This window comes from Somniosus microcephalus, chromosome 2, assembly GCF_052327205.1.
Source record: "Somniosus microcephalus isolate GS21.2 chromosome 2, FLI_Smic_1.0, whole genome shotgun sequence".
Lineage (NCBI taxonomy): Eukaryota > Metazoa > Chordata > Chondrichthyes > Squaliformes > Somniosidae > Somniosus > Somniosus microcephalus.
In genome coordinates, this window is record NC_140988.1 from 15,546,649 (window position 1) to 16,532,424 (window position 985,776).

At 47.7% G+C, this 985,776-nt stretch overlaps 5 protein-coding genes and 1 long non-coding RNA gene across 16 annotated transcripts; 3 read left to right on the top strand and 3 right to left on the bottom strand.

Annotated features, from left to right (window-relative positions):
- Positions 1-227,768: 227,768 nt before the first annotated feature.
- On the bottom strand, positions 227,769-239,046 carry LOC147122555 (uncharacterized). Of its 2 annotated transcripts, none has more exons than XM_086006629.1 (2): positions 238,585-239,046; positions 227,769-236,593 (listed from the first exon to the last, which is right to left on the bottom strand). In XM_086006629.1, exon 2 carries the CDS (start codon positions 236,478-236,480, stop codon positions 232,227-232,229), a length of 4,254 nt encoding a protein of 1,417 aa, XP_085862755.1. In that variant the 5' UTR covers positions 236,481-236,593; positions 238,585-239,046; the 3' UTR covers positions 227,769-232,226. The 2 variants fall into 2 exon arrangements, with proteins under 2 accessions (XP_085862755.1, XP_085862745.1); XM_086006619.1 differs by having other exon boundaries at positions 238,292-239,046.
- Positions 239,047-449,895: 210,849 nt separating this feature from the next.
- fam13a (family with sequence similarity 13 member A) lies at positions 449,896-705,883 on the top strand. 6 transcript variants are annotated; one of them, XM_086006641.1, is made up of 25 exons: positions 449,899-450,215; positions 462,035-462,224; positions 488,143-488,352; positions 506,935-507,106; positions 522,517-522,664; positions 526,349-526,432; positions 552,334-552,432; positions 586,710-586,885; positions 632,121-632,162; positions 641,631-641,672; positions 643,592-643,771; positions 647,665-647,893; positions 651,166-651,284; positions 660,840-660,900; positions 670,183-670,333; positions 671,726-671,939; positions 674,503-674,641; positions 677,167-677,248; positions 678,038-678,270; positions 679,231-679,314; positions 680,543-680,638; positions 686,179-686,262; positions 694,924-695,120; positions 696,164-696,265; positions 700,418-705,883. In XM_086006641.1, the coding sequence occupies exons 1-25, from the start codon at positions 450,189-450,191 to the stop codon at positions 700,539-700,541; spliced, it is 3,285 nt and encodes a 1,094-aa protein (XP_085862767.1). In that variant the 5' UTR covers positions 449,899-450,188; the 3' UTR covers positions 700,542-705,883. The 6 variants fall into 6 exon arrangements, with proteins under 6 accessions (XP_085862793.1, XP_085862804.1, XP_085862767.1 ...); XM_086006657.1 differs by lacking the exon at positions 686,179-686,262 and having other exon boundaries at positions 449,901-450,215; XM_086006667.1 differs by lacking the exons at positions 694,924-695,120; positions 696,164-696,265; positions 700,418-705,883 and adding an exon at positions 694,594-694,838 and having other exon boundaries at positions 449,896-450,215.
- LOC147122557 (uncharacterized) lies at positions 603,870-613,867 on the bottom strand. The gene is made up of 3 exons (XR_015080833.1): positions 613,218-613,867; positions 609,891-610,018; positions 603,870-604,229 (listed from the first exon to the last, which is right to left on the bottom strand). It is a non-coding gene; the product is annotated as an uncharacterized LOC147122557 (long non-coding RNA).
- A 2,215-nt stretch (positions 705,884-708,098) lies between the features above and the next one.
- Positions 708,099-814,282, bottom strand: LOC147122558 (putative E3 ubiquitin-protein ligase HERC3). Of its 4 annotated transcripts, XM_086006726.1 has the most exons (25): positions 814,026-814,282; positions 801,216-801,475; positions 779,232-779,391; positions 777,239-777,315; positions 774,301-774,522; positions 772,778-772,869; positions 769,577-769,707; positions 761,973-762,130; positions 755,071-755,147; positions 753,413-753,525; positions 743,854-743,913; positions 738,201-738,312; positions 735,821-736,010; positions 733,775-733,938; positions 730,131-730,244; positions 729,992-730,015; positions 728,952-729,041; positions 723,279-723,449; positions 722,238-722,381; positions 721,205-721,371; positions 719,966-720,032; positions 717,679-717,761; positions 715,046-715,229; positions 711,978-712,080; positions 708,099-710,165 (listed from the first exon to the last, which is right to left on the bottom strand). In XM_086006726.1, the coding sequence occupies exons 2-25, from the start codon at positions 801,457-801,459 to the stop codon at positions 709,957-709,959; spliced, it is 3,156 nt and encodes a 1,051-aa protein (XP_085862852.1). In that variant the 5' UTR covers positions 801,460-801,475; positions 814,026-814,282; the 3' UTR covers positions 708,099-709,956. The 4 variants fall into 4 exon arrangements, 3 of the variants coding, with proteins under 3 accessions (XP_085862852.1, XP_085862833.1, XP_085862843.1); XM_086006707.1 differs by lacking the exon at positions 814,026-814,282 and having other exon boundaries at positions 801,216-802,442; XM_086006717.1 differs by lacking the exons at positions 729,992-730,015; positions 814,026-814,282 and having other exon boundaries at positions 801,216-802,443.
- Positions 814,283-830,536: 16,254 nt separating this feature from the next.
- LOC147122559 (putative E3 ubiquitin-protein ligase HERC4) lies at positions 830,537-894,434 on the top strand. Its single transcript, XM_086006743.1, has 23 exons — positions 830,537-830,929; positions 836,510-836,669; positions 843,461-843,534; positions 843,622-843,843; positions 845,044-845,135; positions 846,940-847,067; positions 849,158-849,264; positions 850,742-850,806; positions 855,700-855,827; positions 856,676-856,735; positions 858,111-858,216; positions 860,530-860,719; positions 861,730-861,920; positions 862,035-862,148; positions 864,644-864,757; positions 865,687-865,857; positions 867,632-867,775; positions 868,191-868,351; positions 871,711-871,768; positions 881,248-881,318; positions 882,174-882,357; positions 883,889-883,991; positions 885,436-894,434. Exons 1-23 carry the CDS (start codon positions 830,701-830,703, stop codon positions 885,642-885,644), a joined length of 3,081 nt encoding a protein of 1,026 aa, XP_085862869.1. The 5' UTR covers positions 830,537-830,700; the 3' UTR covers positions 885,645-894,434.
- A 16,079-nt stretch (positions 894,435-910,513) lies between these two features.
- LOC147122560 (putative E3 ubiquitin-protein ligase HERC4) lies at positions 910,514-957,331 on the top strand. 2 transcript variants are annotated; one of them, XM_086006755.1, is made up of 25 exons: positions 910,514-910,845; positions 913,850-914,006; positions 914,628-914,704; positions 916,121-916,342; positions 918,252-918,343; positions 919,191-919,321; positions 920,175-920,329; positions 920,941-921,017; positions 922,556-922,656; positions 924,526-924,585; positions 927,618-927,723; positions 931,088-931,280; positions 932,198-932,355; positions 933,456-933,536; positions 934,781-934,843; positions 935,475-935,549; positions 939,108-939,197; positions 941,400-941,516; positions 943,375-943,509; positions 945,329-945,495; positions 946,066-946,132; positions 949,175-949,260; positions 952,272-952,455; positions 953,561-953,660; positions 955,618-957,331. In XM_086006755.1, exons 1-25 carry the CDS (start codon positions 910,698-910,700, stop codon positions 955,836-955,838), a joined length of 3,063 nt encoding a protein of 1,020 aa, XP_085862881.1. In that variant the 5' UTR covers positions 910,514-910,697; the 3' UTR covers positions 955,839-957,331. The 2 variants fall into 2 exon arrangements, with proteins under 2 accessions (XP_085862881.1, XP_085862889.1); XM_086006763.1 differs by having other exon boundaries at positions 941,403-941,516.
- Positions 957,332-985,776: the final 28,445 nt, after the last annotated feature.

Consider the following 985,776-nt stretch of genomic DNA (forward strand, 5'->3'; position numbering starts at 1 on the left):
TGGGCTCTTTTACGTCCACCTGAGAGTACAGATGGGGCCTCGGTTTAGTGCTTCATTCGAAAGACGGCACCTCCGACAGTGCAGCACTCCCTCAGCACTGCACTGGAGTGTCAGCCTAGATTTTTATGCTCAAGTCTCTGGAGTGGGACTACGAACCCACAACTTTCTGACTCGGAGGCGAGGGTGCTACCAGCTGAGTGAGGGCTGACACGAGACCAGAACTACAGGCAGAAAACAAATCAAAACCAGGCTGCCTGAGAGGGAACAAAGGGCAAGCATGAGGCTGGCAAAAAAGAATACCAGTTCCATTGTGAGGTAGGCACTGCAAGAGGCAGGCAGAGATATGAGAACTGGAGGCTGAGAAGAGACAGGTGGTTAGAAATTTGTTATAGCCCAGGAATGGGTGGTGTCAGTAGAAAAGTTGGAGAATTAGCGCCAGGCGCAAATTCTTTAGACTGCACGCAGAATTCGTCCTCACTGCTCAATAAAATGATTGCAGTTTTAAATCGGGTCTTAAAACCCAAGCTCATTGGCATTAATGGTGGACCAATATCGGTTGCAGTCTAATTGCAACTCATCATTGCCACAGGTTTTTTCACTACTTAAAGGGGAGGTTCATTGATTCTGCAGCACCTCATTCTCAGCATTGCTGGCTGTGCAGCTGCCTCAGCAAGGAGAAGCAGAACAAGGAGAAGCAGCCGGAGGACTGAACCAGGTGTGCTCATGGCTGCCCCAGGGAGAGAGCCCGCAGATTCTCCAATGAAGCATTGGAGGCAATGGCCTAGAAATTCATTAAGGCGCTGCCAGCTTTGCGCCCAGTTAACGCCTAAAGAGTGATTTTGCGCCAGAAATGAGTTTGCGCAGATATTCAGCGCAGCGGTATTGGCGGCGGTAGCCGTTAGCGCTGCGCCGGCACCGATGACATCATCGGTGTGCGCAGTGCCCCGGTTCCGCCCCGAAACCGGCCCGATCCCCATATTTAGTTGCGGCCGCCTCCTCCGAAGCGGCCGCAAACAGCGACCAGAGAACGGGGCCGTCCTGCTGCCTTAGTGGGGCGCTTTAAAGCGGAAGGTGCGGCCGGCTGCTTTTTCGGCGGCCGCCTGCCCGCACCTCCTTCCCCGGCCTCCTCCACCGCCCCCCCCCCCCCCCGCGGCATTGCTGGCTGCTTTCCGCGAGCCCGGCACTTCTCCGTGGTGCCGGGCTCATTTGCCGGCACTATCCAGCGGCGATCTCCCCGTTGCAGGCAGCTCCCCCTTAAGAGAAGGAGGAGGCCTGCAGTACCGCAGCCTGCCGCTCCGCAGCGGCTGGCGCAGCAGCGCCAAGAGCGCTGATATTCAGTGTCAGCGCCCCAAGCAGAGGCGGGCACACCCTGGTATAGCGCCCGGTTCCAAATTGGGGCGCTAACAATGAATATCTGACGATCGCTATAGGCTTCCCGCCCAGCGCTAACTTTTGGGCGCTAGCCAGCTGGCGGGGCCATAGTGAATTTCTAGGCCTATGGTTTTTGCTGTGGAGAGACGGAGGGTGGTGCTCTACCTGACATGTAACAGGAGGCCCTCGCTACATGTCTTCCACACTATGTGGATGAAGGTAGCACAGCACCTCTTGGGCAGCACTGTGGTCCCCAGGGCCCAAACACAGTGCAGGAAGAAATTTAACGACCTCACTCGGGTGGTCAGGGTAAGTGAATGCTTCAACAAATGCTACATACCACCACCTGAACCATAATCTTCACACACTGCCCAAAGCACTTCACCCCCAGCACTCACCCACCAACAATCTCTACCTAGCAACACTCACACCCACATCTCTCAACTTGCACACAATGACAGCTATTCAACTATGGCAGGCACAAGGGTCATTAGTTATTAGAATTCATGTGACATGTTTACAGATAAATTTATTAATGGTCTTTGGAATATTTTGCGGTCTCATTTCACCTTTGCGCCCAGGAGGATGCTGTGATATGCCATGAGACAGGGATGGTATGATGGGGATGTGGTAAGCTATGAGGATTTGGGGTTTCATTCATGTGAATCGGAGTCAGATGAGCTGGCCACGGACAGCCCGACCAGAAGGCCGACTGTCTCGCTGCCTCCACCCTCCCTCCTGTTCCTCCTCATCCTCGTCATCCTCAACCTCCTCTGCTTCGTTCTCCTCCTGAGGTGGGCCCACAATCCCTGCTGCCAAGGGCTGCACCCTCATGATGGCCAAGTTGTGGAGCATAAGAAATAGGAGCAGGAGTCGGCCATTTGGCCCCTCGAGCCTGCTCTGCCATTCAATAAGACCATGGCTGATCATCTACCTCATCTCCACTTTCCTGCACTATCCCCATATCCCTTGAGTCCCTTAATATCCAAAAATCTATCAATCTCTGCCTTGACTATACTCGATGACTGAGCTTCCACAACCGTCTGGGGTAGAGAATTACAAAGCTTCACCCTTTGAGTGAAGAAATTTCTTCTTATCTCAGTCCTAAATGGCCGACCCCTTATTCTGATGTCAGGTTAACTGGTCTGTAGTTCCCCATTTTCTCTCTCCCTCCTTTCTTAAATAGTGGGGTTACATTTGCTACCTTCCAATGCATGGGAACAGTTCTAGAATCTATGGAATTTTGGAAAATGACAACCAATGTATCCACTATCTCTATCACCATCTCTTTTAAAATGCGAGGATGTACGCCATCAGGTCCAGGGGATTTATTGGCTTTCAGTCCCATTAACTTCCCCAGTACTATTTTTTTTACTAATTTCTTTCAGTTCCTTATTCTCGCTAGACCCTTGGTTCTCCATTATTTCCGGGAAGTTTTTTGCGTCTTCTTCCGTGAAGACAGACACAGAGGCCGCAAATTTAATTGAGGAGGCGGGATGGGGCGGGTCAGCTGGTTTCCGGGTTCCAGTCCCGCTCTCAGCTCCATCCGCTCTGCAGATGTGATTTTACCTTGATTGGCCTTGTTGCACCCGCCCTGCGGACTTACCGGCCAATCAACAGGAAGCGGGTCTGATGGCATCATTTGATGATGTCATCAGCCGGATTCCTTAAAGGGAACACGTCCACATGGAGTTTGACAGCATTGAGGTGCTGCAAACACTGACAATCACTGCACATAGGTGAACACTTGCACCTAGGCTCTCCAATGACTCCCTCCATATGCTTATGGAGGGAGTCACAGCATGCAGGGAGGTTCTCTTCCCTTCCCATGGGCAGAAGAGACCTCTCCAGGACACCAACTTAACTTGCACCTCCACACAACCCTTTGTATCTACTTTATCACTTCCCCATCTCACTACCCACTCCTCACACTCCCCCTCATCCTACTGCAAGCATACCAATTAACAACACACCAGGGTAGGCACTTGAGAGGTTTAGCCAATGTCCATGTGAAGTTACTGGTAATGTGTTGTCATACAGTGAAATATCTTTTAACAAAAAGTGCTCCTTATTGGACAGATCTGAGCGAACCTTAATAAGTGTCTTGCTGAGTTCCAGTGATTTTTCAGTCATAACTTTCCCCCCACTGCTATAGTGATGAGTGTGCATGGAATGGCTTGGATATTAAAGGAATGCTTCATGGTGCTGGTGTGGGATGTTGTAAACCTGGCGCTTTATGTAGCAGCCAGGGTTTACAGCATCAAGTGAAGAAAATCTGGCCATGGTGATGCCATCGCTGGCCTCCCGGGCAGCAATGTTGTCAGGGGATGATGCCCTGTGTCCAGTACAGCATCAGGTGATGGTGGCGAAGGTTGGTGATGTTGGTGTTGGGGCTGATCATGGAAGGATTCGGAGGACCAAGATCTGATTGTTTCATTGGCACTGCTGTTGCTGGAGTAGATGGCAGCTGCAGGTGAGATGACAGAAGTGATCTGTCACTGGTGAGAGAGGTTCTCCCAATGAGGTGGCACTGGCCATACAGATGGATCTAAAAACTTGCAAGCTAAAGAAATCTCTATATGTATTAAAAATGCAGTCACCATCATTTTCTGTGCTGTGAAACTCACCATCTGCAACATAGCATCCTTGACACCGCTTCTGCAGCTGTCAGCTTTTCACAAACATCAGAGCAGACTCGCAACACACCAGGTTGAGCTGACGTGTTCCCTAAACAGTGGGTAACCAGTGGGAGAGAAGGTAAAATTAGAAGTAAACCTCAAAATACTCTTAAACTGGCTATTAACAAACCATTTAAGTAACTGAATTGTATCCCCCGCCACTTGGTGTCGGGTCAGTTCTGCGCTAACAGACCCGACATCTGGGAGACTCGCGTGGAGGTGGGTTGACGGCGGGTTTCCTACCCGCTGTCAATCTTTGCAATTTTGACAGTGGACGTGCCTCCAAACCCACCCCCTCAGCGTGATTAAATCCGCGGCCAGAGTATTTGCTTAATTTCTCTGCCACTTCTTTATTCCCCATTATCATTTCTTCTGTCTCAGCCTGTAAGGGACCCACATTTACTTTCGCTAATCTTTCCCTTTTTACATACCTATAGAAGCTTTTACAGTCTGTTTTTGTGTCTCTCGCTAGTTTACTCTTGTATTCTATTTCCCTTTCTTTATCAATTTCTTGGTCCTCCTTTGCTGAATTCTAAAAATCCTCCCAATCCTCAGGCTGAATGCTCTTTTTGGCAACATTATAAGCTTCTTTCTTTGATCTAATACTATCTTTAATTTTTCTTGTTAGCCACGGTTGGACCACTCTTTCTGTGGGGATTTTGTGCCTTAAAGGAATATATGCAGCAGACCACCAAGAAATGGGACACCCGCTCTGGCGAGTATTTGAGGGCTCCTCCCGAGCGGTCAAGGCAGCAGAGCCGTTGCTTCAATAAGCTGATTGTCTGCTTGATGATGTTCCTGGTGGCAGCATAGCTCTTATTATATGAGTGCTGAGCAGGAGTGCTGGGGTTATGGACAGTAGTCATGAGTCATGTGGAGAGCAGATAGCCCTTGTCTGCGAGCAGCCACCCTTGAGCTTGGCATGGTGGCTGGAAGAGTGCTGGCACACCAGTCTGGCACAGGATGAAGGCATCATGGCTGCTGCCAGGATAATGTGCATTGACATTAAGGATTCGCTGTGTGTGGTCGCACACCAACTGCACATTAAGTGAGTGGTAGCCTTTGCAGTTACAGCAGATCTCAGGATTGTTATGCGGTGCCTGCAAAGCCACGTAGGTGCAGTCGATGAACCCCTGCACCATGGGGAAGCCCGCTATGCTGGCAAAGCCACATGCATGCGTTGGTGATCGGGAAGCCAATGTAGTCCCTTCTCCTGCTGTAGAGAGCTTCAGTGACCTCCCGGATGCAGCAATGGACAGCGAACTGTGAGATGTTAGCTATGTCTCCTGTTGCAGACTGGAAGGATCTGCTGGCGAAGAAATTGAGGGCCACAGTGATCTTGACTGTCACTGGGAGAGTCATAGTCACCCTGGTCTGAGGCTGGAGGTCCGGTTACAGGAGGTGGCAGGGTTCTGTGACGCTTGGTGAAGCAAAGCCTTCTAATACACTGCTCCTTGCTTAACTGAAGGTAGGAGAAGTGTTCTTGGAATACCCTCAGAGGGTAAGGCCTCCTGGTGAGAGCCCTGATGGCCCTCCTCCTCCCTCTGCACACATGTTCCCATATTTCTCGCTGCCTACACTGTAGATCCTGGAGGGCGAGGCGGCCAGTACAGCCCCCACTAATGTTACCAAGTGTAACAGTTTGAATCTTTGAAGAATAAATGTAGCTACTCTTTAGTTGCCAGAAGACTCCTGATACAAAAAGAATCTTGAAATTACTGGCCCAGAACTTGGTGTCGGGGGCTTGCCGCGCGTGCAAGCCCCCGATCTGCACTCACCCTGCGCGCTGACATCTGAAGCCCGGGCCTGCTTGCATTTCCTGTCACAGGCCCGGTTCAGATGTCAGCGCGCAGTGCTTACCTGATCCAGCGGCGTAGTTAGTGCGATGTGCCGGCTGGGATCAGGTGAGCACTGTACAACCAATCAGGGGAGGGGAAGGTTCATTCATGAGTTTGAGAGTAAGAACTGTCAAACTCATGAAAACTACGGGGGCCCAAAACACTATTTAAACTTTAAATAAAAATTGAAAAAACATCCCAATCATTAAATTAAGTATAAATAAGTTTAAAAAAATAATTTAAACAATTTTTTTTTGTTGAAAAAATAAATTTTTAATAAAAAGGGTCTAAAACTAAACTTACCTTATTGTAGATTCTTTAAAATAATAAACCTGTGGAAAAAAAATTCTAAATTACACTAAAACACCACTTACCTGTAAAAATAAATACTTACGTGTGCTTTTTACAAGCGTAAAGACCGGAGGCCTTTACACATGCGCAAATCCCCCAAAACGGAGGAAATCCAAGATGCACGCGCTGCCCCCTACAGCGCACGCGCTAGCCTCTTCACCTCTTGGGTTAGAGGAGAGGAAATGCCGGTTTTCAGCGCATGCGCTGTGCATGCTGAAAACCGGCATTTCCTCCGACCAGACGCGTGAGTACCCCTTCCGTACTCACGCGTTTGGGGAGGAATTACTGCCCCATTGTTGCAGTGGGTGAAACTAACAAACAACCACTGAAACTGCATGAACCTGACAGCTGCGAGTGACTACTCATGATTCTTTTAAATAACATCCTTGGATCCGGCTTCCTGGTGCTGCATGCCAACTCTCCCTGTTGGTTTTTACTCCAGGCGGTGAGGTAAGTGGCGAGAATCAGTTTTGCAAATTGGGCGGTCATTGAGCATTCCACACTCACTGATGTCACAGTCTACCTGCCGTTGACGTTCCCGGCGATACCTCTTACCGGCGGCACTACAGGGGGGCCGGATTTGGCATGCGGCGCTGGATTTGCCTCGCCCCAGCAATACTGGTCTAGCACCCCATTAGCACCATCTATTGGCACTAATGGGAGGCGATGAGGGGACCAATTTTTCCCCCAGGGTGTCTGTTGGCACCACTGTGTCAGCCAATGAGTAGGAGGCAGGGTGGGACTTATGGCAGGACTCACAGCAAACAGATATATTTTACAGCAAACAAAGTCTATTTAAGCAGTGCGCTACAGCAAACAGTCTACAGAGTCTAGTTAAAAAGAATCTCTATGAACTACAGCAAACAGAACTCATGGCCGAAACTGTAGCAACTTCTCCCGATAAAAGCAGGGTGATTTCTCTAGCAAAATGCAGCGAGTGGAGGATAGTTAGATACAAATTATGTGCGTAAAATCAACCCCAGTCACTTACAGCAGTGCGTGATTGACGGGGGAATTACCCAATCATCTCCATTCTGGCCAGGAATAATGGTATCACTATATGCAGAGAAGAGAAGCGGTGGTACATCAGGTTTCAACAACTGCAAATCGTTTACTGAGGTTCCAGAGGAACGGTATGCATCAAGTTTATTAAATCTAACCTCATTCTAAATTATTAGGATGGGGATAATGTTGAAAGTTTCTAAAGGTCATTTCAGTTGTTGGCGGGACAAAGTTATATGGGCAGAGAAGCTGGTACTGTCACTGAACACTAAAGCACTTGTTGCATTTTCCAGTGCAGATCCTTATTCGTGTATGAACTATGGTGCAGAGAATTGAGCAGAAATGAATTCCGAGGGAGTTGAACAGGGAGGCTAGCGAGAGAGACGAGTAGTTTGGTGACGACAAAGCATTTGAGGACCTTGGCGAGAAAGGGCAGGTTGGAGATGTTTTGAAAAATAAAGGGATCAAAGTGGGCTTTCGAGGATAGGGGATCTTGAAAGAGGTGTGGGTGATGGCAAAGAGTGCAAAGGTGGACTCAGTATCCACCCCCTCCAACACCGGTGCACTGTGGCTGCAGTTTGTACAATCTACAGGATGCGCTGCAGCAACTCACCAAGGTTACTCTGACAGGACCTCCCTTCCCTGAGGCCAATACTGCTGAGAAGGACAAGGGCAGCAACATCACAGGGAACACCGTTCTGACTTGGGACCTAACATCACTTTTCTTCCATTGTCGCTGGAATTCCCCATCTAGCAATATGGTGGGAGCACCATTAACCACAAGGACTTTAGAGGTTTACAGAGAAGGCCCATCAGCACCTTCTCATGACAAGTAGGGATGGGCAATAAATGCATTCTAGCCAGCAGTGCCCACGTCCTGAGAACAAAAAATACTTTGGTCACTCTGATCAAAGAAATGAAAGACATCTTCTGTAACTGACGGGCTCCTTGACCCTTCAGACACTGTCAATGACTTTATTCCCTCTCCCCCACTGCATATCCCCCACAGCCATCTCCACAGCATAGTGCTCTTAAGGTTGTTACATTACATCTCAAATATTTTCTCCTGCTGTGCTCATGTGTCTCATGTCTCTATCTGTAGCCCCTCCTATTCATCATTCACATACTATACCTTGCTGGCTTAATAGGTAAGCACAATGTCAGCTTCCAGATGTAGAATGGTACCAGGGATGAGGGACTTCAGTTATGCGGAGAGACTAGAGAAGCTGGGTTTGTTCTCCCTAGAGCAGAGAAGGTTAAGGGGAGATTTAATAGAGGCGTTCAAAATGATGAAGGATTTTGATAGAGTAAATAAGCAGAAACTGTTTCCACTGGCAGGGGTCAGCTGGTAACCAGAGGACACAGAATTAAGGTAGTTGGTAAAAGAACCAGAGGGGGGATGAGGAGAATTTTTTTATGCAGCAAGTTGTTATGATCTGGAATGCACTGCCTGAAAGAGTGCTGGAAGCGGATTCAATAGTAACTTTCAAAAGGGAATTGGATATATACTTGAAAAGGAAACTTTTACAGGGCTATGGGGAAAGAGCAGGGGAGTGGGACTAATTGGATCGCTCTTTCCAAGAGTCAGCACAGGCACGATGGGCCGAATGGCCACCTTCTGTGTTGTAAGATTCGATGTACCTCTTCACATTCAGCATTGTTACTGTTACTGTCATTTGCAACAGCATGTCTGACATCAAGTCCTGAGGGAATTTAAATCTCCTTCAGCTCGTTCATTACAAAAATGAAAGCCAATCACTTCGGCTTGAGCCAGCATCTAAGTGCCTTTACACCTGACTCTATCAACCTTCCCAGCTAACCATTGGCTGAGTCTGGTAGTGCGCAATCACAAAGTCCTATCCAATCTGAACTTTTAAACGCTCACCAATACTGCATTTGGCTACCTCTAGAATATTTCTCCTACCTCACCCCCACTCAGTGTCAAAAATCGAATTCCCACCTGCAGCATATTGAGGATTGATATCTCAAACGTTCTCCTTGCCTCCACCCCTCGGAAGCCTCAGCTAATCCACAGCACGTCTTCTTACCCCTGTTGTAATGTAGGAAACGCGGCAGCCAATCTCCGCACGGCGAGGTCCCACAAACAGCAATGTGATGATGACCAGATAATCTGTTTTTGTGATGTTGATTGAGGGATAAATATTGGCCCCAGGACACCGGGGATAACTCCCCCTGCTCTTCTTCGGAATAGTGGCTGTGGGATCTTTTACGTCCACCTGAAAGAGCAGACGGGGGCCTCGGTTTAACATAGTGCAACACTGGTGACCATCCATGGTTGTGTAGTTCTTTTGGCCAACCCTGTAGCTTGCCACCGACCTTCCATGTCTACCAGTCAATGAATTTGGATATGAAAATAATAAAAACCGTTGCAGCTTGTTTTGAAAAAATAAACAGAGATCAGTATAATTTTGCCATGGCTGGCCACTTCTCTGTGGACTGAACCTAAGCAGATTGTGTGCCTAGCAGTATAACTTATCCCACGTCATAAAAGAAACATAATGGGATTGTCACGCACAAGCTCGCTCAGAAGAGATTGCAGTTGGATTTTCATTCACTTAAATGTCAAACATTTTCCCAGAAGTATGTTAAGAATATATTTCAAAATTTATTATTTCTGTGTCTCTTTTTTGTGTATTTACACTGCCTGCAAAGACTGTTTCCTCGGGTGTTGAAATGCCCAGTGAGCCTATCGAATGTTTCATAGTTACTCTTCTTTTCCCCTTCATGAATGGCTGATAAGAGTGTTCCTCCAGAGCAGTGTTGAAACTCATCCATTGAGAACCGTTACACTCGAATACTTGCCAAGCCTGGAATCTGAATTCCAATCCGCAATTTCAAGAATTACCAACCAACGCTTCATCTCTCCCATTCAGCCCTGTAACCATTTACAGGAAACTCTTTCTTAACCGGCACCGACGTGGCGCTGGTTGATCAAAAAGTCCGGATTACAGAGAGGTATACTTACTAAGGTACAAGAACCCCGTACACGGCCACAGATCCAGGCGTCCCTGTTGCATGGCAACAGGTGCAGGAACCCCGGTTACACGGCCACAGATCCAGGGACCCCAGTTACACGGCCACAAATATGAAGTAAAACTTACCTGAACCTACTCCTGAATTTTGCTGGTTAAGAGAGACTTACGGTTAATTAGGTGCCGGTAAAAGAGAGTTTCCTGTATAGGAAACTTTGGTTTATCCGGAGGTTGTATGTCCGGAATACTCGATCTAACGGCAAAAATCAGGAGCCGTTTTCTATAAGTTTTTTTAGTTCTCATTCTTTTTTTTCCCCAGTCAGGCACTGCAAGGTCTGTAGCTATAGCAACAGCTTCAGCTAGAGATGCTTGCAGCTGCAGCCGACTCTTTAGAAGCTGTTGCTAAGCAACAGTGTTTGTTGTCAGATACGGAGATGAAAACCTCCGTATGTTTCAACATTAACTTTGTAAGAACATAAGAACATAAGAAATAGGAGCAGGAGTAGGCCAATCGGCCCCTCGAGCCTGCTCCGCCATTTAATAAGATCATGGCTGATCTGATCCTAACCGCCAATCTACTATCACAGAACCATCTCCTGAATCTAACAGAATTAGACACACGAAATAGGAGCATGATCAGGCTACACGGCCACTGGGCCCGCTCCGCTACCCACAGAGCCATGTCCGATCCGAACCTAGACTCATGTCCAAATTCCTGCCCGCTCCCCGTAACCCTTAATTCCCTTTACTTCTAGGAAACTGTCTATTTCTGTTTTAAATTTATGTAATGATGTAGCTTCTACAGTTTTTTGGGGCAGCATATTCCATGGACCTACCACCCTCTGAGTGAAGTAGTTCCTCCTCATCTCAGTTTTGAAAGAGCAGCCCCTTATTCTAAGACTATGCCCCCTAGTTCTAGTTTCACCCATCATCGGGAACATCCTCCCCACATCCACCCGATCCAACCCCTTCACAATCTTATATGTTTCAATAAGATCGCCTCTCATTCTTCTGAACTCCAATGAGTAGAGTCCCAATCTACTTAACCTCTCCTCATATGTCCATCCCCTCATCCCCGGGATTAACCGAGTGAACCTTCTTTGTACTGACTCGAGAGCAAGTATGTCTTTTCTTAAGTATGGACACCAAAACTGTATGCAGTATTCCAGGTGCGGTCTCACCAATACCTTGTACAACTGAAGCAATACCTCCCTATTTTTATATTCTATCCCCCTAGCAATGAAAGCCAACATTCCATTGGCCTTCTTAATCACTTGCTGCACCTGCATACTAACCTTTTGAGTTTCGTGCACCAGGACCCCCAGATGCCTTTGTACTTCAGTACTTTCCATTTTCTTGCCATTAAGATAATAACTTGCTCTACGATTTTTCCTGCCAAAGTGCATAACCTCACACTTTCCAGTATTGTATTCCATCTGCCAAATCTCTGCCCACTTACTTAGCCTGTCTATGTCCCCTTGCAGGTTTTTTATGTCCTCCTCACTCACTACTTTCCCTCCCATCTTAGTATCATCTGCAAAGTTTGATATTTTACACTCGGTCCCCTCCTCCAAATCGTTAATATAGATTGTAAAGAGTTGGGGACCCAGCACTGACCCCTGTGGAACACCACTAGTTACTGATTGCCAGTCTGAGAATGAACCATTTATCCCAACTCTCTGCCTTCTGTTAGATAGCCAATCCTCTATCCATGCCAGAATATTACCCCCAATCTCGTGATTTTTTATCTTAAGCAATAATCTTTTGTGTGGCACCTTGTCAAATGCCTTTTGGAAGTCTAAATACACTACGTCCACTGGTTCCCCTTTATCCACCCTATATGTTACTTCCTCAAAGAACTCCAGCAAATTTGTCAAACATGACTTCCCCTTCATAAAACCATGCTGACTTTGTCCTATTAAATTATGATTATCCAAATGTCCTGTTACTGCCTCCTTACTAATGGACTCCAAAATTTTACCTACCACAGATGTTAGGCTAACCGGTCTATAGTTTCCAGCCTTCTGTCTACTGCCCTTTTTAAATAAGGGTGTTACATTAGCAGTTTTCCAATCTGCCGGGACCATTGCCGAGTCCAGGGAGTTTGGGAAAATTATTACCAATGCATCCACAATCCCTACCGCCACTTCCCTCAACACCCTAGGATGTAAGCCATCAGGTCCAGGTGATTTATCCGCCTTGAGTCCCATTATTTTACCGAGTACCACTTCCTTAGTGATTTTGATCGTGTTTAGCTCCTCCCCCACTTTAGCCCCCTGTTTGTCCAGTGTTGGGATATTCTTAGTGTCTTCTACTGTAAAGACTGATAAAATATTCATTCAGTGTTTTTGCCATCTCCATATTTCCCACCATTAATTTCCCGGTCTCATCCTCTAAGGGACCAACATTTACTTTAGCCACCCTTTTTCTTTTTATGTAACTATAAAAACTCTTACTATCTGTTTTTATATTTTTTGCTAATTTACTTTCATAATCTATCTTCCCTTTCTTAATCAATCTTTTTGTTATTTTTTGCTGTCTTTTAAAGTTTTCCCAATCCTCTATCCTCCCACTAGATTTGGCTACCTTATATGCCCTTGTTTTTAGTCAAATACTATCCTTAATTTCTTTACTTAGCCACGGATGGCTGTCTTTTCTTTTACACCCTTTTCTTCTCAGTGGAATATATATTTTTTTGAAGTTGTAAAATAACTCCTTAAATGTACACCACTGATCATGTATCGTCTTACCCTTTAATCTATTTTCCCAATCCACTCTACTCAATTCCGCTCTCATACCTTCATAGTCTCCTTTATTCAAGCTTAGCACGCTTGTTTGAGATCCAACCTTCTCACCCTCTAATTGAATATGGAATTCAACCATGTTATGGTCACTCATTCCAAGGGGATCCTTTACTAGGACATTTTTAATTAATCCTGTCTCGTTACACAGTTTTGATAGATCGGCAACACGCCAGTCCCGTCGGTGCCGGATATCACAAAGTTTCCTGTATAATCAATTAACCATGGTGGTTTATTTATCGAAAAGCAAAATGCTGCCTATGATGGAAATCCGAAATAACAACAGAAAAAATGGGGGCAGAGGTTATTGTCTGAACTTGTTGAACTCAGTGTTGAGTCCGGAAGTGCCTAATCGAAAGACGAGGCGCTGTTCCTCAAGCTCCCGTTGAGCTTCATCAGAACAGTGTAGGAGGCCGAGGTCAGAGTGGGAGTGGTCCGAACAATTAAAATGGCAGGCGACCGGAAGCTTGGGGTCACGCTTGCAGTCCTCCATTCATTCTCTGGCTTATTTCTAAGCGGTTTCACATTCGCACTGGTGTTCTAAGTGACCTAGATCCTGTGCAGGTGAAGCTGCACTCCGGGGAGGTCATAGGGAGTTCGGACTGCCTGACATGAGTACACCAAAACGCTGAACCCAAGAGAATTAACTTGCCCCTTCCAGAGATTTTTAACCCTTTGTGAACTGTTTGGTTTTGTGCTGGTGTATTTTAAAGTTAGCCACTTAACCTGTTCAAGATCACCGAGAAGCAGCAGTAAGCTCCCTGTTGGATATGTGGGGAAAGGCGCTGCCTGGTGCAACACGGAGTCATGCACACCGGAATGGTCCCAGATTCCCTGCTCTGTGCTGAGTTGGTTGCAGGAATAGGGTGCTGCAGTTTGCCCTGACCGCCCCCTGGAGTAGGGAGGGAAAATGTAAGCCAAGTTTCCCATGCCTGATTGGTGTTCATTGATAGAAAGTAAGGATGTTGGACAAGGATAAGATTGGGCTCAGCTGTCTTGCCGTCCACAGTGCAATAACCTGTCAAAACCCACCCACAAAAGAAAAAGAGTAAGAACTTGTATTTATATTGCGGCTTTCACGACCTCAGGACCTCCCAAAATGCTTTACAGCCAATGAAGTACTTTAGAAGCGTACTGTTGTAATGGAGGTTAAACGTAGCAGCCAATTTGCGCACAGCAAGCTCTTTCGGATGAGACTTTAAACTGAGGCCCCGTCTGCCCTCTCAGGTGGACGTAAGAGATCCCATGGCACTATTTCAAAGAAGAGCAGGGGAGTTCTCCCTGGTGTCCTGGACCAATATTTATCCCTCAATCAATATCTAAATCAGATTATCTGGTCATTATCACATTGCTGTTTGTGGGAGCTTGCTGTGTGCAAATTGGCTGCCACATTTTCTACATTACAACAGTGACTACACTCCAAAAAGTACTTCATTGGCTGTAAAGCACTTTGGGATGTCCGGTGGTCGTGAAAGGTGATATGGAAATGCAAGTCTTTCTTTTCTTTTTGCTCCAATTAAATACCTCAGACACTATTTTCCCTTCAGCCAATTTCTCATCCGTTCCCAAGATTTACTTAAGTCACTGCCTCAGAAAGAATGAAGAGAACATTGAGGCAAAAGCCTGATCAAATAGACTAACAAATCTCTCATTATTCTGTCTGACACAAGGAGAGCCTGGAAGGAATTCACTTCAGAAAGGAAATGGCAACATCGGTCCCCTTGAGTAACACGCTACTGTTCAAACTCGAGTAATACGGCAATAAATGTTTGATCAACAACAAATTAATCCAGAAAACAGGTTGGGGCTGCTGAGTGACCCTGCAGAGCTGATCAATAAATGAATCAATTAATTAAGTGACAAAACTAGATGATGATTCACAAAGAATTATGAGCACAAGAATTAAATGGTGAAATTCCGTCTGCCAAAAATTCTTACTGAAAGTAAAGTCAGCGCGCAACACCATCTTGGACTCACAGCAATTTTTTTCCCCCACTAAAACTATGGGTGGACATTTATCCCTTAAATCTCAAAGGTAGAAAAATCACCACAAATTAGATGCCTAACCACACTACACTAGTACCATCCGAGCTCGTTCTAGCAATAGTCTATCACTTTGTAATTTAATTTTATCGTTGCAGTTCTGGCAATTGCTATGTCAATTTGTTTGCTAATTGGTTCTGTAGTTTGGTCCTTACAGCTCTTGTCATTGTGTTAGTCCATTAGTTGTGTTGTGTCAATCATTCTGAAGAGGTTAATGACATTCCTGTTGTGAATTGGCATCAGCTGTCTCTCTCACTGATCATTTACTGTTTAATAAAACCTGTTTTGGCAATTTAAAGCCTGATTCATGGTCAAGTGAAGTCTTTATGCTATCCCACTCCTAAAGTTCATGCAAAAGCACATGATATACCTCAACCAAAATACAGTGAAAATGTTTTCTGTTCAATCCCTGGGCACGACACATGTTACCGAGACAATTACCAGATAAAGATGCACTCCAGGTCATAGGGAGTGGGCCAAAACACTGAACCCAGGAAAAATATCTGAAGTAAAACCCCCAAAACGCACCACCCTGCTGCTTATTGCTTCATTCAGGCTTGAAACTGGAATTTCATTCTGACCCTGTGGTGTATCATGGAGATTAACCTATATTCTGGATTTCCTGGACAATTATGGATTTGGGCCGTTACACATGAACTTTTTCTGTGCCTTGTTCGTACCTTTTGCTTTTTCTCTTCTCTATTTTGGGGGGATTAAACTCTGCGTTCATCAAGGTGAGGGATGTCAGTGCCGGGGGAGGGAACACTTTTTTCTACTTGTCACAGCCAGAATCAGCTTCCAGCAGTTCAAATCAGGCAGAGTGCAGGATAGATTGTTGAATAGAGTTCTGATGACCCAGATTATTAACTCCAGGTGGATTCCCCGCTCGGGCCTGAGTTAAAATTACAGTCGGGTCTCAATGATGCCAACATGCAGATGTAAAGAAGAACCCTGTTGGCTCTGGGCGTGCCTGTCATAGAAACATAGAAACGTAGAAGATAGGAGCAGGAGTAGGCCATTCGGCCCCTCGAGCCTGCTCCGCCATTCAATGCGATCATGGCTGATCATCTAAATTCAGTACCCGGTCCCTGCTTTCTCCCCATACCCCTTGATCCCTTTAACCTTAAGAAATATATCCAACTCCTTTTTGAATATATTTAATGAACTGGCCTCCACCGCCTTCTGTGGTAGAGAGTTCCACAGGTTCACCACTCTCTGGGTGAAGAAATTCCTCCTCATTTCTGTCCTAAATGGCCTACCCTTTATCCTTAGACTGTGTCCCCTGGTTCTGGGCTCCCTGACCACCAGGAACATCCTTCCTGCATCTAGTCTGTCCAGTCCTGTTAGAATTTTATAAGTTTCAATGAGATCACCTCTCATTCTTCTAAACTCCAGCGAGTATAAGCCCAATCGACCCAATCTCTCCTCATACGTCATTCCTGCCATCCCAGGTATCAGCCTGGTGAATCTTCGCTGAACTCCTTCCATGGCAAGAACATCCTTCCTCAGATAAGGCGACCAAAACTGCACACAATACTCAAGATGTGGTCTCACCAAGGCCCTGTACAACTGCAGCAAGACATCCTTGTTCCTGTACTCAAACCCTCTCGCTACGAAGGCCAACATACCATTTGCCTTCTTAACCGCCTGCTGCACCTGCATGCTTACCTTCAGTGACTGGTGCACAAGGACACCCAGATCTTGTTGCACTTCCCCTTCTCCCAATCTATTGCCATTCAGATAATAATCTGCCTTCCTGTTTTTGCCATCAAAGTGGATAACCTCACATTTATCCACGTTATATTGCATCTGCCATGTGTCTGCCCAATCACCCAACATGTCCAAATCATCCTGGAGTTTCTCAACATCCTCCTCACAGCACACACGCCCACCCAGCTTTGTGTCATCTGCAAATTTGGAGATATTACATTTAGTTCCCTTGTCTAGATCATTAATATATATTGTGAATAGCTGGGGTCCAAGGACCGATCCCTGCAGTACCCCACTAGTCACTGCCTGCCACTCGGAAAAAGACCTTTGCTGCCTGGCTCAGGAGAGCAGGTTAAAATTGCAGACGTTGCGATCATGGCGGCTTTCAGACAGGTAAGAGCCAGCGAGATTTTAACTGCCCACCCGCCAGGTTTCTGCTGAGCGAGGAGAGTTAAAATCGCCCCCCATAGAGTGTCGGAATCTGAGAAAAACAGCAAGAAAATGCCAGAATTTAATGAAAAGCTCGGATTGTCCGCATCTAAAAGCACATGGCTGGTGAAATAGAACATCCTCTGCCCGCTGGGAAACAAGCTTGAGACTGGCAGACTCGCTGTGCATATGACTCTGGATTTGGACACGAGGTGAAGGAACAAACTATTCTGCCTTTAGCGGCAACGCAAATCAATGTGATCCACTCACACCCAGACGTCTCATTCCGTAACCAGCCTTCTGTGTGAAGAGACTTCTCCTGAGCCCTCTGCCTCACTCTCTTAGTGCTAATATTACATTGAAAACCCCTTAGCATTGTCTCCCCAACTAGAGGGAATAATCTTTCCCTATTCATTCCATCAAAAGCTTTCATAATTAAAAAAAAACCTCCTTGTCACTCTCTCTGCTCCAGTGGAAATAGTTCCAGTATCTCAAGTCTCCTCGTAATCATAGTATCTCGTCCCTTGTGTCGTCCTGGTGAATCTGTCCTGTAGAAACATAGAAGATAGGAGCAGGAGTAGGCCATTCGGCCCCTCGAGCCTGTTCCGCCATTTAATGAGATCATGGCTGATCATCCAATTTCAGTACCCTGTCCCTGCTTTCTCCCCATATCCCTTGATCCCTTTAGCCTCATGAAATATATCCAGCTCCTTCTTGAATATATTTAATGAATTGGCCTCAACTGCCTTGTGTGGTAGAGAATTCCACAGGTTCATCACTCTCTGGGTGAAGAAATTCCTCCTCATCTCAGTCCTAAATGGCTTACCCCTTATCCTTAGACTGTGACCCGTGGTTCTGGACTCCCCCGCCATCGGGAACATCCTTCCTGCATCTAGTCTGTCTAGTCCTGTTAGAATTTTATAAGTTTCAATGAGATCCCCTCTCATTCTTCTAAACTCTAGCAAATATAAGCCTAATCGACCCAATCTCTCTTCATACGTCATTCCTACCATCCCAGGTATCAATCTGGTGAATCTTCGCTGCACTCTCTACATGGCAAGAACATCCTTCCTCAGATAAGGTGACCAAAACTGCACACAATACTCAAGGTGTGGTCTCACCAAGGCCCTGTACAACTGCAGCAAGACATCCTTGTTCCTATACTCAAATCCTGTCGCGATGAAGGCCAACATACCATTTGCCTTCTTAACCGCCTGCTGCACCTGCATGCTTACCTTCAGCGACTGGTGCACAAGGACACCCAGGTCTCGCTGCACTTCCCCTTCTCCCAATCTATTGCCGTTCAGATAATAATCTGTCTTCCTGCTGTTGCCAGTGAAGTGGATAACCTCGCATTTATCCACATTATAGTGCATTTGCCATGCATCTGCCCAATCACCGAACCTGTCCAAATCATACTGGAGTTTCTCTGCATTCTCCAACTATAACTCTAATGTTCTTTCTATGGTGGGGGGCACAAAACTGCACCCAGTGCTCTAACTGTGGTCGAGCCAATGTTTTGTACAGAGTAATCATTATCTCTTTGCTCCTGTACTCAATACCTCTATTCATAAATACCCATCTTGTATGGCATCATTACCGACATAGGTTCAAACACATCATGGAGGACTGTAAATCAGTGCGCTTAGTAAACTGCATGTTGACAAATAGAACAGATCAATCAAAGCACTTAATTACAACCAGTTTTATTGAACGCAGACTCCCACGGTGACATGGTTGGGCGATGGAAGTAATTATTGATGTGTAATGGATCAAACCAAGGTAAGTCTTTAGCCACCAATTCTTGTTTGCTAATGATAATGCCTTTGGAAGGTGACCGAGGGGATTCAGCTAATGAAACTGCCACACAGCAACTCTCGTGCATATCAGTGATGATGCAAGTCGATAATTAAGGTCGATCAAATGAAAGTAATGGCAGCCAGACCGCCAATATAATTGTGAATGCACAAATTCACGTAAAGATAATACACAATAAAATAGTCATGAAACTTGTAATACATTCTGTAAATTGGTATTAAAAGAAGTTTTACAAGCTTTTATATAAACAAGGGCCATTATAGACCGGTAAGCCTGACATAGGTAGTGGGGAAACTGCTAGAGTCTATTATAAAAGATGGAGTAGCAGAGCACTTGGAAAGCAGTGACAGGATCGGACAAAGTCAACATGGATTTACAAAAGGTAAATCATGCTTGACTAATCTACTGGAATTTTTTGAGGATGTAACTGGTAAAATAGATAAGGGGGAACCAGTGGATGTGGTGTATTTGGACTTTCAGAAGGCTTTCGATAAGGTCCCACATAAGAGATTAGCGTGCAAAATTAAGGCACATGGGATTGGGGGCAAGGTATTGACTTGGATAGAGAACTGGTTGGCGGACAGAAAGCAAAGAGTTGGAATAAACGGGTCATTTTCCGAGTGGCAGGCAGTGACTAGTGGGGTACCGCAAGGATCGGTCCTAGGACCCCAGCTGTTCACAATATATATTAATGATCTGGACAAGGGAATTGGATGTAATATCTCCAAATTTGCAGATGACACAAAGCTGGGTGGGAGGGTAAACTGTGAGGAGGATGTCATGAAACTCCAGTACGATTTGGACAGGTTGGGTGATTGGGCAGAAATATGGCAAATGCACTATAATGTGGATAAATGTGAGGTTATCCACTTTGGTGGCAAAAACAGGAAGGCAGATTATTATTTGAATGGCAATAGATTGAGAGAAGTGGAAGTGCAAAGAGACCTGGGTGTCCTTGTGCACCAGTCGCTGAAGGTAAGCATGCAGGTGCAGCAGGCGGTTAAGAAGGCAAATGGTATGTTGGCCTTCGTGGCAAGAGGGTTGGAGCACAGGAACAAGGATGTCTTGCTACAGTTGTACAGGGCCTTGGTGAGACCGCACCTTGAGTATTGTGTGCAGTTTTGGTCACCTTACCTGAGGAAGGACGTTCTTGCCATGGAGGGAGTGCAGCGAAGATTCACCAGGCTGATACCTGGGATGGCAGGAATGACGTATGAGGAGAGATTGTGTCGATTGGGCTTATACTCACTGGAGTTTAGAAGATTGAGAGGGGATCTCATCGAAACCTATAAAATTCTGTCAGGTCTGGACAGACTAGATGCAGGAAGGATGTTTCTAATGGCTGGGGAGTCCAGAACCAGGGGTCATAGTCTAAGGATAAGGGGTAAGCCATTTAGGACTGAAATGAGAAGGAATTTCTTCACCCAGAGAGTGGTGAACCTGTGGAATTCTCTGCCACAGAGGGCGGTGGAGGCCAGTTCATTAAATATACTCTTGAGGCTAAAGGGATCAAGGGATATGGGGAGAAGGCAGGGACAGGGTACTGAAATTGGATGATCAGCCATGATCTCATTGAATGGCGGAGCAGGCTCGAAGGGCCGAATGGCCTACTCCTGCTCCTACCTTCTACGTTTCTATGTTCAACCTGGGTCAGGGCATTGTGGGGATTTTCCCTTCATTTTCTCTTTTAAACACATGATTAATATCTGGATGAATTTCTCCACATGAAGACAAACCAACACTTGTGATTGAGTTCCCAGGATAGGTCTGTAGAGGTAAAACCTAGTCAGTCAATAGTCTGTTGGTGCTGTGAGGTAGGGCTGTAAGCTATTGGATACTGTGAGGCAGGGCTGTAGGTGATTGGATGTTATTTTTTAATTAGTTCCTGGGATGTGGGCGTCGCTGGCAAGGCCAGCATTTATTGCCCATCCCTAATTGCCCTTGAGAAGGGGTGGTGGTGAGCTGCCTCCTTGAACCGCTGCAGTCCGTGTGGTGAAGATACTCCCACAGTGCTGTTAGGGAGGGAGTTCCAGGATTTTGACCCAGCAATGATGTAGGAACAATGATATATTTCCAAGTCAGGATGGTGTGTAACTTGGAGGGGAACCTGCAGGTGATGGTGTTCCCATGCGCCTGCTGCCCTTGTCCTTCTAGGTGGTTGAGTTTGCAGGTTTGGGAGGTGCTACCGAAGAAGCCTTGGCGAGTTGCTGCAGTGCATCTTGTAGATGGTGCACACTGCAGCCACAGTGCGCCGGTGGTGGAGGGAGTGAATGTTTAAGGTGGTGGCTGGGGTGCCAATCAAGCAGTCTGCTTTGTCCTGGATGGTGTCGAGCTTCTTGAGTATTGTTGGAGCTGCACTCATCCAGGCAAGTGGAGAGTATTTCATCACACTCCTGACTTGTGCCTTGTAGATGGTGGAAAGGCTTTGGAGAGTCAGGAGGTGAGACACTCGCCACAGAATACCCAGCCTCTGACCTGCTCCTATAGCCACAGTATTTATGTGGCTGGTCCAGTTAAGCTCCTGGTCAATGGTGACCCCCAGGATGTTGATGGTGGGGGATTCGGTGATGGTAATGTCGTTGAATGTCAAGGGACGGTAATTAGACTCTCGCTTGTTGTAGATAGTCATTGCCTGGCAATTGTGTGGCGCGAATGTTAATTGCCACTTACCAGCCCAAGCCTGAACGTCGTCCAGGTCTTGCAGCATTCAGAGATGGACTGCTTCATTATCTGAGGAGTTGCAAATAGGACTGAACACTGTGCAGTCATCAGCAAACATCCCCATTTCTGACCTTATGATTGATGGAAAGTCATTGATGAAGCAGCTGAAGATGGTTGGGCCTAGGACACTGCCCTGAGGAACCCCTGCAGAGCGATGTCCTGGGGCTGTGATGATTAATATCCAACAACCACAACCATCTTCCTTTGTGCTAGGTATGACTCCAACCAGTGGAAAGTTTTCCCCCTGATTACCTCTAACTTCAGTTTTACTAGAGCTCCTTGATGCCACACTCGGTCAAATGCTGCCTTGATATCAAGGACAGTCACTCTCACCTCACCTCTGGAATTCAGCTCTTTTGTTTGGACCAAGACTGTAATGAGGTCTGGAGCAGAGTGGTCCTGGTGAAACCAAAACTGAGCATCGGTGAGCAGGTTATTGGTCAGTAAGTGCCGCTTGATAGCACTGTTGACGACACCTTCCATCACTTTGCTGATGATTGAGAGTAGACTGATGGGGTGGTAATTGGCCGGATTGGATTTGTCCTGCTTTTTGTGGACAGGACATACCTGGGCAGTTTTCCACATTGTCGGGTAGATGCCCATGTTGTAGCTGTACTGGAACAGCTTGGCTAGAGGCGCGGCTAGTTCTGGAGCACAAGTCTTCAGCACGACAGCCTCCCAGGCCCAGATGTCAGGGCCCAGAGCCTTTGCTGTATCCAGTGCACTCAGCCGTTTCTTGATATCACGTGGAGTGAATTGAATTGGCTGAAGACTAGCCTCTGTGATGGTGGGGACCTCAGGAGGAGGCCAATATGGATCATCCACTCGGCACTTCTGGCTGAAGATGGTTGCAAATGCTTCAGCCTTGTCTTTTGCCCTCGCATGCTGGGCTCCGTCATCATTGAGGATGGGGATATTCCTGATGCCTCCAGTCCCATTAGTTGTTTAATGGTCCACCACCATTCATGACTGGATGTGGCAGGACTGCAGAATTTTGATCTGATCCATTGATTGTGGGATCGCTTAGCTCTGTCTATAGCATGTTGCTTCCACTGTTAAGCCTGCATGTCATCCTGTGTTGCCACTTCCCCAGGTTGGCACCTCATCTTTAGGTACGCCCTGGTGCCTGGGTTGGAGTATAAGAGTAAGGAAGTCTTGCTACAATTGTACAGGACCTTGGTGAGACCACACCTGGAGTACTGTGTGTCATGAATCAGTCATTCATGAAAGAAAGACATGAAATAATACTGAGCGGCCTACGGGTGGCGCTGTCCAGGGAGAGTATAAATGCACGGGCACGGGCCCAGCTTGCACAGGACATTCTTAACAGGAACTAGTGAAGGACACAACTAGACCTCCATGTTGTAAAACAGTTGATTAAAGCTTTGTTTAACGCTTAGACCAAGTGCCTAGTAGTTTTCTTACGTCACTGTGCACAGTTTTGGTCTCCTTATCTAAGGAAGGATATACTTGCCTTGGAGGTGGTGCAACGAAGGTTCACTAGATGATTCCTGGGATGAGAGGGCTGTCCTATGATGAGAGATTGTGTAGAATGGGCCTATACTCTCTGGAGTTTAACAGAATGAGAGGTGATCTCATTGATACATACAAGATTCTGAAGGGGATTGACAGGGTAGATTCTGAGAGGCTGTTTCCCCCTGGCTGGAGTGTCTAGAACTAGGGGGCCTAGTCTCAGGATAAGGGGTAAGAGGATGAGGAAGAATTTCTTCACTCAGAGGGTTGTGAATCTTTGGAATTCCATGCTCCAGAGGACTGTGCATGTTGAGTCGTTGAGTATATTCAAGGCTGAGATTGATAGATTTTTGGACTCTAGGGGAATGGGAAAGTGGAGTTGAGGTCGATGATCAGCCATGATCTTATTGTATGGCAGAGCAGGCTCAAGGGGCCGTATGGCCTACTCCTGCTCTTACTTCTTATGTTGTTATGCTCCTGGCATGCTCTTCTTCACTCCTCATTGAACCAGGGTTCGTCCCCTGGCTTGATGGTAATGGTAGAGTGAGGGATATGCCGGGCCATGAGTTTACAGATTGTGGTGGAATACAATTCTACTGCTGCTACTGATGCCCACAGCGCCTCATAGATGCCCAGTTTTGAGCTGCTAGATCTGTTCTGAATCTATCCCATTTAGCATGGTGGTAATGCCACACAACACGATGGAGGGTGTCCTCAGTGTGAAGTCAAGATTTCGTCTCCACAAGGACTATGCGGTGGTCACTGCTATCAATACTGTCATGGACCGATGCATCTGCGACAGGTAGATTGGTGAGGACGAGGTCAAGTAGGTTTTTCCCTCGTGTTGGTTTTCTCACCACCTGCCGCTGTCCTAGTCTGGCAGCTGTGTCCTTAGGACTCGGCCAGCTCGATCAATAGTGGTGCTACCAAGCCACTCTTGGTGATGGACATTGAAGTCTCCCACCCAGAGTACATTCTGTGCCCTTGCTACCCTCAGTGCTTCTTCCAAGTGATGTTCAACATGGAGCAGTACTGATTCATCAGCTGAGGGTAGGTGGTAATCAGCAGGAGGTTTCCTTGCCCATGCTTGACCCGAAGCCATGAGACTTCATGGGGTCCAGAGCTAATGTTGAGGACTCCTAGGGCCACTCCTTCCCAACTGTATACCACAGTATAACACTGTGCTGCCACCCCTGGTGGGTCTGTCCTGCCGATGGGACAGGACATACCAGGGCTGGTGATGGAGGAATCTGGGACATTGCCTAAAAGGTATGATCCTGTGAGTATGACAATGTCAGGCTGTTGCTTGACTAGTCTGTGGGACAGCTCTCCCAATTTTGGCACAAGTTCCCAGATGTTCCTGAGGAGGACTTTACAGGGCCGACTGGGCTGGGTGTGCCGTTGTCATGTCCGAAGTAAGTGCCAAGGTCGATACCGAGTGGTCTGTCCCGTTTTATTCTTATTATTGTTTTTCATAGCGGTTGTGTACAACTGAGTGGCTTGCTAGGCCATTTCAGAGGGCTTGATAAGAGTCAACCACATTGCTGTGGGTCTGGAGTCACATATAGGCCAGACCAGGTAAGGACAGCAGATTTCCTTCCCTAAAGGACATTCGTTAACCAGAAGGGTTTTTACGATAATCTGATAGTTTCATGGTCACCATTATTGGTACTAGCTTTTTGTTCCAGATTTATTTAACTACAGTAACTGAATTTAAATTCCCCAGCTGCACCCGTGGCGGAATTTGAACTCACGTCTCTGGATCATTAGTCCAGGCTTCTGGATTACTCGTCCAGTAAGCTAATCACTATGCTACCATTCCCGGTGTTCCCATTGTTGAGGTAGGGCTGTAAGCGATTGGGCGCTGTGAGGTAGGGCTGTAGGTGATTGGGCGCTGCGAGGTAGGGCTGTAGGTGATTGGATGCTGTGAGGTAGGGCTCTAGGTGATTGGGTGCTGTGAGGTAGGGCTGTAGGTGATTGGATGCTGTGAGGTAGGGCTGTAGGTGATTGGATGCTGTGAGGCAGGGCTGCAGGTGATTGGACGCTGTGAGGTAGGGCTGTAGGTGATTGGATGCTGTGAGGTAGGGCTGTAGATGATTGGATGCTGCGAGGTATGGCTGTAGGTGATTGGACGCTGCGAGGTAGGGCTGTAGGTGATTGGGCGCTGTGAGGTAGGGCTGTAGGTGATTGGACGCTGTGCGGTAGGGCTGTAGGTGATTGGGCGCTGCGAGGTAGGGCTGTAGGTGATTGGGCGCTGTGAGGTAGGGCTGTAGGTGATTGGACGCTGTGAGGTAGGGCGGTAGGTGATTGGGTGCTGTGAGGTAGGGCTGTAGGTGATTGGATGATGTGAGGTAGGGCTGTAGGTGATTGGACGCTGTGAGGTAGGGCTGTAGGTGATTGGATGCTGTGAGTTAGGGCTGTAGGTGATTGGGTGCTGTGAGGTAGGGCTGTAGGTGATTGGACGCTGTGAGGTAGGGCTGTAGGTGATTGGGCGCTGTGAGTTAGGGCTGTAGGTGATTGGATGCTGTGAAGTAGGGCTGTAGGTGATTAGGCGCTGTGAGGTAGGGCTGTAGGTGATTGGATGCTGTGAGGTAGGGCTGTAGGTGATTGGGCGCTGTGAGTTAGGGCTGTAGGTGATTGGATGCTGTGAGGTAGGGTGGTAGGCTATTGGATGCTGTGAGGTAGGGCTGTAGGTGATTGGATGCTGTGAGGTAGGGCTATAGGTGATTGGACGCTGTGAGGTAGGGCTGTAGGTGATTGGATGATGTGAGGTAGGGCTGTAGGTGATTGGACGCTGTGAGGTAGGGCTGTAGGTGATTGCATGCTGTGAGGTAGGGCTGTAGGTGATTGGGCGCTATGAGGTAGGGCTGTAGGTGATTGGAATCTGTGAGGTAGGGCTGTAGGTGATTGGATGCTGTGAGGTAGGGTTGTAGGTGATTGGACGCTGTGAGGTAGGGTTGTAGGTGATTGGATGCTGTGAGATAGGGCTGTAGGTGATTGGATGCTGTGAGGTAGGGCTTTAGGTGATTGGACGCTGTGAGGTAGGGTTGTAGGTGATTGGATGCTGTGAGGTAGGGGGATAGGCGATTGGATGCTGTGAGGTAGGGCTGTAGGTGATTGGACGCTGTGAGGTAGGGCTGTAGGTGATTGGATGCTGTGAGGTAGGGCGGTAGGTGATTGGACGCTGTGAGGTAGGGTTGTAGGTGATTGGACGCTGTGAGGTAGGGCTGTAGGTGATTGGATGCTGTGAGGTAGGGCTGTAGGTGATTGGACGCTGTGAGGTAGGGCTGTAGGTGATTGGACGCTGTGAGGTAGGGCTGTAGGTGATTGGATGCTGTGAGGTAGGGCAGTAGTGAAGGGATAATTACAAGTCCTAGCCCTTTTCGGGCTACCCCAGATCAGGCGTACTCCCCAGACGTTCACCTTCAACTAAAGTTAGAGATAGCCAAATTCTATAAGATATTTAATTGGGTCTAAAGGTCCAGACTATCTCGCCCTAAAGGAAAGGAATGACGTGAAGATATTACCATTCTCCAGATAGCACTTTTAATAAGTTTAACTAGGCTGTAACCTTCTGGATATTATGAGGGTCCGGAATACCCCCCAGAACTCTACAACTCTTCACCAAAGAATGTACAGAGATTTGAGTTTGCGAGTTTGATACAGAAATACTAATTTGAGACAATTCTAAAAATATATAAATTTATTAAAGAACTGACATGTAGTTAACAGCTGGTGAGTCCATCGCAACATTACAGTTCAAAAACAAATAGCTTACATTTCTTATTTCTCAGAGATCCTTATTTTCAAATCTTAACTTTGTTACATTTCTGCATTTCTTACTTATTTCTAAATCCAGAACATCCGCCAAAATCAAATACCTTGATTACCCGAGACTCAAAGTTAAAAACTTACAGCGCGTGCCTGTGAAGTTGAGAAATGCTTGCCCGTTCAGCGATTTCTGACTTTTTATCTGAAAAGCTCTATTTTTTATACTCTTTTTTTAGTGGTTTATTCTTTGAAGTTTCCTGCTGATGTAAGCTAATTGTCTTATTCATTCTCTCTGTTGAATTCTTACTGATCCTATTGTCAATTTAGCTGCTGCATGCATAATTATGTCTCTACCTTTAGGTGTTCAATAGTTATCATAAAAACAATATGACAGCAATGGTTTCTGTTTGATGCCATTTTTACAAAATTCTTTCATTCAATTCTTAATATTGGCTTAACTGGTTTTTAGCAGACGTTGTGACTCCGTGGTGTTCCAAGTTCAATACAAAAACAATGTAATTGCTTGGTGCATCTATTGAAGTCATATCTTCAAAGTGTTCTGCAGGTATCATATTTACAATATGTAAATCAAAACCAAGCTTTTACTTGTATTCTAGCTATCTCAATTGGTTGCATATTTAATCGTGTGTTTCCTGTCTTCCAAGTTTAACATAAAAACTATTTGACCAGCAGGTATTTCTTTTACTTGATGTCATCTTTTCAAAGGCACATGGTTTTTTAACATTCTGTTTCTGTTTCACCTGATAGTTTCTAACACTTTACTTGGGTCATTTCATTGTGTTGGTTCCAAACCGCAGACCTTTCGGAAGCGCCAAACTGCTATTTCAATAGGGCCTTTGTATTAGCATTAACAATCAATTCCCATTTCAAAGCTTGTGGTATTTACAACTTTGTTATCAACTGATCTTTATCTCAGAAGCCTGTATTTCTGTTTACAGCTTGTGTCTCTGAGGTTTTTTAGATTTTTAAACCCAGTTTCATGTATTAATAATGTCAGAAATCATAGGATGGTGTATTTTTCTGAAATATGGCTTATTCCATCACAGTAGGTGATTGGATTCTGTGAGGTAGGGCAGTAGGCTATTGGAATCTGTAAGGTAGGGCTGCAGGTGATTGGACGCTGTGAGGTAGGGTGTAGCCTGTTGGATGCCATGGTTGCCTTGTGATTGCTGTGCAATGGCTCTCGGGGCTTCCTCTGCTAAAGAAAATCACCGGTGGTTTCTGGGGGGTGTAGTCCTGCAGGTACACTGATGGGTAAATGGAAGTGTTCCAAGAAATTGAAGAAAAACTCATTATCTTTTTAATGCCCCTAGTGATTTTTCTCCCGCGTTGCTTGCAGCAGTGTCCAGGAGAATAAGGGCAGGGTTTTCATTGGGCCGTGGAGGCGGGATTGGAGGCGTGTGGGGGGTTAAAATCACGAAATCGGGGGGCACGAACCCATCCCGCCCCCAACCCGCCTCCATGCCAGTTTCAAAGGAGGCGGATACTTGACCTGTGCTGGGAGCCGCATCCCCGAGGCGGGAAGGGGATTAGTGCCAATTAACTGCCTGTTAACAGGCAGTTTTTAGCCTAATCCCTATTTTTATTCCTGAAGCGTGGGATTCCCGATGGCTCCAAACCACGCCAAGTTAGCGAGGCGGACCGTCGGGCTGAAGGGCTTGGCGGGTTCGAGATGTCTGGTGTTCAGGTGAGTGATGGGTGCATGAGTGCAAAGGTAAGTGTGTTTGGTGTGTGTAAAATGTTTAAAGAAGTTTTACTAACCTTTACTTACCTTTACAGCCTTCCTTCCTTCAAGTCTCGGGAGTCCCTCATCTCACCGGCACAGAAAGCAGAATGGTCGCGAGATGTCAAAAATTGCAGCATTCAGCTTTCTGTTCTGGAGAGATCTCTAAATCATCCTGAGAGGAAGGAATTAACTTAGAGTACAGATTGTCAGTGTTTGACTGCTTCAAAGAGCTGTCAAACGCTGATATTTCATCTGTCAAAAGCTCTTGACAGATGAAATGTCAATCTGTGACATCACCTGTTGCCGGGTGGCCCTTAATTGGCCTGCTGATCCCGTTGAGCGGGCTCAACAAGGTCAATCAAGTGAAAATTGAGTGGGTTGGCCACAACTCGATGGAGGCGGGACTACAACCCCAAAAGTTGTAGTCCTGCCTCCTACACGCCTCCAGTATCAAAATCCAGACCCAAATCTTCAAATCCTGGCGACTCCAGGGCAAGCCTGGAGGGTTGGCAACCCGAAATAACTCAAGCCGCAAAAATCACTGCTGCAGTAGTTTGCCCTCGCAGAACAGCTAACAAGAGGAAGGACAATTGAGCTGCACTTATCGATTTTTACACAGGTTTGGGAACATAATCTGACTGTCAAATTCACAGACAGCAGCGACTGATGCCAAGCCGTCTGCAGCATTGAGTAGTGACTGCTATTGAATTGCATCCAATTATCACTCGTTTCCTTTCCACCTCTTCTCGGTTACATTTTGTTCCTTCTCACCAGCAGCGTGAATTGCTTCTAAGAAAGTTAAAAATGATCTAAATTTACCAAATGCCAACATCCCCCTTTCTGGCTGAGGAGGAGTTTTAGTAGAGTCTGTCAATAGGTTCAATGCACTGTGATTGCACTGGAGAGGGGACAGAGGAGATTTACGAGGATGTTGCCAGTACTGGGGAATTTTAGCTATGAGGAAAGATTAGATAGGCCGGTGTTGTTTTCTATGTAACAGAGGAGGCTGAGGGGAGACTTAATTGAGGTGTATAAAATTATGAGGGGCCTGGATAGAGTGGATAGTAAGGACCTATTTCCCTTAGCAGAGAGGCCAATAACCAGGGGGCATAGCTTTAAAGTAATTGGTGGAAGGATTAGAGGGGAGTTGAGAACTTTTTTCACCCAGAGGGCGGTGGGGGCCTGGAACTCACTGCTTGAAAGGGTGGTAGAGGCAGAAACCCTCATCACATTTAAAAAGTGCTTGGATATGCACTTGAAGTGCCGTTACCTACAGGGCTACGGACCAAGAGCTGGAAATTTTTGCCGGCACAAACGCGATGGGCCGAATGGCCTCCTTCTGTGCTGTAAATTTCTATGATTCTATGATTCAAAAAGTGTGTTCATCTATTCGCTAGCAAAAGTGCCTTTTGAATGCCCCTTTATCCAGCACTCTTATATAAAGTGCTCGCAATCTTTGTCATCAGAGAGATCTTTGGGTAGGGATTTTGATGGCAAATCAAAGCAATTCTTATTGGCACCACTTGGGACTGGTTTCACCATCTTGAGTTTGGCCGTGGGCGGGCTCCCCCTCAGCCTACCTCTGGAGGCCAGTAATGCACCTTCGCCATTGCCAACTAGAGGAACAAAGTTGGAACTGTGACCTTGAAGTAACTGCAATACTTGTCCATCCGCAGCTTTTACTCTTCCCGCACATCCACCACCTGCCACCCCCACCCCATTCCTAGTTGATCACTCCCCCGGTACGGCCCCCATCTTCAATCCCTCAAGTCCAGGGAGCGCAGTTAAAGTTCAGACAATTCAACGTAGATATTTTTTGAAGATTCTTCTCGGTCATGAGTGGCACGTTCACTTTTTTTACATCTCATCTCTACCGCAGGGAATATTAATACATTTATCTCAATTTCAAGGCACAATACTAGGCTAGATTGTAATTCAAAATGACCCCTTTGTAAAATTCTGGGGCACGTTTGCGGTGAGCATTCTGCTGTGTGTGTGTGGATACACCATGCATTTTGGGAGAGACTACAGGACAGGCAGGGCAGCACCACTATAGAGTGACCTATATTGTGGGCATTTCCCTGAAGGAAGAGAGCTGTACTGCTGACTCCTGCAGGTTGATGTGGGTAGAACAGCATTGGGGCAAGTTGGGTTTTTTAGGGAGGTGAGGAGAGAGCTGTGTGAATCAGAGCACTCCTTCAGAGCTTTGAATAGTAGTCCATATCAGCTGAAATGGGGTGCAATTCGTGAATTCATGTGATTTGCCCCAACCCACTGCACTGATTTCTCGGCTCGGTGCTTTGCCACCACATGATCAGTGGTATTGTTGGGGGTTTTTCCTGCTCTCTTGCCCGTTCTGGCCTCCTGCCAGGCTTCGTGCAAGAATTACCCTTGAGTGGTTCGACCCACTCCCCCTACGGTTCTAGACCTTGGACTTAGATGCAGAGAACAGTAGTGCAGAGAAAAGAACTCAATAGACCAGGCTGAATAGCACGAAATGGATGCTTTTATTTTTAAACCGTTTGAAGCATTACAAAATACATGTCATAGGCACAGATTAAAGTAACTACAATCATGCACAAATTTATGAACTTGACTCTATGGAAATGGGGAACACACGGCACGTCGTAAAAGGGGAAACACATTACGATTTCCCTTAACTCCCTCCCCTATACCTAAACTAAGTTTCGACCTGGGGAACCTGGGATCATGCTCACCACTCTCGAAATCGCGAGAAAGGGGGTTCGCAGCCTTTTTGGCACCGCTTTCCGTCGTCACGTGGATTTGGAAACTTCTGGCGCAGTCGATATTCTCTCTCTCTCGAAGCGGTGGGGTAGACACAGCCTCGATGAGCGCTCGTTAAGGTTGAGATCCACTAAGTCGATTTGGGTTCATGGAGCAGACCCAGATGCAGGCTATGCACATGGGAGAATCTTGTGGCCTAGATCGCCAGTCCTCCAGAGGGTTTCTTCTCCGTCGGCCTGGGTCGTCGATGATCTCCCGACCCCAGTACCCGGGCCACCCTCGTCGTCTTCTCGTTGTGGCCGAGCCTTGTTTGGCTGAACACCGACCACGTTGTCCTTTTACTGAAACCGTCCGTCTTTAAAAAGACGAAAACGTTTTCATCGATTCTGCATCTGCCGAAGTGGAAGAGGCGCCGATCCTGGCCCCGTCCGAAGAAGTTGAAGTCGTCCAAGAAGAAGAAGCAGCCGCCGTCCAGTCAAGTGAAGTTGTTCAAGTAACCCGAAGTCCGAAGTAACTTAGATGGACTTTCAATCCATAGTTATACTCTTTTGGGACAGTCTTATCTCCCGCCAAATCATAGTCCTGTCTTTGTATTAATTTTGGCGGGCAGAAATCTCTGCAGGGGCGCTTTGTCTTGTAACGGAGCCGGTGATAACTTAAACTGGCCTTCCTGGCCGATAATGTCTTTTAATGTCTTCTGCATTGTCACCGCGGCTCGGTTCGCATATTGATCGGTCCGGAGATTTTCCTTGATGGCTGCTAAACGGTTTTTCCTTTGTACAATAAATGGGTATGAGTGATTTTGCATTGTCCGCCCATATCTTGATGGGCCCCATCCTGTACTTGTAATCCATTGAATATGTATGCTGTTCCTCTGAGTTTCGGTTCCCAGATACTGGCTTTCGCGGGCTCACTGTCTTCAATCCACAAGCCTGTCTGGCTTGCAGTAACAGAAATAAAATGGTTCAGAAACTGATCACGGGGCCTGGCGGCCATTTTGTATGCCCTTTTATCAAAGGTTTTTCTGTGCAAGCTTACTTTGGTCAATAAACAGTCTTATTTTATCCAGTTTTCTTGCGTGATTTTTGCTGAAAATTGCGAATCTTACAGTATCTAGTAACCTGGCCAGCAATTGGCACAAACGAGCACCCACTGTTAACCAGGATTGTGATTTGACCCCGAGTTCTGCTGCACAGAATATCTCCGCCCATACTGTACGGTACCACATGTGTCAGCCAGTGGCTCAGTGGGCAGCACCCTCGCCACTGAGTCACAAGGTTGTGCGTCCAAGTCCCACTCCAGAGACTTGAGCACAAAATCTAGGCTGACACTCCCAGTGCAGTGCTGAGGGAATGCCGCACTGTCGGAGGTGCTGTCTTTCGAATGAGATGTTAAAGATCCCATGGCATTATTTCGAAGAAGAGCTGGGGAATTCTCCCCGGTGTCCTGGCCAATATTTATCGCTCAAGAGGGTCCTTACTCAGTTTTAATTACGTGTCTGTTTTAAAGAGCGAGAAGCAAGAACTGTAAATGAGACTGCAGCATATTACAGCATTGCAATCACAGCCTAATAATAGGATTTTATTATATCCTGTCACCATGTTGTGCTGTCAGGAAAGAAATTAGGACCCTGAAATTATGGGATAGTTAACATGTTCATCCGAAGTTCTGTCCTCTGCTAATCTAATGGAGGTGTTAACCAATTTATTTTAAGCTCCAAGGCCCAGGTTATTCTGTTAAACTTGACTATAGTTCTGAATTTTTCCATCCGGACCCCAGTCTGATGCTGAATCCAATGTAAAATAGCTCACCATAGATTCAGAGTCACGTTTGTTATGAAAAATAAGTCCGTTGTTCTTTTACTGTGTGCTGTGAGTAATGATGATGTAAAGCTTGAAAACATACTTTTTGATTTTGTCGGCTTCGTAGAATCATAGAAACTTGCAGCACAGAAGGAGGCCATTCGGCCCGTCATGCCTGTGCCGGCTCTTTGAAGGAGCGGGTCATGCTTAATCCCACACCCCTGCTTTTTGTCCCTAACCCTGTAAATTCCTCATCCTCGAGTACCTGTCCAACTCCCTTTTCAAATTATTTATGGAATCAGCTTCCATCACCTTTTCAGTTGGAGCGTTCCAGATCCCAACTACTTTCTAAGTGAAAATATTCCTCCTCATCTTCCCTCTAGATCTTTTGCCACTGATTTTAAATCTATGACCTCTGGTTATTGACCCACTTGCCAGAGGGAATAGTTTTTGTCTCTCTACTCTATCACAGCCTCTTATCACCTTAGAAAACCTCTATTAGGTCACCTCTTAACCTTCTCTGTTCCAAGGAGAACAGTCCTAACGTTTCCGACCTCTCCTCATAACTGAAGTCCCTCATCCCTGGTAACATCCTGGTACACCTCCTCTGTAACCTTTATAATGCCTTTACATCTTTCCTGAAGCGTGGGGCCCAGAATTGTCCACAATACTCCAGCTGAGGCCTAACCAGTGATTTATAAAGTTTCAATTTCTGTTGAAAGCTGAGAGCATTACTGGGATGATTGTCGCATTTCTTGCTATAACCAGAAAATGCTGGAAACACAAAGCAGCGTCTGCAGGGAGAAACGGAAGGATTGGCTTTTGGGAACATAGGAACAGGCCATTCAAACCCTCAAGCCTGTTCCTCCATTCATAGAAACATAGAAACATAGAAGATAGGAGCAGGAGTAGGCCATTTGGCCCCTCGAGCCTGCTCCGCCATTCAATGAGTTCATGGCTAATCATCCAAATTCAGTACCCTGTCCCTGCTTTCTCCCCATACCCCTTGATCCCTTTAGCCTTAAGAAATATATCTAACTCCTTCTTGAATATATTTAATGAATTGGCCTCAACTGCCTTCTTTGGTAGAGAATTCCACAGGTTCACCACTCTCTGGGTGAAGATATTCCTCCTCATCTCTGTCCGAAATGGCTTACCCCTTATCCTTAGACTGTGACCCCTGGTTCTGGACTCCCCGACCATCGGGAACATCCTTCCTGCATCTAGTCTGTCTAGTCCTGTTAGAATTTTATAAGTTTCAATGAGATCCCCTCTCATTCTTCTAAACTCCAGCGAGTATAATCCCAATCGACCCAACCTCTCCTCATACGTCATTCCTGCCATCCCAGGTATCAGTCTGGTGAATCTTCAATTAGATCATGGCTGATCTGCACCTTAACTCCATCTACCCGCCTTGGTTCCATAACCCTTAATACCCTTGCCTAACGAAAATCTATCAATCTCTGTTTTAAAATCTTCAATTGGCCCCCAGCCTCAACAGCTTTTTGGGAGAGAGAGTTCTGATTTCCACTTCCCTTTGTGTGAAGAAGTGCTTCCCGGCATCACCCCTGAACGGCCTGGCTCTAATTTTAAGGTTTTGTCCCCTTGTTCTGAACTCCCCCCACCAGAGGAAATAGTTTCTCCCTATCCACTCTATCAACTCCTTCAATCGTCTTAAACACCGCGATTAGATCGCCCCTTAGTCTTCTATATTCAAGGGACTACAAGCCTAGTCTATGCAACCTGTCCTCATAGCTTAACCCTCTCAGCCCCGGTATCATTCTGGTGAATCTGCGCTGCACCCCCTCCAGGGCCAACACATTCTATCCTTCCTGAGGGGCGGTGCCCAGATCTGAACACAGTGCTCCAGATGGGGTCTCACCAGAGCTCTGTACAGCTGTAACGTAACTTCCACCCCCTTCTATTCCAGCCTCCTCGAGATAAAGGTCAACATTCCACTAAATGTTTTAATTATTTTGTGTAATTTGTTCTGATGAAGGGTTCTAGGTGCAAACCCTTCATCAGAACCCCAGTTAATAACCTGTCCTTTCTGCTCCCAGACACTGACTGCGCTGCTGTGGATTTCCAGCTGATGTAAGCCCCCAAAGTGTGGACTAAGTGATATACAAAGTCGACAACACTGGCTTGTTATAAGAAAGACAGACCCAATAATTGAAGTAAAAACGGTTTATTCAGGCCTGGGGAGCTGTGGCTCTTGCGTCCCAACACAAGGCTCCGACTCCACCGAATCTCTTGAGGTTCACACAGTTATACAAAAATTAAGGCCCTGCCCTAAAGGCGGGGATAAGCTTATTAACATATACAGAATTATAGTTAAATTGTAATTATAAAACCGTGACATTCCATTCTTCCAGTCGCTTACAAATCTCACATTTTGTTATCAGTTGGTCCTGTTACTTTCTCATGACCCGGGCCTCAACTTTATTACTTTATGATCGCCCATTTGCTGTTGTCAGATGGCTTGGTCTTTTTAAGTATTTCTCTAAGATAGTAGATCTTTCCAAAGTGGGCAATCCGCAGACTTTCTGTCTCTCTCTCTTGAATTATTTCTACAGAGCAAAAACACTTTAGTTAGTTAAAAGAATAGAACCCTGTTGAGCTTCACACTTAACAAACCCTTAAGTGCAAAGGTGTCGACTCGCGTGGCCGAACCCATATATCTCTCCCTCTTTCTAAGGGGTTGTTTTGACAGTTTTAATCTCTCAGCAGTTAACCCGTAGTCCTGTTTAAACCTTATCTGGGTTTATACAACTTTTACAGACTTCTATTGTTCAACTCAGAGCACGAATTAACCTATTCCCTCCATTTTGTATATTGGTGTTACAGATGAATCCTGTTTTGTTTTACCTTATTAAATCCAATTTTTAATATCTTACTTCACAGCATTTCCTGGTTTTATTTCAGATTCCCAGCATTCGCAATTTTGTTCTCTTTTTATTTATACAATGACTCCAACGCTTTGTTTATTTCGACTCTTCAACTTCCTCATTTTGGACCACAGCGGTGGGTGCAGTGGGTTTATTTTGTTTTTACTGCCCATCCCTAGTTTTCCGGAGGATCTTGCGCACGAGTACTCCCTCAATCTCCCTGATGGCAGCCTGAGTTAACAGTGGATGAGGGGATGTTTGATTAAAATCCTAAGCTGCCTTATTCCACGGTAAGGTAAAACATACAGAGCCACAGGCATGATCGCAGACACTTGGTTCAATCAGTGCAATTTATATTCATGTAATGATACAAAACAAAGAACACGCAACCCTACCCCAACTCTGGTGAGTTGGCTTATTTAACCTAAACAAGTCAACATCTTCATACGATAGCAAAATACTGCGGATGCTGGAAATCCGAAATAACAACAGAAAACGCTGGAAAAACTCAGCAGGCCAGGGCAGCATCCATGGAGAGAGAAACAGAGTTAACGATTCAGGCCGATGACCTTTCGTCAGAACTGGAAAAAAGCAGGAAAAGGAACAGATTGTGAAGCAGGTTTAGGGGCTGGGAAAAAGGGGAGGGGATGAAAGAACAAAAGGGAAGGTCAGTGATAGGATAGAAAGCAGGAGAGATTAAGAGACATTGAGAGACATTAAGAGATATTCAAGGTGAGAGGAGGTGGTAATGGGACAGGCTAAGGAACAAAGGGTGGCTCTAGATGAGGTGTGAATTGCGCTGGCAGAATGAAGGGCAGCTGCCATGTGGGAGGGAAAAAGAAAGGCCAAGACGAAAAACGTCTCCATACCTGTCCTACAGCCTCAGGCAAAACTTTTCTCCCTTTATGTTTTTTTATTTTGTCTCATTACATGAATATAAATTCAATTGATTGAACTAAGTGACTAGGATTATTTTAGGAACTAATCTAAATGACTCTAGAAGTTCTAGAAAAGAGAAGGCTGATGTGTGACCTAATAGATGTCTTTAGAATTATGAAGTGGTTCAATAGGATAGACGTACAGAAAGAAAGACTTGGTGTGTGGGCGGGGGGGGAATTCTGTCGCGCCCCCTTAGGGGTGCTACTTTTAGCGCCCCAAAAAAGTTAGCACCCCTGCGCCGTAAATTGAGTGGTAGCGCCCAAGCTGGAGGCCGGGCGCTACTGGAAGCGCTCCCCTTCCTTCCTGGGCGCTACCATTCAATATCGCAGCGCTACGCGCAACAGCGCTACGCGCAACAGCGCCACACTCATCAGCACGTAGCGCCGCGGTACTACAGGCCACCCTCCCCTGATTAAAGGGGAGGGGCCTAGCGCAGCCCACTGGGGAACAGGGAGCGGGGTGCCGGGAAAACAACCTGGCACTCAAGAGGAGTGCCGGGCTGACTGATCGTGGCCGGCACCCAGATGAAGAAGCGGGAGGGGGCAGGTGCTGGCAGGCGGCCCAAAGAAAATGGCCGCCTGGCACCTGCCCTTTAATTTGCGCCACCGCGGCTGTAAAAACGCCACCCTGACCCTGTTGGACATATCATCTGGCGGTAGGTCAGGGAGCGCGACCGAAGTTTGCAGCCAGGGCACAAGCAGGGCGCTGACGTCATCGCCGCAGGTGCAGCGCCGCGGGGTGCCACCGGCTACCGCTGCCACTAACCTCCCACTAAGTTTCACGGGAGGCATTAGCAGCGCCATGTCCAGGCGCTTGGAGATTTGCGCCCCGTTAGCATCCCCCCCCCAGGGGTGCTAATGGGAGACGCAAAGCAACCCAATTTTTCCCACTTGGATTTTATATATTGCCTTTCACGACCTCAGGATGCCCCAAAGCGCCTTACAACCAATGAAGTATATTCTTATATTTAGGTGTAGCCACTGTTGTAATGTAGGAAACGCAGCAGCCTATTTGCGCACAGCAAGGTCCCACTAACAGCAATGAGATCATGACCAGATAATCTCTTTTTAACAATGTTGGTTGAGGGATAAATATTGGCTAGGACACCGGGGAGAACTCCCCTGCTCTTCTTCAAAATAGTCCCATAGGATCTTTTACTGAGAGAGCAGATGGGGTTTCAGTTTAACGTCTTATCTGAAAGACAGCACCTCCGACAGTGCAGCACTCCCCCAGCACTGCACTGGAGTGTCAGCCTAGATTGTTGTGCTCACGTCACTAGTGGGACTTGAACCCACAACCTTCTGATACAGAAGTAAGTGGGCTACCAACTGAGCCATGGCTATTTCCATTTATGGAGGCGTCATAAATATAAGATTGTCACCAATAAGCCCAATAAGGAATTCAGGGAAAACTTCTTTACCCAGAGATTAGTGAGAATGTGGAACTCGCTACCACATGGAGTGGTTTAGGCAAATTTCAGAGATGTATTTAAGGGGAAGCTAGATAATTACATGAGTGAGAAAGGAATAAAAGGATATGTTGACCGAGTTAGATAAAGTAAGGTGGGAGGAGGCTCGTGTGGAGCATAAAGACCGGCATAGGCCGGTTGAGCCAAAACTCTATGTAACCTTAGGGCCTAGAAATTCAGTTTGCACAGTTTTGGGGCGCTAAAGTCGGGCGTTCGGTAAATTTAGCGCCCGCCGGAAACTGCAGGCAACCGCGCCGAAATTCAGTGGATTTGGCCAAAAGTTTTGGCGAGCGCTGAAACCGGCGTTGCAATGCTCGGTTCCGGCGCTAAACCGGCGCTGCGGCCTGATAACGCCGATGCCGGGCGCAGCGCAGGTGCGGTCATGTGTTGCTTGACAGCAGACACCCTGACGCCGGCCTGCCCTTAAAGGGGGAAGGGTCAACTTTGACTGCTGCCACGCCCTGCACACTGGAGCCCTGCTGCTAGGCCTCAACAGTGCTGGTGGGACAAAATAGCGCCAGAACAGATGGAGATGGCCCGTGAAAGAGCCCAGCGCTTCTCAGACCATGCACTGAGGGTGCTGATTGATGCTGTCCAGGAGAGAAGACCCATCTTGTGCCCGGACAATGGCAGAAAGGCTCCCAGGAGAGAGCTCAGGAAAGCCTGGAGGAGCATCGCACGCAGGGTCTCCTCAAACTCAGATGTGCCCAGGACTGCGGACCAGTGCCGCAAAAAGTTCAATGACCTCTGTCGGCTGGTGAAGGTGAGTACCCTTTCCACTGTCCTCCTCATCCTTGCATGTGAGCCTCACACTATGGGCAAAGGGACCTCAAAGGCATAATGGGCAGCCCTCCTCACGCAGCAATGCCACTGGCATGATCATCAGCAGCACTTTCTGCACTGACCACACTGGCCAGGCTATTCCACCATGGGAGGCAGTACACACAGCAACAGGGCACCACACTGTACTTAGAGTCCGTCCTTTCTCTTGCAGGCCAAGCTGGCAAGAAATGCGCGCAGCCGGCTGGAGACCGGTGGTGGACGGCCCCACTACCAGGCTCTAAGTGCTCTGGAGGAGAGCGTCGCTGGACTCCTGCGTCCCCGGGTGACTGGCCCTGTAGCCATCGGGGATGCGGACCCTGTGCTGGAAGCCACTGGTAAGGAGATGACCGCTTGCAGCTCTCTCGTTGCCCTAGTGCTTCCGATCTAAATCCTTTCCCACTGACGGACAAATGCGCATAATGCCACCGCTCAGGCGTCCCTCGCTGACGCCCTGTCCTCACTTTAAAGCTACTCTTGTGCCTTCCTGCTTTCAGCTGCTGAGGAGGAGGTGGTCCCTGAGGCGCCGGGTGCCAGGCCCTTGGAGGAGGAGGACGTCCAGGACGAGGAGGAAGCCGGGCCATCGGGCGAGCCCTCAGCCGTGCCAGGGGATGGCAATGAAGGGGGGACGTCTGGCATGCAGGAGAGCCAGGGGGAGGTGTTGCAGGGGAGGGCAGATCCTGCTTGCAGTGGGGTCCAGGCAGGCGGCAGGGGTCGGCCAGCTCGGCCGGCTTCTCCCCAGCTGCAGAGTCCTCTCTCCAGTCCGGAGAGTGCCTCGGCCAGGAGGTGCGCCTCCTGCAAGAGATCGCGGTGGCGTCTGACCGGCGCCACCATGAGTTCATGGGGGTTGTGCAGCAGATGCCGCACGCCATCGAGTCCCTGGCTCAGAGTGTGGCAGCATTCGGCCAATCACAGGCCAGGGGGGTGGAGCAACTGGCCGCAGCGCACGCCAGGGGGGTCGAACTACTCGCGGCACTGCAGGAGGAGAGTCGCCAGAGAGGTGGTTCCTTTGACACACTGTCACAGCAGCTGGAGGCACATACCCGGGCAGTGCGGTCACTGACTTCTGCCACACTCGCTTTGACGCAGAGACGTCGCACCCGCACCCGCCGCCCTGCTGCAACACAGCGGGCTGGCCTCCAGCACATAGCTGCGCCAGCTGAACTGCCAGGCCGGATGACTGCCACTGTGTCTGCTGAGCCTCGCGCGCCTGGCAGCAGCCAGCTTGCCCCCCTTGGAGCATCCGACACTGCCACTCCCCCAGCCAGGGTGCGAGGAGCTGCTGCTGCCACTGATGCTGGCCAGCCACAGCCGAAGCAGTCAGCAGCCGGCCCCTCCCGGGACGTGCGTCATGTTGGCCGACCCCCAAGGGCATCTGTCGCGATGCATGGGGGCCCTCATGAGCCTTCCCCCAGCCTTGAGGCCGCCACAGGGCCCACGTTGAGGCAGAGCAGCAGGCCGGGCAGGGGCCGGGGAAGGCTCTCTAAGGACTCGCCCTCTCGGCACAGCCGCTAGAGTGTGGTCTCTGCGGCATTGTATATATGGGGGGGATTGTGTTTTGGGGGCTGATTTTTGTGGATGGCCGAAATTGAAGGCATTTTTTGTTTTTATGGGGGTCTTTCTGTTGGCGAGGGGGGCCCTTTTTTTGTTACGGCCAATGTTGAAGGCCATGTGGATGGCCAACTTTTGTTAGTCCTCCCCAGGTTGGGGGAGTGACATATGTTTGTGACTGTTTTTTGGGTGTGTTCTGTGTTTTTGAGTTTCATGTGGGAAGGGGCCTCAGTTTGTTAAATAAAGGTTTTTATTTATTCAGCTTGTCCAGGTGTCATGTTTCAAGTGTTTGCTGCGTTAACCGGCTGACGGCTTCCGGAGCGGCTCCCTTCAGGTGCGCTCATTCCCACAGGCCATTCCCTCACAGCGGGCCTAGAAGTGTCGAGCAATAAGCCCCCGGCGTACGGCCCTTGGGCCTTCTGGCCCCCTCCTGGCCTGCTCCTCCTCCTCCTCCCCCTCCTCCTCCTGATGGTCCTCCTGCTCGTCCTCCTCAGGTGGTGGTGCAATGTCAGGTGGCAGTGCCTGCGTCCGGCAGATAGCCAGGTTGTGCAGCATGCAGCACACGACGACGAACTGGGACACTCTATCCGGCGAATACTGTAGAGAGCCGCCGGAGCGATCCAGGCAGCGGAAGCGTTGCTTGAGGACGCCTATGGTTTGCTCTATGACGTTCCTTGTTGCTTGATGGCTTTCGTTGTATGAGTCCTCCGCTGGGGTCCTGGGCGCGCGGAGCGGGGTCATGAGCCATGTGCACAAAGGGTAGCCCTTGTCCCCGATAAGCCATCCCCTTGGTGGAGGCTGTGCCTGGAACATGTCAGCCACAGTAGTCTGGCGCAGGATAAAAGCATCGTGGCTGCTTCCTGGGAAGCGGGCATTTACAGCTAGGATGCGCTGCCTGTGGTCACACACCAGCTGCACATTGAGGGAATGGTAGCCCTTGCGGTTGCGGTAAACCTCAGGATTATCTATAGGTACCCGCATAGCCACATGCGTGCAGTCAATGGCGCCCTGCACCATGGGGAAGCCCGCGATCCTGCCAAATCCCACTGCATGCTGCTGCTGCCTCTGTTGGGTCATGGGGAAGGAGATGAACTGGTGTCTCCTCGCGAACAGTGCATCGGTGACCTGCCGGATGCAGCGATGTACGGCGAACTGGGAGATTTTCGCGATGTCCCCAGCAGCGGCTTGGAACGAGCCGCTTGCATAAAAGCTGAGAGCCACCGTGACCTTCACTTCCACCGAGAGAGACGTCCTGGGCATGAGCTGTGGCTGCAAATCTGCGTGAAGCAGCTGGCAGATCTCTCCAACCACCTCCCTTCTGAAGCGCAGCCTCTTTACACAAAGTGCCGCAGACATGGTGACATAGGACACCTGCTGCCGGTATTGCCTGGGTGCGTAAGGCCTATGTTGGCGATGTCTGATGGCCCTTCTGTGTCTACGCATGGCTGCCCGTCTCTCACAGCGTCTGCGAGCCCTCCGCACATAATGCTGCAACTCAATGTTGGCCCCCCATGCAGCCCCCATAATCAAGGTCGCAACAGTGAAATCAGCAAGAGTCAAATGTCAAAGCACTGGCCAGAAGCCAGAAAGACCTCTCCTATCTTGTCCCAAATCTGGAATCTCTGTCCCTTGGTCTCTGTGTAGAAATCCAAAGCAGTGAAGTCATTGCAGCAAAATGGCTGGGCTTTATTGGTCAGTGGAGGTGCCCTTTAATTTGCGCTCCCCGAGGCCCACGGGGCCTCTGCAACGTTCCATTTTACAATTCCTAATAGCGCCACGCCCACATTGGGCGGGCGCCACTCAATTTCCGGGTTGGGGCGCTAAAACAGCGTTGCACGAGGATATGACGTCATAAGCTGCGCGCGCACCCGAGCGGGCGCTAACACTTTGCGCCGGCGCTAAATCTCAAATGAATTTGGGCGTCGGCGCAGATCGGTCTGAAGGCTTTATCGACGGAAATATAGCCCTTTTTTGGCGTTAGCGCCTGGCGCAGCCAACTGAATTTCTAGGCCTAGGATTTGAACCAAACTTTGCTTCATTCAGTGTTAACTCGGTCTGACTTTGGAGACATTGAAGGAGTGCACAATGAGATCCAGTCCAAATCACACTGGACTTACATTGTTACGTTCCTGGGTCCTTCTACAGTGCAATTTTATGCCATTGTACCCAAGAAGGCATCAGAGCCAGACTCAAGTAATCGTAAAAGTGGAACCATTCATTCATAAAATGAATGGATGGAAAATCATGGCAGGTGCGCTCCCGGTATCTGGATCCATCAAACAAAGCCCTGTGTAGGAGCACTAATGTTACATTGCCCAATAAAATATTCAGTAAAAAAATCACAAGGTGGGAATGGGAGCAGCTTAAAGCTTTCTCTCTGGAGGGAGTGAGGTAAGTGTGATCTGTTTTATGTGTTGGCTGTGGCAGAGACGCTGACTGTCAATGTGTTAGTGCAAGATATAGAACAATGTTTGTATAAGAGGATTAGTGAGCATTACGTCATTACTGCAGGTTTATCAGGAAACAATCTGCAGGTGATTAGAGGCCAATTTATGGCAAGTGGAGAAAGTGTTGATAAGGTGCTTGTAGCTCATTTAGTGGTTGGTGTATTCTCATTGGTTGACCATATCTGGGTTGCCAACTCTGGTTGGACGTATTCCCGGAGGTCTCATCACACGATCTCCTTCCTCCAACTGCCCCGCCCTCACGCTCCTGCCAGTAGTCGCCCGACACGCCCATCCTTGTCGCACACCGCCTTCCCACGCCAATTGGCAAGCAAACGGGCTCTTCATTATCCGATTGGATGACGCTTGACTGACAGTCAAACAGCCTTTTTATCCCGTCACCAAGATTTTTATAATTAATAAATGCTCAGGTTTTGTGTCTGGAAAATGCAAAAACATCACACAATCTTCTTTAATGTCCCTATGACTGATCGCCCTTGGTTCCTGGAGACTCCAGGATGACCCTGGAGGGTTTGAAACATAGAAACATAGAAGATAGGAGCAGGAGTAGGCCATTTGGCCTCTCGAGCCTGCTCCGCCATTTAATGCGATCATGGCTGATCATCCAAATTCAGTACCCTGTCCCTGCCTTCTCCCCATATCCATTGATCCCTTTAGCCTTAAGAAATATATCTAACTCCTTCTTGAATATATTTAATGAATTGGCCTCAACTGCCTTCTGTGGTAGAGAATTCCACAGGTTCACCACTCTCTGGGTGAAGAAATTCCTCCTCATCTCAGTCCTAAATGGCTTACCCCTTATCCTTAGGCTGTGACCCCTGGTTCTGGACTCCCCGACCATCGGGAACATCCTTCCTGCATCTAGTCTGTCTAGTCCTGTTAGAATTTTATAAGTTTCAATGAGATCCCCTCTCATTCTTCTAAACTCCAGCGAGTATAATCCCAATCGTAACCTTATCAGTGGAAGAGCTGCTCTTCTATCCTGATAACCCACGTCCAAAGTTTTTAAAGCCTGTCGGTGATGAAATGAAGATTAATCAAGGCTGGTTGCCTATAGATACAACTGATGGTTGGGGGGAGAGGAGAGCTTTCACTGTCACTGTTACAGTGTTTTCAGTGGCTTCGGTAAAAAGATAGCTCCTTCTTCTTAGGCATTTCCTCGGAACCGAGGATGACTTGCTTCCACATTAAAAATGAGTTCACAGGTGACCGATGAGTCCAATGCGGGACCTACAGTCTCTGTTACAGGTGGGGCAGATTGTGGTTGAAGGGGCGGGTGGGTGGGGTGCTTGGGTTGACGTGCGCTGCCTGCGCTTGGCTTCCGCTTGCTCCCAGCGAAGAGACTCGAGGTGTTCGGCGCTTTCCCGGATGCTTCTCCTCCACTTTGTACGGTCTTGGGCCAGGGATACCCAGGTGTCAGTGGGGATGTTATACTTTTTCAAGGAGGCTTTGAGGGTGTCCTTGAAGCGTTTCCTCTGCCCACCTGGGGCTCTCTTGCCGTGCCGGAGCTCCGAGTAGAGCGCTTGTTTTGGGAATCTCGTATCGGGCATGCGGACAATGTGACCTGTCCATCGGAGCTGATCAAGCGTGGTCAAAGCTTCGATGCTGGGTATGTTGACCTGAGCGAGAACACTGACGTTGGTGTACCTATCCTGCCAATGGATTTGCAGGATCTTACGGAGGCAGCGTTGGTGGTACCTCTCCGGTGCTTTGAGGTGCCTGCTGTACATGGTCCATGTCTCTGAGACATACAGCAGGGCGGGTATCACTGCTGCTCTGTAGACCATGAGCTTAGTGCCGGGTTTGAGGTCCTGGTCTTCAAACACTCTCTTTCTCAGGTGACCAAAGGCTGCACTGGCACACTGAAGGCGGTGTTGGACTTCATCGTCGACATCTGCCCTTGTTGACAGTAGGCTCCCAAAGTATGGAAAGTGGTCCACGTTGTCCAAGGCCTTGTCGTAGATTTTGATAATCGGGGGGCAGTACTGTGTAGCGGGGGCAGGTTGGTAGAGGACCTTTGTCTTACGGATGTTTAGTGTAAGGCCCATGCTCTCGTACGCTTCGGTGAGGGTGTTGATGATGGTTTGGAGTTTCACCTCCGAGTGAGCGCAGACGCAAGCGTCGTCTGCATACTGTAATTCGACGACAGAGGATGGGACGACCTTGGATCTAGGCTGGAGGCGATGGAGGTTGCACAGTTTCCCGTTTGTTCTGTAAATTAGCTCCACTCCAGTGGGGAGCTTACTGAGGGTGAGATGGAGCATTGCAGCAAGGAAGATCGAGAAGAGCATTGGTGCAATGACACAGCCTTGCTTGACCCCAGTTCGTACATGAATTGGGTCTGTGGTGGAACCGTTGGTCAGGATCACGGCTTGCATGTCGTCGTGAAGCAGGCAGAGGATGGTGACAAACTTTTGAGGGCAGCCGAATTTGAGGAGGACACTCCATAATCCCTCACGGTTGACAGTGTCGAAGGCCTTTGTGAGATCAAAGAAGGCCATGTACAGCGGTTGGTGCTGTTACCTGCATTTCTCTTGTAATTGGCGTGCAGTGAAGCTCATGTCCATTGTGCCCCTTAGTGGGCAGAATCCGCATTGTGACTCTGGGAGGAGCTCTTCGGCCACTGGGAGAAGGCGATTGAGGAGGATTCTTGCAATGATTTTCCCTGTGGCAGACAGCAGGGAAACTCCTCTGTAAAAAGATAGCTACAACATTTCTGACTGCAGAGGTCCATTTTATTATTTGTTTATGCCTTGGGCTACGTGAATAATAATGACCCACAAAAGCAGGCTGAAGAGAAGGCAGACTAAACTACAGCTGTTTAATGTGCTTAAATGGGTCACAGAATTCGAGGGGAAGGTACTGTCGGTGATACATTTTTGACCTATCATATGCTCCATATTAGTTTTTTATCGTAAGAATCTTACAGCACAGAAGGAGGCCATTCGGCCCATTGTGCCTGTGCCGGCTCTTTGAAAGAGCGATCCAATTAGTCGCACTCCCTCGCTCTTTCCCCATAGCCCTGCAAATGTTTCCTCCTATCAGTTTTTTCTGTATTGTTGCAACAATTAGTTTTGAAAACATTCCCATTTAAGTAGAGCCCAGTGTATCAATAACCAGGGGGGCATAGATTTAAAGTAATTGGTAGAAGGATTAGAGGGGAGTTGAGGAGAACTTTTTTCACCCAGAGGGTGGTGGGGGTCTTGAACTCACTGCCTGAAAGGGTGGTAGAGGCAGAAACCCTCATCTCATTTAAAAAGTGCTTGGATAGGCACTTGAAGTGCTGAGGCCCACAGGGCTACGGACCAAGAGCTGGAAAGTGGGATTAGGCTGGATGGCTTGTTTTCGGCCGGCACAGACATGATGGGCCAAATGGCCTCCTTCTGTACTATAAATTTCTATGATTCCATACTTCATTTTTAACAGCTAGACTACCAAGCAGCTATGAGTTGATCTAACCCGAAGAAGCTCCCCTTGTTAAAGGTCTGCTTGTTCACACAGCTTTGAGTGATCAGTCTGATTGCCAGACCATCTGGGGGCTGTTTTTGTTCTTTTTCACTTCAACATTCGATACGTTTGACCCAAAACCTGAGTGCGGACTGAGGAGAAAACTGTAATCGGTATGCAAACAATTTGATCACGCACTTTTGGGAAGTCGAGACAAATCAACCATTCTGTTCTACCAATAATAAATAAAAATAAGAACAGAACATGCTGGAAATACTCAGCAGGTCAGGCAGCATCTGTGGAGAGAGAAACAGAGTTAACGCTTCAGGTCATTGACCCTCTACTACTTCTGAGTCAGAAGGCTGTGGGTTCAAGTCCCACTCCAGAGACTTGAGCACAGAAAGCCAGGCTGACACTCCAGTGCAGTGCTGAGGGAGTGCTGCACTGTCGGAGGTGCCATCTTTCAGATGAGAGGTTAAACCGGCTCTCTCAGGTGGGCGTAAAAGAGCCCGTGACACTATTTCGAAGAAGAGCAGGGGAGTTAACCCCGGTGTCCTGGCCAATATTTATCCCTCAATCGATATCTAAAACAGATTATCTGGTCATTATCACGTTGCTGTTTGTGGGACCTTGCTGTGTGCAAATTGGCTGCCACATTTCCTACATTACAACAGTGACTACACTTCAAACAGTACTTCATTGGCTGTAAAGCGCTTTGGGACGTCCTGAGGTCGTGAAAGGCGCTATATAAATTCAAGTCTTTCTTTTCTTTTTGCTACAATTTAATAGCGCAGACACTATTTTCCCTTCCGCCAATTTCTCATCCGTTCCCAAGACTTATCTTGCGTTCCTGTAGATTTCAGTTTAACTAATAGCCTTTTATGTTGAACTCGGTCAAAATCTATTTGCCACCAAATGGAACAGGCAGGTGACCTAATGCCATTGTAGCTGTATATCTATCCATAGAAACATAGAAACATAGAAGATAGGAGCAGGAGTAGGCCATTCGGCCCCTCGAGCCTGCTCCGCCATTCAATGAGATCATGGCTGATCATCCAAATTCAGTACCCTGTCCCTGCTTTCTCTCCATATACCTTGATCCCTTTAGCCTTAAGAAATATATCTAACTCCTTCTTGAATATATTTAATGAAATGGCCTCTACTGCCTTCTGTGGTAGAACTCAAAAACTAGCTGAGGATTTTGCCTCCCTTCCCCTCACAGCCTAGTTAAGATAGAGCCGGATGCATTTTGCATTACAAACGTGGAACTGCATTGGGATAAAATAATTTATTTCAGTCATTTTACCCCAAAGCACTATTTTGTTGTTGAAGATCTCCCTCTCTCTGCTCCCTCTCTCCTTCCTCCCTCTGCTACAATTAAATATTGTTTAAGCTATTTACTGACGGCACCATTTCTGTGTCAGCCTATGAATTAAGCATTACAGCTGGTGTTTCATTTTTGCAGTTTACCTCAGATTAGCTTGTTGCATCAAACAGGGAAGAAATCCAAAATAAACAAATTATTTTTTTTTAAATTGCGATCGCACATTGTGTCTACGTTGCTTCCTGTAACCGCAAGTCTGCTGATGAATTTGTAGCTTTAAAATAAATGCCTCAAACCCTGTTACTGGTCCAAAATATTTACGTCAAAGCCAGCTGCTGCTGTGGATTTTAAACAGAGCTTCTCTTCATTCATCAACAGCCAGCTTTAGCCACAGAAAGAGAGATACCTCTTTCCCCCACACACTGATTGACACCGTGTGTCTCTGGGGGAAATGTGGGGTGGGTAGGACGATGATGACTTCATTAACATGCCGTATCTAATTAAATAATGAAAGGTCAACTTGTGCGGTGAGTCAGTTTGCCTCTGATTTGCCAATAAAGTATTAAAGCGCTCAGCGCCACTAATGACAATCCACAGGAATATTACACTAAGGCGGCGGTAATTTCTTGACACTTGTCAATGTCGGTCAAAGTGGTGTGTTATATTGTATTATGTCACATAGACATATGTGCAAATATGGTATTGCAGTGGGGAAAGAGTTAAACTGACCTCGCTGGCAGTTTCACTGAAAAGTGTAAGGAAGACAGGGACTAACATGAAAGGTCACATCCATAAAGATGCAGTCAAAGATAGCTGGCCTTTGGAGAGACATAAAACAATTAAATGGAGACAGGATGTCCAGCATTTCAACTGCCCGTAAGAACTTTATTACCTAGGTTACATTCCAAGGTATCTTTTAATTAGCATTCAGCAGTTTGAGTGATTGATTGAAGAGGCAGCTTACACATGTTTATATTAAGATTCGTAACCAATCCGTGAAGGTGCATGTGGGCCAAGATCCAATCAGGTGGCAGGAATGAATTTAACATGAGGTGGCCATGCTTATTTTTAATGTATAAAAATGTAGTGTTTGCTGTACCAATTTGGAAAGGCCTGGCTAAGACAGAGCAGACTGTTGCCCCACCGGTGCAATAAAGACGACTTGACTATCGATCTAAAACCTTGTGTCGAGTGTTGGTTTAAAATACTCCACAACAGTACTAAATACTAAATCATCGGCCTGAAATTATGGTGCTTCCGACAGCGTATGCACAGCGTACTCTGTCGGAAGCCTTCAGAATGGCCCCGCAGGTTCCAGGTTTCTGCGTGCGCTGCGCATGCGCGAAAACCCGGAACTTGCGATGTCAAGTTTCACTTGGAGAGATCCGCCACATCCGCTACTAAATCACCTTCGCTGGCACCGAGTTGGGCTCCCAACAATTGCCCAGCGAATGCCCACGGAACCCTTGCACCTTTTTGCCAGCGTAAGGGTTAAAATAAATGTTAACATAATTTTTTTTCAATGATTTAACCATATACATACATTTAAAATTAGTTTAGGTAAATTTTGGCCCCTTTTAAAAATGTTTAAATCTATTTTTCCAAACATTACATTTTTATTTTAAATGCTTAATTCAAGGGTATTTTAATTAATTTTGAACATGTAATCATTTACTTTTATTTAAGTGGTGTCAATCGTTACTTATTGGGTGATTTCTATCCTGCTTATGGGGAGTCCGTACGTAAATGGAATCCCCATACGCATCGTAGGAATCCCCCTTTTTGATTGGTTGTCCGGGTCCAGGACCCGAAGAGTCCGGAGCTCCGGAGACGCCAGGTAAGTTCGGATTTTGTTTTCGGTTCAGAGGTGTATTCTTCTGGTGCGCCTCCGACTGCAAATCCAGGGCCCATTTCTTTGACCATTCTGTGATGACATACATTGGTTCTTGACCTTACAGAGGCACAGATCTTAACTGACTTCACCACATTCTGAGGATGAATCATTTAGGTGTCAGAAGATGTTCATAAATACTTCTGTACATAAATTTAAGTGTGTCCAGAGTGTTACAGGCAGCCTTTGAAATGTTTCAAGTGTTAGTCCCATATACCCTCCATCACCAAGATCACCTACTTCCACCTCTGTAACATCACCCGTCTCCGCCCCACCACAGCTCATCCGCTGCTGAAACCCTCATCCACGCCTTTGTTGTCTCCAGATCCGATGATCCCAATTCTCTCCTGGCCGGCCGCCCATCTTCCACCCTCCGTGAACTTGATCTCATCCTAAAATCTGCTGCCTGTATCCTAACTCGCACCCAGTCCTGTTCACCCATCACCCCTGTGCTCCCTGACCTACATCCAGCGACACTATTTACTTGATTTTAAAATGCTCATCCTTGTGTTCAAATCCCTCCATGGCCTCGCCCCTCCTTATCTCTGTAACCTCCTCCAGCCCTACAACCCTCCGAGATCTCAGCCTCTTGCGCATCTCCAATTTCCTTCGCCCCGCCATTGGAGGCCGTGCCTTGGCTGTCTATGTCCTAACCTTTGGCATTGCCTCCCTGAACCTCTTTGCCTCTCTACCTCTCTCTCTCTCTTCTCCTTTAAGATGCTCCTTAAAACCTACCTACATGTCCTAATACAGGAAACTCTCTTTTTACCGGCACCTAAATAACCGGAAATCTCTCTTAACCGGCAAAATTCAGGAGTAGGTTCAGGTAAGTTTTACTTCATATTAGTGGCCGTGTAACCGGGGTTCCTGGATCTGTGCCCGTGTAACCGGGGTTCCTGCATCTGTTGCCATGCAACAGGGACGCCTGGATCTGTGGCCGTGTAACCGGGGTTCCTGCATCTGTTGCCATGCAACAGGGACGCCTGGATCTGTGGCCGTGTAACTGGGGTTCCTGCATCTGTTGCCATGCAACAGGGACGCCTGGGTCTGTGGCCGTGTAACCGGGGTTCCTGCACCTGTAACAGGGACGCCTGGATCTGTGGCCGTGTACGGGGCTCTCGTACCTTAGTAAGTATACCTCTCAGTAATCCGGACTTTTTGATCAACCGGCACCACGCCGGTCCCGTCGGTGCCGGATAAAAAAGAGTTTCCTGTATCTTCTTCTGTGGCTCGGTGTCAAAACTTGTATAATAACGCTCCTGTGAAGCGCCTTGGGATGTTTTACTACTTTAAAGGCACTATATAAATGCAAGTTGTTGTTGTTAATTCAAAGTTGCTTAATTAAAATTATCTGATAACGCAAAACTCTTTGTAAGCATTAACTTCTCATAGTGCTGTGTTTTATGTTGCTGAATTCAACATCTTTTAGTACAAAAGCACAATTCCGAATTATTAGTAGAGTGTATATTGTGATGTTTAAGTTAACACCACTGCTGCTCTTGAATCTTTCGTCAGCTTTCTCCCCTCCTTTCCTGCTCTTCCCGGCTCCACATTCAGGTAAGTGTGGGGGGGGGGGGGGGGCCTACCTGCCAGCTAGCACCACATTGCGCGGTATGAGTTCAGCGCGGGGCTAGTGAAGCGCTGGGGCTTCCGAAAAATGAGAAACGGCTCTGAAAGAAGCGCCGGACTGTGGTGGAACCACCAGAGGATTACGGACAATTGTATATAATTCCTTTTACAGCAGTGTAGTACAGCTGGGGGCTGCACCTTTAATGTATCTGTTAACTGTACTAGGGCTTCTTTCCTGTACTCCGCGTGATGACGTCATGCCGTCCGTCACGTGATCTCTCAACGGCGGGAAGAACGTGATGACGTCATGACGTCAGAGCTCGGAACCTTCTAGCAGTAGAGCTCGGAACCTGCTAGCAGTAGAGCTCGGAACCTGCTAGCAGTTGAACTCGGAACCTGCTAGCAGTAGAGCTCGGAACCTGCTAGCAGTTGAACTCGGAACCTGCTAGCAGTAGAGCTCGGAACCTGCTAGCAGTTGAGCTCGGAACCTGCTAGCAGTAGAGCTCGGAACCTGCTAGCAGTTGAGCTCGGAACCTGCTAGCAGTAGAGCTCAGAACCTGCTAGCAGTTGAGCTCGGAACCTTCTAGCAGTAGAGCTCGGAACCTGCTAGCAGTTGAGCTCGGAACCTGCTAGCAGTAGAGCTCGGAACCTGCTAGCAGTTGAGCTCGGAACCTTCTAGCAGTTCCAGAGAGGCTTTCAAGCAGACCAGACCTATTTGCATTGTATCCTACAGTTTCCTGTACAGCTTCGTTTGTTCATTAAATTTTATTGTTTTTGATTTTCTGAGTCGATCTCAATTCTTCGGCTAGGAACCCCAGTTCCTACATTGGTGACCCCGATTTCTTCGAACAATTTTCGTTGAAGTTACATCATGGACACGAACGCTGTCACCCTCAAACTCCCGCAATTTTGGGAGCAACAACCGGCCGCGTGGTTTTTCCAGGCGGAAGCCCAATTTGCAATCCAGGGAGTAGCAGCGGATTCGACCCGTTATTATTACATGGTCTCCGCCATCGACAGCGCCACGGCCTCGCGGGTTGTCAGCCTCCTCGAGAGTCCACCGAACGATGGCAAGTACAAAGCTTTAAAAGCACGTTTACTGCAGATTTTCAGTCTGTCCAAGTCGGAGCGCGCTCACAGACTTATCTCCATGCCCGGCCTCGGGGACTCAAAACCCTCAGAGCTCATGAGCCAAATGCTCACGCTTTTAGGCTCGGAATCGCAATGTTTTCTGTTCCGCGAACTGTTTCTCTGTCAACTACCAGAACCAGTACAGACGGCCTTGGCCAATTCAGCGATCACGGATTGTGCTGAACTCACCGCGGAAGCGGATAAAATATTCACCGTCTCACAACAATCTTGTACAGCCACAAGGCGCCAAAACTATGCTGAACTCGCAGCAGAGGCGGATAAAATATGCTCCTGCACACAGCCATGTTGTGCAACCACGAGGCGCCCATCCCCCACAAGAGCGAATCCAACTCCTCCTCCTGCAGGCTGGTGTGCATACCACAATTGTTTTGGCGCGAAGGCCAGAAATTGCCGTCCGCCCTGCAGTTTCTCACCAAAAAAAAAAACTACCTCAAACCAGCGGTTTCTGAGAAGATCAATAAGGCCTAAGGGACGCGCCGGAGTTGCGATGGCCATCGGGTCCGCAGGGAAACTCCTATACATTACAGACTCCCTGTCAGGGCGACGTTTTCTCTGTGATACTGGCTCCCAGTGCAGTATCCTACCAGCATCGAAGCTAGATCTTCAATCCGGCGGTCAAGTTCCCCCCCTCGAGGCAGCCAATGGTGCGGCCATTCGCACGTTCGGAAAGCGTAGGGTCCAGTTGAGTTTTAGCGGCCAACGTTTTGTTTGGGAGTTCATCACGGCGAAAGTCTCACAGGCCATCCTGGGGGCAGATTTCTTCTGCGCAAACAGGTTTCTCGTCGACGTCCGACACTGCCGGCTAATCAGTGCCCCCACTTTTCACTCGGTCCCCTGCCACCGAAGCACCGCGATGTCTTGGTCAGTTGCCTGTGCAGTCCCATCTCCAAATGAGTTCTCTCGTCTTCTCAGTGAGTTCCCTGAGCTCACCAGGCCCACATTTTCTTCTTCAGTCGCGAGGCACGGTGTGGCGCACCACATTACCACGACAGGATCCCCCGTTTATGCGAGAGCTCGAAGGCTGGAACCCGGTAAACTCGCGGCCACCAAGGCGGCGTTCCATACAATGGAACGCCTGGGTATTATTCGACATTCGAATAGTCCTTAGTCCTCGCCATTACACATTGTTCCTAAGCCGGGCGGCGGATGGCAACCATGCGGCGACTACAGACGCCCGAATGAGGCTACCACACCGGATCGGTACCCAATTCCTCACATTCAGGATTTTTCGGCCCATCTGGCAGGGAATTCCATCTTTTCCAAAGTAGACCTTGTCCGAGGCTATCATCAAGTGCCCGTGCATCCTCAGGACGTCCCCAAAGCTGCCGTCATCACACCTTTCGGGCTCTTTGAGTTCCTTCGTATGCCGTTTGGGCTGAAGAATGCAGTACAAGCCTTCCAACGTCTCATGGATTCCGTGTTGCGCGATCTGCCGTTCATGTTCGTCTACCTTGACGACATCCTTATTGCCAGTAACAGCACGAAAGAACACATTACGCACTTGCGTACCCTTTTTTCTCGTCTCAGCCAATATGGCCTTATTATCAACCCGGCCAAGTGCCAGTTTGGGTTGCACAGCATTGATTTCCTGGGACACAGAATCACCTCAGAAGGTGCCATCCCGCTGGCCACGAAGGTGGAAGCAGTCACCTCGTTCCCTCTTCCTCAGACCGTCAGGGCCCTCCAGGAATTTCTGGGAATGGTCAATTTTTATCATTGGTTCGTCCCCAAGGCGGCATTGTTGATGCAACCTTTGTACGAGGCCCTCAGAGGTAAATCGGGCAAAGACCCAATCGATTGGACACCCCAGATGGACCAGGCTTTCCTCGACACTAAGAACGCTTTGGCTGCTGCGACCATGTTGGCACATCCCCTTCCGGGCGCAACCATTGCCCTTACCACCGACGCATCTGATTATGCCATCGGGGCAGTACATGAGCAGTGGGTCGACGGCACATGGCAACCACTGGCTTTCTTCAGCCGCCAATTGCGGAAGAACGAACGCAAGTATAGTACTTTTGATAGGGAGTTGTTGGCATTGTTTCTGGCCATCCGCCATTTTCGCTTCCTACTGGAAGGACGCCCATTCATGGCTTTTGTAGACCACAAGCCACTTACTTTTGCGATGGCCAACACAGCGGAACCATGGTCAGCACGGCAACAACGTCATCTTACGTACATATCTGAATTTACAACCGACATACAACATGTCTCAGGCAAAGACAACCTGGTGGCGGATTGTCTCTCCCGTGCCCAGCTCCACGCAGTACACCTGGGAGTCAACTATGTTGGTTTGGCAAAAGAACAGAAGGCAGACCCTGAAGTGCAGGCATACCTGACCGCACCTTCCAGCTTACAAGTGGCTGATGTCAGTTTCCAGGCCACAGGGACCACACGCCTGTGTGACATCTCGATGGGCGTCCCACGTCCAATCATTTCCATTGAATGGCGCAAGAGAATTTTCGACACTATCCACGGGTTGTCACACCCTGGCATGAGAGCAGCACAACGACTCATGGCAAAGAAATTCGTCTGGAAGGGCAAGCATCTCGATGTCCGTGACTGGACCAATACCTGCGTGAGTTGCCAGAAGTCCAAGATACAACGCCATGTTAAGGCCCCAGTCCCCACTTTTCCAGTTCCGGAGCGTCGATTCGACCATGTGCACGTGGACCTGGTTGGTCCTCTCCCTTCCTCTCGCGGGTACACTCACCTCCTCACCGTGGTAGACCGCACCACCAGGTGGCCAGAGGCAATTCCTTTGGTTGCCACCACAGCGGCAGACGTCTCCAGAGCTTTCATCTCATCGTGGGTAGCTCGGCTCGAGGTACCGGCTGACATCTCCTCCGACCGGGGGCCTCAATTTACCTCTGAGCTTTGGAACGCCACAGGATTAATTAAAAATGTCCTAGTAAAGGATCCCCTTGGAATGAGTGACCATAACATGGTTGAATTCCATATTCAATTAGAGGGTGAGAAGGTTGGATCTCAAACAAGCGTGCTAAGCTTGAACAAAGGAGATTATGAAGGTATGAGAGCAGAAGTGAGTAGAGTGGATTGGGAAAATAGATTAAAGGGTAAGACGATACATGATCAGTGGTGTACATTTAGGGAGTTATTTTACAACTTCCAAAATATATATATTCCACTGAGAAGAAAAGGGTGTAACAGAAAAGACAGCCATCCGTGGCTAAGTAAAGAAATTAAGGATAGTATTCGACTAAAAACAAGGGCATATAAGGTAGCCAAATCTAGTGGGAGGATAGAGGATTGGGAAAACTTTAAAAGACAGCAAAAAATAACAAAAAGATTGATTAAGAAAGGGAAGATAGATTATGAAAGTAAATTAGCAAAAAATATAAAAACAGATAGTAAGAGTTTTTATAGTTATATAAAAAGAAAAAGGGTGGCTAAAGTTAATGTTGGTCCCTTAGAGGGTGGGACCAGGAAATTAATGGTGGGAAATATGGAGATGGCAAAAACACTGAATGAATATTTTGTATCAGTCTTTACAGTAGAAGACACTAAGAATATCCCAACACTGGACAAACAGGGGGCTATAGGAGTGGAGGAACTAAACACGATCAAAATCACGAAGGAAGTGGTACTCGGTAAAATAATGGGACTCAAGGCGGATAAATCACCTGGACCTGATGGCTTACATCCTAGGGTCTTGAGGGAAGTGGCGGTAGGGATTGTGGATGCATTGGTAATAATTTTCCAAAACTCCCTGGACTCAGCAAAGGTCCCGGCAGACTGGAAAACTGCTAATGTAACACCCTTATTTTAAAAGGGCAGTAGACAGAAGGCTGGAAATTTTGGAGTCCATTATTAAGGAGACAGTAACAGGACATTTGGATAATCATAATTTAATAGGACAAAGTCAGCATGGTTTTATGAAGGGGAAGTCATGTTTGACAAATTTGCTGGAGTTCTTTGAGGAAGTAATATATAGGGTGGATAAAGGGGAACCAGTGGACGTAGTGTATTTAGACTTCCAAAAGGCATTTGACAAGGTGCCACACAAAAGATTATTGCTTAAGATAAAAAATCACGGGATTGGGGGTAATATTCTGGCATGGATAGAGGATTGGCTATCTAACAGAAGGCAGAGAGTTGGGATAAATGGTTCATTCTCAGACTGGCAATCAGTAACTAGTGGTGTTCCGCAGGGGTCAGTGCTGGGTCCCCAACTCTTTACAATCAATATTAACGATTTGGAGGAGGGGACCGAGTGTAACATATCAAAGTTTGCAGATGATACTAAGATGGGAGGGAAAGTAGTGAGTGAGGAGGACATAAAAAACCTGCAAGGGGACATAGACAGGCTAAGTAAGTGGGCAGAGATTTGGCAGATGGAATACAATACTGGAAAGTGTGAGGTTATGCACTTTGGCAGGAAAAATCGTAGAGCAAGTTATTATCTTAATGGCAAGAAACTGGAAAGTACTGAAGTACAAAGGGATCTGGGGGTCCTGGTGCACGGAACTCAAAAGGTTAGTATGCAGGGGCAGCAAGTGATTAAGAAGGCCAATGGAATGTTGGCTTTCATTGCTAGGGGGATAGAATATAAAAATAGGGAGGTATTGCTTGTAGGATTCGCAAAATCCAGAAAATACAGTCTAGATTGGTAAAACCCCTGAAATGGCCACATTGTGAGAACACAAGATGGAGTTGGCAGTTCTCATGGCTCAGTTCAAAAGGACACACCAGCAGTATCTTACAGCAGCCTGAGTCATCACCGATTAGAAGATTCCAGAACTTACTGCTATTGATATGATAATATGGTTACAGTAGTAACGAAGTCAAAACAAAAGTATTTACACCTCAAGGTGTGTTAATTGCTAGCAAAACGCAAACCCATCTCTGAAATCACAGAGCAAAGACAAAACCTATTATCTGTACCAAACTCAGAGGGACACAGGACTGATCCCATTAGTTTCATTTACAAGACATTAAAATAAAGTGAGTTTTGAAGAAGGGTCAAACCCGAAACGTCAACTCAAATTTCTCTCCACGGATGTTGCCTGACCTGCTGAGTTTTTCCAGCATTTTCTGTTGTTATTTAAAATAAAGTACTTGCTTTTGTCAAAGCAGCCTGTCCATTACCTTGACAAAAGAAAACCCCTGATTTGGCACCGAGATAAGTGCAAGGGAACAGTATAACTGTGGAGGGAAATTCGACAGCAGGGCTTCCTCTTTTTCATTCAGTGAGATTCAGACAGATCCATCACAGATTCACACAGACACGAGGTCAAGGACAGAGCGGGGAGGACCCACAAGATTGTGCAGGAGAGGAGATTCAGAAGTTCAGTCCAGATCCAAGACCATCAGGAGTTTGAAGGCCGAGTGGAGAGGAGACGGTTCGAGGAGTTCGGAGGACTTTCAAGATTGTGCAGGAGAGAGATTCAGCCAGACTCAGCCAGATCCACAAGATTCACCAGAAGCAGTGAAGTCCAAGTCCAGATACCATCAGGAGTTCGAAGACCGTGCGGAAGAGGAGACGGCTCAAGGAGTTCGGAGGACTTCCAAGTTTGTGCAGGAGAGCGGGTCCAGGAGCCAGTCCCATAAGGAAGATTGGAGATCCCAGACGTAACAAGGAGTACCAAGGTCCAGGAGGGTTTTAAAATTCTGGTGAGCATAAAGGCCCAACTCTACCTAACTGACATAGTTGAGGTATATTTTAGCAATGGGAGGGTTTGTAACATTAAGGGTTTTGTAATTCAGGAGTGTGATTTATCCCTCGATGTGTTCGTGCGCTTCCCTCACCCCCGCTTTTAGCTTATCGCTATTTTAGAACTGTTTATATGCTTTAAAGTTATTTTTCTCAGTGTATAATTTAGTCCTCTGTGAGAAACGTTATTTTTCGTCTGCATTTGTTCTTGCCATTTTCTCTGTGTACATTCTCTTTCAAAAAATAAAGATCGTTTTGATTTAAAACTCAATCTGTCTCATCTGACCATTTGTCTTCTGAGTCACGAGTTGGGCCAACACACAAAGGTTGTCTGGCAATAAGCCCAGTGTCTAGAACCGTGAGGGGGGAGCGCTTCGAAACTGCTCACGAGTAGTGCGAAAATCAAAACCGATTTAGCACACCATAAGCTCGTTAAAACGACCCCTTACATGCTTCAGTTGTACAAGGAATTGGTGAGACCGCACCTGGAATACTGCATACAGTTTTGGTGTCCATACTTAAGAAAAGACATACTTGCTCTCGAGTCAGTACAAAGAAGGTTCACTCAGTTAATCCCGGGGATGAGGGGATGGACATATGAGGAGAGGTTGAGTAGATTGGGACTCTACTCATTGGAGTTCAGAAGAATGAGAGGCGATCTTATTGAAACATATAAGATTGTGAATGGGTTGGATCGGGTGGATGCGGGGAGGATGTTCCCGATGATGGGTGAAACTAGAACTAGGGGGCATAGTCTTAGAATAAGGGGCTGCTCTTTCAAAACTGAGATGAGGAGGAACTACTTCACTCAGAGGGTGGTAGGTCCATGGAATATGCTGCCCCAAAAAGCTGTAGAAGCTACATCATTACATAAATTTAAAACAGAAATAGACAGTTTCCTAGAAGTAAAGGGAATTAAGGGTTACGGGGAGCGGGCAGGAATTTGGACATGAGTCCAGGTTCGGATCGGACATGGCCCTGTGGGTAGCGGAGTGGGCCCAGGGGCCGTGTAGCCTGATCCTGCTGCTATTTCGTGTGTCTAATTCTGTTAGATTCAGGAGATGGTTCTGTGATAGTAGATTGGCGGTTAGGATCAGATCAGCCATGATCTTATTGAATGGCGGAGCAGGCTCGAGGGGCCGATTGGCCTACTCCTGCTCCTACTTCTTATGTTCTTATGTTTTTATAGCTCAAGGTTTGGGCACCAAGCTTCATCGTACCACTGCCCACCATCCACAGGCGAACGGTCTGTGTGAAAGGTTCCACAGGTCCCTTAAAGCCGCACTGCATGCTAGTCTCCGTGGGCCTAGTTGGGTGTACAGGCTCCCTTGGGTGCTGCTAGGTCTTCGCACGGCGCCTAAGGACGACCTGCATTCTTCTTCAGCAGAGCTGGTTTACGGCCAACCACTCAGAGTGCCTGCCGATTTTCTTCCTCCTCACACGGAACCCTGGTCCCCAGCTCAGCAGCTCGTCAGCCACCAGGAAGCGGCAAGAAATTTCATCCCAGTGCCTACATCGCATCATGACCTGCAGCGCTCCCATGTCCCGGTGGATCTTAAGAGCGCAGAATACATGTTAATTCGGCAGGATGCTCGCAAAAACCCGCTCAAACCGCCTTACACCGGTCCGTTCCGCGTCATCTCGTCAGGTGGCAAGTCCTTCACAGTCGACGTCGGCGGTAAGCCTGACCACATCTCCATCGACCGTTTGAAACCGGTGCATCTGGATCTGAGCAAACCAGTCGTCACCGCTCAGCCATCTCGTTGTGGTCATCCACCGTCGACTGCCGGTCCAGTACAGCCACAGTCATCCGCCGAGTCACCAGTTCCCGCCTCACCGGGTCGACCACAGCCGGCCTCTTCTTCTCCTCCACCTGCGGCGTCATCCCAACCACAGCCAACGGCCAGTTCGTCTTCTAGCGCTCCGTTCCAGCTGCCGGGGTTTCGTAGTCGGTCTGACAGACTCGTCAGACCCCCTTCTCGCCTTACCTTCTCTGTTAAAAGCAATTTTGGGGGGGCGCATGTGGCGGAACTACCAGAGGATTACGGACAATTGTATATAATTCCTTTTACAGCAATGTAGTACAGCTGGGGGCTGCACCTTTAATGTATCTGTTAACTGTACTAGGGCTTCTTTCCTGTACTCCACGTGATGACGTCATGCCGTCCGTCACGTGATCTCTCAACGGCGGGAAGAACGTGATGACGTCATGATGTCAGAGCTCGGAACCTTCTAGCAGTAGAGCTCGGAACCTGCTAGCAGTTGAGCTCGGAACCTGCTAGCAGTTGAGCTCGGAACCTTCTAGCAGTTCCAGAGAGGCTTTCAAGCAGACCAGACCTATTTGCATTGTATCCTACAGTTTCCTGTACAGCTTCGTTTGTTCATTAAATTTTATTGTTTTTGATTTTCTGAATCAATCTCAATTCTTCGGCTAGGAACCCCAGTTCCTACAGGACCCTCATTTTAAATGAACGATTTCCCCCGTTGAATGTTCCTGACATGCACTCCTGACACCTTATCCAATATGGCGGGTTGGCGCGCTTTTGGCCGGACATGTGCAAGCACACCCTTCCTGCCTGTCATATTGGCGCCTGAAAAATGGGTGCTGCCCTGCTGAATTTCTAGGCCAATGTGTTGTGATTTTTATTGTCATTTCCTCCCCTTTTATCCTTCCTCATTCTGGTACAGTTCCACAGGGTCCAGCAATCCTCTGCACGTTACCTTAAATGGGCATTCTTTGTATGCGAGCTTGGAAAATGGCTGTTGGCACTACAGCCACACCTTGCCCTATCCTTGACTCCGTACACATTACCTTCCCTGCCGGTGTCATTGAATAGTGATCAGGGTCATGACTGATTCCCCCTCCTCCCACCTGTCCCCACCCCCCTCACCCCTCCCCCCAGCGTCGATGTAAAGTCCTGCCACCTTTCTGCAAAGTCTTTTCGAATCCAATTCCTGGTCTGTGAACTGATGAAAATTATCCCCCCCAAAAAAGCTCTTGTGGGCACAACAGGACCTGTTGAATAGGATGCGTCAGTGGAGAGATCCTAATTTCACCAACCTACAGAGTTTGCATATCCCCATTACTTTCTTGCTCTGTTAATCGCGTTTTATAATTATTTAAATCAGTGCAAATGAGGACCAATGGGTTCCTTTGGGAAAGTAAACCCAAATTATTCTAAAACTTTCAGTACTTGTGGTCTAACTTCCAGTACTTGTGCTGCACCTATCAGTGGAGCTACTGTTGATGGAGAAGTTACCATGCGGGGGATCATCTCAAGTTCTCCTTGATAAACCAAGGTTAAAGGCAAAGGACTGTAGTGTAGTTCACCACCGTGAGTGTAAAAGAGAAGGCCAGGTAAATCAAGTACTGTACTTGGGTGATGCTAAGCTGGGCTTTTAAAAGAATGCAGGTTAGAGAAAGGAGGAATGACTCAACGAGGCATGAGGTTCCACAGTTTATAGGTCCTGAGGGGGAAAACTGAATTGGTGTAAGAAACTGCGATAAGTTTTCATTTCTACACGTGTAAGATGGGTGTATTTGGAGCCATGAGGGAAAATTAAAAGGAACATTGACTGACCAGAGTATCAATCAAATTGATCAGCGAGAGATGAAAAAGGTTGCAACAGAGAAAGTGGTTGGAAGTTAATTCAGGTGTGTCCTGAGGCATTGGTGCTTGTTGTGAATGGTTACCGCTAAATCATTCTCGTGGTTTAAAAATATTCGTGCTAAGCTGCCCTGCTGGGAAAGTGATTTGCTGGTTTTATTTGCATTTGCTATCGTTTTTCATTCCTGTACTTTTGGCCACTAAGGGAATCAAGGGATCGGGCAGGAAAGTGGAGATGAGGTAGAAGATCAGCCAAGATCTTATTGAATGGCAGAGCAGGCTCGAAGGGCCGTATGGCCTACTCCTGCTCCTATTTCTTATGTTCTTATGAGCCCTTCGCACAGTTGAAATAAAATTTAAAACCAAAAGATTTTTTGCCTTTCGAGGACGGCTGGCATTCAGGGAGCTTCCGGCAGAATCTATTGCCAACATTCTGGAATTCTCGGCTTCGGGAGACGCTTGTCCTCGCACGCGGTACACAAATGCTTGCCTAAGCACCAATGTGACATCTAGACTCATCAGGCAGAATGTGGCCATTTACAGCAACGCTAAATGTGTTCCGACACGGTACAAATAAACTGGAGGGGACAATTTGCTTTGCTCATCAACCCAGTGAAGCTTTCTGATCGCAGCTAGCTCTTGGGCTCAATTAGTTGTACGCCAATTATATTAATAGTTTTCCACTTCCTCTTCTATTATTAGCTACGCCTGCCTGTTTAGTCGATACTACAGTGTTTGCTTTATTATAATCATCTGTTCTGGCGTCAACCATTGTTTTAACCCACCCTCCCCTCGGCGAAACTTTGCTTTTAGGTTTTTATATCAAAGACTCAATTGTTAAGTACAAAACCAAAATGAAGCAAACAGTAAACTTCACTTGGTCTGCCAAACATCCGCCAAAGCATCCTCAATAACCTTTAAACTCAAGTTCCTTCCATGAACAACACCCAGTTGGGGAAGTGGGCACTGTCTTGTGAGAAAGTACTGTTGTGCTGCCCTTGTTGGTCTGAATTAAAATGGGCATAAAAAGCAGGACCTCCAAAGGTTGTAATCTCTGGATTACTCCTGGTGCCATGTGCTAATGAATATAGGAATAGGAGGATAGAGCAGATACAAAGAATGTTCACTCGGTTAATCCTGGAGATGAGGGGATGGACATATGAGGAGAGGTTGAGTAGATTGGGACTCTACTCATTGGAGTTCAGAAGAATGAGAGGCGATCTTATTGAAACATATAAGATTGTGAAGGGGTTGGATCAGGTGGATGCGGGGAGGATGTTCCCGATGATGGGTGAAACTAGAACTAGGGGGCATAGTCTTAGAATAAGGGGCTGCTCTTTCAAAACTGAGATGAGGAGGAACTACTTCACTCAGAGGGTGGTAGGTCCATGGAATATGCTGCCCCAAAAAGCTGTAGAAGCTACATCATTACATAAATTTAAAACAGAAATAGACAGTTTCCTAGAAGTAAAGGGAATTAAGGGTTACGGGGAGCGGGCAGGAATTTGGACATGAGTCCAGGTTCGGATCGGACATGGCCCTGTGGGTAGCGGAGCGGGCCCAGGGGCCGTGTAGCCTGATCCTGCTGCTATTTCGTGTGTCTAATTCTGTTAGATTCAGGAGATGGTTCTGTGATAGTAGATTGGCGGTTAGGATCAGATCAGCCATGATCTTATTGAATGGCGGAGCAGGCTCGAGGGGCCGATTGGCCTACTCCTGCTCCTATTTCTTATGTTCTTATGTTCTTATGAATGTGTGGCTAAAGAGTTGGTGCAGGAGGGAGGGCTTTAGTTTCCTGGATCACTGGGTCTGCTTCTGGGGAAGGTGGGACCTGTACAAGTCGGACAGGTTGCACCTGAACCGGAACGGGACCAACTTCCTTGCGGGGAGGTTTGCTTGTACTGTTGCGGGGAGTTTAAAGTAACTTGGCAGGGGGATGGGATACGGAGTGGAGCTATAGTAGGGGGTGATGAACAGCCAAATATAGAGGAAAAAGTCAGCCTGGAAGGCAGAGCAAATATGTAACGGCACAAGGGAGTATGGCAAGGCTAGATGGCATTTATTTTAATGCAAGGAGTCTTGCGAGTAAGGCAGATGAATTGAAGGTGTTGATGAACACATGGGAGTATGATATTGTTGCTATCACAGGGACATGGTTGAGGGAGGGGCAGGACTAGCAGCTCAATATTCCGGCATATAGAATCTTCAGGTGAGACAAAGAGGGGTGTAAAAGAGGAGGGGGTGTCGCAATATTAATCAATGTAAGGAGGGATGATATCTTAGCAGGTTCCTCTAATGAGGCCATATGGGTAGAACTTAAAAACAAAAAGGGGGCAAGCACTTTGCTGGGAGAGTACTATAGGCCCCCAAACAGTCAGGGGGAGATAGAGGAACAAATATGTAGCAAATCTCAGAGAAGTATAGAAATAAGAGGGTAATAATAGTAGGGGATTTCAACTTCCCCAATATTAACTGGGATAGTCAGAGTGTGAAAGGCTTAGAGGGTGCGGAATTCTTAAAGTGCATCCAGGAGAGCTTTTTGAACCAGCATGTAGAAAGTCCTACAAGAGAGGTGGCGGTACTGGACCTAATTCTAGGGAATGTAACCAGGCAAGTGGTGGAAGTGTCAGTAGGAGAGCATTTTGGTGACAGTGACCATAATTCGGTGAGAATTAAGGTAGTCATGGAAAAGGACAAAGATGGACCGGAAATAATGGTTCTAAATTGGGGGAAGGCCGATTTTAATATGAGAAGGCAGGATCTGGCCAAAGTGGAGTGGGATCAGCTACTTGTAGGAAAATCCACATCAGAGCAGTGGGAGTCTTTCAGAAAGGAAATAGAGAGAGTACAACGCGAACATATTCCCGTAAAGGTCAAGGGTGGGACCAACAAGCCCAGGGAACCCTGGGTGTCAAGGGATATACAAGAATGGATTAGGAAAAAAAAGGAGGCTTTTGGCAGATACAAAGGACTAAAAACAATGGAAGCCCTGGAGGAGTATAGAAAGTGCAGTGGGGTACTTAAAAAAGAAATTAGGAGAGCGAAGAGAGGGCATGAAAAAACACTGGCGGGCAAAATAAAGGAAAATCCCAAGGTGTTTTATAAGTATATTAAGGGCAATAGGATAACCAGGGAAAGAGTAGGGCCCATTAGGGACCAAAGCCATCTTTGTGTAGAGCCGAAAGATGTGGGTGAGGTTTTGAATGAATATTTTGCATCTGTGTTCACTATGGAGAAGGACGATGTAGGCATAGAAATCAGGCAGGGGGATACACTTGAACAAATTAGCATTGAGAGGGAGGAGGTACTGGCGGTTTTAGCAGGCGTAAAAGTGGATAAATCCCCAGGCCCAGACGAGATGTATCCCAGGCTGCTGTGTGAGGCAAGGGAGGAGATTGCAGGGGCTCTGACACAAATTTTCAGAACCTCTCTGGCCACAGGGGGGGTGCTACTTGTAGGAAAATCCACATCAGAGCAGTGGGAGTCTTTCAGAAAGGAAATAGAGAGAGAGTACAACGCCAACATGTTCCCGTAAAGGTCAAGGGTGGGACCAACAAACCCAGGGACTGGAGAACAGCTAATGTAGTACCATTATTCAAGAAGGGTAGTAGGGTAAACCAGGGAATTACAGGCCAGTGAGCCTAACATCAGTGGTAGGGAAATTATTGGAAAAAATTCTGAGGGACAGAAATAGTCTCTACTTGGAGAGGCAAGGATTAATCAAGAATAGTCAGCATAGCTTTGTCAGGGGGAGATCATGCCTAACCAATTTGATTGAATTTTTCGAGGGGGTGACTAGGTGTGTGGATGAGGGTAGTGCAGTTGATGTAGTCCACATGGACTTTAGTAAGGCTTTTGACAAAGTCCCACATGGGAGACTGATCAAGGTGGTAAGAGCCCATGGGATCCAGGGCAATTTGGCACATTGGATCCAAAATTGGCTTAGTGGCAGGAGGCAGAGGGTGATGGTCGAAGGTTGTTTTTGTGACTGGAAGCCTGTGTCCAGTGGTGTACCGCAGGCATCGGTGCTGGGACCTTTGCTGTTTGTAGTGTACATTAACAATTTAGATATGAATGTAGGAGGTATGAGCAGTAAGTATGAGCAGAAAATTGGTGGAGTGGTAAATAGCGAGGAGGGAAGCCTCAGGCTACAGGACGATATAGACGGGTTGGTTAGATGGGCAGAACAGTGGTAAATGGAATTTAACCCTGAAAAGTGTGAGGTGATGCATTTTGGGAGGACTAACAAGGCCAGGGAATACACGATGAATGGTAGGCCCCTAGGAAGGACGGAGGATCAGAGGGACCTTGGTGTGCATGTACATAGATCCCTGAAGGCAGCAGGACAGGTAGATAAGGTGGTTAAAAAGGCATATGGGATACTTGCCTTCATTAGCCAAGGCATAGAATATAAGAGCAGGGAGGTTATGAAGGAGCTGTACAAAACGCTAGTTAGGCCACAGCTGGAATACTGTGTGCAGTTCTGGTCGCCACACTATGGGAAGGATGTGATTACATTGGAGAGGGTGCAGAGGAGATTCACCAGGATGTTACCTGGGCTGAAGCGCTTCAGCTATGAAGAGAGACTGGACAGGCTGGAGTTGTTTTCCTTAGAGCAGAGAAGGCTGAGGGGGGACCTGATTGAGGTGTACAAAATTATGAGGGGCATAGATAGGGTTGATAGAGGGGAACTTTTCCCCTTGGTGGAGGGGTCAATAACCAGGGGGATAATTTCAAGGGGCAGGAGGTTTAGAGGGGATTTGAGGAAAAACTTTTTCACCCAGAGGGTGGTTGGAATCTGGAACTCTCTGCCTGAAAGGGTGGTAGAGGCAGGAACCCTCACAACATTCAAGAAGCATTTAGATGAGCACTTGAAACGCCATAGCATACAAGGCTACGGACCAAGTGCTGGAAAATGGGATTAGAATAGACAGGGCTTGATGGCTGCCGCGGACATGATGGGCCAAAGGGCCTCTTTCTGTGCTGTATAACTCTATGACTATGACTATGACTCTAAGTTACAGACTGTCAGTGGCTCCACTGGTAATGTACAGCCGAATTGACACGGTCATTAGAAAGGATATAGAACGAGGGATGTTAAGCTGGGAATTTGGACTGGTATTGTGGGAAATATGGAATTAGTGCAGGGTACAAGCCCATCTTCCTCCAGGTTCAGAGTAACATAGCAACATTCGGAGGAGGCCATTCAGCCCCTCGAGCCTGCCCCACTATTCAATTAGATCATGGATGGTCGGCACTTTAATCCCATTTGCTCCAAATCCCTTGATTCCCTTACCCAGCAAAATTCTATCCCTCTCATTCTTAAAAGCTCCAATTGTCCCAGCATCCACAACCTTTTGGTAGAGAGAGATCCAAATTTCTACTATCCTTTGTGTGAAAAAGTGCTTCCTGATTTTGCACCTGAATTTAAGATTGTGCCCCCTTGTTCTTGATTCCCCCACCGGAGGAAATGGTTTTTCCGTATCTACTCTATGAAAACCTTTTAACATTTTAAACACCTCAATTAGATCACCCATCAATCTTCTATACTCAAGGGAAGAGTCTAGACTTTTCAGGGTTGGCTCAGTAATGACACTCACCTGGCGGAGGCCGTAACCTGTTCAAAGTAAATGGGTGAACCGGCCGCTAAAATGTAACCTGCACGCATTCAGGTTCCCTAAGCTTGGTTTTGCTGATTTGCACACACCTGGACTTAATTAACAACAACTTGTAAAGCACCCCTCACCTCAGAGTACTTTGCAATAAGGGATATAGCGGAAGCATGGGGGAAAAGGGGAGGCAGTAGAGAGGCTTGGGTGGGAAACCGACGGTCGGCTTTTACATTAGATCTTTGTCATAAATCTCATCCTCATAAAGAAACTACTCATGAAATAACGCTGGACGGCCAGCTGGTGGCGTTGTCCAAGGAGTATAAATACTCGGGCGTGGGCCCAGCTTGCCCGGGGACATTTTGTAAGACAGGAACTAGTGAAGTACAACTAGACCTCCATGTTCTGAAACAAGTTGATTAAAGCCTTGCTTTATACTCAAACCAAGTGCGTAGTGAGTTTTATTACGTCAATCTTCTCTTGGGTTCGGCGTCACTTCCGTAAGCAGACCTCAAGTCCCTTAAGATCCAGAGTGCACCTTTACTGTCCAATATCTAGTTGAATGACAGCATGACTGGGAGATTGTAACAAGGAACCCTGGTTGCATTTACTGATGACTGTAATCTTGCACGTGCCACCAGATGTGTCCTCCTGTCTTTAAGGATGGTAGACTGAAAAGCATTCATGAGGTAAGGTGCAATTGGAAATTAACAAACTAGTTCACTTCATACGATGGGTATGAATGAATAAAATATAGTTTTCACATTGAGATTCATCAACTTCTCATCATTTCTGGTTCCATGAAAAGCAGCAAAATGTACCTCTGTCATCATTCCAGGTATGAACTTACTTTTCAAGCTAGCTAATCTCAAGCTGACTAATACTGCCTTTATGTTACAAACAGTATGCGGTTGCCTGTCTCAGTCTGGTGTCTCTGTCCCCAACCTTCCCTTAATTATTTGTGCAGGAGATTTCCCCGCTGAGCTGTCATCCAAAGTTATCAGCTTACATTAAATACTTCCCGTATGATGTAGGAGCTTGCGGCACCTGTGTGTCTGTTCAGCTAAGCCCCCTGCTGGGTGCATCGAATGAAAATCACAATTTGGTGAAAATTGCTTACGAACCTCAAAGGTAAAATGACATGCAAAAGTCTTATGGTTGTCTTGTCTCTCTTTGGATGGATCAACACTTCAAAATCGCACTAGTTCCGTATCTGCTAGATAATGTCAAGTCAAAAAATGTTGCATTTAAGAAAATAAATATTATAAATTGAAAAAATGATGTTTCAGCAATGCTACTAATACTTCAAACTGCTAAAATACCTCAGTTATTTCTAGTCTCAAATTCGCTGAAACTGTCCTTGTTGGCCTTCCAAGTTCCATCCCATACAAACTGCACCTAATCTAGTCCTCCAGTGCCCAGATCCCATCCATACAATATTCTGCTTGTCGATCGCCCCATATCCTCTGTTACTTCACTAGCTTCCCATCCTCCAATGTATTGGTTTCAAAATCCTTGCCCTCATTAATAAATCTCTTCAAGGCTTTGCTCCAAAGTATCACTGCAACCTTTCCCAACGCAGACGCCTAGCTCAAACTTTGTACTCTTCTCACTCCGGTCTACTGTGCGTCTCTCCTTCCCGCCCTTTCATTCCACTATCAATGGTAAAGTCTTCAGTTATCGCGCCCCAGCGCTCTAGGATCCTCTTCCTAAATCCCTCTGTCTCGTTATATCTCTGCCCAACTTCAAAAGCCTCCCCAAAACCTACTTCTTAGACTACCTTCCATAATTCTTCTCCCAAGTGGTACTCAGTCCTTGTTCCCTCTGTGAAGCCGTCGATGTAAGTGTAAGTTGTTCATTTGAGCCAGGGAGTAGCTGATTTTTACAGGCCTGGTAGCTCCCAGCTTCGATCCTCAGTCTGTGGTCAGTTTGCTCAACTCCGTCAGAATGAGAGGCTGTCCCTTTTAATTGGTACTTGGGCTCGAGGATAGGGAAAACTAACCAGAGGACCTGCCCATGAGCGACATCTAGTGACCCGTGCTCGAAATGCAAGTGTGTGGATGTCAAGTGAGGACCGGATCAGGCTTACTTGTGATATCCTTCCGTGGTCGAATGGCCTGCTACCACTCGCTGTCTAGGCTCACAGAAGGACTACGGTGAGGTGCTAAGGAGTGTTTGGTGTCTGGAAAACTGTATCCCAGTAAGGAATGATTAATTCAGAAAAGGATGAACTGAGAAGCATTAAAAAAAATCTGAACTTTATTAATATTATGGTGGCTTTCCTGTACATTTATAACAATTGCATTTTACTCATTTCAAAATGAAGGTGTCATGCTTTAAATGGCCGTTATTAAGTCAAAGGTGCTTCTGCAATCCAACGTGCTTTAAGGTGTTGAATTTAAAATGACATACTCCGACTATAAACCGCATTTATCAACAAGGCACACAGTTTCAATCAATATGGCACCGTCCCTCAGATTCAGGAACTGCATTCTTCTTAAAACATGCTAATTGTGTGGGAGTGTGGGAAATGGAGTGAGCTGAGCTGTAAGGGATATGCAGCAGAGAGCAAGCGTGAAGCACTGCGATAGCGATGAAATGTTAACATCTTCAGACAGTTTGAAGCCTCCAGAAATTGGAGGACCGTAAATGTGTCTGAAGGACCGTTTTTTTTTACAACCGATTTTAATCATTTGTAGATACTTAGCACTAACCGACCTGATCAAGTCTAAAGTAGAATAATTGCTATAATGATCTGCTTTAATGAAAACTGGAATGCATTGGATGTGAGGCTAAAGTTGTGGTAAGTTGTTCAATCTTAATGTGCATTGTACATCCCAAGGTGCTTTTGCCTACAGGCATATGTTTAAATATTTTAAACAATTAAAAAATTTAATCCGTGTTTACAAATCCCTCCGTTGCCTTGCCCCTCCCTATCTCTGTAACCTCCTCCAGTCCTACAGCCCTCCGAGATATCTTCTCTGCTCCAATTCTGGCCTGGTTTTAATCGCTCCACCATTGGTGGCCGTGCCTTCAGCTGCCCAGGCCCTAAGCCCTGGAACTCCCTCCCTAATCCTCTCCGCCTCTCTACCGCTCTCTCCTTCTTTAAGATGCTCCTTAAAACCCACCTCTTTGACCATCTATCCTGATAACTCCTTATGTGCCTGGGTGTCAGATTTTGTTTGATAATCGCTCCTGTGAAGCGCCTTGGGACGTTTTACTATGTTCAAGGCGCTACATAAACACAAGTTGTTGTTGATAGCAGATTTATTTTTGGACACTGTAAGGGAATCAAGGGATATGAGGATAGTGCGGGAATGTGGAGTTGAGGTAGAAGATCAACTATGATCTTATTGAATGGCAGAGCAGGCCCGAGGGACCATATGGCCTACTCCTGCTCCTATTTCTTATGGTTCTTATGAATCGCCAGCCCATTTTACAACCCACACAATTTTCTATTCCATTGACTTCCGATTGGCTGCCATTTTTGCACGACAGTCAAAGACCAATTTCACCCCCTGACAAGTTTATCCCGTAACAGCTGAGCCACTTGGACCAGCAAGGCTCCAGGTTCAATCCCTGATCTCTGCTGAGTTAATCGGTCTCGACCAAAGTGTGACGATTGGTGCCTGTGCTCCTGGTCTAATGGAGAACAAAGCTCTTTATCACTAGCCAGTGGCTTTCGCTGGAGAGTATGCATGTGCCGACAGGGACCAGGGTCAGCTGTGATGCTTCCACAGTTGAATAGTATGCTTGTGTGTGAAACATGACGTGGTCGCCTGGGGTGGAGTAGCACAGAGCAACCAGCATGATTAATGTCTTCGGGAAAGGAAGGGAGGAAACTGACGGAAAAGTCGAGAACAGCAGTGATGTTAACCTGAGCATCACGCTCTATTTAGACTAATAATTATTCGGAGTTATATTTTTGTACTAAAAAAATTTAATTAAGCAACATAAAGGAAAAACTTGCATTTATATAGCGCCTTTCATGACCGCAGGCCACCCTAAAGTGCTTTACAGCCAATGAAATATTTTTGACATGTAGCCACTGTTGTAGTGTAGAAAACGCGGCAAAGTGAGAATTTAATGCTTCCGAAAAGGTTGGAATTATCAGCTCCATCTTTTTGAATTAAGCAACTTTGAATTAAGTGAAAAAGACGGTTGCTATGCAGAGTACGGCAACCACCATGCATTTTTACAAAGTAGAGGTGAGGCTGAAGCTGATGCTGCCTTTGTTGAGCCGGGCTGTGAAAATTCATTTTTGACGTGATTCAGAGCCAATAGAATCGCAGAAACTGACAGCACAGAAGGAGGCCACTCGGCCCGTTGGGCCCGTGCTGGCTCTTTGAAAGAGCGGTCGTGTTTAGTCCCACATCCCCCTGCTTTTTTGTCCGTAACCCTGTAAGTTCCTCATCCTCCAGTACCTGTCCAGCTCCCGTTTTTAAAACTCAGCTTCCATCACCTTTTCAGGCAGAGCGTTTCCCGATCCCGGCCACTCTCTGGAGCGTTTCCCGATCCCGGCCACTCTCTGGAGCGTTTCCCGATCCCGGCCACTCTCTGAGTGATGACATTTCTCCTCATCTCCCCTCTAGATCTTTTGCCAATGGGTTTAAATCGATGACCTCTGGTTATTGACCCGCTCGCCAGTGGGGAATAGTTTTACTCCATCTATTCTATCACAACCTTTCATTACAGGAAACTCTCATTTAAACGGCACCTAAATATTCGGAATTCTCTATTAACCGGCAAAATTCATACTCCGAAAACACCTCAATAACCGGAAATGTTGCCGAGTCCGAGTCTCCCGCGGTGGCCGAGTTAGTCAGTGGGGGTAGTTCTCCAAGCTGCCACTACTCGGCTTCTTGGCACTGTCGGAGGTCCGAACACCTCAATAACAGGAGTCTGACTCTCCCGCGCTGTAGGTGAGTAACCCAATTACTGTATACTGCACATTTCTTGATTTTTAAATTTTTGTTTGTTAAAAATAGCCTCGGTAGATAACCCTCTCCGTCATCCGGAATTTTTAATCAACCGGCACCATCCCGGTCCCATCGGTGCCGGTTACCAAAGAGTTTCCTGTATATTGAAAAACCTCTATTAAGTCACCTGTTAACCTTCGCTGTACCTGCCCATATCAGGAAGTGTGAGCGTCTAACAGAATGCAACAGGCAAGCCACCAGGTCCAATTTTAGTTACAGCAACCTGTCAGCTCAGCTGAAAATCGCTATGTTTGTGACAGCAGCTCAAAGAGCCGTTCAAGGCGTCTAGTCCACGGCCTGCAATCTCCATTTCTTTCGAGGATGAAAACTGACTGAAACTGATGCTGCACTTGGTGATCTTGAGGCTTGGTCCAGTGTCGGAACTGGATTGCAGTCGTGTGTAATTGAGGGTCAGTCGGTCAGTTCGATAGCCTGCCAGTTCGGGCTGCCTCGGCCCTCCCCCAATGAAAAACAGGTCACTCCGAAGCTGCTGGGACTAAGGAGCGTCGCTGCTTTCAAGGGGGTGAAGGAGAAAAAAAAATCAAGGGAGAAAACTGAGGGCAAGGAACACTGGTCCCAGGTGTGGAACATTGGCACCTTGAGCATGATCTGAAGATAAGGGGAAGAAGGAAAACACAGTGGGGGGGGGGGGGTTATATGTTAATGTATCAGGTCGGTGACCTTTCATCAGACCTTTCATTTCATCATCGACCTGAAACGCTGACTCTGTTTGTCTCTCAACAGATGCTGCCTGACCTGCTGAGTGTTTCCAGCATTTTCTGTTTATATTTCAGATTTCCAGCATCCGCAGTATTTTGCCTTTTGTATGGGGTTTATATGCATTCTGAATCAATCATTATTTATTTTTTCTGCAATTCTCTTCCCCTCATCCTCCATTCCTCTTCCCCTCGGCCTCCATTCCTCTTCCCCTCATCCTCCACTCCTCTTCCCCTCATCCTCCACTCCTCTTCCCCTCATCCTCCATTCCTCTTCCCCTCATCCTCCACTCCTCTTCCCCTCATCCTCCACTCCTCTTCCCCTCATCTTCCACTCCTCTTCCCCTCATCCTCCATTCCTCTTCCCCTCATCCTCCACTCCTCTTCCCCTCATCCTCCACTCCTCTTCCTCTCATCCTCCACTCCTCTTCCCCTCAACCACCACTCCTCTTCCCCTCATCCTCCATTCCTCTTCCCCTCGGCCTCCATTCCTCTTCCCCTCATCCTCCACTCCTCTTCCCCTCATCCTCCACTCCTCTTCCCCTCATCCTCCACTCGTCTTCCCCTCATCCTCCATTCCTCTTCCTCTCATCCTTCATTCCTCTTCCCCTCATCCTCCATTCCTCTTCCCCTCATCCGCCATTCCTCTTCCCCTCATCCTCCATTCCTCTTCCTCTCATCCTCCATTCCTCTTCCTCTCATCCTCCATTCCTCTTCCCCTCATCCTCCATTCCTCTTCCCCTCATCCTCCATTCCTCTTCCTCTCATCCTCCATTCCTCTTCCTCTCATCCTCCATTCCTCTTCCCCTCATCCTCCACTCCTCTTCCCCTCATCCTCCATTCCTCTTCCCCTCATCCGCCATTCCTCTTCCCCTCATCCTTCACTCCTCTTCCCCTCATCCTCCACTCCTCTTCCCCTCATCCTCCACTCCTCTTCCCCTCAACCTCCACTCCTCTTCCCCTCATCTTCCACTCCTCTTCCCCTCATCCTCCACTCCTCTTCCCCTCATCCTCCACTCCTCTTCCCCTCATCCTCCATTCCTCTTCCCCTCGGCCTCCATTCCTCTTCCCCTCATCCTCCACTCCTCTTCCCCTCATCCTCCATTCCTCTTCCCCTCGGCCTCCACTCCTCTTCCCCTCACCCTCCACTCCTCTTCCCCTCATCTTCCACTCCTCTTCCCCTCATCCTCCATTCCTCTTCCTCTCATCCTCCACTCCTCTTCCCCTCATCCTCCATTCCTCTTCCCCTCATCCTCCATTCCTCTTCCCCTCATCTTCCACTCCTCTTCCCCTCATCCTCCATTCCTCTTCCCCTCATCCTCCATTCCTCTTCCCCTCATCCTCCATTCCTCTTCCTCTCATCCTCCATTCCTCTTCCTCTCAACCTTCATTCCTCTTCCCCTCATCCTCCACTCCTCTTCCCCTCATCCTCCATTCCTCTTCCCCTCATCCGCCATTCCTCTTCCTCTCATCCTCCATTCCTCTTCCCCTCATCCTCCACTCCTCTTCCCCTCATCCTCCACGCCTCTTCCCCTCATCCTCCACTCCTCTTCCCCTCATCCTCCACTCCTCTTCCGCTCATCCTCCATTCCTCTTCCCCTCAGCCTCCACTCCTCTTCCCCTCATCCTCCATTCCTCTTCCCCTCGGCCTCCACTCCTCTTCCCCTCATCTTCCACTCCTCTTCCCCTCATCCTCCATTCCTCTTCCTCTCATCCTCCATTCCTCTTCCCCTCATCCTCCACTCCTCTTCCCCTCATCTTCCACTCCTCTTCCCCTCATCTTTCACTCCTCTTCCCCTCATCTTCCACTCCTCTTCCCCTCATCCTCCATTCCTCTTCCCCTCATCCTCCATTCCTCTTCCTCTCATCCTCCATTCCTCTTCCTCTCATCCTCCATTCCTCTTCCCCTTATCCTCCATTCCTCTTCCCCTCATCCTCCATTCCTCTTCCCTTCATCCTCCATTCCTCTTCCTCTCATCCTCCACTCCTCTTCCCCTCATCCTCCATTCCTCTTCCCCTCATCCTCCATTCCTCTTCCCCTCATCCTCCACTCCTCTTCCCCTCATCCTCCATTCCTCTTCCTCTCATCCTCCACTCCTCTTCCCCTCATCCTCCACTCCTCTTCCCCTTATCCTCCATTCCTCTTCCCCTCATCCTCCATTCTTCTTCCCCTCATCCTCCATTCCTCTTCCCCTCATCCTCCACTCCTCTTCACCTCATCCTCCATTCCTCTTCCCCTCATCCTCCATTCCCCTTCCCCTCATCCTCCATTCCTCTTCCTCTCATCCTCCACTCCTCTTCCCCTCATCCTCCATTCCTCTTCCCCTCATCCTCCACTCCTCTTCCCCTCATCCTCCATTCCTCTTCCCCTCATCCTCCATTCCTCTTCCCCTCATCCTTCATTCCTCTTCCCCTCATCTTCCACTCCTCTTCCCCTCATCCTCCATTCCTCTTCCCCTCATCCTCCATTCCTCTTCCCCTCATCCTCCACTCCTCTTCCCCTCATCCTCCATTCCTCTTCCCCTCATCCTCCATTCCTCTTCCTCTCATCCTCCATTCCTCTTCCCCTCATCCTCCATTCCTCTTCCCCTCATCCTCCACTCCTCTTCCCCTCATCCTCCATTCCTCTTCCCCTCATCCTCCATTCCTCTTCCCCTCAGCCTCCACTCCTCTTCCCCTTGGCCTCCACTCCTCCTCCCCTCACCCTCCATTCCTCTTCCCCTCGGCCTCCATTCATCTTCCCCTCATCCTCCACTCCTCTTCCCCTCATCCTCCATTCCTCTTCCCCTTGGCCTCCATTCCTCTTCCCCTCATCCTCCACTCCTCTTCCCCTCATCCTCCACTCCTCTTCCCCTCGACCTCCATTCCTCTTCCCCGCATCCTCCACTCCTCTTCCCCTCATCCTCCATTCCTCTTCACCGCATCCTCCACTCCTCTTCCCCTCATCCTCCATTCCTCTTCCCCTCATCCTCCATTCCTCTTCCCCTCATCCTCCATTCCTCTTCCCCTCATCCTCCATTCCTCTTCCCCTCGGCCTCCACTCCTCTCCTGAGGGCACTGGTGCTTGCTGGGAGATTGGTTCCAAGGGCATCCTCAGCTCTCTGGTACCTCAGCCAAGTGGCCATTCTCAAAGCGTGTGTGCGAGGTTTTTGACCGCGGAAATCGCCCCTCGCCCCGTCAAACAGTTTGTAGAGTTAGACCCGTGGAACAGACAACTCGAGACAAAGATTTCAGGGTAAAATATTCTTTACTTAAAATCAGCAAGAGGTTACAAGTAAGTACCAAATACAAACCGTACTCAATTCATTTACTTATTACAAGTAAGCACGCACGAATCTAAATTATTTACTTTATGCTCAAGTGATCATAAGCAACCACATAGGTGCGAACACCAGTGAGAGGTCAATTCAGCGATGACTAGATGTATGACTTTGACTGGCAACTGACTAAATTGCCCTCGACTGCAGCCACGAGTGTCAGTCGACAGCATCTTTATACCCCAAAACTTGACAACTCGCCCACAGCATTCACTGTCTGAATAGGGTTGTTTGCTCTCTCACTTTCTCTCCTTTCTGTTTTGATGCTTAGTTAACGAAGGCCAGAAGTTCAGGGGTTGAAGAAAGTCATTGTTTTTACATCTGAAGGTTGTTGACTCCTGGTTCTCACAGAATTTTCAAGGTTGTGGGGGGAAAATTGAGTCGCGCCCCCTTTAGGACACTAACTTCGCCGGGGCACTACTCCCGAAAAAACTAGTGCCAAAATTGAGTGGTAGCGCCCCAAGAGGGAAGTGGGGCGCTACTGGAAATGCCCCGCCTCCCTCTTGGGTCACTGCAAGGGAATATCATGGCGCTACATTGTGCCGCAGTATTGCAAGCCTTCCTCCCCTTCTTAAAGGGGAGGGCCCATGTGCAGCGCGACCCGGGGCCCAGCTGGGCCACCGGGATTGGAATGCCGACAAAAGTGGCTCAAGAGAAGTGCCGGGCTCATGGAGCGCAGCCAGCAGTCCCGGGGTGGGGGGTGTGTGCTCTGGAGGCCAGAGACAGCAGCGGAGTCAGGTGCTGGCAGGCGGCCAGCAACAAAAATGGCCGCCCGGCACCTCACCTTTAATTAGCATCCGGCGGTAATTCAGGGGGCGCTCCCGAAGATCACAGCTGGGGTGCGAGCGGGGTGCTGCACACGTCGATGTTATCATTGCCGGCGGCGCAGCACCGTGGGGTGCTAATGGTTACCACCGCCACTTGACATAAGAAAACTACTAGGCACTTGGTCAGAGTATTAAACAAGGCTTTAATCGACTGTTTCACAACATGGAAGTCTAGTTGTCCTTCACTAGTTCCTGTTTACAAAATGTCCTGAGCAAGCTGGGCCCGTGCCCGAGTATTTATACTCTCCCTGGACAGCGCCACCAGCAGGCCGCCCAGTATATTTCATAAGTCATTTCTACATGAATGTCACCGCTAACCTCCCGCTGAATTTCGCGGGAGGCATTGGCGGTGCTGCACCTGGGCGCTAGTTGTTTTGCGCCTCAATGGGAGGCGCAAAGCAACCGAATTTTTCCCCCTTATCTTTTGGAGGAAAAAACCAGCACCTCATTTATTTTACAAATGTTTTATTCAAACGGTCTCCTGCCCTCAAAGCTTGTCAGTACATTTGGTCACTTTAGATTCAGTCAAACGGTATATTCTTACAGCTCTCTGCTACCTCAGCCAATTGGCCATTCTTGAAGCGTGTGTTCAAGGTTTTTGACCGTAACAGATGTCACAACCAAGCCTCAGCCTGGCTTCCTCTGACATCTATTATAGAAATTCTTGGGTCATTTTTCCTCCTCCCAGCTCAGAGGTGTGGAGGCAGTTGTAGCACCCTGGCTGAGATCTGCTAACTCAGCAACAGACTAGGATTCGAACCCAAGACGTTCCTGCCCTACATGTCTTCGGTAAAATGCAGTGCCTTTCACCGCTGGCAAAGATCATACAGTTCCCAGTAAAACCATCTCCGAATTAAGGTGCAAGCCTGAGCACTCTGACAGGGATGCTGTTTATAAACAAAGAGAGAGGAGAAATCTGTAGGTGCGTGAATGCAGAGGTGAACAGAAACCGTCGAAACCAGCAGACATCTGCTGCTGTATCTCCATGTGGCTCCTCCATCTGGTCCCTTGTCATTTTTAATTTGCACTTGCTCCATCAAGTCACTCCAAATATGACCACAGTGATTCTCTGAAGGTCTATCAGACCTGGGGATTTCACGGGCACTGAAAAGCAGCAGTTTCCCATTAATTGTCTTTTAACACTGTACTGATGGTGAGGCTCCCTCTTCGATCATCCTCACCATCGCAGTGAAGACCTTCGAATCAATTCAAGGTTGGTTGCTGTGACAAAGTCTATCATTCCAATATGTTACCGATGTGAATTGCCTTTGCTTATCCTCAAAGCTTAGCTTTAAGACCATAGAAAATAACAAGGGCTAAGTGATAGGGGGCATAAACACTGAGGCCGCGATTTTTCCTATCGATGCGGCTTGGGGGCGGGACAGCTGCCTTCTGGGTTCCAGTCCCGCCCCAACGACCTCAGATGCACAGACGCGATTTTGAATCAATTGGCCTTGTTAAGCCCGCCCTGCGGGTTTGCCGGCCAATTAAGAGGAAGCTGGTTGGATGATGCGTCATCTGCCGGTTTTCTTAAAGGGACCACACACTTTTTTTTTTGACAGCTGATTTTTCAGTGTTTGACGGCATTGAGGTGCTGCAAACACTGACAATCACTGTACAAAGGTGAGCCCTTGCCCCCAGGCTCTCCAGTGACTTCCTCTTTAGGCTAGAGCAGATGGCAGCTGCAGGTGAGGTTACAGAAGCGACCTGTCACTGGTGAGAGAGGTTCTCCCAATGAGGTGGGACTTGTCACCTACAGAAAAGTGCAAATGCATTGAAAATGATTTTCCCAACATTATCTTACCTCTGAAACTCACCAGTGCACCATTGGATCCTTCACACCACTCCTGCAGCTGTCATCAATGCAGAAACATTACAGTAGACCCACAGCATGCCACACTTACCTGGCGTGGTGTCCGGACATCGGGAAGCCCGCAGTAGACCTGTCAAAATTTCAAAAAGCCTCTTAACTGCCTGTTAACAACTTCTTCCCACCGTTAGGTGTCGGGTCCATGCGTAAATCAGGTCCCGCAACCTGGGAAGATTATTTGGAGTTGGGTTGACAGCGGGTTTCTTGCCCGCTATCAATCTTTGCGATTTTGCCAGATGTCCCGCCTCCAAACTCACCCCCTGAGGACCGGCAAAATTCTGGCCTGAAAATTTTACTGCCTTACCGATTTTTAATTTACTTCATTTTAAGTGGTAATGAGGAGGAACTATTTAATTATTGGTGGGCTGCTTTGAACAGTTAATAGTTAATTAATTGGTTATTTAAGTAGTGTGATAGGCTGTTTGTTGGCTGTATTTTTTCCCCTGTGGAAGCTGGGCTACTGTATACATTTGAGTTTGCAGGAGAAGTTAGACTTGAGCAGCAAGAGATGGGTGAAGTGTGAAAGGCCAGAAACGTGCGGAGTTTAGCTGTAGAAAGAGATTAGCCTTGAGGTGCAGTTGGCCTAAAATTATACCTGACAGCTGAAACCGCTTAAGTTACTGAAAACAGTTTAGTTTAGTATGCGGGGTGGAAGGGGAAAGTGCTGGAGTCTGCAATGTGTAGTACTTGTGTGACGTGGCTGGCCCGGAATGCTATGTGTGCCTGGGATGACCAAGTGTGTGGAGGTCCTACCTCTTAGACTGGAGCTCAGGATTTCTGAGCGTGAGAAGCTGGTGGCACTCCGTCACATCACAGAGGCTGAAGGATCTCCTGCAACACACATTCCAGGAGATGGTCACCTTGCAGGCACAGCGAGTTAGTAAAGAAGGGACCTGCTTGACTATTCGTAGGGGCATGAAGAGGAGGCTGAAGTCAATGCAGGGATCCCTTGAGAGTGTTCAATTGGTAAACAGATGTTCAACACTGAATGCATCTGATGAGGACAAAATCTCGGAGGAGAGCAAACCACAAGCAACAACATGGCACCATGGAGAAAATGAATTCCTCCCACCAGATCCCTTGTTAAATAAGGGCAGCGTGTCTGCCAATTTCCCTTCCTCTGGTTCTAGTCCTTATCTAAGGAATCTCTAAATATTTCTTCCAGTACCACATGCTTGAGTTCTCCAGGACCCTGGAATGAATCCCATTCGGCCCAACTGCTTTATTGACTTCAACTTATTCCAGTATGCATTCCCAAACTATACAATAATGCTAATTGTATTACACCCCACATTCTGACAGCTTTCACAACACAAAATTTGCCACCGTCCCTGTATTACAATCCTGTTCCCATATATGTGCAGAACTAAGAACTCATTCAATTTTTCAGCAGTGTCCATCTTTTGAGAAGCTCACGGTCTTATTCTCTCCTGTATTTCTCTCCTCTACCCCCTGATTTATTTGAAAATTTATTTGAATGGGTAACAATATGACAATCAATTTTTGGTGCCAAAGAATGAACAGGCTGGGATTCTATTTTCCAGAAAAGAGAAGACTGAGGGGGTGACCTGACAGAGGTCTGTAAGATTACGAAAGGGTTTGATAGGTTAGATGTAGATGTAGAGATGTTTCCACTCATGGGGAGACCAAAACTAGGGGCATAAATATAAGATAGTCATTAATAAATCCAGTAGGAAATTCAGGAGAAACGTCTTTACCCAGAGTGTGGTGAGAATGTGGAACTCGCTACCACAGGGAGTAGTTGAGGTGAATAGCGTAGATGCATTTAAGGGGAAGCTAAATAAACAGATGAGGGAGAAAGGAATAGAAGGTTGTGTTGATCGGATTAGATGAAGGGGGGTGGAAGGAGGTTCATGTGGAGCATAAACTGGCATAGACCAGTTGGGCCGAATGGCCTGTTTCTGTGCAATGTCGCAGGTACTAAAGTATCAAACTTAATCTTTCATTGTCCCACCTTTTAGTTTCTCACCATCATGTCAGCTGCTACGAGTGATTGGAGCAACAGGTAGGAGTTTTGCCGTTCGTTTATTTATTCACTAATCATAAAACTGATCAACTGGGCACAACTCAAAGCCTCAGCCTAGCTCCTTTTATGCAATGAGATGAGAAAGAAGCACTTGCATTTCTATAGCGCCTTTCACAATCACTGGACGTCCTAAAGCGCTTTACAGCCAATGAGGTACTTTTTGAAGTGTAGTCACTGTTGTAATGTAGGAAATGCGGCAGCCAATTTGCGCACAGCAAGCTCCCACAAACAGCAATGTGATAATGACCAGATCATCTGTTTTAGTGATGTTGATTGAGCGATAAATATTGGCCCCAGGACACCGGGGAGAACTCCCCTGCTCTTCTTCGAAATAGTGCCATGGGATCTTTTACGTTCACCTGAGAGAGCGGACGAGGCCTTAGTTTAATGTCTCATCCGAAAGATGGCGCCTCAGACAGTGCAGCGCTCCCTCAGCATTGCACTGGAGTGTCATCCTAGATTTTTGTGCTCAAGTCTCTGGAGTGGGGACTGGAACCCAGCAGGTTCATAAGTATGGTTTTCTTGTCCAGTCAAACTCCATGTTTCATCATCGATTATGCAGGGACTTAATTTGTTCGAATACATTGCGGATCTCAAACGAGGCTGATCGAATGTTTGAAAATGCTGTGTTGTCTCAGCCAATGAAGTTTAAAGTAGTGACACTTACATTGGGGAGTTATTGCCAAACGTGGTGCGTGGAAACAGCCAAGGAGACCCTGCTCTGAAAATTCCATTGGAAACCAACAAGCTTTCTAACACCTCAGGCCTCACACCGCGGGAGATACTGGGCTGGATTTTCATTGAGGAGGCGGGTAGGAGGCGGGACTACAAATTTCGGGGTTGTAGTCCCGCCTCCATCGAGTTGTGGCCAACCACGCGATTTTCACTTGATTGACCTTGTTGAGCCCACCCAGCGGGCTCAGCAGGCCAATTAAGGGCCACCCGGCAACAGGTGACGTCACAGATTGACATTTCATCTGTCAAGAGCTTGTGACAGATGAAATATCAGAGTTTGACAGCTCTTTGAAGCTGTCAAAAACTGACAATCTGTACTCTAAGTTAACTCCTTCCTCTCAGGCTGATTTAGAGATCTCTCCAGAACAGAAAGCTGAATACTGCAACTTTTGACATTACGCTTTCTGTGCCGGTGAGATGAGGGACTCCCGAGACCTGAAGGAAGGAAGGCTGTAAAGGTAAGTAAATGTAAGTAAAACTTCTTTAAACACTTTACACACACCAAACACACTTACCTCTGAACTTATGCACCCATCACTCACCTGAACACCGGACATCTCGACCCCTGCAAGCCCTTCAGCCCGACAGCCCGCCTCCTCTAACTTGGCGTGGTTTGGAGCTGTCGGGAATCCCACACTTCAGCAATAAAAATAGGGATTAGGCTAAAAACTGCCTGTTAACTACCTGTTAACAGGCAGTTAATTGGCACTAATCCCCTTCCTGACTCGGGGAGGCGGGTCCCAGTGCAGGTCAGGTATCCGCCTCCTTTGAAACTGGCATGGAGGCGGGTTGGGGGCGGGATGGGTTCGTGACCCCCGATTTTGAGATTTTAACCCCCCACACACCTCCAATCCCGCCTCCACGGCCCAATGAAATCCTACCCACTGTATCTACTGCAGTGCGATCATTTGCAACGCAGTTTTAAATTTTTTATACTGATCTTTTTATCAGAACCATAAGAAAATCGTGAATCTCTATAGACACGCTTGCTCGATGAGGCAGTGATATCTTTGAGGATCTGGTGCTGTCAAGTTGCAGCATAACATCTGCCAAAAGGACTCAAGCGTTCAGTTTGTGTCACTGAATGAATGTCTGAATTAAATGATTGAACAATTAACTGTGCACAGTTCTGGTCTCCGCGTTATAAAATGGATAGAGAGGCACTGGAGAAGGTGCAAAAAAGATTTACAGGTATGATACCAGAACTTAGAGCTTCTACCTATCAGGAAAGATTGAACAAGCTTGGGGCTCTTTTCCTGAGGGGCGAACTGATAGAAGTCGTCAAGATTATGAAAGGGTTCGATAAGGTAGACCTGGAGCAGATGTCTCCACTTAGGGGGGAGACTAGAACTAGGGGCCATAATTATAAGATAGTCACTAATAAATCCAATCGGGAATTCAGGAGAAACTTCTTTACCCAGAGAGTGGTGAGGATGTGGAACTCGCTACCACAGGGAGTATTTGAGGGCAATAGCATAGATGCATTTAAGGTGAGGCTAGATAAGTACATGAGGGAGAAATTAATAGAAGGATATGCTGATAGGGTGAGATGAAGAAGAGTGGGAGGAGGCTCGTGTGGAGCATGAACACCGACATAGACCAGTTGGGCCAAATGGTCTGTTTCTGTGCTGTACAGTCTATATAATTCTATGTCACAGGTGAAGTTTTTGTTTAATGTCTGATTAAAATTTATACGCCTTTTGTGTGAAAAATCTTGCAACATTACCATGGAACCGTGCATGTGTTGTATTACGTATCCAAACTGAGACTGCTGTTGATGCTTGATAGTGATTTTGTTTCTATTTATTCATTCACCGGATGTGGGCATCACTGGCAAAGCCAGCATTTATTGCCCCATCCCTAATTGCCCTCGGGAAGGTGGGGGTGAGCCGCCTTATGCAACTGAATGGCTTGCTAGGCCATTTCAGAGGTTTGAAAAAACATTTTCTCCCTATGTCCCAGCACCTGTAGAGCACAGCAGCTGGGATGCAGACTTGCTATTGGACTGTGGTATACAAATATGTTCCCTATAGCTCAATCAGACCGCCCCTGCACCCCACCCCACCCCTCCCCCGGCACGTAGCATTTGTGGGACAGAATCAACATCAACTTGAATTTATATAGCGCCTTTAACATAGTAAAACATCCCAAGGGGCTGCACAGGAGTATTTTAAGACCAAATATTTGACACCAAGCCACATAAGGATAAATTAGGGCAGGTGGCCAAAAGCTTGGTCACAGAGGTAGGTTTTAAGGAGCGTCTTAAAGAAGGAAAGAGAGGTAGCGAAGCGGAGAGGTTTAGGCAGGGAATTCCAGAGCTTAGGGCCTAGGCAACAGAAGGCACGGCCGCCAATGGTTGAGCGATTATAATCAGGGATCCTCAAGAGGGCAGAATTAGAGGAGTGCAGATATCTTGGGGGGCGGTTGTAGGGCTGGAGGAGATTACAGAGATAGGGAGGGGCGAGGCCAAGGAGGGATTTGAAAACAAGGATGAGAATTTTGAAATCGAGGCGCTGCTTAACCGGGAGCCAATGTCGGTCAGCGAGTGCAGGGGTGATGGGTGAACGGGACTTGGTGCGAGTTAGGACACGATTCAAACCCTGCTACTGGACTATTAAATCTTACGAACTGCCTCGCCCCTGCCCACCCCCGGCCCTCCCCCAACCCCATGCTAAATGGCAGTGCTTGATAATGTCTTGACTAGATCACTTAGAATTAATGGACACCAACTCTGGACACTCAGAGGCTGATGCCAAATCATGATTTGGCGGGTTTATCATCACTGATGAAACTCCTCATGAGTAGGCACTGAAGGACATGTTGTCACTCTGCATGTGCCTGGTACCGTTTTTGTAAAGGAACAAGGCGTTTGAATTCGAATGGGTACAAACTTGGGTAATCACAGATTAACCCAAAGCGATCTAATTTGAGTTCTTTAAGCTGGTTTGCTGTTTGTCACCAGTGACTCTGTTTGACAAAGCGGACACCAATTTCTGTGCTCCTCCTCACAGTGCCAGGGTATAAGATGAATATTACACACTGGAGATGTGTGAATTGTTATAAACTAAAATCACCACTCCGTATGTCGGAACTTGGAGTCAATTTGGTTGCCGTTGTCAAAACTGGTGGTGCGTTGGTGCTGGTAATGGTCTCCGGGTTTGTGACATAATTTATTTAAAAAATATTGGCCAAAAGTTTACACTTTGGACGTAATCGGCGATCCGGATGCTAATTGCGCTCAAAATTGATCTAGTTTTAAGAAGTGGGGTTTTTTTTGCTCAAGTTTCCGCTCGAACTCATTTGTATATCGCAGAATGTAAACTCTTCCCGAACCAGTGCAATCTGGCAGCGTTTTCGAATGTGATTTTCTTCTTTAAAAATTTTCACGTTTAAAAATTATTGCTTGATGCATTTAAGAGTGGTGATTTGGTGCAGCTTTCTTAATACAAATACAAATTTGCTTTATCACAAAAAAATAAGCATTTTTAATCCGAGTGTCTAGTCCAGCACCCGTGGGTGGGGCCAGGCTTCCAGCGCAAGGTTTTTTTAAACTAGCGCTAAAGATCGCGGAAACTCGGTTTGCGCTGGACGTAATTTGCGCTTGAAATTCCTCGGTCATTTGCGCTGGTTTGGCCGATTTCGGGCGAGTTGCGCAACCGAGCGGGAACTCCGAGGCCACTAGTAGCAGGAGTTTGATCTGGAGGGAGCAAGAGAACAGACACGCGAATTGTTCAATGACACCGACTTTGCTGCTGCAGTTGTCGCACTGTATCGGACTTCAAGGAATTGAAAGAAAGGCACCAGACACGCACTTCTTCATTGGAGATGACAGCGCACAAAGACACAGTTCACATTTATTATATTAACTGACAGAAAGAAAAGGATTGACTTGGCGCGGCTGCTGCAAAGAAAGATCCGGTTGCTAAGGCAACTGTCCCAATCATGACATTACTTCCCATTTCTCAGCCCGCAGGGTCGTCGCCTGGTCTCGGCAACCATTCCAGCTTGGCAGTAACTGCACATGTTCTTCTAGTATCTGTTTGCTGGTCAGATGTTCCGATGGTGTTAGATGTTGGCCTGCCCCACCTTGTTCCGCCGAGAGGTGATCGCAGTAATACTAATACGTGGCCACGCAGCTTAAAGGAAACATTGCCCCTGCCCGCATTTTCCATTTTACTTAGTAAATCGTCAAGATATTAACACAGGAACAGGAGTAGGCCATTCGGGAGTAGGCCGTTCAGCCCCTCGGGCCTGTTCCACCATTCAATTAGATCATGGTGGATCTGCACCTCGACTCCATTCGTCCGCCTTAGCTCCATATCCTTACCTAACAAAAATCTATCAATCTCAGTCTTGAAAATTGCTATCATTTTCCTTCTGCACTACACGTCCAAAAGGACTTTCATCTTGTTGACCAATATCGGTTGAAATTTAATGCAATTTTTTTTTGTTTTGTTTCCAATTTCGTGGCACCTTTTTTGTTGTAAAAGATTGAGAACCAAGATGAAGAGCCGAGGGCTTTGGTTCAGGGTGCCACCCGGTTTGAAAAGGGGGACAGGGAAATTGTGTGAGGCGAGGCTCCTGGGTGGACCTTCTCTCGCCGAGAAGCGTGGAGCGGACAGTCTGGCGAGGAGGTCAGCATGGCCTCGATTGCCTGGTGGGTTAAGGTTGGTGTGCGAGACAGGCCCGAGCGGGTCCTGCCAAGACGTGGACACTGTGGGGTACAATTCTGTCTTCACAAGCCTGGTGTTAAGCATCACCTAGGCGGAGAGCAACAAGGGAAATGTGGCCGTGAGGTTTTGCAAGCTGGTACATAGGAACAGGAGGAGGCCAGTCAGCCCCTCCAGCCTTTTTATTATTATTCATTCACAGGATGAGGGCGTCACTGGCAAGGCCAGCATTTATTGCCCATCCCTAATTGCCATTAACTGAGTGGCTTGCTAGGCCATTTCAGAGGGGCTGTTAAGAGTCAACCACATTGCTGTGGGTTTGGAGTCACATATAGGCCAGCCCGGGTAAGGGTGGCAGATTTCCTTCCCTGAAGGAGCTTAGTGAACCAGATGGGTTTTTATGACAAGCTGGTAGTTTCACGGTCACCATTACTGATACTAGCTTTTTATCCCAGAGTTATTGATTAACTGAATTTAAGTTCCCCATGGATGGGATTTGAACTATATGTCCCTGGATCATTAATCCAGGCCTCTGGATTACTAGTCTAGTAACATAACCACTATGTTTCCCTTCCCTGCAAAACCCGCCTGATTTTTCCTTCCGTTCAAATTGATGGAAAGAGACATTCAAAGGGGCAGAAGAACCTCAAAGGTGAAGAAACCTCCGAGCTTTGTAAGCCTTGGCAGAGGCTGCGGCCTACAAGGGTGAGCGTGTGGGGGGCCCATGGAGGGAGAGGTGGCCTCCAGCAGGCCTTCTCTCTGCAAGATTTGAAGCAATCCTGCTGCCACCACTTGGTCAAGGGGAGCTGGCCTACGCCTTCGCTTTCCACCACCGCCCCCACCCCCAGCTGGTATTTGCAACTGGTGAGCAGGGAAGGGAGGAGATGGCAGCAGTGAAGATGGAGGGAAAGGGAATGAAGCGCAGAGTGGGTAGGCAGCGATAGGCCCCGTCCCCACCCCCCAAGCTTTGTCTCGTTGTCCGATTTTGGTCTGGATCACAGAGGGAAACCTAGCCTTTTTAAGGGCAAGTTCACGAATACTACCATCCTCGTGTAGAGCCTCGCTCAGTAAGAGCACTGATCAGAGTGATAGCCACAAACGTTAGCCCGCCTGAATTTCTGGTCACTTCATTTGAAGGACCAGGATGTTGGGAGCGCTGTGGGTCGGGGCAACTGATCCCTGACCCCGATTCTTCAATCCAACGCTCCCTCAAGCAAGATTGCACGGCCTGCAGGCTGACTCACTGGAATTTACCTTACAGCATCTCTCCACAGGGAGAGCAAATCAATCTCTGAAAGAATCCTAGCAACAAGTTACAGAGCACCAAATTACAAAGGGAAAGACATGTGCAAAATCTTCTTTTGATTTTTCACATAAAGCACATAGCTGCTCTGATATGAAATGTAAAACTTCCAAGGGTTTTTTTTTTACAGTGCATTCATTCCACGCAATTCATACAATTTCCAGAAAGTAGATGAGCTACGTCCCTACAGGGGCCTTCAACTCAGTTGGCCTTGATCGGGATCCATTTGAATGCCTTTAGTTTTGATTGTGCAACATTAATTCTAGCTTGTTGAGGCAAAGGCTGAAAACTAATCCCGACACACTGATGCAACAAAGTCACTTTCATGTGGGTGGATATGAATCCACTTGCATTCAATTTTATTCTAACGATTCTGATGTTCTTAATTCAGCCTCACTGTTATAAGCTGCTAGCTTGCGCAAGGTTACAATCACCATCAGCCCCGGAGTATAGTCACGGCAGTATGGAAAGCCCAGGTGTGATTTGGCCTTTGGAACTGGCAGGGCAGCCACGCAGTGAGTCGGCACGCGAGGATTAAATCTTCTGGTCACCCCTCCTGCCAACACTGCTCCAGGCCTGGGAACCATTTCCAGATTGCCAGCATTCCACCAATGCCACCTCCAAGAGGTTACTCTTTACGTGTGAGCCTGTCCAGTGAGTGGAGGTAGACTTTTTAGGGGTGAAGTCATCACAGCCCAAACAAAGTCTTGTCCTTACCCAGTATCCACACACACACGCACTTTCCAGCACTAGTCTCCGGGTAGTGATCAGGAGCAGGGACCCTGGCTGATATGCTTCCCCCTCTATAGTAATCTGGGATGTTATGATTAAGGTTATCCACCAGGTGGTGCTGTAGCCAATGCCGCTGCTAAGGTCAGAGGTTTGCTTCCTGTTAAGGTCAGAGGTTTGCTTCCTGTCAAGGTCAGCAAAGGTGAAATGCCAGGATGCAGGCATGATGTTTGTTACTCTGTTTGTTAATAAAGTACTCGTGCTAATTCTACGATATCGCCTCTTCGAGTCCTTGTCTCACTACATGGATTTATCACACCCTCCCTCACCCAAAGGCAAAGAAGCCAATTGCTGCATTCAATTTTCCTCAATGGCTGAGATCAGCAAATGTCACGGATGAAACATAGAAGATAGGAGCAGGAGTCGGCCATTCGGCCCCTCGAGCCTGCTCCGCCATTCAATGAGATCATGGCTGATCATCCAAATTCAGTACCCTGTCCCTGCTTTCTCCCCATATCCCTTGATCCCTTTAGCCTTAAGAAATATTTCTAACTCCTTCTTGAATATATTTAATGAATTGGCCTCAACTGCCTTCTGTGGTAGAGAATTCCACAGGTTCACCACTCTCTGGGTGAAGAAATTCCTCCTCATCTCTGTCCTAAATGGCTTACCCCTTGTCCTTAGACTGTGACCCCTGGTTCTGGACTCCCCCGCCATCGGGAACAGCCTTCCTGCATCTAGTCTGTCTAGTCCTGTTAGAATTTTATAAGTTTCAATGAGATCCCCTCTCATTCTTCTAAACTCTAGCGAACATAAGCCGAATCGACCCAATCTCTGTTCATACGTCATTCCTGCCATCCCAGGTATCAGCCTGGTGAATCTTCGCTGCACTCCCTCTATGGCAAGAACATCCTTCCTCAGATAAGGAGACCTAGGACCTTCCTGGTCAGTGGTAAGGCTCAGTCCCACACACACTGGTGCAGTTAGCACAGGTCCATCCGGGATAACACAATGGCTCAGAATTAACTGGGAAAATAATGGTGCGTTCACAGCACTCGCGTTATTAAAATAAAAAGTAATTTGTGGCGAGGAAGAGATATGGCGTGAGTTGTGAATCACCACAAATTGCTGGACGATTTGCTTTAGCCTCGCAAAAGACAAGAGCTCATTGTCAACCGCCCCGTGAGTGTCAAGAAATAGTTGGATTTGTGCCATAAATGTGAATTAAACTCAGCACAGAAAGTTATGGCTGGTATTTCACGGTGTAAGGATCCTGTTAATGGGGCGATTAATAGTCGTGACATAAAACTCAACCTCGGAGACCCAGAAATAGAATAGTTGAAACTGTGGAGTCTCCCTCCTGCAGGTAGTAAATTGTTCCTAGAGGTTTTTTTTTAATTAAATGTTTGCCAGACTTCACGCAGACGACATCAGGCAGGCTTGTTGCCCAACTGGCCTCCCACGCACAGGATTCGTGCCCACCCCGCCACCACCCCAAGTTAAAATCGGGGCTTAAGAAACACCATAAGCAAAATTTTCATGCTTTTTGCAACAGCTTTTCTCAAACCTCTACTGAGAGACATGGGTAGTGTGTGTGTGTGTGTGAGGAAATCGTGGCTGTTTGAAGCTTAACCTTGGAAAGCTGGCAGTTCAAACTTCCTGCAGTCAGCTTGAATGCAGCCTTGGGGAATGCATTGGAAATGAGATTTTGCACTAAGGAAAATTAGTGAACAACAACGATTCATTTGATCACTTCCCACATGAAAGCGGCGAATACCTTTCAGGCCCTGTCACATTATCTCGGATGATGTTCCACGGAAGGTGGTTTTAAGGACACAGCTTCAAAAAAGCATCACCTAAACCAATTTCAAAGTCATGCCGTATTTACTACGACAACAGCTTGCATTTATATAGCGCCCTTAACGTAGTAAAAACATCCCAAGGCGCATCACAGAAGCGATTATCAGACAAAATTTGGCATCGAGCTACATAAGAAGCTTGGTCAAAAGAGGTAGATTTCAAGGAAGGAAGAAAGAAAGAAAGAGATTAGCGTGTAAAGTTAAGGCACATGGGATTGGGGGCAAGGGATTGACTTGGATAGAGAACTGGTTGGCAGACAGGAAGCAAAGAGTTGGAATAAACGGGTCTTTTTCCGAGTGGCAGGCAGTGACTAGTGGGGTACCGCAGGGATCGGTCCTTGGGCCCCAGCTATTCACAATATATATTAATGATCTAGACAAGGGAACTAGATGTAATATCTCCAAATTTGCAGATGACACAAAGCTGGGTGGGCGTGTGTGCTGTGAGGAGGATGCCGAGAAACCCCAGGATGATTTGGACAGGTTGGGTGATTGGGCAAAAGCATGGCAGATGCAATATAATGTGGATAAATGAGAGGTTATCCACTTTGGTGGCAAAAACAGGAAGGCAGATTATTATCTGAATGGCAATAGATTGGGAGAAGGGGAAGTGCAATGAGACCTGGGTGTCCTTGTGCACCAGTCACTGAAGGTAAGCATGCAGGTGCAGCAGACGGTTAAGAAGACAAATGGCATGTTGGCCTTCGTAGCGAGAGAGTTTGAGTACAGGAACAAGGATGTCTTGCTGCAGTTATACAGGGCCTTGGTGAGACCACATCTTGAGTATTGTGTGCAGTTTTGGTCGCCTTATCTGAGGAAGGATGTTCTTGCCATGGAAGGAGTTCAGCAAAGATTCACCAGGCTGATACCTGGAATGGCAGGAATGACGTATGAGGAAAGATTGGGTCGATTGGGTTTGTACTCGCTGGAGTTTAGAAGAATGAGAGGGGATCTCATTGAAACTTATAAAATTCTGACAGGACTGGATAGACTAGATGCAGGAAGGATGTTCCCGAGGGGAGTCCAGAACCAGGGGTTACAGTCTAAGGATAAGGGGTAGGCCATTTAGGACAGAAATGAGGAGGAATTTCTTCACCCAGAGAGTGGTGAACCTGTGGAATTCTCTACCACAGAAGGCAGTAGAGGCCAATTCATTAAATATATTCAAGAAGGAGTTGGATATATTTCTTAAGGCTAAAGGGATCAAGGGATATGGGGAGAAAGCAGGGACCGGGTACTGAATTTGGATGATCAGCCATGATCGCATTGAATGGCGGAGCAGGCTCGAGGGGCCGAATGGCCTACTCCTGCTCCTATCTTCTATGTTTCTATAGCGCCTTTCACGACCACCGGACGTCCCAAAGTGCTTTACAGCCAATGAAGTACTTTTTGGAGTGCAATCACTGTTGTAATGTAGGAAACGCGGCAGCCAATGTGCGCACAGCAAGCTCCCACAAACAGCAATGTGATAATGACCAGATAATCTGTTTTAGTGATGTTGATTGAGGGATAAATATTGGCCAGGATACCAGGGATAACTCCCCCTGCTCGTCTTCGAAATAGTGCCATGGGATCTCTTACCTCCACCTGTGAGAACAGACGGGGACTCGGTTTAACGTCCCATCTGAAAGACAGCACCTCCAAAAGTGCAGCACTCCCTCTAGTTCAAAATATTTAGACAAAATCAGAGAACAAGAGTTGTCTTGATTGCTAGACGTAGCAGCATCTTCAAGATTTCCAATTAATGATTCTAAGGAAATCAATCTTTTCAAAATCACTTACCATTTCACCAGATATTTTGACTACTGGAAATCACCCAGAATGCCGTTACAAGGTGGGAAAAATGTTGTCATCTGCAGTCTTAAAGGCCGAGCTTTGTCTGCCAGGAGCACACGCGGAGAATTTGAGCATGCGCGTTTTCTACACATTAAAATGAATGAATAGAAAATCGCGGGGCAGGGTGGGGTTCAGTGTTCCCTCTAATTTTTTTGGGGGGGTGCGCGGCCCCTTTAACAGGCTGCGTGGCCCATTCAAATTCCCCGCGCATGAGCGTTTTTTCTGTTTAAAAGCCGGTGAGCGGGCTACGCGGGACCTCCAGACCGCTGCGCAGCCCCGCAGCTCAACGGGAACGTTGATAGGGGTCGCACCCCAAAATCTCCATTATGCTTTCCCGAATCACGCACTTCTGGGGCAGGAGCTGCGAGGGTGAAAACTACCCCAATGGTGCTATAGGGGCACAGTAGCGTAGTGGGTATGTTACTGGAACTGGTAATCCAGACCTGGATGGCCCCTGGGCTAAATCTTGGATGAAGTGCAGGGAGAGTGTAAAGATTTGTGTGTAACTCTCTGCCACCCCTGAAATCTTCAGCGCCCCCTGACATGAATCAGTCATTCATGAAAGAGAGACTTATGAAATAATACTAAGCGGCCTACGGGTGTCGCTGTCCAGGGAGAGTATAAATACTCGGGCACGGGCCCAGCTTGCGCAGGACAGTCTTAACAGGAACGAGTGAAGGACACAACTAGACCTCCATGTTTTAAAACAGTTGATTAAAGCTTTGTTTAACGATTAGACCAAGTGCAGAGTAGTTTTCTTATGTCCCCCTCCATTTTTTTTTGTTATTTTGTCCTCATGATTCAATGATTTATCATGTTAGTGCTGTTTCCTCTCTGCATAGTTGCAGTTTTCTCACGTGCTTCTTCTAATATTAGGGATGGGGAAAAAAGCCTGTTTGAGTGGACGGGGTGGTTGGAGCCGGGAGGTCATGTGATGAAACCGCCAGGAATATGTCTGACCAGAGTTGGCAACACTCGTGTTAATATGTATTTGGGGATGAGCAAAACTAAAGGCCACCAATACAAGATAGGCACCAAGAAATCCAATAAGGAATTCAGGAGAAACTTCTTTACCCGGAGAGTGGCGAGAATGTGGAACTCGCTACCACAGGGAGTGGTTGAAGTGAATAGCATAGATGCATTTAAGTGGAGCTTAGATAAGCATATGAGGGAGAAGGGAATAGAGGGTTATGCTGATAGAGTTAGATGAGGAAAGACGGGAGGAGGCTCGAGTGGAGCAATAACACCGGCATGGACTGGTTGGGCCGAATGGCCTGTTTCTGTGCCGCATAGCCTATGTCATTCTTGTAAATTCTCCCTGTACTTTTTGCTTCACCGAAAAGGGAGCGGACATCTACGAGGGGCCTTTTTATGTTCCCCACTTTAAGAGATGCTTAATTTTTTTTTTTTATGTAAGTATGTGGCGAACATCCCACGGACTCTCCAGTAAGTAGTTCACCACAATTCATAAGGGATTGAGTTATACTGATGGAAGCTGCCCTCCTGTTGTGAACATGAGAGTAACTGTTGGGGGGAGAAAAGCCCGCTCTGTAACAGCACCTTAATGTTGACCATGGAGCTGTTCCACTACACACTGGGGAGCCAATAGAATCTTGTAAAATATCTGTTTTGAAGCAAATCTATTGCTGGCTTATGGAGAACTCACCCCATGGGCTTTTTACCACCTTAATCACCTGTACTAATCTGGTCTTATTGGCGATCAGCTTTTCTGACATCCTCAGTTTCATGCAGGGTCTAATAGGTCTGTTCATGAGCGGGGAGAGGAATGCTTTTGTTGGTTTTTTTAAGGCCATAGAGGATTCCAGATAACTATCTTCTTAGATTACTGGGTAAATGCATTGGTAGCAGTGCACTGGAACGTATAAACCAGGAATATCCAAGATTCATGTTCTGGTGTGTGTGGAATTGGCCAATGTTACTTATATTGGGGGTTCTGCAATTGGTCTTGGTGTGCCTCGACTAGGGAGAAGAAGATCTATGAGGGTGCCGACAGTGTCAGCTGTTGCTCAGTTGTTAGCACCCTTGCCTGTGTGTCAGAAGATCGTGGGTTCAAGTCCCCACTCCAGAGACTTGAGCACAAAAATCTAGCCTGACACTCCAGTGCAGTGCTGAGGGAGTGCTGCACTGTCGGAGGTGCCGTCTTTTGGAGAAGATGTTAAACCGAGGCCCCGTCTGCTCTCTCAGGTGGATGTAAAAGTTCCCACGGCACCATTTCGAGGAAGAGCAGGGGAGTTATCCCCAGTGTCTTGGCCAATACTTATCCCTCAATCAACATCACTAAAAAACTGATTATCTGGTCATTATCACATTGCTGTTTGTAGGAGCTTGCTGCGCGCAAATTGGCTGCCGTGTTTCCTACATTACAACAGTGACTACACTCCAAAAAAAGTACTTCATTGGCTGTAAAGCACTTTGGGACGTCCGGTGGTCATGAATGGTGCTATAGAAATGCAAGTCTTTTTTCTTTTCTCCACATTGCAGTCTTCACAAGTAAATGTTCTTCGACAGGTGCTCCTGAAGCAAAATCTTAATTCGATCTTATCCAACATTGTAGCATGTACCTTTCAGTAGCGGTACCATGAATGCTTGTACTTGGTATGACTAGCTCTCCAAAACTGAAGAGCACCTTGTAACTTTAGTGATCTTCCTACATATCAGCAATACCCTGTACAGCTCATCTAAAGTGAGAAAAGCTGCTCTCTCGCCATTACAAATTCTGTGAGTAGTTCCGAAGCAAACAAAGTTAGGACATAAAGTCCTTTTGTTGACGTGACTCTGTAGGCACTTGCTAATTAGTTACACTTTGGCCATCTGGCCTTCACAGGAGGAGACAAATCAAGGCTATACGTTTGTCGTTCAGCCACTGATGTTAAGAATACTCAATTATCTTCTTGGAATATAGGAGCAGATGTCAAAGAAAAGAAAAGGCCAGTTGGCCCTTTTAAACTTGTCCCTCTAATTCATTCTTAGGATGTGGGTGTCGCTGGCAAAGCCAGCATTTATTGCCCATCCCTAATCGCCCTTGAGAAGGTGGTGCTGAGCCGCCGCCTTGAGCCACTGCAGTCCGTGTGGTGAAGGTACTCCCACAGTGCTGTTAGGGAGAGAGTTCCAGGATTTTGACCCAGCGATGATGAAGGAATGCCAATATATTTCCAAGTAAGGATGGTGTGTAACTTGGAGGGGAACTTGGAGGTGATGGTGTTCCCATTGGGGTGGGGGGAGGATAGAAAACTGGTAACATCTAACTTCAAATACATTGTGGCAGAGCCACCAAGGGGACTCTGATCTTATGTACATAATTATCTTTAACTAATTGTTAGCTACAGAATGAATCTGTATCTCCGTTCATATTATCGCATGTACATAGCGTGGTCCCTTTAAGATTGAGACCCAACGCGATGACGTCATCACGTTGATCACGTGATCCTCCAGCGGCGGGAAAACGTGATGACGTCATGACGTCCGACCAGGGAGGAGCCCTGGTCAGTCCTCGTGGAGCTAGCAACCAGTACAGACCTGTTATCCAGCTTTCCTATGTTTTAGTGTTAAACTCTGTTTATTAGTATTAAACATCGTTTGTTTAATAGACTGACTCGATCTCAGTCCTTTAGTTAGGAATCTAGCCGTTCCTACAACATCACGTTAATTTGTGAACTGAAATCTTTTGCAACATAGCCCTACAATAATCCCACTGCATTCCGAGTGCACAAAACAAAATAGTTTTACATGACTTAAGAATTTGTTTCAAATTAACAACTTTTATTTTTAAGTAGCTTCACGGGGATAGAGGTATCAATTTAACCGGAATGCAAAGCTCTGATGCAGAGTTCGCACCTTAATATTAATAGTAACCTGCTTTTTCTTCTTTTAGAAGTGTTGATCAACCTGCTCTGTAGTTCAAACACTTTCTCATACACGAGGTTAGAAATCACTGTGCTTAACACGCTCCGATGATATTCCTTTGTGTTATTTTAACAGGGGTTAACCAATTAAAAAAAAAAATGGTTTCACACCTTCCATTGAAAATAGTGGGCCGTGTTCTTTGTCTGTGCCCCTGAATCTTTGAATAATGTTTGAAATGAATTCCTGTGCAGGCTTTACTGTTGGTAGTGTGGTGGTTAGTGTACTGGACAAGTGTACTGGGAAAACCCAAGCTGGTTCACTAATGTCCTTCAAGGAAGGGGACCTGCCAACGCTACCCAGCCTGACTCCAGTCCTACACTATGTGACGGACTCTTAATGCTCTCTCAATTGGTCTATCTGCTCGCAGCCATTAGGGATGGGCAATTATAACAGCCTTGCCGGTGTTGGCCATGTCTTAAGAATAAAAAGGTTTTTAAAAGCTGCACAAGGCAGATGCAAACCATATTGACAGTATTGGTGTTAATTGATCAATATGCAGAGTCAATATTTTCCTCAATCATTACAGTTGTATCATCCAAGGAGAGCAACTAGATGGATACATTGTAACATCGGTTTCTGAGGTGCTCAGGAGGAAATCGGGTGAAATTTCCTTGCCCCCCAGAACACACGTTTCAATGACTGACATTGCTTTTTCCCCAGTTGCTTCAAAGAATCGAACCATTACCACAGCGAGCTTTCATCGTCTATCTCAGTGCTTTGTTCCACTGAATGGGAGCTGACAGAACTGGGAATTGCTTTGCTTTTGTGTTGGAGTCTCAAAAGATTTCTGGCAACGTATCTTCCTTTGGTGGATCCAGACGTCATGTTTTTACATTCGAGACTTCTTTGATAAAGGGACTGACGTGACTCCCGGACAAAAATGACAACTCCTATCCCACTAGCATATCTACAAAAGCTATTTCTGTTTCAGTGGCCTTGATGGCAGGTTGAGGAATTGGAGTAGGTTCGGTGATGTGGAAGAGCAGAGTGATCTGAAGTTCGGGTCCACAGAAAGAAAAAAGAAAGACTTGCATTTATATAGCGCCTTACACGACCACCGGGCGTCTCAAAGTGCTTTACAGCCAATGAAGTACTTTTTTTGAAGTGGAGTCACTGTTGTAATGTGGGAAACGCGGCAGCCAATTTGTGCACAGCAAGATCCCACAAACAGCAATGTGATAATGACCAGATAATCTGTTTTTGTTATGTTGATTGAGGGATAAATATTGGCCAGGACACCGGGGAGAACTCCCCTGCTCTTCTTCGAAATAGTGGCCGTGGGATCTTTTACGTCCACTTGAGAGAGCTTTTTCCAGCTCTGATGAAGGGTCCCAGACCTGAAACGTTAACTCTGTTTCTCTCTCCACGGATGCTGCCTGGCCTGCTGAGTTTCTCCAGCATTTTCTGTTGTTATATAAGAGAGAGAGCAGACGGGGCCTCGGTTTAACATCTCATCCGCAAGACGGCACCTCCGACAGTGCAGCACAGGGCATTAAAGGCAGCATCTCAAGTTGATGAGGCTGTTTCAAAAAAGAAAAGCAAATGGCATTCTGGGTTTTAACACAAGAGTTATACAAACCAAGAGGTAATGATGTATCTATATAAATCCTTAAGACCTCATATAGAACAGCGTGTGCAGTATTGGGCTCCCCACTATAGGCTTTAGTGAGAGTACAATTCAAATTCACTAGGATGCTGCCTGGTATGAGGTAATATAAATGAAGGAGGAAAGAATTTGCATTTATATAGCACCCTTCATGATTTCGGGACGTCCCAAAGTGCTTTACAGCCAGTGATGTACTTTTTGAAGTGTAGTCACTGTTGTAATGTAGGAAGCACAGAAGCCAATTTGCGCACAGCAAGCTCTCGCAAACAGCAATGTGATAATGACCAGATAATCTGTTTTTAGTGATGTTGATTGAGGGATAAATATTGGCCCCAGGACACCGGGGAGAACTCCCCCTGCTCTTCTTCAAAATAGTGCCGTGGGATCTTTTACATTCACCTGAGAGAGCAGACAATGCCTCAGTTTAATAACTCGTTTGAAGGACGGCACCTGCTGACAGTACAGCACTCCTAGATTTTTGTGCTTAAGTCTCCAGAGTAGGATGTTGAACCCACAAACCTTCTGCCTCAGAGGTGAGGGTGCTACCAAGTCAGCCACAGCTGACAGTGTGTATTTTTTTCATTCGATTATGGGTGATATGATCGATGTGGGAGGAGGTGTTTAGTCACGATGCTCTGGCCATCATGAGTGTGGAGCAGGCTTGATGGGCCAGCTGGACTATTCCTGCCCACCAATTTTGTATGTTCGTAAAAAAGGTTTTAATTTGAGAAATTATAAGTTAAAAAAATACTCAATTTTTGCCATCCCAAAAATAAAACTGCAATGATTTGCTCAGTTTGCCTTCGCTGTCAATTTGTAACAATGATGCCTTTTAAAATCCTGTACTTGAGACAATCATACCACCGGAGAAACTGCATGAGTGACAACTCCTCGTATTTCAGAATGACTGCTTTGAAATCCATGTGCCAACTTTGCGAGAAGCACCGTCATGTTTCTTCCCCTCCCGCCCCGCCCCCCCCCCCATGGGATTGGAGGTTATCTGTATGAACCAATCATAAGTCAAATCAGGTGGAGGCTGGGTGCGAAGCATGGCAGAACCAATCCAACACAACTCTCTCCCGCTATTGGCTGCACACCTACTTGAGTCAGGAATCTTTCACGATAGAAGCTATAAGTTTATTTATTGCTACGTGCAACAAATAAACGCAGCGTTTATAATACTTCCAGTTTCTTCAAAGGAATGTTCTGCAGCCTGTTCTCTTATTTAATGGTTTGTTTTCTTCAAGAATAATTGCAGCTATGTGTTTTAGAGGAGAAGAATGGGGCTCCTGTTCTCAATGTGTAAGCCGGTTTATTTGAACCCTTCCAGTGGGTGTCAGCCTTGGCTCAGTGGTGGAATTTTTTCCAGAGTTCAAGCCCCACTCCAGCGCACGTAATACAGACTGACACTCCAGTGCGATACCAAGGATATGCTGCATTGTCAGAGGTACGGTCTTTCGGTTAAACCGAGGCCCCGTCTGCCCTCTCAGGTGGACGTAAAAGATCCGGTGGCACTTTTCGAAGAAGAGCAGGGGAGCTCTGCCGCCCTGTCCAACATTTATCCCTCGACCAGCACTTAATTAACAAATAATTTGGTTATGTATCTCATTGCTGTTTGTGGGAGCTTGCTGTGCGCAAATTGGCTGCCACGTTTCCTACATTGCAACAGTGACTAGACTTCAAAACTACTTCATTAAAAATAGAAAATGCTGGAAATACTCAGCAGGCCAGGCAGCATCTGTGGAGAGAGAAACAGAGCTAACGTTTCAGGTCGATGACCCTTCGTCAGAACTGGAAAAAGTTAGAGATGTAACAGGTTTTAAGCAGATGCAGAGGCAGGGAAAGTGGGGGGAGGGGAGGAAAGAACCAAAGGGAAGGTCTGTGATAGGGTGGAAGGCAGGAGAGATTAAATGACAAAAGGTATGATTGCACAAAGCAAAAGTACTTCATTGGCTGTAAAGCTTTTTGGGACATCCTGAGGTTGTGAAAGGTGCTATATAAATGGAAGTCCTTTCCTTCCTTTAAGTTTCCAATTGCTTTGTCTGAGCCTTGAAAGTGAGTGCGAGTGGTGAAGGATGAATCCAATACACGCACTTTCAGCAATGTTCACTGGCTTGCTGTCAGGAACAGGAATTCAGCCTAATTTTCTATTTCCCCAATCCAGATCTGCTACTGCTACTCGGATCAGTTAACTCAGCAGAGACTTGAGATCAAATCTGGGATCTTTCTGATCTGCATGGCCCAGTAACTCGCTGGATAAACTGGCTGGGCGATCACGAGCTGATGTTTTCAGGAAACTTGGCCAATACTACCATGGGGAGGCTGGAAAGAAACTTGTTCATAAATCCATCACATTTAACTCCGTTCTGACTTTCATTGATTTATTGATTTTAAAATTCTCATCTTTGTTTTCAAAACCCTCCATGGCCACGCCCCCTCCCTATGTCTGTAATCTCCTCCAGCCCTACCGCCCTCCGGGATCGCTGCGCTCCTCCAATTCTGGCCCCTTAAGCATCCCTGATTATAATCGTTCCACCATTGGTGGCCGTGCCTTCAGCTGCCTGGGCCCTAAGCTCTGGAATTCCCTCCCTAAACCTCTCCGCCTCTCTACTCCTCCTTTAAGACGCTCCTTAAAACCTACCTCTTTGACCGAGGTTTTGGTCACCTGTCCCTAATATCTTCTTATGTGGCTCGGTGTCAAATTTTGTTTGATAATCGCTCCTGCGAAGCACCTCTTGGGCTGTTTTACTGCGTTCAAGGTGCTATATAAATGCAAAATGTTGTTGTTGCCTGATCTAAGCTAACATTTACAGAATCATAGGCCTAGAAATTCGGTGGCGCCCCAAACAGGGCACCAAGCTCGCCTGGGCGCCAGAATTACCGCTGCGATCAGAGCCGTTGCGGCCGCCGTAAATTCAGTTTGAGCGCCCCAAGAGGGATGCAGGGCGCTGCTCGAGGCACCCCGCGTCCCTCTTGGGGCACTGAAACTGAATATCGCAGCGCAACGTGCCGCAGCGCCACATGCTGCGGCACGGTGCGCTGCGGTACTGCAGGCCTTCCTCCCCTTCTTAAGGGGGAGGGGCCTGCACCAGCGCGATGACCGATCGCAAGTGCCGGCAAAAGAGCCCAGCACCGAGGAGAAGTGCCGGGCTCTCGGGACACAGCTGGCACTGCCCGGGGGGGGGATCAGGAGGCCGGGGACGGAGGTGCTGGCAGGCGGCCACCGAAAAAAATGGCCGACCCGCACCTCCACCTTAATTTGCGCCACTACCGCCACAGGTAGGCCCCGTGAAGCGGGCGCGATTTGCGACCGGCGTTACAGAGGCGGGCGTGACCAAATATCGCGATCGGGGCAGTAGCGGGGTGCTGCGCATACCGATGATGTCATCAGTGGCGGCGCAGCGCTACAGGCTAACGCCGCCATTAGCGCCCCGCTAAATATCGCGGGAGGCGTGGCCAGTGGTGCTAAAGCCACTGAGTGCCCTCTTTAGGCGCTAACTGGTGGTTGAGCCCACCGAATTTCTAGGCCATAGAATCTTACACAGAAGGAGGTCATTCGGCCCATCGTGCCTGTGTGCGGACTCTTTGAAAGAGCTCTCCAATTAGTCCCACTCCCCCACTGCTCTTTCCCCATAGCCCTGCAATTTTCTCCCCTTTCAAGTATTTATCCAATTCTCTTTTCAAAGTTCCTATTGAATCTGCTTCCACCACCCTTTCAAGCACAGCATTCCCGATCCTAATAACTCGCCAGTTCACGCGAAACCTGCGGAACATTTTGCCGGTTATTAACGGACAGGCAGAGCTGACTACACAAAGAAGAAAGCCAGAGTGCAGCCTATTGATTGGCTGGTGGCATATTCCATTGTAAACCTCAGAGACATGTTGCCCTTGGAGCAGCTGCGACCCTCGTGTTTGTCGGATATAAATATAACCTCTGAAAGGTGTCCTGTGGAATCAGTCAGCCAAAAACAAAAAAAAACCCCAAAGCCTGCAATTGTGTTCAAAAATGTGGGCTCTTGAACTCTGCATTCCCAAGAGGAGACACGTTCTGAAGCAAATGTGTACTCGCCAGAACGTACGAACAGTACTGTGTGCCTTTTACGCAAGTGGGACCTGATGTCATTGTCGCTAGACAAACGGCCTGTGTTGTAATATGTGCAGTATCAGCAAGGTCACCTCCAAGATGTTCCGTGGCTCGGAAAGTATTTCAAGAGACTTCCCAAAGGGATAGATATTGATCTGAGAACAATTACTGTCCCCCACCCTCTCCTCGAACAGGAAGCAGGTGTGAGCGCTGAGATTTTTTTTTTCAACACGGCTATTTCTGATGTTACAACAGGATTAAGGACGAGTGGTGTTCTGGGGAAGAAAAGTATCAGTTTGGTTCTGGTGCTAGTGACACACTAAGGGATCAGATAAAATGTGTCAGCGTAGTGTTGAAACTCGCATCCTTAATTTCATCGAATCATACAGCACAGCAGGAGGCCATTCGGCCCATCATGCCTGTGCCGGCTCTTTGAGAGAGCTATCCAATTAGTCCCACTCCCCTGCTCTTTCACCATAGCCCTGCAAATTTTTTACCCAAATATCAAGTGTAGAGTTCAATAGTACCTTCCTGCCACCCTTTGTGGTGCAGCTAAGATCTAATAAATGGGTAACCAACAACAACTGGAATTTATATAATGCCTGTAACATAGAGAAATGCCCAAAGTGCTTCACAGAAGCTTAGCAAAAAAATTAATGCCAAGCCAAAGGAGCAGATATTTGGAGTGGAGACCAAAGGAACAATCAAAGAGGTGTTTTTTTAAGGAAGACCTTAAAATAGGGGAGGGGGAGTTGGAGAGTTTTAGGGAGGGGATTCCAGAATGTTGGGCTTAGGTGGCTGAAGACATGGCCGCCAAAGATGGGCGAAGGTGAAGGAATTATTACTAGTCCGAGCCCCTTCGGGCTACCCCAGATCTGGCGTATTCCCTAGATGTTCACTCTCAACTAAAGTTAGAGGTAGCCGAATCCTAAAGACGCTTAATTGGGTCTAAATGTCCAGACTATCTCTCCCTAAAGAAAAGGAATGACCTGAAGATGTTACCGTCCTCCAGATAGCACTTTTAATAAGTTTAGCCAGACTGTAACCTTCCGGATATTATGAGGGTCCGGAAAACTCCCCCAGAATTCTGCAACTCCTCACCAAAGAGTGTACAGAGATTGAGTTTGCGAGTTTGATACAGAAGTACTATATGAGACAATTCTAAAAAAAATATAGATTTATTAAAGAACAGACATGTAACTTACAGCTGGTGATTCAATCGCAACATTAACAGTTCCAAATACAGAAAACTTACAATTCTATTTCCAGAGATCCTTATTCTCAAATCGTAACTTCGTTACATTTTTACATTTCTTAGTCTTATTCCAAGATATCCACCAAAACCAAATACCTTTGATACCCGAGACTCAAAGAGTTGAAGACTTATTGAGCCTGCCTCTGAAGTCTGAGAATCGCTTTGCCCCTTCCAGCGAATCTATCTTCCTATTTGAAAGCTCTATTTTTATACCCTTTCTCAGTGGTATATCCGTTGAAGTTTTCTGTTGATGTAAGCTAATTATCTCTAGTCATTCTTCTGCTGACCCCTGCTATTCTTACAGTCAGTTCAGCTGTAGCAAGCAGATTTGTGTCTCTACCTTTAGGTGTTCAAAACTTATCATAAAAACAATGTGATGGCTATGCATCTATTTGATGTCATTCTTATCAAAGTCTCCTGTTTGCATCTTTTGCATTTAGAACACCTCAACTGGTTGTACCACAGACTCATGTCTCCGTATTTCATTTGATGTCATTTTTACAAAGGCACATGTTTCTTTAATGTTCTGTGTTTCTTTCTGAAGTGTTGGTTTATAACACCTAAACTGGGTATGGTTGTTGTGTCCTTTCCAAGGCTTCAGACTTAGAGGAACCTCCAACCTTCTGTTTCATTAAGGCTATTGTCTCAGTGTCAACAACTTATCTTATCTCAAAAGCCTATATGCTGTTTACATCTTTTGATTGTTAAGGCTTCCAGACTTCCAAACCCAGTATGTCATGTTTTAATAAGGCTTTTCCTTTCAATAGGATGGTGTATTTTCGGGGGTTGTCGGGCTGGAGAAGGCTACAGAGGTGGGGGGGGAGGGGGAGGGGGGTGGGGGGTACAAGGCCATGAAGGAATTTTAAACATGTAGATAAGATTTTAAATTCGAGGCTTTGGGGGACTGGGAGCCAATGTAGGTCAGTAAGCACAAGGGTGATGGATGAGGGTGATTTGGTGTGGGATAGGATACCAGCACTAGAATTTGGGATGAGCTGAGGTTTATGGAGAAAGGATGCAGAGAAGCAGGCCAGGAGAGCACATGTTAAGGTACTTAAAGGCTCGAGCAATAGTTGAGTTTGGAGGCAACGAAGGCATGGGTGAGAAGTTTCAGCAGCAGATGGGCTGAGGTTTAATCAGGAAATTATTCCCTCAATGAAGATTATCTTTGTTGCAGGTCATTTAACCCTGAAAAAAGTCACAACGTGTGCCTTCAGTGGCGAATGACCGTTGACAGATGCATATCTAATTCCTAAAGTTTGGTAGCACTCTTGTCTTGGAAGATGTGGGTTCAAGCCCCACTCCAGAATTTTAGGTTATAATATAGGCAAACACTTCAGTGCAGCACTGAAGGAAGGGTATTGTCTTTCAGATGAGATGTTAGATTAAGGTCCTACCTGTTCATGTTGGATATAGATTATCCTGTGGCATTATTTGAAGAGGGACAAAAAGTTCTCTTTCCTGGCCAATGTTAACCCTCAACTAACACCACCAAACAAAACAGATTACTTGGTCATTTATCACATCACTATTTGTGGGACCATGCTGTGCACAAAATGGCTGCTTCATTTACCTCAATAACAAGTGATTACACTTCAAATGTAATTCACTCATCATGCAGTGCTTCGAGAGGACCTGAGGATGTGATCAGATGCAATACAAATACAAGTGTTTAGTTTCTTATACTCCAAGTACACTTTAATGTGTTTGGATCAAGTACCAGGCCAATTTGTATCTCATGCTATTGAATCACTCGAGATCTCCAATCTAAATTAAAACATCTCATTAAGCAACTAATGGCCGGCAAAATTCAATGAGCTGGATCGTGAAAATGTGAGTTGAACGCTTTTTTGCATGGATTAAAGTGTTATACAAAGAAATATTATGGGTGGATTAGGAGTCACTGTATAACAAGGCTGCGTGGCAGGAGTGAGCTGCTGATATTATTTTTTTTGAGTTTAGTTTCCAATTTAAACCTTCCGCAATAAAGAAGGTCAGAATACAAAAAAAAGTGGTGTTCAAGTGCAGACTGGAAGAACATCCCACAGTCTATAGGCGACACAGTTTCAATGCAGAGTCTCTCAGCGCATCACATGGACCTCTCAGGTAGCAAGATCAGCCCTAACATCAAAAAGCTACCAGACAAACAGCTGCATTTATATAGCACCTTTCACATCCCCAGGACATCCCAATACGCTTCACAGTCACTGAAGTACTTTTGAAGTGTAGTCATTCTTGTTTTGTCGGCACACGTAGCCACCAATTTGCCCAATTTATACAACAGGAATTGGTAGATAGATTAGTCCCACAAAAATAGCACTGAGATATTTTTCCAAATGCTGGTTGCGAGGCATATGTTCTAAATCTTCTAAATTAAGATGGATTTCAGATTATTTTCAGTATAATGTTGAATTTTAGATCTACTTGAAGCTGCAGTGAGTGAAGACTCAGGAAACACATCACGGTCCAGCACAGTTCAAACCACTCCACCCACTGTGTGTAGGAAGCAGTTCCTGCAGCTCACTCTTGCTACTGATGTTCAGACTGTGCTCACACCAGACACAAAAACACGGAATGGATTGATACACGACAGAAACCCATCCCTGAGGAATGAATGAGTTTTGGTGCAATGCAACCTTGCTTTGGAATTGTTGTTGCTGTTTCGTTTGACGGGGAAAAGCTTATAATGGGGATGTCTAGTTCGTCTCTCCGTTCAAAGGCCTCCTGAGATGCCGAGTGGAGAAATGAGGTGCCTCCCGCAACAGATATTAGTGGGCAGGTTGATGTGATGTGTTCTATGGTCTGGGACTCATGGCCACAGTCGTCGTCCCTCATCTTCCACTTGTGCAGCAGGTGGCCGCATCGTCCGTGCCCTGTGCGGATTGGGTTGAGCGCCGCCCACTGTCTGCGAGGGAGGTCGGAGCCAGGGACCTCTGCTGTTGGGTCAGTGATGAGGTATTGGTTCTTTATGTTGCATGCGTCCCACGATTCTGTCCATCTGGATAGTAGGTCAATACCAGCTATGGAATGGTTGGCTCTGGTGCAAATTTAACACTAACAAATAATGTTTGACGTAATAAAACTCACTATGCACTTGGTTTGAGTATAAAGCAAGGCTTTAATCAACTTGTTTCAGAACATGGAGGTCTAGTTGTACTTCACTAGTTCCTTGTCTTACAAAATGTCCCTGGCAAGCTGGGCCCACGCCTGAGTATTTATACACCTTGGATGGCGCCACCAGCTGGCCGTCCAGCGTTATTTCATGAGTAGTTCCTTGATGATGATGAGATTTATAACAATGTTTCTATGATCAAAGGGAATGCTAGAAGATAGATCTATTCCCCTTGTATTTCCAATGGTTCTCAGAGCAATGCATGTTGGGAAATGTGTCATTACTACTTTAATCCCACTTCAATTTCATTCAGAAACCTCCAGGGAAACTACTAGATCTGCTACATATGCAGGTCAAAGACTGGGTATTCTGTGGCGAGAGTCTCCCCTCCTGGCTCTCCAAAGCCTTTCCACCATCTACAAGGAACAAGTAAAGAATGTGATGGAATACTGTCCACTTGCCTGGATGAGTGCAGCTCCAACAACACTCAAGAAGCTCGACACCATCCAGGACAAAGCAGCCCGCTTGATTGGCACCCCATCCAGCACCTTAAACATTCACTCCCTCCACCACCGGCGCACCGTGCCTGCAGTGTGCATCATCTACAAGATGCACTGCAGCAACTCACCAAGGCTTCTTTGGCAGCACCTCCCAAACCCGCGACCTCTACCACCCAGAAGGACAAGGGCAGCAGGCGCATGGGAACACCACCACCTCCAAGTTCCCCTCCAAGTCACACACCATCCTGACTTGGAAATATATCACTGTTCCTTCATCGTCGCTGGGTCAAAATCCTGGCACTCCCTCCCTAACAGCACAGCGGGAGTACCTTCACCACACGGACTGCAGCGGTTCGAGAAGGCGGCTCACCACCACCTTTTCAAGGGCAATTAGGGATGGGCAACAAATGCTGGCCTTGCCAGCAATGCCTACATAGGAACAGGAGTAGGCCATTTAGCCCCTCGAGCCTGTTCTGCCATTCAATGAGATCATGGCTGATCTGCGACCTAACTCCATATACCCACCGTTGGCCCATATCCCTTAATACCTTTGGTTAACAAAAATCTATCAATCTCAGATTTAAAAATAACAATTGATCTAGCATCAATTGCCATTTGCGGAAGAGAGTTCCAAACTTCTACCACCCTTTGTGTGTAGAAGTGTTTCCTAATTTCACTCCTGAAAGACCTGGCTCTAATTTTTTAGACTATGCCTCCTAGTCCTAGACTCCCCAACCAGCAGAAATAGTTTCTCTCTATCTACCCTATCTGTTCCCCTTAATATCTTGAAAACTTCAATCAAATCACCTCTTAACCGTCTAAATTCTAGGGAATACAACCCTAATTTGTGTAATCGCTCCTCGTAACTTAACCCTTGAAGTCCGGGTATCATTCTGGTAAACCTACGCTGCACTCCCTCCACGGTCAATCCTTCCTAAGGTGTGGTGCCCAGAACTGCTCACAGTGCTCCAGGTGTGGTCTAACCAGGGCTTTGTATCGCTGCAGCATAACTTCTACCCCATTGTATTCTAGTCCTCTAGATATAAAGGCCAGCATTCCAAGAGCCTTTTTGATTATTTTCTGTACATCCCAGGAACGAATAAAAAAAAATTCAGAAATCCTCACCCTCCTTGTGTTTTAGTTAAATCTCATTGTTGACTTGCAACAATGTCATAATTTAGTCTCTTGTACAAGAAAACATACAGCCTTTCCAAGATTTGTCTCGTGCGACTGATTTAATCGCTGGCAGCAACGTGATGAATCAAAATAATTTGTCTGCGTGTAGTCTTTGGACTTGTGTGACCTTCTTTATACATTAATTCAGCTGATTTGTGTGTAATGCCTCTAAGTCATCATAGCAAGAGTGGAAAGATTATCATTGATCTTTTATTATAATCACTTAGATTTTGACATTATTCCAGTGTGTGTGTATAGATTTGCTCCACGCCAGGCATATTATTTGGCTTGTTTTCAACAGCAATAACATACATGACCAGATAATCTATTTTTTTTAGTGTTGGCCAGGTCACCGAGAGAACTCCCCTGCTCTTCTTCAAATTGTGTCTTTTGCACCATCTGAGAGGGAAGATGGGGCTTCGGTTTAACGTCTCATCCGAAAGATGGCACCTCCGACAGTGCAGCGCTCTCTCAGTACAGGAAACTCTTTTTTATCCGGCACCGACGGGACCGGCGTGGTGCCGGTTGATCAAAAAGTCTGGATTACAGAGAGTTATACTTACTAAGGTACGAGAGCCCCGTACACAGCCACAGATCCAGGCGTCCCTGTTGCATGGCAACAGGTGCAGAAACCCTGTTGACTCGAGCCCACAACCTTCTGATTCAAGAGTGCTACTCACTGAGCCACAAATAACACCTAATAATAATTAATCCTCTTATCAAATATTTTTAAATTACCTATTGAAAACAAGCCTTTTCACAGTTGTGCATGTGCGGATTTAACACCAGATTCAGCGGATAGCGCTTAGTGTAAGGGCCCCAAGCCAAACCTTTGCACAGGCCTCCGCAAGACAAAGACCACTCATGCTTTCAGGTGTTGAATGCTTCCCCGAGGACCACCAACAAGAAGCCCTCCTGAAGATGGCCATATAGCATTGCTCTTATTTTAAAACTCACTGTGACTCCAGGCACAGACAACAGCCGCTGGCCTGATGTGACAGGAGAGAAAGAAAAGTGGAAGTGTCAGCCAATGGCTCGGTGGGTAGCGCCCTCACCTCTGAGTCAGACGGTTGTGGGTTCAAGTCCCACTCCAGAGACTTGAGCACAAAAATCTGAACTGACTCGCCAGTGCAGTGCTGAGGGAGTGCTGCACTGTCGGAGGTGCCGACTTCTGGATGAGACGTTAAACCTGTTCTCTTAGGTGAGCGCAAAAGATTCCATGGCACTATTTCGAAGAAGAGCAGGGGAGTTATCCCCGGTGTCCTGGCCGATATTTATCACTCAATCAACATAACAAAAACAGATTATCTGGTCATTATCACATTGCTGTTTGTGGGAGCTTGCTGTGTGCAAATTGGCTGCCGTGTTTCCTACATTACAACAGTGACTGCACTTCGAAAGTACTTCATTGGCTGTAAAGCGCTTTGAGATGTCCTGAGGTCTTGAAAGGCGCTATACAAATGCAAGTCCTTCTTTCTGAAGTGACAGGTGCCAGCATTGCCAGTGTGCTAGCTGCGGCTGTTCTGGTGCCTATTATCTTCTAGCATTGCCTGAAGGCCAAGCTCAGGACAAGGAGATGTCTGTTTGCATGGCTTTACCTTCTAACTTGTTTAGTGTTTTTTCATACTTGTTCCGTCTGTGTTCTCAAGGGGAGGACTCTATGTCTGAATCGGTCAACAAATAGTATGAAGAACTGTAAGGTTTTGCCTCTGTAAAACCTTGTTCCAATGCTGTGAGTCCAGCATTTCAAGTCTTTTCTTTGGTAAACGCAGATTCCGCTCCAGGTTGAGGACGCTTGAGTAGAAGGGACTAGGTGCAATACTGAAAATAAAGTACCTCAGCCAAGTGGTCATCTTCCATGTGTGCCATCTAGACAGCTCTTTGGCCATGTAGGGCATCACCGAAGCAATGGCTTGTCCTTACACGCACGTTTTCCAGCCGAATTCTTTGGGATTCAGGAATGGGAGCCTTGGCAGGATTTTCCCCTCTAAAGTCCACAGTCAATGAAGTCAATGGAACTGAATATCGGACGGGACTTATAAGGGGCAGCAGCTACGGTACCACCTGTTAAGTCTGTGTGTTCTAGTTGTATTTAAGATTAATTACTGACACAGACTACAAGAATAACGTTTCAACAGGTCTTTACTAGTTGGAGGTCAGGGCTATACTAACAGCAATATCACTACACGGTACTTATATACCGGTGGTCACCACCGGTATTACGTATACAGCAGCCAGAGAAAGTAGTACATCTCTTAAGGTGGAACAGGCTTAAGTTCTCTTAAGGTGGAACAGGTTACATACACCACAATCCTCCCTTTTTAGCTTAACAGTCATATCCCCATTTAACATAACATAATAACATATATACATATATAACTTCAGGTATAAACAGTTCAAAGGTTCAGTCTCTCAGGAGGCCTTCTGATTCGGGTTGGATAACGCCTTTCAGTGGTCTCTGATTCTTGTTGCTGAGGTGACTCCTCTAGTTGGTTTCCTATGTATTGGACGTCATCATCAGGTACATTCCCTGCTGAGGTAGATGCTTCAGGTTCATTAACGTCTTCCACAGTTGTCTCTGTCGCAACCATGGGTTCGACCCTTGCTCTCGATTCTACCAGTTGATCCGCATGACACCTTATCACATTGTTACCAATATCTACTGTGTACATCAGAGGTCCTTGTCTGGCCCGAATTGTTCCGGACTGCCATTTTTCGTTTCCATAGTCCCTTGCCAACACTGGTTGTCCTACGTCGAAACTTCGAGTGGTCTTGTTATTAATATGCCGGAACTGTTTCTTTTCCACTTCCCTCCACACATTTGGTTTTAACAAGTCCAACCTGGACCGCAACCTCCTGTTATAAAACATCATGGCAGGACTTTGGTTAGTCACTGCACGAGCGGCGTTTCGATATGCCATTAGGAAATTGTCCACCTTGTGTTGTAGCGGAATCTGATCATCGTTCATGGCCTTTATTGCCTTTTTGAATGTTTGGACAAATCTCTCGGCCAACCCGTTTGTCGCCGGATGATGTGGGGCAGAGGTATAATGTTTCACCCCATTCTTCTTTAAGAATTTTTGGAATTCTTCCGACACGAACTGTGGTCCGTTGTCCGAACATATCTGTTCTGGCAATCCGTTCCTTGCGAATATTGTTCTTAACACCGCAATTGTCTTTTCTGAAGTAGTGGTATTCATCTTGATCACTTCTGGCCATTTGGAATGTGCATCCACCGCAATTAGGAACATGGAGTCCATGAATGGACCAGCAAAGTCAATATGTACGTGTTGCCATGGGGCTGAAGGCCATTCCCATGGGTGTAGCGGTGCGAGCGGAGGTGCATTTTGCACTTTTTGGCACCCAGCGCAGCTTTTCGTCAACTCCTCTATCTGTTGGTCAATACCCGGCCACCATACATAAGCCCTAGCAAGACTTTTCATCTTAACTCCCCCCAGATGACCTTCATGCAGTTCCTTTAGAACTCTTTCCCTTAACTTGGGAGGAATAATCACTCTTGTCCCGTACATCAAAGTACCATGGCAGACGGACAGCTGGTCTCGCCTTGCCGAGAATGCCGGTAACAGAGGATCACCATGTGTTGGCCATCCCTTCACTGTCACCTCGTAGACTCGGGACAGTGTCGGGTCGTTCCTGGTTTCTCTTTCAATACTTGCATTGGTGACTGGTAAACACTCGATGATGGTCGAATGAAATAACTCAACAGGGTCAACTTTCGTCGTCTCTTCTTCTTCAGGTAGTGGCAGGCGCGACAGCCCATCAGCATTGCCATGCTGCTTTGTACCTTTGAATTCTATTTGATATTGATGTGCCCCTAGGAAAAGGGACCATCTCTGGAGTCTCTGTGCTGTCATCACCGAAACACCCTTCTTAGGGTCAAAAATGGATACCAACGGCTGATGGTCTGTCAGAAGTGTGAATTTTTGGCCCTGCAGGTAATGATTAAACTTCTTCACTCCCCATACAAGGCTGAGAGCCTCCCTATCGATCTGCGCATAGTTGCGCTCAGCGGAGGCCAATGATCTGGATGCAAACGCGACTGGCCTTTCCGTGCCATTTGGCAACTTGTGTGAGAGTACTGCCCCAATACCACATGGAGAAGCATCACAAGCCAACCGAATAGGCAGTGTCGGGTTGAAGTGAGCCAACACTTCCTCTGAGGTGATCAATTCTTTGCTTTTGCGAAATGCCTTCTTACAGTTTTCGCTCCATTCCCATGGTACCCCCTTCTGTAAAAGAGCGTTCAGCGGGTGCAGTACCGTGGATAGATTCGGTGGAAACTTATGGTAATAGTTAATCAATCCTAGAAACGACCTCAACTGAGAGACATTATCCGGAGCGGGAGCCTTTACAACTGCCTCTATCTTGTCAGGAGACTTATGAAGCCCCTCCCGGTCAATGACATGACCACAGTACGAGATCCGCTTCTGAAAGAACTCACATTTCTGCCGATTAACTCGAAGTCCATACTCTTTCAGTCTGTTGAGCACCAGTTCCAAGTTTGCGAGGTGTTCTTCATCACCATCTCCTGTAATCAGAATATCGTCCAGGTAACATTGTGTGCCTGGAATTCCCTGTAATACCTGCTCCATGGCCCTCTGCCAAATTGCTGGAGCCGATGCCACTCCAAAAACCAGCCTATTATACCGGTACAAACCTCTATGCGTGTTGATCGTGAGGTACTGGCGTGACTCTTCTTCAACCTCCATCTGCAAGTACGCCTGCGCCAGGTCTATCTTGGTGAAGTGTTTCCCGCCAGACAACGAAGCAAAAATATCCTCAATCCGCGGAAGCGGATACTGCACCGTGTGAAGCACCGGATTAACGGTGATCTTGAAGTCTCCACAGATGCGAACCTTCCCTGGTTCTCCTGGCTTGTTGCTCGAAGGACGTTTCATAACGGGAACAATGGGCGTAGCCCACTCACTCCAATCTACCTTAGACAGTACACCTGAACGTTCTAGCGCTTCCAGTTCCGCTTCTACAGCAGGTCGTATTGCATAGGGTACCGGTCTGGCTTTGAAAAATTTTGGGTGTGCATGTTCATCAATCTTGATGTTTGCCGTAATTCCTCTCAGTGTTCCCAGTCCCTGCTGGAACACCTCTTTAGCATCATCCAATATTCTGGACAATTGTTTAGGTTTGACACCTGTTTCCCCGGAATCTACCGTTAGTGCCTTTAAGGAGTGCCAGTCCATATTCATTTTCCTAATCCACTCCCGTCCCAGTAGTGGTGGACCTCCTTCAGGTAGCACATATAAGTCCATTACTTGGCTTTCTTTGCCCTTGTGGACCACTTTTACCTCTATCTTTCCGATGGGGTACACTCTTTGCCCCGTGTATGCTTTCAATATAATCTTCGTATCCCATAGGGGAATATGTTGGAATAACCTTTTGTAATCTTTCTTATTCATGACCGTCAATGCCGATCCAGTGTCCAATTCCATCTTTACTTGGACTCCTGCTATCTGAAGAGTGACCCAAATTGTCTGGAGAGCTGCATCCTTACCAACGTTGTGTACTCTTAAGCTACCCAGTTCATTACTGCTGGCGTCTGAATCTGACTTCTGTTCGTTCGAACTGTTCTTTGTCACCTTGTGTACCTTTATGTATTTTCCTTGCGGTGACTTTTTGTTGCTGGTCTTCTTTCCTGACCGGCATACTTTAGCTATGTGGCCAAGCCTGCCACATGTTCTGCATTCTTGGTTTTTAAACCAACACTGGTTCTGATCGTGCGTTGTCTTTCCACAATGATAACATTTTACAGTACTCAAAACCAATTGATTTGTACTGAGTTCCGGTGACCGTAGCTGCATTACTGCCGTGCCTCTCACTGCGGCTTCGTGTGATGCTGCCATAGTGACCGCTTTCTCAAGCGTCAGCTCATTCTCCTCGAGCAGTCGCTTTTGTGTATCTTCTTTTAATAATCCACACACAAATTTATCTCTTAGCGCATCTGTTAGTCCCGTTCCAAACTGACAGTACTTTGCTAGCTTACGCAATTCCATTAAATATTCAGCATTGCTTTCATCTTTCAGCTGCTTTCTGCTGTAAAATTTAAATCGTTCCGCTAGCATCAGCGGCGTGGGGTTTAGATGATTTCTCAGGACAGTAACAATCTCCTCGAACGTCTTCTCCGCCGGTTCATCTGGTGATAAAAGGTGTTTCAATTGCCCGTATGTCTTCGCACCCATTAAGTTTAATAAAGTTAGTGCTTTCTCATCATCTGGGATTTTATTTGCTTTACAATAATTTTGTATGCGTTCTACATACGTGGCCCAATCTTCGATGTCGCTATCAAAGGTATTAATGTTCCCATGTTTAGGCATCGTTGCAATTTTTTTTTTTAGTGATTTCCCTTTTTCCAAGATGGCGGCTTCCCGCTCTTGTCTTCGTCCTCCGCCTACAAAATGGCGGTTTCCCGCGCTTGGCGGTCTTTCCCGCGCTCGCCTTCTTCACCCGCTGGCTGCAATGGCGTTTGGCGTGCCGCTGCTGCTCCCCTTTCCCAGCGGTTAGTAACTCCCCCGACGCTGTCTCCGCTTCACCGCGGCTCCCTCGGGCATTCGCGCTTCCCTGATGTCGCGCCTCGCAGCCCTTCTTGCAGCCTGGTTATTAGCACCGGCTGCGTTCGCCTTCACTACGGCTCTCGCGCCTTCAGTCACCCCAGACGCTGCGCCTTTTTGGCCCGAATGCGGCCCGGCCCTTATCACCAGCCGCGATCGATGTCCCCGCGCTGCGCCTTTTGGTCCGAATGCGGCCCGGCCCTTATCTCTGGTCGCGATCGATCTCACCGCCCTTATTCCTCCGTCTTCCCTCCCCGTCTGTACAGCCAACGCGGCCGACTTTCTGCTCACGTCGCTGACCGGCTTACCCACCACCGAGGTAGAAGAAAGATAGCTGACTGCCGTTGATGGAGGCTTCGAGTTCAGGATATCTTCTGCACTCCGGGTTCTCGATGCCTGCCGCGCGACGTGTCTTCCAGCAGGGTGATGAGGGTGGATGCCTCTCTTCGACGCCCGTTCTGTGGACGAAGCCGCCGTGGATATAAACTGCCGCAGGGTAAGAATCGGACTCGTCGCCACTGTTAAGTCTGTGTGTTCTAGTTGTATTTAAAATTAATTACTGACACAGACTACAAGAATAACGTTTCAACAGGTCTTTACTAGTTGGAGGTCAGGGCTATACTAACAGCAATATCACTACACGGTATTTATATACCGGTGGTCACCACCGGTATTACGTATACAGCAGCCAGAGAAAGTAGTACATCTCTTAAGGTGGAACAGGCTTAAGTTCTCTTAAGGTGGAACAGGTTACATACACCACACCACCTATTTTGCGTCCCCACCCAAGTCGAATTTCATCACCGTTAGCTCAAAACTAGCTATAATTCTTTCACAACCCCTTTGAAGCATCTTAAATTGCATTAGCCCGACATCTCCTGCTTACCTGGCATTCCCCTGCGCAATCCGAACGACCAAGTTGTTGTTGGAATCTATCGCACAGTATACATTCTGATAATACCACGATATTAATACTGACTTCTGTATTATTAAGCTATTTTTCCCATTATATTGTACACTACCCTACAGCGTGTTCACAAGGGGCAACAAACTTCTCAATTGAGCCATCCGAAGAGGTTTATTTCTCCAATCTCCTTAGGATAACGTGGATTCTGAGACAGAGTAGCCTGGGTGAGCAGTATGGGAGTGACGCCACTGTGGGGAGAGAGACTGAGATGGATTGGATGCATGGCTTGAAAGACAAGAGAGTCCAAGACAGAGTATATGAGAGTGGAGTGCCTGCATCAATAAAGCTATGGGTGGGGACTATAGTCATTGGATGAGTGGAGACCCTGCAGTTAAATCCAAGAGGCGGATGGCTAGAGGCAGAGAAACAAAGACAAACAGAAGTGTGTTTTAGGCGGGAGAGGAGAAGACATAATTACAGCGATCTCGACCACGGAGTAAAAAGAGTCAAGATTATAGAGAGGCGAAAAAACACGTCCATGACTGAGATACAGGGGAACGTATCCAGGGAGAAATAAGGAAGGGTCAAATGAGGCTAGGATCGTGTAGTGGTTATATCACTGGACGAGTAATCCAGAGGTCAAGAGTTCAAATGCTACTGTGGCAGTTTGAGAATTGGAAATCAGTTTTTCTCTTAAATCTAACTCGTATTGACCGGTGATCTAACCAGGGCATGTTGTGGTCTGTATGGCTCCATTCCATGCTGGAATGTAGACATGTTGAGAGTGAAATTCATCTTGGGGGCGGGGACACAAAACGGGCAGTGTCGCATCTGCTGCCAGTTACACGCCCCGCCCAATATTCAGTTCCGTTCAAGTCAATGTACAGTAATAGGTTGACAGTATGTTCCATTGCAGTTTCGTACAATCAGATTTAAACCAAATTGTTGAAATTTTTAAGACATGCTAATGAAATTGTGATAAACATTGAACTCAATAGTTTCTTGATATCTCCTTCCACTTATGTTCAGCGCAGGTCACGATTCATGTTAGGATCACTTCAATTGATGCAGCTCTGCATTTGATTTTCGGGTGGAGGTGAGATTTTGCCGTGTGGAGCAGTGAGATACCGGTTTTTTTTTAAGGCAACAAACCTGAATTCTGTCCAACCGGGCATGAAAACCAATTTAAAGGAGTACACTCAGACTAATGTGTATATACTCGTAGGAAAATAGTTTTCTGAAGCGGAACATAGGCAATATAAAAAAAAATGAGCAACAGATGGGAATTTCCTTTCAAGGGGCAGAAACAGCTTGCACTTACATCGCACCTGGAACATTGGAAAACACCCAAAGGCACTTCACGGAGGTGTAGCCAAAAAATACGGACGTCGAGCCAAAGAAGGAGATGTCAGGTGGGATGACCGAAAGTTTGGTCAACAAGGTGAGATTTCATAGAATCATAGAATGATACAGCACAGAAGGAGGCCATTCGGCCCATCGTGCCTCTGCCGGCTCTTTGGTAGAGCTGTCCGATTAGTCCCACTCCCCCGCTCTTTCCCCATAGCCCTGCAATTATTTTCCCTTCAATATTCGTCCAATTCTTGTTTGAATGTTACTATTGAATCTGCTTCCACCGCCCTTTCAAGCAGCGCATTCCAGATCACAACAACTCGCTGCATAAAAAGAAGTGTTTCCTCATGTCGCCTCTGGTTCTTTTGCCAATTACTTTAAATCTGTGTCCTCTGGCTACCGACCCTTCTGCCACTGGAAACAGTTTCTCCTTATTTACTCTGTCTAAACCCTCCATGATTTTGAACACCTCTGTCAAATCTCCTCTTAACCTTCTCAGCTGTAAGGAAAACAACCCCGACTTCTCCAGGCTCTCCACATAACTGAAGTCCCTCATCCCTGGTGCCATTCTAGTAAATCATTTCTGCACCCTCTCTAAGGCCTTGACATCCTTCCTAAAGTATGATGCCCAGAATTGAATGCAATACTCCAGCTGAGGCCTAACCATTGTTTTATAAAGGTTCAGCATAACCTCCTTACTTTTGTACTCTATCGATTTAAGGAGGGTCTTACAGGAGGAGAACGGGAGGGAGAGGTTTAGGGAGGGAGAGGTTTAGGGAGGAATTTACACACATGGAGCCTAGGCCACTCACGGCACGGCTGTCTACGGAGGGGTGAAGGAGCCGTGGCATGGCTCTGGCCAGTGCTGGGCTGCGGCACCACGCCGCCCTGGTGGCCTAGTGTGGGCCATCAGAGGCCCTGCAGAGGGCACAGCGGCCCTCCCCTTTAACTGAAGGGGCGGGGCACTGAAACGCGGCCGCGCCCCACGGAGCCTCTGCTGCCGATCGCGCCCTGACATCGCCTCGGTTACCGTCCGACCAGGAAGTGGCGCGCCCGAGATTGCGCTGCACCTCCTGTGTGGGGCGATAAGGCGAATTTAACGACCGGGACGGTACCTTCCTGCCGGTCGCTAAATGTCAGGCCTTAACTCGGTTACCGCCCCTGACATGAATCAGAAAGAAAGACTTATGAAATATTACTGAATGGCCTACGGGTGGCACTGTCCAGGGAGAGTATAAATACTCGGGCACGGGCCCAGCTTGCGCAGGACATTCTTAACAGGAACTAGTGAAGGACACAACTAGACCTCCATGTTGTAAAACAGTTGATTAAAGCTTTGTTTAATGCTTAGACCAGGTGCCTAGTAGTTTTCTTACGTCAGCCCCCAAACGGGGCGTAACCGAATTTTGCGTCATTAGTGTCCTTACATTTTGAAACCCTGGTTAAAGAAACGATCAACAAATGTTACATGAGGATGGAAATGAGCTATGCAACCTTCACACTTTAGAACAGGGAATCTCAGAACTTACAAAAGCTTTATTGCTCTGTATCATTATAACCCTCGACTTCCTGTGGCAGTGCAAGGTTGTTGTTTTGAAAAAAAATTCAATCCTCCACAGATATTGTCAGATGCCCTGTTCAAGACTAAGGGCTCCATTTGCCCCTCTTGCACTGGCAGTCTCCACGACGGACCTGTGAGAAAATGGAATTACCCTGGCCAAGTGCAGCAGAGGTACTACTTGAGCCTGTGGGGAATGAGGCTGTGAAACCCTGCGAGCAGCCTTTAGGGCAATCTCTCCAAGTCTCACAATTGCAAATCAGCTCCTGTATCTGTGTGCAGATCAGGTCGGCCTGAAGCAGATGTTGACCTATGTGTGTTCTCATGGGGCACCCGGCTGTGGGCGGTGGCTCAGCCCCGTGTTATAGGGAGCAGAATTAAAATTAGCACCGCCTTTAATCAAGGTAGATCTGTGATCTTGTTATTTCAACTCTCCATGTTTGTCATGCTGCCAGGCTCAGAAACTCCACTAAACCAGGTCTGTTCATGTCATTAACACACAAATAAAAATTAAAGGATATTAGTTCATGCTTTTTAACTGATTTTTCATTGTGGTTCTGCAGGTGAGATTCACAATTTTAAAGCTAGCTAAAACTTCCTCAAATTTAAGAGTTTCATTTAGATTTTTTTTAGTAACTTTAGATTGTGTTCTCCCTCCCTCCCCCCACCTACCCCAGGAATCCATCCCAGTACAGTGTCTCCCTTCCACACACCTTCCCCCGGGAATCCATCCCAGTACAGTGTCTCCCTTAAAACTCCTCCCCCGGGAATCCATCCCAGTCCAGTGTCTCCCTTCCTCTCCCCACCTCCCCCGGGAATCCATCCCAATACAGTGACTCCCTTCCACACATCTTCCCCCGGGAATCCATCCCAGTCCAGTGTCTCCCTTCCACACACCTTCCCCCGGGAATCCATCCCAGTACAGTGTCTCCCTTCCACACACCTTCCCCCGGGAATCCATCCCAGTACAGTGTCTCCCTTAAAACTCCTCCCCCGGGAATCCATCCCAGTCCAGTGTCTCCCTTCCTCTCCCTACCTCCCCCAGGAATCCATCCCAGTACAGTGACTCCCTTCCACACATCTTCCCCCAGGAATCCATCCCAGTCCAGTGTCTCCCTTCCACACACCTTCCCCCGGGAATCCATCCCAGTACAGTGTCTCCCTTCCACACACCTTCCCCCGGGAATCCATCCCAGTACAGTGTCTCCCTTCCACACACCTTCCCCCGGGAATCCATCCCGGTACAGTGTCTCCCTTAAAACTCCTCCCCCGGGAATCCATCCCAGTCCAGTGTCTCCCTTCCACACACCTTCCCCCGGGAATCCATCCCAGTACAGTGTCTCCCTTACTCTCCCCACCTCCCCCGGGAATCCATCCCAGTACAGTGTCTCCCTTCCACACACCTTCCCCCGGGAATCCATCCCAGTACAGTGACTCCCTTCCACACCCACTCCGCCGGGAATCCATCCCAGTACAGTGTCTCCCTTAAAACCTCCACCCCCGGGAATCCATCCCAGTCTAGTGTCTCCCTTCCTCTCCCCACCTCCACCGGGAATCCATCCCAGTACAGTGACTCCCTTCCACACATCTTCCCCCGGGAATCCATCCCAGTCCAGTGACTCCTTTCCACACCCCGCCCCCCCCCCCCGGGAATCCATCCCAGTACAGTGTCTCCCTTCCACACCCCCTCCCCAGGGGAATCCATCCTAATACAGTGACTCCCTTCCACACCCCGTCCCCCAGGAATCCATCCCAGTACAGTGACTCCCTTCCACACCCCCTCCCCAGGGGAATCCATCCCAGTACAGTGACTCCCTTCCACACCCCCTCCCCCCGGGAATCCATCCCAGTACAGTGTCTCCCTTCCACACCTCCTCCCCCGGGAATCCATCCCAGTCCAGTGTCTCCCTTCCACACCTCCTCCCCCGGGAATCCATCCCAGTACAGTGTCTCCCTTCCACACCTCCTCCCCCGGGAATCCATCCCAGTCCAGTGTCTCCCTTCCACACCTCCTCCCCCGGGAATCCATCCCAGTACAGTGTCTCCCTTCCACACCTCCTCCCCCGGGAATCCATCCCAGTACAGTGTCTCCCTTCCACACCTCCTCCCCCGTGAATCCATCCCAGTACAGTGTCTCCCTTCCACATCCACCTCCCCCGGGAATTCATCCCAGTACAGTGTCTCCCTTCCACACCTCCTCCCCCGTGAATCCATCCCAGTACAGTGTCTCCCTTCCACACCTCCTCCCCCGGGAATCCATCCCAGTACAGTGTCTCCCTTCCACATCCACCTCCCCCGGGAATTCATCCCAGTGCAGTGTCTCCCTTCCACACCTCCTCCCCCGTGAATCCATCCCAGTACAGTGTCTCCCTTCCACACCTCCTCCCCCGGGAATCCATCCCAATACAGTGTCTCCCTTCCACACCTCCTCCCCGAAATTCCATCCCAGTACAAAGTGTCCCCTGGTGAAACCATCCCATTACAGAGTCTTCCCTTGGAAAATCTGTCCCCTTACAGAGCACCCCCGACCCCCACACCCCCGACCCCCACACCCCCGACCCCCACACCCCCGACCCCCACACCTCCGACTCCCCCCACCCCCGACTCCCACAACCCCGACCCCCACACCCCCGACCCCCACACCTCCGACCCCCACACCCCCGACCCCCACACCCCCGACCCCCACACCCCCGACCCCCACACCTCCGACTCCCACACCCCCGACCCCCACATCCCCGACCCCCACACCCCCGACCCCCACACCCCCGACCCCCACACCCCCACACCCCCGACCCCCACACCTCCGACTCCCCCCACCTCCGACTCCCCCCACCTCCGACTCCCCCCACCCCCGACTCCCCCCACCTCCGACTCCCCCCACCCCCGACTCCCCCCACCTCCGACTCCCCCCACCTCCGATTCCCCCCACCCCCGACCCCCGACTCCCCCCACCCCCGACTCCCCCCACCCCCGACTCCCCCCACCCCCGACCCCCACACCCCGACCCCCACACCCCCGACCCCCCCACCCCCGACTCCCCCCACCCCCGACCCCCACACCTCCGACTCCCCCCCACCCCCGACTCCCCCCACCCCCGACCCCCACACCCCCGACCCCCCCCACCCCCGACTCCCCCCACCTCCGACTCCCCCCACCCCGACCCCCCCACCCCCGACCCCCGACCCCCACACCCCCGACCCCCACACCTCCGACTCCCCCCGCCCCCGACCCCCACGCCCCCGACCCCCACACCCCCGACCCCCCACCCCCGACCCCTACACCTCCGACTCCCCCCACCCCCGACCCCCCACCCCCCACCCCCGACCCCCACACCCCCGACCCCCCCACCTCCGACCCCCCCACCCCCGACCCCCCGACCCCCACACCTCCGACCCCCACACCCCCGACCCCCCACCCCCGACCCCCACCCCCGACCCCCCCACCTCCGACCCCCCCACCCCCGACCCCCCAACCCCCAACCCCCACACCTCCGACCCCCCCACCCCCGACCACCGACCCCCACACCTCCGACCCCCACACCTCCGACCCCCCGACCCCCGACCCCCCCACCCCCGACTCCCCCCACCCCCGACCCCCGACTCCCCCACCCACCCCCACCGCAAACCTATCATGGTGCATTGACTCCCCTCACTTACTTACTCCTTCAATAAAAATAAAATTTTTGCCACAAATTGTCACCTTATCCGTAAGCCTAAATCTAATCATGGGGAATTTTGGTCTGAAACGGGCAGTGGATCTTTTTTTGACACCACATTGCCCCAAATGCGTCACAATGTCACCGCAAACATTCAAACGAATACCTCGGCTGGGAAGCTCACACCGGTTTGTACGTCGAAGTGTGAGCCAGCGAGGTACAGGCTATCCAGCGTGCAGCAGTTGCACCACTGTGTACGTGCTCAGGCACATATGCTTCTGCATGCGTGGTGATACTCCACGTTTTGGAGAAAATTGGAGCTTTGTCGGTCTCAATCAACATAACCCGGTTGGCACAAGTGAGCTGGCATCAATCGCACCAGACTCCCCAGAGCTAACAACCCCGTAAGGTTCCAAAGCCCTCCAGGCCAAGATTCCATGTTGTGAGGGAGTGTAACAATGGCAATGAGCACACACATTCATCATGTATATTTTGTACAGCCTTCCTGAGGCAAATTAAGACAGTTTTTTAAATGTATTTCCGTTCTGAATGTCAGCTGTGGCTCATTTAACAGCACCCTCACCTTTGAGTGAGAAGGTTTGTGTCTCCAAGCCGTGACAATGTACCGCAGGCTGACATTTTGGTGCAGTGCTGTTGGAGGTGGTGTCTTTTGGATGAGACCAGGACCCTGTCAGTCTCTTCAGATGCACATGAAGAATTCCCATTCAAAGAAGAGCCAAAAGGTCCTCGTGGTGTCCTGGTCAACAACCCTCCCTCAGCCACCAATAACAGATCGGCTGGTCATTCATTTACATTTGCTGTTAATGGGATCTTCCTGCACACAAATTGGTCACCACAGTTGCCAAAATGGCTATAGTGACTACAGTTCAAAAGCAATTCATAGGATATGAAGCACTCTGGGACACCCTGAGTATAAGATAGCTGTATAAAAGCAAGTTCTTTTCTGAATAATAATAAACTGAGCATTGCAGACTGATACCTGGGATGGCAGGAATGACGTATGAGGAGAGATTGGGTCAATTGGGCTTATACTCGCTGGAGTTTAGAAAAATGAGAGGGGATCTCGTTGAAACTTATAAAATTCTAACAGGACTAGACAGACTAGATGCAGGAAGGATGTTCCTGATGGCGGGGGAGTCCCGAACCAGGGGCCACAGTCCAAAGATAAGGGGTAAGCCATTTAAGACTGAGATGAGGAGGAATTTCTTCACCCAGAGAGTGGTGAACCTGTGGAATTCTCTACCACAGAAGGCAGTTGAGACCAATTCATTAAATATATTCAAGAAGGAGTTAGATATATTTCTTAAGGCTAAAGGGATCAAGGGATATGGGGAGAAAGCAGGGACAGGGTACTGAATTTGGATGATCAGCCATGATCTCATTGAATGGCGGAGCAGGCTCGAGGGGCCGAATGGCCTACTCCTGCTCCTATCTTCTATGTTTCTATGCAGACAATGCCTGTGCCATTTTATGTGTGACTCCTTAACCCATGCAAGGATATTGCTCTGCACCTGGGTCGCATTGAGTTCAGCATTTATTTGAATTGAATGTCATGCAGAGGGGGGAATGATGTAACATGGGTTGCTTTGCCCTATCCCCAGCAAATTCAGCTCCAGTCCTTCTTCGACGGCACCCCCCAAACCCACGAGCTCTACCGCCTAGGACATCAAGGGCAGCAGACGCATGGGAGCACCATCACCTCCAAGTTCCCCTCCAATTCACACACCATCCTGACTTGGAAGTATATCGGTCGGCCCTTCATCGTCGCTGGGTCAAAATCCTGGAATTCCCTCCCTAACAGTACTGTAGGAGCGCCCTCACCACGCGGACTGCAGCGGCTCAAGAAGGCAGCTCACCACCACCTCCTCAAGGGCAATTAGGGATGGACAATAAATGCTGGCCTTGCCAGCATCCCAGGAACAAATAAAAAAAATGTCCACTAAACTCATAAAACTGTGCGACAGCAAGCAATAATGGGAGGGAAACATAGGAGAAAAAACTGTGGAAGGGCCTGGAGCATTAAATCCAATCCGGAATCGATGTGATCAAATCGTGTCAGCGTCTGCAGCTGGAGGGTTGCTGCACAATGCTGTCACTGGTAAAACAAACTGCTTTCAGCCTTACTCCTCTTCCTAATGAGCAGGAAACCATAACAATAAAATGTCCTGGTCCAGTGACCTCAGGGTTGAGTGGAAGAATGGAAAACCTTCGCCATTTGTTACAAGGGAATACTTTTGGTTTGAGATACAGAAAATTGCTGTTATGAGCACAAAAATAACCACAAGCAGCGAATGGTGGAATTTTTATTATTACTGTTGCCGCCTCTGCCACAAACTGAAGGGATTTATACCCCACGTAAAGAAGTCACGTTCTTTGTGATAGATTTTAGTTTCAGTCATCCCTTCATGATGTTTACTATTCATTTACTGACACAGGTTTAAAGAAAGACTTGCATTTCTATAGCACCTTTCACGACCTCAGGATGCCCCAGAGCGCTTTACAGCCAATGAAGTACTTTTGAAGTGTGGTCTCTGTTGTAATGTAGGGAAACGCGGCAGCCAATTTGCGCACAGCAAGATCCCACAAACCGCAATGTGATAGTGGCCAGGTAATCTGTTTTAGTCATCTTGGTTGAAGGATAAATATTGGCCAGAAAAACAGGGATAACCCCCCTGCACTTCTCCAGATAGTGGCATAGGAAACTTTACAACCATCTAAGAGGGCAAACATACAGGCCTTGGTTTAATGGCCCGTAATTTCCGATAGGAGGCTTCCTGCGTGCGGAGGCCTCCTATCAAAAAAAATCTACGAGCTTATCTGAGGGCTCCCGAGGTCCGGACAATTCCGCTCCTGGGCCTCTCCACAGTCGGAATGCGCAGGGCCCACGTATCCCAGGGGCGCAGGCGGTTCGCAAGCCAATGAAAGAAGGGAATCCCCCTTCGTACTTTTGACAGATAGACCTGTCAAAAGTATGAATGGGGATCACTGAAAAAAGACACTAAAACATTAAATAATTTTTTTAAAAACCATCACATTTTTAAAATGAGTTAAAATGACATTAAATTAAATATTTTAAACAAAAATTTAATTGTTTGAAAAAAATCATTAAAGTTTTTTTACGGGGCTAAAAATAAACTTACCTTTTTTAAAAGTATTTTAAAACTTTAAATGAGTGAAAAAAACATTAAAAAAAAACTCTAATGCTGGTAAAAGCATGCCTTATGCCTGCTTTTACCAGGTGTAAGATTTTTAAGGGTTTTCAGCGGGCGGAGGTTCTGCAGAAAGCGGAACACTCCCCCCGTAGAGGCCCTTCTCCTTGTTCCGTCAGAGAGACAAGTACAAGGCTTCATGGCAGCACCCACACTCCAAGCACTGGCATCTGCTGGACTACATCATCATCCGAGCGAGGGACCGCAAGGACGTCCGCATCACCCGCGCCATGACAGGAGCTGACGACTGCTGGACAGACCACCGCCTAATCCGCTCTGTCATCCCCATCAATGTAGCCCCAAAACAACGGCAGCAACAGAAACAATGCCGCAAGAAAATCAATGCTGGAGCACTCAAAGACCCCGTTAAGAAAGCTCTATTCAGCCTGCGCCTCACAAACAACCTGATGACTCCCAGTGATGCAGAGACACAGAGTGCCCACAGCGCCTGGTCTGCACTCAAGGCCTCCATAATCAGCACCTGTGAAGAGACACTCGGTCACTCGACCAGGAAACAACAAGACTGGTTCGACCAGGAGATCCAGGAGCTAATAAGCCGCAAGCACAAGGCATTCCTGATCTGGAAACAGCAACAGAACTTGAGAGCAAGAAAGCAGCTCTACAGACACCTGAAGGCCGAGGTCCAACAAATAACTTACCTAAAGAACAGATGGCGGATGGAGAAAGCGCAGGAGATCCAGCAGCTAGCCGACAGCCATGACGTGCGTGAATTCTTTAGCGCAGCCAAGATCACCTACGGCCCAAGCACCCAAGGTCCTACCCCACTGCGGGCCAAGAATGGAGAGGTACTCATCAAGGACAGAGAGGTAGCCAGTGCCCGCTGGAAGGAGCACTTCGAAGATCTCCTTAACCAAGACTCTGTCTTCGACACGAGTGTCCTCAACTCCATCCCGCAGCATGCTACCCGCCCCCACCTCAGCACAACCCCAGCCCAGCATGACTGAAGAACAACAAGGCCTCAGGAACAGATGGAATCCTCGCCGAGGCGCTAAAACATGGCGGAGAAGCACTATTGGTGCGAATACATGGACTCATTTCTCTTATTTGGAAGGAGGAGAGCATGCCAGGGGATCTCAGAGACACCGTAATCGTGACCATCTTCAAGAAAGGTGACAAGTCCGATTGCGGTAATTACAGAGAAGTTTCCCTGCTGTCTGCCACAGGGAAGGTCATTGCAAGATTCCTCCTCATTCACCTTCTCCCAGTGGCTGAAGAGCTCCCCCCAGAGTCGCAATGCAGATTCCGCCCACTAAGGGGCACAATGGACATGATCTTCACCGCGCGTCAACTACAAAAGAAATGCAGGGAACAGCATCAACCGCTGTACATGGCCTTCTTTGACCTCACAAAGGCCTTCGACACTGTCAACCTGTCAGGGATTATGGAGTGTCCTCCTCAAATTCGGCTGCCCTCAAACGTTTGTCACCATCCCCCGCCGCTTCACGACGACATGCAAGCCGTGATCCTGACCAATGGATCCACCACAGACCCAATTCACATACGGACCGGGGTCAAGCAAGGCTGTGTCATCGCACCAATACTCTTCTCAATCTTCCTGGCTGCAAAGCTCCATCTCACCCTCAGTAAGCTCCCCGCTGGAGTGGAGCTAATCTACAGAACAAACGGGAAACTGTTCAACATCCGCCACCTCCAGTCCAGATCCAAGGTTGTCCCATCCTCTGTCATCGAATTACAGTATGCAGATGACGCTTGCTTTTGCGCACACTCTGAGGTTAAACTCCAAACCATCGTCAACACCTTCACCGAAGCATACGAGAGCATGGGCCTTGAAGGGATATTTACTAGTCCAAGCCCCTTTAGGGCTACCCCGGATCAGGCGTATTTCTCAGACGTTCATTTTCAACTAAAGTTTGAGGTAGCCAAATCCTAAAGATGCTTAATTGGGTCTAAAGGTCCGGGCTATCTCTCCCTAAAGGAAAGAAACAACCCGAGAATGTTACCATCCTCCAGATAACGCTTTTATTAAGTTTAGCTAGACTGTAACGTTCCAGATATTATGAGAGTCCGGAAAACTCCCTCAGAATTCTGCAACTCCTCACCAAAGAGTGTACAGAGATTGAGTTTGCAAGTTTTTGATGCAGAAGTCTTATGTGAGACAATTCTAAAAATATATAGATTTATTAATGAACCAACATGCAATTTACAGTTGGTGAATCAGTCAATCGCAACATTAACAATTCTAAAAAGAGAAAAAATGCTATCTTATTATTAACAGAGAATCTTACTTTTAAATCTTAACTCCACTACAGTATTACAGTTCTTAAAGTTCTTATACAGGATATCCATCAATATCAAATACCTTTGATCCCCGAGGTACAAAGAGTTGGGGACTACAGAGCCACCTCTGAAGCCAAGAATCACTTTGCCCGATTAAAGCGAGTCTGTTATCCCATTTGAGAGTTCAATATTTATACCCTTTTCCAGTGGTATTTCCTTTAAGGTTTTCTGCTGATGCAAGCTAATTATCTCTAGTCATTTTTCTGCCGACCTCTACAACTCTTACAGCCACCTCAGCCAGAATCTTGTCTCATCTCTAGGTGTTCTAAGTTTACCATATGAAAACGGTATGATGGCAGGTGTTCCTTACTTTATGTCACCTTTACGAGGGCAGATGTTCCTTATCTTATGTGCTTCTTTATGAAGTGTAAATTAGAACACCTTATCCAGGGTGAACCATTGTTTTTTTCCCAAAAGGTCAGCCTGTCAGAGCCCTTCACCTTCTGTTTCAATAAGGTTATTTATTCAGGGTCAACAACTATCTTATCTCAATAGCCAAAATGCTTTCATAGCTATTGCATAGTTAGCTTTCTAAATTTCCAAACCCAGTTTGTCATGTTTTAATAAGACCAGACTTCTTTCATAAGATAGTGTATTTTTCTGAATAGGTTATGACATAAGAAAACTCACTAAGCACTTGGTTGAGTATAAAACAAGGCTTTAATCAACTGTTTCACAACCATGAGATTCTAGTTACATCACTAGTTCCTGGTTACAAAAACGTCCTGGGCATGCTGGGCCCACGCCCGAGTATTTATACTCCTTGAACGGTGCCACCAGCTGGCCGCCCAGTGTTATTTCATGAGTCACTTCTTCATGAATGATAAGATTCATGACAGGTTATATAGCTTATTCCTTCACAGCCTTACACTAAACATCCGTAGGACAAAGGTCCTCTGCCAACCTGCCCCCGCCACACAGTACTGCTCCCCGATTATCAAAATCCATGACGAGGCCTTGGATAATGTGGACCACTTTCCATACCTCAGGAGCCTACTGTCAACAAGGGCAGACGTCGATGATGAAGTCCAACACCGCCTTCAGTGTGCCAGTGCAGCCTTCAGTCGCCTGAGGAAGAAAGTGTTTGAAGACCAGGGCCTCAAACCCAGCACCAAGTTCATGGTCTACAGAGCAGTAGTAATACACGCCCTCCTGTATGCTTCAGAGACATGGACCATGTACAGCAGGCACCTCAAAGCACTGGAGAGGTACCACCAACACTGCCTCCGCAAGATCCTGCAAATCCATTGGCAGGATAGGCGCACGAACGTCCGTGTTCTTGCTCAGGCCAACATCCCCAGCATCGAAGCTTTGACCACACTCGATCAGCTCTGATGGCCGGGCCACATCGTCTGCATTCCCGATACGAGACTCCCAAAACAAGCGCTCTACTCGGAGCTCCGACATGGCAAGAGAGCCCCAGGTGGGCAGAGGAAACGCTTCAAGGACATCCTCAAAGCTTCCTTGAAAAAGTGCAACATCCCCACCGACACCTGGGAATCCCTGGCCCAAGACCGCACAAAGTGGGGGAGAAACATTCGGGAAGGCGCCGAACACCTCGAGTCTCTTCGCCGGGAGCAAGCGGAAGCCAAGCGCAAGCAGCGCATGGAGCGCACATCAACCCAAGCACCCCACCCACCCGCCCCTTCAACCACCGTCTGCCCCACCTGTGACAGAGACTGTAGGTCCCGCATTGGACTCATCAGTCACCTGCCAACTCATTTTTAGTGTGGAAGCAAGTCATCCTCAGTTCCGAGGGACTGCCTAAGAAGAAGACCAGGCATAAGATTTCTAAGGGTTTGCAGCGGGCAGAGGTTCTGTAGAAAGCCGTACTCTCCACCCGCAGAGGCCCTTCCCTAGGGAAGGCGTCCGATCTGTCAAGAGGATTCTTGACAGATCGGAAATGCCGGTTTTCAGTGCATGCGTACCCACCCGTAGGGATCGGAAAATACGAACCAATGTCTCACCCCAAAGTCAGCCTAGATGATGTACTTAGGTCTCTGGAGTGAGATTTGAACCCACAACCTTCTGACTCAGAGGTGAGTGTGCTACCCACTGAGTCACAGCTGACACTCAGTAACATTTTGTCAGGGGCAATAATCGTAATATCTATCTCGCTCTCAATATTTTATTTATATAATATAATAAACCAGAGATGGCATGTCATGGAGTGAGGCCCAGAGAAGACTTGGAGCAGCCTTTCTGCTGAGGCCCACAGATAGGTGAAGGCCAGGCTGCAAGTAACCCTTAGGCCATATTATGAGTATCAGTGACATAGCAGCTCAGTTGAATATTTCCTCAGTGACTTCCTCACATACCACTTCATCTACATTCGCTTCCAATCCTTATTGTTGTCTCTCTTGGGCTTTTTAATTTCTCTACCTGCTGATATTAACTCGTGTCAACATTGGCTCGGTGGTAGCACTCTTGCCTCTGAGTCAGAAGGTTGTAGATTTAAATCCCAATTAAGAAGTTTGAGCCCACAATCCAGGCTGACACTTCAGTGCAGTACTGAAGGAGTGCTGCATTGTCAGAGGTGCCGTCTATTCAGCTGTGTCTGCCTGTTTAGGTGAATGTAAAAGATCCCATGGCACTATTCGAAGAAGAGCAGAGGAGTTCTCCCAAGTCTTGGCCAACACCTATCCCTCAATCAACACCTCCAAAAAGAGATTAACTAGCCATTTATCTCATTGCTGTGTGTGGGACCTTTCTGTGTGCAAATTGGCTGCCATTTTTGACTACAAAACAATGACCACACTTCAAAAGCTATTCATTTGGTGCAAAGAACTTTGGGAGATCCTGAGGTTGTGAAAGGCGCTATATGAATGCAAGTTTTTGTTGTTGAAATGTGATGTTTACTGCCACTAATGGAAAGACTGATCGGGGAGATGCCTCTGAAGCTGGTTGGGGTGGAAAGGGACAACAGGGGCCACTGAACGATTGGGAGAGAGTTAGAACCAACTAGAAGAGCAAGAGTGAGATACTGTAGCAAGAACAAGTGAGAAAGGCCGAGATAGCAACCAATAAGAAAAAAATAATTTGCATTTATGTAACCCCTTCACGGTTCTTTAGATATATGTGAGATGTGGTCTCTGTTGTAGACAGTATTCTATAGTCCAGTAAGGAGATCACTACTACAATGGCTTAATTCTAATTATCTTACTTTATAGTTTTAACATCAAACAGTATAAGAAGATTACGGGTCAATGACCTAAATTAGACATTTGCATACATTAGAATGAATCTAGACATAATAAACATACATTCTCCATTTATATGGATTCAAAGGAGAATCTGTCCCTGTGTCCAAATTCGAGTGCACTCTTTCGTTGGCGCGCTTAAGTTGGAGCTCATGGTATGTATAATGTCTGCAAGACTTACGACTCCGAACCCCTTCGTTGAATTCTCTTCACGATCACTGAATCCCACTTTGAGTTCTGGATGCAGAGCTACTAATACGAAGGGCGGCAGCCGAGTTTGGAAGCCTGGGACGGGATGTGGCAGCCATTTGCCTCCTGAGCCCTCTTTTCAGAGCTCCTGCCCTCTTCTCTTCCAGTCGCTCCTGTCTTCCCGCTCAAAAAACCCGACTCCACCCCTTCCTCCTGGGGTTTCTGCCTGGAGACTGCGCAGCCTCACTGTCTGCAACAGTTGATACTGGTGCAGAATTATGGAAAGTCTGCTCTTAGTCACATTGTGTCCTTAAAAGTTCTTGCCGTACCTTCACATGGGCAACTTTAACCCAGGGATTTATAACAATGATAATACAGTGTCTAAGTTAAAGATTGATAACCATACTTAGCGTACATATCATTTCCAGTGGGTATTACACTCCCCCCCTACCAAATATAGGCATGTCCCCATGACTAATGAACTTTACACATAAGGGGTTGCATGCTTCCCAACCATGTATAAAGGGAGGTAACATATCGAACCGTAGGGGCTATCATTACACTTGGCACTCCTAGTGTACTGTATGTCAATCTTTCAGGAACCTTCTTAACTCGCTGTGAGCTCCTTATTTCGGATACCCGGTCTTCAGTTCCTTCAACTACGTTGGAGGCGTTGGTTCCTTTGTTATCATGCCTTTCAGTCTCTTTTATCTCCTTCTCGGAAGCATCTGGTTCTTACCAGACCATGTCCAAGTCTGAGCTAAATGGTTCAGACAATTCATCCAGATTCTGTCTTATGCGTCTTTCTGGGAGGTCGTACCATAGATCCCATTCTTCATCTTCCGACTCATCAGGTTCCTCATGATCCACACACTGTGTCATGGGTTTTCTGTCTTCTGGAACAAAGTTTTCCTGGTTTCTCGTTCTTTTCCTTCTTCTTCTCTGCAGGGTTCTCCTACTAGGTGTCGGCTCATTATCCGCTGGCGGATCCAGACGCACTTGCTGTCCCAATGGCAGGATATGATTCCGGTGCAGTATTTTTATGGGTCCTTTCCCACCTGCAGGTTTTAGCCGAAACACAGGTAGTTGTGACATTTGACTTTCAACAATGTAAGGTGTAGAAGCCCAGCGGTCTGCTAGCTTATGTTTCCCTTGAAGTCCTAGGTTCCGTATGAGAACTCGGTCACCAGGCATGAGTTGGGAAAAACGGATCTTCTGGTCATACCTCTGCTTATTTCCTTTATTCTGTTTGGCAGAAACAGACTCAGCAAGTTCATAAGCAGCTTGCAATTCCTTTCTCATGTCAGATACATACTTGAGGTAAGTTCTCTGTGATGTGCCATCACTGGATACTCCGAAACACAAACCCACTGGCATCCTCGCTTCACGTCCAAACATGAGGTAGTACGGTGAAAAACCAGTAGCGTCATTTCGGGTACAATTATAAGAATGAACAAGATGTCCAATGTGCCGACTCCACTTGTTCTTTCGCTTTGAATCCAGCGTTCCAAGCATGTCTAACAAAGTACGGTTAAACCGCTCAGGTTGAGGATCTCCCTGAGGATGGTATGGAGTTGTTCTTGACTTCTCAATCCTGAGCATGGACAACAACTCATGTATAAGTCTACTTTCAAAGTCTCTACCTTGATCACTGTGTATTCGCTTTGGCAGTCCATAGTGGATGAAGTATTTCTCCCACAACACTTTGGCAACGGTGGATGCTTTCTGATCCTTTGTGGGAAAAGCTTGGGCATAGCGAGTATAATGATCTGTAATGACCAAGACATTTGCAGTATTGCTGGAATCGGGTTCGATGGACAGAAAATCCATACAGACAGGGTCTAGAGGTCCATCACTTTGCATGTGAAACAGAGGAGCAACTCTTTTAGGTAAAGTCTTTCTCTGGACACAACGTGCACAGGACTTGCAGAACTCCTCAACCGCAGACTTCATACGCGGCCAATAGAACCTGTCCTTGACCAACCCATAGGTCTTATCTACTCCCAGATGACCTGCGTCATCATGCAAAGACTTCATCACTATTTCCCTGTACTTTTCAGGCAGGACCAACTGTGAATGACATGGTTTAGTGGGTGGGTGAGTGATTCTACACAACACTCCCTCTTTAATTTCCAAGTGGTCCCATCCTCTTAGGAGCAGACGACAGTCAGGATGTTTTGATTTGTCGACCTGTGTAATATCACCCAGACGGAGAGCTGAAAACACCTCATGAATACAGGGATCCTCCTGTTGTGCTTTGGATATTTCAGATGAACACAACATGGGTAAGTTTTGTACATCCAAACTGGAAAGGTTGCAAAATGCCTGGGGAACAGCATGCATTGACGCTCCCAAGTGGTCAATCTCTCGGGCATGAAATGAATTCTTTGGTCCAGATACCACGGACATCTGACACATTACTTTCACATCTGCTGAAGCAACATCTTTCCACTCTGGTTTCTGGTAGTGCGGGCGACGAGACAGAGCATCTGCGTCAATGTTCTGGTTCCCAGGTCTGTACCTGAGACTAAAGTCGTAAGCAGATAGTGCAGCAAGCCAGCGGTGGCCGGTGGCATCAAGTTTTGCCGAAGTCAACACATAGGTTAATGGATTATTGTCTGTCCTCACTTCAAACTTCGCTCCATACAGATAATCCTGCAGCTTATCCACCACCCCCCACTTCAACGCCAAGAATTCTAGCTTATGAGCTGGGTAGTTACGCTCTGATGGCGTAAGACTGCGACTGATGAACGCTACGGGTCTCAGCCCTGCTCCTTGGTCCTGATACAACACACCACCCAATCCTTCTTGACTGGCATCCACGTGTAGCACATATGGCAGCTGTGGGTTTGCAAAAGCCAACACGGGGGCTTGAGTAAGACTTTGCTTTAAGGTGTGGAAGGCCGCTTTGCATTTCTCATCCCATCTAACACCAAAAGGCTCAGAGGGTTTGAAGTAGTCCTTGTTCTCTTTACCTTTAGCCTTTTCCTTCCTCTCGGCTGATGGGAGGTAACCAGCCAGCAGCTGATTCAGAGGATGGGCCACTTTGGAGTAATTCTGCACAAAGCGCCTGTAATATCCGCAGAACCCAAGAAATGACCACAAGGCAGTCACTGTGTTCGGTTTGGGCCATGTGGTAACAGCTTCGATCTTGGATGGATCTGTGGCTACTCCATCCTGTGATACAATATGCCCCACATAGGACACGGATGTTTGGCAAAACTGACACTTGTCCAATGATAGCTTGAGACCTTCATCCTCCAGGCGACCAAGCACTTTCAGCAACCGAGCTTCGTGTTCTTCAAGGGTTGCCCCAAACACAATGATATCATTCAAGTACACCAATACTTCGAGCAAGTTCATGTCCCCAACTGTTTGTTCCATTATTCTTTGAAAAGTTGCTGGAGCGCCTGAAACTCCCTGTGGCATCCTTTCAAATTGGTAGAACCCAACTGGACATATAAAGGCTGTCTTTTCTTTGTCCGATTCACTCATCGGTATTTGGTAGTATCCACTTCTGAGATCCAACACACTGAACCACTTGCTTCCATTAAGACAAGCCAGTGCATCCTCAATTCTTGGAACGGTGTATTGGTCGGGAATAGTACATCTGTTAAGCGTCCTAAAGTCCACACACATCCGAATCTTTCCGTTCTTTTTCCTCACCACCACTATAGGAGATGCATAAGGACTCCTGGACTCGGTAATGATCTCAGCTTCTTTTAACTGCAACAGGTGCTGTCTCACTGCTTCGATGTCAGCTGGTGCCAGCCGTCGAGACCTCTCCCGGAAGGGTTTATCCTCGGTAATTCTGATAGAATGGCGAGTACTCTTACTACAACCAACATCAAACTCATGAGTAGAGAAAACTCCTCTCCGCTCCATCATCTTCCTGACTAATCGGTCCTTCCATTCTTTAGGAATGAATGAATCTCCAAAGTTGAAGGAGGAGGGTGTCAGATCTCCAGTTGAGTTAACTTTGGACTCTTCCTTCACATGTAACGACAGTACATTTACAAGAAACAGATGCGCAATCGGCATTCCTTTCCTCAATGTGATTCCTTTGCCTGACATATTCCTCACGGTCACTGTAACTCTCCTTGACATCACAGCTGTCGGGGTCTGCAACTCTGGTCTCACCAGAAGCTCATTTGGAAACCGTGACTCTTCTGCAGGATCATCAGGTGACTCTATCAGAATGGCTTCAGTACCTGGCGTTCCAGGGAATTTTGGTATCCCAGGGATTCTAGCCACTCCTCCAGGACGCAGGGTGATAGGTTTGGCTCGAACGTACCACACAGTTCCTCTTTTGCTATCATCTACGTCGGAAGAAAGTTCAGGCAGTGTCTCAAAAGCCTTTTTGAAAACAGGGTGAATGTGCCTGGTGCTCAAGAAGTTTTCACCTCCCTGCTCTTTGCAGCTTGTCAGGAGTCGTCTCACTATGGGTGTATTACTGCCAACCAGTATGGAAACCTCACCTTTCACCATGGGCTCAGGGCAAACCAACACAAGTGCATCAATGGTCTCAGTGGTCCCTACATCAGCTTCCAAGAACTCCAACCTCAACGACAAATAGCCATCATATGGGTAATCAGCAGGACTAAGGCCCCAGATCTGCAGAAGACTGATTGGGGTTAACGGCAAATGCGTCAGGTATCGGTCATAGAAGGATCTGTACAGTATGGTAACCTGAGAACCCGTGTCGAGGATAGCTTTAGTATAAATGCCTTCAATCTGTATTGATACAGCAGAACTCGGCCCTACTAAACCTTCAGGTATGATGTCTTTCATATCCCCTCGTCTATTATTGCACTTAGCGGAACGTGTCTTAACTACAGGGACAGCAGGCCGTTCCGTTACTGTGCCCCTTTGTAGTTTCCCGACTTCTTGGTAAGTTTTATGAGACGGTCATTTACTTTTTTTAGATTTTCCTCACCTCTACATTCTCGCTTGAAATGTCCATCTTTTCCACAGTTATAACAAAAGACTCCAGGTCTATCTCCTTCATGGGGATATCCTTTAGAGGAATCATTCATTTTGCTGTTAGACTTCGCAGGGTGTTCAACCTTTTGCACCCGTGCGTCATCCCTTTCTGTGTTGGGCTTAGACCGAAAATATGCCATCTCGGCTCTCATGACATTTATTTCCTTCTTCAGCTGTTCCATCTCAGGGTTGACATCACCCTTAGGAGTAGGAACTGTAACAGGAGTCACAAGCTTGGACATCACAGCACTCTTTGCTACATTCCGGGCCTAAAGCATATCCTCCTCCTCTCTGACTTCCCTTAGCAGCTCAGTGAAGGTAGGTGGATCTCGCAACTTATGGGTCATGCGTATGCGAAGAGCAGTCGCGTCTTCGAGCAATGCACCTCGCACAACCTGTTCAATGCAGAACCGATTCATTTCAGGCAACTCAATCCCTCTTTTCCGTAACATACAATGCAGCAGTTTGTCTATTCTCAGCAGATAACTGGACAGCTTCTCTCCCTCACACTGGAATGTGCTTCTGAATCTGACCATCAAATCTGAAATGGTTTCAGTAGTTCCAAAGGCAGTTTCTAGAGCCTGCATGTAATCAAAGGAAGTAGCAGAGGTGTTCTGCGCCTTTAAGAATCTTACAATGTCAGCAGCAGGACCCTTAAGGCTTTCTACTATTCTCTGCCTCTTCACATTGTCACTGCACTGCCATTCCTCTAGCAGAGGCAGGGTCTGCTCAGCCCAGGCATCGTACTCCTCTTCCCCACTGGGAGTTGGTCTCACTCCTGAGAACATACGGAGCTTACGGTATCCCTGAGCCTCGAAGGGCAGATTGGTGCATTTATCCACCAGAGAACTAATGGCACTGACCAACTGAGTGTTCATATCCAGGGCCGAAGGACCTATCAGACCTTTGACATCAGCAACAGTCTTTCCTTCTTCTCTCAAGAATGACAACAACTTGGTCTGAAACCCTTCTTCTTCCTTAGTAGTAATAGGGACAAACTGAACTGGCCAGGGACCAGCCTCTTCAGAAAGCCCAACTGCCTCAGGTAAACCATGACCTCTCAGGTTCTCTGATGTCTGGATCAACACAAACTGCTTCTTGGTAGCTGTATCCAAGCAGCGCTCAACTATCCTAACCTTTCCAAAGGCTTTGACACAATTCAGAGCCCTTAGCAAGACATCATCAGGGTCATTGTTAGCAACACCATTCAGCACAGTGGCATGGGTAGTAGCTATCTGCTTCCGTTTACACCAAGCTTCAACCTCAATAACATCCATCTTTTATGCTCAAACAGCCCAGTAGAAACCACAAACCACTCTCTTAGCAATGAGCATTCAATACTGTTAGTTTACTGAAATAAATAGACCACAATCCCGGACGAGCCCCCAAAATGTAACCCCTTCACGGTTCTTTAGATATATGTGAGATGTGGTCTCTGTTGTAGACAGTATTCTATAGTCCAGTAAGGAGATCACTACTACAATGGCTTAATTCTAATTATCTTACTTTATAGTTTTAACGTCAAACAGTATAAGAAGATTACGGGTCAATGACCTAAATTAGACATTTGCATACATTAGAATGAATCTAGACATAATAAACATACATTCTCCATTTATATGGATTCAAAGGAGAATCTGTCCCTGTGTCCAAATTCGAGTGCACTCTTTCGTTGGCGCGCTTAAGTTGGAGCTCATGGTATGTATAATGTCTGCAAGACTTACGACTCCGAACCCCTTCGTTGAATTCTCTTCACGATCACTGAATCCCACTTTGAGTTCTGGATGCAGAGCTACTAGTACGAAGGGCGGCGGCCGAGTTTGGAAGCCTGGGACGGGATGCGGCAGCCATTTGCCTCCTGAGCCCTCTTTTCAGAGCTCCTGCCCTCTTCTCTTCCAGTCGCTCCTGTCTTCCCGCTCAAAAAACCTGACTCCACCCCTTCCTCCTGGGGTTTCTGCCTGGAGACTGCGCAGCCTCACTGTCTGCAACAGTTGATACTGGTGCAGAATTATGGAAAGTCTGCTCTTAGTCACATTGTGTCCTTAAAAGTTCTTGCCGTACCTTCACATGGGCAACTTTAACCCAGGGATTTATAACAATGATAATACAGTGTCTAAGTTAAAGATTGATAACCATACTTAGCGTACATAACATTTCCAGTGGGTATTACATTTATAAAAGAAAGACTTGCATTTATATAGCACCTTTCACGACCACTGGACGTCCCAAAGCCAGGACACCGGGGATAACTCCCCTACAGCCTTCTGACTTAGAAGTGAATGTGCTACCCACTGAGCCACAGCTGAAACCGAAAGCGCTTTTAACAGAATAAAACGTCCCAAGGTGCTTCACAGGAGCATTACCAAACAAAATTTGATACTAAGCTGCATAAGGAGATATTAGGACAGGTGATCAAAAGCTGGATCAAAGCAGTAGGTTTTAAGGAGCGTCTTAAAGGAGGAGAAAGAGATGGAGAGGCGGAGAGGTTTAAAGGAGGGAATTCCAGAACTTTCTGCTGATATTCGCAAAGGACCTCTTTAAATATCCGCAGATACATTCTCTGTGCATCGTTTTCTTATTCCAGTTTCTATATGTGCAAAAGCGTAAAAATGTCAACAATTAGTTAAAAACAAAGTAGCATTATCCTGCAGTTGTTATGTGCATGTATCACAAATGAGGAAAAAAAGCATGTAATGTCCTGCAGGTTGAGAATAAATGAGGTGATTGACAGGTCCTTCCTCTGGTCTGTCCTTTGGTTGTCCAATTTCTCAGTGTGGAAGATGCCAGGCATCCTTCCAGCTTATGGTATCAGTGGATTGTCCACCTCTTCAATCAGGTCTCAATAGGGAGGACATTGCCCTCTTGTGGCACGTGCCGGATTTTCAGTCAAGTTGCTGCAAACAGGGCCAAGCATCTTCCGTCATAGAATCATAGAAATTTACGACACAGAAGGAGGCCATTCGGCCCATCGTGTCTGTGCCGGCTGAAAAAGACCCATCCGGCCTAATCCCACACTCCAGCTCCTGGTCGTAGCCTTGTAGGTTACGGCACTTCAAGTGCATATCCAAGTGTTTTTGTGATGAGGGTTTCTGCCTCTACCACCCTTTCAGGCAGTGAGTTCCAGACCTCCACCACTGTCTGGGTGAAAAATGTTCTCCTCAACTCCCCTCTAATCCTTCTACCAATTACTTTAAATCTATGCTCCCTGGTTAATGACCTCTCTGCTAAGGGAAACAGGTCCTTCCTATCCACTCTATCTCGACCCCTCATAATTTTATACACCTCAATTAAATCTCCCCTCAGGCTCCTCTGTTCCAAAGAAAACAACCCCAGCCTATCCAATCTTTCCTCATAGCTAAAATTCTCCAGTCCCGGCAACATCCTCGTAAATCTCCTCTGTACCCTCTCCAGTGCAATCACATCTTTCCTGATGACCTGAAGGTAAGCATGCAGGTGCAGCAGGTGGTTAAGAAGGCAAATGGTATGTTGGCCTTTGTAGCGAGAGGGTTTGAGTACAAGAACAAGGATGTCTTGCTGCAGTTGTACAGGGCCTTGGTGAGACCACATCTTGAGTATTGTGTGCAGTTTTGGTCGCCTTATCTGAGGAAGGATATTCTTGCCATGGAGGGAGTGCAGCGAAGATTCACCAGGCTGATACCTGGGATGGCAGGAATGACGTATGAGGAGAGATTGGGTCGATTGGGCTTATAATCGCTGGAGTTTAGAAGAATGAGAGGGGATCTCATTGAAACTTATAAAATTCTGACAGGACTAGACAGACTAGATGCAGGAAGGATGTTCCCGATGGCCGGGGAGTCCAGAACCAGGGGTCACAGTCTAAGGATAAGGGGTAAGCCATTTAGGACTGAGATGAGGAGGAATTTCTTCACCCAGAGAGTGGTGAACCTGTGGAATTCTCTACCACAGAAGGCAGTAGAGGCCAATTCATTAAATATATTCAAGAAGGAGTTGGATATATTTCTTAAGGCTAAAGGGATCAAGGGATATGGGGAGAAGGCAGGGACCGGGTACTGAATTTGGATGATCAGCCATGATCTCATTGAATGGCGGAGCAGGCTCGAGGGGGTGAATGGCCTACTCCTGCTCCTATCTTCTATGTTTCTATGTTTCTATGACCAGAACTGTACACAGTGCTCTAGCTGTGGCCCAACTAGTGTCTTAGCAGATGGTGAGGGACACTCCCCTTTACTTACTGTGTAGTACACAGCTACCTTTTTAAGTGGAATTGTGCTGTGTGACATTGCCTTATGTGGCTTGTTTCTGCTGCCTTCTGGATGGATGTTGCAAAACCGATGTTCTCAGATGAGAAATTCTCTCCATCCCCCACTTATTTTACTGGTCCTGCAAATAGGAACATAGGAACAGGAGTGGGCCATTCAGCCCCTTGAGCCAGCTCCGCCATTTAATGAGATCATGGCTGATCTGCGACCTAACTCCATATACCCACCTTTGGCCCATATCCCTTAATACCTTTGGTTAATAAAAATCTATCAATCTCTGATTTAAAATTAACAATTGATCTAGCATCAACTGCCATTTGTGGAAGAGAGTTCCAAACTTCTACCATCCTTTGTGTGTAGAAGTGTTTCCTAATTTCATTCCTAAAAGGTCTGGCTCTAATTTTTAGACTCTGCCCCCTAGTCCAAGAACTCCCAACCAGCGGAAATAGTTTCTCTCTATCTACCCTATCTGTTCCCCTTAATATCTTGAAAACTTCGCTCAAATCACCCCTTAACCTTCTAAATTCTAGGGAATACAACCCTAATTTGTGTAATCGCTCCTCGTAACTTAACCCTTGAAGTCCGGGTTTCATTCTGGTAAACCTACGCTGCACTCCCTCCAAGGCCAATATATCCTTCCTAAGGTGTGGTGCCCAGAACTGCTCCCAGTGCTCCAGGTGTGGTCTAACCAGGGCTTTGTATAGCTGCAGCATAACTTCTACCCCCTTGTATTCTAGTCCTCTAGATATAAAGGCCAGCATTCCATTAGCCTTTTTGATTATTTTCTGTACCTGTTCATGACATTTTAATGATCTATGTACCTGAACCCCCAAGTCTCTTTGGACCTTCACTGTTTTTAGCCTTTCACCATTTAGAAAGTATCCGGTTCTATCCTATTTAGGTCCAAAGTGGATGACCTCACATTTTCCTACATTGAAATCCATTTGCCACAGTTTTGTCCATTCACTTAATCTGTCGATATCCCTCTGTAATTTTATGCTTCCATCTACACTGCCTACAATGCCGCCTATCTTTGTGTCATCGGCAAATTTGGATATATGACTTTCTATGCCTTCATCTAAGTCGTTAATAAACACTGTGAATAGTTGAGGCCCCAACACAGATCCCTGCGGGACACCACGAGTCACCTCCTACCAATTTGAGTACCTGCCCATTATCCCTACTGCCCACCTCCTGACGCTCAGCCAATTTCCTAACCAGGTCAATAATTTGCCCTCAATTCTGTGGGCTTCTACCTTAGTTAACAGTCTCGTATGAGGGACTTTATCAAATACCTTCTGGAAGTCCATATAAATAACATCCATAGACATTCCCCTGTCCACTACTTTAGTCACCTCTTCAAAAAATGCAATCAGGTTTGTCAGGCATGACCTACCTTTCACAAACCCATGCTGGCTCTCTCTGATCAACTGAAAAATTTTGAGGTGTTCAGTCACCCTATCCTTAATTATGGACTCTAGCAATTTCCTGACAACAAATGTTAGGCTAACTGGTCTATAATTCCCTGGTTTCCCTCTCTCACCATTTTTAAATAACGGAGTGACATGCGCAATTTTCCAATCTATACAAATGGTTCACATGGGGGGGGGGGGGGCGGGGAAAAGCACAGTTATTGAATGTACAGTGCATGCCAACTTACCATTGATGTGAGCAATTGTTTAAAGGAATGGTTTGGTGAGGGGCCAGCTAATCTTCCCCATTTTCTGCTCCACATTAATTATTACAAGCGACTGGGTGAAGGAACTATACTGACAGACATCATGGGAGTACCTTCACCACACGGACTGCAGCGGTTCAAGAAGGCGGCTCAGCACCACCTTCTCGAGGGCAACTAGGGATGGGCAATAAATGCCGGCCTTGCCAGCGACGCCCACATCCCATGAACAAATTTTTAAAAAGTTCCTATCAAAATAAATTTCTGTTGCATTAATAAGATTTGGTTATGGATCACCTCAGCGATGGGTTTCTAAACACGCGCCATTTTCAGAGCTCATGAGAATGTTCCAGAAAGCAGCACAGGGACGGAGCGACCTCATAACCATGTGGGAACACATCATCTTTTTCCAATCAATCATCATCCATTCTAGCTGAGGTTGCTGAATTATTGATAAAGGTGATGAGGTCGAGTTTTATCTATAATTAACAAGCTGAGGCTGGATCCCATTGCTTACTCCACCATCATGTCCGGCAAGCCATTTGAGATTTAGTGTATACAATTGCCCAATGAAGTCATAGCATATCACCCCTCTCCCATTCCAGACAAAATACTGAGGGGCCGACTTTAATAAACCAGTTGCATCCTGGGACCTATCCTATCAGTGACATTTAGTTGCAAAGGGCAATGAACTTGCATCTACATTATTGCAATGATACCAGAAGAACGAAAGACTTGCATTTATATAGAGCATTTCACGACCTCAGGACATCCCAACAGCCAATGAAGTACTTTTGAAGTGTAGTCACTGTTGTAATGTAGAAAACATGGCAGCCAATTGAGCACAGCAAGCTCCCACAAACAGCAATGTGATAATGGCCAGATAATCTGTTTTAGTGATAGTGATTGAGGGATAAATATTGGCCAGGACACCGGGGACAACTCCCCTGTTCTTCGAAACAGTGCCATGGGATCTTTTACGTCCACCTGAGAGGGCAGACGGGGCCTCGATTTAACGTCTCATCCGAAAGCTCTATGCTATTGATCACATACCAAACAGATTCTCCAACACGTTCCAAAGCCTCCCATCAATCACCAGAGGATTTGGCCTTCAGCCCACTTTCCAAACACATCTTGAAAGTTAAATGGATCTTTCCCTCTGTATTAGCTTGTAAAATTACCTCTGTCACGTAATCTGTTTCATTTAGTCCAATTGTCATCCTATCATAGTCACCTCATTGTGTAAATAAAATCGATATTGAAAAATATTAATATCTATATTATTCGCCCCATCATCATCACTCAAAGGATGTTCATTCGCGTTTGAAGCATTTTGAAAGTGGCCTGTTAACATTTATGTAGCTGTGCTTCCAGAGTTGATGCAATCCGAGCCTTTGGCTGAAGAAATGGTATTGTTCGAATGTCCTCTGCATATTGCGATGTGGGAAAAGACTGAAGGAAAATGTAATACAGTACAGGATGTTCTGGAGAGACTGTAAAAAAATAAACAAGTAGTTAATATCAGAACCAATGGTTAAGTAAGGAAGCCGAAATTAGCGGAAAGGAAAATCCAAACTGTTCCTAAGGAAACTGAACAGGGAAAATAAGCGTAAAAGATTCATAAAAATCATCTGGGAATAAAAACGACCAGCAAATAAACAAAGTGTATTTTCTCATTTGGAGAAATGAAAGGCAATTCTTAGCATGCAAAGCACAAGTGGGGTCCCTTGGAAAAAGAGACAATGGGCAGGATTTTCATTGAGCCGTGGAGGCGGGATTGGAGGCGTGTGGGGGGTTAAAACCTTGAAATCGGGGGGCACGAACCCATCCCGCCCCCAACCTGCCTCCATGCCAGTTTCAAAGGAGGCGGGTACCCGACCTGTGCTGGGACCCGCCTCCCCGAGGCGGGAAGGGGATTAGTGCCAATTAATTGCCTGTTAACAGGTAGTTAACAGGCAGTTTTTAGCCTAATCCCTATTTTCAATGGTGAAGTGTGGGATTCCCGATGGCTCCAAACCACGGCAAGTTAGCGAGGCGGGCCGTCGGGCTGAAGGGCTTGGAGGGGTCGAGATGTCCAGTGTTCAGGTGAGTGATGGGTGCATGAGTGCAAAGGTAAGTATGTCTGGTGTGTTTAAAGAAGTTTTACGTACATTTACTTACCTTTACAGCCTTCCTTCCTTCAGGTCTCGGGAGTCCCTCATCTCACCGGCACAGAAAGCAGAATGGCTGCGATCTGTCAAAAATTGCAGCATTTAGCTTTCTGTTCCGGGGAGATCTCTAAATCATCCTGAGAGGAAGGAATTAACTTAGAGTACAGATTGTCAGTGTTTGACAGCTTCAAACAGCTGTCAAACACTGATATTTCATCTGTCAAAAGGTCTTGACAGATGAAATGTCAATCTGTGACGTCACCTGTTGTCGAGTGGCCCTTAATTGGCCTGCTGAGCTCGCTGTGAGTTGGCTAGAACTCGATGGAGGCGGGACTACAACCCCGAAAGTTGTAGTCCCGCCTCCTACCCACCTCTTCAATGAAAATCCAGCCCATTTAATCTTAATATTCTCTTATTTTTCTTTTGTAGCAATTACGCAGAAGGAGGCCATTCGGCCCATCACACTGATGCTGGTGCTAGCTTTACAACTGGGAGCTATCTACAGATCGCTTCACACTCGTCCGAACCAAAGACCATCCAATCCCCTTTTAAATGATGTTATTGGGGTTGAATTTCTGTGGGGGTGGTGTTCTTTCCAATATTTATGCTGGGATTTCTCAAGAATCTTCTGCCAAAGTTACGGTGGATGATCGGAAGCGTCCCTGCGGAAATTACTGGTAACAGTCTCTGCCTCAATAGCCACTTGTGATGAAGCATTCCATGTTCTAATAACCTTCTACATTACAGCAGTGACTACACTTCCAAAGTACTTCATTGGCTGTAAGGCGCTTTGGTCCCAAGGTCGTGAAAGGTGCTATAGAAATGCAAGTCTTTCTTCTGTGTGTAAAAAAAATTAACCTAACTTCCCCCTTATTTCTTCTGGTGAGAACCCTCAGCCTATGATCTCATGGTCACAGAACCAGTGGCAATAATCTTTCACTATTTACTTTCTCAAAACCCTTCCTAATTTTGCAAACCTCAGTTTGGGACCTCAGTTATGTGGAGAGACCAGAGAAGCTGGGATTGTCCTCCTTCGATCAGAGAAGGTTAAGGAGAGATTTGATAGAGGCGTTCAAAATTATAAAAGGTTTTTTGACAGAGTAGTGTAAGATTTGGATCACAGGTCACACACAGATTACCCCAAAGGGTCTTAGGAGTTGTAAGGCATTTTATTCAGGAGCGGCAGTTTAAGTTAAGTACAACACGCAATCAAGATAGACGCATTAGACACACGACTGTGACAAGCAGCAGGTATCGGTCCCGATCAGACAGACGGCTGACGTGCACGAACAGCTCTTCCCTTCACCGTCTGTGCTAAAAGCTCTCTTGACATCTCTTTCACTCTCTTTTTAGGGGTGGGCCGAGGGTAGATTATCAAAGATACAGTCAGCAACCTTTCTAGCACACAAACAGCAGACAGCGAGTCTGGAAACAAGGTCACCGCCACGGTGCAGAATGTTAGAACATCCGCAGGGAACCAAGAACATCAGCAAATTCTAAGCGTCTATCCAGTTATTCCAACACCAGCCTGAAGAGACTGTTTTGTCTCAAGTTATTTCTTCCAATTCACGATTTCTTACAGTAGATAAGGAGAAGCTGTTTCCACTGGCGGGCGGGTCAGTAACCAGAGGACACAGATTTAAGATGATTGGCGAAATAGCCACGAAAAATTTGATTTTTTTTATGCAGCGAGTTGTTATGATGTGGAATTTACTACCTGAATAGGTGGTGGAAGCAGATTCAATAGTAACTTTCAAAAGATAATTGGACAAATACTTGAAAAAGAGCATTTTGCAGCGCTTTGGGGAAAGAGCAGGGGAGTGGGACTAATTGGGTAGCTCCACCACAGGTGGAAACATGCACGATGGGCCAAATGGCCTCGTTGTGTGCTGTATGATTCTATGATCGAAAAGGTTCCCGCTTGACATTTTGTTTTCCGTGAGAAAGCCAAGATTTTCTTCATAAGTTTCACTACAGAAAATTACTGTAATATTCCCAATCTAAATTGAAAAGTTGTGGGAGTTTATTTAAAGGGCACAGATTAGGGTAAGTGATTTAAGTTTTTTTGTTGCTTATTCTGTTCTGTTTCCTGCTGCCATGTCAACACAATTCTATTCACAACCACCCTTTACTTTTTTTGCTTTCAATCCACTCCAGATACTTGTCCCCTCTCTCGTGGTCTCCTTCCTTGTGAACTACTCACTTAGATCACGACCTCAACCCTGCTCCAACGTGTCCACTATTGGGTTTAACGGAGGTGCGTTTGGATGCCTGCGAGTAACCTATTAGCCGCAGTCAGGACTTTAATTATCGCAGCAATTAACGACCTTAGGAGACATTAATGAGGTCTTTTTGCCTTGCATTTTACTAACCTTTAAATTTAACGTCTCCAGCATGTGTTTCCCGGGGCTTGGGCAACCCAGGCAGCTAAAGGGAGGCGAGAAGTGCCGGTCCCAGCAGGTAACTGCTTGTGGGCCAGGAGGAGCAGAAGTGCTTCCCCATGGTCCCCCAAGCTAACCTGCTTTCCTCTCCGCGATCGGCCTTCCTTTTCCACCATCCCCGCGATATGATCTCCCCCCAACACCTCCACGATCTCCACCCCAAACTACCATCCACGATCTCTCCAGATCTTCCATCCACGATCTCTCCTGACCTTCCATCCACGATCTCTCCCGACCTTCCATCCACGATCTCTCCTGACCTTCCATCCACGATCTCTCCCGACCTTCCATCCACGATCTCTCCCGACCTTCCATCCACGATCTCTCCTGACCTTCCATCCACGATCTCTCCAGATCTTCCATCCACGATCTCTCCCGACCTTCCATCCACGATCTCTCCTGACCTTCCATCCATGATCTCTCCCGACCTTCCATCCACGATCTCTCCTGACCTTCCATCCACGATTTCTCCTGACCTTCCATCCATGATCTCTCCCGACCTTCCATCCACGATCTCTCCTGGCCTTCCATCCACGATCTCTCCCGACCTTCCATCCACGATCTCTCCTGACCTTCCATCCACGATCTCTCCCGACTTTCCATCCACGATCTCTCCCGACCTTCCATCCACGATTTCTCCTGACCTTCCATCCATGATCTCTCCCGACCTTCCATCCACGATCTCTCCTGGCCTTCCATCCACGATCTCTCCCGACCTTCCATCCACGATCTCTCCTGACCTTCCATCCACGATCTCTCCTGACCTTCCATCCACGATCTCTCCCGATCTTCCATCCACGATTTCTCCTGACCTTCCATCCATGATCTCTCCCGACCTTCCATCCACGATCTCTCCTGGCCTTCCATCCACGATCTCTCCCGACCTTCCATCCACGATCTCTCCTGACCTTCCATCCACGATCTCTCCTGACCTGCCATCCACGATCTCTCCTGACCTTCCATCCACAATCTCTCCTGACCTTCCATCCACGATCTCTCCCGACTTTCCATCCACGATCTCTCCCGACCTTCCATCCACGATCTTTCCTGACCTTCCATCCATGATCTCTCCTGACCTTCCATCCACGATCTCTCCCGACCTTCCATCCACGATCTCTCCTGACCTTCCATCCATGATCTCTCCCGACCTTCCATCCACGATCTCTCCTGACCTTCCATCCACGATCTCTCCCGACCTTCCATCCACGATCTCTCCTGACCTTCCATCCACGATCTCTCCCGACCATCCATCCACGATCTCTCCCGACCTTCCATCCACGATCTCTCCCGACCTTCCATCCACGATCTCTCCTGACCTTCCATCCATGATCTCTCCCGACCTTCCATCCACAATCTCTCCTGACCTTCCATCCACGATCTCTCCTGACCTTCCATCCGCGATCTCTCCCGAGCTTCCATCCACGATCTCCCCTGACCTTCCATCCATGATCTCTCCCGATCTCTCCCGACCTTCCATCCATGATCTCTCCCGACCATCCATCCACGATCTCTCCCGACCTTCCATCCACGATCTCTCCCGACCTTCCATCCACGATCTCTCCCGACCTTCCATCCATGATCTCTCCCGACCTTCCATCCACAATCTCTCCTGACCTTCCATCCACGATCTCTCCTGACCTTCCATCCATGATCTCTCCCGACCTTCCATCCACGATCTCTCCTGACCTTCCATCCACGATCTCTCCTGACCTTCCATCCACGATCTCTCCCGACCTTCCATCCACGATCTCTCCCGACCTTCCATCCACGATCTCTCCCGACCTTCCATCCATGATCTCTCCCGACCTTCCATCCACGATCTCTCCCGACCTTCCATCCACAATCTCTCCTGACCTTCCATCCACGATCTCTCCCGACCTTCCATCCACGATCTTTCCCGGCCTTCCATCCATGATCTCTCCTGACCTTCCATCCATGATCTCTCCCGACCTTCCATCCACGATCTCTCCTGACCTTCCATCCACGATCTCTCCCGACCTTCCATCCACGATCTCTCCTGACCTTCCATCCACGATCTCTCCCGACCTTCCATCCACGATCTCTCCTGACCTTCCATCCACGATCTCTCCCGACCATCCATCCACGATCTCTCCCGACCTTCCATCCACGATCTCTCCCGACCTTCCATCCACGATCTCTCCTGACCTTCCATCCATGATCTCTCCCGACCTTCCATCCACAATCTCTCCTGACCTTCCATCCACGATCTCTCCTGACCTTCCATCCACGATCTCTCCCGACCTTCCATCCACGATCTCCCCTGACCTTCCATCCATGATCTCTCCCGATCTCTCCCGACCTTCCATCCACGATCTCTCCCGACCATCCATCCACGATCTCTCCCGACCTTCCATCCACGATCTCTCCCGACCTTCCATCCACGATCTCTCCTGACCTTCCATCCACGATCTCTCCTGACCTTCCATCCACGATCTCTCCTGACCTTCCATCCACGATCTCTCCTGACCTTCCATCCACGATCTCTCCTGACTTTCCATCCACGATCTCTCCTGACCTTCCATCCACGATCTCTCCTGACCTTCCATTCACAATCTCTCCCGACTTTCAGGCTGGCTGCCGGCCAGAAAACGGAGAAAAAAAATTTAAATGAGGTCCTGCCGTTAAATTCAACAGGACCTCCATGTTACCCACTTTCCCAGGTTCCCCGGCTGCTCCTACCAATCCCCCGTTCCCCAGCACGCTCCCTCCCTGTAAATATCAGGGCCAATACTCCAGCTGAGGCCTAAGCAGTGCTTTATAAATTTTTTGCATTACTTCCTTGCTTTTGTACTCCATGCCTCTATTTATAAAGCCATATGCTTTTTTAACAGCTTTATCAAATTGTCCTGCCACCTTCAAAGATTTGTATATGTGTTACCTTATCATTCATTCCCTACATTACAACAGTGACTACACTTCAAAGGTACTTCATTGGCTGTAAAGGACTTTGGGATGCTCTGAGGTCATGAAAAGGTGCTATATAAATGCAAGTCTTTCTTTCTTTTTCTTTCTACCTGTCTCGCTGTTCAGCTTCCCTGGTTAGTTTTGTAACCTCCTTTACTTCGTTTTTGTTGAGTTTGATTTTTTTTTTTACCCCTTCCTTAACCCAGGGCAATACAGCCAGTTATAGCATTCACGCTAATCACAGCTCCAGCACAGACCATAATCGAATCTAGGATCTTCCTGGTCAATGCAGTTTAAGTATCTCACCGGGCCGGTGGGAGCGCGCCCTCACATTGCTATTCATTCCTTGGCCCGTCATTTGGGGTCAGCGGCGAAGCAAGGGCGCTCGCCCACTGGCCCCGAAGAAAGCTGCCCGTGGAAATCTCGCCATCTCTCTGGGCAGAGGTTTGCCTTCTTCCGACGCGTAATTGATTTCAGCACAGTGTAGTGGGGAATCCCGAGCGCGATCTGCTGTGACGTCAGCAAGCTGTCTGAGCAGCCAATCACACTGAAGAATTCTCACAGGCAGCAAAGCAGGAAATGAGAACCTGCTTTTATCCCCATTTTTAAAAAAATGTTACAGAGAGCAAAATAAAGATTGGGCTCTCACAAGGTAGGAGCCGAAATATCGTGAACAAACTTTTAAAAAAAAATTGTTTTAAAAGTTTTTTTAAATAGTAATTTTTATCATAATGGAGAACTTTGACACTCCACAAATTAAAAAAAATTTGTTTTTCAGGGCCGTAACATTTGTTTAGCAGTCAATGCACTGTTAAAATCCCAGTTACGACTATTCCATCAAGGCTTAACATTTAACAGGGTATTTAACAGCGATATTGGCCCAGAAATTCAGGTCGGCGGCTTCCCGCGGGTGCAAGCCCCCGACCTGCACTTACCTAGCACGCCGGCCATTGAGCTGTGGGCCCGCGAGGGACTCCGATCCTGGGCCTGCTCCAACTGCCGGCGCGCAGTGCTTGCGTATCCCAGGGGCGCAGTTAGTTCAATGCGTTCCCTGGGATCACATGGGCCATGGCGAGCCAATGGTAGCAGGGAATGCTTCATTCATAAGTTTGACAGGAAGAGCTGTCAAACCTATAAATACTATAAGCCCCAAAACATCACTAAAACTTCAAATAAATTTTTTAAAAACCATCACATTTTTTAAATAACTATACATTACATGAAATAACTATTCTAAACAATAATTTAAATTTTTGAAAAAATTAATTACATTTTCTAACGGGGCTAAAAATAAACTTACCTTTCTTTAAAGTATTTAAAAATAATAAACCTGTGGAAAAAATGTTTTAATTTTAATTAATTCACCACTTACCTTGTTAAAAGCAGGCCCTGCGCCTGCTTTTTAAAAGTGTAACTGCTGGAGACTTACCCTCCCGGAGAACCCTGCAAAAAAAACGTAAGTTCGATGCGCACGCGCTGCCTCTCCGGCGCACACGTTCCACCTGTCAACCCCTTCTTTCAGGGGAACGGAAGTGCCGGTTTCCCGCGCATGCGCAGTGCATGCACGAAACCGGCACTTTCGTTGGGCCTACGCGTGAGCACCCCGTGCGTACTCACCCGTGGGGACCCAAATTTCTGTGCCATTACCGCGGAAAAGCCCAAGTTTCAGTTTCACTGATTTCATGATATCCGGCTATGGGGTGGGGGGGGCGGGGGTTTTAGATGCGCACGTGCTACATCCTGAAATTGCGGTCAGTTTCAAAGGGGTAATAACAGCGAACGCTGACAATTCACCGTTATTACCCACCGCGAATTCCGGCCCCTTATATCTGCCAACTTATAACAGAGGGTTACTGATTTTATTCTCAGTAATCTGACAGTGGGAAATGAATGTTTAGGATTGATTTGACACTGCCCTGATTTTATTTGTTTATTGCACCAGTCAGACTCTAGTTTCCTGCGAAGCGAATGTTTATCAGCAGATAACATCGGACGTCGGAGGATGTCGCACCAGCAGTGATTGCAGAGCTCAGGACCGTGAACCCGTTTCCTGAGGTTTGAATGCCCAGATACCACCTGATTCCTCTTGTGTTGCGAAAAGAATTCCTGGCTGGAAAAAAAATAAGTTTGCTGGCAAAAGCGGAAACAAAATAGGAGTCAGGAAATTAGGTCAGAAAAACACTTTCGTGCATACATTATTTTTTTATTGACATTTGGTCTAACAAGAAGGTTTAAACTACAATCGGACATTGCGCTTGACTTCAGTGATACTGGGTTTGTGGGACAAAAGAAAATAAAGACTTGCATTTCTATAGCGCCTTTCAAGACCTCCGGACATCCCAATGTGCTTTACAGCCAATGAAGTACTTTTGAAGTGGAGTCACTGTTGTAATGTAGGAAACACGGCAGCCAATTGCACACAGCAAGCTCCCACAAACAGTAATGTGATAATTGACCAGATAACCTGGTTTAGTGATGGTGACTGAGGGATAAATATTGGTAGGCTCCCTCCCCTGCTCTTCTTCAAAATCGTGCTATGGGATGTTTTATGTTTTATGTCCACCTTGGTTTAACGTCCCATCTGAAAGACGGCGCCTCCGACAGTGCAGTACTCCCTCAGTACTTCACTGGGAGTGTGAAGCTTTGTTTATGTGCTGAAGTCCCGTGGAGTGGGACTGTGAGCCCACAACCTTCTTGACTTAAAGGCAAGAGTGCTACCCACTGAGCCACAGCTGACACAGACAAGGAGAGATCAGCTAGGCGTCGTGATGCACTGATCCCTGTTAGATAGAGGTGTGTAGGGACACCAGGAGGGGGAAGAATTCCGTTGCACGCTGCTTGTAGCAAAGTAATAAACCCATTCTTTATGAGTGGGTTTACAATTTTGTTACACTTAACATACTGAGGAAGTCTTCACCTTTGAGTCAGAAGATTCAACTTGTTTCATTGGCATCTGCAATCCAACAGCCTGTTGACTCGCAAGCCCGGATTTTAACTCGGGGCGCGTTTGGGGCATGCGGGGTGCATTGCTCGTAGGAAACACCTACAACACCAACTTGCATTTATGTAGCACCTTTAACATAGTAAAACATCCCAAGGCCCTTCAGAGGAGCGTAATCAAAACAAAATTTGACACCGAGCCATATAAGGAGGTACTCGGGCAGGTGTCCAAAAGCTTGGGTCAAAGGGGTAGGTTTTAAGGAGCGTCTTAAAGGAGGAGAGAGAGTGAGAGAGGCGGAGAGGTTTAGGGGGAGAATTCCAGAGCTTTGGACCACGTGGGTGGAGGCACGGCCACCAATGGTGGAGCGATGAAAATCGGGGATGCGCAAGAGGACAGAATTGGAGGAGCGCAGAGATCACATAGGGGTGTAGGGCTGGAGGAGGTACTTAGAGTCAAGTGTGAGGCTCGGCCATTTTAATTCCTGGGCTTCATTAAACATCTCTCAGACGTCTACATCCCGAAGCCGACAGGAATTACCGAAGAGCCGACGAACAGGAGCCGGGAAAACCGATGGGGGGCTGACACCACTGGAGATCCAAGGGATCGGACCCAGGCAAGGAAACTGAGGGTTGGAGGCAGTTCTGAGGAAGCATAAAAAGCAAAATATCCCACACGAGAACACTGCTCCCGATAAGTAATGAGAATGAGAAAGCAGGAAAATTGTTAACATTTCAATTAAGTTTCCTAGAGAAAAGGCCAAGGGTTGGGGATAAATCTATTGAAAGATTTGGCCAACACCCTGAAGTTTCTAGTTTATGTGTAGCATGAGGGAGCATGACTGAGATAATCTGTAATGTTCCTTCAAAGTTAATATAATTCAAGAATATAAATTACTCTAAACTATCAAAGTACCCCACAGCAAGAGGCTAAGAAGAGATTTATTAAAAATTGTATTGAAATTCTGAAGGGTTTTGATAGTGTAAAGGGAAAGAATGTTTCCTCTGGTTTCCAAGTGGTTCACAAGCATCCCTGGGATCACGTGGGCCAGGACAACCAATGACAAAGGGCGATTCCTAATATGCTTACGGGGATTCCATTTATGTATGGAATCCACTAATAAACACAATTTCACACCTGAACTAAAAAAAAATGATCCCAGGCTCAAAATTAATTAAAATACCTCTTTAATTAAACATTTAAAATAAAAATTTAATTTTTTGAAATATAAATTTAAACATTTTTAACCGGGACAAAATTGACCTAAACTAATTTTAAATGTAAGTGAATGTTTAAATCATTTAAAAAAAAATTATTTTAATGTTTATTTAAACCCTTACGCTGGTAAGAGAAGGCTTTATGCCTGCTTTTACCAGACGTAAGGGTTTCATGGGTATTCGTTGGGCAGATAGCCCAACCTTACGCCAGCGAAAGTGAGTTTACAGCGGATGAGTACGATCTGACAAGGAGAAACTTGACGGATCGCAAGTTCCGGGTTTTCGCGCATGCGCATCGCATGGAGAAAGCCTGAACTTGCAGGGCGCTTACGACGGCGTACACTGTGCGTACGCTGTCATAAACCCCGTAAAAATCAGGGCCATAAGATTCTGAAGGGGATTGACAGGGTCAATGCTGAGAGGTTGTTTCCCCTGACTGGAGCATTAGAACGAGGGGGCATAGTCTCAGGATAAGGGGTCGGCCATTCAAGACTGAGATAAGGAGAAATTTCTTAGTGAATCTTTGGAATTCTCTACCCCAAAGGGCTGTGGATGCTGAGTCATTGAGTATATTCTAGGCTGAGATAGATAGAGGGGATTGGGTGAGAAAGTAGAGTTGAGGTCAAAGATCAGCCATGATCTTATTGAGGAGCCACATGGCCTACTCCTACTCCTAATTCTTATGTTCTTAAGAAGGTTCAGGACCATGGGGAGAGAGTGGGGCAATGGGATTAGTTTGGGAATTAACAGACATTTGGTTCGAATGACTTATTTCTGTATTGTAAACAGCAGAAACTGGTTATGTGGCAGGAACTTTTTTTTATTCATTCCTGGGATTTGGGCATCACTGGCAAAACCAGCATTTATTGCCCATCCGTAATTGCCCTTGAGAAATGTGAGAAGTCACACAACACCAGGTTATAGTCCAACAGCTTTATTTGAAATCACAAGCTTTCGGAGCGCTGCTCCTTCACCTGACAAACAGGCACCGGCATCTCCACATCATGCCCTTGAGAAGGTGGTGGTGAGCCGCCTTCTTGAACCGCTGCAGTCCGTGTGGTGCAGGTACTCCCACAGTGCTGTTAGGGAGGGAGTCCCAGGATTTTGACCCAGCGACGATGAAGGAACGGCCGATATATTTCCAAGTCAGGATGGTGTGTGACTTGGAGGGGAACTTGGAGGTGGTGGTGTTCCCATGTACCTGCTGCTCTTGTCCTTCTAGGCGGTAGAGGTTGCGGGTTTGGGAGGTGCTGCCAAAGAAGCCTTGGCAAGTTGCTGCAGTGCATCTTGTAGATGGTACACACTGCAGCCACAGAGTGAATGTTTAAGGTGGTGGATGGGGTGCTAATCAAGTGGGCTGCTTTGTCCTGGATGGTGTTGAGCTTCTTGAGTGTTGTTGGAGCTGCACTCATCCAGGCAAGTGGAGAGTATTCCATCACACTCCTGACTTGTGCCTTGTAGATGGTGGAAAGGCTTTGGGGAGTCAGGAGGTGAGACACTCGCTGCAGAATTCCCAGCCTCTGGCCTGCTCTTGTAGCCACAGTATTTATATGGCTGGTCCAGTTAAGTTTCTGGTCAATGCTGACCCCCAGGATGTTGATGGTGGGGGATTTGGCGATGGTAATGCCGTTGAATGTCAAGGGGTGGTGGTTAGACTCTCGCTTGTTGGAGAAGTCAAAGATCCCTATAGTAAAGTGTCAAAGTCCTGATTGCTCAATCTGCTGCAGGGAGCACTCTGTTTCTATTGGCTGTGATATGTTTTTTGCCCCATGGGTTCGCCTGTTTGAACTTGCAGAGAGCCAGTTCTCAGCACTGCTCATTCCTTGGTGGATTTAGAGTCTATATTGTGTCTCTGTGGCTCGTTTAATCTTGATCACTTGCTAGACCTTTCATTCTTCATCATTCATTAGTCTTCACACACCACAACATCTGTCCGTTGTTCTATTGGTCTTGAAGGGTCATGTGCTTGACATTGCAGCAGGTGATGTCCTGAGAGTGATTGTCAAGATTTGATTGGCTGTTGTTCCCTCCATAAAAGGCAGTTAGTGCATCTGTCATCAGTTCATTTGCCCAATAGCTATAGCACCTAACTAAGTAGCCCACCTTAACTAGCAGATGGAAATTCCTATCTGAGCCAGAGGAAAGGAGTGTAGCACATGGAGAATGTTGTGTCTTTCATATCCTCAGTACGTCCCAAAGCGCTTTACAGCCAATGAAGTACTCTTGAAGTGTAGTCACTGTTGTAATGAAGGCAAACGCGGCAGCCAATTTGCGCACAGCAAGGTCCCACAAACAACAGTGAGTTAAATGACCAGTTAATGTGGTGTTGGTTGAGGGATAAATATTGGTCAGGACACTGGGGAGAACTCCCCTGCTCTTCTTCAAATAGTGCCAGGGATCTTTTACGTCCACCTGAGAGAGCAAGTGGAAGTTCAGTATAATGTCTCACCTGAAAGACGGCACCTCCGACCCTTAGTATTGCACTGGATTGTCAGCCTGGATTATGTGCTGAATTCTCTGAAGTATTTCCAAATTTTTATAAAACTGAACTCAAATTCTCAAAATAGAGGGTCTTGAACTCACCTTCACTGGATTATAAGAACAGGCCTCCGTATTAACCACTACATTACCGTAACCCTAGAAAGAAAGAAGGAAAGACGTGCATTTATACAGCGCATTTTACGAACACCGAACGTCCCAAATCGCTTTACAGTCAATGAAGTACTTTTGAAGTGTAGGCACTGTTGTAATATGGGAAACGCGGCAGCCAATTTGCGCACAGCAAGCTCCCACAAACAACAATGTGATAACGACCAGATAACCTGTTTTTGTGATGATGGTTGAGGGATAAATATTGGCCAGGACTCCGGGGATAACTCCCCTGCTCTTCTTCGAAATAGTGCCATGGGATCTTTTACATCCACCTGAGGGAGCAGACAGGGCCTCGGTTTAACGTCTCATCCGAAAGACGGCACCTCCGACAGTGCAGCACTCCCTCAGTATGGCGCTGGAGTATCAGCCTAGCTTTATGTGCTCAAGTCCCTGGAGTGAGACTGTGATCCCACAACCTTCTGACTCAGAGGCGAGTGTGCTGCCCACTGAGCCACAGCTGACACAATAATTGCGTAAAGAAGAGGAAAAATGCATAAGTGGGGTTTCCACTACACTTCCAGCGGAGAAGCAAGAGGAGCTCCGAGGAAATTCCCGGCCTTTGTTTTTAATTTTAGGAGGAGCATGAGAGGAGTGTTCAGCAGGGGACGTTGACCAAAGCCATGTAGATTAATACAGAGGCAAGGAAGGAAGCAGAGGGTCTCGGGGGCCAAGGGAGGGATCGCCTATCAGTGGCAGAGGGACTCGGGGGCTAAGGGAGGGATCGCCTATCAGTTCACAAACTTTTATAGCCTTATATCAGGGGTAGAAGACAGGAAAATGGCAGAGATGGCCCTTGCAAACACATTTCAGGTAGTATAAGAAGGTCATTACATGAGGGACTTCTTCAAAGAGCGAAACGTGCCTGGGAGGAGCAATAGTGAAATCCCTGCCAACGTGACTTGTGCTACAAATCTAAACACATTAAAGTGTTGCATTTAATTTTTTTCATTTGTTCTCCGGATGTGGGCGCCACTGGCAAGGCCAGCATTTATTGCCCATCCCTAATTGCCCTCGAGAAGGTGGTAGTGAGCTGCCTTCTTTGACAACTAAGTGGCTTGCTGGGTCATTTCAGAGGGCAGTTAAGAGTCAAACCACAATGTTGTGGGACTGGAGTCACATATAGGCCAGACCGGGTAAGGATGGCAGATTTCCTTCCCCAAAGAACATTAGTGAACCAGTTGGGTTTTTACAACACTCTAGTAGTTTCATGATCACCATTACTGACACTAGCTTTTTATTCAAGATTTATTTAATTAACTGAATTTAAATTCCCCAGCTGCCGCGGTGCAATTATGAACTCTTGTCTCTCCTGGATCATTAGTCCAGGCCTCTGGATTACTAGTCCAGTAACATAACCACTATGCTACCGTACCCTACAGTAAGCTAAGGAGTTTACTACTAGTTTGCTGTTAGCTTCGCCAGTGTACAATGTACCGTGTACAATGTTTCCATCCCCGCGTTTTATTTTTAAGTTCTCTTCCAATCCTTTCATACTTTCCATCGTCCTTGCCCAGTCCTGATTGCATGTTCCTTATCGACCTTTATTCTCCGGTTTCTTCTCCTCTCAACTCCTTTCTTCTTCTGCTGATTCAGCCTTGTGTTATTTCCCCTTTCGAGTTTCAGCGGGATAGTGTCTTGAGCAGCTGGACCCTGTTAATTGCATCTTCGCTAAGTGCATCGAGTGGAAGCTCCAGCCATTATGGAGCCACGGTGATGAGCTGTCAGCAGCTCTGATGGCTTTCTCCGCTGCAGGTGGTGAACTGAAGATCTGTCAACACCAGATGTATTCACTCTGCTGCCCTGAGCAGTTCAGAAAAGCAAAAAAAAAGAATCATAAGAACATAAGAGCATAAGAAATAGGAGCAGGAGTAGGCCAATCGGCCCCTCGAGCCTGCTCCGCCATTCAATAAGATCATGGCTGATCTGATCCTAACCGCCAATCTACTATCACAGAACCATCTCCTGAATCTAACGGAATTAGACACACGAAATAGGAGCAGGATCAGGCTACACGGCCCCTGGGCCCGCTCCGCTACCCACAGGGCCATGACCGATCCGAACCTAGACTCATGTCCAAATTCCTGCCCGCTCCCCGTAACCCTTAATTCCCTTTACTTCTAGGAAACTGTCTATTTCTGTTTTAAATTTATGTAATGATGTAGCTTCTACAGCTTTTTGGGGCAGCATATTCCATGGACCTACCACCCTCTGAGTGAAGTAGTTCCTCCTCATCTCAGTTTTGAAAGAGCAGCCCCTTATTCTAAGACTATGCCCCCTAGTTCTAGTTTCACCCATCATCGGGAACATGCTCCCTGCATCCACCCGATCCAACCCCTTCACAATCTTATATGTTTCAATAAGATCGCCTCTCATTCTTCTGAACTCCAATGAGTAGAGTCCCAATCTACTCAACCTCTCCTCATATGTCCATCCCCTCATCCCCGGGATTAATCGAGTGAACCTTCTTTGTACTGACTCGAGAGCAAGTATGTCTTTTCTTAAGTATGGACACCAAAACTGTATGCAGTACTCCAGGTGCGGTCTCACCAATACCTTGTACAACTGAAGCAATACCTCCCTATTTTTATATTCTATCCCCCTAGCAATGAAAGCCAACATTCCATTGGCCTTCTTAATCACTTGCTGCACCTGCATACTAACCTTTTGAGTTTCGTGCACCAGGACCCCCAGATCCCTTTGTACTTCAGTACTTTCCAGTTTCTTGCCATTAAGATAATAACTTGCTCTACGATTTTTCCTGCCAAAGTGCATAACCTCACACTTTCCAGTATTGTATTCCATCTGCCAAATCTCTGCCCACTTACTTAGCCTGTTTATGTCCCCTTGCAGGTTTTTTATGTCCTCCTCACTCACTACTTTCCCTCCCATCTTAGTATCATCTGCAAACTTTGATATGTTACACTCGGTCCCCTCCTCCAAATCGTTAATATAGATTGTAAAGAGTTGGGGACCCAGCACTGACCCCTGTGGAACACCACTAGTTACTGATTGCCAGTCCAAGAATGAACCATTTATCCCAACTCTCTGCCTTCTGTTAGATAGCCAATCCTCTATCCATGCCAGAATATTACACCCAATCCCGTGATTTTTTATCTTAAGCAATAATCTTTTGTGTGGCACCTTGTCAAATGCCTTTTGGAAGTCTAAATACACTACGTCCACTGGTTCCCCTTTATCCACCCTGTATGTTACTTCCTCAAAGAACTCCAACAAATTTGTCAAACATGACTTCCCCTTCATAAAACCATGCTGACTTTATCCTATTAAATTATGATTATCCAAATGTCCTGTTACTGTCTCCTTAATAATGGACTCCAATATTTTACCTACCACAGATGTTAGGCTAACCGGTCTATAGTTTCCAGCCTTCTGCCTACTGCCCTTTTTAAATAAGGGCGTTACATTAGCAGTTTTCCAGTCTGCCGGGACCTTTGCTGAGTCCAGGGGGTTTTGGAAAATTATTACCAATGCATCCACAATCTCTACCGCCACTTCCCTCAAGACCCTAGGATGTAAGCCATCAGGTCCAGGTGATTTATCCGCCTTGAGTCCCATTATTTTACCGAGTACCACTTCCTTAGTGATTTTGATCATGTTTAGCTCCTCCCCCCCTATAGCCCCCTGTTTGTCCAGTGTTGGGATATTCTTAGTGTCTTCTACTGTAAAGACTGATACAAAATATTCATTCAGTGTTTTTGCCATCTCCATATTTCCCACCATTAATTTCCCGGTCTCATCCTCTAAGGGACCAACATTTACTTTAGCCACCCTTTTTCTTTTTATATAACTATAAAAACTCTTACTATCTGTTTTTATATTTTTTGCTAATTTACTTTCATAATCTATCTTCCCTTTCTTAATCAATCTTTTTGTTATTTTTTGCTGTCTTTTATAGTTTTCCCAATCCTCTATCCTCCCACTAGATTTGGCTACCTTATATGCCCTTGTTTTTAGTCGAATACTATCCTTAATTTCTTTACTTAGCCTTAGAAAAGGCTGTCTTTTCTTTTACACCCTTTTCTTCTCAGTGGAATATATATTTTTTGGAAGTTGTAAAATAACTCCTTAAATGTACACCACTGATCATGTATCGTCTTACCCTTTAATCTATTTTCCCAATCCACCCTACTCAATTCCGCTCTCATACCTTCATAGTCTCCTTTATTCAAGCTTAGCACGCTGGTTTGAGATCCAACCTTCTCACCCTCTAATTGAATATGGAATTCAACCATGTTATGGTCACTCATTCCAAGGGGACCCTTTACTAGGACATTTTTAATTAATCCTGTCTCGTTACACAGGACCAGACCTAAGGTTGCTTGCCCCCTGGTCGGTTCAGTTACATACTGCTCAAGAAACCCATCCCTAATACACTCAATGAACTCATCCTCAAGGCAGCCCTGCCCAATTTGATTTGTCCAATTAATATGATAGTTAAAATCCCCCATAATTATAGATGCTCCCTTATTACAAGCCTCAACTATTTCCTGATTGATACTCCATCCAACAGAGTTGCAACTGTTCGGAGGCCTATAGACTACGCCCACTAGTGTTTTTTTCCCCTTATTATTCCTTACCTCCACCCAAACTGTTTCATTATCCTGATCTTTTGACCCAATATCATTTCTCTGTATTACAGTGATTCCTTCCTTTATTAACATAGCCACCCCACCTCCCCTTCCTTCCTGCCTGTCCTTCCTGATCGTTAAATAACCTGGTATGTTTAATTCCCAGGCATTGTCACCCTGCAGCCATGTTTCTGTAATGGCCACAAGATCATACCCATATGTAGTTATTTGTGCCATTAACTCGTCTATTTTGTTACGAATGCTACGTGCATTCAGATAGAGAACTTTCAAATATGTTTTGTGACACTTAGTTCCTGCTTTTGCCCTTTTTATTACTTTACCTTTCACTCCATACCTTCTGCCCCTTCCTGACATGCTCTGGTTTTTAATTTCCCCACTGCTACCTAAGTCTATGACCTTCTCTGTTGTCATTTTTATTATTTGCTCTCTAGGAACCTCCCCCCCCACTAGTTAGTTTAAAGCCCTCTCTACAGCCCTAGTTATATGAACCGCCAGGACTCTAGTCCCAGCACTGGCCAAGTGAAGCCCGTCCCAACGGAACAGCTCCCTCCTGCCCCAGTACTGGTGCCAGTGTCCCAGGAAGCAAAACCCATTTCTCCCACAACTGTCTTTGAGCCACGCATTTAACTCTCTAATTTTATTTGTCCTAGCCAAATTCGCTCGTGGCTCAGGTAATAATCCAGAGATTATTACCCTTGAGGTTCTGTTTTTTAATTTCACCCCTAGCTGCTCATACTCCTTTAACAGAACCGGCTTCCTAGTCCTATGTCTCAAGAATATGTCTGGAGTGCGTCGCAGGTCGAGTGGGCTGCGGGTTAGGATTCTAGGGTCACGTCGAGGGGATTCACAGGTGAGTTTGGATTCATTCATATCATCTGATGTGGATCAGAAACACTCTGGCTGTTAATAATCGGGGCTGCCCTATTCACACTGCTCTTTGTGACTTGGCGGTTATACCATCTACTTCATGCGCAGGCCCAGAGCAGAAGTCTAGCAATAAATATCCATAAGCGCCAGCCTTTAGGTTGCAAAACTCAACTGTTTAATACTGGACCTTTTCACACAAGTGTGAGCTGGAATGAAATCGGATGAGATTGGTGCAAGAACATGCCTACTGTCACGAAACTACCTCTTCCTCTTTGCCTAGCTGTCTTTACCTCCTATATCTCTCTCTCACTCACTCTCTCTCTCTCTCTCATCATAGCCACCACTTTCAGCCCCCCACAAAACAAAATGTCAGTGCTGCCTCCAACAAAGCACCGCCTCTGGAAACAACAGCACTGCCGTTGGCTACCAGAAACACCACAGGCGGCAGTGCAAGTCACCCATTTTTTTCTGGCCCTGGCTGGGCACTCAGCCATCCTACACACGCCAGTCATCTAGTTGTTTGCTGCACAGACCGTCTATAGCCGCTTGGCGACGTTCCCGGCCGGAAAGGGATTTTCTGGCCAGTGATGGAGCTGAGCCATACAGACCAGGAAAGTCCCAAGTTCAGTCCCTTCTCTGACCTACATTGGCTCCCGATCCAGCAATGTCCCAGTTTTAAAATTTTCATCCTTGTTTTTAAATTTCCTCCATGGCCTCACCCCTCCTTTTCTCTGTAACCCCCCCCCCCCCAAGATATCTGCGCTCCTCGAATTCTGACCTCTTGCGCATCACCGATGTTCACCGCTCCACCAGTGGCGGCCGTGCCTTCAGCTGCCTGGGCCCTAAGCTCTGGAATTCCCTGCCTAAACCTCTCCGCTTCTCCACCTCTCTCGCCTCCTTTAAGGCGCTCCCTAAAACCTACCACTTTGACCAAGCCTTTCCTAATATCTCCTTATGCGACTCGGTGTCAAATTTTGTTTGATGACGCTCCTGTGAAGCATCTTGGGATGTTTTACTACGTTAAAGGCGCTATATAAATACAAGTTGTTGTTATTGTTGAGTTTGCTGATTTTAGCCTGGGTGGTGATACGGGCACAACAATTGGTTTCAAGAGGAGTAAAGCGAACCAGGGTCACAGCTCATGACCTCCGACTTCTGTCGCCCATCTGGCAGAGATGCTGCCCATGTTTGAATCTCAGAAACTCGGCCCCTACACGCAGAAGGACCAGTCAGGTGAGGCAGCATGGGGCTGGCAGCATATGTGGTGCTGTACCAGAGCATGAGTTGGCTCATGTATGAGAAATGGGGGCAAGGTTGGAAGGGAGGCAAAAAACATTGACTGCTGAAAGTGGGACTTGAATTTCTTTTTGACTTTTGGCTCTTGTCAAACATAAAAGTCTTTGAAAACGAGATATTTTCAGCAAGATTTCCCCTTAAAAAGTCTCCATAAATAATATCGAAGGCGCAACAGCTCCTATTTCTGTAGTGCTCCTCACATACAGGGTGTATTACAGAGCTGCGGGTACCATGGTCAGCAGGGAAGGTGGGAAAAGATGGGTTAGTGTTTTGGAAGGAAGAATGAGGAGAGGCAATATAAACTAAATGGTACAATTTTAAGCTGGGTGCAGGGAAAAGAGAGACCTGTGGGTTCACATATACAAATCTTTGAAGGTGGCGGGACAAGTTGATACGGCTGTTTAAATAGCGTACAGGATCCTAGTCTTTATAAATAGCGGCACAGGGTACAAAAGCAAATGTTATGCTAAATCTTTAGGCCTCAGCTGGAGTGTTGTGTCTGAGGCACCAGACTATAGGAAAGACTTGGGCCGTGATTTTTCCTAACTCGGCGGGTCTGTGGTGGGCGATGTCGGTGGCGGGTTCCGACCCCGCTCCTGGCTCCAGCCTGCTCTGTAGAATGAATTTCCCTTGATTGGGCTTGTTAAGCCCGCCCAGTGCGTTTCCCGGTCCAATTGAAGGAAGCGGGTCTGATGATGTCATTTCATGACACGTCATCAGCCGGTTTCCTTAAAGGGACCGTGCGCAAATTTACTTTGACATTTGTGCTTTCGGTGTTCTACAGCATTGAGGTGCTGCAAACACTGACAAGCACTGCGCAGAGGTGCACGGCTGCACCCAGGTTCTCCCATGATTCCCTTCTTTTGCTTATGGAGGGAGTCACAGCACACAGGGAGGTCCTCTTCCTTCCCATGGGTGGAAGAGACCGCCCCAGGAGACCAACGCAGCCTGGTTGCACATTGCACAGGAGGGCACAAGCAGGGATGTCATCAGGAGGACCAGGCTGCAGTGGCACAAACCTTTCAATGATCTCAATAGATCACAAAACGTTACTGCAAAGCCACACTCAACCTCATCCTGCTGTGCCACTCATCACATCCCCATCACTCTGCCTTCCTACCCTACTCCTGCACATCCTTACTCACATCAACTTACCTTGCACCTCCACCCATCCCTCTCTATCTACATCATCACTTCCCCATCTCACTAACCACCCCTCACACTCACCCTCATCCTAGTCAATCATACGAATTAACAACACACAAGGGTAGGCACTTGTGTGTTTTAGCCAATGTTCATGTAAAGTTTCTGTTAATGTGCTGTCAAACATTTGAAATCTTTATTTTCAACACTTTGCATTGTTGGTCAGATTTGTGTGCACCTTTGGAAGTGGCTTAGTGAGTTGCAGTGAATGGTGAGACATAACGGTACCCCCCGCAATGGTGATGCGTGTGAAAGGAATGGCTTGGGCATTGTAGGGATGCTTTATGTTGTTGGTGTGGGGTGGTGCCAACCTGGCGCATCATGTGGCAGCCAGGGTGTACAGCATCAAGTGAAGTAAATCTGGCCATGGTGATGCCATCGCTGGCCTCCCGGGCAGCAATGTGGTCGGGTGCTGATGCCCTCTGTCCTGTGCAGCATCAGGTGATTGCGGAGAAGGTTGGTATGGCTGTTGGTGCTGCTGGTGTGCCTGGTGATGCTGGTGTTGGGGCTGATCATGGTGGGATTCTGAGGACCAAGGTGAGATGGAATAGATGGCAGGTGAACTTGAGATGACAGAAGCAATCTGTCAATGGTGAGAGAGGTTGTTCCAATGAGGTGACACTGGATAGAGTTTGCTCCAAACACTTGCAACCTGCATAAAGCTCAATCTGTCTTCCAAATGCAGTAAGCAACAGCTTCTGAGCTTGGAAAGTGAACAGCTGTGAGATTGGAGTTTTTATAGCACATTTCAAGTTGTCAAGTAATGAGGTGATTCCATGACCATTCAACTCCCGCCCAGCTTCACAGACATGATCCCCGAGTAGCGTGGACCCCGTTGGCGAGCTGGCAAATTCTAAAACTCAAAATTGTTGTTAATCCTCTGTTAACAAGGTCATAATGACCTGAATTGCCTCCCCAGCACTGACAGACCCAACATTTGGTAAAGGCGCATGGCGGTGGGTTGACAGCAGGGTCCCAACCCGCTGTCCAAAAAAAAAACACTTTCCCACTTGACCCGCCACCGATCGTGCCCGCTGACCCCCCGGAAAATTTCCCCCTTGGAGAGGGTGCAGAGAATGGTATCAGGGATGAGGGAGTTCAGTTATGTGGAGAGACTAGAGAAGCTGAGATTGTTCTCCTTAGAATAAAAGTAAGGGGAGATTTAATGGTGGAGGGGGTTAAATATGGTCAAATATGAGGGTATTTGTCAGTAGGGGGAAAGTGACGAGGTGGAATTGTTGAAGGGAGGGATTACCAACTCCCTGTGTCTTTGAGAATCTCCTTCACTAGCCTTGTTATCTAGGTAAGCAGGAAACAGGCTATTCTGGACCTGGTACTGTGTAATGAGAAAGGGCTAATCAATAATCTTGTGGTAAAGGGGCCTTTAGGGACAAGTGACCATAATATGATTGAATTTTACATTAAGTTTGAGAGTGATGTAGTCCAATCTGAAACTAAGGTCTTCAATCTAAACAGAGGAAATAACAAGGGTACGAGGGACAAGTTGGCCATGGTAGATTGGGAGACTACACTAAAAGGTATGAAGGTGGACATACAATGGCTAACATTCAAGGAAATAATGCATAATTTGCAACAAACATATATTCCTCTAGGGCATAAAAACCCAAAAGGAAAAGTGATCCAACCACGGCTAACAAAAGAAATTAAAGCTAGTATTAAGTCAAAGGAGGAAGCTTATAAAGTTGCCAGAAAAAGCAGTCAGCCTGAGGATTGGGATCTTTTTAGAAATCAGCAAAGGGGGACCAAGAAATTGATAAAGAAAGGGAAAATGGAATATGAGCACAAACTAGCGAAAAATATAAAAACGGATTGTAAAAGCTTCTATAGGTATGTGCAAAGGAAAAGACTGGCAAAGGTAAATGTAGGTCCTTTACAGTCAGAGACAGGAGAATTTATAATGGGGAATGAGGAAATGGCAGAGAAATTAAATAAATACTTTATTTCTGTCTTCACGGAGGAAGACACAAAAAACCTCCCAGAAATACGAGAAAACCAAGGGTGTGGCGAGAATGAGGAACTTAAAGAAATTATTATTAGTGAAAAAACAGTACTAGCAAAATTAATGGGACTAAAAGTCGATAAATCCCAAGGACTGGATGACCTACATCCTAGGGTTTTGAAAGAGGTGGCCATTGGAATAGTGGACGCATTGGTTGTCATCTTCCAAAATTCTATAGATTCTGGAACGGATCCTGCAAATTGGAGGATAGCAAATGTAACCCCTCTATTTAAGAAAGGAGAGAGAGAGAGAAAACAGGGAACTACTGTAAGATTCGCAAAATTTGTGCATTTCCCCGAAGGTTATTATCGATAAAAGGGACACTGTGTGGACATTTCTTTGAAATTAAAAAGGATGCCCAAAATGGCATCCGTGCCTCGTGGCAGAAAGCCTGCGGGTCTCCAAAATGGATTCTGCAACCCAGGCTGTTTGAGGTAAATCGAAACTAAGGCTGCAGGTTTCCTGTGAACAGCACTTTGTGATTTGGGACACAGACAAACTGTGAATTATGTATTAGGCTGAATCAGAGGCAGATCTGAATTCAATGAGGCCTACAGTTAAAGCCATCAAACAGTCTGCATACATAATCGGAAACAGATTAAACACATCCATCGAGGCTGGACAAGCCCATCAAGGACTTTCAGGACAATACGAGTCCATTATCGGGCCGGTAGAAGCAATTACCGGCCATCTAAAAACCCGTCAGTATAGATTGCTACCATTATTTTAACTAGCCCGCCAAAAATAAAACAAAGAACTAACCTGATTTGGCAGGCAGATAAGGTTTTTCGATGAAGGTATAATTGAAGGCCCCCAGGTAGCAACTGGGGGTAGTCGTTGGACGAAGAAGAAGAAGACTGCTGCTCGACTGCTGTCGGTATCACTGCTCCAGGTCCTTCGACCCCTCGCCCTCGTGGCTGCTGCCCTTTCCCCCGTCCCGCGCTTACCCCCTGGCCTTTGCCCGTGCCCTCTCCAACTCCATCTAGACTCGCCCCGACACCGGGTTGGGCGAACATGGGCAATTCAGGCCAGGCGATGTGGGACGTGACGAGGGGAGGAGGAGGAAGACCACCCGGGGAAGGCCAACTGAGGGTAAGCTTCGAATTATCGGGCCTTCAGCCTCAGCCGACCTGCGAGTATCTTCATGCAAACTCAAGCTGTCGGCGAAGAATCATCCCTGCAAAGTAAAGTACCCAAGCAGAGACTGTAACTTTGGGGTACTTGAACCTGGACAATGCTCTTGCAGCACCCGGAGCCCATGTGACGACGGCAGGCTCCAGAGAGCACCAAGAGTGAACCCCGAACCCAACCGCTGTTTTGAGTCTAGCAAACCCATTTATTGGTGAGCATGAATTCTGACCCCTCATAGATTAACCTAGTTAAGTATAGGGGGTGGGATAAGGATAAGGGGATTGTTAAGATAGTTGTTTTCCATCGATGTGCCGTGTGTTCCCCATTCCCTGTATAAGTATAGTATTATTATGACTCTCTTGTAATTTTTGCCTGTAGAAGTGTACACCAATGATTTTCCATAAGATTGTTTCAAGTTTTCCTCTTCAATAAAATCTTGGTTTTGTTTGCATCCAACCACCTGTCTACTTGAGTCTTCTCTGTATCACTGCCTGTGTCTAAGTCCGGTGTCTAGAACCCAGGGGGTGAGCTATTCGAACCGCTCAAGGAAGGTAGTCAGAGGCAAAGCTGACTGACCCGAACACGCCTGTGCAAAACCCCCTACACTACAGACCTGTTAGCCTCACATCAGTAGTTGGGAAAATGCTGGAATCTATTATAAAGGATGCAATAACTGGGCACTTAGAAACTAATACTGTAGTAAGATTGGGCAGGGTCAACATGGATTTATGAAAGGGAAATCCTGTTTAACAAACCTATTGGAGTTCTTTGAGGATGTAACAAGTGGAGTAGACAAAGGGGAACCTGTAGATGTGGTATATTTGGATTTTCAGAAGGCCTTCGATAAGGTCCCACACAAGAGGTTGGTGAACAAAATTAGGGCACATGGAATTGGGGGTAATATACTAGCATGGATTGCGAATTGGTTAACAGACAGAAAACAAGAGTAGGGATAAACGGGTCTTTTTTAGGATGGCAGGCTGTGACTAGTGGGGTACCGCAAGGATCGGTGCTTGGACCCCAGCTATTCACAATCTATATCAATGATTTGGATGAGGGGACTAAATGTAACATTTCCAAATTTGCTGCTGATACAAAGCTAGGTGGCAGTGTCAGTTGTGAAGAGGATGTGAAGAGGCTTCAAGGGGATCTCGACAGGCTCAGTGAGTGGGCGAGTACATGGCAGATGGAATATAATGTGGATAAATGTGAAGTTATCCACTCTGGTAGAAAAAACGGAAAGGCAGAGTGTTTCCTAAATGGTGAAAGATTGGGGAATGCAGATGCTCAAAGGGACCCGGGTGTCCTTGTACATGAGTCACTGAAAATGAATGTGCAGGTGCAGCAAGCCATTAGGAAGGTAAATGGTATGCTGGCCTTCATTACAAGAGGATTTGAGCACAGAAGTAAAGAAGTCTTACTCCAATTATATAGGGCCTTGGTGAGGCCACACCTGGAGTACTGTGTACAATTTTGGTCTACTTACCTAAGGAAGGATATACTTGCCTTGGAGGGAGTGCAACGAAGGTTCACAAGATTGATTCCTGGGATGGCGGGACTGTCGTATGAGAGATTGAGTAAACTAGGCCTGTATTCTCTTGAATTCAGAAGAATGAGAGAGGATCTCATTGAAGCATACAAAATTATTACAGGGCTTGATAGAGTGGATGCTGGGAGAATGTTTCCCTTGGCTGGGGAGTCTAGAACCAGGGGCCACAGCCTCATGATAAGGGGTCGGCCATTCAAGACTGAGATGAGAAGAAATTTCTTCCCACAGAGGGTGGTGAATCTTTGGAATTCTCTACCCCAGAGGGCTGTGGAGGCTCAGTCATTGGGGTATATTCAAAGCAGAAGTTGATAGATTTCTGACTAGTAAGGGCATCAAGGGATATGGCGATAGGGCCGGTGAATGGAGTTGAGGCAGAAGATCAGCCATGATCTCATTGAATGGCGGGGCAGGCTCGAAGGGCCGAATGGCCTACTCCTGCTCCTATTTCTTGTGTTCTTATGTAAATCTTTGATAACGATCCCAGGGTAACAAACAGAACAACCTTTCTGTTAATTGCTTTAGCTCCTGGGAATTATCTTGTGGCTCCCCACAGTATTCTTACCTCACCTTCAAAAGCGGTAGAACAGCACCACAGATCTGATATTAGGTTTAAATGATGAAGCAAGTTCATTGTGTCAGCTGTGGCTCAGTTGGTAGCGCACTCTTGTCCCTGAGTCAGAAGGTTGTGCGGTTCGATAATCCCACTCCAGAGACTTGACCACAAAAATCTAGCCTGACACTCCAGTGCAGTACTGAGGGAGTGCTGCACTGTTGGAGGTGCCGTCTTTTGGATGAAACCGAGGCCCTGTCTGTCCTCTCAGGTGGACGTAAAAGATCCCACTATTTCAAAGAAGAGCAGGGGAGTTCTCCCCGGTGTCCTGGCCAATATTTATCCCTCAAACAACATCACTAAAACAGATTATCTGGTCGTTATCACATTGCTCTTTGTGGGAGCTTGCTGTGCGCAAATTGGCTGCCGCGTTTCCTACATTACAACAGTGACTACACTTCGAAAAGTACTTCATTGGCTCTAAAGCGCTTTGGGACGTCCTGAAAAGGTGCTATATAAATGCAAGTCTTTCTTTTTATTAAATGGACAATAAACAACAATATAAAACAAAAAGAAAGAAAGGCTTGCATTTATATAGTGCCTTTCATGACCACCGGACGTCTCAAAACGCTTAAACAATATAATATATCAGAAATTCTATTAAAAACAATAGAAGATCGGCATCAAGTATAGATAACTTTTATATACGTTGTTCTTTTCTTCTTTGTAATCGTCATAGAATCTTACTGCACAGAAGGACGCCATTCGGCCCATCGTGCCTGTGCCGGCTCATTGAAAGAGCGATCCAATTAGTCCCACTCCCCCTGCTCTTTCACCATCGCCCTGCAAATTTCTCCTTTTCAAGCATATCTCCAATTCCCTTTTGAAAGTTACTATTGAATCTGCTTCCACCGCCATTTCAGGCAGCGCATTCCAGATCACAACAACTTGTTAAATAAATAAAATTCTCCTGATCTCCCGCCTGGTTCTTTTACCAATTATCTTAGCTCTGTGTCGTCTAGTTACCGACCCTCCTGCCAGTGGAAACAGTTTCTCCTCATTTACCCTATCAAAACCCCTCATAATTTTGAACACCTCTATTAAATCTCCCCTTAACCCTCTCTATTGTAAGGAGAACAATCTCAGCTTCTCCAGTCTCTCCACATAAATGAACGCCCTCAGCACTGGTACCATTCTCTTCACCCTCTCCAAGTCCTGAACATCTTTCCTGTAGTGTGGTGCCTTGGACACAATACTCCAGTTGAGGCCTAAAGGTTTAGCGTAGCATTTGCTTTTGTACTCTATGGGCTGGATTTTCATTGAGGAGTTGGGTAGGAGGCGGGGCTACAACTTTCGAGGTTGTAGTCCCGCCTCCATTGAGTTCTAGCCAATCCTCGCTATTTAGACTTGATTGACCTTGTTGAGCCCACCCAGCGGGCTCAGCAGGCCAATTAAGGGCCACCCGGCAACAGGTGACGTCACAGATTGATATTTCATCTGTCAAGACCTTTTGACAGATGAAATATCAGCGTTTCACAGCTGTTTCTGACAATCTGTACTACAAGTTAATTCCTTCCTCTCAGGATGAATTAGAGATGTCCCCGGAACAGAAAGCTGAATCCTGCAATTTTTGACAGCTCGCAGCCATTCTGCTTTCTGTGCCGGTGAGATGAGGGACTCCCGAGGCCTGAAGGAAGGAAGGCTGTAAAGGTAAGTAAAACTTCTTTAAACACTTTGCACACAGCAAACATACTTACCTTTGCACTCATGCACCCATCACTCACCTGAACACCGGACATCTCGACCCCTCCAAGCCCTTCATCCCTGTACTGGCCGCGCTAGACGTGTTCCTATCTAGTTATCCAGCAAGTTAAACACTCATTCAAAATAATTCTTCTGAAGCCGGTTGCTGTTTTGAAGCTTTACTTGAACAAATTTGTGAAACTGTAAACAAAGACAAAGTATGTTTTGTACATAAACTGAGTACTATACATTCGATATTACATAAGATATAAACATATTTACAACAGTAGAGTGGACTAATTGTATAACTAACTAACATTTGAACTAATTTCTGTAACTATTAAATACTAACCTTTTATAAACATAGTATTATCAGAATATTACTCTGACAATGTTGCTATTATGCTAAGGAACAAAGATACTCACAGATATTGCGCTTGGCCTAACATATGAAATCAGATTACATTAGATTGTAAATGGAACCTCTCATGGCAGATTCTCCATTACTCGAGTCAGGTTCTTCCTGGCAAAACTGCTTCCTGGGGTCAACAGGAAGAAAGGTAGGAAGGTCAAATGACCTCTCACAGGAAGAAAGGAACAAAGGTCAAATGACCTCACACAGGAAGAAAGATCAGATGATCTTTCCAGCATACAAACTGTTAACACAATAACCACCACCAGAGGGTGCTATTGCATGTAAAAATGTCCAGAATGTCACATAATGTCCATCGGTCCAGAACACTCCCCGTCTGGGGTCGTTAACGACTCCACATAGTCCGAACTCTACTTGTCACTGGAGTCCTCTGGCGACAAAAGAAGAACCACCTCAGAGACGGTCCGTTGATGTCGATGATAGGATGCAGCTTCCGTAGACTGCTGTGAGGGGGTAGGTTGCGTTCTGCTACGCACAGTTCCAATCTGGGTATGGTGAGGTCTGGCTGGGGCGCCAACTTGCCTCTATCAAAAACAAAGCCGATTTTGCTTTGTCCTTCTTGAGTGGTGACCTTCAGATAGGCCACACTTGCAATGGCCTTAGCGGATGCGTCTGCAAAGACACAAAGCTCTTTGAATTGGGCATTTAAGGGAGAGAAAGACGAATAGCAGCGAGGTATTCGGATCTCCTGTAAGTCTTGGAGTGAGTCTCTCCATCTGTCCCACTCTGCTTCCATCTCTTCAGGGAGAGGTGAATCCCACTCTTCAGCGCGTGTGGAGAGTTCCCTGAGGAGCAGCCTGCCTTGTATGGTGACAGGGGCTAAGAAGCCGAGAGGGTCGTATAGGCTGTTGACTGTAGAGAGCACTCCTCTATGTGTGAAGGGTTTCTTGGCGTCTAGGACTTGGAACGTGAACGTGTCTGTTGCTATGTTCCACGACACCCCTAGGCTACGCTGTAGGGGGAGGTCATCAGTGAAGAGGTCTAGGTCCTTGACGTCCTTAGCACGATCTTCAGGGGGGAATGCCTCCATCACTGCTGGTCTGTTAGAGGCTATCTTATGCAGCCTGAGGTTGGATAGTGCAAGTAGTTCCTGGGCTCGTCCGAGGGTACTGATGGCCTCTGCTTCGGTCGGGAATGACTTCAGTGCGTCGTCGACGTAGAACTCTCGTTCGATGAACCCTCTCACATCACTGCCAAAGTCGTCGTCTTCTTCCTGGGCAGCCCTCCTTAGTCCGTATATGGCGACAGCAGGGGATGGGCTATTCCCAAAGACATGGACACGCATTCTGTAGTCCACAATGTCTCTATTAGGGTCATTGTCCCGATACCACAGGAAGCGGAGAAAGTCTCTGTGGTCTTCTCTCACCACGAAGCAATGAAACATGTGCTGGATATCGGCAGTGATGGCGACGGGCTCTTTCCTGAATCTCATGAGCACTCCCAAGAGGCTGTTGTTAAGATCGGGCCCTGTGAGGAGTACGTCGTTGAGAGAGACGCCCTGATATGGTGCACTGGAGTCAAACACCACGTGGATCTGTCTACTGCATGGGGTAAGGTAGCTTGGACGACCATTCTCCAAGATGGAAGTCTTGAGTGTGCTCACCTGAGATGGCTTGTTCTCTAGTGTGCGACGTCCTACAGGGTACACATTAACGAGGCATATCTTGGAGCATGCTCTTGCGCTCACTCCTTCTCCACCCACCTCGGTGCATCTGGATGTAGTCTCTGGACCAGCAGCTCCCTCTCTCTCCCCGCCGTGCTCTGATGCGGGAGGAGGCGTCTCTGACTTCCAAGGAGCTGGGCCTGGGTGTAGTGCTGAAACGTGCCGATCACTTTCACATTCAGCGCATTTTGCATCCACCTTGCAGTTCTTGGCGAGATGGCTCGTGGACGAGCAGCACCTGAAACATATAGAGTTCTCTTTAAGATAATGTTTCCGATCTTCCAGGGACATCTCCCTGAAGCCTCTGTACTTCTTTAAAGGATGGGGCTTGTTGTGCATAGGGCACTGTTTGCTCATATCCTCAGGTTTCTTCTGAATCTTTGTGTGCTCAGTTGAGGACACTTGCATTTTGTGGACAGATATTGGTGCCTTTCCATGTCTGTCGAACTTGTCTCTTCTGGCAAGTGCTGGGTGGGAGGAGAAGAAGTTGAAGCTGGGGTCGTTCCTGGCTTTGGCTTCTTTATGGATGAATTTAACGAACGCAGAGAATGGTGGGAACGCCACGTTGTGCTTTAGCTTGAACTTTGATCCAAACGTTATCCACTTCTCCTGCAGGTTAAATGGAAGCTTCTCAATGATGGGACTTACCCCTCTGGAAGTGTCTAAGTACGATAGACCGGGTAGGTAGCCGTCCTGCTTTGCGGCTTCGAGTTCCAACAGCAGATCTCCAAGGTCGCGGAGCTTCTGGGGTTCCTTACTCGTCAACCTCGGAAAGTTCGCCAACCTGTCAAAGAGAGCCCTTTCAATGGCTTCGGGCGAGCCGTAGCTATCTTCCAGCCTCACCCAAGCCTTCTTCAACCCCTCTGGCAGCTGCCCCACATTGGCCGCTTTTATCCTGCAGGCCTGTCCGGCGGACTCTGGGTCGAGCCATTTGATAAGGAGGCCGAGCTCTTCTCCTGCCGACAGGTCTAAGCCCGATATGGCATCGTGGAAGCAGGACTTCCAAGCCCGATAATTCTCCGGCCTGTCATCAAACTTGATTAACCCCGAAGTCAGCAGCTGGGTGCGTGCAAGGTATTTGGCGAGGTCGTAGGTGCTGGGACCTGGGCCAGGGTTGCCTTGGCTGGGGGCTCTGTTGGGGGTCTCAAGGAACCGAGAGGGGATTTGCCTCTGACTTCCTCTATTCGGCGTCCTATTCCTTTGCACCGTGTCTTCAGTTCTGCTGGCGGAGACTCTGCGGCTTGAGGCACGCCGTCTGCTTTGACATTGGTTGGCAACTTGTGGCATGTTATACGAAGTGTTTGCGTCTGTAGAGATGTGCGGGCCTCCATCCCTTTCTCCTGTAAACTGTATGTCGGCATGGTCGCTCACGTAATCTATGGTGCGCTGTCGTGGACTCTGCCACGGAACGGGAATTAAAGGTTTGTAAGCTGTCTCGGGATCAGCTCCCTCCAAAATTGCCTCGAATACTTGTGTCTCAGCTAATGCAGCATCTATCTCTTTTTGTTGCTGCAGAGCATCTAATGTGGCTTGGAGACGGGCCTGTTCAGCCTGGCGTTCAACCTGGTGACGGGCCTGTTCAGCTTGGAGTCGGGCCTGGTCAGCTTGGAGTTCAGCTTGGAGACGGGCCTGTCTTACTTTTATTTCTATTTCACTGTCCGTATGCGCAGCTCTGGCTTGAGCTGCTACTAGCTTAGCCCGTGCTTTGGCGATGGCTATGCTTACTCTAGAACCACCCGATGACCGTGAACCAACTTGTGATCTGTAGTAACCGGAGCTTATAGACCGATTGTCACGTTCTACAGTTTCGTCTGCCTGTTTAAGGTCTTCTATTTGCTGCAAAGCATTTTCGTTATTATCTTCTGACATGTTGATGTGAGGTAGATGTGCTCTACGAGGTTAAAGCTTACTCTGGGTTCCTCCTGCTCCGCTCTTCACAGCTAGCCGTATTGCTATCTTTTCACTGATACCTTTTCACTGATATCTTTTCACTGATATCTTTTCACTGCTAGCCGTATTGCTATCTTTTCACTGTACTGGCCGCGCTAGACGTGTTCCTATCTAGTTATCCAGCAAGTTAAACACTCATTCAAAATAATTCTTCTGAAGCCGGTTGCTGTTTTGAAGCTTTACTTGAACAAATTTGTGAAACTGTAAACAAAGACAAAGTATGTTTTGTACATAAACTGAGTACTATACATTCGATATTACATAAGATATAAACATATTTACAACAGTAGAATGGACTAATTGTATAACTAACTAACATTTGAACTAACTTCTGTAACTATAAAATATTAACCTTTTATAAACATAGTATTATCAAAATATTACTCTGACAACATTGCTATTATGCTAAGGAACAAAGATACTCACAGATATTGCGCTTGGCCTAACATATGAAATCAGATTACATTAGATTGTAAATGGAACCTCTCATGGCAGATTCTCCATTACTCGAGTCAGGTTCTTCCTGGCAAAACTGCTTCCTGGGGTCAACAGGAAGAAAGGTAGGAAGGTCAAATGACCTCTCACAGGAAGAAAGGAACAAAGGTCAAATGACCTCACACAGGAAGAAAGATCAGATGACCTTTCCAGCATACAAACTGTTAACACAATAACCGCCACCAGAGGGTGCTATTGCATGTAAAAATGTCCAGAATGTCACATAATGTCCATCGGTCCAGAACAATCCCGATGGTCCACCTCCTTTAACTTGGCGTGGTTTGGAGCCATCGGGAATCCCACACTTCAACATTAAAAATAGGGATTAGGCTAAAAACTGCCTGTTAACTACCTGTTAACAGACAGTTAATTGGCACTAATCCCCTTCCTGCCTCGGGAAGGCGGGTCCCAGTGCGGGGCGGGTACCCACCTCCTTTGAAACTGGCATGGAGGCGGGTTGGGTGCGGGATGGGGTCGGGACCCCCGATTTCAGGATTTTAACCCCCCAATCCCGCCTCCACGGCCCAATGAAAATCCTACCCTATGCCTCTATTTATAAAGACTAGGATCCTGTATGCTTTTTAAACAGTCGTATCAACTTGTCCGGCCACCTTCAAAGATTTGCGTCTGTGAACCCTCAGGTCTCTCTTTTCCTGCACCCAGCTTAAAATTGTACCATTTCGTTTATATTGCCTCTCCTCATTCTTCCTTCCAAAATACCTCACTTCACATTTCTCTGCATTAAAATGCCGTGTGACTGCCCACTTCACCCATCTGTCTATGGCCTCCTGAAGTCTGCTACTGTCCTCCTTTCTGTTTGCTACATTTCCAAGTTTTGTGTCAGCTGCAATTTTGAAATTTTGCCTCCTTCAGCCAAGTCCAGGTCATTAATATATATCAAAAAGAGCTGTGGCCCTAACATCGTCCCCTGGTGACACCGCTGTACACTTCCCTCCATTCTGATAAACAACCGTTCACCACTACACTCTGCTTTCTGTCTCTTAGCCGATTTTGTATCCACGCTGCCACTGCCCCTTATTCCCATGGGCTTCAATTTTGCTAAAGTCTATTATGTGGCACTTTATCGAACGCCTTTTGAAAGCCCATATACACAACATCAACAGTACTACCCTCATCAGCCTCTCCGTTATTTCTCCAAGAACTCAATTAAGTTCGTCATACATGTTTTGCCTTTAACAAATCCGTATTGGCTGTCATTTATTAACCAATGTTCTTCCAAGTGACAATTAATTTTGTCCCGGATTATGGTCTCTAAAAGAGTTGCCTACCTTTGACGTTAGGCTGAATGGCCTATCATTATCGGGTTTAACTGGTAAGGGTCCTTAAACAGGCATTAGACGCCTCATTAGCACATGGGGGCCTAACACCTGATTTAAAATGGCCTGACCCAATTTTAGGTAGCCTGCAGGACGTTGCGCCCCGAAATTGATCCTTTTTGCGCCTGTAAAACGGGTACAACGAGGACCAATTTCTATCCCTATATGCTTCTTATCTGCCAGCAAAAAAAAGGATATTTGGGGCCACTCTCAAAGTTTCCCTGGAACTATCCCCAAATTTCCCTGATTAATTAGCAGCAATCAGAACCTGCAAAACCCCATTTCGGAGTAGTGTGTGAGAGAGTGTGTGTGTGAATGTGTTTGTGAGAGTGTGAGAGAGAGTGTGTGTGTGAGAGTGTGTGTGAATGCATGTGTAAGTGTGAATGTGTGTGTGTTTGTGTGAAAGAGTGTGAATGGTGTGTGTAAGTGTGAATGTGTGTGTGTTTGTGTGTGAGTGCATGTGTGTAAGTGTGAATGTGTGTGTGTTTGTGTGAGAGAGTGTGTGAATGCATGTGTGAATGTGTTTGTGAGAGTGTGTGTAAGTGTGAATATGTGTGTGTTTGTGTGGGAGAGTGTGTGAATGCGTGTGTGTAAGTGAGAATGTGTGTGTGTTTGTGTGACAGGCTGTTTGTGTGAGAGAGTGCGTGTAAGTGTGAATGAATGCAAGTGTGAATGTGTGTGTGTTTGTGTGAGAGAGTGTGTGACTGCGTGTGTAAGTGTGAATGTGTGTGTTTGTGTGAGAGAGTGTGTGACTGCGTGTGTGAATGTGTTTGTGAGAGTGTGTGTATGTGTTTGTATTTGTGTGAGAGTGTGTGTGTGACTGTGTGTGTGAGTGTGTGTGTGAGTGCGTGTGTGAGTGTGTGTGTAACTGCATGTGAGTGTGTGTGTGACTGCGTGTGAGTGTGTGTGTGACTGCGTGTATGAGTGCGTGTGTGAGTGTGTGTGAGTGTGTGTGTGTGAGAGTGTGTGTGAGAGTGTGTGTGAGTGCGTGTGTGAGTGCGAGTGTGAGTGCGTGTGTGAGTGTGTGAGTGTGTGAGTGCGTGTGTGAGTGCATGTGTGAGTGCATGTGTGAGTGTGTGTGTGAGTGCGTGTGTGAGAGTGTGTGTGCGTTTGTGCACGTGCATTAATTTTTGACATCAGACTGAATTGGGGGTAAAAGTGTGCATTCATTGCAGCGAACCCTGGGCAGCTTCAGCTGAGTTCAGACTGGGCCAGTTCGGGATGCAGGACAATTGCAGAAATTCAGCAACTGTTGGGGATTTCCGTGTGGTCTTTCTTCTAAGCGGAAATGCCGGAAGGTGTTGCTGCTTTTGGAGTGGGTGTCACTGGGTGACCTGACCTTTAACCTTTGCAGTGCCAAGGACACAATCCAATTTCCATGTCAGTGTTAAGATGCAGCCAATTTAGACAGAGCTCATTTCCATTCCCCTTTTTCCGAATGAAATAGATTTGTTTTGGGCCAGACTTCTATGGAAAGTTCCACACCTGCCCTTATATGTAAGGTTCCCTCCCTTTGCAAATTCTATTTTTTATGTTTTTTTGGCTACAGCAGTTCCCACTGGAGCACAATTTTAGCCGTGATACTCTTGACCTCTACTTGTCCAACCCGCACTGTCACTGAGAGGGGAAAGCAAGAGGCAGATTAGTGGTTTTCGTGCCCTTTTCCTGAGTCTTACTGGAACAACAGCTTGTATTTATACAGCACCTTTAACATAGTAAAACATCCCAAAGCGCTTCACAGGAGCGTTATCAAACAAAATTTGAGAGAGACACAATGAAGAGGCAGGGAATTAGAGTTAGGGTTCATCTCCAACACTAAGTCATGGTTTATTTATAGAAAATAAATAATCTATGGTTCGCAAGCAGTGAAGCATTTACAATGATGACACACAAAGGCCAAACTGAGCAATTTGCAAAACAAGCAAAGGAGCCTAGACAGGTCCACCTCTAACCGTCATATAAACAGACCGAGGTCGCAATAAGCAGATAATAATCAACCAGTGCTAAAGGTTCTGCTACAACTGGATGGATGAATCATCATTGAGCTAAAGGGTGGTCTCGCTCTGCTTTGGATATCTTGGCCTAGTGCAGGCCTCCTCTCTGCCCGGCTGCTCGCCTGAAGTCTTAGCTGCTTGGCCCTGTGGTGGGCCCCACAGGCTCAGAAACCTAAAACGGCCTCCGGCCGGGCTGGGTGGGGTTTTAATATACGTGTGTGCAACCAGCTCCCTGACCCGGCCTAGGAGACCCTCACAGTTCGTAAAAGTCACTGCAAATTATATCAGCGTTCAGAGACAGGTCCAACTTAACTGAAAGCTGTTCCGCCAATAGGTGGGACTCCTTTCCCCCTATATCGCCCCCCTCCCCCACCCCCACCCACGAAAAGATATGCCACCTAACTGGAAATGTTTTCCTGTCTCATTGCTAATTGTACCTTATTTACATAGAATTACATCGAATTTACAGCACAGAAACAGGCCATTCAGCTCAACTGGTCGGTGTTTATGCTCCACACGAGCCTCCTCCCACCTTACTTCATCTCACCCTATTAGCATATCCTTCTATTTCTTTCTCCCTCATCTGTTTATCCAGCTTCCTCTTAAATGCATCCATACTATTCGCCTCAACCACTCCTTGTGGTAGCGAGTTCCACATTCTCACCACTCTCTGAGTAGAGAATTTTCCCCTAAATTCCTTACAGTGTCAGCTATAGCTCAGTGGGTAGCACACTTGCCTCTGAGTCAGAAGGTTGTGGGTTCATAGTCCCACTCCATGGAACTTGAGAACATACATCCAGGCTGACACTCCAGTGCAGTACTGAGGGAGTGCTACACTGTCAGAGGTGCCGTCTTTCAGATGAGACATTAAACCGAGGTCCTGTCTGCTCTCTCAGGTGGACGTAAAAGATTCCATGGCACTATTTTGAAGAAGAGCAGGGGAGTTCTTCCCGGTGTCCTGCCCAATATTTATCCCTCAATCAACGCCACTAAAAAACAGATTATCTGGTCATCATCACATTGCTGTTTGTGGGATCTTGCTGTGTGCAAATTGGCTGCTGCATTTCCCACGTTACAACAGTGACAATACTTTAAAAGTACAGTACTTCTTAAGATATAAGAGAGGTTTTTCTCTCTCTTTTTGCCCGTCCTTCCTGATTCTGCCAGTGTCCTCCTCTGTTTCTCTCTTTCGGGGTTTTCTGATTCATCCAGATCTTTGCAGGTGTTTCCCGGTGACCTGTCTTGTGTGCTGTTGGTGTTCTGTGGGCTCTGACACAAAGGGGACAATTGATGGCGTCACTGAGCGGGCTGTTTTAGCACTAGGTGTCAGTGTTCCCTTGCACTGTATCTGTTGCCTGTTACAGAACTGATGGCAAAGAGAAAGAGCTTTTACTTGCATTTCACTGCATTTTTGTTCTTGCTATGTAAACTATTCTGAAAAGTCTACATGTGTTCCTTAATCCAGGGCTTTGGCACACCTAAAATTGTGAAGGCAACTTTTTCCCCGATTTCCAAATACTATATTAAATGCATTTGTTATCAAATAACAACAGAAAGTGCTGGAAACACTCAGCAGGTCAGGCAGCATCGAGGAGAGAGAAACAGAGTCAAATTGGACTCGAATTTCATCGGGCCGTTGAGGCGGGATTGGAGGCATGTGGGGGGTTAAAATCGCGAAATCGGGGGGCACGAACCCACCCCGCCCCAACCCGCCTCCATGCCCGTTTCCCAGGAGGCGGGTATCCAACCTGTGCTGGGAGCCACCTCCCCGAGGCGGGAAGGGGATTAGTGCCAATTAACTGCCTGTTAACAGGTAGTTAACATGCAGTTTTTAGCCTAATCCCTATTTTTATCCCTGAAGTGTGGGCTTCCCGACGGCTCCAAACCACGCCAAGTTAGCGAGGCGGGCCGTCGGGCTGAAGGGCTTGGAGGGTTCGAGATGTCCGGTGTTCAGGTGAGTGATGGGTGCATGAGTGCAGAGGTAAGTGTGTTTGGTGTGTGTAAAGTGTTTAAAGAAGTTTTACTTACCTTTACTTAATAATGCAGCCTTCCTTCCTTTAGGTCTCGGGAGTCCCTCATCTCACCAGCACAGAAAGCAGAATGCTGTCAAAATCTGCAGCATTCTGCTTTCAGTTCTGGAGAGATCTCTAAATCAGCCTGAGAGGAAGGAATTAACTTGGAGTACAGATTGTCAGTGTTTGACAGCTTCAAAGAGCTGTCAAAAGCTCTTGACAGATGAAATTTCAGTCTGTGACGTCACCTGTTGCCGGTTGGCCCTTAATTGGCCTGCTGAGCTCGCTGGGCGGGCTCAACAAGGTCAATCAAGTGAAAATCGAGTGGGTTGGTCACAACTCGATGGAGGCGGGACTACAACCCCGGAAGTGGGAGTCCCGCCTCCTACATGCCTCCATTGATAAAATCCAGCCTGTCGGGTCAAACCCTTCGTCAGAACTGGAAAAGGTTAGGGAGGAGAGATTTTTAAGCAGGGGCAGGGAGGAGGGGAGGAAAGGGAAGGTCTGTGATAGGATGGAAGAAATCTCTCCTCCCTAACCTTTTCCAGTTCTGACGAAAGGTTCGATGCTGCCTGACCTGCTGAGTGTTTCCGTTGCTATTTCAGATTTCCAGTATCCGCAGTATTTTGCTATTACATTTGTTATAAAGATGGGCATATGAGGTGTGGTGGAATATAACTGAATCATTTCCCTCCTCTGCGCCCCTCAATTATGCTGCAGTCCTTTAATCACTTTCACTCCCAGGTATTCATTACTATCTAGCCTAAGAGCTTAGTCTTGGCCTTGGTTCAAGGGGTGACACTGAAAGTGGGTAGGATAGTGTAGTGGTTATGTTACTGGACTAGTCATTCTAGAGGCCTGGACTAATAATCCAGCTTAGAACATGAGTTGAATCCCGCCATGGCAGTTTGAGAATTAGAATTCAATTTGAAAATAAAAAGCTGGGGCTGGATTTTCATTCAGAAGTCGGGAAGGAGGCGGGACTACAACTTTCAGGTTTTAGACCCGCCTACTTCGACGTCCGGCCAATCCACGCGATTTTCCCTTGATTGACCTTGTTGAGCCCGCCCAGCGGGCTCAGCAGGCCAATTAAGGGCCACCCAGCAACAGGTGACGTCACAGACTGAAATTTAATCTGTCAAGACGTGTTGACAGATGAAATATCAGTGTTTCACAGCTGTTTGAAGCTGTCAAACACTGACAGTCTGACTTCTAACCTGAGTCCTTCTACGCAGACTCAGTTAGAACTCTCGCTGGCACTGAAAGCTGAAGGCTGTCACTTTTGACAGCTCGCGGCCATTCTGCTTTCAGTGCCGGCTGAGTGATGGACTCCCGAAGCCTAGAGGAAGAAAGGCTGTAAAAATAAGTACAGGTAATTTAAACTTCTTTACACACTTTAGACACACCAAACACACTTACCTTTGCACTCATGTACACATCACTCACCTGAACACCGACATCTCGACCCCTCCAAGTCCTTCAACCCGACGGCCCGACTCCTCTAACCTGGCGTGGTTTGGAGCCGTCGGGAATCCCACACGACACCCCTCAAAATAGGGATTAGGCTAAAAACTGCCTGTTAACTACCTGTTAACAGGCAGTTAATTGGCACTAATCCCTTCCCGCCTCGGGTCGGTGGGTCCCAGTGTGGGGCGGGTACCCGCCTCCTTTGAGACTTACGTGGAGGCGGGTTTTGGGCGGGATGGTGTCGGGACCCCCGAATTCTGGATTTTTGCCCCCTGCACGCCTAAAAGCCCGCCTCACAGCACACTGAAAATCGACCCCCTGGTATCAGTAAGAGTGACCATGAAGCTGTCGAATTGACATAAAAACCCATCTGGTTCACTAATGCGTTTCAGGTAAGGAAGCCTTCCATCCTTACCTGGTCTGGCTTATACGTGAGTCCAGACCCACACCAAAGTGGTTGACTCTTAACTGCCCTCTGAAGTGACCTAGCAAGCTACTCAGTTGTATCATACAGCTAGAAGGCCCACCACCACCTTCTCATGGGCAATGAACTACGGATGGGCAATGAATGCTGGCCTTGCCGGCAATGCCCACACCCCGAGAATGCATAGAAATCTGGCCTCTGGGTCAGAAGATCGTAGGTTGAAGCCCCGCGCCAGAGACTTGAGCTGACACTTCAGTGCAGTACTGAGGGAGCGCTGCACTGCTGGAGGGTCCGACTAATAGATGAGATATCTGGGACCACTACTGGCACCGGCAGCTCACCGCAGTAGAACCAATGAGGCCGGCGGACCAATTTCTCGTGGTCCTACCACCGGCCTCATTGGGCGCGTGCAGCGTGCGCAACACCGTGACCGCGCTTCAATTGGGGCACGATCCAGTTTCTGGGCCCTATGGTCCATTTTTCACAACTGAGGCCCATTTCCCACTCACTGTGCCTTATGTGTTATTATTATTAAGGCTGGTCTGCTTTTCAATGAACTTCCATCAGCAGCAAAACCAACAGTAGAATTCAAAGCATAATCCCTCCCTCTGCCCTGCCCATGTCCTGCCCCTCTGTACTCCCGGCAGATGGTGCCAGCCTTACCAACATTTGCCTTACCAAGCTTTTTAACTGGAAGGTCCTTACACCATTAGAGATTGGGCACTGACACCTAGTGAAGGCAAAAGAAAACAGCAGCAGTAACAGAAGCAAAAGTGAAGAGTTTTCCTTTGTGCATTCATAATACGTAACAAAATATCAACTATTTATAAAGAACACACAATTAAAGAAAGAAAGACTTGCATTTATATAGCGCCTTTCATGACCACCAGACGTCTCAAATCGCTTTACAGCCAATGAAGTACTTTTTGAAGTGTAGTCACTGTTGTATTGTGGCAAGCAGGCAGCCAATTTACACACAGCAAGCTCCCACAAACAGCAATATGGGCCCAGAAATTCGGGTCGGGGGCTTGCCGTGCGTGCAAGCCCCCGATATGCACTTACCCGACACGCCGGCCGTTGAGCTTCAGGGACGCCTGGAATTGCTGTTTTAAAATGTTGACTCCCGGGCAGCGTCTGACGTCACGCCGCCCAGGAGTGCAGCCAGCGCGAAGCCTGTAGCGCGCTGTGCAACTGAGACACGCCCCTTGAGGTCTCAGTTTAATAGGACACGCCCCCAATGTTTCTCACAAGCTGCTAAGCATTTTTACATGCAAAGCAGCATTTTAAATAGGTTTTTGGTATTTTTATGAAGCTTTTGGTAACTTTTATAAACTTTTAAAAACGTTTACATTATTTTGAAGAATCTGAAGTAGTTTTAAACAGAATTAAAGCAATTTAAAGACTTTTAAAAGCCCTAAAAGAATTTTTTTTATTCAATTTATTTATTTAGCAATGTCGTCGTCATACGTGTCTTCACACTGTTCCCTTTGGGGAACTGTATGAAGTGGTGGAAGGATTTATGGCCGTGATTAACGCTCATTCCGTGACCGTAACCATCTTTGAACCAGCCATTAGGGTGGTTAGTCCTATGGCGGGAGGGTTTTACGGGCTCCCACAAGCTATACAAGGAGGGGGGGCCACCCACACCCACGGATGCAAATATCCCACTGGATGTCAACCCAGAATTTAGAGCCGGAGCTCTGACTCCACTTGCCGGGACTGTCTGGAGCGGGGTTCGAAACCCTACCCCGTCTGGCCCAGCGGCGGGGATCCTACCGCTACGCCAAAGGCCCAATCCGATTAGCAACGTGAAATGGCTGGAATGAGCACAATTCACGGCATTAAAAGAACTCACAATTGAACTGATGATGACCTCAGCAATCTCCTCAACGAGGTGGAGGCGCAGCGCCTGCTCATCATTGGTAATGAGAAGTCAAAGGCGCCGCAAAAAGGACAGATGATAGCTTGGTCTTTCAAGTGGCAGCATAGGGCTCCAGTCACGGGGAGGGAAAAGGCGCAGGAAACGTATGGGTGTCACCTTGTGCGCGGAGTGGGCCTTTTGCGTAGCGGTAAGCATCCCCGCCGCTGGCCCAGAAGGAGTAGGGTTTCGAACCCCGCTCCAGACAGTCCCGGCAAGTGGAGTCGGAGCTCCAACTATAAATTCTGGGTGGACATCCAGCGGGATACTTGCGTCCGCGGATGTGGGTGGCCCCCCCCCCTCAGATGGGTTGTGGGAGCCCGTAAAACCCTCACGCCATAGGACTAACCACCCTAATGGCTGGTATGAAGATGGTTATGGTCACGGAAGGAGTGTTAACGTGGCCAGAAATCCTTCCACCACTTCATACAGTTCCTGAAAGGGAACAGTGTGAGGATACGTACGACGATGACCTCTTGCGCAATGCACCTCCTTGGACCCTCAGTCGCAGATGCAAGGGGGCAAATCGTGCAATTGTTAAATTTTTCATTTTATTGACATGTAAAATGTTGGCCCAGTAATTCCCTTCCAAACGCGCGAGTACGGTCGGGGTACTTACGCGTCTGGCTGGAGGAAATGCCGGTTTTCAGCATGCACAGCGCATGCAGGGAAAACCGGCATTTCCTGTCCTCTGAACGAAGGGGTTCAGAGGCAGAACGCGTGCGACTGTACAGGCAGCGCGTGCGCAGTAAAATTCGCCACTTTCATTCATGCTTTCAGTGAGGTCAAGTCCTTACAACTTACACATGAAAAAAGCATGAGTACAGTTGCTCCAGAGGCTGCAGAGGAAGATATTTCTTATCGTGAAGCTTCTGAAAGGCAATATTTTTGTTTGGGAAAGGGAGGAAAGTTATTTTAAGAAATGCTGAGGTAAGTTTTAAAGTTTATTTTTGTTTTATAAAACGGGTTTTCAGTACTGTAGGTAGAAGAATCAATTGTGGCTATGTGAATTGAATTTGCTGTGTTTATTAAATGTGAAAATGACTCCAACATTTTTAAGAAAGAAACTTTTCATCAGTAATATATTCTTTTAAGTAATTATGTATGTATGTCTGTATATATTCCTTTGCGTGTATGTATATATTCCTTTACTTATGTGTATGAATGTATGTATTTAATTATGACTTTCAGAGAAAGTAACTTATTGGAAAATCATAATTAAACACATACATTCATACACATAAGTAAAGGAATATAAAACATACATACATATACGTAAAGGAATATATGCGGACATACATACATAATTACTTATTACTGATGAAAAGTTTCTTTCTTAAAAGTGTTGGAAATGTTACATTACTCATTTTAGAACACTCATTCTCACATTCAATTCACACAGCCACAATTGCTCCTTCTACCTACCGTACTGAAAACCCGTTTACAAAAAAAAAATTTTAACTTTAAAACTTACCTCAGCATTTCTTAAAATAACTTTCCTCCCTTTCCCAAACAAAAATATTGCCTTTCAGAAGCTCCACGATAAAATATATCTTCCTCCGCAGCCTTGGAGCAACTTTACACATGCTTTTTTCAAGTGTAACTTGTAAGGACTTACCCTCACTGAATCCATGAATGAAATCGACGAAGTTCACTGCGCAAGCGCTGCCTGTGCAGTCACACGCGCTGTGCCTCTGAACCCCTTCATTCAGAGGACTGGAAATGCCGGTTTTCCCCGTATGCGCTGTGCATGCTGAACACGGGCATTTCCTCCGGCCAGACGCGTGAGTACCCCGACCATACTCACGCGTTCAGAGAGGAATTACTGGGCCATGATAATGACCAGATAAGCTGTTTCTGTTATGTTGATTGAGGGATAAATATTGGCCCCAGGATACCGGGGATAACTCCCCCTGCTCTTCTTGGAAATAGCGCCGTGGGATCTTTTACCCCCACCTGAGAGAGCAGACGGGGCCTCGGTTTGACGTCTCATCTGAAAGACGGCACCTCCGACAGTGCAGCGCTCCCTCAGTACCGCACTGGAGTGTCAGCCTGGATTTTGTGCTCAAGTATCTGGAGTGGGACTTGAAATTGACAGAGGGAACCTTCCCCCAAAGAATGTGTGACGAGGCAACCATTTGACTTTAATCTGGGAAGGAGGGGAGAGAAAAAAGCAGTGACTTGAAAAATTGGTTGTTGTTTTTGGATCAACAGATAACGAACACTTGGTCCGTGTGATATTCTGGACCAGTTTTGCCTGAGGGGGGTCAGAGAGGAATTTTCCAGAGGTTTTTTTTCCCTTATTGTCCCTGGGGTTTTTTTCCTGTTTTTTTTTTTGCCTCTCCCAGGAGATTACATGGCTGCGAGGATGTAGGAAGTGTTTAGTCATAATGCTCCAGGCATTGTGACCAATGTTCCCTCTTGGCCGCGCAGTAACGGGAAAGGTCGCGCACAGGCCGCTCACCGGCTTCTCCGCTGTAAACACCGCGCACGAGCATAAATTTAACGGGACCGCGCACTAAAAGAAGCAGGCCGCGCATCACAAAGCGCCGCTCACAGGGAACATTGATAGTGACGGTGGGGCTGGCTCGATGGAATGGTGATGCTACAATTGCTCTCGGTGACTAGTAATTAAGAAGAGACAAATCAACCAGGGTTCTCGTTACTGATCTCCGCCTTGTAACTTGGTCTTCTCCTGCCCATTACTTGAATACATTCATATGTAACAAGAATTGTATAAATGGCTGCAGAGCACAGCTACTGCAGAAAGTGTGTAGGAAAGCTGCCATCAGTATTTCTGTGTGTCTTTATCTAGATGCACCAGATCACTCACTGTTTTAATTCCATCACGTTTGGTGCCGTTTCACCGCCATTATTTTGGATTGTTACTCATGCTTGAAAATAATCGACAAATAAACCACAGGAACATAGATCAACATCCGAGCTATTAAAATTTTTTTTTTATCTCCTACAGTTTCCTCCTGTGCTCCCCAGAGAGCACTGACCCGTGTTTCTGATGCCATTTAACGGCATAGATTTGACTTTACGACCATCACACCTCTCCATCCCCCATAGTGCAATCTCCAGCTGATCAATGCGTAGCTCACTGTGGTACTGAGCCGCGGAGAGCTGGACGCTCCCGGGTTCAATCCTTTGTCTGTGGTGAGTTTGCCGACCTCAGTCGGAGCAGCAGTGGTGATGCTACAATTGATGCTCTCGGCGACACTTAACTGAAGAAGAGACAAATCAACCAGGGTTCTCGTTACAGATCTCCGCCTTGTAACTTGCGCTGAAAAGTTTATGTTTGTGTTTATGTGTGCATATGTATCTGTTTGCGAGTGTGCATGTGTGTGTATTATGCATGTGTCTGTGTGTATGTATCTGTGTCTGTGTATGTATCTGTGTTTGTCTGTGTGTATGTATCAGTTTGTCTGTGTGTATGTATCAGTTTGTCTGTGTATATGTATCAGTTTGTCTGTGTGTATGTATCAGTGTGTCTGTATGTATGTATCAGTTTGTCTGTGTGTATGTATCAGTTTGTCTGTGTGTATGTATCAGTTTGTCTGTGTGTGTGTATCAGTTTCTCTGTGTGTATGTATCAGTTTGTCTGTGTGTATGTATCAGTTTGCCTGTGTGTATGTATCAGTTTGTCTGTGTGTGTATCAGTTTGTCTGTGTGTATGTATCAGTTTGTCTGTGTGTATGTATCAGGTTGTCTGTGTGTGTGTATCAGTTTGTCTGTGTGTATGTATCAGTTTGTCTGTGTGTATGTATCAATTTGTCTGTGTGTATGTATCAGTTTGTCTGTGTATATGTATCAGTTTGTCTGTGTATATGTATCAGTTTGTCTGTGTGTGTGTATCAGTTTGTCTGTGTGTATGTATCAGTTTGTCTGTGTGTATGTATCAGTTTGTCTGTGTGTATGTATCAGTTTGTCTGTGTGCATGTACCTGTGTTTGTCTGTGTGTGTGTATCAGTTTCTCTGTATGTATGTATCAGTTTGTCTGTGTGTATGTATCAGATTGTCTGTGTATATGTATCAGTTTCTCTGTGTGTATGTATCAGTTTGTCTGTGTGTATGTATCAGTTTGTCTGTGTGCATGTATCTGTGTTTATCTGTATGTATGTATCAGTTTGTCTGTGTATATGTATCAGTTTGTCTGTGTATATGTATCAGTTTGTCTGTGTGTGTGTATCAGTTTGTCTGTGTGTATGTATCAGTTTGTCTGTGTGTATGTATCAGTTTGTCTGTGTGTATGTATCAGTTTGTCTGTGTGCATGTACCTGTGTTTGTCTGTGTGTGTGTATCAGTTTCTCTGTACGTATGTATCAGTTTGTCTGTGTGTATGTATCAGTTTGTCTGTGTATATGTATCAGTTTCTCTGTATGTATGTATCAGTTTGTCTGTGTGTGTGTATCAGTTTGTCTGTGTGTATGTATCAGTTTGTCTGTGTGTGTATCAGTTTGTCTGTGTGTGTGTATCAGTTTGTCTGTGTGTGTGTATCTGTGTTTGTCTGTGTGAATGTATCAGTTTGTCTGTGTGTATGTATCAGTTTGTCTGTGTGTATGTATCAGTTTGTCTGTGTGTGTGTATCTGTTTGTCTGTGTGTATGTATCAGTTTGTCTGTGTGTATGTATCAGTTTGTCTGTGTGTGTGTATCAGTTTGTCTGTGCGTATGTATCAGTTTGTCTGTGTGTGTATCAGTTTGTCTGTGTGTGTGTATCAGTTTGTCTGTGTGTGTGTATCTGTGTTTGTCTGTGTGTATGTATCAGTTTGTCTGTGTGTATGTATCAGTTTGTCTGTGTGTATGTATCAGTTTGTCTGTGTGTGTGTATCAGTTTGTCTGTGTGTATGTATCTGTGTTTGTCTGTGTGTATGTATCAGTTTGTCTGTGTGTGTGTGTATCAGTTGGTCTGTGTGTATGTATCAGTTTGTCTGTGTGTATGTATCAGTTTGTCTGTGTGTATGTATCAGTTTGTCTGTGTGTATGTATCAGTTTGTCTGTGTGTATGTATCAGTTTGTCTGCGTGCATGTATCAGTTTGTCTGTGTTTGTGTATCAGTTTGTCTGTGTGTATGTATCAGTTTGTCTGTGTGTATATAGCAGTTTGTCTGGGTTTGTCATAGAGTCATAGAGTCATAGAGTCATACAGCACGGATAGAGGCCCTTCGTCCCATCGTGTCCGAGCCGGCCATCAAGCCCTGTCTAATCTAATCCCATATTCCAGCATTTGGTCCGTAGCCTTGTCTGCTATGGCATTTCAAGTGCTCATCCAAATGCTTCTTGAATGTTGTGAGGGTTCCAGCCTCCACAACCCTTTCAGGCAGTGAGTTCCAGACTCCAACCACCCTCTGGGTGAAAAAGTTCTTTCTCAAATCCCCTCTAAACCTCCCGCCCTTTACCTTGAATCTATGCCCCCTAGTTATTGACCCTTCTACTAAGGGAAAAAGCTCCTTAGTATCCATCCTATCTATGCCCCTCATAATTTTGTACACCTCAATCATGTCCCCCCTCAGCCTCCTCTGCGCCAAGGAAAACAAACCCAATCTGCCCAGTCTCTCTTCATAGCTGAAGCGCTCCAGCCCTGGTAACATCCTGGTGAATCTCCTCTGCACCCTCTCCAAAGCTATCACATCCTTCCTGTAGTGTGGCGACCAGAACTGCACACAGTCTGTGGCCTAACCAATGTTTTATACAGCTCCATCATAACCTCCTTGCTCTTATATTCTATGCCTCGGCTAATGAAGGCAAGTATCCCATATGCCTTTTTTACCACCTTATCCACCTGTTCCGCCGCCTTCAGGGATCTGTGTACTTGCACACCCAGATCCCTCTGACCCTCCGTCTTGCCTAGGGTCTTACCATTCATTGTGTATTCCCTTGCCTTGTTAGTCCCCCCAAAGTGCATCACCTCGCACTTTTCCAGGTTAAATTCCATTTGCCACTGTTCCGCCCATCTGACCAACCCATCTATATCGTCCTGCAGACTGAGACTACCCTCCTCGCTATTTACCACCCTACCAATTTTTGTATCATCCGCGAACTTACTGATCATACCTTTTACATTCATATCCAAGTCATTAATGTAGACCACAAACAGCAAGGGACCCAGCACCGATCCCTGTGGTACCCCACTGGCCACAGGCTTCCAGTCACAAAAACAACCTTCGACCATCACCCTCTGCCTTCTGCCACTAAGCCAGTTTTGTATCCAATGTGCCAAGGCACCCTGGATTCCATGGGCTCTTACCTTCTTGACCAGTCTCCTGTGCGGGACTTTATCGAAGGCCTTACTGAAATCCATGTATACCACATCCACTGCGTTACCCTCATCCACACACCTAGTCACCCCCTCAAAAAATTCAATCAAATTAGTCAGACATGATCTTCCCTTGACAAAGCCATGTTGACTATCCCTGATTAATCCTTGCCTCTCCAATTGGAGACTAATTTTGTCCCTCAGAATTTTTTCCAATAATTTTCCTACCACTGATGCTGGCTCACTGGCCTGTAGTTCCCCGGTTTTTCCCTACTCCCATTCTTGAATAATGGTACTACATTAGCGGTTCTCCAGTCCTCTGGCACATCCCCTGTGGCCAGAGAGGTTCTGAATATATGTGTTAGAGCCCCCGCAATCTCTTCCTTTGCCTCACACAGCAGCCTGGGATACATTTCGTCCGGGCCTGGGGATTTATCCATTTTTAGGCCTGCTAAAACCGCCAATACCTCCTCCCTCTCGATGTTAATATGTTCGAGCATATCACAGTCCCCCCGCCCTATTTCTATGTCTACATCGTCCCTCTCCATAGTGAAAACAGATGCAAAAAATTCATTTAGAACCCCTCCTACATCTTCCGGCTCCACACACAGATTGCCACTTTTGTCCCTAATGGGCCCTATTTTTTCCCTAGTTATCCTCCTACCCTTAATATACTTATAAAACATCTTAGGATTTTCCTTTATTTTGCTCGCCAGTGTTATTTCATGGCCCCTCCTTGATCTCCTAATTTCTTTTTTAAGTATCCCCCTGCACTTTTTGTACTCCTCTAGGGCTTCCTCCATCTTTAGCCTTTTGTATCTGCCAAAAGCCCTCCTTTTTTTTCTAATCCATTCTCGTATATCCCCTGACATCCAAGGTTCCCTGTGGTTTTTGGAACCACCCTTGACCTTTACGGGAACATGTTGTCATTGTATGATCTCAATCTCCCTTCTGAAAGCCTCCCATTGCTCCGATGCGGATTTTCCTACAAGTAGCTGATCCCAGTCCATTTTGGCCAGATCCTGCCTTATCCTATTAAAATCGGCCTTCCCCCAATTTAGAACCTTTATTTCCGGCCCATCCCTGTCCTTTTCCATGACCACCTTAAATCTCACCATATTATGGTCACTGTCACCAAAGTGCTCACCTACTAGCACTTCTTCCACTTGGCCGGCCACATTCCCTAGAATTAGGTCCAGTACCGCCCCCTCTCTTGTAGGACCTTCTACATGCTGGCTCAAAAAGCTCTCCTGGATGCACTTTAAGAATTCTACACCCTCTGTGCCTTTCACACTCTGACTATCCCAGTTAATATTGGGGAAGTTGAAATCCCCCATTATTATTACCCTATTATATGCACATTTCTCTGAGATTTGCCTACATATCTGTTCCTCTATCTCCCCCTGACTGTTTGGAGGCCTATAGTACACTCCCAGCAAAGCGCTTGCCCCCTTTTTGTTTTTAAGCTCCACCCATATGGCCTCATTAGAGGAACCTGCTAATATGTCATCCCTCCTTACTGCAGTAACTGACTCCTTAATTAATATTGCGACACCCCCTCCTCTTATACCTCCCCCTCTGTCTCGCCTGAAGATTCTGTACCCCGGAATATTGAGCTGCCAGTCTTGCCCCTCCCTCAACCATGTCTCCGTGATAGCAACAATATCATACTCCCATGTGTTTATCAATACCTTCAGTTCATCCACCTTATTTGCAAGACTCCTTGCATTAAAATAGATGCCATCCAGCCTTGCCCTTGTATATTTGCCCTGTCTACCAAGCTGACTTGCTTTTTTCTCTATAATTGGCAGCACATCACCCCCTATTTCAGCTCCCCTCTGTATCCCATCCCCCTGCCAAGTTAGTTTAAACGCCCCCCAACAGTGCTAGCAAACCTCCCCGCAAGGATATTTGTCCCGCTCTGGTTCAGGTGCAACCCATCCGACTTGTACAAGTCCCACCTTTCCCAGAAGCAGGCCCAGTGATCCAGGAAACTAAAACCCTCCCTCCTGCACCAACTCTTTAGCCACGCATTCATCTGTTCTATCCTCCTATTCCTATACTCACTAGCACGTGGCACTGGGAGTAATCCAGAGATTACAACCTTTGAGGTCCTGTTTTTTAATCTGCTACCTAGCTCCCTAAATTCTTGATGCAGGACCTCATCCCCCTTCCTACCTATGTCGTTGGTCCCAATGTGGACCACGACCTCTGCCTGCTCACCCTCCCCCTTGAGAATGCCCTGTAGCCGCTCAGTGACATCCATGACCCTGGCCCCAGGGAGGCAACAAACCATCCTGGAGTCACGTTTGCGGCCACAGAAACGCCTATCTGTTCCCCTTATGATAGAATCCCCTACCACTATTGCTCTCCCACTCTTTTTCCTCCCTTTCTGAGCAGCAGAAGCGTCCCTGGTGCCAGGAAGCTGGCTGCTGCTGCCTTCCCCTGGTGAGTCATCCCCCTCAACAGTATCCAACTTGGTATACCTGTTTGAAAGGGGGATGTTCGCAGGGGGCCCCTGCACTTCCTGCCTGCCTCTGTTGCTCCGCCTGATGGTCACCCAAGTTCTTTCTGCCTGTGCAGCCCTACCCTGCGGCGTGAACAACTCGCTAAACGTGCTATCCATGACCCTCTCAGCATCGCGCATGCTCGAAAACTCATCCACCCGCAGCTCGAGCGCCGCAATGTGGTCTACAAGTAGCTGCAGCTGGATGCATTTCCCGCACACATGTGTATCAGTTTGTCTGTGTGTATGTATCAGTTTGTCTGTGTGTGTGTATCAGTTTGTCTGTGTGTGTGTATCAGTTTGTCTGTGTGTATGTATCAGTTTGTCTGTGTGTATGTATCAGTTTGTCTGTGTGTGTGTATCAGTTTGTGTGTATGTATCAGTGTTTGTCTGTGTGTGTGTATCTGTTTGTCTGTGTGTATGTATCAGTTTGTCTGTGTGTATGTATCAGTTTGTCTATGTGTGTGTATCAGTTTGTGTGTGTGTATGTATCAGTTTGTCTGTGTGTATGTATCAGTTTGTCTGTGTGTGTGTATCAGTTTGTCTGTGTGTATGTATCAGTTTGTCTGTGTGTATGTATCTGTTTGTCTGTGTGTGTGTATCAGTTTGTCTGTGTGTATGTATGTTTGTCTGTGTCTATGTATCAGTTTGTCTATGTGTATGTATCAGTTTGTCTGTGTGTATGTATCAGTTTGTCTGTGTGTGTGTATCAGTTTGTCTGTGTGTATGTATCAGTTTGTCTGTGTGTGTGTATCAGTTTGTCTGTGTGTATGTATCAGTTTTTCTGTGTGTGTATATCAGTTTGTCTGTGTGTATGTATCAGTTTGTCTGTGTGTATGTATCAGTTTGTCTGTGTGTGTGTATCAGTTTGTCTGTGTGTATGTATCTGTGGTTGCGAACATACGAACAACATACGAACAATGGCAGACAGGTAAAGACCCTCTTGCCCATCGAGCCTGTCTGACACAATTGCGATACCTTGTGTATCACGACATACACACTCCACCCCACCCAAAAACCATGGGATCTCCTGTGAGAGGCAAAAATACAGCTTAAAAACCCAGGCCAGTTTGGGGATAAAAATCTGGGAAATTCCTCTCCGACCCATCTAGGCAATCGAAACTAGTCCAGGAGATCACTCTGGTCCTGAATTCCCTGAAGTACCCACCTTCTGTGAGAGGCAATCTCCGCCCCAGCCGGAAACAGGTCCAGCTCTCGCTAGAAGGAATTCAGCGAATCAGCATCCACCGCACCAGCCGGCAGCCTGTTCCAGAGGCCCACTATTCTCTGGGAAAAGAAACACCTCCTGACATCTAACCTACACCTGGCCTTATACAACTTAAAATTGTGACCCCTGGTCCTTTCTAACCTATTTAATTGAAGCAAACTGTAAACTGGAACACAACCTAATCCCTTCATAGAAACATAGAAACATAGAAGATAGGAGCAGGAGTAGGCTATTCGGCCCCTCGTGCCTGTTCCGCGATTTAATGAGATCATGGCTGATCATCCAAATTCAGTACCCGGTCCTTGCCTTCTCCCCATATCCCTTGATCCCTTTAGCCTTAAGAAATATATCTAACTCCTTCTTGAATATATTTAACGAATTGGCCTCAACTGCCTTCTGTGGTAGAGAATTCCACAGGTTCATTACTCTCTGGGTGAAGAAATTCCCCCTCATCTCTGTCCTAAATGGCTTACCCCTTATCCTTAGACTGTGACCCCTGGTTCTGGACTCCCCGGCCATCGGGAACATCCTTCCTGCATCTAGTCTGTCTAGTCCTGTTAGAATTTTATACGTTTCAATGAGATCCCCTCTCATTCTTCTAAACTCTAGCGAATACAAGCCCAATCGACCCAATCTCTCTTCATACATCATTCCTGTAGTGTATGTACCTTTAAGAGAGAACTACTTTTACAGCTCCTGTATAATGTAGTACCGGCAGTGACCACACCTGTATATAAGTCTTGAGCATGCCGCTGTACCCCAGTCTTGAGATTACCCTACTCCAGTAAATGCCTGTTGATTGTTCAGTTACAGCATCCATGTGGTTATTGAAAAACAGAATACTCTCAGAATCACGGATCTAACAGTGGCGACGAGTGTCGATTCGAATCTATCTGCAACTCTGCATTTCCCTTCGAGGATTCGCTCCGGGAGGGCGGTGGAAGAAAGTCGAGGCCAGAAGCACGGGCGTCGACCACGAGCAACCGCCCAGTCGTCCGGCAGAGAGTGAACATCGCAGGGGAGGCTGCGGAGAGCCGGGCTTGGTTCCCCAGCCACGACGATCAGCAATAGACTGACGACAGGTACAGCGCAGACCCTTCCCGGACAGCGGCGGCTGGAGCCGACCGACGGCGGAGAGAAAGCCGAGCAGCGTCGACGGGGTAAGACAGAGGGTGAAGCGCACAGGGCGCAGCCGGGGGTTGAAAACCGAGTGGCATCGAGGAAAAACAAAACAGAGAGAGAGAGGGTAAAGCAACAGCCGGGTTCAGGAGCGAGCGGCGGAAACGGGAAAGGCGCACAAAAAAAAAGAACGCGCAGAGCACAGCCAGAGCTCAAGGGCTGAACAGTGTCTGCGGGGAGAAGAAGGGAGAGCGCGGGAGACGCCATTGAGCTGCGGAGAAGAAGGAAGAGCGCGGGAGATGCCATTTTTAGAAGCCGCAGCGGAGAAGAAGGGAGAGCGCGGGAAGAAAGGAAAGCGCGGGAGACGCCATTTTGTGCCAGCGGAGAAGAAGGGGAAGCACGGGAGACGCCATTTTTGACAGTTAAATCACACCCAGAGATGCCGAAGAGTGGCAGTATCTCTACATTCGACAATGAAGTCGAAGATTGGGTGACATATGTAGAACGTATTGAGGTGTACTGCAGGGCAAATGAAGTGCCAGATGTTAGGAAAGCACCGGTTTTGTTAAATTCCATGGGTGCAAAAACTTATGGGTTACTGCGAAACCTAATAACCCCAGAGAAGCCTGTGAACAAGAATTTCGAAAGCATAGTAGAAATCCTACAGAACCACTTAAACACCACACCGCTGCTGATAGCAGAACGATTTAAGTTCCATAAAAGGAACCAACACAAAGACAAAAGCAATGCTGAGTACCTAACGGAACTGCGCAAGCTATTGAAACACTGCCAGTTTGGAGCGGGACTAGCAGATACGTTAAGGGACAAGTTTGTGTGTGGGCTGCAAAGTGAAGGAATCCAGAAACGGCTTCTATCAGAAAAGGATCTTACGCTGGACAAGGCTTTCAGCATGGCAGTATCACACGAAGCAGCCGCAAGGGGCGCTGCAGAGATACAATGGAGACCGCAAGAATATGGCACTAATGAAATGTCCTATGGAACAGGGAAGTGCTAGCGCTGCGGCAGAACAACACATGACCAGAAGGATTGTTGGTTCAAGGACCAAGTGTGCAGACAGTGTGGAAAAGCAGGACAGATAGCAAGAGTCTGCAGGTCTGGGAAGAAAACCAACAGTAAGAAATCTCCACAGGAGAAGTACAAAAAGGTACACAAGGTGATGGACAGTAGTTCAGACGAACAGAAAAGTGACACAGACTCCGGAAGCAAGGAGCTGGGTTGTCTGAAACTACATAAGGTAACCAAAATGGAGGATCACCAGACTATCTGGGTTACACTCAAGATAGACAGAGTCCAAGTGAAAATGGAATTGGACACAGGATCAGCCTTAACAATCATAAACCAAAGGGACTACAAGCGGCTATTTTCACATATACCCTTGAAAGCTACAGAGATTGTCTTGAAGACGTACACGGGGCAAAAAGTCTACCCCAAAGGAAAAATAAGGGTGAAAGTGATATATAAAGGCCAGGAAATACCTAAAATGGATATATATGTATTGCCAGATGGAGGACCACCACTGCTAGGACGTGAATGGATCCGGAAGATACAATTAGATTGGCATTCCATACAGGAACTGAAGGTTGAGGCCAAAAAGGATGACGACGTCACACCTGGACGACTGTCAAAAATGCTAACTGATGCAAAAGAAGTGTTCCAGGAGGGACTCGGAACACTAAAAGGCATAACAGCAACGATTAAAATAGAGGAAAATGCAAGCCCAAAGTTTCTTAAGGCCAGACCAGTGCCTTATGCGATCAGACCAGCTGTCGAAGCAGAGCTGGAAGGGTTGGAACGTTCAGGAGTACTGTCCAAAGTAGACTGGAGCGAGTGGGCTACACCCATCGTTCCTGTAATGAAGAGGTCGTTGAGTAATACGCCTGGGGAACCAAAGAAGGTCCGCATCTGTGGGGATTTTAAGGTGACAGTGAACCCAGTCCTTCACACGGTACAATATCCACTTCCACGAATTGAGGATATTTTCGCCTCGCTATCTGGAGGTAAATGCTTCACCAAAATTGATCTAGCCCAGGCGTACTTGCAAATGGAGGTAGAAGAAGCCTCGAAACAATACCGTACGATTAACACTCATAAAGGTCTTTATCAATACAACCGGCTGGTGTTCGGGGTAGCATCAGCTCCGGCTATTTGGCAAAGGGCGATGGATCAAGTCCTGCAAGGGATTCCAGGGACCCAGTGTTAATTGGACGACATCCTGGTCACGGGCGAAAATGACAGTGATCACCTCGCCAACTTGGAGAAGGTGCTCACCAGATTAAAGGAATATGGGCTACGAGCTAATCGCCACAAGTGCGAGTTTTTCCGGAAGCAGATCTCGTATTGTGGCCACGTCATCGATGAAGAGGGGTTACATAAGTCCCCTGAAAAGATTGAGGCAGTAGTCAAGGCTCCAGCACCGGAAAATGTGTCACAACTGAGGTCGTTCCTCGGGCTGGTAAACTACTACCATAAGTTCTTACCAAATTTGTCCACACCCACTGAACACCCTAATGCAAACAGGGGTACCATGGAAGTGGAATGACGAACGTAGATGAGCTTTCCAGAAGTGTAAAGAATTGATCACATCAAAAGAGGTGTTGGCCCATTTCAACCCAGCACTACCAATTCGTTTGGCATGTGATGCATCGCCCTATGGTATTGGAGCGGTGCTGTCGCACAAATTCCCAGACGGGTTGGAGAGGCCAGTAGCCTTTGCGTCTCGGTCACTAACCTCAGCCGAGCGCAACTACGCCCAGATTGACAGGGAGGCCCTCAGCCTAGTATGGGGAGTAAAAAAAATTCAACCACTATCTGCATGGGCAGAAGTTCATCTTGCTGACTGACCACCAACCACTTGTCTCCATCTTTAATCCTAAGAAGGGCGTTCCAGTGATGACTGCACAATGGTTACAAAGATGGTCCCTGTTTCTAGGGGCGAATCAATATGAAATAGAATATAAAGGCACGAAACAGCATGGAAACACTGATGGGCTATCGCGCCTGCCACTGCCTACTGTGGAGGAAGCACCAGCAGTGGACCCTATCGAGATATTTTATTCGTCAATAATTGAACGATTGCCAGTAACGAACGCGGATATAGAGAAAGAGACCCGCAATGATCCGACGCTGTCTCGGGTATATGATTTGACGGTGAGGGGATGGCCAACACATGGCGACTCACTGTTGCCAGCATTCTCATCCAGAATAGAACAGCTGTCAGTATGCCAGGGGACAGTGATGTGTGGATCCAGAGTGGTGATTCCACCCAAGTTAAGGGAGAGAGTGCTAAATGAGCTACATGAAGGTCATCTGGGGGGAGTGAAAATGAAAAGCCTTGCTAGGGCTTATGTGTGGTGGCCGGGAATCGATCAACAAATCGAAGACCTAACCAAGAGCTGCTCAGGATGCCAGAAGGTCCAAAATGCACCACCACATGCCCCTCTACACCCATGGGAGTGGCCCTCCTCTCCATGGCAACGGGTGCATATTGATTTTGCTGGTCCATTCATGGACTCAATGTTCTTAATAGCAGTGGATGCTCATTCGAAGTGGCCTGAGGTGATAAAAATGTCCTCAACCACTACAGAGAAAACGATTGCAGTCCTACGGACCATATTTGCCAGGAACGGCTTGCCAGAGCAGATTTGCTCTGATAATGGACCACAGTTTGCGTCCGAAGAGTTTCGAAAATTTATGAGAAGGAATGGGGTAAGGCATTACACATCCGCCCCGTATCATCCAGCCACAAATGGATTGGCTGAGAGGTTCGTACAAACCTTTAAGAAGGCGATAAAGGCCATGTGCGATGATGAAATTCCATGACAGCATAAGGTGGACAATTTCTTATTAGCCTACCGAAACGCGACACATGCAGTTACCAACCAAACCCCGGCCATGATGTTCTTTAACCGAAGGTTGCGATCTCGTCTGGACTTGCTTAGACCAAATGTGCGAAGAAATGTTGAGGATAAACAATTCCAGCACATCAATGAGAAGCCGACAAGGAGCTTCAATGTAGGACAACCAGTCTTGGCCCGTGACTACCGAACAGAGAAATGGCAACGATATGCACACGGCAGGGGCCATTAATGTACACAGTGGATGTCGGGGAGAACATTGTGAGACGCCACGTTGATCAGATCTTAGCGTCACAGGAACGACTCAACCCCATGTCTTGCGTACCTGGGGATGAACCCGACATATCGGTAGCATCTATCTCCGAACCAGTAGCAGTGGAACCCGATGAACTAACCGATGAAAAGGGGCCAGAATCGCCTCCGCACCAAGAACAAGAACCTCAGGAAAGGCGCTATCCCGAAAGGATCAGGAAGCCGCCCCAAAGACTGAATCTATAAATGGACTATTGTTGTTTAATGTACATGTTAAAGTGTTAATTGTTATTTGAATATTATGGGTACTACTAATCTAAAAGGGGAGGAATTGTAGTGTATGTACCTTTAAGAGAGGACTACTTTTACAGCTCCTGTATACTGTAGTACCGGCAGTGACCACACCTGTATATAAGCCTTGAGCATGCCGCTGTACCCCAGTCTTGAGATTACCCTACTCCAGTAAATACCTGTTGATTGTTCAGTTACAGCATCCGTGTGGTTATTGAAAAACATCATACTCTCAGAATCACGGATCTAACAATTCCTGCCATCCCAGGTATCAGTCTGGTGAATCTTCACTGCACTCCCTCCGTGGCATGAACATCCTTCCTCAGATAAGGCAACCAAAACTGCACACAATACTCAAGGTGTGGTCTCACCAAGGCCCTGTACAACTGCAGCAAGACATCCTTGCTCCTGTACTCGAATCCTCTCGCTATGAAGGCCAACATACCATTTGCCTTCTCAATCGCCTGCTGCACCTGCATGCTTACCTTCAGCGACTGGTGCACAAGGACACCAGGTCTCGTTGCACTTCCCCTTCTCCCAATCTATTGCCGTTCAGATAATAATCTGCCTTCCTGTTTTTGCCACCAAAGTGAATAACCTCGCATTCATCCACGTTATACTGCATCTGCCATGCATCTGCCCAATCACTCAACCTGTACAAATCATACTGGAGTTTCTCTGCATCCTCCTCACAGCACACACGCCCACCCAGCTTTGTGTCGTCTGCAAACTTGGAGATATTACATCTAGTTCCCTCGTCCAGATTATTAATATATATATTGTGAATAACTGGGGTCCAAGGACCGATCCCTGCGGTACCCCACTAGTCATTGCCCGCCACTCGGAAAAAGACCCGTTTATTCCAACTCTTTGCTTCCTGTCTGCCAACCAGTTCTCTATCCAAGTCAGTACCTTATCCCCAATCCCATGTGCTTTAACTTTGCATGCTAATCTCTTATGCGGGACCTTATCAAAACCTTCTGAAAGTCCAAATACACCACATCCACTGGTTCTCCCTTATCTATTCTACCAGTTACATCCTCAAAAATTTCCAGTAGATTAGTCAAGCATGATTTACCTTTTGTAAATCCATGTTGACTTTGTCCGATCCTGTCACTGTTTTCCAAGTGCTCTGCTATTACATTTTTTATAATGGACTCTAGCATTTCCCTCACTACCGATGTCAGGCTTACTGGTCTATAATTCCCCGTTTTCTCTCTACCACCTTTTTTTAATAGTGGGGTTACATTAGCTACCATCCAATCCAAGGGAACTGTTCCAGGGTCTATAGAGTTTTGGAAGATGACCAGCAATGCATCTACTATTTCTAGAGCCACTTCCTTAAGTACCCTAGGATGTAAATGATCAGGCCCTGGGGATTTATCGGCCTTCAATCCCGTCAATTTCCCTAACACCATTTTCCTACAAGTACTGATTTCATTTAGTTCCTCCCTCTCATTAGACCCTATATTCCCCGACATCTCTGGGAGGTTATTTGTGTCCTCCTTTGTGAAGACAGAACCAAAGTATGTATTTAATTGGTCTGCCATTTCTTTGTTCCCCATTATAAATTCCTCTGATTCTGACTGCAAGGGCCATGCTTGACTTCACCAATCTTTTTCTCTTCACATATCTATAGAAGCTTTTACAGTCAGTTTTTATGTTCCCTGCAAACTTACTCTCATACTCTATTTTCCCATTCTTAATTAATCCCTTTGTCCTCCTTTGCTGAATCCTAAACTGCTCCCAATCCTCAGGTTTGCTGCTTTTTCTGGCCAATTTATATGTCCTCTCCTTAGATCTTATGCTATCCCTAATTTCCCTCGTTAGCCACGGTTGAGTCACCTTTTTTGTTTTATTTTTATGCCAAACAGGGATGAACAAATTCTGTAGTTCATCCATGCAATCTTTAAATGTTTGCCACTGCCTATCCACCATCAACCCTTTAAGTAACGATCCCTAATCCATCCTAGCCAACTCGCGCCTCATACCATCATAGTTTCCTTTATTTAAATTCAGGACCCTAGTCTCTGAGTCAACTACTTCACTCTCTATCGTAATGAAGAATTCTATCATATTATGATTGCTCCTCCCCAAGGGGCCTCGCACAACAAGATTGCTAATTAATCCTTTCTCATTACATAATACCCAGTCTAAGATGGCCTGATCTCTAGTTGGTTGCTCGACATATTGGTCCAGGAAACCATCCCGTATACACTCTAGGAATTCCTCCTCCACAGTATTGTTACTAATTTGGTTAGCCCAATCTATATGTAGATTAAAGTCACCCATGATAACTGCTGTGCCCTTATTGCACGTGCCTCTTATTTCCCTTTTAATGCCATCCCCAACCTCAACATTACTGTTTGGGAGTCTGTATACAACGCCCACTAACGTTATCTGCCCCTTGGTATTTCTCAGCTCTACCCATACAGATTCCACATCATCAGAGCTAATATCCTTCCTTACTATTGTGTTAACCTCCTCTTTAAGCAGCAATGCTACCACACCTCCTTTTCCTTTTTCTTTCATTATCTTATAAACCTCAATCAGATCACCTCTAAGTCTATACATCTCTAAAGTGTAGAGTCCCAACTCTTTTAGCCTATCTTGATAATTAAGGTACTTTAAACTGGGATTTAGTCTAGTGGTTGTGTGTGTATGTATCTGATGTGTGTGTATGTGTTTTTGTGTGTGAGCGTGGGTGCATGTTCATTTTTTAAATGTGTCTGCTGTTCATTACTGTTACATTCAGCTAATTACCCTCCTTTTTTTAAAAAAGCACATAAATTGACAGCACTTCAGAGGAAAATTTGCTTTTACCACCCTATCTCCACAGGACCATTAACCCACCAATTCAACGTCACCTTGGGCAGCATTAGGATTCAAATGGGCATGATTACCTCAATCTCTAGTCTAACATCAAAAACTCTACTCCCCCCCCACCAATCTTTATGTCCCCACTCCCCAGTCCTCCCCAGAGAGCCTCCGAATTGGTGCCTGCACTGGAACTTGATAGCTCTTGGGTGGGTTCAGAGTGACTGCTTCCTCTTCCAGACCCTTTCATATGATTGAATACAGTGAGCCCTGATAGCACAATCGAGCAGTCAGAATGTGGGGAAAAAAGGGCAGCAAAAGATCTAAGGACCAATCAGCAGGTGCACCCCAGGGCACCTTTTGGCTGGTCTTTCTAATTGGGCATTTCCCACCAAGTTTCTAAAAGTTGATTATCCTTTGCAGGAAATGCTGGTTGAGAAAGCCTCGACCATTTCAGCACAGGAGGCGGTCATTCAGCCCATTATGCCTGTTCCAGCTCTTTGCAAGAACAATCCAAAACTAATCCCAGTACCCCACTCTCTCCCCATAGCCCTGTATCTTCCTCTACTTCAAATACGAATCCAATTTTCCCTTAAAAGATGCAATGGCCTTTGCCTCAACCGCTCCCAACAAACCTCTGCATAAAAAAATTCTCCTAAACTCTTTTCCCACTCCCTGAAGGATTGTTTTAAATTGGCGGCCTCTTGTCACTCACTCCCCAAATAGACTTTCCCTAGTCATTCTCTCCAAGAGGGAACATAGAAACAGAGAAGATAGGAGCAGGAGTAGGCCATTCGGCCCCTTGAGCCTGCTCCACCGCTCAACGAGATCGTGGCTGATCATCCAAACTCCGTACCCTGTCCCTGCCCTCTCCCCATATCCCTTTAGCCTTAAGAAATATATCCAACTCCTTCTTGAATATATTTAATGAATTGGCCGCCACTGCCTTCTGTGGTAGAGAATTCCACAGGTTCAACGGTAGCATAGTGGTGATGTTATGGTAATGGATTAGTAAGGCAGTGGCCTAGACTATTCATCTTGGAGGAGAAGAGTTCAAATCCCACCATAGCAGCGCAGAAATTTAAATTCAATGAAAGCTAATATCAATAATGGTGATTATAGAAGCTACCAGATTGTCATAAAAACACCAGCTGGTTCACTAATGTCCTTTAGGGAAGACAATCTGTTGGTCTGGCCTGAACAGAATTCCAGACTCACAGCAATGTGGTTGACACTGAAAAGCCTCGCCAGCTACTCAGCAATTAGGGGTGGGCAATGAATGTTGGCTTTGCCAGTGACGCCCACATCCTGCAAGCAAGTTTATTTTAAAAATTCTATCTAAACCCTTTATCATTTTAAAAACCTCTATTAAATATCCTCTTACTTCGCCTTTTCTGTTCCATTGGAAATAGTCCTACAGGAAACTCTCAATTTACCGGCACCTAAATAACCGGAAATCTCTGTTAACCGGCAAAATTCAGGAGTAGGTTCAGGTAAGTTTTACTTCATATTAGTGGCCGTTCCTGGATCTGTGGCTGTGTGTAATCGGGGTTCCTGCACTTGTTGCTAAGCAACAGGGACGCTTGGTCCGTGGCCGGGGTTCCTGCACTTGTTGCTAAGCAACAGGGAAGCCTGGATTTGTTGCTGTGTACGGAGCTCTCGTACCTTTTAACTATACCTCTCTGTAATCCGGACTTTTTGATAAACCGGCACCACGCCGGTCCCGTCGGTGCCGGATAATAAAGAGTTTCCTGTAGTATCTTAAGTCTCTCCCATCCCTGGTGTCATCCCAGTGAATCTGTGCCACACGCTCTCTGTGGTTTTAATGTTCTTTCTGTAATGGGGCGCCCGGAACTGCACCCAGCACTCTAACTGTAGCCTAGCCAATATTTTGTCCAAATTTCTCATTATAAGTGGTGGTTGTGCCATTCCATTGGCTTCAATGGAAATACAAATGGGGAAGGATGTAGAACAGGCTGCAAATTCTCCATCACCTGTTTTACACTGTCGCACAAAGTCAAGAGCGACTCAACAAAATAAGGAGCTTCTTCAGTGGTGATAGCTTTAATCCTTTTCTGGAAAAAGAGGTGATCGCATCATAAGAAAGGTGGAAGTAAATCGTTCTGGTTAATAATTAATGAGTTTGCGGCCTGCAGTACTGAAGGAGTGCTGCACTGTCGGAGGTGCCGTCTTTCAGATGAGATGTTAAACTGAGGCCCTGTCTGTCCCCTCAGGTGGACGTGAACGATCCCACGGGCACTATTTCAAAGAAGAGCAGGAGAGTTCTCCCCGGTGTCCTGCCCAACATTTATCCCTCTGCTAACATCACTGAAACAGATTATCTGCTCATTATCACATTGCTGTTTGTGAGAGCTGGCTGCGTGCAAATTGCCTGCCGCATTTCTTACATTACAACAGTGACTACACTTCAAAAGTACATAATTGGCTACAAAGCGCTTTGGGAAATCCTGAGGTCATGAAAGGCGCTATATATCAAAGCAAGTTCCCTCTTGCTTCTTTGATATGCCTTAAAGAATAGGACCCTTGTGCTGGAACACCGGAGAATGTTTAGAGAAAGACACTGCAACAACAAATATACAGAAATATCACAGAGTACTGATGCAGTTGAAATTGAAAGTCTATTTTTGTAACATACTGTTTGCCTGGTGCTTTAATAGCAGACAGTGCCTGTGATTAATCTATAGTGTTCACAATAAGCATTCCCTTAGTAATTCTCGCTGTGCTGCCACTTCATTTTCCTGCTGTCAGTCATAGAGCCGCAAGCTCCATTTTTCAAGGCTCCATCTTTCATTCATTTCAGTGAGGGATTAATTCATCGGGTTTCAAATGCAAACCCCAGAGGCTTCAGCATGCTTTCACTTTGCTTTTTGTTAAGAGACATCGATTGTTGCATAATTTTAGAAGAATTCTCATTTCTATTCAAAAATAAATAAATAAGAGGGCCTGGTAGAAAGACATTCACAGTACACCCTCAGCCGGTCACAGTGGGACTTGTCTGAACTAACTCCTGCTATGATTCTAGTGTTGCGTTCTTCTCCAAAAAGCACTTCCTCTTGCAAGCTGTACAGTCAGTGTATCTTGGTGCATGCTTGCACAGGTTTCATCTCCTTCATACCAGCTAGTACTGAGGTGCTGTTTGCTTGGGAAATCTGAGGGAAACTATCTGTTAGCCTAAGTGAATTTTCTTTATTCTTATGGCAAAGCATGATGATCTTTAATAAGAGATGGGCCTAGAAATTTGGCCGCTCATCGCCTGTTTTTCGGGTGCTACATGGCCTCCTAAGCCTCCAATATGGCAGGCAAGTAGTGCACGTTCGTTACAAGCCGGAAGTGCACCACCCGTCATATTGGTAAAGGCCAAAAATATCGCATGCAGCGCCAATGCCTGAAACATATGCAAATAAGGCACCTACCGCCTGTTAGAGGCCCCCTCTGCCCCAAGGCAGCTGGCACCAGAAAACCAGGTCAACGTGCGGCCCAGCAGGCAGTTCTTAAACGCCGCAACCAACAAGATAAGTTTTTAAATAAACTTACCTGAATGTGGAGCCGGGAGGAGCAGGAACTATTCTCCCAACCACCCCCTGCCCCCAACTCAAAGCACGCGGGCCGCTACCAGACACTGATCCCCCCGATCACCTGTCCCCCCCAACAGACAAACCCCCCGATCAACACCCCCCTCGGTTGACACCGATCCTGCCCCGATCAAAACCCCCCCATCGATCAACTCTCCCCTACCCCGATCGACACCCCATGATCGATCCCCCTGATTACTGATCCCCCCCAATAGACAAACACCCTGATCTACACCCCACCCCCGGTCTACACTGATTTCCCACTCCCCAATCGATCGACCCCCTCCCCAATGGACACCCCATGATCGATCACCCCAAATCGGGACCCCCTCCAATCGATCGACTCTCTCCCCAATGGACACTCCATCATCGATCACCCCAAGTTGGCACCCCTCCAATCGATCGACTTCCCCTCCCTGTTCCGGACCACTGCCAATACCCACCGACCCAACCCGACTCCCCAGCCGCCACTACCTCCCGACCCAATCACCGCCTCTTCCTCACTTACCAGAGGGTAGCTGCAATTCCAGCAGTGGCCCGATCTTCCATCGCGCTTCACCAGCGAGCTGCCCGTTGGCCTTATTAAAACATGACAAACTGGGTTTGGAAATTTAGAAACCTAACTATGAAATAGCTATGAAAGCATTCTGGCTATTGAGATAAGACAGTTGTTGACCCTGAATAAATAACCTTATTGAAACAGAAGGTAAATGGCTCCGACAAGCTGAACTTTTGGGAAAAAAACAATGGTTCACCCTGGATAAGGTGTTCTAATTTACACTTCGTAAAGAAGCACATAAGATAAGGAACATCTGCCCTCATAAAGATGACATGAAGTAAGGAACACCTGCCGTCACACAATTTTTTATATGGTAAACTTAGGACACATAGAGATGAGACATGATTCTGGCTGATGTGGCAGTAAGAGTTGCAGAGGTTGGCAGAAAAATGAGTAGAGATAATTAGCTTGCATCAGCAGAAAGCCTTAAAGGAAATACCACTGGAAAAGGGTATAAATATTGAACTCTCAAATGGGATAATAGGTTTGCTTTAATTGGGCAAAACGATTCTCGGCTTCAGAGGCAGCTCTGTAGTCTCCAACTCTTTGTACCTCGGGGATCAAAGGTATTTGATATTGATGGATATCCTGAATAGAAACCTTTAAGAACTGTAATACTGTAGTGAAGTTAAGATTTAAAGGTAAGATTTTCTGTTAATAATAAGATAGCATTTTTTCTCTTTTTAGAATGGTTAATGTTGCGATTGATTGATTCACCAACTGTAAATTGCATGTCGGTTCTTTAATAAATCTATGGGGGAAAAATTCAGTTGGTTGCGCCACCCATTAGCGCCTAAAGAGGTTGAGAAGTGGGGTGCTAACCAACTAGCGCCCGGGCGCAGCGAACCCTGCGCCTCTTCCCAAATTGAGCAGACATTTAGCGCCGGTGCTAAACCGTTGCGCCCACTCACCGGCGCACGCAGATCATGACGTCATTTCAGTGTGCAACGCCCTTGGGGCGCCCCGGACCGGAAATTCAGTGGCGTCCCCCTCCGTTCCGTCTGGCGCTACCAAGGACAGGTTACCTTGAACGTTTCCCAGTCGCTGTCAGGCTTGGGGGGCGCTATTTAATGGGGACTCTTCCTGGATTATTAGTGGTAGCCATTTTTGGACCACACCTTCTTTGAGAGAGAGAGAGAGTTGCTCAGAGACAAACGGAGAGCCATTTCTGCAGTGAGCCAGCGCTGGCTGAGGAACTTTAGTCTTCTGAACATAACTTTGCAGTTGGTAAGTGTAGTGTCCGCGCATTAATAACACACGGACTGCAGGAGAACGATAATAAGAGATGTTTACTGCACAGAGAGTATGCTGGAACTGAAAGTACAGAAGCCTGCTACTGCTTTATATACAGGTGTGGTCACTGCCGGTACTACAGCATAAAAGCAGTTCTCTCTTAAAGGTACATACACAACAATTCCTCCCCGTTTAGATAACCAGTACATAACATTCATTTAACAATTGAATAATAACTAATTACAATTACAATTTTCTTTGTACTATATACATCAGCTGAAAGTAAACATTTATAAATTCAGTCTTTGAGGAGGCTTCCTGATCCTGTCTGGATAGCGCCTTTCTCAAGTATCCTGTTCTTGCAGCGGAGTCAATTCTGGCTCATTGTCATTGGTTGGTTCGTCAGCTTCCAATACCACTGATTCTGAGGTAGGCGCAAGCTGTGCTTTGGGTTCATCACCAGGTGTGCATGCTCGTGGTATGGGTTTGACTTGTTCCTGTGACTCTAGAATCTGGTCAGCATGGCATCTCACGATGCTCTCTCCAACGTCCACTGTGTACATTAGTGGTCCCTGCCGTGTGCATCTCGTTCCTGGCTGCCATTCCTGGCAAAGATGGTCCGTAGGACTGCAATAGTTTTCTCCGTGGTGGTGGAGGACATTTTGATGACCTCTGGCCATTTCGAATGTGCATCCACGGCGATTAAAAACATTGAGTCCATAAGTGGACCAGCAAAATCAATGTGTACCCATTGCCATGGAGATGAAGGCCACTCCCATGGGTGTAGCGGGGCCTGTGGTAGAGCGTTTTGGACTTTCTGGCATCCTGTGCATCTCTTGGTCATTTCCTCGATTTCTTTATCGATTCCCGGCCACCACACAAACGCCCTGGCTAGGCTCTTCATTTTTACCCCTCCCAGATGACCCTCATGAACCTCATTGAGCACTCTATCTCTCAACTTGGGTGGAATTACCACTCGGGATCCACACATCAAGGCCCCCCGGCACACTGACAGCTGTTCTCTCCTTGGTGAGAATGCTGGCAACAGTGAGTCACCATGTGCTGGCCATCCCTTCACCGTCAAATCATAGACCCGAGAGAGTGTCGGGTCATTTCGGGTTTCCTTCTCTACTCTTGAGTTAGTAACAGGTAGACATTCGACTATGGTCGAATGGAATATCTCAACAGGGTCCACTGCAGGTGCTTCCTCCACCATAGGCAGCGGCAGGCGCGACAGCCCATCAGCATTTCCATGCTGTTTCGTGCCCTTATACTCTATGTCGTATTGATGTGCTCCTAGAAAAAGGGACCATCTTTGCAGCCGTTGCGCCGTCATCACCGGAACGCCCTTCTTTGGGTTAAAAATGTTGACAAGAGGCTGGTGATCAGTCAGTAAGGTGAATTTCTGCCCGTGCAGGTAGTGATTGAACTTCTTCAACCCCCACACCAGGCTGAGGGCCTCCCTGTCAATCTGGGCGTAGTTACGCTTGGCTGATGTTAACGAGCGTGACGCAAAGGCTATTGGCCTCTCTGAACCGTCAAGGAATTTGTGCGACAGCACAGCTCCAATGCCGTAGGGAGACGCATCACATGCCAACCGAATCGGTAGTGATGGATTGTAGTGAGCCAATACTTCTTTTGAAGTGATTAGGCATTTACATTTCCGAAAGGCACGCTTACACTCATCACTCCACTTCCATGCTACTCCAGTTTGCAGCAGGGCGTTCAGCGGGTGCAGAATTGTAGACAAATTTGGCAAGAACTTATGGTAGTAGTTCACCAACCCGAGGAACGACCTCAGTTGTGACACATTTTCCGGTGCTGGAGCCTTGACTACTGCCTCAATCTTGTCTGGGGACTTATGCAACCCCTCTTCATCAATCACGTGGCCACAATACGAGATTTGTTTCCTGAAAAACTCGCATTTGGGGCGGTTGGCTCGTAGTCCATATTCTTGTAATCTAGTGAGCACCTGCTCCAGGTTGGCATGGTGTTCACTGTCATTTCCGCCCGTAACCAGGATGTCGTCCAAATAACACTGGGTCCCCGAGATCCCTTGCAGGACTTGTTCCATCGCCCTCTGCCAAATAGCCGGAGCTGATGCTACCCCGAATACCAGTCGATTGTACTGATAAAGACCTTTGTGAGTGTTTATCGTGAGGTATTTTCTAGATGATTCATCTACCTCCATTTGTAGATACGCTTGGGCCAGATCAATCTTCGTAAAGCGTTTCCCCCCAGATAGTGAGGCGAAAATATCTTCTATCCGCGGAAGTGGATATTGTACCATGTGAAGGATTGGGTTCACAGTAACCTTAAAGTCCCCACAGATGCGAACCTTCTTCGGTTCCCCAGGCATGCTGCTCAATGATTTCTTCATTACAGGGACGATGGGTGTGGCCCACTCGCTCCAGTCCACCTTGGGCAGCACACCCGAACGCTCCAGACTCTCCAGCTCTGCTTCAACGGCTGGGCGGATCGCATACGGTACCAGTCTGGCCTTAAAAAATTTTGGGTTTGCGTTATCTTCAATTTTTATCATTGCCGTTATGCCTTTTAGAGTCCCAAGTCCTTGCTGGAACACCTCTTTCGTGTCAGTTAGAATTTTTGACAGTCGTCCAGGTGTGGCGTCGTCATCTTTTTTGTCAGCCACAGTTAGTGCCTGAATGGAATGCCAATCCAATTGCATTTTTCGGATCCATTCACGTCCCAATAATGGTGGTCCTCCATCTTGCAGTATATATAGATACAGTTCCTGTGTTTCCTTGCCGTTGTATTTAACGGGCACCCTTATTTTTCCTCTGAGGTAGACTTTTTGCCCCGTATATGTCTTCAAGACAATGGACGTATCCTTCAAAGGAATGTGTGAGAATAGCCGCTCGTAGTCTCATCGATTCATGACTGTTAGGGCTGATCCTGTGTCCAATTCCATCTTTACTTGGGACCCTGCTATCACGAGGATGACCCAAATGGTTCGGTAATCCTCCTTTGCGATCACGTTGTGTAGCTTTAGACAACTTAATCCCCTGCTCCCGGAGTCATTGTCACTACTCTGGTCTTCTGAACTACTGTCCGTCATCTTTTTTACTTTCTTGTACTTTTCCTTAGTAGTTCTTTTAGTGTTGGTTTTCTTTCCCAACCTGCAGACTCGTGCTATGTGTCCCATTTTTCCACATTGCCTGCATACTTTGTCCTTAGCCCAGCAATCCTTCTGGTCATGGGTTGTTCTGCCGCAGCGATAGCACTTTTCTGCTCCATATGCCATTTCATTAGTGCTATATTCTTGCGGTTTCTGTTGTATTTCCGCAGCTCCCCATGCTGCTACTTCGTAGGATACTGCAACGCTGAAAGCCTTTTCTAGCGTAAGTTCCTTTTCCGAAAGTAGTCGTTTCTGGGTTCCTTCACTCTGGAGCCCGCAGACAAACTTATCCCTTAAGGTATCTGCCAGTCCTGTTCCGAACTGGCAGTGTGCCGATAACTTGCGTAGTTCCGTAAGATAGTCAGCATTACTCTCGTCTTTGTGCTGGTTTCGTTTATGGAACTTGAATCTTTCTGCTATCAGCAGCGGTGTAGGGTTTCGGTGTTCCTGTAAGATATTGACAATCTCTTCAAAATTTTTCTCCATTGGTTTAGCAGGGGTAATTAAATTTCGCAATAGGCCGTGCGTTCTCGCGCCCATCAAATTTAATAATATCGACGCCTTCTTTTCAGCGGCCACCTCATTTGCCCTGCAGTACACTTCAACTCTTTCCACATACGTGGTCCAGTCTTCTATTTCGTTATTGAAAACAGTGATGCTGCCACTCTTCGGCATCTTGGGTGGTTTAAAATGGCGCCTCCTGCGCTTTTCCTTCTTCCCCAATGGATTAAAATGGCACCTCCCGCGCTTTTCCTTCTTCCCCAAAGGATTAAAATGGCGCCTCCCGCGCTTTTCCTTCTTCCCCTTGCTGCCAATGCTGCTCCTCGCGTTCTAACAGGTAATGGCGGCGCCCCGCGGCTTTCTGCGCGTCTCTTTTTCAACGCTGCCCGACTCTTGAACACTGGCCGCGCCCTGTGCGCTCCACCCTCTCTCTCTCTTTGTCTTCCCGACGACGCTGCTCGGCCCCCTTACAGAGCCGCTTGCCCGAGCTCTAGCCCGCCGCAGTCCAGGGAGGGTCAGCGCACTACCTGCTACCAGCCCGATTTGCTGGGACACCTTGATTGGAGAACCAGGCCCAGCTCTCCACAGCTTCCCCTGCAACTCTCTGGACTCCGATGGATCACTGGGCGGTTGCCCCCGGTCGATGCCCGTTGCTCTGGCTTCGACCTCCAAGAAGCTTCTTCCCAGGGATGGATCCCCATGAGGTGATGCAGTACTGCAGGTGAGTTCGAACCTGCTCGTCACCACTGTAGTGTCCGCGCATTAATAACACACGGACTACAGGAGAACGATAATAAGAGATGTTTACTGCACAGAGAGTATGCTGGAACTGAAAGTACAGAAGCCTGCTACTGCTTTATATACAGGTGTGGTCACTGCCGGTACTACAGCATAAAAGCAGTTCTCTCTTAAAGGTACATACACAACAGTAAGCTTCTCAACCGGCATAACTTTCAGTGCGCACTTACTATGGGGGCTGCATTGGATGGGAACGTCGTCCTTCTCAATCATATTGACAGGGCACAGAGACGCAGGGATAGAGTGGCAGGCATGGCCAGACGGAGGAGGGCCAACAGATGTTGGCACATGAGACCTTACGCTGCCAGGGTTTTTCGCCAACAGTTTTCGTATATCAACAGGTCGGAGGAGCAGTGTTTCTGAAGGTTGCGCTTCAGCAAGGAGGTGGTCACTGAGCTCTGCCACCTGCTTCAGCCAGATCTGCAGCCTCAACTAAGGTGCAGGACATCTCTGTCGGTGGCTGTGAACATCACTGTGGCTCTAAACTTCTATGCCAGCGGCTCCTTTCAGGCCGCTGCTGGGGACATTGCCAACATCTCACAGCTCGCGGTGCATTGCTGCATCCGTCAAGTGACTAATGCCCTCTTTAAAAGGAGACGGCAGTACATCTCCTTCCCAATGACCCCGGACAAGCAGCGAGAGCGTGCAGAGGGCTTCGCAAGGATAGTGGGCTTCCCCATGGTGCAGGGCGCCATTGACTGCATGCATGTGGCTTTGCAGGCGCCTCTAGAGAATGCGGAGGATTTCCGCAACCGAAAGGGGTTCCATTCTTTGAATGTGCAGCTGGTCTGTGACCACCGACAGCTGATACTCGCTGTCAATGCCCACTTTCCAGGCAGCAGCCACGACGCCTTCATCCTGCGCCAGACTTCTGTGGCAGACCTTTTCGAAGCCCCGGCTCACCCAGGAGGCAGGCTTCTCGGGGACAAGGGCTATCCTCTGTGCCCCTGGCTGATGACCCCGCTCCGTTCGCCCAGCACCCCTGCTGAAGAACGATACAATGAGAGTCATCAAGCGACCAGGAACATCATTGAGCACACAATCGGCGTGCTGAAGCAACGGTTCCGCTGTCTGGACCATTCCGGAGGAGCCCTTCAGTACTCACCTGAGCGAGTCTCCCACTTCGTGGTTGTGTGTTGCATGCTGCATAACCTGGCAATCCTCAGGACCCAGCCAATGCCACCAGACATTGAAGCACCAGCAGAGGAGGAGGAGGAGGAGCAGCACCAAGATGGGAGGGAGGCACAAACTGCAAGGGCCTTCCGTCAGAGGCTTATAGCAAGTCGCTTCTAGGCCCCTCTGAGGGAATGCTTTTTGCCATTCCAAGAACATGAATGGAACCGTTCTGCTACCCCTAAGCCGGTCAAGGCAACAATTTGTGCAAAGAACAGACATGGACATTGTCAATAAATAAACTTCTTTATTTAACAAAATGTGTATCCTTCCCGCATGACAAAGCAATGGAAACAAACACCAAAACAAACAGACTGCCACATAACTGGCTCTCACACCCTGGAGACAATGTCCAAAACATAATTGGCTCTCACACCCTGGAGACAATGCCCAAAACATAACTGTCTCTCACACCCTGGAGACAATGTCCAAAACATAACCAACATTCAGATCAGCATCCTCAGCCTTGAATGAAAGAAATAACATAATTTAGCAGCACCTCCTACTTTTTGCCTCTCGATGGTGATCTGCTTCCCTTGCGGAATTGCCCCCTTCCCGCCCTGCAGCTCCTCCGTAATGGGACCCCAGTGGCTGCAGCAAGGCTGGGAGAGGCCTGCTGACTGTCCGAAACTGAGACCGCAGATGCCCTTGAGGTATGGCCTGGACCAGCTCTGGGCCAGGAGGGCCCGGCTGCTGACTGCTCCAACTCCGCATGGGCGGAAGCAGTCTGTCCTACAGGTGGTGGCAGCTGCAGTGGAGAAGTGCCAGTGGTGGCATCAGGAATGCTGTCATCCTGAGAGCGGACAGCAGCTCCCTGGTCGGCCGACACACTGGCACTCTGACGGGGCAGCACCGCAGCATGCGCAGCAATCGGCTGGTGCACAGATTGCTGGCCTGCTGTGGCGCGGCGAGGGCCCCGGGGAATCCTGCCCAATCCAGCGAGGGTGGCAGCAGTCAGTGCTCGCGTGGCCTCAATCTGCGTCTGCATGAGACCAGCCACTGACTGCGTGGCAGCACTCAACACTTGCGTGGCAGGTGCCAGTGCTTCGCCGAAGTCCTGGAGAATCCTTGCCAGTTCTGTGCCGAAGTCCTGCACATTCCTTGCCTGTGCTGCACCGAAGTCCTGGACACTCCTTGCCAGTGTCTCAATGGAATCGGGCATCCTTGCCACTGCAGCCATGAGCTCAGTGTGCCTCAGCCCAGCCTGGGTGCTCATTTCTGCGAGGGCACGCACCTCTTCTGCGCTCTGTGTAGCAGCACTCGCGGCCTGACTCGCCCTCCGGGGAGACGCGTGCCCCCGAGCTTCCCTACCCCCCTCACGTTGCTGCAGGCCGCTGGGTTCTGGAGCTGCATCCTCCTCAGACCATTCCCCCCCGCTCCCCTCCAGGGAAGGCGTCTCCCCAGTCTGGACATGGGCTGGCTCGGCTGAGGGTGGTACGGATGGTCCGGCTTCCTCCTCCTCATCGCCTCCAGAGTCACTCGCACTGGCAGCTTGAGGGCCCACCTCCCGAGCTGGTGATGCAGCATCTGAAAGCAGGGAGGTTCAAGAGTGGCTTTAGCGAAAGGACAGGGTGGCAGCAAGGGATGCATGAGTGCTGCAATGCTCTGAGTTGGCTCGAGAGTGAAAAAGCATGCTGGTGTGGGGAACAAGTGGAAGGAGAGAGGTCAAAAAGGTCATGAGCTTACCATTGCTGTCCACAATGGGGTCGGCATCTCCAGAGGCGACGGGGCCAATCATCCGGCTTGCCACAATCCCCTCCAGGTCTGTGAGGGTCTGCAGGTGAGGCCGGCCTCCTCCGGTCCAATGCTGTTGCCTTCTATTATGGGCCCGCTTGGCCTGCAAGAGAAAGGACGTGGTGTGATGAAACCTGCAGCCCTGATCTGGGATGACATGCCGCCCATGGTCGATTAGCCCTTACATTATGCTGCCCTGATCTGGGATGACATGCCTCCCATGGTCGATTAGCCCTTACATTATGCTGCCCTGATCTGGGATGACATGCCTCCCATGGTCGATTAGCCCTTACATTATGCACAGAGCTGAATGTGCGTGTGTGTTTCCAGAAAGGGCCATGGGTGCTGGATGACAGCTGGCCATTGGGGCTTTGCACACCCTCTGGCCATAAAGTGAGGTCCAGATGGAGGGATGAAGATGATTCTGAAAAAGGCACTCACCCTGACGACCCGAGTGAGGTCGTTGAACTTCTTCCTGCATTGCACAGGAGTCCTGGGAACCATGCTGCTGGAGGTGACTCTGTTGGAAACCTCCCTCCAAGCTCTGCGATAGTCGCTGTGTTGAGGCCTCCTGCCATTCTCTGAGTAGAATACAGATCGCCTGCACTCCACCGCACCAACCAAAGCATCCAATGACCCCTCGCTGAAGCGCTGCGCTCTCTCCCTGGCCCTCTCCATATTCAGGCAGTTGTCGACGCCACAGGTAGGTTACCGCTGAGTTTGAGGCCTACGATGCGCAGGGTATGGCTGGAGACGATGATGGAACCACCCCTTTAAGAGCTGGCCGGCGCCAGAGTGTCTGGCTGAACTCGATAATTGACAGCACCTGTGCTGCGCCTGCCCGCGGAGATATTGCGTCGCGCCGCCTTGTTAGCGCCTTAAGACTGTCGGGCAGCGCTTGATTTAGCGCCGCAATCACCTTCAGGGGCGCAGCTACCCAATATTGCTCAAGGTGGCGATAATTTGCGCCTGCCACTAAACTTTGCGCACCGCCAGTACTAGCGCCCCAAACGGGGCGATACCGAATTTCTTTCCCTATATATTTTTAGAATTGTCTCACAAGACTTTTGTATCAAAAACTCACAAACTCAATGGCCTAGAAATTCAGTATAGCCACTTTTGGGGCGGTAAAGTCGGGCGGGCGCTAAAGTTTGCGCCCGCCGGAAAGTGGAGGCCACTTCGCCGATATTCAGTAGCTTTGGCCAAGGAGTTTGGCCGAGCACTAAAACTGGCGTTGCACCCCTATCTTTAGGCGCTAAGCCGGCGGTGCAGACTGATAGCGCCGAGGCCGGGCGCAGCGCAGGTGCGGTCATGTTTTGATTGACAGCAGACACCCTGGCGCCGGCCAGCTCTTAAAGGGGGAAGGGGCGACTTGGTCTGCTGCCACGCCCTGGATACTGCAGCCCTCCAGCTAGGCCTAAACACTGCTGCTGGAGAGAAATAGCGCCAGCAACAATGCAGAGGGCCCGTGAGCGAGCGCAGCGCTTCTCTGCCCATGCTTTGAAGGTGCTGCTTAGGAGTTTGGAGAAGAGAAGAGATATCTTGTGCCCGGACAGTGGCAAGAAGGCTCCCAAGAGGCTGTACAGGAGAGCCTGGAGGGAAATCGCCCAGAGGGTCATAGCCAACAGCGATGTCCCCAGGACTGGTGACCAATGCCGGAAGAAGTTTAACGACCTCACTCGGTTGGTCAGGGTGAGTACCCTTTCCAGTGTCCTCCTCATCCTTGCATGTGCACCTCACATTATGGGCAAAGGGACCTCAAAGGCCTAATGGCCAGCCCTCCTCCAGCAGCTATGGCACTGGCATGAACATCAATAGCACTTTCTGCACTTGACTCACTGGCCAAGCTATTCCACCATGGGAGGCAGTGCACACAACAACAGGGCACCACACTGGCCAAGCTATTCCACCATGGGAGGCAGTGCACACAACAACAGGGCACCGCACTGTACTTAGAGGCCGTCCTTTCTCTTGCAGGCCAAGATGGCCCAGAATCTGAAGAGCCGGACTGTCACCGGGGGAGGCCATGCCCAGTTCCAGGAGCTCAGTGACCTGGAGGAGCGCGTGGGTCGACTCATGGGTGCCCGGGTGATTGGCCCCGTTGCAATTGGAGATGCCGACCCTGTGTTGGGCCCCAATGGTAAGGACATGACCGTTTGGAGCTCTCTCGTTTCCCTTGCGCTTCAGAGCTACATCCTTTGCCAGTGTCCGACCAATGCGCATAATGCCACCACTCATGCCTCCCTCGCTGATGCCCTGTCCTCACTCTAAAGCTACTCTTGTGCCTTCCTGCTTTCAGCTGGTGAGGAGGAGGTCCCTGAAGCTGCGAGTGTCAGTCCCTCGGAAGAGGAGGACGAGGAGGAGCAAGAGGAAGGCGGCACATCGGGGGAACCCTCATCCGCGCCAGGGGATGGCAATGGAGGGGACACATCTTTCCTGGAGGAGAGCCAGGGGGAAGTGTTGCAGGGGGGTGTAGCTACTGTGCCCAGTGGCGTCCAGCCACACGGGAAGGGTCGGGCAGCACGGCTGCCTTCTCCCCAGAGGGGGGAAGTGTTGCAGGGGAGTGTAGCTCCTGTGCCCAGTGGCATCCTGCCACGCGGGAAGGGTCGGGCAGCTCGGCGGCCTTCTCCCCAGAGGGGGGAAGTGTTGCAGGGGAGTGCAGTTGCTGGGCCCAGTGGCGTCCAGCCACGCGGGAAGGGTCGGCCAGCTCGGCGGCCTTCTCCCCAGAGGGAGAGTCCGGCCTCCAGTCCGGAGACGGTCCTCGCCCAGGAGGTGCGCCTCCTTGATCAAATGTCCGCGGACTCGGATCGTCGGCACACCGAGTTCATGGGGGTTGTGGGACGGTTGCCTGAGGCCATTGAGTCCCTGGCTCATAGTGTGGCCGATTTCGGGGCCTCACAGGCCAGGGGTTTAGAACAACTCGCGGCAGCACAGGCCAGGGGTCACGAACAATTCGGGGCAGCACAGGCCAGGGGTCACGAAGAATTCAGGGCATCACAGGAAGCGAGTCGGGCCGATTTCAGGGCAGCACAGGCAGCGAGTGCAGAGTTGATGAGTGGTGCCGTGCAGTCACTGGCTGGTCTGATGCGGGCACAGACCAGGGCAGTACGGGCACTCACTGCTGCCACACTCGCTGTGTCACGCTCGCATCGCCAGGGCACCCGCCGCGCTGCTGCAGCACAGCGGTCTGGGCTTCACCAGATTGCTGCGCTTGCTGCAGTGCCAGCCCAGCCGAGTGCCAGTGTCTCTGGCGACCAGCCAGCGCCTGGCATCAGCCAGCTTGCCCCCATTGCTGCAGCCGCCACTGCCACTCCCCCAGCAAAGCTGCGACGAGCTGCTGGAGAGACTGATGCTGCCCAGCCACAGCTGCAGCAGTCAGCAGCCGGCCCCTCCAGGGCCGGAGCTCGTCTAGGCCGACCCCCAAGGGCATCTGCCGTCACGCATTGTGCCCCTCAGGAGCCTTCCCCCAGCCTTGCAACACCCACAGGGCCCAGGTTGAGGCGGAGCAGCAGGTCGGCCAGGGGCCGGAAAAGCCTGCACAAGGACTCGCCCTCTCGGCAGACAAAGTAGAGTGTGTTGCCAAATGTTTCTTTATATGGGGGTGTTTGTGTTCTGTATGGGGGGGTTTATTTTGGTAAGGCCGAGGATGAAGGCCATTGTTTCTTTATATGGGGGTGTTTGTGTTCTGTATAGGGGGGTTTGTCTTGGTAAGGCCGAGGATGAAGGCCATTTGGATGGGCAAGTTTTGTTATTCCTCCCCAGGTTGTGGGAGTGAGATATGTTTTTGACTGTTTTTTGGGGGTCTTGTCTGTTTTTGGGTTTCATGTGGGAAGGGCCCTGAGTTTGTTCAATAAAGCTTTTTATTTATTCAGCTTGTCCATGTGTGATGTTTCAAGTGGTTGTTGCGTTAACCGGCTGAGGGCTTGCGGAGCGGCTGCATTCAGGTGCGTTCATTGCCACAAGCCATTCCCTGACAGGGGGCCTAGAAGTGTCGTTCAATAAGCCGCCGACGGACGGCCCTTGGACCTTGTGGCTCCCTCCTGGGCTGGTACTCCTCCTCCTCCTCCTCCTCCTCATGGTCCTCCTGCTCATCCTCCTGAGGTGGTGGTCCAACGTGAGGTGGCAGTGCCTGAGTCCTGCGGATAGCCAGGTTGTGCAGCATGCAGCAAACGACGACGAACTGGGAGACTCTATCCGGCGAATACTGTAGAGATCCGCCGGAACGATCCAGGCAGCGGAACCGTTGCTTGAGGACACCAATCGTTTGCTCTATGATGTTCCTTGTGGCTTGATGGCTTTCGTTGTATGCCTCTTCAGCAGGGGTCCTGGGCACGCGGAGCGGGGTCATGAGCCATGTGCACAAAGGATAGCCTTTGTCCCCGATAAGCCATCCTCTTGCGGGAGGCTGTGCCTGGAACATGTCAGCCACAGTAGTCTGGCGCAGGATAAATGCATCGTGGCTGCTGCCTGGAAAGCGGGCATTGACAGCTAGGATGCGCTGCCTGTGGTCACACACCAGCTGTACATTGAGGGAATGGTAGCCCTTACGGTTGCGGTAATCCTCGGCATTGTCGATAGGTGCCCGCATAGCCACATGCGTGCAGTCAATGGCGCCCTGCACCATGGGGAAGTCGGCGATCCTCGCAAATCCGACTGCACGCTGCTCCTGCCTCTCTAGGGTCATGGAGAAGGAGATGAATTGGTGTCTCCTTGCGAAAAGGGCATCGGTGACCTGCCGGATGCAGCGATGCACGGCGAACTGGGAGATGTTCGCTATGTCCCCAGCAGCGGCTTGGAAGGAGCCGCTTGCATAAAAGTTCAGAGCTACCGTGACCTTCACTTCCACCGACAGAGACGTCCTGCACATCAGCTGTGGACGCAGATCTCTGTGAAGCAGCTGGCAGATCTCTGCAACCACCTCCCTTCTGAAGCGCAGCCTCTTAACACAATGCGCGGCAGTCATGGTGAGATAGGACACCTGCTGGCGGTATTCCATGACTGGGTAAGGCCTACGTTGCCGACGCCTGATGGCCCCTCTGCATCTAGGCATGGCTGCCCCTCTCACACAGCGTCTGCGAGCCCTTCGCACATAATGCTGGAACTGAGGGTTGGAACCCCATGCAGCCCCCATAATATACTTTCAAACAGTGAAATCACAAAGAGTCAAATTTCCAAGCTCTGGCCAGAAGCCAAAAATACCTCTCCTATGTTGTCCCAAATCAGTAAGGTCTCTTCCTTGGTCTCTGTCCAGAAATCCAAAGCACTAAAGTCATTGCAGCAAAATGGCTGCCCTTTATAGTTCAGTCTAAGTGCCCTTTAATTAGCGCTCCCCGAGGCCCGCAGGGCCTCTGCTGCGTTCCACTTCACAGTTCTTAACAGCGCCACACCCACATTGGGCGGGCGCCACTGAAGTTCCGGTTTGGGGCGCACAAACGGCGTTGCATGACGAAATGACGTCATAAGGTGCGCGCGCAGCTGAGCGCGCGCAAACACTTTGCGCCAGCGCTAAATGTCAACTGAAGTTGGGCGTAGGCACAGATCGCTCTGCGCCCGGGCGCTAAGTGCCTAGCGCTCGAGATCTACTCCTCTTATGGCGAACGCAACTGAATTTCTAGGCCAATCCCTGTACACTCTTTGGTGAGGAGTTGCAGAATTCTGAGGGAATTTTCCGAACCCTCATAATATCCAGAACGTTACAGTCTAACTAAACTTATTAAAAGCGCTATCTGGAGGATGGTAACATTCTCGGGTTGTTCCTTTCCTTTAGGGAGAGATAGTCCGGACCTTTAGACCCAATTAAGCGTCTTTAGGATTCGGCTACCTCAAACTTTAGTTGAAAGTGAACATCTGAGAAATACGCCTGATCCGGGGCAGCCCTAAAAGGGGCTAGGATGAGTAAATATCCTTTCATGAGGACGTGAAAGACGCTATATAAATGCAAGTCTTTCTTCTTTCTTTATTCTAGGTGACCCACTAGTAAGTACACTAATTTGACAGTCCCAATAAATATGTAGTAAAGACGGATTTGATTCATTCAACTATCAAGGCAGCTATAACCTCACTTTTTATGCACTGAATCATGAGATAATAAAGTCATAAACAGGCTCTGTGAAATCTGTGTGTGTGTCATTTTTGTCAATTCTGTGTAATTTTGGCATTTTAATAGAAAGAAAGACATGCATTTATATAGCGCCTTTCACAACCTCAGGAGATCCCAAAATACTTTACAGGCAATGAAGTACTTTTTGAAGTGCAGTCACTGTTGTAATGTAGGATACACGGCAGCCAATTTGCGCACAACAAGCTCCCACAAACAGCAATGTGATAAGAACATAAGAATTAGGAGCAGGAGTCGGCCATTCGGCCCCTCGAGCCGGCTCCGCCATTCAATAAGATCATGGCTGATCTCCTCCCTCAACTCCACTTTCCTGCACTATCCCCATATCCCTTGATTCCCTTAATATTCAAAAATCTAGTGATCTCTGTCTTGAATATACTCAACGACTGAGCCTCCACAGCCCTCTGGGGTAGAGAATTCCAAAGATTCACCACCCTCTGAGTGAAGAAATTTCTCCTCATCTCAGTCCTAAATGGCCGACCCCTTATTCTGAGACTGTGACCCCTGGTTCTAGACTCCCCAGCCAGGGGAAACATCCTCCCTGCATCTACCCTGTCAAGCGCTGTAAGAATTTTGTATGTTTCAATGAGATCACCTCTCATTCTTCTAAACTCTAGAGAATATAGGCCTAGTCTACTCAATCTCTCCTCATAGGACAATCCCCCCATCCCAGGAACCGGTCTGGTGAACCGTTGTTGCACTCCCTCTATGGCAAGTATATTCTTCCTTAGGTAAGGAGACCAAAACTGTACACAATACTCCAGGTGTGGTCTCACCAGGGCCCTATATAATTGCAGTAAGACGGCCCGAATTTTCCAATCAGAGGCTTCCTGCGTGCGGAGGCCTCCGATCTGGAAAAAATCTACGCTCTTACCTGAGGGTTCCGGATGTCCGGACATTTCTGCTCCTGGGCCTCTGCTCTACGAAATGCGCAGAGGGCCCAGGTATCCCAGGGGTGCAGGCGGTTCGCAAGCGTCCCTGGGATCACGTGGGCCATGGGGAACCAATGAAAGAAGGGAATCTCCCTTCATACTTTTGACAGCTTAGACCTGTCAAAAGTATGAATGGAGATCACTCCAAAAACACATCAAAACATTAATTTTTTTTTAAATCACGTTTTTAAAATTAGTTAAAATTACATTAAATTAAATATTTTAAACAAAAATTTAATTTTTTGAAAAAAGTTTTTTATGGGGCTAAAAATAAACTTACCTTTTTTAAAAGTATTTTTAAATTATAAATGTGTGAAATTTTACTTTTTTAAACTCTTACAGGCGTAAGATTTTTAAGGGATTTCAGCGGGCGGAGGTTGTGCAGAAAGCGGACAAGCGGAGGATCTGTCAGGAGGATGCTTGACAGATCGGAAGTGCCGGTTTTCAGCGCATGCTCTTCGCGCGCCTGAAACCGGCACTTGCGAGGTCCCTACGGGCGTGTACACAGCTCGTACACACCCGTAGGGATCGGAAAATACAGGCTAACGTCTTTACTCTTATACAGGAAACTCTTTGGTATCCGGCACTAACGGGACCGGCGTGTTGCCGGTGGATTAAAAATTCCGGATGACGGAGAGGGTTATCTACCGAGGCTATTTTTAACAAACAAAAATTTAAAAAATCAAGAAATGTGCAGTATACAGTAATTGGGTACTCACCTACAGAATGTTGTGTTAAATGGATGGTGGAAGATGCTTGATTAAGTACAGTACAATTGAGGGTAATCCATAACTCTTTAATCGGAAGAGACTACCGGCAGCGCGGGAGACACACAGAAAAATGGCGGATCGGAAGAGACTACCGGCAGCGCGGGGGAGTCAGACTCCTGTTATTGAGGTGTTCGGACTTCCGACAGCGCCAAGAAGCCGAGTAGTGGCAATTTGGAGAACTACCCCCACTGACTAACTCAGCCACCGCGGGAGACTTGGACTCGGACTCGGCAACATTTCCGGTTATTGAGGTGTTGTTTTCGGAGTATGAATTTTGCCGGTTAATAGAGAATTCCGGATATTTAGCTGCCGTTTAAACGAGAGTTTCCTTTACTCAAATCCTCTTGTAATAAAGGCCAACATGCCATTTGCTTTCCTAATTGCTTGCTGTCCCTCCTAATTGCTTGATAGTGACCAAATAATCTGTTTTTTTATGTGTTGGCTGAGGAACAAATATGGTTGAGAACGCCGCTGCTGTACTTCGGAATAGTGCCGTGGGATCTTTCGCGTCCACCTGAGAGGGCAGGTGGGGCCTTGGTCTAACGTCTCATCCGAAAGACAGCTGCTGGGGAAAGAGACACACAAGAACCAGGTAAAGTGAGCTTTTGCTGGGATACCAATTAAGACAAACAGTAGGCCACTGCTAGTGCTGATTTCATGCTGCAACACCGTCAGTAGCCTTGCCAGAAAACTAACCCTGCAGTTCCCAAAGGACTAATGATTCCAATGGAAAGCTGAGATCAGGTACTCAGAACATTGTGCAATAGGGGATTTTAAAGAGCGAGGAGGATAACAAATCACTTCGCTGTATATAGGCAGACAATAAACTATTTGTTTTAGCAAGGAACCAAAACCCAGAGAAAGAAATGTGAGCGTGATGACATTAAAAGGAAAATATGACAGAGTGCTTTGTGGCGGAGTGGGAATATCCATGTTTTACAGTGTTGACTTATTGGAAAAGCTTAGATTACCACAAGAAAACTACAATGAAAGCTATTGTTCAACTGGGGAGTTGCTCAAAGAACACACTGAATTAGGTGAGACACTTGAACACAAAGTTAATTTGATTATACCGGCACTGTAGAATGTAATTACTCCTGTCACTCATGAAATGAAAGTTGCTGTGCTGAAGGGTCGACCTCATTGCGTGGCTCACACCAACTAAAGCAATCAAGCCGAGTTACTTTTAGCGAACTGGTGTAATTTAAAAGAAAGTGATTATCATACTGAGGGCCCGAAGGAGATTATACACCAGGGGTTGTAAACTAAAATAGATTGTGCTTTCTGTCTCAGCCACTGAACTTTCCAACTGAGTAACCAGGAGAAAATCCCACCTTTAAGCAACTTGCATTGATACAGGGCCTTTGATGTAGAAAAACAGCCCAAGGCACCGCACGGAGGGGTAACAACAACAACAACTTGTATTTATATAGCGCCTTTAACGTAGAAAAACATCCCAAGGCGCTTCGCAGGAGTGTTAGATAACAACATTTGGCACCGAGCCACATAAGGAGAAATTCGGACTGATGACCAAAAGCTTGGTCAAAGAGGTAGGTTTTAAGGAGCGTCTTAAAGGAGGAAAGAGAGGTAGAGAGGCGGAGAGGTTTAGGCAGGAAATTCCAGAGCTTAGGGCCGAGGCAACAGAAGGCACGGCCACCAATGGTTGAGTGATTATAATCAGGGATGCTCAAGAGGCCAGAATTAGAGGAGCGCAGATATCTCGGGGGGATTGTGGGGGCTGGAGGAGATTACAGAGATAGGGAGGGGGCGAGGCCATGGAAGGGATTTGAAAACAAGGATGAGAATTTTGAAATCGAGGCGCTGCTTAACCGGGAGCCAATGCAGGCCAGCGAGCACAGGGGTGATGGGTGAACAGGACTTGGTGTGAGTTGGGACACGGGCAGCCGAGTTTTGGATGACCTCAAGTTTACGTGGGGTAGAACGTGGGAGGCCAGCCAGGAGTGCGTTGGAATAGTCAAGTCTGGAGGTAACAAAGGCATGGATGAGGCAAAAAAAATGAATGCCGAGCCAAAGGAGAGAATACGGAGAGGCGACCAAGGTTGGTCAGAGAGGTGTGTTTGGGAACCAGTGTAGATCGGCAAGGACAGGTGTAATGGATACGTCATAGTCATAGAGTTATACAGCACAGAAAGAGGCCCTTCGGCCCATCATGTCCGTGCTGGCCGTCAAGCCCTGTCTAATCTAATCCCATTTTCCAGCACTTGGTCCGTAGCCTTGTATGCTATAGCATTTCAAGTGCTCATCTAAATGCTTCTTGAATGTTGTGAGGGTTCCTGCCTCTACCACCCTTTCAGGCAGTGAGTTCCAGATTCCAACCACCCTCTGGGTGAAAAAGTTTTTCCTCAAATCCCCTCTAAACCTCCTGCCCCTTATCTTGAAAATATGACCTAGGTTATTGACCCCTCTACTAAGGGGAAAATTTCCTTTCTATCTACCCTATCTATGCCCCTCATAATTTTGTACACCTCAATCAGGTCCCCCCTCAGCCTTCTCTGCTCCAAGGAAAACAACCCCAGCCTGTCCAGTCTCTCTTCATAGCTGAAGCGCTCCAGCCCAGGTAACATCCTGGTGAATCTCCTCTGCACCCTCTCCAATACACTCACATCCCTCCTGTAGTGTGGTGACCAGAACTGCACACAGTATTCCAGCTGTGGCCTAACTAGCGTTTTGTACTTGTGTAAGATTTGGGTACAAGCAGCTGGTGTTTTGGATAAGTTTATAGGGTGTTTAGGACGAGCGGCCGGCGAGGAGAGCATTGGAATGGCCGATTCTGGAGGTGATCTTCTGGCCTCTGGATCATGAACATCTTGTAGACGTGAGCCCAGCCAGATTGTGGGTGGAGTCCAGCAGCAGCCAGCCGCAGAGGCCTACCATGGCATAGCAGCCCCTGAGCTGCCAGCAAAGGCTGAACACTGTTTCACTTACCCCCTGCCCCTGGCGTGTGCACTCGATTGCTTTATGCTCCATTGGCCAGGCTTTCATCTGCTGTCCCTGGTGAGCAGTGTTGTTATGGCTTCAATAACAGGAAATAAGCATCATTGATATTTTATAATCCCTTACAATATGCCGACGCAAATATGGTTGGGTGTGTTGTATACTGGCGAGCCCATCCTGAAATTGGCACCATTTTCCACCCCAGTTCTCAATGGAGACAGGGTCTGGGCACAATGGTAACACTCTTAACTCTGAGCCAGAAGGTCATGGGTTCAAGCCCCACTCCAGAGACCGGAGTGCTTCACGGTCGGCAGCTGCCATCTTTCACGAGACGTTTAACCAAGGCCCAGTCTGCTCTCTCTGGGGTGGTTGTAAAATCTCCCACGGCACTTTTGGAAGAAGAGCAGGGAAGTTCGCAAGGTGGCCCGGCCAACATTTATCCCTCAAGCAACACCTAAACGAGATAATCTAATCATTCATCTCAATCTCTTTTGTGCAAATTGGCTGCTGCGTTTCCATTACAACGGAGACTAGACTTCAAAAAGTACTTCATTGGCTGTAAAGCCCTTTAGGAGGTCCTGAGGTCATGAAAGGAGCCCCATAAATGCACCTTCTTTCTTTTTCTTTTTAGTCTAAGTGTCTCGGGTCACCTCATAAAACTGGCCACCCCCGCAAGGAATCAAAGGATGTCCGGTCCTTATTAAAGCGCATCACCGTGATGTAAGCCCCCAAAGTGTGGACTGAGTGATATACACAGTCGACAACACTGGCTTGTTGTAAGAAAGACAGACCCAATAATTGAAGTAAAAACAGTTTATTCAGGCCTGGGGAGCTATGGCTCTTGCGTCCCAACACAAGGCTCCAACTCCACCGAATCTCTTGAGGTTTACACAGTTATACACATATTCCGAGACCTCCTACTCCAGAGGTCCAATCGATTTAAAAGTCTATACATTAATCACTAATTAGGTGTGCCTGACTTCTACAAGGTAACCAATAACATAAGTTTCACTTTTCACTGTATGGGCCTGTGGCCCCTCTGATTTCTTGGAAATGAGTCATCAGGTCATGTGATTTCTGAGAAGCGAGACCCTCTCTCTCTTGACCACTACTAAGTTTCGTTTTTCCAGAAAAGGGTTATGTCATTGTCTCTTTTTGTAAGTTTCATCTCTTTAAACTGGTATGGTCATTTCTGCAATTAAACATACGAGTAATTAGTACATTTCATCTTTAAACATTTTACTGCGCAATTGCGTTCTACTAAACGTGCCCTTGTTACGCTCATTTTTAAATCTTACTTCAACCGCATAATTCAAGGCCTTTGGGAGAAAATTGAAAACAGAAATTCTTCCCGTATATCTTTTGTGTTTATTACATTTTTAACAGAAGATAGAAATGTAAAAATACAATGCATAATAATTATAAACAATGGAATAATTCTTTCAAAACAAACAAAAATGAACAAGTTTGCTGTGGTACATTTGTATTGAGTATCCTCAACTTAAATATCTGCAGTGCCAATAAAAGATAGGAAATTCTTGTTTAGCTAAATATGGAAATATGATTCATACATCAGTACATCTGCGTAAGTCAAGCAGAACAGATAAAACCCAAGAGAATGGCCAGTATGGCCCTCAAGGCCCTTATTGTGTATTATACAATGAGAACATTCTGGCCCCGATTTTAACTGCCCCTGCCTGGCAGAAACTGGTAAGTGGGTGGGGGGCAATTAAAATTAGGTCAGTCACTTACCCCACGCTGCCTTCCCACTGTGTGCTGATCTTAACCTGCTCTTTTGAGCAGGCGAGCGGGACAACTGCAGGAAGGAAGGGGAGGTCTGTCTTTAAATATGCAGATCGTGGCTGATGGTGTCCTCGGGACCTGATCTGCAATTTTAGTCAAGGGCCCGAGTGGGGGGATGGTGTGGGCGGAGGGGGTGGCATTGGAGGCAGTGAGGGCTTCCCTGTCAGTTCAAACCTACCGGGAGGTGGACCGTGGACCAGAAGAGATCCAACAGGCAAATGTGAAAATGTAATTTTAAGTTTCCTTGTGGGTCCCGGAGGAGCAGGTATGCACCTCCAGACCCCACAAGGAAGCCTTGGACCTCCCTTGCCCTTTACCTCGGGTCCTCGGCTACGACCTCCTGCCACCAACCTCCCACTCCCGCCCACCAGCCTGGTAGTGGATCTGGCTGGGACTCCGGGGATATTGATATAAATGACACCCAGCAATTAAGATCCATGTTCCTGGACTCCCCGGGTGCGCAGCCCGCTTCAGGGCTCATGTGCAACACACCCACCCCCCTTAAAAAATTGGGGCCCCAAGTTTCAGAGTAGACCACAGGACTTCCGTTATGGCTATCTCAGAGAGATCTTAGAACCATGGATTCAAGTTAATTTCTTCTTCGATTTTCCAATTGAACAGAAACGTTTTCTGAGGCAGAAGAGAGACCAAGTCTGTCGAGACTTTACTTTTGTGTCTTTCCAAGGGATGAGACTTGACTATTCCAATGCTCTTCCAGCCGGCTTCCCATCTTCCACCCTCCATAAACCTGAGCTCATCCAAAACTCTGCTGCTCGTATCCTAACTCGTACCAAATCCCGTTCACTCATCATCCTTGTGTTCACTGAACTACGTTGGTCCCGGTCAGGCAACACCTCAATTTTAAAATGCTCATCCTTGTTTGCAAATCCCTCCATGGCCTCGCCCTGCCCTATCTCTGTAACCTCCTCCAGCCCCACAACCCTCCGAGATCTCTGCGCTGCTCCAATTCTGGCCTCTTGCGCATCTCCGATTTTACTCGCTCCACCACTGGCGGCCATGCCTTCATCTGCCTAGGCCCTAAGCTCTGGAATTTCCTCCCTAAAAATCTCCACCTCTCTACTTCTCTCTTCCTTTAAGACGCTCCTTAAAACTTACCGCTTTCACCAAGCGTTTGGTCATCTGTCCTAAAATCTCATGTGGCTCGGTGTCGAATGTTGCTTGGTATCGCTTCTGTGAAGCACCTTGGGATGTTTTACTACGTTAAAGGCGCTATATAAATGCAAGTAGTTGTTGTTTGAGAAGAATACATGTGATTGGGAATTAATAAAGTCAACTATTTTGTCCCAGCAAATGGACACTTGTCTACCAGACCATCTGGGATGGTCCACTTCCATTCTACATCTTCAAAAAAGTGGGATCAAACGTAATTTTATTGGTGTTAAATGAGCTGTAACTGATAGGGATTTGATGCTTTTCCATACGTCAGCTGATTTTATTTGCAAGAATGTTGAGGCCTCATGGCCAAATCTGCATTGAACTTTGAACAGCGAATTATTTTGTGTTATGCCTCTTAGAACCTTTATGTTGAGTTTTTGTGCTCACCAAGGTGAAGGATAGGAGTGCTGGGAATGGACCAGTTCCAATTTTTGTCACTCGGTGTCAGCATTAATCACGTTCAGATCAGCGCCAGTGAAGCCCTCTTTTCTGTTCCAACCTCCTACTGCGCCCATGTGAATTGTTTTTTTTTTCATTTCCGACACCGTCTGTTTTTGTGCCTGAGCAATATTTGCCAGTTTGTGTTGAGTTGTTTGAAAGGCTTGTGTCATTGGTTCCTCACAAAGAGCTGAATTCAGACAACACACCTTACCTTACAGCAAACAGAGAGAGAGCTCCAACCTATTAATATGACTGGAATTCAAGTCCAGGCCTCACTGAAAGGACAATGTGTACTGAGGGAGTGCTGCGCTGTCGGAGGTGCCGTCTGTCAGATGAGGCGTTAAACTGAGGCACCGTCTGCCCTCTCAGTTGGACGTAAAAGATCCCACAGCGCTATTTCGAAGAATGGCAGGGGTGTTCTCCCCGGTGTCCTGGCTAATATTTATCCCTCAACCAACATCAATACAAAAGATTATCTGGTTATCATCGCATTCCTGTTTGTGGGAGCTTGCTGTGCGCAAATTGGCTGCCGCATTTCTGACATTACAACAGTGACTGCACTTCAAAAAGTACCTCATCGGCTGTAAAGCGCTTTGGGACATCAACAGGCTGTGAAAGGCGCTATAGAAATGCAAGTCTGTTAACTCTGAAGGAGGTGGGGTGGAGCAACAATGTAGCGGGGGGGGCGGCGGGGAGAAAGCGATTTGGGATACTGTGGAGTCGAGGGAGCATTCTTGCTGCTCCTGGCTACACAGCAGCGATTTTTTTTATTTTAAAAACTTAGCGGCACCTGCTCTGCTCGTCGCTATCCAATTCGACAAGGGGACCGAAAACAGGCGTTAGCCCCCTCATTTACATATATACGGGGCCAAACAGCTGTTTTAAGCGGCTAGCAGGAACTAGTCATTCAGTACCTCTAGTCACTCACTATATTTAGGGGAATGGATATAGCGAGGGTTTTTAATAGGAAACAGTGTCCTGGTTCAGTAAAAGACAAACAGCAAACAGTTGACATCAATAACACAATACAAAAAATGGCAGAAAACCTGACAGCTCTCGATACTGTCATCCAAAATACGGTACAACTAGTTATATATTTCACCAAGAGAGTAAGCTAAAACGTATAATATTGATATTTCTCATCATATATTGATACAATAAAAAGTTTACTAAATACAATATATTAATCCACGTATTTCATTTTATATGAAACTTATGCATCTGTGACAAGTGTTGCGCTCCTTCCCTTAATGAATTCAGAAAGCTGTTTAATACCTTGTACTTCTATGACTATACACTAGATGACTGCAACGTTGGCTCTACTTCAAAATGTTGCAATACTTAGCTGATTTTCAGAGGACATTGTACAGGCAACACAAAACTGTAATTGTCATGGGCTACATATGTAACCTTTCTCCCTCAAAGCATTAACAAACATTAAAATATATCAATTGTTTTCATGCATTGTAGGCCATCTTCTGTTAGTCGTGGACGTCAAGATGACGGCTACATATTCTTAAGTCCAAGAGTTTCCAGAATAAAATCTTCACAGACCAGTTACCTCTATAGTATTAATTTACTCATTACGAAATAAAATCTAACCACTCATTTTGACCACAAATGGTGGTCATTATTGTCAAATAGTCAACCTGCATGGTTCTTATTTTGCCTCAAGCAGACAGATGTACCACAGAACGGCCATGGAGAATAACGACACCCACTGTATGTATTTTAGGAAAAGAATCTGTAATATCGGTTCCACCTGTCCATGAACGACAAGTCCAGAAAAAGGTCACATGAAGTAGTCCGTCGCAAACAATAGTGCTACAATTCACATCAGTCAATCACAGAGGAAGGCTGTGGACGGACACAACACTGTGGGGACCTCATATTCTGTAGAACTGTCCTGAATATATTTTGCTGCCTCCTTTTGTTGGCTTTATTACCCCCGGGCATTGCATCCATAGACATTGATCTTTTGCTATGATTATTTACTTTGATTTGCTTCTCGTACTCTACGATCTGTCTCTGTAAGTGACACTGAATGGCAAATCCCAATGATTCAGGGTCAAGGGAGGCACCATAAACTTCCCAGGTCATGCCTTGCTCATCCCAGACCACATCCCGGACATTCTTTGACTGCGCTTTCTCTTTACTTGAATCGCTGGCCAACTGCTTTTGTTCAATTTTCACATCAATGCTATGTTTTGATTTCCCAGTCTTAAAAAAGTGAGAATGCTTACTAATATGGTGAGTAGTTTTTGATTGGCCAGATTGCTCATGAGTGGCATGACCAGCTTTTGATTGGGCAAATTTCTTACTGTTGTCATGTGACATTATTAATTGACCAGATTTTTTGCTGATGTTAGAATTCGTTTTTGATTGGCCAGATTCTTTACTGATGCCACAAAGAGCTTGTGGTTGGGCCGATTTCTTATTGATATGTACACCTTTTGATTGGCTAGATACGATGCTGGTGCCCTGGTCAGTTTCTGACTGAACAGATTCTTTCATGACATTGTAAGGGCCTTGCAGTTGGCCAGATCCTTTACTGATGTCACAAACAGCTTGTGGTTGGACAGATATCTTATTGATGTTCTGCGCATCTACAGATTGGCTAGTTTCCTTTTTGGTGTCATGCTTTGACTGAACATGTTCCTTTTTGACCGTGTAAACACCTTGTGGTTGGCCACACTTTTTAATCATGTCACCAGCAGCCTGTGATTGGCCAGATCCCTTATTGGCGTTATCTGCAATTTTTGACCGACCGGATACTTTTTGGATGTCTTCAGCAGTTTTTGAGCATATGGATGGCTTACTAATGTCAGGGACTATTTTTGATTGGTCAGGTTCATTACTGATGTCCTGTAGTTGGCCAGATTGCTTACTAATTCCAGGTCCCTTTTTTGATTGGTCAGATTCATTACTACTGCTCTGTAGTTGGTCATCTTTTTTATTGATGTCAGCGGCAATGTTTGACTGGCCAGATTTAGCAACGTTGGCTTGTGATTGGTCAGATCTGTTATCGAAGTTGGCAGCAATGCCCGATTTCTCATTAATGTCATGAGCACATTGGCCAGATTCCTTAGCAACACTGTATGAAACGGTGGGATGGCCAGATTCTCGGTCGATGCTGTCATTAATATTTGGCTGGTCTGATTCCTCACGGTTATCACAAGGCATGCTTGACTGTTTGGATCCCTTGTGTAACTTAGAAGTAGCCTTCGAGTGGTCAGATTGTGTTTTGAGCTTCAGGTGGTCACATGCTCCAGTTGCACCAGGTTCTGATTCATTAGCAATAGGGACAGATGGTGCCTGTCCATATTCTGGATCTTCTCTAGTATTTGGTAGCTCACTCCTGCTGTCGCAGCTAAATTTTAGATGATAATCAGGCTCTTTAGGGGGTTCCTGCTCATTTTCCTTTTTATCTCTAAAAGTAGCCTCTGATAAGAAAGATTCCACCTTGATTCCCTCCGCTGATTCCTCGCCGATTTCACAGATGATACTCGATTGTTCAGATCCTTCCATAAATGTACACGTTATCTTCAGTTGCTCTGACCCCCGGTAGATATCACTGCCACACACTGACTGACCATTGGCCAAAGTGAGTTTGGAGTTGCTGCTTTCTGAATGGACCTTCTGAGCAGCCTGGCAGTCACTCAGTGAGTTCCCCGCCAAGCCAGGCGCTGGACTCTTAGGGCTGGTCGCAGTGGATTTACACTGAAAACTTTGTAGGACAGCCTGGACCTCAACGTCCCGACAAGACTTGCTCCAATTGGAAGTGAAGGAGCTGCCTGGAGACTGGCTCGTCATTGTCTCTGCGTCTTTAAACTTGGACTCTTGTTGTTGAACTTTCCCCCTTTGGTTTGGCCCTGTATCTAATGGTTGCTTTGTTGGCTGGTACTCTCTGGGACTATCATGGGCAGACCCCGGCGTCCCCTTCGGCACAATCTGTTGCCCATGAGTTTCCAGAGGTAAGGCAGAGTCAGTTTTTGGAGGGGCTTCTCGGGCCTTTGTAAATCCCAATTGCTGCTCTTGGTTTTCAGGTTTAGTTTTAGAGGCCGCTTCTCCTTTCACAGTTGTTGGTTGGAGTCCATCCTTTATTGCAGGGTCTGGCTGCTCCCAGTCATTCTCACTCCCAACCTTCCCTTCCCCTCCCCTTTCAATGCCATACCATTCGGTTTGCTGGTTCTGGGCAGCTTTCAGGGGGGTTAAGTCCACTACTGATGGTGTGTTTCTCCCTCCCACCTCTTCACCTGAGGACTCTGGACCCTTCTCATTTCCTATTAGATCCTGGCTGTTGGTCTGCTGACTGCAGGTCTCAGAAAGTCCAGGATCACTACCCTTGGTCTGCTGACTGTCGGTCCCAGAAGGTCCAAGGTCACCACCCCTGGTCTGCTGCCTATCAGTCCTAGAAGGTCGAAGGTCACCACCCTTGGTCTGCTGATGGGCAGTCCCCGATGATCCAAGGTCACCACGCTTGGTCTGCTGACTGCCAGTCCCAGGAGGTCCAAGGTCACCACCCCTGGTCTGCTGCCTATCGGTCCCAGAAGGTCCAAGTTCACTACCCTTGGTCTGCTGCCTATCGGTCCCAGAAGGTCCAAGTTCACTACCCTTGGTCTGCTGCCTATCGGTCCCAGAAGGTCCAAGGTCACCACCCATGGTCTGCTGATGGACAGTCCCCGATGGTCCAAGGTCAACCTCTCTGGTCTGCTGACTGTCAGTCCCAGAAGGTCCAAGGTCACCACGCTTGGTCTGCTGACTGTCAGTCCCAGAAGGTCCAAGGTCAACATCTCTGGTCTGCTGACTGTCAGTCCCAGAAGGTTTAGGGTCAGCACCTTTGGTCTGCTGACTGTCAGTCCCAGAAGGTTTAGGGTCAGCTCCTCTGGTCTGCTGACTGTCAGTCCCAGAAGGTCCAAGGTCAACATCTCTGGTCTGCTGACTGTCAGTCCCAGAAGGTTTAGGGTCAGCTCCTTTGGTCTGCTGACTGTCAGTCCCAGAAGGTTTAGGGTCAGCTCCTTTGGTCTGCTGACTGTCAGTACCAGAAGGTCCACGGTCAACATCTCTAGTCTGCTGACTGTCAGTCCCAGAAGGTTTAGGGTCAGCTCCTTTGGTCTGCTGACTGTCAGTACCAGAAGGTCCACGGTCAACATCTCTAGTCTGCTGACTGTCAGTCCCAGAAGGTTTAGGGTCAGCACCTTTGGTCTGCTGACTGTCAGTCCCAGAAGGTTTAGGGTCAGCACCTTTGGTCTGCTGACTGTCAGTCCCAGAAGGTTTAGGGTCAGCACCTTTGGTCTGCTGACTGTCGGTCCCAGAAGATTTAGGGTCAGCACCTTTGGTCTGCTGACTGCCAGTCCCAGAAGGTTTAGGGTCAGCTCCTTTGGTCTGCTGACTGCCAGTCCCAGAAGGTTTAGGGTCACCACCTTTAGTCTGCTGACTGTCAGTCCCAGATGGGCCAGGGTCAGCACCCTTGGTCTGCTGATGGTCAGTCCCAGATGGTCCAGGGTCAGCACCCTTGGTCTGCTGATGGTCAGTCCCAGATGGTCCAGGGTCAGCACCCTTGGTCTGCTGATGGTCAGTCCCAGATGGTCCAGGGTCAGCACCCTTGGTCTGCTGATGGTCAGTCCCAGAAGGTCCAGGGTCAGCACCCTTGGTCTGCTGATGGTCAGTCCCAGATGATCCAGGGTCAGCACCCTTGGTCTGCTTTGCTTTTACTACACTTTCTGTCTGCTTGCCTGGGACTACTTCTGATGGGTTTGGAGCCACGGTGTCTTCCTCTGCACCATCCCGACTGCTGTTCCCTGCGCCTGGCTCCCTCTGCTGTCCCAGTTCTCCTCCACCGTCGCACTTGTCTCGATCTCCATTGGAAGATTTGCTGGGCATATCGCCTTCAGCTTGGCTGACTTCAAATGTAGAAGGGGCCGAGCTGATGACGCTCTCTTTGTGCCTGGGGGAGGAGCTCAGCGCCTTCTGTTGGTCTGGAGAGGTTGGTTTCTGTTGGTTGTGGTTACAAGTGCTTCCTCCAAGGCCCAGTGCAGCTGTTAACCTCTGCACCGCCTGAGTGTTCTGGGCGCCTGGTACAGTCCCCATCCAGCCCTGCAATCTCCAGTGCTCCTGTTCTCACTCGGGGTCCCACAAACCGCAGCGTGAGCCTTTTATTATTCTTTTCTCGTGTGATTTTCCTCAGGAGCCCATGCACTTCCCTGAAACGACAAGGAATCATGAGAGAAAAATCCAGGATGTGAATTATACCATATGGGGGAGGGGAATTAAAGTGCCCCCCACCCCCAGTCAAAAATAATTAACTTTACTAAAGCTTTCTGAAATATCTGACACACCTATTATATGATCCTGTATTGGAGAATTTCAAGGACTCATTGTCATATTTTGTCAATAGTTGTAATGGAAATTTGATCAAGCGTCAAATATAATTTTAACCATTGCGATATTGCATCATTCTTAATTAATAGCATTTTAAATCCAGTTTTAAATGTGTGAAATGCAGTCCGCCAGTTGTCACTGAGCTGCCACATTCTATGTCACGATTGTTTATTTCAGAGATTACATGCTTGAAAAGTACATTCTGTCTAAGGTGCTCTCAGTCGCACAAAATAATAAGCGTGCTATCTAAAAGATCTTTCCCCGTTCAGTATAAATTACCCAGTAGAACCTACCTATTTCACAGCGAATGATGTGGCTTCCATGAATCACACGCATGCTCAGACACATAAGCAAAGACACACACACATGGACACACACACAGACACACATACAGACACACGCGCACGTACAGACACACAAGCACAGACACACACACACGGACACACACACACAGACACACACACACAGACACACACACACACACGCGCACGTACAGACACACACACATAGACACACGCGCACGCTCAGACACACAAGCACAGACACACACACACGGACACACACACACAGACACACACACACACAGACACACGCGCACGTACAGACACACACACACAGACACACACATATACAGACACGCGCACGCACAGACACACACACATAGACACACGCGCACGCTCAGACACACAAGCACAGACACACACACACACAGACACACACACACAGACACACACACACAGACACACGCGCACGTACAGACACACACACACAGACACACACATATACAGACACGCGCACGCACAGACACGCGCACGCACAGACACACACACACACGGACACACACACATACAGACAGACACACGCGCACGCGCAGACACATACACACATGCACAGACACACGCCGACACACACACACATACAGGCACACGCGCACGTACAGACACACACACTCACAGACACACACACGCACATACAGACACAGACAGGCACAGACACACACATACACATATAGACAGGCACACACGCAGACACACATGCAGACACAGACACACACATACACAGAGACACAGACACACACAGAGACACACACAGAGACACAAACAGACAGACACACACACATAGACCCCCCCCCACACACACACACACACACACACAGACTCCATGTCGTGGCTCCTCATTTGTATTTAAAATAATGTTCACTATTTCCTTTAATAGCCGAGTATCCCCTGAATAATCAATACATTAGTTTAGTAAAACCGAGGGGGGGCGCGGGGCGGTTTAATTCCTATATTTATTTCCCCAGACACAGCATCGACCTATTTATAAAGCAAAAGTATTTTGAACTGAAAGCTGGAGTGCTGGCGAGCTCCCAGCAAGGAGAGCACAGCGCTGAGAGCAAACATGCGTGACATTGGAAACAGAAATCCGGCGAGCTCGTTATATCCAGCCAGCCACACATGAGAGCAAGGTTACGGTAAAGGTTCTCGGTGCATTCCCCGCCCCCACACACATACACACACCTTGCATTGAGGAAGCGAAGAGTTTTTTTTTTGCAATTGCGAGTTCAGACAGCACCGGGTCCGCTGCTCTGTCCGGTGGCCCCCGGGGGCTGGTCTGCCGGAGCGCTTTGTCCCTCTCCCTCTCCCTCTCCCTTGCACCTTTGCAGAAGCGGGGGAAGCCACTCGTTCACCGGTGCCTGTGCGAACCAGGCAGGACGGCAGCGCTCGAACGGGACATGCTGGAGGAGACACCACTGCAGCGCACACTGCGGCTGTGAGTCTCGCAATCCAAGGTCTCCTGAAAACGCACTCACCTCCTCTCCCCCGGGCTCCCTCGCTCTCCTGCTTGTCTTCCTCCCAAGGAGATCAGACCCTGACCTTGCAACAACAACAACAAAAAATCCAATAATCTTTATAAACAGCAATCCAACTCCAAAGGTGCTCAAGTGAAGAGCCAGAGAAGACCTTCCAAAGGGCAACTGACAGATTTTTGCAGTTCTTTCCAAACGCAGGGCAAAACTGGTCTTTGCAATGTAAAGGGCTCCATGTAGCTCAGAGGAATCCTCAGAAAAGCGGCACCGAACCTGCAGTCGGCGTAACCACGTCAGGCTAAACCCACCCACTGCTTCTCGCTGACTTCATTCATTTCCAATTTGTTTCGACGCGGAGCCCTGCTTGGGGCTGACAGCATCTCGCCCCTATTATTTCTTTCTTCTTTGCAGCACATCTGAATCTAGGCTAGTGTCAGCCCGGGCTCAGTGGGGAGCAAGCTCGCCCCCCTGATGTCAGAAGCTTGTGGGCTCAAGTCCCACTCCAGAGACTTGACCACAAACATCTAGGCTGACACTCCCAGTGCAGCGCTGAGGGGAGGCTGCTCTGTCGGAGGTGCCGTCTTTCAGGTGAGATGTTAAACCGAGGGCCCCCGCCCTGTCTGCTCTCTCAGGTGGATGTAAAAGATCCCACGCACTATTTCAAAGAGCAGGGGAGTTCTCCCTGGTGTCCTGGCCAATATTCATCCCTCAACCAATATCACTAAAACAGATTATCTGGTCATGATCACATTGCTGTTTGTGGTAGTTTGCTGTGCGCAAATTGGCTACCGCGTTTCCTACATTACAACAGTGACTGCACTTCAAAAAGTACTCAATTGGCTGTAAAGTGCTTTGGGACATCCAGTGGTCTTGAAAGGTGCTATATAAATTGGGGGTTACCATTGATCAGAAACTGAACTGGACCAGCCATATAAATACTGTGGCTACAAGAGCGGGTCAGAGGCTGGGAATTCTGCGGCGAGTGTCTCACCTCCTGACTCCCCAAAGCCTTTCCACCAGTTGTACAGGGCCTTGGTGAGACCGCACCTTGAGTATTGTGTGCAGTTTTGGTCACCTTACCTGAGGAAGGACGTTCTTGCCATGGAGGGAGTGCAGCGAAGATTCACGAGGCTGATACCTGGGATGGCAGGAATGACGTATGAGGAGAGATTGTGTCGATTGGGCTTATACTCACTGGAGTTTAGAAAATTGAGAGGGGATCTCATCGAAACCTATAAAATTCTGTCAGGTCTGGACAGACTAGATGCAGGAAGGATGTTTCTGATGGCCGGGGAGTCCAGAACCAGGGGTCATAGTCTAAGGATAAGGGGTAAGCCATTTAGGACTGAAATGAGGAGGAATTTCTTCACCCAGAGAGTGGTGAACCTGTGGAATTCTCTGCCACAGAGGGCGGTGGAGGCCAATTCATTAAATATATTCAAGAAAGAGTTGGATATATTTCTTGAGGCTAAAGGGATCAAGGGATATGGGGAAAAGGCAGGGACAGGGTACTGAATTTGGATGATCAGCCATGATCACATTGAATGGCGGCGCAGGCTCGAAGGGCCGAATGGCCTACTCCTGCTCCTATCTTCTATGTTTCTATCTACAAGGCACAAGTCAGGAGTGTGATGGAACACTCTCCACTTGCCTGGATGAATGCAGCTCCAACAACACTCAAGAAGCTCGACACCATTCAGGATAAAGCAGCCCGCTTGATTGGTACTCCATCCACCACCTTCAACATTCACTCCCTCCACCACCGGCGCACTGTGGCTGCAGTGTGTACCATCTACAAGATGCACTGCAGCAACTCACCAAAGCTCCTTCAACAGCACCTTCCAAACCCGCGACCTCTACCACTTAGAAGGACAAGGGCAGCAGACGCATGGGAACATCACCACCTACAAGTTCCCCTCCAAGCCACACACCATCCTGACTTGGACCTGTATCGCCGTTCCTTCACTGTCGCTGGGCCAAAATCCTGGAACTCCCTTCCTAACAGCATTGTAGGTGTACCTACACCATATGGACTGCAGCGGTTCAAGAAGGCGGCTCACCACCATCTTCTCAAGGGCAATTAGGGATGGGCACTAAATGCAGGCCTAGCCAGCGACGCCCACATCCCATCAATGAATTTTTTTTTAAATTAACAAGATCTACCCGCCACGTTTAGTAGTGAACAAGATTGAACTAGAAATAGAAACAGAAAAGGCTGGAAGCACTCAGCAGGTCAGGAAGCATCTGTGGAGAGAGAAACAGAGTTAACGTTTCAGGTCGATGACCTTTCATTAGAACTAATACACTTACCAGCTGCACATGCACAGCTCAAATTTGTCAATTGCTTCGATTGCTCTGGCTAGCTGTTGTCTCTTGTGACATTTAGAGTACTTAATGACTCATATCTTTCATAGAAACATAGAAGATAGGAGCAGGAGTAGGCCATTCGGCCCTTCGAGCCTGCTCCGCCATTCAATGAGATCATGGCTGATCATCCAAATTCAGTACCCTGTCCCTGCCTTCTCCCCATATCCCTTGATCCCTTTAGCCTTAAGAAATATATCCAACTCTTTCTTGAATATATTTAATGAACTGGCCTCCACCGCCCTCTGTGGCAGAGAATTCCACAGGTTCACCACTCTCTGGGTGAAGAAATTCCTCCTCATTTCAGTCCTAAATGGCTTACCCCTTATCCTTAGACTATGACCCCTGTTTCTGGACTCCCCGGCCACCAGAAACATCCTTCCTGCATCTAGTCTGTCCAGGCCTGACAGAATTTTATAGGTTTCGATGAGATCCCCTCTCAATCTTCTAAACTCCAGTGAGTATAAGCCCAATCGACACAATCTCTCCTCATACGTCATACTAACATTTTATCTTCTCTTATCAAGGTGTCAACCTTGACCCAGTGGTAGCACTCATGCCTCTGAGTCAGAGGTCATAGGTCATAGCCCTACTCCAGAGAATTAAACACATAATTTAGGTTAACACTCCCAGTGCTAGTACTTAGGGAGTTGCTGTGTCAGAAGGTTGTGGGTTCAAGTCCCACTCCAAAGACTTGAGCACAAAAATCTAGGCTGACACTGTCGGAGTTGCCGTCTTTCAGATGAAACTTTAAACTGAGGCCCCGCCTGCTCTCTCAGGTGAATGTAAAAGATCCCACTGCACTATTTAGAAGAAGAGCAGGGGAGTTCTCCCCGGTGTCCTGGCCAATATTTATCCCTCAATCAACATCACTAAAACAGATTATCTGGTCATTATCACATTGCTTTTTGTGGGAGCTTGCTGTGCGCACATTGGCTGCCGTGTTTCCTACATTACAGCAGTGACGACCCTTCAAAAATACTTCATTGGCTATAAAGCGCTTTGGGTTGTCGTGAAAAGTGCTGTATAAATTCAAGTCTTTCTTTCTTTTTAAAAGTGACCACACTGCAAAAGTGCTTCATTTGTTGTAAAGCATGCAGAGATCGTGAAAGGCGCTTATATAAATTCAGGTTCTTTCCTTTATCTTTTATTCTAAAATTTGAGATAGGTTGTAAGTAAGTCTTTCAACGCTGAGAGAAAATTTACAAAGATAGTGACAAGAAGGCTATGGCTGCCCTTGTCCTACCTGCTTGCTCCAATTTGGCAGCAGTGAGCTAATAAAAAGGGACAACTAGATTGCAGAAATAATGAGATTAAGATTTGAGGACTGGATTTCAGCAGAAGGAAAATAAACGTATCTAAAATGGTGGCGATTGGAGCGTTTGAGTGGAGGCAGTCGACAGCTATTGGGCTTTTCACCTCAATCCAGACCGGTCCCGGCCAGAATGCCCATTAGAATTTCAAAACTCATCTCATGGCAGCAAGCAAACATAGAACCATATTTTACATGGAGAAGTTACCCGTGTTTTAGACATACATGTTTGTTTTCCTTCCCCTAAAATTCAGCGCTCAAGTCTTAGTCTTGTTGTTTATGTAATTCTGCGCTTCACATTGTAAGCTCGACTTATAAGTTAATTATGTGAAATTTTGGAATGAAAGATAAAATGCTAGTTAGCACTGGAGAGAAAAGGTGAGATGGTGACACGATATTCTAACAGCTCCCCAAATGGTGGATGTCATTAAGAACCCAGATAGGGATTGAGATTCACCAGATCACTCTCATTGTAACTTTACATCTGTCTCTGATCGGAAACATATTTCTTAAATAAGAGGTTACCATAGGAACCATTGTGCTAGCTATTGATAAGATGACTATTATATACACGCATTTCACAAAGGTACCATGATTTTATTGGAATCTCAAATGAACCCAGTTTACAAAGATTTTTTTTGTACTTTAGGAAGTCAAATTACAGAGAGAACTGCACCGAGGATGGTGATTCTGGTTCTTGTGAACACAAAACTGAAAAATCGTACTGAGGTATCAATGAGTAACTTGTACATTTGCTACTCCACTCACTTGCTTTCTCCAATACCCTGGATTTTTGAAGGCAAGGCACAGAATTCTAGGTGATAACTCTGTTTATTAACACTGTTATAACACGCTCCTGAAGTACATCCACTTAATTTGGCCCGTGTCCCTTTCAATGGTAGAGTTTTATTTGCGCACCTTGGCATGACCAACAAAGCCTACTGTTTCACCAGAAATAGCCTGCTCCATTTTGCTTATGAGCAGTGTAAAACATCAGGGATTCAGAATGGACATCTGCCAGACTCTTCCAATCAAGGCACTCCCCCAGCCCTCGCCACTGATACTGCCTTGCCCATTTATCATCCCTGGCTTCCTCTTGCGTTCTACAGGCTGGGAAGCTGCAACCTGAATTCCCCGAACACTCTTCTATGTAGCTTGTTAACTGAAGGTGTATTCAGTGTACGTGAGCGATGCCTGATTATGGTAACTAGATACTTACTTACACAACAGTACGACTTCTCAGGATAGATTCTGATCAGGAAGGCAATTTGATTCATCTTGGCTCATCCATCTGGAAATACTCTAGAGTGCCCCACCCCCCCCCCCCCCCCCCCGGCCACCAATCACAGCATCCACTTCTTTCTTAAAGTGGTCCCAAAGCTTTTGTCTTCGGTAAAGTTAAAAAGACTTGCATTTCTATAGCGCCTTTCATGACCTCAGGACATCCCAAAGCACTTTACAGCCAATGAAGTACTTTTGAAGTGTAGTCACTGTTGTTGTAATGTGGGAAACGCGGCAGCCAATTTGCGCCCAGCAAGCTCCCACAAACAGCAATGTGATAATGACCAGAAAATCTGTTTTAGTGATGTTGATTGAGGGATAAATATTGGCCAGGACACCGGGGAGAACTCCCCTGCTCTTCTGTCAAAACAGTGCCATGGGATCTTTTGTGTCCACCTGAGGGGGCAGACAGGGCCTCGGTTTAACGCCTCATCCAAAAGACAGCACCTCCGACAGTGCAGCGCTCCCTCAGCACTGCACTGGAGTGTCAGCCTGGATTTTTGTGCTCAAGTCTCTGAAGTGGGACTTGAACCCACAACCTTCTGACTCGGAGGTGAGAGTGCCACCCACTGAGCCATGACTGGCACCTATATGGGCAACTATACCCTATACAGAAGTCTGTTCCATTTTTTTGTGCAACAAGGAACTTGTGACATCAATCCTGAATTTGCTTTTATCTAGTTTGAATCTGTGACCAATTATCCTACTCTCGTGGTTTAGTTTAAAGTCATATTCTGGAATTAACTTTCTATATTGTTTACTATTTTATACACCTCTAAAAGAACAAGAGCAAAAATGATTGCATTTATCATCATGCCTTTAACATAGAAAAATGGCCCTAGGGATTTCACAGAAGCATTTAAAATCCACTCAATTACCTCTTTACAAGGCTGAAAAGCACAAGTTTCAACAGTCTCTCCTCACAACTTAACCCCATGATGTTCGGGATCAGACTTGTGGCTTCTTTTAATTGCCTCCATCAGACCTTCAATCCACAAAGACAGAGGATCGTCACTTCTTAAAGACACGCTGTTGTGACGAGCATTGTACTTTCCCAAACCTCAGCATGGTTTTCTCTCCGCAGCGGACATGCGGTCAGTGGGGAAACGAAGGCACTCGTCGCTGACCACGAAGAAATCTTGCGATCTCTGTGATGAAAACTTAAGCTCTCTCGACGTTTAAATTGACGGTAGCGCTGTACAGAGGGCGTCCCCAGCGCGATGCAGCAGTGAATGAATGACTGCAACTCCAGCATATCTGCGTTTACCTGCGCGTTCGCTAAATCCTGAAGTTACGGTCAGTTTCAGAGGGGTAATGACAGCCCAGCGCTGACAGTTCGCCATCATTACCCACCGCAAAATCCGGGCCAATGTATTTAATTAGAGTAGACTGTTTCAGTTCTTTTCTCTTCATCCATTTTTCAGTGTCCTCGAAATCACATTCGGTTGCAACCAATGCATCGGTTTTGTTGTGTTGTGTGACTGGATCTTTAGGATGGATCAAACAGATTTTTGATCTTAAGTAATGCTGATAAATAGCAAGCACCTCATTGGTGTTTTAGCAAGATTTGTTGGGTCATTAATTCGTTTTTTCAGCATCAAAGTAGCTAGTCGCCTGTTTTCATTTTACTCTGTATGAAGGAATTTGTAGCATCTAAGTATTGTTAGAAGCAGGAATAAGCAATTAGGCCCAAAAACATCTCTTTGATGAGTGTCAAATCCATCGACGTATTCTCTCACCATATCCCTCAGTCCTTTCCCTTTCAAGAAAGACAGCGAATTATCTCTTGAACCACTGTGTACTGACCATTCCAATGGCTTTCCTTGGTAACATATTCAATAAGCACATTACCCTTTGTCTTCCATCCATCATTCCCTTCTTAACTTCCTAATATTGGACTTGTGTCTTCAGGTATTGGACGTGTGTCTTCAGGTATTGAACACTTTGTCACACTCAAAAAATTGCCTGGATCTACTTCATCAATCCCCTTCACAATCCTTGGCATAAATGTCAGCCATGGCTCACTGGGCAGCACTCTCTAGATGGGAGGTGCTAGGAGTGAGCAGTGCTTGATTACTGCAGGGAGTTGGAGTGAGTTTGTAAACATAGAAACATAGAAGATAGGAGCAGGAGTAGGCCATTCGGCCCCTCGAGCCTGCTCCACCATTCAATGAGATCATGGTTGATCATCCAAACTCAGTACCCTGTCCCTGCCTTCTCCCCATATCCCTTGATCCCTTTAGCCTTAAGAAATATATCTAACTCCTTCTTGAATATATTTAATGAATTGGCCTCCACTGCCTTCTGTGGTAGAGAATTCCACAGGTTCACCACTCTCTGGGTGAAGAAATTCCTCCTCATCTCTGTCCTAAATGGCTTACCCCTTATCCTTAGACTGTGACCCCTGGTTCTGGACTCCCCCGCCATCGGGAACATCCTTCCTGCATCTAGTCTGTCTAGTCCTGTTAGAATTTTATAAGTTTCAATGAGATCCCCTTTCATTCTTCTAAACTCCAGCGAGTATAAGCCCAATCGACCCAATCTCTCCTCATACGTCATTCCTGCCATCCCAGGTATCAGTCTGGTGAATCTTCGCTGCACTCCCTTCATGGCAAGAACATCTTTCCTCAGATAAGGCGACCAAAACTGCACACAATACTCAAGATGTGGTCTCACCAAGGCCCTGTACAACTGCAGCAAGACATCCTTGTTCCTGTACTCGAATCCTCTCGCTACAAGGCCAACATACCATTTGCCTTCTTAACTGCCTGCTGCACCTGCATGCTTACCTTCAGTGACTGGTGCACAAGGACACCCAGGTCTCGTTGCACTCCCCCTTCTCCCAATCTATTGCCGATCAGATAATAATCTGTCTTCCTGTTTTTGCCACCAAAGTGGATATCCTCGCCTTTATCCACATTATACTGCATCTGCCATGCATCTGCCCAATCACCCAACCTGTCCTGATTGGTTTTTTTTCAGGTTTTAGGGCCTTTTTGGTCCTTAAACAGCAGCTGGGCCCCTCAGAGGACAATGTTACCAGGATGAATTTAATCAGGGGAGAAAATGTTGGGGGAAGGGGGAAAAAAAGCCCAAAGATTTGACTGGGACCCCAGGAGGTTTGGAAAAGAAAACACGGTGGTTGTTCAGTGCGAGAATAAGGAGATACGAGTTTGGGATATTATCCAGGTGGTAAAAGAGGACTGTGACGAGGGAAGCTGCTTTGCCTGCCCACCAAAGCCGAATGTTGGGTTCGAGGTGACGGTCAGTGGCCAAGAGGAGGTGGAAAGACTTTTACTGAGTTTGAAGGTTGGAGATAAGTTCTTGGAGGTATCTCTGCTATATTCTGAAGAGGTGGTGGTCTCATTCTTAAACTTGCCAGTTTATATTGAGGACAATATGCTAATAAAAAAGTTGGAGTCGTGGGACATTAAAATATGCTTGGTAATAAAGAGGAGATACTGTCCAGGAACGCGGGTAGCAGATGGAACCTGTTATGTAAAGGTGCGGTTCTCAGAGGGGGTGAAGTCATTGCTGTACAGCATGAAATTTGAGACAATGGAAGGAGTGCAGTACTTCCAGGTGCTGCATGATAACCAGGTGAAGGTTTGTTATTATTGTCTTGGACATGACCATCTTGTAAGAAACGATCCAGACTTGTACTGTTATAACCGGTGAGTCTGGACACATCATTCGGAGCTGTAAGGCAGAGAGCTGTGGGGTGTGTCACAAAGGCCCCACCCACAGTGAGTGTGAGGCAGAAGGAAGCTTTACGAGTGACGAAGAGATGGAAGAAGGAGAAGGAGCAGGAGGTGTGAGTGGAGCGGCTGGAGGAGCGGAGCAGGCGGAGGACACAGCTGGTGAATGGAAGGAGAAAAGAGCGCAGGAAGAGGCAGAACATTGCAGAGCAGAGAACAGGATGGAGATGGTGGAAAATACACTAAATATGGTGGAAAAGGACAAAGACAGCAGCAGGCAGCACGGGTCGAGGACAGAATCGAGCCATAATACGGCTCAGCTCTCCTTAAAGAATCTGGTGTCCACAGGGGGAGAGAAGGCAGGAGCGGGGTGTGGGGTAAATGTAAGTACTCCAAAAAAAGATGGGGAGTCGGACATCTTGAGGAGCAGGAAGGGGCAAGACAAGAAGAGGGTGCAAGAGGCAGGAGCCTTAAAGGGGCAGCAGGATGGGAGTGGGGAGACAATGACGCCAGAAGGGAGCAAGATAGGTGCAGATGCGCCATTGTCCCAGAGAGAGAAGAAACGGGGAGCAAGGGTCAGCAGTGGAGATGAGGCCGAAAGGAGTGGCACTGTTGGAGAAACCGTGATAGCAGGAAGATTCTCTAAGGGAGATTATGGGCAGGATTTTCATTGGGCCGTGGAGGCGGGATTGGAGGCATGTGGGGGGTTAAAATCCCGAAATTGGGGGGCACAAATCCATCCCGCACCCAACCCACCTCCATGCCAGTTTCAAAGGAGGCGGGTACCCGCCCTGCACTGGGACCCGCCTCCCCGAGGCGGGAAGGGGATTTGTGCCAATTAACTGCCTGTTAACAGGTAGTTAACAGGCAGTTTTTAGCCTAATCCCTATTTTTAATGTTGAAGTGTGGGATTCCCGACGGCTCCAAACCACACCAAGTTAGAGGAGGCGGACCATCGGGATGAAGGGCTTGTGTAGGGGGTGGCGTGTGTGCCCAGTCAGCTTCACCTCTGACTGTCCTCTGAGCGGTTCGAATCGCTCCCACACCCCTGGGTTCTAAACACTGGACTTAGGTACAGGCGGCGATACAGAAAATCGAGTAGACAAGTGGTTTGGTGTAAGAAAACCAAAATTTTTTTTAAAGCAGAATACAACAATCTTATGAAAATTACTGGTGTGAAAATACAGGCATAAAACAATGACACTTATATGGGAATGGGGAACACACGGCACATCGAGGGAAAACAAGTACATTAACAATCCCTTTCCTTATCCCACCCCCTATACCTAACTAGATTAAGCTATGAGGGGCCAGAAATTCATGCTCACCAATCCAAAACCTGTTCCTTTAATTGGGCGGGTTTTGAGATCTGCTCTTGTTGTCCTTTAGGGTATCCCATCACCACATGGTCTCAGGGCGCAGCACTGAAGTAGTTGATGCGAAGCACCCTCCTTTTCCTCAGCTACCGTCGTCGTCTCGTCGCAATGGGTTTTCTTCTTCTTCTCCCTCGGGCGGTCATCGGCGGTAATGTTACGGTCGGGGGGGTCGATTGGCGGTCTTTATCGTCTAGATGATTTTACTAGCCATGCTTCGAATGCCAGTTTATTCTTTAACCGGGCTACTATTGTCCATGTGACAAACGCCAGCTTATAACTAGGCTGTATGTCTCGATTCTTCTACCCATCCTTCGAATGCCAGCATATTCTTAAATTGGGGTTACACTATACGTCAATCTTATTCACAAAACACCAGCATATAACTGGGCGTTGGTCCCCAAATGCGTCTTCCCGCTGCCCTTCTCTGCCTTTACTGGTTTACCTTCTTCTTCGTCTCGTCTCGTCTGCCCGTTTGTGGCCTGTGTGTCCTGTGTGGTTTTGAACTCGGGTCTCGTTCTCCTCCCACGTTTGGTCCCGGTGTAATGGGCGTCCTTGGTTGAGCGGTGCGGGGAGCGAGAAGAGAGCCCGCCACAAGGCCAGGGTGCGTGTATGAGAGGCAGCAGGCCAAGGCCACAGGAAAGAGGTCAGAGCCAAGAGCCAAGAGAGCGATTGCCACTGATGGGCCTACAATTATACCCGTTCTTCAACTCCTTATCTGCGCGCCAAATCAGGTCAGTCCATTGTTTAACTTTTGGCGGGCTTGTTTAAATGATTACAGCCATTTATTTTAACGACTTGTGGGGTGGTTGTCTCCGGGTCTAATGGCCCCGATGTCCTGGTTGTTTGTCATGGATAAGACTTAATTGTCCCCATCCTGACTTGATGGCTACTGTGAGGTGTTACCGATTAAATATGCAGAAACCTAATGGCCTCGATTCTAGGCCCATTCTGGCTTGATCTATTTCAAGTCGAATGAATGCGTATTCTGTGTTTACTTTGTCTGGCTGGCTCCAGAGAGTCCTTTTCACAGATTCCTGCATTTTAAGTTTCGTCTCCGGGCCTGCCTGTCTGCAGAGCCTTGCTTTAAAATCCTGTCGGTTTTGGTCACAAGGTTACAGAAGCCATTTTGGGTACCCTGGTTTTAATAACTTGTCCAATAACAGGGTCCCTTGATCCATACGATAGCAAAATACTGCAGATGTTGGAAATCCGAAATAACAACAGAAAATGCTGGAAAAACTCAGCAGGTCAGGCAACATCCGTGGAGAGAAATTTGAGTTGACGTTTCGGGTCAAACCCTTCTTCAAAACTGGAAAGAAAAGAAAATAGATCGAAGGCAGGGCTGCGATCGGACAAAAGAAGTGAAAGAGACAAAAGAAGTAGAAGAGACAATAAAAGGTATTCGAAGCCAGACGAGATGGTAATAGGCTGAGATTAGGTGTGAAGTGTACTGGCAGGGCAAGAGATAGCTGCCAGGTGTGAGAGTGAAACAAAAGGAAAGGGGGGGGGGGAAAGGAGTGGAAAAATTACAAGTAAAAATGTAATAGGGGCCGAGGTTATGATCTGAAATTGTTGAACTCGATATTGAGTCCGGAAGGCTGCAAAGTGCCTAATCGGAAGATGAGGTGCTGTTCCTCGAGTTTGAGTTGAGCTTCCGTGGAACAATACAAGAGGCCAAGGACAGTGAGGCCCGAGTGGGAATGGAGCGGTGAATTAAAATGACAGGCGACCGGAAGCTCAGGGTCACCCTTACAGACTGAACGGAGGTGTTCCGCAAAGCGGTCACCCAATTTGGGGAGTGCGGGAATTTTGAGAACCCTGCACTTGCACTTGGAGGGGTCGAGATGTCCGGTGTTCAGGTGAGTGATGGATGCATGAGTGCAAAGGTAAGTGTGTTTGGTGTGTGTAAAGTGTTTAAAGAAGTTCTACTAACCTTTACTTACCTTTACAGCCTTCCTTCCTTCAGGTCTCGGGAGTCCCTCATCTCACCGGCACAGAAAGCAGAATGGCTGCGAGCTATCAAAAATTGCAACATTCAGTTTTCTGTTCCGGGGAGATCTCTAAATCAGCCTGAGAGGAAGGAATTAACTTAGAGTACAGATTGTCAGTGTTTGACATAGAAACATAGAAGATAGGAGCAGGAGTAGGCCATTCGGCCCCTCGAGCCTGCTCCGCCATTCAATGCGATCATGGCTGATCATCCAAATTCAGTACCCTGTCCCTGCCTTCTCCCCATCCCCCTTGATCCCTTTAGCCTTAAGAAATATATCCAACTCCTTCTTGAATATATATAATGTATTGGCCTCTACTGCCTTCTGTGTTAGAGAATTCCACGGGTTCACCACTCTCTGGGTGAAGAAATTCCTCCTCATTTCTGTCCTAAATGGCTTACCCCTTATCCTTAGACTGTGACCCCTGGTTCTGGACTCCCCGACCATCGGGAACATCCTTCCTGCACCTAGTCTGTCCAGTCCTGTCAGAATTTTATAAGTTTCAATGAGATCCCCTCTCATTCTTCTAAACTCCAGCGAGTACAAGCCCAATCGACCCAATCTCTCCTCATACGTCATTCCTGCCATCCCAGGTATCAGCCTGGTGAATCTTCGCTGAACTCCTTCCATGGCAAGAACATCCTTCCTCAGATAAGGCGACCAAAACTGCACACAATACTCAAGATGTGGTCTCACCAAGGCCCTGTACAACTGCAGCAAGACATCCTTGTTCCTGTACTCAAACCCTCTCGCTACGAAGGCCAACATACCATTTGCCTTCTTAACCGCCTGCTGCACCTGCATGCTTACCTTCAGCGACTGGTGCACAAGGACACCCAGGTCTCGTTGCACTTCCCCTTCTCCCAATCTACTGCCATTCAGATAATAAATTGCTTTCCTGTTTTTGCCACCAAAGTGGATAACCTCACATTTATCCACGTTATATTGCATCTGCCATGCTTCTGCCCAATCACCCAACCTGTCCAAATCATCCTGTAGTTTCTCGGCATCCTCCTCACAGCACACATGCCCACTCAGCTTTGTGTCGTCTGCAAATTTGGAGATATTACATCTAGTTTCCTTGTCTAGATCATTAATATATAGCTTCAAACAGCTGTGAAACGCTGATATTTCATCTGTCAAAAGGTCTTGACAGATGAAATATCAATCTGTGACATCACCTGTTGCCGGGTGGCCCTTAATTGGCCTGCTGAGCCCGCTGGGCGGGCTCAACAAGGTCAATCAAGTCTAAATCATGTGGGTTGGCTAGAACTCAATGGAGGCGGGACTACAACCCCGAAAGTTATAGTCCCGCCTCCTCAATGAAAATCCAGCCCTCTGTATCTGACGGGGAGCAGGGACGGGAGGTTACAGAAGAACTCGAGAGTGAGGAGTCAGAGGGCGACAGAGACATGGAAGTGGGGGGTGGGGTGGCTTCGTGTGGAAAGGGAAAGGTTAGTGAGGGGCAGAAGGAGGGAGAAGGGGCAGCTCCTCGGCCCAAACCTAATGTAAAGAAGAGGCTGAAACTGCAGGGAAGGTTCAAACAGGAGGTGAACAAGAGCCGGAGGCTGCAGGAGAAAGCAACAGCTGCCTGAAAAGTTGGGAAGGAGCATGAGAGGTGGGAACGGCCGGAGATTAAATGATGGGGGATTATCAGGCACACTTCCCTTATTCGGAGCCATGATTACTGATCAACTTTTAAAGTACAATAGATTAGTATATGTTAGGAGAGACAAATTAAGCTTCAGGTTTTGATAATATGTGGTGGTGGAATCGCTGTGCAGAGTGGCAAAATGGATTTGTATAATACAATGGAATGATCGCGATGTTGTAAATGTTTTTAATGTTCAAAATAATAATATATATTTTTAAAAAGTGGGCAGCACCCTCGCCTCTGAGTCAGAAGATCGTGGGTTCAGGTTCCACTCCAGAGACTTGAGTTCAAAAATCCAGGCTGACAATCCAGTGCAGTACTGAGGGAGTGCTGCCCTGTCGGAGGTGCTGTCTTTCGGATGAGATGTTAAACTGAGGCCCCGTCTGCTCTCTCAGGTGGATGTGAAAGATCCCATGGCTCTATTTCGAAGAAGAGCAGGGGAGTTATCCCCAGTGTCCAGGCTAATTTTTATCCCTCAACCAACATCACTGAAACAGATTATCTGCCTCATTATCACATTGCTGTTTGTGGGACCTTGCTGTTTTCAGATTGGCTGCCGCGTTTCCAACGTAGTGACTACACTTCAAAAAGTACTTAATTGACTGTAAAGCGCTCCGGGACATCCTGAGGTCATGAAAGATGCTATATAAATGCAAGTTCTTTCTTTACTGAATATGATAGGAAGAAATAGCTTTAAAAGAACATTTGTTCCATCAAATGATATGATGCAGGTGAACACCCCTTCGAAATCAAGAGTCAAAATGATGCTGACCTACTTTCTGTAGCCTGTGCAAACTCCTTGTAGCATCGCAATGACAACAGCTTTGCTCTGTTGGTGAAAAAAAAAGCAAGCAAGCCTCAAGTTTATCTATAAATATGCATAGAAGAAGAGAATTTCTGAAATCAATATAGTACAGAAAAAATAAAATGTAGGAGCAAAAAACCAAATTGGTATTAAGTAAATGGAAAGAGGTTTGAGATAAATTAAGTTGATGGAAATGGCTAGGGACTGTGAGTGACAGGAAAATATGGCATTTATGCAGCTCCCTATCAAGGGCTAATTTATTCACTTATTTTTGGCCAACTGCCCATTGTCATAGATGCTAAACCCAATGGAAAAAGATCAAGGACTGAGGCAGCAGCAATAATGATTACAGACGCGAGTTGGATTTCTTCTGTCAGCTCTAAGTTGGAGTCAAAATCTGTAGTGGGATATTATTTGCAAAGCACTTTGGGCCATCCTGTGAAATGCAAGTCTTTCTTTCATTTCTGATGCTGCCTTTCAGTTTAGAGGAAAGGTATGGTCCTTTACTGGAGCTGTCAGGCAGTTCCCAGATATCAAAGGCAATATTTTGGCCCAGAAATTCGGGTCTCCACGGGTGAGTACGCACGGGGTACTCACCCGTAAGCCCAATGGAAGTGCCGGTTTCCTGCATGCACTGCGCATGCGTGGGAAACCGGCACTTCCAATCCCCTGAACGAAGGGGTTCAGAGGTCGAACGCGTGCGCAGGAGAGGCTGCGCGTGCGCATCGAATTTCGTTTTTTTTTGCAGGTTTTCCCATGAGGGTAAGTCTGCAGAAGTTAGACATGTAAAAAGCAGGCATAAGGCTTGCTTTTTACAAGGTAAGTGGTGAATTAATTAAAATTAAATCATTTTTTCCACAGGATTATTATTTTTAAATACTTTAAAGCGAGGTAAGTTTATTTTTAGCCCCGTTAGAAAATAAAGTTATTTTTTTCAAAAATTTAAATTATTGTTTAAAATAGTTATTTCGTGCAATTTATAGTTTATTTAAAAAATGTGATTTAAAAAAAAAATTATTTGAAGATTTAGTGCTGTTTTGGGGCCGTAGTATTTATAAGTCTTGACAGCTCTTCCTGTCAATCTTATGAATGGAGCATTCCCTGCTCCGATTGGCTCCCCATGGCCCACGTGATCCCAGGGGATGCATCGAACTAACTGCGCCCCTGGGATACGCAAGCACTGCGCGCCGGCAGCTGGAACAGGCCCCGGATCGGAATTCCACGGGCGCCCACAGCTCAACGGCTGGCGCGCAAGGTAAGTGCAGGTCGGGGGCTTGCACCCGCAGGAAGCCCCCGACCCGAATTTCTGGGCCAATATTCCTATTGAATAGACACCAACCCCATCTTCTGGTTGCTTGCAACAGGCTAGCCATCCTGGTGTCTGTAAGGGTCAACACATAGCTTCCTTTAGTGCCCATGTATACACCTGGTGTATTATACATGTTGGCGATAGAGGAGTGCAGAAGGTAATGTTTGATAAGCACCAAGTGTTTCATGTACAATGGTCGAGAAATTTGATGGCACTGCGCCCGTTTTCCAGGCGCCAAACGAGCGCCTAGGCATGCAATATGGTGGCCGGGACGCGAGTACTCGTTACATAGAAACATAGAGCAGGAGTAGGCTATTCGGCCCCTCGAGCCTGCTCCGCCATTCAATGAGATCATGGCTGATCATCCAAATTCAGTACCCTGTTCCTGCCTTCTCCCCATATCCCTTGATCCCTTTAGCCTTAAAAAATATATCTAACTCCTTCTTGAATATATTTAATGAATTGGCCTCAACTGCCTTCTGTGGTAGAGAATTCCACAGGTTCACCACTCTCTGGGTGAAGAAATTCCTCCTCATCTCTGTCCATAATGGTTACATGCCGGAAGTGCGCCACCCGCCAAGACAGAAAAAGAGGCGTCCAGGGCCCGTGTCTGAAACAGTCGATAGACCCTTGCATATCTAAATAGTGGGCCTAACCCTTGTTTGAGGCCTCCCTTGTAAAATTGGGCTGTTCTGAATGCAGCCGGCCCTTTTTAAAAAGAAATAAAACAAAGAAAAAGACAGAAATTGCATTTATATAGCACCTTGCACGATCTCAGGATGCCCCAAAGCACTTTACAGCCAATTAGGTACTTTTGGTGTAGTCCCTGTTGTAATGTAGGGAAACATGGCAGCCAATTTGTGCACAGCAAGATCCCACAAACAGCAATGAGATAAATGATCAGGTAATCAGTTTTGGGTATTGGTGAGGGATAAATATTGGCCAGGACACCGAGGAAAACCCCCCTGCTTTTCTTTGAAATAGTGCCATGGGATCTTTTACGTCCACCTGAGAGCGCAGACGGGGCCTCGGTTTAACGTCTCAACCGAAAGACAGCACCTCCGACGGTGCAGCACTCCCTCAGTACTGGGTTGTGCGCTTTAGTCTCTGGAGTGGGACTTGAACCCACAACCTTCACCAGGCAAGAGTGCAACCCACTGGCACCTTGGCAAAAAGCAAAAACATCTTTTTACTCTGTTCGTGTTTATTACCCTTATTTAATCAAGCTGCCGATTCTCAATTATCCACAAGTTACAAGAGAACCCGTTGGCATATAATTGATGCAAAAGAGCTTCGAGTCTTAAGGTTTAATGTAGGACTTTGGCTCTGCAAAATAATTTGATTTATGGAAGTTGTTTCACATGCCTACAGGTCCCCAGTCATTGTGTCCTATTTTTGCATTTCAGTGCCGTTGGGTGGCATGGAAACAGGCTTGTGATTGGTCTCTCTGGGCACCCTTCCTGTGGTGTCTGAATGTGGCTATGTGATGTTAACCTGGATATGTCACTTGTTCCAATTGATGATCTGAGGAAGATTGTCACGCAACACTTTCAGTCTCTCGCTTCCTTTTTTTGTGTAATCTCTTGCGCCCGTTGAGCTAGTGGACCATTGCTGCTAGTGAGCATTTTGACCTGACACTAGCATGTCTGATTTTAACCCAACCTTGCCCAGTGGGAACAGTTTGCAGGTTGCGGGGTGGGGGAGTGCCTTTAAAATGAAGCATTAATCCTTACCGCCAGCCACTATTTTAACAGCTCGCTGGCAGTTCAGTGGCTGAGGGGCCTGCTGGGAGCGGACGGGTTTCTCGTGAATTGGCGCACATTACGTCAGTGATGACCTCCCCACCGATTGGATTTTAACCCGCGCCTGAGTGGGGGAGGCTGCCGCGGCATTTTCCCGCCAAGTGACGGCAGGTCGGGAAGCTGCCGGGAAGGGCGAGGTGTCAATCCTCCAGGGTAAGTGGGAAACTTTCCTTCCGCGGGGGCCCCAAGAAGAGCAGAAGCGCTTCTCCCTGGCCCCATAAGGAAAGACTCGGCTTCCTGCCCCGGCCTCCCAGGGGACTCCGCTCCTTCTTTCCCCCTCGAGCCCCTTCCCCCACCATCCCTCGCTTGCCGCGAGTCCTTCTTTGGTGCCAGCTGCCCAGGCTCGCTCTCCCCGCCTGCCATCTCGGACGGGTAGATTGACTGGTGGCATTCGGACGATGCCCCGAGGTTAAAAATTAAAATACAGTGTTGTTTGGACAGGCGGGCTATTGGTGAACAAAATACTGAGCTCCTATCCATTGTTTTTCCCCAATTCAGTGCATCCATTGGATTTTTTCCCAGCTTTATTCTCACTGGTAGAGGCACAAACCTGAATCAGAAAAAATAACGATTAGGAGATTCGAGTCCTAGATTGCTCCCCAGTTACTGAGTCAGGTATAGGCTTTTTAAAATTGATTTTATGCAGAAGCAGCCATTGAAAATTGGGAATAAAATAGCACAGTTTGAGCTGTTGTGCTTGCTGGGACTAGACACAGCATCTTGAGAGACAAATAAAACACAATTGGTTATTCTTCATGCTGAGCATCTTTCCATTGGCAGCACATTTGGCAAAAGATTCATAGGCGGAATGACATGAGAAAAGTGGAGACACTGCATTAAATATTGAATTAAAAGCCGCGTTTAAATCAATGGGGGAGAAATTCGGTCGGTTAGCACCTCCCATTAGCGCCTGACGGGGGCGCTAACGGGACGCTAATGAAGTAGCGCCGGGACGAGGCGAATCCAGCGCCGTACGCCAGGTCCAGTCACCCCTTAGCGCCACCGCTAACAGCGCCAGGCAGGTCGTGACGTCAGTGAATGTGCAACGCTCACTGAGCGCCCGATCTGTCAAGTTGATTATCGCCCCCTGCCTTAGCGCCTCGCCCCGACAACAACAGGAAGAGGAGGAGTGAAGCAGGCAGATGGCCACTCCAGGGGCAATATTTAAAGGGATCAGTCGCAGCTCTCAGGTTAGTGCTGTTTCACTGCTTCCTTCTCAGTTTGCAATTGTGCAAGAGTTTAATTCAGTCATTTAAAGGTTCTTTAGTAGCAGGAGTGTTGTGGCTACAAAAAATTTGTTACATTTATTCTGATGAAATTTCAAAGCGCTACACTTCCTTACATTAATGGGGGCTATACTGGCTGTCGACCTCACCCTCCAGGATCTATGGCGGAGGGAGCGCAGGCAGCGAGAAAGATTGCAAGATGTGGCCAGATGGAGGAGGAGGGCCATCAGGGTTCTCAACAGGAGGCCTTACCCTCTGAGGGTATTCCGAGAGCACTTCTCCTACCTCCAATTAAGCGAGGAGCAGTGTATTAGAAGGCTCCGCTTCAGCAAGGATGTGGTCACCGGAATCTGCCACCTCCTGCAACCAGACCTCGAGCCTCAGATCAGGTCGACCACGGCGCTCTCAGTGGCAGTCAAGGTCATCGTCGTGCTCAATTACTTCACCAGCGATTCCTTCCAGTCTGCAATAGGAGATATAGTGAACATCTCGCAGTTCGCCGTCCATCGCTGCATCCGAGAGGTCACGGAGGCTCTCTGCAGTAGGAGAAGGAACTACATTTCTTTCCCCATCACCAGAGAGAAGCAGGACAAGCATGCATGTAGCTTTGCCAGGATAGCGGGCTTCCCCATGGTGCAGGGCGCCATTGACTGCACCCACGTGGCTTTGCAGGCACCGCATAACAATCCTGAGGTCTTCCGTAACCGCAAAGGCTACCACTCACTTAATATGCAGTTGGTGTGCGACCACAGACAGCGAATCCTCAATGTGGATGCCCGCTATCCTAGCAGCAGCCACGATGCCTTCATCCTGTGCCAGACCAGTGTGCCAGCACTCTTCCAGCCACCATATCAAGCTCGCAGCTGGCTGGTCGGAGACAAGGGCTATCCATTCTCCACCTGGCTCATGACTCCTCACTCAACCCCAGCACTCCTGCCCAGCACTCATATAATGAGAGCCATGCCACCACCAGGAACATCATCGAGCAGACCATCGCGGTGCTCAAGCAATGATTCTGCTGCCTTGACCGCTCGGGAGGAGCCCTCCAGTACTCAGCTGAGTGGGTCTCCCATTTCGTGGTGGTCTACTGCATGCTCCACAACTTGGCCATCATGAGGGCCCAGCCCTTGCCACCAGGGATTGCGGGACCACCTCAGGAGGAGGAAGAGGGAGAGGAGGAGGAGGAAGAACAGGAGCGAGGGAGGAGGCAGCCACTCAGTCGGCCTTCCGGAAGGGCGGTCCATGACCACCTCATCAAACTGCAATTCCAATAAATTAAACCCCAGATCCCCGTTGCTCACCACATCCCCATCATTCCATCCCTGTCACACGACATATCACAGCGCAAAGCTGAAATGAGAGGCAACACAAAATCACCCAAAGCCAATTAATAAATATATCAATAATCACTGAACACACATTATCCAAAAACAATATTAGCTGTTCACCCTTGTGCAATCCCTTAGTGCCCCTCGTTACAGTGCTGTTGCCTACTCTAATGCTCCTACGAAGTGTTGGCCTAGTGGCTGTAGCAGGGCGGGTGGAAGGCTGCTGAATGTCTGTGCGGAAAACTTCAGATGGCCTTGCAGGACACCCTCGACCAGCTCAGAACCTGGAAGGCCCGGCTGTAGACTGCACCACCTCAGCCTGGGCGGCAGCAGTCTGGGCTGACTGGATGACAGGCAGCGACAGGGACAATGGCAGAGTGGCAGTGGTGGGAGCAGGAATGCTGTCATCCTGAGAGAGGACAGCAGCTTCCTGCTCCACTGACCCACTGCCACTCCCCCGGGGCAGCACCTCAGCATCACCACCAATCTGTTGGAGCACAGATTGCTGGCCTGCTGCGACACTGTGTAAGCCTCGGTGGACGGTGGTCGACCCAGCTACGATGGCAGCAGTCAGATCTTGCGTGGCATCAAGCTGAGACTGCATGAGAGCAGTCTGAGAATCGATGGCACCAACCATAGACTGCATTACAGCACTAAGACGTTGCATGGCTTCCGCCTGTGCTGCAATGGAAGCTGTGACATCGCCCATCACATGCTGCATGAGGTCTGGGTCGCCATGGTCTCTCTGGGAGTCCACCATCCTTTGCAGACTGGAAATGATGGACTCCATGGTGTGCACAGAACCTTGTGCAATGTTGGAGGCGGACTCCTCCACGCTCCTTACCATTGCCGAGAGGCTTTCAGGCACCCTTGCCATTGCACCTGTCATCTTGGTGTGCAAGCCTGTGATATCCGAGTGGTAAGGTCAGAAACTGAGAGAAGCAAGGTATTAGGAACAAAACCCAACTGTTTATTTACCTGGTGTAGCAGAGAAACATCTCTTACAGGCTGCAAGCAAAGCACACAATTCTTACTGCACGATGGCAAGATGGAGGATTCACCTCTGAGTCATACCCATAATGCAATGCCACATTACCATATAAACTGGTGTACCAGGACATTGAATACATGACCCATTACCTTAAAAACTGGTGAATGTGAACCCTTAATATTTGGCTCCATCTGGTGGATAACTTAAACATTACATCCCAGATTACTATAAAGCCCTTCTTCTAAAGGCCTCCCTATCGAGGTCCTCATCTGAGTCCTGTGCAGCAGAACTCGTGCGCGAACTTGCCCTCCGGGGAGCTGATTTCCGAGCTACCCTTTCCCCCTGGCCTTGCTGCAGCCCGCTCGCCCCCGGTGCATCACCCTGTGCAGATCCCGCTACTATGCCAGCCTCTAAAGGACTCGTAGGGCCAGTATCTGAGCTGGTGCCTGCGGGTGAGACATGCAGTGACGCGGTGTGTTCTTCCTCCTCCTCTTCTTCCGCCTCGTTCTCTACGGTACCCTCAGAGACAGGCTGCTCAGCTGCTTGCTCATTCTCTGAAAGCATAAAGACACAAGAGTCGGGTTAAGGTGAGGGGAGGGGAGAAAGGCATGCATACAGCATGATTAGCTGGAAAGTGTGAAATGCTTGTGGGGCGAGGGAGAAGTGGGATGTGCGAAGAAGGAGTAGGGATGAACATACCATTGTTGTCCCCAAGGGGGTCAACGTCGCCGGTGGCCACAGCGCCCACCACCTGGCACCCAATAATTTGCAGCACTCTTTCCTCCAGCTCAGAAAGTGGTTGGGTGTCAGGTTGTCCCCCACCTGTGCGCTCCTGCTCCCTCCTGTTGTGAGCGACTTTTGCCTTCAAGAGAGAGGAAAGTGTGTGAGTGAGTGTGGAGCAATGTGTTTGGGAGATGTGCCTGCCATAGTTGAATAGCTGTGCAAGGTGTGAGATGTGGGTGTGAGTGTTGGTCGGTAGAGTTTGTTGGTGGGTGAGTGCTGGGGGTGTGGTGCTTTGGGCAGTGTGTGCAGACTGAGGTTCAGACGGTGGTATGTAGCATTTGTTGAATAATTGACTCACCCTGACCACCCGAGTGAGGTCATTAAATTTCTTCCTGCACTGTGTGTGGGTCCTGGGGACCACAGTGCTGCCCGAGACCTGCCGGGCTACCTCCCTCCGCATGGCGCGGAAGACTTGCGGCGAGGGCCTCCTGCCACTTGCCGGGTAGAGCACCGTTCTCCGTCTCTCCACAGCGAAGACCAACGCCTCCAATGCTTGGTCGCAGAATCTGCGAGCTCTCTCCCTGGGCCGTTGATCTGCCATAATGACACCTCCTTCCATGGTCCGTTTCCTTCTCCTTGGCCTTCTACTGCTTGCTGAGACAGCTGCGGAACCAGCAATGCTGAGAATGAGGTTCTGCAGCATGAAGGAACCTCCCCTTTAAGAACGGGAAAGAGCCTGTGGCAGTGGTGACTAGTGATTAGACTGCACCTGAAATTGCTTAGCGCTTTGAGCCTAACGCCACTGTGCCAGGTTGTTAGCACTTGATTTAGCGCTCCCATTCTTTCTTTGAGCGATGACATTGAATTTTACATGCAGCGAGATTCATTAGCGCCTGGCGCTAAATCTCAAACTTTTCCGAAGTAAGCGCCCATTCCTGGGCGATAATGAATTTCGCCCCGATTGTCTCTAGCAAGTTGTGGCTAAGAGCAGCTATGTCGTGGGAGCACCATCACCTCCAAGTCAGGACATACGTGCCATGGACATACATTGCCGTTCCTTCATGGTCACTGGGCCAATATCCTGGAATTCCCTACCCAACATCATTGTGGGAGCACCACCACCATCAGAGACTGCAATGGCTCAAAAGCGAAAGCTCACCACCACCATCTCAGGGCAACTAGGGATGGGCAATAAGTGCGGCCTTGTCAGCGACACCCCCATTCTTAGAACAATTTTTTTTTAATTGCCAGACCGTGGGGCAACTGCACATTGTATGTGGGGGGAGGGGGCTCAGCACAATATAATGTCTAATTAAAAACACAGCTCAGCAAATTTATAGAACCTTAGAAATTTATGGCACAGAAGGAGGCCATCTTGGCTGTGCCGTTTATCTGGTAGGTGACGTAAGAAAACTACTAGGCACTTGGTCTGAGTATTAAACAAGGCTTTAATCAACTGTTTTTCAACATGGAGATCCAGTTGTGTCCTTCACTAGTTCCTGTTAAAGAATGTCCTGAGCAAGCTGGGCCCATGCCCGAGTACAGTATTTATACTCTCCCTGGACAGCGCCACCAGCAGGCCGCCCAGTATCATTTCATAAGTCATTTCCACATGAATGACAAGATTCATGTCACTGGGTAACTGAGTTATTCAAATCAGGGAGATGCAAACAATTCAGGGTATTGACCCAGCGATGATGAAGGAACAGAGATATATGTCCAAGTCAGGACGGTACGTGACATGGAGGTGATGGTGTTCCCAAGGCATTATTGCTCTTGTCCATAGACGGTGATTTGAACGTGGATTCCTGGCCTGTGCTGGAGTCCGCTGATTTCAGCTGGGGCTGCTATTTGAGACTTTACAATTGGCCTTGGAGGCTTTGGATTAGAGAAGGATCGAGCAGGGTTCCTGCTCCTGATTGCTACCCAGTGACTCCCTGCCCCTTGTGTGTGGACGTTAATTAAGGGCAGGATTGAGCTCAGTTGTGATGCCCCATCAGGTCAGCTGGGTGAGGCACTGAAGGTTGCCTGATGACGAGGGAACTGTCTCCCAGCAAGAAGTCAGTGCCTGCAGGAGAAGAGGAAACAGGAGCAAATAGTCAAGAAACAAAAGTGAACAGTGAAATCTGAGCAGGGTAAAGATTTTCTTATGTAATACAGAAAAAGTATATGGAAAATAAACTCATTCCCCCTCCTCAGACTGTGCCCTATATATTTTTTATAAATCGTTCACATTTTATAGAAAGCCAACAAAGGCAAAGTCCAACAATCTAAATGGCCCAGAAATTCGGGTCGGGGGCTTCCCGCGGGTGCAAGCCTCCGACCTGCACTTACCTAGCGTGCCAACCGTTGTGCTGTGGGCCCGCGTGGGATTCCGATCCTGGGCCTCCTCCAACTGCCGACTCGCAGTGCTTGCGTATCCCAGGGGCGCAGTTAGTTCGATGCGTGTCCTGGGATCACGTGGGCCATGGAGAGCCAATGGTAGCAGGGAATGCTTCATTCATAAGTTTGACAGGAAGAGCTGTCAAACCTATAAATACTATAAGCCCCAAAACATCACTAAATCTTCAAATAAATTTTTTAAAAATCACATTTTTAAAATAACTATAAATTACATGAAATAACTATTTTAAACAATAATTAAATTTTTGAAAAAATTAATTACATTTTCTAACGGGACTAAAAATAAACTTACCATTCTTTAAAGTATTTAAAAATAATAAACCTGTGGAAAAAATGTTTTAATTTTAATTCATTCACCACTTACCTTGTTAAAAGCAGGCCTTGCGCCTGCTTTTTAAAAGTCTAACTGCTGGAGACTTACCCTCCCGGAGAACCCTGCAAAAAAAACGTAAGTTCTAAGTGCACGCGCTGCCTCTCCGGCGCATGCGTTCGACCTCTGAACCCCTGCTTTCAGGGGAACGGAAGTGCCGGTTTCCCGCGCATGCGCAGTGCATGCACGAAACTGGCAGTTCCATTGGGCTTATGGGTGAGTACCCCGTGTGTACTCACCCATGGAGACCCGAATTTCTGGGCCATTGGCCCAGAAATTCGGGTCGGGGGCTTCTCGCGGGTGCAAGCCCCCGACCTGCACTTACCTTGCGCGCCGGCCGTTGAGCTCTGGGCCCGCGTGGAATTCCGATCTGGGGCCTGGTCCAGCTGCCGGTGCGCAGTACTTGCGTATCCCAGGGGCGCAGTTAGTTCGATGCGTCCCCTGGGATCACGTGGGCCATGGAGAGCCAATCGGAGCAGGGAATGCTCCATTCATAAGTCTGACAGGAAGTGCTGTCAAGACTTATAAATACTACGGCCCCAAAATAGCGCTAAATCTTCAACGAAATTTTTTTTAAATCACATTTTTTAAATAAACTATAAATAACATGAAATAACTATTTTAAACAATAATTTAAATCTTTGAAAAAAATAATTTTATTTTCTAACGGGGCTAAAAATAAACTTACCTTGCTTTAAAGTATTTAAAAATAATAAACCTGTGGAAAAAATGTTTTAATTTTAATTAATTCGCCACTTACCTTGTAAAAAGCAGGCCTTACGCCTGCTTTTTATATTTCTAACTTCTGCAGGCTTACCCTCGCGGGAATGTTCAATGCGCACGCGCAGCCTCCCCCGCACACGCGTTCAACCTCTGAACCTCTTCATTCAGGGGAACGGAAGTGCCGGTTTCCCACGCATGCACAGTGCACGCAGGAAGCCGGCACTTCCATTGGGCCTACGGGTGAGTAACCAGTGCGTACTCACCCGTGGAGACCCGAATTTCTGGGCCGATATCATTCCAAGCTCCGGGTGCGAGAGCGGCATCTTGAAATAGTCGCTCTGTGAATTAACTAAATGGCCAATTTTGTTTTGTGAGTGACGCTATTGAAGATTCATAGTATAGAGAATCTTACAGCACTGAAGGAGGCCGTTCAGCCCATTGTGCCCCTGCCGGCTCTTTGATAGAGCTACCCGATTAGTCCCGCTCCCCCTGCTCTTTCCCAACAGCCCTGCACTGTGCTGGCTTTTTCCACTTCTCGTGGAAGGAAGAAATCAGCACGGTCGAAGGGAATGTTTGTGTGGGCTCGCAGGGAAACTCAGTGCACGGACAGTGTCGGATCAAGTGCCTACAGCTCGGCCTCTGTAAACATTGTGCAGCCGTCTGACACAATCGTCCAGCTGCAATAGCTCCAAGTTACTTTAAAATATGCACGATAGGAGGAAAGCATAAATTATTTTGTGTTTTAAAAAAAAAAGACAGTTCTGTGTTCAAAGACTAAAACTAGGTCAGTTTCCTTGTGGATGCCATGTTAAATAACCATAACCTGCAGTGTTTATACAGCAGCTGTCTCTGCCTGGAGAAAGGAAAGATTCCTAGGCCTGCTGAAGAAAATAATTTGTTTCACGCTGTGCATCGGTGCTTTCACCTTGAAGATGCAGCATTAGAATATTATCGAGCATCACCCATTGAGGCTGTTGTGAGTCGTGGCTCAGTGGGCAGCACTCTTGCCTCTGAGTCAGAAGGTTGTGGGTTCAAGGTCCCACTCCAGAGACTTGAGCACCAAAGCCTAGGCTGACACTCCAGTGCTGGAACTGAGGGAATGCTGCACTGTTGGAGGTGCCGTCTTTCAGATGAGACGTTAAACCGAGGCCCCGCCTGCTCTCTCAGGTGGATGTAAAAGATCCCACGGCACTATTTTGAACAAGAGCAGGGGAATTATCCCCGGTGTCCTGGGCCAATATTTATCCCTCAATCAACATCACAAAAACAGATTATCTGGTCATTATCACATTGCAGTTTGTGGGAGCTTGCTGTGCGCAAATTGTCTGCCGCGTTTCCTACAATGACTACACTTCAAAAGTACTTCATTGGCTGTAAAGTGATTTGGGATGTTCTGAGGTCATGAAAGCTGTTATATAAATGCAAATCTTTCTTTTGTGTTTAGTATCTTCACGCTCTTCCGTTTTGAAATAGTGAAAGGGTTTGCAAGCTGATTAATAGGTTTGACAGGCGGCGATGTGAACGCTCCTTCCATTGGCCATAACCATCTTTATACCAGACGATAGCCGATACCAAACTCTTTGAATAAGTTTTTCCAGTTCTCAGCTGGCCACTAGTTAGTACCATGCTTGGCGGAGGGCTGTTATCTCTTGGATCAGAGGATGGCGGAATAGGAGAAAAAACTGGCAGGACCAGTTCCATGCTAATCACAGAGCTGTACTGATGGTATCTATGAAGGAGGTCATGAAGCCCTTGAATTGAAAGAGAAATATAATTCATAGAATCATAGAATAGTACAGCACAGAAGGAGGCCATTTGGCCCATCGAGCCTGCGCCAGCTCCTTCGAAGAGCAATCCAGTTAGTCCCACTCCCCCGCTCTTTCCCCATATTCTGCAATTTTTTCTCCTTCAAGTATTTATCCAATTCCTTTTTGAAGGCTACTATTGAATCTGTACCCACCACCCTATCAGGCAGTGCATTCCAAATCCTAACCACTCGTGTAAAAACGTTTTTCCTCATGTCATCTCTGGTTCTTTTGCTAATCACGTTAAATCTCTGCCTTCTCGTTATCGACCCTTCAGCCATTGGAAACAGTTTCTCTTTATTTACTCAATCCTTCATGATTTTAAACACCTCTATCCAATCTCCTCTTAACCTTCTCTGCTCCAAGGAGAACAACCCCAGCTTCTTCAGTCTATCCACGTAACTGTAATCCCTCATCCCTGGAACCATTCTAGTAAATCTCCTCTGCACCCTCTCCAAAGCCTTCACGTCCTTCCTAAAGTGCGGTACCCAGAATTGGACACAATACTCCAGCTGGGGCCGAACTAGTGTTTTATACAGGTTTAGCATAACTTCCTGGCTTTTGTGCTCTATGGCCTAGAAATTCAGTTGTTTGCGCCAGCCGCTAGCGCCTTAGGAGGAGTAGAAGTGGGGCGCTAAGCGGCTAGCGCCCGGGCGCGGCGCGATCTGTGCCTCTCGCGAACTTCAGTTAAGATTTAGCGGCGGCGCAAAACCTTTGTGCGCGCTCAGCTGCGCGCACAGATCCTGACGTCATTTCATGGTGCAACGCCCTTTGTGCGCCCCGAACCGGAAATTCAGTGGCGCCAGCCTATTGTGCGCCTGGCGCCCCTAGCGACTGGTAGAGGGGAACAGTTCCCAGTCGCTGCGGGGCGCGGGGGGCACTAATTAAAGGGGACTCCTCCTGCAGTATAAATGGCAGCCATTTTGCACCACACCTTCTTTGTGAGAGACAGATCTTTGGAGAGAGACAAAGGTAGAGAGCTTTCTGGTTTGGCTCAACACTTGCACAGGTACTTGTGGCTTCAGGCCACAGCTTTGCACTTGTCTTTAACTTCAGTGTCATAGCATTGATTGGAAACATATAATGGGGGCTGCAATGGGTGGAAACGTTGGGCTTCTCCATTGCATTCAAAGAGCTCAGAGACGCCGTGAGAGAGTGCCAGTCATGGCCAGACGGAGAAGGGCCAACAGGCATCGGCAAAGGAGGCCTTACCCACCCAGGGTATACCGCTAGCAGTTCTCATATCTGAACATGTCTGAGGAGCAGTGTGTTCGGAGGCTGCGATTCAGAAGGGCGGTGGTCACTGAGATCTGCCACCTGCTTCGCGGAGATCTGCAGCCACAGCTGAGGAGCAGGACGTCTCTGTCGGTGGCAGTGAAGGTGACGGTGGCTCTCAACTTCTATGCCACCGGCTCCTTTCAATCCGCTACTGGGAACATTTCCAACATCTCCCAGTTCGCGGTACATTGCTGCATCCACCAGGTGACCAATGCCCTTTTCAGAAGGAGACGTCAGTTCATCTCTTTCCCCATGACCGTTGACAAGCAGCAAGAGCGTGCAATGGGCTTTGCAGCATTAGCGGGCTTCCCCATGGTGCAGGGCGCCATTGACTGCATGCATATGGCTTTGCGGGCACCTCTAGAGAATGCCGAGGATTACCACAACCGGAAGGGCTACCATTCGCTCAACGTGCAGTTGGTGTGTGACCACAGGCAGCTCATCCTAGCTGTCAATGCCTGCTTTCTAGGCAGCAGCCACGATGCCTTCATCCTGCGCCAGACTTCTGTGGCAGACATGTTCGAGGCCCAGCCTCACCCACGAGGATGGCTTCTCGGGGACAAAGGCTATCCTTTGTGCACCTGGCTGATGACCCCGCTCCGTGCGCCCAGCACCCCTGCTGAAGAGGGATACAATGACAGCCATCAAGCAACCAGGAACATCATTGAGCAAACAATCAGCATGCTGAAGCAACGGTTCCGCTGTCTGGATCATTCCGGGGGAGCCCTACAGTACTCGCCTGAGCGAGTCTCCCATTTCGTTGTCGTGTGCTGCATGCTGCACAACCTGGCAATCCACAGGACTCAGCCACTGCCAGCAGACATTGGAGGACCACCAGAGGAGGAGGAGGAGGAGGAGGAGGAGGACCAGCACAGGAGGGAGGCAGAAAGTGCAAGGGCCGCCCGTCGGCGGCTTATTGCAAGTCGGTTCTAGGCCCCCTCTCAGGGAATGGCTTGTGCCAATGGCAGATGAATGTAGCCGCTCCACAAGCCCTCAGCCAAGCAGGGCAACCAGGACTTCCAAAAGAAAGCATGGACAGTGCGATTTAAGAAAATTTTTTACTGTGATACCTCTGTGCCCTTCCCACATGACAAACTAATGGAGAGAAACCACCCCCCAAAAACACAAATATACCAGTCTCGGCCTTTATAAGTAAAACAAATATACCAGTCTCGGCCTTTAAATATAAAACAAATACAGCAGTCTCGGCCTTTATAAGTAAAACAAATATACCAGTCTCGGCCTTTATAAGTAAAACAAATATACCAGTCTCGGCCTTTATATATGAAACAAATACACCAGCCTCGGCCTTTAAATATGAAACAAATACACCAGTCTCGGCCTTTATATATAAAACAAAACATTTGGCCACACCTTCTACTTTTTCCCCTGCGAGGGTGATCCGTTTCGCTTCCGTGACTGGCCCCTACCCGCCCTGCAGCTCCTCCTCAATGGGACCCCAGTGGCTGCAGCAAGGCTGGGGGAAGGCTGCTGAGGGTCAGATGGTGAGACAGCAGATGCCCTTGGGGGTCGGCCTGAACCAGCTCTGGGCCTGGAGGGGCCGGCTGCTGACTGCTCCAACTCTGCTTGGGCGGCAGCAGTCTGTCCAACAGCTGGTGGCAGCTGCAATGGAGGAGTGACAGTGTTGGCTGCAGGAATGCTGCCAACCTGACAGATCACAGGCACTCCCTGGTCGGCTGATACATTGGCACGTGCACGGGCCAGCACTACAGCATGCGCAGCAATCTGCTGAGGCAGAGACTGCTGGGCTGCTGCCCCGGCGATGCCTGGCCGATCCAGCGAGTGTGGCAGCAGTTAGTGCCCGTGTGGCCCTGGTCTGTGTCTGCATGACAGCAGCCAGTGAATGCACGGCACGACTGAGCACTTGGCTAGAAGCCGCCTGTGAAGCAGCGAAGTCCTGCTGACTCCTAGCCTGTGCTGCCGCGACGTCCTGCAGACTCCTGGCCTGTGCTGCACTGAATTGTTGCAGACTCCTGGCTTGTGCTGCCCCAAATTCCTACACACTCCTTGCCAGTGACTCTATGGAGTCAGACATCCTTGCCACTGCAGCCATGAGCTCAGTGTGCCTGCGCTCAGCCTGGGTGCCCATTTCCGCTAGGAGCCGCAACTCCTCTGCGCTCACCGTAGCAGGACTGGAGGCTGCACTCACCCTCCGGGGAGAAGGCCGCCGAGCTTCCCCACCCCTCCCGCGTTGCTGCAGCCCGCTGGGCCCCGGAGCTTCACTCTCCTCAGACCCTTCCCTCCTGCCCCCCTCCAGGGAAGACGTGTCACCATCATGGCCATGGGCTGCCTCGGCTGAGGGTGTCCCTGATGGGCTGGCTTCCTCTTCCTCCTCCTCTATGTCTGACTCAGACACAGTGCCAGCTTGAGGGGCCGCCTCCTCACCTGGCGAGTCACCATCTGAAAGCAGGGAGGCACAAGAGTTGCTTTAGAGTGAGGACAGGGCAGCAGCGAGGGAGGCATGAGTGCTGCTGTGTACTGCATTGGTTCGATAGTGGCAAAGGATGCTGGTGTGAGGCGCAAGTGGAAAGGGAGAGGTCAAAAAGGTGATGACCTTACCATTGGTGCCCAGAACAGGGTCAGCATCTCCAGTGGCGACGGGGCCACTCAGCCGGCCTGCCATGATCCGCTCCACTCGCTGCTCGAGGTCGCTCAGCTGTTTCAGGTCAGGACGGCCTCCCCCGGTCTGTCGCTGCTGTCTTCTGTTATGCGCCAGCTTGGCCTGCAAGAGAAAGGACAGCCTCTAAGTACAGTGTCAAGCCCTGATCTTGCCCGCACTGCCTCCCATGGTCAATTAGCCCTGACAGTGTCAAGCCCTGATCTTGCCCGCACTCCCTCACATGGTCGAATAGCCCTGACAGTGTCTAAAGTCCTGAATGCGCAAGTGCTTTTCATGACAGTCCCATAGCTGCTGGATGAGGGCTGGCCATTAGGGCTTTCAGGCCCCTTTGGCCATAAAGTGAGGTGCACATGCAGGGATGAGGAGGATACTGGAAAGGGTACTCACCCTGACAACCCGAGTGAGGTCGTTGAATTTTTTCCGGCACTGGGTTGGTGTCCTGCCAACCACGCTGTTGGACGTGACCCTGTTTGCCACATCCCTCCATGCTTTCCGATATTCGGCGGGCAGCAGCCTCCTGCCACCCTCAGGGAAGAGGATATGGCGCCTGCACTCAACTGCGCCAACCAGCACCCTCAGGTCACCCTCGCCGAAGCGCTGCGCTCTCTCCCTGGCCTTCTCCATTCTCCTGGGCGTGGAGCTGTTCCAGAAGCAGTGTTCAGGCCTTGCCTTAGGGCTGCAGTGTGCAGGGCGTGGCAGCCAAACAATTCCACCCTCCCCCTTTAAGTGCTGACCGGCGCCCTCAATGAGCAACTCGCCGCACCTGCGCTGCGCACGCCTTCGGTGTTTGCGCCCCGGATCGCCGGTTTAGCGCCTAATGATAGTCGTGCATCGCCTGCTTTAGCGCAGCAGCAACCTCTTGGGGCGATGCAACTGAATATCGGCGAAGGTGGCGCTAAGTTGCGCCGGGTGCAAAAGTTAGCGAACGCCATGCTGTAGCGCCCCAAACGTGGCTATACTGAATTTCTAGGCCTATGTCTCTATTTATAAAGCCCAGGATCCCATACGCTTTATTAACTGCACTTGTTAACCTGTCCTGCCACCTTCAAAGATTTGTGCACAAGCATCCCCCCACCCCCACCCCCCCCTGCCCCCAGGTCTCTCTGTTCTTGCACCCCCTTTAAAATTGTACCATTCAGTGTGGATGGCCTCTCCTCATTCTTCCTACCAAAATGTATCACCTCGCCTAATTGCTTCAGGTAGCTCTGGAGAACCATTGGGGTTTATTTCTGGGAGGGGATCGGTGCTTCTGCCTTTTCTAGAGACCCCCTGGGCCATGGCACTGGCTGTTGAGCTGGGAGGGTGGACAACCTCCTCTCGAGCATAGACCACTGCCAGTCTGAGTGGACCAATAGGGAGCATGTGACAGCATCATAGGGTATGCCTTACTTCTGTTTGTCCAGACTCAGTCCTGTTTAGCACTTGTAGCAATGGAGAACACAAAAGGCGGAGGTGAGAAAGCGGACTGTGAGATTGTAAGAAGAAAGAAAGAAAGAACTTGCATTTCTATAGCGCCTTTCACAACCTCAAGACATCACAAAGCACTTCACAGCTAATAAAGCACCTTTGGAGCATAGTCACTGTTGTGATGTAAGGAAATGCATCAGCCAATTTGTGCACAGCAAGCTCCCACAAACAGCAGTGTGATAATGAGCAGATAATCTGGTTTAGTGATGTTGATTGAGGGATAAATCTTGACCAGGTCACTGGGGAGAACTCCCCTGCTCTGCTTTGAAATAGTGCCATGGGATCTTTTGCAGCCCCCGGAGAGAGCAGACGGGGTCTCAGTTTAACGTCTCATCTGAAAGACGGAATCACAAAATAGATAACATTCCCAGTGTCCATATAGAAAGAAAGAACAAACTTGCACTTACATAGTGATTTCCACATCCTCAGGCAGTTCATAACTACATTTGAAATGTATAACGGGGGTAATTTTAACCTAACCTGTCTGCTGGGAAACTGACTGGATTGGATTGTTGACTTCAATGGAAAGTGAAATCGGACAGAGTGTAAAAATGGCGGTCGATCGATCCCGTCAGTTTCCCGACGAGGGGGGCGGGGGGTGGGGCGTGGGATAAGTTAAAGATATGGCAGGAGATCGGAGAATCTCTGCGGAAATCTAACCCGAAACGTTTCAGAGCATTTATTTACCTGTAGGCACTGCTACTTTCAGCTAAATGATCAGTCATTAACTTACTCATTCACGGGATGTGGACATTGCTGGCAAGGCCAGCATTTATTGCCCTTGAGAAGGTGGTGGTGAGCCGCCTTCTTGAATCGCTGCAGTCCGTGTGGTAAAGATACTCCCACAGTGCTGTTAGGGAGGGAGTTCCAGGATTTTGACCCAGCGACGATGAAGGACCGGCGATATATTTCCAAGTCAGGATGGTGTGCGAAGTGGAGGGGAACTTGGAGATGGTGGTGTTCCCATGCGCCTGCTGCGCTTGTCCTTCTAGGTGGAAGAGGTCGCGGGTTTGGGAGGTGCAAAGATTTGCCTTGAAATAATCCCTACAGATTAGACGCAGTTTCCAATGAATAGATGTATATTGTGACTGTGTACCGCTGTTGGAACTTCCACCAAAGTGTAAGGAGAGAGCAGCATTTGAGTAACATGGATCAAAGATGAAAAACCCCACTAGGATTGTAGTGCTCAATATCACAATGATAAATTGAAAGTGACCGAAGAAAATTAGCCGGAATGAACACTTAAGCATTCTGCTGTTAAGAGGGGGTTGGCTGCAATAATTCTTGTACTGCAATCTAAAAGCTAATTTTATCAAAATAATAAGACAAAAAAAAAGGAACAGGGTCTGATCGCTCTGATGGCTTGGTGATGTACTGAGCCATATGGGCCAGGGAAGTCTCAGACTTAATCTCCGGCCTGTTTGAGTGAGCTGATCTCAGTGCTGTAACTGACCGCGCGGTGTGCCTGGGCTATGGAAGGATAAACAAATCACCCTCCCCACTCCCGCAATCTAATAATCTCTGCTGGAATGTATGGACACGGGTTAAGGACTTGGTCGGCCTCAGGTGGGACATCAGATTGGCCGAATGCTACTCGTTGTCCAGCCTAACGTGAAGAATGGCTCCCTGAGGGAGGCACTGGAGGTCTCCAGTACCTCTAAAGCAGCATAAGCATCCTTGCTGTGGCTCTCCCCACCTTCAGAAGTGTCCTTAAAACCTACTACATTGACCAAACCTCTGCCCACCTCCCCTAATTCCTTCCGACTCCTGCCCATATCTGACATCCCCCTTACCCCAATTGTGAAGCGACCTTGGGATACTTGGCTACTTTAAATGCAAGTTCTCGTTTTTATCGTCACCACCTTCAAGAGAGGAGGGCAAAGAATGGAACAGCCCTCCCTATCTGCTCGCTAAGCCATACGCCACCTTCTACAAATGCCTCCGTAACAGCAGCCAGCAAGTCCTGGGAGACTACCAGTTGCAATGATAGGTTTGCAAGTTCACTTTAGAAAGAAAAGAAAGCCTTGCATTTACATAGCACCTTTCACAACCTCAGGACATTCAAAATAGCGCTTTACAGCAAATGGGGTGCTTTTGGAGTGTAGCCACTGTTGTAATGTAGCTGTGGAAGCTACATCATTAAATAAATTTAAAACAGAAATAGATAGTTTCCTGGAAGTAAAGGGAATTAAGGGTTACGGGGAGCGGGCAGGAAATTGGACATGAGTCTAGGTTCGGAATGGTCATGGCCCTGTGGGTAGTGGAGTAGTGGAGTGGGCCCAGGGGCCGTGTATGCTGGTTCTGCTCCTACTGTGTTCTAATTCTGTGTTAGATTTCAGGAGATGGTTTTATTCCTGTTCCTGGCTGGGGTGGAGATCACCTTTACAGAAGGTAAGTACTGTAGAAAATATAGGGACAGCGTGATCTCCTGGAAGAATTTCGATCGCCTAGATGGGTCGGAGAGGAATTTCCCAGATTTTTTTCTCCCAAATTGGCCATTAGGTCTTTATCTGGTTTTTCGCCTCTCCCGGGAGATCACATGGGTTCGGGTGGATGCACAGTGATAGAAGATTTGAGGTTAGGATCAGATCAGCCATGATCTTATTGAATGGTGGAGCAGGCTCGAGGGGCCGATTGGCCTACTCCTGCTCCTATTTCTTATGTTCTTATGTTCTTAAATGCGGCAGCCCATTTGCGCACAGCAAGCTCCCACAAACAGCAATGTGATAATGACCCAATCTGTTTTTGTTATGTTGGTTGAGGGATAAATATTGGCCATATACTGGGGAGAACTCCCCTGTTCTTCTTCGAAATAGTGCCATGGGATCTTTTACGTCCACCTGAGAGGGCAGACGGGGTCTCGGTTTAACGTCTCATCCGAAAGACGGCACCTCCGACAGTGCAGCACTCCCTCAGCACTGCACTGGAGTGTCAGCCTAGATTTTGTGCTCAAGTCCCTAGTGTGGGGCTTGAACCTTGATGTGCACAAATTGGCTACCCCGTTTACCAACGTTACAACAGTGACTACACTTCAAAAGCACTTAATTGGCTGTAAATGCTTTGGGACATCCTGAGGTCATTAAAGGTGCTAAATAAATGCAAGTTCTTTCATTTAATATACATTCTACTTATATTAAATGTGTTGCTTTGACCTATCAGATTAAATGTATACTCACATTTTGTTAGTTCTCAGATGGAGACCTAGGTAATTATTGTAAGAAATAGAAAACCTTTTGTTGGCCTCATCCTACAGCAAGCTCATCTTCTCTTAGCTGGCCACATTTGTGGACAGCAGACATCAATGCCTTTGTGACTGGTTGATGGGAGGTGTATTTACAGTCAGCTGGGTTGAACTTGTCAACTATTTCACTGCATCCAAGATTGGAAAATACTTCCTGTCAAAGGGTACTTTATCTCAAAAACCCAGGTAATACAAACCTCAGTCCCAAGCACTGGCTTGCAATCTGGACTGAGACAAGGCTGGGACTCGAACCTGTGGCCAGCTCAGTATGAAGCAGTCACTGTGCCACCCAGCCAAAGCTAATAATGCCAAGCTACGCCAAACTGATTTTGATGATGTGAGCAAGTGATGGCATTCTGGTCAACATGTCCCTTCAAACTTTATTAGCTCAACCTAAAGGTACTCTGAAAGTAGCACGACAGATAGATATGGTGGTTAAGAAGGCATACGGGATACTTGCCTATTAGCCGAGGCATAGAATAGAAGACCAGGGAAGTTATGCTTGAACTGTATAAAACATTAGTTAGGCCACAGCTAGAGTACTGCATGCAGTTCTGGTCACCACATTACAGGAAAGATGTGATTGCACTAGAGAGGGTACAGAGGAGATTTACGAGGACGTTGCCAGGACTGGAGAATTTTAGCTATGAGGAAAGATTGGATAGGCTGGGGTTGTTTTCTTTGGAACAGAGGAGGCTGAGGGGAGACTAAATTGAAGTGTATAAAATTATGAGGGGCTAGATAGTGTGGATAGGAAGGACCTATTTCCCTTAGCAGAGAGGTCAAAAACCAGGGGACATAGGTTTAAAGTAATTGGTAAAAGGATTAGAGGGGAGTTGAGGACAACTTTTTCCATCCAGAGGGTGGTGGAGGTCTGGAACTCACTGCCTGAAAGGGTGGTAGAGGCAGAAACCCTCATCACATTTGAAAAGTACTTGGATATGCACTTGAAGTGCCGTAACCTACGAGGCTATGGACCAAGAGCTGGAAAGTGGGATTAAGCTGGATGGGTACTTTTCGGCTGGCGTGGACACGATGGGCCGAATGGCCCCCTTCAGTGTCATAAATTTCTATGATTCTATGATTCTAAAATGCAATGCCATGTGGCCAGTGAGCCCCAGTCTGCCTTCTACGACATTGCTGTAATGTATATACCTTTAAGGGGGGAACTATCTTTTACAGCTCATGTATACTGCAGTACCGGCAGTGACCACACCTGTATATAACACTGAGCAGTAATCTGTACAGATCAGTTCCAGTGTGAGCCACGTTGAGTAAACACCTGTTGTACCGTTCTCCTGCAGTCTGTGTCTTATTATACACAGACACAACATTGGCGACAAGGCAAGTTCAAACCTACCTGCAACTCTGCATCACCTCCCGGGGATTCGTTCCTGGAGATCAGTGGATTGGAGGTCAAGGCCAGAGACTCGGGCGTCGACCACGGGCAACCGCCCAGTCATCCAGCAGAGACTCGAGAATTGCGGGGGAGGCTGTCGAGAGCCAGGCTTGGCTTTCCAGTCGAGGTGGTCCAGTGAAACGGGCTGGCAACAGGTAGTGCGCAGACCCTTCCCGGACAGCGGCGGGCTAGAGCCCAACCGAGCGGCACAGCAAAGGGCCGAGCAGCGTCGACGGGGGAGAGAGAGAGAGGGCAGAGCGCACAGGGCGCAGCCGGTGTTCAGGGGCCGAGCAGCGTTGAAGAGAGGGAGAGAGAGACGCGCAGAAACCAGCGAGGCGCCACCATTGCCATGAGGACCGCCGAGAGCGGCGTTGGCAGCAGCGCAGGAGAAGCGCGCGAAACCTGAAGGGCGCCGCCATTGCCACGAGAACCGCCGGGAGCGGCGTTGGCAGCAGCGGGGGAGGAAGGAAAGCGCGGGAGACGCCATTTTAAGCCATTGGGAGACGCCATTTTAAACCACACCCAAAATGCCGAAGAGTGGCAGTATCACCGCATTTGACAATGAAGTCGAAGATTGGACTACATATGTCGAACGAATAGAGGTATACTGCAAGGCAAATGAGGTGTCAGATGACAAGAAAGCGTCGGTGTTGTTAAATTTAATGGGTGCAAAGACGTATGGTTTATTACAAAATCTAGTAACCCCAACGAAGCCAATGGAAAAGAGTTTTGAAGACATAGTAACGATCCTACAGGAACATTTAAACCCCACACCACTGCTGATAGCAGAAAGATTCAAATTTCACAAACGGAACCAGCATAAGGATGAAAGCAATGCTGATTATTTAACAGAACTGCGCAAACTATCGAAACACTGCCAGTTTGGAGCGGGACTGGCAGATACCTTAAGGGACAAGTTTGTGTGTGGGCTTCAAAGTGAAGGAACCCAGAAACGGCTTTTAGCTGAAAAGGACCTTACGCTGGAAAAGGCTTTCAGCATTGCGGTATCATATGAAGCAGCAGCACGGGGCCCTGCAGAGATACAACAGAGACCGCAAGAATATGGCACAAACGAAATGTCATATAGAACAGAGAAGTGCTATCGCTGCAGCAGAACAACACACGACCAGAATGATTGCTGGTTCAAAGACAAAGTGTGCAGACAGTGTGGAAAAGTAGGACACATAGCACGAGTCTGCAGGTCGGGAAAGAAAACCAGCAATAAGAAACCTACCAGAAAAGTATAAGAAGGTACATAAGATGACGGAGAATAGTTCAGACGAACAAAAGAGTGATAACGACTCCGAAAGCAGGGAACTGAGTTGTCTGAAACTACATAATGTGATCACAACGGAGGATCACCGAACCATTTGGGTCACTCTCAAGATAGCAGGAGTCCAGGTAAAGATGGAATTGGACACAGGATCAGCCCTAACAGTCATAAACCGATGGGACTACGAGCGGCTAGTCTCACACATACCCTTGAGAGACACAAAAATTATTTTGAAGACGTACACAAGGCAAAAAGTCTACCCCAAAGGAAAAATAAGGGTGACCGTTATATATAACGGTAAGGAAACACCAAAACTAGACCTGTATGTATTGCAAGATGGAGGACCACCATTACTGGGATGTGAATGGATCCGGAAAATACAACTGGATTGGCATTCCATACAGGCACTGACTGTGGCTGACAAAAAGGATGACGACGTCACACCTGGGCGACTGTCAAAGATCCTAACTGACGTGAAAGAAGTGTTCCAGCAAGGACTCGGAACACTAAAAGGCATGACAGCGACGATTAAAATTGAAGAAAACGCAAGCCCAAAATTTTTTAAGGCCAGACCGGTACCTTATGCGATCCGCCCAGCCGTCGAAGCAGAGCTGGAGAGTCTGGAACGTTCCGGTGTACTGTCCAAGGTAGACTGGAGCGAGTGGGCTACACCCAGCGTCCCTGTGATGAAAAAGTCATTGAGCAGCACGCCTGGGGAACCAAGGAAGGTTCGCATCTGTGGTGACTTTAAGGTAACAGTGAACCCGATCCTTCACACCGTACAATATCCACTTCCGCGGATTGAAGATATTTTCACCTCGCTATCTGGAGGGAAACGCTTCACTAAGATTGATCTGGCCCAGGCGTATCTGCAAATGGAGGTAGAAGAAGCATCAAAAAAATACCTCACAATCAACACCCATAAAGGTCTCTACCAATACAACCGGCTGGTATTCGGGGTAGCATCAGCTCCGGCTATTTGGCAGAGGGCAATGGAACAAGTCCTGCAAGGGATCCCAGGGACCCAGTGTTATTTGGACGACATCCTGGTCATGGGCGAAAATGACAGTGATCACCTTGCCAACCTGGAGCAGGTGCTCACTAGATTGCAGGAATATGGGCTCCGAGCTAACCGCCCCAAATGCGAGTTTTTTAGAAAACAGATCTCGTATTGTGGCCACGTTATCGATAAAGAGGGGTTACATAAGTCCCCAGAGAAGATTGAGGCAGTAGTCAAGGCTCCAGCACCGGAAAATGTGTCACAACTGAGGTCGTTCCTCGGGCTGGTAAACTACTACCATAAGTTCTTGCCAAATTTGTCTACAATACTACACCCACTGAACACCCTACTGCAAACTGGGGTGCCATGGAAGTGGAGTGACGAATGTAGACGAGCTTTCCAGAAGAGCAAAACACTAATCACATCGAAAGAGGTATTGGCCCATTATAACCCGGCATTACCAATTCGGTTGGCATGTGATGCGTCACCCTACGGCATTGGAGCGGTGCTGTCGCACAAATTCTCGGACGGCTCAGAGAGGCCAATAGCCTTTGCGTCACGATCACTAACCTCAGCCGAGCGTAACTACGCCCAGATTGACAGGGAAGCCCTCAGCCTAGTGTGGGGAGTGAAAAAGTTCAATCACTATCTGCACGGGCAGAAATTCACCTTGCTGACTGATCACCAGCCTCTTGTTTCCATTTTTAATCCGAAGAAGGGCGTTCCGGTGATGACTGCGCAACGACTACAAAGATGGTCACTTTTTCCAGGAGCCCACCACTATGAGATTGAATATAAGGGCACGAAACAGCATGGAAATGCTGATGGGCTATCACGCCTGCCACTGCCTACTGCAGAGGAAGCACCAGCAGTGGATCCTGTCGAAATATTCCATTCGACTATAGTTGAATACCTACCGGTAACTAACGCTTGTATCGAAAAGGAAACCCGAAATGACCCGACACTGTCTCGGGTATATGATTTGACGGTGAAGGGATGGCCAGCACATGGCGACTCACTGTTGCCAGCATTCTCGACAAGGAGAGAACAGCTGTCAGTGTGCCGGGGGGCCTTGATGTGTGGATCCCGAGTGGTAATTCCACCCAAGTTAAGGGATAGAGTGCTCAATGAGCTTCATGAGGGTCATCTGGGAGGGGTAAAAATGAAAAGCCTAGCCAGGGCTTATGTGTGGTGGCCGGGAATCGATAAACAAATCGAGGACCTGACCAAGAGCTGCTCAGGATGCCAGAAAGTCCAAAATGCACCACCACATGCCCCTCTACACCCATGGGAGTGGCCCTCATCTCCATGGCAACGGGTGCATATTGATTTTGCTGGTCCATTCATGGACTCCATGTTTTAATAGCCGTGGATGCGCACTCGAAATGGCCTGAGGTCATCAAAATGTCCTCCACCACCACGGAGAAAACTATTGCAGTCCTACGGACCATTTTTGTCAGGAATGGCTTGCCAGAACAGATTTGCTCCGACAACGGACCACAGTTTGTGTTCGAAGAGTTCCGGAGGTTCTTGAAAAAGAATGGGGTAAGGCATTACACATTCGCCCCGTATCATCCAGCCACAAATGGATTGGCTGAGAGGTTTGTACAAACCTTTAAGAAGGCAATGAAGGCTATGTACAATGACAACATTCCGCTGCAGCACAAGGTGGACAATTTCCTGTTCGCCTACCGGAATGCGACACATGCAGTCACCAACCAGGCCCCAGCCATGATGTTCTTTAACCGAAGGTTAAGATCTCGCCTGGATTTGCTCAGACCAAACGTACGAAGAGATGTTGAGAGTAAGCAATTCCAGCACATCCATGAGAAGCCAACAAGGAGCTTCAATGTAGGGCAACCAGTCTTGGCCCGCGACTACCGAACAGAAAAACGGCAGCCAGGAACGATATGCACACGGCAGGGCCCACTAATGTACACAGTCGACATTGGGGAGAGCATCGTGAGACGCCATGCTGACCAGATCCTAGAGTCACAGGAATAAGTCAACCCCATGCCTCGCCCATACGTACCTGGTGATGAACCCGACGTACAGGTCGCATCTACCCCAGAAACAGTAGCATCGGAAGCTGATGAACCAACCGACGACAGGGGGCCAGAATCGCCTCCGCACCAAGAGCAAGACACTCGGGAAAGGCGCTATCCAGAAAGGATCAGGAAGCCTCCCCAAAGACTGAATATATAAATAGACTATTTTCAGCTAATGTTGCATGTTATAAGTGTTAATTGTAATTAGTTTGATATTTAAATGTTAAATGAGTGTTATGGTACTGTTAATCTAAAAGGGGAGGAATTGTAATGTATATACCTTTAAGGGGGGAACTATCTTTTACAGCTCATGTATACTGCAGTACTGGCAGTGACCACACCTTTATATAGCACTGAGTAGTAATCTGTACAGATCAGTTCCAGTGTGAGCCACGTTGAGTAAACACCTGTTGTACCGTTCTCCGCTGTCTGTGTCTTATTATACACAGACACAACAATTTCTATACCATATGGTGCTGTACTAATCCCAACGGTGTAGAGACAAGGGACATCCTCAAGTAGGGTGGCCAACCCTCCAGGATTGCCCTGGAGTTTCCAGGAATCAAAGACTAATCTCCAGAGCACTACTGCAAACAACCCAGGAGAAAAATCATTTAATTTGCTAAGTCTCAGTTGTTGTATTTTTGGTTAAGTTAGTTTTTTTTAGTTGATGCACCAAAACAGAATTATGGCAGGTTCCTCTTCACGTAAAAAAATTGTGGTCTTAAATGTTCTTTTCTTTGAACACTTTTGTTTCCTAGTTATAAAAATATTGGACATGGGGGAGCGGGGAAAGGCTCGTTGACTGACAGTCAAGAATCATCCACTCAGGGAATAAAGATTCTGCTCGCTTTCCAATTGGTGTGAGAAAGCGGTGCGCCGCGAATATGGACGTGTCGGGCGACCAATGACGGGAGCGTGGGGGCGGGGCAGTTGGAGGCAAGAGGTCATGTGATGACACCTCCAGGAATACGTCCAACCAGAGATGGCGGCCCTATCGTGTTCCGAAACTGTATTGGCGCCAATATATCTCATTTGAATACACGATCTGGCAGCGTGATCCCGTCTTCAAGAAAGCTAGGATGCCGCCAGTAAAGTTTCTGATCCAGCTTGTGCCTGTACAGTTGAATTAGTGAAGCAACATTGCACTGGGGTGACCTTGTCTTTCTTTAAAGGTTTAGAGTTATTGCACTGCTCTGAGGGGAAGGAAGAGGCTAGCACTGAAATGACACTTAGTCTGGAATATGCATTGTTTCTCAAGGGCGTTAACGCTGTTCTCATTTCAATCGCCTTTGTTCATTCCGCTCGGCGAATTTAACTAAAAGTAGTGGGGACAATGGGGTCGGGGGGGGGGGGTGGTCACAGAGGCCAAGGGCAGCCTTCGAGACATGACAGGCATTTGGCAACGGGCCTGGGGTTTCTGTCAGTGGGACCTGTACCCGAATCAAATGGGTGGTGACCTTGTTCACCTGTCACCGTGCTGCTTTGAGCTGGAGCCAGCATTGATCAGTCCTGATGATCTTATTTGAACCTATTCTTCAGTTTGTGATTAAACCTCATGCTTATTGCTCCACAGTTAAGATCTGTGCTTCTGGATCTGATGGTCAAGTCTGATTAGCTTCAGGTTTTTAAAAAAGCCGCTTCATCCAATTTTCTGCAGATAAATACCACTGAGCTGAGCGCCACTGGTGATAGCAACTCTTTCTTGCTGATAGTTACCCTAGTAACACCATTCTGGTTTGTAATGCAAAAGCCGGACATTTGTGGAGCGCCTCCCTACAGACCTGAGCAGTGAGAAGGCAGAGGGAAAGAAAGAGGACAAGCTGGGGAGCAGACGTGCTCTGACACAGACTGTGTCCTGCTGCACGAGTGAAAGCGAGGCCTGCCATCCAATCAGAGGTAACGTTTGTCTGCCGGCTGACCTTCAAACCACCTAGGCGCCATCTGGGAGAAGATAAATTAACATTTGCTGCTATAGTTGTTGAAACCAAGTCAATGTCAGTTATCGTGAGTGCTTCTCTCCGACTTTAAACAGCAAATTGTTTGAGGACAGGGATCAGTAAAGCTCCGCGACCCCTTATATAAAAATAATAAAGTAACTTTGCATTTATATAGCGCCTTTCACCAGCTCAGGATGTCCCAAAGCGCTTTGCAGCCAATTAAGTATTTCCGACATGTAGTCACTGTTGTACTGTAGGGAAATGCGGCGGCTAGTTTGCACACAGCAAGCTCCCACAAACAGCAATATGATCATGATTTGATAATCTGCTTTTTTAGCGATGTTGGTTGAGGGATAAATATTGGCCAGGACACCGGGGATAACTCCGCTGCGCTTCTTCGGAATAGCGTGGCGGGATCTTTTACGTCCACCTGAGAGAGAGTAGACGGGGTCTCGGTTTAACGTCTCATCTGAAAGACGGCACCTCCGACAGTGCGGTACTGCCTCAACACTGCACTGGGAGTGCCAGCCTCGATTATGTCTCTGGAGTGGGATTTGAACCCACAACCTTCTGCCTCAGAGGTGAGACAGCTGCCACTGAGCCAAGGAAGTAATCTGATAGGTCAAAGCAACACATTTTATATATGTAGAATGTATGGTAAGTAGCTGTAGTGTATGTACTTTGCAGAAGGAACTATATTCTGCAGCCCCTGTATACTGCAGTACCAGTAGTGACCACCCCTGTATATAAGCCTGTGTAGTAACTTTGCATAGTAGTTCCAGTTTTGTCTCCACTCAGTAAACACCTGTTGTAACCAACTCCTGCAGTCCGTGTCTCAATTACACACGGACATAATACTGGCGACGAGCAGATCCGAAGTTACCTACAGTCTGCACCACCTCATGGGGATCCATCCCTGAAGCGAAGTTGTCAGAGGTCGAGGCCAGAAGGAAGAAGGAACGAAAGAAAAAAAAAAAAACGAACAGAAGAAACGAGCGTCGACCGTGGGCAACCGCCTCTGATTCATCGGATTTGAAGATTGCAGGAGAGGCTGTCGAGAGCGGGGCTTGGTTATCCTGTCTATGGTGTTCCAGCTAATCGGGCTGGTGGCAGGTAGTACACTGATCCTTCCTGGGCTGCGGCGGGCTAGAGCTCGATCGGGTGGCTTTTCAACGGGGCCGAGCAGCGTTGTCGGGAAGAGGAGAGAGAGAGAGAGGGTGGAGCACACAGGGCGCGGCTGGTGCTACGAAGCCGGGCAGCGTACAGACCCGAGAAGAGGGAGGAAAGTGTCCCATAGGGTTTGCTCTGACGACAGGAAAATAAAAGAAATTAGAAGCGCAGAAAGCCGCGAGGAGCTGCAGTTTGCCACGGGGACCGCGGAGAGCGGCGGTAGCAGCAGCGCGGGGGGGAAGTGCGCGAAGACCATAGGGCGTCGCCATCAAGGCATAAAAATGCCAGCAACAGCACTAGCAGCAGCGGAGAAGACAGAAAGCGCGGGAGGCACCATCTTAATCCAGCGGGGAAGAAGGCAAAGCGCGGGAGGCGCCATTTTGTTAAATCGGGGAAGAAGGCAAAGCGCGGGAGGCGCCATCTTAAATTTCCAAGATGCCGAAGACTGGCAATATCACTGCCTTCGATAATGCAATAGAAGACTGGACCACGTATGTGGAAAGAGTCGAAGTATATTGCAAGGCAAACGAAGTAGCCGATGAGAAAAAGGCATCGGTACTACTAAACTTAATGGGCGCAAGAACGTACGGCCTATTGCGGAACCTGATCACTACAGCCAAACCGATGGCGAAGAGTTTTAACAAAATTGTTGATATCCTACAGGAACACCTAAATCCTACACCGCTGCTGATAGCAGAAAGATTTAAATTCCACAGGAGAAATCAGCATAAAGATGAGAGCAATGCTGATTACCTTACGGAACTACGCAAGCTATCAAAGCACTGCCAGTTCGGAGCAGGACTGACAGACACTCTACGGGACAAATTTGTCTGTGGACTCCTGAGTGAAGGAACCCAGAAGATGTTACTCTCAGAGAAAGAGCTGACGCTGGATAAGGCTTTCAGCTTGGCAGTATCGTACGAAGCAGCAGCAAGGGGAGCTGCAGAAATACAGCAAAAGCCACAGGAATACGGCTCCCATGAAATGACACGGGGATTTGAAAAATGTTATCGCTGCGGCAGAACAACCCATGACCAGAAGGACTGCTGGTCCAAGGACAAAATATGCAGGCAATGCGGAAAGATGGGACACGTTGCACGAGTTTGCAGGTCTGGAAAGAAGACTAACGACAACAAAAAGGCTACTAAGGAACCGTACAGGAAAGTATAAAAGATGACGGACAGTAGTTCCGAAAACCAGAAGAGCGATAGTGAATCCTGGAACAAGAGACTAAGCTGTCTCAAACTTCACAACGTAATCGCGAAAGAGGATCACCGAACCATTTGGGTCACCCTCATGATAGCAGGGTCCCAAGTCAAAATGGAATTGGATACAGGATCAGCCCTGACCGTCATGAATCGACGAGACTACGAGCGGCTATTCTCACACATACCCTTGAAAGAGACATCCATTGTCTTGAAGACGTATACGGGGCAGAAAGTATACCCCAGAGGGAAAATAAGGGGGCCTGTTGAACACAAATGCAAAGAAATACAGAAATTGTATCTGTACATTGATGTGCCTCAATAATTCCGAGACTCGAAGTTAGCAGAACAAAAACAAGGCTTTTATTAACTTAGAAAGTAACACGTAAGAGAGAGAGATGTCTTCCTTCTGGAGACTGAGGCCAGACTGAAGCTAGCTTTTAAACGGGGCCAGGTATGGGCAGAGCCCTACACACAGCACATTCCAGCACATTCCAGTATACAATACAGCACATTCCAGTACACAATACAATGAGGTCTGGGGGAAGGGAAATGACACTGAAACCGATCTCAGTCACAGGCAGTGGTGAATGGAATATTTCATCACATTCACCCCTTCTATAGATTTAGTCTGTTCGGGGGTTTGATAGTCCTCTGCGACCGATGTGGCTGTTGCGGTGCCGCGGGTGTCGGCTGGGTGTCCCCGGTAGCCTCCTGGGTCTCTGCCGGGGGTGCCGCCAGGGTTGTTGGAGGGGTAGTTGGTGGGGGTGCCGTTGGTCGGTGTTCTTCCGGGGGTGATGAAAGAGTAGTGGGTGGGTAAGAGTTGCTGTGATCGTCGTTGCCGCTATTGCCGTGGTTGTTGTCGATGCCGGCTGGGGCGACGTCTTTTATGGACACGGTGTCCTCCCTTCCGTCGGCGTGCCGGACATATGCGTATTGGGGGTTGGCGTGGAGTAGGTGTACTGGCTCCACGAGAGGGTCCGTCTTGTGGCCCCTCACATGCCTTCGCACGAGTACCGGACCTGGGGTGGAGAGCCATGACAGCATGGATAAGCCTGGGGTGGATTTCCGAGGAAAGACAAACATTCATTCATGAGGCGTGGTATTAGTGGCCGTACACAATAGCGACCGTATCGAATGGAGCACATCCGAGAGGACTTCCTGCCAGCAGGAGATAGGGAGGCCCTTGGTCCTTAGAGCTAGAGTGACTGCTTTCCATACTGTCCCGTTCTCTCGCTCCACTTGGCCGTTACCCCGGGGGTTGTAGCTGGTGGTACGGCTCGTGGCGATCCCCTTGGACAGCATGTACTGGCGTAGCTCTTCACTCATGAAGGACGCCCCCCTATCCGTATGGATGTAGCTCGGCATACCGAACAGGCAGAACAGGCTGTTGAGGCATTTAATGACCGTGGCGCTGGTCATGTCTGGGCAGGGGAAGGCGAATGGGAACCGGGAGTATTCGTCCACAATGTTCAGGAAGTAAACATTGCGGTCGACGGACGGGAGGGGGCCCTTGAAATCTAAGCTGAGCCACTCAAAGGGCCGTGTAGCTTTGATTAAGTGGGCTCTATCTGGGCGGTAGAACCGAGGCTTGCACTCAGCGCAAGTGCGGCAGTTCCTGGTCAGGGACCGAACTTCCTCAATCGAGTAGGGTAAGCTACGGGACTTTATGAAGTGGAACAGCCGCGTGACCCCTGGGTGGCAGAGGTCGTTGTGGAGGGTCTGTAGCCGATCCCCGGTGGCGCTGGCACACATCCCTCGTGAGAGGGCGTCAGGGGATTCGTTAAGGGCCCCTGGCCGGTAAATGATGTCGTACTCGAAGGTGGAGAGCTCGATCCGCCACCTAAGAATCTTATCATTTTTAATCTTCCCCCTCTGTTTATTATTGAACATAAACGCTACCGACCGCTGGTCGGTAAGTAGGGTGAAGCGTTTGCCGGCTAGGTAGTGGCGCCAGTGGCGCACTGCCTCCACGTTGGCTTGGGCCTCCTTTTCCACGGAGGAGTGTCTGATCTCGGGCCCTTGGAGGGTCCTCGAGAAGAAAGCTACGGGCCGCAGAGAGCAGGAAAGAGGATGCTTTCAAGAGGGGGCGGGCTTTGTCGGAGTAGTTGGGGACCCATTGGGAATAATAAGAAAATAACCCCAGGCACCTTTTCAGGGCTTTGGGAGTGTTGGGCAGGGGCAGCTCCCGTAGGGGGCGCAATCGGTCGGGGTCTGGCCCGATTTCCCCATTCTCCACCACGCTGCCTAGTATGCAGAGGCGCGTGGTGTTGTAAACGCACTTGTCCTCGTTGTAGGTGAGGTTGAGTTTTTGTGCAGTTTTCAGGAACCTCTCGAGGTTCGAGTCGTGATCCTGCTGGTTGTGACCGCAGATGGTGACGTTGTCGAGGTAGGGGAAGGTTGCCTGCAAGTGGTGGTCATCGACCATGCGGTCCATCTCCCTCTGGAAGACCGAGACCCCATTCGTCACCCCAAAGGGGACTCTGAGGAATTGGTAGAGGCGTCCGTTCGCCTCGAAGGCGGTGTACGGGCGGTCCTCTGGTCTGATAGGGAGCTGGTGGTACGCTGACTTGAGGTCGATGGTGGAGAACACCCGGTATTGGGCGATTTGGTTCACCATTTCTGATATGCGGGGTAGTGGGTAGGCGTCTAGTAGGGTGTACCTGTTGATCGTTTGACTATAGTCGATCACCATCCATTTCTTCTCGCTACCCCTTACCACTACCACTTGGGCGCGCCACGGGCTGTTGCTGCGTTCAATAATGCGCTCTTTCAGGAGCCTGTCTACCTCGGTCGCGATAAACCGCCTGTCCTCCCAGCTGTACCTCCTGCTTTTGGTCGCTATTGGCCGGCAGTTAGGGGTAAGGTTCGCGAATAGCGAAGGCGGCTTTACCTTCAGGGTAGCCAGACCGCACACTGTGAGGGGCGGCTGGGACCCACCGTACTTGAGCATGATGCTTTGGTGGTTGCACTGGAAATCCAGGCCCAAGATCACGCTTGCACATAGGTTCTTCATGATTAATACTTTAAAATTATCATATACAGTTCCGTTAACGCACAATTGTACCATGCAGTAACCCAGAATGGTCGATGTCTGGGTTTTATCAGCCATAGAGATGGTACCCTGAGTAGGGACCACCTTTAGGGAGAGTTGTTGTGCCAGTTCTGGGTGGATAAAGCTCTCCGTGCTTCCACTGTCAATTAAGCATTTAACCCGGCACCCGTTTACCTCGATGTCCACCATTGATCTGGATAGCGGGTGCGGCCTGGTCTGGTCCACTGTGACCGATGCCACTGTAGGGCCCTGATCGATACAAGATGGCGTCCACGCTGTCTGCTCACAAGATGGCGGACCCCACGAGGTCAGGCAAGATGGCTGCTCCCACGGCGCACACGCGGCGGTGGCGGGTTTTCCGGCGGTTGGTTTTCCGGCGGGGTTCCCTCTGCACACCTTCCCGAAGTGCCCCTTCTTACCGCACTTAAAGCAGGTGGTGCCTTTCGCCGGGCACAGGTTTCTGGTGTGCTTTGGCTGCCCGCAGAAGTAGCAGTTGGGTCCCTGACGCGTCGCGGCTGTCGTAGGGCTTCTAGGGGGAGAGCGGGGCCCAGCCGGTGTCGGGCTGTCGGGCGGGGAAGATGCCTTCCAAGATGGTGGCGCCCTCGGTGCACACGTGGCGGCGTGGACGGCGCGGGCTGAAGAGTAGGCGTCCGAGTTTCTCTGGGCCACATCCAGGGATCGCGCGGTGTCCGCAGCCTGTTTCAGGTCCAACCCCGTTTTTTCCAGCAGTCTTTGCCGGATGTAAGTGGAGCTGAGGCCCGTGATGAAGGCATCGCGAACAAGCTCGTCAGTGTACACTGCGGCTTTTACATCTCAGCACTTGCAGTCTTTGCCAAGCATTTTCAGGGTGCTTAGGAACTCCTCCACCGATTCCCCAGGTCGCTGTGCGCGGGTAGCGAGCAGGTGCCTAGCATACACCTCATTCGTAGGCTGCTGGTAATGCACCTTTAAGATGTCGCAGGCGGCCAGGTACGTCTCGGCGTCTTGGATGAGGGGGTAAACCCGGTGGCTTACCCAATTCCGCAGAATTCCGAGTCTCATCCTCGCAGCGTCCGTAGCATCTTTGACGGCTGCGGAATTGTCCAGGAAGAATTCCATACACTCAAACCAGTGTCCGAAGCGTGCTGATGCGTCCGGAGCATGTTGATCCAAATCCAAACGTTCGGGTTTCAGGAGTTGATCCATAGTGTTGAATAATAAGTTAATAAAATTGATGTGCCTCAATAATTCCGAGACTCGAAGTTAGCAGAACAAAAACAAGGCTTTTATTAACTTAGAAAGTAACACGTAAGAGAGAGAGATGTCTTCCTTCTGGAGACTGAGGCCAGACTGAAGCTAGCTTACAAACGGGGCCAGGTATGGGCGGAGCCCTACACACAGCACATTCCAGCACATTCCAGTATACAATACAGCACATTCCAGTACACAATACAATGAGGTCTGGGGGAAGGGAAATGACACTGAAACCGATCTCAGTCACAGGCAGTGGTGAATGGAATATTTCATCACATACATACTGCAAGATGGTGGACCACCGTTATTGGGATGTGAATGGATCAGAAAGATAAGTCTAGACTGGCACTCCATTCAGGCACTGACTGTGGCTGGTAAAAAGGATGACGACGTCACACCTGGACGATTGTCAAAAATCTTAGCTAACGCTAAAGAGGTATTTCATCAAGAACTGGGAACTCTTAAAGGCATAACCGCCTCGATAAAAATAGAAGAGAATGCAATCCCCAAGTTTTTCAAAGCAAGACCGGTACCGTATGCAATTCGCCCAGCTGTCGAGGCAGAGCTGGAGAATCTGGAGAATGCAGGCATGTTATCTAAGGTAGACTGGAGCGAGTGGGCAACACCCATCGTTCCTGTCATGAAAGAAACGTTAAACAATAAGTCTGAGGAGCCAAGGAAGGTTCGCATCTGTGGGGACTTCAAGGTGACGGTGAACCCAGTCCTTCACACAGTACAGTATCCTCTTCCGAGGATAGAAGATATTTTCGCCTCACTATCTGGAGGGAAGCGTTGTACAAAAATTGACCTAGCACAAGCATATTTGCAGATGGAGGTTGAAGAATCCTCTAGGAAGTATCTCACGATAAACACTCACAAAGGTCTTTACCAGTATAATCGACTGGTATTCGGAGTAGCATCAGCTCCGGCGATATGGCAAAGAGCGATGGAACAAGTCCTGCAAGGGATTCCGGGGACCCAGTGTTACTTGGACGACATCCTAGTGACAGGTGAAAATGACAGTGAACACCTTGCCAACCTAGAGCAGGTGCTCACTAGACTAAGAGAACACGGGCTACGAGCCAATCGCCCCAAGTGCGAGTTTTTTAAGAAACAGATATCGTATTGTGGCCACGTGATTGACGAAGAGGGGTTACATAAGTCCCCTGACAAAATTGAAGCGGTAGTTAAGGCTCCAGCGCCTGAAAATGTGTTGCAACTGAGGTCATTCCTAGGATTGGTGAATTACTACCATAAGTTTTTGCCGAATTTGTCCACAATTCTGCACCCACTGAACGCCCTACTACAAACTGGAGTAGCTTGGAAATGGAGCGATGAATGTAAGCGGGCTTTTTAGAAGAGTAAAGACCTAATCACTTCAAGAGAAGTATTGGCTCACTACAACCCATCACTACCGATAAGACTGGCGTGTGATGCGTCTCCCTACGGCATTGGAGCGGTACTGTCACATAAACTCCTTGATGGTTCAGAGAGGCCGATAGCTTTTGCGTCACGCTCATTAACTTCAGCCGAGCGTAACTACGCCCAGATTGACAGAGAGGCCCTCAGCCTGGTGTGGGGGGTGAAGAAGTTCAATCACTACCTGCACAGTCAGAAATTTACTCTACTAACTGATCATCAACCTCTTGTCTCCATTTTCAACCCTCAGAAGGGCGTCCCGATAATGACAGCACAACGGCTACAGAGGTGGTCCCTTTTCCTAGGGGCACACCAATATGACATCGAGTACAAAGGAACTAAACAGCATGGGAATGCTGATGGATTGTCGCGCCTACCGTTGCTGATGGTGGAAGAAGCACCTGCAGTGGATCCTGTGGAGATATTCCACTCGACCATAGTCGAATGTCATCCTGTGACAAATGCAAACATAGAAAAGGAAACACGAAATGACCCGACACTCTCCTGGGTCTATGATTTAACGGTGAAGGGATGGCCAGCACATGGCGAACCACTGTTGCCAGCATTCTCGCCGAGAAGAGAACAGCTGTTAGTGTGCAGAGGAACCTTGATGTGTGGATCCAGAGTAGTAATTCCAACCAAATTGAAGGATAGAGTGCTCAATGAGCTTCATGAGGGTCATCTGGGAGGGGTAAAAATGAAGAACTTAGCCAGAGCATTTGTGTGGTGGCCGGGAATCGATAGAGAAATCGAAGAGATGACCAAGAGCTGTACAGGATGCCAGAAGGTCCAAAACGCCCCACCACAAGCCCCTCTACATCCATGGGAGTGGCCCTCATCTCCATGGCAAAGGGTGCACATTGATTTTGCTGGTCCATTTATGGACTCGATGTTTTTAATTGCGGTGGATGCACATTCAAAGCGGCCAGAGGTAATAAGAATGTCCTCAACCACCACAGAAAAAACTATCACAGTCTTACGAACCATATTCGCCAGAAATGGGCTGCCTGAACAGATTTGCTCCGACAATGGACCACAGTTTGCGTCTGAAGAGTTCCGGAGGTTCTTAAAGAACAATGGTGTTAAGCATTACACATCCGCCCCATATCATCCAGCCACCAATGGATTGGCTGAGAGGTTCGTTCAAACATTCAAGAAGGCTATCAAGGCAATGTGTAATGAAGACATACCCCTACAACACAAGGTGGATAACTTCTTGTTTGCCTACCGGAATGCGACACATGTGGTTACCAACCAAACTCCAGCCATGATGTTCTTCAATCAAAGACTAAGGTGCCGCTTGGATTTGGTTAAGCCAAACATCAGAAGAGATGTGGAGAACAGGCAGTTTCAGAATATGAATGAAAGGCCAACCAGGAGTTTCAAGATAGGTCAACCAGTTTTGGCCCGGGACTACCGCACAGAGAAATGGCAGCCAGGAACGATCTGCACACGGCAAGGACCTCTAATGTATACCGTGGACGTTGGAGAGAGCATTGTAAGACGCCATGCTGACCAGATTCTAGAGTCACTGGAAAACGTCAATTCCACACCACGATCCGATACACCTGGTGATGAAACCGAAGTACCAATTGCATCTACCTCAGAATCGGTGATATTGGAAGCAGACGAACTAAACAACGACGTTGATCCCAAATCAACTTTGCCAGAAGAACCTGCTACCCCAAAGAGGCGTTATCCGGACAGAATCAGGAAGCCTCCTCAAAGACTGAACTTATAATTGCTTAACTTCAGCTAATGTATCTAGCAACTGTAATTGTAAATATGTTATTTACTTATTAATCGAATGTTATGTACTGTTTAGCTAAAAGGGGAGGAATTGTCGTGTATGTACTTTGCAGAAGGAACTATATTCTGCAGCCCCTGTATACTGCAGTACCAGTAGTGACCACCCCTGTATATAAGCCTGTGTAGTAACTTTGCATAGTAGTTCCAGTTTTGTCTCCACTCAGTAAACACCTGTTGTAACCAGCTCCTGCAGTCCGTGTCTCAATTACACACGGACATAACAGTAGTGAATATCCCAACACCACACTTCAAAAATACTTAGTGGGTGACGTATTGCTGGAGTGTGTTACAAGACAGAGACACAGTAAGGTTTTAGATGATGCCACAGAATGTGCAAGCAAAGCTCAGTCTATTATTCTTTACCGTGGAGTTTGTGGGACTGGTTTTATTCCATTTTTATTGGCGAGCATTAATAAATGGCATTTTGAACAACATGCTTCTGTGATTGAATTGCAGACGTTGGGTTTTATGTAGGGGAGGATAGCATATTTTGTCGGTATAAAACCCCTGCAAAAACGCTCTTTACTTTAATGTGAAGCGGTATCTTTGGGATGACCTTTACCACAAGGATTTGTCTAACACTTCTTCCCATCCTGTGACAAGAAAATGTGGCGGATTCCACAGGCAAGGAGGGAAAGCGATAGGCTAGCGGTCCGTTTATGCGGCCTAACAGTAGAGCAACATTCACCTTGGCTTGATCTCCTCGGTGGCTTCTCTCAGGTGCACCCTTTGAGCTGGAGGGTCTGGATCAACAGGTCTGGGTGCCTGGCCGCCACATGAGACAGATGTTGGCACCGCCACACCTCGTCATCACCTCCTGAAGGAAGTATTTGTCTTGCATGCCAGGACATTTTTATATTAAAGAATGAAACACCATTGATTGCACAGAATATATGGCTGATGGGCACGTTAGAAATTAAGCATGGTCTGACATCATTAAGAAACTGCTTCAGTCTTGTTCTTGCATGAACATCAAAGCTCCTCTACTTCCCAACACTCACCCTAGTGTCTGTTATACAATATTCACCATTGTGATTGAGATGTACTTTTCTTATGGCCTGGTACTAAGGCCTGAATGGAAAAAGGAGAAGAAAGGAATCACATAGAGTCATCATAGGGGGAGAAATTCAGTAGGTTGCGCCACCCGTTAGTGCCTTAAGAGGGCGCTAAGTGGGTTGCAAGCCAACTGGCGCCCGGGCACGGCACTGCCCACGCCTCCCGCTAAATTCCACGGGACGTTAGTGGTGGCGCTAGCCGTTAGCGTTGCGCCACTGCCGATGATGTCATCGGTGTGCGCAGCGCCCCGCTGACGCCCCGGCCGCGATATTTGGTAGCGCCCCCGATTTACCGCCGGACGCTATGTCCGACCGGTTCAGGGGGGCCTACCTGCGGCCGGGGAGGCGCAAATTAAAGGCGAGGTGCGGGGCGGCCATTTTTGTTGTTGGCCGCCTGCCAGCACCTGCCTGCGCTCCTGTCCCCAGCCTCCTGAACCACCCCCCCCCCCCCACGGAGTGCCGGCTGCGCTCCAAGAGCCCGGCACTTCTCTTCGGTGCCGGGCTCTTTTGCCTGCACTCCCGATCCTCGGGGGCCCAGCTGGGCCCCAGCTCGCGCTGCACAAGGCCCCTCCCCTTTAAGAAGAGGCGGAAGGCCTTCAATACCACAGCGTGACGTGCTGCAGCGTGTGGCGCTGCGGCACATAGCGCCACGATATTCACTCGCAGCGCCCCAAGAGGGATGCGGGGCGCCTCCAGTAGTGCCGCGCTTCCCTTTGGGGCGCAACCACTGAATTTCCGGTGCGGGGACAAGAATGTTTCCGGGGCGCTACTTTTAGCGCCCTGGCGAGGCTGGCGCCCCAAACGGGGCTATACTTAATTTCTCCCCCATAAAGTCATAACGGCACAGAAGGAGGCCATTCGGCCCATCGAGTCCATGCCGGCTCTCTGCAGAGCAATCCAGTCAGTCCCATTCCCCCGCTCTATCCCCGTAGTCCTGCAAGTTTATTTCCCTCAATTGCCTATCCAGTCTCCCCTTGAAAACATTGAGTGTCTCCGTTTCCACCACTCCCGTCGGCAGCGAGTTCCAGGTCCTCACCACTCGCTGCAATAAAACGTTTTTCCTCACATCCCCCTTGCATCTCTTGCCCAAAACCTTAAATCTGTGTCCCCTAGTCCTTGTACCATCAACTAGTTGGAACAGCCTTTCCCTGTCTAGCCTATCCAAACCCGTCATAATCTTGTACACCTCTATCAAATCACCCCTCAACCTCCTTTGCTCTAATGAAAACAAATCCAGCTTCTCCAACCTGTCCTTGTAGCCAAGATCCCCCATCCCTGGAACCATTCTGGTAAATCTCCTCTGCACCCTCTCAAGTGCCTTCACATCCTTCCTAAAGTGTGGTGACCAGAACTGGACGCAATACTCCAGTTGTGGCCTAACCAGCGCTTTATAAAGGTTCAGCATAGCTTACTACTTTTGTACTCAATACCTCTATTTATGAAGCCCAAGATCCCATATGCTTTGTTAACTACTCAATATATTCCGCCACCTTCAGGGACCTATGCACATTAACTCCCAGGTCCCTCTGTCCCCTCACACTCTTTAAAACTGTGCCATTAAGTGTATATTGCCTCTCCCTGTTCCTTCTGCCGAAATGCATCAACACACACTTCTCTGTATTAAATTCCATCCGCCACTTGTCTGCCCATTCTGCTAGCCTTTCTATGTCCTGTTGCAGTCGATTGATATCAGCATCACTGTTTGCCACACCCCCAAGTTTGGTGTCATTGGCAAATTTAAAAATTCTACTCTGTATTCCAATATCCAGGTCATTTATATATAACAAAAAAAGCAGTGGCCCCAGCACTGACCCTTGGGGAACACCACTGTCTTCCATCCTCCAGTCTGAAAAACAGCCATTTACCACAACTCGGGGTTTTCTGTCCTTAAGCCAGTTCCTTATCCAAGCTGCCACTGACCCATCTATTCCACGAGCCTCAATTTTGTTAACCAGCTACAAGAACAGCTATTAAACTAGCATTTAAATGTAGTCTGGTTTGAACAGCAGTTCATAAATAGCTGCAAGACTGGTTTAACATAGCAACATCATATAATCTTATCAGCAGAATATAAAAAAGATAAGTCTCTCTAGTTAAACATCTTTGCTCGGCACACCATCTCATGATCAAAATAATCTTTAAAATTTATGTAAGCACGTCAAGCACAGAAGGTTGGGCCACACCTGACTAAAAATCAGGGGACTGCTATTTTTGAATTCTTTGGGTATGAAGGCACTTTAGGCAACTAGCTGCATGGCAGTGTTAAATCAAAACATTCAATCAGTGAGGAAGTTGTCCTCTGTAAATGCATTCTTTTCAAATTTGTTTAACATAGGAAATCTTCTTGCTATATTTATGATGTCACCATAAGTATTTATGATGTCACGACACATATTTATGATGTCACTGAATGTATTTATGATGTCACTACACCTATTTATGACATCACTACACATATTTACGATGTCACTACACATATCTATGTCACTACATATATTTATGATGTCACTACATGTGTTTATGATGTCACAACCAATGTTCCCTGTAATTTTGGGGGGGGCCGTTAAAGGGGCCGCGTGGCCGATTCAAAATTCCACACATGCGCGTTTTTTTTCAATTTAAAAGCCAGCTCACCGGCTGTGCGGGACCCCTGAAGCATTGCACGGCCACGTGGCTGCGGAGCTTAAAGGGAACATTGGTCACAACATATGTTTATGATATCACTGCACGTATTTCTGTAGTCATTACACCCATTTATAACATCATTGCACCTATTTATGATGTCATTACACCTATTTTTGACATCATTACATGTATTTATGATGTCATTACTCCTATTTATGACATCATTACATGTATTTATGATGTCATTACACCTATTTATGACATCATTACACATATTTATGATGGCATTACACCTATTTATGACACCATTACACGTATTTATGATGTCATTACACCTATTTATGACATCATTACATGTATTTATGATGTCACTACACCTATTTATGACATCACTACACATATGTATGATGTCACTACACATAGAAACCAGTGGGAATCTTCGCCACCGCTACTAATTAAAGTTATTGAAATTCACCACCTCAATAAACACGAATAAATAAATATATTAGACACTGGTGATGAAAAAGCAGAAATGGAGACCAGATACCCAAAAGCACTGTCCATAGCATTTTTCTTAATCATATCAATTTGTAAAGCCATGAAGAAAGTTCCTTTGCCAATGCATCGGAATTGAGTAAACTATTTCGTGCTCGTCTGACATCCACGTCTGAAATAATGGCCCAGATTCTGAATGAAAGTTAATAATGAGTTGAAGAATTTGTTGTCTGATGTTATAATGACAATTGGTGACTGATGGCTGAATTATTGCCTTGGGGTAAGATGCTGCCCGCGCTGGTACAGAGTGTAGATTGGTTCAGAATAGCCAAGGATCTCACCACTTTTATGATGTTGCCAGCACAGTTCTTGTATATGCTGTGGAAATGTGTGTGCACACAAGGCAATGAGCTGACGTCAAAGTGCAAGGAGACCCCTATGTCCAGGTGTTTACCAGTATTATTTTCTGGTTGCGAGGCAGGATAATAGGGCAATCCACGTATGTCACGCCCCACTGAAGAAACACAGTTTAATAATGCCCAGCGCAAAACATGCAGCTATCGAACAACTCAGGGTTCTGAAAAAATGAGAGCAAAATTATTGAATGGGTTAAATTTCTCCTCAAAGCAGAGTATAAAAACACTTGTCTTTGTTAATCCCTGTGTAAGGGGTTTTCAGATTGCAGAGGTTTCTCTCTCTGGAGGCATCTCTCTCTTGCACAGTAAAAACCTTGAGTGGTTCGACCCACTCGCCCCTTAGGTTCTATACACTGGACTTTGAGGCAGGAACGACAATGCAGAGAATACTCTATAGACCAGGTTTAATGAAAACGAAATGAAATTTTATTGCATAAAGGAACAAAATTGAATGTAAGCCAATAAGGTACATGGGAGGGAAAAACAAATCATAATACAGTACTAAACAACATATATACAGGCATGTTATACTTTACAAAAGTCATCTCGAAATGGGGAAACACACGGAACATCGAGGGATAACAACTCATAATTAATTATACCCAAAATGCCCACCCCCTAAGCCGAGCTAGATCAGATTATGAGGGGCCAGAAACATGCTCACCAATCCAATGAGAAAATATAAGATTTTGAAAGGTCTGCGTTTTGATCCTCTCAGGCGTCCTGTCTCCACGTGGTCAACGCTGCGGGCTGCGACTCTCTCTCTTCTTCCTCGAGGTGAAGGTCATGGACAGGCTGGATGCTGGCGGGCCTGGACGGCGGCGTGGACGGAGACCACCTATTTGATCATGATCAAATAGGTTTCTTCGCAGAGCCCAGCTGGTTTACCATTTTCAGATAGGTTTCTTCTGAAGGGCTGCTGTCCTTCGTCTCGTCAACGGCCTGGGGTTTGTCGATGATCTCCCGATGGTTACCCCGGGGCGGGACGCAGACTCGAATCACCTTCCTGGCTGGTCTCCGGATCGACGTTCCTCCACGGCTCTCGAAAAAGCAAGCTAGCTCAAAAGCTACCAGCTACAAGCTCCAGGCTGCAGAAGCTGCAAAAGCTACCGATGGCTAACCCGGGACTCCAGTTATACTTTTCCGTGGAGGCCCTTATCTCCTGCCAAATCAAGGTTAGTCTTTGTTTAACTTTTGGCAGGCTTGTAGCACAGCGGGGTAGTCTTTGTTTTTTAAAATATCTTCGAATGGCCGGTAACGGCCATCTCTGGTCTGGAACGACCCGGTATTGTCTTTAATGTCCTTCTGATGTCTTAAACGGTTCTTGATGTTCCCCCTATGAATATGAAACTGTTTCCCTTTGTCTGGGTAAACATATAGATGGCCTTTATCTACAGGCCGATCTGATCGGATCTGCATCCAATCTATATGTATGGGGCTCTGTCTGGTTTCGTTTTCCCTGAAACTGCCTTCCAGAACCTACTGTGGGCTGAATCCACAAAAACTGTCTGAGGACTGCAGGAACCATTTTAAAGTGTCCCAAAAGCTGGTCACGGGGTCTGGTGGCCATTTTGTGTGTCCCTTTTTCTGGGCTTCTTTTAAAACAGTCTTTAAAAGTTAAGGCCTTTTCTGCCAATAGACCCTTATAGGACAATGTTCAATTTTGCAAATTCTACACCTGCTCCATATCCACAATGATGTCTGACCTTGCCTGTGCCCCCGCCCCCGCCCCCAACAGATTGCCCAGGCTCTCAAAATGCTGATTCTTCCCCTAGACTGATACAAGGCCCACAGTGAAGCCACCTGCAGTTAAACCACTCTATTGTTTCTGGTGGTTTAACTTTAGTGACTTCATCCTGTCACCGGCATTTTCTCATGAGGTAAGATCACTTTGTAATCTCCTGGGACTTGACCTTAAAGGGCCAGCACAAAGCTTTCAAAGTCGGTGTTCACTTGTGGCTTAGTCTAGTCTGACCCTCATACAGATTGGGTGGCCTGTTGGTCCTGAATCCACGTTGAGTCCTAACAATGGAAATCCTGCTTGTGAACTGATGTTTAACAAAACAAAACCATCTTTTAATAATTACAGCCAAGGCAAGCAAACTGCAACAACAGCAACACCAGTTGTTGTGACTTGTAGTTTTTTAGTGTTTGTTTCAGTTGCTTTGGAGGAAGTACCAACGTTTAGACTCTCAAATTGATAATTATATTAACAATTAACAAGAGGACCATAATAGAACTGATACATGCAAGTCTACAACATTTACCTTGAGTGAAGGTAAAAGTAATTCATTGCTGTCTTTTTGGTCAATGTATCACAATAAGACCTCAACATCAGCAGAATAAAGATCAGGAGCAGAAAGGTGTTAATAGTTTTAAAAATAAATCTAGCCAGCTGTCATTGAATCACTTCTGCCACAAAGCCTGAAATTATCTGAAATTTCCACCCAGTTCTTTCAAGGCTTCAGAAGCAATTTGTGCAGTGAAAATAAAAGATAGCAGAAGTCCATCGAGTCTGTCACACACTGTCCTGGTGCGAGTTAGGTTGATTGGCTATGATAAATTGACCCTTAGTGTTAGGGGGATTAAATACGTGGGGTTACGGGGATAGGGTGGGATATGTGTTGGTGTAGGGGTTACGGGGATCGGGTGGGATGTGTGTCGGTACAGGCTCGATGGGCCGAAATGGCCTCTATCTGCATTGTGGGGTTTCTGTGATTCTGTGTTGTGATTCTGTGACTTCTACACACCATCAACCTCCATCTGCCCCTTCCCCACGCCTCTCCCCCTCTGCCAGCCACTAAATCTCCTGGGGGGGGGGGGGCAGGGGGTCAAAAAACAGAAAAGACCCGAGGCCAATTTAGGGAAAAAACCTCTGGGAAATTCCTCTCCAATCCCTGAAGTCGCTCAAATCCTTTCATTATTTTAAATATCTCAATCCGACCTCTGAGGAGTCTGTGCTTTTCATAGAGTGAACAACCCCAAGCTCTCCGAACCTATCATGCTAACTCAGGGCCTTTAAACTTGGTATTTAATCCAGTGGCAATTCTCTGAACTGTTTCTATATCACCTACCACCATGTGAGGGGCCAAGACCGGACAGGGCATATGTTGGGACCTCAGGTGAGGATAGCATCTCAGTCAACCGTGATGGCCTCAGCGGTTGTCTACGCTCCATCACCAAAACTGCCTACTTCCACCTCTGTAACATCGCCCGTCGCCGACCCTGCCTCAGTTCAGCTGTAGCTGAAGCCCTCATTCATGCCTTTGTTACCTCTAGACTGGGCTGCTCCAATGCTCTCCTGGCCGGCCCCCCATAAGCATGAGTTTCTCCGAAACTCGGCTGCCCATGTCCTAACTCGCACCAAGTCCTGTTCACCCATCACCCCTGTGCTCGCTGACCTACATTGGCACTTGGCCCGGCAACACCTCGATTTCAAAATTCTTCGTCCTTGTTTTCAAATCCCTCCATGGCCTCGTCCCGCCCTATCTCTGTAGCCTCCTCCTGCCCTACAACCCTCCGAGATCTCTGCACTCCTCCAATTCTGGCCTTTTAATATCAGGGAATCATAGAACGGATTCAAATAGTAATGCAGGCAGAGAACTATACTGTATTATCCATTATACCTTGCACTGCAAAAGCCTTGTCCAGGGAGTTTATTTAGCAATTCCCAGTGCACAAAGGATGCAAGAACATTTCTGCTTCATTTTTTTTGCTGTCAGTTATCATTGGTAGTGACTAAAAGAAATAGGTCAGACAATGTTTTAGCCAGGAATCCTTCCTAAGGGAGAATGTGCAGGGAAAGAAAAGACAGTTAGATGGAGAATGAAGTGGCAGGTGATTGATAGGACTGAAAAAATACTTGGAAATATTTGACAGATTCACACTCGTGGCCTGGAGCTTTGCTCACAAGGCTTTCGTATCGGGAATTCAGGCGTAGAGGTCGACAACAACAATTGCATTTATATAGCACCTTTAATGTAGTAAAATGTCCCAAGGCTCTTCACAGCAGCGTAATCAGACAGAATTTGGCACCGAGTCATGTAAGGAGATATTAGAGCAGATGACCATAGAAACATAGAAACATAGAAGATAGGAGCAGGAGTAGGCCATTCGGCCCCTCAAGCCTACTCCACCATTCAATGAGATCATGGCTGATCATCCAAACTCAGTACCCTGTCCCTGCCTTCTCCCCATATCCCTTGATCCCTTTAGCCTTAAGAAATATATCTAACTCCTTCTTGAATATATTTAATGAATTGGCCTCAACTGCCATCTGTGGTAGAGAATTCCACAGGTTCACAACTCTCTGGGTGAAGAAATTCCTCCTCATCTCTGTCCTAAATGGCTTACTCCTTATATTTAGACTGTGACCCCTGGTTCTGGACTCCCCCGCCATCGGGAACATCCTTCCTGCATCTAGTCTGTCTAGTTCTGTTAGAATTTTATAAGTTTCAATGAGATCCCCTCATTCTTCTAAACTCCAGCGAGTATAAGCCCAATCAACCCAATCTCTCCTCATACGTCATTCCTGCCATCCTAGGTATCAGTCTGGTGAATCTTTGCTGCACTCCCTCCATGGCAATAACATCCTTCCTCAGATAAGGATCTGGTCAAAGAGGTAGGTTTTAAGGAGCGTCTTAAAGGAGGAAAGAGAGGTAGAGAGGCTCAAAGGTTTAGGGAGGGAATTCCAGAGCTTAGAGCCTAGGCACGGCCTAGCTGAAGGCACGGCCACCAATGGTGGAGTGAGAAAATCGGGCATACGCTGTAGGTCAGTGGGCTCATAGGATTATCCATCTGGGGCCCTCAGGCCCTGCACCAAATTCCTGATGACTCTTGGTGGGTAAAACTCTCTGTGGAAAGTGCCAATTGCTAATTGGTGGAACATCCTGCTGGGATCAGCGGATCTTCATGGTTCCTGATTCCTGATAACGGCTCTCTGAGAGTAAAGCTGCACTCTGGGAGTGCGAATTTGTAAAACATATACCCCACTATGTTATAGAGAGACAGCCTGTACTTAAAAGGGGGGTAAATTCAAAATAAATCTGCAGAAGCAATACTTCAGTGAGCGAGTGGTCAATCTATGGATCTGTAGGCTCCATAGGAAGAAGGTGGAAGCAGCAAATGTTGATTCATTCAAATGCAAATTAGATAAGATTTTTTCCAGAAAATAACATTTTGGGATACAGTATATGAGTAATTTGAGGCATGATGTGTGGTAAGTGTAGCATGCTTGGGAGGAACAGGTGACTTTGGACCTATGGTTCCCAAAGCTCTCCACCACTAGGGTTTTCCTCACCTCATATCTGGGTCTGTTGTGGACTATCTGATAGAGATTGATTGCTATGATTAGTCAATGACTCCATTATCATTGTACTAGCAGAGGGTGCCCGGCGTTGCCAGGGCAATTTTGGGCCGCGCGGTCTGCCTGCCGGTGTCTGTCCCCTCTCTCTCTCCCTCCCTCTCCCTGAGCTGAGCTTCCCAGGGGATGGTGCGGTTCGGCCGGCAGCTGCAGCTCGCCCGTCCGTTGCGTGTCTCAGGCCTAGCGCTTGAGGCCCGGCCGGGCTCTCGGGGCGAGACGGACCCGAGCTGAGCTCCCCCGCGGATCGCGCGGTTGACGGTCGGCCGCTGCCGATGACCCGCCCGCTGTGTGGAAACTGACCTGCAGCTCCCGGAGTCGCAATGTGGGGGTCTGTTTGGTTGGTGGTGTCCCTGTGGGGATGAAAAAAATGGCAGCGAAGTTTAGGGAGACTGGAGGATTAGGACCCACCCGTGATGCACTGATTGGTCAACCATCAGGTGAGTGAACTGTAGGATTGGTCAAGCAGCACGTCAGTCAACGCTAATGACAGGTAGGATTTTTGAACTTTTTTTGTATACTGTCCTAACAATTTTTGTCTGACGAAAAAGTAAATACACCTACGAGAGTCCCCTAATGATAAGCTTTCTTTTGATATAACATATGTGTAGGTACGCTCTATAACTTTTGATTGTATAGCCGGACAGACAGAAAGACAGAGAGACAGACAGAGAGACAGAGAGACAGACAGAGAGACAGACAGAGAGACAGACAGAGAGACATACCGGTTTATATATATAGAAGATTATTATTATGCGACAACCAGGATGATAGAAGCTGAACTAGATGGTCTTTCTTCATCTAGCAATTCCTATGTTCCTGTGGATGAAATTTCTATTGAGACAGGGGCTTTATTACAATCACACACAAAGTAGCTGTATTCTAAACTGGGAATAAATTCAGACAACAAGAGGAAAAATGGAAGAATGATGGTACATGGAATCAGGGGGGCGGATGAGGAGATTTTCTTTTATGCGAGTTGTTATGGTCTGGGATGCGCTGCCTGAAAGGATGATGGAGGCAGATTCAATAGTAACTTTAAAAAGGAATTGGATAAATACTTGAAGGGGAAAAATTGCAGGCCTATGAGGAAAGAGTTGGGGAAGTGGGAGTCATTGGATAGATCATTCAAAGAACTGGCACAGGCACGTTATATATCCAAGTTTACAGATGACACTAAATTAGGAGGGACGGTAAGTAGTGCAGATGGGAGCAGGAAGGTGAGTGGGAAAAACTATGGCAGATGGACTTTAATGTGGGCAAGTGTGAGGTCATTCCCTTTAAAGCTAAGAAAGCTAAATCGGATTATTTACTAAACGGTGAGAAACTGGGAACTGAAGAGGAGCAAAGAGATTTGGGAGTCCGAGTACACAAATCATATAAAGCTAGTTGGCAGGTACAAAAAACAATCAAAAAGGCTAAGGGAACATTGGCCTTTCTCTCAAGGGGGCTGTCGTAAGTGGGACCCACGTTGGAGGAAATGCCATCGAAAAACGGATGAGCTAATCCTTGAATTGGCCAATGGTGTCCACAACCTGCAACCCGCGACACAGCCGCCGTACGTAGCAAGTCAATGAAAGAGAGACCGTGGACAGCCCAACACACAACACCAGGACTCAGGTCCCCTGCCTTAAAGTGGAGGACAGTCACAGGAGCTCTGACGATAGTCCACTGATGACAACGATGAGGATGATGAACATGATGACGGTACCCTATCGTTTTCTTTGGGAGCGAAAGATACATTTTACAGAACATTCCCTCAGGAAATTAAATAAGTGGAGGGTAAGTCCATGGAGATGCAAATTGTACATGGTTATCTGGAATTTCCGTGGGAGTCCTCCTGATCTTCCATCATAACTTATTTTCACATAAGTAGGCATTTAGAAACATTATGAGGAGTTTCTGAAAGTATGAATTTCCATAGCTGCATTGGGCACTGTGTTTAAGGAGCTTGTTAATAGATAATGGTGTGACATTGTTGTCATGTCAGATTGCTGTGAACTTCAGATCTATTCTCTCCTAGCCTAGCAAATGCAATTAAATGTTACTGTGCACTTGCACTAAAGCATGCATCACACTGTAGTACCCAAAATGCTTGGTTGCAGAGGACTATGTATGTAATGTAGGTGGGGTCTACTTTAAGCCTTCATGTAATCACTGCCTACTCAAACTTCTGACAGGTACAATAGCTGCAATATGATTTGTGACCATTATATTTTGTCTTAGCTCTTATCAGAACTCTGCGTTCCTCCAACTCTGGCCTCACATCCATCCCCCACTTCCTTCGCCCCACCATTGGCAGCCGTGCCTTCAGCCGCCTAGGCCCCAAGCTCTGGAATTCCCTCCCTACACCTCTCCGCCTCTCCACCTCTTTCTCCTCCTTTAAGACACTCCTTTTGGTCGCCTGTCCTATTATCTCCTCTTTGGCTCGGTGTCAATTTTTTGACTGATTACGCTTCTGTGGGGCCAGGGGCCATTTTACTGTGTTAAAGATGCTATATAAGTTATTGTTATAGTAATCAAAGTAGGAGAGTTTATGTTAGCAATTGTGAGCGTGACATTTCCCCACCCTCGTGGGCATGGAGTGTGTTTATGCAGGGCGCGATAACGATTTTAAACCCCACCAAACAGTTCTCCCTTAGACAGGAGTGCAATCCGTTGAACACTTGCAGCACACGGCCCTTTGTACGTGTATTTATTAAACAACAGCGCGGCATTTGCAGGACAAGGGATGCCCTGCTCGCAATTCACCTCGCAATGAGTTTTGGATCTCAGCCGAGCTCTCTGGGAGAAGTTCCAAACAGAGGCAGCGTACTTTGCAAGAGGTCAGGAGGGAAATATCAGAGTGGGCAAGTCATCCTGGAGTGTGGTTGGATATCTTATAGCAGCCTGTTCATAGAGTGGCAGAGGTCTGAGGCCAACTCAAATGCCGCCCACCATGACCAGGACATCATTATATGTGGCACTTTTATAAAGGAATAGAAAAGAAAAGAAAACCTTGCATTTATATAGCGCCTTTCACGACCACCGGATGTCTCAAAGTGCTTTACAGCCAATTAAGTACTTTTGGAGTGGAGTCACTGTTGTAATGTGGGAAACACGGCAGCCAATTTACGCACAGCAAGCTCCCATTAACAGCAATGTGATAATGACCAGATGATCTGTTTTTAGTGATGTTGGTTGAGGGATAAATATTGGCCAGGACACCGGGGATAACTCCACTGCTTTTCTTCGGGATCTTTTACATCCACCTGGGAGAGCAGACGGGGCCTCGGTTTAACGTCTCATCCGAAAGACGGCACCTCCGGCAGTGCAGCGCTCCCGCAGCACTGCACTGGAGTGTCAGCCCAGCTTTATGTGCTCAAGTCCCTGGGAAAATATTATACATTAACCATTGAGGATACCATATGAGGCAACCTCCTCACTATAATTCTTGTATTGCTCCTGAAAGCCTGCGATATTAATAGCTGCTGTTGTATTTGCTATTTTTTTCTGTACAATTTTCTGTTGCAAGGAGTCAATTACTCGAACAATGCCCCTCTTCTTTGCTGGAAAAGTATTGTGAGTAAACAAGAACAAAGCCCTTGGTCACTGTGGGGAACATATTTATTGTCTCCTTCTTAAGCAATGGGAAAGTGACTGTAATAAGGTCTTGAAACTGTGTATCAAGCTGTGGATCCAAGTAAAATACCTGTTAAGAAAATCTCAGCCAAGTTCGCCAGCTGGGCCTTAAAAATAACGACATGAAATATGAACCTTACACAGTTGGAGTATAACCCGGAGAACAATGGGTTGAAACGACCTATTGCACTGTTATGTGGCCCTTCAGTATATCTTTGCCAAATCTGTCCTCATTTTTCTGGTTCTGCATCCTGTTGGGTTGAATTTCTATTTAGCTGGAGAATTGTGCTCAGCGGGAAACGTGGCCTCAAACAAAGGAGGGAATGTAACAAACATAGGCACGTAGGAATTGCTGGACAACAAAAGACCACGGTCCCTCGAGTTCACCTCCTCCCATCCTGGTAGTCGCATGATCCAACGATAATGGAGTTGTTGACTAATCACAGCGATCAATCTCTGTCAAGGAGTCTACAACAGACCCAGGTATAACATGAGGAAAACCCCCAGTGGTGGAAAGCTTCAGGAACCATCACCTCTTCCTCCCAAGCTCGCTACACTTACCACACATCATGTCTCAAATTACTCGTACACTGTTTCACAGAATGTTAATTTATGAAAGAAATCTATCTAATGTGTATTTGAATAAATCAATACTAACTGCTTCCACCATCTCCCAAGGGAGCCTGTTCCATAGGTTGGCCACTCGCTCACTGAAATATTGTTCTGGCAGATTCGTCTTGAATTTACCCCCCTTCAAGCACGGGATCTGTCCTCTGGTTGGACTGTTCTGGATAAAGTGAAATAGTTTGTCACAGTCAACATTATCTAGTCCCTTTAGAATCATAAAAATAGAAAACTTATCACCTCGCAACCTTCTCTTTTCCAGTGAGAACATGCCCAATTTACGTAATCACTCCTCACAGTCCAGTCCTCCCATCCCCTCAATCAAATTAGGGAAAGCAAAATGAAACAACCGCAAACATCTTAGTGGCAATGGCAATTAATTGTCCCTCCAGCCCCCTTCCCAAGTAGCTGCTGGCTTAATCTTTGCAATCATGATTTTGTTAAGTGTTTTTGATGTCACTTTGTGTCAGTCTGGGTTGAGATAAACTGGAACAAATGATTGGTTCCGCCAGTCACTGTTTAATCGACCAGCGTGGCTCAACGTGATTTTTCTTCTCACTTGCTCCAAGTAAGTTGCAGTAAGAGCTATTTGAAATGTGATGGAGGCAAACTGTGCAATACACTAGAAAATAACAAATGACCCACCACGTCAGTTTCTGGTGTGCATCAGGCTCTTAATGAACATCATGTTCGTAATACCTCAAAGTACAGTAACTCCCTTACAATATGTGCTGATCGTATTAGTTCCTCATTAACTCTCAATAGACTTGCAGTCATAACATTCCATTGGCAACCCTCCAGGAATTGCCCCAGAGTCTCCAGGAATTGAAGGTTAATCTCCAGGACACTGCTGTGAGCAACACCCGGGAGAAACGTCATAGGGGGCGTTCCAAAAGAATGACATTTTCTTTGAACACGTTTGTTTATTAGTTATAAAAAAATATTGGAGATGAGGATGCATGACTGGTTGGGGTGGTTGGAGGCAGGAGGTCAAGTGATGAAACGTCCAGGAATACGCCCAACCCCAAGGGTAACCAACCCTATGTTGCAAACATTGATCTGTCGGGAGTGGATGTCATGATTCATGAATCACAGGAGGCTCTGCATTGACATGTGCTCACACAACAAAAGCTCAAAAGTGAATGAACCCATCCCGTGGAGTCACCCTGTGTCCGACTTTAAAAAGAAAGAAAGACTTGCATTTATATGGCGCCTTTCACGGCCACCGGATGTCACAAAGCGCGTCACAGCCAATGAAGTACTTTTGAAGTGCAGTCACTGTTGTAATGCGGGAAACACGGCAGCCAATTTGCGCACAGCAAGCTCCCACAAACAGCAATGTGATAATGACCAGATAATCTGTTTTTTTTTGTTGTGTTGATTGAGGGACAAATATTGGCCAGGACACCGGGGATAACTCCTCTGCCCTTCTTCAAAATAGCGCCATGGGATCTTTTACGTCCCCCTGAGAAAGTAGACGGGGCCTCGGTTTAACGTCTCATCCGAAAGGTGGCACCTCCGACAGCGCAGCACTCCCTCAGCGCTGCACTGGGAGTGTCAACCTAGCTTTATGTGCTCAAGTCCCTGGAGTGGGGACTTGAACCCACAAACTTCTGACTCAGAGGCGAGGGTGCCACCCACTGAGCCACGGCTGACACTATCTGCTAACTCTAGTAGGGAGGCCGACTTGGAAAGGAGACTGGGACCCAAATATGCCAGGTCCTGACCTCAGTTGGGAAATCCTGCTCGTTAAGGCCGGAGCCTCCAACCCACACTGTAAGAGAGAGGGCCCCGGGACTCTCTGCGCTCGGAGCTCCCACTTGCCCTCCCCATATGCGACCCGGCGTAACACTGGAGCCAGTACGCTGACGCAGGTGAGGCGCACCAGCCTCTAGTCCCCACTGTGGGGAGCCCACGCCAGGGAAGGGGCCTGGATCCCAAAGTCCAAAGGGTTCTTTTCATTTTTTTTTTAGCATTAGTCCCCTTGGTAAGGGGGCACCTACCAAGTTTCTCTGGAGGGGAGCCCACCCACCCCCGCATCCCCCCTCCCTCCACCCCCAGAGTTTCCTGTAGCATGAGGTTGGCGGCACCCAAGCTGCACCCTTAGTGGCATGTAGATGAGGTGACCTCTCACTGACCCCACAATCTCCGGCTGGAGGGCACAGTCGACGTGATCCCAACGTGACTGCTGGAATTGGAGCTGGAAGATTTACGGGCCCACTCTGTATTCTAAAAAAATATTTACCCTGCAGAGATTTCAATATAACCTCAAGATGCCAATTAATGGTGTCCTCCAAACCACTCCCACCCCCCGACTATAATATTAAAAAAAAACATGTTTTTATTCATTGATGGGATGTGGGCGTCGCTGGCTAGGCCTGCATTTAGTGCCCATCCCTAATTGCCCTTGAGAAGATGGTGGTGAGCTGCCTTCTTGAACCGCTGCAGTCCATATGGTGTAGGTACACCCACAATGCTGTTAGGAAAGGAGTTCCAGGATTTTGGCCCAGCGACAGTGAAGGAACAGCGATACAGGTCCAAGTCAGGATGGTGTGTGGCTTGGAGGGGAACTTGTAGGTGGTGATGTTCCCATGCGTCTGCTGCCCTTGTCCTTCTAAGTGGTAGAGGTCGCGGGTTTGTGATAGTAGATTGGCGGTTAGGATCAGATCAGCCATGATCTTATTGAATGGCGGAGCAGGCTCGAGGGGCCGATTGGCCTACTCCTGCTCCTATTTCTTATGTTCTTATGTTTGGAAGGTGCTGTTGAAGGAGCCTTGGCGAGTTGCTGCAGTGCATCTTGTAGATGGTACACACTGCAGCCACAGTGCGCCGGTGGTGGAGGGAGTGAATGTTGAAGGTGGTGGATGGAGTGCCAATCAAGCGGGCTGCTTTATCCTGAATGGTGTCGAGCTTCTTGAGTGTTGTTGGAGCTGCACTCATCCAGGCAAGTGGAGAGTATTCCATCACACTCCTGACTTGTGCCTTGTAGATGGTGGAAAGGCTTTGGGGAGTCAGGAGGTGAGACACTCACCGCAGAATTCCCAGCCTCTGGCCTGCTCTTGTAGCCACAGTATTTATATGGCTGGTCCAGTTCAGTTTCTGATCAATGGTAACCCCCAGGATGTTGATAGTGGGGGATTCAGTGATGGTAATGCCAATGAATGTCAAGGGGAAATGGTTAGTCTCGCTTGTTGGAGATGGTCATTGCCTGGCACTTGTGTGGTGCGAATGTTACTTGCCACTTGTCAGCCCAAGTCTGAATGTTGTCCAGGTCTTGTTGCATATGGACACGGATTGCGTCAGTATCTGACGAGTCTCAAATGGTGCTGAACAGTGTGCAATCATCAGCGAACATCCCCACTTCTGACCTTATGATGGAGGGAAGGTCATTGATGAAACAGCTGAAGATGGTTGGGCCTAGGACACTGCCCTGAGGAACTCCTGCAGTGATGTCATGTGATTGAGATGAATGACCTCCAACAACCACAGCCAACTTCCTTTGTGCTAGGTATGATTCCAACCAATGGAGAGTTTTCCCCTTGATTCCCATTGACTTCAGTTTTGCTAGGGCTCCTTGATGCCACACTCGATCAAATGCTGCCTTGATGTCAAGGGCAGTCATTCTCACCTCACCTCTTGAGTTCAGCTCTTTTGCCCATGTTTGGACCAAGGCTGTAATGAGGTCAGGAGCTGAGTGGCCCTGGCGGAACCCAAACTGGGCGTCAGTTAGCAGGTTATTGCTGAGTAAGTGCCGCTTGATAGCACTGTCGACGACACCTTCCATCACTTTGCTGATGATTGAGAGTAGACTGATGGGACGGTAATTGGCCGGGTCGGATTTGTCCTGCTTTTTGTAGACAGGACATACTTGGGCAATTTTCCACATTGCCGGGTAGATGCCAGCGTTGTAGCTGTACTGGAACAGCTTGGCTAGGGGCGCAGCTAGTTCTGGAGCACAAGTTGTGGTAAACCACTTTTATCGTTCACTATCGTTACACTATAGTTATCACTGTTATATCGTTACTCTATGGTTATCACTGTTCACACTGTTGTATCACTATACGAGGTCGCCTCTTGTCACGCTGCTATACCTGGGCTGACCACTGCTGACTCCGCCCATGAATCCACCTACCTGCCCAGGTATAAAGGTAGTCGACTGGCTGGCATTCCTCCTTGTTGTATCCGATCACCCACGAGGGTGGGCTCTGTTATTTAGCCAATAAAAACCTATAGTTACTTTCTTAACTCGTCGCTTTTCATTGGATGAATTGATAGGTATATCAATTTTATTGGCTAAATTTTAAAATGTCGACAACTGAGCAGTCAAACGACCAGCCAAGCGACCAGCCAGACGCCCAGCTACAACAGCCACAGCAGCCGGCCTGGCTGCGAGCCCTCAGACCACCGTACCTGGATCTAAACCCACAGGCAGCAAACTCAGCCCTCGACTTCGAACACTGGCTGAGCTGCTTCGAAGCCTACCTGGGAGAATCCGGCGTGCCTCAGAAATCCATGCTAAGAGTTCTGAACGCCCAAGTGAGCCCTAAAGCATTCGCACTCATCCGGGACCTTAAAACATACGAGGACGCCATCAACCGGCTGAAAAGACAGTACCAAACCCCGGTAAATTCCATGTATGCCAGACACCTCCTAAGATCCCGCCCGCAACAGCCAGGAGAGCCTGTGGAGGAATTTTTACGGGTGCTACAAGCACTCGGCAGAGACTGTGGCCTAGAAATTGAGTGGGCTTTGCGCCCATTTTGCGGCGCTAGAGGTCATTGCGCTGGACTTACAGCCGGTTCAGAAATTCCCTGGGGCCCTACCATCGGCGGTAGACCGGTTGCGCTGCGCCGGCACCAATGACGTCATCGGTGTGCGCAGCGTCCCGGTTGCCGTGGTGACGGGCCCCAGCGCCGAAATTGAGTTGCGGCCGCCTCGCCCGTGGCAGCCGCAACTAAGACTCTGGCAACCGAGTCTTACAGGAGTTTGCGCCGGCGCATTAAGGTCGCGCGGCAGCCGGCCGCTTTCCCGCCGGCCGCCTGCCCGCACCTCCCTCCCCGGACTCCTCCACCCCCCCCCCGCGGAACAGATGCTTCTGGGCTGCGAGCCCGGCACTTCCCCGAGGTGCCGGGCTCATTTTTGTGAAGATTTGGCCGGCCAGCGGGCGGGTGCAGGCAGCTCCTCCTTAACTGAAGGAGGAGGCCTGCACTTCCCAAGCCTGCCGCACCACATCGGGCGCCGCAGCACCGGAATAGCGCCGCAATGCGGCAGGTAGCGCCCATTTTCAGGCGCAAACACCCTTCAGTAGCGCCGGCAGCCGTTTGGGCGCGGCGCTACTGAATTTTTGGCGCGCGCAGGGGGACTTAGCGCCGGCGCTAACTTTCCGGCGCTAAAGCCCTGGTGCGGCGCCAACTGAATTTCTAGGCCTGTAACTTTAAAGCGGTAACGGCGGCAGAAAATACTGAAGACAACGTCCGTGATGCCTTCATGAAAGGCCTGCGGTCCGACTACTCATGGCAAAGACTACTGGAAGCAAGGGACCTCGACCTGGACAAAGCTGCAGCCCTCGCTCTCTCTCTAGAGGTGGCCCATCGGGACCTCGAGGCATACTCAAGGTACTGTAACTCGCGACCCTGGGACTTGGGACCGACCCCGACCGCGATACCCCCCGCAGCAACCCCCCTGGGACCTACCTCAGCGTCGGCGTCCCGGACCCGATCGAGACCGCCACCCCCGGTACCGGCTCCGACATCGGACCCCCGCGATCGGGCCGCCGGCTGCTTCTTCTGCGGCCAGGCGAAACACCCGAGGTCGCGCTGCCCAGCCAGGAACTCTACCTGCTCAACCTGCATGAAGAAAGGCCACTTCGCTAAGGCCTGCAGAGGTGGATCATCAGAGGCCAGCAGTGCCTCATGCGAGCTGTGGGGGCGGCCATCTTCCTTCAAGGCAACAGAGGCCAGCATCCCCACATGTGAGTCATGGGGGCGGCCATCTTTGATACAGGCAACCGACACCAGCAGTGCCTCATGTGAGTTATGGGGGCAGCCATCTTCTCCGCCATTTTGTCCAACCTCGTGGGAGACGCCATTTTACCCACCACGCCCGACCGCCACCGTGCCTCTAGACCCGACTACCGCCTCAACCGCAGACTACAACAACTCGCTCAGCTATACACGAGCCTCCGTCACACTGGACCAGGCCCGCCCGCATCACCTGTCCAAGTCGATGATGGACATCAAAGTAAACGGCCACGCCACGACCTGCCTGTTCGACAGCGGAAGCACGGAGAGCTTTATCCACCCAGACACGGTGAGCCACTACTCCCTCCCTGTCCTGCCAACGCGCAACCGGATCTCGATGGCATCGAGGTCACACGCCACAGACATCAGCGGCTACTGTGTTGTGACCCTGTCGGTTAAGGGTATGGAGTATAAAAATTTTAAACTCCTCGTCCTGCCCCAGCTATGCGCTGCCGTCCTACTAGGCCTAGACTTCCAATCCCACCTCCAAAGCGTCACGCTAGCATACGGCGGACCCCTCCCCCCACTCACAGTCGACAACCAGCAGATTTTAAACCGCCCACCGCGTAACACCTGCGGCCTATCCACCCTCAAGGTCCCACCACCTTCCCTGTTCGCTAACCTCACCCCCGACTGCAAACCCGTCGCTACCAAGAGCAGACGGTACAGCGCCGGGGACAGAGCTTTCATTAGCTCTGAGGTGCAGCGTCTCCTGAAGGAGGGCATCATCGAGGGGAGCACCAGCCCCTGGCGTGCCCAGGTCGTGGTCGTTAAGACCGGCAATAAAAACCGCCTGGTCATCGACTACAGCCAGACCATAAACAGGTACACCCAGCTGGACGCATACCCCCTTCCCCGCATATCTGATATGGTCAATCAGATTGCGCAGTACCGGGTATTCTCCACCATCGACCTTAAGTCGGCCTATCACCAACTCCCTATCCGCCCTGAGGACCACCAGTATACAGCCTTTGAGGCGAACGGCCGCCTCTACCACTTCCTTAGGGTTCCCTTCGGCGTCACCAACGGGGTTTCGGTCTTCCAAAGGGAGATGGACCGGATGGTTGACCAGAACGGGCTGCACGCCACGTTCCCCTATCTAGATAACGTCACCATCTGCGGCCGCGACCGGCAGGACCACGATGTTAATCTGGAGAGATTCCTCCGTACGGCCCAACGGCTGAACCTCACCTACAATAAGGATAAATGTGTGTTTAACACCTCGCGCCTTGCCATCCTCGGCTGTGTAGTAGAGAACGGAGTCATCGGCCCCGACCCCGAAAGAATGCGCCCCCTCATGGAGCTACCCCTCCCCCACTGTCCAAAGGCACTGAAGAGAACCCTGGGGCTCTTCGCCTACTATGCCCAATGGGTGCCCAATTATGCGGACAAAGCCAGACCCCTCATGAAGTCCACATCCTTCCCCCTTACGGAGGAAGCGTGCGCAGCCTTCTCCCTCATTAAGGGAGACATTGCCAAGGCCACTATGCACGCAGTGGATGAGTCCATCCCCTTCCAAGTCGAGAGCGATGCATCCGACTTCGCCCTAGCCGCCACCCTTAACCAGGAGGGGAGACCGGTGGCCTTCTTCTCAAGGACCTTACAGGGCCCTGAGATCCGACACTCGCCGGTCGAGAAGGAGGCCCAGGCGATTGTGGAGGCGGTACGACGCTGGAGGCACTACCTGGCAGGCAAACGCTTTACCCTCCTTACCGACCAACGTTCAGTCGCTTTTATGTTTAATAACAAGCTGAGGGGCAAAATCAAGAATGACAAGATCTTGAGGTGGAGAATCGAGCTCTCCACCTACGAATATGATATCTTGTACCGGCCAGGTAAGCTGAACGAACCCCCTGATGCTCTGTCACGAATTACATGCGCCAGCGCGCAAAGTGATAGACTTCAGACCCTCCACAACGACCTCTGCCACCCCGGGGTCACCAGACTTTACCACTTCATTAAGGCCCGCAACCTGCCCTACTCCATCGAGGAGGTCAGGACCATGACCAGGAACTGCCAGACCTGTGCCGAGTGCAAACCGCACTTCTTTAGGCCGGACAGAACAAGCCTGATCAAGGCCACCCGCCCCTTCGAGCGCCTGAGCATCGACTTTAAGGGCCCCTCCCGTCCTCTGACCGTAATGTGTACTTCCTCAACATTGTTGATGAGTACTCCCGTTTCCCCTTTGCCTTCCCCTGCCCAGACATGACCAGTACCACGGTCATTAAATGCCTGAACGACCTCTTCGCCTTGTTCGGGTTCCCAAACTATATACATAGTGACCGGGGCTCCTCCTTCATGAGCGAGGAACTCCGTCAGTTCCTACTAGCGAGAGGTATTGCTGCAAGCAGGACCACCAGCTACAACCCCCGAGGGAACGGCCAGGTAGAAAGAGAAAACGCGACGGTATGGAAGGCCGTCCTCTTAGCCTTAAAGTCTAAGGGCCTCCCAACCTCCCGCTGGCAGGAAGTCCTCCCGGCAGCGCTGCATTCCACCCGGTCACTACTTTGCACTGCCATCAACGCCACCCCCCATGAACGAATGTTTGCTTTCCCCAGGAAGTCGACTACGGGAACCACGCTACCAACCTGGCTGACCTCTCCGGGGCCCGTCTTGCTGCGAAAGCACGTGAGGGCCCATAAAACGGACCCCCTGGTCGAGAGGGTGGACCTCCTGCACGCCAACCCCCAGTACGCCTATGTGGCATACCCAGACGGGCGGGAGGACACAGTTTCCTTACGAGACCTCGCACCCTCGGGCACACCGGAGACACCACCTTCACCCCCCCCCCACCACCCCCCCAATTCCAGACCAGGTAGACGGCATGCCGGAACCCCACGAGCCTTCGCCGACCACGCAGACACCAGCATTAACACCGGATAATGCAACACCGCCGCTGCGACGATCAGGAAGGCTTACGAGGCCTCCGGACAGACTGACATACCAGAACTGGTAGTACACTTCACCCCGCCGGACTCAAATCTAAACAAGGGGTGAATGTGGTAAACCACTTTTATCGTTCACTATCGTTACACTATAGTTATCACTGTTATATCGTTACTCTATGGTTATCACTGTTCACACTGTTGTATCACTATACGAGGTCGCCTCTTGTCACGCTGCTATACCTGGGCTGACCACTGCTGACTCCGCCCATGACTCCACCTACCTGCCCAGGTATAAAGGTAGTCGACTGGCTGGCATTCCTCCTTGTTGTATCCGATCACCCACGAGGGTGGGCTCTGTTATTTAGCCAATAAAAACCTATAGTTACTTTCTTAACTCGTCGCTTTTCATTGGATGAATTGATAGGTATATCACAAGTCTTCAGTACTATTGCCGGAATGTTGTCAGGGCCCATAGCCTTTGCAGTATCCAGTGTCTTCAGCTGTTTCTTGACATCACGTGGAGTGAATTGAATGGGCTGAAGACTGGCATCTGTGATGCTGGGGACCTCAAGAGGAGGCCGAGATGGATCATCCACTTGGCACTTCTGGCTGAAGATAGTTGCAAATGCTTCAGCCTTGTCTTTTGCACTCACATGCTGGGCTCCACCATCATTGAGGATGGGGATATTTTTGGAGCCTCCTCCTCCTGTTAACTGTTTAATTGTCCACCACCACTCACGACTCGATGTGGCAGGACTGCAGAGCTTTGATTTGATCCGATGGTTGTGAGATCGCTTAGCTCTGTCTATCGCATGTTGCTTCTGTTGTTTGGCATGCAAGTAGTCCTGTGTTGTAGCCTCACCAGGTTGACACCTCGTTTTTCGGTATGCCTGGTGCCGTTCCCGGCATGCTCTCCTGCACTCTTCGTTAAACCAGGGTTGATCTCCTGGCTTGATGGTAATGGTAGAGTGAGGGATATGCCGGGCCATGAGGTTACAGATTGTGGTTGAATACAATTCTGCTGCTGCTGATGGCCCACAGCGCCTCATGGATGCCCAGTTTTTAGTTGCCAGATCTGTTTGAAATTTGTCCCATTTAGCACGGTGGTAGTGCCACATAACACTGTGGAGGGTATCCTCAACATGAAGACAGGACTTCGTCTCCACAAGGACTGTGCGGTGGTCACTTCCACCAATGCTGTCATGGACAGATGCATCTGCAACAGGTAGATTGGTGAGGATGAGATCAAGTGGGTTTTTCCCTCTTGTTGGTTCCCTCACCGCCTGTCGCAGACCCAGTCTGGCAGCTATGTCCTTTAGGACTCGGCCAGCTCGGTCAGTTGTGGTGCTACCGAGCCACTCTTGGTGATGGACATTGAAATCCCCCACCCAGAGGACATTTTGTGCCCTTGCTACTCTCAGTGCTTCTTCCAATTGGTGTTCAACATGAAGGAGTACTGATTCATCAGCTGAGGGAGGGCGGTAGGTGGTAATTAGCAGGAGGTTTCCTTGCCCATGTTTGACTTGATGCCATGAGACCTCATGGGGTCCTGAGTCAATGTTGAGGACTCCCAGGGCTACTCCCTCCCGACTGTATACCACGGTGCCACCACCTCTGGTGGGTCTGTCCTGCTGGTGGGACAGTACATACCCAGGGATGGTGATGGTGGTGTCTGGGACATTGGTTGTAAGGTATGATTCGGTAATTATGACTATGTCAGGCTGTTGCTTGACTAGTCTGTGGGACAGCTCTCCCAATTTTGGCACAAGCCCCCAGATGTTGGTAAGAAGGACTTTGCAGGGTCGACAGGGCTGGGTTTGCCGTTGTCGTTGTTGTTTCCGGTGCCGAGGTCGATGTCGGGTGGTCCGTCCGGTTTTATTCTTATTTTGTAGTCTCTGCCGATTATATGTTGTTTCTTATTTTATATCCTCTTGTCAATCGTGTGCAAGTATTCTGCAGTGGTGACACAACAATAGCCTCTTCTTAATCTTCAATCAATGCCATTTCAACTCTTCTTCTAACTGACTTTGGACTATACTGCATATATTCCAGAAAAAATGCCAGGTACCACCCAGACGGTTTATGTATAAATGCATCATGCAGTCCAGAACTTGGCTATACAATAACGCCCATTTCTATAGCTCCTATCACATAAGAACATAAGAAGTAGGAGCAGGAGTAGGCCATACGGCCCCTCGGGCCTGCTCCGCCATTCAATAGGATCATGGCTGATCCGAACTTAGACTCACGTCCACTTCCCTGTGCTCTCCCCATAACCCCTTATTCCCTTATCAGCTAGGAAACTGTCTATCTCCGTTTTAAATGTATTTAATGTCGCAGCTTCCACAGCTCTCTGAGGTAGCAAATTCCAAAGATTTACTACCCTCTGAGTGAAGAAGTTTCTCCTCATCTCAGTTTTGAAAGGGCAGCCCCTTATTCTAAGACTATGCCCCCTAGTTCTAGTCTCACCCATCAGTGGAAACATCCTCACCGCATCCACCCGATCAAGCCCCCTCACAATCTTATATGTTTCGATAAGATCGCCTATCATTCTTCTGAATTCCAACGAGTAGAGGCCCAACCTACTCAACCTTTCCTCATACGTCAACCCCCTCATCTCCGGAATCAACCGAGTGAACCTTCTCTGAACCGCCTCGAGAGCAAGTATATCTTTTCTTCAATATGGAAACCAAAACTGTACGCAGTATTCCAGGTGTGGCCTCACCAGTACCCTGTATAACTGCAGCAAGACTTCCCTGTTTTTATACTCCATCCCCCTTGCAATAAAAGCCAAGATTCCATTGGCCTTCCTGATCACCTGCTGTACCTGCATACTAACCTTCTGTGTTTCATGCACCAGGACCCCCAGATCCCTTTGTACTGTTGTAGGATTCGCAAAATTGGACTTTATATTAATAAGGGTCAAATGGCAGAAGAGGCCGTGATTTTAAAGACTGTTTTAAAAGAAACCCAGAAAAAGGGGCATACAAAATGGCTGCCATACCATGTGACCAGCTTATTGGGACACTTTAAAATGGTTCCTGCGCAACCTCAGACAGCTTTGTGGATTCAACCCACAGCAAGTTCTGGAAGCCGTTTCTGAGAGAACGAAACCAGACCCACACATATGCATATGGATTAGATGCAGATCCAGTCAAGATCGGCCTGGAGACAGAGGCCATCAAAATGTTGACCCAGACAAAAGGGGACAATTTCATATTCATGAGAACAGCACCCAGGACTAGATAACGGGATCAGCAGGACATTAAAAACAATGGAGGTCATTCCAGACCAGAGATGGGCCTTTACCAGCCGTTTAAGACATTTTAAAATATAATAACTACCCCGCTGTGCTCCCAGCCCGCCAAAAGTAAAACAAAGACTAACCTGATTTTGGGCGGGAGATGGAAGTTTCTGGAAGAAAGGTATATCTGGAGAGACTTTTCGGCAGTTGGGGCAAGCTTGGAGAGTTACTGAGTTGAAAAGAAGCTTGGAGACAGAGAGAGCTGGAGAGCTGGAGAGTTTGAATCACAGCCAGAAGAAGAAGCAGGCACTCGCAGGAGGAAGAAGAAAGCCAACATTGAGAAGGCCGTCTCGAAGCCGGCGTCCTGCCCCGGGGAAACACATCGGGAGATCATCGACCATCCCCGGGCCGTTGCCGGAACGAGAGGCCATCGACCCAACTTGGGAGAAGAGACAAAAAAAATTAAAAACCCCAAGAGAAGAAACCTTCCAGCCACCCCAGCTCGGGAGAAGAGATAAAAGGAAACTGAAGAAGCGATGGGAACCAGCTCAAGGCTCCTCTAACCAGGGTCGAGCCGACGATCCTCGACCCCGCCGACATCCAGGCCCGCCGGTGTCCAGCTGCCCCCGACCCCCACCTCAGGAGAGAGGTGTGGCGCAGCTCGCAGGGGCTCCACGATCCACGTGGAGACGAAACGCTTGAAAGGACCAAACACAGACTCGATTTCAAAACCTTGCACTTCCTAGTGGGATTGGTGAACATGTTTCTGGCCCTTCACAATCAGATCTAGATAGGTTTAATAAGGGGGTGGATTTAAGGGTACAATTAACATGAGTTGTTGTCCCTCGATGTTCCGTGTGTTTCCTTATTTCATGATGATCTGTGTAGAGTATAAGATGCCCGTATTTGCTTTAGTTAGTACTGTGTCGTTATGATTTGTTTTGTGTTTTCCCTCCCATGTACTCCCTTATCTGCTTGCATTTGATTTGATATTTTTCCTTATGCAATAAAATTTCATTTTGTTTCATCAAACGTGGTCTACAAGAGTTTTCTCTACATTGTAGTTCCTGCCCCTAAGTCCAGAGTACAGAATCTAAGGGCCGAGTGGGTCGAACCACTCAAGGTTTTACTGCGCAAGAGAGAGAGGCCTCTAGAGAGAGAAACCTCAGGGACATCGCTCAAGGAAAACCCCTTACACTGTAGCACTTTGCAGTTTCTCTCCATTTAGATAATAACTTGCTCTTTGATTTTTTCTGCCAAAGTGCATAACCTCACATTTTCCAACATTATATTCCATCTGCCAAATTTTTGCCCACTCACTTAGCCTGTCTATGTCCTTTTGCAGGTTTTTTATGTCCTCCTCACTCACTGCTTTCCCTCCCATCTTTGTATCGTCGGCAAACTTGGATACGTTGTACTCGGTCCCTTCCTCCAAATCGTTAATATAGATTGTAAAGAGTTGGGGTCCCAGCACTGACCCCTGTGGAACACCACTAGTTACTGATTGCCAACCCGAGAATGAACCATTTATCCCAACTCTCTGTTTTCTGTTAGATAGCCAATCTTCCACCCATGCCAGTATATTGCCCCCAATCCTGTGATTTTTTATCTTGTGCAGTAATCTTTTGTATGGCACCTTGTCAAATGCCTTTTGGAAGTCCAAATACACCACATCCACTGGTCCCCCTTTATCCACCCTGTTTGTTACGTCCTCAAAGAATTCGAGCAAATTTGTCAAACCTGACTTCCCCTTCGTAAAACCATGCTGACTCCGTCTGATTAAATAATGCTTGTCCAAATGTCCTGTTACTGCTTCCTTAATAATGGACTCCAACATTTTACCAACCACAGATGTTAGGCTAACTGGTCTATAGTTTCCAGCCTTTTGTCTGCCTCCCTTTTTAAATAAGGGCGTTGCATTAGCAGTTTTCCAATCTGCTGGGACCTTTCCTGAATCCAGGGAGTTTTGGAAAATTACCACCAATGCATCCACAATCCCTACCACTACTTCTCTCAAGACCCTAGGATGTAAGCCATCACGTAGAAAAACAGTCTGCAGGTGCTTCACAGAGGTGCAAGGGAAAGAAAATGGACCAAAGAAGGAGATATTAGATGGGGTGACCAAAAGCTGGGTTGAAGAGGTGGATTTTAAGGAGGGTCTGAAAGGAGGAGAGAGAGGTGGAGGGGTTTAGGGAGGATATTCCAGAGCATGGGGCCAAGTTGGTTGAAGGTACAGCTGTCAATGGTGGGGCCAGGAGAAGATGGAATGCACAAGAGGCCAGAGTTAGAGGAGCAGAGAATTTCAGGGACCTTGTAGGGCTGGAGGAAGTTGTAGGCACAGTGAGAGATGAGGCTCTGAAGGAACTTAAAGACAAGGATGAGCATTTCAAATGGGAGGCACTGGGGTGCTGGGAGCCAATGTAGGTTAGTGAGGACGGAAGTGATGGATGAGCGAGAGCTGGTGCAGGATAGGACACGGGCAGCAGAGTTCCCTGTAAGCTGCACTTTGTTCTGCGCGGCCTGTTTCTTTCCATGGGTGGTCCTTTTAAACTTCTGCACACGTGCGGTATTTCCAGTGTAAGAGCTTGTGAGCGGCCTGCGCGGGACCCCGCCGATTACTGCGCGGCCATACACGCGCGGTATTTCCGGTGTAAGAGCTTGCGAGCAGCCTGCGCGGGACCGCGCCGATTACTGCGCGGCCGTGCACGCGCGGTATTTCCGGTGTAAGAGCTTGCGAGCGGCCCGCGCGGGACTTCGCCGATTACTGCGCGGCCGTGCACGCGTGGTATTTCCGGTGTAAGAGCTTGTGAGCGGCCCGCGCGGGACCGTGCCGATTACTGCGCGGCCGTGCACGCGCGGTATTTCCGGTGTAAGAGCTTGTGAGCAGCCTGCGCGGGACCGTGCCGATTACTGCGCGGCCGTGCACACGCGGTATTTCCAGTGTAAGAGCTTGTGAGCGGCCCGCGCGGGACCGTGCCGATTACTGTATGGCCGTGCACGCGCGCAGTTTAGAGGGAACATTAATGGGCAGCAGAGTTTTGGATGAGCTGAAGTTTTCGGAGGGTGGAGGATGGGAGGATGGAGGATGGGAGGCTGTTGGTGCCAGGAGAGCATTGGTGTAACAAGTTAAAAAAAAGAATATGCAGGAGGTTAACACAAGGAGACAGAATGGCCCAGAAATTCGGGTCTCCACGGGTGAGTATGCACGGGGTACTCACCCATAGACCCAATGGAAGTACCGGTTTCCTACATGCACTGCGCATGCGCAGGAAACTGGCACTTCCATTCCCCTGAAAGAAGGGGTTCAGAGTTCGAACGCGTGCGCAGGAGAGGCAGCGCGTGCACATCGAACTTACGATTTTTTTGCAGGTTTTCCCGGGAGGGTAAGTCTCCAGAAGTTAGACATGTAAAAAGCAGTCGCAGGGCCTGCTTTTTATAAGGTAAGTGGTGAATTAATTAAAATTAAAACATTTTTTCCACAGGTTTATTATTTTTAAATACTTTAAAGAAAGGTAAGTTTATTTTTAGCCCCGTTAGAAAATAAAATTATTTTTTCCAAAGATTTAAATTATTGTTTAAAATAGTTATTTCATGTAATTTATAGTTTATTTTAAAAATGTGATTTAAAAAAAAATGTATTTGGAGATTTAGTGATGTTTTGGGGCCCGTAGTATTTATAAGTTTGACAGCCCTTCCTGTCAAACTTATGAATGAAGCATTCCCTGCTCCGATTGGCTCCCCATAGCCCACGTGATCCCAGGGGACGCATCGAACTAACTGCGCCCCTGGGATATGCAAGCACTGCGTGCCGGCAGTTGGAGGAGGCCCAGGATTGGAATTCCACGCGGGTCCACAGCTCAACGGCCGGCGCGCTAGGTAAGTGCAGGTCGGGGGCTTACACCCGCGGGAAGCCCCTGGCCCGAATTTCTAGGCCATTATATTACTGCTTATTTCTAAACCCCAGCAGGTAAACTAGTATGGTGCAGGGGCCTTACCTAAGTATCTAGAGGGGGAAAAAAATCTGAATTCACCATATGACTTGACAAGCATATCCTTAGAGCACATTTGGCCATTTTGGGTGAAAGGCTGAGCATGCTCAGTGAAGTCCAAGGAGCACTGAACACACATTGCTGGCCAGGATAGCTCTCCATCCCTGAATTGAGAAGCAGTCAATACAAAGATACCTTCTTCTTCTTGAATTTCCTCCTGAAGCCAAATCTGGGCTTCACAATACATAATGTTAGAGTTGATTCATTTTATTTTATGGTTTTTTTCCCCATCAAACACCAGGAAGATCACAGTTACTACTGGTGCACAAGGTAGAAACTGTATTCTTTGAGTTGAAAGTTTCAGCAATCTAGCTAAATTGGTAATTTTTGATGGTGCACTTGGTGGACCAGCTATCTCCTCCTTTAAGACGCTCCTTAAAACCTATCTCATTGGCCAAGCTTTTGATCACCTGTCCTAATATCTCCGTATGTGGCTCGCTGTCAAATTTTGTTTGATAACGCTCCTGCGAACACAGCGTCAGTTTCCACATGTACGCTGACAACACCCAGCTCTACCTCACCACCGCCTCTCGCGACCCCTCCACTATCTTGACATCCAGTACTGGATGAGCAGAAATTTCCTCCAACTAAATATTGGGAAGATCAAAGCCAATGTCTTTGGTCCCCGCCACAAACTCCATTCCCTAGCCACCGACTCCATCCCTCTCCCTGGCAACTGTCTGAGGGTGAACCAGACTGTTCGCAATCTTGGTGTCGTATTTGACCCCGAGATGAGCTACCGACCACATATCCACACCATCACTAAGACCGCCTGACATGAATCTTGTCTTTCATGTGGAAATGACTTATGAAGTAATACTGGGCGGCCTGCTGGTGGCGCTGTCCAGGGAGAGTATAAATACTCGGGCATGGGCCCAGCTTGCTCAGGACATTCATTAACAGGAACTAGTGAAGGACACAACTAGATCTCCGTTAAAAAACAGTTGATTAAAGCCTTGTTTAATACTCAGACCAAGTGCCTAGTAGTTTTCTTACGTCACCGCCTACTTCCACCTCCGTAACATGGCCGACTCCACCCTGCCACAGCTCATCTGCTGCTGAAACCCTCGTCCATGCCTTTGTTACTGCTAGACTTTACTATTCCAACACACTCCTGGCCAGCCTCTCATCTTCCACCCTCCATAAACTTAAGCTAATCCAAAACTCGGCTGCCCGAGTCCTAACTCGCACCAAGTCCCGTTCACCCATCACCCCTGTGCTCACTGACCTACATTGGCTCCCGGTTGAGCAATGCTTCTATTTAAAAACTCTCATTCTTGTTTTCAAATCCCTTCATGGCCTCGCCTCTTCCTATCTCTACAGCCTCCTCCACCCCCAAAACCCTCCGAGATAGCTGCACTCCTCCAATTCTGGCCTCTTGCGCATCCCTGATTATAATCGCTCCGCCATTGGCGGCTGTGCCTTCAGCTGCTGAGGTCCTAAGCCCTGGAATTCCCTGCCTAAACCTCTCCGCCTCTCTACCTCTCTCTCCACCTTTAAGACGCTCCTTAAAACCTACCTCTTTGACCAAGCTTTTGGCCATCTGCCCTAATATCTCTTTATGTGGCTCAGTGTCAAATTATGTTTGAAAACTCTCCTGTGAAGCACCTTGGAACGTTTTACTACATTAAAGGTGGTATATAAATACAATTTGTTATTGTTGTTATTAAAAGATCAAAGGCTTTCAACAACAATTTATGTTTGCCACCATACAACAGTGTACATCAAGAAGTTTTCATAGTCTAAAAGTTCACATTGTACCTGGCAGCTGACCTTGAATATTTTTAAGAGTCTAAATCCATTAATTTTATGGACATCTCTGAAACTTGGCCAATTAACCACATGTGAGAGTATAAATTGATGTAGGTTTGGGCATGCAGATCCGGCAGTCATGAAATATGTGGAGTAAAAAATATATCTAGGTTTACATTTACATTATCTGCAGGTGGTTCAACTGAGTATGTAAAATTTACGAGCTGTTCTGACCAAAACAGTAAACTCACCAGCTGAACAGACCAGTGAACGGGAAAACCAACAACACTCAACAACAACTTGCTTTTTTATAGCCCCGTTAACGTAGTACAACGTCCCAAGGCGTTTCACAGGAGAGTTGCCAAAATTTGACACCGAACCACATCAGGAGATATCTCAGCGGTTTGTAGGTCTGGAGGAGGTTACAGAGCTAGGGAGGGTCGAGGCACTCTCTCGCCTCAGTCAGAAGGTTGTGGGTTCAAATCTCAGCCCAGAGGCTTGAGCACAGAAATCTAGGCTAACACCCCAGTGCAGTGCTGAGGGAGTGCTGCACTGTTGGAGGTGCCGTCTTTCGGATGAGCCATTAAACCGAGGCCTTGCCTACCCTCTCAGTTGGACGTAAAAGATCCCATGGCATTCTTTCGAAGAGGAACATGGGAGTTATCCCGGTGTCCTGGCTAATATTTATCCCTCAACCAGCATCACTAAAACAGATAATCTGATCATTATCCCATTGCTGTTCGTGGGACTTTGCTGTGTGCAAATTGGCTACTACATTACAACAGCGACTACACTTCAAAGTATTTAATTCAATGTGAAGCGCTTTGGGGCATCCTGAAGTCATAAAAAGTGCTACCTAAATGCAAGTCCCTTCTTTACTCTTTTACTTCCTGGACGCCATAGGGCATTAAAAGAAGTGGAAGGGATGCTTTAAGCGGGCTCTTCAGCAGCTAAGGAACCGCTGAGATTGCTTGAGTTCGGCCCTGTAACTTGGGGGCTGAGAGTGACAACAGCTGTAAATGTTAGGACAGCTGTGAAAATGAATTACATTTAGGATTGAGGTTTTGTTTGGTCTGTTGTCACGAGTCTGTGCCCAAAATATTTCATGCTCCAATCTGCTGTTGAAATCTGAACTTACGGCGCTAAGACAGAGGAGTCGGGAGCAAAGAGCTGCCACCTGCCACGCTCATACTAATGTGTTTGGACTGCCCGTTGGCGACCTGATCTGGGTTGCAATTATATCCTATATGGCTCCCGTGAAAATATCTGACTCCCGTTGCGATAGACACAGAGCTTTAAAGCAGTAAAGAGCTCCGTAATGTTGAAGCATCTGACAGCTCCATTTAAGAGTGCGGCAATTATTTACTTTTTGACAACCTCAGCTCCATATTTATTTGAATGCTCTCCCCTCGTATCTGACCCTCCGGGCTGGATTTTGCCAGCCCTGGGGAGGGGGGTTTGGAGGTGGGACTGCTGGGAAAATGGCAGAATTTGGGGGAGAGTGCCCAACCCGCCTCCATGCCATCTTGCCAAGAGACAGGTAGCCGACCCGCGCCAGGTCCCACGGGAAGGGGATTAATGCCAATTAACTGCCTGTTAACAGGTAGTTAACAGGCTGTTTTGTGGCTAATCCCTATTTTGAGCCCTGAAGTGTGGGCTTCCCGACGGCTCCGAACCTCACCAGGGTCAGCGAGGCGGTCCGTCGGTCTGCGGGGGTCGGAGGGGCCGAGATGTCCGTTGTGCAGGTGAGTAATGGGCGCATGTGTGCAGAGGTAAGTGTGTGAGGTGTGTATAAAGTGTTTTAATAAGTTTTACTTACCTTTACTTCTTCCTGCAGGCTTCCTCCCTTTAGGTCTCGGGAGTCCCTCAGCTCACTGGCACAGAAAGCAGAATGGCCGCTGAACTGTCAAAAGCTGCAGCCTTCTGCTTTCTGGTCAGGAAGGCTTTCTAATTGAGTCTTGAGTAAAGACATAATTTAGAAGACAGATTGTCAGTGTTTGACGGCTTCACAGAGCTGTCAAACGATGACATTTCATCTGTCAAAAGCTCTTGACAGATGAAACGGCACTCGCTGACATCACCTGCAACTGGCTTTCCCTTAATTGGCCTGCTGAGCCCGCTGGGCGGGCTTAACAAGGTCAATCAAGGGAAAATAGCGTGGGGTGGCCACAAGTCAATGGAGGCGGGACTAAAACCCAACAAGTGGGAGTCCCGCCTCCAAAAGCTCCCCATTGACAAAATCCAGCCCATAGAGTCTCATTATTTCAGTGTTTGCCGCTGTGAATGAATCGCAGTGATAACAAGACTGGAAATCCATCGGGCCGATGCCGATAAGAAGGCAGGGACATTCGGCAGTGGGAAGAAGCTGAATAATGTCTTGTAGCTCAGCCCAGTGATCTCAACCGCTTTTCAGGCTGATTTCTTTAAGTGTCTTGGACTGAGCCTGTTTGCATTTTCCTTAGCTCAATGAGCACGAGGCCACATCTAGGAATTTCCTAACGTGTTCACTGTCAAGGCAGAACCCTTGAACGTTCAACATGATTCCATATGGCAACTGATGTGAACTGATGTGAATCGTTAAGGTGCCTGCACAATGGGTCATGTCACTGATGTGATTGCTGAGTGAATATACAGCATTTATTGGAATGTAGGAACAGGAGTATAGACCACACAGCCTGTTCCCCTATTCAATTAGATCATGGCTGGTCTGTTTTTTCCCGCCTTTGTTCCACGCCCCTCCATAACCTTACCTAACAAAAATCTATCGATCTCAATCTTGAAAGCTCCAATTGACCCAGCATCCGCAGCCTTTTGAGAGAGAGTTCCAGATTTCTACTAACCTTTGTGTGAACACTGCTTCCTGATTTCACTCCTGAATGCCCTGGCTCTAAGTTTAACATTATGCCCCCCTTTTTCTGGATTCCCCCCACCAGAGGAAATTGTTTCTCTGTATCTAGCCATCCCTCTAATATTACAAAAAAAAGGGTAGGTATGTGATGCGCTATCAATTACTCATAAAAGACTGAGAGTTAAGAGAGTAACTAAAGGCTTTTATTAACAAAGGAATGAAGGTCTGCCTCGAGTGGTCGACCGGTCCAGAATACAAAGGGGCTGGGGAGCAGTCACCTTTATACTAGGACTTGTGGGAGGAGTCAGCCGAGGCATGTCCAGGCATGTACACAGTGGAATACAAACAGTGGTTTACCATATTCACCCCTTGTTTAAAATTGAGTCCGGCGGGGTGAAGTGTATTAAAAGTTAGTGTATTGGAGTCTCTCCGGAGGTCTTGTCTGCCGCTGTGATCGGCGTGGCGACAGCAGGGGTAGTGGAGCTTCCGGCGTCGAGTCCCGCGTAGGCTGTGGCACAGGCGTGTCGTCCTCGTAGATGTCGAGCGGGTCGCTGGGCCCAGGCCTGCCGTCTGCTGGGGCTGGATATCGGATCGTGGGGGGGGGTGGTAGTGAGTAGTGGGTTACTGCGGCCCCCGAGGGTGCAAGGTCTCTTATGGAGACTGTGTCCTCCCGCCCGTCCGGGTATGCAATGTAAGCATACTGGGGGTTGGCGTGGAGGAGGTCGACCCTCTCGACCAGGGGGTCCGTTTTATGGGTCCTCACGTGCCTTCTCAGTAGGACCGGCCCTGGGGACGTCAGCCATGGCGGTAGCGATGTCCCCGATGTGGACTTCCTTGGGAAGACAAACATTTTCTCATGAGGGGTGGCGTTAGTGTCAGTGCAGAGCAGTGACCGAATAGAGTGGAGCGCATCGGGTAGCACATCCTGCCAGCGGGAGGTTGGAAGGCCCCTAGACTTTAAGGCTAGCAGGGCGGCCTTCCAAACTGTCGCATTTTCTCTTTCCACCTGTCCGTTCCCCCGGGGGTTGTAACTGGTGGTCCTGCTTGTGGCAATACCCCTAGTTAGCAGGTACTGACGGAGTTCGTCGCTCATAAACGATGAGCCCCGGTCGCTATGGATATAGCTGGGGAAACCGAACAGGGTGAAGAGGTCGTTCAGACATTTAATGACCGTGGCACTGGTCATGTCCGGGCAGGGGATGGCGAACGGGAAACGGGAGTACTCATCAATAATATTGAGGAAGTACACATTGCGGTCGGAGGAGGGGAGAGGCCCTTTAAAATCAACGCTCAGGCGCTCGAAGGGGCGAGTGGCTTTTATCAGGTGGGCCCTGTCTGGTCTATAAAAGTGCGGTTTGCACTCAGCGCAGATTTGGCAGTTCCTGGTCATGGTCCTGACCTCCTCAATAGAGTAAGGCAGGTTGCGGGCCTTGATGAAGTGGAAGAACCTGGTGACCCCCGGGCGGCAGAGGTCATTGTGGAGGGCCCGCAGTCTATCGATCTGCGCGCTGGCGCAGGTGCCACGCGATAGCGCATCCGGGGGTTCATTGAGCTTCCCGGGCCGGTACAAGATCTCGTAATTGTAGGTGGAAAGTTCGATTCTCCACCTCAAGATCTTGTCATTTTTGATTTTGCCCCTCTGCTTGTTGTTAAACATGAAAGCAACTGAACGTTGGTCAGTGAGCAGGGTAAATCGTTTTCCGGCCAGGTAGTGCCTCCAATGACGCACAGCCTCCACAATCGCCTGGGCCTCCTTCTCAACAACGGAGTGTCTGGTCTCCGGGCCTTGGAGGGTTCGTGAAAAGAAGGCCACGGGTCTCCCCGCCTGATTGAGGGTAGCGGCCAGGGCAAAGTCGGACGCGTCGCTTTCCACCTGGAAGGGGATGGATTCGTCCACTGCGTGCATGGTGGCTTTGGCAATGTCTTCCTTGATACGGTGGAAGGCTAAGCGGGCCTCTGCCGTCAAGGGAAAAGAGGTGGACTTGATCAGCGGATGGGCCTTGTCCGCATAGTAGGGGACCCACTGGGCATAATCGGAGAAAAACCCTAGGCACCTCTTCAGGGCCTTGAGGCAGTGGGGCAGTGGGAGTTCCATAAGGGGACGCATCCGGTCGGGGTCGGGGCCGGGGCCGATGACTCCATGTTCCACAACACAGCCAAGGATGGCGAGGCGGTTTGTGCGGAATATGCACTTCTCCTTGTTATATGTCAGGTTCAGGAGTTGGGCGGTGCGGAGGAATTTTTCGAGGTTTGCGTCATGGTCCTGCAAGTCACGGCCGCAGATGGTCACATTGTCCAGATATGGGAAAGTGGCCTGCAACGCATTTTGATCTACCATCCGGTCCATCTCCCTTTGGAAGACGGAGACCCCGTTGGTGACGCCAAAGGGAACCCTAAGGAAGTGATAGAGGCGGCCGTTTGCCTCAAAGGCCGTATACTGGCGGTCCTCAGGGCGGATAGGGAGCTGGTGGTACGCTGATTTCAGGTCAATGGTCGAGAAGACGCAGTACTGCGCGATCTGGTTGACCATATCAGCTATGCGGGGGAGTGGGTAGGCGTCCAGCAGGGTGTAGCGATTTATTGTCTGGCTGTAGTCGATGACCAGGCGCTGCTTCTCGCCGGTCTTAACGACCACAACCTGGGCTCGCCAGGGGCTGGTGCTGCCCTCAATAATCCCTTCCTTCAGGAGCCGCTCCACTTCGGTTTTAATGAAAACCCTGTCCCCGACACTGTATCGCCTGCTCTTTGTGGCGATGGGCTTACAGTCGGGGGTGAGGTTAGCAAACAGTGGGGGGGGGGTGACTCTGAGTGTGGAGAGGTTGCACCTGGTGCGCGGCGGGCAATTTGGGAGCTGCTGGCTGCGGACTGTGAGTGGGGGTAGGGGTCCACCGTACGCCATCGTAACACTTTTAAGGTGGCACTGAAAATCTAACCCCAGCAGGACGGCAGCGCAGAGGTCGGGCAGGACCAGAAGTTTAAAATGATCGTACACGGTCCCGTCTACTACGAGTGTCACTACGCAGTAGCCGCCGATGTCCGCCGACTGGGACTCGGAGGCCATAGAAATCCGCTGGTGCGCAGGCAGGACTGGGAGAGAGCAACGCCGCACCGTGTCGGGGTGGATGAAGCTCTCCGTGCTCCCAGAGTCAAAAAGGCAGATTGTATCGTGGCCATTTACCTTAATGTCCATTGTGGAACTGGCCAGCTGGTGCGGTCTCGCTTGGTCCAGTGTAACGGATGCCAGCGTAGGGGTCGGTGTGTCGCTGCGGGTATCCGATGAGGCGGTGTTGAGGGCCTGCTGCATTCCGGCTGTCGTCCAAGATGGCGGCGTCCATGATCCCCATGTGGCTGGAGGCGTCCAAAATGGCTGCTGTACCGGTGGTTCGCACATGGCCGGGGAGGCCCAAGATGGCGGCCCGCATGGCCCACACGCGGCGCTGCTGGGGTTTGGGGTGGCTTTGGCCCTGCAGACGTTAGCGTAGTGTCCCTTCTTCCCGCAGCCCGAGCAGACCGCGTTTTTCGCCGGGCAGCGCGCTCTGGGGTGTTTTGCCTGGCCACAGAAGTAGCATTTCTGGCCTTGGGGCACTGCTGTCTGGCCTTGGGACACTGCTGCAGTAGTTGGGCCATTGCTGGGGTGTGGCTGGGGTGGCACGGCGCTATGAGGCGGTCCTACCGTGTCCCAGGCTGTCATTCCCCGCGGCATCCACGGTGCAGAGGAGTAGGCATCCATGCCCCGGTAGGCTGCATCCAATGATAGTGCGAGTTCAGAGGCCTTGTTGAGGTCGAGGTCACTCTGCTCCAACAGTCGCTGTCGGGTGTAATTGGATCTGTGGCCCGCTACAAAAGCGTCCCGGATAAGTTCCTCTGTGTACACGGCGGCCTTTACATCCTTACAACCACAGGCCCGGCCAAGCACAGACAGTGCCTGAAGGTATTCCACGGTCGATTCCCCAGGTTGTTGTTTACGACTCCCCAGAAGGTGCCTGGCGTACACTTCGTTCACTGGGCGCGTGTACTGGTCCTTGAGGAGCTTGATAGCGTCCGCGTACGAGGTCGCGTCTTGGATGACCGAGTACACTCGGTGGTTCACTTTGGAGGTCAGGACATCCAGTTTGTCCTCGTCCGATTTGATTGCTGCGGAGGCGGTCAGGAATTTTTCGAAACACTTAAGCCAGTGAGTAAACTTGGTGGATGAGTCCGCCTCCCGATGATCTAAGTCCAGGCATGCTGGTGTGAGGATCTTCTCCATTATAAAAACTTTGTTAATAAAATTGATGCGCTATCAATTACTCATAAAAGACTGAGAGTTAAGAGAGTAACTAAAGGCTTTTATTAACAAAGGAATGAAGGTCTGCCTCGAGTGGTCGACCGGTCCAGAATACAAAGGGGCTGGGGAGCAGTCACCTTTATACTAGGACTTGTGGGAGGAGTCAGCTGAGGCATGTCCAGGCATGTACGCAGTGGAATATAAACAGTGGTTTACCACAGTATGTTCACTCTCCTGTTTGTCCATCACATTTATGATATGCAGAAATCCGTATAACACTTTCACCTGGTTGGCTCAAACTTTGTTTCGTAAGTCAGGGACAAATCACAATTGAATAGGTCGGCATTATATTAACTGAACGTGAGAAAGGCAAATAACTGAACTTCCAATCAAACTGACTAAGGATCTTAGCTTTCCCGGACTGCAGCTAAGGATCCGTTTAAATAGCATTATAAATGGCCACCTCCCGACCTGTACCGCCCGTGGTGTGTGGGTGGGTTGAAGAAGTAGCCTTAGCAGCGTTGGTTGAGACAAAAGTGGCGTTGGGGGGGTCCTGACTACATCAGTTGACCCCTGTTTGCATATATGTGAGGTCCTCGCCTGTTCCCAGCAGGATCGCTAGCCGGGTCATTCTACAGAAACGGTGGCATTCCTGTCTCTCACCTTTGCAGCAAGCAAAATACTTTAAATGAACTTAATGATCACATGTAATATATATTTTTGATAAATATACACTGTTCTTTTAATAATAAAACATATTTGAGTCGTCTAATGAGCAATGCTTGTTTTTTATAATTTATATAAAATACCAAGTGCAAGCAATTTGCTTGTCACTCAGATCATGTATGGAAGTTTAGAGACATATTCTGAGTTTAAAAATATATTTTTCTCCTACTTTAAATGTCATTAAGTAAACACAAATGTCACATTTATGGAATGGAAACCTAAAAAAATTAAAATACCAACTAAACATTATAAATAATATAACGGTAATTGCGGTAACCCCATGTTATGTCATTGGTGTTACTGCTTCACAAAACACACTATTTTGAAAAAATGCAATGACTTTTGGAAGTACTTCCTGGTTCAAGGGGTCATTGGAGAAAGTGCGATCAACAGAGGCACATGGTGAGTCTGCTGTCTCTCTTCATTTGTTATAAATTTGATGATTTATTTGATAATTTTATGCGAGGCTTTTAAGTATGTCATTGGTGTTAGTCATTTCATAGGAAGGGAAATGAGAAATTGATCATAGAAATTGATTAAATTCAATATTTGAATGATTTTAATATGATTGAAGACATGTGGTCTGAGGTACTGTGGCATCCATTTTGTAAAAAACATTTTTTCTGCAAATTGTCATTGGTGTTACCGTCATTGGTGTTACTACTCCTCCTGGTAAGACCAATGACAATCAGTAATACCAGTGCCGTTTTTGTGTAAATGAGCTTTTATAAAAGCTTCAACAAAAGTTATTAGGGCAAAATAGCACATATTGTTTCATTTTCATAACTTCCTATTGTTATTGTTATTGTTCCTTTTGTCAGGTATGGCGAAATTGAGTGCAGTTGAGAAGCAGAGGCTTCACAGACAGCGCAGGGATACAGACCCTACACGTAGAGCAGAGTACTTAGAAAAAAGGCGTCGGGGTTATGCCAATGATATAGCAACAAAAAAAAGAAAGAAAATAAATGATCTCAGTGAAAGGGCAAAGAGAGGTCAGCGCAAGGCATGGCGAGTCAACCAGGCAAGACACAAGCAAGATATGAGAGCAGGAGAGACAGTCTTGACCCCCCCATCATCTCCAGAGAGTTCACCCAGCATCTCAAGGTAGAACTGAAGACATTGGTGTTAGTCATTTCATAGGAAGAGAAATGAGAAATTGATCATAGAAATTGATTAAATTAGATATTTGAATGATTTTAATATAATTGAAGACATGATTGGATTACTATTCTGACATATTACACCAATATATTTGACAGACAACTACGACAAGGGAGGAGAGCGCGCCGGAGAGATGCACAAAGGAGCCAGAGGAAAATTCAGAAGTTGGAAGATAAGCTTGAGGAAAGCGATCGACAATGCAACATGTACAAGAAACGTTATTTTCGTTTGCGGGGTAGAGTTGAAAATTCCGAAAGCCCAGGAACGAAGACGAAAGAGATCCTCCAAGGTTACACAGTCCACTCTCCAGTCAAGAAAGCTCTGAAATTCCACTTTGCTCTTGTGGGAGATTTAAAGGAAAAGTACAATGCAGCCAAAGAAACAAAATCCAAACAGGTTTTTGCAAACATACTGACGGGAAAGCTGATCAGATAATACAAATTCCAGCTGCTGTGCTAGAAGAGCATTGGCTTCTCATACAAAGCTTGGAGAAAACCAAAGATCAGCTCTCGAGAAACCACCACAAACAAGAGGAAGACTGTGAGACAGTTCTACCTAAGAAATGGGGCCAGAAATTGGTGAACGGGGCTTGCCGCGCGTGCAAGCCCCATATATGCACTTACCCCGCGCTACTGCCGATCAGCTCCAGGGACGCCTGGACTTGGTGTTTGAAAAAGAAGAATCCCGGGCAGCGTATGACGTCACGCCGCCCAGGAGTGCAGCCAGCGCGAAGCCAGGAGCGTGCAGTGTAAGTGAGACACGCCCCTTGAGGTCTCAGTTTCACTGGACACGCCCCCAATGTTTCTGTCAAGCTGCTAAGCATTTTTACATGCAAAGCAGCAGTTTAAATAGGTTTTTGGAAGTTTTTTGAAGATTTTGGTAACTTTTATAAACTTTTTAAAATGTTTACATTATTTTGAGTAATCTGAAGTAGTTTTAAAGAGAATTAAAGCAATTTAAAGACTTTTAAAAGCCCTAAAAGAATTTTTTAAATTCCATTTATTTATTTAGCAATGTCGTCGTCATACGTGTCTTCACACTGTTCCCTTTGGGGAACTGTATGAAGTGGTGGAAGGATTTATGGCCATGATTAACGCTCATTCCGTGACCGTAACCATCTTTGAACCAGCCATTAGGGCGGTTAGTCCTATGGCGGGAGGGTTTTACGGGCTCCCACAAGCTATACAAGGAGGGGGGGCCACCCACACCCACGGACGCAAATATCCCACTGGATGTCAACCCAGAATTTAGAGCCGGAGCTCCGACTCCACTTGCCGGGACTGTCTGGAGCGGGGTTTGAAACCCTACCCTGATCTGGCCCAGCGGCAGGGATCCTACCGCTATGACAAAGGCCCAATCCGATTAGCAACGTGAAATGGCAGCATAGGGCTCCAGTCACGGGGAGGGAAAAGGCGCAGGAAACGTATGGGTGTCACCTTTTGTGTGGAGTGGGCCTTTTGCGTAGCAGTAAGCATCCCCGCCGCTGGGCCAGAAGGAGTAGGGTTTTGAACCCCACTCCAGACAGTCCCGGCAAGTGGAGTCGGAGCTCCAACTTTAAATTCTGGGTGGACATCCAGCGGGATACTTGCGTCCGTGGGTGTTGGTGGCCCCCCCCCCCTCAGATGGGTTGTGGGAGCCCGTAAAACCCTCCCGCCATAGGACTAACCACCCTAATGGCTGGTTCAAAGATGGTTACGGTCACGGAATGAGCGTTAATCACGGCCATAAATCCTTCCACCACTTCATACAGTTCCCCAAAGGGAACAGTGTGAGGATACGTACGATGATGACCTCTTGCGCAATGCACCTCCTTGGACCCTCAGTCGCAGATGCGAGGGGGCAAGTCGTGCAATTGTTAAATTTTTCATTTTATTGACATGTAAAATGTTGGCCCAGTAATTCCCTTCCAAATGCGCGAGTACGGTCGGGGTACTTACGCATCTGGCCGGATGAAATGCCGGTTTTCAGCATGCACAGTGCATGTGGGGAAAACCGGCATTTCCTGTCCTCTGAACGAAGGGGTTCAGAGGCAGAACGCGTGCGACTGCACAGGCAGCGCGTGCGCAGTATAATTCGCCGCTTTCATTAATGCTTTCAGTGAGGTCAAGTCATTACAACTTACACATGAAAAAAGCATGGGTACAGTTGCTCCAGAGGCTGCGGAGGAAGATATTTCTTATCGTGGAGCTTCTGAAAGTATGTATGTCTGTATATATTCCTTTGCGTGTTATGTATATATTCCTTTACTTATGTGTATGAATGTATTATTTAATTATGACTTTCAGAGAAAGTAACTTATTGGAAAATCATAATTAAAAACATACATTCATACACATTAGTAAAGGAATATAAAACATACATACATATACGTAAAGGAATATATGTGGACATACATACATAACTCATTCTCACATTCCAGTCACACAGCCACAATTGCTCCTTCTACCTACCGTTCTGAAAACCCTTAAAAAAAAAAATTTAAACTTTAAAACTTACTTAAAATTTCTTAAAATAACTTCCCTCCCTTTCCCAAACAAAAATATTGCATTTCAGAAGCTCCACGATAAACTATATCTTCCTCCGCAGCCAATGAACAACTTTACACTTGCTTTTTTCAAGTGTAACTTCTAAGGACTTACCCTCACTGAATCCATCATTGAAATCCACAAAGTTCACTGCGCAAGCACTGCCTGTGCAGTCGCACACGCTGTGAATAGACCTCGGGTCTGGAAATGCCGGCGTTCCCCGCATGCGCTGTTCCTGCTGAACGCCGGCATTTCCAACGGCCAGATGCGTGAGTACCCCGACCGTACTCACGCTTCTGGCCGCGAATTTCTGGCCCATGATGTCAGCAGACTGACCACAGGAAAGAAAAACACAGTCGCTCTCCAGAAGGTGAAGAAACAGAGGAGGTTACTCTGTGACTCCCTGCTCAACCTCCACAAGAGATTGGTTGCTGAGCATGGGGAACAGATTTCTTATGCCTTCTTCTGCAGGCAGAGGCCCTTTCAGGTTGTGACACCAAATGAGCGGGACAGAGAAACATGTCAGTGCAAGACTCATGAAAATCTTCAGTTTATGGCAGATACACTGTACAAACTTGGGCTCTCAGAGTATAAAAACCTGGATGAAATGGCTGACAGCACCGTCTGCAACAACTCAAAGCCATGTGCCTATGGTGAATGCCAAGAATGTGAACGCACCACATATCCCCCTCACCGAATCAACATCAAATACACTGGTAACTTTAACCCAGTGGTGTCTGGAGAAGATTGACCATTCCAAACCAGGTGAAGAGTCTGAGAAGAGAAGAACAATCACTGTCAAGAAAGATGTGCCAATAACAGAGGATGAGCTTGCTACCCATTTTCAAGATAGGCTCTTTAAGTTCCGCAGACACATCTTCAACATCCGTTGGCAGTACAATGCTTACAGAAATCTAAGAGAGAACCTGACCTCCAAGGACTGCCTTATACACATAGATTTTAGTGAAAACTACACTTGCAAGTATGCAAATGAAATCCAGTCTGCGCACTTTGGGGGGTCACATCAACAAGTGACCCTCTACACTGGTGTTCTCTATGTGCAGGACCAGCCCCCCATGCCCTTAAGTACGATCTCCCCAAGTAGAAGGCACGACCCAGTGGCTATATGGGCTCATCTTGACCCCATCCTGGAGATGGTGAAAAATCAGTGCCCTGAAGTCCAGAACCTTCATTTCTTCAGCGATGGCCCTGCCACCCAATACAAGCAGAAGGGCAATTTCTACATGATTTGCTCAGAACCTCACCAGAAGAGCTTCCCCAGAACCACTTGGAATGTCTTCGAGGCAAGCCATGGGAAGGGTGCTCCGGATGGGGTGGGGGGTGCATTACAGAGGTCAGCCGACATCTTGGTCCATCAGGGAAGGGATATCGCAGATGCACTCTCTTTCATCCAGGAGTTAAAGGACTCTGGAACGCAGGTGAAACTGTTCTATGTAAGCGAGGAAGATGTGGAGACTAAGGCACAGAAAATGCTGGAGGTGCCTCTTGTGGCAATAAAGGGGACCATGAAAATGCATCAACTTTTGAGCATCACACCTGGCATCCTCAAATACAGAGACATCAGTTGTTTCTGCCACGCAGCAGAGGGCATGTGGGATTGTCCATGTTACAGTCTCCAAGAAATCATTGTAGGAGCTGTGCCGCCTACAGAACGTGACCACTCTGCTCCACAACAACCACACCGACCTGATGTCATTGAGACTCACCATAGCGGGCAGTGGTGTATTGTGAGGTATGATGACCAGCCATACCCTGGCATTATACTGGAGGTGGAAGAGCACAACATAAAAGTCAAGTGCATGCACAGGAATGGCGTGAATAGGTTTTTCTGGCCAAGCCCAAGAGATGACGTAAACTGGTATGGGGACGACCAGATAATGGCCTAGAAATTCGGTTGGGTTAGCGCCCAATTAGGGGCGTTGGAGTGGCTTGCGCCGGCGGTATCGCTGCGCCTGAAATTGCGATGGGCCCTAACATCGGCGTTACCCGGTAGCGCTGCGCCGGCACCGATGACGTCATCGGTGTGCGCAGCGCCCCGGTTGCAGTGGTAATCCGGCCCGATGGCCAAATTCAGTTGCGGCCGCCTCGCCCGTGGCAGCCGCAAACAACGATTGTGGAACGGGATGTTGCAGCACCGTAAGGCCGGCGCATAAAGGTGGAGCGGCGGCCGGCCGCTTTCCCGGCGGCTGCCTGCCCGCACCTCCCTCCCCGGACTCCTGCACCACCCCCCCGCGGCACTGATGTGTGTGTCCCGCGAGCCCGGCACTTCTACGAGGTGCCGGGCTCATTTGTCGGGGGAATCCACCGGTCAGCTGTCGGCTGCACGCAGCTCCTCCTTAAGCGAAGGAGGAGGCCTGCAGTACCCCAGCCTGCCGCACCGCATCGGGTGCCGCAGCGGGGGATTAGCGCCTGAAACCTGCATTCAACGCCCATAGCGAGGCGCTGAAACCCTCCATTAGCGCCCGCCGCCGTCTGGGCCCGGGGCAACTGAATTTTAGGCGGGCGCAGCGACAATTATGGCGGGCGCAAAATTTCGGGCGCTAAAGCCCTGGCGGACTCAAACCGAATTTCTAGGCCAATGTGTTTCATGCCAGAGCCAGTTCCTGTGAACAAACGATCAGTTCAGGTTGACCAGAAGATCTGGACATATTTGAAGGGGCAGCTGGATGTGTGACCACAAGTCAAAAACCAGTTGCTGGAAGCCTAAAGTTGATGTAAAAACAGATTACTTTTTTTTACTTGTGTTCTAATGAGTATGTTTTATATCTGGCTCAATCAGGATAGAACTAGGCTGCATGTTTTATGAGTTTCTATGAAAATGGTGATGTTGACTACGATGTTGATGACAATGTTCAGACACAATCATTCTTGGTCTTGGTCTTAATGTGCTCTCTTTAATGTGCTCCTCTTTGGTCTTAAAGTGCTTTGGCTAAGTTTTTTTATGTTATTACTCAAATTATATGAATCTCTCAGTGCTGTAAATGAGTTAACTGAAAAAAATGGCACATTAGTTAGATGAAATGTAATAAATTCATTGAGTTGTTTGAAATAGTCTGGGGTCAAGTCATTGGTGTTGTATTGTGTCACTGGTGTTACTGCATGTTTTTTTTCAGTGATATAATATCAAAGGTGTCATTTTTGACTTTATAATAATGTTGTGTTTGTTGCTTTATTCATGAGTTAGCAGTTTAAGGATAGTATCATTCAATTTTGATGACTGTCCTTCAGTTATTGTTGATATTATAGCAGAAACATGATGGCGCAAATGAAAAAATGTCACACAATGTAACTTTACACATACCTGATTATAATAAATAAATAAATAATCAAAACTTTTTCTTTAAATTATTATCAACCTACTCTGTCTTTCAGTATATGTGCAGATTGAATTGAGAAATAGCATTCTGATAAGCCTTTAATTTTGTTTAAGGTATAAGTAACACCAATGACAAAAAGACGGCACAAGCATTCTTTGAGTGAATGTATAAAAATAATTTAAATACATTAAGCTTTCATTTTTGTGGATTGATAAAGTTAAGAGGTTAATTAATATTGTACAATAAGTTTTGATTATGTAAAATGAAATACATTCCAAGACATCTTGCAATTCCAAATGCCACCGTTTCTGTAGAACGACCCAGCTGCGTAAATCGAGGGCCGTCCGAAAATCAGAACGAGCAGTGGTAAAGAAAGAATTTATGTAGCGCCTTTCACAACCTCAATACATCTCAAAGTGCTACAAGTACATTTTGAAGTGTCGTCACTGTTGTAATGTAGGAAACGCAGCAGCCAATTTGCGCACAGCAAGCTCCCACAAACAACAGTAAGACAATGACCAGATAATCTGTTTTAGTGTTGTTGGATATATATTGGCCAGGACACCAGTAGATCTCCATAACTCTTCTTCAAATAGCGCCATGGTATCTTTTACTTCCACCTGAGAGGACAGACAGAGCCTCGGTTTAATGTCTCATCCAAAAGACGGCACCGCCGACAGTGCAGCACTCCCTCAGTACTGCACTGGAGTTAGCCTAGATTTTTGTGCTCAAGTCTCTGGTGTGGTACTTGAACCCACAACCTTCTAACATCAGAGGCGAGAGTGCTACCCACTGGGCCACGGCTGAGACCTAAGTAAGTCAGCCCACCACTGCATCATTTTCAGGCATAAACAGGGTGGTAGAGAGGTGAAAATTAGCCCTCATAAGTCAGCTAGCCACAGAGAGTGATCCATGCACTGAGAGACAGAGACAGACAGGAATAGCACAAAGTGCGCTTTAAGAGCTGACTACAGGCCAGCAGCCAGGCTGACAACCTGAGAACACTGCTGTGGGGGTGGTCATTCTCTTAGGCACCTCCCCGCCGCCCCAATGCTGGCAGACCCCCTTTGCTCCCAGATCCCTGGATTATTAATAATAATAATAATAATAATCAACTTTATTGTCATTGTTAGTGCACAAGTGCAGTACAACGAAATGTAGGCTTGCGGCTCCCGAGAGTGTACATTTAGATTAAGACATTTAAACATTCAACATTCATTTGGCTTGTAATACATTAACATAAACATAAACATAATAAAGTGCATTGGCAGATGTGCAGGCTTTAGAGTTTATTTGTGGAGTTCAGTAGGATGACAACCCTGGGAAAGAAGCTGTTCCTAAATCTGGTCGTTCGGGTGCGAATGCATCTGTAGCGTCTCCCAGATGGCAGGGGGGGCGAACAGACTGTGGCTGGGGTGGGTAGGGTCTTTGATGATGGTCAGTGACCTCCGTAAACAGCGTTTCTGGTATATGTGCTCTATGGTCAGTAGCCGGGTGCCGGTAATGCGTTGGGCAATTTTGACTACCCGCTGCAGGGCTTTCCGGTCATAGGAGCTACAGCTGCCATACCATACTGTGATACAGTTCGTCAGGATGCTCTCTATTGTGCAGCGGTAAAAGTTAGAGAGGATCAGGGGTGGCAGGTTACATCCCTTCAGCCTCCTTAGGAAATATAGGCGCTGCTGGGCCTTCTTCACCAGAGAGGAGGTATTGAGGGACCAGGAGAGGTCTTCCGTGATGTGGACTCCGAGGATCTTAAAGCTGTCCACCCTTTATCTGGTGCCCTCAAATCCTGGGACCTCCACGGTGTTGCCGGAACCCTAAGTTCCCAGAACTTGTGTTGCCAAACACTGGTACTCCCTCCTAATGCTCCCGGACCCCCTTCTGAGTGCTCCAAGACCACAGCACCCCTTCTTGGTACTGAAGTAAGCTTCCAGCTGCTTCCTAATAACAGTTGGTCAAGCAGTTGCCAAGTGTTCATTCACTGGCACAACTTAAAATGCTAGATTTAGTAAGTTGCTGGTAAGAGAAGCATGTGGAAAACTGGATTAGTAAGTGTTACACTAAGTAAAATGCCCTTTACTGTCAGGTAGGTTGAGAGAGGCAAGAATTGCATTGATATAGTAACCCTAACATAGAAAAAGGTCCCAAAGGCGCTTGGCAGAAGTGTAATCACACAAAACACCAGGGCCATGAATTCATGTGGGGATTGTTTCTGATCTCCTGGTGTAACACCAGTGGAGATTGGTGTAAACCCCAAGAAAACCAACTAGATGGCCATTTTTAGCCATTAGTGCCGTTTTTGCACGGATTCTGCCAGCCTCCTGTTGATGAAACCCCCAGGGAATTTCCAGGCCTGGCAAAGCAAGCTGCTGATTAAAATTCAGCTTTCATAGCTAATATATTTGAGTCTCTTTTCGCGCCTCTTGTCGAAGATATTATGGACTGGAAATTCGGTGCCTTGGCACCTCCCGTTAGCGCCTCCGGGGGGGGAGGGGGCGATAACGGAGCACTAAGGACTTACCGTCCGGGCACGGCGATGTTACCGCCGCCCGCAAAATTCACCTGGCGGTTTGCGGCGGTGGTAATCCCTAGCGCCACGCTCTCCTGCGCCCGGAGATCATGACGTCATCTGGCTGCGCATCGCCCCGGTAGCGCCCCGGACCCAAAATTCATTTGCGCCCCCCCTGCAGCATTGTCGGGCGATGACACCGACAGCTGCAGGAGGTGTTGATCGGGAGGCCGGGCGCTTCGGTGGCGATACTTAAAGGCGAGGTGGCCGAGGTAGGTTAAAAAAAAATCTGAAATGCTCTTTTCATTTTTTTTTTGTTTCGTTGCCAGCCATCGATCAGCCTGGCTCTCTGCTGCAATGCATCGGGTTGAGCGGGCCGCATCGCGGCTGCCATCGGGGACCAGGTAAGTTTTGCCCTTGCAGAGCCTGCAGCGATGGCCCTTCCCTTTAAGGGAGGGAAGGGGCCTTTGAACACGGCGGCAGCGCTGCACGGCCCAGTGAGCAGCGTTGCTCACCTACCGCCTCGCCTGCTGCCTGTTGCGCTCCAGGAATGAAGTGGACACTTGATTTAGTGCTCCACTTCCTTCCTGGAGCGCTAAACCGAATATTTTTAAAGTTGAGAAATATTAGTTCCTGGTGCTAATTTTCTCAATTTTTAAAAGTTACCACCCCAAACGGGACTTTAATGAATTTCTCCCCCTTTGACTTCTGTGTTTGAGATTAATCACACAGCTAGCTCTTAACTCCCTACGGCCTTGAAAATATCTTCGCTAGTGTGGATGTCTCGGTAAGTTGCTGATAGTGAACCCAGGATAACTAACAGAAAACCTTTCTGTAAATCACTTTAGCTCCCAGATTTATCCCGTGCCTCCATTGGGCCTCTCTTGTATATTCGAAGAGCGATAGGACATCACATCAGACTTTGTCTGAGACTTCAAAGATCAAGTGAAGTGACTAAACAAAAGATAAACAAATATTTAACAGTAATGTAATACATAAATATATTTAGAATATAGATTCTACTAACCTAATCCTCAAACAAAAAGCAATTTAATGGTCGTAATCTTAATACTAAACTATTATTTTTAGTTAACTTTTGTATATCCAGTATTCTTACTTCTTGTAGTCCGAGTTAATTGGCTTGACCAGTCTCTCTGAAGATTCCAACTGACTTGATTCAGATTGCTTAGCTGCTTTAGTTCATTAAACCTCCCCCAAAAACAGTTGTTGGAGAGTCCATAGAAACATAGAAGATAGGAGCAGGAGTAGGCCATTCGGCCCCTCGAGCCTGCTCCGCCATTCAATGTGATCATGTCTGATCATCCAAATTCAGTACCCTGTCCCTGCTTTCTCCCCATATCCCTTGATCCCTTTAGCCTTAAGAAATATATCCAACTTCTTCTTGAATATATTTAATGAATTGGCCTCTACTGCCTTCTGTGGTAGAGAATTCCACAGGTTCACCACTCTCTGGGTGAAGAAATTCCTCCTCATTTCTGTCCTAAATGGCTTACCCCTTATCCTTAGACTGTGGCCCCTGGTTCTGGACTCCCCGACCATCGGGAACATCCTTCCTGCATCTAGTCTGTCCAGTCCTGTCAGAATAACAGTGAACTACATTCAGAAGTAACTGTCAGTCATGCAAGGTAGATGCAGAGAGGATGTTTCCTCTCGGGGGGAAATCTAGAACTCCGGGGCATAGTTTCAGAATAAAGGGTCGCCCTTTTAGAACTGAGATGAGGAGGAATTTCTTCTCTCAGAGGGTCGTAAATCTGTGGAATTCTCTGCCCCAGAGAGCCGTGGAGGCTGGGTCATTAAATACATTTAAAGTGGAGATAGACAGATTTTTGCAAGATGAGGGAGTGAAGGGTTATGGGGAGCGGGCGGAGAAGTGGCTTTGAGTCCAAGATCAGCCATGATCTTATTGAATGGCGGAGCAGGCTCAAGGGGCCAAGTGGCCTGTTCCTGCTCCTATTTCTTATGTTATGTTCTTATGCACATAACTGAGCAAATCATGCATTATGGGGTGGAAATTCCCTTAGGCCTGTTTTTCAGCCTAAAATGGGTGCCCTGCCCCAACTGGGAGACACGCGGCTGACCCGTAATTCGGTTTCGGGCCTCATTAACATTATTTGGGGCGAGCTGCCAGTGCCTATTGTTAGCAGTGGCACAAAGGTAAGTCCCGGGGGTGGGGGCAGGGGAAGTAGAAGAGAACAGGGAAGGGCTAAGCACGGGCTGGCAATGGCCCTTGGGAGTGCTGTGGAGTCAGGAGTGACTAGGCCGCATCCACGCCCTTGAAAACCTGAGCGGATCAGGCCTGACGCAGGGCAGCTCGATTTCCCTGAGGGTCCCTAAAACAGGCCCTTCATTAGAATATGGAAAGGGCCTGATGCCTGTTTTAGGCGGCCGCCTCGTGGGAACCGTTTGGGAGACATCTGGCTCGCATTGCTCTGTTTGTTTTAGCGACCTTTAAACAAAAAAAGAGGGGCAGAAATTGGACATTTTTGTATCGCAAGAAGATTTCATAGCAACTCGTGGACAAATCCAATTTCGTGCCAGCACGTTCATCAACTACCATCCACAATTACATGTGGGTTCATGCCTGGTAACTAAACTCTGCTCCTGAAATCAGCTGAGTTGTCTTTGGAAAGCACTGAATCGAGGTGAGGATGAGAGGGAAAATTCAAGGAAGCTCTCGCATGCCTTCTAGTGGTCACTTACAGAATAGTACAGACAAAGGCTTGGGAACATGTCACTTTGCCTCTGTGGAATGGTGTGAGATACTTCACGCCACAAAACCAAAATATCAGCAAAAAAAAAGGGAAAATAGAATAAAGTGTCTGTAATGTGTCGGCTTCCAATTGTTCTATTTTAGTGGCAATTGTTTATACAATGTTTCTGTACTTCATTGTCCATTTAAGTTGTACAGTCAATTTTAATTTGGATGGTAACGTGGGTGAGTGGATTGCCTGTCTGTTGTAGATCACACCCGATTTACATTTCCATCAATTTGGACGGGATGTAATTCGGGCGGGTTCTATAATGGGTGAACAATCTGCTCCCCCACTTCACCACCCAAGCAGTGAGGGTGAAAATTACCCTCATTGTTTCTACATAGGCTGGTATAGTGGATTTACCGGGGTTGAAGGAGGGGGTCAATTTTCAACTTCGCCCCTTGGGGTTAGTAAGCTGATCCCCTGGCCTAACAAAAATCTATCGATCTCGGTCCTGAGTATTTCAATTGACCCAGCACCCACAGCCTCCTGGGGAGGAGAGTTCCAGGTTGTAATACCGGCCCAACCTTTCTTCCATTGATTTCAATGGAATACGAATGACCGAGTCCTGCAACGGGCGGGCGAAATTCTCCGCCAGGTTACTGCCCAGGTGTCAGCGTTGAAAATTGCCCCCATTGTACCTTCAGCAACTCCAAGCTCCAGTGATCAAACGTTCCTCAGGTTTGCGCGCAACTCATGCCTATTTGACCGTGGATTTCCCTCTACATGGAAAGATGTTGGGGGAAAAATTGGGTTGCTTTGCGCCTTCGGTTAGCGCTTCTCTTGAGTGCCGGACTCTATTGCCAGCACTCCCGATCACCGGGGGCCCAGCTGCGCAAGGCCCCTCCCCTTTAAGAAGGGGAGGAAGGCCTGCAATACCGTGGCATGACGTGCCACGATATTCCCTCGCAGCGGCCCAAGAGGGTAACGGGGCACTTCCAGTAGTGCCCTGCTACCCTCTTGGGGCGCTACCACTCAATTTCCGTTGCGGGGACGCTAATTTTTCCGGGGCGCTAAAGGTAGCGCTACTCAAAGGGGGCGCTACTCAATTTTTAACCCGTTAACTTTATGACCCGCCAGGAGTGGGGGCGGGGGGGTTGCGGGGTGGGGGGCCTGATAGCATGCAGGAAATTCCCTAAGCCCGGGTTTCCCCGTACGCTGTGAAGATTTAACTCTAGAGCGTGCGTCTGCCTGGAAGACTGATTGACAAGCTTGGCTTCCAGTCGGGCGGGAAACGCTGAAGAAGAGGCCACAGGGCGAGGTAGGTCCAATCCCGGAGGAGGAGGGGGGCGTGGTCCGATCCCAGGCGGATCCGATCCCGGGGGGGTGGTGGCGAGCGGGTTCTCGTGTCGGGGGAGCTTGAGGGGCCAGGTTAAATCCGAGGCTTCCAGCTTCATTAACACATTTAAAATACCAACCCGCCTCCTGGGTTGGCTGCCCGCCCCTTGTCCCGCCTGAGGAAAAGTTGGAAATCGGTGGGTTGGAGCCCGCTACCCAACACACTTGCATTCTTTGGCCATTTAACCCCCCCCCCACCGCCACATGCACCCAATCCCACCACCTGCTCCCCTATGTTAAAATTCCACCAATTTGTTACCTTCCACAGGTCTCCCTAGTCCATATCATGGAGGGCATCGTGTGGTCTACAATGCCATGAAGATTAATGTACATACAGCTCGATTATGAACCATTCTCATTGATCTGTTGCACCGTGTCCTAATCCCTGCTGTATGAAAGGTTTCCTCATGTCCCGTCATTTGCAGTAATCTGGACACACCTTCCGTATGTTTAAGTCTGATTCTGGGCAACCGTTTTTTTGACCAGCCTAAATGTCCCATATAACCGCGCTCCACTCACTAAAGAACTGAATTTAATTACAATGAAATCAGGGATTGAATTTATTTAATTGGGAAAAAAATTATTAGATATTAGATATTTGGGGGTTCAGAAAACTTTACTGACAGTCCCCTCTCCACATACACACACACTTACACACATACACACACACTCAAACATGCGTACACACACGCACTCACACACATGCACTCTCACACACACACATACGCACACTCACATGCGTACACACACACACTCTTGCACGCACACGTGCATACACACTCTCGCATACACATGTACACACACACACATGCACACCCACGTACACAAACACACGTACACACTCACAAACACACTCACACACACGCACACACACATACACACACTCACATGCATACACGAGCACTCTCACATATACACGTACATACACTCTCACATACACATGTACACACACACGTACACTCACGCGCACACTCACACACACACACACACACACACACACACACACTCACATGCGTACACACGCACTCTCACACACACACGTACATACACACTCTCGCATACACATGTACACACACACACATATGCACACACACATACACAAACTCACATACACACTCACACACACTCACACACTCACACATACACACACTCACACACACAGACACACTCACATGCACACTCACACTCACACATACACACACTCACACACACACACTCACATGCACACTCACACATACACACACACTCACATACACACACACTCACTCACACTCACACACACACTCACAAGCACACTCACACTCACACACACACTCACACATACACACACTCACACACTCACACATACACACACACTCACACACACGCACACTCACACTCACACTCACACACACACTCACACATACACTCACACTCACACATACACACACACTCACTCACACACACACACACCCACTCACATGCACACTCACACTCACACATACACACACACACACACACACTCACACGCACACTAACACTCACACACACACACACACTCACACATACACACACACTCACACACACATGTTTACCACCTTCTCACAGTCACTAGGAAATGGGCAATAAATGCCCGAGGACAGATTTTTAAAACTTAAACAGAATTTTCCAGTAACACCATGAAAAGAAAAGCTGGTGTGGATGTTGCAGCAGCTTAGTGGTACAAGTAATGGATAATACCCTTGACCGGAACCCTGAGTCTTCAAGTCCAGGCTCTACGACAAGTCAAATCCCTTTGCCCCAGTGATTTTGGTCACTTTTCGGCTCCAAATTAAGCGGAATATGGAAATAAGGCAATCCAGCTCAGGAGGGTGAATAGAAACAGTGTCAAGTTGTTCCTGTGGCAAAGGATACGATGATTTCATGACATGGGAAAGTGTGTCTTTCCTCTGCCGTTCGCCACATGGTGAGTTCATCAGCACAACCACGATGCTGAGAAAGGTGCTGAGTGGGTCCAGATGGTTCTCCACAAGGAGCATGACAATGCTGACAAGTCAATCTGGAAGATACTCACACACTCGCTGGATGACAGAGGCCAAGAAATAGGCCACCAGCTCATTCTCACAGGCAAGGAGTGAAGGAGGAAGCCCGAGAGATAATTCAAATGAATGTACATCATCCAGCAACTACCGCCCTCCCTCTTCTTGGATTTCACCCCTAACATTGAAACATAGAAGATAGGAGCAGGAGTAGGCCATTCGGCCCCTCGAGCATGCTCCACCATTCAATGAGATCATGGCTGATCATCCAAATTCAGTACCCTGTCCCTGCCTTCTCCCCATATCCCTTGATTCCTTTAACCTTAAGAAATATATCTAACTCCTTCTTGAATATATTTAATGAATTGGCCTCAACTGCCTTCTGTGGTAGAGAATTCCACAGGTTCACCACTCTCTGGGTGAAGAAATTCCTCCTCATCTCAGTCCTAAATGGCTTACCCCTTATCCTTAGTCTGTGACCCCTGGTTCTGGACTCTCCCGCCATTGGGAACATCCTTCCTGCATCTAGTCTGTCTAGTCCTGTTAGAATTTTATAAGTTTCAATGAGATCCCCTCTCATTCTTCAAAACCCCAGCGAATATAAGCCCAATCGACCCAATCTCTCCTCATACGTCATTCCTGCCATCCCAGGTATCAGTCTGGTGAATCTTTGCTGCACTCCCTCCATGGCAAGAACATCCTTCCTCAGATAAGGCGACTAAAATTGCACACAATACTCAAGGTGTGGTCTCACCAAGGACCTGGACAACTGCAGCAAGACATCCTTGCTCCTGTACTCGAATTCTCTCGCTATGAAGGCCAACATACCATTTGCCTTCTTAACCGCATGCTGCACCTGCATGCTTACCTTCAGCGACTGGTGCACAAGGACACTCAGGTCTCGTTGCACTTCCCCTTCTCCCAATCTATTGCCATTCAGATAATAATCTGCCTTCCTGTTTTTGCCACCAAAGTGGATAACCTCGCATTTATCCACATTATACTGTATCTGCCATGCATCTGCCCAATCACCCAACCTGTCCAAATCATACTGGTGTTTCTCGGCATCCTCCTCACAGCACACACGCCCACCCAGCTTTGTGTCATCTGCAAACTTGGAGATATTACATCGAGTTCCCTCGTCTAGATCATTAATATATATTGTGAATAGCTGGGGTCCTAGCACCGATCCCTGCGGTACCCCACTAGTCACTGCCTTCCACTCAGAAAAAGACCAGTTTATTCCAACTCTTTGCTTCCTGTCCGCCAACCAGTTCTCTATCCAAGTCAGTACCCTACCCCCAATCCCATGTGCTTTAACTTTACACGCTAATCTCTTATGCAGGACCTTAACGAAAGCCTTCTGAAAGTCCAAATACACCACATCCACTGGTTCTCCCTTATCTATTCTACCAGTTACATCCTCAAAAAAATTCCAGTAGATTAGTCAAGCACGATTTACCTTTTGTAAATCCATGTTGACTTTGTCCGATCCTGTCACTGTTTTCCAAGTGCTCTGCTATTACATCTTTTATAATGGACTCTAGCATTTTCCCCACTACCGATGTCAGGCTTACCGGTCTATAATTCCCTGTTTTCTTTCTACCACCTTTTTTGAATAGTGGAGTTACATTAGCTACTCTCCAATCCATGGGAACTGTTCCAGAGTCTATAGAATTTTGGAAGATGACCAGCAATGCATCTACTATTTCTAGGGCCACTTCCTTAAGTATCCTAGGATGTAGATTATCAGGCCCTGGGGATTTATCGGCCTTCAATCCCGTCAATTTCCCGAACACTATTTCGCTACAAATACTGATTTAATTCAGTTCCTCCATCTCATTAGATCCTATGTTCCCTGACATCTCTGGGAGGTTATTTGTAACCTCCTTTGTGAAGACAGAACCAAAGTATGTATTTAATTGGTCTGCCATTTCTTTGTTCCCCATTATAAATTCCCCTGATTCTGACTGCAAGGGACCTACGCTTGACTTCACCAATCTTTTTCTCTTCACGTAAGAAGTAGGAGCAGGAGTAGGCCATACGGCCCCTCGGGCCTGCTCCGCCATTCAATAGGATCATGGCTGATCCGAACCGAGACTCACGTCCACTTCCCAGCCTGCTCCCCGTAACCCCTAATTCCCTTATCAGCTTGGAAACTGTCTATCTCCGTTTTAAATTTATTTAGTGTCGCCGCTTCCACAGCTCTCTGAGGTAGCAAATTCCATAGATTTACTACTCTCTGAGTGAAGAAGTTTCTCCTCATCTCAGTTTTGAAAGGGCAGCCCCTTATTCTAAGACTATGCCCCCTAGTTCTAGTCTCACCCATCAGTGGAAACATCCTCACCGCATCCACCCGATCAAGCCCCCTCACAATCTTATATGTTTTGATAAGATCGCCTCTCATTCTTCTGAATTCCAATGAGTAGAGTCCCAACCTACTCAACCTTTCCTCATAAGTCAACCCCCTCATCTCCGGAATCAACCGAGTGAACCTTCTCTGAACTGCCTCGAGAGCAAGTATATCTTTTCTTAAATATGGAAACCAAAACTGTACGCAATATTCCAGGTGTGGCCTCACCAGTACCCTGTATAACTGCAGCAAAACTTCCCTGCTTTTATACTCCATCCCCCTTGCAATAAAAGCCAAGATTCCATTGGCCTTCCTGATCACCTGCTGTACCTGCATACTAACCTTCTGTGTTTCGTGCACCAGGACCCCCGGATCCCTTTGTACTGTAGCACTTTCCAGTTTCTTTCCATTTAGATAATAACTTGCTCTTTGATTTTTTCTGCCAAAGTGCATAACCTCACACTTTCCAACATTATATTCCATCTGCCAAATTTCTGCCCACTCACTTAGCCTGTCTATGTCCTTTTGCAGGTTTTTTATGTCCTCCTCACTTACTGCTTTCCCTCCCATCTTTGTATCGTCGGCAAACTTGGATACGTTGCACTCGGTCCCTTCCTCCAAATCGTTAATATAGATTGTAAAGAGTTGGGGTCCCAGCACTGACCCCTGCGGAACACCACTAGTCGCTGATTGCCAACCCGAGAATTAACCATTTATCCCAACTCTCTGTTTTCTGTTAGATAGCCAATCTTCCACCCATGCCAGTATATTACCCCCAATCCCGTGATTTTTTTATCTTGTGCAGTAATCTTTTGTGTGGCACCTTGTCAAATGCCTTTTGGAAGTCCATATACACCACATCCACTGGTTCCCCTTTATCCACCCTGTTTGTTACGTCCTCAAAGAATTCGAGCAAATTTGTCAAACATGACTTCCCCTTCATAAAACCATGCTGACTCTGTCCGATTAAATTATGCTTGTCCAAATGTCCTGTTACTGCTTCCTTAATGATGGACTCCAACATTTTACCAACCACAGATGTTAGGCTAACTGGTCTATAGTTTCCAGCCTTTTGTCTACTTCCCTTTTTAAATAATGGTGTTACATTAGCAGTTTTCCAATCTGCTGGGACCTTTCCTGAATCCAGGGAGTTTTGGAAAATTACCACTAATGCATCCACAATCCCTACCGTCACTTCTCTCAAGACCCTAGGATGTAAGTGTGGTAAACCACTGTTATACCTGTCTGTATGTGTATGTGTATTCCACTAGGTACAGGTCTGGACATGCCTCGGCTGACTCCTCCCACTATTCCAGGTATATAAGTGACTACCTCCCAGTCCCTTAGTATTCTGGATGGGTCGACCACACGAGACTAGACCTTCATTCTTTAGTTAATAAAAGCCTGGTTGTTACTCGCTTAACCTCAGTCTTTTGAGTAATTGATGGTGCATCAATTTTATTAACTAAATTTTTTATAATGGAGAAGATCCTCACACCAGCATGCCTGGACCTGGACAGTCGGGAAGCGGACGCTTCCACCAAGTTTGCTCACTGGCTCATGTGCTTCGAGGCATTCCTGACTGCCTCCACTGCGGTCGTAACGGATGCGAACAAACTGTCTGTCCTGATCTCCAAGGTGAACCACCGAGTGTACTCAGTCATCCGGGACGCGACCTCGTACACAGCCGCCCTCCAGCTCCTCAAGACCCAGTACACGCGCCATGTGAACGAAGTTTATGCCAGGCACCTCCTGGGGAGTCGCAAGCAACAACCTGGGGAATCGACTGAGGAATACCTCCAAGCACTGTCCGTGCTTGGCCGGGCCTGTGGGTGTAAGGCGGTAACGCCCACTAAGTACACGGAGGAACTGATCCGGGATGCCTTCGTAGCGGGCCACAGGTCCAACTACACCCGACAGCGACTGCTGGAGCAGAGTGACCTCACCCTCGACAAAGCCTCCGAAATCGCACTAACGTTGGGCGCAGCCTACCGGGGCATGGATGCCTACTCCTCCGCACCATGGACGCCGCGGGGAACGACAACCTGGGACACGGTAGGACAGCCCCATAGCACCGTGCCACCCCAGCCACAGCCCAACAACGGCCCAACCACCGCAGCAGTGTCCCAAAGCCAGACAGCAGTATCCCAAGGCCAGAAATGCTACTTCTGTGGCCAGGCCAAACACCCCAGAGCGCGCTGCCCGGCGAAGAATGCGACCTGCTCGGGCTGCGGGAAAAAGGGACACTACGCTAGCGTCTGCAAGGCCAAAGCCACCCCGAACGCCAGCAGCGCCGCGTGTGCGCCGTGCGAGCCGCCATCTTGGGCCCCCAACAGCGCCGCGTGTGGGCCGTGCGGGCCGCCATCTTGGGCCTCCCCAGCCATGTGCGAACCACCGCAGCAGCAGCCATCTTGGACGACTCCAGCCACATGGGAATCATGGACGCCGCCATCTTGGACACCAGCCGGGACGCAGCAGGCCGCCAACCCCCCCCCCATCTGATACCCGCAGCGACACACCGACCCCTACGCTGGCCTCTGTTACGCTGGATCAAACGAGACCGCACCAACTAGCTCGGTCCAAAATGGGCGTTAAGGTAAACGGCCATGCAATGAACTGCCTTTTTGACTCCGGGAGCACAGAGAGCTTCATCCACCCCGACACGGTGCGGCGTTGCTCTCTCCCAGTCCTGCCTGCGCACCAGCGGATTTCTATGGCCGCCGAGTCCCAGTCAGCGGACATTGGCGGCTACTGCGTGGTGACACTAGTAGTAGATGGGACTGTGTTCAATAATTTTAAACTCCTGGTCCTGCCCCAACTTTGCGCTGCCGTTCTACTGGGGTTGGATTTCCAGTGCCACCTCAAAAGCGTTACGATGGCGTACGGTGGCCCCCTCCCCCCACTCACAGTCCGCAGCCAGCAGCCTCCAAATTGCCCGCCGCGCACCAGATGCAACCTCTCCACACTCAGAGTCCCACCCCCCCCACTGTTTGCTAACCTCACCCCCGACTGTAAGCCCATCGCCACAAAGAGCAGGCGATACAGTGCCGGGGACAGGGTTTTCATCAAAACCGAAGTGGAGCGGCTCCTGAAGGAGGGGATTATTGAGGGCAGCTCCAGCCCCTGGCGAGCCCAGGTTGTGGTCATTAAGACCGGCGAGAAACAACGCCTGGTCATCGACTACAGCCAAACAATAAACCGCTACACCCTGCTGGACGCCTACCCACTCCCCCGCATAGCTGACATGGTCAACCAGATTGCGCAGTACCGCGTCTTTTCGACCATTGACCTGAAATCAGCGTACCACCAGCTCCCCATCCGCCCCGAAGACCGCCAGTATACTGCTTTTGAGGCAAACGGCCGCCTCTATCACTTCCTTAGGGTTCCCTTTGGCGTTACCAACGGGGTCTCCGTCTTCCAAAACGCGCTGCAGGCCACTTTCCCTTACCTAGACAATGTGACCATCTGCGGCCATGACTTGCAGGACCATGACGCAAACCTCGAGAAATTCCTCCGCAGCGCCCAACTCCTGAACCTGACATATAACAAGGAGAAGTGCATATTCCGCACAGACCGCCTCGCCATCCTTGGCTGTGTTGTGGAACACGGGGTCATCGGTCCCGACCCGGACTGGATGCGTCCCCTTATGGAACTCCCACTGCCCCACTGCCTAAAAGCTCTGAAGAGGTGCCTAGGGTTTTTTTCCTACTACGCCCAGTGGGTCCCCTACTATGCAGACAAAGCCAGTCCGCTGATCAAATCCACCTCTTTTCCCCTGATGGCAGAGGCCCGCTCGGCCTTCCACCGTATCAAGGAGGACATTGCCAAAGCCACCATGCACGCAGTGGACGAATCCATCCCCTTCCAGGTGGAAAGCGATGCGTCTGACTTCGCTCTGGCCGCCACCCTTAATCAGGCGGGGAGACCTGTGGCATTCTTCTCACGAACCCTCCAGGGCCCGGAGACCAGACACTCCGCGGTCGAGAAGGAGGCCCAGGCCATTGTGGAGGCTGTGCGTCATTGGAGGCACTACCTGGCCGGAAAACGATTTACCCTGCTCACTGACCAGCGTTCAGTTGCTTTTATGTTCAACAACAAGCAGAGGGGCAAAATCAAAAATGACAAGATCTTGAGGTGGAGAATCGGACTTTCCACCTACAATTACGAGATCTTGTACCAGCCTGGGAAGCTCAATGAACCCCCAGATGCCCTATCGCGTGGCACCTGCGCCAGCGCGCAGATCGATAGGCTGAGGGCCCTCCACAATGACCTCTGCCACCCGGGGGTCACCAGGTTTTTCCACTTCATCAAGGCCCGCAACCTGCCTTACTCCATTGAGGAGGTCAGGACCATGACCAAGAACTGCCAAGTCTGCGCTGAGTGCAAACCGCACTTTTATAGACCAGACAGAGCCCAGCTGATAAAAGCCACTCGCCCTTTCGAACGCCTGAGCGTCGATTTTAAAGGGCCTCTCCCCTCCTCCGACCGCAATGTGTACTTCCTCAACATCATTGACGAGTACTCCCGTTTCCCGTTCGCTATCCCCTGCCCGGACATGACCAGTGCCACGGTCATTAAATGTCTGAACAGCCTCTTCACCCTGTTCGGTTTCCCCAGCTATATCCATAGCGACCGGAGCTCATCGTTTATGAGCGACGAACTCCGCCAGTACCTGCTCGCTAGGGGTATAGCCACAAGCAGGACCACCAGTTACAACCCCCGGGGGAACGGACAGGTGGAAAGAGCGAATGCAACAGTTTGGAAGGCCGCCCTACTAGCCTTAAAGTCTAGGGGCCTTCCGACCTCCCGCTGGCAGGAGGTGCTCCCCGATGCGCTCCACTCGATTCGGTCACTGCTCTGCCCTGCCACCAATGCCACCCCTCACGAGAAAATGTTTGTCTTCCCAAGGAAGTCCACATCGGGGACAGCGTTACTGCCATGGCTGACATCCCCAGGGCCGGTACTACTGAGAAGACACGTGAGGACCAATAAAACGGACCCCCGGTCGAGAGGGTCGACCTCCTCCATGCCAACCCCCAGTACGCTTACATTGCGTACCCGGGCGGGCGGGAGGACACAGTCTCCATACGAGACCTCGCACCCTCGGGGACCGCTGTAACCCACTACCCATTACCACCCCCCCCCCACAACACCCTCGGGGACCGCTGTAACCCACTACCCATTACCACCCCCCCCACGACCCGATATCCAACCCCAGCAGCCGGCTCGCCTTGGACCGTCACCCACGAGGACTACACTCCAGTGCCCCAGCCTACACGGGACGCGACGCCGGAAGCTCCACCACCCCTGCCGTCGCCACGTCGATCACAGCGGCAGACAAGACCTCCGGAGAGACTCCAATACACAAACTTTTAAATACACTTCACCCCGCCGGACTCATTTTTAAACAAGGGGTGAATGTGGTAAACCACTGTTATACCTGTCTGTATGTGTGTGTGTACTCCACTAGGTACAGGTCTGGACATGCCTCGGCTGACTCCTCCCACTATTCCAGGTATATAAGTGACTACCTCCCAGTCCCTTAGTATTCTGGACGGGTCGACCACTCGAGACAAGACCTTCATTCTTTAGTTAATAAAAGCCTGGTTGTTACTCGCTTAACCTCAGTCTTTTGAGTAATTGATGGCGCATCAGTAAGCCATCAGGTCCAGGGGATTTATTGGCTTTTAGTCCCATTATCTTACCGAGTACCACCTCCTTAGTGATTTTAATCGTGTTTAACTCCTCTCCCCCTATAGCCCCCTGTCCAGTGTTGGGATATTTTTAGTGTGCTCTACTGTAAAGACTGATACAAAATATTTGTTCAGCGTTTTTGCCATCTCCATGTTCCCCACCACTAATTTCCTGGTCTCGTCCTCTAAGGGACCAACATTCGCTTTAGCCACCCTTTTTCTTTTTATATAACTGTAGAAACTCTTGCTATCTGTTTTTATATTTTTTGCTAGTTTACTTTCATAATCTATCTTCCCTTTCTTTATTAATCTTTTAGTTATTCTTTGCTGGCTTTTAAATGCTTCCCAATCTTCTATCCTCCCACTAGATTTGGCTACTTTATATGCCCTTGTTTTCAGTCAGATACTATCCTTTATTACTTTACTTAGCCACGGATGGCTGTCTTTTCTTTTACGCCCCTTTTTCCTCAGTGGAATATATTTTTCTTGAAAGTTGTGAAATATCTCCTTGAATGTACACCACTGCTCATGTACCGTCTTACACTTTAATCTATTTTCCCAGTCCACTTTAGTCAACTCTGCTCTCATATCTATAGAAGCTTTTACAGTCAGTTTTTATGTTCCCTGCAAGCTTCCTCTCATACTCTATTTTCCCCCCTCTTAATTAATCCCTTTGTCCTCCTTCGCTCAATCCTAAACTGCTCCCAATCCTCAGGTTTGCTGCTTTTTCTGGCCAATTTATATGTCCTCTCCTTGGATCTTATGCTATCCCTAATTTCCCTTGTTAGCCACGGTTGAGTCACCTTTTTTGTTTTATTTTTATGCCAAACAGGGATGAACAAATTTTGTAGTTCATCCATGCGATCTTTAAATGTTTGCCATTGCCTATCCACCGTCAACCCTTTAAGTAACATTCTCCAATCCATCCTAGCCAACTCGTGCCTCATACCATCATAGTTTCCTTTATTTAAATTCAGGACCCCAGTCTCTGAGTCAAATACTTCACTCTCCATCTTAATGAAGAATTCTATCATATTATGATCACTCCGCCCTAAGGGGCCTCGCACAACAAGATTGCTAATTAATCCTTTCTCATTACATAATACCCAGTCTAAGATGGCCTGATCTCTAGTTGGTTCCTCGACAGATTGGTCCAGGAAACCATCCCGTATACACTCCAGGAATTCCTCCTCCACAGTATTGTTACTAATTTGGTTAGCCCAATCTATATGTAGATTAAAGTCACCCATGATAACTGCTGTGCCCTTATTGCACGCGTCTCTAATTTCCCATTTAATGCCATCCCCAACCTCAGCATTACTGTTTGGGGGTCTCTATACAACTCCCACTAATGTTTTCTGCCCCTTGGTATTTCTCAGCTCTACCCATACAGATTCCACATCATCGGAGCTAATATCCTTCCTTACCATTGTGTTAATCTCCTCTTTAACCAGCAATGCTAACCCACCTCCTTTTCCTTTTTGCCTGTCTTTCCTGAATATTGAATACCCCTGGATGTTGAGTTCCCAGCCTTGGTCACCCTGGAGCCATGTCTCTGTAATCCCAATTCTTTCATATCCGTTTACATCTATTTGTGCAGCTAATTCATCCACCTTATTACGAATGCTCCTCACATTAAGACACAAAGCCTTCAGGCTTGTTTTTTTAACACTCTTAGACCTTTTAGAATAATTATTTACTTTGGCCCTGTTTGATTTAAACCCTTGATTTCTCTGACTGTCACTTTTGCTTTTCTCCTTCCTGTCTTTTGCTTCTATCCTTGCTTCCCTTTCCTCTGTCTCTCTGCACAGGTTCCCAACCCCCTGCCATTTTAGTTTAAACCCTCCCCAACAGCACTAGCAAACACTCTCCCTAGGATATCGGTCCCGGTCCTGCCCAAGTGCAAACCGTCCAGAACCGGTTCCAATGCCCCAGAAATTTGAATCCCTCCCCCTTGCACCATTCCTCTAGCCACGTAGTCATCTGAAGTATCCTTCTATTTCTACTCTGAGTAGCACGTGGCACTGGTAGCAATCCTGAGATTACTACCTTTGAGGTTCTATTTTTTAATTTACCTCCTAACTCCCTATATTCAGCTTTTAGGACCTCATCCCGGTTTTTCCCTATATTGTTGGTACCTATATGCACCACGACAACTGGCTGTTCACCCTCCCCCTCCAGAATGCCCTGCAGCCGCTCCGAGACATCCTTGACCCTTGCACCAGGGAGGCAACATACCATCCTGGAGTCTCGTTTGCGGCCGCAGAAATGCCTATCTATTCCCCTTACAATAGAATCCCCTATTACCATAGCTCTCCCCCTCTTTTTCCTCCCGTCCTGTGCAGCAGAGCCATCCCTAGTGCCAGGAAGTTGGCTGCTGCTGCCTTCCCCCGATAAGCCATCTCCCTCAACAATATCCAAATTGGTATGGCCACAGGGGACCCCTGCACTACCAGCCTGCACCTACTATTCTGCCTGACGGTCACTCATTCCCTTCCTGCCCGTGCAGCCTTTACCTGCGGTGTGACCAACTGATTAAACGTGATATCCACGACGTCCTCAGCATCACGAATGCTCCAATATGTATCCATTCGCAGTTCCAGTGCCACAATGCGGTCTGCCAGTAGCTGCAGCTGGATACACTTCCCGCACACATGGTCGTCAGGGACACAGGAAGTGTTCCTGATTTCCCACATAGTGCAGGAGGAGAATGCCACAGGGCCGAGCTGTGCTGTCATGACTTACCCTTCAATTAATTTAAATTAACTTAAATCAAATCAATACCACCAATGATATACTCAAGGGCCCTTGGTTACTAGCACTCCCCGATACACAACAGAGACCTTAGAAACCAGAACCACAAAAATTAAGACCTTCTTAACTTTATAAACTATTCACCTTAACTGTCAAGCTATAAAGTGGTATAAATACTTACCTGGCCGTACTCACCCAATCAGCTGCTTCCTCTTGCCCGCGTCACTTTTGGAATCGTGGCGTGGCTCTGGAACGCTGCCGCCGGTCTGCGAGATTGACCGACCTTTGAGAAATAGCCCGTGAAAGTGAGTTTAAATACTCACTACTCTCCTGCTGCTCCCGACACCAGCCTCTTCCTACAGGGTGAAAAGTTAGGAAAAACAACGGCGAAGCAAGGGAGCTCCTCCTTCCACTCCTCACCTAACCCTGACTCACCCAACTCTGTTGAAACTGCACACAGTGCAAAATCGCACGTCAAAGCCTGTTTTATAGGCCCTGAAGCAAGGGAGACTTGCTGAGACTTGTTGAGCCCAGCTACAGGAGAAGCAGCTTAATCTAGTGGAATCGTTGGCTCCCACACAGGTTTCCATAGCCCAGGAGTGTGTGTGTGTGTGTTTGTGTGTGTGTGTGTGTAATGTGTGCACGTGCGTGTGTGCACGTATGTGTTATGCATACATGTATACATGTGTATGCGTGCAGGTGTGTGTTATGTGTGAATCCGCACACACATGTATGCATGTGTGCATGCGCATGCGCGCGTGTGTGTGTCTGTACGTGTGTGCATGTGCATGCATGCGTGTGTGTGTGGGGGGGGGTGAACAGCATTGGACAATCAATAAATTGGAGAAAAGGGAAGAAAAATAGGCCTAGAAATTCAGTTAAGGCCCGCCAGCAGGCTAACGCCCAAAAGTTAGCGCTGCGCGCGGAGCCAGTTGCGCCCGCCAGAAATTCACTTTTAGCGCCCCAAGTCGGAACCGGGCGCTGTTCCAGGGTGTGCCCGCCTCCGCTTGGGGCGCTGAAAGTGAATTTCAGCGCTCCAGCTACCGCTGCGCCACCCGATGCGGTGCGGCAGGCTGGGGTACTGCAGGCCTCCTCCTTCTCTTAAGGAGGAGCTGCCTGCAGCCGTGAGATCGCCGCTGGATTCTGCCGGCAAATGAGGCCGGCACCACGGAGAAGTGCCGGGCTCGCGGGAATCAGCCACCAATGCCGCGGGGGGGGGGTGGTGTAGGAGGCCGGGGAGGGAGGTGTGGGCAGGCGGCCGCCGAAAAAGCGGCCGGCCGCACCTCCACCTTAAAGCGCCCCAGTTGCGCAGCAGTACGGCCCCGTTTTTCCAGCGCTGTTTGCGGCCGCTGCAGAAGAGGCGGCCGCAACTAAATATGGGGTTTGGGCCGGAAGCGGGGCGGAACCGGGGCACTGCGCACACCGATGACGTCATCAGTGTCGGCGCAGCGCTACCGGCTACCGCCGCCATTACTGCAGCGCTGAATATCAGCGCACCCTCTTACACTGGCGCAGAAACCCTCTTTGGGCGAAAAGTGGGCGCAAAGCCTACTGAATTTCTAGGCCATAGTCTTTTAATAATAAAATCTGTTCTACCGAAGTACAGAAGATTCTTAACTTTGTTACCTGGGCTGTAACCTGGCAGAGACGATAATCAAATCAATGGGATGAAAATCAGGCAGGGTCCGAATGAGCTGACAATCTGCTCTGCCAGGTTACTGCCCAGGCAGTGACGTTGATAATTACCCCTGAGCTAACAGTAGTCTGATGTTTTTTTTCCTTCAAAAGCCAACAGTTAGCTGCAAAAGACAAAACCTACCCTTTAGCCAAAGCTGGGAAATTGTCCTTCACCTAGTTCTTTAACTGATATTTGTATTTATACAAATCAGGAAAGAGCGGGCATTTGAATAGCGCTTATCATGTCCCAAAACACTTTGCCACCAATGAATTATTTCTGAACTGCAAGTTACAAATGTAGCAGCCAATCTGCGCACAGCAAGGCCCCACCAACAGCGAATAAGTTCAATAAGCAGATCATCTGTTTTTGGTGATGTCGTTTTGAGGGAGGACTGTTTGGCATGAGAACCACATGCCCTTTATCAAATAGTACCACAAGAACACCTTTCGCATTCACCAGAACAGGCTGAAAGACGGCACCTCCGACACTGCAGCACTCTCTCAGTACTGCACCGAAATGTCATCTTGGACTGTGTGCTCAAATACTGGAGTGAGGATTGAACCCACAACCTTCTAATGCAGAGGGGAGAGGGCTAAAAACCAACAAATGCCTAAGTTAATTATTGAGCTATAGAAAGGCACTGTAGCAGTGTAGTATGGAGAGGATAATGGATGGTGGCAGGTGTAATAGGGATTTTTGTATCATGCATTGGACTATATATATCAGCCTAACCCATATATATCAGAATAAGATCATAGAATCATAGAATGGTTACAGCACAGAAGGAGGCCATTCGGCCCGTCAAGCCCGTGCCGGCTCTCTACAAGAGCATTTCAGCCAGTCCCACTCCCCCGCCCTTTCCCCGTAGCCCTGCAAATTTTTTTCCTTCAGGTACTTATCCGATTCCCTTTTGAAAGCCTCGATTGAATCTGCCTCCACCACCCTTTCAGTCAGTGCATTCCAGATCCAAACCACTTCGCTGCGTAAAGAAGTTTTCCCTCCTGTCGCCTTTGGTTCTTCTTCCATTGGTATTTCTCAAAAGTGAGGTAAAAATCAATATTGCAGTTGTGAACTTCAATTGCTCTAGTTATTGCATCTGTTACTCTGAGAAAAAAATTATTTAAGGTTTTAGTATGTTTTCTCTCAGGGCTGTAATTTGACAATTTGTTGCTACTTTAGGATCAATCACTTTCTTACCCTGTTTATATGTGGGTGATGGCTTTTCTCAAAATATATTGAGATATAAGAGATTCTTGTATTTATATAGCGCCTTTCACAACCTCAGGACATCCCAAAGCGCTTTACAGCCAATGAAGTACTATTTAAGGTGTAGTCACTGTTGTAATGTGAGAAACGCGGCAGCCAATTTGTGCACAGCAAGCTCCCACAAACAGCAATCTGCTTTAGTGGTGTTGGTTGAGGGATAAATAATTGGTCAGGGAGAACTGCCCTGCTCTTCTTTGAAATGGTGCCACAGTGACCTTTTACATCCATCTGAGAGAGCAGGCGGAGCCTCGGTTTAACATCTCAAAAGACGGCACCTCCTGACAGTGCAGCACTCCCTCAGCACTGCACTGGGAGTGTCAGACCTAGAGTTTTTGTGCTCCAGTTGTTGGAGTGGGTCTTGAACCCACAACCTTCACACCCCCGAGGCAACGGGTGCTTCCAACTGCGCCACAACTGACACCGTCGATGCGCTGGTATTCTCCACAATCTGTCCTGTGAAAGGTATTTATGTGAAGGATGGCGAACATGTCACAGTGATTCTGGTGGAAATGGTTGAATCATGTGTAAGAATTCACTGTTGACCTCAAGGCCGGTGACCCCTTCAGTTGACGTATCACCACCGCAGGCAATATTTCCCTCCTGTTGAAATATATTTCAAATTGATAACATTTTTCACCCTTCATTTGAGAATTATTCAGTGTGGTTCAGTTGGGAGCTCTCTCTCCTCTGAATCGGAAGGCTGTGGGTGGGCTGTAGCTCCACTCCAGAGACTTGAGCCACATAGTCTAGGCTGACACTTCAGTGCAATACTGAGGGAGGGTGGCCTTGCCCGAGGAGCTGCTGTCTTTCAGCCTGTTGTGGTGGATGTAAAAGATGTTCTTGTGGTACTATTTGAAAAAGGGCATGTGGTTCTCAGTCCTCCAAAACAGATTATCTGGTCATTGAACTCATTTGTTGTTTATGGGACCTTGCTGTGCACAAACTGGCTGCTACGTTTGTAACTGCAGTTTAGGAATAATTTATTGTGATCTGCAGCTTTTGCGACACGGTTTTGCTCATCTAGCTATTTTAATCTAATTTAAAATTGCGTCTAGCATGCATCTGTCACATTACGTCTTTCAAAGCTGTCACGCCTGAAAGTGTCACACATCAGAGCGGCACGGCACGGTAGGGCAAGAGTTAATGATTGGTTCAAATGAGGGCTTCGCTATTAAATCACCAATCAAATATCCATCCAACTAAATGTGTACAAATCAGTCAATAAGTGTCAATGAGGAATAACAGCACAAAACAGAGCAATGCCATCGCTCTTTTCTAAAGTGACCAACCCATTGCTCTAAATATCAACCAATGACAAAGTACGCTGCTCCCATGCACCATTTTCCCTTCAAAGGGTTGCTTCAATGACATCACCCTTTTAATGGTGCCATCTAATGATAGTAAGTCATACTTGAGGTTAAGAAGCACTTCCAGTCACTACAATTGTTAGCAGAGGACTTGCCGTAGCGCATGGGGAACGTCTGTACAAGCCACCAATAGCAGAACAGCATTGCTGGCCGGAACAGGCCGGCCTGTGGGCTCAGCTTGTGAGGTGTTGCTAAAAGGGTTCAGATGCGAGGAGAAAAGTTACTTCCGGCCCAGACTGCCCCATTCCCTTCCGCTGCCATTTTTGCCAGGGTTTGCCGCGAGGGGGGGTCCCCAGGCGCCCATCTGTTTCAGGTAGAAGCCTAATTCTAAAATGCAATTTTGAGGTGCCAATGGACAGAGTGTGCACTACACACACCCTGCCTATTGGTACCAGGTGTTGAGTGACCTAACCAGCGGTTCTTAAAGGAACCACTGCCGGACGCTCCAAAAACCGGGCGAGTTTCTGCTTTCTCCATGCTCCTCCTGATCCCACAAAATTGACACCAAATGACAACCCCCAACCATTCCCCTCCACCCTGGAAGATAACATTTCCAGCTCAGCTCCGCAGGGAAGCTGCCAGATTTTGCAGTATGCCGATCAAGCATAAAAACAACAACAACTTGTATTTATATAGCGCCTTTAATGTAGTGAAACATCCCAAGGCGCTTCACTGGAGCGTTATTATTATGTCCGTGTATAATTGAGACACGGACTGCAGGAGTTGATTATAACAAGTCTTTACTGAATGGAGACAACCTGGAAACTGAAACTACAGAAGCCTGCTAGGGCCTTTTATACAGGGGTGGTCACTGCCGGTACTGCAGTCTGAGACCAGTTATTCCCTTAAAGGTACATACACAACAGTTATCAAACAAAATTTGACACTGAGCCACATAAAGAGATATTAGGGGTGACCAAAAGCTGGGTCAAAGGGGTAGGTTTTAAAGAGCGTCCTATAGAGGAGAGAGAGGTGGAGAGGTTTAGGGAGGAAATTTTAGAGCTTGGGGCCTCAAAATGGCTTGGGCCTCACACTGAGGACCTTGAACCGGCAGCGTCGTAACATCGCCCACCTGAGGTCCGTCCAGAGTTAAAATTGACCCTGTTCTTCCTAATATATCTGTTTTAAGTTTACTGTTCAGTCTCGTGAAGCTATGTCCTCGATTCGACTCCCCTAGCTAGCTTTAAAGTAATACTCTGGGTCGAGTTTGTCCAGCTATTCTTGATGAGGTGCAGAGCTTTAACCACCTTCTGTCTAGGCAGTACAGCTGAAGTTTCTTTAACACTAGCCCATCGCTCATCGCCGTTACACTTGGGACGAGTCCTGCAGCAATTCTGTGTATCCTTTCCAATGTGTAATAAATCTACATATTCAGGCCTAGCAAATATCTTCCACTCTGTTACTTATCAACAAGCTTCAAGTTTAATTTGTGCAACATTCTTCAGTGTTGTGGTATATATTGAGCACATTTATGATAGACTGCTTGAAAAAGAATTGTGCTATTGGTTTACTTATTTAGCTATGTAAAAGTCTGTCGTACCTGAAAATGTTGCATTTAAAAACGGTTCACAGCAGAACCTTTTTAACTTCCCTCAGCAACAGCCTCGATTGGGCCTCTGCATGTACCAGCAAAGACATTCAAAGTTCTCCCAGTGTCCTGGCCAACCAACATTTATCCCTCAACCAGCATCACTGAAACAGATTAACGGGACATTTATCACAATGCTGTTTGTGGGATCTTGCTGTATGCAAATTGGCTGCCACGTTAGGCTAAAAAACAAGTGGCTACACTTCCAAAGTAATTAATTGGTTGTAAATCTTTGATTGTATTATATTATTGTTAGATTACTTGACGTAATAAAGACTCACTACGCACTTGGTTGAACATAAAGCAAGGCTTTAATCGACTTGTAACAAAACATGGAGGTCTAGTTAGTAGTCACTAGCTTCCTGTTTCCAGATTGTCTCTGGCCAAGTTGGGCCCACGCCCAAGTATTTATACTCCCCAGACGGCGCCCTCAGCTGGCCGTCCAGTAGTACTTCCTGAGTTACTTCTTGTAGAAGTTGCGATTTATGACATTACTCACTTGTTAATTGTTAAAATACAATTATATATTTACAGTAAAATGTCTATTAACGAACACCTCAAGTGGACAAAATAATAATTAAAAAAAAGAAAGAATTGTATTTCTATAGCACCTTTCACAACCTCAAGATGTCCCAAAGCACTTTACAGCCAATGAAGTACTTTTGAAGTGTAGTCACTGTTGTTGTAATGTAGGAGACGCAGCAGCCAATTTGCACGCAGCAAGCTCCCACAAACAGCAATGAGATAATGACCAGATAATCTGTTTTAATGATGTCGATTGAGAGATACATATTGGCCAGGACACCGGGGATAACTCCCCTGCTCTCCTTCAAAATGGTGCCAGGGGATCTTTTACGGCCACCTGAGAGAACAGACGGGGCCTGGGTTTAACGTCTCATCCGAAAGACGGCACCTCCGACAGTGCAGCACTCCCTCAGCACTGCACTGGAGTGTCAGCCTAGATTTTTGTGCTCAAGTCTCATGGAGTGGGATTTGAACCCACAACCTTCTGACTCAGATGCGAGTGTGCTACGATAATAAACACACTGTAACTCCAGGAAAGAAAGAGCTTGCATTTATAGTGTCTTTCACATCCTCAGGATGTCCCGAAGTGCTTTACAAGCAATTAATTACTTTTGAAGTGTAGCCTAAAACGTAACACTCATGTGGTTGAAATGATGAATTATTTTGTATGTTTAGCTATCAAGCAGAAATGAGCCCCAGTGGGGAAAAAAATGGGTTTTCACAGCTTCATTAAGCAAAAAAAGCTTTAATTGAAATTTAAAGCTATAATCCTTGAAGAGCAGTGTGGCACCATTTTCAGTTCAATTACTTATATTAAAAAATGAAAGTCTCCATCCTATCTCCTATACTTACCTGCAGCTTCTTAGTATTCACAGGACGTGTCATTATCAGTGGTGTGAAATTATAAATTTTCCACCTGCGGCAGAGTGACAGGTAAATGATGCTCAGACTTGTGAGTGGAGATCTTTATCATAACACTCCTGTGGCGTATCAGCCACAATAGGATGAATTTTAATGAGTGATTTTATTAATAGATTTTGCAGGCCCAAAAGCCTTACTTGTAGCTGATTTGGCCTGTTAAAGGTGTCAGCCGTGGCTCAGTGGGTAGCACTCTTGCATCTGAGTTTAGAAGGTTGTGGTTTCAAGTCCTGCTCCAGGGACTTAAGCACAAAAATTCTAGGCTGATACTCCAGGGCAGTACTGAGGGAGTACAGCTGAGATGTTTAAACTGAGGCCCAGTCTGCCCTCTCAGTATTGGATGTAAAAGATCCTAAGGCACTCTTTGAAGAAAAGCAGGGGAATTCTCCTGGTGTCCTGGCCAACATTTATCCCTCAACTAACAGATGAACTGATCATTTATTTCACTGCTGTTTGTGAGAGCTTGCTGTGCGCATTGGGATGTCGTGAGAGGAGCTATAATGCAAGTTCTTTCGTTTAATGTTACTGTTGAACAATAATATCTGACAAGAATTATTTCTGGACATGTGCCCCCCACATAAATGGAACATTAATGCTCTAAATTTCCCATTTAAACCTATTGACAAAGTATACAAATGGATATATTACTCCAAGAAATGCATCTTTTTGTGATCCTTTTTTACCCATTCTCCCCACAACATGCCCCGTCCTCATTGTAAAACAAGCCGACAGGAGCAGACGGCATTCCCGCCCGTGAGTCGGTGGTTTTAACTGCTGGGTCACATTCAGTGGATCAGCTGGACGTCTGCATTTTAGTAGAAAGCGTCGTACGCACAATCCAGGTAAATGGACTTCATTTGTGCCCATTTACTTAACCAACATCCACCGCCATTCAGGAACCAAGGAAGTAAAGCACTCGCAACCTTTGACCTCAGTGGAAATAAAAGCGGGGAAAGATGTAAAACGGGCGGCCGATTCACTGTCACCCATTTTACACTGTTGTACAAAGTCAAAAATACCCCCATTGTGTGGGAAACTTTACACATCTGACATTTTACACTTTCCCTGATTGATAAGTGATTGATTCTGTGGGCGTTCCAGAACTATTTGGAATTCACCAAATGCCTACCAGGCAGATTAAAAAAAAATCTCTTTCAACTTGGCTCCCCATCCACCATCTTAAACATTCACTCCCTCCACCACCGGCACACCGTGGCTGCAGTGTGTACCATCTACAAGGTGCACCACAGCAACTCACCAAGGCTTCTTCGGCAGCACCTCCCAAACCCGCGACCTCTACCACCTAGAAGGACAAGGAGGCAGGCGCATGGGAACACCACCACCTCCAGGTTCCCCTCCAAGTCACACACCATCCTGATTTGGAAATATATCAGCCCTTCCTTCATCGTCGCTGGGTCAAAATCCTGGAACTCCCTCCCTGACAGCACTGTGGGAGCACCTTCACCACACGGACTGTAGCGGTTCAGGAAGACGGCCACCTTCTCGAGGGCAATTAGAGACGGGCAATAAATGCTGGCCTTGCCAGCGACGCCCGCATCTGATGAACAAATTTTAAAAAGTCAGCGGCCAGCATTTCTGCCGAAGACCCTTGCTCAGTCTGAATGGCCTCTGCCTGAAACCATTTCAGCTGCCGAAGGACTTGCTTGTCTATTTCCAGCATTTTCTGTTTTTATTTCAGATTTCCTGCATTTGTAGGAATTTTTTTCCTTCTATCTTTTCATTACGCAAATCTTCCTTCAGATCCGCCCTTTTCCTCACGTGTATACTAGTAGAACCTGGTGTACAGCCATATAGAGAATGTCATGGTATTCTTTAACACCCTGAGAGAAAGGAGCCACACTGTAACCCTTACCCTGCTGAACTAGCACATTTATTGGGCCTCATTTCCACTCCTTGGGGGAGAAATTCGGTATTGCCCCGTTTCAGGCACTAAAACTTAAAAAGTTGAAGAGAAATCATTGTCGACTCCCGTGAAATTCATTGTTAGCGCTCCAAGAGGGAAGTGGAGCGCTATATCAAGCGCTACACCCCTAACCTAGGGCGCTAACCTCTGAGGGCGGTGCGCTACCGGCAGAGCGATAATGGCAGTCATGCGCAGTCAAACGGCATTCTTTAATCACACAGGCTGCTTCCATCTCTTAAAGGGAAGGGCCAATCACGCTGTATAATCTCATAGTCATCAGTGGTGTTTTTCAACGCGACCTGGGCGACGGCCATTGCCGCCCCCATCACTTTCAGAAAGTGCAGCATTTGGAGATGTTTGAGGAAAAGGTGTAAAAATTTTTGCGCAGGCAGAAGACTGGTGCCAGTAATAAACGGTGTGATCACAGAAAGCGCCTTTTTCACGATGTTCAAGCGTCATGGAAGCATTCCCTTTAATTACCGCTCCTGCAGCGCACTTCCGAGTGCACAGCGCCTCCTCTTACTGGCGTTGCCGGCGCGAGGCGCTAAAGTAGGGGGGCGAAAGGCAATTTTGCATCTGGGCCGTTAACGGGGCGTTGCACACGCATTGACGTCACCATGGGAGAGGCGCTAGAGGCCTAGGCACGGACAGTTAGCGCCAGCACTAATTCGTCACTGAAGGTCACGTGCGGCGTTGGATTCGCCGCGGCCGGACGCTAACTCCTTAGCACCCGCTTAGCGCCCCTGCCAGATGCCAACGGGAGGCGCTAACCTACCGAATTTTGCGGCGTATGTAGGGGACAGTAAAGTACACCTGGTGTGTCCCGGTATGCAAACGTCCTATTTCTGCTAGAACACAACTGCCAGCCCTACACAAAAGCAGAATACTGCGGATGCTGGAAGTCTGAAATAAAAACAGAAAATGCTGGAAATACTCAGCAGGTCAGGCAGCATCTGTGGACAGAGGAACAGAGTTAACGGTCGGAATTTTGCCGGCGCTCAGCGGACGGAATCGGTGGCGGGTCAGCAGTTAAATGTGAATTGATTGACAGTGGGTCGGGAATCTGGTGTCAAATCGCACACACTTGACTTTCCCGATGTTGGGTCTGCCAGCGTTGAGCAGACCCGACAGGCAGCGGCGGGGGAGCCAATTTAAATGATTAGTGGCCTGTTTACAGCGACTTAACAATGGTTTAAAACTTACCTTTTGAATTTGACAGCTCGCCCATGGATTTCACACTGTTGCTAGACCACGTCTGTGAAGCTGAGGCGAGAGTTCAGTGGCCATTGAATCAGCTGTTGAGTTGAAAGCTTCAAATGTCAAGTAAAAGCTCCCACCCTACAGAGATATCGTCCCTCAGCCACAAGCTCTTCCTCACAGCATTTCCACAACAGATTCGCCATGCTGCAAGTCTTTACATAAGTCTCCATCCAGTCTGACCTCATTACCTCTCTCACCATTGACAGATCGCTTCTGTCACCTCTACTTCACCTGCCATCCTTCCATCAGCATGGGTGCCCTTTATACTCTCTCACCTTAGTCCTCAGAATCCCACCATGATCAGCCCCAACACCAGCAGCACCAGACACACCAGCAGCACCAACCACAACACCAACCTTCTCTGCAATCACCTGATGCTGCACAGGACAGAGGGCATCAGCACCCGACCACATTGCTGCCTGGGAGGTCAGGGATGGCCTCACCATGGCCAGATTTACTTCACTTGACACTGTACACCCTGGCTGCCACATGATGCACCAGGTTGGCACCACCCCATACCAACAACATAAAGCATCCCTACAATGCCCAAGCCATTCCTTTCACACTCATCACCATTGCGGGGAGTACCGTTATGTCTCACCATTCACTGCAACTCACTAAGCCACTTCCAAAGGTGCACACAAATCTGTCCAAGATCGCAAAGTGTTGAAAATAAAGGTTTCAATGTTTGACACCACATTAACAGAAACTTTACATGAACATTGCATAAAACACCCAACTGTCTACCCTTGTGTGTTGGTAGTTGGTATGATTGGACTAGGATGAGGGTGAGTGTGAGTGATGGCTAGTGAGATGGGGAAGTAATAATGTAGACAGAGAGGGATGAGTGGAGGTGCAAGGTACATTGGTGTGAGGAAGGATGTGCAGGAGTAGGGTAGGGAAGGCAGAGTGATGGGGATGTGAAGAGTGGCACAGCAGGATGAGGTTGAGTGTGGCTTTGCAGTAACATTTCGTGATCTACTGAGATCATTGAAAGGTTTTCGCCACTGCAGCCTGGTCCTCCTGACGACATCCCTGCTTGTGCCCTCCTGTGCAATGTGCATCCAGGCTGTGTTGATCTCCTGGGGAGGTCTCCTCCCTGCATGCTGTGACTCCCTCCATAAGCAAATGAAGGGAGTCATAGGAGAGCCTGGGTGCAGTCGTGCACCTTTGTCCAGTGCTTGTCAGTGTTTGCAGCACCTCAATGCTGTAGAGCACTGACAGCACAAATGTCAAAATAAAGTTGGCGATGGTCCCTTTAAGGAAACTGGCTGATGATATGTCATCAAATGACGTCACCAGACCCACTTCCTCTAATTGGCCGGGAAACGCGCTGGGCGGGCTTAACAAGCCCAATCTGGGGAAATTCATTTCAGAGGCCGGGATGGAGCCAGCAGCGGGGTCGGGACCCGCCACCGACATCACCTGCCACGGACCCGCCGAAGTTAGCAAAATCGCGGCCAACGTTTCAGGTTGATAACCTTTCGTCAGAACTGGAAAAAGTTAGAGATGTAACAGATTTTAAGCAAGTGTTTTGCCTTGTTCATCTTCATTGCTTTCTGTTTCCCTTCTCGTGTTTGATCAGGTATCTGCCAAAACTCGCTTTCACAGCCACATCGCTTTCCTCAGCAACTGTCTCCGGCTCTTGTTGTGTATGTACCTTTAAGAGAATAACTGGTCTCAGACTGCAGTACCGGCAGTGACCACCCCTGTATAAAAGGCGCTAGAGAGCCTCTGTTGTATAGATTCATTATGGACTTCCACCAGTAAACATCTGTTTGTTTTCACTCCTGCTAGTCCGTGTCTAAATCATTCACGGACTTAACACTGGCGACGAGTAAAGAAATGAACTTACCTGCAACTCAGCAGCAGCTCCGACGACGTTGTTGAAGGTCGGAGCCAGAAGAAAGAAGAAAAAAAAATAGAGGCCATTGAAACTCGAGAAACGGGCGTCGACCGTCAATCATCGGGTTCAAGGCTTTGCAGGAGCGACTTTCCAGAGCCAGGCTGGGTTCCTCGGTCCGTGGTTTCCCAGCTAATTGGGCTGGTGGCAGGTAGTGCTCTGATCCTTCCTGGGCTGCGGCGGGCTGAAGCTCGATCAGGTGGCCTTTCAACGGGGCCGGGCAGCGAGTCGGGAAGCAAGGAGAGAGAGAGAGGGTGGAGCATACAGGGCGCGGCCGGTGTTTCGAAGCGTTCGGACCTCAGAAGAGGGAGGGAAGTGTTCCAGAGGGTCCGCTCCACGACGGGAAAATAATAAAAGAAAAAGAATACGCGCAAGAAACCGTGGAAAGCAGCGTTAACAACAGCGGGGAAGAAGACAAAGCGCGGGAGGCGCCATTTTGTTAAATCAGAGAAGAAGGCAAAGCGCGGGAGGCGCCATTTTAGATTTGCAAGATGCCGAAGACTGGCTGTATCACTGCTTTTGATAATACATTAGAGGACTGGACCACGTATGTGGAAAGAGTAGAGGTATATTTCGAGGCAAACGATATAGCGGAGGGGAAAAAGGCATCGATATTGTTAAACTTAATGGGCGCTAGAACGTACGGCCTATTGCGGGATCTGATTACTCCAGCCAAACCGAAGGCGAAGAGTTTTAACGAAATTGTTGCTGTTCTACAGGAGCACTTAAACCCTGCACCGCTGTTGATAGCAGAAAGATTTAAATTCCACAGGAGAACTCAGCACAAAGATGAGAGCAATGCTGGGTATCTTACGGAACTGCGCAAGCTATCAAAGCACTGCCAGTTCGGAGCAGGACTGGCAGATACCCTACGGGACAAATTTGTCTGTGGACTCCTGAGTGAAGGAACACAGAAGAAGTTACTCGCAGAAAAAGAGCTGACGCTAGATCAGGCTTTCAGCGTGGCAGTATCGTATGAAACAGCAGCCAGGGAAGCTGCAGAAATTCAACAAAAACCACAGGAATACGGCACCCACGAAATGACACGGGGATTTGCAAAATGTTATCGCTGCGGCAGAACTAACCATGACCAGAAGGACTGCTGGTCCAAAGACAAAATATGCAGACAATGCGGGAAGATTGGACACATTGCACGAGTTTGTAGGTCTGGGAAGAAGACCAGCGACAACAAAAAGGCTACTAAGGAGCCGTACAAGAAAGTACAAAAGATGACAGACAGTAGTTCCAAAGACTAGATGAGCGATAGTGAATCCGGAAACAGGAGAATAAGCTGTCTCAAACTTCACAATGTAATCGCAAAAGAGGATCACCGAACCATTTGGGTCACTCTCACGATAGCAGGGTCCCAAGTTAAAATGGAATTGGATACAGGATCAGCGCTAACCGTCATGAATCGACGAGACTACGAGCGGCTATTTTCACACATACCCTTGAGAGAGACATCCATCGTCTTGACGACGTATACGGGGCAAAAAGTATACCCCAGAGGAAAAATAAGGGTGCCTGTCGAATACAATGGCAAGAAAATACGGAAATTGTATCTCTACATACTGCCAAATGGTGGACCACCGTTATTGGGACAGGAATGGATCAGGAAGATAAACTTGGATTGGCATTCCATTCATGCAATGACGGTGGACGGTAAAAAGATGACGACATCACTCCTGGACGATTGTCAACAATCTTAGCTAACGCCAAAGAGGTATTTCAACAAGAACTGGGCACGCTTAAAGGCGTAACCGCCTCGTTAAAAATAGAAGAGAATGCAGTTCCCAAGTTTTTCAAAGCGAGACCGGTACCATATGCAATTCGCCCAGCCGTCGAGGCAGAGCTGGAGAATCTGGAGAAGGCGGGCGTGTTGTCTAAGGTCGACTGGAGCGAGTGGGTGACACCCATCGTTCCTGTCATGAAGAAAACGTTAAGCAATAAGTCCGGAGAGCCAAGGAAGATTCGCATCTGTGGGGATTTCAAGGTGACGGTGAACCCAGTCCTTCACACAGTACAATATCCTCTTCCAAGGATAGAAGACATCTTCGCCTCACTGTCTGGAGGGAAGCGTTTTACAAAAATTGACCTAGCACAAGCATATTTGCAGATGGAGGTTGAAGAGTCCTCTAGGAAGTATCTCACGATAAACACTCACAAAGGTCTTTACCAGTATCATCGATTGGTATTCGGAGTAGCATCGGCTCCGGCGATATGGCAAAGAGCGATGGAACAAGTCCTGCAAGGGATTCCGGGGACTCAGTGTTACTTGGACGACATCCTTGTAACAGGTGAAGATGACAGTGAACACCTTAACAATCTAGAACAGGTGCTCACTAGACTACGGGAACATGGGTTGCGAGCCAACTGCCCCAAGTGCGAATTTTTTAAGAAACAGATATCGTATTGTGGCCACGTGATTGATGAAGAGGGGTTACATAAGTCCCCTGACAAAATTGAAGCAGTTGTTAAGGCCCCAGCGCCTGAAAATGTGTCGCAACTGAGGTCATTCCTCGGGTTGGTGAATTACTATCATAAGTTTTTGCCGAATTTGTCGACAATTCTGCATCCACTGAACGCCCTGCTACGAACGGGGGTAGCATGGAAATGGAGCGATGATTGTAAACGTGCTTTTCAGAAGAGTAAGGACTTAATCACTTCGAAGGAAGTATTGGCTCACTACAACCCAGCACTGCCAATCAGGCTGGCGTGTGATGCGTCTCCCTACGGCATTGGGGCGGTACTGTCACATAAATTCCTTAATGGTTTGGAGAGGCCGATAGCTTTTGCGTCACGCTCGTTAACTTCTGCCAAGCGTAACTACGCCCAGATTGACAGAGAGGCCCTCAGCCTAGTGTGGGGGGTGAAGAAGTTCAATCATTATCTGCACGGTCAAAAATTTACTCTACTAACCGATCATCAACCTCTTGTCTCCATTTTCAACCCTCAGAAGGGCGTACCGATAATGACAGTACAACGGCTGCAGAGATGGTCCCTTTTCCTAGGGGCACACCAATATGACATCGAGTACAGGGGAACTAAACAGCATGGAAATGCTGATGGATTGTCACGTCTACCGTTGCCGACGGTGGAAGAAGAAGACCTTGCAGTGGATCCAATGGAGTTATTCCACTCGACCATAGTCGAATGTCTCCCTGTGACGAATGCAAACATAGAAAAGGAAACACGGAATGACCCGACACTATCACGGGTCTATGATTTAACGGTGAAAGGATGGCCAGCACATGGCGAACCACTGCTGCCAGCATTTTCGTCAAGAAGAGAACAGCTGTCAGTGTGCAGAGGAACCTTGATGTGTGGATCCAGAGTAGTAATTCCATCTAAGTTGACGGATAGAGTGCTCAATGAGCTTCATGAGGGTCATCTGGGTGGGGTAAAAATGAAGAGCTTAGCCAGAGCGTTTGTGTGGTGGCCGGGAATCGATAGAGAAATCGAAGAGATGACCAAGAGCTGTGCAGGATACCAGAAGGTCCAAAACGCCCCACCACAAGCTCCTCTGCATCCATGGGAGTGGCCCTCATCTCCATGGCAAAGGGTGCACATTGATTTTGCTGGTCCCTTCATGGACTCGATGTTTTTAATTGCGGTGGATGCACATTCAAAGTGGCCAGAGGTAATAAAAATGTCCTCAGCCACCACGGAAAAATCTATCGCAGTTTTACGAACCATATTCGCCAGGAATGGGCTGCCTGAACAGATTTGCTCTGACAATGGACCACAGTTTGTGTCTGAAGAGTTCCGAAGGTTCTTAAAGAACAATGGTGTTAAGCATTACACATCTGCCCCATATCATCCAGCCACTAATGGATTGGCCGAGAGGTTTGTCCAAACATTCAAGAAGGCTATCAAGGCAATGTGTAATGAAGATATACCCCTACAACACAAGGTGGACAACTTCTTGTTTGCCTACCGGAATGCGACACATGCAGTTACCAACCAAACTCCAGCCATGATGTTCTTCAATCGAAGACTACGATGCCGCTTGGATTTGGTTAAGCCAAACGTCTGAAGAGATGTGGAGAACAGGCAGTTTCAGAATATGAATGAAAGGCCGACCAGGAGTTTTAAGATAGGTCAACCAGTTTTGGCCCGGGACTACCGCACTGAGAAATGGCAGCCAGGAACGATTTGTACACGACAAGGACCTCTCATGTATACCGTGGACGTTGGGGAGAGCATTGTAAGACGCCATGCTGACCAGATTCTAGAGTCACTGGAAAACGTCAACTCCACACCACAATCTGATACACCTGGTAATGAAATCGACGTTCCAATTGCAGCTACCGCAGAACCGGTAATATTGGAAGCAGATGAACCAAACAACGACATTGATTCCGACTCAACATTGCCAGAAGAACCTGATACTCCAAAGAGGCGTTATCCAGACAGAATTAGGAAGCCTCCTCAAAGACTGAACTTATAATTGCTTAAACTTAACCAATGTATCTAGCAACAGTAATTGTGATTGTAATTCGTTATCATTAGTTGTTAAATGAATGTTATGTACTGTTTATCTAAAAGGGGAGGAATTGTTGTGTATGTACCTTTAAGAGAATAACTGGTCTCAGACTGCAGTACCGGCAGTGACCACCCCTGTATAAAAGGCGCTAGAGAGCCTCTGTTGTTTAGATTCGTTATGGACTTCCACCAGTAAACATCTGTTTGTTTTCACTCCTGCTAGTCCGTGTCTAAATCATTCACGGACTTAACAGCTCTGACTTATTCCATTTGTTTCCAACTGAAATTCCACCCCTCAATATTTGGATCCACCCAGGATTACAGGTTTCTCCGAGATATTCAGCGTTCCTTGAACCACTGCTCTCACCGTATCCTGAGACCCACGCTCAACGTCATGCACCGCGACATGCACGCTCTCGACCTCTCTCTTCAGCAGCACCGACTCACTCTCTCAAAGCTGTCCTGGTCCGCAGCTCCATTTTATCCTTCGCCTCATCCGGCGCTTTAACAAGAAACCTTTTTTCTTCCTTTCAGGTGTCAAGGATCGCAAGCTCCAACAACTCATGAACACCAATGCCCCTACCGAACCTTCTTCCCCTTCACTTTCGTCTGACCCCATCCCTTCTTCTAATCTCACCCCCTGCCGTGATTTCACTATCCCATTTGACCTCCCTCTCTCTGACCCCGAATGATCAGTCCTCAGCAAAGGCCTGAGCTTTATCCCCTTACGCCCCCCACCTCAATGAATTTTGAGCTCGGCACAAAGCTGAGCTATTTTTTCATCGCCTTCATCTCCATGCCCACTTCTTTGGCCAGGGGTCTTCCCCCCACACAGCTGACCCTTTCTCCCGTGTTCAGAGTTCTCATCCGACCTGGACCCCTCCCTCTGGCCTCTTACCCTCTCTGAATCTTTTCATTGCTAGCTGCCAGCGTGACATCAGCCATCTCCATTTCTCTGCTCCCCTCATTCACTCCAACCTACCTCCCTCTGAACTTGCAGCGCTCCGTTCTCTCAGATCCAACCCCAACATTGTAAGGGGTTTTACTGTGTGGGTGTCTTGGGTTCGTCAGTTATGCCTCTGACTACCCCCCTTTAAGCGGTTCGAATCGCTCGCCCCTTTTGAGTTCTGACCACCGGATTTATTTGCAGGTAGCAATATAGAAAACGAGCAGACCAGTGGTTTGGTGCAAAGAAAAACCAAGATTTTATTACCAGAGAACGATTCTATACAAAGGATAACATGGATGCAACACACTTACACTTAACAGGGATGGGAAATAAATGGCACATCGAGACTAAAATGACAATTTTAGCAATCCTCTTAACGCCCACCCTCTAAACCTCGCTAGGCTATCTTATGAGGGGTCAGAATTCCATGCTCACCAGTCCGAGTCGTTTAAACAGATGAGAATCTTGCTTCTTTGCCCTGCTGCCTTTCGATGCCACGTGGTTTCAATGCTGCACAGGGTACCGTCCAGGTGAAAATACCCCAGTAATAAAATAGTCTCTGGCAGGGTATTTCACCTCTCGGGACGGGCTCTTCTTCATAGGTCCTCTTCCTGGGGTGGTGGCAGGCAGGGCGCGGGAGGCGAGGAGAGAGAGAGAGCATGGCTTCCTGAGGGGCTATAGTTATACTCCTCTCGGGAGCCCTTATCTCACGCGCTAAATCAGCTCATCCTTTGTCTGATTTGAGCGGGTTGGAATTGAACAAAAGGTGCCGATCTTGGCCCATCGACTTAGATGGCCAGTAATAGCTTCTAACGGTCCCATAACTGCTCTCCTTTGTTCAACAGATTCCTAGATGGGGCCAGCCTAACCTGGATGGCTCCACTGATTGTTTGGATCATTTGAGTAAACAAGCTTGATGGCCTGTAAACGGGGGCCTGAATGCAACTGAGTTTGCTCCCAATACATAAATTTAAAAGTTCTGTCTGGTTTCCTGATCTTGCAGACATCAAAAATACCCAAGCTGTTAGCTTGTCACAGAGTCCACAATTGGAACTTACAGGTTTTTGGTCACGAAGTTAACCGCAGCCACCTTGTGTGCCCCTGGATTTTTAAAATCAGTCCAACCAGGGTCTCTTTTAATTAAATAATCTTCGGGGGGGAGGGGGGGAACTGCCTGAATTTTGCGAAACTTACAACATCATCATTAAACCTGCTGACAAGGGTGGTGCTGTTGTTGTTTGACGAACTGGCTGCTACCTTGCGGAGGCTGAACGCCAACTCTCCGACACCTCCTCCTATGTCCCCCTGGAACATGACCCCACTACCGAACATCAAGCCATCGTTTCCAAGACTGTCACTGACCTCATCTCCTCTGGCAGTCTTCCCTCCACAGCCACCAACCTCATAGTCCTCCAACCCCGCACAGACCGCTTCTACCTCCTTCCCAAGATCCACAAACATAACTGCCCTGGTAGACCCACCATTTCAGCCTGTTCTTGCCCCACAGAACTTATCTCTTCCTATCTCGACTCTATTTTTTCTCCCCTTGTCCAGTCTCTTCCCACCTACGTCCACGACTCTTCCAATGCCCTCCACCACTTTAACAGTTTCCAGTTTCCTGGCCCCCAACTGTCTCTTTTTCACTATGGACGTACATTCCCTCTACACCTCCATCCCCCACCGGGACGGCCTGAGGGCACTCCACTTCTTCCTTGAACAGAGGCCCAACCAATCCCCATCCACCACCACCCTCCTCCGCCTGGCTGAACTTGTTCTCACACTGACCAACTTCTCCTTTGACTCCACTCACTTCCTCCAAATCAAAGGTGTTGCTATGCGAACCCGCATGGGTCCTAGTTATAGCAAAATACTGCGGATGCTGGAAATCTGAAATAACAACAGAAAATGCTGGAAACACTCAGCAGGTCAGGCAGCATCCGTGGAGAGAGAAACAGAGTTAACGTTTCAGATCTGGTACCCTTCATCAGAACTGGAAAAAGCTGGAGATGTAACAGATCTTAAGCAGGTGCAGAGACAGGGAGGGGGGGAGGGGAGGAAGGAATTGAAGGAACATACTGTGCTAAGGTAAGAGCCAGGAAAGATAAAATGTTGCAAATGGGGATGGCAAAATCATACAGCATGAAAAATGGGAGCAGGGGTTATGGTCTGAAATTGTTGAACTCAATGTTGAGTCCAGAAGGCTGTAAAGTGCCTAATCGAAAGATGAGGTGCTGTTCCTCGAGCTTACGTTGAGCTTCATTGGAACAATGTAAGAGGGATCAGAGTGGGAGTGACGCGGAGAATTAAAGTGACAGGCGACCGGAAGCTCAGGGTCACCCTTACGGACTAAAACCCTGTTTCTCTCTCCACGGATGCTGCCTGGCCTGCTGAGTGTTTCCAACATTTTCTGTTGTTATTTTGGGTCCTAGCTATGCCTGCCTTTTTGTGAGATATGTGGAACATTCTTTGTTCCAGTCCTACTCAGGTCCCCTCCCTCAGCTCTTTTTCCGGTACACTGATGACTATCGGTGCCATTTCCTGCTCTTGCCCTGAACTGGAAAATTTCATTCACTTTGCTTCCAATTTCCACTCTTCCTTCACCTTCAAATGGTCCATCTTCGACTCTTCCCTTCCCTTCCTCGACTTCTCTGTCTCCATTTCTGGGGATAGGCTATTGACAAACATCCACTATAAGCCCACTGACTCCCACAGTGACCTGGACTAGACTTCCTCCCACCCCACTTCCTGTAAGGACTCTATTCCATTCTCCCAGTTTCTCTGTCTCTATCGCATCTGTTCTGACGATGCCACCTTCCATACTAGTGCTTCCGATATGTCTTCCTTTATCCTCAACTGAGATTCCCTCTAACATGGTTGACTTGGCCCTCGACCGTGTCCGTTCCATTTCCCGCACTTCTGCTCTCACCCCTTCCCCTCCCTCCCAGAACAACAATAGGGTTCCCCTTGTCCTCACCTTTCACCCCACCAGCTTCCACATTCAATGGATCAGGCTCTATCATTTCCGCCATTTCCGCCACCTTCAGCGTGATCCCACCACCAAACACATCTTCCCCTCCCCTCCCCTTTCAGCATTCCAAAGGGACCGTTCCCTCTGCAATACCCTGGTCCACTCCTCAATCACCCCCAACACCCCTTCCCCTTCCCCTTCCCACGGCACCTTCCCGTGCAAGCGCAGGAGATGCAACACCTGCCCTTTTACCTCCTCCCTTCCCACTGTCCAGGGCCCCAAACGCTCCTTTCAGGTGAAACAGCGATTTACTTGTAATTCTTGCAGTTTAGTATACTGTATTCGCTGCTCACGATGCGGTCTCCTCAAACGCAGATTGGGTGACCGCTTTGCGGAACATTCGTTCAGTTCGTAAGTGGAACCCCGAGCTTCTGGTCGCCTGTCACTTTAATTCTCCTCTCCACTTCCACTCTGATCTCTCTGTCCTCGGCCTCTTACACTGTTCCAACAAAGCACAACGTAAGCTCGAGGAACAGCACCTCATCTTTCGATTAGGCACTTTACAGCCTTCCGGACTCAACATCGAGCTCAACAATTTCAGACCATAACCACTGCCCCCAATTTTTCACATGGCAGCTGTTGATGATTCTGTCAGTCCCATTTACACCTCTTCTAGACTCATCTTTTGTTTCTTTACTTGTCCCATTACCATCTCCTTTTGCCTTGCAACGTCATACCTTTTGTCATTTAATCACTCCTGCCCTCCGCCCTATCACAGACCTTTCCTTTTGTTCTTTCCTCCCCTCCCCCCTTTCCCAGCCTCTGTACTTGCTTTAAATCTGTTCTATCTCTAACTTTTTCCAGTTCTGACGAAAGGTCATCGACCTGAAACGTTTACTCTGTTTTTCTCTCTCCACAGATGCTGCCTGACCTGCTGAGCGTTTCCAGCATTTTCTGTTTTTATGCCAGCCCTACAGTCTTCTGAGATCCTTCAATTCTGGCCTCTTGCGCATCCCTGATTTTCATCGCCCCATCATTGGCGGCCGTGCCTTCTGCTGACTCGGCCCGAAGCTTTGCAACTCCTTTAAGGCAATCCTTAAAACCTACGTTCTCTGACCAAGTTTTTGGTCACCTGTCCTATTTCCTCCTTGCGTGGCTCGGTGTCCAACTTTGTTTGGTAACGCTCCTGCGAAGCGCCCTGGGTCGTTTTATTACGTTAAAGGCGCTGTATCGATGCAAGCTGTTGCTGTTGCTAAACATTTAATTGAAGCCTGCCCACTTCATCAGTTTCTGTCCAAACTCCGAGTATTTTTTTCTTTCTCAGTTATTTAGGTAACAGGATCATTTACTGGGAGCTGCCCCCGCTTGCGACGGGAATTCTATTTCAGGCACGTGAGTAGGGTTGCCGCCGCACCTCCGGTGAACTGATGGCAGCAAAACGGGAAGAGCTCCGAGGAAATTCCCCGCCGCTATTGTGGATGGGTCAACACAAAGAAAGGCAGGGCAAGGTGCGTCCCCCGCTGTGGAAGGGTGCAGGACCTTCTGGCAGGTGGTCCTTCTCGCCTGCTCATGGCATGGTGGCAGCGGGATCAGAGGGGCCTTATTTTAGTTGCCGGCTCCGCCCGGTTTCTGCCAGGCAGGGGGGACTTAAAATCGAGCCCTAGGTACCTGCAACATAGAAGGGAATCCGACCATAGAAGCTTGCCATAGAAAGTGATACTTCCCCTCCACTCCCACTGTCCAAACAGGCAGCAATGGCAAAACATTAAAATGGCACTATGAACGAACAGACTGTTTTAAAGGGACTAAATCAATCAAGCCTGAAGTGCGCCAAAGATAGGCATTCAGTAATAAATCATAAACACCCCACCCACCCCCGCCCCCGTCGCCTCACTTCATCTCTTGAAAAAGAGAAGAAAGACTTGCATTTATATAGCGCCTTTCGCGACCACCGGACGTCCCAAAGCGCTTTACAGCCAATGAAGTACTTTTTGAAGTGTAGTCACTGTTGTAATGTAGGAAACGCAGCAGCCAATTTGCCCACAGCAAGCTCCCACAAACAGCAATGTGATAATGACCAGATAATCTGTTTTTAGTGATGTTGATTGAGGGATAAATATTGGCCAGGACACCAGGGATAACTCCCCTGCTCTTCTTCGAAATAGTGCCATGGGATCTTTTACATTCACCTGAGAAAGTAGACCTTGGTTTAACATTTCATCCGAAAAATGGCACCTCCGACAGTGCAGCACTCCCTCAGCACTGCACTGAAGTATCAGCCTAGATTGTTGTGCTCAAGTCCCTGGAGTGGGACTTGAACCCACAACCTTCTGACTCAAAGGCGAGAGTGCTACCCACTGAGCCACGGCCGACAGATTGATCCCTTGCTGGGGTGTAGTCCCTTGGGCCCTCTGGAAGCCCATCTGTGAGCCGTAGCAGTAAGTGTTTGTCAGCTATTCTACCAAATGGGTATATCACAGTCATCAACAACAAAACATGGGAGCCAAGCCAAAGAAGGATGTATTAGGAGGGGTGGTCAAAGAGGTGAGTTTTAAGGAGGGTCTTAAAGTGAGGTGAAGAGATGGAGGGGTTTAGGGAGGGAATTCCGAAGTGTGGGGCCTAGGCGGCTGGTGGCCAGGCCCCAGATGGTGAAGCAAAGGGAGGGAGGTGATGCGCAGGAGGCCAGAGTCAGTGGGATGAAGAGTTTCAGGGGAGGGGCGAGGCCATGAAAGGATTGCTAATCTTCTTTCTCATTCTTATTTTTGGGGAAGATAATTACAATTTATGCAATACTAAAAAGAAAAAAGATTTCAAGAGCTTAAATAGCCTGTCAGCGTAGCAAATTTATTAAAGTGCATGTTAGGTCACTAGAATCCCACACAAACTTTTCCCACAATCACCAGTCATTCTTTCTGTCTGCTTTTTTTGAAAGAAATAGGCAGCCGTTCCCTTTTAAATAAATCTTTTTTGACCGTGCTGTGATCCAGTTAAGATTGTTATGGCAGTGTTTGTGAAAATTGCGACAAATTGTTTTATTTCCCGCAAATAATCATACATTTCGACAAGCATTACTAAACCTGATCACATTCCTGGATATTTCTCTGCCAGCCATGCAAAGAGTTTGCTGCCAACCACACCATCTGAGGGACTCATTTTGTATTTTGGAAGCTGTCCTGGGATACAAGTTAAAGGTCCAAGTTAAATTGTGTTGCCAAACATAATAGACTGTCTGAACAGCTGCCATCTCCTGAATCCCTCACGACATATCAGAGGCACATCTTATTTTCTGGAGCTTAACGACTTATATTTCTGTTTTTTTCTTTGCTATTTTATATAAAGTGTTAAAACTATTTCAAATAACAACAACTTGCAGTTATAAGGTGCCTTTAGCGTAGTAAAATATCCCAAGGTATAATATACGCTGGTAGAACAAATGAAGGACAGAGATTGGTGTTGTTGAGCCTTCTGGACTCAACATAGAGTTCAACAATTTCAGATCATAACCTCGGCCCCTATCATATATATTGGGCTAGAAATTCAGTAAGGCCCCGCCAGCTTTGTGCCCAGTTACCGCCCAAAGAGGGCTTCTGCGCCAATAGAGGAGTTTGCGCAGATATTCAGCGCAGCGGTAATGGCGGCGGTAGCCGGTAGCGCTGCGCCGGCACCGATGACGTCATCGGTGTGCGCAGTGCCCCGGTTCCGCCCCGATACCGGCCCGACCCCCATATTTAGTTGCGGCCGCCTCTTCCGCAGCGGCCGCAAACAACGTTCTGCAACCGTGGCCGTCCTGCAGCCTTAGTGGTGCTAGTTAAGGCGGAGGTGCGGCCGGCCGCTTTTTCGGCGGCCGCCTGCCCGCACCTCCTTCCCCGGCCTCCTCCACCCCCCCCCCCCCCCGTGGCATTGCCGGCTGCTTTCCGCGAGCCCGGCACTTCTCCGTGGTGCCGGGCTCATTTGCCGGCACTATCAAGCGGCGATCTCCCCGTTGCAGGCACCTCCCCCTTAAGAGAAGGAGGAGGCCTGCAGTACCGCAGCCTGCCGCTCCGCAGCGGGTGGCGCAGCGGCACCTACAGCGCTGAAATTCAGTTTCAGCGCCCCAAGCGGGGGCGGGCACACCCTGGAATAGCGCCCGGTTCCGACTTGGGGCGCAAAAACTGAATTTCTGACGGTCGCAACTGGCTCCGCGCGCAGCGCTAACTTTTGGGCGCAAGCGAGCTGACGGGACCTTACTGAATTTCTAGGCCATTATTTTTCCACACTTTTTTTGTTTATTTGTGTTTTCTTTTCTTCTCTCCCACATGGCAGCTGTCTCTCATTCTGCCAGCGCATTTCACACTTCATCTCGAGCCATCCTTTGTTTCTTAACCTGTCCCATTACCATCTCGTCTCGCCTTGAATATCTCTTAATGTCTCTTAACCTCTTCCGCCTTCTATCCTATCACAGACCTTCCCTTTTGTACTTTCATCCCCTCCCACCTTTTCCAACTCCTACACTTGCTTAAAAATCTGTTCCGTTTCCTGCTTTTTTCCAGTTCTGACAAAAGGTTATCTATTGCATCTTGACCGAACAGTAATGAATAGAGGAGACGGAATGTACCTTTTACTATTTATTGAGTAAATGGGTGGACATTACAGCACATTGTCTGCAAGGCAGAACCCAAAAGTGAAAGTGAAAGACAAAGTAAAACCGAGCCCCCCAGCACCCCCTTCAGGTAACACCCGGGAACTGGGACAAACTTAATTGAAGCAAAGCTCAAAACACAACACTCCTTTCCCCCAGATAAAACCCCTTAGTCCTCCAGGCGTATGGGACGGAATCTAACCCGACTTGAGCGCCGCTGGACAGGCATAGTCGGGGTGCCACTGCTAGCCGCAGGAAAACCTTCCTCCGTGGCTGATGACTCCGTGACACCTTCTGTCGATGTGGCTTCCGTCGTTGTTGCAGGAAGCAGGCCGTCACTGCCTGACAGAGGTGGCGGAGACAATGGCCTAGCCTGTGACGTCTCTGTTACTCTCACCGGAGTACGACCCCGTAGCTGGTCTACGTGGTGTCTGTGTAGCTGGCCATTAGGTGTACGGACGCTGTACGACAGGGGACCCGTGGCCTGCTCCACCACGGCAGGCATCCATTTGTCTCCTCCTGCATAGCAACGGGCAAACACAGTCTCTGACGGCTCGAACTGCCTGGCGGGGCCCTGGTGCTTCTTAGCCAGCTCCTCTTGCTTTGTGTGCATCTCATCCCTGTAGTCCGGGTGTAGCTGGTCCAGTGCAGTTGCCAGCCGGCGACCCATCAGCATCTCGGCAGGACTCTTCCCCATTGCTGAGTTTGGTGTGGTATGTTGTGATAACAGGAACCTGGCCAATCTGGTTTGCCAGTCCCCCACCGATATCCTCACCAGTGCCTCTTTTGTGATTTGCACCATCCTCTCTGCCTGCCCGTTAGAGGAGGGGTGATAGGGCGCTGTGGTCACGTGGCGGATCCAATTTCTGCCTGCAAAAGCCTTGAACTCCGCTGACGTGAAGGCTGCTCCATTGTCCGAAACCAGCACGTCGGGGACCCCATGTGTGGCAAACAGCAAACGCAACGCGTTGATCACTGCACTGGATGTCATGGAGCTCATGATAGCCACCTCCAGCCATTTCGAATGAGAATCCACCACTATCAAAAAGACCTTCCCCTGAAATGGCCCGGCAAAGTCAATGTGGAGTCTTGACCATTTACGAGTGGTCCACTCCCAGGGGTGAAGGGGAGCCTTGGATGGGCTATGGCGAGTCAGCTAACATGTCTCACAGCTCTTTACCACCTCCTCCACGTCTCGGTCCAACCCCGGCCACCAGACGTAGCTTCTCGCCAACGCCTTCATGTGCACAATCCCAGGGTGTGAGTCATGCAGCATTTTCAGCACCTCCTCTCTTGCGGCGGCAGGAGCCACCACACGGCTTCCCCAGAGCATGCAGTTCTTGTGTGCAGACATTTCATGGTGCCTCTGAACGAAGGGCTTGAAATGCTCCTCCTGGACCTGGGAGGGCCAGCCATGCAGCAGCCAGCGTAGCACCCATGATAAGACTGGATCTTTCTGTGTGAGGCTGCCAATCCGCTGGGCATGGAGTGGGGCCTCCGGAACCTCTTCCAGTAGCAGCACCTCCAGGGGTTGTGGCGTCTCAGCCATCGGCCGGTTCAAAGGCAAGCAACTCAGAGCATCAGCATTAGCCAGCATCTTCCCAGGCCTGTAGCAAAGTTCATAACTGTAGGCCCTCAACATCAGACTCCACCGAAGCATACGCGGTGATATGATCTGGGGCATGGGCTTGGAGTGATGCAGGAGCCCCAAGAGTGGCTTGTGGTCTGTGTAGATGATGAACTGTCTCCCTAACAGGTACTGGCTGAACTTCTTTACCCCAAATATGATGGCTAGGGCCTCCTTGTCAATCTGGGCGTAATTACGTTCTGTTGTTGAGAGTGTTCTTGAGGCAAAACTGATAGGCGCTTCCCGGCCATCTGGCTCTATGTGACCCAACAGAGCTCCCAGCCCGTATGGTGAGGCATCACACACCAACACCAATGACTTGTTTTCATCATAGTGTGCCAGAACCTTATCTGCTTGTAGCAGTTCCTTTGCCTGTCTGTAGGCTGTTTCATGAGCTGAGGTCTGTAGTGTATGTACTTCGCAGAAGGAACTATATTCTGCAGCCCCTGTATACTGCAGTACCAGTAGTGACCACCCCTGTATATAAGCCTGTGCAGTAACATTTGCATAGTAGTTCCAGGTTGCCTCCATTCAGTAAAGACCTATTATAACCAACTCCTGCAGTCCATGCCTCAATTATACACGGACATAATACTGGCGACGAGCAGATACGAACTTACCTACAGTCTGCACCACCTCATGGGGATCCATCCCTGAAGCGAAGTTATCAGAGGTCAAGGCCAGAAGGAAGAAAGAAACAGAAGAAGCGGGCGTCGACCGTGGGCATCCGCCTCTGAGTCAGCAGAGTTGAAGATTTGCAGGAGAGGCTGTCGAGAGCAGGGCTTGGTTTTCCTGTCGATGGTGCTTCAGCTAATCGGGCTGGTGGCAGGTAGTACACTGATCCTTCCTGGGCTGCGGCGGTCTAGAGCTCGAGCGGGTGGCTTGCAACGGGGCCGAGCAGCGTTGTCGGGAAGAGGAGAGAGAGAGAGGGTGGAGCACACAGGGCGCGGCCGGTGCTACGAAGCCGGGCAGCGTACAGACCCGAGAAGAGGGAGGCAAGTGTCCCGCAGGGTTGTTCCGATGACGGGGAAATAATAAAAATTAAACACGCAGAAAGCCGCGAGGAGCTGCAGTTTGCCACGGGAACCGTGGAGAGCGGCGTTAGCAGCAGCGCGGGGGGAAGTGCGCGAAGACCATAGGGCGTCGCCATCAAGGCATAAAACGCCAGCAACAGCGCTAGCCACAGCGGAGAAGACAGAAAGCGCGGGAGGCGCCATCTTAATCCAGCGGGGAAGAAGGCAAAGCGCGGGAGGCGCCATTTTGTTAAATCGTGGAAGAAGGCAAAGCGCGGGAGGCGCCATCTTAGATTTCCAAGATGCCGAAGACTGGATATATCACTGCCTTCAATAATGCAATAGAAGACTGGACCACGTATGTGGAAAGGGTCGAGGTATATTGCGAGGCAAACGAAGTAGCCGATGAGAAAAAGGCATCGGTACTGCTAATCTTAATGGGCGCAAGAGCGTATGGCCTATTGCGGGACCTGATTACTCCAGCCAAACCGAAGGCGAAGAGTTTTAACGAAATTGTTGCTATCCTACAGGAACACCTAAATCCTACACCGCTGCTGATAGCAGAAAGATTTAAATTCCACAGGAGAAATCAGCATAAAGATGAGAGCAATGCTGATTACCTTACGGAACTACGCAAGCTATCAAAGCACTGCCAGTTCAGAGCAGGACTAGCAGATACCTTACGGGACAAATTTGTCTGTGGACTCCTGAGTGAAGGAACCCAGAAGAGGTTACTCTCAGAGAAAGAACTGACGCTAGATAAGGCTTTCAGCGTGGCAGTATCGTATGAAGCAGCAGCAAGGGGAGCTGCTGAAATACAGCAAAAGCCACAGGAATACGGCACCCACGAAATGACACGGGGATTTGCAAAATGTTATCGCTGCGGCAGAGCAACCCATGACCAGAAGGACTGCTGGTCCAAGGACAAAATATGCAGGCAATGCGGAAAGATGGGACACATTGCACGAGTTTGCAGGTCTGGGAAGAAGACCAACGACAACAAAAAGACTACTAAGGAACCGTACAGGAAAGTACAAAAGATGACGGACAGTAGTTCCGAAGACCAGATGAGCGATAGTGAATCCGGGAACAAGAGACTAAGCTGTCTCAAACTTCACAACGTAATCGCAAAAGAGGATCACCGAACCATTTGGGTCACCCTCATGATAGCAGGGTCCCAAGTCAAAATGGAATTGGATACAGGATCAGCTCTAACTGTCATGAATCGACGAGACTACGAGCGGCTATTCTCACACATACCCTTGAAAGAGACATCCATTGTCTTGAAGACGTATACGGGGCAAAAAGTATACCCCAGAGGAAAAATAAGGGTGCCTGTCGAATACAACGGCAAGGAAATACAGAAATTGTATCTGTACATACTGCAAGATGGTGGACCACCATTATTGGGACGTGAATGGATCAGAAAGATAAGTTTAGACTGGCACTCCATTCAGGCACTGACGGTGGCTGGTAAAAAGGATGACGACGTCACTCCTGGACGATTGTCAACAATCTTAGCTAACGCCAAAGAGGTATTTCAACAAGAACTGGGAACTCTTAAAGGCGTAACCGCCTCAATAAAAATAGAAGAGAATGCAATTCCCAAGTTTTTCAAAGCAAGACCGTTACCATATGCAATTCGCCCAGCCGTCGAGGCAGAGCTGGAGAATCTGGAGAAGGCAGTCGTGTTATCTAAGGTAGACTGGAGCGAGTGGGCGACACCCATCGTTCCTGTCATGAAGAAAACATTAAACAATAAGTCTGAGGAGCCAAGGAAGGTTCGCATCTGTGGGGACTTCAAGGTGACGGTGAACCCAGTCCTTCACACAGTACAATATCCTCTTCCAAGGATAGAAGATATCTTCGCCTCACTATCTGGAGGGAAGCGTTTTACAAAAATTGACCTAGCACAAGCATATTTGCAGATGAAGGTTGAAGAATCCTCTAGGAAGTATCTCACGATAAACACTCACAAAGGTCTTTACCAGTATAATCGACTGATATTCGGAGTAGCATCATCTCCGGCGATCTGGCAAAGAGCGATGGGACAAGTCCTGCAAGGAATTCCGGGGACTCAGTGTTACTTGGACGACATCCTAGTGACAGGTGAAGATGACAGTGAACACCTTGCCAACCTAGAGCAGGTGCTCACTAGGCTACATGAACATGGGCTACGGGCCAATCGCCCCAAGTGCGAGTTTTTTAAGAAACAGATATCGTATTGTGGACACGTGATTGATGAAGAGGGGTTACATAAGTCCCCTGACAAAATTGAAGCGGTAGTTAAGGCTCCAGTGCCTGAAAATGTGTCGCAACTGAGGTCATTCCTCGGATTGGTGAATTACTACCATAAGTTTTTGCCGAATTTGTCCACAATTCTGCACCCACTGAACGCCCTACTACAAACGGGAGTAGCATGGAAATGGAGCGATGAATGTAAGCGGGCCTTTCAGAAGAGTAAGGACCTAATCACTTCAAGAGAAGTATTGTCTCACTACAACCCATCACTACCGATAAGACTGGCGTGTGATGCGTCTCCCTACGGCATTGGGGCGGTACTGTCACATAAATTCCTTGATGGTTCAGAGAGGCCGATAGCTTTTGCGTCATGCTCGTTAACTTCAGCCGAGCGCAACTACGCCCAGATTGACAGAGAGGCCCTCAGCCTGGTGTGGGGGGTGAAGAAGTTCAATCACTACCTGCACGGTCAGAAATTTACTCTACTTACTGATCATCAACCTCTTGTCTCCATTTTCAACCCTCAGAAGGGCGTACCGATAATGACAGCACAACGGCTACAGAGGTGGTCCCTTTTCCTAGGGGCACACCAATATGACATCGAGTACAAAGGAACTAAACAGCATGGGAATGCTGATGGATTGTCGCGCCTACCGTTGCCGACGGTGGAAGAAGAACTTGCAGTGGATCCAGTGGAGATATTCCACTCGACCATAGTCGAATGTCTACCTGTGACGAATGCAAACATAGAAAAGGAAACACGAAATGACCCGACACTCTCCTGGGTCTATGATTTAACGGTGAAGGGATGGCCAGCACATGGCGAACCACTGCTGCCAGCATTCTCGCCGAGAAGAGAACAGCTGTCAGTGTGCAGAGGAACCTTGATGTGTGGATCCAGAGTAGTAATTCCACCCAAATTGAAGGATAGAGTGCTCAATGAGCTTCATGAGGGTCATCTGGGAGGGGTAAAAATGAAGAACTTAGCCAGAGCGTTTGTGTGGTGGCCGGGAATCGATAGAGAAATCGAAGAGATGACCAAGAGCTGTACAGGATGCCAGAAGGTCCAAAACGCCCCACCACAAGCCCCTCTACATCCATGGGAGTGGCCCTCATCTCCATGGCAAAGGGTGCACATTGATTTTGCTGGTCCATTTATGGACTCGATGTTTTTAATTGCGGTGGATGCATATTCAAAGTGGCCAGAGGTAATAAAAATGTCCTCAACCACCACAGAAAAAACTATCACAGTCTTACGAACCATATTCGCCAGGAATGGGCTGCCTGAACAGATTTGCTCCGACAATGGGCCACAGTTTGTGTCTGAAGAGTTCCGGAGGTTCTTAAAGAACAATGGTGTTAAGCATTACACATCCGCCCCATATCATCCAGCCACTAATGGATTGGCCGAGAGGTTCGTTCAAACATTCAAGAAGGCTATCAAGGCAATGTGTAATGAAGACATACCCCTACAGCACAAGGTGGATAACTTCTTGTTTGCCTACCGGAATGCAACACATGCGGTTACCAACCAAACTCCAGCCATGATGTTCTTCAATCGAAGACTACGATGCCGCTTGGATTTGGTTAAGCCAAACATCAGAAGAGATGTGGAGAGCAGGCAGTTCCAGAATATGAATGAAAGGCCGACCAGGAATTTTAAGATAGGTCAACCAGTTTTGACCCGGGACTACCGCACAGAGAAATGGCAGCCAGGAACGATCTGTACACGGCAAGGACCTCTAATGTATACCGTGGACGTTGGAGAGAGCATTGTAAGACGCCATGCTGACCAGATTCTAGAGTCACTGGGAAACATCAACTCCACACCACGATCTGATACACCTGGCGATGAAACCGAAGTACCAATGGCATCTACCTCAGAACCGGTGATATTGGAAGCAGACGAACCAAACAACGACATTGATCCCGACTCAACTTTGCCAGAAGAACCTGGTACCCCAAAGAGGCGTTATCCAGACAGAATCAGGAAGCCTCCTCAAAGACTGAACTTATAATTGCTTAACTTCAACTAATGTATCTAGCAACTGTAATTGTAAATATGTTATTTCATTGTTAATCGAATGTTATGTACTGTTTAGCTAAAAGGGGGGGAATTGTAGTGTATGTACTTTGCAGAAGGAACTATATTCTGCAGCCCCTGTATACTGCAGTACCAGTAGTGACCACCCCTGTATATAAGCCTGTGTAGTAACATTTGCATAGTAGTTCCAGGTTGCCTCCATTCAGTAAAGACCTGTTATAACCAACTCCTGCAGTCCATGTCTCAATTATACACGGACATATTAAGGTCCAGTTCCACACTGTTGCTTGGTCTAACAGCCTGTGCAGTGGCTCTAAGATTGTGGCTTTGCCCTTGTGAAAACAACTGTAGAAGTTTAACAGTCCGAGGAATGCCTGCAGTTCGGTCTTGTTCTTGGGGGTGGGAGCACTCCTGATAGCCTCCACCTTCTCCGTAGTCGGATGCACACCGTCTTTGTCCACTCGGAATCCCAAAAACTCCACCCCATTGGCAGTGAACACACATTTCTCCTTCTGAAGGCGTAGTCCTACCTCAGCCAGCCGGCGTAGTACTTCCTGCAGCCGCTCATCATGGGCTTCCTTTGTCTTGCCTGTAATCAGTATGTCATCCAAGTAAGGCTGAACTCCCGGAACACCAGCCAACAGGGTGTCCATGAACCTCTGAAAGATTGCCACAGCCGTAGACACCCCAAACTGCAGCCTTGTGGCTCGGAAAAGTCCTCTGTGGGTGTTGATTGTCAACAGCTCGGCTGACTCTTCATCCAGGACCAGTTGCTGGTATGCTTGCTTGAGATCCAGCTTGGTGAACAGAGTGCCTCCAGCCAGTGTTGAAAACAGCTCTGTAACTGTTGGTAAGAGATACACATCTGGTAACACAGCAGTATTAACCGTACATCTGTAATCTCCACAGATTCGCAGGCCCCCATCCTTCTTTGCAATGGGCACGATAGGGGTGGCCCAACGGGAGTTCTTCACTGGCAAGAGAACCCCTGGGTTCACCAGCTTATCCAGGGCCTCATCCACCTTCTTGCGCAACGCAAAAGGCACTGGACGCGCCTTGAAGAACTTAGGCGCTACCCCGGGTCCACTTCGATTGAGACTGGCGGTCCCCGACAGGCCCCGAACTCACCAAAAACCTCGTCATAGTTCTCCAACATAGGCATTATGGGTTGTCGCTGTACCGTGTGTACTCCTGTCACTTCAATACCTAGGGGCTCAAACCAACCTCTGCCCAGCAGGCTTGTGCCCTGCCCCGCCACCACATAAAGTGGAAGTGTGTCCTTGACTGCCTGATACTTAACTTCCACACGAATCATACCCAGCACCTGGAGTTGAGCTTGGGACCACTGCCGTAGCACGCCACTGACCTGAGCCATCGCCGAGGGTTCACTTGGCCACAGCCTATTGTAAGTCTCTTCACTTATCAACGAACACGCTGAGCCTGAATCCACCTCCATGCAGAGTGGTGCCCCATTCATGATCACATTTGCCGTGTATCCCCACCGTCTGTGGGGTAGCTGCTCAGCTTCCGTGGTATACACTGTGTACTCATCGTTGTCCTCCAATGTCAGGGTGTGTGTCTGCAATGCTTGTGTTGGCTCTGCTGCAGCAGCCTGAGCTTTCTTCATGCAAACACGAGCTATGTGTCCTCTTTTCTTACAGAAATGACATACCGCTGACACAAATTTGCATGTAGTGGAACCATGGAGAGCCCCACAGCGGAAACATTTTCTTCCTGTCTCTTTAGTTGCTTCCATGTCTCTCGCAGCAGCAGCTGCGTGTGTGGTCTTGTGCACCTCCTCGGCGGCCTGAGATGGTGCTGCCTCTGTACGGAGCATACGTGTGTTCATCGATGCAGCCTCTGCTGCTAAAGCCTTCTCCTCGGCCAGTCGGAACGTCAGGGCCTTCTCCGCTAACAGCTGTCTCTGCAATGCCGAGTCCAGCACTCCACACACAATCCGATCACGGAGCATATTGTCGAACTGGTCACCAAAATTACAATGTAATGAGTGTTTCCTCAACTCAGCAATGTAACTTGAAATAGATTGTCCAGGCTGTTGTTTACAATTGTGAAAATGGAAACGCTGCACAATCTCTGAGGGTTTTGGGTTAAAATGTTTCTGCAGCTTCTCAATCAAATCAGCATAATCCACCTCACTAGGTTTACGAGGAGCCACCAATGAATGCAGGACGGGGTAAGTAGCAGCTCCGCATACACTTAGCAACATTGAGCGCTTCTTCTCTTTGTCAATATTATTGGCCTCAAGGAAACACCCCAGTCTTTCTGCGTATTCCGCCCATGAACTGTGCTTATCCCCAGAGAACTCTTCAATACGTCCCAAGGTCGTCATAGTTTTAATGTGCACTGTCCCTTTAAGATCCACGGACTTTTTCTTTTTTTTTTAAAAATTCTTTTTCTCCTCCGGCCAGAGTTATGGTAGCTACACTCACGGTAGTTGCCTGGCCCGCACAATACTCTGTCCGCCGTCTACGTCGCAGCTAGCCAACTATCAAAATGCCGTTGATGTTGCTAGCTGAGTGGCCCGCTCGTCGCAATTTCCAATATCACGGCTGTAGGTTCGCATGTCTATCTCCGTCCTTCTAGAGAGTTCAACAGCCGCCTCGTCGCCAGTATTGCATCTTGACCGAACAGTAATGAATAGAGGAGACGGAATGTACCTTTTACTATTTATTGAGTAAATGGGTGGATATTACAGCACATTGTCTGCAAGGCAGAACCCAAAAGTGAAAGTGAAAGACAAAGTAAAACCGAGCCCCCCAGCACCCCCTTCAGGTAACACCCGGGAACTGGGACAAACTTAATTGAAGCAAAACTCAAAACACAACATCATCGACCTGAAATGTTAACTTTGTTTCTCTCTTCACAGATTCTGCCTGACCTGCTGATTATCTCCAGCATTTTCTGTTTTTATTTAAGGACAGAGACACGCTCAGTTGCTAGTCCATGTGCTTGCTTTATTATGCCAGAGTGAACTGAGCATGCTCATACCAAACCATGTGATAATACATTACACAAGGCGCTTCACAGGAGCGTTATCAAACAAAATTTGGCACCGAGTCACATAAGGATAAATTAGGGCAGATGACCAAAAGCTTGGTCAAAGAGGTAGGTTTTAAGGAGCATCTTAAAGGAGGAAAGAGAGGTAGAGAGGCAGAGAGTTTTAGGGAGGGAATTTCAGAGATAAGGGCCTAAGCAGCTGAAGGCACAGCCACCAATAGTTGAGCGATTGAAATTGGGGATGCTCAAGAGGGGAGAATTAGAGGAGCACAGATATCTCGGGGTGAGGGGATGGGTGGTGGTTGTGGGGCTGGAGGAGACTACAAAGATAGGAAGGGGCAAGGCCATGAAGGGATTTGAAAACAAGGATGAGAATTCTAAAATATAACATCGGGAGTAATATGCTGCTTTTTAAAAATTTGTTCCTGGTATGTGGATGTCGCTGGCAAGGCCAGCATTTATTGCCCATTCCTAAATGCCCTTGAGAAGGTGGTGGTGAGCTGCCTTCTTAAACCGCTGCAGTCCTTGTGGTGAAGGTACTCCCACTGTGCTGTTAGGGAGGGAGTCCCGGGATTTTGACCCAGCGACAATGAAGGAACAGCGATATATTTCCAAGTCAGGATGGTGTATGACTTGGAGGGGAACTTGCAGGTGATGGTGTTCCCATGTGCCTGCTGCCCTTGTGCTTCTAGATGGTTGAGGTCGTGGGTTTGGGAGGTGGTGCCGAAGAAGCCTTGGCGAGTTGCTGCAGTGCATCCTGTAGATGGTACACGCGGCAGCCACGGTGCACTGGTGGTGGAGGGAGTGAATGTTTAAGGTGGTGGATGGGGTGCCAATCAAGTGGGCTGCATTGTCCTGGATGGTGTCAAGCTTCTTGAGTGTTGTTGGAGCTGCACTCATCCAGGCAAGTGGAGAATATTCCATCACACTCCTGACTTGTGCCTTGCAGATGGTGGAAAGGCTTTGGGGAGTCAGGAGGTGACACACTTGCCACAGAATACCCAGCCTCTGACCTGCTCTTGTAGCCACAGTATTTATGTGGCTGGTCTAGTTAAGTTTCTGGTCAATGGTGACCCCCAGGATGTTGATGGTGGGGGATTCAGCGATGGTAATCCCGTTGAATGTCAAGGGGCAGTGGTTAGACTCTCTCTTGTTGGAGATAGTCATTGCCTGGCACTTTTGCGGCGCGAATGTTACTTGCCATTTGATGAAGCAGTTGAAGATGGTTGGGCCTAGGACACTGCCCTGCAGAACTCCTGCAGCGATGTCCTGGGGCTGAGATGATTGACCTCCAACAACTACAATCACCTTCCTTTGTGCTAGGTATGACTTCAGCCAGTGGAGAGTGATGTAAGAAAAAGGAGACTTACCATCAAGTAACTTTAAAGTAAGCTTTAAGTAACTTATAAACACACTATATACACAAGAGAGGTCTTTACCATGCCTCTGGTAGAAGCCTCTTACAATACTGAACAGACCAGTATTTATACCAGTCCAACAGGAAGTGACATATGACAGGAAGTGAGGTATGTACACAGTTCATAGTTCATAGTTCACAGGAAGTGATGACATAACTTCCCGGAAGTTATCATTTTTATCACAGAGAGTTTCCCCCCCTGATTCCTATTGACTTCAATTTTACTCGGGCTCCTTGATGCCACACTCGGTCAAATGCTGCCTTGATGTCAAGGGCAGTCACTCTCACCTCACCTCTGGAATTCAGCTCCTTTGTCCATGTTTGGACCAAGGCTGTAATGAGGTCTGGAGCCGAGTGGTCCTGGTGGAACCCAAACTGGGCATGAGTGAGTTGGTTATTGGTGAGTAAATGTCACTTGATAGCACTGTCGATGATACCTTCCATCACTTTGCTGATGATTGAGAGTAGGCTGCTGGGGCGGTAATTGGCCGGATTGGCTTTGTCCTGCTTTTTGTGGACAGGACATACCTGGGCAGTTTCAGCTATCAGAAAGGAAAAGGAACAGTGGACAATGGGAGAAGGCAGCTCCTGGAAAACTGCATCAAATACTACTGCCTGAAAACAGGGATCTTTCTAGCTAGAGGAAATCTGATAAATATAACGATATTCTGGTGATTTTTTTTTTAACAAAGTAACACTTGAGTGAAACCAGTTCTGATTCATGGTGCATGACCATTCTTCATTTCATAGCCCACAGACCAATCAGCAACAATCAGCCTTCCAATAACACGGATGGTTTAAGTTTAAACTACGTACCATCCGGGCTGCCAATCTGTTGAACCATCAAAATTAAGTATGCGCCAGACAGACAACCCCTGATTCTTTTTTATTTTATTTTCTAAACTGAAACCCTTACAGGTGCTCAGGTCTGTTTTGTTCTCTCCCCCGTTAACGTGGTTTGATTTTCCCGTTTGCTTTGAGCATCTTTTCACAGTGCACACTGACGCCTTTGGCCCTTTGCGGTCTACCGGTTTTCAGCTTTGCTGGTCGCTGGCTTGTGGTTTTACTTTTTCTCCGCCACTTTGATCTATGGTGACCTCCAACCGGCATCAATTTCGCCATCATCTTCCTGCACCGCTCCCGACTCTCATTCCTACGGCAACAACCTCCATCCTCGAACTCTCTGCCCTTCAAATAGCTTCTGGACTTCACTCGCCTGCTTTGGACAGCGGTTTGTCTGTGCTCCGTGCCGGCCCCATCCTGCTTACCTCGGCTTTGTCCCTCCATGGGACCTCTGACATTAACCCTGGTCTCCCTACTATTGTCTCCAACCTATTCCCTGCTACTAGGATATAAGTATCCCATTAATTACTACATTTAACCAAGCCTATGTAACCTGAGCTTTTCCCCTGTATCCATTCATGTGCGCACTTTGGTTGCCACTCCGGACCTGAGCTATTCAACACTTTTCCACTTTTTCTCTCCCCTTTCCTTTTCTCTCTATCCCTCCCAGACAGCTCTTATCTGTCGTCATGCCTCCTTTCATCTCTCCTCTCTCGGATACTCTGTCCTCCCAAATCCCTACCCCAACCCTTCATTACTCTTCGACCTTCCTACTCTCGTGCCATCATCCAAGGCGTGACTCCCTCTTAGATAAGCCTACAGCTTCTCTCTGTGCCTCTCTTGGCATCCTACAAAGGGCCCATCGAGGCACTCATCGCTGCCTCCTTACGAGCAGCAACCCCAACTGTCCCATCCTACTCTCTCGCCGACCTTCCCGCCCAGCGCGCCCACTGGGGGCTAATCCTGCCAACCTCCTCCCCATCCAACTCCTCCCCCACAGTACTGACCCTGTGGACACTGGCAGTGGGGCAGCCATCACCGACCGTCTCCGCATCTCCCTCCAGAATGTCCGTTCACTTGCAAACAAGGCCCTTGCCATCCATGAGCTTATTGTGGATAATTGCATTGACATCATGGCCCTGACAGAAACTTGGTTGAGGGGTGATGACACCTTACCCTCAAATGAAGCCTCCCCACCTGGCTATTCCTTCCACCACTTGCCCCGCTCAGACCGCCATGGTGGCGGTGTGGCTTTCATCACCAAATCACACCTTGGTCTGTCCCCTTACTCCTCCGGCACTTTCTCCTCCTTTGAACATCTCACCTTATTCCACCCCTCTCACCTCTCATTTAAAATTCACATTCTCTAACGCCCACCTAAGTACCATAAAAACTTTATTACCAAGATATCTTCACTGCTTTCTTCGCTCAGCTTCTGCACCGAACGACTTCTCATCCTCGGTGATTTCAACCTCCATCTCAATTCATCGTGCTCTCTCTCCTCTTAGTTCACCAGCCTCCTATCCTCCCTTAATCTCTCCCTCCATGTAAACTCCCCAACCCATATTCACAGCAAACCCCTCGACCTTGCCATCTCTCGTGGCCTCACTACTCCCATTGTGTCAATCGCAGATAAGGCCATCTCTGACCACTTCCTTGTATCGCTCTCCACCCACATCCCACTTCCAGCCCCTCACAACCCTACTTCCTTCTGTGTCCGCCCCTGAAAAAAACTCTCTCCCAACTCTCTTACAACTGTACTTATGAAATCATAACTGTCCAGCCTTTGGCCCTCCATTCACCGTGACATTTCTGCAGCTTTTGTTCTGCTCAACCACACCCTCACCACCACCTTTGATGCCCTCGTCCCTATTAAAAAAATTACTCTCTCTCACCCTGGCCATTCCCCTTGATACTGCCCTCTTCTTCGCTCCCTTAAGTCCAAGGGATGCAGACTTGAAAGGATATGGCGGACAACTGGTTTAGCCATTCACCGCTAGATCTAGCTGGACCACATAAAGCATTATCAGGCCCTGCTCTCGTCTGCCAAAATTGCTCAGTATTCCAGAATCATTCTGGAATGCAAAGATAAACCCCAGCTTCTGTTCTCCACTGCACACCATCTTCTTAAATCCCTCCCCCCTGTCTCCTCCACCCTCACCTCCGACAACAAGTGTAATGAGCTCATGGACATTTTTGTCTCTAAGATTGAGACCATCCGTTCAGCTGCCTCTGCCACTTCCCTTCCTTCCCCTAGCCTACCGGGCCAAACTTCCTCTGAGGTTCCCCCCCTCCCCCCCCCCCACCCTAACCCTGAACTCACATCTTTCTCCAGTTTCTTTCTGATCTCCCCTCATGACCTCTCCATGCTCATCTTGTCCATGAGACCCATTTCCTGCTCCCTTGACCCTATTCCCACCAAACTGCTGACCGCCCAACTTCCTTTTCTCCCATGTTAGCTGACATTGTTAATGGTTCTCTCTCCTCAAGTACTGTCCCCCTCTCCCTCAAATCTGCCGTCATCACCCCTCTCCTCAAAAAAACAACCCTTGACCCTGAAGGGATAAGTACAAGTCCTAGCCCTTTTGGGCTACCCCAGATCAGGCGTATTTCCCAGACGTTCACCTTCAACTTAAGTTAGAGATAGCCGAATTCCATAAGACGCTTAAATGGGTCTAAAGGTTCAGGCTATCTCTCCCTAAAGGAAATGCTATCCTCCAGATAGCATTTTTAATAAGTTTAACTAGACTGTATCCTTCTGGATATTATGAGGGTCTGGAATACCCTCCAGAATTCTGCAACTCCTTACAAAAGAGTGTACAGAAATTGGGTTCGCGAGTTTATACAGAATTACTCTTTGAGACAATTCTAAAAATATAGGCCTAGAAATTCGGTAGGCTTAGCGCCGCATTTGAGGCGCTAGAGGGCCTAGCGCCGGAGTTATGGCCAGTTGAGAAATTCCCTGGGGCCCTAAATCGGCGTTGCACCGGTAGCGCTGCGCCGGCACCGATGACGTCATCGGTGTGCGCAGCGTCCCGGTTGCCGTGGTAACCCGGCCCCAAGCCGACATTCAGTTGCGCCCGCCTCGCCCGTGGCAGGCGCAACTAAGACTCTGGCAACAGAGTCTTCCCCCAGTGTGCGCCGGCGCATAAAGGTGGAGCGGCGGCCGGCCGCGTTCCCGGCGGCCGCCTGCCCGCACCTCCCTTCCCGGACTCCTGCATTCCCCCCCCCGCGGCCCTGATCAGTGTCTCATGCGAGCCCGGCACTTCCCCGAGGTGCTGGGCTCAGATGTCGGGTCAATCCGCCGGACAGTTGTCGGCTGCAGGCAGCTCCTCCTTAACAGGAGGAGGAGGCCTGCAGTTCCCCCGCCTGCTGCACCGCATCGGGTGCCGCAGCGGGGGATTAGCGCCGGGAAACCCAAGTTCACGCCCGTTTTGAGGCGCTAAAGGAGGGTTTTAGCGCCCGCCGCCGTCTGGGCCCGGCGCACCCGAATTTTCGGCGGGCACTGCCGCATTACCGCTGGCGCAAACTTTCTGGCGCTACAGCCCTGGCAAGACCAGAACCCAATTTCTAGGCCATATAGTTTTATTTAAGAGCCGACATTCATTTAACAACTGTTGAATCAGTTGCAACATTAACAATTCAAAATACAGATAGCTTACATTTCTTATTTCTCAGAGATCCTTATTTTCAAATCTTTACTTCGTTACATTTCTACATTTCTTACTTATCTCTAAATTCCAGGACATCCACCAAAATCAATTACTTTGATTACCCGAGACTCAGTTAAAAACTTACAGAGCATGCCTGTGAAGTTGAGAAGCACTTGCCCCGTTCAGCGAGTTCTGACTTTCTGTTTGAAAAGCTCTTATTTTTATACCCTTTTTGCAGTGGTTTCTTCTTTGAAGTTCTCTGCTGATGTCAGCTAATTGTCTTATTCATTCTCTCTGTTTGAATGCTTTCTATCTTACTATCAATTCAACGATTGCATGCATAATTATGTCTCTACCTTTAGGTGTTTCAAAAACCGTCATAAAAACAAAATGACAGCTATGGTTTCTGTTTGATGCCATTCTTACAAAATTCTTTCATTCAATTCTTAATATTGGCTTTACTGGTTTTAGCAGACGTTGAGTCTCCTTACTGCACTAAGTTCAATACAAACACAATGTAATTGCTTGGTGCATCTACTGAAGTCATATCTTCAAAGTGTTCTTGTTGGTATCATATTTACTATGTATATATTAAAGACACTTCAACTAGGGTGGTTCATGCATTTCTAGCTATCTCAATTGGTTGCAATCGTGTTTCCTGTCTTCCAAGTTTAACATAAAAACTATTTGACCAGCAGGTGTTTCTTTTACTTGATGTCATCTGTTCAAAGGCACTTGCCTCTTTTAATGTTTGTGTTTCTGTTCAATGTGTTAGCTGGTAGCACCTTAAACTGGGCATTTTCATTGTGTTCCCTCCAAACTCTAGACCTTTCGGAAGCACCAAACTGCCATTTCAATGGGGTAATTGTTTTAGTATATTTAACTAATTCCCATTTCAAAGCTTGTTTGGTTTTTACAACTTTGTTTAACAACTGATCTTTATCTCAGAAGCCTGTATTTCTGTTTGCAGCCTATGTCTCCAAGGCTTTAGATGTTTAAACCCAGTATATCATGTATTAATAATATCAGTATTCTGTTCATATTATGGTGTATCTTTTTGAAATATGGCATATTCCCTCACACCCCCTTCTTGACCAACAGATGAGCTCATAACATCAGGGCAGAGTTTAGTCAATGATACTCATGAGGTTACAATAGCATATTAAGTTCACGAGATGTACAATCATGTGCTACATGAAAATTCCTTTGAAGTCATCCTAGGACAATGTTTTGTCTTATTTTAAATTGTACACAATTTAAAAGGATGTTAAGTACATAGTCATGCTATTAGCGAAACAACAATGTTCTTAGAATGTCCAATCGGCAGATGTACGTTCTGCAGAGGTGAGTTATTCATACAAGTCAAGAAAACGTCAGTTGAAACTAGTTGAAGCTTTACACGCTGTTTCTTCGATCCGGCGTGTGTACAGATGCATGTTGTGGTAAAGGCCTTGCCATGCACTCAGTTGATTCCTTCATTTATCTGTGGTGTCTTCCTCCTTCGCTGAAGTAACTCGTTGATCTTTCCTTGTTTCAGTTGTTTCATTTCGCAAATCCAATTCCTGATGCGTTGCCAGGCAACGTGTGGAAGTGTCGGCGACACCTTCTGACTTCCCATCGTCAGTAATTCGATCGCATCCATTTCCTGTGTCGTGCTCCAAGCTGGGTCTTTAAAGACAGTGTACGACTGCACCTTATATTGTTCCTCCTTTTCAGTATCCTTCAGGACATCTTTTGATATTGTCTATGGAGACAGTTTTCAGAATATGCTTGCCATTCGGCTGGTTAATATGTATTTGAACTGTTCTTTCATTAGTAACAGACTGTATTTGAACAGGATTTTTCCACTTCAGTCTTAAACCAGGTTTCTGCTCGAACTTCTTTTCCTGTACCCATTCTCCTACTATGGGTTGCCATACTTTATTTGTAAATTTTTTCTGCCTATTTGCTTCCCTTATCCTCTGGTCAATTCGATGAATCTCCTTTGTTACCTTTTTTTAAAAATCGAACTGTCGCTGTCGGGTCAAGGACTCAGAGTGTGTAGAGGCAATAAAAAAACTATGGGTAAGCAGTGTATGCATCTCAACCCCATACATCAGATAAAATGGAGTTTCTTAGGGGACACTGTCCCTGATGCAGATGTGGGCACATTATTGAGTGATAGCTGTACTTCCGGAATGCTGGCAGTCCACTTATTCCCCTGATACTCAACAATTTGACCAATAACTTTATTACTTCCCAATTTTTTACATTCCACCAGCCCCGCTGATTGCGGATGACGTGGCGTGCTGTGCTCTAACCCAAACCCACTTTGTTCGCAATAGTCTTTGACGACCTTAGTTACAAAGGCTCCACCTTAATTAGAGTGTAAGATTTTGGGTGCACCAGCTACAGTAATTATATCAGAAATAGCCCTGGCGAGTGCGTTTTCCGAAACAGTTTTTGTGGGGACCAGCCAGCAGAAGGAAGTGCATCCATCCACACAAATGAGAACATGTCTATATCCCAAAAATGGGGGAAGTGGTCAAATAAAGTCAATAAAGAATTTTCCCATTTGCTCATCAGCTTTCACAGGAGCCAATGGTGGTGGCTTAATTTAGTGATGACTTATTGGGTGAATAGTGTGATAAAAATGATAACATCCGGGAAGTTATGTCATCACTTCCTGTGAACTATGAACTATGAACTGTGTACATACCTCACTTCCTGTCATATGTCACTTCCTGTTGGACTGGTATAAATACTGGTCTGTTCAGTATTGTAAGAGGCTTCTACCAGAGGCATGGTAAAGACCTCTCTTGTATATAGTGTGTTTATAAGTTACTTAAAGCTTACTTTAAAGTTACTTGATGGTAAGTCTCCTTTTTCTTACATCAATTTAAGTAACTTAATATTTACACTGAAATACTAGACCTTCAGACAAACTCGGAAGTTAAGGATCCAGGGAACCACCCATCATGGAGAAAATCCTTAGACCTATTCGTCTGGACTTGGACCCGAATACACCAGCAGCTGGCAGGGTATGGAAGCATTGGTATCGTACTTTTGAGAATTTTCTGGATGAATGTAAAGTGGATGCTCCTGCTAAATTGAAGATACTTGTCAATTATGTGACCCCAAAAGTGTTCGAATATGTTGATGACTGGGATAGTTACGAAGAGGTGATTCGGGCACTTAAGAAACTGTATGCGAAGACCCCAAATGAGGTCTATGCTAGACATCTACTGGCCACAGCCCGACAAGGGCCAGGGGAATCAATTGACGAATTCCTGCAAGAACTTCGCAGGCTCAGCGTAGATTGTAACTTTCAGGCAGCCTCAGCTGAGCTGTACCGCCAAGAAATGATTCGTGATGCTTTCATCTGCGGGATTGCCTCTCCATTTATACGCCAGCGTCTACTAGAAAGTAAAACACTTGAGCTACAAAAAGCTTTTGACCTAGCTTGTTCACTGGATTTGGCAAAGAGAAATGCAGACCTCTATCAGCTGCCCAGATCTCGATCTGCTGCTGTAGCTGCAACCAGACAATTCAAGCGGTCTCAGGTGAACCCTATCATGGGGGAATCTAATTCTGATAATTCTGATGAAGAAGAGGAGGACGACCCCACTTTAGCAGCCTCTTGGCAATCTAGGAAGGAATGCTTCTTTTGTGGAGATGCTTTTCACCCTAGGAAAACTTGCCCTGCTCGCAATGCAATCTGCAGTTATTGCGGGAAAAAAGGACACTTTGCTAAAGTTTGCCTATCAAGGGCCTCTACGAGGGCCAATCCAGCTAAGGCCTACCGAACTGCCCCAATTAGGGCCTATCAAGATGCTCCAGCTAGGACCTATCAAGCTTCCTCTCGAGCTCTCTCCCGAAGAAGCACACCGAGAGTTTTAGCCACTCTCTGTGCAACGACACCAATTACAGCTGCTTGCCCACAGAACCTGTCTCAGGCAGCCACAAAAATTTCAATTAAAGGGCATACCTTAGATGCCTTAATTGACTCAGGAAGTACTGATAGTTTCATTAAGGAACAGATTGTTGCAAAATTGAAACTACATGTCTTCCCATCGGACCAGGCAATTGCGATGGCCCAGTCATCACTTAATACCAGAATCTCCGGCTTTTGTGTTGTTGATATGACACTTCATGGTCGTATGTATCCCTCCACCCGACTTTCGGTGCTCAAAGACTTATGTAGTGATCTCCTCTTAGGGCTGGACTTCCAAAAACAGCATAAGAAACTCACCATTGAGTTTGGTGGATCCAAACCCGGACTTACTATTTCTAATATACCATCTAAATTACCATTTTGTGCATTATCAGCAGCTTCACTTAATGAACCCTCATTATTTGCCAGTATTCCGCCTCAATGCCAACCGATAATAACGAAATCGCAGCGCTTTAATCAGGAAGACCAATCTTTTATTGCGGCTAAAATCTCTCGACTTCTAGCAGAGGATATCATTGAACCATGTTCGTCGCCCTGGCGGGCTCAAGTCGTCATTGTCAAGAACCCTCTAAAACCTCACAAACAGCGACTATGCATCGATTATTCGCAAACCATCAATCAATATACCGACTTGGACGCCTACCCATTGCCACGCATTGATGATATGGTTAATAAACTGGCCGAATACAAAGTGTTCTCAACTTACGATTTAAAAAGTGCCTATCATCAGTTACCCTTGAAGGTCTCAGATAAGCAGTACACAGCCTTTGAGGCTAATGGACGGCTGTACCAATTTCGTCGCCTCCCATTCGGGGTTACTAATGGAGTGGCTGTCTTTCAACGGGCAATGGATGGCCTGGTTAAGCGGGAAAACCTAAGGGACACTTTTCCCTATCTTGATAACATTACCATTGCAGGTCACGATCAACAGGAACACGACTCCAACCTCCAAAAATTTCGGGATGCCCTCCATCGCCGTAATTTGACCCTGAATGAATCCAAATCTGTTGAGTCGCAACCGACCATCAACATCCTTGGCTACTGCGTAGGCAATGGTATCATTAAGCCAGACCCAGAAAGACTTCGCCCGCTCCAAGAGCTCCCGTCACCTAAGAATCCGGCTTCTTTACGTCGGGCTCTCGGTCTGTTTGCATACTACGCTAAATGGATTCCTCATTTTTCGGACGAAATCCAACCCTTGCTGCATGCTAGATCATTTCCACTGGGAACAGCGGCTGTTGCAGCCTTTAACCTTCTCAAAAAACAGTTGGAGAAAGCGGCTCTTCACTCCATTGATGAGAATCTCCCTTTCGTGGTTGAATGTGATGCCTCGGAGGTGGCGATCTCGGCTACTCTGAATCAGGAAGGTCGTCCTGTAGCATTTATGTCCAGGACCTTACAAGGTGCCGAGCTACATTATCCTCCGGTTGAGAAAGAAGCCACAGCCATCATAGAGGCAGTACGGAAGTGGAACCATTTTCTAGCTCGCCAGCACTTTACATTGATCACGGACCAACGATCAGTCGCCTTCATGCTCGATAATCGAAAACGAACCAAAATTAAGAATAATAAAATACAACTTTGGAGGATGGAACTGGCCTCTTTTGGTTATACCATTCTCTATCGGCCTGGCAAGGAGAATGTGGCCCCGGACACCCTCACACGGGCATTCTGCTCCACTATGTCATCCTCCACTCTCATGGATGTCCACAATGGTTTGTGTCATCCTGGCGTTACGCGCATGCTACATTTCGTACGATCACGGAATCTCCCTTTTTCCACTGGAGATGTAAAGAAAATATGCTCAGAATGCCGGCTTTGTGCGGAATTAAAACCTCAGTTCTTCCGCCCCTCAGATGGTATACTCATACATGCAACCCAACCGATGCAACGACTTAGCATCGATTTTAAGGGCCCAGTGCCCTCTTCAACTCGGAACACATATTTGCTCACCATGATCGACGAATATTCACGTTTTCCGTTTGCCTTCCCCTGCTCCAATATGCTGGCGTCCACAGTAATCTGCTGCCTTGAGCAGGTATTTTCTCTCTGTGGCATGCCGGCTTATATTCACTCAGATCGGGGTCCATCCTTTATGTCAAGGGAACTCAAGGACTACCTCTCAGAACGGGGAATTGCTACAAGCAAAACAACACCATACCATCCCATCGGAAATGGGCAGGTAGAGAGGTATAACGGTATCATCTGGAATTCCGTACGTCTCGCTTTAAGATCTCGGGGCCTACCAGACCAGCAATGGGAAACAGTGCTTCCGGATGCATTGCACTCTATACGGTCCCTGCTTTCTACAGCCACAAATACTACACCTCATGAGCGGTTCTTTGGATTCCAGCGTCGCTCATCTCATAGGACATCACTCCCGTCATGGCTAACTACTCCTGGACCTGTATTACTCCGAAGATACGTTCGGACGTCTAAAAATGACCCTCTTGTAGATGAGGTCGAACTAACCGATGCCAACCCCACCTATGCAAACATACGATATTCCGACGGCCGAGAATCTACCGTATCATTACGGGATCTGGCTCCCTGCCCACCAGGACCTAGTGGGACATCGGGTGATGGCATTTCACCAGGAAACTCTTGGGACCTATCGGGTACCCCTCTCCAGGATCCTGATCGGACACCAACTAGCTTGGTGCCGGTAGAACCCCGTGCTCAAGGTTGCGACCCTCCCAGTACCGCGCATGAAAGTACTGATCCGCCACAGACCAGCTCTGCACCTCCCTCTGAACAGAGGCAGTCCGACTTTGAACCTATTGGGGCTCGTACTCGAAGCCATGATCTCCCCGACCCTTCACAGGGCAATCCAGGCCACACAGACTCTGACCAATGGCCAACCGCATGTAAGCGGACCAGCGACCCTCTACGACGGGAATCCAAACGGGTGCGACTCTTCCTTGTTCGGCGGCTGCGGACCAAAAGGTAGACCACAGCCTCCTAATCCTGCAGGAGGGAAGAATGTGATAAAAATGATAACATCCGGGAAGTTATGTCATCACTTCCTGTGAACTATGAACTATGAACTATGAACTGTGTACATACCTCACTTCCTGTCATATGTCACTTCCTGTTGGACTGGTATAAATACTGGTCTGTTCAGTATTGTAAGAGGCTTCTACCAGAGGCATGGTAAAAACCTCTCTTGTATATAGTGTGTTTATAAGTTACTTAAAGCTTACTTTAAAGTTACTTGATGGTAAGTCTCCTTTTTCTTACATCAAATAGCATGGCTCACAATTTGCCACCTATGTTTTACAGGCTTTAAGCATGCCTGGCCACCAATATAAGGGTCAATTTGCAGAATGTTATTCTGGCACTACAATATGATTGACTTATGCCCTTGTGAGCTTCTTTTACAAGCTGTTCTCGTTTGTGGCTCGGGGGTACTTCTCGGTTTCCTTTGGGCAACTTAACTAGTACAATACCTGTAGGGGTTTCCGAGTAAAAGTACCTTGGTGGACAGTCTGGTGGATTCTCTGTTATTGGGTCTAATAGCTGAATCAGTTCCTCATCCTGATTAGCTGCCCGTTCTGCCCTAGTGATTACACTAACATTGGCAGGCCCCTCTCGAGGGGGTGTCATGCAGACCGAACATTTTGCTTGTTCGTCTGTATGGCTGTTTCCTTTTGAGTGTACTATTCCAGTGGTATGCCTGTTTATATGAATCACCTGACACTTCTTTCTCTCCATTCTTGAATGGAGATTATCTTCTCACAGTGTGGGTTTAATATCGTCTGCTTTCTTTAAAACATACCGTAATGCTGCGGCTTCAGCATATTGCGCTGTCTTATGGCCAAGGGCTTTAAACAGTCATTCTTTTGGATATAAAGAATAGGAATCTCGAAAAGTCCCTACTACTATCCCCATCCTAGCTGAGGATTGTTGGGATGTCTCTTTTTTAATCGTCATTGATGATCCATCACAGTAAATAACTTGATGGTATTCTGTAAGCGGTCTCATAAGTATTTGTCTGATTCTCTCCTCCGTATTATCATCCTCCATGATGGAGAGATACTCTATCTTTCCACATTAATTTTGGATGACTTTGTAGATAAAGATAGTATTTATTAATGAGTTGCTCGAGGAGGTCTTTGCCTCCCCCTTCTCGACAAGTTTAATCAAGCTGTGTTCGTTTGTGGGCAAGGTTGCCAAGGTATAGGGGAATTCAAAAGGTCCTGGCTGGGTGCCAGGCCTTCAATGCTGGGATTGATCATCCTCAAGATGCTGAGGTTCATTTGCTGCTTTATCTTTAATTATTTTAACTGATTTTTGTTCCTCCCTCTTGGGGATTTCATGTTTTCCAGATCCCTGATGGGGTTTATCGGACCATTTACTTTCTTGATGATCCTCCTGTTGAGGTGGACGCTGGTTCTGCCGGGAATCTTTTTGATCCCAATTTCGTTTTTCTCGGTACCCTCCCATGGCTCTTTGATAACTTTGGCCAGTGTAAAAGCTGCCCCCACAGTACCGATACTACTCTCATCAAAGTCACAAGTGACATCCTTTGTGGCAGTGACAAAGGTAAACTATCCCTCCTCGTCCTTCTTGACTTGTCTGCAGCCTTTGACACGGTTGACCACTCCATCCTTCTCCAACGCCTCTCCGCCGTCGTCCAGCTGGGTGGGACTGCACTCGCCTGGTTTCATTCTTATCTATCTAATCGTAGCCAGAGAATCACCTGCAATGGCTTCTCTTCCCGCTCCCGCATCGTTACCTCTGGTGTCCCCCAAGGATCTATCCTTGGCCCCCTCCTATTTCTCAGCTACCTGTTGCCCCTTGGCAACATCATCCGAAAACACAGCATCAGTTTCCATATTTACACTGACAACACCCAGCTCTACCTCACCACCGCTTCTCTTGACCCCTCCATGGTCTCTAAATTGTCAGACATCCAGTTCTGGATGAGCAGAAATTTTCTCCAATTAAATATTGGGAAGACCGAAGCCATTGTTTTCGGCCCCTGCCACAAACTCCGTTCCCTAGCCACTGACTCTAGCGCTCTCCCTAACATCTGTCTGAGGCTGAACCACACTGTTCGCAACCTTGGTGTCATATTTGACCCTGAAATGAGCTTCCAACCGCATCTCCATGGCATAACTAAGATTGCCTATTTCCACCTTCGTAACATCGCACTCCTCTAATTCTGCCTTCTTGAGCATCCCTAATTATAATCACTCAACTATTGGTGGCCATGCCTTCTGTTGCCGAGGCCCTAAGCTCTGGAATTCCCTGCCTAAACCTCTCCGCCTCTCTACCTCTCTTTCTTTCTTTAAGACGCTCCTTAAAACCTACCTCTTTGACCAAGCTTTTGGTCACCTGCCCTAATTTCTTCTTATGTGGCTTGGTGTCAATTTTTTTGTCTTTTAATACTCCTGTGAAGCGCCTTGGGACGTTTTACTATGTTAAAGGCGCTATATAAATACAAGTTGTTGTTGTTGTTGTTCCCCTTCCGTATTGTTAATTTTGTATTTGTATGAAAAGAAAAACTTGCATTTATATAGCGCCTTTCACGAACCCATGATGTCCCAAAGTGCTTTACAACCAATGAAGTACTTTTTGAAGTGTAGTCACTGTTGTAATGCAGGAAACGCCCAATCGCCCAAGCTCCCACAAACAGCAATATGATAATGACCAGATTATCTGTTTCAGTGTAATATCTCCAAGTTTGCAGACGACACAAAACTGGGTGGGCGTGTGTGCTGTGAGGAGAATGCAGAGAAACTCCAGTACGATTTGGGCAGGTTGGGTGATTGGGCAGATGCATGACAGATGCAGTATAATAATGTGGATAAATGCGAGGTTATCCACTTTGGTGGCAAAAACAGGAAGGCAGATTATTATCTGAACGGCAATAGATTGGGAAAAGGGGAAGTGCAACGAGACCTGGGTGTCCTTGTGCACTAGTCACTGAAGGTAAGCATGCAGGTGCAGCAGGCGGTTAAGAAGGCAAATGGTATGCTGGCCTTCATAGCGAGAGGATTCGAGTATAGGAGCAAGGATGTCTTGCTGCAGTTGTACAGGGTCTTGGTGAGACCACACCTTGAGTATTGTGTGCAGTTTTGATCGCCTTATCTGAGGAAGGATGTTCTTGCCATGGAGGGAGTGCAGCGAAGATTCACCAGACTGATACCTGGGATGGCAGGAATGACGTATGAAGAGAGATTGGGTCGATTAGGCTTATATTCGCTGGAGTTTAGAAGAATGAGAGGGGATCTCATTGAAACTTATAAAATTCTAACAGGACTAGACAGACTAGATGCAGGAAGGATGTTCCCGATGGCGGGGGAGTCACAGTCTAAGGATAAGGGGTAAGCCATTTAGGACTGAGATGAGGAGGAATTTCTTCACCCAGAGACCTGTGGAATTATCTACCACAGAAGACAGTTGAGGCCAATTCATTAAATATATTCAAGAAGGAGTTGGATATATTTCTTAAGGCTAAAGGGATCAAGGGATGTGAGGAGAAAGCAGGGACAGGGTACTGAATTTGGATGATCAGCCATAACCGCATTGAATGGCGGAGCAGGCTCGAGGGGCCGAATGGCCCACTCCTGCTCCTATCTTCTGTGTTTCGATGTTTCTATGTTCTTCTTCAAAATAGTGCCGCGGGATCTTTTACGTCCACCTGGAGAAGGCAGACGCCCCCTCCGACAGCGCAGCGCTCCCTCAGCACTGCACTGGTGTCAGCCTAGGCTATGTGCTCAAGTCTCTGGAGTGGGACTATGAACCCACAACTTTCTGACTCAGAGGCGTGACAGTGCTGCCCACTGAGCCACGGCTGACACCTTGTGCCCAGACCCAATGGATCCCTTACATATTTTTAGAAACATAATTTTCAATCTTTTTTAATGTGAAAAAAAAAGCAACACTTCAGTTTATGCTCCTAAGATTCGAATAAGCTAGCCAGGTACAAGAGCTCTTTTGTCTGTTGTACTGCAGCGACTTGTCTCCTGTCAGCTGCACCTGGCACTGAGCTCAGTGACAAAACATCATACAAAAATATAATAACATGCAAATATGATGCCAAAAGAGCCCTGCTCCATTACTAGCTAATTCTAAGCATAAACAGCAACGTCTCATTTTTCTTAATCAACAACAACAACAACTTGTATTTATATAGTGCCTTTAATGTAGTAAAACGTCCCAGAGTGCTGCACAGGAGCGTTACAAGACAAAAAATAAAAAGTTGACACCGAGCCACATAAAAATTAGGGCCGATGACCTTGGGCTTGGCCAAAGAGGTAGGTTTTAAGGAGCGTCTTAAAGGAGGAAAGAGAGGTAGAGAGGCGGAGAGGTTTAGGCAGGGAATTCCAGAGCTTAGGGCCGAGGCAACAGAAGGCACGGCCACCAATGGTTGAGCGATTATAATCAGGGATGCTCAAGAGGGCAGAATTAGAGGACCGCAGATATCTCGGGGGGATGTGGGGCTGGAGGAGATTACAGAGATAGGGAGGGGTGAGGCCATGGAGGGATTTGAAAACAAGGATGAGAATTTTAAAATCTCAGCGTTGCTTAACCGGGAGCCAATGTAGGTCAGCGAGCACAGGGGTGATGGGTGAACGGGACTTGGTGCGAGTTAGGACACGGGCAGCCGAGTCTTGGATGACCTCAAGTTTACGGTAAGGGTAGAGAATGTGGGAGGCCGGCCAGGAGTGTGTTGGAATAGTCCAGTCCAGAGATAACAAAGGCACGGATCACATTCAAAAAGATTGAAAAATAAGTTTATTAAAAACAAATGGGTGGGGGGGGGGGGTTCGAGTGGGCTTGAGCACGTGTCTTTGCATTGGGCTGAGTATTATTTTGTTGTCTCTGAGCTCAGTGCAATTGACAGACGGGAGAGCCGGCTGCAGTATAACTGCAGCCCGGAGAACTGTGACAAGAGCTCGGTGAACTGTCGCAGCAGGTGGCGCTTCTCTCTCTCTCTCCTTAATCCTCACTGACCATATGCAGCGCTGTAGCGCTCCTCCTGTTTGCCCGAACGGCTTCTGCCAGGCTCGCAGCGGGCAATGGCCAACCCTCCAGTAAGAGCCTGATACCTCACTCTTGGTTTTTTTTTTAATTGATTTCTAGGGAGGTGGGAGAGAGAGAGAGAAATTCGGACGTATTTACGTTGCACAGCGAGGCTTGCAAGAGCAACGCGCCGAGCAAGTTTGCAAACAAGAACGCCGGGGAAATGGAATTTGGAATTTAGAATGTAGAATTTGGAACCTGGAACCGCAACAATGGGCAGAAATGGAACGTTGAAACAATGGTCGAATCCGAGGTAACCATTTCCTTCCCCAGAGTAGCGAGAGCATGTCTGTCAAGCTGCTGCTCGTCCATCCTGAACTTCGTGTCTGCCTGTAATCCAGGGATGCAGCTCTCTCTCCCTCTCTATATTTTTTGCACTACTAGTATCTTGTTCAACCAGGGAAAATATCAGCTCTTTTTTTATGTTGCATATTTACGTCCAGTGATATTGGAGTGGGACTAATTGGGGCTAAAAGAGGCAGGATGGGCCGAATGGCCTCCTATTATTGTATGGATAAGGTATTTTAAAAAATCTTGCCATTTTGACTGCGAGAACCCTACTTCTCGTTGTCAGGCTTTGGTGTCAACTTCTTCCATTAAAACCTGCCACTTTATCCACTTTATCCAAGCTTTTGGTCACCGGCCCGACTATCTCCTTATGTGGCCAAATTTTGTTTGATTACGCTCCTCTGAAGCGCCTTGGGATGTTTTACTACGTTAAAGGTGCTATATCAATGCAAGTTGTTGTTGTCTGCAGTTAAATATTGGGAAGACTGAAGCCATTGTTTCCGGTCCCCGCCACAAACTCCGTTCCCTAGCCACCGACTCCATCCCTCTCCCCAACATCTGTCTGAGGCTGAACCACACTGTTCGCAACCTTGGTGTCAGATTTGACCCTGAAATGAGCTTCCGACCACATATCCATGGCATAACTAAGACCGCCTATTTCCACCTCAGTAACATCGCCCGTCTCCGCTCTTGCCTCAGCTATTCCGCTGCTGAAACCCTCATCCTCACCTTTGTTACCTCTAGACTTGACTATTCCAACGCACTCCTGGCTGGCCTCCCACATTCCACCCTACGTAAACGTGAGGTCATCCAAAACTCGGCTGCCCGTGTCCTAACTCGCTCCAAGTCCCGTTCGCCCATCACCCCTGTGCTCGCTGACCGACGTTGTCTCCCGGTTAAGCAGAGCCTCGATTTCAAAATTCTCATCCTTGTTTTCAAATCCCTCCATGGCCTCGCCCCTCCCTATCTCTGTAATCTCCTGCAGCCCCACAATCCCCCGAGATATCTGCGCTCCTCTAATTCTGCCCTCTTGAGCATCCCTGATTATAATCGCTCAACCGTTGGTGGCCGTGCCTTCTGTTGCCTGGGCCCTAATCCCTGGAATTCCCTGCCTAAACCTCTCCGTCTCGCTACCTCTCTCTCCTCCTTTAAGATGCTCCTTAAAACCTACCTCTTCGACCAAGCTTTTGGTCACCTGTCCTAATTTATCCTTATGTGGATCGGTGTCAAAAAATTTTGTCTTAAAATACTCCTGTGCAGCGCCTTGAGATGTTTAGCCACGTTAAAGGCGCTACATAAATACAAGTTGTTGTTGTTGTAAAATGGGACTGAATTATATCTTGGCACCCTGGTCGATTTATTTGTCCCAACCCCACTTCACCTGACGACCACACTCGGTCTTAAACTCCCGAGTTGCAATGCCATGGGAGATGGACTGGCAATCGTTGATTTTTGCAACACAGTTATGTTGGAATACAAACTCAATGCTGGGTTACTTGCTGAACATTTATGGAAAGCAGAAACTGGTATCGATGGCAATTGTATGTTAAATTCAGATTACATTGCACTTTTCAGAATCGCCTTTTCTATTCCGAATCAGCCCTTAAATAGTTCTACTGAGTCAGAAGGTTGTGGGTTCAAGTCCCACTCCAGAGACTTGAGCACAGAAATCTAGGCTGACAGCGCTTTGGGACGTCCTGAGGTCGTTAAAGTCGCTATATAAATGCAAGTCTTTCTTTACATGTGTTATTAGGACATTATGACTTACTTTCACCCTATTGCCCGATATGAGACTCCCAAAACAAGCGCTCTACTCGGAGCTCCGGCATGCAAGAGAGCCCCAGGTGGGAAGAGGAAACGCTTCAAGGACACCCTCAAAGCCTCCTTGAAAAAGTGCAACATCCCCACCGACACCTGGGAATCCCTGGCCCAAGACCGCACAAAGTGGAGGAGAAGCATCCGGGAAGGCGCCAAATACCTCGAGTCTCTTCGCCGGGAGCAAGCGGAAGCCAAGCGCAAGGAGCGCAAGGAGCGCACGTCGACCCAAGCACCCCACCCACCTGCCCCTTCAACCACTGTCTGCCCCACCTGTGACAGAGACTGTCGGTCCCGCATTGGACTCATCAGTCACCTGAGAACTCATTTTTAATGTGGAAGCAAGTCATCCTCGGTTCCGAGGGACTGCCCAAGAAGAAGAAGATTGCCATCGGTGATTAGCTTTCACTGCAAGAGTCCAGTCTTCTCCAATCTGTTTTTGTTTTTATGTTTTTTTGAAGTTGGAAATCCTTATATAAGATGTTTTTATAATTTGAATGTATATATGAATATTGGACTAAATTAATTCTGATGAAAGGATTAGAAACTCTGGCCTAGAAATTCAGTATAGCCACTTTTGGGGCGGTAAAGTTGGGCGGCCGCTAAAGTTTGCGCCCGGCGCAAAGTCGAGGCCACTTCGCCGATATTCAGTAGCTTCGCCCTAAGAGTTTGCTCAAGCGCTAAAACTGGCGATGCACGACTATCTTTAGGCGCTAAGCCGGCGGTGCTGAGCGATACCGCCGAGGCCGGGCGCAGCGCAGGTGCGTTCATTTCTTGATTGACAGCAGACACCCTGGCGCCGGCCAGCTCTTAAGGGGGAAGGGTCGAGTTGGTCTGCTGCCACGCCCTGGACACTGCAGCCCTCCAGCTAGGCCTGAACACTGCTGCTGGACCCAAATAGCGCCTGAAAGGATGGAGAAGGCCCGTGAACGAGCGCAGCGCTTCTCAGAGCATGATCTGAGGGTGCTGGTTGGCGCTGTGGAGAAGAGACGCCATATCTTGTTTCCGGACAATGGGAAGAAGCCGGCGGCCCGCGTCTACCGGAAAGCCTGGAGGGATGTCGCCACCAGGGTGACATCCAACAGTGAGGTCCCCAGGAGCTCTGTACAATGCCGCAAAAAGCTAAATGACCTCGCCAGGATTGTCAGGGTGAGTACCCTTTCCAGTGTCCTCCTCATCCTTGCATGTGCACCTCACATTATGGGCAAAGGGACCTGAAAGCCCTAATGGCCAGCCCTCATGCAGCAGCTATGGGACAGTCATGAACATCAATTGCACATTCTGCACTTAACACACTGGCCAAGCTATTCGACCATGGGAGGCAGTGCACACAAGATCAGGGCTACACACTGGCCAGGCTATTCGACCATGGGAGGCAGTGCACATAAGATCAGGGCTACACACTGGCCAGGCTATTCGACCATGGGAGGCAGTGCACACAAGATCAGGGCTACACACTGGCCAGGCTATTCGACCATGGGAGGCAGTGCACACAAGATCAGGGCTACACACTGGCCAGGCTATTCGACCATGGGAGGCAGTGCACACAAGATCAGGGCTACACACTGGCCAGGCTATTCGACCATGGGAGGCAGTGCATACAAGATCAGGGCTACACACTGTACTTAGAGGCCATCCTTTCTCTTGCAGGCCAAGCTGGCCAATAATAAGAGGAGCCGGACTGAGACCGGCGGAGGCGGACCCCAGATCCAGCAGCTCACCGAGCTGCAACAGCGCGTGGAGCGCATCATGGGTGCCCGGGTGATTGGCCCCGTTGCATCTGGAGATGCCGACCCTGTTCTGGGCACCAATGGTAAGGACATCACCTTTTGGACCTCTCTCGTCCCACTTGCGCATCAGATCTACATCCTTTGCCACTGTCCGACCAATGCGCTGAATGCCACCACCCATGCATCCCTCGCTGACGCCCTCTCCTCACTCTAAAGCTACTCTTGTGCCTTCCTGCTTTCAGATGGTGAGGAGGAGGTCCCTGAAGTTGCCAGTGACAGCCCCTCGGAAGAGGAGGAGGAAGAGGAAGGCGGCCCATCAGGGGAACCCTCAGCCGCGGCAAGCCATGCCAATGTAGGGGACACGTCTTCCCTGGAGGGGAGCCTGGGGGAAGTGTCGGAGGGGAGTGTAGCTCCTGGGACCAGCGGCCTGCAGCAACGCGGGAGGGGGGTGGAAGCTCAGCGGCCTTCTACCCAGAGGGGGGAAGGGTCGGAGGGGAGTCCAATTGCTGGGCCCAGCGGCGTCCAGCAACGCAGGAAGGGTCGGGCAGCTCGGCGGCCTTCTCCCCAGAGGGAGAGTCCGGCCTCCAGTCCGGAGACGGTCACCGCCGAGGAGCTGCGCCTCCTCGAGGACATGTCCGCGGACTCGGAGCACCGGCACACGGAGCTCATGGGGGTAGTGGCACGGATGCCTGAGGCCATCGAGTTCCTGTCTCGGAGTGTGACCGAATTCGGGGCCTCACAGGCCACGAGTTTGGCGGAATTCGGGGCAGATCAGGCAGCGAGTCGGGCGGAATTCGGGGCAGCTCAGGCAGCGAGTGGCCAGGCGATCAGTGGTGCCGTGCAGTCACTGGCTGTTCTGATGCGGTCACAGAACAGGGCAACACGGGCACTCACTGCTGCCACACTCGCTGCGTCAGCCAGGCATCGCCAGGGCACCCGCCGCGCTGCAGCAGCACAGCGGTCTGTCCCTCGGCAGATTGCTGCGCATGCTGCAGTGCTGGCCCGGGCGAGTGCCAGTGTCTCAGGCGACCAGCGAGCGCCTGCCATCCGCCAGCTTGCCCCCATTCCGCCAGCCGCCACTGCCACTCCCCCAGTGGAGCTGCCACGAGCTGCTGCAGCGACTGATGCTGCCCAGCCACAGCTGCAGCATTCACCAGCCGGCCCCTCAAGGGCCAGACCTCGTCTAGGCCGACCCCCAAGGGCATCTGCCGTCACGACATGTGCCCCTCGGGAGCCTTCCCCCAGCCTTGCAGCAGCCACTGGGCTCACTTTGAGGAGGAGCAGCAGGGCGTGCAGGGGCCGCAAAAGTTTGCAGAAGGCATCGCCCTCGCGGGCCGCAAAGTAGAGGGTGTGCCCAAATGTTTTGTTTTTTGGAATGGGTGTTTTGTGAAGGCCGAGGATGAAGGCCATTTTTGTTTACATCTTTTGTTAATCCTCCCCAGGTTGTGGGAGTGAGTCATGTGTGTGAGTGTTTTTTGGGGGTTTCGTCTGTTTTTGGTTTTCATGTGGGAAGGGCCCTGAGTTTGTACAATAAACCATTTTCTTTATTCAGATTGTCCATGTTTGATCTTTGAAGTGTTTGTTGCCTTAACCGGCTGAGGGCTTGCGGAGCGGCTGCAATCATGTTCTTTCATTGGCACAAGCCATTCCCTGACAGGGGGCCTAGAAGTGACGTTCAATAAGCCGCCGACGGGCGGCCCTTGGACCTTCTGCCTCCCTCTTGGGCTGGTACTCCTCCTCATGCTCCTCCTGCTCCTCCTCCTGAGGTGGTGGTCCAACATGAGGTGGCAGTGCCTGAGTCCTGCGGATAGCCAGGTTGTGCAGCATGCAGCAAACGACGACGAATTGGGAGACTCGCTCCTGCGAATACTGGAGGGCTCCACCGGAGCGATCCAGACAGCGGAACCGTTGCTTCAGGATGCCGATTGTTTGTTCGATGATGTTCCTGGTCGCTTGATGGCTCTCGTTGTATGCCTCTTCAGCAGGGGTCCTGGGCGCGCGGAGCGGGGTCATGAGCCAGGTACACAAAGGATAGCCTTTGTCCCCGATAAGCCATCCTCTTGGGGGAGGCTGTGCCTGGAACATGTCAGCCACAGTTGTCTGTCGCAGGATAAAGGCATCGTGGCTGCTGCCTGGAAAGCGGGCATTGACAGCTAGGATGCGCTGCCTGTGGTCACACACCAGCTGTACGTTGAGGGAATGGTAGCCCTTCCGGTTGCGGTAATCCTCGGCATGCTCCAGAGGTGCCCGCAAAGCCACATGCGTGCAGTCAATGGCGCCCTGCACCATGGGGAAGCCCGCTATTCTTGCAAATCCCACTGCATGCTGCTGCTGCTTGTCCAGGGTCATGGGGAAGGAGATGAATTGACGTCTCCTTCTGAAAAGGGCATTGGTCACCTGGCGGATGCAGCAATGCACGGCGAACTGGGAGATGTTAGCGATGTCCCCAGCAGCGGATTGGAAGGAGCCGGTGGCATAGAAGTTGAGAGCCACTGTCACCTTCACTGCCACCGACAGAGACGTCCTGCGCCTCAGCTGTGGACGCAGATCTCTGTGAAGCAGCTGGCAGATCTCTGCAACCACCTCCCTTCTGAATCGCAGCCTCCTAACACACTGCGCAGCAGACATGTTGAGATAGGAGAACTGCTGGCGGTATTCCCTGAGTGGGTAAGGCCTCCGTTGCCGACGCCTGTTGCCCCCTCTGCGTCTAGCCAGGGCTGCCACTCTCTCACGGCGTCTGTAAGCCCTTCGGACATAATGCTGAAACTCAGCGTTGGCACCCAATGCAGCCCCCATAATATGCTGGCAAACACTGTGATCTCAATGAAGGCAAAGAGAATTGCAAAGCTCTGGCCTGAAGCCAAAAATACCTGTCCTAGTGTTGGGCCAAAGCAGTAAGCTCTCTTCCTTGGTCTCTCTCCAAAAATCCGTTGCACAAGAGTGAGTGCTGCAAAATGGCTGCCCTTTATAGTGCAGGGTAAGTGCCCTTAATTTGCGCTCCCCGCGGCCCGCCTCGGCTGTGTACCATTCCACTTCACAGTCGTTCGGGCCGCCAGGTGCACAATGGGCGGTGCGAGTGAAGTTCCGGTTCCAGGCGCACAAAGGGCGTTGCACGACGAAATGACGTTATGATCTGCACGCGCAGATGAGCGCGCGCAATGACTTTGCGCCGGCGCTAAATGTCTACTGAAGTTGGGGCGAGGCGCAGATCGCGCTGCGCCCGGGCGCTAAGCGCCTAGCGCTCGAGATCTACTCCTAAGGCGCTAACGGCTGGCGCAGCCAACTGAATTTCTAGGCCGTGATGCCCCCAACACCACATAATGGGGCAGTAATTCCTCCCGAAACGCGTGAGTACGGAAGGGGTACTCACGCGTCTGGCCGGAGGAAATGCCGGTTTTCAGCATGCACAGCGCATGCGCTGAAAACCGGCATTTCCTCTCCTCTAACCCAAGAGTTGAAGAGGCTAGCGCTTGCACTGTAGGGGGCAGCACGTGTGTCTTGGATTTCCTCTGTTTTGGGGGATTTGCGCATGTGTAAAGGCTTCCGGTCTTTACGCTTGTAAAAAGCACACGTAAGTATTTATTTTTACAGGTAAGTGGTGTTTTAGTGCAATTTAGAATTTTTTTTCGACAGGTTTATTATTTTAAAGAATCTACAATAAGGTAAGTTTAGTTTTAGACCCTTTTTATTAAAAATTTATTTTTTTCAAAAAAAAATTATTGTTTAAATTATTTTTTTAAACTTATTTATACTTAATTTAATGATTAGGATGTTTTTTTTAATTTTATTTAAAGTTTAAGTAGTGTTTTGGGGTGCAGTACTTCTCATGAGTTTGACAGTTCTTACTCTCAAACTTATGAATGAAGTTTCCCCTCCCCTGATTGGCTGAACAGTGCTCACCTGATCCCAGCCGGCACATCGCACTAACTACGCCGCTGGGTCAGGTTAGCACAGCGCGCCGACATCAGAACCTGGCCGCTGAAAGGAAATCCACTGCGGGCCAGGTTTCAGATGTCGGCGCGCCGGGTGAGTGCACATCGGGGACTTGCACGCGCGGCAAGCCCCCGACACCAAGTTCTGGGCCAATGTCCCAACATGATTACACGGCAGCGCCTGCTGAAATGTTTAAGACCCGCTATCCTGCAGCCCTACAACCAATGTTCCCTGTCATTTTTTTTCCCCGTGCGTGGCCCCTTTACTTGGCTGCGCGGCCCATTCACACTCTCGCACATGCGCGCTTTGGTTTCTCCCATGTAAAAGCCGGTGAGCGGCCTGTGCGGGGCACCCTGACCGCGGCGCGGCTTAACGGGAACATGGCCAACGACCCTCCGAGAACTCTGTGTTCCACTAACTCTAGCCTCTTGTGCATCCCCAACTTCCTTGGCCTCGCCGGTGGCGGCCATACCTTTAGCCGTCTAGGCCCGAAGCTCTGGAATTCCCTCCTGAAACCTCTCCGCCTCGCTCTCCTCCTTTAAGACCCTCCTTAAAACCTACCTCCTTGACCATGTCCTAATGTCAACTTCTTTGGCTCGGTGTCAGTTTTTTGTCTGACTACGCTTCTGTGAAGCGCCTTGGGACTTTCTGCTGCATTGAAGGCGCTATATAAATGCAAATTGCTGTTGTGCTAGTTTGAGGAATGTGTAGATGCTAAGCTGGTGCTGCTATTGTTGCGAAGAGGATGCCAAAAGATTTTTAATTTTCGTCCTTGTTTCATTTGAAGCTCTGGCCGTTCCTACTTCTGCAGCTTCCTCCAACTCTGTAACCCAGCTCGCCTCTTCCAATCTGCTAACTGTGTTCTATTGTGCGTCCTCTCTCTCTCTCTCTCTCTCTCACCTGCACTATTGGTGACAGAACCCTCAGCTATCGAGCCCCAGCACTCTTGAATTCTCTTATCCAGTGTCAGCTTGGCTCAGAAGGTCGTAGGTTCAAGCCCCGCTACAGACTTGAGCGCGCCAGTGTAGCACAGCGGGGGTGCTGCACTGTCGGAGATGCCGTCTTTCTCGTGGCACTATTTGATGAAGGGCAGGGAGTTCTTCTATCGTCCTGACCAACATTTCTCCCATAACCTGGCTATGGCGGCGTTGGTTATCTGGCCACTCCTTCCTTTGATGTTTGTGGGAGCTTGCTATGCACAAATGTGTTTGCCTACAGAACAACAGTGACAAAAGTAATTCACTGGTTAGCGTGTGCTTCGTGACATGATAAGGCACTGTTTAAGAAAAAAATATGCAGGTTATTTTTTTTTTCTCTTTCTCAAACCCTTGCCACATTTCTCTCGTTTAAAGCCCTGCTTAAAACCTACACCTTGACTGTGCCTTCCGTCACCTCCCTAGCTCTCCTCCCACACTGCTGTTTGGGGTTTGTAGAGTGCCTCGGAATGTGTTGCTACATTTAAAGGGCACCACGATCGTGAAAATGGCGGCAGAAGAGCCCAAATCATCCAGGAGGGGGTTTTCAGATCTGCTGATTTCCCCTTTTTTTTGTGTGAAGTCTCTGGCTGATCTGCGCTCTGCAGTGGGTATTAATGAGACAGTCCACAGAACAGGAAATGCCAACTTTGGCACAACGCCTTGATTATGGCTTCAGAGCTCAGGATAAGCGCCGGTCGGGTTTGACCTGAACTCCGGTCTTTCTTGGAATTACTACAAAGTGAATGCTTATCAGTTGAGCCAACAGTATGCTTGGAGGTAGGAGAGGTTACTGATACTGAAATGGAACTGGAGATCTGGCTGTGGCTGCACCAGCTTGGACATGCCTGATCTTGTCTAACTCCAACATTAGACAAGGTTACGCCCAGTTAGTCGCTGGGTGGAGTCCAGTGAACCAACAGTGTAACCAGTGTAAGAGCTGCTGCTTCTACATATTGTGCTTTATATAGCACTTGCTGGGTTGCAAAAGCAGAGCTTTCATTTTCTGCCAAATAAGGAAGGTTGTGGTTTCAAGTCCTACTCCAGAGACTTGAGCACGAAAATCTGGGCTGATGCTCCAGTGCAGTGCTGAGGGAGTGGTGCAAGTACGGAGGTGCCGTCTTTTGGATGAGACACTAAACTGAGGCCCTGTCTTCCCTCTTGGGTGGACGTAAAACATCGCAGGGCACTATTGGAAGAGGAGCAGTGGAGTTCTCCTGGTGTCCTGGCCGATATTTATCCCTCAACCAACAGCTAACACAGATGATCTGGTTACTTATTTTATTGCTGTTTGTGGGAGCTTGCTGTACGCAAATTGGTTGTTACGCTTCCTACATTACAACAGTGACTACACTTCAAAAGTACTTCATTGGCTGTAAAGTGCTTTGGGATGTCCTGAGGTCGTAAATGCAATTTGTTTCTTTTCCGATCACTCCCTGTGTCTTTTGGGAGTGTCTTCACTGGCTTTACTATTGAAGTAAATGTTCGGTACTGCACGTGGGATAACAAACAGAAAACCCTGCCTGTTCATTATTTTTATGCTGTTGGAATTATCCCGCAGCCTCCACTGGATCTCTCTCTTCGGTCCTCAATAAGCGATAGAGCGCCATGTTCTAGATGTAAACTATTAAACAAAAGTTTATTAAACAACCGATAGAACTGACAACAACAACAACGTGCATTTATACAGCGCCTTTCATGTGGTAAAACATCCCAAGGCGCTTCACAGGAGCGATTATCAAACAAAATTATGACACCGAACAACCTAAGGAGATATTAGGGCAGATGACCAAAAGCTTGGTCAAAGAGGAAGGTTTAAAGGAGCGTCTTAAAGGAGGAAAGAGAGGTAGAGAGGCGGAGAGGTTTAAGAAGGTAATTCCAGAGGTTCGGTTTTGGCAGCTGAAGGCACGGCCGCCAGTGGTGGAGCGACTAAAATCGGGTATGCTTAAGAGGCCAGAATTGGAGGAGTGTAGAGATCGCGGAGGGTTTTAGGGCTGGAGGACGATCGATTGGAGTTCTTCCTGGTCGGTTCAGCTCGGAGCCATGGCTGGGCTTGTTTCGTTATCTGTGTGGCTTGTCGCATAATTGCTTGCCAAGATCAACCTCACTTCAGATGTGCTGTTTGCCTTTGTCTCGGTAATCTATTTCAGATTATAACCAAATTAGCAGCCTCATGTCATAAGAACATAAGAACATAAGAAATAGGAGCAGGAGTAGGCCAATCGGCCCCTCGAGCCTGCTCCGCCATTCAATAAGATCATGGCTGATCTGATCCTAACCGCCAATCCATGATCACAGAACCATCTCCTGAATCTAACAGAATTAGACACACGAAATAGGAGCAGGATCAGGCTACACAGCCCCTGGGCCCGCTCCGCTACCCACAAGGCCATGACCGATCCGAACCTAGACTCATGTCCAAATTCCTGCCTGCTCCCCATAACCCTTTATTCCCTTTACTTCTAGGAAACTGTCTATTTCTGTTTTAAATTTATGTAATGATGTAGCTTCTACAGCTTTTTGGGGCAGCATATTCCATGGACCTACCACCCTCTGAGTGAAGTAGTTCCTCCTCATCTCAGTTTTGAAAGAGCAGCCCCTTATTCTAAGACTATGCCCCCTAGTTCTAGTTTCACCCATCATTGGGAACATCCTCCCCGCATCCACCCGATCCAACCCCTTCACAATCTTATATGTTTCAATAAGATCGCCTCTCATTCGTCTGAACTCCAATGAGTAGAGTCCCAATCTACTCAACCTCTCCTCATATGTCCATCCCCTCATCCCCAGGATTAATCGAGTGAACCTTTGTACTGACTCGAGAGCAAGTATGTCTTTTCTTAAGTATGGACACCAAAACTGTATGCAGTATTCCAGGTGCGATCTCACCAATACCTTGTACAACTGAAGCAATACCTCCCTATTTTTATATTCTATCCCCCTAGCAATGAAAGCCAACATTCCATTGGCCTTCTTAATCACTTGCTGCACCTGCATACAAACTTTTGAGTTTCGTGCACCAGGACCCCCAGATCCCTTTGTACTTCAGTACTTTCCAGTTTCTTAACATTAAGATAATAACTTGCTCTACGATTTTCCTGCCAAAGTGCATAACCTCACACTTTCCAGTATTGTATTCCATCTGCCAAATCTCTGCCCACTTACTTAGCCTGTCTATGTCCCCTTGCAGGTTTTTTATGTCCTCCTCACTCACTACTTTCCCTCCCATCTTAGTATCATCTGCAAACTTTGATATGTTACACTCAGTCCCCTCCTCCAAATCGTTAATATAGATTGTAAAGAGTTGGGGACCCAGCACTGACCCCTGTGGAACACCACTAGTTACTGATTGCCAGTCCGAGAATGAACCATTTATCCCAACTCTCTGCCTTCTGTTAGATAGCCAATCCTCTATCCATGCCAGAATATTACCCACAATCCCGTGATTTTTTATCTTAAGCAATAATCTTTTGTGTGGCACCTTGTCAAATGCCTTTTGGAAGTCTAAATACACTACGTCCACTGGTTCCCCTTTATCCACCCTATATGTTACTTCCTCAAAGAACTCCAGCAAATTTGTCAAACATGACTTCCCCTTCATAAAACCATGCTGACTTTGTCCTATTAAATTATGATTATCCAAATGTCCTGTTACTGTCTCCTTACTAATGGACTCCAAAATTTTACCTACCACAGATGTTAGGCTAACCGGTCTATAGTTTCCAGCCTTCTGTCTACTGCCCTTTTTAAATAAGGGCGTTACATTAGCAGTTTTCCAGTCTGCCGGGACCTTTGCTGAGTCCAGGGAGTTTTGGAAAATTATTACCAATGCATCCACAATCCCTACCGCCACTTCCCTCAAGACCCTAGGATGTAAGCCATCAGGTCCAGGTGATTTATCCGCCTTGAGTCCCATTATTTTACCGAGTACCACTTCCTTAGTGATTTTGATCGTGTTTAGCTCCTCCCCCCCTATAGCCCCCTGTTTGTCCAGTGTTGGGATATTCTTAGTGTCTTCTACTGTAAAGACTGATACAAAATATTCATTCAGTGTTTTTGCCATCTCCATATTTCCCACCATTAATTTCCCGGTCTCATCCTCTAAGGGACCAACATTTACTTTAGCCACCCTTTTTCTTTTTATATAACTATAAAAACTCTTACTATCTGTTTTTATATTTTTTGCTAATTTACTTTCATAATCTATCTTCCCTTTCTTAATCAATCTTTTTGTTATTTTTTGCTGTCTTTTAAAGTTTTCCCAATCCTCTATCCTCCCACTAGATTTGGCTGCCTTATATGCCCTTGTTTTTAGTCGAATACTATCCTTAATTTCTTTACTTAGCCACGGATGGCTGTCTTTTCTTTTACACCCTTTTCTTCTCAGTGGAATATATATTTTTTGGAAGTTGTAAAATAACTCCTTAAATGTACACCACTGATCATGTATCGTCTTACCCTTTAATCTATTTTCCCAATCCACTCTACTCAATTCCGCTCTCATACCTTCATAGTCTCCTTTATTCAAGCTTAGCACGCTTGTTTGAGATCCAACCTTCTCGCCCTCTAATTGAATATGGAATTCAACCATGTTATGGTCACTCATTCCAAGGGGATCCTTTACTAGGACATTTTTAATTAATCCTGTCTCGTTACACAAGACCAGATCTAAGGTTGCTTGCCCCCTGGTCGGTTCAGTTACATACTGCTCAAGAAACCCATCCCTAATACACTCAATGAACTCATCCTCAAGGCAGCCCTGCCCAATTTGAATTGTCCAATTAATATGATAGTTAAAATCCCCCGTAATTATAGATGCTCCCTTATTACAAGCCTCAACTATTTCCTGATTGATACTCCGTCCAACAGAGTTGCAACTGTTCGGAGGCCTATAGACTACGCCCACTAGTGTTTTTTTCCCCTTATTATTCCTTACCTCCACCCAAACTGTTTCGTTATCCTGATCTTTTGACCCAATATCATTTCTCTGTATTACAGTGATTCCTTCCTTTATTAACATAGCCACCCCACCTCCCCTTCCTTCCTGCCTGTCCTTCCTGATCGTTAAATAACCTGGTATGTTTAATTCCCAGGCATTGTCACCCTGCAGCCATGTTTCTGTAATGGCCACAAGATCATACCCATATGTAGTTATTTGTGCCATTAACTCGTCTATTTTGTTACGAATGCTACGTGCATTCAGATAGAGAACTTTCAAATATGTTTTGTGACACTTAGTTCCTGCTTTTGCCCTTTCCATTACTTTACCTTTTACTCCATACCTCCTGTCCCTTCCTGACACGCTCTGGTTTTTAACTTCCCCACTGCTACCTAAATCTATGACCTTCTCTGTTGTCATTTTTATTATTTGCTCTCTAGGAACCTCCCCCCCACTAGTTAGTTTAAAGCCCTCTCTACAGCCCTAGTTATATGATCTGCCAGGACTCTAGTCCCAGCACTGGCCAAGTGAAGCCTGTCCCAACAGAACAGCTCCCTCCTGCCTGTGTCAGTGTCCCAGGAAGCAAAACCCATTGCTCCCACACCAGTATTTGAGCCACGCATTTAACTCTCTAATTTTAATGGTCCTAGCCAAATTCGCTCGTGGCTCAGGTAATCAGAGATTATTACCCTTGAGGTTCTGTTTTTTAATTTGACCCCTAGCTGCTCATACTCCTTTAACAGAACCGGCTTCCTAGTCCTATCTACGTCGTTTGTACCAACATGGACCATGACAACTGGATCCACCCCCTCCCACTGCAAGTTTCTTTCCAGCCCAGAGGAGATGTCCTTAACCCTGGCAAAGGGTAGGCAACACAGCCTTTGGGACTCTCGCTCTCGGCTGCAGAGAACTCTATCTATCCCCCTAATAATACTATCCCCTACCACTACAACATTTCTATTTACTCCCCCCTCTTGAATGGCCCCCCGTTCCACGGTGCTGTGGCCAGGTTGCTCATCCTCCCTGCAGTCCCTGCTCCTGCCCCACAGGGAGTAAGAACCTCGAACCTGTTGGTCAAGAGCAAGGGCTGCGGCTCCTCCAGCTCAACCTCCTGGATCCCCGTACCTGCCTCACTCGTAGTCACACCGTCCTGTCCCTGACCATGGGCTACATCTGAATTACTTAACTTCATAGGTGTGACCACCTCCTGATACACAGAGTCCAGGTACTTCTCCCCCTCCCTGATGTGTCGCAGTGTCTGAAGCTCAGACTCCAGCTCATCAACACGGAGCTGGAGTTCCTGTAGCAGCAGACACTTGTCACAGACGTAATCACCGTGAGCCTCAATGGGGTTCACCGGCTCCCACATCTCGCAACAGTCACACATCACCTGCTCCATTCTATGTAATTAATTAAATTTTTTATTGTTAGTTATGGACACCCTCTGCCTGATTTTAGATGCTAGTATCCCCTTTAATTAATTGGATTTAAATTAAATCAATCCCTCTAGTTACACCAGTTAAATGTCAAACAGCATTTAAATTCCTGCGGGTCACCGCGTGGGAATCTGCTGTACAGAAACACTGCTGCATGTCTCGTGGGATCTTATCAATGAGGCTGATCTGTTTTCAACTATTGAAACTGAGGATGCCTCTTTAAATAGCCATCATATGTGAATTTATGAGCTTATTCAAAGTGACTTGTGATACAACAAGGTTTTTTTAGCACGTTTTTTTCCAGTTATATTAATACGGTTTGATGCCCGGGTCATTCCAAACAAGGATGGTCTTTGATGAGATTGTGCTTAGTTTTTCTGAAGAATCAGTTTGTTTTCCCTCTCCTCCTCCTTTTAAGACCCTCCTTAAAGCTTTACATAGGATATACGGCACAGAATCAGGATATTCGGCCAACCAGTCCATGCCGGCGTTTATGCTCCACTCGAGCCTCCTCATACTCAACCTCATCTAATTCTAAAATAACAACAGAAAATGCTGGAAAAACTCAGCAGGCCAGGCAACATCTGTGGAGAGAGAAATAGAGTTAATGTTTCAGGTCAAAACCCTTCGTCAGGACTGAGAAAACACAGGAAATGAAACAGATTAAAAGGCCAGTTTGGGGGCTGGGAAATGGGGATGAAAGAACAAAAGAGAAGTGAAGAGACATTAAGAGGTATTCAAAACCAGACGAGATGGTGATAGGACAAGTGGAGAGACAAAAGACGGCTCTAGATTAGATGTGAAATGCGCTGGCAGAATGGGAGACAGCTGCCATGTGGGAGAGAAAATGTACAAAACAAAGGTGTGGATAAAAAGTATATATAAAAATGTAATCGGGGCCGAGGTTATGATCTGAAATTGTTGAAATCGATAAGGCTGTAAAGTGCCTAATCGGAAGATGAGGTGCTGTTCCTCGAGCTTACGCTGGGTTTCCTCATCTAATTCTATCCGCAAAGCCCTCTATTCCCTTCTCCCTCATCTTATCTAGCTTCCCCTTAAACGCATCTATATTATTCGTCTCAACTACTCCCTGTCAGTTCCACATTCTCACCACTCTCTGGGTAAAGAAGTTTCACCTGACTGAATTCCCGATTGGATTTCTTGGTGACTATCTTATATTGATGGCCTCTGGTTTTGCTCTTCCCCACAAGTGGAAACATTCTCTCTCTGCCTACTCTATCAAAAACCAAGCTCCCTTTTTAACATCTCCTTCTCTGGCTTGGCGTCCATTTTCTCCTTTTACCTCTCTGAAGCGCCTTGGGACATTTTTGCACGGTAAAGCCGGTGCAATACAATTGCAAGTTGTTGTTGCAGAATCACCTACATCCTTACAAAACGGGTACCTCCATACCAGTGAATGGAGCCGTCCCGCAGTGCATATTTGATTCTGTATCCTAAGTAACCACACTCACCAAATCTTTTTCTTTGAAAGAAAGACTTGGATTTATATAGCATCTTTCACGACCTCATGAGGTCCCAAAGCGCCTTACAGCCAAGGAAGTACCTTTGAAGTGTGGTCATTGTTGGGCAGCAAGTTTGGCAATAAAGAGGGGAAACCTGATAGAATCTTGAGTCAACTAACTCAGCATAGAAATGGGATCAAACCTGGAGCCTTCCTGTACCAGATAGCTCAGTACCACATTGGGATGTGCATTTACTGAGTCCCTCTTGCTCAGCTGCAGACGCCCACTAAGCGAGGCTACAATCGCGCCTCTTCCTCCCTCCCCTCTCCTCTCTGGGTCAGGTGCCTTTTCCATGATACTCGATCTTTCTCTGGGCTTTGCATGGCTGCAATTAGCAGCCGATGCGCATCGGAAATTTTTTTTCTTTCTCGTTCTACATCTGACCTCGCAGAATATCTACCCAGCACTGAGGTGGAGTGTTAACACGTGGTGTGTATTTATTTAATATTTAATAGCCGAATTGTGGGTGGCTCTAAAGTTTATGAATTTATCAATAAATCAGAAATAGATGAGGCAGCACTTTACCTGCACAATGTTGCACAATATCCATTGAACAGCAGGTGAGAATGTTACCGTTCCCACCTCGAGTGGTTTGTGTAATGGGAAGCGAATTTGAGATAATAGTAACATGTAATGCTTTATCACAATGAAAGCTACTTTACCCCCAAAAGGATAATGTTTCAATAATTCGAAAATACATTTCTGTATCATTTCCTCGATTTAGTCCTTCCCCACCCCCCCGCCCAGTTTCTCCTCCCGCCTCCTTTTCCTCTCCAAATAGCAATGACTCGCGCTCAGTGCCCCTCGTTGCTAAGATGCTGCATGTGTGCTTTAAAGCACTGGGCTGCTTGTGTTTGCTACCAACTGCCAGCCTGCCTCTGGTCTATCTTTCTTGTGTGTTGTTTCATCTGCTGTAGCGTTGTGACCTAGAATACGCTCACGCCTGCTAGTCGAGGTGTGGTTTTGGAATATGATCGAGCGGCAGGGTTAACGAGGGAGGGGAGAATTTGCACGTCCCATCTTTTTGCACCTTTCACAGCCGCAGGGCGCCCCAAAGCACTTCGCAGCCGGCGGAACACTTTTGGTACACTGAAGGCAATTGGCAAAAGAACCGGAGGGGCGAAATGCTTTTACGCCGTGAGCTGTGATGATCTGGAATCCGCTGCCTGAAAGGGCGGTGGAAGCAGAGTCAATAGTAACTTTCAAAAGGGGAATTGGATCAATACTTGAAGGGGAGAAATTTGCAGGGCTGTGGGGAAAGAGCAGAGGAGTGGGACTAAATGCATAGCTCGACCAAAGAGCCGGCACAGGCACGATGGGCCAAATGGCCTCCTTCTGTGCTGTGTGATTCTAAGAAGTGTAGTCACTGTTGTAATATAGGGAAATGCCACAGCCAGTTTGTGCACAGCAAGGTTCCGCAAACAGCAATGAAGTAGATAACAAGATCACCTGTTTCAGGTGTTGGTTGAGGGATGAATATTGGCTCAAGATCTGGGGAGAACTCCCCTGCTCTTCTTTGTAATAGTGGTCGTGGGATCTTTTACATCCACCTGAGAGGGCAGGTGGGGCCTCGGTTTAAGGTCTCATCCGAAAAATGGCACCTCCGACAGTGCAGCACTCCCTCAGAACTGGAGTGCACTGGCGTGTCAGCCTGGATTATGTGCTCAAATCTCTGGAATGGGACTTGAACCCACGATCTTCTGACTCCAACTAGCCAATCTGTTGTGCTATTGCAAACAGGGAGTCAAGACAAAAGTGTAGTGCTCAGATGAAATGGGGTTAGAGGATGGTACATAACTGGACCAGGGTGTGAACATGTCATTCAGCCCATATTTTAAAGTCATACTTTCTGTTCTTATTTTTGAGAATTCTCCATTTGAACCTCCTATGTCCATGTTTATTGTTGTGTCTGTGTGTTGATAGAGACACTGAAGACAGGAGTTGGTTTCATAGGTGTTTACTAAACAAAGTCTGGAGGGGAACGAACTGATACAACACAATATACAGGCTTATATAGCCCGAGTGGCCATTACCGGCATTACAGTACACATGGGGCTCTTAAAGGCACATACACTACAATTCCTCCCCTTTTAGCCAACCAGCACATAATATTTTAAGTAATTATTAATTACATGTTACAAGAAAAATAATCTACACATTGCTGCAGTTAATTAATTATAAGTCAGTCTCTCTGGAGGCTTCCTGACTCGGTCCGGATAACGCCTCGGTGGTGTAGTAGTTTCTGGTGGTGTAGTAGGTTCTTTTGGCAAGGCTGATTCGGCTTGAATGCCAGTGTCGGGTTCATCGGGTTCCAGTATCACCGGATCAGAGGTAGATATGGGTATCTCTACTTCATTGTTAGGCGTATAGAGTTATGGTGTAGGTTGTCCCTTTTCGGATGACTCTATGATTTGGTCAGCATGGCGCCTTATTATGCTTTCTCCGATGTCCACGGTATACATCAGCGGTCCTAGTCGTGTGCAGATAGTTCCAGGCTGCCATTTCTCGGTACGGTAGTCCCGGGCCAAAACTTGTTGACCTATCTGGAAGGTTCTAGTTGGCCTTTCATTCATGCCTTGAAATTGCCGGTTCTCCACGTCCCTTCTGATGTTGGGCTTGATCAAATCCAGCCGGCATCTTAGGCTTCTATTGAAGAACATCATGGCGGGAGTTTGGTTTGTAACCATATGTGTTGCATTCCTGTATGCGAACAAGAAGTTATCCACCTTGTGCTGAAGTTTTATGTCTTCATTACCCATGGCCTTCTTGAAGGTCTGGACAAACCTTTCAGCCAATCCATTGGTGGCGGGATGGTATGGGGCGGACGTGTAGTGCTTAACCCCATTGTTTTTTAAGAACTTCCTGAATTCTTCGGACACAAATTGCGGTCCATTATCAGAACAGATCTTTTCCGGCAGCCCATTCCTGGCAAATATGGTCCTTAATACTGTGATGGTTTTTTCCGTGGTGGTGGAGGACATCTTTATTACCTCCGGCCACTTGGAGTGTGCATCAACCGCGATTAAGAACATTGAGTCCATAAATGGACCAGCAAAGTCGATGTGTACCCTTTGCCAGGGAGATGAGGGCCACTCCCATGGATGTAGAGGGGCTTGTGGTGGAGCGTTTTGGACCTTCTGGCATCCTAGGCAGCTCTTGGTCATTTCTTCGATGTCTCCATCGATACCTGGCCACCATACAAACGCCCTGGCTAGGTTCTTCATTTTCACTCCACATAGATGCCCCTCGTGAAGCTCCTTTAGAACTTTATCCTGGAGTTTGGGTGGAATCACCACTCTGGATCCACACATCAAGGTCCCTCGGCACACTGACAGCTGTTCTCTTCTTTGCGAGAATGCTGGCAACAGTGGTTCGCCATGTGCTGGCCATCCCTTCACTGTTAAATCGTAGACTCGTGAGAGAGTCGGGTCATTTCTAGTTTCCCTTTCAATGGCAGAATTTGTTACTGGTAGACATTCGACTATGGTAGAGTGGAAAATCTCCACTGAGTCTACGGTAGGTGCTTCTTCTACCGTTGGCAACGGTAGGCGCGATAACCCATCAGCATTCCCATGCTGTTTTGATCCTTTGTATTCTATGTTGTATTGGTGTGCCCCTAGAAAAAGGGACCACCTCTGTAGCCTTTGCGCTGTCATAATGGGAACACCCTTTTTAGGGTTGAATATGGAGATGAGGGGCCGATGGTCAGTCAACAAGGTAAATTTTTGTCCGTGTAGGTAATGGTTGAATTTCTTCACTCCCCATACCAGGCTGAGTGCTTCCCTGTCGATTTGGGCATAGTTACGCTCAGCTGAGTTCAATGAGCGTGACACAAAAGCTATCGGCCGTTCCGAGCCATCAGGGAATTTATGCGATAATACTGTTCCTACGCTGTAAGGGGATGCATCGCACGCCAGTCTGATTGGCAGTGATGGGTTGTAATGAGCCAAAACTTCTTTGGACGTGATTAAGTCTTTGCATTTATGGAAGGCACGTTTACAGTCTTCGCTCCATTTCCAAATTACTCCTGTTTGTAGCAGTTCATTAAGAGGGTGTAGAAGAGTTGATAAGTTCGGTAAAAATTTATGATAGTAATTTATTAATCCCAGGAACGACCTTAATTGTGAAACATTTTCAGGTGCTGGGGCTTTTATGACTGCTTCAATTTTTTCAGGTGACTTATGCAACCCTTCCTTATTAATTATGTGGCCACAATATGATATTTGATTTTGGAAAAATTCACACTTGGGGCGATTTGCTCGTAGGCCCCGTTCTCTCAGCCTAGTGAGCACCTGCCCCAAATTGGCAAGGTGCTCGTTGTCGTTTTCTCCTGTTACAAGGATGTCGTCTAGGTAGCATTGAGTTCCCGGAATCCCTTGGAGGACTTGCTCCATAGCTCTTTGCCAGATAGCTGGAGCGGATGCTACTCCGAAAACCAGTCGATTGTACTGGTACAGACCTTTGTGTGTATTTATCGTGAGATTTTTTAGAGGCCTCTTCAACCTCCATCTGTAGATATGCCTGTGCCAAGTCAATTTTGGTGAAATGTTTCCCTCCGGATAGTGAGGCGAAAATATCTTCCATCCTCGGAAGAGGATACTGTACCATGTGAAGTACCGGGTTTACAGTCACCTTGAAGTCTCCACAGATGCGAATTTTTCTCTGTTCTTCAGATTGATCATTATTCAATGCTTTCTTCATGACTGGAACGATGGGTGTTGCCCACTCGCTCCAATCTATTTTGGATAATACGCCTGCCTTTTCCAAATTCTCCAGCTCTGCCTCGACTGCTGGACGAATTGCGTATGGCACCGGTCTTGCCTTAAAAAAACTTGGGAATTGCTGCATCTTCCACTTTTATTGAGGCGGTGATGCCTTTTAAGGTTCCTAGTTTCTCTTGAAACACTTCTTTGGTGTTGGCCAAGATGTCTTTTAATCGTTCAGGTATGACGTCATCATCGTTTTTTTCTTACTGGTCACCGTCAGTGCTTGAATGGAGTGCCAGTCTAAACGTATTTTCCTGATCCATTCGCGTCCCAACAGCGGTGGACCACCATCTTGTAGAATGTATAAATACAACTTTTGTATTTCCTTGCCGTTGTATACAACAGGCACCCTTATTTTTCCTTTGGGGTATACTTTCTGCCCCGTATATGTTTTCAAGATAATGGATGTGTCTTTTAAAGGTATATGCGGAAATAGCCGCTCGTAATCCCGTCGATTTATGACGGTCAGAGCTGATCCTGTATCTAGCTCCATTTTAACTGGGGACCCTGCTATCGTGAGGGTAACCCAAATGGTCTGGTAATCATCTTTGGCAATTACATTATGTAATTTGAGACAGCTTAGTCTCTTGTTTTCGGAGTCGCTATCGCTCTTCTGGTCTTCGGAGCTACTGTCCGTCATCATTTGTACCTTTCTGTACTTTTCTTTATTGATTTTTTTTTTCCTGTCTCTGGATTTTTTTTGTCCAGATCGTCATACCCGTGCAATGTGTCCAATCTTTCCGCATTGCCTGCATGCTTTGTCCTTGAACCAGCAGTCCCTCTGGTCATGGGTGGATCTGCCACAGCGATAACATCTCTCGAAACCCTGTGTCATTTCATGGGTGCCGAAGTCCTGTGTCTTTTGTTGTATCTCTGCAGCTCCTCTTGCGGCTGCTTCGTATGATACAACCATACTGAAAGCCTTGTCCAGTGTTAAATCTTTTTCAGAAAGCAGCCTTTTCTGTGTTCCTTCACTTAAGAGACCGCAGACGAATTTGTCTCGAAGATAATCTGCTAGTCCTGCCCCGAATTGGCAGTGTTTTGATAGCTTTCTTAATTCGGTGAGGTAATCAGCGTTACTTTCATTCTTGTGTTGATTTCTCTTGAAGAATTTGAATCGTTCCGCTATCAGCAGCGGTGTTGGGTTTAAGTGCTCCTGTAGGGTATCAACAATTTCTTTAAAATTCTTGTCCTTTGGTTTGGCTGGAGTGATTACATTTCGTAACAGCCCGTATGTCTTTGCGCCCATTAGATTTAGCAGTACTGAAGCTTTTTTTTCATCTTCTATTCCATTTGCGGTGCAATATACCTCCACTCTTTCCACATATGTGGTCCAATCCTCTATCTCGTTATCAAAAGCATCAATATTGCCAGACTTAGGCATCCTAGAAAAAAAATGGCGCTTCCCGTGCTTTTCTTTCTTTTCTGCAGAAAAGATATGGCGCTTCCCGCGCTTCCCCGCCGCTGCTGCCGATGACAACGCTGTTTCCCGCGGTTTCCGTTCTTTTTATTTATTTATTTACAGTTGGAGACTCGTTCCCGCCGGACTCTCTCTCTAGGTCTGAACGCCGACCTGCTCGCAGCGCCGGCCGTCTCCCGAGTGCTCCCTCCCCGTCTGTTACTGCTTGCCTCCGCTTTCGCTGCTTGGCCCAGCTGTAGAGCCAGCCGCTGGAGCCCCAGCCCGACGCCCAGGAACGATTATTGCAGTACCTGCCACCAGCTTGGCTAGCTGGTGAAACTACAGCTTTTTCTTTTTCTTGATTTTTCTTCAACTTTGGACGCCAGAGGAATCGATGTCCTTGAGGTGCTGCCGAATTGCAGGTAAGTCCGTTTCCAATTCGTCGCCACTGTTGTGTCCGTGTGTTAATAGAGACACTGAAGACAGGAGTTGGTTTCATAGGTGTTTACTAAACAAAGTCTGGAGGGGAACTAACTGATACAACACAATATACAGGCTTATATAGCCCGAGTGGCCATTACCGGCATTACAGTACACATGGGGCTCTTAAAGGCACATACACTACATTTATAATGTAAACATAGGATTACATTGAAATTACCACACTGAAATAGACCATTTGGCCCAACCAGTTGGTGACAGTCCTTCACACAAAACTGCCTCTGTAAACTTTGCCACACTATAATCACACCCTCTCACCAGTAGTGGCACTGCAGGACCTCTACTGGTGGGAAGGTGTAATTGCAGCATGACAAGTTTACATAGGCAGTTCCCATTAAATGTGGACGTGGGAAGTTATAATGGACACATTTGACCAGAAGTGCGTGCAGATATAAGATTTTTAATATAAGTAGATCATCCAAACTAACACAGTATCGATGCAGTGGATTACAGATCATAATTGAAATTTAGAGTTCACTTGACTAACTTGAGTTTACTCTCGTGATTTACAGCAATATTTCACCCTCCCCATTAGATTCCTCCAGCAGTTCACTCAGTCACTCAGTGTTTTCCGTTTTCTGGTCACAAATGTGCTTTGCTAAAGGTAGGCAGAAATAATGTGCACATGACCATTCTTTGATTGTCACTTAGTCTTTTGGGGACTGGGCTCAGCCAACATCTGTGACTTGGGAGGAGACAAATCGCCCAGGGTTACTACTCCTGACTGCGATCCAGTGATAGGCTGAGGGGAGGGGAGGGAATCTAGTGATGAACGTAATGCAGTTCTTTTGTGGTTTGAATATAATATTTCCTCTATTTTTGTTTAAAAGAAAACCCCTTCTTTGCTCAAAAACAAATCTGGACCAACTGAGTCACGGAGACATACCGAGGTTCAGAAGGGCATGGTATTGGCTTGTTAGTGGGTGTTGCACAAGGGGCCTTGTTTTCTATGAACTACTGGAAAACCAGGCGTGGACTGCCATCACCCCCTCTCCAGCCTGCTTGGGTTTGGTCTTTCTATGAGCAGCACTTCTGACCGATTAGTGCTATAGCAAAACGATGTCCTGAATGCACTCCTGCTCCCACCTTGCACCCTCCGTAAACTTTAGCTCATCCAAAACTCTGCTGTCCGTGTCCTAATTTGCATCAATTCCCGGTCACCCATCACCCCTGTGCACGCTGGCCGACATCGGTTCCTGGTCCGGCAAGGCCTCAATTTTAAAATTCTCATCCTTTTGTTCAAATCCCTCCACGGCCTCGCCCCACCCTATCTCTGTAACCTCCTCCAACCCAACAACCCTCCAAGATCTCTGCGCTCCTCCAATTCTGGCCTCTTGAACACCTCCAGTTTTCATCGCTCTACCATCGGCGGCCGTGCCTTCAGCTGCCTGGGCCCTAAGCCCTGGAATTCCCTGCCTAAACCTCTCCGCCTCACTACCTCTCTCTCCTTTAAGACGCTCCTTAAAACCTACCTCTTTGACCAAGCTTTTGGTCACCTGTCCTAATATCTCCTTATGTGGCTCGGTGTCAAATTTTGATAACGCTCCTGTGAAGCGCCTTGGGACATTTTACTATGTTAAAGACGCTAAATACAAGTTGTTGTTGAATGTTTGGGATCTCTAGGGGAATATCACTTGCCATTTTGTCGAAAATCGAAACTGAAGCGACAGCGATTAGGGGTGAGCAGATTCCTTGTCCTGTGCACTTGCCCTAATATTGTATCAGCGGTGGTACGTTGCTGGGTTTATTTCAAGGGCATGAACGATGGCCTATTTATGTGACTGCAAATTAGTTAGGCAAGTGTGTCCCGATACGTGAGCCACGAGCCACATCTGGCTCATTGGGAATCCAGATGTGGCTAATTGTATTTCTGATTCTTAAATAAAAAATGAGTAATCGACACTGTCGTTGGGCTTGTGACCTCAATGCTCATAATCGCAAGGCGTATGAATGTGAAATGTAACCTTTCCGTGCGTTTGTTGGTAAAATGGTAAGAGGAAAAGCAGAGTGTGCGAGTGCTTTTGTGAGTGTTTTACTTCCTTGGTTACTGAAAGGTTGTAGATGTTTGTTAAGTAAATGCACACTGAAGTACATTTACCTGCATTGTGTGTAAGGTTTTTTTTTTACTAGAATTAATGCATGTAGCTAAAGTCACGTTGCTTCACCTGTAAGCGATTTCTATTAGGCGATGATTGAACTATATCTGGCAAGGACCCAGATGGACTGTCACTCTCTGCCCCTGTCTCTGGTGGTTGCCCCATTGCTGTAAAACAAGAAGTTTTAGGAAAACTCCAGTGTGTGACCAACTCCCCCCCACCTCCTTTCTCCCCACCCACCTGCTCACCGGGGGAGGGAGGGAGTCTGACTGCGCTCAGCTTTGGCCCGCCATTGAGTGTCAGATCTAGTTTAAAAACATACTCCAGGGGTCCCCCAAGCCTCAGTGAGCAGGTTCCACACTTAAGGCAGAGTTACATACATAGCATGTACAGCACAGGAACAGGCCATTCAGCCCAACTGATCCTTGCTCTACACGAGCCTCCTCCCACCCCTATCTCAAGTGAGCATCTCCAGAATGTAATGTCAGATATACTCATCCTGCAAACTGAGGCACAATGAATTAGCTACCCCTGATGTTCAGGGTTTAAATGCACAAGCTACTGTCAAAACTGAGTGATACAGAGCAGAGGTCACTCAGCCAGTGTGGATGTCGGCAGTGCTAACACTGGCTTGCCTGTCTCTGAAGCTAAGGAAAGGCTAGAGTTGCTTCCGATTGTCGTGAGTGGGCCCGCGCGCTCGGGGAAAACGCTTGGGATTCACCGTCTACGGGTGGAGTTCCATGCCCCATAGGCACCAGCCGCGTAGAACTCCCCGCCCCGCCACCCGTGGGAGCTCAGTACTGCCAGGCTGGGACCAATTTCTAGGGTCGCCATCTCGGGCTGGACGGGTGCCTGGAGGTTTCATCACATGACCTCCCGCCTCCACCATTGGTCCATCCTTGTGCCGCGCGGCCTTCCCCGCGGCCAATCGGAAAGTGAGCAGACTCTTTGTTGCCCGATTGAATGATTCTTGACCTTCAGTTAAGCAGCCATTTTTCCGCATCTCCAATATTTATTTGACTAATAAATAAAAAGCGTTCAAAGAAATTTTTTTTAAAAACACACTTGATTTTTCTCCTGGAGTGTCCAGGAGATTAATCTTATCATTCCTGGAGACTCCAGGGCAATCCTGGAGGGTTGGCACCCCTACTGTGACCATGATCCCCACTACCTTCTCCTTGCTGCCCTGAACTTGTAGAATTGTCCTTACTTGAATATACTTTGAAAAGGGAAAAAATTTGCAGAGCTATGGGGAAAGAGCAGGAGAGTGGAACTAATTAGACAGCTCTTTCAAAGAGCCAGCACAAGCATGGCCCAGAAATTCGAGTTGGGGGCTTCCCGCGGGTGTAAGCCCCCCGACCTGCACTTACCTTGCGCGCCGGCCGTTGTGCTGTGAGCCCCCGTGGAATTCCGATCCTGGGCCTCCTCCAACTGCCGGCGCGCAGTGCTTGCGTATCCCAGGGGCGCAGTTAGTTCGATGCGTCCCCTGGGATCACGTGGGCCATGGGGAGCCAATCGGAGCAGAGAATGCTTCATTCATAAGTTTGACAGGAAGTGCTGTCAAACTTAGAAATACTACGAGCCCCAAAACATCACTAAATCTTCAAATAAATTTTTTAAAAACCATCACATTTTTTAAATAAACTATAAATTACATGAAATAACTTTTAAACAATAATTTAAATTTTTGAAAAAAATAATTTTATTTTCTAATGGGGCTAAAAATAATCTTTAAAGTATTTAAAAATAATAAACCTGTGGAAAAAATGTTTTAATTTTAATTAATTCACCACTTACCTTGTAAAAAGCAGGCCTTACGACTGCTTTTTAAATGTGTAAATTCTGGAGACTTACCCTCCCGGGAAAACCTGCAAAAAAAACGCAAGTTCGATGCGCACGCGCAGCCTCTCCCGCGCATGCGTTCGAACTCTGAACCCCTTCTTTCAGGGGAACGGAAGTGCCGGTTTCCTACGCATGCGCAGTGCATGCAGGAAACCGGCACTTCCATTAGGCTTACAGGTGAATACCCCATGCGTACTCACCCGTGGAGACCCGAATTTCTGGGCCAATGTTGCTGAGTGGCCTTCTCCTGTGCTGTAAGATTCTATGATTCTAATTCTGTAGGCCCTGGTCTCCAGACTTTGCCGGTTACCAGGGTTACGAACAGACTCCACCACAGCACTGCGAGTGCAACAGCCAACCTTGCATCTGTTGGCAGGTCGAGATACCGGGAACTATTTTGTAGCCTCCATTTGAACTAGTTGTGTTGTGCAGGATGACCCACTAATGCTCGTGGCCTCGTGGTAATGAAGCTTCGGGACCTGTACCCCTTGGTGAGAGGACAACTTCTTAACATCCGCAGTGACTTGGGGTGTAGCAGGTAGCTTGCGGTGGTTATAAAACCATCATCCAGCTTTGTGGGTGGGAGTTCTGCGTGGAGGTTTCGATATATCCTCGGCATTAATCTGCAGGAGAGATCCTGTTGTGTTGTTTCGATAGGGGGAGACAAGTGGTGTAAATTAAGTGATATTCTCAAATCTGTTGAAACTGTTTTGAAACTATGTTGTGGAACTTCAAATGCTTGGCAACTGCAGGAAATATTTTCTCAACAGCGTTTGAACAAACCAGGAAGCAAGTGTGTTTGTAGTTTTATTTTTTTTTAAATTTGGTTTACTTTTCAGATATTGGCCCTGAATTCGCGGTCGGCGGCGTAGCTAAGGAGCACGCCGCCGACATCCGAAGGAAATCCGCACTTGCCTCGTACAAAACCCCCCTTCAAAAAGTTGCTTTCAAACGCGACAGGTGCACAGCGTAGTGGCCCTCAGGTCCCAGGGACGCAACCGTTGTGCTCTTTTCACTTTCTGACTCTTAGCCAATTAGGAAACGGAGGAGGTTGCTAAAACAGGATTGTAAATATATGTCAAAAGAAGACAGAAATCTTCTACTGGCATATATTTACAATCTACATAGCGTCTACTAGCCAATCAATTGGAAATGTTGGTTGAAGGGATTTAAACAGGTAGGTATATACAGGTGCACGATCCCTTATCCGAAACCCTTGGGGCCAGCTGTGTTTCGGAATTCGGAATTTTTCGGATTTCAGAACGGATATAATGCTTATAAATGGACAAGAGGCAGCCGTCGGGTTTACCCTACAACTACACCACTAGTGATGGATGCAAAACTGGCTAGGTAACCAGATTACTATAAAGAAATAGTTAACAGCAATGTTTCCTCAAAGTTGCACACGGCCACGCAGTAATCTGCAAACTCCTGTGCAAGCTGCTCAAGCTTTTACACTGGAAATACCAAGAGACGCTCCACGAAAAAACTTTCGGTTTTCAGAGCTTTTCGAATTTCGGAATTGCGGACAAGGGATAGTTGACCTGTATATTATAGTTACGCCAGATATACATTTGATCAAACATCTTTCATAACTGTGTAAATAATAATACTGCATTTGTTAGATATACGGTTCTTACCTACTCGGTATTAGATTAGATGCTCCATTATTTCAATTGTTCCCATAAAGTAGCAAACCCCAGCACAAAATGTTTCTATAAATCAGTAAGTTTTTTGTTGAGAAATAATCGGCGGACAAAAACTTTGCCCTTAAACCAGTATATCCAATCTATTGCTGGTGTTTACCGTGCTTAATTTCTGGGTTCAAAAACTCCTCGGGAAAGATTTTCAACTTGCCACCAGGACCTAAAGCTGGTGGTGTGGGTCGTCTGTTATAGAAACTGTTGTGTCTGTGTATAATAAGACACAGACTGCAGGAGAACGGTACAACAGGTGTTTACTCAACGTGGCTCACACTGGAACTGATCTGTACAGATTACTACTCAGTGCTATATACAGGTGTGGTCACTGCCGGTACTGCATATACAGGAGCTGTAAAAGATAGTTCCCCCCTTAAAGGTATATACATTACAATTCCTCCCCTTTTAGATTAACAGTACCATAACACTCATTTAACAATTAAATATCAAACTAATTACAATTAACACTTTTAACATGCAACATTAGCTGAAAATAGTCTATTTATATATTCAGTCTTTGGGGATGCTTCCTGATCCTTTCTGGATAGCGCCTTTCCCGAGTGTCTTGCTCTTGGTGCGGAGGCGATTCTGGCCCCCTGTCGTCGGTTGGTTCATCAGCTTCCGATGCTACTGTTTCTGGGGTAGATGCGACCTGTACGTCGGGTTCATCACCAGGTACGTATGGGCGAGGCATGGGGTTGACTTGTTCCTGTGACTCTAGGATCTGGTCAGCATGGCGTCTCACGATGCTCTCCCCAACGTCCACTGTGTACATTAGTGGGCCCTGCCGTGTGCATATCGTTCCTGGCTGCCATTTTTCTGTTCGGTAGTCGCGGGCCAAGACTGGTTGCCCTACATTGAAGCTCCTTGTTGGCTTCTCATGGATGTGCTGGAATTGCTTACTCTCAACATCTCTTCGTACGTTTGGTCTGAGCAAATCCAGGCGAGATCTTAACCTTCGGTTAAAGAACATCATGGCTGGGGCCTGGTTGTGTCGCATTCCGGTAGGCAAACAGGAAATTGTCCACCTTGTGCTGCAGCGGAATGTTGTCATTGTACATAGCCTTTATTGCCTTCTTAAAGGTTTGTACGAACCTCTCAGCCAATCCATTTGTGGCTGGATGATACGGGGCGGATGTGTAATGCCTTACCCCATTCTTTTTCAAGAACCCCCAGAACTCTTCGGACACAAACTGTGGTCCGTTGTCGGAGCAAATCTGTTCTGGCAAGCCATTCCTGGCAAAAATGGTCCGTAGGACTGCAATAGTTTTCTCCGTGGTGGTGGAGGACATTTTGATGACCTCAGGCCATTTCGAGTGCGCATCCACAGCTATTAAAAACATTGAGTCCATGAATGGACCAGCAAAATCAATATGCACCCGATGCCATGGAGATGAGGGCCACTCCCATGGGTGTAGAGGGGCCTGTGGTGGTGCATTTTGGACTTTCTGGCATCCTGAGCAGCTCTTGGTCAGGTCCTCGATTTGTTTATCGATTCCCGGCCACCACACATAAGCCCTGGCTAGGCTTTTCATTTTTACCCCTCCCAGATGACCCTCATGAAGCTCATTGAGCACTCTATCCCTTAACTTGGGTGGAATTACCACTCGGGATCCACACATCAAGGTCCCCCGGCACACTGACAGCTGTTCTCTCCTTGTCGAGAATGCTGGCAACAGTGAGTCGCCATGTGCTGGCCATCCCTTCACCGTCAAATCATATACCCGAGACAGAGTCGGGTCATTTCGGGTTTCCTTTTCGATACAAGCGTTAGTTACCGGTAGGTATTCAACTATAGTCGAATGGAATATTTCGACAGGATCCACTGCTGGTGCTTCCTCCGCAGTAGGCAGTGGCAGGCGTGATAGCCCATCAGCATTTCCATGCTGTTTCATGCCCTTATATTCAATCTCATAGTGGTGCGCTCCTAGAAAAAGTGACCATCTTTGTAGTCGTTGCGCAGTCATCACCGGAACGCCCTTCTTCGGATTAAAAATGGAGACAAGAGGCTGGTGATCAGTCAGCAAGGTGAATTTCTGCCCGTGCAGATAGTGATTGAACTTTTTCACTCCCCACACTAGGCTGAGGGCCTCCCTGTCAATCTGGGCATAGTTACGCTCGGCTGAGGTTAGTGATCGTGACGCAAAGGCTATTGTCCTCTCTGAGCCGTCCGAGAATTTGTGCGACAGCACCGCTCCAATGCCGTAGGGTGACGCATCACATGCCAACCGAATTGGTAATGCCGGGTTGTAATGGGCCAATACCTCTTTCGATGTGATTAGTGTTTTGCTCTTCTGGAAAGCTCGTCTACATTCGTCACTCCACTTCCATGGCACTCCAGTTTGCAGTAGGGTGTTCAGTGGGTGTAGTATTGTAGACAAATTTGGCAAGAACTTATGGTAGTAGTTTACCAGCCCGAGGAATGACCTCAGTTGTGAAACATTTTCCGGTGCTGGAGCCTTGACTACTGCCTCAATCTTCTCTGGGGACTTATGTAACCCCTCTTTATCGATAACGTGGCCACAATACGAGATCTGTTTTCTAAAAAACTCGCATTTGGGGCGGTTAGCTCAGAGCCCATATTCCTGCAATCTAGTGAGCACCTGCTCCAGGTTGGCAAGGTGATCACTGTCATTTTCGCCCGTGACCAGGATATCATCCAAATAACACTGGGTCCCTGGGATCCCTTGCAGGACTTGTTCCATTGCCCTCTGCCAAATAGCCGGAGCTGATGCTACCCCGAATACCAGCCGGTTGTATTGGTAGAGACCTTTATGGGTGTTGATTGTGAGGTATTTTTTTGATGCTTCTTCTACCTCCATTTGCAGATACGCCTGGGCCAGATCAATCTTAGTGAAGCGTTTCCCTCCAGATAGCGAGGCGAAAATATCTTCAATCCGCGGAAGTGGATATTGTACGGTGTGAAGGACCGGGTTCACTGTTACCTTAAAGTCCCCACAGATGCGAACCTTCCTTGGTTCCCCAGGCGTGCTGCTCAACGACTTTTTCATCACAGGGACGATGGGTGTAGCCCACTCGCTCCAGTCTACCTTGGACAGTACACCTGAACTTTCCAGACTCTCCAGCTCTGCTTAAAAAATTTTGGGCTTGCGTTTTCTTCAATTTTAATCGTCGCTGTCATGCCTTTTAGTGTTCCGAGTCCTTGCTGGAACACTTCTTTCGCGTCAGTTAGGATCTTTGACAGTCGCCCAGGTGTGACGTCGTCATCCTTTTTGTCAGCCACAGTCAGTGCCTGTATGGAATGCCAATCCAGTTGTATTTTCCGGATCCATTCACGTCCCAGTAATGGTGGTCCTCCATCTTGCAATACATACAGGTCTAGTTTTGGTGTTTCCTTACCGTTATATATAACGGTCACCCTTATTTTTCCTTTGAGGTAGACTTTTTGCCCCGTGTACGTCTTCAAAATAATTTTTGTGTCTCTCAAGGGTATGTGTGAGAATAGCCGCTCGTAGTCCCGTCGGTTTATGACTGTTAGGGCTGATCCTGTGTCCAATTCCATCTTTACCTGGACTCCTGCTATCTTGAGAGTGACCCAAATGGTTCGGTGATCCTCCGTTGTGATCACATTATGTAGTTTCAGACAACTCAGTTCCTTGCTTTCGGAGTCGTTATCACTCTTTTGTTCATCTGAACTATTCTCCGTCATCTTATGTACCTTCTTGTACTTTTCTTTGGTAGGTTTCTTATTGCTGGTTTTTTTTCCCGACCTGCAGACTCATGCTATGTGTCCTACTTTTCCACACTGTCTGCACACTTTGTCTTTGAACCAGCAATCATTCTGGTCGTGTGTTGTTCTGCCGCAGCGATAGCACTTCTCTGTTCTATATGACATTTCATTTGTGCCATATTCTTGCGGTCTCTGTTGTATCTCTGCAGCGCGCCGTGCTGCTGCTTCATATGATACCGCAATGCTGAAAGCCTTTTCCAGCGTAAGGTCCTTTTCAGATAAAAGCCATTTCTGGGTTCCTTCACTTTGAAGCCCACACACAAACTTGTCCCTTAAGGTATCTGCCAGTCCCGCTCCAAACTGGCAGTGTTTCGATAGTTTGCGCAGTTCTGTTAAACAATCAGCATTGCTTTCATCCTTATGCTGGTTCCGTTTGTGAAACTTGAATCTTTCTGCTATCAGCAGCGGTGTGGGGTTTAAATGTTCCTGTAGTATCGTTACTATGTCTTCAAAACTCTTTTCCATTGGCTTCGTTGGGGTTACTAGATTTCTTAATAAACCATATGTCTTTGCACCCATTAAATTTAACAATACCGACGTTTTCTTGTCATCTGACACCTCATTTGCCTTGCAGTATACCTCTATTCGTTCGACATATGTAGTCCAATCTTCGACTTCATTGTCAAATGCGGTGATACTGCCACTCTTCGGCATTTTGGGTGTGGTTTAAAATGGCGTCTCCCAATGGCTTAAAATGGCGTCTCCTGCGCTTTCCTTCCTCCCCCGCTGCTGCCAACGCCGCTCCCGGTGGTTCTCGTGGCAATGGTGGTGCCCTGTAGGTTTCGCACGCTTCTCCTGCGCTGCTGCCAACGCCGCTCTCGGCGGTCCTCGTGGCAATGGCAGCGCCTCGCGGGTTTCTGCGCGTCTCTCTTTCCCTCTCTTCGACGCTGCTCGGCCCCTGAACACCAGCTGCGCCCTGTACGCTCTGCCCTCTCTCTCTCTCTCCCCCGTCGACGCTGCTCGGCCCTTTGCTGTGCCGCTCGGTCGGGCTCTAGCCCGCCGCTGTCCGGGAAGGGTCTGCGCACTACCTGTTGCCAGCCCGTTTCGCTGGACCACCTCGACTGGAAAGCCAAGCCTGGCTCTCGACAGCCTCCCCGCAATTCTCGAGTCTCTGCTGGATGACTGGGCGGTTGCCCGTGGTCGACGCCCGAGTCTCTGGCCTTGACCTCCAATCCACTGATCTCCAGGAACGAATCCCCGGGAGGTGATGCAGAGTTGCAGGTAGGTTCGAACTTGCCTCGTCGCCAATGTTGTGTCTGTGTATAATAAGACACAGACTGCAGGAGAACGGTACAACAGGTGTTTACTCAACTTGGCTCACACTGGAACTGATCTGTTCAGATTACTACTCAGTACTATATACAGGTGTGGTCACTGCCGGTACTGCAGTATAAATGAGCTGTAAAAGATAGTTCCCCCCCTTAAAGGTATATACATTACAGAAACCACCCGATTTTCATCTCCGACCAGTGACAAATAACCAACTACAAATTTCAACCGAAACAACAGCAGAAAACGCTGGAAAAACTCAGCAGGCCAGGGTAGCATCCATGGAGAGAGAAACAGAGTTAACGTATCAGGTCAGGAACCTTTCATCAGAACTGGAAAAAAGCAGGAAAAGGAATAGATTTTAAAGCAAGTTAGGGGCTGGGAAAAGGGGAGAGGGGATGAAAGAACAAAAGGGAAGATCAGAGATAGGATAGAAAGCAGGAGATTTTGCTATCGTACAAATATCAACCCCCTGTTACTGGTAACCTTGACTCAAGGGATTTTTCGCAAGAGAGCGGTCTGAGCAAAACATTGGTGTGGTTTTAGTTTCATGCCTCGCCGCCTTTGACCTCGGCTGTTATGCCCCACAAGACATATTTTTTGTGACAAAAGAGCCGTTGTAAAATCCGCAAAGGTAAAGCCCATAAGAATATTTCCTGATTTAGGTTGCATAATTTCCACTGACCGTCAGCTAGATTCTCTTCGTCTTCTCCCTGGTTTCCCCACGTCCCAGTGCTGCAGCGATACCTTTGAAACAATTTCTGGAGCTGTGCTTGTAAGGCGGATTGCTGCAAGATGCTTTTCATTGCCAACATCCATATTTTGCTGCAGGTTGCACACTATGTGGCTAGACACATGAAAAGAGCTTTGTGTCTGGCCAATAAATCTTTAATCAGAAAATGCTGGAAACACTCAACGGGCCAGTCAGCAGCCGCCAACGAATACAATTTTCTCATCTCCTTCCCCCACCGCCCCCCGCTTACGCTGTGCAACAGGCTCCTGCGCCTGTTTGCACCAGACCTAAAAAAATTCAGGATAATTAATGCGCAGTAGGTGGAGACTCCCAAAACAAGCGCTCTACTCGGAACTCCGACACGGCAAGAGAGCCCAGGTGGGCAGAGGAAACGTATCAAGGACACCCTCAAAGCCTCCTTGAACAAGTGCAACGTCCTCACCGACATCTGGGAATACCTGGCCCAAGACCGCACAAAGTGGAGGAGAAGCATCCGGGAAGGCGCCGAGCACCTCGAGTCTCTTCGCCGGGAGCAAGCGGAAGCCAAGCGCAGGCAGTGGAAGGAGCGCACGTCAACCCAAGCACCCCATCCACCTGCCCCTTCAACCACCGTCTGCCCCACCTGTGACAGAGACTGTAGGTCCCGCATTGGACTCATTAGTCACCTGCAAGCTCATTTTTAATGTGGAAGCAAGTCATCCTCGGTTCCGAGGGACTGCCTAAGAAGGAAGAAGAAGAAGGAGGTGGGTTAATTAGCCCAACTTATCGGCAGCACGTTGACTTGAACGGGTAGGTGAAACGTGCAGCAAAGCCGATGCACAGTCTGAGCTTGACAGATTGCGAGTTTGGGATTAAGCGCATGCACAAGCGGAAATCCTGAACTTGCATTCAATTTCAAAGGCGGTATGACGGCGTGCTCTGAGAGTACGCCATCATACCGACCGTGAATTCAGGGCCAATGACTTTAAATTCTTTGAGTCGCTGAATTCTCTTTGCATTGAGAGTTATGAGGAACTCTCTCGAGGTAGAGATTACGAGCAGAGCCGGAGTGGTGATAGTCGGGTTGTGCCGTTAACGGTTATAAAACAGCTCGTGCCAGGGGCTCGGCTTTCTCCAGTGCCAGCTGTGGCTCAGTGGGCAGCACACTCGGCTTTGAGTCAGAAGGTTCGAGTCCCACTCCGGGGACTTGAGCACATAAATCTAGGCTGACTCTCCAGTGCAGTACTGAGGGAGTGCTGCAATGTCAGAGGTGCCGTCTTTCGGATGAGACGTTAAACCGAGGCCCCGTCTGCCCTCTCAGGTGAATGTAAAAAATCCCACGGCACTATTTTGAAGAAGAGCAGGGGAGTTATCCCCGGTGTCCTGGCCAATATTTATCCCTCAATCAACATAGCAGACACAGATTATCTGGTCATTATCACATTGCTGTTTATGGGAGCTTGCTTTGCGCAAATTGGCTGCTGCGTTTCCCACATTACAACAGTGACTACATTCCAAATAGTACTTCATTGGCTGTAAAGCGCTTTGAGACGTCCTGTGGTCATGAAAGGCGCTATATGAATGTAAGTCTTTTTCAAGTCCCACTCCAGAGAATGGAGCCCTATAATGCAAGCTGACTCTTCAGTGTAGTAGTGAGGCAGTGCTGAACTATCGGGAGTGCTGTCTTTCGGATGAGATGTTAAATCGAGGCCCCATCTGCTCCCTCAGGTGGAGGTAAAAGACCCCGCAGTACTTTTCGAAGAAGAACAGGGGAGTTCTCCCCAATGACCTGGCCAATATTTATTCCCAAACTAACACCACCAAAACAGACCATCTGGTCATTTATGTAATTGCTGTTTGTGTGAGTTTGCAGTGCGCAAATTAGCTCCCCACATTAAGTGACTACACTTCAAAAGTATTTAATTGGCTGTAATGCGCTGTGGGACGTCCTGATGTTGTGAAAGGTGTTATTATAAATCCAAGTCTTTCTTTCTTTCACTGCTGCCAATACCATTATCCCCGTGTTTATTTCTTACTTGGTTGTGAAGAGCCTTGGGATGTTTTTATACGTTAAAGGTGATGTATAAATGGTGGTTTTTGTCTGGAGATTGTCTGTTGGCTGTTTCACTGTGGTGGGACATAACAGCTGATCCCAATCCTGTCTTCGCCTTGAGAGCCATACCAGCGGTTTCCAGCTGGGAATGGGACACCTGTCTAAATGGTGTCGGCTGTGGCTCAGTGGGTAGCACTCTCGTCTCTGAGTCAGAAGGTTGTGGGTTCAGAGTCCCACTCCAGAGATTTAAATGCAAAAATCTGGGCTGACACTCCAGTGCGGTGCTGAGGGAGCGTTGCACTGTCTGACGTGCCGTCTTTCGGATGAGACGTTAAACCGAGGCCCCGTCTGCCCTCTCAGGTGGACATAAAGGATCCCACGGCACCATTTCGAAGAAGAGCAGGGGAGTTCTCCCCAGTGTCCTCTCCAAGACTTATCCCTCAATCGACATCACTAAAAAAACAGATTGTCTGGTCATTATCACATTGCTGTTTGTTGGAGCTTGCTGTGCACAAATTGGCTGCCGCGTTTCTTACATTACAACAGTGACTACACTTCAAAAAGTACTCCATTCTCTGTAAAGGGCTTTGGGACGTCCTGAGGTCGTGAAGAGCGCTATATAACTGCAAGTCTTTTGTTTTTTTTTCAAATCTTCTCCCATTTCCTGGTCTGGACAGAACACTGATTCCGACATTCCAATATATTTTTATCCACACTGTAGTGGTTGGGAGAGAGCTGAAATTTTGTAAGCAAGTTGAAGAGAAGTGCATTTTTCATGGATCCTATCCCGCACCAAGTCCCACTCACCCATCACCCCTGTCCTCAGTCACCTACATTGATTTCCAATATTCCCAATACCTACAAATCAAAATCTTATCCTTCATTGTCCTCAACCCTTCCTATCTCTGTATCTTTCTCCAGCCCAAGAACTTTTTCCGTTCCTCTGACTATGACCTCTCGTGCGTCCCCCACTGTCTTCACCCCACCATTGGCAGCCGTGCCTTCATCTGCCTTGGGCCCCATGCTCTGGAATTCCTGTCCTAAACCACTCCGCCTCTTGTGGACTTTCCAGGGTTGCGTTTTCTTTTTGGCCGTGATCTGGCTAGAAATTCCAATCCCACTTGGATGAGGATCGTCCGTTATTGGCCCCGGGGATCCAGGGAGGGGTTATTTTTGTTCAGCAAGGGTATTAAGGGTTAGGGAACCAAGCCAGCATTATGGAGTTGAGATAGGGAGCAGCCACGATCTAGTTGAATGGCGGAAGAGGCTCGAGGGGGCTGAATGGCCTACTCCTATGTTCCTGTGAGGCCGCAGAAGCATCTGTCGTTGATGCTGCCCGCCTGCCGCATTGGCAACGCAAAAGCGCTGTGAAGGAAATGTCGAGCGTGCCCCTCGGGAGAACCTTAACAGTTTCAGGCTGTCTTTACTGTCCGCTGGGCCAGTTCAGGATTTTGTTGTTGTAAAAAACTGGCTTGATCACATGATCTGATGTCAGGCTGCCAGCAGCTAAGTGCGGATCAAATTTCCACCGAGGAGCTGGAATCCTAGCTCTGTGTGCCTGTGTTCTTTGGGTACAGTTTGCTGCTGTTAACAGCACATCGAGGGAAAGGATTTTACTCACATAAGAAGTTCAGCGAGCTTCTCAGAAGCGCGGCGAGTTATTTTTTGGGCAGCAGTTGTGGGGGGGACGGACGCACCATCGCTGCAACCGATCTGCACGTTCGGCCTGGTTCCTTAACTCCTGCTGGTCCTGCTGCATGGGTTTTTTCCGTCTCCAGTTGATCAGGTTCTCCTTGGATGCATTTCCTGGAAAATGGGAGCAGGAGCGATCACTGTCTGTGTGAGTACAGGCGGCTCATTGTGTTAAAGACTCGATACCGTGTGTGAGAGCTCGCTAACTGCTGTAGTCTTTCTCCCCCCCCCTCCCCAAAGTCTCGGTCCTTTTCTCCCAGGTTTCTAAGTCAGTGCTGGGTGTAAATCCGTGGATTTCATTAACTGTTGAGGGAACTTCAGAAGGGGTTTGCAGCAAAAATAGTACGGAAAGCGATTTATTTTAGTGCTGTAATAAAATAGTTTGTCTCTGTGATTACAGGAAATCTGTGCTAAAGTAACAACCACTTGCATTTATATAGCGCCTTTAACGCACTAAAACATCCCAACGCAGGAGCGATTATCAAACAAGATTTGACACCGAGCCAATGAAGGAGATATCGGGACAGGCGGCCAAAGACTTGGTCAAAGAAGTAGGTTTTGAGGTGCGTGGTAAAGGAGGAGGAGAGAGGCGGAGAGGTTCAGGGAGGGAATTCCAGAGCTTAGGGCATCGGGCGGCTGAAGGCACGGCCGCCAATGGTGGCGCGATGAAAATCGGTGATGTGCAGGAGGCCAGAATTGGAGGAGCGCAGAGATCTCGGAGGGTTTTAGAACTGGAAGAGATTAGGGAGGGGCGAGACCATGGAGGGGCTTGAACACAAGGATGAGAATTTTAAAATCGAGGCATTGCCGGACTGGGAGTCATTGTAGGTCAGTGAGCACAGGGGGTGATGGGTGAGCGGGACTCGGTGTGAGTTAAGATATATGCACGGTGTAAGAGGTCCAAGGCTGAGTTCCTTGTTGTAGCTGATTCTGGCAGATGGATTGAGGATGTTCTTCTCCCCCCGCCCCCCCCATTCAGATCACTGCCCAGTATTCCTTCTGTGGAAGTTGAGAGCTCGTGGGCGGCGGGTGAGAGCAGGATCAGGCACAGCTGTGATGCCCTCCAAGGTCGAGTAGCCCGCACTTGCTCACAGCCTAGCCTGGCGATTGAATGGCTTGTTGCCAAAGGGTCAGAGTAGTGTTGGTGCACCATGGAACTGCAACTCAATAAGAGGCATCACCCTTAGGAGAGGAGAGGAGATGCGGGTATTCTGCTAGCTGCTGCCAGGACTAGTTACATAGAAACATAGAAGATAGGAGCAGGAGTAGGCTATTCGGCCCCTCGAGCCTGTTCCGCCATTCAGTGAGATCATGGCTGATCATCCAAATTCAATACCCTGTTCCTGCCTTCTCCCCATATCCCTTGATCCCTTTAGCCTTAAGAAATATATCCAACTCCTTCTTGAATATATTTAATGAATTGGCCTCTACTGCCTTCTGTGGTAGAGAATTCCACAGGTTCACCACTCTCTACCTTTAAAAAAAAATCAGGAACTTTTTTTCCCTCCACCTGTCTCCTAAAGACTGTGGATGCTGGATCAGGGAGTGGTTGAAGTGAATAATATAGATGCATTTAAGAGAGGCTGGACAAGCATATGAGGGAGAAGGGACTAGAGGGTTATGCTGATAGATTTAGATGAGGAAAGACGGGAGGAGGCTCGTGACATGAATCAGTCATTCATGAAAGAAAGACTTATGAAATGATACTGAGCGGCCTGCGGGTGGCGCTGTCCAGGGAGAGTATAAATACTCGGGCACGGGCCCAGCTTGCGCAGGACATTCTTAACAGGAACTAGTGAAGGACACAACTAGACCTCCATGTTGTAGAACAGTTGATTAAAGCTTTGTTTAACGCTTAGACCAAGCTCCTAGTAGTTTTCTTACGTCAGCTCGTGTGGAGCATGGACTGGTTGAGCCAAATGGCCTGTTTCTGTGCCGTATATCCTATGTAATCCTGTGTAACTGGAGCTTTCAAGAATGAGATAGGTCAATTTTTGTTGGGTAATTTTGTTTGTCTTGCAACGCTCCTGTGAAGCGCCTTGGGATGTTTTACTGCGTTAAGGGGTGCTATATAAATGCAAGTTGTTGTTGTTGTTGTCAGGGTGTCGAGGGATATGGAGCTGAGGCGGGTTTTTTTTATCCGGCACGGACGGGACCGACGTGGTGCCGGTTCATCAAAAATTCCGGATAACCGAAAGCTATATCACAGAATCACAGAAACCCCACAGTGCAGATAGAGGCCATTTCAGCCCATCGAGCCTGCACCGCCACATATCCCACCCGATCCCTGTAACCCCCCGTATTTAATCCCCCTAACACTAAGGGTCAATTTATCATAGCCAATCAACCTAACCTGCACATCTTTGGACTGTGGGAGGAAACCGGAGCACCCGGAGAAAACCCACGCAAACACGAGTAAAAGATACGGAGCTGAGAGCTCCATATAAAGCAACAAACCCTGTTGCTTAGCAACAGCTTCAGAACAATGGCCACAAGTTGCAAGCATCTCTGTAGCTTAGCAACAGCTGCAGCCACACCTTTGCACAGCAACAAATGGAGGAAGGCAAGTAATAAAAGTTACCTGAACCTACTCCTGAATTTTGCCGGTTAACCGAGATTTCCGGTTATTTAGGTGCCGGTAAATCGAAAGTTTCCTGTAAATGGAGTTGAGGCTGAGATAAGCCGGGATCTAATTGAACGGCGGGCCGACTGCAGTCAGCCGCTTTCAAAATGTCATCGGCATTAAAGGGGCCGCTGCGACTACCGTTACCGCCCTGTTAACGCCGGGCAATATGAGGCGCACCAAGGGAGTCGGTGTTGCCCTGCTCCTGGCCAGCGACTTAATGCTGCCAGCGGGGCCCAGTTTCACTGCAAATGCAAAGAGATCAAAAAAAGCTGGAAATGCTCCACGGGCCGGCGGGAACCCGTGGAGAAACGGGAGTCGGCTAAAGACGCCGGCGCGGCACATTTGTCCTTCCGACGAGATGCAGCCTCACGAGTGGCCGCAAAGGGGTTGCGCCACAGCTGCCTGTGTGGCTAAACCCATCCGCGCGTTCCTCTTACATCTCCCATCTGTCGCTCGGGAAAGAAGGGTCCAAACGCTTCACTGCAAAGTTCGAACTGGGAATGACGGTTGGAGAAAAAAATTTGGGCAGTGTTTTTCTTTTTCGAGCGGGCTTTCTGGAAAATCTCTGCAATCTAAACCAGACGCCAGAAATCTGGCTTTGAAAGGGAAATATTTTTCTTTTTTTTCATCCCCCACCTCCGCACTCCACATCTGTGGAGTTGGCGCGTGGAGTCAGACTAGCGCCTGGCAGATGAAGAAGCTTCCGGATCTCCCGGCTGCCTCGCGACGGCGGCCTACGATCGGCTCCACCCCGATATTTGAGACCCGCCAGCCAATGTTCCCTTTCAGCTGCGTGGCTGCACAGCGCTGTCGGGATCCTCTTTTGATGTTTCTCCCGGGGTTCCTCGCAGCAGTGTCCTGGAGATTAACCTTCAATTCCCGGAGACTCCATGATGATCCGGGACGGTTGGCAACCCTGTAGCCGGTTGGGAATTACGGATTGCTGGTGGGTTTTTTTGTACATCGAAGTTTCAACACGGAATCCGGCCATTCGGCCCAACCAGTCCGTGACTGCATGTACTCACCCCTCCACACACGCCCGAATAGGTCGCATTTACCCGTCCTGTTCCCACATCCCTTCATCTCCCTATTCCTGTATCCACCTGCCCAATCTAGCCTCGAGCATTGATACAGTTTCTACCTCGACCGCTAACCCTGGGAGTGAATTCCACAGCCTCGCCACGCACTGTGTGACGAAGTTCTGGAACGCACTGCCTGAAAGGGCGGTGGAAGCAGATTCAGTAGTAACTTTCAAAAAGGGGGATTAGATATGTAGTTGAAAAGGAAACATTTGCAGGGCTATGGGGAAAGAACAAGGAGAGTGGGATGAATTGGACAGATCTTTCGAAGAGCCGGCACAGGCACGATGGGCCGAATGGCCTCCTTCAATGCTGAATCATTTTCTGATTCCATGTATTTATCTGGCTTCTCCTTAAATGCATCTTTGCGATTTGCCTCAACCACTCCATGTGGCGGTGCGTTCTACATTCTTGCCACTTTCTTGAATTCCTCATTGGATTTATTATTGAATATCTAATATTCATGGCCACAAGTGGAAACATCTTCTCTATGTCTACCTTATCGAACCCCTTCATAATTTTAACAACCTCTATCAGGTCACCCCTCAGCCTTCTCTTGTAGAAAAAAGAGCCCCAGTTGTACCTGCGCAGTTCTGGTATCATCCTTGTAAATCTTTTTTTCACCTTCTCAAGTGCTTCTATATCCTTTTTACAATATAAGAACATAAGACCATAAGAAATAGGAGTAGGCCATTTGAGCCTGCTCCGCCATTCAATAAGATCATGGCTGATCTTCTACCTCAAATCCTTCCCGCACTATCCCCATATCCCCTGATTCCCTTAGTATCGAAAAATCTACCGATCTCTGTCTTGAATATGCTCAACGACTGAGCCTCCACAGCCCTCTGGGGTAGAGAATTCCAAAGATTCACCACCCTCTAAGTGAAGAAATTTCTCCTCATCTCAGTCCTAAATGGCCGACCCCTTATTCTGAGACTGTGACCCCTGGTTGTAGACTCCCCAGCCAGGGGAAGCATCTACCCTGTCGAGCCCCTTAAGAATTTTATATGTTTCAATGAAATCACCTCCCATTCTTCTAAACTCTAGGGAATATAGGCCTAGTCTACGCAACATGGAGACCAGAACTGTGCCCAGTATTCTAAGTGTGGTCTAGCCATGATTCTATACAAGTTTAACACAACATCTCTGCTTTAGCAATTCTATTTTGGCAAAAGGTTTGGGTATGGTAGCCTAGTGGTTATGGCACTGGACAAAGCAAAGCCAGAGGTTGTGAGTTTAAATCCCACTATGGCTGATTAAATTAATTAAATCTTTGTGATTTGTAGGCTGGCACCAGATAAAATAACCATGAAATTAATTGTGGTTTTTAAAAAAAAACAATTCTCCTTCAGGAAAGGGAACCTGACATCTCCTTACCTGGCCTGGCCTGGCCTACATCTGGCCCCAATGCCTCCCTTCACGGCTGGCTCTTAATGCCCTCAAGGCCACTAGGGAGCTGGGCACTAAACGGGGCTTTGCCAGCGCCGCCCACTTGGGCTATAAACGCCAGCCTTACCAGTGACATTCTGAGAATTAATAATATTTTTTTTTTTAAACGGCAAACCCTATTGCTCGAAGACAGTTAAAATTCCAAGTTCGAGTAGGAATGCCAAGTGTTTGTCTTGTCCTGTGTTGGCAAGTCCCTGGAGATTTAATGAGGGGTGCAGCATATAGGAAACATTGCCGTCGCTCCCGTTCTTAATCACTAGCCTCTCACCTGCAACGCAGTCCATATATTAATGTGATTCTTTGATGTGGTAACGTTTTCAGATGCTGCTTGCATTTCTGAGGTACTTTGACCAACCGATACTCTGTTCTATTTTCTTATCACCTGGGTTTTTTTTTTCTCCCACCCATAATCTTTGAAGAAATTTTATTCTACAAAGCAGAGGAGCACTGAGTAAATAAAATAGCGTGGCTGTACTTAAAAGGTTTCACTTTATTTTTAAACTAATCCCCAATGTACGACACCATCTGTAACCCTCTTGCCAGCCAGCTGTGCTGGCACAGACAGTGGTGCAGTGGCTATTTTTAATGTCTTGTTAAATACCGCTGCACCCTTCTCATTTTCAATGATGCAGTGAATTATTTTGTCATTTTTTTTTGTATTTCACACAGTTGCAGAAATTTTGATAAAATAATCTCGCCTCTGAAGCAGCAGGATGGGGGTTCTAGTCGCGCTCCAGAGACTTGAACCCGTAATCCAGGCTGACTCTCCCAGTGCAGTGCTGAGGGAGTGCTGCACTGTCGGAGGTGCCATCTTTCAGGTGAGACGTTAAACTGACTCCTCGTCTGCCCTCTCAGATGGAGGTAAAAAATCCCACGGCACTTTTGGAAGAGCATAGGAGTTATCCCCGGTGTCCCGGCCAACATTTACCCCTTGACCAACATTACTAAAAACAGATTATCTGGTCATTTATCTCATAGCTGCTTGTGGGAGCTTGCTGTGCGCAGATTGGCTGCCGCGTTTCCTACATTACAACAGTGACTACGCTTCAAAAAGTACTTCATTGGCTGTAAAGCGCTTTGGGATGACCTGAGGTTGTAAAAGATGTTAAATAAATGCATGTCTTTCCCTCTGTAAATGTATCCAGAAAAATTGCTGGAGCATGCTTTAAGCTATGAGAAATCTGAAATACACAGTTGCTATCTCTTGATGCATTTAAACTTCCCGACACAACCGTGTTGTTTTTATGTTGTCAGCGCTCTGGAACCTGTCCGGCATTGTGTTGAGGATTGGCAGTTCCAGAGCGCTGGGAGCAACAGGCACAGAGAACTGCTTTGCTCGAAGCAGCTCTGTACAGTACGCACCGTCCAGCAAGTGTCTCCTTTGTACCGTGCTGGCGTTGGTCCCCACACCGACTCCAGTGGTGCAGTATAAAACGGGAGAATGTGCATTGGTGTCACATTACCAAGACCACCTGGTGACAAGGGGTGCTTAAACACCAGCATGGACTGGCTGGGCTGAACGGCCTGTTTCTATGGGTTGTAATTTCTATGTGACTCATAGGATCAGGAGTACAGGAAACTTTTTTTTATCCGGCACCGACGGGACCGATGTGGTGCCGGTTCATCAAAAATTCCGGATAACCGAAAGCTATAGTAAAAGATACGGAGCTGAGAGCTCCGTATAAAGCAACAAACCCTGTTGCTTAGCAACAGGTTCAGAACAATGGCCACAGGTTCCAAGCGTCTCTGTAGCTTAGCAACAGCTGCAGCCACACCCTTGCACAGCAACAGATAGAGGAAGGCAAGTAATAAAACTTACCTGAACCTCCTCCTGAATTTTGCCGGTTAACCGAGATTTCCGATTATTTAGGTGCCGGTAAATCGAAAGTTTCCTGTAAAAAGAAATAAATAAAGACTTGCATTTCTATAGCCCCTTTCACGACCACTGGATGTCTCAAAGCGCTTTACAGCCAATAAGTACTATTTGGAGTGTAGTCACTGTTGTAATGTGTAGGATATTCAGCCCATCGAGCCTATTCTGCCATTCAGTTAGATCCTGGCTGATCTGTACCTCAACTCCATTTATCCGTCTTTGCTTCATATCCTTGATACCTTGTAGAGGGTGCAGAGCAGATTTGCTGGAATGGTGCCAAGGATGAAGGACTTTAGTTATGTGGAGAGACTAGAGAAGCTGGGGTTGTTCTCCTTAGAGAAGAGAAGATTAAGGGGAGATTTAGTAGAGTTGTTCAAAATTATGAAGGGTTTTGATAGAGTAGATAGGGAGAAACTGTTTCCACTGGCAGGAGGGTCGGTAACCGGGGGGAGATGAGGAGAGTTTTTTTTTTAACATGGCGAGCTGTTGTTATCTGGAATGCACTGTTGAACCCTGAAAGGGCGGTGGAAGCAGATTCAGTAGTAATTTTGGATAAATACTTGAAAAGGAAAAATTTGCAGGGCTATGGGGAAAGAGTAGGGGGAGTGGGACTAATTGGATAGTTCTTTCAAAGAGCCGGCACAGGCACGATGGGCCGAATGGCCTCCTTCTGTGCTGTAAGATTAAATGAAACGATCAGATTTATTGAATTCAGTTTGACCGGATGGATCAGTTTTGAGCTCGCAAGCTTTGGGTTGTCCAGGACCATAACCACTAGGATTCCGAGCTCCCAGCGGGTGTCATTGGATGGTGGCCCGGAGTGGGAACGTTGGGCGATTCTTGTCCGCCCAGGACCCCCGGACACCGAGACCAGTTGTAACAGCCCTACCGCCAGCTCACTTGAGATCGGCACAGATGGATCCCGAGGCCGCCTCCGACTGCCTGGTTCAGTTGCTCACCGGATGAACTGTCGCCAACAACTGCTTAGGGTCATGCTTCCTTCATTCACTGTGAGCACCGTCTCACGGCCGTTTCCTCAGCTGTTGGGCGGAGCAAAGGCACTTTCTGTGGATGCACCACCCACTGAGAATGGAAAATTGGCCGGCGTTGGCGAGGGTTTTAGTAAGTCCTGGCCTCCTCCTCCGCCTTTCATTGCATCTGGGAGACTAAATACTGTGCTGCATTGAGGCTGAGACTTTACATTTCAGGGCTGACTTGAGTGTTGTCGAGTGGAAAAGCGACATTCTTTTTAGAGTGCAACTTGGTGAATAACCTTTTTTATATGGTTTACTTAAATAACAGTGCTAGGAGCACAGCGCAGACTTGGCTGTGTTTCTTACTCTGGGACAGACTAGTGCCAAACCTTTTGAGCCATTGCCTCTTTTCTGCTCCTCCAGCCTTACAACCCTCCGAGATCTCTGCTTTCCTCCAATTCTGGCCTCTTGCACATCCCTGATTTTAATCGCTCCACCATTGGCGGCCGTGCCTTCAGCTGCCGAGGCCCCAAGCTCTGGAATTCCCTCCCTAAACCTCTCCGCCTCTCTACCTCTCTTTCCTCCTTTAAGATGCTCCTTAAAACCTACCTCCTTGGCCAAGTTTATGGTCATCTGCCCTACTATCTCCTTATGTGGCTCGGTGTCAAATTTTGTTCGCTAACGCTCCTGTACAGAGCCTTGGGACGTTTTACTACGTTAAAGGCGCTATATAAATGCAAGTTTTGTTGTTGTACTGATGATTCCGGGTATGCGATTATACTGTGTTAATAGTTATTGATGGGAGCCTTTTGCAGAGTTGTCATACTGGTAATTAGTGCTGTAACAGATACCTGATCTATAAGATGTGAATGCTGCAGTGAGACCAGCATCGAGTGACGGAAGTTAGAACTCGCAAATTGCATGAGGTTTCAATTTACTAACGTACTGGGAAGCACCCAGGAGGGAGCAGGGTGGCTGTTTGATCCCTCGTCGAGGTACTCAGGGTGGAACATTCCCCCATGATGGGTTGATGGCACGGCCATTCGAGCTTGGCACGGTGATGAAAGTTTTGTTTCTTATTCGTTCCCGAGATGTGAATGCCGCTGGTGGTGGGCCTTCCTCTTGAACCACCCGCCATGGCGATGGTGCTCCCACCATGGTGTTAGTTTTTAAGATCTTTTAAGATTCTGAAAGGGTCTGATAGGGTAGACGTGGAGAAGGTGTTTCTACTTGTGGGGGAGGCCGAAACTAGTTGGCCGTAAGCAATGTTCCCTGTGTTCCGCGCAGCCTGTTTCTTTTAACGCGCGGTCCCTTTAAATTTCTGCGCCTGCGCGGTATCTACAGTGTAAAAGCCAGTGAGCGGCCTGCGCGGGACCTTTCAGATCACTGCACAGCCACGCAAGTGCGCACACCTTAGCAGAAACATTGGCCGTAAATTTAAGGTAGTCGCTAATAAATCCAATAAGGAATTCAGGAGCAGCTTCTTTACCCAGAGAGTGGTGAGAATGTGGAACTCGCTACCACAGGGGGTGGTTGAGGCAAATAGCACAGATGCATTTAAGTGGAAGCGAGATAAACACCTGAGGGAGAAAGGAATAGAGGGTTATACTGATAGGCTGAGATGAAGTAGGATGGGAGGAGGCTGGTGTGGAGCATAAACACCGGCATGGACCAGTTGGGCCAAATGGCCTGTATCTGGGCTGCACCTTCTGTGTAATTCTATGAATCCCCAGGCAGTCATGTACCCATCAGGGCTTTATCGGGGGGTTGGGGGGATATATTTGACCTCACAGGAACCTTTTCCCCCCCCCCCACTGGTTTTATTTTGCCGTTGATGCAAACGTTGATGTGTGACGAGGGTGAAGCGGCCAAACTGAGGGCTCGTTGAATGTTGGCGTAAGATCACTTTGGCTCGGAGTCGGCGGCAGCGTAACTGAAGTGAAGCACCCGAGGCCTCTTTCAAGCCTCATTTGTAAGCTGTTTGGTGTTGGCAAAGAGCCGACTGTTCCGTTGGCCTTTACACCGACGAGTGGAGCTTTGCCCTTGCTTATTGAAGAGCAGCGGGAGTGTTGGTGCGGCAGGGCTAGACAGATCGGATGCAGGGAGGATGTTTCCCCTGGCTGGGGGGGTCTAGAACGAGGGGTCACAGTCTCAGGATACAGGGTAGGACATTTAGGACTGAGATGAGGAGAAATTTCTGCACTCAGTGGATGGTGAACCTGTGGAATTCTCTACCACAGAAGGCTGTGGAGGCCAAGTCACTGAATATATTTAAGAAGGAGATAGATAGATTTCTAGACACAAAAGGCATCAAGGAGTATGGGGAGAGAGCGGGAATATGGTATTGAGATAGAGGATCAGCCATGATCATATTGAATGGCGGAGCAGGCTCGAAGGGCCGAATGGCCTCCTCCTGCTCCTATTTTTCTATGTTCTATGTTTCCATCAGCTCTCCATTGCTGTGGAGCCGAGATCTGGCTGTCCCCATAGCAATGTTCTATTTTTTTTTTTTGCATGCGCGGTCCCTTTAAATTTGCTGTGGGGTATCTCTTCCAGCTCATCTGCGCAGCCTAGGGGGAACGTTGCCCCATAGTATGCTGGCGTCTTTACAGGCACGACTGGAACATGGAAACGGGAGGCGGCCATTCAGCCCCTCCAGCCTGCTCCGCCATTCGATCAGACTGCGGCCATCCCTGCACCTCCATTTCATTCACCCCGCCTTTGCCGCACGATACCCTTACCTAACAAAAATCTATCAGCCTTGAAAGCTCCAGTTGTCCCACCCCAGCATCCACAGCCTTTTGCGGGGAGCGAGGTCCCGATTTCCACTCTCCTTTGTGTGGGGGGAAAAAGTGCTCCCTGGGTCAGCAACAGCGGCAGAAGTTGCTGTTTGAATCCCGACCCGTTAAGACTTGATAGACTCTGGGAAATGTGGCTTATTATTTTTCTTTGCAAAGTGAATGCTAAACCGTCTCGCCAACCATTTCCAAAAAGGACGCTTTTCATTCGTAGACTCGGGTTGCCAACTCTGGTTGGATATATTCCTGGCAGTTTCATCACATGACCTCCTGCCTGCCGCTCCGCCCTCCCCCCACCCTTGGTTAAGCTGCCACTTTTTAAAATCCTTCTGCAGTATTTTAATAACAAATAAATGAAAATGAAAAAATGTACACAATTGTGATTTCCCCCCCACCCCGGGATTCTCCCAGCTGCATCCCGGAGATTGATCTTTAAGCCTGGAGACTCCAGGGCAATCCTGGAGAGTTGGCAACCCTTGCTGTCAATTTTGGAAATAATTGGCCCCTCGACTGTCTTGACAAGAAATCAAACTCAGTTGGGAGGCCGAAGGGCCTTCTGTGCCCCGCTGGTGTCTCCCTCCGGCTTAAGCAGCGTTTTCCTGTTGCTACTTTGAGCGATTCACAGCTAGATGGAGCAGTTAACTTCCTGCGGGACTCGGAGGAGCTGCAGGTCTTAAAAACCACTTTCCCTATCCTTTGAGCGCCCAACCCCATCGCGTTTCCATCCGTACTCCGTGATGCTGTGATTTCTGATTTATTCTGTTTCAACGGTTAATGCCACGAGCCCCCGCCGGGGCTAGTCAACAAGCCTTTTTAAGTTGAGCCGCCTTTAACTTTCACCCTTGTAGCCTGGCAGTAACAAACATAACTCCCGAGATTGGTTGTGTGACTATGAAGGTCCTGCCCACCTGTTCCAATAAAGGGGCGTGATTGTTTACCTTTTTTTGTTGCCCGTGGCTACGGGCAAACCTTCTCTCTTTCATTAATGGGACTGAGAAGCCTTTCAAGTCGTCCGATTCCCTGAGCCTTCGAGATTGTCATTTTTATGTTTTATGTTTGCCGCCCAATCCGTGTCACTGCTGGGATCGCGATAAGTGCTCGCTTCTGTCCGATGGAGGTGCCTGCTGTAGCCGTGGTTGATTGTTCCCCGCTCCTCTGTTCTTTCCAGCAAAACAAGGCCGCAGTCAGGTTGAGGGAGGACGTGAAGAAGATTATGGCTCAGCCGCTCAGCATGCAGAGGGCCTACAGCGTCGGGAAGGTTTTCGGCGTCTCGCTTTGTGAACTCCAGCAACGAGGGCAGACGATCGATGGGATTCCATTTGTCGTACAACACATGGTGGAATATTTGCAAGAATATGGTGAGCAGCGTTGCTATACAGTAATGTATGAAAGACCGCGTGAATGGTTTCCCGCATTACAGCAGTGACTGCCCTTCAAAAAAAGTACTTCATTGGCTGTAAACCGCTTTGAGATATCCTGAGGTCGTACAAGGCGCTATATAAATGCAAGTTATTTCTCTTCTCGTTCTCTTTACCGTCTCATTCTCTTTCTCTTCTCGCTTTTTCTCACTCCTTTCTCTTTTTCATCACCTCTTTCTCCTCTTTCACTTTCTTTTCTCTTTCTATCTCTTTTCACTTTCCTCTTCTCTTTTTTTCTATTTCTCTTCTCTTTCTCCTTCTCTTTCTCTTTCTCTTCATTTTCTCTTTCTCCTCTTTCTCTTCTTTCTCTTTCTCTTTTTCTCTATCATCTCTTTTTTTCTCTTTTTTCTTTTCTCTTTTTTTTTCTTTTTCTCTTTCTCTTCATTTTCTTCTTTTTCTCTTTCTCTCTTTCTTTTTCTTTCTCTTCTCTTTCTCTTCATTTTCTCCTCTTTCTCTTCATTTTCTCCTCTTTCTCTTCATTTTCTCCTTCTCTTTCTCTCTTTATCTTTCTCTTTCTCCTCTCTGCTCTCTTTCTCTTTATCTTTCTCCTTCTCCTTCTTTTCTCTCTCTTCTCTTTTCCACTTTTTCACTTTTTTCTTTTTATCCTTTTTCTTCTTTTTTCTTTTTCTTTTCTTCCTTCCGTCCTTCCCTCCTCTTAACCCTGTCATCTTCCGGTCGATAATGACACAGAAGCTATGCCGCTAGTTTTGGGTCCTGAGTCTTACTCCAGGACTTGAGCACGTTAACCTAGACCGACGCTTCAGAGCATCACGCAGGGAGTGCTGTCCGCTGTGCCGCCTTTCGGATGAGACGTTAAACCGAGGTCCTGTTTGCCTGTTCGGGTAAAAGATCCCGTGACGCTATTCAAACAAGGGCAGGTGAGTTTCCCCGCCACCTTCTTTCCCCCCCCCCCCAGTGCCCTGGGCCAACATTAATCCCTCAACCAACATCACCACAACAGATCAACTGGTCATTTATCTTGATGTGCCTCAATAATTCCGAGACTCGATGTTAGCGAAACAAAACAAGGCTTTTATTAACTTAGAAAGTAACACGTAAGAGAGAGAGGTATCTTCCTTCTGGAGACTGAGGCTAGACTGAGCTAGCTTACAAAAGGGGCCAGGTATGGGCGGAGCCCTACACACAGCACATTCCAATAAACAATACAATGAGGACTGGGGGAAGGGAAATGACACTGAAACCGACCACAGTCACAGGCAGTGATGAATGGAATATTTCATCACATATCTCACTGCTGTTTGTGACATCTTGCTGTGCGCAAATAATTAGCTGCCGCATTTGCTTACATCACAACAGTGAATAGAATTCCAGGAGTAATTCATAGGCTGTGAAGCGCTTTGGGACGTCCTGGGGTCGTGAAAAAGTGGTTGATAAATGCAAGCGCCTTATTTCTTTTAAGGTGTGTTTTTTTTAAATCATTGATTTTCCTGCTCCTCGGTACGCCCCCTCACATTATCCCCTTCAGTCTGAGAACTAGCAGCCAATCCCAGCTTTGCCATCGGTGCGGTAATGGCCGGAGGCAAGGATGGTGAGCAACTGGAATCGGGGCCGGCTCCAGTTCACTTCTGCCCCTTGCTGGCCAGCTCCAGAATGGCGGGGGCGGGCGGGGGCGATTGTGGGAGAGCCCAGCAGGAGGTCCATGGTCACCGACCCATCTCCTCGGCTGCTGGCCAGTCTGAGTGGTTATGAGGGGAACTTAACTCCAATCAGAATATTGTTTTAAAAAAGCATTCATTTCTTTCGGATAGGTTACTTTTTGAAGTTTGGAAAATTTCTCATGAACTATTGTTTTTAAGTTTGTTTAATTGCAGAAAAACTAGTGGAGGGGTGGCGGGGGTGGTAAAGTGCAAAATGGGAGGCCGAGCCGCTATTGGTCAATCTGTACCCCGCTGAAGTTGAACTTTACCCGCTAGGTGTCACGGGATGACCTTGAGTTATATTGTATGTGGAAGCTTTCAGATTTGAAATTTGGGATTTTGTATGGGGCAAGGAGAGACTTCTCCAGCAGCACTTTCCAATGTTCTACGGTGTTGTACCTGTGGGCCTTTTGTACAGTAATTGTCACTGGCCAAAGAGCGCCACATTGTACGCACGAGGTCGATTTTCCATCTGCCCCATTAATTGACGATATCTACGGGCAGTGGGACGGACTCCATTGTCATCACCGCGCACTAACTATCGCCTGTGCAAAGAGGGCGAGCATGGGCCCCGCACGAGGTGGGAGTGGCTGCACTTTGACCTTGGTGGGGTGGGGGGTGCACGACCTTGCCGTTGATTGGATGCTGGGGATCCAAGGGGGTAGAAATCCCTCTTGGGCGCCGGTACAAGACGGATTTCTGCCCCGGTCTTTCTTACAATCTCCGATGTCGTTCTCAGCTCTTGTTCTCCAGATTACCCTGTGTACGAATGCCCAAAGTCAAAGGATGTAAACGCAACAAAAGTTGACCGTAACAGTTTTCAGGGTACAGAATAATAAAAATGTTGCTGTTGGCGTTCCGCCTGCACTACAATAATAGCCTCTCTGTCCCTTTGTTAATCGTTTACCATAACTGCCAGCTCCTGTCAATATTTGAACATGCTCAGTGATACAATTCTAATGTCCTGCTAGCATGAAAGCACAGAGCGATTGGTTTTCTATCACACTGACCAATCCAGCGGACCACCAGCATTGTTCTTTAGTGCTCTCGTTGGACTGCACGTCAGAGCTATCGAACAGTGGGGCTCCCCCTTTCACTATCCAGTGAGGATTTCAGATTCAGACCGGGAAGCTCCTATGTTCGATCCAGGGCAGCACAGACTTTCCTGATCTCGGCCCTGCTGGTCGTAGGGGTGTTCCAATCAGCCTCAGCACCCTGGGGAAAATCAACCAGTGTTATAAGTGTGAGCTTGGCTCAGTGACGAGCACTTGTTGCCTCTGAGTCAGAAGGTTTGTGGGTTGGAGCCCCACTCCAGGACTTGAGCACAAACTCTAGGCTCGCTGTAACGAGGGAGTGCTGCATTGTCAGAGGTGCCCAGGTTTTTTTTTTAGCTAAGAAATAAGCCCCACCAACCTATTTAGATCCCGTGACACTGTTCGAAGAGGAGTGCAGAGTTCTCCTGGTGTGCTGGCCAAGATTCATTAATGCAATCATTTACTTCATTGCTGCTGTTGGGACCTTTCCTGCAACACAACAGTGTCTACACTTCAAAAGTAATTCATTGGCTGTGGTTTGCTTTGGGGCGTGCTGAGAATGTGAAAGATGCTGTACAAGATCTTCCTTTCCTGCCCCGATTCCTATCCTGTTGAAAGTGCATGTGTGTGGAGATCAGTTGGGTCAGGACCTGGCACAGAAAATATTTATTTTTAAGGAGCTTTAAGGGCTGCAACATAATTTACAGATTACAAAGTATTTACAGCACAGAAACAGACTTCTCTTTTCTAGAGAAAAGAGCCCCAGCCTGTTCAGCCTCTCCTGATAGTTATACACTCTCAGTTCTGGCATCCACTAGGAAATACTTTTTGCACCTTCTCCAGTGCCTCTATATCCTTTTGATTTAAGAAATTAAATTTATTTTTGGAAAGGGGTAGATTTTCATTAAGCTGTCGGTAAGGAGGCGGGACTACAACTTTCAGGTTTTAATCCCGCCTACATCGACATTCGGCCAATCCACGCGACTTTCCCTTGATTGACCTTGTTAAGCCCGCCCAGTGGGCTCAGCAGGCCAATTAAGGGCCACCCGGCAACAGGTGACGTCACAGACTGAAATCTCATCTGTCAAGAGGTCTTGACAGATGAAATATCAGTGTTTCACAGCTGTTTGAAGCTGTCAAACACTGACAGTCTTACTTCTAACCTGAGTCCTTCTACACAGACTCAGTTAGAAGTCTCACCGACAATGAAAGCTGAAGGCTGTCACTTTTGACCGCTCGCAGCCATTTTGCTTTCAGTGCCGGCTGAGTGATGGGCTCCCGAAATCTAGAGGAGGAAAGGCTGTTAAGTTAAGTACAGGTAATTTAAACTTCTTTACACACTTTAGACACACCAAACACACTTACCTTTGCACTCATGCACCCATCACTCACCTGAACACCGACATCGCGACCCCTCCAAGTCCTTCAACCCGACAGCCCGCCTGCTCTAACTTGGCGTGGTTTGGAGCCGTCGGGAATCCCACACGACACCCCTCAAAATAGGGATTAGGCTAAAAATTGGCACTAATCCCTTCCCACCTCGGGTCGGCGGGTCCCAGTGCGGGGCGGGTACCCGCCTCCTTTGAAACTTGCGTGGAGGCGGGTTTTGGGCAGGATGGTGTTGGGACCCCCGAAATCGTGATTTTAGCCCCCCGCACGCCTGAAACCCCGCCTGACGGCTCCAGGAAAATCAACCCCTAAGTGTCTAAATGGGGTAGAGAAACCGAGGGATCTGGGGGTACAGATACACAGATCACTGAAAGTGGCGACGCAGGTTAATATGGCCTTAAAAAAAGGCAAAGCAAGCGCTGTAGTTTATTTCCAAAGGGATACAATTGTAAAGCAGAGAAGTTATGTTAAACTTGTATCGAACCTTGGTTAGAACACACTTGGAGCACTGCGCACAGTTCTGGTCTCCATATTATAAAAAGGATATAGAGGCACTGGAGAAGGTGCAAAAAAGCTTGACTAGAATGATGCCAGAACTGAGAGGTTATACCCATCAGGAAAGACGGAACAGGCTGGGGCTCTTTTCTCATGAACAGAGAAGGCTGAGGGTTGACCTAATAGAGGACTTTAAAATTATGAAGGGGTTTGATAGGGTAGTTGCCACTTGGGAGCGAGTCTAAAGCTAGGGGTCATAAATATAAGATGGTCACTAATAAATCCAATAAGGAATTCAGGAGAAACTTCTTTACCCAGAGAGTGGTGAGAATGTGGAACTCGCTGCCACATGGAGTGGTTGAGATGACTAGTGTAGATGCCTTTAAAGGGAAGCTAGATAAGCACATGAGGGAGAAAGGAAGAGAAAGATATGCTGATAGGGTTAGATAGAAAAATAGGAGCAGGAGTAGGCCATTCGGCCCTTCGAGCCTGCTCCGCCATTCAATATGATCATGGCTGATCCTCTATCTCAATACCATATTCCCCCTCTCTCCCCATACCCCTTGATACCTTTTGTGTCTAGAAATCTATCTATCTCCTTTTTAAATATATTCAGTGACTTGATCTCCACAGCCTTCTGTGGTAGAGAATTCCACAGGTTCACCACCCTCTGAGTGAAGACATTTCTCCTCATCTCAGTCCTAAATGTCCTACCCCGTATCCTGAGACTGTGACCCCTCGTTCTAGACCCCCCAGCCAGGGGAAACATCCTCCCTGCATCCAGTCTGTAGGGTGGGAGGAGGCTCCTGTGGAGCATTGACACCGGCATGGACCAGTTGGGCCGAATGACCTGTTTCTATGTAGAAACATAGAAGATAGGAGCAGGAGTCGGCCATTCGGCCCCTCGAGCCTGCTCCGCCATTCAGTGAGATCATGGCTGATCATCCAAATTCAGTACCCTGTCCCTGCCTTCTCCCCATAGCCCTTGATCCCTTTAGCTTTAAGAAATATATCCAACTCCTTCTTGAATATATTTAATGAATTGGCCTCAACTGCCTTCTGTGGTAGAGAATTCCACAGGTTCACCACTCTCTGGGTGAAGAAATTCCTCCTCATCTCAGTCCTAAATGGCCTACCCCTTATCCTTAGACTGTGACCCCTGGTTCTGGACTCCCCGGCCATCGGGAACATCCTTCCTGCATCTAGTCTGTCCAGTCCTGTTAGAATTTTATAAGTTTCAATGAGATCCTCTCTCATTCTTCTAAACTCCAGCGAGTACAAGCCCAATCGACCCAATCTCTCCTCATACGTCATTCCTGCCATCCCATGTAAAAACAAAAATAACGTGAGTGTGCTTTGCATATAATGGACAATGCTCCAACATAGCGTTTTGCTTTAATTGTTCCTAAATTGGTCTGCAGTATTTTTCATTTTCTTGCCTGTCCTGGGAGATTGTGTGACTGGTTGTGGGTCAATGGTGCATGTCGTTTGCACCATATCCAAACACAACAGACTGGTCTTTTGCTGCCGTACGTTTGTAATGCCCAATCACACGCACTTTCCATCAGGGTTCACCGAACAACAGCCAGGAGTGGGAACCCCCTTGCTGACCTCTCCCGTTTCTAACCCGGGGGTGGGGTAGATATGCATCCTCCCCCTCTCTCCGTCCCAGCATAGGAGCAGCTGCAGGCCATTCAGCCCCTCGAGCCTGTTCCGTCATTCAATTAGATCGTGGTTGATCTGTACCTCAACTCCGTTTACCCGCCTTTAATACCCTTGCTTAACAAAAATTTATCGGTCTCAGATTTTGAATTTTCCAATTGACCTCCAGCCTCAACAGCTTTTTGGGGGGAGAGAGTTCCAGATTTCCACCACCCTTTTGTGTAAAGAAGTGCTTCCCAACATCACCCCTGAACAGCCTAGCTCTAATTTTAAGGTTACGCCCCCTTGTTCTGGATCAAATTCAAATTAAATTTAAGATCAAACCTAAGCCTTTCTGGTACAAAAGCAAAATACTGCGGATGCTGGAAATCTGGAATAAAAACAGAAAATGCTGGAAATCTTCTTAGGCAGTACCTCGGAACCGAAGATGACTTGCTTCCACATTAAAAATGAGCTCGCAGGTGACTGATGAGTCCAATGCGGGACCTACAGTCTCTGTCACAGGTGGGGCAGACGGTGGTTGAAGGGGCGGGTGGGTGGGTGGGGTGTTTGGGTTGACGTGCGCTCCTTGCGCTGCCTGCGCTTGGCTTCCGCTTGCTCCCGGCGAAGAGACTCGAGATGTTCGGCGCCTTCCCGGATGCTTCTCCTCCACTTTGTGCGGTCTTGGGCCAGGGATTCCCAGGTGTCGGTGGGGGATGTTACACTTTTTCAAGGAGACTTTGAGGGTGTCCTTGAAACGTTTCCTCTGCCCACCTGGGGCTCTCTTGCCGTGCTGGAGCGCCGAGTAGAGCGCTTGTTTTGGGAGTCTCGTATCGGGCATGCGGACAATGTGACCCGTCCATCGGAGCAGCAGGTCAGGCAGCATCTGTGGAGAGAGAAACAGAGTTAACGTTTCAGGTTGATGACCCTTCGTCAGAACTGGAAAAAGTTGGAGATGGAACAGGTGTTTAAGCAAGTGTAGGGGCAGGGAGAGGGGGGAGGGGAGGAAAGAACAAAAAGGAAGGTCTGTGATAGGGTGGAAGGCAGGAGAGATTAAGAGACAAAAGGGATGATGGTGCAAGGCAAAAGGAGATGGTAATGGGACAAGTTAACAAACAAAAGATGGCTCTAGATGAAGTGTAAATGGCAGAATGATCGACAGCTGCCATGTGGGAGAGAGAAAAAAAAAGTGGAAAAAAAAGATAGGGGCAGAGGTTATGGTCTGAAATTGTTGAACTCGATGTTGAGTCCAGAAGTTCCTAATCGAAATATTTCCAGCATTTTCTGTTTTTATTTCTAAGCCTTTCTGGCTTAGTGCTACACCGTGTTCCCAATACCACGGGTAATTAATCGGAGGAGAGAGGAAACAGACTTGTTTTGTTCTGGGGAGGAGGGAAGACGTGTCTCGGATGTAATGTTCTGGCATTGTTACTGAGTTGCAAGTTTCTAGCTGGGCCAGTCGGAGTTCCATGTGAAGATGGGAGGTTGCGGAGCAAAAGGCAATGCTCTTGCACCCTCAAACCTCGAAGCTTTATCACTCCTGTCAAGACTGCTTAATAAGATTAGAATGTGGCATTGAGATTGGCCTGACTCCAATAGATCACTGAATGACATTTGAAACAACCTGCCAAGATCAGATAAGCATGTTCACCGGTTAGCCTTTGCCAAGAAGTAAACAAGTACAGTCCCTGCCGCGGAGAGTGGGCGTGCTGGTGTTAACCCGATTCGCTCGCTCTACGCGCTGGGGCCGGTAAAAGCAAAGTAACAAACATCTTTTAAAAAGCAACACAAGAAATCTTCCACTTAGCAGTTGTGTCTCCCAATTGTTAGCAATTACATCCAGAATCTCATCACTGAGGGAGTTGCACTTTTATCGAGGTGATTGGAACTGCTTGAAAACCCGACTTTGGGTAAAATCAGCGGCGCTTTTTAAGTCGATAAGTACAGGGTCAGTAATTACTGAACAGCTCGAAATAGTCACCGCAATTAATATGTTATAAGTGGTGCCTTTGTAATTGATGCCTATGGCAAATGGTTGGTGCCATTTGCCCGATATTGGCGGGCGCCCATGACAAGCAGGGACGGTGTGACTGGTGGGGGCTGTACCATTAAACAACTTCTGTAGTGCATATCACCTCCATAACTAGACTCGAATGAAAACGACTCCATAACAGATGGTACGGTGGTGTGGAGCATTGAAGTACCACAAGGTGGGTCCATTGACCAGCTATCTAATCCCCTCCCACGCCCCTCCCTATCTCTGTAATTTCCTTCAGCCCCACAACCCCCCCCCCCCCCGAGATATCTGCGCTCTTCTAATTCTGCCCTCTTGAGCATCCCTGATTATAATCACTCAACCTTTGGTGGCCGTGCCTTCTGTTGCCTGGGCCCTAAGCTCTGGAATTCCCTGCCTAAACCTCTCCGCTTCTCTTTCCTCCTTTAAGACGCTCCTTTAAAACCTACCTCTTTGACCAAGCTTTTGGTCATCTGCCCTAATATCTCCTTATGTGGCTCAGTGTCAAATTTTTTGTCTTGCAATACTCCTGTGCAGCGCCTTGGGACGTTTTACTACGTTAAAGGCGCTATAGAAGTACAAGTTGTTGTTGTTGTTGTTCCCAATCTCAGCCGCACTGTAAAGCCTGCTGCCCCAGTGCTTGTGGGACAGGGAAGAGGAAAGTCCGCTGACGGAGCCACCAGATCGCTCTTCCCCACTTCCTGGTGATTAGCCGAGCAACCGACAAATAAATGAAGCCGCTTTGTCTTGTTTTGGTCTGGTAGCTGTCCCTTTAAGCAGTGGAGTGGGGTGGGAGGGGGTGCAGTCAGTGCCTTGAGTTTAAAAAGCCAACTCCACTATCCTGACTTCACTGGAAGTCAGGTACACCGGTAATGAATACGAGAGAAAAAAGAAATTCTCTGTAAATATGTTATACATTGTCACCTGTTTGTTTGTTTTGCTTGATAAACTTGTTTAATAATTTAACCGTGGAACAAGGTCTTCTCACTTGTTGAGGACTGGAGGTAGATTCTGTGGAGGAATGGAAATATTTCAAGTAGCTTAAAAATAATTGACAGGATTTTTTTTTGTTGCTTATCCTGGACATGTTACAACTACCTTAGAAACATAGAAGATAGGAACAGGAGTAGGCCATTCGGCCCGTCGAGCCCGCTCCGCCATTTAATGAGATCATGGCTGATCATCCAAATTCAGTACCCTGTCCCTGCCTTCTCCCCATATCCCTTGATCCCTTTAGCCTTCAGAAATATATCCAACTCCTTCTTGAATATATTTAATGAATTGGCCTCAACTGCCCTGTGTGGCAGAGAATTCCACAGGTTCATCACTCTCTGGGTGAAGAAATTCCTCCTCATCTCAGTCCTAAATGGCTTACCCCTTATTCTTAGACTGTGACCCCTGGTTCTGGACTCCCCCGCCATCAGGAACATCCTTCCTGCATCTAGTCTGTCTAGTCCTGTTAGAATTTTATAAGTTTCAATGAGATCCCCTCTCATTCTTCTAAACTCCAGCGAATACAAGCCCAATCGACCCAATCTCTCCTCATTTGTCATTCCTGCCATCCCAGGTATCAGTCTGGTGAATCTTTGCTGCACTCCCTCCATGGCAAGAACATCCTTCCTCAGATAAGGCGACCAAAACTGCACACAATACTCAAGGTGTGGTCTCACCAAGGCCCTGTACAACTGCAGCAAGATATCCTTGCTCCTGTACTCGAATCCTCTCGCTATGAAGGCCAACATACCATTTGCCTTCTTAACCGCCTGCTGCACCTGCATGCTTACCTTCAGCGACTGGTGCACAAGGACACCCAGGTCTCGTTGCACTTCCCCTTTTCCTAATCTATTGCCGTTCAGATAATAATCTGTCTTCCTGTTTTTGCTACTGAAGTGGATAACCTCGCATTTATCCACATTATACTGCATTTGCCATGCATCTGACCAATCACCCAACCTGTCCAAATCATACTGGAGTTTCTCTGCATCCTCCTCACAGCACTCACGCCCACCCAGCTTTGTGTCATCTGCAAACTTGGAGATATTACATCTAGTTCCCTCGTCCTAATGTTAAGGCCAGTGAAGCTACTCCCAAAGACTTGGGGAGCTGGGACTCGAGATGAATTTCTACCCCCCTTGGATCCCCAGCATCAGTGAATGGCAAGGATATGCAACCCCCTCTTCCCAGGTCAAAGTGCAGCCACTCCCACCTCGTGCGGGGCCCATGCTCACACTCTTTGCGCAGGTGATAGTTAGTGCTCGGAGATATAGTCAATTAATGGGGAAGATGGCAAATGGATCTCGTGCCTACAATGTGGCTCGTTGGCCAATGACAATTACTGTATAAAAGGCCCACCGATACAATACTGTAGAACAACCGAGTGCTCTAACGTCCAAGAGATGATGTAAGGGCAGGGAAAACTCAAAGACGTAAAGACTAGCTGGTTGGGGAGGTAGGGGCAAGTAATAGAGAGAATAAGGGGGGAAAATTCAGTGGCGTCCCCTTTGGGTTAGCGCCCCTGTGCCGTAAATTCAGTAGTAGCGCCCCAAGCAGGAGACGGGACGCTACTGGAAGCACTCCCCCTCCTTCCTAGGGCGCTACCAGTGAATTTCACGGTGCTATGTGCAACAGCACTGACATGAATCAGTCATTCATGAAAGAAAGACTTATGAAATAATACTGAGCGTCCTGTGGGTGGCGCTGTCCAGGGAGAGTATAAATACTCGGGCACGGGACCAGCTTGCGCAGGACATTCTTAACGGGAACTAGTGAAGGACACAACTAAACCTCCATGTTGTAAAACAGTTGATTAAAGCTTTGTTTAACGCTTAGACCAAGTGCCTAGTAGTTTTCTTACGTCAAACACCGCGCGCGTCAGCACGTAGCGCCGCGTCATTGCAGGCCTCCCTCCCCTGATTAAAGGGGAGGGGCCTAGCGCTGCGCACACCGGGGCCCAGCCGGACCACCGGGGAGCGGGGTGCCAGGAAAACAGCCCGGCACTCAGGAGGAGCGCCGGGCTGAGCGGTCGCGGCCGGCACCCCAAAGGAAAAAGGGGAAGGGGGCAGGTGCTGGCAGTCAGCCAAAAAAAGTTGTCCGTCCGACACCTGCCCTTTAAGTAGCACCGCCCCCGCTGCAAAAACGCCCCCCCCCCGACCCTGTCGGACATATCGTCCGCCGATAGGTCAAGGGGCGCAACCCAAGGTTGCGGCCGGGGCGCTGCGCACGGCGATGAAGTAATCGCCGGCAGCCCAGCACCGCGGGGCGCTACCGGCTACTGCCACCACTAACCTCCTGCTGAATTTTGCGGGATGCATTAGCGGCGCCGCGCCCAGGCGTTAGGGGCTTTGCGCGCCCTGGGGGAGCTAATGGGAGGTGCAAAGCAACCCAATTTTTCCCCCTAAGAGGGTAACATTACACTCAAACACAAAAAGTAATCCTACTGACAGTTGGCAGCTTTTACAAATAGCCAGTGCTGACACTAAGGGTGTGGGATTTTCCTGACATCATCACGTAAATGGCAGGGCTGGACTTGGCTCAGTTGGCAGCACTCTCGCCTCTCTGTCAGAAGGTTGTGGGTTCAAGTCCCACTACGGGGACTTGAGCATAAAAATCTAGGCTGACACTCCAGTGCAGTGCTGAGGGAGTGCTGCACTGTCGGAGGTGCTGTCTTTTGGATGAGACGTTAAACGGAGGCCCCACCTGCTCTCTCGGGTGGATGTAGAAGATCCCATGGCACTATTTCGAAGAAGAGCAGGGGAGTTATCCCCGGTGTCCTGGCCAGTATTTATCCCTCAATCAACATCACAGATTATCTGGTCATAATCACATTGCTGTTTGTGGGAGCTTGCTGTACAAAAATTGGCTGCCGCGTTTCCTATATTACAACAGTGACTACACTTCAAAAAGTCCTTCATTGGCTGTAAAGCGCTTTGGAATGTCCGGTGGTCATGAAAGGTGCTGTATAAACACAAGTCCCACAAAGTGCCTTTGAATGCTCAGCAAATGCGGCTTCCAAGTTGTGGAAAGAACGCTCAGCCGAAACAGCGTTGCAGAACCACACGGCTGTTTGATCTTTCACCCTCCCCGTCCGTTCCCACCTGTGGGCCACCGTACAGGTTCAGTACGGTTGCCGTTACAGTGGCGCTGATTTTCAGAGGTGCAGGGCAGGTGGACATTTTTCCTTTATTCATTTTCGGCATGTGGCCGTCGCTGGCAAGGCCAGCATTTACTGCCCATCCCTAATTCCCCTTGAGAAGGTGGTGGTAGGCCGCCTTCTTGAACCGCTGCAGTCCGTGTGGTGAAGGTGCTCCCACAGCGCTGTTAGGGAGGGAGTTCCAGGATTTTGACCCAGCGACGATGAAGGAACGGACGACGTACTTCCAAGTCAGGATGGTGTGGGACTTGGGCATGCCGTGCACCTGCTGCCATTCTCCTACTGCAACAAGAACAACAACAACTTGCATTTATGTAGCGCCTTCAACGTGGTAAAACCTCCCAAGGCGCTTCAGAGGAGCGTAATCAGACAAGAATTGACACCACGCCAAAGGAGGAGACATTAGGACAGGCGACCAAAGGCTTGGTCAACGAGGTAGGTTTTATGGAGCGTCTTAAAGGAGGTGAGAGAGCCGGAGAGGCGGAGCGTTACAAGGAGGGAGTTCCAGAGCTTGGGGCCCAGGCAGCTGAAGGCACGGCCGCCAGTGCTGGAGCGATTATAATGGAGGACGTGCAAGAGGTTGCGGGCTTGGGAGGCACTGCCGAATAAACCTTGGCGACTCGTTGCAGTGCCTCCTGCAGACAGTGCATGCTGCAGCCACGGGAAATGCAAGGACTCTAAGGCAGCAATTGGCTATAGCCACACCCCACCCCACCCCCACCCCACTGCTCCCTCCACATCCTCCAATTTAACGCCTCCGCTTCCATTGGGCGGATCAGGGTCACGGCGGGGTCGCGAGAGGCAAATCACGGCAGCCATTTTTTGAGGCAGAGTTTTCGGCAGAAGCCTCTCCGTCCCATTGTACTTGCCAGACCGCCTCAACACCATTCAAAAATGGGCTGTGACATAAGAAAACTACTAGGCACTTGGTCTGAGCGTTAAAGCTTTAATCAACTGTTTTACCACATGGAGGTCTAGTTGTGTCCTTCACTAGTTCCTGTTAAGAATATCCTGCGCAAGCTGGGCCCGTGCCTGAGTACTTATACTCTCCCTGGACAGCGCTACCCGTAGGCCGCTCAGTATTATTTCATAAGTCTTTCTTTCATGAATGACTGATTCATGTCAGGCTGTTTACTCGAGGAAAATCCAGGCCTGAATCAAATTTAGTATCCTCCCAGTAATAATAAAGCATGCCACTCAAGAGTTTTCAACGCTGTAATCTAATCTTGGGATTTAGGTTGTAAAGTACTTGAACTTTGTTCTTAGTTTGATGTCACTCGATCTCTTACTGCTCGCCTGCTGCCCATACTACTCCCGAGTCTGTTGTTCTCGGTGTATTCCATGTATTAGTTTGCTTCCACACATTTTGTTTCCGTAAATGTGCACCTAGCAAATTCTACTTTATTGTGGTGTTAACACGCCACGTTACATGTTCCTCGTTACCAATGGCTCCCTTGACAGTCAAATCTCAGATTAAAGATTAGGGGCATAATTTCTTTCTAGGTAGTGTCGGAGGAGAAAAGAAACGTTTTCGCCATTGAAAGCGCTTGCTTACCGTTTCCTGTTGAAATTGGCCCTTTGTTTGCGCTACAAGTAACAGTAACAACAGCTTGCATTTATATAGCGCCCTTAACATAGTAAAATGTCCCAAGGCGCTTCACAGGAGCGTTAATCAGAGAAAGGTTGACATTGAGCCAAAGAAGGAGATATTGGGCCGGATGCTCAACGGCTTGGTCAAAGAGGTAGGGCTGGATTTTCATTGAGGAGTCGGGTAGGAGGCGGGACTACAACTTTCGGGGTTGTAGTCCCGCCTCCATCGAGTTGTGGCCAACCCACGCGATTTTCACTTGATTGACCTTGTTGAGCCCACCCAGCGGGCTCAGCAGGCCAATTAAGAGCCACCCGGCAACAGGTGACGTCACAGATTGACATTTCATCTGTCAAGAGCTTTTGACAGATGGAATATCAGTGTTTGACAGCAGTTTGAAGCTGTCAAACACTGACAATCTGTATTCTAAGTTAATTCCTTCCTCTCAGGATGATTTAGAGATCTCTCCAGAACAGAAAGCTGAATGCTGCAATTTTTGACAGATCGCAGCCATTCTGCTTTCTGTGCCGGTGAGATGAGGGACTCCCGAGACCTGAAGGAAGGAAGGAAGGCTGTAAAGGTAAGTAAAGGTTAGTAAAACTTATTTAAACACTTTACACACACCAAACACACTTCCCTTTGCACTCATGCACCCATCACTCACCTGAACACCGGACACCTCGACCCCTCCAAGCCCTTCATCCCGACGGTCCGCCTCCACTAACTTGGCGTGGTTTGGAGCCGTCGGGAATCCCACACTTCAACATTAAAAGTAGGGATTAGGCTAAAAACTGCCTGTTAACTACCTGTTAACAGGCAGTTAATTGGCATTAATCCCCTTCCCGCCTCGGGGAGGCGGGTCTCAGTGCGGGGCGGGTACCCGCCTCCTTTGAAACTGGCATGGAGGCGGGTTGGGTGTGGGATGGGGTCGGGACCCCCGATTTCAGGATTTTAACCCCTCACGCCTCCAATCCTGCCTCCACGGCCCAATGAAAATCCTGCCCATAGGCTTTAAGGAGCATATAAAGAAGGAGAGAGAGCCGGAGAGGTTTAGGGAGGGAAATTCCAGAGCTGGCCAGCTGAATGCACGGCCGCCAATGGTGGGGCAAAGGAAATGAGGTGCACACAAGAGGAGGAACGCAGACTTCTAGGAGAGTTGTAGGGCTGGAGGAGGTGACCGAGATCGGGAGGGGCGATGGAGGGATTGGAACACGAGTGTGAGAGTTTTAAAATCGAAGCGTTGCCGGACCGGGAGCCAATGGCAATCAGCGAGCACAGGGGTGATGGGTGAACGGGATTGTACACAATCGTAAATCTTTTCCCCTGCTGAGTTGCAGGAACTACCGCTTGGCCATCTCGATTCATGTCTCATAGAATCGTGGCAGACAAAACCGCGAATGTTTCTGTGGCTTCTTGTGTCATTTCGTGAAGTACAATGACCAGGCGCTAGATGGCGGCCATTACATGGGCAACCCCCCGTATCGGCAGCCATTGTTAGTGAAGAGCTTTCGAGGAGGGCGGTGGGGTTGGCGGGGGGGTGCAGGGGCTGGTGAGTAATTGCCTTATTTGGAGCTTATATTGTTTTGGGGTTTTTCGGGTCTTGGCCATTTCATTTGTGCAACATTGGGAACGAGAAACTTGTCTCCACGCACCTGTACCAATATCTCCGACCTTCTCCAAGGAAGGGACTGCTGCAGTGCCACTTGGTGGACACATTTAGGAATTGCACGGCGATTTTGCAGAAGTGATTTAAGACGAATTGTTTGACTGTCATTTAACATTGGGTAGGGTGCTACTTAATGAGTCACATAACGTTACTCTGACAGTCACCTGCAGGTGCAACACCATTAGAATATTGCAACCACACATCATTTTTTATATATATATATATATATTATATAAAGTGCAGAGGAGATTTATCAGAATGGTACCAGGGATGAGGTACTTCAGTTATGAGGAGAGACTAGAGAAGCTGGGATTGTTCCGCCTTGGAGCAGAGAACGTTAAGGAGAAATTTAATTGAAGTGTTCAAAGTTGAGGGGTTTTGATAGAGTAAACAAGGAGAAATTGTTTCCATCTGCGGGTGGGTCGGTAACCATGATCCCATGGCATTATTTCGAGGAGGAGCAGGGATTTTTCCCGGTTTCCTGGCCAACTTGTATCCGTCCACCAACACCACCAAATACATTTTAATTTCTCATTTATCTCATTGCTCTTTGTGGGAGCTTGCTGTGTGTAGATTGGCTGCTGCGTTTCCTACTTTACAACAGTGACTACACTTCAAAAAGTACTTCATTGGCTGTAAAGCACTTTGGGAACATCCTGAGGCCTTGAATCGCACCTTTTATAAATGCAGGTTCTACCTTGCTTATGTAGCTAGAACAAGGTGTACTTAATAATAACCGGTAACACTGATATAAGATAGTAAACTGCAACTACACTTTATCTTCCATTTCTCTCTGTCTCTGTCTGTCTCTCTCTGTGACTGTGTCTCTCCCTCTGTCTCCGCCTGTCTGTCTCCATCTGTGTCTCTGCCTGTCTGTCTGTTTCTGCCTGTCTGTCTGTTTGTCTCCGTCTGTGTCTCTGCCTGTCTGTCTATTTCTGCCTGTCTGTCTGTCTGTCTCCATCTGTGTCTCTTTCTGTGTCTCTGCCTGTCTGTCTGTTTCTGCCTGTCTGTCTGTTTCTGCCTGTCTGTCTGTCTGTCTCTCTCTCTCACTGTCTCACTGTTCCTCTCTCTGACTGTCTCTCACTGTCTCACGCTCTCTGACTTTCTGTTGCTCGCTCTGTCTCTCTCTCTCCATCTCTCTCTCTCTCCATCTCTCTGTTTCTCTCTCTCTCTCTGCCTGTCTATCTCTCTCTCTCTCTCTTTCTCTCACTGACTGTGTCTCTCTCAACAGAACCATCTTGGGATTTACTCAACACACCCAACTTCCCCCTCCCTTTCCCTAGGGATGGGAGGAGCTAAAACTCTTGCCTTCCCGCAATCTAGTCCCTCAGGATAGTTGTAATTCCTACAGAGCAGCACTGGTTAGCAAATCTCTATGTTCAGTTTTACATATAATTTATAAAAATATACAATATATTAACAACAATGTGTTTTAAAAACCATTTGCTAATTTGTTTGAACAGTTTATTTTACCCGTGCCGAGTTACATTTTTCTGAAGTATCTATTGTGGTCCTTGGCTTCCTTTTTAAAAATGTTCTCGCTTATTTTTGATTTACTATATTTATTATTTCACCTTCATTGTATTGATATCTTCTTCCATTTTCTAGCCTTGTAATTTGCAATTAGTGTTTCTCTTTTTTTCTTTCTTGTAGCGGCTCCAACATTCACAACCCCTCATCCCCTTCCGACACGCACAGACACTGCCGCACACGCATGCACTGGCTAACACGCACAGACACTGACGCACACGCAGGCACAGACACGCACAGACACTGACGCACACGCATGCACTGGCTAACACACACAGACACTGACGCACACGCATGCACTGACTAACACGCACATGCATGCACTGACTCTTCACACGCAGACACTGACACACACACCTGCACAGACTCTAACACGCACAGACACTGACGCACACGCATGCACTGGCTAACACGCACAGACACTGACGCACACGCATGCACTGGCTAACACACACAGACACTGACGCACACACATGCACTGACTAACACGCACATGCATGCACTGACTCTTCACACGCAGACACTGACGCACACACCTGCACAGACTCTAACACGCACAGACACTGACGCACACGCATGCACTGGCTAACACGCACAGACACTGACGCACACGCAGGCACAGACACGCACAGACACTGACGCACACGCATGCACTGGCTAACACACACAGACACTGACGCACACGCGTGCACTGACTAACACGCACATGCATGCACTGACTCTTCACACGCAGACACTGACGCACACACCTGCACAGACTCTAACACGCACAGACACTGACGCACACGCATGCACTGGCTAACACGCACAGACACTGACGCACACGCATGCACTGGCTAACACACACAGACACTGACGCACACGCAGGCACAGACACGCACAGACACTGACGCACACACCTGCACAGACTCTAACACGCACAGACACTGACGCACACGCATGCACTGGCTAACACGCACAGACACTGACGCACACGCATGCACTGGCTAACACACACAGACACTGACGCACATGCAAGCACAGACACGCACAGGCACTGACACGCGCAGGCGCACATCACTGCTTAGGTTTTGTACAATGCAGCTAGATTGAAGTAAATGAGGTGATTTAGTATCTCTTGTGGCTTTTTTAGCACACGGGAAGGTGGTAGGGAAGGAAGGTTTAACGGCCACACAGGATAAAGGTGAAGATCTTCTATCCCCTGTCTTGGCAGCCCCTGTGCTGCCAGGTCTGAGCCCCAGCTGAGAGCGCGGTAGACTCGACATCTCTGCTCTCTGTGAGTGTCAGACCGTGGCCCGCCAGCAGAGGGTGGTGCAGTGCAAGGCGGAGGGGATCGCTGCCCATTTCTCTTGGTCAAGTACAGCCCCACACCGCGATTTCAAACTTCTCATCCTTGTTTTCAAATCCCTCCATGGCCTCGCCCCTCCTTATCTCTGTAATCTCCTCCAGCCCCACAATCCCCCCGAGATAGCTGCGCTCCTCTAATTCTGCCCTCTTGAGCATCACTGATTATAATCGCTCAACCATTGGTGGCCGTGCCTTCTGTTGCCTAGGCCCCAAGCTCTGGAATTCCCTGCCTAAACCTCTCCACCTCTCCTCCTTTTAAGACGCTCCTTAAAACCCACCTCTGTGACCAAGCTTTTGGTCACCTGCCCTAATTTCTCCTTATGTGGCTCGGTGTCAAATTTTGTTCACTAACGCTCCTGGGATGGTACGAGGACCCGCGCTCCCAGGAATGTACGAGGACCCGGGCTCCTGGGATGGTACGAGGACCCGCGCTCCCAGGAATGTACGCGGACCCGGGCTCCCGGGACGGTACGAGGACCCGCACTCCCGGGACGGTACAAGGACCCGGGCTCCCGGGACGGTACGAGGACCCGGGCTCCCGGGACGGTACAAGCACCCGGGCTCCCGGGACGGTACGAGGACCCGCGCTCCCGGGAATGTACGAGGACCTGGGGTCCCGGGACGGTACGAGGACCCGCGCTCCCGGGACAGTACAAGGACCTGGGCTCCCGGGACGGTACGAGGACCCCCGCTCCCGGGACGGTACGAGGACCCGCGCTCCCGGGACGGTACGAGGACCCGTGCTCCCGGGAATGTACGAGGACCCGGGCTCCCGGGACGGTGCGAGGACCCGCGCTCCCAGGAATGTACGAGGTCCCGGGACGGTACGAGGACCCGGGCTGCCGGGACGATACGAGGACCCTCGCTCCTGGGACGGTACGAGGACCCGGGCTGCCGGGACGATACGAGGACCCTCGCTCCTGGGACGGTACGAGGACCCTCGCTCCCGGGACGGTACGAGGACTCGCGCTCCCGGGACGGTACGAGGACTCGCGCTCCCGGGACGGTACGATGACCCGGGCTCCCGGGACGGTACGAGGACCCCCGCTCCCGGGACGGTACGAGGACCCCCGCTCCCGGGACGGTACGAGGACCCCCACTCCCGGGACGGTACGAGAACCCGGGCTCTCGGGACGGTACGAGGACCCGGGCTCCCGGGACGATTGTGCCCCAGGTTGGGGAGCGGGCAGATCTGCAGCGAGGTGCCAGTGTTTGTGGTGAAGTTTGGCTTGCACCAGCCCCCCGGCTACATTCGGGCGTTGGGGGAGAGGGGCTTGGAGAGTGGAGAAGGTTTTGCCCGCCACCCATGTTAAGGGGAGGCGTGTCTCGGGGGATTTCCAGAGCTACCCCAGAAATGCTGCAGAGTGCTGATAGCCAAGAGCTACCGCCAGTCCCCTGAGTGCCTCACGATGGCCCCAACACCTAACCAGGGAAAGTTAGATTGGGATCTCAGCCATGGACAGTTGCAAGGACCAAGTGTCCTAGCCCTGCTCAGCACAGGGTGTTGAGTCTCTAACGCGTTGTGCCGCCCCCCCAACCAGTGGTGTTACTGCAGCGCCTCCACTGGCAGATGGGTGCAATTACAGCGTGACAAGTTTACTTAGGCATTTTCCATTCTAAATGTGGACATAGGAATTTATAATGGGAAATATAAATGTGTGATTTTAAAATGGGGACTGTATTATATCTGTGTGCAACCTGGTCCAACACCTGGAGACCACACCTGGAGGCCACACCTGGAGACCTCACCTGGAGGCCACACCTGGAGGCCACACCTGGAGACCTCACCTGGAGACCACACCTGGGGACCTCACCTGGAGACCTCACCTGGAGATCTCACCTGGCGACCACACCTGGGGACCTCACCTGGAGACCACACCTGGGGACCTCACCTGGAGACCACACCTGGGGACCTCACCTGGAGACCACACCTGGAGACCTCACCTGGAGACCACACCTGGGGACCTCACCTGGAGACCACACCTGGGGACCTCACCTGGAGACCACACCTGGGGACCTCACCTGGAGACCACACCTGGAGACCACACCTGGGGACCTCACCTGGGGACCTCACCAGGAGACCTCACCTGGGGACCACACCTGGGGACCACACCTGGAGACCTCACCTGGGGACCACACCTGGAGACCTCACCTGGGGACCTCACCTGGGGACCTCACCTGGAGACCACACCTGGAGATCTCACCTGGGGACCTCACCTGGAGACCACACCTGGGGACCTCACCTGGAGACCACACCTGGGGACCTCACCTGGGGACCTCACCAGGAGACCTCACCTGGGGACCTCACCTGGAGACCTCACCAGGAGACCTCACCTGGGGACCACACCTGGGGACCACACCTGGAGACCTCACCTGGGGACCACACCTGGAGACCTCACCTGGAGACCTCACCTGGGGACCTCACCTGGAGACCACACCTGGAGATCTCACCTGGGGACCACACCTGGGGCTCTCACCTGGGGACCACACCTGATCTTGACTCTACGTGTGCAATGGCACGGGAGATCGACTAGCAAATAATAATTGTTTCGGTGTTCAGACTTGTAGCTCACCATCTGGGGTACGAGTTCTTCCATGCAGTACCTTTAAGACATTGGTATTTGGGGTGGAATTGCTATGTTTTGGTATTTTAATAACGCTGTATAACCATTTATTTTTTTTAAAGATGGGTTAGCATGCATCATTAAAATGGTGAATGAGGGACTGCACTGAAACACAACAATCATCTCATTCAAAATAGCTGACAGAGGAATTTTTAGCCCTCTCGGTGTGTGTAATAATATTTATAAGTGGCACTTATAGTTCTATTGCCCTTGAGCAGATTACAACTATCAGCTGTTCTATATTCTCGCACTCCTATTGATAATTGGTAGGACCATTAGATGGCCGGAAGAATTCACCTTGCAGCAGGGTAAGTTTTTTAATGTGTGACCTCTTTGCTCTCAGTAGGTGAAGCGAGAACAGCCTAAATAATACTTTCACTTGGAAAAAGCTTTGAACCAGACTAGCAGATCTCCCGTGTTGTTACTCATAGTGAGTCCCAGCTCCACCTCTCCACCGCCTCCGTGTTGTCAGACTGCTTGTCTGACATCCGGTCTTGGGTGAGCCGCAATTTCCTCCACTTAAACCCTCGAAAAGGCCCAAGCCATCGTCCTTGGCCCCCGCCACAAACTCCGTACTCTCGCCACCGATTCCATCGCCCCCCCTCTCCACCCCCGGCCACTGTCCCAGGCTGCTCGCAACCTCGGCATGCTAGTCAGCCCCGAGCTGAGCTTCCGATCCCATAGCCTCTCCCATCACAAAGACCGCCTACTTCCACCTCGGTATAGTCCCCTGCCTCAGCCCACCTGCTGCTGAAACTCTCGTCTGCGGTTGGGTGGAGGAAGAGGAATTGGGGCTCAGAAGCAGCAAGTATTGACATGCTGTCTGAAGGGCCAGTCTGGCTGGCAATCATTAAAAACAAATTCCAAGAGTTTTACGCACAGATCCGTGCTGAAAATTAACAGATCTGGAAAGCCCAATGACATCCAGCCCTAGACATGTCATAAAGGCACAGATCTCTGATGGAAAATAACATTAGGCCCGTTTTAAAGACATGTTCAAAATGATGAGTGGTTTTGATTGAGTAAATTGGGAGAAACTGTTGCCCCTGGCAGGAGAGTCGGTAACCAGAGGCGAGATAATGAGAATTTTTTTTTACACACCAAGTTATTATGATCTGGAATGCGCTGCCTGAAAGGGCGGTGGAAACAGATTCAATAATAACTTTCAAAAGAGAATTGAATAAATACTTGAAAAGGAAACATTTGCAGGGCTATGGGGAAAGAGCAGGGGGAGTGGGACTAATTGGATCGCTCTTTCAAAGAGCCGGCACAGGCACGATGGGCCGAATGGCCTCCTTCTGTGCTGTAAGATTAAATGAAACGATCAGATTTGTTGAATTCAGTTTGACCGGTTGGATCAGTTTTGAACTCGCAGGGCAGAATTTTCATTGGGCCGTGGAGGCGGGATTAGAGGCGTGTGGGGGGTTAAAATCCCGAAATTGGGGGGCACGAACCCATCCCGCCCCCAACCCGCCTCCATGCCAGTTTCAAAGGAGGCGGATACCTGACCCGCGCTGGGACCCACCTCCCCGAGTCAGGAAGGGGATTAGTGCCAATTAACTGCCTGTTAACAGGCAGTTTTTAGCCTAATCCCTATTTTCATTGGCGAAGTGTGGGATTCCCGACGGCTCCAAACCACGCCAAGTTAGCGAGGCGGGCCGTCGGGCTGAAGGGCTTGGAGGGGTCGAGATGTAAGAGAGGTAAGTGTGTTTGGTGTGTGTAAAGTGTTTAAATAAGTTTTACTTACCTTTACAGCCTTCCTTCCTTCAGGTCTCGGGAGTCCCTCATCTCACCGGCACAGAAAGCAGAATGGCCGCGATCTGTCAAAAGTTGCAGCATTCAGCTTTCTGTTCTGGGGAGATCTCTAAATCAGCCTGAGAGGAAGGAATTAACTTAGTGTACAGATTGTCAGTGTTTGACAGCTTCAAACAGCTGGCAAATGCTGATATTTCATCTGTCAAAAGGTCTTGACAGATGAAATATCAACCTGTGACGTCACCTGTTGCCGGGTGGCCCTTAATTGGCCTGCTGTGCCCGCTGGGCGGCTCAACAAGGTCAATCAAGTCAAAATCGCGTGGGTTGGCTGCAACTCGATGGAGGTGGGACTACAACCCCGAAGGTTGTAGTCCCGCCTCCTACCCGGCTTCTCAATGAAAATCCAGCCCGCAAGCTCTGGGTTGTCCAGGACCATAACCACTAGGATTTTGTGCTCCCAGCGGGCATCATTGGATGGTTTTCCGGAGTGGGAACGTTGAGCGATTCTTTTCCGCCCAGGACCCCCGGACACCGAGGCCAGTTGTAACGTCCCTACCGCCAGCTCACTTGAGATCGGCACAGATGGATCCTGAGGCCGCCTCCGACTGCCTGGTTCAGCTGCTCACTGGATGAACTGTCGCCAACAACTGCTTAGGGTCATGCTTCCTTCATTCACTGTGAGCACCGTCTCACGGCCGTTTCCTCAGCTGTTGGGTGGAGCAAAGGCACTTTCTGTGGATGCACCACCCACGAGAATGGAAAATTGGCCGGCGTTGGCGAGGGTTTTAGTAAGTCCTGGCCTCCTCCTCGGTAACCAGAAGACATAGAATTAAGATAATTGGCAGAGAAAACAGAGGGGTCATGAGAATTATTTTAAGCAGTGAGTTGTTGTGACCTGGAATGCACTGCCTGAAAGGGCGGTGGAAGCAGATTCAACAGTAACTTTCAAAAAGGGAATTGGATAAATACTTGAAAAGGAAAAAAAAATTGCAGGGCTGTGAGGAAAGGGCAGGGGGAGTGAGACTAATTGAATAGCTCTTTCAAAGAGCCGGCACAGACACGATGGGCCGAATGGCCTCCTGTGCTGTATGGATAAGCTCACTCATTGTCTTACGAATTTGTTTGTTTTTGTTAGGCCTTATTTACAGTATTAAGTTTCTCAGCTTGTGAGAATCAAAGCTTGGCAGGTGAAAAGATTTTCAAGAAATAGCAGAGCGACTTAATCGAGCCATCTATTTATTTCTTTAATTGGTACGTTTCGCTGACGTCTCGTGTTGTGATTCTTTGCTCACATGCGTCCTCAGAAGTTCCTCCTTTTCCAGCCACTTGCCTCGTTTTTTTGTTTTGATTTTTATTTCCCCGCCTCCTCGGCTGTGATTCGCTGACGCTTTTTAATGGGTCTGAACTTTGAGCCAATCAGTTGCTGGGAATGTGCCTGTAGACAAGCACGATGTCGGAAGCCTGCTACACAGGTATGATGCCTAAGAACCTAAGAAATAGGAGCAGGAGTAGGCCTTAGAGCAGAGAAGGCTGAGGGGGGACCTGATTGAGGTGTACAAAATTATGAGGGGCATAGATAGAGTAGATAGAAAGGAAGGACAGAGGATCAGAGGGTCCTTGGTGTGCATGTACAGGAAACTCTTTTTTATCCGGCACCGACGGGACCGGCGTGGTGCCGGTTTATCAAAAAGTCCGGATTACAGAGAGGTATAGTAAAAGGTATGAGAGCCCCGTACACAGCAACAAATCCAGGCTTCCCTGTTGCATAGCAACAGGTGCAGGAACCCCGGTTACACGGCCACAGATCCAGGAACGGCCACTAATATGAAGTAAAACTTACCTGAACCTACTCCTGAATTTTGCCGGTTAACAGAGATTTCCGGTTATTTAGGTGCCGGTAAATCGAGAGTTTCCTGTACATAGATCCCTGAAGGCAGCAGGACAGGTGGATAAGGTGGTTAAAAATGCATATGGGATACTTGCCTTCATTAGCCGAGGCATAGAATACAAGAGCAGGGAGGTTATGATGGAGCTGTACAAAGTGCTAGTTAGGCCACAGCTGGAATACTGTGTGCAGTTCTGGTCGCCACACTATAGGAGGGATGTGATTGCATTGGAGAGGGTGCAGAGGAGATTCACCTGGGCTGGATCGCTTCAGCTATGAAGAGTGACTGGACAAGCTGGGGTTGTTTTCCTTAGAGCAGAGAAGGCTGAGGGGGGACCTGATTGAGGTGTACAAAATTATGAGGGGCATAGATAGGGTAGATAGAAAGGAACTTTTCCCCTTAGTAGAGGGGTCAATAACTAGGGGGCATAGTTTCAAGGTAAGGGGCAGGAGGTTTAGAGGGGATTTGAGGAAAAACTTTTTCACCCAGAGGGTAGTTGGAATCTGGAACTCACTGCCTGAAAGGGTGGTAGAGGCAGGAACCCTCACAACATTCAAGAAGCATTTTAGATGAGCACTTGAAACGCCATAGCATACAAGGCTACGGACCAAGTGCTGGAAAATGGGATTAGAATAGACAGGGCTTGATGGCTGGCGTGGACACGATAGGCCGAAGGGCCTCTTTCTGTGCTGTATAACTCTATGACCACTCTATGACTAAGCCATTGGGCCCTTGGAGCCTGCTCCGCCATTCAATAAGATCATGGCAAGAGTGAGATGATGAAGTGTGGGACAGAGACCCCACACCAGACACACAAGACATTTATACCAGCAGATCTTCTGGGGTGTGGCTCACAGGGAGTCAGAAAGAGAAAGAAAGAATTTGCATTTATGTAGCACCTTTCATGATGTCCCAAAGCACTTTACAGCCAATGAAGTGTAGTCATTGTTGTAATGTAGGGAACACGCTTCAGTTTACAGAAGATAGTTGATGCGTAGTCTTTGTGTAGAATTGACGGGCGCGACTCAAAAGAGGCATCGCACGTTTTAACTCCGAACCTGTGGTGGCTTTTCCCTGGTAGGACTGGACCAAGAAGGGCTTTTCCGAGTGAACGGGAACGTGAGGGTGGTGGAGCGACTGCGGCAGAGGTACGACCGCGGGGGGAAGCCGGACCTCGCCCGGGAGGCGGACGTCTGCTCGGTCGCCAGTCTCCTCAAGCTGTTCCTGCGGGAGCTCCCGGACGCCCTGATCGTCTCCAGGCTGCACGCGCAGTTTATGCAGCTGTATCAGGGTAAGTGGTCCTCGCCCCCGCGTCATGGGCAGGGGGGAAGAACGAGAGAACGGGCAACGCAGGTGTTTGGCACCCGTAATGGGCGCGGCATTGGTGGTGCTCATAATGGAGGAGTGGATCCCGCACAAGGATCAATCCTGATTCACTCCAGGGTGGAGCGAAGACGGGGGGTGTGAGAATTAACAATATTGACATAGCGGGTAAAATCAAATTTTGGATAGTTACAGGGAAATAAAATGGACCCCTTGCACAGATTTTATGACTTTGGAGCTCCCGGCTGGACGGGATTGTGGATCAGATATCCTGGCATGGAGGGCAGCGCGTCCCAATCCTGGCACTCCCAGCTGCTCCTGTGATAGTTTTAATGGTGGAAGGTGGGGGGTGGGGTGGATGTGAATCTGGTCCGTACCCCGCCACCCCCCCCGACCCCCTCACAAAAATTGACTCTTATAACCATAGAGCTCCCATGGCGCTGCTCCCCGGCGTGTGACGCACCGGCGCCATGTTTATTGCTGACCCGGCCTGCCCCTTTAAGGCAGCTTCTCCCAGTGGTGGCGGGAAACCAGGGCTGCAGAGAAACCGATGGGCGGAGGTGGAGTCCAGGCAGCCCTTGGCGGGGGAGTGGGCACCTGTAAAAACCCAATGTGGAGCTGGTTGAGCTGAGACTGAGGACATGAACTCTTCCGCGCTACGCTGCTCCACAGTGCCATTCGGTGGCCAGAGCCTGCAACTACATGCATAGGAAGAGGAGCGGGCCATTCAGCCCCTCGAGCCTGTTCCACCATTCAATTAAATCTGTATCTTAACTCCATCTTACCCACCTTGGTTCCGTAACCCTTAATAACCTTGCCTAACAAAAATCTATCAATCTCAGTTTTGAAATTTTCAATTGACCCCCAGCTGCAACAGCTTTTTGGGGGAGAGTGTTCCAGATTTCCACTACATGTAGGAACAGGAGGTCATTCAGCCCCTCGAGCCTGTTCCGCCATTCAGTGAGATCATGGCTGATCTGTGACCTAACTCCATATACTCGCCTTTGCCCCATATCCCTTAATACTTTTGGTTAACAAAAAGCTATCAATCTCCAATTTAAAATTAACAATGGATCTAGCATCAATTGCCATTTGCAGAAGAGAGTTCCAAACTTCTACCACCCTTTGTGTGAAGAAATGTTTCCTAACTTCACTCCTGAAAGGTCTGGCTCTAATTTTAAGACTCTGCCCCCTAGTCCTAGACTCCCTAACCAGTGGAAATAGTTTCTCTCGATCTACCATATTTGTTCCCTTTAATGGCCCAGAAATTCGGGTCGGGGGCTTCCCGCGGGTGCAAGCCTCCGACCTGCACTTACCTAGCGCGCCGGCCCGTTGTGCTGTGGGCCCGCGTGGAATTCCGATCCTGGGCCTCCTCCAACTGCCGGCGCGCAGTGCTTGCGTATCCCAGGGGCGCAGTTAGTTCGATGCGTCCCCTGGGATCACGTGGGCCATGGAGAGCCAATGGTAGCAGGGAATGCTCCATTCATAAGTTTGACAGGAAGGGCTGTCAAACTTATAAATACTATAAGCCCCAAAACATCACTAAATCTTCAAATAATTTTTTTTTTAAATCACATTTTTTAAATAAACTATAAATTACATGAAATAACTATTAAACAATTTAAATTTTTGAAAAAAATAATTTTATTTTCTAACGGGGCTAACAATAAACTTATCTTTCTTTAAAATATTTAAAAATAATAAACCTGTGGAAAAAATGTTTTAGTTTTAATTAATTCACCACTTACCTTGTAAAAAGCGACTGCTTTTTATATGTCTAACTTCTGGAGACTTAACCTCCCGGGAAAACCTGCAAAAAAAACGTAAGTTCAATGCACACGCGCAGCCTCTCCTGCGCGCGCGTTCGAACTCTGAACCCCTTCGTTCAGGGGAACGGAAGTGCCGGTTTCCCGTGCATGCGCAGTGCATGTAGGAAACCGGCACTTCCATTGGGCCTACGGGTGAGTACCCCGTGCGTACTCACCCGTGGAGACCCGAATTTCTGGGCCAATATCTTTGTGTGAAGTGCTTCCTGACATCACCCCTTGAACGGCCTGGCTCTAATTTTCAGGTTATGCCCCTTTGTTCGGGACTCCCCCATCAGAGGAAATAGTTTCTCTCGATCTACCTTATCAACTCTTTTAATCACCTTAAACACCCCAATTCGATCACCTCTTAATCTTCTCGACTCAAGGGAATCCAAGCCCAGTCTATGCAACCTGTCCTCATACTTAACCCTTTCAGCCCCTGTAAAAATGCTCCATTGCTCCACGGTGTCATCTGGTGGCCAGAAGCTGCAACTACACGCAGCTCTTAAAGTTTCCCTGTGTCGGAGACTGTCACACTACAAGAAAGACTTGCATTTATAGAGCGCCGTTCACGACCACCGGACGTCTCAGAGCGCTTGACAACCAATGAAGTACTTTTGGAGTGTAGTCACTGCTGTAATGCGGGAAACTCCGACTTCAAACATGACGGGGCAGGTGCTGCCAGATCGGGACAGAATTAACACTGAAAATCTCATTGGCGCTGTTGACATTTCTTGGAAAGCTGGGAGGACACGCCGATTTTTAATGAGGGAATAGAGGTGGGGGGTTTATCTGAAATGCGCCGCACAGACGTCAAGCAACTGCATGTATGGTCCATTAACTTTTTTTTACAGGATCTATCAGCAATGCCTGTGGATTGCTCCTAACAACTTAAGCGATTTTAAACGTTGAACAAGCGGGGGGGGGGGGGTGGTGGTCCACACTATTGATTGGGCCAGTGTTTTTGTTGACTGGGGTTTGAAGCTATAAAGAACTCTGGTTTCAAAAATGCCAAGCAGATTTAACATTCTGCACTAGGGGTTCTGAGGTAGTCAGATGGCGTCTGGAGCGACTGCATTCGGTTCTGGGCACCGCACCTCAGGAAGGACACTTTGGCCTCGGAAAGGGGTACAGCGCAGATTCACCGGGAATGACAACGGGGATTAAGGGGTTAAACTACGAGGACAGGTTTCATAAACTTGGGGTCGTATTCCCCTGAGTTTCGAGGGTTGAGGGGAGAGGTGTTTAAAACGATAAAGGGGCTTCGACAGGGTAGAGGCGGAGAAATTATTTCCTCTTGTGAGGGAATTCCAGAATGGGGGGGCGGGGGGCGCACACAATCTTAAAGTTAGAGCGAGGCCATTAAGGAGTGAAACCAGAGCGCACGTTTTCAGACAGAGGGTAGTGGAAATCTGGAACACGCCCTCCCAAAAGACAGTAGGAATTTTCAAGGCGAAAGCACAACGTTCCCCGGCTGCGCATCGATCGGGAGGACCCGAGCAAGCCGCTCGCCAGCTGTGGCCGCTGGAAAAGGTACGGCAAATTCAAAGAGACCGTGCACGAAAAGAAATCAGAGGGAACATCGCTGAGCAAGTGTCCCAGTAGGTTACAGCCGCACAAAAATCACCAAACACCAAACGAGCCTATTAAGTGCTTCTGCAGTAAGCTACGTGCAGTGTCCCCGTGTTGGACAATTCCTGGAAAGCTAGCAATACATGAGCGAGACCCAAGGAGGACATGTTGATAGCAGCGGCTTCACAACTCCTTGTCAAAGCAGTCCAAATGTTATGGCAACATAATAGCGGTGGAAAAAATGCATTACTCCTCAGACGTGCAACACTCCTCTTTTAACACAGGAGGATGTCCTCCCCGTCCTTGGGCGACGGTCCAAAACAAGTGGGACCCACAGCGGGAGGTTCTCATGAGGTCGGTCCCTCCAAGAGCACACCTTGACCTTCCTTTCCCGCGGGTCACCCGCTACCCGCAGGCCACCCCCCCCCCCCCCCTCGGTTCTTCTTGAGCGACCGGGCTGATTCATCACATTAGTCCCTTGTATTCAACGCAGGTTTATTCAGCATCTCGGCCAATCATAACAAATATTGGCAAATTGACCATTCCCTCAACTATTTCTGTTCCTTTTGCTGGCCAAGTGTTTAAATACTAACAACTGTTTCCAGAAACTCATAATTAAATGACAACTGCTCCCCTAGCAACCACAGTATTGGGCAAGACAATATTTAGTGCTCTATGCAGGCACGGCTTAATCTTTTGCAAGTCACTACATTACATCAGCTTATCTCTACCTCGCTTTTGTTTCTATCTTCCAACCTGTTCTAAGCCTTAAAACTAATTGGGGCCAGCACAATCCAGCCGTTGCTAAGGGCCGCAAACTAGGCCGAGACCTTGTGCGGGATTTTCCTTCGGACTATGTTTTGTGACCGAGCCCCAACAAGGCCACTGATTTGGAGCGAGCAGGCTCGGGGTTTGGGGGAAGGATTCTGCAGGGACAGGGGGGCCCCCCCAAAAAAAAACCTACTCCCTCCCCTAGCCCAGCTGAGCCGAGCCCGGCCTGGCCTGGCCATCGATAACACAATTTGCAGCCTCCTGGGGCAGGTGAGTGTCCTCTAGTGGTGAGGATGCCCAACACCTGTATTCAAGATTGAGTGGCGTTCCCCTGACTCCACATACTCTGCTGGGCTCAGCATCAAGTGGTCAGAAAAATGATTTGTCTGGTCCCTTGCTTTAGTTTTTTTTCTAAGTTACTCCCCCACAGTGGGGCCCACTTGATCCATCCAGCAGCTTTGGTGCAACAGCCTTCGCACTCACCCAAAGTCCCACTGAGGCCTAGGAAGTAGGAACTCGCAGCATTGGGAGTCCCCGCACTGTCGGACACGGGGAACCGTGCTTGGAGTGGACAGATGTTCCGCCACTGTGGGGGAGCCCCCGAAGATAAGGTAACTTAGAAAAATAATTCAAGGAAGGAACCTGCAAATCATTTTTCTGAGCCCAGCAGAGTATCTGTGTCAGCTGTGGCTCAGTTGGCAGCATCCTCACCTCTGAGTCAGAAGGTCGTGGGTTCAAGTCCCACTCCAGAGACTTGAGCACAAAAATCTAGGCTGACACTCCAGTGCAGTGCTGAGGGAGTGCTGCACTGTCAGAGGTGCCGTCTTTCGGATGAGACGTTAAACCGAGTCCCCGTCTGCCCTCTCAGGTGGACGTAAAGGATCCCACGGCACTATTTATAAGAAGAGCAGGGGAGTTATCCCTGGTGTCCTGGGCCAATGTTTATCCCTCAATCAACATCACTAAAACAGATTATCTGGTCATTATCACATTGCTGTTTGTGGGAGCTTGCTGTGCGCAAATTGGCTGCCGCGTTTCCCACATTACAACAGTTACTACACTTCAAAAAGTACCTCATTGGCTGTAAAGCGCTTTGAGACGTCCGGTGATTGTGAAAGGCGCTACAGAAATGCAAGTCTTTCTTTCTTTAAAAGGTTCCACCCTCATGAAAAGACTCGGGCTTGGCACATCCGGGTTTCATCTACTTCGCAGGCTTTTCCCAATCACATCCATGTCTACAAATGCCATAATGCAGCACATGGGATGATTCCTCCCTCCTGTTGAGTTGCTGGGCTCAAAACACGTGTCAGGGAGCAGGTTCTTGGTCTTTGCCTCGCTGTGGGAGAGAAACGAACACTGGGTGGGGAAGAGAAACCTGAAGGGGGTGAGCTCCATCCTTCCGGCCGCAAGGTGGACAGGCCGGTGACCCCTGTAAGAGGGATAGAAGCAAGAAAGAAGTCTCATTAAAAATAGGGGCCGAAAACGTGCCGGCCTTTGACCCTGATGTAAGTGCCAGGATTGGCTCACTGGGAACTGCTCCCATTATGCCCGTCAAACTCTCTGAAGTCAGGGGGCGGGGAGGTCCCCTCATTTAAATAATCCTGGTGGGCATGTACGCCAACAAAAAAAAATCAGCTTCTTCATCAATGTTCTTCAGAGGGGGGGAACCTGTCACCCCCTGGTTTGGCCCACACATGACTCATGTCCTACACTACGTCTAAGGATAAGGGGTAAGCCATTTAGGACAGAAATTAGGAGGAATTTCTTCACCCAGAGAGTGGTGAACCTGTGGAATTCTCTACCACAGAAGGCAGTAGAGGCCAATTCATTAAATATATTCAAGAAGGAGTTGGATATATTTCTTAAGGCTAAATGGATCAAGGGGTATGGGGAGAAAGCAGGGACCGGGTACTGAAGTTGGATGATCAGCCATGATCGCATTGAATGGCGGAGCAGGCTCGAGGGGCCGAATGGCCTACTCCTGCTCCTATCTTCTATGTCCTTGACTATTGGTGCAAGTCATGGAGTTGCACAAGCAATCTCCTGAAGAAGGTCCACTAGGAATGTGCAATGAATGTAGCTTTGCCCACATCTTGGGAACAAAGACAGCGCCCCTTTGAGGGCCTGGCTCTTGAAGATGGTGAGTTGGCCAAGAAAGGCTTGTGGCTACCTTGGTGCCTGCTTGGATAGTAGCCAGATTGAGTTGATAATGAGATAGGCCATCTTCAGACCCCATCCAAAAATTATGCCCAAGGTTATGTCAGAGTTTCTTTTCTCAGGAAGTAAGAATACATGAAAATTTACCTGTCCCAACATTCTTCCCTGTTGAAATGAAAGTATCTTTCTGATGATATTTATAGGGACCTTGGTGTTGGATACAGAGAATGGAAGGCACTGCATATTTTAGCAGTTGTTTGTTTTGTCGCTAAACAAATCTCTGACTTAGGTCAAGTTGACTCTGACTTGCTCAGGAATAAATGGGTGGCGAAATAAATTCCACAACACAATACTCTTGGGTTTGCCTGAGATTTGGTTAGCAACAAGACAAACAACCGTGAGTTATCAAGTGTCTTCCAAGAGTATTGTGTTGTGGGATGTATTTCACCACCCATTTATTCCTGAGCAAGTCAGGGTCAACTTTTATTTAATTTATTTATTCATTCATGGGATGTGGGCGTCACTGGCAAGGCCAGCATTTATTGCCCATCCCTAATTGCCCTTGAGAGGGTTGGTGGTGAGCCACCTTCTTGAACCGCTGCAGTCTGTGTGGTGAAGGTACTGTGCGGTTTGCTTGGCCATTTCAGAGGGGCAGTTAAATCACTTTGCTGTGGGTCTGGAGTCACATACAGGCCAGACCAGGTAAGGACAGCAGATTTCCTTCCCTAAAGGACAGTAGTGAACCAGTTGGATGTTTCCAACAATCCGGTAGTCTTCATGGTCACCATTACTGACACTAGCTTTTTAATTCCAAATTTATTTAATTAACTGAATTTAAATTCCCCAGCTACTGTGGTGGGATTTGAACTCACGTCTCCGGATCATTAGTCCAGGCCTCTGGATTACCAGTCCAGTAACAACCACTATGCTACCGTACCGTAACTTGAAATAAGTCAAAGTTAATTCTGCTCATACTCTGGTCCCATCCTAAGCCATTGTGCAGAGATCTTGGTGTATGCCCACACTGGCCTTGGGAAAGTCTCCTTTGGAAATTAGGGGATCTGGGATACAGTATGACCCCCCCGACTGTTCCAATTTGGAGACAAATCAGTGTTGTGAAAGAAAGAAACATAGAAGATAGGAGCAGGAGTAGGCCATTCGGCCCCTCGAGCCTGCTCCGCCATTCAATGAGATCATGGCTGATCATCCAAACTCAGTACCCTGTACCTGCCTTCTCCCCATATCCCTTGATCCCTTTAGCCTTAAGAAATATATCTAACTCCTTTTTGAATATATATAAAGAAATACTTGCATTTATATATCGCCTTTCACAACCTCAGGACGTCCCAAAGCGCTTTACAGCCAATGAAGTACTTTTGAAGTGTAGTCACTGTAGGAAACACGGCTGCTAATTGGCACACAGGCAGGTCCCACAAACAGCAATGAGATAATGGCCAATTAATCTCTTTTTACATGTTGGTTGAGGGATAAATGTTGGCCACAACACCAGGGAGCTCTCCCCTGCTCTTCTTCGAATAGTGTCGTAGAAACATAGAAGATAGGAGCAGGAGTAGGCCATTCGGCCCCTCGAGCCTGTTCTGCCATTTATTGAGATCATGGCTGATCATCCAAATTCAGTACCCTGTCCCTGCTTTCTCCCCATATCCCTTGATCCCTTTAGCCTTAAGAAATATATCCAACTCCTTCTTGAATATATTTAATGAATTGGCCTCTACTGCCTTCTGTGGTAGAGAATTCCACAGGTTCACCACTCTCTGGGTGAAGAAATTCCTCCTCATCTCTGTCCTAAATGGCTTACTCCTTAGACTGTGACCCCTGGTTCAGGACTCCCCCGCCATCAGGAACACCCTTCCTGCATCTAGTCTGTCTAGTCCTGTTAGAATTTTATAAGTTTCAATGAAATCCCCTCTCATTCTTCTAAACTCCAGCGAATACAAGCCCAATCGACCCAATCTCTCCTCATACGTCATTCCTGCCATCCCAGGTATCAGTCTGGTGAATCTTCGCTGCACTCCCTCCGTGGCAAGAACATCCTTCCTCAGATAAGGCGACCAAAACTGCACACAATACTCAAGGTGTGGTCTGACCAAGGCCCTGTACAACTGCAGCAAGACATCCTTGCTCCTGTACACGAATCCTCTCGCTACGAAGGCCAACATACCATTTGCCTACTTAACCGCCTGCTGCACCTGCATGCTTACCTTCAGCAACTGGTGCACAAGGACACCCAGGTCTCGTTGCACTTCCCCTTCTCCCAATCTTTTACGTTCAAAGATGGGGCCTCGGTTTAACGTCTCATCCGAAAGATGGCACCTCCGATAGTGCAGCGCTCCCTCAGTACTGCACTGGGATTGTCAGCCTAGATTATGGGGCTCATTTCTCTGTAGTGCGTCTTGAACCCTCAACCTTCTGACTCAGAGGCAAGGGTGCTACTGACTGAACCAAACTGACCAACACAGCAACATGCATTGGATTATTTAACCAAAATTTTCACAGTGTAAAATACAAAAAAAGGTTAATTGCAACATTATAAAATAACTCACTGCATCATTGAAAATAATAAGAGGGCAGCGATGTTTAACAGCCATAACGATAGCGCTCCCTCAGCCCTGCAGTGAAGGGTCAGCCGGGATTATGCGCTCAAGTCTCTGGAGTGGGGTTGAACCCCCAACCCTCTGACTCCGAGGCGAAGGTTCCAACACTGGGCCCAGGCTGCCACCTGTTGCTCCAAATGGCCGTCTCCTGCCTCACACTACCCGTGGCGGGCGGGGGGAAAGCAGGAAGCGGCGGTGGTCAGGCGGGGGGGGGCGATAAGATGACAATGACCCCGGGCTCCGAGTGCCATCACTCGACCCTTGCACGCGCGAGGCTCCGGCGGGAGCCCGGCCCTCCGGATTCATGCCCGCTCGCAAATCGGAATGGAAATTGGTGGGATCGGCCTCTGCAATCTGGGTCCCCAGCCGGCGCCTCTCCCTTTGCAGCCGTTTTTTGAAGCGTCTTTGAGCTCCAGCGAGGCAGCAGCGAGACAAAAAAATGACCCCCCTCGCGCAGTCAGTGCTTCACTCCACTGTGTTTGTAACTTTGGAGCATTTTGTTCAAGTTGAAGTCAGTGGTACCGTAAGGGTTAATTCCAAGTTTGGTTAACGAAGTATCATTTGGAGGGGGCGGGGTGGGGTGGGGGGGGGGTGGAATCTGCTTTGAATTGTTTACACTCAATCATTTCATTTTTTTTGGTGACAATATTGCTTTGTCTTCTGCCCTCTATCACTGTGCTAACGTCAACCAAAGCATCATCGTGTTGTTATGTAGAGAAGCCTCGGTTGGGTGCCAGATATTAAACCGGTGACCTTGTGCAAGACGGAACAAAACAACTGATCAGCGTCGCCAACATAAATTGACTTGAGCCAAAATTAAAATAAAATAAAAAATCTCTAATCTTTAAAGTCCTCGACTGCTAGTCTCCACAGGTTTTTTTGTTGGTGGTGGGATGAGGGGTTGTCTGTATTTATATATCAGGGATACCAAAATCATATCTTCAGTTTGAAGTCGGCCCATTGTTTTTGTCTGGTTGGAGTTTGGACGGGAAAGAGGTTTTGGAGGACAGGATCAGTGTCTGACGAATTTGGATTGATTTAAACAATAAAGAACTTCTGGAGTGATTTAGATAACGGAATTATCTTAATTTTACTGTCCAGCGTTGTAATGTTAAATTGCACAGCCATAATGCATATAATTTAAAATGTTATCAAGTCTTGCTATCATCTAGTCTTTTTGTAAATTGATTCCTTGTTCGGGCTAAGTCACTTCAGTTATTTTATTGTAGAGTAAACACTCAATTGCATTCCACATCCCATGGCTAAAGCAAGATATGTATTCAATAAAATTGAGAGTCTAGAACTAGAGCATCCCTGATTTTAATCGCTCAACCATCCCTGCCTAAACCTCTCCGCCTCTCTACCTCTCTTTCCTCCTTTAAGACGCTCCTTAAAACCTACCTCTTTCATCTGCCCTAATTTCTCCTTATGTGGCTCGGTGTCAAATTTTGTTTTATAATGCTCCTGTGTTGTGAAGCGCCTTGGGATGTTTTACTACGTTAAAGGCGCTATATAAATACAATTTGTTGTTGTTGTTGTCATAGTCTCAGGATAAGGAGTTGGCCATTTAGGACTGAGATGAGGAGAAATTTCTTCATTCAAAATGTTGTGAATCTTTGGAATTCTGTACCCCAGAGGGCTGTTGATGCTCAGTCGTTGAGTATATTCAAGACTGGGATCGATAGAATGTTGGACTCTCGAGGAATCGAGGGATATGGGGATCAGGCGGGAAAGTGGAGTTGAGGTCGAAGATCAACCATGATCTTATTGAATGGCGGAGCAGGCTCGAGGGACCGGATGGCCGACTCCTGCTCCTATTTCTTATGTCCTTATGTTCTTAAAATCAAGGAGGCACCTTGCAGCCGCCCCTTAATGAATCCATTATACTGCCCCTTTCCCATCTCGTCGTTAGGGTCAATTGCCATTGGCGTTAGCCATGACATGAGCTGGGTGAGTTGAGCTGCGGAGAGACTGCCCATTTGGTACCATCGAGGTTTCCGCCGATTTCTGCTTTGGGATCACTTTTGCAAGGCGTGCAGATTGGCCGGGGATTTTCCGACCAAACAAACAACAACAACAAAAATCTCCCGGCGGTCCTTTTCCCCTATCCGGCTCCCGGAGGCATTCATCCCCAGGCAGGCTCCGGACCTGGCACGGGGAAGAAAGGCATCACCGGGGCCAGGCTCACTCCTCGACTGATGCCCGTCCAAAATTAGCTGAGAAAATCTGACCTCACCCAGCATGAATTACTCAACAACTTCCAGCTTAAACATTCTCCTCGGGACCCAACTACACTCGAAACACGAGCTGCCCCCGGAACTGTAGCTCCTAAAAGAAAGACTCGCATTTATCTCACACTTTTCACGATGTCCCAAAGCGCTTTACAGCCAATGAAGTACTTTTGAAGCGCAGTCACTGTTGTAACGTGGGAAACGCGGCAGCCAATTTGCGCACAGCAAGCTCCCACAAACAGCAATGTGATAATGACCAGATAATCTGTTTTTAGTGATGTTGGTTGAAGGATAATACAAGAGCTGTCCCATTAGTCCCACTCTTATCTTTACAGTTCAGTTACCAGCTTGTCTTCTCTCACTACTTCAAGTGCCTCCCAGCTGCCTGGCAGTAGTTGTGAGGACTGAGTGGAACAGTGTTCATGTTTACAATGAACACGGCACCATCGGTATCTTCCCACTTCGTCGCTGTGCCTTGTCTAAACCTTGTGCACATTCTTGCCCAGTCGGGAGAAGCTATTTTGACTAAGGCTTACAAGTTTTGGGAGCTATAAAATGTGGTCATATGGAGTTTGAAATGGGGCCATTGCACCAGCTGACCTTCCAGGGTCTGGGCGGTTTCAAAGCCAGGCGCGATTAGCATCAAGTCAGATGATAACTGTGTCTCTTAAGGCAGTGGGAAAATAATAAATACTTGATCGCATATTTAGTGGCTCCTTTGTAGTGTTCTAGGTTTAGTCTATTGCGTTTGAATGTTACTACAATACGCAGACGATGCTGACAGACTGCGAAGCCGCAGTATTGCCATGGAACAAAATACACTGGAGATGATGTGTCTTGTTCTGAATAAAAATGTCTGCTTGTCTTTCAGTGGCTCAAACAGACCTCCTTTTAAATGTGATCGTATACAAACTCTGCTGGTTCCCCTGTTATTTTCTCGCTATTTTCTTCCTGTAAACTCTGCATTCTGAGTTAGAAGGTTGTGGGTTCAAGTCCCACTCCAGAGACTTGAGCCTAAAATTCTAGGCTGACACTCCAGTGCAGTGCTGAGGGAGCGCTGCACTGTCGGAGGTGCCGTCTTTCGGATGAGACGTTAAACCGAGGCCCTGTCTGCCCTCTCAGGTGGACCAAAGATCCCATGGCACTATTTTGAAGAAGAGCAGGGGAAGTTATCCCCAGTGTCTTGGCCAATATTTATCCCTCAATCAACATAACAAAAACAGATTATCTGGTCATTATCACATTGCTGTTGGTTGGAGCTTGCTGAGCACAAATCGGCTGCTGCGTTTCCTACATTACAACAGCGACTACACTTCAAAATGACTTCATTGGCTGTAAAGCGCTTTGGGAAGTCCGCTGGGCGTGAAAGGCGCTATATAAATGCAAGTCTTTCTTTAACTGCACTCCTGAAAGACCTGGCTCTAATTTTTACGCTATGTCGCCTAGTCCTAGATTCCCAAACCAGGCGGAAACAGTTTCTCCCTATCTATCCTATCAGTTCTCCTTAATATCCAGACAACTTTGATCAAATCACCCCTTAACTGTCTAAATGTCATCTTCCTGCAGTGTTTGCACCTCTGACGTTCCAGTGTTGCTCTCTGTTGCCTCTTCTACCTCAAGCAGCAGGCTGCTTTACACCAAAAGAGAGAAAAAAATAGATCTTGTATATATTACAAGGCAACCAAGGCTTGAATGATGACGAGCTGATGATTATTGAGTGCTTTTTGGTTTCGGTGTGTGTGCGCGTGCGTGCACAAATTTGTATCTTTTTTCAAATGTTTGTCCCTTATGCTGATACAACAAAGAAAGAAAAGAAAGACTTGCATTTATATGGCGCCCTTCCAAACCTCAGGACGTCCCAAAGTACTTTACAGCCACTTTTTGAAGTGTGGGAAAGGCGGCAGCCAATTTGCGCACAGCAAGCTCCCACAAACAGCAATGTGATAATGATGAGATAATCTGTTTTAGTGATGCTGGTTGAGGGATAAATATTGGCCCAGGACACCGGGGATAACTCCCCCGGCTCGTCTTCGAAGTAGTGCCGCGGGCTCTTTTATGTCTACCCGCGAGGGAAGACGGGGCCTCGGTTTAACATCTTGTCCGCAAGACGGCAGCTCCGTAAGTGCAGCGCTCCCTCAGCACTGCACTAGGAGTGTCAGCCCAGACGATCTGCTCAAGTCTCTGGAATGGGGCTTGAACCCATAACCTTCTGACTCGGTGGTGAGTGTACTTCCACTATCTAGTCATTATCACATAGCTCTTTCCTCCCCTCCCCCCCCCCCCCCCTTTCCCTGCCTCTGCACCTGGTTAAAATCTGTTGCGTCTCTAACTTTTTCTCCGTTCTGACGAAGGGTCACAGACCTGAAACGTTAACTCTGTTTCTCTCTCCACAGCTGCTGCTTGACATAAGAACATAAGAAATAGGAGCAGGAGTAGGCCAATCGGCCCCTCGAGCCTGCTCCGCCATTCAATAAGATCATGGCTGATCTGATCCTAACCGCCAATCCACTATCACAGAACCATCTCCTGAATCTAACAGAATTAGACACACGAAATAGGAGCAGGATCAGGCTACACGGCCCCCGGGCCCGCTCCGCTACCCACAGGGCCATGACCGATCCAAACTTAGACTCATGTCCAAATTCCTGCCCGCTCCCCATAACCCTTTATTCCCTTTACTTCTAGGAAACTGTCTATTTCTGTTTTAAATTTATGTAATGATGTAGCTTCTACAGCTTTTTGGGGCAGCATATTCCATGGACCTACCACCCTCTGAGTGAAGTAGTTCCTCCTCATCTCAGTTTTGAAAGAGCAGCCCCTTATTCTAAGACTATGCCCCCTAGTTCTAGTTTCACCCATCATCGGGAACATCCTCCCCGCATCCACCCGATCCAACCCCTTCACAATCTTATATGTTTCAATAAGATCGCCTCTCATTCTTCTGAACTCCAATGAGTAGAGTCCCAATCTACTCAACCTCTCCTCATATGTCCATCCCCTCATCCCCGGGATTAACCGAGTGAACCTTCTTTGTACTGACTCGAGAGCAAGTATGTCTTTTCTTAAGTATGGACACCAAAACTGTATGCAGTATTCCAGGTGCGGTCTCACCAATACCTTGTACAACTGAAGCAATACCTCCCTATTTTTATATTCTATCCCCCTAGCAATGAAAGCCAACATTCCTTTGGCCGCCTTAAGCACTTGCTGCACCTGCATACTAACCTTTTGAGTTTCGTGCACCAGGACCCCCAGATCCCTTTGTACTTCAGTACTTTCCAGTTTCTTACCATTAAGATAATAACTTGCTCTACGATTTTTCCTGCCAAAGTGCATAACCTCACATTTTCCAGTATGAATATTTCCAGCATTTTCTGTTTTTACTTCAGATTCCAACATCCGCAGTATTTCACTATTGTAGCTGTCGGTGGGAGCTTGCTGTGCGCAAATTGGCTGCCACATTTCTTACGCTACAACAGTGACTACTCTTCAAAAAGTACTTCATTGGCTGCAAAGCGCTTTGGGACGTTCGGAGGTCAGGAAAAGGATATAAAGTTCTTTCTTTCGAGATGAAAATGCAGTGGAGCGCTTGAAGCACAAAGAATCATTGTGACATGGAACTGGGAGTTCATCTCCTTCAGCTGGAGGCTGGTTGGATCAGTTGGCTGATAAGAGATGAACAGGGTCGGCTGTGAGGAGACAGTCATTGAATGGAGAAGGGACGTGCTGCACAGAGAACACTGAGGGGGCAATGTGTGTAAATATGCTCAATTAACTGAGTCACAGTTGCACAGGAAGTTGAGAAGAAAATTGACCCTTCCGCTTTGGTAAATTAGCAGGTTATGCAGATGTGCACTTAACCGTTTGAGTGCTGGAACGTCCTTTGCAGCTTTCAAAATGGACCTCTGGGACTTTTTTGTTTAACAAGACAGAAGTTATTGGGGATAAGAACAGAAAACGCAGGAAAAACTCAGCAGGCCAGGGCAGCATCCGTGGAGAGAGAAACAGAGTCAACGTCTCAGGTCGAAGACCTTTCGTCAGAAAATGAGAGGGGATCTCATTGAAACGTATAAAATCCTGACAGGGCTAGACAGGCTGGATGCAGGGAGGATATTCCCCCTGGCTGTGGGGGGGGGGGCGGGGGTCGAGAACGAGGGGTCACAGTCTCAAGATACAGGGTAGGACATTTAGGACTGAGATGAGGAGAAATTTCTTCACTCAGAGGGTGGTGAACCTGTGGAATTCTCTACCACAGAAGGCTGTGGAGGCCAAGTCACTGAATATATTTAAGAAGGAGATAGATAGATTTCCAGACACAAAAGGCGTCAAGGGGTATGGGGAGAGAGCATGAATATGGTATTGAGATAGAGGATCAGCCATGGTCATATTGAATGGAGGAGCAGGCTCGAAGGGCCGAATGGCCTACTCCTGCTCCTATTTTTCTATGTTTCTATGAATGTGACAGAAAACTGCAAATGACTAGAATGGACAATTGCGATCATTTGGGGGGGGGGGGGAAAAAAATCCCAACCTCATCTAGGAACATGGTTCTGTCTGTTGAAAGATTTCCACTTGATGGTCTTACTGCTTCCGGTCTCACTTTCTACGTAATGCTAAACTAGAGGGATTTGTTGAAGTTGTTCTCCGGCCAGAGCTATTCCTGGGGTTTTAAGGGAAAAGTTGGGAACATTTCTTATAGGGGGGGAGAGGGTGGGGGAGAAGGGGTTGCTACCCAATATAGGGAAAGACTGGAGCAACTGGGATTAAGGCCAGTACTGGGCAAATCCGGTGAGTGTTGGAAGGTGGCATCTTTAGGAAGCCGGTGTCTAACCTGGACTGTAAGCAGATGACCGTGGCAGGAAAAATATTTGCCCATTATAGAAGAGGCCATTCATGGCAAAAATATCCTCCGGGATCCTTTCAAAGAAAATGGACAATGTTTGTTTTATTTTGGGGAAAACAAAGGTCACTGTGCATTGCCAAGCCTTTTGTTTGGGACCGATCTGTCTGTGTGCGTCCTTTTCCAAGACTGAAAGCAGTGGGCATTGGGGGCTGGAGAGGGTGAGGGGTGCTGGAAGCGGCGTACCGTGGCTACAGTGTGTACCATCTACAAGATGCACTGCAGCAGCTCGCCAAGGCTTCTTCGGCAGCACCTCCCAAACCCGCGACCTCTTCCACCTAGAAGGACAAGGGCAGCAGGCGCATGGGAACACCACCACCTCCAAGTTCTCCTCCAAGTCACACAGCACCCTGACTTAGAAGTATATTGGCCGATCCTTCATCGTCGCTGGGTCAAAATCCTGGAATTCCCTCCCTAACAGCACTGTGGGAGCACCTTCACCACACGGACTGCAGTGGTTCAAGAAGGTGGCTCACCACCACCTTCTCAAGGGCAATTAGGGATGGGCAATAAATGTTGGCCTTGCCAGCAACACCCAGATCCCACAAACGAATAAAAAAAAAGGCCAGAAAACATCACAAGGATACAAACCCGCAGCCGACTGGGGGAAACAGTATTGGCTCCGTTGGTGCGATTCCAGCAGCTCAGATCAGGCTCCAATCCAGTTCTGACCAAGGGTCGACACCTGAAATGTCAACTTTTCTGTTCCCCTCTCCACGGATGCTGCCTGACCTGCTGAGTCTTTCCGGCATTTTCTGTTTTATTTTTGTTTCTCCGATTCATAGTTCTCGGGATTCTCTCAGGTGGAACAGTCTTGCTGTTGGTCACTTAGCCACGCCACGGATCATGTGTTTATTTTCCCTTTTTAGACATCTGTCAAACTGACAAAAGCAGGAATGTTACCCGGTCCCCGTCACATTGCTGCTTTGTGGGATCTTGCTGTGCGCACATCGGCGGCCGCCGTGTTTCCTTACAATACGACAGCGACTGCGCTTCAAAAGTATTTTATTAGCTGTAAAATGCTTCGGAGTTGTCCTGTGGTCGTGCAAAGGCGCTACATAGGGTTAGATAAAGTACGGTGGGAGGCAATGTTCCCTCTAAATTTTTTCGGCACCGCGCAGCCCCTTTAAGGGCACGCGCGGGGCCGTTCAAACTATTGCGCATGCGCATTTTTTACGTTGAAAAGCCGGCTGCGCGGGATCCCCGGAGCGCTGTGCAGCCGCGCAGCTTGAAGGGAACATTGGTGGGAGGAGGCTCATGTGGAGCATACACACCGGCACAGACCTGTTGGGCCGAATGGCCTGTTTCTCTGCTGTAAATTCCGTGTAATATAAATGCAAATCTTTCTTTTAATTAGCAACAGGGGGTCCCAGTAAATTTACTGGAAAATTGAAATACAGGACAACATTAATAAAAACATAAGAAATAGGAGCAGGAGTAGGCCATTCGGCCCCTCGAGCCTGCGCCGCCATTTAATGAGATCATGGCTGATCATCCAAATTCAGTACCCTGTCCCTGCCTTCTCCCCATATCCCTTGATCCCTTTAGCCTTAAGAAATATATCTAACTCCTTCTTGAATGTATTTAATGAATTGGCCTCCACTGCCTTCTGTGGTAGAGAATTCCACAGGTTCACCACTCTCTGGGTGAAGAAATTCCTCCTCATCAGGAGTAGGCCATACGGCCTCTCTAGCCTGCTCCGCCATTCAGTAAGATCATGGCTGACCTTCGACCTCAACTCCCCTTTCCCACCCGATCCCCATATCCCTTGACTCCCTAAGAGTCCAAAAATCTATCGATCTCTGTCTTGAATATACTCAACGACTGAGCCTCCACAGCCCTCTCTGGTGTGCCAGCTGTGGCTCAGTGGGTAGCACACTCGCCTCTGAGTCAGAAGGTTGTGGGTTCAAGTCCCACTCCAGAGACTTGAGCACATAAAGCTAGGCTGACACTCCATTGCAGTGCCGAGGGAGTGCCGCACTGTCGGAGGTGCCGTCTTTCAGATGAGACGTCAAACCGAGGCCCCCATCTGCTCTCTCAGGTGGATGTAAAAGATCCCATGGCCACTATTTCGAAGAAGAGCAGGGGGAGTTATCCCCGGTGTCCTGCCCAATGCTTATCCCTCAACCAACATAACAAGAACAGATTATCTGGTCATTATCACATTGCTGTTTGTGGGAGCTTGCTGTGCACAAATTGGCTGCCGCGTTTCCCACATTACAACAGTGACTACACTTCAAAAAAAGTACTTAATTGGCCTTTAAAGCGCTTTGAGATGTCCGGTGGTCGTGAAAGGCACTATATAAATGCAAGTCTTTCATTTTTTAGAGATTTCCAAAGATTCACAGACCTCTGAGTGAAGAAATTTCTCCTCATTTCGGTCCTAAACTGCTTTGCATTTGCACGGAGAGGCCAGTAAAAGGGCAGCAGTGGTGCATATATATTTTTTTATTCCCTCGAGCACAAAAACAGTACGCTTTTTCATTTTCATTCCAGACCACAGCGGGAGTCAAGAAGAGCTGCAATGGCTTCTAAATCAACTTCCAGATGTTAACTATTGCCTGCTGAAGTTTCTGTGCCATTTTCTGATGCAAGTAGCTGCAGACCACAGGACCAATCGAATGACCGTGTACAACCTCGCCACAGTATTTGGCCCCAATGTGTTTCAGTAAGTCTGGTGGAAAACTGTCCATGTCCAAAGATCTGTGCCGTTGTTTGATTTGGTTCGATCGCAGAGAGAATAGGCTTGCGGTCTAAATGCAGCTTATTGTAAACTGTAAGGACTATAGGGGTTAATTTTTACCTTTCACTGCCCGGGCGGTAACCTTAACAGAGCCCACACAATTTTTATTCCCTTGATTTCAAATTTCTAAATCGGGGCCTGACGTAAGATAACTACTAGGCGTTTGGTCTAAGCGTTAAACAAAGCTTTAATCAACTGTTTTACAACATGGAGGTCTAGTTGTGTCCTTCACTAGCTCCTGTTAAGAATGTCCTGCGCAAGCTGGGCCCGTGCCCGAGTATTTATACTCTCCCTGGACAGTGCCACCCCCAGGCCGCTCAGTATTATTTCATAAGTCTTTCTTTCATGAGTGACTGATTCATGTCAGGGCCCGTGCTACAAGGGGCAGCGGGCAGCCTGCTCCCCTGGGTTACCCTCCAAGATCCCAGGTTGAACGTTCCCCCCATCTTGCGTAGTTAACAGTATTTGTATTTTAGAACTGAGGCTCGAGGCGCGGGAAACAAGAAAAATGAGCAAACCACAGGCCCTTATTTTTTCTCGTATATCGTTGCAGATGAAGTCACACAGCGCAGAGGAGGCCATTCGGCCCATTGTGCCCATGCCGGCTCTTTGAAAGAGCCACCGATTATGTCCCACTCCGCCCCTCTCTTTCCCCCTTAACCCTGCAATTTATTTTCCTTTTCAAGTCTATATCCCTTTTGAAAGTTACTATTGAATCTGCTTCCACCGCCCTTTTAGGCAGCGCGTTCCAGATCATAACAACTCGCTGCCTAAAAAAAAAATCTCCTCATCTCTTGTTGCTCTGCCAATTATATTAAATCTGTGTCCTCTGGTTACCGACCCTCCTGCCAATGGAAACAGATTGTCCTTATTTACTCTATCAAAATCCCTCATACTTTTGAACTCCTCTATTAAATCTCCCCTTAACCTTGATCTCACACTGCACGTGTTTGTAAATTAGTTGGGGGGTGCACAGCGGGGCTTGGATTTGGAACAAACCCGTGTGATGCACGGTTTAAGTGGATGGTGTAGAAAATGCCTGAGCGTTTTACTGAGTGCTGTCAGTGTTCATCCAACGATCACAGGAGCCCCCAGAAGCAGTCAGCGTGGTTTTAGAGCAACTCATCCCTCATGAATCTTCTGCAATTCTCTTGAGGGAGGAACTACAGTTAGTGCCTGTCCAGTAGAATGAAACTCTTGAATTTTAAGAAGACATTTGATTAAAAAGTTCCAATTGTAGGATGTCACATGTCAGGATGTTTTGACCATTTTTCCACAGAAAGGATTTGGAAAACTTTAAATGTTGTGGGCTAGAAATTCGGTGCATTTGCGCCCCCCATTAGCGGCCCCGGGGGGGGGAGGCGCGCAAACGACTTCTCGCCCGGGCGCGGTGCCGCTAACAACTCCCGCTAAATTCAGCAGGAGTTTAGCGCCGGCGGTAACCGGTAGCACCCCGCTCCGCTGCGCAGGCAATGACGACGTCATCACCGTGCGCAGCGCCCCGTTTTCGCCGCCCTGCAAAATTGGCCCGCGCCCCCCTGAATCTGCGCCGGGCGACGCCAGCGACCAAGTCAGGGGGCGGGAACGGAGCGGCAGGTGGCTCGCAGGGCGATAAGTAAAGGGGAAGTGGCGGGCGGGGGAAAAAAATCATCCGACTTACTTGGCGCAGCCTGTTGCCTCTTTGAACGCGGGGTCCGTGCCGCAATCTGGCAGCCCGGCACTCCTCTTGTGTGCCGGGCTGCTGGCACGGCACCCCGCTCCCCGGTGGTCCAGGTAGGGTCCCGCAGAGCTGTGGGCTTGGACCCTCCCCTTTAATGAGGGGAAGAGCCCTTCCATGCGGCAGCGCTACGTGGCCCAGTGCGTAGCGCTACAGAACGCACCGCCCCGATATTCGGGGTTAGCGCTCTAAGAAGGAAGTGGAGCACTTGAATTAGCGCTCCACCTCGCCCTTGGGGCGCTAAAACTGAAGTTACCGATTGCCGGCGCTATTTTTCGCCGGGTGCTTAGTGTCCAAGTGATGTTGGGTCGCTAACTAATTTTTCCCCCTGTAGCTTTAAATGTTGTGTTTTAAGTCACAGTGGGAGGGAAATTTCCACTGGGATTCTCCCGTTTGTCTGCTGTTTACTCCACTTTTCCAGGGTTTCCGCGGCTCCTCTGCCAAGAGCGGACACGTGGGAGAAGCCCAGCAGAAATTCACCCCTAGTATACGCGTGCAAGTTTTTAAAAAAACGGCCTGAGACATTAGTAATTAAGATGTTAATGAGTAATTGTTTCCTTATAGACTTAAAATAGTAATCAATTTGTTAGCTTGTCTTGGCAATTAAGAAATACCTTGCACCCATTGTGTTGGGAAGTCCTTGTTTTCCTGAACAGCGAGAGATATCACACACACGCACACACACACACAAACCCCAACACTTTCAAAAGGGAAGTGGATATATACTTAAAAAGGAAAAAATTGCAAGGCTACGGGGAAAGATCAGGGGAGTGGGATGAATTGGATAGTTCTTTCAAAGAGCCAGCACAGGCATGATGGGCCGAATAGCCTCCTTCTGTGCTGTAAGATTCTATGTGAAGATCAGTTGTGCTTATGGAAATGGGTGAACCTGATTATAACGGTTGCACTGTATGTTCACTTGCTTTGACATCTAGCAGCTTAACGATTTTGTACCAAGCCTTATCTCGCCAAGTGTCCACTCGGTCCGCCTTCACGTGTGCAAGAGACACAAGAATTCAGTTAAGGTCACAAGAGGACACGATTGTTACACCCTTGGGTTACAGTATTGCACTAGTAGATGTAGGGCAGTCAACTCCTACAAAATTAAGCCACTAGGACCGCTTATGGGAGCGACTGATACCACGTACGCTACAAAGGTTTCTACGGCTGACCTAATATTTGTAACATGGGGCTTTCAAAGAGCATTAAGGCTAGTAGAATGAGTGTCTAGTTCGCCAACTATATTGAAAATTGGCTTGGAAGTGGTGATAAATGAACAAGAAGCTCCCTGGAAGCCAATGCAGGCATCTGTCCTGGGTCTTCCCCTGCCTATATTATTCATAAACATATGGAAAAGTTTACTTTTTTTTATTATACTGTAAACTTTCCTGATGATGCCATTCTGTGTAGGACAGATTGGAGTGTTACATAAGAAGTAGGAGCAGGAGTAGGCCATACGGCCCCTCGGGCCTGCTCCGCCATTCAATAGGATCATGGCTGATCCGAATCTAGACTCACGTCCACTTCCCTGCCCTCTCCCCGTAACCCCTAATTCCCTTATCTGCTAGGAAACTGTCTATCTCCATTTTAAATTTATTTAATGTTGCAGCTTCCACAGCTCTCTGGGGTAGCAAATTCCATAGATTTACTACCCTCTGAGTGAAGAAGTTTCTCCTCATCTCAGTTTTGAAAGGGCAGCCCCTTATTCTAAGATTATGCCCCCTAGTTCTAGTCTCACCCATCAGTGGAAACATCCTCCCCGCATCCACCCAATCAATCCCCCTCACAATCTTATATGTTTTGATAAGATCGCCTCTCATTCTTCTGAACTCCAATGAGTAGAGTCCCAACCTACTCAACCTTTCCTCATACGTCAACCCCCTCATCTCCGGAATCAACCGAGTGAACCTTCTCTGAACCGCCTCGAGAGCAAGTATATCTTTTCTTAAATATGGAAACCAAAACTGCACACAGTATTCCAGGTGTGGCCTCACCAATACCCTGTATAACTGAAACAAAACTTCCCTGTTTTTATACTCCATCCCCCTTGCAATAAAAGCCAAGATTCCATTGGCCTTCCTGATCACCTGCTGCACCTGCACACTAACCTTCTGTGTTTCATGCACCAGGACCCCCAGATCCCTTTGTACTGTAGCACTTTGCAGTTTCTCTCCATTTAGATAATAACTTGCTCTTTGATTTTTTCTGCTAAAGTGCATAACCTCACACTTTCCAACATTATATTGCATCTGCCAAATCTCTGCCCACTCACTTAGCCTGTCTATGTCCTTTTGCAGGTTTTTTATGTCCTCCTCACTCACTGCTTTCCCTCCCATCTTTGTATTGTCGGCAAACTTGGATATGTTGCACTCGATCCCTTCCTCCAAATCGTTAATATAGATTGTAAAGAGTTGGGGTCCCAGCACTGACCCCTGCGGAACACCACTGGTTACTGATTGCCAGCCCGAGAACGAACCATTTATCCCAACTCTTTGTTTTCTGTTTGATAGCCAATCTTCCACCCATGCCAGTATATTACCCCCAATCCAGTGATTTTTTTATCTTGATCAGTAATCTTTTGTGTGGAACCTTGTCAAATGCCTTTTGGAAGTCCAAATACACTACATCCACTGGTTCCCCTTTATCCACCCTGTATGTTACGTTCTCAAAGAATTTGAGCAAATTTGTCAAACATGACTTCCCCTTCATAAAACCATGCTGACTCTGTCCTATTAAATTATGTTTATCCAAATGCTCTGTTACTGTTTCCTTAATAATGGACTCCAACATTTTGCCAACCACAGATGTTAGGCTAACTGGTCTATAGTTTCCGGCTTTTTGTCTACTTCCCTTCTTAAATAAGGGTGTTACATTAGGAGTTTTCCAATCTGCCGGGACCTTTCCTGAGTCCAGGGAGTTCTGGAAAATAATCACCAATGCATCCACAATCCCTACTGCCACTTCTCTCAAGACCCTAGGATGTAGGCCATCAGGTCGGGGGGATTTATCCGCCTTAAGTCCCATTATTTTACTGAGTACCATCTCCTTAGTGATTTTAATCGTGTTTAGCTCCTCCCCCCATTGCCCCCTGTTTGTCCAGTGTTGGGATATTTTTAGTGTCCTCTACTGTAAAGACTGATACAAAATATTTGTTCAGCGTCTTTGCCATCTCCATGTTCCCCACCACTAGTTTCCCGGTCCCATCCTCTAAGGGACCAACGTTCACTTTAGCCACCCTTTTTCTTTTTATATAGCTGTAGAAACTCTTGCTATCTGTTTTTATATTTTTTGCTAGTTTACTTTCATAATCTATCTTCCCTTTCTTAATTAATCTTTTAGTTATTGTTTGCTGGCTTTTAAATGCTTCCCAATCTTCTGTCCTCCCACTAGATTTGGCTACTTTATATGCCCTTGTTTTCAGTCGGATACCATCCTTTATTACTTTACTAAGCCACGGATAGCTGTATTTTCTTTTACGCCCCTTTTTCCTCAGTGGAATATATTTATCTTGAAAGATGTGAAATATCTCCTTGAATGTAGACCACTGCTCTTGTACCGTCTTACACTTTAATCTGTTTTCCAAGTCCACTTTAGTCAATTCTACTCTCATACCTTCATAGTCTCCTTTATTTAAGCTCAGTACGCTGGTTTGAGATCCAACTCTCTCACCCTCCAACTGAATTTGGAATTCAACCATATTATGTTCCCAGGCATCTGGGCAGAATAAGCAGGTGGGCTCAGGAATGGCGAATGGATTTTTAATAGGAATACAATGAAGGTACTGCATTTGGAATCGAAACCACAAGTGTTGTACGCAATGGAGGGGGAGACCGTCAGCAAAAGGTGGCAAACTAGGGGGACTTGGATCTGATTATCAACCATTCATTGAACGTATTCAGTTCACCTAAACTAGCTATCGAGGCTAATCATACCTTGGAATGCAACTGCAGGGCATTTGATTACAAGTTGAAGTTGTAATCGTGTATAACTCATTGGTGAGGCCACATCTGAAATACTGTTGCAGCTTCAGGCACCCTCTTCTTCAAAGGGGCATTCATGAATTGGGAGAGATATGAGGGGCAAGGATGATTCTAGTAGTTGGGACCCGAAGAAGAGCGATTCAGCAAAGCTGGACTTTGGAAGGATCAAAGATTAGGCATTGTTAACGTAAATGTAAGCAGGCTATTCGCGTATAACTGTTATCAAGATAACCAGCGCATATAGTACAGAATTAACAAGTGGGAGATAAAAAAGATTCCCCTCTTTCAGATTAGTTTATATGGGGAATGAGGTAGATAAGTGTCTTGTTAAGAAGGGAATTAAAGGTTATAATAATAAGTACAGGAGAGTTGATCAAATGCTGTGCAGAACACAATTGTTTTTGGGATGTTGCAACCATGAAGCAACATGGCCCTGAAATTCAGGAGGCGGGTGGTTGAGGTGTCTCCCGGTCTCCTGCTGGATGCTGTCGGGTCTCCCAATGGGTTCTGACGGTCACGACTGCGAGATAAGAAAACGGGAAAAAACCCCTACAGAATTTATGGGCCCGAATTTTTTTTTTAATCGCTCATGGGATGTGGACGTCGCTGGCAAGGCCCAGCATTTATTGCCCATCCCTAGTTGCCCTTGAGAAGGTGGTGGTGAGCCGCCTTCTTGAACCACTGCAGTCCGTGTGGTGAAGGTACTCCCACAGTGCTGTTAGGGAGGGAGTTCCAGGATTTTGACCCAGCGATGATGAAGGAACGGCCGATATATTTCCAAGTCAGGATGGTGTGTGAGTTGGAGGGGAAGTTGGAGGTGGTGGTGTTCCCATGCGAATGTGGAAATGAAATTGAGGACAATCTAATTGTGTACTTTTTAACCTTAAAACGATATCCTGGAGTTTCACATGACTACTTTAGCGAGGCAGAGAGAAATTGTGTATTGAACCTTCTACCTGTGCTAGACATTTTCCTCATGACAGTAAATAAAGAGCCAGAGTCCATGATACAGGAACTGATACTTAATCAGCTGGAAGAGCAGACTGGATAAGGCGATTGGCTTCATCTTATTCCATCTTTCTTATTTTCTAACCGGTGGTATAAAGATTAGTTCAATAGTTAGGAATAAAGAGCAAAGTTTTACTTTACAAGGTATTACAAAGTGACAATATTGCTATCTAGTGGCTCACAAGCCGCTGATATAATCTCCCCCCATCAACAATAGTGCAAGGGTTCTGACCCGCTGTGAAGGGGGTCGGAACAGGGAAATATGGCTTTAATGCAAAAGGGAAAAGAAAGAAAGACTTGCATTTATATAGCACCTTTCACGACCACCGGACGTCCCAAAGCGCTTTACAGCCAATGAAGTACTTTTTGAAGTGTAGCCACTGTTGTAATGTGGGAAACGCAGCAGCCAATTAGCGCACAGCAACCTCCCACAAACAGCAGTGTGATAATGACCAGATAATTCTGTTTTAGTGATGTTGATTGAGGGATAAATATTAGCCAGGACACCGGGGCTAACTCCCCTGCTCTTCTTCGAAATAGCGCCGTGGGATCTTTTACGTCCACCTGAGAGAGCAGACGGGGCCTCGGTTTAACACCTCATCTGAAAGACGGCACCTCCAACAGTGTAGCACTCCCTCACTGGAGTGCTGCACTGTCAGAGGTGTCGAGATTTTTGTGTTATAGTCTCTGGAGTGGGACTATGAACCTACAACCTTCTCAGGGTGTTACCAACTGAGCTTAAACACAGTGTAAAACAAAAAAAAATTGGCAGGAATATAATTTTGGATGGATTATTAACATGTGAAATGTGTACATTGGCTTAAAGGAAATGTTTAATGCTGAGAATTCCTTGAACTGGAACTTCCAGTAATGGTAATGAGTCTAGTGGATCGTTCGGAGGGTTACTTTTCTCTTGGCTGGATAAAAAAAAACTCTGCTAAGTTCACCAAGTAAGGAGTGGATATTGGGAAACTGTGCGCCCCGGACATGATTGGCGCTTTGAGACGTCCTGAGGTTGTGAAAGACGCTATATAAATGCAAGTTCACTATTTGCTTTCTTGCCAATGGCTGTTAACAGAGGAGCCAAACTATGGACAAACACCGCCGAACGGAACTACTCAGTTTTGATTGGCCTTCCCATCGCCTGCGCTGAGTTACTGACCTCAGCATCACTATGGAGAGCCACCTGACCTCCACTCATGATAATGGGGACAGCCAGTAGTCAAACCGTGTTAAAGCTGAAGGCTCACTGCGTTTTGAGACAGTACAATGCACTAAGCTTAGACTGCACTTGAGCACTGTGCACACTTCTGGTCTTCCATGTTGTAAAAAGGATATAGAGGCACTGGAGAGGTGCAAAAAAGATTCACAAGGATGATGCCAGATCTGAGAGAACATCCTTATCATGAAAGGCTGAACATTCTGGGTCTCTTTTCTCCAGAAAGGAGAAGGCTGAGGGGTGACCTAATAGAGGTCTTCAAGATTATGAAAGAGTTTGATAGGAGTGGAGGTCAGGTGGCTCGCCATAGTGATGCTGAGGTCAGTAACTCAGTGCAGGCGATGGGAAGGCCAATTAAAACTGTGTCGTTCCGTTCGGCGGTGTTTGTCCATAGTTTGGCTCCTCTGTTAACACATATATTTACATTTTTTATTATTTTTTTATCCACACTTTTGTTTGGCCTTTTTTCTTCCCTCCCACATGGCAGCTGTCTTTCATTCTGCCAGCGCAATTCACACTCCATCTAGAGCCATCCTCTGTTCCTTAACCTGTCCCATTACCACCTCCTCTCGCCTTGAATGTCTCTCAACGTCTCTTAACCTCTCCTGCTTTCTATCCTATCACTGACCTTCCCTTTTGTTCTTTCATCCCCTCCCCCTTTTCCCAGCCCCTAACTTGCTTCACAATCTATTCCTTTTCCTGCTTTTTCCCAGTTCTGACGAAGGGTCTTCGACCTGGAACGTTAACTCTTGTTTCTCTCTCCACGGTGTGCTGCCCTGGCCTGCTGAGTTTGTCCAGCGTTTTCTGTTGTTGTTTCGGATTTTCAGCATCCGCAGTATTTTGCTATTGTAGACGTAGAGAAGATGTCTCCACTTGTGGGGGAATCTAAAACTAGGGGTCGTGAATATAAGATAGTCACAAATAAATCCAATAGGGAATTCAGGAGAAACTTCTTCACCCAAAGAGTGGTAGGAATGTGGAACTCGCTACCGCAGGGAGTAGTTGAGGCAACTAGCATAGATACATTTAAGGGGAAGCTAGATAAACACATGAGGGAGAAAGGAATAGAAGGATATGCTGATAGGTTAGATGAAGAGGGGTGGGTGGTGGCTCGTGTGGAGCATAAATGCTGGCATAGTTGGGCTGAATGGCCTTTTTTGTGCTGTACATTATGTAATTCTAGGTAATTACTGTTCTTCACTGATGGTTCCAAAGTCTGTCAAATCAACATTTGTCATTTAAATGTTTGAAAAGAGGGATTGAACCAACATTATTACTTAATCTCATATGTGAGCACCTATTATTGAAGTGTTTAGTAATGATCTTCAAATGCCTCACTAGTATACTGAAACCAATGATGCTGAGAGAAACTGATGAATAACTCTGAAATTTCAGCCTCTGGTGATGCCTTCTAAATCGGAAACATGCCAAGGAGAATGTGTAGACTTTCAAAAATGCTTGCGGCAATTATTTTCTAATTGTTTTGTTGGCTCACGCTTGCATTCTGAGTCAGAAGGTCGTGGGGTCAAGTGCCACTCCAGGGACTTGAGCATACAATCTAGGCCGACGCTCCCAGTGCAGTGCTGAGGGAGTGCTGCACTGTCGGAGGTGCCGTCTTTCGGATGAGACGTTAAACCGAGGCCCCGTCTGCCCTCTCGGGTGGGCGTAAAAGATCTCGTGCCACTACTCGAAGAAGAGCTGGGGAGCTCTCCCCGGTATCCTGGCCAATCTCTATCCATCAACCGACATCACTAAAAATGGATTATTTGGTTATGTAACTCATTGCTGTTTGTGGGAGCTTGCTTTGCGTAAATTGGCTGCCTCGTTTCCTACATTACAATAGTGACTACACTTCAAAAAGTACTTCATTGGCTGTGAAACGCTTTGGGACATCCGGTGGTCGTGAAAGGCGCTATATAAATGCAAGTCTTTCTTTCTATGCAATGGACTTTTCAAGAATAATTATTTTAATCAGAGACATATTTAAAATTCAAATAAAAGATTAATGGGAGTTTGTACAACAAAGTATTTACAGCACAGAAACAGGCCATTCGGCCCAACAGGCCCATGCTGGTGTTTATGCTCCATATACAGGAAACTTTGTGCTATCCGGCACCGACGGGACCGAGCTGCTGCCGTTCCCTCAAAACTGCCTTACACTCCAGAGCTAATGTTGAAACATATGGAAATTTTCATCTCCGTATGAATCAACAAACCCTGTTGCTTAGCAACAGCCTCTAAACAGTCGGCAAGCGTCTCTGTAGTGTCTCTAGCTGAAGCTGTTGCTTAGCTACAGACGTTGCAGAGCTTGACTGTTCAAAAAAAGCAAAGAACAGAAACGAAAAGAACAAAAAACGGCTCCTGATTTTTGCCGGTGGCTCGAGCTTGCCGGACGGTTCGCCTCCGGATAACACAAAGTTTCCTGTACTATGTATTTGCCTAAAACAGTGTCTAATGGTTAAAATTCTGCTAGACCCAGCTGCTGCCAAACACGACCTTGGCACAATAGCTCATAGAACCAATAGAAATTTACCAAAATGAATTGTAAAGATCCAATACGATCAACAATATATTGGAGGTTGCCAAAAGGCTTGATGAACAACCACAGAACGCGTGCATTAGCTTTCCAGTTTACCTTCCGGCTCAGGGCTGTGTCACTTGTATCATTAACAAAAGTGAAATACTGCGGATGCTGGAAATCTGAAATAGAAAACATGGCAGCTGTCTTTCACTCTGCCAGCGCATTTCACACTTCATCTAGAGCCATTGTCTGTTTCTTTACCTGTCCTATTACTATCTCGTCTCACCTTGAATATCTCTTAATGTCTCGTCTTTCATCCCCTCCCCCATTTCCTAGCCCCCAAACTGCCTTTTGTTTCATTTCCTGCCTTTTCTCTCAGTTCTGTAGAAGGGTTTCGACCCGAAATGTTGAATCTCTTTCTCTCTCCACGGATGTTGCCTGGCCTGCTGAGTTTTTCCAGCATTTTCTGTTGTTATTTCGGATTTCCAGCATCCGCAGTATTTTGCTAATTCATCGACTCCATCTACAGTATAGATCAAATTAACTTGCCGCACAGATTGACTTAACCTGAGGCATGATCGATTTAACTTGAGGCATGAGTGACATAACCTGCTGATGAAAGAAAGACTTGCATTTATATAGCGTCTTTCATGACCTCAGGACGTCCCAAAGCGCTTTACAGCCAATGAAGTGTAGTCACTGTTGTAGTGTAGGTAACGCGGCAGCCAATTTGCGCACAGCAAGCTCCCACAAACAGCAATGTGGTAATGACCAGATAAGTCTGTTTTTAGTGATGTTGATTGAGGGATAAATATTGGCCAGGACACCGGGGAGAACTCCCCTGCTCTTCCATGAAATAGTGGCCATGGGATCTTTTGCATCCACCTGAGAGGGTAGACGGAGCCTCGTTTTAACATCTCATCCAAAAGACGGCACCTCCAACAGTGCAGCGCTCCCTCAGTACTGCACTGGGGTGTGTGGGCCTAGATATTTGTGCTCAAGTCTCTGGAGTCGATGAATCGACTCGACCTTTGGTTTCACCTCTCTCTCTCCCTACAGGGAAGTGACTCACCTCTGCTCAGATTTTTTCCCCGCTCCTCCCCCAGCTCCAGAACCTCCTAGCCGGGGTGCACGTTGTCATGGTGACAAAGCGCAAAACAAGTTCCAGTTCTGAAAATGTCATGGATCATTTCAGTAATTGAAAGAATAATCTATTACATTTAGTACACAAATAGGGTCTGTGACCTTCTCTCCCTATTTAATTCTGAATTCCATAATTAGTATGTTCCACTCCTCTAATATCATGCTTGCCTTTGTCTGTAAGAGTTCAATATTTTTTGCTGTTGTTCCGTACACTCCATGGGAGAAAAATAATTCATTGTAAGGGAGTTTTTGATTAGCATTTTAATTTGATATTGCTTACTTTTCATTTCAGCCATTCAAATATGGTCTGAGGGATTAATGCAGGCCTCCTCAACCAGGCTGACCTGACTTGTTCCGTTCAACTTATTTTCGGTCCCTCAGAATGAGAGACTGTCGGTGAGCACCTGCCAAAATAAAACACACCCGTGCGGACATTTATCAGGTTTTTTTTTCAATCGGCCATCCGAATTACTTCCAATATAGATGTTCACTTGTAAGTTATGAATGCGCAAAACATAGTTTGCTGGCTGATTAGGAACTCAGAATCTATCAGCCGTAAAGTGCAGCATTTCGTTCGCAAGCAACAAAGAACTTGCATTTATATAGCGCCTTTTACGACCTCAGGACGCCCCAAAGCGCTTTACAGCCAATTAAGTATTTTTTGGAGTGTAGTCACTGTTGTAATGCGGGAAATGCGGCAGCCAAACTGCGCACAGCAAGCTCCCACAAACAACAATGTGATAATGACCAGATAATCTTTTTTTTTTTAGTGATGTTGATTGAGGGATAAATATTGGTCAGGACTGTGGGATAACTCCCCTGCTCTTCTTCGAAATATTGCCATGGGATCTTTTACGTCCATTTGAGAGGGCAGAAGGAGCCTCGGTTTAACGTCTCATCTGAAAGACGGCACCTCCGACAGTGCAGCACTCCCTCAGCACTGCACTGGAGTGTCAGATTTTTGTGCTCCAGACTCTGGAGTCGATGAATCGGCTCAACCTTTGGTTACACCTCTCTCTCTCCCTTCGGGGAAGTGACTCAAAATAGTGCCGTGGGATCTTTTGCGTCCAGCTGCGAGGGTTGACGTCTCATCCGAAAGATGGCACCTCAGATGGTGCAGCGCTCCCTCAGCACCGCACTGGGAGTGTCGGCCTGGATTATATGCTCAAGTCTCTGGAGTCAGAAGGATGTTGATTCAAGCCCCATTTCAGAGGCGAGAGTGCTACCTCTGAGCCACGGCTGACCCCTTATTGATTGCTCTTTAAGTGTGCGTACGCACTACCTGAGCTGCTTCACCCATCTGATTCTGGTGTTATTGGTACTGTTGGGAGTGGAGATGGCATGTTGCTAGAATGAAGGTTACCTGTTTAATTATGTGTCCTGCTGTCACCTGGCGATACCTGGTTATTTGGTTGTGAAGCAGAGGAAATCTACTAGAGATAAAGACCCACCATTAATATCCGTGTAAGCTGTAGCCAACTTGTAAATATTACGATGATAAAGGGACTCAATGGGATCGCCACAGAGAAACTATGTCCTCTGGTGGGGTAATCAAGAACAAGGGGACATAATCTTAAAATTAGAGCGAGGCCACTCAGGAGTGAAATCAAAAAGCAGTTTTTCCCCACAATAGGTCGTGGAAATCTGGAACTCTCGTCCCCCAATAGGCTGTGGATTCTGGGTCAATTGAAGCTTTCGAGACTGAGGTCGATAGATTTTTATTAGGTAAGGGTATCAAGGGTAAATGGAGCAAAGGCAGGTAAATGGAGTTCAGGTACAGATCAGCCGTGATCTAATTGAAAGGAACAAGACATGCCCACGATTTTCCGACCATTAAAATTAAAATTGTAAGAGAATCGTGGGGACCCTGTGCCCAGATTTCCAATCTGTGACAGAGAGCATCTTAGAAAATCATCCCTGAAATGCCCTGCACGGCTTAGTAAATGGAGAGCAACTTCACCCAGCTACCTACACAGTGACGATCTACACTGTAATATATTAAATATCGTACATCCACACGTACTTCCTGCCACCTTTTCCCATTGTAAATTCCTGTATCCACAATTATAAACTCTCTGTAAACTTGTCACATTGTAATTACACCTTCCCTCCCCACTGGAGGTGCTGCAGCGCCACCACGGGCAGGAGGATACAATTACAGCGTGGCAAGTTTACATAGGCACTTTCCATTATAAATTGGACATAGCAATTTTGTAATGGACAGAATGTATGGGCCTGAATTTCCATGGAGTTCTCCCGATCCCCCGCCATGATTGCGGCAGGCGATTGGTGGAAACCCTTGGAGATAAGGCGGAAATTACCTTAAAATGGGGGACGGAATTTTGTCTGCGTGCACTGGTCTGATTATCCCCCCCACCGGTCTCTCACCCCACTCCACCTGAAGACAACACCTAGTCTTCACTATGCAACATCGTGGCAGATCGATTAGTTACCTACAACAGCACAGGACCTACTGCAACAGAATTAATTATTTTATTAATGCAGCTCGATATTACTGAGTGTGAGATAGCAGAGTAATACAGGGAAAGCAGTGTACTGGCCTGAAGCCTAACGATTGCAAATAAGGGACTGCGCAAATGTTAAGTTAGGTTTAGGATAAGCCTATTACTGACCTTATCCTGGTCTATCCAGACTTGTCTATTCTGGCCGGCCCCCCACCTTCCACCCTCCATAAACGTAAGCTCATCCAGAAGTCAGCTGCTTGTATCCTAACTCGCACCAAGCCCCATTCATCGTCACCTCTGTGCTTGCTGACCTACATTGGCTCCCGGTCCAGTAGTGCCTCGATTTTTTTAAATTCTCAAATCCCTCCATGACCTCACTCCACCCCATCTCTGCATCCTCCTCCAACCCTCCGAGAACTCTGCATTCCTCCAATTCTAGCCTCTTGTGCATCTTCCACACCCTTTGCTCCACCATTGGCGGCCGTGACTTCAGCCATCTAGCCCCTAGGCTCTGGAATTCCCTCCCTAAACCTCTCCGCCTCTCTCCCTCTCTCTCCTCCTTTAAGACGCTCCTTAAAAGCTACCTCTTTGACTAAACTTCTGGTCACCTGTCCTTATTTCTCCTTCCTTGGATTGGTGTCAATTTTTGTCTGATAACGCTCCTGTGAAGCGCTTTGGGATGATTTACTACGTTAAAGACACTGTATAAACGCAAGTTGTTGTATTCCTTTAAAATGAATCTGTTGTATACAGTTGTCGTAGCTCTATTATCAGTACACAGTCGTACAAGCAGAAAAGGCTTTACACAGATGAGTTTGTGGGAACAGTTTATTCTGGGTCTTTTTTTTGGCGGATAGTCTTTTGCTGACAACAGTTGTCATGGCGATGGCAGGGTCTTGTGATCAAAACACATAATTTAAACTGGAGTGTTATTGTACTGTGATCGAACTGCAGCGAGATAGGCATTCACTTCACTGCTTGCTTCAGTGAGATGGCATACCTTGCATAGAGGGAGATACCATTACTGCAGCCGCTTAAGAAACATGACCCTTTCCGATAAACAAATAATCGAATGAACTGTTTGTGTTTTAACTTCAAATGTCACGTTGCGATAAACAATATTAATTCAGCCGACAGCCTGATATGCAGTGTGACGACGGTGATAATTATACACAAAGGGAGTATCCTGCCAGCTCGGTTACTGGGCTAGTCTGAAGAAGGGTTGCACAGATAACCGGAGTTCCGTTCCCGAGGGTAACTTTTTTCTTTTTCAACCTGGCAGCGTTTCCCCCGGTTTTGAAGGAATAAAGGAACAGAATATTTCCAACAAGCTCATGACCACGCTGCTGCAGAACTATAGCGTCTTCTTCGAGAATGGAGACAAGATGGACGCTCCACCTGATGTCCAAGCCCGAGCGATAACTGTGCAAGTAAGTACAGTTGATTTTGCAAGAGCGCCCAGCAATGCTCCCGCTAATGCGCGCGGCCGCGCAGTAGTCTCAAAGGGCCCCGCGCAGGCCGCTCACCGGCTGTAAATACCCTGCCTGGGCAGAAATGTAAAAGAGACCGCGCATTAAAAGAAGCAGGCTGCGGGGAACAAAGCACAGCCCACTGGGAACACTGGGCTCAGATAAAGACGGGCTTGATGGAAGGTTCTGCTGACAGGGTTAGATGAGGTCTGGCGGGAGGAGGCTCGTGTGGAGCATAAACACCCCCGGCATTAGCTTCGTGTAGAAACCAAACAATGTAAACCAATGATCAGTAGCTTTCCTCGCTCGCGAAACTGAGCAGAGCACGCTCAGCTCTGCTCCAACAACGTGTCTTAACCGCAATGTCACCTTACTTACAATGGTGTAGTATTTCGACCTGCATCACCCACGTTATGACCCTTTGCAGTGAGATTTCCCAAATGGCGTGGGCTATGCTATGGAATTGCCTTCGCTACCACACCTGGTGTACTGTGCACAGTTTTGGTCTCCTTATCTGAGGAAGGACATACTTGCCTTAGAGGAAGGTGCAAGGAAGGTTCACCAGACTAATCCCTGAGATGAGAGGGTTGTCCTATGAGGAGAGATTGAGTAGCTTGGGCCTATACTCTCTGGAGTTTAGAAGAATGAGAGGTGATCTCACTGAAACATACAGGATTCTGAGCGAGATCGACAGGGTAGATGCTGAGAGGTTGTTTCCCCTGGCTGGAGAGTCTAGAAGTAGAGGGCATAGTCTCAGGATAAGGGATTGGCCATTTAAAACTGAGATGAGGAGCAATTTCTTCACTCAGAGGGTTGTGAACCTTTGGAATTCTCTACTTCAAAGGACTGTGGATGCCGAGTCATTGATTATATTTAAGACAGAGACTGATAGATTTTTGGACTCTGGGGGAATTGAGGGATTTGGGGATCGGACGGGAAAGTGGAGTTGAGGTTGAAGATCTTATTGAATGGCGGAGCAGGCTCGAAGGGCCATATGGCCTACTCCTGCTCCTATTTCTTATGTTGTTTTCACTTGGCAAAGATCACTTATATTTGATAGTCATTAGTGGAGGAGACTTTTGTTCGATTTACCTGGGCAAGCTTTGGATCCAGATCTTGAGCCGTCACTAAGTCATCTACTTCCCCAAGTCTTTATTGGAAAAGGACATGGTCAGGAGAGTTAGGTTGATATATTAATCTGTGCTAATAGACAAGGTTATTTGGCATTACCAGGTTGCTTTCAAGGAAGCAAAACCTAAGTCAATCTTTCAAGCCTTGTAATTAAGTTATGCTCACAACTCATGTCACAGCCGGGGTCACCTGTCATGTGCGAATTCAAGTAAAACTTTGAAATCTCCAGAGCACAGCTTCAATCAGTAACTAGCTAATTAGGAGTCATTGCAACATGCTGACCTTTTACATCCTGTAAACAAGGCTCCGTAAAAGGGAGAGAAAGAAGAAAAACTTGATTGGAACAGGAGGAGGCCATTCAACCTCTCGAACCCATTTCACCTTTCAGATAGATCATGGCTGACCTGTTCCTCAACTCCATTTACCCGCCTTTGTTCCATATATCCCTCGATAGCCTCGCCAAACAAAAATCTATCAATCCCAGTGTTGCGAATTTCTGGCAGTCCCCTGCAGCCAGCCCTTGAAACCACGTCAACAACAACAACAGCTTATATTTATACAGCGCCTCTAATGCAGTAAAATGTCCCAAGGCGCTGCACAGGAGCGATTATCAAACAAAATTTGACACTGAGCCACATAAGGAGATATTAGGGCAGATGACCAAAAGCTTGGTCAAAGAGGTAGGTTTTAAGGAGCATCTTAAAGGAGGAAAGAGGTAGAGAGGCGGAGGGAATTCCAGCCTTGGGGCCCAGGCAGCTGAAGGCACGGCCGCCAATGGTGGAACGATTAAAATTGCTCAAGAGGCCAGAATTGGAGGAGCGCAGAGATCTCAGAGGGTTATTGGGTGGGAGGAGATTGCAGAGACGGGGAGGGGTGAATACCATGGAGGGATAAGGATAAGGACAGCGCTGTCATTGGCTGTCCAGGCGAGTGCAGCCCTGAAATGTTGTGTCGCTGGGTCACACCACACGACAGCAGGAGGTAATGTCAGGGGCTGCAGTCCGCGGTTGCCTCATGCAGGTAGCACGCGGCACGTTGGCCTGATTTCAATACTTTCCTCTCAGATTTGCTGTTAGGGGGCAAAGCCTCTTCACTGGACCCCTGGTTCACGACCCCTTTGATAAATCCAGGAGCTGGACCTGAGGCAGAAATATAATGAGGCACACAGAGCAGCCAGAGCCTTCGTGTGGTGAACAGCCTGTTAAAAAAAAGAAAGACTTGCATTTATATAGCGCCTTTCACAACCTTAGGACGTCCCAAAGCGCTTTAAAGCCAATTAAGTACTTTTGAAGTATAGTCACTGTTGTAGGAAATTGGGACGGAGGTCTCGATTGAACGTCTCATCCAAAGGACAGCACTCAGACAGTGCAGCACTCCCTCAGTACTTTTGGTCTCCTTACCTCAGGAGGTTCACCAGACTGGTTCCTGGGATGGGGGGATTGTCCTATGAGGAGAGATTGAGACTAGGCCTATATTCCCTAGAATTTAGAAGAATGAAGGGTGATCTCATTGAAACATACAAAATTCTTACAGGGCTTGACACTGGGAGGATGTTTCCCCTGGCTGGGGAGTCTAGAACCAGGGGTCACAGTCTCAGAATAAGGGGTCGGCCATTTAGGACTGAGATGAGGAGAAATTTCTTCACTCAGAGGGTGGTGAATCTTTGGAATTCTCCACCCCAGAGGGCCGTGGAGGCTCAGTCGTTGAGTATATTCAAGGCAGAGAGCGATAGATTTTTGGATATTAAGGGAATCAAGGGATGTGGAGATAGTGCAGGAAAGTGGAGTTGATGTAGAAGTTCAGCCATGATCATTGAATGGCGGAGCAGGCTCGAAGGGCTGAATGGCCTACTCCTGCTCCTATTGCTTATGTTCTTACTGCACTGAAGTCTCAGCCTAGATTTTGTGCTTAAGTCTCTGGAGCGGAACTTGAACCCAGGACCTTCAGACTCGGAGGCAAGTGTGCGAGCACTGAGCCACAGCTGACACCTTGTGCTGGATTTTATGAATGGAGACGTGTTGGAGGCGGGACTGCTGCTTGCCGGGTCTCAGTCCCGCCTCCATCAGCTTCTGGCCAACCAGCGGGATCTTCCCCTGATTGATCTTGTTAAGCCCGCCCAGCGGGCTCAGCAGGCCAATTAGGGGGAAGTCACTGACAGAGCACGTCAACCTCTGACGTGCCATCTGTCAAGATTTCTTGAAAGAAGAAATGTCAGCGTTTGACAGCTCCGTGAAGCTGTCAAACACTGACATTCTGCGTAGTTTGATGAGTCCTTATGTTCAGGACACATCAAACCTTTCAACTTTGCAGAAATCACCTGGCTGTTGGTTCGGAGGATACAACAGCCAGTCTGTGAAATCTACAATGGAGATGTCGGGGTCTCCGGTTCCACAGCGTCTGAAGGCTGTAGGCAGGAACAAAGGTAAGTGAACATTTTATAACACTTAACACTCACCTCATATACTTACCACTCCACACTTGCACCCATCACTCACCTCTACATCTCATTTTCAGACCCCTCCGACCCCCGCAGACCTCCTACTTGTCTCTTACACCCTGGTGGGGTTCGCCGAGGTCGGGAAGCCTGCACTTGGAAAGGTAAAATGAGACTAACCCTTTTTTCTGCCTGTTAACTACCTGTCTCGCCTCGAGGAGACGGGACCCGGGGCGGGACAGCTTCCCGCCTCCTGGCAAAAGGGCACGGAGGCGGGATGGGCGCAGGTGTGCCACCCGCCCCCAAATTCTGCAACTTTACCGGCAGTCCCGCCTCCATACCCGCCTCCTCACAGCTGGCAAAATCCAGCCCCATGTGCTTTGTGGTAGGTTGCATAACATTGCTCTGCAACAGGGACCACACAGGAAGCCGCCATTGGACAGGGATCTTCAACATGATGAGAATACAAGAGCAGGGAGGTTATGATGGAGCTGTACAAAACACAAGTTAGGCCACAGCTGGAATACTGTGTGCTGTTCTGGTCGCCACACTATAGGAAGGATGTGATTGCATTGGAGAGGGTGCAGAGAAGATTCACCAGGATGGAGCGCTTCAGCTATGAAGAGAGACTGGACAGGCTGGGGTTGTTTTCGTTAGAGCAGAGAAGGCTGAGGGGGGACCTGATTGAGGTGTACATAATTATGAGGGGCATAGATAGGGTAGATAGAAAGGAGCTTTTCCCCTTAGTAGAGGGGTCAATAACCAGGGGGCATAGTTTCAAGTTAAGGGGCAGGAGGTTTAGAGGGGATTTGAGGAAAAACTTTTTCACCCAGAGGGTGGTTGGAATCTGGACCTCACTGCCTGAAAGGGTGGTAGAGGCAGGAACCCTCACAACATTCAAGAAGCATTTAGATGAGCACTTGAAACGCCATAGCATACAAGGCTACGGACCAAGTGCTGGAAAATGGGATTAGAATAGATAGGGCTTGATGGCCGGCGTGGACACGATGGGCCGAAGGGCCTCTTTCTGTGCTGTATAAATCTATGACGCTATGGGGAAAAAATTCTGTATCTCCCCATTTGGGGCGCCATTATCGGCCGTGTGCAAAGTTTAGTGCCTGGCACTAATTATCACCTCCGACAGCAAACTTGGCTTTTATCGCCCCTGGAGGTGATTGGTGCGCTAAATCAGGCGCTTCACACTTGTCTTAAGGCGCAAAGGCCGAGGAGCGAGGCGCTACCTCAGAGCGCTGGCGAAGCAAGGAAGGGCAAATCAAAATAAACCTGCAAAGTGCTGCTCAGTACTCAAAACTCCTTCACACAGCGTTGAATCTCTCCAGAAGTCTCTCTCTCTCTCTCTCTCTCAGAATGCGTGGTGTAAAAATGTCACTGACAAAAAAAGGCAGGAAGCGGTCGCCTTTAAATAGCGCTCCCCCAGTCCCTTTCTGACAGCATAACGCTCCCCTCAACTTGTCGTTGCTAGCGGCAGGCGGTAAGGCAGGGGGCGCCACTCAATATCCGGTCCGGGGTGCTAACGGGGTGTTGCACACTCGACTGACGTCACAATCTGCCGGCGCAGGAGATCATGGCGGTAGTGTTTAGTGCCGCCGCAAAATGTCTAGTTAATTTCGCAAGCGGTGCAAACATCGCCGCGCCCGAGCGCTAGTTGCTTTGTGCCCCATTAGCGCCCTCTTAAGGCGCTAACGGGAGGCGCAAACAACTGAATTTTTCACCCTATGGCCCCGATTTTCGGCTTGTGTGGGAAATGGTCGGGTTTCCCTGAATGTGGGGTTTCTGACACACATAAAAAAGTGTCAGCCAGCTCCATGCAATTTTCCCTCAAGTGGCCAATTAATTCCCAGCATTAGCCTTGCTAATTGTCCAATTCGAGTCAGAAAGCCCCACAGTATGATGTCGCCATTCGTGGTGCTTTCAAGGTCCATAGCAAGAACTGCATCCTCTGAAGGCTTCCAAACGAACCATACAGGATGGCAGAGGAGCCTGCAGCAGCTGTGGCCTGTGCCAGACCCCGAGCTGCCTTCAAATTCGACGAGGCTTCACTGCAGGCATTATTGGATGGGGTTAGGGCCCACAGGGAGGTCCTCTTCCCTAGGCGAGGGAGGAAGAGGCCTCCCACTGAGACCAATGCTGCATGGATGCAGGTGTCAGCAGATGCCAACTCGCTGGGAGTCACCAGAAGAACCTTGGCATTACATCTCTAACTCCTTCCTTAACTCCCCCACAGTACCATCCAGAGCCCCCGTCCTCACTGTGGAGGAGGAAGAGGCTGTGCAGCCAGACTCCTCAGAGGAAGCTCCAACCTCTGAGGGCGCAGCGTCAGCAGATGTAAGCGCACCCAGCACCAGCGCAGACACTCACACCTCGGGGGGACCTTCGGGACATAGAGTAGTGTTGTCACCTGGTGTTTCACAGCTCACAAGTGAGCCTCAGCAGATTCTGGAGACAGGGACATCAGTGGAGAGTCCTCGTCGGAGGGCGCAGGACTCTGCCAGCTCAGCTCAGCTGCACTGCATGTCGACCCTCTGCCTCTGGGTCCATCCGCAAGAGAAGAGGTGATGGATCTCCATGCACAGATGCAGGAGTCTCTGGCAGGTTTTGTCTCCAGGGTCGCTGCGAGTGTGGAGCGAATGGAGGAGTCCATAGCGACCATGAGCAGAGCCTTTGTGGAGTCATTGGCGCATGAACGCATCACCATGGAAAGGTTGGCAACCTCCATGGAGGAGATAAGTCGCCAGGGTACGGAAAACATGGTGAGTGCTCATAAGAGAATGACATCTCTTGAGGAGCGTTGGCCATCTGCTGAACAGAGAAACCAGATCTTCATGGAAGTCCTTCTGAGTAGGACTGCCAGTGCAGATACAGGTCCCCATGGCCCCCTAAAGCGCAGCAAGGTGCTCTCAAGCCACTTCCAAGCGCTGGCCCCTTCTGGCCTGTGCAGCTTCAGGTGAGTGAGCAGCAGCCTGGTGCTCCTGTTGCTGTTCCTGGTTCTGCTGTTGCCGCCTCTGCTGCTGGAGATCCTCTAATGGCAAGAAGGGAAGGAAAAAAAGGCGTCCCATGCTTCTCGTAGATGCCTCCGCTGAGGAAGCGCTGAGTGAGGGTGGCGAGAGGGGCTTCCCAGGAGATCACATTGGAGAAGTGTGGGAGGCTCCAACCTTCCACAGCTGTGCCCAAGCCTTGAAGAAGTAGCCCCAAACCTGCAACAACAAGGTCCTTCAACATACAAATGCTGTCCCTTTAAATCGCAGCTTTCCTGAATGAGCTGCAGCTGACAGCTAGCAAGCCGGCAAGCTTCACGCCAGGTTTCATCAGCGGGGTTCCCCGCAGGCGTGTTTTGTGTGGGGAACCCCTGAAAGTCACAAGGGCAGCCTAAAATCGGCTTAAACAAGGTGATAATTGATCATTACTGTTCCGACGGCCAGTCCCGCCAGCGGCGGGCGGGACTGAAGCGGGTCGGAGAGAAACGGCGGTCCGAAAGTCGGACGGGGTGGGGAATCAGGCGGGGGGGGTCGCGACCCGCTTTTTCGGCGATTTTCAGCCCCCGGCCGTCTGAAAAGCCGCCCGACGGTTGCCAGAAAATCGACCCCTATGACTCTATGATGGGGAGCACACTGATGCCAAAAAGGATTAAGAGGAGGTGACAGGGCTTCAACGGTTGCCTGTAGTCCCAGCTGTTCAGCCATAGCTCACTGAAGAGCACTTCAACTGAACAATCCGTGCTCTCCCCTATTCACAGTAATGTCCAACATCTCTACCAGTCCTTCTACCTTCAAACAAACTGCATCAAAAGAACAACCTTGCTGTTCAGCTTAACTAAAAGTTCAGGGTCACCGGATCCTACAGAAACCATATCTGTTCAGTAAAATTTCAAAAAGGATAAAAGTGATCGAACGTACGATATTCCAGGGTAAGAAAGGGTAGAAAAAACCCAGAAATGTAGTGCTAATTTTGTTAAATTATTCGTTCATGGGATGTGGGTGTCGCCGGCAAGGCCAGCATTTATTGCCCATCCCTAATTGCCCTCGAGAAGGTGGTGGTGAGCCGCCTTCTTGACTACGACTGAGTGGCTTGCTCGGCCATTTCAGAGGGCAGCAGTTTAGAGCCAACCACATTACTGTGGGTCTGGAGTCACATATAGGCCGGACCAGGTAAGGGCAGCATATTGACCAGACTGATACCTGGGGTGGCAGGAATGACGTATGAGGAGAGATTGGGTCGATTGGGCTTATACTCGCTGGAGTTTAGAAGAATGAGAGGGGAATCTCAAAAATTCTAACAGGACTAGACAGACTGGATGCAGGAAGGATGTTCCCGATGGCGGGGGAGTCCAGAACCAGGGGTCACAGTCTAAGGATAAGGGGTAAGCCATTTAGGACAGAGATGAGGAGGAATTTCTTCACCCAGAGAGTGGTGAACCTGTGGAATTCTCTACCACAGAAGGCAGTTGAGGCCAATTCATTAAATATATTCAAGAAGGAGTTAGATATATTTCTTAAGGCTAACGGGATCAAGGGATATGGGGAGAAAGCAGGGACAGGGTACTAAATTTGGGTGATCAGCCATGATCTCATTAAATGGCAGAGCAGGCTCAAGGGGCCGAATGGCCTACTCCTGTCCTATCTTCTATGTTTCTCTCCCTAAAGGACATTAATGAATCAGATGGGTTTTTACAACAATCCGGTAGTTTCATGGTCACCATTACTGACACCAGCTTTTTATTCCAGATTTATTTAATTAACTGAATTTAAATTCCCAAGCTGCCGTGGTGGGATTTGAACACTTGTCTCCAGATCATTGGTCCCAGGCTTCTGGATTACTAGTCCAGTAACGTAACCACTATGCTACCGTACCTAATTAATGAGGTATTTCAGTGATGAGATATGAAACTGGAGATTGAGGTTTTATTAACATCAGAAACTGAGGCATCATTGACACATGTGCCTTACAATGCAATGGTCCTAAAAGTTTGGTCCTTCTTTATTTGAGGGTTCCACCAGTCTCCCTACAGTTACGGCAGCAGACTGGGACAAGCCCTGCGGAATTTTAGATTCTGATTCTATATCCTGACTGGGAATTAGTGGGAGCATAAGATCACAATAAGAGGGGTTAAGTAGACTAGAACAGAGCTTGAAAACAAAGTTGACCTTGTCCGCTCCCTACCCTGAGTGTATATTCTGCATGTTTTAGTGCCTATTAAATAAAAGGATCAGCCAGTTGTTCTGATATTACTTGCCTTTCGGGAGTAAATATTTTGAGTCACTTTTGTTATTTTTGTTCCTTCCTAAAAATCACTACTTTGTGATATGTTCGCAAGATTTATCTCTTCACAAGTTTAAAGGAGGTAGGTTTAAAGGAGCGACAAAGGAGGAGAGAGAAGTGGAGAGAGGTGGAGAGGGTTAGGGAGGGAGTTCCAGAGCTTAGGGCCTAGGCAGCTGAAGGCTCGGCCACCAATGGTGGCGCCAAGGAAATCGGGGATGCGCAAAAGAGGCCAGAATTGGAGGAGCGCAGAGATCCCGGAGGGTTGTAGGGCCAGAGGAGGTTACAGCGAAAGGCAGCGGCGAGGCCACGGAAGGATTTGAACACAAGGATGAGAATTTCAAAATCGAGGCGTCACCAGCCCGGGAGACAGTGTAGGTCAGCGAGCACAGAGGTGACGGGTGAACGGGGCTCGGTGTGAGTTAGGATACGGGCAGCAGAGTTTTGGATGAGGCCAAGTTTACAGAGGGTAGTAGGTGAGAGGCCGGCCAGAAGAGCACTGGAATAATCAAATCTGGAGAATGGAAATGTGGTGAAATAAAAAATAGATAGAAAAGTTATTTAATGATGACATCGAGAGTGACTTACCTCAGTGTAAATTCCCTCCGATTCAGACAAACTGATACAGAAAGTTCGAGCACACAGTTGACTTTAATCTGGATATTTACTGAGGGGGGTGGGTGTGAAGAGAATAATGTTGTGAAGTAACCCGATAATGAGAATATCATGGGGTCGTTGAGAGGCAGCTCCCAGTCAAGTTGATTTATAGATGGGCTCTATTCTCTAGAAAAGAGAAGGCTGAGGGGGGGTGACCTAATAAAGTTCTTTAAAATTATGAAGCGGTTTGATAGAGTAAACGCCGAAAAAATGTTTCCGCCGGTGGGAGGAATCCAAAACTAGGGGTCACAAACAATATTCCGCCTCCATTTCCTTTTGGGATGGGCAGCCCCTTTAATGGGCTGCGCGGCCCATTCAGAATTCCGCGCATGTGCGGTTTTTCCCCTTTAAGAGCCGGTGAGCCAGCTGTGCGGGAGGCCGTTCAACTTAAAGGGAACATTGGGCGTAAATATGATACAGGAAACTCTTTTTTATCCGGCACCGATGGGACCGGCGTGGTGCCGGTTGATCAAAAAGTCCGGATTACAGAGAGGTATACTCACTAAGGTAAGAGAGCCCCGTACACGGCCACAGACCCAGGTGTCCCTGTTGCATGGCAACAGGTGCCGGAACCCCGGTTACACGGCCACAGATCCAGGAACCCCGGTTACACGGCCACAGATCCAGGAACCCCGGTTACACGGCCACTAATATGAAGTAAAACTTACCTGAACCTACTCCTGAATTTTGCCGGTTAAGAGAGATTTCTAGTTATTTAGCTGCCGGTAAATCGAGAGTTTCCTGTAGTAATAAATCCAGCAAGCAATTCAGGAGAAACATCTTTACCCAGGGAGTGGGGAGAATGTGGAACTGGCCACCACGCGGAGTGGTTGATGCGAATAGTGTAGATGCATTTAAGGTACATGAGGGAGAAAGGAATGGAAGGTTATGCTGAAGGGGTTGGGACAGGAGGAGGCTCGTTTTCTGGAGCATAAACACCATGGGCCGACTGGCCTGTTTCTGTGCTGTAAGTTCCATGTAATGCCCGACGAAACTCGAAGAAAGGCGCACTGTGTGGGTTTGAAGTGCCGATATTGCGCAGCACGCCTTGTGGTGCTGTTGCATAATCCCTCTTTGAGCTGACAGAGCATGGACACAAAATGAAAACCATAGCTGGGCAGATTTGCATCTTTAATGCACATCGTAAAGGTTGACCCGTATCTGCAAAAAGCTCCCACAGATGTTTTCAAACACGGCACTGTTTGACATACAATCAATAGTGCAGCTCCCGGGGTTTGAACAAAGAGAACAGCTGGCTGGCGACCAAGGGTGTGGCAACTGACAGGGAGAGCATTAAAGCTGGTTGGAATTTGTTTATCACTAGCGCACAGAGGCTGCAGGGAAGTGGACCCATGGGGTGGATTTGTCTTTGCATACGATGGCACATAGTTGGCTGAGGTGTCTTATATAAGCTACATAGTTTGAACAAAAGCTGTACTTGTTCAAAACAAGACGTACGCTCCCACAGATTGGGCACACTGCTGCTTGCTAACTGGTTAGATTTCTGAGGCAATTTACCCATAATGGCAGTGTATAATGTGTTACAGATAAAATGCCTTTTCAGACTAAAGGGAAACATTGACTAATGTATAAGGGGGGGGTGAAATTGGGTATCGCCCCGTTTGGGGTGCTAACACTTGAAAAGTTGAGAAGGCGCTAATGTTTCTAAACTTTTCAAAAATTCGGGTTTGCGCTCCAGGAAGGAAATGGAGCGCTAAATCAAACGCTCCACTTCCTTCTTAGAGCGCTAACATCGGAGAGTGGGGCGGAGACTTCAGCCGCGCTGCTCACTGGGCCGTGCAGCGCTGCCGCGTTCAAAGGCTCCTTCCCTCCCTTAAAGGGATGGGCCATCGCTGCAGGCTCTGCACTAGAAAAATTACCTACCTGGACCGCCAAGGCATCCGCGATCCCGCGCGATCAGCCCGGCGCTCAAGCCGGGCTGATCGATCGCGGGCAGGAACCCGCGGGAAAAAGCTAGAACAGGAAAGCTAAGTTTTCTTTCCACTTACCTCGGCCACCTCGCCTTTAATCATCGCCCCCGAAGCGGCCGGCTGCCCGATGCACGCCTCCTGCAGCTGTCGGTGTTTTCGACCGGCGCTGCTGCAGGGGACAGAAGTCGATTTTGGGTCCGGGGCTCTAGCGGGACGATGCGCACGCCGATGACATCATGATTCTCCGGGAGAAGGAGATCGGGGCGAAACACCGTAGTGCCGCCGCAAAACTCCCGCCGAATATGGCGGGAGTCGATGTCAGCGCTGCGCCCGGTCGCAAAGCCACTTGCGCCTAACGGGAGGCGCAAGGGCACCTAATTTCTCGCCCAAGGTAGTTTCAGTGATGTTATCATTGAATCTTACAGCACATTCGGCCCATCGTGCCTGTGCCGGCTCTTTAAAAGCAATCCAATTAGTCCCACTCCCCTGCTCTTTCCCCATAGTCCCGGGAAATGTTTCCTTTTCAAGTCTATACCCAATTCCCTTTTGAAAGTTACCATTGAATCTGCTTCCACCACCCTTTCAGGCAGCGCATTCCAGATCACAACAACTCGCTGCGTTATAAAAAAATCTTCTTATCTCCCCCCAGTTCCTTTGCCAATTATTGAGCCTCCTGCTTGTGGAAGCAGTTCCTCCTTGTTCACTCACAATGTTGAGCATCTCTGTTAAATCTCCCCTCTGTTCTAAGGAGAACAATCCCAGCTTCTCTGTCTCTTCACAGATATTGGCTAAAAATCCAGTACATGCTGCAATTGCAATAAATTCAGATACCCACGCCTTTTCACTTGTATTTTGAAGGTTTAGTGTTTAGTTTTGCACCCTGCATATTAATCTAAGCAACTGGGATCACAAAGTCTAGTTCAAGGTCAGATAAATGTGGGCAGCGCGAGGAACGACATAAACAACATTGTGTTCAGACAGAGCTGCAATTGCCTCAATCCTTTAAGTAAAATACGGGCAGCGTAGACAGTCCCAAAATAGACTCACTCAGATTACTAAAACTCCCTTGACTTATTTCCAACCTGTGGGGCCATGTGCTTTGACTTAAAATAACCCGTTTAATGTACACCTGTACAGTTTAAGCAGCCTTATGCCGTTACTCTCCAGACCTGAGCAACATTGCCTGCTCACCTTGGTAATGGTCCCGTTAAAAAAAAATTAAAGGCAAGATAATGCATTACACTGCCATTATGGCTAAAAGTAATGCATTTGGGGAGGGCTAACAAGACATGGGAATACACAATAAATGGTAGGATACTGAAAAGTGTAGAGAAACAGAGGGACCTTGGAGTGCATGTCCACTGATCACTGAAGGTAGCAGGACAGGTAGATAAGATGGTTAAGAAGGCATACAGGATACTTTCCTTTATTGGCTGAGGCATAGAATATAAGAGCAGGGAGGTTATGCTAGAACAGTATAAAACACTAGTTAGGCCACAGCTAGATTGCCACGTACAGTTCAGGTCACCACATTACAGGAAAGATGTGATTGCACTGGAGAGGGTACAGAGGAGATTTACGAGGATGTTGCCAGGACTGGGGAATTTTAGCTATGAGGAAAGATTGGATAGGCTGGGGTTGTTTTTTTTGGAATAGAGGAGACTGAGGGGAGATTTAATTGAGATGTATAAAATTATGAGGGGCCTAGATAGAGTGGATAGGAAGGACCTATTTCCCTTAGCAGAGAGATCAATAACCAGGGGACCAGTGGGTGTAGATTTAAAGTAATTGGTAGAAAGATTAGAGGGGAGTTGAGGAGAACGTCTTTCACCCAGAGGGTGGTGGGGGTCTGGAACTCACTGCCTGAAAGGGTGGTAGAGGCAGAAACCCTCATCACATTTAATAAGTACTTGGATATGCACTTGAAGTGCCGTAACCTACAGGGCTATGGACCAAGAGCTGGAAAGTGGGATTAGGCTGGAGAGCTCTTTTTCGGTCGGCACAGACACGATGGGCCGAATGGCCACCTTCTGTGCTGTAAATTTCCATCATTCTAAGATCTCTGCGCTCCTTCAATTCTGGCCTCTTGCGTATCCCGGTTTTAATCGCTCCACCATTGGCGGCCGTGCCTTCAGTTGCCGGGGCCCTCAGCTCTGGAATTCCCTCCCTAAACCTCTCCACCTCCCTCTCCTCCTTTTAAGACGCTCCTTAAAACCGACCTCTTTGACCAAGCTTTTGGTCACCTGTCCTACTATCGTCTTATCGGTGTCAAAGTTTGTTTGATAATGTTCCTGTGAAGCGTCATTAAAGGCGCTATATAAATGCAAGTTGTTGTTGAATGAATGATGGTGGTGCCAACATACTTGATGATGATGGCCTTTGTTGGAAAGAGAATCAGATGAGAGCGCTGACGACTTTAAGACCAATATGAGAAATGGAAACTCTCCTGCACATTTCACAGTCCACCTGGGCTCAACAGGACGCTGCTGTTCATGTTTCCACTGTTGTCACTTCCTCTTCAGATGTTCTACTGGAGTTCGTCCTGGCTTGATACCGTCATGTTTTGCTACTGACCAGCTCACGCAAGCATCTGAGATTTTTCTAATCCTGCCACTAATATTGTATTGTTTGAGATTAACTGTACCCTCCATACCTTTTTCCCTGCCCATTCTGCTGCCGTGGCTCAGTTGATGGCATACGCGCCTCTGAGTCAGAAGGCTGTGGGTTCAAGCCCCACCCCAGGCTGACTCTCCCAGTGCAGTACTGAGGGAGTGCGGCACTGTCGGAGGTGCCATCTTTCGGGTGAGACCTTAAATCAAGGCCCCCATCTGCTCTCTCAGGTGGATGTAAAAGATCCCATGGCACTATTTCGAAGAAGAGCAAGAGAGTTCTCCCCAGTGTCCTGGCCAATATTTATCCCTCAACCAACATAGCAAGAACAGATTATCTGGTCATTATCACATTGCTGTTTGTGGGAGCTTGCTGTGTGCAAATTGGCTGCTGCGTTTCCTACATTACAACAGTGACTACACTTCAAAAAATACTTAATTGTTTGTAAAACGCTTTGGGACATCCTAAGGTCGTGAAAGGCGCTATAGAAATGCAAGTCTTTCTTTCTTCTTTACCAGTTGACTCTACAGAACCCTTTTTGTCAATCTGGAGACTTCCATGTGGATGACACGCCTTGACGAGCACAATTGTGCTACTATAAGTATGTGACCTCAGTGCCAATAGTCATTTGGAAACAGTTTCTCCTTATTTACTCTCATCACAACCCTTCGTAATTCTGAACACCTCTATTAAATTTCCCCTTAACCTTCTCTGCTGTAAGGAGAACAGTCCCAGCTTCTCTAGTCTTTCCACTCAATTTACTATTAATTTACTATTAAGACTGTACCGACAGACACAATCAGCAAGGTAAGCATGCAGGTGCAGCAGGCGGTTAAGAAGGCAAATGGTATGTTGGCCTTCGTAGCAAGAGGGTTCGAGTACAAGAACAAGGATGTCTTGCTGCAGTTGTACAGGGCCTTGGTGAGACCACACCTTGAGTATTGTGTGCAGTTTTGGTCGCCTTACCTAAGGAAGGACGTTCTTGCCATGGAAGGAGTGCAGCGAAGATTCACCAGGCTGATACCTGGGATGGCAGGAATGACGTATGAGGAGAGATTGTGTCGATTGGGCTTATACTCACTGGAGTTTAGAAGATTGAGAGGGGATCTCATCGAAACCTATAAAATTCTGTCAGGCCTGGACAGACTAGATGCAGGAAGGATGTTTATGATGGCCGGGGAGTCCAGAACCAGGGGTCATAGTCTAAGGATAAGGGGTAAGCCATTTAGGACTGAAATGAGGAGGAATTTCTTCACCCAGAGAGTGGTGAACTTGTGGAATTCTCTGCCACAGAGGGCGGTGGAGGCCAGTTCATTAAGTATATTGAAGAAAGAGTTGGATATATTCATAAGGCTAAAGGGATCAAGGGATATGGGGAGAAGGCAGGGACCGGGTACTGAATTTGGATGATCAGCCATGATCTCATTGAATGGCGGAGCAGGCTCGAAGGGCCGAATGGCCTACTCCTGCTCCTACCTTCTATGTATCTATGTATCTATGCAATGCAGCAATAACAGTGCCCACTCTGTGTGGAAAGGATGGTAAAATGCTTTGTCGTCGTTCTGGCCAGCACCTTGGAAGGTCCTGATGATGTTAATGACCTTTAATCACCTTGAAAAGCATATACTGAAATAATAGATTGTTAAGTGGAGAGGTAGAAACCTTTCATATGGTAATCTGCTAAAAATCCATAAGCATCATTTTTTCATACGTCTCTACATTCCTGAAGCGCCTTTAAATGTTAGACCTCCCGCACTCGTGCTGTGAAGTGGATTGTTTACTATGAGTGATTGGCATCATGCTGGATTTGAATCCAACACCAATCCAATCCTAAAACATGTGACGCTAATCTATTTAGAATTATTCAGTGCTTTACCGCTTTGCTGCTTTCCTTCAGTTGGTGAAAAGCAGGATTGAATCAAACTGTGCATCGCCCTACATTCCTGCTGCACAATAGGATATAACTTGAGTGTGATTCCCTTCTACCGCTGAGGGTTTTGATTTTGAAACGGATTCTAATGTGAAAAACCTGATCGAGAGAAAGCTTCGTGCACCTGGATGTTGTAGGTAGTGGAATTCCCAAAGAGACTGGAAACAAGAACACACAAAGCCGAGACAGATTGTTGAGCAGTGGTTGATAGATAAGTTAAGGCTAGATAAATTCAAGCAGTAGAAAAGCTGGTTTTTTGGTCATTAAAAAAAGTATGAAATTGCATTTCTATAGCGCCTTTCCCAACCCCAGGACGTCCCAAGGAGCTTTACAGCCAATGAAGTACTTCTGAAGTGTAGCCACTGTTGTAATGAAGACGTTATACTGACTTGGTATTACAGGTTGAGCGTCCTGAATCCGGCAACCTCGGGACCGAGGCCGAGCCGGTTTTCGTGTTTTTCCGGACTTCGGAATGTGTTTCTGATGTCCGAAGTCTGGAAATATCGCAACCTGGGGCTCAGGCGTTTCCGGACTCTGGACATCAGAAACACGTTCCGAGTCCGGAAATGCCTGGGCCGCTCCTGCGTAGCGCTGACGCGTTTCTCCGCCCCTCCCCTTCTGTTAAAGGGGAGGGACGCTGCGAACTCTGCAGAGCATCCGATGGCCCACACTCGGCCACCAGGGTGGCGTGGTGCCGCGGCCGCAGCCTGGTGGAAACACTTAGTGGAGCTGCGCAGATTAAAGAGGATAAAACACAACACTAACGTTTTATTGCATCACTCGCATTTTTTCAAAGGATTTTTCAAAAATGTCTTTTTGAAGTACAGGTCGAGCGTCCAAAATCCGGAATGTCTGTTTGAAGTACAGGTCGAGCGTCCAAAATCCGGAATCCCGGATTCCGGGCGGCCCTGCCACCAATCGGCCCGGATTCAGGAACATACCCGATTCCGGAACTCCAGATTTTGGACGCTCAACCTGTACCAGAGTGTACAGCAATGCTACGTGCATCAGGCTGGCCTTGCCATAAGCTTGTTCACGCTCACTGATTGCTCACAGGACTGAGAAAGATATTGAGGGGATTGATTTGCCCGCGTCAAACTTGGCAGACGACAGTTTCTGTTTTGGAGCTTACAGCGTATTTCAGGTTTCATTGTCAACGTGCTGTCTCGACTTCAATGGAAAGAAGATTGGGTGGGTTGTGTAGCAGGCAGCCGATCCAATATTGGCATTGGCAAAAGTTCAAATGATTCCCCCCCGCTCCCCGCCGCCCCCCCCCCCCCCCAACCCCAAGTGTTTTGCCAGCGAGGTTGAGTCCTGTCACGTGAAAGACAAACGTGCAGGTAACTCACCTGTGCACAAGCCATGCTTCAGTTGAACGTGACCAAACACTTGTCAGAGAACCAGGCACGAGGGAAGCCCTTCGCTTTGGGAATGTGCTGTTGTACATTTGGTAGAAATGGCGTCTCACACACCACCTGGAGAAAAAAGGTAGAAATGATTCATCGGGAGTTGGGATCGCTGCAACAGTGGCCTCGTGGAATTTAACAACACAGAAAGGAGGCTATTCGGCCCATCGCACCTATGGCCAACTCTCTGAAAGATCTATCCAATTAATCCCACTCCCTCACTCTTACCCTGTAGCCTTTAAAATGCTTCTTTGTCAAATATTTATCCCCTTCCCTTTAAAAGTCACTCTGGATTCTGCTATCGCCCACTACCTCTGCTGGGCATTCCTACTTTTCCCATTGTTTTCCTGGTCCTCATCTTAAATTGATGCCCTCTATTTACCAACTTGCCATTCAGTGGAAAATAGCCTCTACCCCCTGCCCGCCCCCGCCCATTTTCCTTATCAAAACCCCTCAGAGCTCTGAATTCCAAAGCAGTTCTCTTCACTCCAGGTTAATATTCTGTGGTTGAAGATGTCCCTGACTTTTAAGATACTTTTTGTAACATTCGAGTTTGATTCATCACTTTTTTCAAAGAAAAAAGTCACTTGGCCCAGAGATACTGAGAGCCCGAGGAAGCTGGTGACCAGTCTTAACTGATTGCACCGAGGCCTGGCTTAAGTTTCATCTTGGATGATGTTTTAGCCTCGCCACTTCTACCGCCAGTCATAACGTGACGGCAACTTTGTTTTTCCTTGTTCTCCCTTCCCTTCCCTCCTCCCCCCCATGCCGATTATGAGCCCGCCAGAGTGCCTAATCCCTCAAGCGAGTGTCTGCGGGATTTCCCACTGTGGGGCCATCACAAGCGAGCCTGACCCTCTCCCCGTCCGACTCCACAAAACAAAATGAAGTGTTTCAGCAATTACATAGAATAGGCAGCACAGAAACAGGCCAATCGGCTCAACTGGTCTGTGCTGGTGTTTATACTCCACACCAGTTTCTTCCCAATCCACCTACCTCATCTCAGCCTGTCGGCATATCTTTCTATTCCCTTTTCTCTCATGTATTCGTCTAGTTTCCTTTTGAAAGCGGCTAAGCTGTTGGCCTCAACCACTTCCTGTGATAGCGAGTTCCACATTCTAACCACTCTCTGAGTAAAGACATTTCTCCTTATTTACCTATTGGATTTATTAGTTACTATCTTGTATTTATGGCCCCTATTTTTGGATTCTCCCACAAGTGAAAACATCCTCTCCATATCTACCCTGTCCAACCCATTTATAATTTTAAAGGCCTCTGTCAGGTCACCTCTAAGTCTTTTCTAAAGAAAAAAGCCCCAACCTGTTCAATCTTTCCTGATAGCTGGAATCTCTCAGTTCTGGTACCATCCTTGTAAATCTTTTTTTGCACTTTCTCCACTGCTTCTATGTCCTTTTTATGGTATGGAGACCAGAACTGTGCACAGTACTCTCTAAGTGCAGCCTGATCAGGGTCCTGTACAAGTTTAACACAACTTCACCACTTTTGAACTCTATACCCCCAGAAATAAATCCCAGTGCTTTGTCAGCATTCTTATTGCTTTACTGACCTGCGATGCTGCTTTTAATTATTTGTTCACCTGCATCCCTAGATCCCTTTGCTCTTGTACCCCATTCAGTTTCTTATTTTCTAAGGTGTCTAGTGATGTTTCTGATTTTTCCTACCAAAGTGCATCACCTCACATTTACCTGTGTTAAAATTCATTTGCCACTTAACTGCCCAGTCTGCAAGTTTCCGAATGTCTTCTTGTATTATGTTGCGTTTTCCTCAGTGTGACTTACGCCCCTCCGGTTTGGTATCATCTGCAAATTTTGATATTGAGCTACTTGTTCCTAAGTCCAAATCATTAATGTAAATTATGAATAACAGTGGTCCTAATATTCCTTTGAACTGATAAATGCGCAATAGCCTTTCAGCAGAAACAGCTGAAGCCCTCAACAAATTCCTTTGAAAAGGAACGATTTAGCCTGCGGCTGGGTTTCTCATTCACTGCTGCTGAAATCATGCTGACAGGAATCCTGCCAGTAAAAAGGGGTGTTTTTTCCAGATAGGATATAAAGGTTTACAGTGCCAGGTTCATTCGACAGTCAGATTCCCTCTAACACTAGCTTGTAAACAGGATATAAATGGTGTTGAAATTTAACTGCAAATATTGAACACTGTCTTGTCAGTATCTATACTCCCGCTCTAGAGACTTGAGCACAAAAATCTAGGCTGACACTCCAGTGCAGTGCTGAGGGAGCGCTGCACTGTCAGAGATGCTGCCTTTCGGATGAGACGTTAAACCGAGGCCCCGTCTGCTCTCTCAGGTGGACGTAAAAGATCCCGCGGCACTATTTCGATGAAGAGCAGGGGGAGTTCTCCCCGGTGTCCTGGCCAATATTTATCCTTCAATCAACATCACTATAAAAACAGATTATCTGGTCATTATCACATTGCCGTTTGTGGGAGTTTGCTGTGCGCAATTTGGCTGCCGCGTTTCCTACATTACAACAGTGACTATAATTCAAAAGTACTTCATTGGCTGTAAATCGCTTTGAGACATCCAGTGGTCGTGAAAGGTGCTATATAAATGCAAGTCTTCCTTTTTTTTTATACCCGAGGCAATACTCGACCATTCTCCACTGACAACAGATCATCTTTAAACCGCACTGGCCACAGAAATACCGTCTATGGTTACAACTTAAACCTTAATTCTAATGAAAGGTCATGGACCTGAACCGTTAACCCTGTTTCTCTCCCCACAGATGCTGCCTGACCTGCTGAGAGTTTGTTAGCATTTTCTGCTTTTATTTCAGCTTTCCAGCAGCCGCAGTATTTTGCTTCTGTACATCGTAGTCCTACTGCTGAGAGGAGTGTAGAATCCATGCCAGTACAAAGGTCCCCATTCAAACCCTCACCAGGGCGAAGATGCTATATCTTCCTGATGGACTCAGGAGATAAGATAGCAGCTTCAGAGCAATTTGCAAATCTCACCAGGAAGGTTTTTGCCAATTCAGAGTAGAGAGTGGCCCCACACTGCGGCTGAGACTCTGTGCTGGGAGCAGAGTGCAGTGATATCAGAGCCCTAATCTATGCTTGTTCAGTGCAGATTGAATTTTAGTGGCTTAGCTATACAATTTATCTTTTAAATAATCGCTGAAACGAACGTCAACTCAAGCAGGAAAGTCAAAGAAATATCTGTTTTAAGGTGTCAGCCATGGCTCATTTATAGCACACTCGCCTCTGAATCAGAAGATCGTGGGTACAAGCCCCGTTCCGGGGACTTGAGCACATAATCGACGCTGACACTCCCAGTGCAGTGCTGAGGGCGTGCTGCACTGTCGGAGGTGCCGTTTTTCGGATGAGCCGATAAACCAAGATCCAGTCTGCTCTCTCAGGTGGATGTTAAAGATCCCACGGCACTATTTCGAAGAAGAGCAGGGGAGTTCTCCCCGGTGTCCTGGTCAATATTTATCCCTCAATCAACATCACTAAAACAGATTATCTGGTCATTATCACATTGCTGTTTGTGGGAGCTTGCTGTGCGCAAATTGGCTGCCGTGTTTCGTACATAACAACAGTGACTACACTCCAAAAAGTACTTCATTGGCTGTAAAGCACTTTAGGACATCCTGAGGTCATGAAAGGTGCTATATAAATGCAAGTCTGTCTGTCTGTATCACTGCTCCATATAAAAGCATCTCACCGTTGAGGGGCAATTTAGCTACAATCTAGTTGATGACAGGCTGGGAAATATTCCTGTTGTATGAAAGAAAATATAAACAAAAGCTCGCTCCAACTGGAGCTCAATGATCTTCAGGCTGCTCCATAGGATCACTCTAAGGGATATCTTATTGCTGCCTCACGCTGTCTTGGAAATTGTGAATCAGCACTGTTCTGTGTATCAGAAAGAGAATGAGTTTTCTGCGTTTTGCAAGACATAAGAACATAAGAAATAGGAGCAGGAGTCGGCCATTTGGCCCTTCGAGCCTGCTCTGCCATTCAATAAGACCATGGCTGATCTTCTACCTCATCTGCACTTTCCTGCACTATCCCCATATCCTTTGAGTCCCTTAATATTCAAAAATCTATCGATCTCTGTCTTGAATATACTCAATGACTGAGCCTCCACAGCCCTCTGGGGTAGAGAATTCCAACGATTCCAAAGATTCACCACCCTCTGAGTGAAGAATTTTCTCCTCATCTCAGTCCTAAATGGCCGACCCCTTATTCTGAGACTGTGACCCCTTGTTCTAGACTCCCAGCCAGGGGAAACATCCTCCCTGCATCTACCCTGTCAAGCCCTGTAAGAATTTTGTATGTTTCAATGAGATCACCTCTCATTCTTCTAAACTCTAGAGAATATAGGCCTAGTCTACTCAATCTCTCCTCATAGGTCAACTCCCCCCATCTCAGGAACCAGTCTGGTGAACCTTTGTTGCACTCCCTCTATGGCAAGTATATCCTTCCCTTGGTATGGAGACCAAAACTATACATAATACTCCAGGTGTGGTCTCACCAGGGCCCTATATAATTGCAGTAAGATATCTTTACTCTTATACTCAAATCCTCTTGTAATAAAGGCCAACCTACCATTTTCTTTCCTAATTGCTTGCTGTACCTGCATGTTAACTTGCAGTGATTCGTGTGCAAGGACACCCAGGTCCCTCCGAACACCAACATTTCCCAATCTCTCACCATTTAAAAAATACTCTGCTTTTCTATTTTTCCTACCAAAGTGGATGACTTCACATTTCACCACATTATATTCCATTTGCCATGTTCTTGCCCACTCACTTAGCCTGAGCGTAGGACGAGCACGTCCAGCTCCATCTTGGGCATGGTGGATCCACGTTCCAATCTAGATAAAGGAGGGTTTACATCTGTGCTAGTCTTCTGGTTTGTTTTTGAAGCCTTAGTTGAAGTTAAGTAGGCCCGAGGACATCCAGTCCTGCAAAACCTTGGATTCCATATCACAGAATGCTTCATACTCCCTCGGTCTCCCTGTTCTTTTTGGCAGAGTACTTGAAATAGTAATGGGGAATTTGTATCGCGTCTGTCTTTAGGCAGCCCTACTGGCTCCAGTCTCGCAAGCACATAGAATTTCAGGATTCCACTTCATTCCACTGGAAGGCTGGTTCTTCAAATTAACCACAAGCCCAAATCTTTCCTGTGGCTCCATAAATCATAGTTGCAGCTGTTTTCTTGGACGAGTGCAGGCAAGCGTGAAAACATTTTTGAGTTATCTCTTGTGATCTGAAGTCTTCAATAGTCGATTATGCGTGGCGAAAACAAAAAAGTACCTCAGCTTGCGTGATGCAGCATCCTTGGCGGTTTACGGCAAGTCAGTTGGAAACTCCGGTCACCACCGGACAAGTAAGCACTGGGAGGGGGGCTGTGCCTGAATGTGTCCTGGGTAACGCGTCACCTCCCCCACTCCCTGTGCCAGGTGTCGGGTTCACTCCCGCACGCTGTACGAGCGTGCGGCAGCCGGGAGCTCCCTCGTAGCCGCGTCCCGGCCCCCCCCCAGCGCCGTACCTTCGCCGCAGGCACGGCGGGAACCGCCCCCCCCGCCCCCATCTGCGCGCGTAAAGCAGGAGAGGCCAGGAGGGAATTCGTGCCTAACACCTCTCCAAAGGAGCAGAGAGGCAGGGCTGTCCGATTAGCTTTGGATTGCGCTCGCGAAGAACTGGCGCGGACGCGAGGGGCTCGAGTGACTTCGCGCTGTGCTGAAAGCCTCTGGAAATACTATCTTGTGAAGCCGGGATACTTTGTGTAAATAGTTTTTTCCCTACCTGCAGTAGAATTTTGCCCGATTTGGTAAACTGCAGAATACGTCGTCCTTTGTAATTTTCAGCAAATCGATTTACAATCGTGGAAGCTGGAAATAAAACCTTTTTTTATTCTCGGGATATGGGCGTCGCTGGCAAGGCCGGCATTTTATTCCCCAGCCTGAGTTGCCCTTGAGGCCGTGGCCCGGGACCTATGGGAACGGTCCTCGGCAGTCGGGTAAGTAGTGAGGGCGGGTGTGGCGGGGTGGGGGGGGGAGCGGTGGCTAGGCGATTGAGGTCGGGAGAGGGAAACCTCTTGTGGTCCTGTCGCTGCTTCTCCTGGCGAGGCCGGCACTGGACACCAAAAACAGCCGCCCAGCGTTGCAATATAGTCGGGGTCTGAATGACATCATCAAACCCCCGGCTTTTAAATTTCAGGGAGGCCCTCGCCTGCCTGGTGCAAGGGCCTCACTGGCTGGCCAGAACGCGCCTGTTAAAATGGCCCACGACGGTGCGAGGATCCAGTGAATAGGCCATTGCAAGAATTTTAAACCCCGCCACCCCCACCCGCACTTCCCGTTCTCGTCGGGCGCAAAGAGTTAAAATCGGGGCTTTTGATTTTACAATTCTAATTTGTACATTGACCAGTGACTGCCTGAAATGGTAGGCCTCTAATATAATGGCCCGGAATTTGTGGTCAGTGGTAAAGCAAAAACGTTTGCCGCTGGCCCCGAAGAAAGCTGCCGGCAGAGATCTCGCGATCTGTGGCGAGAAGTTTGCCTTTTTTCGACGCGTTAGAGATTTCAGCGCTCTACAGTGGGGAATCCCTAGTGCGAGGCTGCTGTGACGCCAACCAGCTGTCTTAAGCAGCCAATCACGTTGCAGAATTCTCACTGACCTGGAGCCAGGAAATGAAGTAGCTGCTTTTACTCGGACTTTTTAAAAATGTTACAGAGAGCAAAACAAAGATTGGGGCTCTCGCATGGGGATAAGGTAGAACTTGAAATATCACGAACAAACTTTTGAAGGGGAAAAAAAATTAAAAAAATTTTGAAGGTTCTTTATAATTGTAATTTTTATTATTCGACGCTCCGCAAAATGAAAAATTGTTTTTTCAGGGCCGTAACATTTGTTTAGCAGTCAATGCGCTGTTAAAACCCCAGTTACACCTCATCCAACGGGGTCTAACTTTTAAAGGGGTCTTTAACAGCGATTCCTTCCCTTTTTAGGCAGTCCCTCGGAACCAAGGATGACATTAAAAATGAGTTCTCAGGTGACTGATGAGTCCAATGCGGGACCTACAGTCTCTGTCACAGGTGGGGCAGACGGTGGTTGAAGGGGCGGGCGGGTGGGGTGCTTGGGTTGACGTGCGCTCCTTGCGCTGCCTGCGCTTGGCTTCCGCTTGCTTCCGGCGAAGAGACTCGAGGTGTTCGGCGCCTTCCCGGATGCTTCTCCTCCACTTTGTGCGGTCTTGGGCCAGGGATTCCCAGGTGTCGGTGGGGATGTTACACTTTTTCAAAGAGGCTTTGAGGGTGTCCTTGAAGCGTTTCCTCTGCCCACCTGGGGCTCTCTTGCCGTGTCGGAGCTCCGAGTAGAGCGCTTGTTTTGGGAGTCTCGTATCGGGCATGCGGACGATGTGACCCGTCCATCGGAGCTGATCGAGCGTGGTCAAAGCTTCGCTGCTGGGGATGTTGGCCTGAGCGAGAACACTGACGTTGGTGCGCCTATCCTGCCAATGGATTTACAGGATCTTGCGGAGGCAGCGTTGGTGGTACCCCGCCGGGATGCTTTGAGGTTAACAGCGATATTACCGCGGAAAAGCCCAAGCTTTCGTCAGTTTCACTGATTGCTGGCTATCTGGTGGGGGGGAGGGGCCACAGCGCAGCCAGTGTCCGGCTGAATGACAGACTGCAACTTCAGGATCTCCGCATTTAGATGCGCGCGCGCGCTACATCCTGAAGTTGTGGTCAGTTTCAAATGGGGTAATGACGGCCAACACTGACAGTACGTCGTTATTACCCACCGCAAATTCCGGCCCAATAATAATTCCTTTAAAAAAAAACATTGGGAACAAAGCAATGTATGGCACAGCTGGATTTTAGTTTAGTTCCCCATCATGAAAAAAGACAACTTTGATGGTATTGCCAAGTCGGTATCTGTAAACTGGCCCTAAAAATGTTGTGTCTTATTGTGCCACAGTGCCGTTCCCAATTTAAATTGTTTACCATACATTGGAAGTTTATAGGGAATATTTTCCACACGCATCTACTTCAGTCTTTGGCTGCCTTTCAATCAGTCCTTCGGAACACTTTTTTCCCCTATAACTTTGTTATGAAGGTTGGGAGTTTGTACGTTGTACCTACTCCTCTTTGCTATAGACTAACCTCCTGTCCACTGCTCTTTAGACTGAGTTGAGTAAGGGTACGGTAGTGTAGTGGTTATTTAACTGAAACTACTAATCCACAGTCTTGGACTAATAATCCAGAGACTTTGGGCAGGATTTTCATTGAGCCGTGGAGGCAGGATTGGAGGCATGTGGGGGGTTTAAAATCCCAAAATCGGGGTCCCGACCCCATCCCGCCCCCAACCCACCTCCATGCCAGTTTCAAAGGAGGCGGATACCCGCCCCGCACTGGGACCTGCCTCCCTGAGGCGGGAAGGGGATTAGTGCCAATTAACTGCCTGTTAACAGGCAGTTTTTAACCTAATCCCTATTTTTATTGTTGAAATGTGGGATTCCCGACGGCTCCAAACCACGGCAAGTTAGCGAAGCGGGCCGTCGGGCTGAAGGGCTTGGAGGGGTCGAGATGTCCGGTGTTCAGGTGAGTGATGGGTGCATGAGTGCAGAGGTAAGTGTGTTTGGTCTGCGTACAAGTGTTTAAAGAAGTTCTACTAACCTTTACTTACCTTTACAGCCTTCCTTCCTTCAGGTCTCGGGAGTCCCTCATCTCACCGGCACAGAAAGCAGAATGGCCGCGAGCTGTCAAAATCCGCAGCATTCAGCTTTCTGTTCCAGAGAGATCTCTAAATCATCCTGAGAGGAAGGAATTAACTTAGAGTACAGATTGTCAGTGTTTGACAGCTTCAAAAGCTCTTGACAGATGAAATATCAATCTGTGATGTCACCTGTTGCCGGGTGGCCCTTAATTGGCCTGCTGAGCCCGCTAGGCGGGCTCAACAAGGTCAATCAAGTCAAAATCGCGTGGGTTGGCTAGAACTCGATGGAGGCGGGACTACAACCCCAAAAGTTGTAGTCCCGCCTCCTACCCGACTCCTCAATGAAAATCCAGCCCTGTGAGTTCAAATCCCACCATGACAGTTTGAGAAATTGACTGTTTTAAAAATATGTAAATAATAATCTGGCATCAGTAAAAGTGACCACGAGTCGTAAAAATACAACTCATGTCCTTTAGGGAAGGAAACCTGCCATCCTTACCCAGTCTGGCCTGTGTGTGACTCCAGACCCACACCAACGTGATTTACTCTTAACTGCCCTCAGTTGTATCAAACCGCGACTCGGGGTAACTCGGGCAGGGCAATAAATGGCGACCTTGTCAGCAAACTCCGCATCCCGAGAATGAATAATTCAAAAAGAAGAAATCTACAGCCCGTCATAAAAAGGTCAGGATTTTTTCAGCCCTTCCCTCCTATAAGGGGCTAGAAATTGGGTAGCTTTGCGCCTCCCGTTGGCGCCCCGCCCAGGCGCTAAGGGGTTAGTGCCCGGGCGGGCCGCAAACAGCGCTGCGCTATAAATTCAGTTGGCGGTTAGCACCTCGGAACCCTGCGCCCCAGAGATCGTAACGTCATCCGGGTGCGCAGCTTCCCATTAGCGCCCCGCCGGGAAATTGAGTAGCGCTCCCTCCATCTTCGCCGGGCGCTAACAGCGGCTGCTGGAGCAGGCGCTGCCACATTGCCCGGCGGGTCGGGGGAGGGAAGGGGGGTGGCTAATTAAAGGCATCGGCTGTCAGGTAGGCCGACCTTTAATTAGCGCCCCGGGTACGGCCTTTTGCCACTTTTGGTGCCACCGATGGGGCAGCCCTGCACTCTACTGGGTGCTTGGGGCTGCCCCTCGGGGCCTACGGGTGCCATTGCCCACCTATAAAATTCTAACAGGACTAGACAGACTAGATGCAGGAAGGATGTTCCCGATGGCGGGGTAGTCCAGAACCAGGGGTCACAGTCTAAGGATAAGGGGTAAGCCATTTAGGACAGAGATGAGGAATTTCTTCGCCCAGAGAGTGGTGAACCTGTGGAATTCTCCACCACAGAAGACAGTTGAGGCATATTCATTAACTATATTCAAGAAGGAGTTAGATATATTTCTTAAGGCTAATGGGATCAAGGGATATGGGGAGAAAGCAGGGACAGGTTACTGAATTTGGATGATCAGCCATGATGTCATTGAATGGCGGAGCAGGCTCGAGGGGCCAAATGGCCTACTCCTGCTCCTATCTTCTATGTTTCTATCCCCGGCCTTACCTGATGTTGGAGTAAGCGTTGGGCCCTTCCCTTTAATCCAGGGAAGGTGCCTCCGAGGCCCATTAGTGGCATGGCGCTACCGGCCTGTTAGCGCCCTAAGTGAAATGGTAGCGCTTGATTTAGCGCTCCACTTCATCCTTAGAGCACTAAAGACAATATCGCAGTATGGGGTGCTAATTTACCGAATCTTTCCCCCAAAGTCTCTAACATCTAGGTCGTGGCACTTTATGAATGTGCGATTAACAACACGTTAAAGTCTTTGGGGCAGAGGACGGACATGGTCATTGACATGTTTGCGGGCAATGGGGACATTTACTGCTCCGTGTATGGCTGGAGAGGGGAAGGCTTGTCTCTCATTTTGAACCCAATCTCAACATTGTCTACTTGCGAAGCAGATATGACAAGATAACAGAAATCGTGAAGTTCCTTCAACATTGCCCCAACCACAGGCCTTCCTTGAGGTTGCTCAATCATGGAAATCTTTCAAATCTAACTTTAGCTGTTGCTGCCAAAATATTGTAGATTTGATCACAAGAGAATATGGTGAAGACTTATGACATGGTCGATAATGAGAGGGGCACAGATTTAAGGTGATTGGCAAAAGAACCAGAGGCAAAAGGAGGGGAAAACTTATTTTACACAACGAGTGGTTAGGACTTGGAATGCTGTGCCTGATCGGGTGGTGGATACAGATTCAATAGTAGCCTTCAAAAGGGAATTGGATAAATACTTGAGGGAGAGAAAAAATTGCAGGGATGTGGGGAAAGAGCGGGGGAGCGGGACTAACTGGATTGCTTGTCGAAAGAGCCGGCCCAAACTCGATGGGCCGAATGGCCTCTTTCGGTGCTGTACTATTCTATGATTCTATAACTTGAAGGCAGAGCATTGCAGCCCAGCCCGTATCTGTACTACTCCCTTAGCTTTTTTTAATTCGTTCTTGGGATTTGGACGTCGCTGGCAAGGCCGGCATTTATTGCCCATCCCTAATTGCCCCTTGAGAAGGTGGTGGTGAGCCGCCTTCTTGAACCGCTGCAGTCTGTGTGGTGAAGGTACTCCCACAGCGCTGTTAGGGAGGGAGTTCCAGGATTTTGACCCAGCGACGATGAAGGAACGGCCGATATCCATCCAAGTCGGGCTGGTGTGTGGCTTGGAGGTGGTGGTGTTCCCATCCACCTGCTGTCCTTGTCCTTCTAGGTGGTGGAGGTCACAGGTTTGGGAGTCGCTGCTGAATTGAATATCAGATAAATTTAACGCTTGAGACTTTCTCCGGTAGATTGTCACACTTATAAATTTAGTCAGATTATGGCTTGGCCTCTTCATTTTTTTCCTTAGTCTGCTACTTAGGAGATATTACAGCCGGCAGGCTTCCAATAAGTTGTCATAACAAACTTAGAAAAACCTGCTCAAAAGGACCAATTGAAAGGACACCAAAAACACTTAAGTGGAAAAGTATCTCAGATTGGTTCCTAATGGCCATGTGTGGTAAACAGCTTGAAGAGGAGCCAGCAATGTGGTGCGATAAGACATGACATTTTGATTGCCAATAAAATATTTTTCTTTTATGCATTCGGCTACGCAGAAGGTTGAATCGTTGCACTCTTAAAGATTTACAGTCGTGAGCCGCGACTGATGCCCTGCCCACTGCCTTAGGGCCGAATAGAAATATGTAGTAGGTTAAAAAAGGTGAAAGGTTGGGATTTGAACCATTTGCCCTCCCCTCCCCCACCCAGCCACCCCCTTCCCTCATATAAATGCTATAACTTTAAGGTAGCGCATACGTTCAACGTTTTTTATTGTGAACATGAATTTTACGATCTTAATCAACCTGATCTTGCTAGGTTTCGACTACACCACGTGCTTTTCCTTGGCCTCCACATAAGTCTGGTGGTGTTGCGAGCTCAATGTAATTTATTTCATGTCATTCGTGAGTGCAAGGTTTTTCTACTGGTGCTCTCGGAATATTTTGAATTCATTATGTTTGTTCTCTGTTGGATCTATTTTCCGCAGGAAGCCTGTGGTGACGTGTCCTTCACAGCCCGACCCTGTCCAGTGCCGCCAAGTGCTTTAGCCGCCGAGGCAACGAGACCGCTGCCAAAGAGAAAGAAGGTTAGCATCGTCACGTACTGAACAATCTCGTGTTTGCGGCTTTTTTTCTTGTTCTGTCTTATGTTCTGCCCGGGAGTGAATCCCTGTTTTTCAGCTCATTTTTCCCATCCTTTCCCGACTGCTGCAGCCAGTGACAGCTGGAAGATGTTCTCCCAAACGTCCACCATTCCCATTGCTATAAATTGGCATGCGAGAGTGGCCCGGCGATGAGTGTCCTCTGGATTTTCCTTCGCCTCCTACTTCCCTCGTGGAGAAACGCCTGGCTTCTGCTTAATGGGCTATAGTCTAGGAATCATTAGCATAGACCCTGGATTCCACCTCACTTAGGTATTTTTGACTATTTTAATATTTATTTTGGGAGATTGAGAATCTTAAAGATTGTTATTCAGTCTTTCACCCTCTTTTTACAAATAGGATATTGCTGTTACCTCCCACGGGCAAAGATCATTTGAGGGCCTGAGTGGTAGAACGATTTTTCTCGCACTTCTTCTGGTCTGGACCTTAGGCCAAGTTTTATCAGGGTTATTGTGTAGTTTCAGCCTACAAAGCTCTCGTACCTCTTTTCGCTAATGCCACCTCGTGCAAAGGCCCACTGTAGTCCACACTGATCAGCTTTAACTTCCCGGTGACCTCCCAACCAGTCGCCATCTAATCACAGCTCTTAGAATCATAGAATGATACAGCACAGAAGGAGGCCATTCGACCCATCGTGCCCAGGCCCACTCTTTGGCACTGAAGCTGAGCTCAGTCTGTGATGCCAGTCTTCCATCATCAAAATCATGAGGGGTCTAGACAGAGTAGATAGAGTGAAACTGTTCCCATTGGCGGAAGGGTCAAGAACCAGAGGACACAGATTTAAGGTGCTTGGCAGAAGAACCAAAGGCGGCATTAGGAAAAACTTTTGTATGCAGCGAGTGGTTAGGATCTGGAATGCACTGCCTGAGGTGGAGGCAGGTTCAATCGTGGCTTTCAAAAGGGAATTGGATAAGTACCTGAAGGAAAAAAAATTACAGGGCTACGGAGAAAGGGCGGGGGAGTGGGACTGGCTGAAGTGCTCTTGCAGAGAGCCGGCCTGGGCTCAACGGGCCGAATGGCTTCCCTCTGTGCTGTAACCATCCTATGATTATATGATCACACAACTTCTCAAAGTGTGACGACAGGCCCATATTTATCACAATGGCTCGGTGCAGTAGACTCATTCATTGGGAGGTGAACCTGATTGCAGGAAGGCAAAGCTCAATGTTTCATGGTCCTCGGCTCACTACAAAGGTGTTTGCCACCCACATAATTACACAGGGTCATGTTTTAAGCTGATAAATGAAAGATCAATGGTATCCTGCACAAATAAACTAACCTATCGATCAAAGGAGATAATGGAGGGGGGGCAGCACAGATTCTTTAGAATGATACCGGGGCTGAGAGGGTTAAATTATGGGGACAGGTTGCATAAACTTGGCTTGTATTCCCTTGAGTTTAGACGATTGAGGGGTGATCTGATTGTGCTGGGGTAACCAAGACCGAGAAGACATTGGGCTGGATTTTGGGAATGGAGGCGAGGATGGAGGCGGGACTGCTGCTTGTCGTGTCAATGTCCCGCCTCCATCCTCGCCTGACCAACCAGAGGGATTTTCCCCCGATTGAGTTTGTTAAGCCCGCCCGGCGGGCTCAGCAGGCCAATTAGGGAAGAAGTCACTGACAGATCACATCAACGTCAGACGTGATGTCAAGACTTCTTGAAAGAAGAAATGACAGCGTTTGACAGCTCTGTGAAGCTGTCAAACACTGACAATCTCTTCAGTTTGATAAGTCGCTGTGGTGAGGACTCATCAAACATTGAAAATGATTAAATTTAAGATGTCTGATGGATCGGAGGGTCCATCAGCCATTACCTGAAATTGACAAGATGGATGTCCGCTCTCCCGATCCAGCACGGCTAAAGGCTTTAGAAGGAAAAAAGGTAAGTGAACACTTTTTTAAACTAATCACTCACTGTAAAGTCTGTAGGTTGTGCAGTAAATAACTTCAGAGACTTTAGAAGTACAAACAAAACAGGTCTTTACTATTCAGAGGTCTGGGCGATTTCTGCCCTAGTTAACGTATCACAACCCTTATATACTGGTGTGGTCACTATCGGTATTACAGTATACATGAGCCAATAAATAGTGCCACCCTGAAGTAGTGCTCTTAAAGGCGAACGGTCACATTCTATAGTTCCCTTAAAGGTAAACGGTTACATACACAACACTCCTCCCTTCCTAGCTTATTACTTACAGAATCCCGTTAAACATACAATCTTCAATTTTATATAAACAGGTTGCAGATATACTCTCGATGGAGTCAACGTCATATAACAATTTACAGATATACTCTCGATGGAGTCAACGTCATATAACTTCATGTTTAACATAACATAATAACATATATAACTTCATGTCAAAACAGATCACAGATTCAGTCTCTGTGGAAAACAGTTCATAGATTCAGTCTCTGTGGTGTAGTCGGTTCACATTGCTGGAGTGACTCATTCAATAGTCCTTCCATGGGTTTAACAGTTTGAACTTCCGAACTGAATTGGCTCCGTTTGGAGGGACCACGTGTGTGATCTGGTAGAGGTAATCATGGTTCAGATGGGTCATCTTCTGTTTCGACTTTTCCTTTTCTGCTTCTTGGAGACTCTCTGGGCTCCACTGTCAGCTGCCAGCTGCATGCGCAGTTCCTCCTTCTCTTCCTCCTTTTTCCGTAGTAGAGCCACCTTCTCCCGATGTTCCGTAGACTTTCGGTGCTCCTCCATGATTTCTGTATGGTGGGAGTCGAAGTTACAAGTTGGGCAGGACAGGACATAGTAATATTCGGAGTCGTCCTGAGCTAGGCCAGCGAGAGGGTCTTCTATGTCCTCCCTACCCAGCTGGACGTCAGCCAGCTTTTGTTCCAAATCCAGACATCTTTCCTGAAGAGACTTCTTCACGTGTTCCGCTTCCTCTAACTTTTTCTGGGCTTTCAGCAAGTTGTTTACCCTTGACATGAGTCAGCGTACTTTTGGTATCTAAGTGTTGCTCTGCTGCCATCTTCTCAGTCTGTGTTGCAACCTCGGCTATTTCAATAACTTTTGAGAGCTCCAAACCCTTCTCCTCTGACGATTTAAGCTCATGTTCATGGCCCATTCTTACGGTCTCTGTGTTTCTTACAGTTCCCTTTTCTTCCACTGAAAAGATTTCCAGTTGCATCTGTTCTTCAAGTCGTTGGACCTCGGCCATTGCCGCTTCATATTTATTTTGTGTTTCCTTTAATAATTTAACGAGTTCTTGGACATCCTGTATTCCCTGTTCTGGTATGTCTTCCACCACTAATTTTTTTCCTATGGATTGAATCCCTAACGATGAGTCAGCCTTGGCCTGAAGCTCATCAAACATTTCCTGCAGACTTTGTAATTCTTGCTTATGGTCAACCTTTAGTCATTCATGTTCTTTCACTAACACGAGCTTTTCGGAAGTTGCCAAGTTAACCCCTTCCAGGATTGTAGTCCGAGCCTGTTCATACTGTTCTTTCAACTCGTTACACTCTGCTTGCAACAAGTCGTAGAGGTGAACTGGAATACCATCCTGACTTCCTGAAGATTCCTCTTCCTTTGGATCGTTCTGTGTATATTCTAGTTCCTGAACAGCCTCAGGGAGATGTGATTGGTACTTGGCCACGATGGCTCTATGGTCGCTCTCTGCTTGAGCGAGCTGTCTCTGTTGTCTTTCCAGGGACTCCCATTCGGTGTCCCAGAACTTTTTCACCTTTTCCATCTCTTGTAGGAGACGGGCACTCAACTGTTCTAATTGTCGTTGTACTTTGACATAACGTTGAGTTCTAGCCCGGTGTTCCTCCGTAATGCATCTGTCTGTAGCTTGAACAGACTCAGAATTCTCTGTCTTTATGCCCGCCATCGATTTCCCAACCTTAGTCCGTGAGTTCATGTTAATCTTGTTTTTCATACATAAGCTGGACTTATCGTCTTCCGGCTCGGAGTCTGAGCTGCTTGTCTGCACCGAGTCCTCACTCGTCATTGCTTGTCGGTAGTGCCATTCCATGTCTATTTTCTTGATCCACTCCCGTCCCAGAAGTGGTGGTCCTCCCTCAGGCAGTACGTACAGATACATTCGTGGGTGTTCTTTACCCCTATCTCTCACCTTGACTCGTATTTTTCCCAGGGGGTATACATGATGCCCCGTGTATGTCTGTAATACGAATTTGGTATTTCTTAAGGGTATGTGAGAGAATAGCCGGTGATAGTCCTTTTGGTTGATGACGGATACAGCTGATCCCGTGTCCAGCTCCATTCGTACTTGGACTCCCGCTATTTTTAGTGTGACCCAGATCAACTGTAGATCAGTTACTTTACCCACATGGTGGATTCTCAGACTATCCAGCTCCTGGCTGTTTGGGTCTGAGTCTGAATTTTGTTCGTCTGAACTCTTTTCAGCCACCTGATGCACCTTGTTGTACTTTCCTTGTGGTGGTGGCTTCCTTTGCTTGTTGGTCTTCTTTCCGGACCTGCATACCTTCGCGATGTGACCCAGTTTGCCACATTTCCTGCACTCTTGGTTCTTAAACCAGCACTGATTCTGGTCGTGCGTTGTCTTTCCACAACGGTAGCATTTGGGAGTGCTTGTTGTAATTTGGTCCACCCCGAGTGCCGCCGCCTTTAGCTGCATTTCCGCCGTCCCTTTCGCTGCGGCTTCGTGCGATGAAGCTATGAGGACAGCCCTGTCCAGTGTGAGGTCGTTTTCTTCCAGAAGTCGCTTCTGCGTTCCTTCTTTGGCCAAGCCGCATACGAACTTGTCCCGCAGCGCCTCTGTCAAATTCCCTCCAAACTGGCAGTATTTCGCTAGCTTACGCAGTTCGACTAAGTATTCCGCATTGCTTTCATCTTGCCTCTGGGTTCTGGCGTAAAATTTAAATCGTTCAGCCAGCATCAACGGTGTGGGGTTCAAGTGATCCTTCAACACTGTTACGATCTCTTCGAAGGTCTGGTCCACTGGTTTAACTGGTGCTATTAGATGTTTCAAAAGCCCGTATGTTTTTGCTCCCATCGAATTTAACAAAGTTATTGCCTTGTTGTCATCCTCAATTTCGTTGGCTACGCAATATATTTCTATGCGTTCCACATACGTGGCCCAGTCTTCTATTTCTGCATTAAAGTCATTAATATTTCCTCGCTTAGGCATCTTCTTCTCTTTTTGAGAACAGTACAAGTATTACTTACTTATTATTAATTTTCTTCTCTCTTCTTGAGAACACACCAGCCTTTCTGAAAAATCTTATTACTTTTCTGAAATTCTTAATAATTTCCAAGATGGCGGTTTCCCGCTTCTTCCTTCTTCTTCAGCGGTTTTCCCCGAAAAATGGCGGCTTTCCCGCGCTTCTCGTTCTCCCCGCCCACTTCAATGGCGGTTTTCCCGCGCTTGGCGGTCTTCACCCGGTCCCCCGACGCCGTCTGTCAGCCCGAGTGTGGTCCTTATCTATAGATCCGATCGCTCTCGCGGCTCTCGGCCCTTATCTGGAGATGCGATCGCTGGCTTGCAACGCCTCCCGCTCGGCTCTGGCTCCCCCGCTCGCGCGGCTCTCGGCTCTGACACTCCCGCGCCTACTCGCAGGCTCAGCGCTTCGTGGCAGCGGTTGCTGCACGGCTTCTCACATTGCCCGCGGTCCGGCTGTCACCCGACGCCGTTGGACCCGAATGCTTTGCCCTTCTCCTCCAAATACTTCTACCCCGTTTTTTTAAAAATTTATTTGTTTTAACTACTCACAGTCTCTTCGGCCGCCTTGTTTTAGGCTGATTGGCTCGCTCAAGATGTGGTAGCAGGGTAATCTGTGCCTGTTGCTGCCGCAGCTTTGCTGTTAATCTTCCAGCTTCCAGTAAGTACTATACTTTTAGTAGACGGAGCCTCGTGTTTTCTTTTTGAAGCTCTCTGCTACTGGTTAGTCTTGCCGCAGGGTACGATCGGACTCGTCGCCACTGTAAAGTCTGTAGGTTGTGCAGTAAATAACTTCAGAGACTTTAGAAGTACAAACAAAACAGGTCTTTACTATTCAGAGGTCTGGGCGATTTCTGCCCTAGTTAACGTATCACAACCCTTATATACTGGTGTGGTCACTATCGGTATTACAGTATACATGAGCCAATAAATAGTGCCACCCTGAAGTAGTGTTCTTAAAGGTGAACGGTCACATTCTATAGTTCCCTTAAAGGTAAACGGTTACATACACAACACTCACCTTGCATACTTACCACTCCAAACTTGCACCCATCACTCACCTCTACACCTTACTTCCAGGTGCCTCCGACCACCGCAGAACTCCTTCAGGTCTCCTCCAACCCGGCGGGGTTCTCCAAGGTCGGAAAGCCTTCACCTGTGAAGGTAAAATGGCAGTTAAAAGGATTAAAAGCCTTTCCCGCCTCCAGGAGATGGGACCCGAAGCTGCACATCCTCCCGCCTCCTGGCAAAAGGGCACGGAGGCGGGATGGGGGCGGGTTTGCCACCCGCCCTCAATTTCTCCGATTTTACGGGCTGTCCCGCCTCCTCGGGGCTTGGAAAATCCAGCCCATAATCTTAAAATTAGAGCCAAGCCAGTTGGGAGTGAAATCAGGAAGCACTTGGGGCTGGATTTTGCCAATGGGGAGCTTTTGGAGGCGGGACTCCCACTTGTCGGGTTTCAGTCCCGCCTCCATCAACTTCTGGCCAACCCACACTATTTTACCTTGATTGACCATGTTAAGCCCGCCCAGTGGGCTCAGCAGGCCAATTAAGGGAAAGCTGGTTACAGAGAAGGTCAACGTATGACCTTTCATCTGTCAAAATTTTTTGACAGATGAATTGTCATTGTTTGACAGCACTGTGAAGCTGTCAAACACTGATATTCTCTGTAGTTTGATGAGTTCTTGAATTCAAGACTCAGCGACCTCTTTATTTAGCAGAAATTAGACGGTTGCTGCATTGGAGAATGCAGCAGCCATCTGTCATCTCTGCCGCGGAGGTGCGTCACTCTCCGCATACCCAACTCTTGAAGCCTGCAGGAAGAAACAAAGGTAAGTAAACTTTTACTAACATTTTCCATTTATCTTACATACTCACCTCTCCACACTTGCACCCATCACTTACCTTCACAGCGCACTTTTGCACCCCTCTGACCCCCGCAGACCCACTGCTCGCCTCGGTGACCCTGGCGGGGTTCGGAGCCTTCGGGAAGCCTGCACTTGTGTGGGTAAAATGGGGATAATCCTCTTAACTACCTGTTAACTACCTGTTAACAGGCAGTTAAGTGGCACTAATCCCCTTCCCGCCTCCAAGGAGACGGGACCCGGCGTGGGTCGGCTACTCGCCTCCTGGCAAGATGGCACGGAGGCGGGTTGGGCACCTGCCCCCAAATTCTGCCATTTTCCCGGCAGTCCCGCCTCCATACCCACCTCCCCAGGGCTGGCAAGATTGTGCCCTTTTTTACACAAAGGTCAGTTGAAATCTGGAATTCTTCCCACACCCCCCGCCCCCTGCAAAAGACTGTGGTTGCTGGGACAATTGGAGCTTTCAAGACTGAGATAGATGGATGTGTGTTGGGTAAAGGTATTGAGGGATATGAGCTAAGGCGGGTAAATGGAGTTGAGATCCAGATCAGCCGTGATTTAATTGAATGGCGGAGCATTCCATTAATCAGTCAATTTGAGGGGCTGAATGGCCTACTCCTGTTCCTATGTAGGGCTCCGAGTTATCAGGGTAGCCTCCTCGAGAACTGTCATGAGTCATTCACCCATTTTCAGGATAAAGGAGAGGTATCAGACCACGTAAACAAGACCCCCATTAAAACAGACATCACTGCTCCAATCTTTTCAAAGACCCGTTAAATAGACTGTAAATATGAGATGATCAGAGTGTGGTGGTCAATATGAATTGTTTCTGTCACCTACCGTGGCAGTGAGTCTCTTCTAATTTCTTGAACAATAAGGCATTCTATTGCACATAGCTGCTTCCAGTCCTACATATTTCCTCAAATTCAAATCAAGACATCAGAGAAACAAAGAAAGGAAACTAAAGTCACACTGGGCGAAATTTTGCGACGCTATGAGTCAGTTGCATATGTGGTGATTGATTCCCCTGACTGATTCTGAGCTTTCTGGACTCTGGCAGATCCAAGAGGATTGTAAGGTAGCAAATGCAATTCCTACCTATGAAAGGGGGCCCTAAGGCTGAGGCCTTTCATTATAGGCCTACAGGCCTCACATCGATGAGGAGAAACTGCTTGAAACAATGCTGAGGCTCAGTATAGGGAACCTTGTACTGTCCTTCAGGGCACAGCCTGCAAGGGTTTTGAGGTTTGAAGTTCTGTTAAACAAATTTATTAGACTGCTTTGGCTGAGGTAAGGAATCCTCCGATTGCTGCGTGTAAATGTGTTGAAGATTACCTCAGGTTGGTATTTCTGGTGAATCGTAGAATGAATTTACGATTTCATAGGATCTTACAGCACAGAAGGAGGCCATTTATTCAGCTATTTGTGCCAAAGAGTAAATTACCTTCAAACTTTACCAGACCAACACTTTCTGATTTACCTCATCTTCATTTGTTCCGTTCGGCCTTGATAGTGTGCTGCATCATCTCCATGGCTCTGTGCTCTTCATCCTTCACATTGCTTTCTCAATGATAATTTTTTATAAATTGAAAGCTTGCTTGATGAAATAGATCTGCCGAATCCCCATGGTCACTGTTCTGGTAGACCGTCCCTCCACCTGCACAGCCCACACTTATTTTTAGTTGAGGGACTAGAGGGAACTGAAGTGAAGCTGCTGAGATACTTCTTGATGGCCCGCTTTTGGGCAGATTCAATTCCAAATGTTTGCCAGCAATTCCACCCGTTAATGTTGTATTAAAAGCCATGAACCCACACAGCAAGACCTACGAATGTTACCATCTCCAAAACTACCCACTGTTGGTGAAGGGTTCAGGGACCAGTTACTCACCCTGTAAAGGCGGACAACCACCCATACCAGGCCATCAGTGAGAACTGTTAAATCCGTGTATCTTGATGTTGTATTTCCTTCAATAATGAGACAAGAGACTGCAGGGAACAATCAACAGGTGTTTACTGGATGAGGGTGACTCTAAAAACTAACTGTACAGATCCCTACTCAGGGTTTATATACAGGTGTGGTCACTGCCGGTACTACAGTATACAGGAGCTGTAAAAAGTAGTTCTCCCCTTAAAGGTACATACACTACAATTCCTCCCCTTTTAGATTAACAGTACCATAACATTCATTTAACAATTAAATATCAACTAATTACAATTAGCACTTTTAACATGCAACATTAACTGAAAATAGTCTATTTATAAATTCAGTCTTTGGGGAGGCTTCCTGATCCTTTCTGGATAGCGCCTTTCCTGAGTGTCTTGCTCTTGGTGCGGAGGCGATTCTGGCCCCCTGTCGTCGGTTGGTTCATCAGCTTCCGATGCTACTGTTTCTGGGGTAGATGCTACCGGTATGTCGGGTTCATCACCAAGTACGTATGGGCGAGACATGGGGTTGACTCGTTCCTGTGACTCTAGGATCTGGTCAACATGGCGTCTCACAATGTTCTCCCCAACATCCACTGTGTACATTAGTGGCCCCTGCCGTGTGCATATCGTTCCTGGTTGCCATTTCTCTGTTCGGTAGTCGCGGGCCAAGACTGGTTGCCCTACATTGAAGCTCCTTGTCGGCTTCTCATTGATGTGCTGGAATTGCTTATTCTCAACATCGCTTCGTACATTTGGTCTGAGCAAATCCAGACGAGATCTCAACCTTCGGTTAAAGAACATCATGGCCGGGATCTGGTTGGTGACTGCATGTGTCGCATTTCTGTAGGCTAACAGGAAATTGTCCACCTTATGCTGCAGTGGAATGTCGTCATCACACATGGCCCTTACTGCTTTCTTAAAGGTTTGTACGAACCTCTCAGCCAATCCATTTGTGGCTGGATGATACGGGGCGGATGTGTAATGCTTTACCCCATTCCTCTTCATAAATCTTCGAAACTCCTCAGACACAAACTGTGGTCCGTTATCAGAGCAAATCTGCTCTGGCAAGCCGTTCCTGGCAAATATGGTCCGTAGGACTGCAATAGTTTTCTCCGTGGTGGTGGAGGACATTTTGATCACCTCAGGCCATTTCGAGTGCGCATCCACGGCTATTAAAAACATTGAGTCCATGAATGGACCAGCAAAATCAATATGCACCCGTTGCCATGGAGATGAGGGCCACTCCCATGGGTGTAGAGGGGCATGTGGTGGTGCATTTTGGACCTTCTGGCATCCTGAGCAGCTCTTTGTCAGGTCCTCGATTTGCTGATCGATCCCCGGCCACCACACATAAGCCCTAGCAAGGCTTTTCATTTTCACCCCTCCCAGATGGCCTTCGTGAAGCTCATTGAGCACTCGCTCCCTTAACTTGGGTGGAATTACCACTCGGGATCCACACATCAAGGTCCCCTAGCATACTGACAGCTGTTCTCTTCTGGATGAGAATGCTGGCAACAGTGAGTCACCATGTGTTGGCCATCCCTTCACCGTCAAGTCATATACCCGAGACAGTGTCGGGTCATTTCGGGTCTCCTTCTCTATATCAGCGTTAGTTACAGGCAAACGTTCAATTATAGTCGAATGAAATATTTCGACAGGGCCCACTGCTGGTGCTTCCTCCGCAGTAGGCAGTGGCAGGCGTGATAGCCCATCAGCGTTTCCATGCTGTTTCGTGCCCTTATACTCAATTTCATATTGGTTCGCCCCTAGAAAAAGGGACCATCTTTGTAGCCGTTGCGCAGTCATCACCGGAACGCCCTTCTTTGGATTAAAAATGGAGACAAGTGGTTGGTGGTCAGTCAGCAAGGTGAACTTCTGCCTGTGCAGATAGTGGTTGAACTTTTTCACTCCCCACACTAGGCTGAGGGCCTCCCTGTCAATCTGGGCGTAGTTACGCTCGGCTGAGGTTAGTGATCATGACGCAAAGGCTATTGGCCTCTCTGAGCCGTCCGAGAATTTGTGCGACAGCACCGCTCCAATGCCATAGGGTGATGCATCACACGCCAACCGAATTGGTAGTGCTGGGTTGAAATGAGCCAACACCTCTTTTGATGTGATCAATTATTTGCTCTTCTGGAAAGCTCATTTACATTCGTCATTCCACTTCCATGGTACCCCCATTTGCAGTAGGGTGTTCAGTGGGTCTAGTACGGTAGACAAATTTGGCAAGAACTTATGGTAGTAGTTCACCAGCCCGAGGAACAACCTCAGTTGTGACACATTTTCCAGTGCTGGAGCCTTGACTACTGCCTCAATCATTTCAGGGGACTTATGTAACCCCTCTTCATCAATAACGTGGCCACAATACGAGATCTGCTTCTGGAAAAACTCGCATTTGTGGCGATTAGCTCGGAGCCCATATTCCTTCAATCTAGTGAGCACCTGCTCCAGGTTGGCGAGGTGATCACTGTCATTTTCGCCCGTGACCAGGATGTCATCCAAATAACACTGGGTCCCTGGAATCCCTTGCAGGACTTGATCCATTGCCCTTTGCCAAATAGCCGGAGCTGATGCTACCCCGAACACCAGCCGGTTGTATTGGTAGAGACCTTTATGAGTGTTGATCGTGAGGTACTGTTTCGAGGCTTCTTCTACCTCCATTTGCAGGTACGCCTGGGCCAGATCAATCTTAGTGAAGCGTTTCCCTCCAGATAGCGAGACGAAAATATTTTCAATCCGTGGAAGCGGATATTGTACCGTGTGAAGGACTGGGTTCACTGTCACCTTAAAGTCCCCACAGATGCGAACCTTCTTTGGTTCCCCAGGCGTATTACTCAATGACCTCTTCATTACAGGAACGATGGGTGTGGCCCACTCGCTCCAGTCCACTTTGGACAGTACTCCTGAACATTCCAAACCTTCCAGCTCTGCTTCGACGGCTGGGCGGATCGCATAAGGTACTGGTCTGGCTGTAAAAAACTTTGGGCTTGCATTTTCCTCTATTTTGATCGTCGCTGTTATGCCTTTTAGTGTTCCGAGTTCCTCCTGGAACACTTCTTGTGCGTCAGTTAGCATTTTTGACAGTTGACCAGGTGTGACGTCGTCATCCTTTTTGGCATCTACAGTCAGTGCTTGTATGGAATGCCAATCTAGCTGTATCTTCCGGATCCATTCACATCCTAGTAGTGGTGGTCCTCCCTCTGGCAATACATATAGGTCCATTGGCAATACATATAGGTCCATTTTTGGTGTTTCCTTGCCGTTATATATAACGTTCACCCTTATTTTTCCTTTGGGGTAGACTTTTTGCCCCGTGTACGTCTTCAAGACGATCTCTGTATCTCTCAAGGGTATATGTGAGAATAGCCACTTGCAGTCCCTTCGGTTTATGACTGTTAGGGCTGATCCTGTGTCCAATTCCATTTTCACTTGGACTCCGGCTATCTTGAGCGTGACCAGTTTGGTGATCCTCTGTTTTGATCACATTATGTAGTTTCAGACAACCCAGCTCCTTGCTTCCGGAGTCTGTATCCCTTTTCTGTTCGTCTGAACTACTCCGTCACCTTATGTACCTTCTTGTACTTCTCCTGTGGAGATATCTTGCTGCTGGTTTTCTTTTCTGACCTGCAGACTCTTGCTATGTGTCCTACTTTTCCACACTGTCTGCACAATTGGTCCTTGAACCAGCAATCCTTATGGTCGTGTGTTGTTCTGCCGCAGCGATAGCACTTCACTGTTCCGTATGACATTTCATTTGTGCCATATTCTTGTGGTCTCCGTTGTATCTCTGCCGCGCCCTGTGCTGCTGCTTCGTGTGATACTGCCATGCTGAAAGCCTTGTCCAGCGTAAGATCCTTTTCTGATAGAAGCCGTTTCTGAGTTCCTTCACTTTGAAGCCCACACACGAACTTGTCCCTTAAAGTATCTGCTAGTCCCGTTCCAAACTGGCAGTGTTTCGATAGCTTGCGCAGTTCCGTTAAATACTCAGCATTACTTTCATCTTTATGCTGGTTCCTTTTGTGAAACTTAAATCTTTCTGTTATCAGCAGCGGTGTGGGGTTTAAGTGGTCCTGTAGGATTGACACTATGTTTTCAAAATTCTTTTCCGCTGGTTTCTCTGGGGTTACTTGGTTTCACAGTAAGCCATACGTTTTTGCACCCATTGAATTCAACAATACCAGCGCTTTCTTGTCATCTGGCACTTCATTCGCCTTGCAGTATACTTCAATGCGTTCGACATATGTCGTCCAATCTTTGACTTCATTGTCGAACGCTGTGATACTGCCACTCTTCGGCATTTTTGGGTGTGGTTAGACTGGCTCAAAATGGCGTCTCCCGCGCTCTCCCTTCTTCTCCGCTGCAGCTCAAAATGGCGTCTCCCGTGCTCTCCCTTCTTCTCCGCTGCGGCTCAAAATGGCGTCTCCCACACTCTCCCTTCTTAATGGCGTCTCCCGCGCTCTCCCTTCTTCTCCGCTGCGGCTCGGCCCTTGAACACCGGCTGCGCTCTGCGCGTTTTCCTGCGCGCCTCTCTCTTTGCCGCTGCTCGGCCCTTGAAAACCGGCTGCGCTCTGTGCGCTCTACCCTCTCTCTTCTCCTGTCGACGTCGCTCGGTCCTGAACACCGGCTGCGCCCTGTGCACTCTACCCTCTCTCTTCTCCCGTCGACGCTGCTCGGCCTTTTCTGTGCCGTCGGTCGGCTCTAGCCGCCGCTGTCCGGGAAGGGTCTGCGCCGTACCTGTTGCCAGCCCGTTTAGCTGGACCAGCGTGACTGGAGAACCAAGCCCAGCTCTCAACAGCCTCCCCTGCGATGCTCAAATCTCTGCTGGATGGTCGACGCCCGTGCTTCTGGACTCGGCCTTCTTCTTTCACTGTTCTCCAGGAGTGAATCCCTGGGAGGTGATGCAGAGTTGCAGGTAGGTTTGAATCGTCTCGTCGCCACTGTTAGATCCGTGTATCTTGATGTTGTGTGTCCTTCAATAATGAGACAAGAGACTGCAGGGAACAATCAACAGGTGTTTACTGGATGAGGGTTTCTCTAAAAACTAACTATACAGATCCCTACTCAGGGTTTATATACAGGTGTGGTCACTGCCAGTACTACAGTATACAGGAGCTGTAAAAAGTAGTTCTCCCCTTAAAGGTACATACACTACAAGAACCACTTTCCATCACCATAGACGTCAGTTCCAAAGGCGCCGCTTACAATGTTCCAAGCGCGCCAGCTATTTTGGGCAGACCCAGGTGTTCGATAAACTCTTCGCATTAGGGTACGATTATCTCAATGGCTTAACCCGGCATTTACCAATTTAAAAGCTCAACTGATTTCAGGCAAACTCCCGCAGCCGTTCAATACGTTCTACGCACCTCGTTAAGGTATGATTACATAGATACATAGAAGATAGGAGCAGGAGTAGGCCATTCGGCTCCTCCAGCCTGCTCCGCCAATTAATGAGATCATGGCTGATCATCCAAATTCAGTATCCTGTCCCTGCTTTCTCCCCATATCCCTTGATCCCTTTAGCCTTAAGAAATATATCCAACTCCTTCTTGAATATATTTAATGAATTGGCCTCTACTGCCTTCTGTGGTAGAGAATTCCACAGGTTCACCACTCTCTGGGTGAAGAAATTCCTCCTCATCTCTGTCCTAAATGGCTTACCCCTTATCTTTAGACTGTGACCCCTGGTTCTGGACTGCCCCGCCATCGGGAACATCCTTCCTGCATCTAGTCTGTCTAGCCCTGTTAGAATTTTATAAGTTTCAATGAGATCCCCTCTCATTCTTCTAAACTCCAGCGAATATAAGCCCAATCGACCTAATCTCTCCTCATAGGTCATTCCTGCCATCCCAGGTATCGGTCTGGTGAATCTTCGCTGCACTCGTTCCCTGGCAAGAGCATCCTTCCACAGATAAGGTGACCAAAACTGCACACAATACTCAAGGTGTGGTCTCACCAAGGCCCTGTACAACTGCAGCAAGACATCCTTGCTCCTGTATGCAAATCCTCTCACTATGAAGGCCAACATACCATTTGCCTTCTTAACCGCCTGTTGCACCTGCATGCTTACCTTCGGCGACTGGAGCACAAGGATACCCAGGTCTCGTTGCACTTCCCCTTCTCCCAATCAATTGCCGTTGAGATAATAATCTGCCTTCCTGTTTTTGCCACCAAAGTGGATAACCTCGCATTTATCCACATTATACTGCATCTGCCATGCATCTGCCCAATCACCCAACCTGACCAAATCATACTGGAGTTTCTCGGCATCCTCCTCACAGCACACATGCCCACCCAGCTTTGTGTCATCTGCAAACTTGGAGATATTACATCTAGTTCCCTTGTCTAGATCATTAATATATATTATGAATAGCTGGGGTCCTAGCACCAATCCCTGCGGTACCCCACTAGTCACTGCCTGCCACTCGGAAAAAGACCCGTTTATTCCAACTCTTTGCTTTCTGTCTGCCAACCAGTTCTCTATCCAAGTCAATACCTTGCCCCCAATCCCAAGTGCCTTAACTTTACACGCTAATCTCTTATGCAGGACCTTATCGAAAGCCTTTTGAAAGTCCAAATACACCACATCCACTGGTTCTCCCTTATCTATTTTACCAGTTACATCCTCAAAAAATTCCAGTAGATTCGTCAAGCACGATTTACCTTTTGTAAATCCATGTTGACTTTGTCTGACCCTGTCACTGTTTTCCAACTGCTCTGCTTTACATCTTTTATAATGGACTCTAGCATTTTCCCCACTACTGATGTCAGGCTTACCGGTCTGTAATTCCCCATTTTCTCTTTACCACCTTTTTTGAATAGTGGGGTAACATTAGCTACCCTCCAATCCATAGGTACTGTTCCAGATTCCATCGAATGTTGGAAGATGATCAGCAATGCATCTACTATTTCTAGGGCCACTTCCTTAAGTACCCTAGGATGTAGATTATCAGGCCCTGGGGATTTATCGGCCTTCAATCCCGTCAATTTCCCTAACACCATTTCCCTACAAATACTGATTTCTTTCAGTTCCTCCCTTTCATCAGACCCTATGTTCCCCGACATCTCTGGGAGGTTATTTGTGTCCTCCTTTGTGAAGGCAGAACCAAAATATGTATTTAATTGCTCTGCCATTTCTTTGTTCCCCATTATAAATTCCCCTGATTCTGACTGCAAGGGACCTACGCTTGACTTCACCAATCTTTTTCTCTTCACATATCTATAAAAGCTTTTACAGTCAGTTTTTATGTTCCTTGCAAGCTTACTCTCATATTCTATTTTCCCCTTCTTAATTAATCCCTTTGTCCTCCTTTGTTGAATCCTAAACTGCTCCCAATCCTCAGGTTTACTGCTTTTTCTGGCAAATTCATATGTCCTCTCCTTGGATCTTATGCTATCCCTAATTTCCCTTGTTAGCCACGGTTGAGTCACCTTTTTTGTTTTATTTTTATGCCAAACTGGGATGAACAAATTCTGTAGTTCATCCATGCGGTCTTTGAATGTTTGCCATTGCCTATCCACCGTCAACCCTTTGAGTGACATTCCCCAATCAATCCTACCCAACTCGCGCCTCATACCATCGTAGTTTCCTTTATTTAAATTCAGGAGCCTAGTCTCTGAGTCAACTACTTCACTCTCCATCTTAATGAAGAATTCTATCATATTATGATTGCTCTGACCCAAGGGGCCTCGTACAACAAGATTGCTAATTAATCCTGATTAAAGTCACCCATGATAACTGCTGTGCCCTTATTGCATGCATCTCTAATTTCCCATTTAATGCCATCCCCAACCTCAGCATTACTGTTTGGGGGTCTGTATACAACTCCCACTAACGTTTTCTGCCCCATGGTATTTCTCAGCTCTACCCATACAGATTTCCACATCATCAGAGCTAATATCCTTCCTTACTATTGTGTTAATCTCCTCTTTAACTAGCAATGCTACCCCACCTCCTTTTCCTTTTTGCCTGTCTTTCCTGAATATTGAATACCCCTGGATGTTGAATTCCCAGCCTTGGTCACCCTGGAGCCATGTATCTGTAATCCCAATTATATCATATCTGTTTACATCTATTTGCGCAGCTAATTCATCCAGCTTATTACGAATACTCCTCGCATTAAGACACAAAGCCTTCAGGCTTGTTTTTTTAACACTCTTAGACCTTTTAGAATTATTATTTACTGTGACCATGTTTGATTTAAACCCTTGATTTTTCTGACTGCCGCTTTTGCTTTTCTCCTTCCTGTCTTTTGCTTCTATCCTTGCTTCCCTTTCCTCTGTTTCCCTGCACAGGTTCCCAACCCCCTGCCATTTTAGTTTAAACCCTCCCCAACAGCACTAGCAAATACTCCCCCTAGGACATCGGTCCCAGTCCTGCCCAGGTGTAAACTATCCAGTTTGTACTGGTCCCACCTCCCCCAGAACCGGTTCCAATGTCCCAGGAATTTGAATCCCTCCCCCTTGCACCATTCCTCTAGCCATGTATTCATCTGAAATATCCTTCTATTTCTACTCTGACTAGCACGTGACACTGGTAGCAATCCTGAGATTACTACCTTTGAGGTCCTATTTTTTAATTTACCTCCTAACTCCCTATATTCAGCTTTTAGGACCTCATCCTTGTTTTTACCTATATTGTTGGTACCTATATGCACCACGACAACTGTCTGTTCACCCACCCCCTGAAGAATGCCCTGCAGCCGCTCCGAGACATCCTTGACCCTTGCACCAGGGAGGCAACATACCATCCTGGAGTCTCGTTTGCGGCCGCAGAAACGCCTATCTATTCCCCTTACAATAGAATCCCCTCGCACTATAGCTCTCCCGATCTTCTTCCTCCTGTCCTGTGCAGCAGAACCACCCACGGTGCCAGGAAGTTGTCTGCTGCTGCCTTCCCCCGATAAGCCATCTCCCTCAACAATATCCAAATTGGTATATCTGTTTGAGAGGGGGATGACCACAGGGGACCCCTGCACTAACTGCCTGCGCCTACTACTCTGCCTGGTGGTCACCCATTCCTTTCCTGCCTGTGCAGCCTTTACCTGCGGTGTGACCAACTCCCTAAACGTGCTATCTACGATGTCCTCAGCATCGCGAATGCTCCAATATGTATCCATTCGTAGCTCCAGTGCCGCAATGCAGTCTGTCAGTAGCTGCAGCTGGATACACTTCCCGCACACATGGTCATCAGGGACACAGGAAATGTCCCTGATTTCCCACATAGCGCAGGAGGAGCATGCCACGAGGCCGAGCTGTCCTGCCATGACTTACTCTTTAATTAATTTAAATTAATTTAAATCAAATCAGTACCGCTAATTACACTACAGTTAAATGATATACTCAAGAGCCCTTGGTTACTAGCACTCCACGATACAGAACAGGGACCTTAGAAACTATAACCACAAAAATTAAGACCTTCTAAACTTTATAAACTATTAATCTTAACTGTCAAACTATAGATTAGTATAAATACTCACCTGGCCGTACTCACCCAATCAGCTGCTTCCTCTTGCCCGCGTCACTTTTTGAATCGTGACGTGGCTCTGGAACGCCGCCGCCAGTCTGTGAGATTGGTAAGCCTTGTACCGCTGCTCTCTCCGCTCCCGACACTGGCCTCAATCAGCTCCCTCCCCTTGTGCGACGTCACTTTTGACTTCTGACGTTACTCTTTGAAAATCCTGCCGGTGCTGAGTTGGTATCGCCGCCTCGCCGCTCCTCCCAGGTCCGCACTGCCGCCGCCCCTGCTGCTGCTGTGGGGCCTACCTGCGCCCCGGGCTCTCTTTATATCCCCGCCGCCGCCTCGCCGCTCCTCCCAGGTCCGCACTGCCGCCGCCGCTGCTGCTGCTACCTTGAAGGAAAAGAAAGAATGAACTTGCATTTCTATAGCGCCTTTCATGACCTCAGGACATGCCAAAGAGCTTTACAACCAATGAAGTACTGTATGGTTACCTACATTTTAGTCTGTTAATCAGCTCCTGATATGAAGCAACCTATTATGGTTTTACCTCATAGAGCGGGCAAATCGAATCAAGAATTTGTCCTTAGACTGGGCACAAGTCTCTTATGAACACTTAATGGAAGTTTAGTTTTGCAGTTGTGGAGATAACAAGATGACCATAGCAATCCCTTCAAGATAAAAAGATTGGCATTTTGGGCTTCTAACTTCTTAACAATAGTTGTGGCAAGGTGATGCAGGATGTTAGCACCAATGCAATAGACGCGGTAGCATAATGGTTATGTTACTGGACTAGTAATCCAGAGGCCTGGAGTAATAAATTTTAGAGAGTGTGAGCTCAGATCTCACTGTGGCAGTTTGAGAATTGGAACTCAGTTTTAAATAACTGGAAATGAAAAGCTGGTGCCAGTAAAAGTGACCATGAAGCTGTTGAATTTTCGGAAATACCCAACTGATTCACTGCCGTCCTTCAGGGAAGGAAACCACCCTTACCCAGTCTGACCTATATGTGACTCCATTCCCACATCAACGTGGCTGCCTCTTTTACCTGCTCTCTGAAGTGGCCTAGCGAACCACTCGGTTGCATCAAACCTCGATGAACTCCCTACCTAACAGCATTGTGGGAGCACTTCCACCATGGAAGAAAGAAAGAAAGACTTACATTTCTATAGCGCCTTTCACGACCACCAGACGTCTCAAAGCACTTTACTGCCAATGAAATACTATTTGAAGTGGAGTCACTGTTGTAATGTGGGAAACGCGGCTGCCAATTTGCGCACAGCAAGCTCCCACAAACAGCAATGTGATAATGACCAGATAATCTGTGTTGATTGAGGGATAAATATTGGCCAGGACACCGGGGAGAACTCCCCTGCTCTTCTTCGAAATAGTGCCGTGGGATCTTTTACGCCCACCTGAGAGAGCAGACGAGGCCTTGGTTTAACGTCTCATCTGAGAGACGGCACCTCCGACAGTGTAGCACTCCCTCAGCACTGCACTGGGAGTGTCAGCTTAGCTTTATGTGCTCAACTCCCTGGAGTGGGACTATGAACCCACGACCTTCTGACTCAGAAACAAGGGAGTGCTACCTCTCATGAGTAACGAGGGTTGGGCAATTAATGTTGGCCTCGCCCGTGACGCCCACATCCCGAGAATGAATTGCACAAAAAAAAACTCCCAAGAGGACAAGAGAGTTGCGATGCAAGGCCTTTTGCAACCGTTTCCGAGCACCTGCCTTAGACTGGCCTGGCAATGGCTGGCCACTCCCTCAACTGCTGTGGCCCAGAGTGACTGGTGGGAGGAAAACCCAAACCGCTTATCGAGCCGAGCCTCCTTGAGTTTGCCTCGTGTTTCTTTCGATTCGTGCTGCTAGCAATTCAGTACTTGAAGGGTTAAATTAAAACTGTGTGAATACTGATACTGGAAAATCAGGTAAGCTGTTTTGACTTTTATTCCGTCAAGGTCAAGATAATGGGAAGACATCTGTTTTGTGTATACAGTATGTGCCATAAAGCTAAACAAGCAAATCATAGTCACTGTTTATAAGAGGCTTGTAACTCCACACACTGTGCGCGGTCTTATCTATTTCACTAATTACACTTTGGATCTTTAGTCCGATTACGCATTGGAATTCAGGGTGTGTACGGACTACAAAGTCTGATGATTTAAAAAAAAAAGCAGATCACTGCCATTTAGCGATCCTGAAATCTGCTGGAAAGGTCACTCTCACACACCAGCTGTAGCAGCTTACAACAGGGGGTGAAAACTCAGCAGACACCAGTAGGAACCGACTGTAGGTAAGGGAGCACACACAACTGGATCGATGGGCAGCTGGAGCGAGAAGGTTTACTTGTCGTGGGACTGTAGCTCCTTGTAGTGTGATTTTTTAGACTGCAGCAGATCCAGCTGAAGGTAAAATGTTGTGGGAACACAAACATGACTTGTAGTTCTTCGTATTCTGCTACAAAACCACGTGCTAAAATGAAAGAGTAGAGTTACGAAAATAATTCTACGCTTTTGTTTTAGTGTGTGTTTGAGTATGAACGAGTGTGAGTTTGTGTCAGTGCATATGTGTTTGTGGGTTAGTGTATGTGGATTAGTGTATATGTGGATTAGTGTGTGAATATGAATGAGAGTGTGCATGTTTATGTCTGTGAGTATGAATGAGAGTGTTAAAAGAAGGAAACAAAAACTTGCATTTGTATAGCACCTTTCACAACCTCATGATGTCCCAAAGCGCTTTACAGCCAATTAAGTACTTTTTGAAGTGTAGTCGCTGTTGTAATGTAGGAAACGCGGCAGCTAATTTGCACACAGCAAGCTCCCACAAACAGCAATGTGATAATGACCAGATAATCTGTTTTTGTTATGTTGGTTGAGGGATAAATATTGGCCCCAGGACACCGGGGATAACTCCCCTGCTCTTCTTCAAAATAATATCATGGTATCTTTTACGTGCACCTGAGAGAGCATCTTTTGCGTGCGTGAGTGTCTGTGTGTGATCTGTTAAAAATAATATTTTTTGCATCCCACTACTGACTGCTCTGTAAACTCAATTTCAGAAGAGATATTGGGCAGGATTTTCATTAGGCCATGGAGTCGGGATTGGAAGCATGTGGGGGTTTAAAATCCCGAAATCGGGGGTCCCGACCCCATCCCGCCCCCAACCCGCCTCCATGCCAGTTTCAAAGGAGGAGGGTACCCGCCCCACACTGGGACCCGCCTCCCCAAGGCGGGAAGGGGATTAGTGCCAATTAACAGGTAGTTATCAGGCAGATTTTAGCTTAATCCCTATTTTCATTGTTGAAATGTGGGATTACCGACGGCTCCAAACCACGCCAAGTTAGCGAGGCGGGCCATCGGGATGAAGGGCTTGGAGGGGTCGAGATGTCCGGTGTTCAGGTGAGAGATGGGTGCAGAGGTAAGTGTGTTTGGTCTGTGTAAAGTGTTTAAAGAAGTTCTACTAACCTTTACTTACCTTTACAGCCTTCCTTCCTTCAGGTCTCGGGAGTCCCTCATCTCACCGTCACAGAAAGCAGAATGGCCGCCAGCTGTCAAAATCTGCAGCCTCTGCTTTCTGTTCCGGAGAGATCTCTAAATCATCCTGAGAGGAAGGAATTAACCTGGAGTACAGATTGTCAGTGTTTGACAGCTTCAAACAGCTGTCAAACGCTGATATTTCATCTGCCAAAAGGTCTTGACAGATGAAATTTCAATCTGTGACGTCACCTGTTGCCGGGTGGCCCTTAATTGGCCTGCTGAGCCCACTGGGTGGGCTCAACAAGGTCAATCAAGTCAAAATCGCGTGGGTTGGGCACAACTCGATGGAGGCGGGACTACAACCCCGAAAGTTGTAGTCCCGCCTCCTCAATGAAAATCCAGCCCATTCTGTGGAATTAACTGTAAACACTGTTAACCATGCCGGTGCAACGAATCACCCCTCAGGAGACTCCACACCTTTGTATGCCTTGGAGTCGCCTTTAAATATCAGTGAAGAAACACAATTGCATCAGTTCAAATCTACCAGGTCGTAAATCTAGGTAGATTGTCAGCCATGTTTTATCGGTTTAAACTAAAATACAGTAAAATTATAATTTTTTAAATTACGTTTTCCCTAGTGAAGGGACTGACTGGGGTTCAGTTCCACAGGAATGGCAGCTCTTCACATGTACGGTGATTGTTGGCAGGATTGTTTGATCATTGAAGACATGGGCCAACCCATCACCCACACAGGAGATCACTACATTACTATCAGGGTTAGGAACTCTGACTCATCTTTCATCTTCCTAGCCCTGGGGTGTTGGGGACCAATGCATTGCTTCTGCCCTTGAGAAGGTGGTGGTGAGCCGCCGCCTTGAACCGCTGCAGTCCGTGTGATGAAGGTGCTCCCACAGTGCTGTTAGGGAAGGAGTTCCTATTTGTGCACAGCAAGCTCCCTGAAGCAGCAATGAAATAAATAACCAGATAATCTGCTTTTTAGATGTTGGTTGAGGGATAAATATTGGCCAGGACACGGGGGAGAACTCCCCTGCTCTTCGAAATAGTGCTGTAGGATTTTTAGCATCCTCCTGAGAGCTCAGACGGGGCCTCGGTTTAACGTCCCATCTGAAAGGCGACAGCTCCAACAATGCAGCACTCCCTCAGTACAGCACTGAAGTGTCAGCCTCGAGGTTATTCTCGAGGCTTATGGAGTGGGACTTGAACCCACGACTGTCTGACTCCGAGGCAAGAGGGCTGTCACTGAGCCACGACTGACAAAGTAGGTATGATAGATGATCAGCCGTACCTAATGCACATCAGCCGACCTGCTTAGTTGCAAGTTGCCGCTGAAGGTGATCTCAGCATTTGTCTTACAGAATGAAACAACCATCCTTAACTTCCACATTTCATTCAGCATTGAAAGCAATGCTTTTTATTATTGTTCTCAGGATGTGGGCGACGCTGGCAAGGCCGGCATTTATTGCCGATCCCGGGTTGCCCTGCGAGGGTGGTGGTGGGCCTTCTCCATGAACCACGGCAGACGTTCAGGTGATGGATATTTTTTATCCATGCCTGTGTTTTGTGCCTTTTCCCCTTTTTTTCTCTCCCACATGGCAGCTGTCTCTCATTCTGCCAGCGTATTTCACACTTCACACTGCATCCATTTAATAAACATCTAGAGCCATCTTTTGTCTCTTTACTAGTCCTATCACCATCTCATCCCATCCTGAATACCTCTTAATGTCTCTTCACTTTGTTCTTTCATCCCCATTTCCCAACCCCCAAACTGGCCTTTTAATCTGTTTCATTTCCTGTGTCTTCTCTCAGTCCTGACGAAGGGTTTCGACCTGAAACGCTGACTCTGTTTCTCTCTCCACGGATGTTGCCCTGGCCTGCTGAGTTTTTCCAGCGTTTTCTGTTGTTATTTCGGATTTCCAGCATCCGCAGTATTTTGCTATCGTTCAGGTGATGGTGTTCCCACGGAAGGTGTTAGATAGAGAATCCAGGGTATTGACCCAGCAATGATGATGGAATGGTGATATATGTCCAGGTCAGAATGGTGTGTGACTTGAAGGGGACGTTTTTACTGAAAGGACCTATTACAGGGAAAGAACAACGTTTTATTTCTTAAATCTCTTCATCTCTCATCCTACAGATAATCTGGCACTATTATCGCCGCGCAGGGATTAAATGTACTCTGTTATTAATTAGTCTTCTGCCAATCAACCATGACCTGATAGGTAGGAACTACTTAGGTAAGGTCAAAGAGTCACTCAGCATCAACTTCCCGGGCAATCATTAAAAGGTCACATTAGAAAGAATCTGTCAGGGGGCTACTTAGAGCAGCCCTCTTACTTTTACCGAGAATTATTGCTTGAATTTCTCAGCTCAGGCTTGGCAAGTCTGTTCTGATGTGTCTACATCTAAACTGAGAAGGCCTTCCCCACCTACGTGTGACTGGAGCATTCCCTGTGCTGGCTGAACTGATTACCCACCTTCTTTTGAATGGAATTTCCCTCTACGTACCAACCAGCCCCTTGGCCATTCTCTGAGCGAAGCACAGAATTACTTGTATCACTTTTGCCCTTTAACCATTTCCTGATGCCCACTTTAGCACTCTGCACGTCATTCTATGTATTTTCCTGTGTGTGCGTGTGTTGCCTCCACCTTCCCTCTTTCCCTTTGTGCTGCTCTTCCTTAAACGCTGTTCACCCGTAAGATCTTTCAATCCTGAGGAAGGCTCTAGCCTCGAAACGTCAGCTGGCTCATGTTTCCTCGACGGATACTGCCTGATTCTGCTGAGTTTTCGGCCTCAGAGATCCAGCATCTGCAGTGGTTTTTTTTTGTTCTCAGTAATATTGTTTCCTGTTTATTCTTTATTCCAACCCTGCTGGAAAAGAAAATGATGTGTCAGCACCGGGTTTCTGAAGTACAGGAAGATCATCTGTACTTACCCCTCTGGTGCGTTGCATCATCAAAGAGAAGTCAGCGGTTCTATTGGCAAAACAAGAAGAATGCATTGTCAAACATAAGAGAATGCTCCTTGCTGACTCGCCACCTCTCATACACAATGGACACTGTATAGGCAAATACAAAAAGAAAGAAAGACTTGCATTTCTATAGTGCCTTTCACCAACCACCGGACGTCCCAAAGCGTTTTACAGCCAATGAAGTACTTTTTGAAATATAATCTCTGCTGCAATGTAGCAAACAAGGCACAGCAAGCTCCCACAAACAGCAATGTGATAATGACCAGATAATCTGTTTTAGTGATGTTGATTGAGGGATAAATATTGGCCAGGACACCGGGGATAACTCCCCCTGCGCTTCTTTGAAACAGTGCCATGGGATCTTTTACATCCACCTGAGAGAGCGGACAGAGCCTTGGTTTAATGCCTCATCCAAAAGACGGCACCTCCGACAGTGCAGCGCTCCCTCAGCACAGCACTGGGAGTGTCAGCCTAGATGTCGGTGCTCAAGTCTCTGGAGTGGGACTTGAACCCACGACCTTCTGACTCAAGAGGGCGAGGCCGACGCTTATGATACAGGTAATTGCACGGCCACTGCAGCAGATGGCGCTGCTGCGGGAGGCTGTGGTCCAGCGCGGCAATTCACTTTGCCACAGTCTGGGCGACACCATGGTGACCAATGGTAAATTCACTATGTTCCCAATTTCTTCATTGTTGTTGATGGTAATTATCCTCCTGTGGAAGGCCTGTATTTTCATATTTCCCCCTGTTATTTCCTAGTTCCAGCAGAGTGCCGTGTTTGGCAGCCCTTTTGTCGGCAGCCCTCAATTGGCCACCCCACCAGATAAAGGTGAATACGGCACCTAACGTGACGCTATCCAATCAGGGTGCCTGGAAGATCTGGAATACTGCCTTCCTCCTCTTGCTAGTTGTTATTCAATAAAATATATAACCAATAGATCAGTGCTTGTAAAGGTGGATGGATTGGGACAGTTGATGCATTTAAACACGTCTATTGCTAAATCCGAAAAGAAAGAAAGATTTGCATTTATATAGCGCCTTTCACCACCTCAGAATGTCCCCAGAATGCTTTATAGCCGATGAAGTACTTTTTTGAAGTATAGTCACTTTTGTAATGTAGGAATCCAAAGGAAAAATCGCATGGCCGAAATAAAAACAGCACGTGCTGGAATTACGCAGCTGGTCAGTCAGCATCTGAGAAGAGAAAAGGTCTTTTGGGTGGATCCCCTTCAACATTAAATAACAGTACCTTTGGCAACACTGTGCAGTTTTAAATGACACCTACATGGAGTGGTTTGATCAATTTAATGTCAGTTGTGTCAGCCTTGGCCCGCCTCTGAGTCAGCAGGATGTGGGTTCAAGTCCCACTCCAGACCCTGAGCACATAATCCAGGCCGACACTCCCGGTGCAGTGCTGAATGGAGCGCTGCATTGTCGCGGGGGGGGGTTGAGCACTGTCTTTTGGATGAGACATCAAGCCGAGGCCCTGTCTGCTCTCTTAGGCGGACGTAAAAGATTCCACGGCACTATTTCGAAGAAGAGCAAGGGAGTTCCTGGTCAATATTTATCCCTCAACCAACACCTTAAGAACATAAGAAATAGGAGCATGGAGTTAGGCCATTCGGCCCCTCGAGCCTGCTCCGCCATTCAATAAGATCAGGGCTGACCTTCGACCTCAACTGCACCTTCCCGCAGATAATCTGGCCATCATCACATTGCTGTTTGTGTGCAAATAGGCCGTCATGTTGCCTACATTGCAACAGTGACCACACTTCAAAAAATACCTCATTGGCTGTAAAGCGCTTTGGGATGTCCTGAGGTTGTGAAAGGCGCTCTATAAATGCAAGTTCTTTCTTTAGTCAGACACTCCGTGACGTAATAAAACTCACTACGCACTTGGTTTGAGCATAAATCAAGGCTTTAATCAACTTGTTTCAGAACATGGAGGTCTAGTTGTACTTCACTAGTTCCTTGTCTTACAAAATGTCCCTGAGCAAGCTGGGCCCACGCCAGAGTATTTATACTCCTTGGACGGCGCCACCAGCTGGCTGTCCAGCGTTATTTCATGAGTAGTTTCTTTATAATGTTGAGATTTATAACACTCCGTATCACAGTTTTAAAATGTTCTAGCACAAGGTCATTCTGCTTTTGACATTTTGCGCTAAGCTGGTACAGTCGAGGTGTTTTTCCAGCGGAGCAACAGGAGTTTTAGTGCGACTGATCGCAGAAAACCCGGCCGGGCTGAAGCTGAGCAGCAGCATTCACAGAAAGGTGCTGGCTTCGGCTTTCAGCTCCGTTCCACCGCCCCACCCCCCGCCCCCGCACAGCAGATATTTCTCCCCGTATCCATTTGTGGAATTTGAGTCGGGCGTAAGCGTGCAACGGGTAACGGCGAATTGGCAACCCGTTTCGCAACCCGCCTGGAAATCGGACGGGGGCATAAAACGCCAGCACCCGTTTTGTCCCAGTTGAATTTCTCCCCCCCGCCCCACCCCCGCACATGCTGTGATTCTGTGAACTGTCCACTGCTGCCAATTATTAATAATCATTAAAGTGAAACTTAGGTAGCCTCATTTACAGTTGGCATGCTGCTGTTCCAGGAAGAATAGCCTCCCACAATCTTACGACCACACAATTGTTATTGTGCATTTAAGGAAGAGATATGCTTAGTAAATTCTAATCACATGGCACAAACTTTGCTTTAACTGCGCTATTTGTTATGTACTTCCCCCCCACCCCCCGCCACCCCAATGCTGGCTGGATACAAACAACAAAAAATGCTGAGTGGAACCAGTGCAGCTTAAATGTAAACAAGATTGCTGTGCCTTTCAAATACAATGGGCTGTTAATGGAACAAATAGACAGTGGGAAGGCCAGCTGGCAAAGGCTTAGTTTCCCTGCGTCCAGTTGGATGTGCACCAGAGTTGCCGCGTGGAGCTATTAACGAGCTTGCCCAGTGCTGTGTCCGACTAAGGAGCTGGGCGGTGTACCCAGATCGGGCGCCGGGCTCTGACCCAGAGGTCCTCGTCCGCCCTAAAGGCTGAGGTGTGGACACAGCCCTGGCACAGGAAGCAAAGGTAGTCTCTTGATAATATCATCACCCTTAATTCCTTGAGGGCTGACAGACTTTTTTCAATAGGGAGAAAACTGTTTCCACTGACAGGAGATCCGGTAACCAGAGGACACAGATTTAAGATAATGGGCAATAAAAAGCCAGGTGGGGGTGTGGGGGGAGAGAGATGAGAATATGTTTACGCAGCAAGTTGTTGTGATCTGGAACACACTGCCTAAAAGGGTGGTGGAAGGAATTCACTGACAGAAGGAAAATGGATATATATACTTAAAAAGGAAGTATTTGCAGGGCTTATGGGGAAAGAAAGGGTAAGCGGGACTAATTGGATAGCTCTTTCAAAGAGCCAATACAGGTGCGATAGGCCGAATGGCCTCCTCATGGGCTGTATGACTTTTGTGAATGATAGCGATTTTTAAACAATTGTATCAGAATGAAAATGAAGCTGTTAAGATATCTTCATATCGTCACAAGAGTGCTGAAAGGGTGGTAGAGGCAGGAACCCTCACAACCTTCAAGAAGCATTTAGATGAGCACTTGGAACGCCATAGCATACAAGGCTACGGACCAAGTGCTGGAAAATGGGATTAGAATAGACAGGGCTTGATGGCCGGCGTGGACACGATGGGCCGAAGGGCCTCTTACTGTGCTGTATAAATCTATGACTATGACTCTATGCTGCTACAAGATTTGAAAAGACAGTGGAATAGCTCACAAGTAGGGTCGTCAGTGCTCTGTTATTATCCTGGAGTCTCCGGGAATTAAAAGCTGTGAGCAACTGTTTAAAAACATTTTTTCTCTCTCGTTTTCTTTGAACACTTTTGGTTATTAGTGATAAAAAAAAATATTGGCGATGGAAGAAAAAAAGGCTGTTTGACCGGGGTGGGCGGTTGGAGGCAGTAGGTCAAACCTCCAGGAACCCGGCCAACCAAGAGTTGGCGACCCGACTCTCAAGACTACTTTGTAAAAGAAAATGATGGTGTCGTTTACAGGAAAATATGTTTGTATTCGGAGCACAAGTTTAAGAGTGACGGTGGACTTAAATTACAAGAGCAAAAAGTGCTGGCAATCTGAAATGAAGAGAGAGAAAGCTGGAAACACTCAGCAGGTCAGGCAGCATCTGTGGAGAGAGGGAGAGACCGAGTTAACGTTTCAAGCCAGTCCTGACGAAGGGTCCTCGACCTGAAACGTTGACTCTATTTCTCGCTCCACAGATGCTGCCTGACCTGCTGAGTGTGTGTCAGTATTTTCCCTTTTTATTTCAAATATCCTTGCTTCAGTTGGCTGCGGGGGGAAAGGAAAATGCTAAATCGAGAGGCTCCATTCTTCATGAGTCCAGGGAACGAGGCTGTTGTGCAGTGTAAGAGTGTACGGTGCTGCTTTTGAGGATTGTGTCGTCAGTGGTAATGTAGAGGGAGCCCGGAATTTTCAGGTTTGTGTAACAGAAAGATGTTTCAGTCAGAGCACAGCCCTCATGAACACCACTTGCTGACCCAAGTCTCTGGACTCAAATCACAACACCAAACCTTTAAGAAAAAAAGGCTCATTGTTAGTGGCTGCGAGAGTCTTGTTCATTTATTTGCATCTTGTCAGGAAAGCGGGGATGTACGTGTGTTCATGTGTGTGTGTGCATGCCTGTGTGTGTGCATGCCAGTGTCCATGTGTGCTGTTTCCATGTGTGCGTGTCCGTGCGTGGTTTTTTTTATTCGTTTATGGGATGTGGGCATCGCTGGCAAGGCCAGCATTTATTGCCCATCCCCAATTGTCCTTGAGAAGGTGGTGGTGAGCTGCTGCCTTGAACCGCTGCAGTCCGTGTGGTGAAGGTACTCCCACAGCGCTGTTAGGCAGGACGTTCCAGGATTTTGACCCAGCGACGATGAAGGATCAGCGATATTCTTCTAAGTCAGGACGGTGTGTGACTTGGAGGGGAACTTGGAGGTGGTGGTGTTCCCATGCGCCTGCTGCCCTTGTCCTTCTAGGTGGAAGAGGTCGCGGGTTTGGGAGGTGCTGCTGAAGAAGCCTTGGCAAGTTGCTGCAGTGCATCTTGTAGATGGTACACACTGCAGCCACGGTACGCCGGTGGTGGAGGGAGTGAATGTTTAAGGTGGTGGATGGGGTGCCAATCAAATGGGCTGCTTTGTCCTGGATGGTGTTGAGTTTCTTAAGTGTTGGAGCTGCACTCATCCAGGCAAGTGGAGCATATTCCATCACACACCTGACTTGTGCCTTGTAGATGGTAGAAAGGCTTTGGGGAGTCAGGAGGTGAGACACTTGCTGCAGAATACCTAGCCTCTGACCTGCTCTTGTTGCCACAGTATTTATGTGGCTGGTCCAGTTAAGTTTCTGGTCAATGGTGACCCCCAGGATGTTGATGGTGGGGGATTCGGCGATGGTAATGCCGTTGAATGTCTAGGGGCGGTGGTTAGACTCTCGCTTGTTGGAGATAGTCATTGCCTGGCACTTCTGTGGCGCGATTGTTACCTGCCACTTATCAGCCCAAGCCTGAATTTCGTCCAGGTCTTATTGCATGCGGGCATGGACTGCTTCATTATCTGAGGAGTTGTGAGTAGCACTGAACACTGCAGTCATCAGCGAACATCCCCATTTCTACCTTATGTTGGAGGGAAAGTCATTGATGAAGCAGCTGAAGATGGTTGGGCCTAGGACACTGCCCTGAGGAACTCCTGCAGCAATGTTCTGGGGCTGTGATGATTGACCTTCAATCATCACAACCATCTTCCTTTGTGCTAGGTATGACTCCAGCCAGCGGAGAGTTTTCCCCCTGATTCCCATTGACTTCAGTTTTACTGGGGCTCCTTCATGCCACACGCGGTCAAATGCTGCCTTGATGTCAAGGGCAGTCATTCTCACTAATTTTAGACAAGCGTTGCGGGGGGAGTGTTAAATCAGAATTGTTTCTAAAACATTTCAAGTATGACGTGGGGCTTAGGGCTAAATTATGAGGACAGGTTGCATAAACTTGGCTTGTATTCTCTTGACGATAAAAAGATTAAAGGGTGATCTAATCAAGGTGTTTAAAATGTTTAAATGATTTGATCGGGTGGATGCGGAAAAACTGTTTCCTCTGCTGGATTAATCAAGAACAAAGGGGCACAATCTTAAAATTGGAGCCAGGCCGTTCAGGAGTGAAGTCAGGAAGCACTTTTTCACACAAAGGGTGGTGAAAATCTGGAACTCTCCCCCGCAAAAGGCAGTGGATACTGGGGGTCAATTGGAGTTTATAGGACCGAGATTTTTGTTAGGCAAGGGTGCCAAGGGATATGAACCAAAGGCAGGTAAATGGAGTTGAGGTGCAGATCAGCCACGATCTAATTGAGCAGTGGAACAGGTCTAAGGGGCTGAATGGCCTCCTATTCCTAATGTTCCTAAGACGGGAGAGAGGCAGAGTTCAGAGTCCGGCATCGTGACACCCTCACCTGCGGCTCTCTTAGTTCCAGCGCCTACGAGGAAGGTTCTAAAGTGTTTCAGGAAATCCTGGGCACAGAGACTGGAATAAAAGTTTCCTAAAGTAAATACAGATTTTAATTGTCGAAATGGAGTGGACAAGCTCCAGGGGGATTCTTTTGGCAAACATGTCGGTCTTGTCTCCTCCAGCGTTTGTTACAGAGAAATCGCTGCAAGCTGCACATACGAGTTCTGTCAATGCAAATATTTTTAGAAGTGACACTTCGAGGAAAATTAAACTCGGTGAACAGCCGGTAAATATTTATTTGCTACCCTCTGCAGTAGACACAGAGAGAGTGTAATAGAAACAGAGAGAATGTTAGTAGACACAGAGAGAGAGTTTCCACTTGTGGGGAAGAGCAAAACTAGAGGCCATCAATATAAGATAGTCACCAAGAAATCCAATAGTGAATTCAGAAGAAACTTCTTTACCCAGAGAGTGGTGAGAATGTGGAACGCGCTAACACAGGGAGTGGTTGAGGCAAATAGTATAGATGCATTTAAGGGGAAGCTAGATAAGCATATGAGGGAGAAGGGAATAGAGGGTTACGCTGATAGATTTAGATGAGGAAAGACGGGAGGAGGCTCGAGTGGAGCATAAACGCCGGCATGGACTGGTTGGGCCGAATGGCCTGTTTCTATGTAATCCTCTACTTTAGCTATAATTTGTGTTTCTCTGTCCCGTTCCCTCTCGCCCCCATCTGGTACTAGAAAAGGAATGTTTGTATCAATGGCCAGGAGACAAATAGCTATACAAAATATTTGAAGGACATTTCTCGTGTCTGCTGTGACACTGAGGGTGAATATCCTCGGGATTCCCCCGCTCTGTCACTGAAACTAATATGGACATTCAGCAGCAGAGTGGGAGAATCCCTGAGGAAATTCAATGGCCCCCCTCCCATTGCGTCAGTTAAATATCCCGTTACTGCCGAGCCATCAGGCAATTTTCTTCTTCCTCATTAGATATTTCCTGTCTTGCTACTTTCCTTATTCAGAGCGTTGGGACGTTTTGCTACTTTAAGGGCGCTATACAAATACAAGTTGTGCACCAATCACTGCAGAAAGCCTTTCTCTCTGGTTTTAATACTCTTCCCCACTCATCGAGTTACCCTTTTTGGGAGCTGTGGAGAGACAGCTCTTTTGGGACAGGGTGGGCATCTGGTTGGGGAGGGGAGAGAGGGAAGGAGACCCCCGTTGATGGGAACAGGGGGAAGGCCTTGTAGGGGAAGGGAAAGCAGAGGGAAAGACACACCTGTGGAGTACAGGGGAATGGGGAACGAACGAGGGAGAGCTACCCTGCTGGTGAGGGGGGCCTCCCTGGCTCTGCTGGTGGTGGGATGGCTGCCACTGGGACTTAGCAGACTCGTTCTATTAAAGCTCACATCCTCCCACTCACCGTGAGCAATGCCAGGGCAGATCCACTGATGATTATAACCCTTTGCACCACCAAAGTGATCCAGGGCTTAAAGGGTTAAATCACGAAGACCAGGTTGCATAAGCTTGGCTTGTATTGCCTTGAGTTTAGGAGATTGACAGACGTACTAATCGCGGTGTTTAAAATCATCAAAGGATTCTATAGGGTAGATACAGAGAAACTATTTCCTCTGGTGGGGGAATCGCAAACAAGGGGGCACAACTTAAATTCAGGAGGGAAGTCAGGAAGAAATTTTTCACACAAAGGGTAGTGGAAATCTGGAACTCTCTTCCTCACGCCCCTCCCCCTCCCCCCTGTTATAAATATCAGCACCATAAAGAAACTACTCAGAAATAACGCTGGACGGCCAGCTGGTGGTGCCATCCAAGGAGTATAAATACTCGGGCGTGGGCCCAGCTTGTTCAGGGACATTTTGTAAGACAGGAACGACAGGAAACTTTATGCTATCCGGCACCGACGGGACCGAGCTGTTGCCGTCCCATCAAAACTGCCGGACAAACCAGCGCTAATGTTGAAACATACGGAGATTTTGAGCTCCATATCTGGCAACAAACCCTGTTGCTTAGCAACAGCTTCTAAACAGTCGGCCGTACCTTGCAAGCGTCTCTGTAGCTTAGCAACAGCTTCAGCGAGACCTTGCAGAGCCTGACTGGTGAAAAAAAAGCAACGCAAAGAAAAAAAAACGAACGAAACGGCTCCTGATTTTTGCCAGTGGCTCGAGCATTCCGGACAGTTAACCTCCAGATAAACCAAAGTTTCCTGTAGTGAAGTACAACTAGACCTCCATGTTCTGAAACAAGTTGATTAAAGCCTTGTTTTATACTCAAACCAAGTGCCTAGTGAGTTTTATTACGTCACCCCCCACCTCCCCCCAAAAAACTGTGGGTGCTGGGGGTCACTTGGAGCTTTCAAGACCGAGAGCGATAGATTTTTGTTTAGCAATGGCATCAGGGGATATGGATCTGATTGAGGGGCTAAATGGTCCACTCCTGTTCCTATTAGTCTAGTTGTGGGACAAGCAGGCAAGAACCTGGATCAAAACTCCAGAATGTTTACTGTTACAAATAGACCGGAAATAGTTTCCTGGCTGTGCCACAGTGAAACCGGCACAGATAACACTCCTTCCCAGCACGTAAAATGTAACAGCTGCCTATCGTTCACTGGCCATAGCGCACAGAGGCAACTTTATCAGGGCTTTAAGAAAGCATTTGCCCAAAGGTCTGTTGAAGAACCAGCAGAATTTCTGACCACCTCACCCCTGCCCTGGGAGTGAGGGCGCCCGTAAACTGTACCGCAGGACGTGTCAGTTCTGAATGGCTTGTGTTTTAAGCAACGTTGTCTCCTTGTTTCAGACCAAAAAGACAAGGCCCGAGTGTGGCCCCGGGACTTTCCTCGTGCCGCGGCCGGAGCACTCGAGCGGAATTCCGGAAGCAACCCGGATGCAGCCCGGCAAAAGCGCCTGCCGAGAAGAGATGGAGTCGTCCGAGGAGCTTGCATCCAGTATCAAGGACCTGGAGATAAACAGCAGGTTAGCCGTCACTTTTCAGGCTCGCTAGGTCTTTTTGGACAACCTTTTTGCAGTTCAAAATAGGAGAGTTTGACCTTTGAACTGCATAGGGCTTCTGGGTATAAGGGGCACAGCAATTATCCTGTGCATGCGCGTGTAGATTTATTTTTCTATTCAGCGGAAGAGTATTTTCCTTCAAACACACAGGAGGTGGTTCCACCATGCTGCACTCACGAGAGCTGTGGGCCTGCGATCTCCCGAGATGCGCACCCTTCGACCACATTTCCCTTCTGGTAGTCCTAGATCATGGAATCGCCCCATAGCACTAAGTGCCTCACACCACCTCAGTATAACAGTGCGTTCTATTATCGCATTTTTCATGCTCCATAATGCTGTGCTGAAAGTGCATCCATCTAAAATATAATAACCTGAGTAATGTGTAGGAACTTTCTTGCTTAGATACGTGCATCCTTTATGAAATACCTAAAACGTTTTTTTTTCATTGGTTCTCGGGATGTGGGCGTCGCTGGCAAGGCCCAGCATTTATTGCCTATCCCTAATTGCCCTCGAGAAGGTGGTGGTGAGCCGCCGCCTTGAACCGCTGCAGTCCGTGTGGTGAAGGCGCTCCCACAGTGCTGTTAGGGAGGGAGTTCCAGGATTTTGACCCAGCGACGATGAAGGAACGGCCGATATATTTCCAAGTCAGGGTGGCGTGTGACTTGGAGGGGAACTTGGAGGTGATGGTGTTCCCATGTACATGCTGCCCTTGTCCTTCTAGGTGGTGGAGGGCGTGGGTTTGGGAGGTGCTGCCGAAGAAGCCTTGGCGAGTTGCTGCAGTGCATCTTGTAGATGGTACACACTGCAGCCACGGTGCGCCGGTGGTGGAGGGAGTAGATGTAACTTTTGGATTGTTTTTCCATCGCTACTAGCCTTTTCGTTGACCAATTTCACCCCCCCCACCAGCCAACCACCCCCTTATTCTCTGGACGTCCCTTCTTAAACACATGCTTCCATCCACTTCTCTCCTCCTTTCAAAAGCTCCCATCTGATCGACCGGGCTGGCTGTCAAAGCCCTGATAACATCTGTCTCCATGGATTGGAGACCACTCCCCTATCTGGTTCCATTCTTATCTATCTTTTCGTAGCCAGAGAATCACCTGCAACAGGCTTCTCTTCCCGCTCCCACATCGTTACCTCTGGTGTCTCCCCCAAGGATCTATCCTGGACCCCTTCCTATTTCTCATCTACATGTTGCCCCTTGGTGAAATCATCCAAAAACACAGTGTCAGTTTCCACATGTACGCTGACGACACCCAGCTCTACCTCACCACCACTTCTCTCGACCCCTCCACGGTCTCTAAATTGTCACACTGCTTGTCCGACATCCAGTTCTGGATGAGCAGAAATTTTCTCCAATTAAATATTGGGAAGGCCGAAGCCATTGTTTTCGGTCCCCGCCAAAAACTCCGTTCCCTAGCCATTGACTCCATCCCTCTCCCTGACATCTGTCTGAGGCTGAACCACACTGTTCGCAACCTAGGTGTCATATTTGACCCTGAAATGAGCTTCTGACCACATATCCGCAGCATAACTAAGACCGCCTATTTCCACCTCCGTAACATCGCCCGTCTCCGCCCTTGCCGCAGCTCATCCGCTGCTGAAACCCTCATCCATGCCTTTGTTACCTCTAGACTTGACTATTCCAACACTCCTGGCTGGCCTCCCACATTCCACCCTATGTAAACTTAAGGTCATCCAAAACTCGGCTGCCCGTGTCCTAACTCGCACCAAGTCCCATTCACCCATCACCCCTGTGCTTGCTGACCTACACTGGCTCCCGGTTAAGCAGCGCCTCGATTTTAAAATTCTCATCCTTGTTTTCAAATCCCTCCATGGCCTCGCCCCTCCCTATTTCTGTAATCTCCTTCAGCCCCACAACCCCCGAGATATCTGCGCTCCTCTAATTCTGCCCTCTGGAGCATCCCTGATTATAATCACTCAACCATTGGTGGCCGTGCCTTCTGTTGCCTGGGCCCTAAGCTCTGGAATTCCCTGCCTAAACCTCACCGCCTCTCTACCTCTCTCTCCTCCTTTTAAGACGCTCCTTAAAAACTACCCCATTGCCCAAGGTTTTGGTCACCTGCCCTAATTTCTTATGTGGCTCGGTGTCAAATATTTTTGTCTTATAACGCTCCTGTGACGCGCTTTGGGACATTTTACTACGTTAAAGGCGCTATATAAATACAAGTTATTGTTGTTTCCATTTGTGGAACCTTTTACACGAAAGGGCACTACATGAATACAAAGCTGTTGTTGCACTTTGGCTCCACGCTGACTCTCCAGCTGTTTCACAGTCGCTTTTCACCTCCATCCGCCCCCCCCACCCGCCCCCTCCTCACCCCCTCTCTCTGGGACATGCTTTATAACTAAACTCGCAAAGCAGAAATGCACGGTACCGTACTGACCTAGCCAAGGGCAGGTTGGTGCTTGCTGATTGCTGCCTTATTTTAAATCAAGGTTGCATGTACATTCTGCGCTTGTCACTGCTATTTGTCCACACCTTTCAGTTGGCAGCAACTGTTTGATATGTACCGTTCACAGTGGAAGGAGCCGAGCATGAGTGCTTGACTATTAATGCGATTGCAATAACATAAAAGGCAGCTGAGAGCTAAAAATAGAGTGGCATTCCGAGTGCTCGGGCTCTTAACTGCGCCTACTTATCACGGTGGTCGTCTCCAGTGCACTGGACACGCTGGTGCGGGTCGGCGATGAAAGTGCCCACTTTAATTACTCAAGCTAATTCCGTAGCTCCCGCGAGGCTCAGATTGGCAGACGTCGAGCGTCTGCTGTGGCGTTCGCCCGCTGAGGGGGCCAGCCGCCCTTGTTTACTGCCACAGGAGCTTCTGCTTCTGCCGCTCGTTGATCAAAAGCGGGTCGATGGCGCCGCTCTGGTAACTTAAGTCGCGCCGGTTGCACTGACTTCATGCAACACGCCCGCCCCCCCCCCCCCCCACCACTCCTGGCTCGTGCTCAACAGCAATGCGATACCCTCAAGAATTCAGCTTATGGACGAACGGAATCATCTGCTGGAAGATTAGCTGCCGTTACATAATGTTCTGAATCTCTTTGCACCGAGACTGTTGACACCGGAGCTGGTAACCCAGTCTGCAGTTATCCAGGCACTGTAAATGTCAGTTGTTTAGGATTTTAAAAAAACGCCACCAAATTCGTACTGAGATAAACAAGATTAGACGAGGGTGATCAGGGATGGCTGCCATTTAATAAATAGCTCCGATCAATTAATTACCACAGATTTATTCCGCCATCAATGTTGACTAATGATGGCAGTGTCACTGTCCTTATCTACCAACGCCAATGTTTTGAGTCTTGGATTCAACCCTTGGCTAAACCTCTCCGCCTCTCTACCTCTCTCACCTCTTTTAAGACCTACCTCTTTGGCCAAGGTTTTGGTCACCTGTCCTAATGTCTCTATGCGGCTCGGTGTCAAATTTTGTTTGATGACGCTCCTGTGAAGCGCCTTGGGACGATTTACTACGTTATAGGCGCTATCTGAATGCAAGCTGTTGTTGTTGTTGCGAATAAGGTGGATGAACTGAAGGTGTTGATGAACACATGGGAGTATGATATTGTTGCTATTACGGAGACATGGTTGAGAGAGGAGCAAGACTGGCAGCTCAATATTCTGGGGTATAGAATCTTCAGGCGAGACAGAGGGGGCGGGTAAAAGAGGAGGGGGTGTCGCAATATTAATTAAGGAGTCAATTACTGCTGTAAGGAGGGATGATATATTAACAGGTTCATCTAATGAGGCCATAGGGATAGAACATAAAAACAAAAAGGGGGCTAGCACTTTGCTGGGAGTGTACTATAGGCCCCCAAACAGCCAGGGGGAGATAGAGGAACAGATATGTAGGCAAATCTCAGAGAAATGTGCAAATAATAGGGTAATAATAGTGGGGGATTTCAACTTCCCCAATATTAACTGGGATAGTCAGAGCGTGAAAGGCTTAGAGGGTGCAGAATTCTTAAAGTGCATCCAGGAGAGCTTTTTGAGCCAGCATGTAGAAAGTCCTACAAGACAGGGGGCGGTACTGGACCTAATTCTAGGGAATGTGGCCGGGCAAGTGGTAGAAGTGTTAGTAGGTGAGCACTTTGGTGACAGTGACCATAATTCGGTGAGATTTAAGGTAGTCATGGAAAAGGACAGAGATGGACTGGAAATAAAGGTTCTAAATTGGGGGAAGGCCGATTTTAATATAAGGCAGGATCTGGCCAAAGTGGACTGGGATCAGCTACTTGTAGGAAAATCCACATTGGAGCAATGGGAGTCTTTCAGAAAGGAAATTGAGAGAGTACAATGGCAACATGTTCCCGTAAAGGTCAAGGGTGGGACCAACAAGCCCAGGGAACCATGGATGTCAAGGGACATACGAGAATGGATTAGGAAAAAAAGGGGGGCGTTTGGCAGATACAAAGGACTAAAGACAGAGGAAGCCCTAGAAGAGTATAAAAAGTGCAGGGGGATACTTAAAAAAGAAATTAGGAGAGCGAGGAGGGGCCATGAAATAACATTGGCGAGCAAAATAAAGGAAAATCCTAAGGTGTTTTATAAGTATATTAAGGGCAAGAGGATAACGAGGGAAAGAGTAGGGCCCATTAGGGACCAAAGTGGCAATCTGTGTGTGGAGCCAGAAGATGTAGGTGGGGTTTTAAATGAATTTTTTGCATCTGTGTTCACTATGGAGAAGGACGATGTAGACATAGAAATCGGGCAGCGGGACTGTGATATACTTGAACATATTAGCATCGAGAGGGAGGAGGTACTAGCGGTTTCAGCAGGCTTAAAAGTGGATAAATCCCCAGGCCCGGATGAGATGTATCCCAGGCTGCTGTGTGAGGCAAAGGAGGAGATTGCAGGGGCTCTGACACAAATTTTGAAAACCTCTTTGGCCACAGGGGATGTGCCAGAGGACTGGAGAACAGCTAACGTAGTACCATTATTCAAGAAGGATAGTAGGGATAAACCAGGGAATTACAGGCCAGTGAGCCTAACATCAGTGGTAGGGAAATTATTGGAAAAAATTCTGAGGGACAGAATTAGTCTCCACTTGGAGAGGCAAGGATTAATCAGGGATAGTCAGCATGGCTTTGTCAAGGGAAGATCATGTCTGACCAATTTGATTGAATTTTTCGAGGGGGTGACTAGGTGTGTGGATGAGGGTAGTGCAGTGGATGTGGTATACATGGATTTCTGTAAGGCTTTCGATAAAGTCCCGCACAGGAGACTGGTCAAGAGCCCATGGGATCCAGGGTGCCTTGGCACATTGGATCCAAAACTGGCTTAGTGGCAGAAGGCAGAGGGTGATGGTCGAAGGTTGTTTTTGTGACTGGAAGCCTGTATCCAGTGGGGTACCACAGGGATCGGTGCTGAGTCCCTTGCTGTTTGTGGTCTACATTAATGATTTGGATGTGAATGTAAAAGGTATGATCAGTAAGTTCGCAGATGACACGAAAATTGGTGGGGTGGTAAATAGCGAGGAGGGTAGCCTCAGTCTGCAGGACGATATAGATGGGTTGGTCAGATGGGCGGAACAGTGGCTAATGGAATTTAACCCTGAAAAGTGTGAGGTGATGCATTTTGGAGGGACAAACAAGGCAAGGGAATACACAATGAATGGCAAGACCCTAGGAAAGACAGAGGATCAGAGGGACCTTGGTGTGCATGTACATAGATCCCTGAAGGCAGCAGAACAGGTGGATAAGGTGGTTAAAAAGGCATATGGGATACTTGCCTTCATTAGCCGAGGCATAGAATATAAGAGCAGGGAGGTTATGATGGAGCTGTACAAAACGCTGGTTAGGCCACAGCTGGAATACTGTGTGCAGTTCTGGTCGCCACACGATAGGAAGGATGTGATTGCTTTGGAGAGGGTGCAGAGGAGATTCACCAGGATGTTACCTGGGCTGGAGCGCTTCAGCTATGAAGAAAGACTGGACAGGCTGGGTTGTTTTCCTTGGAGCAGAGAAGGCTGAGGGGGGACCTGATTGAGGTGTACAAAATTATGAGGGGCATAGATAGGGTAGATAGAAAGGAACTTTTTCCCTTAGTAGAGGGGTCAATAACAAGGGGGCATAGATTCAAGGTAAGGGGCAGGAGGTTTAGAGGGGATTTGAGGAAGAACTTTTTCACCCAGAGGGTGGTTGGAATCTGGAACTCTCTGCCTGAAAGGGTGGTAGAGACAGGAACCCTCACAACATTCAAGAAGCATTTGGATGAGCACTTGAAATGCCATAGCATACAAGGCTACGGACCAAATGCTGGAAAATGGGATTAGATTAAACAGGGCTTGATGGCTGGTGCGGACGTGATGGGCCGAAGGGCCTCTTTCTGTGCTGTATAACTCTATGACTCTGTGACTCTCTTGTCTGGGCTGCTGATTGGCCGCCCTTCCTGAACTTGTATTGGCCAGAGGTTTCGTTGCTCGTGTCATATGTCAACCTGCAGTGTTTGAGCGTTTGATTCGCTGGATTTTTCATCCAATGACGGTCCCCAGGTTTTGCAGGTGGCCAAAGATCTACAGTGGGAGCCAGGAGGAAGCCGAAAGAAAAACAATATAATGGAGTGTTTTACACTCAGCTTTTTAAGGGAAGGGAGAAGCGTGTCGAGAAAATTGGGTCAGATCAGGTAGGAAAAAGCAAAAGTTGAAATGAAACCAACTTTCAAATAGGAAAAAGAAGATGAAGGGAGAGCGATGATGGAGCTAAAAAATAAAATAGAATAAAGGCCCTGAATTGATGTAAAAGGGCCGGGAGAGGACAGGCGGAGTCGGGAAATTATGTCGGACATGGAAGTGTCAGATCTCCGCCCTTCAAATGGAGCGCTGGGAATTCCCGCGGGTGGAAATTCCCTCTGCTCCGTCGACCACCTGACGGCAGCAAGGACGCGGGGCTGGCCGGATGGCGCCTGTGTGGGAATTCCGCTGCTCCCGCCTGACTCCTGCCACCCCCGCCACTGACCAAGGTGCCAGCCTCCCGCTCACTGGAACGGTCGAAGTAGGGGCCAGCGTGAGGGTCCAGGCCTAGGGAGCCCCTCCCCCACTCCCTCCCCAGAGACTACACACAGTGAAACCAGCCCCCCTCTTATAAAGGGGGTCGATTTACATGTTTCATTCCAATCTAAGGCCCAGCCCAGCCCAGCCACACGCAGCATTTAAGAGGCGCACTTTGCACCTGCCCCTCTCCAGCAGGCACGGGCGCCCCACCCACCCCAGATTTATTGAAATGACCTGACCTCAGATTACTCCGGTGGGGTCAGGAGGGCAGGTCACTGGCGGATCGCAGTTCCCGCTCCGGAGCGGGCTCGAGGAATTTTGTCCCTTTAAATTATAGTTTGGGTGACCGTTTTCATTGCAGAGGGTTAATATTGCGGTAAAACCGCTGGTGCCATTTGAAAACTGCTGGGGCCGATGCTGTCTGTCGAATGGGTTAAGGGTTCTGGCTTGCTCAGACTCGGCCAGCCTGAGTGAGTCTTATTAAAGGCTGTTTTTTTGGCGGCTTCTGGGGGTAGAGAATGCCAAAGATTCACCACCCTCTGAGTGAAGAAATTCCTCCTCATCTCTGTCCTAAATGGCCGACCCCTTATTCTGAGACTGTAACCCCTGGTTCTAGACTCTCCAGCCAGTGGGAAACAGCCTCTCAGCGTCCACCCTGTCAAGCCCCGTAAGAATTTTGTACGTTTCAATGAGATCACCTCTCATTCTTCTAAACTCCAGAGAGTACAGGCCCATTCTACTCAATTTTCAATTCAATTCAAATCGCTTTATTGGCATGATAAGGTACATCTTATGTTGCCAAAGCATCGAAAAACATTTATGGTTGAACACATAAACGCAGATCTATTCATACAGTGTACTCAATCTCTCCTCATAGGAAAGCCCTCTCTTCCCAGGAATCAAACTAGTGAACCTTCCTTACTGTTATACTCCAACCCCTTGCAGTTAAGGCTAACATACAGTTACAATTTAATCGAACATACAACATTCCCTAAACTATATTCTCGGTTCCTTTGCAACGCCAGAAACAGATAAAAACACTCCCACACTGCCTAACCTTTAGAGTACTTGGCTTTTGGTTAAGGTGATGCTTAATCTGTATGTAACAGTTCGATGAAAGCTGTTGATAGAAAGACGCGCCGATGTGTCTTTTGCCTGAACCATCGACAAATATAGTACAAGTCTAAATATAGAAGAGTGCTGTCCTGGAGAGATGTTTGCATCTGTAGATTTATGTTTGTGAGGGTATTAAATATCAACTAACCTGTTTTTTTATTTTGCCTTACTCCTAAATATAATGGCCCAGAAATTCGGGTCTCCACGGGTGAGTACGCATGGGGTACTCACCCGTAGGCCCAATGGAAGTGCCGGTTTCCTGCATGCACTGCACATGCGCGGGAAACCGGCACTTCCGTTCCCCTGAAAGAAGGGGTTCACAGGTCGAACGCGTGCGCAGGAGAGGCTGCGCGTACGCATCGAACTTAGTTTTTTTTACAGGTTTCTCCGGGAGGGTAAGTCTGCAGAAGTTAGACATGTAAAAAGCAGGCTCAAGGCTTGCTTTTTACAAGGTAAGTGGTGAATTAATTAAAATTAAAACATTTTTTCCACAGGTTTATTATTTTTAAATACTTTAAAGCAAGATAAGTTTATTTTTAGCCCCGTTAGAAAATAAAATTATTTTTTTCAAAAATTTAAATTATTGTTTAAAATAGTTATTTCATGTGATTTATAGTTTATTTAAAAAATGTGATTAAAAAAAAATGTATTTGAAGATTTAGTGATGTTTTGGGGCCCGTAGTATTTCTAAGTTTTGACAGCTCTTCCTGTCAAACTTATGAATGGGCATTTCCCTGCTCCGATTGGCTCCCCATGGCCCACGTGATCCCAGGGGACGCATCGAACTAACTGCGCCCCTGGGATACGCAAGTTCTGCGTGCCGGCAGCTGGACCAGGCCCAGGATCGGAATTCCACGGGGGCCCACAGCTCAACGGCCTGCGCGGGAAGCCTCCAACCCGAATTTCTGGGCCATTGTTTCGAATCCCTTTTCTGCCCTGAAGTGAAAAGATAATTTAAGACATGCAGGCAGGGAAAAGAAAACAATCTGTTGTTGCAACATAGACATGGTGGGTTCGTAGATAACTAATGAACTCCATTATCAGTCGGGAATATTCATTCCCATACTTGGAATCTTAGAATAATGTTTTTTCTGGCTGTAAAATTAATTCTGCTCATCGTACGATAATCTAATACAAGCTCCACTCTCCTTAAACTCCAACTGGTTCAAAACCCAACTGCTATTATTGTATCCTCCATTACGTCCAGCTTGTCCATCACTTACGTCTTCACTGACCTACATTGAATCCCAGTCACACAAATCATTCAATTTCAAATCCTCATCTTTAAATCCCTCCACAGCCTTGCAACCTTGAGCTCTGCCACCTCCTCCACCCATCACCCCTGTGCCCACTGGCCTGCATTGGCTCCCAGTTCACTAAACTGAATCTAAAAATTCTTGTCCTCGTGTTCGAATCCCTCCATGGTCTCGGTCCTCCCTATCTGTACAGCCTCTTCCAGCCCCACAACCCTCCGAGAACACTGCGTTCTTCCAACTCTGGACTCTTGTGCATCCCCCGGTCCATTCGCCTCACCATTGGCGGCCGTGCCTTCAGCCATCTCGGCCCTACGCTCTGGAATTCCCTCCCTAAACCTCTCCGCCTCTCTCTCCTGCTTTAAGACCCTCCTCAAAACCTACCTCTTTGACCAAACTTTTGGTCACCTGTGCTAACATCTGCTTCTTTGGTTCGGTGTCAATTTTTGTCCGATTACACTCCTGCGAAGATCCTTGGGATGTTTTCCGGTGTTAAAGACGCAAGTTCTTCTTGTTATAGTTTGCCACTTTTGGCTGCGTTTATATTTTTGGTGCAAGTCAGTGCCTCGGGTAGATGACGAGAGGCTGAAAATCACACACCCAGGACTTGTCCACTGTCGGCAGTCAACCATGAGGGAGATGCACATTATTCCGTCCCAAACCTGGGAGAACCCAAGGATAACCCTTTCCCCCCTCTTCTATAGTGCCTTGGAGCGTGTTCCTAGGTTGAAGACGCTATATAAATGCAAGTTGTTGTTAGATTCCCCTTCCCATCCCACACACACGCTGGCCCTTTACTTCTGACCTTAGTGTATTCCCCACCCACCTTTACCTTATCATTAGTGACAAAGCCTTCAGCCCCCTCAGCCCGACTCTCTGGAGCCCCCTCACTAAACCTCTCGACCCCCTCCTCCTCTCTTCCCCCACCTGTTAAGAGCCTTCTCAAAACCCATCTCTCCAACCAGTCACCCCTCCTGATCTCTCCCGCAGTGGCCAGCCGTCCATTCCTTTCTCAATTCCTGTTTACTTCTCCCCTGCCACAAGCTGACGTGAGGCATTGACTAGTTTATAAAGCCAAATACTTAAACGTCAGTTGTTGCTGTTATAATTGAAGAAAAATAAGATTTAAAAAAAAAATCCTTTGCTCAAAAAAGGTATTGATTTTGGTAAACATCCCCTCGAGGTATTTTTATAGGCATAGCTTGAGCAAAATCAGTAGTTGCTAAGAGACGCAGATACAGTCTTATTGCTGATGAAAGTTGAGGGTTATTGCTGTAAATGCCAAGAGTACTGAGGTACTACCCTAGCCAAACACATTGTGCATTTATGTCCCTGACTGTTTTATAAAACGGGTTAATGATTGACAGTTAGTGCCAATACATCAAGCCTCACCCTTTACCCTTTCAGCACGGAGCTCTGCTGTTTTTAGAAGACGTGTTGACTGCACTTTCTAGCCTTATTTTGCCATCGAATCGTAGCAACACAGCGAACCAATCAGGGTTCCGATAGTTGCGGAATTTCGCTAAAAATGCACGAATACTTTGTTGCGTTCGCCAGTCGAGAGCGCAGATTTAAGATAATCGCAAAAAGAATTAAAGGGAATGTTAGGAAAAGCTCCCTTGCACAGCAGGCGGTTAGACCGTGGAATTCTCTGCCACAAGCCATTGTTGACGCAGACTCCGTATGTTCTTTTAAAAGGCTGTTTAGGTCGCGGCTTGAAAAAGAGGATTATTAAAGGGTATGGAGAGCGAGCAAGGGGAGGGCCATTAGATTAGAGGCCCGATTTTAACTTGGGGCGGGAATCGGGGGTTCCTCTTTTGGTTGAACCAAGCAAAATAAACAAGTAAACTGTAACTAATAAAACTTTAAATAAACCTTAACAAATCAAATTAAAATTTGGTTGTCCAAATCGATTATGCACTCCAGTCCCCGCAGCGCCCACCGGTCGCGGAAGTACTCAAGCGTGCCGGCAGACACCGCGTGCTCCATCTCCAGGGCCACCCGGGCGCAAACATGGCCGCGCAAGAGAGGCAGGCAATCTGGCTGAACGTGGGAATCGGGGGTTGCGGCGTGGGGGGGGCCGAAGTGGGCGGCGCAGCCCTCCCCGGGGAGATTTTAATTTTCGGACCACATTTGCATGGCCCGGCACACTAACGGGAGTGACAGCGGACGGGAGTCACAACTAGTGGCGGGGAGGGGTGGGGGTCAGGCCATGCAGACAGTCCCTGGCAAGGTAAGTACGGATTGGTTGGGGGGGGGGGGGGGAATGTCTAGGGCAGGGGGGGAATGTCTAGGGCAGGGGGGGATCCCTGCTCCTCCTGGCCCACAAGGAACCTTTAACAATTCCTTTTAACAAAATGCACTTATCTGGGCCTGTGTCCTTGCTGCGGGAGACTATGGGGGCAGGGGAGGGGGGCGCAGTCACACCCACGGTTAAAACGCGGTGCGCCAGAAGAAAGGTCCCACAAACAGCGCATGAGATAATGACCAGATAATCTGCAGGGGTGTGTGTGTGATTTTTAAAGCGATGAACGATTGAGGGATAGACATTGGCCAAGACATGTAAATGTACAAAAAATAGGACCCCGCTGGTTTCGAGCGGCTGCCCTTGTCGCCTGCTTTGTTGAGCCGGTTAAAATAGAGAGCCGTCAGATCCCGAAGTCTCCGTGGAGAGTAAGTACAGTAACCTGGCCGATTTAAACCCGTCCTGTTTCCGCTGGGTGAGTAGTGTTCAAATCGCCACCACCTCCCCGCACCCCCCTCTCCTCCCCAACCCCGCTTTCGCCCCCCGAGACTGACTGGAAGGGCTCTGTCTTGAACTGCTGAAGCAAATAGCAAAAATGCTAGCCTGGGGGGTAGGAATTCCTCAATTTTCTATTTCAGTGAAGCCAGTGCGAGCAGAGAGCAGAGGAATTTCACCTGAATGCTTTAACTAATTTAGCCCAATCAACATTGAGCAATTTGTTAAAAATAGTGCACAGAAAAATGTCAACCCTCTGGTGCTTGATATGAAGAAAGGATGAAAAGACTTGCCTTTATACAGAGCCTGGTCACAGCACAGTACTTCACATACAGGCTCTGTTGGCAGTTGTGTGATTTGTGTCCTGGCCAATATTTATCCCTCAACCCAACATCACTGAAACAGACTATCTGGTCATTATCGCATTGCTGTCTGTGGGAGCTTGCTGTGCGCAAATTGGCTGCCCCATTTCCTACATTACAACAGTGACTACACTTCAAAAAATACTTCATTGGCTGTAAAGCACTTTGGGACGTCCGGTGGTGGTGAAAGGCGCTATATAAATTTTTTGTGTGCGCACAGCAAGATTCCACACATTGAGATGAATGGCCGGTGAATCTGCTTTTTGATGGTGTGGGTTGAGGGCCAGTGTTGGCCAGGACACGAGGGGAACTTCCTACCCTTCTTCAAATAGTGCCGTGGGATCTTTAACGCCTTTTACTCTCCTTAAACTGAAACTTGTACAGCCTGTACCGACAAACTTCTGTTGATCCATTATCCCAGTCCTCGCTGACCTACGCTGGCTCCCTGTCCCTCAATGCACTGCATTTAAAATCCTTGTACTCACTTGCAGATCCCCTCACCAGCTTGTCTCACCCTACTTTTGTAACCGCTCCAGCATTGCACCCTCCCCGCCCCCCCCCCCCACCCGCGCATCTTCCCACCAATGTTCGCTCTAATTTTTCTTTGGCCTGAACCGCCACTTTCACGGGCGGCGCGGGCCATTCAAAATTCCGCGCATGCGTGGGTTTTTCTGTTTAAAAGCTGACTCACCAGCTACGTGGGACCTCCAGAGCACTGCGCGGCCCTGCAACTTAAAGGGAACATTGCTGCCCACCCCCACCTACTTCCCCACAAAGTGGTGGGGTGGGGGGGGGGGAAATGTACAGGATTTTCCAGATTATATTTCAAACCAAGTATAAAGAAGGAAAAACGTATGGAAAATAGTTTCAACCAATCCCAACATTATTTTAAGACGGATATTTTGGGTTTTACTCTCCTTCACCCCTCCCCTCCAGAAAAAAACCCCGAAACTGCAACATCGGCAAATCATGTTTCTGGTGAAGTAATTTGTCTTGAATTGTTGACAGTCCCAAAAGAAAAGTCTGACGAAGTCACAGATGACTCTGAAGCCTTGGGCGTAGTTTGTGATGTAAGAGAACTATTCGGCACTTGGTCTAAGCGTTAAACAAAGCTTTAATCAACTGTTTTACAACATGGAGGTCTAGATGTGTCCTTCACTAGTTCCTGTTAAGAATGTCCTGCGCAAGCTGGGCCCGTGCCCGAGTAATTATACTCTCCCTGGACAGCGCCACCCGCAGGCCGCTCAGTATTATTTCATAAGTCTTTCTTTCATGAATGACTGACTCATGTCAGTTAGTGCTGGCAAGAGTGATGCGGTTGGGTAATATGATTCCTTCGTCATCATTGGGCTCGTCATGAGGCCACAAGCAACGCCCACGATTAGAAGATGGGCGCAGCATTTAATGAGATGTCTGCAAGGCAGCTGATTCATCGGAGGGGAATGATTATTGATCAGTGTCTCTGTTTATGCCAAGCCGTGCGGAGGGATGGTGGGTAATGAGCCAATTAATAATCTCTTCTCGGGGGGCGGAGGGGAGGGGATGGAAGGGAATGGAATCGCTCACGGCCGCATGCGGAATTCATTCGAGAGCTAGACCTGTTCCTGGCCGGGGCGTCGATCACCTCACACAAGAGGTAGGTATCCTATAACGTAAATCAGGGCCCATGTGATCTCCTGGATTGGTTTTTGATCCGCTAAGGGGGTCGGAGAGAAATTTTCTAGTTTCCCACCGCCCTCCCCCACAATTGGCCTGGGTTTTTAGCTGGTTTCTTGCCTCTCCCAGGACATGGCTCCGGGAGGAGGGTATGCAGTTGTTGAATTGTGATGTGTAAGGCATCACAACTGTGGGACAAGCTGGATGGACCAATAGTTCTTTCGCTGTCCGTCATTTACGTATGTTTGTACGCTTTCCAACATGATCACATGTTCAATGTAGGCACAATTCCTGTCATTACTGAGATTGGCTCTTAAGGTGCAGAATGATAGTTACCACAGAACGTGAAACAAATAAGCAAACTGTCTGAACTAATGAGAATGAAGTCCAAATGGCCCTTTCTGACCTCTGCCTTATCTTGTATAATGGCCCATTTGACTTATGCTGTGAGCGGAGAACTGAGGGCAGAGGTCTCAAATTTACAAGCCTCAGACGAGATTAGATGTTGGGTGAACCTTTCTATTTTCCCTCACAAGAGTACTGCATACCTGGAACAACAACAGCTGGTTGAGGCTGAAACGGGTAACTCCCTTTCAGAAAGTTGCTGGATTGGTATCTGGCTGGGAACAGAAATGGTGGTTTGTAAGATAAATATAGACCAAGATGGCCAATACTCTGTGGGATATCGGGGCTCCTGTGCTACTAGGGCAGAAGGAGCAACAATGGAGGTGGAAGGATGCATGATTATTCTTGACTTCGGCTTGATTACCTCCAAGAATCAGGGAGCATTAATGCAGAACCTTGCCTCAGTTGATTAAATGGGTGGAGCAGAGTCCATGATGGGGTAGATTATAGATTCTATAGGAAGAGCAGTCTTTAACCGCTATGCTGACATAAAGAACAAATATGAGTGCCACAAATATCAGACAGCACAATTTCAATCCTTATATTCTTAACATGTGGAGAACGTCAACAAATTAAGGGGGGCGTTTTAACCCAACCCACTGGAGCGGAAAACTGACAGGATCGCATTGAAGCCGATGGCAAATAAAATCGGCCGGCCGATCCAACCCGACCCCCTCAGTTTTCCGGCGGGCAGATTAGGTTCAAATCATAGAATCATAAAGCACAGAAGGAGGCCATTCTGCCCAATCATGCCTGTGCCGGCTCTTTGAAAGAGCTCTCCAATTAGTCCCACTTCCCCTGCTCTTTCCCCAGAGCCCTGCAAATGTTTATCTTTTTTTCCAAGTATATTTCTAATTCCCTTTTGAATGTTACTGTCGAATCTACGTCCACCACCCTTTCAGGTGGAGCAATCGCCTCCTAAAAGTTGTCCGGAGAAGGATACCAGTTCAGTCTCTCAGTCAGCTATTTAATGATCACAAACAACAATCTTCACATAATGGTCCAGAAATTCAGGTCGGGGACTTCCCGCGGGTGCAAGCCCCCGACCTGCGCTTACCTAGCGTGCCGGCCGTTGAGCTGTGAGCCCACGTGGGATTCCGATCCTGGGCCTCCTCCAACTGCCGGCGCGCAGTGCTTGCGTATCCCAGGGGCGCAGTTAGTTCGAAGCGTCCCCTGGGATCACGTGGGCCATGGAGAGCCAATGGTAGCAGGGAATGCTTCATTCATAAATTTGACAGGAAGAGCTGTCAAACCTATAAATACTATAAGCCCCAAAACATAACTAAAACTTCAAATAATTTTTTTTTTAAATCACATTTTTAAAATAACTATAAATTGCATGAAATAACTATTTTAAACAATAATTTAAATTTTTGAAAAAATTAATTACATTTTCTAACGGGGCTAAAAATAAACTTACCTTTCTTTAAATATTTAAAAATAATAAACCTGTGGGAAAAATGTTTTAACTTTAATTAATTCACCACTTACCTTGTTAAAAGCAGGCCTTGCGCCTGCTTTTTAAATGTGTAACTGCTGGAGACTTACCCTCCCGGAGAAACCTGCAAAAAAAACGTAAGTTCGATGCGCACGCGCCGCCTCTCCGGCGCATCTTCTCTACGTCTACCTTATCGCACCCCTTCATAGTTTCAAAGACCTTTATTGGGTCACCTAATATGATGCGTTAAAGTTGCTTAGGCAGACAAAACCGCGTTTAAATTTTCATTCACGTGTACAATTGTTAGTTAGCATCTGCTTCCATTGAGAAAATGCAGCCAAATTACACTGCTATGCATAAAGTCCGATTAGATTGTGCACTGTAATACCAGGAGGAAACACATTCAACCCTAGTATAGTCAACTCCAGACCAACGTCTGATCCAAGCATAGAATCCCAGTTTCACGAGCCATTTCCCATTACATTCAGTCATTGATGTGAACAACACACTTTGGTATAAAATCCTGATCCAGACCTAGGATGTTCTCTGGAGTATTGTGTACAGTTTTGGTCTCCTTACCTAAGGAAGGATATACTTGCCATAGAGGGAGTGCAAAAAAGGTTCACCAGACTGGTTCCGGGGGATTGTCCTATGAGGAGAGATTGAGTAGACTAGGCCTATATAGAAGAATGAGAGGTGATCTAATTGAAACATACAACATTCTTACAGGGCTTGACAGGGTAGATGTTTCCCCTGGCTGGGGAGTCTAGAACCAGGGGTCACAGTCTCAGAATAAGGGGTCGGTCATTTAGGACTGAGATGAGGAGAAATTTCTTCACTCAGAGGGTGGTGAATCTTTGGAATTCTCTACCCCAGAGGGCCGCGGATGCTCAGTCGTTGAGTATATCTAAGACAGAGATCGATAGATTTTTGGATATTAAGGGAATCAAGGGATATGGGGATAGTAATAATAATAATTCAACTTTATTGTCATTGTACAAGTACATGAACAACGAAATGTGATCTTGCAAGCTCCCATGAGTCCAGTACAAATAACATTAACATTAAATGTAAATAGCACCGTCCTAGGAGAAGCAAAGCCGCTGCGTCTGTGCGTGCCGCCATTCTATTTCCACCATTCCGACAATCTTCAGCCCAACGCCCGGGCCTGCTCACCAGCTGCCCCTCCTGGGGCTCCTTCCATGACCTTCTGCACCTCCTTCCATGACCTTCTGCACCTGGTCTTCCCTGATGGTCACCCCTCCAAGTACTGACCAGGCCTGGCTCTGCTTAGCTTCCAAGCCTTGCCAGTGACCCTGTCCCTAGGGAAAGTGGAGTTGAGGTAGAAGATCAGCCATGATCTCATTGAATGGCTCAAAGGGCCGAATGGCCTACTCCCGCTCCTATTTCTTATGTTCTCCTCCTGCTCGAACTACTCGGCATAGCAAGGACGGTGAACCTACTGAAACATCGCATCGAGCGGCAGAACACAGTTCGGAAGCTGTTCTGAAAAATATCTTTACCTTAATCATTTTGAAGGCACAGAGCACACAGGAGAAGCACAATGAACACAAGTGGTTGTGTACGTGGTCACACCAAAAGTAATTCGACCGTGTACCAGAGGAACGGCCTTGGTTTGTTTTGTTCCAGTTGGGCGATCTGCAGAGGGCGTGAATGATATCACCGCATGTGATTACCGAGGAGGGCAGGGGTAACCATAACGACTGTGATGAGGCCATCCCAACATTCTGCAATTATAGGGGTTGGGGGGGAGAATTTTCTACTTGTGCACTAATTATTTTTACGCGGCGAGTTGTTACGATCTGGAATGCACTGCCTCAAAGGCTGGTGGAAGTAACTTTCAAAAGGGAATTGCATAAATACTTGATGGGAGAAATTTGCAGGGCCACGGGGAAAGGGCAGGGGAGTGGGACTAATTGGAGAGCTCTTTCAAAGAGCTGGCACAGGTCCGATGGGCCAAATGGCCTCCTTCTGTGCTGTATCATTCTATGATTCTACGATTGCTTGGACAGTGCATCCTTTTGGGCTCCTTTTAACAGATTGTTTGTTGAGAACTGTACAGGGCGAGGTCACTTAGCGTTTATGGGGATTATGCAGTTCCTCAGATGGCAGAACTGAATCTAAGTCATTCGGGGAGTTCAGTGCGGGGGCACTGCATAAGAGGTGATGCGTCTAGAGATACTGAAAATGTTTGCAACCCTCAAAGATGACCTGCATCAGCAGAGATGTGTAAGAACAGGTTATACTCCCATCTACTACCTGTAATGATCTTTGATAGCCCTGATAGGTCCCAGCTAAGCCTAGAGGAGGTGCAATGTAGGTTCACTAGATTGATTCCTGGGAATGAGAGGGCTGTCCTATTGAGTAGATTGGGTCTGTACTCCCTGGAGTTTAGAAGAATGAGAGGTGATCTCATTGAAACATAAGATTCTGAGGGGGATTGACAGGGTAGATGCTGAGAGGTTGTTTCCCCTGGCTGGAGAGTCTAGAACTAGGGGGCATAGTCTCAGGATAAGGGGTTGGCTATTTAGGATTGAGATGAGGAAGAATTTCTACACTCAGAGGGTTGTGAATCTTTGGAATTCTCTACCCCAGAGGGCTGTGGAGGCTGAGTCGTTGAGTATATCCAAGGCTGAGATAGATAGATTTTTGGACTCTAGGGGCATCAAGGGATATGGAGATCGGGCGGGAAATTGGAGTTGAGGTCAAAGATCAGCCATGATCTTATTGAATGGCGGAGCAGACTCAAACAGCCGTATGGCCGACTCCTGCTTATGTTCTTATCTGTGCCAGGGTCAAGAGTGAACACGTTCCACGAAATGATAATGTGCAACTACCAGGATTGTACTTGTAAACAGCTTATCATTTTGTACAGCTTTAAACCCTGTTAAACATTCACACGAGATAACTGCATCAAATTGGATGGAAGATAATTTTTAAAAAACAGCAAACAGCATTTGCTAAGGCAATCGAAGTATAATGTCTTAGTTTTGTGTAGTGATGCATTAGTAAAGAACATTTCACAAGAGAGCTGGAACTCGTGAGCTACCAGACTGTAATTGGGCTCAGTTCCATGTCATACCACCGAATCTTTCAACCTTACAATTACTGGCAGTTCATTTTCCTTTCGAATGACATTGACTTCAGTATATATATTACAAATACGTATTTCCAAATAAAATGCCATTTATACGACTTAATTAAATCAGTCCTTTTAAATTCTATTAAAAAGTAACCTAAAAGCAAAACTTCGGGTAATTGAGAAGGGAGTATTCTGTCAATAATCTGTGGGTTTTACGTTTCTGCCTCGCTACCTCTCTTTCCTCCTTTGAGACGCTCCTTAAAACCTACCTCTTTGACCAAGCTTTTGGTCACCTGCCCTAATTTCTCCTTATGTGGCTCGGTGTCAATTTATTTGTCTTATAATACTCCTGTGAAGCGCCTTGGGATGTTTTATTATGTTAAAGGCGCTATATAAATGCAAGTTGTTGTTCCTCTTCTGTATTGTTTATTTAATATTTGTATGAAAAGAAAAACTTGCATTTATATAGTGCCTTTCACGAACCCAGGATGTCCCCAAAGCGGTTTACAACCAATGAAGTACTTTTTGAAGTGTAGTCACTGTTGTAATGTCGGAAACGTGGCAGCCAATTTTGCACACAGCAAGCTCCCACAAACAGCAATGTGATAATGACCAGATTATCTGTTCTAGTGTTGTTGATTGAGGGGTAAATATTGGCCGGGACACCGGGGAGAACTGCCCTGCGCTTCTTCGAAATAGTGTCAGGGGATCTTTTACCTCTGTGGTAAACCACGTTCACTATCGTATCACTGTTAGTAGTTAGCACTGTTCACCACTGTTCGTTATAACTGTATCACTGACCACTATTGTATCACGGTACGAGGTCGCCTCTTGCCACACTGCTATACCTGGGATGACCACTGCCGACTCCGCCTTGGCTCCACCCACCAGGCCAGGTATAAAGGTGAGCGACTGGCTGGTATTCCTCCTGCTTGGATCGGATCACCCACGAGAGTGGGCTGTTATTTAGTCAATAAAAACCTTTAGTCACCTTCGTAACTCTTCGCCTTTTATTGGAGGAATTGATAGGTATATCAATTTTATTGACTAAATAACAGCCCACTCTCGTGGATTCACTAATGGGGTCTCGGTCTTCCAAAGGGAGATGGACCAGATGGTTGACCAGAACGAACTGCAGGCTACATTCCCCTACCTAGATAACGTCACTATCTGCGGCCGCGACCAGCAGGAACATGACGCGAATCTGGAGAAATTCCTCCGTACGGCCCAACGGCTGAACCTCACCTACAATAAGGAGAAATGCGTGTTTAACACCACGCGCCTTGCCATCCTCGGCTGCGTAGTGGAGAACGGAATCATCGGCCCCGACCCAGAAAGAATGCGCCCCCTCATGGAGCTACCCCTCCCCCACTGCCCTAAAGCACTTAGGAGAACCCTGGGGCTTTTCGCCTACTATGCCCAATGGGTACCCAATTACGCGGACAAAGCCAGACCCCTCCTGAAAGCCACTTCCTTCCCCCTCACGGAGGAGGCGTGCGCGGCCTTCTCCCTCATTAAGGGAGACATAGCCAAGGCCACGATGCACGCAGTGGACGAGTCCATCCCCTTTCAGGTGGAGAGCGACGCATCCGACTTCGCCTTAGCCGCCACCCTAAACCAGGAGGGGAGGCCAGTGGCCTTCTTCTCAAGGACCCTACAGGGCCCCGAGATCCGACATTCGTCGGTCGAGAAAGAGGCCCAGGCGATCGTGGAGGCAGTACGGCGCTGGAGGCACTACCTGGCAGGCAAACGATTTACCCTCCTCACCGACCAGCGTTCGGTGGCTTTCATGTTTAATAACAAGCTGAAGGGCAAAATCAAGAATGACAAGATTTTGAGATGGAGAATCGAGCTCTCCACCTACGATTATGAGATCTTGTACCGGCCAGGCAAGCTGAACGAATCCCCTGATGCCCTTTCACGAATGACATGCGCCAGCGCGCATATCGATAGGCTTCAGACCCTCCACGACCAGCTCTGCCACCCCGGAGTCACCAGACTCTACCATTTCATTAAGGCCCGCAACCTGACCTACTCCATCGAGGAGGTCAGGACCATGACCAGGAACTGCCAGACCTGTGCGGAGTGCAAACCGCACTTCTATAGGCCGGACCGAGCAAGCCTGATCAAGGCCACCCGCCCCTTCGAGCGCCTGAGCATCGACTTTAAGGGGCCCCTCCCGTCCTCTGACCGTAATGTGTACTTCCTCAACATCGTTGATGAGTACTCCCGTTTCCCCTTTGCCTTCCCCTGCCCCGACATGACCAGTAGCACGGTCATTAAGTGCCTGAATGCCCTCTTCGCCTTGTTCGGGTTCCCGAACTATATACACAGCGACCGGGGCTCCTCCTTCATGAGCGAGGAACTCCGGCAATTCCTCCTAGAGAGAGGTATTGCAGCAAGCAGGACCACCAGCTACAACCCCAGAGGTAACGGTCAGGTGGAAAGAGAGAACGCGACGGTATGGAAGGCCGTCCTCTTAGCCTTAAAGTCTAAGGGCCTCCCAACCTCCCGCTGGCAAGAAGTCCTCCCGACAGCGCTGCACTCCATCCGGTCATTACTTTGCACGGCCACTAACACCACCCCCCATGAACGAATGTTCGTTTTCCCCAGGAAGTCGACTACGGGAACCACTCTACCAACCTGGCTGACCGCCCCGGGGCCGGTCTGGCTGCGGAAACACGTGAGGACCCATAAAACGGACCCCCTGGTCGAGAGGGTGAACCTCCTGCACGCCAACCCCCAGTACGCCTACGTGGCGTACCCAGACGGGCGGGAGGACACTGTCTCCCTACGAGACCTCGCACCCTCAGCCGATCCGGAAACACCGCCACCACCCCCCCCAACCTCAGTCCAGGTAGACGGCATGCCGGAACCCCATGAGCCCTCGCCGACCACGCAAACACCAGCATCAACACCGGATAAGGCACCAGCACCGGATAAGGCAACACCACCGCTGCGGCGATCGGAGAGGCTTACGAAGCCTCCGGACAGACTGACCTACCAGAATTGGTAGTACACTTCACCCCGCCGGACTTAATTCTAAACAAGGGGTGAATGTGGTAAACCACGTTCACTATCGTATCACTGTTAGTAGTTAGCACTGTTCACCACTGTTCGTTATAACTGTATCACTGACCACTATTGTATCACGGTACGAGGTCGCCTCTTGCCACACTGCTATACCTGGGATGACCACTGCCGACTCCGCCTTGGCTCCACCCACCAGGCCAGGTATAAAGGTGAGCGACTGGCTGGTATTCCTCCTGCTTGGATCGGATCACCCACGAGAGTGGGCTGTTATTTAGTCAATAAAAACCTTTAGTCACCTTCGTAACTCTTCGCCTTTTATTGGAGGAATTGATAGGTATATCAACCTCCACCTGGAGAAGGCAGGCTTTGGTGTCAACCTCTTCCATTAAAACCTACCACTTTATCCAAGCTTTTGGTCACCTGCCCTAATATCTCCTCACGCGGCTCGGTGCCAAATTTTGTTTTATAATCGCTCCTATGAAGCGCGTGGGACGTTTTACTGTGTTAAAGGCGCTGTATAAATACAAGTTGTTGTTCTTAACGTTAGCCCAGTAAAAAGAGTTACTTTCTCAATAATGGAGCATGTATGGTAGTCTGGTGCTGCTGGTAGTGGACGAGCAGACCAGGGGTCATGAGTTCAAAACCCACCGTGGTAAGTCGAGAACTTTAATTCAATGATCAAAAACCCAACTGGTCCACTAATGTCCTTCCAGGGAAGGGAACCTGCCGCACCCCCCACCGCCCCCCCCCCCCCCCCCCCCACCACCTGGTCTGGCCTGCATGTGGCCCGAGCCCTACGCCGCATTATTGCCTCTTCACGTCCACAGGGCAACTGGGGTATTATTACCTTGCCAATGCTGCCCACATCCCAAGAACAAACACAGAAAGAAAAAATGCTTGATAGCTGGGCTCCTGAATATTAAATCTGAAGTATCTCCAAGGGATAATACAGCCACATCAGGTTTACTGTCACATCTGTGAAAAAGAAAGTAGTGAATGGAATTGTACTTGAAAACTAACTGTCTCTCCGTGCCCCCCCCCCCCCCAACCCAACCACCACATTTTTTGTACCGGTTACCTTTTTGGTTTTCAATAACAACAATAACTTGCATTTATAAGGTATCTTCAACATAGCAAAGTGGCCAAAGCATTTCATGGAGGCGGGAGGAATAATGGATGCCGTTTTCTTTTCCTTGGCCAGACCACATGCCTCCTGCAGCTAAGAGGGTGGGTGCTTTACCTCCAGGCCGTTGCACAGCAACCTGATGACAACAATCGCTTGCATTTATATAGGGCCTTTAACCTAAAAAAATGGTCCAGGAGAGGTACAGGAACAGACGCTGAGCCATGGAGGGAGAGGCTAGATGGGGCGATTAGAAGCTCGGTCAAAGACGTGAGAATTGAGTAGGTTCTTGAAGGTGGATGGATGGATGACGACGGAGGGATGCACAAAAGGCAAAATGTTATGTTGGCCTTCGTAGCGAGAGGATTCGAGTACAGGAGCAAGGATCTCTTGCTGCAGTTGTACAGGGCCTTGGTGAGACCATACCTTGAGTATTGTGTGCATTTTGGTCGCCTTATCTGAGGAAGGATGTTCTTGCCATGGAGGGAGTGCAGCGAAGATTCACCAGACTGATACCTGGGATGGCAGGAATGACATATGAGGAGAGATTGGGTCGATTGGGCTTATATTCGCTGGAGTTTAGAAGAATGAGAGGGAATCTCATTGAAACTTATAAAATTCTAACAGGACTAGACAGACTAGATGCAGGAAGGATGTTCCCGATGGCGGGGGAGTCCAGAACCAGGGGTCACAGTCTAAAGATAAGGGGTAAGCCATTTAGGACAGAGATGAGGAGGAATTTCTTCACCCAGAGAGTGGTGAACCTGTGGAATTCTCTACCACAGAAGGCAGTTGAGGCCAATTAATTAAATAATATTCAAGAAGGAGTTAGATATATTTCTTAAGGCTAAAGGGTTCAAGGGATATGGGGAGAAAGCAGGGACAGGGTACTGAATTTGGATGATCAGCCATGATCTCATTAAATGGCGGAGCAGGCTCAAGGGGCCAAATGGCCTACTCCTGCTCCTATCTTCTATGTTTCTATGTCTATGTTTCTATAAGTGAGGGGACTGAAGTGCGCAGGAAGGAGCGCAGAGTTGGAGGAGATTGCGGCGAAGAGGGTGGGGTTAGGCAGTAAAGGAATTTGTTGATGAGAGCACGGACTTGCATTGGGGAACCATAGGTTAGCAAGAATGGGATCAGTGGGCGAGCAGGACTTAATGTGGGACGGGATACATGCGGCTGAGTTTTGAACAAGTCGGAGCTTATCGAGGGTGCCAGATGGACGGTTAGCAAGGAGACAAACTGTGGAGAGCTTGAGATGGACAAGGAGCAATAGCACACTAGTCACCAAAGGACGTAATTCATGACCAGAGTCAACGTTTCGGACTGGACCCTTCGTCAGGGTTCGACCCAAAACGTTGACTCTGTTTCTCTCTCCTCGAAGCTGCCTGACCTGCCAAGTGTTTCCAGCACTTTCTGTTGTTATTTCAGATTTCCAGCATCCGCAGTATTTTCTTATTGTAATTCGTGACCGGTTGTGTTTATTGTAAGATGTAAATTTTAACAGAAGGAAGAATAAATCAGCTGGCAATGAAGCGCTTAAATCTCAGCACCACATTACACTGCTGTCTTGAGTCCAACATAACAAAACATCTCGGGATTCTTTGGGTCCTTTTTTTCACCGTCTTGAGTGAAGCGAAGCAAGGTCACTGAACACCATCTCGCAGCAGTGACTTGAACGTGCACTTTTAAACAATTCAACTTAAGATGAGTAGCTTTTCGAGGCCAAAAGAAGTCCTTCATGTCATAGATGCCAACCTTGAGACAACAAGGCCCTTCCTAATACAGGAAACTCTCAATTTACCAGCACCCAAACAACCGGAAATCTCGGTTAACCGGCAAAATTCAGGAGTAGGTTCAGTTAAATTTTTCTTCATATTAGTGGCCGTTTCTTGATTCTTGGCTGTGTAATTGGGGGTTCCTGCACTTGTTGCTAAGCAACAGGGACGCTTGGTCTGTGGCCAGGCTTCTTGCCCTGTTGCTAAGCAACAGGGAAGCCTGGATTTGTTGCTGTGTACGGAGCTCTCGTACCTTTTAACTATAACTCTCTGTAATCCGGACTTTTTGATAAACTGGCACCACGCCGGTCCCGTCTGTGCCGGATAAAAAAGAGTTTCTTGTATGATGCTGCTGGGATCCGTCTCTTTCTCAATAACAAATTGCATACATTGAGGAATTAATGAAAGCGATGGGCTGTCCTTTGAAGCTCGCACCTCAAACTATAGATGCACACACACCAGAAGTACTTGCCAGAAAGCAGTGAACAGAGATCAGCTTTAAATGTGTCAGGTCACCAGATGGAGGTGTATACTTGCCTTTCCAACGTGCTTTCAAGCTAAAGGGGCTGAAGAAAACTCGACAGAAGAAGCGGCCGTGGCTTCCATTTTAAAAATCCCCGAGCCCTTACCCCACTACAGCTTAAATGGAAGGATTTAACCCAGAAATAGCATAAAGTGAAACAGGCGAATCCCTATTTCCGTCACACCAAGACTTATGTTAAGACAGTATTATGGGAATACATTCAAGGGGCCCAAAGAATACAGTCTCATTTCTCTCAATACATGAGCCATGATACATTTTTTGGATTAAAAAAGAAAAAGAACTTACATTTATATAGCGCCTTTTAGGATGTCCTAAAGCACTTTACAGCCAATGAAGTATTGCTGTAACATAGGAAAAGTGGAAATTTGCACACAGCAAGCTCCCACAAACAGCAATGTGATAATGACCGGATAATCTGTTTTAGTGACGTTGGTTGAGAGATAAATATTGGCCAGGACACCGGGGAGAACTCCCCTGCCCTTCTTCGAAATCATGCCATGAGATCTTTTACGTCCACCTGGGAGGGCAAGCGGGGGCCTCGGTTTAACGTCTCATCCGAAAGACAGCACCTCCGACAGTGCAGCACTCCCTCAGCACCGCACTGGGAGTGTCAGCCTAGATTTCTGTGCTCAAGTCTCTGGAGTGGGACTTGAACCCTCAACCTTCTGACTCAGAGGTGGGGAGTGCGACCCACTGAACCACGGCTGACACCTTAAAGGAACTGACCTTTCTTGCCCGTGCAGCTTTGCTCAGAGAATTTGGAAGCTTCAGATCAAACGTGCAGTGGAGCGAAGTGTGTTGACCTGATAATACGTCCGAAGATATTTGGGTTTCATATTGATCAATAAAAGAAGCCTGACTCAATGTACCCTTTCACAAACTATATTTAGCAAAGAACATGCTGCCTGTGTCTGTTTACAAGGCGCCTTGACACAGCTGCAAGGCTGCGCGGGAAGTGGAATTAAATGTTCTGCACAAATGACTTGCCACTCGCGAGAGAAATGGGCTGAGTCGTGGATTCCCAGCCTGTTTGTTACACACGGAATATACTTTAAATAGAAAAGAATCTGAACAGACTCTGAAGCTTTTAATTGGAAAGCTTAAAAATAAACCCTTTAATGCCTTCAGTTACCATGTTTGTGTCCCACAAGCCACTTGGTTTTAAAGTGGTTCCCGTACAGTGTCTTAAGGAATTCCGTTCAGCCAAGAGTGCTTTTAATTCTAAGAGAGGTTGCTCTTTACCTGTAGCATATTAAATATTTTCCTTTTCGCCTGAAACAGGAAAATTGGTTTTGGGGACATGCTAAAGAGCAGAATTATTTTGAACTCTTGATTCCGAAGGTGCATTACTCAACCTCCCCCCCCCCCACCAAAACTCAGCTTCCTCCCTCACATCTGATTGGTTACCATGACTGTTTCTGTTCACCTACGAAGCATCCTCTCCCCCCTCTGCTCCTGAAACCCTGGTCCAAATCTTTATTAACTAGAGGCTTGCTTTCTCCACCAACCTGCCATCTGGCTCACCTCCAAGAGCTACAACCCATCTAAATTGTTGCGGCTTCCTCTGCCTCACCGCGTTCATGCTCACTTCGAAGTCCTTGCCCCATCCGACTTCAGCCATCTTCCACTGTCGTCCGCTCCTGAACCGCCTGGTCCACTACTCTGGAATTCTCCCCCAACACCTCTATCTTATCTCCTTAAGACCCCTGTCTTTGACTGCGCTTTCGCTCCCACCAACCGTTCTTTTTCTGTTTCCCTCCCATCTGCTCTCTGTCCACGGAGCCTTTCACAACCTCAGGATGTGCAAAGCATTTTAGAAGTGTAGTCACAGCAGCAATGTCAGAGTCACAGCTTCTAATTGGCGCCCAACAAGGTCGCACCAACAGCAATGTGAGATCATCAGTTTTCATGATGTTGGTCGAGGGATCAATATTGGCCAGGACACCGGGGATAACTCCCCTGCTCTTCTTCAAAGTAGTGCCATGGGATCTTTTACGTCCACCTGAGAGAGCAGACGGGGGCCTCGGTTTAACGTCTCATCCGAAAGACGGCGCCTCCGACAGTGCAGCACTCCCTCAGCACTGCACTGGAGTGTCAGCCTTTGTGGTCAAGTCTCTGGAGTGGGACTCGAACCCACAAACTTCTGACTCCACAGGTGAGAGTGCTACCGACTGAGCCACAGTCATTTACTGCTGGTTAATGGAGATTTGGTTGATGCTCTGTTGGCAAGTTTATACCAGGCCAGGTTTCAGCTAATTTTATAGAACTCTGAACTTTTGCGACTAGAAAAGCAAGATCACAGTCATAAATAATCCCAACTGAGAACAGAATCAAGCCATTTAATCGGCCAGACTGAAGTTTAAACAGATTAAAATTCCTATTTCATCACAGTAGCTGGCATCTAACTGAGACAACTTAATAATTTCTCGGACGTCGTGACTCATATTTCTTTGAAGTCAAACTGCAAATGTCACCGGGTCAGAGTCTAGGTATTCTGCAGCGAGTGACTCACTTCCCAACTCCTCAAAGCCTCTCCACCACCTACATGGCACAAGCCAGGAGAGTGATGGAATACTCTCCACTTGCCTGGATGAGTGCAGCTGCAACAACACTCAAGAAGCTGGACACCAGTCGGGACAAAGCAGCCCGCTTGATTGGCACCCCATCCACCCACCACCTTAAACATTCACTCCCTCCACCACTGGCGTACCGTGGCTGCAGTGTGTACCATCTACAAGATGCACTGCAGCAACTCGCCAAGGCTTCTTCGGCAGCACCTCCCAAACCCGCGACCTCTTCCACCTAGAAGGACAAGGGCAGCAGGTGCATGGCAACACCAAGTTCTCCTCCAAGTCACATACCATCCTGAATTGGGCATGTATCGCCGTTCCTTCATCGTCGCTGGGTCAAAATCCTGGAACTCGCTACCTAACAGCACTGTGGGAGTACCTTCACCACACGGACTGCAGCGGTTCAAGAAGGTGGCCCCCCACCACCTTCTCAAGGGCAGCTAGGAGTGGGCAATAAATGCCGGCCTTGCCAGCGACGCCCACACCCTGAGAATGAATCAAAACACTTTATGTGATCTTTTCAATCCTTCACCTTGACGTGTGCATATAATGAAATGAATCCCTTCATATCAGAAACTGGTCAGCAAGTGATGTGTTTGTTTCTTGTTATGAGTTGAAGACGGTTTAAAAAGAAAATGCACTCTGAGTAGAAGGATCCATTTCAAATAGTCATTCACTGTAGTATCTCTGGCTACCTCTCACACACCAGGAAGTCTGGAGACTTATACATGACCTTAATAAAATCACAACAAGCCTGAAATGAGGCAAAGGGTAATTACAGGAAAGGCAGATCTTGGAATAGCCAACGTCATGAAACCTCCATGATACCTGATACCTGTAGAAGCAGATTAAAATGGCTATGCCTCAAGAAGACACGCCAATATTTAATTAGCTCTTCAATTTCGACACTGATGAGATGCGCTCTTTGAGGACGTAAGAAACTCTTGCCAGTCTTGAGAAGCACTTAAAACTTGATACAGCACCAATAAAAATGGGTAACGAGTGGCAGGGAGGAACACGCTGGCCTGCCTCCAGTGGTCTAACAGTGCCTGCTGCTATAGGTCGTCTGATTTTTAAATGTGTGGCTCCGCGAGAGTGTCGCTCAAACAGAAGACTTCGCATCTCCACGAGCCAGACTCTCCCTCTTATACCGAAGCAAAATACTGCGGATGCTGGAAAACTGAAATAGAAACAGAAAATGCTGGAAACACTCAGCCGGTCAGGCAGCATCCGTGGAGAGAGAAACAGAGTTAGCGTTTCAGGCCGATGAGCTTTCGTCAGAACTGGAGTTAGAGATGTACAGGAAACTCTTTTATATCCGGCACCTAAATAACCGGAAATCTCTGTTAACTGGCAAAATTCAGGAGTAGGTTCAGGTAAGTTTTACTTCATATTAGTGGCCTGTTCCTGGATCTGTGGCCGGGTTCCTGCACCTGTTGCTAAGCAACAGGGACGCTTGGATCTTGTGGTTGGAGTTCCTGCACCTGTTGCTAAGCAACAGGGAAGCCTGGATTTGTTGCTGTGTATGGAGCTCTCGTACCTTTTAACTATACCTCTCTGTAATCCGGACTTGTTGATAAACCGGCACCATGCCGGTCCCGTTGGTGCCGGATAATAAAAGAGTTTCCTGTAGCAGGTTTTAAGCAAGTACAGAGGCAGGGAAAGGCGGGCGGGAGGAAAGAACCAAAGGGAAGGTCTGTGATTGGGTGGAAGGCAGGAGAGATTCAATGACAAAAAGAATGATGGTGCAAGGCAATGGGGGGGGTTAAGGGACAAGTAAAGAAGCAAAATATGAGTCTAGAGGAGGTATAAATGGGAATGGCAGAATCATTACCAACAGCTGCTGTCTTAATAAATGGGAGCAGAGGTTGTGATCTGAAATTGTTGAACTCAATGTTGAGTCCGGGAGGCTGTAAAGTTCCTAATCAAAAGATGAGGTGCTGTTCCTCGAGCTTACATTTAGCTTCATCCTGCTTATACTTGTTGGTCATGCTGTTCCCAGAGAAAATCTGATGATGATGAGGTGAGTGGGAATGAAAAAAGAAAGACTTGCATTTATATAGCGCCTTTCATGGCCACCGGACGTCCCAAAGCGCTGCACAGCCAATGAAGTACTTTTGAAGCATAGTCACTGTTGTAATGTGGGAAACGCAGCAGCCAATTTGCGCACAGCAAGCTCCCACAAACAGCAATGCGATAATGACCAGATAATCAGCTTTAGATGTTGATTAAGGCACCTCGCAGTCACCCAGAGGACAACAGCTTTATATTCGTGAGTGATGTTGACTGAAAGAAAAAGAAAAAAAAATAACTCGCATTTATATAGTGCCTTTCTCACCTTTGATTGAAAGGTTGTAGGTACAAGTCCCACTCTATAGAGACTTGATTCACATAATTCAGGCTGACATTTCAGTGCAGTACTTGAGGGAGTGCTGCACTGTCAGAGGTGCTGTCTTTCAGATGAGCCGTTAAACCGAGGCCCCCTCTGCTCTCTCAGGTGGATGTAAAAGATCCCATGGCCACTATTTCAAAGAAGAGCAGGGGAGTTCTTGACTTGGCCAGTATTCAGCCTTCTGAGGTGGGGGAGCTAAGGACACTGCAAATGACCCCAATGTTTTCAGGGTAGATCGGATGGTAAAGGACCTTGATTAATGTCCTCTGCTCGAGACCGCATGGGGTCTATTGTGACTCTGGGTCGCCCACCCATTCTGGCGGCCAAGTGCACCCTGTGATTTTGAGGTTCTAGCCTCATTTACAAGCTAAGGAAGGTAAGTCGGAGGTGTGGGGGGGGGGGGGCGGTGCGCTCGCAATCGCGGAGGGTGGGTTGTCCCGGGGCGGCAGCGACCCAGATTATTTTTTGTGGGCCCCAGAGGTTCTGTCCTGCTCCTCCGGGGCCACCAAAAGTAAATCAAGACTTAACCCTGGCTCGACCTCTTCTTCCACCGGCAGTGGAACTGGTTGGGGGTGTGCACGGCGCAGGCTCGGACCAGTTCCCACCTAAAATGGCAGTCAGGACCTTATTTCCGTCATGGAACCCCGATTTTCATACTAAAGGAGGCCCATCGCCTGAAACAGGCGGGCGCTTTCAAAATGGAGCCAACTCCATCACCGGTGTTAACGGGGGGGGGGGGCATTAGGGCGACCGAGCCCATTCCGAGGCCATTACCGCCCCATTGACACCAGGCGGAGGCAGTCAAAATCGATCTCCATATGTGTGGCTCTCACATTGGGGGCATGATGACCCAGAGATGACCCCTGCCTATGTTAAAGATATCTCGCTGACAAGTCATTGGCTGCTTTTTATTCCTGCTGTTGGCTGGGTTGCAGAACCAGTGACCTGTGTGTGCTGCCAACTCTGGTTGGAGGTATTCCTGCAATGTTCCATCACATGACATCCCGCCTCCCACCGCTCCGTCCCATCTATTTTATTGATCCTTCTCCAATATTATAACTAATAAACGAAAATGGAAAAATGCAGAGGATTTGTTTTTTGGAATGCCCCTATGGTTTTTCTCCCGGGTTGCTCGCAGCAGCAGCGTCACGGAGATTTTTGCTGGAGACTCTGGGACAATCTGGGAGGATTAACAATCCTCGTGCTGCCGTTACCCATTGAGCAGCGCAGCCGGTCTAGTTTCAAATGCCCCGCTGGCACCCAGCGCCCCATGCAGACTGGCACTGGGCGTGTGGCGGCCCACAACGGGGGTGCGACATGGTAACGTTACAGGGCGGGGCTTGCGTCCAGAGCCGCGCCTTCAACGGAACTCCCGTGGACCCGTGGCAGTGAAAAAAAACAAACAACAACATTGGCTTCTGGTCTGTTGCAAATCGGGTGGGATTAAGTTGATTTGGATTGGGTTGATTTGAGTTGGGTTGATTTGGATTGGGCTGATTTGGATTGGGTTAATTTGGATTGGGTTGATTTGGATTGAGTTGATTTGAGTTGGGTTGGGTTTAGGTCGATTTAGATTGGGTTAATTTGGGTTGGGTTGGATTTCAGTCGATTTGAGTTGGGTTGGGTTGGGTTTAGGTTGATTTGGGTTGGGTTGGGTTTAGGTTGATTTGGGTTGGATTTAGGTTGATATGGGTTGGGTTGATTTGAGTTGGGTTGGATTTTGTTTGATTTGAATTGGGTTGATTTGGGTTGGGTTGGATTTCGGTTGATTTGGATTGGGTTGATTTGGGTTGGGTTGGATTTCGGTTGATTTGGATTGGGTTGATTTGGGTTGGGTTGATTTGGGTTGATTTGGGTTGGGTTGATTTGGGTTGGGTTTAGGTCGATTTGGGTTGGGTTGGTTGGCCTTTCGAGTGAGACCTGCGTGCCAGGAGCCGGTGGCATAAGATCAATCATAAAAGCAGCTCTTAACTATCCCCGCCCAGTTGCCAGCACCCCATGAACTCGAACCCAGGGTGAAGTTTGGGTGCTGAACTGAAGAGGACAAAGCTCCTTGAACAGTGCCAACCTCTGCCATTACCAGTCCCATTAAAAAAAAAGAATGGGGGAAAAGAGGCTTACTGTTTCACTTCGGCCTGAATTCTTTTTGTTCTGAAATTGTCCCTTCTGGAAACTTGTTCAACCTAGTTTAAGAAGAGCTCCACTGCAAACCGAATCCTTGCAAAGTCTGCAGTCCCAGCCACAGTGGACTGACTGGGGAGCCTGCTGTCTGGAATTACCCTCCTCCCAGGCAGTGCAGACTGGGGTTTGGAGGGGGTGGGGTGGAAGATTCAGGTCGGTTTAGGGTTGCTGCTGGAGAGGGTTCGACAGTGCAACAGCAACCCTCGCCAGGCATTTGCTTTTGCTTTTGCTTTCTCTCTCTCTCTCTCTCTCTCTCTCCCTCTCTCCTCCTCCTCCTCGCTCGGCACCACCCCCACCGCTGTATATAAGCAGCTGCTCCGATTTCAAGCTGCGCTCTTGCTCCGCCTCCTAGCAAGGACCAGCAAGTAGGACCGGTTCGAGTCCCAGCTCCGGCGCTTCAGACAGTGACAACCTCCCCACACCCCACAGCTAGTGGCGATCGTGAAGCTCTTTACCATGGCTTGTAAAATTGTTCCAATGCAAAGGTACATCGTTTTAATTTCTCTTTGCCCCTAAGTTACTATATCAGTCACTTTCTAATACTTCGACCCAAAGTTTTAAGTCTATCCGAGTTTTGCAACATTTAATTTTGTGTTTGTCCTCATGTCTTTTAATTTACTATTTCAGCCAGTTTCTAATACTTTTTTACATTTTAAGTTTTCCAGCAGGATTCTGTAGTTTTTGCATCGTTTCATTTCACTGTGACCTTAAAGTGTCAAAGTTTCTATTTCAATCCGTTTTTGCTACTTTTACCCGAAGTTTTCTATCAGAATTCTGCAATGTTAAAAAAATAATTGAAATATTCGCCCATTGCATTAAACCCTGGGCTGAATGCTGACCAGGGGGTTGGAGAATGCAGTGAGGCTTTTTACTGTTGTTGCTGTAAATCATTTGCAGCCCCCCTTCTAACAGAAAACATGTTCCTATAATCAGATTCCACTGGAGAACTGTCCAGCAGCCTGGCACATTCCAGTCATAGTAATCTAATTAAACCAAAGTATTTTGTTGACTGCGCGGGCAGGCGGTGTTGTGGCACCTTTCTGAGCTTCTGGAACCCTTGAAAAATGGCCAACTTTTAATGAAAAGGCCAACAACCAAAAAACTGCGGAGGCTGGAAGCCTGAGACGGGAAGTGCTGGGCGTTCGGAGCAGGGCAGTCAGCATCGGAGCGGGGACAGTGGGCGGGAACGCTCCCGATCGGCCGACGTAACCTCGGCGGAAATTCTGTTTGCCCACGTGGCCACCAATCTCACGGCGGAGTTACGAACATACGAATTAGGAGCAGGAGTCGGCCACTCGGCCCCTCGAGCCTGCTCCGCCATTCAATAAGATCAGGGCTGATCCGATTACTCCACATTCCCACCTACCCCCAATAACCTTTCACCCCCTTGCTTATCAAGAATCTATCTACCTCTGCCTTAAAAATATTCAAAGACTCTGCTGAGGAAGAGAGTTCCAAAGACTCACGACCCGCTGTGAGAAAAAATTTCTCCTCATCTCTGTCTTAAATGGGTGACCCCTTATTTTTAAACAGTGACCCCTAGTTCTAGATTCTCCCACAAGAGGAAACATCCTCTCCACATCCACCCTGTCCAGACCTCTCAGGATCTTATATTTCAATCAAGTCACCTCTTACTTTTCTAAGCTCCAGCGAATACAAGCCTAGCCTGTCCAAACTTTCCTGATAAGACAACCTGCCCACTCCAGGTATTAGCCTAGTAAACCTTCTCTGAACTGCTTCCAATGCATTTACATCCTTCTTTAAATAAGGAGACCAATACTGTACACTGTACTCCAGATGTGGTCTCACCAACACCCTGTATAACTGAAGCATAACCTCCCAACTTTTGTATTCAATTCCCCTCGCAATAAACAATAAACGAGGACCACTGTGGCAGAATCTGCCCACTCCTGAGGAAATTCCCGAGCAAACGTTCCGGGACTCCGCTTGGCGAAAGGGGTGCACGGGCCCGCAGTGTTAATGCGCTTGCCCCCTCAGGGGCTGCATGACCTGCTGTGCCCCCCTCCCCCACCCTTTGCACGGCGTTACGATACAGCTCCTGACAGTGAAAGCAACTTTGTGCTCCTCTGATTGATCCACTTCACCAGCCCTTTAGAAAAGTTCTTCAAAAGCCTGCACACTTTACTTACCTTACACCCATTGACGTGTGATTGGCCTCTGAAAGGGTTTTCTCACTGTATCCTTGGCAAACCGTGACATACAGAACCCTCTGTTTAGGGGTTGAATTTCCACAGGGGGGGTCCCCTTAACACTCTACCGTAACCCTGCCGTAAGATCCGCAGAAACCCCAGAGTAAACAGCGCAGACACTTTTTGCCCTCTGTTTCTCCGGGGTTTGCCAGAGTTTTCCGTCAAAGTTAAGGCGCACTATCAAGGGAAATGTAACCCCTAAGTGTCTCGATATATTAATTGAAGCAATAGTTATAGAAAATAAGATCTCAAGGATCGGAGGCACTTTATAAGTTGGCACTGACAGGGAGTGCAACTGAAGTTTAGGGATTGAATTTGAAAACGATTTGCTAATACATAGTTTAGGTAATCTGTCATATATTTTGTCTTTGTATTGAATGCAGATTTGATCCCGTAAACAATCGAGATTGAAGGGACATAGGCATTAAGAAACTTCTATGGAATAAATTCCTACTCCAGCATGTTAAAGGGTTATATTTGTGTTTACATTAACAGTATGTTAAAAGAAAGAGACTTGCCTTTTTAATGTGGCTGAGGGGTAACCTAATAGAGGTCTTTAAAATTGTGAAGGGTTTAATAGGGTAGACGCAGTGAGGAATTTTCCACTTGTGCGGGAGACCAAGACTAGGGCCATAAATATAAGACAGTCACCAATAAATCCAACCGGGAATTCAGGAGAAACTCCTTTACCCAGAGAGTGGTGAGAATGTGGAACTCGCTACCATGTGGGGAATAGCATCGATGCATTAAAGGAGAAGCTAGATTAACACATGAGGGAGAAAAGGAATAGAAGAATATGCTGATCGGGTGAGATGAGGAGGCTCGTGTGGAGCATAAACACCAGCATAGACCAGTTGGGCCGAATGACCTGTTTCTGTGCTGTAGACTTGATGCAATTCTATATAATTAATAGCATTTCTAATTGTAATGCTATACTTAATTCTAATTGGTATTATGTAATCATAATGTGGGGAGGGTTCTTCAGTACTCCCAGATACTTTACACGCAGCAGGGAGTGACTTTCGGCCTTTTCCAGATGGCCTTGTCCACTGCCTTAAACCCGATAACCTACGATTGATTGAACTGGGGACAAAGTAGAACCCCAAAAGGTTCATAGAGTCATCGGGCTGGATTTTCATTGAGGAGTCGGGTAGGAGGCGGGACTACAACGTTCGGGGTTGTAGTCCCGCCTCCATCGAGTTGTAGCCAATCCATGCGATTTTGACTTGATTGACCTTGTTGAGCCCGCCCAGCGGGCTCAGCAGGCCAATTAAGGGCCACCCGGCAACAGGTTATGTCACAGATTGATATTTCATCTGTCAAGACCTGTTGACAGATGAAATATCAGCGTTTGACAGTTGTTTGAAGCTGTCAAACACTGACAATCTGTACTCTAAGTTAATTCCTTCCTCTCAGGCTGATTTAGAGATCTCTCCGGAACAGAAAGCTGAATGCTGCAACTTTTGACAGATCGCGGCCATTCTGCTTTCTGTGCCGGTGAGATGAGGGACTCCCGAGACCTGAAGGAAGGAAGGCTGTAAAGGTTAGTAAAACTTCTTTAAACACTTTAAACACACCAAACACACTTACCTCTGCACTCATGCACCCATTACTCACCTGAACACCGGACATCTCGAACCCTCCAAGCCCTTCAGCTCGACGGCCCGCCTCGCTAACTTGGCGTGGTTTGGAGCCGTCGGGAATCCCACACTTCAAGAATGAAAATAGGGATTACGCTAAAAACTGCCTGTTAACAGGCAGTTAATTGGCACTAATCCCCTTCCCTCCTCGGGGAGGTGGGTCCCAGCGCGGGCCGAGTACCCGCCTCCTTTGAAACTGGCATGGAGGCAGGTTGGGGGCGGGATGGGTTCTTCCCCCCCCCAATTTCGGGATTTTAACCCCCCACACACCTCCAATCCTGCTTCCACGTCCCAATGAAAATCCTGCCCATAGAATCTACAGTCCGGGGGGGCCATTTGGCCTATCAAGCTGGCTCCTGCTCTGATTCCCCTGCTCTTTCCCCATTCCCGTTTAAATTTTTTCATTTTCTAATATTAACCCTTTTAAAAAGGCTGTTACGGCTTCTGTGTCCACAGCTGTTGTCTGGTCGGGCACCCCATGTCCTGATAACCACTCTGTTTAAAAAAAATTAAAAAAAATAACAATAATCTCCCAACCTCTGCCTTCGTTCATTTGGCGCTGGGCTAAAACTATTTTTGTAATTGTTTTTTTTAAAGTAGTAAGTTTTATATTTCTGACACCGGACCCTACTGGAAGAATTAAAAAAAGATGAAAAGGATCTCATTAACGCTGGCCATCCCACTCGTCACTAAGTGTGGGCTTGAGATCCATTATCAGTAACGCTGCGGCATTGAAATGAACTTTTGATTTTTATTGCATTTCCAGTCCTAATGAGGAGGACTGTTGCAAAAATATGTTTCTAGCACAGTGCTAGAAATTGAAGTTGACAATAGTCAGGGGCACATGAGTCGCAGATACTGTCTTACAGAAAGTAGCACCAGCCCCTGCTCCCGAATAAAAGTACGCAACTTAAGAAATGTACATATTTTCCATGTCATGTATACCTATGTTTGCCTGCAGCCCTGTTACGTAACGCAAAGCTGAGGGGGAAAGTTACAAGACTGTAATTCAATCATGAGTTCCAGCCCTACAGGCCTGCGAGATCTCTGCCTTCCTCCAATTCTGGCCTCTTGCCCATCCCCGATTTTAATGGCTCCACCATTGGCGGCCCTGCCTTCAGCTGCCGCGGCCCGAAGCTCTGGAATTCCCTCCCTAAACCTCTCCGCCTCTCGCTCCTCCTTTAAGATGCTCCATAAAACCGACCTCTTTTGACCGAGCTTTTGGTCATCTGTCCTGATAGCTACTTCAGTTGGTTCAGTGTCAAAAATGTTTTTATTGATATCGCTCTTGTTTAAGAGCCTTGGGGCGTTTTGCTACATTAAATGTGCTATATAAATGTATGTTGTTGTGGCGTTCAGGATTCACTCCGCATTTGTGACCTCATCTGAATTCCTTGATTGAGTAACCCTGCACCCCCCCTCCACCACCACCCACCCCCCACAACTTGGACCAAAACCGCTTCACAACCAATGACGTTCTTTTTGAAGTACAGCCACTGTTGTGATGTATGGAAATGCGGCAGCCAATTTGTGCACAGGATGATTTCACAAATTGAGCACCGAGGTGAATGACTAATTAAGGGAGAGATGAAAGGGGAGGCCACAAAGCTGTGATTCAGTCAAAGTCCTGTAATTTGTGAAAGTCAATCTCGTCTGCTTCCAGTTTCAGGCTCCTAGAAGCTGAATCTGGGTTACAGGCATTCGCTGCCTCCCGTGCAAGTGACTTTCTGACCTCTATTGGATGGCCACAGTAGCAGACTTGAACCAGCAAATCACGCAATGAATTGTGGTTTCCAACTTGAAAGATCACTGTAATGTGGAATGGCAACTCGAAACCACAGGATTAAGCTGTTTTTATTGATAGACATTGCAAATGATCTGTTTGGGTGAAGTTTTATATACTTCTACAGGTATTGTTAATATTGGAAGAGTTCCTCCGATACTAAAATGCAGTAGATAGCATCTGGAACTCTTGTTATACGGTGGTATTGAGCAGTGTGTAGGTAGCCAGGCAGTGCTTGGTGAGTTGCTGTATGTGCAGGGTGTCCAGCCCCTTTATACTTGCCTTTCTCATCCCCATACTTGACCACTCTAATGCTATTTTGCCTGTCTCCTATTCTCCACTCTCCATAAACTCCCAACTTAACGTAAACTCTGTCACAGGTATCCTACCCTACACTAAATCCTACTGGCCAACCCCATTCCCCATGGCATTAAATTCAAAATCCTCACCTCGATCTTTAAACCCCTCCCATTTCTTCGCCCGCACTATTTCTGTAATCTTCCTATATTCCCTCCTGAACACTCCATTCTTCTGACACTGGCCTTCTATGCATCCTCCCCCTCTCTTCGCCCCATCATAGGAACAGGAGTAGGCCATTCAGCCCCTCGAGCCTGTTCCATCGTTCAATTGGATCATGGTTGATCTGTACCTCAACTCCATTTACCCGCAATAACAACAGGAAAAACTCAGCAGGCCAGGCAACATCCGTGGAGAGAGAAACAGAGTTAATGTTTCAGGTCGAAACCCTTCGTCAGAACTGAGAAAAAAGCAGGAAATGAAACGGATTAAAAAGCAAGTTTGGGGGCTGGGAAATGGGGGAGGGGATGAAAGAATAAAAGGGAAGGTCTGGGAGGTGAAGAGACATTAAGAGATATTCAAGGCGAGACGAGATGGTAATCGGCCAGGTCAAGAGACAAAGGATGGCTCTAGATGAAGTGTGAAATGCGCTGGCAGAATGAGAGACAGCTGCCATGTGGGAGAGAGGGAGAATAAAAGGAAAAGGCACAAACCAAAAGTGTGGATAAAAAATATATAAAAATGTAATAGGGGCCGAGGTTATGATCTGAAATTGTTGAACTCGATATTGAGTCCGGAAGGCTGTAACGTGCCTAATCGGAAGATGAGGTGCTGTTCCTCGAGCCTCCATTTACCTGCCTTTGCTCCATATCCCTTAATACCCAACAAAAATCTATAAATCTCAGTTTTGAATTTTTCAATTGACCTCAGTCTCAACAGCTTTTTGGGGGAGAGAGAGTTCTATATTTCCACTATCCTTGGTGTGAAGAAATGCTTCCTGACATCACCCCTGGACAGCCAAGCTCTAATTTTAAGGTTATGCCCCCAGCCACCTTGGTCTTACTCTGTGGAACTCCCTACAGAAATCCTCTGCCTCTCCTGAAACCTCATCTCTTCGATTTACCCCTCCATAAATCTTTCCCCTTCCTGACCTGACGCCTGTTTTCCGTATGTCTGTCCGGGAAGGGCCTTGGGACCTCTCAGCCCCCGAACAGCACTAAAATAAATGCAAGTTGCAGTTGTTGTTGTTATTGGATGGATCCTCAACTCTCAAAAGCGTCAGATAACACTGAAGTTGTTTCTCCGACCCCTGCAGTGACATTCCAGTGCTTGGCTGTGCCTAAATTAGACTTCCCTGTCTGTATTACACATTCCTAATAACTGTTGGGAGATAGTCATAAGCTGAGAATGGGTTGCACCTGCCCTGGAACTGACTGTTTTGTCTCCTCCTATTAACAATGCAGTAATCACCACTGAGCTTCAAAATCTGCTTCAGAATAATTTCTCTACAAATCTGGGGTCCAATGGACGAAGTGTCCTGCACAGAGCAGAAGACTTTTGGCTTCCCATAAGTTAACATTACCAAAAAGAGAAAAACGAGTTGCGTTTATATACAGCATCTTTCACAACCTCAGGATGTCCCAAAGCGCTTTACAGCCAATGAAATACTTTTGAAGTGTAGTCACTGTTGTAATGTAGGAAACACGGCAGCCAATTTACGTGCATCAAGCTCCCACAAACAGCAATGACCTAATGACCAGATAATCTGTTTTAGTAATGTTGCTTGAGGGATAACTATTGGCCCAGGACACCGCGGAGTTCCCTGCTCTTCTCCAAAATAGTGCCATGGGATCGTCAAGTCCACCTGAGAGGGCAGACACCTCGGTTTTAACGTCTCATCCAAAAGACGGCACCTCCGACAGTGCAGCACTCCCTCAGTACTACACTGGAGTGTCAGTCTTGGGTTATGTGACCAAGTCCCATGACCATTCTGACTCAGAGGTGGGGGGTGCTACCCACTGAGGCACGGCTGACATGAACAGTGGTGTTAAGGTTTTTTGGAGGAAGCATCCCGTTGGCTCTTTAGCGGCGTTTTTTAAACTTTGTTGGGTGTTCCAGCAGACTGCTTGCGACCTGAATCTTTTTATTTGAAGATTTAAACGTTTTTGCGTTGGCAGAAGTTATACTGCAGCCCGTTGGGCAAAACAACCTCCTCGAGATAGCCTGTCACCACCAGAATTCAGAGCACTGTCAGACCAGTGGCTTCCCTTTGCACATATACTGCTGTTTCTGCGTTAGTCTTGATGAAAAGACTACAGCACAGAAAGAGGCCATTCGGCCCATCGTGTCTGTGCCGGATGAAAAAGAGCGATCCAGCCTAATCCCACTTTCCAGCATGATCCCACAAACTGAGCACCGAGGTGAATGACTAATTAAGGGAGAGATGAAAGGGGAGGCCACAAAGCTGTGATTCAGTCAAAGTCCTGTAATCTGTGAAAGTCAATCTTGTCTGCTTCCAGTTTCACGTTCCTAGAAGCTGAACCTGGGTTACAGGCATTCACTGCCTCCCGTGCAAGTGACTTTCTGATCTCTATTGGATGGCCACAGTAGCAGACTTGAACCAGCAAATCACGCAATGAATTGTGGTTTCCAACTTGAAAGATCACTGTAATGTGGAATGGCAACTCGAAACCACAGGATTAAGCTGTTTTTATTAATAGACATTACAAATGATCTATTTGGGTGAAGTTTTATATACTTCTATTGTTAATATTGGAAGAGTTCCTCCGATACTAAAATGCAGTAGATAGCATCTGGAACTCTTGTTATACGGTGGTATTGAGCAGTGTGTAGGTAGCCAGGCAGTGCTTGGTGAGTTGCTGTATGTGCTGGGCGGGCTCAACAAGGTCAATCAAGGGAAACACATGTGGATTGGCCGGACGTCAATGGAGGCGGGACTAAAACCCAAACGTTGTAGTCCCGCCTCCTTCCCGACTGCTGAATGAAAATCCAGCCCAGTAGGTCCCGCATTGGACTCATCAGTCACCTGCAAACTCATTTTTAATGTGGAAGCAAGTCATCCTCGGTTCCGAGGGAGTGCCTAAGAGGGAGAAGAATGCAGGGAATCGCCAGAGCCCTGTATTGCTGCCACTGAAGGAACAATGACAGATGAAGGGAGTTGTTTACACGACACAGTATTAGATACTTGCCCACCTTTGGTTCGCTTCCGAGACTTTATAAAGCTACTAAATCGGAAAACACCCATAGCAGGCCACACCAGTCAAGCCAAATGACCTCTCGTTTTTATTCCTGAGCCACTTTTCAAAACCTTCTCATCAAATTTCTTACCAGGCCGAGGAGGACGATTGGAATCGGCATCAAGATTTTTGCGCCGTTGGTCACGGAGCAAAGCAGTCGCCTCCCTTACCCGTTCATCCTTTATCATCGTAAAAGTGGCTCAAGTACAGAGCGAGCTCCCGGGCCAGAAATCAACTAGAAATTAACCATGTGGCTTTCGGTGTCGAAAGCATTTGATCAATATTCGATTGATTTTTCCTGGTTTTCTGCTGAGCAAAATAAGTTACATCTAAATTGTGACAATTATAACCAAGATGCCCTGGTTAATAAAAGGGATGTCAAGCTGTTTGGTAATTTTTTCTGTCAGGTTAATTTATGCCGGATCCCTTCCTATCTCACGGAACTTTGGGGATTTAAATCCCCCCACCCCAATCCAGTACCATTACTTTTGATAGTTCATTTATCTTTCTCTGTTTTTACATTGAACGTGTTGCGGTCACTATTTCCCAATTGTTCGGGTTTTATTTTTCTTCACTGAAGGCTGGCTGCTTCAGACTTGTCCGCCTGCACCCATTCCTTTATGAAACCACAACTTTACTGCCGCCTCTGTGCTGTTCCCAACCCTCCCATCAATTTTCTCCCCTCCAGCCAGAAGGTGTTGACAACTTCCTGATGTAGGGTCTCCTTAGCAAACCGACCGCTTCTGGTACCTGGTTCATGGCGGCTTGTTGTTTAGGTGCAAACGTTGCCGGTACGTGGTCAGCCACAGGGGCATCGCGGTGGTCTCATTTACGACCCGTGAGGTCAGTGCACTAAGAAATGGAAGTGCTAGACGTGTGGTTCGTGTCGATCCTGCCTCATTTACTGACTCTTAATGAAATAACAAATGAAATAAAAAGAGAACAGGCCGTACAATGTCTTTAAGCAAATACACAACAGCTTAAATCGGTCAGCAGCTTTAAACCAAAAAAAAAACTTGTTAACGGTTTAGAAAATCTGCGGGCCAGTGACCCTTAAACTTACGCCGGGATCAGCAAATGGCGGGCGCCCAACCCACTTAGTGCCTGCCACACTTTACTGGTGTTGCCAGTCATGGTGTCAATGCCTAACGGCTCTTCTACCAGGCTCTTGAATCGGTTTGTTGCTTAAGAGTGAACTACGCACAGTACAGATCCCCCTCCCAGGTATATGGTGACAAGGGGGTCTAAAATTAACTTCGCCTTAACGATTAATTCAAAATGTATTGGCTAGCCAGGCCAGCTATAAAGGGAGGCTTCAGTGTAGCTCATCTCACGCTTTGTCTCACTGTGTGTCTCTCATTCTGGGATTTTGTGCAGAGGCAGGCACTAACCAGCTCATTCAGAGAGCTGCAGGCCAGTCACGTGCTCTCTCGCCGCACATCTCAGCATGCACAACTGTATCAAGCTTCCCTGCTGATCAGTTGCTCCTGCAAGGGCATGTAACCAAAAGCCAACACATGGAGGGAGGGCCAAATTATACATGAATGCTACATTCGCCTTAAAAGTGAGGGATATGAGTGTGGGGGCCATAAATGTAAGATAGTCAGGAGGAACCTCTTTACCCAGAGAGTGATTAGAATGTGGAACGCGCTACCACGGGGAACGGTTGAAGCGAAAAGCATAGACGCACCTAAGGGGAAGCTAGATAGGTACAAGAGGGAGAAAGGAATAGAAGGTTATGCTGTTAGAGTTAGATGAAGAGTGATGGGCGGAGGCTCATGTGGAGCATGGACCAGTTGGGCCGAATGGCGTGTTTCTGTGCTGTAAATTCTGTGGGAGATATGCAGGTAGAGTGTATCCTACGGTATTTCATCGAAGATAGGAGCAGGAGTAGGCCATTCGGCCCCTCGAGCCTGCTCCGCCATTCAATGAGATCATGGCTGATCATCCAAATTCAGTACCCTGTCCCTGCCTTCTCCCCATATCCCTTGATCCCTTTAGCCTCAAGAAATATATCCAACTCTTTCTTGAATATATTTAATGAACTGGCCTCCACCATCCTCTGTGGCAGAGAATTCCATAGGTTCACCACTCTCTGGGTGAAGAAATTCCTCCTCATTTCAGTCCTAAATGGCTTACCCCTTATCCTTAGACTATGACCCCTGGTTCTGGACTCCCTGGCCATCAGAAACATCCTTTCTGCATCTAGTCTGTCCAGACCTGACAGAATTTTATAGGTTTCGATGAGATCCCCTCTCAATCTTCTAAACTCCAGTGAGTATAAGCCCAATTGACACAATCTCTCCTCGTACGTCATTCCTGCCATCCCAGGTATCAGCCTCCACTGAGAAGTCCGTGAGTCTTTGTGGCCCGGTTTAAAATTGACGGCAGGCTGGTGCTTTCGGTGCACGTTAGTTGCCGGGAACAGCCACGACTTTTATTTATATAGCGACTTTAACATGGTAAAACGCCCCAAGGCGCTTCACAGGAGCGTATTCGAGCAAAATTTGATACCGAGTCACATGAGATATTGGTCAAAGAGGTAGGTATAAGGAGCCTCTCAAAGGAGGAGTGAGAGGTTTAAGGAGGGAATTCCAGAGCTTAGGGCCGTGACAGCTGAAGGCACGGCCACCAGTGGTGCAGCGATTAAAATCGCGGATGCTCAAGAAGCCAAAATTGGTGGAGCGTTCAGATCTCGGAGGGTTGTGGGGCGGAGGAGATTACAGAGATAGGGAGGGGCGAGACCATGGAAGGATTTGAAAACAAGAATGAGAATTTTAAAAATGACGCGTTGCTTAACTGGGAGCCTATGTAGGTCAGCGAGCACAGGGGTGATGGGTGAACGGGACTTGGTGCGAGTTAGGACACGGGCAGCCGAGTTTTGCATCACCTCAAGTTTACGGAGGGTAGAAGATGGGAGGCCAGCCAGGAGTGCGTTGGAATAGTCAAGTCTAGAGGTAAGAAAGGCATGGATGAGGATTTCAGCAGCAGATGAACTGTGGCAGGGGCGGAGACAGGCGATGTTACGGAGGTGGAAGTAGGCGGTCTTAGTGATGACACGGATATGTGGTCAGAAGCTCATTTCAGGGTCAAATACGACACTAAGGTTGCGAACAGTGTGGTTCAGCCTCAGACAGATGTTAGGGAGAGGGATGGAGTCAGTGGCTGGGGAACGGAGTTTGTGGCGGGGACTGAAAACAATGGCAGGATTTACTTAACAGCAAAAATGCAGAGAAAATCACAGCTTCTGTATGTTTTATAGCACAGGTGGACTTAAGCAAGTTTCTCTTATCTTTCAGCTCTCAAGAAGATGATCGGCCGATGTCCCCATTTTACTTAAGGTAAATTTTCTAAGATCATTTTGTCGCATTTTCACTGATCGGGGATTACTTTTTGAAATACTAAGAGGCAGCGTTTGATTCAGCCAAGCCAAGACCTCCGCCGGCTAAATGGAGTCTCAGAGTCTTGACTGGTTAACTGATTGTTAAAATGGAGGATTGCTGAAGGGCGAATATTTAATTACATTTATCTAATAGTTGTCAGCAACTCAGTCATGTCAGAAATGAAGCAGAGACTTTCAAGCTCCCGTAGAACTCTATCGATCAGCAGTAAGATTACTGATATCTCAGAGCGGTTGAATATATCAGTAACAACAAAAATCGGCATTCATATAGTGCCTTTAACATAGTAAAATGTCCGAAGGTGCTTCACAGGAGCGTTATCAAACACAAACTTGACACCAAGTCACAGAAAGATAAGTTAGGACAGGTGACCAAAAGCTTGGTTACAGAGATACATCTTAAAGAGAGACTTAAAGGAGGAGAGAGGTGGAAAGGTTTAGGGAGGGAATTCCAGAGCCTAGGGCCTAGACAGCTGAAGGCACGGCCGCCAATAGTGGGCTGATGGAAATCGGGGATGCGCAAGAGGCCAGAATTGGAGGAGCGTAGATATCTCTGGGGTTTAGGGGCTGTAGGTTACAGAGATAGGGAGGGGCGAGGCCATGGAGGGATTACAACACCAGGATGAGAATTTTAAATTCGAGGTGTTGCCGGACCGGGAGCCAGTGTAGGTCAGCGAGGACAGGGGGTGATGAGTGAACGGGACTCGGTGCGAGTTAGGACACGGGGCAGCCGAGTTTTGGATGAGCTGAAGTTTATGGAGGGTGGAAGGTGGGTGGTTGGTCAGGAGTGCGTTGGAATAGTCGAGTCTGGAGGTAACAAGGCATGAGCGAGGGTTTGAGCAACCAATGGGCTGAGGCAGGGGGGCAGAGACGGGCGATATTACAGAGGTGAAAGTAGGCAGTCTTGGTGATGGAAAGGATATGTGGTCAAATAGGACACCGAGGTTGCAAACCGTCTGGTTAAGCCTCAGACAGTGGCCAGGGAGAGGTATGGAATCGGTAGCTAGGGAACAGAGTCTGTGGCAGGGACTGAAGTCAATATTTAATGGGAGGAAAGGTACTTGATGTCGGATCAACAGTATGGCAAATCAGAGGCAGTGGAGGGGTGGAGAAAGGTGGTGGCGAGGTAGAGCTGGGTGTCATCAGCGTACATGTGGAATGTCCATTGAGTTATACAGAAACCAGATCCTCACTTTGTATCACTACCGGAACTACCTAATTACTGGAAGAAAGCAATAAGGAGCCTTTCCCCGGTGCAGTCGATTTCACCGGCCAAGGTAGGGTTTCTTTAAATATGGTGGCGGGGCAAACCCGGCGGTAACCGACCACGCTACGCTGTGGCGGGTGTTCAAGACCTGCCGCGGCCATTGCCCATCTCCCCCGCCCCCCCCCCCCCCCCCACAAGGCGGGCTTCTTCGGAACGTGCTGGGAGACCACCACAGACAAAAAAAACTCCTTAAATTGGACAATTCCATCAGAGTCGGGAGCGCAGGCGTTGTGAGGGTGCTAAGCTCACCCCTTCATAATTGTGCCGTATTCTACCGGAACGGATAGTCCTGGTTTAAATATCTGTTGTGAACACTGAATACTGATGGGCTGCTTCGCAAAGGTGCTAAGCCCAGTGGATGGGGGGGGAAAAAAAGAAAGTCTTGCATTTATATAGCACCTTTCATGGCTACTGGATGTCCCAAAGCACTTCACTGCCAATGAAGTACTTTTTGAAGTGTAGTCGTTGTTGTGATGTAGGAAACGCGGCAGCCAATTTGCGCACAGCAAGCTCCCACAAACAGCAGTGTGATAATGACCAGATAATCTGTTTTAGTGACGTTGACTGAGGGATAAATATTGGCCCCAGGACACCAGGGGATAACTCCCCTGCTCTTCTTCTAAATCGTGCCATGGGATCTTTTACGTCCACCTGAGAGGGCAGGTTTAACGTCTCATCCGAAAGACGGCACCTCCGACAGGGCAGCACTCCCTCAGCCCTGCACTGGAGTGTCAGTCTGGATTTCTGTGCTCAAGTCTCTGGAGTGGGACTTGAACCCACAACCTTCTGACTCAGAGGCAAGGGTGCCGCCCACTGAGCCACAGCTGACAAAAAGCTTAATTAGCATCAGTGGAGAGAGGCGGGTTGTGGGGGGGGGCAGCCCCACGTGTGAGGAAACTGATTGAACACACTACGGTGTCAGGCAAAGCAGTTCTTTAAGAGAAGGATAAGGGGAGATTTAATGGATGTGTTATGAAAGATTTTGATAGAGTACATAGGGAGAAGCTGTTTCCACTGACAGGAGGGTCAGTAACCAGAGGACACTGAAATAAAATAATTGGCAAAAGAACCAGGAGGGGAAATGAGGCGTATTTTTTACGCAGCGCGTTGTCGTGATCTGGAATACGCTGCCTCAAAGGGAGGTAGAAGCAGATTCAATAGTAACTCTCAAAGAGGATTTGGATAAATACTTGAAAAGAAAAAAATCGCAGGGCAGGGGGTGGGCGGTGTGGGACAAATTGGAGCACTCTTTCAAAGAACCGACATAGGCACAATGGGCCGAATCACCTCCTTTCTGTCCTGTAAGACTCTGTGATTCCAATATCATCCCCACTTATGTTTAACATTAATTGGTAGACAGGTTAAAAACCAAGGAACTCGACCACTATGCCGTTGACTTGTTCAATACAACATCGGGCACTCAATACAATCCGTGAGCTTACGCCATCTGCTCATGAATTGGAGTTGGTACAAGAGGGTCTCAGATCTTTGGATTGATAGGCACAGATGCACAAAGGAACTGTTGACTCTGTGTGTGGCCAAGCCTAGGTAAACTTTGTATTTTTCTTTCCTTTTTTTTTTCTGGCTCCGAAAATGTTTGCTAGCAAACTATAAATGTTTTGTGTAAGCCTGCTGAGCAATTTTTGGCTGGCAGTGGATCAACAAATAGATTAGACCGAGCCTCAGGGTCACTTGTTGCCAGTTACAGTACTTTTCCTATTGCCTTCTCTCCCCGCCACCACCCCCCCCCACCTTTCACATTGCAGTGCATGTAGGTAGGTCATTTTGCTCTCATTGTTCGCAGTACGGTACTTACTTGGCCATTACAGAGAAACACATTAGACTATACACAGCAGCCAGCTCTTCATTAAGTGGGGTTACCAAGTTAGTTGAGGGGGGAAAGTTACCGGATTTGTAGTCCAAACATTTCCTGAGGAGTAAAACTTGAGAACAGGACGGAGTGAAGTAGGATTTTAATTTTTCCTTTTTTTTTAAGAAACGAAGAGGACAGGAATGACGTATGAGGAGAGATTGGGTCAATTGGGCTTATACTCGCTGGAGTTTAGAAGAATGAGAGGGGATCTCATTGAAACTTATAAAATTCTAACAGGACTAGACAGACTAGATGGAGGAAGGATGTTCCCGATGGCGGGGAGTCCAGAACCAGGGGTCACAGTCTAAGGATAAGGAGTAAGCCATTTAGGACTGAGATGAGGAGGAATTTCTTCACCCAGAGAGTGGTGAACCTGTGGAATTCTCTACCACAGAAGGCAGTGGAGGCCAATTCATTAAATATATTCAAGAAGGAGTTAGATATATTTCTTAAAGATAAAGGGATCAAGGGATATGGGGAGAAAGCAGGGACAGGGTACTGAATTTGGATGATCAGCCATGATCTCATTAAATGGCGGAGCAGGCTCGAGGGGCCGAATGGCCTACTCCTGCTCCTATCTTCTATGTTTCTATGAAGGACGGAATGCCACAGTAAGCTGGTCCATTGGCCTTTCACCTCCGGGACCTCCTATTCGAATCCCATGCAAGAAGGGGGGTGATTTTTAACCGCGCTTACCTGGAGGGAACTGGGCGGATGGGTAGTTGCAGTCACCGATATAAACCTGTTACAAGTGCACGTCCGGTCATTCACGGTTGACAGGAGGCCAGCCACAGCTTGGTCCGGCAGCCAGGCTCTCCCTTGCGAAAGCAGATTGAAGTAGTTGAAAACCGGGACAGGATACGGGTGGGCATTGTAGGTAGTCAGTTTGGTTCTTCGTGGGGCTTCGATATTCCTGGGGAAAAAAGGTACTGCTGAAAATTTCTGGCCTACCGGTGAATGGAACTCTCTGGACGTAAAAGCTGGCCGGCTGTGGAGATATCAAAACCAAGAGTCCTTTCACTGTCGCTCTGGTGCATTAACATCGAGGAAAGACAAAGAATGTTCTTCAGCTCAGTTACAGAATCGTACAGCATAGCAGAAGGCCATTCGGCCCATAGTGCCTGTGCCGGCTCTTTGAAGGAGCTCTCCAATTAGTCTCACTCCCCCCGCTCTTTCCCCGTAGCCCTGCAAATTTTCCCTTTTAGACCGGGGTAAGGACATCAGGTTTCCTTCCCTATAAGAACATAAGAAACAGGAGCAGGAGTCGGCCATACGGCCCCTCGAGCCTGCTCCGCCATTCAATAAGATCATGGCTGATCATCGACCTCAACTCCACTTTCCCGCCCGATCCCCATATCTGTTGATTCCCCGAGAGTCCAAAAATCTATCGATCTCAGCCTTGAATCTACTCAAAAGACTCAGCATGCACAGCCCTCTGGGGCAGAGAATTCCAAAGATTCACAAACCCCCTGAGTGAAGAAATTCCTCCTCATCAAGAACATTAGTGAACCAGTTGGGTTTTTATTTGAACTCGAAGATGCTGGCCGTGTGAAGTACCTTGTTCACACAAGTATGAACTATGTTGTCGTGCCAAGTCTTAAAGGAGCTGGAATGCGTTGTAAAATGGCAGAGACTGCAAAAACACTGACTGAAACCGATTCAGCCTCTCGGTTTCTTTTAGATTTTATAAATCTATATATTTTTTGAACACTAGGGTGTCTAGTGTTTTTCCACACAAACAGTCCGTCTCCATGCTTGCTGTTGTTTTCCTGTATTATCCTGCTCGTTCATCAATCATTGACTAAGGCTGGTTCATTGCATTCCTTTTGCTGGAAGGGAACCTTTACACTGTCTTGTCAGGCACACCCCTTATTTGGTTAGTCTGATTGTTTCACGTCCAAATAGGAATGTAAAAAGATTGGTTGAGCAATAGGAAAAGTATTTTCAGAAGCTTTCGGTTTAACAGCTAAATAAATAAAAATAAAACAAGAGCAGGTCAGAGGCTGGGTATTCTGCGGCAAGTGTCTCACCTCCTGACTCCCCAAAGCCTTTCCACCATCTACAAGGCACAAGTCAGGAGTGTGATGGAATACTCTCCACTTGCCTTGATAAGTGCAGCTCCAACAACACTCAAGAAGCTCGACACCATCCAGGACAAAGCAGCCCGCTTGATTGGCACCCCATCCACCACCTTAAACATTCACTCCCTCCACCACCGGTGTACCGTGGCTGCAGTGTGTACCATCTACAAGATGCACTGCAGCAACTCGCCAAGGCTTCTTCAGCAGCACCTCCCAAACCGGCGACCTCTTCCACCTAGAAGGACAAGGGCAGCAGGCGCATGGGAACACCACCACCTCCAAGTTCCCCTCCAAGTCACACACCACCCTGACTTAGAAGTATATCGCTGATCCTTCATCATCGCTGGGTCAAAATCCTGGAACTCCCTCCCTAACAGCACTGTGGGAGTACCTTCACCACACGGACTGCAGCGGTTCAAGAAGGCGGCTCACCAGCACCTTCTCAAGGGCAATTAGGGATGGGCAATAAATGCCGGCCTTGCCAGAGATGCCCACATCCCATAAATGAATTTTTTAAAAAGCCTCCATACAGGATTGCCCTGGAGACTCCGGGAATGCAAGATTAATCTCCTGGAAACTGCTGCGAGTAACACCCGGGAGAAAAATCATTGGTTTATTAAAAAAATATATATTTTTTATTTTCTTTGGGCACTTTTGTTCTGAAAAATATTGGAGATGGAAAAAGAAAAGGCTGTTTGCTTGACAGTGGAGAATCATCCAGTCGGGCGACGAGGAGTCTCTTTGCTTTCTAATTGGCCGTGGGAAGTGGGTGCGTCGTGTGATGCACCTGTCAGGCAACCAATGCCGGGGGCGGGGGCGGGGCCACGCGGCGGGAGTTCATGTGATGCAACCGCCTGGAATACATCCAACCAGAGTTGGCAACACTACAGACAGTGCTGCTGGAAGAACTGAAGTCTCTTCAGTAACTTGAAAGACCAAATTGAGGTGTGTCGTGTCTTTCGACAGCTCCGTGCTGGTACAAAGAAAACAAAGTACACGTAGCAACGTGGGAGTTTGTAGTAACATGCCGTACCTCTGCCAGGCCTTGTAGAATTCCCCTTTTACTCTAAGGAAGCTTTCTTAATGAAAGCAAAGCCCATTTTCATAATGAGGTAGAAAGCTCGCCAGCGCTGGAAACTCAAAGAGAAAGTGGTAGAAATGCACAGCAAGGCAAAGGTCTCTTCCAGTTGGTTTTACTGAGCTGAGTTTCCTTGGGGTGCACACGGTGCGGGATGTCCACCTCGCCCTGCTGCAGACAGCACAGTGCCGTCAGGTGACGGGTCTCTTTTGCCCTGAGCAGATTAGAGCTGGAGGGTAAATAACAACAGAAAATTCTGGAAAAACTCAGCAGGCCAGGCAACATCCGTGGAGAGAGAAATAGAGTCAACGTTTCAGGTCGAAACCCTTCGTCAAAGTTTTGACCTGAAACGTTGACTCTATTTCTCTCTCCACGGATGTTGCCTGGCCTGCTGAGTTTCTCCAGCATTTTCTGTTGTTATTTCGGATTTCCAGCACCCGCAGTATTTTGCTATCGTACTAGAGCTGGAGAGTATCTGGCTGCTGCAGAACTTAGCGGTTGGCCCTTCTCCACGATGTTCACGGAGAGGGCGGGCTGTGCCCCAGGATTGCACCAAACCAGCGCCCTCCAGTGCTGACCCTGCCAGAGTTTATAGGGTCAGTGGGCGGGCATCTCGTTTTCACAGGCGCCAGCGAGTTGGAAACTCAAATGCCGGGCTGGCACCGCAGTCGCAGCAGAAGTCCAGTGAAACGGTCGTATAAATTCGGCTGCTGACCATTTAGAGAAGAGGAACTGATCAGCCTATCCTGTGCACTGTATTTAATCTGCTGTACGCACACCAGGCCTTCATTATAGCTGCACTTTCGGAGTTGCCGCATTTTGACCGAGGCCCCATCTGCCTGTTCAGGTGGATGTTAAAGGTCCCGTGACGTTATTCGAAGAGGAACAGGAGCATTCTCCCCGTGTCCTGGCCAATATTTATCTCCGTCTATCGCGCACCGATAGTCAACACCACCAAAACAGATTAACCAGCCATTTGGATCAAAGCTGCTTTTGGGATCTTGCTGTGTGCAAATTAGTTGCTGCGTTTCCTAAATTACAACTTCAAAAGCGCTTTGGGATGACCTGAGGAGACAACAGGCTGTATATAAATGCGCGTTGTCCTTTTACATCGACTTTACAGCACAGAAACACAGCATTCAGCCCAACAGGTCTGTGCCGGTGTTCATGCTGCACACGAGCCTCCTCCCACCTTACTTCTCCATCATGTGTTTATATAAGCTTCACCTTACATGCTTCTATGCTATTCGCCTCAACCACTCCATGTGGTAGTGAGTTCCACATTCTCACCACTCCCTGTGGTTCACTCGATTGATCCCTGGGATGAGCGGGTTATCCCATTGGGGAGAGATTGAGTAGACTGGACCTATAATCTCTGGAGTTTAGAAGAATGAGAGGCGATCACATTGAAACGTATCAGATTCTGAGGGGGATCGACAGTGTAGATGCTGAGAGGTTGTTTCCCCCTGGCTGGAGAGTCTAGAACTAGGGGGCATAGTCTCAGGATAAGGGGTCGGCCATTTAAGACTGAGATGAGGAGGAATTTCTTCACTCAGAGGGTCATGAATCTTGGGAATTCTCTACCCCAGAGGGCTGTGCAGTATATTCAAAGGCTGAGATCGATAGATTTTTGGACTCAAGGGGAATCAAGGGATATGGGGATCGGACGGGAAAGTGGAGTTGCGGTCGAAGATCAGCCATGATCTTATTGAATGGCGGAGCAGGCTCGAGGGGCCGTATGGCCGACTCCTAATTCTTGTGTTCTTATTAAAGAGAGTGTATTAAATGAACGAAACAGGAGCCTGTTAAGAAATGTTTAACCTGTTGCATTTACTGCCCTAACTGCTGGGGTTTTATTGCTAAAAGAGAGCATTTTGAAGGCAAAGGTTTAGGCTGCATCACTTGAATTACTGGCATTCCAAAGGTATTTTTTTCCTTGTAAATCGCTGGTTGTTTCTGAAGATTATGCGCTCAATGACTGGTATTAATTTGGAAAAGCATTGACAGCACCTAAACCACTTGATCCCCTTTTCTTAATTCCACCCTTTCATGAATGCATGTTCAGTAATCGTGTTACTATCAACACCGCTGTAGGTTTATTCCACGTACTGCAACTTATTTTCCATTTTTCAAGACAAAACCTTTCCGTGGTTGAAGATTAAAGTCTTTCACTGCAGGATTTAATGTTCCTCTCCAGACCGCCCTTCCCTCCCTCCCATTTATCTCAATCTACTCCAAGTGAATTCATCTTCTAATACAGGGTTCAACGTTCCTCCCCGACCCACTCCTCTCCCTCCCGTTTACCTCAGTCTACTCCAATCAGACTCATAAGGTTAAATCCATTGGCCCTCACACTTCGAACACAGCTCCCACTGGGAGCACGGAATCAGTCAGTTCGTGCTGGTGTTTGTTTTTTCTTTACGCCCCCCCAATATCTCCTTCACATTACAATGATACCTGTCCTTTTGAGGCAGTGTTATAAGAAAGATAGGTGAGGGTTACCAAGATGGTGGCCCGGTTGCCACGGCAGTAACCTCTGCCCTGAGCAGCGGACAGTGCCGGTGAGCCGTACTTGTTCCGACAGATGGACTCCCATCGCTTCGGCGGTCGATTTAACCTAAATCCCGCCCGGCGAGATTGGGTCGGCTGCCTGGGTTGCCCGCCGCCCCCCCCCCCCCCCAACCACCCTGCCCAGTTTTACTGTCCATTGACTTCGATGGAACATAAAATGGGCCGGAGGCTGCAAAAGCAGGCCACCCACCCAATCCGGGCAGTTTCCCCACTTAAAATGGCCCCCTTTGTCTTAGAAAGTTCAAGCAAGGGCTCCGCGGCCATATAAGAACATAAGAATTAGGAGCAGGAGTAGGCCATACGGCCCCTCGAGCCTGCTCTGCCATTCAATAAGATCACGGCTGAGCTTCGAACTCAACTCCACTTTCCCGCCCGATCCCCATATCCCCTGATTCCCCTAGAGTCCAAAAATCTATCGATCTCAGCCTTCTGGAACCAGCGTGGCGTCAGCTCCGGACCCTCTTGTCTTTACTCTCTCTCACCCCTTTCTCCCTGGTGCATTAATGATCTTAATTGCACGTCTTCATTTGTCGTTACAGTACTCACGTGTCGTCAGTCAACAGCATGTCATCAGCAGGGGAGTAAGTGCACGTTATCTTCTGTTTCTTTAAAATGATAGGGTTCGCTTTGCGATTGGATATGTACTTGAAGGGGAACCAGTTGCTGTGGGGGAACGAGCAGGGGAGTGGGATTAATTGAATAGCTCTTTCAAAGAGCCGGCACAGGCTGAGTGACCTCCCCCCGAGCCGTAAACGTATATCGGTGCAACAAGAGCTGCCCTCCCCCTGATCCCCCTGCCTTCTTACTGCTCAGTAAGTGGGAAAAGGAAACAGTTCTCGTACGGTGCGGCCTTTGTTTTAGGGGCTCCGAGGAGGCCTCTGAACTGGATTGGGCAGACTGTCCCGGGAGGTCGCAGGATCGATCCCAGGATTGTACCAGGTGGGGCCAACTCGGGTCAATCCAACTCAACCAGGATGGCAATAGGCTACAGTTTGCCTCAGTTCCCTACGTTGGAGAAGGAAATAGCAGAAGGATTCCTGCTCCTAATCCCTGTTGACGATTTGAATGCACAACAGTCACAATATCTGGTACAGGAAACTTTTTTATCCGGCACCGACGGGACCGGCGTGGTGCTGGTTGATGAAAAAGTCCGGATTACAGAGAGGTATACTTACAAGGCACGAGAGCCCCGAACACAGCCACAGGTGCAGGAGCCCCGGTTACACGGCACTTGTGCAGGAGTCCCGGTTACACGGCCACAGATCCAGGAGTCCCTGTTGCACGGCCACAGGTGCAGGAACCCCGGTTACACGGCCACAGATCCAGGAACCCCGGTTACACGGCCACAGATCCAGGAACCCCGGTTACACGGCCACAGATCCAGGAACCCCGGTTACATGGCCACTAATATATATAGTAAAAAACTTACCTGAACCTACTCCTGAATTTTGCCGGTTAAGAGAGATTTCCGCATCAAGCTCTGCACGTTAATGCGATGTTACTGAGGTTAGGAAAGCAAGACCAGATTCATGAACTAAGCCAGTAGCCCCTGTGTTGATTCTGTGTGATGGGATGCTTATTGTGCGGTGTTGACATGGTTACGTTTATCGCGTAAGCAGTCTTAACGGACAAGAGGCTATCTCTGGACTGCCACATCGTCAGATTGCTTAACCCTTGCAAGGCTGAGCTCACCGAGCTGTGTCGTGGGGAGAGGCTTTCAGCTGGACGGAAAACTGGAAGTGGGCCGAGGCACGGCCAGCACACCCTCCTCGGCCTGGAGAGACACAACAGCTGCCCCGTGGCTGACCCAATGTGCTTCAACCCCCCGCCCCCCTCAACCACCCCCCCCGTCCCCTGTGGCTCTACAAGAACATGGCAGGAGGCCAGCGGCAAAGCTGAGACAGACGTCAGGTGAAAGGCCGCACAGCTGCGACAATTGCCACTGGGAGAGAAGTTGCTTCCTGACCGACCCCCTTCTGTCGATCCTCATATTTATTGCCTGACATTGGATCGTGCATTTGGCTCTTCCGGCTCCTTTGTCGTCTCTTGCACTGGGTTTATCTGCAGCTTTTGCAATGAAGCTTATCTTGCCCAAGCTCAGAGGGAAGTTTGGTCACCTAATTGGCAGTTATTCATTATCAGTAAAATCTTCAGGCTCTTGGTTCTGTGCCATATGTGCGTGCTTGTGAATGTGTCTGCGTGAGTTAGTGCGTGTGAGTGTGTGTGTGAGTGTGAGTGTGTGTGCGTGCGTGCAAGTGTGCATGCACTTGTGTGTGTGTATGTTTGTGCGCATGCAGGCGTGTGCATATGTGCACATGTGTGTGTGTGTACACATGTGCTTCTGTGCATGTGTGCGCGCGTATGTGTCTGTGCTCTTTTGGGATTGTACGGTGGAGTTTGTATATATTTTAGCCTGAGCTGATTTCACATTATAGGATCCTTATTTTTCAAAGGGGGCAATTCCTGCAGCCCATTGCTCAGCAGCTCTGTGTGTTTGCAGTTTTATAGAAAGGACCATCCGGTCAGCAGTGGAACAGCATCTCTTTGACGTTCATGGCAGTGGGGGTCAAAGTTCAGAGGAATCTGAATCGGGGACATCTTTGTCGACTGCAGCAGTCTCTGCGAGACAGAGGAGGAGACATCTGAAAGAGCAGGATGAATCTCGGAGAAGCAGAGAAATGTAGGAATGTTTTCATTACTATTCTTTGATAAGAGTGCACATTTTAAACCAATATATTTGACGGAAGATCTTTCACAGCATTTGAAATAAGGATAGATTATAATTGAATCTTGATAATGAATGTCAATGCACTGTTTGTATGTATAAAACTGTATGGTTTATGTGTGTATATTTAAAATATAAATGAACCATTGATAATTTAAAAACTAGAGCTGGTTTGATGCTGATGGTTTAAGAACAGGAATGAGCTTCCTTCATGTGAAGTGATATTTCTGCACTGCATCCAAAGGCAATTTTATTCAGGTGAATTAGAAAATCCCAGCCCTCCCACCCCCCCGGCCCCCCAAATGATTAAATAAACACGCTTTATTCTTGCAGCTCATCCTACATGCGGTTTTTCTTTCTTCCTATTGCCTTCTGTGCAAGTGCACCAGTCCTCTGACCTGTGGTTCGTCCCAGGGCTCGCACCCTCTGTGGGCGTCACGGCAAGATCACGACCCGTGCCAAAGGTTCCTGCCCGAACCGTATCCGAGGAAGTGTGCGAGAGTTGGTTCTGTGGGGCTGACTCCTTCGAGCTCTCCCCGCCTCCCTTGGAATATACTTGCCATAGAGGGAGTGCTACAAAGGTTCACCAGACTGATTCCTGGGATGGGGGGGATTGTCCTATGAGGAGAGATTGAGTAGACTAGGCCTATATTCTCTAGAGTTTAGAAGAATGAGAGGTGATCTCATTGAAACATACACAATTCTTACAGGGCTTGACAGGGTAGATGCAGGGAGGATGTTTCCCCTGGCTGGGGAGTCTAGAACCAGGGGTCACAGTCTCAGAATAAGGGGTCGGCCATTTAGGACTGAGATGAGGAGAAATTTCTTCACTCAGAGGGTGGTGAATCTTTGGAATTCTCTACCCTGAGGGCTGTGGAGGCTCAGTTGTTGAGTATATTCAAGACAGAGATCGATAGATTTTTGGATATTAAGGGAATCAAGGGATATGGGGAAAGTGCAGGAAAGTGGAGTTGAGGTAGAAGATCAGCCATGATCTCATTGAATGGCGGAGCAGGCTCCAGGGGCCAAATGACCGACTCCTGCTCCTATTTCTTATGTTCTCCCGATTACCGTTTACTGCCTCCACACAACAACGCAGCTCAGCATTGAGCAGAGCGTAGGGTCAGTCCCGAGCCCCATTACTGTGCGTACCCCGTGATGGGGTTTTTCATCATGTCCTGTGAATGCAGTCATTGAAAGATAGGAACGGGAGGAGGCCATTCAGCCCCCTCGAGCCTGTTCCACCTCAACTCCATTTACCCACCTTTGCTTCACATCCCTTGCTACCCTTACCTAATAAAAATCTAGCGATCAGTCTTGAAAATTTAGATTGTCCCCCAGCATCCACAGCCTTTTGGGGTGAGAGAGTTCCAGATTTCCACTACCCCTTGTGTGAAGAAGTGCTTCCTCCTGAACGGCCTAGCTCTAATTTTAAGGTTCTGCCCCCTTGTTCTGGACTCCCCCCACCAGCGGAAATAGTTTCCCTCTATCTACCCTATCAAAACCCTTTCTTTTTAAATGCCTCGATCAGATCACCCCTCAGCCTTCTAAAATTAAGGGAATACAAACTAAGTTTATGCAACCTGGCCTCATAATTTAAAAGTTTAAGTCCCGGTATCATTCTGGTGAATCTGCACTGTACCCCTTCAAGGCCAGTACACCTTCCTGAGATGCGATGCCCAAAACTGAACGCAGTACTCCAGATGGCGTCTAACCAAGGCACTGTTCAACTGAAGCATAACTTCCTCCCTTTGTATTCCAGCCCCCTTGATATAAAGGCCAACATTCCATTATTCTTTTTGATAACATTTTGTACCTGTGCACTTGCTTTTAGTGATTTGTCTACATGGACACCTAAATCCCTTTACTCCTCTACAGCCCCTAGACTCTCACTATTAACAAAATATATTGATTTGCCTTTCTCATATCCAGAGTGGGTGACCTCGCATTTGCCGACATTAAACTCTTTCTGTCATAGCGTTGCCCACTCACTTAGTCTGTCTATGTCCTTTTGTAACTTCCTCCTCCCATCTACACAACTCACTGTGCCTCCTAAGTCAGTTGCCGCACTTCAAAAGTCCAAAGCGCTGAGAGACGTTCTGGAGGTTCTGGGATAAATAAATGGAGGTTCTGGGATAAATAAATGGAGGTTCTGGGATGTATAAATGGAGGTTCTGGGATGTATAAATGGAGGTTCTGGGATGTATAAATGGAGGTTCTGAGATGTATTAATGGAGGTTCTGGGATGTATAAATGGAAGTTCTGGGATGTATTAATGGAGGTTCTGGGATGTATAAATGGAAGTTCTGGGATGTATTAATGGAGGTTCTGGGATGTATAAATGGAAGTTCTGGGATATATAAATGGAGGTTCTGGGATGTATTAATGGAGGTTCTGGGATGTATTCATGGAGGTTCTGGGATATATAAATGGAGGTTCTGGGATGTATAAATGGAAGTTCTGGGATATATAAATGGAGGTTCTGGGATGTATAAATGGAGGTTCTGGGACGTATAAATGGAAGTTCTGGGATGTATTAATGGAGGTTCTGGGATGTATAAATGGAAGTTCTGGGATGTATTAATGGAGGTTCTGGGATGTATAAATGGAAGTTCTGGGATGTATTAATGGAGGTTCTGGGATGTATTAATGGAGGTTCTGGGATGTATTAATGGAGGTTCTGGGATGTATTAATGGAGGTTCTGGGATATATAAATGGAAGTTCTGGGATGTATTAATGGAGGTTCTGGGATGTATAAATGGAGGTTCCGGGATGTATAAATGGAGGTTCCGGGATGTATTAATGGAGGTTCTGGGATGTATAAATGGAGGTTCTGGGATGTATAAATGGAGGTTCTGGGATGTATTAATGGAAGTTCTAGGATGTATTAATGGAGGTTCTGGGATGTATAAATGGAAGTTCTGGGATGTATTAGTGGAGGTTCTGGGATATATAAAGAGGTTCTGGGATGTATTAATGGAGGTTCTGGGATGTATAAATGGAGGTTCTGGGATATATAAAGAGGTTCTGGGATGTATAAATGGAGGTTCTGGGATGTATAAATGGAGGTTTTGGGATATATAAATGGAGGTTCTGGGATGTATAAATGGAGGTTCTGGGATGTATAAATGGAGGTTTTGGGATATATAAATGGAGGTTCCGGGATGTATAAATGGAGGTTCCGGGATGTATTAATGGAGGTTCTGGGATGTATAAATGGAGGTTCTGGGATGTATAAATGGAGGTTCTGGGATGTATTAATGGAAGTTCTAGGATGTATTAATGGAGGTTCTGGGATGTATAAATGGAAGTTCTGGGATGTATTAGTGGAGGTTCTGGGATATATAAAGAGGTTCTGGGATGTATTAATGGAGGTTCTGGGATGTATAAATGGAGGTTCTGGGATATATAAAGAGGTTCTGGGATGTATAAATGGAGGTTCTGGGATGTATAAATGGAGGTTTTGGGATATATAAATGGAGGTTCTGGGATGTATAAATGGAGGTTCCGGGATGTGTAAATGGAGGTTCTGGGATATATAAATGGAGGTTTTGGGATATATAAATGGAGGTTCCGGGGTGACTTTCCTCAGGTTTTCTCCTGCTGTAACTTCACCAGAAACTCCGCTCACTCGCGTCAGCGGGATTTCCACCAACCTTTTGCCAAAGTGACGGCAACTGAACGCGAGAAGATCTGAGGAAATTCACCCCCAATTATTATTATTGTGAAATGTCCCATTTGGTTGTCAAGTTGCCAGGTTGAGAAGGTTACTGAAACCGAAATAGCAGACGGCAGCCCCTGATTGCCATTTAGCCTCCTAATTGCTCCATTTCATTTCATTTTGTAGTTTGTTCAAACCTGCCTTGCTCCACAGGGACGACATCAACAAAGAGAATATTCCCTCTGCGTTCAGCACCAATGAAGAGGGCAGATCGGGGCTTCTAGAACCTTCCCAGCCCAGTGATAAAAAGCTAAAAGAAAGCAACGGCAGCTACATCGAGGAAGGCATGAAGCCAAAGAGGCAAAAATCAAGTTGTAAACTCTCTGAGCTAAATGAAAACCAGGATTCTCCAATGGTACGTTCCCTACCTTGCGAGGCAGAACGGTTCAGAAATTCCTCAGTGGGGCCACTATTGCTGTGATAACTCAAACACTGTTGGTCTTTTTGTACAGCGAGGTTGGTCAGCCAGCTAGAAAGCAGAAGGACTTGCATTTTTCTCGCGCTTTTCGCGGTCTCGGGACGTCCCAAAGCGCTTTACAGCCAATGAAGTGTCGTCACTGTTGTAATGTAGGGAAACGCGGCAGCCAATTTGCGCACAGCAAGCTACCACAAACAGCAATGAGCCAACGACCAGGTAATCTGGTTTTTTTTTAGCGATGTTGGTTGAGGGATTAATATTGACCGGGACACCGAGGGAGAACTCTTCGCAATAGTGCCAAGGGATTTTTGATGTCCACCTGAGAGGGCAGACGGGGCCTCGGTTTAACACCTCATCCGAAAGGTGGTGCCTCTGACAGTGCAGCGCTCCCTCAGCACTGCCATGGGAGTGTCGGCCTGAATTACATGCTCAAGTCTCTGGAGTGGGGCTCGAATCCACAACCCAACCATGGCTCCCGATTCACCAGCTCCACTGGTATGAGGCCCGTGGCCCAATATTGGGGAAACCTCGGGCCTTACCATTTGGGCGTAGGGATCTTATTGGCTGCTGCGTTTCCTACATTACAACAGTGCCTGCACTTCATTGGCTGGGAAGCACGTTGGGTTGCCGTGTAAGGTGCCATATAAGTGCAAGTTCTTAATAGTATTGGAGGTAGGGTGAAGGATGACGGACGGTCTTTGTGCAATATTGGTGTCCTGGTCTGCACAGAGAGCACGTACTTTTGGTTGAGGCAGTCTTCTCTAAGCAAATTTGTAACTAGCATAGTCAAAAATTGTGACTAACGCCAGGAACGATTCACTCAGATGCATCGGAATGAAAGAGTTATTTGGAGCACTGGATTCTGTGGATTTCTTTCATTCAAAATGTAATCTTGATAATAAGCGTGGAACCATTTTCCAAGCGCACTTTTGTTACATTCGCCATTGCATACAACACGACACTGTCCAGAATGAATCCCCATGCCTGTACCGTGTACATTGAGCCAAGTTTTGGGAGAATTTAAACCCTTGTGGGAGACCCTTAGCCCTCCCACAACCTTTGATAAATTCAATCACTACTGACCCAGGCTAAAAACCCTGTGTGGTAAACCACTGTTGTTGTTGTTGTTGTTGTTACACACTGTTGTACCTATGCATGCCTCAACATGCCTCGGCTGGCTCCACCCACACAGGCCCAGGTATAAAGGTGATTGACCTGCAGCCCCCTGCCTTCTTGGAACCCAGTCAACCACGAGAGGCATGCTCTGTTCTTTGCTAATAAAAGCCTTTAGTTACTCTCTTAACTCTCAGTCTTTTATGAGTAATTGATAGCGCATCACCCTGTGAACCAGTGCAGTTTTTGTTCTAATACATACACCCACAGCCCCTTGAAACTCTTGTGTAATTACGCGAATGCACTCTCCAAATGACACACAAAGTCACTGATAAAGATCTTGTAACCAGAGGATGTAAAGGTTTTTTTTTTAGTTTTTCTTCACTCCTCCCCCCGCCACCTTCAATCAGCGCTCCGTCAGCTGCAGCATGAGTGCCGAGGCCGTGAGATTTTCTGTAATTCGTGTGGTACGACACAAGTTCTCCTCCAGCATTCCCCATATGAGTCTCCAGACTAAGGCGAGATCGCTCAGAGAGATGCTGAGCTGGGATGGTAGAGGGTGGGGCGGGGTGGAAAGCAAAGTAAAGTCGGGGACCCTGCCAGACATCTAGAAACGTCAGAATAACATTGTCAGCTCCTTCAGGCAATTCTGTTCTTCAGAAAAAATGTGCAGTGATTCCTTGAAATGCAATGAATACTAATTCGAACACCACAATATTAAAATTAAAATATTTTTTAAATGTGAAGGACAAGGCTTCTTCGGCTGCACCTCCCAAACCCACGACCTCATCCGAATAGAAGGACAAGGGCAGCAGGCGCATGGGAACACCACCACCTCCAAGTCACACACCATCCTGACTTGGAAGTATATCGGCCGATCCTTCATCGTCACTGCATCAAAATCCTGGAACTCCCTCCCTAACTGCACTGTGGGAGCACCTTCACCACATGGACTGCAACGGTTCAAGAAGGCGGCTCACCACCACATCCTCAAGGGCAACTAGGGATGGGCAATAAATGCTGGCCTTGCCAGCGACGCCCACATCCCATTAAAAAAATGAATAAAAAACTACATACAGCACTTTGTGATATCAGTAACATGATCATTGTTCTCCTACCGACTTGATTTCTTTTTCCTGTCCCTGTATCCTACACTTCTCTCCTACAGTTCCATGATCATCAGGAGCCCGCCTCCCCAAGTATTTTGCCCAAGAGCCTGTCTTAGTGGGTGTTGGCAGGCTGTCCAGCCAGTCCCGCCCTCAGCCCATCCGTACGCGCGCGGGGGGGGGGGGTGGTCTCTGGTAATCAGATGGGGGGGCAGGGTGGGCCTGGCCGATTTTCCTTTCCCTGACACACCGGGGGGGGGGGGGGGGGGGTCACTCTTGTCAGTTGTCGCAACCCACACAGCTGAACTGGCTTGCGATCAGCTAACACGACGCAGAGTGGGGTGGGGCGGGGGGGGGGGTCGAGTCTCGGGCCTACCTGGCCTGTACGGCTCGGCTACTTAGTGGGTCAACCAGCTGAAGCCATCAGCAGAGCTGGAGTTGGGATCGGTATCATGGATCGTGTCGTTGGTTCAGTATCGATTGTTTGCAGTTTCTGATTCTTTCTTTGTTGCTGTTAGGAAATAGATAATCTTTGAGTGAACTGAGTGAAAAGCAATGCAGTTTTAAACATCTAACTGGGCAGCCCATATGAAGTTCTGTCCGTAAGAACATAAGGAGCAGGAGCAGGAGTAGGCCACAGGGCCCCTCGAGCTTATTCCGCCATTCAATAAGATCATGGCTAATCTGCTTCAAATCCACTTTCCCGCCCTATCCGCATATCCCATGATTCCCTTAGTGTCCAAAAATCTATCGATCTCTGCCTTGAATATACTCAGTGACTGAGCCTCCACAGCCCTCTGGGTTAGAGAACTCCAAAGATTCACCACCCTCTGAGTGAAAAAATGTCTCCTGCGCTCAGTCCTAAATGGCCGACCCCTTATCCTGAGACTGTGACCCCTGGTTCTAGACTCTCCGGCCAGGGGGGAAACAGCATCTACCCTGTCAAGCCCTTTGAGGATTTAGTTTGAAGTAATTTTTTTTGTTTGGCAGCTCATGGAAAGCAGCAGCATTTCTACATCCTGGCCTCCAGATCCAGTCCTCGGCGTGTCAGGGCCCGGAGGCGGGCTGAATTTCCTGTCTCAGCCAGAAGACGCGACTGAGCGAGAGAGGTAGGGTTTTCTCTGCACAACCGAGCAGTTCCGTTTTTTCTCGTTTTCTCATTTTGCTGCGACAGTGTTGTTACAAAGGAACATAAGTAACATTAGGAACAGGAGTCGGCCATCCCAGCCCCAGTCAGTTAGGTCATGGCTGACCTGTACCTCGAATCCATTTACCCGCCTTTGCGTCAGATCCGTTGACACCCTTGCCGAACAAAAATCTATCGCTCTCCGTCTTGAAAGACCCAATTGACCCAGAATCCACAGCCCTTTTGGGGGGGGAGAGTTCCAGATTTCAGCCACCCTTTGTGTGAAAAAGTGCTTCCTGATTTCACTCCTGACTGGTCTAGCTCTAATTTTAAGATTGTGTGGCCTTGTTCTTGATTCCCCCTCACCAGAGGAAATCGTCTCCCCGTATCCAACCTATCGAATCCTTTTATCATTGTAAACACCTCGATCAGATCACCCCTCAATCTTCTAAACTCAAGGGAATACAAGCCAAGTTTCTGCAACCGGCCCTCATACTTGAACCCTCTCGGCCCCGGTATCGTTCTGATGAATCTGCGCTGCACCCCCTCCAAGGGCAGTATATTCTCCCTGAGGCGCGGTGCCCGGAACTGAACACAGTGCTCCTGCTGGGGTCTGGCCGAGGCTCTGTACTACCGTGTGCGCCTCCTGGTGGCAGGTTGCAGAGCAGCATTGCATGAGCAGGGGGAACAAGCCACTTGCCTGCTCGTGCAGTTGAGGGTTGATGTGTGTGCTGTGAGGAGAGCTAAAGAGGAGGGAAGATTACAGCCTCCCCTTTGTTTTTAGCAATCCGAGATGCGGTTCCTATTATTGATTGTGACAGATACCGCGTTACCTCAGACACAATTGAAAAGTGCTGCAACTGTCAAAAAATGCAGCAGTAATAGTGTCCGAATCAAATTATTCTGATGCCCTTAAGAGTAAGGTAGCCAAAAAAGACCTTGGATTTATGTAGTACCTTTCACCTCCTCAGGACATCTCCAAACTTCACAGCCAATACATTACGAGCTGGTATGTATTTTAATATGGCAGCCATTTTGTGCACAGCAAGATCCCACAAATAGCAAGATAAATTATTGGTTAATCTGGTTTGGTTCATAGATAAATGTTGGCCAGGCAATTCCCCTCCTTTATGTCTACCATAAAGGCAGAGAGGGTCTTGATGTAATATCTCATCTGCGACAATGCAGCAGTCCTTCAGCGCTGCGCTGAAGTTTGTGCTCAGGTTCTGGAGTAGGGCTTGAACCCACCACCTTCTAGCAGCTAGAGGTCAGAGTGCTTCCACCTGAGCTATACACTTCTAGACCAGTGCTAAAATTAAACCTTGAGCCTTACTGCTGTCTCCAACACTTTCACCAAGTTTTCCAACATGCTGAGCTGCTGAGTGGCGTGTCCTTTAAAGACTGCGGCATTTATAGTCATTATTAATGGCCCAGAAATTCGGCTCTCCACAGGTGAGTACGCACGGGGTACTCACCCGTAGGCCGAATGGAATTGCCGGTTTCCTGCATGCACTGCGCATGCGCGGGAAACCGGCACTTCCGATCCTCTGAACGAAGGGGTTCAGAGGTCGAACGCGCACGCAGGAGAGGCTGCGCGTGTGCTTTGAACTTAGGTTTTTTTTACAGGTTTTCCCGGGAGGTTAAGCCTGCAGGATTTACACATTTAAAAAGCAGGTGTAAGGCCTGCTTTTTGCAAGGTAAGTGGTCAATTAATTAAAATTAAAACATTTTTTCCACAGGTTTATTATTTTTAAATACTTTAAAGCAATGTAAGTTTATTTTTAGCCCCGTTATAATATAAAATTATTTTTTTCAAAAATTTAAATTATTGTTTAACATAGTTATTTAATGTAATTTATAGTTTATTTAAAAAGTGTGATGTTTTTTAAAAATTTATTTGAAGGTTTACTGCTATTTTGGGCCCGTAGTATTTATAAGTTTTGACAGGTCTACCTGTCAATCTTATGAATGGGCTTTTCCCTCCTCCGATTGGCTGCCCATGGCTCACGTGATCCCAGGGGACGCATTGCACTAACTACGCCCCTGGGACACGCAAGCACAGCGCGCCGGCAGCTGGGCCAGGCCCCGGAGCGGAATTCCACGGGGCCCTACAGCTCAACGGGCCGGCGCGCTAGGTAAGTGCAGGTCGGGGGCTTGCACCCGCGGGAAGCCCCCAACCCGAATTTCTGGGCCAATATATTGGGCACTGCTTTGTTGTATCTTTAGGATAAATCTTTAAGCCGTAAGTGTACGGAAATATCGTAGTTATGGACTGAGGCCTGAACTGATAATCCAGGGACCGTGAGGCCTCCTCGCCATCCCACCATGGCAGTTTGAGAATTTAAATTCAGCTATAAAAAAAATCTGGAAAATAAAATAGCATCAGTAAACGGGACCATGAAGCTGTCGGATTGTCGTAAAAAACCCAACTGGTTCGCTTACTGGTTCACTTTCCTTCCTTCAGGAAAAGGAAACCTGCCAACCTTACTATATGTGACTCCAGCCCCTCACCAACATAGTTGAGTCTTAACTGCCCTCGAAGGTGGCCTCACAAGCCCACTCAGTTGTATCACGAAGAAGGCGGCCCACCACCACCACCTTCTCAGAGCAACGAGGCGAGGCAGCCAGATTTAAAAGTTGCACACCCGACGTGATGTCCTTGATGCGCTATCAATTACTCATAAAAGACTGAGAGTTAAGAGAGTAACTAAAGGCTTTTATTAACAAAAGAATGAAGGTCTGCCTCGAGTGGTCGACCGGTCCAGAATACAAAGGGGCTGGGGAGCAGTCACCTTTATACTAGGACTTGTGGGAGGAGTCAGCTGAGGCATGTCCAGGCATGTACACAGTGGAATACAAACAGTGATTTACCACATTCACCCCTTGTTTAAAATTGAGTCCGGCGGGGTGAAGTGCATTAAAAGTTAATGTATTGGAGTCTCTCCGGAGGTCTTGTCTGCCGCTGTGATCGGCGTGGCGACGGCAGGGGTAGTGGAGCTTCCGGCATCGAGTCCCGCGTAGGCTGTGGCACAGGCGTGTCGTCCTCGTAGATGTCGAGCGGGTCGCTGGGCCCAGGCCTGCCGTCTGCCGGGGCTGGATATCAGATCGTGGGGGGAGGTGGTAGTGAGTAGTGGGTTACTGCGGCCCCCAAGGGTGCAAGGTCTCTTATGGAGACTGTGTCCTCCCGCCCGTCCGGGTATGCAATGTAAGCATACTGGGGGTTGGCGTGGAGGAGGTCGACCCTCTCGACCAGGGGGTCCGTTTTATGGGTCCTCGCGTGCCTTCTCAGTAGGACCGGCCCTGGGGACGTCAGCCATGGCGGTAGCGATGTCCCCGATGTGGACTTCCTTGGGAAGACAAACATTTTCTCATGAGGGGTGGCGTTAGTGGCAGTGCAGAGCAGTGACCGAATAGAGTGGAGCACATCGGGGAGCACATCCTGCCAGCGGGAGGTTGGAAGGCCCCTAGACTTTAAGGCTAGCAGGGCGGCATTCCAAACTGTCGCATTTTCTCTTTCCACCTGTCCGTTCCCCCGGGGGTTGTAACTGGTGGTCCTGCTTGTGGCAATACCCCTAGTTAGCAGGTACTGACGGAGTTCGTCACTCATAAACGATGAGCCCCGGTCGCTATGGATATAGCTGGGGAAACCGAACAGGGTGAAGAGGTCGTTCAGACATTTAATGACCGTGGCACTGGTCATGTCCGGGCAGGGGATGGCGAACGGGAAACGGGAGTACTCATCAATAATATTGAGGAAGTACACATTGCGGTCGGAGGAGGGGAGAGGCCCTTTAAAATCAACGCTCAGGCGCTCGAAGGGGCGAGTGGCTTTTATCAGGTGGGCCCTGTCTGGTCTATAAAAGTGCGGTTTGCACTCAGCGCAGACTTGGCAGTTCCTGGTCATGGTCCTGACCTCCTCAATAGAGTAAGGCAGGTTGCGGGCCTTGATGAAGTGGAAGAACCTGGTGACCCCCCGGGTGGCAGAGGTCATTGTGGAGGGCCCGCAGTCTATCGATCTGCGCGCTGGCGCAGGTGCCACGCGATAGCGCATCCGGGGGTTCATTGAGCTTCCCGGGCCGGTACAAGATCTCGTAATTGTAGGTGGAAAGTTCGATTCTCCACCTCAAGATCTTGTCATTTTTGATTTTGCCCCTCTGCTTGTTGTTAAACATGAAAGCAACTGAACGTTGGTCAGTGAGCAGGGTAAATCGTTTTCCGGCCAGGTAGTGCCTCCAATGACGCACAGCCTCCACAATTGCCTGGGCCTCCTTCTCAACAGCGGAGTGTCTGGTCTCCGGGCCTTGGAGGGTTCGTGAAAAGAAGGCCACGGGTCTCCCCGCCTGATTGAGGGTAGCGGCCAGGGCAAAGTCGGACGCGTTGCTTTCCACCTGGAAGGGGATGGATTCGTCCACTGCGTGCATGGTGGCTTTGGCAATGTCTTCCTTGATACGGTGGAAGGCTAAGCGGGCCTCTGCCGTCAAGGGAAAAGAGGTGGACTTGATCAGCGGATGGGCCGTGTCCGCATAGTAGGGGACCCACTGGGCATAATAGGAGAAAAACCCTAGGCACCTCTTCAGGGCCTTGAGGCAGTGGGGCAGTGGGAGTTCCATAAGGGGACGCATCCGGTCGGGGTCGGGGCCGATGACTCCGTGTTCCACAACACAGCCAAGGATGGCGAGGCGGTTTGTGCGGAATATGCACTTCTCCTTGTTATATGTCAGGTTCAGGAGTTGGGCGGTGCGGAGGAATTTTTCGAGGTTTGCGTCATGGTCCTGCAAGTCATGGCCGCAGATGGTCACATTGTCCAGATATGGGAAAGTGGCCTGCAATGCATTTTGATCTACCATCCGGTCCATCTCCCTTTGGAAGACGGAGACCCCGTTGGTGACGCCAAAGGGAACCCTAAGGAAGTGATAGAGGCGGCCGTTTGCCTCAAAGGCAGTATATTGGCGGTCCTCAGGGCGGATAGGGAGCTGGTGGTACGCTGATTTCAGGTCAATGGTCGAGAAGACGCGGTACTGCGCGATCTGGTTGACCATATCAGCTATGCGGGGGAGTGGGTAGGCGTCCAGCAGGGTGTAGCGATTTATTGTCTGGCTGTAGTCGATGACCAGGCGCTGCTTCTCGCCGGTCTTAACGACCACAACCTGGGCTCGCCAGGGGCTGGTGCTGCCCTCAATAATCCCTTCCTTCAGGAGCCGCTCCACTTCGGTTTTAATGAAAACCCTGTCCCCGGCACTGTATCGCCTGCTCTTTGTGGCGATGGGCTTACAGTCGGGGGTGAGGTTAGCAAACAGTGGGGGGGGGGGTGACTCTGAGTGTGGAGAGGTTGCACCTGGTGCGCGACGGGCAATTTGGGAGCTGCTGGCTGCGGACTGTGAGTGGGGGTAGGGGTCCACCGTACGCCATCGTAACACTTTTAAGGTGGCACTGAAAATCTAACCCCAGCAGGACGGCAGCGCAGAGGTCGGGCAGGACCAGAAGTTTAAAATGATCGTACACGGTCCCGTCTACTACGAGTGTCACTACGCAGTAGCCGCCGATGTCCGCCGACTGGGACTCGGAGGCCATAGAAATCCGCTGGTGCGCAGGCAGGACTGGGAGAGAGCAACGCCGCACCGTGTCGGGGTGGATGAAGCTCTCCGTGCTCCCAGAGTCAAAAAGGCAGATTGTATCGTGGCCATTTACCTTAATGTCCATTGTGGAACTGGCCAGCTGGTGCGGTCTCGCTTGGTCCAGTGTAACGGATGCCAGCGTAGGGGTCGGTGTGTCGCTGCGGGTATCAGATGAGGCGGTGTTGGGGGCCTGCTGCGTTCCGGCTGTCGTCCAAGATGGCGGCGTCCATGATCCCCATGTGGCTGGAGGCGTCCAAAATGGCTGCTGTACCGGTGGTTCGCACATGGCCGGGGAGGCCCAAGATGGCGGCCCGCATGGCCCACACGCGGCGCTGCTGGGGTTCGGGGTGGCTTTGGCCCTGCAGACGTTAGCGTAGTGTCCCTTCTTCCCGCAGCCCGAGCAGATCGCGTTTTTCGCCGGGCAGCGCGCTCTGGGGTGTTTTGCCTGGCCACAGAAGTAGCATTTCTGGCCTTGGGGCACTGCTGTCTGGCCTTGGGACACTGCTGCGGTAGTTGGGCCGTTGCTGGGGTGTGGCTGGGGTGGCACGGCGCTATGAGGTGGTCCTACCGTGTCCCAGGCTGTCATTCCCCGCGGCGTCCACGGTGCAGAGGAGTAGGCATCCATGCCCCGGTAGGCTGCATCCAATGATAGTGCGAGTTCAGAGGCCTTGTTGAGGTCGAGGTCACTCTGCTCCAACAGTCGCTGTCGGGTGTAATTGGATCTGTGGCCCGCTACAAAAGCGTCCCGGATAAGTTCCTCTGTGTACATGGCGGCCTTTACATCCTTACAACCACAGGCCCGGCCAAGCACAGACAGTGCCTGAAGGTATTCCACGGTCGATTCCCCAGGTTGTTGTTTACGACTCCCCAGAAGGTGCCTGGCGTACACTTCGTTCACTGGGCGCGTGTACTGGTCCTTGAGGAGCTTGATAGCGTCCGCGTACGAGGTCGCGTCTTGGATGACCGAGTACACTCGGTGGTTCACTTTGGAGGTCAGGACATCCAGTTTGTCCTCGTCCGATTTGATTGCTGCGGAGGCGGTCAGGAATTTTTCGAAACACTTAAGCCAGTGAGTAAACTTGGTGGATGAGTCCGCCTCCCGATGATCTAAGTCCAGGCATGCTGGTGTGAGGATCTTCTCCATTATAAAAATTTTGTTAATAAAATTGATGCGCTATCAATTACTCATAAAAGACTGAGAGTTAAGAGAGTAACTAAAGGCTTTTATTAACAAAAGAATGAAGGTCTGCCTCGAGTGGTCGACCGGTCCAGAATACAAAGGGGCTGGGGAGCAGTCACCTTTATACTAGGACTTGTGGGAGGAGTCAGCCGAGGCATGTCCAGGCATGTACACAGTGGAATACAAACAGTGGTTTACCACAGTCCTACTCTCAACTCTGCCTGGCCTGGAGCGCTCGTAGCTCTTGCGCTTCAGATGTGAACTAGACCTTGTGGAGCCTTCCAGCAACAAAACACTCCCCCTTTTGGTGGTTTATCAAGTAATTTCTTGCAATGAGCCACCTGTTCCAAGCCCTCCTGACGTAGAGGTCATCGCAATCGCTTGGCATGCTGCCAGCTGCCTCTGGAAGAAGGAACAGTGTTATTCAATCCTGCGCCTGCCTCCATTGATGCGATGGTCTAGTTCACATCCGAAAGGCAAGGAGCACAGGCACCCCCCCAGGCCAGACAGAGTCAAGTGTAGGACATCACGTCCAGTGCTCACCCTCACTGTCACACTGCACTTAGACCTGGGACCGCTGGCCTTGACCACTGCCCAATGCTAAAACACAACCTCCGCCCCATGCACCAGAGACCCACGCAACTGCGTTAGAAATTACAACGTGGACACAGGCCGTTTGGCCCAACCAGTCGGTGCTGGTGTTTATCCTCTGCACGCACAGTAGTCCTACTCCCAGTGCCCGCCCTGTTCCCGTAATCCTTCATTCCCCCTTTTTCCTTCAACCATCCATCTAACCTATTCTTAAATGTTGCCAAGGTCTCTGATTCAATCACTCAGCGCCGCTCGTGCATTCCACAGCCTCACAACCAATGCTCCCTTTAAGCTGCACAGTCGCACGGCCACGCAGCACTCCAGGGGACTGGCGCGGCCGGCTTTACAATGCTAAAAACAGCGCATACGCAGTACAGGAAACTCTCGATTTACCGGCGCCTAAATAACCGAAATCTCTATTAACCGGCAAAATTCAGGAGTAGGTTCAGGAAAGTTTTACTTCATATTAGTGGCCGTTCCTGGATCTGTGGCCGTGTAACCGGGATTCCTGCACCTGTTGCTAGGCAACAGGGACACCTGGATCTGTGGCCGTGTACGGGGCTCTCGTACCTTTTACTATACCTCTCTGTAATCCGGACTTTTTGATAAACCGGCACCACGCCGGTCCCGTCGGTGCCGGATAAAAAAAGTTTCCTGTATTTTGGATGGCCCGCGCAGCACGCAAGGCCAAAAAAAAATGACAGCCAACGTTGCTCACAGCCCCTCTGTGTCGGACGGGCAATAAATGCTGCCTCAATAGTGACAGCTACAGATAAAAAATAGACTTCTGTCACAAGGTGTATATACTGCTGACTACTCACCGGGCACCACCGTTTGCACACGTTCCCTTTTTAGGAAGAGGGAATCGCAGCCTGACTTTTTGTTCAGAAATCCCAGGGGTCATTTTAACCTCGGTCGATTGTGTATCGAATTGCCATGGATGGGAACATTGGACGGGGTGTATAGTGGACGGCCTATTCGATGGCACTCATTTTATCGTATCACTCAAAGTTAAAATGTTTCCCCCGCCAACCCCCCTCCCCTTTTGTCTCAGCAAGGCACCTCCACATGTCCTAGTTTGTCCCCGGGCGAGAATCACTTTGTTTATATTTGCAGAGCCTTGACATCGCATGTAAACTGACAGAAAGCAAACAACCAATCCAGTCGATGATTTGCTTCCTATACTGATAACGCTTTAGCTGAACTCAACACTTAAGCTTTAAATAAATAAACAGGTCGTGGGCTGTTTTTAGTTGTTTTGTGCTTTAGCTGCGCGAGAGCTCTTCAGTTAAAGACTTCTGCTGCTGCAGCTCGCTGTGGCGCGGCGGTAGCACTCTTGCCTCCGAGTCAAAGGGTCGTTGGATCGAGTCCCACAAAAGCTAGGCTGGCGCTCCAGTGCAGCGCTGAGGGAGCGCTGCACTGCCGGAGGTGCCGTCTTTTGGATGAGGCATTAAAACCGAGTCCCCGTCTTCCCTCTCAGGTGGACGTAAAAGATCCCACGGCCACTGTTGGAAGAAGAGCAGGGGGGAGTTCAACCCCGGTGTCCTGGCCAATATTTATCCCTCAACCAACATCGCCAAAAACAGATCATTTATCTCATTTGTGGGACCTGGCGCAAAATTGGCTGCCGCGTTTCCTACATTACAACAGTGACTACATTTCAAAAAGAGGTTCCATTGGCCGTGAAGCGCTTTGAGGCGACCCGAGGTCGTGAAGGGCGCTATATAAATGCAAGGTCTTCCTTCCTTGTCAGCAATGTTCCTTTTAAGCTACTCAGCCGGAGACCACGAGCAGCCGGCTTTTCAATACACAAACCGCTCGTGCGCGCTATTTTGAATGGGCCGGTGCCAAAAGATATAGGAGGGAACGTTGCTTGTCAGTAGCTTGTGTTAAGGTGAAAAGTAACTTTTTTTTTCACTTCGTTCACGGGATGTGGGTGTCGCTGGCAAACGCCAGCATTTAGTGCCCATCCCTAATTGCCCTGGAGAAGGTGGCGGTGAGCCGCCGCCACCTTGAACCGCTGCAGTCCGTGAGGTGAAGGGGCTCCCGCAGTGCTGTGAGGGAGGGGGCGCCAGGATTTTGACCCAGCGATGCCGTGCCCGCAAATCTTATTTGCAGTTTGATCTTACACGTGATTTGCTTTGTGTTACAGAAGAGAAAGTGCAAATGCATTCTGTGGTGGGGACCCTTATGATCACATTAAACTGACTCTGGTGAGTAATGAGAGTGTCATTTCTATAAATAGCATTATTATGTAAAAACGGAATATATGATGAATTATGAAGTAATCCGAGCTACCATTAACCATATTACTACTGTAAGGGGGGGGAATAATTCGGTTGCTTTGCGCCTAAGAGGGCGCTAACGGGGCGCACAGCAACTAGCGCCCGGGTGCGGCGCCGCCATGCCTCCCGCGAAATTCAGCAGGAGGTTAGTGGCGGCGCTAACCGGTAGCGCCCCACTCGCGCCCCGGCCGCAATCTTCGGTAGCGCCCCCTGACTTACCGCCGGACGCTATGTCCGACAGGGTCAGGGGGGCCTACCTGCGGCCGGGGCTATGCTATTAAAAGGCGAGGTGCGGGGCGGCCATTTTTGTTGCTGGCCGCCTGCCAGCACCTGCCTCCGCTCCCGTCCCCGGCCTCCTGACCCCCCGCGGAGTGCCGGCTGCGCTCCGTGAGCCCGGCACTTCTCTTGAGTGCCGGGCTCTTTTGCCGGCACTCCCGATCCCCGGGGGCCCAGCTGGACCCCGGGTTGCGCTGCGCAAGGCCCCGCCCCTTTAAGAAGGGGAGGAAGGCCTGCAGTACCGCGACACATAGCGCCGCGATATTCCCTCGTAGCGCCCCAAGAGGGAGGCGGTGCGCTTCCAGTAGCGCCCCACTTCCTTCTTGGGGCGCTACCACTCAATTTCGGTCGCGGGGACGCTAATTTTTCTGTGGCGCTAAAAGCCGGCGAAGTTAGCGCCCCAAAGGGGGCGCGACTCAATTTTTCTCCCTAAGTGTATTACATGGTAGTTTCTGTAATTTAGAATCCAGGTTCTAAGGCTGAAAGAAACATATGGGATCCTGGGCTTTTATCAAAAGACGTGTAGAGTGCAATAGCAAAGGAGTTATGCTAAACCTTTCTAAATTACTGGTTAGGCCTCAGCTGAAGTAGTGTGACCAATTCTAGGCACCACACTACAGGAAGGATGTCAAGGCCTTGGAGAGGGTGCAAAGGGTCACTAGAATGGTCCCAGGGATGAGGTACTTCAGTTATGTGGGGAGACTGGAGAAGCTGAGATTGTCTCTTTAGACCAGAGAAGGTTAAGGGGAGATTTAATCGAGGGGTTCAAAATTTTGAAGGGTTTTGATAAGAGTAGATCGGGAGAAACTGTTTCCAGTGGCAGCGGGGAGATGATGAGTCATTTTTTTAACGCAGCGAGTTGTTATGATCTGGAATGCACTGCCTGAAAGGGCGGTGGAAGCTTTCAAAAGGAAATTGATATACTTTTTTTTTTTAATCATTCATGGGACGTGGGCGTCGCTGGCAAGGCCATCCCTGAAAGGGAAAAACCTGCAGGGCTATGGGGAAAGAGCAGGGGGAGTGGCACTACTTGGATAGCTCTTTCAAAGAGACGGCGCAGACACAATGGGCCGAATGGCCTCCGTCTGTGCTGTAAGATTCTATGAGGTTAGAGCCCTAGATTAGTCATCAGGAGGAAACCCTACTGATAGAAGGGGCAGGATTTTCATTGGGCCATGGAGTCGGGATTGGAGGCGTGGGGGGGAGGGGTTAAAATCCTGAAATCGGGGGTCCCGACACCATCCCGCCCCCAACCCGCTTCCATGCCAGTTTCAAAGGGGGCGGGTACCCGCCCCGCACTGGGACCCGCCTCCCCGAGGCGGGCAGGGGATTAGTGCCAGTTAACTGCCTGTTAACAGGTAGTTTTTAGCCTAATCCCTATTTTTAAGGTAGAAGTGTGGGATTCCCGATGGCTCCAAACCACGCCAAGTTAGAGGAGACGGGCCGTCGGGTTGAAGGACTTGGAGGGGTCGCGATGTCGGTGTTCAGGTGAGTGATGTGTGCGTGAGTGCAAAGGTAAGTGTGTTTGGTGTGTCTAAAGTGTTTAAAGAAGTTTAAATTACCTTTTCTTACCTTTGCAGCCTTCCTTCCTTTAGGTCTCGGGAGTCTCTCATCTAACCGGCACAGAAAGCAGAATGGTTGCGAACTGTCGAAAGTGACAGCCTTCAGCTTTCTGTGCAGGAGAGATTTCTAACTGAGTCTGTGGAGACGGACTCGTGTTAGAAGTAAGACTGTCAGTGTTTGACAGCTTCAAAGAGCTTTCAAACGCTGATATTTCATCTGTCAAAACCTCTTGACAGATGAAATTTCAGTCTGTGACATCACCTGTTGCCGGGTGGCCCTTAATTGGCCTACTGAGCCCGCTGGGTGGGCTCAACAAGGTCAATCAAGTTAAAATCGCGTGGATTGGCCGCATCTCGATGGAGGCGGGACTACAACCCCGAAAGTTGTAGTCCCGCCTCCATCACATCCCCTGAATAAAAATCCAGCCCAAGGTGTTCATTTAGTGGAGTGAATCTTTCATCTAAACTAGAAAGAAAGAAAGCTCCTCAGCATCCCCAATCTCAGATATACTCTCTGGAATATAAATGTGATCTGATTTAGGATTTAAGCAACAATTTAGAATTTCCTGGGAGCAGTTAATTTATTTCAGTACATTCTTTAAATGCGTGCTGTTGTTTTATGGGGGCTGGATAGGTAAGAAAGATTTGCATTTATATAGCGCCTCTAACGACCTCAGGACGCCCAAAGCGCTTTACAGCCAATGAACTACTTTTGAAGTAGTTACTGCCCTTTCAGATGGACTTAAAAGATCCCCCGGCACTATTTGAAGAAGAGCAGGGGAGTTATCCCCGGTGTCCTGGCCAATATTTATCCCTCAACCAACATCACTAAAACGGATTATCTGGTCATTATCACATTGCGGTTTGTGGGAGCTTGCTGTGACAAATTGGCCGCCGCGGTTCCTACATTACAACAGTGACCACACTTCAAAAAGTACTTCATTGGCCGTAAAGCGCTTTGGGAACGTCCTGAGGTGGTGAAAGGCGCTATATAAATGCAAGTTCTTTCAATGGATGATTCAGCTCTGTTGCTAGGATCGACTAAACGTGCTTTTTAATCAATGACGGATAAAAATCAGTTGGGGGGGGGGGGGCGGTGGGGGCCGTGGGGAAATTGGTCACGGGCGATAGTGAATCGGAAGCCCGTCTTACACCCCGCCCGATTTCCTTTTCTGTTGACTTCAATGGGGTGTAAAACGGGCTGCCATTCCGCTATTGCCCGTTCTGCGCTACCGCCCTTTGACCAATTTCACCAGAATGTGCCACTGGGCATGTTACAAGTTATTGATGAAGTGAGCAGTTTTCGAGACAATTGGCGTCTTGCGTGTGTCCATGAGAGAGATAGCATCGTAACCCCTCGGGGCAGATTGGTGTGCTGATAATATTCTCAAGAATTTACTGCACATTTCCATCCTCGGGGCATGTTTTCCGTGCAGTAGGAAGTGGGGATTTGTTGGTACGGCTTTGAGCACTTCTGGTCCAATCTTGAGTGTAGGCAACTCTTGAAAGAAGTATAAGAAAGAAAGCAAAATGCTGCAGGTGCTAAATCTCTGAAACAAACACTCAGTGGGTCAGTGAGCATCTGCAGAGAGAACGGATGGGTTAAATTTTCAAGTGTGGATTCCGGTAAATGACGCCACTTTCCACCAAATTTAAGACCCCCCTGTAGAAATTCAGCCCATCTCTCTATTGAACAGTAATGATATTCAATTCAATTCAAATCGCTTTATTGGCATGATAAGGTACATCTTATGTTGCCAAAGCATCGAAAAACATTTATGGTTGAACACATAAACGCAGATTTATTCATACAGTGTATAAACAGATATATCCCTGAGTGTATAAATATACATTCGTATAATTTGTATATACTCTTTTCTTAGGTTTACTGGTTGTCCCTCTGTTTATGGCAAGCTGTAACATAGTGTGCCGCTAAGGTTACACAGTTTCTCTGTTCCCCTAGTAGGTATGGGAGTTTTTGGTCGTCATTCAAATTTCTGAATTCAGGGCATATTTGTGTGAATTTTTGGATGATTGTCCCTCTCTCTTCTCCCGTGAAAGCTCTGAATCACGGTGAGTGCAAGTCCAAGGGCACTGGTGGATTGGCTCACCTTTGAGTCAGTAGGTTGTGGGTTCAATCAAGCCCCACTCCGGAGACTTGAGCGTGTAATACAGGCTGGCCCTCCCAGTGCGGTACTGAGGGAGCGCTGCTCTGTCTTTCGGATGAGACGTTAAACTGAACCCCCATCTGTCCTTTCGGGTCAATTAAAAAGATCCCACAGTACTGTTTGAGGAGCAGGGGAGTTCTCCTGGTATCCTGTTCAACCAATTAGATGATCTGATACATCTGCCCCATTTATTCGGACGGCAGCTGTTGATGATTCTGCTATTCCCATTCACACCTCCTCTAGACACACCTTTTGTTCTTTTACTTATCCCATTACCATCCCCTTTTGCCTCGCACCATCATCCCTTTTGTCATTTAAATCTCTCCTGCCTCCCACCCTATCACAGACCTTCCCTTTTGTTCATTCCTCCCCTCCCCCCTTTCCCTGCCTCTGTAGTTTCTTAAAACCTGTTACATCTCTAACGTTTTCCAGTTCTGGCGAGAGGTCATCGACCTGAAACGTCAACTCTGTTTCTCTCTCCACAAATGCTGAGTATTTCCAGCATTTTCTGTTTTTATTTTAGATGATCTGACAATTTATTTCATTGCTGTTTGTGGGAGCTTGCTGTGCGCAAATCGGCTGCTGCGTTCCCTACATTACAACAGTGACTACACTTCAAAAAGTACTTAATTGGCTGTAAAGTTAAGGTCGTGAAAGGCGCTGTATAAATTCTTTCTTCTTTCTTTACTTTCTTTCTTTCTTTCTCTCTTTCCTTCTTTCTTTCCCAAGCCTCGAGTCGGCAGTCTGTTTAACTGTGAGTGCATCTTTGTAGCCTTGCCTGTAACCACTTTACTTGATCCCTGATGGTTTGGAAACTGGGATCAGCTCCCAGCACTGATTTATTTAGGCTGCACCGGATCTGTGCTCCCGAGTGAAAGTCCCTGGCACGGAATAAATGGAACCTCTTCAAAAACAGTGCAGTTAAACTCACAGAACCATTACTTAAAGAACATTTTCCCGAAGATTGAAAGCAATCTCAGAGGGGAAAAAAAGCTTTCAAAATGCCAGGTGTTGTTGCCTCCCTTTCCTTTTGGTGTTGAAGGAACTGGATTGGAAACTTGCTAAATGGACTTCAGCGAGCAGAATGAATTCAGTTGGTTGACCACAAATTTTTTTCAACAGCATTTTACGCAGCTGCCCCTCCCCCCTCCCCTCCCCGTGCATTTACACTGTAATTTGCTGTAACTTTGGTCTGAATAATTGAGACACAGTGGATCCCAGCGTCTTGTGTTTGTTGCCACGTTCAATTAGAAATAGTCCGCGAACCTTACAGTGAACAACATACGCCAGCACTGGACAGGGTTTTTTCAGTAATCTAGAATCTTTGACTTTTAAAGTTGCTTCATTTTGCTACGAGTGTTTAAATTTCAATTGAGTTTAAACTGATGAAGTAGATGCATTCGCATTTTGGCTGTGAAAGCTAACTATCAGCAGCAGCAGCCAATTTAGATTATCAACCAGACTATTTGGCGATCTGTAATAATATTCCTTTTATGCCAGTTACACTGCAGCTTTTATACTGACACAATGCAGTAGTGTAGTGCAGCGCTCCCGCAAAGCTGCTCTGCCTCCTCCCCCATGCGCGGCCCATTCAAATTTTTGCACCTGCGCGGTGTCTGCAGTGTAAAAGCCAGTGAGCGGCCTGCGCGGGACCTTACAGGCAACTACAGCTTAGCGAGAGCATTGGTGCAGTGGTTATGTTGCTGGACGAGTAATCCAGAGAAGGCGAGTTCAAATCCGACTGTGCTCGCTGACCTGCGTCGGCTCCCGGTTAAGCAACGTCTCGATTTCAAAATTCTCATCCTTGTTTTCAAATCCCTCCCTGGCCTCGCCCCCTCCCTATCTCTGTAATCCCCTCCAGCCCCACAACCCACCCCGAGATATCTGCACTCCTCTAATTCTGCCCTCTTGAGGATCCCTGATTATAATCGCTCAACCATTGGCGGCCGTGCCTTCTGTTGCCGAGGCCCTAAGCTCTGGAATTCCCTCCCTAAACCTCTCCGCCGCTCTTTCCTCCTTTTAAGACGCTCCTTAAAACCTACCTCTTTGACCAAGCTTTTGGTCACCTGCTCTAATTTCCCCTTTTGTGGCTCGGTGTCAATTTTTTTGGTCTTATAACGCTCCTGTGAAGCGCCTTGGGATGTTTTACATAGAAACATGGAAGATAGGAGCAGGAGTAGGCCATTCGGCCCCTCGAGCCTGCTCCGCCATTCAATGAGATCATGGCTGATCATCCAAATTCAGTACCCTGTCCCTGCTTTCTCCCCATATCCCTTGATCCCTTTAGCCTTAAGAAATATATCTAACTCCTTCTTGAATATATTTAATGAATTGGCCTCTACGGCCTTCTGTGGTAGAGAATTCCACAGGTTCACCACTCTGGGTGAAGATATTCCTCCTCATCTTAGTCCTAAATGGCTTACCCCTTATCCTTAGACTGTGACCCCTGGTTCTGGACTCCCCCGCCATCGGGAACATCCTGCATCTAGTCTGTCCAGTCCTGTTAGAATTTTATAAGTTTCAATGAGATCCCCTCTCATTCTTCTAAACTCCAGCGAATATAAGCCCAATCGACCCAATGTCATTCCTGCCATCCCAGGTATCAGGCTGGTGAATCTTCGCTGCACTCCCTCCATGGCAAGAGCATCCTTCCTCAGCTAAGGCGACCAAAAGTGCACACAATAATCAAGGTTACTACGTTAAAGGCGCTATATAAATACAAGTTGTTGTTGTTGTACTGTGGCAGTTTGAGAATTTGAATTTAGTGTTTAAAAATCTGGAAATAAGAAGCTGGTATCAGTAATAGTGACCACGAAGCTTTCAAATTATCATTAAAAAAAAAACCCGACTGGCTCACCAGTGTCCTTCAGGGAAGGAAACCTGCCATCCTTACCTGGCCTATATGTGACTGCAGTCCCACACCAGCGTGGTTGACTCCTAACTGCACTTCAAGAAGAAGGCCCACCACCACTTTTCAGGGCCCTGCCAGCGACGCCCACATCCCGCGAATGAATAAATGAATCGTTCTTGCATTGAAAAATGAATCCTAGTTGGATGTCACCGATCTGAGCACAGTCTGAATCTTGGTAGCTTTGAAGAGCTAGGGAGTGGATTTTCCTTATCCCGCTCCCCCTACAAGGTTGGGCAAGGAGTGACGCTTACCACGGTAACCCTGGCCTAGTTTCCTGGCTCAGGGCTCTTCACGTATTTGAGGCGAGCTCCAAGCGCGTTCCCCGCCAGTGGGTCTTGGGAAGATACAAGCAGTGCTGCCACGGGAATGGTGGAGCATGAGAAGGGGCCCAAAGAAAAGTTAAAGGGGCCACAAAGTCCCAAAGAAAAAAAAGACTTGCGATTTTATAGTGCCTTCCATGAGCTCAGGACATAAGAATATAAGAAATAGAAGCAGGAATAGGCCAGACAACCCCTTGAGCCTGCTCCGCCATTCAGTAAGATCATGGCTGATCTTCGACCTCAACTCCACTTTCCCGCCCAATCCCCATATCCCTTGACTCCCTTGGTGTCCAAAGTCTATCGATCTCAGCCTTGAATATGCTCAACGACTGAGCATCCACAGCCCTCTCGGGTAGAGAATTCTAAAGATTCACAACCCTCTGAGTGAAGAAATTTGCCCTCACCTCAGTCTTAAAAGCCCCTTATCCTGAGACTATGTCCCCTAGTTCTAGACTCTCCAGCCAGGGGAAACAAACTCTCAGCATCTACCCTGTCAATCCCTCTCAGAAACCTGTATGTTTCAATGAGATCACCTCTCATTCTTCTAAACTCCAGAGAGTATCGGCCCAATCTGCTCAATCTCTCCTCATAGGACAACCCTCTCATCCCAGGAATCAAACTAGTGAACCTTCGTTGCACCACCTCTAAGGCAAGAATATCCTTCCTCAGATAAGAAGCCCAAAACTGTGCACAGTACTCCAGGTGTGGTCTCACCATGCCCTATATAATTGCAATAAGACTTCGTTACTCGTATACCTCAACCCCCTTGCAATAAAGGCCAACATACCATTTGCCTTCCTAATTGCTTGATGTACCTGCATGTTAACTTTCTGTGATTCGTGTACTAGGACACCCAAATCCCTCTGAATACTACGTTAAAGGTGCTATATAAATGCAAGTCGTTGTTGTTCTTGTCAAGGAGCTAATTTGTTCTTCTGCAAGTTGTATTTCACCACTTAGCACAGTGAAGCTAGTGGTTGCAAGGTATTTTGAAAAGCAAATAAAGCTACGGATTACCGTCAATTTCATATTTATTGCAAGTGATATATCACCGGGGCTTGGCACTAAACTATTTCTCTTTGTAAAATACTGTTAACTGAGGGCAAATCGGAGTCACTGGGGCCTTTATAAGATAAAGGATTAATGAGCCAGCAGCTCGATGAGGCTGTCTAATGCCAGCCGAATGTTTCTGGCTTGTCCTGGCTTCTCGCCAGCACACAGTGTCCCAGAACACCAGGACCATTCTTTTGTTTAAAGGTGCCTGCAAGTCACGTAATGCCTGTGCTGTGCTCATTAGCTGCTGTAGAGGGGCCCCGCGTTAATGCTCTATAAATAAAGCTCCACGCCCAGCCTGGCTTATCCCCCCCCCTCCACCTCATCCAGCACTAGCACAGGAAGTTGCCCAATGCGTGGACTGTATTGCAGGCATTAATCACTGTGTGTGTCTGCTTATATGTACACGCGCTCAATCCACATTGGTTGCCTTCCTTAAGTGTCACCATTCCTTTTTTTTATCATCTGACAGCTGAGGGAAGCAGTCGCGTCCAGCTGCGCCTAACTGCTAAACGCTGCACGCTTTGCACGTTTGTTTTTTTTTTGCTCGGCCACTCCCCAGCAGGAAGGTCGGCTCACAGGAGCAGAATGGTTTTTCACGGCATGCACTGTCGGAGACGTAAACAAGCTGGAGTCGGGGGGCGGGGAAAGGCTGCCAGTCACTTTAAAGGCAGTGAGGCAGATGGGCTGTCTTCACGTCTCACAGCTCATCGATTAATCACAGTGGGAGGGTCAAGGAACAGTGGATTGGAGGGGGGTTGGGTGGGGTGTGGAAACACATTTCTTTTTTTTGGTTTGGTTTTGAACTTGAGCGAGCGGAGGGGAGTTTCTGCTTTCCCTGATTGTCCGTCTCCAGAATTATCCGCCGCCTTTATTGATTTTATTTATTTATTTTTTTGTTTGTTTTTGCGGGCTTGCAGAACTCAGCCATGAAGATCCAGGAGTCTCCGGGTCAAAGCGACATGCCCAAAGCACCAAGAACTCCCGAAGCATCCACGCCAGAGGGGAGTACGGCCCTGGAGATCCCTCGCCTGGATCTGACTGGCCTGTCCGAGGAGAAGGAATGGGGAGGTAACCTTTCAGTGTGTCGTTCTGAGCCATGTGCAATTTGCTCCCTGTACACCGATGTCCAGGCAGTTTACAATATCGTTCGATTAAATGCTTCCTAGAAATAACACCTATTATTATTTCAGGGAGTTTATTTTGCTTCTTAACTCTGGCTGAAAGCGCTTGTGTTTCTGATCATTTCTCCGTCTCTGGTGAGCTAGTGGGTAATTTGAATCCATATTTATACAAATGCACCCCTTCCAAAAATTGTATGGCTGAAGCCTTTTTTTGATGGTGAGACGTTTGCTTAAAAATAAGAGAAAGTCTGGAGTTACAGAACACCTTCGCCTGAATGGACTGAGGCTGTGAATTTGTTTTTGCATTTTTTTTAAACTTAATTTCTGAGTGAAAGATATTATTTGATAGATAGCCATGTCGGAGCCCCCCTCCTGCAAAAATCAAGAGAGTTGTTGATTGAATCGTGAAGCTCCTACTTCAGGGGTTTGCCCTTGAGATTTCAGAGTGCTGCGTGGTGAACATTGCTATGTTTGATTTCAGTCTCTGTCTCCAGTTATAATATTTTATTAATTATAAATATTTAGACACGGACACACAGATAAACACACACACCGATAAACACATGCAAACACACACACACACACACACATATATAAATGCAAACACACAGATAAACACAAACACAGACATACACAAACACACACATACACATACAGACACACACACACAAAATGCACACATAAAACAGTTACACACAAAAACACACACACACAAACACACATACAGACACACACAAAATGCACACAAAAAACAGTTACACACAAAAACACACACAAACACAAACACACACACACAAAAAAAATGCACACAAAGTAACACACAATAACACACATACAGACACATACAAACACAGACACACAAACAAACAGACACAGACACACAGACACACACACACACACACAGACACACACACACACACACACACATACGCCTCCCCCACCCCCGCACTTCCCACAAGGGGACCTAGCTGCAGCTGCCTTCTATGCCCCAGCCGGCCGACATTCCCGCGGCCCAGAAACCGGCGAGCCACTTCGGGACGACGCCCACAGCCGACCGGCTGGATTCTAGATGAAGCCCCGGGGCCTCAAAAACAAGGCGGCCTCTTCGCTGCCGGAGCGGCGAGGGGCAGGAGGCGACACTTCACTGCTCATCCAGCCCAGGCGTCAAAATCCACCCCGAGGTGACGGCTGTGTACGAAAGGCGTGGGTCGAGCCCGAAAGCGGGAATTTGATTTTCACGTTGCAGCTTGACAAGACGGAAAGCGAACGGCCGCGGGCGTTCAGCAGTGAAAGCGTGAGCTTTACACCCCGTGGCCGGTTGTTGTTGTTGTTGTTCCAGAAGCTGTCCCGGCGTTCCCGGTGTGGCAGAGTCCAGATGCCGAGTCCGAGGAAGCTCGCCTGTCGCCGCAGGCCGGCCGACTGATCCGCCACCTGCTGGAGGAAGACTCCGACCCCATGTTGTCTCCCCGTTTCTATGCCTACGGCCAGAGCCAGCAGTTCCTCAACGACACAGAAGTGCCGCCCTCGCCCCCGAATTCCCATTCCTTCATGAGGTGAGTGCGCGGACCACCGTCTGTGTCGGCCTCGTCACACCCGTGACGTTTTAGCTCGTGTTTTTTTGTTGTTGTAATCTTTATGACCTCAGTTACTTTATTAAAAACTTCAAAACAAGGGGATCGGTTTTAACCAGCCAGAGTTGTCCGGGGATGGGGTGGGGTGCCGGGGTGTAAGATTTGGATCACAGGTCACAAACTGATTACTCAAAGGGTCTTAGGAGTTGTAAGGCTTTTTATTAAAGAGCTAGGGGGAAAAATTCAGTATTGCCCCGTTTGGGGCGCCATTATCGGCCGTGCGCAAAGTTTAGCGCCTGGCGCTAATTATCGACTCCGACGGCAAACTTGGCTTTTATCGCCCCTGGAGGTGATTGGAGCGCTAAATCAGGCGCTTCACACCTGTCTTAAGGCGCAAAGTCCGAGGAGCGAGGCGCTACCTCAGAGCGCTGGCGAAGCAAGGAAGGGCAAATCAAAATGAACCTGCAAAGTGCTGCTCAGTACTCAAAACTCCTTCACACAGCGTTGAATCTCTCCAGAAGTCTCTCTCTCTCTCTCTCAGAATGCGTGGGGCAAAAATGTCACCAACAAAAAAAGGCAGGAAGCGGTCGCCTTTAAATAGCGCTCCCCCAGTCCCTTTCTGACTGCAAAACGCTCCCCTCAACCTGTCGTTGCTAGCGGCAGGCGGTAAGGCAGGGGGCGCCACTCAATATCCGGTCCGGGGCGCTACCGGGGCGTTGCACACTTGACTGACGTCACGATCTGCCGGCGCAGGAGATCGTGGCGGTAGTGTCAGCGCCGCCACAAAATGTCTAGTTAATTTCGTGAGCGGCGCAAACATCGCCGCGCCCGGGCGCTAGTTGCTTTGCGCCCCATTAGCGCCCTCTTAAGGCGCTAACGGGAGGCGCAAATAACTGAATTTTTCCCCCCTACAGTTTATTAAAGCATAATCAGCTATTACTGCATGCGATTGAAATAGATACAGTAGACATACAACCCGTGATAGATGAGGGCGATCTACGGCCCTTGAACGGAATTTTTCATCAACCGGCACCATCCTGGTCACATAGGTGCCGGATAAGAAAGAGTTTACTGTATTTAGTTTATATTTATGGCCCTGAGCTTTAGATTCTCCACAAGTGGAAACATCTTCTCTATGTCTACCCTTTCAAACCCTTTCATAATCTTAAAGACCTCGATCAGGTCACCCCCTCAGTTTTCTCTTTTCTAGAGAAAAGAGCCCCAGCCTGTTCAGCCTTTCCTGATTGTTATAACCTCTCAGTCGACTGGTTTAGTTTTCAGTGGTGGGTGATTTTTCTTATTCTTTATTCTCAGGGCTAGTTTTAACGCCCCCAGATGAGATCGGGTAACTCAACACAGACCAGGGATTAAACCTGGAGCCTTCATCACCCACACGGTTCACTACCACACGAGTTGAGGCCTTAACCCAAAGAGGCTAGCTTCTGATTTTTTTTTTTAAAGCACAAATCACTGCATAAAACAACCTGCCATATCGTAAATCTGTGTCCGCTGGTTACTGACCCTCCTGCCAATGGAATCCGTTTCTCCCTGTCTACTCCCATCAAAGGCCTTCATAATTTTCGACACCTCTGTTAAATCTCCCTGTAACCTTCTCTGCTCCAAGGGGAGCAATCTCAGTTTCTCCAGTCTCTCCACGTAACCAAAGTTCCTCGTCCCTGGTATCATTCCGGTAAATCTCCGCACTCTCTCCAAGGCCTTTTGCAGGACATCTTTGTAGAGATGGTAGTGTGCTTACACAGGGCTGCTTGGGGAGTATTTCTTGTCACGTGTCTCGGGCAGAGAGACATTCCAATGTGGCAATATTAAAAACAAGCTGTTTTAAGATAATTGGCGAAAGACCCAGAGGGGCGATTTTTTTTTTTTAATTAATTTATGGGATGTAGGCGTCGCTGGCAAGGCCCAGCATTTATTGCCCATCCCTAACTGCCCTTGAGAAGGTGGTGGTGAGCCGCCTTCTTGAACCGCTGCAGTCCGTGTGGTGAAGGTGCTCCCACAGTGCTGTTAGGGAGGGAGTTCCAGGATTTTGACCCAGCGACGATGAAGGAACAGTGATATATTTCCAAGTCAGGATGGCGCGTGACTTGGAGGGGAACTTGGAGGTGGTGGTGTTCCCATGAGGAGAAATTTTTTTTACGCAGCGAGTGGTTATGATCTGGAATGCACTGCCTGAAAGGGTGGTGGAAGCAGATTCAATAGTAACTTTCAAAAGGGAATTGGATAACTACTTAAAAAGGAAAAAAGTGCGGAGCTACAGGGAAAGAGCAGGGGGAGTGGGACTAATTGATTAGCTCTTTCAAAGAGCCGGCACAGGCACGATGGGCCGAATGGCCTCCTTCTGTGCTATAAGATTCCATGATTCCCCACTGTGATGGTTACTGATGAATGCAATGCGCCTCAGAGAAATGTTCAGTGACTGTTTATTCAGCGTTTGCGTTAGCGTCAGAATGTAATTTATTCGGTGGCTGGTTTAAATTGAGTGCGGCGCAGTTTTAACGTAACCGGACTCTTGCTCTGACATTGGCAGGCGCCGGAGCTCGTCCCTCGGTTCCTATGACGACGAGCGGGAGGAGCTGACTCCAGCGCAAATGACCCGGAGAATCCAGAACTTGAAGAAGAAGATCAGGAGGTTTGAGGAGAAGTTTGAGGAACAGAGGAGATATCGAGTAAGTCGTGCTACAAAATAGCAGCGGGGGAGGGAACGATGGAAGCTCTGTTGTGTGTTTATGTACGGCGCCTCTCACGACCTCGGGACGTCCCAAAGCGCTTCACAGCCAATGAAGAGCTTCTGAAGTGGGGTCACTGCTAGAGATACCACTATTGACCACAGCCCTCTTGAGTTTATGGAGGAAAATTGGTCCAGGTCCCCGCTCTTTATCAGTATCAGTGACCCTGTGTATGAGCATGTTGGGTGAAGACAGGACTGAGTTAGCTGCGATGGCCTTGTGATCGAGTAGTCTGTTAATGTTCACTGTCAAGTCCTACACACAAATAAATCAGTCACTTAGGTGCGGTACCAGCGATTGACCGGTAGAAACACACTTCATCAAGGATTCAATGCCTTCAGGAGGGAAGAAAATTGACCAGAAGAGAAAGAAAAGAGTAGAAATTATTGAAGGGAGACATGTTAATACCTTATTTTCTTTATTGGCCCGACATTGTTGGTCTTGAATCGGAAAACATTAATTTTGTTTTATGTAACGTAGGGTGCGGGGCAGCCAGTGGAGGGCTGCATTGGCATTACCACTCATACAGTGCCTCTTGGCATTTATCTCAGCGAGTGAGGTAACGCACTCCAAGTATGACTCGCCATCAATTCTAAGAGGTAAAGGGTAGCTTTACCTGCCCTGGCTGACTTAACGGAGCCACTCTTAACACACTTAACTACAGAATTAGTCTCGGTCTCCGGGCAGTGGATGGGTCGCTCCGAGGGACGGAAGCAAACCGCGTCCCGGGCCCAATTTTAAAGATAGGGAGCTAACACTATTTTCCACACGTCGAGAACCAAACTGACTTGACAGCAGCCAAGCCATCAACTTCTATTGCGGCAGTGGTGACTAAATACAAAATGGTCGCTTTTTGCTTCGCCTCATCTCGGGCACAAGGTAGGGGTTGCCAATTCTCCAGAATTGCCCTGGAGCCGACAGGAACTAAAGATGAATCTCCCGGATAAAACTTGGGGCATTTTTTTAAAAAAACACTGGGTTTTTTTTCCATTTCAAAGCATGCGGGATACTTTCCTTTATTAGCCGAGGCATAGAACGTAAGAGCAGGGAGGCTGTGCTTGAACTGAATAAAACACTAGTTGGGCCACAGCTACAGCACTGCGTACAGTTCTGGTCACCACATTACAGGAAGGATGTGATTGCACTGGAGAGGGTACAGAGGAGATTTACGAGGATGTTGCCAGGACTGGAGAATTTTAGCTATGAGGAAAGACTGGATAGGCTGGGTTGTATTCTTTGGAACAGAGGAGGCTGAGGGGAGACTTAATTGAGGTATAATTTTTTCACCCAGAGGGTGGTGGGGGTCTGGAACTCACTGCCTGAAAGGGTGGTAGAGGCAGAAACCCTCATCGCATTTAAAAAGTATTTGGATGTGCACATGAAGTGCCGTAACCAAGGCTACGGACCAAGATCTGGAAAGTGGGATTAGGCCGGATGGGTCTTTTTCAGTGGGCACAGACACGATGGGCCGAATGGCCTCCTCCTGTGCCGTAAATTTCTATGTTTCCGTGATTTTGTTTTGAAGGCTTTTGTTATTAGTTATATACAAGATACTGGAGAGCGGTGGGGGGAGGCTGTTTGACCGGGCGGGGCCGTTGAAGGTGGGAGGTCCCGTCGTCGAACCACAGCTGCCGACCTTGGCACCTGTTGCTCCTAGGCTTTTCCTTTATTGAGCCTGGACAGTGAGCGGCAGTAGGCTATTTGGCAGCGGGTGTCGACCGTGGCTCAGTGGGTAGCACCCTCGCCTCTGAGTCAGAAGGTTGTGGGTTCAAGTCCCGCTCCAGGGACTTGTGCACAAAAATCTAGGCTGACACTCCAGTGCAGTACTGAGGGAGTGCTGCACTGTCGGGGATGCCATCTTTTGGATGAGACGTTAAACCGAGGCCCCGTCTGCCCTCTCGGATAGACGTAAAACATCCCATGGCGCTATTTCGAAGAAGAACAGGGGGGTTATCCCCGGTGTCTTGGCCAATATTTATCCCTCAATCAACACCTAAAACAGATTATCTGGTCATTATTGCATTGCTGTTTGTGGGAGCTTGCTGTGTGAAAATTGGTGGCCGCGTTTCCTACATTTCACGTCCTGAGGTTGTGAAAAGCGCTATATAAAGGCAAGTCTTTCTTTGAGTGAGGAAGGGCACTGAAGAATGGTAAAGAGCTGAAATATTTCTTTCTCCTGCCCGTCACCCACACACCCCCTGCCACTTAGGGAGACTGAGGACAGTTGTTTTGCCCCTGCTGGGACCTTGACTGAGATCAACTGGTTCAGCACGGGGCCACTGGGCCTACTGCTTTGGCAGGCCTCACTCAGCCTGTCCACTGGCTCCATGTACAGCCGCCATTTTTAATTCAGGTTTCAGAAACCCAGGCTGTTGGAGGACGATAAGACTTTTCTTCTTGTCGTCACGCTCTCCTCCCCAATCTCTTCTAACCAAGAATGTTTGTTTATTTTTTCCTCTCCTCAGCCATCATACGGTGACAAAGCCACAAACCCGGAAGTGCTGAAATGGATGAACGAACTCACAAAACTTCGCAAGCAGCTGAAAGGTAGCTTCACCTCTGTAATTCCCTCCCCCTAAACCTCTCCGCCTCTCTCTCCTCCTTCAAGAGGCTCCTTCAAACCTACCTCTTTATCCAAGACCTGTCCCAATGTCTCCTTCTTTTGGCTTGGTGTCAATATTTTGTCTAATTACACTCCTGTGAAGCGCCTGCGTTAAAGGCGCTATATAAATGCAAGGTGCCATTTTGCTGGTGGGGGAATGATCACTGGAACAGGCGTTAACCAATGACGTATGCTATCCTGGTACAATTTCTCCAATTCTCTCCACTGCCAACAAACAGTCCCCCCCCCCCCCCCACCCCCCGGGGCCAAGTTCGGGAGATGTTTGCCCTGTTTAGAATTGCCTCTGGATGTACCCTGTTAAAGAGCCTAATGCAGAGGTCCCACCCGAACATTTTTCTTTGTTGTTGAGCTCCCTTCTTCAGCGATTCGTGTCCCATGATCTCAGCGGACTCACCCTCCTCGTTTTTTCTCTCTCTCTCTCGCGTTAAAAGCTGAATGGAAAGCAAACCGTTTTGCTTCGCTGTTGGTCGGCCTTTCAGTCACATAAAAGAAGATTCTTTTACCGGGCTAGATTATCTGTCTCGATCGTTAGTTTGGCAGCCTCCCATGAGATGCCTTCGTTGGCACGTCCGAAAATAGTGTAAGATTACTTCCGTTAGTTAAAGTTGCTTCAAAAACCAAAACTGTTAAAAGTTCCCTCAGAATATCAGCTGAAAGGGAAAGTTTTCGCCGTTCAATCAATTCTTTTTTTTCTCTCCGTGCGCTTGCAACAGACACGAGGCTGAAGATCTCCGAGGAAGATGTCGTCCCCCAGATGAGGCAGCGCAGCAACACCCTCCCCAAAAGCTTCGGGTCGCGACTCGAAAAGGGGCCGGAGAAGGAGCAGGAGAAGAAGCCGGAGGTGGCGGAGAAGGCGCAGAAGCCGCCGGCAGATGCGACACTCGACACCATCCTGAAGAAACTGCAGGAGAAGCGAGCCGAGGTGGCTCGCCCCGAAGATATAAAGGTAACCAAGGCGATGACGCCGAGGCAACCCCCGCTCTGCCCTGATGTCAGCCGTGGCTCAGTGGGTAGCACCCTCGCCTCTGAGTCAGAAGGTTGTGGGTTCAAGTCCCCACTCCAGAAACTTGAGCACAAAAATCTAGGCTGACACTCCCAGTGCAGTGCTGAGGGAGTGCTGCACTGTCAGAGGTGCTGTCTTTTTGCTGAGACTTTAAATCGAGACCCCGTCTGCTCTCTCAGGCAGACGTACAAGATCCCACGGCATTATTTTGAAGAGGAGTTCACCCCGGTGTCCTGACCAACATTTATCCCTCAACCAACATCACTAAAACAAATTATCTTGTCTGTGGGGCCTTGCTGTGCGCTAATTGGCGGCCACGCTTCCCGGCATTACAGCACTGACTGCAGGTCAAAAGCACCTCATTTGGCTGCGCAGCTCTCATGGGATGACGTGAAAGACCCTGTATAAATGCAAGAGGAGACGGGGCAATGAGGCACTGCTGCGATTTCCAGCAGGGACAATGTTTGTGCTGGCCGCAGCGGTCAGTGTTTCCATGGTAACTTCAGACCGCAGGAAGAACTGCACAAATTATCTCGCCAATCGCTCCTCCTTCCCGGGTAGTTTTGTAGCCATGAGAGAGATCTCATGACTCCCCGCCCCCTCTAGCAGATCTTGCTGCCCCTGCTGACAGGTCCTGTTCTACAATAACAGTTTTGTTCTGCAATAACCGATAGCAAATCGGCCGCCATTTTACCCCACGGCCGATTCACTTTTCCCCTTGAAAACCCGGTGGAAAGGAAAATCGCGCCCGGTGTAAAACGGGAACGCCGATTCGCTGTCGCCGCCTCTCGGGCTACCGCCGTAGACCCGATTCCCTCCCGCCCCACAGCGCCTCATTTTTTTTTTGTCAGCAGTTGACATTCTGTAGTCTAATCACTAAGGTATCTATCTCTCTCTGAACAGGACATGACTCGGGACGAGATCTCCAACGAAAAAGTGGCCCTGCAGAAGGGCCTTCTGTACTACGAGAGCATACATGGGCGGCCGGTAGGTGTTCTGTACATAGTATTCACAGCACAGAAACAGGCCATTCGGCCCAACTGGTCTATGCCGGTGTTTATGCTCCACACCAACCTCCTCCCACCCTACTTCATCTCACCCTACCTGCTTAACCTTCTATTCACTTCTCCCTCATGTGTTTATCTAGTTTCCCCTTAAATGCATCTATTCGCCTCAACTATTCCCTGTGGTAGTGAGTTCCACATTCTCACCACTCTCTGGGTAAAGCGGTTTCTCCTGAATTCCCTATTGGATTTATTAGTGACTATCTTATATTGATGGCCCGCAGTTTTGGACTCTGTCAGAAGTGGAAACATCTTCTCTACGTCTACCCTTGGTAATTTTACAGACCTCTATCAGGTCACCCCTCAGCCTTCTCTTTTCCAGAGACGAGCTCCAGCCTGTCAGTTAGAACCTCTCAGTTCTGGTATCATACTTGCAAAAAAAATAATATTTGCACCTACTCCAGTGGCTCTGCATCGGCAGCCCGTTCTACATCCCTCCCCGATTTTATTAAAATTTCCAACGACGGGAATGTAAATCCGGGAGAGATGTGAAACAGGCTGCCGATTGTCCACCGCCCGTTTTTTTTTACACTGCACTGACGCGCAAAGTCAAGATCTACCCCTCACCGCGTGGTGAAGCCGGGACATTCTCTGTTCATCCCCAGGCCTGTGCCCAACTCTCGCCACCTCAGCCTAGGACTGGGTGACGCCGGAGCGAGTAGGTGAGGAAACTCAGTCCGCTCCCTCCCTGCCCCATCCCCATGCCCACCTCACGAGGGTCCTCAGCCCATGTCCCCGATCACCTCTCACCTTCTAGATTAAATTCTACAGAACTGCCATGTGCCGTTAATCCGGATGATCTTATTGGCCGGGCAGTTTTTGACATGGCAGCCGAACACTTTTCCTAAAGGAGACTCGCCTGTTTCCTGTAGATTTTAATCAATTAATTCCCCCAGAGCCTTCACTCCGTTCTTTAAAAGATTCTCTGAAATCCTGCCAGAATTCTGGAGGTTATAACTTCTCCGAAGCAGGGGAATTGCCACTGTCTGCCTCCTGGCAGGAACCTTTTCCTAGCAGGAACCTTTTGATTTATTAAAGCGCGCAAGGTGATGAATGCCTCTCGCTTGGCATCTTACGTGCCAGCTCCTGATTTAATACCTTGCTCTAGTTCTTGAGGAATGGGAACTTGACAACCCCCTGCTTATTGACAGGTCACGAAGACTGAGAGACAGATAATGAAGCCGCTGTACGATCGATACCGCCTGGTGAAGCAGATTCTGTCGAGGGCAACCACTATCCCTGTCATTGTAAGTAAAGTATGCGAGTGTGGCGGAAACTCTGTGTGGTGTATAGGTTTAGAATCCGATGTGTGGGTTATAGGTTTAGGGTCTTAGAGGCTGGACCTCTAACAAGGAATCTTGCTAATTTAACAAGAAACAGTTTGGTTTTTTAACGCCGTTTCTCGTTTTGTTGCTGCCGTTATTTGTAGTGCGTTTTGAGGCGATCTGATGCAGACACGATCCCGTTCTCCTGTGTAGCTGGGGTGTAACTCAGCCTTGCCGCTTACTTCATTTCCGTTCCCTAAGGGCTGGTTCTCTGAACCGACGCTCCCAGCACGGACCAGACCTCGGAAAGAACACGTCAGGAAGTCAAAGGCCTCCACAAGCCTGTGACGTTCCCGTCCACTGATCTTAACCGACAGAAAGCCTGAGGCTGCAGTCCCACAATCAGTCCTGGCCCGTGCTGTCTGGGAGCACACGATGGTGGAATCGGCCACTAATTACTCCCTGACCGTTCTTTAACCCTACGTGCCTGTGATAGTGGCTTTCATTCCGAATCTGACCATCTTGTGCCTTTTCTCTTTTTTTAGTTGCTGCGGGGGGAGGGGGTGTTGCCAGAACCCTACCTCCAGAGGGTATTTGACTTGCTGACAGGATTACTTAGTTAGTTCGATGCGTCCCCTGGGATCACGTGGGCCATGGAGAGCCAATGGTAGCAGGGAATGCTTCATTCATAAGTTTGACAGGAAGACCTGTCAAACCTATAAATACTATAAGCCCCAAAACATCACTAAATCTTCAAATACATTTTTTTTTAAATCACATTTTTAAAAGAAACTATAAATTACATGAAATAACTATTTTAAACAATAATTTAAATTTTTGAAAAATTAATTACATTTTCTAACGGGGCTAAAAATAAACTTACCTTTCTTTAAAGTATTTAAAAATATTAAACCTGAGGAAAAAATGTTTTAATTTTAATTAATTCACCACTTACCTTGTAAAAAGCAGGCCTTGCGACTGCTTTTTACATGTCTAACTTCTGGAGACTTACCCTCCCGGGAAAACCTGCAAAAAAATCATAAGTTCGATGTGCACGCGCTGCCTCTCCGGCGCACGCGTTCGAACTCTGAACCCCTTCGTTCACGGGAACGGAAGTTCCGGTTTCCCGCGCATGCGCAGTGCATGCACAAAACCGGCACTTCCATTGGGCTTACGGGTGAGTACCCCGTGCGTACTCACCCGTGGAGACCCGAATTTCTGGGCCATTGTCCTTATTCGCTGGTCTATCCTGTTTGAATTTTAAAGGCCCTTGGTTCGAGAATTGGACAGGGTTGCTCTTGGGCCTGTTGCCCTATGTACATAGGAGTAGGCCATTCAGCCCCTCAAACCTGTTCACTTGGATCATGGCTGATCTGTATCTTAACTCCATCTACCCGCCTTAGTTCCGTAACCCTTAATGGTGTACACCATGTGGGGGGTAAATTCCTAAAGACACTCGAATGTGTTGGCACCCACAGCTTGAGAATTGGTGGGAGAAATGATCCAAACTTTATACGGGGCCCTCTCAAAGACAAGCTTGGCCACCCCTGATTCAGGGTGGTAGAGCCATCTTTCCAAAAGCGAGTTCCCGGTGGGGCGCCTCGCCCACTGGCCCCCGTGTACCATGAGGTCGTAGGCAACGGGCGCCTTCAGCCTGTGGATCCATGCCCACTGCCATCACTTCATTGTTGCCCTGTCGGAAGCTGACTGGATGGGAGCGATTCCAAAGTGCATCAGGTGTGATCGTGAGATCCAGGAAATGATGCTCTGTGCACAGTATTTGGTTACCGATAAATGATCTCATCGCCTACCCAGCTAAGAAAATTGGCAGTGTTTATTGCAGGGCTAACCTTTCACCTTTCCAACCCTTGAGGGTGGACATCTTGCAATGTCCCATTGACCGAAAGGACGTCCAGAAACAACCTGCTAAGTAATGACATTCGACATAATGTCCGACAGACCCGAGTTGGCAGGGTTTTCAGTTAATGCTACTCATGAACAGTCCTGATTGTAGTCTTTTCACTTGTTGACTCTTGGTGTCGGCCATCGTAAGATGAATCTTTACTCAACCAACTCAACCTCGTGTCATTCTTGGACATTGATGTGCACCGTTGAAAGGATGGGTCGTGTCCTGCTTTGCGCACCTCCCTTTCGCTTCAGAGGCCTGGGTCTGGCTGCGGAGTTGAAAGTCTTCTGTCTCGGCCGATTGTGGCCGGGTTTTAGAGCTCGTGAACCCAGTGCCTGGTGGGTGTGCAAACCCGCTCACACATTGGCAACATCACTCAGGAAAATTCGCACTGGATTGCACAATGTCTTTCTGAGATCGGGGTAGAGGAAAGGGGGGCTTTAACCCTTGCCTTTCCTGATCGGATTTATCCGATGCTGACATGGGGGGGAATAGAGGCAAGATGCCACACTCGCAAGTGCCAGGACCTGAGGGATCGGCCCTAAAGGCATCAAAAGTGGAAAAGTATCACATTTCCCAGCTCTAGCATCTATTACCGTACTGAAAACGAAAATTCGCCAAAAGATATAAATCCACTGTCGGCAGCAGTCTGCACGAGTAGAGCCTTTGTTGAGTGAGGGAGCTGGGTTTGATCAAACACACACATTCTGTAAACCTGCATGATACAAAAATAACAACCAAAAGTTCCCATTACACAGGGGCCCTTAAAGACTATTTGCTGTCCGGGGACTTTCAATGGGTCCTATTGACTTCTACGTACCTATTTTAGTGATGCCTTTACAGGTGTGCGAGACTGCGTTGTGATATTTTCTTTTTAGCATGAGGGTGAAAAAGTCTTGTGAAAGTTGCACGACTTGACAGCGGACACCACTTCGGGCTCTGTGAGAGTTGGCCAAATGCCGACTGTGGCCGTCTTGAGAGGTGCCCGAGTGCCTTGGCAGGTGGTGCATCGTGATCCCACCACTCCCCTGACGTAATAAAACTCACTACGCACTTGGTTTGAGTATAAAGCAAGGCTTTAATCAACTTGTTTCAGAACATGGAGGTCTAGTTGTACTTCACTAGTTCCTGTCTTACAAAATGTCCCTGAGCAAGCTGGGCCCACGTCCAAGTATTTATACTCCTTGGACGGCGCCACCAGCTGGCCGTCCAGCGTTATTTCATGAGTAGTTTCTTGATGAATGATGAGATTTATAACACTTATCGCATTGGAAAAAGAGATTTATAACATCCCCCACGGGTTTTTTTTTTAAATTGTAAAATGAAAGCGCTCCTCAGAATTGCGATGATGACGACAATCCCGCTTGCAGGGTTTGCCAAGGCTTCAGCTTTGACGCCTGTTGATCAAATGAAGTCAAATCGGACGTCTGTCCCGCCACACTCCACGGGGGGATGGGGAGGGGTGGAAACGACGGAAACTATAGCCCAGAAACGACTGTGCAGTGAGCATTTAGCGGGCAAACGCTTAACACGTTCAGGTGGCATTACGCTATTTAAAGGAGGCGAAAGGAACCTGTTGCGACAATAAAATGTTGCGCGGACAGGTTAACTGTTTTCCCCTTCCTAGCTCACATGAGGGTTCTCCATCGCGCCATCAGATTTCAGTCGGGCCACACCGGGAACGTTGGTCTCTTGTTATCGAGGATCGGCGAGCTCCAACATCAGGGGAGCTGTATGCAGCGGAACCTGAGAGTTTCAGAAGCGGAATTCCGCCGATGCTGGCAATCCGAAACGCAAACCGCAAATGCCGGAGAGGCTCAGCAGGTCAGACAGCATCTGCGGCGAGTGAGGGGGAGAGAGACAGAGTTAACGGGCTTCATTTTAACCGAACTCATCGGGCGGGAAAGTGCTCGGGATCAGGCATAACGCCGGTTTTACACCCCGCCCAATATTGCTCTTCAATGGAGAGTAAGAAGCCAGGAAGGAAGGGGGCAGCGGCCTTGGAGGGAGCGCAGCGTAGATTTACCAGAATGATAAATTACGAGGCACGATGACACAAACTGGGGTTGTATTCCCTGGAATTTAGAAGGTTAAGGGGTGATTTAATCGAAGTTTTCAAGACATTAAGGGGAACTTAATATAGGCAATGTTCCCTTGAATTTTTTTTGGGGGGGGGGTGCGCAGCCCCTTTAACGGGCTGCGCGGACCATTCAAATTTCCGCGCTCGCGTGGTTTTTCCATTCATAAATTTCAGTGAACCGGCTGCACGAGACCTCCAGACAGTCACGCAGCTTAAAGGGAACATTGCTGATAGGGTAGAGAGAGAGAAACTATTTCCGAAGGTTGGGGTGTCTAGAAATCGGGGATACAGCCTAAAAATTAGAGCCAGGCCTTTCAGGAGTGAAGTTAGGGAACGCAAAGGGTGGTAGAAGTTTGGAACTCTCTGCCGCAAACGGCAATTGATGCCAGATCAATTGTTAATTTTAAATCGGAGACTGATAGACATTTCTTAACCAAAGGTATTCAGGGATATGGGCCAAAGGCGGGTACGGGTATATGGAGTTAGGTCGCAGATCAGCCAGGATCTCATTGAATGGTGGAACAGGCTCGAGGGGCTAAATGGCCTAATCCTGTTCCTATAAAGTCAGGCAAGGTGTGAAACCAGCGTTGCACCCGATCTAGTCAGCTTCCCAACGCGTGGGTTAAGTTAAAATTGCCCCCCAACGTTGCAAGTCGATGACATTTCATCAGAGTCGACCCGAAACGTCAAACTCTGTCTCTCCCGCAGATGCTGCGCGACCCGCTGAGTGTCTCCAGAGTATCCTGTTTTTATTTATAAATCCAACGGTTGTCTGTTTCCCGTTCAGAGCGAGTGCCCGGGAGAACACCCGCCGCGAATAAGCTTGGTTCCGAGCCCTCGCCTTTCTTGCCCGCTGCGCCTGCGCGTTCCGTCGAAACCAAAGCAAAACGCTGCGGACGCTGGAAATCTGAAATAAAAAACAGACCATGCTGGGAAACACTCAGCCGGTTCAGGCCGCATCTGCGGAGAGAGAAACAGAGTTCACGTTTCGGGTCGATGACCTTTCATCAGAACTGGAAGAAGTTAGAGATTTTAACAGGCTATAACCGCTGCTCCCATTTTCTCAAACAGCAGTGATTCTGCTGTTGCCATTTACACCTCCTCTAGACCCATGTATTGTTCCTTTACTTGTCCCATTACCATCCCCTTTTGCCTCGCACCATCATCCCTTTTGTCATTTAATCTCTCCCGCCTTCCACCCTATCACAGACCTTCCCTTCTGTTCTTTCCTCCCCTCCCCGCTTTCCCTGCCTCTGTACTTGCTTAAAACTCGTTACATCTCTAACTTTTTTCCAATCCTTGGCACAAGGGCATCAACCTGAAATGTTAGCTCTCTCCCTCTCTCCACAGATATGCTGCCCGACCCGCTGAGCGTTTCCCAGCACTCTCTGCTCTTGGCGTGTGCGGTTCAGTGAGTCGTGTCGAGCTAGCGGGTGATGAGCGGTGGGCGGGGTGCGGTGGTTACTGTTGTGATGGGCGGTAGGGTCTGGTGTCAGGGGTGAACAAATGTAACCTGCCTGTTAACACCCACCACAGGGCTCCCCTTCGAGCAAGCGGCGAAGCCCTTTGCTGCAGCCAATAATCGAGGGCGAAACAGCTTCCTTCTACGAGGACTTAAAGGTGAAAACCTCCCGCTCACCCACCCACCCCCCCCCCCCCCCCCCCCACACTGCTGACTAATCACTGATTTCTGCAGAAGTGCCAATCCTATTGGTTTCATTGATTGTTACCACGCTGAATGATTACGTATCCTGCCTGCCAGTAAATACTGAGAATCATTAACGGCGACAAACAGGCTCTAACCTGATCTGATTTGCAGTGGCTTCTTAATGATACCTTAATCAAAGCACAGGAGGAGTGAAAAGATGCTGATTTGACATGCCCCTTTAAGGGTGGTTATGTGCGGAGAAGGAGAAGGGAGGGCTTGATAGCTCCATCGATTCCCCCCACCACACCTACCCGCGCCTGGAAACTACTTAATGTTTTCGATGGATGTAGAAGAACGTTGCACATTTGAGGCATTTGGATGACGTCACACCCTACAGTTATTACATAGAGTAAATTCTCTTGCTTGTGGAGTTCTCAATGTTTGGTTCTTTTGAGTGATGTTGGTGCTTGTTTAAGGTGTAGTGATTTCCCTACTATAGTGATTTCCCTACAGCGCCTGCTATTGATCACGTTGCCAGCAGAAGATTGCCGCTAGGGTGAGGCGATCTGGGTGGTATTCTGAACCCTGCATATCATCATGCTACCATAGAGTACTGCCAGAGATTTTTCATTTCTCGAAGTAAAGTAATTAATAAATGCTGCCTTTTTAAAAAATAAAAAAAAATTGCTGAAATTGGCACAATGACTAAACACTAAAGCCTTTAGAGAACATGAGAAATAGGAACAGGAGTAGGCTACCTCAAGCCTACTCCACCATTCAGTAAGATCATGGCTGATCTTCTACCTCAACTCCACTTTCATAGTCATAGAGTTGTACAGCACAGAAAGAGGCCCTTCGGCCCATCGTGTCCGTGCCGGCCATCAAGCCCTGTCTATTCTAATCCCATTTTCCAGCACTTGGTCCGTAGCCTTGTATGCTATGGTGTTTCAAGTGCTCATCTAAATGCTTCTTGAATGTTGTGAGGGTTCCTGCCTCTACCAGCCTTTCAGGCAGTGAGTTCCAGATTCCAACCATCCTCTGGGTGAAAAAGTTTTTCCTCAAATCCCCCTCTAAACCTCCTGCCCCTTACCTTGAAACTATGCCCCCTGGTTATTGACCCCTCTACTAAGCCCGCCCGATCCCCATATCCCTTGATTCCCTTAGTATCCCAAAATCTATCAGTCTCAGTCTTGAATATACTCAACGACTGAGCCCTCTGGGGTAGAGAATTCCAAAGAATTCCCTTGAAAGGAATAAAGTTGCAGGATTTGTTCAACTAAACTTGACACTTGCCCTAATTCCTCCAGATAGTGTCTTTAAAGAAATAATTCAGCGCTGGTTCTAGTTTTTTTTAATGGGGTGAGGGGGGAGGTGGGTGTCCCATTCTGAGCTGCATCCCATCCGGTCAGCCTCCAGTGCAGTAGCTTGCGCCTGTCTCACTGCGCCATACACCATCCAGGAGCTGGGGGTAGCCTGTAAAGGATTGGAATGCTCAGCTCCTGAATTCAGCCCCCCCGCCACCCCCCCCCCCCCCCCCCAACAAAACTCAACTAACTTTGGCCAAGAAATCACTTCTTTTTCTCAATATATATTTTTTTTAACCTGCTAAATTTACTTCTAGGCCCCAAAGGCACCTGTCAAATCCGGATTTTCCGCCCTCCATTCGGCCCGCTCTAGGGGGGCAGTGCATGTGTTGTGGTAAAGGCAGTCGTCGAGGCAGCGGCTGTTTTTTTTTTGACAGCATGCCGAAGCCTTGCCTTTGTGTGCGTGTGTGGTTTGAAGCCTTTCCGAACACGAGAGTGTTAACAGTTACAGCCGGTTTCACCGCTGCTCACCCTGGAGTTACAGTTACCTCCGAGTGATCTCCAATTAGTTACCGAGCCGGCGGCAGAAATTCCGATCAGTGTTCAGACTCTAACCAGCCCATTACATGGTGTCTCTTGGCTCAATGAGGGCCTTCTCCAGCGCACAGGCTTACTAAATGCACCCGCTGTGTGGCTATTGTGTGATTATAATGTTACGGATGTGATCTTTGAATCAGCCGATATAACAGTTTTAACTCGGTGCTGGCTATTGGGATCAGTGAGTTTGTTTTTTTTTTCCTTTGAAGAAGAGAAGGCCTTTGGTCACATTGCCCACACGATAAGATCCCGTCCCTGCAAAAGTGCAGCTCTGTGGAATGCATGGGAAAGATAAACATCCCGCTTGATTGGCACCCCATCCACCACCTTAAACATTCACTCCCTCCCACTCCCGGCGTACCGTGGCTGCAGTGTGCACCATCTACAAGATGCACTGCAGCAACTCGCCAAAGTTTCTTCGGCAGCACCTCCCAAACCCGCGACCTCTACCACCTAGAAGGACAAGGGCAGCAGACGTGTGGGAACACCACCACCTCCAAGTTCCTCTCGAAGTCACACACCATCCTGACTTGGAAATATATCACCGTTCCTTCATCGTCGCTGGGTCAAAATCCTGGAACTCGTTCCCTAACAGCACTGTGGGAGTACCTTCACCACACGGACTGCAGCGGTTCAAGAGGGCAGCTCACCACCACCTTCTCGAGGGCAGTTAGGGATGGGCAATAAATGCTGGCCTTGCCAGCGACGCCCACATCCCATGAAGGAATATTTTTAAAAACCTTGTCTTTTTTAAAAATCCTCTCTTCGTTTATTGGTCTGTCTGCCATTTTTTAAATGTAAAATCCACACGTTAAGTGATGTCCAAGAATCAGCAGCAGAGGATCAGAGAGGCTCCCTGGTGTTCTGTTCAGTGTCAGACGTAGCAATCTCGTCCCGAGTCCAAAGGTCATGGGTTCGAGCCCCTCGTCAGAGACTGGAGCGCAAAATCCAGGCCGACACTCCCAGTGCAGTGCTGAGGGAGCGCTGCAGTGTCGGAAGCGCCGTCTTTCGGTTGAGACGTTAAACCGAGGCCCCGTCTGCCCTCTCAGGTGGACATAAATGATCCTTATGGCACTATTCGAAGAAGAGCAGGGGAGCTCTCCCCTGTGCCCTAGCCAATATTTATCTCATTGAAACTTATAAAATTCTGACAGGACTGGACAGACTAGATGCAGGAAGGATGTTCCCGATGGTCGGGGAGTCCAGAACCAGGGGTCACAGTCTAAGGATAAGGGGTAGGCCATTTAGAACAGAAATGAGGAGGAATTTCTTCACCCAGAGAGTGGTGAACCTGTGGAATTCTCTACCACAGAAGGCAGTGGAGGCCAATTCATTAAATATATTCAAGAAGGAGTTGGATATATTTCTTAAGGCTAAAGGGATCAAGGGATATGGGGAGAAGACAGGAACAGGGTACTGAATTTGGATGATCAGCCATGATCGCATTGAATGGCGGAGCAGGCTCGAGGGGCCGAATGGCCTACTCCTGCTCCTATCTTCTATGTTTAACCCTTCAACTACGTCACTAAAGCAGATTATGTGACCACTGTGGGGATCTTGCTGTGCGCAATTTAGCTGCTGCATTTCCCTACACTACAACAGTGACTACACTTCTAAAGTACTTCATTGACTTTAATGTGCTCTGGGGCGTCCTGAGGCTGTGAAAGGTGCTGTATAACTGCAAGTTTGCTCTTGCTTCAATGCTTATTCTGCATTGCCGAACACACTTCATTATATTTTTATTCATTCACGGGATGTGGGCGTCGCTGGCAAGGCCAGCATTTATTGCCCTTGCGAAGGTGGTGGTGAGCCGCCACTTCAGAGGGCAGTTAAGAGGCAACCACATTGCTGTGGGTCTGGAGTCACAGATAGGCCAGACCGGGTAAGGATGGCAGATTTCCTTCCCTGAAGGACATTAGTGAACTCGATGGGTTTTTACGACAATCCTGTAGTTTCAATGGTCACCATTACTGATGCTAGCTTTTTATTCCAGATTTTTATTTTTAATTAACTGAATTTAGATTTCCCAGCTGCCGTGATGGGATTTGAACTCGTGTCTCCGGATCATTAGTCCAGGCCTCTGGATTATTACAGCAACAACAACTTGTATTTATATAGCACCTCTAACCTAGCAAAACATCCCAAGGTGCTTCACAGGAGTGTTATAAGGCAATAATTTGACACCGAGCCACATAAAAAGAAATTATGGCAGATGACCAAAAGCTTGGTCAACGAGGTGGGAGGGAGCGCCAGAGCTTAGGGCCGAGGCAGCTGAAGGCACGGCCACCGATGGTGGACTGATTATAACCAGGGATGCTCAAGAGGGCAGAATTAGAGGAGCGCAGATATCTCGGGGGGCGGGGGGGATGTGGGGCTGAAGGAGATTACAGAGATGGGGAGGGGCGAGGCCATGAAGGGATTTGAACACAAGGCTGAGAATTTTGAAATCGAGGCGTTGCTTAACCGGGGGCCAATGTAGGCCAGCGAGCACAGGGGGTGATGGGCGAACAGGACTTGGTGCGAATTAGGACACGGGCAGCCGAGTTTTGGATGACCTCAGGTTTACGTAGGGTAGAATGTGGGAGGCCAGCCAGTCACTAGTCCAGTAACATAACCACTATGTTGTCGTACCCCAACCTAGCACAGACCAGCCTTCTTCTCTGTGTAGTAAACCCCCAAATATTCCTGCAGACACCTTCCACTCTGCTGCATTTCACCGTGTTAAATATTAAAGGACCAAAACTAGCGTCATGGATGTGGCTTCATGGTGTAGTTCTCTGATCACTGATGCCAGCCACTGATTTGAACGGAGTTCTGTGTGTAGTTTGCTTGCTTTTTTTTTGCCCACCTCCCCTTTAGAAACTAACCCACGTTACTTTTTGTCTCCAAATATTAATTGCTTTGTTTGCTGTGCAGAAATTCTGGAGAAAAAAAAGAAAATCCTGTGTGCCAAGTCCGTAGACTAACCAGATCAAATGGAGGGGAACATTATTCATTTGAGGGGAGGGAAGTGCTCTTTACATACACGGTACCCCCCCCCCCCCTCTAAGGCCGTCCTCTCAGAGAGGAGATACTTACCATGCCGCAGGGCAGAAAGCAGCTCACGGTGACCCATCGCGTTCGGTCTGCCAACCGGGAGAGATGTAGGCAGATGCCCCTTTGGGCTCGCAAATACCAACTACCCTCGGAGATCTTTCCCCACTCAGTTTCATGAGGCGGGGTACTTTACGCTGACAAAGTGCCCCTTCTCGTCCGAACGACGTCCTTTACTAACCGCCTGCGACTGCGGTGAGGTAGCGGGTTGGCGGCAGCATTGCGGAGCATGCGATGAAATGTGGCCGCGGTTTACTGCACGTGTGCTGAAACCCGGGAGTCCCTCATACTGCACCGCTGGAGGACTTGCTGCTGTTGCTTTTATCGCATTGCCAGCACACCTACAAGAGGTCTGCTGTCGTCTTCGGTATCCAATTGGTGTTTGGAATCGCGTCTACTGTAAAATCGGGCGTACCGGTTGCACACTTTTGCGTCCCGAAGGGTTTTCAGTGAACAAGCAGCCATCAAACGGGGTGAGTCGCACGCCGGGTTTTACAGTAGCTGGATAAAGTAAGTGCCTTTTTAGCCGGCCTCTTTCTGTGATCAGTTCATTGTGAAGTATGAAGTTATGCTGAACCTTTATAAATCAACGATTAGGCCCCAGCTTGAGTTTTGTGTCCAATTCTGGGCACCACACTTTAGGAAGGATGTCAAGGCCTTAGAGAGGGTGCAGAGGAGATTTACCCGAATGGTACCGGGCAAGAAGGACTTCGGTTACATGGAGAGACTAGAGAAGCTGGTGTTCTCCTCAAGAGCAGAGAAGGTTAAGGGGAGATTTAATAGAGCTGTTCAAAATCAGGAAGGGTTTTGATAGAGTAAATAAGGAGAAACTGCTTCCGGTGGTAGAATGGTCGGTAACCAGAGGACACAGATTTAAGGTAATTGGCAAAAGAACCAGAGGTGAGATGAGGAGAAATCTTCTTATGCAGCGAGTTGTGGTGATCTGGAATGCGCTGCCTGAAAGGGCGGTGGAAGCAGATTCAATAGTAACTTTCAAAAGGGAATTGGATAATTACTTGAAAGGGGAAAATTTGCAGGGCTGTGGGGAAAGAGCAGGGGAGTGGGACTAATTGGAGAGCTCTTTCAAAGAGCCGGCATAGGCACGATGGGTCAAATGGCCTCCTTCTCCGCTATAAGATTCTGTGATTTCTACATGTAAGCCGCGTATTTGTGTATCAGTCACCAGATCTCTAATTTTTCACATTCCACATTGACAATAAAGTTTCACTGGAGAATTTTTTCGTTACTTAATGAAGAGATGTTTTTGTGTTCTCGTGTTTTTTTTGGGGGGGGAGTGGTGGAGGGGGCAGCACTGAATTTCAGAACCGAAGCAAAATGTGAGTCATTTTGCCACGTAAAGTCGCTTGTTATACAGCAATCAGGTGGGCTTGTGTGATCCGGACAAACAAGGGCCATCACTTGTGGGAAAGAAGTCTTGTTGGAGCATAGGGAGTGATAAGCAAGTGAACTTAGACAATCTGCAGTACACAGTGTGTGAAAGCTGGCACTATAAAGTACTAGTTCGTACAGAATACCTCACTAATTGATGGTACAATTGGCTGGTGTGTGTTTAACTGGTTTTATTTACTTACTGATCAATGGGTAGGGGACAGCTACAAGCAGAACAAATTCCAAAGTTCTCCCATCACCTACCATAAGTTTCATGCTGGCACAAATTCAAACGTGAGGTGTTCTGGGTTCTGCCTTCTTGTTACCATAGTGACAGAGGTACATCGAAGCATACAACCTTTTCACACAAAGGGCAATGGAAATCTTGAACTTGCTTTCCCCCGCCCCCAAAAAGGCTGCGGATGCTGGGACAATTGTTGGGTAACGGTATCAAGGGATATGGAGGCAAAGACAGGCTAATGGAGTTGGGGTACAGATCAGCCATGATCTAATAGAATGGCGGAACAGGCTCGAGGGGCCACGGCTGTCATTATATAACACGGAAATGGGCTTCTTGGCCCAACCTGTCTGTGTTTACCTTGCTTGTGAGCAAATAGTCCTAATCAGATTTGCCTGCGCTGTTCCCATATCCTGGAAATATCCGCTCGTTCACTGAAAACATCCACTCCTTCCACCACCAGCGCACCGTGGCTGCAGTGTGTACCATCTACAGGATTCACTGCAGCAACTCACCAAGGCTTCTTCGGCAGCCCCTCCCAAAACCGCGCCCTCCACCACCTAGAAGGACAAGGGCAGCAGGTGCATGGGAACACCGCCACCTCGAGTTCCCCTCCAAGTCACGCACCATCCTGACTTGGACATATATCACTGTTCCTTCATCGTCGCTGGGTCAAAATCCTCGAACTCCCTCCCTAACCGCACTGTGGGAGTACCTTCACCACACGGACTGCAGCGGTTCAAGAAGGCGTTGACATGTACAGGTGAAGCAGAGTGAGATGTGTACACGCCGCGGAGAGGCACACAGCTTGGACCTCTCCTGAATCTGAAGTTTCATGAACCTGGATTAAAGAAAGAAAGACTTGCATTTATATAGCGCCTTTCACGGCCACTTCAAAGCGCTTGACAGCCAATGAAGTACTTTTTGAAGTGTAGTCGCTGTTGTAATGTGGGAAACGTGGCAGCCAATTTGCGCACAGCAAGCTCCCACAAACAGCAATATGATAATGACCAGATAATCTGTTTTAGTGGTGTTGGTTGAGGGGTCAATATTGGCCAGGACACCGGGGAGAACTCCCCTGCTCTTCTTCGAAATGATGCAGTGGGAACTTTTACATCCACCTGAGAGAGCAGACGGGGGCCTCGGTTTAACGTCTCATCCGAAAGACGGCACCTCCGACAATGCAGCACTCCAGTGTCAGCCTAGATTTTTATGTGCTCAAGTCCCTGGAGTGGGGACTCGAACCCACAACCTTCATGACTGAGAGGCGAGTGTGCTGACAGCTGACACTGTGGCAGTGAGTCAGGCCACGAACGTCAGTCAGTGCTCGATAAATGAGTAACAGCTCCTCCATCAACGACCTCGCTCACTATAGTGAACATCAAAACTTAACGCAGCTTCCAGCAGTGTGCACAGGAGTGGGTTACTGAGACTCGTACTGTGCCACACATGCGTAAGATTGCCATCTTTCACCCATTGTGTACTGTGGTGCGTTGGGTCCATTGTAGTTTGGGGCTAGAAGAGAATTTTAAACTTGGTCTGGTGTTATGTCTCGAACTAGTCTTCTTAAAAAAAAAATTAAACTGATGAAAAGTCTGTCGACCATCCTATTAAAAAGTTGCTTTCCTTCTTTATTCCTTTGATTTTTTTTTGTTTGTTTGGTGAACTTTTCTCCTTTGCAGGATTTCCTTTTTAAGAACACGTTTCGTACTGGAAGCCACCATTGTCCCAGTTGTGGAAGGCGCTGCCCACTTTGGTCCAGACACGTGGAAGGTCCCAGCCCAGGCTCCACCTCCTGCCAATAGACCCGCCGACGCTCACTGCCAAGGGTCACGAATGAGAAACGGGCGCCTGAGGCACGGTACAGCAGAGAGGAGCTGAGGCCTTCAGTCAGGGGAGGGAAGACAGCTAGCAGAGGAAAGACATGGTGCGCCCCCCTCTGAACCTTGTACGGTGTAAATGGCGTACTCTTGTTTTCTTAACCCTGCCGGTGCGGTTTTTTTGTTCTTCAGGAGGAGGAGGATGGCTCCGAAGACGACTGCAATACCAAAACTGACTTTGCGGTTACAGTGAAGCCGGGCTTCACCATCCGCAGCTTCCTGGACCAGCTGGACGACGACGCGGATGGGTTTGTGTCGCCAGTGGACGACAAGGCGCCAACTCGATGCAGCCTCGACCTGAGGCTCTCCAACCTGCACTCGGCCTCCATGTGAGTCAAGCGACAGGGAGCGAGCGAGCAGTCTTCCTCCTCTTACTTCTGCCTTCCTTCCCATTCCTCCTCTTCCTTCAGCTCGATCTGCACCACACCCTATTTCTAGGTTCACAGTTCTGGTCTCCGTGTTACTAATAACCATTTAGAGGCACTGGAAAAGGTCCACAAAAAAAAGACGTACAAGGATGATACCAGAACTCGGAGGCTATAACTATCTGGACAGGCTGGGGCTCTTTTCTCTAGAAACAAGGAGACTGAGGGGTGACCTAATAGAGGTCTTTAAAATTATGAAGGTGTCGGTAGGGTAGACGTAGAGAAGATGTTTGCACTTGTGGGGGAGACCAAAACAAGAGGCCATAAATATAAGATAGTCACTAATAAATCCAGTAAGGAATTCAGAAGAAACTTCTTTACCCAGAGAGTGGTGAGAATGTGGAACTCGCTACCACAGGGAGTGGTTGAGGCGAATAGTATAGTTGCTTTTAAGGGGAAGCGCGATAAGAATATGAAGGAGAAAGGAGTCAAAGGTTATGATGACAGTGTTAGAGGAAACGCTTCAAGGACACCCTCAAAACCTCCTTGAAAAAGTGCAACATCCCCACCGACGCCTGGGAATCCCTGGCCCAAGACCGCACAAAGTGGAGGAGAAGCATCCGGGAAGGTGCCGAACACCTCAAGTCTCTTCGCCGGGAGCAAGCGGCAATGTTCCCGCTAATCTGTTTTTGGGTGTGCGGTCCCTTTAAGGGGTTGTGCGACCCATTCAAATTACTGCGTTTTGTTCCATTGATTCCCCCCCCCCCCCCCCCCCACTCCCAAATTTATAAACAAACCTAATGGTAAATCAAGAATTATATGCCCACATTTTTTCATATTACGAATATTTGTATTTACTATTTTAGTTTTTTTTAAATTAGGAGGCTCTATTAAGGAACATAGATGTCTCTAGCTGCTATAGAGGGCAAAAAAGATGTACTTGGTGTTTGTAATATTTTAATGCAATGTAATATTTCAGGACTAACATTTTGTTCTGACATTTCTAGGCCAGAACTTCTGGAACAGCTGCAAGAAGCAAGAGCTGACAAGAAAAGGCTTCGCAAAACCCTGAGGGACTTTGAAGACACTTTTTTTCAGGAAAATGGAAGGTTGTTTTTTCATTGGAACTTTTTAGCGGTGATAGTTAATGGCATTCAATCAAGTGTTAAAACAAATTAATCCCGGTGGAACGCTTGTTGTCCTCTTTCTTGGATCAAACTTCCAGTAATTAAGAGAACAGTGGCTGGATTCTCAGATCAATCCGAAGTGGAAGAATTTGAGGAGACAATTATTTTGGCACCCCCTGAAATAAATCAGTGCCAACACTTTGGGAGACAAACCCTCAATTTAACATCTCACCTGAAAGACAGCACCGCCGACAGTGCAGCATAGCAATGAGATAATGACCCGATCATCTGTTTTTTAGTGGTGTTGGTTGAGGGATAAATGTTATCCAGGAGGTTGAGCACAAAAGCAAGAAAGTTCTGATGAACCTTTATAAAACACTGGTTCGGCCTCAACTGGAGTATTGTGTCCAATTCTGGGCACCGCACTTTAGGAAGGATGTGAAGGCCTTCGAGAGGGTGCAGGAAAGATTTACAAGAATGATTCCAGGGATGAGGGACTTCAGTTACGTGGATAGACTGGAGAAGCTGGGGTTGTTCGCCTCGGAGCAGAGAAGGTTGAGAGGAGATTCGATAGAAGTGTTCAAAATCATGATGGGTCTAGACAGAGTAGATAGAGAGAAACTGTTCCCATTGACAGAAGGGTCGAGAACCAGAGGACACAGATTTAAGGTGATTGGCAGAAGAACCAAAGGCGACATGAGGAAAAACTTTTTTACGCAGCGAGTGGTTAGGATCTGGAATGCGCTGCCTGAAAGAGTGGTGGAGGCAGATTCAATCGTGGCTTTCAAAAGGGAATTGGATAAGTACCTGAAGGAAAACATTTTGCAGGACTACGGAGAACGGGCAGGGCTGGGCAGAGAGGTGGGACTAGTTGAAGTGTCCTTGCAGAGAGCCGGCATGGGCTCGACGGGCCGAATGGCCTCCTTCTGTGCTGTAATCATGCCGTGATTCTAGGACTCTGGGAGAACTCCCCTGCCCTTCTTCGAATAGTGCCATGGGGTCTTTTAAATCCACCAGAGAGAGCAAACAGAGTTTAATGCCTCCTCTGAAAGATGGCACCTCTGACAGTGCAGCACTCCCTCAGGACTACACTGGATTTTGTGCTCAAGTCCCTGGAGTAGGTCTTGAACTGGGTCTGGAACTCACTCCCTGAAAGGGTGGTAGAGGCAGAAACCCTCATTACATTTAAAAAGTACTTAGATATGCACTTGAAGTGCCGTAACCTATAAGGCTACGGACCAAGAGCTGGAAAGTGGGATTAGGCTGGATAGCTCTTTTTCAGCTGGCACAGACACGATGGGCCGAATGGCCTCCTTTTGTGCCATGAATTTCTATGATTCTATGAACCCACGACCTTCTGACTCAGAGGCGAGAGTGCTTCCAAAGCTGACACATCGGTCACGAGTGTGACAGGAAAGTGTCTTTAATGTCACCTTTGACTGAAACCCAATCGTCCCGAGAAATGTTTGTGTGGAAGAGGGATCAGTTTCCTGCTGCACTGGAGGCTCTGTCATTGGTCAGCTTCGCGAGGAGGGACCCAGCCCGTTAGCTGACCAGGAGAATTCCAGACTTAAGGCACCTTGTAATGAATACACTTGCACATTGCTGCAGGATCTGGTTCCTAACACTGAATGCGGTTTCAGTCATGAGACAGGAAAAACAAGTTTCAAAATGGATGCTGCTTGCTTCTCTGATGGTCTCTAACTGCTTTAGAGGCATTGCTCCTACACATCCCTCACTCCCCTCGCCCTGCCATTGGCGGCCCTGCCTTCAGCCGTCTAGGCCCTCAGTTCTGGAATTCCCTCCCTAAACCACCTCTGCCTTTTTAACCTCTCGCTCCTTTAAAGTCTACCTCTTTGGCCAAGCTTTTAGTCAACCCTCCCAATGTCTCCTCCTTTGGCTCGGTGTCAGTCGCTTTGCCCGATTTCGCGCCTGTGGACTGCCTTGGGACGTTTTTCCTACGTTCAAGGCGCTACATAAATACAAGTTGTTGTTTTGCTGGTGGGGGAGGTTTACTGGAGCATGCGTTAACCAATGGCGTGAGCTATCCTGGTGCAATGTCTCCAATTCTCTCTGTACTGCCAACAGCCCCCCCGGGGTCAAGTTCATGAGATGTTTGTCCTGCTTAGAATTGCCTCTTAACGAAAAGAAAAAGACTTGCATTTATACAGCACCTTTCACGACCTCAGGATGTCCCAAAGCGTTTTACAGTCAATGAAGTACTTTTGAAGTGTGGTCACAGTGGTAATGTAGGAAACACGGTAGCCAATTTGCGCACAGCAAGCTCCCACAAAAACAGCATTGTGATAACGAACCGATAAACCGCTGAAAAATTCTGGGTTACCCGCGACGTCTACACTAACAGTAATTATACAAAAATATTGTTTCTTCGAAAAAAGGGGGGGCGCACATGAGACACGAATCGCCTGAAGAAGGAGCTCCGCAACGAAAAATGTTTGGGGCCCTCTGCAGTCGGCTATTTAACAGGGTACCTCCGTGGCTCAGTGGGCAGCACGCTCGCCTCTGAGTCCAAAGGTTGTGGGTTCAGGACCCACTCCAGAGAATTCAGCACATAAGCAAAGCTGACACTCCAGTGCAGTGCTGAGGTGCTGCACCCTCAATCAACATCACTTTAAAAAAAAAAAAGATCAATCCTCTTGTTGCTGTTTGTGGGACCTTGCTCTGTGCAAATTGGCTGCTGCAGTGGAGTGCTGAGGGAGCGCTGCACTATCGGAGAATGACGTCTTTCAGATGAGACGTTAAACCGAGACCCCATCTGCTCTCCCTCAGGTGGACGAAAAGATCCCGTGGCACTACTTTGAAGAAGAGCAGGGGAGTTACCCCCGGTGTCCTGGCCAATATTTATCCCTCAACCCACATAACAAAAACAGATTATCTGGTCATTAGCACATTGCTGTTTGTGGGAGCTTGCTGTGCACAAATTGGCTGCCGCGTTTCCCACATTACAACAGTGACTCCACTTCAAAAAGTACATCATTGACTGTAAAAAGCGCTTCGAGGCGTCCAGTGGTCGTGAAAGGCGCGATAGAAATGCAAGTCTTTTTCTTTCTTTCAAAACAACGGTGACTACACTTCGAAAAGTACTTCATTGGCTGTAAAGCACTTTGGGCATAACGAGGATGGGAAAGGCGCTGTATGGGCTCGAATTTCCAAGCCCCGAGGAGGCGGGTTTGGAGGCGGGAGTGGTGGGAAAATTGCAGAATCGGGGGGCAGGAACCCATCCCGCCCCCAACCCGCCTCCGTGCCAATCTCCCAGGAGGCGGGTATCCGACCTGTGCTGGGAGCCACCTCCCCGAGGCGGGAAGGGGATTAGTGCCAATTAACTGCCTGTTAACAGGTAGTTGACAGGCAGTTTTTTGCCTAATCCCTATTTTTAGCCCTGAAGTGTGGGCTTCCCAACGACTCCGAACCACGCCAAGTTAGCGAGGCGGACCGTTGGTCTGAAGGGGTTGGAGGGGTCGAGATGTCCGTTGTGCAGGTGAGTAATGGGTGCATGTGTGCAGAGGTAAGTGTGTGAGGTAAGTGTAAAGTGTTTTAATAAGTTTTACTTACCTTTACTTTCTCCTGCAGGCTTCCTTCCTTCAGTTCTCAGGAGTCCCTCAGCTCACCGGCACAGAAAGCAGAATGGCCGCTGAAATGTCAAAAGCTGCAGCCTCTGCTTTCTGGTCTGGAGAGATCTCTAACTGAGTCTGAGTAGAAGGACTCAAGTTAAAAGACAGATTGTCAGTGGTTGACAACTTCACAGAGCTGTCAAACGCTGATTTTTCATCTGTCAAAAGCTCTTGACAGATGAAATGTCAATCGCTGACGTCACCAGTAACCAGGTGTCCCTCAATTGGCCTGCTGAGCCCGCTGGGCAGTCAAGGGAAAATAGCGTGGGTTGGCCACAAGTCGATGGAGGCGGGACTACAACCCAAAAAGTGGGAGTCCCGCCTCCAAAAGCTCCCCATTGACAAAATCCAGCCCTATAAATGCAAACTCATTCTACCTTCAATGAAAATAGCATCAGAATAACCAAAGTAGGGTGGTTATTGGGGGGCAGGTGATGTAAGGATTTTAAAATGCGGAATTCCATTCCTGATCCGATTCAAACCACTCTTCTATTTTGCGTAGAAACGTCCAGAAAGAAGACCGTGCACCCATGGCTGAGGAATACAGCGAATACAAGCACGTCAAGGCAAAGCTGAGGCTCCTGGAGGTGCTCATCAGCAAGCAAGATCCATCAAAGGTCATATGAATACGGAAAGATTCAGTGATGTCGATTTTCGTTGCCTCTTTTATTTCGCGGATGTTTCCCACAACAGTGATAAGAGGACGCGCTGGCCCCCCGCGGCGTACCACAGCGAGAGCCGGAAAAAAAGCAGCTTGATTTTACCGGCCTTACCAGAACTCCCCACCTCCTCTCGGGAGGATGGCGTCCGGTGTCAGTCGTGCTGCCCAACAACAGCCAAGAAGAACTGCCACACAAACGCCTTCCCCCGTGCTTCTGAGAAGGGGGTTAAATCTGAAGGGGCCCCCTTTTCATCCATCTCAGCCCCTTCCCAATCCGGAATCTCAAGAGCTTCCTGGGGGGAAGAGGTCTGGAACGGAGCCACGATTGATTGTACTCTGCAAGCTACACCTGTGTCGGAGATGATCGCAGATTGAACCGTGGCCTCCAGCTGACCGCACCAGCGTAAGCGAGCGCTTTGAGGCTGTTAGGTCAGCAAAGTAGTCCGCACGAGGACAGGGCTGTGCATGGCATGAGTAAAGAATGATTGGGAGATCCAGAGGCTGGTTCTCCGAAGGCTGGGTGTTTTTAAAGGCTTGGAATGATAACACCCTCTTCCGTGTGACTGCAGGAACTAAAAGGCCCTCGAGAAACATTAATGAACTGAAATTATTGGCAGCATTTATCAAATCTGTATTAAAGGGGGAAGATTAGATTTTTTTTCATCTGTAGGATGTTTCAATAATACCAAAAAGAGAATCAATTTAATGAATGATAAGTTGAACACCGATTTGTGTGCGCGTCCAGTTTTAAAAAAAGGCACTGGTGTTCTTTAGATCCCGACCGACCTTGTACGTTTGTAGAAATACAGAGTAGAGTGACGGGGGTGGGGGGAGGGGAGTTGCACAGTCGTGTCAACGCCTTGTTTTAAAGAGCCCCAGCCTGCTTCCCGATTTTGATGCGGGTTTGCGAACGATTGAATGAAGGGCGCGAAACAGCTAACTGGCATCGTCGAGCTACGACGTGTGGGTACATCGGGAACAATTACGAGACGCAGTGGCTTTAAAACCCCTTTACCTGGACAATACAATTGGGTGTGGGAATTGGAAGTAGCCATTTCGGGTAACTTTAAGGGAAGATGGGCTTCGAGCATCTCTTATCAGTTGCTGTGGCAATTATCAGCACGGTTAAAATTGCTTCAGTGTTCACAGAGTGTTAATGCTCCCAAAGCATGCTTTTCCTATTGAGGTTTAGAGGTGAGCAGTGATTTTTGAGACAGTAAAACATGTCCTGCTAATAGTGTTTTACTCATACGCTAATATCAAAAGCCAAAAAGCCCTTTGTGTTGTGCGACGAAAGGGACCTCGACCAGTGCGTATACTTTATTGCCAAGCGGAAAGACCTCACTACCTTCCCATGTGATATAACCTTGTTATTTGGTCACTTTGCTTTACACTTTCTGAATACCAGTGACTAAGGCTTTGCCAAAAGCATGGCAAACACTGCATTTGGTGAGATGTCAGCTAAACGCTTTTTTTAGGGTCACTAGTAAAGAAGCTCATGTCGTCTGCTGGCTACATTCAACTGCTTGTACCCGTGGTTTCGAACTGTGTGCAGGGATTGTATCTCATGTCTCCAGTCATTCTGTTTTCGCAACATATACAGGAGAGTTTCAGATCTAAAACACAGGCTAATTTTTTCCTGTCATTGTGACTCTGGTCTAGCATCATACGCTTGTTAAGTGACCCCCTCCCTTGGGTTGATGAAGAGCTGTGGGGAGAATGTCAGGTGTCCACAGTCTTCGCGGTACAAAGTCCCGACAAGGTGGCCCTGGAAAGGTGGACCAAACCTAACGCTACGGGGCAGATTTTCCGAATTAGTACTCCCTTCGCACGTCATGAGCGCATGTTGGGGATTCAGGAGCAGGGGATCGGAGTGCCTCTGCCCAAATTCCCAGTATGTAGTCCCATTGCGCGAAGCTGTGCCCTTGGTGCTAAAGTCTACCCCTATCTATGTACATTGTGGGGGACTCCACTCCAGCCTATAACACATTGCCATTCAAACAACCTGGAGCCACATATATGTGTGTGTGTGTCTGAGAATGCCTTGAGAGGTTCCTTACATTAATTGCGCTATGTAACGGCAAGTTGTTGGTTCTACACACACTCACATATATGTACAGCGTGACAGGTTTACAAAGAGAGTTTCCATTATAAATGTTTACACAGCAATTTTAATGGAAATCTAGAAATAAGGACAGAATTAATGACCTGCAAACAGGGACTGAATTATATCGGCGCGCCCTGGTCCAATTATCCCCTCACCTTCTAACCCACTTGGTCTCGACTTCCTGGGGCCTAGTTGCTGTTAAATCCCTTGAGTGTGTTTCAGCCGAGAAACCCAGTCCCAGCACCCTGGAGGGTTCTCTGCTGCCCTGCCAGCTACTGAGATCATAGCTTTGTGTGGCTAGCTGAGACGGTGTATTATCAAACAGTATATAAAAGCCTGAATTCAGTAGAACAAGTACTTACTTTGAAAGGAGATGCCAAGCAGAGGATTGAGAAAGCTGTAATTCAGTCCACTGGGGCTCATTCTAACGTCAGACAACCCGATCTGGTATTTTTGGAGCAAGCTACCCTGCGAACCTCTTGAGTCTGGCAATTAGTGTGCCAAATCTTTACCACATCCGTCTGAGATTCCTTTTTCCGGCAGTTTGACGTCAATGCCTTTACTGAAATAGTAGCGCGAGAGGAATTTCAGCACAACACGTTAAGCGTTCTCACAGGCCTAATTTTAGGGCCTTGGGATTGGGTGCTGTAAGAGAGTACAGTTCTCCCGCAGGTTTGAATTCATGTGACCTTCGCTGGCAAATCATAAGAGTGTTTCAAAGCGAAATGAGTGCACAAGCAATTTAGAATTACCTTCCCGCCATCTCATTCGATATTCATTTCTGTTACCTGTAACGGGTATTTCAGTGCTTTTCTGAAAAAATTCAAATTGACAATCCCACTGTGCGAGTAAAAGAAGTGTCAACCCTTATCAGTTGCATTCTGGGAAGTTTGGACGGGCAGTTTGCTACAGCCCCTCGATGTGGACCATCCCATCGATCAGAGAAACCAGAAATCCCACCGGTTAAAGGCCGAGAGAGCTCTCCAAGATGTAGCGGTGAAATAAATGGCGATGAACGAATGTAGGTCAGATCTCTGTGATTACTTCACGTTTGGCGGGATTTGATTTAAAAGTCCGAGCGCCGTCCTTTTTCGGCCGCACCCCCCCACCCCTCCGCTGTTATATACAGTTAGGCCAAGCTTGCCACAGTTAAATAGATAGGGGGCAGCGATTCTATTTCAGTTCTGCGCAGAGGATTACGAATGCTCGGCTCGGTACAGCCTTGCATCGAACGGGCCTCGTGAGCAGAGCGCCGCGAACCTAGGCCAGCCCTGTTGAGGAGCGAGCAGCCCATCTAATCCTTACGCTGCCAACTCAATCCGGAAGGAAGATCAGGACAGCTCTCCCGGCCGACTTTGATTTTGGGAAGGGGGGGACCGCAGGGTCATTGGTGTCTTGACAGCGCCCCTCCCCCCAACCCGCCAATTCCCTGCCAGGATGCTGGGCAGGTACAATGTCTATAGCTGTCCCTGACTGAGGAACAGGAGGAAGGCCGTAGGGATTGGCTGAATTAAAGCCCCCCCCCCCCCCCCCCCCCACCTTTTCATGAATTTAAGATTTAAATTGCAACCACAACAATCTAAAATGCAGCCTGGAGTTGTGAAGGTTCTGTGAAAGGAGGCTTCTGAACCATTTCCATGACCAGGCCCATTGATGACCCCAGCATTCTGTCGGGGGTCATCCTATCTTTTTTGCAGTTAATAGAGACAATTATATAAGGTTTTTTTAAGATTTTGCCTTAGCTTCTTTTAACATTCTCTGAAATCATAGAAAAATGGCGCATCGCTAGCAGTCATATATATATATATATATATAGGGTGATGGAAATCTGCAACTCTCTCCCCCAAAAGGCTGTGGATCAGTTGAAATTTTCCAAGACTGAGAGTGGTAGATTTTTATTAGGTAAAGGTATCAAGATATGTAGGAAAGGCAGCTCGATGGAGTTGAGGTACAGATCAGCCATGACCTAATAGAATGGGGGAACAGACTCGAGGGGCCAAATGGCCTGGTTCTGTTTCTATGTGTGCTTAAACCCTGTAAAGAGTCTTAACAGCTTCAGTTCCCAATATCTATATATTTAAAAATCTTCCACCTGCATGTGCCTCCTGTCAGCTTTTCCTGTTATAAATTCCTGCGTCCACATTTATAATGGCGAACTGCCTACGTAACGTTGTCCTGTTAATTATACCCTCCCTGCACAGCGCCACCACTGATGCGGGGGTGTAGTTACAGCATGACACACATAGTCAGTTTTAATCATAACTTGTAGTGATAGCAATTTTAATGGAAATATATAAAAATCGGGACCGAACGAGTGGCCTTAAAATGGGGACAGAATCACATCCACACCTTGGTCCGGTTATCCCTCCCCGGTCCTCTAACCCTACTTCACCTGAAGACTGCGCTGGTGTTGACTTCCTTTGCCACAGGAGATCCACCAGTGTGCGTAACATTCCTCAGCTGCTATAGGGAGTGTTAGATCCTGCAAGAAACTCCAGTAAACGTGACCCGCATGCGTGCTCTATCACAACCTGAACACGAGTGCTGTTGAATTGTTGCCCGTTTAGAAAGCACATCTGCCAGCACTTCCGATACCCGGCCTGACCATTGCAGCAGTTGGCTTAAAAAAAAACATGCAGCGCCGCCGAATCGATCTCGGCAGAACTGTTAGAAAATGATTGAAAGTTATTACAAAAAAAAACGATCAAATTCAGCCCTGGGCCAGAAATTCCTACACTTGAGTCAATGTAACGTGTCGGTACCAGCTGGCGTTCAATGTAAACTTGCACGGAATGTAATTGTCAGCTTCCTTGTTCCGTGACCCCTTGTGCCTCTACATGAATCGTGGTGGAAGCCTTTGCGTGCTTCTGTTGCTCCCTCCAGGTTCCAGCTCAACAGTTGGTGACCGCCTCTTGCACACTGTGGTCCGTGGGGGTGTGTGCGCGCGCGTGCTGGTGTCTGCACAACTCTTCACAATAGGACAGGCGTCCTGACACTACTTGTACATTGTGTAAATCGGAACTTGGCATTGGATCAACGTTTACAGGAAGAAAAAAAAAGACAGTCTGTGCGGGTGTTAACGTTTATCTTTGAATGTAAACACTAAGAATGGGAAAAATATGGATGTGTACATTTTCGTACATGAGAACGTGATTGTATTTTGTATAACAGAAAATATATTTTTGCTGTATGTACTGGCATCATTTTATTTGCGTCTGATTTACCAAGAACACATTGTTGAAGAAAACTGTTTTTTATGACCCACAAACCAGTTGAGAGTTTGTGACTTATTTAAAGTGTTTATAAGCTTCCACCCGGCTCCCTACTCCTCCAGTGTCTTCCCATGCCTCACCCACACAGCCATTCTTTCCGCATGACCTGGGGTGGGCTATTCGACTGCATGCGGCATCACAGCCCAACTCTCTTCCTGCACCCCCCGTGCGCCCTCCCTATTAAGTTCCTAGCCAAAGTCCACACATTCACTTATCAGCAGAAGCCACCAGTTAAATTTCTGGTCAATGGTGACCCCCCCCCAGGATGTTGACAGTGGGGGATTCGGCAATGCTAATGTGGTTGAATGTCAAGGGGAGGTGGTTAGACTCTCTTGTTGGAGATAGTCATTGCCTGGCACTTGTGTGGCGCGAATGTTACTTGCCACTTATCAGCCCAAGCCTGAATGTTGTCCAGGTCTTGGCGCATGCGGGCATGGACTGCTTCATTATCTGAGGAGTTGCAAATGGAACTGAACACTGTGCAATTGTCAGCGAACATCTCCACTTCGATTGGGGCTAGGACACTGCCCTGAGCAACTCCTGCAGTGATGTCCTGGAGCTTTACAGTCAATGAAGTGTAGTCGCTGTTGTCATGTAGGAAACACGCCAGCAAATTTACACACAGCAAGCTCCCAGATACAGCAATGTGATAATGACCAGGTAATCCATTTTAGTGATGTTGGTTGAGGGATAAATATGTAAACAGCACACTGTACTTGCACGCTCCCCCTGGCCACTGGAGGTGCTACAGCACCACCTCTGGCAGGAGGCTGTAATTACAGCGTGACAAGTTTACATGAGCAGTTTCCATTCTAAATGTGGACATAGAAGACTGTCAGAATGAGTGACTTTAAACTGGGAACTGAATTATGTCGGATCACTCTGCGTCGATTATCGTCACTGTCTAACCTGAAGACTACACTTAGAACACGATTTTATTAATGGTGGCAGATTAAGTGCGGGACAGCTGGTTTCCGGCTTCCAGTCCCACCCTCAGCTGCATCCGCTTCACAGACGTGATTTTACCTTGATTGACCCTGTTAAGCCCGCCCTGCGGTCTTGCCGGCCAATTAACAGGAAGCGGGTCTGATGACGTCATCTGCCGGTTTCCTTAAAGGGACCATGCACAATTTTATTTTGACAGTTGATATCTCAGTGTTTGACAGTATTGAGGTGCTGAAAACACTGACAATCACTGCACAAAGGTGACCTCTTGCACCCAGGCTCTCCAATGACTCCCTCCATAGGCTGGAATAGATGGCAGCTGCAGGTAAGGTAACAGAGGCAATCTGTCACTGGTGAGAGAGATTCTCCCAATGAGGTGGTACTGGACGATAGCAAAATACTGCGGATGCTGGAAATCCGAAGTAACAACAGAAAATGCTGGAAAAACTCAGCAGGCCAGGCAACATCCGTGGAGAGAGAAATAGAGTCAACGTTTCAGGTCGAAACCCTTCGTCAAGACTGAAAAAGCACAGGAAATGAAACAGATTAAAAGGCCAGTTTGGAGGCTAGGAAATGAGGATGAGAGAACAAAAGAGAAGTGAAGAGACTTTAAGAGGTAGTCAAAACGAGACGAGAGGGTGATAGGGCTAGTGGAGACAAAAGACGGCTCTAGATTAAGTGTGAAATGCGCTGTCGGAATGAGAGACAGCTGCCATGTGACAAGTTTTTAAATCCATTTCCAGTAAGCTAAAGAAATCTGTAAATGTATTGACATTTTCTTTGCTCTGAAACTCACCATGTGCAACATTGCATCCTTGACACCACTTCTGCAGCTGTCATCATTCCACAAAAATTACAGCAGACTCACAACATGCCACACTTACCTGGCGTGATGTCCGGACGTCGGGAAACCCGAGCCAGAAGCGGCAAGATCCAAAAATAGGCTGACAACTACTGGCAAGTGCCTGTTAATAGGCAGGTAATTGCCTTTAATCAGCTTCCCACCGCTAGGTGTCGGGTCCATTCGCAAATCGGGGTCCCGACACTTGGGAAAGCTGTTTGACGGTGGGTTCGGGACCCACCGTCAAATCAATTGCACTTTAACCTCTGACCCGCCTCTCTCAGCGCCGACAAAATCGCGGCCTTAGTCTTTGAAGCACCCCCTGGTAAAACACGAGCCGTAAAATATACGCAGAAAAACAAGCAACAAAGCTTTTGGCTTTATTTGTTTATTTATCTTTTAAAAAGTTCTACAACATAAAAAAAAAAGTACACAAGACAGCCGGATTTAATCTGGAGCTTTCTGGAAAATCAAAAAAGGCGAAAGAAATACTAACTTTCTACTCTTGAAATTAAAAAAAAAACCAGGATCACAAATTCTGCCCAGGTCCTCTCAAACTAGGCCTCTCCGTTTACAAGAGGATTTGTACAAGCATACAATACTTTGCAAAGCATTCGATAAGACCGTAGCTAGACTCACCAGACACTACCTCATTCTTACAATGTTTACCGTAAAAGGACGAAAGAGTTGCCCACTTTCTCATACGCAGCTGTCAGATCGTATCCAGCTGGCATTTGTTACACCGTGAATATAGATTAACAGGCAGCTTATTATATTGCGATTACATAATTTCATTTTCTTTTTAAAAATGCTTCTTCGGGCTCCTTTCGAGTTACGCATTCCACAGCACTTGGTTACAGGCTGTATTTTAAAAGCAACGGCCATTAACCCTTCGAAGGACTGCTGCAGCAAATTAAAGAGCGCAGGGGAGGGCGGGGGGGTGCGAAAGCGGTCCTTGGCGTCCGGTCGCGAATCGGCCTGCCTGTTTTCGGCGCCCTGCCCGATTTTCTTTACCACTCAACTCTGTGATGCACCAGCGGACGCGGCGTGGAGCGGGGGCTGCCGGTCCGTCACTGCCACCCGGTATACGCGCCTTCGCCGGAGGCCCGATTTCACAACCATTACGTTTACAAAATGAAGCAACGCTGGCCCTAGAAAAACGGTCGCCGCGCCCGAGCGGGTGGACCCGAGGCGCACCCAACATTGGACATCGTTTAAGTGAGCTGCAGGCATTTGCCGAGCGCCCCCTCCAGGTGAAGAGGCTTCACATTTCGGGTTGCTGGTGGATAGGTCATTAAAGGGGAAGGGGACGAGCTCAGGGGGCTGGGGAGCGACCGGAAGGGTTGACAGTGGGGCATTTGCCGGGGAGGGGTGCGATCATTGAGAGGGAGTCACGGGGGGGTGGGGGGTAACGCGATGGCTGGCAGTGGCCCTCGGCTTTATTGTATGGTCGGGAGGATCACTCCTGCTCCTCCCGGCTCCACATTCAGGTAAGTCTTTGTTTAGCAAACCTGATGGTGGCGGCCTCCAGCAGTCCCTTTAACGGCCGCCTGTTAGGCCGCATGTCGGCCTGCTTTTCCTGAACGCCTCAGGGCAACCCAATCTTGCAGGAGGGGGGCAGGGGTGCCTCAAACAGGCATTAAGCCTCTTATTTCCATACACAAGGGGCCTAACTAACGCTGGTTTCAGGCGTGGGCCCTGGACGCCTGTAATTCGGCCTACACCAATATGGTGGGCGGCGCACTTCCGGCTCGTAATGAGCCCGTGCTTCCTGCCCACTTAGCGCCTGGAAAAAAACGGGCGCGGCGCCGTCGTATTTCTAGGCCATTCTTTGGTCGTGTATATTTCAAGAGATTCCACCAAGTCATGGGGGCGCATCACTGAAACCGAGAAGTGTCTGCCGGGGTTGGATAAACTGGGCGTCTGATCAGTCCTCCTTGTGCATAATGCCAATTAAAACTCGTAACATTCCAACTAAAACCAAATGCCAAAAAAAAATGGCAGCTGCAGCAGTGGCAAAGGCTTGTTTAAAACGTACCCTATGGTTTGGACTGACAGCCACAAAGATAGTCTCTCAGACTACATATATCGTAAAATAATCTTTTAAAACAAGAAGGAATGAGACTGTATTTCGCAAAATAATCTCTAATAATAATGATAAAGTGCTTATTAAAATCGATATATCTCCTTGCACTGGGAAGGAAAAGAGTTCATTTCATACCAAGCTGAAGCCTTCGTGATGGTCTATAGCCTGAGTGAGTTTTGTGCTCAGTGTTGCTTTACTCTGGTACTTGGGCAGATCCAGCAGGTTGTAACAGGTATGAGCCACCGGCAGGTAGCGTTCCCCTCCGGCAGTGGGCTGAATGGTCATCCGGATACTTGCCATCCCATAAATAGGAATGCGGTCACTCCCGGTCAAAAACACTACAGGTAGAACGGAGAAATAAAAAAGGTGAGGAATCCATTCGTGCTCCTCAACAGGAGGTGGCAAAAGTACATAAGCAGATACTTGTGGGTTTAAAAAAAAAAATTAAATGGAGAGGCCTGGCCGGAGGGCCGAGGGTCAAATCGTCAGCCTTGGCTCAGTGGGCCGCACTCTCGCCTCTGAGTCAGAAGACTGTGGGTTCAGGTTCCACTCCAGAGGCTTGCGCACAGATATCTAGGCTGACACTCCAGTGCAGTGCTGAGGGAGTGCTGCACTGCCGGAGGCGCCGTCTTTTGGATGAGATGCTAAATTGAGGCCCCCGTCTGCTCTCTCAGGTAGAAGTAAAAGATCCCCTGGCACTATTACAAAGAAGAGCAGGGGAGTTATCCCTGGTGTCCTGGCCAAATTTTATCCCTCAATCAACATCACTAAAAAACATTATGGGCTGGATTTTGTCAATGGGGACGTGATGGAGGCGGGACTCCCACTTTTTGGGTTGTAGTCCCGCCTCCATCGACTTGTGGCCAACCCACGCTATTTTCCCTTGATTGACCTTGTTAAGCCCGCCCAGCGGGCTCAGCAGGCCAATTAAGGGACATCTGGTTACTGGTGACGTCAGTGATTGACATTTCATCTGTCAAGAGCTTTTGACAGATGAAAAATCAGCGTTTGACAGCTTTGTGAAGCTGTCAAACACTGACTATCTGTCTTCTAACTTGAGTCCTTCTACTCAGACTCAGTTAGAGATCTCTCCAGACCAGAAAGCAGAATGCTGCAGCTTTTGACAGTTCAGCGGCCATTCTGCTTTCTGTGCCGGTGAGCTGAGGGACTCCCGAGAACTGAAGGGAGAAAGCCTGCAAGAGAAAGTAAAGGTAAGTAAAACTTATTAAAACACTTTACACTTACCTCACACACTTACCTCTGCACACATGCACCCATCACTCACCTGCACAACGGACATCTCGACCCCTCCAACCCCTGCAGACCGACGGTCCGCCTCACTAACTTGGCGTGGTTCGGAGCCATCGGACAGCCCACACTTCAGGGCTAAAAATAGGGATTAGGCAAAAAACTGCTTGTTAACTACCTGTTAACAGGCAGTTAATTGGCACTAATCCCCTTCCCGCCTCGGGGAGGCGGCTCCCAGCGGAGGTGCAAAGCCACCGAATTCCGCCCCACCCCCCACCTCCCCACCCATCCCCCCCCCACCCCACCCCCTAGCTAGGAGGCCGATGACCAGGCCTCAGAGTCCTGGAGCTGCCCCAGTATTTTTGGCACTGTGCCTTGCTAGAGAGCCTGCCTTTTACCAGGAGTGTCCCCGACTCACATTAACAGCCAAGGACACCAAAATCAGCCGGCTGGACTGGAACAGCACATTTCTTTTTTAATTTATTTTCGGGATGTGGGTGTCGCTGGCAAGGCCAGCATTTATTGCCCATCCCTAATTGCCCTCAAGAAGGTGGTGGTGAGCTGCCTTCTTGAACCGCTGCAGTCCGTGTGGTGAAGGTGCTCCCACAGTGCTGTTAGGGAGGGAGTTCCAGGATTTTGACCCAGCGACGATGAAGGAACAGCGATATATTTCCAAGTCAGGATGGAGTGTGTGACTAGGAGGGGAACTTGGAGGTGGTGGTGTTCCCATGCACCTGCTGCCCTTGTCCTTCTAGGTGGTAGAGGTGGTGGGTTTGGGAGGTGGTGGGAAGCTAAACCAGCCCCCAGCGTCCTAATCTCTCAACCATCTAAATGTACATTTTCTTGTGAGACATTTTAAACATCCAACAAGGTCACGTTTACACCAAAAGATCCACACTTACACAGAAACAACTTCTTCTTTTCCAATGGAAACTCGTGGAATATTTCCCAAAATATTTTTATCGTAGGATGTGCAGGATGGTAATCCCCTTTGTATATCGCACTCTGGTAATACACAATTCAAAAAAAACATAACTTTGCATGAGAAACCTGCACAGTTCAGGGATCAACACACACACACACAGACACAGACACACACACAGATACACACACCGACACATCCACACACACACACACCGACACATCCACACACACAGACACAGATACACACACCGACACAGCCACACACAGACACACACATACATACATAGACACACACACACAGACACACATAGACACAGACACACACACATACGCACACACAGACATATGTACTCACATATACACACAGACACAGATACACACACCGACACATACACACACACAGACACACACATACATATAGACACACACACACACACAGACACACACACCAACACATACACACAGACACACACACACAGACAGACACACACACAAACATAGACACACACACACACAGACATATCACAGAAACCCCACAGTGCAGATAGAGGCCATTTCGGCCCATCGAGCCTACACCGACACATATGTCATGTACATATGTACTCACATATACACACACAGACACACTTACAAACAGACACCCTCACATATACACACAGGCAGATTCACACAAAAACTCACACACACATACACAAACGCCTGACCAGTAAAACAAAACTACAGAATTTTGAACTTTGAATTGGTTAAGTTTCCTAATGATAAGGTGGCACAGAGTAATACAATCACATTGCAGGAGGAACGCGACTAGACCACAGTTTGCAACTAATTGTTGCAGTTAAATAGACAGCTTTCTTCGTAAAGACAACTTTAATGTGTTTTATAAAATGGGTAGCGAGATCGTCTGGGGGCACCCCAGAGTGATCCGATTCAGATTCATTCCCACAATTCCTCACAATGGGCGGTTCCAGATCTTTAAACAGTAAAAGTGTATCAGAGGATGTCCCACCAGCCAGCTCTCGAGCACCCCCTAGTGGCTGGCCGACCATCACCGGTGCGGACCTTTCATTTATAAAAATCTGCCCTCCGCTCTCCGGCCTCTAGTCTAGGGTGATGTTTGGCACAGGGAGACTCTACAAAGGGTGGGGGGAATTAGCTGAGCCTGTGGTCAGTTTTATAGTATAGATACCATCTTCGCAGGGCGAACGGAAAGGAGTAACTCATCCCAGATTGCTGGCACAGATCAGGTAACGTAAAGGGGTTATGTAGCTCCTCACATTCTAACATACAGAACAACTTGCATATCCTAACTCGCACCAAGTCCCGTTCACCCATCATCACTGTGCTCGCTGACCTACATTGGCTCCCGGTCCCTGAACACCTCCACTTAAAAATTCTCATCCTCGTGTTCTAATCCCTCCGTGGCCTCGCCCCTCCCTATCTCTGTAATCTCCTCCAACTCCCTCACCCCAGAGATCTCTGTGTTCCTCCAACTCTGGCCTCTTGTCCATCCTTGGCCCCACCAGTGGTGGCCATGCCTTCAGCCGTCTAGGCCCCAAGTTCTGGAGTTCCCTCCCTAAACCTCTCCGCCTCTCCTCCTCCTTTAAGACGCTCCTTAAAACCCGACCTCACTGACCAAGTCACCTGTCCTAATGTCTGCAAGGATGTTCTTGCCATGGAGGGAGTGCAGCGAAGATTCACCAGACTGATACCTGGGATGGCAGAAATAACATATGAGGAGAGATTGGGTCGATTGGGCTTATATTCGCTGGAGTTTAGAAGAATGAGAGGGGATCTCATTGAAACTTCTAAAATTCTAACAGGACTAGACAGACTAGATGCAGGAAGGATGTTCCCGATGGCGGGGGAGTCCAGAACCAGGGGTCACAGTCTAAGGATAAGGGGTAAGCCATTTAGGACTGAGATGAGGAGGAATTTCTTTACCCAGAGAGTGGTGAACCTGTGGAATTCTCTACCACAGAAGGCAGTTGAGGCCAATTCATTAAATATATTCAAGAAGGAGTTAGATATATTTCTTAAGGCTAAAGGGATCAAGGGATATGGGGAGAAAGCAGGGACAGGGTACTGAATTTGGATGATCAGCCACGATCTTAAATGGCGGAGCAGGCTCGAGGGGCCGAATGGCCTACTCCTGCTCCTATCTTCTATGTTTCTTCATTGGCTCGGTGTCAATTTATGTCCGATTACGCTGCTGCGAGGCACCTTGGGACGTTTTACTGCGTTAAAGGCGCTATATAAATGCAAGCTGTCGGCGACGTCTGACTGGATTTCAGAGGCGCGAGACACCATTTCAGTAGATGGGATCTTTACAGAACTGGAACAACATCAGAATCAACAATTTCAAAAAGCCACAGAATTCACGAAGCAATCCTCTGATTTACAGAACAAAACCCTTCAGCTTTGCTACTGGAAAGCAAGGGCACCCCATCTGAAAACGGTGAGCTTGCACCTGCCTCGACACGAGTGGCAAGTTGGAGGAGAGATTTCTTGATTCAGCAACCTTCTCGTTGTAGAACCCGCCATCCCATTGATGAAAATGAGCAGGTTCTACAAGGGCCAGGTTACTGCTTAGGTGGTGATGGTGAAAAAGATGCCAAGTTAATGCAGTAGCAGAGGTGGGGGGGGGGATTATTTGCTCTTTACACAACTATATTGGGAGGGGAGGGAAATTGGTCAACAACTCCAAAAAGCCAGTCTATGGCCTAGCTACCAAAATTGGTCTGCAGCAAAACAAAATGGCCATTTGTGTTCATTTTGTGTCAATAAATCCTGGGAAACTCACCATTACAGGAATTGTCACAGGTAGGATATTACCAGTGGGCTCCGGCATTACTCAAGGCCGCAGGATGTTTTGGGAATTAATCGTTATTGCCACATTAGAAGACAACAAACAAACTTTGTCTCCATGTCAACAGACCAGAGTAATGATTTTGCTGATATTATTGGCTAAGGGCCATGAGTTCTTGTCGGGCTGTAACCAGGCCGGGGTTAGGACCCTGTGAGCACATTGCCCTGTGAGGCCTCTTACCATCTCTAACTCCTTCCAGTTGTAGCTGGTGTTTCCGACCACCATGGCCATCAGCTCACTGGGCTGGAAGAGCTGAAGCACTTTCCCTCCACAGACCTTCAAGAAGCCACTGGAGAAGGCGGAGAAGAGCTCATGGACAGAGGTGTTGAAGATGTAGTCCACATAGGCTTGCACAAATTCCTTCCTGGGGAACGACAGTCACCGTGAAGATTACAAGTGCAACATGGCAAGCGATCATTTTCAGTAGCCAAACATACTTAACGGGGTCAACTTTTAAATCCTTTGACTGTTTCTTCTGCATCTCAACACTCCACTCCCCGTTTTGGGAGGTCTGGCAGCAAGCACCAACTATAAAACACTGTTGCCCAACTAAACCAGTCTGAATTGTTATAATCCAAAAAAATCACTTAGGAGCAACAAGTAGACTCCTCGAGCATCGATTAGGAGGTCAACACATCTGCTCTGACCTCAGAAGATAAGCTACCTGTGTCAGCTTGGCTCAGTAGGTAGCACTCTCACATCAGAGTTCGAAAGTTGTAGATTCAAGCCCCACTCCAGCACGTAATCGAGGCTGTCACTTCATTGCAGCACTGAGGGAGTGCTGCACTCTCAGAGAAAGAAAGAACTTGCATTTATATAGCGCCTTTCATGATCTCGGGACGTCCCAAAGCGCTTTACAGCCAATGAATACTTTTGAGAGTGTAGGCACTGTGTTTATTAGCCAATCTGCGCACAGCAAGCTCCCACAAACAGCAATGTGATAATGAGCAGATAATCTGTTTTTAGTGATGTTGGTTGAGGGATAAATATTGGCCAGGACACCGGGGATAACTCCCCTGCTCTTCTTCGAAATAGTGTCATGTCTACCAGAGAGGGCAGACGGGGCCTCGGTTTAATGTCTCGTCCGAAAGGCAGCACCTCCGACAGTGCAGCCCTCCCTCAGTACTGCCAGCCTGGATTATGAGCTCAGGTCTCTGGAGTGGGGCCTGAACCCACAACCTTCTGACTCAGAGGCGGGAGTGCTGTCACTGAGCCATGGCTGACACCTCAAGAGGTGCCTTTCTGCGAGTTAGACATGAAGCTGAGGCTCCGTCTGCCTGATCTGGTAGTTCAGGTGAATGTAAAAGATCCCACGGGCCTTATTCAAAGAGCAAAGAGTTCTGCTGATGCCCTCCTCAAGCAACACTCAAAAAAACAGATTAACTGATCATTCATCTCAGTTGCTGTTTGTGGGATCTTGCTGTGTGCAAATTGGCTGCCGTGTTTGCCTACATAGCAACGGTGACTACATTTCAAGATGAATTCATTAAGCGCTTTGGAGACATCCTAACTATATAAATGCAAGCTCTTTCATCTTTCTTATACATACGAACAATTCAGTTTATTCAGATGTCTTTTCATTAATTTAAGGTAACGCAACAATTGAAACACAAGACACAGCAGGAGATCTGTGTCTTCAAATACTAAGGCTGTGCTCTGCCTCCAAGAACAGCACCCCTAGTGGCAGAGACAGCTCAAAAGAAGAGATCATTGCCAAACACCAAGAAAATAAAGAAACATCAGGCTCTGTACTCAAGTCAACATGAGCCCTTGCTGTGCTCTCTGACCAGTAAATGTGCTACTCACGTTAATTGGGATTGGGGGAAGAGGTAAGAGGGAAGAATTACATAGACTTTTACATCACAGGAACAGGCCATTCGGGCCCAACAGGTCTATGCTGCACACGAGCCTCCTCCCACCTTACTTCATCTCACCCTATCAACATAACCTTCTATTCCTTTCTCCCCAATATACTTATCTAGCTTCCCCTTAAATGCTAAATCTATGCTAATCCCCTCAACCACTCCCTATGGTAGCGAGTTCCACACTCTCACCACTCTCTGAGTAAAAAGGGTTTCTCCTGAATTCCTTAATGGATTTATTGGAGCCTACCTTATATTTATGGCCTCCAGTTTTGGACTCCCTCACAAGTGGAACCATCTTCTCTACGTCTACCCTATGGAACCCCTTCATAATTCTAAAGACCCCTAAACAGGTCGCCCCTCAGCCTTCTCTTTTCTAGAGAAAAGAGCCCCAGCCTGTTAAGTCTTAGTAAGTCAGAATTGTGTAAGAATTTTCTCTGGGCAAAATAAAAATGCACTTTTCTGCACCAAATACAGTCTGTAAGTTCCAATTTCAGATTTTTATCATTTGTAGGCAAGTGTCACATCCTCCATCAGAAATAAACTAGCTCTACAATTCTGTGTTCAGGCAATATACAGGAAACTTTCGATTAACCGGCCCCTAAATAACCGGAAATCTCGGTTAACCGGCAAAATTCAGGAGTAGGTTCAGGTAACTTTTATTACTTGCCTTGCTCCATGTGTTGCTGTGCAAGGGTGTGGCTGCAGCTGTTGCTAAGCTACAGAGACGCTTGCAACTTGTGGCCATTGTTCTGAAGCTGTTGCTAAGCAACAGGGTTTGTTGCTTTATACGGAGCTCTCAGCTCCGTGTCTTTTACTATAGCATTCGGTTATCCGGAATTTTTGATGAACCGGCACCACGTCGGTCCCATCCGTGCCGGATAAAAGAAAGTTTCCTGTACTCTCACCCAGACCTCCTCATTGAAGAGTGAGGTGACAATGCAGACTCACCTGTTCTCCTTCTTCACAGGTAGGCTCTTACCGCCAGGGACCAGCTCCTGGAGCTCAGCGACTCCATAGTTTTCTCGAAGAATCTGTTCATTTCAACAGGGCAAAGAGTTAAGAAATGAAAATTGGTGGGGGAAAATCACACACAATGATTCTCAGTTTGTTCCCACCCTCACAAGACATTGTGCGGAAACCGTTTGCGAACCTACTTTATTTCACAAGAGAATTGTGGATGAGGAAAGCCACCCTATTGCATCCATCTCCCCTTTCCCATTGTTTTTTCTTATTCATTTGTGGGATGTGGGCATCACCGGCAAGGCCAGCATTTATTGCCCATCCCTAATTGCCCTCGAGAAGGTGGTGGTGAGCCACCTTCTTGAACCGCTGCAGTCCGTGTGGTGAAGGTACTCCCACAATGCTGTTTGGTCTTATTATTTTGTTTCGTAGCAGTTTGTTACAACTGAGTGGCTTGCTGGGCCATTTCAGAGGGCACGCAGTTAAGAGTCAATCACATTGCTGTGGGTCTGGAGTCACATATAGGCCAGACCGGGTAAGGACAGCAGATTTCCTTTCCTAAAGGACATTAGTGAACCAGATGGGTTTTTATGACATTCCGATAATTTCATGGTTACCATTACTGACACTAGCTTTTTTATTCCAGATTTATTTAATTAACTGAATTTAAATTCCTCAGCTGCCGTGGTGGGATTTGAACTCACGTCTCCGGATCATTGGTCCAGGCCTCAGGATTACTAGCCCAGTGACATTACCACTACGCTACCGTTCCCCGCCCCAATTGTTTTTTTTAAATGATTCCATGGTTTTTGCCTCCGCTCCTCTATCTGGAAATTCATTCCACAAGTTGATCACTCTTTGTGTGTGAAGAAGAATTTCCTTACACCAGTACCCTCCTCCAGTATGACCCCGTGTCCAATGTTCCCAGTGAGCTGCGCGGTCGCACAGCATACTAGGGAACCCGCGCAGCCGGCTTTTCAATACAAAACCGCGCATGGCCCGCGCGGCCCCTTAAAGGGGCCGCCCAGGGCCAAACAAAATTAGAGGGAACATTGCCTGTGCCCACTAGTTATACACCCACAATTTAATTTTAAGTAACATTCTGAATTAACGTTTTCCACTCCCCTATCGACCTCTATAAGCTCACCTCTCAGACTCCCGCTTTCCAGGCTGAAAAAGGCCACGTTTCTCCAGTCTTTTCCTTATAACTGCAACCTCGGACGCTGGGATCAGCCCTGGTGGCTGCTCTCTCCATTGCTCCCAGCACGTGAATGCCTCTCTCTGTTATTTCTTGGCAACCAGAACTGGACTCAAGGTGCGGTCTGACCAGAGCACCGTACCGTTTGAACGTTACCTCCCCTGACTGACACGCTAATGTTTTGGCTGCGGAGGCCAACGTTCAATTGGGTTTGCTGATTGCTGGTTAATCAGGTGGCCAACCCTCCAGGACTGCCCTGGAATCTCCAGGAATTGAAGATTAACCTCCTGGACACTGCTGCGGGCAACCCAGGAGAAAAATCACAGGGGCATTAAAAAAAAAGTCCTTTTTTTCCCCATTTTTAAAATTTGTTTATTAGTTATAAAAGTATTGGAGATGGACTGTCAGTCAAGAATCATCCAATCCGGTAACAAAGGAGTCTGTTTGCTTTCCAATTGGCCTGGGAAGGTGGGCCACTGTGAAGATGGCCATGTTGGCCGACCAGTGGCGGGAGTGCAGGGGGCCGGACGGTTGGAGGTGGGCCGGTCGCACCAGGAAACCTCCAGGGACACGTCCAACCAGAGTTGGCAAGCCTACTGGTTAATTAAAATCAACAGGGGATTGACAGGGTGGATGCTGAGAGGCTGTTTTCCCCCTGGCTGGAGAGTCTAGAACTAGGGGTCACAGTCTCAGGATAAGGGGTCGGCCATTTAAGACCGAGATGAGGAGGAATTTCTTCACTCAGAGGGTTGTGAATCTTTGGAATTCTCTGCCCCAGAGGGCTGTGGATGCTGAGTCTTTGAGTAGATTCAAGGCTGAGACCGATAGATTTTTTGGACTCTAGGGGAATCAAGGGATATGGAGATTGGGCGGGAAAGTGGAGTCGAGGTCGATGATCAGCCATGGTCTTATTGAATGGCTCGAGGGGGCTGTATGTCCGACTCCTGCTCCTATTTCTTATGTTCTTATGTTGTTATAACAGCGCCTGCTTTGGAGGATAACGGGCTGGGAGCAATGAAGCAATTGCAACAAGCCAGTCTTCCCAAGGTAAAGAGTCGAGGCAAAAACAGCCCTTACCGCAAAATTGAGACAGAAAGTTTCTTCAATGTTGTCGTCGGGGTAATCCAGCAGCTCCTGCAGGCTCCTTAAAGAAAAGGAAAGCTCCCTGATCAGAAGGTTGTCTGAGTAAGCTAAAGTGATTTGCTAAAATCATCACTCCATTCACATATAAACCCGTATTGTGTCCCAATCGCCAGGTAAATGGAAGGGGGGAAAGAGTCTGCAACGATTCTCTTTTTGGGGGTTCAGGTCCCACTCCAGAGAACCTAAGCACATAATCCAGATGGATGTTTCTTTAGCTACTTCCCAATCCGCAGGCACTGTTCCCATCCCTAATGATTCCGCAAGGACAGCGATAAGGACATGCCGCCATTCTTAATACCTTTATGTATGTCCCTTTGGGGTCTGGTACCTTATCTAACATTCTGCTCCTTATGAAGTTTTTTTTTAAAAAGTACTTCCTCCACCTGCATTGGAAATTGAGTTCCGTGCTCGTGAACCTGGCCATGGCCTCCCCCTGGAGTTTCCGCGATCTTTTGCGCTAGTTTTAAAAAACGTCGCGCTAGAAGCCGGCACCGCCCAGAAAACTGGCCACGCCCACCGCCCCCCCAGATCGAATCAATCACCATTGGGGGTTTCCGCTAATTGCGCTCGTTTGCCGGCCTTTAGAGGAGGCTCCAAAAATTAAGCTGGATCTTTTGGGCGCAAGGACACATTTTAAAAGCTTTTGAACGTAATTGTTTTTTTGAATTTACTAAGAAACTGACTACTGTACACCAATATAACCAGCAAATGGTTCTGTGTAATTTTCCAAAGTCATTTTCAGTCTTTTAAAAATCGGGTTACTCACAGGTGATGGATTAAAAATGCTTATTTTTTTGGTGATTAAACCCATTTTCAGCTGTATTACTCAAACTGCGCCAAGCTATCATCTTAAATATATATCAAAGAATATGTTTCAAAGCAAAATATTTTTTACATTACGTTTTAAAATGCTTGCGCTGGTTCATGGCAGATTTTGTGTTCGGTGATATGCAAATAAGTTTGAGCGGAAACTCGAGAAATAAAAAACATTTCTCCAAACGGATGTAATTTGTGCCCGGATCACCGACTGCACCCAAAGCGGAAACCCTACCCCAATGTCCTTACCGGTTTGGAAAGAGGTCGGCCAAGATTCCGGTCTCGAAACTGGAGGAAAACTGCCCCCAAGGGCTAGGAACGCAAGGCATCAGGCAACACCGTGCGTGAGCCACTCACCTGCCCTCCGTGGGAGAGAGCTGTTTCAGGTCTTCCAGAGAGGGTTTCACATTCAGCAGTTTTTTGTAGAGTATGAGTGGAAATTGCAGATCCACCACTGTGAAGTTATAAATGGCCAGGCCACACAGGATCCCAATCAGATGGAACCAGTTCAATTCCACAAACGTCTGGGGTTTTGGGAAAGGGGAGGAAGGAGACATCAGGCAAAATGCTTATTAGTTCAAACACGCTGCAATTCTACACATTATTAACAGGGCAAGAGACAATGGCGTCAGCAAATGCGGTTACACAACCTCTTTCCACGCACTGATACCCGGAGCCCTCATTCCTGCCAAATCACTCACCGTCTCCTAACCCCTGCTGTTCACACACCCTGGGCACAAGTTCTACTACGGCACAGAGGCACAGCAAAGACTGCGCTGTACGTCCTTCAATGTTCCTGGTTTGTAGCCGGGAGCAGATAACGTAACCAGAAACAGTCCAATCCATTATTTGTGACCTGATACTCAACTCCACTAAACAGGCCAAGCTGACCGCAGATCTTCCTTCACAGACCTTTAGGACACTGGTTTGTACGGAATGGAATGTCAGGCAGAGCCTGTTGATATCCATTAGCGTCACATAGCGTTGGCCCCTTTAAGAGAGCTAACTGCAGCTTTGCTTATTTAGAAACATTTTTTTTAAATTAAGTTTGTCACATTGGCTTCCAGTCCATCTGCAGGTGGGATCTGTAACTCTCTCCCCAAAAAGCCATTGAGGCTGAGGCGGAGGGTGGGGGCTGGGGGGTTGGGGTTCAATTGAAAATTTCAAAACTAATAGATTTTTGTTTGGCAAGGGTATTAAGGGTTACAGAGTAGATGGAGTTAAGATACGGATAACCATGAGCTCACTGAATGGCGGAACAGACTCGAGGGGCTGAATGGCCCACTCCCGTTCCTATGTTCCGCAGATTCGTAACAGCGAAGGAACGCTCAAGACTTTCGGGAGAGTTTCATAGGAGGTAAAAAAGCGAGAGAGTAATAATGCCACTCACTTTTTCTGAAAACCACAAAAGCCTGGACTGCTCATAATACGTGAACATCCCGTACTTGGGATCCAGCAGCTCCTTCAGCAGCAGCAGGAAGAATTCCTTCGTCACCCCGCCGTCGTCCACTGCTTCCTCACCCAGGAACACCACCTGCTCCGGCAACAAATCAGCAGAATCAGATCGAGGCCGCTTTCCCAACCCCCCCCCACCCCCTCCGACCCCCCCCCCGCCCCCTCCCCCCATACAAAAAGGACAAAAATTACTTTAACGTGGAGGAAAAGCAAACTGTATTCTCACAAGTTTAAAGAAATGGCACCTAGACAAGAGGTGGTTAATATGCTAAATGGAATTTGTTTTCCCCCCCCCGCAGAGATGAAACAATACGCATTTCGTTAGCTTGTCCGGGTAATCGAAAAACACCTCACACCCATTGTGTTGGGAAGTCCTTTTAACCATGATTGTCCATGAACAGAGAGAAACAAAAAAAACAGAGGCTGCGACACAGACAACCGGTAGGTAGGGGGTGGTGGGGGCGGGGGGGGGCAGTGAGGGGGAGACGGTGAGGTTTAAAACAGGAAGGCTGTGAAGGCAAAAAGATAGTGACTGAGATTGGACCCAGCTTCAGAGAGTCAGAGGTGCTGGAGGAACCGTTAGAATATATCTTATTTAAGTCAAGTATGACAACTGACGTGGGGAATCGTGGCGCGTACTTTGTTGTGTATCATTTCGCAAAGATAAGCTGCACTGAATCAAGTGAGTCGGATCATAATTGCTGTTTTGCATGCCCACCTTATGATGAAATAAAACATTATAGTATTGTATTCATCCCCGTCTCACCAAAAGTTCGCTCAGTCTGGATCACAAGGGATTACACTATTGCACCCATGACCTTCTGCCTCAGAAGCGTGAATGCTACCAACTGAGCCAAGGCTGACACCTGGACACAAAGGACTATGGCCTGGGCACCCCCTGACTATTTATTCAATTAGAATTTAATGTGCAATAATCTGAGTCCATTTCCCAGTCTAACAGCAGCAATCCTCTTACCTTCAAAGGCTTTTTCAAGTCCACATCTGAATGAATGCTCAGCTCTCTCAACGCGTCACTGACCAGGTTAGTCCGCTGAACATGCAGAACGAGGAAGGGGCTGCTCGTCAGGAATGGTCCCAGTGTGAGCAGCATGAAGATGTTCTCCAGACTGGTCCTGTTCACTGCTATCTGTATAACAGGGACACAGTGGGGACTATTTAAATCCCTTTTCATTAACCGCCTTAACCTTTGCACTCCTCTAGCCCTAGTGGAGGAGAAGCATCCGGGAAGGCGCCGAACACCTCGAGTCTCTTCGCCGGGAGCAAGCGGAAGCCAAGCGCAGGCAGCGCAAGGAGCGCACGTCAACCCAAGCACCCCACCCACCCACCCGCCCCTTCAACCACCGTCTGCCCCACCTGTGACAGAGACTGTAGGTCCCACATTGGACTCGTCAGTCACCTGCGAACTCATTTTTAATGTGGAAGCAAGTCATCCTCGGTTCCGCGGGACTGCCTAAGAAGAAGAAGCCCTGTAACCCTCCAAGAACTTTACATTGCTCCAGCTCTGCCCTCTTACACATCTCCGATGCCTTTCGCCCCACCATTGGTGTTCGTGCCTGCAGCCATCTAGGAATTCTCTCTCTAAACTCTGCTGCCCGTGTCCTAACTCGCGCCAAGTCCCGTTCATCCATCACCCCTGTGCTCGCTGAGCTACACTGGCTCCCGATACCGAACACTTCCATTTAAAAATTCCCATCCTCGTGTTCAAATCCCTCCATAGCCTCGCCCCTCTACCTATCTCTATCACCTCCTCCAGCCCTACAACCCTCCGAGAATCTGCCCTCTTGTCCATCCTCCCCTCCCCCCCACTTCCTTCACACCAGCAGGGGGGGGAGTGAGAGAGAGTTCCAGATTGACACTACCCTTGGCGTGAAAAAGTGCTTCCTGATTTCACTCCTCTGATTTCACTCCTCTGATTTCACTCCTCTGATTTCACTCCTCTGATTTCACTCCTCTGATTTCACTCCTGAATGACTAGGCTCCAATTTTAAGGTTGTGCCCCCTTGTGGCCTTATTCTCAAGGTTACTCCACATATTCAAAAAGCAAAAGCAAAAAAAAACTTGCAGATGCCAGAAATCTAAAATAAGAGTAGAAAATGCTGACAACACTCAGGTCAGTCAGTGTCTTGTGGCGAGAGCGAGCAAGTTAACATTTCGGGCAGGATTTTCATTCAGGAGTCGGGTTAGAGGCGGGACTACAACTTTCGGGGTTGTAGTCCCGCCTCCATCGAGATGCGGCCAATCCACGCGATTTTCACTTGATTGACCTTGTTGAGCCCGCCCAGCAGGCTCAGCAGGCCAATTAAGGACCACCCGGCAACAGGTGACGTCACAGACTGAAATTTCATCTGTCAAGAGGTTTTGACAGATGAAATATCAGTGTTTCACAGCTGTTTGAAGCTGTCAAACACTGAGTCTTACTTCTAACCTGAGTCCTTCTCCCCAGACTCCATTAGAAATCTCTCCTGCACAGTAAGCTGAAGGCTGTCGCTTTTAACAGTTCGCAGCCATTCTGCTTTCTGTGCCGGTGAGATGAGGGACTCCCGGGACCTAAAGGAAGGAAGGCTGAAAAGGTAAGAAAAGGTAATTTAAACTTCTTTAATCATTTTAGACACACCAAACCTTTGCACTCATGCACCCATCACTCACCTGAACACCGACATCTCGACCCCTCCAAGTCCTTCAACCCGACGGCCCGCCTCCTCTAACTTGGCGTGGTTTGGAGCCGTCGGGAATCCCACACGACAACCTTCAAAATAGGGATTAGGCTAAAAACTGCCTGTTAACTACCTGTTAACAGGCAGTTAATTGGCACTAATCCCTTCCCGCCTCGGGTAGGTGGGTCCCAGTGCGGGGCGGGTACCCGCCTCCTTTGAAACTAGCATGGAGGCGGGTTTGGGTGCGGGATGGGGTCGGGACCCCTGATTTGGGGATTTTAACCCCCCACACGCCTCCAATCCTGACTCCACGGCCCAATGAAAATGCTGCCCTTCATGTGCGAACCCGTCTTCAGAACAGTTCCAGAATTTTCCGTTGTTACTCCAAATGTTCTACTTCCCATTCCCAGCCAGTCAATGCAGCCACAGAAGCTGTATAAAACACGCACTCATCAAGCTTACAAGAATCAATCGCAATGGTTCATTGTTCAGTTTTCAGTCGGCATCTGCAACGAGTATCCCGGCTGCTCGTGTTCACCAGAGACGCAAACAGCACAGAAGGAGGCCATTCGGCCCATCGTGCCTGTGCCAGCTCTATGAAAGAGCTCTCCAATTAGCCCCACTCGCCCACACCCCTGCTCTTTCCCCGTAGCCCTGCAAATTTTTCCTTTTCAAGTATTTATCCAATTCCCTTTTGAAAGTTACTATTGAATCTGCAGCGCATTCCAGATCACAACAACTCACTGTGGAAAAAACAATTCTCCTCATCTCACCACTGGTCCTTTTGCCAATTATCCTAAATCTGTGTCCTCCAGTTACCGACCCTCCTGCCAGTGGAAACAGTCTATCAGAACGCTTCATATTTTTTGACACCTCTATTAAATCTCCCCGTAACCTTCTCTGCTCTGAGGAGAACAACCCCAGCTTGTCCAGTCTGTCCACCTGCAGGAGGCAGGGCTTACCAATGACCCCACGCATGACTTTATAAACATATAAACCAAAACTGAGGGAGTGGCTCTGGCTCTCTCTTGCCTAAAGAGAAAACATAATTGGAAGAGGTAGTAGGCAAGGGTGCAAAAAGAGGCAATAGCAGTCCATGAATGGAGAGGCAAATTACAACACAGAGCAGAAAAGGCAAACAAATCATCCTTCCATTTAGAAAGGGTGGTGGTTAGGTTCCATTACAGTCCCGACTGCTTATATGCGCTGGCGATAGAATCAAAAAGCGAGGTAACCAACATATTTTAAAAAGCAGGAAGTCTCCACTTAGCAACCACCTCTCCTAATTGTTTGCAGTTCATAGAATTATAGAATGGTTACAGTACTGAAGGAGGCCATTCGGCCTGTTGAGCCCGTGCCGACTCTCAGCTGGTCCCACTCCCCCGCCCTTTCCCCGTAGCTCTGCAATGTTTTTTCCTTCAGGTACTTATCCAACTCCCTTTTGAAAGATAAAATTGAGTCTGCCTCCACCACCCTTTCAGGCAGTGCATTCCAGGTCATAACCACTCGCTGCGTAAAAAAGGTTTTTCTTATGTCACCTTTGGTTCTTCTGCCAATCACCTTAAATCTGTGTCCTCTGGTTCTCGACCCTTCCGCCAATGGGAACAGTTTCTCTCTCTCTACTCTGTCCAGACCCCTCATGATTTTGAACACCTCTATCAAATCTCCTCTCAATCTTCTCTGCTCCAAGGAGAACAACCCCAGTTGCATCCAGAATCTCATCTCTAAGGTAATCGCACTTTAACGAGGTGCGAACAGTTGATTGAAACTGCTCGAAGACCCGACATGGTCTGAAATCGGCAGAGCTTTTTAAATGGGTAAGACCTCATTGAACTGCCCGAAATAGCCGACACGCTTGTTAAGTTATATGGTTAGCGCCATTTGCCCGACATAGGCGGCTGCCTGTGATAAGCGGGGACGGTGGAAGTGGTGGCAGCTGTAAAACATCATGCCATTGAACTTTGGCGGGGGGTGTTCTCCCGACCCCCTCAGTGGAAGAGAACCAGAATCCCGAGCGAAATGGCTGAAAGTGGCCGGACTTGTGGCGGGAGATGGGAAGAAGCCTCGCGGAATTTCAGCGCCTACAAGTTTGGAGTTAGAGCGAGAACCTTGAGATCGCCCCTTGCTATTCAATCTCAGCAGATCAGCTTCAATATTCGGATACACAGGGTAAATGGTCCAGCAGCTTGAAGCTACACTCTGCGAAGATCAGTGTCCAAGCGCTTAATGTGTGCACATGCAATTCTCTTGTCTGCTATTTTAATGGCAGTGTTAAAAGCTTCTGTTGAAATGGAGGACAAATGGGTTAGGCATTTAGACATTAATCTTCACATTTTGCTGTTTCAAGGCCTAAGATAGTTACTTGCTGTACAAGAAAACGGCGCAAAAATGACACGGTAACAGAGCAGAGTCTTTCTAAGAAAGAAATTATTTTCTCGGCTAGTGCGACAGGATTGTGCGAGGGGATCATACGAGAGGATAGTGCGAAGGGATCGTGCGAGGGAGGCAGTTCAGAGACGATTCACTCGGTTAATTCCAGAGATGAGGGGGTTGACTTATGAGGAAAGGTTGAGCAGGCTGGGCCTATACTCATTGGAATTTAGAAGAATGAGAGGTGATCTTATTGAAACATATAAGATACGGAGGGGGCTCGACAAGGTAGATGCAGAGAGGATGTTTCCCTTTGTGGGGAATTCTAGAACGCGGGGGCACAGTCTCAGAATAAAGGGTCGCCCTTTTAGAGCTGAGATGAGGAGGAATTTCTTCTCTCAGAGGGTCGTAAATCTGTGGAATTCTCTGCCCCAGAGAGCCGTGGAGGCTGGGTCATTAAATACATTTAAGGTGGAGATAGACAGATTTTTGCAAGATAAGGGAGTGAAAGATTATGGGGAGTGGGCGGGGAAGTGGCTTTAAGCCTAAGATCAGCCATGATCTTATTGAATGGCGGAGCAGGCTCTAGGGGCCAAGTGGCCTATTCCTGCTCCTATTTCTTATGTTCTTATGTTCTTATGATAGTGCAAGGGGATCGTGCGAGGGGATAGAGAGGAAGGATCGTGCGAGGGGATAATGAGAGGGGACAATACGACAGGAGGTATTTCAGTGTGAACCTACAAGACAATGGCCTAGAAATTCAGTAAGGCGCTGCCAGCTTTGCGCCCAGTTACCGCCTAAAGAGGGCTTCTGCGCCAATGCAGGAGTTTGCGCTGATATTCAGCGCAGCGGTAATGGCGGCGGTAGCCGTTAGCGCTGCGCCGGAACTGATGACGTCATCGGTGTGCGCAGTGCCCCGGTTCCGCCCCGATACCGGCCCGATCCCCATATTTAGTTGCGGCCGCCTCTTCCGCAGCGGCCGCAAACAGTGACCAGAAAACGGGGCCGTACTGTAGCCTTAGTGGGGCGCTTTAAGGTGGAGGTGCGGCCGGCCGCTTTTTCGGCGGCCGCCTGCCCGCACCTCCTTCCCCGGCCTCCTCCACCACCCCCCCCCCGTGGCATTGCCGGCTGCTTTCCGCGAACCCGGCACTTCTCCGTCGTGCCGGGCTCATTTGCCGGCACTATCCAGCGGCGATCTCCCCGTTGCAGGCACCTCCACCTTAAGAGAAGGAGGAGGCCTGCAGTACCGCAGCCTGCCGCTCCGCAGCGGGTGGCGCAGCGGCGCCTAGAGCGCTGAAATTCAGTTTCAGCGCCACAAGCGGGGGCGGGCACACCCTGGAATAGCGCCCGGTTCCGACTTGGGCCGCAAAAAGTGAATATCTGACGGTCGCAAATGGCTCCGCGCCCAGCGCTAACTTTTGGGCGCTAGCCAGCTGGCGGGGCCATAGTGAATTTCTAGGCCAATATATTTATACTTTTAATTAAGCAAAAGATAGCTGAAGGCCTGGCTTGGCTTATAGTTCTGTGACGTGTGTTGCAGAAGTTGTGCTGTGTATTCCTGTATAAAACAGTTACATTTTACCACTGATCCCAATACAACATACCTGCATCTGTAAGGCAGCGTCTGTCTGTAACATCTTTGTCTTTGCCTGAGCATTCAGGACGAAGGGGTAGGTGCAGAAAGCAACAGGGACCTGGAACAGATCAGGCAACACATCTTAAGACAAGGCAGCAAACCTACAAAAATAGCACAAGGGTAAAATCTTGCTCGACAAATGTCTCGCTAACGAGAAAAACAGCCTTGGTCAGTGGCAGCACTCTCCCCTCTGGGTCAGAGGTTGGGGGCTCAAGACTCTATTTGGCCCATACTCTAGGCTGACACTTTCGCTCAGTGCGGAGGGCTGCATTGTGCTGAGGTGCCGTCTTTATCGGAAGAGACGTTAAGCCGAGGCCCCGTCTGCCCTCTCAGGTGGACGCAAATGATCCCACGGCTCTATTCAAAGAAGAGCAGGGGAGTTCTCCGCGGTGCCCTGGCCAACATTTATTCCTCGACCAACATCACTAAACAAAGATTATCTGGTCATTCGTCACATGTGCTGTATTTGGGATCTTGCTGTGCGCAAACTGGCCTGCACAAGAGTGGCATCGCTTCAAATGCAATCCACTGACTGCAAAGCACACTGGGACAGCCTGGGGATGTGACCAGCTGCTATATCAATGCAAGTTCTTTCTTGCTTTAAAAACAGCAAGTTCTGCAGGCCTTTCACACGAGCCGAGTTATACGACAGGAAACTCTCGATTTACCGGCACCTAAATAACCGGAAATCTCTGTTAACCGGCAAAATTCAGGAGTAGATTCAGGTAAGTTTTACTTCACATTAGTGGCCGTTCCTGGATCTGTGGCTGTGTAACCGGGGTTCCTGCACCTGTTGCTAAGCAACAGGGACGCCTGGATCTTGTGGCCGGGGTTCCTGCACCTGTTGCTAAGCAACAGGGAAACCTGGATTTGTTGCTGTGTACGGAGCTCTCGTACCTTTCACTATACCTCTCTGTAATCCGGACTTTTTGATAAACCGGCACCACACCGGTCCTGTCGGTGCCGGATAATAAAGAGTTTCCTGTATCTAAGATGGGGTTTACCTACCTCTGCAATAGCCGGCTGGATTTTCTGTAAAATAAAACAGAAGTCTTAGCTACAGAGAAACGGCAAAGAAAAAAAGAGCAGCCTGTTCCAACTTCTCAAAACTGGAAGACTGTGAAAGTATCAAAAGCGGTGTACTTACTACTCCGGCATGTTGGGATGCCCAGTAGAGATAATCTGTTTCAATGTTGACCAAGTTATTGAGTTCATGGATATAGAATATGTCATAGTCAACATGGTTCGCAATCACATTGACCTGCGTGATGAAGGAGAGGAAAAGCTTAGTTTAGTCGTACAGTATCGACTGAACGAAGAGTGGTGTGATGTGTTTATCGTATGTTTTAGTCACACAAAACTTAAATACAATGGGGGACAATTTTAATCCTACCCATCCGATGAAACCAGGCAGGTGGACAGTTAAGATCACCCGGGTTGCTCACCCGCCCTGGAGATCACTGGTCGCGATAATCGCCTGCTCGGGCAAGAGGCACCCGCCCAAAGCCGGCGGGGTCCTTTTTAACATATGCATGTCGGGTCCCAATGATGTCATCGAGACCCGATTGCAATTTTAACTTGGTGGCCCGAGCATGAAGCGGCTGGGAGTTATCCCGCCAGGCCGACCCAGCGAGGACGAGGTTCAGGGCCAGGAGATGCTCAAAAACAGAAGCGTTTACATTATTTTTCTTACACTTACCTTGTGGAGTCAGGAGAAGCAGGCGTGCTCCTCCGGGCCCCACGAGGAAAACTCAGGCCTCCTGCCAATTGCAAGACCCCCATGGGACAGCCCGGCAGCCGATCGCGCCACCTGCCTGATCTCGGCGGGCAGCCACCAGGCCGCGTGATTTGCCACCGCTTTCCCGCCCGGAACGGGCAGCGTGTCGGACAGTGGGATTTAAACAAGGCCCGGGATTCATTTCCAGAGCAGCGGGTGAGTTTCTAACTCACGCTGGTACTCACCCGTCCAAAATTGGTACTGACCTAAGGCCTTGGTCTAGATAGGTGACGAAATTGCCTCCAACAATTGTGACCATTCTAATGGACAACAAAGTGGGCTTCAATACGCAATATTTCAGAAACAACCACTATATTGCTGGTTAACAACAACTTGTATTTATATAGCGCCTTTAACATAGTAAAACGTCCCAAGGCGCTTCACAGGAGCAATTATCAAACAAAATGTGACACCAGAGCCACATAGAGGGGTATTAGGGCAGATGACCAAAAGTTTGGTCGAAGTGGTAGATTTTAAGGAGCGTCTTAAACATAAGAACATAAGACGCAGGAGTAGGTTATTCGGCCCCTGGAGCTTGCTCCGCCATTCAATAAGATCATGGCTGATCTGATCTTGGCCTCAACTCCACTTCCCTGCGCGGTCCCCATAACCCTTGACTCCCTTATCGTTCAAAAATCTGTCTATCTCCACCTTAAATATATTCAGTGACTCCGCCTCCACAGCTCTCTGGGGAAGAGAATTCCAAATATTCACCACCCTCAGAGAAGAAATCCTTCCTCATTTCCGATTTAAAAGGGTGTCCCCTTATTCTGAAATTATGCCCCCTACTTCTAGATTCCCCCAAGAGGGGAAACAGCCTCTCTGCATCTACCCTGTCAAGCCCCTTCAGAATCTTATATGTTTCAATACGATCCCCTCTCATTCTTCTAAACTCCAATGAGTATAGGCCCAACCTGCTCAACCTTTCCTCATAAGACAACCCCTTCATCCCAGGGATCAACCTCGTGAACCTTCTCTAAACTGCCTTAAATGCAAGTATATCCTTCCTTAAATAAGGAGACCAAAACTGTACGCAGTACCCCAGGTGTGGTCTCACCAACGCCCTGTACAGTTGTAACAGGACTTCCCTACTTTTATACTCCATTTCCTTTGCCAAAAAGGCCAACATTCCATTTGCCTTCCTAATTACTTGCTGTACCTGCATGCTAACTTTTTGTGATTCATGTACTAGGACCCCCAGATCCCTCTGTACCTCAGCATTTTGTAATCTCTCCCCATTTAAATAATAATTTGTACCAAAGCGGATAACCTCACATTTTCCCACATTATACTCCATCTGCCAGATTTTTGACCACTCACTTAGCCTATCTATATCCCTTTGGAGATTCTTTGCGTCCTCCTCACAATTTGCTTTCCCACCTACCTTTGTATCATCAGCAAATTTGGCTCCATTACACTTGGTCCCTTCATCCAAGTCATTAATATAGATTGTAAATAGTTGAGGCCCAGCACTGATCCCTGCGGCACCCCGCTAGTTACAGTTTGCCAACCTGAAAATGACCCATTTATCCCGACTCTCTGTTTTCTGTTAGTTAGCCAATCCTCTATCCATGCTAATATATTACCCCCAACCCCGTGAGCTCTTATCTTGTGCAGTAGCCTTTTATGTGGCACCTTATCGACTGCCTTCTGGAAATCTAAATACACCACATCCACTGGCTCACCTTTGTCCACCCTACTCGTTACATCCTCAAAGAACTCCAGCAAATTTGTCAAACATGATTTCCCTTTCATAAAACCATGCTGACTCTGCTTGACTATATTATGATTTTCCAAATGCCCTGCTGCCACTTTCTTAATGACAGATGTTAGGCTAACTGGTCTATAGTTGCCTGCTTTCTGTCTCCCTCCTTTCTTAAATAGGGGTGTTACATTTGCGGTTTTCCAATCTGCTGGGACCTCTCCAGAATCCAGCGAATTTTGGTAGATTACAACCAATGCATCCACTATCTCTGCAGCCACCTCTTTTAAGACCCTAGGATGCAGGCCATCGGGTCCAGGGGACTTGTCCACCTTTAGTCCCATTAGTTTGCCTAGTACTTTTTCTCTAGTGATAGTGATTGTTTTAAGTTCCCGCCCCCCAATCCAATAGCCCCTTGATTATCCATTACTGCGATGCTTTTAATGTCTTCTACCGTGACGACCGATACAAAACATTTGTTCAAAGTCTCTGCCATTTCCCTGTTTCCCATTATTAATTCCCCGGACTCATCCTCTAGGGGACCAACGTTTACTTTAGCTACTCTCTTTCTTTTTATATACCTGTGGAAGCTCTTACTATCTGTTTTTATATTTCTTGCTAGCTTACTCTAATAAGCTATCTTCTCTCTATCATTAAAGGAGGAAAGAGAGGTGGAGAAGCGGAGAGGTTTAGGGAGGGAATTCCAGGGCTTAAGGACTAGGCAACTGAAGGCATGGCCACCAATGGTGGAGTGATTAAAATCGGGGATGCGCAAGAGGCCAGAATTGGAGGAGCGCAGAGATCTCAGAGGGTTGTAGGGCTGGAGGAGGTTACCTGTACATAGATAGGGAGGGGCGGGGCCATGGAGGGATTTGAAAACAAGTTTAAATGATACCAGGTTTTAGAGGGTAAAATTATGAGGGCAGGTTGCATAACCATGGCTTGTATTTCTTGTGTTTGGAATGTTGAGGGGTGATTTGATCGAGGTGTTTAAAATGTTAAAAGGATTCGATAAGCTAGATACAGAGAAAACTATTTCCTCTGGTGGGGGAACCGGCTGTTCCGGTGTAAAACTGAGCAGGTAGCAACCTCAAAATGAGCAGATTAAAAAGATTATGTTGGTTAACGGAGGAGTTTCTGGGAACTGACTGGAGGGCCACTCCCAACAGATACGTGATTGAGATAGCTGCAATCTTTAAAGGCACATATGCGCCACTTTTATTTCTCATCCCCCACCCCCACCCCCCTCCAAAAATGCAAATACTTCTCAAAGAGAACGGTAAATTTCCAATCTTTTATTTCAGTTACGTACCTTGTGCAGCTTTTCCAGAACCCGAAGAGCATCGATGATGTAATGGCTAAATACAGGAGCCAGCAGCGCCGTCCTCATCCTGGTCAGAAGGTAAACCACCGCATCTTTATAGAGCTCCACCAGCTGGCAAAAATACCCAACACCCACCCGACACCACCAGTTATCTGAAAAGGAGAAAAGGCACATTTGTTTATCCATGAATCTGTCCAAAGGATATTGGGGGTCATTCTCACCTTCACCGCCTGGGCGGTGCGCTGGTGGAGCGGACCGCCCGCCCATTGTAGAACATGGCCGATTTTTATCCCTCTTTGCCTCTGCACTGAGTGACTCCTCATCCTCTGTGATTTCAGTCTCCATCTGAGCTCACCTTGAATACATGGCCCTCCAATCCTCTCTAAATCTCTCCCTCCATATAAACTCTCCTATCCATCCTTGACCTTGCCATCTCCACTGGACTCTCTGCTCCCATGGTCTCATGACGAGGCCATCTCCGACCGCTTCTTTGCATCTCTCACCACCCACATCCCCCTTCCAACCTCACTTCATTCTGCATCCAGCCCTGGAAAGAACTCTTCCCCCCCAAGACACTTACAGCTGCACTTTCAAACTCCCGCCGGCCTAGCCTTTGGCCTTCTATTCACCGCGATACTTCGGCAACTGCCAATTTGCTCAACCACTTCCTTACCTCCAGCTTTGATGCCCCTTATCCCCAGCAAAACCGCTACCTCTTCCATTGCCTTTGATTTCATCCCCCTCCCCGGCCAGTCTCAGGTTGAACCAGACTGAAATAAGCTACCGACCCTATTATCTCTCATCACAAAAACCTCTTACTTCCACTTCCATAATATTTCCCACCTCTACTCTGAATAGCAATACATATTACACTGAGAATAACGGATACTTGGGCAAGAGTATAAAGGGTTTATCACGGATATCAGATGATTAACTGCAGGAGAGAAGCTTAACTGGCTCATTATTTTTCTCTGAATTCGAAGACACGATTATAATCTTGAAATCACCCATGTAGCTGCTTTTGTTTTTATTAACTGCAATACACAATTGTAAGGGATTATTTTTCTTTTTGAACAGGGGTAGGTATCCTCAGAGCACAGAAAGTTAAGGGGAGATGTAATAAAGGTGTTCAAAATTATGAGGGGTTTTGATCAGAGTAAATAGGGAGAAATTGTTTCCAATGCCAGTAGGGTTGGTAACCAGAGGACACAGATTTCAGATAATTGGCAAAAGAACCAGAGGGGAGATGAGTTTTTTTTAAATGCAACGAGTTGTTATGATCTGGAATGCACTGCCTGAAAGGGTGGTGGAAGCAGATTCAATAGAACTTTGAAAAGGGAACTGGATAAGGAAAAGTCTGCAGGGCTATGGTGAAAGAGCAGGGGAGTGGGACTAATTGGATCGCTCTTTCAAAGAGCCGGCACAGGCACGATGGGCCGAATGGCCTCCTTCTGTGCTGTACGATTCTACGATGACAAATGAAAACTGAACAATGTACAATTGTGGTTGATCCGTGCCGAGTGTCAAAGCTGCAACATCTCGGTAAGAACCTGGAGTGATTTCAAGGCAGCAATCTCCACACCATTTATATCACAGTACGACCCCAATCGGACAGCCACAGTAGGATTTACGTAAGGCAGCACTAGTGCCTCCTGGTGGATGGGGCATCACTTCATCATAAATGGCTGCTTCAACCATTCCCAAGAGCTCAGCCCACCTGAACAAGGCAGCCATTCAGGTTTGCATTGGCAGGGATCTCCAGCCATTCCCCTCTTCTCCCCAACTTCCCACAACCCTCCGCCTACCATCAGAAGAAAATTGTATAGCAAGAAAATTCAAGTCACAACAGTGACTTCTGAACCAATGTGGATGTGCGAGATCCTACTAACAGCTGTTCAGGGTCTGGTAAGCCATTCGAGCTTTGCTCTTGGAGTTAATGTCAACCTCTTGGTTAAAATACTGCCTGATAAATTAGCACCAGATTGGGTTCGCTGTTCCTGTTCTTCATCACCTCCACATGTGCTCAGTACCTACCCAACACTTTGCTTGGGTTTGCATCCAAGTGGAGTATGGCTGCGGCAAATGGAAGAGCAAAGGTCAAATAATTCTTGGAGTCTTGGAAGAGGGGAAACGCCGGTAAAATCAAAAAAGCTCTCATGGCCTCGACGTCAGGCGGAGAAGTCGGTAACTGGGAAATCAAACGATTCTCTAAAGTCACCGTAACCTGAAAAAGGAAAGAAGTCCCACATAACAATTCAATATGGTCGTATGAATGCTATCTTCCCCTTTGATTGACATGGCTCAGTGAGTCGCACTCTCTCGCCTCCGAGTCAGAAGGTTGTGGGTTCAAGTTCCACTACTCCAGAGACTTGAGCATATAATCTAGGCTGACACTTCAGTGCCATTACTGAGGGAGCGCTGCACTGTCGGCGGGGACATCTTTCAGATGAGACGTTAAGCCCTCTCAGGTGGACGTACAAGATCCCGTGGCATTATTTTGAAGAAGAGAAAGGGGGTTATCGCCAGTGTCCTGGACAATATTTATCCTGCAAATAACATCACTAAAACAGGTAATCGCGTCGCTGTTTGTGGGAGCTTGCTGTGCACAAATTGGTGGCCGCGTTTCCTACTTCACAACAGTGACTACACTTCAAAAGTACTTCATTCGCTGTAAAGCACTTTGGGATGTTCTGGAGGTTATGAAAGGTGTTATCAATGTTCCCCGTAAGTTGTGCGGCCACGCAGCGCTCCAGGGAACCCGCGCAACTAGCTTACTTGCTTTCTAATACAAAAACTGCGCGTGCACGGTATTTTCACTGGCCCGCGCATCCCCTTAAAGGGGCCACGCAGAACCAAACAAAATTAGAGGGAACATTGGGTGCTATATAAATGCAAGTTCTTTCTTTCTAAAGGTGTGTGTGTTTTTAATTATTTCTGTATTTACTCTGGGTATCTCTTTTTGTAGCATTTTATGCTTTGACCCAATGGAGAAACAGTGGCTTTAGATACCAGCTACTGTACGTTTTAAAGCTATTTCATTCCTGTTGTTTGTAACTAAATGAATGTTTGCTCCTTATAATTCCCAGAAGTTATTAAAAATAGACTGAACATAAAGACACACTCAGTCCACTAATTCTGCATGGGAAAAGTACTGTAATTATTGGCTATATGGGAAGTCTGTCCTAGTACTGATCATCCGACACTGACTCAAGTACGACCATCAGAACACACTGACGTAAGAAAACTACTAGGCACTTGGTCTAAGCGTTAAACAAAGCTTTAATCAACTGTTTTTCAACATGGAGATCTAGTTGTGTCCTTCACTAGTTCCTGTAAAAGAATGTCCTGAGCAAGCTGGGCCCATGCCCGAGTATTTATACTCTCCCTGGACAGCGCCACCAGCAGGCCGCCCAGTATTATTTCATAAGTCATTTCCACATGAATGACAAGATTCACGTCACACAGTAAGTGTGGCTTCACGGTGACCAGCACAAAAGCATCGATGGTGCCCATGCAACAGCCCAAGGGCCATTTGCAGACAACCTTCCTTGTAACTGTGTCACTCGCTGCTCCACTGGCCACTGGATGTCCATTCATGGCCTGCTGAGGCGCTGACCCAGCTTTGATTCAGTCCTGGTCCTCCTCCTTCCCTTGCTTTCCACTGGCAGAAAGAAAAAGAATGCCGCTGGGAGAGATGGAAAGTTACCTCAGCTTCCCAACAGCAAAAGGCCCCGTTAACTATCGCATGACTTAACAGGACTACTGGTCCTGTAGACTTCCCGCCCTCCCACTCCCTCTTCGTTCCGTACCACTCGGCCTCCACTTGGCCGCCGCCCAGGGCTGAGATCAGGAGATCACTGTGTGGGGAAACTCGCAGGTCCCTTTCGCTCTGTCTCTTCGCCGGGAGCAAGCGGAAGCGCAGCGCAGGCAGCGCACGTCAACCCAAGCACCCCAGCCACCCGCCCCTTCAACCACCGTCTGCCCCACACCTGTGACAGAGGCTGTAGGTTCCGCATTGGACTCATCAGTCACCTGCAAACTCATTTTTAGTGTGGAAGCAAGTCATCCTCGGTTCCGAGGGACTGCCTAAGAAGAAGTCCCTGCAAACTGCTTTAAACCAACCTCAGAGCAGCCATCCTGTGTCGTCTTACATGTCCCACACTCCAATCTCGGAGTGAAATTACCTACTTAGTGACAGTTTTGTACCATGGGTTCTTACCCACTAGGAACGAAGTCGAGACTGATAAACCCACTTCAAGTAGAACCCACACACTGGGAAAAGTTAAAGAGACGTTTGCACCATCAGTGACATGGGAATTCCAGGTCTCGTAAGTAAAAGGGCAACATGCTCACTCACTCAAAGACAAGGACCACAAGACAAATGGGCTCCATTCTCTGCTTATAAAAGGTTTACCTGCTGCAGTAATTTGGAATACGGAGACTTCACCATCTTCTCAAAAAATAAGCTGGCAGCGTTCAAGTCAATGCCAGGGTTTCGAGGACTGGTTTTAAAATGTTCATCATTGCTACAGGGAGAAAAAAACAATTATATTTTTGTAATAAACCTGTACATTCGATTTCATCTCTCACCGCCTTACATTTTACACTAAATCACAAAGTAACTTGTTGTCTGGATCCAATGCTTTTTGTTCCTGTAATTTATATACTTATGGCACCAAACAAGCCTCTAAAATAGTCTCTTTTAGTATTAATGTGGACCCGGTGGTGCCAGTAACTCAGAGGCGGTGAGTTTGCCCGCACAGTGGCCAATTATGAGACCAAATTCAAGAAATTTGGTAATTTGCCAGTAACGGGGGGTTGTGGGGGGCGGTGGGGGGGGGGGGTGCCGGAGAGATGGCTTGATCGGTCAATCCTGTCCCACGCTGGGCCGAATGGCCTCCCTCTGTGCTGTAAGATTCCAGGACTGCACTGCGGCAGAACTTTCAACCTCGGTGGGGGTCTATCGAGGACACCAAATCCATTCAACAATTTGCATTTATGTAGCGCCTTTAACGTAGTAAACCGTCCCGCGGCGCTTCACAGGAGTGATTATCAAACAAAATTTGACACTGAGCCACATAAGGAGCAATTAGAAATAACAACAGAAAATGCTGGAAAAACTCAGCAGGCCAGGAAACATCCGTGGAGAGAGAAATAGAGTCAGCGTTTCAGGTCGAAGCCCTTCTTCAGAACTGAGGAAAAAGATCATAACCTCAGCCCCTAATTTATTTTTATATATTTTTTATCCACACTTTTGGTTTGTGCCTTTTCCCTTTTTTTCTCTCTCCCACATGGCAGCTGTCTCTCACTCTGCCAGTGCATTTCACACTTCATCTAGAGCCATCCTTTGTCTCTTTACCTGTCCTATTACCATCTCGTCTCGCCTTGAATATCTCTTAATGGCCTAGAAATTCAGTTGTTTGCGCCAGCCGCTAGCGCCTTAGGAGGAGGAGATGTGGGGCGCTAGGCGGCTAGCGGCCGGGCGCTGCGCGATCTGCGCCTCTCCCCAACTTCAGTAAAGATTTAGCGGTGGCGCAAAGCCTTTGCGCGCGCTCAGCTGCGCGCGCAGATCCTGACGTCATTTCATCGTGCAACGCCCTTTGTGCGCCCCAAACCGGAAATTCAGTGGCGCCGGCCTATTGCGTGCCTGGCGCCACTAGCGACTGGTAGAGGGGAATGGTTCCCAGTCGCTGCGGGGCGCGGGGTGCGCTAATTAAAGGGCACTCCTCCTGCAGTAGAAATGGCAGCCATTTTGCAACACTCCTTCTTTGTGAGAGACGGATCTTTGCAGAGAGACAAAGGTAGAGAGCTTCCTGGTTTGGCTCAACACTCGCACAGGTACTTGTGGCTTCAGGCCACAGCTTTGCACTTGTCTTTAACTTCAGAGCCATAGCATTGATTGGAAACATATAACGGGGGCTGCAATGGGTGCAAACGTTGGCCTTCTCCATTGCATTCAAAGGGCTCAGAGACGCCGTGAGAGAGTGGCAGTCATGGCCAGAGGGAGAAGGGGCAACAGGCGTCGGCTAAGGAGGCCTTACCCACCCAGGGTATACCGCCAGCAGTTCTCATATCTGAACATGTCTGACGAGCAGTGTGTTCGGAGGCTGCGATTCCGAAGGGCGGTGGTCACTGAGATCTGCCACCTGCTTCGCGGAGATCTGCAGCCACAGCTGAGGAGCAGGACGTCTCTGTCGGTGGCAGTGAAGGTGACGGTGTCTCTCAACTTCTATGCCACCGGCTCCTTCCAATCCGCTGCTGGGGACATTTCCAACATCTCCCAGTTTGCCGTACATTGCTGCATCCGCCAGGTGACCAATGCCCTTTTCAGAAGGAGACGTCAGTTCATCTCCTTCTCCATGGCCCTTGTCAAGCAGCAACAGCGTGCAATGGGCTTTGCAGCATTAGCGGGCTTCCCCATGGTGCAGGGCGCCATTGACTGCACGCATGTGGCTTTGTGGGCACCTCTAGAGCATGCCGAGGATTACCGCAACCGGAAGGGCTACCATTCGCTCAACGTGCAGTTGGTGTGTGACCACAGGCAGATCATCCTAGCTGTCAATGCCCACTTTCCAGGCAGCAGCCACGATGCCTTCATCCTGCGCCAGACTTCTGTGGCAGACATGTTCCAGGCCCAGCCTCACCCACGAGGATGGCTTCTCGGGGACAAAGGCTATCCTTTGTGCACCTGGCTGATGACCCCACTCCATGCGCCCAGCACCCCTGCTGAAGAGGGATACAATGACAGCCATCAAGCAACCAGGAACCTCATTGAGCAAACAATCGGCGTCCTGAAGCAACGGTTCCGCTGTCTGGATCGTTCCGGAGGAGCCCTACAGTACTCGCCTGAGCGAGTCTCCCATTTCGTGGTCGTGTGCTGCATGCTGCACAACCTGGCTATCCGCAGGACTCAGCCACTGCCACCAGACATTGGAGGACCACCAGAGGAGGAGCAGGAGGAGGAGGAGGAGCACCAGCACAGGAGGGAGGCAGAAAGTGCAAGGGCTGCCCGTCGGCGACTTATTGCAAGTCGGTTCTAGGCCCCCTCTCAGGGAATGGCTTGTGCCAATGGCACAAGATGAATGTAGCTGCTCCACAAGCCCTCAGCCGAGCAGGGCAACCAGGACTTCCAAAAGAAAGCATGGACAGTGCGATTTAAGAACATTTATTACTTTGATACCTCTGTGCCCTTCCCACATAACAAACTAATGGAGAGAAGCCCCCCCCGAAAAACACAAATCGAGCAGTCTCGGCCTTTCAAAAAACACAAATACACCAGTCTCGGCCTTTCAAAAAAACAAATCCACCCTCCCCCTTTAAGAGCTCACCGGCGCCAGAGTGTCTGCCGTCAATCAGCAGCTCGCCACACCTGCGCTGTGCCCGCCCTCGGGGGTTTCGCCCCGGGCCGCCGGCTTAGCGCCTAATGATAGTCGTGCATCGCCTGTTTTAGCGCAGCAGCAGCAACCTCTTGGGGCGATGCCACTGAATATCGGCGAAGGTGGCGCGTAGTTGCGCCGGGCGCAAACTTTAGCGTCCGCCCGGCTGTAGCGCCCCAAACGTGGCTATACTGAATTTCTAGGCCAATGTCTCTTCACCTCTCAGACCTTCCCTTTTGTTCTTTCATCCCCTCCCCCATTTCCCAGCCCCCAAACTGGCCTTTTAATCTGTTTCATTTCCTGCTTTTTTCTCAGTTCTGGAGAAGGGTTTCGACCTGAAACGTTAACTCTGTTTCTCTCTCCACGGATGTTGCCTGGCCTGCTGAGTTTTTCCAGCGTTTTCTGTTGTTATTTCGGATTTCCAGCATCCGCAGTAGTTTGCTATCGTAAGGAGAAATTAGGACAGGTGACCAAAAGCTTGGCCAAAGAGGTAGGTTTTAAGGAGCATCTTAAAGAAAGGGAGAAGGGTAGAGAGGCGGAATGGTTAAGGGAGGGAATTCCAGAGCTTAGGGCCTAGGCAGCTGAAGGCACGGCCGCCAAAGGTGGGGCAATGAAAATCGGGGATGCGCAAGAGGCCCAAATTGGTGGAACGCAGAGTTCTCGGAGGCTGGTAGAACTGGAGGAGGTTACACTATGGACAATTCACTTTCGCTAACACTGAAACCTTGTTTTCTTCCTTGTGCACGCACCAAATCAACTAGTTATCTGATGACAGACAAAGGAAACATCACACCACAAAGCAGGGCAACACAAATACACACACATGAAGGCAATAAAGTTTGCTGTTATATATCCCACCTTAAAACAGTGAAATGAACCCAACTTGCTGAGCCTGACTGATTTTTTATTTTATAATGAAATATACAGTAGTTGGTTTCATTCTCTACTGAGTCAGCCTGCCTAACACTATCAGGAAGCCTCACTTCTTAAAATCAGAACTAATACTGTATTACACAAGTACCAACGGATTCAAGAAATAAAAAGCTTACTAAAAAAAATGTTTTATTCATTCACGGGATGTGGAGGTCGCTGGCATTTATTACCCATCCCTGACTGCCCTCGAGAAGGCAGAAGTCAGCCGCCTTCTTGAATAGAACCGAGTGGCTTGCTAGGCCCTCTCAGAGGGCAGTTAAGAGTCAACCACATTGCTGTAGGTCTGGAGTCACATTTAGGCCAGACCGGGTAAAGGCAGCAGATTTCCTTCCCTCAAGGACATTAGTAAACCAGATGGGTTTTTACGACAATCCGGTAAAAACTGAGATGAGCTTTTTATTCCAGATTTATTTAATTAACTAAAAGCCGTAGTGGGATTTGAACTCATTAATACTGGATCATTAGTAGCCTCTGGATTACCAGTCCAGTAACATAACCACTGCGCTACCGCACCCACCATAATAATAATCACCTCCTGCAGAATCCAAAATGGCGCTCCTCAAACAACACATCCCGCTGTTCGGGTTGCCAACCCTCCAGGGTTGTCCTGGAGTCTCCAGGAATTAAATGTTATTCTCCAGGACACTGCTGGGAGCATTTATAAAATTATTGGAGATGGGGCGGTGGGGGGGGAGGAAAAGGCCGTTTGACTGACAGTCGAGAATCAGCCAATCGGGTAATGAAAAATCTGCTCGCTTTCCAGTTGGTGCGAGATAGAAACATAGAAGATAGGAGCATGAGTAGGCCATTCGGCCCCTCGAGCCTGCTCCGCCATTTAATGAGATCATGGCTGATCATCCAAATTCAGTACCCTGTCCCTGCTTTCTCCCCATACCCCTGGATCCCTTTAGCCTTAAGAAATATATCTAACTCCTTCTTGAATATATTTAAAGAATTGGCCTCTACTGCCTTCTGTGGTAGAGAATTCCACAGGTTCACCACTCTCTGGGTGAAGAAATTCCTCCTCATTTCTGTCCTAAATGGCTTACCCCTTATCCTTAGACTGTGACCCCTGGTTCTGGACTCCCTGGCCATCGGGAACATCCTTCCTGCATCTAGTCTGTCTAGTCCTGTTAGAATTTTATAAGTTTCAATGAGATGCCCTCTCATTCTTCTAAACTCCAGCGATTATAAGCCCAATCGACCCAATCTCTCCTCATACGTCATTCCTGCCATCCCAGGTATCAGCCTGGTGAATCTTCGCTGCACTCCCTCCATGGCAAGAACATAATTCCTCAGATATGGTGACCAAAACTGCACACAATACTCAAGGTGCGGTCTCACCAAGGCCCTGTACAACTGCAGCAAGACATCCTTGTTCCTGTACGCGAACCCTCTCGCTACGAAGGCCAACATACCATTTGCCTTCTTAACCGCCTGCTGCACCTGCATGCTTACCTTCAGCTGGACGGGTCAGGTGACCAATGACGGGAGTGTAAGGGTGTGGGGGGGGTGGAGGTCATGTGATGAAAACTCCAGGAATACATCCAACCAGAGTTGGCGACCCTGGCCCGCTGTTCCCGACAGATGTTCACCAATTCACTAAACCCGGGAAAGGAAAAGGAGCCGCCCAGGTCCAGTTTAACAAAAGTGGTTCCTTTTCACAACCGTAAAAATTATTTAACAATTTTAGCTCACAGGGTTGAGTTCCCCTTATGCAAAATAAAAATCACATGATAAATAAATTACCGCACTTACTGGTGGTCAAGAAAACTGCCATTCAAACACGCAGGTGAAGAAAATATCACGTTTAATTCACTGTAAAAAAGATGGGGGGGGGGGAAACAGGTTAATGGATAAACTATCCAAATCGTGCTTGAAATAACTCTTCTCACAAATAAATCTTGCCGCTCCTCTCTGATGAATGACATTCCGCGGCCAATTGAGCTAACAACCCACCCCGACCCCAGACCTGGAGATAATGGGGGGAGATTTTTCAACTGCCGCCCCTCCTTCCACCCCCCCCCCCACTTTTTAAAGGCTGCCCCTGAAACGCCCAAGGCTCGCCTGACGTGGTTTTCAGGTGGGCTTTGTAAAGGGGCGCCCGGCTCTCCCGCCTGAACCAGCCGGGGAGGCCACTTGCAAACACAAATCGGGGTCCTATGCCGGCTGCGCGCAGCCCCCCCCCGCCCCCCCCCCCCCCCCACCATTCGCAATTTCCAGCCGGTAATGGACGGGGCCTGCGCTGCGTAGGCTCCGCCCATTCAGACCCGGCGGTGAGCGCCTAACCAGCGGCTCTTAAGGGGCCGCACCAAAAAATAAATAAATAGGCCCGGAACTTTTTTTTTTTTGAGGGGCCAAAATGCTCCTCCTGGCTACTGACTGCTGGTAAGGCAGAGCCAGATATGGAGCCCCCCGGTAAAACTGCCCATAACACTGAAAGGCTTCTTACAACTACCGGATCAGGTAAGTCCAGTATACTGTGAAATGATTTGCTTTATTATCAGTGCTGTGTGTAGACATTCTACAGGCCTATTTCTTCATGCATTTTACTACACTTTGCGTTTTAATGGATCAGGGGAGGGGTGGGGGAGGAGTTGAGCGGGGGCGGGCAGGGCGGGGCGGGGGGGGAGAGGGGTTGGTTGGGGGGAGTTGTGCGGAGGGGCCTATAATGTTCTTGGCCCACAAGAATTCTTATGCTGACTCTGGCCACGGCCTTCCCGCAGTAAGTCCCTCATCAGAGCTGCACTCAGACCAGGGAAAAGATGGGGAATTCGGAGGGAACAGCAACGCTAAAAGGCAGCTCGAAAGCGTCTGAGGCCTCGCATCAATAAATACATTAAAAAATATATATACAAAGAACAGGAATTGCAGGGGGAACGAGGGAAGTTAGGACAGAACAAAGTCCAGGGTGCAAGGGGAAAAAAACCAAAAATGAAAATAAAAAGTAAATGTAGACAATTCTTGAGTTGCATTCCACACAGGAGCTGCAGGCAAATCTTTAAAATGATACAGGGATTTGATGGAGTCGATACAGGGAAACTATGTCCTCTGGTGAGGGAATCTAGAACAAGAGGACACAATCTTAAAATTAGAGCTGGGACATTCAGGTGTGAAATCTGGAAGCACTTCTTCACACAAAGGGTAGTGGAAATTTGGAACTCTCTCCCCGCCAAGAGGCTGTGGATGCTGGGTCAACTGAAATACTCAAGACTGAGACTGATAGATTTGTATTAGGTAAGGGTACCAAGATATATGGACCATATGGATATATATGGGGGAGGAGGAAGGTAGGAAAGGCAATGGTGGTTGTAACATTTGCATATCAAATTATCATTGGCCCGCAGGCATCTGTAAGGAATACCTATTATATTCACATGTGATCACATGCTGAGATGTCATTGGCCTGCAGGCATCTGTAAGGACTGCTATTGTTTGGAAGACCCAGGGGGTCCTGACTCCATCTTGTCCACACGGTGCTGTATTGATTGAGAAAGCTTACAGACCTGATGCTTCATTAAAAGAGTTTAAACTGTAATACTCCGTTGTCCTGCAATTTATTAGTTTTGTACAAAGTGTGCAAAACAAGACAGTGGTAGGGGATTCGATAGTTAGGGGAGCAGACAGGCGTTTCTGCGGCCGCAGATGTGATTCCAGGATGGTATGTTGCCTCCCTGGTGCCAGGGTTCAGGATGTCACCGAGCGGCTGTAGAATATTCTGAGGGGGGGAGGGTGAACAGCCAGGGGTCATGGTCCATATTGGTACCAACGACATAGGTAGAAAGAGGGATTAGATCCTGCAGGCAGATTTCAGCAAGCTGGGAAAGAGATTAAAAAGCAGGACCTCAAAAGGTAGTAATCTCTGGATTACTCCCGGTGCCACACATGAGTGAGTATAGAAATAGGAGGATAGCACAGATGAATGCGTGGCTGGAGAGATGGTGCAGGAGGGAGGGCTTCAGATTCCTGGGGCATTGGGGGAGGTTCTGGGGGAGGTGGGACCTGTACAGGCCGGATGAGTTGCACCTCAACAGAGTTGCACCATATCCTCGCAGGGAGGTTTGCTAATGCTGTTGGGGAGGGTTTAAACTAAGTTGGCAGGGGGGTGGGCACCAGGATGTAACATTAGAAAGGAGAAACACAGGACACAAGGGATTGGGAGGGATGGATAGCACTAAAGAAAATAGTAAGGTATTAGGTGGGGTCAGACTAAGGGAGAGCACAGGATGGTCTAAGATGGGTTTACAGTGTATGTATGTGAACGCACAAAGCACAGTAAACAAGGTTGGTGAGCTGCAGGCACAAATGTCCACATGGCAATATGATGTCATGGTAATAACGGAGACCTGGCTTAAAAAAGGGCAGGATTGGGTATTAAATGCTCCTGGATTTAAGGTGTTCAGGAAAGATAGGGAAGGAAAGATAGGAGGTGGTGTGGCAGTATTGGTTAAGGAGAATGTTACAGTGCTGAAGAGGGAGGATGTCCTGGAGGGGTCAAGGACAGAATCTATATGGCTAGAGTTAAAAATAATAGAGGTGCCATTACACTACTAGGTGTATTCTATAGACCACCAAATAGTGGGAAAGGTATGGAGGAGCAAATTTGCAGCGAAATTACAGAGAGATGCAAGAACTATAGAGTAATGGGGGACTTCAACTGTTCTAATATAGCCTGGGATAGTAATAATGTAAAGGGCAGAGAGGGGGAAGAATTTTTGAAGTGTGTTCAGGAGAACTTTTTTGATCAGTATGTTTCTGGCCCAACGAGAAAGGAGGCATTGCTGGATCTGGTTCTGGGGAATGAGGAGGGTCAAGTGGAGCAAGTGTCAATAGGTGAACATTTAGGGAACAGTGATCATAGGGTTTAGATTAGCTATGGAAAAGGACAGGGAGCGATCTAGAGTAAAAATACTTAATTGGAGGAAGGCCAATTTCAGTGGGATGAGAACGTATCTGGCCCGGGTAAATTGGAATCAAAGATTGGCAGGCAAAACTGTAATGGAACAATGGGCTGCCTTTAAAGAGGAAATAGTTCAGGTATAGTCGAGGTACATTCCCACTAGGGGGAAAGGCAGGGCAACTAAAGTCAGGGCTTCCTGGATGACAAAAGAGATAGAGAGTAAGATGAAGCAGAAAAAGAGTGCGTATGACAGATGTCAGGTCGAGAATACATCTGAGAATCAGGCTAAATATAGAAAGTTCAGAGGAGAAGTGAAAAAGAAAATACACTAAGAGGGGCAAAGAGAGGGTATGAGAATAGAATGGCAGCTAACATAAAAGGTATTCCAAAAGTCTTCTATTGGCATATAAATAGTAAACGGGTAGCAAGAGGAGGGGTGGGGCCGATTAGGGACCAAAAAGGAGACCTACGCATGGAGGCAGAGGGTATGGCTGAGGTACTAAACGAGTACTTTGCATCTGTCTTCACCAAGGAAGAGGATGCTGCCATAGACATAGTGAAGGAGGAGTAGAGGAGATGCCAGATGAGATAAAAATTGATAAAGAGGAGGTACTAGAAAGGCTGTCTGTACTTAAAGTAGATAAGTCACCAGGACCGGACGGGATGCATCCTAGGATGCTGAGGGAAGTGAAGGGAGAAATCGCAGAGGTACTGGCCATAATCTTCCAATTCTCCTTAGAAACTGGGGTGGTGCCAGAGGACTGGAGAACTGCAAATGTTGCACCATTGTTCAAAAAAGGGTGTAAAGATAAACCCAGTAACTACAGGCCAGTCAGTTTGACCTCGGTAGTGGGGAAACTTTTAGAAACAATAACCAGGGACAAAATTAACAGTCACTTGGGACAAGTGTGGATTAATTAAGGAAAGCCAGCACGGATTTGTTAAAGGCAAATCGTGTTTAACCAACTTGATCGAGTTTTCTGATGAGGTAACAGAGAGGGTTGATGAGGGTAATGCGGTTGACGTGGTGTACATGGATTTCCAAAAGGCATTCGACAAAGTGTCACATAATAGGCTTGTCAGCAAAGTTGAAGCCCATGGAATAAAAGGGACAGTGGCAGCATGGATACTAAATTGGCTAAGTGACAGGAAACAGAGAGCAGTGGTAAACGGTTGTTTTTCGAACTGGAGGAAAGTATATAGTGGTGCTCCCTAGGGGTTGGTCCTAGGACCACTGCTTTTCTTGATATATTAATGACTTGGACATAGGTGTACAGGGCACAATTTCAAAATTTGCAGATGGCATAAAACTTGAAAGTATAGTGAACAGTGAGGAGGAGAGTGATAGACTTCAAAAGGACACAGACAGGCTGGTGGAATGAACCAACGCGTGGCAGATGAAATTTAACACTGCAAAGTGCGAAGTGATACATTTTGGTAGAAAGAATGAAGAGAGGAAACATAAACTAAAGGGTACAATCCTAAAGCGGGTGCATGAACAGAGAGACCTAGAGGTATATGTGCACATATCGTTCAAGGTGGCAGGGCAGGTTGAGAAAGTAGTTAAGAAAGCTTACGGGATTCTGGGCTTCATGACTAGAGGTATAGAGTACAAAAGCGTGGAAATTATGATGAACCTGTATAAAACACTGGTTTGGTCTCAACTGGAGTATTGCGTCCAATTCTGGGCACCGCACTTTAGGAAGGATGTGAGGGCCTTAGAGAGGGTGCAGAAAATCATTTACGAGAATGATTCCAGGGATGAGGGACTTCAGTTACGATGATAGACTGGAGAAGCTGGGGTTGTTTTCCTTAGAGCAGAGAAAATTGAGAGGAGATTTGATAGAGGTGTTCAAAATCATAAGAGGTCTGGACAGAATAGATAGAGAGAAGCTGTTCCCATTGGCAGAAGGTTCAAGAACCAGAGGACACAGATTTAAGGTGATTGGCAGAAGAACCAAAGGCGACATGAGGAAAAACTTTTTTACGCAGCGAGTGGTTAGGATCTGGAATGCACTGCCTGAAAGGGTGGTGGGGGCAGATTCAATCACAGCTTTCAAAAGGGAGTTGGATAAGGACCTGAAGGAACAAGATTTGCAGGGCTACGGGGAAAGGTCGGGGGGAGTGGGACTAGCTGAAGTGCTCTTGCAGAGAGCCGGCACGGGCTCGATGGGCCGAATGGCCTTCTTCCGTGCTGTAACCATTCTATGATTCTATAAAAGTGAGTAAATGGAGTCGAGGTATAGATTAGCCATGGTCTAATTGAAAGGCAGAACAGGCTCGAGGGGCTGAATGGCCTACTCCTGCTCCTATAATTAAGAGTTATGTATCTCTCCCAGAGGAAAACAACAGCAAACAGACAGCTGCATATGGTGAGATAACAGTTCATAATGACCCTGTAAAAATACTCAAAAGATGCAGATTATATAATTTATCGCCATCTCATTTTAAATAGCAAAAGAGCACATTAAAGTGTCAATTCATCTCTGTATAACAGTCTTATATCCATGTCAAAGTTAGCATTTGTAGCACTGTGCCAGAACCTATAAAAACACAGGGTGGGTGATATAGTGGCCTTGGAAAAGGTCCAAAAGGAGAGCTACAAGAATGATTGCTCGCTTAAAAAACCTCAGCAACTCAGGTGGGCTCAAGCACCTTAGTCTATTTACTTTAGAGCAACGTAGACTTAGAGGTGACCTGATAGAGGTCTATAAAGTAATTAAAGGGCTGGATAGTGTGCCAACTGATAGATAATTCCAGTTTAACAGATTGGGGAGGACCAAGGGACACGCGTTTAAACTGTGTAATACTAAGACCAGAGTGGCATACTAGGCAGCTCTTCTTTCCCCAGAGGAGTAGCGAGCCTGTGGAATCCACTGCCGGCTGCTGTGGTGGGTGCCGACTGGCTCCTGACTGGGGCAGAGATCACATCATATCGAAGGTAAGTGTCTTTATAGACAACACTTGGCCCATGTGATCTGGACTGGTCTCCATCGCCTGCCTGAGGGGGTCGGAGAGGAATTTTTTGAGTGTATTTTTCCCTCGTAGGCCCTGGGGTTTTTTCCTCTTTTTTTTTTTTGCATCTCCCAGGTGAATTACATGGCTGCAGGGCTGAGTGTGAGCTGGGGGAGGGGGAGGGAAGAAGTGTCTAGCCATGATGGTTCAGCCATCTTGGTGTAGGGCAGGCTCGATGGACTTACATAGAAACATAGAAGATAGGAGCAGGAGTAGGCCATTCGGCCCCTTGAGCCTGCTCCGCCATTTAATGCGATCATGGCTGATCATCCAAATTCAGTACCCCGTCCCTGCTTTCTCCCCATATCCCTTGATCCCTTTAGCCTTAAGAAATATATCCAACTCCTTCTTGAATATATTTAATGAATTGGCCTCTACTGCCTTCTGTGGTAGAGAATTCCACAGGTTCACCACTCTCTAGGTGAAGAAATTCCTCCTCATCTCTGTCCTAAATGGCTTACCCCTTATCCTTAGACTGTGACCCCCTGGTTCTGGACTCCCCGACCATCAGGAACATCCTTCCTGCATCCAGTCTGTCCAGTCCTGTCAGAATTTTATAAGTTTCAATGAGATCCCCTCTCATTCTTCTAAACTCCAGCGAGTATAAGCCCAATCGACCCAATCTCTCCTCATACGTCATTCCTGCCATCCCAGGTATCAGTCTGGTGAATCTTCGCTGAACTCCCTCCATGGCAAGAACATCCTTCCTCAGATACGGCGACCAAAACTGCACACAATACTCAAGATGTTGTCTCACCAAGGCCCTGTACAACTGCAGCAAGACATCCTTGTTCCTGTACTCAAACCCTCTCGCTACGAAGGCCAACATACCATTTGCCTTCTTAACCGCCTGCTGCACCTGCATGCTTACCTTCAGTGACTGGTGCACAAGGACACCCAGGTCTCATTGCACTTCCCCTTCTCCCAATCTATTGCCATTCAGATAATAATCTGCCTTCCTGTTTTGACACCAAAGTGGATAACCTCGCATTTATTCACGTTATATTGCACCTGCCATGCTTCTGCCCAATCACCCAACCTGTCCAAATCATCCTGGAGTTTCTCGGCATCCTCCTCACAGCACACACGCCCACCCAGCTTTGCGTCGTCTGCAAACTTGGGGATATTACATCTAGTTCCCTCGTCCAGATCATTAATATATATTGTGAATAGCTGGGGTCCTAGGACCGATCCCTGCAGTACCCCACTAGTCACTGCCTGCCACTCGGAAAAAGACCCGTTTATTCCAACTCTTTGCTTTCTGTCTGCCAACCAGTTCTCTATCCAAGTCAATACCTTGCCCCCAATCCCATGTGCCTTAACTTTACACGCTAATCTCTTATGCGGGACCCTATCGAAAGCCTTTTGACTTGCTGGTCTTTTCCTGCCCGTCATTTTCATAAGTTTGTTAAGTGCCGGGGAATGGCATCAGCCAACTAAAGTAGCTGGGAGGAAGCTGACTGGTTTCCCTGCAGTTAATTACAGTGCGGTACTATGGCCCTATCTCCAGGCATCTCTATTTACAGCCAGTACTAAACACGCTTTGCACTAGCGCAGTTAGCATGTGTGGCGGGATTCTGCGGGAGGGTTGCCAATTCTGGTTGGACCATATACCGGGAGGTTTCATCACGACCTCCCACCTCTCACCGGTGGTGGCCTGAGACATCAATTCCTCACAGACAATAGGTCAATAATGGCGGCTATAATACCCACAGTCCTCGGTGCTCCAGAAACCGCTCTATCTGCCGCGTGGTTCTACCGGAATCCTGCTCAGAGTTAAAATCCGTCCCAGTGTTAACTGGGCGGAGTAGGCAGCAGTTTTATCCTTTGGTTTTACGCCCATTAGGAACAAACAGCACAGGGAAGAGAGTTTCACTCCATAGAAAAAAGAGAAGGCTGAGGGGTGACCTGCTGGAGGTCTTTTGAGATTATGAAGGGATTTGATGAGGTCGACGTAGAGAAGATGTTTTCACATGTGGTGGAGACCAAAACTAGGGACCCTAAGTATAAGATAGTCACCAATAAATCCAATCGGGAATTCAGGAGAAACTTCTTTACCCAGAGAGTGGTGAGAATGTGGAACTCGCTACCACAGGGAGTGGTTGAGGCGAATAGTAGAGATGCTCTTAAGGGGAAACTAGATAAGTACATGAGGGAGAAAGGAATAGGGTTAGATGATAGGGTGGGATGAAGTAAGGTAGGAGGAGGCTCGTGTGGAGCATAACATAGAAACATAGAAGATAGGAGCAGGAGTAGGCCATTCGGCCCCTTGAGCCTGCTCCGCCATTTGATGAAATCGTGGCTGATCATCCAAATTCAGTGCCCTGTCCCTGCTTTCTCCCCATATCCCTTGATCCCTTTAGCCTTAAGAAATATATCCAACTTCTTCTTGAATATAATTAATGAATTGGTCTCAACTGCCTTCTGTGGTAGAGAATTCCACAGGTTCACCACTCTCTGGGTGAAGAAATTCCTCCTCATCTCTGTCCTAAATGGCTTACCCCTTATCCTTAGACTGTGACCCCTGGTTCTGGACTCCCCGGCCATCGGGAACATCCTTCCTGCATCTAGTCTGTCTAGTCCTGTTAGAATTTTATAAGTTTCAATGAGATCCCCTTTCATTCTTCTAAACTCTAGCGAGTATAAGCCCAATCGACCCAATCTCTCCTCATACGTCATTCCTGCCATCCCAGGTATCAGGATAAACCTGGGCATGGAGTAGTTGTGCCGAATGGCCTGTTTCTGCGTTTACATTCGATGTAATTCTATGTAATCATCTAGGCTGGATTCAAATCCCAGGCCCAGAAGTGAATGACAGTGTGCCAATCCACCGTGTCGCCCAGTGCCTCATAACCAAGCACCTGGCCACAACCAGCCCGGCAGCAGGTGTATTGGATTGTGCAGCAGAGCAAAAGAACAAGCTAAAAGGAATGTGCAAGAGTCTAGCTCTAAATTCTTACATATACAATTAAATCGATGAGTGGAAAAAAATTGAAATTATCTGCAAATTGTAAATGAAATTTAAAAGCAGAGCAAAGTTTTTTTTTAAATTGAAAGCAAGTTTCTTCAATAAATCAGAGGCTGAATTTTGGACCGAAGATTTCTAAGGAGCAGTTTTGCCAAGCTTAAAATTTAGGCCCTGCCTCCTGGGAGGTGTCCCCATGGCAACGGGAGTGTGGCACTGAGCGGTGCCTGGGCCCAGGATGAGCGACTAACACTCGGTCAGGGATTGGTGCTGAAACAGGGAGAAAACGCCAGGCCAACTGGCATGACTTAGGAATGCTTCACCTGCAGGGGGCACTCGGTATTGTAGAATGTGACCCTGCTTAATGAGCTGAAACAAAAAAATCAATGACAATTAAAACATTTGTCAGCAGTAATCAGAGCTGGGTCAAAACTTACTTAAGTACATCCTTCCCTGAAAGGCTTAGCATCCACCTATTAATGCTGTTATTAATTATCCTGACGCGCCTTAAAGGATCCAAACAGCGGAAGTCATCGGGGACTTGTGAGTTCTGGAAAGATAAATAAAGCACATGAAGTTGAGGAGAAAGGAGAAAAAAAAGACTTGCATTTATATAGCGCCTTTCACAACCTCAGGACATCCCAAAGCGCTTTACAGCCAATGAAGTACTTTTTGAAGCGTAGTCACTGTTGTGATGTAGGAAACGTGGCAGCCAATTTGCGCACAGCAAGCTCCCACAACCAGCAATGTGATCATCTGCTTTTGTGATGTTGATTGAGTGATAAATATGGCCCAGGACACCGGGGAGAACTGCCCTGCTCTTCTTCGAAATAGTGCCATGGGATTTATTTACGTTCGCCTTAAGAGTGCAGACGGAGCCGCGGTTTAACGTCTCATCTGAAAGACGGCACCTTCGACAGTGCAGCGCTCCCTCAGCACTGCACTGGGAGCGTCAGCCTAGATTTTTGTGCTCAAGTCCCTGGAGTGGGACTTGAACCCACAACCTTCTGACTCACTACTACCCACTGAGGCACGGCTGACACAAATGCCTTGTGTTACATTCACAATGTAACAAAAATCTCCTGCTGCTTAACTCTGACGGTATATTGGGTGCCCAGAGGGGAGATTAAGTTAAAACAAAAGAATTTTGAGTTTTGGCAGAGATAGTTCTCAGCTTCAGAGCTTTACCAATCCCATAAACCGATTATTGGCATGTATTACACACACACACACACACACACACACACACACACACAATGGTGATTACATCAGTGAAGTCAATGCCAAACCTCAGCATTAAGATTAAAGTCGTAAAATGAGCTGTACGCATTTCTTAATGGGGAAAGGTTCATCATGAGGGCAGAGTTTTGTTTTCAAATTAAAACTTAATCAAATCCCTTGCCCACACAACCCTGCATCATAGAAAACAAAGAACTTGCATTTATATAGCGCCTTGTTACAATGTGAAGAGAACCCAAAACACTTCACAGCTAATGAAGTACTGTTTAAGTGTAGTAACTCTTGCTATGTGAGCGAACAGAGCAGCCAATTTGTGCACAGCAAGGTCCCACAAACAGCAATGAGATAAATGACCGGATAATCTGTTCTAGTGTTTGCTGGTCACCAGTAATGGCAGATCACTGGACTAGTAATCCCGAGGGCTGGACTAATAATCCCGAGAACGTGGGTTCAAATCCCCACCAAGGCAGTTTGAGAAGTTGGCTTCATTTTTAATATAAAGCTGGTGTCAGTAAAAAGTGACCTTGAAGCTGTTGGATTGTCGAGAAAACCCAACTGGTTCACTCATGTCCATTTGGGACGGAAACCTTCTGTCCTTACCTGGTCTGATCCATACGTGACTCCAGTCCCACTCTTAACAAGGTTGACTCTTAACTGCGCCCTGACGTGGCTCAGCAAGCCACTTAGTCAAGGACAACTAGGAACGGGCCTTGCCAGTGATGCCCACATCCCAAGAATGAATTTTTAAAAAATCATATCCCACGGCTCCTCATCATATCCCCTCTGCCTTTATATCTTGGCATGTCAACACTTCTGAAGCATTTGTCGTGTACTCCTTTACTGGGTTTGGTCTCACCTCGTACTGAAAGAATAGGGCGAAGCTCTGATCCCCTCCACAGCAAAGGTGTTTCAGCACACAGTACTTGGACTGGTCTGTCAACAGAACAAAGCAAGTCTCAATACAGAGTGCGGCTTGTGGTTTTTGAAACACTGTTAGAATTACAAACATAAACAATTCGCTGGCCACTTGTAGAAATGATCCTTTCCCCATTTGGCCTTGGGTGTACTAGAAGGCAGAAACGCATCAGGAGATGGAGCTGCTAAAGGCTGAGATGGCACTGCTTTGGAACACAGTCCAGAGTTTTTGTTTCTAATCTGTACTGAATGGAGGAGGTTAATCGGGTGGCGGGGGGGGGTGGGGGGGGGGGGGGGGGGGGAGTTGGTTCTTGTGCAGAAGATGTGGTGGCTGGGATCACGGCAGCATCAGCCTGTTGAGGGGTTGGCAGCTCCAGGCCAGATCGCAGGCTGCACCATGGTCCAGATCCTCTTTGCTGGTGATTGGGGTTACTTTAGAGGCACAGGGCTGGATTTTCATTGGGCCGTGGAGGCGGGACTACAACTTTCGGGGTTGTAGTCCCGCCTCCATCGAGTTGTAGCCAGCCCACGCGATTTTGACTTGATTCACCTTGTTGAGCCCGCCCAGCGGGCTCAGCAGGCCAATTAAGGGCCACCCGGCAACAGGTGATGTCACAGATTGACATTTCATCTGTCAAGAGCTTTTGACAGATGAAATATCAGCGTTTGACAGCTGTTTGAAGCTGTCAAACACTGACAATCTGTACTCCAGGTTAATTCCTTCCTCTCAGGATGATTTAGAGAGCTCTCCAGAACAGAAAGTTGAATGCTGCAATTTTTGACAGATAGCGGCCATTCTGCTTTCTGTGCCGGTGAGATGAGAGACTCCTGAGATCTGAAGGAAGGAAGGCTGTAAAGGTAAAGGTATGTAAAACTTCTTTAAACACTTTACACACACCAAGCACACTTACCTTTGCACTTATGCACCCATCACTCACCTGAACACCGGACATCTCGACCCCTCCAAGCCCTTCATCCCGACAGTCCGCCTCCTCTAACTTGGCGTGGTTTGGAGCCGTCGGGAATCCTACACTTCAACGTTAAAAATAGGGATTAAGCTAAAAACTGCCTGTTAACAGGCAGTTAATTGGCACTAATCCCCTTCCCGCCTCGGGGAGGCGGGTCCCAGTGCGGGCGGGTATCCGCCTCATTTGAAACTGGCATGGAGGCGGGATGGGTTCATGCCCCCCAATTTCGGGATTTCAACCCCCCACACGCCTCCAATCCCGCCTCCACGGCCCAATGAAAATCCTGCCCATAGAGTCAGAGTTATACAGCACAGAAAGAGGCCCTTCGGCCCATCGTGTCCGCGCCGGCCATCAACCCATTCTAATTCCATTTTCCAGCACTTGGTCCGTAGCCTTGTATGCTATGGCGTTTCAAGTGCTAATCTAAATGCTTCTTGAATGTTGTGAGGGTTCCTGCCTCTACCACCCTTTCAGGCAGTGAGTTCCAGATTCCAACCACCCTCTGGGTGGAAAAGTTTTTCCTCAAATCCCCTCTAAACCTCCTGCCCCTTACCTTGAAACTATGTCCCCTGGTTATTGACCCCTCTACTAAGGGGAAAAGTTCCTTTCTATCTACCCTATCTATGCCCCTCATAATTTTGTACACCTCAATCAGGTCCCCCCTCAGCCTTCTCTGCTCCAAGGAAAACAACCCCAGCCTGTCCAGTCTCTCTTCATTGCTGAAACACTCCAGCCCACTTTGAACACTTTGAAAATCATCTCCCTGCTTTGTATTAGGCCTGTCTGCAAACGTAGCATTATGGGGGCTGAATGTGGCCCCAAAGCAAATAGGCTTTCATTTGTACATACAAACACCTGCAAAGAAACCACTCTAAGAGCTACACACAAATTACTATCGTAACACAGTCACTGCAGCCAATCTTCGCACAGCCAGATACTATAAGCAGGAGATGATTGCCCAGTTATTCTGCTTTGACGGTGTTGGTTAAGGGAGGAGCATTGACCAGGATACTTGGCCAGCTCCCTGCTTCTTCCAACAGTGCAGTGGCATCTTTGACGCCCAGCTGAGTAGGCAGTTCGAGCCTCACTTTAGCGTCTCTTTCAAAGATGGCACCTCAGCACTGCACTGAAGGGTCAGCTTTGGTCAGGTGCCTTAGTCCAGAACCCACAACCTTCTGACTCAGGAGATGGGAGCACTACCACTGCCCCAAAGCCGACAACACCTCTGGGTGTTATACAGCCAACAGCGATCACAACCATTTATACCAACTGTATCTCAAAGGAGTACACGTGCCAACGACAGTGAATGAGAATAAAATACATGAATACCTGCACTGTGGTGACTTTATGTTAAATCCCTTTTCGTTCAGTGTGTACCCGAGACACCATGAGCCCTACTTTATTCTACTTTGCAGTGGTCACTGGCACAAACTACTGGCCTGTAAGAAACAATTGCATTGAGTCCCACTCCTTTGTGTAGTCCTCGGGGTAGATTTTCAACTTGCCTCCCGGGCAGTAAGCTGACGTTACGGATCAGCTGCCCGATTTTCATTTCTATCTTGCCTGATTGGCGGGATGTGACCAATGACGTTCCTCAGGGATCTGTACTTGGGCCTCATCTTCTCACCATACGTATTAGTGACTCGGATGCAGGGATAGAGAGTTGCATACCCAAGTGTGCAGGTGACACGAGGTTAGGAGGCACAGTGAGTTACGTGGGTGGAAGCAGGAAGTTACAATGGAGCATAGACAGACAAAGTGAGCAGGCAAAACTATGGCAGATGGAGCTCAATGTGGGGAAATGTGAGGTCATCCACTTTGTATCTGAGAAAGACAAATCGGCATAGTTTCTTAATGGTGAGAAACTAGAAGCATAGGGATTTGGGTGTCCATGTACACAAATCACTAAAAGCAACTGCACCGGTTCAAAAAGGCTAATGGAGTGTTGGCCTTTATCTCTATTTCTTCTTCTTCTTCTTAGGCAGTCCCTCGGAACCGAGGATGACTTGCTTCCACATTAAAAATGAGTTCGCAGGTGACTGATGAGTCCAATGCGGGACCTACAGTCTCGGTCACAGGTGGGGCAGACAGTGGTTGAAGGGGCGGGTGGGTGGGGTGCTTGGGTTGACGTGCGCTCCTTGCGCTGCCTGCGCTTGGCTTCCGCTTGCTCCCAGCGAAGAGACTCGAGGTGTTCGGCGCCTTCCCGGATGCTTCTCCTCCACTTTGTGCGGTCTTGGGCCAGGGATTCCCAGGTGTCGGTGGGGATGTTACACTTTTTCAAGGAGGCTTTGAGGGTGTCCTTGAAGCGTTTCCTCTGCCCACCTGGGCCTCTCTTGCCATGCCAGAGCTCTGAGTAGAGCGCTTGTTTTGGGAGTCTCGTATCAGGAATGCGGACGATGTGACCCGTCCATCAGAGCTGATTGAGCGTGGTCAAAGCTTCGATGCTGGGGATGTTGGCCTGAGCAAGAACACGGACGTTGGTGCGCCTATCCTGCCAATGGATTTGCAGGATCTTGCGGAGGCAGCGTTGGTGGTACCTCTCCAGTGCTTTGAGGTGCCTGCTGTACATGGTCCATGTCTCTGAGGCATACAGCAGGGCGGGTATCACTGCTGCTCTGTAGACCATGAGCTTAGTGCCGGGTTTGAGGTCCTGGTCTTCAAACACGCCCTTCCTCAGGCGACCGAAGGCTGCACTGGCACACTGAAGGCGGTGTTGGACTTCGTCGTCGATGTCTGCTCTTGTTGACAGTAGGCTCCCGAGGTATGGAAAGTGGTCCACGTTGTCCAAGGCCTTGTCTCAAATAATTCAAAAGTGAGGAACTGATGCTTTGATTGTACAGAGCCTTGGTCAGACCTGATCTGGAGGACTACATTCAGTTTTGGGCACTGAACCTCAGGAAGGATGTACTGACCTTGGTGGGGACACAGCAGAGATTCAGAGGTATGGTAGCAAATAGGGGCACTACAATTGTCTCAATGTCCCTGGACTAGGGAGAAGCCCAGGCAGGATTCCATCTCCTGGTGGCTATCCGGTGATCTCGCTGGAAGTGTGTAGGTCTGGATATATCAGGTGAGAACAGGATTGGTATCAACAATCATGCACCCATGGTCGAACTGTCTAGTATTTACTGTTAAAACTCATGCAAAAAGCACTGTGAGGTGCCTGCATAGATCAGCAAGGACTCAGGAGAAAAATTAAATAAGATTTTGCATAAACCCTGTACGATCAGAGGGAGATGTTCCAAGGTGTGCTACTGGCAGAGAAATCAAAGCAGCGTTCCATTCTTTGTTAATCTGCCACCTGTTAATATTAATAATTCCTGTTCACAAATTATTTTTAAAGGCAAACTTTATAGTAGCCCAAGAGTTCTGTCACAAAAATAAAATTGACACGCATCCATCCTCTGAAGGACTTCTACTTCCAACAGTCGCTTCACTAGGTGAGGGGTTCCTATCTCCAACGGTCTTTTCACTCGGTGAGTGACTCCTATCTCCAACAATCTCTTCACTCGGTGAGTGACTCCTATCTCCAATGATCTCTTCACTCGGTGAGGGACTCCTATCTCCAAAGGTCCCTTCACTCGGTGTGTGACTCCTATCTCCAACGATCTCTTCACTAGGTGAAGGGCTCCTATCTCCAATGATCTCTTCACTCGGTGTGTGACTCCTATCTCCAACGATCTCTTCACTCGGTGTGTGACTCCTATCTCCAATGGTTTCTTCACTCGGTGAGTGACTCCTATCTCCAACGATCTCTTCACTCGGTGAGTGACTCCTATCTCCAACGATCTCTTCACTAGGTGAAGGGCTCCTATCTCCAATGATCTCTTCACTCGGTGTGTGACTCCTATCTCCAACGATCTCTTCACTCGGTGTGTGACTCCTATCTCCAATGGTTTCTTCACTCGGTGTGTGACTCCTATCTCCAACGATCTCTTCACTCGGTGTGTGACTCCTATCTCCAAAGGTCCCTTCACTCGGTGTGTGACTCCTATCTCCAACGATCTCTTCACTAGGTGAAGGGCTCCTATCTCCAATGATCTCTTCACTCGGTGTGTGACTCCTATCTCCAATGGTTTCTTCACTCGGTGTGTGACTCCTATCTCCAATGATCTCTTCACTAGGTGAAGGGCTCCTATTTCCAACGATCTCTTCACTAGGTGAAGGGCTCCTATCTCCAATGATCTCTTCACTCGGTGAGTGACTCCTATCTCCAACGATCTCTTCACTAGGTGAAGGGCTCCTATCTCCAATGATCTCTTCACTCGGTGTGTGACTCCTATCTCCAACGATCTCTTCACTAGGTGAAGGGCTCCTATCTCCAATGATCTCTTCACTCGGTGAGTGACTCCTATCTCCAACGATCTCTTCACTAGGTGAAGGGCTCCTATCTCCAATGATCTCTTCACTAGGTGAAGGGCTCCTATCTCCAACGATCTCTTCACTAGGTGAAGGGCTCCTATCTCCAATGATCTCTTCACTCGGTGAGTGACTCCTATCTCCAATGGTTTCTTCACTCGGTGAGTGACTCCTATCTCCAACAATCTCTTCACTCGGTGAGTGACTCCTATCTCCAACAGTCTCTTCACTCGGTGAGTGACTCCTATCTCCAATGGTTTCTTCACTCAGTGAGGGACTCCTATCTCCAATGGTTTCTTCACTCAGTGAGGGACTCCTATCTCCAACGGTCAATTCACTCGGTGAGTGACTCCTATCTCCACGGTCTCTTCACTCGGTGAGTGACTCCTATCTCCACGGTCTCTTCACTCGGTGAGTGACTCCTATCTCCAACAGTCTCTTCACTCGGTGAGTGACTCCTATCTCCAATGGTCTCTTCACTCGGTGAGTGACTCCTATCTCCACGGTCTCTTCACTCGGTGAGTGACTCCTATCTCCAGGTTTCTGCACTTGGTGAGTGACTCTTATCTCCAATCGTCTCTTCACTTAGTGAGAGAGTCTCTTTATTTGGTGAGTGACTCTTATTTTCAACAGTTTCTTCCCTTGGTGAAGGATTCCTATCTCTAAAGGTCTCTTCCCTTCCTTATGGCCATTTCTCCCTGGGCAGAGAGCAAGTGGTAGCTTCAAGTGAGGGAACTGTACTGGAAGGTACCATAGCAAACATCTCTGCTGGTACAACTCTGCTTTTGGTAAACAAAACCAAATGTTGGTGTATCAAAAAATATTTTTTTAAAAGACCAAGTTTAAAATATGGTCCTGGTGACATCACTTATATTAGTAATTTTGTTTTTGCTTCCTTTCCTCTCCCACCATTTTCTCCCCTTTGTTTTGACAGGTTCCAACTCCTGCTGGTGCAGTTATACAGCGGGGCCCTCCTTTCCAAATCTGACCCTAGTCAAGGACAATTCAAGCAGGGGGCGCATGGTGGCCAAGCCCAACCTTGTTTTCATCCCGACAACCGTAAGTGCGCACATGCAGCAGGGGCCCCTGCACAGCGATTAGAAGCGGGATTAATACCCCCCTACCCCAACCCCCACCCCCCATCCCACTCCCGAGTCCAGGGTCACCTGGCAGCACTAACAGCTCCCTAGCCGAGGTCAGCTCATTCATCAAGGTCAAGGGGCTGAATTCGGTACATTCCTGGCCTGTACGCCTCAGTCCATCGCTGGCTCAACAAAATGCGTCAATCATCGAGGACTGCAATTGGTACGATTTTATAAAATCAGAGTGAAAGCTGAAATATTAGTTGAAGTGATGACGCACGCAAGAAGAAAGGCCTCCTGCTAAAACTAGGCCGAGATAAACTGAAGCGCCTTGCTCTTCGGGCACGGGGTGCATCACACTCAAACCGAACACAATTATCGAGGCAAGGGGCTGCGTTGGTCCATCCAGGCCAGCCTTGCCGGTTTAAACTCACCATTAGGACGTAGCTTGTGCGCGTGAGTTACCCAGTTTCCAGCCACTTTAAATGGAGCCTGAGCGTTAGCTGTATGTCCGGATCCCAGCTGGCCCCTGTTGCCACGTCCAAATGCATAGATTAGTCCAGAAGAAGGGACAAAGGCAAGTGTGTGCTGCCTGAAATAAGGAAGGACACGTTAATGCAGAAGCGCCTTTCAAAATTAATATGCCGCGTTTCACATGACATCCGAGCTAATTAAGTCAAGGCATTCATTTGTGCAACTTGTTCTGAAGCATTCCAATCTATCCTTAAAGATGTAGATCTCCTGGTCGAATTTATGCAAGGTCCTCCCATTGCCTCGTTGGCCCGTGTTTTTCTTAGACGCGAAAAGGTGGGGAGAATTCTGTACGATAGCAAAATACTGCAGATGCTGGAAATCCGAAATAACAACAGAAAATGCTGGAAAAACTCAGCAGGCCAGGCAACATCCGTGGAGAGAAATTAGAGTCAACGTTTCGGGTCAAAACCCTTTATCAAGACTAAAGAGGATTCTGTGCCTGTTGCAGTAAAATGGCCTTACGTCATTGGTGTGCCTCAGGCACCAGTAGCTGCTTTAGAGCATTAACAGACGACAGCAAGGAGTTATACTGTAGGCTGCACTTGGCTCTTGTATCAGGTTAAAGGACAGTAGCTCACGTGTGTACTGATACACATGCACGGTGTTCTGCTAACCAGAAGCCCAGTGCTGAGAACATTTTGCAACAACAAGAATGACTTGCATTTATACAGCACCTTTGAAAGCGGCTAATAAGTGGCTAATAAAAACGAAAATTGACACAGAGACAAAGAAGGAGACATTTTTTTAAAATTCGTTTTTATGGGATGTGGGCGTCGCTAATTGCCCATCCATAATTGCCCTTGAGAAGGTGGTGGTGAGCTGCCTTCATGAACCGCTGCAGTCCATGTGGTGAAGGTACTCCCACAATGCTGTTAGGGAGGGAGTTCCAGGGTTTTGACCCAGCGACGATGAAGGATCGGACGATATACTTCCAAGTCAGGATGGTGTGTGACATGGAGGGGAACTTGGAGGTGGTGGTGTTCCCATGCGCCTGCTGCCCTTGTCCTTCTAGGTGGTGGAGGTCGCGGGTTTGGGAGGTGATGCTGAAGAAGCCTTGGCGAGTTGCTGCAGTGCATCTTGTAGATGGTACACACTGCAGCCACGGTACGCCAGTGGTGGAGGGAGTGAATGTTTAAGGTGGTGGGGGGGTGCCAATCAAGCGGGCTGCTTTGTCCTGGATGGTGTCGAGCTTCTTGAGTGTCGTTGGAGCTGCACTCATCCAGCAAGTGGAGAGTATTCCATCACACTCCTGACTTGTGCCTTGTAGATGGTGGAAAGGCTTTGGGGAGTCAGGAGGTGAGACACTCGCCGCAGAATAGCTAGTCTCTGACCTGCTCGTGTTGCCACAGTATTTATGTGGCTGGTCCATGGTGACATTAGGGCAGATGGCCAAAAGCTTAGTCAAAGAGGTAGGTTTTAAGGAGGGTCTTAAAGGACAATAGAGAGGTGGAGCAGCAGAGAGGTTTGGGGAGGGAATTCCAGAGCTTAGGGCCTAGGCAGCTGAAGGCACGGCCGCCAATGGTGGAGTGAAGGAAGTGGGGGATGCACAAGAGGTCAGAGTTGGAGGAGCTACAGAGTTCTTGGGTGGGTGGGTGAGGTGGGGGGCGGAGGGGTGCTGTTGTAGGGCTAGCTTTAACATTAGAAATCAGCTATCCACCCTTCTGATACACACCCACCACCCCCTCTTACGCAACACACTGGTGAAGAGTTACCGTTGGAGATAAAGATATTATTTCCACACAACATCACAAGTGGTGTTATGAAGTAATTCCAGTAGCGTCCCTCAGGCCACAGAACGACAACTTGCATTTATACAGTGCCGTATCTGGCCCTGCCAATGGATTCAATCCGGCCCACCAAGGCCTGGCTTCGAGGCCGAACGTCCTGACCCCCTAGCCTGACCCCGCCCCACGTAACGTCAGGGGGCGGGGTCATTGTCTCCGGGGCAGCAGGAGGGGTCTCGCAATGAGCCTTAGAGATGGGAGACGAAGATACGGAGACCGGCGGCTGAGGTGGACAGAAGGCAGCCGGGAGTTGCGGATTGGGCCACCGCCGCCCCCCCCCGGGGGAGGGCCATTTATCGATGGCAGCCACGGGCCCTAAAGCAGGGAGGGTGCTTGTTAAGTGGCCCACCAGCCCAAATAATTGCCCACCCCTCATACAGTGCCTTTAACCCAGTTAAAAAGGCGCTTCACTGGAGCGTTATCGGACAAAATTTGACACTGAGTCACATAAAAGAGATATTAGGACAAGTGAGCAAAAGCTGGGGCAAAGAGGTAGGTCAAAGACTTATTGAAATTAACGGAATGCTTTATAAACGGAGCACCTCACGGCCACCGGTGCAAGGTGACGTCTCTCCTATAGTGACTCCGATTAACTTTCACTTACGCCTCATGTACTCGTGAGTTATCCATGAGTCTCGGCTTGTTAAGTGACAAAATCCTGAGCAGGACAGTCCCTCCCTTTTTCGACTGACAGAGGTAGCCTCGATCTGCCAGTTTTCGGGCTTGCGAAAATAGAAAATAGTACAAACGGACCTGTGCACTAAATTACCAGCGGGTGTGGGGGGAGTGTGGCTTCGCTCGCTGTAAGTGCCCAAAAAAGGGAGCTGGAGGACATCTCAAGTTGTAGATGGTGGGCGGCTAACGGGGTCCCGGTCACCAGGGTCTCCTGGAGCTTGAAGCCTATGAGGTCAGGGGCCAGGGGTCATAGAAACATAGAAGATAGGAGCAGGAGTAGGCCATTCGGCCCCTCGAGCCTGCTCCGCCATTCAATGTGATCATGGCTGATCATCCAAATTCAGTACCCTGTCCCTGCTTTCTCCCCATCCCCCTTGATCCCTTTAACCTTAAGAAATATATCCAACTCCTTCTTGAATATATTTAATGAATTGGCCTCTACTGCCTTCTGTGGTAGAGAATTCCACAGGTTCACCACTCTCTGAGTGAAGAAATTCCTCCTCATTTCTGTCCTAAATGGCCTACCCCTTATCCTTAGACTGTGACCCCTGGTCAGAAAGGAATTCTCCCAAGTTTTGGCATAAAACTCTCCCAGGAGATTGTGGAAAGGGCGGGGAAAAAGGATGGGTTTAATGGTGCACGTAGGATGGGACAGGCTTAATGAAGCAGCTGGCTTTTCCCTTCCTTTATTGGACGTAACTGAGAAAATACACCGGATAACTTTTTTCCATTATTCGAATATTATTACATTGCATCCGCCCATATATGAGCGGATGTTATATAGGAAGGAGCATAGGAACAGGAGTAGGCCATTCAGCCCTTCAAGCCTGTTCTGCCATTCTATTAGATCATGGCTGATCTGCACCTCCACTCCATTCACCCGCCTTTGCTGCATATTCCTCGATACCCTTACCCAACAAAAATCTAACAATCTCAGTCTTGAAAATTTCAACCGACCCCCAGCATCCGCAGCCTTTTAGGGGCGCGAGTTCCAGTCCCACCACCCTTTGTGTGAAGAAGTGCTTCCTGATTTCACCCCTGAACGGCCGAGCTTTAATTTTAAAGATTCTGTCCTCTTGTTCTGAATTTTCTCGGCAGAGGAAACAGCTTCTCCGTATCTACCCTATCACATCCTTGTGACATTTGAAACATGTCGATCAGATCACCCCTCAACCTTGTAAACTCACAGTAATACAAGCCAGGTTTACGCAACCTGTCGTCGTAATTTAACCCTCGGAGCCCCATTACTGTACATCGCCTGTCACTTCGGGCGGGAAAAATCAGAGGAGTGTAAAAATGAACGGAGGATGTCCCGGTCGGATGCCAGAAACCTGCATCCAGTGTCACCTCCTGGCTGACCACTGAAGTGATATACTGGACGTAAACTGCACTTCCTCATGTTCAAGTCGCTTCATGCATGTCAGTTGTGGCTCAGTGGGTAGCACCCTTGCCTCTGAGTCAGAAGGTTGCGGGTTCAAGTCCCACTCCAGAGACTTGACCAGAGACTAGCCTGACACTCAAATGCAGTACTGAGGGAGTGCTGCACTGTCGGAGGTACCGACGAGACATTAAAACCGAGGCCCCATCTGCTCTCTCAGGTAGACATAAAAGATCCCATGGCATTATCCCGAAGAAGAGCAGGGAGTTATCCCTGGTGTCCTGGCAAATACTTATCCCTCAATCAACATCACTAAAACAGATTATCACATTGCTGTTTGTGGGACCTTTCTGTGTGCGAATTGGCTGCCGCGTTTCCTACATTACAACAGTGACTGTACTTCATTGGCTGTAAAGTGCTTTGGGACGTCAAGTGGTCGTGAAAGTCACTATATAAACGCAATATGCGAAATAAATTCTTTCATGGCCTTGCCCCTCTCCCTCCCTATCACTATAACCTTCTCCAACCCTACAATCTGCATTCTTCCAACGCCAGCCTCTTGTGCATCCCCCCCCCAGTCCCTTCACCCCACCATTGGCGACTGCGCCTTCAGCTCTAAGCTCTGGAATACCTCTCCACCTCCCTCTTTTCCTTTAAAACCTACCCGTTTGACCCAGCTTTTGATCACCCCATCGAATATCTCCTGGCTGGGGCCAATTTTTGTCTGATTACTTTTGTGAAGCGCCTTGGGACTTTTTCTACATTAAAGGCACTATGCAAATGTAAGTTGGGCATCATTGGCAAAGCTGGCATTTATTGCCCATCCCTAGCTGCCTTGAGCTGGTGATGGGGGTGGTTTGACACAACTCTCTGGCTTGCTAGGCCACTTCAGAAAAAAAGTCAACCACAACATTCAACAAGATCGACAATAGAGTAAAATGAAACAGAACAAGAAAACAAACCGGAAACAGGCAAGGGGGAAAGGGAAAGGGCGGGGGAGTGGGACTAATCGGATAGATCTTTCAAAGAGCCGGCACAGGAATGATGGGCCGAATGGGCTTCTTCTGTGCTGTATGATTCCATGATAGAATTCACCAAAAGAGAGCAATGGTAACAAATCTAGAAAATTAAAACTCTCGCAGTTGCCCTGTGATTGAGAGTAATTGTCGAGTTGTCTCCAGGCCCGACAAAAACTTCCATTTGTAGAACTCCTGACGGGCAACACACCCCAGGACAGGAAGCAGAACTGTTTGGATATTGGCTTTATCTTGTGCCAATACTCCCAACATGTGGAGCATTACACAGCGCATCTCTTACTGTTGCAAAGTTTTCCTCTGTGTGTTTTTTTTTATATAAGCGAGTATCGTTGCACTGCAGAACATTTAAAACACATTAAACACACAGCAGAATGTCCTCCTGCAATATCACCTCAGTGGGACAATGGCATGTAACATTGGAGCATAGAAGGCCAAGAGGAGATTTGATAGAGGCGTTTAAAATCATGAAGGGATTAGGTAGAGTAAGTAAAGAGAAACTTTCCAATGGCTGAAGGGTCGATAACCAGCGGGCACAGATTTCAGCTGATTGGCAAAAGAACCAGAGGCAACATGTATTTTTAAACGCAACAAGTGGGTTTGGAAGGCACTGCCTGATAGGGTGGTGGATACAGATTCAATAGTAGCCTTCAAAAGGGGATAAATACTTCAAGAAGAAAAAAAAATCACAGGGATGTGGCGAAAGAGCGGAGAAGTGGGACTAATTGGACTGCTCTTCGAAAGAGCTGGCACGGACTCGATGGGCTGAATGGCCTCCTTCTGTGCTGTACTCTTCTATGATAATATTACTAAGAGGACAGAAATGGCATCTTTAATTTTCATCGCTGTGTTTGGCTTTCCTTCCCGTCAGTGCATGAAAGCTGTTGGCCGAGGAACAGGATTTCTGTTTAAATTGTAACTTATTCCCGTAGATCTTTAACTTAAGCTGCTCTTGCACTCGGTCCTAATTAGGGTTGCCAACCCTCTTGGATTGCCCTGGAGTCTCCAGGAATTGAAGATTAATCTCCTGGACACTGTTGTGCGAGCAACACCCGGGAGAAAAATCATTGAGGCAAAAATGTTGTTTATTAGTAATAAAAATATTGGAGGTGGGAGGTCATGTGATGAACCCTCCGGGAATATGTCCAAACAGAGTCAGGGACCCTAATCCTAATTCCCACTGGTGTGATTCAGACCAGGAACTCAGCTAAGGTGGGAGGGGAAAACAAAACCAAACCAGTGTCGTCCCACTCCAGTGGCCCCAAGCACCTGCAGCGCCACCATGGGGAGTGGAGGAGTACCAAAATTAACCTTTAAAATGAATCAGTCACTTAATGATCCCTTCAGGGAGAGGAGAGATTTTGCACTGAGCACCACATGTGAAGTTGAGCGAAAAAGTTCTGCCTTTGCTATCACAAGTACAGCAGCTGGGACGGAAAATGCGCAACAGCTCGGTCAGAGGCTGGGGGAGAAAGACAACTTAATGTACCGCACAAAAGAAAGACTTGTATTTGCATAGCGTCTTTCATGGACGTCCTAAAGCGCTTTACAGCCAATGGAGTACTTTTTGAAGAGTAGTCACTGTTGTAATGTAGAAAACGCGACACCAATTTGCGCACAGCAAGCTCCCCCAAACAGCAATGTGATAATGATCAGATAATCTGTTTTTTTTGTTATGTTGATTGAGGGATTTAAGCAATATCGGTTGAGGGATAAATACTGACCAGGACACTGTGGATAACTCCCCTGCTCTTCTTCGGAATAGTAGCATCCGATCTTTTACGTCCACCCGAGAGAGGGCAGACGGGCCTTGGTTTAACGTCTCACCCAAAAGACAGCACCTCTGAAAGTGCCGCACTTCCTCACTACTGCACTGGGAGTGTCAGCCTAGGTTGTGTGCTGAAGTCTCTGGAGTGGGACTTGAAATATCCTCCAGGGGTGTGACCGAGTTGCTTTTAATTCAGGTTTTGATGGGGAGGGTGCAAAGCAAAGGTTCATCTGCAAAGCAGACTCAATAACAGGCTAGATTTGCTCTCCATTCCTAGTCAATGGGCAGGAAATCCAACTCGATACATGACTGTTGCCATGAGGACACACAGGGGTAACTGATAGGGAGCCACACCCAGCACCTCACAAATCCGCAACCTCTACCACCTAGAAGGACAAGGGCAGCAGGTGCATGGGAACACCACCACCTCCAAGTTCCCCTCCAAGTCCCACACCATCCTGACTTAGAAATATATCGCCGTTCCTTCATTGTCGCTGGGTCAAAATCCTGGAACTCCCTCCCGAACAGCACCATGGGAGTACCTTCACCACACGGACTGCAGCGGCTCAAAGAAGGCGGCTCACCACAGCCTTCTCAAGGGCAATTAGGAATGGGCAATAAATGCTGGCCTTGCCAGCGATGCCCACATCCCAGGAACGAAAAAAAAGAGACATGAGACAGAGAGGTAGGGGAACAGTCAGGGTGCGCAGTCAGCACAAAGACGGAAATTCATGTTTTTTTTTGCAACACAGCTAGCCTGGATAGCAGACACGAGCGCAAATGGCCTTTCCAGTAAGGATAAGTAAACTATTAAAACTCACACCAGTGCGTCGGCCCGAGCTGGTTTTCCACCACGCTCACTCACCTGCCACAGCTTATCTGGGAGACTTCACTTCCCATCAACTCTTGGACTCTGCGAGGATTGACCTCGTTGTTGATGAAGTTATGGCCCAGCTGCCCACAAAGACCAGCTCCGAAGGTAAAAACGCCTCCATTCTAGGTAAAGGTTACACAAAGTGCGGTAGAAATCAACAATTTCTAAAATGAGCGTTATGGTACAGATTTATATATAGATACATAAGCACACAAAACGCACACAGGTTATTCATACACATACAGACTTACATTACAATATTGTTAATTGGAATATTTAAAAGCTGCTCTCCTGTGACTTTGCAGTAGAAATTGATGTTCGTTGCGCCTGTTTTCGGGTACACCAATTTAGCGGCGGGACGGCCTGTGCAGGCGTTGGGCCCACGGCTAAATTCGTGGGGCCGTTTTTTTTAAAGACGTCCCGAGTGGGCGCCTAAAACAGGCGCTAGGCCCCCTTTAAATATGTAAATTAGGGGCTCGCAAATGTGAACGGGCCTGTCGGCGACGAGCAGGGCAGGTGTCGGGGGGGGCCGACCTCGTTCAGGATTCCTCAGCAGCCCCGGGCAGCCGCCAACGCCAGGTAGGTGGCATTCTTTTTTTTATTAAATGAAACATTCCTCTGGAGCCAGGGGGGAGGAGCCAGGAGTGCAAGCAGCCCCCTCCCCCAGCCCGTTATAATCCACCACCCCGCCCCCCCCCCCACCGCCGACTGTAACTTAGCCGAGGCATGCTACTGGCAGAGCAGGCAGTAATTTCCCGACTGCAGCGCTAGCTTGACAAAAGCAACAACAAACTTGCGTTCATGTAGCGCCTTTAACGCAGGCAGAAAATGCCCCAAGGTGCTTCACTGAGGTGCAATCAGACACAAAGCAGCATTCATACTAAAGAACTACTTCAAGGGAGTGGCTCTGTGATGTCCCAGGACCTCCCAGTGCAACCATTTAAATTACAGTGTGGGTTCCATCCTGTGGCAATAAACACTAGATTGGTGCTTATTTGCTTTATCTACTTTAAACTTTTTGTTCTCCATTTTAATTGCCCCCTCCCCCACCATATCCCACTGACAATTAAATTCAAATAATGAGATCATTCTTTCTTTTTTTAAGCACAATAAAAGAACTTTGAAGGATCAAAGTCATCGCCAGATTGCATTAGACAGCGGAGCACGTTCATTGATTTCTGCAAGGCAGATGCAGAATTTGAACATAAGAATTAGGAGCAGGAGTAGGCCACACGGCCCCTCGAGCCTGCTCCGCCATTCAATAGGATCATGGCTAAGCATTGACCTCAGCTCCACTTTCCCGCCCGATCTCCATATCCCTCGATTCCCCTAGAGTCCAAAAATCTATCTATCTCCGCCTTGAATATACTCAACGACTGAGCATCCACAGCCCTCTGAGGCAGAGAATTCCAAAGATTCACAACCCTCTGAGTGAAGAAATTCCTCCTCATCTCGATCTTAAATGGCCGACCCCTTATCCTGAGACTGTGACCCCTTAGTTCTAGTTTCATAAATGTATCAATATTATTTGAAAAACTACAAAGGATTTCATTCCAAAAAGCAGGCTCTGTAAATGTCAGTATTAAATCAATGCCGTGATTCATTGCCTATATTCAGTATTCATTTGTGTAAGGCCAGTTACTGCCCCCACATCAAGCACTGCATTTTGTTCTCATGAGCCACAATATTCAAAATCACACTGTCATAGTTAGAAACACTTTTTTTTTTTAAACTGTACTTCGGTTCTCAGAGGGTAAATGGAACAATATCACTTGTTAACTTCGGAAATCTGGAGTTGGCCGCTTCTAGGTTTTGCTGGTTTTCAAGTATTTGGTGACATTTCTAAAATAGTGATGCCAAAGGGGTGTCAGGCAGTGAACAGAAGGAGAAGGCCATACCTTGGAGGTGGAAGGAAATCCAATTAGTTATGCAGCATGAGTGTGTGTGGGAGTACATAAGAACACAAGAAATAGGAGCAGGAGTAGGCTATTTGGCTAGGGACAGGGTCACTGGCAAGGCTTGGCAGCTAAGTAGAGCTCAGGCCTGGTTAGTACCTGGAGGGGTGACCATCAAGGTAAGACCAGGTGCAGAAGGTCACGGAAGGAGCCCTGAGGAGGGGTGGTTGGTGAGAAGGTCACGGAAAGAGCCCCGGGAGGGGCGGCTGGTGAGCAGGCCCAGGCGTTGGGCTGAAGATAGGAGGAATGGCGGAAATGGAATGGCAGCACGCACAGACGCAGCGGCTTTGCTTCTCCCAGGACGGTGCTATTTATGTTAATGTTATTTGTACTGGACTCATGGGAGCTTGCAAGATCACATTTCGTTGTACTTGTACAATGACAATAAAGTTGAATTATTATCAAAACATTAAAAAAAAAAGAGACCATGGCTGATCTTCTGCCTCAACTCCATTCACCGGCCCTATTGCCATATCCCTTGATGCCCTTACTAGTCAGAAATCTATCGACTTCTGTTTTGAATATACCCAATGACTGAGCCTCCACAGCCCTCTGGGGTAGAGAATTCCAAAGATTCACCATCCTCTGAGTGAAGGAATTTCTTCGCATCTCAGTCCTGAATGGCCTACCCTTTATCCTGAGGCTGTGGCCCCTGGTTCTAGACTCCCCAGCCAAGGGAAACATTCTCCCAGCATCCACCCTATCAAGCCCTGCAATAACTTTGTATGCTTTAATGAAATTCCCTCTCATTGTTCTGAATTCAAGAGAATACAGGCCTAGTTTACTCAATCTCTTCTCGTACGACAGTCCCGCCAGCCCAGGAATCAATCTCGTGAACCTTCATTGCACTCCCTCTATGGCAAATATATCCTTCCTTAGGTAAGGAGACCAAAATTGTACACAGTACTCCAGGTGTGGTCTCACCAAGGCCCTATATAATTAGAGTAAGACTTCTTTACTCCTGTACTCAAATCCTCTTGTAATGAAGGCCAGCATACCATTTGCCTTCCTAATGTCTTGCTGCACCTGCACATTCACTTTCAGTGACTCATGTACAAGGACACCCGGGTCCCTTTGAGCATCTGCATTCCCCAATCTTTCACCAATTAGGAAATACTCTGCCTTTCTGTTTTTTCTACCAAAGTGGATAACTTTGTGTAGGTGTGTAGGGTGGAGGAGGGAGTTCCTGGCTCACCCCAATGACAAATGTGCACCCACGGTTGTAAAGTATTATTACCTTTGTTAGAGCTGCCGTATGCTCTTCACCACAACTAATGTAAACGATTTTCTGGCTCCTCAGGAACTTCACGTGATTGGGGACATCTTGATCTACAAAGTCAAATAGGTACAATCTGTACAGTGATCTCCAGTACTGCACCTTGCTAACTCTCAGAGAAATGTGAAGGGTCTGACGTTTCAGCAGTTTCCACTCCAAGGTACGGTAGCATAGTGGTTATGTTACCGGACTTGTATTCCAGTAGAACCCGAGTTCAGATCCCACCATGGCAGTGTTAATAATAAAGCTGGTATCAGTAAAACATACCACGAAGCTGTCGGATTGTCATAAAAACCCAACCAGTTCATTAGAGGAAAAAAACCTGCCGTCCTTACCCAGCCTGGCCTATAGGTGACTCCCTCAGAAGTGGTCTACTCAGTTGTGCCAATACTGCTGAAGAAGGTTGTTCACCACCTTCTCAGGGCGGTTAGGGATGGGCAATAAATGCCGGTCTTGCCAGCGACGCCCACATCATATGAGAATGAATAAAAAAGCAAAGAGTGGGGATGTTGCCGTTGACTCCAAGTACAGCATTTATAAACCCAACTGCTGTGGCCATTCTTATTACTTTGCCTCACTTTCCATTATTTGGTAGGCCTTCTGGGTCCAACTCACATCCTCTGGTTCTGTTGCGCCCATCTGTGTTTCGATGCCCTGGAGGAAATCACCAGCTGGTACAGTCGCCAACTGAGGTGCATCAACCAAACCAGCCACTCACTCACTCCAACTTCAAACAGGCAGACCCTCAAGCACTCCGAGAGCAGAAGAGCACACGGCCCCTCGAGCCCGCTCCACCATTCGATAAGGTCACAGCTGAACTTCGACCTCAGCTCCACTTTCCCACCTGATCCCCATAAGAGAGCAGCCAAAGTTCATTACGTTCAGCATGAACGTGCCCCCGGATCCTGCCAATCGATCTACGCTTGTTTTTGTTTTGTTGATGGAGGGTTTGTTCCTTCGTGCAATAGGAAGAGGACTGGCACATTAACTTTGCTAAAAAGGGGTTTTGTAACTCAGAGGGCATTTCATTATAAATGGTTTGGATTGTACGAAAATGGATTTTAAAAATTCCAATCTGGGCAGAACTTCAAGTGGGAGCTGGTTCGGTTCTTGCCTCGGGCAAAGATCACATCATGTGGAAGGTAAGTGGGATAACAGATAAAGAATGCATGGGCCTTGTGATCTCCTGGACTGGTTGCGATTGCCTGAGGGGGGCAAAGAGGAATTATCCAGAGCTTTTTTTCCCTTTTACTGGCCCTGTTTGTTTCATCCTGTTTTTCTGCCCCAAGAGATTGCCTGGCTGTGAGGAGGTAGGAAGTGTCTAGTCATGATGCTGCAGGCATCAGGAGCGTGGGGCAGGCTCGATGGACTAGCTGGTCTTTTCCTGCCCGTTATTTTCTGCCTCAAATGGCTTATCAAAGTCTGCTTTTATACTGCGCGCTAATGGCTTGCACGAGGCTCGTACTGTTCTGTTAATTGTGTACCTTTATCGTCGCCGAGTCCCAGCTGACCACAGTTGTTCCTCCCCCAGCCAAACACTGCGCCCGACAGCGACAGAGTGAAGCTGTGTGTCCCTCCTGAAGCGATCTGAGCCAGCGGGATCCCGGTCAGGGATTTCACGCACTGGGGGCTGGGCTGGGAGGTAAAGCCTTTCCCAAGGCCCAACTGGCCATGAGAGTTCTGTCCCCAGGTAAACAGCCGACCATCTGGAAAGAAGAAAAACAAGATTAAAAACACCAGAAGCGTGAGCGGGCGTTGTTTTTTGTGCTAACCGGAGTATATAAAAAAAATTTGAAAAGTTAACTGAAGACGTCAATTATCCATCAATTTTACCCATCAACATTAGAGGGAGATAACATTAGCCTTCTGACAATCAACTGCAAATCATCGCTCCATGAACTGAGTGGAGTCACAGCTGTTGAGCTTCAAAGAGAACGCCCTCTCATCTTAACGTGTAAATCCATGCCTCCGGTGAATGGAAACCATATTCAACGGCATAAATACCTAGGAGGCAGCTCACAACACAAGGGTCCCGGAATCCGAATTAAAAGGTCAACGTAAAAGCGGCTTTACATTCCCTAAAGTCACTGGGTTGGATTATGTGAATGGAGACGTGCTGGAGGCGGGACTTCTGCTTGCTGGGTCTCAGTCCCGCCTCCAACATCTTCTGGCCAACCAGCGGGATTTTGCCCTGATTGACCTTGTTACACCCGCCCAGCAGGCCAATTAGGGGGAAGTCACTGACAGGGCACGTCAACATCTGATGTGCCATCTGTCAAGATTTCTTGAAAGAAGAAATGTCAGCATTTGACAGATCTCTGAAGCTGTCAAACACTGAAAATAATGTGTAGTTTGCCGAGTCCTTGTGTCCCTTTCCCGCCTCGAGGAGACGGGGCCGGGTCAGGACGGCTACCCGCCTCCTGGCAAAAGGGCACGGAGGTGGGATGGGGGCGGGTTTGCCATCCTACAAGTGTTCGTACTTGAATATTCACACAGTGATTTCAAGGCCATAGTTTATATCGTGCTCTCCGATAGCTTCGTCCACCTTTTAAGGTACATCACATTATAGGAACTGAATGTCCAAGTTCCCTCCCCCCCCCCCCCGGCCGCAGAATATTCTCCTGCATTCGTGCTTGTCAGAGGGAGGAGTAGCAATGCTGGGAAACGGGCTCCGTCTGAGATCTGTCATTCTCAGGTGGGAGGGCAAATTGGAGGTGGTGGCCTTCCCATGCACCTGCTGCCCTTTCATTCAAGTGGCAGAGGTGCTGATGGAGAGCAAGTGGTGAAAGGAGATACTCACCGGAGGCAAGGAAAACTGCAGTCTTGTCCCTGATGTCACAACTTTCCCAAGACACAGACCAGCAGAATGGGGCTAGGTCAATGGAGGGAGAGAGTGAGAGAGAGCAAGAGAGAGAGAGAGAGAGAGAGAGAGTGTGTGTGTGTGAGTGAGAGTAATATAGGTGCAGAGAGAATTAAAAACCAGAGAGCTCAGTGGGCGAACACATTGTCAGCTGTGGTACTGAAGTGTGCAGATCAGGAAGCTCATGGCTTTGATTCCTTCTTTGTGCTAAGTTTGTTGATCTCTGGCAGGGTAGCAGTTAGGAGCATTGCAACTGGCCCCAGTGCCCAAGTTGGAGGAGGGGTAAGTAGAGTTCACGCTCCTGATCACTCTCCCCGCTGTAGAAAAGTGCCTCTGTTTGCAACCCCTGAACGAGTCAGTTAACAAAAAATAATTCAGATCAAACCAAACCATCCAAGTTCCGATTTCCAAAACTCAGCCCAGGTCCGACTTCCTAAACTGCTGCTTTGGAGAGCTGCACTTAAAGAGTAATTTTGACTTGGGGCAATAGTGTAAAGCGGGCAATATCGGCTCGGCCACCCGTTAAAGGGAAAAAAACCTTGGATTTATATAGCGCCTTTCATGACCTCAGCACCACCCAAAGCGCTTTACAGCCAATGAAGTACTTTTTGAAGTGTGGTCACTGTTGTAATGTAGGAAACGCAGCAGCCAATTGTGCAGAGCAAGGTCCCACAAACAGCGATGTGATAATGACCAGATAATCTGTTTTACTGAAGTTGATTGAGGGATAAATATTGGCCAGGACACCGGGGATAACTCCCCTTCTTCGAAATAGTGCCGCGGGATCTTTTACATCCACCCGAGAGAGCAGATGGGGGCTCGATTTAACATCTCATTTGAAAGACGGCACCTCCGACAGTGCAGCACTCCCTCAGCACTGCACTGGGAGTGTCAGCCTAGATTTTTGTGCTCAAGTCTCTGGAGTGGGACTTGAACCCACAACCTTCTGACTCAGAGGCTACCCAATGTCCCCTGTAATCTTTTTTTCTGGGTGCGCGGCCCATTCAAAATACCACGCATGCGGGGTTTTTCCTATTTAAAAGATGGTGAGCCGGCTGCGCGGGAGCTGCAGGGAGCTGCGCGGCCGCCCAGCTTAAAGGGAACACTGGTGCTACCCACTGAGCCGCTGTGACTGAGTTAAAACTCCTCTCCTGCTAACTTCAATAGAAACATAAATGGGGAGCGGTGTTTAAAGGGGGGGCCGAGCTGATACCATCCATTTTACACTCTCGTCCAAAGGCAGAATTACCCGCAGTGAGCGCGTTAAGCTGGTGGCAGCACTACATAAATAGGAGGGTTTTCACACTAGTTTTGCAAAAAAGCCACCGGGGGGTACTTTTCCCCTTCACCGCTTGGGCACGAGACTGGCGGAGCGGATGGCCTGCCCGATTTTTGGGTGGAAACAAAATTCTGGCGGGTTCTACAGCGGGTGGTGAAGGTGAAAGTTACCCCCACCACACCCCCCCCCCCCCCAACCATTAAGCGTGGGTTTCGGGGCGTCAGGAGACTGTGATAGCTCAGCGATAGAGTGAGGTTGGTGCACTCAGACAGTACTGAAGTACCTTTTGTAAGAGCCATACAGTGCCAGCTCCCGCAGGTGACCTGTATGACCACGCATCCATTCAGCGTCCGGATTAACCTGCAGTAGAAAAAGCTCGGTTAAGAAAGTGAAAAGGGTAAGAGAAAAAAAAAAATCACATTTGCCCGGATTTTGCGTCAAGAATATGAGTGAGGCTATCAGCGCTCACCGTTATTAAGGAGCAACTCGAACAGCGACTTCCGCCGTCCGCACATGTGCAGTTAAACGTGGAAATCTGGAAGTTGCTGTCCGAGTTGTCCTGCTCTTCCACAGGCTTCGTTACGTTGGTACCTCGTGGAGAGACTCGGCCTTAAAACACATTAAGGGCGTGAAGTTGCTGTATGTACCCACTAAACATGTCAGAAAAAGTTAGGGCTTGTCCATTCAAGTGTGTGAATTTTTAACGGTGTGATAAGTCTTAATTACTCCCAAACAACCTCTCTGGCACTGAAAATTACCTTTTACAAGTGTGGAGCCTCATTCCATCAGATTTTCATTATTGTTGGAGATTTTTTAAAAATTAAAAAAAAATTAAAGTTTACTTTGTCTTTCTGTCTTTTTTATCTCTCTCTTTATCCCATCTTTCTTTCCCTCACTTTATTTTGCTTTCTGTACACGATTTCACATTGAATTAAATATTCTAACCTACACTTCCTGGTTTAGACTGCGTGTCTCAGTGAGGATTCTTCAACCTGATTGGTTCAGGAGACACGCTGTTGCTTGCCCTGTTCACACACGCCACAGATTCCCCTCTAGAGGGCGCCACGCTGAAAAGGCTCTCTCGGAACTGTAAATTGCTGCTAAAAAGCCTGCGCAAAGCCTGTGGGCAGCTGTAAGCATAAAGAACGGCGAGCGTCGTTCCTTCGCTGCTGACTGCGAAATCCGGGCCAATGTGTACTGCAAGACCGTGCTACGTAGCTTCGTACGTGCTACAATTCAATTCAAACTGCATTTCCACAACTTTGGGGAAAATTAGAACATTTACTAAGAATTATAATTGGCATTGTCTGTGCAGGATGTTTACATGTTGGCACAGAGCTAAGATTGTACAAGAGATCCAGTACAAGTGACGTTTACTACAATCGATGGCACTAGTCTTGTGTATGTCCTTCAGGTCTTTTATCAGAGAACATTTTAATGAGAAGATTGGCCCCCCAAGACTAGTATTATGTCTGTAAGACTGTGCCTGTTGGAAGCTATGTAGCTCCTCCCTAGAAAGAGACAATCCCAACATTCAGGAGTTCATTTCACCTGAAATTAATTTCCAGAACAGTTACAGTATTACTAATGCCCCTAACTTCAAGTGGGTAGTTGGGTGTCATCTCCGCCCTCCACCCCAGAAATGCAGCTCCCTTTGCAGTTGTAGACCCGGCGTTATCCTGATCATTGTCAAAACCTTCCGCTCCCCCCCCAATCAGAAACAAAAGGGAATTCAAATAATGGGTGAAAACTGCCTCAAAAGACATCGGGAATAGTTCTGCTATCGTAAAGATAGAATACAGTTGACATCCTGAACAAATGCACTGCAGTCAGAGTACACAATATACAGAGTGTATAGGTGTCAGCTTAGGTTCAGCTGGTAGCACTCTCGCCTTGGAGATGTTCTGATGAAGGGTCATCGACCTGAAACGTTAACCCTAAGTTTCTCTCTCCACAGATGCTGCCTGACCTGCTGAGTATTTTCAGCATTTTCTGCTTTGATTTCAGATTTCCAGCCTCTGCCGTAATTTTCTTTTGCATAAGTTTGCCTTGGCCTTCAAATTTTGTGTTTGAGTAGCCAGCTGTCCATTACTGTTGTAACACTGATAAAAGTGTGTCTGGAAGGATTATTACCGCCATTTATAACTAGGAAGACACGATTCGACAACTACGCAGTGTTCCCGGCGTGTACAATATTAAACCCGGCACGGACAGATTCCCAATCTCTGCAGTTCTCAATTCCATTTTGAAGGCTGACTGCAGGAACAGTTTGGTACCTCGGTATCCGGATAGTCTCTTCGGTGGAATCAATCCCCAGCTGACCGTCTCTTCCTGCGCCCCACGCAAAGACCTGACCCTGGTCATTGATGGCCACAGTGTGGGCTTCTCCGCAAGCCGTATGGACAATCGTCTGGGCATCCAATGCGGCAACTTGTTCTGATGGGCAAAGAGAAAGGAAAAGGATAAGGGGAGCGTCATGCATAACAACTCAGTGTTAGCTGAGGGTCTTGTACAAAAAGGGACGGGTTCACAAAATAAATTAGCTATAGAGAAAACTGGAGGTAATCTTCATACCCAATTAACTCACTTTCTGCTGCATACACCTATACAGCACAAAAATGTCTCTGCACACTTCCTGTCAACTGATCCCTATTAGAAATTCCTACGTCTACATTTATAATGGAAACTGCCTATGTAAACATGTCACGCTGTAATGACAACCTCCAGCCACTGGTGACACTGCAGCGCCAGCACTGGCATGAGGGTGGAATTACAGCATGACAAATTTAGATCGACAGCTCATGCATTGCTAATGGAAATATAAAAACAAAGGATGGAATATATGACATTAAAGTGATGACTGAGCTATGTTTGCATGACATGGTCCAGTGAGCCCCCGTTTCACATCTTGACTACAATTACTCCTGGGGGCAATTTTAACCTAACCCGCCCAGCAGGAACCGATGGAATGGGATTGGTCGCCCATTTAACACCCCTTGACAATGGAAAGTAAAGTCGAGCGGCGTCTAAAACAGGCGGCTGATCCAATCCCTTCAGTTCCCCGCCGCGCGAGTTTGGTTAATATTACCCCCTTGGTTTTGCCTTCCCATGTGCAAAACCACGGCAGATTGACCAGCACGTGACAAGGAATATACGATAAAAGTTCCTGGTCAGCACAGTGCAATGGAGGCCCTAGCCTAACGATTCAAAGATCTGGATCGTCACATCTCCAAGTTCCTCTGAGCAAGCACGAGGCTCCAAACGTGTCTCAAATATCTTCAGAGACCAAAACAAGGACGGAGCTCAGGCTCTCAAACATCAGGCACTATCACCGGGCAGCCCAGATTCCAGCGACTGCAACTTGGCCCACGTCACCAAGCAAAGCTCACGGCTGTGAACAGAGACCAGAAACTGAGGCCCCAAGATCCATGTCTTACCACCTCCTTCCTGCCTTCAAAAGACTCCCTAAAAAATAAAATCTATTTTCCTTCGACAATGTCTTCACCCCAGCCCCCTCCCCCGCTCGGGTTGCCAACCCTGGTTGGACATTTTCCTGGAAGTTTCATCACATGACCTCCAACCCACAACTGCCCCGCCCCCACACTCCTGCCATTGGTTGTCCGGCATGTCCATCCTCGCGGCGCACTGCCTTCCTACGCCAATCGGAAAATGAACAGACTCTTCATTAACCAATTGGATGATTCTTGTCTGGAGCTTAGGGCCTGGGCAACAGAAGGTACAGCCACCAATGGTGGGTCGGGGAATCCAGAACCAGGGGTCACAGTCTAAGGATAAGAAATGAGGAGGAATTTCTTCACCCAGAGAGTGGTGAACCTGTGGAATTCTCTACCACAGAAGGCAGTAGAGGCCAATTCATTAAATATATTCAAGAAGGAGTTGGATATATTCCTTAAGGCTAAAGGGATCAAGGGATATGGGGAGAAAGCAGGGACCGGGTACTGAATTTGGATGATCAGCCATGATCACATTGAATGGCGGAGTAGGCTCGAGGGGCCGAATGGCCTACTCCTGCTCCTATCTTCTATGTTTCTATGTTTCTATGTCCGTCAACAGCCTTTTTTCCAACAATAAACAAAAGGGTTCAAAGAATTTTTTAAAAAAATTTAATGCCCCAATGATTTTTCTCCTGCATATAGCGCCTGTAATGTGGTAAAACATTCCAAGGCGCTTCACAGGAGCGATTATCAGACAAAATTTGACACGAGCCACTTAAGGCGATATTAAGACAGGTGACCAAAAGCTTGGTCAAAGAGGTAGGTTTTAAGGAGCGTCTTAAAGGAGGATAGAGAGGCGGAGAGGTTTAGGGAATGAATTCCGGAGCTTAGGGCCTGGGCAACAGAAGGTACAGCCACCAATGGTGGGACAAAGGGAAATCAGGGATGGTAGGTTGGAAGAGTTTATCAATACAGGCAAATAAGAGCTCGCAATAATGAGAGAGCTGGGCTATGGAGAGTGCTACAGGTGGAATAAGCGCCATTGATCATTTATTGCAGGGAGAGAAATGGTGGACCGAACAGTAGTTGTGATGATGACATTTTGCAGAAATCCAAAAAATCTAGTTTTGTTCCAACAGCGCTACACAACATCTTTCAAAGAGGCTTAATGTGCCTTTCGACTGCCAAAAGGAAAAACACTGAGAGACACAGGTTAGTCTATTTATAAACTGTTGTTAAAACAGATACATGTTACCACACGTTTGGTCCCAATTCACTTCCCAAAAAGCAGCACAAAAAACAACCATTATCGGTTAGCATTTTAGCTTAATGAGAGAGAGAGAGAGCACAAACACTGGATGTTCTCCGAAGAGTGGGGTTAATTTGGGCAATCAGTGAGTTTTACTGTGTATTTGGGCTGATCCAGGAGTGTTCAACAAGACACTGTTGGTGATTAGGCCACAGGATGACAGACACAGCTCAATGCATTAAAACAAAAACACTTAGCAAGGAACTGAAACAGAAGGGTACGTGCTAAATGGGAGTGTTGATAGATCTAGGGGATTATTGTGAATACTACTGCATTATCAACTCATTTCCTGGCTGTGGTACAGAATTGAAATGAAATCCTGGGTTGGATTCGGAGGCAGGCACAGCACAAATCAAAATCGGCATTGTTGTTGCATAAGGTGCTGGGCAAATTGCTTCTGGAGTGTCATGTGCAGAGATGGACACCTGAGGGCAGGTTCACCAGAATGATTAAAGGGCTAAATTATGAGGACAAGTTTTGGTTTGTATTCCCTTGAGTTTCAAAGGTTGAAGGGTGATCAAATCGAGGTGTTTAAAAAGGGCCAAGATATTCGATAGGATCGATACAGAGAAACTATTTTGTAGTCCCTAGGAGTAAAGGGAATTAAGGGTTACGGGGAGCGGGCAGGAATTTGGACATGAGTCTAGGTTCGGATCGGTCATGGCCCTGTGGGTAGCGGAGCGGGCCCAGGGGCCGTGTAGCCTGATCCTGCTCCTATTTCGTGTGTCTAATTCTGTTAGATTCAGGAGATGGTTCTGTGATAGTGGATTGGCGGTTAGGATCAGGTCAGCCATGATCTTATTGAATGGCGGAGCAGGCTCGAGGGGCCGATTGGCCTACTCCTGCTCCTATTTCTTATGTTTTTATGTTCGGTGGGGGAAATTCCAGAACAAGGGCGCATAATCGTTAAATTAGAGCCAGGGCATTCAGGAGTGAAAGCAGGAAGTAATTGTTCACACACAAAAGGTAGTGGAAATCTGGAACTCTCCCGAAAGGCTGTGGATGCTGAGTCAAATAAAATTTTCAAGACTGAGGTTGATAGATTTTTGTTAGGTAAGGGTATCAAGGGATATGGAGCAAAGGGCAGCATGGTGGCATAGTGGTTAGCACTGTTGCCTCACAGCGCCAGGGACCCGGGTTCAAATCCGGCCTCGGGTGACTGTCTGTGTGGAGTTTGCACATTCTCCCTGTGTTTGCGTGGGTTTTCTCCGGGTGCTCCGGTTTCCTCCCACAGTCCAAAGATGTGCGGGTTAGGTTGGTTGGCCATGATAAAAATTGGCCCTTAGTGTTAGGGGGGGATTAAATACGTGGGGTTACGGGGATAGGGCTTGGGTGGGATGGCACCGGGTGCTAGGGTTTGGATGATCAGCCATGATCTCGTTGAATGGCGGAGCAAGCTCGAAGGGCCGAATGGCCTACTCCTGTTCCTAGTTTCTATTTAAAGGCTGGTGAATGGAGTTGAGGTACAGGTCAGCCGTGATCTGATAGAATGGCAGAGCAAGCTCGAAGGGCTGACTTGCCTACCCCTGTTCCTGTGAGAGGGTACAGTGGTGAGCGGTATGAGGAGCGGTTGGGAAAGTTAGGCTTGTTTTCTCAGGAAAAAAGGAAGCCTCAAGGTGACTTAACTGAAGTTGTCCAGCAGGAACTTACCGCACTGATCCAGCGAAATTGTTCAAGTTAAAAATTAGGATTAGGATCACAGGCTCATGCACAGATTACCCAACAGGGCTTTAGAAGTTGTAAGGCTTTTATTAAAGAGCTACAGTTTTAAAGCATAATCAGATATTACATATGGTTTAAGCCGAGTATAATAGACATACAACCCGTGACAGTAGGAGCGATCTACGACTCCCGAATCGGAATGCCACGACCGGATGGACGGGGAGGCAGTACGGTGGTCTTGGATTGGGTGGATTCCTGCAGTCTGCTGCAGCGGTCACTTCCGTTGGGTCATCTCTCAAGCTGTTGGAGGTGTTAGGCCGTCAGCCACCTCAGAGGCTAAAGTTGACCAAGATGTTAGGCCATAGTCACCTCGGAGAAGCCTTCGCCCCTAACTGCCTGATTTCCTCTCTCGGTCGTCTATATTTATAGTTATTTCGGTGGGCTGATAATCACCTGGTGTCAATCATTTGATCCCCATCCTATTGTCCAATTGTGAAGCGGGAAGGCATCCCTCGCCGTCCCTTTCTGCATGGCTGACAAGGCCTCCCTCTTATCTTTCTGAGGAATGTTTTGTTATGTTTCTTTAAGGACATTTTATGACTTTTTGGCTCCATTTTTGTCTATTATCCCACCACCCTGTGATGTTTTGCATTTTACGATTCCCTTATCACTTCTATTTGTCTTTTGATGCTTGATATTCGACCTTGCTGGCATTTCTGCTATCTGTTCCCGGCTGCATGTTGTCCATCTCTGTTCTAAGAATTAAAACCCATCTTTGAATCTAACAGCTATTTCTTACAGTTTGGATTAAGAAGGGAAGTGAAGCGGTGTCCTGGCCAATGTTTATCCCTCAACCAACCTCACTAAAACAGATTATCTGCTCATGATCACATTGCTGTTTGTGGGAGCTTGCTGTGCGTAAATTGGCTCCCGCATTTCCTACATTACAAAAGTGACTGCACTTCAAAAGTACTCAATTGGCCATAAAGCGCTTTGGGACGACCTGAGGTCATGAAAGGAACTATCGAAATGCAAGTTCTTTCTTTCTTATTCCACAAGGCTTATTAACATTTTTGATTATAAAGGTTACCAGGGAAGAGCAGCCAAAAGCTTAATACAAATGAGTTCAAGAGACATTTGGTGGCCTTACTCGAGAGCGGGCCTCTGAGGGATCTGTTGAGAAGACAGGCAGGTGGTATTGACCTATCAAAAAGAGACAGGCTTGTTGGATCCAAGGTCTTTTCCAATTCCTAAGATTTCTTATATCTAATGATACATTTAGCGTACAAAGTCTTCTGTGCCTTTGCATTAAGAGCGTGCACCTTGATGAGCACGAAATTCATCGAGAATAAAAACGTTGAAACCTGCCAGTATTTCAGACCACCAACTAGAAAGTTAAATTGACCACTGGTGACGAGAAACTATCAACCACTGAAAAAAGTGCTTTAGAATATGAGAAAACATGGAACAAAAGGCTCGCCGTGCAAATTCCTTGCACAGACCATTAGGGACTCTATCCATCCCTTGTACCCTCACTCTGCCATTCTCCTTCCCCCCAAAAATGGTAACACTGCAGACTTAGGCCGAGTTAATAGCAAAATACTGCGGATACTGGAAATCTGAAATAACAACAGAAAATGCTGGAAACACTCAGCAGGCCAGGCAGCATCCGTGGAGAGAGAAACAGAGTTAACGTTTCCGGTCTGGGACCCTTCCTCAGAACTGGAAAAAGCTGGCGATGTAACAGATATTAAGCAGGTGCAGAGACAGGGAAAGGGGGGGGTGGTGTGGGAGGGGAGGAAGAAATTGAAGGAATATACTGTGCTAAGGTAAGAGGCAGGAAAGATAAAATGTTGCAAATGGGGATGGCAAAATCATACAGCATGAACAATGGGAGCAGGAGGGTTATAGTCTGAAATTGTTGAACTCAATGTTGAGTTCAGAAGGCTTAGGCCGAGGTTTTGTGATCGTCACGCGCACCGCTGGTAACCATTACGATGAGGAAAACCTACGCCTATCCACCTAACCTCAATCCTTACATGATATGTTTTTGACTGTCCACCAGCCAGTGCCAAAGCATCTCCAGGGTCACAGCAGGTCAGGAACCATCTCATCTCCTAACCATATGCACCTAACCGGATACTCAGCCAGGTCTTACTCAAGGGCAAGATCAACTTGGCATTAATTGCTTTAGCTGGGCGTCCACACCACAGGGGCACTAATCGGCTGAAAAAAATTTAATCTCAAGTCTGAAGAATATAAGAAAAGTCAACGAGAAAAGGTCATTTAGCTCAAACAAACTCGGCCGTAACTTGTTAAACTTATAGCCGTGCCCTTCAGCTTAGTATTCGAAGGCCCGCAAAATTACTGGGTTGCATCTACATTATCCATTCCTCCAGTATTTTAAAAACCTAGAACAGGGATAAGGGACTTCAGTTATGTGGAGAGACGAGAGAAGCTGGGATTGTTCTCCTCTGAGCAAAGAAGATTAAGGGGTGATTTATTAGAGGTGTTCAAAATTATGAGGAGTTTTGATAGAGTAGATCGGGAGAAACTGTTCCCAATGTCACGAGGGGCGGTAACCAGAGAACACAGCTTTAAGATAATTGGCAAAAGGAACCAAAGGGAGGATGAGGAGAATTTTTTTTTTAGCAGCGAGTTGTTGTGATCTGGAATGCACTGCTTGAAAGGGTGGTGGAAGCGGATAGTAATCGTAACTCTCAAAATGAAATTGGATATAAAGCAAGGATGTTATGATGAACCTTTATAAAACACTGGTTCAGCCTCAACTGGAGTATTGTGTCCAATTCTGGGCAACACACTTTAGGAAGGATGTTAAAAAAAAAACTTTTTTATAGTGCCTTTCACAACCACCGGATGTCTCAAAGCGCTTTACTGCCAATGAAGTACTTTTTTTTTGGAGTGTAGTCACTGTTGTAATGTGGGAAAATTGTAATGTTACATCGTGGCTATAGCGTAGAAACAGGCCATTCGGCCCAGCTGGTCTATGCCAGTGTTTATGCTCCACACGAGCCTCCTACTACCCTACCTCATCTACCCTATCAGCATATCCTTCTATTCCTTTCTCCCTGATATGTTTATCCAGCTTCCCCTTAAATGCATCTAAGCTATTCACCTCAACTACTCCCTGCGGTAGCGAGTTCCACATTCTCACCACTCTCTGGGTAAAGAAGTTTCTCCTGAATTCCTTATTGGATTTATTAGTGACTATCTTATACTTATGGCCCTTAGTTTTGGTCTCCCGCACAATGAATCTTCTCTACGTCTATCCTATCGAATCCTTTCATAATCTTGAAGACCTCTATCAGGTAACCTCTCAGCCTTCTATTTTCTAGAGAAAAAACCCTAGTCTGTTCAGCCTTTCCTGAAAGTTATAACCTCTCAGCTCTGGTATCATCCTTGTGAATCTTTTTTGCACCTTCTCCAGTGCCTATAGAGACCAGAACTGTGCACAGTACGCCAAGTGTTCTATACAAGTTTAACATAACTTCTCTGCTTTTCAATTCTATCCCTCTAGAAATGAACCCCAGTACTTTGTTTGCTTTTGTTATGGCTTATTAACCTGTGTCATTACTTTTAATGATTTATGTAGCCGAGCATGGCAGCCAGAGGCCGGACCGGAAGCAGGAGAAGCAGGCCCGGGCCGTCGGACCGTGGAGCCGGCGACGGTGAGGTGGAGGCCGCGGCAACTAGAGGATGTGTTCGGCGAGTCGGGCGGAGGCAGCGCAGCGCATCGAGCAGCAGCCACGATGACTCGCAGTCCGACTGGGAGGAGGGGAGCCGGGAATGGTGGCCAGAGGGTGAGCGGGAGAAGCAGGCCACCACACATGGAGCCGAGCCGGCAACAGTGAGGAGGAGATCGCGGTGACGAGGAGGACGGAGCGGCTGAGGGACATCGTGCTCCCACTGCCACTGGATGCCAAAGAATTGACTTTCTGAACACGGCGCTGTAAGAATAGCTGACGTGTCCCCACGGGGAGTGAGCATTCCATTGTACTAGTACATATGGCAAATAAAATTGAATTGAATTGAATTATCCAAGCAGTATGTGGCCTCCTTATTCCTCCTACCAAATTGTATCACCTCGCACTTGTCTATCATGAAATTCATTTGCCAATTACACACTCATTCTGCAAGTTTATTAATGTCTTCTTGTATTTGGTCGCATTCCTCCTCTGTATTAACTACACCACTCCCCCCAATTTACCGTGATCCTGAACTGGATTTGATTGGGGCTTCTACTCGTTTTAAGTTCAGTGCGTGACAGGAGTGTCAAATATTCAGCCCATGTGAAGGCCTTAGAGATGGTGCAGAAAAGATTTGCGAGAATGGCTCCAGGGATGAGGGTCTTCAGCTTCCAGGGATGAGGGTCTTCAGCTATGTGGATAGACTGGAGAAGCTGGGGTTGTTCTCCTTAGAGCAGAGAAGTTTAAGAGGAGATTTGATAGAGGTGTTCAAAATCATGAGGGGTCTGGGCAGAGTAGATAGAGAGAAACTGTTCCCATTGGTGGAAGGGTCGAGAACCAGAGGACACAGATTTAAGGTGATTGGCAGAAAACCAAAGGCGACATGAGGAAAAACTTTTTGACGCAGCGAGTGGCTAGGATCTGGAATGCACTGCCTGAAAGGGTGGTGGAGGCAGATTCAATCGTGGCTTTCAAAAGGGAATTGGAGAAGTACCTGAAGGAAAAAAATTAGCAGGGCTACGGGGAAAGGGCGGGGGAGTGGGACTAGCTGAAGTGTTCTTGCAGAGAGCCGGCACGGGCTCGACGGGCCGAATGGCCTCCTTCTGTGCTGCAACCATTCTATGATTCTATGATATATTGAAAAGAGGAAATTTGCAGGGCTATAGGGAAAGAGCAGGAGAGTGGGACTAATTGGATAGCTCTTTCAAAGAACCAACACAGATACGATGGGCCACATGGCCTGCTTCTGTGCTCTGAGTCTTCACAAAAGTTAGTTTTGGTATTTTTGGTACTGCCTTGTCTTTCAATGACCTAACCGTGGTTCCAATAAGCAGACCTTATCACCTATGATCCCAGAAGCTGTTTTTTTTAATACTCTGCCTCGAGGATTTATCAGTTACCACACTCAGTAATATGTATAATAGATTTAATCAGATTGATAATCTCAAACATGCCACCAAACTGTCAGAAACAATGGATATTACCACACAGACTACAAACCGTAGCAACGACCATCTTTACAAGTAAGTAGTAATATGAAGCACAATTATATATCCATATTGTGGTAAACCACTGTTTGTATTCCTGTTTGTCCTGTTTGTATTCCACTGTGTACATGCCTGGACATGCCTCGGCTGACTCCTCCCACAGGTCCTAGTATAAAGGTGACTGCTCCCCAGCCCTTAGTATCATGGACCGGTCGACCACTCGAGGCAGACCTCCATTCTGTTGTTAATAAAAGCCTTTGGTTACTCTTCTAACTCTCAGTCTTTTATGAGTAATTGATAGCGCATCAATTTTATTAACAACATTTTTATAATGGAGAAGATCCTCACACCAGCATGCCTGGACTTAGATCATCGGGAGGCGGACTCATCCACCAAGTTTACTCACTGGCTTAAGTGTTTCGAAAAATTCCTGACCGCCTCCGAAGCAATCAAATCGGACGAGGACAAACTGGATGTCCTGACCTCCAAAGTGAACCACCGAGTGTACTCGGTCATCCAAGACGCGACCTCGTACGCGGACGCTATCAAGCTCCTCAAGGACCAGTACACGCGCCCAGTGAACGAAGTGTACGCCAGGCACCTCCTGGGGAGTCGTAAACAACAACCTGGGGAATCGACCGTGGAATACCTTCAGGCACTGTCTGTGCTTGGCCGGGCCTGTGGTTGTAAGGATGTAAAGGCCGCCGTGTACACAGAGGAACTTATCCGGGACGCTTTTGTAGCGGGCCACAGATCCAATTACACCCGACAGCGACTGTTGGAGCAGAGTAACCTCGACCTCAACAAGGCCTCTGAACTCGCACTATCATTGGATGCAGCCTACCAGGGCATGGATGCCTACTCCTCTGCACCGTGGACGCCGCGGGGAATGACAGCCTGGGACACGGTAGGACCGCCTCATAGCGCCGTGCCACCCCAGCCACACCCCAACAACGGCCCAACTACCGCAGCAGTGTCCCAAGGCCAGACAGCAGTGCCCCAAGGCCAGAAATGCTACTTCTGTGGCCAGGCAAAACACCCCAGAGCGCGCTGCCCGGCGAAAAACGCGATCTGCTCGGGCTGCAGGAAGAAGGGACACTACGCTAGCGTCTGCAGGGCCAAAGCCACCCCGAACCCCAGCAGCGCCGCGTGTGGGCCATGCGGGCCGCCATCTTGGACCTCCCCGGCCATGTGCGAATCACCGGTACAGCAGCCATTTTGGACGCCTCCAGCCACATGGGGATCATGGACGCCGCCATCTTGGACGACAGCCGGGACGCAGCAGGCCCCCGACACCGCCTCATCTGATACCCGCAGCGACACACCGACCCCTACGCTGGCATCCGTTACACTGGACCAAGCGAGACCGCACCAACTGGCCAGTTCCACAATGGACATTAAGGTAAATGGTCACGATACAATCTGCCTTTTTGACTCTGGGAGCACGGAGAGCTTCATCCACCCCGACACGGTGCGGCGTTGCTCTCTCCCAGTCCTGCCTGCGCAACAGCGGATTTCTATGGCCTCCGAGTCCCAGTCGGCGGACATCGGCGGCTACTGCGTGGTGACACTCGTAGTAGACGGGACCGTGTACGATCATTTTAAACTTCTGGTCCTGCCTGACCTCTGCGCTGCCGTCCTGCTGGGGTTAGATTTTCAGTGCCACCTTAAAAGTGTTACGATGGCGTACGGTGGACCCCTACCCCCACTCACAGTCCGCAGCCAGCAGCTTCCAAACTGCCCGCCGCGCACCAGGTGCAACCTCTCCACACTCAGAGTCACCCCCCCACCACTGTTTGCTAACCTCACCCCCGACTGTAAGCCCATCGCCACAAAGAGCAGGCGATACAGTGCCGGGGACAGGGTTTTCATTAAAACCGAAGTGGAGCGGCTCCTGAAAGAAGGGATTATTGAGGGCAGCACCAGCCCCTGGCGAGCCCAGGTTGTGGTCGTTAAGACCGGCGAGAAGCAGCGCCTGGTCATCGACTACAGCCAGACAATAAATCGCTACACCCTGCTGGACGCCTACCCACTCCCCCGTATAGCTGATATGGTCAACCAGATCGCGCAGTACCGCGTCTTCTCGACCATTGACCTGAAATCAGCGTACCACCAGCTCCCCATCCGCCCTGAGGACCGCCAGTACACTGCCTTTGAGGCAAACGGCCGCCTCTATCACTTCCTTAGGGTTCCCTTTGGCGTCACCAACGGGGTCTCCGTCTTCCAAAGGGAGATGGACCGGATGGTAGATCAAAATGCGTTGCAGGCCACTTTCCCATATCTGGACAATGTGACCATCTGCGGCCGTGACTTGCAGGACCATGACGCAAACCTCGAAAAATTCCTCCGCACCGCCCAACTCCTAAACCTGACATATAACAAGGAGAAGTGCATATTCCGCACAAACCGCCTCGCCATCCTTGGCTGTGTTGTGGAACACGGAGTCATCGGCCCCGACCCCGACCGGATGCGTCCCCTTATGGAACTTCCACTGCCCCACTGCCTCAAGGCCCTGAAGAGGTGCCTAGGGTTTTTCTCCTATTACGCCCAGTGGGTCCCCTACTATGCGGACAAGGCCCGTCCGCTGATCAAGTCCACCTCTTTTCCCTTGACGGCAGAGGCCCGCTTAGCCTTCCATCGTATCAAGGAGGACATTGCCAAAGCCACCATGCACGCAGTGGACGAATCCATCCCCTTCCAGGTGGAAAGCGACGCGTCTGACTTTGCCCTGGCCGCTACCCTCAATCAGGCGGGGAGACCCGTGGCCTTCTTTTCACGAACCCTCCAAGGCCCGGAGACCAGACACTCCGCTGTTGAGAAGGAGGCCCAGGCGATTGTGGAGGCTGTGCGTCATTGGAGGCACTACCTGGCCGGAAAACGATTTACCCTGCTCACTGACCAGCGTTCAGTTGCTTTTATGTTTAACAACAAGCAGAGGGGCAAAATCAAAAATGACAAGATCTTGAGGTGGAGAATCGAACTTTCCACCTACAACTACGAGATCTTGTACCGGCCCGGGAAGCTAAATGAACCCCCGGATGCGCTATCGCGTGGCACCTGCGCCAGCGCGCAGATCGATAGACTGCGGGCCCTCCACAATGACCTCTGCCACCCGGGGGTCACCAGGTTCTTCCACTTCATCAAGGCCCGCAACCTGCCTTACTCTATTGAGGAGGTCAGGACCATGACCAGGAACTGCCAAGTCTGCGCTGAGTGCAAACCGCACTTTTATAGACCAGACAGGGCCCACCTGATAAAAGCCACTCGCCCCTTCGAGCGCCTGAGCGTCGATTTTAAAGGGCCTCTCCCCTCCTCCGACCGCAATGTGTACTTCCTCAATATTATTGATGAGTACTCCCGTTTCCCGTTCGCCTTCCCCTGCCCGGACATGACCAGTGCCACGGTCATTAAATGTCTGAACAACCTCTTCACCCTGTTCGGCTTCCCCAGCTATATCCATAGCGACCGGGGCTCATCGTTTATGAGCGACGAACTCCGTCAGTACCTGCTAACTAGGGGTATTGCCACAAGCAGGACCACCAGTTACAACCCCCGGGGGAACGGACAGGTGGAAAGAGAAAATGCGACAGTTTGGAAGGCCGTCCTGCTAGCCTTAAAGTCTAGGGGCCTTCCAACCTCCCGCTGGCAGGATGTGCTCCCCGATGCGCTCCACTCTATTCGGTCACTGCTCTGCACTGCCACTAACGCCACCCCTCATGAGAAAATGTTTGTCTTCCCAAGGAAGTCCACATCGGGGACATCGCTACCGCCATGGCTGACGTCCCCAGGGCCGGTCCTACTGAGAAGACACGTGAGGACCCATAAAACGGACCCCCTGGTCGAGAGGGTCGACCTCCTCCACGCCAACCCCCAGTATGCTTACATCGCATACCCGGACGGGCGGGAGGACACAGTCTCCATAAGAGACCTTGCACCCTCGGGGGCCGCAGTAACCCACTACCCACTACCACCCCCCCCCACGATCCGATATCCAGCCCCAGCTGACGGCAGGCCTGGGCCCCGCGACCCGCTCGACATCTACGAGGACGACACGCCTGTGCCACAGCCTACGCTGGACTCGACGCCGGAAGCTCCACTACCCCTGCCGTCGCCACGCCAATCACAGCGGCAGACAAGACCTCCAGAGAGACTCCAATACACTAACTTTTAATACACTTCACCCCGCCGGACTCAATTTTAAACAAGGGGTGAATGTGGTAAACCACTGTTTGTATTCCTGTTTGTCCTGTTTGTATTCCACTGTGTACATGCCTGGACATGCCTCGGCTGACTCCTCCCACAGGTCCTAGTATAAAGGTGACTGCTCCCCAGCCCTTAGTATCATGGACCGGTCGACCACTCGAGGCAGACCTCCATTCTGTTGTTAATAAAAGCCTTTGGTTACTCTTCTAACTCTCAGTCTTTTATGAGTAATTGATAGCGCATCACATATACAATATATATAAAGATCCATACAATGGGAAAGTCCATCAGGGGTGAATACCCCTTAATAAGACTGATTTGAATTCAAGGGTTTCTGTCAAAAAATGGAACAAAGTTTTGTTACCACACATCACACAATCTCTCTCGTTCATCCTGCTCGACCTCAGCTTATGGTGCTGTTCATAGAATCACAGAATGGTTACAGCACAGAAGGAAGCCATTCGGCCATTCGAGCCCGTGCCGGCTCTCTGCAACAGATCTTCAGCTAGTCCCACTCCCCGCCCTTTCCCCGTAGCCCTGCAAATGTTTTTCTTCAGGTACTTATCCAATTCCCTTTTGAAAGCCACGACTGAATCTGCCTCCATCACCCTTTCAGGCAGTGCATTCCAGATCATAAACACTCGCTGCGTAAAAAAGCTTTTCCTCATGCCGCCTTTGGATCTTCTGCCAATCAATTAAATCTGTGTCCTCTGGTTCTCAGCCTTTCCGCCAATGGGAACAGTTTTTCCTCTATCTACTCTGTCTAGACCCCTCATGATTTTGAACAGCTCTATCTAATCTCCTCTTATCGTAATCTGGGATGTAATGTTTAAGTTATCCACCAGATGGAGCCAAATATTAAGGGTTCACATTCACCAGTTTTTAAGGTAATGGGTCATGTATTCAATGTCCTGGTACACCAGTTTATACGGTAATGTGGCTTGCATTATGGGTATGACTCAGAGGTGAATCCTCCATCTTGCCATCGTGCAGTAAGAATTGTGTGTCTTGCCTGCAGCCTGTAAGAGATGTTTCTCTGCTACACCGGGTAAATAAACAGTTGGGTTTTGTTCCTAAGATCTCGCTTCTCTCAGTTTCTGACCTTACCACTCGGATATCACACCTCTCAACTATCATTGCTCTAAGGAGAACAACCCCAGCTTCTCCAGTCTTTTTCATTCATGGGATGTGGGCGTAGCTGGCAAGGCCAGCATTTATTGTCCATCCCCAATTGCCCTTGAGAAGGTGGTGGTGAGCCGCCTTCTTGAACCGCTGCAGTCCATGTGGTGAAGGTACATCCAAGTGCTGTTAGGGAGGGAGTTCCAGGATTTTGACCCAGCGACGATGAAGGAACGGCGATATACTTCCAAGTCAGGATGGTGTGTGACTTGGAGTGGAACTTGGAGGCTCTAGGTGGAAGAGGTCACGGGTTTGGGAGGTGCTGCCGAAGAAGCCTTGGCGAGTTGCTGCAGTGCATCTTGTAGATGGTACACACTGCAGCCACAGTACGGCGGTGGTGGAGGGAGTGAATGTTTAAGGTGGTGAATGGGGTGCCAACCAAGTGGGCTGCTTTGTCCTGGATGGTGTCGAGCTTCTTAAGTGTTGTTGGAGCTGCACTCATCCAGGCAAGTGGAGAGTATTCCATCACACTCCTTACTTGTGCCTTGTAGATGGTAGAAAGGCTTTGGGGAGTCAGGAGGTGAGACACTCGCCACAGAATACCTAGCCTCTGACCTGCTTTTGTTGCCACAGTATTTATGTGGCTGGTCCAGGTAAGTTTCTGGTCAATGGTGACCCCCAGGATGTTGATGGTGGGGGATTCGGCGATGGTAATGCCGTTGAATGTCAAAGGACAGTGGTTAGGCTCTCGCTTGTTGGAGATAGTCATTGTCCGGCACTTCTGTGGCACTAATGTTACCTGCCACTTATCAGCCCAAGCCTGAACGTTGTCCAGGTCTTGTTGCATGCGGGCATGGACTGCTTCATTATCTGAGGAGTTGTGAATGGCGCTGAACACTGTGCAGTCATCAACGAACATCCCCATTTCTGACCTTACGTTGGAGGGAAGGTCATTGATGAAGCAACTGAAGATGGTTGGGCCTAGGACACTGCCCTGAGGAACTCCTGCAGCGATGTCCTTGGGCTGTGATGATTGACCTCCAACCACCACAACCATCTATCCACGAAACTGAAGTCCCTCATCCCTGGAACCATTCTTGTAAATCTTTTCTGCACCCTCTCTAAGGCTTTCACATCCTTCCTAAAGTGCGGTGCCCAGAACTGGACACAATACTCCAGTTGAGGCCGAATCAGTGTTTTATAAAGGTTCATCACAACTTCCTTGCTTTTGTACTCTATGCCTCTATTTATGAAGCCCAGGTTCCCGTATGCTTTTTTAACCGCTTTCTCAACCTGTGCTGCCACCTTCAATGATTTGTGCACCTATACCCCCAGGTCTCTCTGTTCATGCACCCCCTTTAGAATTGTACTCTTTAGTTTATAGTGCCTCTCCTTGTTCTTCCTACCAAAATGTATCACTTCGCATCATGTCTTGGAACCATTCCCAGTCCCAACTGAAGTTGTCCTTGGGGATGCTGCTATTTCTTTACACTTTCATCTCAGGTCAATTGGACCCTAGACGACAAGTTCAATGGGCTCCAATGACCAGAATGTAGGAATACTGAAGCATTCAGGGACTGCCATCGGTCTCCCATAATCGAAGTGAGCACTGATCATTTCATACTACTGTATGAATACATGTTTTATTTCTGGTCCCCAAAACACAGCACTAAAGCAAATTATTTGCAATAAATGATCCAGTCGTGTGAACCAGTGGGTTAGAGAGGAAGAAGAAAGGTATTAGATGGATCGAGGGAAACGTTGAGTCAAGGCCTGTAGAGAGCGAGGAAACAAGAAAAATAAACTCAGAGGTTTCAAGATATTTGGCAAAATAACCAGGGAGGAGATGAGGAGAGAATTGTTTTACGCAGCGAATTCAATTTTAATTCAATTCAATTCAATTCAATTTTATTTGTCATATATGCAGCAGACATGTGTACTGCACAATGAAATGTTGATTTTTACGAGTCCTCCCAATGATGATGATGATGATCTGGAATGCACTGCCTGAAAGGGTGGCGCAAGCAGATTTTTTTTTAATTCATTCACGGGATTTGGCGTCGCTGGCAAGGCCAGCATTTATTGCCCATCCCCAATTTCCCTGGGGAAGGTGGCGGTGAGCCGCCTTCTTGAACCGCTGCAGTCCGTGGAGTGAAGGTGCTCCCACAGTGCTGTTAGGGAGTTCGTTCCAGGATTTTGGCCCAGCGACAATGAAGGGACGGCCGATATATTTCCAAGTCAGGATGGTGTGTGTGACTTGGAGGGGAACTTGGAGGCGGTGGTGTTCCCATGCGCCTGCTGCCCTTGTCCTTCTAGGTGGAAGAGGTCGCGGGTTTGGGAGGTGGTTTTGTAAAAGATTCACTAGTAACTTTCAAAAAGGAACTGGATATATACTTGGAAATGAAAAATTTGCAGGGTTATAGGGAAAGAGCAGGGGAGTGGGACTAATTGGAGAGCTCTTTCAAAGAGCCGGCACAGGCACGATGGGCTGAACAGCCTCCTTCTGTACTGTATCATTCTATGAAATCAAGGATCTTTTATCAAAGATGGAATCTGGACTTCAGCAGTATTTCAAATGTTGTAACAATTACTTACAGCCCTAAAATGCAGAATAATTCCTGTGACTTTCCGTCTGTGTGAGAGCAAAGGTTAGGTTTCTGTTCAGGTTCGCAATGTTTAATGAACCAACAGTAACGTTGTAATAGGCACCTGGCATTTCAATGAGATCAGACAGTAAACAGATGCCAAAACAATTTTCTCAGGGTAACAGAATGTGGAAACTCAGCATTGCAAAAGAGCTGTGCCAAGGTGCGGCACAGATGTGATGAAAGCAGGAAGCAAGCGTTTCAAAAAGGATGACTACTTTGGAAGGCAATCAAAAGCAAAACCGTGCTCCTTGATTATAAGGGGGAACTCACAAAGCAATGGCCTTCCGAATTTTGAATTGCTTATGGCTTCTTTACACACGATGTCAGTGGGAGGACTTTGCCCTGAAAATTATGAAGGGGTTTGATAGGTTAGACATAGAGAAGATGTTTCCACTTGTGGGGGAGTCCAAAACTAGAGACCATAAATATAAGATAATCCAATAGGGAATTCAGGAGAAACTTCTATACTCAGAGAGCGCCTCTTACTACCCGCTTATTGTTTACATGCCAGTAGAAGATATTTGGGTTCCCTTTTATGTTAACCACCATTCTACTCTCATATTCTCTCTTTGCCAATCTTATTTTCATCTTCACATCCCCTCTCAACTTATTGTATTTGGTCTGGTTCTCCCTTGAAGAATTCACCTGACATGCATCATACACCCTCTATTTTTGTTTCATCATCTTCTCTATCTCCCTTCCTTTGGTTCCCTTACCCTTCCCTCTTGTTGGAATGTACCTAGCCTGTACTTGGAACATCTCCTCCTTAAAGATCACCCATTGTTCCGTTACAGTTTTTCCTGTCAGTCTTTGGTTCCATTTTACCCTGGCTAGATCCTTTCGCATCCCATTGAAGTTAGCCCTATTCCAGTTTAGAAGTTCCACTCTAAATTGTTCCTTGCTCCTCTCCATTGCTAATCTAAATCTTATGATACGATGATCACTCGTACCCAAGTGTTCTCCCACAGACACTTGGTCGACCTGGCCCACCTCATTCCCCAGCACCAGATCCAGCAATGCCTCCTTTCTAGTTGGGCCAAGAACATATTGGACAAGGAAATTCCGCCCCCTCCTTTCCCTTTACCCTAGAATTATCCCAATCGATATTTGGGTAATTAAAGTCCCCCAATATCACCACTCTACAGCTCTTGCATATCTCTGCGATTTCCCAGCAAATTTGCTCCTCTACCTCCCTCTCACTATTTGAAGGCCTATAGAATAACCCCAATAGTGTGATCATACCTTTTTTGCTCCTCAACTCTAACCAAATGGATTCTGTCCTTGTCCCCTCAAGAACGTCCTCCCTTTCCAACACTACAATGTCTTCCTTAATCAGCACTGCCACCCCACCTCCCTTTTTTCCTTCCCTATCTTTTCTGAACACCTTGTACCCTTGAATATTAAGTGCCCAGTCCTCACCGTTTTTAAGCCATGTTTCCATTATTGCCACAACATCATATTGCCACACAGCTAATTGTGCTTGTAGCTCACCAACCTTACTCACTACACTTTGTGCGTTTACGTACATGCATTCTAAACCCATTTTTGAATTTTTCGTAGTCTTTCTTAGTCTGCTCCTATCTAATATGGTACTACTACCGCCTCTAGTACTATCTTCTCTAGTACTATCCAACACACTCACTCTTTTATGCACCTTATTCCTCTTTTCTACTCCTATATGCTGGTGCCCATCCCCCTGCCAAATTAGTTTAAACCCTCCCCAACTAACAAACATCCCCGCGAGAATATTGGTCCCAGTTCTGTTGCGGTGTAATCCGTCCGGCTTGTGCAGGTCCCACCTTCCCCAGAAACAGTCCCAATGCCTCAGGAATCTAAAGCCCTCCCTCCTGCACCATCTCTCCAGCCATGCATTTATCTGTTCTATCTTCCTATTCCTGTACTCACTAGCACGTGGCACTGGGAGTAATCCGGAGATTACTACCTTTGAGGTCCTGCTTTTTAATCTCTCTCCCAGCTCCCTAAACGCTGCCTGCAGGACCTCATCCCTCTTTCTGCATATGTTATTGGTACCGATATGGACCTCTGGCTGTTCACCCTCCCCCCTCAGAATGCCCTGCAGCCGCTCAGTGACATCCTAGACCCTGGCACCAGGGAGGCAACATACCATCCTGGAGTCACGTCTACGGCCGCAGAAACGCCTGTCTGCTCCCCAAACTATCAAATCCCCTACCACTATTGCTCTTCAATTCTTTCCCCCCCCCCCCCCCACCCCGTGCAGCTGAGCCACCCATGGTGCCGTGGTCTTGACTCTGGCTGCACTCCCCAGAGGAACCATCATCGTACCAGTAGTCTGAACAGAATACTGGTTGGAGAGCGCGATGCACTCCGGGGACTCCTGCACTGCCTGCCTGTTCCTCCTCTTCTGTCTGGCGGTCACCCATTCCCTTTCTGCCTGCATACTCTTAAGCTGCGAGGTGACCACCTCTAGAAACATGCTATCCACGTAACTCTCAGCCTCTCGGATGCACCGCAGTGACTCCAGCCGCCGCTCAAGCTCCGAAACCCGGAGCTTGAGTTGCTGTAGCTGGCGATAATGTTTTTAGTGATGTTGGTTGAGGGATAAATATTGGCTAGCTCACCGGGGAGAACTCCCCCTGCTCTTCTTCGAAATAGGGCCGCGAGATCTTTTACGTCCACCTGAGAGAGCAGACGGAGCCTCAGTTTTAACAACTCATCTGAAAGACGGCACCTCCGACAGTGTAGCACTCCTCAGTACTGCACTGGAGTGTCAGTCTGGAAACATAGAAGATAGAAGCGGGAGTAGGCCATTTGGCCCCTCGAGCCTGCTCCACCATTCAATGAGATCATGGCTGATCATCCAAATTCAGTACCCTGTCCCTGCCTTCTCTCCATATCCCTTGATCCCCTTAGCCTCAAGAAATATATCTAACTCCTTCTTGAATATAACCTTAAGAAATATATCTAACTCCTTCTTGAATATAGCCTTAAGAAATATATCTAACTCCTTCTTGAAGGCGAGAGTGCTGCCAACTGAGCCACGGCTAAGTTATTGACTGAATTCAACTTTTGCTTCATACACATTTGGCCAATCGGATACTTGATTGGTAATCTGGCAGATAAATCCTCGTTTCACCCAATCTCAAATTTTTGCCTGCAGATAGCAGGGGGCGGGGGGGGGGTGGTGAGATCTTCATCTTCACTGCGTGGGTTGTGCGGCTTTCCTGCCCATTATAGAACCCGGCCCATTCGGATTACATTGAAATCAATGCAATGAAGATCGGGCATGTCACATAACGGGAGCGCGGTCCACGAAATGACTGCCCAGACAGTGAAGAAGAAATTTTACTCCGCAGTCCTTAAGTATGACACTTCTGAGCTGTGACGTGACAGACATGTGCTAGACACTGAACTTTTAATACGATAGATAGGTAGATTACGGTACGGTTGATGCACTATCAACAACACCAAAGACTACGAGTTGAACTTATACGAAGTAGGCTTTTATTGACTAAGAACTGGAGCATGCCTCTGCTAGTGGATCCATCCTAAGAGCTCCCGGGGGAAGGGTGGTGAGTCACCTTTATACCCGGGCTTAGGGGTGGAGCCAGGGGCGGAGACATGCCCGGACCTGTACAGAGTTAACAGTGGTTTACCACAACGGTCAGGTATAACAGGAAGAAGATAGGAACAGGAGTAGGCCATTCAGCCCCTCGGGCCTGTTCCACCGTTAAATGAGATCATGGCCCATCTGCACCTCAACTCCATTCGCCCGCCTTTGCTCCATATGCCTTGATACCTTTACCTGACAAAAAACTTATCCATCTCAGTCTTGAAAGCTCCAACTGTCCGAGCAATCACACAGAGATGAAACAGTCTATCACAGGGTGCCCACTGGTCACAGGAAGCCTCCAATAGAACCAGCCAACACCAAATATCATTATTCCAAGGGCAAGTTAAAAGAGGCTTCAACAACAACTTGTATTTATATAGCGTCTTTTAACATAGTAAAACGCCCCAAGGCGCTTCACAGGAGCGATTATCAAACAAAATTTGACACCGAGCCACATAAGGAGATATTAGGGCAGGTGACCAAAAGCTTGGTCAAAGAGGTATGGTTTTAAGGAGCGTCTTAAAGGAGGAGAGAGGTAGAGAGGTGGAGAGGTTTAGGGAGGGAATTCCAGAGCTTGGTGCCCAGGCAGCTGAAGGCACAGCCGCCAATGGTGGGGCGATTAAAATCGGGGATGCTCAAGAGACCAGAATTAAGGAGCACAGAGGTCTCAGAGGGTCGTGGGGCTGGAGGAGGTTGCAGAGATAGGGAGGGGGCGAGGGTTTTGAAAACAAGGATCAGGGAATCAAGCACTGGTTTCATGGGTGCCAAGTGGGCAAATAACAACAACTTGTATTTATATAGCGCCTTTAACTTAGTAAAACATCCCAAGGCACTTAAACAGCTGCAGTAACGAGACACTCCGATTATACCAACTGGCCTGGGAGAAAATGATTATTTCTGGAGCGTTTGAAATGCTCCATTTCTATCTAGTCTTTACCCTGAGGCATGTGGTAACCAAACAGACACATATCACAAAACTATCAGCGTTCAATCGCTGTTCCTGTCTGATTTCTGAAAGCACACTGAGACACACAGTGTAGAGGCCGAAACACTGGGCGCGCACTTCCGTAGTTGTTACCTGGACTGTATCCCGCTTTCTCGTGGCCCAGTTGTCCCCAGATGTTTGAGCCACACGTGTATACACTTCCATCTTGTAGAACGAAAGCTGTGTGGTATCTCCCGCAGGCCACTTCCCGCACAGTTTTACTGCTGAAGAATGAAGAAGTCCTTGGTCGGGCAACTATGTTCTCATGTACGTCGCCCAGTCCGAGCTGCCCCAAATTTGTATGACCCCAACACAACAACTGTACTTTCGAAGTCATGGTTTTAGTGATTTTCCTGGAAACAGAGAGGGGGAGGGGGAGGAAGAGTAAAGTTAGTTTATGTACAATGCAGAGAGATACAATTTTGGAATAAAAGTCCAAACTCAGGGTAGGATGGGGATCAGGCTGTGAAAAGACAATTCTGTGTGCAGACTCCATCCCTCTTGTACCTTTCGGTACCTCCATCCCTCTCCCTGGCAACTGTCTGAGGCTGAATCAGGCCATTCGCAACCTTGGTGTCGTATTTGACCCCAAGATGAGTTTCCGACCACATAGCGGCTCCATCACAAAGACCACCTACTTCCACAACTGCAACATCGCCCGACGCCACCCCTGCCTCAGCTCATCTGCTGCTGAAACGCTCATCCATGCCTTTGTTAGCTCTAGATCCCTGGCTCTCCTGGCCAGCCTCCCATATCTTCCACCCTACACAAACTTGAGCTCATCCAAAGCTCTGCTGCCCCGTGTCCTAACTCGCACCAAGTCCCGTTCACCCATCACCCCATGTGCTAGCTGACCTACATTGGCTCCCGGTCCGGCAACACCTGGATTTTAAAATTCTCATCCTTGTTTTCAATCCCTGTGTGGCCTCGCCCCTCCCTCCCTATCTGTGTAACCACCTCCAGCCCTACAACCCTCCGGGATCTCTGCGCTCCACCATTGGCAGCCGTGCCTTCAGCTGCCTAGACCCTGAGCTCTGGAAATCCCTCCCTAAACCTCTCCACCTGTTTCTCCTCTTTTAAGACGCTCTTTAAAACCTCCCTCTTTGTCCAAGCTTTTGGCCATCTGTCCTAATATCTCCTAATGTGACTTGGTGTCAAATTTTGTTGGACAATGCTCTTGTGAAGCGCCTTGGGATGTTTTACTGTGTTAAATGCAAGTTGTTTTTCTAACATCATCCTTGGGAGTTTCACTCTTTTAGCACACTTTGGGCTGGATTTTGTCAAAGGGGACGTGATGGAGGCGGGACTCCCACTTTTTGGGTTGTAGTCCCGCCTCCATCGATTTGTGGCCAACCCACGCGATTTTCCCTTGATTGACCTTGTTGAGCCTGCCCAGCGGGCTCAGCAGGCCAATTAAGGGACAGTTGGTTACTGGTGACGTCAGAGATTGACATTTCATCTGTCAAGAGCTTTTGACAGATGAAATATCAGCGTTTGACAGCTCTGTGAAGCTGTCAAACACTGACAATCTGACTTCTAACTTGAGCCCTTCTCCACAGACTCAGTTAGAAATCTCTCCAGAACAGAAAGCTGAATGCTGCAACTTTTGACAGCTCGCAGCCATTCTGCTTTCTGTGCCGGTGAGATGAGGGACTCCCGAGACCTGAAGGAAGGAAGCCTGCATTAGTAAATAAAGGTGAGTAAAACTTATTTAAACACTTTACACACACCAAACACACTTACCTCTGCACTCATGCACCCATCACTCACCTGAACACTGGACATCTCAAACCTTCCAAGCCCTTCAGCCCGACGGTCCGCCTCGCTAACTTGGCGTAGTTTGGAGGCATCGGACAGCCCACACTTCAGGGCTAAAAATAGGGATTAGGCCAAAAACTGCCTGTTAACTACCTGTTAACAGGCAGTTAATTGGCACTAATCCCCTTCCCACCTCGGGGAGGCGGCTCCCAGCACAGGTCGGGTACCCGCCTCCTGGGAAACGGGCATGGAGGCGGGTTGGGGGCGGGAAGGGTTCGTGCCTTCCGCTTCTGCAATATTCCCCCCACTCCCGCCTCCAAAGCCACCTCCACGGGGTTTGGAAATTCGAGCCCTTTATGTTCTCAAACTATACTGTACAGCTGTTCACAGACTTCTGAGCTCAAATGGAGTCTCGTTCTTATATACTGTTTTAAAAGCGGTTTCAACTGTGGTTTATTGAAAGATGAAAGACAGGAAGAACTTGTATTTATACAGCGCTTTACATGACCTTAGGACGTCCCAAAGTGCTTTACAGCCAACATAATACTTTTGAAGTGCAGTCACTGTTGCAGTGTAGGGAAAGGTGGCAGCCAGTTTACACACAAGATCCCACGAACAGCAATGAGCTAATAACCAGGTAATCTGTTCTTTTAGATGTTGGTTGAGTGATAAATATCAGCCAGGACACCGGGGAGAACTCCCCTGCTCTTCTCTGAATAGCGTCGTGGAATCTTTTTCGTCCACCCGAGAGGGCAGACAGGTCCTCGGTTTAACGTCTCATCCGAAAGACAGCAAAAAGCTCACTGTAACGGATCTTTTCACAAACACTCTCAACTGCTAGATACAAAAACCTTCTCATTTCGTTTTTACGTACATGAGGGAGCGAGATTTTTTTTTTTGTTCTTCTTGTCCCATAGTTCACTAACCACAATACACTGCTGGAGGGGTAAGGAACAATGTCAAAGCATGTCCTCTGCTCTCTCCTCACACGAAGGAAGTAGGAAGTGTGGAAGTTCCGCAAAGGCCGCGTATCTGTCTGAAATCTATGATCTTAAGGACATTAGAACATATGTACATAGCTTTAAAATGTTCTTTTAACAATGTGTCAGCTGTGGCTCAGTTGGTAGCATCCTCACCTCTGGCTCAGAAGGTCGTGGGTTCAAGTCCCACTCCAGAGACTTAAGCATAAAAATCTAGGCTGGCATCCCAGTGCAGTGCTCAGGGAGTGCTACACTGTCGAAGGTGCCACCTTTCAGATGCAATGTTAAACTAAGGCCCCGTCAGCTATGGCACGGACGCGATGGGCCGAATGGCCTCCTTCTGTGACTCTATGGGCAGGATTTTCATGCGGGATTGGAGGCGTGTGGGGGGTTAAAATCCCAAAATCAGGGGGCACGAACCCAACCCGCCTCCATGCCAGTTTCAAAAGAGGTGGGTACCTGACCTGCACTAGGACCCGCCTCCCCGAGGCAGGAAGGGGATTAGTGCTAGTTAACAGGCAGTTTTTAGCCTAAACCTTATTTTCATTCTTGACGTGTGGGATTCCCGACGGCTCCAAACCACGCCAAGTTAGCGAGGCGGGCCGTCAGGCTGAAGGGCTTGGAGGGGTCGAAATGTCCGGTGTTCAGATGAGTGATGGGTACATGAGTGCAGAGGGAAGTGTTCAAAGAGGTTTTACTTACCTTTACAGCCTTCCTTCCTTCAGGTCTCTGGAGTCCCTCATCTCACCGGCACAGAAAGCAGAATGGCCGCGAGCTGTCAAAAATTGCAGCATTCAGCTTTCTGTTCCGGAGAGATCTCTAAATCATCCTGAGAGGAAGGAATTAACCTGGAGTACAGATTGTCAGTGTTTGACAGCTTCAAACAGCTGTCAAACGCTGATATTTCATCTGTCAAAAGGTCTTGACAGATGAAATATCAATCTGTGACATCACCTGTTGCCGGGTGGCCCTTAATTGGCCTGCTGAGCCCACTGGGCGGGCTCAACAAGGTCAATCAAGTTAAAATCGCGTGGGTTGGCTAGAACTCGATGGAGGCGGGACTACAACCCCAAAAGTTGTCGTCCCGCCTCCTACCCGCCTCCTCAATGAAAATCCAGCCCTATGACTCTAATCCTCCCAATTACATCTTCAGATGGTTTACAATGCTTGGCATGGAATTGAAATAAGAAGCAAACTATTCCAATTCACCAACTGGGTTGAGTTCTGATACAATAAGCTGCTCTTTTGAAACAGTAAACCACATACCGTTTTAGTACCTGGCTGTTATTTTTTTTTTAAAACCCTCCCTTTTCCATTGTCTGAAATCCCCCAGTTTTCACAACAATTTTCATTTATATCGTGTCTTTAACATAGTAAAAAAAAGTCCCAAGGTGCTTCACAGAACCGTTATAAAGCAAATTGAAACCGAGCCAAAGGAGGAGATATTAGGACAAGTAACCAAAAGCTCGGTAAGAGAGCTCCTAAACAGACCCTGGAGCACATCATTGAGCGCTGCCCTCAGAGGAAATTCGCAGGCAGCCTACAAGATATCCGCGCTGTTACACCGGAGGTTTTGGCCCAGATGTCTGACTTAGATATTGACATTTGATTTGCTACTACCATACGGAAGAAGAAGCAGCGACTGCTTTATACTCCGAGGTGGAGCAGACACACCTTTCCATCTATTTGGAACTCAGTCAAACAGGAAGCAAGCCTCAACTGGAATGTTAAAATGGGGAACTAAATTTTGCGGAAAGTACTCAATACATTGTTGGATTATCTCTGTTATTACTGTTGGCTTCGTTTTACATTTATATTTAATTCCCCGTTACTCCCCATCCACCTCCATTGTAAACCCACATCCTCTGACTGGATGGGTAGCTGGGCGCATCTCTCACAATATCCCCCGGTGTCCTGGCCAATATTTATCCCTCAACCAACATAAAAAAACAGATTATCTGGTCATTATCACATTGCTGTTTGTGGGAGCTTGCTGTGCGCAAATTGGCTGCTGCCTTTCCCACATTACAACAGTGACTCCACTTCAAAAAAAGTACTTCATTGGCTGTAAAGCGCTTTGAGATGTCCGGTGGTCGTGAAAGGCGCTATATAAATGCAAGTCTTTCTTTTTTTTCTTTTAATACTGCTATGGAACCAGTTGATAGAAGCATGCATGCCGCCCGTCAATGTTTCACACCAAACATCAGCTGGCAAAAGTCAGTGCGGGATTTAAACTTCCCACCCCGCCCCAGCCCTGCCCAGAATGCACCTTGGCTCGGCAAAGTTCTCCTGCGGCCAGGCCCAGGGGTCGAGCGTATGGAAGGAAGGAAAGAAGGAAAGAAGGAAAGAAAAGAAAGAAGGAAAGAAAGAAGGAAAGAAAGAAAGAAAGAAAGAAAGAAAGAAGGAAAGAAGGAAAGAGCGAAAGAAAGTAAGAAAGTAAGAAAGAAGGAAAGACCTTGCATTTATATAGCGCCTTTCACAACCTCAGGAGGTCCTAAAGCCCTTTACAGCAAATGAAGTACTTTTGAAGTGTAGTCACTGTTGTAATGTAGCCCATTTGTGCACCATAAGGTCCCATAATGACTGGATAATCTGTTGTTTTAGTGATGTTGGTTGAGGGACACCGGGCCCCACTCCAGAGCAGCCAACATTCCACTGCACTGTCAGTGTAACCAATTGTTTTCACGTGTCACATGTAGAGTCAGCCTCTTTGAAACTATTGTTCAGCCTTTGTTAGTCTGATACGTTAACATATATGCAGAAGTTGTGCAAGAGCCTACCCTACCCCAATATGTACCACATAAAATCAAAAGCGGTCTCTATTCTCCACTAAGTTTGACACCTGCATTCCACCCCTCCCTAGTCCAACAGATTCATTGTGTGCCTCAGTAACACTGCTTTACTAAGCGGTTTTCGAATTCAGCCTGTGTAGAGTCGTAGAAACATAAGCACAGTGGGCAGTTCATTTTGGCTCATCGTGTGTGAGTCACTGCTCGCTCCAGAGCTGGCTCCTCTAGTTCCTCTTAGTAAGTCGTTTCCTCACAATTCACTTCACAGCATTTTTGCAGGCCTGTGAAAAATTAATTTAGCATGAATAATTCCTTTGGAACAACTAACTCCAATTAGAAACAACATTTGAAATAAGCAATAAAGTGCTGTTGCAGCTCCTTTCTAGGCCTTCAAGAAGAACAAAATGCTCTATAGCAATAAAATAATGCCCGCATCACTGGACTTCCACCTATTTCTCACCATGGACACTTTTTTAATCTGTATGTTCATGGAATCATAGAATGGTTACAGCACAGAAGGAGGCCATTCGGCCCGTCGAGCCCGTGCCGGCTCTCTGCAAGAGCACTTCAGCTAGTCCCACTCCCCCGCCCTTTCCCCGTAGCCCTGCAAATTTTTTTCCTTCAGGTACTTATCCAATTCCCTTTTGAAAGCCACGCTTGAATCTGCCTCCACCACCCTTTCAGGCAGTGCATTCCAGATCCTAACCACTCGCTGCGTAAAAAAGTTTTTCCTCATGCCACCTTTGGTACTTTTGCCAATCACCTTAAATCTGCGTCCTCTGGTTCTCGACCCTTCCGCCAATGGGAACAGTTTCTCTCTATCTACTCTGTCCAGATCCCTCATGATTTTGAACACCTCTATCAAATCTCCTCTCAATCTTCTCTGCTCCAAGGAGAACAACCCCAGCTTCTCCAGTCTATCCACGTAACTGAAGTCCCTCATCCCTGGAACCATTCTTGTAAATCTTTTCTGCACTCTCTCTAAGGCCTTCACATCCTTCCTAAAGAGCGGTGCCCAGAATTGGACACAATACTCCAGTTGAGACCGAACCAGTGTTTGATAAAGGTTCATCATAACTTCCTTGCTTTTGTACTCTATGGGCAGGATTTTCATTGTGCCGTGGAGTCGGGTTTGGAGGCGTGCGGGGGGTTAAAATCCCGAAATCGGGGGTCCCGACCCCATCCCAACCCCAACCCACCTCCATGTAAGTTTCAAAGGAGGCGGGTACCCGCCCCGCACTGGGACCCGCCGACCCGAGGCAGGAAGGAATTAGTGCCAATTAACTGCCTGTTAACAGGTAGTTAACAGGCAGTTTTTAGCCTAATCCCTATTTTTAAGGTTGAACTGTGGGATTCCCGACGGCTCCAAACCACGCCAAGTTAGAGGAGGCGGGCCGTCGGGTTGAAGGACTTGGAGGGGTCGAGATGTCGGTGTTCAGGTGAGTGATGGGTGCATGAGTGCAAAGGTAAGTGTGTTTGGTGAGTCTAAAGTGATTAAAGGAGTGTAAATGACCTTTTCTTACCTTTACAGCCTTCCTTCCTTTAGGTCCCGGGAGTCCATCATCTAACTGGCACAGAAAGCAGAATGGCTGCGAACTGTCAAAAGTGACAGTCTGCAGTTTTCTGTGCAGGAGAGATTTGAGTCTGTGGAGAAGGACTCAGGTTAGAAGTAAGACTGTCAGTGTTTGACAGCTTCAAACAGATGTGAAACGCTGATATTTCATCTGTCAAAATCTCTTGACAGATGACATTTCAGTCTGTGACATCACCTGTTGCCGGGTGGCCCTTAATTGGCCTGCTGAGCGGGCTCAACAAGATCAATCAAGTTAAAATCGCGTGGATTGGCCGCATCTCAATAGAGGCGGGAATACAACCCCGAAAGTTGTAGTCCCGCCTCCAACCAGACTTCTCAATGAAAATCCAGCCCTACGCCTCTATTTATAAAGCCCAGTATCCCGTATACTTTTTTAACCGCTTTCTCAACCTGCCCTGCCACCTTCAACGATTTGTTCACATATACCCCCACATATACTTACATTTATATAGCACATTGCCAGCACAACCCAAATGCTTCACACAATGTTTGCATTTTACAGCCTTCTGGACTCAACATCGAGTTCAACAATTTCAGATCATAACCACTGTTCCCATTTGCATCCCTATAGGAAGAGAGCTTGCACTCCATAAATCAAGCACACAGAGATTGTGGAGGTGTACAAAAAGCCGATTATAGCCTTTCGGGTATGCGCAGCTTCAGTAGACTGATAACGGGCACAAATCTAAACCTTCAGTCCGATGAAGGGTCGCACAACTGACGCATCATAACCTGAATTTTCCCTTTTCCAGATGCTGACTGGACTGTTGCATATTTCCAGCATTTCCTGTTCCTGTTTCAGAGTTCAAGCCTTTCCAGTTTTTCTTACTGGTGTGGATTGCACAGTATGGTTTAAACTTGATAGGTTTCCACACGACAGACTCCAAAACTGATCTGGGGGGGGGAGAGGGGGAAGCAATGGAGAGAAGGTCTCGGGACAAAGGTTCAACTTTCAAAAGCATTAAAGGAACATCGTCACTGGATCACTGCAACATATATTAAAGAAAGAACATGCATCAGAATGAATGGCCCTGCCAAGTTGAGTGCACTAGGAGTTTACTTCATAGAATGTTCTGTACAGGTTTAAGTTCACCACTGGGTCAATCTCACCCAAGTTATTGGGCTACAAATCTTCTTCTTCTTTCTTCTTAGGCAGTCCCTCGGAACAGAGGATGACTTGCTTCCACATTAAAAATGAGTTCTCAGGTGACTGATGAGTTCAATGCGGGACCTACAGTCTCTGTCACAGGTGGGGCAGATGTCACATGGTGGTTGGAGGGAGCGGGTGGGTGGGGTGCTTGGGTTGACGTGCGCTCCTTCCACTGTACGCTCCTTCTGCTTGCTCCCGGCAAAGAGACTCGAGGTGTTCGGCGCCTTCCCGGATGTTTCTCCTCCAATTTGTGCGGTCTTGGGCCAGGGATTCCCAGGTGTCGGTGGGGATGTTGCACTTTTTCAAGGAGGCTTTGAGGGTGTCCTTGAAGCGTTTCCTCTGCCCACCTGGGGCTCTCTTGCCGTGTCGGAGCTCCGAGTAGAGCGCTTGTTTTGGGAGTCTCGTATCGGGCATGCGGACGATGTGGGCCGTCCATCGGAGCTGATCGAGCGTGGTCAAAGCTTTGATGCTGAGGATGTTGGCCTGAGCGAGAACATTGTGTGCGTATTTGTAACAGGCTACAAATGGTCACACGCCAACTAACAGTCTGCCACCAATGAGAAGCAACTACAAGGAGTGGGGTAGATCCCAGAGGAGTAATTTCAGCCCTGTAATACAGGCGAGGCTGTGACCACTGCAGACAATTCTTTTAGACATCATTTGAGTCTCAATTATTTTAAAATCAACGGCAATTTCTGTTGAGGTTGAGGTCACAATTTTGGGAAACAAAATGAAAATACTGATACAATATCCTAGCCTAAATTAACCATGACAAAACTTCAAAACGTGACATGTAAATTCAGTAAGAAAGGAAGTTTTGCATTTATATGGTGCCTTTCACAACCTCAGGGCATCCCAAACCGTTTTACAGCCAATTAAGCAATGGCTAGCATTTAAAGAATTAATACATAATTTACAACAAATATACATTGCTTTAAGGCACAAAAACCCCACAGGAAAAGTGGTCCAACCGTGGCTAACAAGAGAAGTTAAAGATGGTATTAGGTCAAAGGAAGAGGCTTATAATGTTGCCAAAAAGAGTAGTTAGCCTGAGGATTGGGAGGATTTTAGAATTCAGCAAAGGAAGACCAAGAAATTGATAAAGAAAGGGAAAATAGAATGAGAGTAAACTAGTGAGAGACATAAAAACAGACTGTAAAAACTTCTATAGGTATGTAAAAAGGAAAAGATTAGTGAAAGTAAATGTGGATCCCTTGCAGGCTGAGACAGGAGAAATTATAATGGGGAAATAGCAGAGAAATTAAACAAATACTTTGGGCTGGATTTTCATTGAGGAGGCGTGTAGGAGGCGGGATGAAAACTTTTGGGGTTGTAGTCCCGCCTCCATCGAGTTGTGGCCAACCCACGCGATTTTGACTTGATTGACCTTGTTAAGCCCGCCCAGCGAGCTCAGCAGGCCAATTAAGGGCCACCCGGCAACAGGTGACGTCACAGATTGATATTTCATCTGTCAAGAGCTTTTGACAGATGAAATATCAGCGTTTGACAGCTCTTTGAAGCTGTCAAACACTGACAATCTGTACTCCAGGTTAATTCCTTCCTCTCAGGATGATTTAGAGATCTCTCCGGAACAGAAAGCTGAATGCTGCAGATTTTGACAGATTGCGGCCATTCTGCTTTCTGTGCCGGTGAGATGAGGGACTCCCGAGACCTGAAGGAAGGAAGGCTGTAAAGGTAAGTAAATGTAATTAAAACTTCTTTAAACACTTTACACACACCAAACACACTTACCTCTGCACTCATGCACCCATCATTCACCTGAACACCGGACATCTCGACCCCTCCAAGCCCTTCATCCCGACAGCCCGCCTCGCTAACTTGGCGTGGTTTGGAGATGTCGGGAATCTCACACTTCACCAATAAAAATAGGGATTAGGCTAAAAGCTGCCTGTTAACTACCTGTTAACAGGCAGTTAATTGGCACTAATCCCCTTCCCGTCTCGGGGAGGCAGCTCCCAGCACAGGTCGGGTATCCGCCTCCTTTGAAACTGGCATGGAGACGGGTTGGGGGCGGGATGAGTTCGTGCCCCCCGATTTCGGGATTTTAACCCCCCACACGCCTCCAATCCCGCCTCCACGGCCCAATGAAAATCCTGCCCTTTGTGTCTGTCTTCACGGAAGAAGACGCAAAAAACTTCCCGGAAATAGTGGACAACCAAGGGTCTAGTGAGAATGAGGAACTGAAAGAAATTAGTATTAGTAAAAAAATAGTACTGGAGAAATTAGTGGGACTGAAAGCCGATAAATCCCCTGGACCTGATGGCCTACATCCTAGGGTTTTGAAAGAGATGGCTATAGAGATGGTGGATGCATTGGTTGCATTGGTTGAGATGGTGGATGCATTTCAAAACCCTACATCCTTGGGTTTTGAAAGAGATGGCTATAGAGATGGTGGATGCATTGGTTGTCATTTTCCAAAATTCCATTAATTCTAGAACTGTTCCCGCGGATTGGAAGGTAGCAGATGTAACCCCACGATTTAAGAAAGGAGGGAGAGAGAAAACGGGGAACGACAGACCAGTTAGCCTGACATCAATAGTGGGGAAAATGCTAGAATCTATTATTAAGGTTGTGGTAACAGGGCACTTAGAAAATAATAATAGGATTGGGCAGAGTCAACACGGAATTATGAAAGTGAAATTGTGTTTGACGAATCTGTTAAGAGTTTTTTGAGGTTGTAACTAGCAGAATAGATAAGGGGGAACCAGTGGATGTAGTGTATTTAGATTTTCAGAAGGCATTCAATAAGGTGCCACACAAGAAGTTATTAAACAAAATTAGGGCTCATGGAATTGGGGTAATATACTAGCATGGATTGAGGATTGGTTAACAGACAGAAAACAGAGAGTAGGAATAAATGGGTCATTTTCGGGTTGGCAGGCTGTAACTAGTGGGGTACCGCAAGGGTCGGTGCTTGGGCCTCAGCTATTCACAGTCTATATCAATGATTTGGATGAGGGGACCAAATGTAATATATCCAAGTTTGCTGATGATACAAAGCCATGTGGGAATGTAAGTTGTGAGGAGGATGCAAAGAGGCTTCAAGGGGATATAGACAAGCTAAGTGAGTGGGCAAGAACATGGCAAATGGAATATAATGTGGAGAAATGTGGAGTTATCCACTTTGGTAGGAAAAATATAACAGCAGAGTATTTTTTAAATGGTGAGAGATTGGGAAATGTTGGTGTTCAGAGGGATCTGGGTGTCCTTGTACATGAATCACTGAAAGTTAACATGCAGGTACAGCAAGCAATTAGGAAAACAAATGATTGTTGGCCTTTATTACAAGAGGATTTGAGTATAAGAGTAAAGACGTCTTACTGCAATTATATAGGGCCCTGGTGAGGCCACACCTGGAGTATTGTGTACAGTTTTGGTCTCCTTACCTAAGGAAGGATATACTTGCCACAGAGGGAGTGCAATGAAGGTTCACCAGACTGGTTCCTGGGATGGGGGGATTGTCCTATGAGGACAGATTGAGTAGACTAGGCCTATATTCGATAGCAAAATACTGCATTTCTCTCCACGGATGTTGCCTGACTTGCTGAGTTTTTCCAGCATTTTCTGTTGTTATTTAGGCCTATATTCTCTCGAGTTTAGAAGAATGAGAGGTGGTCTCATTGAAATATACAAAATTCTTACAGGGCTTGACAGGGTAGATGCAGAGAGGATGTTCCCCCTGGCTGGGGAGTCTAGAACAAGGGGTCACAGTCTCAGAATAAGGGGTCGGCCATTTAGGACTGAGATGAGGAGAAATTTCTTCACTGAAGGTGGTGAATCTTTGGAATTCTCTACTTTGGAATTCTCTACCCCAGAGGACTGTGGAGGCTCAGTCGTTGAGTATATTCAAGACAGAGGTCGATACATTTTTGGATATTAAGGGAATCAAGGAATATGAGGATAGTGCAGGAAGGTGGAGATAAGGTAGAGGATCAGCCATGCTCTTATTGAATGGCGGAACAGGCTCGAGGGGCCAAATGACCTACTCCTGCTCCTATTTCTTATGTTCTTATGTTAAGTATTGTTTTTGAAGTGTAGTCACTGTTGTAATGTAGGAAACCTGGCAGCCAATTTGCGCACAGCGAGCTCCCACAATGAAATAAATGACCAGATCATCCGTTTGAGGGTTAAATGTTGGCCCAGGACACCGGGGAGGACTCCCCCCGCCCCGCAACCCGCTCTTCTTCGAAATAGTGCCGTGGGATCTTTTACGTCCGCCTGTGAGGGCAGACGGGGCCTCAGTTTAACGTCACATCCAAAAGGCGACCCCTCTGACAGTGCAACAGCTCCCTCAGTACTGCGCTGGGAGTGTCAGCCTGGATTATGGGGTGCAAGTCTCCGGAGAGGGGCTCGAACCCACGACCTGTGCTGACTCAGTGGGGCAGAGTGCTACCCACTGAGCCCAGGCTGAACCACCACCCCCCAACCTTTAGAGATGAACATTGAACATTTTAACACAAACAAAAATACGCCCTGCACAATGAAAACTTTGCAGCTCCCTCAGCAATACATTGTGGCACTGAGAGGGGTGTCTCTTGCCAGCCAAGCGGCTGCTCACTACAAGGGGAAGGGAGAAGAGGAAGTGGGTTTCGATCATCGCTACAAAGTTACCTGAATGTTGCTCTTTTTTTGGATGGGATATTCACTGCCAGCGGAGACAACCTGGAGGTGCTTGCAAGGACTGCACTGACTCGGGCTGGCTGCCCAGCACCAGCGGGTACCTGGATCAGTGGGGGGGGGGCTGCTCAGCGCCTTTGTTGTTGCACCGATCCCCAGATGAGTGACAGCCCCGCGCCTGTCAATCACTCGCCTTCATCCCCGGGCCCTGGGCAACCTTTCGCTTCCAGGTTGGTCGCCGGGCGCCGTGATGGACAGCCCGATCCGCCAATCGCCGAGCCCGCACCTAGGCAACGCGGATGTGAGTGTCGACGGGCAAGCCAAAGCGGATCGCCTTAAAGGGGCATGCAGGCACTCTCACGGATCAGGAGCAATGCATTGTCTTAAAGGGACACTCCCATCTTTATGCAACACGAGCAATGTATTGTCTTAAAGGGGCACACCCATCTTTATGCAGCACGAGCAATGTATTGTCTTAAAGGGGCACACACAATCCTTCCTGGTGCAGAAGCAATACATTGTCTTAAAGGGGCATGCACCCACCTTCCTGGAGCAGGAGCAATGCATTGCCTTAAAGGGGCATGCACCCACTTCCCTGGAGCAGGAATTGTGCATTGTCTTAAAGGGGCAACCCCCCCTTTATGGATCAGGAGCAATGCATTGTCTGCAAAGGGATATAGATAGACTAAGTGAATGGGCAGTAAGGTGGCAGATGGAGTATAATGTAGGGAAATGTGAGGTTATTCACTTTGATAGGAAGAATAGAAAAAAAACAATATTTTTTAAATGGTGAGAAACTTTCAAATGTTGGTGTTCAGAGCGACTTGGGTGTCCTCGTGCAAGAAACACAGAAAGCTAGCATGCAGGTACAGCAAGCAATAAGGAAGGCAAATTACATGTTGGCCTTTATTGCAAGGGGGTTGGAGTATAAGAGTAAGGGAGTCTTGCTACAATTGTGCACGGCCTTGGTGAGACCACACCTGGATTACTGTGCACAGTTTTGGTCTCCTTATCTAAGGAAGGATATACTTGCCTTGGAGGCAGTGCAACAAAGGTTCACTAGATTGATTCCTTGGATGAGAGGGCTGTCCTATGATGAGAGATTGTGTAGAATGGGCCAATACTCTCTGGAGTTTAGAAGAATGAGAGGTGATCTCCTGGAAACATACAAGATTCTGAAGTAACATCAGAAAATGCTGGAAAAACTCAGCAGGCCAGGCAACATCAGTGGAGAGAAAATAGAGTCAACGTTTCGGGTCTAACCCTTTGTCAAGACTGGAAAGGCACAGGAAATGAAATAGATTAAAAGGCCGGGCTGGGAGAGAACAAAAGAGAAGTGAAGAGACATTAAGAGGCATTCAAAACGAGACGAGATGGTGATAGGACTAGTGGAGACAAAAGACGGCTCTAGATTAGGTGTGAAATGCGCTGGCAGAATGGGAGACAGCTGCCATGTGGGAGAGAGAAAAAAGGGGGGGGGGCAAAACAAAGGTGTGGATAAAAAATAAGTAAAAATGTAATGGGGGCCGAGGTTATAATCTGAAATGGTTGAACTCGATATTGAGTCCGGAAGGCTATAAAGTGCCTAATCGGAAGATGAGGTGCTGTTCCTCGAGTTTACGCTGAGCTTCCGTGGAACAATGCAAGAGCCCGAGTACAGTGAGGTCTGAGTGGGAATGGGGCGGTGAATTAAAATGACAGGCGACCGGAAGCTCGCGGTCATCCTTACAGACTGAACGGAGGTGTTCCACAAAGCGGTCACCCAATCTGCGTTTGGTCTCCCCAATGTAGAGGAGACCACATCGTGAGCAGCGAATACAGTATACTAGATTGCAAAAAGTACAAGTAAATCGCTGTTTCACCTGGAAGGGATGTTTGGGGCCCTGGACAGTGGGAAGGGAGGAGGTATAAGGGCAGGTGTTGCATCTCCTGCGCTTGCACGGGAAGGTGCCGGGCGAAGGGGAAGGGGTGCTGGGGGTGATAGAGGAGTGGACTAGGGTGTCTCGAAGGGAGCGGTCCCTACGGAATGCTGAAAGGGGAGGGGAGGGGAAGATGCGTTTGGTGGTGGGATCACTTTGGAGGTGGTGGAAATGGCGGAGGATGATCCGTTGAATGTGGAGGCTCGTGGGGTGAAAGGTGAGGACAAGGGGAACCCTATTGTGGTTCCGGGAGGGAGGGGCAGAGGTGAGGGCAGAAGTGCGGGAGATAGAACGAACACGGTCGAGGGCCGTGTCAACCACGGTAGAGGGGAATTCTCGGTTGAGGAAAAAGGAAGACATGTCGGAAGCACTGGTGTGGAAGGTGGCATCATCGGAGCAGATGCGGCGGAGATGGAGAAATTGGAAGAATGGAATGGAGTCCTTACAGGAGGCGGGGTGGGAGGAAGTGTAGTCCAGGTAGCTGTGGGAGTCAGTGGGCTTGTAGTGAATGTTGGTCAACAACCTATCCCCAGAGATGGAGACGGAGAAGTCGAGGAAGGGAAGAGTCGGAGATGGACCATGTGAAGGTGAGGGAAGGGTGGAAATTGGAGGCAAAGTGAATGAAATTGTCCAGTTCAGGGCGAGAGCAGGAAACGGCACCGATACAGTCATCAATGTACCGGAAAAAGAGGTGAGGGAGGGGACCCAAGTAGAATTGGAACAAAGAGTGTTCCACATATCCCACGAAAAGGCAGGCATAGCTAGGACCCATGCGGGTACCCATAGCAACACCTTTGATTTGGAGGAAATGGGTGGAGTCAAAGGAGAAGTTGTTCAATGTGAGAACAAGTTCAGCCAGGCGGAGGAGGGTGGTGGTGGATGGGGACTGGTCAGGCCTCTGTTCAAGGAAGAAGCGGAGCGCCCTCAGGCCATCCTGGTGGGGGATGGAGGTGTAGAGGGATTGTACGTCCATGGTGAAAAGGAGGCGGTTGGGGCCAGGAAACTGGAAACTGTTAAAGTGGCGGAGGGCGTCCGAAGAGTCGTGATGTAGGTGGGAAGAGACTGGACAAGGGGAGAAAAGATAGAGTCGAGATAGGAAGAGATAAGTTCGGTGGGGCAAGAACAGGCTGAAACGATGGGTCTATCAGGACAGTCCTGTTTGTGGATCTTGGAAAGGAGGTAGAAGCGGGCTGTGCGGGGTTGGGGAACTATGAGGTTGGTGGCCGCGGGGGGAAGATCTCCAGAGGAGATGAGGTCAGTGACAGTCTTGGAAATGGTGGTTTGATGTTCTTAGTGGGGTCATGGTCCAGGTGGAGGTAGGAGGCGGTGTCGGAGAGTTGGCATTCAGCTTCCGCTAGGTAGAGGTTGGTGCGCCAAACAACAACAGCACCACCCTTGTCAGCAGGTTTAATGACAATGTCAAGGTTGGATCTAAGAGAATGGAGTGCTGCAAGTTCAGAGGGAGGTAGGTTGGGGTGAGTGAGGGGAGCAGAGAAATGGAGACGGCCGATGTCACGGCGGCAGTTAGCGATGAAAAGATCTAGAGAGGGTAAGAGGCCAGGGGGAGGGGTCCAGGTAGAAAGAGAATTCTGAAAGCGGGAGAAAGGGTCAGCCGTGCGGGGGGAAGACTCCTGGCCAGAGAAGTGGGCACGGAGACGAAGGCGGCGGAAAAAGAGCTCAACATCGTGCCGAGCTCGAAATTCATTGAGGTGGGGACGTAAGAGGATGAAGCTCAGGCCTTTGCTGAGGACTGATAGTTATACTGTATTCGCTGCTCACGATGTGGTCTCCTCTACATTGGGGAGACCAAACGCAGATTGGGTGACCGCTTTGCGGAACACCTCCGTTCAGTCCGTAAGGATGACCCCGAGCTTCCGGTCGCCTGTCATTTTAATTCACCGCCCCATTCCCACTCAGACCTCACTGTACTCGGGCTCTTGCATTGTTCCACGGAAGCTCAGTGTAAATTCGAGGAACAGCACCTCATCTTCCGATTAGGCACTTTACAGCCTTCCGGACTCAATATCGAGTTCAACAATTTCAGATCATAACCTCGGCCCCCATTACATTTTTACTTATTTTTTATCCACACCTTTGTTTTGGCCCTTTCCCCCCACCCCCCGCTTTTTTTTCTCTCCCACATGGCAGCTGTCTCTCATTCTGCCAGCGCATTTCACACCTAATCTAGAGCCGTCTTTTGTCTCCACTAGTCCTATCACCATCTCGTCTGGTTTTGAATACCTCTTAATGTCCCTTCACTTCTCTTTTGTTCTCTCCCAGCCCGGCCTTTTAATCTATTTCATTTCCTGTGCCTTTCCAGTCTTGACAAAGGGTTTGACCAGAAACATTGACTCTATTTTCTCTCCACGGATGTTGCCTGGCCTGCTGAGTTTTTCCAGCATTTTCTGTTGTTACTTCGGATTTCCAGCATCTGCAGTATTTTGCTATCGTAAGATTCTGAAGGGGATTGACAGGGTAGATGCTGAGAGGTTGTTTCCCCTGGCTGGAGTGTCTAGAACTAAGGGGCATAGTCTCAGGATAAGGGGTCAGCCATTTAAGACCAAGACGAAGAGGAATTTCTTCACTCAGAGGGTTGTGAATCTTTGGAATTCTCTGCCCCAGAGGGCTGAATGCTGAGTCTTTGAGCATATTCAAGACTGGGATCGATAGATTTTTGGACTCTAGGGGAATCAAGGGATATGGAGATCGGGCGGGAAAGTGGAGTTGAGGTCGATGATCAGCCATGATCTTATTGAATGGCGGAGCAGGCTCGAAGGGCTGTATGGCCAACTCCTGCTCCTATTTCTTATGCCCTTATAGAAACATAGAAACATAGAAACATAGAAGATAGGAGCAGGAGTAGGCCATTCGGCCCTTCAAGCTTGCTCCGCCATTCAATGAGATCATGGCTGATCATCCAAATTCAGTACCCTGTCCCTGCCTTCTCCCCATATCCCTTGATCCCTTTTGCCTTAAGAAATATATCCAACTCTTTCTTGAATATATTTAATGAACTGGCCTCCACTGCCTTCTGTGGCAGAGAATTCCACAGGTTCACCACTCTCTGGGTGAAGAAATTCCTCTTCATTTCAGTCCTAAATGGCTTACCCCTTATCCTTAAACTATGACCCCTGGTTCTGGACTCCCCGGCCATCAGAAACATCCTTCCTGCATCTAGTCTGTCCAGGCCTGACAGAATTTTATTGGTTTCGATGAGATCCCCTCTCAATCTTCTAAACTCCAGTGAGTATAAGCCCAATCGACACAATCTCTCCTCATACGTCATTCCTGCCATCCCAGATATCAGCCTGGTGAATCTTCGCTGCACTCCTTCCATGGCAAGAATGTCCTTCCTCAGGTAGGGCGACCAAAACTGCACACAATACTCAAGGTGTGGTCTCACCAAGGCCCTGTACAACTGTAGCAAGACATCCTTGTTCCTGTACTCGAACCCTCTTGCTACGAAGGCCAACATACCATTTGCCTTCTTAACCGCCTGCTGCACCTGCATGCTTACCTTCAGCGACTGGTGCACAAGAACACCCAGGTCTCTTTGCACTTCCCCTTCTCCCAATCTATTGCCATTCAAATAATAATCTGCCTTCCTGTATTTGCCACCAAAGTGGATAACCTCACATTTATCCACATTATAGTGCATTTGCCACGTTTCTGCCTAATCACCCAACCTGTCCAAATCGTACTGGAGTTTCACGACATCCTCCTCACAGCATACCCAGCTTTGTGTCGTCTGCAAATTTGAAGATATTACATCCAATTCCCTCGTCCAGATCATTAATATATATTGTGAACAGCTGGGGTCCTAGGACCGATCCTTGCGGTACCCCACTAGTCACTACCTGCCACTCGGAAAACGACCCATTTATTCCAACTCTTTGCTTTCTGTCCGCCAACCAGTTCTCTATCCAAGTCAATACCTTGCCCCCAATCCCATGTGCCTTAATTTTGCACGCTAATCTCTTACGTGGGACCTTATCGAAAGCCTTCTGAAAGTCCAAATATACCACATCCACTGGTTCTCCCTTATCTATTTTACCAGTTACATCCTCAAAAAATTCCAGTAGATTAGTCAAGCATGATTTACCTTTTGTAAATCCATGTTGACTTTGTCCGATCTTGTCACTGCTTTCCAAGTGCTCTGCTATTACATCTTTTATAATGGACTCTAGCATTTTCCCCACTACCGATGTCAGGCTTACCAGTCTATAATTCCCCGCTTTTTCTCTACCACCTTTTTTGAATAGTGGGGTAACATTAGCTACCCTCCAATCCATGGGTACTGTTCCAGAGTCTATCGAGTTCTGGAAGATGACCAGCAATGCATCTACTATTTCTAGGGCCACTTCCTTAAGTACCCTGGGATGTAGATTATCAGGCCCTGGGGATTTATCGGCCTTCAGTCCCATCAATTTTCCTAACACCATTTCCCTACAAATACTGATTTCTTTCAGTTCCACCCTTTCATCAGACCCTATGTTCCCCGGCATCTCTGGGAGGTTATTTGTGTCCTCCTTTGTGAAGACAGAACCAAAATATGTATTTAGTTGGTCTGCCATTCCTTTGTTCCCCATTATAAATTCCCCTGATTCTGACTGCAAGGGACCTACGCTTGACTTCACCAATCTTTTTCTCTTCACATATCTATAAAAGCTTTTACAGTCAGTTTTTATGTTCCCTGTAAGCTTACTCTCATATTCTATTTTCCCTTTCTTAATTAATCCCTTTGTCCTCCTTTGTTGAATCCTAAACTGCTCCCAATGTTCTTAAAGGGGCTATATAAATGCAAATTGTTGTTGTTGTTGGAAGGATAAAGCTGTCACTGGGCCTGTAATGTTACCCAATCAACTCCTGATAACCCTATAAACCAATGGCCTAATGGGTAGTGTGAACAAGCAGCAAGAAGCCCACAAATTCTGTTTGCTGGTAAGCTGTGCAGTTTTAGTTGGTTAAATTCCTCGTGCACACTTTTGGGCCTTGACTGTTGCCATCTTGTGTCTAATCCTCTGGAGTTAGATAAGTGGGATGTGCCTCTACAGAGGCCAGCGTGCATACTTCCTATCAGGCTGTGTGAAATTCTCCAGGGCTTGAGTGTTAGCCGTGGCTCAGTGGGTAGGACTCTCGCTTCTGAGTCATGAAGGTTGTGGGTTCAAGTCCCGCTCCAGAGACTTGAGCACAAAAATCTAGGCTGACACTCCAGTGCAGTGCTGAGGGAGTGCTGCACTGTCGGAGGCGCCATCTTTCGGATGAGACATTAAGCTGAGGCCCCTGTCTGCTCTCGCAGGTGGACGCAAAATATCCCATGGCACCATTGCGTAGAAGAGCAGGGGAGTTATCCCTGTGTCCTGGTCAATATTTATCCCTCAATCAACATTACTAAAAATTAGAATATCTGGCCATCGTCACATTGTTGTTTGTGGGAGCTTGCTGTGCACAATTGGCTGCCGCGTTTCCTACATTACAACAGTGACTACAATTCATTAGCTGTAATGCGCTTTGGGGCGTCCTGAGGCCGTGAAAGGCGCTATATAAGTGCAAGTCTTTCATTTTTTTCTTCTTTTTAAGAATGTTAAGCATGATGATGGTTTTTGACATCTATCAGACATCCATCCGGCCAAAAAAAAAATTGGAGAGAAACAAAAAAGGGGCCATGCTTTTCAAATATGGTGATTTCTGTATTATAGGCTGCTTTATGGTGGCTGAATAAAGCAGTGTTTTTATTGCCTGTGATTTGGGGATTTGTACCAGTGTTTTTGAGATCGCATTCCAGTCATCTGTTGGCACTCTGAAAATGAATGTTGGGCATTTTAATACATAGCAATTTTTTTTACCTGTTCCAATTCACCATACTTCTAAACCAGTGTTGTCCAACAGAAATCGCTGACTACAACAAGAGCAACTTGTATTTATATAGCGCCTTCAACATAGTAAAGCGACCCAAGGAGCGTGATCAGAACAAGATTTGTCACCGAAGCACATCAGGAGATATTAGGACAGGTGGCCAAAAGTTTGGGCAAAGAGGTAGGTCTTGAGGAGTGCCTGAAAGGAGGAGAGCGAGGTAGCGAGGCGGAGAGGTTTAGCGAGGGAATTCCAGAGCTGTGGCTACAGCGAAACCATTTTAGCTCTCTGCACTCATTTTAATGTTTAAAAATCCCTTACACACACACACACTCAATACAGGTAAATCTATCATCATTCAGTAACCGAAGAAGTAAAGCACTCAGGGCGATCAAAAAAAAAACCCACGCGCGCACTCTGGTATTGGTCTTACCATTTTACTAACAAACGCACAAAAAGGTTAAAGTTCACATGCATATGGCATGCAAAGATGAGCATCGAGATCACATGACCGACGCCGGTGTCTGTTACTCATTTTTTATTTACTATATCAGAAATGCAATTAGCCACATCTGGATTTCCCAGTTAGCCACCTGTGGCTATTGTGTTGAACAACACTGGCCGAGGCAGGCCAACTGCTTTACAGTGACTGTATCAGGCCAATTATTTTTTTATGACATGTGGTTTTGAGATTTTTACCCTTGTTTTAGGGATCAGATTCCAGAGTTCTGGCGGTAGTCTGAAAATTAATGTTGGCCATTTTAATACCGAGCAGTTTATTACCTGTTCCATGTCACTGCACCACTAAAACTATGTTAAATAAACACTGTAAGGGCTACAGCGATTAAGAACAGGTTAAAACCACAACAACAACAACTTGTATTTATATAGCATCTTTAACGTAGTAAAACGTCCCAAGGTGCTTCACAGGAGTATAATAAGACAAAAAAAATTGACACCGAGCCACATAAGGAGAAATTAGGGCAGGTGACCAAAAGCTTGGTCAAAGAGGAGTGTCTTAAAGGAGGAAAGAGAGGCACAGAGGCGGAGAGGTTTAGGCAGGGAATTCCAGAGCTTAGGGCCTAGGCAACAGCAGGCACAGCCACCAATGGTTGAGCGATGATAATCAGGGATGCTCAAGAGGATTCTAGGTAATGTAGGTGGGCAAGTAAGTGGTAGAAGTGTCAGTAGGAGAGCATTTTGGTGACAGTGACCATAATTCAGTGAGATTTAAGGTAGTCATGGAAAAGGACAAAGATGGACCGGAAATAAAGGTTCTAACTTGGGGGAAGGCCGATTTTAGTATGACAAGGCAGGATCTGGCCAAAGTGGACTGGGATCAGCTACTTGTAGGAAAATCCACATCGGAGCAATGGGAGTCTTTCAGAAAGGAAATTGAGAGAGTACAATGGCAACATGTTCCCGTAAAGGTCAAGGGTGGGACCAACAAGCCCAGGGAACCTTGGATGTCAAGGGATATACAAGAATGGATTAGGAAAAAAAGGGAGGCTTTTGGCAGATACAAAGGACTAAAAACAGTGGAAGCCCTAGAGGAGTATAGAAAGTGCGGGGGGGTACTTAAAAAAGAAATTAGGAGAGCGAAGAGGGGGCATGAAAAAACACTGGCGGGCAAAATAAAGGAAAATCCCAAGGTGTTTTATAAGTATATTAAGGGCAAGAGGATAACCAGGGAAAGAGTAGGGCCCATTAGGGACCAAAGTGGCAATCTGTGTGTAGAGCCGGAAGATGTAGGTGAGGTTTTAAAGGAATATTTTGCATCTGTGTTCACTATGGAGATGGATGATGTAGGCATAGAAATCAGGCAGGGGGATTGTGATATACTTGAACATATTAGCATCGAGAGGGAGGAGGTACTAGCGGTTTTAGCGGGCTTAAAAGTGGATAAATCCCCAGGCCCAGACGAGATGTATCCCAGGCTGCTGTGTGAGGCAAGGGAGGAGATTGCAGGGGCTCTGACACAAATTTTCAGAACCGCTCTGGTCACAGGGGAGGTGCCAGAGGACTGGAGAACAGCTAATGTAGTACCATTATTCAAGAAGGGTAGTAGGGATAAACCAGGGAATTCCAGGCCAGTGAGCCTAACATCAGTGGTAGGGAAATTATTGGAAAAAATTCTGAGGGACAGAATTAGTCTCCACTTGGAGAGGCAAGGATTAATCAAGGATAGTCAGCATAGCTTTGTCAGGGCGAGATCATGTCTGACCAATTTGATTGAATTTTTTGAGGGGGTGACTAGGTGTGTGGATGAGGGTAGTGCAGTTGATGTGGTCTACATGGACTTCAGTAAGGCTTTTGACAAAGTCCCGCATGGGAGACTGGTCAAGAAGGTAAGAGCCCATGGGATCCAGGGCAACTTGGCACATTGGATCCAAAATTGGCTTAGTGGTAGAAGGCAGAGGGTGATGGTTGAAGGTTGTTTTTGTGACTGGAAGCCTGTGTCCAGTGGGGTACCGCAGGGATCGGTGCTGAGTCCTTTGCTGTTTGTAGTGTACATTAATGATTTAGATATGAATGTAGGAGGTATGATCAGTAAGTTCGCAGATGACAGGAAAACTGGTGGAGTGGTAAATAGTGAGGAGGGAAGAGCCAGGCTACAGGACGATATAGACAGGTTGGTCAGATGGGCAGAACAGTGGCAAATTGAATTTAACCCTGAAAAGTGTGAGGTGATGCATTTTGGGAGGACTAACAAGGCAAGGCAATGAATGGTAGGACCCTAGGAAGGACAGAGGATCAGCGGGACCTTGGTGTGAATGTACATAGATCCCTGAAGGCAGCAGGACAGGTAGATAAGGTGGTTAAAAAGGCATATGGGATACTTGCCTTCATTAGCCGAGGCATAGAATATAAGAGCAGGGAAGTTATGATGGAGCTGTACAAAACATTAGTTAGGCCACAGCTGGAATACCGTGTACAGTTCTGGTCGCCATACTATAGGAAGGATGTGATTGCATTGGAGAGGGTGCAGAGGAGATTCACCAGATGTTACCTGGGCTGGAGCGCTTCAGCTATGAAGAGAGACTATCAGGCTGGGGTTGTTTTCCTTGGAGCAGAGAAGGCTGAGGGGGGACCTGATTGAGGTGTACAAAATTATGAGGGGTATAGATAGGGTAGATAGAAAGGAACATTTCCCCTTAGTAGAGGGGTCAATAACCAGGCGGCATAGTTTCAAGGTAAGGGGCAGGAGGTTTAGAGGGGATTTGAGGAAAAACTTTTTCACCCAGAGGGTGGTTGGAATCTGGAACTCACTGCCTGAAAGGATGGTAGAGGCAGGAACCCTCACAACATTCAAGAAGCAGGTACACTTACGCACATGGTGCGCCCCTGGCATCCATGGGCCACTACGCAGTGCACAACTCTGCAGCGTCTGACAGCAAGCTTATGTGTGGGGCTTCACACCTTTCGGAGGTTGGTGGCGTACTCCATAAAGGAGAAGATTTGAATAATTTTTTCAGGCAAAAAATTATTGTAATTTTTGGAATGCTTTGAAAAGAAAGACTTGCATTTATATAGCGCCTTTCATGACCACCGGATGTCTCAAAGCACTTTACAACCAATGAAGTACTTTTGAAGTGTAGTCACTGTTGTAATGCAGGAAACGCAGCAGCCAATTTGCGCACAGCAAGCTCCCGCAAACAGCAATGTGATAATGACCACCTAATCTGTTTTTGTGATGTTGATTGAGGGATAAATCTTGGGCAGGACACCAGGGAAAACTCCCCTGCTCTTCTTCATAATAGTGCCATGGGATCTTTCACACCCACCTGAGGAAGTAGACGGGGCCTCGGTTTAACATCTCATCCAGGGAAAGACACCACTTCCAACAGTGCAGCACTCCCTCAGCATTGCACTGGAGTCAGCCTAGATTTTTGTGCTTAAGTCCCTTGGAGTGGGACTCTGAACCCACAACCTCCTGCCTTAGAGGTGAGTGTGCTACCCACTGAGCTGACACTACAAGTAATGATAGATACTAAATTGATTACAGTATTTAAAAGGTACTGGTATAAGAACTTGCATTTATAGACAGCGCCCTCTGGATATCCCAAAATACTTTACAACCATTGAATAACTTTCAATGTTAGATAGACAAACACAGAAGTCAATGTGTGCACAAACAGGTCTTACAAATAGGAAATTGATGAATAACCAGATAATTCTCAATCTGCAATGTCAAAGGAACCTACTCTACATCAACTGGCAACAACCCCTCACCAATGTCATCATCTGTCAATAGGCTAATCCTGATCCATTCCCTGAATGATAAATAAATAAAGATTTGCATTTATATAGTGCCTTTCACAACCTCAGGACGTCCCAAAGTGCTTCACAGACAACGAAGTGCTTTTTTTAAAAGTGAAGACCACTGTTGTAATGTAGAAAACGTGGCAGCCAATTTGCACACAGCAAGCTCCCACAAACAGCAATGAAATAAATGAGCAGATCAACTGTTTTTTAGGGGTTGGTCGATGGATAAATGTTGAGCAGGACAACAGGGAGAACTCCCCTGCTCTTCTTTCAAACATAGGGTGACCATATTTCCTAAACTAAATCCGGGGACACACAGGGTGGGAGCACAGCAAAGTAGCCAGGATGGAATAGGTCGGTTGCGCAGCGAAGCGAGGCAAAGATTTTTGTTATTTTGATGCAAACTGAAGCTGCAAAAAAGCGGCGCCGAAACTTTCCGCCCGAATAATGCGGCCGCTGTTCACAGCCTCTGCCGGCCGCAATCACCGGCTCCTCCCCCTCCTCACGGCCCGACACTCACCCAAACTATCCATAGAAACATAGAAACATAGAAGATAGGAGCAGGAGTAGGCCATTCGGCCCTTCGAGCCTGCTTCGCCATTCAATGAGATCATGGCTGATCATCCAAATTCAGTACCCTGTCCCTGCCTTTCTCCCCATATCCCTTGATCCCTTTAGCCTTAAGAAATATATCCAACTCTTTTTTGAATATATTTAATGAACTGGCCTCCACCGCCCTCTGTGGCAGAGAATTCCATAGGTTCACCACTCTCTGGGTGAAGAAATTCCTCCTCATTTCAGTCCTAAATGGCTTACCCCTTATCCTTAGACTATGACCCCTGGTACTGGACTCCCCGGCCATCATAAACATCCTTCCTGCATCTAGTCTGTCCAGGCCTGACAGAATTTTATAGGTTTCGATGAGATCCCCTCTCAATCTTCTAAACTCCAGTGAGTATAAGCCCAATCGACACAATCTCTCCTCATACGTCATTCCTGCCATCCTAGGTATCAGCCTGGTGAATCTTCGCTGCACTCCCTCCATGGCAAGAACGTCCTTCCTCAGGTAAGGCGACCAAAACGGCACACAATACTCAAGGTGCGGTCTCACCAAGGCCCTGTACAACTGTAGCAAGACATCCTTGTTCCTGTACTCGAACCCTCTTGCTATGAAGGCCAACATACCATTTGCCTTCTTAACCGCCTGCTGCACCTGCATGCTTACCTTCAGCGACTGGTGCACAAGAACACCCAGGTCTCTTTGCACTTCCCCTTCTCCCAATCTATTGCCATTCAAATAATAATCTGCCTTCCTGTTTTTGCCACCAAAGTGGATAACCTCACATTTATCCACATTATAGTGCATTTGCCATGTTTCTGCCCAATCACCCAATCTGTCCAAATCGTACTGGAGTTTCACGACATCCTCCTCACAGCTTACCCTCCCACCCAGCTTTGTGTCATCTGCAAATTTGGAGATATTACATCCAATTCCCTCGTCCAGATCATTAATATATATAGTGAACAGCTGGGATCCTAGGACCGATCCTTGCGGTACCCCACTAGTCACTGCCTGCCACTTGGAAAACGACCCGTTTATTCCAACTCTTTGCTTTCTGTCCGCCAACCAGTTCTCTATCCAAGTCAATACCTTGCCCCCAATCCCATGTGCCTTAATTTTGCACGCTAATCTCTTATGTGGGACCTTATCGAAAGCCTTCTGAAAGTCCAAATACACCACATCCACTGGTTCTCCCTTATCTATTTTACCAGTTACATCCTCAAAAAATTCCAGTAGATTAGTCAAGCATGATTTACCTTTTGTAAATCCATGTTGACTTTGTCCGATCCTGTCACTACTTACCAAGTGCTCTGCTATTACATCTTTTATACTAGATTCTAGCATTTTTCCCATTACCGATGTCAGGCTTACCGGTCTATAATTCCCCGCTTTTTCTCTACCACCTTTTTTGAATAGTGGGGTAACATTAGCTACCCTCCAATCCATGGGTACTGTTCCAGAGTCTATCGAGTTCTGGAAGATGACCAGCAATGCATCTACTATTTCTAGGGCCACTTCCTTAAGTACCCTGGGATGTAGATTATCAGGCCCTGGGGATTTATCGGCCTTCAGTCCCATCAATTTTCCTAACACCATTTCCCTACAAATACTGATTTCTTTCAGTTCCACCCTTTCATCAGGCCCTATGTTCCCCGGCATCTCTGGGAGGTTATTTGTGTCCTCCTTTGTGAAGACAGAACCAAAGTATGAATTTAGTTGGTCTGCCATTTCTTTGTTTCCCATTATAAATTCCCCTGATTCTGACTTCACCAATCTTTTTCTCTTCACATATCTATAAAAGCTTTTACAGTCAGTTTTTATGTTCCCTGCGAGCTTACTCTCATATTCTATTTTCCCTTTCTTAATTAATCTCTTTGTCCTCCTTTGTTGAATCCTAAACTGCTCCCAATCCTCAGGATTATTGCTTTTTCTGGCCAATTTATATGTCCTCTCCTTGGATCTTATGCTACCCCTAATTTCCCTGGTTAGCCACGGTTGAGTCACCTTTTTTTGTTTTATTTTAATTTTTATGCCAAGGCCACGGGTCATCCACACGGCCCGGCTCCAGCCACCGCTCATTATCGCGGTTACTGGCGGTCCCCGTTACTCAGACATTTTGGCTCCGGGGCCGATTTCTTGTCAACCGAATTTCACAAGACTGTCTGGAGATTCGATGGGGGATTGGGGAGGTTGAGAGGCGAGTGGAGCATGCGTACTGCGGCCACAGGGCGCGACCTCTGCATAAATTAAAGTCCCTCAGTGAGTCCACCCCTTCTACTGGTTGAAAACAGGAGATTGACAACCCTCCCGCCAATCAGAACCCGCCCCGCCGCACAGCCTCGCCCACTTGATTGACCGACCGCAGGGCGGCTCGGGCTCACGTGGCTCCGGCTTTGATCCTGCGAGTGTTCGGGGACTCTTCCAGGGACATTGTTTTCCCGGGGACACAATCCCTCATCCGGGGACTGTCCCGGAAAATGGGGACGTATGGTCACCCTATTCTAATAGTGCCATGGGATCTTTTACGTCCGTCTCCCTCGGTGCTACACTGAAGTTTCCTGCAGTGTTGACTTATTGATTGAATGTTTTAGTACTCACATTTCACTTAAGAACATCCACTCCAATCCATCAAGCCCCACTCCGGGTACTTGAGCACATAATCTGGGTTGGCGCTTCGGAGCAGTGCTGGAGGAGGGAGGAGCTGCACTGTGAGGAAGTGTGGTCTTTTTGGGTGGGACGTTAAACCGAGGCCCTGTCTGCCCCCTCAGGTGGGTGTACTATTGGAAGAAGAGCAGCGAAGTTCTGGTGTCCTGCCCAATATTTATCCTTCAATCCACATCCCTAAAAACAGATTATCTGGTCACTATCATATTGGCTGCCCTGTTTCCTATATTACAGTAGTTCACCACACTTCACAAAGTACTTCATTGGCTGTAAAGCTCTTTGGGGCGTCCAGTGGCCATGAAAGGCGCTATACAAATGCAAGACTTTTTCTTTGTAAAACCACCACCTTCTCAAGGGCAATTAGCGATGGGCAATAAATGCCAGCAATAAAAACAGAAAATGCTGGAGATACTCAGCAGGTCAGGCAGCATCTGTGAAGAGAGAAACAGGGTTAATGTTTCAGGTCGATGACCTTTCGTCAGAACTGGAAAAAGAAGGAAATGGAACAGATTTCTGCTCTTCTCTCCGACGGGATTTCCATTTATCTCTTTTACCTTGTTCCTCTTCATTGCTTTCTGCCTCCCTTCTCGTGTTTGATCAGGTCTTTCATCCCCTCCCCCCTTTCCCAGCCCCGACACTTGCTTAAAAATCTGTTCCATTTCCTGCTTTTTTCCAGTTCTGACGAAAGGTCATCAACCTGAAACGTTAACTCAGTTTCTCTCTCCACGGATGCTGCCTGACCTGCTGAGTGTCTCCAGCATTTTCTGTTTTTATTTCAGATTTCCAGCATCTGCGGTACTTTCTTTATGTACTTTTGAACTGTCGCCACTGTTGCAATGTAGGGAAATGCAGCAGGCAAACTGGGCACAGCAAGGTCCCATAAACAGCAATGAGATAAATGACCGAATAATCTGTTTTGATGGCATTAATTGAGAGATAAATGTTGATCAGGACACCGGGAGAACTCCACTGCGCTTCTTCGAAATAGTGCTGCGGGATCTTTTACGTCCACCTGAGAGGGTAGACGGGGCCTCGGTTTCTCCAGCATTTTCTGTTTTTATTTCAGATTTCCAGCATCTGCAGTATTTTCTTTTTGTAATAAATGCCAACCTAGATCCTGAGAATGAATTAAGAAAAAAACACCGTGTGGACGTTCTGAGGTGGTGAATTGCTGCCACTTGTGAAGGACTGGGGGTGGGAATAATTACTGCATTGAGCAGGATAGGATGCATGAAAGATGCTGAGTGGCGGATTGGTCCGAAGTCGACTCTACCTTGCCTCCTTGCCAATGAGACTGGTTCGCTTACTGTAAGTCAGTCAGCCAGTGCTCCTGAGGCACAGAGAGCCAGCGTTACAACCCTCAGTGAGGTGGTCCAGGGGGAGGAGGGAGGCAGCAGGGAAGAAGATGTTTTGCTGGGGAGATGGTGCCTCTGCCCCGCTGGGGCTGCTGGATCAGGGCAGTCGCCGAGTCATTTCGGAGCCGCGAGAAATCGAATGGTTACGGAGCCGGGCGGTGAAGCAAGTGTGTTGTGGAGAAAGGCACTCGGTCTTTCTCCTGGCCGACGGCACCGTGTTTTCTTGCGGCGATAACGGGAATGGACAACTTGGGAGGAAGAAGAGCGAGTCTCCCTTCGGTAAGCATTCAGACTGAGCTGTGCATGGTGGAGTGACAGCCCCCACATTACTCCCCATTAGACTGTGCACCAGAGGCTTTAAGATAAGTTTAACATGTCTTCATTTCTTCCCTTTTCCCCAGTTCCAAGTGTCTTTATTCACCACCCCACCGACACTGTAACTCTGTGGGCTAAGTTCCTCTCTTGTGGGCGAAGTTAACGATAATTTTGATCAAACTCTCCTTATAAAACAGTGGCAATTTAATGCAATCGTTTTGGTTTAATTTTACGTACAGGGATCAGTGACTGGTACTGCTTTCTGTTCCTAGTTCAACAGTTTCGTTTTCTCACATAGCTGCTACTTTCCAGGAGCATGTTTCCCGTGCAGCAGTTTCGATTTACAATCTAGACACTGAAGTGTGTGCAGTGCAAAGATTAGGAAAAAAACATTCAGGGTGTAACTTATTTGAAGTAGGAAGTGTTGGCAGCACCCCTGCAGATATTGCCATTGTACCTGGGATAGAAGGCACAGGCCATTCGGCCCAACAGGTCTATGCTGGACTATATGCTCCACATCCTCCTACCCTACTTCCTCTAACCTCCATCAGCATATCCTTCTCCTACATGTGTGTATCCAGCTTCCCCTTAACTGCACCTACCCAATTCGCCTCAACTACTCCTTGTGCTAGTAATTGTTGATTGCATGACAAATTCTATGTTGCATTCTCCTGCTTTTAACAAGATAAATGGTGAATTAAGTTAAATTAAAACATTTTTTTCCACAGGTTTATTATTTTTAAATATTTTAAAGAAAGGTAAGTTTATTTTTAGCTCCGTTAGAAACTGTAATTAATTTTTTTTTAAATTTAAATTATTGTTTAAAATAGTTATTTTATGTAATTTATAGTTATTTTAAAAATGTGATTTTAAATAAAAGTTTATTAGAAGTTTTAGTGATGTTTTGTGGCTGAATTATATTCATAGATTTAGACTTCACCCAGTGCTAGACTCCTGCGCGCCTCACCCCCCACCCCTCCCCAATATATCGTTGGTCTCCTCATGCATTGAATTGGGTGCACATCAAAAGTATTGAAGCACATTATGTACACACTTAGAGAAAGAATCTCACTGTGTAAAAATTGAACCGCAGCATCACAGGTATGGCTTATAAAGGCATGAAGGGAAAATCAACAATTCGGGAAAAGTTTTCAATTTATTTAACTACTACTTTATGTAGAGTTAACTACTTTTTAAAAAATTCATTCACGGGATGTGGGCATCGCTGGCAAGGCCAGCATTTATTGCCGATCCCTGATTGCCCTGGAGGAGGTGATGCTGAGCCACCTTCTTGAACCGCTGCAGTCCGTGTGGTGAAGGTGCTCCCACAGTGCTGTTAGGGAGGGAGTTCCCAGGATTTTGACCCAGCGGCAATGAAGGAACAGCCGATATATTTCCAAGTCAGGATGGCGTGTGACTTGGCGGGGAACTTGCAGGTGATGGTGTTCCCAATGCGACTGCCGTCCTTGTCCTTCTAGGTGGTAGAGGTCGCGGGTTTGGGAGGTGCTGCCGAAGTAGAGGGCGGTGAACGTTGGATCAAACTGCCCAGAGAGGCAGTGAGAGCAGAATATATGGAAATATTTAAGGGAGAATTTGATCGATATTTGAGGGTGTGCGTGATTGAGGGTGTATTGGTTTTTTGGGACCGACCAGTTAGTCTCTGGGGTAATTTCCAGTCCTGAACTTTCATAAGAACATAAAAAATAAGAGCAGGAGTCGGCCATAGGGCCCCTCGAGCCTGCTCCGCCATTCAGTAAGATCATGGCTGATCATTGACCTCAACTCCACTTTCCTGCCCAATCTCCATAACCCTTGATTCCCCTAGAGTCCAAAAATCTATCTGCCTTAGCCTTGAATATACTCAAAGACTCAGCATGCACAGCCCTCTGGGGCAGAGAATTCCAAAGATTCACAACCCTCTGAGTGAAAAAATGTCTCCTCATCTCAGTCTTAAATGCCTTCCTCTAATCCTGAGACTATGCCCCCTAGTTCTAGACTCTCCAGCCAGGCAAAACAACCTCTCAGCATCTACCCTGTCAATCCCCTTCAGAATCTTGTATGTTTCAGTGAGATCACCTCTCATTCTTCTAAACTCCAGAGAGTATCGGCCCATTCTACACAATCTCTCATCATAGGACATCCTCTCATCCCAGGAATCAATCTCGTTTCCTGCGTTCCTATTTACTGGGGGAATAAAAAGAAAGACTTGCATTTATATAGCGTCTTTGACGACCACTGGACGTCTCAAAGCGTTTTACAGCCAATGAAGTACTTTTGAAGTGTAGTCACTGTTGGAATGTAGGAAACGCGGCAAATGTGGCAAGCTCCCACAGACAGCAATGTGCTAATGATCAGATAATCTGTTTTAGTGATGTTGATTGAGGAATAAATATTGGCCAGGACACCGGGGATAACTCCCCTGCTCTTCTTCAAAATAGTGCCATGGGATCTTTTACATCCACCTGAGAGAGCAGACGGGGCCTCGGTTTAATGTCTCATCTGAAAGACGGCACCTCCGACAGTGCAGCACTCCCTCAGCACTGCACTGGAATATCAGCCTAGCTGTATAAATATGGGTGGGCGTGTTATAATCACAGCCAACTGGGGGACATGACATGTGGTGAGTGTAGCGTGCTTGAGCGGAATAGATGACTTTGGACCTATGGTTCCCACACTGGGGGTTTCCTCGCGTCATGTCTGGATCGGTTTTAGACTAATTGATAGAGATTAATCAACATCTGCATTATCGGATGGTAGAAGGCGAACTAGATGGACCGTGGTCAGTTTTGCCTTGCTAGCGAAGCCCACATCTCAAGAATAAATATTGTTTTTAAATGGGTTTAAAGACATTCTTCTCCTGAATCTTTCTTGTGATGCTTTGAAACTGGGCTGCTCCTGGTTGGGTGGGGCAGGTAAGGTGTAAGGATTGATTGTTCTGAGGCCTATTTCGCTCTGAAACAAGCCATTAGGATATAGATTGAACGGCCCGGTGTGAATTATTCTCTGATTTACCTCTTTGCCCTACAGAGAAGCGATTGGCTTCTGATTGGAAGTTCTCTGCAGCGACGCGCCTGAGATTGGGAATTCGTCCGGTCAGCGAGGGAATAATAATAGATAGTCAGCTGCACTGCCTTGTTGGACAGCGCATTGGGGCTCAAACAGCCTGCACTTTAGGAAGGATGTGCAGGCCCTTGAGAGGGTGCAGAGGAGATTTACCAGAATGGTTCCGGGGATGGGGGATCTTAGCTACAAGGACAGGTTGGAGAAGCTGGATTCGTTTTCATTAGAGCAAAGGAGGTTGAGGGGTGATTTGATAGAGGTGTACAAGATTATGACAGGTTTGGATCGGCTAGACAGGGAAAGGCTGTTCCCACTAGTTGATGGTACAAGGACTAGGGGACACAGATTTAAGGTTTTGGGCAAGCGATACAGGGGGGATGTGAGGAAAAACTTTTTTACTCAGCGAGAGGTGATGACCTGGAATTGGCTGGCGACGGAAGTGGTGGAAGTGGAGACACTCAATGTTTTCAAGGGGAGACTGGATAGGCACTTGAGGGAAATAAACTTGCAGGGCTACGGGGAGAGAGCGGGGGAATGGGACTGACTGGATTGCTCTACAGAGAGCAGGCACGGACTCGATGGGCCGAATGGCCTCCTTCTGTGCTGTTATGACTCTATGACAGGTGACTGTGCCGCACTTGTCAAAACGGCAATAAAAAATGAGGGTGTAGAGCAGATACAGTCAAGTACTCAGTGACATCCCTGCTCTCCATCTATGTTATTGCGCAATACAATATAAGAAACTACAGTGGCAATATTTCATCTTTAAACTGGAAAAGGTACACGATGCACTCTTGTGTGTATTAAGAACCGAATCAGAATCAGTGTGTTTCACTGTTAACTCAGCAGCCACTGAATATACAATATCAGCATTCTCAAATCTCCAATCTTCCCCACTTAAACTCGACTGCAGAGATGCCGTGGGCAGGATTTTCATTGGGCCGTGGAGTCGAGATTGGAGGCGTGTGGGGGGTTAAAATCCCGAAATCAGGGGTCCCGACCCCATCCCGCACCCAAACCCACCTCCATGCCAGTTTCAAAGGAGGCGGGTACCCGCCCCGCACTGGGACCCACCTACCCAAGGCGGGAAGGGATTAGTGCCAATTAACTGCCCATTAACAGGTAGTTAACAGGCAGTTTTTTAGCCTAATCCCTATTTTTAAGGTTGAAGTGTGGGATTCCCGATGGCTCCAAACCACGGCAAGTTAGAGGAGTCGAGCCATTGGGTTGAAGGGCTTGGAGGGGTCGAGATGTCGGTGTTCAGGTGAGTGATGTGTGCATGAGTGCAAAGGTAAGTGTGTTTGGTGTGTCTAAAGTGATTAAAGAAGTTTTACATACCTTTTCTTTCCTTTTCAGCCTTCCTTCCTTTAGGTCCCAGGAGTCTCTCATCTCACCGGCACAGAAAGCAGAATGGCTGCGAACTGTCAAAAGTGACAGCCTGCAGCTTTCTGTGCAGGAGAGATTTCTAACTGAGTCTGTGGAGAAGGACTCATGTTAGAAGTAAGACTGTCAGTGTTTGACAGCTTCAAACAGCTGTGAACCACTGATATTTCATCTGTCAAAACCTCTTGACAGATGAAATTTCTGTCTGTGACGTCACCTGTTGCCGGGTGGCCCTTAATTGGCCTGCTGAGCCCGCTGGGCGGGCTCAACAAGGTCAATCAAGTTAAAATTGCGTGGATTGGCCGCATCTCGATGGAGGCGGGAGTACAACCCTGAAAGTTGTAGTCCCGCCTCCTACCCGACTCCTGAGTTAAAATCCTACCCCATACGTGTATGGTGAAAGTAGGCCGGATAAGTAGTGAAATGTTTCATCTCAATTTCTGGAGAATAAACATAGCTTTGAACTGGTGCCCAGGCTGCTGAGAAGACTACAGACATGTTTGAAATCTGTAACTATACCATTGCCAGTAACTCTGGAATCAAATGAAATGGTATCAGAAAGGATCTCGTAATAAGCCTCTTATCCACGTGTTACATTTTTTACTGGTCATTCCTTGATCAATGTAATTTTTCGTAGGGAATAATGCATGCCTGTCACGCACATTACCGGGAGTCACAAATTTAAGTTGTATAAGGCTAGATCTAGGTTAGATGTCAGGAGCCTCTGGAACAGGTGCCGTCTTGTGCGGCGGATGCTGATTCGCTGAAATCCTTCTAGCGAGAGCTGGACCTGTTTCTGGCTGGGGCAGAGATCGCCTCTCACAGAGGGTAGGTGCTGCAGGGAATTCAGGACCAGAGTGACCTCCTGGACTGGTTTTGATCACCTCGATGGGTTGGAGAGGAATTTCCCAGATTTCCCCCCTCCGCCCAAATTGGCCTGGGTTTTTAATCTTTTTTTTTGCCTCTCCCAGGAGATCACATGGTTTCGAGTGGGGTGGGGAGTGTATATATTGTGAAGGTATCCCAACTGTGTGGGACAGGCTCGATGGACCAGAGGGTCTTTACCGGTCCATCATTGTTCGTATGCTGTTTATTTTACAGATCAGATAATTGCTCTAAACACGGAGAAGGTTGTCCGTGTGGCCTGCGGCAAGCACCACACCTTGGCTCTTTGTGAAAATGGATCTGTCTTTGGCTGGGGAGCTGGAACTTATGGACAGCTGGGCAACGGGGAATGCCAGAGCATTGTTTCACGTCCAAGGTATGAAGAAATGAGCCCACTACCTGATAAGCACGGTGTTTGCATGTTGTTAACTGAAAACTAGATGCCGCTCTAATGGGAGTAAGCATAAGAAATAGGAGCAGGAGTAGGCCATTCGGCCCTTCGAGCCTGCTCCGCCATTCAATGAGATCATGGCTGATCTTCTGTCTCAACTCCATTCACTGGCCCTATCGCCATATCCCTTGATGCTCTTACTAGTCAGAAATCTATCGACTTCTGTTTTGAATATACCCAATGACTGAGCCTCCACAGCCCTCTGGGGTAGAGAATTCCAAAGATTCACCACCCTCTGTGTGAAGAAATTTCTTCTCATCTCAGTCCTGAATGGCCTACCCTTTATCTCAAGGCTGTGGCCCCTGGTTCTAGACTCCCCAGCTAAGGGAAACATTCTCCCAGCATCCATCCTATCAAGCCCTGTAATAATTTTGTATGCTTCAATGAGATCCCCTCTCATTCTTCTGAATTCAAGAGAATACAGGCCTAGTTTACTCAATCTCTTCTCATACGACAGTCCCGCCATCCCAGGAATCAATCTCGTGAACCTTCGTTGCACTCCCTCTATGGCAAGTATATCCTTCCTTAGGTAAGGAGACCAAAATTGTACACAGTGTGTGGTCTCACCAAGGCCCTATATAATTGGAGTAAGACTTCTTTAATCCTGTACTCAAACCTCTTGTAATGAAGGCATATTGTAACAATTGCATTCCAAGGTCTTCCTTGTATTACTTTTGTTATTCTTTGATGGAATATTCTAGAGGGCCTGAAAATAAAAGCAGTTAGTTATTAACACACCAGAGGGAACAGTAGCATAGTGGTTATGTCACTGAGCTAGTAATCCCAGAGGCCTGGACTAATAATCCAGCGATGTGAGTTCAAATGGCAGCTGGGGAATTTAAATTCAGTTAATTGAATAAATCTGAAATAAAAAGCTAATATCAGTAATAGTGACCACGATTGTTGTAAAAACCCATCTGTCTCACTAATGCCCTTACCCGGTCTGGCCTATATGTGACTTCTCACCCACAGCAATGTAGTTGATTGCCCTCTGAAATGGCCTAGCAAGCCACTCAGTTGTACCAAACTGCTACAACAAAGTCACTGTGGGAGTACCTTCACCACACTGACTGCAGCAGTTCAAGCACCAAGGCGGCTCACCACCACCTTCTCAAGGGATTACATAGGCTATAATGCACAGAAACAGGCCAACCAGTCCATGCTGGGGTGTTTATGCTCCACTCGAGCCTCATCTAAATCCATCAGCATAATCCTGTATTCCCTTCTCCTTCTCCCTCATATGCTTGATTAGCCTCCCCTTAAATGCGTCTATACTGTTCACTTCAACCACTCCCTGTGGTAGCGAGTTCCACATTCTCACCACTCTTCGGGTAAAGACGTTTCTTCTGAATTCCCTATTGGATTTCTTGGTGACTATCTTATATTGGTGGCCTCTAGTTATGCTCTTCCCCACAAGTGGAAACATTCTCCCTGTATCAAAACCTTTCATAATTTTAATGACCTCTATTAGGTCACCCCTCAGCCTTCTTTTTTCAAGAGAAAAGTGACCCAGCCTGCTCATCCTTTCCTGATATGTAGACACTCGCATTTCTGGTATCATCCTTGTAAATCTTCTCTGCACCCTCTATATCTTTTTTATAATATAGAAACATAGAAGATAGGAGCAGGAGTAGGCCATTCGGCCCCTCGAGCCTGCTCCGCCATTCAATGCGATCATGGCTGATCATCCAAATTCAGTACCCTGTCCCTGTTTTCTCCCCATATCCCTTGATCCCCTTAGCCTTAAGAAATATATCTAACTTCTTCTTCTTGAATATATTTAATGAATTGGTCTCAACTGTCCTCTGTGGTAGAGAATTCCGCAGGTTCACCACTCTCTGGGTGAAGAAATTCCTCCTCATCTCAGTCCTAAATGGCTTACCCCTTATCCTTGGACTGTGACCCCTAGTTCTGGACTCCCCCGCCATCGGGAACAGCCTTCCTGCATCTAGTCTGTAGAGTCCTGTTAGAATTTTATAAGTTTCAATGAGATCCCCTCTCATTCTTCTAAACTCTAGCGAATATAAGCCTAATCGACCCAATCTCTCTTCATACGTCATTGCTGCCATCCCATAATATGGTGAACAGAATTGTACGCAGTACTCTTAAATGTGGTCTAACCAAGGTTCGATACGGGTTTAGCATAACCTCCCTACTTTTCAATTCTATCCCTCTAGAAATAAACCCTAGTGCTTGGTTTGCTTTTTTATGGCCTTGCTAACCTGTGTCACAACTTTTAGTGATTTGTGTATTTGTACTCTGAGATCGCTTTGTTCCTCTACCCCACCTAGACTCGCACCCTCCAAGTAATAAGTGACCTCCCTATTCTTCCTACCAAAATGTAATACCTCACATTTGTCTGTGTTGATCTTCATTTGCCAATTATATGCCCATTCTGAAAGTTTATTAATGTCCTCCTGTAATTTGTTGCAGTCCTCCTCAGTATTGACTATCCCCCCCAATTTGGTGTCATCCGCAAATTTAGAAATTGTGTTTTTGATTCCAAAGTCTAAATCGTTAATATAAATTGTGAACAGCAGTGGTCCCAGCACTGATCCTTGTGGAACACCACTACCCACCTTCTGCCACTGTGAATAGCTACCCTTTACCCCTGCTCTCTGCTTTCTGTCTTGAAGCCAGCTAGCTATCCATTCTGCTACTTGTCCCCTGACTCCGCATTCTCTGACCTTGTTCATCAGTCTATTATGGGGTACCTTATCGAAGGCCTTTTGAAAATCTAGATAAATTACATCTACTGCATTACCCTTGTCTACTCTCTCTGGTACCTCTTCAAAAAATTCAATGAGGTTGGTCAAGCAAGACTTTCCCTTTTGAAATCCATGCTGACTTTAATAATTTCATTTTTGGTTTCTAGATGTTCTTCTATTTTCTCCTTTAGTAGGGATTCCATTATTTTCCCTACCACCGATGTTAAGCTGACTGGTCTATAATTCCCTGGACGTGTTCTATCCCCGTTCTTGAATATCGGTATTACATTAGCTATCCGCCAGTCCTCTGGCACTACACCTTTTTCTAACGAATTATTAAATATGTGTAGTAGTGCCTCTGCTATCTCATCCCCAGATTCTTTTAAAATGCGTGGATGCAATCCAGGGGTTTATCCTCTTTGAGTTTGATTAGTTTATTTAACATATCCCCTCTTTTTATTTTAAATGCACTTATCTCATTACTAATCTTAACATCCAATGTCATGTTCACCTGTTCTATCTCCCTGGTAAATACTGAAGCAAAATAATTATTTAATATTTCTGCCACTTCTCTGTCGCTACTGGTGGTATTATCCTGTCTATCCCTTAATGGCCCTATTCGCATTCCAGTCTTCCTTTTTTGTTGATGTGCCTATAAAATATTTTACTATTTTGTTTTATGTTCCGTGATAATTTAATTTCATAGTTCTTTGTCTTCCTAATTGTTTTTTTTTACTTCGCTCCTAATCTCTTCATATTCTCCCTTATCATGCACTCCCCTGCTGTCCATGTACTTAATGTATGCCTCTTTCCTTACCCTCAATTGTTCCCTTATGGCTTTATTCATCCATGGAGTCTCATTAGTGTTTAGTTTGTTCTTTCCTTTTAGTGGAATATATTGTTCCTGCACTCTGTTGAACACTGTTTTAAATGTTTCCCATTACTGTTCTACATAATTGATTGCCAATATTGGTGCCCATTTTTTTCCCAAGTTCTATTCTCAGCCCCATAAAATCAGCTTTTCTCCAATCTATTAACCTGGTTTTCATCATACTTCATACTTCTGTCCTTTTCAATTATCGTCTTAAAGCTAATTATATTATGGTCACTATTGCCTAGATTTTCCCCTACTTATTCTTCTCTTATCTGCTTTGGTTCAATCCCCACTACTAGATCCAATAACGAATCCTCCCTTGTTGGGCTTTTTACATATTGGGTTAGAAAAGAGTCCTGTACACATTGTAGGAACTCCATTCCCTTATCCCTTTTACCTACCTCTTCTGTCCAGTTAATATCGGGGTGGTTGAAATCCCCCATGATTATTATTCTATGTTTTTTACTCATTTCCCTAATTTGTCTGCATATTTCTTCCTCCACATCCCTTCTACTATTAGGTGGTCTGTAGACTACACCTATTAGTGTGATTGATCCTTTATTCTCTTTTATCTCTGGCCATATGAATTCTATTTCTGTCTTGCTGCTAGCTGCAATTAGGGATGGGCAATAAATGCTGGCCTTGCCAGCGACACCCACATCCAGTGAATAAAAATAACACCAATTCAAGTGTCTATTCAAACACTCTATTCACTATCAACTGCACACAGGCTAGTTATAAATAGTAATCATCACATTACCAGCGATGCGGTATAATTCCCATATCTCTCAGCGGCCAGTCATTCTTCCTCTTGGGAAAGCTCGGTAACATCGGATTGGTACTGGATGTATTAACCATAGGTAATCTTAGGGAAACAGGCATCGACCTATGTCGAGGATGGTATATTAGGGCTTGTTTTCCAGTTGCATGATCCTGGTCAAAAGTGGTGCTTTGGAGGGAGCGCTGGTCAGCAATTTCAATGAGAAAATCAGTGGCTGCGGACCCATGAGTTCCTGGCCAGTGCTCCCTGTCAGCCGGCCTTCACACCTGGAAAAGAATGAACCTGCATTTACCTAGCACATTTCACAACCTCAGGACATCCCAAAGCACTTTACAGCCAGTGAAGTACTTTTGAAGTGTAGGTACAAAGAGACAGACAGAGGAAACATGGCAGGGGTAAGAGTGCTGCCACTGAGCCACAGCTAATCCTGATCGGACATTTAGCTCTATTCTCTGAAGATTAAGGAAGCTAAGGGCCTTTTGAATTATGTACGCTATGGTCTCAGTGACTGAAAGCAACATGAGCATAATAGACCCTGAATCCTAGAGAACGGTGCAAGCTGGTTGGTTCCCTGCTGGCTTTTGGGACTGCAGATGCTGTTCTGTGCCAAAGCTGATGTACCGGTGGGCACTGGTTGGCTATTTAAAGTACCCACGGACCAAACAGAGGGTCACTCCTGAGGGGCCTGGAAGCCACCCGTGGCATAGAAAGTGAGAGCCGTGGTTATTCTGCCTGCCTCAGGAAGGGTGGTGCTGACCGAAGGGCGGTGCTGACCGAAGGGCGGTGCTGACCAAAGGCTGTCCTTGCAGACTATCTCTCAGGAGCAGGCGCACGTTGGGCTAGGTCTATCTCTCCATCACAGGCAACGAGTTGTTTTTGAAGCCGACCATTCAGCCAGTGTTGGTGCAGGTGACTGTGATGTGCTCTGAAGTTTCGTTCCAGCTCTTGTCTCCTGCCCGAATTTTCACAGGATGAAATGGGTGGGTTGGAGGCGGGATGGGGGGAGGGAAGTGAAAGTTGTAAATATCTAAAACCTGACTCCAACCTGCCCACGTTCACCTTTTACTCAGGTGGGACGGGGGAGGGGGGGCGGGGGCAGGCAGCTAACCCGCTGCCAGGAGGCGGGTTGGTATTTTACATACTTTAATGAGGCCTGAAGCCTCTGCTTTAACCTGCTTTGCAGGTTTTACTGCAGGCGGCCGGTGATCAGGGGGCTCGAGATTCCCAGTGGCTGCAACGAGGTGACCACAGCTTCGGGGAGCAATCCTTGTGGGCTGGTAGGAGCAGGAGTGCTTCCTCCCAACCCCCCAAGCTCATCCACCAGCAGCCCGCACATCCCAGGGTCAGAGTCAATCAGGCTGACTTCCGAGCGGTTAACCCGCCCTTTACGTCGCACGCAGTGTCCACAGCGTGCCGGGAAACCCAAACTTCCGGGTTTCCCGCCCTCTCCCGGGTTCCCCCGCACCGTGCGGGTGGGAAACGGGAAAATCCAGCCCAATAACTTTGAGATCAGGCTGGAACTTGCCCCTTGTCCAGAACAGTAGAACCAGAGGGCACGGCCAGTGTTTGAAGTGGGGTAAATTCAAAACTGATCTGCGGAAACAATATTTCAGTGAGCGAGTGGTCAATCTATGGAACCGGCTCCCAAGGGAGATGATGGAAGAAGTTATTATTGATTAATTCAGATGCAAATTAGATAGATTTCTGTCATAACATTTATGAATACGATGAGGAATTTGAGACACGACGTGTGGTGAGTGTAGCGTGCTTGGGAGGAACAGGTGACTTTGGACCTATGGTTCCCAAAGCTCTCCACCACTGAGGGTTTTCCTCACCTCATGTCTGGGTCTGTTGTAGACTAATTGATAGACATTGATTGCTATGATTAATCAACAACTCCATTATCATTGTATCATGCAACGACCTGGACGGTAGAAGGCGAATTAAATGGACCTTGGCCTTTTTTTCGTCTAGCAATTCCTTCGTCCCTATGGAAGTAACAGGTACCAATGGAAAAACAGGACCAATGGGTGTTAACCATTAACAAGCCTCGACTTGGTATTATTAACAGTCGGAATTGGAATAACAACACATTACTGCTGGTTTTTCACAGGGCAGAAAACCTGTGAAGCACCGAAACCACCAACAGAGATTGTTGGTGCTGTGTCCCTGGTGACCCTCTCCTTCAAACGCCAACCTTCATGAATGGTAGCAGCGAGAAGCACCCTCAGGTGCCCGATAGAAATAAAACAGATTCTGGCACCAACACTGGCCCCATAATGATGTAATCTATCGCACACCCTTCACATACTTTGATAGGAGAGTTGAAAAAATATTTTCCTTTCATTTGCAGGAGAGTGGAACTATTCAGAGTTCCGATAGTGCAGGTTACATGTGGCCATTACCACTCGCTGGCTCTTTCTAAAGGTAACACGTTATTATTTATGAATTCAGTTTTCAGCATCACCCCTACTGTTGGGATTTCTAATTAAAATGTCTGTCCAATCTCTTTAGATGGTGCAGTCTATTCCTGGGGACAGAATAGTTATGGGCAGCTGGGACTTGGTGAAGGCATCTACAGCCAGCTACACCCTCAGCGTGTGATATCTCTGACTGGGATCCCAGTGGCTCAGATCGCTGCAGGGGGAAGGCACAGTTTCGCCCTATCTCTCTCAGGGGCAGTGTTCGGTTGGGGAAGAAACAATCACGGACAACTGGGGCTCAAGGACACAGAGGGTAAGAACACGTCGGAGCGCACTTCCTTCCGGAGGTTAATCGGATGCCGGTAAAGGGATGAGCAGGATCAATGGAAACAGAACGGGCTTCTTGTCCACTGGTGCCGCCGCTTTGAGTCTTGGTCACGCGAGTAGATTTGCAGAGGAAAGAAAATTCACAGAATTACAATTGCCCGGGTGCAAAGGTCAGAGGAGAAGGATCGACACCCGGACCACGAGCTCTTCATCCCTTGCCCCGGGTTTTTGGGGACTTCACTGGCTTGTGCCTGCAGAAGACGCAGGTCAGACAGAGCCGCGTAGATGAGGATTGAGGGACCTTCCCGTCCTTCCACCTCACTTGGCTTGTCTGGCATCCCAGCGGCGAGGCACTCAAAGAAGATGGCTTGCCCCAGAACCAATCTGCAGGGTTCCAGGGGCAGGCTGGTGTGTTGCAGGTGGGCCTCATGCTTGGTTTTTAGATCCCACCCCAAGGTCTTGAGATTGAATCAGGACCTTCTGGCTGTCCATCTCCACCAGGAGTCAGAAGGTCCCAATCACTCTGGCGACATTCACAGCTGCCACTGGTTTTCCTGGCCCTACCGTCGGTGCTAGGCCCCGCCAAGGGCCCAAGCCATTGCCAGAACTGGCTGCAAGCCATTTCAGCGGCCTGGTACAGGGAATCCAGGCGATCCTGGGGCTGGATAACTGCAGTGGGCTGCTCCTGTCTAGTGCCTGGGCAGGGTGGGGACCCAGGAAAATCAGCCCTTATTTCTTTCCTTTTGTTGTTTCAACTATTCTCACCTTTATGAATTTGATGGACCGACATTGCCACCAACTATTGCACACTTGATAAATGAATTATTCACTATTTAGACCAGTTTAAGTGGCAATGTCGTTGATTCAGAAGTGTGAAAGGAGCACTATTGCTAATGAGTAATAACTGACTGGTTTTCTGCCCTCCCCTCTAGCCAAGTGATTGCAGGAAAATTCTGACCATTGTGATGGGTGGCATTTAAAAAAAAAAAACTTTATCCCAAAAGGAAAATAATAGCCCTTAAACTTTTCCTCCTTTCTTCCCTTCTTCTTCTGCTGGTTTGGTAGGGAGTACGGCACGAATGTTGGGACTGAAGCAGAGTGCCATAATGTTCCCATCTACTGATGGTAAAAGTGCTAAATGCCAAGCAGAAATCTCCTTTAATAAAGCTGGTTGTTGTCTCAATAGATAAAGTCAGTCCATGCCGTGTGAATCAACTGAAGAGGCTCAATGTCACATACATCTCATGTGGGAGTCAACATACCGCTGTACTAACAAAGGTATGTTTTCAGCCAATGCACTTATTGGGGCCTTCTCCATAATAGCTGACAAGTTAGATGAGAGGGTTGTCCTATGAGGAGAGATTGAGTAGATTGGGCCTGTACTCTCTGAAGTTTAGAAGAATGAGAGGTGATCTCATTGAAACATGTAAGATTCTGAGGGGATTGACAGGGTAGATGCTGAGAGGCTGTTTCCCCTGGCTGGAGAGTCTAGAACCAGGGGTCACAGTCTCAGGATAAGGGGTCGGCCATTTAAGACTGAGATGAGGAGGAATTTCTTCACTCAGAGGGTTGCAAATCTTGGGAATTCTCTGCCCCAGAGGGCTGTGGATGCTGAGTCATTGAGTATATTCAAGGCTGAGATCGATAGATTTCTGGACTCTAGGGGAATCAAGGGATATGGGGGATAGGGCGGGAAAGTGGAGTTGTGGTAGAAGATCAGCCATGATCTTACTGAATGGCAGAGCAGGCTCGAGGGGCCGTATGGCCTACTCCTCCTCCTAATTCTTATGTTCTTATATATATTTTAGAAGCGATGTGATAAATTGACTACCTGTTTATTTTAGGAGGTAAATACAAAAAAGTTAATCGGTGCAGTTTACGCTAATTGATATGTCAGAAAAGTACTCCAGCGAAACTCGAGGGTTTTCCTCCACCTTTGACAGTCCAGTGGTGGTACCGGTTGTGTAGATGAGGAAAGTGTTACTAGGCAACAGGAAAGGTTAAACGGCCGCAGCAGAAACATTATATTTGAAGTGAGGGACGTTCCAACACTGTCGTTTATTGGTGCCATTTCCTTTTGAGAGTGGAATCAACCAGATAGCAACAGTTGGGGAGGTTGGTTGCCTCTTGGAGTCATGCAGCAGGATCCATTTCCCCACCCGCCCCCCCCCCAAATTCCCCCCCCCCCCCCCCAAATTCGCATAATCACAGAGGGACTCCCAAGTGCAGGCGGAAACACTGGCATGAGGCGAACGATAATATTTAAATGAGGCTGACCCAGAAAATTTGCTGAGGTTGGTGCCTGGATCAGTTGGGCAGTCGGAAGTCTCACTCCACCACACTTGATGCACCATCATTCCTGGAGAGGAAATTCCCCGGCATGTTCTTCTGGCCATTTGCTCGGTAATATCTGCATGGGTAATCCTCAAGGTGCTAATATTGTATATAGATTGGACGATAGAATGTGTGGACTCCTGTGCCTTGAGGAAGGACTAAGGGGTATATTTTGCTCCAAGTGTAAAGTTAAAGAACAATTATATCACCAAACTGTCACTGGTTTCCCTTAAGCACCTTGGGATGTTTTTTCTATGTTAAAGGCACTATATAAATGCAAGTTATTGTTGTTGTTGGCGGTTTAATTATGTGTAGCGGTAAAGTTTAGTTGCTATAGTGACAGGCATGGGATGTCTTAATGTCTAGTTGCTATAGTGATAGGCGTGAGATGTCTTCAAGTCCAGTTGCTGTGGTGTTGACGATATAACTCAATGAGCAATAGAACATTGAGTTCAGTCCCTTGCGTACCCTGCGAGAGGTGTGTTCCCATTGTAGGGTGTAATGTATCTCTGTGGACGAGCACTGCTATGTTTACAGATTGAGCCCGGTAAACATTTTTTTTAAGGCTGAATTGAAATAGAAAAGAAAGAGCTTGCATTTATAATAGCGTCTGCCATGTCCCAAACTGGGCTGGGGTCAAGTGGGGAGAGAATTCCACATTTCACTACCCTGTGTGTGAAGAAGTGCTTCCTGATTTCACTCCCGAATGGCCTAGCTGTAATTTTAATATTATGCCCCCTCGTTACAGGATGGAAGCGTGTTCACATGCGGAGAAGGAAGCTCCGGGCAATTGGGACTGAGCACAACAACCGACGTGACCGCCTTTCAAAAGGTGGAGCAAAACGAGGGTGAGGTTTCCCAGATAGCCTGCGGCAGGTGAGTAACATCGGAGCTTGAAGCGCAGTCTGTCCATTCTTCTCCTCAAAGCTGGGTTTGATTCCAGCCCACTCTGATGAGGTGAACACCACATTCATCAACATACTGTGCAATACAACATATTTTAAAAACAACCCCTTTAAAAAATGTTTGGTTGACCTGGATTTACTACATTGTGCTTCCAGCACTAGGATCTCGGTTCAAATGTGAAGGGGCAACTTTCTCCTGAGTATTGTCCACTGTGCGATGGCTTTGGGCAGTTTAGCAAATTTTGGTGAGTCAGATAATGAAGCGTAGGAGGAATTTCTTGACACAGAGAGTGGTGAGAATGTGAGCGTGGTTGAAGTGAATAGCATTGATGAATTTAAGGTGAGGTTTGGTACTTACATGAGGGGGAAAGGAATAGAGGGATACAGGGGCAAGGTGGGAAGAGGCAACAGAGTGGGCGGAGGCTTGTGTAGAGTATAAACGCCGGCATAGACATGTTGGGCTGAATGACCTGTTTCTGTGGTGTAGAATCCATGTAATTCTAGGTCATTATTGTTGGTATGAGCCCATGGCATAAACCACCTTCAATTGACACTAGATTAGCAATCTTACTTAGAGACAATGTTCCCTCTCCATTTTCTTTGGGCCGTGCGGCCCATTCAAAAATCCGCCTGTGCGCGGTTTTTGCCTTTAGAAGCCGGTGAGCCGTCTGCGCGGGAGCTCCGGACTGCGGCGCACCCGTGCAGCTTAAAGGGAACATTGCTTAGAGAGGTCTCAAGGATGACTACAGTGGGAATTAGAAGTGATAGATTTGAGCAACAGGCACGCTCTTTCGATTCTGAGGTTGAAGGATATTGCTGTGTCCCAGCAGAGGGAGCTCTAGGTAACAAGTATACTTAGTTTCCAAGTGTTTAAAGCTATCACTGTACGTTTGTGAGGATGGGAAAGTGTCCCGTTCCTTAGAGCTAATCTTCCCTAACTTGATGACCACAAGGGCATTGTCTTTTTTCAAAGATAAAACTGGCTTCTTTTTGTTTTTTTTTAAGTACGGCCATTTGTGGAAAGCTGAAAAGGGGTAACAAAATCTGTGCTTTTGTTACCCCCAGACTCGATTATTCCAATGCTCTCTTGGCTGCCCCCCCCAACCCTACATAAACTTGAGCTCATCCTAACCCGCACCCAGTCCCGATCACCCACCACCCCTGTGCTCGATTTTAAAATTCTCATCCTCGTGTTCCAATCACTATCTCTGTAACCTGCTCCAGCCATACAACTCTCCAAGAATGGCTCTCTGCCCAGCAACCCCTCAAATTTAAAATTCTCATCCTTGTTTACAAATCCCTTCATGGCCTCATCCCCCCTCCCTGTCTCTGTAACCTCCTCCAGCCCTACAATCCTCCAAGAATTTGCATTCCTCCAATTCTGGACTCTTGTGCATCCCCCACTCCCTTCTCCCTGCCATTGACAGCCAAGCATAGACCGTCGAGGCTCTAAGCTCTGGAATTCCCTCCCTAAACCTCTCTGCCTCTCCACCTCTCTCTCCTCCTTTAAGACCCCTCTTAAAATCTACCTCTTTGACCAAGCTTTTAGTCACCTGTCCTACTAGCTCCTTCTGTGGCTCAGTGTCAGGTTTTGTCTGATGACGCTCCTGTGAAGCACCTTGGGTTTTACTATCTTAAAATTACTGAGGAAATTCTGCCTGTTGACTTTCTCACCAGCAGACACAGCTGCAAAAGGAGGGATCTCACTGGATTGGTTCATACGAGTAATCTTTCCCGCCCCATTGCTGACCAATACCAATGCAACAGAGCGTGTGCTGTTGCTTCTGTTTACCATCTATTATGAGTACAAAGAGTTACGGAGATTCTTTGAAATAACATCATAAATCACAGCTTCATGTTTTAAATACAAGTCAATGATATGTAAATCATTGCGACATTTAGTCATTCTCAAAATGCAGTAATCAATTGGCCAGATTTTAGAGTGCGTGCAACAATGTCGCTAACATCTAAATCTGCCGTCTTAAATGCAAGCTAGGAAGCGGCGATGCCGACTGTGTGACACAAAGAAGCTGATTTTATTTGCCGACTTTCATTGTTTAGTTATCACACCCTCGCCTACATCCCATCCTCTGATCTCGTTGTTTCGTTTGGCTTTGCAATCCGAGGAGCGTTGAAGAATGATTCGACAAGGAACCGGGTTCATCCAGGTAATGGCACTGCAGCGACTCATTCGCGACTTCGCTTTCAGTGTTTTTCTGCAGCCGCTGCTTTAACCAAATTGGCAACGTGAGTTCATTTTTGCTGAGTGGAATCATCAATAGTACACTCACCAATTTTTTTCGGTTCCTTCTGAATACGATTTGCACAAAAGGTGAAGTGATTTTAAATCACCAGGATTTTTACAACCAGAAACCCCTGAAGATGCTGGTCCAATATTGCTGCCACCTGATTTGCATCCGTTCCCTTGGATTTCCCCCTCCTTTCCTGCATCATGTTTACATTTCATAGAATCATAGAATGGTTACAGCACAGAAGGAGGCCATTCGGCCCGTCGAGCCCGTGCCAGCTCTCTGCAAGAGCACTTCAGCTCGTCCCACTCCCCCGCCCTTTCCCCGTAGCCCTGCAAAATTTTTTCCTTCAGGTACTTATCCAATTCCCTTTTGAAAGCCACGATTGAATCTGCCTCCACCACCCTTTCAGGCAGTGCATTCCAGATCTTAACCACTCGCTGCGTAAAAAAGTTTTCCCTCATGTTGCATTTGGTGCTTTTGCCAATCACCTTAAATCTGTGTCCTCTGGTTCTCGACCCTTCTGCCAGTCTCTACTCTGTCTAGACCCCTCATGATTTTGAACACCTCTATCAAATTTCTAAAAAAAATATATTCATTAATGGAATGTGAACGTCGCTGGCTAATTGCCCTCGAGAAGGTGGTAGTGAGCCGCCGCTGCCTTAAACCGCTGCAGTCTGTGTGGTGATGGTACTCCCACAGTGCTATTAGGGAGGGAGTTCCAGGATTTTGACCCAGCGACGATGAAGGAACGGCCGATATATTTCCAAGTCAGGGTGGTGTGTGACTTGGAGGGGAACTTGGAGGTGGTGGTCTTCCCATGCGCCTGCTGCTCTTGTCCTTCTAGGCGGTAGAGGTCGCGGGTTTGGGTGGTGCTGTCGAAGAAGCCTTGGCGAGTTGCTGTAGTGCACCTTATAGATGGTACACACTGCAGCCACGGTACGCCGGTGGTGTAATCATCGGCTGATTGTCTCGTGGCTTTGCTCATGCAGGTTCAGGACATAGCAAATTTCCCAGAGCGCATGAGTGCTGCTGTAGGTATAGGTATGGGGATCTGCAGCTCCTGGAGCCGATGTAGCGCCATCTAGTGGTAGAAGTGTGCAGCTGCAGGCGTGACAGTGTGACAGGTAGCTTTATAATGGGAAAACACCATCAAGGCGCCACCTTGAGGCATGACAGAATAGTGATGCCCAAATAAGGAGTGTGTGACATGCATAGCACAATTAATAGACTGTAGGTGATAATTATTTTTTCTTAAATGTTCATTGTACAAATGTCTGCTTCCATCAGGGTTACTGGTGTGATCTAGCCTCCTGGCGCATTTCCTGGTTTACTTTGCCACACTGAGAAAGTGTCCAGTCAAATATTGTTCTCCTAAAACATCTGTTTGTTACAGAGTCACAAAATGCCAAAGTTCACAAGATTTTTGCCGGAGGAAACGTCAACTTCATTCAGACTCTGGTAAGCTCGCTGGCTGTCTGCATGGTGGGATATCAATACAAAATGACCTTGTATTTTAGTCCTCAAACTACGAGGCATGAAGCGTGTCTGGGTTGACTTACTTGTGTAACTTGATTACGATCCCCCATTAACACAAACATTTAAACTAAGGGTTTCTTTCTTTCATTTTATGAAATTAGGAACAGGAGGAGGCCATTTAGCCCCTCGAACCTGTTCCACCATTCAATGAGATCATGGCTGATATGTAACCTAACTCCATATACCCACCTTTGGCCCATGTCCCTTAATACCTTTTATTTGACATTTCTTCATTCCTGATTTTTCTTTCGGGTGAGACGTTAGTTAAACCGAGGCCCCGTCTGCTCCCACAGGTGGATGTAAAAGATCCCATGGCACTATTTCGAAGAAGAGCAGGGGAGTTCACCCCGGTGTCCTGGACAATGTATATCCCTCAATCAACATCACTAAAACAGATTATCTGGTCATTATCACACTGCTGTTTGTGGGAGCTTGCTGTGCGCAATTTGGCTGTCGCGTTTCCTACAGTGACTACACTTCAAAAGTACTTTACATTGGCTGTAAAGCACTTTGGGATGTCCTGAGGTTGTGAACAGCGCTATAAAGATCTTTCTTTTCTTTCCTTCTGTTCTCTGAAGACACTTACTTATGCCGGCAATGTGGCTCCACCCAATGCAAGAGCCATCATCTTGTTACCTTGCTTGAGTGGCCATTCCCCATGTGTGTTCCAATGCAGTAATTGGCAGCATGCTATTTTCAACCACGGAGGGCATCACCCCCCCAACCTGACCCTGGTGTCCGCACATGGCCACTTTGCAGCTGGAGCCACTGGATAGTGATCAAGAGCGGGAACCCCGGTGGATTTTTCCCCATTCCTTGTTTCCACACAACCAAGGTCAGTGATAGCATATCTTCTGCTGCCCTGGCTGAGGTTAGCTATTCACAAACCTGGGATTGAGCCCGGGATCTTCCTGGATTGCTTGCTTCAACAGTGGCCCAGGTGGTACATTTACCCGCTAAGTCATCGGGAGGGCTGGTTGTGAGGATTCTGTGGGGAAAGGAGTGGGGGAGCAGGGAAGAGGCACCGAGTTACTTCCCAAACTGCTTTATACGTGCTCTTCACAAAAGTCAATTCTCATTGTCAAGCCCCGCACTTCCTCTGAAGCAAAGCTTGACTTATGTGTGAAATATTGGGGTTAGTGGGCCACAAGGCCAACATTGGACCTGTGTACCAATGGAGTATGCATCGGAAATTATACAGGATGCCACTGTGTACACTTGATCGGGCTGAATCAGCAGAAAAACACCATGCCAGCATGCCGTATAGTTCAGGCTAAACGACTAGTTGGATTTATTGTAAGAAGTAGAATTATAGCTTCTTTCCCATTGAATAGCAAAAAGCTGCATGACACCATTGACCAGTGTGTTTGCACTGCTGAACTCCCTAAACTCCAGGGGGTAATTGTTGGTGATCATGCAGGTCACGGGACACAATGGCCGGAATATTCATCGGTAAGAACGGGTGGGTTGGAGGCGTGGGGGGGGGGGGGAGTGAAAGTGGAAAAAATGTGAACCCCGACCCCAACCCGCCTCCAACCCGCCCACTTTCACCTTTAACTCAGGAGGGGGGGGTGGGCTGCCAACCCGCTGCCAAGAGACGGGTTGTCAATTTACATATGATAATGAGGCCTGAAGCCTCTGCTTTAACCTGCTTTGCAGGTTTTACTGCAGGCGGCCGGGGATCAGGAGGCTCAGGATTCCTAGTGGCTACAACAAGGCGGCCACAGCCTTGCGGAGCAATCCTTGTGGGCCGTGAGCAGGAGTCCCCAAAGCTCCCCCACCATAAACCTGGCCCTCCCCAGGGCTGGGGTTCGGACCCCACCCCTCCCCCCGGACCTGGAACACCCCCCTCCCCTGAGGATCACAACTCGGTCCCAGGGTCGTGGATTGGACCCCCGTGGATCGAGCTCCCCCCCCCCCTCCCCCCAGGGTCGGGGATCAGACCCCCCCCCCCCCCCCGGGGATCGAGCTCACCTCAACCCCAGGGTCGGGAATCGGACCCCACCCCTCCCCCCCCCGGGCCTGGAACACCCCAACCCCGCCCCCGTGGATCGAGCTCCCCCCCCCCCCCTCCCCCTAGGGTCGGGGACCGGACCCCCGGGGACCGAGCTCACCCCCTCCCCCCAGGGTCAGGGATTGGACCCCCCTCTGGGGGATTGGTCTCGCCACCTCCCCCCGCCACCATCCTGAGCCCAGCACTTACCTGGTCCTGCGGCCTCCTTCTCCAAGTTCCATGCATGACTGGAAGCCAGTCTCTCAATTAGGGAACCCGCCCCTGATGTCACACACACGCTGTGGTGTTAAACCTCCACAGCGTGCCAGGAATCCCGAGCTTCGGGATTTCCCGTCGTCTCCCCGTACCGTGCCGGTGGGACCCAGCAAAATCCAGCCCAATGTCATTGCTTGCAATACCAGACAGGGCCTCCAATCCATGAATGGGCAGTTGGTCAATGATCAAGAACTTCACATCATGCAGGGCAATGCCCACTTCTCAGGCAGTAGTCCTAATGCATTAATTTCAAGGCTGTGCTTGGCTTATTTGAGGGCGACGGCAGAGAAGAAGACCAAGGCTATCTTTTCCAGCCATGCCTAATGACATCCTTTTTGAAGCCACAGACAGAAGCAGAACATAGATACAAATCTTAGGCAGCTACCAAGATTATTACAGAACACATAATTGGCATTTTGAAACTGTGCTTCAAATGCCTTTACAGATCAATGTGCCTTATGGGGAAGTCCTGCCAAGTGTCTCCAAGATTGTTGTGGTGTGCTGCACGACTTTCCTATACATAGAAGCCTAACCATTGAAGAACAGGAGGAAGCTATCACACAACCAAGGCCAAAGCAGGATGCATACACTTAGCCACTCGCCTTCTAATAGCTGCTGCAGCCCTTTACTTGGCTGCAGCAGTGCCGGAATTCCCCCCCCCCCCCCCCCGCCCCCCTACTCATGCAGGGCACACATTCAAGCTGTAACTTACAACAAAAATCCATGGCACGCTTAAATCTTAATAGAGCTTCACACGGAAGATCATTCCCACCCAACCATGCCATATGATGCTTGTCCATTTGCTCTCACACGTGCTGCAATGCAGGTGGACACTTGGTGGACGTACGGGCTCCTGATGGTGCTCAGATTCCAAGCCGAAATACTCAATTCCAGAAGTTTTTGGCAAGAACAGCCGTGCTCCAGGTGCATAGCCCACTGCACACTGTTCCCGCAACTGGGATGCCAAACACGGAAAACCCACCCAGGCGGATCCTAGAAATCACTGTTGCCAATCATTATGTGGATACTCTCTACGCTGGCATCAAATTCCTCTCCCCATTATTTTATGAGTGCATTAAATGTTAATTGTATTTAGGTGGTGGGTAATTAATTGGGGACTCTCTTGCGTTCATACATATGGGAGCAGGCTCGGGAAGGGAAAGGAGGCTTATCTTGGGGGGATGCAGGGTATGTAATGTGTCTCTCTGTAAATAAAGGCTTGTAAGCGACTGAAGACCAGGCTCCAGTATTCTATCCTTCACCACCTGGCTATCTGACTTTTACATTAAGCATATATTTAATAACATCTATAATTTCTAGCCTTGGATGTACAAAAGTGCCCTCTGCATCTATAATATGACGAGCTAAAATACCAGTTGATATCATTAAAATTAAAGTACATTTTCTTGTATTCGCGTATCATCACATTTGTGGTTCAAATAGAGTACTCAATGTTACGCCACTGGATACCGAGTTCATCACACCTGTGAGCAGGATCTCTTCCACTGTGGGCCTCAGTCCTGGGCGTATTCTACAATCAGTGGCTTGCTGTCACGTATATGCCTTTTATTCATTTAAGAAATAGGAGCAGGAGTCGGCCATTTGGCCCCTCAATAAGATCATGGCTGATCTTCTACCTCACCTCTACTTTCCTGCACTATCCCCATATTCCTTGATTCCCTTAACATTCAAAAATCTATCGATCTCTGTCTTGAATATACTCAACAACTGAGCCTCCACAGCCCTCTGGGGTAGAGAATTCCAAAGATTCACCGCCCTCTGAGTGAAGAAATTTCTCCTCATCTCAGTCCTAAATGGCCGACCCCTTATCCTGAGACTGTGACCCCTGGTTCTAGACGCCCCAGCCAGGGGAAACATCCTCCCTCCATCTACCCTGTCAAGCCCTGTAAGAATTTTGTATGTTTCAATGAGATCACCTCTCATTCTTCTAAACTCTAGAGAATACAGGCCTAGTCTACTCAATCTGTCCTCATCGGACAATCCCCCCATCCCAGGAATCAGTCTGTGAACCTTCGTTGCACTCCCTCTATGGCAAGTATATCCTTCCTTAGGTAAGGAGACCAAAACTGTACACAATACTCCAGGTGTGGTCTCACCAGGGCCCTATATAATTGCAGCAAGACGTCTTTACTCTTATACTCAAATCCTTTTGTAATAAAGGCCAACATACCATTTGTTTTCCTAATTGCTTGCTGCACCTGCATGTTAACTTCAGTGATTCATGTACAAGGACACCCAGGTCCCTCTGAACACCAACATTTCCCAATCTCTCACCATTTAAAAAATACTCTGCTTTTCTATTTTTCTTAGCAAAGTGGATAACTTCACATTTCTCCACATTATATTCCATTTGCCATGTTCTTGCCCACTCACTGAGCCTGTCTATATCCCCTTGAAGCCTCTTTGCATCCTCCTCACAACTTAACAAATTTAACTAAGGTCAAACGAATTACCGATTGAATTAAATTGCAATTGTTTAACAAATCTGCCGGTTCACTCTTTAATTACCTGGTTTGCTTTTGCAGCTTCCACTGCCTGCAGCTGACTTCCGCCTCAGAGACCGTGCACAGCAGATCCTCACGATGGATGAAACCATTGTCGATAAATGGCTCAAGACAGCTGATCACAGCACAGAAAGAGATGATGCAGAAAAGTCAGCACTGTTTATATCTATGGTTTCTGTTCTAAGTATTCTTTTAAGATAAGTTTTCACACCCATCGTAGCTGAAAATATTAGCGATGTTCTGTGAATTCACAGCAATGGGTCACTCTAGTGACATAGCTTGTTGGCGAACAAGCTATCTGTGCCACGGAGAAGTAACAGCATAGAATCACAGAGCACAGAAGAAGGCCATTCGGCCCATCGGGCCTGTGCCGGCTTTTTAAAAGAGCCCTCCAATTAGTCCCGCTCCCCTGCTCATTCACCCTAGCTTTGTAAATTTTTCCTTTTCAATTATATATCCAATTTCCTTTTGAAAGTCACTATTGAAATCTGCTTCCACTGCCCTTTCAGGCAGCGCATTCCAGATCACAACAACTGGGTATGCACCTTTCTGTCTGTGATTTCCCATATGGTGAGTTCACTATCTCGGTGGTACCACCAGTGGAGCTACTTTGCCAATAAGGAAGAACATCTAGTTCAATCCAGGACTCACTCTCGTGCCACGCAATAGTCAGTTACCAAGCAATGGTGGCATCTAAATGTCTCTCAGTTGTTTGATGTGGGAAGTCAAAGAAGGGACACAATGCTATCTAAAAATGGAGACCCAATAAATATTTTAGAGAAGGAAAGCACTGAGTGGGAAAATGATTGATTAAATGTCCCCATTCACTGAACTGTTTTAAATAGAAGACATTGAATGATCTGCACATGCTCACTGTTATTTTCCATGTTAGCATTATTTTGATTTGTATTTTAGAGAGATTTGTTAGAAGACATCACAGTCTTAAATGAGCAACACCCTTACCGAATGTTAACACTTTTTGTCTTTCATGTGAAAGGGAAATTGGTTTAATATTTTCCTCCTCGTCCTGCCTCACTGGGAGTTTTCTGAGGAAAAGGTGAGTGGGACAGAAGCGAAGCAAATAAATCAACCTGAAGTGAAATGGATTTATTATAGTCTGACTTTGAAGTATGAGAAGAAAGAACTTGCATTTCTATAGTGCCTTTCACAAACTCAGGACATCCCAAATCGCTTTACAGCCAGTGAAGTACTTTTGAAGTGTAGTCACTGTTGTGATGTAGGAAATGCAGCAGCCAATTTGCGCACAGCAAGCTCCCACAAACCGCAGTGTCATAACGGCCACATAATCTGTTTTTAGTGATGATGGTTGAGGGATAAATATTGGCCAGGGCACTGGGAGAACTTCCCTGCTCTTCTTCGAAATAGTGCCCTGGGATCTTTTACGTCCACCTGAGAGCCTCCGTTTAACCTCCCATCCAAATGACGGCACCGCTGACAGTGCAGCACTCCCTCCGCACTGCCCTGGAGTGTCAGCCTAGATTTTTGTGCTCCAGCCTCTGGCGTGGGACTTGAACCCCACGACCTTCTGACTCAGAGACGATTGTGCTACCAACTGAACCATTGGCTGACAAAGCAACTAAAGTGTGCTGTGAAGGTCAAATTCTTAGCATGTTAATCTGATTCATCATCTTGCAGTTTCTATTAATTTTTTTACTTGGTTTTGCGAGAAGAAAAACATGTTAGCTAATAGCCTTACCAAAAAAAATACAGAACATTACAAAAATGGTGCATTGGGTAAAAACCAGATTCACTCTTACCGTCAATGGGAAACTCACGGCCGTTGATTCATGTGTTACGAGCAGTCGTTCGTAAGACGGAAAATATTTTGGACTTGGATCAGAGACGTGCTTAAATGAAGGGCTTGGAATAAAAAGAAAAAGACTTGCAACTATTCTTGACCACTGGACATCCCAAAGTGCTTTATAGCCAAGTAAGTACTTTTTTGAAGTGCAGTCACTGTTGTAATGTAGGAAACACAGCAGTCAATTTTGCACACAGCAAGTTCCCACATGCAGCAATCTGATAATGACCAGATAATCTGTTTGTGATATTGATTGAGAGATAAATGTTGGCCAGGACACTGGGGAGAACTCCCTGGCTCCTCTTCGAAATAGCACCGTGGGATCTTTTATGACCACCTGAGCGAGCAGAAGGGGCCTCGGTTTAACGTCTCATCCGAAAGATGGCACTTCCGACAGCGCAGCCCTCCCTCAGTACTGCACTGGAGTGTTAGCCTAGATTTTTGTGTTGAAGTTTCTGGGGTGGGACTTAGAGCCCAAAACCTTCTGAACCAGAGGTGAGAGTGCTGCCAACTGAGCCACAGCTGACACACAAGGTCATGTGGCAACTTTACTTGTGTTGTGAAGTATTGTGTTATAGGCGTATTAAAAGTTTTGATGTTTGCCTTATAGTGATGGAGACCAACACAAAACTGGGAGTGATCGTTTGAGTGTTGATGTGGAAGCAGCCAGGGAAATATTTGGGAAGCTTACCGCAAAGGACTGGGTTGTCAACAGGGTAAGTATTTGCACATGTTCAAATAATTCATGTTTTCACCTTGAGTACTGCGCATCCATTACACTGTGTAAAATACACATCTACATTATCCATCTTACAGCATTTAGTTTTGTTAATTTTTCACATGAAATGAAATGATTAAAATTGGAGTTATGAAGCTAGATGGAACAACCTAATACTCTAAATTTAAAGGTGGAGACTCAGCACCCAGTATCACTTTTATTAGAAAGAGAGAACTTCAACTTGAACAGCTCGTGCCCTCTCTGAGCTCATCTTGTCCATGAGACCCACCTCCTCCTCTCTCTAACCTATTCCCACAAAACTGTTGACCACCCAACTTCCCTTCCTGGCCCCCATTTAGCTGATACTGTTAACGGTTCTCTCTCCTCAGGTACTGTCCCCCTCCGCTTCAAATGTGCCGTCATTGCCCCCTCCTCAAAAAACCAACCCTTGACCCTCTCCATCCTTGCAAGTTACCGCCTCATCTCCAACCTCCCTTTCCTCTCCAAAGTCTTTGAATGTGCTGTTGCCTCCCAAATCCATGCCCATCTTTCCCGGAACTCCATGTTTGAATCCCTCCAATCAAGGAACCAATGTAGGTCAGCAAACACAGGGGTGATGGGTGAACAGGACTTGGTGCAAGTTAGGACACGGGCAGCCGAGTTTTGGATGAGCTTAAATTTATGGGGGGTGGGAGATGGGAGGCCAGCCAGGAGTGCGTTGGAATTGTCAAGTCTGGAGGTAACAAAGGCAAGGATGAGGGTTTCAGCAGCAGATGAGCTGTGGCAGGGGCAGAGATGGGCGATGTTACAGAGGTGTAAATAGGCGGTCTTAGTGATAACCCCTGCCACTGTACCGAAACGGCTCTCATCAAAGTCACAAGTGACAGCCTATGTGACTGTGGTAAGCTATCCCTCCTTGTCCTTCGCGACCTGTCTGCAGCCTTTGACATGGTTGACCACACCATCCTCTTCCAGTGCCTCTCCTCCATTGTCCAGCTGGGTGGGACTGCATACGCCTGGCTCCATTCTTATCTACCCAGTTGTAGCCAGAGAATCACCTGCAATTGCTTCTCTTCCCGCTCCCGCACCGTTTTCTCTGGTGTCCCCCAAGGATCTATCCTGGGCCCCCTCCTATTTCTCATCTACATGCTGCCCCTTTACGACATCACCCGAAAACACAGCGTCAATTTCCACATGTATGCTGACAACACCCAGCTCTACCTCACCACCACTTCTCTCGACCCCTCCAGTCTCTCTCAATTGTCAGACTGCTTGTCCGACACCAGTTCTGGATGAGCAGAAATTTCCTCCAACTAGATATTGGGAGGACCGAAGCCATTTGTCTTTGGTCCCCGCCACAAACTCCGTTCCCTAGCAACTGACTCCATCCCTCTCCATGGCAATTGTCTGAGGCTGAACCACACTGTTCGCAACCTTGGTGTCGTATTTGACCTCAAGATGAACTTCCGACCACATATCCGTGTCATCACTAAGACCGCCTATTTCCACCTCTGTAACATCGCCCATCTCCGCCCTTGCCACAGTTCATCTGCTGCTGAAACCCTCATCCATGTCTTTGTTACCTCCAGACTTGACTATTCCAACGCACTCCTGGCCGGCCTCCCATCTTCCAACCTCCATAAACTTAAGCTCATCCAAAACTCTGCTGCCCATATCCTAACTTGCACCAAGTCCTGTTCACCCATCACCCCTGTGTTCACTGACCTACATTGGTTCCTGGTTAAGCAATGCCTCGATTTTAAAATTCTCATCCTTGTTTTCAAATCCCTCCATTGACTCACCCCTCCCTATCTCTGTAACCTCCTCCAGCCCTACAACCCTCCGAGATATCTGCACTCCCCCAATTCTGGCCTGTTGCGCATCCCCCGATTTTAATCACTCCATCATTGGTGGCCATGCCTTCAGCTGCCGAGGCCCGAGGCTCTGGAATTCCCTCCCTAAACCTCTCTGCCTCTCTACCTCTCGTTCCTCCTTTAAGATGCTCCTTAAAACCTACCTCTTTGTCCAAGCTTTTGGTTATCTGCCCTAATATCTCCTTACGAGGCTCGGTGTCAAATTTTGTTTGATAACGCTCCTGTGAAGCACCTTGGGACGTTTTACGTTAAAGGCGCTCTATAAATGCATGTTGTTGTTGTTGTTTTCATGGTGCCTTTCCTGTCCTCAGGATTCCCTAAAGCCCTTTATACTTGCACTTTTTGAACTCTGCGATGGTTGTTTATTGAATTAAGGTGAATTAACTAGTTATATATTGGTTCACAATTTCAGCAAACGTCATGGATTTGCTTTACAGATAACTTCAAGCCTGGTGTCAATATTAATTCCACATCTTAAGATGTTGCGTGGTGACAAAGAAGCATTGATGATTTACTTGATTCTGCCAGAGTGCTCCGTGATGCAACAAGAGAAGAACGTGGATGATCTGGTTATTATCTATGCGGTATCCATTGCAAAGCTAGATAATGCTTCAAAAAGCACTCTGGGTAAGAGGGCGCACCGCAATCCACAATGTAGCTCTTGTGCATGTATTCAGTTAGAAAGATCGAAGTGTGGAGAAAATGAAAAGGATGGGTATCAGTACTGTAGTGCTGATCCTTTAAGGGAAGTAGGAATCTGCAATTGTCTGAAACAGTGGGGACACTTTTTGTCTTTGGCTATAAGCCAGTTCTAATTTGGTTCGCATTGTATAAGACCTCCCCCGCCCGAATCAAAAATGCAAATAACACACAATTCTCCAGCCTAAGTTAATTAGCCTAATTAAGGGCCATTGAACTGTATAAAACACTAGTTAGGCCACAGCTGGAGTACTGCGTACAGTTCTGGTTACAGGAAAGATGTGACTGCACTGGAGAGGGTCCAGAGGAGATTTACCAGGATGTTGCCAGGACTGGGGAATTTTAGCTATGAGGAAAGATTGGATAGGCTGGGGTTGTTTTCTTTGGAACAGAGGAGGCTGAGGGGAGATTTAATTGAGGTGTATAAAATGATGAGGGGCTTAGATAGAGTGGATAGGAAGGACCTATTTCTCTTAGCAGAGAGGTCAATAACCAGGGGGCAGAGATTGAAAGTAATTGGTAGAAGGATTAGAGGGGAATTGAAGAGAACTTCTTTCACCCAGAGGGTGGTGGGGGTCTGGAACTCACTGCCTGAAAGGGTGGTAGAGGCAGAAACCCTCATCGCATTTAAAAAGTACTTGGATATGCATTTGAAGAGCCGTAACCTACAGGGCTACGGACCAAGAGCTGGAAAGTGGGATTAGGCTGGAGTGCTCTTTTTCGGCCGGCACAGACACGATGGGCCGAATGGCCTCCTCCTGTGCCGTAAATTTCTATGATTCTATCATATTCAAAACTCAGACAAGGATGTTATACAAAGGCGTTCATATCCTTTAAAATCGCTAACAGTAATTTCTACGCTCATGTCTCCTGTTACTGTTCTATTGCTGATAGTGCAGTTGATTGCAGATAACATTGTGTTTCTTTTTGATAACTAGGAAAGTGTTGGTCGACCTTGAAATCATCGTATTTGAACAATCTTGTCCAGATGTTTAAGTCTGCAGTGGCAGTTCTGTTCACAGAGATCCACGCCTTGATTGTCCAATTCCCCCAGGCGGAGCATCCCCGTATTAACCTATTGCAAAGCATTTCAAAGGAAGTCCTCAGTGTTCTAGAACTATTGTACAATGTAAGTTTCAGAAAAGCCAATTATAACTAAAACACTCGTACAATTTTCTACAGTTTTCTGCATTTCTGTTTTGAGCACAGATGTTAAGATTTTTTTTCATGCCTTTCGCCCTAGGCAAATATGAAGGCACTTCATAATATCCCACAAAGCAAATTCTACATCGATGAGGTTCTCCTGTTTGATGTCCGTTTTGACCTCTTGAGATTTAGAGAATGTCAACGGTTAGCGGTAAGTTTCCGACAATATCCTTGAAAAATGCTGGACCTGGCTTACCACAGATGTTGTGCGCTTGTATGTTTAGATCACTGCTGTGCGAAAGATCTGTTTCCTTCTCATTTTTGCCTGTTTCGCTGCTCCTTTTTGGGGAGGGGTGGGGAGCGGGGATGCGGGAGAGCGGGGGTGGGTCTGTGGGATTGGCGAGGTGGGGTGGGATTGACGGGGGGGTGGTATTACGAGGGAGGGTGGTATTGCGAGTGGAGTGAGATGGCAGGGGGCAGGTCTGTGGGATGGCGAGGGAGGGTGGGATTGACAATGGGGGGTGGGATTGCGAGGGAGGGTGGGATTGCAAGTGGAGTGAGATGGCGAGGGAGGGTGGGATTGGCGAGGGGGGGTGGGATTGCGAGGGGGAGTGGAATGGCGGGGGCCGGGTTTGTGGGATGGCGAGGGAGGGTGGGATTGACAATGGGGGGTGGGATTGCGAGGGAGGGTGGGATTGCAAGTGGAGTGAGATGGCGAGGGAGGGTGGGATTGGCGAGGGGGGGTGGGATTGCGAGGGGGAGTGGAATGGCGGGGGGCGGGTTTGTGGGATGGCGAGGGAGGGTGGGATTGCGAGGGGGAGTGGGATGGCGGGGGGCGGATTGTGGGATGGCGAGGGGATGGAATGGCGGGTGGGGTGGGATTTCTTCAGTGTTTCATCATGAAGAATAGCGCAACTATTGACTTAATTCTAAAGTTACTAGATAAAAGGAGATCTAATAGAGATTTTCATGAGATAGATTGAGTAAACCTATCTCCACTGGTCAGTAATTTTAAAACCAGACGGCATAAATTTATGATCACATTACAGCAAAGGGACAGTTTAGGGAGAATATTCTAACAATGCTGGGACACATAATGCCACATCCACAATAGTTTTTGAAAGGCAAGTGGATATATATTTGGGAAGGGTAAATTTAAACAGGAATGGGAAATGGGATGGGGAATGTGACTAAGTGAGACAGAGAGTCTGTATCGGTACAATGGGCTGAATGGCCTCTTTCTGTGCTGTAAAATCCTATGAAGGAATCACTTGAGTAAAATCCTTCCCTTTTATCCAGAATGCATGTAGCACTGGGATACTGCATATCTTTATTACTGGGACACTGCACATCTTTATTACTGGGACACTGCACATCTTTATTACTGGGACACTGTACATCTTTATTACTGGGACACTGCACATCTTTATTACTGGGACACTGCACATCTTTATTACTGGGACACTGCACATCTTTATTACTGGGACACTGTACATCTTTATTACTGGGACACTGCACATCTTTATTACTGGGACACTGCACATCTTTATTACTGGGACACTGCACATCTTTATTACTGGGACACTGCACATCTTTATTACTGGGACGCTGCACATCTTTATTACTGGGACGCTGCACATCTTTATTACTGGGACACTGCACATCTTTATTACTGGGACACTGCACATCTTTATTACTGGGACGCTGCACATCTTTATTACTGGGACACTGCACATCTTTATTACTGGGACGCTGCACATCTTTATTACTGGGACACTGCACATCTTTATTACTGGGACACTGCACATCTTTATTACTGGGACACTGCACATCTTTATTACTGGGACACTGCACATCTTTATTACTGGGACACTGCACATCTTTATTACTGGGACACTGCACATCTTTATTACTGGGACACTGCACATCTTTATTACTGGGACGCTGCACATCTTTATTACTGGGACACTGCACATCTTTATTACTGGGACACTGCACATCTTTATTACTGGGACACTGCACATCTTTATTCCTTTTTATGTACCAACAGAATTGGGCAATGCATGACGAGCTTTTTCCTGCTGACTCACTCGACAGAAAAGCTTGTGTGAAACTACATCACAAAATTACTTTTAGAAAAGCAAGTACTAAGCATGAAATGTAACATCTGACCCTGCATAGTCAAAAGCCATGATATGCTAGATATCTTTTAGTAATGTTACTCGTGTGATGGAGCCTTTGGCAGCAAACAGCTAAGATGTTGATCAGTTGACTCTCAGAACCAACAATAGGACACACAGGGATAGAAACTGTTCTCGGGCCTGAAATGGTCGTGGCACGTCCAGCACAAGCCAGAGTCCAAAGGCCGGAGGCTCATCCGAAATTCGGCCACCGAATATTACAGAAAGATCCACAAACAGGCTTTATGCCCCACATTAACATATTCAAGGCACCAATGCCGGTTTTAGGCGGCTGCCCGGGACAACTGAATATCGCCCGACCCATTTTTGGGATCAGACGTATTTCAGGCACTCATGGGACGTTGTGTCCCGAACCTGGTCCTTCTTGCTGGGAAATTGGGCGCAACGGGAACCAATTTCTCCCTCACATTGTCCACCCATCACATCTGGCTTCTACAAGATTGGTTAATTGTGCTTCGCTTTTGAACGAAACAGTCATAAATATTATGCTTTTCTTATCCTACAGCCTGATGAATTGGAAAAGAAGAATGTTCCATTGCTGCTTTGCTGCTATCCATTTATCCTTAACTTGAATGCCAAGATACAGATACTTCATGAGGATTCAGTTCTTAAGAAATTGGTAAAGAATTTTGTGAATACAGGAAAAAATCAGTAATTATAATGTGATTATAAACCTCTCCGCCTCTCTTTCCTCCTTTAAGATGCTCCTTAAAACCGACCTCTTTGACCAAGGTTTTGGCCAGCTGTCCTAATATCTCCTTATATGGCTTGGTGCCACAGTTTGTCTGAGAACGCTCCTCTGAAGCGCCTTGGGATGTTTTACTGTGTTAAAGGCGTTATATAAGAACACAAGAATTAGGCGCAGGAGCAGGCCTTGTGGCTCTCCCCATATCTCTTGATTCCCCTAGAGTCCAAAAATCTATCGATCTCTGTCTTGAATACACTCAACGACTCAGCATCCGCAGCCCTCCGGGGTAGAGTGCCAAAGATTCACAACCCTCTGAGTGAAGAAATTCCACCTCATCTCAGTCTTAAGTGGCCGACCCCTTATCCTGAGACTATGCCCCCTAGTTCTAGATTCTCCAGCCTCTCTCTCCTTTTTAAGATGCTCCTTAAAACCGTCAATTCCCCTCAGAATCTTGTATGTTTCAATATAAATGCAAGTTGTTGTTGTATCAAAATCCTTCTCTTTGCTCCTCCGTCTCACTAATCTCCCCAAGTCATGCACCACTGTCCAGCCGAGAGGGCTAACACGCTGCCCCCAGACCGCCACTGTGCTATTTGCCTCAACCACTGCAGGTGGAAGAAGGTTCCACATTTTCACCACTCTCTGAATAAAGAAGTTTCTCCTGAATTCCTTATTGGATTTATGGGCAACTGTTTTATATTTATGGCCCTTAGTTTTGGACTTCCCCCGCCCACAAGAGGAAGTATCGTCATCTCACTAATGGCCAAGGATTATCTTTTAAGTGTCAGTATATTTAATGTTTTATTTAACATGATGGTAGTGTGCAATATCTTGCTCTTTTCCAATTTGTATTGGTTTAGATAGCCCACCTTGAAACTATGAATTTCATGTACCGCAACATCTTGATGGGAAACCCTGAACCTCCCAAGTATCCCACGTTCAATTTGAAGGTTAATCGCCAAGATTTGGTTGCTGATACTTTTAAAAAGCTGAAAAATATGGATGAGGGCGACCTGAAGAAAGAACTCGTGGTAAAGAAAAAATTCTCTTTAGCACTAGAACTATTATTATGTATGGATTCAGCTGTTTTGGGTATGGTCGTGTAGTGGCTATGTTATTGGTCTAGTAATCTTGAGAACTATGAGTTCATAATTCCACCAGTTTGAGAATTTGAATTCAATTTAAAATATCTGGAAATGAAGAAATTAGAGCCAGACCTTTCAGGAGTGAAATTAGAAAACACTTCTACACACAAAGGCTGGTAGAAGTTTGGAACTGTCTTCCGCAAACGGCAGTTGATGCTGGATCAATAGTTAATTTTAAACCTGAGATTGTTAGATTTTTGTTAACCAAAGGTATTAAGGGATATGGGCCAAAGGCGGATAGATGGAGTTAGGTCGCAGATCAGTCATGATCTCATTGAATGGTGGAACAGGCCCGAGGGGCTGAATGGCCTACTCCTGTTCCTATGAAACTGCGACCATATAAAGAAACAGTAAAAAGTGATCATGAAGTTGTCAGATTGTCATAAAAACCCAACCCACCAACGTCATTTAAGGAAGGAAACCTGCCGTCCTTACCCGGTCTGGCCTATAATTGACTCTCGTCCCATGCCAACATGATAACCGGCCACTCAGTTGTTTTAAATAAAACACTACCAGTGATTCAAGAAGAAGGCCCACCACCATCTTCTCAATGCAAGGTGATGGAGGGATTGGATTATGATGAGCGATTATGTAAGTTGGTTATGTTCTCATTGGTTATGTTGAGAGGACATGTGATTGCTTTTTTTATGTAATAAATGCCGACCTTGACCGACCCACATCCTGAGAATGAATTTTAATTAAAATCCTTATAGGAGTTGGAAATACAGCAGTCTGCACTCCTAATGGGGAGCCTCTCTTTTGATGGGACTGTGGCTTAGAGATAGGGTCACAACACTTGTTGCGCCGATTCTCCAACCCACAGTCCCACTGAGCGAGGCTTCCCACTGTGAGTGCAGGATCACTGAATAAAAAAATGTAAAAGTCACTAGTGCGACCGCACTTACCATACTGTGTAAAGTCCTGGTCGCCGCAGTACAAAAAAGGATATCGAAAGGATAGAAAAGTTGGCAGCCAGAATGATTGAGGGGGATGGAGGGATTGGATTATGATGAGCGATTACGTAAATTGGTTATGTTCTCATTGCTTATGTTGAGAGGGGATATGATTGCTGTTTATAGGATTGTAAAGGGACTGGATAATGTCAACCTTGACAAGCTGTTTCACCTTGTCCAGAACAGTAGAACCAGAGGACACGATCTGCGTTTGAAGGGGGGTAAATTCAAAACTAATCTGGAAACAATATTTCAGTGAGCGAGTGGTCAATCTATGGAGCAAGCTCCCTAGGGAGATGGTGGAAGCAGGTAGTATTGATTCATTCAGATGCAAATTAGGTACATATCTTTAAGAAAATAACATTTTGGGATCCAGTATATGTGAATAATTTGAGACATGACGTGTGGTGAGTGTAGCGTGCTTGGGAGGAACAGGTGACTTTAGACTTGTGGTTCCCAAAGCTCTCCACCACTGAGGGTTTTCCTCTCATGTCTGGGTCTGTTGTAGACTAATTGATAGAGATTGATTGCCATGATTGGTCAACCACTCCATTACCGTTGTATCGAGCGGCTACCAGGATGGTAGAAGGCGAACTAGGTGGACCTTTTTCATCTAGCAATTCCTATGTTGCTATGTATGTCTCTCGTTTTGACGATTTCAGAAAAGTAAATGTGTAACCATGTTTGCAATATTTCTATCTCTTTAGGTGAAGTTTGATGGAGAGCCAGGCATGGATCTAGGAGCTGTAAGACAGGAATTCTTCCTTTCTGTTTTTAAAGAGTTGATTCAACCAGAGTCTGGAATGTTTATTTATTTTGACGACTTCAGAACAATCTGGTTTCCCTCTAAGGTGAGACATAGTAACTTGTTTGTTTAAGAAAAACCGTGTGCCAGCACACACAGATGGGACTAACATACTCCAGATATTGCGAAATAATCTTAGAATAGTGGCTGCTTCTGAGCTCCAACCCAAGTGCGTTCTAATCGGCAAAGCTTTCCTCACCAAAAGTGACAAATGCTGGCCTTGCCGGTGACACCCGCATCATGTGAATGAATAAAAAAATAAGATTTGTAACATAAAATTAGTAAATGTACCAGAAAATTATTAAACTTAGCTAAACAGTAGCGTTTAAAATGTGTCTACCAATATTTTCATTGGTGGGTCAGTGCCTCTCTGAGGAGCCTACGGCTTGACAATGGCAATATTTTATACCTATAGCAATCAACAGATGCATTGTTATATTCTGTTGTCTTCTTCATTATAGATCTCAGCGCCCACTGAAAACTACTTCCTGCTTGGAATATTGTGTGGCCTTGTTGTGTATAACTTCAGTGTGGTCTACATCCCCTTCCCACTTGCACTGTTTAAGAAGCTACTGAACGTGAAGCCCACTTTGGAGGAGCTGAAGGAGCTGGACCCTGAGAAGTAAGTTGTTAATTCTGCGGCAAGTTGTTTGGAGACAGATTTTATGCTGTTGCAGTTCACCTCTTTCTTTAATGAAATATCTAGTGCAATGTGGGAAAGCATTGGTACACTGGAAAGAATGGGCAACAGAAATAGGAGGAAGACCAGGTCCCAAGGTGAAAAGATACTGCGATCAGTTTACAAGTCCCAGATCAGCTGCAAACCATTTGATCCTTAAACTTTGTCCAAAGACTTCTGGAGGAGAGCTAAGCTTTTTTTCCAATGTTGGGCTCTCTACATTCACCTGTATAAATATTGCAAAGTTACTGAATATCGTTTTTGCTGAAAATTTATCGCAAATCCATTGAAGTGTAGCATTTAAACAGCTAAATCGGGCACAAGACTTCTCCCAAAAAAGCTTGACTCCAGAAAAGTTATTGCCCCCAGTTGTCTAGGTGGTAAAGTTCTCAAACTCTTGCTTCAGGAACTAGCCCTGGTCCATCTGTTTCATGTCAAGTGGATCTATGGCAGTGTCGGTTTCCCTTGTGCCTCTTTCAAGTGGCCATTCTTCACGTGGAACGATAAGACAGAGGTCGATGAGCTACAGGCCCATGAGGACCATCACAGCTGAGCCTAGTTGTCTTCATACAGCATCTGTACACATGCATATCAAGCATGGGGTCACTGAACAGCGATCAGGTGCAGGAGACCTGGCTAGTTTTCAGTTACTCTTTCCCTCTGACTTGCTTTTGCCTGAACTGCTATTCCTCTGACCTTTCCTAGGATACTCCCATAGTTTGCATCTTTGACCTTTTTTGATCCGATTTTCTGGGACAGTAACTTTGAGAGAATATAAGAACATAAGAAATAAGAGCAGGAGTAGGCCTTACAGCCCCTCGCGCCTGCTCCGCCATTCAATAAGATCACGGCTGATCATCGACCTCAACTCCACTTTCCCACCCAATCTCCATATCCCTTGATTCCCCTAGAGTCCAAAAATCTATCTATCTCAGCCTTGAATCTACTCAAAGACTCAGCATGCACAGCCCTCTGGGGCAGAGAATTCCAAAGATTCACAAACCCTCTGAGTGAAGAAATGCCTCCTCATCTCAGTCTTAAATGGTCTACCCCTTTATCCTGAGCCTATGCCCCCTAGTTCTAGACACTCCAGCCAGGGGAAACAACCTCTCAGAATCTACCCTGTCAATCCCCTTCAGAATCTTGTATGTTTCAATGAGATCACCTCTCATTCTTCTAAACTCCAGAGAGTATAGGCCCAATCTACTCAATCTCTCCTCAGAGGACAGCCCTCTCATCCCAGGAATCAATCGAGTGAACCTTTGTTGCACCGCCTCCAAGGCAAGTATATCCTTCCTTAGATAAGGAGACCAAAACTGTGCACAGTACTCCAGGTGTGGTCTCACCAAGGCCCTGTACAATTGTAGCAAGACTTCCTTACTCTTATACTCCAACCCCCTTAAAATAAAGGCCAACATGCCATTTGCCTTCCTTATTGCTTGCTGTACCTGCATGCTAGCTTTCTGTGTTTCTTGCACGAGGACACCCAAATCTCTCTGAACACCAACATTTGAAAATTTCTCACCATTTAAAAAATATTCTGTTTTCTATTCTTCCTACCAAAGTGAATAACCTCACATTTCCCTACATTATACTCCATCTGCCACCTTACTGCCCACTCACTCAGTCTATCTATATCCCTTTGCAGACTCTGTGTTCTCCTCACAGCTTACTGTCCCACCTAGCTTTGTATCGTCAGCAAAGTTGGATACATTACACTTGGTCCCTTCATCTAGGTCATTAATATAGATTGTAAATAACTGAGGCTCCAACACTGATCCTTGCGGCACCCCACTAGTTACAGCCTGCCAACCTGAAAAAGATCCGTTTATCCCTACTCGCTGTTTTCTATCCATTAACCAATCCTCTATCCATGCTACTATATTACCCCCAGCCCCATGAGCCCTAATCTTTTATAATAACCTTTTATGTGGCTCCTTATCGAATGCCTTTTGGAAATCCAAATATACTACATCCACTGGTTCTCCTTTATCTACCCTGCTAGTTACATCCTCAAAAAACTCTAATAAATTTGTCAAACACGATTTCCCTTTCATAAAGCCATGTTGACTCTGCCTAATCATGTTATGATTTTCTAAGTGCCCTGATACCACTTCTTTAAGAGAAGGATGATTAGCTACACACATTGGGCTGGATCTTGCTGGAGTGGCGTGCGCCATTAGTTAGACTTTTTCTGCACCCTTCAGCTCGAAAAATATTGGCGCCGTAACTTGCTGGAAATGCAAACTGATAACGACATGGCGAGGGCAATCTGGGACCTTAGTGAACAGCAGGGCCAACAGTGTCTCTCTTTAACCATTAGATTTAAGGATTAAGAAGCAGAGGAATGACGGAGAAGGAGGGTGAATTAGAGTCAAATCAGGTACAGAAAGATAAATAAAGAGAGGAAAAGAAAGATTGTACAAAGAGAGACAGGACAAAGAGACAGAAAGGAAAAGTAAGAATAAAAATTTTAAATTTGACCGTTTTCAAATCTTTAACAACAATTGACTACATGTAAGAATGAGATTGAACAGTTTAAATTGTTCCCTTTCTGGGCCACAGAGGTTGATTGGCAATGCATTAACAATTATCACGTTGTTAAAAAGGTACTTACGCTGTTAAGTTCCAGTTCTAAATTTCTGTGCCGAGTTTAATGGGCAATTAATGTGCAAATCGAGCAAGTCCTTAAAAATAACGGGAGGCCGAGGGTGAGATGGCGTTTGCACAAAGCAAATGGCGGAGCGCCGTAAATCGACCAGCAAGTTCTGGAGATTCACAACTCACGCCGTATCTCTAAATCCCCTGAACTTGCTGGCCAATTTGTGCATTAATAATTGCGTGTGTCATTAACACGCCGTTATTTTTCCAGCAAGGTCCGGCCCATTTAAGACCTTCCTGGTACAGTCTCCGCCTTGTCCTGAGCTATGTATGTCATTCAACCGGGGATGCGCATTCTCTGCAGTTTGTGGAAACACATAGCAGTGACCAATTTTAGTCGCGTTTCTGCTACCATCGGCAAGAAATAAGCCAATAAATAATCCATTGTTTTAGTTCTGTCAAAACAAAGCAAGACTTGCATTTATACAATGCTTTTCACAACCTCAGGACGTCCCAAAGCGCTTTACAGCCAATGAAGTACTTTTGAAGTGCAGTCACTGTTGTAATATAGGAAACGTCCCACAATAATTTTTAACTTATAAACACCGACGGCGGTTTTACAGTTTGCAGTTTTACTGTAGTTTGCGGTGTTTTTAGTGAATCTATTAAGAGATCTTCGTTCTATTCCTGGTTGTTTACAGCTCCCTGCAGTGCATTCTGGACTGTGACGAGGACCAAGATCTGGGCATGTACTTTTCTGTGAGTACAAAATAATTTCTATAGCCAAACCACAATGGAACAGCTCGATTCAACTTGCACACAAGTATGAAAAATAGATTTTTGAATTATGCACCTTAAACATTCACTCCCTCCACCACCAGCGCACCGTGGCTGCAGTATGTACCATCTACAAGGTGCACTGCAGCAACTCGCCAAGGCTTCTTCGGCAGCACCTCCCAAACCCGTGACTTCTACCGCCTAGAAGAACAAGGGCAACAGGCGCATGGGAACACCACCACCTGCAGGTTCCCCTCCAAGTCACACACCATCCTGACTTGGAAGTATATCGGCCCTTCCTTCATTGTCGCTGGGTCAAAATCCTGGAACTCCCTCCCTAACAGCACTGTGGGAGTACCATCACCACACGGACTGCAGCAGTTCAAGAAGGCGGCTCACCACCACTTTCTCAAGGGCAACTAGGGATGGGCAATAAATGCTGGCCTTGCCAGCGACGCTCACATCCCATGAACGAATAAATTATGTACTTTGTATCTGTAAAAGATGCATTTAAAAAATCCAATTTGCAGTCTCATCAGCTTAGACATGTAAATGCTTGTACCTGTATAAAAACGCTTTCCACGTGCAATGGTCTCCAATCACTAGAGTGAATTCCTTTCAAAATAGTACCAGGGGATCATCATCTATCTTCTATCTATATATATAAAGGAGTCGATCTGTCTGTCCTTCTGTCTGTCTGTCCTCGGGTGTGCGTCTGTCCGGCTATGCGCTCGAAAGTTACAGAGCGTACGTACGCGTGCGTTACTTCAAAAGAAAGCTTACCATTCCAAAACGGTCGTAAGCGTATTTACGTTTCGGCCGGACGAAAATTGCGCCCGCGGTATCCGAAAAACCTTCAACATTCCGCTCATTATCCACTCATTACCATAGAGTGACATTGAGGTCGACCAATCGTACAGTCGACCAACCCGATGGTCGACCAATCAATGCGTGGCGGGGCGGGTTCGTCGCATGTGCAGCCGGGCCCTCCTAGAGTCGTGTGACAGGACGATTGACCAATCCTATGCTTCGGTGACATGACGATCGACCAATCAGTGCGTGTGTGGGCGGGCCTTATTGTTCTGAACTGAGGTGAGTGGCCGCCATCTTTATTCTCACCTTCTGTGTGTTTATTTGTTAGGAGCGATTTTTTTTTTTAATGTGTAAAACGTAAAAAAAAAATGTCTAAAACGTTAAAACACAATGAAGATGGTGTCCCATCTTCTTAACAGCCGTTTTAAAAAAAATAACTTTTGGTGTTTTCAGCAAGAATGCGCGTTCCTTCTCCGTGGCAGCTTTTTAAAACATTAAAAAACTTTCAAGATGGCCTCCCATCTTCTTAACACCCGTTTATAAAAAAAAAAATTTTTTAATTTCTGTTGGTTTCACAGACTGCGCGTTCCTTCTCCGTGGCAGCTTTTTAAAAAAAATTTTTAAAAATTCTGTTGGTTTCACAGACTGCGCGCTCCTTCTCCGTGGCAGCTTTTTAAAAAAAAATTTTAAAAATTCTGTTGGTTTCACAGACTGCGCGTTCCTTCTCCGTGGCAGCTTTTTAAAAAATTTTTTTAAAAATTCTGTTGGTTTCACAGACTGCGCGTTCCTTCTCCGTGGCAGCTTTAAAAAAAAAAAATTTCTGTTGGTTTCACAGACTGCGCGTTCCTTCTCCGTGGCAGCTTTTTAAAACATTTTAAAACTTTCAAGATGGCCTCCCATCTTCTTAACACCCGTTTTTGAAAAAAAAAATTTTTTTGCTTTTTCGCTGACCCCCTCAAAACACTCCTCCCCTCCTCCCACTCTCCCTCCTCCTCCCTCCCTCTCTCTCTCTCTCTCTCTCTCTCTCTCTCTTTTTGGCGCGCCCCCCTCCCTCCCTCGCCCCCCCCCCTCCCTCGCTCGCCCCCCCCTCTCCCTCGCCCCCCTCCCGCGCCCCCCCCCCTCTCTCTCCTCTCTCCTCTCTCCCCTCTCCCCTCTCCCCTCTCTCTCTCTCTCTTCTCTCCCTCGCCTCGCCCCCCCCCTCTCCCTCGCCCCCCCTCTCTCCCTCGCTCCCCCCCTCCCTCGCTCTCTTCCCCCCCCTCTCTCCCTCGCTCTCTTCCCCCCCACAGTCGCTCGCTCTCTTCCCCCCCCCACAGTCGCTCGCTCTCTTCCCCCCCCCCACAGTCGCTTCGCTCTCTTTTTCCCCCCCCCCCCACAGTCGCTCGCTCTCTTTCCCCCCCCCCCCCCCCAGTCGCTCTCTCTCTCTCTCTTCCAACAACATGTCCTCGAAAAAGCCTCGGCACCGCCGGGCACTCCAGCTTCTATATATATAAACGGATACTTCTTTCTGTCTGTCTGTCTATCTGTCTGTCCTTCTGTCTGTCCTCACGTGTGCGTCTGTCCGGCTATGCGCTCGAAAGTTACAGAGCGTACCTACGCGTGCGTTACGTCGAAAGAAAGCTCGCCGTTCCAAAACGATGGTAAGCGTATTTACGTTTCGGCCAGACAAAAATTGCGCCCGCGGTATCCGAAAAACCTTCAACATTCCGCTCATTAGCATCTCATTATCCGCTCATTAGCATCTCATTATCCGCTCATTAGCGACAGAGTGACCTCGAGGTCGACCAATCGTACGCCAGGTTTCTGGCGCGTGCAGCCGGGCCCTCCTACGGTCGAGTGATGGAACGATTGACCAATCCTACGCTTTGGTGACCTGACGGTCAACCAATCGGTGCGTGTGTGGCGGGCCTTATCGTTCTGAACCGAGGTGAGTAGCCGCCATCTTGCTTCCATTCTTTTTCCTGGTTTCTGCGTCTTTCTTTTCAAATATACATTTCCAGCAAAATGAAATTGCTTTTATTAAATTGATTAAAAAAAACTTCATTCATTTGTAAATATTTTCTCTAACCTGAAGATTCTTTTTCCTACCTTTCCCCGTTTTTGTTAGGCCTCAAAGCCTGGGCCTTTCTTGCCCAGCCAGGCCCGAGCTAGGTAATTGTCCCACGGCTTTTGCTAAGCTCCTCACCGCCCCCCCGCCCCCCCCCCCCGTGTCACGTTACCCGGGGGCAACGGCGTCAGCCACGAGGGTCAGGGTGCGCACGCAGCAGGAGCAGCTGAGACGCGGCGTCTCTCTCTGTTCCCCGCTCGGCGCGGGCGGGCGGGGCTCTCGGGAGTACGGATCTCGGGCGGGGCTTGGAGAGCGGGAAGGGGTTACCCCGGCAACCGGGCCCACCGGCCGTCTCTCACAGCCGCAATCGGCGGTCTTGAAGCCAGCTCGGGAGGGTGGGGCGCGGCGTCTCTCTCTGTTCCCCGCTCGGCTCGGGCGGGGGGGGCGGGGCTCTCGGGAGTGCGGATCTCGGGCGGGGCTTGGTGAGCGTGAAGGGTTTACCCTGGCAACCGGGCCCGCCGGCCGTCTCTCACAGCCGCAATCGGCGGTCTTGAAGCCAGCTCGGGAGGGCGGGGCTCCGGAGAGCGGGAGGGCGGGGCTCCGGAGAGCGGGAGGGCGGGGGGTTGGAGGGCGGGGGGCCGGAGAGCGGGAGGGCGGGGGGCCGGTGCTCGGGAGATCGGGCCTCCGGAGTTCGGTGCTTGGTTGGGGGGTGGGGGGCGAGCGTCAGGAGATCGGGGGGGGGGGCGAGCCTCGGGAGATCGGGGGGGGGGGCGAGCCTCGGGAGATCGGGGGGGGGTGGGCGAGCCTCGGGAGATCGGGGGGGGGCGAGCCTCGGGAGATCGGGGGGGGGGGCGAGCCTCGGGAGATCGGGGGGGGGGCGAGCCTCGGGAGATCGGGGGGGGCGGGCGAGCCTCGGGAGATCGGGGGGGGGCGAGCCTCGGGAGATCCGGGGGGGGGGGCCAACCTCGGGAGTTCGGGGGGGGCGGGGCTCCGGAGACCCCCCCCCCTCCGGATCTCCCGAGGCTCGCCCCCCCCCCCCCGATCTCCCGAGGCTCGCCCGCCCCCCCCCGATCTCCGAGGCTCGCCCCCCCCCCGATCTCCCGAGGCTCGCCCCCCCCCCCCCCGATCCTCCCGGCAGGCTCGCCCCCCCCCCGCTCTCCGAGGCTCGCCCCCCCCCCCCCCGATCTTCCGCTCCCCCCTCCCCCCTCCTCTTCCGGCCCCCCCCCCTTCCCCCCAGTCGCTCTCTCTCTTCCCCCCAGTCGCTCTCTCTCTTCCCCCCAGTCGCTCTCTCTCTCTCTTCCAACAACAACATGCCCTCGAAAAAGCCTCGGCACCACCGGGCACTTCAGCTAGTCATAGTATAAAAGAATGATACAGTACAGAAGGAGGCCATTTGGGCTATTGTGATTGTGCTGGCTCTTTGAAAGAGCTCTCCAATTAGTCCCACTCCCCTGCTCTTTCCCACAGCCCTGCAAATTTTCTTGTTCAAGTATTTATCCAATTCCCTTTTGAAAGTTGGTATTAAATCTGCTTCCACCGCCCTTTCAGGCAGTGCATTCCAGATCATAACAATTTGCTGCATAAAGTTTTTTTCCTCCTTGTCGCCTTGGGTTCTTTTGCCAATTGCCTTCATCCTGTGTCCTCTGGTTACCGACCCTTCTGCCACTGGAAACAGTTTCTCCTTATTTACTCTTCATGATTTTGAACACCCCTATCAAATCTCCCCTTAACCTTCTCTGTGATGTGCCTCAATAATTCCGAGACTCGAAGTTAGAACAAAAACAAGGCTTTTATTAACTTAGAAAGTAACACGTAAGAGAGAGAGATGTCTTCCTTCTGGAGACTGAGGCCAGACTGAAGCTAGCTTACAAACGGGGCCAGGTATGGGCGGAGCCCTACACACAGCACATTCAGTATACAATACAATGAGGTCTGGGGGAAGGGAAATGACACTGAAACCGATCTCAGTCACAGGCAGTGGTGAATGGAATATTTCATCACATTCACCCCTTCTATAGATTTAGTCTGTTCGGGGGTTTGATAGTCCTCTGCGACCGACGTGGCTGTTGCGGTGCCGCGGGTGTCGGCTGGGTGTCCCCGGTAGCCTCCTGGGTCTCTGCCGGGGGTGCCGCCAGGGTTGTTGGAGGGGTAGTTGGTGGGAGTGCCGTTGGTCGGTGTTCTTCCGGGGGTGATGAAAGAGTGTGGGTGGGTAAGAGTTGCTGTGATCGTCGTTGCCGCTATTGCCGTGGTTGTTGTCGATGCCGGCTGGGGCGACGTCTTTTATGGACACGGTGTCCTCCCTTCCGTCGGCGTGCCGGACATATGCGTATTGGGGGTTGGCGTGGAGTAGGTGTACTGGCTCCACGAGAGGGTCCGTCTTGTGGCCCCTCACATGCCTTCGCACGAGTACCGGACCTGGGGTGGAGAGCCATGACGGCATGGATACGCCTGAGGTGGATTTCCGGGGAAAGACAAACATTCGTTCATGAGGCGTGGTATTAGTGGCCGTACACAATAGCGACCGTATCGAATGGAGCACATCCGAGAGGACTTCCTGCCAGCGGGAGATAGGGAGGCCCTTGGTCCTTAGAGCTAGAGTGACTGCTTTCCATACTGTCCCGTTCTCTCGCTCCACTTGGCCGTTACCCCGGGGGTTGTAGCTGGTGGTACGGCTCGTGGCGATCCCCTTGGACAGCATGTACTGGCGTTAGCTCTTCACTCATGAAGGACGCCCCCCTATCCGTATGGATGTAGCTCGGCATACCGAACAGGCAGAACAGGCTGTTGAGGCATTTAATGACCGTGGCGCTGGTCATGTCTGGGCAGGGGAAGGCGAATGGGAACCGGGAGTATTCGTCCACAATGTTCAGGAAGTAAACATTGCGGTCGACGGACGGGAGGGGGCCCTTGAAATCTAAGCTGAGCCGCTCAAAGGGCCGTGTAGCTTTGATTAAGTGGGCTCTATCTGGGCGGTAGAACCGAGGCTTGCACTCAGCGCAAGTGCGGCAGTTCTTGGTCAGGGACCGAACTTCCTCAATCGAGTAGGGTAAGTTACGGGACTTTATGAAGTGGAACAGCCGCGTGACCCCTGGGTGGCAGAGGTCGTTGTGGAGGGTCTGTAGCCGATCCCCAGTGGCGCTGGCACACATCCCTCGTGAGAGGGCGTCAGGGGATTTGTTAAGGGCCCCTGGCCGGTAAATGATGTCGTACTCGAAGGTGGAGAGCTCGATCTGCCACCTAAGAATCTTATCATTTTTAATCTTCCCCCTCTGTTTATTATTGAACATAAACGCTACCGACCGCTGGTCGGTAAGTAGGGTGAAGCGTTTGCCGGCTAGGTAGTGGTGCCAGTGGCGCACTGCCTCCACGATGGCTTGGGCCTCCTTTTCCACGGAGGAGTGTCTGATCTCGGGCCCTTGGAGGGTCCTCGAGAAGAAAGCTACGGGCCGCCCCGCCTGGTTGAGGGTGGCCGCCAAGGCGAAGTCAGACGCATCACTTTCCACTTGAAATGGAGTGTTCTCGTCCACTGCCTGTAGCGTGGCCCGCTCAATATCCTGCTTAATGCTTTTGAAGGCGGCGTGGGCCTCAGCAGAGAGCGGGAAAGAGGATGCTTTCAAGAGGGGGCGGGCTTTGTCGGAGTAGTTGGGGACCCATTGGGAATAATAAGAAAATAACCCCAGGCACCTTTTCAGGGCTTTGGGAGTGTTGGGCAGGGGCAGCTCCCGTAGGGGTCGCAATCGGTCGGGGTCTGGCCCGATTTCCCCATTCTCCACCACGCTGCCTAGTATGCAGAGGCGCGTGGTGTTGTAAACGCACTTGTCCTCGTTGTAGGTGAGGTTGAGTTTTTGTGCGGTTTTCAGGAACCTCTCGAGGTTCGAGTCGTGATCCTGCTGGTTGTGACCGCAGATGGTGACGTTGTCAAGGTAGGGGAAGGTTGCCTGCAAGTGGTGGTCATCGACCATGCAGTCCATCTTCCTCTGGAAGACCGAGACCCCATTCGTCACCCCAAAGGGGACTCTGAGGAATTGGTAGAGGCGCCCGTTCGCCTCGAAGGCGGTGTACGGGCGGTCCTCTGGTCTGATAGGGAGCTGGTGGTACGCTGACTTGAGGTCGATGGTGGCGAACACCCGGTATTGGGCGATTTGGTTCACCATTTCTGATATGCGGGGTAGCGGGTAGGCGTCTAGTAGGGTGTACCTGTTGATTGTTTGACTATAGTCGATCACCATCCGTTTCTTCTCGCTACCCCTTACCACTACCACTTGGGCGCGCCACGGGCTGTTGCTGCGTTCAATAATGCGCTCTTTCAGGAGCCTGTCTACCTCGGTCGTGATAAACCGCCTGTCCTCCCAGCTGTACCTCCTGCTTTTGGTCGCTATTGGCCGGCAGTTAGGGGTAAGGTTCGCGAATAGCGAAGGCGGCTTTACCTTCAGGGTAGCCAGACCGCACACTGTGAGGGGCGGCTGGGACCCACCGTACTTGAGCGTGATGCTTTGGTGGTTGCACTGGAAATCCAGGCCCAAGATCACGCTCGCACATAGGTTCTTCATGATTAATACTTTAAAATTATCATATACAGTTCCGTTAACGCACAATTGTACCGTGCAGTAACCCAGAATGGTCGATGTCTGGGTTTTATCAGCCATAGAGATGGTACCCTGAGTAGGGACCACCTTTAGGGAGAGTTGTTGTGCCAGTTCTGGGTGGATAAAGCTCTCCGTGCTTCCACTGTCAATTAAGCATTTAACCCGGCACCCGTTTAACTCGATGTCCACCATTGATCTGGATAGCGGGTGCGGCCTGGTCTGGTCCACTGTGACCGATGCCACTGTAGGGCCCTGATCGATACAAGATGGCGTCCACGTTGTCTGCTCACAAGATGGCGGACCCCACGAGGTCGGGCAAGATGGCGTCCAAGATGGCCGCTCCCACGGCGCACACGCGGCGGTGGCGGGTTTTCCGGCGGTTGGTTTTCCGGCGGAGCTCCCTCTGCACACCTTCCCGAAGTGCCCCTTCTTACCGCACTTAAAGCAGGTGGTGCCTTTCGCCGGGCACAGGTTTCTGGTGTGCTTTGGCTGCCCGCAGAAGTAGCAGTTGGGTCCCTGACGCGTCGCGGCTGTCGTAGGGCTTCTGGGGGGAGAGCGGGGCCCAGCCGGTGTCGGGCTGTCGGGCGGGGAAGATGCCTTCCAAGATGGCGGCGCCCTCGGTGCACACGTGGCAGCGTGGACGGCGCGGGCTGAAGAGTAGGCGTCCGAGTTTCTCTGGGCCACATCCAGGGATCGCGCGGTGTCCGCAGCCTGTTTCAGGTCCAACCCCGTTTTTTTCCAGCAGTCTTTGCCGGATGTAAGTGGAGCTGAGGCCTGTGATGAAGGCATTGCGAACAAGCTCGTCAGTGTACACTGCGGCTTTTACATCTCGGCACTTGCAGTCTTTGCCAAGCATTTTCAGGGTGCTTAGGAACTCCTCCACCGATTCCCCAGGTCGCTGTGCGCGGGTAGCGAGCAGGTGCCTAGCATACACCTCATTCGTAGGCTGCTGGTAATGCACCTTTAAGATGTCGCAGGCGGCCAGGTACGTCTCGGCGTCTTGGATGAGGGGGTAAACCCGGTGGCTTACCCAATTCCGCAGAATTCCGAGTCTCATCCTCGCAGCGTCCGTAGCGTCTTTGACGGCTGCGGAATTGTCCAGGAAGAATTCCATACACTCAAACCAGTGTCCGAAGCGAGCTGATGCGTCCGGAGCATGTTGATCCAAATCCAAACGTTCGGGTTTCAGGAGTTGATCCATAGTGTTGAAAAATAAGTTAATAAAATTGATGTGCCTCAATAATTCCGAGACTCGAAGTTAGCAGAACAAAAACAAGGCTTTTATTAACTTAGAAAGTAACACGTAAGAGAGAGAGATGTCTTCCTTCTGGAGACTGAGGCCAGACTGAAGCTAGCTTACAAACGGGGCCAGGTATGGGCGGAGCCCTACACACAGCACATTCCAGCACATTCCAGTATACAATACAGCACATTCCAGTACACAATACAATGAGGTCTGGGGGAAGGGAAATGACACTGAAACCGATCTCAGTCACAGGCAGTGGTGAATGGAATATTTCATCACACTCTGCTCTAAGGAGAACAACACCAGCTCCTCCAGCCTCTCCATGTAACTGAAGTCTTTTATCCCAGCACCATTTTGGTAAATCCCCTCTACACCCTCTCATCCTTCCTAAAGTGCGGTGCCCAGAATTGGCCACAATACTCCAGCTGGGGCCTATCCAGCGTTTTATAAAGGTTTAGCGTAACGTCCTTGCTTCTGTACTCTATGGGCTCGATTTGTAAAGTCAAGGATCCCATATGCCTTTTTAACCGACTTCTCAACTTGTTTTGACACCTTCAAAGACTTTACATACATACACCCCCAGGCCTCCTGGCTCCTGCGCCCCCTTTAAAATTGTACCATCCAGTTTATCTTGCCTCTCCTCATTCTTCCTATCACAATGAATCTGTGCACTATCAGAATCGATTTTCGTTAGCTGAACTTATTAAAGGAAACACAATAATGATTAGGATCGAAAGCTCGAAAGGATATTAACTGACACTTTTTAATGTAGATTTCCTGGGACGAGCAAGAGGTCGAGCTCATTCCAAATGGCAATAATCAGCCTGTGACTAAAGAGAACAAGTAAGTTATAAGTAAACAATGGAGCTACAGTGAAGTCACTATTTAGAGTTTTAGATCTACCATCCCCTTCCTTTGCCTTTCTGCCTCACTCATCTCTCTTTCCCCTTCCAAACAAGAGACTTTCCCACTCAGTTTTTACGCTCTCAGGCCTGATAAACATATGCCCTCTAAACTTGTCACATGTTGTATCTTCTGTCAATGTGACCTGGACTGATTTCAATAGGTATGAGGGGGTCGGAGAGGAATTTTTTTCCCCCCTTATCGGCCCTGAGGTTTTTTTGTCCTGTTTTTCTTTGCCTCTCCCAGAAGATTGCGTGGCTGCTGCAGGGTAGGAAGTGTCTGGTCACGGTGCTGCAAGCATCATGCCTGTGGGGCAGGCTCGATGGACCAACTGGTCTTTTCCTCCCCGTCATTTTCCCGCGTATGTTCGTAACGCTGCACGCTACTACCCTGCCTGTTTGTACCAGGCGTTGAGCAGTCCTCGAACCAGCCAAAAACCCCAGCCTGCTGCCAGCCCATCTGAGGCCCACTCCAGTCACCCGGGAAGGCCTCACCCCCCCCCCCCCAACACCCGCCCCCACTCCCCCAACCCGGCCTACCCAGCGTAGAAGCCCTCCCACGAGCTACAGCGGGATTGCATTTAAAGGAGGCCTGATCCCGTAACTGGTTCGGGCCTCCCGACGCCGGCTTCGAGCGATCAATACCGCCTTCCCGCCCATTTCCAGCAGAGGTCAAAGGTCAGCCTTCCCACGACAGCATTGATATCATCGAACTGCTTTAAAGTCAGTCTGTTTGCATGGCATGCATTGAATTTCCGGGTTACATTTTAATACTGCTTTCTCTTTCCAATCAAAGGGAGGAATTTGTGGAAGCCTATGTGAAGTATGTATTCACAGTGTCAGTCAAGAAGCCCTTTGATGAGTTTAGAAGAGGATTCTACAAAGTTTGCGACAAGGAACTACTAAAATTCTTCCAGCCTCAAGAGCTGATGGACATATTGATTGGAAACGATGACTATGACTGGAATGTTCTGAAAGAGGTTTGAAAACCATTTACAATGTGTACAGAAATGGCTCCCCCAGTACCTTACTTTTCAAGCACAGTCGCTGTTGTGATGTAGGGACACACGGCAGGCATTTTGCACACAGCAAGATCCCACAAACAGCAATGTGATAACAACACTTATGTAGCGCCTTTTTTTTATTCGTTCCTGGGATGTGGGCGTCGCTGGCAAGGCCAGCATTTATTGCCTATCCCTAGTTGCCCTTGACAAGGTGGTGGTGAGCCGCCGTCTTGAACCGCTGCAGTCCGTGTGGTGAAGGCACTCCCACAGTGCTGTTAGGGAGGGAGTTCCAGGATTTTGACCCAGCGACGATGAAGGAACGGCGATATATTTCCAAGTCAGGATTGTGTGTGACTTGGAGGGGAACTTGGAGGTGGTGGTGTTCCCATGCGCCTGCTGCCCTTGTCCTTCTAGGTGGAAGAGGTTGCGGGTTTGGGAGGTGCTGCCGAAGAAGCCTTGACGAGTTGCTGCAGAGCATCTTGTAGATGGTACACACTGCAGCCATGGTACGCCGGTTATGGAGGGAGTGAATGTTTGAGGTGGTGGATGGGGTGCCAATCAAGTGGGCTACTTTGTCCTGGATGGTGTCGAGCTTCCTGAGTGTTGTTGGAGCTGCACTCATCCAGGCAAGCGGAGTGTATTCCATCACACTCCTTACTTGTGCCTTGTAGATGGTGGAAAGGCTTTGGGGAGTCAGGAGGTGAGACAGTCACCACAGAATACTTAGCCTCTGACCTGCTCTTGATGCCACAGTATTGATGTGGCTGCTCCAGTTAAGTTTCTGGTTAATGGTGACTCCCAGGATGTTGATAGAAAAACATCACACGGTGCACTCATGATCAACTTATATTTGGAGGATGCTGAATGGTCTTCTGTGCTGTGTGATTCTATGAACACCACGGGAGATCCACTAATACAATTTAAAAGCATTAATGTGACAATGTAAGGATTTGAAATACAAGTATATCCTGGAGAGCTTGTTGGGTGTCAGCCGTGGCTCAGTGGGTAGCGCTTCTCGCCTCTGAGTCCGAAGGTCGTGGGTTCAAGTCCCACTCCAGAGACTTGAGCACCAAAATCCAGACTGACACTCCAGTGCAGTGCTGAGGGAGTGCTGCACTGTCTGAGGTGCCGACTTTCGGATGCGACATTAAACCGAGGCCCCGTCTGCGCTCTCAGGTGGATGGAAAAGATCCCATGGCACTACTTCAAAGAAGAGCAGGGGAGTTATCCCCGGTGTCCTGGGAAATATTTATCCCTCAATCAACATAACAAAAACAGATGATCTGGTCATTATCACATTGCTGTTTGTGGGAGCTTGCTGTGTGCAGATTGGCTGCTGCATTTCCTGCATTACAACAGTGACTACACTTCAAAAAAAGTACTTAATTGTCTGTAAAGCACTTTGGGATGTCCTGTCATCGTAAAAGGCGCTATATAAATGCAAGTCTTTTTTTTTCTATGTTGCATTATATGTCTGTAAAATACTAATGATTTTTTAATACAACAGAATACGACGTATAAAGGGAACTACAGCAGATTTCATCCAACCATTAAGATGTTCTGGGAAGTGTTCCATGAGCTTTCTTTGGATCAGAAGAAAAGTTTCCTCTGTAAGTACCTCGCTCAGCTACGGTTACATCACAGACTTAAGATGGAATTCAAGTATTTCCAACATGCACTTCCGCAGCGAGCTTCCCCCACAAGGCCTCGCTGCCATTCAGTCGAAGCCCCCTCATCCAGCAGTTCTATCCAGAGTCCCCAAAGTTATCCAAGAGAAACAGAGCGGAAAGCTTTTACACCTGCCTGTGAACGGAACTTGGTCCCACATAAAGCGATTCGATAGGGTAGATACAGAGGAGCCATTTCCTCTGGTGAGGCAGTTCAAAACAAGGTGGCACCACCTTAAAATTAGAGCCAGGTCATTCAGGAGTGAAATCACAAAGCACTTGTTTACACACAAGGTAGCACAATTCTGGAATTCGCTCCCCCGATAGCTGTAGATGCTGGGCATCAATTGGAATTATCCAGACTGAGATGGGTGGATTTCTATTAGGTTAGGGTACCAAGGGGTATGGAGCAAAGGCGGGTAAATGGGGTTGAGGTACAGATCAACCATGATCTAACTGAATGGCGGAACATGCTCGAGGGGCTGACTGGCCAACGCCTGTTCCTATAAACTCGTATGGCCTGTACAGTATTGGCCTCCACACTCTGAAGGATATTGAGGCTTTAGTGAAGACTCAATGCAGATTCAGTAGGATGATACCTGATATGAGGAAATACAAAGACAAAAAAACCCCAGAAAAGTTAAATAACAACAGAAAATGCTGGAAAAACTCAGCAGGCCAGGCAACATCCGTGGAGAGGGAAATAGAGTCAACGTTTCGGGTCGAAACCCTTCTACAGAAGGGTTTCGACCTGAAACTTTGACTCTGTTTCTCTCTCCACGGATGTTGCCTGGCCTGCTGAGTTTTTCCAGCATTTTCTGTTGTTATTTCGGATTTCCAGCATCTGCAGTATTTTGCTATTGTATTAGTGTTTGGTTCACTGCCACCCCTGAAAAGTTAAGGTTGTTTATCATTAGAACAACGCAGATTATGGGGGCGATATAATAGAAGGGTTGATAATTATGAAAGGATGGGACTGGGTAGATAGAAGCAGACTGGATTTGCAAGACTCACAAATCCCTGAAGAAGTATGGGTCAATTTGGATATCTCAGACTCTAAATTGTGTCAGACATGTACGAAATGTTGCTTTTTTTCCTGCTGGCTGTTAATGAACCGGTTCAGAATACTGTCTTTGGGAATCATTCGATGCGTGTGACATAGTAATTGCTGTGTTACGTAGAGAGTGGGGGTGGCAGGTAAGGAAGTGTTTAGTCGTGGTGCTCCAGCCATCGTGGTGTGGGGCGGGCTTGACGGACCAGCTGGTCTTTCCCTGCCCATCAGTTTCGTATGTTCATATACAAGAACTACTGCATATGTGGAATATATAACGTCACCGGTTCGGTTTTACAGAGAGTGCCGTGTAAACACTCAAAGCTCTTTTCTCAGTGTTTCTCACAGGAACTGATCGCATTCCGGTGATGGGAATGCAGTGCGTGAAGATATACATTGTCTCGTGTCAGCTGACTGAAGACGATTACCCGGTGGCAAACGTATGCTTTAGTACCCTGCATCTCCCAGAGTACCCCAGCGCTGAATCGCTCAGAACAAAGCTGGAGAGAGCTATTAACTCGAAGAGAAGATTTGACAGATTGTGAAGCGCGCTAACAATCAGAGGAATTCTGGAGCAGTTTCAACTTTCAACTGTGCCGTCCCCACCACTTATACCGTCCCCGCTTATCCCGGACACCGGCCTATATCGGGCAAACGGCGCTAACCATTTGCCATTTACCATTGTCGTCAATTACAAAGGCGGCGCTTCGACCGTATTAAGCGCGCTGGCTATTTCGGACAGTTCAAGCAGCTGATGGCATTTCGTTAAAGTGCGTTGCCTCTCAGTAAGTCACGCCACCTTCGGGTGAAACTGATCAGACCGCTGCGTACTTCAGCCCCGTTCAACTCTCCAACACTACAGGTGAAACTGACCAGGCCGCTATCTCTCTCTCTCTCTCTCGTTTGGATCATTACTGGGGCACGGAGACAGAGCAGGAAGTGGAGACACGCAGGATTCCCTCCGTGCTTTTTTTTTAACAATTTGTTAATACAATGTGTCGGCAGACTTGTGTATCAACAGGACTGACCGTGAAATTTACATGAAATTCCCGCCGTGCTTTAAAAAAAATGCGTTTGTTACAATGGCCGCAATGTACAGCGGGCAAATTGCTTTGACACCAACGCCCCCCAGTATAAGCAGTGGGCACTGTATTCAGTATCATGGAGGTAGTGCTTTATTTTGGAATCTTAGCCTGAATCTTCCATTTAGCCATTATGCTCCAGACCCCCACCAATTCATAGATGCATTTAAGGGAAAGCTAGATAAACACATGAGGGAGAAAGGAATAGAAGGATATGCTGATAGGGTGAGATGAAGAGGGGTGGGAGGAATTTTGTGTGGAGCATTAACACTGCCATGGGCTGAATGGCCTGTTTCTGTGCTATACATTCTATGTAATTCTATGCATTTAAGTAGTTTTGGTAGTCTCCGCATAGCAACAAGGTGGGCAGCCAGTGGGGCAGTCAAAAAGGGTCCCAATTTCAATCTAACAACAGAAAACGCTGGAAAAACTCAGCAGGCCAGGGCAGCATCTGTGGAGAGAGAAACGGAGTTAACGTTTCAGGTCGAAGACCCTTCGTCAGAACTGGAAAAAAGCTGGAAAGGGAACAGATTTTAAAGCAAGTTAGGGGCTGGGAAAAGGGGGAGGGGATGAAAGAACAAAAGGGAAGGTCAGTGTTGGGATAGAAAGCAGGAGAGATTAAGAGACATTGAGAGACATTAAGAGATATTCAAGGAATAAAGGATGGCTCTAGATGAAGTGTGAATTGCGCCGGCAGAATGAAGGACAGCTGCCATGTGGGAAGGAAAAATATATGTGATAGGGGCCGAGGTTATGATCTGAAATTGTTGAACTCTATGTTGAGTCCGGAAGGCTGTAAAGTGCCTAATCGAAAGATGAGGTGCTGTTCCTCGAGCTTACGCTGAGCTTCCGTGGAACAATGCAAGAGGCCGAGGACGGCGAGGTCAGAGTGGGAGTGGAGCGGAGAATTAAAGTGACAGGTGACCGGAAGCTCGGGGTCCCCCTTACGGGCTGAACGGAGGTGTTCCGCAAAGCGGTCACCCAATCTGCATTTGGTCTCCCCAATGTAGAGGAGGCCGCATCGTGAGCAGCGAATACAGTATATTAAATTGCAGGAAGTACAAGTAAATCGCTGTTTCACCTGGAAGGGGTGTTTGGGGCCCTGGACAGTGGGAAGGGGGAAGGTATAAGGGCAGTTGTTGCATCTTCTGTGCTTGCACGGGAAGGTACCAGGCAAAGGGGAAGGGGTGCTGGGGGTGGTAGAGGAGTGGACTAGGGTGTCTCAGAGGGAGCGGTCCCTACAGAATGCTGAACGGGGAGGTGAGGGGAAGATGCGTTTGGTGGTGGGATCACGCTGAAGGTGGCGGAAAAGCAGAGGATGACCCATTGAATGTGGAGGCTGGTGGGGTGAAAGGTGAGGACAAGGGGAACCCTATCCTGTTTGAACAGTTTGAAAAGAGCGAGAGCGGGAGAACAGTTTGAAAAGAGCGAGAGCGGGAGAACAGTTTGAAAAGAGCGAGAGCGGGAGAGGAGAACAGTTTGAAAAGAGCAAGAGCCGGAGAGGAGAACAGTTTGAAAAGAGCGAGAGCCGGAGAGGAGAACAGTTTAAAAAGAGCGAGAGCCGGAGAGGAGAACAGTTTGAAAAGAGCGAGAGTCGGAGAGGAGAACAGTTTGAAAAGAGCGAGAGCCGGAGAGGAGAACAGTTTAAAAAGAGCGAGAGCCAGAGAGGAGAACAGTTTAAAAAGAGCGAGAGCCGGAGAGGGGAACAGTTTAAAAAGAGCGAGAGCCGGAGAGGAGAACAGTTTAAAAAGAGCGAGAGCCGGAGAGGAGAACAGTTTAAAAAGAGCGAGAGCCGGAGAGGAGAACAGTTTGAAAAGAGCAAGAGTCGGAGAGGAGAACAGTTTAAAAAGAGCGCGAGCCGGAGAGGAGAGCAGTTTGAAAAGAGGCTGGAGTAATCTGGTTAACCTGGGCTCAGCAAGTCTTTGTTTCAGGGCCTATAAAAACATGCCTTGAACTGCGATTTTGCACTGAGTGCGATTTCAGCAGAGTGCTGAGAGTTGGGTGAGTCAGGGAGTTAGGTGAGGCAAGGCCTCAGAGCTTCGGCGGGTGCTTCAGCGGTAGAGCGGGCCTACAAAGGGCTCCAGAGACCAGGTAGGGCTTACTTTGATGGTGGTATTAAATTATTTTAATTTGGATTGATTATAAGGATAGGTCATGCCAGGAGAGCCCAGCCCCGTGATGTGCTCCTCTTGCTCTATGTGGGAATTCAGGGACGCTGCCAGTGTCCCTGACCAACACGTGTGCCAGAAATGCATCCAGCTGCAGCTACTAACGGAACGTCTTGGGACGCTGGAGCTGCGGGTGGATGGGTTGTGGAGCATTCGCGATGCTGAGAGGGTCGCGAATTACTCGTACAGTGAGTTGGTCACACCGCAGGGTAGGGCTGCAGAGGCAGAGGGGAAATGGGTGACCACCAGGCGGAACAATATAAGCAGGCAGGTAGTGCAGGGGACCCCTATGGCCATCTCCCTTTCAACCAGGTTTACCGCTTTGGATACTGTTGGGGGGGATGACTTATCAGGGGAAGGCGGCAGCAGCCAACTTCCTGGCACTGGGGGTGCTCCTGCTGCCCAAAAAGGGAGGAAAAAGAGTGGGAAAGCATTAGTGGTAGGGGATTCTATAGTTAGGGGAACAGATAGGCGTTTCTGTGGCCGTAGACGTGAATCCAGGATGGTTTGTTGCCTCCCTGGTGCTAGGGTCAATGATGTCACTGAGCGGCTGCAGGGCATTCTGGAGGGGGAGGGCGAACAGCCAGAGGTCGTGGTCCACATTGGTACCAATGACATAGGTAAAAAGAGGGATGAGGTCCTGCAGCAAGAATTTAGGGAGCTGGGTAGAAGATTAAAGAGCAGGACCTCAAAGGTTGTAATCTCTGGATTACTCCCAGTGCCACGTGCTAGTGAGTATAGGAATAGGAAGATAGAACAGATGAATGTGTGGCTAAAGGGATGGTGCAGGAGGGAGAGCTTTAGTTTCCTGGATCACTGGGTCTGCTTCTGGGAAAGGTGGGACTTGTACAAGTCGGACGGTTTACACCTGAACCAGAGGGGGACCAATATCCTTGCGGGGAGGTTTGCTAGCACTGTTGGGGGGGGTTTAAACTAACTTGGCAGGGGGATGGGATACAGAGTGGAGCTATAGTAGGGGGTGATTTACAGCCAAATACGGAGGAAAAAACAAGTCAGCTGGGAAGGCAGAGCAAATATGTGAAGGCAAAAGGCAATATGGCAAGGCTGGAAGGCATTTATTTTAATGCAAGGAGTCTTGCAAATAAGGTGGATGAACTGAAGTTGTTGTTGAACACATGGGAGTACGATATTGTTGCTATCACGGAGACATGGTTGAGGGAGGGTCAGGGCTGGCAGCTCAATATTCCGGGGTATAGAATCTTCAGGCGAGAGAGAGGGGGGTGTAAAAGGGGAGGGGGTGTTGCAATATTAATTAAGGAGTCAATTACTGCTGTAAGGAGGGATGATATATTAGTGGGTTCCTCTAATGAGGCCATATGGGTAGAACTTAAAAACAAAAAGGGGGCAAGCACTTTGCTGGGAGTGTACTATAGGCCCCCGAACAGTCAGGGGGAGATAGAGGAACAGGTATGTAGGCAAATCACAGAAACCCCACAGTGCAGATAGAGGCCATTTCGGCCCATCGAGCCTGCACCGACACATATCCCACCCGATCCCCGTAACCCCTACACCAACACATATCCCACCCTATCCCCGTAACCCCACGTATTTAATCCCCCTAACACTAAGGGTCAATTTATCATAGCCAATCAACCTAACCCGCACATCTTTGGACTGTGGGAGGAAACCGGAGCACCCGGAGGAAACCCACGCAAACACGGGGAGAATGTGCAAACTCCACACAGACAGTCACCCGAGGCCGGATTCGAACCCGGGTCCTTGGCGCTGTGAGGCAACAGTGCTAACCACTATGCCAAATCTCAGAGAAGTGCGAAAATAATAGGGTAATAATAGTGGGGGATTTCAACTTCCCCAATATTAATTGGGATAGTCAGAGTGTGAAAGGCTTAGAGGGTGCAGAATTCTTAAAGTGCATCCAGGAGAGCTTTTTGAGCCAACATGTAGAAAGTCCTACAAGAGAGGGGGCAGTACTGGACCTAATTCTAGGGAATGTAGCCGGGCAAGTGGTGGAAGTGTCAGTAGGAGAGCATTTTGGCGACAGTGACCATAATTCGGTGAGATTTAAGGTGGTCATGGAAAAAGACAAAGACGGCCCGGAAATAAGGGTTCTAAATTGGGGGAAGGCCGATTTTAATATGATAAGGCAGGATCTGGCAAAAGTGGACTGGGAGCAGATACTTATAGGAAAATCCACATCAAAGCAGTGGGAGACTTTCAGAAGGGAAATAGAGAGAGTACAACGCCAACATGTTCCCGTAAAGGTCAAGGGTGGGACCAACAAGCAAAGGGAACCTTGGATGACAAGGGATATACAAAAATGCATTAGGAAAAAAAGGGGGGCTTTTGGCAGTTACAAAAGACTTAAGACGGAGGAAGCCCTAGAGGAGTATAAAAAGTGCAGGGGCATACTTAAAAAAGAAATTAGGAGAGCGAGGAGGGGCCATGAAATAACACTGGCGAGCAAAATAAAGGAAAATCCTAAGATGTTTTATAAGTATATTAAAGGCAAGAGGATAACCAGGGAAAGGGTAGGGCCCATTAGGGACCAAAGTGGCAATCTGTGTGTAGAGCCAGATGATGTAGGCGGGGTTTTAAATGAATTTTTTGCATCTGTGTTCACTATGAAGAAAGACGATGTAGACATAGAAATCGGGCAAGGGGACTGTGATATACTTGAACATATTAGCATCAAGAGGGAAGAGGTACTAGCGGTTTTAGCAGGCCAAAAAGTGGATAAATCCCCAGGCCCGGACGAGATGTATCCCAGGCTGCTGTGTGAGGCAAAGGAGGAGATTGCAGGGGCTCTGACACAAATTTTCAGAACCTCTCTGGCCACAGGGGATGTACCAGAGGACTGGAGAACAGCTAACGTAGTACCATTATTCAAGAAGGGTAGCAGGGATAAACCAGGGAATTACAGGCCAGTGAGCCTAACATCTGTGGTAGGGAAATTATTGGAAAAGATTATGAGGGACAAAATTAGTCTCCACTTGGAGAGGCAAGGATTAATCGGGGATAGTCAGCATGGCTTTGTCAAGGGTAAATCATGTCTGACCAATCTGATTGAATTTTTCGAGGGGGTGACTAGGTGTGTGGATGAAGGAAATGCTGTGGATGTGGTATACATGGACTTCAGTAAGGCTTTTGACCAAGTCCCGCATAGGAGACTGGTCAAGAAGGTAAGAGCCCATGGGATCCAGGGTGCCTTGGCACGTTGGATCCTAAACTGGCTGAGTGGCAGGAGGCAGAGGGTGATGGTCGAAGGTTGCTTTTGTGAGTGGAGGTCTGTGTCCAGTGGGGTACCTCAGGGATCGGTGCTGGGTCCCTTGCTGTTTGTGATCTACATAAATGATTTGGAGGAGAATGTAAAAGGTATGATCAGTAAGTTCGCAGATGACACGAAAATTGGTGAGGTGGTAAATTGCGAGGAGGAAAGCCTCAGCTTACAGGACGATATAAACGGGTTGGTCAGATGGGCGGAAAAGTGGCAAATGGAATTTAACCCTGAAAAGTGCGAGGTGATCCATTTTGGACGGACAAATAAGGCAAGGGAATACACAATGAGTGGTAGGACCCTAGGAAGTACAGAGGGTCAGAGGGACCTTGGTGTACATGTACATAGATCCCTGAAGGCAGCGGAACAGGTAGATAAGGTGGTTAAAAAGGCATATGGGATACTTGCCTTCATTAGCCGAGGCATAGAGTATAAGAGCAGGGAGGTTATGATGGAGCTGTACAAAACGCTGGTAAGGCCACAGCTGGAGTACTGTGTGCAGTTCTGGTCACCTCACTATAGGAAGGATGTGATTGCTTTGGAGAGGGTGCAGAGAAGATTCACCAGGATGTTACCTGGGATGGAGCGCCTCAGCTATGAAGAAAGACTAAACAGGCTGGGGTTGTTTTCCTTGGAGCAAAGAAGGCTGAGGGGGGACCTGATTGAGGTGTACAAAATGATGAGGGGCATAGATAGGGTAGATAAAGAGGAACTTTTCCCCTTAGTAGGGGGGTCAATAACAAGGGGGCATAGATTCAAGGTAAGGGGCAGGAGGTTTAGAGGGGATTTGAGGAGGAACTTTTTCACCCAGAGGGTGGTTGGAGTCTGGAACTCGCTGCCTGAAAGGGTGGCAGAGGAAGGAACCCTCACAACATTCAAGAAGCATTTGGATGAGCACTTGAAATGCCATTGCATACAAGGCTATGGACCAAATGCTGGAAAATGGGATTAGATTGGACAGGGCTTGATGGATGGCGCAGACACGATGGGCCGAAGGGCCTCTTTCTGTGCTGTATGACTCTATGACTCTATCGTGGTTCCGGGAGGGAGGGGCAGGGGTGAGGGCAGAAGTGCGGGAGATAGAACGGACACGGTCGAGGGCCGTGTCAACCACAGTGGAGGGGAATCCTCGGTTGAGGAAAAAGGAAGACATGTCGGAAGCACTGGTATGGAAGGTGGCATCGTCAGAGCAGATGCAGTGGAGACGGAGAAACTGGGAGAATGGAATAGAGTCCTTACAGGAGGCGGGGTGGGAGGCAGTGTAGTCCAGGTAGCTGTGGGAGTCAGTGGGCTTGTAGTGAATGTTAGTCAATAACCTATCCCCAGAGATGGAGACGGAGAAGTCGAGGAAGGGAAGGGAAGAGTCGGAGATGGACCATGTGAAGGTGAGGGAAGGGTGGAAATTGGAGGCAAAGTGAATGAAATTTTCTCGTTCAGGGCAAGAGCAGGAGACGGTACCGATACAGTCATCAGTGTACCGGAAAAAGAGGTGAGGGAGGGGACCAGAGTAGGACTGGAACAAAGAATGTTCCACATATCCCACGAAAAGGCAGGCATAGCTAGGACCCATGCGGGTACCCATAGCAACACCTTTGATTTGGAGGAAGTGAGTGGAGTCAAAGGAGAAGTTGTTCAATGTGAGAACAAGTTCAGCTAGGCGGAGGAGGGTGGTGGTGGATGGGGACTGGTCGGGCCTCTTTTCAAGGAAGAAGTGGAGTGCCCTCAGGCCATCCTGGTGGGGGATGGAGGTGTAGAGGGATTGTAAGTCCATAGTGAAAAGGAGACGGTTGGGGCCTGGAAACTGTTAAAGTGGCGGAGGGTGTCGAAAGAGTCGCAGATGTAGGTGGGAAGAGACTGGACAAGGGGAGAGAAAATAGAGTCAAGATAGGAAGAGATGAGTTCCGTGGGACAAGAACAAGCCAATTTCATTTTGTTCATATTCACAGGGCCGAGTAGGTAAACCGATTGCCCTGCGACCAAATCAACTCCCTTCAGCGGTTTTACCTTTTAATTCCCCTTGCCCACCCCACCCATTGCCCGTAGCAACGCTGGATGCTGGGCAGGTCTTCCTCCTCCTCTTCCAAGCTTCGCGACACACGAGGCGCCCCGTTTCTTCCACTGCCTTTTACAACCAGTAGATGGCGCTCTAGGTTGTTTCCGTAATGAAGATCATTTTCTCAGATCGATAGCCTGACTCAAAACCCCCTACCAGAAGGTAGATACCATTGGGCAGGGGTGAGAGGAGGAGGGGTTGTCACTCTGCTCCCATCGGACACAACCGCCCCGCTGGATGCCAACCCAGTATTGAGAGGCTCCTGCTCCCCGGGGCTGACTGGAGTGGAGCTCGAACCCATGACCTCCACGACTCAAAGGCAGGAATGCTACCACTGAACCAAGGTTCACTCCCCAGGGGCGCGTTGCTGAGGCTCCAGGAATTAAAGATTAATCTCCGGGACACCGCTGCGAGCAACTGGAGTGGGGACGGGGGATTCACAGGGGGCTTTAAAAATAAATTTTTGTTTAACTCCGTTTTCTTTGAACACTTTCGTTTATTAGTTAGAAAAGTATTGGAGATGGGAAAAAACGCTATTTGACCGGTTGAGGCGGTTGGAGACGGGAGGTCATTGTGTGAAACCTCCGGGAATTCGCCCAATCAGAGTTGGCAACACGATAGATTACGGATTCCACCTTTAGCCGAAATAAAAATGAAGCAGATTTTCTTGTCTTTAATAGTTTAAGCATTAATGATCTTTACAACATGATGTAATTGGTTTGAAGTAAAGAACTGTTGAGAATTCATGTGGCACCAATAAAGGACAGTTTAAAATATCCGGTTCTCTTTCCTTCAATTCTACGGACAGTAAAAGGCATCCGACGTGTCATCAAAATAATTAAGAGCAAGGTTATTGGTATTCAGTTAACGATCATTCAGACACAGTTTGCCAAATTATTTCAGTAATTTCCTGACGATGTGCTTTTAACATGCTCATAACCAGTGTTGCCGTGGAGCTGCACGGCCGTCTTGAGGTCTCACACAGGCCGCTTGTCGGCTTCACAATGCAAAAAAAACGCGCATGCGCGGAAGTTTGAAGGGGCCGCACACCCCAATAATAAATTCGAGGGAACACTGCTCATAACCACAGTTTTTTAAGCAAAGCATACACGGAAATCTCACGGGTCCACACACACACGCACATTTTTAATCGTGGAGTGAAATAATGAGGTGCGATGATAATGCATGGGCTTGTGTGAAATTCGGCCGTCTTCTGTATTGTCAGCTATATTATGATATCTCAGTTGGTAGCACACTCGCCTCTGAGTCATGAAGGTTGTGGGTTCAAGTCCCACTTCAATGGAACTTGAGCACCTAAAGCTAGGCTGACACTCCAGTACAGTGCTGAGGGAGTGCTGCACTGTCAGAGGTGCCGTCTTTCAGATGAGATATTAAACTGAGGTTCTACCTGTTCTCTCAGGTGGATGTAAAAAAATCCCATGACACTATTGGAAGAAGAGCAGTGGAGTTATTCCTGGCCAATATTTATCCCTCAACTGAAATCATTCTGGTCATTATCTCATTGCTGTTGTGGAACCTGGCTATGTGCAAATTGGCTGCCACATTTCTGACATTATAGCAGTAATTCATTAGCTGTAAAGTGTTTTTGGGATGTCCTGAGATTGTGAAATGCGCTATATAAATGCAAGTCTTTCTTCATTTATAACACTATTGCCCCTAATCTTCAACCGGTGTTTATCACTAGCGAGGTTCAGTACTGGTAGTTTTTTTTAATTTATTCATTCACGGGATGTGGGCGTCGCTGGCATTTATTGCCCATCCCTAATTGCCCTTGAGAAGGTGGTGGTGAGCTGCCTTCTTGAACCGCTGCAGTCCGTGTGGTGAAGGTACTCCCACAGTGCTGTTAGGGAGGGAGTTCCAGGATTTTGACCCAGCGACGATGAAGAAACGACAATTATATTTCCAAGTCAGGATGGTGTTGTTGGATCCGTGTGTTAATGGAGACACGGAATGCAGGAGTTGATTTAACAAGTGTTTACTGAACAAAGTCTGGAGGTGAACTAACTACACAAGACGCTATACAGGCTTATATACCCGAGTGGTCACTACTGGTACTACAGTACACAGGGGCTTCAAAAACATAGTTCCTCTTAAAGGTACATACACTACAATTCCTTTTTAGATAAATAGTACATAACATTTTAAGTAATCATTAAATAACATTTTTACAAGAACAATAATCTACACATTTGCTGAAGTTAATCAATTACAAATTCAGTCTCTCTCGAGGCTTCCTGACTCGGTCCGGATAACGCCTCGGTGGTGTAGTAGGTTTCGGTGGTGTAGTAGGTTCTTTTGGTAAGGTCGATTCAGCTTCAATGCCAGTGTCGGGTTCATCTGGTTCCAGTATCACCGGATCGGAGGTAGATACTATGGGTATCTCTGCTTCATCACGAGGCGTATAGAGTTGTGGTGTAGGTTGTCCTTTTTCGGATGACTCTATGATCTGGTCAGCATGGCGCCTTATTATGCTTTCTCCAATGTCCACGGTATACATCAGCGGTCCTAGTCGTGTGCAAATAGTTCCAGGCTGCCATTTCTCGGTACGGTAGTCCCGGGCCAAAACTGGTTGACCTATCTGGAAGGTTCTAGTTGGCCTTTCATTCATGCTTTGAAATTGCTGGTTCTCTACGTCCCTTCTGATGTTTGGCTTGACCAAATCCAGCCGGCATCTTAGTCTTCTATTGAAAAACATTATGGCGGGGGTTTGGTTTGTAACCACATGTGTTGCATTCCTGTATGCAAACAAGAAGTTATCTACCTTATGTTGTAGATTTATGTCTTCATTACCCATGGCCTTTATGGCCTTCTTGAAGGTCTGGACAAACCTTTCAGCTAATCCATTGGTGGCAGGATGGTATGGGGCGGACGTGTAGTGCTTAACCCCATTGTTTTTTAAGAACTTCCTGAATTCTTCGGATACAAATTGCGGTCCATTATCAGAACAGATCTGTTCAGGCAGCCCATTCCTGGCGAATATGGTCCTTAATACTGTGATGGTTTTTTCCGTGGTGGTGGAGGACATCTTTATTACCTCCGGCCACTTGGAGTGTGCATCCACCACGATTAAGAACATTGAGTCCATAAATGGACCAGCAAAGTCGATATGTACCCTTTGCCATGGAGATGAGGGCCACTCCCATGGATGTAGAGGGGCTTGTGGTGGGGCGTTTTGGACCTTCTGGCATCCTAGACAGCTCTTGGTCATTTCTTCGATGTCTCCATCGATACCTGGCCACCACACAAACGCTCTGGCTAAGTTCTTCATTTTCACTCCACTCAGATGCCCCTCGTGAAGCTCCTTTAGCACTTTATCCTTGAGTTTGGGTGGAATCACCACTCTGGATCCACACATCAAGGTTCCTCGGCACACTGACAGCTGTTCTCTTCTTTGCGAGAATGCTGGCAACAGTGGTTCGCCATGTGCTGGCCATCCCTTCACCGTTAAATCGTAGACTCGTGAGAGAGTCGGGTCATTTCTCGTTTCCCTTTCAATGGTAGAATTTGTCACCGGTAGACATTCCACTATGGTCGAGTGGAACATCTCCACTGGGTCCACTGTAGGCGCCTCTTCTACCGTTGGCAACGGTAGGCGCGATAACCCGTCAGCATTCCCATGCTGTTTTGTTCCTTTGTATTCTATGTCATATTGGTGTGCCCCTAGGAAAAGGGACCACCTCTGTAGCCTTTGCGCTGTCATAATGGGAACGCCCTTTTTAGGGTTGAATATGGAGACGAGGGGTTGATGGTCAGTCAACAAGGTAAATTTTTGTCCCTTTAGGTAATGGTTGAATTTCTTCACCCCCCACACCAGGCTGAGTGCCTCCCTGTCGATCTGGGCATAGTTACGCTCAGCTGAGTTCAATGAGCGTGACGCAAAAGCTATCGGCCGCTCCGAGCCATCAGGGAATCTATGCAATAATACCGCTCCCACGCCGTAAGGGGATGCATCGCACGCCAGTCTGATTGGCAGTGATGGGTTGTAATGAGCCAACACTTCCCTGGACGTGATCAAGCCTTTGCATTTATGGAAGGCACGTTTACAGTCTTCGCTCCATTTCCAAACTACTCCCGTTTGTAGCAGTGCGTTAAGAGGGTGCAGAACCGTTGACAAGTTCGGTAAAAATTTATGATAGTAATTTATTAATCCCAGGAACGACCTTAATTGTGAGACATTTTCAGGCGCGGGGGCTTTTACGACCGCTTCAATTTTTTCAGGTGACTTATGCAACCCTTCTTCGTTAATGACATGGCCACAATATGATATTTGTTTCTGGAAAAATTCGCACTTGGGGCGATTTGCTCATAGGCCCCGTTCTCTCAGCCTCGTGAGCACCTGCTCCAAGTTGGCAAGGTGCTCGTTGTTGTTTTCTCCTGTTACAAGGATGTCGTCTAGGTAGCATTGAGTCCCCGGAATCCCTTGCAGGACTTGCTCCATAGCTCTTTGCCAGATAGCCAGAGCTGATGCTACTCCGAAAACCAGTCGATTGTACTGGTACAGGCCTTTGTGTGTGTTTATCGTGAGATACTTTTTAGAGGCCTCCTCAACCTCCATCTGTAGATATGCCTGTGCTAAGTCAATTTTGGTGAAATGTTTCCCTCCGGATAGTGAGGCGAAAATATCTTCTATCCTCGGAAGAGGATACTGTACCGTGTGAAGAACTGTGTTTACAGTCACCTTGAAGTCCCCACAGATGCGAATTTTTCTCTGTTCTTCAGATTTATCATTATTCAACGTTTTCTTCATGACCGGGACGATGGGTGTTGCCCACTCGCTCCAATCTACCTTGGATAACATGCCTGCTTTTTCCAAATTCTCCAGCTCTGCCTCGACGGCTAGACGAATTGCGTATGGCACCGGCCTTGCCTTAAAAAACTTGGGAATTGCCGCATCTTCCACTTTTATTGAGGCGGTGGCGCCTTTCAGGGTTCCTAGTTCCTGTTGAAACACTTTTTTGGCGTTAGCCAAGATTTCTTTTAATCGTCCAGGTATGACGTCGTCATCATTTTTTTTCTTACTTGTCACCGTCAGTGCCTGAATGGAGTGCCAGTCTAAACGTATCTTTCTGATCCATTCACGTCCCAACAACGGTGGACCACCATCTTGCAGAACGTATAAATACAACTTCTGTATTTCCTTGCTGTTGTATACAACAGGCACCCTTATTTTCCCTCTGGGGTATACTTTCTGCCCCGTATATGTCTTCAAGATAATGGATGTGTTTTTCAAAGGTATATGCGGAAATAGCCGCTCGTAATCCCGTCGACTCATGACGGTCAGAGTTGATCCTGTATCTAGCTCCATTTTGACTGGGGACCCCGCTATCGTGAGGGTAACCCAAATGGTCTGGTAATCTTCTTTCGCAATTACATTATGTAATTTGAGACAGCTTAGTCTCTTGTTTCCGGAGTCGCTATCGCTCTTCTGGTCTTCGGAGCTACTGTCCGTCATCATTTGTACCTTTCTGTACTTTTCCTTATTGACCTTTTTACTGTCAGCGGATTTTTTTCCAGATCTGCATACACGTGCAATGTGTCCCATCTTACCGCATTGCCTGCATGATTTGTCCTTGAACCAGCAGTCCTTCTGGTCATGGGTGGATCTGCCGCAGCGATAACATCTCTCGAAACCCTGTGTCATTTCATGGGTGCCGAAGTCCTGTGGCTTTTGTTGTATCTCTGCAGCTCCTCTTGCTGCTGCTTCGTATGATACAGCCACACTGAAAGCCTTGTCCAGTGTCAAATCTTTCTCAGAAAGTAGTCTTTTCTGTGTTCCTTCGCTTAGGAGACCGCAGACGAATTTGTCTCGTAGAGAATCTGCCAGTCCTGCCCCGAATTGGCAGTGCTTTGACAGTTTTCGTAATTCGGTGAGGTAATCAGCGTTACTTTCATTCTTGTGCTGATTCCTCCTGAAGAATTTGAATCGTTCCGCTATCAGCAGCGGTGTTGGGTTTAAGTGCTCCTGTAAGGTATCAACAATCTCCTTAAAATTCTTGTCCATCGGTTTGGCTGGAGTGATCAAGTTTTGTAACAGCCCGTATGTCCTTGCGCCCATCAGATTTAGAAGCACCGATGCCTTTTTATCATCCGCTACTTCATTTGCCTTGCAATATACCTCCACTCTTTCCACATATGTGGTCCAATCCTCTATATCACTGTCGAAAACAGTAATATTGCCAGTCTTCGGCATCCTGAAAATCAAAAATGGTGCCTCCCGCGCTTTTCCGCCGCTGCTGCTGCTGCCAACGCTGTTCTCCGCGGTTTCCGTTGCGACCTGCAGCTTTTCGTGGTATTTCTATTTGTCTGCTTTTTTTTAATATATATATTTTAAACAGTTTCTCCGTTACTTGGAGAACCATTCCCGTCGTGGAGCGGACCCTCTGGGACTTTCCCCTCCCTCTGCTCGGTCCGAACGCCGACCTGCTTTGCAGCACCGGCCACCTCCTGAGTGTTCCACCCTCTGTCTCTCTTTGCTTCTGCTTTCCGACTCGCTGCCCGGCCCCGCTGCAGAGCCACCCGATCGAGCCCCAGCCCACCACAGCCCAGGAAGGATCAGTGCACTACCTGCCACCAGCCTGTTTAGCTGGTGAAACCACAGTTTTTTTTTACTTGCTTCTGGCTTCGACCTTCGTCTGAGGAATCGATCTCCTTGAGGTGCTGCCGAATTGCAGGTAAGTTCGTTTCTAAGTTGTCGCCACTGTTGGATCCGTGTGTTAATGGAGACATGGAATGCAGGAGTTAATTTAACAAGTGTTTACTGAACAAAGTCTGGAGGTGAACTAACTACACAAGACGCTATACAGGCTTATATACCCGAGTGGTCACTACTGGTACTACAGTACACAGGGGCTTCAAAAACATAGTTCCTCTTAAAGGTACATACACTACAGGTGTCTTCTGAGATTACCTGATATAATTCTGCCAAAGGTACAGTCAACTTAGTCAAATCAAGATACTATGTCCTCAGAGGTTAAATAAAAATTAGGCAAATAAAAAATTGCAATCATAGCTTGATCATAAGATAAACCACAGATGTTTTTCTCAAATCCTGAGACTATGACACCTCTTTTAGTGGACAGAAAATATTGGGCTGGAACTTGCTGGAGCGCGGCATCTCATGACGTGCGACGTTAGTTAGCCATTTTCCACACCCTTCAGCTCAGAAATGTTTGCACCCTAACTTGTTGGGAGTGCAAGGGCAACAGGGCATCTGGGACCTCAGTGAATGGCAGGACCAACAGTCTATCTCCTCAACCAATGCGCTCTAAGGATTGAGAAATAAACAGAGGAATGACTCAAAGCAGGGTGAATTCGAGTTAAATCAGGTACAGAAAGAGAAATAAAGAAACAGCAATGTGATAATGACCAGATAATCTGTTTGTGTTACGTTGATTGAGGGATAAATATTGGCCAGGACACCGGGGATAACTCCTGCTCTTCTTCGAAATAGTGCCATGGGATCTTTTACGTCCACCTGAGAGAGCAGACGGGGTCTCGGTTTAATGTCTCATCTGAAAGACGGCACCTCAGACAGTGCAGCACTCCACTGGAGTATCAGCCTAGCTTTATGTACTTCAAGTCCCTGGAGTGGGACTTGAACCCACAACCTTCGTGACCCAGAAAGCAAGTGTGCTACCCACTGAGCCACAGCTGACACAAAGATTGGATTAAGGGAGAGAAAAAAAGACAGAAAGGAAAAGTAAGAAAAAAATGTTAAAATTTAAAATGACATTTTTAAAATCTCCCACAACAGTTCACTACCTGAAGGAATGAGACTCCACAATTTAAATTGTTCACTTTATGTGCCGGAGAGGTTGATTGGCAGTCATTAAGAATGATCATGTTGTTGAAAGAGTACTTACGCTATTAAGTACTAGGCTTTCTGCGTCGAGTTTAATGAGCAATTAATGTGCAAATCCAGCAAGTTCTTAAAAATGACAGGGAGGCTGAGGGCGAGATGCTGTTTGTGTGAAGCAAATGACAGAGCAGTGTAAATCGACCAGCAAATTCCGGAGATTTGCGCTCACCGTATGTCTCTAAATCCCCTGAACTTGCTGGCCGATTTCCACATTAATAACAGCGGGCGTCGTTCATACACTGCTATTTTTTCAGCAAGATCCGGCCCATTGCTTAGCAAGGAAGGTATTCTGTTCTAGACTGCTTGTAAAGCTCTTAAACGTACATCTCCAGCACACTCAGGAAGTAAAAGAAAGAACTTGCATTTATATAGTGTCTTTCACAACCTCAGGACGTCCCAAAGCCCTTAACAGCCAATTAAGTGCTTTTGAAGTGTAATGTAGGAAACGCGGCAGCCAACTTGCGCACAGCAAGCTCCCACAGACAGCAATGTTATAATGACCGGATAATTTGTTCTTTTAGTGATGTTGGTAGAGAGATAAATATTGTCTAGGATCTGGGTGATCTCCCTTGCTCTTCTTTGAAATAGTGCTGTGGGACCTTTTACGTCCACCTGAGGGGGCGGATTAAATGTCTCATCCGAAAGACGGCACCTCCGTCAGTGCAGCAGTCCCTTAGTACTGCACAGCAGTGCTCAATGCTCTGGAGTGGGACTTGACCCATGACCTTCTGACTCAGAGGCGAGAGTGCTGTCACATGCCTATTTTATGACGTACTGTATTCCCTCTTGGGTGTGGACGCTCAGTTTCCATTTTTCAACTAACATTGTTACTGGAATGCTGTCAGAATGATGAAAGGTGACTGAAAGTGAAACTGAACCTGAAACCGGATCACTAGTGAGGAGAAAGCTCGGTGGAAGGAGAAGGAAACTGAATTTGAAAACAGATCACATATAAGGAAACAATGAAGTAGAAGGAAACCACTCTTTTAACATTAAGGAGTGGTGGAGTTATGAAGCTGCAGTAATGTACTTTGTTTGTATTGGTGTTCTGATCATAGAACCATAGAATCTCACAGCACAGGAGGAGACCATTCAGCCCACACTACTGGAAGTGTGCTATAGACCTCCGAACAGTCAGAGGGGGATCACAGAATCACACAGAATCACAGAAACCCCACAATGCAGATAGAGGCCATTTCGGCCCATCGAGCCTGCACCGACACATATCCCACCCGATCCCCGTAACCCCACGTATTTAATCCCCCTAACACTAAGGGTCAATTTATCCTAGCCAATCAACCTAACCCGCACATCTTTGAATAGAAGAGCACATTTCTGAGATGTGCAAAAATAGGGCAGTAATAGTAGGGGATTTCAACGTCTCCAATATTAACTGGGTTAAAATTAGTGTGAAAGGTATAGAGGGTGCAGAATTCTTAAAAGGCATTCAGGAGAACTTTTTTAGCCAGTACACGGCAAGCCCAACAAGAGAGGGGGCGGTTCTGGACCTAGGTTTAGGGAATGATGCTGGGCAGGTGGAAAGGGTATCAGTGGGAGAGCATATTGGTGGTAATGATCCTAATTCAGTTAGATTTAGGGTAGTTATGGAAAAGGGCAAGGACAGACCAGAAATAAAAGTTCTCAATTGGGGAAAAGCTAATTTTACTAAGCTGAGAGGTGATTTAGCCAAAGTGGACTGGAGACAGAAACTTGAAGGTAAATCAGTGTCAGAGCAGTGGGAGGCATTCAAGGAGGAGATAGTGAGGGTTCAGAGCAAGTATGTTCCCTTAAAGAAAAAGACTGGGAGTAACAAATCTAGAGCTCCCTGGATGTCAAGGGGCATATAAGGTAGGATAAAGAAAAAAAGGGAAGCTTGTGACAGATACAGAGGACTCAATACTGCAGAAAGCCTAGAGGAGTATAGAAAGTGCAGGGTGAAATTAAAAAGGAAATTAGGAAAGCAAAGAGAGGGCATGAAAAAATATTGGCAAGTAACATAAAGGAAAACCCAAAGATGTTTTATAAATACATTAAGAGCAGGAGGATAACTAAAGTAAGAGTAGGGCCTATTCGGGACCATAAAGGTAACCTGTGTGTGGAAGCGAAAGACATGGGTATGGTTCTTAATGAATACTTTGCGTCTGTTTTCACAAAAGAGAGGAACGATGCTGACATTGCAATCAGGGAGGAGGTGTGTGAAATATTAGATGAAATAAACATAGTGAGAAAGGAAGTATTAAGGGGTTTAGCATCTTTGAAAGTGGATAAATCCCCAGGCCTGGAAGAAATGTATCCCAGACTGTTAAGAGAAGTGAGAGGAAATAGCAGAGGCCCTGACCATCATTTTCCAATCCTCTCTGGCTACAGGTGTGGTACCTTTGTTTAAAAAGGAAGAAAGGGATAGATCAAGTAATTACAGGCCAGTCAGCCTAACCTCAGTGGTGGGAAAATTATTGGGAAAAATTCTGAGGGACGGGATAAATCTTCATTTAGAAAGACACTAATTAATCAAGGATAGTCAGCATGGATCTGTTAAGGGAAGGTCGTGTCTGACTAATTTGATTGAATTTTTTGAGGAGGTAATAAGGAAGGTTGATGAGGGTAGTGTGTTTGATGTAGTCTATATGGATTTTAGCAAGGCTTTTGATAAGATCCCACATGGCAGACTGGTCACGAAAGTAAAAGCCCATGGCATCCAAGGCAAAGTGACAAGTTGGATCCAAAATTGGCTCAGAGGCAGGAAACAAAGGGTAATGGTCGAAGGGTGTTTTTGTGACTGGAAGGCTGTTTCCAGTGGAGTTCCGCAGGGCTCAGTACTGGGTCCTTTGCTTTTGTAGTATATATCAATGATTTGGACTTGAATGTAGGAAGTATGATTAATAAGTTTGCAGATGATACAAAAATTGGCCGTGTGGTTGATAATGCAGAAGAAAGCTGTAGACTGCAGGAAGATATCAATGGACTGGTCAGGTGGGCAGAACAGTGGCAAATGGAATTCAATCCGGAGACGTGTGAGGTAATGCATTTGGGGAGGGCTAACAAGGGAATATACTATAAATGATAGGACACTGAGTAGTGTAGAGGAACAAAGGGACCTTGGAGTGCATGTTCACAGATCCCTGAAGGTAGCAGGACAGGTAGATAAGGTGGTTAAGAAGGCATACGGGATACTTGCCTTTATTAGTCGAGGCATAGAATATAAGAGCAGGGAGGTTACGCTTGAACTGTATAAAACACTAGTTAGGCCGCAGCTAGAACACAGCGTGCAGTTCTGGTCACCACATTACAGGAAGGATGTGATTGCACTAGAGAGGGTGCAGAGGAGATTTATGAGGATGTTGCCTGGGCTGGGGAATTTTAGCTCTGAGGAAAGATTGGATAGGTTGGGGTTGTTTTCTTTGGAACAGAGGAGGCTGAGGGGAGACTTGATTGAGGTGTATAAAATTATGAGGGGGCTAGATAGAGTGGATAGGAAGGACCTATTTCCCTTAGCAGAAGGGTCAATAACCAGGGGGCAGAGATTTAAAGTAATTGGTAGAAGGATTAGAGGGGAGTTGAGGAGAACTTTTTTTCACCCAGAAGGTGGTGGGGGTCTGGAACTCACTGCCTGAAAAGGTGGTAGAGGCAGAAACCCTCATCGCATTTAAAAAGTACTTGGACATGCACTTGAAGTGCCGTAACCTGCAGGGCTACAGACCAAGAGCTGGAAAGTGGGATTAGGCTGGAGAGCTCTTTGTCGGTTGACACGGACAAGATGGGCTGAATGGCCTCCTTCTGTGCTGTAAATTTCTATGATTCGATGATATTCTATGATTGTGCCTGTGCCGGCTCATTGAAAGAGCTATCCAATTAGTCCCACTCTCCCGCTCGGCGAGTCGGGCAGAGGAGCGCAGCGCAACGAGCAGCAGCAGCAGACTCACGACAAGCTGCAGCACGTCGGCCGGCAGCTCCATTTTGGGTAACTCGCAGTCCGGATGGGAGGAGGGGAGCCGGGCATGGTGGCCAGAGCGGGAGAAGCAGGCCACCACATGTGGAGCCGGCAACAGTGAGGAGGAGGCCGCGGTGAAGAGGAGGACGGAGCGGCTGAGGGACATCGTGCTCCCACTGCCACGGGAAGCCATTGTATTGACTCGGAACGCGGCGCTGTATGTATAGCTGACGCGTCCCTACGGGGAACAAGCATTCCATTGTACTTGTTACATATGGCAAATAAATCTAATCTGAATCTGAATCTGAATCATAGCCCTGCACATTTTTCCTTTTCAAGTATTTATCCACTCGTTCATGATTAATGATCTAAATACTCACTAAATAGTAAATTTCACTCATTTTTTGCTACTGTTCATTGATCTACTTTGGAGGGTTAGGAATATTCAGAGCTATTCTGAACACAGACAAATGCTCCATTAACACTCGCATTTATATAGCACCTTCAGCGTAGTAAAACATCCCAAGGCGCTTCACAGAAGTGTAAGCAGACAGAAATTGACACTGAGCCAAAGAAGGAGATATTAGGATGGGTGACTAAAGGATTGGTCAAAGAGGTAGGTTTTAAGGAGCATCTTAAAGAAGGAAAGAGAGGCAGAGAGGTTTAGGGAGGGAATTCTGGAGCTTAGGACCTATACAACTGAAAGCCAATGGTGGGCAAATGGAGTGGGAGTTGCCCAAGAGGTCAGATTTGGAGGAACGCAGAGTTCTTGGAGAGTTGTAGAGCTGGAGGAGGTTGCAGAGATAGCGGGAGGTGAGGCCATGGAAGGATTTGAACACAAGGATGATCATTTTAAAATCGAGTTGTTGGTGAACCGGAAGCCAAGGTAGGTCGGCGAGCACAGGGGTGATGGGTGACTGGGAACAGTAGTGCACTACTATTTATGTACATCCATTACAGGAAACTCTTTTTTTATCCGGCACCGACGGGACCGACGTGGTGCTGGTTTATCAAAAAGTCCGGATTACAGAGAGTTATAGTTAAAAGGTACGAGAGCTCTGTACACAGCAACAAATCCAGGCTTCCCTGTTGCTTAGCAACAGCTGCAAGAACCCCGGCCACAGACCAAGCGTCCCTGTTGCTTAGCAACAAGTGCAGGAACCCCTGATTACACAGCCAAGAATCAAGAAACGGCCGCTAATATGAAGGAAAACTTAACTGAACCTACTCCTGAATTTTGCCGGTTAACCGAGATTTCCGGTTGTTTGGGTGCCGGTAAATCGAGAGTTTCCCGTATTTGCTAGCATTCACAAGCAAGGGAGAATATGGCTACCCATCCCCACCATCAACTATACCACTTAATTTTACCACAAGTACTTTTTTCTCTTGAGTTTGATTTAGTCTCTTGAGGTGCACTTAAAAAGCACTAGAGATACGTCAACATATTGTGGTCATGAGGTGGAACAGCTGGACCAACAGACATGAGGCGAGGAAACCCTCAGTGGTGGAGAGCTTTGGGAACCATAGGTCCCAAGTCACCTGTTCCTCCCAAGCACGCTACCCTCACCACACGTCATGTCTCAAATTACTCATATGTTATATCCCAAAAATGTTATTTACTGAAAGAAATCGATCTAATTTGCATTGGAATTATTCAACACTTGCTGCTTCCACCGTCTCCCTATGGATACTGTCCCATAGATTGACCACTCTCTCACTGAAATATTGGGCTGGATTTTAATGGGGAAGGCGGGCTGAGAGACGGGGGCTGGGGTGCAGGGCGGGGGGGCTCCGAGATGGTCGGGTAACCCGGGAGGATGGGTTTCCCGAAATTCGGCAGGGCCTAATTTGAATGGGAAGCCTCTCTTTTCCACCCGCAACCAGCCAGATGGAGAGGCTGGCTGGCTCCTGGTGGGCAGGCCTGTGGCACCATGCCGTAGAGAGGAGGGAGGGATTGCGTGGGGGCCGGAGGAGTGGCCGGAGGAGCAGGGGTGGAGGAGGGTTTGTGAAGATACTTTAAAAAAAAATTATTTGTTCATGGGATGTGGGCGTCGCTGGCAAGGCCAGCATTTATTGCCCATCCCTAATTGCCCTTCAGAAGGTGGTGGTGAGCTGCCTTCTTGTACAACTGAGTGGCTCGCTAGGCCATTTCACAGGGCAGTTAAGAGTCAACAACATTGCTGTGGGTCTGGAGTCAGATATCGGCCAGACCGGGTAAGGACGGCAGATTTCCTTCCCTAAAGGACATTAGTGAACCAGATGGGTTTTTATGACAATCCGATAGTTTCATGGTCACCATTACTGATACTGGCTTTTTATTCCAGATTTATTTAATTAACTGAATTTAAATTCCCCAGCTGCCGTGGTGGGATTTGGACTCACGTCTCTGGAATTTAGTCCAGGCCTTTGGATTATTAGTCAAGTAACATAAACACTATGCTACCGTTCTCTACCATATCGCAGGCCGAAGGAGCAAGAGGGGTTGTGAAGTGATTACGGCCGGAGGTGTGGGGGTGGGAGGCCTCGTGGTGGGGATCGGAGGCCTGGGAGTAGGTCTCCAATCGCGGGGGCGGGTTAGGTAGGGACGTTGGATCCAGGAGGTAATTGTAAAAGCATTTACCTCCTGGATCCAGCAGTCCTCGCCTTGCTTTAGCTGGCGGGTTTCACGAGGTGTGCAAAACCTGACCAGCTAAAGTTAAATGCAAAATGGAGGTTAAAGCAGAGGCTTCCGACCTCATTATAATATTTAAATAGATGACCCACCTCCTGGCAACGGATTGGCTGCCCGCCCCCACGTCTTGCCTCCGTTAAAACCGGAAACGGGTGAGTTGGAGGCAGGTTATGGTCGGGATTCAGATTTTTAACACTTTAACTTCCCACACGCGCCCAAGCCACTCGTTTTTTAAGGTTAAAATTCCCCCCATTGTTTCTGCAGATTTGTTTAGAATTTACCCCTCTTTAAGCGCAGGCTGTGTCGTCTGGTTCTACTGGTTCTGGACAAGGTGAAGTAGCTTGTCACGGTCAAAATTGGCCCGTAATTTGCAGTCAGCGGCGAAGCGAAGGCGCTCGCCACTGACTTCAAAGAAAGCTGCCCACAGAGACCTTACGATCTCTGTGGCGATAACTTTAGGTTTCTCGACGTGTAATTGATTGTAGCGATGTGAATAGGGGATTCCTAGCGCGATGCAACAGTGATGTCATCGAGCTGTCTAAGCAGCGAATCACACTGAAGAATTCTCAGAGACAGCAAACCAGGAAATGAAAAGCACCGATTATCTGCACTTTTAAAAAATGTTAAAGAGAGCGAAATAAAGATTGGGACATACACATGGGTTTAAGGTAGAATCTGAAATATCGTATACAAACTTAAAAAAGAAATTTAAATTGTAATTTTTAGCATAATAGATAAATTTGACATTCCACGTACAATATATTAAAATTAGTTTTTCAGGGCCAGAACGGTTCTTTAGCAGTCAATACGCTGTTAAAACCCCAGTTACACTTATTCCAACAATGCTTAGAAACATAGAAACATAGAAGATAGGAGCAGGAGTAGGCCATTCGGCCCCTCGAGCCTGCTCCGCCATTCAATGAGATCATGGCTGATCATCCAAATTCAGTACCCTGTCCCTGCTTTCTCCCCATATCCCTTGATCCCTTTAGCCTCAAGAAATATATCCAACTCCTTCTTGAATATATTTAATGAATTGGCCTCAACTGCCCTGTGTGGCAGAGAATTCCACAGGTTCACCACTCTCTGGGTGAAGAAATTCCTCCTCATTTCAGTCCTAAATGGCTTACCCCTTATCCTTAGACTGTGACCCCTGGTTCTGGACTCCCCCGCCATCGGGAACATCCTTCCTGCATCTAGGCTGTCTAGTCCTGTTAGAATTTTCTAAGTTTCAATGAGATCCCCTCTCATTCTTCTAAACTCTAGCGAATATAAGCCTAATCGACCCAATCTCTCCTCATATGTCATTCCTGCCATCCCAGGTATCAGTCTGGTGAATCTTTGCTGCACTCCCTCCATGGCAAGAACATCCTTCCTCAGATAAGACGACCAAAACTGCACACAATACTCAAGGTGTGGTCTCACCAAGGCCCTGTACAACTGCAGCAAGACATCCTTGCTCCTGTACTCAAATCCTCTCGCTATGAAGGCCAACATACCATTTGCCTTCTTAACCGCCTGCTGCACCTGCATGCTTACCTTCAGCGGCTGGTGCACAAGGACACCCAGGTTTTGTTGCACTTCCCCTTTTCCCAATCTATTGCCGTTCAGATAATAATCTGTCTTCCTGTTTTTGCCACCGAAGTGGATAACCTCGCATTTATCCACATTATACTGCATCTGCCATGCATCTGCCCAATCACCCAACCTGTCCAAATCGTACTGGAGTTTCTCTGCATCCTCCTCACAGCACACACGCCCACCCAACATTTAATGGTGTTTAACTGTGATATTAGTGTGGAAAAGCTCAGTTCCAATGATTTCACTGATTTCTCTGATGGGCGGCTACGGTTGAGGACGGGGGCTGGGGGCGTCCACAGTGCAGCCAGTGTTGGAGCAGTGAATGACTAACCGCAACTTCAGGATTTTCGCTTTTAGATGCGTGTGCGCTACATCCCAAACTTGCGGTCAAGTTTCAGAGGGGTAAAGATGGCGAACACCGACAGTTTCTCCGTCATTACCCACCGCAAAAATCCAGGCTGTTATCGAGTCAATTTACCCAGTGAGCTGAGATACCATTTACCCAGAACAGGGTTGTCTTGTTCTTTGGGGGGAGGGAGGGACACTGTGTTGGTAATAGGAGTCGTATTTCCTCCACAGCTGATGGAAGGAAATGAAACTTAATGATTAAATAAAACCTTTAACTTTCATTAAGAAGAACTGCTGCTGACGCTGGCTATGAATCAGTGGGTAAACACTATGGGAGGGTTCTTTCTCAACAATTCGATGCTTACTGGTCTTCAGTCCATTGGCTCGCACTGTTGGTTCAGAGGCGGAGCCAGGGAGAGGGAATTCCCCATATAAATAAATATTGTATATATTGTGCGTGTGTGTGAGAGAGAGACACATCTTCAGCATTAGTTGGATTGAACCTGTGCTGCACGAACAATTTCTCGAGTGACTGCATTTCTGTTCTCTGTCTCTCTTTCTCGGTTCCAGATTGCTGGAAGGAGGAATAATAAAAAGGAAAAGCAAGCCCTTTCTGTGTGAGAGAGGGGAGCATGTTGTGCTGGGGTGAGTTGGGCTCTCAGTCAGAGGCAGTGCTCCAGGGGGAGAAGATTCAACAGCTGTGCAGCCGGGAAGGCTTCACCGTGTTTGTTTTGGAAAACGGAAAGGTTCACACCAGACGGAATCAGCAAACAAAACCTGGTAAGGAAATACAATATTAAAATCCTGTCTGCGATAGGAAACAGGCCTTTTAAAAAAAAATATATTTACTATATACAAAACGGGCACGCAAGTCAAATCATTTAAAAATGTATTAAGTAAACATTCTGCAGTGTTCAGGGATTGTAGCAAACTAGACTTGATAGAGATCCTGGAATTATGAACATAAGATTCTTGTCAAGAATGATGAGGCTCTTTCTGTTAAAGTCCGTTATGTTAATTAAAACAAAATTCCTCCAGTAATTGCATTTAATGTTTAAGTTAATGTGTCTCTCGCCTCCCCCTCTCCCCATCGTTTGCAGTCGCCTGTAGGTATCTTATAGTTTGGGTATCATTTACAATGCCGGGGATGTACAGTGTCTGGGTGTTTTAAGTGCCGAGTCTACCCAGGGCGGTGCGGTTTTGTTTTCCTTCATCTCTTCCCCGGCCCCCCCCCCAAACTTGTTTTTTTTTCATTTGCTTTTGATCACTTTCAGTTTCGTTTCTCTCACAGCGACAGCTGCAGCAACAACACAGAGCCCGGCCCATTAACCCAGCACATGTAAAACCTGTACACCACCAGCAGGAGCTTGGTTAACTGAGTTCCAATTCACCAAATAGACCATTTTTACACAGGATATGTGGCACACAAATATATGGTCCATGCCAGTGTTATTGCTCCACTTCCAGCCTCCTCCTGTCTTTCCTCATCTAACTCTTATCAGCATCACCCTCTATTCCCTTCTCCCTCATATGCTTATCTAGCCTCCCCTTAAATGCATCGATACTTTTACCTCCAACCACTCCCTGTGGTAGCGAGTTCCACATTCTCATCACTCTCTGGGTAAAGAAGTTTCTTCTGAATTTCCCGTTTGATTTCTTGACTATCTTATATTGATGGCCTCTAGTTTTGCTCTTCCCCACCAGTGGAAATATTCTCTCTCTATCCACTCTATCAAAATTTTTCATAATTTTAAAGACCTCTATTAGGTCAAGAGAAAAGAGACCCAGCCTGTTTATCCTTTCCTGATAGGTATAACCTCGCATTTCTGGTATCATCCTTGTTTTAAAAAAAAAATTGCACCCTCTCCAGTGCCTCTATATCCTTTTTATAATATGGCGACCAGAATTGTACACAGTACTCTAAGATTATTTTAATGCTTGACTTTATTTTTCATCTGAATTTTTTTAATGTAATTTTTACTTGATTAAAAAATGACCCTTTAAAATGTTGCTTTTTCTGAGTCTCCCTGCATCGCCATTCTCATTGCATCAAAAGTGAATGCGCTGCAGTACATGATAATAGGTTATTTTCTTGGTCTGAATTGATTGTTGGGGAAGCCCTAATGTGACAGAAAATAGATTGCAGTGTCGACAGCTAATTGAGTTCCGGCTGCCATTGCCAACTGTGAACAAGCAGAATATGAGGGGACACCATCTTCATGGACAAGTGTTGGTCAAGCTTTTAATTTGCGGGGATTAATAAGATCTGTGTGCATCATTTGTGTCACAATGATATCGTGCACAATTGACACGATCGGGGAGGGTGATTTTAACCATACTGGGCGGGTGGGTAATTAAGATCGTCCGGGTTACTTATCTGCTCTTTAACCTGCACCAACGAGCCGGCGGCAAGGACACACGCCTAAAGCCGGCGGGGTCCTTTTTTTTGACATTGGCATGTTGGCTCCGGATGACATCATTCCTGGAGCAACGGATGACTTTCTAACTTTAGATCCTTGGGCCCTTCTGAAGTTCCTGGGGCCATTTGGGAAACAATGTTAGAAATGTTGACTACCAGGAGTGGGAAGGAAGGAGGGAGGGGGGACAAGTTTTGGGGCAATGGCCCAGGAACTTCAAACGAAAAGTGCTCCTGTTCCCACCATCCTTGCCTCGATGAACGCAAAAATCAAGGAAATTACTTTGGTGAAAAAACTGCAGGGAGAGGAGGGAATTGAAAAGTTCAAACTATGGGTGTGCAAGTGTGCAAACTCCTGTCAGTGGCCAACACAGCATTTTCTCGTGGCGTCACTGAGTGTATTCGTAGGAACATAAGAACAGGAGTCAGCCATCCAGCCCTGAAACCTTTTCCGCCATTCAGTTAGATCCCGGCTGATCTGTACCTCGACTCCATTACCTGCCTTTGCTCCATATCCCTTGATACCCTTCCCTAATAAAATCCATCAATCTCAGTCATGAAAATTTCAATTGACCCCCAGCAACCACAGCCTTTTGGGGGAGAGAGTATCCGATTTCCACCACCCTTTGTGTGGAAAAAGTGCTTCCTAATTTCACTCGCCTGGCTCTTGCTTTAAGATTGTCCTCCCCCCTTGTTCTGGATTCCCCCACCGGAGGAAATACTTTCTCAGTATCTACTCTTATCAAATCCCTTTATCACTTTAAATACCTCAATTGAATAACTCCTCAACCTTCTAAACTCAAGGGAATACAAGCCAAGTTTATGCAACCTGTCCTCATAACCTAACCCATTAAACCATCATGCTGGTGAACTGCCCAATTTTGTGACCGCAACATTTGCAAATAAATTAAAAGCGGTTTGCCCTGATATATTTTTTTAATACTCATTCTCGGGACGTGGGCATCACTGGCAAGGCCGGCATTTATTGCACATCCCTAATTGCCCTGAGAAGATGGCGGGCGGCGAGCCTTAGTTTTGAACTACTGTTGCGATTTGATGCGAATGGGTGGCTCGCTGGGCCACTTCAGAGGGCAGTTAAGAGTCAACCACACTGGTGTGGGACTGGAGTCACATACAGGCCAGACCAGCAGGGTTCCTTCCGTAAGGGACGTAAGTGAATCAGTTGGGTTTTTAATGACAATCCGACAGCTTCATGGTAACTGATTGTTTGAACTGAATTCAAATTCTCAAACAGCCATGGTGGGATTTGAACTTGCGTTCTCTGGATTGATTATTAGTCCAGTAACATAATCACTACACTACCGTACCCCTATATATTAATATTTTGTTTTCATTCTTTCTGTGTAGGACTGCTTGCTCAATTCAAGGAGCACAAGATCCACTTTGCAGATAGTGGGACATCCCACATCCTGTTCCTTTCTGAAGCAGGACCTGTTTTTCATAGTGAAGTTAAATCAAAGGAATCTGCAGCTAAACTAAAAGAATTCTCCATAATGAAACCACAGTAAGTATTATATTATTCCCGGCGACCTTTAAGTTTTTTTTAAAATGGTGTTGTTGGTTAGTTCTGCATCGTCGTGTTGTAGATTGGATTGTTGCCCAAATGTTACAAGATGGCAGAATAGTGATAGAATTTAGCCCTTAGACTGCCAACAGGTGCAAGGAAAAAGTTGTCAACATTTTAGTGTCAAATCCAGAAAGACAGTGCAGCACTCCCTCGGTAATGGACTGCAGTGTCAGCCTTGATTATGTGATCAAGGCTGTGGGGTGGGGACTTGAACCTACAACTTTCTGACTCCGTAGGCGAGACGCACTACCAACTGAGCTAAGGCTGACCTCACTTAGGTGGATTTGGCAACTGTTTACCCAGAGATATATCTCTCTGATGAGCTGTATTGTCCCGTCGGCTTTGTGCTTGCTCACCTTTCCCATGCACAGACACGAGGGCAACAGAAATTCTCCCAGCGTGCAGTTTAAGTGTAAAGTGGGTCCAATGTTGACACGCTATCATTTCCATTGGGGGAAAAAAGCATTAAAACATCGCCTCTTACGAAACAGAGCAGGTCAGATATATTCCTGAGAAAGATGTGGATGTTGTGTCTCATTATGTTTTATTTATGTTTAGGTTATTTAAGAGTTTGAATGAAATAAATGTAGTTCAAGTGGCCTGTGGAAACAATCACTCACTGGCGCTGTCCAAAGGTAAGAACTAAACTAAAACAAGCCTGTTGTAAGTTAATTAGAAGCGGAATAAAATTAAGAAGCTGTAGTCCAGTTGTGAACCCGGTCTAGGCTTAGCACCATATGGCACATTACTGGCATATTGATGGTTAATATCACCGTGTTTCTATTTAGTGAAATGGCGAAATGACACTGGGTGCAGCAAAAGTCAAGCCAACCAGTGTGCCTGACATAAAAATAAATACTGCGCTTCTGTTTAATATTAAGTCAATTTACCTTATCAAGGAGCGGGAGCCTATTGCCATTTGTTGGTAACTCCCTTCACTAGGTAATTTTTTTAATTTGATCGAATAGATCACACAAAACTATGTAGCCAATCATTTTGCCTTTTGTACCTTCAATTTGAGAAGGCTCAACTGACTTTCCTTTCCATCCTCGGGACGTGGGCATCACTGGCAAGTCCGGCATTTATTACCCCTCCTGAGTTTCCCTGATGTAGCTGTTTGACAAAACTGTGTGGCTTGCTGGGCCATTTCAGAGGGCAGTTAACAGACAGCTTTTTATTTCCAGATTTAAAAAAAAACTGACTTCAAATTCTCAAACTGCCATGTTGGGATTTGAACTCACAGTTAGAAAAAGAACTGATAATACTCTACTGCCAAAATCATTTAACAGGAGATAGTCAGGAACAGTGTCCTTCCGCCTGTCGGTCAGTTCTATTGTGCCCTGGAGCAGGTCCTAACTCGAGTCTCACACACATGATTCTTGAACCACTTACTAGGGAAGAGTAGCTGAGGTGGTTTCCCATTGCCTTCCTCACGGTTATTTTTTATCTTTGGAGTACCTTCTCCGAGGTGGGCTGCAACCAAGGCTAAAAGGCCTCATCTATCCTTTAGTATGAGAGGGAGCCACCCACAGCCATCAAACACCAGCACCCCCACTGGGCATCAGGCCAGTAATCAGAGCTGGTGTTCCAGTCTCCGCCTGCCAGGGCTGTCCGGAGTGGGGTCCAAACTCAAACCTTCTGGCTTCGAGGTGAGAGTACTGCCACTGGGTCAGTGATCATTATATCTGGACACGAGTAGCCCGCAGGATGTCAACCCAGTATTTAGAGACCATATTCTAGTTTCCACTTACCGGGACTGTCTGGAGTGGGGCTTGAACCCTCCACCTTCTGACTCAGAGGTGGGTATAACACCACTGAGTTGAACAGTGTATATTGAGGTATTTGTACTGAGAAGTGGTTTGTTGATTATTTATAACTAAACATTTAATGCCCTGAACGTTAATCATATTCAGTAGTTTATAGAAATTGGGTTAAAGTAGAAATCAATTTTCTTATATCTGTTTTCTTGTTAAACATGATCATTTTAAACTTAGAGTACACTTACTGGAACCCAAAGGGTAATTTTTTTCTCATTTGACTCCCGTTGCAAGATGGCCGACTCTTTGCCTGGGGACAGAACACTTATGGCCAGCTGGGTCTTGATACGAAAGATCGCTCCCAGTGCAAGCCTCAGTGTGTGGACGAACTCTCTGGGATCCCAGTGGCTCAGATCACTGCAGGAGGAGAGCACAGCTTCGCCCTATCTCCCTCAGGAGCAGTGTTCGGTTGGGGAAGAAACAATCACGGACAGCTGGGGCTCAAGGACACAGAGGGTAAGAACATTTATAAAAAAATATTGTCCCTCCTTTTCCTTTCTGTTGCTTCTGTTTCTGAACAAAGCTTAATACCCGGTCCAAAACCAGAGAATCGTTTCTTGACAATATGTGTTTTGAGTGTCAGCAGTTAAATGAGCACTGAGGCAGAAAAATCCATAATCTCCTTAAGTCATTGATCAACGTTTGATCGACAGGATTGAAGCAGAAACTCACTAGGGGCCTTCGAACATAATGGGAGAGCACGAGGAGAAACCTCTTAATGCTGTTATTAAGAAGACTAAAATCACAGAAGTGGGTGTTGGTGGCAAATCAAAGCTTGTCGACAATTGGTGAGGAGTACGATTTGGTTGAGAGCTTTGAATGCTGTTGGATTCCTGACGACCTATGTTGATAATTGCTCAAATGAAATTAAGAGATGAATTGGGATAACATGGAAAGTTTTCACAGGTTTATGCATCACTTGGAAGGAATGGAAACAAAGCGAACATTTTGTACATCAGAACAGTAAGAGCTCTCTCATGGACGACTCAGAGTTGGCTGAAGGCTAGTGATGAGAAAGGAATGAGAGTGTTTGAAATGTGGGGTTACTGGAGCGTTTAGGACTGACGGCAATTATTTGATTCTTCAAGAATTGGGTGTGAAGATTGAGTTGTTGGGAAGGATCATCAAGGCAAGTTGTCCTCTTTTGGTCATGTAGTTTGTGGCAGTTGTGGAAAGTTATGCACACCATTTTGGTTGGACAACTCAATAGAACGAGAAGAAGGGTTGTCCCCGCAAGCTGTGGTTTGAAGACATTGATGAAGAGATTTTGCCTTATGGAATCATAGCCCACAACAGATGAGCCTGGTCCAGCCTCATTCAGGTACCTTTCAGTCCTCCTTAACAGAGGATGGATTAACATATGGAGTTAAATCTCCAGTGGGCAGTGGGCAACAGTCAACACTTCAGACCTGCCCAGTGTGTCTGCTCTGAGATCCAATGTGCTGAAATATCATTCCCCAACACGGTGCGTCCATGAGCTTCAAGGTTACATATTGGGACAATAATGGGGTTTCCACCAAAACAACCAGCTTGATCTGCACCTAATGTATAATATACGTACCGTCACCAGATGCAAATGACCAGGATTCCTTCTTCAGACTGCAGTTCTCTGTAGAAACATCCAATCTGAGTTCAGCAGCTGGCTGCAAGGTTGGAAAAGAGATCCTTCAACCTTGTATACTATATTCACTGTTCTATATTGGGGAAGCCAAATGTAGACGGGTTGATTGCTTTGCTCAACATATTCGTTACATCTGCATGTATGATTCTGAACTCTGTGTGGGTTGTCATTTTAATTCCTCCAACCATTCTCACTCTGTTCATTTTAGGCTTTCTACACTGCCCCAACCCAGTCCAACACAAACTTCAGAAAATCTTTCATCTTCCTGCTGGGCTCTTGAGTCCCTGCTCTGAACATTAACTTCACAAATTTGAGCTTAGTTGTCTCTCCGATTGTCCTCGACTCTCCCGCTCGCATCTTGTTGCTTTCCCTTCAGTTTTAAAGTCTCGTAAGGACCATCCTCGCCATGCTATTTTCAAATTCCTGACTGAAATTAACTCATAGCACAGAGCATTTTACAATAGAATAAATATTATTTCCCCACATCATTCCTGAACACAGGCAGCCTGTGCGAGTGTTCAGATCTTTAGGCCCAAAGCCTGCAACAATATCAAGTGCACTCGGGGGTTTGTGCAGTCTAACAGTGAGAATCATTTTATTCTCACTTATTTAATAGTTTTTATTTGGAACCTTCCTAGTTGACCCAGTCAGATACCTTCTCTTCAAAATACCTTAGAACGGGTTATTACTGAGAGAAATAGGAGGAGGAATGTGAGTTAATCACTCATTCAATCCTTCTTGCAGATAGACGCAAGCCCAACTACGTGAAGCTGTTGGAGTGTAAGAGGACAATCCATGTCTCTTGTGGAGAAGAGCATACTGCCATTCTGACAAAGGTTTGTTCTGAAAGAATCTTAAATTTAAACCTCAATGGTTTGATCCTTAGGAGGGAGGGAGGAGAGAGGGGGGGAGAGAGGGGAGTTGGGGTGGGAGGGGGGGGGAGAGAGTGGAGTTGGGGTAGGGGGGAGAGAGGGGAGTTGGGGTAGGGGGGAGAGAGGGGAGTTGGGGTAGGGGGGAGAGAGGGGAGTTGGGGTGGGAAGGGGGGAGAGAGGGGAGTTTGGGTGGGAGGGGGGAGAGAGGGGAGTTGGGGTGGGAGGGGGGAAGAGAGGGGAGTTGGGGGGGGGGGGAGAGGGGAGTTTGGGTGGGAGGGGGGGAGAGGGGAGGAGGGGGGGAGAAGATGCCCCAATGATAGAAACTGTGAGGAAGGCAATGGGAAACCACCTCGGCTACTCTTCCCTAGTAAGTGGCTCAAGAATCTCATGTGTGAGACTTGAGTTAAGTCCTGCCCTAGGGCAGAACACAACGGATAGACTATCCATTAGTTGTTAGTCATGGGTTCGTGCAAAGGTAGAACTTCAATCTGCTGCCATGGGTCAAATATATACAATATTTGAGTAATGATTACAGGAATTTGGGGGTATATTTTCTGACTGCACTGTTTCCTGTACGGATATTTAAAGCACTCTAAATCTCTCTTGAGAGGTTAGTATGAACGCATTAACCATTTGGAAAGTGTCAGTTTATACAAGATAGATTCAGTTGAAGTAACAATTATCTGTCACTAGAGGCCATCGTCGTGTTTGGTAACTGTTCGAATGTGCACGAGACCAATGCCGCTTCAGTACCAAGGGCTTGTCTTGTGATGAGAAGTAACACGCCATTAAGTCTTGTCTTCTCCTCTAGGATGGACTTGTTTTCACCTTTGGAGCTGGAAGCTACGGGCAACTTGGACACAACTCGACAAAGGATGAGATCAAACCTCGTCTGGTCGGCGACTTGTTTGGAAGTAAAGTCTCTCAGATAGCATGTGGGAGGTGAGGTAGCAAGACATCAACAAAACAAAATACACCTACATCTCTTTCACTCCATTTTACGTGTAAACCAGAAGAAGATTTGAATTTATGCAACTCTTTAGCTACTTGACATTGATGGCCATTTGCAGCGTGCGTCTCTCTGGTCAACTATTTTACTATCTATAGAGTTCGGTGACATTTTTAGACATTGAGATCTTTGCTAAAAGTTTCTTATTCCTCACTTGGAAATAAATAATGGCTCATTGCATGGTATGAGCATGAGAACCAGAAGTGGTGAATAGACATTCGAGCTGGTATGAAGAAAAGGCTGCTGGCAGCAAGATAACTGTGGGGGGTGGGTGGTGTTGCGAGGGTCGTGCGGCTTGGGATGATGGGGGGTGGGGGGGTGGGGGGAGCCTGGGGCAGTAGAGGCCTGGACGTTTCTTGTGAGGGGCAATCCTACTCTGACTGGCCCCACCAAGGAAAGTTTTCTTAGCTTACCTCAGAAGGTCTCGCTGGCTTCCTGACAGCTTTACCAGGCGGGCAGCTCACAAGCGAGTAGGCCACTCGAGAGCGGGTTAACATACCATCGGGTTCCCATGTACGTCATGGAACCCCAATTTCCATTTATTATTGAGGCTCCCGCCAGAGAGCCTGATCCGCCACCAAAACTAGCGCCGTTAAAATGCGGAATCGGCGCGAAATGGAGCCGTTCCATTTTAACTGCTCCTTTCCCACCAATCGGGGAGGGTTAAAATTCCCCCCTTTCTATCTCAAAGCACTAATCAAGATGTTAAGAGAGATACAGCTGATCAGCAGCATAAAACTGGGCAAAGGGCATGTAAATTTATGCATATATATGTATTTTAAACAGCTATCACACACTTGTGTTCGTTCCATCATCTGGCAAGATCTACTCTTTTGGTCGTGGAGACAAAGGCCAGTTGGGAAATGGACAGACCAGTGATCAGTTAGTGCCTCTTCCTGTCAACCTAATGGGCACATCTGGCAATAATGGACCTGAAAATGGTAAGCAATGTTAAGTTGTATACTTTTATAGCCCCATCATACAGAAAGAATTGGAATAGGAGTGATATTTAACCTGTGAATGCGATATATTGCAATTTCAGCAAGACTTTTGATTTTATATATATAAAATAAATTAAACTAGTCAACCTCATGGCATTACACATAGGGAATTAAATGTAGTTTTCAGGTGAAGCAGAGTTAGAGGCTAGGGATAACTGAACCAGTGTGTGCAGACATAATTCAGTCCCCATTTTGAAGTCATAAATTCGGTCCTTATTTTTATTTATATTTTCCTTTATAAATTCCTATGTCTATATTTATAATGGAAACATCCTATGTAAACTTGTCACACTGTAATTACACCCCCCCCCCCCCCCAGTGATGGCGCTGCAACATCTTCAGTCTGGGGTGGGGGGGGGGAAGGGCGTAGTTACAGTATAAGTTTACATCGGATCTTTCCATTACACATATGGATATAGGAATTTGTAACAGAAGAATATGACATCAAATGCACACAGGTGTAAAATTAATATGTTACATAGAGATGAACAGACTGACATAGTTTAAGTGACACTGTTGTCCACTTAATCTGTATTTATGTAATTTCGCAGACCGTACAACCAAACCAGCTGTCAGAAGAATTTTTGCAGGAGGCAACAAAGGCTTTGCAACGTTCCGTGATGAAGCGGTAAGAAGATAAGACCATGTGGTGGTGTTTGTTGCAGATTACAATGAGGAGATATTGGTGGTACAAGACCGCACAATGGGAATGGAAGTTCATTTGGACTGAATAACATTTCAGATAATTGTGTTTAACATTTAAAAAAAAACTTTTAACAGTTTTACTTCAATTATTATTTAATTAATTAACTAATTACTTAATTGACCTGAAAGGGTGGTGGAAGTAGATTCAATAGTAACTTTGAAAAGGTAATTGGATACAGACTTGAAGGGGAGAAAATTAGAAACATAGAAGATAGGAGCAGGAGTAGGCCATTCGGCCCATCGAGCCTGTTCCGCCATTCAATGAGATCATGGCTGATCATCCAAATTCAGTACCCTGTCCCTGCTTTCTCCCCATATCCCTTGATCCCTTTAGCCTCAAGAAATATATCCAACTCCTTCTTGAATATATTTAATAAATTGGCCTCAACTGCCCTGTGTGGCAGAGAATTCCACAGGTTCACCATCTCTGGGTGAAGAAATTTCTCCTCATCTCAGTCCTAAATGGCTTACCTCTTATCCTTAGACTGTGACCCCTGGTTCTGGACTCCCCCGCCATCGGGAACATCCTTCCTGCATCTAGTCTGTCTAGTTCTGTTAGAATTTTATAAGTTTCAATGAGATCCCCTCTCATTCTTCTAAACTCTAGTGACTATAAGCCCAATCAACCCAATCTCCCCTCATCATTCCTGCCATCCCAGGTATCAGTCTGGTGAATCTTCGCTGCACTCGATTGCAGGGCTTTAGGGAAAGAGTGGGACTAATTGGCTCGCTCTTTCAAAGAGCTGGCACAGGCACGATGGGCCGAATGGCCTCCTTCTGTGCTGTAAGATTCTATGATTCTATGCCTGTATCAGTACGGATGGTGATTCTTTCCCCTCGGTTCCCCCTTCGTATTGTTTGTCCGTGTACTTGCTGCAACCACGAGGGAAGATTTCTGCCTGGCTCCTGCAATGTAATCGCTTCGGCAGCTGATGGGAGGCTCACTAAATAAAACTAGTCAACCTCATGGCATTACATGGGAAGGATCCACCCTCTGATTTTGACCCTTCCCTATCAGGAGCCCGCAAGAGTTGAAGGAATTGGATCTGTGTCCCTCTAGTTCGTGGATTTGTGCACTGCTGTTCCAAACCAATTTGCTACAGAGTTGCCTTCGAATAAAATCATATGAAATATAAATTATAAAATTGCAAGATGCATCATCCATTTAAATTATTTTACCGTGCATCCATCCTGGCTAATTACTGAAAATATCAACTATAGAATAACAGACTAATCCCCTTCCCGCCTCGGGGAGGCGGGTCCCAGTGCAGGGCGGGTACGCGCCTCCTTTGAAACTGGCATGGAGGCGGGATGGGGTCAGGACCCCCGATTTTGGGATTTTAAACCCCCACATGCCTCCAATCCCGACTCCATGGCCCAATGAAAATCCTGCCCTTGATGTTCCTATCAGTATTTCTGTACAGGTGGACATTCAGTACTCTTGGTTTTTTCTCTCTCTAGGATTCGGAGTCCTCTATCGATCAATCTTCACTCATTCCTTTGAAGAAAATCTTGACACTGGACAATTTGCTGGAGATGAAATTGTGCAAAAACACAAGAAAGTAAGTTGTCTTCCTGCAAAGTCCAGTTTAACTTTCACAACTTCCATATAACTTCCTTCAGTACTTTTCATTAATCTCCTCTGGGCAAACACTTGGAAAGATGCACACCTAGATTTTACCTATTGGTGTTAAGTCTGGCATTAACGTATTTATTTCAAATAGGCCAACGCTGGTGTTAAAGTAATACCAATCATAAAATCTAAGTTCCAGTCTCTAGTGGTAAATACAGAACTATTACTTATGGACATGTGTGTAGCAGTGGTAATGAATAGAAACTGATGAGCACTCGAAGAATCTTGGGTGTTTGCATTTCATCTTTTCTTCGTGAATAAAACAACACAATTGGCCCGAAAGTCTCTAGACTGATAAGAAAGACTTGGATTTATATAGCGCCTTTCACAACCACTAGACATCTCCAAGCACTTTACAACCAATTAAGTACTTTTTGAAGTGGAGTCACTGTTGTAATGTAGGAAACACAGCAGCCAATTTGCACACAGCAAGCTCCCACAAACAGCAATGTGATAATGACCAGATAATCTGTTTTTGTTTATGTTGGTTGAGGGATAAATATTGGCCAGGAAACCAGAGATAACTCCCCTACTCTTCTTCGAAATAGTGCCATGGGATCTTTTACGTCCACCTGAGAGAGCAGACGGGGCCTCGGTTTAACATCTCATCCGAAAGACAGCACCTCCGACAGTGCAGCACTCCCTCAGCACTGCACTGGAGTGTCAGCCTAGATTTTTGTGTTCCAGTCCCTGGAGTGGGACTTGAACCCACAACCTTCTGACTCAGGCGAGAGAGTGCTACCCACTGAGCCACAGCTGACACACTGCAGGAATTATGGGGGCTTAACTCAGCCACTAGAGACCCATTGGGGAGCAGAAGTTCGCGTGGGGTCCCGGAAAGACCAGGTCTTCCATCCCGTTTCCGATGGGACCTAGGCGGACAGAGCTTTCAACTGCCCCAAATAAGGCCCATGACATTGGAGGAGGTGGGCCTGGGGGAGGGAGGGCTTTCCAATGCAGGAATTCCCTCTGTTCCAGCTTCCTTCCACCCAGCAATCTGGTCAACGGGAAGAACCCAGCACGCATCTTAGTTCAGGGGTCGACTTTAAAAATACTTACCTACTGCCCGCCCCCCCAGGATGGCTCGGTAGAAACATAGAAGATAGGAGCAGGAGTAGGCCATTCAGCCCCTCGAGCCTGCTCCGCCATTCAATGCGATCATGGCTGATCATCCAAATTCAGTACCCGGTCCCTGCTTTCTCCCCATACCCCTTGATCCCTTTAGCCTTTAGTGCCACTTTTTTACCGTGCCAGCAAATGGGTGCCTAAGATGGACCCCATATTGGCGCAGGCACCCAATGAAGATGTGGATGCTCTGGTGGGGTCAGGAGCAAAGGTCAGCACCACTTCCTCTGCCACACTTTGGTCAGTGGAGTGGACTGGAGGATTTTCGGGGCCAGTGTTGCTTTTATCATCTATACTGTACTTGTATTGATTGTTGTGCCGAGGACATTGTTGTACTGCACAAAAGTTGAGGACTCCGTTACCCAGCAGTTTCCAATCATCCACCAGGAACTTCCACCGTAGTTACATTGCTCAATATATCGCTTTGAGTTTCTACATGTTCAATTAGTGCAGCTTCGAAATACAATCCAGATTGAAGATGCCTATAATCTGATCCCAGCACAGAATTCAACTTTACTATTTCTATTTGCTTTTGTTATGTAATGTAGAAACTTTTCTTTGGGGGATCCAGCTGAACAGTTACTGAGAATTTGAATTGTCTGTAAATTAGTATAAGTATTTAACATGTAAATAAAAACAGCACACATTAAATTTGTATGAATTTCATTTACAGGGCAATCATTCGAGCATTTTCCTCTTCTCAAACTCTGAATGCAAGCTTCCTGGATGTGAGGTAAATGTGTTATTGCCTTAACAATTAGCATTAAAATATCATAATAAGACTTGGTACAGATCCTATTTGAGTTTGTTGCTTTATTCCCCAGGCCCAAACCAAATCCAAATCATTTTTTGTCTCCAATCGAGAGGATACTTTTAATTTATTTTCTAGGGGTTTATTTTACCCAATTTACTTGAGGAGATTCATACAACTATACGAGCTGAGAGTTGGGGGGGTGGGGGGAGGAAAAGGGTTGTGCAGAAGTGCCACTTGAAGATTTACAGGATTGGTTCTCTTATTGCGCCCATCCATTCTATGCATGTCGAATTATCAAGCTTTGTTATATGATGGGTCTGTTCTCTCCCCACTCTCCTCGTCCCTGCGGTCAAGTTGAGTTTGGGAATTCATGACCCAGAATTTCCTCTGGTCAAACACTGCCCGCCCACTAGTTGTCCCCTTAGCTCCACCCCCCTTCTCAGGGGTCAGGGTAAGGCTCATTTCAATATTTCAAGCGGGCACCAGCACTATCTGCAGTGCAGCTGGGCACCTGCCTCAGTTTGGAGGGGACGAGCCTTGCTGTGGTGCTTTGCCACAGTGTTGTTTGGCCAGCTGTGTGGCTTCAAAATTTTGAAAAAAAATTAAAAAACCTGGCAAGCACTTGCATTTATGTAGCGCCTTTCATCTCCAAACATCCCATAGTGTTACATAAGAACATACGAATAGGAGCAGAAGTAGGCCATTCGGCCCCTCGAGCCTGCTCCGCCATTTAATGAGATCAAGGCTGATCTGATCTTGGGCTCGGCTCCATTTCCCTGCCCGCTCCCCATAACCCTTCACTCCCTTATTGTTCAAAAATCTGTCTATCTCCACCTTAAATATATTCAATGATCCAGCCTCCACAGCTCTCTGGGACAGAGAATTCCACAGATTTACGACCCTCTGAGGGAAGAAATTCCTCCTCATCTCAAGTTTTAAATGGGTGATCCCTTATTCTGAAACTATGCCCCCTAGTTCTACATTCCCCCTTGAGGGGAAACATCTTCTCTGCATCTACCTTGTCAAGCCCCCTCAGAATCTTATGTTTCAATAAGATCACCTCTCATTCTTCTAAACTCCAATGAGTATAGGCCCAACCTTTCTTCATAAGTCAATCCCTTCATCTCAGGAATCAACCTCATGAACCTTCTCTGAACTGCCTCCAATGCAAGTATATCCCTCCTTAAATAAGGAGACCAAAACTGTACACAGTACTCAAGGTGTGGTCTCACCAATACCCTGTACAGTTGTAGCAGGACTTCCCTACTTTTATACTCCAACCCCCTTACAGTCTATGAAATACATTTAAAGTGTTGTCCCTGTTGTAATGTATGAAATGTGGCAGTAAATTTGCGCACAGCAAGCTCCCACAAACAGCAATGAGATAATGACCAGATCATCAGTATTTTTAGATGTTGATTGAGGGATAAATATTGGCCAGGACACCGAGAGAACTCCCCTGCACTTCTTCGATTAGTTCCGAAGGATCTTTTTGCATCCACCTGAGAGGGCAGACGGCGCCTTAGTTTAACGTCTCATCCGAAGGGCAACACCTCCGACAGTGCAGCACTACACTGGGAGTGTCGGCCTAGATTATGTGCTCAAGTCCCTGGAGTGGGCCTTGAACCCCCTGTAATTGGTCGCTCTGTGATCGATCGCTGGACGGCAACCGGTCATTTAATATTTACCTCCAGCCCGGAGCAATGCTGGATGTCCGGGATTCACAAGCGTCATAGTGTTGCTAAGATGCAAATGGCGGGAAGCAAGTCAAGTATTTCCCTCATTTTGTATTGTATCATCATTTCTCTGCCCATATAGGGGTGAGTGTATTATGCGCACTCCCTATTTCAAACGCAATTTTGGATGGACAGAAAAAGGGGTCAAAATAACTGGGTCCCACCTCAACATCCCTCTCTGCCGACCCAGACCATATTGTTTTTACAGCAAAATCCATGAGGAAATTTTAGGGTCCATATGGGGAATTGCGAAAGCAGTATGTTGTGGATCAGATGAGAGAGTGCATTTATTTTGTGAGGATATGTAGCTCTTATTTTTTTGCGAGTTAATTTCTACCTCAATCTTTTCAGCTTGGGTAGCAAGTGTGACCAAGAGGGCAGGTTGCTAACCTTCTCCCAAATCGTCCCCAATGCTCTTATTAAGAGTCATTCAAGTATGACTAAAATGGCAAATCATTCCCTAATTTTTGTGTGTCTTGTGAGGAAGTGCCTGATCTTCTTGGCACCTGCAGTGGCATGGCTGAGATTTGGGACTACACTCTTATCGTTGATCTACATTGGCTCACGGTCCACCAACCCTCCGAGAACTGTACGTTCCTCCAATTCTGGCCTCTTGTACATCCCCGACTTTCTTCGCCCCACCGTTGGCGGCCGTGCCTACAGCCGTCTCGGCCCTAAGCTCTAGAATTCCCTCCCTAAACCTCTCCTCCTTTAAGGTGCTCCTTTAAACCTAACTCTTTGACCAAGCTGTCCTAATGTCTCCTTCTTTGACTCGGTGTCAGTTTTTTGTCGGATTACGCTCCTGTGAAGCCACTTGGGACGTTTTATTACATTAAAGGCACCCTATAAATGCAGGTTGCTGTTGAGTTGGAAGTGGTTACCCCTACTAGATTTCAATGGTAGAAGACCTATATGCCACAAGGAGTAATAAGGTTGAATGATGATGGATATAGGACTTTGTCTTACCATTCCATGGGGTGGATTTCAATGGAATGAAAATCGGGGTGGCGGTGAGGGGGTGGTTTATGTAAATGGTTTGGCAATTCACTCTGCCAGATCACCGGCTAGATGGTGAAGGTGAAAATTTACCTCCATGAGACTGTTTGAGCTCCAGCACATTGTGCCAGCTTGCCCTGTTTCACACCACTATATAGATTTGGGTCATCACCAAGAGCCAGTACTTCAAATCAATCTCGAGTAACATTAAAAAGCAAGTACAATATCAAATTGCTTCCGCAGTGCGCTAACAATCAATCTTGATATTATTCAAAACAGAAAAGATGGCCATTTCAAAACAAATGGAGGGGTGTCTGGTCTAGATATGTCGGCAGTCCGGCGGAGCTTCAAGAAGTTGGCCGAAAACTCCGTGATGTTGCAGCAGGTAATGTTAAGTGACTATTCACTCAAAGTACCCTGAAATAACAACAGAAAATGCTCAGCAGGTCAGGCAGCATCCGTGGAGAGAGAAACAGAGTTAACGTTTCAGGTCTGTGACCCTTCGTCAGAACTGGAAAAAGTTAGAGATGTAACAGGTTTTAAGCAGGTGCCGAGGCAGGGAACGCGGGGGGGTGGGGGGAGGGGAGGAAGGAACCAAAGGGACGGTCTGTGCTAGGGTGGGGAAGGCAGGAGAGATTAAATGTTGCAAATGGGGAATGGCAGAATCATCAACAGCTGTCACCTGAAAAAATAGGGGCAGGGGTTATAGTCTGAAATAGTTGAACTCAATGTTAGGTCCAGAAGGCTGTAAAGTGCCTAATAGAAAGATGAGGTGCTGTTCCTCCAGCTTACGTTGAGCTTCATTGGAACAATGTAATAGGCCGAGGACAGAGAGATCAGAGTGGGAGTGGAGCGGAGAATTAAAATGACAGGCGACCGGAGGCTCGGGGTCACCCTTACGGACTGAACGGAGGTGTTCCGCAAAGCGGTCACCCAATCTGCGTTTGGTCTCCCCAATGTAGAGGAGACCGCATCGTGAGCAGTGAATACAGTATACTAGATTGCAAGAAGTATAAGTAAATCGCTGTTTCACCTGGAAGGGGTGTTTGGGGCCCTGGACAGTGGGAAGGGAGGAGGTAAAAGGGCAGGTGTTTCATCTCCTGCGCTTGCACGGGAAGGTGCCGTGGGAAGGGGAGGGGCTGTTGGAGGTGATTGAGGAGTGGACCAGGGTGTCGCGGAGGGAGCGGTCCCTTCAGAATGCTGAAAGGGGAGGTGAGGGGAAGATGTGTTTGGTGGTGGGATCACGCTGGAGGTGGCGGAAATGGCGGAGGATGAAAGGTTGAATGTGGAGGCTGGTGGGGTGAAAGGTGAGGACAAATACCCTATAGCTTCTCGCACCTTAAAATACTGGAATTTAGTTTATATCCCGACAAGTATTGAAGGTATATTTTTACACTCACTGCTGTTTACATAACTGTTATGTTTTTGTTGATTCATTGGTCATTTTAAAATTTGATATTTCCTGATTGTCCACCTTTTCTCTGGCTTAGACATGTGAAATTATTTGTGGAATTTTGCCACTGCGTGTTTATTTATTTGCTATTAAACATTTACACGAAGGCTTTGTTCTTTCAATCAGTGTAGGTGTAGAGTAACAATTAATGTTGAAAAATCCGTTGCTATTGATGAACCCCAGAACAAGGCATTTGTAGGAGATGGTATCAAACACTGATGTACAAAATCAGAGACTTCAATCGCACTCGTGTATCTGTTGAAGTATTTGCAGGGTACGTGAGTTGCCCATCCGTGTCTCTAAATGTTTTTAGGTTCAGTTGTTTTTGTATCTTCACGCTCTTCCCTTGGAGAATAGTGCGAAGTAGTGGAAGGATTCACAGGCTGGTTAACAGTCTGGCAGTCCGTGACGTGCACGCTCCTTCCATGGCTGTAACCATCTTTGTATCAACTGATAGGGTGGTTAGTCCTGGATGGCGGGAGGGTTTTATGGGCTCCCACAAATCATAGAGTGAGGGGAGGGTAATTACTCACTAGACTAGAGCATCTCGCTGGATGACGACCAGGAATTCAAGAGCCGGAGCGCCAGTCTCCACTCGCTGGGAACGTTTGGAGCGGGGTTTGAACCCGCCACCTTCTGACTCGGAGGCAGGAATGCTGCTGCTAAGCCAAAGGTCCGCCCCTTTTGGTTCAGTAGCACTGCATTTCGCTGTGCAGGTATTTTGATAAAGACACCGAAACACACTGGTTGATGTCTGACAGCATTGTGTAAATCTGCTTGATGTCATGTTACTCCAGGGCCTGGCGTCCCATTGGGTTCACCAAAAGATTCTCTCAGCGGAGTTAATTTGACGTCGTAGTATTGTGATGAAAGGTGCTGTGGGATTTACAAGGGGTTCAATAAATACAAATAATCCGATTTTGATTTTATTCATTCACCAATGCAAAAGTGTAGTTAAAATATTTGAATAGGTCTTCGCCGGTAGTGACAAACGGGCTGGTGGTGGATCGGCAGCCTGTTTTACACCGCGCCCGATTTTCTTTGCCATTGAAGTCAGTGGCACGGTGTAAGGCGGGCTACCGATTCACCACCAGCCCGTTTTGCGCGCTACTGGCTTCGACCGGTTTGACTGCCCCAGTTGTTTTACTGCTCTCCTAAAATCACTGCACTAGCCGCCAAATAACACAGCTGACCGCTGAACTAGAAACAGAAGGTGCTGGAAACACACAGCAGGTCAGCGAAAGAGAAAGAACGGTTCAAGTGTTCGGGTGAGACCCTTCATTAGAAATGATAAAGGGTTACTATAGATCTGGATTTCTGAACAGGAGTTTCCAATGTAAACATCTCGAGGGCAGGAGGGGGAAACCCAAACTGTTTCTTCTATCTCCTGTTTTATTGCAGTTTATCATTTTATCTCTTCACAAACTAATCAGCTCCAGCTACATCGTACCCATGGATTTTGAGAAACACCTCTTTCTCCCCTTTCCCCTAATAACAAAATGATTTTACATGATCGCAGTGCATTGCAGATCTTAGTAGTTTTACAATAATATTTTTGTTCTTTATGTGGCAAAATTTGAGCCCGGAAAATGTTCTTGCCCGTGAAAATACCCAATTCTAGAGGGCATGTTTTACTATGGTAAAGGCACTGTAAGTGCAAGTTGTTGTTGTTGTTGCTGTGTGCTGGGAACCGGGGTTGATCTGTGATTTTAAATCCAGCGCGAAATTGTACATCCATAAAATGTTGGATACACTTAACAGTTGTACAATACCTCCAACCTTTCAAAACGGGACGCACCGTGAAGCTTTCAAAATGAACAATTACTTTCCCACATTTAAAACGTGCGTCTTTTTCTGATGTTGAACAGTATAAAACAACATAAACTGTTATAAAACAAAGAATAAATCACAAAGGGCTTATTCATTTACAGTCTTCTCTAAAATCCTCACAGATTGCTCTAGGAATCATTGCGTGGAAACCCCCTAAATTAAATAGTTTTCACACCATTCAAACGTTTAGCATCGAATGGGGAGGTCTGTTAGCATTGCTTTGAATTCCTGTCAGCTATAATGCTAACCCCCATCAACCTATGAACATCTGCATTGCAATCGGCTAGAGACCAGTACAATTACATATTTTGTTGCAGGACTTCATCTGTGAAATTTAATGATCTTGCATTGCGAAGTCCGCAAGTAATAGATGAAAAGCACATTTTGGACCTTGATTGACTGCACTGTGGACTTTAATTTTTTAAAGGGAGTTGCAGTCCTGCAGCTAACGTTCACTATTTTACAGGTGACGGATGCAGTGCAGAAACACCTGATCCCTTCGTTACCTCGATCTCCTGCTTGTGTGGAAGCTTTGCGAGTTTATCTTATTCTGCCAGAACTGATTGCTGTGCTGAAAGAGCCAAATGATTTAACACTGCTGACAGAGTGTCTGAACAGAGCCATTCTGTCACTTGAAGAAAGTCATTTTAAAACTCTTGGTAAGTTTTTTTTTAAACGTATAAACATCAGTGAAAACTCCGCTCTCCACTGTTCAAAGAAGTCAACAGGAACTAAAAGTTCTAACATTCTTGCGGGCTGCCCCAGTTCTAAAATGCGATGCAACACTTCTTTAAACTTTTGAAAAGTAAGGATGGATTTCAATGACCTTGTGTGTCAGGAGTTCAGAGCGACCAACTGCAGTGGGTTCAAGCCCCACTCCAAAGACTTGAGCACATATCCAGGCTGACACTTCAGTGCAGTACTGAGGGAGTGCTGCACTGTCAGAGGTGCCGTCTTTCGGATGAGACATTAATCTGAGGTCCCGTCTGCCCTCTCGGGTGGATGTAAAAGATCCCTTGGCCCAATTTCGAAGAAGAGTGGGGGAGTCTTCTCTGGTATCCTGGCCAATATTTATCCCTCAACCTGCATCACTAAAACAAGATTTACTGGTCATTACCGTATTACTGATTGTGGGAGCTTGCTGTGCGCAAATTGGCTGCCGCGTTTCCTACATTACAACAGTGACTACGATTCAAAAAAGTACTTAATTGATTGTAAAGTACTTTGAGACGTCCTGAAGTCGTGAAAGGCCGTTACAAACTTTCTTTTCTACACCACCTTCAGGGCCTGAATGTCTTGGGTGCTCATGGTGTTCAAGCACCGGTGATTCTCCTGATCAGAACTTTGGCGGAAACCCCTTTTACACCATGTAAACACGGTCTCCGCCGAAGTTAAGGCAGCCGATCGGGAGAACTCCAAGGAAATTCTCGGCAAAGGAGCGGCGCGATGGGTTTAAGCACGGCACCCGCTGTTTTGTCTTTATAGTTCATCATTCATTTTGCTTTTTTTGATTGGGGACCATCTGGTAGGCTGTGCTTTATTTTGCATTAACATTTCTGCACCCTTTCTTGACTAGAATGCTGGTGGAGTACAATGCCTCACTCTGCCCTCAAGCGCCTAGTGGGGGTCTATCAAAAAGAATCCGAGCGATGTCTTCTACTCGCTATGGCGGTCATCTCAAAAGACAACTCCAAACTACATGATTCCTTAAAAATTTTACAAGCACTTTACAAGGTAGGTGAGAATTTTAAGTTTTAGTTATGGGTGTCTATTTTGAGTCTCCACTCACACTGCTCCACCTTTAGCTGTCTTGTCCTCACACTCTGGAACTCTTCTCTTTGCTACCTCCCTCCCTATCTTCAAAAGAGTTCTGAAAACCCGCCTCTTTGACCTGTCACCTCCCTTAACTCTTCTTACAAAATTACGTGCCGTTTGCTACGTGAAAAGGGGCCTTCTAAATGCAAAAATCGTTGTTATGTGCGGAATGCAGCTGGTCAGGGCTGAGTAATGTAGGTTGCACCATTAGATTGACATCATGGTTCCCGATTTTTAACCTAACCTGCCTGATGGGTACAGGGCGGGTTCAGATCGGATGGTTTTGCAGATCGGACGGTTTTGCACCCCGTCCGGTTTTACTCTGCATTGAAGTCAGTGGAAAGCAGAAGTAAAATCGGGCGGGGTGCAGAAAGGGTGTCCGACCCAATCCCGTCAGTTCTCCGCCTGGCGGCTTAGGTTAACATTGGGGCCCGTAGCACGCATTTGTAAAATTGCCCTCATCAGGAAAACACAGGTGCGCTGCCCGCAATTTCCCAATACATGCGGCCAGTGAATGAGGCAGTTGTACGCATTCACAAGATCGGCCCTCACGGTTTTCTCTTAGATGTTTTAGCTGTCATTGTTCACCTCTCTTTCGGAAGTGTATAAAGTTTGATTTATTCCATGCCAGAGCAAATTGTACATGTTCTGCTGGAAGGAATGGGACTTGATGGGCTAATTGGCCTTTCTCATGCCAAATCTTCTTAGAGTAACATAGGAATTGCTAGATGAAAAAAGACCAAAGTCCGTCTAATTCGCCTTCTACCATCCTGGGAGTCGCTCGATACAACGATAATGGGAGTTGATGACTAATCATGGCAATCATCATCTCTATAAATTAGTCTACAACAGTCCCAGACATGAGGCGAGGAAGACCCCAGTGATGGAGAGCTTTGGGAGCCATAGGTCCAAAGTCATCCTTTTCTTCCAATCATGCTACACTTACCACACATCATGTCTCAAATTACTCAGGTACTGTATCCCAAAATGTTAATGAATGTTTAATTATATTCTGGCAGGTAAACTCTAGCAAATATCGCAAGGTTCCAGAGAAAAATTTCTGCATTCCTGTAATGAAAATGTTTAAAGAGTCTTTAATGGTAAGTGGATGAATATTTCCATAAAAGGCATTCATGTTAAGGGGCTGGTGTGCCACGGCACCTTCAGGCGCGCTCCCGCGCCAACTCCAGCGGAAGCGTGATATAAGGGCCGGAAAATAGGCTTGGAGTTGTCTGTTACTGTCTAGGGTTTTGCACTGAGAGTTTTAGCGGAGGAAGAGTAAGCAAAACGTACGGCAATTTGAGAAGTAGAGTTGGCTGGCGCAGAGGGGTTTCTCTACAGTAGCGACTGCGAAGCTGAGATGCAAAACTGAGGCGCCACCACTGGCAGGAAGGTGTAATTACAATGTGACAAGTTTACATAGGCATTACAAATGTGGACGTAAGAATTTATAATGGGAAAATTCAACATAAAATTGTTGCAAAAATGTGACAATGGGAAGTAAGGTTTTGTGGACAGAATGCATTCAGATATAAGATTTTGAATATATTATAGACATAGATTATTCATAAATGGTTTTGGAAGTGTGAATGCTACTTCACACTTTATCAATCTAAACATGCAAATCATTGCTTGAAACAACATTTATTAAAGAAAGATAGAATTATAGAATCTTATAGCACAGAAGGATGACATTCGACCCATTGTGCCTGTGCCGGCTCTTTGAAAGAGTGATCCAATTAGTCCTTGCTTTTTTCCCATAGCCCTCCAAATTTCGACTTTTCAAGTATGTATCCAATTCATTTTTGAAAGTTACTATTGAATCTGCTTCCATCATCCTTTCAGGCAGTGTATTCCAGATCATAACAATTTGCTACGTTAAAAATCATTCTCATCCCCCAGCACCACCACACCCCCTCGCGCCCCCCCCCCCGCCCCCCCGGTTCTTTTGCCAATTATCTTAAAGATATTCCATTAAGCTTCAATGCAAATTAGGTGTTGGTGGAGACACACTCTTACAATGTGGAGAGAGTACTTCACCTATGGACTGAGACTAAAGCTCCATGTTCTAGTATGGTAAGACATGTTTTTGTTTACCAGTGGCAGCCATTTCTAATAGATCTGTTGTACAATGACGAGCACCTTCATTGAGGAAAGGGGTCCTGTTACATTGGAAGAATGAACATTACCGCGGTTCCTTTCGATGGCCAAGGAACAAAGTTAAAAACAAGGCTCAGCATTTTTCTGCCATGGATTTGATTTAATACATGTTGGTATCAAACCCAAAGCAAAGTATCTGTAAAATAATGCTCTCTTTTACTTATTTTGATGTTGTTATTTTCAGGCACGTGCTGTGGGACTCTTTCCCGGCGCTCTTATAAGTGATTTGGTTCACTTCATAAATGAGGTTTGTATTTTTTTGAGAAACTTAAGTTAAATAGGCTTAAAACCACTGACGGGTAATTCTCCTTAAGTAAATACAGTGATATTAATCCAGGTCTCTGGATTGCTAGTCTAGTAACATAATCACTACACTCTCTAATGTGAACAGCCTCTATTTGATTTCAAAAAAGTTAACTGTGCTGACCTGTAAATGATTTGCTCCAGTTGGACAGGTGATCTCCTTGTTGGCCTTCAAACTTGCACCCGCCATAAACTTGAGCTCCTCCAAAACACTGCCCGTGTCCTCACTCGCACCAAGTCCCGTTTACCCATCACCCCTGTGCTCGCTGACCTACATTGGCTCCCGGTCTTGCAGCGCCTCGATCTTAAAATTGTTGATCCATGTGTTCAAATCCCTCCCATGGTTTCATGCCTCCCTATCTTTGTAATCTCCTCCAGCCCCACAACCCTCCGAGATCTCTGCGCGCCTCCAATTCTGACCTCTTGCGCATCCCCAGATTTTCTTCGCTCCACCATTGGCGGCCGTGCCTTCAGCGGCCTGCTCTGGACTTCCCTCCCTAAACCACACAAGTCCGTTTTCTGGTCACCGTGTAGCAAATAAGATCGGTAGTGTTGATTTTACATTTTTTTCATAGATAATGGAGGGGGGTCTCTTGCCACTAGATCAGCAGTTTGCTCAGTTCAAGCAATATTTCATCGGACTTCGAAAGGTAGGTCATCTGTGTTGCAAGTTTCCTTTGTGAATGATTTTTTGTTGTTGTTTCTCCCCGTTCTATGAAACAGCCCAGCGCCAGAGAAGTCAGGTGACCTGCCGTCAGGCTGCCCGAAGGCGTGGGACTCTTCCTCTGACTTTCTCTCTGGGAATGTTCGTGGCCTCTTTTGTTGCTTTCTCTCAGTGACCCAGCTGACAATGGTCTTAGGCAGTCCCTCGGAACCGAGGATGACTTGCTTCCACATTAAAAATGAGTTCTCAGGTGACTGATGAGTCCAATGCGGGACCTACAGTCTCTGTCACAGGTGGGGCAGACGGTGGTTGAAGGGGTGGGTGGGTGGGGTGCTTGGGTTGACGTGCGCTGCCTGCGCTTGGCTTCCACTTGCTCCCGGCGAAGAGACTCGAGGTGTTCGGCGCCTTCCCGGATGCTTCTCCTCCACTTGGGCCAGGGATTCTCAGGTGTCGGTGGGGATGTTGCACTTTTTCAAGGAGGCTTTGAGGGTGTCCTTGAAGCGTTTCCTCTGCCCACCTGGGACTCTCTTGCCGCGTTGGAGCTCCGAGTAATGTGCTTGTTTTGGGAGTCTCGTATCGGGCATGCAGTCAATATGACCCGTCCATCGGAGCTGATCGAGCGTGGTCAAAGCTTTGATGCTGGGGATGTTGGCCTGAGCAAGAACACTGACGTTGGTGCGCCTATCCTGGCAGCGTTGGTGGTACCTCTCCAGTGCTTTGAGGTGCCTGCTGTACATGGTCCATGTCTCTGAGGCATACAGCAGGGCGGGTATCACTGCTGCTCTGTAGACCATGAGCTTCGTGCCGGGTTTGAGGTCCTGGTCTTCAAACACTCTCTTCCTCAGGCGACCAAAGGCTGCACTGGCACACTGAAGGCAGTGTTGGACTTCGCCGTCGACGTCTGCCCTTGTTGACAGTAGGCTCCTGAGGTATGGAAAGTGGTCCACATTGTCCAAGGCCTTGTCGTGGATTTTGATAATCGGGGGGCAGTACTGTGTGGCGGGGGCAGGTTGGTAGAGGACCTTTGCCTTACGACTGTTTAGTGTAAGGCCCATGCTCTCGTATGCTTCGGTGAAGGTGTTGCCGATGGTTTGGAGCTCGACCTCCGAGTGAGCTCTGAGTGAAACTTCAGTTGGTAACTGACAGAGCGAGGGCCTCTCTGCTCACCTCCAAATGTTCATGCCACACCCACAGTAATAGAGGAGCATGGGTTTCCCCATGGGGATTCCCCTGATGGAGGGGGAAAAGGAGATCAGAAGGCAGCATTGAAGCAGGATGAGGCCAACATGATACTACCCCACACCCAATGCGAGTCTACAGGCTCAGGAGATCCTTTGAGCTAATAAGGAGCTGTGCCGTTGCAAACTTCGACTCACAGAGGAAGCCCTGGATGACCTGCGCTAGCCTCCACATACTGACCGCTCACAGCTCTGCCAGTCGCTATCAAACTAGAACAGCCCTCAACTCTTGAGCCACTCGGCTCACTCTAGGATGCACCGGGGGAATTCTGTAGCAGAACCCAGGATGCCACCTGGTCCGTACGCTCACCAGGTCACTAATACCATTTTTAGGAGAGTTGGGGAATTCATCCACTTTGGGTTGACTCCAAGGGAGCAGAACCATTCAGTTCTATCATGTTGCTGGTTTCCCCGAAGATCAATAAATGGCACCCAAATTGTACTGTAGACTAGAAAGTGATCCACCCCCTAAATATTGTAATTGCTGGTGACCAGCAGCAATGAATTCTCAATGTCAATGCCAAATATGCAGGGAGTTGCCATAATCCTTTTGACATGAGGCACTCGAGCCTCCCAGCTCTAATCAGGAATGGCAGTCAAGTGGCTTCTGGGCAACAAGGCTTACGCCTTGCTTCCATGCTAATGATGTCACTTGGAGTACCAACCTCAGCAGTTGAATGTTGGTACAATGAGGCACATTCATCGACCAGAGTGATCATTGAGCAGACTATTGGGGATCTGATGGGAAAGTTTCAGTGACTTTACTGTTCAGTAGGAGCACTGCAGGATGCTCCTGAACGGGTCTGCCGCAGTGTGATTGCTTGCCGTGCCCTGCACAACTTCGTATTCAAGAGGGAATGGAAATGGAATTCCTGGAAGAGGTGGGGCTGGATTCTGAGGATCATGGAACTGAGCCTCATCACTCTGAGGAGGCTGAGGAATACGGAACTGAGCCTCATCACTCTGAGGAGGCTGAGGAATACGGAACTGAGCCTCATCACTCTGAGGAGGCTGAGGAATACGGAACTGAGCCTCATCACTCTGAGGAGGCTGAGGAATACCTGTAGGCCGATTATTAGTAATATAAACTCTGGTTTAAAATGTTCCCCATTGAAAACTTCCATCCCGATATCTCCTTGGCCTTCATTCCAACTCCAATACTTCTATAACAAAGATACCTTTGACTTCACACAGATGCCACAGGAACTAATGAGCTCATTGAGCAACAGCTAATTCAAGCAACAACATTGGATTTATTATTCTTATAGACACAGTTCAACTTCAGTATAACGCTCTACTTCTTATCACCATGCTTCCCCTGGGTGACTAGACGTTATTTCTTATGACATAGCCAGGTGTTTCTTCTAGGCACCACCTGAGGGCTAGTGTCACAAGAGGTGATTGGCTGCTGAGTTGGAACAAGAGCCCTCTGGGACGGAGGTGGCCGTCATGTCATGGCAACTGAGCCTTGGGAGGGACGCACTCTGGGTGGCAGTGCGACTGCCTGGGCCTGGCCTTGTATGTGCTCTTTAAGGGGGCCTTGACAGGAGACCTGGCACGTGCTACTAGCCTGAGAAACATCTGCATCATGTTGGTCAATTCCAGCCATGCCCTTGGCATTGGGCCAGAGTTACGGTGGGAGACTGTTGAAAGCGCCAAGGAATTTCAAGGCCACGGCCATCCTGACATCTGGAGCATTGGGCCATCTGAGTTTTCCCACTTTTATTGCAGATTCCCCCCATTGTTCGTGCTCCTATTTATGCCTGTTCACTTTCTGCATTTTACTGTTTTCACAACAGTGACTTCGGCTCTCAACAGACACCATTTACCAAATTGCTTTTGGGAAGGGTGAGGCTGAAGAATTTAACACAAGGTCCCCATAGTTAGTCCTTTTAAACACACTCGCTTGCAATCAGTCACAGAATCTCTGATGTATCTCTGCACATCAGTGAGGAATTTTGGGTGTTGGGCAAAATGTGGGCTGTTGCTCAAACCGAAAGATTCTGCACCTTACCCCCTTCTTGCCTGTAGATTTTCCAATTTTCCTGTGGAGGAATTGCTAACCAGCTATCAGCTCTTCAGAAAAGAATGTAAATGTGTCTGCATGTGGAGATCTGAGACTCATTGTCCTGCATTCGTAGATAAGTGGTGAACTGGAGCAGCAAGACAACATCAATAGGAAGTCTTAATGGGGAGAAAATATGTCAAATGGGAACCATTCGTTATTTTGTAGAAATATATATAAAACACACATAGCTCGTTTTGATTATATACAGTGACTAGATTCATTTTTTTTTCTTCCACAGTTCCAAGAACAATTAATTCCATATCCTTGCATCTTTGATATGGAAACAAAGCTTATCGCATTTAATCTGGAATCCAAGATAATCCAAAACGTATGTATTGCATTTTGATTTGTAGAAGTGTATCCTAATATTAGATTACCTGTGTATAACGTGCGGACTGAGGCGTGCTACAACACGATAGCACTTCAAGCGGTTTAGGTTACGTTGCAGATTGGAAGAGAGAAGCTCACGCAGTTCACTATCGTTAGCCCTGCGTTTGTATCGGCTGCAATCCCGGGAGTTGTCCTCCAGCACTGATCCCAGCAGAGTACGCAGGGTTAGTGGAAAGGCACTAACGGGGGGTCGCCCTACTAGTATGTAGGTATCTTGGGTGCCCACCAACCTGCCTTCTCAGGTGGACGTAAAAGAACCTATGGCACTATTCGAAGAAGAGCTGGGTGGTTCCCCTGGTGTCCTGGCCAAAGCTGATCGTTCAACAACATCAGTAAAACATATGGGCCTAGAAATTCATTATAGCCACTTTTGGGGCGGTAAAGTCGGGCGGCCGCTAAAGTTTGCGCCCGGCGCAAAGTCGAGGCCACTTCGCCGATATTCAGTTGCATCGCCCTAAGAGGTTGCTGCTGCGCTAAAACAGGCGATGCACGACTATCATTAGGCGCTAAGCCGGCAGCCCGGGGTGCTAACACCGGAAGTTGGGCGCAGGGCAGGTGCGGCGAGCTGCTGATTGCTGGCAGACACTCTGGCTCCGGTGAGCTCTTAAAGGGGGAGGGTGGATTTGCTTTTTTGACAGGCCGAGACTAGTGTATTTGGGGAGGCCTTCTCTCCATCACTTTCCTCCTCCTCCTCCTCCTCCTCCTCCTCCCAAAGACAGAGTGTTGCAAAACGGCTGCCATTTCTACTGCAGGAGTGCCCTTTAATTTGCGCTCCCCACGGCCCGCCTCGGCTGTGTACCGTTCCACTTCACAGTCGTTCGGGCCGCCAGGCGCACAATGGGGCGGCGCGAGTGAAGTTCCGGTTCCGGGCGCACAAAGGGCGTTGCACGACGAAATGACGTCATGATCTGCGCGCGCAGATGAGCGCACGCAATGACTTTGCGCCGGCGCTAAATGTCTACTGAAGTTGGGGCAAGGCGCAGATCGCGCTGCGCCCGGGCGCTAAGCGCCTAGCGCTTGAGATCTACTCCCCCTAAGGCACTAACGGCTGGCGCAGCCAGCTGAATTTCTAGGCCATGATGTGGTCATTTATCTGCAAATCCCATCTGGTTCACTAATGTCCTTTAGGGAAGGAAATCTGCCGTCCTTGCCCGGTCTGGCCTATATGTGACTCCAGACCCACAGCAATGTGGTTGACTCTTAACTGCCTTCTGAGGTTCACGAAGGCGGCTCACCACCACCTTCTCAAGGGCAATTAGGGTTGGGCAATAAATGCCAGCGATGTCCACATCCCATGAACAAATAATTTTTAAAAATTGGCTGCCACGTTTCCTACATTACAACAGTGATGATTCTTCAGAAAGTACTTCATTGGCTCTAAAGCGCTTTGGGTCATCCTGAGGTTGTGAAAGGCGCTATATAAATGCAAGTTCTTTCATTCCCTTCTCACCATCACACAATCGAAGAATCAGCCGTAAGATAAAAAGTGACTCCTTACTATGGGCGATACTTTCAACTCTGGCGGGGGTGTAAAACGGGTGGCAGGAGTTCGGCCTCCTGTTATACACGCCATGGGAAGGAAAATCGCGCGGGTGTATAACGGGCGGATAATTCTCTATATTGTCTATTTTACACCCCCTGGTGAAGTTGAAAGTTTTGTCCCATTTTTATTAGAAATATTTGTCAATTAGGATGTCGTGGTGGACAGTAACAGCTGATCGTCTTCCTCTTACTTACCGGATAATTAGGCCAAAAGTGAAGTTGTAATTCACGTTCGACCCGGAACGTTGACTCTGATTCTCCTCTCCTCGATGCTGCCTGACCCGCTGAGTGTTTCCAGCACTTTCTGTTGTTATTTCAGATTTCCAGCAGCCGTAGTATTTTGCTATTGTTCCCTTTAAGCTGTGCTGTCGGGCAGCGCTCGGCAGCTCCCACGCAGCCGGCTCACCAGCTTTTAAATAGGAAAAACCGCACATGGGTAGAATTTTAAAGGGGCTGCGCACCCAAAAATAAATTCATGGGAACATTGGTTGTAATTTATTTTACTGACGGATACAAGGCAATGTTGCTGATTCTCTTTCTTTTTGTGTACATTTGCAAACTGGAACGGTTTTCTCACACGTGAAATTATTTATTTCAGCAGGGCTTTTTATTTCAACCAATACTACACATGCAGGTTTCAAGGGGAGCGATTCTTTGGGATACACTGGAATGCTTAAGATCCATCAGATCAGCGGCTCCTTATCCTGCACTTCAGGTACAAAACTGGTTCATACTGAAGAATGGTTAGAATTTTTTTCACTTGTGAAATATTTTTTGAATCTAATCATCAACCAGCCATGAGTACGTGAAAATAGTTTTTACATATTAGTCGATGTCCCTTGGCATTACACAAAAGGTCAGTCCCCATTTTAAAGTCTTTATTTTTGTTCAATTCTTCGACAAAACTTATGGCAATTTGGAAAGCACAGATGTTGTGTTGGTTGCTCGGAGAAGATTCTCTGCAGTACAGGCTGAGGAGTTTGGAGGCACTAAACTAAGATGCTCTTTTGGGGCTGGCACAGGCACAATGGGCCGAATGGCCGCTTTCTGGGCCTTAAATTTCTATGAATGCAACCACTGGGAGACAGGTGGGGGGTTGTAATTATAGTGTGACAAGTTTATATAGGGAATTCCATTTCTGAATGTTGACATAGGAATTTATAACAGAAAAGTTGGTGCAAGTGCAACAGAAAAGTGTCAACAGGAAGTAACTCTGTATTTCCTGTATGAGCACACCTAAATCTTATGTTCTTATGTATGTTTTTGCAGACAGGAAGTGTGGGCAGAGAGGGAGATTTCTAATCCATTACTAATCGATCTCCCGTGGTGTTGTCTAAACCAAATATGGTCCTGAGGTGAAGTGGGGTTAGAGGGCGGAGGGGGGGGGGGGGGGGTGTAATTGCACCAGGGCACACAAATGTAATTCAGTCCCCACTGTAAAGTCATACATTCCTTCCTTATATTTTTATACAGCAGTTTGATTTGATCTTATTTATAGTTAGCTAGTAATTTGGGAAACAAATTAGAGTTGGTTGGATCAAACGAGTATCTCTGCAGGAGAGGCTGAGGAGCTGGGAGATGCAAAACAGAGGTGCTACAGCGCCACCTCTGGCAGGTGGGTGTGATTACGGCGTGACAAGTTTACATAGGCAGTTTCCATTAGAAATGTGGACATCTGGATTTGTAGTGGAAAAAGTTGACAAGTGCCCACAGACATAAAGGGCCTGACAATCCACAGCCTTTGATCTGCCACTATGGACCCAATAGGGGAGGGGAGGAGGGATTAGGCAGGAGAAGAAGCTCTGGCCAGTCACTCATGTTTACATGGGCAACCCTGGTCCATCAAGTTTTTGAAGTGCTCATCAGCCCCATTGTAAAGAGAGCCGATCAGGCCAGAAACCCGCCACAGAGTTGGTCAGGTGTCCAGGCCAAGATTCAGTCCTAGACCCCTTGGTTCCACTTCTGCCAGCCAGGAGTCTAGTGGGCCTCCTTTCACCTGGTACACCAGCCGCCAGGTGGTCCCTGGCCGGGATTGAGGAAACTTCTGCTCCGAGAGTCCCTCTTCACCAGCCACGCCCCAGCTAATGTAGGTGAACTTGTATGGGACTGAAGGAAGTTCTGCCGAAAACAAGACCCCGTGCGAATTAGAAGCAGTGGCCTGGACTGGCCAATCAGGGTTCCAGCCTAATTCACAGACCTCCGACTGTACTCCTGTCCTACTTATGTGGTTGGAGTGTGCTGAAAGGCCAAGACATGATATACACCTATAGTTAAATGATTCCCTCTTTGCAATGCTATGGGAGATCGACTAGCCCTCTATATATGGCGACTTTTATTGGTTCTTAGCTATGCTACCTGATGGAAAGGTTATTATTCTGTGGAAAAACAAATGACACTGACAAGTGTTTGGTTGTTCATAAACTAGCAACACATCAAGAATGTGGAAGAATCTGTGGTTCTATATATAAATGAACAATAAGTGTATGAGAAGAAAGAATAAAAGGGAATTAAAAGATAAAACGTTCAATATTTTAGAGTGCATTAGTGTTTTATTCTCGACATTGTCATTTCAGGTCCGATTTTTAAATGAACCATGTGTTGGTCATGGGGTATCGCAGGAATTCTTCACTCTCTTTAGTAGGGAACTGCAGAAAAACGAAAGGCTATTTCAGCGCTCTGACTCTGGGCTGCTTTGGTTCCCCACCTGGGTAAGTCTTATTATGCCGACTGACCCATAAAGATGGGCTTCAAAAATGTCAAAAAAGCATACCAGCAGTGTTTTGTCTACCTCCCAAATACCCAGGACAAGTGTGTATTTTTTTTATAGACGAGAGATCAAGTCGCAATCTGGGGACCGGTGCCCTGATGCTCTGAAATTATTAACACTTAAAAAAACTCAGCTGCTCCGACCATTCTTCCTGTTGGTAACCTGGGCACCTCGTTTCCTATTGGTACCCGAGCAATTTGCCACATTTGATGGCAAGCAAGTCCCTATGCCATAGGCATCCTCTCTCGGCCTTCTAGCGGCAACCAGAGATGGGCACTAAATGCTGGCCTTACCAGCTATGCCCACATCCCGTGAATGAAGAATAAATTTTACAAACTGCCACTCCATAGCAGTCCAGCGGGACAATACAATTGCCGTTTCCTGTTTACAGCTTAATGCCGACACTACTGCACCCACACGTGTAACAAAATGTCAGCATTATAGGGGGAATCATGCGAGTTCACGCTCCCAAAATTCCCAATATGCACTCCCGAGGTGGGCGGCTCCAGTCAAGTACAACCAGTGGAATTTTATTTTACTTTATAAATTGTAATATTTATGGGTTAAGTATTAGATTGTTTGGGATGCTGGATAACGTGGAGGCTGCTATCTTGAGCAAGAATGTGGTACAACTTACTGAGCAGACCCTCAACCAATAGGTAGCAGGCCTTCTATTTCAGAGATGGGTTGCTTAGCTACAAGGAAAATAAATAGTTGAAGAATTTTTTGTCTTCAGATTGTGACCAGAGGATATTGCTTCATGATGGCCTATTAGTTGCAAAGGAGATTACTTTATGAATCCCTGAAAGACCACAAGAACATAAGCAATAGGAGCAGGAGTAGGCCATACGGCCCCTTGAGCCTGCTCTGCCATACAATAAGATCATGGCTGATCTTCGACCTCAACTCCACTTTCCCGCCCGATCCCCATATCCCTTGATTCATCTTGGAGTCCAAAAATCTATCGATCTCAGCCTTGAATATACTCAATGACTCAGCATTCTCAGCCCTCTGGGGTAGAGAATTCCAAAGATTCACAACCCTCTGAGTGAAGAAATTTGACCTCATCTTGGTCTTAAAATGGCCTACCCCTTATCCTGAGACTAGGCCCCCTAGTTCTAGACACTCCAGCCAGGGGAAACCGCCTCTCAGCATCTACCCTGTCAATCCCCTTCAGAATCTGATATGTTTCAATGAGATCACCTCTCATTCTTCTAATTTCCAGAGAGTACAGGCCCATTCTACACAATCTCTCCTCGTAGAACAATGTATCCCAATGTTTTTGTTTCCAACTTCCACATCCCATTGAAAACCATGGATTCTGACTCTTGCACCACACTCGGTATGAAAGAGCTAGAATAGGATGAAACATTATCGGTAAACCTACTGTTGTAGGTCCAAGACAAATTAGTGTTACATACAAACCACAAAAAAAATAAAGTCAATAAAACTTGGCATGTTCTAGAATCAAAGTCAGCTTGTAGTTGCATTATTCAGGAGTAATTTTCCAACTTGGCGCTCCCTGTGGGGAGCCTCGCCCGCCGAGAGCACATATCGCAGTGGGCGCGATTTTAAGATTATTCAGATTACTCATTGGAAAATCATCCAGAGCACATGCCCAGATTTACAGTAAGCTCTTACGGCGGGAGCACACACAGTCGGAAAATTACTCTTGTGGCCTCGGCTGAAGCCCGGATTCCGTTGCTATAAAATCCTCCCTTGCAAAGTCTTCACAAGTTCATTTTTTTTTAAATACACAGGAACCAGAAGTGGCTGATGTATTTCACCTTGTGGGAATTCTCTGCGGACTTGCTGTATCCAATGGTTTCGTTTCCAACTTTTGCTTCCCATTGGCTTTGTACAAAAAGCTGCTCCGTGTGCAGCCAACGTTGGCAGACCTGAAGGAACTCTCGCCAAAAGAAGGAGAGTGAGTGAAATCCAAACATCTGCTCACTCTTTAATCCACCAGATTACCTAACCCTTAATATCGGCCGCTTCTGTAAAATGTACCTCTCGTCCTTGGTTCAATGACTTGCGCAAAATAAGACCTCCTATTTTTCAAGTTAGTGAGTTATGACAAATTAGCCAGAAGAATGATAACTTAAAATATAAAATTTGCAATAAAAACAGAGAATGCTGCAAACGCTCAGCAGGTCAGGCAGCATCTGTGGAGAGAGAAACAGAACTGTTCTGACGGAAGGTCATCGACCTGAAACGTTAACTCTGTTTCTCTCTCCACAGATGCTGCCTGACCTGCTGAGTATTTCCAGCATTTTCTGTTTTTATTTCAGATTTTCAGCATCCGCAGTATTTTGCTTTTGTATTAGTGTGTAAAATTTGCCGCCTGTTTCAGTGAGGACTTTCTGATCAATGTAAATTTACCAATTTGCGTAGATTACCTGCATAGTCTCACACAAATCTTGCTTTGAAACTGACAATACAATGACGAATCGTACTAAGCTGCTTTCAATATCTGTCCCTTTTCTCGTTAATTCAGATCACTCCAGTCTGTCCTTGATTATGAGTACGACAACATTGAAGACATCCTTGAGCTGGATTTTACTGTAGGTTTACTTTTGGATTGTATCACTTATCAACTTGTTACTTTCAAGCTGTTAACAAATTGAAGTACAATGAAAAGACCGATATGCAAACCAGAGGGCTTGGAGGAACAGGAGCAGGCCATTCACAATTAGCACTGTGCAAGCAATGTGCACTCCAAATCGGGAGGGCCGCATACATTTGGGGAGCTGCCAAGCACCCGTTGTGCCTCTACCAGCAGCTCTCCCATCCCGGGAAATGTATTTTGCCCCGCAAGCCTTGCTTGCAGGGAACATAAAAACTGACTGTAAAAGCTTCTATAGATATGTGAAGAGAAAAAGATTGAAGTCAACCGTAGGTCCCTTGCAGTCAGAATCAGGGGAATTTATAATGGGGAACAAAGACATGGCAGACCAATTAAATACATACTTTGGTTCTGTCTTCGCAAAGGAGGACACAAACAACCTTCCAGAGATGTTGGAGAACATAGGGTCCAATGAGAGGGAGGAACTGAATGAAATCAGTGTTTGTCGGGAAATGGTGTTAGGGAAATTGACGGGATTGAAGGCAGATAAATCCCCAGGGCCTGATAATCTACATCCTAGGGTACTTAAGGAAGTGGCCCTAGAAATAGTAGATGCATTGCTGGTCATCTTCCAAAATTCTATAGACTTTGGAACAGTTCCCATGGATTGGAGGGTAGCTAATGTTACCCCACTATTCAAAACAGGTGGTAGCGAGAAAACGGGGAATTACAGACCGGTAAGCCTGACATCGATAGTGGGGAAAATGCTAGAGTCCATTATAAAAGGTGTAAAAGCAGAGCACTTGGAAAACAATGACAGGATCGGACAAAGTCAACATGGATTTACAAAAGGTAAATCGTGCTTGACTAATCTGGAATTTTTTGAGGATGTAACTGGTAGAATAGATAAGGGAGAACCAGTGGATGTGGTGTATTTGGACTTTCAGAAGGCTTTCGATAAGGTCCCGCATAAGAGATTAACGTGCAAAATTAAGGCACATGGGATTGGGGGCAAGGTATTGACTTGAATAGAGAACTGGTTGGCAGGCAGGAAGCAAAGAGTTGGAATAAACGGGTCTTTTTCCGAGTGGCAGGCAGTGACTTGTGGGGTACCGCAGGGATCGGTCCTAGGATCCCAGCTGTTCACAATATATATTAATTATCTAGACGAGGGAACTAGATGTAATATCTCCAAGTTTGCAGACGACACAAAGCTGGGTGGGCGTGTGTGCTGTGAGGAGGATGCCGAGGAACTCCAGTATGATTTGGACAGGTTGGGTGATTGGGCAGATGCATGGCAGATGCAGTATAATGTGGATAAATGCGAGTTTATCCACTTTGGTGGCAAAAACAGGAAGGCAGATTATTATCTGAACGGCAATAGATTAGGAGAAGGGGAAGTGCAATGAGACCTGGGTGTCCTTGTGCACCAGTCGCTGAAGGTAAGTATGCAGGTGCAGCAGGCGGTTAAGAAGGCAAATGGTATGTTGGCCTTCGTAGCGAGAGGGTTCGAGTACAGGAACAAGGATGTCTTGCTGCAGTTGTACAGGGCCTTGGTGAGATCACACTTTTGAGTATTGTGTGCAGTTTTGATCGCTCTATTTGAGGAAGGATGTTCTTGACATGGAGGGAGTACGGTGAAGATTCACCAGACTGATGCCTGGGATGGCAGGAATGACGTATGAGGAGAGATTGGGTCGATTGGGCTGATACTCGCTGGAGTTTAGAAGAATGAGAGGGGATCTCATTGAAACTTGTAAAATTCTGACAGGACTGGACAGACTAGATGCAGGAAGGATGTTCCCGATGGCTGGGGAGTCCAGAACCAGGGGTCACAGTCTTAAGGATAAGGGGTAAGCCATTTAGGACAGAGATGAGGAGGAATTTCTTCACCCAGAGAGTGGTGAACCTGTGGAATTCTCTACCACAGAAGGCAGTAGAGGCCAATTCATTAAATATATTCAAGAAGGAGTTGGATATATTTCTTAAGGCTAAAGGGATCAAGGGATATGGGGAGAAAGGAGGGACAGGGTACTGAGTTTGGATGATCAGCCACGATCTCATTGAATGGTGGAGCAGGCTCGAGGGGCCGAATGGCCTGCTCCTGCTCCTATCTTCTATGTTTCTAAGCCTTGCCGGCAGTGGCAAGTGCTGGGAGGCGGGGAGTGCGATCGTAGCCACCTCTACATGAATTTAAAAAAAATTAAACTTCCCTTTTTTCGGTGCCCGACGCCTTCTCCACTCAGGGCAGCCCAGTTCCCCCGAGGTGTCCTAAAACAGGCGTCAAGGCCTCTTGTGTGTCCTAATGAGCAGCCCAACATTCACTTTAGGCCTGAAAAATAATCCAACCCAATATCGGCTGGGATGTTTATCAGGTGTTCGTGGGGCGCAGGTCGTAGCCCTGAGAAATTGGTCATTTTTTGCCCCGGTTTTCTGTTACGGCACGATGACCAATTTCTACCCAATTTGCTTTAAAACAAAGCGATACATGGCCAGATAATTTTTTTTTTAGTGATGTTGGTTGAGGGATACATGTTGGCCAGGACACCGGGGAGAACTCCCCTGCCCTTCGTCGAATAGTGCCGTGGGATCTTTTACGTCCGCCTGAGGTTATCAAGAGAGGTTAACTGATTTCTCCGGTTGTACTGCCCTTTTGGAAACCACTTCACACTACCTGCTCAGGAGAATGTTGGGAGGCAGAGGCGTGAGCTCTTAAGATCCCTCTTCTTGGAGGTCTCAGTTTATGGTGAGTCGCCTTTAAAAAAAAACAACCACCATTCTTCGGGTCTCTTCTGCCCCTTTTAACCGTGCCTCCTCCTTCTGAGTGTCCCGTCCCCACCCCCAAGGGCAAACCCATCTGGGAGAAAAATCTAGTGCTTAAAAGAGTCTAAATGAGTTGATTGGATTCATGTGAATTCTGTAATCAGAGGAAAAAGGCAAGCGTGATGAAGTTTGAACTTATGGTAGAATATTGTTAAGAATTGCAGACAAAACCAGGAGCAAAAGGAACTACATCACATACCTTTGGTTCTTTTTGCAGATAACCAAGGAAACATCTGATGGGCACAAAGTTATACAGGAACTTGTTTCTGATGGTACCAACACACCTGTTCAAAAGCATAATAGGTAACTGTTCTTCATTAATGTGAACTGTTCATTTAGGTATTTTGCTGAATTAATTTGCTCTTTACATTTACAGTAATGTTCAATCAAATATAGGTGTTAATTAAAGGTGGTTACATAATTCAGTAATGCACATTACATACCCCTTCTCCGTCGTCCTCTTTTCTCCTGCAGGACATGCCTTGTTCTGTGATCTGGTTTGATGGTTGTCAGCAGTCCCTGTATTTACTTGCCATGTCATTCTTCATCTTCCTCTTCCACTGCTTTTGCATCCAGCAGATGGCGCCCTGGGTTGTTTCTGTAGTGAAGACCAATTTAATGTGGACAGGTCGTTGGCCTGACTCACCGTCCTACCAGGAAGACCGGCTAGATATGATGAGGGCGGGGGACGGTGGGCACTCTGTTTAGCTCATCTTAGCTGCTTGGCTGAGGCTAGATATGATGAGGTGGGGGTGGGGGGGGCACTCTGTCTTAGCTCCCTGGCTGAGGCTAGCTGCCTCGGCACACACCAGGGAATGACCTGGGACCTGCCCGATCCGTTTTGGCCCACAGGAGCCCCGCTCTGCAGCTGTTTGATGGGCAGAGCGCCCGCGGTTTCCTCAATTCATGGAGCCGGTAGGAGAGACTCCTCGTCAACAGGCCAAACTTGCAACGTTACCTTCAAGGCTTATGGCACTGAGCAAGGAAGTACAAAAATTCCCTTTTTTTAATATAATTCATTCTTGGGATGTGGGAGTCGCTAGCAAGGCTGGCATTTATTGCCCATCCCTAGTTGCCTAGCAACAGGTGCGGCTATGGCGACACTGTTTTAGCCACGTGCACTAATATTAGTAGCAAACACTTCACATACACTCAATACAGGTAGATTTTTGGACTCTAGGGGAATCGAGGGTTATGGAGATCGGGCGGGAAAGCGGAGTTGAGGTCGATGATCAGCCGTGATCTTATTGAATGGCGGAGCAGGCTCGAGGGGCCGTATGGTCGACTCCTGCTCTTATTTCTTATGTTCTTCTGTAAATGCACTTCACCAAACATCTACCACCAGTTGTTAGAGGAGGGGTTCTTATAGTTTACTGCTCAAATTAATAAGGTTCTTATACATTGAATATCAGGTGCCAGAGGTGTATTAAGTGTACAGCACATGTACTAGTACGTAAACATACACTTAAAGGTAGCATTTACAACCCGACCCAATGATGGTTGGGGATTCAAACGCATTATAGTTCTGAGCTCAACAACAACAACTTGTACTTATATAGCACCTTTAATGTAGTAAAACTTCCCAAGGTGCTTCACGGGAGCGATTATCAAACAAAATTTGACTTCGAGCCTCATAAGGAGAAATTAGGGCAGATGGCCAAAAGCTTGGTCAAAGAGGTAGGTTTTAAGGATTTAAGTGTCTTAGGACTTTACAAATCTCACTACTCATTATAAATAGCTAGTTTTTAAATACATTTCTCTTACTCCCTCCATATGACAATCCACACAATTCTGCATTACATATAAAAGTTGAAATACAACTCCATATATGGAGAATTTGATTGACTCATCCCTTATCAAAAACTTTAGTTTTAAAGGAGTTCTTTTTCCATAGACCGATACAACGCCCCTACCTTGTTATCTTATTGATAGTTTCACTCTACTGCTATTCGACCAAGTGAAATTTTCAATTACAAGTCTGTCTTTGATTCAGTACCGTATCATAACAGTCAATCCAGTTAGTTTCCTTTGCAGAACTAACTGGTTTTGCTGCTTGTTGTCAACTGATTAAAGTTCTCTGCCATGCCAGTGCATATATTTCAAAGAGCTGGGGAAATGGGAAGAATTGGATAGCTCTTTTAAAAGAGCTGGCACAGATGTGATGGGCTGAATGGCCTCCTGCGCTGTGTGATCAATCAGAAATGCAATTAGCCACACTGTCTAATACGTTAAGCACTAGCCAACACTACACTATTCTTTGCAGCGGTTTGACACAATGGAGAGGCTTGCTGGGCCACTTCAGAGGGTGGTTCAGTCATAGGAACCAGAGTAGGCCATTCAGCTCCTCAAGCCTATCCCTTGATACCCTTATCTGAAAAATCTGTGAATCTCGGTCTTGGTGTGGGACTGGAGTCACATAGGCCAAACTGGGTAAGTCCAGACAGGTTTCCTTCCCAAAGGACATTAGTGAACCAGCTGGGTTGACACAAAAATCCAAATTCACTTTTACTGCTACCACCTTTCTGTTCAAACTAAATTCAAATTCTCAAACTACCATTTGCACTCAGGATTACTAGTCCAGTCACATAACCACTACACTGCAGCAACTTGCCAAGGCTTCTTCGGCAGCACCTCCCAAACCCGCGACCTCCACCACCTAGAAGGACAAGGGCAGCAGGCGCATGGGAACACCACCACCTCCAAGTCACGCACCGTCCTGACTTGGAAATATATCACCGTTCCTTCATCGTCGCTGGGTGAAAATCCTGGAACCCCCTCCCTAACGGCACCATGGGAGCACCTTCACCACACGGACTGCAGCGGTTCAAGAAGGCGGCTCACCACCACCTTCTCGAGGGCAATTCAGGATGGGCAATGAATGCTGGCCTTGCCAGCGACGCCCACATCCCATGAATGAATACATTTTTAAAAAACTACTGCACTTGGTTTTCTAAAAGAAGATCCACTCTTTTAAACCAAGTGGGATTCCTTAATTGCCGTTAGTGGTGGATGCACTAATATTTGATTGTACTACCAAGCATCGGATAATGAATAATGTGTAATTGATAATAAATTCAAGTGGGGCAGTACTTTCACTATCCTGCTGGAGCTCCTGGTTTTAGATAGCGATAGGCTGAATGAGTTGTCCATCTGCAGTCCAACCCTATTTCACAGGAAGACCGTGGCAGCGTGATGGATGCTGTAGACGTTGGGTAGAATGTGAACCTCTATTAAATTTTAGAACTCTTTGCACACTTACAGCAGGTCATGCGCAAAGTAAGCATTTTCTAAATCTTTAATTTCTTTTCAAATAGGAAACAGTTTGTTGATGCCTATGTGGATTATAAGTTCAACACATCTGTGGAGGAACAGTTCGAAGCCTTTTCACAAGGCTTCAGGAGTAGTTTTAAACTGCCGCTTGTAGACGTATTCCTACCGGATGAACTGATGGCCGTTATCCATGGAAACAACAAATACGAGTGGGAACTGCTGGAACAGGTATGGTGCTGTGTCCTGGCGTTCCACATTTACTGTGCAATGTTCTGGACAATTTCTCCCCTTGGGTGTACAGGGAGCGAAGACAGTGTCCGAGCACATTAAACAATAGTCTATAAACACCTACCACAGCCAATCCTCATCAAAAATCCCTGGGGATAGTTTTAACCCACCCCACAAGTGGGATTATGATCGGCTGTCCAATTTCAATTGAAAGTACAATTGGGCGGGGGTATAACAGGAATATTATTATTCGTTCATGGGATCTGGGCGTCGTTGGCAAGGCCAGCATTTATTGCCCATCCCTAATTGCCCTCGAGAAGGTGGTGGTGAGCCGCCTTCTTGAATCGCTGCAGTCCGTGTGGTGAAGGTGCTCCCACAGTGCTGTTAGTGAGGGAGTTCCAGAATTTTGACCCAGCAGCGATGAAGGATCGGCCGATATATTTCCAAGTCAGAATGGTGTGTGACTTGGAGGGGAACTTGGAGGTGGTGGTGTTCCCATGCGCCTGCTGCCCTTGTCCTTCTAGGTGGGAGAGGGCGTGGGTTTGGGAGGTGCTGCCAAAGAAGCCTTGGCGAGTTGCTGCAGTGCATCTTGTAGATGGTACACACTGCAGCCACGGTGCGCCGGTGGTGGAGGGAGTGAATGTTTAAGGTGGTGGATGGGGTGCCAATCAAGCGAGCTGCTTTGTCACTCAACTCCTCAAGCCGGTTCCGACATTTAATTAGATCATGGCTTATCTCTACCCCAACTCCCATTTAAACACCTTTGATTCCCTAGATACCCTTACCTAACAAATCCATTGATTTCAGTCTTGAAAATTTCAATTGACCCAGCACCCATAGCCTTTTGGGGGTGGGGGTGGGGCGGGCGGGGTAAAAGGAGATCCAGATTGCCATTATGCTTTGTGTGTAAAACTACTTCCTGATTTCACTCTTTAATAGCCTAGCTCGAATTTTAGATTGTGCTCCCTTGTTCAGCTTCACCCAACCAGAGGAAAATACAAACCCCCTTAATCATTTTAAACATCTCAGTTAGATCACCCCTCAACCATCTAAACTCAAGGGAATACAAGGCCAATCTCCATTCATCTATGTTTTATCTCGACAGAATGCAAAATACAGAGGCTATGCACACACTGACAGGACAGTCAGGAATTTTTGGGAAACCTTTGCAAACCTACCAGAGGAGAAGAAAAAGCGGTTTCTTGGTAACTATGCTTATTGCGTTTTCTTGAGCATAACGGATGTGTGCATCTTAGCACGACTCATTACCTGGTCGGGGATGTTTCTGTTGGGCGCAGCGGAGATTAATAATGTAACCATCCAAGGTGGATAGATCTTAAGATGTCATACAAAGAAATCATTGAATCTTGCCGTGCAGGAGGAGGCCATTCGGCCCATCGTGCCCGTGCCGGCTCTTTGAAAGAGCTCTCCAATTAGCCCCACTCTTTCCCCCCCCCCACCCCACCCCACTCTTTCCCCTCAGCCCTGCGCACTTTTTTCCTTTTCAAGTATATATCCAATTCCCTTTTGAAAGTCACTATTGAATCTGCTTCCACCACCCTTTTGGGCAGTGCACTCCAGATCACCACAACTCGCTGCGTAAATTGCTTCTCTCCTTATCTCCCCTCTGGCTCTTTTGCCAATTACCTTGAATCAGTGTCCACTAATTACCATACCTCCTGCCAGTGGAAACAGTTTCTCCTTATCTACTCTATCAAATCCCTTCATCATTTTGAACACCTCTATTAAATCTCCCCTTAACCTTCTCTGCTCTAAGGAGAACATTCCCAGCCTCTCTAGTCTCCCCACATAAATGAAGCCCCTTATCCCCGAGGTGATATTGGCTGTATTGATGATTGTTAATAACTAGCAGATCTCCCATGCCGTTGCTCATGATGGGTTAGAAGATACTCTGTTGCATAGTGAGACGGGTGTTTATGCCTTTGAGGGGATAATATCAAGGCTACTGATTTAGTGACCGAATAAGTGAAATTCCATTTGTTTTAAATGGTATCCTGGCATTTTTTGCTGGTGCTTTGGGGATTGAATTCGGTTTTAAAATAATACACAGCCAAATGGACCGGTTAAGTTAGACATCTGGGCCCTGAACTTGCTTGGCCTTGTGTAATAGTTTCAAGTCTAATCCACTGCAAACAAGGCCAAAAAGCTGCAGGGTGTGAGGGCCAATGTTCCCTCTTCATTTTTTTTCCCCCCGTGCGCGGTCCCTTTAAATTTGCTGCGCGGTGTCTCTTCCAGCGGCCTGCGCGGGGCCTCGCGATTGATGCCCGGCCGCATAGGAGGAATGTTGGTGAGGGCAGAGACTTCCCAACACTTGGCAGCTCCTGCTTTCCTCAGCCTTTAATGGGATCTGGCATGTGTTGAGGCATTATGACATTCGACCAAAGGGATACCAGACTGATACCTGGGATGGCAGGAATGATGTATGAGGAGAGATTGGGTCGATTGGGCTTGTATTCGCTAGAGTTTAGAAGAATGAGAGGGGATCTCATTGAAACTTATAAAATTCTAACAGGACTAGACAGACTAGATGCAGGAAGGATGTTCCCGATGGCGGGGGAGTCCAGAACCAGGGGTCACAGTCTAAGGATAAGGGGTAAGCCATTTAGGACAGAAATGAGGAGGAATTTCTTCACCCAGAGAGTGGTGAACCTGTGGAATTCTCTACCACAGAAGGCCGTTGAGGCCAATTCATTAAATATATTCAAGAAGGAGTTGGATATATTTCTTGAGGCTAAAGCGATCAAGGGATATGGGGAGAAAGCAGGGACAGGGTACTGAATTTGGATGATCAGCCATGATCTCATTAAATGGCGGAGCAGGCTCGAGGGGCCGAATGGCCTACTCCTGCTCCTATCTTCTATGTTTCTATGTAAGTGGACCCCACTGTGGGGACCTCAGGCAGGGAGAGGGCATAGGCCACTGAAAATTGCGACAGTTTAAAAAAAAAAAAAAATTTAATGACATTTTTAATGCAGTCTGCTGACATGGGACTGCACAGGGCACCAGCTATCATTTTTCAGAGGCAAGTAGCAAGGACAGACTTGGGCATCGGGGGGAGGGGAGGGGAAATGTTCTATAAACAAAATGGATCTGTTGTGAATGTGACTTTTATTTCAACGTCTGTTCTTTTCCCATTTTTAGCCTTTCTGTCTGGAAGTGACAGAATCCCAGCAGGAGGGATTGGGAGTCTCGGGATTATCATTTTTAATAACTGGAGTGCTGAACCAGATTCCTCATATCCTCGTGCCTACACCTGCACCAGGACCCTGGACCTCCCCAACTATAGCAGCAGAGAAATATTGAGCGAGAGGTTACTTCATGCAATTGAGTTCAGTGAAGAATTCAATGCACAGCCACCTTAATATTTGCAGCTAGAATCTGTTTATTTAATCTATAAGAAATGTTGGTGATTGAGAAGGTCTGAATCAAGTTGCATCAGAACATGTGTCTCATTATAGCACAGAAAACATCCAGTACAGTGTTACAGTGCATTAAGGCCCCTCTAATAAAACTAATAATGTGTACACATACAGCTATTCAGTAATGTATTGCACCTTGCTGTACGGAAATGCACTAACTCAATAGAATCAGTACAAAGGATGGGGGGAATATTACATGCATCTGGGAGGTACAGATTGAGAAGGTGTTGTGATTATTATTGGCTTAACAAATTTTTAACCTTGGCCTCATTAAAAAAGAAAAGGCCGTGATGACATTTATTACAATATCTCAAGCAAATATTTCATCTCTTCAGAGAAACTTTAGGACGGACTTGCTGTTATTTCAAACTATACCAAGACAGGATCAATGTGATGTCATGTTCCATAGGATTACATAGGATATATGGCACAGAAACAGGCCATTCGGCCCAACCAGTCCATGCCGGCATTTATGCTCCACTCGAGCCTCCTCCTGTCTTTCCTCATCTAACTATAGCAGCGTAACCCTCTATTCCCTTCTCCCTCATATGCTCATCTAGCCTCCCCTTAAATGCATCTATACTATTCGCTTCAACCACTCCCTGTGGTAGCGAGTTCCTCATTTTCATCACTCTCTGGGTAAAGAAGTTTCTTCTATTGGATTTCTTGGTGACTATCTTATATTGATGGCCTCTAGTTTTGCTCTTCCCCACAAGTAGAAACAATCTCTCTGTGTCCACTCTATCAAAACCCTTCATAATTTGAAAGACCTCTCTTAGGTCACCCCTCAGTCTTTTTTCAAGAGTAAAGAGACCCAGCCTGTTCATCCTTTCCTGACAGGTATACCCTCACATTTCTGGTATCATCCTTGTAAATCTTTTTTGCACCCTCTCCAGTGCCTCTATATCCTTTATATAATATGGCCACCAGAACTGTACATAGTACTCCCAAGTGTGGTCGAACCAAGGTTCAATACAAGTTTACCACAAGTTTTCAATTCTATCCCTCTAGAAATAAACCCTAGTGCTTGGTTTGCTTTTTCTTTACGGTCTTACTAACCTGCATCGCTACTTCTAGTGATTTTTGTATTTGTACTCTGAGCCCTTTGCTCCTCTACCTCATTTAGATTCTTACTTTCCAAGTAATATGTGTCCTCCTTATTTTTCTTACCAAAATGTAATAACTCACCCTGATCTGTGTTGAAATTCATGTGCCAATTATATGCCCGTTCTGCAAGTTTATTCTGCATGTTGCTATAAATTCATTAGGATCAGAGACCTCGTTCTTACCAGTTACGTTAAAAAACTAAAACTATGCCTTGTTACTTTTAATGCACTTTGCGAAATGTAAATTAGTTTCATGTGTAAATAGCTATTCATAAATTTATTGCAGTATTTATAATTACTGAAAATAAATGATTTATTGATTTTTGTGTTCTTCGTTGTGCCAGACACAAGTTATTGAGCGTTAAGAATTTTCACAGTCGCAGCCCGGGTTTGGGTGTGGAATGAACAAGAGGGGCTCTCGGATCATTGCTCCCTTTCCACACGACTGCTGCCTCAGTCTGTTGCTGATTCTACAGCTGCCATGCCTTTTTTTTTTAAATAAAGAAACTCCCAGACACAAGCAGATCAAGTAATTATCTGGCTCCATACAATTTCGTGCAGGTTTCTCAATGTTGTGCCGAGCGTGCGAACCCCTAAAGTACCGCTCCACACTTCCTAAACTGGAAGGCGAATGCAGTCAGTAACAAACAAACGCTCACTCACCGCACAAGAGCGGCTCTCGGCTTTTGAATTCGTCGACACAAAAGTCTGCTCCAGCATCAATTCTACTGAATAATTTGGAGGGACGTAAAACCTGATCGGCCGTATGGTGCGTTTTGTTTAGCTCCACAGTCCTGCTGGTGGCAGTGATTGGGTAGGAAAAGCCGAGGGACAGGGAGTAGGCCACTCAGCCCCTCGGGCCTGTTCCACCAATCAATCAGATCATGGCTGATCTGTACTCAACTCCATTTAGCTGCCTTTGATCCATAGCCCCAATACAAATCTGTAGATCTCAAATTTCAATTGATTGAGCACTCACAGCCTTTTTGGGGGGGGCGAGGGAACAGAATTCCACGTTTCAAATACCCTTTGGGTCAAAGCGCTTCCCGATTTTATTTAAAACAACAACAACTTGTATTTATATAGTGCCTTTAACATATTGAAACGTCCCAAGGTGCTTCACAGGAGAAAGAAACAAAGAAATTTGATGCCGAGCCTCATAAGGAGAAATTAGGAGATGTTACAAGGAGATGTCACAGTGGAGGACACATTCAGGAAAGGACGTGTGTACCTTTGGATCACCGTGATAACAACAACTTGTATTTACAGTATATAGCACATTTAACATAGTAAAACATTCCAAGGTGCTTCACAGGAGCGTTATAAAATAAAATTTGACACGGAGCCACATGAGATACCAGGCCAGATGAAAGAGGTTTTAAGGAATGTCCTAAAGGAGGAAAGAGGCGGGGAGGTTTAGGGAGGGAGTCCCAGGGATTAGGGCCTTGGCAGCTGAAGGCACGGCCGCCAAATGTTGAGCGGTTATAATCAGGGATGCTCAAGAGGGCAGAATTTGAGGCACGCAGGTATCTCGGGAGGGGTTGTGGGGCTGAAGGAGGTTACAGAGATAGGGAGGGGGTGAGGCCAAGGAGGGATTTGAAAACAAGGATGAGAATTTTGAAATCGAAGCGTTGCTTAACCAGGAGCCAATGTAGGTCAGCGAGCACGGGTGATGGGCGAACGGGACTTGGTGCGAGTTAGGACACGGGCAGCCAAGTTTATATAGGGTAGAATGTGGGAAGCCAGCCAGGAGTGTGTTGGAATAGTCAAGTCTAGTGGTGACAAAGGCATGGATGAGGGTTTCAGCAGCGGATGAGCTGAGGCAAGGGCAGAGACGGGCGATGTTACGGAGGTGGAAATAGACGGTCTTAGTTATGCCACGGCTATGTGGTCGGAAGCTCATTTCAGGGTCAAATATGACACCAAGGTTGCGAACAGTGTGGTTCAGCCTCAGACAGATGCCAGGGAGAGGGATGGAGTCGGTGGCTAGGGAACGGAGTTTGTGACGGGGACCTAGAGAGCAAATAATAAAAATGACAACAGAGAAGGTCATAGACTTAGGTAGCAGTGGGGAAATTAAAAACCAGAGCATGTCAGGAAGGGGCAGAAGGTATGGAGTAAAAGGTAAAGTAATCACAGAATCACAGAAACCCCACAGTGCAGATAGAGGCCATTTCGGCCCATCGAGCCTGCACCGACACATACCCCACCCGATCCCCGTAACCCCTACACCAACACATATCCCACCCTATCCCCCTAACACTAAGGGTCAATTTATCATAGCCAATCAACCTAACTCGCACATCTTTGGACTGTGGGAGGAAACCGGAGCACCCGGAGAAAACCCACGCAAACACGGGGAGAATGTGCAAACTCCACACAGACAGTCGCCCGAGGCCAGATTCGAACCCGGGTCCCTGGCGCTGTGAGGCAAGAGTGCTAACCACTATGCCACCGTAAAAAGGGCAAAAGCAGGAACTAAGTGTCACAAAACATATTTGAAAGTTCTCTATCTGAATGCACGTAGCATTCGTAACAAAATAGACGAGTTAATGGCACAAATAACTACATATGGGTAAGATCTTGTGGCCATTACAGAAACATGGCTGCAGGGTGACAATGCCTGGGAATTAAACATACCAGGTTATTTAACGATCAAGAGGGACAGGCAGGAAGGAAGGGGAGGTGGGGTGGCTATGTTAATAAAGGAAGGAATCACTGTAATACAGAGAAATGATATTGGGTCAAAAGATCAGGATAATGAAACAGTTTGGGTGGAGGTAAGGAATAATAAGGGGAAAAAAACACTAGTGGGCGTAGTCTATAGGCCTCCGAACAGTTGCAACCCTGTTGGACAGAGTATCAATCAGGAAATAGTTGAGGCTTGTAATAAGGGAGCATCTATAATTATGGGGGATTTTAACTATCATATTAATTGGACAAATCAAATTGGGCAGGGCTACCTTGAGGATGAGTTCATTGAGTGTATTAGGGATGGGTTTCTTGAGCAGTATGTAACTGAACCGACCAGGGGACAAGCAACCTTAGATCTGGTCCTGTGTAACGAGACAGGATTAATTAAAAATGTCCTAGTAAAGGATCCCCTTGGAATGAGTGACCATAACATGGTTGAATTCCATATTCAATTAGAGGGTGAGAAGGTTGGATCTCAAACAAGCGTGCTAGCTTGAATAAAGGAGACTATGAAGGTATGAGAGCCGAATTGAGTAGAGTGGATTGGGAAAATAGATTAAAGGGTAAGATGATACATGATCAGTGGTGTACATTTAAGGAGTTATTTTACAACTTCCAAAAAATATATATTCCACTGAGAAGAAAAGGGTGTAAAAGAAAAGACAGCCATCCGTGGCTAAGTAAAGAAATTAAGGATAGTATTCGACTAAAAACAAGGGCATATAAGGTAGCCAAATCTAGTGGGAGGATAGAAGATTGGGAAAACTTTAAAAGACAGCAAAAAATAACAAAAAGATTGATTAAGAAAGGGAAGATAGATTATGAAAGTAAATTAGCAAAAAATATAAAAACAGATAGTAAGAGTTTTTATAGTTATATAAAAAGAAAAAGGGTGGCTAAAGTAAATGTTGGTCCCTTAGAGGATGAGACCGGGAAATTAATGGTGGGAAATATGGAGATGGCAAAAAAACTGAATGAATATTTTGTATCAGTCTTTACAGTAGAAGACACTAAAAATATCCCAACACTGGACAAACAGGGGGCTATAGTGGGGGAGGAGCTAAACACGATCAAAATCACTAAGGAAGTGGTACTTGGTAAAATAATGGGACTCAAGGCGGATAAGTCACCTGGACCTGATGGCTTACATCCTAGGGTCTTGAGGGAAGTGACGGTAGGGATTGTGGATGCATTGGTAATAATTTTCCAAACTCCCTGGACTCAGCAAAGGTCCCGGCAGACTGGAAAACTGCTAATGTAATGCCCCTATTTAAAAAGGGCAGTAGACAGAAGGCTGGAAACTATAGACCGGTTAGCCTAACATCTGTGGTAGGTAAAATATTGGAGTCCATTATTAAGGAGACAGTAACAGGACATTTGGATAAACATAATTTAATAGGACAAAGTCAGCATGGTTTTATGAAGGGGAAGTCATGTTTGACAAATTTGTTGGAGTTCTTTGAGGAAGTAACATATAGGGTGGATAAAGGGGAACCAGTGGACGTAGTGTATTTAGACTTCCAAAAGGCATTTGACAAGGTACCACACAAAAGATTATTGCTTAAGATAAAAAATCACGGGATTGGGGGTAATATTCTGGCATGGATAGAGGATTGGCTATCTAACAGAAGGCAGAGAGTTGGGATAAATGGTTCATTCTCGGACTGGCAATCAGTAACGAGTGGTGTTCCACAGGGGTCAGTGCTGGGTCCCCAACTCTTTACAATCTATATTAACGATTTGGAGGAGGGGACCGAGTGTAACATATCAAAGTTTGCAGATGATACTAAGCTGGGAGGGAAAGTAGTAAGTGAGGAGGACATAAAAAACCTGCAAGGGGACATAGACAGGCTAAGTAAGTGGGCAGAGATTTGGCAGATGGAATACAATACTGGAAAGTGTGAGGTTATGCACTTTGGCAGGAAAAATCGTAGAGCAAGTTATTATCTTAATGGTAAGAAACTGGAAAGTACTGAAGTACAAAGGGATCTGGGGGTCCTGGTGCACGAAACTCAAAAGGTTAGTATGCAGGTGCAGCAAGTGATTAAGAAGGCCAATGGAATGTTGGCTTTCATTGCTAGGGGGATAGAATATAAAAATAGGGAGGTATTGCTTCAGTTGTACAAGGTATTGGTGAGACCGCACCTGGAATACTGCATACAGTTTTGGTGTCCATACTTAAGAAAAGACATACTTGCTCTCGAGTCAGTACAAAGAAGGTTCACTCGGTTAATCCCGGGGATGAGGGGATGGACATAAGAGGAGAGGTTGAGTAGATTGGGACTCTACTCATTGGAGTTCAGAAGAATGAGAGGCGATCTTATTGAAACATATAAGATTGTGAAGGGGTTGGATCGGGTGGATGCGGGGAGGATGTTCCCGATGATGGGGAAACTAGAACTAGGGGGCATAGTCTTAGAATAAGGGGCTGCTCTTTCAAAACTGAGATGAGGAGGAACTACTTCACTCAGAGGGTGGTAGGTCCATGGAATATGCTGCCCCAAAAAGCTGTAGAAGCTACATCATTACATAAATTTAAAACAGAAATAGACAGTTTCCTAGAAGTAAAGGGAATTAAGGGTTACGGGGAGCGGGCAGGAATTTGGACATGAGTCTAGGTTCGGATCGGTCATGGCCCTGTGGGTAGCGGAGCGGGCCCAGGGGCCGTGTAGCCTGATCCTGCTCCTATTTCGTGTGTCTAATTCTGTTAGATTCAGGAGATGGTTCTGTGATAGTAGATTGGTGGTTAGGATCAGATCAGCCATGATCTTATTGAATGGCGGAGCAGGCTCGAGGGGCCGATTGGCCTACTCCTGCTCCTATTTCTTATGTTCTTATGTTCTAACAATGGCTTCGGTCTTCCCAATATTTAATATTCAAGAAGAAGGCTCACCATCAACTTAGAGGCAATAAATGTCAGCCTTTCCAGCAACACTCACATCCGGAGAATTAATATTAAAAAAAATAGAACTTTGCACTAAGTATACAGCTCATTGGTGCTCTCCATCTGGATCGCAAGTCAGCTGCAGGACAATGGGACATTGTTTCTACCTAATACTCAAGGGTTTAGAAGAGATGTCAGGAAGCACTTCACAAAAAGAATGATCAATACCCGGGTGGATTTTTGCGTTGAGTGGTGGAAGCGGACTCTGCAATCACTCAATAGATTAGATGCGGTGGGTGAATTCTGTAGGTTTCCATTGAAGGATGGGCCAAATGAACTTCCTCACCTCTGTTCATTTGAACGACACTTGCAGAATGTCAGATTTGTAATGTGTTTACATTGGAAGCAATGAACTTTCTAATCTGGCTTCAACAAGGCTGACCTAATTGGGACGTTGCGATCAGCTGCTACTATGGGCTAGAATCACAGCTGCCCTCAGGTGGGCAATGGTGGTACAGCAGTCTGATTTACATAATCCATAGTTCCACCTCTACTGAAATGATGCCAGGAAGAATCCCTTTTTTCCCCAAATTAATGCTGCAATTCCAAACCAAATTCCAAGCAGAATCTGTGCCCACAACACCAACAACCTGACTCCAGAATTAACTGGGCACCGAAGCACTTTGCTGGGAGTGTACTATAGGCCCCCAAACAGTCAGGGGGAGATAGAGGAACAGGCATGTAGGCAAATCTCAGAGAAGTGTAGAAATAATAGGGTAATAATAGTAGGGGATTTCAACTTTCCCAATATTAACTGGGATAGTCAGAGTGTGAAAGGCTTAGAGGGTGCAGAATTTTTAAAGTGCATCCAGGAGAGCTTTTTGAGCCAGCATGTAGAAAGTCCTACAAGAGAAGTGGCAGTACTGGACCTAATTCTAGGGAATGTAGCCGGGCAAGGGGTAGAAGTGTTAATAGGTGAGCACTTTGGTGACAGTGACCATAATTCGGTGAGATTTAAGGTAGTCATGGAAAAGGACAAAGATGGACCAGAAATAAAGGTTCTAAATTGGGGGTAGGCTGATTTTAATATGATAAGGTAGGATCTGGCCAAAGTGAACTGGGATCAGATACTTGTAGGAAAATCCACATCAGAGCAGTGGGAGTCATTCAGAAAGGAAATAGAGAGAGTACAGCACCAACATGTTCCTGTAAAGGTCAAGGGTGTGATCAACAAGTCCAGGGAACCCTGGATGTCAAGGGGTATACAAGAATGGATTAGGAAAAAAAGGGAGGCTTTTGGCAGATACAAAGGACTAAAAACAGTGGAAGCCCTAGAGGAGTATAGAAAGTGCAGGGGGTACTTAAAAAAGAAATTAGGAGAGCGAAGAGGGGGCATGAAAAAACACTGGCGGGCAAAATAAAGGAAAATCCCAAGATGTTTTACAGGTATATTAAGGGCAAGAGGATAACCAGGGAAAGAGTAGGGCCCATTAGGGACCAAAGTGGCAATCTGTGTGTAGAGCCGGAAGATGTAGGTGAGGTTTTAAATGAATATTTTGCATCTGTGTTCACTATGGAGAAGGACGATGTAGGCATAGAAATCAGGCAGGGGGATATACTTGAACAAATTAGCATTGAGAGGGAGGAGATACTAGTGGTTTTAGCGGGCTTAAAAGTGGATAAATCCCCAGGCCCAGACGAGATGTATCCCAGGCTGCTGTGTGAGGCAAGGGAGGAGATTGCAGGGGCTCTGACACAAATTTTCAGAACCTCTCTGGCCACAGGGGAGGTGCCAGAGGACTGGAGGACAGCTAACATAGTACCATTATTCAAGAAGGGTAGTAGGGATAAACCAGGGAATTACAGGCCAGTGAGCCTAACATCAGTGGTAGGGAAATTATTGGAAAAAATTCTGAGGGACAGAATTAGTCTCCACTTGGAGATGCAAGGATTAATCAAGGATAGTCAGCATGGCTTTGTCAGGGGGAGATCATGTCTAACCAATTTGATTGAATTTTTTGAGCGGGTGACTATGTGTGTGGATGAGGGTAGTGCAGTTGATGTAGTCTACATGGACTTCAGTAAGGCTTTTGACAAAGTCCCGCATGGGAGACTGGTCAAGAAGGTAAGAGCCCATGGGATCCAGGGCAATTTGGCACATTGGATCCACAATTGGCTTAGTGGCAGGAGGCAGAGGGTGATGGTCGAAGGTTGTTTTTGTGACTGGAAGCCTGTGTCCAGTGGTGTACCACAGGGATCAGTGCTGGGTCGCTTGCTGTTTGTAGTGTATATTAATGATTTAGATATGAATGTAGGCGGTATGATCAATAATTTCGCAGATGACACGAAAATTGGTGGCATGGTAAATAGCGAGGAGGGAAGCCTCAGGCTACAGGACGATATAGACGGGTTGGTCAGATGGGCAGAACAGTGGCAAATGGAATTTAACCCTGTAAAGTGTGAGGTGATGCATTTTTGGAGGACTAACAAGGCAAGGGTATACACAATGGCCTAGAAATTCAGTTGCGTTCGCCAGCCGTTAACGCCATAAGAGGGGTAGATTTCCAGCGCTAGGCACTTAGCGCCCGGGCGCAGGCCGATCTGCGCCTACGCCCAACTTCAGTTGACATTTAGCGCCGGCGCAAAGTGTTTGCGCCCGCTCAGCTGCGCGCGCAGCTTATGACGTCATTTCGTCGTGCAACGCTGTTTGTGCGCCCCAAACCGGAAATTCAGTGGCGCCCGCCCAATGTGGGCGTGGCGCTGTTAAGAACTGTAAAGTGGAACGCAGCAGAGGCCCTGCGGGCCTCGGGGAGCGCTAATTAAAGGGCACTTACACTGAACTATAAAGGCCAGCCATTTTGCTGCGATGACTTTAGTGCTTTGGATTTCTGGACAGAGACCAAGGAACAGACCTTACTGATTTGGGACAACATAGGAGAGGTATTTTTGGCTTCTGGCCAGAGCTTTGAAATTTGACTCATTGTGATTTCACTGTTTGCAAGTTTATTATGGGGGCTGCATGGGGTTCCAACCCTCAGTTCCAGCATTATGTGCGAAGGGCTCGCAGACGCTGTGTGAGAGGGCCAGCCATGCCTAGACGCAGAGGGGCCATCAGGCGTCGGCAACGTAGGCCTTACCCACTCAGGGAATACCGGCAGCGGGTGTCCTATCTCACCATGACTGCCGCGCATTGTGTTAAGAGGCTGCGCTTCAGAAGGGAGGTGGTTGCAGAGATCTGCCAGCTGCTTCACAGAGATCTGCGTCCACAGCTGATGTGCAGGACGTCTCTGTCGGTGGAAGTGAAGGTCACGGTGGCTCTGAACTTTTATGCAAGCGGCTCCTTCCAAGCCGCTGCTGGGGACATAGCGAACATCTCCCAGTTCGCCGTGCATCGCTGCATCCGGCAGGTCACCGATGCCCTTTTCGCAAGGAGACACCAATTCATCTCCTTCCCCATGACCCTAGAGAGGCAGGAGCAGCGTGCAGTCGGATTTGCCAGGATCGCCGACTTCCCCATGGTGCAGGGCGCCATTGACTGCACGCATGTGGCTATGCGGGCACCTATTGACAATGCCGAGGATTACCGCAACCGGAAGGGCTACCATTCCCTCAATGTACAGCTGGTGTGTGACCACAGGCAGCGCATCCTAGCTGTCAATGCCCGCTTTCCAGGAAGCAGCCACGATGCATTTATCCTGCGCCAGACTACTGTGGCTGACATGTTCGAGGCACAGCCTCCACCAAGGGGATGGCTTATTGGGGACAAGGGCTACCCTTTGCGTACATGGCTCATGACCCCGCTCCGCGCGCCCAGGACCCCTGCGGAGGAGGCATACAATGAAAGCCATCAAGCCACAAGGAACATCATAGAGCAAACGATTGGCGTCCTCAAGCAACGGTTCCGCTGCCTGGATCGTTCCGGCGGATCTCTACAGTATTCGCCGGATAGAGTCTCCCAGTTCGTCGTCGTTTGCTGCATGCTGCACAACCTGGCTATCCGCAGGACTCAGGCACTGCCACCTCGCGTTGGACCACCACCTCAGGAGGACGAGCAGGAGGACCATGAGGAGGAGGAGGAGGAGGAGGAGTACCAGCCCAGGAGGGAGCCACAAGGTCCAAGGGCCGTTCGCCGGCGGCTTATTGAACGACACTTCTAGGCCCCCTGTCAGGGAATGGCTTGTGGCAATGAACGCACCTGAATGCAGCCGCTCCGCAAGCCCTCAGCCAGTTAATGCAACAACCACTTGAAACATGACACCTGGACAAGCTGAATAAATAAAAAGCTTTATTTAACAAACTCAGGGCCCTTCCCACATGAAACAGAAAAACAGACAAGACCCCCAAAAGACAGTCAAAAACATATCTCACTCCCACAACCTGGGGAGGAATAACAAAAATCGTCCTTCCAATTGGCCTTCATCTTCGGCCTTACCAAAATAAGCCCCCCCCCCTCCAGAACACAAACACCCCCATATAAAAAAAACAGTTGGCAACACACTCTACTTGGTGTGCCGAGAGGGCGAGACCTTGTGCAGGCTTCTCCGGCCCCTGCCCGACCTGTTGCTCCGCCTCAACCTGGGCCCTGTGGGTGTTGCAAGGCTGGGGGAAGGCTCCTGAGGGGCACAATGCGTGACGGCAGATGCCCTTGGGGGTCGGCCTAGACGAGGTCCGGCCCTGGAGGGGCCGGCTGCTGACTGCTGCAGCTGTGGCTGGCCAGCATCAGTCTCTCCAGCAGCTCGTCGCACCTTGGCTGGGGGAGTGGCAGTGGCGGCTGCAGCAATGGGGGCAAGCTGGCTGATGCCAGGCGCTCGCTGGTCGCCAGAGACACTGGCACTCGGCCGGGCTGGCACTGCAGCAAGCGCAGCAATCTGGTGAAGGCCAGACCGCTGTGCTGCAGCAGGGCGGCGGGTGCCCTGGCGATGCTTCCGTGACACAGCGAGTGTGGCAGAAGTGAGTCCGCGAACTGCCCTGGTCTGTGCCCGCATCAGATCAGCCAGTGTCTGGACGGCACCACTCATGAACTCGCGACTCGCGTCCTGTGCTGCCGCGAGTTGGTCGACACCCCTGGCCTGTGCTGCCGCGAGTTGCTCGACACCCCTGGCCTGTGAGTCCCCGAAATTGGTAACACTATGAGCCAGGGATTCAATGGCCTGAGGCAACTGTCCCACAACCCCCATGAACTCGTTGTGGCGCCGCTCCGAGGCCGCGGACATTTCATCAAGGAGGCGCACCTCCTGGGCGAGGACCGTCTCCGGACTGGAGGGCGGACTCTCCCTCTGGGGAGAAGGCCGCCGAGCTGCCCGACCCTTCCCGCGTGCCTGGACGCCACTGGGCCCAGCAACTGCCCTCCCCTGCAACACTTCCCCCCTCTGGGGAGAAGGCAGCCGTGCTGCTCGACCCTTCCCGCGTGCCTGGACGCCACTGGGCCCAGGAACTGCCCTCCCCTGCAACACTTCCCCCCTCTGGGGAGAAGGCAGCCATGCTGCCCGACCCTTCCCACGTGCCTGGACGCCACTGGGCCCAGGAACTGCCCTCCCCTGCAACACTTCCCCCCTCTGGGGAGAAGGCAGCCGTGCTGCCCGACCCTTCCCGCGTGCCTGGACGCCACTGGGCCCAGGAGCTACACCCCCCTGAAACACTTCCCCCTGGCTCTCCTCCAGGCAAGACGTGTCCCCTCCATTGCCATCCCCTGGCGCGGATGAGGGTTCCCCCGATGTGCCGCCTTCCTCTTGGTCCTCGTCGTCCTCCTCTTCCGAGGGACTGGCACTCTCAGCTTCAGGGACCTCCTCCTCACCAGCTGAAAGCAGGAAGGCACAAGAGTAGCTTTAGAGTGAGGACAGGGCGTCAGCGAGGGAGGCATGAGTGGTGCCATTATGCGCATTGGTGGGACAGTGGCAAAGGATGTAGATCTGAAGCGCAAGGGGAACCAGAGAGGTCCAAACGGTCATGTCCTTACCATTGGGTCCCAGCACAGGGTCGGCATCTCCAATAGCAACGGGGCCAGTCACCCGGCCACGCATGAGTCGAGCCACGCTCTCCTCCAGCTGACTGAGCTCCTGGAACTGGGCACGGCCTCCCCCGGTGACAGTCTGGCTCTTCAAATTCCGCGCCAGCTTGGCCTGCAAGAGAAAGGACGGCCTCTAAGTACAGTGTGGTGCCCTGCTGTTGTGTGCACTGCCTCCCATGGTCGAATAGCTTGGCCAGTGTGTTAAGTGCAGAGAGTGCTATTGATGATCATGCCAGTGCCATAGCTGCGGGAGGAGGGCTGGCCATTAGGCCTTTGAGGTCCCTTTGCCCATAATGTGAGGTGCACATGCAAGGATGAGGAGGACACTGGAAAGGGTACTCACCCTGACCAACCGACTGAGGTCGTTGTACTTCTTGCGGCATTGGTCACCAGTCCTGGGGACATCGCTGTTGGCTGACACCCTCTGGGCGATTTCCCTCCAGGCTCTCCTGTACTGCCTCCTGGGAGCCTTCTTGCCACTGTCCGGGCACAAGATCTCTCTGTTCTTTTCCAACCCCCTAAGCAGCACCCTCAAAGCATGCTCTGAGAAGCGCTGCGCTCGTTCACGGGCCTTCTGCATGGCCTCAGGCGCTATTTGGGTCCACCAGCAGTGTTCAGGCCTAGCTGCAGGGCTCCACTATCCAGGGCGTGGCTGCAGACAAAGTCGACCCTTCCCCCTTTAAGAGCTGGCCGGCGTCAGGGTGTCTGCTGTCAATCAAAACATGACCGCACCTGCGCTGTGCCCGGCCTCGGCGTTATCAGTCCGCACCGCCGGCTTAGCGCCTAAAGATAGGAGTGCAACGCCAGTTTCAGCGCTCGCCCAAACTCCTTGGCCAAAGCTACTGAATTTCGGCGAAGTGGCCTCCACTTTCCAGCGGGCGCTAACTTTAGCGCCCGCCTGACTTTACCGCCCCAAAAGTGGCTATACTGAATTTCTAGGCCAATGAATGGTAGGACCCTAGGAAGGACAGAGGATCAGAGGGACCTTGGTGTGCATGTACATAGATCCCTGAAGGCAGCAGGACAGGTAGATAAGGTGGTTAAGAAGGCATATGGGATACTTATATTCTATGCCTCAGCTAATGAAGGCAAGAGCAGGGAGGTTATGATGGAGCTGTACAAAAAGCTAGTTAGGCCACAGCTGGAATACTGTGTGCAGTTCTGGTCACCACACTATAGGAAGGATGTGTTTGCATTGGAGAGGGTGCAGAGGAGATTCACCAGGATGTTACCTGGGCTGGAGCACTTCAGCTATGAAGAGAGACTGGACAGGCTGGGGTTGTTTTCCTTAGAGCAGAGAAGGCTGAGGGGGGACCTGATTGAGGTGTACAAAATTATGTGGGGCATAGATAGGGTAGATAGAAAGGAATGTTTCCCCTTAGTAGAGGGTCAATAACCAGGGGGCATAGTTTCAAGGTAAGGGGCAGGAGGTTTAGAGGGGATTTGAGGAAAAAAATTTCACCCAGAGGGTGGTTGGAATCTGGAACTCACTGCCTGAAAGGGTGGTAGAGGCAGGAACCCTCACAACATTCAAGAAGCATTTAGATGAGCACTTGAAACGCCATAGCATACAAGGCTACGGACCAAGTGCTGGAAAATGGGTTTAGAATAGACAGGGCTTGATGGCCGGCATGGACACGATGGGCCGAAGGGCCTCTTTCTGTGCTGTATAACTCTATGACTATTTCAGGGAAGCAGCGAAGGTGACTGGTGCAGGGAATAGGAAGGTCAGACATTTGCCCAAATGCTGATTTTGAAGTTAGGATTAAGGCACACGGGGGGAGAAGTCCTGGGCACTCAGAACTCCATCTGCCCCATCGTCTCCCTCCCCTCAGGGTGACTTGCATTCCTTAAGGCATTGTTTTCAAATTCCTCCATGGCCTCGCCCCTGCCTGTCTCTGTAATCTTCTCCAGATGGGTGAACGGGACTTGGTATGAGTTAGGCCACGGGCAGCTGAGTTTATATAGGGTAGAATGTGGGAGGCCAGCCAGGAGTGTGTTGGAATAGTCAAGTCTAGAGGTGACAAAGGCATGGATGAGGGTTTCAGTAGCGGATGAGCTGAGGCAGGGGCGGAGACAGGCGATGTTACAAAGGTGGAAATAGGCGGTCTTAGTTATGCCACGGATATGTGGTGGGAAGCTCATTTTAGGGCCAAATATGACACCAAGGTTGTGAACAGTGTGGTTCAGCCTCAGACAGATGCCAGAGAGAGGGATGGAGTCGGTGGCTAGGGAACGGAGTTTGCGATGGGGCCTGAAGACAATGGCTTCGGTCTTCCCAATATTTAATATTCAAGAAGAAGGCTCACCATCAACTTAGAGGGCAATAAATGCCAGCCTTTCCAACAACACTCACATCCGGAGAATGAATATAAAAAAAATAGCACTTTGCACCAAGTATCCAGCTCATTGGTGCTCTCCATCTGGATCGCAAGACAGCTGCAGGACAATGGGACATCGTTTCTACCTAATACTCAAGGGTTCAGAAGAGATGTCAGGAAGCACTTCACAAAAAGAATGATCAATACCCAGGTGGATTTCTGCATTGTGTGGTGGAAGCAAAGACTCTGCAATCACTCAATAGATTAGATGCGGTGGGTGAATTCTGTAGGTTTCCATTGAAGGATGGGCCAAATGAACTTCCTCACCTCTGTTCATTTGAACGACATTTGCAGAATGTCAGATTTGTAATGTGTTTACATTGGAAGCAATGAACTTTCTAATCTGGCTTCAACAAGGCTGACCTAATTGGGCCGTTGCGATCAGCTGCTACTATGGGCTAGAATCACAGCTGCCCTCAGGTGGGCAATGGTGGTACAGCAGTTTGATTTACATAAACCATAGTTCCACCTCTACTGAAATGATGCCAGGAAGAATCCCTTTTTTCCCCAAATTAATGCTGCAATTCCAAACCAAATTCCAAGCAGAATCTGTGCCCACAACGCCAACAACCTGACTCCAGAATTAACTGGGCTCCTTTATTTCAGGGAAGAGGCGAAGGTGACTGGTGCAGGGAATAGGAAGGTCACAGACATTTGCCCAAATGCTGATTTTGAAGTTAGGATTAAGGCACACGGGGGGAGAAATCTTGGGGACTCAGAACTCCATCTGCCCCATCGTCTCCCTCCCCTCAGGGTGACTTGCATTCCTCAAGGCATTGTTTTCAAATCCCTCCCTGGCCTCGCCCCTGCCTGTCTCTGTAATCTCCTCCAGCCCCACCAAGCTCAGATATCTGTGCTCCTCTAATTCTGGCCTCCAGAGCATCCCTGATTTTAATTGCTCAACTATTGGTGGCTGTGGCTTCAGCTGCCTGGGCCCTAAGCTCTGGAATTCTCTCCCTAAACCTCTCCGCCTCTCTTTCCTCCTTTAAGACGCTCCTTAAAACCTACCTCTTTGACCAAGCGTTTGGACACCTGTCCTAATATCGCCTTATGTGGCTCGGTGTCAAATTTTGTTTTATAACGCTCCTGTGAAGCGCTTTGGGAAGTTTTATATAGCACCTTTACATTAAAGGTGCGATATAAATACAAGTTCTTGTTGTCGTGGTGATCCAAAGACACAAACAAGTAATTTCCTGAATGTGTCCTCCACCGTGACAAAGGGTACACTGGTACAAAGGCCAAAGCCCACAGTTCAATACAAAAGGAGTAAACAATGCAATGGAATCAGGATAAAGGAAGTAGATAACACCACTTAAAAGCCAGAAGAATAAAGAAAATGGAGACTGTTCTCAAAAGTTCCAGCAACTGCAGTATTTTGCTATCGTACTGGTCTGGGTGGGGGTGGGGGTGGGGGTGGGGGTGCGGGGAAGAGACAATGGGTTAATCTAGGCTGACGCTCCAGTGCAGTACTGAGGGAGTGCTGCACTGTCGGAGGTGCCGTCTTTCAGATGAGGCATTAAACTGAGGCCCCGTCTCCTCTCTCAGGTGGACACAAAAGATCCCGTGGCACTATTTCAAAGAAGAGCAGGGGAGTTCTCCCCGGTGTCCTGACCAATGATTTATCCTTCAATCAACATCACTAAAACAGATTATCTGGTCATTATCACATTGCTGTTTGTGGGAGCTTGCTGTGCACAAATTGGCTGCCATGTTTCCTACATTACAACAGTGACTACACTTCAAAAAGTATTTCATTGGCTGTAAAGCACTTTGGGACGTATGGTGGACAGGAAAGGCGCTATACAAATGCAAATCTTTCTTTTCTGACATTTCAACAAAGCAAGGGTAGAGGGAGCAGCACAAGTTGTGCTGTGGAGCTAAAGAACAGAAAAGTTGAGACAAGACCTGCTATCTGTAATATATTATCACATGGTTTAGTATGAGCATGCTCAGTTCGCTCTGGCCTAGTAAACATGCACCTTGACTAGCAACTCATCGTGTCTCTGTCCTTCATTTGTTCTACCCACATATCTTACAATATCAAGGAGAGACGTTCATGTCACGAGAACCTGGAAATGAGACAGATCGCCTCTAACACAACCGTTCAGATCTTGTCCCAAGATAAGCCCACATGGGCAAGGCGCACAGTAAGCAACGGAGTTGAGAATTCAACGGTGTACACAATATGCACAAGGGAGGGCTACATAAAGTGACACCACAAGTCCGGACCAGATTGGAGATGATTGGGTAACTCACCAGTTAATCACACCTGGAGTAACTAACTGGGATTGATTTTACGCACCTAATTTGCATTATGTAACTATCCTCTACTCACTGCATTTTGTTGGAGACATAATCCCGCTGTACTCAGGAGACTCCATTTGCTGTAGTTTCGGTCAGGAGTTCAGAGACTCTAATTAAAACAACTCATTGGCTGCCACAGTGGGGTCAATGCTCACTCTGATTTTATCTTGGGCTCCGAAACCTGAGCATAAAACCCAAATAAAAATTATTTGTGATGTTAAATTTGAAACCAGATGTCAACATTTTCACTGCTGAACATAAAAGTGAATCCTATCTTCCCCGCCCCCGCAACTGGTGTCCATTGGTAGCAGCTCAACGTTGGCGCAATCCACTCCTCAAGCCCATAAAGAATGAAAGACTTGCATTTCTATAGCATCTTTCACCACCATCAGATGTCCCAAAGTGCTTTACAGCACTTTACAAAGTACTTTTTGGAGTGTATTTACTCTTGTAATGTAGGAAATGCGGCAGCCAATTTGCGCACAGCAAGCTCCCACAAACAACAATGTGATAATGACCAGATAATCTGTTCTTGTAATGTTGGTTGAGGGATAAATATTGGCCAGAACACTGGGGATAACTCCCCTGCTCTTCTTCGAATAGTGCCACGGGATCTTTTACGTCCACCTGAGAGAGCAGACGGGGCCTCGGTTTGATGTCTCATCCAAAAGACGGCACCTCCGACAGTGCAGCACTCCCCTGGAGTGTCAGCCTAGATTTTTGTGCTCAAGTCCCTGGAGTTGGGACTTGAACCCACAACCTTCTGACTCAGAGGCAAGGGTGCTGCCCACTGAGCCACAGCTGACACACATAATCAATTCTGACACTGCAGCGTGGTACTGCATTACAGAGGAGGATTTCCAACTGAGGCCCCATTTGGCTCTTCAGTAAGAGATTAAAATTCACATAGCACTATTCCAATGTACAGCAGGAAATTTTCCCAGTGTCCTGATTAGCATTCCTCTTCAGCCAACACCACGGAAAGACTAACGATGCATTTAGCTCATTGCAGGACCTGGTTGTGAATTAAATAGTTGCCACAACTGTCTACACAAATCTACTCAAGAGCTTCCGGTCGCCTGTCATTTTAATTCACCATTCCATTCCCACTCAGACCTCACCGTCCTCGGCCTCTTGCATTGTTCCACAGAAGCTCAGCGTAAGCTCGAGGAACAGCACCTCATCTTCCGATTAGACACTTTACAGCCTTCCAGACTCAATATCGAGTTCAACAATTTCAGGTCATAACCTCGGCCCCTATTATATTTTTATATATTTTTTATCCACACCTTTGGTTTGTGCCTTTTCCTTTTTCTCTCTCCCACATGGCAGCTGTCTCTCATTCTGCCAGTGCATTTCACACTTCATCTAGAGCCATCCTTTGTCTCTTTACCTGTCCTATTACCATCTCGTCTCGTCTTGAATATCTCTTAATGTCTCTTCACCTCCCAGACCTTCCCTTTTGTTCTTTCATCCCCTCCCCCATTTCCCAGCCCCCAAACTGGCCTTTTAATCTGTTTCATTTCCTGCCTTTTTTTCTCAGTTCTGACGAAGGGTTTCGACCTGAAACGTTAACTCTGTTTCTCTCTCCACGGATGTTGCCTGGCCTGCTGAGTTTTTCCAGCGTTTTCTGGTGTTATTTCAGATTTCCAGCATCCGCAGTATTTTGCTATCATTTAGCTCATTGCAGGACCTGGTTGTGAATTAAATAGTTGCCACAATTATCTACACAAGTCTACTCAAAAGCAATTTATTTACCCTAAGTCACAGATATTTGAGATGTGTTAAGGCACCATGTTTACTCTGCCATTAGCATAGCAATCATTTATTAATGAAGGAAAAACAAAAGCTTGTATTTACCTAACACCTTTAACTGCTTCAGAATATCACAAAGTCCTTCACAAACAAATGTCAGGTTTATTTGAGCAGACAATTTGTACACAGGAGGCTCCCACAAACAGCACATAAAGTGACTCGTATCAGTTTTTAAAGAGCGTTATTTGGTGGCCAAGACTCCAGGAAATCCTCCTAGTGTAGGAATGTCTAGTTCCTATCCAAAGACTGAGGTCCACTCAGGCGCTTAAACAAAACGAAGTTTAATGGAAACTAACAGGTTTAAACAAGTAACTGCAGGAGAACATTGGGTGTAGGTCTATTCAGTTCGGAGGCTCCATGAGGACTGCTGGCTGGTCCCGTGGTTGACGTCATAACGTTCTTCCCGCCAGTGGGGGATCATGTGATGTACGGCGTGACGTCATCGCGTTTACCCGCGCTGTTAAAGTAATCACGCTCTGTACAAGTAAACAGTATAAAATAAAGCTACAGACTCAGGCTGTAGCTAACATGTTGTTAAAGGGAATTATATACAAACGATCTGAGTCCTTTAGTGGCTCCGCCACATGCGCCGCCCCAGAATTGTCTTTAACAGCAAAAGTGAGACGGCGAGGAGGCCTGACAAGCCTGTCCGAGCGACTTCTGTAACCCTGAAGTGGAAGCTGATGGCTGGTGGTCGAGCTGTCGGGCGGTTGTGGTGGATCTGGCACGGCGACTGTTGGTGGTCGGCCCCGTTTTGGCGGTTGAGCGATTTCGACTGGGCGGTCCAGGTCTAAGTGTGCCGGCTTCAGCTGGTCAATCGATATGCGGTCCGGTTTACCTCCGATATCGACTGAAAAGGTTTTGTCTCCCGGCTCTATGACGTGGAAGGGACCAGTGTAAGGGGGCTTTAGCGGGTCCCGGTGAGCGTCGTGGCGGCTAAACATGTACTCAGCGCTTTTCAGCTCAGTTGGGACGTGAGAGCTCTGTAAACCGTGATGCGACGTAGGCACTGGAGCGAAACATCTGGCCGCTTCCTGGTGGCTGATGAGTTGCTGGAATGCGGACCATGGCTCTGTTGGAGACGGGAGGAAATCCCCTGGTACTCGTAGTGGTTGGCAGAGAGATAATCACACTCTTTGATGCAATGTTTTCCTGACTGACCTGTTTGGACACCATTCACACCTTTGATTGCTGTGATTATCTCTCTGCCGAGGTGTGATAAATAGCAGTTAGAAAGATTACCTGTAAACATCTGACATTATTCTTTGACTATATAAGCTGTGTCTTTAAGCATTTCTCCACTTCACCTGATGAAGGCGCAGCGCTCCGAAAGCTTGTGATTTCAAATAAAGCTGTTGGACTATAACCTGGTGCTGTGTGACTTAGAAACATAGAAGATAGGAGCAGGAGTAGGCCATTCGGCCCTTCGAGCCTGCTCCGCCATTCAATGTGATCATGGCTGATCATCCAAATTCAGTACCCTGTCCCTGCCTTTTCCCCATATCCCTTGATCCCTTTAGCCTCAAGAAATATATCCAACTCTTTCTTGAATATATTTAATGAACTAGCCTCCACCGCCCTCTGTGGCAGAGAATTCCACAGGTTCACCACTCTCTGGGTGAAGAAATTCCTCCTCATTTCAGTCCTAAATGGCTTACCCCTTATCCTTAGACTATGACCCCTGGTTCTGGACTCCCCGGCCATCAGAAACATCCTTCCTGCATCTAGTCTGTCCAGACCTGACAGAATTTTATAGGTTTCGATGAGATCCCCTCTCAATCTTCTAAACTCCAGTGAGTATAAGCCCAATCGACACAATCTCTCCTCATACGTCATTCCTGCCATCCCAGGTATCAACCTGGTGAATCTTCACTGCACTCCCTCCATGGCAAGAACGTCCTTCCTCAGGTAAGGTGACCAAAACTGCACACAATACTCAAGGTGCGGTCTCACCAAGGCCCTGTACAACTGTAGCAAGACATCCTTGTTCCTGTACTCGAACCCTCTTGCTACAAAGGCCAACATACCATTTGCCTTCTTAACCGCCTGTTGCACCTGCATGCTTACCTTCAGCGACTGGTGCACAAGGACACCCAGGTCTCTTTGCACTTCCCCTTCTCCCAATCTATTGCCATTCAAATAATAATCTGCCTTCCTGTTTATGCCACCAAAGTGGATAACCTCACATTTATCCACATTATAGGGCATTTGCCATGTTTCTGCCCAATCACCCAACCTGTCCAAATCGTACTGGAGTTTCCCGACATCCTCCTCGCAGCTTACCCTCCCGCCCAGCTTTGTGTCGTCTGCAAATTTGGAGATATTACATCCAATTCCCTCGTCCAGATCATTAATATACATTGTGAACAGCTGGGGTCCTAGGACCGATCCTTGCGGTACCCCACTAGTCACTGCCTGCCACTCGGAAAACGACCCGTTTATTCCAACTCTTTGCTTTCTGTCCGCCAACCAGTTCTCTATCCAAGTCAATACCTTGCCCCCAATCCCATGTGCCTTACTTTTGCACGCTAATCTCTTATGTGGGACCTTATTGAAAGCCTTCTGAAAGTCCAAATACACCACATCCACTGGTTCTCCCTTATCTATTTTACCAGTTACATCCTCAAAAAATTCCAGTAGATTAGTCAAGCATGATTTACCTTTTGTAAATCCATGTTGACTTTGTCCGATCCTGTCACTGCTTTCCAAGTGCTCTGCTATTACATCTTTTATAATAGACTCTAGCATTTTCCCCACTACCGATGTCAGGCTTACCGGTCAATAATTCCCTGCTTTTTCTCTACCACCGTTTTTGAATAGTGGGGTAACATTAGCTACCCTCCAATCCATGGGTACCGTTCCAGAGTCTATCGAGTTCTGGAAGATGACCAGTAATGCATCTACTATCTCTAGGGCCACTTCCTTAAGTACCCTGGGATGTAGACCATCAGGCCCTGGGGATTTATCGGCCTTCAGTCCCATCAATTTTCCTAACACCATTTTCCCACAAATACTGATTTCTTTCAGTTCCTCTCTTTCATCAGACCCTATGTTCCCCGGCATCTCTGGGAGGATATTTACGTCCTCCTTTGTGAAGACAGAACCAAAGTATGTATTTAGTTGGTCTGCCATTTCCTTGTTTCCTATTATAAATTCCCCTGATTCTGACTTCACCAATCTTTTTCTCTTCACATATCTATAAAAGCTTTTACAGTCAGTTTTTATGTTCCCTGCAAGCTTACTCTCATATTCTATTTTCCCTTTCTTAATTAATCCCTTTGTCCTCCTTTGTTGACTCCTAAACTGCTCCCAATCCTCAGGATTATTGCTTTTTCTAGCCAATTTATATGTCCTCTCCTTGGATCTTATGCTATCCCTAATTTCCCTTGTTAGCCACGGTTGAGTCACCTTTTTTGTTTTATTTTTATGCCAAACTGGGATGAACAAATTCTGTAGCTCATCCATTCGGTCTTTGAATGTTTGCCATTGCCTATCCACCGTCAACCCTTTGAGCACCATTCCCCACTCAATCCTACCCAACTCGCTCCTCAGACCATCGTAGTTTCCTTTATTTAAATTGAGGACCCTTGTCTCTGAGTCAACTACTTCATTCTCCATCTTAATGAAGAATTCGATCATATTATGATCGCTCCGACCCAAGGGGCCTCGTACAACAAGATTGCTAATTAATCCTTTCTCGTTACATAATACCCAGTCTAAGATGGCCTGATCTCTGGTTGGTTCCTCGACATATTGGTCCAGGAAGCCATCCCGTAAACACTCCAGGAATTCCTCCTCCACAGTATTGTTACAAATTTGGTTGGCCCAATCTATATGTAGATTAAAGTCACCCATGATGACTGCTGTGCCCTTATTGCACGCTTCTTTAATTTCCCTTTTAATGCCATCCCCAACCTCCACCTTACTGTTTGGAGGTCTATATACCACTCCCACTAATGTTTTTTTCCCCTTAGTATTTCTCAATTCTACCCATACAGATTCCACATCATCAGAGCTAATATCCTTCATTACAATTATATTAATCCCTTCTTTAACCAGTAATGCTACCCCACCTCCCTTTCCTTTTTGCCTATCTTTCCTGAATATCGAATACCCCTGGATGTTGAGTTCCCAGTCTTGGCCATCCTTGAGCCACGTTTCTGTAATCCCAACCAAATCGTATTCGTTTACCTCTATTTGCGCAGCCAATTCATCCACCTTATTACAAATGCTCCTCGCATTAAGACACAAAGCCTTCAGGCTTGTTTTTTTAACGCTCTTAGACCTATTAGAATTATTATTTACTGTGGCCACGTTTGATTTAAACCGTTGATTTCTCTGACTGCCACTTTTGTTTTTCTCCTTCCTATCTTTTGCTTTTATCCCTGTTTTCCTTTCCTCTGTCTCCCTGCTCAGGTTCCCAACCCCCTGCCATTTTAGTTTAAACCCACCCGAACAGTGCTAGCAAACCTCCCCGCAAGGATATTTGTCCCGCTCTGGTTCAGGTGCAACCCGTCCAACTTGTACAAGTCCCACCTTTCCCAGAAGCAGGCCCAGTGATCCAGGAAACTAAAGCCCTCCCTCCTGCACCAACTCTTTAGCCATGCATTCATCTGCTCTATCCTCCTATTCCTATACTCACTAGCACGTGGCACCAGGAGTAATCCAGAGATTACCTTTGAGGACCTGCTCTTTAATCTGCTACCTAGCTCCCTAAATTCTTGTTACATTTGTCCACCCCAGTCCAACACCGGCATCTCCACACCCCTTTAGGAAAGCAGTTCTGTCCAGCATCCAAGACGCGTGGCGACTTCTGTCTCCAGCTCAGCGGAGTTTGGCGGCCAAGCTTCCTCGGGGGGAGCTCAGGTAGACTCGCAGATATAACAGGTGGGTGGCGTTCCAGCTGAAAGCTTCGAGCTCCTCTGGCAGGGAGACTACCTGCCACTGATCTACTGTGAGTCCAGTCAATTGATCTCATAGTAAAAATCCAACTCTTAATTTAAACATCTCTTGTTCTTGCTCCTGCAACAACATCTCCAGGTAAGCCCAAAGCATGGTGCGCATGAGCTGTGCCCACTGTTAGCTGTGCCATTACAAAGTTCGTCAGTCCAGTGCAGTACTGAGGGAGTGCAGCACTGTCGGAGGTGCCATCTTTCAGATTAGACTTTAAACCGAGGCCCCATCTGCTCTCTCAGGTGGATGTAAAAGATCCCATAGGAATATTTTGAATAAGAGCAGGGGAATTATCCCCGGTGTCCTGGCCAATATTTATCCCTCAATCAACATCACTAAAACAGATTATCTGGTCATTACCACATAGCTGTTTGTGGGAGCTTGCTGTGCGCAATTGGCTGCTGCATTTCCTACATTACAACAGTGACTGCACTTCAAAAAGTATTTCATTGGCTGTAAAGCGCTTTGGGACGTCCTGAGGTCGTGAAAGGCGCTATAGAAATGCAAGTCTTTCTTTTCTGTCTTTTTATGATATTGCCTTGGTTGCGGTCAATTTAAAAAAAAATTTAAATGGGTAAAATCTATAGCTGCAGCAAGAAAACTCTGTGACTTCAAGGCAAGGTTTATATATTTGGGGAAGAGTCTTGTTGGTTGGAATGTGCTTCAGAAAAAGAAATTCTTGTGCTTATTTTCATCCGCTGTCCGAAGAACTCGCCTCGCTGCTGACATGGCTCTTATCACGGTTCTGAAGGTCATTTGGCATTAAGATTCCATGCTGCACAATCGCTCAAGGCCAGCGCGGCGGACATCTTCCAGATAAGCTGCTTTATATCGCAGACCTGTATAAAGTAAATGAGTGCACCATCTTCACATATTTTTATAACTTTCCCAGTGGCAAGGAGACACCAAATGGAGAGGGCATAGAATTTCACCTCCTGACAGGTTCCTAATTATTACTGGCACCCACATGCTCATTCATCTCCAAAGCATACACGAACAGGACAGGGTTCCAGTGCTGTACGACCACAGAAAGTAGGTATGCATCCTCTTTGAGCTTTGGGGTGCCAGCAAATCGCCTTGAAGGTGCTACTCATTGAATGGTGCTGTGCATTTGGGTAGATGTAGTTGAGATACAAATCAGCCATGATCCAATTGAATGGCGGAACGGGCTGAGTGGCCTCCTCCTATGTTCCTATGCAGTGATGCCGAACATGCAGTGCTGCACATTCTCTGCCAACCACGGCAGGCTGCTCATGGTGGAGTCAAAGGACGATACACAAAGGCATTTTGTTCCTCCATTGACCCTTGTCTGAAGACAGGCCCAGTAGAGTACTAACCCCTTGGTTGTAGAGAAAAAAGACACCTCCACTTGTTCCTCCTCATTAGTGCATCACCAGGTGCTCCTTCCTCAGACTCACTACCTAGATTCACCAGGCTGGCAGGATCCGTGCTCATGTTTGGGACACAATGTGCTGTAAAGTGCCTATGTCTGTGATGCCAGAGGTTCTTTACAGGGGAAAATGGGAGCAGGAGCAAGCCATTCAGCACCTCAAACTTGTTCCATCATTCTATTAAAGTTGAAGCACATGGGATTGGGGGTAAGGTACTGACTTGGATAGAGAACTGGTTGGCAGCCAGGAAGCAAAGAGTTGGAATAAACAGGTCTTTTTCCGAGTGGCAAGCAGTGACTAGTGGGGTACCGCAGGGATTGGTCCTTGGACCCCAGCTATTCACAATATATATTAATGATCTAGACGAGGGAACTAGATGTACAGGAAACTCTCTTTTAACTGGCAAAATTCAGGAGTAGGTTCAGGTAAGTTTTACTTTATATTAGCGGCAGTTCCTGGATCTGTGGCTGTGTAACTGGGGTTCGTGCACTTGTTGCTAAGCAACAGGGACACTTGATCTGTGGCCGGAGTTCCTGCACATGTTGCTAAGCAACAGGGACGCCTGGATTTGTTGCTGTGTACGGAGCTCTCGTACCTTTTAACTATACTTCTCTGTAATCCGGACTTTTTGATAAACTGGCACCACGCCGGTCCCATTGGTGCTGGATAATAAAGAGTTTCCTGTAATATCTCCAAGTTTGCAGATGACACAAAGATGTGTGCTGTGAGGAGGATGCCGAGAAACTCCAGTACGATTTGGACAGGTTGGGTGATTGGGCAGAAGCATGGCAGATGCAGTATAATGTGGATAAATGCGAGGTTATCCACTTTGGTGGCAAAAACAGGAAGGCAGATTATTATCTGAATGGCAATAGATTGGGAGAAGGGGAAGTGCAACGAGACCTGGGTGTCCTTGTGCACCAGTCGCTGAAGGTAAGCATGCAGGTGCAGCAGGCGGTTAAGAAGGCAAATGGTATGTTGGCCTTCATAGCGAGAGGATTCGAGTACAGGAGCAAGGATGTCTTGCTGCAGTTGTACAGGGCCTTGGTGAGACCACACCTTGAGTATTGTGTGCAGTTTTGGTCACCTTATCTGAGGAAGGATGTTCTTGCCATGGAGGGAGTGCAGCGAAGATTCACCAGACTGATACCTGGGATGGCAGGAATGACGTATGAGAGATTGGGTCGATTGGGCTTATATTCGCTGGAGTTTAGAAGAATGAGAGGGGATCTCATTGAAACTTATAAAATAATAACAGGACTAGACAGACTAGATGCAGGAAGGATGTTCCCAATGGCAGGGGAGTCCAGAACCAGGGGTAAGCCATTTAAGACAGAGATGAGGAGGAATTTCTTCACCCAGAGAGTGGTGAACCTGTGGAATTCTCTACCACAAAAGGCAGTTGAGGCCAATTCATTAAATATATTCAAGAAGGAGTTAGATATATTTCTTAAGGCTAAATGGATCAAGGGATATGGGGAGAAAGCAGGGACAGGGTACTGAATTTGGATGATCAGCCATGATCTCATTAAATGGCGGAGCAGGCTCGAGGGGCCGAATGGCCTACTCCTGCTCCTATCTTCTATGTTTCTATATGTTTCTATTAGATCATGGCTGATCTGTACCTCAACGCCATTTACCCGCCTTTGTTCCATATCCCTTGATACCCTTATCCAACAAAAATCTATCGATCTTAGTATTGAAAGCTTCAAATGACCCAGCATCCATAACCATAATCCATCACAGGCAACATGGTCCAACCGTGGCTAACAAGAGAAGTTAAAGGTGGTATTAGATCAAAGGAAGAGGCTTATAATGTTGCCAAAGAGAGTAGTAAGCCTGAGGATTGGGAGGATTTTAGAATTCAGCAAAGGAGGACCAAGAAATTGATAAAGAAAGGGAAAATATAATATGAGCGTAAACTAGCAAGAGACATAAAAACAGACGGTAAAAACTTCTATAGATATGTATAAAGGAAAAGATTAGCGAAAGTAAATGTGGGTCCCTTACAGGCTGAGACAGGAGAAATTATAATGGGGAATAAGGAAATGGCAGAGAAATTAAACAAATACTTTGGGCTGGATTTTCATTCCGAAGTCGGGAAGGAGGCGGGACTACAACTTTCGGGTTGTAGTCCCGCCTCCATCGAGATGCGGCCAATCCACGCGATTTTCACTTGATTGATCTTGTTGAGCCCACCCAGCGGGCTCAGCAGGCCAATTAAGGGCCACCCGGCAACAGGTGACGTCACAGACTGAAATTTCATCTGTCAAGACGTGTTGACAGATGAAATATCAGTGTTTCACAGCTGTTTGAAGCAGTCAAACACTGACAGTCTGACTTCTAACCTGAGTCCTTCCACGCAGACTCAGTTAGAAATTTTGCCGACACTGAAAGCTGCAGGCTGTCACTTTTGACAGCTCGCGGCCATTCTGCTTTCTGTGCCGGCTGAATGATGGACTCCCGAAACTTAGAGGAAGGAAGGCTGTAAAGGTAAGTACAGGTAATTTAAACTTCTTTACACACTTTAGACACACCAAACACACTTACCTTTGCACTCATGCACCCATCACTCACCTGAACACCAACATCTCGACCCCTCCAAGTCCTTCAACCCAACGGCCCGACTCCTCTAACTTGGCGTGGTTTGGAGCCGTCGGGAATCCCACACGACAACCTACAAAATAGGGATTAGGCTAAAAACTGCCTGTTAACTACCTGTTAACAGGCAGTTAATTGGCACTAATCCCTTCCCGCCTTGGGTCGGTGGGTCCCAGTGCGGGGCGGGTACCCGCCTCCTTTGAAACGTACATGGAGGCGGGTTTTGAGCGGGATGGTGTCGGGACCCCCGAATTTGGGATTTTAGCCCCCCGCATGCCTAAAAGCCCGCCTCACAGCACACTGAAAATCGACCCCTTTGTGTGTGTCTTCACGGAAGAAGACACAAAAAACTTCCTGGAAATAGCAGAGAACCAAGCCTCTAGCGAGAATAAGGAACTGAAAGAAATTAGTATTAGTAAAAAAATGGTACTGGAGAAATTAATGGGACTAACAGCCGATAAATCCCCTGGACCTGATGGCCTACATCCTAGGGTTTTGAAAGAGGTGCCTATAGTGATAGTGGATGCATTGGTTGTCATTTTCCAAAATTCCATAGATTCGAGAATGGTTCCCGTGGATTGGAAGGTAGCAAATGTAACCCTGTTATTTAAGAAAGGAGGGAGCGAGAAAACGGGGAACTACAGACCAGTTAGCCTGACATCAGTACAGGTAGACTATCCTTTATCCGAAAACCTCGGGACCAGCCGTGTTTCGGTTTTCGGAGAATTTCGGATTTCGGAAGGTGGGTCGGCGGGGGTCCGCGGGGGGGTCGGCGGGGGGTCATGCGCGCGACCCCCCGCCGACCCCCCCGCGGACCACCGCCGGCCCCGACCCCCGCTGACCCCCCCGTGGACCCCCGCTGGCCCCGACCCCCGCGGAGCCCCCCGCGGACCCCCGCCGGCCCCGACCCCCGCGGACCCCCGCCGACCCCGACCCCCGCCGACTTACGGTCGGGGTCGGCGGGGATCCGCGGGGGGGTCGGGGCCGGCGGGGGTCCGCGGGGGGGTCGGGGCCGGCGGGGGTCCGCGGGGGGGTCGGCGGGGGGTCGTGCGTACGACTTACACTGACGCTCAGCGTAAGTCGGCGGGGGTCGGGGTCGGCGGGGGTCCGCGGGGGGGTCGGCGGGGGTCGGGGCCGGCGGGGGTCCGCGGGGGGGTCGGCGGGGGTCGGGGCCGGCGGGGGTCCGCGGGGGGTCCGCGGGGGGTCGCGCACACGACTTACGCTGACCCTCTGCTCAGCGTAAGTCGTGCGCACGACTTACGCTGAACGAAAAAACCTTCGGTTTTTAGAGGGTTTTGGTTTTCGGAAGTTCGGATAAAGGGTAGTCTACCTGTAGTAGGGAAATTGCTAGAATCTATTGTTAAGGACGTGGTAACTGGGCACTTAGAAAATAATAATTTGATTGGGCAGAGTCAACACGGAATTATGAAAGGGAAATCGTGTTTGACGAATCTGTTAGAGTTTTTTGAGGTTGTAACTGGCAGAATAGATAAGCGGGAACCAGTGGATGTGGTGTATTTGGATTTTCAGAAGGCGTAAGAACATAAGAACATAAGAAATAAGAGCAGGAGTAGGCCATACGGCCCCTCGAGCATGCTCCGTCATTCAATAAGATCATCGACCTCAACTCCACTTTCCTGCCCGATCTCCATATCCCTTGATTCCCCTAGAGTCCAAAAATCTATATCTCAGCCTTGAATATACTCAAAGACTCAGCATTTACAGCCCTCTGGGGCAGAGAATTC

Coding starts and splice junctions, on each gene's coding strand:
- LOC147122560 (XM_086006755.1), top strand. CDS start 910,698: ATGTTGTGCTGGGGTGAGTTGGGCTCTCAGTCAGAGGCAGTGCTCCAG. Junction 918,344..919,190: donor ATACTGCCATTCTGACAAAG/GTTTGTTCTGAA, acceptor CTTCTCCTCTAG/GATGGACTTGTTTTCACCTT. Junction 943,510..945,328: donor TGCTTTGGTTCCCCACCTGG/GTAAGTCTTATT, acceptor TTAAATACACAG/GAACCAGAAGTGGCTGATGT.
- LOC147122559 (XM_086006743.1), top strand. CDS start 830,701: ATGTTTTGCTGGGGAGATGGTGCCTCTGCCCCGCTGGGGCTGCTGGAT. Junction 871,769..881,247: donor ATCTGGGCATGTACTTTTCT/GTGAGTACAAAA, acceptor TTTTTAATGTAG/ATTTCCTGGGACGAGCAAGA. Junction 883,992..885,435: donor TCAGAAGAAAAGTTTCCTCT/GTAAGTACCTCG, acceptor CTCTTTTCTCAG/TGTTTCTCACAGGAACTGAT.
- LOC147122558 (XM_086006707.1), bottom strand. CDS start 801,645: ATGGAGGTACCGAAAGGTACAAGAGGGATGGAGTCTGCACACAGAATT. Junction 715,230..717,678: donor CCTGTGAAGAAGGAGAACAG/GTGAGTCTGCAT, acceptor GTCGTTCCCCAG/GAAGGAATTTGTGCAAGCCT. Junction 710,166..711,977: donor AAAGAAGAAGTTGTTTCTGT/GTAAGTGTGGAT, acceptor TTCTACCTGTAG/TGTTTTTGACCGGGAGTGAC.
- fam13a (XM_086006641.1), top strand. CDS start 450,189: ATGGGAGCAGGAGCGATCACTGTCTGT. Junction 678,271..679,230: donor CTCGCCCCGAAGATATAAAG/GTAACCAAGGCG, acceptor CTCTCTGAACAG/GACATGACTCGGGACGAGAT. Junction 695,121..696,163: donor AACCTGCACTCGGCCTCCAT/GTGAGTCAAGCG, acceptor TGACATTTCTAG/GCCAGAACTTCTGGAACAGC.
- LOC147122555 (XM_086006629.1), bottom strand. CDS start 236,480: ATGGGGACTGTACCAGGCGCCCAGAACACTCAGGCGGTGCAGAGGTTA.